The 900,451-nt window shown below is 42.3% G+C and overlaps 3 protein-coding genes, 5 long non-coding RNA genes and 1 other non-coding gene across 12 annotated transcripts; 2 read left to right on the top strand and 7 right to left on the bottom strand.

Annotated features, from left to right (window-relative positions):
- Nucleotides 1-42,674: 42,674 nt before the first annotated feature.
- Nucleotides 42,675-48,147, bottom strand: LOC137452401 (uncharacterized). Its single transcript, XR_010990070.1, has 3 exons — nt 48,040-48,147; nt 45,844-45,964; nt 42,675-43,900 (listed from the first exon to the last, which is right to left on the bottom strand). It is a non-coding gene; the product is annotated as an uncharacterized lncRNA (long non-coding RNA).
- Nucleotides 48,148-50,579: 2,432 nt separating this feature from the next.
- On the bottom strand, nt 50,580-65,741 carry LOC137452400 (uncharacterized). Its single transcript, XR_010990069.1, has 3 exons — nt 65,675-65,741; nt 50,782-51,017; nt 50,580-50,680 (listed from the first exon to the last, which is right to left on the bottom strand). It is a non-coding gene; the product is annotated as an uncharacterized lncRNA (long non-coding RNA).
- Nucleotides 65,742-70,141: 4,400 nt separating this feature from the next.
- LOC137452402 (uncharacterized) lies at nt 70,142-75,269 on the bottom strand. Its single transcript, XR_010990071.1, has 3 exons — nt 75,235-75,269; nt 73,043-73,094; nt 70,142-70,768 (listed from the first exon to the last, which is right to left on the bottom strand). It is a non-coding gene; the product is annotated as an uncharacterized lncRNA (long non-coding RNA).
- A 6,406-nt stretch (nt 75,270-81,675) lies between these two features.
- On the bottom strand, nt 81,676-86,794 carry LOC137452403 (uncharacterized). Its single transcript, XR_010990072.1, has 5 exons — nt 86,688-86,794; nt 86,268-86,391; nt 85,404-85,631; nt 82,003-82,139; nt 81,676-81,741 (listed from the first exon to the last, which is right to left on the bottom strand). It is a non-coding gene; the product is annotated as an uncharacterized lncRNA (long non-coding RNA).
- Nucleotides 86,795-92,014: 5,220 nt separating this feature from the next.
- LOC137452404 (uncharacterized) lies at nt 92,015-95,771 on the bottom strand. The gene is made up of 4 exons (XR_010990073.1): nt 95,693-95,771; nt 93,908-93,999; nt 93,482-93,643; nt 92,015-92,162 (listed from the first exon to the last, which is right to left on the bottom strand). It is a non-coding gene; the product is annotated as an uncharacterized lncRNA (long non-coding RNA).
- Nucleotides 95,772-121,487: 25,716 nt separating this feature from the next.
- Nucleotides 121,488-190,524, bottom strand: MBOAT1 (membrane bound O-acyltransferase domain containing 1). 2 transcript variants are annotated; one of them, XM_068160851.1, is made up of 13 exons: nt 190,151-190,524; nt 163,070-163,215; nt 162,532-162,609; nt 158,599-158,694; nt 147,536-147,591; nt 145,156-145,210; nt 141,748-141,931; nt 138,822-139,014; nt 134,823-134,926; nt 129,387-129,451; nt 125,787-125,919; nt 124,492-124,643; nt 121,488-123,633 (listed from the first exon to the last, which is right to left on the bottom strand). In XM_068160851.1, the coding sequence occupies exons 1-13, from the start codon at nt 190,238-190,240 to the stop codon at nt 123,501-123,503; spliced, it is 1,485 nt and encodes a 494-aa protein (XP_068016952.1). In that variant the 5' UTR covers nt 190,241-190,524; the 3' UTR covers nt 121,488-123,500. The 2 variants fall into 2 exon arrangements, with proteins under 2 accessions (XP_068016952.1, XP_068016953.1); XM_068160852.1 differs by lacking the exons at nt 121,488-123,633; nt 124,492-124,643; nt 125,787-125,919 and adding an exon at nt 127,422-128,208.
- Nucleotides 190,525-219,397: 28,873 nt separating this feature from the next.
- On the top strand, nt 219,398-267,916 carry E2F3 (E2F transcription factor 3). 3 transcript variants are annotated; one of them, XM_068160854.1, is made up of 7 exons: nt 219,398-219,750; nt 255,401-255,512; nt 257,726-257,945; nt 258,534-258,692; nt 261,980-262,094; nt 264,826-264,961; nt 265,555-267,916. In XM_068160854.1, exons 1-7 carry the CDS (start codon nt 219,427-219,429, stop codon nt 265,818-265,820), a joined length of 1,332 nt encoding a protein of 443 aa, XP_068016955.1. In that variant the 5' UTR covers nt 219,398-219,426; the 3' UTR covers nt 265,821-267,916. The 3 variants fall into 3 exon arrangements, with proteins under 3 accessions (XP_068016955.1, XP_068016954.1, XP_068016956.1); XM_068160853.1 differs by having other exon boundaries at nt 219,401-219,750; nt 264,823-264,961; XM_068160855.1 differs by lacking the exon at nt 219,398-219,750 and adding an exon at nt 220,316-220,376 and having other exon boundaries at nt 264,823-264,961.
- A 5,829-nt stretch (nt 267,917-273,745) lies between these two features.
- On the top strand, nt 273,746-763,197 carry CDKAL1 (CDK5 regulatory subunit associated protein 1 like 1). The gene is made up of 16 exons (XM_068160857.1): nt 273,746-273,813; nt 275,095-275,131; nt 276,200-276,363; nt 279,291-279,403; nt 349,202-349,286; nt 418,158-418,254; nt 431,404-431,452; nt 448,989-449,109; nt 476,044-476,147; nt 564,994-565,160; nt 583,097-583,242; nt 622,932-623,112; nt 643,508-643,570; nt 720,933-721,016; nt 729,616-729,780; nt 759,605-763,197. The coding sequence occupies exons 3-16, from the start codon at nt 276,200-276,202 to the stop codon at nt 759,809-759,811; spliced, it is 1,746 nt and encodes a 581-aa protein (XP_068016958.1). The 5' UTR covers nt 273,746-273,813; nt 275,095-275,131; the 3' UTR covers nt 759,812-763,197.
- LOC137452448 (U6atac minor spliceosomal RNA) lies at nt 677,411-677,442 on the bottom strand. Its single transcript, XR_010990094.1, has one exon. It is a non-coding gene; the product is annotated as a U6atac minor spliceosomal RNA (small nuclear RNA).
- Nucleotides 763,198-900,451: the final 137,254 nt, after the last annotated feature.

Here is a 900,451-nt window from a genome sequence, read left to right on the forward strand (position 1 = left end):
AGTAAATGCTTAATAGCAGGGTGGCTGTCATCTTAGGACAAATATTGTAGAAATCCCTTGTTAGTCACATCAGGTGTGTATCTTCAATACTGCAACATCTGTTATTTGTTAGATGCAAACAGAGAAGGAAAATGGGTATTTACCCTGTCCTGGGCTCTTCAGTGATTCGGCCAACCTGGCTGAACGTGGTAGAGACAGTGCTGACAGTATGGCTGTTTCAGGAGGGTAACATTGCACCAAATGTTGACTAGGGGGTAAACTAAAAAGTGCTCTATTACACTTGGGTGCCCTCTGATTGTTTGTTTGGGTTTTTTTTTTGTTTGGTTGGTTTGGGGTTTTTTTGTTTGGTTGGTTTGTTTGCTTGTTTTCAAATGATCCAGCATGCATTTTAAATGTATCTTGTTCCTTAGAATTTCCTTTTAAAAGTCAATGCTTTCCTGCTGTTCAAGCAGAGCAAACATTGGATATACTGTTCACAAACAACAGGTAAGTCATGGTCAGAGGAGCATACTCTTAGTCACAGGGGTCCAGGATTCTCGACTGAAATAAGCATTTTGTTCTTTATTTGCATGGTTGATTATTTCACATTAGAGGGGTCCAGGATTCTGGATTAAACTGAGCATTTTAATTATTCTTTCCATGCTTGATTATTTTGCACTAGAAGACACATATTTGGGGATCATGTCACAAAACTCTTACTTTGGATGAGCTTTACCAGTTTTTAAGCAGATATTTAAGTAACAAAAATAAGAATAACAGCCTGGTAACATTGTAGATATAGTTTGAAGAATTTAATTGAATTGTGACTTTAATGAGAAATCAGTGGATTCTTTAATGACTTCAGACACAGTTCAGCACTTAATTAATATATGATATTTATCCACAATGCATCAGTCTATTAGCTGACTATCAAAAGTTGGTGTCAAAGTTGTGGTGTGCTGCAGAGACAGCATTATGGCTGCACAACTGAGTGCACAAAGAATTCCTTCATCTTAGATGGGATGCATTTACTAATATCGTTGATAATTTAAGAACTTGGACTTTCTATGTTAAGTTTAAAGTCTCAGGAACGTAGCGTTTCTGCCATTAAATGTAATTTTTCAGAACGTGATGGATATGTTGTGTGACTTTCACTTGCCGACATTCTTCTCCACACTTGGGAGTCGTGCCCTTCGTCTGAAGCAGCCTCAGTAACATGCTGCCCTCTTTTGAATTTCAGGCAGCGGTGCAGCTCCTGGCACAGGGCTGCCCGGGGCGCTGGAGATATCATCGAGTCCTGAAAGATGCTTGTGGCTTCTGCGGGGCTGATGAAAGATGAGAAAAGCAACGCCGTATTTTGTACTGTTAAACAGAGTTAGGAGAGTTGTTCTGATGAACACAAATTCTCTAACACATAAATTCTCTCTTCTTTATTTTGGGAAAACAAGATCATAGAATCATAAAATAATAGAATGGTTTGGGTAGAAAGGGACCTTTAAAGGTCACCTAGTCCAGACGCCCTGCAGTGAGCAGGGACATCTTCAACTAGATCAGGATGCACAGAGCACCATCCAGCCTGACCTGGAATATTTCCAGGGATGAGGCTTCTACCACCAGTCTGAGCAACCTCTTCCAGTGTCTCACCACCCTCAGTGTGAAAAATTTCTTCCTTATACCAAGTCTAAATCTTCCCTCTATTAATTTAAAACAATCACCTCTTGTCTTGTCATGGCAGACCCCATCTTCTTTTCCACAGACCTCATTTGAGTACTGAAAGGCTGCAATAAAATCTCCTTGGAGCCTTCTTTTTTCCAGGCTGAACAACCCCTCTTTCAGCTTTTCTTTGTAGGAGGAGTGTTCCAGCCCTCTGATAATTTTTGTGGCCTTCTTCTGGACCCATTCCAATACATCCTTCTTGTGCTGAGAACTCCAGAGCTGGACACAGCAGTCCAGACAAGGTCTCACAGGAGTGGAACAGAGGTGGAGAATCCCCTTCCTTGACCTGCTGGCCACACTTCTTTTGATGCAGCCCACAATATAGTTTGCCTTCTGGAATGCCTTACGCTGTTATGGAAATATGCTACGCAGGGAAATGTCATTGTCTCCAGTGCTGCTTTAAATGACTCTTCACTTAAACTGCAATAATTTATTTTACTATTTGAGTTGCTAGTTTTGCTGAATTCCCATCTAGATCTTGTAGCAGGAAGAATACCTTTTTTTCTGACAGTCCATCTCTGGATGCCTGTGGTCCTCTGCACAAGAAAAGAAACATTTAGGGTTACTCTACTGTGTAACAACCCCTGAAGTTTGTCCATTGGTATGGGACCACTGACGTGGTGAATTTAGAAACCAGCACATCTCTGCCTTAAGCAGCTTAGTCAGGAGATGTTTCTCCAGCTGGATGGAGGAGGAGGTTTCTCCAGCTGTTTCTCCTCTTCACTGGCAAGCAGCTGCATGGATAGGGCATATTCTCATGTATCTTCCTTCAACAAGGGAATATAAATGAGACCTTGTGTGAAGTGCTATGCTGGAGTAGGTACCATTTCCATTTCTTCAACAGTGGCATTAAAAAGCCCTGCACTCTCTTTCTCATGTACACATCCCTGCTTAACACATCTTTCTGCTGGAGGCAGGGGATAAAAACCATCATTACACCATTGTGTCAGGGAGGCTACCTATAAGTAGTCATACAGAAAACTAACATCCCTAGGAGGAAAGGCATGCAGTTTTTTGGTCTGTAGTAGTCCAGAAGATGCCAGTTCACACAGAATGAGAGGAATGCAAAGGGAGACATGTATTGTGGAAGAGAGAAAAATCCTGCATGCACACCTAAACCTATGGTAATTTTCCTCCATCTTATTATTTAACATTTTTTTTCTGAACATTTGATGCCCCACCAAGCCCTCCTACAGTCCTCAGAAGCTAAAAGACAGATATGCAGCAAGTCACAATATGCAGGCTGACAATAGCTGTGCATCTTATTAGTGACAAGATTTGTGCAGAAGGGCATGCTGCTTAATACTTATCTCATTTTTCTTCACCTACAGATTTGTTTTGCTTTGTGTTTTGTTGTTGTTGGTTGCATTTTTTTACACAAAAATGAGGGCAATTAATCCCAAATACCATCTGAAATGGGATAAACAGAAGGGAACCAGGCATGTGTATGTCACTGGTACTGTTCTGTCTCATATACAATAAATATGAGACAAAGTAATAAAAATAAACAATACAGTATTGTGTCAGTTTCAACTCAGACAGGGACAAAATATTGCCACATTTTTTTCTTACAAAGCTGGCTGTGTGCTAGCTGGAAAGACCCCTAAAGCATATAAAGCTCTTATCTTCATACATTTCCCTAAAGAATAATAGATCAGTCGGTGCTCTGATGCTGTTTTAATAATGTACAATTTACAATTCATTTGGTTACCAAGCACTCACAGTATAATTAATTTCACAGACCCTTTCAACACATTCACATGGTTTACAACAGTATGGAAAGGAGGTGGGGAAACTCTCTCTTCCTCCCTGTCATAGGAAAGTGCCTGAATGGCATGTCTGAAGGTTGTCTTGCCAATGCAGGAGTGATGTGGCTCAATTTCCCTTTTCCTTCTGTCCCTGGCTTCCACCTGCCTTTCCTATTCCATGAGAATGGGACCATGAACATCTCTGTGGAGGATATTGTTGTAGGGATGAGCCTAACAACCCCAGCAGCATCATGCCAGAGCTGCACTATCCCTCTGGGATGCAGCAGGTATGTGGCCCACCCTGCCAACCCTGAGATGTGCTGCAAGTGCTGGAACAAAAGCTAAGATGAGTCAAGGAGAAGGCTTAAGGACAGAAGGAAAGTGATAAGCCTTCAGTCCATCTCACTAATGCCTCCTTTCCTTTATCCTTACAATCAGGGTCAGAGGAGTCAGGCAAGAATACAGGTATTCCTTCAGTCAGGAGAGACTTCCCATCTGAAACTGTCAGCACATGAACCCAAGCCTATAATTGTTTCACAGAATCAAGACATGAAAACTGGAGGGAGAGACTTCAGAAGCCAGCAGAATACACATTGTTGGGCATTTTATTTCCACAGTCCTGTTATTTTTCCTGTTATGAGGAATCTACACGGTTTCCTGAGAGACTTAAATAATGGACTCTCTGCAATGAATGGAGCTGCTGTTCTGTGATGTCTTGCACATCAAAGCAATTTTTTCAAATCTACATTTACCTCTTTGATAACACTGGGAGGAATTCAGCCAGCACAGAGAACCTGCGGGTCTGTGCATCCACTCAGAGCTTGCTTTGACAGCAGTGTATGAATTGCTATTCAAGCAGTGGTTTTGTTTCCATTATCAAATAAACAGGAGGTTCCTTTTTTGAATTTTCCAAACATTCTTTTCCTGTTTGAAGTTCTCAATTGCTATACATGTGCTGTGTATGTATATACCTATATGGTTACTCATGTATATGTGTACAAATACATACGTATATATACATACACACACATGTATGTGACCACATACGCCTGAGGGTAAAAGTCCCAGTGTGTGAGAGCTCAGCTCACAATCCTGGATATAAATACACAAGTACTCACACTGAAGTGCAGCTGAAATCTAGGCTTGCTAACTTTCTACAAGTAGAGATGTAGTTTCTCTCCTTTTTCTGCCCCCTACATGTTCAAAAGCTTTGAAAGGTACCATTTTCTTCTGGGGACTAAAGACCATTGTAAGTCAGAGTAGTAAATGTTTGAATAACCTCTATGGGGGCCTGTGTGATTTTCACAAGGCATTAACTGTAAGAGGTACATCTTCTCTTGTGTTGCTTCTGCAGCTGGCTATTCAATCTTCTGGCATTCAGCCTATTGATTTGGTTTCCTGATCTCTTACTTGAACAAAGATGTGGTGAGGCAGAGGCCATGAAATACTGCTTTCACATCTTGTTTCCACATAGGATTTGGCAGCCAATTTGCCAACATATTGAAGACCTGCCGCTCTTATTTTTTGCATCTCTAGAAACTTGACTCTTCTGTGAATTGAGGCATAGCCATAAACATAAGTGTAACCAAAAAAATGTGATTAAGGACATCATGTATATATTTGTAAATACAACAGCAATGAATGTTATTATTTTCAATTATTCTTGGCATAATCCTAATTAAAAGCTTGAGTGGTTTATGTACTACAAGGTTCACTTCACAACAGGGCTCAAAATTCCCCCCCCACTGTCAGGTTTGCAGGGGGCTAAAGCAACTCCTGCATTGCATGGCAGGAGTGATGGAGTCCTGGCCCCCCAGGAGAGAGCTAGCCTCCCTTGCCAGACAGAAAGCACCCAGAAAAACCTGATGCAGACTCTTCCCAAGATGTGGGAAGTAGCAAACCTGAAAACTCTTGCTTTTAACCTTTAAATATCAAAGGGTCAAAATCTAGCCTTCAATCCAGGTGAATTTTGCCTACAGTCAAGGGATAAATGAATTCAGTGTAATTATCTATTATGTGCTTTTAACTTGTCTCGTTTCTCTCCCATACAATATTCCTCTTAGCATCATTTATCTTTTCAATGAAGAAAGGTTTTGTTTTGATTGAATGTTGCTTGAAATATGAACCCAGTTCTCTTCATAAGATTCTCACAGGCACCAGCCTGCAGTATTGCTAGGAAGTACTATTTGCTTTATTTCAGAATTTGTGTTTCAATACTGAAACCAAACAAAAATTTCTCAGACATCAAAGCTGACAGTGTTCAAACCCATGACGGCTTAAGAACGTTGCAGAAATTCTAGCATCCATCAGAAATAGAGAGAAAGACATTTCAAAAATTGACCACCTGTTTTTCTTTTCTTTGAATGAAAAAATTATCTGCCAATCAAATCCAAATTACAGCTAAACCACATTTTGATTTTTGATCACTGGGGGAAGAAAGAGTCTCCTCTGCTTTCTTAGACTATATTAAATATGAGGTGGAATGAGATAGACCTCCTAGACATCTTTCCTCAAACTGACTCCGTGTGAACCCCTGGGGACTGTCGACAGTAGAAGGTTAAATGCTCTTTGATAGGGAGATCAGCTAGCACAAGATGGCCCACATCCATTCTCCTAATCCTCCTTCCTTCCCAAAATGCCTGTGGGGCCCAGTCCCTGGCTAGAGTTGACACATGAGCTGTGTCCAGGGATGGCTGGGGAGAGTAGTACTTGACCCAAAACCAAAACCATGCCAGGGACTGCTCTGCAATTTAACAATCCAGAAAATTGAGCTCCAGCACCTGGGGGCATTCTCTGGCAGTGTTTCCTTGACTAGCTGCACATGGCACACAGAGCAAACCCATTTGAGAAAATACCAACTTGATGACACTTTCAAGTGCAGGGTTGCATGTTGAAATGCATGACAGTGCGCACTTTAAACATGCTGGCAAAAGCATTATATTGAAGTCTTGCAAATCAGCTAAGAAGGGTTCTGATTGTTTTTTAAAGAGAGCCTAAACATTTCCAAAAGGGAGTTAGATCCCCAAGTTGAACAAAGTCAAGATAACACTTAAGTAGCTGATTCATGAAAAGCTACCACTTGACTCTCCACAATGAACTTGCCAACGTAAAGCTTTACGGGAGGAATGCAAAACAACCAGGCAATTCTTATTGGAGAAACTGTGTTTTCAGTCAAGGACAAAATCATCCTGTCATCTCAAAATGTGACAAGCCAACTTACAGAGCTTTGATTTTACCAGCACAACAACCTGGCGCATTCTGTGATCAAGATACCCGCAGCTGTAATCTAATGTGATCTGGAGCTTATTCACTGATCACAGCTGTGTAATTTCAGGTAACATGCTTCCCTTGTTTAGTTTTGTTTAACATTGTTAAATATATAGTCAGACCATCTGCACAGTATTTTTTTAAATTGGAAATTACAACCATAACTTCCTTTTTATATATCAATAAACTAAATAGCAAAATTTCAAAGGGATCCTTCTCTACCAAACACTGAAGCAGAATGTTTGTCCCACGCCACACCATTGCCTAATTGCACACTAATTGGACAAACGTGATTAAATATTTCAAGATCTTTACTAATTGCCTCTATTTTAGCTTTAAAATTTGCTTGCCACCAACAAATTTAATGACACTGGTGTCTAGTCATCAGCAAAAAGCCCAAGAGTTGCTCTTTAAAATGTACCTAGTCAGAATATTTACTGATTGTGCATTGTTGTTTCCAATGTAGCTTAATTAGAAATCCAATCAGTTCTCTAAGTCTAATTATACTTGATTTGTAGATTCAGACTATGATACATAATGAAGCTAAGCAGCTAACAGTAAACGTGCTTGAAATGTAACAATAAGAGAAATATTTTTAATGCATGCCTTGTTATCATTTTAGAAACTCCAAGTAATATATGAGATCAAGCACAAAGGGAAATTCAGAGATTTATGACTCAATAGATTTAAAAAAAAAGAAGAGAAAAGCCCATTTTTTTTAGTCTGCAGCAATATAACTGCTGTATGCTTAGTGTTTAAAAATATTTCCTTTGTTTGTTTTCTGATTTGTTTGGACAAACAGCAGCGTGTATTTTGTGGATACTTCGAGGGCTGTATTTGGTTGTGTGTATCTTACAACTGTTATTTTTGCCCTGCATTCTACATGGTATTACGCCTCAGTAGCGGGTAGCTGAGTGAGAGATGGTTATTCAGGTAGTGGTTCCCTTTAGCTGAGTCCCTACATCTTCAATGCATCCCTAATTTACTCTTCTCTGCAAGAAATATCCTTTAGGGATATTTCTTTTTATTTCACCCTGTGCAGGGAACACAGCTGCTCTGCTATTATTTTTTACCTCAGTCTTACAGTCTGAAGGTTGCAGCTGCATCCTGATACCCATGCTGTAGGATCAAACTTTTTGTAGGCTTTTTTGTCACTCTTTTGGTCACTTTTTTTGCAGACTTTTTATAGGCAAGGCATTGCCTACTGTGTCTTTTTATTAGTATTTTTGTGTAGTAGCAAACATTTTGATCGTGCTTAAGTAATAAGCAGCAAGAGTATTTTCTCAAGAGCAAGCAAAATGTGGAGCAACCAGAGAAGGAGGAAAGCAAGCTATTGACAAGTCACCCCGAGTCCAGTGCTTGCTTGAGTTTCCAAGTTTCCTTGAGTTTCCAAGAGGCCTGATTTCAACAGGCAGCCATGCTTTTTTGACTTAGTAAACCAGAGTTACCCAGGAGCTTTTCAGAAATCAGACTGTCTCAGTGCTACCTATGTAGTTTGGTGGCTTTTAACATAACCTGCAGACTTCTTGGGGACCACTTGTTGCTACTAAAGGAGACACAGCTTGCTATTTGTGAATGCCAGTTTGCTGTAAAAGGTAATCCTTCTCTACTGGAAAAATTGAAGTTTACAGATGAGAAGTAGTTAAAACCCACACAGATTATCTCATATGGAAAACAACCACCTCTATTACCTGTGATGGAAAGCTTTATGATCCCTGAGTACTTATGAGTAGAGGAGGAGCAATGATTAGCAACCATCTTCAGCAACATTAGGGTAGGATCTTCTGGAGGTTGTAGGAGACGGAAATTCAGGCACCACTTTCCTTCTAAGATGGGTCTCTTAAGGGCTTTATGCAGCTTGGGATTTTCTCTCCTTACTCTTCTTATTCTAAATCTCTTCTTAAATCAAAAAATAGTCTTTTGCTACAAAGAAAAAGCTTAACCAACTGGCAAGTCTTTGTGTGGGGCCTGCAGAAGACAAGCGTTGAGAGCACACCCTGCTAATTGCTGCAGCTCTAGAAGAAATTAATTAATAAAGCAGTTCATGAATAAAAGCCCATCCCCAAGTTGTGGCAACACCACTGAGAATTCAAGGCATAGGGAGAGGAAGGAAGGGAAGGCAGGAAGCAAAAATTAGGAAGTAAACAATGAGGTGAATGTTAACTTCTGCTCAGGAAAAAGCATAATGCATAAACTAAGCAGACAAAGAGAAAAAAAAATATCAAAGCTCTTGGTGAAACTGCATGGCTTAGCTATGGGCAATGCAACCATGCTACCGCATGGGATTGTGATTTTAAAAGTTTAGAATGCCATCCCAATGGGCTAAGCCACCATGAGGCAGACTCCAGCTCAGAAGCTCAGTCAGCTGTGGAGCCATGAGATACTCAGTGGGACATCCCAGCCTCCCCTATGGAACCCCAGCTGCAGTTCCAGTGGCTGAACTGCCTGGTCACACTATGCTGATGGTCTGTCACTGGTTTTGGGGGTCTCTGTTGAGAAATACATCAAATGAGTTTGCCTTGTGGCAACATGACCTGTTGCAATCAGCTCGAAAGAAGCCAGCAGGTGATGTTGGCTTTCAAACCGGCTTCCTCCTCAGCCTCGCCAGCACCAGGGTATGGCCTCAGCATTTTCTGCCGAAAAGCCAGTTCTTGCCAGCTTCCCAGAGCACTTGAGCTCTGTAGATGAAGAGCACTGAGCAGCAGCTGGCTATTATTTTCAGGCTCCCAGAGCAATATTTTGTACCACGTAGAATGAGATAATTTATTTATTTTTAAGTAACCACTGCAACGGTGTACTTTAAAGATCAAAAACTGTGGAGTTCTAATAAGAACTTGGCTCTGCTTTAACAGCGCTGTTTTAGATATTTTTCTATGTTGCTCTTAATTCAGTAAGTCTAAGGATTGGGTTCCCATTCCCCTCTTTTTTTTATTCTATACCCTTAAACCTGATGGCAGCACAGGAAAAACTTTTAAAACCCAGCAAAATAAAATATTTCAGACACATCCCCCACACTAACCAGTGTTCAATATTTTATCTGTCTTTACTGTTGGTTTTTTTCATCTGTGTGCAATCAGCCTTGAAAATTTCCCTTGCCTTCAATTCTTTTACTTTTGATGGCATTCAGATTGCAGGCTCTGCCTTGGCCCCTCATGCCACACAATCTTCTGTTATATTATTAAAATGCAGCACTTGCTTTTTCATTTTACTCTGTTTACAGGGTATTGCTTTTATTGATTAATGTCTCAGACTCAAGTAAAATGCTAATCACACAGGGGGGAAAATGTAAAAAAAAACCTCAATAAGCTGATCTGCAGTGCTTGGCATTGGAAGTAGCTCACTATAACTTAGCTCTGATTTAGGCTTCAAATTGGAATCAACTCCACCCCTCTAATGTGGTGACTGAACACCTGGCCCCCTTTGGCCAAGGTGCACAACACGTTCCCATTTGTGTTCACATCATGGGGCACATGGGTCCCAGAGAAGAAAGACTAGAAAAATTGCATATTTAGCTTAATTTGTCTACAACTGTGACTTTCAAGCTCATTTATATTTGTCTATTTTCTGCCAAAATTATGGCTGCCACATACTCTGTCCTTTGGGCAAACCTGACATAAATTTGTATGTGTTCTGGCTTCTGGCATGGAAAAACAAATCAAACCCAGAAATACAAACCTAAAGAAACAGCAAATAACTCTGCTCATGCAGAAACAGCATGGACCCTGCCATGTTGTTTGTGCAATGCCAACTGCTAAGTGTGTAAGAATGAGTATGACAGGCTCCAGGTCTCTCAGTGTCAAAAGCAATACTGAATTTTCTTTCATCAAAGAGGAGGCAAGGTCTCTTTCACTGCCCCAAGGAGACCAGGGGTTTGACTATTGTTTCTGTGAGTATTCCTTCCGCATCCCCCCTACCTCTTCCTAAGCAACACCACCAGCAGTGATACCATCTTTGGCACCCAAGCAAATCACAAGCAAAGAAAGTATAAATGCAAGCAAGAGCTACTGCTTGCCCACTGCCAGCTGGGGAAGCAGCAGCCACCACAGCCTCCATCTCAGAAAGATGCAATTCTGCACACACCTGTATTTTCCTTGCATGAAGCCCACCAGAAGCTGATAAGGCCAACTGTGCTCAAAGTGCTGATGTGTCAGTCTCCGCAGGTTCAGAACATGTGTGATTGAGGCCCCAATTACAGTAAGCTCTCACATGTATTTTAAATCTGTTCTTCCCCTCAGCATGTGCTTACACCAGGTGCTTAACTGGAAATAAATGCTTAAATTATCTGCACTTCAGTGGGATATAACCAAGAGCTTCAACTCAAATGGGGTGTGGGTCCTAACTTAAACAGTGATGCTTTCCTGAAGCAGGATGTAAACTATGACTCACATGAACAGCATATTAATCATTAATCATCAAAAATCCTTCTTGGTGGTGCTGTGTGATTGCAAGCATTATTTTTCTGTGCTTGAAATCTTTATATGTAATATATATATATCCTGTAGAAACAAGCCTAAGATGACTTCAGAAAATGTTCAGACACTGGAAGAGGTTAATTGATGCTTTTATTTTTCTCTAAGCCAGAAAGCTTTTTTTTTATTTCTTAAGAAAAAGCTATTTTTGTTCTTTCCCCATTATATTCTCTTCTCTCTTCTACACCACCCCCCACCCCCCCTTTTTTTTTCCTCTTATTAATAAGGTCTGGCCCTCTTTAACATGCAACAAGAGCCTAATGAGCCATGCAGGCTTCTGTAATTTTTTCACTGTTGAAAATGCCTGACACTAATCTATGCCATTTATACTAATAAGAAGTGCATCAGCTGATATTTGGTGCAATGAAAACATTTTAAATATACTTTATTGAATTGCAGGTAGCAATTTCTCGCGAGGCTTACGCCACTGAGGAAATAGATGCCCTACGAGTATCACAGTGCTGTATGTATTGCACAGTACACTCAGCTGAAAGGAAAATAAATCTGATGCCCAGTGATATATTAGCTTTATATTATATGTAAACATGTCAAAAAGATACTGCAAGGGAAATAATATCCTCCATTTTTTTTCTGCACACTCTGTTTACAGTTTACATTAGCAATGAAGTGCTGACCTAAAATACGATGTCACATTTTATACTAAGTGGACATTAATTAAAGCTAAATTGCAGAAGAACTCATCAGGAGTTTATGCTTTACATATGTATGCATACCCACACCAATTCATCATGATTAATGCTGTTCCAGTGAACAGCCAGGATTTACAGGTGGAAAAACAGGGGCAAGGGGAAATGCATTCCTTAGAATTATCTTCCCCACCCTGTCCTTAATTTGAGCTTTGCATGTGCGTTTCTCCACTATCTCATCAATAGCACTTAACTCCAATACAGCTCCACTAATTCCAGTGGCAGAAGTGCTGGTGTAGCTGTGATAGATGATGGATATAAGTGTGGCAAGGTTCCTTGGGAGGGGTGATATCTCCTATTAGAGCAGCAGATGCAGCTGGAAAAAGCGGACAACCTCTTGGGCCCACAATATTTTTCTCTGTTTCAAAGCAAAGGCTACAAATGGCTTTCCATGTCAGACCTGAAGAAAGGCTCTGTGCCTGAAACTTTTTCCAGTTAAATCAGTCAATCTCATTAAAAAATGTTCCCTTTCCTTTGAGATCTCTCTTTATGCATGTATTTCAGAAGGGTGGAAAGTATTATCATCTCTGCTTCAGCGATGCTGAAAAAGAGAAACTGGGATGGACTGGGCTGAAACCCAGACGTTCTGGCTGCCTGGGTGAGAGAAGACCAGCTTCCTTCCTCTGCCTGCTCTGCTGCAGCCTGCTACGTGAATACAAGAACATCCAAGAGAGGGGACTGCAATGATTCACATTTCTGAAGATGTGCCTCAGGCACATAGTTACCCTGTGGTTTTGGAAATATAAATTCATACCTCCTATTTAATAGGAAATACAAGCGCACACTGTGGCATCCTATTTAAGTGTTCTACTATCTGCCAAGTGTGGGGAATAGAGCTGGCAACTCCCCAGGGGCTGCACACTCACTCTTTTTAAGAAAGAAGGAATAAGGCAGGGGAGCAGCAGGCCTGTGAGAATGAATATGGCACAGAAATTCCCAAATGGCGTAGCCACTGCATATGGAGGAGCAGTGTGTGGCCAGTAGCATTTTGCAGCATAAGGATCAGCAGGTCCAGCTGTGGGGGATGCTATAAGGTGTTCTTCAGCAAGTTTTAGAAACTAGGTGGGAGATTTTTCTCATCCAGGCAGGATGTGACCTGTTAATGATACTGGTGTCAAGGTGTCTCCCCATTTTAGCAAACCCTGTCTAGAGGTCACCTCTCCCAGGTACATTTTGTCCTCCAGGTTTATTTTGCCAACATGTCTATCTCTGTCAAGAGAAGCATGAAAGGCATCCCAACATCAGTGTCAAAGACACATCACAAGGCACATCTCCCGAGCTGAGCTGCAAGGAAGACCGTGAAGCTCACTTAGAGGGAGGTAAGGAGGTGTGGTGAGGTCCTTCATAACTGTGACAAAAGTGAAGAAAAATTATTACACTGAAGAAGGTCCCTGGCATCTTCAGGCTATGTTTCCTTTCCAACAGTACCTGCAGTTTTACTGGAAGTTATATGAAGAACTGTAGTGGGCAGCTGCAAGATCTATTGCTGAAATATCTTTCTGAGCACTAACAAAGCCCTGTCACTTAAAGCACAAGTGTCCTTCAAGAATATCCTGACATCTCAGATTGAAGCCCCAGGGACGTTCTTGATTTCCACCCCAGAAGATCTCAGTCAGATCTCATGTATCCTTCTTTCAGAGAGGTCCTGAGGAAGGCAACTCCAAGAACTTATTACACAGTGGGGGAAAAAAAAAACAAGCAGGCCCATCTCTTGCCTTTGTAATCACAGCATCTCATTACAAACTCAAGCATACTCATGTTTGTAATTGATGGAGAAGGGTTAACAACAGCACTTTTCCCAGCCTCTTTATTGTTCAGTCAACATGCCCTCCTTTTGTGCTCATTTTGCCTATAAAGTAACCGTCACAACCAAGGCAATCAGCTTCCTCTGGAAAACTCTAGACATACTTTTTATTTTTAATTGGATATTTTAATTACATATTTTCAATAATTTAAAAATAAAAAATTACATTTTTACCCTTCTCCCAGGCTGGAGGAAGGGTGGTAGTATCCAGGGGAGCCCAACTCCCATCCCCCCACCCCCCAGTTATATTGTAAGGTCTGCTTTATTATTTCTTTTTGTCCTTCCTACTTTACACATTGAGTACAGATTTGCACTGCCCCCTCCCTTCCATCCCTTCCTTAAAAGAGCAGTCAGATCTCTTTTCTTACTTATCCAGGACAATTTAGAACCCATCAATGCAGTAATTCAAATATTTCTTTTAAAGCAGTTTGCTTTGCATTTGTTAAAACTGGATTTTGTGTGCCACTGACCTGCTGCTTGTGCCCTGTCCCCTCTGAAGCTGTCAACTAGTCTCGATGTGTCTATAACTATTCAGCTGCTCCATCACCCAGTGTCTACCCTACTGCCCAAGAATGGGAATCAGATAAAGGAAAGACCTGTTGGATGAAATTGAATCAGATTTAATAGTAATAAAACCCTCTAATATTAACACTGATACTGATAGAAAGTACACAAAGTTATACTTAGCCTATGTGGCAATCATGAGCTCCTCAAAGTGAGTGTCAGATGTCAGGTACCGAGAGCACCACAACTCCAGCAAAAGTGCAACAGTCTTAGCAAATAGGAGAGTTGGCATGAGGAGCAGATTGCTGGGAGAGACCCTCCAGGGACAGCAACTGTTGAGGAAAAGAGCCTGTCCCCATCAAACTCACCAGTTTGTAGGAGTGTGACATTAATTGTATGGAATAATTCTGTTGGCAAGCTTGGATCAGCTACCCTGGCTTTTATTGCTCCTTCTCACTTTAGCACCTGGCTAACTCAAAACTGCTGAAGACCTTGATCACTATGGAGACCTGCATACCATGGCTGGCCACAAATGAAAACAAAGTGTCTTATCAGTTTTATTCTCACTGAATTGGATGCTACAGTCTTCTCAAAAATGCAGCTTTCCTGCATAGACAATTGATTCTATGATTCTATCCCACTGAAACTAGTGTAAAATGGCTGCCAGTAATCTCTCACTTGATACTTTCCCAGCCACCACTGCTCTAGCCTAAGTCCTGCCTAAGAGTCCAATGCCCTTCTCGCTGCTAAGACTGTATGAATATGCAGCAAGACAACAACCCTTGCCCTGCATGCTTGTATTCCTTGGCCATATCTACATGTCTCAGGCCACAGGTGAGGCAGAAGCCTTGTGAAAGGGTTGGGTACCACTTTTGCCAGGAGTGCTGGCTCGTGTAGGCCAGCTCAGAGCAGGCTTGTGGCCGCCCATACCTAACCAGTGGGCCATCTGCATCAAGCCTGGAAGGCAGGAAATTCAGCTCACCATTTGTTGCAGTGGTCCAAATGTTTTCCACTTGGTACATTCCTTTCAGCAGTCAGTCCAGGTCATAGTATTCTGCTGTGATGATCCCTCTCCTATTGCATGCTTTCCCCCATATTGCTGTAGCAATCCTGCTACTTCACTTACACCAAGAAAGTGGTTCTGTAGCCCCTCTTTCTTTCCTCAGATCCAGAGAAATGCCCTTTGATTTATCCTCTCAGCATTTGTAGTGCTGTGGGCAGCTTGAATTGTGGGCTGTCTGGATCTGTAACTCATCCCCTGGACAATTACTGGCCATACACGTCCCAGCACTGCTCTCCTCTTCACCTTCACCAGCCTAAGTGTGTTAACTCCCCAAAGATTATCAGGCTGTCTGAAGGTGTGATTGAAATGAGCTTGGCTTCTCTTGAGAAGGCTGTGCCCTAGCCTACTAAATCACTGGCTCTAATCTCGAGCACTTAAGCAAAACCAAACAAAATAATCTTCCAGAAAACACTAATAGCACAATGTCAATACTCACATCATGTGTGTCAACTGCCCTATTAATTATTATCATTACCTGCCTTCATAAATTGAATGCATCTGCAGTTCTAGCACTGTGAGAAGCCAGCATTAATTGGGAAAAAGCCTGCAGAAGCACCTTTGTGTATCTGCATGTTCCTCCTCTCTCCCTGCGTGCAGATGCAACACAAAAGGTACCCCTTTGCCGACACTACCTTGTGCGCACGTATGTAACCACAGAGGTATTTTGTACACGTGTGTATACGCTCTGTGCAGCCTGCTAATTTAAGTCAAGTAGCACACACAGAGGTAGGCACATTCTTCCTGAGCACCTTATTTTCAAAATGTTGCTCTGCATTCTTATTCTGTTGTCGAAACACACGCAGAGATGCACTCCAAAAAGGATACGCCTTATGCCCTGCACCTCGACGTTTTCCGACAGATGTTGGCTAATGCGGTTGTAGAAGGTTCACCGTGGATGCAGTGAGCCCAATAAATCTTCCTCTTAAATGCAGACACTCCACCATCCCAGCATCTTATACCTATAATACATTTTAATTACTTGGCTATTCAAATTATACCAAATTAGATCTGCACAGAGCTGCATCACGGATTTCTCAATTTACATTTAATCCATGGCAAACAAAATAATAAAAAAAAATGGCAAGCACACTTTTTATTGGAACTTGCAGGAGCTCCTGAAGTCTGATACCTTTAAAATTATTAAGTGACAAAGATTACTAGCACTAAGGTTCTACTTTGCTTCCCCATTAGCCATTTAGGTGACAGCTGCTGTATTACACATAAAGATGAACCATTCCTTGAGGGATGATAGTGGTTCCGCTGTGACACTACTGGCATAAAGCATTATCAGACCATAGCTGTGCTTAGAGCCATCACAGTCTCCTAGGCACCTATCAGTACCCTCATTATCTGCATCACAGAGTGTCGAGAAAGAACACTGCCAGGCTTCACAGCTTTGCAGCTCATTTGAGAAGCGGAAATTAAACATCCCAGGAGAAAAAACAGGCACATTGTAACAGCACCAGTGCTGTACACACATAACATGTTGACTGCTGTTGCACTGACTTCTGTCTCATTAATTTAATGGGCTCCTGGACTGGGGATGGGAAGGTGGAGAGGCAGCCTTTGAAAGCAGATTACTGAGCCAGGCTCTCTGCACTGGTTGTGAATCCAGATCGGAGCGAGAACTTACACTGAACACTGCTGCACTTCAGATACTCATCCTGACTCCTGCAGCTGCCGTGGGGTGAAATAAACCTGAGAGAGGCACAGAATTAGCTCATCACATGCATAACCTGTGTTTTGATTATCCTCGACCACTGTGTGAAATAAAGGAAAGCAGCACAGGTGCCTTTGCAGGCAGAGATGGTAGCTGTGGGCCTATGTAAGGGTTAATATGAGTGAGTTAAATGGGGACCACTGCATTCAGGCTGGGTGATGTTTAGCAGCAGCACAAGGCAGCTTTGCAAATCAGGAGGGACCGGTTTGCTTTATTCCTCTGAAAAATATAACGTTCAGTCATGTGGTGATGTCCAGCAAAAAGCACAGTCCTTGCCAAAGCTTCTGTAGCACCCTAAGAGAGCATATGTCTTCTGAGAGCCCTGGGGTGACTTGCTCCCTGAATCAATACATTTAAACAGCTCTCACTTACACTAAAGCCGGTGAGTGCACATCAGGGAAGAAAAATGGACATTGACTTCTGTTCTATCCCCTTGCAGAATTTTGCATCCAAGAGCACCTGAAGGAATTTGGAAACTTTAAAATGTTCCATTGCATTTTAATTAATTACTGCAGGTGAAGTCAGGCATTTATGTACATTAAAGTTGTGAAGGACATTATAAGAGATATCATTGAGAGCAGGACTGGTCTGAAAATGTATACATTGTGAGAGATATCTGTTAAAGTGATCTCTCTGACAACAGCGTGCTTGGCTATTTGTGTGTGCCTATGTCCTCTCTTTATTTGTGTGGATGGGTGATAAAAGAGATTTAATAGTTAGACTCAATGATCTTAAAGGTCTTTTCCAACCTAAATGATTCTGTGCTTCTATAAGATAGAAGCAGAAAGAAGGTGAGGTCATTTTTAGTCTGCAAATCCACTTCACTCATCATATAGGAGCCGCATTCCGCAGACCCCACTGTACTCTCCTCTTACACTGTGTAGGAGCTACTCAAGTGCTCCAGGGTGCATGCTCAGATATGGGACACCAAAAAAGGAGCCTACAGTACGTGTCCTTATCTTGGCATTCAGTAAGGCTGATATTTTTCTGGATCATATAACAAAAATGCAGAAGCTGCGTTATCTAGACACATGTACAAATCAGCGACAGCATGAAGAGCAGGTGGGAACCTTGTTTTGAAGGCCCAGTGGGGAATATTGCCAAAGGAATTGCACTTTGTGGGGCTATTAAAGAAAAACACGTGCACACAGATGGTCTCAGCATCTTAAATACATCCCCATCCCTTGGAAATTTCATGAGTCCCTCAGTCTATACACTTTTTGGGAGTCCCACAGCCACTAAGAAGGGAAATTTCCTTAAGTATCTCCTCTAATGTCATCAAGCAAGTATATTAAGATTTTTTGAAACTGAAGAAATGAAGAGAGATAAATATTGCAGGCAAACCTTTTTCCCCAACAACTAATTCTTAGGAAGGTTTTCCAAAAGTTAATAGCAATTACAGACATTACTCTTGCACACTTAAGGTCTGATCTGGCTTATAGAAGCAATCATACATAGCGTTGTTTCCTTTCCAGGTTCTTGTAGATGAACTTACTGCGAGAAGCAGTGTTCTTTCAGCTACTTCTACATTGCTCCTGCGTTCATCTCTTGTGCTAATATTCCATAGATATCTTTAGACAAGGCCAAGGGCTTTAAGAGTTTGGGGCTGGGGTGAGGGTTGAAACAGTGATTGGAAACATTGAAACTATCTACCATTAAAAACAAACTTCCAGATGCTCATGATGTTTAAACATCCAAAACCAAATTTTAAAGCCTCAGTCTTGACCATGGCCTAAGCCCAGCAGGACATAGAATAGGATAACATTTCTAGCGTGCACTGGAAGAATTAACAAGGCTGTGGATGGTTTGAAATTCCTTCTCCATGCCCCCAGGAGCAGTGCATGACTTCCTCTTCATTATTCAACTACACATGGAAGACAGGCATATATAAAGCTTTTATTTGAATGTACAATCATTTGTTCATTTATGGAAGCACATATACAGTAACATCCTGGGTACCTAGAAGATGTTGGTTTCAGGGGTATCAGAAACAAGTTCTTAATGGTAAAGCCAAGGCACCTACAAGAGGGTATTTGACTTGCTTGAATCTCACATTACTTGGTGCTGATTGCTGTCTTTAACTGTAAGCCTAATTCGGTTTCAACCCCCTCTCTGGGCAAAGATAAGTGCATAGCTCCCATGTAGGTGCTGTAAATTCACATGCATAGGAGTAAGAAGATGATAGGTTTCCATAAATATATGCTCACAAATGCACCTCTTCTTTGTTTAGATGTGGAATCAAAATCCTCTTATTTTTCCACATAGGTCTTTTTTGGAGTCCTGAGGGAGGACTCTTTTTTACACTAAAGATCCCAAGAAGTTGTGCTTAACTGAGTGTAACAACCAGGGCAACAGAACAGTAGTGAGACCCATGCTTTCATTGCTGCATAGGTGACCTGCAATTCACTGTACCTTTTGCCACAAAGATCTACAATTTTAAGTCTTACATAACACTTTTCCACTTTGATATACCAAACTGAGAGACAGATTTGGCTGCAAGAAACATGGGTTAGCCTCAATCCAGATAAAACAGCAGGAATCCTTTTGACCTTTGAAAAAAATGTCAAAGCATCTGAGGTACCTGCAGGGTCACAGGAGAAAAAGTCATCACCTGGGTCATTGAATTCAGTCTCTCACAGCCATGAGCGAGCTGAATCCCACACTGCTGTGGGAGCCAGGAGCATTTCGCAGATCTTCAGACTGGTTGACAGCCATCTGAACATGAGACAGTAGTGTGCTAAGGTGGCCAGGAAGGCCAAGAGCACCCTGGCCTGTATCAGGAATGATGTGGCCAGCAGGAAAAGGGAAGTGATCGTCCCCCTTGTAGTCAGCACTGGTGAGGCTGCACCTCAAATGCTGGGTTCAGTTTTGGGCCACTCACTACAAGAAGGACATTGAATTGCTGAAGGGTGTTCAGAGGAGGGCAACAAAGCTGGTGAAGGGTCTAGAGAACAATTCTTATGAGGAGTGGCTGGGGGAACTGGGGTTGGTTAGCCTGGAGAAGAGGAGATCAAGAGAATACCTCATTGCTCTCTACAACTACCTGAAAGAAGGCTACAGTGAGGTGGGGGTCGATCACTTCTCCCCAGTATCAGGTGACAGGATGAGAGGAAACAGCCTGAAACTGAGTCAGAAGACATTTACATTGGATATGAGGAAAAATTTCTTTACAGAAAAAGTGGTCAGGGTAATAGGTTGCCTAAAGAAATGGTGGAGTCACCATCACTGGAGGTGTTTGAAGAAACATATGGACACAGCACTTTGGGACATGGTTTAATGGCCATAGTGGTGTTCAACTGACACTTGGACTCAATGATATTAGAGGTCTTTTCCAACTGAAACAATTTTATGATTCTATGATTCTAAGATAGTGTCTCACACAGGTGATTCCTGCTTCCAGTGGAAAGGAAACCTCAGGGCAGGAGGAGCACAGACTCCTCAGCACTGCTGGCAGCTCCCCAGTATGTCTCACAGTCTTGGCACCCAATGGTCTGCTCACCATCCAGCACAGACCACATCTTAGTGCCACCCCTACATAAAAGACATCCCTCAGGTAATAATCTGTGGTTGCTCCTAATATCTCCAGAAGATGCAGCTGCTGAAGCATTGTCTTTCACTCCCATAGCAGGACAAGCCAAATGCATTTTCTGCTAACCCAGGTGGCTTGCACAGGACTGGCATGGGCAACTTACCAGTTGCAACACAGCACATGGCCAGACCTCAAGTCCAGACTTCAGGGATACCCTGAAACCTTCCATCTTCACAGATAGTATCTCCATGTCCAGTATATGCTCTACCTCATTGCCTATTGATTGTAAGACGGAGAACAGAAAATTCCTTTTATTCCCATCAGGAATCCATCTGGAAAAGCTTTAAGTCCAGTAAACAATATTGGACATGTTGCAACTTTTTGTTTTAGAGTTAAACATGGGAAAATGACCCAGACAAAGGTACAGGTCTGTGAAATAACGCTCCTTTTCCAGACACAGGGAAACAACTTTGTTCTAAACTCGTAAGTGTGGATGTTGGAATATTAATGTGAAGTTACCAATAGATGGTCCTCTTTAAATCCAAAATATGTCAATAAATATTTGCATTAATATCCACACTGTTACTTTTCATTTCTATCTTAATTTATTCTGCTGTGTCTGTCCTCCCATCAGATCATTTTGGACAATGCACTTTGAGATAATTTAGGAATATATGCCCCCATGATGGACAAAGGTGTCTGAGACAAGTGTACAGGTTAAAACCTCATAGCACATATCTCTGTAGCTTCCAGACCATGCCTTTCTTTGGACAATCATGTCCCACAGCCATTTGGTGGGACTGGGGTGCAAGATGTTGAGAACTGTTAATTCATGCATTAAATTCTCTATTTATATCTTGTCCTTGGAAAAATAGATTCTGTTCAAGGGGAGGCAGAGACACTTGTTTTCTCTACCAGTATTTTAAACTCCAGGTCAGAAGACTTTGAGATTTTGGAATAGGGGAACAACAGTTTATGTAGCTGTATCTTCTTCCTATGTGTGCCCTCAAGATATGCAAGGCAGCTTTCACTGATATCTGGCATCTGATTTGAGGTGCACAAACATTGCTGCAGACCAATCTTCACTGATTTAGGTGGTTATGGAAGATTTACATAAGTATAATTGAAGGATTCCTTTATTTTGAGACTGCTCTAGGTCAAACCCTGGAAGGAAACATATCTAGGGATTAATACGAATTTATCACCTCTCCATAATTTCTGGTGACAGACCCATTTCTTTCTATTCCAGTTTGCTGCTGCTCCCAAGGTAGAGGTTAAAAAAGCCAGAGGTCTTCTTCACACTTGGTGCTTAAGACTCCCACGGAAATGGGCTATTATTTTGCCCACGCTATCCAACAAGACCTTGGAAATTCTGACATAAATGGAAATTGAAAATAACCTGAGCAATCCACTTATACGGACTGCATTTTGCCTGCCTAACCAACTAGAATATAACCTATCTAGCCAGCTTGTTCTGAATGGAAGCTCCATTTCGAAAGGCTTGTAGTGAAAGGAGAAAATTTACTTTGCCTATTTTGCTTTTGAATGTGTCACCTGGAGCCCCAGCTATTCTTTTGCTTGGGTTTTGGGTGGAGTTTTTGTTGGTTGGTTTTGGTGTTGGTTTTTTTTTCCTTCCACAATGAAATTACTCTCTCTTTGAAGAATTTCTGCTGTGTGAATTATAATCTCTGCTGGGAGAATTAATGATTTTGTCAGTTTATAGGCAGTATTCTTCTTAATGCTAATTGACTTATTTTAGAAAAGCCTTTTTCCTTTAAATAAAAAAAAAGAAAAAGACATCCAAACCCAGGAATGGGAAGAAAAACATAGAAAACCAGCAAACTTTGCAGTCATCTCTCAGATGCTGGATTCTTCCAGAGTCACAGCTGCTCTAATGCCTTTTGCCAGCTGAGTGAAGAGTTTGATGTGATAACAAAAGAGCTTCCATGGAAAAGCCAAAAATATGTCTGTAGCACAGCAGCTGACCAGCTCAGCAGCACGGGTCACTGCAAGCACAAACCGCCTGCTTCTCTATTCATTCCTCTAGCTCCTGACTAAATGCTGAGTCAAGTTTAAGGGCACAGACCATATTCAGATCATTCATCACGGGTGCCACAACTGTTTCTGTTCTTTGATTTTGCAGGAAACCCTGGGCAACAAGCACCCTGAGTCACCCGTAGCTATCTTGAAATTAAGCACCACAGAGGCGGCAAAATCTGAGCGCTTAAGAGGCGCTGAATACCGTCCTGCATCATGTTAAGGGTCTTTGATAGCCTGGAAGTTTGGGGACCTCTGTCTTTGCAGAAATATCTCTGCTGGCTGCATTCCTTGCAAGTGACAGCCACCAAGAGCTGTTTCATTGAGGACCAAGCCCTAAACGTGCACCCCTGGCTTCACTTTCCCCCGCTGTGTCAGCCGGTATTTATGAAAGACAGTGGGAAGCCTGTCTTGATTGACATCCCCCTCAGAGAAGGAGAGGGGAGAACCATATCATATTGGCAGTGACTCATCCTGCACAGATCATCTTCCCTTACTAAGGCACTAGAGATACCAGTTAAAGATATCAGCTCGGGCTGAATAAAATTTTAGGATGATGACAAGGATGGTGTTAAGCCTTCAACACTGGACGAACGCATTACTTTTTTTAAGCAAAAAAAGAAGTGGTGGGGAGTTTCCCTGGGTGACTATCCATGCTTTGGGTCCTGAGTCTCCTCCATCACTTTCCCATGCCAGGAAGTGAAGCCTGCAGAGTCCAGTGCAGGGCAGGCAAAGGATATCCACATGGAGGATAAGAGATCTGCAGTATGGATTGTAAAAGAAAATTATGCCCCAATAACAGAGAAACACACACACTTTCATTTGGTTCACAGGCTGCAGAGCTCTAATGTTATTAACCAGATTTATTTCAAGGAAAAGGTCACTTTATGAAGCGACTGTGTCTAAACTTTGTTCAGATAAAAGGCCATTAACAAAAGGCAGGCTTTGGGAAAACAAGCAGAACTAGGGCTGTGCACTCAGTAAGCACATTTTCTAGTTTTCAGTCAAGAAGTCATTGGCAGTGTCAGTGCTTGAAAACTGCATGGCTCAGACATTTCTAAACCCTTTTAATCCATCACAAAGGGCTCCCTTGATTGTTGCTTTGTTTTTCTGCTGCTGCCCTACAGTATGGCTGCCAGTGTATATTCCTGATAAGCAGTGAGCTATGCAGATGCTGCTAGGTTTCCCTGCCCTCAGTACCATGCAACCTGCCAATGCCTGTGTGAGGGACACAATCATGTGTCACAAGCAGCCAGGAGAGGTGACACTCCATCCTCCCCTTGTAGTCCAGGAAACTTAAAAGAATACAAGATTAATTTCCATGGGCTATATGGTGCCACCCATAAAAGTCCCTGTGCAATAAATGGGAAGTTCTGCTTAAAAACTGAGAACACAATGAAGCCCTTGCAGTATTAATGCCATTTTAATCCCCCCAGATTCAGAGTTTGGCATTACTAATGCAATTAATTGTGATAAAAGAAAGAGAGCACAGGCTCCATGCATCTGAATATATACTTCAACACACAATGCATCCTGAAATGTATGAGGAGGCTATGTCCCTCTTCTCATGTAACAAACTCCAGCACAGCCTGTCCTATCTGAAAAAAGAACCACAGAAGTCTAAAGGACATATTCAAATCCAACAGGAGATAAAAAAAGAGCAAAGCAGGTGACAGGGAGGGTCTCAGCAGTGTAGCAAGGTGACCACCTGAGTTAAATGAGACATGAATTCTCTGGGAGATCACAGACCACACCACATACAACCTCCTAGACCAAGCTACTGGGGGAAGAAAGGGGACATTACAGTTTCCTACAAGCAGAGCAATAGTCTATTATTTTCACAGTTCTGCTTCACCTCTGTAACCTCTCTTAAATGCAGTGCATTAGGCAGTAGACCCATGGGGGCTTGGCTGGGATTGGCCAAGCATTCTGCAGTGCCAGGCGTAATGTTAGCAGAATAAACACCCAAAATGAGAGACCGACGTGACAGGATCCCCACCAGAAAGCCTATGCACTTAATCCAAAAAAGGAGCATGGACAAGGGAGAGCTACTGTGTCACCCCAGGTGCAAACCTTGATCAGGAGCCTTTGTTTGACACAAAGCAACCCCTTCCCTTGCTGCACCCTGACAAAAAACAGGTCTGTACACTTAGGATGCTCAGGCTGTCCTTTATTGCTGGTGGCAAAATGTGGTGGTTTTATCTGTAGGACACAAGCATCTGCTGAGGTTGACTATGAACCAGTTATTCTTTCCCCTTAGCCTTGGGAAAGAGAGATTACATTTTCACCTACAAATATATGGTTTGTTGTGGTTGTTGTTTTTTTTTCCTTCAAATTGTGGCTACATGAAGAGAGGAAAAGCAGCGAGATGCTCCGTATGAACTAGTGCCCTTGCAAATGTAACTGTGAGCTCTGGGTCATGGCACAGGCAGCACTACTGTGCTCATACCTGAGCTGCAGGGCAGAGGACTGAGCAGAGAGTGCTGCAGGAAAGTAATCAGAGACACACAGAAGCAGGAAGAGCAGAAGGGGTGGGGGATGGATGAGAAAATGAAATGCGATCTGCTGATCTCTGAAGATCCTGGTGAAACCTGAAATGGGCCCTGGGTTAAGGAACATCTGTGCGTGGTGAGGGCTGGGTGATACTGGGAATAAAAGCAGCAAAGGAGATGTGAGTGAACACACGCCTTATGTTTAAAATTCAAAGGGAAAGACATTTTCATGGCACCATTTTAATACTAGATGTTAAATGTCCAACATTAGCAACAAGAAATAGCCACCCTATCAATTTTTAATAAATACTAATGACCTCTTAAATTAAATTTCTAAATGGAAAAATATCAATATCAAACATTTGTGAGACACATGAAATCTTTACAAATGTTCATTAAGGCTACTCATTGCCATGCCTATGATACCAACTCTTACAGACATTGCTTGCTTGACTCCCTGCTGGCATTTTCACAGCTCAGCCCTGGCCACCTCTCCCTTGCAGCTGCTCCTTCCACAGCACCATTATTTCCACCCAGGCTAAATCACAGAACACCACAGAGGTGCGGGGGTCTGTGCAGCCCTTCCCCAGATGACATCTCTCTATCAGTGAGGGAAAAGGGGGCTTAAAACCCCTGATGTGTTTTTAATGATCTTGTACAGCCTTCTGAATGACTGCCGAGCAAAACATCAGATTTATGAATAATAGCTGGTCTTTACCTTTGCATTACTAACCAGCATCCTCAGCCTTCCTTTAGTCCCTCTTTTGTCTTGAAGGAGAAGGATGTATTAAAAAGGATGTTAAAACATTACCAGCATCATTACAAGCAGCACACAGAGAAGCTGAAGAATGTCAGTCCCCAAATCTTTTTCTTCTCTTGCCTTCGAAGCTCCTATCTTATTTTTCCATTTGTCTAGTAATGTGTTTACCCATTACAGCTGCAAGCTCTTTGAGACAGGGGCTGCATCTTCTTCTGTTATACTTTTCTTTCAGAGGCTCAGGGTGAGGTGGGGCACCTAATTAATATGAAGTCACAATAATATGAACCAGCACTTGAAAAATATTTCTATAAAGAGCAGAAGACTTGGCAGAATAAACCTAATAAGATGTAAGATTTTCACTAGGGTTTGTTTTTCTTTATGTGGAGGAACATTCTGTCCCAAAGTGTTTTCCTCGACCTGACCGATGAGCATTATCTGGAATAAAATGGTATATTAATTTCCCCTGACAATAATTGGAGCAGCCTATGATCTTAGCAGCCTATGATCTTAGCAACCCTCTGGGTATATTCCTAAGGTCAGAACGAGAGTGTCACAGCCGTGTTGCTCTTTTATGCCACTCCCTATGCATCTCCAGGAGCAGCTACTAATCCACTTAAACAATTACCTTTCAGAGGAAGAGGCAGAGGACTTTGTGTGAGGATACCTAATGAAAGTCTCAGCCTGTGAAATATCTGAAAAGCTTGTGGAGCCAAGAAGTGGAATACAACTATTATCTGCCATGTAGCACCAATGAATAAAATCATCACCAGACTGAGACCGTTTGGTATTTTTATTCATGTCTGCTCCGCAAAGTGGTTGAAGCCTAAAGCTAATGAAGGAAATAATATGCAATTCATCATGGTGTAGAGCAAAACAAAAGACAGACAAACGTAACTCTCGACTCATGTCATGTCAGTGCCTTTCAAACTTCTCTTTGCAGCAGCTTTTGGGAAAGGACTGTGTTCTCTGTGCCACTTACCAGCTCGCCTTTATCCTGCTTGCAGCCATATCCCAAAGCCCCGCTCAGGCTGCAAGCAGGAAATCCTCTGTTTCTTTCTCTTCGCCAAGCACATGCATACGAAATAAGGAAAGATAATCAGTAATCATGCCTGACTTTAAGTTAATGGGGCATAATATTGGAGGCAAATAGCTAAGTCACTGTTCCACATACTGGGGACGGTGTGTATGACGAGACTGCTGCTGTGCCTGCTAGGGGATGAAAAGATGCAGGGATGATGCCTGCCTGGGACTACAGTGCCTCAGCCCAGCTTGCCCAGAGAAACGCTTGCCTTGGGCAGGGTGGGGAGATAAAATAAAATCACTCTTTAGTGGCCACCATGAACCTTCTGTCTCTGCTAGTTGGTGAAAGCTGCTTCTTTGTCTTCCCACATTCTGCATGGCACTGAGACAATACTGGATATAAGAAGGACCACGACTCAGTCGGGGGACAGCACTGCCTCTGCATCATGCGTGAGGGTTCTGGTAGGGCAGCCTTTGCTATTCCAGCTTCTGGACACTTATTTTGCCTTAAACTATTGCCAGTGTTGATCTGCAGGAGGACTGCGCTCCAGCCAGCCCTCAGATACTTGAAGTCATAGGGGGAAAGCAGAAGGAAATAACTTGTTTAAAGAAAAGACAATGTGTGAATTTGGCTTTAGGAGCTCATTTAGTGTATTTGCTGTCAAAAGACTCCCTGAGAGTAGATCTACTCCAGACCCTGAGTCTTCACTCCTGTTTCTGGTCCGGCTCAGGCATTTTAGTGGAGGTGTGTGCTTTGGTCATGGGGTGACCTGGGAGGACAAGGTCCCACATAAAGCCTTATGGGGCCAAACTCTGCCAGCATCTGGCTGGGCTGGGGAAGTGAGGGAGGAGGCTGTGGACAGCACCTACTCTTCATGTGCAGCTCACACTGGACCCCACAGAGAGCAGTTTACAACAGTCCTATGTAGAGTATGGTCTTCCTGCTGCCATCATGTAGCAATTGCAATTAGCTGAGTGGGGCTTACTGCCCATCTCCACTCTGAGACCCTCTCCACAAGGTGGTGTCCCCCCATTTGGGGACAACAGCAAGCTGTTGCAATGGTTTTGGTGCTGGTGGCAACTTCACAGCAGACATTTATGCCTATTTTAATATTTTTCTGCATCTTACATAGTCAGACTTGCTGCCTACCTGGGTATTTGGGGTGCTGTCAGCACACTTGCAGCTGCAGATTGGCACCTCTAAAATTTTAGTTGTGATTTCACTCAATTTGCACATTTCCAAATCGGAGCAAAACCTCATAAAACACAGATCTAATGCATACAATACCAATTTGCTGAATGTCAGTGTATACTGACCTTCTATTACAAACACTGGCAGATGGCCATTCCTTTAGTACTCAGGAGTTGCTTGAATAGGAAATCAAGCACTGGCTTAGCCTGTATTTCACCTCTGCATCAGTGCCCATAGCAACACACAGAGGTAGCTGCCTGAATGCAATGCCTTTGCCTCCACCAACTCCTTTTCATCACAACAAAGCCATTGGTGATTCCCTATCTACCATACCCAGTTCTGTCAGAGCTACTAAATAGCAGGAGGAACTTCCTGGGAAGAAGACAGGAGCATATGGGCTGCCAGGTAGAAAGTCACAGCCCAGTCACAGTAAACCGAGGGCAGGGGATGTGCTCTCCCTCTGAGAAGCAGAGGACTGCTTTGTGGCACTGACATGGGGAAGAAGTTCTTCTTCAGCCAACCTAGTCTGAATGTCATGAAAAACTGAACCATAAATGTAGCCTTATAGCTGAAGAAAAAATCTGATTTAGAAGCCAGGGAACACAGAATCAGATTGGATACTTGCTCTGCAACCTGACAGGTATGGCATTGGCACAAGCACCAGCTTCCCTTAGACTTTGTATCCATGAAGACTTCACAGATATTTTCTAATCACAGAAAAAAAAATATCAAGACCTTAAGATCATGGAGTTCAACCATAACCGAACATTTCCCTGTACACAACGGTTAGGCCATGTCCCTAAATACCTCATCCAGACATCTTTTAAACATCTCCAGGGATGATGACTTCACCACTTCCATGGGGCTGATGACCCTTTGATGAAGAATTTTTTTCCTAGTATCTAATCTAAATCCTCCCCTGGTGCAACTTAAGTCAAGCTAATAGCTTAAGCTGTCTATATTCAGGGTCTTTCTCCTGGCCACCCTACAAAGCCTATTTCCAAAGCTGAGAGTCTGGCAGCACACAGGAGCAACGTGTGTCCCCAATACAAGTAATGCATATTGTGTTTTACCCTGAATTTGGTCTTCAATACCAGAACTTAGGGAGTCTGAACATTTTAGAAATGATCAGTTTGCTCCAGCTGCTCTTGGAAATTGGAAGGGGCAAGGTAGAACATCAAATCAGGAGTTGACCACTTAGAGGGTAGAACGGCTCTCCAGAGGGATCTTGACAGGCTGGACAGATGGGCAGAGTCCAACATGATGGCATTCAACAAGTCCAAGTGCTAGGTGCTGCACTTTGACCACAAAAACCCCATGCAGAGCTACAGGCTGGGGACAGAGTGGCTGGAGTAAGAGAAAGGGACCTGGCATTCTGATTGACAGTTGGCTGAACATGAGCCAACAGTGTGCCCAGGTGGCCAAGAAGGCCAATGGCATCCTGGCATGCATCAAGAACAGTGTGGCCAGCAGGAGCAGGAAAGTCATTGTGCCCCTGTACTCTGCATTGGTTAGGCCACACCTTGAGTCCTGTGTCCAGTTCTGGGCCCCTCAGTTTAGCAGGGACATTGAGGCTCTTGAACATGTCCAGAGAAGGGCAACGAGGCTGGGGAGAGGCCTCGAGCACAAGCCCTATGAGGAGAGGCTGAAGGAGCTGGGATTGTTTAGCCTGGAGAAGAGGAGGCTCAGGGGAGACCTCATTGCTCTCTTCAACTACCTGAAGGGAGGTTGTAGCCAGGTGGGGGTTGGTCTCTTCTCCCAGGCAACCAGCACCAGAACAACAGGACACAGTCTCAAGCTGCACCAGGGAAAGTTTAGGCTGGAGGTGAGGAGAAAGTTCTTCACCGAGAGAGTTGTCAGCCGTTGGAATGTGCTGCCCAAGGAGATGGTGGAGTCACTGTCCCTGGAGGTGTTCAAGAGGGGATTGGACGTGGCACTTGGTGCCATGGTCTAGTGGTCATGAAGTATTGGGTGACAGGTTGGACCTGATGATCTTTGAGGTCTTTTCCAACCTTACTGATTCTATGATTCTATGAAATGTTGCAGCACCCTGTGCTCCTGACCTCATTTCCTCGGGGACTATGCCTTCTTCCTCCATCGGGGTGATACTCAGAGGTTCAAGGTCAAACTAGGTGACAGTCCTGTGTGGCAAGGAGCAGACCTGCAATCTCACCTCCTTTGTTGCAGGTGCAATCTGCTTGTGAAATAAACTGTGGATTGAAGAGCACGTACAGGACCAAAGCTTTGATGGAGTTTGTGAGTCTGCTGGCAGGCCCAGTGCTGTCTTCCAAGAGTTTTCAGTTGGTTTGCAGAGATGCTCAAAATCTTGGGGATATTCCCAGACAGACTCTTGGAATTCTTTTAATAGGCTGTGAAATTTTGGAATTAAACTATTTAAGCGTTCTAACAACACAACACATCTCCAGGTGCCTTATTCCACAATAAAAATCCATTGTACGGCCCTCTCCCCTTACAAAGCGGATTAATTTTAACCCTCACAACAGCCTAATGGAAAGAGCGTGCCGCACTCCAAACACCAAACACTTGCTGAAAGCTTTCCTTTGTTAGCGCCTCCTGGTTTAGTCACCACCAGCTTCTGAAAAGATTCCACAGAGTTAATGTTTCCATTTCTTTTAATTCGCTTGCAATGATGACACAGCCATAACACAGCTGTGTTCCAGCTCAGAGGAGCCGAGTGCGGATGCTGCCCACTGTTCCTCAGCCTCTGCTCCCTCCCTGGCTCACAAGTGGGGCTGATGCTGTTGGAAGGATACAGTGACATTTTCCTCTCTGGGGTGGAAAAGTTCTTTTAGGGGAAGCCTCTCTTCTTTTTTCTTTTTTTCTATTTTTCTTTTTTTCCTTTCTTTTGATTTCTCTTTCTTCCTTCCTTTCTTCCTTCCTTTCTTCCTTTCTTTCTCTCTTTCTTTCTTTCTTTCTCTCTTTCTCTCTTTCTCTCTTTCTCTCTCTTCCTTCCTTCCTGTCTTCTTTTCTTTCTTTCTTCCTTTCTTTCTTCCTTTCTTCCTTTCTTTCTCTCTTTCTTTCTTTCTTTCTCTCTTTCTCTCTTTCTCTCTCTTCCTTCCTTCCTGTCTTCTTTTCTTTTCTTCCTTTCTTTCTTTCTTTCTTCCTTTCTTTCTTTCTTCCTTACTTTTTCTTTCTTTCTTTCTTTCTTTCTTTCTTTCTTTCTTTCTTTCTTTCTTTCTTTCTTTCTTTCTTTCTTTCTTTCTTTCTTTCTTTCTTTCTTTCTTTCTTTCTTTCTTTCTTTCTTTCTTCCTTCCTTCCTTCCTTCCTTCCTTCCTTCCTTCCTTCCTTCCTTCCTTTCTTCCTTCCTTCCTTCCTTCCTTCCTTCCTTCCTTCCTTCCTTCCTTCCTTCCTCTCTTTCTTTCTTCCTTCCTTCCTCTCTTTCTTCCTTCCTCTCTTTCTTTCTTTCTTACTTCCTCTCTTCTTTTCTTCCTTCCTTCCTTCCTTCCTCTCTTCCTTTCTTTCTTTCTTCCTTCCTTCCTCCCTTCCTTCCTTCCTTCCTTCCTTCCTCCCTTCCTCCCTTCCTTCCTTCCTCTCTTCCTCTCTTCCTTTCTTTCTTCCTTCCTCCCTCCCTTCCTTCCTCTCTTCCTCTCTTCCTTTCTTTCTTCCTTCCTTCCTCCCTTCCTCCCTTCCTTCCTTCCTTCCTTCCTTCCTTCCTTCCTTCCTTCCTTCCTTCCTTCCTTCCTTCCTTCCTTCCTTCCTTCCTTCCTTCCTTCCTTCCTTCCTTCCTTCCTTCCTTCCTTCCTTCCTTTTTTTTATGATTATTATTATTTGACATTTTCTCTGTGAATAGCTGACCTAATTTTCTGGGAATAATGTAAATGGTTACACATGCAAAGCATTGCACTGGAGAGTTTATAGATAAAGCTCAACTATTTTATGGTTCAATTATTCCAAAGTATGGAGGGATCCCTGTTGCATTAACACTTCACAAAGATAGTACAGTGGGGGCTTCCTTGCTCTTTTCCTGTGACCAAGCTAAGATTTGCCAGTAAAACCTCCACTGCATCTTTGCTTGCTACAAAAGCCATTAGCACTGCTAGTTATAAAAGACACATTAAAGGTATTTTCCTCAATGACTTTCCCTGCTGTTAGTATTCCTATCAATTCCCTGCCCCATTCTGGAGAAAGTTTTAAAGTGCCTCTTCTGACGCACAAAAGGTACAGTGGAAAAGAGTCATTCAGGGATGAGCAGAGGCAGAGGAAAGGGGATGGAGCAATGGCATAAGCGTTGGCAATGGTGCAAACACTCTAGCAGCAGCTGGCTGCCACTGTGTTGCCATTATTAGGAAATGTGTTAGGCCATGTTCTCCCTGTTGAGCAGGCTGTGGAGGAGACTGCTGTTACCCTCAAACACACCAGTACAACCTGCTAGGTTGTTGTAATCTGTATTTCAGACTGAAATGTGGTGTTCAGAGTTCACCCCTCTGAAAGAAGGAACAAGGGAAGTGTTTTTAGCTACAAACCTAATGTAGTGTCCACTAGACTGAATATGGAGGAGAAGAGGGATGAAATTGTCTGGTCTACTCAAGAGATTTCCCTTTGTTGAACTGGGCTGTAGAAACCACTGGGGCTCTGCTTGGGTACATATTTCTATTGACCCAAATAGATGCACGATTCTGTGATACATCTGGGATTTCAACATCAGATTTTCTGACATTTCTGGGATTTTATTCCAAAACAGCAGCTTCTAACTGTTCATGTATTTTGCAGATCAGTGCCTTCAGTAAGTTGGACCGTGCAAGTGGTTTCCATAGGAGGAGATGTGTCATCATCTTCTTCTTCCTGGTATCTGAACCAGATGCCTCAAGTTGAGGCTTAGGTATGGCTGCCAGTTCTCCAACCATACCTGACTGCCATAGAGATATGGCTCACCTTCTTGCAGGAATTTGTTGCTCATGTGTTGCTGGTGTTCACTTTCATTTCTATGAAAATCTAATTAGGTTCAGTGATCAGGAGTACTAATGGGCATAACAATCCCACAGAAACTTGCCTTTCAGAAAAAGAAGGGCAACCAAAAACTCCAGCAAAGGAACAAAAAGAAAGGAAAAGGGGGAAAAAAATCCCAAACAACCACAACTTCCACTATATGCAGGGTAAAATAAATAAATAAAAAGGCACTATGCAAATGCCTCTATCTATCTATCAGAGATTGTTGTAAAGACAAATTAGTTAATTGCTGCAAAGTGCTTTGAAAATGAAAAGGGATATATAAGAGGTGATTATTATTATTCACAACAATCTGGTAGGTGAAGGCATCTGTCTATTTTGCTTTATATATCCCCAGAGCTTTCCCGAAGCAACATTAGAAGAAAAGAAAATACCTAAAACAGGAGAAGAACAATCCCAACAGGGAGAGAAAAGGCCTGTGACATTTGTGAATAATAAAAATAATAAGCTATAGATCAGATTAAAAAAATACCACCAGGAGTACAGAGTGAGCAAGCTACACTGAGGTGCATTTGAACGGATCTTAATGGATGTGGAGATCATTAGCAGTGTGCTGATACTGCTGAACTGACACAGAAAATATTAATTTTAATAGGAATATCTTACATTAAGTCTATAGCTGCGTTATGATGCAAATAAGTCAAGCTTCTGTGCCCTACAATTTGGCTTTTTTGATACTAACTAGAATTCCTGTTTCATGTCCAACCTTCCAAAAATTGTACAGGATAAATTTTTTTTATCCCATTACAGTACCTGGTGCAATTCTGCAGTCTAAAAAGGTCAAGGATGATGTACTGATATCCGTAATTTAAGCTACAACTAAATCAAACATTTGTATCCAGAAGTTGTAGAACGGCACCCAGGCCTCTGAATCCTTACATTACGTGTTAACTCCCCACACATCAGCAGTCCCACCAGATCTCAAGGAGCTAGTCCTGTGCTTGCACTAAGCACATGAAAAAGTGCTAGCAAGATCATTACCCTGATTTTCAGCATCAGAAAGCAAAATAATGCCTATACTGAAGCAAGACTCCTGATGAGGCTATGAACTACAGCATTTCATCGCTCTGGATTTCATAGCTGTGGAAGAATTAACTCATTTTTCCCTTCTTTTTTTCTTTCCCCCCCTCCTTCTCAATATAGCAGCTGAATTATCACTTGCCCTAGCTATGAATCACTTCAGAGCTCATTCCTTAAAGGTACCCAAAATTCCCTTAGGTGTTTTGACATAATTCTATTACATCTTATTTCTGTTTAATATTAAATTCTTTCCTGCCCGTTTAAATGAACCTGGAAACCTTTTTAGGGAACGCAGCTTAACAGGGAACTAAGAACATGCGCACTGAACAGCACTATCCTACATACATTTTGTTATTAATGGTAATTCATGCAGAACCAGCCACTTCACAAGGAGAGACTAAACACTTACATAAAGCGAGGTGCTTCTCTCTGACCTTAATTTGTTTCTGTACTTGAACATTGGATTCCCTTTCAAAAAATAATTACTCCCATAACCGATAAAAACCAGTAACCCAGTCCCTTCCTGGGTGACAAACAAACACAGAGGGAAGGCTAGTGATAGTTTCTTGATGGCTATTTCAATAAACTACAGGGTAAGGTCAGAATGTGGGTCTCCTGAGAGAAAAGAAATAGAGGATGGGCCTGTGTGTGCTTCATGGCCTTTTCTTCCATGTCTTTAACACATGTTTTCTTATAATTTCTGCTCTGGTCTTGGAGGGACCAACCAATACCTCAGGGTTTCCTGTGGGCTAGTGACAATAATTCCAGCATTTCTTCTTGATGGAATTCCCTGTGTTATTCCCTATGTTGAATAGCATAGTTATTCCCTATGTGTTCCCAGGGAAATTCATCCTTCTTACAACAGACTGTTCTAAGTGAGCCCAGTATGTAGAAAGCCCAAAACTAGATGGATCCAGAAAGGGAAAAGAGCCTGAACCAAAGCTCAGCTGGTCCCATGGAAAAGCTCCCTAGAAGGAAGAACAGGACATATGGATTGGTGTTCCAAGAGGAGGTCTGGGAATCTGCTATTGTTTGGAATCTTCTGCCCAGAAGACAGGAGAGATTTGATGTGGTTTCTCTCACTTCTGATGAAATAGCACATTGATCCAGGAAGGGGAAGAGCTTGGGTTTTGTCTTCTGTGGGCCAGAACCATAGACCCATGGACACTTTTCCTAGCACACAATCTTTCAAAGGAGGTTTGTAATTTGCCCAGAGGAGAAGGGACAGCAGAGGGAAATTGAACAGGTTAGCTACAACACAGGAGGTTCCAACTCAACACAAGAAGATACTTCTTTCCAGTGAGGGTGATGGAGCACTGGAACAGGCTGCCCAGAGAGGTTGTGGAGTCTCCTTCTCTGGAGGCTTTCAAAACCTGTCTGAATACATTCCTGTGCAGCCTGCCCTCGGTGATCCTGCTTTGGCAGGGTGTTTGGTCTCTTCCAAACCCTAACATTCTGTGATTCTGTGATTCTGTGAAACTGGACCTTGCTCTCATCTCTTTCAAAGTTGGTGTGTGCTTAGGAGATTTGGTCGTTCTTGAGTGCAGAGTGGTAATGCTAATTGGAGTGGTGTGTGGTGTTTGCTGAGAGCAGTCATGAGTGATATATCACTTCACATATACTGGGCTACATGAACAGAAATGGAAGATTTGATAGTAAGTCCAGATTTGCCTTAGCTGAAATATTTACATGTTTAACAGTGTGATAAAAGCTGGATAATAACAGCTCTGAAAGTATTTCTTCCCCTCCTACCACTACCATAAAGTGAAGGCAGACTTTTTTCCCAGTTAACCAGTTAGCAGTCTGAGAAGTAGGCCAGGTCAGTGGCAAAGGAGGGGTTGCCCAAACCACAGGCTAGGATGGAGACCATTTTTACACTGTTTTCCCTCTGCCTTTGGGTAAGATAGATGTGTGCACTGTTTGGAACAATTTCAAACAGAAGATTGTAAACTGACAAGGGTGCCAGAAAACAATAGGAAAGGCTAAACCAGGATTAGAATCATAGAATCATTCAGATTGGAAATGACCCCAGGGAACATCAAGCCCAACCATTAAGCCAACTCCACAAAGTTCATCCCTAAACCATATCCCCAAGCACCACATCTATATGACCTTTAAACACATCCAGGGCTGGTGACTCAGCTATCTCCCTGGGCAGCACATTCCAACATCTGACTTCTCTTTCTGTGACAAAAAACTTCCTAATGTCCAGTCTAGACCTACCCTGTTGCAGTTAGAGGCCATTCCCTCTTGTTCCATCACTAATTACCAGTGAGAAGAGACCAGCACCAGCCTCTCCACAACATCCTTTCAGGTAATTGTAGAGAGTGATGAGGTCCATTAAAACAACCAACCAACCCCCCCACCACAACAGCAAATACCAAACCAAGACAGAGCACTGCGTAATGCCTTTTGCTGTTCTTAGGTATTGCAGATCTATTGGCTTTAAATGGAAAGCTGTCACATAAATCTGAAGCTGCTTTGCAAGTTGCTGGAGTATTATTCTAATACAACATCTACCACCATCCTTTTCATAATCCAAAGACATCCATTGAAGCCAGAGACTGAGAGGAATAGCTTGGAGGTTATATTGCTAGGCACTCTTTTAGGGGGAAAGTGCTGCTTTGTTCTTTTTCTCTTCCAGAGATACAAAAGCTGGAATTTGGACAAGGAAGTGTTTGACAATTTCTGAGTATTAGAAAAAGTGCTTGTAGATGTGATTTGTGTTTGCTGTCTCACCTTTGACTATGGCATATCTGGGTTTAGGGTACAGTGGGTGTTTCTTGACTTGCTAGCAATTTATGAGCATTACAAGCAAATAATGTTAAACCCAATACTGCACTGATATTTTTGTCTCTAAAACTTTGCTCTGCCAAGTCCAGGCTACACATTTGGGGTGATAAATACGGGGGGTTTATGTGAAGAAAAAGGGGAGGGGAGGGGAGGGGAGGGGAGGGGAGGGGAGGGGAGGGGAGGGGAGGGGAGGGGAGGGGAGGGGGGAGGGGAGGGGAGGGGAGGGGAGGGGGGAGGGGAGAGGGGGAGGGGAGGGGAGGGGAGGGGAGGGGAGGGGAGGGGAGGGGAGGGGAGGGGAGGGGAGAGGGGAGGGGAGGGGAGGGGAGGGGAGGGGAGGGGAGAGGGGGAGGGGAGGGGAGGGGAGGGGGAGGGGAGGGGAGGGGAGGGGAGGGAGGGGAGAGGGAGAGGAGAGGAGAGGAGAGGAGAGGAGAGGAGAGGAGAGGAGAGGAGAGGAGAGGAGAGGAGAGGAGAGGAGAGGAGAGGAGAGGAGAGGAGAGGAGAGGAGAGGAGAGGAGAGGAGAGGAGAGAGAGGAGAGGAGAGGAGAGGAGAGGAGAGGAGAGGAGAGGAGAGGAGAGGAGAGGAGAGGAGAGGAGAGGAGAGGAGAGGAGAGGAGAGGAGAGGAGAGGAGAGGAGAGGAGAGGAGAGGAGAGGAGAGGAGAGGAGAGGAGAGGAGAGGAGAGGAGAGGAGAGGAGAGGAGAGGAGAGGAGAGGAGAGGAGAGGAGAGGAGAGGAGAGGAGAGGAGAGGAGAGGAGAGGAGAGGAGAGGAGAGGAGAGGAGAGGAGAGGAGAGGAGAGGAGAGAGAGGAGAGAGAGGAGAGGAGAGGAGAGGAGAGGAGAGAGGAGAGGAGAGGAGAGGAGAGGAGAGGAGAGGAGAGGAGAGGAGAGGAGAGGAGAGGAGAGGAGAGGAGAGGAGAGGAGAGGAGAGGTTCGGAGAGGAGAGGTTCGGAGAGGAGAGGAGAGGAGAGGAGAGGAGAGGAGAGGAGAGGAGAGGAGAGGAGAGGAGAGGAAGACAACACAGATGCATTAAGGACAGTAAAAATGTTCACTGAGGACACAGCATGGACAGTGCAGTCAAAAGAAGTCTTGTGTGGCAAGCAAGTCCTCATCTGAGATACTTTGGAAGCCAGGATAAGCACGAGTAATTTTCCTGCCAATTTCATAAACAGCTTTCAGTTGAGCTGGGTTGCTGAGCCCCATAGCCCAGGTTCTCATTCATCACCTGGGCTATCTGGCTGCAAAGGTTAAGCAACAGACTGCTTTGTGTCTCTGTCTTTTCACCTACAAAACTTGCACATTACCTACCCACCTGACAGTGACATTAGGAGGCTAATTTAATCACAGCTACATAGCTCTTCTGAGAGAGCTGGAGAAAAGGTGCTATAGTAGCCATCATGCTCTTCATTATCATTAGAGGTGGCATTTGAGTGCCAGCTGAGTAAAACGGGAGTTGGATCCAGGCATCAGCTGTGGCTATCTGTCATAATGACCCAGATGATGAGAGTGGCTGCATGGGGAACAATTGTGATGACCTGCAAAACAGCTCCATTGAAAATGCAAAGTCTTGTGCAGCCAAAATTTAATTCAGTGCCTAGAGAAACCACAATCTTCTCACATCTTATTATGAAGAGGAAATTAATTAATGCTTTTCCTTCAGAAGTACTTTTGCTAAAATAAACCAAGAGAACAAAAGAGGCTGATAAAGTTTCTTGGAGGATTTTGTTAGGAGAATGGAAGGCAGCAGCAGTACCGTGGATGCTCCCTGCCACCCAGGAAGGATGTTGTGATCTTGTTGTCTGCTTCAGTCTCTTTGCCCTTCTCCCACTCCTCTTGCTGGCTGGACAGCAACATGCAGCAGCCCCATGTGTCTGGCGTGAAATCTTTCAGGTCACCCTGTGAAAGTGGGTGGCCATGCTTCCCATCCACTGAAAGCTCATTTATCCCACCCACTGTCTCCCCACCCCACACCTTCTGAAAAAATCTCATCAAGAGCAGGCAAAAGACAGGCTGGAGTGTGCTTCAAGAAACAAGGCAGCAAGGGGACCCATGCCTGGGAAAGAGCCAGATTGGAGCACCTCCCCACTCCCCACCAATCTCTTCCATGGGATATAACAGACAGGAGCTGTGTGAATAAATATTTATACTAAGCATAGTCAGGAATGAGAATTCATGATCTGAAATTACACAAATATTTGGAAATCTAGACACTGTAACTCAAGTGGCACTTAATCTCCAAGTGCAACCCAAAATACATAACTCCTCAGTTTACTAGCAGTGTCAGCTCCCCAAGTGTGGAGCTGAATAATTTAGGATGGAGGAGAAACAGAGAGTGGCTGAGCATGGACTTTCCTGGGGGGGGGGACAAAAAGCTCCCTTCCAGCTTCACTGGTGACTTTTTCTGGCCAGGCAGGTGAGGGAGGCTTCAGGTCACCTTCAGGACAACCCCCCATAAACGCAGAGGAAAACCAGAACCACACATGCAAAACCAACAATCCTGCAGCCTCCTGCCTGCAGACACAGGGTGAGGAACAGGGGGTGTGCAGGGGTGTGCAGTGCTGGAGCCTTCCCGTGGCAGGGGAGGCTGCCCAACACCTGCCACCAGTGAGGCTCCAATCTGAGAACTACAGCTGTAGCATAAAGGAGGATTATCACCCATCCAAACCAAATTCAATTATCATATCTATGCTGCTTCTCTATTTCTGTAACTGGAAGGCTATTATTAGGCTCCCTCACTCCCTCCCTCTCTCTCCCTGTTTTCAATACATCTCCAAGTAATGCTGCTGTAAAACATTCAAAAAAGTAAACATTAGCTTTAGGCCATTTGATTATCAGTTTCCTGGTACACTTTGTTCTGCCCTGTTTTACTCCATATTCCTTTAATAATAATAATAAAAATTTTAGAAAGGAAAAAGACATGAGCTGAGATGGGTTTAATGAATCCACACTATAGTGATTCCCCTCTGCCTCCACTGCTGGCCCTAACTTGCTCTCACAATGGTGAAAAACACCAGTTTACATTTGGATGGAAAAGAAGTGAGGAAATAGGTTTTCCCTGGAAAACCTATTCCCTCCTGTCCTAATCCTAAAATATTTCTTACCAGGCTTCCCATCTGCACCCTTGTTAAGGACTTCTCCATTTTCCATGCTAGAAATGGGAGATGTTGAGGTGCTGAAAGTACATCTGAATGTGAGAGAGTAATGCAGCCCATGAAATGGGGAAAGCAGTCCCCAGCAACTGCACTTGCTGGAGTCAACATCTCAGAAACATTGGTGCCCATGTTCTTTCTGATGACTCTTGTTTACTCCACAAAGCACAATGTTTTTTCCTTAGAGGTCTCAAGACATCATGCATGTTTGCTCCCTGCAGGATTCTGAGCCCTCTGCCCCAAGGGCTGACCCTTTGCTGTGATGGGAAGCTTCTACACTTTTTGTGGGATGCTGTTATGCTTTTTCCTTGCATCAAACAAACACTCCTGAGCAGGTATTCCCCTCAAAAGCTTTAGCCTGTGAGTGCTTTTTTCCCCATGTATGCTTGAGATGTAGGAACACTGGAATCAAAGTGTTAATAAGAGCTGTGTTAATACTTTGGGACAAACAATGCATCTTCTGGTGGGTTTTATTGTGCCCACTTAGGAATAAAACCCAATAAAAAGCCCAGATCTTTACTCAGTTCTCATGGAACTACCATAAATGTACATAACAAATCATAATATTGTACCCTAACCTTTTGGTTGTTTGGTGGGTTTAGCATCATGACTTTCACTTCAAAAGCTGCTCATTGACTTAAACCCTTTTATCTCTATCTTTCACAAAAATTATAACGCATTTGGAGCAAAATATAGAGATTGAAGAGGTAGGATCTCACTTTCATAGTTTTAGGAACTAACTAAGAGCAAAGAGCTGGGCTCTGGCCTCTGTACTACAACTTCAGCTCCCTGTCAACATTGTCCATACAAGACACATCACAGTGTAAACTTTATTAGAATAAACTTTATTAGAATAAACCAAACCAGGTTGGAAGAGACCTTCAAGATCATTGTGTCCAACCCATCAACCAATCCAACCCACCCAAACAGCTAACCCATGGCACCAAGCACCCTGTCAAGTCTCCTTCTGAACACCTCCAATGACGGCGACTCCACCACCTCCCCGGGCAACCCATTCCATAGCGCAATCACTCTTTCTGTATAGAACTTCTTCCTAACATCCAACCTGAACCTCCCCTGGCGCAGCCTGAGACTGTGTCCTCTTGTTCTGGTACTGGCTGCCTGGGAGAAGGGACCATCATCCGCCTGCTTACAACCTCCCTTCAGGTAGTTGTAGAGAGTGATAAGGTCACCCCTGAGTCTCCTCTTCTCCAGGCTAAGCAACCCCAGCTCCCTCAGCCTCTCCTCATAGGGCTTGTGTTCCAAACCCCTCACCAACTTTGTTGCTCTTCTCTGGACTCGTTCCAGCAAGTCAACATCCTTCCTAAACTGAGGGGCCCAGAACTGGGCACAGTACTCGAGGTGTGGCCTAACCAGTGCAGTATACGGGGGCAGAATGACCTCCCTGCTCCTGCAGGGACAACAAGAGGACACAGTCTCAAGCTGCGCCAGGGGAGGTTTAGGCTCGAGGTGAGGAGGAAGTTCTTCACCGAGCGAGTCGTTCGTCATTGGAACGGGTTGCCCAGGGAGGTGGTTGAGTCATCGACCCTGGAGGCGTTCAAGGGGAGGTTGGATGTGGCACTTGGTGCCATGGTCTAGTCATGGGGTCTGTGTTGATAGGTTGGACTCGATGATCCTTGAGGTCCTTTCCAACCTAAGTGATACTGTGTGATACTGTGTGTGCAGGGACACAGAGGCTGGATCAGGACCACAGCTGAGGTCTGGAGTATTAGTCTACGTACAGACACATCGTTCCTCTGCTTCTTACTTGTACATGATCAAGAGAATTGGTTTCATTGATTTTGCTTGGATAAATCAGCCCACAGCCCTGCATACACAGATTGCTGTGTCTTGCAGTGCCTGGTACCAAATACTCCATATAAAGGCAGGTATGAGTTTTCTGCTAGCATCCTGCCACGCAAACACAGAAATCTGTTTGGGCCTTCACTGCAATGGGCAGATCCAAGCTGACTGTGGTGGCTGTGCATGGAAATTAGGAAGCTGAAGATTCAGTTATTCCCTGCTTCATTCTGCTCCGCTGCAAATATTGTACAAATATTGTAGCCAGCCTTTTTTAAAATTAATTTTAAAAGCTTTTGGATAAGGTTCTTATTTACATCATTCTGATCATGTAAAGGAACAGAAACAAGCCAAGTTTTTTAATTAACAACTGGTGTAGCGGAGAATTCAGCACTATATGCAGAAATACTTCCTCTCCATTTTATTTTGGCCGTGTGCAACCGTAGCACCACATAGTGCTAACGAGAGTGGCCCGACCTCAGCACCAGGGACCTCCTGGGATGTTAAATGGTTCTTGCCACCCTGTTCATGTCTGTAAGCTAGGATAAGACATGGGGTTTAGCCACATGTTTTCCATTAAATACTGTGTGAGTTTCTTCATTTCCTTTGTTTCATTCCCACTAATCAAAAATCTAGCCGTGATGCTGTGAAAAGGTAACCCTACAGGCTCTTTATTTGGGAGTCACCTTCCAAAGGTACACAAGAGGCTAGGGAGGGGTCTGCCTTGGGGAGACACTGGTACAAACCTTGGCCACAGCAGAAAATACCTGAGGAAGACAGAAAGGTGACAGGCTTTGGAGGAGAAATTGAATAACTGAGAAATAACCATTGTGTCCCAGGAGCTGGGGGGGGAGTGTCGACATCACCACAGGAGCTGGGGTGCATGTGCTGGTCCTGCTGCTTGCAGCACAGGTGAGCCACCCCGAGGTGGTCTGGCATGCTCAGGGCAAGGAAAAGCCTGCCCCCCAGATGTTGTGTTTGGGATGAATTCATGCTATTTTCCTTAAATCTCAAAGCTGTTTTAATTTCATGCAACAGGAGAGCAACCAGAGAGGTCTAACAGCTGGTGCAGTTTTTCACTTCAGCTGTTTAATGTGGCGGCTGTGGCTCAGTCTGCACCGGCAGAAATCAGGGTGAGGCCAGAATCAAACCATCCTTATAGGCAACATCTTCAGGTCACCCACGAGCATCCCTGCTGCAGGGAGGGCTCATTCCTACTCGGCTGCCTGGAAAACATACATATTCCTCATCACGCTGAAGCATGCTGGTTACCTGCTAATATAAAAAGAAATAGAAAAAAAATAAAAGGGGAGGGGGGTGGGGGTTGTTGAGGGGGAAGAAAAGGAGCTCAGCACTGTTGTTTTGTCATGGTGTTTATCGTCATCCAGTTCCCTCGCCGAGAGCAACGAGCGATCAGGAAATCGATAATTCTCGGTGGTATTTTCTCAGCAGCATTTCCCGCAGAATGTGAATGTCTCTTTTCTTGTAGGCAGATGGACAGAGCCTGCAGGATCACATTTACTGGAGAGAAACCAGCTTTGAAAAGTTTCAACAGCCGGCGTGGTATCTGGTCCATCTCTATCGAAATGAGTTCATTATCATTCGGTTTTTGCCAACTGCCAATCAGTTCTTAAATCACTCTTCAAGTTAGGATGTTGGGGGGGGAGAGGAGGGGGGGGGAAATCAAAAAAGTGTCTCTGCAGAAACAGTTTCAACGTTTACAGGAATATTTTAGAAGTATTGTTCCAACAGCTGACACTATATAATTAATGTATGAAATAAAACAAAGAGGCAACAGACCTTGTTAAAAGTGGTTTGTTTCATTATGTGGGTGTAGAACGCAAGCAGCAAAAGATCCCGAATTCCTTCACTTGCCCATTTACTGAACAAATTGTATTTCAGAAAAGATGAACATTTATCATTTGGAGAGATTGTTGCTCAATGTCCATCCATTTATTACCCTTTTTTTTTTTCTTCCCCCTTTCAATTTTTTTGTTTTTACCCCAAAGGGCTACAGTTTTTCTGCAGAGATTCTAATTTTGCACTCTGAAATTTCTCATCTTGCTAGCGCTGGTCCTCTTAAAAGAAGTGTTTGTCAACATCCAGTGAAGAGACCCACATTCAGACTGTCATACTGTTCTACCAGATTAAGGTATTTGCATATTTCCCTGCAAAATAAACCCATTGTCACAGAGGATTAATAGGAAATAAAGAAGGCAGGAAAACGCAGATTTTAGCATGCAAGCCCATGTCTTTCACCTATTGTATAATTGGTCTGCTTTTGCTGATTAGTGAGTATGCTGTTGTTGGAACACAAAGTTTTGTCACTTTTTTTTTCCCTTTTGATGGTAGCAAATACCCGTACAAAACACATGAATGTCACTTCTTACAGTCCATGAAACGACAGTGCAGCAAAATCACAGCTCTCTAAACTACCCTGAAGCCTCAGAAAGAGAGATGCCAGGTATGCAACGCTCTTCTGAAATGGTATAACCTGACCATTTGCCTGAGAGGAAGGAAGAAGAAGTGAACAAAATAAACCCCCCTAAACAATCAAAAAATATTTGTAACTAAGGGCCTTAAAGAGAGACTCAAACTCCAGCAAAAGCAGTGCTCCTGTGGATACATGGTCTCCGAGCCCACTATTCCAAACAGATAATGCTGAAGGCAGGGTGTGAAGTGAACACTTAAGGTGTGTTACTTGTTCATTGTTTCTTTTGCAAATGAGTGATGAAAAACCAGATCCATCCCCGCATGGTGTAGGGGGACCATAACTACTTCCTGGTAGACATTTGCCACTGCCCAGCATCATGGTGCTTCACACTTGACGCTGCTTCATTCACTATGGCAGATCTGTGCTTGAGGTTCTTGCTGCAGCCAGATCTCAGGGTGAGAGCCGAGAGGGGAGTAGGCTCTCCACTCTCCAAAGGGTGGTTGCCACTGTTTGGGTTTGTACACCACAGGAGGCCTTTTCTAACCCTGTTTTTCTGGGGATTTTGGGATGCTCCATGTCCCTTCCTACATACCCACAAGGTTCTAGCTCACATTTGCCAGCTGCTGCGGACCTCCACATGACACTTCTGATGCACACATGGGAGGTTATGTCAAAGCAACCACTGGTCATGAATATATGAATCTTCTTTGAGCATGCAGGGTCAATAACGTCACTAATTTTCAGAGTCTATGTGTGTACATTTACACAGAGAATCAGCATTTCACTGATAGGAGTCTAAATTCTCAGGTTTGCCCAGCCTGGCCCTCTGAGTCACAACAGGACACACAAGTTGGATTACATGAACCATGTGCCAGCATCAGAAAAAGCTGTGAAAATCCTTAAAGATAAATTGATTGTATGAGGAGCACTGATGTATGATTGAAGATGTTGGTTTTTTTATGGCTGAAATGACTCTCTGGGCTACTTTAGGTACTAGAAGTATTGCCAGCAGCTGAAAAATTTCATCCCATAAAAACTGAGTTTAGTTAAAATGTGAGGGTTTACTCCCAAGTTAGCACCTTTCATGCATTTTTCTTTCTCTTGGCTCCCTTCTCCTCCCACCTTAAATTTATTATTTTCACCAGAGACTCCCTTCTTCCATGGCCTCTGTGATACCTTTCTTCTTCTTCTGCACCTCTCTGTTTTAGTTCTTTTGTTCTCAAGAAAAACAAAAGGAGGCAAATGATTAAAAATAAGAGAAAGGTTATAAAAACCAGAAGGAAGGTGCTGCCCTTTTTTTATTGTTCTCCTTTTATTTTTCCACAGAAGGAAAAAAAAAACCCCATCCAAAATGTCTTTTCTTTTAAAATTCATAAGAGGAAAAAACCAAACCAAAGCAAAACAACAAACAGCCCATGGCTTTTCAATCAGCTCTAACATTTGCACTCATCAAGAACATTTGCAAATGCGCTTCAAAAGCGTGGTGCAGGTTAACATTGCGTCTCCACAGTATTAAGTGCTTCCAAAGTTGCAACACGAGTCACAGCCTCCCATGTGCATTTTGCAACAAGAGAAAATGGTTTTCCCCCCCTCTCTAGGTTTTTGTTTGGGTTTTTTTTCCCCCTTCAGATGTCACATCATTCTCCTTTGTTTGAGCCCAGCACTACCTGCACTCACCTCATGGCATGCTGCCTCCACGCCATCACCGGTGTCATCTTTATTTCCTCGTTTGTGCTAACAAGGAACATTTAGGAGCATCTCTGACTCGGGCGCTGCAGTAATGAAGCACCAACATTTGCTAGGAGAGAGATTCAGCAATGTTGAGGAGTGACTTAGCTGATCAGAGAAGTGGGGTTGGGGGGGGGGGAAACCTGTGTTCTTGAAATGTGGGAGGTGAATTATCTCAGTATTAAAGAGAGAAAGAAAAAAAAAAAGGCAGATAAACAGAGCCAAGTTTGATGAGTTTAAATCCACAGAAGAGCTTTTTAATATTTCCTGAGGTCTTAATCAAAGCAGCATCTTAACTGGTCCCAAAGGGAAATGAAAGATGAAAGGAGCTGACACTGATGCCCACCCTACCTTGCCTGGCTGCTATTATTATTTCCCCCCCCCCCCCCATCCTTTTTCGCTTGTTACTATAAATACCTCGACCGCCACGAATTAGTGGGATATTAATGCAAAGTCACAAACAAAAATCCACTGCAAAATGTATCCTACCTTTAAAATTTTAACGTCTGCTAAATTAAAATCAGGGAAATTGACATAGATCGGATGAAAGAAGATACAGCACCTCTAGCTTATGCCAACTAAAAATAAGAATTATTAATGAAGCTAGGCTTTCTTCTGCTGTGCACATTAATTATTTATGATAATAATACTCCGTACTGCCATATTAAAGAATTTTCTTCACCCAGCTTCCTAGAAAACTCCATCTTCTGAAACCCTCAACATGTTAAAAACCACAAAAGAATGAATTCCTTTCAGTGTATTTATTATACTGGAAGATGAATATAGTCTTGGGTTATTAAACTGGAATGAAAAACACATCTTATTAGAACTTACATGGTGATTTTTATTCTCACTAGTTTCATATAAACTTAATGATGCAGACTGCATTTTTATGCTCATCTATTTTAAAATGGTGCCTGGAGCAAAAAAAGCTTCCATTAATGCCAGTTTGGTATTTCAAATACAATTTGATGTAATTTACTTCAAATATATGTGAACAGAGAAGGATAATGTTGAGAGCATTTTCTGGATTCAGATCTGGGTTAGCTCATGGCAGTGATTTGTTAAAACACCAAGTTTTATGGAAGGGGGGGGGGGGGAAAAAGGAAAGCTAAACTGTTTTTCAAGAAATAGGGTAAAATTAATCTCTTTATACATAGGTGGGTTTTAAAAAATACATTATTTTTTTTTTTAAATAGGCAGTTTAAATAATTAGTCCTGAGAATAACATGATTGCTATCATTTATAAATCAGCAATAAATGAAACTAATGCAGTGCGAGTATTGGACCACATTTGTTTGGAGCTGTTGCATTTGCTGTGACCTGTCTACTACAGGCTGTGATTGATTGTTATTCTTTTTTTTTATATACATATATACATTTATTTATTTACAATACAAGTTTCATGAACACTTCCATCCCTTTCAGCCCTATTCCTGCGACACTTATCTTTTTTATTTCACGTTATTTGTCTTTTACTGATATTGGAGTTTGTTTTTCTTATTCCAAGAGTTATACTAGCCGAGGCACTTGTACCTGAATGCACACAGCAGCTCCTGCAGGGCTGGGTCTTGAGGTGTGACAGGGGCAGGGGGTCTCATACAAGGGAAAGAGTTTTTACAGCTGAAGAATTCATAGCCAAATTTACAATTTATGGTGTGGTTAAAAATGGGAGGGAGGGGGTGTGTGCATGCATGCAATAATCTACTATAAACTCACACATGTGTTACCTGGAATACTGCATCCCACACCTGGAATACTGCATCCAGTTTTGAGTTCCCCAGTTTAAGAAAGATAAAGGACTGCTAGAGAGACTCCAATGAAGAGCCATGAGGATGATTAGGGGACCTGAGCATCTCCCCTATGAAGAGAGACTGAGATCCCTGGGGCTGTTCAGTCTTGAGAAGACTGAGGGGAGATCTCATCAATGTGTGTAAGTATCTGAGGGGTGGGTGTCAAGTGGAGGGGGCCAAGCTCTTTCTGGTGGTGCACAGTAATAAGACAAGAAATGACAGATACAAGCTTGAACACAGAAGGTTTCACCTCAACATGAAGAGAAACTTCTTTGCAGTGAGGGTGATGGAGCACTGGAACAGGCTGCCCAGAGAGGTTGTGGAGTCTCCTTTGAAGACCTTCAAAACTCACCTGGATGCATTCCTGTATGGACTACCCTAAGTGATCCTGCTTTGGCAAGGGGGTTGGACCTGATGATCTCTCAAGGTCCCTTCCAACCTCTACTGTACTGTGATACTGTGATACCTGCATATACAAAGAATGACATGCTTGCATGTTGCTTTCTCAAGGAACAGCATTCTAAAACAGAAACCATTTGGAGTCTTCACTATGAAGGTGGTAAGGCACTGGAACAAGTTGCCCAGGAAAGCTGTAAACACTCCAACCCTGAAAGTGTTCAAAGCCAGGTTGGATAGAGCCTTGAGCAACCTGGTTCAGTAGGAAATGCCCATGCCCATGGAACTAGATGATCTTTAAGGTCCCTTCTAACCCAAATCATTCTATAATTCTACAAACTCCTGTGCCAAGGCTTTGTGCCTAATTCCCCTAGGGCATTTGTTAAAACTTATTTCTCCTTATGAATTTCCTGGGCCATTTTCATACTCTGTCCTCCTGAGGATAAATGCTCCCCCTGCCAGAGCTCACTTGTAGCCTGTCAGTATGTGGTCCTGGCTCTATCCTCTTTCCATGGCATGAAGTCCAAGATGCAAGAAAGCTTAGGCAGCACCAATAGCCCTGAATGGGGCTTCTGGAATGGCTGGTGAATGCCTCCATTGATGGATTGCCATTCTCTGCAGGATGGTGTCTCTGAACAAGGGGTAGAAGGAGGGCTCCAGAGGGCGGGATAAGACAGCTGATGAGCTCCCCTCTGCTTAGGAAACTGGGAAGGGCTTACCCTAGAGCTAGGGCTCACTTCCCAGGTAGATTAGAGCACTTTCTGGGTTATTTCCATCAACAAAATAATCATTGAGGACATTGGTAATGTAATTCAATGGAAAAATGTTCCGAATTCTTTCTCAGGTAAGGACTGGATGAGGAACTGTTTCTGGAGGAAACATGTCACAACATTTCACAAAGAAATGCTAGCTATATGTATGGGTTCATAAGCTTCAGTATACACCCAAATTGTTGTAAGTAAGATAAATGCCTAAGAAAATTAATGAGCATATTTTGTGTCTAGTAATGGACTATGTTTTACATGTCTATGACAACAAAGAGAACACTTCACATGACCTCATGAGTTATACCACTACAAAGATTAAAAATTAGCAGCATTTTAAAGCTCTGTGTTAGAATATTTGTGCTTGTTTGTTTTCAATGCATACATTAGATGATCTTTTAAACCAGCCAGTCCTGTGACCTGAAATGAATGCTTTTATTTGTGCAGTTCTTTACAGATGCCTTACTTATACAATGCAGAGGCACAGCCTGTGCCAGAGAGATGTTTGGTGTGCATTAGAAAGGAGAGAAGCAATTACATACGCCATACTATTAAAAAAAATAAAATACTAGTACTTGCCTCTTGAGTTTAAGATTTCATTTCTGTTGAAAGTATGCCCCTTTTGACCCAAGGGTTCCTTTCATGAGTCAGTGACAGCATATACAGCCCAGGAGTGTGGGCTGGATCCTGTGCTGAGTCCCATCCTCTGTTTGCCTCTGCAAACATGACAGTGACGACAACCCTCAGGACAGCAAATAGCCACTGCAGTGTGACAGACTTTCTGCATTCAGTGATTGCAGTGTCTTGGAAGACAAAAAGCTACCATAGCTCAGGTGAAAATGCTGGTAGAGGGCAGCTGTGTTAAGGTGATTATGTATTAGCACTCCTCTTCTGAAAACTGGGTAGCTGGCTTGAGGGACACCTGGGCCTTTGCAGTTTTCATTTCTCTGATATAACAAGATGACTTCTGAAGCACATCTTAAGTTGGTGTTAGACTGACACAGATGTTTAAAGTAAGAGACCTCTCATTTTCTCTGAAATGGTCAGGTTTTAGGATTGCTCTTGGAGAAAACCTTCCCTAGGGTAAATCTGAACTTAACATCACTCCTATACCTGATGTTTAGAAAACATCTATTCAGGCAGAGCAAACTAGCAGGTACTTTGAGCTAATGAGCCTTTCAGCTACCATAAGTTGGCTTCACACATTTAAGCTCCAGAGCAGGTACAGCACCCATAGCATGCAAAATATCTATTTTCTCTTGACAGACAGTTAAAGAAGAGAAAAACAGATAACACACTGTAGCCATGAAAACAGCCCAGCATTGTTCCACCATAGATCAACCATTGCTCAGTTAGATCATAAACGTAATAGGTCAATGTCAGCTGACATGAAGGAACTTCACTGCAATGTCTCACACAAGCTAAGATTCTGGTGCAGTATCTGTGCCAACATCATAAATACTTGCCAGATGTTTCCAAGCATACTCAGCAGCTAGCACCTGCTGGGTCATGGAACAAAACAAACCCACTGAAGCTCAGCTGATTTCTGGAAAAATGAAGGAAATACTAAAGGAAACACAAAAGCCACACAGTATGTACATTAAGTAAATAATACTGAGCCTTATTTGCTCCTGTGAGTGAAATGTGTCATTAGAAACAGGAATGCTCTACAAAATCATCCATACACAAAACATTTTGTCCTTTACATATTTTGCTAACTTACTCTGAACCTGTGCATCACTTGATCCTTCCAATGAGCACCTCCATTGTCCACCAGTCTGGCAGCAGCAGGTTCTTAAGCATTTGCTCAGGCCCATATCAATGCTTTGTCCCCTGGAAGATGGCAACCACATCTTAAGCTGGTATGGAGCTGACAAGCATATGAAACTCTGTACCAGGACTTTCTGAGCTGGAAACATGTGGAAGACTCATACCCCATATGTGAAGATTAATGTTGCAGTCTGGACTCATCTTCACTTTTTCCAGTTCCTCTTCCCTCTTCAAATGAACTGGAGAGCAGAGTGTCCTTGAACCTCAGCAGAATCCAGTGTCAAAGTACTGAAAAAGTGTTGGCACTTGTGGTGCTTCCTTCTGCCTGTATGGTTAAATCTTGTACGAGGAAGGGAAGAGGGTGACATTCTGGTACTGGATTATGAGCAGAAGTCTCTTCCTCATTAGTGGAAGATAAATGAATTGAGAAGTAGGTGAAGTGAGAATTAATTTATGACATTTGAACTTTCTGTTAAAAAAAAATCTAATATATGACTTAAATGAAATTTCTGTTCACCTATAATGCCTTCACCTTCCCAATGGCAGTTAGACAGGGCACATGGCATGGATAGAATGATCTTCTTGCTGATGTAGAAATGGGTTAAAAAATGAATGTTCTGTCCACCCTACTTTACTACTGATGTGATTTAGTAAAAGACTAGTTGCTGTCAGATCCAGTAATTTGAGACTCATCTTACAACGAAGTATATATGCTGATGAAAAGCTGCTTTAGCAGCAGAGAGACTGCTAATTGTTTGATTATACAGGTCTTCACATTAATGAAGCACTATTCCATGGATTTGGAGCATGGCGTGCAACCAAATTACCACCCCAGCACTCAAGCTGTGAAATCTGATTATTCATTAGCCAGTCAGTGAGTGGTACAAACATCTTTTCTTTTTTCAAACCATCAAAGGAGAGTGACTGCTTTTTTTTCACCACTCTTCCCTTTAAGAATCTGAGCTTTTGGACTTCTATCAATGATAGGAGCTTACTCAAGATTTTAAGGATAACTGTGCTATATGAAGAGGGGCCCCTTCTTTCCCAAACTGTGCTCCACTTGTATAATTTATACTCCATGTTTACTTAGTCCTGGCTTCCCCTGAGCCTGTCACTAAATGACAATTGTAATGCACTTAATGAATTGAGAGTAGACTATATCCTCCCTAATTGACAAGAGTTACTAAAAGGCAAGAAATCCAAGTGAGGAAAGCTCACAGTGCATCTGCCCTCCTAAGCAGACCTAACTGAAGATGGATAGCTATGAAAACCAATTTCCAAACTTCTTTTATTATTATCTTTTTAAAAACCTTGCTTGTTTCTTTAAGGGAAAATTCTTCTCTCATGTAAACAATCAGATGGAGGGGGGGAAAAAAATAATTAGATATTATTAGCAGAAAGGACTCCCTACTTTCTTTCTCTTTTTCTTTTCCTTCTATCCAAATTCCTTCCTTCCTGCCTCCCTCACTTCCCTTCTTCCTTCTTTGTGAATTGTGTCATAGATACATCCCTCACTTCCTTTCTTCCTTCCTTCCACATTTCTTTCTTCCTTCCTTCTTCATTCCTTCCTTCCTGCCTCCCTCACTTCCCTTCTTCCTTCTTTGTGAATTGTGTCATAGATACATCCCTCACTTCCTTTCTTCCTTCTTTCCACATTTCTTTCTTCCTTCCTTCCTCATTCCTTCCTTCCTTCCACATTACTTCTGAATTCCTTCCTCTTTCTTTCTTTCTCTCTTTCTCCCCTGAATTCCCCTACCCACAGCTAACCTAACCTAAGCAAGATTCGAGCCACAGCCCTTCTGTTTTGTACAGTGAATGTAGCTGGGATCAGTTACAAAACGAGCTGACTGGAAATCCTTCCTCACATGGTGGAGAAGTACTGACATCTCCAGCAAATGGGATTATCTGTAATGAGATTACATACAAAGAGATTAAGATGTGAACTGACACTCCTAGGAGATACAAAAGAGGCTCCTGAGACAACAGAGAAATGAGGTGTCAGAAGCAGAAGGTGGAATTGCTTCCTTGAGAAGGTTTTTCATGATAATGATAATGATCTTACCCGTATAATAGTGCCTTTCATCCAGGAAGATCCCCAAAGAGCTGTACAAATGCTGTACACTAGTTCTTTTCAGACCATCATGGAAATGCTTCACCTCTGGTCGGACTACAGCAGCTGTTTAACCACATACAACCTGACCTCATAGCAGCACTGGGCAGGAACTATTAAGATAAAGGCTGATCCCAGGGAAAATTTACGACCCCAAAATATAACTGCATAAATCTCAAGCCTGGACATAAAGACATTCCACAGATTATATTCTGGGGGTTTTTGGGTATCATTTCTTTGGTATTATTCCTCCTTGTTTTTCACCATTTACATTAACATGTTTAGGTAAGGATGTAGGATTCGTTTTTAAAATGTTCATTTTAAATGTACCCTTTCTCTTTTTCAGAAACTGGGTGGAAAAAATTTAAGTGGTCAAAGCAAATAGGAAAGAACAAAGCTGTTGAAAGTTCTACTGTGTTGAATTCTTTGCACTTTTGTTTAGGTGCATCTGAAAGTGCAGTACATCAACCGGCCACTGCCAAGCAGATGATTGACACATTAGGCCCCTACATGTCTGTGGACAGATGCAGCTCTAAAAATGTAGCATCTCGTATTTGATTAACAAGGTTGTGATGGAAGCCACCACAAACAAGTGCCCATTGAGAAGAGACTTCTTACATAAAGTAACTATGACTGAATCTGGGGACAGTTTTTGTTCATCTCACAGAGTATTACATTACCTACCAAGCCTTTTAACTTCTCTGTAAAGCTGCCTGCCAACAACTTTGTATGAAAAGCCTCAGAAGACTGGCAGAAGATGTCCAGAAGAGAAAAGTGGCAGAAAAAAACCCCTTCTGTTCAGGCTCATAGCTCATCAGAAAAAATATCTGTACTTTGGGCATTGCTTGAAGACATTAAAGCAATGTAGGTAATCCTCAGATACAGCTCGCTCTCACTCTCTGAGTACTCAATTACCATCCTTGTTCTTAGTAGATTTTATTAGTTTTCTTGTCACTCTTGCAAATGGAGTTTAACAGGAAAACAAAATGTATTTAGACAATATGGTCTGTATGGCTCTGCAGCTAAACAAGTCTCCCTGTCAGATTCTTTCAACTCTCTGGCAGCGAGGATAATGAAATGTTTTACTTTCTCCTCCACTCTCGTGTTTGCTCTGCCAGGCAAACCACCAGGACCAATGCCCAGAGGACAATTTGCTTTCAGAGAGGAAGGCACTAACCCTAGATATTATTCTTCTCCTTCCAGCCTCCAAGCCTAGAACCCTTAAGTCAAGCTTACTAATTCATCAGTTGCCATGTACCAGGGGAACTGCTAGCTGCTCACAACAGACCCCAACGCTTTGTCCCCCAATACCATGTTTATTCTCTATGAAGGAGGCCGGGGTCCTGACTCCGGCTCTGCTAACATCTGACAGCCATGCCATGACTCCACAGCTCTGAGCAAACACCTCTATGGTCCAGTGTCCTTATCTGCAGCATGGATAATAATGCTACCTATTATGGTAGGGGTGGCTTCTATTTTTCTGGTAATCAGCATAAACAAAAGAAAAATACAAATCTTTATAACATTTCTCAGGCATCACGGACTATGAAACCCAGTGCAAATTACAACTATTTTACCTGATGCTACTGCCATTGCTAACCAAGCTCCTGAGGGTGCCATACAGAGAGGAGATCTCTTCTCCTTTGTTCTTCCACATCTGAACTGCATCATCTCACCCTAGATGAAAACCCACATGCTTACTGATGCTAACAATACTATCCTGCTAAATGATTTTTTTTTTAACTGAACGTTTCAGGCACTAAGATCAGGCCCCTGAAGACACTTGCCAGTATGACCACGTAATTTCAGGGTTTGCGGGCTTTGTCCTCTAACTTTGATTCATTTATCCTGGAAAAAAAAGCTGCTTTGACTGATGTGTCTTGGTCTACATGAGCAGCACATCCAGACTCTTGACATTATTTTTTTTGCTGCCACAGGCTATTAGCTACTTGAAGAAGGTTTTGCTCACCCAACTGTCCTGGCAACGTCCACTCTAGGGCTCATCATAGACTAGTGTCTAGCTGTAAGTTTCCCCATACCTTGGGCCTTCTCCAGCAGGAATCAGATTAGGATACCTGTCTCTTGCTTTTATACACTTTGGTAAGCAGGATCCATACCAGAGTCTAGCTCTCAGCTGACTCAGGTGCATCATCAGCTGTCCTGCCCTGGCTCAGCACTGCTCTCACCCTGTCCCAGTAAGCAGATATTCCTAGCAAAACCCACCATATCCCAGTGTGGACAGGAATCCATTACCCTCTAAAGAGGGTCCTGCTTATCACTCTTGCTCTACAGCATTCAATGATTTTGATCTCTGTCTGGGCTACTGACAAATGCTTCCAGTCCAAAGCAAGAAATTCAGCAGCTTTCATCACCCGCACAGAAGCTTTCATTTTAAAAATAATGCCTTTCAATGTCAGCTTGGCCAACAGCTGCTTCTAGAAGATTAGAGCTTTTCTCTGCCTTCTCTGGCAACCCAGATGGATTTGTTTGCCTAGTTTACATTGCACTGCATTGTTCAGATATCTGTAAGCGTGATCAGTGCTGGCTTCCAATATTTCAAAGCCTGTAGCATCATCATCATCTAATACCAATTATGGGGGGGAAAAAAAAGCCTCTTCCAAGCAGCAGCTGTTGAGTTTGGGAGGGGCAGTGGGGTACCCTTTGTGCTTGCACACTTAATCAGCAAGATGAGAGGTACTGGCACTCACATGACACAGCACTTTTAGGATAAGATACTGGATCTAATCTATTCCCAGGACTTTCCTGGGTACCCATCCCAATGGTGTCTGCAGTGACATTTCTCTATTATCACTTCCCAGGAATATTCCAGATAACAAAAATAACTTTTCCTGACTGGCTTCATGTGGTTTTTGTGTCAGCTCCACACTGCCCTACACCATGGCCTGATGGAAGTACATGAGCTGATGCACAATTATCTGAAAACAGAGAAGTTACATTGGAAGTATTAGCAACTTTTGCATGCTTGAGCTCCTCCCTCCAAGCAGTCTTACAGTATGAGGAGAATGTGCTTAGATGTCTCCTGCCACACATTCAAGGAGAACAAACAAGTATAGTCTGCCAGATCCCCCCCAAACTTCTCCATTCTCATTTCTGCAGCTCAGCAGCTAAGTCAATACATCAAGCACCATCAGTGGCCTGGCTTCGTGGAGTTGCTGAGTGCCCACAAGTCCCATAGAGATCACGTACAGATTCTCTCTGCTCAGCTTCTTTCCCCAACTTTTTCGCAGCTTTGTTATTATCTTGATTGTTCCCTAGCTTGCATTAACTTGTGGGCGTTGACATGTGTACTTCACTGTAGAGCACAAAGTCCAGGCACTCTGCAGAAACAGTCCATGACAGAGCAAAATGCTTATAACAATACTGATCTTCTTTGACTTCAAGGGATGCCACAACAAAGTTCTTCAATGAGTCATTTGGCAGAGACATTGCTCAGTGAAGAAAACATTCCTTAACTTGGGGACAATAAGCAGCCCTATTGCATATGCTGCCACTTCTTTCCTTGCTTTTATTTACAAGACCTTTAACACAAGAATATCAGCTTCTCTGGGACTCTTCATTTTTCTCATTATTTCCAGCTATTAGGAACAGTTTGTTTCAACCTGCAAATCAACTGTTTGCATGCATATACATGCAAGGCACCATCTATTTTGCACAGTCAAATGCAAGCTGTGAGGAAAACACTTGAGCATTAGAGATATACACTCTAAATAAGTGCAGCCCACAAAGAGAGATTACCATTTTGGGTAGGAACCAACGTTCAATCTGGGGTAACATTTGCATTGCCAGATGTCATAAAACTTGTTATTCCACATTCCTTATGCTGGAAAGTGCTACATCTGGCTCAGGAACACATCAAAGCTTATGTCTACACAGCATTTTGCGGGCAGACTCAAGCTCAATCTGATCAAATTCTAAGGCAGTCAGGAAACATATGGCCAGTGTGATGCCAAACTCCAGAGAATCTGCCCAGATGAGAAAAAGTGTGTATGAGAACAGTCAGAGCTCAGAGCAAGTGTCTGCCTCCCTGCAAAAAACAGCTGAAGATAGACCAGGCTCAAATTTTCAGGAAACCTCCACAGCAGCTGGTAGCAGAAGTAATGAAGTTTCTTTTCATACATCAATAGCTTTCTTTAAAGTCATTTGCTGCAGTGACAAAAGATGCTTTCGTGAAAAGCCAAGAGAGTGTGTCAGACAGGCACCTGCTTAGCAAGCACTCACTGAGGAAGACCCATAGATCATAGCAATCTGGGACATAAAACCTTGTTTCAAAGCAGTGGAAAGAATTAGGGCCTTTTTAACTCCTTGTCCAGGAGCTCTCAATTACTTGCACAGTGAAGCCTTCCACATGTTTTGGAAGATTATTTTTTGGAGAGGTCCAGGTAGTATTCCAACATCTGACACAGGATAAGTTTGGCTGTGATGAGCCAGAACAAATGTGGTGTGGATGATCTGATCTTCAACACAGATAAATTACTGTTAGCATTATTTTTAAAGTGTATTCCAAAGCTCAATCCTATTTAGTTTAATAAAAGATTTAAAAGTTATGATTTACATAAGCTCAGTTACCATATAATACCAAGCAGATTGCATTTATTTATCACCTATTTCTGTGGGTTTGCAAGGCAGTTTGAGTTTTCTTTTCTTCCCGGTTAACTGCATTTGGACAGAAGTCAAAAGTTTGTTTAAAACATAAGAGAAGCAATGAAGAAGCACAGGAGCAAAATGGTGTCATGTCCTTGATTTTGTCATGCAGTGAAGCAGCTGCCAGCCCTCGAGCAGATGGGGAGCCTCAACTTCTGATGCAATTTCGTGGGGTCTGCTCATGTTGGTGATGGGCTCCAACAGCTTGAGACCCATCTGATCTCTGATTATCCTTCTCCAACATGTCCTTTGTGGAGGAATGAATCTTATTCTCCTCTTCCATACAATGCCCAAATGCATGCCAGGTGCTTTGTAAGTAACTTGCAGAAAAACAGTGATCCTGACCCAAAACTGCTTTCTGTGTGAATGCAGGCGATGAAGCACTGATCCAGATGAACGATGGTTGAAGGACCATAGGAAATATTTTCTGGCTTTCCACAGCAATGAAACACAGCCCTTTCTTGTCTTTGTGTAGGGAAGTCAATAGTCTGATATCCCCACCTGTGTTTAGGAGTGAACTTTTGCCTGGTGAAATCAGCTTGGTGTGTGGGTTTGTTTATGCAGACTTGAGCATAACTCGTTTCCTCGGGTGTAAGCTGTTTGCCCAGATTTAGACAGTACAAATGCATGTGATTTACAATGAATTCAGTGGGAAGTCAGCATCTGGATCTGCAGTATTTCAAATTATTGCTTCATACTGAGAATGACGTGCTCCAGCTTTTGAAGTATTTGAGAGACCCAAAGGAAATTTTCAGACTGAGTTATCACTACTGAGCTACTTCAGCTACTATCTGTCTTAACATTCCACTGTAATGAAGTATTATTGAAGTTACCACCAAGGAGGGTCTTGCAATACCTCCTTAAGCCAAAGGGTGGGTGAGTACCAGAGATGGTTCCAATTTTTGTTACTCCAGCGATGGGTCTTGGAAGAGGTCTGTTTCTCCTCCAGTCCAATCATCCTGAGACACGGGGTATTATAACTTCCACCTCTCTCTGGTATAAACTAGCTACCAGCTGTCATAAAACGTGATGCAACATCATTTTGATCAAACCTTTTGAAAATGTGACATTCCCAAGTGAAAATTCAGCATGACAGGGGTCACAGAAAGGAAATAGTTGTGCCAAGGCAAAGCAATTTCAGTTTTTGCTTATGGGGTCAATTGTCATGCTGGAAGCCCCACCCTTAGAAACATTAAAAGCCAGGTTGGACAGGGCTCTAAGCAACCTGATCTAGTTAAAGATGTGCTTGCTGACTGGTTGGACTGTATGACCTTTAAAAGCCCCTTCCATCCCAAACCAACCTATGATTCCAGAATTAACATATTATTGTCACCTCTCACATGTATTGCAAATTTAACGCCTCTAAAACACAACAGCAGCTAACAACATCTCACTGTAGAGAAGGACTCTCTGGGTGACACTAAACAGTCCATGTCTGTATTACACTGGTGGGAGACTTCTTCCAGGGCAGATGTACAATAATTGCTACCAGTCCCAGCAAAATGTCAGCAAGCACTGAAGATTAAAACAGGCAAGGAAAACTTATGGAGAAAGAGGGTACAGCAAAGGAATTTGGCCATGCTTCACGGTCATATTCTGGTATTTGTCACCCAGCAAGCATGCTAGCACCTCAGTACTTCTGCCCCAGGCCCAACTAAGGGGCACAAAGGGACCCACAGTGCTCCCTGGACCAGGACCAGCTTGGATCAGTACAGAATTTGAATTTCCTGAACTAAAAGTGTCTTAAAAGTGATAGAGATTCCCTCTTCTTTTGGGGTTGCAGGATACCCTGGGAAAACAGTAGCTTGCTCAGGTAGTGAAAGACCTTTTGCATTAATGGAAGATGTCTTGAGGTCTAGGAAGAGGAAATGGGGAGGTGGAGTTTGCTTCTGTTTATGTGAAAAGCCCACTTGAAAAGCACTCTGTACTTGTGTCTAGCAAGCAAAGTGTGATATCACCTTGAACAGATCTAAGAAGACACCTCTAGTCATATGATAGCGTATTATAAGTCCATCTGCTCCACAGAAAGTTATGTTCAGTAGGTATTTACAGAAATAATTTCTCTCTCTCTTTTTTTTCATGAGGGTAAATGTGATGAACTTTAAGAGGTATGAAGTTGGGAGAGTGAGGACAAAAGTAATATAGACAGATTTCAAGGTAAGAAGGTGGACTTCATCCTCAATTCACTAAACTTAAATACTCTATGAATATCTGAACAGCTGGTGATTTTGCATATTGTATCATCTGTGCTGTAGCATGGAGGCAGAGGAATATGTATAATATAACAACAGGCTTTGGAGCTCAACTGAGAATTGCCCAGGACTTTTTTGATATAAATCAGCTACCTTAGTATAAGGGTAGATTTTATACCCAAGTTATCACATTTCATATTTGAATTTTCATTACAATGCTGGTTATTATAACTTCTTCTTAAAGCAAAAGGCAAATCATCTCGCCAATAGAAACAAGAACAATGCCTTACTGGAGTTTCACAAATCCACTTCAATGCCACTTGAAAGACTCCTGAAGAGTCGAGCTGCTTGGTTCCTATGAAACAGCCCAAGAGCCACTCTCTGTCCAGCTCACGCAGCTAAGTTAAACTCTTATTAAACTCAGTTGTTATTTTTCTAACAGATTCTTAATTACTGTTTTTTGAAGCAACAATCATCCCACGCTTCACATTCGCTTTGTTTCTCCACCTCTTCACGCGGTGCAAGCATGTGGGCAAAGCGTGGGAGGCTCCAAGAGCCCAAGCAATTGAAAATTGATGCGGTGCTTTAAAATAAAGGAATGATCCTTATTATGAAAGGGGAAAAACAAAGTAGCACACTGAGATAAACAAAGACGCACAGACAATGCAAGGAAAATAATATTAGCAGATGTTGAGCCAGCCGTTAATGATCTGTTTTATATTTAAATCTATTGCTTGAATGCTGAAGCCAGAACACCAAGGAGCAAGAAAGAAGCCTGGCAGCCGCCATGCACTTCACTTCTATTGCTCTGACTCTAATCATTGATGCTGTCTTTTTAAGTTATCAATATAAAATTTCTGCATGCAAGTCGAGTGGTGGTGGAAAAGCAGAGCTGCTGGCACTGGGAGAGGGAAGGGCTCTCCCTGCAGACTAAGAACAGCAAACCTCTCCCTGTGCCTGGACGGTTGCAGCTCCTCAGAGGCAGTGCTCAGGGCTTGTAGAGCCCAAACCAAACCCTTTGCACACATGTTGTGAAATAGCCACGAAGGAGGTCAGACATAGCTTGTAAGAGGCATATGGAAATAAAAACAAAAGTGCTCCATGTTCAGCTTATAACCAACCTCTTAAACCCTGTACTATCTGCACTTCCTCATCCCTTGCAGTGACTCTGTCCCATCCCATGCGGTAGGCTAGGGAAAGGTAATTTTTAGATAGCCTGCTGCAGTACACAGGAGTCATGACAATTACTCAGGAGAAACAGTAAAATTCCAACAGCCCCTTCTCCTCCTCGGACTCCAGGGCAAGAAACAGACAATGGTTTCCCAGTGACTGATAAGTGCTTTATTCAATGGCTGGGTTAACACACAGGTGTGGCTAGTTTTGGTGTAGCCAACATAAATATAATTTCAGCATTTAACAATGAAGCAAGAGGAAGAGAAGAAATGGAAAAGAGAAAGGAGAGAGAGAAGTATCGTCACCCATGGGTTGAGCAAAGAACCTCAGGAATTGCACTTGTCTGGATTACTCAGGCCACAGAGGGACTGTCTTACCCTACACCCCTTCTATACCCTTGTCACCACAAATGAGTTGTGGAGCTCTCTTGAAAGGGGAGGGAGGGGGTCACTGATGCCCTACTACCACATTACTGTCTGGGCATGCCCTATGGGCCTTGTTTACAACCATACAAAACCTGCCAGAAATGGCAGGTTGCTACCCCACCTCCACAGAGCATATCCTGTTTCAGCTGCTGCTTGGTTGTTTGAGACAAGATGATCAAAAGTCTCTCATAGACACCTACACTGCACACTTTGGAGTCATTCTGAGTGAAAACACTCCTTGTGAGGAGAGGCAGCCTGCTGAAATGCAGCTTCATTGCCTGCAGTTACGACAGTCTCATGAGCTACCCATAAGGAAAACCTGCCTGGTGCTCTCAGTGCCATACATTCAGCAGAGGGATGTGCCCCCAGGCAGGGCCTGCCGGCAACACCAGGAGCAGTGACAGTTTCCCCTTGTTCATGCTGAACATGTGCTCATTTACTACACAGCCTGGCCAAAACTTCCTGACATTCTGCTTTCTGACCATCCCACACACCTTGGCAGCAGCCAGGGCAAGCCAGTGACAAACCCTGCCCACTGCTTCTGTAAAGCCTGACCTGACCCAACAAGATATTCTCAAAATCATAATCCAACCCTAAACCCACGGCACTAATGAAGAGGTGTTACCTCATGTGCGCAACAAGTGCCTCCCCAGCACTGTTTTGGCGTGGTAGGCAGGTTGCCAGAGAGCAGATCCCACTTTCAAGACCTGTACAGCTTGAGCTGGGTAACAGGCACTACAGCTGCCTTTTATAGCAATTCCTCCTTTGTTTTCAGTGACAGATCACATCAGACACTTTTATTGCAAAGCAATGTGATACATAAAAGCTGGAGGTAGAAAAACTCCCATGTATACTGTTCAGTCAGGGTTAAACATACAATTGCAAATCTTCAAGCAGCTACACAAGAATAAAATGTTGTAATATCATCTCAAGATCAAACTTGAGCTAATATACGCAACATCACTAAGAGGTGAATCTCATTTCACTGGAGCAAGACTCTCATGAGGCCAATCCTCTCCCCAAAACTAACATCACCCCTGTGAGATGGAAATCAAGTGCATGAGACTTTACAGGGCTATAGCACCCTTTGCTCAAGTCCTTGTCCAAGGCATGGAGACCTGGGACCTGATACATCCTGCAGCATGAGCCAGCCGTTTGTACTAAACACATCTGACAGAGTCAGTTTGGCTGGCCTTCCAGAGCCAGGCTTCTTGATTTATGCCAGGTTCTTTCTTTAAGTTTTCTCTTGCCTTTCATGAGATGGCTTCCCTACCCTCACCCACCCTCTCTCTTGGAGTAGTTCTTGGAGTAGTTAAGGGCAACGAAGTTAGTGAGGGGCTTGGAACACAAGCCCTATGAGGAGAGGCTGAGGGAGCTGGGGCTGCTTAGCCTGGAGAGGAGGAGACTCAGGGGTGACCTTATTGCTGTCTACAACTACCTGAAGGGGGGTTGTAAACAGGCAGAGGTTGGTCTCTTCTCCCAGGCAGCCAGCACCAGAACAAGAGGACACAGTCTGAGGCTGCGCCAGGGGAAGTTCAGGCTGGAGGTCAGGAGGAAGTTTTACACAGAGAGAGTGATTGCCCATTGGAATGGGCTGCCCGGGGAGGTGGTGGAGTCGCCGTCACTGGAGGTGTTCAGGAGGAGACTTGACAGGGTGCTTGGTTACATGGGTTAGTTGATTAGGTGGTGTTGGGTGATAGGTTGGACGTGATGATCTTGAAGGTCTCTTCCAACCTGGTTTATTCTATTCTATTCTAATTATTTGCCATCTCCTCCTTTCCATTATATTTACATTTTCATTTGCATTCTTCACTAAATACACTGCTTCTACCTTTCAGGGTAGAAGCTGCTTATGCTATTTTCAGGACTTTGGTAAAACTTCCATAAATCAGCACTCCTGAGGCACAGATACTACCCAAATATTCCTTTAGTACCACAGCTGTCTGCTTGCTGTCAGCCTGGCATAGACAGGAAATGTGATATATAAACACAGCAGAAATAAAACAACCTATGTGGAAAGGTGTGGTAGTTTTAGGCTATGCCTTTAAAATTTAGCTGCAGATTTTGAGCAGAAAAGTAGAAAAATATAAATAAATCACTATTGGGTGTTAAAAGGAAAACAAAAGATTGTTCTAAACAAATTCATTTGATAAATGTCTGGGATAAGAAAAGTTGGTCTGGCTTAAAAGTGAATGCTGGGGGAAACTTCAGCCCATCACAAAAGGGTACTGCTCCACTATTTCCCCTCTGTGCTTCTCAGTACCAAGAGGAAGGGCCCTAGGCTGCTTGCAGCTTTTGGCCCAGCTCCAGACACTGCTGTTGCTGACTAACTTATGATCCTTTATTGGCAAGGATGTTCTCACTAGATCATTTTAAGACCAGTTAGATACTGATTCCCCATAAAATTATTGGATGTCAGGCTGTTTGACTCTTTTCTGTTACTCTTACAAAAATACCACTATAATTTAGTATTTATACCAATAATTCATACCAACAACTACCTGACTTAAAGTAAATCTGTTTTACTTTGGCCATACTGATTTCCATGCTTGTGTTTCAGTTAAGGTAGGAGAATTTCATCCAATGCACGCTCAGGTTGCAATAAGTATTGGTGCAACCTCCATGGCTTCTGCTCTGTTGTCTGTCCAGCTGGATTACCACAGGGCTCTCTAGTACGACAGCCTTCTGAGCTCATCAAAATGGATTAAGCATTAAGCCAAGCACCATATAGATGCCTGCCATGACACTAGAGGTCCTTTTAGACATCACACTTGAAATCTCACTACTGAAACATAGCATCTGGATCAGTGAGGAGTCTCTTTTAATACTGACCTTCTCCCTCTTCACTGGAGCTCCTCCACTTTACAAAGACAAGAATGGCCCAGCCAAAAGCTCTTTAGTTCAAACTATATAAAACTGCTAATTTTAAAATATTTAATATTTTTTCATGCTTTTTTACACCCAGCAACATCATTTCTGACCATACATATGTGTGTGTGTATATATATTCCAGCAACCCAGAAAAAGCAGCTCCTTGGTATATCCTTTTCCATTCCCTACTAGATGTGCATGTTTGCAATTATTTCCCAGTGAATAGAGCCATGTAAAGTCAAAGAAAACAGAAAGCAGATCTGTGCTTTGAATCCTGCACTCACCACACTTCAATAACACATTGCCTTGCAAGTCACTGTTGTGAATGGTAACATTTGGTGGTGAACAATTGGGACAACATTACTGTGTCCGTTATATGTTAACAACAGATGCATGTGTATCCTAATTTTTTCTTCCCTTTCTCTCCTCCCTTCCCCTTTCCATGATAATTAACAAGGCAATAAACATGTAAACTTAAAAATCACAGGAGTGGAAAACTGATAAAGGCCTCTGAAATTATACCAGGGAAAAAAACCAAAGGATCAGTGAACCAGGAGAAGATATAAAGTTATTGCCATTGAGCTTTGCAGAAAGCACACCAAAAAAAGAAAGAATAATAAATAACAAGGGCAGGCCAGTCTTCCAGCAAGAGCTAAATTCAGATGAACTGAACTGACTTTAAAAGTCACATTATGATGTAAACAAAGGGAGAGATTCCTTATGTGAGAATAATAGATGCTGTTCAGGTTTGTGGGGTGGGGGAAGAAGCTGTATTTGTAAAGGCACTCAGACAGTGTCACCAGCTGCATCCAGAACGGTGGGACAGCCAGGTCCCATCCACAGCAAAGTTCCCACTCAGCCCAGCTCACAGGCACCAGTCCTCCCACGGCTCACGTGCTTTGAACACAAGCACTGTGATTAACAAAGCGCAACAATATATGGTGGAACAGCAACATTACTCAGAGTGAGAGGAAAAATTCAGCCTACATGGTGAAAATGGGAATAAACAAAGAGAACAGTGGGTTTTGGGGAATTCCAGGGTGATAAGTGTTAACCTCATTTGTTGTATTAGCTATTGCCCTGCTACCTTGTCTACAAGTGCACATGCATTTGCACACAGAGACACGCTGGCACACACAAGCCTATGCTTCCCACCAGCTGAAAGCAGGAACTCCTAGATAAAGTGCATATGCCAAGGTCTGAAGATCAATTTAATGAAGCATCATGACTAAATTTGGCAAGATTTCCCATCTTGCTTCTTTTCTTTACCTCAGACTGTTTCGATCCATTTGTGAGAAATTTAGTTTTGGCAAGTGAAAGTCCTTTATCACTGCCAGTGGTTAATCTGCACTGTGACACATTCATTCAACCAGAGAAAATCCAATACTGACATTTATACCTTGGGGGGAAAAGAGGTTAAATGCTGGATGTAAAATAAACTCCTGGACTATGCCAAGCAACCGTATAAAATCTCTATCATGTATAGGCATGTTTCTTTCCCTGAGAACTCAGAAGTAGCTCAATCACATCTGGACTCCACTATTATTCCACATAATCAGTCAAATGGATGCAATTGGACATTATCTGGAAGTGTTTCTGATAGTCAAAATTCAGCTGCTCCAACCTTTCAGTGGTCCACTGAGAACTGGCTGTTCGCATGCTGCTACATCTCTTCCTTTTTTCCACCTGCTAAATAGAATTAAAAGGCAGCTTAAAATGCATTAAATATTCTCCCAACATTAATTTCCTCTGTAAGCAATCACTGCCTTGGCTGTGAGGATGCTTTACAGTTTCCGGTAAGAAGATGGTCTGTGTGGCCAGATATTCACACAAGGAAGGACCAGCCTCAAAAGTCTCACCTGTTGGCACTGTTAGACTTCTTCCCAACCTCTGGGCTAAAGAGTTAGCCAAAAACTGAAACCCTGTTGTGCAAGGCAGTGTTCAAACACATGATGCTGTGAAGGCCTTATCCCCTTCTTGCCATGTACTTTCAGTTGGTTCATTTGGTTCCTAGAGCTGGGTTTAGAGGTTCTGAAATCTTCTACATTTGCATACATTGGGCAATGCCTTTATCCAAGAACAGACTCACTATGAAGTGAGTCTCCTGAAATCAGATTTATCTGCCTTTTGTTTAGGCATATAAATGTTTACATTTGGGTATGCATGTATATTCTGTATTTTAGATTACACACAGGCATAAACATGCTAGCCCAGAGACTATTTCCCAGAGGAAGATCAGAGCATACAATATTAAATTCTCTCTCTCAGAAACACATTCTGTTTTATCTTAGATGTAGTGCTGCTGAAAATAAGCAGGACTTTTCAATGCCTAAGTTGTCATCAACGTGAACAAAGCAATAATGACCAAAACTGTCCAGTTTTTAAACTGTGATTAAGTCTTGCAAATCATTTCACTTAAATACTGCTGAGTAACCATAATATATTTTTTCTTACAATTTCTCATTAAAAAGAAGGTGGTGGAAAGGTTGAAAGAAACCTGTGGTTCATGTTTAACCATGTTTAGGCAGAAATCTGAGAACCAGAGCTGGAAATCAATTTGGTGCTCCCAATTATTCTACCTGCCTACAAACAGAAACTAGAACCTTCATAGAAAGCTAACTTTTGAAATCTATTAACTCCTTTTTTCCCCTTGTATCTAGAACTTAACCCATTAATAATGAACTAAATCAAAATGATGATATTATCAAATAGACTATCTGGTCACCCTAAACTTGCAATGATTGCCCACAAAACTACTTACTTTTGCTGAGGCCACTGCTACTCACCCTGAAATTTGCATATGTAACACAGAAAAGCTTAACCTATGACAAAGAAAATAAAGCTGGGAAAGGCATTTTAACAACTACATTTTCCTGATATAGTCATTTTGCTTAGAGAGATAACATAGGAAAAAAAGATGTAAACATCAGAAACTACTAAACTAGGATGCAGAACTAATGATAAAAAAATCCACAACCCTTTACAGCTGTAAATTTGATTTCCATAAGAGGGAAGATACCAGCTACAAGAGCTGGAGTAATGCAATATTCAATGGGGCTTAGTACAATCAAAAGCATAAGCAGATCTATGACCAAAAAAGTTAAGAGAGATCATTACTAAAGTAACAGCCAAAAATCAGCGTAAGGAACCTGAGCACTATTTACCTAGACAACAGGAAAGCTTTGGAGACAGCGTCATACAAAAAGATGATTTATATGACAGGGTTACTATGATTTACTCAAAAGCATAATATTTTCATTCTCAGATGGAAATAATTTACTGGGTTACCAGAAAAAAAAAATATCAAGTCACTCTCCCACAAAACTTTCTCAGTAGAAAAGCATTTCAAGGGATTGCCCTGAGGACCGACTTACTGTAGATGAGGTGAAGACTTCATTGATAACAGAAATGGGAAGGAAGGTAATTGGATCTGCAACACGTGCAAGGCATGTTAGACAACAAATTTAACAAACAGTTTGTGTATGAGATGCTGTCAAATAAGGAGTATATTGACATTAATATGGAGGAACAGTGGATGAGTCTAACACCGAGGACAAAACTGCGAAGTCCAGACCAAACCTGTGAAAGCATCACGCCAATGAAACACAGGTGAGGTGGGTAGGACACTAGCATGCAGTCATGGCACTTAAAACCAACAAAACCCTGTGTATTCTGCTGTGAATTATCAGGAGTTTTGTCCATCAGGGATCACAGACTCCAAGTCTTCTCTTCATAGACATTAAGTAACCACAAACCCATCCCCAGGGGACTACACAGACAGCAGAACAGACAGCATGTCCTCAGAGCTGCCGCAGGCCACAGCCTTGCTGAAAATAAAAATATATCAGGCAATCAAAATCAGCGCCACTACAGTGGAGACTGTCACTGGGTCCCTACCCACTGGCTAGGCTACAGCTGCTGACACTGTCCTCCTAAATCACCCTAGTACAAGCCAGGGGTGGGGCAGAGCTGTCATGTCATCACTTTATTGTTTCTGAAAAAGGGAGTTACCTTTCCAGTTTTGCTTTTCACCTTCTTTCTTGTGTTCTATGTTGGCAAGCATTCATCTTCTTCAGTGAAACATATAAATGCATATACAGATGTGTACATATGTAGTTGGGCTTTTCTTGTAGCAAGAAAGAATCTCATTTCATCATAAAGAAAGTTGTCCCAGTGTCATACAGGGCCAAATAGCAAGGAAATTATACTTAATCCATTCCATATTACCTATTCCCTTTAATCTGGAGCCTATTCCAGAGACAGAAAATGTGCACTGCCAGCATTGTCAAGGTAAGTCTGTGATCCTAGGTAGTCAGTAGCTATTAAAACTTCAGTCTTTAGAAGAAAAATATTAAGGCTTATTATTTTCTCAAACCTTCTGTTAAATCATATGCAGCCATGGTTTCCTTTTACCTTTAGGGTTCCTCTTCATGCACAGGGAGCATTTATTACCAGCATCATCTTCATAATCTTAGGATGGCAGCTCATCTGGGCCTGGTGTCTTCCTAATCTTCATTAACTCTAATTTCATTATCACCTGTCCTGGAGTGACCCTGAGATCACTCACTACTTCTTTCTTCCTCCTCTGGGAAATGAATTTCTGCTTCTGTCCTCAGCTACTGAACTGCTTTAGTGAGCCCTGCGGCAAATAATTAATATTAGCAGTATCCTCTTTATCTCTCACCAATCTGGGTGCCCCACTCCATCTCAAAAGCTCTGCTGGTTCCTTGGCTTGCTTTCCTTTTTCTGATATATGTTTTTAAAAGCCTGTAGAATATTTGGCTTGGCTCAGTAGTCTCATTTCATCCCTTGCGTGAGCTTTTCTCACCTTTTTTTTCCCTAAATCCATCTATTAACCTTCCTGTTCCTCACCTTCCCTTCTTGCATTTGATGTTCAGCAGCTCTCAGAGGTGTTTTGCATGACATACAAACCAATTTTCCCAGTTAGTTATGCAACCTCGTCCCTTACCTCTCCCCTCCCACAAAAAGAGAATGTTGTAAAGGTGGGGTCAGGATGATGGAGCATCACTGGATTAAAGAAATTCAAAGTCTTCCCACAAAAGAGAGGTGGCAGGGCAATAACACTTTATTTCAGTCCTGCACCTAACTAATGGGACTGTTTGGCATTGAACAGAAACAAATGGGGGGTGGTGGGGGAGGAGAGAATGACGATGACCAAGAGAGGAGAGAAAAGGAAAGAAACCTTCACTTCAGCTCTATGTCTTTGACAAACATCTGAGGCAATAAACAGTGAGTTTTCAGAGCGAGTTGCATTTTAATCAATTTGAGCTCTTAACTGCATTGAAGAGGCTGCTAACTCACATTAGATTCATGTGTGTTTTTTCACTCTGCACCCCCACCGCTAGCAGCTTTACAGCAACAAAGCCTCCGCTGCCACCATCGCCATGGACTACTGCTCCCGAGTAGTGCACGGGGGAGAAAAACTCCCCTGAACAAAAACAAAGAGGAAGAGCAGGATCCTTTGCATAAACAAGGGGAAAATGGAGTGATTGTGCTGCACGACGTGAGGTGAGAGGGGAAGTTCAGAGGCTGGCAGCAACCCACAGCCACTGATCTTTAGAGAAAGAAATCCTGGCATAATGAATTTGGGAGAGTCCAATAAAAATGTAGAAGTGAAGGCAGAAAACTCTCTCCTCCCAGTTGTGTACATGTGTCCACACAACCAGCATATGTTAAGCCTTTAAATGAACATTTGGCCATGAAACAGTAGCTATGGCAATACACAGGCACGGATTTATGTACTGTACATACATATTGCATAGAAAAGCTCTCTGTTTCTCAACTGGACTGGCAGCTGCTTGAAATTTTCCCCTTCGCTTTCCCTAAGGTCTCAGGTGTGGGATTCATGAGCCAGTGTCTCAGCTAGAACAGGTGTCTATCGCTGTGTAAATAGCAATTAGGCCCAAATTTCAGACTTTTTTCAAATCCCTATCTGAGGAAAAGCCCAGGAATAAATAGTTGCTGTAACGGCCAGGGGTATTGTGTAGCATTATAGCCTCCAGCTGGGCTATTACATACTATAGACGGGTGAAGAATACAAGCACCTGACAGATGTGTTCTGTTAGCTTCATTAGAAAAGAAACAAAGAAACTCCTCAATTAATAGCAGTGGAGCCAAAGGGAAGGGGGGTGCGGGAGGGAGGAATCATAGCCTGTTATTTAAACAGAGTCAGGGAGCCTTTCACTGATGGCTTAATATGATTCATTAATAAAAACAGCTTTTTGAATGCCCAGTTTAAGTCAAAAGAAATCACTAGCATGGGGGTTTTTGTTTGGTTTTGGTATTTTTTTCCCCTGCAAAAGAAGGGCAAAATGACAAACTGGAGTAGCTGAATTAATTTTGTGCGAGGCTGGTCCTTCTCAAAGCCCCCTTTCCACGGGGCATTCATCTCTCAGGGTGGTGGCACAGTCCTTGGGAATCAGCAGGGTCACATAGAGATGGGGTGAGAGAGAGATTTGCAGAGGTAATATAGAAACATTCCACATCTCAAGTAGGAAGCTTTAATGACTTTAAAGTGTCAAAATGGAGCTCTTCAATATAATGGAAATCAGATGGTTCTAGAAAGTCACATCTTTACATCACAACGCATTGTTCCTCTTTCAAGGGTCTGAACAACCAGTAAAGCCATGTCGAGTGTAGCTCCGTGTGGCACTTCTTTAAAAGCAATGGATTTCACATCTCCTTATTTAGTGTGGTCCTAATGAGGAGAAAAAAAAAAGGGGGAAAAAAGTATATACAAGCCATATTGTACTGTAACTCCTCCTTATTTATGCCCAGGCACCTAAGATGGTAGAGAATCAGTCAGCTAGTTACAGAAATCCCATCTCTTGGGTTTCTGAAATTAAGATGAAATCACTACCTTTACATAACAGATACTAAAACTCAAATGCAATGCAATTCTTAAACTGCAGAGCTTACTGCTGTCACTGGTGGTGGCAGAAACAACTATCATCTTCCCAACACCCATTTTAAAGAGAGGGACATGTTTCAAGCATTTAGGGGTTCAGGGAGCTCCCAACATGAAGCCATCTGTGCTGGAATATTTTAAAGGTGAAGAAGAAAAAGGATAATGCAGCATCTAAGCCTTATGATGGAGGTAGCTATTGTATGCACCTTGACCTGCCACACAAACCCATGCCAAGAGAAAGCTTTGCATGATATACCAGTCCCTGCCTGGACAAGGGGATGATGATGACCACGTGGCTCTCACATGGCAGTCAGTGGCATCACATCATCCAAGTGTGGTGCTGGCAAAGTTGATACACTGAGCTAGAGGACTGGTTTGATTAGATGTATTAGAGAAAGATTAAGGAAAAAACAATACCTACTAACTGCTCTCACATATTTCTCTGAAAGTTGTTTCCCACAGTGCATTAACTGATGGTTTGTCAGACTGCCTCTAAACGTACTAAATGATGGGTCTTTCATCACCTCCCAAGGGACAGTCATCCATGACCAAATAGATCTTGCTGTCAGGAGGGATTTTTTTATATATTCAGCCTAATTTTTCCTATTCTTAATTTCATCCCATTACCCTTAGTTAAACCCACCCTATTGTCCTAAATAATTCACCTCCCTCAGGAATTTACCCCATCCATGTATTTGTAGGCTATTCTTTTGTCCCACTGTAGTCTTCACTTAGCAAAGCTATCTATATTTAATTCTTTTAATCTCTCTTCATAAATTAGTCCCTCCAGCCAGCAAGGGGAAGGGCATATTTGAGACATTATTCAGTGGTGAGCTAGGATGCTCTGTTATATTCTGGGGATATCTAGAGCATGGAAAATGCCTAGGGGAAGCCTAAACATTCATATTATTACTTGTTTGCGTTGTTCCCCCCTGCCCCCCCCCCCCCCCAGTGTTTGAACTGCTATAGACAAAGTGATATTTCTAAAGCAGAAAAATATAACTAGAGATCTGTTTTATTCTCCCTTTTCTGCCCCACTGTTGTAAATGTCTGCTTTGTCCTCAGTTAATAACCTCCATCACCAGCTGCCCAGCTCTTTCTTACAAGCTTCTCCTTCCTTTATATCCTAACCTAGGAATTCTTGTATCTATGTGAAAAGCAGAAAAATCAGACAGGCTATGTAAAAATAGGTTAGACTATATATGATAAGAAATAAATGCACTGATGCTTCAGCATGCTGGAGCTTTTCCCATTAGGCTTGAAGAAGCTGCTTCCTTGTGATAGTTTGAATTCTTGTAACAGTTTGCATGCTTGTGACAAAGTCCCTGCTTTTTCTAATGTACATAAATTCATGATGAATTAGATACCACCGCTATATTCTTTTTCTTACTGTACTGACAGAATCAGACAATAGCTTTACTCTTGCCCTTCCCACTCAAAATTAATGACTTGGAGGATTCAGACTTACTAATGACTGGTTTATTTGAATTGCTGGTTTCCTTCCTAAGGACAGTTTGTATGACAGAGCTGATAGCAAAGTCCCCCTTTAGGAGAACACTGTATAATTCTGGGTGTCTTACGCTGATTTGCTGCAAATTGCTCTCTGTTCAATCAAGCTCTGCATCTGAAGAAACTTAAGTGACTTATATCAGCAGGCAAGGATGGTGAGGGCCTTTGAACCCAAGGATTTTTGCCCCCCAAAAGAGAGTTGTTGTTACTATTTGTAGTTCATGGTATTTTCTCCTCTGTAGCTTAAGCACCCCTTTAATGTGAAGTGAAATTTGCTACTAAAACTTACATCCTACCACGATCTAAATGTAACCAATATTTAAAGGGATTGCAATAGCATTTGACTTTTGTGTTAAAACGGGATTTTCAATTGCTTTAAGTGCATCCAAAGACTTGGAATGACAGACTGTGCTCTGGAATAATTTAAATATCTAAATGAAAACCACAGAATCCAGCACATGAACCAGTGCCCGTAATTGGCTCTGATACATCAACAATTTATTTATTTTTCTCTACAGCTGACTTAATACCATAAAAAACTAATTCAGTACTTGCCAAAATGCCTCTTGCAAAGAAGTCAAACTATTCATATTTGGGTCGCACAAACCTGAAAAACATTAGAGACCAATAAATGATGTCTTCTGGAGGATATGAAAATAAACAGACCTGCATGTTAATGAGAACAAGCTCACTCTTTAACCCCTTGGGTGTTCAGTCTCAAGCTGTGCCAGGGGAAGTTTCGGCTCGAGGCGAGGAGAAAGTTCTTCACAGAAAGAGGAGGTGGTGGTGTCACTATCCCTGCAGGTGCTCAACAAAGGATTGGATGTGGCACTTCTTAGAATAAACTTTATTTTAGAATAAACCAAACCAGGTTGGAAGAGACCTTCAAGATCATCGCGTCCAACCCATCAACCAATCCAACCCACCCAAACAGCTAACCCATGGCACCAAGTACCCCATCAAGTCTCCTCCTGAACACCTCCAATGACGGCGACTCCACCACCTCCTTGGGCAGCCCATTCAAATGCCCAATCACTCTCTCTGTGTAAAACTTCTTCTTAATATCCAACCTGAACCTGCCCTGGCGCGGCCTGAGACTGTGTCCTCTTGTTCTAGCACTGGGTGCCTGGGAGAAGAGACCATCATCCGCCTGTCTACAACCTCCCTTCAGGTAGTTGTAGAGAGTGATAAGGTCACCCCTGAGTCTCCTCTTCTCCAGGCTAAGCAGCCCCAGCTCCCTCAGCCTCTCCTCATAGGGCTTGTGTTCCAAACCCCTCACCAACTTTGTTGCTCTTCTCTGGACTCGTTCCAGCAAGTCAACATCCTTCCTAAACTGAGTGGCCCAGAACTGGACACAGTACTCAGGGTGTGGCCTAACCAGTGCAGTGTACAGGGGCAGAATGACCTCCCTGCTCCTGCTGGCCACACTGTTCCTGATGCAGGCCAGGATGCCATTGGCCCTCTTGGCTGCCTGGGCACACTGCAGGTTCATGTTCAGCCTGCCATTGACCAGTACCCCCAGGTCACTCTCTGCCTGGCTGCTCTCTTGAAGCCATGGTTTAGTTGTCATGAGGTGTTAAGTATTAGGTAATAGGTTGAACTTGATGACCCCTGAGGTCTTTTCCAACGCAGTTGATTGTGACTCTATATAGTTAAATGCTGATTAGTTAATACTGTAAAATAGATAGTGCTTTTTTATGGTGGTTTGTTGGTCGGCTTTGTTTTATTTTCTTGGGGTTTTGTTCTTTTTTTATTAAATCCAGGAGATTTTCCTTTTTAGATATGGTTAATAGCTACCCATCATGACCTAGAGGATAGATTTTGTTTCAATTAGAATCTGCATGTCTCTGTAATATTACAAGAAAAAAAAAAGGAAGGAAAAATGTGGTTTCCAATTTAGCAGCAGTTGACTTTGTCTTTGCAATTGGATTTTCCATAGACTGTATGAGAGCAATTCTTCCAAACTCAAAATTAAACATACTTTTAAATCACGCACATATATATGCAAATATTTAATAGAGAAGCCTCCTACAGAATAAACTAATGAAAGTAATAGCATGTAAATACATCTAGCATGTTTGTTTTAGGCAAGTAGGACAATGTCAACAGAAATACAAATGGATAGATTGCAGAAAGATTCAATATACAACTCTGGAAGATAATATCTAACATGCATAAGATGGTATTTACATAATTCCATCAGGGAGGGAAAGGGTAAGTCTATATCAACCTTCCTTGGGGAAAAATAGAAGAGAGAGGGATACCTACAAGGAAACTGACTTGAAAATCCATTTCAGCCTCTTGTTTCTGGGAGAAAGCGTCTCACAAGCATATCACCCTATCTGGCAAGTTAATATAGTATAGAAGATATCATGCCTTGCATATTCATAAGATGGATGGAACTTCAATGTGTCCCTGTATAGTCCAGTCATACCTAGAGATAGATTACTCTCACCTCAAAAATTCAGAAACACGAGGAAAAGCTAAGAAGTTTTTCCCTTCTATCTGACACCTGATTATCATAACAAGGCTACATCTTCATCTCACTTGCATCTCTAGGCATACACCTAAGGACCGTGGAGCTTTTTAAAGCAATTTCTGACCCAGATAGACTGAAGGATAAATCAAGAAATGGAGGACAGATATTGCAGCCATCAACCCTCTTGCTACCTAACCGGGGGGCCACCAGGCCCCCCGGCCTTTGTTGTCACCACCACCATCACCCAGTGTGCACCATGGGTACTCACCAGCAACGAGAGGAGGATCCCTCAGCCCAGATGGGCTCACCTTGGGGCTTCTGTCTTCTCTGGGGGCGATTAAAAAGGGGAGTGGGTGGGTAGGGCCAAGTGGCCACACCTGGGGTGGGAGGAGACTCCAACAGAGCCCAGGTGCTCTGGGATTTGAGGGGAAAAACGGGCCAGGTGAGGGACTTTTAGGGTGTCAGGTATGTCAGGACCAGGGAGAATGGAAAAAAAAACATTAGAAATGGGTAGATTCAGATTGGATGTTAGGAAGAAATTCTTCACCATGCAATGGTTTGCCCAGGGAGGTGTTTAAAGCCCCATCCCTAGGAGTTTTTAAGGCCAGGCTAGATGTGGCTCTGGGCAACCTAACCTAGTGTGAGGTGTCCCTGCCATGGGCAAGGCAGGGTTGGAACCTGATGATCCTTGAGGTCCCTTCCAACCCTAACAATTCCATGATTCTAAAACAACTTTGCAGTTTAGGCTGGATATTAGGAAGAAATTCTTCACAGAAAGAGTTATTGGCTATTGGAATGGGCTGCCCAAGGAGGCGGTGGTGTCACCTTCCCTGGGAGTGTTTAAAATAAGACTGGATGAGGCACTTAGTGCCATGGTTTAGTTGATTAGAAGGTGTTGGGTGATAGGTTGGACTTGATGATCTTGAAGGTCTTTTCCAACCTGGTTAATTCTGTGATTCTTTTTCCTCTTTGCTCTGTGGCAACACACAGGGTCACTTCTGGCTATAAATGCTGTACAAACATGAAAAGCCAAACACTCCTTAATTCAAGAGTTTTTACACTAAACAATGTAATTGGACTGGGAGGAAGCTAGGGATGTGTGTGCACATGTACAGGGCAAAAAAAGCTAACAATGCAGCAATGGCATGCAGAAGGTGATGTTCTACAAGTTCCAACTTTCTTTCAAGCACTCCTCCTCTTCAACCACAAAGCCTGTTTATCCATCCAGTGACTAGAGAGATGGTTTAACATGGCTGGTGGTGGCTGTTTCCAGAGTTGCCCACAAAGAAGACATCATCCACTAATTGTCAGAGCCTCAGTTCGTTCTTTCTGGAGTCCCACACCCAAGATTCTGACACAGTGTATCCCTACATCCAAGGGCTTTGTTCCAAAAGAAGTGAGAAGTGCAGGTTTACTTCTCTTGTTATGTTTATGGTTCAACTTGAGTGCAAAATGTGGATATATATAGGCTGGAGAAAGTCTATTTTAATCTCTGTGTTTGTTATATTTTCTTCTTTCATCATACTGCATTGCAAATTATGCTAGTTCTGTGTCTCTGGTGTACTGAACTAGTGTGTTGCCAACTCTCAGCTCTCCATTCAGGTCCTTAGGCCAATTTTATTTCATTTGTATTTGCTGTCAGAGCAATGTCTTTATTTCAAAATGCCCTTCTCATATCAGCTTCTCAGGTGGCTTGCCAGAAGTAGAAAGTGTGAGGAAGAAAACCCTCCCCCATGCCGCAGTCTGCAGTATTGCTTTTATGTTTTCACCCTCTCTGAGGGGGAAAATGTACAACACAGAAAGAAAATGGAGTTCAAGATGCCATTTAGCAGTGAAGGGGATTTTTTTTCTAATCTTAGCTAGGCACTTGACCTGTTCATACAGCCTTTCTATTTTATTTATAGGTATGTGTATACATAGGTGTATATATATGTGTATAGAAAAGGTACACACTTTTAAAAGAAAATGTTCATGCTGCTGTTGCTCTGGGCTAATTTATTTTCAGCTGTGAGTGGCACATTTACTGAATTGCAAACAAAAGTTTATTAAAGGAGAGTGAAAAATCTATCACACCCAGTCGTGGAGACAATGCGGTGCCACACAGACGAGGGTTAGACTTGGACCAGCCATGTTTTGCTTATGGCCATCAAAGACTGGGATGGAGCCTTTTTTATGCATGGGTAGAAGAGTGATTTAAAATGGATGACAGGAAGCCCATGTCATTTTGGCATATTAAAGTCTGTCAAAGATCCACCTCAGGATGTAAGTGTTTGGTGTCAAACCTAATGCCAAAATTATGCAAGGTAAGGACAGCTGTAAATAGCTCATCACAGGACAAGGGGAAGGGTAAGGAAAGTTTCTCTTCTGGCATTGCACATTACCTAATAATAATAGTTTTCAGGCTTCTGTTTAATATCCCCCATAACATCTGGCAAAGAACACTATGCATTCTAACAACTTTTATTTGCCAAGCACAAATGTGTCCTGTCTCTAAAATCACATGCACTTCACCATATATGATCAAACATCAAAATTCACTTGCATACATACACAACTCTCTGCAGCACCTGTAATGTGCACCAGTAAGGACACTGAAATCTCTGGGTCATGGATCATTTTGCAAAGATCATAGCAAGCAGCACTGCAGCCTGTGGTGCAACAGGAACAGTGCAGTGTCACACAGTATTTACACTCTATTTTCAGAATTAATGATTCCCATCTCTTTAGAAATTGGGTTGCACAAAATGCAGACACCTTCCCAAGCACAAACATGTGTACACAGGTTTCCAAGGCTATTCCCCATTAAGTGCTTTGGTTTGTCAGAGTTTAATCTGTGTCCTCACTGGTTAAAAGCCGAACAATTGGTTTCTCAACTGAGGAACATAAATGTTAAAAGCAAAGATCAGGTGATACCTCTGTACTAAAGCAATGAGTTTCTCCAGGGCTCTTGAATTCAGTCTTTTCCACAGAAAATGATAGCTACACTGAGGATTCATTTGGCCCCTGTACTCAGCACTGGTTAAGCCACACCTTGAGTACTGTGGCCAGTTCTGGGCTCCTCAATTTAAGGAAGATATTGAGACACTTGAACATGTCCAGAGAAGGGTAATGAGGTTTGGGAGAGGTCTTGAGCACAATCCTTATGAGGAGAGGCTGAGGGAGCTGGGGTTGTTTAGTCTGGAGAAGAGGAGGCTCAGGGGAGACCTTATTGCTCTCTACTACTACCTGAAGGGAGGTTGTAGCCAGCTGGGGGTTGGTCTCTTCTCCCCGGCAACTAGCACCAGAACAAGAGGACACAGTCTCCAGCTGTGCCAGGGGAGGTTTAGACTGGAGGTTAGGAAGAAATTCTTCACAGAAAGAGTTGTTGGCCATTGGAATGTGCTGCCCAGGGAGGTGGTGGAGTCACTGTCCCTGGAGGTGTTCAAGAGGGGATTGGACGTGGCACTTGAAGCCATGTTTTAGTTAGTCATGAGGTGTTGGGTGACAGGTTGGACTTGAAGATCTCAGGTCTTTTCCAGCCTTATTGATTCTATGATTCTGCGATTCCATGAAATCTTGTGCCTTAGGAGTGAAGTACTTCAGAATGCAGCTGAACAGTGCCAGTATTTCAACATCAACAGCCAGGAAAAAGAAACCTTGCTTCATTCTATTGCAACAGCTGATTGCTCCCTTGCAAGCAGTGACAATTCAAATTCCTCAAAAATTCTAACAGCTTCTAGTAATGTTTCCTTTTGACAGTGCTGGGACAAACTTACTCATTCACCATTCTCACTGAAGATTTGTGTTAAAATTAGGGGTGAATAAAGCCTGATTCTTCCCATGCTTTCTTTTGCTTTTCCCCACAACTCTGGAAAGACAAGTTGAGGTAGAAGAAAAACAGCAAACAAAACTATCAAAGAAGATCTCAGGAAAATTAAAAAACAGGAAAATTAGCGAGCAAAAGGTGATAATTTTCCCCCATTTTGTCAGAGATCTATTTTTTGCCACAGGCCAGTGAAAAGCATGAAACCTCCCTGCAGTCAACCTGGATATTGCTATCAATTGCCTATTCGTATTTCACATCCTATGATGACAGATGCGGGAGAAGAGAGATTTTTACAGCAATTGAATGAGAAAAATTATGGGAATTAATCAATTTGTCTTTCTCTGGGTGTGCAGATATAGAAATGTATCATGTATTTATACTATTATCTCTCTATATTATTCATACAATAAGGTGTTTTGATTTGCTTGCGAGTTACAAAAGATTTAAAATACTAATTTTAAACAGCTTTCCCTTCCTGCCTTTCTCACACACATACACACATTTATTTTCTATGCAGTAACTCCTCTTTCTAGTGATCCTTATAAGAATATACCCACAGAGCTAGGAAGCCTGAGATGATGTACAAAAGGGCCACTCCCGCAGCTACTTCTACCAGGGTTATACAGGGGGCAATAGTGACATTTTTGTGTTTCTTTTCTGGCCTTTATGCGTTTATGTACTTAAGCCAACACACTCAGGGGGAAAACTAGAAACTACATTTGTCTACATCCACAGGAATAAAAACCTGTAGACATTTCTTCAAATACACAGCATAGGACCCAGAAGCTCTGACTTCAAGTGACCTCGATATCACTGTTTTACTCATGACAGATCAAAGCAGTGTTTGTTTCTGGATAACAGAAGTTAAACAAAACTAAATCTTGTTTCATTCATTCAAATTCACAATAGAACTGTCTCTGCTGGTGTCTACATTATTTAGTCAAGACTACTTTTGATGTTTCTCTAAGTAGTAAAGAGGCAAGAGGAGCAGTCTGCTCACCCAGTTTATGAGAAGGAAGAGTCTTAGGGGAAGCAAGTATTCATAATTTGAGCACAGATTTGCCCCAAAAGTAGATCTTTGGAGGGCAGAGCAACAAGGTAGGGCTATTGGTCTTATCAAAAGCCCAGACAACATTTAAAAAATCACAGAATCACAGAATGATTTGAGTTGGAAGGGACCTTTAAAGGTCATCTAGTCCAACCCCTCTGCAGTAAGCAGGGACATCTTTAAATCAAGTTGCTCAGAGCCCCATCCAACCTGACCTAGGTTGTTTCCAGGGATGGGGCATCTGTCACCTCTGTGGGCAACCTGACCCACTGTTTCACCAGTCATTGTACAAAAATTCTTCTTATATCTAGTCAAAATCTACCCTTTTTTAGTTTAAAACCATTACACCTTGTCCTCTGTGAAATGTACCAAGATGCTGCAATAAGGTCTCCCTGGAGCCTTTGCCAATCCACCTTTGTGATCCTTCCTGATGCTACAATTCATCATGAAGCCATGTCCCACTTGGCCATACTTTGTCACCAGAACACCAGGTAAAGATGGAAATTATTACTAAAATCAAGTGTGACTTCCAACTATTCCAGGACAAATGAACTATTCCAGGACAAATATTCTTTCAAAGTACCTTCCAAAACCTGTGGTTTACAGTAGTTCTGCATATCTGAATGCTTTCGTTACAAGGCAAATGAAGCGTTGTTTGGGGACTCAATGGAGAACCAAGATACCACAGGGAATGATGAGTCACAGGGAAGGAAAGCACCTGGATAAGGGATAGGGGTTTGAGTGGTGCTGGACCACTGGGACAGGCTGAGTGGGATAGGCAGAGGTGGATGATGATGAAAACACTGGGGACGGTAGATGATCCTAAGGAAAGTCTTGGGCTAACTACAGCCCAGCATCAAACTCATACTAATGCCACAGTCACCAAATTTGTACTCTCTCAGGAAGTGTGTGCATTTCCACAATGGACAAGCCTGCTGTGCCCAGCTGCCCCAGGCCCTGAAGAGTCAGCACAACCAACATGACCCTCTGCAGTGTTATTGAACAGTGTGGCCAGCACCACTCCCACAGGCTTCCCACAGCACTCACCAACCTCGCTAGGGTTATGAAAGGTAAAAAGCTCAGATAATGCTGGTATTACTTAGCCCAATCCTCCCACTGGGAAAAGAAGAGAGGGAACAAACACTGGTGAATTTATGAGAAACAAGAGATGATTTATTATGAAAGTGCTCAACAATTACTTCTTTGAAGGAAGTTGGCACCTCGCCCCTTCAACACTGCCACTTACCATCCTCCAAAATTAGATAAGCAAATCCCTCTAGGCCTTTTCCCGCCAGGAAGAGTGTCAGTCTACCCCATCCATGTACCCTGAACCTCAAGTACTTGATATAAACTGACAATTGATAGTCGATAGTATTGGCAGACCCACTCATCAAAGCTAATTGCACAACAGGAAGCATCCTGTTTCAGTTCATCATTGTGTAATTCAGTGCTCTATTATTAGAGATATGAGGAAAGTTTCCATAGGAAGAGAGACAGAAAAGAAAAGGACTTCTAGTTTAGAGAAGCAACAAAACCAGGGACTTACTAGCCTGTGTGACACAAAATAATTCTATTTCTGTGTTATCTACTGTTTCTCATAATGAAAGAACAAGAGATAGCTTAAAAAAAAAATATTGAAAAGCATTCAATTGAAAACTGATAAAAGGATTTATTTACTTGTATACAACATGCAAGTAGCTTCTGGAGCTAACTCAGAAGATATGACTGAAGCAAAAAATAAAGGGAAAAAAAAAACAAAGAAAGAAAAAATCAGTAGGATTAGGAGCCTATCTGGATATTAAGAATATATACATATAATCACAAAACTAACTTGCCAAGCTGTGTTTTTATTTTCTCCTGTTGATAGTGAATGTAATCGACAGCTTTGCTGAAAATTCCTGAAGCGTTTTGAGGAAGTCAACCTGAAGGTTTAAAGGGACTCATTAAAATCACAGAAAAATAACATTTATACCCCTGTCTCATAATTCTACCTTACTGAAAACCCGAACCTAATAGGTCTCTGATAAACAAAACAGGATGGGTAACCAATTTGTTGACAAATCCTGCAATGCTCAGACTTTGCTCCCAGTTTATTAGCACAACACCACCTCAGTGCAATAGAAAAATTACATCTATGTCCTTCCCATCATAAAAAAAGTGTTTTAGTTTTGGAATATACTTACCTAACAAGCACGTAACTCTTCAGACATCTCAAGTCTCTTCTTATTGTAGATCTGCTCTATGTACAAAGTTTTTCTTGAACCCTCCCAAAGCTGAGCAAGGTACAAATGATCCCGATGACCTGTCTCATCTGAGTTACCTAAAAGTGTGGACAGGCCTAGAGTCAGCTGAATCTACTGGGTCTGCTCCCTGTTGGTAGAGATTTTAATCTAATTTTCTGAGATGTAGTTCATTCTAGTGAATGACCTTCAGGTATTTCCTGCACATAAGAAAAAATATTGGAATAAGGTTCAAGAGAGAAGTCTAAAGGTCCCAGACTGACATTCTGCCTCCAAAAATCAGAAGTGAACCCAAATACATTCAACATTAGGATTATACAGGCTTCTGCCTCCAGTGTCACCTTAGTTTAGGATGTCCCAGCAGAGTTTAACTTGTCTTTCTATTAAGATGCTTGGCTGACAGATCCTGCAGCTTCACCTTTGCAAATGTGTGCCAAATTTATCTTCAAGCCTTAAACTGACTTCTTCCTAAACTCACAAGGTGAGCTACTGCACGTCTAACTGATTTAAATTCAAAGTCAACAGGATGTATCTTCTGCAATCTGCATTTCACAGCTCACACTTCCAAACCATGACAACTTTTGAGACATGGGTTAAAAATGGAGGAAATTATTGCAAAATACGTACTGCAGCTCATTTTACATGCCTAAGCCTGTGAAATACCTTCACTAATCTACTTCATACTTTCCGTCAAACAGTTCTACCAGGCTTGTTAAAAACCAGATATGCAAATTTTTGGTAGAAAGGAGATTTTTTTTTCAGGGAATTGAGCATAAGGGGTATCAAAATAAGACTTTATTGTAAAAAGATATTAATTCAACTGCAACTGCTTCATAAATTCAGAGTATTAGATTAATGCTTTATGAGCACATTATCTACAAGTTAATGTGAATGCTGTAACAAACTGAAATTCAGAGATAGAGACTGTTCACAGGTTTGGCTTGGACCCCATCCACAAAAGCTTTATTAATCAGCACAGAAAGTTTAGTCTAACCTTTGCCAGTAAGTTCAAGGTAGAGAAGCTTCCTGAAACACAACAAAAAATGTCCTTCATTCTTGCAGATACCCAGCAGCTCCCTCGGCTCTAGCCATAGGGCTGGGCCACAACTTCCCTCATCACATAACTATTGTTGATGTGCTAGACCGCCCAAGCCATGACCAAAACACCACTGCGTGAGAACAAGCCCATCTGAAAAGCTGCCTGTATCTGTCACATGCAAAGAGTCAACCCCCAAAGCTATGTATGGCTGATAATGCTCCCAAAGCACTGCAAGGCACACACACACACACACAGAGTGGAGGTGTTCTAGTCTCATGCTTTCCCCTCCATTCCAGCCACACTAGCCAGAGCTCACCATATTCCCACCCTGTCCTTTTATTATAGAATAGAATAGAATAGAATAGAATAGAATAGAATAGAATAGAATAGAATAGAATAGAATAGAATAGAATAGAATAGAATAGAATAGAATAGAATACTAGAATAGACCAGACCAGACCAGCTTGGAAGAGACCTTCAAGATCATCGCATCCGACCCATCGTCCAACACCACCTAATCAATTAACCCATGCAACCAAGCACCCCATCAAGTCTCCTCCTAAACACCTCCAATGACGGCGACTCCACCACCTCCCTGGGCAGCATATTCCAGTGGCAAATCACTCTTCCTGTGAAGAATTTTCTCCTCACCACGAGCCTGAACTTCCCCTGGCACAGCTTGTGACTCTGTCCTCTTGTTCTGGTACTGGTTGCCTGGGAGAAGAGACCAACCCCCACCTGGCTACAGCCCCCCTTCAGATAGTTGTAGAGAGCAACTCAGGTCTCCCCTGAGCCTCCTCTTTTCCAGGCTAAGCAACCCCATCTCCCTCAGCCTCTCCTCATAGGGCTTGTGCTCCAAACTCCTCACCAGCTTTGTTGCCCTTCTCTGGACTCATTCCAGCAAGTCAACATCCTTCCTAAACTGAGGGGCCCAGAACTGGATGCAGTACTCAAGGTGTGGCCTAACCAGTGCAGTGTACAGGGGCAGAATGACCTCCCTGCTCCTGCTGGCCACACCGTTCCTGATGCAGGCCAGGATGCCATTGGCCCTCTTGGCCACCTGGACACACTGCAGGTTCATGTTCAGCCTACCATCGACCAGTACCCCCAGGTCCCTCTCTGCCTGGCCACTCTCCAGCCACTCTGACCCCAGACTGCATAGTCCAGCACAGGCAAGAACAGCTGAATCAGGAATAAGCAGAGAATTGCTTTCTAGCAACGTTGCAGGTGTTAACCTAAACAAACCAGTGAACAAGAACCCGGCATGGCAGTGAGAGTAATGGAGCTGTGGCACTTTATCACAATCCCATCTAGTCACACAGAAAACTTCTGTCCATACGTTTCTTGCTCACTAAATGCACTGCTCAGCACTTTCACACTGTTACTAGCCACATGCATCTTCTTTTACTGGGAAAAAAGTCCTTTTAAGCACACATTGAATGCAGATCCCTCTACTCCCGTACAGATTTGCCAGCTTGTTCAAATGGTTTTGCCCACATGAGTAGAGTGCACTAGGATTAAGTGCCAAGTATATGGGCAGAAGTCCTCAAGACAGTTTTCAAGAATATTTATGTGACAGGGTATTAGGAACCTTTTTCAAGGACTTTATTCACTGAGAACCCTTGGAGGTGTGGCACAGAGATTTGTAATTTTATCCCATAATAGATGATCAGTGTAGGCAAGTATTGGGCCTCCACAAGTGACCAGTATGAGCAGTCCCAATGAGAAGGCAAGGTAATTTATAGTACGCAGTTCTGAAGTAACTTGCCACTTGAAAAGTGTCTTCTGAAGCTAGACAGTGGGTCTGTGAGTTATGCCATGGAGCATAACGGTTTATGGCATAGATAGATTAAATCACCTTTAATACCATGCAGAGCTGCCCTTTAGGTATCCTCTGGGTCACACACCTCTGTGAGCCCCTTACAAGCCCCTTCTCTGCTCTAGATTTCATGCATTTCCCCCCTAAGGTTACCTTTCCATATCCCTAACAACTTCCATAGCCAACTTCAGTCCTTTCAAATTGCAGATCCTTTCACCTTTCATCTTGAGTTTTTGGTTTGCCTTTTTATTTAATTGGATGAAGTGACAAATTTTGCAGGCTAGACTAAATTTCCTTCTCTCACTGAAGACAAGGGTGGCTGATTCTTTTTTAATGCCATTCATTGTAGTACATTACTTGCCTTGTTTGGGTTTTTTTGGAGGAGAGACACTAACAGACTAACATCGGTGATTCATGAAAACTGCTTTCATGGGTGTCCTTCACCTTTTTTCACTATTTGCATTTAGTTTTGAGGAATCTACTGACCTGAATTTATCAAGTTATTGTAAAGTTCCTCACAGTCTTCAGGAGCTTTGAACAATGGAAACGTTTTTGCATCAGCTCAAATATTGTTAGGTGATCAATGAAAAGGTTAAGTATTGATTGTAGGTTGGACTTGATGATCTCTGAGGTCTTTTCCAACCTGGTTGATTCTATGATTCTGTGATTCTCAAGAAAAGAGCATTATGCAACACGTTCCAATGGATGAAGCACCTACAAGAGCCAAAAGGCAACAAAACCTGCAGTCAGTTTCAAGCCAAGGTCAGCAGTGACAAAGGCAGGCTTACTGCACACTTTCAATTTTCTCTCAGTATCTACAGCTCCTGTAAACCCATCTAGTAACATTGTTCTGCCAGTTACTGGTAACTAATAATTTTACTTCTAATGAAAGTTATTTTGCTCCTCACTTTTAGTGAAGTTGGAAAGTTCTTTTATCTTCCAATGGTTCAAACGAACAGAAAGACCTTATTGTGCTGCTGTGCAGGGAGACTGAGACAGCAGGGTTTGGGCCAAAGGGTGCAAAAAGCTGAGAGAGTGGAATTTATTCTACAATAAAGCAGCATTAACTCTCAAGCAATCAGCATTAACTCCCAAGAAATCACTCGATACCCTCCTGAGAAGGCTGAGGGATCGCATGGGTGAAGCCCTGAGGATGGAGCTGCTGCTGCCTGCCCATGCTGGCAGCCGTTGGCACAGCCTGCCAGAGACATACTTATGTGAAATGACCATAGCTTGTAAAATTGACTAAGAAAGAATAGAAGGAAAACAGTGCAGAATGTCATATCCAGACAAGAGAACAAAACAAAGAGATTTTTTTCCTCCTTGCAGCAGGAAAAAAAAAATACTCACAGGAGCTTCTTATCCCTTTCTCCATCTTTTTTTTTTTTTTCACTTCTCAGGTTTCTTTCATGCAGGGAAATAATTCTCTCTCTGTTGACACCTATGCAACCACAGACGTGTCAGCATGAGCTGACTGGGAGGAAAAGAAAAAAATATTTACCCCAGCATTTCTGCGATCTGCTGCATTGCCATTACTGCAGTGATTTATTTGGGCCTGTTACATATTTTAGCTTAAGCTTCTCAGTCACCCAAATGATTTCCTCTCAACAAATGAGAAATGCCAGTGAGCTATGCAAGTTTGCAGGAAAGAGGGTGAAGGGAAAAACAATCAGGGTTTACCCTCCCCAGCATCTGCCTCAAAAATGGGAGTAACATAGCAAGGAGCAAACACCCAGGGATGCTGAGAGATGATGGGGAGCAGAGGAGTACCTCCACATGTCCTCCTTGTCCTGCACTCCAGGACCACCAGATCTCTCCCAGGACCCCGGAGCTCCTTCCCCTGCCGCCGTGCTGCCTCGTCCCCCCCGCCGCTAACGGAGGACAGGCGTGGGGAGGACGGGGAGGGGGGTGGCGGCTGCAGAACTGCAGCATCAGCACGGAGATTAGGCTGTCAGCCTCCAGAGCACTTCCCTGCGAGGGAGCAGATAAGAGGGAAAAGGTGAATGGGAACACTTGTCACAGCAGATGGCGGCTTTGATTTGCAGAAGCAAGCTGGGAGGGGACTGGAAAGTAGGGAAGGGGAGGCCGCCCCTGTCCGCCCGGTGCCCGCCGCTCCCCGAGCCCCTCGGCGCCCAGGGGCTGTAGCCCCCGCGCCCCGGGCCAGCTGCCCTGCAATGCACTGAAAGTACTTGTTGACCTTCTCCGCAGACTTCGTAAGACAAAGTGTGGGGTTTCGGCAATCCTGGCTGCGTTATGCATTTTATTAACGTTATGCTAATTAGCTGGAAAGCCACGCATTGATTTTCTTGAAAGGATTCAAGGATCAAATATCCATGAATAGTGCTGGCAAAACCTAATCTACTAATGGATTTAACTTAAGAGAACTACAAAGCTCAAAGAAAATATTATTATTTGGGGGCTACTTAACTAGTACTTATCTTTAAAATACTTGTACAGAATTTCTATGTTCCACTGAGGTAGAAAAAACGCATTCATGTTTTTAAAACATAATTGGCCAAAGCTCCAAACAATGCATTTTGCTTCTCTTCTCTTCTCTTCTCTTCTCTTCTCTTCTCTTCTCTTCTCTTCTCTTCTCTTCTCTTCTCTTCTCTTCTCTTCGCTTCGCTTCTCTTCGCTTCGCTTCTCTTCTCTTCGCTTCTCTTCACTTCGCTTCGCTTCGCTTCTTTCTCCCTTCCCCTTAGTCCTTCTCCTTCCCTCTTCCCACTGCTGATCTAGTTGCTCATGACAGCCATGAGCCCACAGTGACTGGTTCAAACCACCTCACAGCATTTATCCACCTGCAGAGGGGCACATTTTCTGCCAATGGACCATGATTGTGTCTCCACTAGCTGGGATGGCATTTTGTCCTTTTGCATCAGGGAAAGTCTTGACCCTATGCCCTCTATGTGCTGCAGTGGGGTGTTTCCTTGCTGTAAAACCCCTCCAAATTTTGCAGATTATGTCTCAGATTTGTAGGGCTGGACTCCAGTGAGAGTTCCTGGAGGATGTACAGCTTTGTATGGGGACTAAGGAATATGTGTCCTGCACTAACCAGGGCTAGCAACAGGCAACATGGGGATCCACCTGATATAAACCACCATCATGTCCAAGAGCCCAAGCCACAGGCCAGGCTTGTATTGTGGTATGTGCTGTATAAGTACAGTACAAGAAATTGGTCTAAACTACAAAGAAAGGAGGCTTAATGGGAGAAAAAATATCCCAGGCACATGTGGGCAGGAAGGAAATACAAGGAAATAAAGGAAAATAGTAGTCAGCTGGACAGGCAGTCACTGCAACACACCCACAAGCAGTTATCCAGTCTTTTATAGATAGCATTATAAAGAGTAGTTTCAGGGAGGGTTGGACAGCAAATAATAAGACAAGTTTGGATTTGGCTGCAGGGGATGCATCTTGAGCACAAAAGACAGCAGGAAAGAAAACAGAGAGACATTTGTTTGAAACTTTAACAAGGCAACAGGGAAGAAAACAGAGGCCCTTGTATGAAATCTTAATGAACAAGCAATGGAGACCAGAAAATTGGCTGACTGAAGGTGGAAGCAGAAGTTTCGTGAGCGTGCAAGAGATGGTGGTGACCCAGGGATGTGCTAGTTGGGAAATCAAGCCTTGAAAGTGAAGATATGTAATAGACATTCAGTGCAGCTTGGGAAGACAAGCAAGGGGAGGGGCTCTCTCAGACTGGCGTGGTCAACACAAAAAGGCATTAGAAAAGTTGGATCATGGTGGCCAACTGATTTGATGTGTTGAGACATTCGGGTAGGTAGTGACCTGAAAGACAGCATGCCCCTAAAGTTTCAGAAGGCCACACAGCTCCAAACCAGAAATTTTCAAATCAAGACTACCAAACAAGTTATGGAGACAATTACACTGACACTATCATATTGGTCTTCTCCTAGGCATAAATACAAACCAGCATGCGGGGAACCCAACTTCACGATCTTGAAGGTCTTTTCCAACCTGGTTAATTCTATTCTATTCTATTCTACTCTATTCTATTCTATTCTATTCTATTCTATTCTATTCTATTCTATTCTATTCTATTCTACTCTACTCTACTCTACTCTACTCTACTCTACTCTATTCTATTTAATGGAAAGTTTAGCTGGCCTTCACATCTATGTGGGAGCCTGGAGGGTGATCAGTGATGTTGTTCCTTGGAACTGTGTGAGAAAGGATGGGAGCTGGAGATAACAACATGCTGTATCTTCGAAGTGGATGGAAAAAGCAGTTGGGGGAAAAGATGTCTGCTAGAAGAAAAACAAAACAGTGGGCTCAAGGGTTGGTAGGCTGTGGGAAAGTGAAGTAGAGCATGTGCAAACCTCTCAATAAACAGCTAGTGGTTCTGCAGATGGAGGCCATTCTGGCCCAGCTGCAGCCATGGTCACTTCTCAACAATTGGTCTACCAGCTTGTATTTCAGCTCATCATGGTGGGACCAGGTGGATGGGGCCCAATATATTTTCACAATAGTCACGAACAACCTGGCAGCAGCAGATCTGAACTAAGTTGCATTAGGAACAAAACCAGAGCTGAACAAAAATGAGGCTGGTATCAAAGGAGCAGAAATCTGAAGTGCAAGTCTCCCCTTCCATTGTAATAGAGAGGACACCATGCAAACTACCACTAGCAACCAAAGCCATCCAATCTGAAATTAGCTGCCAGTCCTCAGGATGCTGGATGTGTCGAAAGAGAATCAATAAGGGCATCCCACACAGGGATGGTTATTCAGTGCTTGCTGGACAAAAAAGTAAACCCTCCATTTCAGTTAGCACAGTGAGTACCTATAACTCTAAACCAAATCTTTCACACCTCTGTGATATAATAAAGTGGATTTCTACATTATCACTCCTGTCATACCATTGTTCTTGAAAAATTGGATTCTGCTCCCCATATGAGCTTGTCAGAGTTGCCACAGGTTCATTTGTTTTATTGATAAAACCCCTTTTAGCTAATGAATGGCTGCCATTAGATTAGATTGCTGTCTAAACTTTGAGGCATGGTGATTTTACTTATTCACACACAGAAGCATGATGGCATTCTGTCCCTCAAGAAACAACACTGGCTGCACTGTCACACAAATGGGCAATGTGTTGCACCAGGATGCCTCAGCAGAGAGAATGTACCTCAGAAGAGTTTTACCAGTCTTAAACACAAGTAAGGCAGGGGCAAGGCACAACCATTGGGTCTGTGGTAATACTGTTTTCATCTTGCAATTTAATCAGTCTGTTTGGTATCCACCCATCAGGCATTCACAGTATGGTATACTTGGGCTCTCAGACCAGTGTGACTCTTGTTCAACAGTAAAGCTCCGGCTTCAGCTTCCCACTTTAAGTCATCATTTTCTTCTTAAAATTCCCTCATAAAAGTCTCTGCAATCTTCCATGCTTCTGTAATTAGGGTTAAAACTCACCACACTTCTGAATCCTGGAGGTGATAAGCCTGGCAGGCCTCAAATAAGTTTCATTCACTATAGCACGGACACCACCACCTTTGAGGCAATCTTTAGAGAGTCTCCCATAACAGGGCTTAAACCTCAGAGTACTTACATTCTGCACCCACATAGTTTATGGTCAAGAGGTTCTGATATGTGAATAAAAAAATTGCATGTATTTTGGGTTATTAGAAGGTTATTTAATTTCTTTTTTCACAGATGGCCTGTGACACTCACAAAGGAAGTATCACAGTGCTGGAAAACAACACCATCAAAATGCTCGTGACATTCAGCTCTATGACTCCTATTTCATGGGACTTCAGGTTTTGCAGACATTTGGCTTTCTCAGGCTCTGTCTAAATCCAGGTTTTGGAAGATAATAGCTGACTGCACATGAAATCAATCTGATAATGGTGGCAGAAAATAATTGGAGGAGATGGCAAAAATGATGCTTGCTGTCTGGATGTAGGGAAACCTTGCCCTTTGTTGCCCAGCTGGAGAAGACCTCCTGGATTTCCAGATGCTTTTGAATGTTCCAGTGGCAGCAGGAGCTACGAGTGTTTATTTCCCCTTCTCCTATCTGCTTGGTGAGGAGATTTCAACCTCTTGTCCTGTTGGACTGTGTCGCCATTGTCTGTGCTTTTCTCATCTCCAGACTGGATTGCTGCCATGTGGTCTGCTCAGCACTATGTCTGAGGACCACTCAGAAACTTCAGCTAATTGCAGTATGCAGCTGCCTGCTTACACATCCACATTTCAGACACAAACCATAGAGCGCAGATGGCACACAGGCTGCGCCAATTTTCAATTCATTTCCAGGTGCAATTCAGGCCTTAGTTTCTAAATCTCCTTGTGATTTGAACCTGCCCATCCCCTAGAGACTACCTCTGCCTACAAGCACTGGGTCCACCATTGAGATGAGCTGTTGAGATGAGCCAGGGCATTTGAACTGACAGTCCCTGGAGCAGCGCATTTGGAAATGGCTTTTTTTCTCAGTAGACGAAGGCCCACAGCTCTTGAATTTGCTTCCTTGTGTGGTGAACCTCCAGGGCACATTGCAAAACTTGTCTCTTTTGTTAAGCTTTAGTTGATACATTGGGGTGGGCTAAGAAGGGAGGTTTTGATGAGACTTTTACTTTCATTGTAGTATAATTCAGTAGGGGATATGAGTTTTGATTTAGTTTTATTTTAACTGTAGCTAATGCAGTCTAAGATTGTGCACAGCATAAATTGAATCAAATAAATAATTACCATTGCTTCAGGCCAGTGGTATTTGCTGAAGAGCCAGAGAAAGAAAGACAAGAGTATTGCTGCACTAGAAAGAATTAAGCAGGTGTGGCCAAACAGAAGGGAGTAAACCAGACTACCTCCTGTAGCTCACGCTGTGGAAGGCTACTGGTTAGTTTCCTTGCAAGGGCATTCTTGAACCTGACATATCCTTCAAGCTTTTATTGAGAGCTCTCTGCAGTATATGACTGCCATTGGTCTAGAGGACAATAGCAGTGATACTGACCAGCACACAGTGTCAAAAAAAAAAACCAAAAAACCTGAAAACCTAACCACTACCACCAAAGCAGGGGGTACAACAACAAACCACAACAGAATCAGATCCCAAAGACTCATTTGTCAAAGAACTAACCTACCTTATGTTCTCTTCTCATTTCAGTCCCCCCCACGCTCCCTTTGTGTGGCTGTCTCTGCTCATTTCCTCAGGTTCCTTTCAGCTGGGTTCGTACACTGCCGATTTGAGCTGAGCCGTCAAACTGAATAACGCTCCCAGAGCAGAAAAGAAAACACCTAGAAAGAAGAAAGGCAGATTGCTGAAAATAACTGAAGGTCTCAGATGACATAGCTGATGCTGTCTGAAGGCACATGTATGTACATATATACACACGTAGGTAAATAGATCCTGGTTGCAAAAAGCATTTCTTTGTGTATATCCACAGTCTGGCAAGGCATCTACTCCTTTTAGGGACAATGACATCTCTCTGAGGTAGAGGTCTGTATATACTTCTATTTAATAATACACTTAAAATTCATGATAGCTTGTGGGTATGCAATGACAATTGTAGACCTTCAGTTTCCGTAGCTGTGTGGCAGAGAAGACTTCTTGCCTAGAGCTCACGGGACAAAACTATGGAAAAATCACTCCGCAAAACTCACCCCCAAACCCAGGAAAGGACAGAAACCCAGCTTCCCAAAATATCTAACCAGGGAAGAGGAAGGAGATGGAAGCTTTTTAAACTGTAGTTTCTTTACCAGTAGAAAAGCTTTGTTGAGGGAGTTTCGCTCTCCAGTTGTGGAAAGGGAACCGAAAGCTGCCTCAAAAAGGCAGCAGTTTTTTTTCCCCTAGGATGAGGATTGGCATAGTGGTGGAAGAAACAGTTTTATACCATCTGCTTCCCCCTCTGGTTCAGAGGAGAGGCAAAGGACAAGAATGCCATGCACCACTCTTGGCAGCATGATTTGCAGCAGGCCAGATTAAACTCCTGCCAGTAAAGCCTTTATGTTGCTAGACCATCGTGTCTTCTATCATCATGTACATGCCCATGTTTGTGATCACACAGATGCAGTAAGGTAAAGGTATGTATCCATAGGTTCACACATTTGTGTTCCAGACCTTTTTAAATTTTGTGGGAGTTCAGTAAGGCCATTTAACTATGTCTGTAGGTTGGGGTTTGGGGTTTGGTCGGTTTTGTGGGGTTGAGGGTTTGTGTGTGAGGGTTTTGGGGTTGTTGTGTTGTTTGTTTGTTTTTTCCTTGATTTTCTTGCTAGCTCCTTTTTAAATACTGAAAAATTTCTCAGTGGCATTAATTCTACAGCTCTTGCCACAGGCCCATAGTCTCTGGATAGCTTTCAACTGTATAGAGACAGCTTAAAAGGATTTTAAAAATCACCTGTGTGGCTCTGCCTCATTTAAAACTCTGCCTCATGACACATTTTTAACTGAGTCCCCATTACCAGACTAGATCTGTTCCTCCCTTCATGAAAGACTTTTCTCACCATGACCATAAACCTATGGGAAATACATTACAGTGCAAGTACCTCCCAGCTCACCTACAACATATAAATGGGACTGACATATTCATGATGAGCCATCAGTACAAAGAACTTACTGAGCACATAATTCATTGCCACTGTCATAAAGTAGTTGCTAATAATCCCAAAGTCTTCACAAATTCTTCTTTAATGACAGCTTTAAAGTTGATTTGCCTCTCAAACTCCAGAAAGAGAAGTCTGGGTTTATTATTCTCTCTTCATAGGTGCAGCTCTCAGCCCTGTGGAACAAATTTAATGTCACTAGTTTGAATTCCCCCATTGATGAGCTCATGTTCTTCAAGTCACAGTATCACAGTGTTGCCAAGGTTGGAAGAGTCCTTGAGGATCATCGAGTCCAACCTGTAATCACAGACCTCATGACTAAACCATGGCACCAAGTGCCACGTCCAATCTCCTCTTGAACATCTCGAAGGGTGGTGACTCCACCACCTCCCTGGGCAGCCCATTCCAATGACTCTCTCGGTGAAGAACTTTCTCCTCACCTTGAGCCTAAACTTCCCCTGGTGCAGCTTGAGACTGTGTCCCCTTGTTCTGGTGCTGGTTACCTGGGAGAAGAGACCAACCCCTTCCAGACCTTGATGGGAAGAATGAAAGCAAAAAAGTCACTGTAAGATGGGTTTGTTACATCAAGAGCAGGAACACAGCCCTACCATTTGCAGGCAGAGGTCTTCCTGTCCCTCAAGCTTCTGGGAAGCCATTCACAGTGAAACCCAATAGCAGGACAAAGGCAACAGGCATTTCCTGCACCAAACATCTGCCCAAGACTCATGACTGCAGTTGGAAAATGACTCATTCCCACATGACAAAGACATTTTTGGGCGCTACCTGGGTCAACCTCACTAGCAAAGTTTAATTGGAGAGGTACATGAACAACCCTAGCAGAAAAGAAAAGCTATTGTTTGAGAGTGAATCTCAAAGTCATGTTGCATCTCACTAGCTGCCAGGAGAGCACAAGGCAGGTTAGGACAGGAGGCTTTCCTGAGAGCAGAGGATGCTGTTTGTGGCGCTTCCAGCCTTGTACAGCTAGACTTGTCAAAGCCATATTTCTGATGCTTGCACCTTGCCTTCATGCTTGCCAGGAAGAAAAAGAAAAAAAAATCCAACAAAACATCCACAACCAAACAAAAAAATCCCACCACAACCGAAAAAAAACACAACTTCCACTGGTGAAAATATTATAGCCTTGGCAGGAGAGGACCTTGTCTGGAGGGTAGTATGAGTCAGTTGTAAGGGGCTTTTGTGTGTATGCACGTATATGTGTGTGTGTGTGTGCATTAACAGAGTATGCTGTCAGGGACTGATTTTCAATGATGCAAGTCTCCTCTAACTGATAACACTCTAAATAACAGGTGAGTGACTCCTGGCAAGAAGGAGATTGTCTGACCTCATTGTTTGCCTTTTTTCCCCCCTCTTTGTTCTTCACAAATAAAGGTTTTTTAATAAACTGAAAGGTCCTCCGCTCCTGCCTGATGATAAAATGAAAGGAACCAGTGAGGTATGGTACAACGTGGCAGCAAAAAAAGAGAAGCTCATCAGAAAATAACAAAGGTGCAAGTTAAAGATAAGGCAGCTGTCAGAGATTAATCCTGCTGGCCTGATTGTTTTCTTTAATACCAAGGCCTGCAATAGCAAGCGATAAGTTTGCTGAGTAATTTGGTTTTTGGTGAGGAAATAAAATTCAGGTAGGCCTCATAATTGATTTCCTTTTCTTTAGTTTTCTAAACATTAAACAAAACAAAACAAAAACCCAAACCCACCTCTGTCTGCTTTGACTACACTTTCCTTTTTTCAGATTTGCTCCAAGGCTGTGAGTTCCCCCTCAAGCCAGGTCTGTGAGAAGATAACTCAGAGGGCAAAAGGACCCTTTCCTTCTCTAGCATTCTCCTGGGAACACTTTTGTTTTGTCCTAAACCCTAACTGCAGGTCTTGAATTCTCCCTGGTGGTGGCTTCATTTTACTGTCTGAAAGTGGGCAAAATCTGAGATGGTGGAAAAAGCAAATGTCAAAGGAAAGTCAGTGTTCCGTGTCATTCGTGGGTTGATCATGGTGTTGGCCACCACCTGTGGGAGAAGCAGCGCAGAAGGATGGTGCGGCTAGGATGAGGACTGGAAAAAAATCATTGCTGTCAAGCCATGGAGGCTATCCAAGAGGGTCACTGGTTGGAGCACACGCACACAGCTCACCGCAGTGGCACATTGGGGATCCCATCTGGTCCCTGCCCTTGGACATGGAAGAGGGAAGAGTAGCGAGCAGGAGGCGTTACCTACCACGTCAAGCTGATGAAAATCCACTCCCCACCCAAATCTTCCTGACTTAGGGGTGCACGCAGGCAGCAGCTGTGGGAGGAAACAAGAGAGACAGTAAGTTGAGGGAGAAATACCTTTCCAAATCAGAGATTCTATAGCAACAAGGCAGAGTCACACTCGAGTGAGATGATGCTCCTGAGAGAGAAACATTGTGAGTGCGAGTGTGCATGCACATGTGTGGGTGCAGGGTGCACATGTGTGTGTGCTGCCTGCACACAGGAGGCAGCACCAGCAGAGTGTTATTTATCGTGACAAAATGAACAGCCCCCAGGATGCTCATCCAGCAGCTAATTTCTCATCTTATCTATTATGTGAATGAGATGGGAAAACAGTTTCCTGTTTTTCACAGATATCACTAACATGAAAGATACAGAATGAATTCCCTTGAAAGCCGTGCAGTCAGCTCCAGCCACAGACTCATTTGTTTCAATGGAAGGAATTAATGCAGTCAGGGCTGCCCATTGATGGGAAACAAGTCTATAAAAACTCTCTATAGAAGCAAATGTGCTGCCACCACCTCCAAAACAGATGAAGAGCTTGGCGGACGCTTTGTCCCCATCCATTGATAGCACAAATGCAGACGCAGGCTTGTGCACCACGCCAGCACACACATTTAAACCTTGTCGTTATTCAGAATGGGTATTTTTCATGTTACAATGCTGCACTGGTGCTACATGAAAAAGGCAAACTGTACAATGAGGTTACCCTCAGTGAAAAAATCCTTTGCAACTCGGGAGCTTCTGAGGGGCTTATACCAGTTGTAAGAGCAAGAAGTGATGGACGTGCTGATCCACCAGTCTGCAGTATCCTACAGCTTTGGAAAAAGCCCTGTGTGAGAGGCAAAGAGCAGGGCTGGACAATCTAATATTAAAGCCAGGCTGTCATGAAAGAAGGCCCCATATCTCTTTTTAAAGCATAAACTCACAAGAAAGCCTATTTAGAAATGCAACAATCTGTCTGTGTGTTCATAAGCAGTCAGTGTCCGTGACCTTGCTGCAGCTACAGCTACCCAGATGTATGACAGAGTGGAAAGTGCAACACCGTGTTAACACTTTTCAGGCCATTTCTGCCGGGTTTATGTTGGTTTCCACCTCTTCGTTTTTCCCAGCAGAGGGAGCACCAGGGCTTGGATGAAAAGGAAAGGGTGGAAGGTACCAGACTCTCAGGGCAGAAATAAGGCAAAATCTGATATGCCTGGCAATAACCTTACCGCACTTTCCCCTTCCCTGGAAACAGGTCCCGCAGCTCTGGCATTCATCCCTGTGCTGCCAGCACCATGGGGAAACTCTGCAGCACAAACAGCGAGATGTTGAGCTGACCTGACACTCAAGGGGTGGGAACTACAGCCTCATAGGCATGGGAGGTGGAGGATGCTGCAAGCACCAGCATCATGGCCACGGCAGTCACACTGCTGAGGGACAGGCTGCCTGCATGGAGTGGGCTCTCCTGGGCCTACTGCTCTGGTTGCAGCTCTTGCTCGCATCACAGGGCCACATCCTCACAATCTCTGCACCCCTCACTTGGGAAGGCCAAAGCCCTGAGAGGCAACAACCCTTAAAAAGATCGCTTATTATTAAAAGTTTCCTTTTGCTTCCTTCTTCTCTTTCAGAGTCAGAAATAAGAGGAAGCAGGGAAAGGAGACAACCGACACTTCCTGTAGAGGGGACACCTTCTAAAAGGGCAATCCGAACCCAGCCCTTGGTTAGAGAGGGATTGGGAACAGATACAAAGTACCGCTTTTGACCATACCAGAGTAGGATATGTGCAGCCTCATTGAACAACACAGAGATTCACCTCTCCCACCCAAAGACAATGGGCAACGATCTCTCCTTTTCATGTTTTGGCTCTTGCCACTCCTGCTTTTTTACTCCTGACCTTAGAAGCAGCGGAATCTTTCTGCCGTCACTCAGCTGAAAACACAGTTTATCCTGCGCAGGCTGAAGTGCATCGTCTGACCTGCTATAGCTGGAGGAAGAAGGAAAGGCAGCTGTCCCCTGCAGTGAGATCAGGGTTTGACTCATGAACCAAGTGATGCATGTGCTATGTATTCCTGCCTTCTTTCTTCTCTTGAATCTACATGACACCCAGGTTGGGTGATAGTGGGTAAACACCTTGTGAAAGGGAGAGTGAGGAGGAGAAGTGGGATGGGGAGTAAGAGAAAGCTGAAGAAGGTTAAAAGAAATGAGAAGAGACAACTCTGGTACTTTAGTATACTATGAAGAGATGCTTCAGTTACACTGCAGCAAGGCACTAGGGTAGCAGAAATGAAAATAAATTCAGCCTACAGTTCTAATGAAGTAAATTCCAGAGTGGGCTGAGACCTTAACTGATATAAATGAGGATCATTATCTTCACTCTGCTATTCTGCTCAGCACAGGGCAAGGAGTGTAGAGATAGGAGGAGCTGACCAGGGGTGTGACAGTGTGAAGTACAGCCCTGCCACCCTGCTGCTGTCCCATGACAAGGAGACTCATGCACAGGGACAGCTACAATGCCATTTGCGAGCTGTGTGGACCATCTGCAATCCTCAGCCATCCCAGGGTTTACCCCAGCTCTCTGGTCAGGAGAATGATATCTGGATGCCAGCCTGGCAGGAGAAGTGGTGGGTCTCCAGAGGGACAGAGTGTGAGTGGCTTTGTGTTCCCGTGTGATTCCTATCAGGACACTGTCAGCATCAGCCACCCACTGGGGAGGCTTGCTTGGCATTAGCTGTCTTCCTCTTCCCAACAACATCCACTCAGGCTGTTGGCATCAGCCTTGCCACCCTGGAGACAAAGTCGAGCACTGGGAGACAGGAATAAGCAAGTACAAAGCACAGCACTTACCTGCCCACAGTGGTTTATTGCTTACCCATAGGGTGAGTGAGGTGTGCGTGCGTTTGATGCTTCCTGCTGTTCCACACAAAGTCAAAGCTCTGTATTGGTGTGAAGCAGAGCAGTGCATCTGCTCAGCAAAGCATTGGGTCATTGGGAACAAACCTCCACTCTCAGCCCACTAGCAGGACTCAGCCTCCTCAGTGTACCCAGCAAACAGTTTAAGCTGCCTATTGCGCCTGCGTGTGATCTAGCCAGGCTCACCTGGGAGGCCACCTCTCCCCACCAGCCATCCATCTCCTCCTGACAGCAGCGCCCAGCCGCTCTCCCACAGACCTGTGATTTATGTGGCATGGAACTCGCTACCACCAGAAATTAAAATGACCTCAAATTCGCCATATTCAACATTAAACTTAGAAGCTTGCAGCACTATCACCTAACCTCTTTTCTGACCCCTCCATCAACTCTTTCCATGCTCCTCTCAGAAGGAATGATGAAAGGGATGTAGTATATGGCAGGAGCCCTCTCTCAGTCCTCTCTATCACCATATCTATGTGTTAATATCTCATATTTAATATTGGCATCATAAATCCCTCGTGGCTTAGGCAGGTATGGCATGTAAGAAGGCAACAACTTCACACAGAGTTTCTGAACATTTACCCCTAATGAGAAGATCTGAAGCTCAGACAGATCAGAGAAAATAAAGACACATTAAGATAATTCATCGTGGCATTAAATCAAACTCTTATCAGGATATTGCCTTTAACATTTCTCTAAGACTTAGGCAAAAGCCTGTCATTCAGACTCAATGGAGACATGTACCTCACACAAGTGGCTCTGATGTAGGTGCAGGGTAGTGGTGGCAGAATTTAAGAGTGAATTCCTAATGAAAAACTGAAGGCTTGACTCAATTTAGTATTTTTAGTAATGATCTCAATGAAAGTCCCATTAGAAAGATACTGAAATGGAATAATGAAAATTAGCCTGGCATTTTCATCCCCGAAGATGTTGGCACTTTGAGGTCATATTTTGGAGCTGAGAAACCAAATTTGAGAATCTAATGTCAAAATGTTTTAAGGTGGTTCGTTTGGGGTTTTGCACTCTCTGTATTACTTACCAGTTGCATCGAGATGGCTGTGGTAACTGACATCGAGTAATGCCACAAAAATTGTAATAATTAGCTCCCAAATTAAACAAATCACCAAGTGAACTAGTTCTGAAATGCTACAAGGCAAATTTCCAAAAGTGAAATTTCAGAGAAAATATTTAAACAAACATATTTCTGGTTCAAACAGGGTAGAAATAACACACTCAGCGAGCTGAAAATTCGGTTTCAGCCATCTGTGGTGAAGGCTTGTATCTGAGCACTTCTCCCAAGCAGGCAGGCAGCATACTACTCCCTTCTCTCTGAGGATGCAGGCTAGCATGTGTTGGGGTAGGAGGTCCTCTGCTTGACTTCTCCCAGTTTGGTCTGTGCAGCTGTAGGAGAGAAAAAGGGGTGACGGAAGTTGGATATAAGCTCTAGCAATCCTCTTGTTAGAAAAAAAACCTGTGCTTCATCCTACTCCAGAGCCCAGGACTGTAGCGTGCGCAGTGTGGCTTTTTGCATGCTAGAAACCCAATCCAGATGCTCATTTTCACCACCATGCCGCAGCAAATGACTCATCTTCGATCTCAGCCATAACCAGAGAAAGGGTTAGGACAGAGTTCACATGAGGTTTTGTTTATCTCTATTTTTCTTTGGAAGACCAGACCAGAGAGAGTTGCATTTGGGTAGTAGAGTTCTTTTAAATTCACAACATTTGGGTAGCTGTAATGTGGTTTCCTCGATAGCTTTACAGCAAGGCTAACAACGTTTAGACAAGCACAGTTAGGTCTAACTCAAACTACTACATCAAATAAGCTAATTTTGCCCTGGAAAACTTTTTTCTTTGTCCTGCTTTGAGAAAAAGCCATCCACAACATCATGATGGAGTGAATGATCCAGAGTGATTATGGTAAAAGTGCTAAACCCATCTCATCATTAAGTACACCTTGCACCAGGATGATGGGCCTCACGTGTGGTGGTGCCACCTCCTTTTCAAAAGCAGTGGGGCTGCTTCTGCCCTCAGCAGCTCCTAAGCCTTACTGAGCACCTTCCATCAGACATTTGCTGCAGATGCTTGCACAAATCAGGTTTAGCAGCACTTTCTGGAGCAGTTAACAGACTTCAGGGAAAAGCTCTGTAAGCTCTAGGAGAGGTGGTATCAAAGTCAACTGAAATACCAGCTTGAGAAACAATCTCTATGAATTTCATCTCTCTCTCCCAGTCTAGAGAGAGAGTCTCTCCTGCCATACACTGGTTTCAGCCTGGCTGACCCCTGTGCCAGGAAAGCACAAGAGGAGGACTGTGGCCTTCCCAGAGCTCTGTCCTGAGGGACTCACATCACTTTAAGAAGGACATTGAAATACTTGAACGTGTCCAGAGAAGGGCAACAAGGCTGGGGAGAGGCCTTGAACACAAGCCCTATGAGGAGAGGCTGAGGGAGCTGGGATTGTTTAGCCTGGAGAAGAGGAGGCTCAGGGGTGACCTCATTGCCCTCTATAACTACCTGAAAGGTGGTTGTAGCCAGGAAGGGGTTGGCCTCTTCTCCCAGGCAACCAGCACCAGAACAAGGGGACACAGTCTCAAGCTGCGCCAGGGGAGGTTTAGACTCGAGGTGAGGAGGAAGTTCTTCACCGAGCGAGTCATTCGTCATTGGAACGGGTTGCCCAGGGAGGTGGTTGAGTCATCGACCCGGGAGGCGTTCAAGAGGGGATTGGACGTGGCACTTGGTGCCATGGTCTAGTCATGGGGTCTGTGTTGATAGGTTGGACTCGATGATCCTCGAGATCCTTTCCAACCTAAGTTATACTGTGATACTGTGATACTGTGATACTTCGCAAGACATCCTCAAAATGAGTCTTGTCTGGAAGGTGCCCCTGGAGCAGTCACCAAGGTTCTGTGTCCTCAAATCACGCATGCCGTTGAGTAACCCTGACTTATCCCAGCTGAAAGGGTGTATCCAGTTGTTGCACTTCACCGCTGAAAAATTTTTGGTGCCTCTGGTGCACAAATCCTCACCTCTTTGAATAGGATTTGGTTCTCTTTGAATACAATTCTCTTTAGTTTGAAAATATGGAATAAAGATGGTTTCAACCCAAGCAAATACGCCTAACCGACACCAAAGAGAAGGAAAGATTGGGAATGGTTGGTTAAAACAAGAGTGACCCAGCACTGCTGCTCTACTTATTACAATCTGCACAGTTTTTGGAGGGACATGGTAATTTACAAACATAAGAAGATCAGAACTTTGCCCTGAGGAGCTGTTTTAGCTTAAATTCAGCAGACCAAGCATAAACAAGACTGGGTAACAAGAACATATAGAATTTAAATAGTAAAAAGTAAAATAATGAATAATAATTTTTTTAACAAGTAGTGCTTGAGGCCACAAGTTATCCTTTAATTGACAGCAGCTCAAAGGAAACTTCCCCAGGGGTAAGTTGTTTCATAACTGCCTGCTGTGGGTTTCTTCTCTGTTCCCTTGAAGCTGACTCCATCAATGACTGGTGATAGGGCTTGGGAGCCACCGAGCCACTTCCTCTGACATCTGACCTCTCCTCTCATCCATCTCCTCTCAGGTCTGACTGCAAAGGAGGTACCTCCCCAAAAGGTGGTGTGAAATGGGAAAAAGGCCAGAGGAAAAGTCCACCCAGCATCAAAATGCTGGAGAAGGAATCAGGGTGGTAAAGCCTGAGCCAATTGTGAGTCAGACCCTGGACAAGGACTCTGGAATTCTGAATTTTGTCCCAGCCTTGACCTTAGACAAGCTCTTCTGTCTCCATTTCTCTCTGTCCACTCTCAAATGCCATCTGGGATCCTGCTCCTCGCTGAAGTTTGCCAGTGTAAAGCAAAATGCAGGGGCGGGGGATGGGGGAAGAGATGAAAATGAGCTTAATGATGAGCTTAAATTCAGCTCTTGAACGAATTAAGGGGGGGAAAGGGGTGTATCGCCTTTGGATAGGGGGCCAGGTAACTCATGATACATTTAAGGATGTTGCTAGATCATGTAGGAGAAAAATCAGAGAGGCAAAAGCCCGGTTAGAACTTAAACTGGCCACTGCTGTGAAAGAGAATTAAAAGCATTTTAATAAATTAATGCTAAAAAGAGGGGCAAGAAGAACCTCACTCTTTATTGGACCTGGAGGGGAACATTGTAACTAAAGATGAGTAGAAGGCTGAATCACAGAATCACAGAATCACCAAGGTTGGAAGAGACCGCAAAGAGGTACTAAATACCTTCTTTTCCTCCTTTTTCAACAGTAAGGCAGGAGGACTTCAGGACAACTGGCCTCCCGAACTGGTAGTGAGCAGTATAATGCCCCTGAAATCCACGAGGAAGTAGTTAGAGACTTGCTGAGCCACTTGGATACTTGTAAATCCATGGGACCAGATGGGATCCATCCTACAGTACTGAGAGAGCTGGCAGATGAGCTGGCCAAGCCTCTCTCCATCATTTACCACCAGTCCTGGCTCACTGGAGAGGTCCCAGATGACTGGAAGCTGGCCAATGTGATGCCCATCCACAAGAAGGGCTGGATGGAGGAACCTGCAAACTACAGGGGTTAAGTCCACCATTAATACGTTTGCAGACAACACCAAGTTGGGAGCAGGTGTTGATCTGTTAGAGGGTAGAAGGGCTCTCCAGAGGGACCTTGACAGGCTGGACAGATGGGCAGAGTCCAACATGATGGCATTTAACAAGTCCAAGTGCCAGGTGCTGCACTTTGATCACAACAACTACATGTAGCGCTACAGGCTGGGGTCGGAGTGGCAGGAGAGCAGCCAGGCAGAAAGGGACGTGAGGGTAGTGGTTGACAGCCAGCTGAACATGAGCCAGCCATGTGCCCAGGTGGCCAAGAAGGCCAATGGCATCCTGGCCTGCATCAGGAATAGTGTGGCCAGCAGAGGCAGTGAAGTCATTCTGCCCCTGTACTCAGCACTGCTTAGGCCATACCTTGGGTACTGTGTCCAGTTCTGGGGCCCTCAATTTAAGAAGGATACTTGAACGTGTCCAGAGAAGGGCAACAAGGCTGGTGAGAGGTCTTGAGCAATAGCCCTATGAGGAGAGGCTGAGGGAGCTGGGATTGCTTATCCTGGAGAAGAGAAGGCTCAGGGGAGACCTTATTGCTGTCTACAACTACCTGAAGGGAGGTTGTAGCCAGGTGGGGGTTGGTCTCTTCTCCCAGGCAACCTGCACCAGCACAAGAGGACATAGTCTCAAGCTGTGCCAGGGGAAGTTCAGGCTCAAGGTGAGGAGAAAGTTCTTCACAGAAAGAGTAATTTGCCACTGGAATGTGCTGCCCAGGGAGGTGGTAGAGTCACCATCCCTGTAGGTGTTCCAAAAAGGACTGGACGTGGCACTTGAAGCCACCGTTTAGTTAGTCATGAGGTGTTGGGTGACAGGTTGGACTTGATGATCTCTGAGGTCTTTTCCAACCTGGTTGATTCTATGATTGTATGAAAAAAAAAGGGATTTAGTACTTAAAAATCTGGGAAAATGTTCAAAGACAGGTGAGTGGAGGGAGTTCAAATGAACATTAGATGAAGAAAGGATTTCCAGTGTCGCTACTAATTATTATGGGCAAAAAACCCCAACAGTCTAGAAAACCCAAACCTGGCTTTGAATTCAGTAATGGCTGGGACACATTCTTCACCTGGGAACAACAGAGAATTTTTGTCTTAAGTACCTAATGGTTGCAGAGGGACCTCGACCGACTGGACAGATGGGAAGAATCCAATGGGATGGCATTCAACAAGTCCAAGTGCCGAGTGCTGCACTTTGGCTACGGCAACCCCATGCAGAGCTACAGGCTGGGGTTGGAGTGGCTGGAGAGGTCCCAAACAGAGAGGGACCTGGGGGTGCTGATCGACAGCCAGCTGAATATGAGCCAGCAGTGTGCCCAGGTGGCCAGGAGGGCCAATGGCATCCTGGTCTGCATTAGGAATAGTGTGGCCAGCAGGAGCAGGGAGGTCATTGTGCCCCTGTACTCTGCTTTGGTTAGGCCACACCTTGAGTACTGTGTCCAGTTCTGGGCCCCTCAGTTTAAGAAGGACATCGAAACACTTGAATGTGTCCAGAGAAGGGCAACAAGGCTGGGGAGAGGTCCTGAACACAAGCCCTATGAGGAGAGGCTGAGGGAGCTGGGATTGTTTAGCCTGGAGAAGAGGAGGCTCAGGGGTGACCTTATTGCCCTCTACAACTACCTGAAAGGTGGTTGTAGCCAGGAAGGGGTTGGCCTCTTCTCCCAGGCAACCAGCACCAGAACAAGGGGACACAGTCTCAAGCTGCGCCAGGGGAGGTTTAGACTCGAGGTGAGGAGGAAGTTCTTCACCGAGTGAGTCGTTCGTCATTGGAATGGGTTGCCCAGGGAGGTGGTTGAGTCATCGACCCTGGAGGCGTTCAAGAGGAGATTGGACGTGGCACTTGGTGCCATGGTCTAGTCATGGGGTCGGTGTTGATAGGTTGGACTCAATGATCCTCGAGGTCCTTTCCAACCTAAGTGATACTGTGATACTGTGTAAAGATGGAAACTTTTCATGATTTTCCCTCCTTCTCACAAAAGTTCGTCATCACTTTTAACAAGATGATCACCCGAGTTACTACTGAGTGGTTTTGCTCCCAGAAAAAAAAAAGAACCAAAATACCTACTTCCAGTACATTAAGTATCTCAAGAGTTACTCTGCTAACAAATTTCATTAAAGGATGCTGTGGCCTGTTTCACAAGAGAAAAAAATAAAATTCCATTCTGGTCCCTGCATAATGAAAATAACATTGAAAGTTCAGAATTTGACAAAGCTGTTTTCCTAATTCGAGGCCTGCTCTATTTTTCACACAGTGTTGACAAGAGCTAGATGAGGGAGAAATTCTGTTTCCATCATCTATTCAATCTCTCGTCTCTCTGATGATTAGTGAGTGCCTGTTTCACTGGTGTTTTCTTGTTAAACAGAAACTCGTCCCATAGAAACACAACTCGAAACTATCAAATCATTTCGCAACTGACAGATGGCAACAGCTCTCTCTGCACAGTCCTCAGCTGGTTCTAGCCAGCAATGTGGAGGTAAGAACTGCTGTATCACGATCAAACTCCGTATGCCTCATCCATCCTTTAATATTCCCTCTCTGAAATACAGGCACAAAAATGCTGCAGTCACACAAATCCACCGGTAAAAGCCAGCTCACACTCGGTGCTTCACTCTGCTTTCCAATTAACTTCTTAATTAGGAAATCTATTAAAAAAATAATAATAAAAGATTTCAGAGTAAATTGATTTTCTCTGTTTACAGCTGCCCCTAACTGAATTACCCAGCACACAGAAAGAGGTGAGCAGCAACAGGGGGAAGTTCAAAGGCTTAAGTATAGTTTTTGAAATCCAGATGAAGGTGCTCCCCACCACAAGGAAGATTTTCAGCCGTTGTCCTGTTGCCTTAGGAAATTATTTCTTTCAAAGCAAACAAGCGAGGAAGGCTGAGGGGCATGGCAATGAACAAAATGAGGTGGAAACTCATCACCTCTGCACCACGTTCCAGTTTCAGCCTGGCAAGCTACTGAACAAATATCACTACTCTGTAATGACCTCTCAACAGACTCTTTGGATGCAATTCAAGACACAGGGAGGTGATTGTCCCCCTCTACTCAGCTCTGGTGAGGCCTTACCTGAAGTACTGCATGCAGCTATGGAGTTCTCAGCACAAGAAAGAGACATAGATCTGTTGGAGCAGGTCCAGAGGAAGGCTACAAAAATATCAGAGGGCTGGAACCTTTCCTGTGAAGAAAGGCTAAGAGAGATGGTGTTCTTCATCCTAGGGAAGGCTCTGGGGAGACCCTTCTGCAGCCTTTCAGTACTTAAAGGGGCCTGTAAGAAAGATGAGGACAGACATTTTAGCCCTGTCTGTTGAGACAAGGGGTGATGGGTTTACAATAAAAGCAGAGAGATTTAAATTAGCTATAAGTAAGCTATTTTTTGCAATGAGGGTGGTGAGGCAGTGGCACAGAGTGGTGATAGATGCCCCATCCCTGGAAACATTCCAGGTCAGGTTGGATGGAGATCTCCTCAACCTGATCTAATTGAAGATGTCTTGGGTCACTGCTGGGACATTGGCCCAGATGATCTTGAAAGGTCCCTTCCAACCCGAACTGTTCTGATTCTGTGTCTGTACGTCAGTGGTTGGCAACACTGAATATATCCAAGTACGGTCTCATATCAACCTGCCTGTGAGCTGAAGGTCTGCTCACTTTTACTTGTAGGCACAGAATGGAATTCTTCTGCATTTATTATAAACACACAGAAAACAGTGAAAAAGCAGGGGAGGGAGATAAAAACGTCCCGGCAGAGATTTTACCCGAGAGGCCACGGCCGCAGGGTTGGCAGTTCAGGGTTTTCAACACCAACGACCGTATTCCTGAGGGAACACTGCCACCTAGCGGTCCTGCACGGCGTCGCCGACGGGGCTTGCACGGGGCCTGCGCCGGGCCTGCGCCGGCAGCGCGGAAGCAGCTGGCGTCCTAAGCAGCCTCGTTTTTGCTGCACCGAGCCTTCGGCATAGAATTGTAGAGTTATTATGGTTGGAAAAGACCATTTTTTAACATCATCGAGCCCAACTGTTACATAACTATCAAAGCTGGGGGTAAACCATGTCCTTAGGACAATATTTGTCTTTTAAACACCTCCAGGGATGGAGATTTAACCACCTCCGTGGGCAGCCTGTTCCAGCGTTTGAGAACTCTCTCAGTGAAGAAGTTTCTTCTAACATCCCACCTAAACCTCCCCATATTGCTGTCTACAACTACCTGAAAGGTGGTTGTAGCCAGGAGGGGGTTGGTCTCTTCTCCCAGGTAACCAGCACCAGAACAAGAGGATACAGTCTCAAACTGTGCCAGGGGAAGTTTAGGCTCGAGGTGAGGGGAAGGTTCTTCACTGAGAGAGTCATTAGCCACTGGAATGTGCTGCCCAGGGAGGTGGTGGAGTCACCATCCCTGGAGGTGTTCAAGAGGGGATTGGATGTGGCACTTGGTGCCATGGTTTAGTAGTCATGAGGTCTGTGGTGACAGGTTGGACTTGATGATCGTTGAGGTCTTTTCCAACCTTATTGATTCTATGATTCTATGTGCAACTTGAGGGCATTCCCTCCCATCCTTATCACTTGTTACTAGAGAGAAGAGACAGACCTTCCCCCCACCTCCCTCCAAACTCCTTTCAGATAGTCATAGAGAGTGAGAAGGTCTCCCCTCAGCCTCCTTTTCTCCACTCTAAATCCCAGTTTCCTCAGACACTCCTCACAAGACTTGTTCTCCAGATCCTTCACCAAACCATTCACCACACTGTATCAGAGTACTAATGTGTGCTTGCAGGAAATCTGTCCTTCCACCTCTCCCTACCCTGTGTGGGGTGTGGAGTGTTATCATGCCGCTAACAGAAGGTTTCCTTTGTAAGCCTGGAAGAGAAGGATTTTGCTGAGGGGTCTGGGGAAAGCACGTGGCTAGCTCAACTTTTCAGCACCCAAGTCCCCCTCACTCACTCTTTGAATACTGCAAATTTTAATACCTTGGATTCTCTGTTCAGTTTTGGGCCTGCTCAATACAAGGACAGGAGGTACTGGAGTGTGTCCAAAGAAGGACAACGAAGCTGTTGAAGGGTTTAGAGCACAAGTCTCATGAAGAACAGCTGAAGGAACTGGACTGTTCAGTCTGGAGAAAAGGATGCTGAGGGGTGACCTTCTCATTCTCTATACTTACCTGAAAGGTGGTTGTAGAATGTGAGCATCCGTCTCTTCTCCCAAATAACAAAGGATAAGAGGAGAAGAAATGTCATCAAGTCATGACAGGGGAGGTTTAGGTTGTATATTAGGGAAAATTTAATTACCAAAAGGTCATCAAGCACTGGAACAGGCTGTCTAGGGAAATGGTTAAGTCACCATCCCTAGAAGTATTTAAAAGATGTGTAAAAGTGGTGCTCAGGGACATGGCTTAGTGGTGGACTTGGCAGTACTGGGTTAATAGTTGGTCTTCATGCTCTCTTCCAACGAAAATCATTCTATGGTTCTGTTCTATGATTCCTTTCACCACAATATCACATGTTGTGTTTGAACACTTAATGGGTTTTGAGCCTGTTTATTTAATTACAATAACGTTTCTCAGAGTGACCAGTGGATGGCTGCTTATTTTCCACACCTGCTGTGCTGCTGCCCTGCAGTTCAGCCTGGATCTGGACTCCCATATTTCATGTTCATGCCTTAAGGAGTGCGGTTGGGAGGCAGTGGTAGTCCTAGCTCAAGGCACACCACTAAGTGACCTCCTACATCAGCTGCCTGAGAAGGTGGGCACAATCCTGCCATCAGCCATGACAATCCAGCCAGGTGCAGGAAGCCTGGACTAGGAGTGGTAAAGAAGGAGCTCTGAAAAAAGCCTCCTATTTTCCTGAGTGTTTGTGTGTGTGTGCAATTTCCATAATAATTGCGTCTGTTGTCTCCAGACATGAATTCATTACAGCAGGAGGTAAGAGAACAGCCAGTGTCAAGACACATTTCAAATTCCTTGCTATAGCCTTGATTTATAAGGCACAACCTGAAACACTGCCTGGCTGGTTGCCTTTCAGTGAACTGAATTTAGCATGATAACTAAGAGGACTGAAAAACAAATGAACAAATTTTGTTTTCAAAGCACTCTGTCTCTGTATTTTTCGTTTTCAGGAGTTACTAGCTGTGTTCTGCATATCTCCCTAATCCCCCAGCTCCATCCCCCTCCTTCCTCCTGTGCATGCTCCATCGGCACTTGCATTAATGCAGGCCCCAAAGTACTAAATTGATTCACAGCAATGCAAGCACTCAGGGGCAGAACATTCAAAGAACAAACGAATTAATCATCTCGGAGCCTCTGGGCTAACTCGCATAAAAGCTGACTGTCCAGTGCAGTGGTGGTGATGGCAGGTGCAGCCTGGCCCCTCGGCTGCCCACACTGCACTGAGCTCTGCAGCAAGCACCCTGGCCACCCCAGGCACTGCATGTGGAGGCTGCTGGGTGTGTTTCTACGTGAGACAGTAGATGTGCTTGCATAGGTGTACTCTGAAGAACTCCAGCATATAGAAATAGGTGTAACAGGAAGATGGAGCCCTGCACGCAGAAGGAGGTCTGCAGTCATTATAAATGGACCTTCACAGCAACAGCAAGGGAAAAAAAAAAAAGAAAAGAAAAGCTTTCAGGGAGAAACAGAAAATAATGTTTTGCAATTACAGCCCACAGCTGCCACAGCTCCAGCTCATGCTATACACAGGTGCAGCTATTATAGCAATGAATAGCACGCACTAAAGGTGCCATCCATATGGGTAATAATACCAGGGCTGAAAAGGTATCATCATTTGCAGCCTGATGCTGGGGGGGGGGGGGGGGGGGGGGGAGGAAAAAAGGGAAAAAAAAACTAGCCTATCTCTCAGCCAGCCAGATATCAGCTTTATCTGAGGCTGTGGATTACTAGGTGGGCACTGAGAGAGGAGCTTCTTTCACCATCTGACTGGGGAAAGCCTTCTGATGAACCAGGTAATGTCTCAGTTGAGACCACAAGGCTTTAGGAAAACTGGCAGTGTTTTCCCTTCCTTTGTCATGAATATGTATTCAGAAGTTTCTGTTATTTAAATGTTATTTAAAATGCCAGAACTGTGCAAGGTACCTGGGAGCAGGAAAAAGGCAGGAGTTTCTCCTCCAGTTTCTTCTATCCAACACCCATGTACTGGCAGTGCCACTTTTCTGACTTCAGCAGGGTCCCTTATAGTGTGAACAAAGGAGAACTAGACATAGAAATATGACTGTGGGACCCATTCATCAATATCTGGTCCTTTTCTGCCTATCTCTGTGTCACCCCTATGTGTCAAGGGAGACTGGACCACCCAACCTCCAGAGGTTCCCCCCAGCCTTAGTTGTGCTGCTTCTGTGACCTCCCTCCAGTGCACCCCTATGTGTGTAAGGGAGACTGGACCACCCAACCTCCAGAAGTTCCCCCCAGCCTTAGTTGTGCTGCTTCTGTGACCTCCCTCCAGTGCAAAAGGGCCAAGTGTTGTTTGGCTCCTTTTTGACTTACTGCAGCTCCCAACTGCTCTTGGATGACACAGGCCTGTTACTCCAGAGGCACAGGATGGTTATTTCTCTGTTTTGATTTGTCCCCCCAAATCTTGTCACCATGGAACAGCTCTTAGAAAGGACAAGGGTGTCACTTGGAAGCACAGACCTAGCAAACCATTGCAAGCAAGGTGAATACACTCTAGACAGTTTTACCATGCACTTTCTTCAGAAAGGGGAACTGTTAAAGATACATATCAGAGAACTAAGTGAGAAGCAGGAAGAGAGTTACCCAGCACAATCTGACATCATGCCCCATGGTGAGCTTCCTTTTTTGATCTGTAGGCCGCTAAACATCTTTCCACTGGCAATGAAGATGCTTGCATCACAAATCTAAGGCTAGCATCAGGTTTGCCTTTTCCTCACAGAGTTCTTGGCAATCGTCCACAGAACCACAAGCATCCACAAGTCATAGCCCCCGACTTAGCACACAACATAGACAAATCAGCTTCACTGGTCTTTTGTGGAACAACCCCAGCTCTGACAAGCTGGCCAAGTATGGGGACGCAGGCACGAGGCTCAGCACTGCCCTGCTGGCATTGCCCAACCCAACACAGTGTGAGGCAGGGGTGTGACATCTGAAGCACAGCTCCATTCTCTGACCCAGGAGGTGCTGGGGAAGAGTCCGGATGTTTTTGGACTGATAGTGCCAGGAACCCGCTGAATGCAGGCAGGGAAAACAGTTACCCCCGGCACCAAGTCAAAAGCATCCACCGGATTCCTGAACAGGTCCCAGCTCACCAAGGTAGGCAGAACCAAGGTCTTTTTATAGGCCTTAAAATTGAAGGAGGCATTAAAATTAATTTGAAAACTTTGCAGGAAGCTGGCATAATGAAAACAAAAGTGGATTGATGCACTGGCTGGCATACCCTCGCCCTGGGAAAGAGTTCCGGCAGCCGCTTCCAGAAAAGCTGGAGCCTGCTGGAAGAGAGCACAAAACAGAAAACACTGCTCAAAGGAAGCTCACAGACAAAGCAGCAATGTGGAAGAAATTATAATGATTAATACAGTGTCTGAAGTGTGCACAGGACTACAGAAGATTGAAAGAAGACCCAGAGATTTGATTTTCAACTGCCCTTCAGCAGCAGCAGTCATTTTATACCAGGATGAAGTGGGAGCGCAATCTTCACAGCACAGAACAAGTGCACTTTATGTTGCCTTTGTCTCTATTTTCCTGCTGCAAAGATCCCAAGGAAAGGGGCAATCAAGACTATTTGTCCCTGACCACTGGGGCTTGGAGCCTAAGCTAGGACATAGACCATAAACAACAGACAAAGGAAGAGGGAAGCCACTGAGAAGGGCTACCACATTTATCTCTGGCTAGGATAGAAAAGAGTAAGAATAAAATGGGGACAACATCCAGCAACCAGATGCAGAAAAAGCACAGAGTTATGGAAAAGAAAAACTTGTTCCTTGTTTTAATTTGATTGGACTCAAGAGTTTTGCAACAATCAATCTCTTTTAATATCAAAAGTAAACCCAATTAGATCCTTAGATAATATAATTTTAAGCCTGTAGTTCAGATTCAGCCACCTCCCTCTATCTATCAAAGCAGGTGAGCAGCAATAACTAAATAAACATAGACTGATAGAAAGACACGAAAAAACAGGTATGAAATGCTATTGAGCCCAAACAGCAGCTTTCTCCAGTGGCACCAGCTTTCAGCAGGCCAACGGGGCATTCTGGGTTTGTCCTGTGAGGTGCCACCTTGTTTCAGGTACTGTGGCTTCTCCAGAGTGAAGAGGGTTAGGATTTCAGTTCTCACTTTCTGCTCCCTGAAAACCTGTAGTTTGAATTAAGAGGCTTCTCGCTCACTTTTATTGTGATGGGAATACGTTTCTGCCAGGTCTGACTTCAGCTACATAATGCAGATGAGCACCAAACCAAACTGCTGCTGAGATTTTAAGATTTTAAGCAACTTTGGAAAAGATATTTTTTAGGGTTACACTAATAGAATAATGGGTGCCCTAGGCATAGATTTCCTTCAGCAGATAAAAACACATGCATTCACCTGTGATTTATTTGCTGCATCAGGCGGAGGTTAGTCTCTTCTTCCAGGCAACCAGCACCAGAACAAGAGGACACAGTCTCAAGCTGCACCAGGGGAGGTTTAGGCTGGATGTTAGGAAGAAGTTCTACACAGAGAGAGTGATTGCTCATTGGAATGTGCTGCCCGGAGAGGTGGCGGAGTCACCATCATTGGAGGTGTTTAGGAGGAGACTTGATAGGGTTCTTGGTTGCATGGTTTAGTTGATTAGTGTTGGATAATAGGTTGGATGCGATGATCTCGAAGGTCTCTTCCAACCTGGTCTATTCCATTCCATTCCATTCCATTCCATTCCGTCCAGAACAGGTGAGATTTGCACTTCACTGTACCACACAAGCACAATCTGCAGTTTTACCAGATACCATAAATAAATTTGAACCAGTCTATACAGGGTGACAAAAACTCCAGCCAGGGTGAAAGGAAAGAGTGATTGAGCCTGACCTCTGCTCAATACACAGAAGTATTGCTTGCTTCTGGTTTGCAGTCTGTACAGCAGCACTTCTGTGCAGCTAAGGGCCTCCCATGGTTGCACCTCTGTGACAAGGAAAGTGTGTTCAGTCCCTCTATAGTCTGGCTTTGTAAGGCTTGTGAAAGATACCAGGATGTATAAAAGTTGCATTTTAATGTTCTGTGATAATGCTTCAATTAAGCTTCTAAATGAAGAAGGGGAAAAAAAAAAAAAGAAGAAGAAAGGGGCAGTGTTCAAGGGAATAGGTTACTACCTAACACAAAAAGCAAACAAATATCATACAATTTACTGGTTTTAAAATAGATAAGGAACATTTTGTATCTGGACATGCAGAATATTCTTCCAGCTCAGAAATATTTATCTCCTGACTTCCATGCTCTTGCAGCAGCCTCTGAATTCCTTTGAGTCATTAAAGGATTTTGTCCTCAAGTCATTCCCATTAGGGGAACATTCAATTTAGAAACTTGCCTCTCACTCAAAGCTTGCATGTGAAATTCATAGTTAAGATCCCTCCTCACTGAGATTCAGGTCAGCACCCTATCCACTGAAGAGACAGAGATATTTAACAATTAAATAGTTCTCTAGGCTATGTCCGTATGAGGCAGTGCAGGAGCACTCCCCAGCCTAGGGATCTACGTGCCCTGACTGTTCTCACTCCGGAAAGGTAGTCTTACCTTGCCTCTCTCCACACTCCCCTTTCCACAGGAAGGGAAATTCCCTGCAAGGGAGGGACAGGCAGGACATGCAGTGTCCTCCTGGTTCCCAGGACAGGCAGCTGGGATCTCTGGCCACAGAGCCAGCCCTGCAGCCTAGGGCAGCAGAATGATCGCTGGGCAAGAGCCTCAGACTATCTTTTGATGCCTAAATACCTTGTGTAAATCTGTTCACCCTCTCAGGCTACCATCAGCACCCAAGAAGTAGAAGCAACCTGAAAGGTGAGAGCAGGTAGGGACATTTAGTTGCCTGTTCAAAGAGAACACAGTTCTGCTTGTAGAAAGCGAGTTATTTTCCCATTCTCAGTCTATTGATATCAAGAATTAGCTATCCACTTTCCAGAAAACAGGGAATTAGTCATTCTAGACTCCATGTTTAACAGAGAAGGAATGAATCTTCATGAGCTCAAGACATATTCCCTCTTCTTCTCTTAGCCCCTCACCCCCTGCCTCATATCTCCTCTATGCAGTTTTTCAAATAGTTTAATAATATTCACAGGGACATTAGATTAATTGGATTTTAATTCCAAATGACTGTGAAAGCAGAGAAGTGAGTCACCAGTCCATGCTAATGAGAAGATCTATTAAGGACCCTTCTCTGATAGACACATAGAGTAGGGTTATAAATATTTCATATTCAATTAATTGAATTTTGCCCCCTGTTATATGATGCTGCCCTGGAATGTTAATCAACTGGGACCAGAGAGAGAGAGAGAGAGAGAGGAAGAAAGAGGAGGGAAAAAAATAATCTAAAAGAGAGGCTTTAAACAACATCAGAGCCATTCCCATCTCCAAATCCTCCCAGTTCACACAGCACCTGCACATCAGAGCAGAGGCTTTCATACAGACTGCATCTGGTTCCATACAGCGGATAAATTAATGTTAATTAATCAGACAGTCATTTTATGGAGAACTGTGCGCAAAAGGTTATTTGAGCCCTGCTGCAAATAGATTTATAGGTATAATTGCCATGTTGAATGACCCTCTGTACATAGGCTCATTAAACTGGCCATCAGTCAAGAAGTCTAATTGAGGCAGGCCAGTAGCATGCCACTGGGACCATGCGGATGGCTGCAAACAAAACCACTCTGCAGAAGCCAGCTTTCTGAAAGCCACCAATAATGCTGCTTCCCACCCTCTGGGCAGTTTCTACCACTCTCTTCCTGCCAGCAAAAGCTCAGGGCAGGAAGGAGTGAGGAAAACCCATGCCCACCATAGCTCCTGTACCTATTGTACCCATCGTGGGACTGGGTGAAGCGTCGCCTTACTGACAGCCGTGGTTTCCAAAAGCCTTTCTGGTCTTCACAGCTGGGAATGGCTTGAATGGGAAGGCTTCAAAGGCACTGAGATCAGAAGGCAAACATAAAGACACTTAAGATTCTTGATGCCATTCCATATTTTAAGAACATCTCTTGATTTCATTGGAGTGAGGGGAAAGAGCAGGAGCCTGGGATTTGAAATAGCCAGGGCTGGCAGTCAGGCACAGGCACATAGCCAGAGACTGAGGCAGTTACTGAGGCTGCCATCAGTGCCACACAGTTCTGCAGTTACACCATGGCAGACAATCACTCTCACAGGGGTTGTATTCAGCCCATGAGTGCTGGGTCCAGTGTGGACTCCTCCAAAAGCAGGCAAACTTTGCCACTATCTCTGGAAGCAGATATGTGAAGGCTGTCACACTGGAAACCTGCCTTTTGCTCCTTCTTGTGGCTCAAGCTGCCTGCTTGCAGTCCCTTATCACAATTTCCCTGTACCTCTGGTCCTCACCTACACAATTATCTCTGCTGTTTTCTGCCCAAAGCAGTCTTTCTGCTCACAATTTGTGCACGGATCATCTCATTTCATATACTCAAAGGGTCCTGCATCCAGGTTTGCAGCTTGAGGGCTGAAGGTGCAAGCACTCTAAGTCTCACATACGTACATGCTGTGGATTGCATGTGTGTTCACAGAATGGGAGAAGGAAGACACTCATCAAGACACTCTCCATTGTTTATCAACAGTCCTGGCTAACTGGGGAGGTCCCAGTTCACTGGAAACTAGCAAATATGATGCCCATCTATAAGAAAGGCCAGAAGGATGATCCAGGGAACTACAGGCCTGTCAGTCTGGCCTTGGTGACACAGAAGGTTATGGAGCAGGTCATCTTGAGTGCCATCACACAACACACACAAGACAAGCAGGCAATCAGGCCCAGCCAGCATGAGTTTATGAAAGGCAGGTCCTGTCTGACTAATCTGATCTCCTTCTCCAACAAGGTGACCCACCTCATGGATGAGGAAAAGGCCTTAGACATTGTCTACCTGGACTTAAGTAAAACCTTTGACACTGCCACATTATCCTTCAGAAACTCGTGGCACAAGGCTTGGATAAGTGCACTGGATAATAAAAACGGGCTGGATGGCCAAATCCAAAGAGTGGTGGTCAATGGAGTTAAAATTGGCTGGCGCCCAGTCACTAGTGGTGACCGCCACGGTCCAGTACTGGGGCCTGTCCTCTTTAACATCTTTATTAATGATCTGGATGAGGGATTAAGTGCAGCCCCAGTTAAATTTGCAGATGACACCAAGCTGGGTGGCTGCATCAATCTGCTAGAGGGTAGGGAAGCTTTACAGCAGGATCTAGACAGGTTAGATCAATGGGACAAGGTTGATTGTAAGATGTTCAACAACGCCAAGTGCCAGGTCCTGCATTTGGGTCATAACAACCCCATGGTAAGTTACAGACTTGGGGATGTGTGGTTGGAAAGCTGCAACTTGGAAAGAGACATGGGGATATTGGTTGGTAGTTGATTGTATACAAGTCAGCAGAGTGCCCAGGTAGCTAAGAAGGCCAATGGCATCCTAGCTTGTAGTACTGTGGCCAGCAGGAATAGGGAGTTGATAGTTCCCCTGTACTTGGCACTGGTGAGGCCACACCTCAAATACGGTGTTCAGTTCTGGGCCTCTCACTGTAAGAAGGACATAGAAGTGTGGGAGTGCATCCAGAGAAGGGCAGCAAGGCTCACAAAGGGCCTAGAGCACAAGTCCTGTGAAGAACAGCTGAGGGAACTGGGGTTGTTCAGACTGGACAAAATGAAGCTGAGGAAAGAATGGAATGGAATGGAATAATAGAATAGAATAGACCAGGTTGGAAGAGACCTTCAAGATCATCGTGTCCAACCTATCATCCAACACCACCTAATCAACTAAACCATGCATCTCAACACCCTATCAAGTCTCCTACAACTACCTGAAATGAGGTTAGAGCAAGGAGGGCAACTGCCTCTTTTCCCTGATGGCAAGCAACAGGACTAAAGAAAACAGATTCAAGCTGTGCCAGGGGAGATTTAGGCTGGATATTAGGACATATTTCTTCATTGAAAGGGTTATCAAACATTGGAATAGTTTGTCCAGGGCAGTGGTGGAGTCACCATCCCTGGAGGTGCTTAAACGGCATGCGGACCTGATGCCTAGGGACATGGTTTAGGGGTAACCTTGCAGTGCTGGGTCAAAGGTTGGACTAGATGATCTTGAAGGTCTCTTCCAACCAAAGATAATGTGTGATTCTGAGTCTGTAATTCTGTGTATCAACCTGATCCACCTACCACCTTTGTCAAAAGCAAATAAACAACTGAAGTAAAAACACTGATGTGCACTAATACAGCAGCGATAAAGACAAGAATAAATATGAACACAGAGAAATCCCATGCGTCTCAGAGCTGTTTCTGATGAAGAGGCATACCAATTTGCATCTCTTGACATGGCAAGTGTTGCTTAGCATGTATGGGCCCTGGCAGTGTTTCCCTTTACCTTGACCTATTGTGACTGGTTCAGCCTTGGTATGCTCTAAACTGTTTTTTCAGCACTGCTGGGCACAGCCTTTACCTGTACAGCACCTGACAGTGGGATTGGGAAAATCAGCTGAGCATGGCATACTCTTGGATCTGCTGCCTGCCATTTGTGCCAGGGCTTTAAAGGCAAGTGGCACAGCCCCTCACTCAGGCCTGCAAGACAAAAGCCTCCACGCCAGCCCAGGGTCTCACTTTCAGAGCTGCTTTATGATTAGACAACAAATCAGGTCCTGAAGGTAGTCTTGCAGCCTTCTCAGAACTGACTCTCCCCTACCCTGTGGCTCCCTTCCACAGATTGTGAGTCAAGTGAACAAATTGTATCTCAAATTCTTAAGACACATAAACATTGTCTTTTCTACCAACAAGGCAGCATTTCCTCCTGTAATAAGACTTTTTTTCCCAATCTACCTAGGTCTTCAATTTCTCTTGCACTCCTGCTCCAAAGCAAGACACATTTGTTACACACATGTGAAAAACACCAGTGAGCACCGCTGCAGACATCTTGGCCCTTGCAGCATCCCCCACTCAGCAATCTTCACTCAAGTGCTCGCTGAGGTCCTGTCACCCACAGAGGGCACTGCTTGTAAGTGGAACCAAGCACAGGCGCTGCTGCCACTTCACATCTCAGAAGGCTAGTTTCCACCCAGAGCAAATACAAATGCTTCATGCATATTGCAACTGTCATCTCTAAGAAGAAAGGGAGCAACAGGCTCATGTTACACAAAAGAATACAATTTTAAAGCACATACTGTGCATTCAAACTCATGCACAGAAGTCAGGCAAGGCTTCCCACTTCATATTGCAGTGGAATGCCCCTAGCCCCCGACAGCTGAAATACATCGGTTCAGAGACATCACGAGAGAGAACAGTACCTTGAAGGATATTTAATGTTTTAATGTGCAGCCACACATGTCACTTCGTGTTGGTCAAGGATGAGAAGACTCCTCTGTCTACAACACGTGGACTATAGGCATTCCTTGTAACACATTCTTAAAGACAAGTTTCCATTCAGTCCTTTTACTACTGCAGCCAGTAAAATATTTTTCTAGAGTTGACAATTCAAGGATAAGGAGATAAAAAGCTTTAAATATCAGAGACACTGACCTCACTCACAGGAATTTTATCTCTAAAATACCTTGAGTGTTGAGATTTCAACTTGTATTTCTAAGAATTGGTCCAGCTCTAGTGAGCTAAACCTACTTTTACATGTGCAAACACAGAGCTAAGGGCAGGTTTATGCAAACATCTACCAAAAGCATAAAAATGTGTGGCTTTTCCACACACCTACCTCATTTTAAGCGATGCAAAAATCCCAGCTATGTGCAATGTGTGCAAGCAGAACAGAACAGCCAGAAATATCTGCCCACCTTGCATCCCACTTCTGTGCAGCCTCCATTGCTTGGCATTCTCAGAGGGGACATGCAGGAATGTACTCAAGGAGGGAAACAGCTCAGGGACAGTAAAAGAAAGTACTTTTGCTATGGGTTGAAGCAGCCCCCTTCCCCACCCCTGGCAACAATAAACACTCAGACAAACGGATTGCAAAAGTGATGGAAAGTTTAAATAGAAAGCAGTGAACTTTTACAGAAAGCCAAAAGCGCAGTGACAAAGAAAAATCCCAAAACAGACCCAGATAGATCCCATCCCCATCTGAGGGTACACCCAAGACCCCCAGGGCTCCTTCTTCCCCCTCCCACTGCTAGGCTAGTCTCAGCTGGCCAGATCTGAGACTGCCCATCCCTCCATGGCCTTGGCCCAAAGCCAGGAGACATCTCCCCCAGTTACCGGCTGACGGAGGAGGAAGAGAAGAGGAAGTGCTAGACTCCACACTGGATCTTATAGTGGTGCAAAGGATTGTGGTATGAAATACTACATAATTTCCTGTGTCCACCCCTCTGGGCTGGACTTCTGGACACAGGAAGTAAACATTGCAGGGGGGCACCCAGCTCAAAGTGTAACAACTTTGTGTTTCCAGTCCACAAAGGAAATTGCCAAGTTGTTGATTCCTTAGATACCAGATCAATAGTTAAGCTGAAACCAAGTTTTACTCTTCATCCAGTTCTCTCTCCTAAGTGCATCTCAAACTGTAGCTCGGTTTTAATGTAGACAAGTGTGATGAAAAACAGCAGCTAGGATTTGCCTTCTGTCCAAGGAAGTGATGGTGTCTCTTTGGTATCCCTACATTTAAACCACAAACTCCCTCAGTCCAGTACAATCTACGTTTTTCATTTGTCTGATAGTCCTACGTTTTTCTCTTACAAACCATCGAGACTGGGTTTGTCTTTAGAATCTCTCTAGAAGTTTCAGCTCCTCACCACAAGGAACCCAGAGAGGGATTGGGAGCTTGTAACACGTTGGCCATCACAATCATGTATTTTAATTGCTGAAGCACACCCTCAGATTCTAGTATTCCAAGTAGACACTAAGTAATACAAAGCCAGTACTCAAGCTCACAACATCCCACTTTTATAACTTGAATTTCTGCTTTTGTTCTTAAAATTTATATACTCCTGTACAAAGCAGACACATGTTACTAGCACAAGTTTCTCTAAATAGTAGTGGCTTTTTGCAGTCTTTCTATAAAACCAAATTTTCTCTTCTTGAGATGGAGAAAAGAAGAGGAAGACTCAGTACAATGGATTGAGAAAGGCAATACCAAGGCTATCAGCTTTTTCTCAAAGGAATATTTTTACAGTGATTTAAATCCACTCTGTGCTAGCTCTGCAGGACTGCAAGGTTGGCTAGGTGAGCTGCCTAGCCCACAATAACATACTACAGCAAAGATTTTGTTTCCTTTTTCCCTCCAGGTTTAAGACTAATTCAACCAGCAAGTCTCCCTGCAAAAGCAATGTTTTAAAAAGACCATTTCAATTTTAATTTACATAACATATCACATTAAATCCATGTGATCAGTTCTCATTGAAGCCCAGGATTCCTGTTTTCAGGGAGAGGATCAAGATGACAGGAGGACAAGAGTTTGCTCACTACCCCTGATGAATTCATCACATTGTAGAAGCTGAAACGATAACAGAATTTGATGGCCTTAAAGTTCCACTTACCAGAGACACTACCAAAAAAGCTTGTACTGGCCTCCCTTGAGCATACAGTTTGGGGAAGGGCTGCAGACCAGGGCACAGGCTATACAGGTAGATCTCAGGGCACAGAGCAGGAGATACAAACCCACAAACCCCTCTGAGTGCATTTATTTTCCAAATGCAGGTGCTAAAGCCAACCTGCTGGAAGCATCTGCCTTCTGCAGGTTTGCTGAAGCCCAGAGTTAATGTGCATTATGCTGGCTCTGCCAACACACATACCTATTTGTTCCAGTTTCTGGAGGTAAACACAAGATGGCTTCAGCTGATGGGATCCCAGGACCAGCAGCACCCAAAGCCCCATTGTCCCAGGGGATGCGCCCTGGTTCAGCCTCCATAGGAAAAAGGAGTGGCACAGCCAGATCTCAAGGGAAACATTAGATGCCCAAGTGGCAACTAAAACTGCTGTCACAAGGACACTTGCACAAATGAGGACTGTCCATGTCAGAGACAAGCTGCCACAAAAACAAACAGGGGTCGTCATGCCACCATTTCAGCAGGAGCAGGACATAAAGCCCAACTGCTGCTCTGCAATATCCAGCAAGGGATCTCAACCCCATTCACCCGTTTCTGCAGTAGATGTTTGTGATTAATAATGCCAGGTGGTGACACAAAGCAATTTCTTTATTCAGATCAAACTTTTAATCCCATCTCACCTGCTAAATAAATTATCAAATAAACTCTCCCATGAACTATGCTCTAAATCATGAGGTGGTCACAGAACAAAAACTTCCCACCAGAGGGAACAAAAAAAAAGGGGCAAAACCAAAAGACTAAGCAAACAAAAAAGTCACCTTTTTTGTTTTGCTTTCACCACTTTGTTTCTCCCCAAAACATTAGGATTCTGCAAAATCTTAGTCTGACACAAGAATCAGAATGCCATGAACAGGAGATTCTTTGCTCAATCACACATCATTTAAATCATAAAGCCACACCAACACTTCAACAAGAGAATTTCTTCTACAAAACCCTGATAAAAACATCCCTGGGTAACAGACATTTAAAAGGAGAAAAAAGTTTTAGTTGGCTTTGATGTGTCATATCAGTCTGTTTTATTGGGGTAAGTGGATTTTAAAAGAAGTGTAATATAAAAATCCTGGCACAGCATTTTGCAGCAGGTCATCTCAATGTACAAGCTTGTAGAAATTAAGCCTCAAAACACCCCTGTAAGCCAAGGAATTTACAAGCGAGGAGACTTGCATCAACATGCTAAGTCACATATCATGATCATACAAGGACTTGGTCTTGACTGTTGTGATGATCATTATCATATCACATCACAATATTCTGTAGAGAATGATTTATTATAACCATGATAAATTACTGTTTGGGTTGCATATTAGTGTTATCCTGCTGGGAAATCACCCCTCCATAAGAAAGGATGGTTTTTGAATAGAGCAGCTCAATCAGTTACAAATCTTTTTCAGATTTAACCTATAACTGCAAGCTTTAAAATAGAAAATCTGCAGAACTCCTCAGTTCTTTTGATACCCAAATGGAAGTGCTGCATCATGCTAAAACCACAAAGTAAGGCTGGTGTAGCAATGACACCAGCTGCATCGTTAGAGAAGCACGACTCTACAGATGACAGGGTGTATGTCCCTTCTTTTAGTCTAGGTTGGGTTTCCCTCCCTTCTCTTCCTTTTTGCTTTTACTTGACTTTATATTTTGGCTTAGCCAGTCCCCAGTGCTACCAGACATCTGCAGGTCAGGGAAAAGTAAGCAGAAACTCATATCAATTTCTTAGGCAAGGTCACACAGACACATTGTAGCATATGACTCTCCATTTATCATCAATATTAGTATTGCAGGAAGGTTTATAGACCAGTTAGAAAGCACTGGGAGTAGAAAGATAGATGCATATGGACTGGCATATCCAAGATCTCACAGTGAACCAGTAGCCCCCAGTTTCCTCTGTCACAATCACAGAAGCAGACTCTTACACTGGCTAACTGGCAAAATATTTTTGGGGAGGGACCTGTCTTGCCCTCATTACCAGCAGGTATCACACTGAAGGATGTGAAATACCTTTGTTACCTAGCTCAGGCTGCAGTCCCTGCTCTGCAGACTGCCCAAGAAATCCCTTCTCCCTATTTTCCCCACAGAGGCAGAAGTCAGCACCAGCACCTTGAACAAATCCATGCCCACAGTCTTCTACTTGCACCATCTCTTTCCATAGTTAGAGAGTGAAAAACATCCCCTTCCAGCTGTCCACAGCACCAGGCCATCAGGCAGCTGCTCTAAGTATTTGCTAGGTGCTTCCTGTCCCTCTGATCACAAAATCATCGACTAATAATTGCATATCTCTGTAAAAGAGCAAAAATGCCTGTGTGAAAAAGTTTAAATATATAAAAAAAACTTCATAAAAATATTTCTTAAACAGAAAATAAAATGCCCCATGAGCCTGTAAACGTTGCCTGTAAAAGCTCTGCTGACTGGAGTCATTGTCTGCCCTGTCCAGGCTCTTGTCTGCCCTGTCCAGTAAGTTTTTAAGATGACCAACAGAAATGCCACATGTCTGACCCATTCCGACCCTCATTCCACCCACATTCCTTCTTCTTTGTTTGTTTCCAATACAATAATCCAACTTCCCAAAGCTGGCAATTTTCTTTGGAGGCATCATTTGTCTTTGCTTTTAACAGAGTTCTGCATGGCCTGATTCTGAGGCTTTCTTACGGAGTGGGCTTGAGGTCTCATTGGTAACACAAGCAACACCAGGACGCTTAGAATGTGCATGTGAAAATACATAGACCTGGGAACGAAAGCAGAAAGAGAGCATTATGTTTTTATTGGCATTAACACAAATTGTGCAACCTCAGCTATTTCATGAAGAATTTAGTGCTGAGGGATGAATGGAGGAAGTGTGTATCTGATCAAGAAAGCACAAAAATACACCCTTGAATTTCACACAGCCTATGCATTTGGTATCTTCTGGCATTGGTTCTGACAAACTCCTGCATCTGACTCCTTACAGTTCACATAAACTCATGTAATTCAACCCCACACTTATTCAGTCCATCTCACTTTTGATGTTAGAGGATCTAAAGCTGCATTCTGAAGTAACATCCTTCATGCTTAGGACACAAAAGGTTTAAAAAGTTTAAAAGAATAAATAGGGGGAAAAACAATTTCAAGTGTTGAGACCTGAAATAAGTCAAAATGCTTGACTTTTAACCACTAAAGGTCAGGTAATGATATTTACAGAAGGGTTGTATTTCTGAAGGCAACTACTCAGAGATAACTTTAGTTGATCACTATCATGTATCAACTATTATTTCAAGTAATTCAGTATGCACACGATCGAGCAGAAATAAAATACTTAAACCAATTACATGAGGCTCAGGCAGCTTGGGGAGGATGACATTTGGGAGCAGTATGATCCAGCTTTTAACCACAGAGTCACACCTTCCTGTGGTCTCATTTGTGCTACTTTCCATAGTTCTTATTATTCTTGTAAGGTGCTTAATACCACTCTTAGGTATACAGTGCTGAAAAAATTCATGCCCTGGTCCAAAGGCCTACAATTTCCTTGCTTAACAGTGGCTTGGGTTATTTAACAAAAGCCTGTATTTTTGATCTGCAGAATAGCAGTTAAGAGGAGAGAACTTACTTGTAAAACTTAATTGTGGGCTCAACAGCCAGCATAACAAACGGTGCAACAGTATAGCAAACGGCCAGTTGGGTGACAACCCAAGTAAGAACATCATAGGTGATCTTGAGAGGCACTGACGAGAGGAAGTAATGTCTGCAGTTGTTTCTTATCTGCAGGTCAGGGAAAAGCAAGCAGAAAATCATATAAATTTGTTAGGCAATGTCACACAGACACACTGTAGCATGAGGCTCTCCATTTATCATCAGTATTAGTATTGCAGGAAGGTTTATAGACCAGTTAGAAAGCACTGGGAATAGAATGGTAGGTGTGCATTGACTGGAATATCCAAGATCTCGCAGTGAAACAGCAGCCCCCAGTTTCCTCTGTCACAATCACAGAAGCAGACTCTTACCCTGGCTAACTGGCACAGTATCTTTGGGGAGGGGAGTTGTTAATGATTTGATATTCCTTCCTCCTGGTTTTCATTTATTACTGTTTATCAATGGTGAAACAAAGTTACTTTAAATTAATACATGCACATTTATACCTGCAAGTATGTGTGGTTCCCCAGAGATACTGGTTTAGCTTTGCATCTACGAAAACTTCATAAATGAGAGGCAAAGCACATGTTAAGGCTGCATGATCAGCAATCTGCTCTAGTCACTGTGGTTAATACTGATCACTAGTTTAATTCACCTTTCAAACTGACCTGGTTAATTTGTCCATAGCCAAACATTGGTGCTTACCAGCCCTGCTTAACTGGCTGGCTCAGCCTGAAACATCAGCAGTGATAAATTTAATGATAGCGACACACAAAGAAACCTGTTCTGTCTTTGGTGACTCTACCCTAGATGAGGCCCAAAACCAGAGAGACCGGTTTAATGTTTCAGTTGCATCTCCATGAAAGAATTCAAGTTTGGGCTAATGGTCAACTTGCAACAGCTTCTTGTGAAAGACTGTGGTGAGCTGATAACACAGAAATCTGGACTCAGTTTTAACCTTGAATCCCAAGCTCATCTGACTGTATGGACATTGCTGGTGGCACTACCAGCTGTACACCCACAAGGAATTTTTCTTCTGACAGCCAAGGCCAGTATTGCAGCATGTGCAGGACTGGTGTTGGTTGTGACTGCTGGGAGCACTTTGTAATTAGCATCAGTACAGAAAGTATCTGTCAACTTCAACCCTGCAAAGGCATGATAGTGGGCTCACAGCAGGGACAAGCTGCTTGACTATGCCAGTATGATTCCTGCAGTTGACAGCTGGATAGTATTTAGTATAGGCCTTAGGAGAGAACAATGAAAGGTACATACTGCTCTGGCTGCAAGTGTGATAAGGATTCCAGTGAGAAACGTAAAATAATATCCAGGATAGATACCATGCCACAGGGCCGACAGGACAAATGTTAACGCCGTAGGATACCAAGGAGCTCTGTCATAGCAAACGCTGTGAAGACAGAAACAAAACAAGAAGAGGCTGAATACAACTGCACAATGGCCACTGCACTTCAAACCCTTCTCTGTTTTTAAGGGCTTATTCTGTCGTCTTAATGGCCTTACCCTGCCTCTGTTACAGAGCAGGGAATGAGGCACTCTCCATTTAGGTGGAGGGAAAGACAAATCATGCTTGATGCAGCAAGTATTGGACAGGAGCACACTGCCTTGGGTTAGGAACTGGCTGGAGGGCCGAGCCCAGAGAGTGGTGTGCCCCAAGGATCAGTGCTGGGCCCTGTGCTCTTTAACATCTTTATTGATGATCTGGATGAGGGCATTGAGTCCATCATCAGTAAATTTGCTGACGACACCAAGCTGGGGGCAGAAGTTGATCTGCTGGAGGGTAGAGAGGCTCTGCAGAGAGACCTGGACATGCTGGACAGATGGGCAGAGTCCAACAGCATGAGATTTAACACATCCAAGTGCCGGGTTCTGCACGTTGGCCACAACAACCCCATGCAGTGCTACAGGCTGGGGTCAGAGTGGCTGGAAAGCAGCCAGGCAGAGGGACCTAGGGGTACTGGTCAATGGTAGGCTGAACATGAGCCTTCAGTGTGCCCAGGTGGCCAGGAGGGCCAATGGCATCCTGGCCTGCATTAAGAACAGTGTGGCCAGCAGGAGCAGGGAGGTCATTCTGCCCCTGTACACTGAACTGGTTAGGCCACACCTCGAGTCCTGTGCCCAGTTCTGGGCCTCAGTTTAGGAAGGATGTTGACTTGCTGGAACGAGTCCAGAGAAGGGCAACAAAGTTAGTGAGGGGTTTGGAACACAAGCCCTATGAGGAGAGACTGAGGGAGCTGGGGCTGCTTAGCCTGGAGAGGAGGAGACTCAGGGGTGACCTTATTGTTCTCTACAACTACCTGAAGGAAGGCTGTAGACAGGCAGAGGTTGGTCTCTTCTCCCAGGCAGCCAGTACCAGAACAAGAGGACACAGTCTCAGGCTGTGCCAGGGGAGGTTTAGGTTGGATGTTAGGAAGAAGTTCAATACAGAGAGAGTGATTGCCCATTGGAATGGGCTGCCCGGGGAGGTGCTGGAGTCCCCATCATTGGAGTTGTTCAGGAGGAGACTTGATGGGGTGCTTGGTGCCATGGGTTAGTTGTTTAGGTGGGTTGGATTGGTTGATGGGTTGGACACGATGATCTTGAAGGTCTCTTCCAACCTGGTCTATCCTATCCTATCCAAAGAGTGCCTGTACAAATAATCTCAGCATTGACTGCATTTAAATAAATAACAGGACAAAGAGCAGGCATGACTTCTCTTTCACCTTTATACCTCAGTCTGGAATCACACACCACCCTAAAAAACTCTGTCGGTGCATGAAGAGCAAGTGGAAGGACAAAGAGCCATGACTACACCCTTCACTGATGAAGAGAGGCATTTTTAAACACTCCCACAACTGGGAGCTCAAGAAACACAAAAAGCCTGGTCAGCTGAGACAAAGAGAGTTTAATGAAATAATACAATGTACAATACCATAACAGTGTACTTCACAGCAAAAGCAGAAGCCAAGCAGCCAGCAAAAGTGAGTGAGAAAAAACAACCACAGACTCTTGCCCCCAAACATGCCAGTCAGCAAAGTGGAAGAGACCAACACTCCAAACCTGGAAGCCAAAAAAGCCCCCTGAAACAGGAAGCATCTCATGTTACAGTTCAAACTACAAGTCCCATGAATCTTCTGCCCCAGCCAGCCCTTTCCTTATAGAGTGGGCATGACATCTGCATGGTATTGAGTATCTATCAGCTGATTCAGCTTGTTGAACCATGGACAACTTGGCAGATGCTGGGAACAACATGTCGTGTCCAGAGAAGAGCAACAAAGCTGGGGAGAGGCCTCGAGCACAAGCCTCATGAGGAGAGGCTGAGGGAGCTGGGATTGTTTAGCCTGGAGAAGAGGAGGCTCAGGGCAGACCTTATTGCTGTCTACAACTACCTGAAGGGTAGTTGGAGCCAGGAGGGGGTTGGTCTCTTCTCCCAGGCAACCAGCATCAGGACAAGAGGACAGTCTCAAGCTGTGCCAGGGGAAGCTTAGACTCGAGGTGCGGAGAAAGTTCTTCACAGAGAGAGTTGTTAGGCATTGGAATGTGCTGCCCAGGGAGGTGGTGGAGTCACCGTCCCTGGAGGTGTTCAAGAGGGGGCTGGACGTGGCACTTGGTGCCATGGTCTAGTAGTCATGAGGTGTTGGGTGACAGGTTGGACTTGATGATCTCTGAGGTCTTTTCCAACCTTATTGATTCTATGATTCTATGAACAAGAGGGAGCATAATAAACTATTGCAAAGCAGGAGATTTCTGCTAATTTTATCAGCCCAAGATCTCACCCCCAAAATGCAAGCAAATAATACCAGTTCAAGAGCACACTAACCAATCTATTTGGCTACCTGATGTATAACTGAAATGCCATGTTCCAAAGAAATGAGTCAAGATAACACACTTATCAGGAACATCATTTGAATAATGAAAATTAGTAAATACTGACTTTTAAGGTGCATATATTTAACAACAAACAGTTGTGGTAAACACAGTAAATCTGTACCTGCATTTTTGACACCACACTGGCTGTACACTGAGCTTTAATCATGACAAAAAAATGAGTAATAGCAGACAGTTCCATTTATGAAACTTGACATGTAAGGTTGAGGGCTAATGGCTGCAAGCTGGAAGAAGGTAGATTTAGACTGGATGTTATGAAGCAATTCCTTACACTGAGGGTGGTGAGACACTAGAACAGCTTGCCCAAGGAAGCTGTGTATCTCTCCCCCCTGGAAATGTTCAAGGTCAGACTAGACATGGCCTTAAGTAACCTGATCTAGTGGAAGGTCTTCCTACCCATGGCAAGAGGGTTATAATTAGATGATCTTTAAGGTCATTTCCAACCCAAACCATTCTGTGATGATTCTATGATCAGTATAGTTAGCAGTCATGGGTTAAAATCAGATCTTCTCTGTATCCTAAATGGAGGCTCCCTGGCAAGCATCTGTTGCTAACTTCAAGCCAGACTACACCAGGGCTCTAAAGACTTCTCTTCAGTTCTAACTGAACTGGATCTCAGTGACATGGTGAGGCTCACCTCTGGCAGTAATGCACAGGAAAACACAACACAGCCAAGTGAAACAGTACAACAAGAATAATGGAGGCAAACAGTGGCCTAAAAGATGCTATCAAAAAGCTATTATCTTTTATTATGGGAGATCCAACACTCATTTATGGCTTTGCTGCTCATATATAAAATGTGGGCATTTTACATGTGCAGCAATAAAACTTTACAGCACCAAATACCCTTGTACTCCACCAGCTGTTCCAGAAACAGGAAACAATGAAAGAAAAAGAGGGCTATATGTTTATGAGCTCCACCAGTCAGCATTTTTGCAGGCCATCTAGAGGTTTTAGGTCTCACAAGCACAGTACTGTCCCATTACTTACCGTTTCAGCCAGGCAGCTGTCTGAATGTTCCAGTTTTCAATATACATCTTAAAACTTGTTGCAGTCTAAGAAATAAGTTTACATGAAATGTTAGCACTCAAACCTGTAAAAAAAAATCACTTGCCTTTTTAAATTAGACAGGAGATAGACGGAAAAATGTTCATTCTGGTAGCTAAGTGTTGTGAAGTTTGTGCCACAGTCACCAATATGTTTTGGGAGGGACATTAACCAGGACTGACTCCTCAATGCTAACACGTGGCACCCTCTGTATAATCTCACTTTGTTTTGTAAAATTAAACACAGTGTTTGGTTGCTTCTCAAATTATGGGAAATCTGAAAAGCTTTCACGTTTTAAGTGCTTGGCCTTCCTTTCCATTCATAAATGGCTTCATTTTTGGAAGAGATATCTTGCCACACAGTCTGGACCTCCCTAGAGTGCTAATAAACGATGTGTTATGAAAGCTAAAAGAAATGCATTATTTGGAAAAGGAAGGGGGAAGATTGAAAAACACAAACATACAATTTTAGACTAAATTTAGAAGGCAATTATCAGCACAATGCCCAGCTTGAGAAACCAGAGTGGACTCCACTCTTCTGGGAGAACCACCTATACCTCCTCATGAGACCAGTTCCCTTTTCTTTAGGGGACTGCTGGACTCCATTCAGCATCAGTTCCCCTAATCCTGGTCAGCTTCACCTCTGGTGGCTCTGCATCCCTACTCCCCCTTGTCCCTCATATGCTGACTGAAAACTCTGAGGACCTCCTCACCAAAGAGTGATGAGATTCAATGACACCACATTATTTTCCCGTGTCAGCTGAAGGCAAAGGCACACTGAAAAGAGGTACTAAAAGCAAAGGTTTCCAAAAAGTATATACAGATATTTTTGTGCTCCCACCCAGAATCCTGAAGGCTAGCATTTAATTCTCTGTACTTAAGGAGTTAAAATTATTAGTATTTCCCAATGCACTACTGCCATGTTTTAATTGCATTCCTGCACCAAGAGAAGCCAAGAAAAAAGTGATTTCTCTTCCAACTAATATTGTCACTCTCTCTTGGCCTTTCTTAAGCTCCCCTGTTACATTACCAAGAGAGAAAGAAGTCATTGGCTTTCAAAATATTCATGCTGCCAGGGCTCTCAAATCCCCAGCATGGGTTTAGCCACTGTCACATTTTAATGCGCTCACAACTCCTGCCATGTGTTTATCTTTAGGACAGAGTGGGTAATTTCACATTTACCACTCAAGCACCCAATTCTTTACCAATTTTACATATGCAACTGGCTCTACCTGCTGAAAACACATTGTACAGTCACACAGAAGCTTCAGTTCCATTTGTGCATAGTGATAGTTCAAGGCTCACCCTAAGTGAGGTTTATGTAGCCTCTCTTTCTTACCACACATGATCAAATCAATGGAAAGCACTCTGTTAGTGCTCCTGGAAATAATTTCTCCAGCCTGACCTCTATTGCCCACGTGACCAGTAAAGGAAAAAAGGTTTTGAAGAGTCTTGCAGTGGGTAGAGAGGAGCAAAAACTCCCATTTCCTTAATTTGGCTTGATTAAAAAGCATTGCCTACACTTCACTTGCCTTCTTCAAGCGGGAACTGCTCAGCTCATCAAGGCAGGAATCATCCCCTGCTCCCATATCGAACCAGGTATTGATTCAAGTTCTCAGAGTGGTATCTGGCATGCTGCATCAAGGACTACAAAGCATTTCTGGGCTGTGTATTCTGTACCACTCAGGGAAGGATGTATACTGAAGATTAATTAAGGTTAAAAAAGCCCAACAAAACCAAACACACAACAACAGGAAAGGATACTGAGAGAGAACATCTAATGAAACTTCCAGATTTGGTATCTTTCAATGAAGAATTAGAGGGGCTCTTTCATTTTTCAGAAGAGCTTTTACAGCATAGTCACTTAGTCACAGATCACTCACTAATAAAGCAGTCAACTTGTTTTCACCTGCTTTTCCTTTTAAAATCTTAACTACAGAATTACAGAGGGAAGTTCCTCCTCTTTCTAAAGAAAAGAAGGCTGTCTCTGTCACACAAACATTTTCACATCCCCCTGGCATTCACAAAATAGTCTTTGGGGCAAACAAATTACATTGACCATCTTTCACATTAGAGAAACAAACAGAACAGAACTTGAGGTAGAGGATGAAAGGATTGAGTGCCTGTGGGTTAAAATCGGAGGGAGGCCTAACAAAACTGACATCCTTGTTGGAGTCTGTTATAGACCACCCAACCAGGATGAAGAGGTTGATGAAATATTCTATAAGCAACTGGAGGCTGTCTCAAGATCATCAGACCTTGTCCTTGTAGGTGACTATAACCTGCCAGACATCTGCTGGGAACTTAACTCAGCGGAGAGGAGGCAGTCCAGAAGGTTTTTAGAGTGTATGGAGGACAGGTTCTTGCTGCAGCTATTAAATGAGCCTATGTTGTAGGGTTGGGGTCAGGCCCTGCTTGATCTGCTGTTCTCAAATAGAGAAGGGCTGGTGGGACATGTGATGGTAGGAGGGTGTCTAGGGTGCAGCAACCATGAGATAGTGGAGTTTTCAATATGCAGGGAAATAAGGAGGAGCAATAACAGAACCCTCACTTTGGACTTCCGGAGGGCAGATTTCAGCTTATTTAAGCAACTGATTCAGAGAGTACCCTGGGTAGCAGCCCTTAAGAACAAAGGGGTCCAGGACAGTTGGACCTACTTTAAACAGGAGCTCTTGAAGGCACAGGAACTGGCAGATCCCATGTGCCAAAAGATGAGCCACCAGGGAAGGCAACCAGCCTGGATGAGCAAGCAGCTCTTGAATGAATTAAGGGAAAAAAAGAGGCTGTATCACCTCTGGAAAGCGGGGGAGGCACTCAAGATACATTTAAGGATGTTGTTACATCATGCAGGAGAAAAATCAGAGAGGCAAAAGCCCAGTTAGAACTTAAGCTGGCCACTTCTGTGAAAGACAATAAAAAGCATTTTAATAAATATATTAATGCTAAAAAGAGGGGCAAGAAGAACTTCCACTCTTTATTGGACCTGGAGGGGAACACTGTCACTAAAGACAAGGAAAAGACTGAGGTACTAAATACCTTCTTTGCCTCCATTTTCAACAGTAAGGTAGGAGGACTTCAGGATAACTGGCCTCCTGAACCGGTAGATGGGGTCAGGGAGCGGTATAATCCCCCTGAAATCCATGAGAAAGTAGTTAGGGGCTTGTTCAGCCACTTGGATCCCCACAAGTCCATGGGATCAGATGGGATCCATCCTAGGGTACTGAGAGAGCCAGCAGATGAGCTGGCCAAGCTGCTCTCCATAATTTACCACCAGTCCTGGCTTGCCAGAGAGGTCCCAGATGACTGGAACCTGGCCATTGTGATGCCCCTCCATAATAAGAGGCAGATGGAGGAATCTGGAAACTACAGGCCTGTCAGTCTGACCTTAGTGCCAGGAAAAATTATGGAGCAGATCATCTTGGGGGCAATCACTGCACACCTGCAAGATGGCCAAAGGATCAGGCCCAGCCAACATGGATTCAGGCAGGGCAGGTCCTGCCTGACCAACCTGATCTCCTTCTATGATCAGGTGACCCGTCTGGTGGATGTGGGGCAGGCTGTGGATGTAGTCTTCCTGGACTTCAGCAAGGCCTTTGACACTGTTCCCCACAGCAATCTCCTGGCCAGGCTGTCAGCTCGTGGCTTGGACAGCAGCACTCTGTGCTGGGTTAGGAACTGGCTGGATGGCCAAGCCCAGAGAGTGGTGGTGAATGGTGCCACATCCAGCTGGCACCCAGTCACTAGTGGTGAGCCCAGGGACTAGTGCTGGGCCCTATCCTATTCAATATCTTTATTGATGATCTGGATGAGATTGAGTCCACCGTTAGTAAGTTTGCAGACAACACCAAGTTGGGAGCAGGTGTTGATCTGTTAGAGGGTAGAAGGAGTCTCCAGAGGGACCTTGACAGGCTGGACAGACGGGCAGAGTCCAACATGATGGCATTCAACAAGTCCAAGTGGCAGGTGCTGCACTTTGGTCACAACAACCTCATGCAGTGCTAGAGGCTGGGGTTGGAGTGGTTGGAGAGCAGCCAGGCAGAAAGGAGCCTGGGGGTACTGGTTGACAGCCAGCTGAACATGAGCCAACCATGTGCCCAGGTGGCCAAGAAAGCCAATCGCATCCTGGCCTGCATCAGGAATAGTGTGGCCAGCAGGAGCAGGGAAGTCATTCTGCCCCTGTACTCAGCACTGCTTAGGCCACACCTTGAGTACTGTGTCCAGTTCTGAGCCCCTCAGTTTAAGAAGGACATTGAGATACCTGAACGTGTCCAGAGAAGGGCAACAAGGCTGGGGAGAGGCTTCGAGCACAAGCCCTGTGAGGAGAGGCTGAGGGAGCTGGGATTGTTTAGCCTGGAGAAGAGGAGGCTCGGGGGAGACCTTATTGCTGTCTACAACTACTTGAAAGGAGGTTGTAGCCAGGTGGGGGTTGGTCTCTTCTCCCAGGCAACCAGCAGCAGAACAAGAGGGCACAGTCTCAAACTGTGCCAGGGGAAGTTTAGGCTTGAGGTGAGGAGAAATTTCTTCACAGACAGAGTTATTTGCCTTTGGAATATGCTGCCCAGGGAGGTAGTGGAGTCACTGTTCCTGGAGGTGTTCAAAAAAGGATTGGACGTGGCACTTGAAGCTATGATTTAGTTAGTCATGAGGTGTTGGGTGACAGGTTGGACTTGATGATGTCTGAGGTCTTTTCCAACCTTATTGATTCTATGATCAATAGCTTACAAAAGACTAATGGATGTTTAAAGGATACTGCAGTCACAAGAAACATGTGTGACACATGTTTTGAGAAACAGTGTGGTTTGCTGGGTGGAGGTCTAGATCCACAGCCATTTAAGCTCCATGTGGCCCTGCTAGGTCCTGTTCAAGCTCATTGGTTTGTACCAGTTCCCTCTCCAACCCTTGCATTTCTCTGTTTACAAAAGGCACTCCAGGCATGTGCAGTGGCTCAGCCATTGCAAGTGTCGTGGCAGCTTCTTTCACTAACACCCCTCATCTCAACTAGGTTACAAAAAGTGGAAGACTGTTAGAAGTAAATAAACAGAATATACCACAGATGGTGGAGAATCATAGCTGTGAGCAATTTATTGACCCACTGAACTCAACCACAATCTACTGTAATTGACTGCTCATTTATTAAACATCTGATTAATCATTTATTAGCCCTCTATAAACTATTTAGAAATGCAACCTGAATACAGAGTGTGTTGAAGGCTGTGTGACAGATGCTTTTTATCTGCCCAGCAGATAAAACACAAAACCTCTACATGTTAAAGAGGAGTAGCCTAATGGCACAGACTTATTTTCCTTCTAGGAAAGCTTCTCCCCACTATCCTGCCTGTTTCTCTGTAATCATGCCAGTGCAGCTACTTCTTTCACTCACCTCAATATTCCAGATATTCAAATTGGACAACAGGTCCCAGCGGAAAGTGCCCCTCTCATCAACTCCACTGAAGCCATAGCCAGCTGCATTGTTGACTGCATCTGCTGTAATGCCAGAGCAAAATATGTCAAATCAAGCCTGCTTAAAAAAAACACATCTTCTTTCAAGTCAGAATGACACCAAATACACATTCAAGACAGCTTTGTAGCAATTAGAATCCTCTCTTTCAAAGACAAGTTTCCTCTTTGTCGTAGTTTGGGCTGGGTGCCCTCTGCTACAGGGGTGTTTCCTGTGTCCAGAAGTCCAGCCCAGTGGGCGGACACAGGACATTAGGTTATTTCCTACCATGATCCCTTGCACCACTATAAGTTTTACGGCGCGGTCTGGCACTTCCTCTTTCCTTCCTCCTCGCCACCCGGTAACTGGGGAGGAGATCTCCCGGCCATGGGCCTGGCTAGGCCCAAGGCCACGGGGGGATGGGCAGTCTCAGATCTGGCCAGCTGAGACTAGCCTAGCAGTGGGGAGGGGGGGGAAGGAGGATCCCTGGGGGTTTGGGTGCACCCTCAGGTGGGGACAGGATCTCTCTGGGTCTGTTTTGGGGTCTCTCTTGTCACTGTGTTTCTAGTTCTCTGCACGCACTCACTGTTCTCTATTTAAACTTTCCATCGCTTTTGCAATCCCTTTGTCTGAGTCGTCATTTCTGCGCGTGGTGGGGAGGGGGTCTGCCCCAACCCATTACACTCTTGGTTGGATGTTAGGAAGAAGTTCTATACAGAAAGAGTGATTGCGCTATGGAATGGGCTGCCCGGGGAGGTGGTGGAGTCGCCGTCATTGAAGGTGTTCAGGAGGAGACTTGATGGGGTGCTTGGTGCCATGGGTTAGCTGTTTGGGTGGGTTGGATTGGTTGATGGGTTGGACACGATGATCTTGAAGGTCTCTTCCAACCTGGTTTGGTTTATTCTAATAAAGGTTTATTCTAATAAAGTGGCACTGTGCTAAAGCAACACAAAATTCACTTCCTAGCTAGAAAGAGCAGCTCCTCCTTGGGCTGAAGAAATAAAACAGCAACATAAAAATAAAGCAGCAATGGACAGAAACCGCTTTGCCCATTATTTCGCCTTTGTTATCCACCTGAGATAGATATAAAAGAGCTACCATAAAATGAATTAGCATTTTCCCCAGAAGTGTACCTGAATGCCACAGCGTTTTTCAGAATTCCAAAACCATGTGGTGTCTCAAAGCCATGGTCACTACCCCTATTAAGGGTTTCAGCATGGCTGTTTTCATTAAGGCTTTCATTCGTAATTCCGCAAACAAAGGCTTTTACTAATCCTGTTGCTCAGTGCCTCCCACTTCGTCATCTCTACAACTCAAATATCAAGTAACATCAATTACACACTTAACTGCTCTTTAAGTGTAAATGAAAGCTTGGGTAATGGCAGGCATTTCAAATGCTGCACTTTTGTAGCACGCCGGTCAGCTGCTTTCCATTTTAGCCTTGCCTGGGAGCCATCTCATCACTAGGTCTCAGGATTCTGTTTTGAACATGCCTCCACCATAAATCCTCTCTCACTGTACTACGAAAACAGGAGGGCCTCATTACCTCTGGATCACTAGGTGCAGCCAACACCAAGGATTATTGGAAGAAAAAGGGGAGCAAAAATACAGGTAATGCTTTTCCTTCTGGATCATTTACCTCATACAAGCCTGATTAAGTTACACTTTTAAGAGGTCAGCATTTATTGCCCAAGAATGAAAACTGATTTTTCTTTTTCAGTCCTATGAATACAAGCACAAGCTCACAGAAGAGTCCCAAGCACAAAACTAGGAAGAGAATCTAGTTAAAATCAACCAGGAGTAGCAATAAATGGACAAATATATAGACAAGCTTATCTAACCTGAAACTTTCAATTTTATTTGCTACTTTATTAATGGAGATAGATTTTACCAATGGAAAGAAACACCTCCAAGGTTTTAATTCTCTGTGGGGAAAAAAAACAAACCCACAACAAAAAAACCAAACAAAAAACCACACTACCAACCCAAAATTCCTCAAACACCCTGTCTGAAATTATATTTACCTTATGGCCTGTTTCTTACTATGAGAACAGTAACAAGCTGCGAGGCTCACAGGACTGGAACTGGATATAACTGTCACTCTTGAGCAGGGGAACTCTGGATTTGCTCCATCTTTCTGCTCCAAGAGTGGCAAGTACTGCTTAGTGTTTCTTTGCCAAAAGTGAAAAACCCGAAGTTCAAGGACATAATACTACAGGAGATCCATCAGCCTCCTGCTTCCCAAGCTGCTGCCTGCAGAGCAAGGTGTGATGAGCAGAATTGCTATTTTCCAAAGGCCAGCAGAGGTTCCCCTGCTGATTTGTACAGCTCAGACATGTTGCTTTCACAGTTCCTTGGATACATGCTTTCAGTCTCAAACTGGTTTCATTGACAGCTCCAAGTTATGTTTGCAGCCACATTCCTATGACTATTGCTAATGTGGCAAGAAGCTGAATTTTCTGTCTTTCTGGAGGAATTCAGCCATGGCTTTCACACAATAGTGTGACTGTCCTTTTCTGAGGGCAGGAAGTGCTTATCGAGGCGGTTTCAGCAGGCACTTTCATAATGCCCTGGGCCATGTCACCGCAAGCTAAACAGCGAAAGGATAAAGCCTCTGCTATTCCGCTGCCCGGATTTGCAACGTGCATTATTGAGGTCTCACCCTCCAGTATGCAATGTGTGCCTTTCCCAAAGCTCCTCATTTGTAAGGTATTTCTACAGCCTCGATGGCTTAGTCATGTCACAAATTCAAGTTCACTCTATCTCTTCGACAGCAGACTTTTAGTCAATGGGGGGGGAAATGGAGGCAACAAATTAACATTGGATCTCACAGAAATAAGTTTCTGAGCAAGTATTTCTTTATCCCAAAGCTTTTCTCATCTGGCACGTGCCAGTCTTGGCTGTCTTCCCTCAACCTGTCAGTTTTATTCCCAGAAGTTTAATCACAGACTCACAATGAGTTTCCCTGGCTCTTTCCATCCCATCCCAATAACACTCTTCTCACTTTCAGGTGTATGCATTGCTGGCTGGGCTTTCAGGATATCCCCTACACACAGTCTTGCAATATCAGCAAAAGCCTCAATCTCTCATTTATCAGCCTTGCCTATGTGAGGATTTGACTCCTCACACATAGATTGAAAAGGTCATTTCTAAAAGGAAGAAAGTAAAGTACAAAAAAGATGATTCTGACCACCAGTCTAGCTGGTTCCCAATAAAATAAACTTGCTTTGCTCTATAATGAGCCCTCCTCCTGTTATTCTTTTCCTTGCAGAAATTCTTGAGTCCTTCCATTCCCTGCTTCCCCCCTCCTGGTTCTCCAATCCTTTCTCTTGACAGCTCGAAGCTAACATGTGTACAGGATCACACAGCTGTCTTAAAGACAAAGCCTAACTTCAGCCCCACAATAAGCACTGCAGCTTTGCAATACAGATGGCATGTGCTAAGGATGTCCCTAAAGGAAGACAAAGATCTGTTTGCACTGTAATGTGCTTGGAAAGCCTGAGCCAGCCCAACCAATTTTAACCTCTCAATCCCACAGATGTAAGTAGCAAATTAGAACAAAACATAAAAATCAAGGTTTAGAGGAGGCAAAACTTTTTTTTCCCCCCTAAATTCCTGTTACAAAATATTTGGGTACAGAGTTTTTGGTAAAAGGTAACTGTTATATCGACTTTTCTGGCAAAAGCTGAAAAGCAGATTTGGTTCCAGGAGCAGGGGATGTCACACAAGCCAGAAGAGATTGTATCCAGGTTTTTTTAAAACTTCTGACATCCCTCTACTTCCCTGGGGTGCACTGAAGATAGGAACAAGTGCACACCTCCCATGAGAACTACAGATCTAGGGACTGATTATATTTTGGTTTCCTTCCCACTAATGTTTCAGACCCCCTTCCACATTCATGAACTTGTTACCTATAAAAATAAAGGGTGTGGCCACACTTACCCAATGTCCATGCAAAGTAATACTTTGGTTTTGCTGCCTGTGTTACCACATACAGGTAACCAAGTCTTGACAAGAAGGGTGTGTTATCAAGGAATTCATTATCAATAATATACGCCATAGGAAAGTTCTTGGTAAGCGTCAAGAATAAAATGAGAGATACCAGGGTGATACACAGCTTGTACATCACTGCTCCCTAGAAAGCACAAACAGCAAAACAATCATTACAAACATTTGCTTAAAGGGGTGTGTGCAGAAAAAGAGTCAGTCTTCATAATAAGCAAAACAGCATGCTTCAAGAACCAGTGAATTCAGCAGTGATAAAGTTGGTAGTAATTAGCGTAGAAGAGAGAGACACAGTCAAAGCTTTGATTTAATTTGTTTTACTGAACTATCTAATAGATAGGTACAAAGGACAATTAGAACTCAAAACTGGTAATAAACTGCACAAGAGACTCCTACATCAATTAGTGAAGGTCCTCAAATGAGGAAGAACACAAACAAAACCCCAGGCGCTACAACGTAAAGGAGAAATCTTTCCTATATGGACTGTTATCTCCTGGACTATTATATACCAGACTCCTCCTGGAATCTAGACCCATTAGTATTTGGTACAATTATAGGTCTTGTTGCCCAGCTGTCATCCAGAGATCTTCATAATAATCACTTGTCCAAAAACTGTACATCTTACATGACATGAGTATCTTCCCATGATACAGGGTATCTGCAAGGCCACGCTAGTATTCAAATACTCCTCCCAGGCTATCTATACACTAATATTATTGACAACCATATCAGTAGTTAGAAACATGATTTCAAATACACATCAGGAGTAAACTTTCCTTGATGCCATATATTGGTTTCAGCTGAGCTAGAGTTAATTTTCTTCCTAGTAGCTAGTACAGTGCTGTGTTTTGAATTTAGGAGAACACTGGTGATAACACACTGATGTTTTTAGTTGTTGCTAAGCAGTGTTTATATAAAGTCAAGGATTTTTCAGTTTCTTATGCCCTGCCAGCAAGGCAGCTGGAGGGGCACAAGAAACTGGGAGGAGACACAGCCAGAACAGCTGTCCCTAACTGACCAAAGGGATATTCCATATCCTATGATGTCATGCCCAGTATACAAATGAGGGGAACTGGCTGGGAGGTGTGGATCACTGCCCAGTGACTGAGCATCAAACAGGTGGTGAGCAATTGCATTGTGCATCACTTGTCTTTCCTGGGTCTTATTTCACTATGTTTTTGTCTTCCTTTTCATTACTGCTGTTCTTTTTCTTTGAATTATTAAACTGTTCTTACCTCAATACCCAAGTTTTACTTGTTTTCAATTCTCCAAGAGGAGAAGACTGAGTGGCTAAGTAGTGCTTAGTTGCTGGCTGGGATTAAATTGTGACATAAAGTCATGATCAAAAAGGCAAATCTAGCACTTGAATACCATACAAAAAGTGATTTATGTTCTTAAAGAAATAGCAATAGCACAAAATACTATTGAAACAACAAGATATAAAAAGTGTACTTAGGGTCAGAAAATATCTTCTTCACATTCAGGAATAAATTAATGTAACATTATCTTTAGATGGTTACAATGCAAATTTTAATATTCCCTGCTAATTTGCATCTAATGCAGTTTGGGCCTTATTTTGACCTTAGTGAGATCTAATGTCAGTCAGCAGTCTCTGAAGTCAGTAGACATACAACCATGTGCAACAGGAATCAGGTATGTAGAGGCACATACTCAATTTCAGAGGACACGATCTGCACACACTCACAGATCTACACATTTGGTGTCACCTGAAGTTAATTCTGCCCCTGTACACTGCACTGGTTAGGCCACACCTTGAGTACTGTGTCCAGTTCTGGCCCCCTCAGTTTAGGAAGGATGTTGACTTGATGGAATGAGTCCAGAGAAGTGCAACGAAGTTGGTGAGGGGTTTGGAACACAAGCCCTATGAGGAGAGACTGAGGGAGCTGGGGCTGCTTAGCCTGGAGAGGAGAAGACTCAGGGGTGACCTTATTGCTCTCTACAACTACCTGAAGGGGGGTTGTAGACAGGCAGAGGTTGGTCTCTTCTCCCAGGCAGCCAGCACCAGAACAGGAGGACACAGTCTCAGGCTGCGCCAGGGGAAGTTCAGGAGAAAGTTTTACACAGAGAGAGTGATTGCCCATTGGAATGGACTGCCCGGGGAGGTGGTGGAATTGCCATCACTGGAGGTGTTCAGGAGGAGACTTGACAGGGTGCTTGGTTACATGGGTTAGTTGATTAGGTGGTGTTGGATGATAGGTTGGACACGATGATCTTGAAGGTCTCTTCCAACCTGGTTTATTCTATTCTATTCTAAAAGAGGAAGCTGGCTCTCAAGTTATAAGATTACCTTCGTGTAAGGCAGGATAACATAAGAAGGTCTTAAGTAATATATAAAAACATAAAATAGAATAAAATTAGTGTCAATCAGTGTTAAAAGTGACCTCCAAATTATGTAAGTGTAAGATTCTCTTGCAAAGCACCTGGACAAGCTGCACTTTCTGATTAACTATGATTCATATACTTCTAACATCTGCACATGAGATTTGACTTTTGCTTTCCTCTTGATATTTCCTCTTCTGTTTGGAGCTGAACTGCAACTTGTCATTGTCAGAACTTGCAGACCATTCCCATCATTGCACAAAGGACACCCAGTAACCAATGACCAGTTTTGCAAGCCAAACACATTCGGGGAACTCAGGAGGAAGACACTAGCCCTCTCAACCCTGACCCTGTGATAAAAAAAAAGAGCAGCTACTTCACAAAAAAATCCCAAAGCTGTGTCTTGTAATGGGCAGATAATCCATAAATGGATTTTCTTTTTAGTTTGTAATCATGAGAATCATGTCCAAAGCTGTACTCTCCTGCCCTCTGTAAAATAAATCTTTGTAATTTTAAAACTTACAGTTGGAGAAGGATCAGGAAGTCTGTCATAACCCTTCTGCTTCCAGTTCACTTCTAATAGTTTCATGTGCACATGCCTCCCTTCAATGAAGGCTACATAATCCTTGTAATTGCTGCAAGGCCCAGCTATGATGCTCATAAAATTGAGGAGATAGCTTAAATACTCCAGTAAAGAAGGTCTTGTCCTGTGAAAATCATCCACAGATGGCAAAACAGGGAAAAACAGACAAACAAACAAAACAAGGTAAAACAAAGCAAAGGTTTTCATAAGGGCTTTTTTATTTTTCTGTCTGCCTCAGTCCCCAACTTTATCCTATCACCCTCACCCCCCAGCTGAAAGCTCACTAGGTCTGTTTTGGAGAAAATGAAGCACAGCCTCTTTTTTATGCTCTATGCTTCTACACTCATTTTCAACAGGCCAGTAGTACCAGGAGTGAGAAGCTGGTAGCTGTTTTAGGACATCTGTCTAGTATATCAGGGACCAGTAACAGCTGGCAGACCACAGGCTGAATAACAGTGGTCTCACCATGCTGTGCAATGTAGTACCTTGCCTTGTTACAAAAAACACAGGGCAGGGAGCATTTGAGACTAGGACCCTCAGGGCTGTGAAGAGCTCTCACCCACCCTTCAGTTCTGCTTTTTGAAAAATGGGAAGTATGGTGCCAGACAGAGAATGAAGAGGCACTTTATCCTGCTGTGTAAATAAAGGAAATAATTGCCTGTATTCCATCATGAACAAGAAAAGGAACTGAAAGGAAAAGAATACATAAAAGACAGATGAAGATGAAAGTCGAAGATGAGTCTGTTATACTCATCATTGCCATTCTGCAACTGCATGTCCCACAAGTTCCTTGGGGGGAAGGGGTGCGAGGAGGGGAGGGATTATATCAGAAGTAAAACAAAGAATATCCACCATCCTTGCTGCAGATTAGAAGCACAGAAAAGAAAAATGCACAGGCCCCTCACTGCTAGTGTAACTTGTAAATTGTTGGGCATGCCTCAGTTTAGGAAGGATGTTGACTTGCTGGAATGAGTCCAGAGAAGGGCAACGAAGTTAGTGAGGGGCTTGGAACACAAGCCCTATGAGGAGAGACTGAGGGAGCTGGGGCTGCTTAGCCTGGAGAGGAAGAGACTCAGGGGTGACCTTATTGCTCTCTACAACTACCTGAAGGGGGGTTGTAAACAGGCAGAGGTTGGTCTCTTCTCCCAGGCAGCCAGCACCAGAACAAGAGGACACAGTCTCAGGCTGCGCCGGGGGAAGTTCAGGCTGGAGGTCAGGAGGAAGTTTTACACAGAGAGAGTGATTGCCCATTGGAATGGGCTGCCTGGGGAGGTGGTGGAGTCGCCGTCACTGGAGGTGTTCAGGAGGAGACTTGACAGGGTGCTTGGTTACATGGGTTAGTTGATTGGGTGGTGTTGGGTGATAGGTTGGATGCGATGATCTTGAAGGTCTCTTCCAACCTGGTTTATTCTATTCTATTCTATTCTATTCTATATATGCAACAGAAAACACCAACATCTAAATTCTGCACTGAGATACACAGTGCTCTCCACAAATGGCTAACAGCCATCATCCAAGTAAATAAGGAATCCCCAGATGAGAACAGAAAACTAGGGGACTGTGTTTCAAGACTTCTGTCCAAGACAGATAGACACACATAAACCAAAACCTACTTAAAAGTCTTTCTGATCAAAACATAGATTTCCACCAGGAAAACTAAGCAACAGTTAAACATTTGCTGTTGCCTAGTTTTATTCTGAAGCAGAATTAGTTTGAATAAACAGTTAGCTTAGCCAGGATTTTCTGCATTCAGCCTGCTGGTTATTGTAGATGCTAGTGCCCAAATGATAATTTCCCTGGTGAAAGCATTTTGCAGAAAAAAATCTGAGGCAAGGCTCATCTTTCTGTCCTGCAAAATCCAGTCCTTCATTTGGGCTTCTAAGCTCTACAGTAAAATTAAAGTCATTAGTTTCAACTTAGGTTCTGCACATGGGTGGGTGGGGAGACATGAGCAATGCACGAAGGAATGTAGAGAGGACGAGTGAGAAACAAAAACAAACCAAGAACAGGAGGGAAGACAAAAGGCTGTATTACCAAAGGGGATTTAAAACTCTTCGGTTATGACTTGTCTGCCACTGACACTTGAGCTATTGGCATGTACTTTTCTATTATGAGCTCATCTACTGTACAAGGGAAAAAAAAGAAAAGGCATTTGGTGAGAATTTGACTAGAATTAATCATACTGTCACAAGGGCCCAGTGAGGTTAAACATGCTGTGGACTTTAAAAATAGACATATAGCTGTGGGTCACAGCAAAAGCTAAACAAACCTCCTTACAGGATATTTGCTTTTTAAGAAATTACTTTTAGAAGCTCATGGGCAGAACTTCTGATGTCTGAATCTTCTGCCTTGGAAATGAAGGAAATAATTTCCCTGGCCTCAAAGTAACACTCCATGGTGAAATGTAGTTATGGTTCTAAGGCTAAGTCTGTAAACTAATTATTCTATAAAACAAACAAAAAACTATGAATAAACAAACAAACAAACAAACAAACCCCAACAACCCTGCACTTGCACTGGAGGTGTTCAAGAGGGGATTGGACATGGCACGTGGTAACATGATTTAGTCATGAGGTCTGTGGTGACAGGTTGGACTTGATGATCTTTGAGGTCTCTTCCAACCTTGGTGATGCTATGATTCTGTGATCAACATGCTATCTCCCTCTGAAAGATAAGACTAGTCACATCACATGAAGGAGTAGGAGTATTAATGCTACCAAGGGAGATGGGAAAAATATAATTTCAGTGTCTGAAAACTAGGGCAAAGAAAAGCAGTATTGGAAGTGTCAAAGTCAAACCAAAATAGATTTTTACAGCAGTGGTTTGCTGACAGAGAATTAGCATTCTACTTGGAAAAAAAATGTATCACAGACAGAATGAAAACAACAGCCAGAAAGTCCAAATAGTATAGTCTTGGTCTGAATATAAGAGTTGATTCAGCAAAGACTAGCTTTGTTGCAAGTAGATTATATATTTAAGTCAATGAGATGTTGCTAAGTACTTTGGTGCTTTACTGACCAGCACAGGGTGATAAAGGCCAAAGCCTTGCATTAAAGAAATAAGGAATACAGCAGAGAAGCTGTGTTTGTGTAAGGAAGGTACTGACAGAAGCATTACAAAATCAAAACTGCTCAAGCAAGGAGAAAAAGCAGGTGGGACATTTGGTTTATCGTGGACTGGGAAGAACCAGAGAACATTTTCAAGGGCAGACCACTAAGCTGGCCCTGACATTGCACAGGCAAATAAACAAAATAACAAAACCAATTAACCAACCAAACCCAACCACAAACCCAAATCCTAAAACTTCTTTAACTTAAACACCCATCACTAGGGGCATTAAATTCTTACTTTACAGCAAGCCGATTTTGCTCAGCAGTGAGTTCCTCAGCTTGTCGCCCTATTCCTAGAGAGAAAGAGAAGTCACATTAGATCTGTCCAAAGCCAAATAGTGAAAACTATCCCTAAAGCCATATGTTTGCACCCCACAGATAACTTCCTAAGACCATAAGCTACAAGATTTCTTAGTCACAGCTCAATTCCAAACTTTTAGGTCAAATATACTACTGTTCTACCCTACTTCCTTACCCAGTTCCTTACCTTATTTACCCTTTCTCACTCTTGCTGCACTTTCATGAAGAGGAGCTGTAGTATCCCACACACACAATGCAACTCACCATGCCACCAACTGGCAGCGACCTCCAGCAGCCTCTATCAGCAGCCCTGGGCTAGATAAACCTCTGTTCCCAGAAGCCACTGGCTCATTTAAGCTCAAACCTCCCACTAAGCACGAACCTCCTGCTGGCTCCTTGGTGAGAAATGGAGCATTTCACAGCAGGAGGAGTGGGCAGTGGAAGAGAAAGAGACTCTCAGGGAACAGAAGCTCCACTGGTGTGAATGAGTAGCCTGGCTGCCTCCTGCTGAAGCAAGCCTAAACACACACATCAGTAATAATGCAGAATTGTACAAGGTCCAGACTGGAAGGGCAACCTCCTGTTGAGTGCACAAGACCTTTGGGGGCAGAGGTAGAGCACTGGCTTGCTGTCCCAGAAAAACTGTGGAAAAATATTTTATGACAGCCAGTGTGTAACAATTTGCAAATATCTCAAGACCTCCACTCTGAAACTTCAGCTGCCCATACCATGGGGAATCCTACTGGTTTCAGGAGAACACACGGGATGTGCCACAGCACTTGATGCTGAGTAGACATCTATACAGCTTCACAAGATCAAGGGCTTGGCATCAATTAACACCTCTCTTCTAAATGTACTGGCCATAATTACCAATACACACACAAGACTCATTTCCTAAAGGGCTGCTGATAAGCTGCTCATTTCCATTCTCTCCCCACTATTTCAATTTGTAAATACTGAGAGGGTGTGAGTTCCAGGGAAACAATTAAGCACTTAATTACTTGAAGGGCTGGGTATTTTGTTTGTCTGTTTCCATTTATGGGCAGCCAAGTTAAATTTTTTTACAAATGGAAATTTGTCACTAATGTCTGAACTGCAAACTGCCTCCATTCCATCAACTGCTCCATGTATGGATGCTCACAGCATAATTGGTCTTTTCCAGAATTATTAATCTGTAGATTCCTGGTTTGCTTAAAATGTTCCTGCCTCTGCTGTTATCTTTTCCTTTCTTGACTGTTTACCATCGATATTCTAGGTGTGCACCTAGGTTGCACACTACTGTGGCACACAGCCATACTTGAGCTGGCTAGCTTGAACAACAGAAGCAGAAAAGCCCCAGGAAAATACACATCAACAAAGTCAATTAGTTGAATTTCAAGCTGTACCCACTATAGCCAGCTAAAAGCATTAGACTCACTTGTGTAAATCTGGCTGGGAACCAGTGCCAGACCCTGCAGTCTGTGGTGTGGCCATCACCTCACCTAGATCATAACTCCATAGCAGGCTACTTATTTAGTGACACACAGTTTATAATGCGACAGGCGTCACTCAGACTATCCAACAGTCACACTGCAACCTCAGTAGACATGAGGAATAACAGTACTGATGACTACTGACATTTCTAAGCTTTGCACTGCACTAGACACAGGCATTTTACTGGGAAATAATAGTGTCCTTTGTCACAGCACAGCACAAGGCTGAAGACAATGTTATTTTACTTACAGCTGTGTTTCTCCCTATACTGGGACAAGGCTACTGAATTCCACCCCTCAAAGCTCATGGAGTGTATTATCACTGAATTAACACTGATCCACCTGGATGTGTTCCTGTGTGATCTGGTATAGGTGATCCTGCTCTGACAGGGGGCTTGGACTCAATGATTTTTCGAGGCCCCTTCCAGCCCTTAACATGCTGTGATTCAGTGATCAGTGATAGTGTATTTTTGCTATGTTAACATTAATGACTGAATCCACATATCAAACACAACTTTTGATTTTCAAGAGTCAAAAACAGCTTCAGAGAGCTTAATGAAGATGCACTGTAGCATCTAAACAGCAGGTACTGGTACCAGCTACAATCCAAATTGGGCCCCAAGGAAGTAGAGCACCCACAAGGGAAAACAGTTGTCTTAGTTACTGCAGTGACAGTTTGATAGTAGAGAACTGATCAAAACTGAAGTTTCTTGGTTTCCTCCACAAAGCATTTTTCCTTTTCATGTGGAACAGCTTGCTGAACTGCATTCACCCACTCTGTAATTCAACCACAGAATGAGCTGGAATAAAAATGCCTCAAGACATGAAGAGAGATTCTTTTCTTACCATCATGTAACTGGCATGCAAGTGTTGTGATCTTCTGTGTAATGATCATCAGCGGACTAGAACAAAAGACAGAAACAACAGTTACATGTCTTATAACACAGATTATTCCCAACTTTCCTACTGGGTGCCTCTATCCCTTTAAAAGGCATAACTCTTAGCAACAAGTGGAAAACATCCAATTAAAGCTGAAGGAGCAACTCAGGCATAAGACAATTGCCTGAGTTCAAAACAACCCCACAGTAACTTGCACTGGAATTTTTAATTGTAAAGAGTGCACAAAGCCTTATTTTATGTCTTTCCATCCTCCAGCAGTACACATTGTTATGCAGAAGAAAACACACCACTAGAAATACCAGCTTCTGCAGTCCACTGGGCTTTCTTTCAGGCAAGGACCAAATTCCAGCCCCATACAATGTAACACTACAGTACAGCAATGCTGCTGTGATATAACTTTGTCTCTTTTTACTGTTGCTTTCCTATTGTTTTTCTCCTCAACACCTTAACAAAATGTCCACTCTGCAGATACACAGGCTCATTTCCCTGCCTAAACAGCCCCATCAACTGGGGCTGTCTGCATGCTTGCGTTGGGGGAACCATTTTATTGCTAGCTTCTGCTGTTCCTTCTGCTATTGCATCTCATTAAACAACTTCTCTTAACCCAGAGTTCTGTTTTTCTGTTACTTTCCCTCCCATCTGTGTGTGAGGTGGGGGCTTGTGGGAGTGGACTGTGTTAGCACAGTCCACCATGGCAGGAAAAACAAGAGACAAGCACCTGCTAATATTGCCCCTCATCAAATCTCTCTGCTACTGTGGACACCATCACAGACTGTCCAGATCTCATGCTATCTACCTCAACTGCAACAGCCAGGAGATTGCAAGGGGTGATAAGGATACATCACTATTTGAAAGCTTTTCTCATGAAGACTGTATGTAAAACTAGTTCCATGGAAGAGATGTGTCTTCACTGAGGATTAATACAATGGACTGTTTCTTGAGTTGGTGATAAATTATCAACATAAACTGATTTCTGCTTGAACACAAATAATGTCTTCAACACAGAAGTTCATACCTGAGTTTGTGTACATGCTATTTACAGAATTTGACCAGTATATGGAACTTTTCTTTAAGAGATTTAGATGATTTCTCAAAATATTATAGCTATTAACTTTAAATATTGTATTTTCTGGAATTCAATGAAAGAAGAAAGCAGAAGGCCTTGTTCCCCCTCTACCCAGCTCTGGTGAGACTCCACCTGGAGTACTGTGTCCAGTTCTGGAGCCCCTATTACAAGAGGGATATGGAGGTGCTGGAACATGTCCAGAGAAGGGCCACGAGGATGATCAGAGGGCTGGAGCACCTCTCCTACGAGGACAGACTGAAGGAGCTGGGGCTGTTCAGTCTGCAGAAGAGAAGGCTCCGAGGTGACCTAATTGTGGCCTTACAGTATCTGAAGGGGGCCTACAGGAAGGCTGGGGAAGGACTTCTCAGGATCTCAGGTAGTGATAGGACTAGGGGGAACGGAATGAAGCTGGAGGTGGGGAGATTCAGGCTGGATGTGAGGAGGAAGTTCTTCACCATGAGAGTGGTGAAGCCCTGGAATGGGTTGTCCAGGGAGGTGGTTGAGGCCCCGTCGCTGGAGGTGTTTAAGACCAGGCTGGATGAGGCTCTGTCCAGCCTGATCTAGTGTGGGGTGTCCCTGCCCATGGCAGGGGGGTTGGAACTAGCTGATCCTTGTGGTCCCTTCCAACCCTGACTGATACTATGATACCATGATTTGTTTGTTTGTTTTAATTTGAACAGTATTTCCCCTGACAATTTGTTGAGGTAAAAAAACAAACAATCAGAAAAGTAAGTTACATTCAATAATGATTCTAAAATAACAGTCAAATATTCACGTTCTGCAGAGATTTTCAAGAGATTCTGAATCATCCTCAACTCAATCGATCTACTGGTTACAATGGAATGTAAACCCAATAGTTAAGATCGATTGTTTGCAACCTATTTATCCCACTATGATAAATCAAGCTGATTTTCAAGGTATTTAACATGCTGAGCATAGGTAAACAGAGGAACACTGGAAACAGACATTCAACATAAATGGGGGACAGCTTTGTTGGTTTAATACTAAATACAGCTGATCTTTCACAAGAGTCCACATGTAATCCTGCATGGGTAAAGCAACTTGCATTTTCTACCCCAAACCAGAGAACGTGCAGTATCAGCCAATTTCTTAATCAGAAACTATTTTTACCATTTCAGCAGACTCTATTTGAAATGTCAGTTAACAGCTTACACATAAAATCCAAAACAAGCTTAAATAGACACAGATCTGGAATACAATCATGACACAAGAGTACACACAGCAGCTCCCTTTGGGTCACCTAGACTATTAATTGCAGCTAAGGAATGGATAAATAGAGCAATGACCTTCCACTTTCCAGATGACTTCAACACTGTGGAATAGCAACTTGAATTTTTATTCCAATCCCTCTTTCAAGAAAAGTTATCTATAAGCTGTTTTCACCATTGTCTTCAGCATCCTGTTTCTCGAGGTAGATTGTCCCATTCAGACACAATTTATGCTTTCAAAGATGCATAAACCCCAATCCTTTAAGCACACAAAAAAGCAGATTTCTTTTAAGCCTTAACAGAGACAGAGGCTGTCAGTTAACCAGCAGTTCTACTGAAACAAGCACAGGTTTTTACTTTGTCAGTGCTTGACCTTTTAGCTTTAGGGATGAACACTACCACTTGTTTCAGATTTGTCCAATTTGTTGCATATGTTTCTTACAGCAAGCACTTTATGCCAATATTGAAGTGGGTAACTTTAAACCTCAGGCTCAGAGCCAAAACTGTAAGTGCCTAAATTTAGACGTTTGCCTTAGAAAACCAGGCTCCCTGCTGTAAGCTAGAGAGAATCAAAATGCAAACAAACCTGATGTGCAGATTAATGGAAGGAAAAGCAGAAGTGCAGCCTGCACTGAAGTCATACAATGTGCAAACATAGAGAAGAGAGGGGTTCTCTTCATCTATATTAGGAATCATTGTCTCATTGATGGCACATTGTAACCCTGCAGAACAAGCCAATCAGAAAATATGGATGGTTTTCCCCCCTCAAATCCCAGCTCCAGAGGAGACAAAATGATCACAGAAGTATTGCTAGTGACACCATGGATCAGAGGGAGATCCACAAAGTGCATCCAAGATGCCTTCAGTACTCTTTTCTGTCACCATTGTATTACACATCAACATCTGTCTTTACACACTATTCAGGAAGGTGGAAACCTGCTGTACAGTGGAAATGGGATGACACCCTCTAAATCTTTCTTAAGATCAGTATCAGGTATCATTAAAAGCTTCACTCAAACGATAAGCAAGGTTTCAGGTGAACATCACATATCTTTCTGCTCCCTCACCTGCCTAAGCATTCCGCCACTGACCTCATCTCACTGGGAGGCAAAGCCTTTGTGGCAGGAAAGGGCAAATCATATCTATACAATGGTGGTGCTGGAATTCTCACTCCTTCTGCCACCCCTTTGGGATGTGGAATCCCCCATCTTCTGTACCACCACACCTGTCCCACTCCTCCCTGGGAACTCACCAATCACTCCTCAGATTGCAAATCTAAACCTGTCTTTCTTTCTTTATAATGACAATAGTCCTTCCCTCCCATATTGAGAAAGCAATGCACGAAGAAGCAAGTCTCAAAACAGTACTAAAAATTAGGTACAAAAAAGGACATTTGATTGGGAGGAGGGGAACAATAGTGTCATCATTTCCTAAATACACGTGAGTTTAAAACTTGGTGCTGCCAGACTATTGAGTTGTCATTTCTATTCAGCCTTTCGGGTAAGCTCTAATTTTAAACAGCATTAAAGGACTGAGTAGGTTAACACATGAAACACAGAATCTTATCACATACAGTTAACTGTTTCCAACATAACATTTTAAACCTTAGACTCCACTGGAAAAAGTCAGTAGTGCTGCAAAGAAGAAGGGGCGTTAACAAAACTATACAACTTCTCACAACTTCTCTTTCTCCCAAATTGGAGTGGGACAAATTATTAGGTTGACTTTTAAAACCAAATCTACCTACTATGCTTGCATTTTCAGGTGAAGCATCAAGACCTACCCCTAAAGGCAGGGAGCACCTGAAATAAAACACATTTAAAGAAGCCTTGGTGGCTCGAATGCCATAACATTTGAACACTTTCCAATCACTTTGCCACCTGCAGAGTGGCCCCTTTATACCTGTCCTACTCTACACTACAGATACAAACTAGCACAGAAACACAGATTTTGATCTAAGTGTGGTGGGACTGTTTTCCTCCTCCTATGTTGTGCTGGGTTACACCCATCCTGGGGGAGAAGGGTTGTGAGAGTCCCGCTTCCCCCAGGGGACAAAAGAAATCTGATCCAGGTGGATGTGGTTTCTCCCTCCTGGGAGGAGGGGTCCCCAGGGCCTAAGTTGGTCTGTTCTGCTCCCCCTTCCTGTCCAGCAAGACTATAAAGGGGAGGGCGTAGCAACCATCTTTTTCTTTGTTCCTGCCTCGCCTGTTGGAAAGGACCAACAGCTGCTGCTGGCCTCCTGGTTCTGCCACGTGCTGGGGTCTGATCTTCTCCCTGCCGCATCCAGGCTTCTCTAAAGGACTGAAATCCACACACATTAAGGGAGATACAAGGCCATCCAAATTTGGTTTTGTGTATTTTCCTATTCATCCTTATTCCTTACCATTGTAAATCCTCCCTCTTATTGAGATATATATAGTTAAAAAATTTACTTCTCCTACTTCCAAACCGACTCCAGAATATTTTTGGGTAGATTTACCTCCAGTCTCTCCAGGGGTGGGGAGGAGGATTTCTCAGTTTCTTGCTACCATCTGAGCTCTTAAACTCCAATTAAGACTCAAATCACCACATGTGTTATATATCAACTAAGAGTTGAACCTCAGGTTGTAGCTGCATTGTACCTCCTACACACAAATCGGTGGCCAGCTTTTAATTTAAACAAAACCGAAATCAAACTCCCAGCCAACAGATTAAAAATAAATAAAGCCATCAAGAAATTGTCTCAGGGAGTCAGTATGAAACAGGAAATGTCAACAAATCACTTAAAAAAAACCAGAGCACAAACTGTCTTTACCTTACGCTAGATGCCTTGAAAAACAACACAAGACAAAGATGCAACAGTTTACAGAGAATGCTTGGCAGAGAGTTTTGCCTCCCTAAGTAAACCTTCCAAACAAAAACATACCAGCTAAGATTATTTTTAAACATGGTTTTCCCCAACACAATAAATTTGCCCAGAAGCACAAACCAGTGGAACTAATGATGTCAGCACTGCTTGCTGCCCGCTGCAGGAATCTTCCCTGTATCATAGGCTGGTTTCTTCTGTGAGCAAACTCCGTGGCACATGAGAGAAAACATTTACCAATTGGAGTCTGCCTGACCTTAGGTAATCCTGCAGAGGAGTCTGGCACATGCTCGCTACAAATAGTTTCCACTGACCCAATTTCACTGAGAAGGGATGGAGTCAAAAGGCTCATTGCTGACAAGCCTCCAGAACAGCTAACATCTATTTCATGGTTATCTCTACAGCCCTGCAGCTACCATGAGAAGCTCACCCAGTTCCACTCTGCTGTGTCATTAACTGTGCTGCTGAGGGGACTGCCAAGACAGACACCACAATGGCTCTCCATCTGGCTTTCAACAGCAAAAAAAAAAGAAGTTCTGAAGTGCCCAGAGGAAAAATACTTCACTAAACACGCTCATGCCTCCAAAGCAACTTCCAGTTTGCTTAATGTAGGGTTTTTCAGTGAAAGCTCCCCAAAAGCACTTCTTACGCTTTCGTGATAGAAGCATTTCATTTAAAAGAGTATTTAATTCTGTAGAGGTGTCCTGGGATACACTAGATGTGTGGAGCTCTCTAGCAGTGACTGCATCAAATTCCCACATTTTGGCTCTTGCAGAGCTTCTGTGTAACCAATGGAAAGTGACCTCAGTGCAATCTCAAGTGAAGAGCAGCCAAGCAGCAAGTGGGTATGGACAACTCGCTGATCTCCTTTTACTCTCCCCATACCTCCGCTGCTGTACTGGGGATATGCTGCAGACCAAAGTTACCCAGAGCTGCTAGAACATAGAGGGCAACCACACAGGGCACTCCATACATTTGAAGGACAAGAAAATATAAATGACCGACTGAATTGACAAGGATAGTTTGTAACTTTGCACCATGTTTTAACATGGTAACAGAGTGCACCTCTGTTTCCATCAGTAAATGCAGTTCCTTTGTCAAAAATGGTCATTATACCTTTGTGCTTTTCTTTCATGGTCAATACCAAGCTGTTGAGAGGGGAGAGAAGAGCAATAAAGCAGTAACTGCTTGACAGAAATTCACTGCCTGAAATGACACTTGCTGCTGAAGTATCTGCTTATGTGGGGTTTGGAGAGTGCTCTTTCAATGACCACCCCTTTCTAAGTGGTTTGCTGAGAATGCTGCTGCTGCTCTGCATTTGGGACAGAGCAAACACAAAGATGACCATTCCTTCTGGAGAGTGATGTCCACCAAAACATTCACGTAAGAGGTACAGATTTGAGATCTGTAGGGAGGAAAGCTGCTCAGGTTTCCCTGATAATTCAGCTCTGGTTTCTCTAACAGAAGTTTGAAAGGAATATCATTGTGTATAGTGATTTCCACAAATGGAGTTTCTTTTCTGTAAGAAATGACAGCAAGAAACGGCTCCCATATGCATGACCACTCCCTGACATTCATCAAATGAGCTGCAATATTAGAAAATTTTGGTCAGACACTGCAAGAATTCAGAGGAAACCAAAAGGCTCTGTGGTCTTAATCAAGCAAAGGATGAAAGCAGACAACTTCATACAGCTGGGGAACTTCTCTGAATTCCATCCAGATGTTCATATGCATACGGCATTTGTTCATGTAGCTTCCTAGATTGAAACCACATTTGTTACTAGTTTCCAAAAACCCCAACTAAGATCCCTTGATTTGTTTTAAGCTAATTTCTCCCTAAAGCCATAACACCACCGTACTCAATCTGAGTCTGTGATACAAAGAAAAAAAATTCACCACCACAAACTGTTTGTTAGCAATATTATTTTTACAAAGTCGTAGAGAAACCAAGCAACTTACCAGCATAATCCTCTTAGCATAAAGAAGAAGAAATAAGAGAGAGAAAAAGAGAAAGAGTTAGGATTTAGTTTTCCTAAGCACAATGTATAAATGCCATGGTAAACCAAGCAAAATAAAACATGCACCTTTCTCTCAAACACTGCCTTGAATTAAAAGGGGAAGCACAGCATTGTTATTTTACAACTAGTGTTCAAAAATTAATCATTTTCTTCGAGCACAGTTTTGATTGTGGGAGTAAGTGACCAACCCAGCCTTCACATGAAATAGAAGAATTAACTAGTCACCAGATGGGAACAAGTTTCTTTACTTCTTAACCTTGAAGTGATGAGTCACAGTTTGATCTTTCCTTTTCCAGTTGACTTAAAACATGACTCAAAAGTTACACCTTGTTTACTCCGTCTCTATTTCACAAGCTGTGCTCTCAAAGATGGGGGGCCTCTGAACAAATAGCACAACTGACTAATACCAAAGAGCCTAAATGAGACATTTGCAAGCACATATCAAAAGTGTTAAACTTGGGAGCTTATAAATACACAAAGCAGCTTAGGGAGCAAATGAGGTATGACAGCTTTCAGCATTGACACTGGGAAATATTCATTTAATGTCTGGCTTGTCACTTTAAAGGACTTGCATAAGAAATCTGATGGTACTAGAACTGGTTATGTGCCTATATGACGTGGATTATAACTTCTTCTTTGCAACCAGGTGTTATCAAAGACTTGCAGGACAGTAAGACCTCAAATAAAAGTCAGCAGATGATAGACTTTTTATTCACTCTGAAAGACTTGCCTAAAATCTAATGTTTTGCCTTCTCAATGTATAGGTACACTGGCCCAAAAGAGTGGGAATCTGGAGCTAAATAGGCAGCACTCAACAGATGCTTGGTTGCTTCTGAAGTCATAAGGGCAGTCTTTAAGGCCATCCTTCCAAACAGGAGCCTGTTTGCATGCTCCTTGTTACCACATGCAATAGGTATGGAACCATTAAACATGGGAGAATGGGCAAGAGGAGTTTCAGCTGCTGCTCATACAAAGTAAAACTGCAGGTAGGGAGCATATTTTGTCTGAATCATTACACCTGTTTAGGTATGTACATAAAGCTTCAGTGGCCACACATTATTTACACCTCAAGAAAATAGGTTTTAAGATAGATTTAAGAGGCTGAGCTGGGTTTCAGCACTTTGGATTGCAAGCTTTTGCTTTTCATTATTCTTAGTTTTTAAAATACACCACATAGATGTAGTTCATATTCACACTACACTTTTCAGCTGTTTACTACCTGGCAGCTTTATGTTTGATTGAAGTTCAAGAATTAGTTTATTGAAGTATCAGGATAAAAATCAAGTAACAGGGTAAGTTCAGGTATTGTTCTTTCAGTAATATTATTATCCTCAAGCTCACCATTAGATAAGAGTATCTCCTCTTAGATCAAGAAAGCAGAAAATGCCACCTAGTCTATAACATAACCACTATTCCTCTTCTTCATCCCTACTCTCAGATGGATCTTTGTTAAATGTCTTCAGAAAGAGACAGCTAATGTTCTCGCACTGCATTTCTGAACACACTATTCAGAAAAGCACTCTCTCACCATTTCTCTCTCTTTCTCATACAGACACAGAGCTATAGGATATCAGGTAGTGATAGGACTAGGGGGAATGGAATGAAGCTGGAGGTGGGGAGATTCAGGCTGGATGTGAAGAGGAGGTTCTTCACCATGAAAGTGGTGAAGCCCTGGAATAGGTTGTCCAGGGAGGTGGCTGAGGCCCTGTCCCTGGAGGTGTTTAAGCCCAGGCTGGATGAGGCTCTGGCCAGCCTGATCTAGTGTGGAGTGTCCCTGTCCATGGCAGAGGGGTTGGAACTAGATGATCCTTGTGGTCCCTTCCAATCCTGACTCATACTATGATACTACAGTATTCCAATCCCATTTACAGGCTTCTTGGTATGCCATGCTCTTTCAGGACATGCTTTTGTGTATTAAAAGAACCAGAGGAAAAACTGCAGAACTACTTTTTTCTATATTTATGAGTTCCCATTTCTGCCCCCTCGTCTAATAATAGAACTCAAAATCCTCTGGGGACCTTTCCTCCCACTTCCTGAAATGTAATGAAATACTTAAATCAACCACCTCACACACAGACACAGGCAGAAAAACAGCAACAACTTTCAGTTTCCTACTCTATGCCTACAAGAAGACAGGGGCTTGGAAGAGGCATCTACAACTTAATGTGTCAGTTTACAGAAATTTTTCATAGTATATTACCAATTACTCTGTATTCAGACATTCAATTAAACAAGTGGAATACAGATTAGCACACTGTTTTTAAATCATGCAAAATCATACCTTCCTCTCATAAACAAAATATACAGGGTTAGCTGTCCACTGCTTCAGTGAAATCAAACAGAGACTACAGTATATATGAAAAATGCTGTTTCACAGAAATGTATGGCATATAAAAAGTTGTGCTATTTAAACAGCAGCCACAAGCAGTCCTCATAAGAGAGTCTGTAAGACCAGCACGAGTAGCAAAAACTGATCTCTTGTCTCTCTGTCCAGGTTACCTACCCACCCAGCCCAGCATCCCCCAGCCACTCATCATCTGCCCAGGTCTACTTATCCACCAGAGTGGCTGAGGAAGGAAACACCTTTGCAGTTGGGGCATCAAGATAAATTATTATATTATATATATAAATTATTATATTATACATTTTGAGCCAGCAGTGTGCCTAGGTGGCCAAGAAGGCCAATGGCATCCTGGCCTGCATTAATAATAGTGTGGCCAGCAGGAGCAGGGAAGACATTGTGCCCCTGTACTCTGCATTGGTTAGGCTGCACCTTGAGTACTGTGTCCAGTTCTGGGCCCCTCAGTTTAAGAAGGACATCGAAACACTTGAACGTGTCCAGAGAAGGGCAACAAGGCTGCTGAGAGGTCCTGAACACAAGCCCTATGAGGAGAGGCTGAGGGAGCTGGGATTGTTTAGCCTGGAGAAGAGGAGGCTCAGGGGTGACCTCATTGCCCTCTACAACTACCTGAAAGGTGGTTGTAGCCAGGAAGGGGTTGGCCTCTTCTCCCAGGCAACCAGCACCAGAACAAGGGGACACAGTCTCAAGCTGTGCCAGGGGAAGTTTAGACTCGAGGTGAGGAGAAAATTCTTCACCGAGCGAGTCATTCGTCATTGGAATGGGCTGCCCAGGGAGGTGGTGGAGTCACCATCCCTGCAGGTGTTCAAGAGGGGATTGGACATGGCACTTGGTGCCATGGTCTAGTCATGAGGTCTGTGGTGATAGGTTGGACTCACAGTATCACAGTATCACCAAGGTTGGAAGAGACCTCAAAGATCATCAAGTCCAACCTGTCACCATAGACCTCATGACTAGACCATGGCACCAAGTGCCACGTCCAATCCCCTCTTGAACACCTCTAGGGACGGTGACTTGATGATCCTCGAGGTCTCTTCCAACCTTAGTTATACTGTGATACTGTAAATTAGAACAGGGAAAAGGATGATCTGGAGACCATGGCTGTACTTTGGAAGGTAGAAGGAAAGTAGCCCACCCTACTTCTCAGGACAGACCAGAATACAAGCTATGCTGCTTGCCAGAGCTATAAACACTCCTCCAGCTCCAGCAAGCAACTGTGCAGGCTCTTAGGTGAAAGTCTAGCTAACCAAGTTCTGCATTCCTGACTAGATAGCACCTATCAAGGAAACAGCAGAAGTAATGAGTCAGTGCAAGAACCACACAGTGTTTATTCCTTCCTTTAAAACAAACAAACAAACAAACAACAAAAGATTTAGTAAAGCTTAAGAGAAGCAAAATTGCAGGTGCTTAACAGACCACGAGTTTATGCTTAAAACATACTAAATACAACTAATACTAATTGACACAGGAACCAGCTTGCAGGCTCACTCACCCGGAAAAATCTGTAGTGAGAATTCCATAATGAAATATGTATATTCGGCTTATGTGGCACAACGTGAGGTATCCCATGGCTACCACAAAGGAGTACCTAAAAATACAACACACAGAACACAGAGTTACCAACACAAGCACCAACAAGAACTGGAATCACTCAAACTGGGTTTGGCCTTGTCTAGGACTGGCGTTTGACTTCTGCGAATTTGGTTGTTAACAAGTCTGAAGCTATTTTACAAGATCTGGCAACAAAAAATTTACCAAAGAGGATTGATGGTTTTGTGTAGCCAGCTGAAACATGATGGGGATGTCTTCTCACACTAGGGGTGGAAAAAAGAAAAAAGAAAAGAAAGAGGATCACTTCAAGTTGTGCATTTCAGTTTCAGAGCTCCCACTCTCATATTATTTGGAAATGTCTGACATTAAGTGTTGTTGAAATTCTCCACTGCCTTTTTTAATCTGTAAATGTTATGTACATGTAGAACTTTTCTTCAGACCTACCTAAAGCTAAATTATTTCAAGTTTAAGGTATTTTCTCTCTTCTGATTTTGTATAAAGGCAGATAATGATGCATAGCCTAATCGTTTCAGCTGTACGTGCTGAGAGATGCCCCTTTCCAGAAGGAGCATTCCGTAAGTGGAGCTTGACAAATTCACTCTCTTTTTCAAAATGATTACAGTATCTAGGAGGGGCAGATGCAGTTTTTCTGACAACTAATTTTGCCCTGTATTTACCTGAGCAAGAAAGAGAGTATTGAGGAGGTAAGAAACAAGAGGATATTAGAGGATTGATCGTGGTGTGACCTACAGGTGAAATGAAACAAAAGGCACAGTCACCAGATGATTGAAAATGAGCCAGGCCTTTGTCAAATCATGGCTGGTTTTAAAAGAAATGAGTTTTTCCTCCCCAAGGACTAATAACCTGCAGTGTGAATGACAGTGATAGACGACAAGGCAACCTGCAGGTCCCATGGCCCACAGCAAACAGCTAGATAAAAAGGCAGACTGAGAGGACACGACAGCTTCTTCAAGAGATTCAGAGCAGAATTCATCTTATCTGGGTCAGGCATCTAGTCTAGCCTCACCAAGGTATTTGGGCTTTCTCTCATCAGAGAATGGCAAGTATCCCTCCAAAGGCAAGTTACCAGCTCAGACATGTAACAATGACACATGGGATGAAGCAAGCCCCAATGCTTAAGTGCAAAACACCTAGAAGGAAAGAAGGTGAGCAGGGAGAGACACTGAAATGCTGCTGCAGCTGGGAGCATTATGATGCTGGATTATAGTTTGCCCATACACAGGCCTTGAAGTCTGTCAGCCTCACCAGACAGCAAACTAGCAGAAAATGACCAGGGAAAGGACCACACAGGTTAAACTATGTAGTGTATTTCCTTTGTTCACTTCAGCTTGTGTTTTGAGGAAAAAATACCTAAGTCTTGCAGCACCACTATGAAGGATCCAGTGCTCCTATAGCCTTCAGCCCTTAAATCAACATTTCTCAAGTATCTTGGATACACTGATATTTTGTCAAAATTCATAATATGGATGTAGTTTTGAGTCACACTGCTATGGCTAGCAAAATAGAGTAAACAAGTCTTAACTCAATTTTCCCAGCCCTTCTAAAGTTTTGAAGCATCCTGGATTGCTACTTCACATTGACTCAAACCAACACATGACTATTTCACAGCAGTGACATCAGCCAGCTAAATTTGTCTTGCAGTACACAGCCATTTTTCCCATTGTGAGGTTTTCCACTTGAAACTGGGCCCACCTCCCTACCACAACCTCAATTTGTCAAGGAAGACATAAGTAACTATTAGATGATTCCATCTGTAGACTTGGTTCCTCTGATGTCTGAACAGTAACTCCTGCATTTCTCTCAAGTGATGGGCAGGGGCAATGACAAGAACACAAGCAGTAGACATTATTAATACCTTTTCCTTCTGGACTCTGGATGGCATTTCTTTCACAAACATTGTCCACTTACATTTTTTAAACTTATTAATTACCTCTGGACTTCCAGGCTTTGCACTCTGTGAGGGGAGTAGAAAAAGTCTTGACTAATACCTGTCTTGCTGGTGCAAAATGCTCCTGACAAGCATGTTTATGGTTCATGTTTGTAAACAATCATAGAGCCATTAAGGCTGGAAAAGACCTCCAAGATCATCAGGTCCAACCATGAACCCAATACAGTCATTTCCCAAAGTTCCACGTCTACATGTTTTTTGAACACTTCCAGGATGGTGACTCCACACTTCCCTGGGCAGTCTGTTCCAATGCCTGACCATTCCTTCAGGAAAGAAATTTTTCCTAATATCCAGTCTAAACCTCCCTTAGCACAACTTGAAGCCATTTCCTCTTGTCCTATCACTGGTAACTGGGGAGATGAGATTGACCCTTACCTCACATCCTAGACAAATCTTAAATGATGGTTCCCATTTGGATAATAAAAAGAGGTCACCTCAGGAAATGACAAAGGAGAAATAATTATCTGAATCCAGATCTTCAGAAAGCCTTGGCCCTGAAGCTAAGTGAAGAAAGGGTTTCCATTCCCCAGCCCAGACTGTTGTGGATATGAGCAGTCAGCAGCAGCTACAGAAACAGGCATAACACGCAGACAGAAATCACCTGTAACGCACTCAAACCAAACCACATACTGTTAAGAGAGACCAACACAAAAGTCAAATAGTAGCAAGAACTGCCAGCTTGTCCTTAAAGCCTGCCATAAAATAGTTTTACAAATTGAAAAACAAATATTTGTGGAGATTGATGGGAAACAAAAGACTCCACCTACACAATTCTACAATCTCCTACGTGCTGAACTCTATCGGAGAGGATGGTACCCATGCAAGAAGGCTTAGTAACTGAGCAGAGTTCTTCGACATGAACTTCCTCTCAGTCAGTAAAAGAAGAAAATAACTGTGTAGTTTTCATTTTCATATGAAAGTGCTTTTTGTCTTTTGGCCAGAAGGTACTCATTTGATAAAGTATTTTAGGAGTGTTAGGTGTTTTCATTACTCTCAGACATTTGTATATGGAAGAGAAAGACCCCATGGTGAAGAACTCCTCATGATGAAGCTATAAGCTTCTGCTTCAAAGCAATGATTTTTCTGGTACTTTATACACATTTTCAAGCTCAAAGCCCAGTACCAAATGCAAGGCTTAATTTCATAGATCACTAAGTTAAACTACCACCTAACTCAAGAATAAGTGGAAAATACCTAAAGGCCAAACAGCAAGGGGGAAAATACATTAAAAAATAATTACTGGAAGCAATTCTTAAGGACAAAAGACCAAGGAGAATGTGACTTCACCATGTTTAAGCAACCAGAGGTTTGGGAATAAATTATTAAGCCTGCAAAAGCCAACTTCTGAGGTCAGCAATTTCATAGGGAAATGCAATACAACTGAGGGCACTGGACTGGTTTAGTCTGGAGCAGAGAAAGCTGAAGGGAGACCTTATCACTCCTCATAACAAACCAAAAGGCAGTTGTAGCAAGGTAGGGGTCAAGTCTCCTCTCCCAGGTAGCAAAGGACAGGATGAAAGGAAATGGCCTCAAGTTGTGCCAGATGAGATTCAGATATTAGGAAAAATTTCTTCATTGAACAAGTGGGTTAAGCAGTGAAACAGGCTGCCCAGAGAAGTGGCTGAATCATCATCCCTGGAGGTATTTAAGAGATGTGGCACTTAGGAGAATGATTTAGTGGTTGACTTGGCAGTATTAGATCAACGATTGGACTTGGAGATCTTTTCCACCCCTAATGGTTCTATGAAAAACCACAAATTCAGATTGCAGCTGCTTCTGTGAACTGAATGAACGAAGCTCCTGCAAGTTACTGAGAAAGAAAAGTAGGAAAAACATAAAGGTAGTCCTAGAAAATCCCCACATTTTCAGAGGAGCAGCTCCAGACTTGCAGCCACATCAGCTCACCTGTGAATGTTGGCAATACTCGCCATATTCATAATGCCATAGTTCATCATCACCAGGACAAAAAGATGAATGGAATACCTTGAAAACAACAGAGGGAGTATTTAGATAATTACTGGCAGAGCTGGCAGTTCAGAGCAAGGAAACATTTTTCCATGCAAATGACATCAATGCAACGTCATATCAAGGTATCGGTAAACACGGATTATCACAATGACAACTTTCTAGCCTGTATTTCCAACATAGATTAATACCTACTGACAAGATATTGTCAGTGTATTTCATTAAGAGCAGCCTGGCTCAAACTGCACATTCAAACTGCATGAGGTATCTTCACACATCACACATATACTTTTATGGCTCATTTTACTTTGAGGGTTTGTGATGGTTATGTCAGTTAGGCATTTGGGTGGGTTTTGGGGTTTTTTTAGGATAACATAGAAAGGGCCTTAAGACTAAAAAGACACAATCCAGAAAATCTGATATGAAGTTTAAAAATATGTTTCCCTAAGCCTTATCTACATGGTGACTAAATACTCACCACCCAAAGCAGAAGACAGCAAAGTATATTCCAAAGAGGGTGGCAAATGCATGGCGAACAGCAGAGCTGGCATGATTGGGACCCAAGTAAATACGAAACCAAAACGCAGCCAAAAGGGCGAACAGTTGACAGGCTACAAAATTGATCTGCAAAAGACAAACAAAAAATGGTTGTGATCCTTGGATGAAGGGGCAAAGGAGTCTGTGCATGCTCAGAACAATAAAGAGTGGAGCGAGGAAAGAGGGGAAAAGAATGAGAGCAACTCATATTTTGTTTTGTAAAAGTCTCATTGTGAGCCCAAGTGGTGACTTTCCTCGGCCAATGACAGAAGACATTGCACAAGCATGGAGGCACCCAGAAATTCAGACAAGAGGCAAAGCAGACTCCAACTACTTGAGGTACAGGTGGGCTGCAGGCAGTTCTTACTGTTCCCACGGCAGGGCTCTGCACTGTTGCCAGCATCGTTGGCACGTCAGTCCAACCCAGGTGCAAGAGACATCACAACCCCTTGTGATCTCTTGGTTGGAAGCTGAGGCCAGGAAGCAGAGTGGGACTCGGATGCATTGCTCCAGAGCCTGATTTTCTTCACAAATACCAAAACAAGGGCAAAAATCAACAGTCTTGATTTGACACTGTTTCACAAGCACTCACTGAAGAGCCTGCTAAGCTAAAATGCTCCACTGCACAGCATCCTCCAAGCAACCTTTCAATTTACCCATTTCTTGCAGTCAAGACTGCAAAGAAAACAATTTTCCTTGACCATCATGCAAACAGCCACAGGAAAATGCTTCTTGATGGTTCTTTGCCTACTGCACATCTCTAGAGAGAATGAGAAGTGGTCTGGCCCCATTGTAAGGAGGTCACGATGGCAGTGGAAGCACAAGACAGGCTACAAGAGTTGGGGCTGTTCAGCCTGGAGAAAAGAAGGCTCTGGGGATACCTTACATCAGCCTTCCAGTACTTGAAAAGGGCCTACAAGAAAGCCAGCAAGGGACCTTTCACAAGAGCTTGTTGTGATAGGACGAGTGGGAATGGATTTAAGCTTGAGTAGGGCAAATTTAGACTGGATAACAGAAAGAAATTCTTTACAGTAAGGGTGGTAAGACACTGGAAGAAGTTGCCCAGGTAGGCTGTGGATGCCACCTTCCTGGAGGTGTTCAAGGCCAGGCTGGATGATGCCTTGAGCAACCTGGTGTAGTGGAAGGTGTCCCAGCCCATGGCAGAGGGGTTAGAACTAAATCACCTTTAAGGTCCTTTCCATCATTCCATGATTCTATGAAATGAGGAAGGCAAGCGGTCCATGACTAGAGACTACTCCTATCAGACATAAGGACAAGCAAAAGCTTCAGTGTCTTTAGAGCAAAACTGGCACAAAGCTTCCTTCAAGTCACCTGCTCTTGGACAGCCTCACTAAAAATCCCAGAAGTCAGAGGAACAACAGAGCTCAGAATTTGTTTCTAATAGAACAATATATATGACACCCTTAAGTCCAACCTGCAGCCTAGATAGCTGGAGTTAAATTAATTTATTCAGGTGTAGGTGTTTGGGGTTGGATTTTTTGTGGGGTTTGGGGTTTTTTTTGGTTGGTTGGTTTGGGGTTTTTTAAATTTAAACAAAAATAAACCAAAATCACCCTGAACTCTCCAGCAGCAAGTCATCCTAAACTGAGCAAGACTAAATAGGCTGCAAAATTCAAGCAGTTGCTTGGATTACAGGATTACCCAAAGCTATCAGTCCCGGACAGGATGATGTATCTCACTTGGAAAAGCTCTGACATGCTGGCTGTCTAGAGGTGTTTAGATTCAGCCAAGCTTCCTGTCAAAAACATTTACGATGTGTTTAACAAGACACTACAGCCCCAAACTGCTTTTATTCTGGTGGACTACATCCGACATGGTATTGTTCAAGCAAATGTTTCTATTAAAGGTTTGTGAGCTACATTGCTTCAGCTCCTCTATTTCAGTGATGCAGGCTGTACCTCAAGTTCTGTGTTCAGTTTCGGGCACCGCAGTACAGGAAAGCCATCAAGGCACTGGAGCGGGTTCAGAGAAGGGCTACTAAGCTGGTTAAAGGCCTGGAGAACAAGTCCTGTGAGGAACAGTTGAGGGAACTGGGGCTGTTTAGCCTACAAAAATGGAGGCTGAGGGGAGATCTTACTGCTCTCTACAACTACCTGAAAGGAGGTTGTAGAGAGGTAGGAACTGGTTTCTTCTCACAAGTAACCAATGGTAGATCGAGAGGAAATGGCCTCAAGCTGCCCTAGGGGAGGTTTAGACTGGACATCAGGAACAAAAATTTCACTGAAAGGGTTGTCAGGCACTGGAACAGGCTGCCCAGGGAAGCAGTTGGATCACCATCCCTAAAACATGTTTAAAAAATCGGGTGCCTGGGGACATGGTATACTGACAGACTTGGAGTGGGCTAAATGGTTGAACTTGAGGATCTCAGAGGTCCTTTCCAGCCTTCATGAGTCTATGATTCTCCCAATATTCCGCAGCCAGAAGGTATGCAGAAATGGCTGAAGAGAGGACATCCCCCACAGGGCTGCTCCAATTGCAGCCTTTCTAATAAAGCTCCCAAGACTGATGGATACTAATTCATCAATGACAAATCCATGAACCTTAATCTCATATCAGCCTGCTCCCACTTTGGGCCATACTGGCACTTCCAGCACAGCTCAGCTTTGTGGCATGCAGAGCCATCAGACAGAAGAACAGAGACTCCAAGAAACCTGATGTGGCTGATTGTTTAAAAGACAATACCCCCTTCTGTGCAGCATCACTCACACAAGCTTTACACCAGTAAAAGCCACCAAGATAAGCAAGCACTTGCTTTTAACTTTCACCCAGAAGCTCAGTTCAAGATGTTAAAAGATACGGGGACTTCAGAGGTTCACCCAGAGCAAAATGTAAATGAGTAAAATCCCATGGCAGGCGCAGCTGTAATAGCATTTACATAGCTAAGGCAGGTAACCACAGCAGCAGCAGCAAACAAGCAGCAGAAACTTCATCACATACAGTATAGGACAGCACAGCATCCCTGCATACATACACTGTTGCCTGTCTACTGTCTGGCAGCCAAAGATCACCAATCCCATGTAATCAGCATACAATAATCTCTGAATACTAGTTTTCATTTACCCTTTTTGTACTGAATTAAGGTAAAAAGTACCTTAAAGGTGAATGGCTACAATACATCATTAAAAGTCACAGATATGATTTTTAAAACCATTAAAAAATAAAAAGCCTAAAGCCTAACTTTCCTTTTCAGGATTTGTAAATGATGGTGATGGTCACAGACACAAACACTTATCAAGATTTCCAGCTGTCATTTCAACATTATGTGACCTACTACACAAAACAAAGGAAGTGAGAAAGCTGCACCCAATGCATTGCGTGGGAGATTGACTCCCAGATGCAAACAAAAATGAAACAAAAAAAAAGGCAGTTTGAAATGCAGAAAGAGAAGACACTTGGCTCATAGGCTGAACACATTCATGCCTTTGCCCTCTCTTGTGAACTGCAACTACCATAGCTCTTCAGTAGCCTTCAAGGTTCCTTGCCCCCATGACCAGGTTTTTCTGACACAACATGCTGCATCTGATTTTCTTAGGTTACTGCTAAGGCTTTCAGGGTGGTGACTTTTTTTGTGTGTATACTTGAGTAACACACATTACATTACAACAGCTAAACACAACAACTCCTGGCATCCATGAGATACTTGGTACCTGCTAGACAAAAAACTGTCAGTAACAGTATTGAAAAATACTTCATATTCACTTACATGCTGAACTTAGAACCTCAATGCACCAAGATAACCTCTTATTTCTCTGGGCTTCAGTCCAAGATCAAACTTCACTGTGCAAGGCTTACTGCATGTTCTACCACATAGTTTACTGCAAGATTGACTTTTAGAGGTGCTAAGCAATTGCAGAATACTTCTGTAGATCAACCCCTTCTGAGTTTACATGAGCCAACACTGAAAGCGTGGATAAACCAGGTCCAAACTTTTCTTAACTACAATCTGAGGGAGGGAAGTTGTTTACTTCTTGGGCTTGGGGAATGCAAGACGAATGTCAAGACACTCGATCTTCTTTCCAAGAGCTAAGAGTTTTTTTTCTGCCTGGCAGGCTGAACTCTGTAGTGCAAGCTGAGCAGACCAGATGTAGTCTGTTCTCCAGAGTGACAGAGGGGTATGATATCTTTTCATGTAACTACCACTTCTGTTTAGTTATTTATATGCAACACTTCAAACACATGCAGCATTCACATGCAGACTGCCAGTTCATCTGACGGTGACTTTACTGCAATCCATTTAACATGAGTATTATTCTTCAATCTACATATTTAAGGCACTTAAGTAAGCAGATCACTTAAGATTTTAAGAAATGTTGCATTATATTACAAGTGAAGTAACAGTCACACTTTCCTCCCCTCCACTTCCCAAAGAGGAAAGGGTTCATATTATTCCTCTTTGGTTATTTCCCCTGTTGCTAAAAACATTCCATACACAGTAAACTGAGGACTTTAGAACATTGATGAATGGTGTTCATACAAAAATAAATGAGAAAAGAAATTATACAAGAATTAGCCCTTGTCATTCTGATGCACTACTATAAGTCTTTTAATCCATATTTTTAGCCAATAACATGTATTCAGTGTTGTCATCAATGTTTTTCATATCTGGCTTCAACTCCACTAGCAGAAAAGAAACACCATTGCTCTTTACAGTATTTTCTTCCATGCTCCAGCAAGTAAAATGTCATGAAACTAGGACTCAGAGCACAGTATGTTGCCAAAACAAGGTATTATCTTCCTTTCATTTTCCATGATTAAACACTGGAAGACAGAAAGGCAGTCTCATCACAGTATCCTGCACCAACATCTGGAAGACTTGGATCTGACTCACAGACAGCTGAAGACAGCCTTGCAATGGTATCTGCACTTTTGGAGAGAGGAAAAATCTGGAACAGCTCCAGCCCAACTGGGCTGATAGTTACTGTTGTCTGGTTAAGGAACTCTTTAATACCTAATATTCCAAAATTCACGATGCCAGATGGATCCAGAGTATGCAAACATCAGGTAGGAACAATAAGAAGAATACCCAATAGACTGCAATTCCTCCCTTTATCCATTCAAATTCTGTAGTAATAACAACTCTAAGTGATACTCAGTCTGCAAATGAGTTTTATGCAGAGCCAGAAATTGGGTCAAACCAATCAACTGACAGAAGACTAACCAACCATTATGGTTTCAAGATTCCCCTATACTATCATGACAAATCAAAGGCCTCCAAGTACGTAAAGGGTGAGCTCCATATGTCTCCAGACTTTGCACCTTCTCCTTTTTTCAATAAGGTAAACCCAACTTGGTAAATGTTGGATTAACACTCTAAGAAAGAGAAAAATTAACTCCTAGGCATCTGGAATCACCATTTGGAGATTTTTCAGTTCACATCATCATCAGGCAGTTGGGAAAGTCATCTCAAACTTCCTAACCATTCTCAGGGGAAAAACATAAAACATTTTGCTGTATCTTTTACTGTGTCTCACTAATAATCTCCAGGTGGGCACTTCAAAGGGCAACAGCCAGTTGTCGAATCAAAATGAAAGTTACAAATACCTGGCATTAAACACTTCTCAAAATCTCAGCATTTGGAGGGCATCACCAATAACAGAAGGGGAACAATAATCACCTTTTGTTGTGGGAGTAATCTGCCTCCATGATGGAGGTTAAGAAAAAAAAGCAGCAATTGATAAAACTGTTCTAACAGGAAAGTCCTGGAGCCACAGTGCATTTATGGGAGGAGTCAGGTAACAGCATCATTTGGTGCACAGGAAAATGACTAACAAGCCCCACAAAAATCTTGCTCAGACAAAGCAGAAAGTTCATTTGATCTCTAGAAGTTCTTGAGATGAGAAATAGGACAAGAAGATGCAAGGGTTTGATTTATACCTTTCCACTAGATCATCACAAATAGCTGTGGTTGGCACTTACCATAGTTCAGAGTAGGCTGCTAATGCCCACTTCAGGAAGTTTCAATTCCCCTCATTCTCCCAAGCCTTGTGCCCATAAATCTCCCTATTTAAAGAAATGTGAATAGACATTTGACAGTTACTAGATCAGACTCTAGAAGGAGATCCTAAGATTAAGCACACAGTCTGTTATTTCAGTGGTTTTAATATTTCCTTATAATTATCAGGAAGAAAAATCCTGCATTTTGCTCTTTGTCCAGGAAAAGCACTTGGCTTTTCCTTTACTACTTTTTTCCTCCTTAAAGTAGCAGAAAAACTGATCTAACCTAGGAGGATATAACAAATTGATCACACAGTTTTCTCCAAACAGCAGTGAAGTCTGTTGTCCCAAACTGGACCTCTGTAAGTAATATTCCAATTTATGTTGTCATTTGTTCATCGTGGAAATTACTACCAGAAATCACACTGCTAGCTCATCACTTGTTGGCTGACAAGGTGCTGACACAGCTTTTGGACAAAAAGCAGGCATGTTGCACATTTATACACGCTCACAGATAAGTGTGCTATGGAACAGCCTGGCTGCCAGAATACTACCAGCCTGCATTCAGTTCCATGCCTACTTCAATGTGCAGTAGATGATACAGACTGTCCTCACATTATAGATCTCACAGAAGATAACTCTACTTCTATTTCAGGCCTTGTGCTTACCAGCCAAATAAAGAGAATAAGGCTTGGAAACTGCATTTCATCAGCTGAAAAAAGGAAAGTGTATGAACAGAGGTCTCCCATGATGGTTCAGTATAAAGATGAGGTTTCAGCCTATGATCAAGATTCTCTCTATTTGTTGCTCTCTACTAATGAGCTACTGAGCATTAGATTAAGAGGCTGCTACAAGGCTTTCATCTGATATATCACAATTTCTCCTCTATCCTCTAAATCACTGCAATGGGTTAACCCAAGGTCTAACCTGTCTGCTCTCTTAACACAAAAGTGAGGGGGAAAGTAACACACATAACTCAGAGTTGAGATAAAGAGGTAAGAGTTTAATATAACATGCCATAACCACAATGCATAATTACCTTAGCTAATAATCTAATTAATCTGATAATACAGTGCACAATCACCTTAGTTTAGCCTATTTGCATTAGAGGGACAATAAAATACAGGAAAAAACCCAGCACAAAACAGAAAACCAAAACCAGTGAGCTAGCCGACTCCCACCCATCTCACCGCCATGGAGCCAACACCCAAGACATGGAACTCAAAAGCAGCAACCGAAACAGGAAGCCTCTCATGTTGCAATCTGAACTTCAAGCCCCCTAACACTTTGCTCCAGTTAGCACTTTCATTTATGAAGCTGGCATGACTGCAGCACGGTGTGAATAACAGCAGCAGATTCAACTCCACCCATGACAATCACCACAGATCACCGAACAGCAATTTTCAGCACTTGGAAAAGCACAAAGAACCATGTCAACAGAAACTACTGACAGCAACAGCAAAACCTTGTGTCGTAGGTTGGGCTGGGTGCCCTCTGCTATGGGGGAGTGTTTCCTGTGTCCACCCACTGGGCTGGACTTCTGGACACAGGAAACACCCCCCCGTAGCAGAGGGTCTGCCCCAACCCATTACACCTTGTCAAGTCAAACCACTACCTGTGGAGTGTAACAGTGCTGGAAAGGGGATGCCACAATAAAGCATTTCACTTACCCAGAGACCAGCCCCATCTTCTAAGAGACAGGGCTGGTCTTTCTTACAAAACAACTACAGAAGCTTAATAACTTGTTTTCTCTGTATTTTGCACAAATAACCAAAACCACCTGCTAGACAAACTTGTTCAAGTTCACTTCACTGAAGAAATTTCTACTTTGATGTTGAAAAATAAGCCCGCTGTTACGATATTTCGTAACATTTCATAACATCCAAATTGTGGTATTTTAAATGGGTGTGTTAAGAATGAGAGACGAAATATTCTTTAATTAGATAATCTCAAAGCCATCTGATACTTTCTGAAAGGTTTCAAAATATTTTGATCTTCCAGACTATTTTTGTGAACTGTAAGGACAAATATTCTCTACAGAAATCACTTGACTCTAAGCAGGCCGGTGATAAACATCCTCAAAACGAGGGTGACCTCACAGAAACCACATCAAGTTTCCCACTGCTAGAAATTTGACTTAGGCTTCTAAAAAGGAAAAGTATTCCTGTAACATCATCTGTGCAGATCCTGATTGCCCAGTGGTATCGCTTTGCACAGAACTCGGCTCACCGAGAACACAAAGAGGCATCTGTGAAGAAAACGGAATTGACTGTCACTTGCAAGATGCTGCATTTTCTGTCTACAACCAGGCACTGTGAATTGCAAACAGCACGGATCAGAGAGGAGACAAATTCATTTACACTGGGGCAACGCTGATACAGCAGCTGAGAAGTCACATCTCTAATATTATATTGAAACAACTCATTTCTCTGACTTAGTGTTGTAGGAGCCCTGTGAAAGGTTTTTGAGGGGGCAGAAGTAAAGGTTTGAAAACAGAATTTCTCTCATGGGAGAGAGAGAGAAGCATTCTGAGCATGACTAATTTAAGATTATTGTCCCCTTTAGAAGCAGCTCTCAGTTCTAACAGCCATGGCTTTTTTCCTGCTGTTGCATACAGAATATGAAGTTGGTAGAGTATGCCAAACTGACAGCATTTTGGCCTGTTGTTGTGCTGTTTTCCTGGGTAAATTCTGCTTTTTCCCTACTTACAGGGTCAAACATCCTTCCATGATTTCAGAGTATAAACTTGAAACAGATGTTCGTTCTGGATTACCTCTATGAAGCCAATAGCAGAATAATCACTGGCAGGACACACAAACTTTGTTACAGAACAGACTAAACCCTTAGTCAGAAGAAACTTTAAAAGAAACACATTTAAGTCAAAAGTAAGCTTGAGCAGTCAAATCTACATCATAAAGCTAAAACACACACCCACACATTTACCTTGGATAAATTTAAGGTGTGGACCTGATCCAAACAGAGCTTTAGCTTGCTGTCAACAGCTCTTACATTAAACTGTAATGACTGTAGGCTGAACAGATGTTTCAGTAGTGATCATTTATGTGGAGCGATGTTCTGCCACTACCTGTAACTTAATTACTGTTCTCTCATGGAGCGATGCCAAAATACGGCACGACAAAATACCCTTGTACCTGAAATAGCCAGCATTTATTCCTACCTGTAACAGAAGCAGCAGTAAAATCAAAGAAGCTGGAACCTTTAGCCATTTCACATGGGTTGTTTTAAGAACCAGAATGCCTTTAGGTTGTTAGAGAGCTGCCTCATTTCTTCAGATTACTCAGCAGTGAGGCAGCGCACTAAATATGGCACCATTAACCCAAACACAATACTTCAAAAAGAATAATTTAACATATCTCTGTGCAGGTATAGTATTGCATGGAATAACACTCTTGTCTAAAAGCAGAACTACAGCCAGCAGGTCTGAGTATAGCAGAAAAGGAAAAAGAGGAGTGAAATGTCATTATCCAAATAGGAATTCTGATGGGGGGAAAAAGGAAACACAACAGAACACCAGAAAACCCCAAACCAACACCAGGACTACATGCCTCGCTTTTCCAAAGGCCTCCAGAGGAAGTCACTGGGACCTTGTATTTCTCCTAAGAAAGATGACATCTTGTACTGTCAGCCCTCCTTGCTTATGCATAGATTCATTCTAATGCAGAAGGAACAGACTGACCTTATCATCACATCACTCCATCATTCCAGCTCTTTTCACAGGGCCCACTCAGAAGACCTTATCTCAACATATGTGAAGTTAAGAGACAGATGCTGAAGTGAAACTGAACAGAAACAAGGAAAGCAGCTCCCAGCGAGTAAAATATAACAAACCAGAGACCCAAGTCTCAAACCAGAGTCCTGCAAAGCCTCCTCTGAATATCCCTAGAGCTCTGGGAATTTTCCATGACAGGGACACCCCAGCACTCCTACCCCCTTTTCTTTGCCACCCAGAGGGCTCAGGCAACTAAGAGAAGCTTGGATCCTTAGTTTTCATAATTATATAATTACACTAGTTACCCATCTTTTTCTCAGAAACAAATTCTTGGACAATAGGTATTATTTCCAACTTGTCATTTCCATGATGAATGCTCCCAAACCCCAATTATTTTCACACAACCTCTTAAGAGCACTGCCTACCCTGTGCTCTAACATCAACACCTCATCCATCATGGACAGGGGATCGACAACAAAACAGAAGCAGGATCGAGGAAGTTTTCGTCAGGCATAATCCCACTTGAGTTTATCAGCTGCAAGCACAAACTGCTTCAGAGATTTCAGCCCAGAGTCTACTTAGGTTATTCTTCAGTAATTCCAAAGTAGCAGTGACAAGAGTAGCATCACAGATACACCTTTTTTTTCCAGATTTAAAGGTTTAGTTTTTAACAACTTAAACCACAGCAGAGCAAGCACCTTTTCACTTGGCCTGTGTAACTGACATAAGGACATAGCTGTTGTATTCAAAACACAACAAAAGATGACATAAGTGAGTACACCTGACCACTCTGCTGGCACATCTTTCTGTGGCTTCTATGTAATTTATACGCCTCAAATACCAACAGCAGCTGCATGAATGTAGAAATGGCAGTATCCTTACAGCAGTGTTCCTAAAGTCTCAAGTCAGAAATATGCTTAGCTTTCAGGCCAATTTAAAAATAAAACAGTGGCTTAAAAGTGCAATCCTTTACTAGAATGGGAAATGACACATCTAAAATAGCTTGCCCCACTCTTGCCCTTGCAATGTCTGTGCAATTCTATTCTCAGCTCCTTTCCTATAGAAAAACGTGTCAGTGGTCCTTAAAAACACACACCAGTACAAACAAAGCACTTTTGATTCACATTACCCCAGGGATATCCCAGTAAGTGCACACCACAGAAAGAAACAAACATCAGTAAGGGGGGGTGGGGGGGGAAGTGTCAACTTCACAAGTTATTCTAAACCAAAACGACATTGGGCTTTGTTTTCTCTCCACTGTAGAAACTGTCAGTACTGTGTTAAATTCAGGCACATTACTTCTGGAATTAAGTAGCTTGATAAAAGACTACACCTTTCAGACATCACAATAGTATTATATAAGGATTTTTTAGGTTCTTAAACACTGAAAATCTGGACCATCCTGTATTTTAAACATTCAGTTGTGCTGACAGTAATTTAAAACAAAGGCACTGTAAAAACTAGCACATTAGGACATGCTTAAAAAATTATGTGAGGACTTTGCCAGAGGAAGGAGTAGAATTTATCTGTTCTAACGCTGAAGTCGGTAACTCAGTTACTCCATCTAAATTTCTTTTGCTATCAAGGAGGGGAAAAAAAAAGGTAATTCTAGATTCAATTCACAGAATCATAGAATTCATCTAATCCTAAACCACAAGTCTAAGCCAGGTACTTCTATGGAAGAGTAAGCTAGAAGAGTAAATTTAGATGTAAGAGTGTACACTGCAGGCTTACAAAGATGTACAATGGCCATTCCATCCACGTTAACTTCAGCAGAGGTGAAAAGAAATGTCTAGACTGATACTGGATTTCCATTTAGTTGCAAGAATTAAATTTTCAAAAAGGACCCACAGTTCCTGGTGCTCCACTTCTTGGTCTAGCACTTAAAAGCACCATTAAATGGTATCACATTCCAGAAGCTGGTATTCTGCAGGAAATTAAGCCCACTTCAAGTGCCTTAAGTAGAGCTGAAGGGGAAAAGAAGAAAAAAAAAAAAGTGCCAATCAGTAAGCACTTCTGGGGGATAAAAAAATATTGCTAGCATATCTACTGCCAGAGTTCTGGGGTAACTATGCTCCTAGGAAGTGATAGGACTAGGGGGAATGGACTGAAGCTGGAGGTGGGGAGATTCAGGCTAGATGTAAGGAGGAAGTTCTTCACCATGAGAGTGGTGAAACCCTGGAATGGGTTGTCCAGGGAGGTGGTCAAGGCCCCATCCCTGGAGGTGTTTAAGAGCAGGCTGGATGAGGCTCTGGCCAGCCTGATCTAGTGTGGGGTGTCCCTGCCCATGGCAGGGGGGTTGGAACTAGATGATCCTTGTAGTCCCTTCCAACCCGGAATGATACTATGATACATGCTGGGTGTAGTCAAACACATTCAGCTTCTGAAAGCAGGTGCTGCAAACCTCAGTTCTTCCTGTCCTCTTCCTTGTCTCAGCAGTTTTGCGTCTCCAAAGTAACCAGTAACACCACTTGCAGAAGAAGGGAGGAAAAACCCTTGTGAATGACAAAGAAAAGCTTTTGGCTGAGCTTAAAAAACATCCCTGCAGGACACACCCACAAGGAGAGGTGAAGATCTGTGTTTAGCCAAACAGGGGGCACAGATCTAAGGGCAATTTCCAACAGTGTAGAGCTACAGTTTGCTAAAAGAGGTACAGAAAATATTCCCAGATACCTTTCAACATGGAACCTGCACACAGGCAGAAGAGGATACACAACAATTATGTAAAGGCCAGGGAAAATCTGCTGTGAATTCGCACAGATATTTGTGTGTGTGTGTAGATCAGTTCTACTCAGTTCAACTTGTGCAGATGCACAACTGAGATTTTCCACAAGAGACAAAAAAGGAGCATGATACACGGGGAGGGAATATACACAGAACTACCTCTTTAGTGGTAAACATCAGTCAGAGACACTTGACTGAAAAAAAAAAGTCACATTTTCACCTTGTATTTCGTTAATTATCTTTGCAAACATAACAGTTAGTAACGGTCCCATAAACAATGAAATCTTTATGCTCTGAAGATGCTTGCAGAGATTTCAAAACACCATGGCTCCTGAGTCTGCTGGCAAACACTTTTTGTAGATAGCTTTTTTTTTTCCTTCAATTTTGAGCTTATCTCCAAACATCTGTGTACAGGTTGGTTTGGTTTTTCCAACTCAAGTACGATTACGTTGGTTTCATTCCTTTGCTGTAACAGTGACTGCAGAACTAGCGAGCCTCTGTAACTGCCAACTTCAGACAGTCCCTTTCACAAGTATGAGATTTCCCAGTCACAAAGTACTGCTCTTCCCTGTTGTTCCAAGTTTTAAAGTGAAATTATTGCTCTATGCTGTTTAATGTAAGATAAGTTTATCTAACTGTCATTCATGGGCAGACATTTTTAATCCCTTCACAACTGTGGCAGGAAGAGAAGCCACCAATAAAACGGGTGCAGTGACAATATCCTGTTGTGGCTGGGTTTTCCTTTCTTATTTCTGTTCAGAATTTGCACAATTCTCACTTCATGCTCATTTATTTTGGATCTGGAACCATGCAGGAAGACAAGAACATAGCCCCAGCTGTTCAGTTATGCCTGTGTAACAAGCACCTTACATCTACAGCAAATACCTCTGGAAGCTGAACTTTGGAGTACGTCTAATTTTAGGCACTCAATCTCAGATACTATTGAAAACAACTTGGAGACGATAAGTGCTCAGAACTTGGCACAAGTCAAACATCTCAACCATCACTAAACTACAATATCTGGAAATCATTGCTACCTTTCCAAAAAGTCATGCCCTGAATGAATTCCAGGGGTTACCCCCTCAAAAAAAAACAAACACCAAAAAACCCCACCATGATTTCCTGATTTTCAAACTTAGCAACCAAATCAAACAAAACCTAACAGAATAACACACAGCTGGTCAGCTGGTGAACAAGCATAAAGAAACATAAAGTAAACAGTAAAGAAAGATACTTGGATTTTGCTATAACTCAATTTAATTTGCATTGTACCATATTTGAGGGGAAACAGATTATTTCCTTGCCTCATTAAAAGCAAGCTGCCTTCTTTATATGTCCCCTACTAGAGCTCCATACACCTATTTGTGTGGATTACAGCAGAACTTTGGGCTTTAACACTGATATCTTCCAAAGATAACTGTCATATCAGGAGAGGAAAAAAAAAAATCCACTCATGTGTGGATTACTTAACTACAGTATTATACTTTTCCCCAGGCATATTCTTGCCATGCTTTTGAGTCAGCAATAGCAGAAACTTAACTTGGTGTCCTTTACGCAGAACAGCAATCATTAGAAACAAGAATAAGTCTGATTTTTTTCCCCTCTAACAGCAGGGGGGGAGGGAAAAAAAAAAAAGGATGCTCTTACATTTTAGAATTATTCCAGTGATGCTCCTACTGTGCAGTGACAGGCAATTTATTGTCCATGAAGCAAAGTAAAGCAACGAAGTTCCAGAAACTCAGAGTGTGCTCTTCTCAAAATACCCTATGAACTCGAACACAACCAGGGAAAAGAAATTCAACAGTCCTTTAAGTCACATAAATAATTGTAACTTCCCTTTCAAACAAGCCCTTTACACATAAAGCCTAAAAAAACCCATGCTTTAGAAGAACTAGGACATTGCGTGATCTGCACAGCTGGCTTGCAACATTTTTTCCATCCCCCCTTCTACCATGGCTATCTCAGAAGCAACATTTCAGGTTTGATTGCTCGCAAACTTAAGATATCTCAAAATGCACATGGGCTTTTTCTCACTGTTATGGTAGAACTAAAGTACAGAGTGGAGTAGTATTTTAGCTAACTTGGAACAAAATTACCAGTGACCTGGGTCCCCAGTGACTGCTCAAAGCCTCTCAAGGGCACAAGCCAGTAGTTCTACCTGACAGCAAATAAATTACACCATCACAGTATCATCTCACAGGCAGAAACAGTCCAAACAATTGCAAAGACCCAACCCTAAACAGAGGAAATAGAAGCACACCTATCATTTAGAGGTCTTCTAAACTGGTCTGGTACTTTGCCCTTATTAGTCACTATGCTCAAAAACTGAAGTAACAAAGGGAGGGGGAAGGTCAAAAACCTCAGGAAGCCTGACTAAGATAGTTTGGCAACTGAGGTAAACTGGGGTAATGGTGCACACAAAATGTACAACTGATAAACAGTTAGATAACAGACTACTGGTCAGGATATCAGAACCCTGTCAAAGGATAATGGCAGGCTACACCTGCTGGTGCAGTCTTCAAAAAGAACATGCAGAGCGCAAAGCCCTCAAATACAGCATTAAAGATACACAGTATCAACTGAACAGACAGGAAATCCTCAGCGTGTGGACAAAAAAGAAACCCTCCAACGGGACAAGCAGGCCAATAACCCAGAGGGAAATACACGGCAAAGTATATGAGGCCACTTCCTGCCTATATAAACTAATGGAAAGACAGGTGTAGCTTGGGTTCCTTGAAGGTGGGATGTTAAGAGAAGGGACCTCTCTAGGGAGTTGGCTGATCTACTTTACAACCACCATCTGCTTCCTGCTGTATCACCATATAAAGCAATAAATCCAGGGTCAAGTCAAACCCTGGGAGAATATGATGATTCAGCTATCGCTGACCCACTCACCCATAATGGGAGCAGCTGCACTTGGGACAGCCAGCAGTGACCCAGGATCCCAAAAGTATCAGCAACATCAGAGGCAGGGCTGCCAGAAACCAGTATCTACAGAGAGGACTGGCCCTGAAAGGGGACAGCAGAAGAATATGCGCTTCCAAAAGTTTTCCCTTTCAAGCTGTTACATATCTTATTCTAGATATTCACATTTTTCACATTAGCACTAGCCAAATTCCTGGCCTTAGCAGCCTGCTGTTGAAATGGGTTTCACAGCTCAGCTCTGGGCTGCATTAAGACCTCCATTTTAATCTGCAACCTTCCAACCTAATCTTTTTTTTCTCTTCATGTGGAGAAACACTGGGAGACCAAAGAGAAATCATCCTAGGTCTGTTTCACTTATGCTACTCAGTATACTTTCACAGTGATCCCTCTGAATGGTCACAATTGTAAAGCAAACAACCCAGTTCCTTCAGTTTGGTTTTGCATATTTAAGAAAGTAAGCCTACCCTGTCACTTTTAATTTTTTTTCCACTTATCTTGTTGATATTTTCATTCTGGTCTCACAGCAAAGAACAGCTACATGACAAGAGCAACTACAATGAGACAGAAACATAATTATATTACCCAGTTCCCTCTTCCCTGGACCATTCCTTGTTCTAATCCTCATTTTATTTACTGGTTAGCATTAGCAGAACATGTCTAAAACTTTCTTCTCCTAAACTTCAAAATTCCTTTTCCTCTGTGCAGCATTACATTTGCAACTGCAAACAAGCACCCTGGCAGACAAGCAGCAATAAAGGTAGCACGAAATTGAAGTTACATTCTGTGAATGAAAAACAAACATTTCCTCTCTCCAGAGTCTATCATATTTCACCATGTACCACAGCAATATGCCTACACTTTCAACATACTTGTATAAAATAGGCAAAACCTGAGTACAGTGTTATTGTTGCTGTGGCAACTGCAGACCACATTTTTTTGCCTCAAGAGAATTAGCATGAACACAGACATGCCCACAAAGGCATAAACAGCTGTGGGTGCTAACAGTGACTACAACTCAGTGTGGATGTAATGCTGCCATCCATCAAAACCTGGATTTCATTCAGAAAGGAAGTCCTTTAACTTCCCAGTCACTGTCTCTCCAAGCTATTTTTCTACATGCTGATTTTCACCTTCAAAACAGCGCAGCAGGCAAAGCATCCCGAACAATGCCACCGCAGAAGAAGTATAAATGCAACACAACTTAAACCCCACTTGTGAGTGAACAAAGTAACTCTAAAACACTCTCTCAAACAGATAAATCATTGATCTATCAGCTGGAATTTGCCGGTATAAACACTTAGTGTGAACCACAGGAGTCAGTGATTTGAACCTGCCCCATATGTGCTCACATGAGATAAACAAAGTCAATACTGTACTGCTCTTTAACACTCCCTTGCACTGATAACAAGAAAAATCCCTACTTTCTCCAGTTTGCAGTGTCACTTAATCTAGGTGTAAGAGTTAATAATTAAATCTTTTTTACTCAGCAGTCCTTTAAAAAACCTGTTAGATGAACGTGGAAGCAAGCATGGAAGTCATTTGAGATATGTTGAGGCTGAGGGGGTCCTCAAATGTTTGATTTTGTATTTTTTTTTGCCTTGTCATTTTGCCTTCCCCATTCCTGCCCTATCTGCATACCATTGCCAAATTGCACTCCAACAAGAAACCACCAACGAAGAAATTGCCCAAGTCCAATTACAGCTTTTTGTCACAAGACCAGAGGCCTGTAGCTGAGAAGCAAATGCTCACCCTGGGTGTGTTTAGGGATCATTTGGATGTGGTGCTTGGGGATACGGTTTAGAGGTGAACCTTGTAGAGCAGGGTTCTCAGCTGGACTTGGTGATCCTGAGGGTCACTTTCAACCAGAATGTTTCTGCGATAGCCAGCAGCTTAAGTTTCTTTCGTGGCCTGAGACTTATTTTTTAGTATTTTGCAGGCCATCCAAAAACACTGATCAAAAGGAGTATTTGCTTGCCTCCATTTTCCCTCCCAGAGAGTAGTGCACTCACTGAACTTGAAGACCACAGAATGTAATTGACGCTGATCAATAAATGTTTAAAGTTGCTATTCCATAGGATTGCCAGGTTTTTGTCTGAGATTTACGAGGTGGAACACACACTCAGTTCTATCTGCCCTTTGCATAAATCACCAAAGTAGGTAGCTCACTTGCTTTCAGACAGCATCACAACCACTACACTGCAGTGTCACATAAGCATGTAGGCAAAATTCCCATGATCCAGCCACTCAACCACCCAGGAGCACCAGATAAATGTTCAGAGTCCTCAATTTCCACCTGGACAAAGAATTCAGAAAGAAGGAAACCAAGAATGAAGGCTTGTTCTATCACCTGAAGCATGGCTGTAGCCAGGAGGGGGTTAGTCTCTTCTCCCAGGCAACCAGCACCAGAACAAGAGGACACAGTCTCAAGCTGCACCAGGGGAAGTTTAGGCTGGAGGTGAGGAGAAAGTTCTTCACTGAGAGAGTTGTTTGCCATTGGAATGGGCTGCCCAGGGAGGTGGTGGAGTCATTGTCCCTGGAGGTGTTCAAGAAGGGACTGGACGTGGCACTTGGTGCCATGGTTTAGTCATGAGGTCTGTGGTGATGGGCTGGACTTGATGATCTTCGAGGTCTCTTCCAACCTTGGTGATTCTGTGATTTAGTATTTGCTTTGTACAGTCATGCTGCAGACTCCCTGACTAAACAGTTTTCAGAGTAATGACTACTACCATCTCCTGGTAGGGGGGAAAAAAAAAAAAAAAGGAAAAAATTCCAGGCTGGTGAAGCTGTTAATATCTTGAATTTTGGTTTTAAAATTACTTTTCATTTGGATATTTTAACGAATCAGAGGAATGACTAAGAATAAACTCTTTGTGTATTTGTAAATGTTTCAACTTACTTGATTCAAGAATCTATTTACAAGTTGTTGTTTTTTTTTCCTCACATTGAGACTTTTTTGTCTCTAAGCCTGAGTTGTTCTTCTCATGGGGGAAGCCTGAAGCACACTTTAAAATTATTTCCCACCCAACTCCTTCAAGGATGAAACATACTGTAAGTAGTCTCCCCAGAAAAAGTTCTGAACAACCATTTATGTCAGAAAGTATTGCTTGTGCTTTTGCTTTGGTGCTGCTCACCTGCAATTTTGCAAAAACTGCTTAAAATATATCAAGACAAGGAAAAAGGGCCTGGTGAAAACAAAGATTTACAGTCAAGATTGTAAGAAGGAGAATGATCAAATCCTACCATGCTCTGGGGAAGGACCACCCAGAGGGTTTCCCCGTGGCCATGTGCTGTTCTCCCCATCAGCAGAGGCAGGACAGGCTGACCCAGCCAAGTCCCATGCAGAACAGACTGGATTCCACATTGTCAGAAGTGACCAAACAAGCCTGACCAGTGCTGCACACTGAAGAAATCATCAAAAGGTCAGAGATTTCCACTATGCCTATCTCAGCTAGTGCTGTCATGCAGCAGAAGCACGTCTGAGGATGAGGATGCAGCATTCTTGTGACTCAATTTCTAGATGGTGTCACTTCAGAGGAGCTGAACTCTGGTGCTGCAGGCTAAAGCACTGCAAGCTCAGGAGGTGCATCCTTCTGCTTCATGTTCTCAGAAAACAGCCTTGTATAGACACTCTGGGGCCACTTCCATGCACAAAGTGGGGACAGTGAAGAGATCCATTCCCAAAGCACACTCCTGATCCTAACTACATGTTAGCATAAACACTCAGTACTAATAAATGACTATAGAAATTTATGTAACAGGATGTATGCATGAAGAACAAGCCTGAGTTTCTGGAAGCTCTTCTTAAGCATCCCTACTACATTACACAAGTATCCAGGAGATGAGGGGTTTAGTACTCTCAAAGTTACCTGTAACCACTAGGTCATATGAAGAGGGATATTTTCACTCAAAAAATGGCCCATTAAAATCAGATATTTTAGTTGGCTTTAGACAAGTACAAAAGGTTAGATGCACCTTTGTGCTGATGCCAAGGCCAGCGCCCAGGGATTATCAGCACCACTTGCAGTTTGGCAAGTCTACCTTGAGCATTACCCATTTTCTTGAACTGTAACAGCAGCCAAGGAGCAGCCAGGGCATTAAATACAATGCCAGGCTGGCCAGCATGCAGTAAATCCTAAGCATCAAGGCCTCCCCTCAAAGCACACAGCCAGCTCTGTGCTCTGTGCCTAGACCCCCTAGGCTGGCACCCATGAATCTCCACCACTACCTTACTTTGTCTCAAAATAGCTGCAGAGCACCACTAAATCAGAGTGGTGTGATTAATGTGCAGACAAGGCTTCAAGAAACTTTATGCAGCACTTCAACATTTATTTTTCCAGCTCTTGTTTAACACAAATGAGAAGGAAAGTGCTTTAAAGGGGGGAAAATTGCAAGCGGCTGATTCCAGTTGCACTTTTGTCCCTTGCCAAGTGCAAAACTTAATAGGACAGACTTTGTTTACAAGGCATGAAGGATGTGGAAATATTTACACCCAAAGCATCAACACATCAGGCATGTGGTTCAAGATTGCAGTGCCAAACTGACTGAGAGCAAGCTGGAAAAGGCAGAGGGAAAATGTGTATTATTGCAATTGTTAGTAAGAGCTGATCTGAGAAGAAAGGCTGTCCTTGGAGACAGCCTTAATCTTTGGAAAGGAAGGACTATACAGAATCTTGGGCCCTGCATGAGCAGATTTGTTCAAAGTGCACAGAAAACCTATGCAGCCTGTGAGCACTGTGAACTGCTCTGCTAGCAGACACCTGTTTAACTGGGGACCCAAGAGAGGGTCAGACAGACTACACCTCTGTTCTTTAAATCAAGTGCTATGTCCTTCATGGCATTAACAGTAAAAAGCCAAGGATTATTTTTTTTAAGGACAGTAGTTTTACAAAATCTAGGTACTCAAAAGTCAGAAAATATCAAAATTAAAGCGGGGTTTGGCAACCCAATAATACCTATCAATAAATATGTTTTAAGATGTTCATTTCAAATTTCATTTTTACATACTGTTTCTCAAATAGCTAAAAGTTACACAGCCTTATCTTTTTGAAGTTGAGGATGTCAGGCAGGGAGGCATTAAATCTGGCAAGTACTGTGGCAATTCATAATGAAACCAGAATTTTCAATCACAAAACAACTATTACAAGAGGGATGTGGAGGTGCTGTAACGTGTCCAGAGAAGGGCCACAAGGATGATCAGAGGGCTGGAGCACCTCTCCTATGAGGACAGACTGAAGGAGTTGGGGCTGTTCAGTCTGGAGAAGAGAAGGCTCCGAGGTGACCTCATTGTGGCCTTCCAGTATCTGAAGGGGGCCTACAGGAAGGCTGGGGAGGGACTTCTCAGGATCTCAGGTAGTGAAAGGACTAGGGGGAATGGAATGAAGCTGGAGGTGGGGAGATTCAGCCTGGATGTGAGGAGGAGGTTCCTCACCATGAGAGTGATGAAGCCCTGGAATGGGTTGTCCAGGGAGGTGGTCGAGGCCCCATCCCTGGAGGTGTTTAATAGCAGGCTGGATGAGGCTCTGGCCAGCCTGATCTAGTGTGGGGTGTCCCTGCCCATGGCAGGGGGGTTGGAACTAGATGATCCTTGTGGTCCCTTCCAACCCTGAATGATACTATGATACTATGAACTGGCATTAGGAAATGAAAATACAGCATAGTTTATACCAAGCATGGGCAGTTGATGCTGTTGCCTTGGAGGAGCACTTTTGAGAGAAGCATCCCACTTACAACTTCAATGAACTTCCATCTTCATTTGTCTCACTTCATGACAAATAACTTTTTTTTTTCTTCCTCAGCATTACATCTTCCAATGCCTCTATCAACAACCATTAAAGGAACCTCAAAGTTCCCAAACTAAACCTGTTGAGTTCCTAGAAAGCTAAATTTTCATTTGGCTTTTCATTGCCAGAAAACTGGATCAGAAATGTCACACAAAGAGGCCTGGGACTAACACATCTGTTGACTAGCTAAACCAGAAAGCAGAGAAGTAAGACTGAAGACAGGCAGCAAAAGAGCTGGAAAAATGTGAAATTTAACAAAGCAATCCCTCATTTTGGGATCAGCATTCAAGTTGATTTTTGTAAATGGAACAAAAAAATATATATACCTATGCTTTTTCCTTCTTTCTCCTTTTTAAACCAATTCATTGGCATGCTATGGCCAGAGAGCTCTTCAAACTTAAGGAATGGTGGTAAGACATCCCTAATACTTCAACTATTCTAAGACTCAGAGGCATGTCTCACAGTCCCCCCCACAGAGTTACTGTTTAATTTAAACTTCTGCCAAAATATAAATATGCAGACCAGCTTCAATGAAAAAAATTAAAATGGAAAATATGGTGCACGACCAGCAGCCAAAACATTCAAAATGAAGTTGAAAGCACATTTTTAACCCTTTCAGGAAAAACAGTTGGCCTCATCAATGAAAACACTTAAGTTAAAAGCCCTCAGGCAGAGACATCAGAAGATGCTCATGCTTTTTTTTTCCCTTCTTCCTTCCCCCCACCCCCCCCCACCCCCTTCTTTTGGAAAGGGCAAGACTTTGAACACAGAACATTCTTCCCTGAAAGTCAACAACTTGGTACTGTCTAGAATAGAATAGAATAGAATAGAATAGAATAGAATAGAATAGAATAGAATAGAATAGAATAGAATAGAATAGAATAGAATAGAATAGAATAGAATAGAATAGAATAGAATAGGTTGGAAGAGACCTTCGAGATCATCATGTCCAACCTATCATCCAACACTACCTAATCAACTAAAGCATGGCACCAAGCACCCCATCAAGTCCCTTCCTAAACACCTCCAGTGACAGCAACTCCACCACCTCCCCAGGCAGCACATTCCAATGGCCAATCACTCTCTCTATGAAGAATTTCTTCCTAACATCCAGTGTAAACCTCCCCTGGCACAGCTTGAAACTGTGTCCTCTTGTTAGGGTGAGACCTGTTATAATGTAAGGTTTGTTGTACAACACTTGAACATTTGCATTTGGCCAAAAGGCAATCCGGAGTATCAAGGGTACTGCAAAATAACCTTGAGAAATGAAACTTCTTAGTCCTATGTCTTAACCATTTCAATCATGATTGAAGCTTCTACAGATATCAACAGATTAGGAAGGAATGGTAAAACTATGCCACTACACTTAACTTTTAAAACACCTTTAAATAGTGTGTTTCTTCACTGTGTTTATACACACATACACTTTGTTTACAGAAATTACACCATTAAAATGCTTAACTACCTGTAACTTTGAATCATAGAATCAGTCAGAGGTGGAAGGGATCACAAGGACCATCTAGTTCCAACCCCCCTGCCATGGGCAGGGACACCTCACACTAGATCAGGCTGGACAGAGCCTCATCCAGCCTGATCTTAAACACACCCAGGGATGGGGCCTCAACCACCTCCCCAGACAACCCATTCCAGGACTTCACCACTGTCACGGTGAAGAACTTCTTCCTCACATCCAGCCTGGATCTCCCCACCTCCAGCTTCATTCCATTCCCCCTAGTCCTATCACTACCTGAGATCCTGAGAAGTTCCTCCCCAGCCTTATTGTAGGCCCCCTTCAGATACTGGAAGGCCACAATAAGGTCTCCTCGGAGCCTTCTCTTCTGCAGACTGAACAGCCCCAACTCCTTCAGTCTGTCCTCATAGGAGAGGTGCTCCAGCCCTCTGATCATCCTCATGGCCTTGCTGATTTATGGTAGAGGACAACATCCCCAAATTGCTGTTTTAGGACACATCTGACAAAAAAAGTATACACTCTGAAAAAAAGTTACTGTATAAGCATACTGGGGGGATGATGCTCGAGAATCAGTGACTTGGGGCATATCTGAGGAAGGAAAAAAACCCAGCCCAAAACTCTTTTCCAGATGCTGCTGGAGGTATGTCATTGACCTAGCAGATATTTTTAGAACACAAGTCAGCTAAACTTCAAAGTCTGCTTCCCTGGGATATGGGGATGAAATGAACAGCGAGTCTTTTCATCCTTTTTCAAGCTCATTAATCTTGTTACTGAATATAGCACTTCTTAAAAATTAAAATATTTCAGTGCTAAATTCAAAGATAAATCATCCATTAAAGAGATATGCAAATGCACACTGAGACATCAGGATTATTTTAGCATCTAAAGCAGAGGCCATCACTGTGTTCTCATGCGAACAACCTGCCAGGTAGACAGGACTGCTAGGAGCTGCACCCACTGTAATTCTGCACTGTTCTTAAATCTAAGTTACTTTGTTTTCTCTTTTTTTGTTTTTAAATTAAGAAAACAACCAACATGAAAAAGGACATTTTCATATTCAGTCCTCCTTCCCATAGCTTGTGAGACCATAGCTGCTTATTAGACAGCAGAACACTTCCCACCTACCGTTACTACAGCTTTCTGCCCCTGCCATGACAGGGAAAAAATTGTGACTTTCATTTTTCAAACTTTTAACTCAGCATTTTTTCTGCTCCTTCTTGTAGGCCAAAATCTCTCTCATAGAACAGACTTCATGGAAAAATATCTCTGTAACAGAAAACACAAGTCTTCAGTGTACTTGATGCAGAAACAGATGCGTGTGGCTTTCATGTACTGTAGTGACCTGAAGAGTCTACACTCTACATGTGTGCCTTTGTCCCTCACACTCTAGCCACTTCTCAGCATTTTTGAAGTCTCAGGGCCAGCCATAGGGAGCCCCTAGCTACACAGACAGGAGGAAGATTCAGAGTGTCACCATTCAACACGCCAAGCACCAAACCAGAGATTACCTCCCCTGATCCAGTCTAACCACAGAGTGGAAAGCCTATTAGCATTGCAGTAAGGGATTCATATAAAACCCAGTCCTTGCTACACACAGGATAATCAGCAAAACACTCTTTTATATGCAGAGCTCCCTTCTGTACAGAGGGAGCCCCCTCAACAAAATCCCTCCCTCATTCCAGTGAGAAAGGTAACTAACTGACTCACCTAGCAATGATCTGTGAGAAAGTGTTGCAAGTGTTTATATTTTGTTTCCAAGGGCATTGGCACTGCAAGTCAGAGTAGAAATTCATGCCATGTGAGAGGATAGTGGTGGTACAACAGTTCCACAGTGTAATCTGGATATTTCCTACTTCAGTGCACCAGAAATCCTTGATGTTTGGCATCATCCAGCACATTACAGTGGGGCATGAGGTGTGAGGGAGACTTTTTAAAATAGTCGACAGCATAATCTCACAGGGACAATTAAGCAGGATCTGTGCAGAGGGGGAAAGGGACCTTCAGGTGAAGAAACTTGCATTTCTGCACAGCTGTGCTGCAGTTTTATGACAAAGCCCACCAAGGAGGGTTCCTCCCAACCCACCACTACTCTGTGCTGCTGGAGACTGTGGGGTCATTCACAGGGACAGCACTTATGCCTGCAGAACACTGGCACAGCCCAGCCACACTGTTAACCCCAAAGCATGTACCTCCTGCTTACTGGTGTGGGCACATGATAGTATCATATTATCATAGTATCAGTCAGGGTTGGAAGGGACCACAGGGATCATCTAGTTCCAACCCCCCTGACAGGGGCAGGAACACCCCACACTAGATCAGGTTGGCCAGAGCCTCATCCAGCCTGGGCTTAAACACCTCTAGGGACAGGTCCCCAACCACCTCCCTGGACAACCCATTCCAGGGCTTCACCACTCTCATGGGGAAGAGCCTGCTCCTCACATCTAACCTGAATCTCCCCACCTCCAGCTTCATTCCATTCCCCCTAGTCCTATCACTACCTGAGATCCTGAGAAGTCCTTCCCCAGCCTTATTGTAGGCCCCCTTCAGATACTGGAAGGCCACAATTAGGTCACCTCAGAGCCTTCTCTTCTCCAGACTGAACAGCCCCAACTCCTTCAGTCTGTCCTCATAGGAGAGGTGCTCCAGCCCTCTGATCATCCTCGTGGCCCTTCTCTGGACACGCTCCAGCACCTCCACATCCCTCTTGTAATAGGGGCTCCAGAACTGGACACAGTACTCCAGGTGGGGCCTCACCAGAGCTGAGTAGAGGGGGAGGATCACCTCCCTCGACCTGCTAGCCACACTTCTCCTGATGCAGCCCAGGATCTGATTGGCTTTGCGGGCTGCAAGTGCACATTGAGAGCTCATGTTGAGCTTTTTGTCCACCAGCACCCCCAAGTCTCCCAAGATGCTTAACACCAGACATACAAGTGCCCACCATCAGCACCCATAAGACCAGGGCCCTTGGGACAAACACACCCCAGATGCAGGGAAGCATCCTCAGGCTCAGAGAAGCATGGGGAGAATTTCCTTCATGGACAGTATCAACTTCGCATCACCTTGGCTGAATGGAAGGACAAGTTTTTGAAAGCATAGAAAAAAACCCCTGCAGCATGTCAAGACTTCATTGTTCAGTGACCCAGTGTCAGCCTAGCAGCGTACGCACACCATGGCGCTGAAAACAAGCTGGAACAGTAAACATTTGCTATTCCTGGTTCCTTTAGTGAATATGGGAACATCAATCACGGCATGGAATACCTCAAAAAAGAAGCTATCACTATTCATGTGCCTGTTCCTAAATGAAAGCATTAGCTTATAAATAATTATAAATCTTTATTGTTTGGCTGTTTCAGTGTTGAGCAACAGATTTTGTTTTACTTTTTTTTTTTGCATCAAACCCTGGGTTTTGTTTTAAAACGAAAAGCTGGCATAGGGGTTTCACATATAAAAGTATATTATGATATACTTCTTACTCAACTTTTAAACCAAACGGTTGTAAAAAATGACACATAGCACCAACCACTCCGCAAACAGAAGAAAGCAAATAAATTCCAATCTTCTGTTGACTTTTACCATCATGCCTCTGCTGGTTTCTTGGGGCACAGCTCAACGTAGCAGTTCGGTGGAAGAGCTTTTCTGGTCAGAATGAACTTCCCAGACCTAACTTCCTCATTGCTGAAAGAGGGCAGCAAGGCAGCAGGTGCACAAAGGTCTCAATAAGACAATAAAAGATGTGTGGGGTGGTAGAGAAAGCTTAACTAGAAGCCTATTAAACAAACCACAGCCAAATATATGTATTACACTGTTAAACATTTCATGCAAAATTGTTCGCCCATGCCTGTGCCTTTCACGTCTCCATACACTCCCTGTGCAACTCCACCAGGCGCTTGTGCCAGGCTGAGAAAGACTTCTGTGCCTCCTTGCTCAGAACCGGAGCCACATCAGTGCCTGCACGTTACCGTTTCTTAGGGGACTTTTTGCACCCGACCTCCCACACAGCTCCCGGTCCCAGACAGCTCAGCAGAGGCGGGCAAGCACCTGAACCGTGTAACTGTTGGAAACTTCGCTGCAGTTAGCTCAGCACCGTGGCTGAGAGCATCCCGCAGCCGCAACGACTTCTCGTAGGAGCGTGAAAGGCGCCAGGTACTGCCGGGAAAAACGAAGGGCTGTCGCTGTCACAGCAAAACGGCCAGGCTACACGGCTCAAGCCGGACCCGATCCCGCCTTGTTCCACCTTCCCCTCGCCCAGACACGTTTCTAATCCAGGCTCTTGCGCGGGGGACCGTAATGCCCCCGAAGACCTTTGGCAGATGCAAGGCGTGACAACAAAGGGCAACTCGTTTCTGGAGGACGAGTTTCCCCTACCCCCGCAACGGGAGACCCCGGCTTAAGGACACACGCAAGAACCCCGCGCCGCGCCGCGGTCCACAGCCTCACCTGGTCCAGCGGGATGCCCAGCAGCCCGCTCAGCGGGTGTAGCAAGGTGGAGCCAGTGGTGCGGTACAGGACTCCCGGCGACTCGCCCATGCTGCATCCCCACCACCTTCCACTACCGCCGCCACACGCCCCCAGCCCGGTCCGGCACGGCCCGCACCGCACCACCCCGCCGCGACGGCCGCCGGGCCGCAGGGGGCGCTCGGCGGGGCGTGGCGGCGACGCTGCCAACGGCCGGGGGTGGGGGACGGGAGCGCCCAGCGGGCGGGCAGCGGCAAGAGCGGATGGCGTCGCCGGGACATCACCTGCCGTCTCCCGTCGTCCCCGGTCCCCTATGACGGATTCGAATTTGAAAGGCGGGAGTCACCCTCCCCCATTCCTGCAGCGTGGCGTTTGTTACGGGAAGTGAAAAACACCCCGCGCGTCCCCTCCCTGGAGTCCCTCCGCCAGGCTCCGCCCCGCCGAGGGGCCCGGCAGCGCGGTTAGAGCTGCTGGGCATCCAACTGCGCTTAAAGCTCGGCGCTGGGGCGAAAGGATGCCTGTCCGTGGCTTGTGTGAGGGGTGGGACGGCTTGACGGAGGTGTGTTGGCCGTGTGGTTGCGGCAGGTGGAGGGGAGTTCATCTCCCCCACTGCTCTGCCCTGATGAGGCTGCACCTGAAGTATTGTGTCCAGACCGCGGCTCCCCAGTTCAAGAAGGACAGGGAACTACTGGAGAGAGTCTGTCGGAGGGCCACGAAGGTGATGAAGAGACCGGAGTATCTCTGAAGACAAAAGGCTGAGAGATGTGGGGCTGTTTAGTCTGGAAAAGGGAAGACAGACAGGGAATCTTTAAAATGCATATAAATATCTAAAGGATGGAGGCCATGAGGTTGCGGCTGGGGTCTTAGTGCCCAGTGATAGGACATGGGGCAATGGGTACAAACTAGAACACATGAGGTTTTACTTAAACATAAAGAAAAACTTCTTTCCTGTGAGGGTGCCAGAGCACTGGACCAGGCTGCTCAGAGAGGTCTGAGAAAGTCTCCTCTGGAGACTAGAATCACAGAATCGCAGGATCACCAAGGTTGGAAGAGGCCTCAAAGATCATCAAGTCCAACCTGTCACCACAGACCTCATGACTGAACCATGGCACCAAGTGCCACATCCAATCCCCTCTTGAACACCTCCAGGGATGGTGACTCCACCACCTCCCTGGGCAGCCCATTCCAATGACCAATGACTGTGAAGAACTTTCTCCTCACCTCGAGCCTAAACTTCCCCTTGCGCAGCTTGAGACTGTGTCCTCTTGTTTTGGTGCTGGTTGCTTGAGAGAAGAGACCAACTCCCTCCTGGCTACAACCACCCTTCAGGTAGTGGTTCAAAACCCTACTGAACGTGATCCTGTGCAATCTGCTCTAAGTAAACCTACTTTAGCAGGAGGTTGGACTAAATCTTCAGAGGTCCTTTCTAAACCCCACCATTCTGTGTGAGCAGGCCTGGGACAGGTGCATGCACAAACTAGTCAGGTGAGTGCCAAGGAGCCCCTTCACAACTGTCCCCTGCAGAGGAGTGCTGGAGTTTCACAACCAAAACAGCTATGAAAAGGTATTATTATTATTAACACAGATACTGTTTTTTAGTCATTGCTCTTAGAAGTGCTGATGCTTTTAATGGAGAATTGCCAAACATTCATCCAGTGATTCATGTTGCTGGAAACTAAGATGCATGTGATGTGGGGAGAGTGGTAGAGGAAAGAAATTAAAAAGGAGTGGAAGTTTTAAGTGATGTGTTTATTTTGTAAGTGAAATATGGCCATTAAAAAGGTACTTCTGACAAGATCATCTTATCTTTGGGAGTGTTCTTACACTTGTCCCAGATAATGTGGTATTGTGTTGCAAGGAGAGCTCAGGCAGCACTGTTCAGCTTGTGCTGTGAACATGCATGGAATCGGAATCTGAAATACCCCAAAGGTTTCTTGCAGCCACGGTTTCAGGCTCTGCAATTCTCAGTTGTGGCATCTGAAACCATAGCAGTGGCTTAAAATGCTAGTGTGCTGTATTGGAAGTGTCCTGCTTATACTGTGCAACTGAGTGCTGTACTGGAAAACCCTGGCAAAAAAATGTTCACTATGGAAGGAGTTCCACAGCCTCAACATTTTCTTAATAATATTGCTTTAGTGGTGCCAGTGTGAATACATATATATATATACACATACATGCATGAAGATACATACTTAAAAACTTAGAGCAGGGAAAGTAAACAGTTTGGAAGGACTGGGTAGCCATGCTTCCTAACATTTTCCATTAGAAGTCTGTCTTTCCAGTTGTCTAAAGTTTGCCAACCTGAAACTACTGGATGCAGCTTTCCGTGGACTGTGTCCACTGCAAGCAGGCTGCTTGTGGAGGTTCAGCTAAAACCATTGACCTGCTTTTGTGAACAGAATAAAGAGTGATTTATTACATGCATACTACAGATATTCTCAAAGCTCGTACCTCTGGGATGGTGATTTAAAGTTTAGATGTGGTTGCTTTCCTGGAATCAAGGAAATGCCTTTCGTTGTCTTTGTGAAACTACTCAAGAGTGACCAACTGCCAGAGTTCGGGGGGGGGGGGGGGGGGGGGAGAAGCCACATATAATCCATGTGGAGGTCAGTATATGACACCTCTGAAGACTATAAGATTTCTTCAGCCCCTCACATTTCCACCATGTGACTAGACTCCATCTATTTCTGCCACTACAAGAGCAGAGTGGGATATCACAAGGATCAAGAAACAGGAACCCAGAAGAACCTGTCTCTATAGTCAGTTGTGGTGGGATGAAACTACCACATCAGTACTCAGCCATTTAGGCTTTATTTGGTGGTGGAAACAGCTGCTGCAGAAAACAGCTGGAAGGAGAAAAGGACAGATGGAGAAAGCCAGGAGCAAGAGCAAGAAAGGAGGAAGTTGGCAAACCTGAAGTGAGTTAACACATGAAGCCTGATGAGGAGAACTAGAGCAAATTTGGCTACAGTTATGAAGGAAAAGAGGCAAAGGGAGCTATGGTTAGGGCAGAATTAGTGAGGGAAGTGTATCAGCAAGAAGGGGCTGGGACAGAATAAGAAAGACAAGATAGTGTTCAGATGAAGGCATTGAGGACATGGGAGAAGTTGAGAGCAGCAATAGGGGAGGAAAGAAAATTGTAAATAGAAACATTATTACTGTCAAAACTTACTATTCCTGAATTTCAGTGCTCCTTTTCATGTTCAGCTTATAGATTTGAAATGCATAAGCATGACTATAGCTTATAGTCACAGAAGGCTCATGCAGTCCCAAAAGGACTCTTCTGCTGTCAACAGAATAGCCTGGTTTGATATCTCCTCTGATACCTCATTCCTTCTAGCTAGGTTATAGGAGAATACAGATGTACGGCTTCAGCAGTACAGTTTATTAGGCAAGTGTTGGAAGATCAAGTAGTGTAAACAGGAAAGCATAACTTACTGATAACCATACAGGTCTAAACCAGACACTGCCCAGCTGTCTGTATTTGGTAACAGGATTAAAACAGGCCCTGACATTCTTTTTGTCTTGCTTATCACAGCAGTTAACTATTCCCAGTGCAATCAACTTTTACTGGCAGAAGCTAATTTCTCCTGGCAGAAGACATCAAGTCTGAAAGGCACATCAAGAAATGTTTGTGCAGCCTAAAAGCCCAAGTAGTGATATGGCTACAGTCCCACCCCCACACTTACACAATAGAAAAATGAGGTATAAATATAGTCCTTTTGAAACCAATGTGTGGATGAGAATTTGACAACAGAGCCCTGGGGACACATGGATGGGTTTTGTCTTCCTCACCCTCCCAAGAAGGGATACCCATTTTGATCAGCTGTGACCTCAGCACTACTGAGTGGTTTTTGTCTTGGGAAACTACGTGTGTAATTCCAATGGTGTTTTCTTAAAGCCATGTAACTATTTCTGCAGTTAAGTTCCTATCACTGGCAATTGTAAAGAATCTGTATGTATGTTGCAAGAGGAAACAAACCATGCTACTCATGAATCTGACTGCTTAAATGCAGCCAGACTTAAGCAAAACTGGGATGTTTGTGCAGCTAGTGTTGGACCTATGGCAACCCATCTCATTGCCATGCCTATGAAGAGGCAAGTCCAGCCACCAGTAGTCCCTCTGATCTCTGATGACTTTTGACTAGCACACAGGGGATTCATCCCTTACTGAATTCATTCCATTTCACACAACAGCAAGTCTGTGCCCCTGGAAATGGAAGTCCTTGAACTGGCACTGCATGGGGCCAAGGAACATTTGGCAGGGCTAAATTCAGCTGAGAGCACACTCCTGGACCCAAACTAGTTCAGCAAAGGTACATTCATGGTACACTGCCCTTAGACTAGAAAGCTCTCCTACACCCTACCATGCTTGAATAGACTCATCTTCAGTGTCACAGTATCACAGTATCACTTAGGTTGGAAAGGACCTCGAGGATCATCGAGTCCAACCTATCAACCCAGACTCCATGTCCTTACGCCACTGCCATATTTGATTTAGAAACTAATTTGCTCTTGGAAATTGTGTGTCACTATGTGTTATCCTCTTTTTCGCTGTCAGGACCACCCACAAGATGTAAAAGTAGCCATAACCTTCCAGGCCAAAAAGTTATTCGAGTTTCTGACAGTGGCAATCGCAGATGCTAAGGCAAGGTGTACCAGAAACAGCAGATACAATCTTCCACTTTGGATGCTCTCCCAGCTTCTAGTCATCAGGACTTCCCAAGATGGAAATTTCACCTGGAATATCTTGTTTAATGGCCTCTGGTGGATCTATGTTACATATCTTTTTGAATTCACTTATAATTTTGACCTATTTAATTATAAGCTGTGTGAAAAAGTACTTCCTTTGGTTTATTTTAAAGCAGCTGCCTTGTAATTTCATTGGGTCTTGTCTTGTTCTGTGAGAAATGAGTAATCATTGCTTAATCACCTCCCCCATGCTATTCATAACTTTATATACCCTGAGTTGTTTCTTGTGCTCACTGAGGAGTCTAGTTAATATATTGTTACGTTGAAGTAATTGGTATTATTGTTCATCCTATTCAGCCTTCTCTGTTACTATTTTTGAGAGGGAGAGACTATAGATTTATGTGATAACATGTTTTGTTCGTGATTCCTCTACCAAGGATTCATAACATTTTCCCCAGTGACCTCAGAGTCTATTTTCTGAAAGGTAATAGGTAATTTGCAGCCTAATATGTATGTATAATCGAAAGCAGCTTTTTCCTGTTTGCATTTATCAGTATTAAATGTTAACAGCCTTCAAATTGCCACACAATACAACCTGAAATCTGTTGCAACTCCATTACAAAGCTTTGATTATCCTGAGTTATTTTGTATCCTCTCTTTGTCTTCTCGTCTCCTCTTCCAAAAACTTAATGTGTTCAACAGGACAGATTCCTTCATATTGATTTCCAACTTGACATTTATTGTCATCCTTTATTTATTTCCCTTTAAACAACTATTAATCCAGGAGGGAGTATTCCCTCCTGTTATAGGATAATTTAATTTCTGTGGGTATGAAACCTTACTGCCAGCAATCTGGAAGTACGAGTACACTTTCTTGACAGGACCACACTTAGAGCTCTAATGGATTTGTGATGCATAACTTTGGTGCAATGGCTGTAGTTTCTCCATTCCATCGTTGTTACCTGGGTGTCTGCTCTTCTCTTCATTTGCCATACAATTTCTACCAGTTTGTGTAGGGAACTGAGTGCTGCTCTGTGATTCTCTGACCCTGCTTGATTGATACTCTACCATATGGTGATTGCTACTCTTCAGTGGAACACTTTGGTCTATGACTTAAACAGTAGAAGAGAATTCACTGGGCAATGCAGAGAACTCCCAGTCATTTAATAGGAAACACAGGAATGAAGGTTGCCACTGCAGCAACCAAGCATGGTGTAGCAGCGTCGTAAGACGTTTAGAAAGATCAGTAGAAATGTTTGTTTGTCATTAAAAAGTCTCTTTTGCCTTTGCACAGGGGTTCTAAACTCTGGCCATGCCAACACTGATTTTGGATGAATCCAGAAAACGTTGGATAGTGGAGGTTGGGGCAGGCAGGAAAGGGAGAAGGAACAAAGAATTTGATTCCACAGTTAAGGAAATAATGATGTGAAAGTCCCTGTAAGGTGTCTTACATGTGTGAAGGAAACTTGTCAGAGATGAGCTAGAAATTACTCCTGTGCTTCTTTTGCTTCAGAGTGGAGGGGAATGGGTTTGTTTTCAAATTGTGATGATTTTTGACATTGGAAATTCAAGCACAGGGACCATGGTGGCCTGTGGATGAACTGCAGTGGTCTAGAAGATGCACAACATTGTAAGAAACAAAGCTGAGCAGCTGGGAGAGAAAGTGGTCAGCTATTTTTTTTTTCTAGGTAACATGCATCTATCTGCATGATTGTAAAGTCCTTACACTGACCACCTTCACCATTATCAAATGAGAATATTACCTGCTCTTAACATTATCAGGGGATAATGATTGTTAAAGTTTTCAAATAATAGTGAATCAGATTCAGGACCTATTGAAGCAACCTTAAAGACAACAGAGGATGATGAACAGAGGTTTACATACATTTTATAGCTTGTGACTCATGCTACCAACACGAGGCCTTCTGTGTCTAGACTTCAGATAATTTTGCACCCTAGTTACTTTTCCTTTTACTGAGAAGAATCTCTTGACTTTAACAAAAGCAGTGGCCATAAGGCAGGCACATGTAAACATAGAAGGATTCTTTTCCCTGTTTACTACTGAGTTGAAAAGAAGTTGGTTTGTATCAGATCTTTTTGTGAGCTCTGCTACTCTTCATTCAGGAACATTTTGAGATGTGAAAGACTATGTAACACAGCTTGAAACTAAAATCCTGGAAGGGCATTTTGTGATTTACAAAATGAGAATCTGGAAAAGCTGAAGTTTAGAACAGATTACTCATAACTGATATCAACAAGGTAAATGTTCATGGGAATAGTCAATGATGCAAGCAGGAACTCACGAACATGTGGAGATTCCAGTTCTGCTTAATTTAAGGAAATCCAGAGAAAGATTTTATAAAGAAAACATAAGATGCCAAGGAGTCTTGAAATAATGCTTTATATTAAACAGCAATGATGTGATAAAAATGATGTATAAAAAACCCGATGTTTGTATTCTTAAGAAAAGATTTGCAGAACAGCTGCCTGAAGTCAAATCATGGTGTGTGAAAGTTTTCGACAGTAACACTCCTTCAAAATTCCAGGTTTAAGTTTACTGTATCCAGCATAATTCTTCTTACCTATGCAAAATGGAAACAGAATACGGAGATAATGTACTACAGCATAACCGTTCAGCTTCTTTGCATTGTATGTCACCAGCAGCGTGCTTTTCTTTAGCATCGTCCCGGGCTTCGCAGTCCAAGTGCCTTAGAGTTTGTTCTCTGCTGCCATCTAGAGGGGAATTTGTGCAACACAGAAAAAAAGTCCTTTCAACTGCCAGAAAGTCGGAAGAATAGTTTCAGTTAGAATAGAATAGAATAGAATAGAATAGAATAGAATAGAATAGAATAGAATAGAATAGAATAGAATAGAATAGAATAGAATAGAATAGAATAGAATAGAATAGAATAGAATAGAATAGAATAGACCAGGTTGGAAGAGACCTTCAAGATCATCGTGTCCAACCTATCATCCAACACCACCTAATCAACTAACCCATGCAACCAAGCACCCTGTCAAGTCTCCTCCAGAGCACCTCCACTGATGGCGATTCCACCACCTCCGTGGGCAGCCCATTCCAATGGGCAATCACTCTCTCTGTGTAAAACTTCCTCCTGACCTCCAGCCTGAACCTCCCCTGGTGCAGCCTGAGACTGTGTCCTCTTGTTCTGGTGCTGGCTGCCTGGGAGAAGAGACCAACCTCTGCTTGTCTACAACCCCCCCTTCATGTAGCTGTAGACAGCAATAAGGTCACCCCTGAGTCTCCTCTTCTCCAGGCTAAGCAGCTCCAGCTCCCTCAGCCTCTCTTCATAGGGCTTATGTTCCAAACCTGTCACCAACTTCATTGGCCTTCTCTGGACTCATTCCAGCAAGTCAACATCCTTCCTAAACTGAGGGGCCCAGAACTGGACACAGTACTTGAGGTGTGGCCTAACCAGTGCAGTGTACAGGGGCAGAATGACCTCCCTGCTCCTGCTGGCCACACTGTTCCTGATGCAGGCCAGAATGCCATCACAATTTCACAATTGTTTCTCAGAAATACTTTTTACAATTAATAGATGAGGGGGAAAAAATGTCAAAAGCAGTAAAGACTTAACAGCTAGCAGAAAGCTGAATAGCATTTTTGAATCTGTAATATTATAATGCTATATAAAGAAAAAATAAACTTGTATAAGCAAACATTACTCCAGTTGTATTTAAAATTGTCATAGCAAGTATTAAATTACGTGGCAGGAATCATTCAGTACTGGTGCATGGATTTAGAAAGCCAAGATCTACAAAGTTTTTTATCCATTAATGCTATCAAATACCACTGTTCTCTAAATGAACTGCTCTGAAACATGTAGTGCCTGAGTAAGGTATCCAGTAACACTAGTGCTGACTGAAGCCTTTGTCCTACAGTACACTGTTAAAGAGGTCTAATTGTGTGTGCTACTGTTACAGTTGTGGATAGCCATGACTTCTTCCTCCTCTTCAGAGGAAAAAAAAGACATTAGAGATAAGTATGATTTGAAGCTGAAGAGTGGTTTTTAAGACAACCAATATATTAATTATGTAACTACAAGAAATTCTAGATCATAAAGATTTTCTAATCTATTTGTTTCACAGGGTTTTTTTGTTTGGTTGGTTTGGGGTTTGTGTTTTAAATCTGTAGTTCATTATTCTACTGAGTGCATACCTGCAGAGAACTAGTCAACATGTGTTCAGGTAGAATCTCATCCAGACTCTCACTGTGTCGTGTTTACTGAACCATTTTTTCCCCTGCAGCCTTGAAAAATTTACCCTTGTCCAATCAGAGTGCTACTGCAAAGTGTATTTCCTAAATTCATCTCTTTGAACATGCCACTCCTGGCTTTGTACATTCTGTTTGGCTCCATCTTCTGTTATTCTTCCTTTTCTAGGTTCCCTTTATCTACCCATCCACCCTAAGACAAGTGTTAGCCCTTATGTTAGATTTTCAAACAAGCACTCCAGGGTTTTCTTCTGAACTTGCCCTTTTGCAATTAGGAGTTGACCCCAATGAACATGCAAGATTAATATACTATCCCCTTTTTAATTACTTCTAAAAACTTTTTTTTTTTCCATATTGTTTCAAGGGGGGGAAACGCTACTGAAAGCTTGTCAACAGAGAGCTGTTATGCTGAGATCACAGCATATTCACTGATTAGTGCTGTCTTTTTGTTTCCTTGGCCTCCTCTGCCAGCTGGTCTATATCCAGCTTTGAATCCTGCCTCCAACTTAGATCATTAGCCCCTTCAGCCGGGGCTGCCTGCTTTATTCTGGGCTTGTGTAACATCCAGCAAAATAGGCTCTTCCTCTATAAATACAGATGCTTGGTGTAATGATAATAAACATAACAAATGTATTACTTCTGTGATGATTATTATTATGAGTGTAATATTTATGTGCTTAGGGAAAAGACTGAATTCCACACCCAGTGTGCTCCACCAGAAAGAACATGACCCAATTAACGATGGGACCTTTAGGTGTGTTTTCATCGCTGGCAAAGGCAGAACCCCTGCTGGCTGATCTGCAAAACATTGATGATGTTGTTTGTTTTAGAGGCAGTCACTTAACAGACCCTCCTGGGTGGATGAGTTTGTGTCAGTACCTCATGCCAGGATCATCAAAGAAAGGCTGTGGATACTACAAGGAGGAGAATCTGAGACCTTCACCTTCAGAGTCTCCTGTCAGTCACATCTGTCAACAGATATTTTATAAACTTCTTGTGGATGTTGGCTCACCTTCTGGCTGTCTCATAAGCATGAGGCTACTTCTGCAGGAAAAAGGAAATTTGGTTAAGGAAAACAGTGTAGATGAAGTTGAGCATTGTCTGCTTTAGCAGCTGCTCAGATAGAGTACCACAGCTATAAGATTAAGTGACTGTATAGGAATAAATTACAGGTTTCTTAGCAGTGCGGGAAAAATAATCATCTGCCCTACTACAAAGCCAGACATCCATGTAAGTGTTTAGTTTTATTTGTGGTCCAACTAGACTGATCTCATAATACAGCACATGTTTCCCACAAGGCTAGGATGATGCAGATGCAGCCATTAGGGTGATGGAGGTAGCTAAGATAACTAAGTTACACTTGCACATTGCTGCCAGTAGAGATTCATTGGGTATAAGGCGAGAAGTAACCAGAGTGGTCACAAAGTCTGAACTAGTGGAGGAGTATGAGATTTCATTTTAGAAGGATTCAGCTTTCTTTTTGTCTTCCCACTTCAGCTGTCTTTCCACTGTATCAGTTTTGGACTTCATTTGGAGAATATGCATGGGGGTTTTGATTTTGATTAATCTCTAACTAAGCTGTACAATCCTTCCCTTACATTTGAGGAGAGGTTTTGCTTAGTTTCTCAGTGTGTTTTACATACTTTCAATGGCTCCACATGAGAAGATGTTGAGTTTCTCTACAAAAAACTCTTTCCTGACTTTGTACTGCAGAGGTGACCACTTGAACTCTCAGAAACACATTCTGTACACAACGTAATGGAGCTTATATCAGAAGAGAAAATTTAAAGTTTCAGAGGCTAAAGACTTACAAAATAAAATCCACTCTGATGAGGTAAAATAAGCATTTGGCAATAAGCATTTCTTGTTCAGGCTAAAGCCTAACTTTAAGAAATGGAATGGAATGGAATGGAATGGCCCCTCAGTTTAAGAAGGACATCGAAACACTTGAACGTGTCCAGAGATGGGCAACAAGGCTGGGGAGAGGCCTTGAACACAGCCCTATGAGGAGAGGCTGAGGGAGCTGGGATTGTTTAGCCTGGAGAAGAGGAGGCTCAGGGGTGACCTCATTGCCCTCTACAACTACCTGAAAAGTGGTTGTAGCCAGGAAGGGGTTGGCCTCTTCTCCCAGGCAACCAGCACCAGAACAAGGGGACACAGTCTCAAGCTGCGCCAGGGGAGGTTTAGACTCGAGGTGAGGAGGAAATTCTTCACCAAGCGAGTCATTCGTCATTGGAACGGGTTGCCCAGGGAGGTGGTTGAGTCACCGTCCCTGGAGGTGTTCAAGAGGAGATTGGACGTGGCACTTGGTGCCATGGTCTAGTCATGGGGTCTGTGTTGATAGGTTGGACTCGATGATCCTCGAGGTCCTTTCCAACCTAAGTTATACTGTGATACTGTGGAATGGAATGGAATGGAATGGAATGGAATGGAATGGAATGGAATGGAATGGAATGGAATGGAATGGAATGGAATGGAATAGAATAGATCAGGTTGGAAGAGACCTTCAAAGGCAAGTATTCTGGCTTTTAGAATTGCTAGGGATAGAGAAGAGTTTTAATGCCAGCAAAGTTATTCTAATGGATAATTGCCCTGACAGAGGGGGGAAACAAAAATACTTAATGTAGAGGAAGGCCCAATTCTTCTGTCATCAACAGGTAAAATAGGAGTTGCAATTTTGTAATTTCTGTAACCAAACCCCTCAATATCTCTAAATCAGAAACCAACTTTGTTATTAACTTTTACAAAAGAAAGGAAACTTCAAATAAAAATTGGCAACCTCTAAATTTCAAATAGGCCAGTACTTTCCCAGTATACTTTTTGATATGGGCAGGACTTTGTCTTAACAGAAGAGTGCTGAAGCTGATCATCTGTAGCATTCATCAGGAAGACATATGGTCCTGACAACCCTCTCTTTAGGTAGGATGGAGACTCCTCTGTAATGAAAGCTTTCAGAACCTTTTTCCTTGTTTTCCTTCAGCATGACTTCTGAGGTGCAATTAGACCTGCTTCAGAGGCTCAGCTGAACATATGCTGAATGGTGGTCTGCTGTTTCCACTTGGCTCCATAGGAATATTTTCTTTCCTCTATCCCACTTCTAGAATCCCTGGTCCAATATGATCTTTCTTCATATGAGGTCATTGTTTCTGTCACTACACAGACAAGACAGACTCTTCTGAAGTGGATGACCCAATTACTGTGGTAACAGATGGGCCACTCTACAATGCACTTGTCAGTTGACTGCTTGCAAACATGTTTTTAAACGGATATCATAATAATTTGCTTCACAGGAACTGACAAATTGCATTCTCCTTGACAGAGTATGATATGGATCTGTAGTAGTAACAGTCTTATATCCACTTAACCAAGGGACATGGAATCATAGAATGCATTAGGTTGGAAGCGACCTTTAGTGGTTTTCTGGTCCAACCCTCCTGCAGTAAGCAGGAACATCTTCAACTAGATTATGTTGCTTAGAGCTCAGGCCAACCAGATCTTGAATATTTCCACAGATGGGACACCTACCGCCTCGATGGGCAACCTGTGCCAGTGTTCCATCATCCTCATCCCCTTTTACATTCCATGCATAACCAAGGTTGGCAATAGGGGTGATCACCATTACTTAATTACGGTGTAGTATGAGTATATACATAGTGTGAACTGTAGTTTCTGTCGAAGTCTGCTACTTGCCAGAATTGTCCCTATAAGGAAGTGTTTAGGCTTCTGATATAACCTAAATTTGTCTTCTCTAGCTAGGCTGCAGGTTTGTCCTGTAGACTGCTGCTCTATTGCTGAGCATCACTGTGGGTGACATATATCCTGGCTATGTGGGCACTGGGGTCAGAGTGGCTGGAGAGAAGCCAGGCAGAGAGGGACCTGGGGGTGCTGATCGACAGCCACCTGAATATGAGCCTGCAGTGTGCCCAGGCAGCCAGGAGGGCCAATGGCATCCTAGCCTGCATCAGGAACAGTGTGGCCAGCAGGAGCAGGGAGGTCACTCTGCCCCTGTACACTGCACTGGTTAGGCCACACCTCGAGTACTGTGTCCAGTTCTGGGCCCCTCAGTTTAGGAAAGATGTTGACTTGCTGGAATGAGTCCAGAGAAGGCCAACGAAGTTGGTGACGGGTTTGGAACACAAGCCCTATGAAGAGAGGCTGAGGGAGCTGGAGCTGCTTAGCCTGGAGAAGAGGAGACTCAGGGGTGACCTTATTGCTGTCTACAACTACCTGAAGGGAGGTTGTAGACAGGCAGAGGTTGGTCTCTTCTCCCAGGCAACCAGCACCAGAACAAGAGGACACAGTCTCAGGCTGTGCCAGGGGAGGTTTAGGCTGGAGGTTAGGAAGAAGTTTTACACAGAGAGAGTGATTGCCCATTGGAATGTGCTGCCTGGGGAGGTGGTGGAGTCACCATCACTGGAGGTGTTCAGGAGGAGACTTGACAGGGTGCTTGGTTGCATGGGTTAGTTGGTTGGGTGGTGTTGGATGACAGGTTGGACACGATGATCTTGAAGGTCTCTTCCAACCTGGTCTATTCTATTCTATTCTATTCTATTCTATTCTATTCTATTCTATTCTATTCTATTCTATTCTATGTGCTGCTACTGATTTGAAGGGCCTGGCCTGAGATTTTTAGGGTGAGCTTGCTGATGTCTTGTAATCCAAGTAGTGGAATGATTTTAATTTTAAATTCAAAATGTAGAAGGTTGCTGTTAATGTCTACCATGTAAACAGAGGGCCACATCCAAGCATTGTTTGTCTTGAAAAAGATAAAGGAGTGGTTCCAGCTCTGCTGCTTCACTGTGTCTACCAATAGCAAACATCTCACACAGGCTCTTGGGCCAGTGAAAAGAAGAGGTAGCAGGACACTATCTGAAAAAGAGCAATACTCAGGACTCCAGTCCCAAATCCCCATGTATGTGGAAAAAAAACCTCTCCTCAAGCATTGCAGAGGAGCTTATTCAGTGACTGTGCTATCATGGCTTGACTTTTCTTGAAGGTCTCTTCCAACCTGGTCTGGTCTATTCTATTCTATTCTATTCTATTCTATTCTATTCTATTCTATTCTATTCTATTCTATTCTATTCTATTCTATTCTATTCCCAGAAGATATTCTCTTGTGATGTGCAGAGGAAAAGCATAGGGTGCAAGAGAGAAGTAAAGCTGCTGAAAGTACATGAACTCTGAGTGTCCTGCACAGCAGTCCCTGCTTCCCCTTTGCACTGGATTTGCCAGCTTTTTCACATGGCCCTGAACTGACAGTGGGAGAGGGAAGGAAAAGGAAAGCAATTTGTCCTCTCTGCATTAGAATAGAATAGAATAGAATAGAATAGAATAGAATAGAATAGAATAGAATAGAATAGAATAGAATAGAATAGAATAGAATAGAATAGACCAGACCAGGTGGGAAGAGACCTTCAAGATCATTGCGTCCAACCCATCCTCCAAGACCATCTAATCAACTAAACCATGGCACCAAGCACCCTATCAAGTCTCCTCCTAAACAATTGCCATTGGCAAACCACATCTTTGCACAGCAATTTTTCCTCCTGTAAATTTTTTGCTGAGCTTGTGAGTGGAAGAGGAAGTTGGTAACAGCATCCCAGAGTTTTACTTTAGACTTTTGAAGGCTAAAACTAGCCTGTGCTGTACAGGATGGTAAAATGTCACCTAATATTGCAATGCCCATTCTAGTTTCCCTGTGTTTAATTCAGCTCAAGTTGGGTGACATTTTTTTTTTAAGGAAAAAATCCCATATTATCAATAAAATGGAGAATGTTCAAAGACATCTTTTAATAGAAGGAAAATGAATAGTAGCAAGTCAGTGTAGAATAAAAACTAAATAGGAAATAAAGGTCAGTGAATTGCATTGATAGATGCTTTTGCAGGGCTTGTTAGTCTGACATCTTTATTACACTTGTGGTTATTATTAAATGAAGGTAGTAAAATTGTTTCACAGCTGTAAATATCACTTCCCATAATATTTGTGGATAAGACAGATTTCACAGAATCACAGAATGACAGAATCCCCAAGGTTGGAAGAGACCTCAAAGATCATCAAGTCCAACCTGTCACCACAGACCTCATGACTAGACCATGGCACCAAGTGCCACATCCAATCCCCTCTTGAACACCTGCAGGCATGGTGACTCCACCACCTCCCTGGGCAGCACATTCCAATGGCAAACGACTTGCTCGGTGAAGAACTTTCTCCTCACCTCGAGTCTAAACCTCCCCTGGTGCAGCTTGAGACTGTGTCCCCTTGTTCTGGTGCTGGTTGCCTGGGAGAAGAGACCAACCGCCTCCTGGCTACAACCACCCTTCAGGTAGTTGTAGACAGCAATAAGGTCTGCCCTGAGGTCTTCTCCAGGCTAAACAACCCCAGCTCCCTCAGCCTCTCCTCATAGGGCTTGCACTCCAAACCCCTCACCAGCCTCGTTGCCCTTCTCTGGACATGTTCAAGTGTCTCAGTGTCCTCATTAGAGTTATTGGAGTGGACAGGGCACTTGTAAAGAGCCGTCTGAGTCATTCTGGTGTGACTTACACCTTTTCAAACAAATTGTAGCCAAATATACAATTGCAGAAAACAGAGGCTCTGCTTATAGCATGGAGGGCTGCAGGCTGGCCCCCAATGACTCCTGGAGGGGAATTGCAGGAGAAAGCTGAACAAAGTCTCCAAGTGCAACACTGAGAATTGGCACAGCTTGGAAATTAATGCAGAGAGAACTGGTAGGAAGGAGAGAGTTGAGAAGCGAGACTACGCTAGAAGTCTGCCTAACTGCATTAGCTATCCTTAGTCAAAAGGATGTTTCAAAAACGAGTGTTGACACAGAAGAGAGCAGCAGTACTACAGATCTGTAGAAAATGCCTTATGAGCAGAGACCTGGAAGAGACATTTTGTTATAAAATTCAGATTTGATTGGAGAAGGAGGTATGGAATTGTGGCAATGCCAGCGACGAGCAGTGTGAGCAATCTGGCAGTGCACGCCTAGAGCCTGACATGGTGGTAGGCCATGCTCAGCATAAATGCAGAGCCAGCTAGCAGTGTAGCAAAACAGTGCTGTGCCTGCAGCATGTAACTAAAACAAGGCACTGGTAGCTATAAACATGGACAGTTACCTTGGGACAACAGGACATGCACCTGCATCAACAAACCTCGGTGTGTCATTAGTAGTTGGACCAATAATCTGTAATAGTGCAATGTGTGGTCACTCATAGGGAACCAATGGAGCTATGCCAACAGGGCACCCCGAGTTTATATAAGTTGTAGCAGTTGCCTTGCTACGCACTTCTGCCTTTCCTGTCTCCTGTTTCTTCTACACTTTACTGTGCTATACTTGCACTACAGGCCTGCTCCATCAGCCTGCAACACTGGAACAATAAAGGAACAATACTCGATCATATTGGTCAGCCGTATTGATTCCTATCTCCGTCGTCTACATGGAATGACTATACACTGGCAACAACAAAAAATAACCATCAATGACTGGAAATATGAGCTGTAGATTTGAAAGGGACAGTAAGAGGAAATTATTTAAAAATTAAAAAAAAAAGAAAAGAAAAGAAAAGAAAAAGTGGGGCACAGTCCATCTTTTTTTTTATGCTAAAACCAAGTTTTAATTTATTTCCAAGAGCTGGAGTTTATTATTCCAATAAAACCCAAGTCATTTGGTGAACTAGTAGGATAGGATAGGATAGGATAGGATAGGATAGGATAGGATAGGATAGGATAGGATAGGATAGGATAGGATAGGATAGGATAGGATAAACCAGGTTGGAAGAGACCTTCAAGATCATTGTGTCCAACCCATCATCCAACACCCAATCAACTAAACCGTGCAACCAAGCATCCTATCAAGTCTCCTCCTAAACACCTCCAATGATGGTAACTCCACCACCTCCCCAGGCAGCACATTCCCAATGGGTAATCACTCTCTCTGTGAAGAATTTCTTCCTAACATCCAGTCTGAACCTCCCCTGGCACAACTTGATACTGTGTCCTCTTGTTCTGGTGCTGGTTGCCTGGGAGAAGAGACCAGCCCCCGCTTGTCTACAACCTCCCTTCAGGTAGCTGCAGACAGCAATAAGGTCTCCCCTGAGCCTCCTCTTCTCCAGGCTAAGCAACCCCAGCTCCCTCAGCCTCTCCTCATAGGATTTGTGTTCCAAACCCTTTACCAACTTTGTTGCCCTTCTCTGGACACGTTCCAGCAAGTCATGTATGTATCAATGGATGTATCAGTGAAATTTAGTAGCCCATAATATCCTCTAAACCAAAGTGGCCACATTCAAGTGGTTTAACAGGAATGGTCCTGGGCAAACAGTGAGTCCTGAACTATTGCCTAGAAACATTTTGGGAGCACAATACTTAGTCTAGACCAAAACCATGGCAGCAACTGTTATAGTAACATTAATGGGTTTTAAGAAAAGTAAATCCATGTCCAGAAGTGTTCCCTGATCATAGAATCATAGAATAGTTAGGGTTGGAAGAGACCTCAAGGATAATCTAGTTCCAATCCCCCTGCCCTGGGAGCCTCACATTTGATCAGGTTGCTCAGAGCCGCATCTTTAAATCAGTCTGATCATAACTCATTTAGAAGGCTCAGTTCCACTTTCAGAGTCAGCTCAAACTTTAACACTGGCTTCAATGGGACCATAACCTATCATCAAGTCAATATTCAAAAGCAAGTAACCAAAGCAGAATTTTTAACAGGTAATACTTGATTTAAAGAAAGGAGAACAACGTGCGACCCAGACTGTCCTTATAAACCTCCAGGGATGGGGCTGATGCTCTTTAATTTCTCTGTACAGATAATCTCACTTGAGATTTTTGCCTCTAGTTTTCTTTTATTTTTAATTCTCTGTTACAGTAAAAGGCACAAATTAGCCCATTTTAAAAAACAGGGAAGGGGAAGGGGGTGGGGGGAAGGGAAAGGGGAAAGGGAAAGGGAAGAGAGAAAAAGCACTTATCTTCCCAATACATACCAACCTGTGCTTTCTAAATGTACCTTGCCTGGATGTTTAACATTGCATGCTTGGTGCCAAAAGATCTCAACGTACACATCATCTGAAGCTAAATGGGTCTTGTTGAAACAAAATATAAGGAAATACCAAAACTCAGAAATAGAGAAGGATTTTTTTTCCTTGGCCCGTTAACAGTGGGGTTACTTCTGCTATTCCTTTCATTTACATCCCAATTTAAATTGTTAATGCTTACAAAATTCTGTATGGAGGGTAACTTCATTTTGTCTCTGCTGGAGACTATCTTCAGATGCCTGGGATCGAGCAGGTGCAATAGCAATTTTACATTGTTGTTAGGATTTCAGTGCACACAAGAAGACGCTGTTCGAACAGCCTCAATGGCAGGCAGGAGCAAGTTGTATTGCTCAGCATGGCCTTTATTAACATACTGATAGCATTCCAGTGAAACAAGCATTCAACCAAATTACTCACTGACCTCATAACTTGCATTAGTACAGCTGATTTTATTTAGCATTAAATCACAATCAGCCTAAATAGACATCACCAAAGAAACCGAGCTATTAAAAAAACTTGACTGCACTTAGTTATTAGTTCTGTATTTTCTCAGTAGCAATCTTTGCTTCCCTAAGTAAACAACAATTTAAACTGACTGTAAACTGAGTAGAACGGATGTAAAGTGTTGAGAAGACTTGGATATGTATGTTTGTGTTTGGTCATGTTTATTTTACATGGTGTTTTGTCTGGCAGGTGAGTAGGGCTTTATAAACCGGAAGAGAACAGAGAGCTATCAGTGAACTGAGGAAGTGTGCAGTGGAAAGTTTAGGACCAGTGCACCCTGTAAAAAAACCCAAATCTACAATTTGTTACTGGGGAGCTGATAATCAGAGGATTGTTCTCATCTGTCATGACACTTCCATTTCAAAGTCACATCTGACTTGGTCTAGTCAGTTCAGCTTCAAGCAGGAAACTGACCTGCATAACCACCACGTGTCCTGGCAGCCTCCTCTGCTTCTACAACTCTCTAACACCGGTTTCCTCCATCAGCAGCATGTGAACCTGTCAAGTACATGCACACAGTGTGTGGCTCTTTGTTCTGCAGCATGACACTATTTCAGAAGCTTCTGACAGTCCTTAGATCAGGAAAGCAATCTTCAGGCAACACATTTAATAAAGCTACTCAGGCTTTTTATGTGTTTCAGTAGTGCTGCCCCAATGGAATATACAATCATCCTGTTGTCTTTGCTACCCTTTACCTCAAAAATGAGAATTCTTGTGTCTCTGAGAGATTGCATGGTGTTCCCTGGAATGTGAAGAGACACTTGATACAACGTTGTTGAAGTTGTTGACTAGTTCATGAAGATCTCACTAATCTCAGTGCAAGACTGCCCAAGTTTCCAAGCTCCTAAGGTCTCCCATCTGTCTCAAAAGCTTAGAAATGACATACTGCAAAATCAGATGAAAGTGAGATCTGAAGAAATCTGGTGCCTCCCAACTGATTTGCTGCCATTTCTTTCCCAGCAAGGCAATATCTTCCCAGATGAGTCACACATAAAATGAAGACCAAAACAAGAATGTGTTTATACCCCAGCACAGCAAACTCAACTTGTACTATGTATTTTTTGAAGTTGAAATGCTAAATTGTTATGAAAAACAGAGCATGAGCCTCTATTTTCTGCTCTTCAATGTTTAGAATTTAAAGCTGAGATATGAATTATCTTTGTTCTGATTATAATAAGAAAGACATTTCACACAAAGTAAAAAGAGAAGGAATCATGATGCTAGAGAAGCATTTGCCTCCTGCTCACCTTGATAAACAATAATGTGCTTTGTGAGTATATGCTTTTTTCAACAGCTGCCCTCTTTAGACTCAGGATATTGATGTCTGGCTAATGAGGATTTTCATGGACTCGAAACTCTGTTTTCATTAAAGATGCATAGCCAGGCTGATAATATTGAGAACTGAATTCTAAAATTTGGAGAATAACTCTTATGAAGAGCGACTGAAGAAGCTGGGGCTGTTTAGCTTGGAAAAGAGGAGGCTGAGGAGAGACCTCATTGCTCTCTACAACTACCTGAAAGGACATTGTGGAGAGGCTGGGCCTGGTCTTTTCTCACAGGTAATTAGTGATAGAACAAGAGGGAATGGCCTCAAGCTATGACTGGCTATGTAGAGACCAGACATTAGAAAATTTTTTTCCCAGCAAGAGTGGTCAGGCATTGGAATGTGCTGCCCAGGGAGGTGGTTGAATCACCAGTCCTGGATGTGTTTAAATGTCATTTCGATGTGGTGCTCAGGGATGAGTTTTAGAGGTGAGCTTTGTAGCGCAGGGCTGGCAGTTGGACTTGGTGATCCTGAGGGTCTTTTCCAGCCTGAATATTTCTGTGATTCTGTGAGGATCTTTATGCATGACCAGATTGTGCTTAAAACCTGGGGGACACATAGGGACCAGAAAACCTGACGAGATTTTATTTGTGGGCAAGGATTGCGTCCCAACAGACACTATGCCCTACTAGAAGTACAGAGCAATTTATATTAGTGTCTTACCTCACAACTCTCAATTCCATAGGCTTCATCATTTTCTAAGACTTTGACAGCCAGATTATAGCACTCCCACTTTTGCATATGGAAGTTTTCTAGAGGAAGGGGGAAAAATTTTTGATGTTACTCAGAGTCCTTCCCATCTCACCACTATCACTCACAATCTCAGCAGCCAACTATTCTGATATATATAATCCTTGTTCTTGCATAGTACCCACAGAGTGCAATGGCATTCAGTTACTAAGAGATTGGCTTTATTTTGAAGAGGCAAAGACTGGTGGGATCAAAACAAAGCCAACTGCAATGAAGTGGCAAGAAATGCATGGTTTAGTGAGAAGAGATTCTCAGAAAGGCCAGCCTAAGTAAATAGAAATACAGGTAAGACCTTGCCAAGTGCTGATGTACATTAAATCTGAGATTAAGAGGCTGATCAACAGCTGTTCCTTGTAGCTGTTTGTCACAGCTGCATCTGCACCTGGTTGTTCTCTTGAGTTGAGGGGCAGATGGTGTCACCCCTGCACACATTTTGCACAGAAGAGCCCTGAAAAGTGGGACAGCTGTTACATACTATGTCAGCTTTTACTGCCAGGGCCGAGGAAGCTTGGGTCTGCATCTGCACTCCACCCAGCCAAACAGCCCCAGAGCCACATCAGCAAGAGAAGTCATCAGTTGAGATCCCTTCTACAGTCAGTGTAACACAGAGACTGCTACTGGGAACGTGCAGTGTTAAGGAGTTTTTGTACAGCTGTGGTTCAGACAAGAGGAAGCCTGTGTGGGGGTCTGCTAACGGAAAAGAAAATGCAAGGCCAAAGATGCTCGCTGGAGATCTCAATAGCCTAAAGCAAGATCTCATTGGTTGCAATTTTTTCTTTGACCACCAGACTCCACTGTCCTGCTTGTGATGTAGGCAGCTGTGAGAGCCACGTCGTCACTGAACTCACTGCTCGCCGATTCCCGCCTTGGAAATAAGCGTGGTACAAACGCCTAGAGGAATGGGAAATAGTGTAGATAACCTGTCAGGCAGAGATGGATGAGGAACAATTGAAACACGGCAAAACAGCAGAAGTTCAACTGACCTCATTAACTGAACTGCAAAGCACTGCCAAGAAAAAGGCTGGAGTTCCATGAACTCTTGGAGTTGGTGGGGTCTCAGCTCCCTTTTTGTGGGCACCTGGTTCTTCCCTGCCTACACATTGTCTCTAACATTGTGTTGGCTCAAGAAAATACTGAGCAGCCCTGCAGTGAAACAGATCAAGAAGCAATAGGAGCTAAGACTAACCCAGCCCAGATAATAGTTGGCTCTCACTCAGATCAGTTCCTCAGCCACGAGCAAAGGGAGGGGTAGCACAGGGACAGGAACAAATGATAAGTGAAGGCAGGACTGCTTCTCCTGGTGGCAGTGACAGCTTCTGCCTGCTCAAGGTGTGCATGCAACTACAGCCTAAGAGCAGAGGCACTCAGGGTCATGCTCAAGTCTGCAGCAGCTATGGATTGTGTTGGAGATACTTTGGATTGCTCTTCCCCTACCTTATGTTTATGCCTCCAAAAGGTACCAAATTTGAACAGATGTGGAGAAAACAGGCATTCAGAAGTCAGAAAACAGGGATTCCCAAAATGTCTTAGCAGTATGTTCTGCTAGGACATAGCTTCTGACAGGGAAGGCAGAAGATAGTCCCATAGGGATAGTTCTGATCATGTACAGAAACCTTGGGCTCTTGCTAACTTAATTTCCACTGTAGTCCTAATAGAATGGGTTTCTGAAGCCTTTATATGCTGAAATAACATTCAAGCATTATTTGAAAGTATTATTTATTGTTGTAAATGCTTTTGATGCCTTCAGAATGCATATCTCACAGTTACATTCCTGTAATGATGAAATATGAGGTTTTGGATAAACCCCCAGGTATTGCAGAAGTAAGGCCATATTCCTGCAGAAGCAGGACAAAGCAATTCCAACCAAAGAAAAATGCTAACTGATGTTATATCCATGGAAGTTTGAAAGTTACAAAGAAGGAAGAAAAAGATTCACATCTCCAAAAATGGTAATGGCTAGACATATCAAAGCATAGATAATAAAGATTATGAAAACAATCCAGAACAAAACTTATAGTTTTGATTGCACAGTATACTTTGTGCAGCTCTGTACTTTCCTAAAAAAAAATAAAAAGAAGGGGCCACTGGCTTTCTGGTTAATAAATAATACACCTAACCATTTTGCCAAAGCCTGTAAATAAAGAGTTAGTTCCAAAAGTCAGCACATTATGAGAAACAGCCTCAGTGCGCAGACTTTTTCGGCAAGCACTCAAAAAAGTAAATACAGGATGCAATTTATCTGATCTGGATGAATGTGGAAAAGAAACCTAACAAACCTGGATTGAGTTAAGACATTCCACCAGTATAACTTTCCTACAAGCCCACTAGATAAAGAAGGATAAAAGAGACCTTGTGTACAAAGAGATTAAAATCTTCTAGTTACAAAAGAGACCGTACCCTAATAAAATAGTCTTTCTCTTACCTCATCTAACAGGAGGTAATTTGGAGCTGGATTGATGGAGAGCATATGAGATGAGCACTATGGTGCCTGTGTTACAGGCCATGACCTCAGGAAGGAAACAGTCCTCCATCCACTCAGCCATTGATCCTCTTCCTTATTCTCTGCCACTCACCTACCCCCATGCCCATCTCCCACACCAGCTCCCAACATGTAGCTGGGTGCTCAGCAGCCATTACTGTGCCAGCTAGGCTGGTCTGAAGCACACACTCAAGCTTTTCCTATCCAGTGCATGGAAAGAGACAGAGACCCAAGATGGAGAGCTGGCCTTCCACCCTCAGAAAAACCCCAAACCAAAAAAACCCCAAAACAAGTAGGTGGTTTCAGGGGACTCCTTACTCCAGGTCTTCACAGCAAGTTACTGAGCAGCATGACAAGGGATATTGGATGCCTAGGTTCAAGTTTGTCTTTTCCTTGCTTTGGAAAATGGGTTTGAACTTTTATATCTCTGTCCTAGGAGAGTGTATGGGCTGTGGGCACCCTTCACTGCCAGATCACTGTCAGAGCAACTGCTCAGTAAATGATATCAAATGATCAATCCAGAGACCTGGATTGCAGCCCTTGCCTCAGTGATGACAAATGAAGAAAACCTCAGAAGATTCAATAAATTACAATATTTTCCTATCAGAATGCCCAGAAACTCTTTCACCCAAAAACTGTCTGAATAACTTGCTCTTTAAAAAGAAAACCTTGAAAATGGAACATACACAGAAATGAACAAAGCATAGCCATGTTAGATAGTTCATCTTAATAACCTTTTGAAGCCAGTCCTCCTGAAGTTAAGAGCATGTGAGGTTCAGGCTCTGCATGGGTAGCTGTCCAATGGACTTCTGCACACTCCAGAGGCCATTTGCTGAGGCACGGCAAACCTCTCTGGGTACAGAGTCTCTTCACAGACAGTTGTTTAGGCTTGATTATTACAAGGAGATTGTATGGTCTTTTGGAAGGCAATCAATTCATTTATACAAAGGCTGAAAGAACTTAAGGATTGAAGGTCTGAGTAGTAGACCTTCAAGAGGGTTAGATGGCTTGAGAGCAGCTTTATTTTAGGTTGCTTTGTGTTTTAAATAGCACTTGATCAACAGGAGCAAGGTTTCAATGGATTGCTGTGTGAGGACTTGGTGCAGGAGGCTACTATGGACATTAACTCTTCATGTAAACTTGGTCTGAATTGACAAAAGGAATCATAGATGTTGAACAGCCCCCATGTCTCCTTCCTAGTGAAATTCCTTGCACTGGACCATGTTCTCAGAGGGTAAGGTGTGCTGTAACCCCACAAAAGGAAAGACAGAACGTTGCAACAGGAGGACCAACAGTCTAGCAAGTAGCTAATGTCCTAATCCTGCCATACACAAACACTTCAAGTCACCTTGTGATAACTAGACCGTGTAAGGTCAAGTAGGTATCTCAGTCTTTCCGCAAAAGGGCTGTAGTGCCCTGCCATCTCCTCCAGCTGGTAGTCAGACTTGATGTTTCTCACTAGAATCCTCTCTAAGGCAGATGTATATTGACATACAGTATTTATAATGCATGCATGATTTTTCTTGTACTTTTGGAAGTATCATTTTCTGCAAATCAAAATTACATGCTTATCAATGTATGTAGGTGGTGAAGCATAGAAATGGAAGACATTAACAACTGTATGGATAAATACAGAAGGTATTTTTTTCAAGGCAAATATATGGCTACATGCAAAGGCTTGAGATTCTTACAGAGTATCAACAGACTGCAATGACTCAACATGGGAAGGGAAGGGAAGGGAAGGGAAGGGAAGGGAAGGGAAGGGAAGGGAAGGGAAGGGAAGGGAAGGGAAGGGAAGGGAAGGGAAGGGAAGGGAAGGGAAGGGAAGGGAAGGGAAGGGAAGGGAAGGGAAGGGAAGGGAAGGGAAGGGAAGGGAAGGGAAGGGAAGGGAAGGGAAGGGAAGGGAAGGGAAGGGAAGGGAAGGGAAGGGAAAGGGAATGTCAATCCTTTTGGGTTTCTTATTATAATTCCGGAACTTTTTTGTGGTTTTCTTTTAATGCTGTCCAGATCTTAAGAATGGGAAAACTCACACTAGAATCCAGGTCTTTGGGCAACTTTTAACCATTTTAACATCATGGCAAATCTTATTCTCTATTAATGCTTCCACTAACTGCCAAACAGCCAGCATCCCAAAGAAAGCAATCCTCTTTATACATCAGCCATCCACTTTTGGGACAAACACAGCTTTTCCCCTACATGACACTGGGTGGGTAAAATCACATATTATCATGCAGATAAAGAGCATACTCACAAAGATAGTGACGTAGTACCACATTACCATACTCACAAGGAAAGATAGATCACAGTTGCACATTAGTTTTAATTGCAGTATCTTCTAAGCCTTTGAGTTTTGCAGGGTATTTCCTCTGCAACAGATACCTGAATGATGACATCCCAGTAGGCAGCAGTTTGTATTTCACAGACCAACAAAGGTTGTTGGGCCTGCAATTAGCCTCCTTTATGTAGCTCTCTGTACAGTTCTTACATGTGTTTTACTTTCCAACTTCTTTTCGTTCCTTCCAGTAGCTCTAGGAAGTGAGTTATATATCTCATAGGTTCCACTGTGAACTGAAATATCTGCCATAGAATTGCATTTAAAGAAAAGGTACCTCTTCTCCACCAGCCTTACCACAGTCACAGCACAACTCTACTTCCAGAAGGCAGGAACATGCAGCCTTCCCATTCAGGTGATACAGGCCATGTCTTCTGGCTATCCCATTCATCTGGGCGTGTTTCTGGGACTAGCTTTGTACATCTGGTTCCAGGGAAGTGCTACCTGGTAGAGTTCTTTCTGCTGTTCATTTTCTTGTGTAAAAATAGATGTTGTCTGTTTAGATTTATTGCAGTTCAGTTGAAGCATTCTTCTGAGTGTGATAGGATTTTGTTTGTTTCTTGAAAACTTTTAGACATTCTTATACATTAAGAGAAATCCTTTTCCTTCACAAGGAAAACCAACACACACAACACAAAAAGTACAGAATTTAACTGTTAATAGTTTAGCTTTACTTTATTACAACTGCTTGGCTTATGCCCAGGGTAAAGAGCTACTAGAAAATTAGATAATGAAGGAACCGATATATGGAAGTGAATTCTGAAGTGTACCATGCCTCAGCCTGAGCACTGCCTCCTTTTCTCCCTCTGACTGTGGTCTGTTTCTGCTCATGGGATCTTGACTGTTTCTGCTATATCTACACAGCTTTTTTTATATTTTAGGGTTTTTCTGTTCTTTCTTTTTAAAGGTCTGTCCTAAGGGCTCCCTGTTTTTGCTGTTGTCACTTTACTATCTACCTTCTTTCTTTCTTTATTACTTTTTTCCCCCCTACAAGGTAACATAATGACCTGTCTTTCTTCATCTCAACATCCACCTCAACATGAGGAATAACTTTACTGTGTGGATAACAGAGGGCTGGAACAGGCTGCCCAGAGTCGTCTTCTCTAGAGACCTTCCAAATTTCTGTGTGGCGTGCCCTAGGTGACCCTGCTCTGACAGGGGGTGTTGGACTCAATGATGTCCACAGGTCTCTTCCAACCCCTAGCATTCTATTTTTCCATGATCTTGCAGGATCCTTGATTATATCCCTTTCACCACTTTGCTTTTCCTTTTTTCCCCATACTGTTCTCTCTTCACATTGTTTCTTAGATGCCTTTTTTACTTTCTCTCCTGAAGAGTCCCCATTACTCCTTTCACAGCTGCCCACGGTTACCATTCGTTCCTGTTATTTCCATTCCCTTTCCTCCAGGATATGAAAAAGCAATGTAGTGTTACCATTTCCACACTTGGGGGGGGGAAAAAAAGTATCTTTATTTTGAACTATAAGCAATCTTACTGCCTGCCTGCCCACACATTTCTCTTTCTGGACTTTTCCCTCCTCCTTCACCTGCTGTCCTTGCTCCTCAGCTTCTGCTCTGCCTTGGCCCTTGGATGTGCCCTAGTAAACTTCTCCTCCTAGGAGATGGAGAGTTCTAGTGTAGGATGTCCTCACATGATGGGTAGTTAGCTGAAGATGACAGCAACCTTGGCAGTGCAAAACCCTAAAAGATGCTCCAGAAGAAGACTGAAGGTGAGCTCTGCAACAGGGAGACCTGTGTTTACTTCATGTTTTGCTAAAGATACACCTCACCCAGCCAGCAAGGTGCTCCTCTACCTGCCATGGCTAAAGGACACTGAGAACAGGTCTCAGCTCCTTCACACTGTGCACGGGCAAAAAGTTGGACATTGCTGCCTGACTCTATGTGCAGTCCACAGTAGCAGAACCACAGAAGTAGATACAATTTTAAAGGATGTTAAGGCTCCACAGAAGAACATGACATTTTGGGTCAAGCCCTATTCCTGTCTTGTCTGGAAGGACCATAATGAAGACTCTTTAGGGCTTTTAGATTTGGAAACATTCTGGACACTCAGACCAAACTTGCATTACCCCTAAAATAAGCCTTCCTTATCTAGTCTATCCTCCCTAGGTAGGCTACTGCCGGATTTCCACATTTCAACATCTATTGATCATTGATTATCTATATTACACCTAACAGTGCTTAAAAAGTCCATAACTTTCCCTACAGAAGAAGAGTTATCTCTTTGTGACCTTTTATACATCAGCTCACAACTTCATTGTCCTCTACCCGTTTCACCCCAACAAAACAAAAGCCAGCCTTTGCAGTAGGACACATTTTTCTGACCATATTTTATTGTTCTCATTTTCCTCTGTATCCTCTTCCCTAACATGCAGTGCCCAAAATTGTATGCAGTAGCTTAATCAAGGTCTCTCCAGTGCCAAAATGGAGCGGAATTTTCTTCTTTATGGCAAACATGCCCAGAGTGGAAGATGCTCCTCTTTTATGTGAAATGGCATCACACCAGAGGCATCCACTGTGTCTGAGCTGGAGTCAAACTGGGTGAAACTATACACAAGGTTATAGACTTGATGAAGCGATTTGTCTGTGTAACTGCTAGTGATAGAAATGGGGAACATTATCAAGGGAAAGGATCTTCATCTGCCCCATTGAGCAGCATCAGCCTGGACATGACTGTTGGGAGCACTGGTGGCAGAGAATGTGTACAAAACATGGGAAAACTGGGCATGACTAGGGGAGCATTTAATAAGTTAAAGGGGCATTTAATATATGAAGACAGGAGCAGGAAGTGGAAACATCTAGTTCCACTGTTTTGCTTCTTGGAGGTGACACGGATCATAAGGGAAGGGAGTTTTAGTTTTTTGGTGTCTTCGTTTTTCGTGGAAAAATCCCCAAGAAATGAAGTGCCTCAGGCAGGGTGGTTTGAAGGCTTGTAGATGCAGATGTGCGAGGAGAACGGAAAGTGCTCCTCCAGTCACTGGAGCGTGAAATCCCGCATCAGAATGGCTTCAAACGGTTTCCTCAACACTTCACCTGGCCGGGCTGAAGCCTTTTCCAGCAAACCAGGGCGAGAACTCAGGTGGCGCCAGGCGAGAACCTGGCCCAGCGGAAAGGAGGTGCCAGCCCCGCACCCCACGCACCTTGGGAGCGGCGGCGTTTCCGCAAGCCCGCATCGCCTTCCCAGGGCTGGCAAACAGGCGCGCGCTCGCCCTGCCCTGCCCTACCCTGCCCGCCCCGGGTAAGCGGTTTCGCGGGGCGGGATGGCCCCTCCAGCGAGCACGTTGCGGTGGACGCCGCGCAGCTGTCACTGTCAGGGAGCCGGCGAACCGGGATCCCGGCTCCTCGGAGGGGGAATCCCCCAGCCTCGCCCCCGCAGCCAATCGGCGGGAGACATGCAAATCGTGGCCTCTCCGGGCCAGTGGAAAAGGAGAGGGGCGGGGAGGCGGTGCCCGGTTGGACGGCGGAGAAGGAGGCGAAGGCCAATGAGGTGGCGAGGCGGGCGGGGCGCACCCCGGGGGCGGGGTCATGCAAATTTAGTTTGAAAAGAGGGCGGGAAATCCGAGTTTCGCGGGAGGCCCTTGGCGCGTAACCCGTCTCCTTTCCCTTCATTCATTGTCAGCAGCCGCCGCTTCCTGGAGCCATTTTCCAGCCGGCCCCACACAGCGGGAGCGGCCCCGCTCCATCCGCCGCATCTGGCCGCCCCGCCGTCTTCGTCCCCCCCCGGCGGCCCGCATCCTGCAGCCGGGCCCCCCCCCCGGCACCCGCAGCCCCCAGTATTTTGTGCGGGGCCTCGGCATCGAGGAGGAAACGAGCTGGGAAGGCCGGGGGGGGGAGGGGGGGAGGGACGGCCAGGGGGAGGAGGAGACGCGGCTGCGGGGACAGACGCGGAGGGAAGGATGAGAAGGGGACTCCAGCCGTCGGCCCCGGCAGCGCCGCCGCCCGCACCGTCCACGGACTCCAGAGCAGCCCCCGCCGGCTTCCCAGCCCGTTTTGCCGCCGGCACCTTCATCCAGATCCGCAGCACCGGCGCGGCGGCGGGGGCGCCCTGTGTTGTCTCCTCCTCCGCCGCCGTCGCCGCTTCCCAGGCTCCCGGTGCCTTTGCCCCGGCGGCGGATGCGGGCCAGCCCGCTGGCAGTTCGCTGTACTGCACCCCTCACGGACCCGCCGGCAGGACGGCGCTGCTGCAGCCCGCTCTCGGCGGAGGCGGAGGCCGCCCCCCGGTAATTTTTTTTTCTCCCCCGTCCCCGCGGGAGGGTGAAGGGGACGGCGAGGGATCAACGCCAGGCAGGCCCTCTCCCAAGCGCTGTCCGGGCCCCAGGGGCGCGCGGGTGGGGGTAGGGGTGAGAGCAGGAAAGGCGGAGGCAGCGCTTTGTTGCAATAAACTTTCCTCCCTCCTTCCAGCACCCCCCTCCCTTCCCTTCTCCCCCTCCCCCCCCCCCCATCCGCTGCCGGGGCTTATTTAAAAGGCAAAAAGAAAAAGGGAAAAAAAAAAAAAAAAAAAAAAGGGGGGGGGGGGAGGGGGAGGAAAATAAATCCCCCGCCACGTTCCGCTGCACGGGTGCAAAGAGCGAGGAAGACGGCGGCAGGGAAGGGCCCCGCTTTCCCCGGGACGGGAGGCCGGGCCGGGCCGTGCCCCGCCGGTGTCTCCGCTTCACCCCCGGAGCCGCCGGTGACGTCTGGCACACGTGCGCGGAGGCCGCGGCTGTGACTGGGAGCCGGGGCGGGCGGGGAGGGGGACGCCGCTTCCTCCTCCTCCTCCTCCTCCTCCTCCCTCTGGCCTGGGACAGCCCGACCGCCGGCCGGCCGCCCCCGGCCCCCGCCGCTCTTGGAAATGCCCCTGCAGCAGGTCAGTGACTCGTGGGGCGGCGGCGGGCAACCACCCTTCTTCCCTTAGAATTTCCGCACCCCCTTAAAATTCCGCCCCCCTCCCCCCCAGGAAATATTACCACCCACCCCCCCACACGCCCCCGTCTTTGTCCTCGCTATTTTCGGGGGCGCGCTTGGCCCTCGTGGGCTCCGCCGAATTGGAGAGCGGGGGAGGGTGCAGAGCATCCCCGCCGGGCGAGGGTCGTGGGGGCCGGGGAGGGGGCGAACCTGCACACCTCGGCTTGCAGGTGAGCCCCCCTCGTCGTCTACGACCCTCACCTAGCAGGGTGGGATCGATAAACTCCCTCCTGCCCCAGTGCGCCCCTGCCCGGGCAAAAGGGGTTTAGACACCCTCCCCCACCCCCCGCCCCTCATCTAGTCGCTGATGGTCCAGGTACAGATGCAGCTGCATTTCTGAGATACTTTTGCGAGAGCTTAGGAACAGCATCAGCATTTGTGTTTTCTGTGCAGCTGGGGACCATGAGGATGGCAGGAACTGCCTTTCCTGTGGGTTTTAGCAGGTGTTGGTTGCTGAGGTAGGGATGGGTTTCAAGGCTCATCACATCCAAGACTTTTTTAGATAAGCATCTTTGCTGTAAAAGATAATTCATTTTCCAGTGGTCCTGGTCTTCAGTATATCCTAATGGTGCTCAGTATCAAGCAGGCTGGTTGAAGCCACTCTAAATATTTGGCTGTCCTATGTGAACGTTTGATTCCTAGAAGGTGGTGGTGAGTACAAAGAGGAGCATATGTTACAGGATGATTCTGGAGAATAATTCCACAGTCTTTCTCTTTTTGTGGGAGGGATGTTGGTGACAGAGACATAAGATTTCTCTTTAATGGATGCTACAAGACCTTCAAATATGAATGTAGTGCTTCTCTTTTTTTGGTATATTTTTCACTCCACTAATGGGAGTAACTTCTAGCTGTAAACCCCCAGGAAGGCTTCTTTCCACCTTAAAGGTTTGGAAGTAGGAAGACAATTTTGGGCTCTGCCTGCAAAGAAGTATCCACACTAGCTGTCAGTTTGTTGTATTACCTTCAGCTCCCATGTTTACCTGGGGGAGAGGTGTGGGATGGGGAAGGGAGAGAGTGGTCAGACTGGCAATATATACAGATGGAGACTGGCACCCTCCCAGGGTGATAGGCTGTCCATGGCATGCAGTAGGAAAAGGGCTGCTCTGCCCTGACAGCTGTTCATATTGGAGTGCCCCTCTTGGAGCTGTGCTGATTTGCTGCAGATCCCTCTCCTGGGAAATGAGGCTGAAGCACCCTAGTGCTCTGCCTCGACTTTCTGCTTGGAAAACTGCTTGGCATGGAGATGATCTAGCCCTTTCACAGTTCTCAGGCTCCCACCTAGTGTTCTCCCAAACTCAGAGAGTATGTTCTGGGACTTGAGGATATTTTCTCAGTTGGTTCCTAGCTCAGCATTTTTGAGAAACTGGTATTGGAAACTGGTGAGAGGAGTGAGGAAAACACTGGGTAGTTGAGGCAGCAAGCTCAGGTGAGTAATGTCAGTATGGGTTTGGTGCTTAATTTGTTGAATTGCAAGTGTTTCATGGAGCCTGAGACCCCCAGCTGAAAACAAGGCCCTGCTATGCAAATGACTGTAGGGATAAGTCTAAAACTTGGCCAGCACACCTGCACTGGTTAGGATTATGAAAATACTCTAGTTTTGCACATGTAACTGCACTGGCAACCCACCCAACACTTCCAAATATAAACTATGGTATAACTGGAAAAGAGTCAGTACAGCAGTATAATTTAGGCTGTTCAGGGAGGTATTTGACTACTAGCAAATGAAAAAGTTTCTTTTGCTCAAGTAAGCTGTGCCCCTCCCTGGGAATTTGTTAGTACTTTATGGTTGGGTAAGTGTAATTGTGCTGGAAAGGCTTTGAAAAGTGGCCTGGTCTGTAACAGTGAGTGGCTGCAGCCCCAGATAGAGAGTTTGGACACTCCACCATCTCCCAAGCAGGTGTCTTGCCATGTCAGTGCCTGTTGTGAGGGCTCATATTGCCAAGGGTTGCTAACTGGGCTTTTGTACCCTGGTGAGCCCAAGCTCTGGGAGGCTGTGGCTCAGGCTGCCTTCCCTTTTAAGTTGAGGAGCTTTTTCCCAATTCCTGTGGAGTTAAGAGAAAGTGTTACTGGGCAGATCTGAACCCCTGCCATAGCTTACACAAGCGGTAATGAAGAATTAACTCTTGCAAAACAATCATTGTGCTCCTGGGAAAGCCTGGGCCTTCAGAAGTGGCCTCAGTGCTGCTGCAAGGGGCAGGTGGTCCTGTGTCCTCCCCTGCCCTGGTGGGCCCAGCCTACTGCTGCATCCTTCTCTTTTGGAAGCTCAGGCTTCCCAGGAAAAGGAACTCTGATCAAAATAAATATTTCCTGCTAGGTAGGCAGATTTACCAGCTAATGGCCTGGGAAGTGGCAGTGACCATCAAGGGAAGGAGGTGGCCAGGGAGAGAGCACAGGGGTAATGACACCATGCCATTTTGGTGATGGTGAACTTGCAGATCAGCATGGTTCCTCATGAAAACGTGGGAGAAATCAATGTCTGATGAGGCACCCCAAAAGCATTCTTGCTGGTGTTGCCTTCTCCCTTGGTGTGAGAAAGTTGCTACCATTTGCAAATCCCAGCACTTAAAAATGGGGCTGCTACAGGAGCAAGCTGCTCAAAATGTTTCTAATTCAAATAGTGGAGAATTTCTTACTGTCTTTGGGTTATAAAGATAAGCCTTTAAGAAGAGGGCCATTTTCTTAGCCATGAGAAAATGCTTAAATGGAGACACCACCCACATGTTAAGTCCTTTTTAAAAGGGGCTAAATCCTCTTAACAAGAATATCTTTAGAGAACTCCTGTGGCCTTTAGATGACATGAGCTGTGGAGAGGCTGGTTCGGCATACTTCAGAAGGGGGCGGGAGGATTTACATTTCCAAACTGAATACTTAGCACCTCTCATTTTTCTGGTGGTTTAGAAAGCACCTCTTCCTCCCTCCTTCCCAGCGAGTCACAGCTGGAAAGGGAGAAAAATGGGGTAAGGCACAATCATTCTCCTAAATGTTAGGTAAAGGAGCGGGCCAGATAGACCATAAATACTGAACCAAGAATTCAAGATATGGGAGGAAAAACCCGTAAGTTGCTCAAAGGAAGTGGGTAGTTAACTAGGAGCTTTTCTTTATTTTGCAGGAAGAAAATGTGTGTGAAAACAGAAGTGTTTTCAGACACCCCCTCCCCTTTTTTTTGATTTCTTTGCCTGATAGTTTTTGTGTTAGTAGGAATGAATACTAGCATGAGTCTAGGGCCTTTGCTTCTTGAATAGCATTTAAGGGAGTTTCTTTGGTTTAAATACATCTCTTCCAGCAACAGACTGCTTCTGAGCCCAAGGAGGTACCACATGGTCCTTTGGCACAGCCATCTGAGGAGAGTTCAAAGAGGTATAAATCCTGATTGCCCGAATTGTGCCAGCAAACATCTAGTGGAAAGCAGGCTTCTGAACAAAACCGTACAGAAATAGCTGGTAGCTTGCTGTGCTTGCTGATGGTGGCTTTGCTGTCCTCATGCAGAGTCCAGCTATGCTGTTGTGGCTCTGTCTGCACCAGAACTACTGAAGATATGGAAGCCCCACAATGATAAGGGCTACTGGCAAGTTTCCATGAGCAGCTGAGCCAGTCAAAGCCTTTACTGTTTTCAGGAGTAGACTTCTACCTCAGTTTCCTCTCTAGCATCTCCTTTAGCATGCCCCTGGCCAGGCAGCACTCTTCCCCTGACCTCTGTGCTTGAATGAGCATTTGGTTTGGCATGTGCTAGGTATTGGGGATACATGGCCCAAGATGGGATGAATGAGATGAAGGAAAGCAAACTTTCCCATGCAGTGTTATGGAGGTCAAATCAGCTCGCCAAGGCTCAGTTTTCAGAAGTTGGTTTTGCTGTTCTCACCGTGAAGGTACTTTCCTTGTGTCACCAGCCTGCTTGACCAAGGTCACTTCGTCTTCAGAGGCTGCTTCAACTGAATGAGCAATTAAAAGTATTTTCTTTCCCCTCGTTTTATCCCAGGTATGTTGGTGTTGCTCCGTTAATTTTCACAGTGTGCTCGTTTGTGAGGATGTGTAAGCATGGAAAGAAAAGTGTGGCCAGCAGGAGCAGGGAGGTCATTCTGCCCCTGTACACTGCATTGGTTAGGCCACACCTCGAGTCCTGTGTCCAGTTCTGGGCCCCTCAGTTTAGGAAGGATGTTGACTTGCTGAAACGAGTCCAGAGAAGAGCAACAAAGTTGGTGAGGGGTTTGGAAGACAAGCCCTATGAGGAAAGACTGAGGGAGCTGGGGTTGCTCAGCCTGGAGAAGAGGAGACTCAGGGAAGACCTTATCACTCTCTACAACTACCTGAAGGGAGGTTGTAGACAGGCAGATGATGGTCTCTTCTCCCAGGCAGCCAGCACCAGAACAAGAGGACACAGTCTCAGGCTGTGCCAGGGGAGGTTCAGGTTGGATGTTAGGAAGAAGTTCTATACAGAGAGACTGATTGCCCATTGGAATGGGCTGCCTGGGGAGGTGGTGGAGTCGCCGTCATTGGAGGTGTTCAGGAGGAGACTTGATGGGGTGCTTAGTGCCATGGGTTAGCGGTTTGGGTGGGTTGGATTGGTTGATGGGTTGGACACGATGATCTTGAAGGTCTCTTCCAACCTGGTTTGGTTTATTCTAAATAAAACTTTGAATTTGGGAACAGCTGTATTTTGCAAGATGATGACTTCTACTACTTTTCTGACTGTAGCTGTGGCAAATGTGCAAGGAAGTAACTCAGGAAGAGGGCTTGCACAGGAGAGTACTTCTACTTGGTTTGAGAGAGCATGGCCTTGGTCAGGGGTTACAATGAGTTCTCCAATCACTAATGGCCAGTGGTTTGTTGTTTTTTTTCACTGATACCTGTTTGAATCTAGTTGTAGTTCTGAACTTAGGTAGCAACACGTTCTGTCTGATTTTTTTTTTTTCTTCCATACAAGATAACTAGAAGGTAATGTTCTTTCTTTCTGCCATTTTCATGTAGTTTTACTTGCTACCCATAATGTTATTTGGTGATCCTAGATATTGTTGTAGGAGAAAATAATTTTCTTGTGTATCATAAAGCATGTTGAGAAATATATATTATCTTTGTCTTCAGTTGTCCTCTCCAAGGTAGAGTGCTAGATCACTTATTTTCTCCTGAAATGAAAGCCATTAATGTGAATATAAAGGTGTCCTCATATCAAAGAACCGCATGAGTGTGAAAGCAACTCATGTGTGTGCTACTTGTGAAGCTTTTGGGGCTTGGCAGCATTGAGAGATGTTTTTAAGGTGTAGTAGACCCACAGCACAGGCCTAGCAGGAACCATAGACTGTTTCAGAGCCAGCTTGTTTCACAAGGTCTTTCCTGGCCCAGGGTAGGCTGACTGCTGTGGGAATGGCTCATTATAAAGTGTGAGTTGCAAAAGGGAAGATAAAGTAGTACTGTTCCTCATTGTAGCCCCTGTCCTGTGCAAGCCAGTAGGTCTGGGGTGGCTGTGTGAGGGGAATCCAGCCCATCTCTCCTGTCAGTAGCTGCAATTAGGACACCTTTCAAGCACTGCCTCTGAAGGTGTGTTCTGGGCTGATGGCCATGGCTCTGGTGGCAGAGTTGGTCTTGGTGCTGATGTGGAGGAACGGGAGAGTGGTTCAGACTCAAATCCTGGCTTGTGGAGGAGCCAGGGAGACCATGACTTGGAATGGGCTTCTTGCACTGATGGTGGTAATGCAGTTCCGCCCTGTCCAGAATGAAGCTTCAGCAGATGGAAAGCTCTTCTCAGTGTAACGAAATATCCAGGTTTTACAGTCTCTCCAAATAATCTCATTTACAGCTGGCAGTGCTGAGTGTGTGTATATGGTGGCAACTCTCATCCTTACAAATGACTAAGATGGCCTTCAGGCTCTTGTTTTGGCTGGCAGAGTTAATCGCTTCCTGCATTAGTTTTCAAGAGCAGAATTGTGTTTGCTGCTATGGGAAGAAGAAACCCTTTCATTTGCCTGAGGACAGTGGTGTGTCGTGAGAGGGAGACTGCTGGTGCCTCTGGGATGGGGCTGCTGCTGTGCCTGAGGTGGTGCTGCTGCTGAAGTATTTGGACTCTGTTTCAATTTCAGTTCTGTTTGAAGACAGACTTGGCAAAATTATCCAATTTATCACATCTTTAAAAGGGACCTATTTCACTTCTATTTTCCTCAAGTAAGTTGGTCCAAAACCACACTTGGAAGTGCTATGCCTGGCATGAGTGTTGCTTGAAGTACTATGCTGTCTGCTTGGAGGGTGCTGTTAGTTACTGGACCTGGTGGCATTTGTGGAGTTCTTAACACCGTGTGGTCTCAAGCTGAGCTGTGGTAAATATTTCAGTCTGCAAGCCTTCTAAAGACGAGAGTTTGACTAGGTGTTGAGGAAGCTGGAGTGTACTGAAAATGGCCTCTCTCTGTGGTAGGAGCATTTTACTTCATGTATTTAGCTTTCTTTTTGTGTGTATATGAATAGATATCAAGTGTGTTGGTAATTATTTGAAAACCGAACTTGCCTAAGGTTAATGGCATGTTCTGTATGTCTTCTGTCCTGCTTATCATGGTATATTAGAGGTTGGAAGGGACTTCAAGAGATCATCGTGTCCAACCCCCCTGCCAAAGCAGGATCAGTTAGGGTAGTCTGCACAGGAATGCATCCAGGTGGGTTTTGAAGTCTCCAGAGAAGGAGACTCCACAACCCCCCTGGGCAGCTTGTTCCAGTGTGCCATCACTCTCACTGTAAAGAAGTTTCTCCTCATGTTGAGGTGAAATCTTCTGTGTTCAAGTTTGAACCTGTTGTTTCTTGTCTTATAACAGTGTACCACCAAAAAGAGCTTGTCCCCATCCACTTGACACCCACCCCTCCGATATTTATTGACATTGATGAGATCCTCTCTCAGTCTTGTCAAGACTAAACAGCCCCAGGAATCTCAGTCTCTCTTCATAGGGGAGAAGCTCAAATGCCCTTATGATCCTCATGGCTCTCCATTGGATTCTCTCTAGCAGTTCCCTGTCTTTCTTGAACTGGGGATAGTTCAAGAAGTGTGAACAGTTGTTGACCTGTTACAGTGTGAAAACTAACACACTAACTTAGAGCTGTATGTACATTCCCTGCAGCTTTCAGGCTTCTGTGCTGAAGGTCTTTTGTCTAGGAAGAAGGGGTAGAGCATTGAAGATCACCTTTTTGGAATCGGATCGGTGTCTTTTCTGTGACTGCTGAGTTAAGAGGGACAAGTGTGGCTTTTGGTTTTTCCATGAGGATGTCAATAATTGACAGTAGAGTAAAACTTGTGTCCTGTTTTGTCACTTTAAGTAGGAGACTTAATTTACTCACCTGCATTTACTTCAATCATTTCATCCAACTGGTATGTGGCCACATCTAGGCCCAGAAGTGACCACTTCTTAAGGCTGATGGCATTTTCAGGTGCCCTACTTCAAGGATCTAGGAGCTGCTTTTTAGGGTGCTTCCTGTGATGTTCAGTTGCAGTACTGAAGATGTTGGGTCTTCGATATCTTGGGATTTACATGAACAAGCCACTGTTAAAAAGCAGAGACTGCTATTATTTTGGCTTATGTTTTTGTCTTTACAATGAACTTCTGTAGTCACATCACATAGACATTGCAAGTCACTGGTTGTTTTGCAAAGAAGCATGCAAACTTGTCAAAAATACCTAAACAACTTTTTTTGGTAAAAATAAATTGTACTGGGAAACTAGATAACAAGAGTCTTCTGCTTAGCCTTGGCTGCCTCAGCTCCAACATTCCTGCTCCAAGTTGTGGTATGTGCATGTTGCTTAATGTATGCATAGATTCTAGAAGTAATTTTCATTAATGAACTTCTTGAAAGACTTTCTCTTCACAATGCTACTCTGTTGAGGATTTTTTGTGGGGGATTTTTTGTAGTTGTTGTACAGCTGTTAGTTCAAAGGTTGTTGCCTATTGCATAACTTAGTGTGGGCAGGGGGGGAGAAACACATTGGCAAACTTCCTTCCTTGTTAATTAAGGTGACATTAGAAGTCTCTGGTTTAGGTCTTGATGGTGGCTGTCACCATGCAACATAAGAGTCAAGCTCTTGTATATTATGTTAACTTACTGAGACACTATTAGTTCTCTCTAAAAATGACTGTCTTAATAGGTAGAATCAATATTACAAAGTCTTGCAAAAATTGGAGTGCAGTAACATACAACTCTCTTTCTGCAAGTTACTGAATGTGCAACTGTAGGATTTTATGATTTTTACACATCTTAAGGTAGAGATGGAATTTTAGAGAGAAGCATTTCTCTGTAGGGTGAGTGTACTGTGCTTTCTGTAGAACTTAGTTTTCAAATTTGCCTTGCCTGTTGGGAACATATGAGACTTGCTTGCATCCGTTCTACATAGATTCCCATTTAAGAGGAGTAATTTGGCCAATTTGAGATCCGGAAGTAGAAATGTAACCGCTTGGCATTTATGTTGGTACAGTCCATTTATGTTGGTACAGTCCATTTATGTTGACAGCAGGCTTCTGACTTTTTGCTACCACCCTGTAAATACATAAGTATGTAAAACATAGAAAAGGAGATAGAGAAAGTTTTGCCTTGTTCTACAGGTGGACTGGCCATTTGTCTCTGTTGGTTTGTCCACTGTGTACTGGCAAATAAGTGTTTTAAAGAGCAGATTAGAGGGGTTTGCTGAGTTCTCTGACTGCTTCTGTGATGGAAACTGGGCATTCCCTCACCCCCTACTTATCCTTTTTTCTTAAACTTCTGCTGGTTTTAAAAGTAGTTTTTCTAACCAGAGGTGCTAGCAATGGAATGATATGGAATTATAATGTCTTGAGTGATGTTAGTAACCTAATAGCGCCTTCAGTACTTCTTTTCTTGTGCTGTGAACTCTGGAATTAAATGGCAATTACCATGTATATATGCTGGTGTTATTCTGCCTTGCCAGCGTTGTGTTTTCAGACAGCGTTGGTCCCACACATTGACAGTCGGTTTTTTGTCCCCTTGCAGTAAGCTAGTTCACACTTTGTCTAATGTCTTCGCGTAGCGGGAATTGATGTTGGTTACAGCTCTCACAGAAGGCTTTTGTGTGGCGATATCTGAAAGCTGTCTTGTTGGAGCTTTTATCAAGGCTATTGCAATGAGGCCATTATCCCAGCTAGTGCTGAGCATAGATATTTGGAGAAATTTTTATAATAATGCTTAGTAAGTGGTGCGCTGGTAAAGAGTGACAATGCTGGAGTGGTACAGAAATAATACCCGTGGTGGCAGCTGTGCTGCAGTGGGGCGTTATCTGTCCTCGCAGACGGGGGACTGGGTGGGAAGGGAGCCCTGCGTGGGGCAGACGGAGGGTGTTGATCGGGGCTATCGCAAGCACGAATAATCCTGGTCGTCGGCTCAGCAGAATAAAGTCCTACTTTTCATGGTAAGGCTTTTATCAAGTGGCTCCAAATAATGACCCAGATCCAAATTGCTGTATAATAGTTCTGCACCTTGTCTCTTTTTTTCTTTTTCCCCTGTTTGCTTTTGGCTGCGTGGTATCTGTAGCCTAACTCTTGGGAGTTACATAAAACTGTGAGTTGGGTTGAGGGGAAGCTGAAACTTCCCAACTCCACTGTTCCTTTTAAGCACAAAACTCTTGAGCTGATGGAAAAGACAACTTAATACTTGAGGTGGGGACAGGAAGGGCTTTAAAAAACATAATAGCATTTTCACTGGCTCTTTTGTCTCAACAGTTGGTATTTCACTGGGTGTTTTTTTTCCCTCAGGATCTAGGGGTAAAAAATCCACGCCTTTTTGTGAAAGACACTGTCCTGACAGCATAAGCAAGTTGCTCATTTTCTTTCTATAGTTCTTAATCATTAGCGCTGCCTTGATGATTTTTTTTCTCACCTCAAATTAGCATTTTATTTATAACATGCTAGTGTTCTGCATGCCCATTGGTATTACTGTTCTGTCATGCTGAGCTGAGAATAATTCCCTCAAAAACTGATGCCGTGCAGATGACATAAATGAGCATGGCAAGTTGTGTATGGTCGTCAGAGACAAATTCAGGTGGCTTTTGGTGTGACTTTCATTCAAGCTTCTTTCTATAAAATCACTTCAATTTCTTTCTGATTTCAACTGCTAGTAACATTTTTGTTGCTTGTTTTCATTTGTTTGGAAAAAAAAAAATGCAGGCCATTGCCTTTTGGTATCATTACTACCCCTTCATTCCTGTTACCACACTTTTCTTTGATAGGCTTCTGCATGCTGCCACCAGCTGCTTTGTTGGATTGCAGGCAAGGGTGTGAGGAACTTCGAGGGGTATTTTTCAGGGGTATTTTCTGCCTTCTCAGGGCTCTCACAAAAGCCACTTTTGCAGTTGAAAGCCTGCAGGAAGGTTTTTGGCACTGCAAGATGCCTGCAGGAAGGCTTTTCCAGATCTAGGGGTTCTCTGGTTCAGCTGCTCTACAGAAAGTCATTCTGGATGACTTTGAATGTCAGGGAGAATTCACGGTCCAGTCATGCAACACAGGGGGACTTGTGGATGGAAAAGGAAATGGTAAAGTAAAAACACAACCCATGATTTGCTGTACTTGGAGCCATTTGCTTTGTAGGCCTTTACCAGAGGGTGGTAAAGAAAGGTGCAAGATTGTTTGGATGCCTCTTATTTTCTTTGCTTGTCACCCATTGTCTATGCATGCTCTTCGTGTTGCAGCCGGCCTTGGGGTGCTGAAGTCCTTCCTTTTTCTCCTCTTGGTAACATCATGTTTTTGCTAAATACGTGGGAAGTGAATGCAGCAGTAGTGAACAGGTTGCGTGCTGTTGGCTAGATACCAAACTTAGGTACAGCCTTCTGTGGACAGAAAGAAGTTAATACTAAAGCATTTTTTTATGGTGGTTTTTGTTGGGTTCTTTTTGGGAGGGGGGGAAAGGGAGGGAGAGAAGGGGCAGGAACCCACTTTGCTGTGAAAGGGAATGTCTAGGGGATTCCAGAGACTGACATATTTAATTAAATAAAAGAGAGAAGAAAAGCAAGCTTGTAGGCAGGCAAATTCCCCTTATTCAGAGGAAGCCATATGTTCATGATACTATCCTTAGGGCGATTTATTTGCTTCAGAATTAGGAAAGAGGGTTGCTAGGAAAAGTAAGATGCATTCACTTCTTTCACCTTAAGGAATTTTCTAAGGGCAATTACCATCTCCCTCCTTTTTCCCTCCTTCCCGCTCCTGGAGAATAATCAATTTAGCTATAAGTCAGAGCAAGCAAAAATGTGATTGTTTTAATCTGCAATGCAGAGGCTAAGATAGACTCTCTTGTTAAGGCCAAAATCAGGTATTTCTGTCTCAAAGTGTATCAGGAGTTACTGCATCATTCCATGTTCAATAAGAAAGGAAGAGGACTTCAGCCTTTTTGTTTTCCCCTTCAGATGTGTCTAGTTTTTTGTTTTCTTCACTTACCTTTTAGCTCTTTTGATGGCCTCAGTGCCATTTGGAACACATTTTCTTACTTCCTCCAAGGCAGGGAAGCAGCACCAGTTGTATGAGACAGGCCTTATATCTGTTGCTAGTACTTCATTTGAAGTGTGGTTTTCCCATCCATTTGAAGCACTTGGTTGCCTCAGCCTGTGGAGAGCAGCCCCCAAACACTGCTTGACTGGCAGTTGAAAGGGAGGAAGCTCCATAAGAGCTTTAGCTCTAGGCATCTGTGAGATGCTATGGCATATCTAGCTAAAAATATCAGCTACTTGAGCTTGCCTATTTACTTGTTTGATGGTGATGCCTTGTGGAAATGGAGAAAACCAACAGTTCTGGAACAGTTTTAAACTACTTGAACTTTGCATAATAATGCAGTGACAGAGAGGCAATGTAATGATCCTAGCAAACGTACTTTGCTCACCAGGGCAGCTCTGGCTCTTTCACTTATCATTCAAGTATGGTATGACTAGAAGATTAGAGATAGCCTGCCTGCTAGCAGCTTCAGTGGTCCTGGAAGATTTGCTTTCCTTCTGAAAAGCTGGTGTCAGATACTTTGTCTAGATTCAGCCTTGGGCCTTGTGGTCAATGTGCAAATCACACAACTGTATTCTTCCTTTTGAATACCTTTGTGCAAGTGTTCCTCCTCTCCCTAAGTGTCAGAGACAATGCTTTTTGTCCTCTGCTGTTCTACCTTATATATGAGTGCCCTCCATGTCTGCATGGATGTGAGCCCTGGCATAGATCAGGTGCAGTTATTTTTCCCAGCTAGAATGTTTTATTAAGAGTATCTTGAATTAAGAGTGTGGGAAGGTACACAGGCTTCTCTGAAGAAAAGTCAGGAGTGTACTTAGAGGTATTAGCTTGGTCTGAGGTGGGCATGTAGGTCAGAATTGTTGCAGTGGCACACTTTTGTGGGTGAGATCTCTGTGGATCTACAGGTCCACCTGTTCATGCATCTGCACCTGACACGTGTAAGACTGGGATTTTTTTGGATAGTAACATCAATCAGGGCCATGACTTAATTGCTTTCTTGTGTGTAACTGCATAGAGTGGAGAGCTAGCTTTCACTTCTTACTGCTTTCAGAGGCACAGTTGAAACTCAGAATTTTTTAGGTCTACTCTGACTGCCTAACATGATTAAGTTATCCTGATTTGATTTCTGCCTCCCCTCTCAGTAAAAGGGTCCAAACCCCAGCATACTTCACTCTATCAATTTTACAGGGAGCTGATTTTTATTTATTTATTTTAAAAAACCCAAACAATCTTAGGGGCTTCTTTTGTTTTGAGGAGCTACACTTACCAGCAGGTGCTTGGAGTACCTGTGAGTTTGTGGAAAGTGTTTGCTTCAGACCTAGACTTTGAGGGGACAAACTGCTCATCAGTGGATCAGCCAACTGCATTTACAATCTGGGCTACAGCTGAGATGATGCTATCAGTCTCAGTGATGTGAGCTTCAGATTGAGAAATAACTGATGAAGGCTTTGGATTACAGGGACAAAAAGACAGGATGTGTACATACACAGCTTTTGGTGCTCACGATGATGTGTGCCCTGGGAATCCTGAGGAGCTGTGTTTCTGCTTCTCTGGATGAACTGGCTGCTTGTTTCTCCTGTCATGGTGAAAGTATGTCAGTCCCTTCACAAAGTGTTTTTATCCAGACTACTGATTTCAACAAATTGATTTTTAGGAATTATTTTAGAGTTCAGTGCTAAGATCTCCAAGAAGTCAGGCCAGCAAGGTGATTTGGGTAAGAGCCTTTCACATTGGCAATAGTGAATTTTTTCACCTTACACTAAGGCAGCGGTTTGACTGTACACCAGAATGCCTTTCCAGAGCTGTGATATGGCTGAACCACAGTGGAAATCTGGAGCCGAAACAACACTGCTTATAGGAAGTTTGCCTCCCTGCATTTAACCACAAATGTGGTCAATCTTAGGAGAGGCAGTAACGGAGAGGAAGAAAGGTGGTAGTATTTGATTAGCTTTGTTGTCTTTGTTTTCTGTAGTGCATCCAATGGATGCAGCTCTGGCTATGAAAAGAGAGTGATAATATTACTGATTCATGGTTCCAGCTTCTTCCTTTGTTATACTTTGGACATACTCTTTTGGGGTATATATAACACAACTTGCTTTCAGACTACTGAATCCAACAGTCACACGTTATTATTAAACGATTGTGCTGCTTGGCAAACTTTTCTGTATTTCTGAAGACAATACCATGTAGAATAGGATTAAATACCATATCAAGGTCCTTCAGGTGGACTCTAGTTTCATGTGGGGGCTTCAAGACAAAGCAAAACTGTTGTTAATGGGTGTCTGCAGTAGGTGAGTGAGGGACAAAGGTTTTCCCACTGCTCCTCACCATCATGCTCCAGACTAACACAGAATCACAAAATGGTAGGAATTAAAAGGGACCTCTGGAGATCATCTAGTCCAACCCTGCTCCTAAAGCAGGTTCATTTACATCAGGTTGCACAGGAATGTGTCCAAGTGGGTTTTCTAAGCTTCCAGAGATGGAGACTCCATAACCTCTCTGGGCAGCTTGTTCCAGTGCTTCATCACTCTCACAGGAAAAAAGTGTTTCCTTAAGTTCAAGTAAAACCTCCTGTCCTGTGTTCTAATTTGTACCCATTGCCCCTTGTTGTGTCACTGGCCATTACCACTAAAAAGTGCCGGTCCCATCCTCTTGACCTTCGCCCTTTAGATATTTATATGCATTGATAAGATCCCCTCTTGGCCTTCCCTTTTCCAAGCTACAGAGCCCTAGATCACTCAGCAGCTTCTAGTCAGATCTGTTTGATTCTAGATCTGTCAGATTTTAGATCTGTTTGGCTGAACAGCACTGGAATGTGTTTTTTTTGGAATGTCCTCCTGCTTCCTATCTGCATGTTCTCAGAAATTAAATGTAATCCTCTCATAGTCAGGGTAATATTAATTACCTGCTGGGCTAGGAAGGAAAGGTTGAATTGGAGATGGGGTCTGTGCCACTAGGAGTGTTTTCTGTGACAGGGAATTTCCTGGAGCTGTCTGGGAGACACTTTACTGATGTGGTTTCACTGTCATCTTACAGTGATCTGAGTCCATGCCTCCATGAGCAGGGTTGTGCTGCCCTCTCTCTCTGCTCTCATGGTCCCACTGCTTCCCTGCCTGCCCTTGCACTGCCTTGTGCTCCAACAGCCCAGGGATCTGCTCCAGCTGAAAGCTAACACTGGACAAGCGATTAGTTTTCAACCCAGTGAGCTGCCTGGCCTGGCTGGCAGCGTGGCTGCGGGGGAGGCGGACGATGGGGGCTGTCCCCCTGGCAGTGGGGTGCTGAGGTCCACACTTAGCTGCCAATGGTGTCTACGCACTGGCCTCATGTGTGGGACACCTCGCTTGGTGTGGTGGCAGAGCCAGGGCCTCACTGCCTGCCTGTGACTTCAGCCTCTCCTAGAAGCGGGAGGAGTTGTGCATAACGAAACCCCAACAGATGGCTCTGTAAAGAAATAGGCAGCTTTTGTGCCTTTACTTACTGCTTAGGTTACTGAGTGCGTGCAGCTGCTAGTGCCTTGCTGGCGGTGCCCAAGGGCTGAAGGGAATGTGCATACTCTCCTCATCTCCAGCTTTCAGCTTTTAAAGGCTTGGGGCAGTTTAGGGATTATGTGAGACGTGGAGGAGAAAACATGGCTGAAAATGTTATCAAGTTGCTCAGAGTAAGAATCTGCGCTTTCTCAGGGCTGTGTGTGCTCTATGCTTACTACGCTTGTCTGTCAGTCCCTGACTGAGGCTCCCAGGCTACGTGTAATTTAATTACAGCTGGTGTTGAAGTAGGTGAAGATTTAAACGTAATTTGTGCCTAGAAGTTATGTATGTAGAGCTTATAATATTGCAGGCTTTCTCTGAAATCATCACTATCAGGAAATGCCTCCTGAGGAAAGACTGGCTGTGCCGCTTTGACAGGTGGAGCTGCTCTGAGCAGGGCTTTAAGGTGACTGGTTTTAAAAGGTGAAAGTAAAGGCATTGTGGTCTTGCACGAGAGGTCACAGAATTCCTGGAGAGAGCAAGTGGGATGACTTTTACTGTCAATAGCCGCAGCTGAGTGGCTTGTCTTGCGTGTTATGAACATGGGAAGGCTTCTAGAACTTCTGGTCAGATGAGTGCTAGGGAATGTTATTCATATGGAAAGTACATCAAGAGAGGTTGAGTTTCGTGTCTGCACTCATAGCAAAGTCTCCTTTCTTCTGCTCAAGTGGAAGAGGTGAAGCTGGCCTGCTTGGTGGCAAGAGTGCCCAGGGCTCTGCTTATTCTGTGCCAACAAAGAATTTGGCCCTTGTCACCAAAACACAAAGCTGACTTTCAGGTTTGGCTAAAAAGAGGGCATGTCGTTTGTGGCAGTAGTGTAATCTATGCATACAAACTCATTAGTGCAATACTAACTAACTCTGGGGACAGCTTGTAACTAACAGGGCTGTAAAGTAAGAGCTGCCACTTTAATCTGTTGCCTAACTTTGAACATAACCATCTCATTATTGATTACTTCAGCAGAAAACTTCAGATGTGTTTATCTCGCAATCCTTCCACATGCTGACCCCTGCCAGAAGCTTCAACTCGCCCTGCAACAGCTGCCAGAATTTTCATCTTTCTCCTGATACTTTCTTTAGCACCATTGTGCATTGAAATGTTTGCAGGATAGTGAAGCGTGAAAGCCATGTAGCACTCCTATTTATTTTGGAATTCAGTGTTTTACACACGGAACGCTGCAGCTCTGCCATATTTACTTTCTTGTATTTAATTCAATAAAATGTATTTACCTGAAGCAGACATGAAATTTCCAGTGTGCCGTGGAAAGCGCAGGGCCATGCTGCAGAGCTTGTTCCAATTTAGTGTCGAATGTGCGAGGGCTTCTTGCCAGTGCAAAGTGTGGGCGGGAAGTCAGGAGTAAGACGACTCTTGCTGCTATCTTCAACAGGCGCCTATTGAAAGGGTAGAAGCTATAGATGTCAAAGCAAGATGACAAGTTCTTGGGTTTTGTGAGTTTTATACTTCCAAGACAAACCAATGACTGGCAAAGCAGGTTTTCTTCCAAGGCTGTCTTTAAAGTACTTTTGTTTTACCTTGGATAAGAACTTGCAATATCAGATAATAAAATGTAGCTGAGGTCTCTTTGGTAATCTTGTCTTTACAGTTTGATATAGTTTGGAATTAGGGTTGGGAAAACAAAGTAGAAAATGATTCTATTTTAATTTTTTAAATCTGCTACATTCTAGGCTTCTTGGCAATCTAGAAAACCTAAAGACTGTTGAAGGCTTCCCATCGCTGCCCTGAGTTGCCTTACCCTTCCTCCTGTTGCTGAGCCAATAAGGCTGTCCTCCTTCTTCATATACCGTTGAGAAAGGCCATCATACACAGGCTATTTTGGATCCTATTCCTTCCATAATTATATGTAGCTTTTACAAATCTGCCTGGATGGAAAGATCCCATGTACTTTGGAAAGGCTTATTTGATCTAAATTTAAGGATGCCTCATGTCCAGTTGTGAAACTTGCTATTTTAGTTTGCCCTACCTACACAACTTTTGCTAAAACAAGAGAAAAAGGATGAAGAGAGACTGAAAACTGTTTGTGAGAGGAGGGAGAGATGACTCATAAGTGGGACTACATTTGAAAATGAAAAGGATTAATGTGTGCTGGTCATAAGTGAAGAAACTATAGTTTTTGTGAGGGAGGCACACTTAAAGGACTCATGAGCCTGAACTGAGTAGATAATTCTGCAAGGCAGGTATCAGGCAATGAAGGGGAAGGCAGCAGCAGTGCAAGCAGTCAGATGGGCGTTCTCTGAACTTTAGGCTGCAGTGAATGGAAAATAAAACATATGAATAGGCACATGAATTTCTGCTTTCACCCTAGGTGTTGTTTCTCTTACCTCTCTGCTACTATTTTGCTCCTACAGTCTCTTTCGGGCATCCATAAAATTTCCCTAAAGCTTGGGCCCAGGTGAACTTCATGCGGTTCAACAAGAGCAAGTGCAGGGTTCTGCATGTGAGCCAGAACAATCCTCACTATCAATACAGGCTAGGGGATGATGGGATAGAAAGCAGCCCTGTGGAAAAAGACTTGTGGGTGCTGATGGATGAGAAAGTGGACGTGAGCAGGCAGTGTAACTTGCAACCCAGAAGGCCAATCTCATCCTGGGCTGCATCAAAAGACGTGTTGCCAGCAGATTGAGAGAGGTGATTCTGTCATTTTGCTCTGGTGAGACCTCACCTGGAATACTGCATCCAGCTTTGTAGCCCTCAACACAGGAAGGGAATGGACCTGATGGAATGGGTCCAGGGGAGTGCCACAAAAATGATTAGGGCGTTGGAGCACCTGCTGCAATGACAGGCTGAGGGAACTGGGAAAGAGGCTGGGGGGAGACCTAATAGCAGCCTTTCAGTACCTGAAAGGGGCCTCTGAGAACGGTGGAGAGAGACTTTACAAAGGCCTGAAGTGATAGGATGGGGGGCAATAGCTTCAAACTAGAGAAGAGCAGATTGATATTGGATGTTAGGAATAGATTCTTTACTGTGAGGGTAGTGGAACACTGGAATAGGTTGCCCAGGAAGGTTGATTGGGGCCGTGTCCCTGGAGACAGTCAAAGTGAGGCTCCACAGGAGTGTGGGCAGCATGATGCAGTTGTAGAGGTCTTACTGCAGAATGGGTTGGACTAAATGACCTTTGGAGGTCCCTTCTAACCCAGACCATTCCTTGATTCTATAACCCTTTCTGTAGGGTTTTAAGTAGTGTGCAATTATAAAGATAGACTTCTTCTGTATCGATAGCACAGTAAAAAGTGCTCGTGGTGTTTACCAGCAGTATCCAACAGCCAGCTCTTCCCACCTTCACCATTCTTCTATCTCTCTGACCTGCAAATGAGGCCAATAGAAAATGTCTTTACTTTTCTGAACCATTTTGATTTTAAAAAAGCAACAGTCAGTATGGCCTTGTGAGTTAAAAATCAGCCAAGTGACAGGAAAAGGGTTCTTCTGCTTCCAGTGAATATTTGCACTAGTCCAGATACTATGGAGTGCTTTCATCATTGTCCCAGAAGTAAACACACAAACTGTTACTGATAGTAATTGCTAGCAGAATAGTAAATGATAATGGAGCGCTCACAACTTGCTCTGAAGGCACATTCTAACACGGCGTCTTTAACACAGCCAAAGGCAAAGTTGTATGCCAGAGAACAGGGAATGCAAGCTATGCCTTATGAAAGAGGGACTGTATCCTGGAAAGCAGCACTTCAGAGGTCTGTAGGGGACAAGCAAATGCACACCAGCTTCCAGTGCAATGCTGAGAAGCACTAGCACTGAAGCTTGCATCCTGGCATGTACCAAAAAAGGAACAGGAGAGGGGATAATTTTGCCTCATTGAACAGTTTTGGTGCAGCTGCTACTTAAAATAACAGACACAATTCTGGGCTAGGACTTGTAGGGAGAAAATGTTGAATATAGATGATGTTGCTAAATATGACAGCGAAAATTCTTTGAGGTCTGAAGGAAATGTCCTACAGTGCAACTTAATCAGTATTTTGCTTGTGGAATGAATATTAAAGGATGACTTGACTGATGTACAAGATAAAAAATTGGGAGGGGTGGTTGATCTAGCTGATGGTTGCACTGCTATCCACTGGAGCAAGATGTAATGGGCACAAACATGAACATAGAAAGTTCTGTCTAAACATGAGGAGGAACTTTGTTACTTTGAAGGTGGTAGAGCAGTGGAAAAGGCTGCCTAGAGACTGGAACCTCATGAAGTTCAGCTGTCTAGAGGAAGGAATAACTCCAGGCACCAGTAGGGGCTGGGGCAAACTGACTCAGCCCTAGTGGGACTTGTTGGACACGCTGGGCCAAGTTCTGGGCTCCCTAGTAGGAGAGAGATACAGGCTGACTAGGTCCACTGAAGTGCCCTGAAGATGGTTAAGGCCACAGATCTGCAAGGAGAGGCTGAGAGAGCTATGACTGAGCCTGGAGGAGAGAAGATGTGTGCCTAAGTACTGGATGGGAGAGAGTGAAAGTGGTGGAGCCAGGCTCTTCTCAGTGGTGGCCAGGAAAGTCAATGGGTTCAAATTGAAAAGGAAGAAATTCCATGTAAACATGATGTCTTACTGCAAAGATGATCAGACATTGGAAGTCATCCCTTAGGTTGTGGAGTCCCCTTCACTAGGGATATTAAAACCCAAGTGGTCAAAGCGCTGAGCATCCTGCTCTAGTTTCCCCTACTTTGAGCAGTGGAAGTAAACTAGATGATCTCTAGAGGTCCTTTCCCACCTGATTCTGGTGCTAAAGGGTTTATTGTGGTTTTTTTTTTTAAGTTTTGTTCCTGAGGTGGAAATAGTTATGAGTTGATGCCTTCAAGTTTTGAAAGAATGAATGTTTTGCTCTCTAATTGCCCTGAAGAGTTATGCTCTGTAATTTCGGCTCTGAACAGCTTTGAGGTCAGCAAGTCCTTCTGCCTGCTTTTTGGTGGGAGCAATTGTGTTTGTGGTCTCTCCTGATAGGTGCTTGCTTGTTTCACTTTCCCATAACAAATTCTACAACTGAATAACAATCTTTTCCTATCCTTGGCTCCAAGGCAGGTTAATGCTACTAATGGCATGACAACTAGGTGAACTCTACTTGTCTGTAATGTATAGAATCACAGAATGTTTTGGGTTGGAAGGTGCCTCCAAAGCGCATCTTATCCAACCCCCTATGGTGAGCAGAGACATTCTCTACTAGATTAGGCTGCTCAGAGCCTTGTTGAGCCTTACCTTGATTCTCTCCTGGAGTGAAGCCTGGACTACCTCCCTGGGCAACCTGTTCCAGTATTCCACCACCCTCATGGTAAAGAACTTGTTCCTAACATCCAGTCTGAATCTGCTTTTCTCTAATTGAACCATTGCCCCTCGTCTTATCACTACAGGCCTTTGTAAACAGTCTGTCTCCAGCCTTCTTCACGTACTGGAAGGCTTACTACGTCTTCCAAGAACCTTTTCTTCTCCAGGCTGAACAACTCTAGCTTCTTCAGCCTGCCCTCATAGGAGAGGTGTTCCAGCTGCCTTATTTTTGTGGCCCTCCTCTGGACATGCTGCATCAGACCTGTGGCATTCCTGTGTTGAGGGCTCCAGAGTTGGATGCAGTACTCCAGGTGAGGTCTCACCAGAGCGGAGGGGCAGAATCACTTCTCTCAGTCTGCTGGCCATGTTTCTTTTGATAGTATTAATTTTTCTGGAAAGGTCACTTAAAGGTATTTAGTTATGAAATACATAGTAAAGATGACAAAGTGGAATGGACAGAGAATGTCTGGTGTGGGTCAGTTTTGACAGTCAAGTGCTTGCTTGACTATGACCTGAGGCACTGTGCTTCACTGGAGCTGAAACACACTGGGACATTTTTTTACTTCATAATCTGGGAAAGAACAGCAACCTTAATTTCTTTTCCTCTATAAACTTATTACCTGTGTTTCTTTTGGATGTTGTCTTGTAAATTAGGCTTTTTAGTTGCCCAGCCCATGGCATGACAGAATTTAGCCAGATGTGAAAAAGTCTGTTAGTCTAGCAGCACTCATTCACTTTTTTTAATGCACTGTCATCTTACTGCTTTTATTCCTTCTCTGTCACTGGGAATAAGTAAAACTTGCTATTTAAGCCACATAATTTGTCTTCATTTTGCCAGCACTTCCAGGTTGTTCTGCTCCTTGATGTGGTTGATGGAGTGATAAAATGCTGCTGCGGTAGGATTTGCATCACAGCAAAAGCTCGGTGGATTAATTGTTCTTTGTGACATTGCACAGAATATAAAACAGTAGGAACTCGGCTGTCCTTGCTATGTTTCAGCCACATAAGCTGTCTGCTGCCAAACCAACCAGTGCAATAAGAGTATACGCAGCAGCTGCTTACCTTGATGTGAGGAGGGAGTCATCCACTCCTAGAGTTTAGCAACTTAGGCTAGATGAAAGTCAAGTTCAGTTTATAGTCAAAGAAATGTGCTGTGTAGAAACCTCCTGATGGCAGTACCCACTCCTTATCTAGGATGAAGAAGACTGTCAGCTACAACTGGTGTCTCTAGGTCCCTGCTATCTGTGATTCTTTCCCTTGCTCTCTTCTTACATGCTTTTATCAGTTTCTGTGACTTTCTGCTAATTTGGAGCCTCCTTTCTGACTGCTTCTAGGAATAGTGGCTTTTGGATATGTAAACCACATTTCCTGTTTCTTGGGAATCTTCTTGTTTTTGTTTCTCTGAGGTTTGGTGTGTGGAGCAGCTTGTTTGGTTCACTTCTTCAAAGTTACTGAAAGATTTTATTTTTTTTTTTTTTTTAATGTGGTAGTAGAAATTTCATTTTCAAAACTACCTAACTAACTTTACCTAGTAGTGATAGGACTAGGGGGAAAGGAATGAAGCTGAGCTGGGGAGATTCAGGCTGGACGTGAGGAGGAAGTTCTTCACCGTGAGAGGGGTGAAGCCCTGGAATGGGCTGTCCAGGGAGGTGGCTGAGGCCCCATCCCTGGAGGTGTTTAAGCCCAGGCTGGATGAGGCTCTGGCCAGCCTGATCTAGTGCAAGGTGTCCCTGCCCATGGCAGAGCTTGGAACTAGGTGATCCTTGTGGTCCCTTCCAACCCTGACTGATACTATGATACTAACTTGAGACTGAAATTGATCTCTTCATGGGGAGTCAGCATTATTGTTACTCCTAGGTGCAGAAATAACTAGGTTATATGTTGGTCTGTTTGGATGATGTTGGGGTTTCATTAAACTAAAACCTCCACAGTTATGTACAGAACTGTCTTGTATGATAGTAAATGCTTAAGACCCTACATTATTTCTCATTGTCTGTCTCTGTAAGTGCAAGTCATTGCATCTCATCGGGATCTGGTTGTCTGTTGCAATTTTCCCATCAACTTTCACAATATCTTGTGGAATCTAGATAATGTTTTTTTATCACTCTAAATGACTTCAAAGTACAGTTTTTACTTTTGGGGAATCCAGCTGTATGTTTTTATACTTGTATGGAACTAGATTAAGTGCTTCAAAATGAAAGGTTTTACTACTTCAGGTCTGACTTCTTATAACTAATTACAGTAACTGAGCAGGTAGTTAGATGTTAGAACCATCATGCCTCAGGCAGTGAATTAAAATTATAGAGTCAAGATTGGTGTGAGCTTTTTTTAAAGGAAGGATTTGCCTCCTTTGGGGGCACAGTACCCAATTCTAATACTCACATGCATTTGAGTATTTAAAGCTTACTTCTGTCTTCTAGAGTCTCTGCATTGTTTGTGTATGGATCCTCTTTGTTCCTATTTTTTGAAAGAATGTACATGTTAGCTGGTTCCCATGAATCACTGGCTGGTAAGTGAAATGATGCAGCCTCTTGGCACTGCACTGGTGTAGCTCGGTATTTTGTGTGGAGCGCAGAAGGTTTGAGATGCCAGGGTGGGAAATCTTGAACTACAAACCTGTGCAGACAAGAAAATTTACACTTCAGAAACTTCACTGATGTAATTCCGTAGATGCTGTCCTTTCTTGTAGATGTCCTGTATCCAAGGAAAACAAAGCTTGAGATGCTGTGGCTTAGTCTGGCAAAATTTAGTAAGCAAACTTTGTGATGCAAGCCCAATCTTGCATCATTACAGTGCACCTACACTGAAATAGCACCGATGTGGTGTTTCAAGTGCTCCTCCTTTTCCTTTTTTACTTTGTATGTATCAAATCTCATTAATTACAACTTCCAATGAGTTTTATGACTATATTCTATGAGTTCTGTAAGTAAGGAGTAACTCTCTCCTTCTCATTCCAATGTCAATATACATGCCCAGTATACTATTACTTCAGTTTCTAACCTGTGCATCTGATACTTCATGGCTTTTGCTGGAATTCCCTCCAAGGAAGTTCATCCTATCCTATTTTCCCACTTCCTTAATGTCCTTCCTCCCTGCTCCCAGGACTTGTTTGTTTAGAAGACAACTTGGCAGACAAGGGGCAGTGAAAGTTTTTCTTTTTGTAGTAGCTGTGCTGATTTGTACACACAGGCTGGAAGCCACTCGGTGGAACTAATCCGATCACAATCGTATTTTGAAGTTCAGGACTCTTAAAAGAATACTTTTTTAAAGGTAGTCCTTAAATACAAAAGACAAAATAATCTGTGGGACGTATTTTGAGACTTCTTTGAGGTGGTTTTGGTGTGAGCCTAACCTTAGAGTGACATGGAAGATTGATTTCCCTGCTCCAGTTCAATTTTAGTCTCATTAGTCAGGAGGCTGAAAGTCTTCTGAAGGGCTGAAACACTGCAAACAGCTCTGCAGCTACCTGAAGAAATGATGCCCTATCACACACTGTGAATTTAGACTATCACTTTCTTATTTGGCTTATTTTGATCTTGCTGGGCAATGTTAAGAGTGGACTGATGTAGTTGTGTATAGATGCAGTGCAAAGAAATTACACCAAGAAGTCTCTTATGTGGTCCATCTGTTGTTAGATCTCGCCCCTTCACCCTGCTGCCTGCTTACCATCAGTTTGAAAGTTTGGTGTCAGGCCTGTTTTATGATAATCTTGTTTTGTTTGAAGGATGTCTGTGGCAAGAAATTACTGATGTGAATTGGAACTGAAACCCCTCAAGCTTTGCAGTCTTGCTGAAGTGGTGTATTTGGTAACGGTGGTAGTTGAATGACCAGTAGCTTTAACATCAGTTCATAGGACGAGGCTGGCCTGCTGGCAGCAGGAGTAGCTTTGTCCCTGTCCATGCATCTCAGGAAATGAGAGCTAAATTGTCCGCTCCAGAAACCTGCCCTCAGGGTTGTAACACACACGTGCACACACACACCTCAGATGCCTGTTGATATCTGTATTTCTGCTTGTGAATCTTGGCTGTTTGTTTCAGTGTATTTCTGGAATTTTTACAGGTGGATGTTGGTCTCTTCTCCCAGGCAGCCAGTACCAGAACAAGAGGACACAGTCTCAGGCTGTGCCAGGGGAGGTTTAGGTTGGATGTTAGGAAGAAGTTCTATACAGAGAGAGTGATTGCCCATTGGAACGGGCTGCCTGGGGAGGTGGTGGATTCACCATTGTTGGAGGTGTTCAGGAGGAGACTTGATGGGGTGCTTGGTGCCATGGGTTAGTTGTTTAGGTGGGTTGGATTAGTGGATAGGTTGGACACGATGATCTTGAAGGTCTCTTCCAACCTGGTTTATTATTCTATTCTGTTATCTGCAGAGCTTCCACCTTAACCAGCGAGGTGCAGCTCAGCCTCCAGCAGTTGTCATGGAGGAGCAGCTGCTGCATGGAGCTGTTTTCAGGGCTGCTAGGAGACACGTGCTCCTCACCTTGGGCAGTTAAACAGTTGAGATGCAAGTTAGGCGCAGTTTCCTGAAAACAACTTTCCATATTTCAGTGTTGTGAAGTGGTAACTTGAGCCTTCAAGGTTAGCACAATGCAAAGGCATCGCTTCCAGTAAGAAGTAATTGTTTCATATTTGGTGGAAATGATTGCAATAGAAACATCTCAGATGATTCATTTCCTATACAGTGTAGCTGTAATTCTGCTGGTTCAAGGCTTGAAACATAGCTTGTGCTTTGGTTAATTTCTTGCACAAGTGCCTGTAATGTCCTCTCTCTTCCCTCACAAAGAAACTACAAAGTACTGTATCGGTGTAGGAGAAGAAAATAAGTTGCATGTTTTAGCTGTGGCTACTTAGTGAGCACAAACCTGGCAGAGTGCAGGCTGATCCCATGGTATCTGGGTAGACTGATGAGCAGAAAATGGAATAACATCATATGGGTTGTTTGCTTACCTCAGTGTCTGAGTTATGTTAGCAGTGGTGAACGTGAGCTATTCTGACCTTCTGGCAGCACAGGTCCCCCCATGATACTAGGATAAAAATCAAAGGGAATTAATACCTTGACATGATAATCCATCTTCAGTAAAACTGACCTGCTGTAAAGCTAGGAAGAAACCACCATGTTTCATTGCTATGCTTTGCTGCATTCTTGGTTTGGTTCAGGTAATTTATATTTCATTCAAAAGCAGTTGAAAATGTTCTGTTCAGACAGACTGAGATGAGAGAAGTGTGAACTGCCACGCTGGGGTGAGGTGCAGGGCATTGATGATGAGCAGTGCTGCTAACACGAGAGCAAGCTAACCACGCTCTGTCTGTTGAATGTGCCTGAAAGCTAATGTATTCCTTTCAATGGCTTTGTGTCATGTTCTGCAGTAATAACTGGGGGACAGTCATGACACTTGCTCTGCTGCTTTCTGCATATTCATCCTGAGAAGGGTAAGCCACTACTGGCTGCTTCTGGCTTGGGTCCTGCTTTCAAAGAACAATTTGCCCTGAAACGTGGCCACTCACATATGAACTCTTTTGAGTGAAGTATAAGCATTAGACTTTGATATTTAACTGCTTACAGTTTGTGGCTTTCTTGACACTCCTGAAACTTCTGAAGGAATTGTGAAAATGGAAAGTTGATGGAAATGGGATAGTTTAATTAGGCTTTGGAAGAAACTTCACCAGAGTGCTATTATCAGCCTTCAGCTCTCAGGGTCTCAAATGCCTAATGAAGAGGGGCTGCAGATGATCAGAAGACAGTTTAATGTCATAATTATGAACTGCCTTTTATTGAATTGCTGACCTGATGAATGAATAACTTCAGTAGAGAAGCTGGAGAAGAATTTCCTTCACTTTAATAAACTGATACCAAATAAGATGAAAAATAAGATGATAGTTTAGGAAACACAAATTGATGTAGTGGAAAGAACTATTTTGTTTTGTCATCCTTTTAATACAGTTGCTGTTTTCTGAGAGGAAAATGTGGGGCTTTTGTGTGAGAGCAGGTTGACCAGGATCATTTCTGTGAGCTGTGTTTTCATTTGCTTTAAAATGCATCTTTAAATGTTATGTTAAATAGCAGCTGCTTGTCACTCAACTGATAATTCTGACTACTAAGTAGTAGTATTTCAGACTCCTCTTCTGCCTTGTGTTGGTTTTACAATGTCTTCACTTTTCAAGGCACTATTTTTGTGTGTCTCTTCATATGCTTCTGCCTCAGCCTAATGAATAGGTTATGTGCAAAACTCAATTTTGAGGTCAAGGTTTCAAAGTGCCATTCCCAGTCTTGTTCCTCTGTGTAGGGTTGTATGGGCATGCATAATTTTGACAGAAGTAATATTTGGGGGAAGAATTTCGAGGTCTTTTAGAACCCCCTTTCAAGGACATACTTAATTTTTTGTCTTTTACAGGCAAGAAGTTTAATCCCCAGCTTTCTTCATCTCCCTACTCTTTTCTCAAACTTTATTTTAATGGTTTTATACTGTCAGAATTAACTATGGAACAAAGAATAGTGTGGTACAAATTATTGGTGTCTGTGTGTAGAGCACTGGGATGTTAATATTATTTCATGGGAAACTGAAATCCCTCTCCCTTCCAGGAGTTTGAACTGCACTTTTATCTTCTCATTGCTCAACAGAAATAGGTATGAAGTGATGAGTTGTCATTAGGAGTCTGAAGGCAGGAGGCCTGATAGTCCTCTTGCATCTTTTTGCTGACCTCATGTGTTTCTTTGCTTTGAGCTGACTTGCAGAGCTCAGCCCCTTCCTCGATGAGAGGTCCTCTGCTTTCCTCTCTGCACCTCTCCCCACTTTTTTTCTCCTTGTGTAGGCTGTAGTGTTTGCCATGCCCTCAGGTGGGTGCAGCCCTCTGACAGGCACTCAGGGCTCTCCACATACCAGAGTCTGTTCACTTGAGCATGTTCAAAATGCACAGCCTGTATTACCTTGTTCAGTGGAGACACTTTCTTAGTATTAATATTTTTGTGCATTCACCTCAAGGTGTCTTTTTTTCCTCTTCTCTGGTATGCCTTCCTCATCAAGCTCTAGCTTCATTTATCATTTTATGTAAACTGTTTAGTTTCTTTGCAAGTCTTGGCCTCTGGACTTGCAGCTGGAACAGCTTTCTAGAGTTCGTGCTTTAGAACCTCAGCTTTTTAATGGTATATTTGACTGCTTAGCTCTGAAAAAGTGGAAGAAAGCCTGTGGAGAAGAGCACAGGAATTGGTAGAGTCTGTGCTATGGCTTCCTCACTGTGGTCAAAATTTATCTGTGCTGCCTGAATAGGCTTTCATCACCTCCCCAGTGATATCAGCACTGTGGTGAAATACAGAAAAGCTGCTATTTTATCTGTCCCCAGCAATTCCAATATCTTCTAGTCACTATGCCAGGCTTAATCATCTGCCCTTGCTTAACTTACTCCTTGCTCTGAGACACTGTCAGCTATCACTTAATACACACAGTTTATTCTTTGCTATGCTTGGTCATTTCCAGTCTTCCTATTCTTCCTGCCCAGTCAACCCTAAACTGGAGTTTTTCAGCTCCTCATTCCCTTCCCCCCTGCTTTTTTTGTTTTGTTTTTAAGATGTTACTTTATCTTCTGTCCCCATCTACGCAAGCTTGTCCCAGGTTATTTTCACTCTCGTTCTGAGTTCAGCTTTTGTCCCTTTGTATTCAAATCAGGCAGCTGCTGCTGCTCTAATATATCCTGAATGTTTACTAGGAGAGCAGGGGACTTAGATGGGACATCCAAGGACATGGAATGTGCATAGCCTGGGCCAGCCCAGGAACTGTAGTGCTTGCAGTTTGAAATGGAATTTGGCTCTTAATGTTTATAAGGCACTGACTGTGGGTTTTGAAGTGTTATTAAATTTGAGATTTTGAGGGAATAGAATCTGGCCAACTCAGATCATCCTTTTGACAAATCTTACGTGTCTGCTAAAGCCTAGTGGGTGCAGGACTATTTCAGACAGGGTGTTCAGAAAGTAGCACAGGTAACACAACTCTTCATATGTTTATCTCCTGCAAACAGTGCAACTGTCTTATGTCCAGTAATAAAGCTGAGACAGTTACCTAGCAGGAAAAACTTCACTGTGCATAGTTTGGCAAAGTTATGCTCCGTGGTTTAATCATTGGAAAGAATGAGAGGATGTTTTACTGCTGCTTCCCTCAAACTTAGAAATATAAACCTTGCAGAAAATGAGGCTGTGGTTTGATGTGGTGCAGTCTACAAAAATTGATGTGGGCTGTCCCCCACCATGGCACTTCCCTCTCTGCTATCTTGACTGTGCTGGCTGTTACCTAACACTTAGTATTTTGCTATCTGCTTACATGTGGCAATGCCAGCGACGAGCAGTGTGAGCAATCTGGCAGTGCAGGCCTACCGCCATGTCAGGCTCTAGGCCTGCACTGCCAGATTGCTCACACTGCTCGTCGCTGGCATTGCCACACTTACAAGGCAACACTCTGACTTTTTCTTTTTGTGTGTCTTTTTTCTTTCTCCCAAGAAGCTGAAGCTATTCACTGTGTGACACCAAAGTGAAGCCACTCTGATGCCAAGCCGATGCCCCAAAGGAATTGGCGTGTCCCACTCTGCTCTTGTTCAGCAGCTCTAAGTGCAGATGTATCACTCTTATATCACCCAGCTGAAAACTCACTCCTGTTTAGGCGGAGGACTAGGTTTCTACTGGATGTGACCCCTTGTGGCAGCTCCCTGCAGGGGCCTGTGATGACCCGTCAGTCAAGCGCTGCCCACACCAGGGGTAGCAGGGGGAGTGCAGGGATAGGGGATACAGTAGAAATGGTGCTGGTGGTAGCAACCTGCTAAGACTCAGGTAGTTGTGAAGTCAAACCAGCCCATTTAGGTCTCTGATTTCCTATTTGTACCTTTTCCACCCCTTTGTTTAATGAATGAAAAACATATTTGCTCTTTCTCCAGTCTTCTAGGCATGCCTGCCTCCAGCCTCTTCTTAAAAGTTAATCCATGAGACTCTGTTGTACAGCAAATAGCATCAGGTCCTGCTTCCTTGAAGATGCTTAGCTTATCCTATGAGTTCTTAAACTATTTTCCTATAGAGACAAGTGTTCTTGTGTAGACATTCTTGTGGGTTTGCCTCTGATATTAATTGTGGTAGCTATCTGTTTCTGGTTTTTAGAAGAAGAGATTGAACCTAAATGGGGAGTTGAGGTGACACCTGTTTTTATTGGTCTGCTGAATAGTGGATCCATAGTTGTGTCTTTATCAGGAATTGCTCCATAGTATTATAAAGGAAAACTGAGTCAAAACGGTTGATGCCACCTCATTGGAGGTGTTCAGGAGGAGACTTGATGGGGTACTTGGTGCCATGGGTTAGCTGTTTGGGTGGGTTGGATTGGTTGATGGGTTGGACACGATGATCTTGAAGGTCTCTTCCAACCTGGTTTGGTTTATTCTAAAAATAAAGAAATGTGAGAACCCAGAGCGAGCTCCCACAGAAGGATGTGGTTGTGCAGGTCACAGGCTGCAGGGAATGCCACAGCCTCTCACTGCTTGCAAGGGGCAGCTATGAACATGCAGTGTGAGCAGGTAGATGATATTTAGTATCAGGTGTTCAAGAGGGGATTGGACGTGGCACTTGGTGCCATGGTTTAGTAGTCATGAGGTCTTGGGTGACAGGTTGGATTTGATGATTGAGGTCTTTTCCAACCTCATTGATTCTATGATTCTGTGATCTGCTCAGCTGAGTGGCACAGCTGCAAGATGAGGTTGAAAGGCTGCAGGATGAAGTAGAAAGGCTTAGGAGCATTAGGGAGGTTGAAATGGAGATAGACTGGTGGAGCCAGGTTCCGCTCTCCCTGCAGCAGAAATGGGAGCACCTGCCAGATAGCACCCAGGATCAAGAGGCCCCTGTATCCTGGCCCTGTCAGGTGGAAGACAGAAGGCTAAATGAAAGGGGTGAGTGGAGGCAAGCTCATGGCTAAGGCAGAAGGCAAATGCCCTCCTTGCTGGCCTTGTCTCCCCAGGTGCCACTGAGAAATCAATGTGAGGCCTTGCTGGAAGGTGGCCAGTCTAATGGGCATGTGGATGATAGACAACCTATACCGCAGTCTTGCCATGGTCAGATTGGCCTTCTAGCCACATGACAACCTCTTCCAGAAGGAAGAAGAGGAGAGTTGTAGTTGTTGGAGACTTGCTCCTAAAGGGAATGGGGGGCCCAATGTGCCAGGTTGACTCTCACTGTAGGGAAGTCTGTAGTCATCTTGGAGGTGGAATCAGGGGCATCACTAGGAAACTCACCAACCTGCTGTGGTTGTCAGACTATTGCTTACTAGTGATCTTCCAGATGGATGGGGAGGAAGCTGGGGTGTGTTAGAAGGTGTGGTTAGTAGATGGAGAGGTACCTCTCCATCTTTACTCTGCCCTGGTGAGGCTGTGTCTGGAATATTGTGTCCAATTCTGAGCCACTCAGTTCAAGGAGGATAGGGAGCTGCTTGAAAGAGCCCAGCCAGAGCAACAAAGATGATTAAGGGAATGGAACATCTCCCTTCTGAGGAAAGACTGATGGAGATGAGCCTCTTTAACTTGGAGGAGACTGAGGGGTGACTTCATTAATGTTTAAGTAAAAAATGTCAGGAGGATGGAGCCAGGCACTTTTCAGTGATGTCCAACGATAGAACAAGGGGCAGTGGGTTGCAAGCTGGAGCATAGGAGGTTCCATGTAAACATGAGGAAAAACTTTCACTGTGAGGATGACAGAACGCTGGAACAGGCTGCACAGAGAGATTGTAGTCTCCTTCTTGGGAGACATGCAAAACCTGCTTCAGTGTCTTCCTGTGTGACCTATTCTAGGTGATCCTGCTCTGGCAGAGGGGCTGGAGTAGATGATCCTTCAAGTTCCCTTCCAGCTACTAACATTCTGTGATTCTGTGGAAATGATAGAAATCTGTATGAACAGTGCAAATAATGTAGTGCTGCAGCAGAAATAAATTATGCAAATTAAGATTTTTTTTTGGGGGGGGCTTTTTAATAGAGTCAGTGCTGAACACAGATCTTGAGATTTCTGAAAGGAGGTCAAATATCAAAAAGCAGTGAATAATTTGGGAGTTGAGAAAGAGTCACCCAGGATTTCTAGTGCAAAGAAAAGGACACTAGAAAAATCTTTGGTCTGTTTGTCAGGGAAGAAGAAATTAAGCAAATCTAGCACTTCAGTCCTGCATCTTATCTGTTATGAACTTTGTAAAACAGGAAGAGGGAAAGAGCTCTTGTTGAGTGACGTGCAACATCTGGCCAGAAATTAAACACTTCCCAGGGTTTGCTAAAACTGCCTCTCAGTAACATCACCAAGCCCTTTGAAACTCTTTGGTTTGCCTTTTTAAACTTTTCTAAAATATTTATGCTCTCTTTCTGCAGTATTTGGTATTCTTTGTGCCTTACAAGGTAACTTTCTTGTAGCACTCTGTGACACTGCAACACAAGCCCTATGAGGAGAGGCTGAGCGAGCTGGGCTTGCTTAGCCTGGAGAAGAGGAGGCTCAGGGGTGACCTTATTGTTCTCTCTACAACTACCTGAAGGAAGGCTGTAGACAGGCAGAGGTTGGTCTTTTCTCCCAGGCAGGCAGAACCAGAACAAGAGGACACAGTCTCAAGCTGTGCCAGGGGAGGTTTAGGCTGGATGTTAGGAAGAAGTTCTACACAGAGGGAGTGATTGCCCATTGGAATGGGCTGCCTGGGGAGGTGGTGGAGTCACCATCATTGGAGGTGTTTAGGAGGAGACTTGATGGGGTGCTTGGTGCCATGGTTTAGTTGTTTAGGTGGGTTGGAGTGGTTGATGGGTTGGACACGATCTTGAAGGTCTCTTCCAACCTGGTTTATTCTATTCTATTTGGTTTATTCTATTCTATTTGGTGTTTTTCCAGAAGCTGGTCAACAGTCCTGCACTGGCTGTAGGTGTGGTAGGTTGGTGAGGCTGACAGGACAGTGTGTGTAACGCTCCCCAGCTCACGTGGATGGGCTTGTGCTGCTGTGCATAGCCAAGGGATAGATGCTGCTTTATGTTCTCTCACTACCAAACGTGATTATTTGAAGTTCACAGGAGAAAGCTGTGCTTAACCACAAAAGTAGGGGTAAAATGCTGTTGTTGGTGTCTTGCAAACAAGTTGAGACAAAAAGATTTGATGTGTAGTCTAAACCTAAGTATCTCTACTGATGGAGAACACTGCTGCAAATCCCTGAATTTTAAGTCTTTAGCATTTCCCCTCCTTCTCACACCTGGTTTTGAGATTCTTTTATCTTTAATTGTATCCCTTTGGCCTAGTCTTCCCACGCCCTGAATTGTTCCCTTTCCACCCCTCCTTCCTTTTCTCTGTTAGTTCTCAGGGTGGAAAAACACTTTAAAAAAAAAAAAAAGTGTGAAATGTATTTCTCCCTGTGGAATAGCTGTAATCCTAATTTAATCCAATTGTTTTGGCTAAACATATTAGCTGGATACTTTTGTTAACAGCTGACCTTTATAAAAAATCTGTGTCCTTGGATTACAGAGCTGATGTCTGGAGGAGAGGAGCAGAGGGGTTTGGAACACAAGCCCTATGAGGACAGACTGAGCGAGCTGGGGTTGCTTAGCCTGGAGAGGAGGAGACTCAGGGGTGACCTTATTGCTCTCTACAACTACCTGAAGGGAGGTTGTAGACAGGCGGATGTTGGTCTCTTCTCCCAGGCAGCCAGCACCTGAACAAGAGGACACAGTCTCAGGCTGCACCAGGGGAGGTTTAGGTTGGATGTTAGGAAAAAGTTCTATACAGAGGGAGTGATAGGCCATTGGAATGGCCTGCCTGGGGAGGTGGTGGAGTCACCATCATTGGAGGTGTTCAGGAGGAGACTTGATGGGGTGCTTGGTGCCATGGGTTAGTTGTTTAGGTGGGTTGGATTGGTTGATGGGTTGGACACGATCTTGAAGGTCTCTTCCAACCTGGTTTATTATTATTATAGAAGCTTCCAGGAGCCCAGTGCCCTGCATTGGTTAGAAGGATGCAGCTAGTTCAGTTGTGCTCTGCCACTGAGGAATTAGCACTTTGCTTATTTACACTGCATGTGGAGAAGAGTGGCTTGAACATTCTGCACATGCTGTTACGCCATGGGCTTCTACATGTTTCATGTGCTTTAACTCGTCTTTTAATAAGTTTGAGGTTTGCAGAGTCCAGTACAAAGATGTTATTTAGCTGTCCATAAATAAATGTACATAAATTAATTTATTTAAAGCTTTCTGTTGATCACAGGACCCAAAGTAAAATGTGTGAATTAAATCCACACTACAGAAGTACATGCCTACCACTTTGTAGCAGAATGTATTGTTTTATCGTGGCTCACTGAGGAGTAGAATTGGATCCAACTCTTTGGGGCAAGTCTAAAGAACAAGCAAATTAAGTACTCTGAATTATTCTGCCTAATTGAATAAACATTATTTAGCTGAACTTCATTAGACATAAAACTGCTTTTCCTTCTTACCTGTGTCTTCCCAGGTAATGTTTTTCCTGTTGTTAGGATAGGTTTAATTTCAGTAACTTGTGTAACATGGCAAGGGTCTAGAATTATTTCCAAAGGTAGTAGACTGTGCTTCTGTATAGGAACAAAATTCATACTGGTGATGGTTTTAATTGAAGTTTGTCTGTGTGTTGCAGTTTCATTATTTTTTATTACTCAAGGTGTACACAGCTTTCCTTTGAAGTGAATGCAGCATTTAGCTGATTTTCAGGCGTCATCTTCCTAATACTACTTTTGTTCCACCATGCTTTTATGTAGGCAGCCCTAATGCAAGTGTGCTATTTAATGTGAAGTAAATGTAGCAGTTGTGCTTTAATGAGGGCAGAAATGGTTGAGAAGAAGGTAACAGTTGTCCAAAGTTGCTTTTGATGTCATGTCTTGTATTACACTGGTGAAAAGTTTATAAGTAGTGGAAGTTAGTGGTCCTCTTCAAGTTGTCCTTTCAAATGGTGAAGGAAGAACATAACTTAGAATCACAGAATTGTGGAATGGTAGGGGTTGGAAGGAACTTTGGAGACTTGAGTCCAATCCCCTCCCAAAGCAGGATCACTTAGGGCAGGCCAGACAGGAACATGTCCAGGTGGGTTTTGAATGTCTAGAAAAGGAGACTCCGTGAACTGTCTGAGCAGCCTGTTCCAGTGCTTTGTCACCCTTACGGTAAAGTTGTTTTTCCTCATATCAAGGTGGAACTTCCTGTGTTCCTGTTTGTGGAGGTTAACTTGCACTAATACTACCTGTGCCTTACATGGATATGAGGAGCTTTTCAAAAGAAATGTAGCTTTTCTGGGTGCATGTGTGTGTGATTGTGAGGTTCTCTTTGCTTTTGCTAACTGAAATGCTCTCAACGGGCCTGAGGGTAGAAATCTTTAGTATATAATTAAGAAGGTCCAGATTTGAGTTGAAGTTTCATTCAACTTTTCAAACTAAAAAGAAGATGGCTGAACTTTCAAACACAATATCCATCATTCTAGCCTTTAAGAGTGGCATATTTAACTTCACTTTAGGATTCCAGGAAATATTCATATCCCCTTGTGGTGAATACAGGGTATGAACCTATGATACCTTGCTGTGAAAAACGCACTGCTGTCTGCCTTTTCTATAGCCTCAATGTTGTTTGAAGTGAAGTGCACTTCTTAACAGTCCATTAATTAAACATAATTGTGTTGGTTGTTTTTTTTTGACAGGCAAAACGAAGGCTGGAGCTAGGAGAAAGCGGCCACCAGTATCTTGCTGAAGGACTGAAGACTCCAAAGGGGAAAGGAAGAGCTGCAACAAGAAGTCCAGATAGCCCAAAAAGTAGGGATTCTTTTAACACACTGTATGGCACAGAGTTGTTTTTATTTTATTTGCTTGCCATCAGAACAAAGCAATACAACAGGCTGCATTACGTAGCAAAAGGAGTGTGTTTATTCATGTCCTCACCTGGGTGTGCATGCAACATACTGAACCGCACAGCCAGGCAGTGGACAACAATCTTGCAGGGTGCATGGGTTGGTGCAGAGCTGCTGAGAAGCTGCAGAGACTGATGGCTGCTAGGTTTGTCCCTCTGTGTACTGGGCAGCCTGTGGCCTCTCATCCAGGATGTGAAGTTGAGGATACTTAGGAGAGATATGTTGAGGAATGAAGGTACCATGATTGGATCAGATGCACAGTTGTTAGGCAAGGTTAATCAGTCCAGCCTCCTCCTTCCTAATTGATGAGCTGAGCTTCTTCCCCCAGGCAGGAATTTGCAAGGAGCAGTAGCAGTGCCTCAGGAGTGTTGCACACTAAAAGCTTTTGTGAGGCCTGAGCTGCCTTCTCTTCCTGCAATTATTAGTAGATTGTAACTAGCAATCTCCTAGATTATTACTGCCACTGCTTAGTTGCTGCAGGTATTAACTTTTGTATGCCTGTGCAGCCTCGGGCAGTTGGTTTCTTGCAATAGGAACTGGGGGATGTGAAGTTATGATCTTGTTTGGGGGATTTGTGCAGCAGAATTAGGCTTGCAGACAGAGAAAGGGGAGGACTAGGGCAGCAGTGCTAGTGGTGGGAGAAGAAGAGATGCGAAGGAGTACTTGCTTGCCCCTCCACACTTGTCTGTTGAGGCAAGTAGGAAAGATGAAATTAGCTGAAGATGCAAAGCTAAAGTGGACAAGTTAAACAACCACAGTTGTTTTAATTAAACTGAACTTCACTAAACTATGTGAAGTTCATTTGAAATTGAAGCGTGTTGTCACAGAAGTTTGATACTATTCAGAGCATAGGATGCTGCTGCAGTGTTGATAAGACTGGACAGAGAACTTGGTGCATGACCAGGAACACATGCCATTTTAGGTGGAGGTCGAATCTCCTCTTACCCTTACCACTCTGATCTTCTCATTCTTTTCCACCCCCACCCCCACCCCCCCCCCCCCCAAATAAACTAGCCTGCTCCAAATTCACAAGGCCATCCAAGTGATAGGACTATTCCTCCATTTCCCAGTGCAGACAAGCCCTGAATCTACCAAAGAAGGAAATACAGCTAGCTGGTTTGCTTTGCAAACAGGCAATGACTTGGCTTTTATTGAAAAGCTATCAGGTTCTTCCAAATATTTCTGGGTGGTCTAAAGGTTTGCTTTCAGGCAGGATTTCAGCTTTGGCTGACTTTTGCGATTTAATGTGGTATCTGAACCTTGAAAGCATGAAATAGCCACCTTGATCAGCCTAAGATCCATCCTGCATAGTACTTGAAGCAAAGAAAAGGTTTGAGATGTATCAGCCCAGCAGACTTCTCATAATGGCTGGCTCATTTCCCATGACAAAAGCCTTGAACATGTGGAATTAGAAATTGTTTGGATCTGAGTGTTTAAACAGTTAAAACCACATCTGTTAAGTATATAGATGCTGCATCTGTGTTCTACAGACAGGCAAGTAGTCTAGTAAGATCCAAGCCATTTTCTGACTTGTAATTTAGATGAGAATACTCTTGCCCAGTTTGAGCATTGTTTGGTTAGGGAGGAAAAATGATTACAAATTCACTTGAGTTTTCTGTAAGCCATGGAGTCTGGCACTGCTGGAGCCTGTCATTGTGTTCACCCACTGAAGTACACCTAAGTCCTGCTTAATTGCATGTGAAACACTTATCTTACAAGAGGGGAAAATCAAACCCTGATGAAAGCTGGCTATCAGCCTGATGAAGGAGAGTCATAGGGGAATTTTTGGCTTTGCTGCCAGGATAAATAGATACTAAAAATACTATTAAGAATTCACACTGAAACCTTAAGTAGACTACTGCTGTATGTATCCATCTGACTGATGAAAATGCTTTTCAAAAGGATGTATTTACTCATGTACCTGTGACTTGGGAAGGTACAGTTTGAAATACAGATAAACACTCAGTGGTTCATTGTCTTAGTGCAGAGTTTTGGGGCATTTCTGTAGTAAAAATGAAAGAAATAACATGTATCTTGGATGCTGCTTTTAGAACTGAATTGAGGAAAACTTTCCTTTGTTTTTTCCTTTGTTTTTCTTTCTCTTCTTTTCCTTCCAAGCTCCAAAATCTCCTTCAGAAAAGACTCGCTATGATACATCACTTGGCCTCCTTACGAAGAAGTTCATTCAGCTGCTGAGCCAGTCTCCTGATGGGGTCTTAGATCTGAACAGAGCAGCAGAGGTCCTCAAGGTGCAAAAAAGGAGGATTTACGATATCACCAATGTACTGGAAGGCATCCATCTCATTAAGAAAAAATCCAAAAACAACATTCAGTGGATGTGAGTATTTACTATCCTTTTCCATCCCTGCTGGCCAGTTTCAGTGCAGTGAAAAAAACAGCAGTGTTTTTCTTCTCCTGCCTTGCATTCTAACACTTTGCTCCAAGCATTCATCAGAAATGCCTTCTGTCAGGATAAAGCTTGCTTTTTTTTTTTCTCTCCTTAAGATGGGTTTTCAGTGTGTAAATAGCAGGGAAATCAGAAAACAGCATTTTGTCTGAATGCTGGATTAAACCATTCGCTTCTGCAAGCAGAGAAGCTTTTTAGGTACACAACTCTACCTACTGCATTCCTTGGTCTCTTTCAAGGTGTGGTTACAAGAGAAGGCAGCTAGAAGCAAGATTTTTTAGTACTGCTTAGAAATATTCAACTTTTCCTTCTCAAGGGCAGTTTCAAATTGTGTAGTCATGATAAAAAGCTGCTTGTCTGGAAACCGTGATGTATTTTTTTAGCTTGCTATGGGCAGGTTTAGGGGAAGAGGTCTCAGAACTTGAGCTGCAGTGTAAAAGTCTGCCTCTCCCTTTCCTGTAGTATAGGATCAGGTTTTACAAGTGCTGAAAGGAGTATCTTCCTCCTTTGTATCTGCAGGGGCTGCAGTCTGTCAGAGGATGGTGGCATGCTGGCACAGCGTCAAGGCCTCACAAAGGAGGTGACCGAACTGATTCAGGAAGAGAAGAAACTGGATGAGCTAATCCAAAGCTGCACCCTGGACCTCAAGCTGCTAACGGAGGACACAGAGAATCAAAGATATCCTTTTTCCCAAACCCTCAAAAATGGTCAGTCTCTTGCTGTGTCACCTAATACTGGGAAATTCCCTTTATGTAATGTGATACAAAGCACCAGAAATGTCAAGAAGTTGGCTAACAAGTTTTAATGTAGTTCTATATAAAACTTATTTCAGCCATGTGCACCTCTAATACTTCTGGAATGTTAAAAAAAAAAAAGAAGAAAAGGTGTTCTGTGAAGGAGCCTATTCCCATTTGTGTTCACATAGGCTAGAACCAAGAATCTATCCATTAACGAGTGACGATGTCCAGCAACTTGGTGCTTTTGCTCTAGGCTTAAAATAGTCAAACTCCATTTTGATATGTGCAGAAATGACGAATGCATGCAGAGAAAGTCATAGAATCAATAAGGTTGGAAGAGACCTCAAAGATCAAGTCCAACTTGTCACTCAGGACCTAATGACTCCTAGACCATGTCACCAAGTGCCACATCCAAACCCCTCTTAAACTTCTCCAGGGATGGTGACTCCACCTCCCTGGGCAGCACATTCCAATGACTAACGACTCTCTCTGTGAAGAACTTTCTCCTCACCTCGAGCCTAAACCTCCCCTGGTGCAGCTTGAGACTGTGTCCTCTTGCTCTGGTGCTGATTGCCTGGGAGAAGAGACCACACCCCCTCCTGGCTACAACCTCCCTTCAGGTAGTTGTAGACAGCAAGAAGGTCTGCCCTGAGCCTCCTCTTCTCCAGGCTAAACAATCCCAGCTCCCTCAGCCTCTCCTTGTAGGGCTTGTGCTTGAGGCCTCTCCCCATCCTCGTTGCCCTTCTCTGGACATGTTCAAGAGTCCTCCCTAAGGTCACAGTTGTGTGTGTATGAAGTCATCACTTATGTTTTTGGGTGGGTTTTTTTTAAACTTTAAAGTGATGTGCATATGAATTACAGATGCAGTAAGTAAAGTTGGGAGTCAGTCTGAAAACTGCAACAATCTTTCAGATTGCTCTGGTTAGATAATCTACTATGGAATATCATAGATTAAGGTTTAATAAGCTCTCAATGTCTACTTTGAACTGAATTATTTAATGTAATAGCAGTACTTAGCTGCATGAGGTTCCTATGATTTCTGGTAGCTTGGCTGCTAATACCCCTTGTAATTGATCAGTTTCCATTTTAATTAGATTGCCCACCTGTTAGCAACAGAAGACAGCATTTTATTAAATGCTCATGTGAAAACTTTTATTACTTTATATAACGAGTAGTTCCTAAAGAGCATCTAATGAGGTGAACTTATTTCCTATTCTGAAGAGCAGAGAATGGGAGTGTCAATGAAAAGTATGTCAAGTATGTCAATATTGTCTTTTGACGAGCTTTCATGCATGTTTTCAGACATAAGCAAAGATCAAAAGTAGCATAGGGAGTAGGGTCAGCACTGCCTTCGGCTAAGAGCTTGATCCATGAAGGGACTTAAACAGGACAAAACAGAACATTGCAATTCTCTGTTTTTCTAGTGCTGATTCCTGTGGTAGAGGTCCCTGCCCTGCTGTTGTTGGCTCCCCTGGGGACAGGTGATGAGGGATCAGCCTTAGCCTGGTGTTAGCCTCATGCTTTTGGATTTAAGAGAGTGTATTCCCCAAATCCTCCTGTGACTCGAAGTTTACTCATAATACTAGCGATTATTGATTGAGGAAGGAATGCAGAAATATGAACTCTGGGTGTGCCAGTACTGTTTTTCACTTACCTCACTGAAGTCTGACGTGAGATGACCTGCTCAATACTCATAAAGCTGGGAGGCTTCTTCCTTTGTTTAATCACTGAAGATGAAGTCTCTGCTTTTGAAGTTGTTTTGTTGTTGTTTTGGATTTCCCCCTCCCCACTTCTTACTATTGGGTAGTGTATTCTTCATCTCCCTTTTACACAGAACAAAAATGTAACTGATGGCTACCCTGGATGTTTTGGGATATGCTCAGCATGAGCATGGGGAGCCTTTAGCTACAGCAGTGAAGACTGTTGTTTGATTTGAAAACCATGCAATCCTTTCCTTTGTTCATATAGTGCCAGCCACTGTTGCAGTAATGTGTACTCTGCCTTTGCAAAACTTACTAAACATTACTAAATGAGTGATAAAAGCCTTGATAAAAGCCATTTGGGTAGAAGCTGACCTGTTGTTTTGCCTCTTGACCTGTTTGGTCCATATCAGGAGTGAGTTGTGTTGGTGTTTTGAGCTTGGGCAGTCTGTCTTGCTGTACTGCACAGTAGCAGTCTGCAGTTAGCAAGACTGTTCACATTTATGCCTCCAAAAATACAATGACTTCAATTTCTGTGATGTAAATATTGTGCTAGATTCCTCACAGGTGATAAAATTAAAATCCTGGAAGCACTTGAATGCAGCTGTGGCAGTTTCACAATTCTTCTCATGACCAAAAGCACTGTGACACTTAAGTTACACAGATCAGTATGTGAGGCACTGCTGCGCTGGGAGCCACCAAAACACTCCTGTTAATTTGGACAAATTGATGTTGAACATGAGAATACTCACATTCACTCCATGCTTATGCAGAAATAGGTATTCTGCACTGTCAAGTTGTTTGAAGTAGTTGTTTAAACATGTTTAAGGAAAATAATTATGTAATGTGCTAATAGATAAAAAATATGAATGTTGTAGAATCATAGACTCAGTCAGGGTTGGAAGGGACCACAAGGATCATCTAGTTCCAACCCCCCTGCCATGGGCAGGGACACCTCACACTACTAGATCAGGCTGGCCAGAGCCTCATCCAGCCTGGTCTTAAACACCTCCAGGGATGGGGCCTCAACCAATGTTCATACAATTGTTTGTAAACATTTATGCAACATACATATAAAACCTCTCAAATGAAAACTGAACTTAATGTTGCTGATGACTTGAAAAGTATTTCTTTCATTTGTAACATGCATCTGTAAATTCCTTTACCTTTTTTCCTGTGATTTCCAGTTCTCTGCATTTTGATAGCAAGTGTGTAAACCATTTTGCTTTGTACAGACTGAGTAATTTCAGGTGGCTGAGCTTTATCTTATGCTTCTTTGTGTGTGAAGGGGCAGAGACGCTCTCAGCACAGAGAATCCCTTTTGTCACTTAACAGCAGCCCCAGCTGTTGCATCAAAGGGCAGTTCTCACAGTTTCATCGCCGTCACAGCCAGGATAGAGAATAGCAGACTGTGGGCTGACAGCAACAGAACCATGAGAAAATGGAAGGATAATTCAAAGCCTTCTGCCTCTTCTAACAGTGTGAATATATTGTAACCCAGGTTGGAAAATTCCTTAACAGTGCTTACATTAGCTTACGTGACGTATCAAGATATCCGGAAAATTAGTGGCCTTAAAGACCAAACTGTTATAGTTGTGAAAGCTCCTCCAGAAACAAGACTTGAAGTGCCTGACCCAGTGGAGGTAAGGAGAACCTGCTGTTTTCTGCTAGGTTATGTGTTGCATTTCTGTAGGTGAAGTGTCCTGAATCTTGCTGTGGTAACTGGTGCCCAAGTTGGATTATACTGGTCCTATATTCATGTGTCTCACAAATTTCACAGTTAATATACATATATGTACATATATGTATACATACATATATGTGTATTAAAGTTTAGAAGTCCATTTGCACAGGACAGTCAGTATTTTTATCTTTTACCTCAATTTCAGTTTCCCTCTAGTGTAACACACACTACTTACATCTCTTCTCCTTTGCCATACATAAAGAAGAGCTCTTCCTTGACAGTTGAAATTTCCTGTCTGTAACCATGTAGAAATCTTTCTCTTAAGAGATTCAGCTCTTACTTAATTTTTTAGCTTTATGGTTATAGTTATAACATTCATGGTAATTCAGTGCCTTAAACACCTTGATGACTCTTATTACTGATATTGTAGTTTATTGAGGCATATGTTTTCATGCAGGATTTTCTTTTCTGAAGTATTACAGATACTGTAGAAACTTGTGATTTATGCCAAGAATTCTTGCCCTTCCTCATTCCATCATCTTGGGTTCAGTCACTGATTTTACCTATCTCTGTAAAACTTACATTCTGCTAGGGCACTTCTTGTTTGCTATTGTGAAGTTTGTAGGGGATGGGCACTTCCCTTCCTACTTTATTGTAAGTACTTCTATTTCTGAAGCTGTGCTCATGTGTGCCTCTTTGGTTGCTCCTTGCTACTTGGTCTCGGAGTACCAGCTTTTGTATATGACATGTCTGGCTCTCATTCTTTCATCCTAATTTTCTCATCTCAGGTAGATGTTTAGGGTAACAGCTGCTTCCTTTACTTGTGTGGCAACTACAGAGAAAAATACTTCAGGTGGCTTTTCTTTGAGGATATTCTGAAGAAAGTAGCTTTACTTTTCTTCCTTCCTCTCATGAGTTATGAACCACATGGTTCAGCTGCTCCTCGGATTTTATGTCTGGGTGGCAAATGTTTGTTGCTTCAGAATTCCCAGTGGCTATGACAGACTCAAGTACATTGTGTAAACATAAATAATTTGCATGAGCCACTGCTTTAGAAATTCAAGAGGTACACCTCATGTCCTCATTCAAGGAGCAATTAGAGATAGGGCTAGTACCCAAAGTCCTCTGTGTTGTGTTCACACCTGTGCAATTCTTTTTTCCCTAGCCTTTTGGTGAGTTCCCATAGGCCCAGGGCTACCTGCTGCCAGTGGGCAGAAGCAGACTCCATATTTTCTTAACTTGCTTAGGCCCATTATAGTTTCCATCATTTATATATTTACTGTGTTTTGTATTGCCTTTGTCCTTAATTTTGCATTTGAACCTAGGTACAGGCTTCAGAAGAATAAATCATTTTGCTGCAATGAAGAAGGGATTTCTTTTATCAGTATCCATACATATACACTCTTATCAGTGCTTGCTGTCCTGTTTCTTTCCCTTAGATGTTAAGCTTTTTTTTCCCTTTTAATTTAGTGAAATCAGGCAGGCAGAGATGCACACAATCATTAAATTTGCTGCCTAGCCCTCCCTTATGCCCTATGTCCAACTTATTTAATTTTCAGCTTCAGGCAGTGAAGTGCTATTTCTTTCTCTCATTGGCAGCGACATTTCAGTATGTTTTGTTTGCATACCTCAGTCACTCAGTAGTACCTTCTCTGACTCCTCCTCTTCCCATCTCCTTTTTACTAATTATCTATAGCATTGCCCTAATTACTCTTAAATATTTTCTCTGCCCCGGGGAATGCCTGTTGAGTTGTTCTGTGTTTGGTAATGCTGTTTATTATATGACTGTCAGAATGCAAATAATACACAGGAATGCTTTCTCAAAGGGCACAATAAAATGTGTTTGAAACAAGTCTGAAAAGAGGTATATGATGCCTTGATTCATGCTTTTAAAAGCTATTAATGCAATACAGCTGGAGCAGACTTACTTGTAACCACAGCAATTTATTCTTTTTATTCATAACACAAAGAACAACTTTTGCAGATCTTCTGTGTCTATACACATCAGTTTGTTTCATTGCATCAATGCAAACCAGGAAATGTAACTTGTGACAAATTAGGAGTTCCTGTTATTCAGAACCACCATCAATATTGCTGCCCTAGTGGGGCTGAAGGATGCATATAAACAAGTTTGGGTGAAGAGCATGGCATCTGTTTTTGTTTTGTGGGAAAACATTTCAACAGGAAAGCAGGGGAACTTACATACAGCCATTTGGGTTCAGTGCAAGTGCTGAGGGTTTGCAGGAGAGTGGGAAGGACGTATTGGCATCTTTGTAAAGCAGAAACATTTAAACAAATCTCCAGTAATAGTGTTACAAAGAATAATAATTCTTGTGACTTGTAGCCCATAGTTCTGTTCCATCAGAATGCTCCATGTTATTGTGGTTATATGAATGTTACAACTTCCCTTCTTTATACCTCTGTGATTATGATCCAGCACATAAAATGGTAGGCTTCTGAGACAGGTGCACTGCAGACAGTGGGAAGAGCTTTTATGTTATCTAGTCCACAGGATATCTCACATAAGCTTTTCATGTCTTCAGAAAAAAAATGCATGGGGGATTTTAGGTTCTTTCATTTAGTAAAAAACCTATCCAAACACTCACACCCCAGCAGAATTCACTCTGAACTGTCAATATTCTGTTGTGTTCATTCCTTTAACACCTTGCTGATGTTTGCTTTGTTAGCAGAGTGCATTGATACATTTATCTAGTACTCAAGGACCTATTGAAGTTTATCTGTGCCCAGAGGAAAATGATGCCCTCAGTCCAATGAAAACCTATAGCCAAGACCACAATGGAAATATTTCCAAAACCATTTCCAAAGGTAAAACTATTTATTTGTAATACTAATGGCTGTCCTTCATGCTCTCCTCCAATATTTCAGTTTCCACTGTGCCTTTCTGGTTTGTATGGCAGGAAATATGTTTTCTGGTTACACATGCAAATAAACTTTCTGCAATATTGAAGAAACAGCTTTCTTCCTCTTGCATTTTTAAATAGGACAGTAGCAGCAAAGATTCACCTCAAGAAGCAGAACTCTCTGTACATGGTTATATGCAGCAGCACAGTGTCACTGATGACATCTGTTGCCTAGAGAGTTTTGACTACAGCTTTGACTGAAAAATGTGCATCTCTCACTAGACTTATTTCCCCCACCTTGGAGTTGTTTTAAATCTTGCCATTTAAAAAGAAACACAATGTAGTAGTGAAGTCAGTGGTAATAGCAATCTGTATTGTGGTGAAGCTCCTATAACATGTCCAAAATGGGTTAGAAACCACATGCAGGCCGTTTCTTTGCAGCGACGCTTCATGAAAGGTCCTTTTATTTGCAGTGGTTACGCTGCTTGATCTGTCTCTAACATTTCTAACGAAGATTAAATGTGTCATCTTTTATTTTTTTTCCTCTCCCTCTTACAGAAGTGGCTTCTGCAAACTCAGGACAAGGCGACTGCTCAGTAAATATGGCAACAATATCTCCATTGGCTTCTCCAGCCAACCTGCTACAGCAGACTGAGGACCAAATTCCCTCAAACTTTGAAGGACCATTTGTGAATTTGCTGCCTCCTCTGCTTCAGGAAGATTATTTGCTGAGCCTTGGGGATGAAGAAGGCATCAGTGACCTCTTTGATGCTTATGATTTAGAGAAGCTTCCTTCATTGGTGGATGAATTTATATACAGCTGATTCTCTTAAACGCTGTCTATATCTAAGCTATGTTTCTAATGGAATCAAAAAACCTGCTGTCACTCAGTTGTCCCCTACTTACTATGAAATAGCATTATTAAGTAAACTAGGTTCTTGGACAGTGCTGACATTTTCATTAAATACTCCCTAAAATACTATAAACAAGAAGTGAAGGTTTTGACAGTAAGGCCTTCTCCCTGACCTCCAGCGCCTTGTGTCAGCAAGTGCAAGCAGGTGACCGTAAAATGTTTTGTCTTCACACTCCCCCAGTCTCTGCTTACTGTGACAAGTGGGCTTATGGAGAAGGGCTCAATGAACTGGTTCAGTCCTAAATAACAATTTTATAATAGTATTTCAGGTCGTGCCTTCTGCAGAGAATGCATGTCTTTTAAGAGTGTCACAACATGGATTGTACCTGCAGTGAACGTAAATATGAAGTAATGCAACAGTGTGAAATGGGATTCTTCAGCTACTCGTGGGAATGTTTAAATTGCTGTCCTACTGCTCATCTTGAGCTGTGTATATGTCTCATTATGAGGTCGAATACTTGTGTCCTTAAAAAGCTTTTAATAAAAAACCAACCACCCAACACTGTAAATGTAGTATATATTGCAAATATTGAAGAGTATGAAGTTCTGCCACTTCTTGTAGTAGTCAGAGACTTTTAAAACTGCTTGTGTGTGTGTGTGTGTGTGTGAAAGTAGTTTTGTTGGTGTGTGGTTTGGGTTTGGCTTTGTTTTTTTTAAACTAGAACGAAGATGCACAGTTAAATTTTACTGCCCCCAGTGTGCATTAGAACTGGTACATAAATTTTTGTGGTACTAAGTGGGGCTTTGTGTCAAGTGCCTACTAGAGATGCACTGTGGGTTTTTCCCTCTATGGAAAACACTTATGCCAAGCTTTGTTCAATATGTGATATTTATCTCAGTGGGTTGGCTTCCTCTGCTTACAGCTTTTTATAATTCTCTTCGCCAGCAAAAATGGAACTAATTTTTTTTCCAAAGTAGATAACTGTAAGTACCACATCAACTGAATTGCATTTATTTTTTTGAAGATCTTTGGTAGTATAGTATAGTACCAATATTTATTTTTTGAACACGAGAGGAATTCTAAGAAGTCTTAAATGAATTTTTTTGAGTGTAAAATACGTTGCCATGTTCTGGGCTAAATTAATGTAATGTTGATTAGATGATCCCCCCCCCCCCATAATCTTTTTGTTTGCATTACTGGTGTGCTTATCTGACCTACTCAGAAAATTAGGACTATTTGTACTGTAGTAGACTATTCTGTATGCAGGTTTTCTGGTACCATTGAGTTGCTGCTATGAAAGCTCACACACGAAAAGGCAAGAAGTCACAGTACTAAGAAGAGAACTGTATGACTGTGTGAGTTTTGGGATATAACAAAATGTATAAAGGGCAACACAAAGAACTGTTAAACAGTGTTAAGTGTGTGTTTATATGTACAAATGTGTGCATAGATTATTCAGCAGTTGTATTTAAGTTGATGTATGTTCTCGACTCACACTTTAGTTCTCTTGCAGTTTTGTACAATAGAATTAATTTGTAAACACTGCCAGAATATTTTCTAGCTGGTTTGTAATTTTTTTAAGGAGTTTTTTTAGATGTGGATCTGTAAATAAAGTTGTAGTATTTAAAAGTTTTTGGTTTTTTTTTGTCTTGTGGAAGAGGAAGGTAAAAAGTTGTGTGAGCATGAAGATTTGCAAAACTAAAGGGGCACTTTTGTGGGGGAAGAGAAGAGGAAGACTAACACAGACCATCCTATTTTGTACAAATCGAACACTTGTCCCAAGGGGTGTGGGCAAAATACTAATGGAACTTAGCTTTGCATTGTATGCTAGTTTAAAGAAAAACCTCTGTAAAATACTGTGTAAAAAAAAAAAACAAAAAAAAAAAGAGAGAGAGAGAAGGGGGGGGAGGGAACCCAACAACAACAAAGCTTTTATGGTGAGTTTTGTAAATAGACTGATGAAAAGGATGACCTGTTCTCTAGCTGTGATCTTACCACTTTGAATGGATGTAATTTGAATAAATTTTGTATGGTAATGAATCAATAAAAAGGATTTTTAAAAAAAACTTCAGATTTGTATGTTGCTGTTTCAACCCCTTTGTGCTCTTGGTGCCTATCATGCTGCCGCTTGAAACCTACCTGATGTTAGTTTTATTATTAGTGTTCCCTCTCAGCCAATGCCAGATATGCTTTGGTTCCCATTTTGGTTTTTTAAACATTATCATAGTTTCATTCAGGGTTGGAAGGGACCACAAGGATCATCTAGTTCCAACCCCCCTGCCATGGGCAGGGACACCCCACACTAGATCAGCCTGGCCAGAGCCTCATCCAGCCTGGTCTTAAAACACCTCCAGGGACAGGGCCTCAACCACCTCCCTGGACAACCCATTCCAGGGTCTCACCACTCTCATGGTGAAGAACCTCCTCCTCACATCCAGCCTGAATCTCCCCACCTCCAGCTTCATTCCATTCCCCCTAGTCCTATCACTACCTGAGATCCTGAGAAGTCCCTCCCCAGCCTTCCTGTAGGCTCCCTTCAGATACTGTAAGGCCACAATTAGGTCACCTTGGAGCCTTCTCTTCTCCAGACTGAACAGCCCCAACTCTTAGTCTGTCCTCGTAGGAGAGGCATTATACTATCAGTTAAGTGTAGTGTTCTTTTATTGTTTCACTAAAAAAAAAAAAGCAAAGAAACTTAGCTGGTAAGCTACAGCCTGGGACAATACCTTTTTTTTTTTGGTTTTGTTTGGTTTTGGGTTTGTTTTGTTAGGGGTTGTGGATTTGGTTAGTGGTTTTGTTGGTTGGTGGTGGTTGGTTTTTTTTACCCCTCCCCCCATACAAATTATGAACAGACTCCCAATCACTTTCTATGAAGAACTTCTTCCTACCATCCAGCTTAAACTTCCCCTGGCACAGTTTGAGACTGTGACCTCTCGTTCTGGTGCTGGTTGCCTGGGAGAAGAGACCAACCCCCTCCTGGCTACAACCTCCCTTCAGGTAGTTGTAGAGAGCAAGAAGGTCTCCCCTGAGCCTCCTCCAGGCTAAACAATCCCAGCTCCTTCAGCCTCTCCTCATAAGGCTTGTGCTCGAAGCCTCTCCCCAGCCTTGTTGCCCTTCTCTGGACACGTTCAAGTGTCTCCATGTCCTTCTTAAATTGTGGAGCCCAGAACTGGACACAGGACTCAAGGTGCGGCCTAACCAGTGTAGAGTACAGGGACAGAATGACCTCCCTGCTCCTGCTGGCCACACTATTCTTGATGTATGCCAGGATGCAATTGGCTTTCTTGGTCACCTGGGCACACTGCTGGCTCAATTGGGTTATTCTAGCATTAAATGACAGGAGAGCAATTGTTGAGGATCTGTTTAACTTTCTTCCTGGTGATTCTGCAAAAGGTCTCCTACCAGTAGCTTTGAAAGGGACATTTACAAACTTTGCACACACATTTACAAATGTACTCCTTTCTGGTCTTGGTGCTGTGCTTTTCTAGATGCATGGCTATCAATTACTAGAAGGAAAAAAACTATGAGGACAATGAAATCAGGACTATGGATGGTCACTTAAATGTTATACTTCTCAACAAGCCATATGTGTCTTATTTTTCTTGCATACAAGAGTGCTGCAATTGAGCATTTTGTGCACCTGCCCATACTTTCAACTTCTGCACACAGCAGTGCTGGAAGGAAGATAACAGCGAAGATCCTCTGTTCTTCCATACTCCCAGTAAAGAAAAGAGGACTAGAGGACTGTGTATGCTGATCTCCCTTTGAAATAGTCATAACAACAAATGTCCTCTTAATGTTCTATCACAGCTCCCTGGCCTGTTCTCAGGTTCTGTATTCTATGGCTGCCATAATTGTCCATTACTGATGGCTACTGATTGCCAATTTTCACATTATCTCTCATCTTCCTTCTCCTTTCTTAACCTGCTTTGTAAAATCTGGATGTGCTGAGTTGCAGGAGGAAAGCCAGGCTGACGAAATACTTCATTCTGCTCATCTGAGCTAGCACAGTGTACCTCAATACTCAGTGCACAAATACTAGTTTGAGGGAAGTTTTTATTTGGCCCTGATGTTTTTATTTGGCTGCTAGCAGATGGAAAAGGATCCTGACAGATCTGTCAAAACCAGCCTGAATGACAGACAACTGGACGCTCATTTACACAGAAGTGTTTTAAAAAGGGGAGGGGAAGGAAAGAGGTGCTCCTGCCCCTGAGCCTACAGTGGGAACTCATCCACCTACAAATGACAGTCACCACTTTCTATTCTGACTTATATTTGAAAGAGTAAACTACACCACTGACTTGATGTAGACATGGACAGTTTTATTGTAGAAAGGAAGTCTAAAAGATATGCAAGATACCTTCTGCAGCACGGGACAGTGCTACACATGTAGAAGCAGAAAATTTAGCAGTCTATGCCAGCTCTTGCACAATGCACAATTGTTGGCTCCAGCACAATAAGTGATCCAAAAGCCTGTCTAGGAGTCAATGGAGTAAGATTAGCAAAGGCATAAAAAAAAAAGAGTAGAATTCATCTCCTCATTTTGCTTTTCTTGATGAAGCAAGATCTGCCTGGATATTACTCTACACCTATGCAAAGATCAGTGGCATGCTTTGCATTGATTAAGTTTGGGAGTGTCTTTACCCACTCTTTTGTTTCTAAAACTTGACAAAGTGTCACATTTAACAGAAGAAAAAAGGGTTGCTATCACTTCTGAGTGGTACTGGATATTGCTGATAAATGACTAGGCAGATTCCCATAAATTGCAGGAGAATAGTAGAACTCTTTTTTTTTTTGTATGCATCTAACTTAGGACTTCATTTTGTTCCACCCAGAACTGCATGTTAATCATCAAAGAATTCAGTTGTTACATAAAAATTGGGCTCTCACTTCCGTGGCTGTTTTCCCTCCCTAAGGACGTTAGTCAAAACACTCTAAAACAACTAACAGTGTATCATCTTCTAACCATGAGCTAGAATTGAGTCTTATCATTTTATTTTCCTAGTTGTTTTTGTAATTACCTACTCCTACAAAACCTGCAATGACTTAAGATGATAACTCAGCCTGGGGCTGGTTTTCAAGTCTATGACCCCTGAAGCGTAGGAAGACAACTTGGAAAAGATGTATTCTAAAGCTCTTCTTTGGACATTTAAGGAGCTGGAGCATGTATATTATCACTCTATATAAAGCCAGTGCTGGAACTTGTACTGCTGGCTGCTGCCTCTTAAACAAGCAATTTTCCCACATGGATACAGAGAAGGTGTCTTCCTGTCATCAGGACATGGCAGGGAATCACCTGCTTCCCTTGAAACCTGCTGCACTACCAGCAGTTTGTGTGCAGCTTTATTTCTCATTATGAACATGCCAGAAAGCAATCTGGATTTCTGAATCTCAGAAACACTCAAATGTGGCCACAAAATAGGACTGAATAGAAGACTATGCTGGCATGAGAGCTGCTTGATATTATGAATACTTGGCAATAGGACAAAGCAAGGACTCTGCCAGATCATGCTGAAACTGATCAGCAAGGCCTATGTATGTCACTAGGCACAGGACTCATGGGTTACTCCTGCATGGAAGCTGCTCTTGGAGGTCACTGCCTCTGCTTCATGAGTAGTGTTTTGTCAGTCTCAGCCATCTAGAGATTTTTGGGTATGTCCAGCAGGCTATCTGTGCTTTGCTCTTTTAGTCAGCCATAAACCAGCACTGATGTCTGCCCAGTTTTGTTTGACCACAGAGGTAAGGGCTAGTGAATATGAGTGCGGGCCAGTGCAATGCCACGCTGCCACAACAGACAAGTTGAATTCAAGGCCTGCAAGTGAAATTCTTAGAAAACTGAATACAAAGAATTGCTAAGGAAGCAGTTAAAATACTGACCAGGTATTATATGTATCATTAATTGCTGACATACTAAGGACTACTTACACCATAATGAGAATGAGGGTGTCTGAAACAGATTCATGTGAGTACTGACTTTAAAGTGCCTTATTCCACAGATCACTCAGCGATAGAATATGTCTGAAAAGTACTTCCATGCTTAAAGAAAAAATAATTATAAAGGCAAATATATCTTAAACTCAAACAGTTACTCTATCATGAGGCCAGGGGGATATAAATACTGTTCTGTCCTGCCTAGAATGATTTGTTCCTGAAGACTGTTTCTTTCTGTCCCAGTTCTCCTCTTCAAATCTCTCCTGTTACTTTGTTCTCATTCTTATGCCTTTTTTTTTTCTTCCTGTGAACACTGTGAGATAAGGGTGTCAAAAAATAACAACCAGTTTTTAAGAAAAAGGAAAGGGAAGTGATATTCATAGGTAGAAGATGCCAGCTTTGATCTGCTAGCAGACTAACAGGCCTATTCATTCACTTTCCCTCCAGTTCAAGGGAGACTACATATAATAAAATAATAATAATGTTATATAATGTTATATATAATAATATAATAATAATAAAAATAAAATAATGACTCCAAATGCTCTTTCTAAAGAATGTAACTTAATATTAAACACACAATTACAAGAAAGGGTGATTTTTGTACTCCAAGGCAGCTACCTCAAAATAAATGTTAAAGATGCAATATAAATGATGCTTTCAGGGCAACTGTGTACATTAATACCAAAGTAATAATATTATGCCCACTCTCCACAACATTAATCAATAAAGAAACAATACATTTAGCAATTTGTCCACTTAAGAGTCCTAGCTTCATCCACCCAAGTTTAAATAGCCAAACCAATGTCTTCCAAAATATTAACTTGAGAAGTTGCTGCTAGTCCTAAACTGGAGTAAAGTAATACCAGAACCATAAGAATATTAACTATTTTGACCAATGTCTCCCAGATTAAATAGAAACATCGCTACTAGCATTGTGTTTTGAGGAAATTAATGATGAAAAATGAAAAACTGTTATAGCCAAGAGAGGAATAGCATGCCCATCATTCATTTAGACCAGATCCATCAAATTCCATCTGGTTTAACTGGATATGTATTGCTGGACCTAACTTTCAATTGAAGTGAACTTTCAAGGATCTGGAAAACAATCCAAGGACCTGTGGCCCTGGTGCTATGCAGATGCCCCAGCACTGGTATCTTGCATTTCAAACACTGCCACGGCGCACTGCTGGAGATTACGTTTCCAACTCGAGGACTTCACCTTCAAGCCTCCCAAGATCTGCTGTTTCCAGTACAAGGACATTAGCAGCCCGGCAAGTCCACGCCGGGCAGAACGCAGCTCCTATATCTTCACAGCCACACTGCTGGGCCACAGCCCTACAAGGCGACCGGAGCGCCCCGGCTCAAGCAGCAGGATGCCGCCCGGGGACGCTGATGGCATACAGGGTCTCACCCTCTGGTTTCCCGGGGGGGCGCGCGCAGGGAGCCCGCCGCCGTTTTCAACGGTCGCGGAACCGACCGCGGCCTGCCTACCCTCGCGGCTCCGGGCCCCACGGCCGACCGCGCGGCAGCCGGCCCGCCCCGGCCCATTGCTGTTTCTAGGACATGAAGGTAGGTCCGCACCCCGCTGCCCCTCACTTTTCCCCGGAGCGGAAGGAGCCACGCCACTCCCTGGTTTTTGCCCCGCTCCCCGGTGAGGGCCAGGGCGACCCGGGGATAGGGCTCCAATGGCCCCAGTAGCCACCCCAGTTCCCGATTTGCCTTAGCTATTCCCTCCTGTATACAGCAGTCCACCTGCAAAAGACGCGGGAGTGCCGGCCCGGCTGTCAAACCCCTGGGCGTCCTCGTGGGAGGACCAGCAGGTCCAAACTACCGACGGGCCCTCCGCTGCCCCGGTGACACCGCCCCGCCGTGGTCGCGCTCTTTCTCGTGAGACTGTGGCACGGAGCGCAGCGAAGTATTTTGGCTGCTGCCGGCTGCCGTCGCGGCTTTCTGCGCGCGCAGAGCGGGAGGCGCGGCGAGCCGGCCGTGATGGCGGATCCCAGCTGAAGTAGTGGCGCGTCTGACGGAGGTACGTGTCTGGGCTCCTTGTTGAGTTCTCCCCTTCCCTGCTGCCCTCTGCTTTTCGGTCGTGACAGTTGTGGCCCATTTACCCTCTCCCTTGGCCTGCTCTGCCGGTGTCCCGACCGCGCGGTGCTTCTGTTCCCTGTGGCGCCTTTGCTGGGTTCTGCGTTAAAGGTGGGAAGGGGAGCTGACTCTTTTGGCGGGAACCTCCAGGGTGTTGATGGATGAGTTGCTGCCTGGGAGTCGGATGCCGTCAGCAGCATGGATGCTCGGTGATGGTGTCGAGCGTAGACGGGCTCCAGGCCGGGTCAGGTGGCGGTCCGTCGGAGCGCCACGCTGCCGCTCGCCCGCGGGCACGGAACGAGCTTGCCCTGGGGTGAGCCACGCTGGGCCGAAAATGGGTCTTGGATTACTCTACACTGCTAGTCTGTGTAAGCCTGAGGATAAAAGCCTGCGGCTTTACCAGAGACACCTGTCGGCAAACAGAAGAAAGAACAGCTTTTTTCTACCTGGATGAAAATTTTCTTTGTGGAAAGAAACACTCCTGCTATGTGCAAGAAGATCAGTGAGGGATGACCAAAAGCCTGGGGCAAGGGAAGTTTGGCTTCTGTCAAAACATTAAAGGCATTTTTATTCACTAGTGTTCTTTACACCCTCCTCCCCCCCCCCCCCCCCCCCTTTGTTTTTTTTCTTTCAATTCCCAAGAGAAGTATAACTTTCTGAGGTATAACTTGACAGTTTCAGAAGACTACATTAGCTTCTAATTTTACTACCAGTTATTTCAGTCTGTCAGAGTAGCAGGAGGAATCTGTTTGTTTGCTTGTGAAGGAGAGATTTCACGCATGCATATGGATCTACTGCTGATACCAAGTGATGTAGTCTAAAAAAACATTTGGCATGTAATTTAGAAAGAATGCTTGAATGTCTTTGGCTAAAAATTACTCTTAATTTTCCCTCTAATTAAAAAAAAATTAAGCTTCTGATTGAAAACAGAAGTCTGATGGAGGGCTGAAAGAATGTAATTCCATTAGACTGACAAAAAAGACTGAAAGAAGGACAGAATGATTAGTGCCTCTGATCAGGGGGGGACACAGACCATGAGGCTACAGTTCCACCTGGTCAGTCAGTTGGCATGTCTGCTCAGTCTTAATGAAGTCAAACTGAGCAAGAAACATATTTTTGCAAAGGGGGGATAAATGCTTGTTGAACAGTAATATGAATGCATGGTTTTCTGTTTGCTAGTTCTGTTTATTCATGTCATGTGTTTTTTCTCTTTTCTCCTCCCCAGTATTATTACCTGAGAGGATTAAACCTTGCTCAAAAAGGTATGAGTTTTAATTTGGCTGTATTCTTTCTTTTGTGGACCACTGAGATAAACTAAGCTTTATTTGTTTGGCCAGCTGTTTTGCTATATGAAGTTAAAGCCTTGTTTGTTTTATTCTTCACCTTCAGTTAGGAGGGTGTTGTGTTCTCCCTGTAAACTGCGACACGCCCTTGTGTCAGTTCCTTAGTAAGCTGTTGAGGCATACACAAGCCCAAGTTTCCAGTGGTAAATCAAACTTGATTCTAGTTATGAATGACACACAACACAGTGTGGGGCATGTAAATAATTTTTATAGGCTTCTATACCAAATAACATTTTTTTCCCCTTTCCTGAAAACTGATCTGGATCTTGAGATCTGCTAGGAGGTATACATGTGGCAAATATGACTAGATTTTAATCTTCTAGTATATTGTATGAACCAGATGATAACCTAGCTACTTTACTTTAGCTGGGTATAGTTGTTCTATATCTTGTACCTGAAGAATTGTTATTTTGCTATCAGAATTTTAATTTTGCTCCCAGATTTAAGGCCTGTGTAATCAGGAACTCTAGGAATAGTTTGGCTTGCTTTCAAAAGGACTGTGAAGATGTATTGGAAACAGTGTACACCCATTTTCAGCACACAAATAAAAGAGGCAGAGCATCCTCTGAAGCAGGTGCTTGAAAGCTGTATCTTGTTTCTCCTGTGATGTGCATGGAAGCATAGCTATCACACACTGTGAACTCATTATTTTGCTGTGATAGCTGGTGTGGTTAAGAATGCTTCTGTCTGGGATATGTCACGTCTGAAGAGCTGCAGAGTTTTTGAATTAGAAAGTAATAAGGGACAGATTATTAGGAACAAACTGTGTTTGTGTTTGGAATCTCAGGGGAAGAGGGCATCAGGCAGTATCTCTGAATAGTTGATAGTTTTCATATGCTCAGTATCCCTCATATGTCTATTGTAGGTGGATTTGGGAATATATCTGACTTCTCTTTATGACAACATACACAGCAGACACTAGGCACTAGGCCTTGATTTTGTATTCAGCTGTTTGCTAATACCAGTCTTTTCTAATGCCTCTTGAAGATGCCTGCTGCCTGTGATTCTGTGCTTGAAGATATTGAAGATATCGTGTCAGCAGATGATTTGAAACCACACGATCGTCAGTTTGTAAGACAGAGTGTCTTCCCCAAGGTGCGGAAACGCAACTCACACAACGCTCAGACGGATGATGACCCCCCAAGTGACAGGTAAATTCTTCTCGTATCTTGTGTGTGCTCTCAGCTTCTGAAAAGTTAGAAATACACATTATCTCATAAGATAAAATCTCAATACAAGATAAAAATGATCAAAGTAGTGTTTATAAAATGTGGTGATACCGAATCGCAGGAACCTTCAGGTTGGAAAAGACCCTCAGGATCACCGAGTCCAACCAGTAACCCTACTCTACAAGGTTCACCCCTAAACCATATCCCCAAGCACCACATCCAAGTGCCCCTTGAGCTCATCCAAGGTTGGTGACTCAGCCCAGCTCTCCAGTCTGTCCATGTCTTGCTGAATGGCTGCACAGTCTTCAGGTGTATCAGCCAAACCTCCCAGTTTGGTGTTGTCAGCAAACTTGCTGAGCAGATGCTCTGTCCACTCATCAGTGTCATTGATGAAGATGTTGAACAAGACTGGACCCAGCACTGATCCCTGGGGGACTCCACTAGTTAGAGGTCTCCAGCTGGACTTGACACCATTGACCACCATTCTTTGTACTCCATTGTGTAACCAGTTCCTAAACCATCTCACTGTTTGTTCTATCCCACACCTCCTGATCTTGCTCACAGCGTCAGAAACCTTGCTATGGTCAAAGTAGACTACAGGTCTCCCTGCATCCCTCATCTGTGCCGTTCGTAAACCCATGCTGGCTGCTCTCCTGGTTGTCTTGTATATGCTGTGTGATGGTGTTCCAGATGACCTGCTCCATAACCTTCCCTGGCACCAGGGTCAGACTGACAGGCCTGTAGATCATCCTTCCAGGCATTCCTGTAGATGGGTGTCACATTAGCTAGTCTCCAGCCAACTGGGACCTCCCCAGTTAGCCAGGAGTCTTGATAAATAATGGTGAGTGGCCCCATTCTCTTGTCTCCCGTTCTTTGGATATTGGTTAGCATTGGTAAGATCTCATCTTAGTCTTCTCTTCTCCAGGCTAAACATTCCCAACTCTCTCAGCCTCCCCTCATAGGAGGAGTGCTTTAATAACCTCCATGGCCATTTGTTGCACCGTCTCCAGTACATCCACATCTCGCTTATGGAAGCATCTCATATGAGCCCAGGGACTTACATCTGTCTAGTTGCCTGAAGTATCCCCTGATCTGATCCTCTTCCATCAAGGGTACATCTTGCTAGTTTCAGTCTTTTCACCTGGTTTCTGGAACCTGGGATTTCCTGTGCTTTTTGTGTGTGCATCCTGTGAGTGATAGAGTGAAGCTTCTTTTGAACCTATGGTTTTATTTCAGGGGCAACAGTATGCAATAGCTACTGAATGCATCTGTGTTTTTCCTTCTTGAGATTTCCGTAGGAACAGAACCAACTTTCTGCTGCAGTGGAATTGATTAAAGCATAGGTGAACTCCATTATTGATCCTTCTTTCTACTGCAGTTCAGAGATGGATTTTTGTGGTTTGTTTCCCCCCTCCCCTCTTTAGTTTCAGCAAATTTGAGTTTTCATTGGTGTTCAAAGGAGGTTTTACAAACATAACAAAGCACCCTTATGTCAAGCCCCACAATGGTACTTTGATCCTATTCTGCTAGGAGTGTATGGACACCTGAACTTGTGGTGGTCTGTAGATACTTCTCACTAGCACTCCATTCTCCTAAGTATTCAGGTAATATATGTTACCTAAAAGGCTGTATTTTAGTGTTTTTGACCCAAGAAAGCAAACTAACTTACGCTGTTTAGACAGCAGAGTGTCTAAATACATTGTACTGCTCAATATGCTTTGCATATCTACTTAATGATCACTAATCTTCACTGAGCTAATCAAGGGGTTGTGTCTTTAGCACGTGGCGGATAAAAAACCTCACATAAGGACAAGACAAATGGCTGTGTTCAGGATCTGTGTTGTTCTTGTGCTGACATCTTTAGCTCATTGGCGCAGTTATCCCAGGACTTCCAGTGAGAGCTGCTTGCAGAATTTTTTGTTGGTTGTTAAACCACTGGATGTGCTAGTTCTGTGGTGCACATCTGCTGTGCCTCTGCTGTAGCCCAGAAAGCATGGATGTGGGCTTTCAGATATTAGTGTGCTGGTGGCAGGCTCAAGTTAAGAATTTGTAAAGGTGGCTTCAGTGGAGGGAGTGGCAACCAATAGGTGCCAAACGGTGACCTAATTTCAGTTCAGTCACTTGAAAGTCACAAAATGATACCATTTTCAGAAAGTTAGGGTTTCTTATCCTCCATCTTTTGTACCTTCTCTATTCTGAACCTCATTCTTGCCACTTGGAGTGATTGACCCTGGCCAAGAACTAGGCAGCCACTCCACCACTTGCTCCCTCCTCCTCCCAGTGGGGTAGGGGAGAGAATTGGAAGACCAAAAGCAATAGAACTGGTGAGTTGAGGTGAAGAGAGTTTAAGTGAAGGAGAATAAGGAAAAACCTCTAATGATACAAAAGCAATCACTTGTCACTTCCCACAAACAGGTTGATGTCTAATCAGTCTCAAAGCAATGGCTAGCTTGGAAAGACCAAACCCTCATTTTTTCTTACTGAGCATGACATCATCTGGCATGGTCACTTTAGGTCAGTTGTTCTGTCCACGCTCCCTTTGAGCTTGTTGTCCATCTCCAGTCTGCTTGTGGTAGGAGTGGAGCACATGGACACAGAAGGTTTTGGTGCTGTGCAAGCACTGCTCCAACAACAGCTGAAGCACAGGTGTATTAGCAACACTGTTCTAGTGACAAACACCAAGGGCACCATATGGGGTGCTGTGGAGACAGTTAACTCTATCCTGGCTGGCCCTAATACCCACTGCACTAAGATCAAATGATTATGATGTTTTGTCTCCAACTGTTCTGGAATTTTACTGTTTGTGTTGCTTATTTTATATTTAGGGAATTTCAGTGAATTGAGTCTGTGGACTTATAGAGGAAGCTTGCATATCTTCTAACTTGCTGTTTTCAATAATTTTTACTTAGCATTATTCCTGGTGTTCAGAAAATCTGGATTCGTACCTGGGGATGTTCTCACAATAATTCAGATGGTGAATACATGGCTGGACAGCTGGCTGCCTATGGATACAAAATTACAGGTAACAATATCAAGCAAATTGCATAATTTAGATTTTTGGGGGGTGAATGTTCAGAGCTCTCAAGCTGTCATTTTTGTTTCCAGTCTGAATTGCACTTTATGAGATCTCCCTTTGATCTCTTTCTGATTTAGAGGTGAGTAGGTGAAATGTTTTCCTGGCATTAAGCAGAATCATTGCAAGTGAGTGCTTTCAGAATGGTTGTTTCCTGACAGCCATCTAATAGACAGCTTGCAGTGCCTTTTGTAAGCATTCTGCTTACTGAACTTAATTAAAAAGCTTTTCATAAGAGTGAAAGGGAGAGATCCTTGGGCAGAATCTGGCTGGGTTCTCTGATGGTAATTGGTGGAGCCTGAGAGAGAGACCAAGGAAGTGTGTTGCCACTTAGTGTTGTGTATTGCTTCTGGAGCAGAGGCGAGCGCTCCGTGTGAATGATCCTTTGTTTCAGGAGAGACTGTCGGTATGATGGAGGTGGGATGATACAGCATTGTATCTTATACAGTTGACAGTGCTGAAACTGGTTTTTTTTCCCCTCCTTCCTTCCAAATACTTGAAAGGACTCCCTGTCAACAACATCTGCATCCTCAGCTCTGAACAAAATCCATAATCTTGTAGTTGTGCTGGCCACACTTCATCTCCTTTAAGCAAAATGTGCTGAAAGGAAAGCTGTAGAAAGCTGCAAACAGATTCATGTCACATTTCAGTGTGGAATTGTTATCTGAATACTTCTGTGTAGCTTATGACTAGTGAAAAGAACCCAATGTTAAATTGTATTTATTAATTCAGGTTTGGGTTTGTCCTGCATTTAAACTTGTCCTGCTTGTGCTGAATGACTGCAAAGTTGTCTTTCATGACATTTTACCAGAAGTACTTTATTCCTTATTCTACAGAATGCTTGTTTCTTTCCTTGTTACTGTTAAACAGTTACATCTCATTTTTCCATTTTGTAGTTGATCTCTCTGTATTTAAGTAGAAACTGGATACTGAATTACTCAAGTGCTGACCTATTTTAGGGAACCCAGGTGACCCTTAGTTCAGCTCTGGAGGAGATAGGCACTTTCCACAAAAATTACAATATCTTTCAGGGGTTCACATGGGACTGATCTAGTTAATAGTCTTTAATGGACTTGGAAGACAGCATATAATGTACCTTCAGCAAGTTTCTGGCAAACTGGGGGAAGTGGTTGATAGGCTGGAAACCAGTTCAGAGACCTTAATTGAAAGCAGCTTTGCAGGAAAAGATTCTGGGATTGAGGTAGACAAGGGCTGAGAACGAGTCAGCAATGTACTCTTGTAGCTAAAAAGGCAAACTGTATCCTGGGCTGTATTAGCAAGAGCATAGGCAGCAGGTCTAATTAAGTGATTCTTCAGCTCTGTGGGACTTGTGAGGCAGTATTTAGAGTACTATGCCCAGTGATCCACCTTTGGCCCAATTGTGGGCTCCCTAGGGAAAGAGAGATTGAGTCCAGTGGAGGACCACCAAGATGGTTTTGGGAGCTCGTGATACATGAACAGAGGCTGGGAAGACTGGATTTCTTCAGCCTTAAGAAGAAAAGGTTCATTGAAGATCCTGGTTGCAGACAGCAATACCCAATAGACAGGTACAGAGAAAATATTAAAGGTGTGCAGTGAGACAAAAGACATCACAGTCTAGCCCTCAACAAAGTGGCAGTTAAGATTTTTAGCATCTGGTGCACAACTGACTGCTCACCCTGTCCAGCTTTCCACAGAAGAAATGCCAATGTAGAAAGGTTCCCAACATTTCTTGAGTATTTCTCATAAATCCCTTTCTAAGAAGGCATTTTACTTTTTCTTGTAGCAAGTCCTTTGGGAAGTTTAAACAGAGTGTCAACAAGAGATTTAATCTTTTTTGTCCTGTACAGGGAAGTAGTTAGTAAGTACTGCTTAACGTTATCCACATTTCAAACATTTCTTCTAAATTAAACAATGTTGTTTACACAACTCAAAAACCCAAAAAGGTTCATAAGTGGTTTTGTCTAATTCAGGGCCTCTGTTGCTAGAATTAGTTGGAAAGAATCTGTTGCCAGAACTTGAGGAAAAGGTAAAAATGCTTACTAAGGTGAAAGATTATCTCTTGCCATAGCATCTTGGACACCTAGTACTTAGTGTTTTGATCAGCCCGTTTCCTAGGTATTCCTAAGCTTGATTAAACAACACTTACTGAAGAGATGCTGGACTAAAGTTCTCTAGGGAATATAATGTGAGCTTTAATTGCAGTTGCTTCCTCATCATAGAGGAGGTAGCCAAGCAATGTTTCTAGTGTTTTCTAATTACAAGGTTGAAAAGAAAAAAGAGATAGAAGAGGAGCGGCATCAGGCAGACATTGATTGTTAACTACAAGTTACAACAAGGCAACGTGGTTTAAGTTGACTTAACTGAAACTGAACATTGTTATAATGTCTTCTAATTACAGAAGTAATTGTTGATTACTTCATAGAATTGTTTTGGCTGGAAAAGACCTCCAAGATCATCTGGTCCAACCATTAACCCAAGACCACCATGGCCCACTTCCTAATCCTATTCCCTGTCCTTGTATATTGCAAGGATTCTACTGTGCTCTTACTAAGAACTCTCTTCAGGAGATTGAGAAGGGGTGGTTTTTTTTTTTTTTTGTGTGGATTATTTATTTATTTTTCCTCCTTGTCTATCTGTTTCTAGAATGCTCCTTCTGTACAAAGAACATTTATACAAAAATGTTGCTTTCAGGTGTGGCTATGTCCAGTGTTGAAAGCTGAGGGTTGTGCTGCAGTTACTCCCAGCGAAGACTTCCTTTGTCTGGGGAGAGTGCAGTGTGAATTGGCAATATACAGCTAGTTCAATAGCAGCAATGCCAATTTAAAATCAGGAACTGCATCAGCTTAAATGTGAAGGGGAACCAGCAGAAGAGGGGGACCAGTGGAAAAGCTGAACCTGTTATTGTACTTGCTTTTACAATGGAGGTAGGCAGTATTTTGAACAAATCTTGCATACCATGCAGCAGGAACACAAGGCTCCTCTGTTAGTCTGAGTCACACAGAAATGTGTGGACCAGCTGCTATCGGTGTAGGGCTGTACCATGGTACTTGTTCTTGTTCTAGAAATGGTAGAGCTGAAGGTGGCTTTGCTGGTTCTAAAACTGGTTTTGTTTTCTTGGCAGCATGACTCGCTATATAGCTTAGATATGCCTGCAGACCTACTAGAGTTCTCCCTTTGAGATACAGCCTGGAGGAAGAAGAAACTCTCATGGTACAGACATTAATGCCTACTGTGAAAAAGAGGAAGTGGGCGAGCTGGGAGCTCTCAGATACTGTGAGCTAGATGTTTGTTTGCAAAAGGAATTCAGTCCGTGTGCCACTTCACAGTATGTTCTCTCTGAAAATGGAATCAAATGTGTAGTCATACATAGAAGCAATTGACTTCTGAAGTGAGTAGTTGAATTAGCATTTGTTGACCTCTACAGGTTTCTGGCTCTGTCAGATGAATGAATTTTGGCCCAGCCTTCTTAAATGCATTTTGATGGACCAAGCAGTTAGGTATGCTTGCTATTTTGTAATACTTCTGGCTTGAGGCTGCCCAGGTCCAAATCATTCTCTCCTCAGTCATTGTAAAACATGCTTGGGTAGAGGTGGTATGTCTGAAGACATTACTAATAGCTTACAAATAGCAAAAGAACAAACAGTAACTTTTCCTTTTATGAAGAGGAAGCAAAAACTGTTATTAAACTGTTCCTAGTTTAGCTTGTTTGTATGCACTACCCTTGGTTTTCTTTAGAAATAGGTGCTGGCATGGAACTTTTTCCTCCTATAGCATGGGATTCCAGAAGCAAAGAGGAATGGAGTTGTTTTCTAGTTAATTCAGTTTAGTTTTATTGATGCAATTTTAGGCTAGCTTTTGTTCAGGCATCCTTTTTTCTGACTTGCACAATTTTTCTGCAAGGTTGTTGGATGGAAAGGTGCTGTATTTTTCATGAGGACCTTCCTGTGCCTCCTGAAGAGCTCACCTTGTTACTGTGGTTATAGTATTTTTGGCAGAGCTTACATCAGTGAGATTTGCCAGTTCCTATTGAAGCTTAATGTTTATAGTCCATGTTTTGCTCCACTTCTGAAATTACTATGCAGACTATGTATGCATTCCTCTAAAGCAAATCTCAGATAATATTTAGAAACACTGTTAAAGAAATTCTCTTTCATTACCTCCTGTTAATTTTCTCAACACTTGTCAGTTTTGTTTACCAGTGGATATAGCTGAGGTATCCTTAAGACTGTCCATCTGCTCAAACAGCAAATTTGAGTAGAAGAAAGAAGGAAAAAGACAAGGAAGAACAAATGCTCTGCTCTGCTTAACATCTCACAGTGAAAAGAAGATGGCTGTAAAAGGAAACCTTATTTGCTGTTGAAAATGATGAGGTGCTGCAATCTAGTATAGACTTCAGTGTTAAAAGGCACTGCCTAGTGTTCCTTGTGTTGCATGAACCATGCTTTCTCAGACTTTGGCCATCTCCACAAAGTAAAAAGTGCTGCATCATCCATTTTATTCATCCAAATGGAAAATAAAGGTAATGACTAAGACTTTACAGGTGTGGACTCGTGGCTTGTGAATTCAGAATCTGGTGCTTTGTTTTGCAAGTACTTTTCTACTGCACAATAAAATTCTAATAACTTTAGACTTTGATGTAATTTGTCCTAAAGTGGAGATCTCTGAAACAGGCTGCTGCATTGTAAGTATTTGGCAGCTTTGCATAGTGGTTGATGAAATCTTTTCACCAAGGTTTCTGCTGCATTCTATTGTATGCTTTTAGTTGCTCAGAATCAGCAGCTGATCTTTCAGTTTTTCTCTCTTCACCCAGCTGATTGTGCTTCTCTGTTGCTTCAAAAGTGTCATGTAAAAGAACAGTGATGATTACCATGTAGTTTTGGAGTGCTATGGCTATACTTGGGGTTTTTTTAGTGATCTTTTTTAAGGTAAAATAAAAATTAGCTGCTCATGAAGTGTTTGGTCTTTAGCGGTCAGTTAATCCAAGTGTAGTCTTTGCTGTACTTTCCAAATGATTCTGAGTGCAGTGACAATTACAATAAAAAGGTAGCATATAATATTATTTTTTTTTGAGGAGGGGGTTTAAATACACAGAATATTCCAGACAGTTCTGTTTTCCCTGACAGCACTGCAGCCATGAAACTGTCATTCTCTGTGAAGCCCCTGAGCAATGGAGATGAGTGAATTGAGGTGTAAATCCTATGCCTTGCTGTGGAAGTCCCTTGTTGTCTGTCATTTGTAGAATCTCAATCCTGTATGATTTCTGCATTGCTTGACAACCTTTACACACCTGCCTTACCACTTTTGCAACAGGTTTCTCTTTCAGATTCAAACTGACTGATAACCTGGATGTACAAAATTTTGGTTGCTGGTACTGAGAGAGGCAGTAATTTATTTATATACCTGTTGTTAAGGTGAGAAGTATCTCAACAGATTCAGTGATATGGCTTCCTGCTGTCTGAAGGTCTAAGTTGGTCCTTGTCACAAGTTTGCTTTGTGTTTAGATTCTTGGTCCTTAGGCCTGAAAACCCTTCTCTGTTCTGTGCAGTTAGTGTGAGTGCTTGGGATGTGAGTTTCGTGGGTTTTGTTGTGTCTACTCTCTTTCTTTTGCTGCTGCTGAAATAATTGTTGGAGGTATGAACTCCTGTTATCTCATTAGAATCTGAAACTCTTGTGGTGAGATGGTTAAGAGGATGAGAAGAGAGGGTGAAATGGGACATAGAGGAAAAATGAAAGGTGTTATCCATGGGATGAAACAAATGGAACTGTGTGAATGTAGACAATCAAGATTTCACAGATATTTGGGAGGAATACAGGTATTCTCAGTGGAGCCTGCAGTGTCCGCTTAGGCAGGGATGACGGGACTGGAGTATAGAGTTAATATTACACCATGCTGTGATTAAGCTGCAGCAGTGCATGTTCCCCAGGCCTCTGTAAACTAAGGTATAATTGGCAGTTTTGGCAGCTGTGTGTTACTGTATTACTGCTCCTCTGCTCCCTGTAAAACTACCTAGCCATGTGTGTGGCTGGAGTTGTGTTACTGTCTGCTTCTGACTTGGGAGTACAGTACATATATGTGTATATATATATAGCCATTTGGTGGGAAGTTTTTCTTACCTCAGCTTTCTCAACACCAACTTCTTATTCCCATTAGGCAACTTCCCTGTTAAGTGGTGTATCTGCTTTGAGTATGTTGTCTCCATTACAGGATAAAACTCTTAATCCTCAAACTGGGAGATGTTTCTCCTGTTTATGGGACAACTAGAAAGAACTACTGTGTGTTTTCCCTTAACAACAGCTTCCTGTGTCACTGCCACTACACCTTGGTCTGACAAATGTGTGCTGTTTCTTTTTTTTTAATCACACTTCAAATCACCTGTTTCACAGTTCATCTAAATTGAATTGATTTCTTTTTGTGGTTTTTTTATTCTTCTGCAGCTGGGAGGTGGCCTGAGAGGCTAAATAAACCCTACATGCACAATGTGTTCAGAGACACCATTAGAGAGATTACCTAGGCAAATTTAAGCATGCATACTTTTTCAAGGCTAATTCCAGTGGCAAAGCAATTGACTGCATTCTCTAGTGGTTGTGCAGTAAGGTTTAGTTCTGGTAGTGCTCAGCTTCACGTAATCCAGAAGAATGAATCTGAAAAAGGTTGAACTATGAAAGGTAAATTTCAGCTTCTGGTAACATGCATCCTCATATCTGCTATGTGTCCCTGTAGTAGATGGTTAAGCAATCAGTAAATGAAGCATAAATAGTGGTGATTAAGTGAGTTCCACATGCACATACAGGTGATGTGGAGTTTTGTAGAGTGCTCTGCTGAGACAGTCTCAGGTTTCTCATTATTCTCTGTGCTACAGGTAATTCATACAAGATTTTTAAAAGCTAGTGGGAGAACAGACCAGATTTTTGACCATATATTCTCAGAGGTAGGAGCAGGATCATATTTTGATTAGAGCATTTGTAGGAGCAGGTGAAAAGGCCTTGCTTGTTAGGACAGATGACTGGGGAATAGTGGAGAAGGGTTAATGTTTACTCCAGGCTTTTGCTATTATTTGGCTCTAGTTTCATTTGCCAAGATTGGTGAAGCTTAGCTGCAAGTTTCTTGGTTTTGAGAAGTTGCTGGTTGGGTCAAAATTCTCTCAACTTGCCATAAGACTTTAAAAAGCCTTTGCTGTCCAACTTTGCATTAAGATGCTTTTAGTGTATTTCAAGATTACTTGTTAACAATTCCATATGGGTACCTGTGCATGTGTGAGCTGCTAGGCATTATGCATTATAGGAGACATGGCAAGCTAAAGTGACTTCCTTTCTGGCTTGTTGCTGATAAGAGTTTTGACTGTAGCACAACTCATCTCGAGCTGTGCTGTGTCTCCAAATACAGAGCATTAACCTATACTCTCCTTCTATCAGGCCTGAGGGTGTTTTAAGAAACAGGATTGCCATGTGATTATGGAGGCTGGCTGGAGACAGTAGAAATTCACTAAATGGATAAGAGACAGGAAAAGCACCAAACCAAATTTCTGCTTAATGGAGCTGAGTATTACTTCTGTGTCTTTTATCAGAACCAGCTTGGGTTGTGTTTATGTAAGCCTGGTGTTTCTGTGACTCCCAGGTGTGAAAGCAAGTCCTGTCACCAAGGAAACAAGTAACTATAGAATCTTAGAGTCATTCAGGTTGGGAAAGACCCCTGGGATCAAGTCCGACCATTAACCCTGCTCTTCAAAGTTCACCTCTAAACCATATCTAAATGTGAGGGGTTTGGAACACAAGCCCTATGAGGAGAGACTGAAGGAGCTGGGGTTGCTTAGCCTGGAGAAGAGGAGACTCAGGGGTGACCTTATCACTCTCTACAACTACCTGAAGGGAGATTGTAGACAGGCGGATGTTGGGCTCTTCTCCCAGGCACCCAGTACCAGAACAAGAGGACACAGTCTCAGGCTGCGCCAGGGGAGGTTCAGGTTGGCTGTTAGGAAGAAGTTCTATACAGAGAGAGTGATTGCCCATTGGAATGGGCTGCCCGGGGAGGTGGTGGAGTCGCCATCACTGGAGGTGTTCAGGAGGAGACTTGATGAGGTGCTTGGTGCCATGGGTCAGTTGTTTAGGTGGGTTGGATTGGTTGATGGGTTGGACGCGATGATCTTGAAGGTCTCTTCCAACCTGGTTTATTCTATGTAAATGACCTTTAAACAACCAGGGTTGGTGACAACCACCTCCCTGGGCAGCCCATTCTAAGGTGTGACTTTTCTTTCTGTGAAAATTTTTTTCCTAATGTCGAGTCTCTACCTACCCTGTTGCAGTTTGAGGCCATTCCCTCTTGTTCCATCCCTAATGACCTGTGAGAAGAGACCAGCACCAATCTTTACAACGTCCTTTCAGGTAGTTTTAAGTGGTGAGGTCTCCCATTAGCCTCCTCTTTCTCAAACTAAACAGCCCCAGCCCCTTCAGTTGTTCTTCGTAAGTTTTATTCTCCAGACCCTTCCCCAGCTTCGTTGCCTTCCTCTGCACTCACTCCAGCACCTCCACATCTCTCTTGTATTGGGGTGCTCAAAACTGCACACAATACTTGAGGTGTGGCCTCACCAGTGCCAAGTACCAGAGGGACACTCACCTCCCTACTGCTGCTGGATGCAGTATTTCTAATACAAGCCAGTGTGCATGTAACAATGCATGTAGGTGTTTGTTCTCTCCTAGAGTCCTATCCCAACCTTGGAGTATATCTGCTGCTGTCTGAAATTGCCTGTGCTTTTTGTTTATGCTTTTAAAAAATGATTATTAATTCCACCTCCCCCCCTCCCAACAGAGCATTGTGTCTCCCCAGGCATGATTGCCAAGAGGAAGCTCAGATGTATTCTCCTGATTTTTTTTCTATCAAAATGTAGACATACGAAAGAAAATCAGGAGCTGATAATGTAGGAAGTAGTTCAGGCTTCTAACTCTTCTGTCTTTTTTGGCAGGGCTGGGTGCTGTACCAGCAGGAGCCAAGAGGTGGGAGCATTGGCTCGGCAGTGCCGGGCTGGGGCTCGCTTACTCCCTGCTTGCCTGGGGAGTGCTCCCTGGCTCTGTCCCTCAGCAGGACGCTTAACCTTTTCACTACTGTTTAGTTGATTTTAATTCATGGGTAGTGGATTATTCAAATCTGAAGTGCAGTTGTGCACTTTTAATTAATCAGCTTGAACTTAATTAATTTGCTATCATTCTGATCTTATGCCTGTTTCGTTGATAACTTTACTATTGAATATTAGGAAGGTCTGTGTTATGTACTTCTCCAGTTACCATTTTTTAGCTTAAGATGGGTTTTGTCTTGTACTTTTTAGTCTCCCTTTCAAAAAGTCTGTTAGGACAATGGAGATTCATAAAGTATAATTGCTAAAGTCACTTTTTGGAAGAGCTATTCCATTTGAAAGCCCTTTCCTGCTTCATGTTTGTTGGTCTGGAGAGGCTGGTTAATTTATATACAGATTTCTCTTTGAAAACATTAAGGATGATGCTTATAATGATCAGCATGACTCCCAGCTTACTTTCATTAAGGAGTGATGTTAACTTTTATTTTAATGATCTTACCTAGACTGTATTGGCTACAGTTTCATTTTCCAAGAAAGGTGAAGCTTGACTGTGAGTTTCTTGTTTTCCCATGTGTTGCACTAAACCATTGAAAACGGTAAGGATTGCTGAGCAAATGCAATCTGTTGAAATGCAGGACTACAGCACGACCCATGAACCATGAGTTTAGTTAAGAGTGTAAAGGAACATGGTCTTCAGAACAAGAGGACATAGTCTCAAGCTGTGCCAGGGGAAGTTTAGGCTCGAGGTGAGGAGAAAGTTCTTCACAGAGAGAGTCATTTGCCATTGGAATGTGCTGCCCAGGGAGGTGGTGGAGTCACCATCCCTGGAGGTGTTCAAGAGGGGATTGGATGTGGCACTTGGTGCCATGGTTTAGTAGTCATGAGGTCTATGGTGACAGGTTGGACTTGATGATCTTTGAAGTCTTTTCCAATCTTACTGATTCTATGACATGAGGAATTTACTGTCAGCGCTTAAGACTAGAATTTCAGGTAGGTGGTAATAATGTCATTAGTGCAGTGCAATCCTAAGTTTCCAACGCTATGTTTTTCATTTGTTCAAGCAAATTCCAAACAATGTGCAGGATCTGATTTGATGTCTTTTTGAGGGGGAAGTGTGGCTTCCTATGAATTAACATCCTAAGGCAAGGCCTAGCTGCATTTGTAGCTTATATATTTTTGTATGGTTAACTTAGGGGTTGTAATGAATTTTTTTTTTCCTGCCATTGGTTCAGGGAACTTCTGGGTTGTATAATTTTCTTATTTATTTAAATTTTAATGCTGAATATTTTTTTAAATTAGGTGTTGGAGTCTCTTTCACTGTGAATGATATTCAAAGTAGTCCACTACTATGAGGAGACTTGATGGGGTGCTTGGTGCCATGGTTTAGTTGATTAGGTGGGCTGGATTGGTTGATAGGTTGGATGCGATGATCTTGAAGGTCTCTTCCGGTCTGGTCTGGTCTGGTCTATTCTATTCTATTCTACTTTGATACTAGAGTTGTCAAAGAACAGTCTGTCTGTTTGGAGCATTAGAGCTGTGCATTGGGAAGCATTTGAGTTTGCAGGGAAGGAGGTCTGTGTTGGTGGAATGGCAGGGTGCTGCAGTCTGAAGCAAAGCTGGAACAGATTTCCATGGTATTTGTATCCTCCTGGTTGTAAACATTGAACAACCATTGGATCTTGAGTCCTTCTGCTTTTTTCTGTGGTTACACTAAAAGGCCTGTTGTAAAATAAGTAAGTTATACACAGCTTGTAAATGTTTCATGGAAACTGGGTGATTATTTGGTCTTAGCAACACTATGGACAGAGACATCTCTAGCCCTAAGTAGAGGCGATAATCTGCTCCTGTGTCTCTGATACAAAGAAATTATTTTATTGCATCATAAAACTGTTTTAGAATGTTTCATGTTGTCATAACTTACTTCTGCAGTTGCTAGGAAATTTCAACCTCATCCTAGCAAGTTTCTGTCCAGTTTGTTTTTCTGATGCTGATTCAGAATCACAGAATCACCAAGGTTGGAAGAGACCTCAAAGATCATCAAGTCCAGCCTGTCACTCAAGACCTCATGCCTACTAGACCATGGCACCAAGTGCCATGTCCAATCCCCTCTTGAACACCTCCAGGGCCAGTGATTCCACCACCTCCTTGGGCAGCCCATTCCAATGGCTAATGACTCTCAGTGAAGAACTTTCTCCTCGCCTCGAGCCTAAATTTGCCCTGGCACAGTTTGAAACTGTGTCCTGTTGTTCTGCTGCTGGTTGCCTGGGAGAAGAGACCAACCCCCTCCTGGCTACAACCTCCCTTCAGGTAGTTGTAGACAGCAAGAAGGTCTCCCCTGAGCCTCCTCCAGGCTAAACAGCACCAGCTCCCTCAGCCTCTCCTCATAGGGCTTGTGCTCAAGGCCTCTCCCCAGCCTCGTTGCCCTTCTCTGGACATGTTCAAGTGTCTCAATGTCCTTCTTAAACCGAAGGGCCAAACACTTCTGAAAAACAGGGCAGATGCTGTGACCAAACAGCCATGGGGACCTTAAGCTGGCTTAGCTGGTGTAGTCTTGACTGTGTTGATGATAGGTGGAGTATGACTTGTCTGCAGAAATGCACATCCACGGAGTTTCTGCGCTCTTCCGTGAATCTTGCAGCGTTTGTGTGCTGCCAGTTGGACTTAGAGCTTTAAGTGTAAGGGCCGAGGAACAGGCTTCATCTGTTTAAGCAGAACACATTAGTATTTGTCTTGTGTGTCAAATCCCAGCCTTTGGAATTTGCTTATAGAAAGAAACTAAGCAGAAAAGCAGAAACTTTATCTTGGATGACTATAAATAGGCTTTGAGTTAATCGTGCCAAAACTGAATAGCTGTTGATTGGTACAAGACACTGGTGTATAGAGAAGTGAGTTTTTTGGCTTGCAACTTAATAGAAGACAGATCACTTGGCTGCTGATTTTATTAGGCATTTTGGACCCTCAGCTTTTGTTGGCTGGACTTTAAGGTTAAAAATGTGCTTGTTTTTAATTGATTCCCTAAAGTGATAGTTGACTTTTGAATCTCTTGTTTGTTTATGGGCTGGCATTTTTACGTTTGTCTTTATCCTCCTTTGAACAATTCATTTACCATTGGTAAATGTTAGTCTCACTTTGTGAATGTAAAGATGTAGGACGTTAGATGATGGTGCATTTGAGCATCCTGGGTTTGTTTAGAAGTTTGAGACACTGGTGGTTGGTAGTGATGAAAGAAAAATATTAACTGAATATACTTTAGAAGTCTTCTAACTGGCAAATAAGTTTACTTCTTAGACAGCTACCCTGATATAGTCTCAATAGTTCCAAACATGCTTTGTACCATTATAGCAGAACAGGAAAAGCTCTTAACAGAATTTTTCATTAAAAGAGAAAAATGTCATTGTTTCCCCACAAGTGCTGTGACACTTGTGTCTTTTTTGTTACATATCTATCTATCTCTCAAGGCTTGTTGCAGATGAGTGTGTTTCCTGAATTACTTTGGGTGTATTTGTGATTTTCCCAGTACAAACACAGCAGAGCAGAGACCAGCATTGTCTTGTGTAGGTGGCCAACAGTTCACTTACTCCTGTAGCTTTTCAGTGCTGTCAGTGGTTTCTGACTTTACTGAAGCAGATGGATGTTTAAATGGGGGGGACTGTGAGATTTATCTCTGCTGTTCTGTGAGTTGGGGAGAAATCCCCATAGTTTAACAGCACCTCAGTGTGATGCTGCTCACCTGCTGGCAGGCAGTCAGGCACAGGGTACAGGGAGAGGAGTTGATTTCTGAAGTGTAAATTGATGCAGAGGTGGACGGGGAGAGGAATTTTAAGTAAGGTGGTTTTCCCTGGCCACCTGTAGGGAATAGGTTTTATGTTTGTGTTCACGGTGGGCAGAGCCTTCTCTTAGACAGCTGCAGTCTGTCATAGATCATAGGCCAAAAGGCCCCTGCCTGCTTGAGCTTTCCTTCCTAGGGCTGAGCCTTTCACCAACACTGGTTTCAGCTGGCTGTTGAAAGCCTGCAGTGGAGAACTTGCAACTCTTTTTAGGTGATTAACGACCTTTCTGGTTGAAAAGTGCTTCCAAATGTGTAACCTAAATCTTTTAGCATAGTTCAAGCCTATAGCTGCCTGCATTTTCTTTAGTAGATGGGGGGAACATCTGATTCTTCTTCATACCAACCTTTGACATATTTGAATGCTGTTATCACTTCTCCCCATAGGTGTCTTGTGTCTAGGCTAAGTAGACCTAATTCCTAAAAGCTTCTTTCATGGGTCATGCACACTAGATCTCTGATCTTTTGTGTTCCTCTCATGTGGATATTTTCCAGTTAATAAGCATCAATCTTCACCAGCATTAGTCACTTCATCTAGTGTACAGTTCTGATAAATGGGTAGTAGGTGGATTTTTGATGCCTTATTCCAAATATGGTTTATGAAACCTTCAGACTTAGGTCTCAGGACAGCTGAAATCTGTATTAAAGTCCATTAGAGGAAACTGTCATAGCTGACATTTTTGTTTCTTTCTTTTTAAGCAAAATGAGAAATAGTGAAATGCACATATGCAGAAAAATATTTGAGAGAAGGTTTTAGACAAAGTTGAAGTCTTGGTGCTGGCTTGTACACTGTTCTGAACAGAATACCTCGCTTCTCTGCATCCACTTTTAATGTCTCTTAACTGAATGCTACTAATTTGTAGAGCTTCATTTATTAATAATTTGCTTTTGTGGCTCTTTTGGAGACACTGCTGTTATTGGTAATAGCAATATTGTAGCTTTTCTTCAGTAATACCAAATCTGAATGGCTAAGCCAAGGGCTGACATCACATTTGTTGTTTGCCTTTATCTGTTTTGCTATCATTTCAAAAACACTCTGGTACCATTTGTTTTATGTTTTGGCCACTTTACTCTAAAACCTCACTAGTTCCTTGGTTTGATTTACTGCAAAGTTGGCTAAATCTGTGGAAGTAGCTGTGTAGTAAGACACTGTGAAAGAGGCCAGAACATTAATGGGACTGAGTACTTGAGAGATGGGTTGTCTTTCATTTAGTGCTAGGGCTCACATACTCTGAGTTAAAGTACGTGCTTGTGAAACTAGAGCTTTAGACTTGGAACACTTTATTTTAGGGCTTTGTTCAGTGATTGATTTCTGTGGGTATTTTGTGCAACTTGATCTGCTAAAAATATCCATCTTGATGCCAATCTTCTGGGCCTTTAAAGTATCCTATTATCTGCCCTCCTCCCCTCAATAGATCAGGAAACTTGAATTTATTGCTGTATGTAACTTCAGATGTTTCAATGTTGTAGCCGTGACAGGGGAGAAATCTGGGCTGTTTAAAGTCAGTGAAGAAAAAACCTGAGAGAAACATTAGGTCAAATTTCAATTTTGTAATCAGACTTGTGATACTAGAACTATGCAGGGCTCTGTTAATATAAGAATTGTGCTAATCCACACTTACCTTCATCAGAACATTTTCAGGAAGCTTTATTGCAGATGGAATAAGCTATCAAAGAAAGGTGATTTAAACACCACCTCCATGCTCTCTTGCATGTGGCCAGAGTTTAGATCAATGGGAAAAGGATTGTAGCAGTTCATGTAGATTTAATCTGTAACATGTCAACTTTTAGGTTTGCTTAAAGCAGTAGTATGGGTCACTTTCCTGATTTATTTGAATAAGTAAGAACTTCACAGACTGCGTGTCAAGCTTAGTGTGGTAGTAAGCTCTGTTCTGTAAGTCACTGCTAGATGGCACTGTGTAGCTATGCTTTCCCCAAAACGGTTAGTGAAACCTGGTTCTGAGACCTGTTTAAATTAACATTTAGGTTAAAAATGGCATTTTATTGAATTATATTTTCAATTCAGTCACTTAATTGATCTCTGGGCTCAGGGACTTTTTGCTTTGGTTGAAAGCACTCCCAAAGTTCAGAGGCAGCCCTAACAAGTGAGGTAAAATTTTCCTGTGTTTCCTACATAGTTATTAATAATGCAGAAAGAGTGCATACGTTAGGCTTGTGTAAACATCCTAGAAGATTACTGAGGAAAAAGTTAGATCCCTTGTCAGGTCAGATATGGTCACAAAAGAAACGAAGCAGTGATTAGTATGGAAGTCTTTGGAGATTAGAGGGGATTTGTATGATTCTTCTTAATTGATCATTGCCCATGTACATGCTAGTCACACCAACGCTTCACTTTCAGAATCTTGGCTAGGAAAGCTTAAAATCTTTGTAACTATTTATTTGTTCCTCTGTAAAACCTGCATTTTTGGCTTCAGAGTGACTGCTGTGTTATGGTAAGCATAGTGGTTGTTCATTCATGGAAAAGAGCACATTCAAATAAAGCTTATGGGTGTGGTGCTAAGACACTTGCAGCAGGATGCAGCTGGAGATGCCTGTGTCCAATCAGGACAGTGTGAGGTTTTTCATAGTGATCAGTGTAAGCAAGTGGTGTTCACTGTGTGGAGAGTAAGATGCATTAAGCAGCCTGTTTCCTATACTGTAATGCTTAAAAACACATTGTAAACTTTGGCAAGGCAGATTTTCATGCTTCTCAGGTATGTGCATCGGGAAAGTTTGAGTCTCTTAAAGGTGTGGATTCTTCCAACAAAAGAAGAAAGTTTGCTTCAGCTGCAACTTGTGCTGTGTGTCATTAAAAAAATCCTCAAAGCCTCCAAAGGGTCTGTGAAGTGCAAAAATGGCATTTATATTACCAGACTGCATGTTTTCTGTGTGTATGTATGTGGGTGGTTGTGTGGTTTTATTTGTGGGTTTGGTTTGTTTATTTTGTATTAAGTGAATTTTCTTTTCTTTTTTGGAGGGAGACTTGTTATAGTTGCTGAATGCAGCAGTTGTCTGTTACTGTAATGATTATGATGATTTCTGTAATTATTGGGCTACATTACTTACTTCCTGAGACCTTGCTGGTTACTGTCTCTGTTCACGCCTGTACCGGCATTATCAGTGATAGTTTGCATTGAGTGTGTACAATACGCTATTTTATCAGTGATTTGCATTGTGTCTATACAGCATTTCTGGTCTAACTCACCTTCCTGGCACTAAATGAAATCACTTGATGAATTTGTACTTGGAGTTCCAGGTATGCTACCCAGCTCACACTGAAGAGCAAATGGAAGATTTGACATAATGTCTGATTCTTATTAAAAACCAAAACACCACAACAAAACACACACACTATTAGCAGATACTGGCATAGGGACTTTTCCATGTGGGAAGATTCTGAGGAGATATTGAGCAGTTACTCTTGCATTCTCTATCTGCAAAATGTAGTTAAAATGAGTGCACAGCTTTTGGGGAAACCCTGTTTATATTGAAGAATCGTTCTTTCAGACTGTGTGCCAGAAGGAAACAGAAACTAGTTTCTAACCATGTGTAATTTTCAAGACACAGACATCTGAATTAGTTTGTAATGTAAGGCTGGATGGAAAAAGTAAGATGTTGATATCTGGTAACAATGGCAAAGCTAAGAAAATCTGTTGTCTTAGGTGAAAACTTCCTCAAGTACAGAGAAAATGTGTAACTGTAGTGTCTTATCTGCCCCCAGCTGCTGATCCCTGATCATGATGCTGTGATTCTAAAGTAAAATTTCAGTTTGGAATCTGAAAGAATCAGTTGAATGTAGCTCGTAGTTTGCAGCTTTTTTTCAGCCTTTGCTTTGAAGCAGTAAGGCAGCTTCCAGGATGAATTACTAGTATGTAGCTGAGTGAAGCTGTCAAGCTGAGATCTCTCCTTTTGAATTTTGATTAATTTGGGTTCTGTAAGAAATAGTTTAATAACAAAAATAATGGTTTTGTATGAACTGATTTACAGGGTTTTATTCCTTTGGAAGAACAACTTCTTTTTTTTTCTCTTTCTTTTTTTGACACCTGTGCCCAAATGTTAGTTCAAGATGGTGTTGATAATTGCTCATCTTTACAGTTAATAGACTCTCAAGAAGGATTAATACAAACTGGAAGCGTTTTTCTCAGCTTCAGGACACAATAAAGGTTGAAAACTCATGTGAACTAGGGTTGTTTGTTCCTGTGAGATTCAAGACACTGAAAAATGCCTCCTGATCAGGCTTGTCTCTTTAAAACTATAGTTTAAGGTATTTTTTTCTTTCTGTCCTTTTAATGAATACACTTGTTGCAGCTTGGGCTGGGTGCCCCCTGCTGTGTTTACTTTCTGTGTCCAGAAGTCCAGCCCAGAGGGGTGGACACAGGAAATTAGGTATTTCCTACCATAATTCTCTGCACCACTATGAGATCCAGTGTGGGGTCTAGCACTTCCTCTTTCTTCCTCCTCCTTCAGCTGGTAACTGGGGGAGATATCTCCTGGCCTTAGGCCTGGCTAGGCCCAAGGCCAGGGGGATAGGCAGTCTCAGATCTGGCCAGCTGAGACTAGCCTAGCAGTGGGGGGGGGGGGGGGGGAAGAAGGAGCCCTGGGGGTCTTGGGTGTACCCTCAGGTGGGGATGGGATGTTCCTGGGTCTGCTTTGGGATTTCTTTTGTCACTGCCCTTCTGGCTTTCTGTAAACATTCACTGCTTTCCATTTAAACTTTCCATCACATTTGTCTGAGTTGTTATTTTTGCCCGTGGTGGGGAGGGGGTCTGCCTCAACCCATCACAACACTCTAGCTTTTTGTAAAAGCCGTTCCATTCCCCTGAATGCCTGCTTTGGGTGTCAGGAACTAAATAAAAAAATACACTTTGATGTATAGAAAGTGTGGGACTATCTAAGCCCTTGCTAACATACAAAGGAGTGTGTGACTTAAGAAACAAACTGTGTGGTATTTGATACTAAGTTGTACCAGTTATATCAGACACACTTCAGTATTGAAAACACATGTGCCATCTGTGTTGCAAACCACGTTCTCAATACTCTGATTCCTAAAATGAAAGATGTAAAGCCTGATGAATGTGGTAGGTTTAAGATGTGTTTTCAATGGAACTACTTGTATATTTTCCAGTATCCTAAATCATAATTTTTTGTAACCTCTATGGAGTCTACTGATTTTTTTTGGCATTGCTTTCTTGAGCATTGTTTGGCAAATGTTTTCATTGCCACCCCTTAAAAATAGGATAGTGCTTTCAAAAGTGTCATTCTGGAATAAACAATGAAGAGACTTCTTTGGCAAATAACATACTCCCCACCCCCAAACAACTGTTAAAATGAGCCTTTCTGTCCTTGTTTAAAGATAACATTTTAGCCACTACATGAAACTGATGATAAACAAAGAATTACCTCGGGAATGCTGCAGTATCTGTCAAAACAGGTGTTCAAAAAGTGTTTTTACCATACATCTTTAGATAGATTTGTAAAGTGCAAGGTTAATTCTGGGCTTAAATCTAGTGCCTACTGATTACAACTGAAAAAAACCACTTCCAAACTGTGATACAGAAATAGTAAGTTAAAAAACCCTGCAACAAATAAAAGAACAAAAAGAAAACCCCAAAACCAAACCACACAAGTTCATGTTTACTCTAAAACTGTGACTAAATCACTCTGTTATCAGGTAATCTGGGTTGAGGCTACCTTGACTTCGTTTACAGAGTTCTCAGATGTATCACTTATGAAAGGCACTCAGTTTCTGAAGTGACCACAGAGAAATAGCTCAGGCCTGATTAGATTAGCTTCACTTGTTTTCATTACTTTAATATCTAAATGTGAGATTATTTTGAAAAAGTACTTTGGTACCTTTCTTTGTATCTAACTCATATTTGGATGGGCTGCCTAGGGGGGAAAAAAGAGTTGTCAGCATGGAAGAATAGAAGTTGTTCAGAGAGAAACATAACTAGTGGTTTATGTGAGTTCAGTTTTCTTCAGACTTGATTAAAGGTAGTCTACATACTGAGGTTACAGTGATGTTACTGTACAGGAGCTGTTTCGGTATAGATAGCCCATTGTAAACTTTATTTAATAGTGATTTTAATTAGCCTGCTACTCCTACCACCTGCTGAAGTAGAGTTGGAAGGTCTGCTGACCTGAAATGAATGCACATGTTCAGTATTAATACTGCATGTCTGGATCCAGACAGCAATCTTTCATTTTGACATGCACATAGTCAAAATAAATTGTTTAAAATTGGAATGCTTGAAGTTCAGCCAGGGTGTGCATTCATAATTATCCTCAGTCTAGTCTAAATAGAAATGCATAGAGCTTTTGTATTATTTACTCACTGTGCATACAGGTAAAATCTGCAATATTAGTAGATAAATGGGTTATGTTGACTGGTTTTCCTCCTATTCATGAACAGTATTTATTAAAAGCCTTTAAATCAGTTTAGTTACAGGGGCTCAGATTCTGTATGAATCGGTGCTCACTGTGGGTTTTTTCATCCATCCTCAGCATTTTGACCTTTGTATTTTCTAGCTGAGTAATTATTACATATAATTATTCTTAGAAGTTATTTTGTTGCAGGAAAACAAAAAAAAACCCCTACTTTGTCTCAGAAGAAATGTTTTCCAGTCAACATGACCTTTCAGAGATTAGATTCTGACCACAGTACTCCCTCCCTTAATTTAAGCTATGTATTCTTCAAGCTCCTAGAAGATAATTAGTCTAAATGGTGCCATTCATTTGGCCCAACCCCGTTCACACTGCAGCAAAATGATCTTAGCAGGCATATTTAAAAGAAATCATAGTCCTCCTGATGGCTGCAGCTCTAGCAGCACAGGCAGTTGTCCACTGATTTTTGTTGGATTGTGAGTCAAAGCTCAAGCTTTCAAGGTACTGCTCAGTCAGGACAAAGAATTTCAGAAAGTTTTAGTCCTGAGGTTCATGCATGTCTGCCGTACTGCCCAAATAGTGATAAATACTTTTGATACACTGCTGTTGATTACTCTTTGCAATAACATGGTAATGGAAATAAAATCTTCCAAGTGATTTAGAATAAAACCTTTATTTAGAATAAACCAAACCAGGTTGGAAGAGACCTTCAAGATCATCGTGTCCAACCCATCAACCAATCCAACCCACCCAAACAGCTAACCCATGGCAACCAAGCACCCCATCAAGTCTCCTCCTGAACACCTCCAATGACGGCGACTCCACCACCTCCCTGGGCAGCCCATTCCAATGGGCAATCACTCTTTCTGTATAGAACTTCTTCCTAACATCCAACCTGAACCTCCCCTGGCGCAGCCTGAGACTGTGTCCTCTTGTTCTGGTACTGGCTGCCTGGGAGAAGAGACCATCCTCCGCCTGTCTACAACCTCCCTTCAGGTAGTTGTAGAGAGTGATAAGGTCACCCCTGAGTCTCCTCTGCTTCAGGCTGAGCAACCCCAGCTCCCTCAGCCTCTCCTCATAGGGCTTGTGTTCCAAACCCCTCACCATCTTTGTTGCTCTTCTCTGGACTCGTTCCAGCAAGTAAACAAATTCTTTTGTTTAAAAGAAAAAACCCAAGAATAACCTTGATGCTTAAAGGAGGTTACCTTCACTGATTGTAAGACTAACAAAATGTATAGGTGCATAATCTATTTTATTTCTCATGTTGAGACTATAATGACCAGGCCCAAAGCTGTTACCTCTAGAGCTGTGTTCAGCTCAAAGTAGTAAATAAACAGTGGTTTTAAATCTGAAACTTACTGAGGATGTCAATGTATAAAAAGCAAACGAAAAGGCCACCCCATTTCCCTCCCCAAACACCTCAATCTCTGTGGCATTATAAATGAGTACAAAAATGTTTGTGTACACTTCAGCTGGATGTGGAATGTTTTAGATTGTGAAAGGGGTGTCATCCTGATACTGGGTTTTGTTGGTGAAGTGTCTTATTAGTGGAATCTCAGAAGATGTGTAAACACTGATAACCTGTGGTAACTGAGCTCTGAATGGGGAATTTTGATCACTGCTGGCTAAACTATATGCATGTAGATTTCTCATAATTGTTAAGTCTTAAATTCATTAGAAAAAATTCAAGCTTGAATTGAAGTTTAATCATAGAATATTCAGGCTGTGGAGGTGTGTTATTAAATCATCTGTTGCAGTCTTCTACCGTCTCCTATTTATAGTGTTTGTGTATTCATCCTTCCAGAAAGATTCTACTGTGGTGAATCTTACAGGACTTTTTTTTGAGTCATGATTGACTGTGAATCTGTTCTTGAGCTATCTGCAGGGCAAAGTGAGGTTCCTCACCTTTTGCCTTATTTGCCTATGGAAAGAAAGAAATACAGCTTTGTCTCCCTGGTTTTACAGCAGGAGATGGATGTGTGATTGTGAAGTCCCATATTTTTGAGTAATGTCCCTCTCATTGAATTATGCTTTGAAATACTTACTGAAACTGATGGGGTTTTTTAAAGGTTTTTCAGGTTTTTAAGGTTTTTCTGAAGCCAGCTGCTGCCCTTCTAGGTTGTCAGGAGTTTTTCTTAAGTCCTTACAATCTTTTACTATGTTACTTGTGCAAGTAAAATGAAGAACAACTAGGCATCAGGCAGTTGGTGCGAGTACTTCATTATGCTGTCTCATAAGAGTCATTATTAGTACTTCATTGTGCTGTCTTATAAGAGCAAGTGCAGGGTCCTGCATCTGGGTCGAGGCAATCCCAGGCACAAATACAGGCTGGGCAGTGACTGGCTGGGAAGTAGCCCTGAAGAGAGAGACTTAGGGGTGCTGGTGGACAAAAAGCTCAACATGAGCTCTCAGTGTGCACTTGCAGCCCGCAAAGCCAATCAGATCCTGGGCTGCATCAGGAGAAGTGTGGCTAGCAGGTCGAGGGAGGTGATCCTCCCCCTCTACTCAGCCCTGGTGAGACCCCACCTGGAGTACTGTGTCCAGTTCTGGAGCCCCTATTACAAGAGGGATCTGGAGGTGCTGGAACGTGTCCAGAGAAGGGCCACAAGGATGATCAGAGGGCTGGAGCACCTCTCCTATGAGGACAGACTGAAGGAGTTGGGGCTGTTCAGTCTGGAGAAGAGAAGGCTCCGAGGTGACCTAATTGTGACCTTCCAGTATCTGAAGGGGGCCTACAGGAAGGCTGGGGAGGGACTTCTCAGGATCTCAGGTAGTGATAGGACTAGGGGGAATGGAATGAAGCTGGAGGTGGGGAGATTCAGGCTAGATGTGAGGAGGAGGTTCTTCACCATGAGAGTGGTGAAACCCTGGAATGTGTTGTCCAGGGAGGTGGTCGAGGCCCCGTCCCTGGGGGTGTTTAAGAGCAGGCTGGATGAGGCTCTGTCCAGCCTGATCTAGTGTGGGGTGTCCCTGCCCCTGGCAGGGGGGTTGGAACTAGATGATCCTTGTGGTCCCTTCCAACCCTGAATGAAACTATGAAACTATGAAACTATGTTGTTCGTTCTGTCTGCATTCACATCTTACTAGTCTTTCCCTGACATTTTTGTTCTGACAACAAAATACTTGAATCACACTGAAAATACAAATCAAGGAAAGAGAACACTGCAGATATCTGGAGTAACAACACTCAAGATTGTAACTGTTTCTCATCTCAGTAATTAGGTAATGCAAGTCTTCAGCTTAATATGACATCAACTACTGTTTCTTAACTACCTTTGTGCCTATTTCTTCTCTGCTCTCTGACCCCCAGTGTAAAACAAACATCACATTTAAACTGAAATTTTTCCTCTGTGTGACTACTTTATGAGGAGAAAAGCCTGTAGGGTCTGAGGTGTTATAATAATATTTTATGACTCTTAAATTCAATACAGCTCTCTTCAGTGCAGCCTTCCTTTCCTGTTCCTCTTTAGCATCAGATAGAGATCATCCCAAATATGTAACTATTAGTGTCTGCCTACAGAGTAAATTTTTGTGTGCAATAAAAACTCTGGGTTCTCTTCAGCAAATGTTTCACTGTGCCTTTTGCTATGGTCTGACAGGCATGACCTACATTTAAGAAAGCCCTCTGGGTCTGTCTGGTTCATTACTGTCTATTTGCAGATGCTTCTTCGTAGATGGTTAGTTGAGATACTTTTGCCAATGTCTAGGATGTTTTTGCAACAATTTTGTGTAGTGTTTTTGCAAATTCATGCTCTCCAGCAGTAAAAGCCTGACTCGCTCCACAGAATTGAAGTGGAGCTTAGTTTTAAGCATCTTTCTGTTTTTCTAATGGCATTTTGATTTTTATGCCACTGAGCTTCAGGTTGCTCTGGGTTGTTAGATGAAAATACATGTAAATTTACATACAAAATGTGCAGTCTCTATTCTGAATTTTACTTGAGAGTGTTTTTAGGAGCCTGTTGGAAATGGTTTGGAATATAATTTGTAGGCATTTCCCAAACCAGTGGGGGAGTGTATTTTTAATAGCAAAGCAGACTGCCTCATGTTTTCTTCTTTAGTAGCAAGAGGCTGGCTGCTGTAACTGACATAACTTAAAAGATAGTAATGATCTTTAAATTAACCAATACTGCTTCTGTTTGAAATGCTAATCCAACAGGCTGTATGGTTTGTACAATTATTAATACTCTTTGTCTCTGTTGCTTGGTAGTTAAGAGGTTAAGCGGTTCACAGGAGAGGGGAGATGAAAAACAAAAGCAGTTTGCATTTTGTCAATTTTCAACTTCAGATATCAGTAAATCATTGCAGCAGCCTTCCTTATCAGTTGTTTGCACAAAAAAAGGGAAAAAAAAAAAAAGGTGGAATGGGGGAGTGGAGAAAACCTGTTAGAGTTGTGTCTGAGGGGACCATCTGCTGTGGTTCCCAGTGTTGTCAGTGTGATAAGGGATAAGCTGTGTAAACAGAGGTACCACAAAAAAAGGCAGGCCCCATTCAGGGAGGCATATGTACGATTTGGATTTGGGTTGATAATGGCCTTAGAAAGTCAGAGGACTTAGAGTAAAAGTCTGTTAAACAGAGGAGTGATGTATTTAATCTGAAACTCCAGATGTAGCTTATTAGCATGAGTTTGCTTTTGGACTAACTTCTGTAGCTTTCTTCTGATTTATTGGAACTTCTACAAACAGAAAATAGGCATGAGTTGCAAGGGGTTTGTGTAATACTGACACTTCTGTCTTGTTTTGGAAAGCTTCACTAGCTGTTTGAATTGCTGCTTGATCAGCAGAAATAAAGAAAGATTTGAAGAATGACTGACAGTGATATTAAATGTTTATTTAGGGGTAGAAATAGCCAGGTGGTCACTTGGCAGGTTAAATGGGCTGATATGAACAGAAATGGTCAGAGAATTGGTGACTCTTTCCTTGGCCATAGGTGTCCCTAGTGGGCCTGAAATTGATTTGTATGTCTCGGACCTTTGGGAAAATGTGCCCTAGCAGCAGCACACCTTTTGAAGTGGGGAGTGATTTTCCAAGCCTCTTTTTAATCACACCTTAGATGCTCCTTACAGCAGGGTGGGGTGCAGGTATGTTTCTCTGGCTGGCCACCCACCTGCAATGTATCAGAGAACCTTGGATCTGTTTAAGCTAAAACTGGCATATGTTACCAAAGTCCGTGCAAGTAGCTAGTTCCAGTTTAAATTTATCTGTGAGGGTCACTGATGTGTCTGGTTTTATGGTGACTGAAGTACTGGGAAATGGGAAGGAGATTGCATTAAAGTACAAGTTTAACTTTTCACCAGTCAGTTTCTGGCTGCTTATGATAGTGGTTTAGGGAAAATACATCCTCAACTTGGATTTCCACCCCCCCCTTCTTTCCTTTTTTACTTTATTTTTGGGGGGTCAACATTGAAGCTTTTGCTACTAATACTCATACGCTTACTAGACACAAACTTTTTGGGAAGATAACATGTCAAATAATATTCTGAGGGAAAAAGTGTATGGCCAGCTGCCTACTACTCCTCCAGGACTGCCTTCCTTTCCATCATACAAACTCTTCTCTCTAGTAGCTCTATTGAGAAGGTAAAGATTTCTTTCAGTCACTGATGATGTGTGGAAACTGAAGAGGTGCCAATACCTTCGTGCTGCTAACTGCTGGAATGTGATATGCCACATTTGGGAAGACTTATCATGGATGGATGTTGTCCAGCGGCTATGAAATGTTGCTCCTTTGGGGAGGAATAGTTGCTATGAACTATTACCCTCCATGAGGGGCTTGGTGCCTGGAGTTTGAGGTGCAGAGGTTTGAGAGCAAGCTGGAAGCCAGAGTGTGCATCTGGGATGCTAAAGTGGAGGGTAGGGACTTTCAAACCTTTATGGAAAAGAAGGTAATTGTCAAATAAATAAAGTTTGAGTGTGGCCAATCTATAGGTCAGTTAACTTTCTGCTGTGCTATATAAGAAGTGAATATTTATACTGCTTATTAGTGAGCCAGTAACAGTATAAATGTAATATTTTCCTAACTTTGGGGTCTGGCAGCAGGCTTGTAACAGTCCTGTTTAAAATATATGTGCTGCTTTCTCTGAATGCTTAGAGACCTGGGGTTGACTGATGTTTCTGCTGCACATGCAAATCAATTTTTTCAGTATATGGTGAGATTCAGGTGGAACTCTTCTCTCTGGGCATAAGAAATTCTGTTTTAGCACTAGAATAGCCCTTTTTTTTTTTTTTTTTTTGTAGTGAGGTTGATCAAATGCTGTAATATGTTTGAGATGTGGAATCTGTCCTTGAAGACATGCAATTTCCTCTTTTTGCCCCTGCTTTGAGGATGGGGGTTGGACTAGGTGATCGCACAGAATCACCAAGGTTGGAAGAGACCTCAAAGATCATCAAGTCCAACCTGTCACTCAAGACCTCATGACTAAACCATGGCACCAAGTGCCACATCCAATCCCCTCTTGAACACCTCCAGGGATGGGGACTCCACCACCTCACTGGGCAGCACATTCCAATGGCTAATGACTCTCTCAGTGAAGAACTTTCTCCTCACCTCCAGCCTAAACTTCCCTTGGCGCAGCTTCAGACTGTGTCTGGTGCTGGTTGCCTGGGAGAAGAGACCAACCCCTTCCTGGCTACAACCACCCTTCAGGTAGTTGTAGACAGCAACAAGGTCTCCCCTGAGCCTCCTCTTATCCAGGCTAAACAACCTCAGGTCCTTCAGCCTCTCATAGGGCTTGTGCTCGAGGCCTCTCCCCAGCCTCGTTGCCCTTCTCTGGACACTTCTGTGGGAAGTAGGAAAAGGCAGAGGAGAATTTCACACTTTTAGGTGGTTCTTACAAAGGTGAATTCTAGACTAACCTAGTCTGTATCACTGCCCAAATCCCAGTAACAGTAGTTCTGTGACCATCTTCTATAATGGAAACCATGATCAAAAGCTTAGCAATGACACACTGGTTGTAAGAGTTGCTTTGATTTGTATTTTATTTTTTTCCACTCTGAGTTTAGGCTCAGATATTGATTATGTATGAAATACTATTGAGGGATGAGGAAGAACTCCAAGTGAGCATAAAATGCTTCTTAAAAACAAACTTTCAAGGCTCCAAATGCAATGCTTTCTCTTTATTAAACCAATGAATGCTTCTTCCATACCATTTTTCAGTCTGTGAAGTTTTTCCTCTTTTCCTCACAGCCTTTTTTCCTTCTTGGTATAGGGACCCTCCCTTTTTATTTTCAGGGCTTAGTTATGCTTTTATTGATTCTCATCTTGCTGGAATGTTATACTTTGGAGAATGAGTTTCATATGTAATGTTCTCTACACAGGGCTTTAACGGAAGTGAATGTGATGCGTGCTGGGTGGTAGAAGTTGCTGGCTGTTACTGGATGTTGGAAGAAGAAGATAGAAAGACTTTGTCTTGTTGTAGAGGATATAGAATAGAATAGAATAAACCAGGTTGGAAGAGACCTTCAAGATCGTGTCCAACCTTTCATCCAACACTACCTAATCAACTAAACCATGGCACCAAGCATCCCATCCAGTCTCTTCCTAAACACCTCCAGTGATGGTGACTCCGCCACTTCCCCGGGCAGCCCATTCCAATGGCCAATCACTCTCTCTATGAAAAAGTACTTCACTGCTGGTCTTATCCCCATAAAAAGAGTAGGTTATATTATTGTGGCCTTCCAGTAGCCTACAAGAAAGCTGGGGAGGAACTTTTTAGGGTGTGAGGTAGTGAAAGGACTAGGGGGAATGTTAAAAAAAAAAAATAGAAGTTGGTAGATTCAGAGTGGATGTTAGCAAGATGTTCTTCCCCATGAGCGTAGTGAGACACTGCAAGTTGGTGAGGGGTTTGGATCACAAGCCCTATGAGGAAAGATTGAGGGAGCTGGGGTTGCTCAGCCTGGAAAAGAGGAGACTCAGGGGTGACCTTATCACTCTCTACAACTAAGGGAGATTGTAGACAGGCGGATGTTGGGCTCTTCTCCCAGGCAGTCAGTACCAGAACAAGAGGACACAGTCTCAGGCTGCACCAGGGGAGGTTCAGGTTGTATGTTAGGAAGAAGTTCTATACAGAGAGAGTGATTGCCCATTGGAATGGCCTGTCCAAGGAGGTGGTGGAGTCGCTGTCATTGGAGGTGTTCAGGAGGAGACTTGATGGGGTGCTTGGTGCCATGGGTTAGTTGTTTAGGTGGGTTGGATTGGTTGATGAGTTGGACACGATGATCTTGAAGGTCTCTTCCAACCTGGTTTGGTTTATTCTAAATTCTAAATGACATCTCTATGAGGCAGGTTGCCCAGGTAGGTGGTGCAAGCCCCATCCCTGGTGGTTTTTAAGGCCAGGCTGGATGTAGCTGTGAGCAACTTGCTCTAGTGTGAGGTGTCCCTGCCCATGGCAGGGAGGTTTGAACTAGATGATCCTTGAGATCCCTTCCAACCCTATCAGTTCTACGATCTGGTACAGAAACATGACCCAGGCAGTGTGAGTGGTTATCTCTTTGCTATCTGAACCAAATTAATTATGTGGATGTATTTTTGCATTTTGCTTAAAAGGCAGATTTAGCACATTTTTCTTCTCGTCATCAAACATCTGGTACGCTACAAATCACCCACTCATTAAGACATAAAAAACCAAGTGCTTTAAATTATAGAGATAGTTTAACTACGTGCAAATATTAAGAAATTGGTGATTTAATTAATGGTGTTTTAATAATTCTGATACTGTTAGGCTGAGTGACAGAAAACATTTGCAAGCTGAATTAACTGGAGTTACTTCCCAGCTTGTGCTTGCGTCACCCACTGCACGTGTTTCTTAATGCTTTGATTTGCTGTAATCTTCATTTGCTATTTCCTTACTTGCTTGAAATTCCATGCGTTATGAGGTAATGGATTCTATTTCATAGAGCTGTGAGAACCATATTTCAAATCTGTCCTGCTCTCTGGCCTGCTGCATTAAAACATTAAGTGACAGAGGAAAATGTTCTGGGTCGGATGGAGATATTTTTAAAACCTGGTCTGTTGTGGACTCTAAAGCTGTCGTCGTGGATTTGAAAGCCTGTTTACCTGCAGCAGTATATGTTAGGTGCTTGTTTGTTGAGCACATCTGTCCTAATTGTGTTGTGTTCTTCCCCTGTTTTGAAACACCATATTGGAAGCTAGTGGATTAGCCAAAACCTGCACTCAAGCTTCTTGTCTGCTTTTTCTCACTCAAAGCAATAAAGTTAATCTGTCCAGGCTTTATTTAATATGTTGGAGACCTTTAAATAGTTTCAACACCAAGTTCAGCTTTCTGTTTGCTCATTTCCACAGCTTCTGCAGTCATTCTGAGATTCACTACTTCATCTCAGAACTAATAAAATCTTGAAGAGTGTGTTGGTTTTTGCTTTTACAGCTGATTAACTTAGTTTCCATTGAAAGTAATTTCCAAGTGAATGGTATGTGTCAGCCTGCTGGATAGCTGGAATATTTTGACAAAATAAGTTGTCCTGAAGATAAATTGTGTGTAGGGACAAACCATATATCATTGCCTGAGCTTACTGGTGGAGAGGTGTATGAATAGAGGGGAATGTGGACTGGTGGAGAAGTTACATTTAGGATGGCTCCTTTCGTTTTAATGCTTTTTCCCACCCCCTTAAGTCATGCTTTATTTGTTCTGAGCTTCAAAATAGGTGTTTGAAAGAGTTCACAATCTTATTTGTTAGCCTCTTTAATAAGATTAAAGGAGGTGTTGTAGATAAACCCAAAAATATCTTAACATGCAATCTTTCCAGATTGATTTGGGTTGCTCAATGACTGTATGTGACACCACTGGCATACTGAGAGCTTTGGAGATAGAGAAACAAAAATTATCAAATAGGGAAAATATACAGTCAATTTTTAATTAATTTATTTTCCCCCACTGCTGTTGCAGATCATGGCTTTGTGATTCCTGCTGGTGGTGGACTGAAAGGGGGATGTTGAGACACTTGAATGTGTCCAGAGAAGGGCAACGAGTCTGGGGAGAGGCCTTGAGCACAAGCCCTGTGAGGAGAGGCTGAGGGAGCTGGGGTGGTTTAGCCTGGAAAAGAGGAGGCTCAGGGGAGACCTTATTGCTGTCTACAACTCCCTGAAGGGAGGTTGTAGCCAGGAGGAGGTTGGTCTCTTCTCCCAGGCAACCAGCACCAGAACAAGAGGACACAGTCTGGAGCTGCACCAGGGGAAGTTTATGCTTGAGATGAGGAGAAAGTTCTTCACAGAGAGAGTCATTAGCCATTGGAATGTGCTGCCCAGGGAGGTGGTGGAGTCACCATCCCTGGAGGTATTCAAGAGGGGATTGGACGTGGCACTTGGTGCCATGGTTTAGTCATGAGGTCTGTGGTGACAGGTTGGACTCAATGATCTTTGATGTCTCTTCCAACCTTGGTGATTCTGTGATTCTGTTTGTGATTCTGTGACTGGCATATGGATCCTTTCTTTATGGTAGCACAGCTCTGGTTTTCAGTACAAATATGAAGAGCTGTGTGGAGTGCTGAAGTGAGCATTCAGAAGTGAAGGGGTCCTACTCTAGGGAATCCTGCTCTGGGAGTGGGGTTGGACTAGATGATCTTTCGAGGGCCATTGAAACCCCTAACATTCTGTGACCAATCTTGTGTTGCTATGGTGGAACAGCAGTGTAGCAGGACTGGCAGCTCACAGGCACTGGAGTGCTGGAGCTGATCATGAGCTGTGGGAAGGTTACCTGAGTGTTAGCTGGTGCTCTGCTTCACAACTCCCTGCCCTTCTGGGCAACTTGTTTGTGTATCAGCCTCTGAAAAGCTCTTCAGCCATCTTGGAATCCGAAGGTAGATAACTTGGAATGATATGTTTGTTCTTATATATAGATATTTGCTTCTGTGTTCTCTGAGGTAGGTTGATTAACAGGCCACATAAAGTCCAATGACCTTGATTTGAAACATATGGAAGCACTTTTAAGGCTCAGAGCAGCTTTTCCCATTTGCTTGTCTTCAGCTTATGAATTACAGAAGAGCTTTGGAACACATAGCTGAGGAATCTGGAAAACCATTTATTGGTTTGGGTTTTGGTGGGTTTACTTTTTTGTGTGTCTTAAATAATAGTATAGAGAATATGATTAATCCTCTATCCACAGTCTACTGCAGTGGGCAGTTTCCTAAAACAAACTTTAGCTATGTTTGACTAGAGATTTTATTTTATGTGTAAAGAAAAATGGTGCAGACTGTTGGCTTTTAAAAAAATGTTCCTTGCTTCTGCAGGAACAGGAGGGTGAGTTTGGTAGCTGTTGCTCATAGCTGGAAATAAGAGGGCAATTCTGTACGGGTTGGCAGTTTGAGTGAACTGTTGTGGAGGGGAGGTCTGGGAGGAGACAACTATCTCTCTGTGGAGGAGAGGCAGGCAGATCCTATATATGGGCAGCAGCATATGTCTGACCTGGGGAGTAGGATGAAGCCAGAGGAATGAAAGAGCTGCCACTGTGGAATGGAGGAGTAGGATCTGGTGTCTGGGTTATGTAACTTGGAGCACCCTGGCGCTGTCAGCCTTAACAGGTCTTACACCAAGGCCTTTCTGCAAGTGCATAAGAAGTTGACTGAAAATGAGCTGCCTAATACCAGAAAGCTATAGCTTTAGGTAGTGATGTTTCAGAATGTACCAATTGTTTGGAAGTGTGGCATAGCTAATTTGTTCACATTTTGAATGATACAGGATTTTAACAGAACTGATGGCATTGTGGTCTGGATCCTTCATTTCATGCCATATGTCACACTTGTAATTTGATTCTGAGAAGTGCTTGCATAATGATTTTAAAGTGCTTTAAGTATTTGACAGCACATCATCAGTGGGGGAGAAGGCAGTTACTGTCTGTGTGAATTCCCTTCTAGCCTTTTTGACTAGATTATTCAGCACCTTGTTTTAAAGATAGATGACATGCAAATGTCTTCTGAAAGTCAATTGTCTAACTTGATGTTAGAAAGTGGTACATAAGTACTAATGATAGTACCAGACAGAACGTTGTGATGCATGACACAGCGTGAAAGACTTTTGTCTCTTACTGACTTACCTTGCCACAGGGCCTCTGCAGTGTTACAGCTCCATGGTTAATGTCCATCAGATCCATCCTGTTGCACAGTCTACAAACCCCATAGCTTCAGCTAAGCTTCTAAGGCCAACACACAGAAATCAGGAGCGTTTTTGGATGTTGACTGGGACTCTCCCAAGCTAGCCATGCTGGGAGGGCAGAGGTGGTAACAACTGTTATTAAATGTGGTGGTGGTCTTTTCATTTTCTCCCTGAATGCAAAAGTACAGGGAAAAAATATTTCAGTGGTGTAATGGAGTGATTTCTATCAATCATGAAGCTGTAAACTGCATGGAGCTAAAATTACAGGGACCTAGGGCTTTGCTAATGCATATGGAAAATGAAGAAGAGGTGATTGGTCGCAAGCAACATGGCTTCACCAAGAGCAGATCATGCCTGAGGCTCCAAGGAGACCTTATTGTGGCCTTCCAGTATCTGAAGGGGGCCTATGAGAAAGTTGGTGAGGGATTTTTTAGGGTGTCAGGTAGTGATAGGACTAGGGGGAGTGGAAGAAAAATAGAAATGGGTAGATTCAGATTAGATATTAGGAAGTTGTTCTTCACCATGAGGGTGGTGAGACACTGGAACAGGTTGCCCAGGGAGGTGGTAGAAGCCCTATCCCTGGAGGTTTTTAAGGCCAGGCTGGATGTGGCTGTGAGCAACCTGCTCTAGTGTGAGGTGTCACACTAGAGCAGCTTCTCCTCATAGGGCTTGTGCTCCAAACCCCTCCCCAGCTTTCTTGCCCTTCTCTGGACACATTCCAGCAAGTCAACATCTTTCCTAAACTGAGGGGCCCAGAACTGGACACAGTAAAGAGAAGACTTAAAGAGAGAAGACTTCGGTTTTAGAGCTTTTACTTGTGTATTTATGTATAATATATGACAAATGTCTTTTGAAATGGCACAATTTTTATCAATTATGCAGCAAACCTTAGATTGTGCCACAGGATTTGCTTCTTTCCTTTTAATGCCGTAGGCAGCTTAGTGGGGAGTCTGTCCTTAGCAATGCCATGCGAAGGATTAAATGTGTTCCTTATACATGTATAACAAATTAAATTCCTTATTTGAAAAATAACTGCTACTTAAATAACTAAGTAGCATGTGGGGACCTTACTATTTTGGGGAGCTCATTCTTAGTGCGTGCTGTGTGACCATTGTGTGTTTTTCAATAGCTGAATAATGAATGGCTCTAAAATCAGGTGATGATTTTTGTTACAGCAGTTTCATTCTTGTAGATTCTAGTTCTGCAGGCATTTGCTATTTCAGTTGTGTGACTTCTGAACACGTTTTCAAAGGTTTAATCAAAGAACTGGTAATAAATATTGAAAAGCTGGTTTGCTAATGCACTAACAGTTCAGGAAAGAAATCACAGTTCTGGTTTTTCTGTTGCATTGTGTCTACCTTTTTCCTGAATTTTTAAGCAAGTATTTATTATTTTTTGGGGATGTGCACAGCTTTGGATTTTTCCATGGCTGGATGTGTTTTCTTTATTTGTTAATTAAAAGGACCTAAGTTTTCATTACTAGCTAGCCAATATCATAGAATCATAGAGTCAGTCAGGGTTGGAAGGGACCACAAGGATCATGTAGTTCCAACCCCCCTGCCATGGGCAGGGACACCCCACACTAGATCAGGCTGGCCAGAGCCTCATCCAGCCTGCTCTTAAACACCCCCAGGGACGGGGCTTCAACCACCTCCCTGGACAACTCATTCCAGGGCTTCACCACTCTCATGGTGAAGAACTTCCTCCTCACATCTAGCCTGAATCTCCCCACCTCCAGCTTCAGTCCATTCCCCCTAGTCCCTTCACTGCCTGAGATCCTGAGAAGTCCTTCCCCAGCCTTCCTGTAGGCCCCCTTCAGATACTGGAAGGCCACAATGAGGTCACTTTGGAGCCTTCTCTTCTGCAGACTGAACAGCCCCAACTCCTTCAGTCTGTCCTCATAGGAGAGGTGCTCCAGCCCTCTGATCATCCTTGTGGCCCTTCTCTGGACACGTTCCAGCACCTCCACATCCCTCTTGTAATAGGGGCTCCAGAACTGGACACAGTACTCCGGGTGGGGTCTCACCAGAGCTGAATAGAGGGGAAGAATTACCTCCCTTGACCTGCTGACCACACTTCTCTTGATGCCCTTGGAGATTTTCTGCATTAATTGAGTTGAATCTGCTGATGTGTATTCAATGCCTTTCTGCTGTCATGCCAACTTCAAAATAAAAGTGCTGGCATGAGAGGGTTCCTGTTGCTGCTTCTTCCAGTTTCTGGGTTTGGGGTGTTGGGTCTTTTCCCCTGTGACTGGCTACTGCCTGCTTGGGTAGGGGGAAAGCATTTTATTGCTGTCTTCTGCTGCTGCTTCTGCTTTTGCTAAAGTGATTGTATAGCATATCTCATTAAACTTCTTATCTCAACCCTGAGTGTTTTTGTGTTACTTTCCCTTCTGTCTCACTGTGTATGGGCTTCATTGAAAGGCAGACTGTGAAAACAGGACCCTCTCCCTCCTGATCACGGGTGGGGAGCTTGCTTGTTAGAGAGGGCTGTATTAACCCAGAACATAATTGCTTATTTTAAACATGTTACTGAATTGCTGTCTATGCAGGGGTTCAGATAAAACAGTTTTACATTGCAATATTACATTGTTTGAGTTCTGAAATAATTAATATTATGTACCTTTAAAAAAAAACTCTGCTTTTTTCCATGTTTTGTTTTTTTTTTTCCTAAGAAGATGATTTAAGAAGGACATTGAGACTCTTGAACGTGTCCAGAGAAGGGCAACGAGGCTGGGGAGAGGCCTCGAGCACAAGCCCTATGAGGAGAGGCTGAGGGAGCTGGAGTTGTTTAGCCTGGAGAACAGGAGGCTCAGTGGGGAGACCTTATTGCTGTCTACAACTACCTGGAGGGTGGTTGTAGCCAGGAGGGGGTTGGTCTCTTCTCCCAGGCAACCAGCACCAGAACAAGAGGACACAGTCTCAAGCTGTGCCTAAGGACGTTTAGGCTCAAGGTGAGGAGAAAGTTCTTCACAGAGAGAGTTATTAGCCATTGGAATGGGCTATGTTAGGTGGATGGTTAGACTCAATGATCTTAAGTTGTCTTTTCCAGCTTGAATGATTCTATCATTCTAATATATTTTTTGGTATTAATCAGAGCTGTTTTTTATCTGCTGGATTTTCCAACCTGAATGTTTCTGTATTCTAAGCACAAGAGAGTTTTACTTTACTTTGTTTTCTTCTGTATTAATAAATCCTGAGGTAACAGGGTAGAACACGTCTTCTTGTCATAATGAAGATGTCCAAATACAAAGTAGTAAAATCAAGGATAACTGGCTGCACTGCCTGCCATCTGTGGTAGCTAGCCACTGGATTGCAGTGCTTTGTATAGGAGTAAAGGCATGTGTCTCACTTGTTTTGACATGAAAAGCTGGAGTTGGAAACATTGCTCTCCAGGAGCACATGGCCTGCCTTCGTGTACTTCTGTGAGGCAGGTATCTTCTGAATCAGTGTATGGAGTGTGAGAAGTTAGCGGTGTTTACATTGACCTGTAGTAAAGATGGGCTGCCCAAGGAAGGGATACTGTAAGAAAACAGAATTTTACATCAGTATCCTCTTGATTCTGGTGTTGAGGAATAGGTGAGTTGCTGTCACTTGTGCATATGTGCCTTTGCACGTGTGTTTGTAGAACTCATGGGTAGCATGCAGAGACCAATGTTTGAATTCTTGCTTCTTGGGCAAGGTGGTCCAATAGTGGCCTGGAGGACTGGTCACTTGACCCCGCCTTGCCTGAGCAGAGCTGCTCCATTCCTGCTAGAGTTCTCTGATTTCTCAGTGTGTGATTATTGAGTAAGATTACTGAAAGTGGTCCACCAAAGGTGGCATAGATGTCATCCTGTTACTTTCTACGGTACAGAATGGAAAGGAAAGGTGAGGGGTGTGTTGAAGAGAATGATATGTGATCCTTTGGCTTTCTGTGAAGACTGGAATCTCCTGCTCAAGTTCAGTAATGAATAGTTGGAGGCAGTAGTAATTTATTCTAGGTAAATTCTCAAGAAAGTGGTTATTTTTTTTTCCTAATAGTGTCACAAGGAACAGGATTACCTAAGCTTAAAAACTAGTTTTCCCCTCTCTTGAAAAGAATAGTAATAAAAAGTCAGGTTGACCAGCATGATGATGTGTCTAGTCATCTGCATTTATAGTTTGACTGGATTTTGTCATTTTGTGGTAGGTCCTGCTGCTCACTGTTGGTGAGAAATGACTGTGTGTTTTGTGGTGCTGTTGTGGTTCTATGAATGCTCTCTTTTTCAATTTAAAGTGGTCCCTGTTATTAAACTGGTGGTATGAACAATGTCCTCTGGGTCAGACACAGCTAATTTGGGGAGCTGGTTGGATGTAGATTCTGATCCGTGAGAAAATGCTCAAAAATGAGGGTTTCACCTCATACTATGGCAGAAACATTGGAAGGAGTATGACTTGTTACACAATTGTGTAGCAACTGTTGTGGCAGGCAGCTAAGCTAAAACCACCAAAAGCTACTGTGTAAAAGACAATGCTTTTGTATGTGCTGTAAACTTAGCTCCTGGAATTTCACTGCTGGAAATATCTTCAGGGCCAGAGATTCAGGAATGAATTGTGTTCATAAATAGCAAAGCATTTTCCCACCTCATAAATTGGGTGAGGCATCATTACCTATGGGCCTGGAAGCAACTTCTTTTGTAACTCGCTTTTGTTTCTGACACCACCTTCTAAAACAGTCTGTGTGCCCCTCTGCCAAACTGCTGAACAAGAAGGGCTGTGAGCAACACATCCATGATCGTGGGACACAGCCCTTGAGGGAAGAGGGGCCCAGGACAGCTGGTCAGTATTCGAGGATCACCTTTTCTGTGCCCAGGAGCAAAGTATACCTACAAGGAGGAAAGCAGGAAAGAATGCTGAGACCTGCCTGGATGAGCAAGGAGCTCCTGGACACACTGGCACACAAAGAGAAACTCTACAAGGAGTGGAAGAAAGGACAGCTGGAATGGGGCCATAAAAGGAAGCTGCCCGAGCAGCAAGAGACCTGGTTAGAAAAGCTGAAGCTCAGTTAGAATTAAATCTATCCAGGGAGGTCAAGGGGAGCAGTAAAAGCTTCTATAGATATATTAATTATAAAAAGAAGACTAGGGAAGGTGTGGGCCCCCTCAGAAGGGAAACAGGCGAGCTGGTGATAAATGACATGGAGAAGGCTGAGGTTCTCAATGACTGTGGGTTGGATGGATGGAGCATTCAGTGGATAAAAAACTGGCTTGATGGCTGTACCCAAAGGGTGGCTGTCAATGGGTCCATGTCCAAGTGGAGTCCCTCAGGGATCAGTACTGGGATCAGTCTTGTTTAACATCTTTGTTGGCGACATGGACAGTGGCATTGAGTGCACCCTCAGCAAGTTCACTGACAACACCAAGTTGTCTGGTGCAGCAGACATGCTGGATGGAAGGGAGGCCATCCAGAGGGTCCTTGACAGACTGCAGAGGTGGGCCCAAGCCAACCTCAGGAGGTTCAACAAGACCAAATGCAAAGTCCTGCATCTGGGTTGGGACAATCCCAAGCACCGATATAGGCTGGGCAGTGACTGGCTTGAGAGCAGCCCTGAAGGAAGGGACCTGGGGGTGCTGGTGGATGAGAAGCTTGTGGATGAGCCACCAGTGGGCACTTGCTGCCCAGAAAGCCAATCACATCCTGGTCTGCATCAAGAGAAGCATAGCCAGCAGGTCAAGGGAGGTAATTCTCCCCCTGTACTCTGCTCTGGTGAGACCCCACCTGGAGTACTGTGTCCAGTTCTGGAGCCTCTATTACAGGAAGGATCTGGAGGTGCTGGAACGTGTCCAGAGAAGGGCCATGAGGATGATCAGAGGGCTGGAGCACCTCTCCTATGAGGACAGATTGAAAGAGTTGGGCCTGTTCAGTCTGGAGAAGAGAAGGTTCTGAGGTGACCTAATTGTGGCCTTCCAGTATCTGAAGGGGGCCTACAGGAAGGCTGGGGAGGGACTTCTCAGGATCTCAGGTAGTGATAGGACTAGGGGGAATGGAAAAAAAACCTAGAAATGGATAGATTCAGATTGGATATTAGGAAGAAGTTCTTCCCCATGAGGGTGGTGAGACAGTGGAACAGGTTGCCCAGGGAAGTCTAGGAGACTCATCCCTGGGAGATTTTAAGGGCAGGCTGGATGTAGCTCTGAGCAACCTGCTCTAGCGTGAGGTGTCCCTGCCCATGGTAGGGGGGGTTGGTTAGAACTAGATGATCCTTGAGGTCCCTTCCAACCCTAACAATTCTATGATAAAGAATTTGCTAAGTAAAAAGAGCTTATCATACTACTATTTTTTATCCATCAGCTAACTGACCAAAGAGTATGTAGGAGAAGTTGTAAGGACTCTGTTATTCAGATAGTATTCTTGTAAAGTTTACAGCTTTCAGTGCTGGAGAACAAAGAAAAGCCTATTTTATCAAATCACAGGGTTTTAGCAAACAGCAGCAATATTAAGTAACAAAGCCTCATGTCCTGTCCTGTGGAAATTCATAAGAAAATGTATTTTCTTTTTTGACAGTACTTGCTGGAAAATCTTGCAATGATTTTCATAACTTCAATAAGTGTTTTGCATGGCTGCTGAGAAGCTTTTCATAATGTTTAATATTTGCAAGCTGTACACAAACCTCTTTTATATTGTACAGCTTTTTCTTTCTTTAGTGGGAAAAAAAAAAAGGCATTGAACTACAATTATTGGCTTTTGTGTTCTTCTAACACAGAACTGTGGGTGAAATACAGTAAACTTATTGACACTGCCTTATCTCAACGCTTTCCAGAAGAAGAGTTTTGCAGATCTCTTTCATTGTATTTTTCCTACCTGTACCTATAACTCTTTGAATGAAAATGCTGTTAAGTAAAATGTAAGGTAATGAATCTGCTAAGTGCAGTCTGTTTAGAGTAGAATTAATTTTGAGCTGACATGTGATCAAGCATAGATAAAGGCAACTGTGCGATCTAGCACAAAACTCCTAACGTAATTGCTAATGCCAAACAAGACGAACAGTCTCGTTTCAGGTGTAGCTTTTGGTGGGCCAAGATCTTTAGGAATGAAAGATGGTGACCACAGCTGTGTAGATTCTCTTTTTAGGACTGCCCAGGTGAAGAGAGGAGGGAAGTGGAAGATTTTCCGTGTGTACTTCTGAATGGCTTCTTTTTGGTTTCCATCCAAAATACAGATTTATATAAATGACCAATGAATAGTTAACCATTAATTGCTTGTCAAACACATAGCAATGATTCCTAATGCAAAAGTGTGTGTTAAAGTTGTTTTACCATATAAAGAAGTATATTTTGTGGTTGGCTAAGAAGGATTTTGTTATAGCAGTTACAGCTGCTTTTGAGTCTGAAGTTTGAAGCAGGATACTACTTTATTACATGAGTTAGAAGTTCGTTTTTAAGCAGTGCTTCTCCCAGTGAAATGCATAACTGTGCATTACTTTGAATCCTTTCTGTCTTAATTTTTAAAGCTAAGCTGATTTTCAGAGCTGCTCCAAAGCCTCAGAGTTATCCTAAAGACAACATTGAATGTCTATGAGTGTTGAGTGGTGACGTGTTTTGTGGCCAGTATTGTTGAAAGACTGTAATGGTTAAAATTTAGCTACTATTTCTGTGGTGATGTCAACCTCAGCATGTTACTTCACACTGTTTCCTCAGAACCCACTGTTCACAGTTCAAGTTGTTTAAAGAGAGATTGATTTAACTTTTAGCATTTCTGTTCTGATTGAAATGTTCCATCACGTCAAATGTTACAACTGGGTTGGAAGAGAAACGCAGGATTTGGTCAAAGGATTAAAATACCCATTCTTCTTCAATGAAATGCTAAGTGTTTAATATGTTCTGGACCATTTTTCAGCTTCATCAAGCTGCTAGTCCCAAAAGAATGGAACATGAAGATTGGAATGGGAGATAATGAGGGTCATAGTTCCAAAGTAATGATGTAGAAACATGAATTATTTCTTCAAAATTAAATAGTAATTTGAAACATTTCCACTGACAGAGAATTTTGGAAACATTTAATACTGATTATAATATAAAGGGGGGTGAGTTCAACTTAGAAACTATTAAAAGTACACTTTGTCACGTTTTAAGTATCTTTTTCATGGTTTTGGTGAAGTGATATTTAATGAAATTTTAAGTGTTTCAGTTGCTGTGGTGGTTTTCAAATCACGGTATCACAGTATTGCCAAGGTTGGAAGAGACATCAAAGATCATCGAGTCCGACCTGTCACCACAGACCCCATGACTAGACCACGGCACCAAGTGCCACGTCCAATCTCCTCTTGAACACCACGAGGGATGGTGACTCCACCACCTCCCTGGGCAGCCCATTCCAATGACTAATGACTCTTTTGGTGAAGAACCTTTTCCTCACCTCGAGCCTAAACTTCCCCTGGTACAGCTTGAGACTGTGTCCTCTTGTTCTGGTGCTGGTTGCCTGGGAGAAGAGACCAACCCCATCCTGGCTACAACCACCTTTCAGGTAGTTGTAGAGGGCAATGAGGTCTCCCCTGAGCCTCCTCTTCTCCAGGCTAAGCAACCCCAGCTCCCTCAGCCCCTCCTCATAGGGCTTGTGCTCAAGGCCTCTCCCCAGCCTTGTTGCCCTTCTCTGGACACGTTCAAGTGTTTCAATGTCCTTCTTAAACTGAGGGGCCCAGAACTGGACACAGTACTCAAGGTGAGGCCTAACCAATGCAGAGTACGGGGGCACAATGACCTCCCTGTTCCTGCTGGCCACACTATTCCTAATACAGGCCAGGATGCCGTTGGCCCTCTTGGCCACCTGGGCACACTGCTGGCTCATGTTTGGGTTTTCTGTTGAGCTTCAGTATTGATGTGTTTGAAATGTTAGCACTGAATTTGAAAATGAAACAAGGTGAAACTTCAGGGGTTTGTTGTTATGGTGGTGGGTTTTTTGTTTGGTTGGGGTTTTTTGTTTGGTTGGGGTTTTTTGTTTTGGTCCCCCTGCCCCCCATCCTAAGTAAAGGGAAGTTTTACCATGAGGTGAACAATTTGCTAATGCAGTCGATACACATTAGTTTGAATGTCTGGTCCTGCCAGCTGGACATGGTGGTTCTTGTACTCCAAGGTCTGTCAGAGATACTGTGCTTTAACTGTTGGAAGCTGAGCTGTAGTAGTGTGCCTCTGCATTTGCCTGCAGCAAACATTTAAAACACCAGCTTAAACTGTAATGGCACCAGAGCTAGAGAACCAGTCTGTGCCGTTTGTTGGTGTACAGCTTTCTTGCCAGTAGTCTATTGATGCTTATTAATTTTCCTTTGTAAATAACACTGAAGGTGAGACGGCAGCCTCATTAAATCGATCGTCACAGGAGAGGGTGTAGAGTAAGTTTGAAAAGTTTCAAGTGCAGATTTGAGATTGCCTTTTGACATTAAGTTGCAGCAGATGTTGGCTTTCTTCCAAATCCTTAATAAGAGATGGGGGTTATAGTTTTCCACTTGGCAAGTTACCAGCCTAAAGAAAAAGGCTTCTATTCATGCTGTTATAATGGAAACTATTCTCTTTACCTTAGTCTTCCACAAATGCAGCTCATTTAGTGGATAAAAATATCTTCTTGTATTCATAGATTTCAGTCTCTTGGTTATTCGTACCTAGACTGATTTGTTGCAGTTGCAGAGGTCTTGAGCAATCCAGGCAGATTTATTCAATAGCAAGAAAGCCTCCTCTGAGGCTTGGCTGATGCATTCTTGTGAAGCAGAATGAGCTGAAGTGAAGAGAAGTCTGGTAGTGGACTCAGCAAGTAATTTGTCCTTTAAACAGGGGAATTACTTAGTCTTATGGCATCACCTGCTGTACATGGCTGGCAGAGACAGCTACAGGATGACAGCTGTCATGCCTGGGTTACAAGAGCTTCTGGACTGCTCAGTTTATGCAGCTCCTGGAATGTTAAGAGCAGCAAGAGTTACTATTCTTTTTGGCAGCCTCGTTGACAGAAATTATTTTTAGTTCTGTATGTCTGCTTCTGTTTTTCAGAGGAAAGCCCTCAGAGGGCTGAACTAAGTTTGATGGTTGCAGCAGGATTTTTGTGAAATTGCTGTTACTCCTTCAATAGGTGGTGTAGCAGTGGCTGATGAACATGTAGGCCTTTTATTATGATGGGAAATATGAATAGCAGGTAGAGATGTACATGTTCTTGACGCATTTTTCTGGTATGCATCTCATGCCTTTTCTCAACTTGGAAAAGTAGATACAGGTGAGGTGTATGTGGCTTTAAGGGTAGATTGAAAATGTTGATTTTATTTGTTTTGGATGGGACTGTTTAGGCTTTGCTATTGAGATGCGACCAAATTTTGTCTGACTAGTGTGATGGTCAGTAGGATATTGATCTCTGGGTATCAAAAATAAAGAACGAAAGAAGTTCAAAACTTCGTTAGTAAATAACTTGAAGTTATATTGAATGTAGGCTGGGAGTACAAAGGTTTCTCATTTCTGCTATTGAGGAGTAGAATAGAATAGAATAGACCGGGTTGGAAGAGACCTTCAAGATCATCGAGTCCAACCTATCATCCAACACCACCTAATCAACTAAACCATGGCACCAAGCACCCTATCAAGTCTCCTCCTAAACACCTCCAATGACAGTGACTCCACCCCTTCCCCAGGCAGCCCATTCCAATGGGCAATCACTCTCTCTATGAAGAATTTCTTCCTAACATCCAGCCTAAACCTCCCCTGGCGCAGCTTGAGACTGTGTCCTCTTGTTCTGGTGCTGATTGCCTGGGAGCAGAGACCAGCCCCCACCTGGCTACAACCTCCCTTTCAGATAGTTGTAGAGAGCAATAAGGTCCCAAGCTGCACCAGGGGAAATCTAGGCTCGAGGTAAGGAGAAAGTTCTTCACAGACAGAGTTGCTGGCCTTTGGAATGTGCTGCCCAGGGAGGTGGTGGAATCACTGTCCCTGGAGGTGTTTAAGAGGGGATTGGATGTGGCACTTGGTGCCATGGTTTAGTAGTCATGAGGTCTGTGGTGACAGGTTGGACTTGATGATCTTTGAGGTCTCTTCCAACCTTGGTGATTCTGTGATTCTGTGTTTCTCACTTTCTGGCTTGTTAATGACACTGCATGGCAATTGAGTTATTGCTCTGAAGTTGGAGACAAAAAAGAGTCACAACAACTGTAGGGAAATACTTTCTAATTCTAGGTGTTTTTTTTTCCTCCTATTGAAATCTAGTTAGATGATGTTCACCAATTCTGAAGTTCACCATTTTCTTTGTCACTGGGACATTATTCCTCTTTTGGTGAGAATGTTATTGCCTGAGGAGTTTAACTAAGCATTTCTGCTTCATTATAGTTCTGTCCTCCTTTTTCAGTATTTACTGACAAAGTCAGTTATAAATCCTGTAACTGGTTAAAACTGAAAAAAAGTATATATTTTTTTAACATATAGGTACTAAATGTCTAATAAATTATAAATGGGTTTCAATTTATCCACAAACTCTCAGAGAAACTTATTCATTCTCTGATATTGGTGGTGAATGGTGCCACACCCAGCTGGCGGCCAGTCACTAGTGGTGTGCCCCAAGGATCAGTGCTGGGCCCCATGCTCTTTAACATCTTTATTGATGATCTGGATGAGGGCATTGAGTCCATCATCAGTAAATTTGCTGATGACACCAAGCTGAGGGCAGGAGTTGATCTGCTGGAGGGTAGAGAGGCTCTGCAAAGGGACCTCAACAGGCTGGACAGATGGGCAGAATCCAACAGCATGAGATTTAACACATCCAAGTGCCAGGTTTTGCACATTGGCCACAACAACCCCATGCAGAGCTACAGGCTGGGGTCAGAGTGGCTGGAGAGCAGCCAGGCAGAGAGGGACCTGGGGGTACTGGTCGATGGCAGGCTGAACATGAGCCTGCAGTGTGCCCAGGCAGCCAAGAGGGCCAATGGCACCCTGGCCTGCATCAGGAACAGTGTGGCCAGCAGGAGCAGGAAGGTCATTCTGCCCCTATACACTGCACTGGTTAGGCCACACCTCGAGTACTGTGTCCAGTTCTGGGCCCCTCAGTTTAGGAAGGATGTTGACTTGCTGGAACGAGTCCAGAGAAGGGCAACAAAGTTGGTGAGGGGTTTGGAACACAAGCCCTATGAGGAAAGACTGAGGGTGCTGGGGTTGCTTAGCCTGGAGAGGAGGAGACTCAGGGGTGACCTTATTGCTGTCTACAACTACCTGAAGGGGGGTTGTAGACAGGCAGAGGTTGGTCTCTTCTCCCAGGCAGCCAGCACCAGAACAAGAGGACACAGTCTCAGGCTGCACCAGGGGAGGTTCAGGTTGGATGTTAGGAAGAAGTTCTATACAGAGAGAGTGATTGCCCATTGGAATGGACTGCCCAAGGTGTTGGTGGAGTCGCCGTCATTGGAGGTGTTGAGGAGGAGACTTGATGGGGTGCTTGGTGCCATGGGTTAGCTGTTTGGGTGGGTTGGATTGGTTGATGGGTTGGACACGATGATCTTGAAGGTCTCTTCCAACCTGGTTTGGTTTATTCTAAATTCTAAGTATTTCAGTGACTCTGCAGTGCTACTTGGTGCCACAGGGAGCCTCCCAATTTGAAACTTACATGGAATTTTAGGAATATCATTTTTTGTTGCACTGGTTTCTGCTTATTGCGCTGTGTATTTGAGGTGCATTGTTTACAAAGTCCTCAGGAGGTGATGCTGCATGTGCTTCACTTTGAGAAAAATCATGTGTTCAGGGAAAACCCAAACCTCTTCTAATTCCATTATATTTTGTTCCAGCATTAGGACATTCTCAGGGAGGAAGCATTCTTTCTGTTTCAGTTTGACCCAGCCCATGCAAACTGAGGTTCATATGCAAACAGTCTGTAAGGCATTATATAAATATGACCTCCTTCATTGTTTGATAGCTCTCAAAGCATTGATTAAGAATTTCCCTAATCGTTCATCTCACTTTTTTTTTGGTATTGTCAGGAGTGCAGACGTTGATATGAAAAATATTATAATGTGCACAAAACACAGACAGGTAGTGTGACAGGCAGTGTTCCCAGGTTAAAATCTTTCATAGATATTTGCATTCATTTTGAATATTGAATATTCCCAGGTTAAAATCTTCCACAGGTATTTGCATGCCTTTTGCATAGTGAGGCATTCATGTGCTTATTAGCCCCACGCTGTACTTGCAGTTAAGAAATTTGCATATGATTTGCTTTCTGTTCAGTGAAATCAGCTTTACACAAAATTCAGTATATTAACTCTTTTTATGCATGACCTATTGCTGGGTGGAAGGCACTTGGGGAAAAAAAATAATCTGGTACTGCTTGGCATTTTGTAACAAATGTGAGAGTTAAAGGGGAAACATGAGTCTGAAGTGTTTCTGTCGCTATGACCTTTCAGTAACACATTCATGTGCTGGGTGGCACGTTTCCAGATTTGATGTCATTTCTACCCTCCAAAGGACTTAAATTTAAACTTACTCTTTGTAGCAGATGCAGAAGAAGAGGTAGAGGGAATAGATTGTTTTGCTGTGGTGGTGTTGTGGGGTTTTTTTTTTGTTGGGTTGTGTGGGTGTTTTGGGTTTGTTTTTTTTTTTGGTGTGTGTGGTTTTTGTTGTGCTGTTGGTGCTTCCCTCCCCCACCCCGCTCAGTTCTTTTATCCATTTGTTGCAGAAGTAGTGATTTGTTGCCACTTTGGTGATTGGTAGGCTGAGCTGTTGATTACTTGTCATTTTTGTTCACAGTATTTCCTAGTATATTAATTTTGAATTCCTTCTGAAACAATCAATAGTCATTGTTCTTTCAGCTCTACTGGCTTGAGTTGAGATTACTCAAATCCTTGAACCATTAATAAAATCCTATGCTTTTTTGAAGGCTAGAAGAGAATAATTGTACTCAAAGCCTGACCATCAGTTGCTACTAACAAATTTTATGGTGAGGTGCTGTGTAGTTCCACAGCATGTGTGTAAAAATCACACTTCCATGTATCTAAGTAATCAAACCGTGTGCATATGATGAGTTAGCTTCTTGAGCTGGCATTCCTTCCAGTGAATTTTAAGCTGTGGTAACTTTATTACTTCACTAATTGCAAGTACACTTGTTAAACAGTAACTAATTTACCTATTAGAATATTCATATATGGTAATCTAAGTTTAAAAATGTTTTCCTAGGTCCTGGTGCCCTTACCTTTGTCTTCATGACATGAGAAAGTGATTTCCAGTGCTCTGGCTCCTTGTCTCTTACCATGGTCAGAGTAGGTGAACACAAAGGTGCTGTGCAAGGATAAAATTGATTTGGTAATTTCTGAGAGCAGAAATGACAGTGCTCCCTGTCTCTTGGTTACTTGTGAAACAAAATTGGCACCCTGCTACTTTTATGCTGCCAGTAGGTATTAAATGTCTCTTCAGCACTGTGTTAGCTTTCTTCATGTGTAAAAAAGTGGGAGAATAAAGAACTGATCTAAGATTGAAGTATTTATTTAGTGGTCAGAGAAATCCAGAATCTCTGATTTGCACTGTAAGATGTGTTTTGAATGTGCACAGCAGCAGACAGGCACTAAGGAAAACCAACCTTTTTGTCTTCCTTCCTCATCCCCTTCCTCATCCTTGGAGATGGTCCCAGTTGTGTCACTTGTTGACATTACCTTTCGGTCACTAAACAGCAGATAGCATGGGCTGTAGCACTGGTGTGAGTAGCTGCTGTTTGGTTCCCCTGATGTACCAGTGTCAGGTGTGCATTGCCCAGTTTGGTTTTTTTAATCCCAGGTCACTTACCTAGTTAATTCTTAAGCCACAAACATTTGTATCATTCCAGTGAGAGGACTGCATGAGAAAGACAGGAAAACTACTAAAGCTTGGACTGATACTAAAAGGAAGCTTTGTAAAGCTGTGTGTGAAGTCTGTTGCCTGTTATCTACCTGTGATTTGTGTCTGTATGCCAGACCTGGCCTGTCACTGTGCTGCTAGGAGAGAGCTGAAGAACTCTCTAATGACTGGTATTGCTGGTTTTGCATAATGATTTACTGCTCTTGGTAATGGCTTCATCTTTATTTAGGCTAACACACTTCACTATTCAGAACAATAAGCTGTACTTGTAAGCCTAAATTTTGCCTGCAGTCTGCATATCCTGTCCTTGAAAATATACTTGGAGTTTGTAAAACTAGGTTCAAAGAAAGTAACTTAGGTGGGTTTTGTGTTGTGTAGGTTTTTGGGTTTGTTTTGTTTAGTTGTTGTATTTTTTTTTCTTTTGTGGGTCTTGTTTTTGTGTTTTTTGGTTGGTTGTTTATTTTTTTTTTTTAAATCTGAAAAAAATATATCCTGTAGTCTACTGAGCCACTTTGAAGGGAAAAGGAGCTTGGAAACTTATTGTAAAACACATAAATGCACATTTTTCTCTTAAGAAATATTCTTCAACCTGCATATCTGAAAGTCATTGGTAATGATTTCAGAATTTGCTTTCATATCTGTAGTTCAAGTGCTTTGGGAATAAATCCAAGATGTGAGCTACTGAGATTTAAGAAGTGCTGCTGTGCAGACTGATAGCCGTGTTTAGTGACTGGGTCGTGATGTCTCTGGTCACGTGAAGATGGTATGTTTAAAAGACATAATTTGAAAAGGGTGTTAAAAATTATTTCATTGTTTTGGTGGCTTTAAAATTAATAGCAACAGTGAATGTGAAAGCTGACCAAAACTCATCAAAGCTCTTATTTGTTCAATTTCTACTGATGTCTTCAACCGACTCCTGTTGGTAACTGTGGCCAGGCTGCTTTGCTTCCCAATAGAATAGAATAGAATAGAATAAACCAGGTTGGAAGAGACCTTCAAGATCATCGCGTCCAACCCATCAACCAATCCAACCCACCCAAGCAGCTAACCCATGGCACCAAGCACCCCATCAAGTCTCCTCCTGAACACCTCCAATGACGGCGACTCCACCACCTCCTTGGGCAGCCCATTCCAATGGGCAATCACTCTTTCTGTATAGAACTTCTTCCTAACATCCAACCTGAACCTCCCTTGGTGCAGCCTGAGACTGTGTCCTCTTGTTCTCGTACTGGCTGCCTGGGAGAAGAGACCATCATCTGCCTGTCTACAACCTCCCTTCAGGTAGTTGTAGACAGCAATAAGGTCACCCCTGAGTCTCCTCCTCTCCAGGCTAAGCAATCCCAGCTCCCTCAGCCTCTCCTCATAGGGCTTGTGTTCCAAACCCCTCACCAACTTTGTTGCTCTTCTCTGGACTTGTTCCAGCAAGTCACCATCCTTCCTAAACTGAGGGGCCCAGAACTGGACACAGTACTCAAGGTGTGGCCTAACCAGTGCAGTGTATAGGGGCAGAATGACCTCCCTGCTCCTGCTGGCCACACTGTTCCTGATGCAGGCCAGGATGCCATTGGCCCTCTTGGCTGCCTGGGCACACTGCAGGCTCATGTTCATATAGACCATACCAGGTTGGAGGAGACCTTCAAGATCATCGCATCCAACCTATCAACCAATTCAACCCACCTAATCAACTAAACCACGGCACCAAGCACCCCATCAAGTCTCCTACTGAGCACCTCCAGTGATGGTGACTCCACCACCTCCTCAGGCAGCCCATTCCAATGGGCAATCAGTCTCTCTGTATAGAACTTCTTCCTAACCTCCAGCCTAAACCTCCCCTGGTGCGCCTGAGATTGTCCCGTCTTGTTTTGATACTGGCTGCCTGGGAGAAGAGCCCAACATCGGCCTGTCTACAACCTCCCTTCAGGTAGTTGTAGAGAGTGATAAGGTCACCCCTGAGTCTCCTCTTCTCCAGGCTAAGCAACCCCAGCTCCCTCAGCCTCTCCTCATAGGGCTTGCGTTCCAAACTCCCCACCAACTTTGTTGCCCTTTTCTGGACACACCCCAGCAAGTCAACATCCTTCCTAAACTGAGTGGCCCAGAACTGGACACAGTACTCGAGGTGTGGCCTAACCAGTGCAGTGTAGAGGGGCAGAATGACCTCCCTGCTCCTGCTGGCCACACTGTTCTTGATGCAGGCCAGGATGCCATTGGCCCTCTTGGCTGCCTGGGCACACTGCAGGCTCATGTTCAGCCTGCCATCGACCAGTACCCCCAGGTCCCCATTCTGAGAGCATGGTAGAAATGCCCCATACCGAAAGGAGCTGGATTCTGCATCTTTGGTGGATTTACTTGCTTAGTTTGGCGCAGTTGCATTTACACCTTATCTTTAAATAGAGGCAGCTTGAATGATGTCATAGAAAGCAAAACTTGACAGCAATAGGATTAGCATAAACACAAAAATCTTTGTCTTTTTTAGTGAGTGGTATTCATTTGGGATATATCTTGGTTTAAATTTCATCTCAGTTGCCTGTATGCTTTGTTTAAAGCCCCTGGACATCCCATCTGTGTTCAGCTAGTATTCTGAGAGATGCCTTGTTCTTCCCTACATATGCTGCCATCTTGACCTTCTTGAAGTCTTTTCTGCAGTGGTACAGTGTACAACAGAAGGTAATGGGTGAGGGCCCTGTTCCAGTTTTTCCCATGTGCTTTCCTCTCCGAATATGGTCCTCCTAGGAACTACAAATTGTTGTCTCACCTTCTGTCAAATGTGGAAGCCTCTCTTTTATCCTCTTGCCCTGTACAAAATTGTAAATTTGTTGGAAGAAAAGCTGAGCAGGGTTTTAAGTTAATCATGGCGGTGACTTCATCTTTACCACATAGACCAAACATGTATTGTGTATTTTAGCAGTACAGCTCATCTCTCTTGCAGAGCGAAAAAGATACAAAGAGTCATCTTCTGCTCTCTGATGTGGCTGAACGTGGCTTTGTGAGCATTACAAACACCTCAATCTACTGAAAAGTATCTGTTTTTTAGCTTGATGGCTCTGATGCAAGAGCAGCGACAACTGAAGTTGTGTTTGTACCTAATTTTGTTTCAAAATATTGGGCTGTTGAGGATCTGTTTTGCAAACAACTTGGTTATCCAGACTGTGGGAAGAGGGTAATAGTACCCTTGAAGGCTGTCTCAGTATACGTTATCTGTACGAGTCAGAGTCTTGTGACTCAAGATTACTTTTTTTTCTGTGATGTTTAGCATCTGTTCCTTGAGATTAAGTAGCTGTTCCATTTTTCATTATAGGTATATGATTGCAACTATTAGTCAGAGCTGTAGCTTTTAAGGCCTATTTTACATTGTAGAGATGTAATTGAAGGCATTATTTAAGTATTAATCTAACCAGTCATGCTTATAATTCTCTAATGTATAAGTAGCAAACTGCATTTCAATATAGATAGCTTCTTAAGTGTATATTGAGAGTGACTTCATGGTAGCACAACTTCCTCTATGGTCAAATGAATTTCTGCAACTTAAATGTTTTGCTGTTAGCTACTTAATGCTGTAGTTGCACATTGATGTTCAGGCAGCAGCAGGCTACATAATTCTGTCTGTCCATCTGTTTCTGCTTGAGTTTATCATCTCATTGGTTGGGCCAACTGACTGCTTTCTAACTTGGATGTTCGTGGAAAATTGAGTGTCTGCAACAATGTAAGCCAGTCTTAGATGGTCAAGCAGTTGTTCCACTTCACCCCAGCTGCAAGCTACCTGCACTACTGAGAGAATCAGTCTGCTGTCTTTACCAGGTGGGATTATGATGTACCTAGGTCTAGGCTTCCTATTAAGAGAGACGTGGACATATGGGAGAGAGTCCAGCAAAGGACTGTGAAGACCGTTTAGGGACTAGAGCATCTCCTATGAGGAGAGATCTGGGACTGTTCAGCCGGGAGCAGAGAAGGCTCAAGGGGATTTCATCAATGTGTATAAAATACCAAAATGGAGAGTGCAATGAGGACAGAGCCAGGCTCATTCCAGTAGTGCCCAGCAGCAGGACTAGAGGCAATGAGCACAAACTGACACATAGGAGACTCCCTCTGAACATCAGGAAGCCCTTTTTTACTGGGAGGGTAACTGAGCACTGGTACAGGTTTCTCAGGAAGGTTGTGGAGTCTTCATCACTGGAGATACTGAAGAGCTATGTGGTCACAGTCCTGAGCAGGTTCAGGTGACTTCCAGAGGTCCTTTCCAATTGCAACCATCTGTTGGCTTTTTTAGCTACTGGGGAATCTCTGCTGTGGCTTCCAGCATGTTTTGTAACATGGAATTTGGGTTGGAGGATGTGTTTATGCTGTATGAAAGCAACCATCTTAAACCAGTCCAAATTTTGTGTGATAAACAAGCTTCTGGTGAGTTCTGTGATGCTATAGCTAAGCTTTTCAAGCATCTGCAGTAGTTGGTTTAATGGTAGTTCAGAGGTGTGTAACCACCCTGTGTTTATAGTCTTACTTGGAGCAATGCAAGATCTGATCAGATGAATTGTGAGCTCTGGTCATGTCCATTGTGAAAGCAGTTTTCTCTTTTAGCAGTGTATTGCAATAAAGTGAAAACAGGTCTGCAAAACACATGAAAAACATCCTACAGCAGAAAGTAAATACTTTCTTAAGCAAAATGTTCCATTTCCCCCCCTTTCTAGTCTTCACACTGATTAGTATTTTTATTTTATGAGGTACCTCCAGTATTGCAAACTTAGTTTTTGATTCTTTTCTGTAGTGATGTTCTAAGTATACTTTAAAGACTTCACATGTTTTCTTCAACTGATCTGAAGCTTGCTTTGTGCAGTCCTCCTCCTATTTTGGAGCAAATTGGTCTGCAGCAGCACTTACCACCCAGTGACAGTCTTTTGGTTTCCCATACTGATGAGTTTCTCCTTGATGGACAAGAATGCTCCCTTAGAAATTCTTGCTGTGTCAGAATGCTGTCATGTCTGGGTAAAATGGTGATGCTTCTAATGGGGTGTACGTGGAAGTACTTGTATATTTTTCCCACAATAATCACAGTTAGCAGGTAGGCTCTTAACTAATTACCAAGTGCTTTGACGTGGTGGTAGTGTGCTAAGCCTATCCTGGGATCTTTAATGTGTCTAAACTAGGAATTAACTACCTGTATATGATTGCTATGGGGAAGAGGGGAAAAAAGATTGCTGAAGAATATTTATCTAGCAAAAGACAACTTCAGTTTCAGTATTCAGTGTGGTTTTGGTCTGAGCCTGAGAGTTTGTTTATTTATTTGCAGTTTGCTAGATGCACTTAGGTGACACAAGCTTTTAATTTAAACTCAAAGATTTGAATGTCTTATGTCCATCAGCTCTCCTGTTTGTTGGGGGAAGACAGACAAATATTTGGTTTGGGATTCCAGATCCTATTTATGTTGTCAGAAGCAATGCTCAGTTGAATTGTAATGTGTTACACAGCTTGTGCTTTCTTGACTTCTGTGACAGAATATTCCACAATGTATTGTAACCTGATGTAATGCAAGATACTTGGGGAGTAAGAGACGTTATCTGGAGCAAACACCAACCTGTGCTTGACATTTGTGAGCTGGTTCATTAATCAGCCAACATGTGTGCTCGCAGCTCAGCAACTTTCAAACATCTTAAATACTAATTTCAAGTGACAGAAAAGCAATGAGAACAGGAGGAAGGTTTTAACATATCTGAGTCAATTAATTGTTTTCAGGTAATAGCAGCTAAACATTGGTTTTATTTTGTACATTTTTAAAGGTTATTGTATTTTTTTAAGATGCTTTCTGAGGTGGTGAAGAATTTCATTTGTATTCACCCTCACTTGATTTGTCCACTGCTATTGTGAGGAGCCTTGGTGGTTGTTCCTATTTTTATTCTGATTCCAAGATGGTTAATTACCTTTGAAGTACTAACAGTAGATTTTGAAAATACACCTTGTAAGTCTTATAAAATCTGTACCACAGTTAACAGGTAAGGCTGATATTGATTTATTGGATAATCAAGTGTAGTTGAAGTAGATGTGATTTTGGATGCACAGACACAAGCTCTGAAATAGTAGCAACTGAATTCAAAGTAAATACAGGCTGAGAAATGCTGCCCAGCCACATATTCCTGAAGAAAAAGCACACCTGGTACTTATGAAGTGGAGAGTGATAAGGATGATGAAGTGATTATCTTTGGAGGAAGAAGAAAACCTTCAGCTTGTTTTGCGTGGATGATGATAGGAATTTTTTATGCAGTGTGAATGGTGCAGTATCCCAGAGTCTCAGTTTTCTGTGAGGTGGGTTGTAGCTGATCTGGTTTCCAAAGGTGATGAGTTTTCACACCTGTCTAGTGGAGTAGTGGGGATGGCTAGTTTGGGTTTTGTGGTGTGTGTAAAGATACTCTGTTAGGTAGGTGTCACTGGCCAAGGGCTCTGTTTTGCACATCTGGAAATATTACTGGATGCTGGGTAGCTAAGGGTGCTGATGAAATAAGGGTGCATAGCAAATTTTGCCTCTATAATACAATACAGACCACTTAAATACTTATGTTAAAACTGAAGTCTTCCTGTGAACCTGAGGATGGGATCTACTGAATATTTGCTTTTAACAGATGGTAGGGTTCCGTTTCCTAGGCAATACTCAACTCTTCATAGAATAGAATAAACCAGGTTGGAAGAGACCTTCAAGATCATTGTGTCCAACCTGTCATCCAACACCACCTAATCCACTAACCCATGCAACCAAGCACCCTGTCAAGTCTCCTCCTGAACACCTCCAGTGATGGCGACTCCACCACCTCTGCGGGTAGTCCATTCCAGTGGGCAATCACTCTCTCTGTGTAAAACTTCCTCCTGACCTCCAGCCTGAACCTCCCCTGGCGCAGCCTGAGACTGTGTCCTCTTGTTCTGGTGCTGGCTGCCTGGGAGAAGAGCCCAACCTCTGCTTGTCTACAACCCCCCTTCAGGTAGTTGTAGAGAGCAATAAGGTCACCCCTGAGTCTCCTCTTCTCCAGGCTAAGCAGCCCCAGCTCCCTCAGCCTCTCCTCATAGGGCTTGTGTTCCAAACCCCTCACCAACTTTGTTGCCCTTCTCTGGACATGCTCCAGCACGTCAACATCCTTCCTAAATTGAGGGGCCTGGAACTGGACGCATAGTCTGCAGAAGACTCCTGTGTGTCCTTGGAAGGGGGAATGTTCTGCTTGGCTTTTACTTGCTTTACTTGAATGGATTAAAGTGATTAAATTCTACCACCTAATGTGATTTCACTAATCATCTGTTTCAAATGGATTGATCAATAAGCATGCCTTGCTCACATGTTCTAGTGACACTTTTTCTAGCCATTTATTTTGTACAGGTTTTATTGTGGCTAATAGTATGTTGAAAGAAGTATACCCTTCTGTGGTTTTATCCTGTGCTTCCTAAACACATTCTTAAGCTGAGTCTTTTTGTCTTTCTAATCTGAAACAAGCCTTATGAAAATTCAGAAGCTGTTGGTGTCATCTTTGATGTATTTTTGACACACACTTGTTGCCCATACTTTAGTCTGAGCATAATGATGAAAGATCTGTACCTTTTCAGTGCATGCCTTTAACTTTTTGAAATAGTTTAAGCCTTGCATGAATTTCTTCAAGTTATGGCCTGCCTGAAAGCACTGAATCCTCTAATAAACTTCCTCAAATAGCTCAGTCTTCTGATGACCCTCTAAGTGTCTAGAAGTAATGTTTAAGAATGCCAAAGCACATCTGTAGTAATTGCTACTGCACAGCATTTTTAAAGTCCCTGTCAGAAAGGAGAGTGACTCACCTGGTAAGGCTCTGCTTTTAAGATTAAGTTTTAAGGGAAAAAGATTAAGTGTCTATTATACTGCAAAAAGAGTGGAGAGCAGAAAGAGATGAAGTCACTCAAGGCTTTGAATAGGGTCTAGTATATTATTTGTCATAAGTGCTGTATACTGCTCTTTAAGCATAATGCCTTTGGGCAGACATCAAGTTGAGGATTCCCCTGCTTGCTGCAGAGGGTGTTGGGGTAGATGACCTTCGGAGGTCACTTCCAACCCAGACCATTCTATGGTAATGCTGGACCTCAAATTCCTCAAGAAAAATTGAGAATATTCCAAGAATCTTGAGTCTGTTCAGAGCTGCAGACATTTGATTTTCAGTTGCTTTTGCACAGTGTTAAAAAAGGTTTCTTCAGTCTCTCTGCTGTAGTGTGATCTTGTTTCTACTTCATAACATGGGCTAACTTACAATTAATGTGTTTTCAGGCAAGACATTTTTCAGGAGGTTATGCCTGTTGTCTTGAGTGTTTGCCTTGGTCTGGGGATTTAGAATAGAATAGAATAGACCAGGTTGGAAGAGACCTTCAAGATCATCGCGTCCAACCTATCATCCAACACCACCTAATCAACTAACCCATGCAACCAAGCACCCTGTCAAGTCTCCTCCTGAGCACCTCCAGCGATGGCGACTCCACCACCTCCCTGGGCAGCCCATTCCAATGGGCAATCACTCTCTCTGTGTAAAACTTCCTCCTAACCTCCAGCCTAAACCTCCCCTGGTGGAGCCTGAGACTGTGTCCTCTTGTTCTGGTACTTAATTGTGCTTGATGTAAGTAATCGCATTTGTGGAAGAATTTAGGTTCTGTCTGCAGTTTACTACATTCTGTCTGTAGTTTACTACATTTGATTTCAATGATTTTGATGATCCTGGAGCAATTGAGAATCTGGGGATGATACATAATGTGACAAAGATACACGTCTCAGCATGAAGAATACAAATAAAATTCAGATAAATACAGCAATTCACTGAAATGACCATTTGTAGTGCTGTGAGAGTAGACCTGCTCTAGGTTGTTCCCTGCTTGTAAGAAAGGTACAAGAAAAATCTTGGGTTTGACCTGACTGGGGTGAAAGCTGTGTTTTCTATTTATTTTTATTTCCCAAGCAATTAAAATAGAAGTTAAGACAATGCTATTGTTCAGAAAACAGCATTATGGGGTGATTCTGAAATACTGGGTCACACAGAACTGCCAACTTCAATGTAAAATTGGGAATTGCTTTCATTGTCCATACAGGGCTCTGTGGTCTCCGCATCAGCAGCCAAGCTGTGTGGATGGTCCCAGACTGTGCAGGACTTCTGTATTTAAGGGCAGCTGGTATACTCAGCTGGCAGCTGAGTGTACAGACATAGCAGAGTGCCAGCAGTCTGGAGAGTCTAGAAGAAAAATCACCCTATGTGGGGCAGTCTAAAAGCTGCAGATGTTTGGGGCTCAGTTCAGGGTTCTGAAGACTTGAGTTTTGGACATGGAGCTTGGATAGAAATTCTCAAAGTCTGCTGACACTGCTGGAGCTGAAAGTGAGTTTTCTTACCAAGAGATGCTAGGAGGCCTGGCATGATTGGGTAATTGTGGGGTGGTGGACCCTGAAAACACTTGCGTTGCAGGCAGGCGGTCTGATAAAGGAGCTTTGGAATGGCAAGCACAGGAGCTTCTGTAGTGAAGTGGATGTGTTCACAGTTTTACAGCTAATACATTTTGGAAAAACAGATTTGTTCATAGCCACTTCCAACACTGTGTTAAGTGCTGGATGATTAATGGAGAGAACACTGCATGTCAATGTAAAACTCGGTGGTAAATTAATAGCTACTAAAAACCTATGAGAAATAAAGTCCTGTGGTGTCTCTTTTGTGAATATACTGTTAACATGTGTTTGAATACAGATTTTCTTAAGTAATATTCTTCTTAATCTGAGTTAAGTAAAGATTACAGAATCACAGAATATTAGGGGTTGGAAAGGACCTCTAGAGATCCAGTCCAACCCTCCTGGCAAAGCAGGATCACTTAGGGCAAGCCACACAGGAATGCGTCCAGTTGGATCTTGACAGTTTCCAGAGAAGGAGCCTCCACAAACTTACTGGGCAGCCTGCTCCAGAGCTCTGTCACCCTCACACCAAAGAAGGCTCTCCTCATGTTGAGGAGGAGCTTCCTGTGCTCCAGTTTGTGTCCATTGTTCCTTGTGCTGTTACTGGGCACCACCAAAAAGAGCCTGGCCACTTCATCTTGACACTCACCCCTCAGATATTTGTATAATGTTGTGAGGTTGTATTGACAGGCTGAATTCCCAGCTGTGTTTCACTTTGGACACATCCTGACTGCTAGCCTGTGAGGTGACCCTAAAGCTTAATCAATATCTTTATTTCTCTCTTGCTGGACATGTCCTGACAAGGTCTCTCTTGTGATTTCCCTCCCCACCCCTTTTACCTAGGCAGATCTGTTAATGCGCTTGCAGGCTGTCCTGTTTTCTTAGGATTATTGTTTCAAGGCCAGTGGAAATAAAAGCCAAGCAAATACCATATAACCCCGTGATGTGAAGGTAGGTAGTCTAGGCTTTCCATACAGTCATGGACCTCCTGCTTTCCTCTATTGCCACTGCACCACTTCCCTTTATATTTATCAATGCTTTATTCATTTTACTTAGGCCTTGCTCTTCTGAAACGTTGAAAAGACTGAAGGTGTGGTAAGCTGGCTTTATTACGTCTTCTCCTACTGGAAGTGATTATTAACCCTTATGGTTATGACCAATTACCATTTTTATCTCCATATTTTAAAAGTGAAGGAGATAAAACCCAAACTTGTTTGCATTCAGGGTTTGGCTTTTTTGTTTGTTTTGGTTTAAGGTTTACCACTAGGGTTCACCAAAAGCTTTCTCAAAAACAATGTCAGTATCAAGTGAGTAGATAAAGTGCCAGAGTGGAGTGAGTTTTCTGACTTGTAGAAACTTGATATGCTGTTTTTAAAATTCATCTTTGAAAGCAAAGAAAAAGTAAATTAGAGATCCTGCTCTAAATGAAAACATCTGTAAGGCAGTGAAGTCATAAGATACAAGCACACAGAGGAAGATAGTGATCATGGGAGAGATTAAACTTCAGATTAAACTTCAGCTATCAACATGGAAAAAGAAATTTGCATAAAGGTCCCTCTTACAGCAGAGAATGTAAAATAAATTGTGGTTAACTATAGGCTTTGAAGTCTTAAGAGTAAGGGAAGTATCTTCAGTCTACTGAAAGGAAGGAGGTGAAAATGACTTCTGAAATATCTTGGCTACTTTGAGCTTATGTAATGAAATGTACTTTTCTGTCCTTGCTTCTTACCTCGCCTTCAAAGTAGGGAAGACAAAGGTAAAGACACTCCCTGTGTGGAGCCTGGAAGGAATAGACAACACAAAAAAGTGTGATTCCTTATGCCATTGTCTTATGGAGGTCACCTATTGTATCTCCTGCCTTTTCCTTGAAGGAAATGGGAAACTGCTAAACAGCATTGTTCACTCTGAAGTGCAGCTCACTCTGCTGTAACACATCAGCATCACTTCTGGTGGCGGTGCTTGAAATCTTGATGTTGCTTTCAAATAAGATGAGGAAATAGATCCTCACAGGCCCCTGTACCTTCTCTTGTTTGTCAGAATGATCTCCCTTTTATTTTTGGGAGCTGCTGTTCTATCAAATACATAAACAGTGCCTCACATTAGTGTTTGATCAGTTTGTGTTTCAGGATGGGACCATAAAGCCACAACTGTTTATGCAAAATTGGCATACATGAACTTTTGCAACTCTTTTCAAGTTTTAAAATGGGCCTATTTTATTGTGTACAGCCTCAGTGATACTGGAAGACTATGTGCTGCTTGTGTTATTTGTACAAAAACACACTACAGGAACCTAACAGAACTGGCTTCCTCACAGAACTACAAAATAAATCTCTGATCAAGGTTTGGAATAAATTGAATGAAGAAATTGTCAGGCTGTAATGAATCTCTTTGTATTGGTACAGAAATATTCAACTTCTTTAAGGGCCTACTTTTGAGTGGCCAAGGTCTTGTTTTAATTCTGTCCACACCCATTCATGTAGTTAGCAGCTGTTATCCACACAGGCACAAAAAACGTTGAAGAAAAGGTCTGAATGGCTAATGAGATTTAGGAGGGACACAACTGCTGTAGGATCTGCATGGGCTGGGGTGTCTGTCCAGTATGAGTCAGGGCATGGGGAAAAGGCAGGAGGGGCAAGTGGCTGGGATGCATGTTTGCACATCTGCCTCTCTTTGGTCATTGTTTTTCTTTCTCAGTGCATCTTTGCTCTTCTCCCATGAATAGACGCCCTTGCTATGCTGGCTAAATGAGCAGAGAACTGCTTTGTCCTGAAGGTTTGTAGACTAAACCTAATCAAAACCTGTTGGTGGGATTTTGTGGAGAACTTGTGCTGCTGGTTGCTGCACTGCATCTGTTGGGTGTTTGTGTAAAGAGTGAACTTTTAATTTCCGCTGTGCTCAGTCTGAGGCTTTCACAAGCACTAAATTCTGCTGATAATCTGAACTGGGGATGATGGCTGGGAATTAACCGCAGCAAAGGCTTATCTGGCTGCTGGGTATGGTACCTTAAGCCCATATCTCCTGCTTTTCAGAAAACTGATAAAGTAGCAAATAGATGAGGTGTGAAGGTAGTTCTGAGAAAGTCAATAAATAGCTGGAAGCTACAATTTAATAAGTGTTTGGACATATCTGGCTCAAATAGATTATATATTTTAACTCTTAAAAATGATAGATGGGACCTAAATCCATACTCCCTGTGGCATTAGGTATCAGGAGAAATAAGTCTGTGCCTTTAGGTATCAGGAGGAGTAAGTGGAAGCAAGGCATTTGAAATCAATAAATTGCTTCTAGGTGCAACTTAATGCAGACAGAATTTAGAGAAAAAAAGATTGTGAAACAGATACAGGAATAAAATTTAGCTTTTAATTTGCAGACTACAGCAAACCCATAATCCTGGCTCTTGTGAAAATGAATGGAGATTAGGAAGTTATGGAAGTGAGGAAGTTCAGTGCCATGGGCCAACTTACTTACTTTTTCAGTACACCTATTCTGTAAATCTGTGGAGTGAAGTTGCTCTCCAGATCCCCATTATGCTTTTATGGTCTCACTAAAGGCATTTGATTACCTAAGATCTACTTTATAGACCATTTGAAGCAAACAGTCTTCCTCATTTGCTTGGCTGTATTTGAGAAGTCTTCTCTGCTTTTGGCTTCCTTTTTCGTTTTCTATGTAGTTTTGGCTTGGAGGGACTAGAAGTGGAAGGCTTCACTGAGTGGGTGCCTCAAGTGATGCCACTGCATTTTATGAAGGCCTTTGGTTTGTGCCTTCCGCGCCAAGCACATCAGGTTGTTACCTGGGTGCATGATAGGATTGAAGCAGCCCTCAATTTATATTTAATTCTCTTCCCCCAACAGATACAGTAAGAGCCCTTTAACATTTTATTAGCTCTGCAGATAGAAGCATTTAAGTGAGGCCTATCAGAGCATTACACCTCAGGGAGATTAAAATGATCTTCCTGGGGCAGATTCCAGTCCATCTTTCTCGATTCTGAAATATTTATTACTGTTTACTGCAAAGTCATATGGAATCATGACATGTACAGAAACCCATAAAAATTTCATTTTTTTTTAATTCACTTTTGGCTTTGCTGTCAGCATGTGAAAATAGCTGCTTGCTTGACTGCAGTGTGGGTTTTTTTTAACCTTAAAACATCATAATGTGGAATATTTTCACATAAGGAGTTTAGACAACATTTCTGACTTGCATTTTGTGCCTCGCAGGCCACAGCATCATCAGTTTCCCTTAAATTTTACTAGTTGCTGAAACTCTGATCTGGGAAACATAATCAAATCTTCTTAAGCACTTCTTATATGTAAGCTTTCCTCCTGGATTATAGATAGAGCAAGTGGAGATTGTGAAGCATTGTACCAAAAATGAGAAGTGAGCTGTGTGAAAGTTAGAGATTCTTAAGCTCACACAAATGTCATCTTTCTAAGGCAATAGTTAGACTTCAGAAGATGCTCAAAGTAAGTGACACATCTACAAGATTCATTTGAGCAGTCTGTGGGTGGGGGTCCATAAGATCTGTTGTAATCTGGTTCTGGGGGGAGTTTGTTTGGTTGATTTTGTTGTTTGTTTTGGTTTTGTTTGTTTACTGTGTCACATAGAAAATACTCAGTTTAATCTGCTGATCAATGCTTTGTGTTGATTTGCTGTGCTACCCAAATTACAGAAGGGCTGTTTTTCAGACATCCCTTAAAATCTGCTTTCAGAATTACTGGAGGTCACTGGTCTAGCCTGCAAATGGTGTAGACTGAAGTAGCTTGTGCTTATGGCTTTGTGTTTAGGATGAAGCCAAGGCAACTTGGCAAAGACCTTGGCTTATTTGCATAGACATTCTGTGTGGCTCGGTCAAGCTACAGAAATTCTGAGACTACATGTCTATGTTTACAAGATGAAAAGGAATTGGTGTAGGGCTGGGTGCGTATTTAATGTGTGGGTGCTGAAGGCAAATCAGCTAATATTTGCAATGTATTTTGGAAGTCTTGCACAATGCTATCGACTAAACTTCTTTTGTTCGTGGTTAACTTCCAAGTGGTAGTGAGTAAGGTAGTCTGTATTTGCTCATTTGAATAACTCCTGTGTTTTGCGTGTGGAGCTGTACGTAGGGAGTGCAGAGACAAAGCGCTGAACCGTGCTGCGTGTGCTATTTTTGGAAGATCAAGCAGCCTTAAGACTTGGAGGGGGAGGAGGAGTTTTCTGGGATTTTTCCAATTTCTGTCAGCAAAACAAATTCTACCCTCATTAATCATCAGAATGAGTCGTTGGAGTTATTTGTGTGTCGTAGTGTAGCTTGGCTAAAATAAGCTGCTTGACCTTGTTTCTAATGTAGTGGGGACTTTCCCCGTGAGACTGATGAATCACTCATTAGTAGTCTTCATACTGAAATTATTTACAGTGATCATGAAGGCTTCAGTGAAGTGAAAGGAGCAGTTGACTCTTGAAATGCATGAGCTCAATAGCAGCATGAAATCCTCCCTTGAGAGCACCATGCAGTGACATCCACATCTGCTGCTGCCCAGGATAGTTTGGATGCCTTAACATGAGGTGGTACTGCTCTGAGCAGCCCCTGACTATGCTTATGCTTTCTGTTGACACACCTCTGTTGTTGTTTTAAGGTCTTGTTTTGTTCAAGGTATTGTTGTGTGACCCATCTTTCTCAAAGTAGTGAAATTTTAATTTTGAAGGCATAAGCTGAAGCTCAGGCTGCCTTTTCCATCTTTGGCATATAGCACTAAATACAGAGAAACCTTTTACTATTTGTCAACAACCAAGAAAAACACCCTATCAAGTCTCTTCCTAAACACCCCCAATGATGGTGACTCCACCACCTCCCCAGGCAGCCCATTCCAATAGGCAATCACTCTCTCTATGAAGAATTTCTTCCTAACATCCAGTCTAAGCCTCCCCTGGTGCAGCTTGAGACTGTGTCCTCTTGTTCTGGGGCTGGTGGCCTGGGAGAAGAGGCCAGCCCCCACCTGGCTACAACCTCCCTTCAGGCAGTTGTAGAGAGCAGTAAGGTCTCCCTTGAGCCTCCTCTTCTCCAGGCTAAACAACCCCAGCTCCCTCAGCCTCTCCTCATAGGGCTTGTGCTCCGAACCCCTCACCAATTTTGTTGCCCTTCTCTGGACACACTCCAGCAAGTCAACATCTTTCCTAAACTGAGGGGCCCAGAACTGGACACAGTACTCAAGGTGTGGCCTAACCAATGCAGTGTACAGGGGCAGAATGACCTCCCTGCTCCTGCTGGCCACACTGTTCCTGATGCAGACCAGGATGCCATTGGCCTTCTTGGCTGCCTGGGCACACTGCAGGCTCATGTTCACCCTCCTGTCAACCAGTACCCCCAGGTCCCTCTCTGCCTGGCTGCTTTCCAGCCACTCTGACCCCAGCCTATAGCACTGCATGGGGTTGTGGCCAATGTGTAGAACCTGGCACTTAGGTGTTTTTGTTCCTACTCATTTGATGTTTTCAGAGAACAATCCTGCACATTTCCTTTGGTGCTAGAGAGATAGATCCTTGTAAAGCCTGTCTGTAGTCCAGCAGTAGCTGCTCTTGTGATGTATACCTAATTACGAATTAATGCAATAAAAATACACAACGTTTTAAAACCAGGAGAAGACAGCGAAACTTACTTGCACAATTAGCTCCGTAATGGGAATGGTAATGGAGAATAGAAATAGCAGCTTTGCATATTTGCAGTGTCAATCTGGGAAGGAGGCATGATGGGAGAATTTTTTTGGCTTTTAAATGCAGAGCTCCCTTCATTGCCTGCTTTGATAAGCAGCCTGTCCTTCCTCATGGAACTTAAATAACATATTAGCAGGGTGAATTGAGTTGTTGTTTTCTTGTTTGTTGTGGATGAAGTAATTTGCTGTGACCAGAGTATCTCAGAAATTCAATAAGAAAACAGAAGTCATGTTGCATTTAAGTTGACCCTTTTACATCCTAGTACTGCTGGTAATGAGTGGTAACAGGTTGCCCAGGGATGTGGTTGAGGTCCTGTCCCTGGAGACATTCAAGGTCACACTTGATGTGCCCTGGGCAACCTAATCTAGTTGGAGGTGTCCCTGCTGACTGGAGGAGGAGTGGACAAGATGACATTTGAGGGTCCTTTCCAACCTGATGCAACCCATGAATATGTAAGGGATGAGTGGGGCTGCACTGAAAGACACTTGCACTCTGCAGATTTAGTACTTTCATCATGCATGTGACTGTTTTGCCTGGTAGACCTTCAGAGGGTGGGAGCTGATAATGTGGCTCTGAAATTTCAACCAAATGTCATCTGTGGAATTCATAACTTGTGGGTTTGATTTGTAGCTGCTGTTGACAGAGGAGACTAAGGGAAAGTGCTTATTTGTTTGGAATCTTTTCTGTAACATTTTATATGAAAACTGTTAATTCTGTCTGATGTGAACCAGCAATGGTAACTATATCATGTGACAAGGAAAGGTCTGAAAAGCACACACACAAAAATTTACAAAGTCTGCTTTGTTGTGCTCTTCTCAACTTTGTTGTGCATTTTTTTCCTCTGCCAAGCAAAGCCCATTGTCTAGAAGCAAGTAACCAAACTTAATGTCCCTAGGGGAAGATGTACCTTCTTTCTGCACTGATGATTCACAGCATTTCTGAACTAATATTTATGGAAGAGATTCTTTCCCAATACTTGCTGAGGGCCCTTGATGCCCAGTGACCCAGGAGAACATTAAATTAACCAGCACCTAATTTCAGTGATGCAGGGTGTAAGAGTGGGTTTCTGTGACACAGGAATGTTGAAACAAGTAAGAAGTTTGGTAACTTTGTTCCAGTCAAGATGCTGGATGACTTTTGTAAGTGGCTGAGAGATGTCCTCATGCTTAGATTTTTGTGTCTTTTGGTGCGAGATGATTCACATGGAGTCCAGTTGTGAGCACATGCTCTAGATACCATGACTTGAGGGTTACTGGCTTCAGAGCATAAAATGTGAAGCAGGGGATCGAGGGAAGGGGACAAAGTTGTTTTGGAAGTGAGAAGGCACAAGATAAATTGTTAACAGGGAGGTCCAGAAATGGGAACAGGGGCCATAAAAACAGAAATTGGAGATATATTTGTTGTGTAAGAGTTAGAAGTAAAGGCAAACCAGAAAGGGCAAGAAGGAAAACTCACAGAGAGCTTAGAACAGGGTAAAGGTAGCTGGAGAAAGGCTATGGGAGAGTCTTCTCCGTTAGAGAAGGACCTTATTTCTGCCTCAAGTTACACAGGTTCATGTATAGGATTTAAAAGTATGTGCTACAAAGTAGGAGCCATGTTCTTTGAGTAATCAGTGCTGAGCAAATCTAATAGTGGTTTCAATGATACACTGAATAAAGCAAAGAGAGACTGTTCTTTCAGGACTACTTCCCTCTGTTTCTTGTACTTCAGTACTCTGTGTGCTTTGATTTTTTTTTTTTTTTAATTATTATTAATTAATTTATTTTGTAAATCTTTTTTTTTCAAGGATATGTGGTTTTGGGGGGGGAACTGAAAACCAAACTTTTGAAAAAGAGTCCAGAGGAAAAAAGACTTAAGTTGAAATACCAGGGCAGAACCAAGTCAACTCTGCAATTTTCAACTGCCAGCATTACTGCAGTCCTCTCAGCTTCTCCTGACTGATGATTCCTAAAATGATAACAAACCCCAAAATGCTAATAAGGAAAGCAGTGTAAATATTGTTTTCCTCTGTAGGTACACTGATGTTTCAGACTCTTGACATTTTATCCTCACAGTATTGCATAACGCAGCCAATTCATGTTTTCCAGAGCTTCCCAATTAAGTTAAGTATTCAGAAGTTTCCATGACCTTTAGGTTTCTTTGTAGTCTGTTGTTTTGCAGAGTATGATAGACTGTGGTTTACTCCCAGTGTAGCCTTTCTTTTATGGAAAAGATGTCACAATGCAGAAAGGCCATGGTTTTGAGTTGTGTTTTTGAGCATTTAATCCAATGCTGATTGGTCATAACGTTTTTTCCCCCCCTCCTCCTTTTTTTCTCCCCCCATAAAAATGTCTTAACATACTGGAAGCTGTTTAAGTAGCTCATAAAAAAAAATGGTCAGCAGCAAACAAACAAAAAAAGGCACCAAGAAGCTATCATTACATTGAACAGATGACAAACTGAAGAAATAAGATCTCCTTAGAGAAATTTATTGGAGGATTTAGAAAAGGGCACCTGTACCTCATATTCACTACTGCAATTGATGTTCACTGTGCTTGTGGTTCTTGCTTCAGTTTTGCTTATCATGGTATATATGACTTGCTGTAAAACCTTCTGTAAAGGTTAGATTGTCCTTCTCAGTCAGATCTATGAGAGCTCCCAAACACAAAACTTTGTTCTTCACTGAAATTCTGGAGATTTCTTAGAAGCCTTATTATCTAATGGATGGTTTTGAGAATGATGGGCATCAACCTACTGAATGAACAAATCCCATTTTCTCTGGAACCTTGCAAGGTGGAAAAGCTGGAAAAGGTGGCAGGTGGAGACCTTCCAAGGAAGGGTGCATAGGCTACCTTAGTAGGTACAGTGCTGTTTACCATCTAGATCTAAATGCTTAAGTGTCTGTCGTCCTGGAGTAAAACCAGGAATACCTGAGGTCTGTTTGCCCCTGACCATGTAAGCATACATTTAAAAGCCTGTCAGAACTATTTTACTCTTTGTTTGGGCACACTGAGCACTAGCAACTACTCATGTCAGAATACTGGTTAATGTATACACACACATATATAGCCAGTCCCTTCAGTCCTCCGTCCAGGGTAAAGAACCCAGTGTTGCTTAATATTCAGTAATTATGGAGCCTCAAGGTCTTGTCCATACATGCCAACTTGGATCTCATGTTTTGGTCCGTGTTTGTTTCAGCATGACCATCAAGGCTAGTGTAAGTGCATCAAAAGCTCTCAAAGCAAAACATGACTGCTAACAAGTTCCCTCTGCAATGTTGTAAACGTGAGACCTGATACAAAATTGGCTTGTTGGTCACTCATGTTTTAAACCAAAATTTCCTTCAGGAAATACAGTAGTTAGCAGTGAGTCTATATTAGTGCATCTCATTCTTTTAGGTATGTTCAGTGAAAGAAAGAATTCAGTTATCGTTTTGAAGACTTGTGGTATGAACTCTTAGTAAATACACACATGCATGTGCATACATACATGAGCTGTATATATGCTCATGCATAGCAGACCTTATATGTAAATAAGAAATAAAGCTTTAAAGAAACATAGAATAGAATAGAATAAACCGGGTTGGAAGAGACCTTCAAGATCATGGTGTCCAACCTATCAACTAATCCAACACCGTCTAATCAACTAAACCATGCAACCAAGCACCCTATCAAGTCTCCTCCTGAACACCTCCGGTGATGGTGACTCTACTACCTCCCTGGGCAGCCCATTCCAATGGGCAATCACTCTGACTGTGTAGAATTTCTTCCTAACATCCAGTCTAAACCTCCCCTGGCACAGCCAGAGATTGTGTCCTCTTGTTCTGGTGCTGGCTGCCTGGGAGAAGAGACTAACCCCCACCTGGCTACAACCTCCCTTCAGGCAGTTGTAGAGAGCAATAAGGTCACCCTGAAGTCTCCTCCAGGCTAAGCAACTCCAGCTTCCTCAGCCTCTCCTCCTAGGGCTTGTGTTCCAAACCCCTCACCAACTTTGTTGCCCTTCTCTGGACACACTCCAGCAAGTCAACATCTTTCCTAACCTGAGGGGCCCAGAACTGGACACAGTACTCAAGGTGTGGCCTAACCAGTGCAGTGTAGAGGGGCAGAATGACCTCCCTGCTCCTGCTGGCCACACTGTTCCTGATGCAGGCCAGGATGGCATTGGCCCTCTTGGCTGCCTGGGCACACTGCAGGCTCATGTTCAGCCTACCATCAACCAGAACCCCCAGGTCCCTCTCTGCCTGGCCGCTCTCCAGCCACTCAGTCCCCACTTACATGGTCCATTTATCTGTTTCTGATAAAAGAATACTGTTGCTACCTTTCTATTTTTCTTAATTATTTTGTTGTTGTTGTTTTATTAGATGTATACATTAATGAGACTCCTTTTCCCAGAACTGCTGAGAAGATCCCATTCTGCAGAAGTCTTTATTCTGTGTTCTCTCTTTGGTAGAGAGTGAAACATAAGAAGGAAAGAATTTGAATATACCAGGGGTATTTATTTGTCCTGGGTGTAAAATATGTGCAAGTGTTGCAGTTGTGTCTCAAAATCCCAGTCAAGGAAGTAATATATTAACAGCCTGGAAATCTTAAGTTGCTGCATGAAGTTACTTCTGTTGAGTTAGTGTGTCTTTCCAGAATTAAATGTGGTGTTTTTCCAAATGCTGGTTGGAGTAAAGAAGGTTTATTTTTTCTTTATTAGAGAAATATTACGGAATCACAGAATCACACAGAATCACCAAGGTTGGAAGAGACCTCAAAGATCATCAAGTCCAACCTGTCACCACAGACCTTGTTACTAAACCATGGCACCAAGTGCCACGTCCAGCCCCCTCTTGAACACCTTCAGGGACGGTGACTCCACCACCTCCCTGGGCAGCCCATTCCAATGGTGAACGACTCTCTCAGTGAAGAACTTTCTCCTCACCTTGAGCCTAAACCTCCCCTGACTCAGCCTGAGACTGTGTCCTCTTGTTCTGGTGCTGGTTGCCTGGGAGAAGAGATCAACCCCTTCCTGGCTACAGCCACCCTTCAGGTAGTTGTGGAGAGCAATAAGGTCTCCCCTGAGCCTCCTCTTCTCCAGGCTAAACAATCCCAGCTCCCTCAGCCTCTACCTCATAGGGCTTGTGCTCAAGGCCTCTCCCCAGCCTTGTTGCCCTTCTCTGGACACGTTCAAGTGTCTCAGTGTCCTTCTTAAACTGAGGAGCCCAGAACTGGACACAGTACTCAAGGTGTGGCCTAACCAGTGCAGAGTACAGGGGCACAATGACTTCCCTGCTCTGGCTGGCCACGCTATTCTTGATGCAGGCCATATTGTCACTATGAGGCTCTCTCTTCCTTTTGCTGTGAAGATCATGGTACAGGAAACTGCAACCAAGCCTAGAATTGGTGTTCCCTGCATTAAGGCATCTCTCTTCTGAATAAAAACATCTCTTGAAAATCGTTATGCTCTGCAGTGATGTATGACTGCTGTTGAAACTCTTGTCTGTTAAACATACTCCCAGCCTCCTGTCTGACTTACAGCATTGGTCTCTTGTTATTTAGTTCCCCCACGATTCTCAGGTGGGCGTGTTATGGGTGTGGAGCTGAATTCACAAGCATTTTATGCTGCTGAAAAGGATAAGAAATAAGAATTTTGGCAGTGTTATTGGAAAACTGTTCAAGAAAATCTGTTTGTTTTCATACTTGGTGAATTTGATTATGCCAACACTTCAGGCTTTTTCTGATTTTGCTTTTTTCCACATCATTCCTAAAAATTACTGTGTTGTTTTTGTTTGTTTGTTTGGGGTTTTTTTTAACCTATAGTTACCTTTCTAACAGTAATGGTGTATTTATTAGTCTGAAAATGTTGGTCTCATGCAGCCTGATTTGGAGGAGGGATTCTTTGGCTTATTCCACTTTCATTTTGATTTCTCTATAGATTTAACTTTGAAGTTGGTCCTCCTTCTCAGCCTGTCAAGACAGGGTCAGACCTTGATGCATTTGCTTAACATATAAAATAGCTAAAGGTCTGAATGTTATTTTCGATACTTCCTTGTAGCCTTCCCTTATCATAGAAGTCAATGTTTGATCCAAGCCAATCAACGAAGATATTAGAATCCTTCTGAAAGTTCTCACTATGTAGCATGTATGTCCTTTGATTGCTGTTTTATGTTATTTTGATTTTACCCCCTTCCTAGGTTAAGTTCACAGAATCACAGAATAGTTTTAGTTGGACAAGACCTCTGAGGTCATCAAGTCTGGCTGTTGACCTAACACCAAAGTGGCCATTGAACCATGGCCCAAAGTGCCATGTCTGCATGTTTTTTGAATACCTCCAAGGACAGTGATACTCCACCACCTCCCCAAGCATTCTTTTCCAACACCTGACCACTCCTTTACTGAAGACATTTTTCTAATACCCAAACTTGAGGCCATTTCTTTTTGTCATCTCGCTCGTTGCTTGTGAATAGAGAACAACCACCATCTCACTACAGCCTCCTTTGAGGTAGTTCTAGAGGGCAGTGAGTCCTCTTCTGAAGGCTACACACCCCCAGTTTGTTAATGAAACCTACTTTTGTTGACCACTTAGCTTGAAAAGATCCTTTATGTATTACTGTGAGCTTTTTGCCTGTGTGTAGACCAGATCTTTCCAGGCAGTATGTATTTTTGGGAGTAGCAACCATTTTTAACTTTGTTTTCTCTGATGTGCAACCTCAGCTAGGAAGTTAGATTAACTGTTAATTGGCAAAAAAAAACCCAACCAAAAAAAAAACCCACAACCATGTCTAATGGAAATGCTCACATGTGGTTTAGGTTTTGGGTGGTTGTTATTGTTTGTTTGTGTGGGTTTTTTTCCCCCTGAAACACCAAAGAACAAGAACCAACCAACCAAAACACAACCAAAAAAGCCTTCAAAGAATGTAATTCCAGTTCTGGAGCCCCTATTACAAGAGGGATGTGGATGTGCTGGAACGTGTCCAGAGAAGGGCCACGAGGATGATCAGAGGGCTGGAGCACCTCTCCTATGAGGACAGACTGAAGGAGCTGGGGCTGTTCAGTCTGCAGAAGAGAAGGCTCTGAGGCGACCTACAGGGAGGCTGGGGAGGGACTTCTCAGGATCTCAGGTAGTGATAGGACTAGGGGGAATGGAATGAAGCTGGAGGTGGGGAGATTCAGGCTAGATGTGAGGAGGAGGTTCTTCCCCCTGAGAGTGGTGAAACCCTGGAATGGGTTGTCCAGGGAGGTGGTTGAGGTCCCATCCCTGGAGGTGTTTAAGAGCAGGCTGGATGAGGCTCTGGGCAGCCTGATCTAGTGTGGGGTGTCCCTGCCCATGGCAGGGGGGTTGGAACTAGATGATCCTTGTGGTCCCTTCCAACCCTGACCGATACTATGATAATTGAATGTTGAACATTAAGTCTTTTTGCATGTAGTGAACTTACTGATAATGGCTAAGTTTGGTGGTTTTGGGGTTTTTTTAATACATTATAAAGTAGCAGTTGCTAGGTAGGATAATCCTTAATGCAGATTCGTATCATTCTCTCTTACAGACAACTCTGCTGAAGCAGATTTATGGTTGCTGAACAGTTGTACAGTAAAAAATCCCGCCGAGGACCACTTCAGGAACTCAATCAAGTAAGTTGTTTCCCTGAAAAGATAATTAATTATGAACAAATATTCTGTCTTTTAAGTTTAAAAGCTTCATATTTTCCATCTAGAACTAATTCTGTGTTTTGGAGCAAGAGGTGTGCTGAGTTCCAGTGTTACAATGATGAATGCTCTAGAATGGATTTGTGTGGTGCAATTTATATTTCTAAAGGAGCTCTGTGTATTTTCCAGACACTTTTTTCACTCTTCTTCTAAAGAGTTGTTTTTAAAAAATGTGAACTGCTAGGTTGTTGCTTTTGAACTCTACTTAAATTTCACATAATCAGCCTTTCCATTTAAAAGGGTATAAGGGACATACTTCAAACCAACTATTTAACTGCACATTTTCTTAAGAAGTGACTTGATTAGCCTATAATAGAAGTATTTCACTGTAACATTTGGCTGTTGAAAAATGACATGGTAGCAAGTTCTGCCTCTGACTTCTTCAGGGGTATCACAGTATCACTTAGGTTGGAAAGGACCTCGAGGATCATCGAGTCCAACCTATCAACACAGACCCCATGACTAGACCATGGCACCAAGTGCCACGTCCAATCTCCCCTTGAACGCCTCCAGGGACGGTGACTCAACCACCTCCCTGGGCAACCCGTTCCAATGACGAATGACTCGCTCGGTGAAGAACTTCCTCCTCACCTCGAGTCTAAACCTCCCCTGGCGCAGCTTGAGACTGTGTCCCCTTGTTCTGGTGCTGGTTGCCTGGGAGAAGAGGCCAACCCCTTCCTGGCTACAGCCACCTTTCAGGTAGTTGTAGAGGGCAATGAGGTCACCCCTGAGTTGTGATGACAGTAACTGGAAGACCTGTAAACTTAATAGCTGTCATTGCCCAGTATAAATAAATACTGTGGTGTGCTTCTTGTAGATTTTACCCTTAGTAAACATATGGCTGTTTATGCAGTCATTTGTTTACTGTGGTGCACTGCAATTGCTGAAATTAATTTTGTTTAGCAAAACATCTTTCTTGGTAAGCAGCTGGCTGGCTCAGAAAGGTAGAGAGGAGAGACAAGCTGGATAATGAACTATCTGCTTTCAGTGCTGGAGTTACTAACAGCATCCCAGGGTTGTAACATGGATCAGAAACCATTTGCCTGTGGTAGGTGACAGAGGAGAAGCTTCTTCCACCCCTGCAACAATTTTGCTTCCTGACTGCTGGCTTTTGGGTGCTTTTTAAACTTTTGCCAGAGGGGAGAAAAAAAAAAGCTGTTCCCAGAATACTTGCAGTTAGTGTGCATTGGCCAACAGAAAGGATGACAAGATCTTTTCCAGTTCAGTTGTGGCCATCTATTTTACTAATCCCATGCCAGAATTAATGTGGTATGGTGTGTGGCCTTCAACCAGCAGAATAGTAGTTGGTTAAGAAAGAGAGTCCAGCTAAAAGCAAATGACCAAAAGCATTCTTTGAACTTTGTATTTCTGTTGCCACTCTATTAATGAACCTGATGCTATTTGTAGAATGGGTTTGTTCCTCCTTTTTTTCCCTTAGTTCTCCCAATGCTCATCCAAGACATGGATACTCTGGTTGCTCTCCATTTCTTCTCATTACTGAGAGTCACTCCTTTCCTGTCATTTGTTCTGTGTGCTGAGATCCTGGCAGTTTCTCATTCTGGAGAAGGACTTCTAGTGTTATTTCTGACCATTTTTTATAACGTTTATTAAATATAAGGGAGGGGACCATATGCAGGTGTTTTTTCACAAGACTTGGAACTCAAGTATTAAGTGTCCTCTATCTTGGAAAAGAGCAACTACCTGCTGTGTTTCAGTTTTAATAATGATAAACCAGGTTGGAAGAGACCTTCAAGATCATCGTGTCCGATCCATCAACCAATCCCACCCACCTAAACAACTCAACCATGCAACCAAGCACCCCATTGTCTCCTCCAGAACACCTCCAATGACAGCGACTCCACCACCTCCCCAGGCAGCCCATTCCAATGGGCATTCACTCTCTCTGTCTAGAACTTCTTCCTAACATCCAACCTAACCCCCCCCCTGGTGCAGCCTGAGACTGTGTTCTCTTGTCCTGGAACTGGCTGCCTGGGAGAAGAGACCAACATCTGCCTGTCTACAACCTCCCTTCAGGTAGTTGTAGAGAGCACCCCTGAGTCTCCTCCTCTCCAGGCTAAGCAACCCCAGCTCCCTCAGTCTCTCCTCATAGAACTTGTGTTCCAAACCCCTCACCAACTTTGTTGCCCTTCTCTGGATACACTCCAGCAAGTCAACATCCTTCCTAAACTGAGTGGCCCAGAACTGGACACAGTACTCGAGATGCGGCCTAACCAGTGCAGCGTACTGGGGGAGAATGACCTCCCTGCTCCTGCTGGCCACACTGTTCCTGATGCAGGCCAGGATGCCATTGGCCCTCTTGGCTGCCTGGGCACACTGCAGGCTCATGTTCAGCCTACTGTCAACCAGAACCCCCAGGTCCCTCTCTGCCTGGCCGCTCTCCAGCCACTCTGACCCCAGCCTGTAAACTTTTAAAGCAGTGAGGAAAAGCTTGTATTTTGTAGAACACGATTTCTTACAAACACATCTTCATTTGTTGCAGCCTCAAACCCAGTGCATGAAGTGTGGGTGATAACAAAACTAACTCCTGTTGCATCCTATCATAACAGCTTGTTAGTAGCTATGGAGATCTTTGTTTTTCTTGGTTGAAGAACAAATTAAACATTTAGTATGTGGATCGTCAAAACAAACATACTTGGAGTGGAAAAATTACTACTCGGTGCAATAAGCTGCTGCTTTGGAAAAAAAATAACCCAAACCATTCAGATTTAAAGCGTTATATAGTTTTATGAATGTCATGTGAGAGGTGTAGATCGGGTTTCTTTATTCTCTGCTGCCTGTAACAGTTTCTGCTGCGTTACTTTTCTTTCATAGGTGACTTTAGAATGCACTGATTCAAACCAGCAATAGTGTGTTCACACTGGTGGTTAAAGAATGACTGTCAGAGAAGCTGATCCCTTGCTTAATACTGTGTGTGCCAAAGGATGTGTCAGAACCCAGCGAGTCCTGTGGGTTCAACCTTTTCTGATCTGATGTTGTTTTAAAAACAAACCGAAACCACTCCCAAACTCTGAATTTATGCTTTAGATGTGCAGATGTGTATAGAGCTGAAACAACACAACCGACAATACAGTCTCAGTGTCTTTCTTTGCATAGCTCTTGCAAGCAGTCTGCCTCTCTTCAGTATCAATAAAGTTGAAGCTGCTGAGCCACAGTGATGTTACGGAGGTTGCTTAAAGACCATTAGCTCATAGATGGGAATTGAAAGCTTTTCCTGTGCAGATTTTATTCTGGGTTGGTTAATAATAAAAAAAAGAAGGATTAAAGGTAGAGGTAGTAAGTAATAAAGAATTGCCAGTATAATTAACTAGGTGCAGTTTTAAAAGATAATATCATAGTATCATAGTATCAGTCAGGGTTGGAAGGGACCACATCCAGCCTGGTCTTAAACACCTCCAGGGACAGCGCCCCAACCACCTCCCTGGACAACCCATTCCAGGGCTTCACCACTCTCATGGTGAAGAACCTCATCCTCACATCCAGCCTGAATCTCCCCACCTCCAGCTTCATTCCATTCCCCCTAGTCCTATCACTACCTGAGATCCTGAGATGTCCCTCCCCAGCCTTCCTGTAGGCCCCCTTCAGATACTGGAAGGCCACAATTAGGTCACCTCGGAGCCTTCTCTTCTGCAGACTGAACAGCCCCAACTCCTTCAGTCTGTCCTCATAGGAGAGGTGCTCCAGCCCTCTGATCCTTGTTGTTCATCTACTGGGCACCACTGAAATCATAGAATCACAGAATCACCAAGGTTGGAAAAGACCGCAAAGATCGTCAAGTCCAATCTGTCACCACAGACCTCATGACTAAACCATGGCACCATGTGCCATGTCCAATCTCCTGTTGAACACCTCCAGGGATGGTGACTCCACCACCTCCCTGGGCAGCCCATTCCAATGGCTAACAACTCTCTCAGTGAAGAACTTTCTCCTCACCTCAAGCCTAAACTTCCCCTGGTGCAGCTTGAGACCGTGTCCTCTTGTGCTGGTTGCCTGGGAGAAGAGATCAACCCTCTCCTGGCCGCAACCACCCTTCAAGTAGTTGTAGAGAGCAATAAGGTCTTCTCTGAGCCTCTTCTTCTCCAGGCTAAACAACCCCAGCTCTCTCAGCCTCTCCTCATAGGGCTTGTGCCAGGCTCTGTTATCTCCTCTCTTATCCACTTACGCCATACATGTTTTATAAACATTGATGGGATTCCCCATATTGTTCCCTTCTCCTGGCTGAGCAATCCTAGCTCTCTTGGCCTCTGTTGTTTTTTTTTTTTATTCAAAAGAGTAAGCAATCAGTAGATAAGTTGCTAACATTAATTTCTGTGAGCCATAGTAAATCTGTTAATGCTGTTGAAGGGAATTAAATCCTGTGTCCTGGTCTGGAGCCCTCAATATAGGAAGGACATGGACCTGATGGAGCAGGTTCAGAGGAGGGCCATGAAAATGGTCAGGGGGTTGGAGCACCTCTGCTGCAAAGACAGGAGCTGGGGTTGTTCAGCCTGGGGAAGAGGAGGCTCTGGGAGACCTAATAACAGCCTTCCAGTACCTGAAGGGAGAAGGATGGAGAGAGACTGTTTCCAAAGGCCTCAAGTGATAGGACAAGGGACAATGGCTTCAGACTAGAGAGGAGCAGATTTGGATTGGATGTTAGGAACAGGTTCTTTACTATGGAGATGGTGAAACACTGGAACAGCTTGCCCAGGGAGGTGGTTGGGGCCCCATCCCTGGAGTTATTCGAAGTGAGGCTTGACAGGGCTCTGGGCAGCCTAATCTAGTGCAGGATGCCTCTGCTTACTGCAAGGGGTTATGGACTACATGACCTTTGGACGTCCCTTCTAACCCAGACCATTCTATTGTTCTATGATAAGAAAATGGTCTAGAGGAGCTCGCTATCTTTAAATACACTCTTTGGTCTTGTGTATGATTTTTTTGATTTATATGTGCTCTGATACTTTCTGGACTGTTACATCTCAAATAGAATAGAATGTCACTCATTTTCCCTAATGACCTCCAAAAATTTGGAGATTTTGTGTTTCTGGCTAACCATCTTTCCCCTTCCTTGACCCTTTCCTGAGTGCTGCTATGTTACTCATGTGTTCAAAGACTCTGGCTTTTCCTAAGGAGTTTTTCTGCTGATTCAAGTATTATGGGTGGGATTCTGCGTTCTTTTACTGGAACAGCCAGAATGTTGTCATTTGGGAATTATGATGTGTTTATGGTGTTGAGGTGGTCATGGCTTATCTCATAGTATGGAGTAAGTAATCCTCTTTGTTACTATATATAATTAATATAGAGCATTAATGCATTCTGTAATGTATATGCTGCTTCCTTCACTTTAAGGCACACTCCAATGTATATTAGAATAGAATAGAATAAACCAGGTTGGAAGAGACCTTCAAGATCATCGTGTCCAGCCTATCATCCAACACCACCCAACCAACTAAACCATGCAACCAAGCACCCTGTCAAGTCTCCTCTTGAACACCTCCAGCGATGGTGACTCCACCACCTCCTCGGGCAGCCCATTCCAATGGGCAATCACTCTCTCTGTTTAAAACTTCCTCCTGACCTCCAGCCTGAACCTCCCCTGGCGCAGCCTGAGACTGTGTCCTCTTGTTCTGGTATTGGCTGCCTGGGAGAAGAGACCAACCTCTGCCTGTCTACAACCTCCCTTCAGGTAGTTGTAGAGAGCAATAAGGTCTCCCCTGAGTCTCCTCCAGGCTAAGCAACCCCAGCTCCCTCAGCCTCTCCTCATAGGGCTTGTGTTCCAAACTCCTCACCAACTTTGTTGCTCTTCTCTGGACTCGTTCCAGCAAGTCAACCTCCTTCCTAAACTGAGGGGCCCAGAACTGGACACAGTACTCGAGGTGTGGCCTAACCAGTGCAGTGTAGAGGGGCAGAATGACCTCCCTGCTCCTGCTGGCCACACTGTTCCTGATACAGGCCAGGATGCCATTGGCCCTCTTGGCTGCCTGGGCACACTGCAGGCTCATGTTCAGCCTACCATCAACCAGCACCCCCAGGTCCCTCTCTGCCTGGCCGCTCTCCAGCCACTCTGACCCCAGCCTGTAGCACTGCATGGGGTTGTTGTGGCCGATGTGCAGAACCCGGCACTTGGATGTGTTCAATCTCATGCCGTTGGATTCTGCCCATCTGTCCAGCCTGTCAACGTCCTTCTTTTGTTTCTGATAGCTATGAGTTGTGACAGAAATGTGAGGGCTTTTAGCATTGGAGTCGCACTGTGTGGATCCCATTTCTATCCTTGCTTCAGTCTTCACCCATTCATGAATAAACACTGTATGTAGGATCTCACTTTGATGCTAGAAGGAGCAGAAAACCCTACAGAATTGTGTTGAAATGGTAGTTTAACAGAGCTTTGGTCTTACATCATGCAAATTGTTTAAGACTTTCAGGTCCAAGGGACCTAAATTAAAGAGCAAAAGGCATTATTACCTCTGGATGCTACAGAATTTCTGTTCACCCAATGCAGTTGTGTTGATATGAAGTACAGAATGAGGTTATTCTTCATGAAACACAAAAGCTTGTTCAGAGATAAGAGATAAGAATAGCTTTCTGCTGCTTCTCATCTTTACAAGTGCAAATAACCTTGGAGGGAGGTTTTTTTGTTTCTTTGTTAACATTTGTGACTGTAATTTATATGATGCCTTTTGCAAATGGAGTAAACCCAAGAGTTGCCCCCTGAGTTACAGCTGTGTTATCGCTTTGTTTAAAGCCGCATTAAGCCTTTTGCTTTTACTAATACATTCTCAGTGTGAATGTAGACTGTGATTTACACTTGTTTATAATGTTCATACAGTAAAGTCGAAGCTGTGAAGTACCTCTGGAAGAGAGAACATAAGTATTCCAGAGCTCTTTATTTTATGGATGCTGTTAGCATGAGAAGGTCGCTTTCACTGCGTGTCTGGGATGTGTCGTAGCCTTACGGTCCATTGCAGTTTACGTGAATGATATGTTGCTGTGACTTCCACTGTTTGTGTTGGAGTACTTAAGGTAAGGTAACGGGACAGCACTAAAAACTCATAGCTAGGAAGAATGCCATTTTCTTCTTTTCCTGCATTGAACATATCTGTGAAGTGGTGGATTTTTCTGAATTAGAAGTGCCCTTGGAGCTGGCTTTGTTGGGTAGGAGGAAGCTTGGCACTGGAGTTTAAGAGAAGTTGCCAGTAGTATTCACTCTTGCTCAGACCCTCTATGGTAGTCCAGATAACTGATGAAAATCTTGCAGTTTTGTCATGAAGAAAGGCTCATGTGGTTGTTGTGGGTTGGGAAAATCTTGTGTTCAAGAGATACACTATACTTGTATCATAGTAGTATCATAGCGTCATTCAGGGTTGGAACGGACCACAAGGATCATCTAGTTCCAAACCCCTGCCATGGGCAGGGACAACCCACACTAGATCAGGCTGGCCAGAGCCTCGTCCAGCCTGGTCTTAAACACCTCCAGGGACGGGGCCTCAACCACCTCCCTGGACAACCCATTTCAGGGCTTCACCACTCTCATGGTGAAGAACCTCCTCCTCACCTCCAGCCTGAATCTGCCCACCTCCAGCTTCATTCCATTCCCCCTAGTCCTATCACTACCTGAGATCCTGAGATGTCCCTCCCCAGCCTTCCTGTAGGCCCCCTGCAGATACTGGAAGGCCACAATTAGGTCACCTCGGAGCCTTCTCTTCTGCAGACTGAACAGCCCCAACTCCTTCAGTCTGTCCTCACAGGAGAGGTGCTCCAGCCCTCTGATCATCCTCGTGGCCCTTCTCTGGACATGTTCCAGCACCTCCACATCCCTCTTGTAATAGGGGCTCCAGAACTGGACACAGTACTCCAGGTGGGGTCTCACCAGGGCTGAGTAGAGGGGGAGAATCACCTCCCTTGACCTGCTGGCCACAGTTCTCCTGATGCAGCCCAGGATCTGATTGGCTTTGCGGTCTGCAAGTGCACACTGAGAGCTCATGTTGAGCTTCTCATCCACCAGCACCTCCAAGTCTCTCTCCTCAGGGCTGCTTCCCAGCCAGTCACTGCCCAGCCTGGATTTGTGCCTGGGATTGCCTCGACCCAGATGCAGGACCCTGCACTTGCTCTTGTTGAGTGTTTCTCAGCTTGAGCAATAGCCAGTTTAAGTCTTTTATATAGTTAGTTCAGCTTTACTATGGAGCCCAGTGTTGTGCTCTCTGGCTTCCAAATGCTGCAGAAGGATTTTGTATGAACTGGAAATCTCCATTAAAAAAACCTACCAATCTGGTAAGGTTATTTTTGTCTTCCTTTTAAACTTTCCGAATATCGTCACGCAAGCTTTTATTCTCTTAGGTTGCTGGAAGACGTAGCTGTTGGTAAGGGAATCTGTGATTTAAATGATGTTTGGGAGTGGAAGGTTTTTTTGCTCCATTTGAGTGCATTCCTTTTCTTGCACCCATCTCTGCTGTAAAAGAGAATGTTAAAAGCTGTTTGACGTGATGTTATAAAATGCAGAGCAAAAGCAGACCGTATTGAGCGGAGTGTTTTCCATTCTATAGCGCTTGGAAGATAAAAGGCCCACGGCCTGCTCGTGATTACATGTATTACATGGCTGCACTTTGCAGGGATTTGCAAAAGCCTGGCTTGTAAACTTGTGTGCCCTTTAATATTTAAAAAGGTTAAAAAAAAAAAAACCACATAAGGAAGGAAAAAAAAGAAAAACTAGTACAAGAGCAGGGCCTTTTAAAACAAACTTTTGAACATTATTCTGGAAATACTGACTTCAGTACGCTATGATCTCAAAGGTCTTTTCCAACCTGGTCCATTCCATTCCATTCCATTCCATTTTCCATTCCATTCCGTATTCCATTCCATTTTCCATTCCATTTTCCATTCCATTTTCCATTCCATTTTCCATTCCATTTTCCATTCCATTTTCCATTCCATTTTCCATTCCATTCCGTATTCCATTCCGTATTCCATTCCATTTTCCATTCCATTTTCCATTCCATTTTCCATTCCATTTTCCATTCCATTCCGTATTCCATTCCGTATTCCATTCCATTTTCCATTCCATTTTCCATTCCATTCCATGGTGCTTTGACAAGTTAGCTAGTGCCATGGCTTTAGTTCTACACTTCTCATTAAGCCTTGGATGCTAGTTACCTTTTAGATATTCTTTACGCCTTGAACTAATTGAGACACTTGAATGTGTCCAGAGAAGGGCAACGAGGCTGGGGAGAGGCCTTGAGCACAAGCCCTATGAGAAGAGGCTGAGGGAGCTGGGATTGTTTAGCCTGGAGAAGAGGAGGCTCAGGGGAGAACTTACTGCTCTCTACAACTACCTTAAGGGAGGTTGTAGCCAGAGGGGGTTGGTCTCTTCTCCCAGGCAACCAGTACCAGAACAAGAGGACGCAGTCTAAAACTGCACCAGGGGAAGTTTAGGCTGGAGGTGAGGAGAAAGTTCTTCACAGAGAGAATTGTTAGCCATTGGAATGTGCTGCCCAGGGAGGTGGTGGAGTTACCATCCCTGGAGGTGTTTAAGAGGGGACTGGATGTGGTACTTGGTGACATGGTTTATTCATGAGGTCTGTGGTGACAGGTTGGACTTGATGATCTTTGAGGTCTCTTCCAACCTTTGTGATTCTGTGTCCAGGCAAGTTTGTAATCTCTCCAGAGAGAGACTCCACAACCTCTCTGGGCAGTCTGGTCAAGTGTTATCACCCTCACAGGAAAGAATTTGTTCCTCATGTTGAGTGGTACTTCTGTGCTCTAGCTTGTGCCACTTGTTCTATCTTGGGACACCACTGAAAGGAGTTTGGACACATCCTGTTAACTCGAATCAGTAAGCATTTATAGGATTGCCTCTCAGTCTTCTCTTTTCTAGGCTGAACAGTCCTAGGTCTCTCAGCCTCTCCTTGGAAGAGAGATGCTTCAGTCCCTTCATCTTTGTAGCCCTGCATAGGACTTGCATGAGTAGTTCCCTGTCCCTTTTGAGCTGAGGAGCCCAGAACTGGATTGAATGCTCCAGATGTGGCCTCATTAGGGGTGATGGTTTATTAAGAGCTTGTGGTTCACATGGTGGTGGGATAACAGATGACTACTGGAAATGGAAGCAGTCTGAGACATTGCAGAGTGTGTGCTTTTTTTACAGCTTCTGACAGTAGACTAGGGGTGCTTTCTTCTTCTTGGAGAAGTATCTGTGACTTACCCAAGCAGACTGTGACCAACAGTGCAGTGAACTTCCCGGACTGCAATTAAGATGGGGATCTGTGGTCAGGGTTCTTGCTGCCTCTACCACCTGACATTCATCTCCCTTCTGCTGAGGGATTTTAATTTCTCATGGGAGGTAATTAAATTCAATTCATTGCTTCAGCCCTAAAAAGTGTATAAGAGACTAAGATATTTTAGATTTGCCTCAAATATGTAATAGCATTACAGAGAGAGGACATAATATTGATTGAGGTCCATGGAAATTATGTGAGAGGGGATGAGAGCTCTGATTGCTTTTGCTTGCTTTGCCTGCATACAGACAGTGTAGTCACGAGAGGCGAAAAAGGCTTTGGCATGTTTTCTCACTTGCTTTCCTGAGCATGTATCTAGTAGATCAGAAGACTTTCCATGAGCTGCCAAAGGGAGGGAACATTTTAAAAAGAATTTTTGGTTCCAGCAAGGCTCACTTTTTACTTTTCAATGGGACAGGTGTTGAACACGACAAGTTGAAGATAAAACTTTCCACATGAAGTAGTCACTGCCATTTAATATCTTCATTATGAAAGTCCTGGTGAGAAGTAGAGGTTGAGAGTCCCTAAGATGGTGAAAAGCAAAACTGTTTCCCCCATATGTATCTTTAAAAGAACTATGTGACAAATACTGGAGTGCTAAAAGGGTTCAGTAGTATGAAGAGGAGTTGTTCTTAGCTGCTTTTAATGTGGGTTCTATAAGCTTTACAGAATCAGTGTTTTGTGTATTATGTGACCCTCGGTGTTAACAGGTGTTTTGTTTTACCACTTCAGGGCAGATGAATTGAGCAGAAAAGGTTAATGCCTTGAGTGCTAGAAGCAGGTGGTAGATAGCTTTGAGTATTTCTCTCATTAACTGCATGTTGGCTGCTGTCCTAGCAGGCCTGGCTTTTTCTAGGGAGGGAGCAGTGAAAGCCTGCAGAAACTTGCTGTAGCAGGATTAATGCAGAAGTCAACAGGATCTAAACTTGTTCTTACGGACAAGTGTGAGGTTTATTTGTTTATGGTTCAAAAGACTGTCTACTAATGCTTAATGTGTGTTTGTCCTGAACCAGAATTCTTACTTGTCTGGGTGAGTTTGACTGGAAAAAGCATCCTCTGGTACTTCTGGAAGTATATCATTGTGTGGTTACAGCAGACCCTAACTCAGGAAGGGCAAAACCATTCTTGGGTGTTCTTCTGTTTTGTCCATATTCAACAAAACTCTGGCTTTTTACAGTAAGTTTTGTTGCTTTTTTGTGTCTCTTTGGCTAATGTTCATCTGTAAAGACTGTGATGCTACACTGAGATTCTGTTTTGGTGTATTTAATTAAGGCTTGTTCGGCTACTGCCAATGAGACACAGCAGTTCGAATGTGCACTGATTATCTCAGCTTCACCCTTTGTGCACCCCTCTTGTCAGAGACACAACAGTGGATAGCTGTTTCCTTCAAATTTAACTCCTTAGCCAACGTTTCCTCTTGTAAACTTTTTCAACTGCCATTAAGAAGCAGCAGAAGCACAGGTCAACAGCAAGAGAGAGATGACCACAGAATTGTTTCACTACGTGTATGCATTTGAAATCAAAACTTTCCCAAGAGAGATGATGTTTGATAACTGCTTTTAATGGGATAAATTATCAGCTTTTCTCATCTATTGGATTTTATAGCTCAGAGCACAATGGAACATGACCCTCCTTAGTGCCTCCAGCTACCAGTGTAAAACAAATGCTAACCAACAAACTCTATACACATTCCTTTCTATGAAGATAAAAGCCTATTGTTTTTCTTGGGTGTATTGTTGTTTATTAGCGTAATCTCAAGGGACATTTAGTAGTGAAGATGCAGAGGCTCATTTTTTCCATCTGGACAATATTAAGTCAAATTCTTTAAAATATAGCAAAATTAGATTTTTAGAAACAATTTATCTTATTATACTGAGTAGCATGGATTTTTCTTACAAATTAGAATAGAACAGAATAATCCAGGTTGGAAGAGACCTTCAAGATCATCGCGTCCAACCCATCATCCAACACCACCTAATCAACTAAACCCATGCAACCAAGCACCCTATCAAGTCTCCTCCTAAACATCTCCAATGATGGTGACTCCACCACCTCCCCAGGCAGCACATTCTAATGGGCAGTCACTCTCCCTGTGAAGAATTTCTTCCTAACATCCAGTCTAAACCTCCCCTGGCAGCTTGAGACTGTGTCCTCTTGTTCTGGTATTGGCTGCCTGGGAGAAGAGACCAACCTCTGCCTGTCTACAACCTCCCTTCAGGTAGTTGTAGAGAGCAATAAGGTCTCCCCTGAGCCTCCTCTTCTCCAGGCTAAGCAGCTCCAGCTCCCTCAGCCTCTCTTCATAGGGCTTGTGTTCCAAACTCATCACCAGCTTTGTTGCCCTTTGTCTGGACACGTTCCAGCAAGTCAATACTTTCCTAAAGTGAAGGGCCCAGAACTGGACACAGTACTCAAGGTGTGGCCTAACCAGTGCAGTAAACGTAAAAATTTATTATAGTAATTGAAATTTATGAAAAACACGTTCATACACAGTTGTCTTGTTTCTCTGTGTGCTTTTGTTATGAGAACAGTAGCCTTAAAGTAGACCAGACTGTATGCATTTACCTTGTAGTAGTGATCAAATAAGCTACAGATACCTGTCATTCCAAGGAGAATCAGAAGTGTTTGGAGTCAGAAATGATGAAACCATGGATGTAGCCTAAGTACAATGAAAAACTTCTTTTGCATCATGTTAGAGAATAAACACCATGTTTAACTTGAATCCTGAATCAGGAATTTTCTACTTCAGGTTATCAGTAGCTTCAGGTGCTTCCCCTTTTGAGATTTAATAGCTGAACTCGAAATGATTCTTTCAGAGATTTCTTCTTCTCACATTTTACTTACTATTAGTAGCAGGTCTCTGTTTTTTTAGCCAGTATTGGACACAGTTGTTAGCTTAGTTACATGAACTGCCTTGGACTGAACCAACACAGACGTTTCATAGAGGAAGCTGTTTTAAGATAAAGACCATAAAATTTAAGGATTTGTGAAGTGTAAGTTGGAATTTCTGAACTTATACAGAAGAGGAAGCTATGGTTACTTTGTCTATATACATGCTCAAGTTACTTGACCCTTTGTTTGGTGCTATTACATATACTTGCATCTGTGGCCTGTGGATTTGACTGTATATGCATGTAACATACCTATACTCAAACATTGTAGAAGACAGGTGAAATACATGCTTTTTGCACAGGCTTTGTTTAAACCTTCCCTCTGTTGTTCAGAAGACTAGTTTCTGATTTAGTCCTGGACTGATATAAATCATAGAATTGCAGAAATCCAATGATTAGTAAACCTGGGGCTTCAGAATGTGATCACTATGTAGGGTTCACTATGGTTTGAAATGCTGAAATTGATCTTTTGAGAGGTGGATAAGTGCAATCTCAGTTTGGATGGTATAAATTGCAGTGGACTGAGGTGTGTGTTGCTAACACAAATACAGGCATCCCTACGGAACAAGCCCGATTCTCTTGAAAACAGTGGTGTAAAATGCTTGGTTTTGTTATGGTACTTGGTAATTCCTGGAGGTCCCTTGAAGTTTGGATGAGGAGCTGAGTGTAAGAATCAACATAATTTCTCAGTGCTTTTATAATGGGAAAAGCATTTCTAAAATACATACTGTGGAAATGCTGTGGACATAATGAAATTCAGCAAGGGGGTCCTGTACTGAGGGAGGAATAACCCCAGTACAGGTTAGGGGTTGAGTGGCTTGGAAAGCAGTCTCAGGGAGATGTCCTGGGAGTCCTGGTTGACAAGTTCACTATGAGACTGAGACTTGCCTTGTGAGCAAGAAGGACAATGGTATCTTGGGGTGCATTAAGAAGAGTGTGTCCAGCAGGTTGGGTAAGATTCTCCTGTCCCTCGATTCTGCTCTGATGAGTCTACATCTGGAGTACTGGGTCCAGTTCTCGGATCCCCAGTTCAAGAGGGACAGGGAACTACTGGAGAGAGTCCAGTGGAGGGAGAGCAATCAAGATGATGAGGGGACTGGCACATCTCTCTTTGGAGGAAAGGCTAAGAGGCCTGGGGCTGTTTAGCCTGGAGAAAACTGAGAAGAGATCTTATCAATGCCTATTAATATCTAAAGGGCGTCAAGAGGATGGGTCCAGACTCTTCTCAGTGGTGCCCAGTGACAGGAAAAGGCCAGCAGGCACAAAGTGGAACACGATGGGTTTCTTCTGAACATGAGGGAAAACTTCTTTTCTGTGAGAGTAACAGAGCACTGGACCAGACTGCCCAGAGAGGTTGTGGAGTTTCCTTCTCTGGAGAGATTCCAAACCCACCTGTGCAACCTGCTCTGGATGACCTCTGCTATAGCAGGAGGGTTGGACTATGTCATCTCCAGAGATCCCACCCTTCCCTTAACATTTTTTGATTCTGTGCACTCATGAAGGTGGCAGCTCTCTGTAATAATCTAGGTACAGATTTCTAAGGATCCAGAGGGGTAGGAGATGACACTGCTAGCGGTTCTGGCCTCTTGTAGACTTTAAGAACCCCCCAGATTCATCAGTCTTTTCTCCAATGATGCTAATATATCTCCTTTTAAAAATAATGTAGAAATGGAAATGGCAGCTCAATTCTTTCTGGCTTGATTTCCTTTGTTCCACTAACTGATGTGCTTATGAGGAAGGGAATTGTGAGCTTCATATTTGGAATACATTGGGTTTTGGTGTCAATGACATAATAAAAATACAGTGTTAAAATATCTCTTGAGCAACATGTTTTTAAGTCAACAGTTCATAGTTTTTACAGCAAGCAGGTCATGCTCTTCAGATTGTGGTTTCCACTTCTGTTTCACAAAAGTGCATGTTTGTTGCAAAATTTTTAAGTGAAGCTGTTGTGAAATGCTACTCAACACTTTATGATCATAGGAGGAAGGATGTTCAGTTAGACTAAGTCAGGTATTGCGCACTCTGCTGCCATTCTTTACTGATGCTGAGGTTGAGATGCAGCGTGCCCTGCTTGAATTTCTTCTGACTGTTGCTCAGACCACATGCTAAGATGGCACTGTCAAGCAATGTGTTATTATTGAGGGGATGGGCTGGAGCTGACTTCCTCTAACATCCCAAATTATAATCCTTTCATAATGAGGTTTCCAGCTGGAGTCCATTGCTTGGTGCAATATTTCCGTGTGAAGAAAGAAAAACAGATCAAGTTGCCCCATTTCTCTTTCTCCAGCTCCCTGCTAGAAATGGCCTGGTGGTGGAGCTGCTACCAGCTTCGCCTCCTGCCAAAGATGCAGCGCTGCTTTGTGGCATGTGGCGGGATAGAATGCACAGCTTTATTTTGTCTTCTCAAAACACACCTCAAGTAATTTTACTTGTGGCTGATGCTACATGTTGCTTTTCTGCCTTTATCTTCTCCAGTAGGGATAAGCTACTGAAGTGACGCAGCTTTGGTGCTCATTTGTTAACCTTATGCTGACTGTCCTGAGAATCTGGGGTATCCCAGCCTTTGAAATAAAATTAGGAGCTCATTAGAGCAGTGTGTGAGGGGTTTGTTTACTTACTCAGTGCTGATTTGGAGCACAAGCCCTATGAGGAGAGGCTAAGGGAGCTGGGGTTGCTTGGCCTGGAGGCTAAGAAGCTAAGAGGAGGCTCAGGGGAGACCTCATTGCTGTCTACAACTACCTGAAGGGAGGTTGCAGACAGGCGGGGCCTGGTCTCTTCTCCCAGGCAACCAGCATCAGAACAAGAGGACACAGTCTTAAGCTGCACCAGGGGAGGTTTAGACTGGAGGTTAGGAAGAAATTCTTTATAGAGAGAGCTATTGGCCATTGCAGTGGGCTGCCTGGGGAGGTGGCGGAGTCACCATCATTGGAGGTGTTTAGGAGGAGTCTTGATGGCGTGCTTGGTGCCATGGTTTAGTTGATTAGGTGGTGTTGGATGATGGGTTGGATGTGATGATTTTGAAGGTCTCTTCCAACCTGGTTTATTCTATTCTATTCTTACTTGGCCTGACTTTTAATGATGATGAGAACCTGCTAGCATCTTTTAATGAGGTTACCTTTTTCTCAGCATTGAGATTTGTAGTTGCACAATAGGATGCTTTGTTACTGATCCATGGTAAATTTGGGGTTATTTTTTTTTTTGTTTGCTTTCTCTGATGTGTTTTATTTCTTTATTAAGAAACTTGATTGATTGCAATGATGTGGACACACTGAGCCATTGACCCAGTTGCCTTTATTCAACTGCACAGGGATTCAAATTCTATTTGTGTGAGAATAGGCAGCATTTGCTTATTTTTCCTTTTATAGAAATGTTCATTCATTTTGCACAGTGGGAATGTGTGGGCTGCCATTAGATGTTAAAGCACTCCATTTGGACAGGAGCACGTGTGTGCAAGGATTTTAAACTTAGACTAATAGAAGGAAAAATATATATTGGTAACACATATGGAAGAGGAACATGTCAAGTCTGTAGTACAGGGCAATCTGTAGGAGCCGTAGCACGTTTCTCTTGGTGTTTGCTTTTAAGAGATGGGAGAGATTTCTTGTGAATTAGAACCTCAAATCCAAGTTGAGGATATTTGTAGACTCTCTCATTAGATCACAGTATCACACAGTATCACAGTATAACTTAGGTTGGAAAGGACCTTGAGGATCATCGAGTCCAACCCATCAACACAGACCCCATGACTAGACCATGGCACCAAGTGCCACGTCCAATCTCCTCTTGAACGCCTCCAGGGTCGATTACTCCACCACCTCCCTGGGCAGCCAGTTCCAATGATGAACGACTCGCTCGGTGAAGAACTTCCTCCTCACCTCGAGTCTAAACCTCCCCTGGCGCAGCTTGAGACTGTGTCTCCTTGTTCTGGTGCTGGTTGCCTGGGAGAAGAGGCCAACCCCTTCCTGGCTACAGCCACCCTTCAGGTAGTTGTAGAGGGCACTGAGGTCACCCCTGAGCCTCCTCTACTCCAGGCTAAACAATCCCAGCTCCCTCAGCCTCTCCTCATGAGCAATTCCACCTTATATTTGACTAATACATTGGACTCTCTGCAGAGGTTAGTGGTTTGGTGTTGTAGTAATAGCACAGCAAAAAGTAGTGCAGCAAAACTTAAAAGCTCCTATGTGTCTTGTGGAAAAATTCATATATGGTGCCATGGCTGCATTATGTGCTGTGTTTAGCAATGAGGTGCCATGACCTATGTGCTGCAGTGGTAGTATTCATGGAATGGCAAGAGCAATGTGTCCTTCATTCTTAGGTTGTCTTTTGATGCGTCTTTTGTATTCTGTAGAATACCTAACAGGTATTTTGGTTGGTTTGTTTAGGGTTTTTGGTTAAGTGTTTTTTTGTTTTTCCCCCCTTTATCTCTGCCATGCCTGCAAGTGTTAAGATTTTCTCAGTCTACTCCCATCTACTTATCTGGGATCTGAAAGCTTCAGCAATTTTCTTCATCAGCCTGCCATCATGTGTTAGTGGCTTGAGTTTTTGTTTTAATGTGATGTAGACTCTGCCTTACTCTAGGCTACAAGTTGTTTTGTTACCATGGTGTCCTGAGAAACTGCATATGGAGGTGCTATGATCTGGATCACCTCTTAATTCATGTGCTGTCAACACAAGCTTTTTTAGGTCCCTGCTTCTACTGGCCCTTCTGGTGCTTCCACATCAGCACATCCCCATTCATTCAGTTATCACACCAGTTGTAACGCTCTATTGCAGATCTCAACAACAGATTATAGTAAGAAGATACCTGACTAAGAGTGGAAGTGGTTTGTTTTTTAATTCCTGTTATTGTATTTGAAACTTGCATGTTAGGTTCTTTGAGGAGAAAGTTCTTCACTGAGAGAGTTGTTAGGCATTGGAATGTGCTGCCCAGGGAGGTGGTGGAGTTGCCATCCCTGGAGGTGTTCAAGAGGGGATTGGACATGGCACTTGGTGCCATGGTCTAGTAGGCATGAGGTCTGTGGTGACAGGTTGGCCTTGATGATCTTTCGAGGTCTTTTCCAACCTTGTTGATTCTATGATTTTAAATACCTGTTTCATGAATTAAATAGGTGCCTTGTACCACAGGCTGTTGCTGAGGTAGAATAATTTCACCAAATAGAAATCAATTCATTAACTGCAGTTAACTAACCAGGAGTGTTGTTGCTTGTGCACTATCTCCCTGTAATTGAGGTGAGAGAACAGAATTTTCAGTAGAGTTGGTACTGTCTGAAGGCATGTTGCTTCTGAATCACACTGCTCAGAGCAGACCTCTGTGTGCTGCTTGCAACTTTTTGAAGTCAGTGAAAGGTTACAGTCTTCCCCACCATCCTGCTTACCTTTAATGACAGGCTACTTGCTATTACTACTGCAGTTAGGTGAACTTCAGAATCTGGTGTTTTTCCATTCTTGAAAAAATTGTCAAGAAGCAAAACTTTTTTGTTTGTTTGTATTTTGTTTTGATTTATTTTGTTTGGGAGTCATAAGCAATGTCTTCAGTCAAATCCCTTTGGGTTTGCCTCTGAGGCATGTGTTGTTAGACTTTGTTTTCCATCCTCTCTATGTAGCACACAAACTCAGGCTGAAGTAGTAAATTTTTTGGTCTGCTTTTGTTGGAATTATGACATTTAGTTGTGTATTTTTAATTGAAATATTGTGTCTTCTGAAAACTGCCAAGGCATCGCCTTTGAAAGCCTCTCTGAGGTCCTGTGCTGATCTGGGGTCAGTAGGTGGTATCTCCTGTCCTGCTTAAGCATGGTTTTAAGCGTCTGTCCTGTTTCCTCTAGCTCTGGTTAAAATCAACATCAGCCAGGGCCATTTTCCAGGAAGTCCCTGTAGGTGGGAGAAAAAAAAAAGTAATTAAATGGGATTGGTGAATTGGAGTTAGAGCAGTAATGAAGATGAGCGTGCTTGTGTTTGTACATCACTGTAACTGCTTGAGGACTCCAAGACAGCTACTGAAATAAAGCAGCTGCCTTTGGTTATAACAACTCGCCATGCCCACAGATCAACAACTCCACTTCTGCTTCTGGACCTCTCACTGAGCTGTTGTACAAGGAAGGCCATGCTCTCTGTCATGCTATATAACCTGTCTTTATGATTGAAAGGAGAGATGAGAACGTCTGAAGTTCAAAGACAGGCGTACTTAGATGTTATGCATTTGTTAAATACCCTGACATTGTCTCCGATGCTTTCTTTCCTGGGATTCCCAAGGCTTTACAAGATGAATACCTGGGTATTAGGAAGGCTTAGGTTAAATCTGGATTGTAGGGCATTTGTATCGTAGATAGAAATTGAGAGTGCTCAAAAATAGCATAAGGCCATTGCTTTCTCGACTGTTTAAACAGTGCTTTACTAAACTTACTGAAACTGTTTAAATATTTCTTCTAAATTAACTTAAACCAAACATGTTTGGGTTTGTAGTCTTTGATAGTTTTATGTAATTGTTACATTAATTTGTTTATTAAGATTAGCATTCACGCAAGTTGAGAAGTTAAATAAGCACGACTGGCACATTCTAGTGCGGATCTGTATCAGTAATTCCTGAGGTCTCTTGTCTGTTTTCCTTATCTGAGTTAGTTATGTTCTGAGCAGTCCCCCACGGCCAGGCAATGGCTAACACAAGGAGTCTCTCTTCATCTTTGTGGATTATCCAAATTCCCTGTTGCTAGTGCATGGACAGAAAATGATAGTTCTTCACGAAGGTCAAGTAGCCTCATTTATTCATGGCTTTACTCTGTGCATGAGCACGGGCTGGTTATGATAGTCTGTGCATTTGTAATGTCCATAGTTGTCTGCAGAGATGTACAGCGTTTAGCAACAGAGGGGTGAAAACCCCAAAACAAAACAACAAACCAGCCACCCCTTCTTCTGGATGTGTCATGAGACAATCAAAATAAATACTGCTACCTCCAGTGCTGGAGCTTTGCGTATTGCATGTAGCTCTCTCAAGGTTCCTTGTTATGTGTTAGCTTTATACCACTTGAGAATATTGTTAGATGCCTCTTTGAGAGCAAAGTTTTATTTTGTTTATCAGAAGTGGTATTGTTAGGAAGGAGTAAGGAATTCCATTCTTAAGCAAAGTGATTGTATCTGCTCTCTAATGGATCTGGAGCAAGCTTTATTCTGGGAGGGCTACAGTGATTGTAACTGCGGTGTTGCTGTGAGAGTTGTGAAAAATACAGTGGTCCCGATCCGGGCAGTTCCACCACAGTGAGCTAAAATACAGACTGACAGACCAGTTCTGAGCAGGGACCATGGCGGCAGGGTCGACCAGGTGTCCGTGATCTGTAGAGCTGGCAGCTATTTATGAAGGAGTTTGTGAATGTTACAGTTCCACTTTCCCACAGCCTACCCCAGCTAAGCCCACCGTTTTACCTTTAACAGGTGCTTTTCTCCCCAGTTACCTCTTCCATCCACTTCAAGGATGCAGCACTTTATTATTTTTTCACTCACATCCTTTCTCACAGGGGTCGGGATACAACATCTCTTATCACACCCCAGGGCCCCAAAGAGACATGAAGGCCATGAAGCTAGACATCCCCTTAGGTAATCCCTGGGTTCCCACATGTAACTGTGACTGTAGCCATATTGTTTTATCTTGAATGTCATCTTCTCCTACAGTAATGAGTTGTTAGTGAAGAGACACAAGCCCTATGAGGAGAGGCTGAGGGAGCTGGGATTGTTTAGCCTGGAGAAGAGGAGGCTCAGGGGTGACCTCATTGCCCTCTACAACTACCTGAGGGGTGGTTGTGGCCGGGAAGGGGTTGGTCTCTTCTCCCAGGCAACCAGCACCAGAACAAGGGGACACAGTCTCAAGCTGCGCCAGGGGAGGTTTAGACTCGAGGTGAGGAGGAAGTTCTTCACTGAGCGAGTCGTTCGTCATTGGAACGGGTTGCCCAGGGAGGTGGTGGAGTCACCGTCCCTGGAGGTGTTCAAGAGGAGATTGGATGTGGCACTTGGTGCCATGGTCTAGTCATGGGGTCTGTGTTGATAGGTTGGACTCGATGATCCTCAAGGTCCTTTCCAACCTAAGTTATACTGTGATACTGTGACAATGACAGTAACTTCTCATTGTGCTTTCAAGACTTACCTGATGGCCTTACAGAATGAGATTTTAGGGTTACAAGATCCCCAGGAGTAAGAAACATGGGTGTTTTTGTCAGGGATTATCACTTTGTTATGGCAGACTCCAGAGGAAGTCATGCATGAGTCAGGTTAGTTTAATACACAAACTATTTTCCCATACACATGCTCAATTTCTGTTGTTAGAGGTTACCGTCTTGGGAGACATTATCAAATTTACATCCTTGCTTAACTCACAGTTAAAAGAATTCAAATATGGAGCCAAGAGAATCCTAATAAGGTGTATAACAAGTCCACTGGAAAGTACTACAGCCATGACCCGATGCTGAATCGAAGTCATTGCTCCGTTGAGCTAAGCTCTGATACTATTGACGTCTGAAAGCCACTCATGAAACTTCTTGCCATTGAACTGCTTCCATCCTGTTTGCTGACTTTGAAAAGGAATTCTAAACAGCTTACAGATGTTTTTAGTAAAGGCTGGAAGAAAGTAATAGAAAAATCCCCATTCAGTCATTTCTAGAGAGGCCGGCTATGTTTGATAGAAACTTACTTCCTGAGGTAAAGTGAGCCGTGTGTAAATTGCTGATGTGTTTAACATCGCTTCCACAGTTTGAAACTTAACTCCCATCTCAAGGTAAAATTTCCTCGAAAGATGCAAACTTATGTTAACAAATGTTAACTCTTAAGTTCCCATGGCTATTAGTAATTCCTAAACATGGGTAAAACTAGTCTTAAACTAAAAGCTGAAATTATTTCTGGTGTGTGGAAGGTGAAGCAACCACCCTGGTTTATCAATGCCTAGCTCATGTCAAGGCGGCAAATGTCAGGTGATCTCAGGGAGCAGAGTTGTGTGAGGAAACGTCAGGTCTCTAGTGTTCTTTACTGATGCTGAGCTACTTTATGTAAAAAGCAATTTTGGAACATATATATTTACAATAAGACTACCAGGGTTGCAATAGTATGTTGTTCTGTGGCACTAATTCTCTACAACTACCTGAAGGGAGGTTGTAGACAGGCGGATGATGGTCTCTTCTCCCAGGCACCCAGTACCAGAACAAGAGGACACAGTCTCAGGCTGCGCCAGGGGAGGTTCAGGTTGGATATTAGGAAGAAGTTCTATACAGAAAGAGTGATTGCCCATTGGAATGGGCTGCCCAGGGAGGTGGTGGAGTCGCCATCATTGGAGGTGTTCAGGAGGAGACTTGACGGGGTGCTTGGTGCCATGGGTTAGCTGTTTGGGTGGGTTGGATTGGTTGATGGGTTGGACGCGATGATCTTGAAGGTCTCTTCCAACCTGGTTTGGTTTATTCTAAATAAAGGTTTATTCTAAAATTATTCTAATTATTTAGGAAAGCATTATATTTTCTTTCAAAGCTCACATTCCTCTTTCTAGCAGTTGCACGATGCTTTGGCAAATTTTAGACTTGTGATAGGCTCAGTGGAGGTCAGATTTCTGCTTTATGGGAAATATGGTGTGTTTGAAACCTCTGTGCAGTTCTTTGAAGATTCAAACATAGTGGGTATCAGAATAAGGGCTGATTGCTGCTCTTGATGCACTGGTAAAAAGATGTGTTTTTTTTTTAACATAAGTATGTGGTCACAAATGCTTAACAAGTGGGAGCAGGTGGTTATGTTCAGGTGAATATGTTCAGAGGCACAAACAAAAGGCCCCCAAGTGTGGACAAGCACTTAAATAAAAATGTCACTATTTGTATGCCTTCTGTTGTATGATAGGAGAGCAATTTAAGAAATGTGAAAGCCAGCATTTAAAAATACAGAGAAACAGGTGAGTGAATTTGAAATAGAAATGTTAGTGGCTGCTTTATTAGAGTGAATAAGGGTGAGAGAAAACCTCAAACCAAAGTATTTGTGTTTAACTCTTTCAGTGCTTTATTGTGACTCTGCCATTTTGTCAGCAGTCCAAACTGACGGCTTCAGTCAAATTATGTTAGGCCCTAGTGTATCAAAATATCTCTGATGGTTTAAGATGTCAGTACTGCTGTGCTGGCTGGTACTGCACCTATGGCAGAATTAGCAGAGGAAAAAAATTCATATTGAATTTTCTTAAAGTTTTCTTCAGTTCTTTCAAGCAATTCTTAAAATTGTTGGTGACAGCTGTTTCAGCAGGTCAGAGAGGGGCTGCCCAGGAGGCTGTTCCTGAGAAAACATAGGTACAATTTAGAAATATGAGTGAACTCTGCAGCAGAAACATATTTCAAAAGTGGGGCTGTGATCTGCTGGAGGGTAGAGAGGCTCTGCAGAGGGACCTCGACAGGCTGGACAGATGGGCAGAATCCAACGGCATGAGATTTAACGCATCCAAGTGCCGGGTTCTGCACATCGGCCACAACAACTCCATGCAGAGCTACAGGCTGGGGTCAGAGTGGCTGGAGAGCAGCCAGGCACAGAGGGACCTGGGGGTGCTGGTTGATGGTAGGCTGAACATGAGCCAGCAGTGTGCCCAGGCAGGCAGGAGGGCCAATGGCATCCTGGCCTGTATGAGGAACAGTGTGGCCAGCAGGAGCAGGGAGGTCATTCTGCCCCTGTACACTGCACTGATTACGCCACACCTTGAGTCCTGTGTCCAGTTCTGGGCCCCTCAGTTTAGGAAAGATGTTGACTTGCTGGAACGTGTCCAGGGAAGGGCAACAGACTTGGTGAGGGGCTTGGAACACAAGCTCTATGAGGAGAGGCTGAGGGAGCTGGGGCTGCTTAGCCTGGAGAAGAGGAGGCTCAGGGGAGACCTTATTGCTCTCTACAACTACCTGAAGGGAGGTTGTAGACAGGCAGAGGTTGGTCTCTTCTCCCAGGCAACCAGCACCAGAACAAGAGGACACAATCTCAGGCTGCGCCAAGGGAGTTTCAGGCTGGAGGTCAGGAGGAAGTTTTACACAGAGAGAGTGATTGCCCATTGGAATGGGCTGCCCGGGGAGGTGGTGGAGTCACCATCACTGGAGGTGTTCAGGAGGAGATTTGACAGGGTGCTTGGTTGCATGGGTTAGTTGATTAGGTGGTGTTGGATGACACGTTGGACATGATAATCTTGAAGGTCTCTTCCAACCTGGTCTGGACTGGTCTGGTCTATTCTATTCTATTCTATTCTATTCTATTCTATTCTATTCTATTCTATTCTATTCTATTCTATTCTATTCTATTTCAGGACTTTTTTTGTTGTTACTGGGGATTTGGTTTTAGGATAATCAGGATAATCTTTGCTAAGAGACCATGTTTGTTTGGTGTTGGTTTTTTTTCCCTCTTTCTGGAATCCACTAAATTTGTAACAGCTTTTGCCATGGCTGTTAGAAAGGTTGTAGAAGTTATAGTTGCCCTCATTACGCAAGGAGGGGAAACCCATCCCATTCAACACTGGATGAGATGAGAGTCCTGGGGAAATGTCTGAGTCTGTGTAATTGTGTTAGAAGTTTACTGTGAACATACTGTGAGGAGGAAGTGTTGTCTAGGGGCAACCTCACCTCTAGCTTTTTTACATTTTGACTGTTTGACTTTGCAACCTAAATAATGTGTTTTGACCACAGTTGTGTGTGTTGGTTTCTGGGTGAGAAAACAAACTGACAGCAATTTGCTACATGACGCCACACTCTCTGCATCACTGTAACCTCTCTCCCAGGCTGCTGAGCCAGTTTCTGTTTCCCCCAATAGCCTCCTCCAGTTCACCTGCACTCTGCATTTATGTTGTGCAATTCATCTGCTTCTTGAACAGCCTGGATTCACTGAAAGCAGAGAATAAATAGAATAGAATAAGTAGAATAAACCAGGTTGGAAGAGACCTTCAAGATCATCGCGTCCAACCCTTCAACCAATCCAACCCACCTAATCAACTAACCCATGGCACCAAGCACCCCATCAAGTCTCCTCCTGAACACCTCCAATGACGGCGACTCCACCACCTCCTTGGGCAGCCCATTCCAATGGGCAATCACTCTCTCTGTATAGAACTTCTTCCTAACATCCAACCTAAACCTCCCCTGGCGCAGCCTGAGACTATGTCCTCTTGTTCTGGTACTGGGTGCCTGGGAGAAGAGACCATCATCCGCCTGTCTACAGCCTCCCTTCAGGCAGAGGAGGCAGAGGCTCTCTGCTTTGTGTTTGGGTAGTTGTTTAGGAGGTGGAGTTGTCCCCTCTACACATGCCTTCACGATGCGTACTCTACACAGTATCTTCTGCCAAGCTAAAGTGCCTACAGTTGGCCAAATCTGAGCCTTTTTGTTGTTGTGTTGACAGAAAGCTCACCTGTCATGAAAACCTATTCTGTTGCCCATCTTGAAATCTGCTTAATTAAAAGAAAAACAACAAGCAACAAAAGAACAACCCAAACAAACAAAACACACCAAAAAACCCCAAACCAAAGTCTTCCTAACTCTTTAAAAATCTGTGGCAAAACACTGCTTATCATTGTACTGGCTCTTCAGGCTTATTCTTGGATGAGAGCTCTGATTTATGGAGAGTTATGGTTACATGCTGGAGTTTCCAGAACTGATTAGGTAGTCAGGAAATTTCAGCCTGATGGATGAGGAGGGGGTTTAAACTGAAAAATAAGGCATTAGCTGACTGTTAGAATAGACCTTTTGCAAGCAATCTAAGAAGTACAGCAGCTGAGTAGCACCCGACTCTAGTGTGGCAATCCTGAAAATTCTTTTTAAGTGGCAACTAATAAACTAATTTTATTTCTACAGGGAAAAGCACCAAAGTACACAGCACTACACATTTAGTGATTTTGGTAGAGAAAAATACAACTAAATTAGTCTGAAATGATTCAGTCTTGAAGAAATTACCTGAGAGGTAAATTACAGAAAGGAGTAAATCTTCTGCAATGCATTTGCTGAAGCTTGGTGTACGCTTCTCTAACGTGGTGAGCTCTGAGCTTAGTTAGGCAGATTGCTGGAGGTGTGCTCAGGAGGAAGAAGCAGTTGGATACGAAGCCTGTGTCACTCTGCCTGGTACCAGCTTTCAGCAGAGGGAAGGTCAAAAGATATGGAGATGTCAAGAGTCCGTCTGGCTGCCTACCCTGCCTGCTGCCTCTGACCCAGTGAGCTGTGACCCCAACTGCTTGACAGGTGGTGGAGAGAGGTCACCAGGGTGGTTCTGTGCTTTCCTGCAGATGGAGGTAGAGTTACCAGATAGTCTTTGTTTACCAAATGTTAATGGTTTCTTAAGGAAATAACTTTGTGCCTTCTGGAGCAAAGTTTCCTGCCTGAGTAGAGTAGTTAAAGCTCAACAAATAGAGTTTTAAAATGCTGTCTCTATGACTAATTAATGAGTTGGCTGGCTCACATTGCTTGGGAACAGCTTGCAGCCACAGTGGCTTGAAGTGTGCCTGCAGAGCTACTTTTTGTGGTCCTCGTAGGCTGTGGAATGGTTAAAGGAACTGTGATGGACTCTTTTTTTTCCCTGAACTTTTAAAACCATCATGTTATTTTAAGGGTGAAATGGAGAAACAGTCCCAGTGTCATTGCTGCCACTTTGCAAACAGAACTGAGAGGCACAGCTCGCTTTTAATCAGAAAAATTGACTGTTGCTTGCTGCACTTTTCTCAGTAGTTGTGAGGACAACATTTAATATGTTTTGGTCTTTTTCTGCTTCACTTGCGTGTTAGTGTGGAAGGCTCACTGAGCTTGAACAATGACAGGGAAAAAAAAAATCCTGTCTCACCTTTCATGAGTTAAAGTTTAAACAGCAACAGTTAACTAACAGCAGACCGGGAGGAAAGAAAGGAAGTTTCTGAGCTTTGCACCTGTCAAGTGCTGCAAGTAATTGCAAAAGCAAAAACAAAACAAAACAGAAGTTGTACAGCAGCTGCCAGGCCCAGCATATTGGGTTCTACGAAGGTACCTGGGCCAAGCAGGTTGTGGAAGACAGTACTTTCTGTGTGCAAAGTTGAGATGTGTTTTGTCCTGTGGAAACCATGGGATACAGGTGTGGTGTTTGCACTGGAGAGAACAGCCAAGGCAGTCACGAGGGGGGGATTGCACTCTGGCAGGAGGCAACGAAAGCCCTGCTGTAACTTGAGTTGAATATGGCTCAAAGCGTTTTTCCAGCCACCTCAGCTGGTCTCATAACAGGCAGTTTCTCCCCTCACAGACCCTCCCTTGGTTATGTCTTCAGGTCAGAGGTGTAGCCTCCCTCCACAGTAATGAGCCACATTAGGAAAATTACACGTTTCTTTTCTGCTCTCATGTTGCAGGAATGAGCCAGCGACGCAGTTACATTTTTGTGTGGATGTGAATTGGCCCCCTTGTTTGGCTGAAATTAATTAGCTATGTGGTGCTTCATATTACTAGAAATCCATTATTGAAGACTTGAAAATTGAGGGGGGGGGTGGGGGAACAAAAAAGTGGACAGTGGAATTTTAATGCTGCTCATGGTTTAGTTCAGCCCAAATTGGTAAGGTTTTAAAAGATAGAAAGTCTTTTGTTATTTCCAGAAGCTTCTGTGTCAGTTGAACCAGAAATTGCAGTAACCCATTAGTAGTGAAAGAAAATCTAAACCTGAATATGATAGGACTGGTAGTAATTTACATGTGGTGGGTCTGAAAGCTAAATTGTCCTCGGGAGGCTTTGATTAAGGCATGTTTTTGCAGCAGCTTAAGCTTTGTCCTGGTAATTCAGTTTGATATTAAGCTCCTTGTGTAACTCATTTTGCATTTCCTTAGTCAGTACAGGTAATATCAGGATGCTTGCACTTTTTATTGCTTAAAGAAACAAAACAAAAAGGTGAAATCAATTAATCTGTTGCACTTGCTCCTACTAAACGAGGCAATAGTAAACTAGATCAAGGTTTAGCATGAACATAAGATGTTAGTCCCCCTTCATCCACCAGCAGTGCCTTTCCCCTTTTTGTTTTGTTTTTCTAACCACTCCCCACTCACCCCCCCGTGGAAAATTACAGTATTTTAATGAGTAATGAAACCTGGTCTGTTCTGGTGGTCAGAGAACACCTGGACTTCTAAAGTAAGGTGGGCCCAGTAAATATTTGTTCCCCACATGGAGTTTCTTACTGTGTCTTGGAAAGCCTGGCTTCCAGGAGGACAGAAACCGAAACTGGGTTTTGGCTGTTGTGACAGGACATGAGGAAAAGGGCAGCTGTGCTTGCTAAAGGGGTCCTAGCTGTGAGCAGCCCAACTATATGTAATTTGAGAATAAGGCAAATGTTCAAGACTGAAATCAGTGTTGTTTTACCTAAGGGCCTGACTGTGGCTTTGTCTGGTAGGCTTCTTTGGGCACCTTCCATGGTATACTTTATCTTTGAAGCTAGGATGAGTTTCAAAAATGATGATACTGTTTGAGTGACATGAGACCTTGAGGAAAGAAAACTGTGTCTACTTACTAACTGCATTCTCTAGAACTTGTGTCTACAAGTATTAATGAAATAAATCTGCACTGTGAAGAAGGAAATGATAATCATTTTTAAGAGAATCAAGGAATTAAGAGAACTGACAAAGGGCCCATTAGAATGTTGGTGGTAGAGCTAGGAAGTAGACCTAGGTTAGTAGAAATCCACTGCTTAGGTTAGGAGAGTCCCATGAACCTGGGTTAGTAGAGTCCCACTGCAGTGCTGGATCTAGCAGCATTAAATTCTTTTACTCTTCTGTGTGCCAGAACTTGCAGCTGAATCCAGTTGTGTTTTTAAGATTCTAAGCTGTAATGTTTAATTTGAAAGAAAAAAACATGGGAGAAATATTTCTTTGCATTTGCTTTATGCTAAGGAAAAGAAAAGTGGGGGAAGCCACTCTTTCTGCTGCAGGTTGCTTGGCTGGCATTCATCATCATGTTAATCTTGTGCATCTTGTTAAACTACTACACAAGCAGGTTGCAGACATAGCTACAAGAGTGAAGAAACTTGTGCTGCTGCTGGTCTGGCCAATCACATAGCCCTGTGCTTCTGGCTCTTACATCTTCTTGCTGGTTTGTGTCAGTGTGCTTCCCATGGTAATCCCTATAAGATAGGGATGCTGTGTTTCAGTATCTTCATTCACTTCAAGGACAGTGGAGTCCAGCTCTGCATTGCTGCTGTTGCTCAGTTTCTCAGTGTGAGATGGATTGTGAACTGGTTGAAGGAAGGAAGTCAGAGAGTTGTGGTCAATGGGACAGAGTCTAGTTGCAGGCTTGTATCTAATGGAGTCCCTCAGGGGTCAGTACTGGAAACAGTACTAATCAATATATTCATTGATGACCTGGGTGAGGGAACAGAGTGCACTGTCAGCAAGTTTGCTGATGACACAAAACTGGGTGGGGTGCCTGACACATCGGAAGGTTGTGCTGCCATTCAGTGAGACTTAGGCTGGAGAGTTGGGTAGGGAGAAATGTCATGAAATTCAGCAAGGACAAGTGTAGAGTCATGCACCTGGGAGAGAACAACCCCATGTATCAGTATAGTTTGGGGACTGACCTGTTGGAGAGCAGTAAAGGGGAAAGGACTTGGGGGTCCTAGTGGATGGAAGGATGACCCTGAGCCAGCAATGTGCTCTTGTGGCCAAGAAGGCCAATGCCATTCTGGGGTGTATTACAAGGGGTGTGGTTAGTAGGTTGAGAGAGGTTCTCCTCCCCCCTCTTCTCTGTCTTGGTGCCGCCACATCTCAAATATTGTGTCCAGTTCTGGGTCCCTCAGTTCAAGGACAGGGAGCTGCTTGAAAGAGTGCAGTGCAGAACCACAAAAATGATTAAGGGAGTGGAACATCTTCCTTATGAGGACAGACTGAGGGAGCTGGGTCCCTTTAGCTTGGAGAAGAGGAGACTAAGGAGTGACCTCATTCATGTTTATAAAGATGTAAAGGGTGAGTGCCAAGAGGGTGGAGTTAGCCTCTTCTTGGTGGTGCCCAATGACAGAACAAGGACCAATGGGTGGAAGCTGAGGCATAGGAAGTTCCATGTAAACATGAGGAAAATATTTTTCACTGTGAGGGTGATGGAATACTGAAACAGGCTGCCCAGGGGGGTTTATGGAGTCACCCTCTCTGGATATATTCAAAACCCACCTGGATGCATTCCTGTGTGATCTGGTATAGGTGATCCTTCTCTGGCAGGGGGGTTGCACTAGATTATTCTTCAAGGTCCCTTCCAGCCCCTAACATTTTGTGGTTCTGTGGAGTTGTGTAACTCTTAATCCTATCATCCTTGATTGACTTCCATTATTGTTAGAGAACTCAGACGTAGGTCAAAATTGTACCCCCCTTCTCCATTTCAGTGTTAAGCAGTTTATCTGGGTCTATAACCATACTTTTAGTTAGATATGAGGGACTTGTTTTAGGACCACATGTTCTGTGTGCACCATTCCCGTATTCTAGCGATAACCAGGCAGCCTTGCCTGTATGCTGACACTTTCACTGCGCCAACCCATAACTTTTTGTTATACAGATACTAAATATCAGTTGAAGATTATTAATATTGAATTCATGTGGTTGAGCACTTAGATTGTTTGCTTCTTGTCGTTTACACAGAGGTTTTAACACAGAAATCCTCTAATCTTAATCGTTCATGCTTGTGAAAGTGTAGGACCTTCTGACACTGTGTGCGCCAGTGGAGGTTTAGGCTGGGTGTTAGGAAGAAGTTCTTCACAGAGTGATTGGCCATTGGAATGGGCTGCCCAGGGAGGTGGTGGAGTCACCATCACTGGAGGCATTTAGAAAGAGACTGAATGGGGCACTTGGTGCCATGGTTTAGTTGATTAGATAGTGTTGGATGACAGGTTGGATTCAATGATCTCAACTCGATGATCCAACGTGGTTAATTCTATTCTATGTAATTCTTAGGCAAAGATGTACTACATACTCTAAGTCTTGCTGTGTTTGCTAGTTTAGGATTAATAGTGACAGCCTGATTCCTCAAAGTCACCATGCATGTATTGGTGGGGCTTCTTGGATGTTGGTACTACTTAACATTTTGTTCATTGATGTGGATGATGGAATGAAGAGCATCCTTACTAGATTTGCAGATGACACCAAAGGGAGGAGTGTGTTTGGCATGACAGCCTGTGATTAGGTGAAATCAGCAAGCTGAAGGAGCAGGCCAACAAAACCTCATGAAGTTCAGGGAGGATGCATGTACCTTGAACAGAACAACTCCATGTAACAGTGTGGGCTGGTTGTCTTGACAGTGACTTGGGTGTTGGGGTTTGATTTGTTTGCATTTCTTTTAAAAGAAAATAAACCTAGAGGACACCAGGTTGAGTCAGCAGTGTGTCCTTGCAACAATAAAGGCCAACAGCTTGGCTGCATTAGCAAGAGTGTGGCCAGCAAACTGACGAAAACAATTATTCTTGCTTACCATTTGGTAGAATGGATATAGAAAACTACCTAGTTTTGGACTCCTGAAGACCAAGTGATTATCAACAGTCCAGAGGGAATCTGTCAAATGGCTGCTGAGCCTGGAAGGCTGGAAATAAGAGCTCACTGCTGTCTTCAACTGCCTAATTTGCAGTTACAGAGAAAATGGGAACCCAGATATCCTCAAAGGAGCCCAGTGTGACAGGAGGTAGTGCTCTAGCAGTAAATCCTTGGTGTAGTAATGGGGAAAATGGGAGTGATGATTTTTTTGTAATTCAGACTAGTTATAAAGAAAAACATGTTCATGGTGAAAGAGGCTAAGTAGCATGAAGAGGTTGCACAGAGAGGCTGGTATCCATCCCTGTGGGCTCTCCATCCTTACATGCTCAAAACTCAACTGAGCAACTTTAGGTTTCATTATTCAACTTTGGAGTTAGCCCAGCTTTAAGCAGATGTTGGAACTAGATGGGAACTTAAGGGAAGCCTCTGGAGATACCATCTGATTGAAGTTTTTCTATGGTTTTATACAGCTACCATGTTGATGAAGAGTTTGTGGAGACATAATTTTATGTGACTGTGTTACCCTCTCTTTTGCCAAGGCACATATAACCAAAATGGTGTTTCTTTGAGGCCAGGAGGCTGTGTGTCAGTCTGGCTTTGGAGTATGTGTACACACATGTAATTTCAATTGATTTGTTTTTTTTGGGGAGCAGGGAAGAGCTTAGTTGACCATGAAGGGGAGAGTTGTGGTGGGGTTTTGTTTTGTTTGTGTGTTAGTTTTTCTTCTCCAGTGTCAAAGAACAAAGCCAACAAGAGACAGTTCGGAGAACAATGCTCTTACAAACAGAAATACTCTCAGTGTCAAACTACTTGTTTGCTCACAAAGCTGGTCTGAAGCGCTGCTGTTCCCATGTTTGTTTTTGTTCAAAAGTACAAATATTTGTAGGTGTTGTCTTTGCTTTTTTCTTAAGACAAAATGCAGTCATGCATGCCAGCATGGACACTTCAAATGCCATGTCTGTTATGCTGCCTAGGAGGTGTGATGGTGAAATTGGAAAAGAAAAGGCAAAGTCAGAAAACATGATAGTTGGTAGCTGTTTACAGACGTTTTCTCTCTAAAGTCACAGTTTCTACACTAAAATTACTTAATCCTTAAAGAAAGGAGGTAATTTGTCAGTTCACTGTTTTGGGACTTTGGCCTTGAATGCTGAAGTGCTTTCCATCCTACTTTCAGGAGGAGGCAGTAGTAGTTCTAAATGAGACGGTCAGGCTAGATGATCATTGTAGGCCCCTTCCAGACAAACTGTTCTAAAATACTAAATACTTCTGTAGGCCTTTATAATCTTCAGTATGCCTCCATGGCTAGGGAATTTTTTCCCTGAAACATTAACAGATATGAAAGCTCATAGTCCTCAAAGTTGGTAGGGTTTATAGTCACAGAATCACAGAATGGTAGGAGTTGGAAAGGACCTTGAAAGATCAACTAGTCTAATCCCTGCCTTCCAGAGCAGGATCACCTGTACCAAATCACACAGGAATACATCCAGGTGGGTTTTGAATATCTCCAGAGAGAGAGAGAGATTCCACAACCGCCCTGGGCAGCCTGTTCCAGTGTTCCATCATCCTCACAGTGAAAAATATTTTCCTCATGTTTACATGGAACTTCCTGTGTCTCAGCTTCCACCCATTGGTCCTTGTTTTGTCTTTGGGCATCATCAAGAAAAGCCTGACTCCATCTTCTTGGTACTCGCCCTTTACATCTTTATAAACATGAATGAGGTCACCCCTTAGTCTCCTCTTCTCCAAGCTAAAGGGACCCAGCTCCCTCAGTCTGTCCTCGTAAGGAAGATGTTCCACTCCCTTAATCATTTTTGTGGCTCTGCACTGCACTCTTTCCAGCAGTTCCCTGTCCTTGAACTGAGGGACCCAGAACCGGACACGATATGTGACACATGGCCGCACCAGGACAGTAGAGGGGGAGGAGAACCTCTCTCAACCTACTAATCACACCCCTTCTAATACACCCCAGAATGGCATTGGCCTTTTTGGCCACAAGAGCACATTGCTCCACGCCTTTCTCTTTTCTGAGTCAAGGCTTGTAGCATCTTGTCTTTCAGTGTTGACTGTCTCAAAGTACGCTCCTGTATGTCTGCAATATAATCAGCTATTGGTATTGAATCCTTAATTATGGACTGATGTCAAAGTAAGGGCTTATTCAAGAGCAACTTAGGTTTTTATGTCTGCTCCTCCTCCATTTTTGGTATTTGAAAAGAAAGCTTAAAAGGTAAGAAGTTGGTGTGTGTTTGTGTATCCAGCCCTCAAAGACAGATGGCAGATCTGGTCTGACACACAGTTAATGATTTAAATGTAGTAAGTTACTGACAAGGTTGGCCTGGGGCTGAGAGCTGGAAAGCTGGTCTCCTACCTCTGCTTCCTTGTAAGTGCTATCAGGGTGCAGCTGTGCCCAGACCATGCTTTGGAGTGAGTATCTATGGAATTAGCTATGCATATGTCCCTCTGAAGAGCAGGTATGTGACACTGTCCCTTGCTTTCCTCCTGCCAAGGACTAAATACTGTTAAAGGTACTACCATATTTGTCACTTTTTCCTCTGTGTCATTCATGAAGAGAGGCTATGTTCATGAAACAGCTTTGCTGTAATGTGTGTGGGCATTTCTACAACTTGAACACAGAGGATTTCACCTCAACATGAGGAGAAACTTCTTTACAGTGAAGGTGACAGAGCACTGGAACAGGCTGCCCAGGGAGGTTGTTGAGTCTCCTTCTCTGGAGACTTTCAAAACCCACCTGGATGTGTTCCTGTGAGGACTACCCTAAGTGATCCTGCTTTGGCAGAGGGGGTTGGATCCGATGATCTTGTGAGGTTCCTTCCAACCTCTAATGTACTGTGATACTGTGAACTTAGTAAAGCATATTTACAGAATCCTGTCTTCAGGATCAAATAAAGATACTTGTGTACACCTCAAGCTACAGTCCAGGCATGCAGTTTTAAGCCTTGTGTCTTGCAAGCAAGAGTCCTGTGTTTGTGGAACTGCTGCATGCCTGGCCTTACAGCTGCAAGTGATAAAAGGCAGCGTTGGGCTGAATCTGCACAGGTGTGCAAACACAAACCAGTGTTTGCTTACTCTGCTGCAATCTGAATCCTTCACTCCTCAAAGTATTTGTTTTCCCTGTAAAATGACATAGTAGTGTAATAGATATAAGACCACATTAAATATCACTTAACACATCTGATCACTGCAAGAAAAAAGGAGTGATTTTTCTTTACTTTTTTATTCCCCCCCAGTTGCAGGAAAACTAACTGCAGCTAACAAACCATGAGACTACCCAACCTTGATGCAGGACTGACAAAACTTGCATTGAATAAACACTTGTGCATATACCATTTCTACTGGAATTTTTTCTTGCTGTCAATCCCTTGACTGGTGGTCTTAGGTAAAAATGACTCTTGCTATGGCTTAAGGAATGAAAGAATTGCTCTGATGGTTCCACATAAACCTAAGGACAAAATTTTTCATTTTGAGGATGGCAGAGCACTGGAACAGGCTGCCTAGAGAGGTTGCACCTTGCTTTCTGGAGGCACTGAATACCCACCTGGACTTGTTCCTGGTTGATTTACTCTAGGTGATCCTGCTCTAGCAGGGAAGTTGGAACTAGATGATCTTCAGAGGTCCTTTGCAACCCCTACCATTCTGTGATTCTGTGACTGCCCCTGCAACTAAGGCTTAACTGCTACAGGCTGGCTCTGGTCGGTGTAGAAATACATTGCAGTTGCTCTTAGTCTCATGGAGGTTGCAGTTTCATTTCTTCCTCAAGCATTGAAATTGGAATGAGCTAGTTAATATTTGTAGATGTGAGCACACACACAGATGACCCCACAATTATGAGGTTAAGTCCTAAAAGTTCATTAAGGTGGCGTGTCCTCAAATCATCTTCCTTTCCTTGGCCTTAGGTCCTCATTGCCTGTCTCCCAGACCAAGGGTGGTGGGGTGAAAAAATGAGTATTCTGCATGGGTTCATGTTTAGGACTGCAGAAATAGAACCCTTTCATTCCCATGTTCCCCTTGCAGCCCTTGTTCTGTAAGCTCTCCTGTAGTATTTCTCCCAGTTGCCAGAAGTTCCTGCATAAGTAACGATCCTAGACGTACATGGTGACACTAATTCTGTTCTTAAAGAGAGATAAGTACTATTTGAGTTGAAATAAGTACAATTTTTTTCTTGGATTTGGCTTCTGTATCTGACAGATGAACATGGTATTGTCTTAATTTAGCAAGCACTGTATAATGTTCAGTTTTATTACACTGAGTTGCTAAAAATGCTGCCTGGATCACAAAATTATGATGCAGATTTCTTATTAAAGCAACAATTGAAATGTACATAAATATTATCTGGAACAGGTGAGGAACTGAAGAATGTAATCTGCTATAGTACAGTGATTCATTATTTCAGCAGCACTCATGTATTATACATTTCCATTAAATATCTGAGCTGATGCCTCCTCTGCTGAGGCAGATAGCTACTACAGTAAGTGGAAGGGGAATTTATAGCACTGCAGTAGGAATGCAACAGATCACAAACGTTACAAACACAGTGTTAAACTTTGCAAAAGAGATTCAAAATGCATATTTCAGCTTTGAAAATAACAATGTCAGTGTGAGACTCCAAGATGTTGATTATTTTTGATTATTTTTTCTACTGCCAACTCCCTGTCTGAGAACTCCAAGAAAGACAAGAGGGGGCTGTGCAAGTGTGACTGTCTGTGCTGCCTCTGTGCTGTCCCTGTGCCCCTTGAATGACACGGCTGGCAGTATTACAGTATACATTTCAGGTGCAAATCTATTGGGAACTACAATATTTCTTTCTCATTTAAGGTTAGAAGTAGCTGATCGCAGTTGCTTTCAATTCAGACCAGATATGACACTGAACAGGTAGAAGTTGTTAAAAAACACCATGTTTGAAGACATGAGGCATTTGTTGCACCTTGTGGCTTTTTTCTGGACCCAGTGTTTCTTAGGTTTCTTGTCTCAAATGAGAAGTGGTGGGTTTTCTCCAAGAGCCTGATGTAAACTCCCACTGTGAATCTGGCTGGAGTAGCAGCCAGGGAGTAGGAACCAAGACTCCTGCTGCTGGCTTCTTCGTCCCTTTGTTGAGGAGGTGGGGCCCTGGCTCAGGTGAATAACTGTTGGAGCTGCCCAGGTTAGTTGGTCTTATTATATAAAGAAGTAGCTGAAAGATAGTCTGACCACCAATAGTCCCTTGTCTGTTTGTCATAAAATGTTTGAGCCATCTGTTGTTAGACAAACTACCCCAGTCTACCACCTGGTGTTTCACTGAGCCTAGGGATTTGTTCCAGATTAGCACTGGTTTGCTTAATAAATATTGAAAGGGAAAAAAATTGGAGACAAGGGGGAAAATGATGTGATAGTTTTTCTCTGTTTTATTGAGTGCTGAATAATACTGTTAGGATCATTGTCTCCTTAGGTGGTTCATGTGTCACTAAACCCCATTTTCTTTTCATTTTGAAAGTTGAGGATGAACGTTAAACAGATACAGCACTACACAGGGACTGGTATAAAGTTCTGAGAGGCGTATGATTTAATTTGGAATTGTGGATGGCCACCTGCTTTACCTTTGTTCTAGTGGCAATCTGGCAAGTGGCTGCTCTGGTTTGTTGCTTTCATTTGTTGGGTATATTACACACCATCCAGGGGAGCTACAGGCACCCTGAGCTGGCATGGGCTGCTGGAGTGCTTGGCTATTAGCCCCTTGAATGCAAAAAATTCCCCAAACTCTTAAGGACTTGTTGGTTGGTTGTTTTGGTTTCCTTTTGTTTGGGCTTGTTTGTTTGTTTGTCAGTGATTACAAAATGCATCACTTTCACTGTCACACAGAGGTGGATTTTAACTTCACCATAGGCTATCTTATTTCCTTTTGTTAATCTTTAAAATAAAAAAAACCAGGACTGCACTGTTCTCAGGTACAGTAATTCCCAGTGCTGTGCCAGCACCTGCACCTTGTGCCCCTGGAACTGGTACCTGGGTCGCAGGAAGGTGTGGGAGGTGTTGGGAGTGATTCCAGCTCAAGGCAAAGCATATCTCTTGACAGCCTATCTCTTGATGAGGTTTTTTTGGTGTGTGTTTTGTTTTGTTTCTTAAACATCAGTATTTATTCTGTGTCCTTCAGAGAAAGCAAGTAACACTGTTTTCCATCATGTCATTTGGATTAAAAAAACCCCTCCAGCCTGCATTTGCAGTCTGCTAGTGTAATCCTCAGCTTCCTCCCACTTTAGGAAGGATGTTGACTTGCTGGAGCGTGTCCAGAGAAGGGCAACAAAGTTGGTGAGGGGTTTGGAACACAAGCCCTACGAGGAGAGGCTGAGGGAGCTGGGGCTGCTTAGCCTGGAGAAGAGGAGACTCAGGGGTAACCTTATTGCTGTCTACAACGACCTGAAGGGAGGTTGTAGACAGGCAGAGGTTGATCTCCCAGGCAACCAGCACCAGAACAAGAGGACACAGTCTCAGGCTGCGCCAGGGGAGGTTTAGACTGGATGTTAGGAAGAAATTCTTCATAGAGAGAGTGATTGCCCTTTGGAATGTGCTGCCCAGGGAGGTGGTGGAGTCACCATCACTGGGGGTGTTCAGGAGGAGACTTGACAGGGTGCTTGGTTGCATGGTTTAGTTGATTAGGTGGTGTTGGATGATAGGTTGGAGGTGATGATCTTGAAGTTCTCTTCCAACCTGGTCTGGTCTGGTCTATTCTATTCTATTCTATTCTATTCTATTCTATTCTATTCTATTCTATTCTATTCTATTCTATTCTATTCTATTCTATTCTATTCTATTCTATTCTATTCTATTCTATTCTATTCTATTCTATTCTATTCTATTCTATTCCATTCTATTCTATTCCTATTCCTATTCCTATTCCTATTCCTATTCCTATTCCTATTCCTATCCTATTCCTATTCCTATTCCTATTCCTATCCTATTCCTATTCCTATTCTAATTCTTTCACTCCCAAGTTTTGGTGCCCCCAGAATGTAGGAAATTGATGTGTGAATTGTTAAAAAGTTAATAGGTTTGTGAATTTTTACCATTGTGTTTTTTTTTTTCAATCTAAAAAGTTGGAGGTTTTTTGGAGGCTGAATTCTGGTTAGAAAGCCTAAGGACTGGTGGGAAGAGGCATCTGATTATGTACTTTGCTGAAAATTTTATCATAAAGCACTAAATGTAGAATAGGTTTATTTTTCTGTCATGTTGCATTTATATGAGAATGGAGAAAGCATTTACTGCGAAATAAGCACTGAAGGAGAAGTGTACAAACCTGAAACCCTTCTGTGGCAATAACTACCACAATAAGTTTCAATCTACTGGTTTGGTTTTGAGATACACTGGCAGTGTTTTGTAGCCTGTGCTCAGATCCTGGCAGAAATGAGTTGTCTTCATTTAGGAGTCTTTTAGGCTACAGAAGGAGTGTGAATTTTTACTCTTGAGGCTAGTATTCTTTTCCTAGCACATGCAGTGAGAAACCTTGAGGAATACTTATTTACACTTGTCTGTTTTGATTTTGAATAGTGCATTATTGATGTATTTCTGTAACTTTAAAAGCAGCAGCAGCAGCAGCAAACTGGTGTTGTGTGATTTGGGTGATTTTGTAGGAACTCTTACAGGGACCAAGGTTAGATACTTGAAAATTAAAAATGTCATGTGTTGAGCAGCTATCAAAAAAATGCATTGATGTGTCAGCTTGCTGACTGACAAATGCTTGCCCCTTGTTGTCTTGTTTCCAGCATTATTTGGCATATCCTGGAATTTCCATAAGTCAATTCTGTCTGCACTGAACTGGGAGGCATTGAAGTAGCTTTCAGCTCTCGTGTGGACATGGACCCTATAAACAACTACCATTTTAGGCTTGCATAGGGTGTCAAGGCGTTTCGTGAACTACCCCTTAGGAATTTGGAAATGCCACTTTGTTAGTTGACTCAGATTTCATGCCTTGCTTGTGTTCCTGCTGCATACCTTGTTCCCTGGCTTGGGGGAGCAGTGGGTGAAATAAGCGGCTGTGTGAATGGGCTTTGGACACACAGTGCCAGTGGTCTTACAGCTCTTTCTATGGTAGAAGTATTGTACCTTGAATTATAACAGCTTATCAGCTACTAACAATGCCTCTGTAAGGCTGCCTTGCTGTAACACAGGTTAGTGTAGACAGCAGCACCTTGGCTTGAGTTCACTGGTGAACTGGAATCAGTCAGCTGCAGCGAAGTCCTGCCCTGCTTCTCAAGATCATTTGGCATACATGGAGAGAACTAATGGCCTGGCTGGGTTGCTTCTAATGCCTTCTGTAGCCCCTTCAAAGCTACGTTGCTAGATGTGAGGAGGAGGTTCTTCACGATGAGAGTGGTGAGACCCTGAATGGGTTGTCCAGGGAGGTGGTCGAGGCCCCGTCCCTGGGGGTGTTTAAGACCAGGCTGGATGAGGCTCTGGCCAGCCTGATCTAGTGTGGGGTGTCCCTGCCCATGGCAGGGGGGTTGGAACTAGATGATCCTTGTGGTCCTTTCCAACCCTGAATGAAACTATGAAACTATGAAACGTTGCCTTGCTTTTTATAACCAGTCTGATAGCACGGCCTCTCCAGCCCCCCACATTTTGAAGAATGAGTTTCACACTAGGAACTTGAGTGCACTGAAAGCTGCTAAATATTGCTGTGGAAATAAATCCTAACTGAATTCTTTTTCTCACAGCTTGAGCTCCTCAGTTTTCCTTAAAGTAAAAAAATGGAGAATATGTTAAAACAAGAAAAAGCTTTTGTGGTAGTAGTATATGTTTTGTAAGCCATAAGCACAGCATTAGAACACAGTTTGGGTAAGATACTGAAATTTTCAGATGTAGGCAGCTAATTTTTTGTTGGCAAAAGAGCTGATCATTTTCTTAAATTGCTGGAAAAGAACCCCCTTTATACTAAGGATTATTTAAGTTGGAGAAATCTTTCAAGTGCACTGGGATGGTATCCTTGTTTGAGCCATGAGCTGCCCAGGGTAAAAGGACAGAAAGGAATTTTACCCCCAAGGGAGTAAAATAAAAAACCCGAACTCACACAGAATTGGAGGTTAGATGTGAATGCTGTTTACAAATATATCATAGTATCAGTCAGGGGTGGAAGGGACCACAAGGATCATCTAGTTCCAAGCCCCCTGCCATGGGCAGGGACACCCCACACTAGATCAGGCTGGCCAGAGCCTCATCCAGCCTGGTCTTAAACACCTCCAGGGACGGGGCCTCGACCACCCCCCTGGACAACCCATTCCAGGGTTTCACCACTCTGATGGGGAAGAACTTCCTCCTCACATCCAGCCTGAATCTCCCCACCTCCAGCTTCATTCCATTCCCCCTAGTCCTATCACTACCTGAGATCCTGAGAAGTCCCTCCCCAGCCTTCCTGTAGGCCCCCTTCAGATACTGGAAGGCCACAATTAGGTCACCTCGGAGCCTTCTCTTCTGCAGACTGAACAGCCCCAACTCCTTCAGTCTGTCCTCATAGGAGAGGTGCTCCAGCCCTCTGATCATCCTTGTGGCCCTTCTCTGGACACGTTCCAGCACCTCCATATCCCTCTTGTAATAGGGGCTCCAGAACTGGACACAGTACTCCAGGTGGGGTCTCACCAGGGCTGAGTAGAGGGGGAGGATCACCTCCCTTGACCTGCTAGCCACACTTCTCTTGATGCAGCCCAGGATCTGATTGGCTTTGTGGGCTGCAAGTGTACATTGAGAGCTCATGTTGAGCTTTTTGTCCACCAGCACCCCCAAGTCTCTCTCCTCAGGGCTACTTTCCAGCCAGTCACTGCCCAGCCTGTATTTGTGCCTGGGATTGCCTCAACCCAGATTCAGCACCCTGCACTTGCTCTTATTGAACTATATGCAGAAACACAACAGGTATTCAGGGAAAAGGAATACATACACAAATGAGGTTGACCTTGGAGAGTATGCCCCATCTGTGTCCTGGGTGCTTCCCTGAGGTTTTCCTCAGGGAGCTTGGAGTTTTCCATCTCAGACCCATGAGGATTGAAGTCCAGCCTCAGAGATACGAGTTTGGCAGCTGGCTGGAACCAGACAATTAACAATTCCTCCTCTACTCTCATGAATTTTTGGTACTTTCTCTGGAAAAGAAAATGTCTCTGACACGATTTCCTGCAAGTTTTCTTTGATTCAACTTTGTAAACTTAAATCAGTCATGTGAGAAAGTAAAACAAAGTCCAAGTTATTTACAACTAAACTCTCTCTTAAACGCGGAGAATTTTGTTTGTCCTTCGCTCTGTATCAGAAACGGCACAGTGAGGGAGGTAGATTTACTCATCACTTTGAATGCTTGCCAGTCGTCTTTCTGAGACCCAAGGCTTGTGCAACACTCAGGCAGTGAAAGTTTAAATGTGGCTCATTTTGTGTTAAGCAGTTTTTTGGCTCTGGTGACTCCAATATTGTAACACACTTAAAGGGAAAGCTTTGTCCACTGAACTGGAAAAAGTTGTAGCCAGCGTGTCTCTTGTTTCCCGCCCTGTAAGGCCGGCTGAATTTTGACAAGAAGATGATGGTCTAGATTTTGGAACATGGTTTTGGTTTTCCTGCTTGAGTGACTTTGAACAAGTCTCTCTTTATCTCTTGGTTATAAAATTGCGATAAAGAAGGATATCCACCTTGTGGGTATGAGGTTAGAAAAATGGTTCTTGAGCAAAAGAAAGGATTTATGATCCTTGGATGAAAACTGATACATAAAATGCAAAGCAGCATTATTCTGAGCCCCATTTTTAATAACAAGATTATTGTAGCGTGCAATGGGATAGTCAGCTCTGGCATATCATGACATGCTGAAACATCTGTCTGCTGTATATGCTTACCAAGCTAGCTTCCATGTGTGCATAGTGATATTGCAGTAGAGCATTCACGTAGGGGCCTGAATAAGCCAGATGGGTATCGGGTTATTCCCAGATACCATGTCTTGTCAAGGGATGTTTCGAGAGATGGGTTTTTTTGTCTGTAACAAGGAATGTATGAACTCTTACTGTGCAGCATTTAGCTCTTTTACAAACTGAAATTCATTAAATTTTACAACATGCTGTAGGTAGTTGAGAAGATAATTATAGCTGCTTGCTTGGGAACAGAGCAAGTAGCCTTCAGAAACTGGGCTTTTCAGGTGCTGTCTTAATTGTATTTCTACTTGCCTCTGGCATAGTTTCTAGCAGATTTATCTTTTTTATTATCATGCCAGAAAACATCCTTTGAAATACGCAGTTTTATGTTAGCTTAGCAGTTTCCCCATCTGTCCCACTGTTCAAATTTGAGTTTATTAACTCTTCCACAAGAAGTCCATAGCTTCCATTAGTGTGCCCATATTCTCTAGCACCAAACTGGGCAAAAAAAAGTCAAGATTAGTGATCTTTGTACCAAGATTAGTGATATTTGTATCAGGTTTATCTGTGTGTTCTCTGTATGTGTAGATAAATATGGTTCAAGCTGCAGCTACAATGACAACTCTGCATCCAACTTCTCACTGTGAAACAGTAAACACATTTTAATAACACTCAGCAGATAGTGGAGGTCTATCTAGAGGGTCAGACAAACCCATGGATGAGAAGGCCAAGTCCTTTTTTAACTGCTTTTAAAATTTCATCTCAGATATTAATGAAATGTGTAAATGGAAATGCATCTAGAAGATGACCCATGCATATGGACCATTGATGGTCACCCTTTCATTGTGCAAGTCAGAATTGTGTGGGCCGCATTGGAACGGGTTCATTCGTCATTGGAACGGGCTGCCCAGGGAGGTGGTTGAGTCATCGACCCTGGAGGCGTTCAAGGGGAGATTGGACGTGGCACTTGGTGCCATGGTCTAGTCATGGGGTCTGTGTTGATAGGTTGGACTCGATGATCCTCGAGGTCCTTTCCAACCTAAGTGATACTGTGATACTGTGGCTTTTTAACTTCCTGTTCCACATATGCCCTTATTCCATTTCATGTATGTTGTTTGCTGTCATAGAATAGAATAGAATAGAATAGACCAGGTTGGAAGAGACCTTCAAGATCACCGCATCCAACCTATCATCCAACACCACCCAACCAACTAAATCATGCAACCAAGCACCCTATCAAGTCCCCTCCTCAACACTTCCATCTTCCTTTTACTGGCTCAGCTGGGAAATGAAGACGGAAGATCATGCTTTATGAAAGTAATCTGAAAGACCTCTTTTGGCCATCTGCTTTCTTCTTGATGATAATCCATAAACTCTAGAAATGCAGATCTCTAGAGGCTGATTTTTCAAACCTGCAAGACAAAATTTAAGCACTTAGAGTTTCCCACTTAGGCACAAATTTCCGTGGTGGTGTTAATTCTGCTTTTCACCCAAGTTTATTTCTCTTATGGGTTTGTTTTCAAGGAAGACAAATAATGAATGTGATCCATTTGGAGATGATCACTGCAGAATACGACTCTCAGCAGCTGACTCCACTGGAAATTCAGTTTTGCATGTATATCAGTGGTGTGTTGACTGGATAAAGCTGTTCATTGCTTCTCTCACTTTAAATTGCTTGCAACAAATTATAATTAAACCTGGACCATTTTTTAGTGGGAGTGAGGAGAAGGTGGGAGGCAGACTTGCAGCAGAGGGAGATTAGCAACTGGATAAAAAAATTCTGCATTTCTCTAAGTTAAAAAGCAGGTAAAACTCCCTTTGATGATGGAGCCAAAAGAAAACAACTCTGGCTACCCTTTCTTGGAGTTTTTAACATCTTACTGTTCCCCCTTCAGTAGAATTGCTCATTAGACATCTGTTCGTATTCTCGACTTGTTTGTATTTCTCGCTGAGCCTCATCATTTTCTTGGAGTGGAGTGCTGACAGCTATAGCTCGTGGGCTGGGCAGAGCTGGCTCCGGTGCAGAAAGGCAACCCCCAGCACAAAAGGTGCCAAGAGATTTCCTTGTCTTGTGACCAGACATGGGAGTAAATATGTTTCGCTGTTGAACAGCACTGTTCTTTTGGTTGGCAAATTGTAGCACAGGTAAAGAAAGTCAAAAAGCTGGAGTGAAGGAAAGTAAGTGGTAAGGCGGGAGTATGTGGGGTTTCATGCAGTGTGCTCAGTAATGAATGGCAGGATTCAGGTACATGCTGATTTGGGTTTTTTTACTGTATCTGTGGCATTTGGATAGGAATACCATTGGGCAATCCCTTTATATTGATTCAATAGATATGTTGCAGGGCTTAATATTCTTTTTCTAGCAACACCATTTACGCAGAACAAGTTCTGTAAAATATTAGTGCCTCAATCAACACGTGCAGGAGAAGCCCTACTCTGTTAACTTTAACTTACTAGAATTGTCTGTTATCATGCACTTTTGTTTGTGTCCTTAGCTTGATATGCAGTTTGGAAAAATACCATCTGTTGATTGAAGTTACTTGCAATATTAAAACAGTGATAAGTAATTGCTGACAGGTCTAGAACAGCTAACCACTTACTGAAAAAAACACATCCTACATGAAAGGCCTTTAAATCAAGATGAGAGCATATAATGCAGAGTAACCAAACAACATGAACGTGGTCTTAAAAAGATGTTTTATTGTAATTCTAATTTCGCTTACTGTCATCTGAAAATAAGCCCTTTGTACTGATAGAACTGGGAAATCTAGAACACAAGTTGGTTGTAGCCAGGAAGGGGTTGGTCTCTTCTCCCAGGCAACCAGCACCAGAACAAGAGGACACAGTCTCAAGCTGCGCCAGGGCAAGTTTAGGCTCGAGGTGAGGAGAAAGTTCTTCACTGAGAGAGTAATTCGACATTGGAATGTGCTGCCCAGGGAGGTGGTGGAGTTGCCATCCCTGGAGGTGTTCAAGAGGGGACTGGATGTGGCACTTGGTGCCATGGTCTAGTCATGAGGTCTGTGGTGACAGTTTGGGCTTGATGATCTTTGAGGTCTCTCCCAACCTTAGTGATACTGTGATACTGTGTTCTGAGAACTGTTTCAAGTCTGGGGGCTCATTTACAGGCAGTTAACACACAGAAGTCTAAATAAATGCTTGAGAGACAGCCTGGTTTTGTTACTTTGCCCTTGAGGATGACTGCCTCACTCTCCAAGGAACAACATTATGCAACTTCTTACATTTTACCTACTTTTTACTTTTTCTTTTTTTACATTGCTAAATGCCAGAGTGGTAATAAATCAGCAATAATTAATTGCGTACCTGTGCTGTTTTGTAGTGTTTCAATGTGTGGATGATTTTATGTCTAACTGCCAAAATACATTGTTTCCTCAAAATACTTCATTTGAGATAGAGAAGGTGTGTTCTTTCTGCTTGTCTGTTTCAAATTGAATATAGCAGCTGCTTGTTCTGGCCTTTGGTGTTAAGCTGAAAGCTCACAATAGTTCTCTGTAGTGGGAGAAACCAACCTTAAGCTGTTTCTGGAGAGCATTTAGGAAATCAGTGTGTACAGCATCATAATTCAGTTGTCTGGAGCCATCCCAGGTTGTCGGCTTTGTGGGAATAGATTCCAGTAGCACTTGTGAAACTCAAAGGCAGGATGACAGATTTCATAGGCATTGGCAAATCACTACATTGCCTGTAATCTATTTACCCCTCTCCACACCTTGCCTTTCAGACCATCCTTCTTCACGTCCCTTCTGTTCTACCTATCCTGGGATCTCTTTCTGCTTCTGCCTTCGCAAGTACCAGAGCGAGCCTCTTGCCCTGGTGCACCTGGGTGCTGGTAGTGGCTGTCAGGCCAGCCTTCCATTGACATAACTCTCCTCCACTTCCAAAATAAAATTTTCAGGAAGATACAGTGCATGAGAGTCTTGCTCTAAATGGACAGTGCTGTAACACAGGCTACTGAAGATTCCTTGTTAAGCATTTTCTGCTTTGCACCCAGCACACTTAACAGCAAGGGTAAGTGCAGTTAGCCTCTGAACTATGCACAGCAATTCAGAAGCAAAATAGTAAAATGGTAAACTTGCAGCAAAAGTGCCTGAAGTAATCTTTGAAGCATTGCTTGGAAATTTCATATTATCTCCATGGCTGGGAATGAGGAACACAGAGGAAAGAACCCAGAATGACTTGAAGTGCTGAATATGGACTTCTCATGAAAACTGGTTTAATGTGGGGTCATTTCTGAGCTTAAGTTTCATTTAATACGTTAAGTAGCCTCTTACTTTTTACTTAAATTGCATCATCTGTACTGAAGTCAGCATAACAAATAACCTTGAATATGAATGAGAAGTGCTTGAGATGGTCTTTAACTACCAGCACGTAGTTCTATCTGCTGCAATTGTTTTGTTTTAAATCAGTAATCTGCAATTAATTTAGAGCAATAACATCTTTGGATGAAAGATAGGTTTGGTTTTGTTTTGCTTCCTTCTGCCTTTTCTTTCTTCAGAGCAGAAGTGAATGAAATTTTCCAAAGTTTGGGATCGAGATCCAAGTGTGTTAAGAGACAACTTAGGTAGATTAAAGGATCTGCAGTAAAGACTTCAGGTATAATAATGATAATTCTTTTACTGCCCCTTCAGCCCTCTTCAGTGTCTGTATGTGTGCTACTGTAAGAAATAGGTAATAGCTAACCAGAGATGTGTTTAATATTTAAAAGAGTTCTTGAAAAATTAAGTGAAAGATACTGATATTACCTAGCCATACTCTACTGCCACTGGGAAAGAAATATTTTAATGGTCTTAACGCTGACCTCCTCCCCAGTTTTAGGATGTTAAAGGTATAAAACACACAGAGAAGGTATTTGGTAGCTACATTAGCTATATCCCTCTAGATGCTCTGTATACAGAGTTAGAGGCCTTCATTAGTATTGCTTGCTCACTGAGGATTATTTGCCAGTTCTTTCTGAGTCCTTGAGACCCTATTTTAAGGAGAAGGAGAACACTTGAGAAGCAGCACAGTTCAAATAAAGTAGGAGCCCTTAATTAATGCAAGAGTTCAAGGTTCCTTAAATTTATCTAATAACCTTAAGATAATAAATCAGATTGCAGTGTATTTGACATAAGAACATACTAAACATGCAAATATTTATTGATATGACCTTTTTTTTTTACCAGTTGAATTTTTCCCCCTGAGGCTTAATAATGTATACAGTACAGTTGAGAGGATGCCTGAAGAGAATGGTGTTGTTTTCCTATAAGATTTTTACAAAGAACTCTTCTACTCCACATTTTAAATTTATTCTTGGATTATCTGTAGTCCAATAAAAGGATTTCTAGCTCACAGTGAGTTTCACATGCAAAGGCCTCCAGGTCTGAGCAGGTTAAGCAGCATTCCAGAAGCTGCCCTGTGGCAGCTGTGGCCGGGGTGTAGCGTTGGCCCCGTCCATGTTGCTAGTGTAAATTACCAAACCATTTATTGGGGCAGATCCATCTTGTGGTGAGGTAAGAAATTCAGGCCTGGCTTATGTGAATTAGTTAGCTGAGACCCCACCAGTAGAGAGCCCACAGAAAGCTTCACCTTTGAGGCCTTAGTTCTGAATCGAATTGACAGAAATTAGTTTCTACAACAGTACCACAGGTCTTGGGTTAAAAAAAAGCACACAAATGCTGAAAATATGCATTCAGAAGAATAAAGCAATTGGTTGTTGGTTCTTTAAAAGATCTTTCTGGCAAACTAGAAAATAGCTACTGCTGTTATGTCTTGCAGCATCACTCAGGTACATAGCACACTCTTCAAAATTAGGTAATGTGTTGTTGTGAAGTTAATTTCTCCCCCTCACTTTTTCTCTGTTGACACTCACAAAAATGTCTGTGTGCCTAATAAGTATCGCATAAGGAAAATTTCCTGTGTCTGGTATGTTTTGTAACAAAAACTTTATATATGCATTGTCCTAGATTCCTCAAAGCCTAATTCAATTCTTATTTAGAGAGCAATACTGGTTGGTGAATCTCTGTTGTTTTGGTACTTGGGAGCTTTTGTTTTGATGATGATGTCTTCGTGTAGCTGAGTTCAAGATCAAATGTTAACCTTCAAAACCATAGTTCAAAGTCATCTACGTCGGTCATGAGTCTTTAGCCTATTCAGCACATTCAATTAATTGTAAATAATAATTTGGTAGAAAGGAAGCCAAACTTTCTGGGAGCTCAGAAATAAAAGAGATTTCTGTGTTCCAGCTTCTACTTCCCCTGCTTGAGATGGCTTCACCCTATCACAAGTCTTCGTGGAGGTAATGGTATCTGAAACCCTGCATCAACAACCCCAGGCTTCTGAGAGAAATAGCATGAAGTATCATAGTGTCAGTCAGGGTTGGAAGGGACCACAAGGATCATCTAGTTCCAACCCCCCTGCCATGGCAGGGACACCCCACACTAGATCAGGCTGGCCAGGGCCTCATCCAGCCTGGGCTTAAACACCTCCAGGTACAGGGCCTCAATCACCTCCCTGGACAACCCATTCCAGGGCTTCACCATGAACTTCCTCCTCACATCCAGCCTGAGTCTCCCCACCTCCAGCTTCATTCCATTCCCCCTAGTCCTATCACTACCTGAGATCCTGAGAAGTCCTTCCCCAGCCTTCCTGTAGGCCCCCTTCAGATACTGGAAGGCGACAATTAGGTCACCTCAGAGCCTTCTCTTTTCCAGACTGAATAGCCCCAACTCCTTCAGTCTGTCCTCATAGGAGAGGTGCTCCAGCCCTCTGATCATCCTCGTGGCCCTTCTCTGGACACGTTCCAGCACCTCCACATCCCTCTTGTAATAGGGGCTCCAGAACTGGACACAGTACTCCAGGTGGGGTCTCACCAGGGCTGAGTAGAGGGTGAGAATCACCTCCCTCGACCTGCTGGCCACACTTCTTCTGATGCAGCCCAGGATCTGATTGGCTTTGTGGGCTGCAAGTGCACATTGAGAGCTCATGTTGAGCTTCTTGTCCACCAGCACCCCCAAGTCTCCTTCCTCAGGGCTGCTTTCCAGCCAGTCACTGCCCAGCTTCTATTTGTGCCTGGGATTGCAGCAAGAATGTTCAAACAGTTGGTGGTTGGTGATTGCCCTCCTCTAAAGACTCATGACAAATATCAGATGACTTTGAATTGTGGTTATAAAGGTTAACATTTGATCTTGAACTCAGTTATGAGAAAACATCACCATCAAAACAAAAGCTTCTGGTTGTGTATTAGAATGTCAAGACATAAGTGCTGTGTTGACCATTTGAGTATGTCAAATCATTAGTTGAAATTGTGTTTGTGGCTAACAGAAGTAGCAAAAAAGATGAGCTCTTTCTGTGAGAAACGAACTCGTTGCTAAATTGTAAACACAAAGAGTTTATTGTAAGATAAAGGCAAAACACCACCGGGCGCACAGCAGATTCCCTAGAGGCGCGCCATAACAGCATGAGTTGAGCTCATATAGACATCAAACATACATATTCATGAATATCTCCACAAATCCCTTTACATTTCCCAAGCATGCTCCCACCCCCCCATTCCCAGTCCTGCCTGTTGTGGACTGTGGTCTTCCAGGCTGGGATAACGGTTTGCACTCTTGACCCAGCCAGTCTCAGCCATCTCGACGCCTCTCCCTCCCTCCATTTCTCTCCCAATGCTATTCCTACACAACACAGACTACAGTCAGCCAATCAGCTTAAGGATCGAACCCCGCGGTCCTCAGCAGCGCCGGCACCCACCGGCACCCACTGTATAGTATTGTAAATGCTGTATGTTTTGTACATATTCATTGCATTCCATTGTAGAGTGTAGTTTTTGCTTGTAAATACAGCTTCCTTTGCTTCTAACTGAGTTAGTCTGGCTTAAAAGTTAATGCTGGGGGAAACTCCATCCCACCACAACTGGGAATCTCCCCTCCCTGCTTCCCTTCCCTATCAGTGGTGTGGAGTCCTTGTTGGTAATAACTTCTACTACATTCTTCCAGGAAGCCTGCTTGTAAACAGATGTATCCCCCTTTGATTAGCTTTTACTGGGAATGCAAGCAAACTGGTTTTGCTATTTTTATGCACAACAGATGGGCAACTTCTGGAGTGAGATTTGCTTGACAAATGGAAGTTCAGTGTAACAAGGTGCCTTCCTACACAACTATTTGTCCCTCTGACCTGTTTGGACTGTTCTTCTGGTCTCTGAACTGAACAGTGCTTTTAGGGAAACTTTAAACATCACCTCTAAGTGTGTCTCTATTTTTACCATAAATATTGTTCTACCCAAAATGAGATTATATTTATTTTCTGAACCGCCCCTGCAGGGTAAAGATGAAATCATAAATAGATTTTACACTGATATTTTGACAAAGATTAGTGACTATACGAAGCTGGTTTTCTTCAGTGGAGATTCTCTTAGGAAATAATTTAGAACAAACCATTTATTTAGAATAAACCAAACCAGGTTGGAAGAGACCTTCAAGATCATCGTGTCCAACCCATCAACCAATCCAACCCACCTAAACAACTAACCCATGGCAATGTGTTTAACATACAGAGGGAACTAAAGAAACAGGTAGAATTATCAGAGAAGAAAAGCTTAGTCTAAATTGAGACTTTTCTGGAAGCAGTTCCTTGTCTAGTTCATACTTCTCTAATCAAGAAGGGTGGAGAATATGGAATAAAGGTCAGATCGGGTTATGTTAAGGCAGGGTTTTGTAGATGGACACAGGAATTTGGAGAGACAAGTGAAAAATTATTCAAAATGAGGGTCACACAATCTGGATTTATTTTGGCAAAAAGAAGCCAATTTTATTAAGGGAATACATATGGTGGGGAGCACTAAGAGGAATACAGTGCACATCAGAACTGAAAAGTGAGATCCTGTCGATTTTGGAGTTGTGCTAAGGGTATATTTATGTTCTTCTTATAGCCTATACATGTTTATGCAAAGCATAGACATCTGCTGACATTTACAGATACCATAGGCTGTGGCAGTAATTTACAGATGTTAAATTTAACACATCTCAGAATGCTGAGAAAATTACATCAGATCAGGACAATGCAGGTACTGGTGTAATACTAAAACAATGGCAATAGTGAAGTATGGTGCTCCAGCATGCTGTAAACTTTCTTTATTCTGGAGAGAACTATATGCTAGGCAAAAGATGTGAGAGCATAACTTAGAGTCCATAGGAGGAAACTGTTGTTGATAATCACAGAATAAACATCTGGTGTTGCCTGGGCTTGTACAAAACCTGCCAGTCTCACGCTCTTCCTGAAATGCTTCCCGATAATCATGTGGCATGTGGGGTGCTGCATTTATCACAGTATCACAGTATAACTTAGGTTGGAAAGGACCTCGAGGATCATCGAGTCCAACCTATCAACACAGACCCCATGACTAGACCATGGCACCAAGTGCCATGTCCAATCCCCTCCTGAACAGCTCCAGGGATGGTGACTCAACCACCTCCCTGGGCAGCCTGTTCTAATGACGAATTACTCGCTCGGTGAAGAATTTCCTCCTCACCTCGAGTCTAAACCTCCCCTGGCGCAGCTTGAGACTGTGTCCCCTTGTTCTGGTGCTGGTTGCCTTGGAGAAGAGACCAAGCCCTTCCCATCCACAACCACCCCTCAGGTAGTTGTAGAGGGCAATGAGGTCACCCCTGAACCCCCTCTTCTCCAGGCTGAGCAGCCCCAGCTCCCTCAGCCTCTCCTCATAGGGCTTGTGTCTCTTCACTAACAACAAGCAGGAAGGGTACAAATAGCTGGGCAGTCTAAGAGCAGTAGGTAAGAGAACAACATAGGCTTTCAAATAGCTCCTAAGCACTTCCTGCAGTACAGTTAGGAATGGATGTGTGCATTGTATGCATTGAATAAATTCTGGGAAAAGATGGATGTATGCCTGTAATACTCCATAGAGGCTTTGATTTCTATTACTTAGCACTAATGTGTCTTCCTTCTGTAGCAGCATACAGCAAATACTGTTTGGGGAAACTGTTGGCATCTTGAACAATTTGGTTTCAAGTCGCACATCTCTTTTATTATGTCCATCTTTGCAGAAAGAAAATTCATAATAGAAAGCAAAACACTTGTGAGTGATTGTAATGATCCAATAAATGTGTTTGAATTCTCCAGGAAATACCAGGATGTGTAATGCCATAGGCTGTAACATATTAGTTAAATTGTAGAGTAAGTTACAAACGTGCGTAGTATCATTGTCCTTTCTGATGTCAAGGTCAAATGGCACACAGTTTAGAATATAGAACAGGAAAGGAAGGGGTTGCCCTTTCAAAATGTGTAACTTCTGAGAGTTATGTGCAAAGTCTCAAATTATTTATGTACTTTTAAGAGCTTGAGCAATCCTATTGAATATTACAACTCATCATGAACACCACACATGCTTTAAAATTGATAAAGCTGTTGTATGAACAGTAAAATATTTAACTGTTTACTTTTTCCTTTTCAAGCCAAAGTCATAGTTTGAGGCCTAGTTTGAGGTAGGTTTGCTGCAGCAAATAATTACTTTGTATTTTTGTGTTCTCTAATTTTATATCTGCATTACTGATACTGTGATTTTCTGATACTGACAACATTTAAAGCTGGGTGGCAACACAATTTGTACACCACAGTGTTATTTTAGATACAACTACTTCCATAGAGAGGGAAGTAAGGTAGAAAGTAAGTCTCTTAGTGCCGTATCTAACTTGGCTTTACGCATAGGGTGTTGTATAAGCCTGCCCAATTCCTGCCCGAGGGAAGGTACTCTTCCATGTGACATCTGATAGCTTTTTCAGAAAGTGAAAAAGTCTGGCAGAAATCAGAGTAAGCAGGTATTCCTCAAATTCATATGGATTGTGAATGCAGGCAGAAAGAGTAGGTTTTGGCATGCTCGTGGCAGTAGGGAGGGAGAATGTAACTATAACATTTTAAGGAGGACACATTGGAAGTGAAGGCTCTTAAGCCTTCTGAAGGTCATCACAGTAGATCTGGCCTTCACTTGCCCCATAGTCTTTTATACTGTTAAGTCTAAGATGCCTTTAAAAAAATTCTGTCAGATTGAGATGCTGGTAACAGGGATGCAGAACTTACCTTTTACTCTTATAAGTTCTGTAGATAATTTTGAAATAGGAATCTGTGTAACATTTGTGTCCATGTTTACTGTCCCTTACTGAAGAATTTAGCCTGTATTCTGGTGGTGTAGGTAGGCCTATATCCTATGGACAGTTTCATGTCTTTGAAACAAGGATAACACATACTTTGCTCCCCTGAATACTAGAGAAACCTGGAGCGTGTTGTCCAATAGCAAGAGATGTGAAAAGTTGATGAATAAGGCTCAGATTTTGAAAGGAGCTCAAAGGAGTGCAGTGCTCAATTTCCCAAGTTGAGCTGTATGTGAAAGAAAAGTTCCAACTCCCTCTGGCACCTGTTAAATAATTTTTACTTGATGGCAGGGAAAGATCTTCCTGTGTGTAGACTGTTCGGAATAAAGGCTCAATCACTGTAAGAATTACTATTTAACACTTTGAATCTTTGTGTATAGGCTGTGGTAGGAGAAAAAAAGTAATCCTGATGTTTATTAATGAAGTAGTATTAATGAAGGAGATTACACTTAGTGCAATCAATCTGACAAAAAGTGCTTGCTTCGCTATGGAAATTTCAAAGGAAAATGAGATCTTTTAGCTCGTTTCAGAGGTCTAAGTTGTGCGGTTAGCACTTCTCCCATCCTTTCAAATTCTGCAGTATTTCAGAACTGTTGAGCTGAATGTCTTTGAAACTTCTTGTAGGAGGATATGGATTTCTTTTCCAAAGTTTCGTAACTGGATAATAATTTCCAGTGAGATTCAGTTGAATTCTGAGCTGCATTAAGTGGGCTTAATGCAAAGCCATGCATTATTTAGTATCATTTCCTGGTGTGAGGTGTCTTGAAGTCTGTAGAGATGTATATTAAAAATAGAAATAAATTAAAAATCTGAAGTGGTTGCACAGGCAATGCTAACTTGAATGTTACATTGATTGTTTTGCATTAATTCACTGTGTCTGATGTCCAGGGAGAGAGATTTAACACTTGAGGGCCTTTTACATTAGAGGATTAATAAGGGCACAAATCAGGTATACAATGAAAGTTTGGGAGCCCCAGGAATGTTGCATTTAGACTCTGCCTCCATTTCCCTTATGGACCTGTGGGTCATCAATCAACAGAAATGGGACTGAGAAAAAGGTTAGAGATCATTACAGGAACTTCATCTGTACACCACCTAGCTCATCTTGCATAGGACTTGCAAAATAACCTTTAGAAATTATTCATTATTGTCATGATAGATGGTTATATTTAAAAAGCCACTGATCAATAGCATACTATAATGAGGCCTTCCTCCTCGATGATCCTCGAGGTCTCTTCCAACCTTAGTTATACTGTGATACATTCCTGATGTGTGCAATGGGGGATAAAACTGTGAAATCCTGGTGCAGTGTAGTTTGTTGTGCTGAAATAGTTACTGCTTGTGTCCTGTAAGCTTGGTACTGCGTAGAATTAGAGGTGAAGAGGTGCTCTAAAGTTGATGGTATTAATCTGTGAGAATTGAAGTTGATGGAAAATTTAGAAGCAAACTAAAAAAGAAGGAAATAGAGCTTTGGAAGTAAAGTAGTTGTGATCATGTGCATATATGTATATTCAAGCCACTTTGGGTTGGTGCTCTTTAGAATTGTTTAGTGTTAAGACATCAAAGCTAATATTTGTGTCATGAATCCATTCAGTTGTTCTGACCTTTCAGATATGCATGCGACCTAAAACTTTCATGAGCCCATGCATTTAGTATCGTCCCTATGAAATGCCTGGCAGTGTATTAAACTTGTGGAGCATTATCTATTGTGAAAAGTACTAAAATGATATCTTGGTTATTTTAGGAAACATTCTTAAGCAAGCTGATACACTTTGAGAAATTGCCCCTTCAGTTCAGATAGAAGTTGCAATTTTTAGCTCTTTAAATAATGCAGTTGGAACTAGATTTAGATGACATAAACTGGTATTAATTTCTCAGAGCTACTTCTAGGGTTTGTCTCTTCCTTTTCTCAGTGCTGGCCTTGCCAGCCATACATATCAAAAAGCCTAAACCAGAACGGAATCAAGTGTGCTGCATAAATTGTTAGTGACAAACTGATGTAGCTACTCTGATCAGTTCCACTGCACAGTGGGAGTGCACTAAAGCCATCTTACACTGCTTCATGCACTTTTGAACTTCCTGCTTTCTAATAACATCTTCTCCCTTCCCATGCTCAAAACATCAGTGACAACTCCTCGAGTGGAGAATTCTTCCATCAGCATGCAGGCAAAATCAAAGTGCAGTCATTTAAGTCACCCGGGAAATTAACTTTTGTTTTGTTTCTGATAATGAGATTAAAAATGCCTGAGTAAAAAAAAAAAAACTAAGAAATAAAAAAGACCAAAAAAATATCTTTTTTTCTTCTACAAAAGTCAGATTGGCTTCTTAAATAGTTGTCATGAACTTTCTGTACTTGTAACTGCAGCTCTAAAGCTTCAATCTCTTCAGACAATAAAACAGTAATATCTCTTCAGTTGTGTTGTAATGGGGTGCAAGGTCCTTCTAAAGCATCAAGTACAAGCAGTGTATGAGTCTGTTACTTTCAGGAACTCTGAATTCACGTAAGTATAGAAACACTAAGATGTTCTATGAGTACAGAAACCAGATTTTTCTTTCCAAGAAATGTGTATGTCAAAATGTAGTCCATGGAGAGTTGTTTGAATTGTTATCATTCTGTTAGATACAGTAGAAAACAAGGAGAAATTAAAGGTATTAATGACGAGCTAGTTAACATTCATTCATAACCTATTGAGATAAGGCTGTTGGCTAAGTATTCTGTTGCAAAAAATGGGAAATGTATTGTGAGGACCAAGAAACATGAACCAACTCTTAGGAGAAGATCTCAGTTGTAAGAGAAATGTGACCAAGAGAACTAAGGAATGGCATTTATTCCTCTTCATGGGGCTTCACCTGGCTTACTGTGTTTGGGTGTAGTGGAGACAGCTGAGAGATGCAAGGAGACTAGAACAGAGCCATTGGAGGACTACTGACACGGTCAGGCTTTCACAAGACTGGTGCATGGGAAGCTAGTGGGTCATCTCGTAGTCTGCAATTACTTCAAAGGCAAATGCAAAGATCATGGTACCAAGCTCTTCTTGATCATACTAGAAAGACATAACAAGTGGGATCAGGTTTTCCAGCCTTAGTTGAGTAATGGTGTTGTCAATAGTCTACTTGTGAGCATAAGGTTAGGCTAGTTGTCCTCTAACGGTAGAGGGCAAACTGCATTCTCCACAGTCTCAAGCTGCACCAGGGGAGGTTTAGGCTGGATGTTAGGAAAAAATTCTTCATAGAGAGAGTGATTGCCCACTGGAATGGGCTGCCTGGGGAGGTGGTGCAGTTGGCATCATTGGAGGTGTTTAGGAGGAGACTTAATGGGGTGCTTGGTGCCATGGTTTAGTTGATTAGATGGTGTTGGATGATGGGTTGAACACGATGATCTTGAAGGTCTCTTCCATCCTGGTCTGGTCTGATCTGGTCTGATCTGGTCTATTCTATTCTATTCTATTCTATTCTATTCTATTCTATTCTATTCTATTCTATTCTATTCTATTGAAATGAGGTTCATCAGAGTACACGACACTGTATACTGCATAGTTTGTTACTTTTAGTGCTATTCAGATACTGTGATCATGAATAGGAATGAAATAAAACAGTCCTCATCTCAGTAGATGAGGAAGAGCCTTACTTGAAGAGTTTAATGAATTAAAACAAGAAACAAAAGAAGAATAAAAGGTTAATTAAAAATATTGTAACAGTACGATGTGGACAGAACGGCGGTTCTGGTATTTTAGGAGTTAAACCTCCTTCTTGGTTTCTGATGGATTCTTTTTTGTTTGTTTCTGTTCCATTGTACCACAGTGTAGCTTTCATCTGCTGTAGAATTCCTGACAAAAAAAACTAGGCACAGTGTGGCTGCTCACACAGTGTTCCCAGTTTTGAAAAACCACTGAATTGTGTTCCCTTTTCTTTGTTGGATAGCTTCTGACAGTCCTCTGTACACATATGATGAAAACTGTATTTAGTGGCTCTCAAGAATTTTTCTTTTTCTTTCAAGTAGTCGTCATAGCTGCCTGATTTTGATTGACAAAAGGCAGAATTCTGACTGCCTTTCAAATCTGTGGCTTTTCTTCCTCAGCTGCCCTGATGTGTCTAAGAGAAAATGAGCTGGTTGTGATCCTCGGCTTTTTATCAGAATGTCCTATGTCAGGCAGAGCATTTAAACCTGCAAGGGTGGGACCATATTGTTGGTACTGCTTATTGCTGTATGTATGTAGGCCATCTGATTCTACAATCTTTTTATTTGTTTGCTTGTTTTTCCAAATAATCTTCATCTTCCTTACCAAAGGGGAAAAAAAAAATCCTGGTATCTTATGCTTAGTCCAAAAACCCCAAGAAAAAACAACATGAAACAGCTACTCATAATAACTTCCAGAACAGCAAACTCTCTTGGTGATCCAGTTTTAATTTTATAGGTAGCCTCTTACTGGGAAGCACACTACATCCAATGGCATCCTGGCCTGCTTCAAGAACAGTGTGGCCAGCAGGAGCAGGGAGGTCATCTGCCCCTGTACACTGCACTGGTTAGGCCACACCTTGAGTGCTGTGTCCAGTTCTGGGCCCCTCAGTTTAGGAAAGATGTTGACTTGCTGGAACGAGTCCAGAGAAGGGCAACAAAGTTGGTGAGGGGTTTGGAACACAAGCCCTATGAGGAGAGGCTGAGGGAGCTGGGGTTGCTTAGCCTGGAGAGGAGGAGGCTCAGGGGTGACCTTATTGCTCTCTACCACTGCCTGAAGGGAGGTTGTAGACAGGCAGATGTTGGTCTTTTCTCCCAGGCAGCCAGGACCAGAACAAGAGGACACAGTCTCAGGCTGCGCCAGGGGAGGTTTAGGCTGGATGTTAGGAAGAAGTTCTACACAGAGTGATTGCCCTCTGGAATGTGCTGCCCAGGGAGGTGTTGGAGTCACCATCATTGGTGGTGTTCAGGAGGAGACTTGATGTGGTGCTTGGTGCCATGGTTTAGTTGTTTAGGTGGGTTGGATTGGATGATGGGTTGGACACGATGATCTTGAAGGTTTTTTCCAACCTGGTCTATTCTTTTCTACACTTCTGGGGTAAAAATTGGATTATTTAATTTTCATTCAACTCTAATTTCACTTTTTTTAGCCATTGTGTCAACAAAGTTTTACATTACAACCATTGGCCGTGCATGTGTGCAACTTGAAGCCTGCCTAGACTTTGAACCTGAGAGGCAGTATAAAGTTTCACAAATTAATTAGAATAACAGTGCGCCCTAGACTGCACTTCTTTTATGTTTAAGTAGAGGAATAGAACTACAAGTAGGAAGATGGGGAAAGTAAAGCGTGGTAAATGGTCAGTTAACAAAAGGTGAAGGAAAGATATGCCACAAATGCAACGATAGAATGTTGTAGTTCCTACAGGAATGTGTAGGGAGAACAGAGGAATCGAATAAGAGTCAAGTGGGTTATACCAAAGTTCACTTGTGCCTTTGATTTCCATTCCTTTAATCTGTAAGAACTTTAATGTCTCTTTCCAAGTGTATTTGCAGGAAATTTCCTTTCACTGGTTTTGACACACGTAAATCTGATTAAATAGTGCATCTGTTTATGCAAAACTAAATTCAGAATAGGATTTCATTTTCATCTTTGAAGGGGGAGAATGCAACCTTACTTTTCTGAAATAGTAGAGAGAATGTGAAAAAGCTTCTCTTTGGAGGGGGAAAGTTGTGGTGGAATGTAAAAGACAAGATAAAGATAAGAGTTTGGAACTACTTCTTATGAAAACTCTTGTCACTGTCATTTCCTTAGATCCTTGCTGAAGAAAGGCTAGTATGAAACTGGAGACATGCAAAGGCAGTGAAATGTTTTTAGAACCATGCTACAACCTGTCATGTGCATACTGAAGGACACAAAGCTCCGAGGTTATGCAGAAACTAGACATTTCTTTTTTTATTCTATATTTTTTAAAAGGCAATTCCAGTGTTTGCCACTTGCAACACCTCCCTGGCAGTACGGCTACCAGCAGCATCTGCTTTGCAATGCTGAGTTGTTGGAACATCAATATACCTGATCCTCTATGCCTCAAAGAAGTTGAGAGTTAAAATTACTTGTGCTGGCAGCAGAGAGCTAAAGATCAGTAGTAAAAGGAGTAAGGCAGAAAAGGCAGCGAGTGCTGGCCATGACCATAGTTTTGTGATGTATACACTTGGAGGTGCATGTATGTAGTTTAAAGCCATAGTGATAAATTTAACAACAGCAACAAAAAAATCTTCTTTCTTGAGAGCCAGAAATAGATAAACCAAATAAAATGTTAATAGTAGAAAACATTGTCTTAGGTATTATCTTTGCTGGGCTTAAACTTGCTGGGATTGCCAGACCAGTCAACGTGCTGAACTCACTCATAAATCTGTACTGGGCACAAATGAAGATGTAATCCAGTTCAGTGTGTCTGTTTAGGAGTGTCTTGATAAATGTTTGGTATTTAATGGGTTTTTTTCAACAGAGTTCAAAGAATGAGATGGGCTTTTATTTCCCCATTTTTAACTGAAACATGCTAAAGGTTTTTCATTGACAATCAGTAATAAAAGACCTACTGCAGGAAGACAGCCTTATCTAAGACAGTAGTTAGACATTTGCCTAATTGTGATCTTAAGTAATTTAACTTCAGTGAGTAGGTAAGGATCTGAAGGGTTGTGATTATTTTACTTGGAGAATGTGTACTTGCTCTTGGTGAAGCCAGGCTTTACTATTGAAAGTCCTGCATGACCAGCCCAGTGAAGATTTAGGGTTTATTCCTTCATCACATTAGGATTTATTCCTTCATCACATCTCTTTCTGAATACATTTGGATGTGATTTCAATTTGGTAAAATATTTGTACTGTTGCTTGTTAGGAATAAGCTCTTTACCATGAGGCTAGTGGAACACTGGAACAGGTTGCCCAGGGAGGTAGATGAGGTCCCATCTGTGGAGCTATTCAAGGTGAGGCTCGTCAAGGCTCTGGGCAACCTCATCTAGTTGAGGATGTCCCTGTTGACTGCAGAGGGGATTGGCCTTGATGACCTTTGGAGATCTTTTCCAACCCAAACCATTCTATGATTCTAAAAGCCTTTGCAGGAGGAAAAGACCACTGAAACACTGTATTTTTCTGAGTAAGGATTGCTCAAGAGTAACTGTTGGATCTTTAGTTGCTGCCTATAAAGTTACACTTACAGGAAATTTGAGTAAAACTCAGGCACAGACTTGACTGGGTCTACAATTTAAAACTAGATAGTCTGTTGCAGGCAAACCTGCAGTTACTTCACTTGTGTGCCAAGTAGCTGGATGAAACCAAATTTTCATTGAAACCAAGATATAGGAACTAATGCAATGAGCTGTGTTGGGAAAATCCCTGTAGTTTGGAAGCAGCTGCTAATCCGTCAGTTTTGAGTGTGATGAATGCAAGCATCTGCTAGAAAAGCCTGGCTGGATCTGTTAAACTTGAAAGGCAGAAGTTTGAGTAGTGCATTCAAATGCATTTTTTCTGAGAGTGGGAATGATGCAGGAAGTGTAATGCATATTCTTACAGATACTGCAAGTATCCAGACAGAGATAAACCACACTTGCTTCCTTAGATAGCCTGAGTGTCTCGAGGTTATTCTCAGAGCTGTCTCCTCACCTCCTATAGAAGGCTCTATTGGTGGAATTATTATATGTTTGTTTGTTTAGTTAGTGCTTTTATTTTTTGCTTGGAGCACATCTTTATGACCTCAGTTTGAAGTCTGATAGAGCAAATGTTTGTGGTTTTGAAATGTTTTCACAAAAGGTGTGCTTGCTTTTGTCAGGAGCGCAATGTGCAACTTACTTCTCCCCTTTTATGTGTTACCTGATGGTTTTTGCCAAAGAAGACAAGTTCAGAGGGTGCAGGGTGGTACCTAGAGGGTTCATGAAACTCGAGCTCATCATAGATAAAACAATTTCCATATCCTTACCTTTTTTCCATTTCCTTCCCAAGAGCTTTCTCTGTATGTCTGTTTCAGTGCTGCTGCAGCCCTTTCCCCATGAGCTAAGAACGAATTGAAGAAAAAACAAACAACAACAAACTTGACACACTGGCTTCCTCCTATATTAGTGAGTTGAATGGGGCCCTGGAAGGGTACAGAGCTTGAAGCAGAGGAGGGTGATGCCAGATAGTCAGAAATGAGAGAGGTTGGAGCTGGAGAAAGGTAGAAGCAATAGCAGACAGGGAGGATGGGAAGCAAGCCTCTGGCTGCTGCTGAGGCATGAGGTTGGCTCAAAGCCTGTGAAGCCACAGTTTAAGGTAGCATTTTTAATTTTTCAAACAGCAGTTAGCTGTGTGATTTTTATGGATTTCCAGGAGTGTATTCCAGATGCTATACAGGCCCCATCTTTTCATTCCAGGGATGTTGTGCTGCCTTTAAAACTTGTGGCTTCCTAATGATTAATTCAGCAGATGAGACACTTGGAAGATCTTTCACACATTTGAATTTTTACCTAAATAGCATTTCTTTTTCCCTGGAGACATCACATCATTTCTACAGCCTGGGAAGGAGTATCCTCCTGATTTTGCTTTTTATATCCCTTGGCAGTCTGATCTCATCATATACCCAGCTCATGCTGTATTCAGCTGAAACTAGCTTAGCAGAACTTTTTCATGTGTGCTAACATTTCTTTGGCCCTTTCTAGATACAAATTCCCTGCTGAATTATGGCTTCACACCATTATAAAATATCTTATTAAGGGTTGTGTGGATTTTGTGACAGAAGGCCATGAGAATGGCATGAATAGACTATACTGGTGTGCTGCACAATTTGATTTAACTGTACACATCTTAACGTGGAAGTTGTGGCTTTGTGCTGGTACTGCAGTGAGAAGAGGAATAGTGTGTGTGCTATAAGTAATTCATTGAAGTAGAAACTTACTTGAGGGTATAGTCAGTTGGAGCTGCCTGGTAGGATTCAGGTTGAAATTTTCATTGCAGGATCCATTTTAATTTCAGCTAAAGGTATTTCCTGTTAAATTTTGGCATTAGTTGCTCTTGCTATTTTATGAACATCAGTAAATTTGCTGACGACACCAAGCTGGGGGCAGGAGTTGATCTGCTGGAGGGTAGAGAGGCTCTGCAGAGAGACCTTGACAGGCTGGGCAGATGGGCAGAATCCAACGGCATGAGATTTAACACATCCAAGTGCCAGGTTCTGCACATTGGCCACAGCAACCCCATGCAGTGCTACAGGCTGGGGTCAGAGTGGCTGGAGAGCAGCCAGGCAGAGAGGGACCTGGGGGTACTGGTTGATGGTAGGCTGAACATGAGCCTGCAGTGTGCCCAGGCAGCCAAGAGGGCAAATGGCATCCTGGCCTGCATCAGGAACAGTGTGGCCAGCAGGAGCAGGGAGGTCATTCTGCCCCTGTACACTGCACTGGTTAGGCCACACCTTGAGTCCTGTGTCCAGTTCTGGGCCCCTCAGTTTAGGAAGGATGTTGACTTGCTGGAACAAGTCCAGAGAAGAGCAACAAAGTTGGTGAGGGGTTTGGAACACAAGCCCTATGAGGAGAGGCTGAGGGAGCTGGGGTTGCTCAGCCTGGAGAAGAGGAGACTCAGGGGTGACCTTATTGCTCTCTACAACTACCTTAAGGGAGGTTGTAGACAGGTGGATGATGGTCTCTTCTCCCAGGCAACCAGTACCAGAACAGGAGGACACAGTCTCAGGCTGTGCCACGGGAGGTTCAGGTTGGATATTAGGAAGAAGTTCTATACAGAAAGAGTGATTGCCCATTGGAATGTGCTGCCCAGGGAGGTGGTGGAGTCGCCGTCATTGGAGGTGTTCAGAAGGAGACTTGATGGGGTGCTTGGTGCCATGGGTTAGCTGTTTGGGTGGGTTGGATTGGATGATGGGTTGGACGCGATGATCTTGAAGGTCTCTTCCAACCTGGTTTGGTTTATTGTAAATAAAAACATCTCCCAACTACTCTCAATGCAAAGCTTAACAAGCTCACTGTAAAGCAATTTCCCCCTGAGTTCACTGCTTTTACTGGAGATTGTTCTCTTGCTTCTTCTCTTACTTGTATTTGACTGCACCATGCTAAGGGTAAGATCTCTGTGTTTGTTGGTATCAGAGACCTTTTTTTTTCCTGTGGTGATACCACACCTGAGCAACCATGCTGTGAAAAGGTGGGGCAGGTTCCTGCACTAGCTGCCAGGCTGTCCCGCAGTGTTGCTGTGCACACACTGCCAATGGAGAAAATGCTTACTGGGGGCTTTTTTGGAGGGTGAAGGGGATTTTTTTTATCTTGGAACTCAGGAAGAAAATACTAGAGGATCCATGCAGCAACACACTGCATAAAATTATGTGGGAAATACTCTCATTTGGGCAGGTTTCTAACAGAAATAGAAGTGCATGTAAGCAGCACAGAAGTTTCCTCCTGTCCTAGGAACAAATTCTTTGTACTGTTACTTGTTAGGAACAAGCTATTTAGCATGAGGGTGATGGAACAGATTGCCCATGGAGGTAGTTGAGGTCACATCTCTGGAGCTATTCAAGGTGAAGATTGACAGGGCTCTGGGCAACCTGATCTAGTTGAAGATGCTCCTGCTGACTGCAGAAGGGGTTGGACTCGGATGACCTTTGCAGGACCCATCCAACCCAGACCATTCTATGATTCTAACATCTCAAATTTGCTTTGTAAAAAACAGAATACATGGAATGTATTTCATTAGGTCTGATAGTACAGTTACAGTTGTCATGGCTGTACCTGTGGTGGAGTTGCATTGCAGATCTTTTACAAGTCTTCTACTGTATGCAGCAATTTTTTGCATGCCTCAGTTGTTTCTTATCCTTTTTTTTTTGTTCCTCCTGCCATTATTTAGGAAGTAGCTTGAATAATACCTTTCTTTAAAAAAGAATTGCTCCAATTCAGATCTTGCCAGTAATGTTTAGAAAAAGAATGCATCCCTAGAAAATGTTTCTTGAGTCAATTAAATTGAAACTAGAAGGTGAGATTCTTGTAATTGAAAAATAGAAAGGAAGTCTGAAAGGGAAGATATTTATTCATGCCGCCTACCAGATTCCATGAGGTATCATTCTCATTACAACTACAACAACAACAACAGCAACAACAACAACAACAATAATAATAATAATAAACAACCAGGTTGGAGGAGACCTTCAAGATCATCACGTCCAACCCATTATCCAATCCAGCCCACCTAAACAACTAAACCATGGCACCAAGCATCCCATCCAGTCTCTTCTTAAACACTTCCACTAATGGTGACTCCACCACCTCCCTGGGCAGCCTATTCCAATGGCCAATCACTCTCTCTGTGAAGAATTTCTTTCTAACACCCAGTCTAAACCTCCCCTGGTGCAGCTTGAGACTGTGTCCTCTTGTGCTGGTACTGGCTGCCTGGGAGAAGAGACCATCATCCGCCTGTCTACAACCTCCCTTCAGGTAGTTGTAGAGAGCAATAAGGTCACCCCTGAGTCTCCTCCTCTCCAGGCTAAGCAACCCCAGCTCCCTCAGTCTCTCCTATTCACAGTTTTGAGGGATAAAGGCTTTTCTAAATAGAGTTTCTGTACTAAGTAGATTTCTGAAGAACCATTTTTGTAGGCTTATGTTAATATGAGGAGAGCTCATTAGACCCTATTAAAAGGAGATGACAGTATAGGACTGGAGAGCATATTTGGAGAAGTGGCTGCTTGAAAATGAGGCAAATATCTTCATAATTTCCTTACAAAGGTTTTTCATTTCTGGTGGGTTTCATGGACTGTACAGTGTCTTAGGTATAGCATGGAAATACCTTATGGTTGAGAATTCAATTCTGACATTTCCACTTAATTGCATTTTAAAGTGAAAAAAAAAAAAGGAAGTAAACCCTTGCTCTACAGAATTCTTTACTCTGTGGAGACCTGCATGACTTTAAAAAAGTTAAATGAAAGCCGTGCTTATTATGAAGAATATTCAGTTTAACTTTTCCCCCCAGCTCCAGTCGTAGTCCCAGAAGATAAGGCAAAATGTTAAAGCTGTGAAATAACATTAAAATGCCATTTAATGTGTCAAGGGAAACTTTGTTTATTTTTTTTTTCTCAGCTAAAAAGACTCAAATAAAAGCTTTTCCTTCAGTAGTGCTCACAGGTTTTCAAGTAGATGGAGGTGGCTGATGCTAGCAGCCGATGACACCAGATGCAGAGCTGCCCAGGGATGTGTGCTTTGTTTGCTGGAGACAGGTCTTACTGTCTTGCCTGGAGGCATTAGGTTGAGTCTGTTAGGCTATACAGATAGTGATTTTCATCTTTGGAGTTAGTGGAGTGTCACATGGTGCTGTGTGACATTTTCAGGTAGTGCACTAAGTAGGATTTTTGGTGTTTTACATTTTTTACTTGGATGTGTAGAAGTAGGTGACTTTTATTGAAGTTTGGCAAACCCTTTAAATATTTAGAATTGAAAGAAAAAAGCATTGTAGATTTTGGAGATGTGTTGCCAGACTCCCTGCCCAAGATTATATATATATATATATATACTTAATGAGCATTTCATCATAGTTCTTTATCCACAGAAATATTATCAAGGAAGAGATTAAATGATTTGCATTTATGTTATCATAGTATCAGTCAGGGTTGGAAGGGACCTCAAGGATCATCTAGTTCCAACCCCCCTGCCATGGGCAGGGACACCCCACACTAGATCAGCCTGGCCAGAGCCTCGTCCAGCCTGCTCTTAAACACCTCCAGGGACGGGGCCTCGACCACCTCCCTGGACAACACATTCCAGGGTTTCACCACTCTCATGGTGAAGAACTTCCTCCTCACATCCAGCCTGAATCTCCCCACCTCCAGCTTCATTCCATTCCTCCTAGTCCTATCACTAACTGAGATCCTGAGAAGTCCCTCCCCAGCCCTCCTATAGGTCCCCTTCAGATACTGGAAGGCCACAATTAGGTCACCTCGGAGCCTTCTCTTCTGCAGACTGACCAGCCCCAACTCCTTCAGTCATTTCAGCATGCAAGTAGAGGGCCAGTGAAGCTCTGTGTGATGAATGTCTGAAGATTTCCTGAAAATCCTGTAAACCAAAATTGAACACTTCACAGAGATTTGCTGCATTTATGTTAGATTAGGAGGTAATGGGTGTCATACATTTTCCTATTATTTCATACTTGTCTCTGTAGAGTCTATTTAATTTGTTCCTCCAATAGGTATTTGGTGAGGTGGCCTGCAAGCTCATTTCATATTACAATTTGGGTGTAATTTGTAAATAAATTTGTCCATCTTGAGTACTGTGTCCAGTTCTGGGCCACTCAGTTTAGGAAAGATGTTGACTTGCTGGAACGAGTCCAGAGAAGGGCAACAAAGCTGGGGAGAGGTCTGGAGCACAAGCCCTGTGAGGAGAGGCTGAGGGAGCTGGGGTTGCTTATCCTGGAGAAGAGGAGGCCCAGGGGAGACCTTATTGCTCTCTACAACTACCTGAAGGGAGGTTGTAGCCAGGTGGGAGCTGGTCTCTTCTCCCAGGCAGCCAGCACCAGAGCAAGAGGACACAGTCTCAGGCTGCAACAGGGGAGGTTTAGACTGCATGTTAGGAAGAAATTCTTCACAGAGAGAGTGATTGCCCATTGGAATGTGCTGCCCAGGGAGGTGGTGGAGTCACCATCAGTGGAAGTGTTTAAGAGGAGACTTGATGGGGCACTTGGTGCCATGGTTTAGTTGATTAGATGGTGTTGGGTGATATGTTAGACTTGATGACCTCAAAGGTCTTTTCCTATCTTATTGATCCTATCCTATCCTATCCTATCCTATCCTATCCTATCCTATCCTATCCTATCCTATCCTATCCTATCCTATCCTATCCTATCCTATCCTATCCTATCCTATCCTACAAAGTGAAAAGTGAGAGTGGTGGAACTATGGCTGATACCAGCCTGGGTTGTTTTTTATTTTATTTTTTTATTTCTTTTGTTAAATCTGCATTTTCTGGAGTTTTCCAGATGCTGAGTGCAGCATCCTTGTGCTTGTTGAACCTCACTTTCTCTAGTGCATTCAGCTTGGAGGCAGCTCAAACAAGCTGAGGAGTATAAAATTGTTTAAGGAGTTGTTTATTTCTGGTAAGATTTGTGTGTGTGTGTGTGTGGAAAATGTTATGACATGTCTTATCCTGTTCCAACATAGCAGTAAACACTTCATGAATCCATATATTGCTGGAGAAAATACAGATTTGCAAGGTTCCAGTTTGACAGAAGTCTGCCAGGGGGTTGTGATACAGTGTGCAACTGTGAAAGATAGTTCTTAGTGCAACCCATAACACGTTAGAACCAGAAAATCTGCTAAAATTATTCAGTGCTTCTCTTCTTTACTGTTTCACAAATTGTAATGCAGTAGTCATGCTGGGTTAACGTGTTAATGGATGATCTTCCAAGTTTAATGAACATAAGCAGGCTTTGCATCTGTTTTGTATGCAGCCAATAGTTATGTTCAGGCCTTCCTGTAGTTTCAGGACTCTGTGATGGCTCGATATTCACTGCTGAATTGAAAATGAGTCAGAGTACTGCTAGCAAAGTGAGCAATGTTAGCATATCTTAGTGGTTTGGTTTCCTACTTGGGAGAAAGGTAGCATCAAAGCTAAGGAAAGATGTAAGTTAATATCCTGAGAAATGTTTCTCTGCCAAAGGCAAGCAGTTCAAGCTTGAAAATGCTCAGTGTGATTTTAAATAAGCATTTACATGAGGATTTTAAAGTAGATGCACATTTTAAAGTAAACACCATAAAACTGATATAGCTGGTCATTTCTGACTGGTATGACATAAATACTGTGCTCTGAGCCAGTGGCTGCTGATTGTATGGGCTGTCCATTGCATTCTGTCTGACTTCTGATTGCATTTAATATCTGTCTCATTTTCTTGGCCAGATTCTCTGCTATCATTGTGACAAGTGAAGGTTAATTTAACTTGCTTAGGGCTTCCACAGTTATACTTTTGCCCATGATACACAGTGGTAGTGGCCTCTGTAGATACTCCCCAAAATGAGCCACATGTGCCATAGCTTCATGTGGGGTTCTTTTGGTATGTTGGTTTCTTTGGTTTCTTGAGGCTCAAACTTGTACAGGTTGCTTTGGATTTGGGAACGTTTGTGGTTGCTTTCCCATGTCATGTGCAATATGACTACTTTGAGGTTGAAAATGATCAGTTTTGTAGATATTAACACCAAGTCTGTCTTGTCCTTCTTTAGGAAAGCCCAAGAAGGGAAGAAGAAAGTGGTTCTAGCAGGCTGTGTGCCACAAGCCCAACCTCGTCAGGACTACCTGAAAGGCTTGAGTATCATAGGGGTATGTATCTTTATCAATTAGAAAACAAGGGGTTTCATAGATGCTTTCTGTAGGTCAGTGTCAATGTGCGGGCTTAGTTGCCTTTCTTTTGGAAAAAGCAGCAGAGAAGCTTCATGTCCTGTGTCATATCCTGTCCCATCCATGTCCTGTCTGTCCATTCCCCTCACGTTTGTCCTCTTGTATTTTGCAGCAGTTAAACTTCGTTCATCCAGGGTGATTTGGTTTGGTTACAGCGTTAGGGGAGAAGGAAAGGGATAGGGTTGGTGGAACTGAATTCCAGTTCCCTTTTGGTGTCTGAAAATGTCCAGGCTTCATCCAGGATGACTTTAGCTTGGGAAACTTGAAGTTTAACTTTTGTATTTGTTTGTTTGTTTGTTTTCTTTCTTCCTCCCCCAGTTTTTAAAAACTTATCTTCTAAGCTACAATGTAATTTCTGAAAGTTAGCTTCCTTATCTTCATTTTGTTTACTAGAACTGTGGTTTACTGAAAAATATTTGTAATTTTGTATTTGTTACAGAGTGATTTCTATTAGGAGTTAAATTAGGCTCTTAATGCAGCGTTCCCAAGTACTTTTGAATCGAATGTGGCAATACTGAAATGTGATCTTTGCAGTAAGGACACTGTCTTCTGTCATTGCTGTGGTAAAATTCACTGTCCTTTAAGTAATAGGGGCTTCAGCTCAGAAACTGTTAACAGAAGCAAAGCTGTGGTGATATTGTCCATGTTTTCAGTTTGCACTTTCAGGATTTTCCTATCCTTGTACGAAAGGTACACATGAGGGGGTGACTGTATTCAAAGGATGTGGGTTATCTTACTATTGCAAAATATTTTTGAAAGGCCATCTTCATGGAACTGAGACATAGAAAATGTTCTGTTGGCAGTGGGATATTGATTCAGCTTTAAACTTTTAAACATTATGTGTATGGGTTTGGAAATCTTGCCTTACCTCCAGGTTGGTCTCGTCTTCGAGTTGGCTGAGAGATAGACTTGATTTATTGTTGCTTATGCAAGCTCTGCTACTTTATTTTGTTGTTATTATTAAAAAGAACAATGTTGTTTAAGCATGTGGTTATTTACCAGCCAGTACAACTCCCTTGGGGTGGCTTTCTGGAGGCAAAGTGTGTCAGAGGGCTCTTCCACTTATCTTGTTGTGACAGAGGAGGAAGTCGCAATGTAGCTAGCAAAGAAAATCTAAGTGAGGGCTTGTTTCGATCTGCACTTGAGAAACAGAGGACTGAACTTCCGCTGTTCTTTCTTTATTATTTCACTTGGGTAGAAGGGAAGGAAGGGCAACTTTATATCCCTCTTAACCATTTGTGACTTGTGCTTTTTTGTGGTTTCTTTCAGTCATTGCAACTTCTAAAAATCATGTGGGTTGGGGGTTGTTGCCATAGGCTGTGTATAAGAAAAGGAGCCCTTCTCTGGAAGGGGGAAGCTTCAGGTAGTAATAAACCTGCCAAATTTTAAAAGTACATAAAACACATAATGATGCATTACATAGGTTTGCAACACTCAGGTAGTTTTCAAAGCTTGCTAATTTATCTTTGGTGCATCTACTTCAAACTCAAGTGCACATATGGTATTGCAAAGAGAAGTCAATTCTTGTAGTTAGGAGTTGTCCTTCACTCTTTCTTCTAAGTTCTTAAAAAACCCACCACCAACAACAAAAAACCCCAACCAAATCCCTTTGTTTATGCTGATTCTTGTGAGGGGATGATAAGGTAATGATTTTGCAGATAGGCTATATTCCAGGACTCAAGAGTGGATGTAGGTAGTTACTTCCTCACTTCCTGAGCTGTATACAAGGGCATACAAAACCTTTGTTCCCAGTGCTAAATTGAACCATTGGAATGAAAGGAAGTGTTTCTTTGATACTTGTCTGGAGTTCTAAGGTATTTGATATCCCAATGATGCTACAGGTTGGACCCCAGGACCAGTTTGCTGAGGGTTCATGGATCTCAAAATGCTTTACAAACATCATAGAATTGCTTGGTTAGAGAAGAACTTGGGATTGAGTCCAACTATAACCTAATCTTCCTCTACACAACTGCTAGACTATGTCACTGATCTCCACATCCAAACATCTCCAGGCATGGGGGCCTCAGGAATCCCTGGGCAGCCTGTTCCCATGCTCCCTAACCTTTTTGATGAAGGAATTTTTCCTGATATTCAATATAAACCTCCCCTGTGCAGCTTATAACTGTTGCTTTTAGTGCTGTTCCTCGTCATCAAGAAGAGGCTGTCTTCCTCCTCCTTCCAGCCTCCCTTCAGAGGAGGGGGTTTTGTGACTGAAGTGCAGCACCCAGCACTTGGCCTTGTTGAATGCCATACGGTTAACCATGTATCTGTACTTTGAAATAATCAGACTTACTGGACATACTTGAGAGCACGGGGCCTTAGTGAACACCTCTGTTCCATTAAAGGCATACAGTAGCCCCACAGGTGAGCGGATCTTTTCCCAAATGTCAACCCCAATTCTCCTTCCTTCCTTCTCCATCTTTCCTAAATTGACATCTACCATCAAAGACTTGTTGTCTTCTGCTGTACACCCATTTTTGAAGAGAAGAATTTCAGACCATTCTTGCATCTGCACAAAGTGTCACCAAGGCTGTAATCCCTCCTCTGCTGCTGTGCTGCGCGTCAGAAGGTGCAGGTCCTGTGCATGGTACTTAGTGCAACTTGGCCAAGTTGAACCTGAAATCCCTGCTTGCAAGCTGTGAAAATCTCTCTGCAGAGGCTCCCTGTATTCCCCTGACCTCCAAATAACCCTTCTCTGTGGCTGTTTCATTCTATAAGACAAGCTTTAGGTATTTATTGTTTTTAATGCACAGTATGAGACTGTGAAGTGTGATTAGTGGAAGTGCTGAATGCTCCCAGTAGCAACACATAACACTGGGAGCACTACTGTCAAGTAGATTCTTCAATATCAAAAATGATAAGTACATTGCAAAAACCAGACACTTGACTTCTCAAGCTGTATATCTATAATTGCTCAACACTTTAATATCTCCATTTGTAAAAACCCTTCAGTGAGCATCATGTGCTATCATGAAAGAAGATAACTATGGTAACCTTACCAAGGTGCCAAGTGCCTGTACATCCCTGCTTGTTTGGGGTTCTGTGTGAGTATGATCTGCTGTGTGCTATTGCTGATGTTGAGGTCATACAGATTTCAGTGATGTTTGCAAACCCTCGTGGAGTTTTAAGGTCAGACTGCATTAAAGACTGCAAGCCTCTCTGCTGCCTGGACACTGGAGCCTTGCATAGATTCAAATACCCAACATGTGTTTCGTGGAAGAGAAATCTGATGGAATTTTGTTTTGAATTCTTTGAATTAGCAGAACTTTTTGGAAAGTGTGCTGAAAACCAGGAAACAGGTGCACACTGTAACTTATAGTCAAGAATGATTTCATGCAAAATTCAAGCTCAGTGAGTTCCTCTCAGCTGGTTGACTTTGGCTTTTGAATTGCCACATGGATATCCAGACATGATGCTTGAACCTGGAAAGTTAGGAATGAATTGCTCTTAAGCTTCTGCTTTTAACAAGAAAACTGGATGTACAAATAGAAGATGTTCATAACCTCACTGGTTACATACTGTCCTATGAATCAAAAGGCGTAGGAATTCAGGTAAGAGTTATACTTCAGCTGCGTCAGTGGTTAGCAATGAAAAATCACTTTACATGCTTTTCTGGGGTAGCCTTCTTCCCTTTAATGTTTGTGTAGCCTTCTTCACACCACCTTCATAAACCAGAAATATTGCCCTTTACTATGGTCAGTGTTGTCAGGAAAGGTTTTAACCACAGATGTTATCCCTCTGAAGCCGAAGTGGCTAGTCACATGCCTTTTGAAGTTACGTATTAAGGCCTGGGTTTATACTGCCTAAGTGCTGTAATTTGAGAGACTGTTTTGTTCAGCTCCCTTTATGGTCAATGAAGATAATTATCTCTAAGATAATTTAGATCTTTAGAAGATCTGAAGTGACTTTTGAAGCCCTGTATTCCCTTTTATTGGATTTAGAGAAGGGGTAGGCTGAGTAGGCTTTTAACATCCAACATGTGACAGAGCTGCCTAAACAAGCTGAGATGAAACTGAAGAGTTGAACTGGAGTATTAAAAATCTATAGGATTATAGATAGTAGGTTGTAATTACCTAAGATGATTTTATTTTTATAGCAATGGATTTGTTTCTCTGTGGGAATGAAAACCAGACATTTGGAGGGTTTCTCCTAGATGAGAAAAAGAGATGGGTTTTACCTCAAGTAGTATGTTATATATATGTGTGCTCACTCCCAGGGTGCTCATAATCAGCTGAGTGATGTTGCCTTCAGCGGTTGTCTTGTGTGCAAGCAAGCTGCTGCCCTTTTCTATATTGTAGGTACTGTGTCCTCAGTTTCTCTCAGCCATTGCTAAAGTGGTTTTTTGATGTTTCCCTCCACTCCCTCCCCCCCCCCCCCCATGTGTTCTTCAATAAACATTTCTAGTCCTCAGTATTTACTTCTTCACTGGCTTCAAAATCTTCTTTGTGATAGCCTCTTTTTGACACTTGATGTGCTTAGGCATTGCTTGTTTTATTGCTGATAATTTTTTCTCTGAGAGAATCAGTCACTGTGCCAAGGGAAGGGCACCTGGGTGATGGTCCAGGAGAAATGTTGAAAGCATTGCTGCTGTTCTGTGAACATCAGAAAAGCTGTAACCTTCAGACCTGCTATGGTGGAAAGATGTTTCAATGCTGAAAGAAGCAGGCCATGGAGAGCAACTGCCTTCACTCTGCGGGTGGTGATGAGGGTTCTGCCATTTCTAAACAGTTTTGGTAACTGTCCTTATCTGAGAGAGCTGAAACTCATCAGCAGGTGAAACTATAAACTGGTCTCTAGTTTGGGTTTATTAATGCTGATTCTACCAGGTTAATCCTAATCCCTCAACAGAAACAGCATTTGTCAGCCAGGTGATGTGGATCCCTTTTGACTGCTTTCAAAAACTAGCATGTCAGATGCAGGAATTTTTCTGTGATTTTATGATTTGGGGACAACAGTGTGAGGTGTTTTATGCTCAAATGTGTTAAAGTGGCACCACACTAAGAATCAAAAGATAATTTGAGGGAAACCACTGATTTGAATGTGAGGATGCTTCCCAACTGCTACTGCAACTTTTTCTTTTTTATTACTTTTTTCAGCACCTGGTAGTCAGTCTCTTCTGAGATGAAGGAAGTTCAAGTCACAGTTGTCATGACCACCATGATTATCCTGTACCAATCCTAGTCAGCAGGGGGGGTGTGCTAAGATTCAAATAATTGCCTTAAAGTAAATAAAGGCAAACTGATGCCACATGGCAGATGAATTTGGTTTATTAGACTGGACTGGAGCAGAGGGAAAAGGAGAAGGAAAAGTGAAGAGAGAGGGTGAGTGAGAGAGAATCAGAGAGCAAAAGAAGAGAGATCCCCATTTTCTGGATTCAGCTCATAGAATTATCACAGGAACTGTCCTGGGTTCTTAGTGACAAATTGTGGCAGTTTAGGCTGGGTGCCTCCGGTTGCTGCCACATCAGCTGCACCTCTGGTGTCCAGAGGGTCCAACCCAGTAGGTGGACACAGGAAATAGTGTGTTTCATACCCATAATATCCTGTGCCCTATAAATCCATCTGCAAAGTCATTCTTTCCCTCTTTCTTCCCTCTCTGTTCGCATGGGAGATGCTCCCTGTTGGGTAACAATGACAGAGTATCTCAAGGCCACTTAGGCCTGGCTAGGCCTAATGCCAGGAGGAGAAGGGGTGTGGGGGGCACAGTCTCAGACCTTGGCCAGCCTGAGACTAGCCTAGCAGGGGGAAGAAAGAGCCCTGGGGGTTTTGGGTACACCCTCAGGTGGGGAGAAGGGAAGTTTTGGGAGGCCTTTGGGTGTGCTATAGGGGACTCTCTATACTTTGGGATTCTTTTGTCACTATGCTTGTAGCTTCTGTAAAACACTTGCTGCTTTGCCATTTAAACATTCCATCACTTCTGCAATCCATTTGTGTGAGTGTCATTCTTTTGCCCCTTTCAGGGGCAACAGAGGATCTGTCTGGCCTCAAACCAGGACACAAGAGCACACTTAAAGAAGGGACACCCTCCATGGAAGCAGCAGAAACCAGGATAACACTTGGTCTTCTTGTCATGTCTGCAGCCACAGAGAGAAGCACACAAAGGCTTCTCTCTTGGGGAAAAAAAACACAGCACATTAAGGCATTGGATATCTTTTTTATAAAGAACTGTTTGCCTTTATCAAGTTTAGGGTGTTCTATCCAGCTTTGATGGTAAGACACAGCTAAAGATCACGCTTACTGTTTTGTATTGGTCTTCAGAAAGAGATTGGTCCAAATAGCTTTACCCACAAAAAGCTTCTCTCAGTGGATGCATTAAACTGAAAGAACATTTCACTGTAAATATTTTATGAGAGTTCTTCTTCCCAGATGACAAAGCAGGTGATGTTGAAAGCACAAAGCTACAAGTTTACCAAGAAGTTTTGGTGGGGACATGGTTGAGGCATCTTGGAAAGTACCTAACTGTGAATAGGACGTGAAACAAAACTGTGTGTCTTACCTGTTCCTTTCCTGTGGTTGACTTACACAAGACAACAAAACTATGTAACTTCTGGACCAAGGAAGAGCTAAAAGTGCATCCTAAAGTAGTGTTGGGTAATTGTAATGCTAAAATATACACTCTTAAGGTAAAACCAAGCATACTAATTAGGGAACCTCCCTGAATCTCCCTAAAACATTTTAATCATCTCCCTAAAACGTTTTAACCATTAGACAGCATATAAATGTATGTTTTAGGATGGATGGATAGGGCAATACTTTGGGCATGGCAGTGTTGGGTGTGCTGGCTGTTGCTAAATGACTGGCACTCAGTTCTGCAGAACAGAAACAATGACAGATAGCTCAGTATGTGGAATGGGGTTTTGCACGCCCAGTGGAGACCCCTTACTAAGGATGACATGAGGTCTTTGCCAGAGGTCTTGGTTGCTCCCTGAAAAGAAAAGAGAATGTGAGATGGTTTCTCTTACTTTCATGATCAGTTTGTGGATGCATTTTTCTAGATAGCTTTCCTTGGTCTGAGGCTTACTGAGTTCTACAGTGTGCAAAATCTCAGGGTAAGTCTGCAGCCTCCCACTTAACTGCCTGTTCAGAGCGTTCAAAGTTTATAATCACTCTTTTACAGGTTATATTTTTTTCAGAGTCCATCCCCTGCAAAACAGTTAATACTGGTTCTGAGACAACTTGGATCATGTCTAAGAGCTTGTAAGAATTTGCATGACCATCCTCAATGTGCATGCCTGTCTGCACTCACAGATCACCTGGTGTGAGACTGCAGACATAGCACATTACGAACATGTCTCTGGGCTGTTTACACCCAGCAGTCATCTGTTGGGTGTGATTGTGACAGTATGAAGAGAACTGGGGGACTTTATTTGACAGATGGACCATGTGTGCCTTTCTATGCTCCTCTTGCTAATTATGGTACTTAGTTGGAGAGCTCAGGGTTTCTGTCTGTCACTGGAGTGCTAGGGTGGCCTGAAAGATGCATCGTTTGAAATGTGACTGGCTTGCAATCGTGTGTTTAGGAGCAACCTGCAGCTTCAACCTCAGCATGAATTGCCTTGTGTCCCTTGTGTATGTAAGGATTGGAATATATGATAGTCTAGCCGTGATGCCACCAGGAAGACTTAAAGGTTTTTCCTGGTCTTTGTTTTAACTCAGGCTTCATGTTCAATACAACGGTCTTTTTCCTTGAGTTTTGACCAGCTGATCTCCTCCTTTGGCTAATCCTTCATTCCATGGGCCTTGCTTGTGGTCTTGCCCTATATCCATTTCAGCTGAGATTTCTGCATCAGCCCTGATTGGCAGTAGTTGGTTTGGGCTTTTTTTGTGTGTAGTCCTGCTGAGTTGCCTGCTCCAATCTGAGAACCATTTGTAATGGACAGGAACTCCACCACTTGTATGCTTGTACCAGAAACAGATTTCACAAGATCGGGGGAGCCAAGTATGGTGCAGTAAGGTAGCTGCTGTCATTCCTGAAGTTTTGGTTTGTTGAAACTTGTTAGAAAGAGATGTTGAAGAATGGTCTCTTTCCCTTCAACCTCCACTAAGAATTTTTAAGTCTTGGTGCTTCATGGGCTTTGCCATGCCTGTTTGAGGCATTATCATCCCTGCTCAAGATGTTTTACAGAAGCCTATGATAGTACTCCATAACAGAATTATCCATAAGGTTAGTGTGAAGTGGGGAAAAGAAATCCTGCAGGCCTTTATATACCCAAGAAAATTTGATTACCATGATGCTGACTTTTCTTCTTCTCCCTGTCCCCCCACCTTTTAAATAATAATAATGAAAAACCAAACAAAAACCCCCAACAAACACAAACCCCCCACAAGAATCTTCTAAACCCTTCCCTTTTCTCACTCCAGATTCACTCAAGTTTTTTTACTGAAATAGTTTTATATTCATAAATGCAGATTGGAAGCATTCCATATTTTCTTCTTGAGCACTTAGGGCTTTAGCCAAGCAATTTCCAATAATTTCAACTGAAAAATACTTAATGTGTGAAATAACATAGAAGGCAGAATTAACATCCATTCCTAGTCACAGCTCTCATTATCTTTCAGACTTATGATTTTACTTACATGAACCATCTTCTTGACAGACATACTCAGAATAATTTAATTTAGCCAATAAAATGAAAATAGATTATACTGGTTGATTGATTTTTATTTATTTAATTTCCACCCACCCCCAGCCTTTTTTTTTAACAAGGGGTTTGGAGCTTTGCATAAAGTCCCCAGATACACAATACAGACAGTGATCACAGGAAAAAAAATAATGTATGTGGTTGGAAAAGATCTCAAAGATCATCCAGTCCAACCTTCAACCCAGCACTGAAGGGTTGACACTAAACCGTGTTCCTAAATGCTAGGTCCACACGGTGCTTGAACTCCCCCAGGGACAGCAACTCCACCACTGCCCTGGGCAGACCATTCCAATATTTGAGAACCCTTTCAGTGAAGAAATATTTCCTAATATCCAGCCTAAACCTCCCCTGGCACAGCTTATAACCACTTCCTCTAGTCCTGTCTAGACTGGATTAGAATAAACCATGTTGGAAGAGACCTTCAACATCATCGCATCCAACCTATCATCCAACACCACCTAATCAACTAAACTGTGGCACCAAGCACCCCATCAAGTCTCCTCCTGAACACCTCCAGTGATGGCGACTCCACCACCTCCCTGGGCAGCCCATTCCAATAGGCAATCACTCTCTCTGTGAAGAATTTCTTCCTAACATCCAGTCTAAACCTCTCCTGGTGCACCCTGAGACTGTGTCCTCTTGTTCTGGTGCTGGTTGCCTGGGAGGAGAGACCAGCCCCCACCGGTCTACAGTCTCCCTTCAGGTAGTTGCGGAGAGCAATGAGGTCTCCCCTGAGCCTCCTCTTCTCCAGGCTAAGCAACCCCAGCTCCCTCAGCCTCTCCTCATAGGGCTTGTGCTCCAGACCCCTCACCAGCTTTGTTGCCCTTCACTGGACACACTCCAGCAAGTCAACATCTTTCCTAAACTGAGTGGCCCAGAACTGGACACAGTACTCGAGGTGTGGCCTAACCAGTGCAGTGTACAGGGGCAGAATGACCTTCCTGCTCCTGCTGGCCACACTGTTCTTGATACAGGCCAGGATGCCATTGGCCTTCTTGGCTGCCTGGGCACACTGCAGGCTCATGTTCAGCCTACTGTCCTCCGGTACCCCCAGGTTTCTTTCTGCCTGGCCGCTCTCCAGCCACTCTGACCCCAGCCTGTAGCACTGCATGGGGTTGCTGTGGCAAATGTGCAGAACCCAGCACTTGGATGTGTTGAATCTCGTGCCCTTGGACTCTGCCCATCTGTCCAGCCTGTCAAGGTCCCTCTGCAGAGCTCTCCTACCCTCTAACAGATCAACTCCTGACTCCAGCTTGGTGTCGTCTGCAAAGTTACTGATGATGGACTCAGTGCCCTCATCCAGATCATCGATGAAGATATTAAAGAGGATGGGGCCCAGCACTGATCCCTGGGGGACACCACTAGTGACTGGCTGCCAGCTGGATGTGGCACCATTCACCACCACTCTCTGGGCTCAGCCCTCCAGCCACTTTCTAACCCAGCTCAGAATGCTGCTGTCCAACCCATGGGCTGACAGCTTGGCCAGGAGTTTGCTGTGGGGGACAGTGTCAAAGGCCTTGCTAAATTCCAGGTAGACTACATCCACAGCCTGCCCCACATCTGGCAGGTGGGTCTCCTGTCATCAAGAAGAGGCTGGGCTCCTCTTCACTCCATCTTCAGGCAGTTGTAGAGAGCGATAAACTCCTCTTCTCAGCCTCCTCTTCCCCAGACTGACCAACCCCAGTTCCCTCAGATGCTCCTCACAGGCCATGTGCTCCAGGCCCTTGATGACCCTCACTACCTTTCTCTGGACACGCTCCAGCACATCAATGTCCTTGATCATAGATGGTTCAGGTTAAGAACCAAACGATGTTTCTCTTGGTTTAAAATTCTTATGAATTTAAGCAGTTTAGTATTGAGGTATGTACCAATAATATTTTAGGCAATGTATTTGACACAGATTGTATTCCCTGTCCTTAATTATTCAACATAGCAATGTTGCAATTTTTTATTTGTTTTATAACAAAACACCTAATTCTGGATGTATCTCAGGTCATGACCTTTGAACTTGTGGATCTAGCCCTTGTGTATATATATATATATGTGTGTGTATGTATGCAAATACACATGTGCTTCATTCAACTGCTTGTGTTCTTTCTTTACAAGTAGATTGCTAAGTATTTACATATGCTTACAATACAGAAAAATTTAGTCTGTATATTTTGATAAGAGTATTAAAATGCCAATATTATTCGAGGCAATCCCAGGCACAAATCCAGGCTGGGCAGTGACTGGCTGGAAAGCAGCCCTGAGGAAGCAGACTTGGGGGTGCTGGTGGACAGGAAGCTCAACATGAGCTCTCAATGTGCACTTGCAGCCTGCAAAGCCAATCAGACCCTGGGCTGCATCAGGAGAAGTGTGGCTAGCAGGTCGAGGGAGGTGATCCTCCCCCTCTACTCAGCTCTGGTGAGACCCCACCTGGAGTACTGTGTCCAGTTCTGGAGCCCCTATTACAAGAGGGATCTGGAGGTGCTGGAACGTGTCCAGAGAAGGGCCACAAGGATGATCAGAGGGCTGGAGCACCTCTCCTATGAGGACAGACTGAAGGAGTTGGGGCTGTTCAGTCTGCAGAAGAGAAGGCTCCGAGGTGACCTAATTGTGGCCTTCCAGTATCTGGAGGGGGCCTACAGGAAGGCTGGGGAGGGACTTCTCAGGATCTCAGGTAGTGATAGGACTAGGGGGAATGGAATGAAGCTGGAGGTGGGGAGATTCAGCCTGGATGTGAGGAGAAAGTTCTTCCCCATGAGAGTGGTGAGACCCTGGAATGTGTTGTCCAGGGAGGTGGTCGAGGCCCCGTCCCTGGGTGTGTTTAAGGCCAGGCTGGATGAGGCTCTGGCCAGCCTGACCTAGTGTGGGGTGTCCCTGCCCATGGCAGGGGTTTGGAACAAGATGATCCTTGAGGTCCCTTCCAACCCCGACTGATACTATGACACTATGATATTAGTGATACTTTCAATAACATAATTTCTAGAATTTGTAACTAATATACTGTATTCAGGAATCTGAAGTGGGAGAGATTTGTGTTTGTAAACGACTGCATTTCAGAAGTTTGTTGTTGTTTTTAATTTTATTCATTCTAAAATGGTTTTACATGGACTCGTACTCCCACCCAGACAAGCGTGTGCTGTGTGCTGGGATCTCTAGATGAGACAGCAAGTACAGATGAGATGTTTGGGTTTTTTTTTTCCACTGCTGTGGGAAATGAATATGAAAGAGAGATGATTGTGCAGACGTGTTTACAGGAAGTGACAAACTCGGTGGTTTAAGGGCGCACAGACTTAATGACTTCGATGCAAGGAATCCAAGTTGCAGGCTCCTTGTTGCAGGCCATGTTCTTCTCTAGAAGCCTCTGCAGCTTGTGCTTATCTGATTGTTTTTGAAGCAACAGGGAAAAGAAAGTCCAAGAAAATGCCTGCAAAAATGATAATAAATCCAGTTCTCATAATGTACAGCCTAGAGAAGCAATGTTTAACAGGGGATAGCTGGGGAAAATGATAAACTAGTTTAAGTGCACAAAGTAGGCTTTCCTGCATTGTGTGTAAACATATGTGCACGTACACAGTAGGCATTGCATAGGCTGGGCAGTTTGGTTGAAAGTTTTAGGAAGAATTTCAGCTTCAAGGCTTTCTGAGTGTTTAGTGTTGCAGTGTTTAATGCTGATTCCTTCTGCTCAAAATCTCTAATAGTACCTTGGCCATTAATTTCTAATAAAGAATGAAATATCCATTAAGATATAATTGAACTATTTTTCACCTTATAGGTGAATTCTGGCAAGTGTAACACTACAACATAAATTTGTTGTCTTCTCTGTGTCATGGTCATTAAATACTCTTCTGTCTTGTGAGAAGCATCAGGGCTTTCCCTTCCATTTCCAAACACAGCCTGCAGTAAGTCTGAGAGTAGGTGTTAATCCCTTAAACTTGGTAAGAGCTTTTGAAAATTCTTCTCATATTTTAGTGGTTTTCCTCTGTAATATTTACTTACTTTTCTTCTCAATTGTTGTCCCTCACAATATTCTCAGCTTCTTGTAATATTCTCTGCCACTGCCAGTTTGGTGTTAAGACTTAGGGCTCTTTGAGCTCTCAGGTGTTGACTGCCTGGTTGACCACTGTCTTTCACACACCATGAATATCAGTTAAGACTCTTTTCTAGGGTGTCTGTTTTTTTACCCATTTGGTGACTTTTCTGCCAATGTTACAGGAAGTTACTATTTATGGGAGCAAAACTTGGTCTAAGTTAGGTGGGTGGTATTAAAGTCACTCTGGGGCAGATGAACCAAGATGCTCTGTAAAAAAACCTGGCTAAGCACATGCTCCCAAACTCTTTATTCCCTCTTAATGCAGAAACCCAGAGTTTTGAAAGAAGAGTTTTTTATATAAAGTTTGTCCCATTGTTGACTACTTAGATATTGACCTTCTGACTTTTTTTAGGTTCAGCAGATAGACCGTGTAGTAGAAGTTGTGGAGGAAACTATTAAAGGTAAGCATCACACTTGAAATAATTAAAGCCAGTCTGGAAGATGTAGATGTTAGCTAGCAGCAGTACTGCTGTCCTGTTCTTGATCAACCTAAAGCTTGCTTTAGCCTGTAGTAAAATGTATGGGCAGTGATATACTTGGCCCTGTGTGTTTTGTGTAAGTAGTAATCTTAGAGATCTCTTGGCAGGAGCTCTGTGGCCTGGTGGATTCATAGGTACACAGTTCCAGGGGAGACTTGAATTGTTTCAAATTCCATCAGTATAGGTGGGTGTGGAGTATTGCTGAAAGTGTCTTTGCACTATCTTAATTCAGTGCTATATCTCTAGTTTCTTATTTTGAAGCCCCTCATGTTCTCTTTTGAGATGCTTTGGCTTGCTTCCCTGAGCTTTCCTCAGCAGGACAGATAAATTATCTGCTGGCTTAATGTTCTTTTGTAACTGTGTTCCTTGTTCTCTCCGTGTTCATGTGTGTACACTTAGTACTTTGCAGTGAAGGGGGAGAAAAGGCAGTATTGTTTCTGCAGCCTGACTAGTAAACATTTGCTTTTAAATAAATATATTTGTCTGGGTCTTTCTGGGTTACCTAAGTTTGTCTCCATTACTTATCAGGCCATAAAAATTGCTGTTCCATGAAGCTTTAAATTACAAGGTTTAGTTTAATCGCCTGTACTTTCAATATAAACAAGTGTCTAGGCCACAAGACATTGTCTGTAACTTTAATGTTGGAGTATGATGGTTTTGAAGTGCATCACAAAAATGTAGAAATAGGGCAACATTTTGAAACAAAAAAGGTTCTGTCAAGAAATTGTGTAGTGTGGTGTCATGCTTATACAGACTGTGGTTTGAAGGCCTTTGGATTTTGTGTTGTTTTGAAGGCTTTAAAAAAATGAAACCTGTACTCTTAAGGTACTCCCAACCAAAACTTCTCCCTGTTTGTCTTTTACCTTATAGCTTCTATTTTTTTATTTTGGGTACAACCTACTGAACCACACAAAGAAGAAATATATCCAACATATAAATATTTATTATTAAATCAAGCTTTCTTTTCCCCAAACCATCACAGTGTTTATGACAATGTGTTGGAATTGGGGATGCTTCATTACAGCAGCACAGTATTTCAGATCCTTATCTGATTTTCCTGAATGTTATTTATTCTTAAGGCAATAAGATGATAATCTGGGTCAGCATGCCCTCCTTTTATGAAAATGGACTTTGTAATATTTATGCTGACTCTAGACATTACTGCCTTTCTGATATCTCACGTTATTGTGACTGAACATTACATGACTAGAGAGAAGACAATTTAGTAGCAGTTGTTAAAATCATGCTTTTCATGGAGTTGGTTTTGTGATTGCATTATACATACTGATATAATTTGGGAAAATAATATCCACAGACACAGGCATCTAAACTTTAAAAAGGCTGACTTTTGGGAAAGATTTTGGTTCCTTTCTAGCTTAGTAGAAGTGATTTGAATCAAAAGGAGTAAGTGTGCTGCTGAATCCCCTACATAGTGGCAGCCTTGCTCACAGGATCTCAGAATTTTTATTGGGAAAAAATAAACAAAAATGGTTCCCTAATGCAAGAGAGACATGGACATACTGGAGAAAGCCCTATGAAGGGCCATGAAGATGGTTAAAAGAGAGAAACTGAGACTGGAGCATCTCTCCTTATAGGAGAGTCTGAAAGAGCTGGGAGTTTTAGGAATGGTGAAGAGAAGGCTCAAGGGGCAATCTCATCAACATATGTAAATACTTGATAGGAGGGTGCAAAGAGTGCACTCTCTTTTTCAGTGGTGCATGGTGACAGGACCAGAGGCAGCAGGCACAAACTGAAACACAGGAGATTCTCTCTGAACATCAGGAAATGCTTTTTGACTGTGAAAAGTGACTGAGCGCTGGCACAGATTGACCAGAGATGTGGTGGAGTCTCCATCCTTAGATGTATTCAAAAGTTGAACATGGTTCTGGGCAAATGGCTCTAGGTGGCTTTGGTTAAGCAGAGATATTGGACCAAATGACCTTCAAAGGTCCCTTCCAATTGTATGCCTTCTGTGAAAATAGAGTTTCAATTGGAAAGAGAACTGACAGCTTGACCGGGGTCATAGCACATGGTCAGGGCTTGCTTTTGAAAAAGCAGACTATAAAACCAGGAGGTTATATTTCTAAGTATATTACTTTCACTTGAATTTGTTGAAAGATAATGCATTAATTTATGGTTTTGAGAATCATCCTCTAATGGAGAAGAATATGAAGCTCTTCCTCACTATAGTTTAAGGAAGAGACTAACCATGAGCTTTGTTACCCAGGTGTACTAGAATAGTAAGAGGACTGTTGGTTAAGAATGTATTATACTATAAAATACTTACATGTTAGAAAGTTAAATTCATGTGTGTAAACCCAAAGGAAAGGTAGCCCTCTGTCTTTATAAATCTGCATCACTAGTAACAATTTCTGAAGCCACAAATGGCTTCATGAGACAGAGATGGTGTGGGACAGGGGATTAAATACAAATCTGAACTCAGAGCTGGCCTATTAATAAGTCTGAAGTTGGATATCTGTCAGTTCTATGAAATAATTTTCTTCACTTGTTTTTAATGGCAAATGAAAAGGTTGTGTGGGTGGTAAACTCCTGTAGTGTGGATAATTATATATGGAAAGCTGGAGGAAGGGAGGCCATCCAGAGGGACCTTGACAGGCTGGAGAAGTGGGCACAAGCCAACCTCATGAAGTTCAATAAGAGCAAGTGCAGGGTCCTGCATCTGGGTCGAGGCAATCCCAGGCACAAATCCAGGCTGGGCAGTGACTGGCTGGAAAGCAGCCCTGAGGAAGGAGACTTGGGGGTGCTGGTGGACAAGAAGCTCAACATGAGCTCTCAATGTGCACTTTCAGCCTGCAAAGCCAATCAGATCCTGGGCTGCCTCAGGAGAAGTGTGGCCAGCAGGTCGAGGGAGGTGATCCTCCCCCTCTACTCAGCTCTGGTGAGACCCCATCTGGAGTACTGCGTCCAGTTCTGGAGCCCCTATTACAAGAGGGATATGGAGGTGCTTAAACGTGTCCAGAGAAGGGCCACAAGGATGATCAGAGGCTGGAGCACCTCTCCTATGAGGACAGACTGAAGGAGTTGGGGCTGTTCAGTCTGCAGAAGAGAAGGCTCCGAGGTGACCTAATTGTCGCCTTCCAGTATCTGAAGGGGGCCTACAGGAAGGCTGGGGAAGGACTTCTCAGGATCTCAGGTAGTGATAGGACTAGGGGGAATGGAATGAAGCTGGAGGTGGGGAGATTCAGGCTAGATGTGAGGAGCAGGCTCTTCCCCATGAGAGTGGTGAAGCCCTGGAATGGGTTGTCCAGGGAGGTGGTTGAGGCCCTGTCCCTGGGGGTGTTTAAGCCCAGGCTGGATGAGGCTCTGGCCAGGCTGACCTAGTGTGGGGTGTCCCTGCCCCTGTCAGGGGGGTTGGAACTAGATGATCCTTGTGGTCCCTTCCAACCCTGACTGATACTATGATACTATGAAACTATGAATGTCTGAAAAATTAGATCTATTTAAATCTAAAAAGATATTTTGATGAATATATGAATTGGTAAATGTAAATGTGTGCCATCACTCTGCAGGGCAGCTGTCTCTGTAATTGGTTGGCATAATCAAGTTGTGTGGAATTTCTTCCTGGATTCCAAGGTGGTTATCATAGTGGGCTAGTTTAAGTCTAAAAATGTGTTTTTCCTTGGATTCCCCCTTCTTAAGGGGTACATGAGATTTTTAATTCTTTTTTTAGTGCTTTAATTTTGTAGTGCAGAGTTTTGAAAAAGTGGAAACTTTGTAAGAAGAATTTGCTGCCTCCCAATTTTTTTCCCTAATGGTCACCTTTCTGGTTTTCCAAGAAATTGGTGTTCATGTTGTATTTGACTGAAACCTTAATGTACTCCCAAAGAAAATTACTTCCTTGGAATTCTTTAGAACCCTTGTATGAAATGTGAAGAGGTTTCTTCTATCTGTATTTCTCAGTCTTAAGGGGATTCTCAGGACACGAGGATGATCAGAGGGCTGGAGCACCTCTCCTATGAGGACAGACTGAAGGAGTTGAGACTGTTCAGTCTGGAGAAGAGAAGGCTCTTGAGGTGACCTAATTGTGGCCTTCCAGTATCTGGAGGGGGCCTACAGGAAGGCTGGGGAGGGACTTCTCAGGATCTCAGATAGTGATAGGACTAGGGGGAATGGAATGAAGCTGGAGGTGGGGAGATTCAGGCTGGATGTGAGGAGGAGGTTCTTCACCATGAGAGTGGTGAAACCCTGGAATGGGTTGTCCGGGGAGGTGGTTGAGGCCCCATCCCTGGAGGTGTTTAAGGCCAGGCTGGACGAGGCTCTGTCCAGCCTGACCTAGTGTGGGGTGTCCCTGCCCATGGCAGAGGGGTTGGAACTAGATGATGTGTGTGGTCCCTTCCAACCCTGACTGATACTATGATACTGCTATGATACTATGACAACCTCTTCAGAAGAGTTGTTCTGCTGGTTCAAGAGATGACTTCAAGAAATAGATCTTTATGGTGATTTTCACCTCATCTCTCTCAAAAGAGTGTAATACTGAGTTCTCAACTCTTCACAGGGTTGTCTCGTAAGCACTTTTTATGTGACTATCTTTTTGTCCTTCATCAAAAGTGGCAAAGAGGATGTTCTTCTTCATTGTTGCACTAACAGCCAAAAAGAGGGACAGAATTTTCAAGACACCCTCTGGTATTTCATTTTTATACTACACTGACTTTTAGCAGAAAAGTTTGTTACAAAACTTTGAAACTTCCTAATTATCAGGTAAACTGTCATCTCCGGAAGTGATGTTTAACAACTGTGCAGTATTTGTGCATAGGTCATGTCTGATAAATATTTATACTGTATCTAAAATGTATTTAACTAGAGGCATCTTCAGGTACTCTTAGTATGGTATTGTGATTTATAATCTGAAAGCTATGTGCTATCTGCTAGGAGCTAGTCAAATTAATTTGATCTCAGTCTCACAATTAGGTTTCTCTGTGTGAAAGCCACAATCTCACAGGCAGTGCTCAGTCTTCCTGATACACAGAACAGTTTCATTCAAGGTTCTGATTTAACAGTTGGGTAAACCTTGCCTTATCTGCACATTACCCAAATTATAAGACTAGATTACAACAATTTTTACATCATTTGGGCACCCATTTCCATACATGGACTCAGTAGCATCTCCCAATAAGGCCAAGATTTATCTTTGTGAGCCACAGAATGTCTTTATGGTGGCTGCTGAAGTCAGCATTTATGAACCTCATTAAAAAAACCCAACAACATACAATGTGTGTATCCAGGCTCGGATATAAACAGTTTACAGTAGGCAAGATAATGTGCTTATTCTGTAATTTAAAGGAGAGACTTTAACTGCTTAATGTAGAAATTCTTCTTTTCATGGTTTTGAATTTAAGTCTTCAGAGATTTGGGTCTTTCTTCCCTATTCTAGACATGCTAACTCTCAAATCCCATGTCAGTAAAGCTTTCTGAGGGTGGGAGACATTGGAACAGGAGTATTTGTGTACAGTCTGCTTTTAGCTTAGGCCTTAGGGAGATGAGAGGCACAGGTTGAATTGAGTTTAGGCCGTATTGCATCTGTCTAATGGTTTCACAAAACATAGTTTTACAATGGGTCATTAGACTTGATGGTAAAAAACAACCAAAGGAAATTACTTCAGGGTTGAGCCTTTTATACTTCACATAACCTTTCTTGATTTCAGTCACGTTGACCTGTCTGGTGAAGTTGCCCATCCATTCCCCATTTAAACATTAACCCATATTTACTAAACTGTTAAATTGTCCTCATGTGGTTACTAATTATGGATTGCTGAGAGTTGCAGTGTGAGCCTTTATGAAAATGAGCAGATACATATAGAGAGGCTAAAATGTAGAATTTATATTGGATTGCCTAGTTAAGAGTGAGTGTGTCTATGTGTGTGAATATGAATGCCAGCATATTAAATACTATTTATATGTGTTGTTTGATGTCACTATAATCTGCTGATAACAGTAGGTAAAATAAAGTAGCCTGTACTTAAGAAGCAGATGACAGGCCAAGTCAAGAACAAAAATTGGAGGAGTTGGGAGTTCTTTTTATGAGGAAAAGTATCATTTGGCTTCCAGTCAGGAAACTGACTGTTTGTGCTGAAGTGCAGCTTGAGGAGGGTCAGAGGGAGGGTAGTGGCCTCACTGAGTCACTGTTTCTCATTCTGTGCCCTTTGAAAGGACATAGAAGAGGTTTGGATGAGTTGTTTTATTTATTTCACTGTGTGGTGGGTTGACCTTGGCTGGCTGCCAGACCCCCACCCAGCCACTCTCCTCCTTTCCCTCCTCAAGACAAGGGGGAAAATTAGATGGAATAGCTCATGGGTCATGATAAGGACAGGGAGATCACTTACCAGTTACTGTCATGGGCAAACCAGACTTGACTTGGGGGAAATTAATTTAATTTATTGCCAATTAAAAATAGAGTAGGATAGTGAGAAACAAGGAGAAGACTAAAACTACCTCCCTCCTGCCCTTCTGCTTCTCAGTCAGCTTTACTCTTTCATCCCAGACTGCTCTAGCTCCTCCCCAAGAATGGTGCAGGAGAATGGGAAATAGGGCTTACAGTCAGCCCATAACAGCTCTTTTCTGCTTCTTCTGCCTCCTGGAAGCATCTGAAGTCAGGTTGGACTGGGCTTTGGGCAACCTGATCTAGTTGAAGATGTCTCTGCTCACTGCAGAGTGACCTTGGACTGGGTGACCTTTAAAGGTTCTCCATGGAGCATCCCTACTGGGGTTACTGGAGCTCTTCCTCTCACCTTGGTGCAGCAAAACCAGATTTTAATTGCCTTAGTAAACCATAAGTAATGGTTTCTGTTCTTGCACCAAAGTATTTTTTGCTGTCTGTTCAAATGCATTTGGGTATGCAGTGGCTATTAACTGTGTTAGATAATCTGGGATGTTAGGTGGCTTTTGTGATTATTTTTATCAATGTAGGTGTTTCATTAGTTTGGTTTAGAAAATGTAGCACTGACTGTCCCTGTTGTGACTGTCCTTGTTTTATAAGTAGTTCACAGAAACTGAATGGGAGACTAGTAGGGCTGCACAAGAAGAAAACAAGCAATGGGAGAGAAACAGACTGGAAATCTTAGTGAGCAAAATTGTGTTTTGTCCTTGTTAAATAAGCCTCTGATGTGCAGGGAAAAGATGTGCTTTCATCCAGACCACACCTTCAATAAATGACTGTCTTAGTGCATCCCTGTTTAAGTGTCCTGTTCACATCTGGTTTTAGCTCTGCTAGAGAATCCTCGTGGCTGGTAAATGCAAAGAGTACTTTGTTCAAACCAGTGCAATTTAGTTATCCATAGGAGGGGTAGAAATAGATGTTAAAGGAGTGGAGATCAAAGTAAAAGCTTCCTTTGACGTAGTGATAGGTTCAGCTCAGCATTTCATTCTGAGGTTAAATCTGTTCTGTTCAATCTCCACACCCCAAAACCTTAGGCAAGTTACTTGTACTGCTCTACCTGGCTCTGGCAGTCCACCGTTCAGCATTTTCCGCTATCAGAACACAGCCTGTTTGATCTGACTCAGAATTTATTTTCCTTGAAGGTTACTGTCCAAAATCTCCCGAGGTTTTCAGCAGCATCCTTGATCCTAATCAAATGCATTTCTTCACAGAGAAGTGAGAACAGAGGGTCAGGGAAACTCTTCCTGTAGTCGACTCTTAATGCTGGCCTTATGAGTTGTGGAATTGTAGCCAACATTTTGAGTTCACAGCAGATTTAATGTTCAGTCAATTTTTTTCAAAGACAATAACATCACATGATCTCAGACAGGAGTAGAGTGAAGCTGTTGAGTCCTAAAAAAAGAACTCCACAGTACCTTAATATGGCATTTGAAATGCTTTTGTTGTCAGAGAGGAGAAAGTACTGTGGTTATATCTAAAATGTTGAATACTTACATTCTTAACTCTGTGAAATTCTTGCATTAACAGCAATTCTTTGCTAACACTTATCTTCTTTTCTGTTTTACTTGTGGCACTCTGCTGTTTCAGTGCTTACAGATACTGTTGTGTTTGAATGAAGCATTTGAGAAGTACCAAGAATTAGAGACATTGTGAGTTTAGTGGAGAGAAAGTGGTGTATGAATTTCAGCAATCTGGGCCACCTCCAGGGCTTTTCTAATGAAGTTTATGAAGTACTTCACTGTATTTAATATCTTGGGTTTGAAATGACATAAAATTAATTTTAAAAAGCTCCTGTCTTCACCTATGTGACACTCACATTTTGGAGACTTCCAAAACAGAATTGTTGTTGGATGCAATTCCAAGGGTAAACAGTAACATGCATGCTGTATGCTTAGTTATTCCTTCATGTTCCCCTGAAGCTTTTTTGAGTTGGTATAGGTGGAAGGCAATCTTTTCATGGAAGAGTTGTGAATTGCAGAGACCAGATCAAACATACCACCTGCTATCAGTAGCTTGATGGGGCTGCTTGCCTGGCACAGGGCATGCATTTTCCTGTGGTGCTGTAATTGACAGTACTAGTCTGAATTATTCCCTGTTTTGCAATGGACTCAGTTCCTGGCTACACGGGTTGAAGAAGGAGTTTCAGTGTTACACAGCATCCCTATCTTCACTGATCTAGAGGAGGAATATTTTCTGTTAATCTCTTGGCCAAGTACAGGGTATGTATCTTCTAGTCAGGTTTGCCCTTCCTTTACTTGAGCCAGGAACTCCCACAGATGACACTCAAGGATTCCTTCACTACATAACTAATGTGCTGCTGGCCAGCTCAGGTTGTTTTGGGTTGGATATTTACACAGCAAAGCCCTAAGCCAATTAGTGTCCTTGTTGTTTCTGCACTCATGTGTGTCTAGCAGCATGTGATTGCTCTGGGGAGCCTGGGGATTCCTTTACAATCAGTCATGTCTGTTGTGGGACAGCTTGTTTGTGCTGCAGGGCAGGCAGAAAAGATGAGAAGAGGAACTCAGGGTCTGCCCTTCCTAGGTGTGGGTTGCTTCCATGAGAGGTACACCCGGCCTCAGGCTCTAAGCCTGCTTGTCTGCTATGGGCTCACCATGTCTGTTATTTGAACTATCTCCAAATTGAAGTGGTTTGGGCTCATGTATGAGTAACAGCTCAGCTTACCTGTAGAGTGTTGTGCAATTTGTGTGGCATCCTTACATTGCCGGTGTGTTTTGTTTTGTTTTTTCAGTCCTGCCAGAAGATACAAAATAACTTATTTAGAAGGTTGTTTTTACCCAGTATCACAGAATCACCAAGGTTGGAAGAGACCTCAAAGATCATCAAGTCCAACCTGTCACCACAGACCTCATGACTAAACCATGGCACCAAGTGCCACGTCCAGTACCCTCTTGAACACCTCCAGGGATGGTGACTCCACCACCTCCCTGGGCAGCCCATTCCAATGGCTAACAACTCTCTCAGTGAAGACCTTTCTCCTCACCTCCAGCCTAAACTTCCCTTGGCACAGCTTGAGACTGTGTCCTCTTGTTCTGGTGCTGGTTGCCTGGGAGGAGAGACCAACCCCCTCCTGGCTACAACCACCCTTCAGGTAGTTGTAGACAGCAATAAGGTCTGCCCTGAGCCTCCTCTTCTCCAGTCTAAGCAATCCCAGCTCCCTCAGCCTCTCCTCATATGGCTTGTGCTCGAGGCCTCTCCCCAGCCTCGTTGCCCTTCTCTGGACACGTTCAAGTGTCCCAATAGCCTTCTTGAATTGAGGGGCCCAGAACTGGACACAGTACTCAAGGTGTGGCCTAACCAGTGCTGAGTACCAAGGCACAATGACTTCCCTGCTCCTCCTGGCCACACTATTCTTCATGCATGCCAGGATGCCATTGGCCTTCTTGGCCACCTGGGCACACTGCTGGCTTGTGTTCAGCCAGCTGTCATTGGCCTTCTTGGTAGTAAGTTAGAACATAACTCTGGAAGTAAATGTAATACTAATGTTTTGTATTGGCACCTGATTTGCCTCTTCTTTACTGATTTTTTTTTTAACATTTTATCTTCTTCAGCTCCCTTTTCTCTGTGGTAGGTTATTTACTGCTTTTGTTACTTCTGTTTATTATTTTTAAATTCTTTTAACTGTTTTTATTTACTCCATGCTCCTTTCTGCCTTTATTACTGCTTTTGATTCTTTACACTTTTCCCCTTTGTTTTTCATTGGAGAAATTTACTGCTTTGTCTTCCCTTCATAGGGCTTTGCCTTCCTTAGTTACACAGCTCCCATGTGCCATTTTTTTCCCAGTGTTAGCCTTAGGGAAAGGAAGCTCTGTGTTCAGAATAATGGTGGAAGGAAACATGTGCAAGAGTACATGAAATAGTGCTTAATCCTTTTCCCTGAAGATGCTGGAGAAGATCAGAAAGGTTGGTGAAAGACAGCTGGGAAGTATAGAACAGTGAATTGGCAGCCTTGTGAGGAAAAAAAAATGTCTTTCAGGAAATGGTGAATAACCTCTAAGTGCAATGATTTAACTGGGAAAGGGAAAGAATGGGTAACAGAACAAGCTGAAAACAATAGAAATTGTTGCTGCCAAGGTTGGGTTTTCCTGCATCTTTGAGGATTTTCTTTCAACTCATGTTTTTGAGCTGCCTGAGATACCTGCACTCAGCTTGGAAAGTAGCAGCTAGGAAGTGGTGCTTGGTGTCTGTATGTTTTGAAATACAGTAGGCCTAATATTATCTGATATTTGCAACTCTGACAGGTTGTTGGTAAAGCTAACTAAAGATGACTAAGCCAGGTCACTTCCCCTTCACTTATCCTTTTATCAAACTAGCAAAATACCGCTCCAGTTTGAATCTGTTTGCTCTGATATTGTGAACATGCTTCTGTGGGCTTAGGTCACAGGGGTCTGACAGTAGCCTGAGGTTCACAGCACATTTAATGTTGTTAAAAACTGACAGCAAAAAAATTCCTTTATCTGTTCCTTTTGTATATTTGTATTTCAAGATTAGCCTTTCCTCTATCATAGTCTTAAAGCACATATACCTATGATTAAAGATAGATGTACATGCCATTAATATTCTTTTACTTTTATGTATCCTTTTGAACAAGTGCCAATAAATACCTTGAAGATATTTTCATTCTGCACAGTGGTTTATCAAACTGACACATTTAAAAGACCCTTTTTAGCCTAATAATAGCATTTCATGTCCTGCTTAATTCCAGCTTCTCTCTCTCTCAACAACACCAATTGCATCTACTGACTTGTTTGTGTGAACTTTGGTCAGTTCTTGTCCTGGTTTGAGGCCAGACAGATCTTCTCTTGCCCCTGAAAGGGGCAAAAGAATGACACACATTCTGGAGAAGAGGAGGCTCAGGGCAGACCTCATTGCTCTCTACAACTACCTGAAGGGAGGTTGTAGCCAGGTGGGGGCTAGTCTCTTCTCCCAGGCAACCAGCACCAGAACAAGAGGACACAGTCTCAAGCTGTGCTAGGGGAGGCTTAGGCTGGATGTTAGGAAGAAATTCTTCATAAAGAGAGTGATTGCCCACTGGAATGTGCTGCCCAGGGAGGTGGTGGAGTCACCATCACTGGAGGTTGCCCCTGTACACTGCACTGGTTAGGCCACACCTTGAGTACTGTGTCCAGTTCTGGGCCACTCAGTTTAGGAAGGATGTTGACTTGCTGGAGCATGTCCAGAGAAGGGCAACGAAGTTGGTGAGGGGCTTGGAACACAAGCCCTATGAGGAGAGACTGAGGGAGCTGGGGCTGCTTGGCCTGGAGAAGAGGAGACTCAGGGGTGACCTTATCGCTGACAGGCGGAGGTTGGTCTCTTCTCCCAGGCAGCCAGCACCAGAACAAGAGGACACAGTCTCAGGCTGCACCAGGGGAGGTTTAAGCTGGAGGTTAGGAGGAAGTTTTACACAGAGAGAGTGATTGTCCATTGGAATGGACTGCCCGGGGAGGTGGTGGAATCGCCGTCATTGGAGGTGTTTAGAAGGAGACTTGACAGGGTGCTTGGTCGCATGGGTTAGTTGATTAGGTGGTGTTGGTTGATGGGTTGGACGCAATGATCTTGAAGGTCTCTTCCAACCTGGTCTGGTCTATTCTAGTCTAGTCTAGTCTCAGGCTGTAATCTACATTAATTATCCATTAATTAGAGAAAAACTGCTCTGAAGCATGACCTAAATGCTAACCTTTTCATTTTTAATATGAAATTTCATCTTCTGATAGGCTATATGGATGTAGAAAAGTTGCCTGTATGTCAGAAGAGGTGTAAAGGACTAGAATGTTAGGCTTTCAGATATAACCCTTCTAGATCTGTTTGTCATCAAGTTGTTTCAAAGCTTGTATCTTCCAGTCAGCCATCAAAAATGGCATGATTTTTTTTGCTGTATCTGTGGCTCAAGTGTGATTAACTCTGTCTTCACAAGTGTGTACTGAACTTAAAAATAATAATTGAATCATAAATAGAAAAGAAACAAAGCAACTAAAAAAAACTTAAGTTTGGGATGCCTGCTTTGCTTAGTTGTTATTCAACCTGTAAAGTCAGAGAGATGGCAACAATCAAATGAAATGCTTTAGAAGTTAAAGTGGAGGGCAGTGTTTTGCCCCATTCTAAGCTTTGAAAGAAGGCCATAAATGAGTTTCAAAGTTACTGTATTATCTGTTATGGAATAGAATGGAATGGAATGGAATGGAATGGAATGGAATGGAATGGAATGGAATGGAATGGAATGGAATGGAATGGAATTAACCAGGTTGGAAGAGACCTTTGAGATCATTGAGTCCAACCTATCATCCAACACCATCTAATCAACTAAACCATGGCACCAGGAACCCCATCAAGTCTCTTCCTAAACACCTCCAGGGATGGCGACTCCACCACCTCCCTTGGCAGCTCATTCCAATGGCCAATCACTCTTTGTATGAAGAACTTCTTCCTGACATCCAGCCTAGCTTGGTGTCAGAAGATGTTGGTGGAGGCTTCATCATGCTGATTAAAAAAAAGAAGGATACTGAGCCATTTCCTTAGGATAAATGATTTAGTTTTAAGTTGTCTTTAAGTGTGGTGACAAAAAAAAGAGTCTACAACATGTGAAAAAGTGTGATTCAGTGTTTATTGAGTTATGTTTTATTATTAGCAACAATGCTGTAAACAGATGCTTTGGTGATTACTTCAAATGAAACAAAATAGTCCTTGTATGGAGTAGGGGAAAAAGGATTTAAGGTCACGAATACTGTAACTGAGAGGTGGTTTTCATTTTAGTTCTTCTGTCTGTGGTGGTGGTTTTGGTGTTGTTTTGCTGGTTGTGTTTATGTAGTCGTTTCAGTGGTAGATTATTTGGGTGGTTGTTTTTAGGTTTTTATTTTTGGTGAGGTTGTTTTTAGGTTTTTGGTTTTGGTGAGGTTGTTTTTTGGGTTTTGTTTTTGGTGAGGTTGTTTTTGTACTTTTGGGTTTGGTTTTGCATTACATCATTAAGTGTGCCTACAGCACAAGTCACTGTAGTTTGGGTATGTGTATGCAGCTTGCTTTTCAGAACCATTAAACTCTGCTAAAGCTCATCTCCCAGTACTGCTATTTTTTTGTCCACTGTTGTCTGGAGTGAAAAGTACTGGGAGATTACCATGCTCAAGTACCACACAGGTTTTTCAAGCCTCATATTAACTTGAACTTTAGTGTCATTCAGGAGGGATATGGGAAAAACTGGGGACATATTTCATGTGAAAATAAGCTGTCGTATTTGATGGCCAGGCAGTAGATTTCCTGAACTTGAGTGTGGGGTTGGGGTGGGTGCTGGAGCTCAGTGGGTCATGTGGGAGGTGGTCACTGAGCTGGGGTTTCTCTCTTGCATTAAGATGCAGGTCAGTGAGTCTAGGTATCACCTTTGTTATAGGAGTAAATAATGGTGTCATTCCTTTGACTCCTTAACAAAGCATTAGGTTGGAAAATAACTGATTGTACTGGGAGACAGAGATATTGCTGTTATTGTCTGGAATGGAATGGAATGGAATGGAATGGAATGGAATGGAATGGAATGGAATGGAATGGAATGGAATGGAATAACTTTATTTAGAATAAACCAAACCAGGTTGGAAGAGACCTTCATGATCATTGTGTCCAACCCATCATCCAATCCAACCCACCCAAACAACTAACCCATGGCACCAAGCACCCCATCAAGTCTCCTCCTGAACACCTCCAATGACGGCGACTCCGCCACCTCCCCAGGCAACCCATTCCAATGGGCAGTCACTCTTTCTGTATAGAACTTCTTCCTAACATCCAACCTGAACCTCCCCTGGCATAGCCTGAGACTGTGTCCTCCTGTTCTGGCACTGGCTGCCTGGGAGAAGAGACCATCATCCACCTGTCTACAGCCTCCCTTCAGGTAGTTGTAGAGAGTGATAAGGTCACCCCTGAGTCTCCTCTTCTCCAGGCTGAGCAACCCCAGCTCCCTCAGCCTCTCCTCACAGGGCTTGTGTTCCAAACCCCTCACCAACTTCGTTGCCCTTCTCTGGACTCATTCCAGCAAGTCAACATCCTTCCTAAACTGAGTGGCCCAGAACTGGACACAGTACTCGAGGTGTGGCCTGAGTAGAATAGAATAGAATAGAATAGAATAGAATAGAATAGAATAGAATAGAATAGAATAGAATAGAATAGAATAGAATAGAATAGAATAGAAAAACCAGGTTGGAAGAGACCTTCAAGATCATCGCAACCAACGCATCATCCAACACCATCTAATCAACTAAACCAAGCACCCTATCAAGTCTCCTTGGTAGAGTGGATAATTAAGCAAATGTTGATAACACAAGTACCATATTACTGAATTCACAGCATGGTATGATGAATTTTTTTTCAAATGCAAAAATAATGCCTTTTAATTTCAGTTGATGTTATTATGTCTGCTTGTAGTGTTAGCCTTTATAATGCCAGACAAGTCCTGCTCACTTCTTCCTTAGATCACATTTTTGAGATATTTTTTGTGTCTTAAAAAAACAAACAAACAACTGAGAAAGGTGGTGTGCCATGAGTAGTTGTTTATTTCCAGGCTGTTTTTTGCCATATCACAGAAATAAATTCAGGGTATGAATGCCACTGTCCCGGATTAATAACAGCCTATTCTCACAAGCAAGCCCTGCCTTGCTTTACATACAGACAGGTAGGAAAGTAACACAAAAAAACCCAACCCTCTGGGTTGAGCTAAGGAGTTTACTGAGATCGCAGCTATGCAATTACCACAGCAAAAGCAGCAGCAGAAGCCAGCAATAAAATAGTTCCCCCCACCCAAGCCTGCAGCAGCCAGCCCAGTGGAAAAGAACAACACCCCAAACCCCAGAAACTGGATGCAGCAACTGGAACAGGGAGCCTCTTCTGTTGGAGTCTGATCTTTAAGGCCTGTGCTACTTTGCTTCAGCCAGTGATTTCTTTTTGAAGCTCCACGGTGGCAGCATGGTGTTGAATACATATCAGCAGATTCAATTCATCCCATGACAATTACTCAAAATTTCATTTAATGATTCAAAATAATTTAATGTATTTCAATTATTCAGGATTTCATTTAATTCAAAATTCAATTATTCCAAAACGAATTGAATGACACCTCAAAACAGGAAGTGGAAAAATATGTTACCTAATGGATGAGCTAGCTTTATAAATAGCTGTTCATAGTATCAGTCAGGGTTGGAAGGGACCACAAGGATCATCTAGTTCCAACCCCACTGCCATGGGCAGGGACTCTAGATCAGGCTGGCCAGAGCCTCATCCAGCCTGCTCTTAAACACCTCCAGGGACGGCGCCCCAACCACCTCTCTGGACAACCTGTTCCAGGGCTTCCCAACCCTTGTGGTGAAGAACTTCCTCCTCACATCCAGCCTGAATCTCCCCACCTCCCCACCTGTTAGTAGAATAAGTTAGGAGATTTGGTTGAACATGATTGTTAATCAACCTGAAATAGTTTTCTGCTTTGCTGTGCTGGATGTAGCTTGGCTAGTGTTTCATAGCTTCATGCTTTTCTTTTGCCCCCTCTCTCTTTTTAGGGTAAACTCTTTTCTGAAATGACAGATTGTAGCTATGGTTTCTTGTACTATCAGCTTCATCAAATCCAAGCATTCTCTCTTTCCTCCACTCTTAAATGGTGGTTACTTTCCACCTATTTTCAACTATCTAGTGGTAGCTTTCTCTTGCTGGCTCTTATCTTTCCATTCCAGGCTTTTTGGAGCAAGTAAGTCTTACGTTTATAACTTGGGCACATTCTGCACTACTTGTTGCAGCAATGCACACAATTGGTTTTATTCATTGCTGTTAGATGCTGCTTCTGAATATTAGTGAACCTTGTCATTTGTGGTCTTTAAGTATAGAGCTTGATGTATGTAGCAGTTTGGGCTGGGTGCCCCTCTGCTGCGGCCACATAAGACATACTCCTGGTGTCCTGAGCGTTCAGTCCAGTGGATGGACACAGGAGGGGGCATGTTTCATCCCATAATGTCTTTCTCCCTATAAAACCACCAACAAGGTCTTACACTTTCTCTTTCTTCCCTTCCTGCCCTCTTGGGAGATGCTACCTGTCTGGTAATGGAGGGGGAGTTATCTCAAGGACTTTTTAGGCCTGGCCAGGCTTAATGCCAAGAGGAAGAGGAGGAAGGGCAATCTCAGATCTGGCCAGCTGAGATTAGCCTAACAGTGGAGGGGGGGGAAGAAAGAGCCCTGGGGGTTTTGGGTGTACCCTCAGGTGGGAAAAAGGGAATACTGGGAGGCTTCTGGGTATGCTTTGGGATCTTTTTTGCCACTGTGCTTGTGGTTCTCTGTAAAATATTCACTGCTTTTCTGTTTAAACTTTCCATCACTTCTGCAATCCATTTGTCTGAGTCTCATTTTTTTCTGGCCTGGTGGGAGGCAAGGAAGGATCAGCCTTTCAACCCACCACAATGTGGTATGACTGATGCACTGTTGTAGGTAGTTAGTTGGTGATTGTATTTGTCTGTGAATAAAGAGGAGGGATTTTGAGGAAGTTTTCTGACCTGTAGTCTCCTTGGCGTGGGAGGAATAGATGTGAATCTTGTTATCTTAACCATGAAGATGCTATCAGATTTGCTTCACAACATTTTCCTTTAGATTTACAGCCAGATATCTTTGACTGATATATTTTGATTCTCCACATAATAATCTAAAACATATCCAATTGTTTCTAATTTAGATTTGATTGAAATTTTGGGGGAAAATATTTTAGTCCTGCCATATAACGTATTTAGATAGTGCAGTGTTTATGTTTGTTTTAGAATCTGAAAATGGAACTGCCTAGATCATTTGAATTGAATAAACCCCAACATGAAAGCATGAATGATAACTGAAATCAGTAATTTGTTAATTTTAAGATTATTGTACTTGTCAGTGTTCGTTTTCAAATGCTCCAGCTCACGCAAAATGCGTTATTAGATCTCATTCTAATTTTCAGTGTTTGATGTATAAACACTACTGAAGGAGAGAAGCAAATCAAAACAAGTTACGATGGGACTTGTGCTTTGTATTGACTGCATTTTTGTGCTTCGTTTGAAGGTCATTCTGTGAGACTGCTGGGTCAGAAGAAGGATAATGGAAAACGTTTGGGCGGAGCACGCCTGGATTTGCCGAAGATTAGGAAGAATCCACTGATAGAAATTATTTCCATCAATACAGGGTAAGGTTCTTGCAAGCGTATAAAACATTCAGTGCTGCCAAGGAATTCAAATCTCTTTCTACAGGCCTGGTGTATTACTCCTAAGATAGACAGAGGGAGGCAGGATGAAACAGTGAAAGATTTTAGATGGCATTCCTTCTGGAAAATAAATTCTTACTGATTTCGGTACAGGACTTTTGCTGCTCCAGTGCTCCATACAGTCCTCTGTGTTCCTGTTCATGTAACTCTTTCTTAAAAGAAAAAAAAATCCTAAGAAAATGGGAGAAGAAAAAAGCATTTAGGGGTAGGTTTTTTTCCCCTGTGCTCTTGATTTCTAACAAGGCAGCTCCGGAGTTAGTAAGATCTGTAAACACCTAATAGTGAGGTCAGATGTATTAATGGCTCAATTAGATGTAGTTGCCTTTTGTCCCTCTAACAGGCTTGTAAAGGGTTATCATACTTACATTTCAGCCTTTTTTTACCTTGAATAAGCTAGCCTCTGCCTGTTAAGCAGTGCTGGATCTGGAAGACTGCAAGCATTTTTCTGTTCTGTGTTTCTGCTTTAGGGAATTCTATTTTCATCCATCTTCCCATGATAATTTTCTCAACTCCACTTGATCGTTGCCACTTTGGTCAGGCAACCTAAAAAACCCAAACCAAAATACCAAAACACAAAACTGCACCAAAACAAAACAAACACACCCCACTACAAGTCCTCTTCTGATTTTTTTCCCATCTTCTCCAGCTTGTGGTAATTTCCCAGGTGGTAAAATACAAAGTGCATTGCTCAAGGCATCTCATGTAGGTGTGAAATTACTGCCTAGAGGGAAAGAAGTAGTAGATCTTAGCTCTCTTTGTTTTGAGTGCAGTCTAGCATTTTCACTAACATTTCATTGAAGAGTCTTGATGCTGTCCTCTTTCTCTCTTCCTTGTCTTTAAGTAAAACCTAATGTGCTGTAAGGTCAGAATTCCAGTTCAAGGGTTACTATGGTTACTTTTTCTTCCTTTGAGGGATGGTAAACATATGGGTGACATTTTACTGAATAATATCATATTACTGAATTATAATAGCTTTTAAAACTGCTATTTCATGCACTGATTATTTTAGAAGTCTGGATATGAGATCTTTAGGTGCAGTAAATAGAACAGAATAAACCAGGTTGGAAGAGACCTTCAAGATCATCGCATCCAACCCATCAACCAATCCAGCCCACCTAAACAACTAAACCATGGCACCAAGCACCCCATCAAGTCTCCTCCTGAACACCTCCAATGATGGTGACTCCACCACCTCCCCAGGCAGCCCATTCCAATGGGCAATTACTCTCTCTGTATAGAACTTATTCCTAACATCCAGCCTAAACCTCCCCTGGTGCAGCCTGAGACTGTGTCCTCTTGTTCTGGTACTGGCTGCCTGGGAGAAGAGACTTATTGTCTTTCCTGTCAACGTCCTGTTTATGCCCATATGATCAAAATCCTTTTAATGGTTAAAAATAAGCAAAACATTCCTTTACCTTTGATTATTTAAGTTTCAGATGGTATAAATTCTTTTCCATTTATATTTATCACAATCAAATACAGTATTTTTCTAGTTGTAAATGTTGTCAGGGATGTAAACTAATTCAGCCATGGTCTTGTCTACGTGTTGTTTGATTTATAGTAGTGGAAGATGGAAAATGTATTGCAGTTTCTGACAGCAGGTTATTGCTGGCATAATTTTACAGGTTAATACAAGCAGGATACTGTAGGGTAATAGACACTTGGCACTAGGTGGCTGATGAGAGTAACAGATCTTTGTAAAAAAAGCTGTAATTTATTTTGAGCACATAGATTTTTACTCTGGGTTTTTGAAAGATTATTCCCCAAGTCTGATAAACTGCAGACAATTAACATCTTCCTAAGTTGTTATCTTTGGAAAACCTTTCCTAGAATCGTAGAATGCTAGAGCTTGGAAGAGAGCTCCAGAGATCATTGAGTCCAACCCCCCTGCAAAGCAAGACCACTTATGACAGATCACGGAGGAGCATATCCAGGTGGAATTTGAAGATCCCTGGAGAAGGAGACTCAACAACCTCTCTAGGCCCATTTAGGTCCTGATGTTTCATACACTGATTACTTTGCTTAGTAGTTACTGCTGTTCCTCTGGTCAATAGAACAGAAATAGGATAACCTGAAAAATACTAGAAACCACAAAGATAAATTTATTTCCTGGAGAATGAAGTTGAATGTGATTTGACAAGATCAGAGTATCGTGAAAACTTCAAACAAATCATTTGTGTGAGACACCTAAATTAACCAGTGCCTTATTCTGTGTTGTGTTGCATGCTCAAGGAATCCTGTCTCTCCTGAAATGCAGATTATTGTGTTTTCCAGTCCTCCTTTTCCCCTTTGTTTTCCTTCCCAACCTCTCCACCTGTCTATTGCAGGTGGCTTTTTGGGATTCTCTCCTGGAATTGAAAGTTAAAGTGTAGCTTTAGAAAGGTAGCAGTGCTCAGTGGTTTCTGAAAATATCAAAATGTAATTGATGAAGAACAAGCCACAGGACTCACTACTCACCGTGACTTTACTCTGCTCCTGTTCTCAGCTTTGCCATAGTCTGGCCATGGCGATGTTTATTACCAGCACTACATTTCATCTGAGCTCTTTTCCCTGTGTAAGGACTGGAGAAAACTTTGAAGATTAGTATTTGGTACAGTGTTCTTTATTGACAGCTGAATTTAATCAGTCTAGAAAGTCTTAAAATAGTAAGAAACACTTTGTTTAAAAAAGTGCCACAGGGCCTGAGGCCTGCAGACAAATTTGAGGCTGGTAGCAGGGCCCTAAAGCAGTCCTAGGCATGGCAGATAGTTAACTAGGACCTGGGACAATCCAGGAGCTCCAGTCAGGACCAAAGGGAGCTGGAGAGAGTTTTGTTCCCTAATCTCCTGCTGTGATTATTCCATCTGTTATTTTTGAAGTAAGAGAAGTGTTCTTAAAGTCCATTTTGCAGTACAGCTTCATTTTGGTCTAAGCAATAAACTCTTCTCCTTGTGATCTAATTTTCATTAGTGCCAGTTTCATAACCTATGTAGCCACTTAGTTCTTTTTAATGGGATCAAGTCTTGCACTTGCACCTTTTTAATTAAGTAATTCTCTATCCTGAGCTCTCTGTTTTGTAGCCTGAATGTTATTTACTGATGTGGCTCTGTTGTTGGCATAGCCTGAGCTCCCCTATATCCAAGTTGCTAGCACTTACATCCATTTCAAATGCATTTTTATTTGTGCTTTGCCTTCATACCTTGGGATGTGTGAGGGAGATGTAGTACGAGCTGAATATAAGCCCACACTAGAACTTGCTGTTTGCTTGGTTTGCATGTAGGTTGAATTGCTCTTACTGAATTTTCTGCCTCTTTCTTTCATTTTTGGAGCAGGGAAGTTGTGCTGCTGGTGTGTCTGGGTAGAGAAGAATATATGCTCATTATACAGAGGATTCAAAACCAAAAGAAACATAGGAGTATGCACACATGCATTAGATGATCTTGAGAGTTGAGATCTTACGCAACTCATATTACATTTGCAATATGAATATACCCAAAGGGCCAAGTCTCTTTCCAAGTTTTCCTTTTGCTCACTCTCACCTGAAGACACATGAATCCAATATATTCTCATTCTCTTGTTACTTTTGTAGGTTTCCTTATTAACTAAAGCATTGCACCAAGCACCCCATCAAGTCTCCTCCTAAACACTTCCAGTGATGGTGACTTCACCACCTCCCCGGGCAGCCCATTCCACTGGGCAATAACTCTCCCTGTGTAGAATTTCTTCCTAACATCCAACCTAAACCTCCTCTGGCACAGCCTGAGACTGTGTCCTCTTGTAGTGGTGCTGGCTGCCTGGGAGAAGAGACCAGCCCCCACCTGGCTACAACTTCCCTTCAGGTAGTTGTAGAGAGCAATAAGGTCTCCCCTGAGCCTTCTCTTCTCCAGGCTAAGCAACCCCAGCTCCCTCAGCCTCTCCTCATAAGGCTTGTGCTCCAAACCCCTCACCAACTTTGTTGCCCTTCTCTGGACATGTTCTGTTGAGTCAACATCTTTCCTAAAGTGAGGGGCCCAGAAATGGACACAGTACTCAAGGTGTGGCCTAACCAGTGCAGTGTACAGGGACTTCCTCATCATTAGAGTCCTCACTACTTGAACTCCCTTCTTTGAACTTCAGTTCTAGCCACAGAATTTTAAGTATAGAGCTTGTGAAATGCTTTACTACAATGTGTGAGTTTCTCTGATCTCATGCTGTCTTAATTCAGTGACAAAGTAATCCTGACCTGTGCTTCTTTACTTTCCCTAAAGGGATTAGAGCATGATCTCCTGCCAAGAGAAATGTTGAGAGAAAAGAAGTAATTTAAAAGTTCAAAGGGCTTTAAATGACTTTTTCACCAGTACGTCAATACCTGCAGTTGTGACACCATTTGTGGTGTGACTCCAAGCCTACTATTAATTTGTCAGATTGTGTTTTTCATTGCTTTTGTGCAGTGCTGCTTGAATGGATCCTAGGACAAGCATGTTTTTGAAGAGCAGCATACGTTGTCTCCTATTCCAAGAAACGTTCAGCCAGTCCTTCATTGAGTTTACTAACATATGACACTTAAGTAGAACATTTTCATAGAGTCATAGAATCACCAAGGTTGGAAAAGACCTCAAAGATCATCAAGTCCAACCTGTCACCCAACACCTCCTGACTACTAGACCATGGCACCAAGTGCCATGTTCAATCCCTTCTTGAACACCTCCGGAGACGGCGACTCCACCACCTCCCTGGGCAGCACATTCCAATGGCTAACAACTCTCTCTGTGAAGAACTTTCTCCTTACCTTGAGCCTAAACTTCCCCTGGCACAGCTTGAGACTGTGTCCTCTCTTTCTAGTGCTACCCTTCCAGTAGTTGTAGACAGCAATAAGGTCTCCCCTGAGCCTCCTCTTCTCCAGGCTAAAGCACTTAAGAACTACTGAAGAACTTAAGAGCTAAAGAACTTGTCGCTTCATTGGCATTATTCTGCTATTCAAAATGATATCCCAACAGCAATTCCATACTATCTGCTACTACTGCCCAGATATTTTTCATTCCCCTGTTCTTACAATGATGGATTTTGCACCTCTTTCTTCAATGGTGCAGGTTGACAACGTGTCAAAGTAGATTGTTGTCTAATCTGCATCATTTGCTTGGCTCTATACATAGTTCAGTCACATGCTGTTCACATGCAGGGAGGTTTTTCTATGGTGTCAGAGGGTACATGTTGGTAAAGTTCTTTCCCATAGGCAAAACTCACTATGGGGCATTGTTTGTACACACCAAGCATTAGTGGCCTTGAATTCTTGCTGTGCAGTGTTTTTGTGCTATTTCTTGAGCTCTCAGTTGCTGAGAAATAATGAGTACTATTTAAGTGTGCACAAATTCCTCAGCTATTCTTTTTCTAGGTTGTGAAAACTTCCTCTCTTGAGTCTGCTGAATGACTTCTGCTCTGAGTTAAAAGAAAATAGTTTTTGATTGTTTCCATTTATTCTTCCCAGCCTCACAGATTTTAACCTGTTTTTTTTTTTCTGTGTATGAGTTTAACATTTGCATCAAACCTCCTCCTTATATCTTTTGATACATACAGTTCCTTTTGCTCTTGTGTGTCTCATCTTCAGAAAGCCAGCTATTTCACAGTTCACTTAGAGGATTCAAGAGGCTGCCAGAAATTACTGTGCAATTCTCTAAACTCCAGCACACCACACAACTTGCAAGTTGGTGAGAAAAACAGCAGTGTTCACATGCTCCAACTGCGTCATCTTATTAAAACTCTGGGCAGCATCAGGCATATTTGTGTTCCTTCGTCACTAGGTGGCTGCCCACACTGCGCAGTTGTGTTCCTCTGCTCACCCAACAGGAAGATCACCACAATTCACACAGTCCCAAGTTTTCAAGTTAAACGACGTTGGGAAGAGGTTGTTGGCGGGAAACGAGCTTGATTTTGTTTCGTATAGCTATGGTATGTTGTTTTCCTGTGGCTCCAGAGGATGCCTTTGAGTGCTGCTTCACTGGTTATTTTGAAGATTGGTTCAGAAACTGAGAGAGCTTTAACATACAGGAAGTAGATTACAGGCTAGCACACTGTATTGTAAAGTGGGTTCCTGTCTGCCTTTTTGATAGATGCTTACGTACAGAATTGACCTTGGCTCACACTGCAAGCTACATGTTCTAGTCTGGCTGAATGAGAAGAGATCATTTTGAAACTGCTTGCAGTTTCATCTATCTGTACTTCTGACATCAATATGCTTTCTGAGGTTGGAGATAAATTCCACCTTGTTGAGAAGAACATGTGTTTACTTCTCTTAATGCCCACATACAGATTGCCTTAGGGAGATATGGTCAGAATCCTGGGAAATATTTTATTCATTTCTCAGATTACCATAGATACTGAGAAATAACCTCATATGTTGTACTAACAATTGATACTGTGTTGCCTTCAGTACCAGCTTTTTACATACCCTTCCTCCCCCAAATAGAAAAGCAAGACAAACACTGAAGAAGCCATTGTTTGGAAAAAACCACTCTTCACTGGCCCAAGAAGATCCCACATGTTTTCTCTCTCTTCATAGAGCTCATGCATTAGTTATCATCCTTTTAGTTTCTTTTCTTCCCCTTAAGTCCAGGAAAACAAAAAAAATCATAGAATCAATAAGGCTGGAAAGACCTCAAGGATCATCAAGTCCAACCCGTCACCCAAGACCTCATGACTAAACCATGGCACCAAGTGCCACCTCCAATCCCCTCTTGAACACCTTCAGGGACAGTGACTCCACCACCTCCCTGGGAAGCACATTCCAATGGCTAACAGCTCACTCTGTGAAGAACTTTCTCCTCGCCTTGAGCCTAAACTTCCCCTGGCACAGCTTGAGACTGTGTCCTCTTGTTCTGGCGCTGGTTGCCTGGGAGAAGAGACCAACCCCCTCCTGGCTACAACCACCCTTCAGGTAGTTGTAGAGAGCAAGAAGGTCTCCCCTGAGCCTCCTCTTCTCCAGCCTAAAGAATCCCAGCTCCCTCAGCCTCTCCTCGTAGGGCTTGTGCTGGAGGCCTCTCCCCAACCTCGTTGCCCTTCTCTGGACATGCTCAAGTGTCTCAATGTCCATATGTAGACTATTAAAAAAACTGTTGTGTATTTTTTTTTCCCAGCATGCTAGTATCTGTGGTGTTGTGCTGTGAAGTGAGACTTCTACAAGTGTTCTGTAATCCCTTCTGCTCTGATGCATACCAATAGTGTAACATGTACAGAAGGCTTCAGTCAAATGGGCACTGAGTGCTCTGTCTAGAAAATTAAGATCAAGTATTTCTTTGTATTCTCTGTGGAGCATGTTGATAATTTATAAAACTTCTGAAAGCAGAAGTTGCCATCACTCTCTCAAGTACTGTCCCTGAAGTGTTTGTAAGTCTGATGGAGCTCCTGACTCATCCTTACATAACAAACATGAACGGTGTATACGAATTGAACCTAAATATGAGTTACAGTCTGCAAGGTAGTATTAACTCTTGTATGTCATCGTGTCCAGGCAGGTCTTTAGACCTCAGTTTCAGGGACTCAACTTGTATAGCAAAAATATCAATCCAGATTAAATACCCCTGGCAGCTGTGATGAAAAGTGGAACTGTGTGTGATCCTCTTCATTTCCTTACTTGCAGACACAACTGCAAGTCTGAAAGCTGGTGCTTTCCTGCTTGTGTGTCATTGCCGAGGAGTCAAGAAACCAGGCTGACCTGTTGGTTGTGTCAGTCTTACAGAATAGAATCATAGAATCAATAAGGTTGGGAAAAGACCTCAGAGATCATCAAGTTCAACCCAGCCCCCAAAACCTCCTGACACACTAAGCCATGTCTCCAAGTGCCACATCCATTCCCCTCTTGAACACCTCCAGGGTGACTCCACCACCTCCCAGGGCAGCGCATCCCTGTGGCCACTTCGCAGCCTCTCGGGGTCTGAATGCTGTCTGCTCACAGGAAATGCAGAGCTGAGGTGGTGAGCTCAAAAGGTGGGCTGGGTGAGCCCCAGTGGGTGTTTCAAGAGAGGGAAGACCCTCAGAGAGTGAGAGCACAGCTGCTGTGTGCTGCCCCCCAGCACTCACTATAGTAGGATCTATCCTTACATATAGTTTTCTTACTGTTTTGAAGTGGGGAGAGATATTTTTCTCTGCCATTGCTATTTTTGGGGTTGATTTCAGGACAAGAAATGTTTGCTCTTGGAGGGAGTGTGGTGCTAAGAAATGAAAATTCAATTATTCTTTTTCTTTTTTAACGTCTTTTGGTCATGGTTAATTAGGACAATTTATTACTCTCTTCAGAACTACTGTTGATTGCCTCTTTTTGTTGAATCCATACATCAGTACCAGCTGGAGTGGCTTTGTGCCACTAGGAATATGGTACAGCTTGGCCTCTAAAACCTAGTATCACCCACTGACATGATTATATGTATTTGGGTAAAGCACAACACTCACTGTGAGATTATCTTTAGGATATGAAAGACTGTTGCACACATCTCATTGCCTTCTATTTAAAATGTGCAAAACACATTTTTAAGGCTTGTGCCAGAAATGATCCCTTGTGGCAAAGGCAGCCAACAGCCTCCTGGGCTGTGCTCAGCAGTGCCTCCAGCAGATGGAGGGAGGTGATCCATCCTATCTGCTCAGCACTGATGAAACACACCTGGTCTGGTACTAGGTCTAGTGTCTGGCTCTGAAGTATGAGACAGGCATAGAGACACTGAACCAGGCCCAGTGAGGGGTCTGACATTTGAGGACAGCCGAGGGAAGAAGGAGGTAAGTGTGATCTTCTCAATGTGTATACATACCTCCTGTATGGGGGGAGTAAAGAGAACAGATCTGGGCTTTCCTCTGTGGTGCCCAGGGACAGGACAAGAGGTAACCAGCACAAATTATAGTATCATAGTATCAGTCAGGGTTGGAAGGGACCACAAGGATCATCTAGTTCCAACCCCCCTGCCATGGGCAGGGACACCCCACACTAGATCAGGCTGGCCAGAGCCTCATCCAGCCTGGTCTTAAACACCTCCAGGGACGGGGCCTCGACCACCTCCCTGGACAACCCATTCCAGGGTTTCACCACTCTCATGGTGAAGAACTTCCTCCTCACAATGGAAATACAAGAGGTTGTATTTAAATGTAAGGAAAAACTTTTTTCTGATAGAGGTGGTTAAACACTGGCAAAGTTCCCCAAAGATCATGTGGAATCTCCATGCTTGATGAATCTTAAAAGCTGCCTGGACACTCAGGCAACCTGCTCTAGTTGTCCATGCTTTGAGCAGCAAAGGCTTAGACTAGATGACTCCTAGAGGACCCTTCCCACCTTAGCTGCTCTGGTTCTGAGATATTTAAATAAATATGAGCAACAGCAGAAAACCTGACAGTGATTTAGATATAAGCACTATGAATGTTAGTGTAGTCACTCCTGGTGCAGACCTTCACTCCAGAGGTAATTGTTGTGGTTTGACATTTTAAAAGGCAATACCGAAAATGGAGGGTTCTCCATCCCCTGCAGAGTGCATCCCCATTTCCTGACTTAAAAGTCTTTCCTGTGCAATCCTGTAGGCCTATTCAGCCTCAGGAAGGAGGAGCTTTTATTTCTAAATTCCTTGCCTACTAGGCAGAGTGGATTACTCCCACTGGAAATACACACCCCAAGCTTCTCTCCCTCTAACTTAGCATGTTGAGCTTCATCAGTTTGATTTGCAAGACTTCAGTGCTCTTTTAATTTCTTTTTCTTCTTTTAATTACTTTTTCTGACTTCCTCCTGCAAAACATAAGCTTTTTAGTTTTCCTAAAGTAACCTGCAGAGTTCAGTTTTAAGAGTTTGTCTTCCAAACATTGGATGAGAAGTAGTAAGAAGTAGAGTTTTAGCTTTTTTTTTCCCCCCCCTTTTTTTCAGGCATTTTGTTGATGTGTGTGTGTAAACTTTGTGAAAAGGAGCTATTTAAGCAAAGGTCAAGTACAAAATTGTCACTCATCACATGCTTATCTATCTTATTTTTAAACTAATACACAAGTGTCTAAGTATCACATGGCTTTTCTTGCACTGCAGACTGGTGCCAGACTTGATGTCTTTTCTGTTTTTAAGAGATAAATGTCTGGTGGTTTTTGCATTCAGTGAGTATGTTTGTGAGTCATACATACTGGATAAGGCTGCTTTGCTTCTGAAGGTTTGCAGAAGGTAGATGGAGTCCCCACATTTCAACTTGGAATTAGGCTGGAAACTGCAGTTAGGGAATGTTGACTGAAGGGTTTGTTTAGTCATTCACATTCCTGTGTTCCAGCAGTTTGTTTTAGCTGGTTTGTTAAAGAGCTTGCAGGGGAGCTCCCATTACTATTGCTGTGGAGACTTTTTTTCTGTAAGTTAGGATTTATTTATTTATGTGTATTTTCCCTTTCCATAACTGTACATCAGCTGCTTCTCTAAATAGCAGGTATTGATAAAACAGTATGCTGAGTTAATCCAACTACTCCAGTACATGTTACAATGTTTGTGTTTTAGGAATAATTCTTTGGCAAAGCAAAATGCTTTACTAAGTTATTTTCTTTTTACTTTTCCATTTAAATAATGAATGATCTAAATGAAAATTTTAAGTAATAGAGGGGCACATATTACAGGATAAGCTATTGGAGTGTGCTCAGGCAGCCAAGAGGGCAAATGGCATCCTGGCCTGTATCAAGAACAGTGTGGTCAGCAGGAGCAGGGAGGTCATTCTGTCCCTCTACACTGCACTGGTTAGGCCACACCTCAAGTACTGTGTCCAGTTCTGGGCCCCTCAGTTTAGGGAAGATGTTGACTTGCTGGAAGGTGTCCAGAGAAGGGCAACGAAGTTGGTGAGGGGTTTGGAACACAAGCCCTATGAGGAGAGGCTGAGGGAGCTGGGATTGCTTAGCCTGGAGAAGAGGAGACTCAGGGGTGACCTTCTTGCTGTCTACAACTACCTGAAGGGAGGTTGTAGACAGGCGGATGATGGTCTCTTCTCCCAGGCAGCCAGGACCAGAACAAGAGGACACAGTCTCAGGCTGCGCCAGGGGAGGTTTAGGCTGGATATTAGGAAGAAGTTCTATACAGAGAGAGTGATTGCCCATTGGAATGGGCTGCCCAGGGAGGTGGTGGAGTCGCCGTCACTGGAGGTGTTCAGGAGGAGACTTGATGGGGTGCTTGGTGCCATGGGTTAGTTGTTTAGGTGGGTTGGATTGGTTGATGGGTTGGACATGATGATCTTGAAGGTCTCTTCCAACCTGGCTTATTCTAAATCTATTCTATTCTAAATCTATTTGTGGGAGTACCAATATCTTTAGGAAAGTTCAGCTGTATAATCCATCCCTGCTTAATGAGTTAATTTACAGTTCTGTAATTCACAACATTCTAGTGGCATCTGCTCACCAAGCACACTATAAACATTTAAAGAAACTTCGAATTCCAGCTAATGTTTTAGTAGTAATGTCTCCACTAAGCTTGTTGAGCTTACTGTCTTACAGCTGCAGTTTGTAGGGATATAGTGTTTTGTTGGGGAGTCTTGCTCTGTTTGCAGCTAGTCTTGGAAGCGTTTCTTGGATGTACTCAAATCCTCATCTAGCAATGTTTTGTGGAAACAGGCTGCGTGCTCCAAGTTTAGAAATATGTGTTTGTGAAAGTGCCAAAGTCATATAGAATTTAGATTAAATGCTGTTTAGGTCCCGTCCTTGTTTGTATAGCTTCCCTTCTGGTATAAATGTTCCACTCATGCAGTGGTTTTGCATCCCTTGCATCTGTACAGAAAGCTGAGCTAGTGCAGACACTTTATTACTAGCTAATACCTAACATACACATTCTTTCTGATTCAGACAGCTGCTGAAGTTATTGCAGAGCCTACTATAATGGGAACTTTAATCATTAAACCTAAACTAGGCCCTATTCTTTTATTACCAGTTCATTCTAACAACTTAGGCACTTTCCGAGTGCTGCTGCTTGGAGTGGAAGTGCAGCGAGGAGGCATAGTTTGTAGAATTAGTCAAACATGGGAGTGAAAAAACCCAAGTTGGTCAGCTAAAACACAGAGTTTGTGAGATGTTACAAAGATATTTTGAAAAATCAAAGCAGATGGGAAGTCATGGTACTTGCTGTGAGGTATTTTTTAAGATACTTTGTTTCTGTAGTGGCAAAAGGGACAATCTCTTACTGTAGTTATCTTTAATCTTGCCTGACTGTATCTGCTTTTCTGAATGTCATAGCTGTGGAGGAAGAATTCATCCACATAATGAGAGTGGAGACCTAATTTGCACATGACTGATTATCTCTGCTGTTATCTCTAATATCAGAGTGTTGTGGGGGCTGTTTTGGTAGTTTGGTTTTTTTGGTTGGTTTTGGTTACATTTGGTTGTTTGTATTTTTTTGGTATTTTTATACTGTGAGCACTTGGCTGGCTGGAGCTCCAGTGGCCTGCTTGGGAATGTATTGTTCATGGCTGGCTGCTGCATTTATGTGCCAAAAAATCGGTCATACTTCTTTTTAGCCTTCAAAGGGCTGTGGTGTCGTTATGGACAGCATGTGTGTTATACTCTGAATGTACCTCATAACAAGTAGAACAAAAATTATTCAGTGATATCTTTTATTTAATGTACATTTTTGTTCTCAGGCCAGACTGTGTCCTCCTCTGCACTGATTTTTCATCCTGTAGCTTTTCTTACCCCTGTACTTGACTTTAAGAGTCCTGTGGAGTTGGAGGCATGCTGTGTTCCTTGTGTGTGTCTCTTACACAAGTGCACACTCATCCATGCAGACCCACGTAATTCTGGAGCAGAGCAAGTCTCTTGAAAGGAATAATGTTCTAGTTGGATTCCAGCATCTCACAAAGAGATGTGATCAGCTGTGATCCAGCCTGTGCCAGTACTTGACCACTGTCATGGTAGAATGCTTTCTTCAATCTAATCACAGTTTGCTGTATTACAACTTGTGTCCATCACTTCTAATTGTGTGACCTGGAACCTCCAACAACAGCCTGAATGTGTATTTGCTCTGTGCTCCCATTGGCTGTTGGTAAACAGCTGTAAGATCTCCTCAGCCAAGCAATGAGGAAGCCAGTTCTCTCAGCCTATCTTTGTGTGCCCTGTGTCTGAGCCCTCTAATTATCTTGGAGTCCTTTCTGTCTACTTGTTTACTACTTTCTGTCAACATCTGCTTTATTCCAGTGGGCTCAGAACAGCACTGGTAATGCAGTCTCACACGTGCCAAAGGGCAATAACAATTTCAGTCTGTTGGTCTCATTCCTAAGAGTACAGTCCAGTTGCACAGTAGAGTGCATTTAACCTTCTTGACTGTAAAGGGCATGCTGCTGAGTCTACTTCAGTTTGTTGCTCACCTGGACCTCAAAGTCCTTATCTGTGAAGCTGCTTTCTAGTCAGTCCATTCTCTCATCTACACTTCTACCTGGGTTTGCTCTGTTCTCGATGTGGGGCTTCTTCCTTGCTGTTGTTGAACTTCATGAGGTTCCCGTTAGCCCATTTCTCCAGGCTGTCAGTATCCCTCTGAATATCAATCAAACTAGCCTTCTTGCATGAAAACTGCTCCTTCCACAGCAACTGTCTTTACAGGTTCTGTGGACGATTGTGGCAAAAGCCTGCCTAAAATCAAGGTATGTGAGATCTGCCCAGCCCTCTCCTTCACACAGGATGAGTCAACTCTTTGTAGAAGGCAAGGTCAGGTCATGTCATCTTCTTCAGACAACTCAGACAAGGAAAATGTCATTTTAACCCTTGTTTACAAAAGCTAACAAACATCTTATAGTACAATGTCATCAACTTTTTAGTGAAAGCATTTCTGCAGGGAAGTCTTTGGTGGTGCTTATTGACCGAAATGATAACATTCCTTCCAACGTTGGCTTGTGGGGTCTGTTCAACAGCTGGTGTGCAGCCAGGGCAAACCCCCATCATCCAAAAAGTTCAGTGTCTTTTGAAGAACTTGAACAGCTGTTTCAAGTCAGCCCTTGCAACGATAATGTGGCAGATGTGGCTGTGGAAATACGAAGAAAATAATCCATTTAAGTGTTGACTAAGGCCTGTAAACAGCCGAATTTCTGAGCTACTTTGTGTTTTGTCTGTCCATTTCTTTTTATTGTTAATCTTGCTTTTGATGACTAGTGCTGCCTCTTGTGGATTTTCCAGCCTGTAATGTCTAGAAGGCTGTTTAGATCCCGAATCCCCAAGAGATTCTGTGGCCTGCTTTTAATGTTCCAATTTGTGTGTTGAATGCTTTAGTCATGGTCTTTCTGATTTTCTTTTAAATGACTGACCTTAACTATATGAGTTGTAATGGAGGTGACAAACAACAAAAACAAATAAGACAGAAAGAAACTGAAAAGTTTCATCCACTTAAGTCTAACCAGTTAAAAGCTACTTGTCTGGGTTTATGCTTTAAAAAGAAAAAAAAAAGCAAGCTAGCTTGTGGTTTCTGTCAGAGCTGGCAGTGGTTGGACTGGAAAAGTATCAGACTCACCACAAACTCGAGCAGTTAAAGAGGAAATCAAAGCGTACAGACATGGGCCAACTAGCTTGGAAGAAAGTCAGACCATTCCAGTCACTGGGACATGAGGACACTTCAGGAGAATTACAGGCATAATGGTCACCGAATGCAAGACAAACAGGACACAGTCAAGCAAATGGCAGGGGGGTGGTGGAAAAAGAGACTAGAAGAAAAGAGCTGAGGAGTCATTAGAAGGGGAGAATTTTAGAGAAGTAGAACAGTAGAACAGATGGAGAAGTGGAGGATCATTAGTAATGAAAGGCTGATTCCTGTTTTTCTGCACTACCACTATGCTTTTAAGTTCCACATAATATATTTTGATATATGTAACCAATAACATCAGAAAATAATGAAACCCAGAGAATTTGTAAATCCTAGGTTACCAGTTTCTGTGTTTGCTCAAAACCAAGTACCTCAACCTAGTGTTTGCTTCAAGAGGTACACGGGCAGTGAGTAAGGTATGTCCATGAGGATCATCTGACTGAACCCTGTGAGGGTGTAAAGGGGATTAATTTGCTTTTTAAAATCCCTTTGGAGACTCTCAAAGGCAAACATCAGGCCCCTGGTTTGAGTTTCTGTTTGCAAATGAAATTGGTCATTGAATTCTTACAACTCTGTAAAGCAGTCTGTTAAATTGCTTGGAAAATCTCAGATTTAGGATGGGGCAATTCTGTTGAAAAGCATGGTCTTCAAGTCAACAAAGTAATACCTAACAAAGAGTCTGTACTTGCAGCATGTCTACATCTCTTTACTGCTGCACATACCCTGTTTTTTTTCAGCAATACTAACCAATTTATCACAAGGCAGAGATGACATTTAAGAGCACCAACATAGAATTCATTGTAGATAATGCTTAGGTCTTTGTCCATGGTGGAGCTTTTAACATTCCTGCTGCTGCTACAAGCAGTAGGACATTTGGGGGGCAGAGAGCTTTCTGCAGACACAGTCATTGGGAACGGATTCTTTCTAGATGATAAATGAAGAGTTTGTTGTTATTCTGCATTTATTTCCACTATTTTGCCTGGACAATTCAGATCCACTTTTCCCACAGACATTTTACAAATACTTTATTTGCAATTGGTCTGATGGCAATCTCAGATAAATTCTAATTTAAGCCTGGTAGTTTCAGTGCTGCTCAAATGTAACTTTTTTTATTTTTCACCCCCCTCCCCCCCCAGGATGTTTTGACCAGTACAAGAACAATACCTTTTATCCCAACAATCTGTGTGGTACCTGCTGTATGTTACAGAATAAACTGCAGCCTAATGTTTCCTGTGAGATTTCACCACTCTAAAAGGGTCTTGTCCCAAAAGCCATTCAGGAAGTAAAAACAATAGCTCTTATCACAGGCAGTGGTCTACTTTTCAAACATGTTTTCTGTCTGGGTGATTCAGGAGCAGCTGATGTTGTGAAGATGCATGGTAAATTAAGTGGATTGCTTATAGAAGGACACTTGACTCACTTCTCCCTCTGCTCTTGGAGATCTGCTGAAATGCTTCATTCCTGAAACTGAACTTCACGTGTGCTCATTTTCTTCCCTCCCACTACACAGAAATCACAGTTTTAATAAAACCCTGAGTTGTTTGTTAAAAAAAACACAAACAACTTTGAAAGCTTTTTTTTTTTTAAAGAGGTTAAGCAGTTGTTCATTACAAGACCAATTAGGTTTTGCAACACATTCTGTGTAAGCTCTGCTGTCATCTGCCCCCAGTACAGTTTTTGAAATAGAATTAGACTATTTGATGGTTTAAAATACTAAGGTATTTGTCAAATAACTGCTTTCTGAAACTCTATAAGTTGCAGCAAGCCTCTGCAAACCCTTTACTTGGAGGTCATGTTGCAGTCACTACCGTTCATTAGGAGGGATTTGAGAATGGTAGTTGCTTATGTGTGCTGAAATAGCCATGTTGGGGCAGTCTTCAACTGAGTCTCTGGGATTAGCTGCGAGCAGATTTCTAAGACAGTATCTTTTCTATCTCAGGGTTTTCTGCCATTACTCTTTGTTTCTAACACCTCCATTACTGCTATTTGACTGAGACCAGGGGTCATCGTCTTCCAAATATCATTGTTCTGTATGAAGTGTTGAAAGAATTGATTACTTGTAGTTACAATGCTGTGGCATTTTCTGCGCTGTGCAACTGCAGAACCTAATTTATCTACCTGTGCTATTTCAGCTGAGTCACTTTCTTGATATTAATAACTGTCATTGTCAGCCCCCACAGTTGTGGTGTGTGTACCCGAGCAAGTGTTTGGAAATGCTTCTCAAGTAATTTACGTCTCTGTGAATCACTGAGCTGGAGTTTGAGTTGCTGGAAAAAGCCTGAACATTGCAGTTTCAATGAGCATCTAGTAAAGCACCATTTTGAGTCAGAGGAACACAGATCTGTGCAGCTTAGCAATGGAAGGTTTTATCTTGTACTATCTATTTGGAATGGCTGAATGAATTAATGCAAACAATTGCAGAACCTTGTAGCAGAATAATTCATCAGGAAATTCTTTAGGCAAACTCTAAAAAGTGCCACCGATACACTTGATTTTACTGATGTTGAATCAGCGGTCTTAAAGTGAGCTAGTTGTATGTATGATGATATAACTACATAGCTGTGACCTTTGAATCACCTGCACTTGACTCTAGGAATTCAGTTTCACAAAATGCAAATATTTAAAGTACAAAATTAAATTGTATTGTAGCTTATCAAACCAACCGAGCTGCCGTCTGTCCAGATTCCTTTTGATTAGTAGCTAGTGAGACATTACCAAATAAAACACTGGCTTCGAGGGGCTTTGGAAGGAAAGAATTATAATGCACTTCGCTCCCATTTTGCTGAGCGTGGAATGGCTTGCAGAAGCAGAGTGGCATCCCATAGTTGCACTCTACTTTGAGAACAGTATGTGCGGTCCCATACATGGTATAGCGTTTCTTGAGGGGTCATCTTTTTTTTCTGCTAAAACTTTTTTGAGAGGTTTTTAGCCTTTTACATTGGCACTGCAAATTCAGAGCAGTTTCTGCAATAGCTGACTGCACAGGTTATTGCAGAGAACTCCTGGTTTTATCATATAAACAAATGTTGTAACATTGAGTGCATGTCTGTAGCATAGCCCCAGTAACTGGTGTCCAGGAGAATAGAATAGAATAGAATAGACCAGGTTGGAAGAGACCTTCAAGATCAGGTGGCTTGGTTGGTAGCGCATCAGACCCTTAATGGGAAGGTTGTGAGTTCAAGCCTGCAGTGGGCAGTAGTGTCCTCCCTACTCTAGTCATGAGGTCTCTGGTGACAGGTTGGACTCAGTGATCTTTGAGGTCTCTTCCAACCTTAGGAATACTGAGTGATATTGTGTCCAACCCATCAACCAATCCAACCCACCTAAACAACTAAACCATGGCACCAAGCACCCCATCAAGTCTCCTCCTGAACACCTCCAATGATGGTGACTCCACCACCTCCCCGGGCAGCCCATTCCAATGGGCAATCACTCTCTCTGTATAGAACTTCTTCCTAACATCCAGCCTAAACCTCCCCTGGCTCAGCCTGAGACTGTGTCATCTTGTTCTGGTGCTGGCTGAAGAGGAGTTTGAACAAGCTGGGATTCTATAAATAGTATTTCTGTAGTAGTGTGGTTTGCTGCTTAGCCTAGAGAGCCTTGATGAGACAAATGTTGTTGATGTTTCAAAAAATATTTTAAATTCTGAATTACTTTTTCCAAAGTGGAAACACATTCCCCTGCCCCAAATTTTTATGGCAAATTTTCTTCTCTGTCATGGTGGGTTGAGAGGCTTTATTGTAAAATGTGCAAACTTCAAGCGAAAGAACTGTTTGTGAGAACAAGACAGGCATATTAACCATGGATTATTGGATTTTGGGACAGTTCTGTTGTTTATGGTGTTGTGGTTTGGGTTTTTGTTTGTTTGGTTTTCTATAATATATTTTTTCCTGATCCGTTGCAGGGAAGCTTGACAGGATTTGGAAAATTTGGAAGTACAAAGTAACATTTGATAGAGGTGAACAGAATAGAATAGAATAGAATAGAATAGAATAGAATAGAATAGAATAGACCAGACCAGACCAGACCACGTTGGAAGAGACCTTCAAGGTCATCACGTCCAACCCATCATCCAGCACCATCTAAACAACTAACCCATGGCACCAAGCACCCCATCAAGTCTCCTCCTAAACACCTCCAATGATGGTGACTCCACCATCTCCCCGGGCAGCCCATTCCAATGGGCAATCACTCTCTCTATGAAGAATTTCTTCCTAACATCCAGTCTAAACCTCCCCTAGCACAGCTTGAGACTGTGTCCTCTTGTTCTGGTGCTGGTTGCCTGGGAGGAGAGACCAACGTCCGCCTGTCTACAACCTCCCTTCAGGTAGTTGTAGAGAGCAATAAGGTCTCCCCTGAGCCTCCTCTTCTCCAGGCTAAGCAAGCCCAGCTCCCTCAGCCTCTCCTCATAGGGCTTGTGTTCCAAACCCCTCACCAACTTTGTTGCCCTTCTTCTGGATTCGTTCCAGCAAGTCAACATCTTTCCCAAACTGAGGGGCCCAGAACTGGACACAGTACTTTCCACAGTACTAGCCAGTGCAGTGTACAGGGGCAGAATGCCAAGGAATATTAATTAATTCTCTAAATATAATATTATCTGTACCTATAAATATAGCATAAATGCTGCTGTTAGGTTTACAAATCTTTGCATCCTAAGGGAAAAAGACTTGAAGAATTGTGGTAGATCTTGTTTAGTAAGTTGTGGCTAATACTTGTCTGCTGGGAGTACATATTCCTGGTATTTCTTTTGCTCAGTCAAGCCTCTAAAAGGAATTTTCTCTTTACTCACAGTAGAGAACATTTTAATCAAAATTGCATTCAGTAGAAATTCTAAAACTACCTCACAAAAGCCTAAATGTCTTCTGTAAATGTATTTTGAAACAGGGAAATCATGCTCCTCTTTCAGGATAACCAGAGTTTACTAATAGAAATTATTCTTGGGTTGGCATTATTGAGGCCTTTGAAGTCTGATGGTAGGTGCAGAGAGATGCTGTGGGTGACTGTAGAATGGAATAGAATGGAATGGAATAGAATAGAATGGAATGGAATAGAATGGAATAGAGTAGAATGGAATGGAATAGAATGGAATAGAGTAGAATGGAATAGAATAGAATGGAATGGAATAGAATGGAATAGAGTAGAATGGAATGGAATAGAATGGAATAGAGTAGAATGGAATGGAATAGAGTAGAATGGAATGGAATGGAATAGAATGGAATGGAATAGAGTAGAATGGAATGGAATGGAATAGAGTAGAATGGAACGGAATGGAATAGAGTAGAATGGAATGGAATAGAATGGAATAGAGTAGAATGGAATGGAATGGAATAGAATGGAATAGAGTAGAATGGAATGGAATAGAGTAGAATGGAATGGAATGGAATAGAATGGAATGGAATAGAGTAGAATGGAATGGAAAGGAATGGAATAGAATGGAATAGAGTAGAATAGAATGGAATGGAATAGAATAGAATGGAATGGAATAGAATGGAATAGAGTAGAATGGAATGGAATGGAATGGAATGGAATGGAATGGAATGGAATGGAATGGAATGGAATGGAATGGAATGGAATGGACCAGACCAGGTTGGAAGAGACCTTCAAGATCATCGCGTCCAACCTATCAACCAATCCAACCCACCTAAACAACTAAACCATGGCACCAAGCACCCCATCAAGTCTCCTCCTGAACACCTTCTATATTTCTAGATTTGTGCTGATGTGATGTTCCAGTGATGGTGGGAACACTGCACTACTGGCAGAAATTTCAGGTTGGCTTGTTTTAAAAGGCCAAACATCAGAAAATCTTGAATTTGTAGAACTAGTAAGATCTCATAAGGGCAGATACCAATCTTTAGACTGAATTGTGATTACTGATGTTTTCCTTTGTTTCTGCAAATTTCTAATTTGGGAAAAGGCCACTTCAGGAGTGAGTTTTGGTTAGAGTCTTTTTATATTGTTGTTTTTGGGGGTTGGTTTTGTTTTGTTTTGTCTTTTTACCATCTATTTATATTGATACTGAGCAGGAATGTACTGGATTGTTCAGGAAATTAAGGGAGAAATTCCACCCTTCTTCCCCACAATTAGCCACCTGCAGAACAGAGGGACCTTCTGTCATATGACATTGTTGCAGCTGCTCAGTTCTCCCATCTTGCTCACAGATGTCTGGTCTTGGTCAATCACAATGTGAGCATCTTGGACACCAATGGCACATTGCAGTCTGTAATTGAGCTGTTTTCTGATCCTTGAATGAAACGCGTTTCATGTCTGAGGGTGGAATCCATCTTCATCGGCCTTGGTGGCACAAGTCCCGTGAGAGGAACCAGGAGTTTGTTCCTCGTGTGTATTCTCTTATCTGCTGCTGAAATCCACTGATTAGTTCCACTTAAGGGAAGTCTTTATTTGTGTGCTGTGTCATAAGTATTCTTACTCATAATGAGTTCCGTCTGTGAGGGGTAGCCTTTCATGTTAAGTGTCTTTTTCATGAGGAATAATATTACTGTATTGAAAATTAAGAGTCTGCTTAATCTAATGTGCAATATCAGCACACACTACCTAAACAATGTGAAGACCGCTATTTCTTATCTCTACAACAAAATTTCAGGCACTTAACCAAAATGTTGATGATGTTCATTTTGGTTACATATTCTAAAAGTTTTTAATTAGCCACATGGTAGTAATTTATCTCTGGATAATATTTTACCTTTGCTGTAAAATAGCTTTTGTGTATTGGACACAGAGCTGATTAAAGGTTAATAATTCAAAGCAAAAGGTTAATAATTCAAAGTAACTTAATCAGTTTAGTGTGTTGGAAAACTTGGACTTAGTGGTTTTTCTTTTCTGTAATCACAAGAAAATTTATCCAAAGTGTGTTGTTAGTTATTGCATACACAATGCCCATTAATTATTTCCTGAAAATATCTGTAATTTCTTTGTGGAAAAAGCTTTGACCTGTATTAATACAAACTCACATTTATAAACCAACTTCATATGCGTGAAGAGAGCTTCCAGTTTAACACAAAGCAAATATGCTTTGTTACTACTCTTGCATGTTGGCTTCTTAGTGCTCTGTTTTAAGCTTTAGCTGTGATAAAGGCTGATTTTTAAAGAGAGCTTTACCTACTGGACTGGTTTTAAGTGATCCACTTGCAGATGAATGCCACTTAGTAAGAGGAAGTGCACAGATTCTGAGTTCCCCAAAGCCTTTTTCCTGTCTGTGGTCTGTATATGTGGCAGCATGGACATATGAATAATTTGTTATGCTGGAAACTTGGACCAGAGGCTGGTTTACTAGGCAAAACCCAAACAGCTTCAGCTGCTTTATTATACTTATTCTTTGGTTTAAATTTGTATTTTCAAGATAATTCTCAAATCTGTGAAAAACAGTTCAGAGTTTTTACATGTATTTGAAATCTATATACTTTTTGTTAGTTAGCTCTATCCTGAAAGGTTGTTTTTTTTCCCCAGGTAGAAATAGGATTGAAAAGTTTACTCCTTTTTTTGTTTGCTTTTTTTAAACCTCTTCAATTTTTATGTTACACTGAACTCTGCCTCTTTTTGGCTTGATGTTTGTTTGTTTGTTGGGGTTTTTTTATGTAATCTCTTGAATCATAGAATCGTCATTGAATCAAATAAGGTTGGAAGAGACCTCAAAGATCATCAAGAAACAGAAAAGAATTCCACCATAGTTTTAACTTATAGTAGGAATAAGTTAATTGATACAGCAAACCCCCAAAAGATGTCTGCCTCTAAATCTCAACTTCCATCTTCAAAATAAATCAGCAGCCCCCTGAAGCTGTACTTAAAGACCATAGTAATAAAGCTCTTCAGAGCAATCCCTCATTATACAGTGAATATTTGGAGAATAACTTCCCTTTCATTCTGCTTCTTGCTGCACATATCCATTCTCTCTTTCTGAAGAAGTTTATGCAGTACCATAGGAAACCTGCTGCTACCATACTTTTTCAGGTAGCACAGGACTTATTTTAGAGAATATTTGCCCAGAAAGCAACTCTGAAGTTGCAGGAGAAACTAATTTACTGGAAACTAGGCCTTATAAAAAAGCAATGTTGTTTGAAGATATGAAACTTGTCCTCAAGGTTTGGAGATTAGTAATTTAACTGTTTAGTACTCTTAGCATTTAGTACTCTCAGTGTAGAGCTTTTCAAATACAACTACTCAAGCAGTAAAGTACATAGTGAAAAATGTATGATTTATATATAAATGGCAGTAAGAATCATGGAATCATTAAGGTTGGAAAAGATCTTTAAGATTGAGTCCAACCATAACCCAACTGCTGGTATCACTTAACCATATCCTGAAGCACCACATCTGCACGCTTCTTGAACACCTCCAGGGGTGGTGACTCTACCACCTCCATGGGCAGCCTGTTCCTATGCCTCTCCACTTTTTCAGTAAAGAAATTTTTCCTAAGAGCCAATCTAGACCTCCCCTGTCACAGCTTAAGCCCATTTCCTTTCAACCTGTCACTAGTTACTTGGGAGAAGAAATAATCCCTAGCTTCACTATAACCTCCTTTCAGCAGTAAGATCTCCCCTTAGCTTTCTCTTCTCCAGACTAAACCACACCAGATCCCTCAGCCTCACCTCATATATGGCATACTCTCCAAATCATTCACCAGCCTTGTTGCTTTTTCTGGACCAGGACCTCAATGACTTTCCTATGGTGTGGTGCCCAGAACCCAACGCAGTACTCAAGCTGTGTCCTCACCGGGGCTGAGGGGCACAATCACTTCCCTATCGTGCTGGGCACATTGGTTTTGATACAGGCCAGGATGCCATTGGCTGTCTTGGCCACCTGGGCACACTACTGGCTCATGTTCAGCTGGCTGTCCACCTGTACCCTCAGATCATTTTCCACCAGGCTGCTTTCCAGCCACTCTTCTTTAATGGGGTCCTTTGTTCAGCCCTCTGTGTAGATCAGTGTCATGGAGAGGAAGAGGTGACATGCTGTTTTTTGTAAGTTCTATTTAGATTTATTACACAAGAATCAATTTAAAAATCACTTTTAGAAACTATAAAATTAGAGTTTTTTATCAGCCTTATGATGAAGTGGCACATCTTGAAGAGGGTCTACAAAAGCAATTGTTTTCATGCAAGATTAGAGTTCCATATCACAAAAATAAATGGTGCTAAGCTTTTCATTGAAACTCCTTTCTACACCAAATTTATAATAAATCAAACTTTTCAAACAGAAGTAAAGGATAAAAGTTTGCTGTTTCTTTTTTTTTTCCTCCCCAGATCCTGGCTTAAATGTGACTGTAATAAATTTCCTTCATTCCAAGAAATAAAATCTTGATGCATCCCTCTTACTGATGGCTGACAAATTTCCCTTTTGAGAGTAAAAAGACTGCTGTTAAAGTAACCTGGGGTCACAGGGCAGGATTGTTGCAAGTTCATTTTCTCCTTGATGGCCTCAAAAGGCTGACAAAATAGCTGATAATGTTATTTACTTTGAAAAAGAAGATGATTAGTACAAGCATCATCAATGTAAAACCACACCTTTGTGCCTTGGTTGTAAAAGAGAACATATATCTGCTGTGAAATTGATTTTATGTTACTATGAAATAGAAGCAAAATTAAAAAGTAAGAAATCACAGAAGAAAAAAATAACTCAGAAACCCCCCAAACTAAAATCTGAGAGGAGAGGCTGGGGATTGCATAGAATTACATAGAATAAACCAGGTTGGAAGAGACCTTCAAGATCATCCTGTCCAACCCCTCAACCAATCCAACCCACCTAAACAACTAACCCATGGCACCAAACACCCCATCAAGTCTCCTCCTGAAAACCTCCAATGACAGCGACTCCACCACCTCCCCAGGCAGCCTCATGCTGGTCTCAGCTGGTCCCATCTGGCTGGGGGCATGATGTGCGTAGAAGTCTCTGGAGTGAAGAAGTAAAGCTAAGCCTGGGGACAGGGAGAGGAACGACTTTTACCTTTTTGTTTCGCAGTAGCTGAATTTTTAGTTAAGTTTTTTATTTTGCCTGGTGACCAGTTAATTTTCACAAAGTTGGGTCTGTTTTGCCTACGTGATCTGGACCTATCAGCTCCCCAGTCCTGCTGAGGAGGAGGGAGTCTGGCTATTAGCCCCCACCCCCAAACACACCATGCCCGGCTGCAGAAGGCTTTTTAGGGCATGCCAATGTGCATCACCGAACCATAACGTTATTTTTGGGTAACTGTATGGAAGAAAGCTGGTTTAACTTAATGAATGATGTTGAGAGGAAGGAGCGTGACCGTGGGATGACTGGATAGGAGCCTGCTTAGGAAGGAAGCGTTGGGTTGGATGGAGAGATTTGCTTTAAAAGCAAATAAGCAACCAAACCTCAACCAAACAAAACAATAACCGTTACCAACATACCCAAAAACACACACACAAAAAGAAAATAAAGAAAAAAAACCATTAAAACCCAAGGAAACATACTTTGTAACCCTGGAAGGGTTGGAGGACTATGAGAGAATCATGAATAAGAAGCAGAGAGAGACAAGCATTCCTTGTGGTGTGAAGGGAAGCATGCTGCAGCATACTTAAATGGCCAGTGACCTGATATAAAACATTTTATTTTGATAAATAGGTTACACAGTGGAAGCATAAGCAATTAGTTGCTTCTACCCTCTTGATTTCACATGCTGCTCTTGGAAGCATGCTGTAGAACTGGCACAATGAAAGGCTTTTGATTGGCAGAAGGAAGGTGAGATACATAAATATGATTCACATCTGATATGTGGGTTGTCTTTGGGAATGAATCACTAATTTGGAACAGGTTGTATTGGTTCAGATTTAGATTATTATTTTTTTTTGCCCCCTCTGTTTTTAATAGATGATTATATCTTTTACTGAATGGCAACTTATTTCGTAGACATTTTTGGTTCTTAATAGAAGAGTCTCATTGCAGTTAAGCAGTATCTTTTAGATCTTGGATCTAAAATGGACATGGAAACTGGTGTTTGGATCTGATAGCTGTAAAATAATACAAATAAGATGATACACAATTCTCATCATTCAGTCTAGGTGAGAGAATCACAAACTATCTGGCTATTCTCTGGCAGAAAGTAAGATTGTGTTGGTGGAGAAGGTCACAGGCACAGCGGACAGGAGGGCATCCAAGAAAATGTTCTGTGCAGTGTTCTGCATGTTATGACGCACTGCTTATGCAAACAAGGTATAACTTATGTGTGAGGGAAATCTCTGTGAAGGAAAACTTCCAGTGTTTGCAAAGCAGTAGTTACCTAATCATAGAGCTGCCAGACATCATGCTAGAAGACAAGATACAGACAAGATATATCCAAGTCATAAACACAGTCACAATTGTACACGGAGATTTCATCACAACTCTCTTGGTCTTCCCCTTTTCATTACTATTGTGAAAGTTCTATAGTAATGCTTCTGTAGTTAAAGCACTAACCCTTTTCTGGAACCCAGGTGCTTTATTACATTGAAGCTGTAGCCTTTCTTTGGTTTGGGGTTTGTTTTTGTTGTTTGTTTTAACTATTGTTGTTTTTTATTTGTTTGTTTGTTTTGTTTTAACTATTGTGAAAGGTGACAGAATTAAGCTGTTCTAGTAACCATAAATGAGAAATATTTATAATAGAGTTTTTGGTTTTGAGGGGGTTTAGAGATTTAAATGTTTTAACCTTTTTAAAATGGTAGGGGAATATCAGCTTTATAAAGAGGGAAAGAGAAAAAAAGAACTGCAATAAACTCCTTTTAATGTTCTGCTTAGCATTAATGGCCCTCTAAGGATCCAAAGGGTAATCCAAGAAAAATATAAAAGTAGTTGCTTTTGTTTGTTTTGGTCTTTCCATCCTTTTACTTTGAATCAGTCTGCCTTTTATTATGTTGTCAGGAAAAAAAAGGCAGTCACATAATTCCTTTAGTTTCTTAGTGGAGTTTTTCCCATTGGTTGGAAAATCACCTAGTTGATGAGTCTGTCTTATGTTATTAGTTTTGATTACACAACCCAAATGGAAAAAGGAGAAGTTAACTGAAATGTGTTGTCAAGAATACACACTTTATGTTCAGGTTGGGTTTTTCATGTGACAGTGATATTGGAAGCCTGGAGGTTCACCTTTAGTAATGAACAGTTATTAACCCTGAAACAGCTTTCTAAAATTATGTAAATTCCCACACTTGGATTTTGTATGTGGTTTCCTCTCTTAGGTTTTTTAACCTGAAGAAGCTAAGAGGACATTTCAAACTACTTTACTGATTTTTGAAACTGTACTTCTACTTTCTGGTCATAGGTATAAAAGCTCATTTTTCTAGCTGTACTTAATAAATATAGCTGTTCATGTAAAAGCTCTTTTGGCTAGAAACTCAGTAATCTTGTTTTCTGAACAGGTGTCTCAATGCATGTACCTATTGCAAAACAAAGCATGCCAGAGGAGATCTAGCAAGTTATCCAATTGAAGAGCTAGTGGACAGAGCCAAACAATCTTTTCAAGGTAAGGAGTTATAGCTCTACAATAAAAGTCAGCCTCTGAAGTGTACCAAGTCTTATTTCCACAGATAATACATATGATACCATATGGTTCTGTTACAGTATTGAGGTTCTTAGTAGTTATAACTGTGTCTGGTCATGCCTGTGTGGTAGAAAGCCATGGTTTTGTTATGTTGTGCACAACGCGTAGCCCTACCATGAAGAGTGTTTCATACTGATTTTAGGATTGTTGAAGTGAAGTTCCGCACAAGCACTTTTTCATGATGATCTGGAGTCTGTAATATTTAGTCATTTTACTCTTATCTCTGCTTTCTTAGAAGGTAGGAGAGTGTAACAGGTTAAAGAAAACCTGCCTGATTTCCCCAACAGAGGGGTGAGGGAAAAGTAACACAAAAAATTCTCCAGGTTGAGATAAAGAGATTTGAGAGAAAAGGTTTTACTGAGCTAAAGAGATTTAGTAATACAACACACAATCACCTTGGCTAATACTAAAATGTGCAATTACCTTAGCTTAGCCTGTTTGCAGAAACAGAAGTGCAGCATTAAGCAGGAAAGAGTAGCATAAAGCACAAAACCAGGGAGCTAGCCAGTTCCTACACAGCTAGCCACCATTCCTGCAGGAAAAAGAGCCAACCCCCAAAACTCAGAACCCAAAAGCAGCAGCTGGAACCGGAAGCCTCTTATGTTACAATATGAACTTCAAGTCTTATATTACTTGGCTCCAGCCAACACGTTCATTTTGAAGCTGGCATGGTTTTGAGTAACAGCAACAAATATTCAATTTAAACCATGACAGACAGTACCTTCTTTTCACTCCACAATAAAAGTAAATTTCATGAACCTCCCTAGAATTCTTAAAACCCTATTTAAGGGTGCATTGATTTTTCTGGTAATGACTTTTCCTGGGGGAGTTCTGGGGTGTTTATGAGAGCCATACAAAGCTTAGTAGGTTTGAAGTTCACTAAGTTACTTGTAACATCACATGGATCCAATCAGGCATCAAAAATATTTCCTGCAGTATAGTCCTGTGTCAGTATCTGCCCCCAACTCTTACACATCTACTAGTTATGATAGCTTTATTGTCAGTATCTGTCCCCAACTGTCCACAAGTTATGATAGCTTTACTGTACCCTAATATTTTGTCTTTATATCTAAATTTTGTCTCTTTCGAAAATGAACATTTGATGCCAGTGACAATTTCTGAGGCCATGTTGTAGGATTTACTGTATATTAAAAAAATACTGAGGTAATTGAATTGTAACATCTCTTTCCATCCATGTATCGAATAATTGAATCAAAAGTAGAGCAATAAATAGGACGTGTGATGTCATATTCTCTATGCATGCCAAATAGTACAAGCATCGAGTTTCAAGTGTTGGCTTCAAGTGTTGCAGCTGTTCCAGTAAGAAGTAGGTCTCCAGTGATTCAATGTGTTTTTAAATCCATCCTTATTTGTGGATCCATAGTGAACCTTACTTAGGTCAGCAGTGAACTATTTCTATCAGTGTCCAAGGAAGAGTTCCTTTTCCTAAGACAGAATACAGAATTAACCAGGTTGGAAAACATCTTTGAGATCATCAAGTCCAACCTATCGCCCAACACCCTCTAATCAACTAAACCATGGCACTAAGTGCCTCATCCAGTCTCTTTTTAAACACCTCCAGTGATGGTGATTCCACCACCTGCTTGGGCAGCCCATTCCAATGGCAATTCACTCTCTCTGTATAGAACTTCCTCCTAACATCCAGCCTAAACCTCCCCTGGCGCAGCTTGAGACTGTGTCCTCTCATTTTGTCACAGGTTGCCCCACCTGGCTACAACTTCCCATCAGGTAGTTGTAGAGAGCAATAAGGTCTCCCCTGAGCCTCCTCTTCTCCAGGCTAAGCAACCCCAGCTCCCTCAGCCTCTCTTCATAGGGCTTGTGCTCCAAACCCTTCACCAGCTTTTTTGCCCTCCTCTGGACACGTTACAGCAAGTCAACATCCTTCCTAAACTGAGTGGCACAGTACTCAAGGTGTGGCCTAAGCAGTGCTGAGTATAGGGGCAGAATGACCTCCCTGCTCCTGCTGGCCACACTATTCAAAAGCCCATCGAAGCCCATGTTCACACATTCTAAGTCCTACGTTATCTACACAGAAACTTCTGAGTTAAGATTGCACATTACTTTTGCTTTTGTTAAAAGCCAAACTCTTCTCTTTTTCCATGAAGCTTATCTGTAATTGCCACCGAATTTGTCAGTTTGCTTATGTTTGTACAGTTACTGCTGTTGTGGCTGTGAATAGGATTGTCTGTTCTGATGGACAGGAATGCTGCCATGTTGCAGATTTCTTGCGTTTGTAGATCGGGTTTCTAAAACCTGCATCCATATTAATGAAATGGTCAGTAACTGAAATACCAGATGGATAAATGTGCTTACTGTTTTGATGGAGAAGCAGTTCATGAAACATGTCTTAGAAAGTTTGCAGTAGTACAAGACAAGTAATTTTCAAAATGGTACCTAGCTGCTGTGCAGGAGAAAAGTTGTCATTTGATGGTTATGGGCAATGTTATGCAATATTTGCCAGACACAAGTAAATGCCTTGTGGTAGGAAGCCGTGTAGGTAGAAAAGAAACACTACATTCTTCTCCTTTCATCCTGGTGCAACCCTGAGGTACCTTTATATTAGGAGTAGCATAAGAATAGTGTTATTCTGATAGCATAGGAATAGTGTTATTCTGATAGCACTGATAGCTGTTGAAGTGTTCTAAAGACATCTTAAACAATTCAGCAAGGGAATACAGTGAATAGAATAGAATAGAATAGAATAGAATAGAATAGAATAGAATAGAATAGAATAGAATAGAATAGAATAGAATGGAATAGAATTAACCAGGTTGGAAAAGACCTTTGAGATCATTGAGTCCAACCTATCATCCAACACTATCTAATCAACTAAACCATGGCACCAAGCTCCCCATCCAGTCTCTTCCTAAACACCTCCAGTGATGGTGACTCCACCACCTCCTTGGGCAGCCCATTCCAATGACCAATCACTCTTTCTGTGAAGAACTTCTTCCTAACATCCATTCTAAACCTCCCCTGGTGCAGCTTGAATAGAATAGAATAAACCAGGTTGGAAGAGACCTTCAAGATCATCGTGTCCAACCTATCATCCAACACCACCTAATCAACTAACCCATGCAACCAAGCACTCTATCAAGTCTCCTCCTGAACACCTCCAGTGATGGCGACTCCACCACCTTCCCGGGCAGCCCATTCCAATGGGCAATCACTCTTTCTGTATAGAACTTCTTCCTAACATTCAACCTAAACCTCCCCTGGTGCAGCCTGAGACTGTGTCCTCTTGTTCTGGTGCTGGCTGCCTGGGAGAAGAGACCAACCTCTGCCTGTCTACAACCCCCCTTCAGGTAGTTGTAGAGAGCAATAAGGTCACCCCTGATTCTCCTCTTCTCCAGGCTAAGCAGCCCCAGCTCCCTCAGCCTCTCCTCATAGGGCTTGTGTTCCAAGCCCCTCACCAACTTCGTTGCCCTTCTCTGGACTCGTTCCAGCAAGTCAACATCCCTCCTAAATTGAGGAGCCCAGAACTGGACACAGTACTCGAGGTGTGGCCTAACCAGTGCAGTGTACAGGGGCAGAATGACCTTCCTGTTCCTGCTGGCCACCCTGTTCTTAATGCAGGCCAGGATGCCATTGGCCCTCTTGGCTGCTTGGGCACACTGCAGGCTCATGTTCATCCTACCATCAACTAGCACCCCCAGGTCCCTCTCTGCCTGGCCTCTCTCAAGCCACTCTGACCCCAGCCTGTAGCACTGCATGGGGTTGTTGTGGCCAATGTGCAGAACCCGGCACTTGGATGTGTTAAATCTCATGCTGTTGGATTCTGCCCATCTGCCCAGCCTGTCGAGGTCTCTCTGCAGAGCCTCTCTACCCTCCAGCAGATCAACTCCTGTCCCCAGCTTGGTGTCATCAGCAAATTTACTGATGATCAACTCAATGCCCTCATCCAGATCATCAATAAAGATGTTAAAGAGGATGGGGCCCAGCACTGATCCCTGGGGGACGCCACTAGTGACTGGCCGCCAGCTGGATGTGGCACCATTCACCACCACTCTCTGGGCTCGGCCATAACTGTGTCCTCTTGTTCTGGTGCTGGTTGCCTGGGAGAAGAGGCCAACCCCCATCTGGAAGTTACGGGAAATGCAGTCAGGATTATGGTCTTGCTTTTAGGTTAACTGTTAAATATTATTTAGATATATATATATGGTGTTTAGGAAGAGACTGGATGGGGTGCTTGGTGCCATGGTTTAGTTGATTAGATAGTGTTGGATGATAGGTTGGACTCAATGATCTCAAGGGTCTTTTCCAACCCGGTTAATTCTATTCTATTCTAAAGCAAAGATGTACTACATGTGAAAATAAATAATTCAGGCTTGTCTGGTTTGTTATGGTTATATCAGTATGCCATAAAGACCATGTTAAATTAGCATAATGATGTATTTGGTTGACACAACAAGAAGGAAAGCTCAAGTTTTATTTGTCTTTGCAGACAATAAATGGCACATTTTGGGAAGTATTTTGAACTTCAGGTATTTTACATTTGGATTGAAAATTCAGTAATTCATTTTGCCAGTTGTGCTGTGGCCTTTATTATAAATATCGACTCTTTCAGCATAAGTTGATTTGTAATGGGCAAACATGCCCTTCAGCTGTTGTTGTGGAAGTTCATGAAGAAATGCTATGATGATTCTCATAGCAGGCATCTCCAGGGAGTTCTGTTGTTATTTGGCCTCACACTAGTACCTTTGTTAGAGGACATAAGGAAAGAAGCAAGCCCTGAATTGTAAAATGACAGGCTTTGCCTCCAGCTTGCACATGCTTAGAAATAGGCATAAAATGGTCAAGATAACTTAGTTTGCAGTGTATGGAGAATATATTGCTGCAGCTGGACTGATGTGAAAGACTTGAACAATTCTGTCTTTATTAAATTCTTTGCTTAGTTACTGATTCACTGTCCCTTCACACAGAATCACAGAATGTTAAGGAATAGAATAGAATAGAATAGAATAGAATAGAATAGAATAGAATAGAATAGAATAGAATAGAATAGAATAGAATAGAATAGAATAGACCAGGTTGGAAGAGACCTTCAAGATCATCGCGTCCAACCCATCAACCAATCCAACCCACCTAAACAACTAAACCATGGCACCAAGCACCCCATCAAGTCTCTTCCTAAACACCTCCAATGATGGTGACTCCACTACCTCCCCAGGCAGCCCATTCCAATGGGCAATCACTCTCTCTGTATAGAACTTCTTCCTAACATCCAACCTAAACCTCCCCTGGTGCAGCTTGAGACTGTGTCCTCTTGTTCTGGTACTGGCTGCCTGGGAGAAGAGACCAACATCTGCCTGTCTACAATCTGCCTTCAGGTAGTTGTAGACAGCAATAAGGTCTCCTCTAGTCTCCTCCTCTCCAGGCTAAGCAGCCCCAGCTCCCTCAGCCTCTCCTCATAGGGCTTGTGTTCCAAACCCCTCACCAACTTTGTTGCTCTTCTCTGGACTCGTTCCAGCAAGTCAACATCCTTCCTAAACCGAGGGGCCCAGAACTGGACACAGTACTCGAGGTGTGGCCTAACCAGTGCAGTGTACAGGGGCAGAATGACCTCCCTGCTCCTGCTGGCCACACTGTTCCTGATGCAGGCCAGGATGCCATTGGCCCTCCTGGCTGCCAAGAAGAGACCTCAAAAGATCATCTAGTCCACCTGCCCAGCATCCAGGAAGGTTTCGAATGTCTCCAGAGACACAGATTCCACAACCTCTCTGGGCAGCCTGTTCCAGTCCTTTGTCACCCTCACAGTGAAAAAGTGTTTCCTTATGTTCACTTGGAACCTCCTGTGCTCCACCTTCCACCCATGGCCCTTGTCCTATCATTGGGCATCACTGAGAAGAGCCTGGCTCCCCCCTCCTGACACTCACCCTTCATATATTTATAAACATTAATGAGGTCACCTCTCAGGCTCTGTTCTTCAAACCTAAGAGCCCCAGCTCCCTCAGCTTTTTCTTGTAAGGGGGATGTTCCACTCCTTTAATCACCTTCATGGCTTTGTGTGGTGGGTTGAAGTTTCCCCAGACCAACTCAGTTAGAAACAAATGAAGGTGTATTTACAAGCAAAATCTACACTCTGTGATGAATGCAATGCATATGTCCAAAATATACAGCATTTACAAAATTATACAGATATTTACAATTAATAAACAGCACAAGGACCCCCCTGGTCAAGGACCAGGGGAAGCTACTAGCTTCTGCCTTCCTCCCCCCCTTCCCCCCCCTGTACAAAAGGGACAAGAGAAAGGAGCAGAGAAGTCAGACTTAGCCAAGGCCAGCCAAAAACACTTTATCTCTCCCGAGCAAAGCAAAACCAGCCAGAGATCAGAAGAGAAGAGAAAAGGGAAGAATTGCTAGGGTACAACACGTCTTATTCTAGATATTTACCCAATGAATTTGTTTAGAATAATCTTTTGTTTTCCTTTTTTACACCCATTAGTGATTATTTATATTTTTCTACTTTTCTGTTCAAAATCCATAACTAAATTTTAAAGGCATAGCCTAAAACCACCACACTCTGCACTGGTTTCTTTCAAGCAGTTTCCTGTCTGTCTTGAGTTGAGGGGCCCAGAACTGGACACAATATTCCAAATGTTTTCTCAGAAGATATGGAAGATAATGAGAGGTACAGACTTGTAGCAAAAAGGTTTTCCCACACCAGTTATTCTTGAGCAAAATGAGATGTCTTAAAAGAACAATACAAGCAATACAGTACATGATGATTTTGTACAACTGCCTGATGGAATCACACAAGAAAAGAGAGAGTGATGTCATTTGCAGTGATTTGAATATCTGTGTTCTTAACTGTACACAGCTCAATTGTCCCTAAAGGTGGGAAGTTTCTGTTGCAGAAGGCAGTGAAAATGGGTCCTTAATTCTCAGCACAAAAAAAGATCCCCGAAATGCTTTATTCAGGTGATCATACTTTAAGATTCCAGCTGGCAACTAGAAAAAGCATTTCTAGCAGCCGGGACAGGCATTAGTGTTGTGATCAGATGCTCCCAGTTTTTCTTCAGCCCGTTCTCTGTTGCAGCCTCTGGGTAAGAAGGACATTGAGACACTTGAACATGTCCAGAGAAGGGCAACAAGGCTGGGGAGAGGCCTTGAGCACAAGCCCTGTGAGGAGAGGCTGAGGGAGCTGGGTTGTTTAGCCTGGAGAATAGGAGGCTCAGGGGAGACCTTATTGCTGTCTACAACTACCTGAAGGGAGGTTGTAGCCAGGAGGGGGTTGGCATCTTCTCTCAAGCAACCAGCACCAGAACAAGAGGACACAGTCTCAAGCTGCGCCAGGAGAGGTTTAGGCTGGAGGTGAGGATAAAGTTCTTCACAGAGAGAGCTGTTAGCGATTGGAATGTGCTGCCCAGGGAGGTAGTGGAGTCACCATCCCTGGAGGTGTTCAAGAGGGGATTGGATGTGGCACTTGGTGCCATGGTTTAGTCATGAGGTCTGTGGTGACAGGTTGGACTCGATGATCTTTGAGGTCTCTTCCAACCTTGGTGATTCTGTGATTCTGTGAACTCAACTGATTGAAAAGGCTGAATTCATCATGACTGAACAGGTATTAGCCTGCATCTTCTACTTTTCAAACCATTTTCCTTTTTTTTTTTTTCTTCCTTGTAATATCTTAGATCCAATATAATCTGCACCAAAAGCAAGCGTGTTGCAGGTTTCTTGTACATGCTGCATATTTTCATAATGCACTGGAGTAAGTGTTAAGTTGCACTGAAGTTGGGTTTGTGTGCTTTGTATGTGTCGTAGTTTAGGCTGGGTGCCCTCTGCTGCGGGGGTGTTTCCTGTGTCCAGAAGCCCAGCCCAGTGGGTGGACACAGGAAATTAGGCATTTCTACCATAATCCTTTGCCCCATTATAAATTTTACGGCAGGGTCTGGCACTTCCTCTTTCCTTTCCTCTCCGACACCTGGAAACTGGGGGAGCGATCTCCCGGCCATGGGCCTGGTTAGGCCCAAGGCCATGGGGGGATGGGCAGTCTCAGATCTTTATTTAGAATAAACCTTTATTTAGAATAAACCAAACCAGGTTAGAAGAAACCTTCAGGATCACCTTGTCCAACCCATCAACCAATCCAACCCACCTAAACAACTAACCCATGGCACCAAGCACCCCATTAAGTCTCCTCCTGAACACCTGCAATGACAGCGACTCCACCACCTCCTTGGGCAGCCCATTCCAATGGGCAATCACTCTTTCTGTATAGAACTTCTTCCTAACATCCAATCTAAACCTCCCCTGGTGCAGCCTGAGACTGTGTCCTCTTGTTCTGGTACTGGCTGCCTGGGAGAAGAGACCAACCTCTGCCTGTCTTCAACCTCCCTTCAGGTAGTTGTAGAGAGCAATAAGGTCACCCCTGAGTCTCCTCTTCTCCAGGCTAAGCAACCCCAGCTCCCTCAGCCTCTCCTCATAGGGCTTGTGTTCCAAACCCCTCATCAACTTCGTTGCCCTTCTCTGGACTTGTTCCAGCAAGTCAACATCCTTCCTAAACTGAGGGGCCCAGAACTGGACACAGTACTCAACGTGTGGCCTAACAGGGGCAGAATGACCTCCCTGCTTCTGCTGGCCACCCTGTTCCTGATGCAGACCAGGATGCCATTGGCCCTCCTGGCTGCTTGGGCACACTGCAGGCTCATGTTCAGCCTACCATCAACTAGCACCCCCAGGTCCCTCTCTGCCTGGCTGCTCTCCAGCCACTCTGACCCTAGCCTGTAGCTCTGCATGGGGTTGTTGTGGCCAGCTGAGACTAGCCTAGCAGTGTGTGTGTGTGTGGGGGGCTGTGTGTGTGGAAGGAGGAGCCCTGGGGGTTTTGGGATGAGATCTTTCTAGGTATGTTTTGGGGTTCTTCTTGTCACTGTGTTCCTAGCTTTCTGCAGGCACTCGCTGTTCTCTGTTTAAACTTCCCATCACTTTTGCAATCTGTTTGAGTCGTTATTTCTGCACATGGTGGGGAGGGGGTTTGCCCCAACCCATTACAGTATGCTTTATGTCTCCTGTCTGACCTCCATAGTAGTTTTGAAGCTATGGCTGACATCAACTCTAACAGTTCACAAAGTTTCTTTAAAAAACTAATCTATGAAGTTGAAAGTAGACTGTTGTTGGGAGTTTTTTGCCTTGTTTTTGTTCACTTCAATGTTTTTTCTATAAATTGTAACATCTAGTAGGTAGTTGTATCTTTCTTTTTTTTTCTTTCCTACATGGACAGTCTTGTCAAATCACATTATATAGCAGGCTTCTGTGACAGAGCTAAGTAAAAGCATTGTGAAACAGAGTAAAGTGGTCTTTGAGTAGAGAACAAGTGTCTACTGTCAGGTTGTTTATGCAAAGAGGTTTTCTGCAGCTGATACTACAGCACTTTCTTTGTGTCATCAATTTAGTAGTATGGGTTTGGTGTTTGGGTTCCCCAACCCCCCCCAGAATTGCTGTATCATGTTCAGTGCTGTATTTTAAGGAATTGCATTTGCAGTTATGAGAGAGCTCTTTCTTTCCCTCCTGGAGCTAATTTGTGTATAACAATATGGTTTTGCTTAGTATATGAAGCTGGAGTAGCTGCCATTGGTGAAGAGTGTGCCTAGAAGACACGAGTTAAACAAACCTGAGCTTTGAATGTTATGTGGAGTGGTGTCTTGGGTGGTAACTTTGGCTGACTTGCAAGACTTTAAACTGATTATTAATTTGGATTAGTGATTTTTAGTGACCATAAGAAGATACATATCTGATAGTGCTACCTGGTGGTTTGTAATTACTACTCCATTGGCTTGTTGTATGGTAGCAACCAGTGGGTTCAAATGAAAGTCAAGTCCTGTTGAGACACATTGTTCTTGCATCCTTAAGCTATCTGAAGCAGTTGCTTCTGGATTTTGCAGTGGCAGAATATCATTTACTTTTATTTCTTCACTTGAGTGGTAGCTTGTTGACACATATGGTGTAAAATTCTGAGCAATGCTTTTGTTTAGGAAATCTTGCACATGCTGTAGCATTACGAAGCAGAGGAGCTGTCTAAACAAAGATTATGAGCCTTGACTTTCATTGGTCGTCTTCAGTAGTTATCCCTAATCTTGTAGATCTTAAAGCATTGAGAGTTTAAAGGAGATTAATGTTAAATATCTGCTTCCTTACAAGTATTACTGTAAACAGATGTTTATGTGTAATGGGGAGGATCGATTTTACATGATGTGACTGGTTTCCAGAGCTGCTCAAATCACTGTAAGCCTTGCTAAGGATCTTTGGGTTTAGTTATTCTGATGAGGTGCTTGCTCCTTTATTTATTGGTATCTATTTTAATTCATGCACAATCACCAGTAAGCTTGTGTATTTTCAGAACAGTTACCATTCATCCAATATTACAAATATTAAGTATCAGCAATGTTTTTAGTTTTCCACCCTTCAGCAGAAGCAGTACCAAATCTGGATGTTTAGGCTACATCTTCTCAGTAGTGGATTTGGTCTTTGAGGGGCCTGAGTCACCCAGTTGGAGACCTGGACTGTGTATTTAGGGTCCTTATATGGAGATTCTAAGACTGTAGAGGGAGCAGTTGTATATGCAGGTCTCACCTTGGTAAATGAGGTGAATACTTCCTCAGATCCTGCACACGGACCCAGGACCAAATAAGCTGCCTTAGCCATTTCAGTGCGGCCTTTGCTAATGATCATAAGCATGGCACAGGAAAGCTTTGTTAACCCTTAATTCCTTGCTCACTGATATTTTTACCTTCTTAGTGTCAATGGTCTGCCATTGACACTAAGAGGAAGAGGATACTCGGGGTGACCTCACTGCTCTCTACAACTACCTGAAAGGTGGTTGCAGCCAGGAAGGGGTTGGTCTCTTCTCCCAGGCAACCAGCAGCAGAACAAGAGGACACAGTCTCAAGCTGCACCCAGGGAAGTGTAGGCTGGAGGTGAAGAGAAAGTTCTTCACTGAGAGAGTCATTCGCCGTTGGAATGGGCTGCCCAGGGAGGTGGTGGGAGTCCCCATCCCTGGAGGTGTTCAAGAGGGGATTGGACGTGGCACTTGGTGCCATGGTTTAGTCATGAGATCTGTGGTGACAGGTTGGACTTGATGATCTTTGAGGTCTCTTCCAACCTTGGTGATACTGTGATACTGTGTGATATTGTGATACTGTAAGTATATGTATCCATTGTACCCACACCAGTTGTTTACTTCTGTAGCCTAGCAGCATTATCAGGAGACAAACATTTTGCCATGCTTCTTTGTCCTAAATTGTATTCAGAAATATGTGCAACAGTCCTAAAAGAAAACAAACCCTTCTTCCATGCTAGCCATGTGATGAAGGGGCTTTGTTGAGAGACTGGTTGGATAATAAATTAAATATATATTTAAGAGGCGGTCTGATGTTACCCATTGATGTTTGGCAGCTGAGTTTCCATTATTCATATGAACTTAAATCTTGACAATGTGCATATTGATGCCTATTGGTGATTTTGCAGCTGTCAATTAATGTCTGTTGAAGTTGAAAATGCCTGAAAATGCTTGGAAACTCCTTGAAATTGAGTGTATGCTGTATGATTCAAAGAATATGACTCGGTAAAGATGGATTTTCATCATGAGGGTGATGAGATACTGGAACAGGTTGCCTACCTAATGGCAAACAGTTAATTGATTAGTTGAATGAGATAGACATGTCTTTTGGAAGCATTGAGGTTAGGAAGAAGTTCTACACAGAGAGGGTGATTGGCCATTGGAATGGGCTGCCCAGGGAGATGGTGGAGTCACCATCGCTGGAGGTGTTCAGGTGGAGACTTGACAGGGTGCTTGGTGCCATGGTTTAGTTGATTAGGTGGTGTTGGATGATAGGTTGGAGGCGATGATCTTGAAGGTCTCTTCCAACCTGGTCTGGTCTGGTCTATTCTATTCTATTCTATTCTATTCTATTCTATTCTATTCTATTCTATTCTATTCTATTCTATTCTATTCTATTGATGTGCTTGTGGTTTTTTAAATTAAGTTGTCTTTTGGAAAGATTGGGAAATCTGATTTTTATAGAACTGAAATAAGTTTACTTGGTCATTCTCAGAATTGCACTGGATCGCGTGTTTACACACACTTGAAGTTTTGGGTTGCTTTACAGAGTACCTCTTGACTTTGTAAAGATAGGTCAGCTCCAAAACCAAACATAACATTTGTAAGTGATTTATTTTAATGGTGATGGTTTACTGTGGAAAATTTTTTACACTGAAACATTTCACTTCCATTTCACCATTTTGAAATGTTGTTACATTGAAACATTTTTTTTTCCTTTTCAAAGTTTGACTATTTCAGACTGAAATGATAGAATAGAATAGAATAGAATAGAATAGAATAGAATAGAATAGAATAGAATAGAATAGAATAGAATAGAATAGACCAGGTTGGAAGAGACCTTCAAGATCATCACGTCCAACCTATCATCCAACACCACCCAATCAACTAAACCATGCAACCAAGGACCCTGTCAAGTCTCCTCCTGAACACCTCCAGCGATGGTGACTCCACCACCTCCCCAGGCAGCCCATTCCAATGGGTAATCACTCTCTCTGTGTAGAACTTCCTCCTGACCTCCAGCCTGAACCTGCCCTGGTGCAGCCTGAGACTGTCCTCTTGTTCTGGTGCTGGCTGACTGGGAGAAGAGACCAACCTCTGACTGTCTACAACCTCCCTTCAGGTAGTTGTAGAGAGCAATAAGGTCTCCCCTGAGTCTCCTCATCTCCAGGTGAAGCAGCCCCAGCTCCCTCAGCCTCTTCTCATAGGGCTTGTGTTCCAAGCCCCTCACCAGCTTTGTTGCCCTTCTCTGGACTCGTTCCAGCAAGTCAACATCCTTCCTAAACTGAGTGGCCCAGAACTGGACACAGTACTCGAGGTGTGGCCTAACCAGTGCAGTGTAGAGGGGCAGAATGACCTCCCTGCTCCTGCTGGCCACACTGTTCCGATACAGGCCAGGATGCCATTGGCCCTCTTGGCTGCCTGGGCACACTGCAGGCTCATGTTCAGCCTACCATCGACCAGCACCCCCAGGTCCCTCTCTGCCTGGCTGCTCTCTAGCCACTCTGACCCCAGCCTGTAGCACTGCATGGGGTTGTTGTGGCCAATGTGCAGAACCCGGCATTTGGATGTGTTAAATCTCATGCTGTTGGATTCTGCCCATCTGTCCAGCCTGTTGAGGTCCCTTTGCAGAGCCTCTCTACCCTCCAGCAGATCAACTCCTGCCCCCAGCTTGGTGTCGTCAGCAAATTTACTGATGATCAACTCAATGCCCTCATCCAGATCATCAATAAAGATGTTAAAGAGGATGGGGCCCAGCACTGATCCCTGGGGGACTCCACTACTGACTGGCCACCAGCTGGATGTGACACCATTCACCACCACTGATGCCTGTTCTCCAAAAGCTGTCAGCTAAACTTCAGCAAGTGTCTGTTTCTGTTCAGCAAAAACAGCTTTAGAAAAGCAGAATGTTTGCTATTATTTACCAGTCTTTGTCCAAGGCAGCAAAGCAAAAAGGTATTTATAAAATGATAAAGCCAAGCTCAAGGTACTTTTTTATGCTGTGTATTGCATAGGAAAAAGGAAGCAAAGATAAAAGGCAGTTTTTACCTGTAAATGCAGACCATGCCTTACCCTTTTTTGCTGCCTTAGCCACACTAGAGAAATCTTGAGAGTGAAAAAGCTACTGTCAGTATGCTTTAAGCACCTCCAAAAGGGGCTGAAAAAGCCACACATAATTTTCTTGTGAAGTGGATGGGTTGAAGAACCATGGTGCTTTGGTGGTGGTTGGCTGATTCTTGAGTTCTCCTGTGCTTTCGTCACACTGTGCATTACCCCATAAAAACCTCAGATTAAAAAAGGCTCATACTTAACTGCTGATACAAAATGATACGTTGGAGGTGTAGCATATATTGGCTTCTACTTACTCTTTTGTAGCAGCACAAACTTGTAAGGATGCGGGGCCCATGCCCCTTATCATTGTTTGGAAACTGTCTCATGGGATGTTTTTCTGTCAGAGTACTCGTTCTCAAAATGCTCCCATTTTGACAGCAAGCTGTTACGTTCAGTAGTAAAGTTTTATAGAAAAAAAAAAAGATGAACATATTCCATTTAGCATTATATAAGCTAATGCTGGAATCTTCTGTTCCAAAATGCCTCCAAGTCCAAGTGCCGAGTGCTGCACTTTGGCTACAGCAATCCCATGCAGAGCTACAGGCTGGGGTTGCAGTGGCTGGAGAGCTCCCAAACAGAGAGGGACCTGGGGGTGCTGATCGACAGCCACCTGAATATGAGCCAGCAGTGTGCCCAGGTGGCCAGGAGGGCCAATAGCATCCTGGCCTGCATTAGGAATAGTGTGGCCAGCAGGAGCAGGGAAGTCATTGTGCCCCTGTACTCTGCTTTGGTTAGGCTGCACCTTGAGTACTGTGTCCTGTTCTGGGCTCCTCAGTTTAAGAAGGACATCGAAACACTTGAGCGTGTCCAGAGAAGGGCAACAAGGCTGGGGAGAGGCCTTGAGCACAAGCCCCATGAGGAGAGGCTGAGGGAGCTGGGATTGTTTAGCCTGGAGAAGAGAAGGCTCAGGGGTGACCTCATTGCCCTCTACAACTACCTGAAAGGTGGTTGTAGCCAGGAAGGGGTTGGTCTCTTCTCCCAGGCAACCAGCACCAGAACAAGGGGACACAGTCTCAAGCTGCGCCAGGGGAGGTTTAGACTCGAGGTGAGGAGGAAGTTCTTCACCGAGCGAGTAACTCGTCATTGGAACGGGTTGCCCAGGGAGGTGGTTGAGTCATCGACCCTGGAGGCGTTCAAGGGGAGATTGGATGTGGCACTTGGTGCCATGGTCTAGTCATGGGGTCTGTGTTGATAGGTTGGACTCGATGATCCTCGAGGTCCTTTCCAACCTAAGTTATACTGTGATACTGTGATACTGTAATTTTTGGTTTATAGAATCACAGATTTTCTGATGCACAGATTCCACCACACAGAAGAGAGGATGGTTTTATATGGAATTTTTTTCTGACAGACCCTCTTTTACCCTTATAAAAAAACCAAAGCCAAGCCCTATATGATTTTTCACATCTTTTCCATTTGATTCTTTTGTTTGAGAGCAGAGTTTTCCATATCACAGTTAATCTAGGTTCATTCCTAGCTTTGCTGTACACACTGTTTCCTTTTGTTGTTTGGATCTTTTTGTTTTTTCATTTTGAAAGAAGGGGGAGAATGTTGACACTGTTTTTTTCTAGGATAAACAGCCTCTGTCAGCCTTTTTTACTGACTTCTAGGAAAAGCAGACTTTATCCTGATACTGTTCCTGAAGTATAATTTGAAGCTGCATTCCAGGGAGTTTGGGCTGCTGTATTTGAGACACTTTAATAACAACTTCTCTTTGTTCTTCTGTGCTTTTTGGCAGTAGCTGAAGAGCTATGTTTTTGTTGTTCTTATTAAGTTTATTAAAATTCTTTCTGTATTGTCTCTTTATGTCTTATGAATGTTTTAATTTTTTCCTGCTGACTTTGCTAATGCACAGAATGGTTGGGCCAAGATAAATATTTTGGTACCAGCCTGTCGTTTCTTAGAGCAATATGAGATAACATAATGAACTACTTTTTCATAACCCCATCAGAGTATCACAGTATCACTAAGGTTGGAAGAGACCTCAAGGATCATTGAGTCCAACCTGTCACTACAGACCTCATGACTAGACCATGGCACCAAGTGCCACATCCAGTCCCCTCTTGAACACCTCCAGGGATGGTGACTCCACCACCTCTCTGGGCAGCCCATTCCAATGGCTAACGACTCTCTCCATGAAGAACTTTCTCCTCACCTCGAGCCTAAACTTCCCCTGGTGCAGCTTGAGACTGTGTCCTCTTGTTCTGGTGCTGGTTGCCTGGGAGAAGTGACCAACCCCTTCCTGGCTACAACCACCCTTCGGGTAGTTGTAGAGAGCAATGAGGTCTCCCCTGAGCCTCCTCTTCTGCAGGCTAAACAATCCCAGCTCCCTCAGCCTCTCCTCATAGGGCTTATGCTCGAGGCCTCTCCCCAGCCTCATTGCCCTTCTCTGGCCCATGTAACTTTTTTCTAATAATCTAGAAAGAAAAAGATACAATGGTTTTCCAGCAGCAGTGATTGGAAGCAATGGCTTCAGCTGTGTAAAAACTGCTGTGTAACAGACGTTTGAACACACATAACCAACAGCATAGAACAAGGGTATCTTTAAAAGCATAGAAAGATGTCTTTTTCAGTAGGAGATGACAATACTGTAGATATTTCCAAGCTTCTTTTGAGTAAAGAAAAAACAGAAGTTTAGTGAGCTTTCCTCTTGACTCAGAAAGTTGAGAAATACAGTGGCAGTTGCATTAAATTATTGGTGTCAATCTTTTTCCCTCATTGCTCTCTCCAGCTACTTGAGAATCTCACTGGGATCCAGTGACTGAACACCTAGGAATGGCTCCAAGCTGTATCTCTCAGGGTTCAGACTTGAGACAGGGAAGCATTTCTTAACTTCTTACTCAAACCCAGGAACAGGTTTTGTAGAGAGGCTGAACATGAGCCAGCAGTGTGCCCAGGTGGCGAAGAAGGCCAATGGCATCCTGGCCTGCATCAGGAATAGTGTGGCCAGCAGGAGCAGGGAAGTCACTCTACCCCTGTACTCGGCACTGGTTAGGCCATACCTTGAGTGCTGTGTCCAGTTCTGGGCCCCTCAGTTTAAGACGGACATTAGGACACAGTCTCAAGCTGTGCCAGGGGAAGTTTAGACTCTAGGTGACAAGAAAGTACTTCACTGAGAGAGTTGTTAGCCACTAGAATGGGCTGCCCAGGGATGTGGTGCAGTCTCCATCCCTGGAGGTGTTCAAGAGGGGATTGGACATGGCACTTGGTGCCATGGTCTAGTAGGCATCAGATCTTGGGTGACAGGTTGAACTTGGTGATCTTTGAGGGCTTTTCCAACCTTGTTGATTCTATGATTCTATGCCCCAAGCCTCTAAGTGTTTAAGAGGCATTTAGACAATGCTGTTAATAACATGCTTTTAACTTTCGGTCAGGCATTTGGACTGGGATCAGTGTAGGTCAGTTCAACTCAGCTCTTCTATTCTAGCTTACCTCATGCTGAATTTCTGCATTAGATCACCTGAGCAGAGATCTGTGCTAGTTCATTTTACATGTGAGAAAGCATTCATCTTACTGCGTAGTTACAGAATCTTTTAGGCAAGTTTGCTTCAAGACAGAAAGTCACAAATATTTCATTGGGTGATTGAACTGAACTGATGAGGGGTTTTCTCGGTCTAAACCAAGGTGTTCCTCCTCCTGTCTTCTGCAGAATTTCTCAAAACTACATTACAGCAGTGTGGTGGGTTGAAATTTCACCCCCAACATTAAATTTGCCCAACCAGCTCTGTTGGAAGCAGATGAAAGCTGTATTTACAAGCAAAACTGCAATCTACAATGGAGTGCAATGAATATGTACAAAGTATACAGTATTTACAATATTTACAGATATTTACAACTAATGAACAGCACAAGGACCCCCCTGGTTAAAGACCATGAGAAGCTAATAGCTTCTCCTGCCCTGCCCCCCCTTACCCTCCTGTACATAAAAGGGACAAGAGTCCCATATCTCTTCCAATGGGATTGCTTAGAACTATCATTATTTTCCTTTTTACACCCAAAAGTGATTTATTTACATTTTATTACATTCTGTTCAAGATCTGTGAAGATTTTTTAAAGGCATGGGCTGCCTGGGGAGGTGGTGGAGGCGCCATCACTGGAGGTGTTTAGGAGGAGACTTGATGGGGTGCTTGGTGCCACGATTTAGTTGATTAGATAGTGTTGGGTGGTGGCTTGGACACAATGATCTTGAAGGTCTCTTCCAACCTGGCCTGACCTATTCTATTCTATTCTATTCTATTCTGCTCTGCTCTGCTCTGCTCTGCTCTACTCTAAAACTACCACAAGCAGTGAATTCCACACCCCACCCACACCCTCCATTTCAGGTGTATTTTCATAATAAAGTACCTTTAGTTTATACCTTTTTAAAAGGTTTCTCTTTTGAATTTGCTGATTAGTCCTGAAAAGCAACAGAATAGAATAGAATGGAATGGAATGGAATGGAATGGAATGGAATGGAATGGAATGGAATGGAATGGAATGGAATGGAATGGAATGGAATGGAATAGAGCAGACCAGGTTGGAAGAGACCTTCAAGATCATCGTGTCCAACCTATCATCCAACACCACCTAATCAACTGAACCATGCTACCACGCACCCTATCAAGATATTTACATTGCTCTTTCCTATATTGTGACTGAGTTTCTAATTGCTGCAGCTGAGTTAAGAGGCAGTTTTTCCCCATTCATTTAATTATGACCTTTGATTAGTGTTAAAAATTATGTGTTTCTTATGCTACTCCTTTATTTTATTGAAACTAATTGCTTTTTTGAAAATAATTGTTTCTCTGCTTGTTTTTTTTTTTTTTTGCCTTCTTTTTGCCTGGTTTTGCTTCCTTCCAAGGTGGCCAGATGTGAGCTGACTTTGATCTAAAACCCGCATAGCCATTCATGTGCATTTGCAGTGTATTATACATGTGCTCACTCCTCTGCTGTCAGAGTGCTTTAAACCTGTGGCACACACCAGGTGATAGACTCATGCAAAGTAAATGTGGTGTTTTCAAAGATCTGTTGCCAAAGGCTGATCACTGTGCAGTGCACTTGCAGTATGCTTGATGTTGTCATCAAAATATTAAACATACTGATCATCCCTCTGCCCCGTGGCTGCAAAGGATTCTGGGCTTCACAACATGCCACTGTTTTTCACAGAAATGTGAAGAATCAGCAGAAGGCTCAGCCTCGGTTTCAAATGTTGTTAATATTTTCATTAAGGGTGTAGATCGTGGCATCTTCTAATTTTATAATTGCCAAGAACTTTCAGTAATATAATCTTGCTTCCATTCCTTTATGACTGTCAAACTTTAATTGATACTTCTGCTTAAAATCATCTAACCCTTTGCAAGAATTACACTAAGGAAAATATGTTAGGATAGACAAGTTTAGAAGCAAGGACAACATTTCTTATTGCAAAGTCATGGAGGCCTTTATCCCTTAGAGTGGTTCACAGTATCACCAAGGTTGGAAGAGACCTCAAAGATCATCAAGTCCAACCTGTCGCCAGAGACCCCATGACTAGACCATGGCACCAAGTGCCACATCCAATCCCATCTTGAACACCTCCAGGGATGGTGACTCCACCACCTCCCTGGGCAGCACATTCCAATGGCAAACGACTCTCTCAGTGAAGAACTTTCTCCTCACCTCAAGCCTAAACTTGCCCTGGCATAGCTTGAGACTGTGTCCTCTAAATTGATACTTTGTCCCTAGGCCACCTTGTTTGTTTGGGGGTTGGTTTTGTTTTATGTATTTATGGTTTTGCACTTGGTCCATATGGGGTTTGTGGAGACATGGTGTATTCTGAATGATTTTGCAGGCACGCTCCATGTCTTAAGCTGATTTCCTGCATCATGGTTTGTTGGTTTCTTTGGGGTGGGTTTTTTTGTTGTTTGTTTTGGTTTTGTTGGGGGGGGGGGGGGGCTTGTGTCTTTTGGTTTTGAAGGGGAGGGACTTGGGTTTTTTGTTTGTTTGTTTGTTTTATTGCCAGCTCTGCTGTAATTTTTTCATCAGTAATGAGGAAGGCGAACCTCTGTTTATTGTTATTATTGGGCCTCTCAGTTGATGAAGGGTTTGGAGCACAGGCCCTATGAGGAGAGGCTGAGGGAGCTGGGGTTGTTTAGCCTGGAGAAGAAGAGGCTCAAAGGAGACCTTATTGCTCTCTACAACTACCTGAAGGGAGGTGGGGGTTGGTCTCTTCTCCCAGGCAACCAGCACCAGAACAAGAGGATACAGTCTCAAGTTGTGCCAGGGGAAATTTAGGCTGGGTGTTAGGAAGAACTTCTTCATGGAAAGAGTGATTTGCCATTGGAATGTGCTGCCCAGGGAGGTGGTGGAGTCACCATCACTGGAGGTGTTTAGGAAGAGACTGGATGGGGCGCTTGGTACCATGGTTTAGTTGATTAGACAGTGTTGGATGATGGGTTGAACTTGATGATCTCAAAGGTCTTGTCTGGTCTGGTCTGGTCTATTCTATTCTATTCTATTCTATTCTATGCTATGCTATGCTATGCTGTTCTATTCTATGCTATTCTTCTGCTCTCTGTGTTAATTCCTTCTTCTGGTCTTAATAGAGATTTTAGTCCATTCAATCTGTTTAATTGCCTGTGTTGCAGCCTCATATAACCAACATGCCATAACAGTTAACTTGCCAAAAAGTCATGTCCATGCCACATTTAAGACACAAGTGAATCACAACAGATTGTGCAAGTACACAGTGTATTGTGCTGAACTGTAGCTGGGCCCTTCCCTTGCAAGGAAAAACACTTAGGTACTGTTTACTCTTTGTATAATTGGGCTTCTGCTGTTTCAGTCCTGTGGCCCCAAAGAGCTTAAAATGTTTTGATGTAAACAAGTGAAGAGAAATACCCTAGAATAATACATGATTGCATTCAGGATAATAAGTGGTTAGTCACTGTATTTACTAGCAAGACGTTGGCCAGGGTCTTGTGTGGTATGACAGAGGAGAGATTGTTGTTAGGAAAGACTGGAAGAAAAGCAGTGCAGTAATAAGGAATTGACATTGATTTGGGGAGGATCTATGCCCCTAAAATATGTGAAAATTCATATTCCCCTGAAGATTTCCCTCAGGAGCTGAAGTGTGTACATGCTGGCTTGTGTTGCTGAAAGCAGTAGTTTTCTCTGTGAAGGTTGTTCTGATACATTTGAATAACTTCAAATGAAATCCTTGGGTGCTTCAGAACGCTGTTCTTGTCATGGTTGCCTGTTTCAAAATCTAAAGGCCATTAAAGCTGCAATATGAAATAAAATGCATTTTTCTGAAAATCCAGACAATTGTAGTCAGATGAACATGGACATTATCCAGAGTACAGCATGCCAGATGTGTTAACACTGCTCCAAATTTTCTCATCGCATACTCAGATTACCTTTAGCATCTCCATCAGACCTCTTCTAATAAGGGTGCTATTTTATAAAGTGTCTGACTGTGAGTTGTTGAAGCCCACAGTACCAGGAAGAAGAGCAGAAATATGTGACTGCTTGTTTTGCATCCCTAAGACTCCTACAGACAACAAGACTCCACTAATCTCTTAGCTTTGGCAGTTTGAAGAGCCAGAGAAGTGTGTTTAACAAATGTTTTGGTCACATTTGGTCTTCTTTGTTTTTATTTTCCTACTCAAATATTGTGCATCTTTACTGTTTAAATCCTTGAATGAATCAAACCTGTTTAATTCTGCATTTGATGAAGAAAGGAGCCATTTTGTTTTTGTTTGAAATAAAAGTTTAATAGAAAAGAGCTGAGGCAGAGATGTATACACTTCAAAATATTTCTTGATATTCAGCCTGAGGCTATAGTTTCAGCTGTGCTTTAAGCAAACACTGTAACTAAAAGAAGTATTTCTGTGCCATATTCCCCATCCCACCCCTTCATTCTTTCTTCCTCCCCCCATCCTTTCCTTCAGCCACCTGCTTCCTTGATGGGAGTGAGCTCCTTGAGTGAAGCAGGCTAAGGAGCTGATCTGGATCAAAACTTAATGTCAGTTGTTGTTCTACTTCTCTTTCTCCTTATTCCTCAACAAAATTACACACACACACACGCATTTTAACTTGGATTGTTTCTCCAGTCTGGTTTACTTCAGGACCACATAGTTGTAGTGTAGGGAATAAGCAACTGAGGACAATGGAAGATGGGAGTGTGGACAGTGGAAGAACAAGTGTTACTTACTCTCTCACCAAAACAGCTGACTCTCAAGGCTACTCAAGATGATGACTTCTGCTAACTTTTCTTTTTTGGTTTCTGAGATGTGAAGGAGAGCACAACTTTCTTGGAGAGTAAAGGTTTATCAGAACCAGAATCTCTCAGTATGAAGCCTGCACAATAGCTTTATGTGTTTCTCTTTGTGGATTAAATGAGTCATGTCAGCTATGCCCCACTACTTCTTCCACTGCAAGGTGACCTGTATGTCAACTACCTCTTAAAGTGAAGAGTAATGTTAAATATCTCATCCCATACAAGGTTTGAAGGCATTAAGTGAAGCTAGCAAAGGCTTTTAGATTAGAGTGAAAATTAGAGTGGAATCCTTAATCTCATAATGTGGTTCAATGTGGTTCAAACTGAGGAACTCCCCTCACATGGGACACAGTCAAAGTTTACATGTCCGGAAGAGATGCATGGAAGAATCCATTTGCTTTAGGAACAAGTCTTATAGGGAGTTGTAATGTACTGGATTCAGCAAATACCTTAAGCTGCCTGTACTTATATGCTCCATGAAGCATCCTTTGGGAGGTGACACTAGGCTAATGGTCTTACTGATGGCTATTCATAAGCTGAATTTCATCAAATACTTGATGCCCCCCCCCTATTTTACTTTAGATAAAGTGTGCATTGTCCTTTTAGTATTGCTCTCTGCCACCTTTCATAATGAGGACGTACAGGTTTTGGTCAGTTTTTGGAGTGTTGCTGCTCCTGTTGTTATTTTGTGCAATACCTTAAACCTGTCTCACCTCTGTATCTAATAATTCTGTAAGACTGAAACTTCTAAGTTCTGGTTGAAAGGAAACTAAGAGCTGAGCTGCTCAAGTCTGAGTTAACTTTTTTCCAAAGTGCTTCAAAAGAGTTAAATGATTAAACTAAAAAGGTGCAGTTTACAGAAGCAAGAGATTTCAACATCAAACAGCTCAACTCACAGCATATGTCAAGTGTAAACAATCTGTAAGTTATAAAAGGAAATTGTCTAATCTTTCATGCTGTATTCACTGAAGTCATAGTGAGAGCAAAACTCTGGGTGGTGACAAGCCCAGCGGTGACAGTGATAAGATGCTGAAGGAATACTAAATGTGTCTTATGAAAAAGTAGATTTACATGCTTGGTCACAGAGATGTGATTGATCTCTTTCAGGGTTAGCCGTTGTCCCTTCCTTTTTACCTTCTCTTGAGTATTTCCTACTCTGGTAAGACAAAAGTTACTAAGAGTTAAAAGCTTTAGACACAATGCTGCAGTGATTGTTGCTGCTTGTGAAATAGCAGGAGTGGGGAGAAGAAAACATTACATTCTTGCTGCCCTAGCATTATTCGTGGCATTTCATACAAAGTCAGGCCAGTCAGTCAACACCTTTTAAAACCAGAATGTATTATGTAGCTTTCAGCATCTTTCTGAGGGAAGCTACTTATATTGTATGGCCCCATTAGTGGCTCTTTTCATTGGACAAGTCGTGGCTGCAGCTTTGTTCATGTCTTAAAACTCTCACGTGACCATGGGTCTAATGTTCTGAAATTTGACTTTGTTCACAGTGGTAATTTATGTTTGATTTGCACCTGCATATTTTGCAGCACTCTGTGACCTCTCTATTCTAAAGCCAGTGCTCATGGATCCTAAAATGCATGTTGTAAGACTTTAAGACTGTGCAACTTGCCACCTTCAGACATTAGAGGGAGATGGCTTTTATACACAGTGTGGTTGAATGTGGCAATAGATTAGGAGTAATCATGTCAAATGATGCAGAAAAATTGTTTCTGCAATATCGCTCCATGAAAATAAGAGCTGTGATTTGTACAGATATGTGGGACTCCTGATGTGCACAGCAGGGTGTCTTGATAGCTCAAATATATGTCTTTTTTTTAATGCTGTGTGCATTGTGTTAAGATACTGAAATCTGAAATTCAAATATTGTGGCTAAGATGGGCCTAAGAGTTGCCAGTGAGGGTTCAGGATACTCCGGATGTGTTAGGAAGGTGCTGCCTTACCTGTGAAGACTGTGATTGCTTCAGCTTTTCTCTAGGGTATCTGTTCCTGGTTTGTTTTCAAACAAATGGGTCCAATACCATAAAGGAAAAAAAAAAAAAAGAAAAGAAAAGAAAAAAAAAAGAAGGAAAAATAACCCTCTTGTTCATCATTTATTTGTAAACCAGGTCAGATACCCTTGATTAGCTCTCAGCAGGAGCATAATTTAAATCCTGACAGACTGAGCCTAAACAGTGTGGGTTTGGTTTTTTTTTTCAGATCAGCCAAAAGATAGGGAGAGAAAAATAAAACCTATTTCCAGTTCACAAGCAGTACAACAGTGCTGAATAAATCTGCAACTGTTAATGAATAGCTATTTCAAATATTTACAGGAGGCAAAAGAAAGGAAGATTGGCATCCAAGGCAGCTGTGCCCAGGGAGAGCTATTAAAAATAAACATGATAAATGATGTTCAAGTGCTCGTATAGCTGTCAAATATCAGAGGTACTCAAAAGTGGAAAGTGTTTATAGTCTGTGGACATGTTGCAAGACATTCTAGGGAGGCTTTTTTTTTTTGCCCCCCTCCAATTTTTCACAAAACTAACATCTGGGAGATCAAAAGGGGAGAGAGAAGCTAACGTAAAACATTTTGGAATGTTGAACTTTATTCTACATTAAAAGATGCAAATGCTTATTTCCACTGTAGGTGCAAATCAAATTGTTTTATAAATTTAATTATTTCCGCAGTACTTGATTTCTTTAATAATAAAAAAGTGCAAGGAAAGTTTATGCTCATGACAAAATCCATTAATTATGACTACTGTGTCCAGTTCTGGGCCCGTCAATTTAAGAAGGATGTTGAGAATCTTTAGCATGTCAGAGAAGGGCAATGAGGCTGGGGAGAGGCCTCGAGCACAAGCCCTACAAGGAGAGGCTGAGGGAGCTGGGGTTGTTTAGCCTGGAGACAAGGAGGCTCAGAGGAGACCTTATTGCTGTCTACAACTACCTGAAGGGTGGTTGTAGGCAGGAAGAGGTTGGTCTCTTCTGCCAGGCAACCAGCACCAGGACAAGAGGACACAGTCTCAAGCTGTGCCTGGGGAAGTTTAGGCTGCAGGTGAGGAGAAAGTTCTTCACTGAGAGAGTTGTTAGCCATTGGAATGGGCTGCCCAGGGAGGTGGTGGTGTCACCATCCCTGGAGGTGTTCAAGATGGGATTGAATGTGGCACTTGGTGCCGTGGTTTAGTAGTCATGAGGTCTGTGGTGATAGGTTGGACTCGATGATCTCTGAGGTCTTTTCCAACCTTGGTGATTCTGTGATTCTATGACTTTTGGTCTTCTGTATTAGTGGACGATAGTGATTAAGGTGTATAATTGTTGCATTGATTAAGTACAGAACTTGAGAAATCATATATACACAGGAAGCTGTGAACTTCAGGAGCTTCTGCACATGTAGGTTTTATTTTTATTTATTTTTTTCCTGATTGTCTGGAAAGTATTTTTTGTATCACTTTTCACTTCTGAGTTCAAACTTTTTAGCAGGGACACTTCATGTTTGTATTTGAGGCTAGTTTCTTGGAAGCTGTCGTGCAGGTGAATTCCCCTCCCCACCTCCCTCCCTCCAATAAAAATAAATAATTGATACCTCTATATACTGGAGATATACCAAGTAAAAAGGACATGACAAAATGTCATTATTTATAGGATGCTGAAGTAGAAATCCTGTGATTTATGTGCATGGATGTTGCTTTCTTCTCTTGCAAAAATTCTTCAAAAATGAATTAGAAAAAAAAAAATGTGCTGCTGAAGCAGTAATTCAGCTTGTGCTACAGACAAATTCAGGTTCTGTCATTGAGGGGTAAGCAAATGTGGAGTACACCTAACCAGTGTGCAACAGTTCCATGGACTGATGTCTTGCTTGTGCGTGAACTCCTGGTCTTTAGCACTGAAATTCACTGTGAAATGGATGTGAGCTCAGCTGTCTGAATCTGTTATGGAGAACAGCTTCAATAGTGTCAGTTTTATATTTAGTGTCTTGAGCTTTTGAAGCAATTCTTGAATTAAGTGTATGCAATGAGGAGAACGAAGACACTTGAAAGCATCTCTTTCCTTAACCTGCCTACAGCTTAATTGTTACAGAAGTGGCTTTGTGGTTTCTTCAGAAAGTAAGTTTTAGCAAAATCTGCTGCTTATCAAACTGTGGTGAGGTAGGAAGTATAGCCATGATGGGAAAGATGGAACCTCCCTGAGGCCAAAGACATTCCAAAGTTGAAAGCTTGCCTTTTTCCCCCTGTTTTATCTTTCCATATAATAGCAGATGGTGCCTTTCAATATACCAACGCATAGTAGTATAGCTTCCTGAAGTGATCAAAGGAGACAGCAAATTCTGTACTGGTTTCCTTAATATGGAGGATTTTTTATGTCACTGGGCATTGATTTGAATGGTAATACAATGTTGGATTTTGAAATGCTTGTAGCTGCCATGGCCCAAGGTGCTTTGAGTAATCTTTAGTCAAATGTGCCCGTTGCCCCATATCCTGAATGGGTCTCATGATAATTACACTACCTGTATTGTTTGAGGTTTATAATGCTGTGCTGATGCAAAGGGTGCTACACCTGAGTCAGTTCAGGAAGCTGATGTGTGCTGCTGTATGTTTCTTAAGTGAAATTTGACAGCTGAGCCATGTAAACCAGAGAGCCATAAGACCTTAAGTAACTTAAGTAGAGCTACTGGTTGGAGGATGTGAAACAGAAAGGGTTAATGAAGAGTTCAAGAAAGATCAGTCTGCATTACCAGCAGAGAAGACATTCTTGCTCAGAAACTTTGGGTTTTTAACAGACCTTCTGGTTAATCAATGAAGGTATAGGTCGTGTTCTCTGGAAATACATGCACTTAATACATGTACTTGCATGTACTTCAGTTAATTACTGAAAATAAATGCATCTTTTGCTAAACCTTATAAATGTCAAGTGCATTCAGCTACTGCAAGGGTGTAACAGACTTTTCTTCCTCCTTTTGTGCTTTCCAGTTTCTGCAAGTACAGTAGATTTTTCTGCCTTCCATACAAGGAGAAACTTCCTGCCATTCTTGGGTATAGGAAGGAGAGATTCAAATGGCAGGTCCAGACAAAATTTACCCACAGCATCATAAGAGTGATTTCTCTGGGCATATTTGCTGCAGCATTCCACCACCATACCCCATAATGAAAGCAGCACACAGTATCTATAATAGTCTGTCACATCTGCAGTGGGCAGACTGCAACTGTCTAAGCTGACTTCAGTAAAATTATGCAGAGCTCTTTTGTAAAAGTAATTATCATCATCCATCCCAGACCTTCTCCTCACCGAAGAGTGGATTAATGTTCTCCATTATTTTACCATTCCCTGGGACTGTTTCTTTTTCCTTCCTTGTAAATATGCTACTACTTGCATCTGCTCATGTTTTTCCTAGCCTGCAGCAATGACTAGTGTTGCAGAAAACCCTTCATATCCTGAGCAGAAGCAGGAAAGGTAATAAGATTAGCATTAATTTTGCTGTTGCTGCTCTTCCCAAAATCTGTGAGGAGTGGGATGGACCTGACGATGTTAAGGAGATAAAACTTCTGTTACTCAGCTACCACTGTTAGGTGGAAAGGTCTTTGCAAACAGAAGGATGGGAATTTTCTTTGAGGTTTAATCACCCAGATATTTGTGTTTGCTTATCCATGAGAGTTTGACTAAGGAGTAAGCAAATGGATTTTTAAATTCTTTTTAATGCTTTGTAAGAGCTCAGTGTTAAGATGGATAAATAAAGCATCATCTGTATCTTGCATATTAGGTACAGTGTTTGGACCTTTAAACGTTCCAAGCAGTAAAGCTGCCATAAGAGAAATAGCATTTTTACATTTTTAGTATTCTGTGGCCAAAAAAAAATCTTCACAGTGAATAATAAATTGAAAGTTCTCTAGGGGTTTTAAACTTGCTTTTATGGTTGGCTGTTATAAACTGCAGCAACTTTCACTGTAACTTGAAAGTATCTGAGCACGGAGTAGTGTTACAATGTTAGCATTCTGTGACATGGGCAATTTTACAGGTTACAGGGATGTTATTTCAGCAAAATAAAGTTAGAGCTCTGAAGCTCGTCTTTTCTTTCTCAGGCCCTTCCTCCACTGCGACTCTTGTGTTAAAAAGTTTTTGCTCAATTCTTACATGTTTTAAAATGTATTTCTTTTAGTATTTAATTATTTAGATTTGCATACTGGGCTTGCATGGTCTCCTTAAGTTAATTGTTTCTTTTCTCCAGCTGTTCCTAAATAGCCGTTGTGCTGATCAAGCACTTGCTTCAGTATGTCCTTGATAAAATTAATGAAAGCATCTGTAGAATCAGTAACAGCAGCTGCAGTGCCTTATGGAAGCCAACTTCTGCTTAACATTCTGATAAAAGAAATAGTTTTGTACTTGTGCTGGAAGCTAAGGCTGGCTGGCTTACTTCTAGCATAAAAAGAGTTGCACCTGCCACAGCTAGACCAAGCACTGAGGCTTGCTGATTACATGTTCTTGTTAGTGGCATTGTTATTGGTAAAATGAGAGTGATGTCATCCTTATCAAACCCTCCTGGCACCCTGCAGAGTGACAAATAATTTGCCCACTGCTGTTTATCAGCATGGGTCTTATTTTAGAAGTGACAAGAGTGCTGAATTTTCACAGTTGAATGCTGTACAACTGCAGAGGTGTATGAAAATGAACTGGATTGATACTTGTAATCAGTGCACATAGTGATGGTTAAGGTGTAATGAAACATAAGTGCACATTTAGGGTAATTATATTGCTACCAGGTGGGGCCCTGGGGCTTTGCATGTATAGAAAGTGCCTGAGGTGGCGGATATGCAGGAAGAAGTACTGCAGCACCATCTGCTTTTTTCTCCTTTCCTCATTAATTCTTTCTATTCCCCTCAAGCCTGGACTGCATAGACTTCAAACAGTACTTGGACTGTTTGGTATCCTTCTAGTTGGGTGTAGCCCCAAATACTGGAGTGAATGTGATGCAAAACAGCAACTCTTGTGAGTAGAATATATTAGTACACGCTTCTACAGCTCTCTGAGACATATCTTGCATATTTCTTGTCTTTAATCTCTCAGAAAGACTTGTAGTAAAATCTGCTCTTGTTACCTTTAAGGCAGTAACTAACATTTTAAGGTTTTCTTCGTGTATTACCTGTATTTACTTTTGTATATCTTAAATGGGTGCTGAAAAATACTAAATTCCTCCAGACAGGCATCTGTATTTCTGTTTATTTCAGTGGAAATCTGTAAGGCTTAAGCTACTTGCATTTCTGTTAAGTAATTAATAGGAGTAAATGATTGGTAGCTGAAAACTCTACAAGTATCTTTTGCTCCTTGGATTCACTATGTAAACTAAGAAATAAGAAGTGCATCTTTTCATTCCTTCATGGTAATTACCTTGGGAAATGGGAATGTGTATTTCCAAACTTAACAAGGGAATAGAAACCTGGTGTCTCCAAGAATGCTGTTCACACAAGCACACCAAATGTCACAAATGTGTACGTGCCATATATGGAGTTTGGTTGTATTACCACATGTGGAATAGGTTTAATGTATCTCACATGCCTGGTATTCATTTACAGTTGTTGATAGCTGGTCTGTGTACCTGAATTTACTTGCCTGAGAGCACACTACAAAAAGCAGTGTTCTCAAAGCAGTCTGGAAGACTGAAGGCCATATTTGCACTGTATTAATTGTGAAAGGTTTTGTAATATAGCTTTCTGGGTAATGCTGCTTTAATACATCTTTGGCATTTTTATTCATCTCAGATTTTCCCTGCTGAATATAGGTCATTATACTATTTGCACTGTATGTTCCCTAATAAAAAGAATAGTTAATAGTTTATGTCAGGGCTAGGCTCCTACTTGATGTAACTGATGATCAGAGGGCTGGAGCACCTCCCCTATGAGGACAGACTGAAAGAGTTGGGGCTGTTCAGTCTGGAGGAGAGAAGGCTCCAAGGTGACCTAATTGTGGCCTTCCAGTATCTGAAGGGGGCCTACAGGAAGGCTGGGGAGGGACTTCTTAGGATCTCAGGTAGTGATAGGACTAGGGGGAATGGAATGAAGCTGGAGGTGGGGAGATTCAGGCTGGACATGAGGAGAAAGTTCTTCCCTATGAGAGTGGTGAAGCCCTGGAATGGGTTGTCCAGGGAGGTGGTTGAGGCCCCGTCCCTGGAGGTGTTTAAGGCCAGGCTGGCTGAGGCTCTGGCCAGGCTGATCTAGTGTGGGGTGTCCCTGCCCATGGCAGAGGGGTTGGAACTAGATGATCCTTGTGGTCCCTTCCAACCCTGACTGATACTATGATAAGTCAGTGGAGTAAACAGTATCACAGTATCACCAAGGTTGGAAGAGACCTCAAAGATCATCCAGTCCAACCTGTCACTACAGACATCAGGAGTAAACCATGGCACCAAATGCCACGTCCAATCCCCTCTTGAACGCCTCCAGGGACAGTGACTCCCTGGAGGAGTTGAATAAATTTTATCCAACTCTTACTGAAGCACCCAAGTTTTAAGTGAAGATTTCCCTGTTACAGAACTAAAAAAAAGAAAGAAGAAAAAGGGGGGAAAAAGGTAAAAAAGCCTGCTGTGAGATCTGTCTCAGTGTAAAGCCAGTTCTGTATCTCTGAGGTGGCTCCTGGTAGCTATTTAGTGCAAGTTGACAGACAAACCCAGATTCTGTAAGTTAATGCTGATTCACAGAAATTAATGCTAATGTATAGAGGTAAAACTGAAAGGAATGCCCCATTTTAGTGAGAGAAATACAGGCATTTGCAAAATAGCTGTGTGTGCAAGTAGGTTGGTAACCTGTGCTGTGTCTGGAGAATGTGAAAGTTTAATCACTGTAAACTTTGAATGGAAAAAGTATATTGATGACAAAGCTGTTCAGTTCTATCAGTCTGTCAAAAGCTAGTCAGTTCTAAAAATGAAGATCTTTATGTCACTTGCAGAATGAGGGCATGGATGATCCATTTTTTTACAATCTGATGACAGTCTGTTATCTGAAGAATATCTCAACAACTCTGGGCCTGGTGAATAAATGGCCTCTGCAGCCTGTGACCTGAGAAGCCGTACACTTCCTGGACATACTGCTCTTAATAGAGTTGAAATAATTCTTTTTATTAGAATGCTGGAGTATTGTGTTTATCCCATTGGATCTTACTGAGGTGGAACATTTCATAACACTCAAGGAAAGCAAGGAATGTTTTTGGGGTTTTTTTGTCCTACCACATTTGTTTTTTCTCTCTTTTCAGGGTGTAGGGTCCAAGGGCATTCTCATGATCATATCTCCTACTCTGACAGCAGCTAAAAGACAAACCCACTGTTTCTATTAATTGGTTGTTTAAATGGACATTGGAGCTGGTGATAGTGTAATGTAAAAGTACATACTGCATATGCCATTTACTAACTTTGCTTATCTATGTTGTTTTGCTGTTGTGATTATCATAACTTCAGGGACTGAGAGCAATGGTGGCATTTTAACTGTCCCCCAGGAGGTACCTTTACAATAGAAAATGTTAATGCCTGACATGGACGTAGTGTTCTGTTAGGTTTTCTTCTTTCTGACTGTTTCATACATAGAGAGAAAGGCCAAGTGTATTCTGTTTAGGAACTTCAGGTTTGGGGGTGGAGGATGAGATTGCATTTTTTTAATCAGCAATTGAAATGTAAAAGGTTGTAGGGTGCTGTTGGTAGAAAGTTTGACTAGCCAAGTCCTGCTGCTAGGGAAGAAAAACCTTTCTGTCTTAAGTCACAGGAAGTTCAGTTCTATTCTGCCAGTTTTGGACAGAGTAGGGGAAAATAGCAGCTCCTATTTCTTAGGCCAGACCTTAGTTTGCAAGATGTGCTTAATTTGCCTTTTCATAGAATCATTAGGGTAGGAAGAGACCCCAAGAATCATCTAGTTTCATCCTCCCTGCCATGGGCAGGGACACCTCACACCAGATCGTGCCAAAACCATCTTCTAAACAATTTTTGCCTCTATCTCTGTGCTGCTTTGACCATGACAACCTTGGTCCTCTTTGACATACTTGCCCGGACAGACAAGTCCCTCTCTTGAGAAAACGAGCTCATTTTATCATTGCAGGCATAACCCTCTGCTGCTATTTCTGTTGGCCTTCTCCTTGCTTGTGATATGAGGTGGCAACTGTCAGTAGCAATGGTGTTTCCACAAGCAGCAGCTCTCAAACTCCAGGGATCTGTCTTCCTCTTCTCCATCCTCCAAAACAGAGATGCTAAGTTTCTAAAGATCAAGACGAATCCTTTAATTCTGTAACAGCTGATGCAAGAGCCAACAAAAATAAACAAGTAAATGGAAACAAAAGCATAGCTTTGAAAGAGAGTTGATTCTAGCAAACTTCAAGTTTGAACTGTAGTGGCTTTCACTCACATAATTTGTATTCTTAGAACAAAACCAGCTGTTACATTGAAACATTGAAAACTTTCAATTTAAGAAATTCAGCTTGCATGCAGCAAAAGAAAGGAGATTTATTTTTGCCTAAAATCTGTAGGTCATCACAAGTAAAGTAGCCATGACTGCAACTTCTCTGTGTGAGTCATCATTTGATTGCTATAAATAACTTGGAGGTGCCAGTTAAAAAAGTTTCAATAAATTTCTCTATATTTCTCTGCTAATACATGTCTGTGGCAGAACAAATCTGTGAATAGTACAGATAAAACTCATTACATGATCTACAATTAAGAATTGAAAGCATTGTTGTCTGCTTTAGAGGAGAAAGAAGTCCTACAAAGGTGATGTTAAATATGAAAGGTAGGGCTCTCTTGAGTTTGGAACTTGACACAAACCTAAGATAACTGTAGTGATGTGTTGTTCTTTGTCTGCTGTTTCAAGAGCACAGTCTTCAGCAAAAGGTGAGAGGTTACGATGCGGTTGCCAAGTTAGTGGGAGGCAAGATGGGTGTGGGAACAGGGGAGGGAATTGGTAAGTGCTAAGTGTGTCAAGACAGAATATGCTGAATTGCTTGAGCCCTTGAACAGTACATGAACTTGTACTGACTGTTTTTGTTTTTGAATTCTGTACTGAGATGTTTGATGTTTTGGCAGGGGAGATGGATAGAGCTTACTTATGTCTGTCTGGTTCTCTGGAGCTTGGCAGTACGAAAAATGCTTAGTTCATAATAAACCAGTGATCTTTGAGTTGTGAATTGCTCTGTTTACATTGAATTGCATTTGTTGAATATATTTCTTTGACAGGACAGGTAAAAACTTTGTGCCTGAATAGGTGTAAGATTGGACTTCATCCAATCTCTATCTCTTTTTGAGTAAGCACTTTCAAATTCTGTTCATTTTCTGCTTCCTTGATATCCTTGGCACTTGTCATGGTGTCAAAACTGACCCCTGCACTGTAGATCAACAGTTCATTTCTAACAATGATACCAACGATTTTAATCCAGAGCTCTCAAATGATAATACTTAAAGATATGTGCATTAATTCTGAACATGTTCTATGTGAATATGATGTAGTTAGCTGAGGTGGATTAGTTATTACATGAAGTATGGAGGATGAGGAATTTTACACCAGAAGAGGGCAGCAATGCTACGAAAAAAAAGTGATTTTGGCTCAATTATCTTCTTTTTTCTGTTTTGCCAGTAAGTCACATGTATCTGCTCTCTAATTTCTTGGACAGACTTTAAGATAAGTAGCATGAAAAAAGTCTGTTAATACCATTGCAGGGGTGATTATTTCAGTTATATTTCTTTGAACAGTTTCTTCCTGCCAAAAGGTATTAACTTGAAGTAGTACATGGAGAGGGCCTGCTGACTTTTTTTTTCTTGAGCATGTAGTTCTCCTATGAAAATGGATTTTACAATGTTGTGGTGATTTTTGGTTTTATTGTGTCTGTTCTTATTCAAAGTAAAACCTTTCATTTCCTTGTGGTCACAGTCATACTTGGTTTAGGGAATTCAGTATCAACCTGGCTCTTTTTTCATGTAGGTGTTATAAGCAGTAAGCTATGCTGACCAAATATATTGTGCAGTATTTTAACAACTTTATTGTCAGAGGAATGTGACTGTAGAAACGTGAGTGTGTTGTACAACTCTACAAGAGTATATAAAGCAGCATTAAATAGTTGACTATAAGCTGGAGTGGAGACCATATTTAATGTGATGTAGTCCCTAGATGTATCATAGTAGTATCATAGTATCAGTCAGGGTTGGAAGGGACCACAAGGATAGTCTAGTTCCAACCCCCCTGCCATGGGCAGGGACACCCCACACTAGCTCAGGCTGGCCAGAGCCTTGTCCAGCCTGGTCTTATATTTAGTTAATTCTTTCTGGTAATACATCAGTTGGAGGGAAAACAGAAAGTGGGTTTTTCTTTTTGTTTTCCCTTTTTTTTGAGTATATTCTAAGAGGTGGTGTAAAGGGATAGGAGTAGTTTCAGTGCATTTTCCATGAGTATAGGAAAGTAGGTCTGTTGAGGAAGGTGATGTCCCACATAATCTTATTATAGAACAGAGCTACTCCTCAGCACTCAAAAGTGCTGATAGAGTTCTGTAAATGAGGGGGAAGAGGAGATAGACAAACAAGCTTGCATTGCTTATTTTGGTGCTGAGAGAACAACTGAAGAATAACTGCAGCTATTTTTGTGACATTAGCAATGTATGGTTACTAAGAACTGTGGAAACGTATGTCCTGTGTGAAACGACGTTTGTGGAAATGTAAGTCTGAACCTTCTTTCTTCCCCAGTGCTGATTCAGACAGGGAAGAAACAGCCAAAAGCTGTTCAAGGGTCCACACTGTTCTGGAGTCTGAGAGAATAAACCCAAATGTTCACAAGCTAGAAAAAAACAGAGTATACAGAGGGTGTTGCTTCACCATCTGGGGAAAAATTAGCATTTCATTTGTATTAGCCACTTCTGTTCTGGTTTTAGAAGCTGACTCACTGTCTGAACATACTAGAGGGCTTCTCCCAATATGTTAATTTTAAACTAGTCTGCGTGCTGATTAGTATCCTTAATAGTTTCCTGCATGTGGTACGCAATGCATGCTAAAGTGCCGTTGTTAAATAGCATCATACATCCCAGTTGCTATTGGGTATGCCCACTGGAAAAAGAAATACACACGTAGCCTTCTGTTGTTTAGGTATGTAGAATTACCTCTGCTTCTTCCTAGTTTGTTGTGTCTCAGTCCTGTGTCAGTCTTGACTAAGACATGACTAAAGGGAAACTTAGGAATTGAGAAATCATTGAAGATTTTTACATGATGGCATTGTTTAAGAATACCTGAGCAGTGCTACCGATGTCGCAGTCATTCTTCTGAGTGCTTACAGCAGATCTCTGATACCAGCTATCAGGTGAAGAAAGAAGAAATATGTGCTGGTCTGACACAAAAAACTCCTCCCAGTGGGCAGCTGCCCATTAAAGATGAAATAATTTAATATTAACCATAATGTATGTACAGCAAGACAAACTGGGCACCAATACAAGAAACTCTTGAGTGGCTGAAGTCTCATATGTTACTACATACCAAAGGCATGAATTCTTTTCAAGAGACAGACCCGTAACTATGTCTTGCAGCTTGTAATTAAATCCTGCAAAATCCCAGCAAGACTTCAGCTTTTGTGCTGTTCTCTGACTCTTGCTCTGCCACCAGAAATAGTGTTCAGGGCTTTTTAATTCTGAACACAGAGATGCAACTTGGAATTCTTGCCATTAAATGAAGCTGGAAATACAAGATATTATCAGTAGGCTTCATCTCATTCTGTGGGCTTCAGTTTTAAAGATGCATTTATTTGACTTTAGGTGTGTAGTTGAGCAGCTGTGGCTTGATGTGCCTAAGTCTGCATCTTGCAGAGTTTTTTAAGCTTTTTGGCAAACTGACAGAAAAGCAACAGAAGAGAACAGGATTTCAGACACCTTGGAAGTTGTTTTCCATAGTTTCATTTGAAAAAATGAGACGGTTTGTTCTAAGAAAGGAGATAATTGCTTCCTAGCTACCCTTGGTGTGCTAGGCACTTAGGTTACCTACCCAAGATATGCAGGAATTAAGAACTAAAGCCCAGTTTCTGTTGACTATACAGGGAAATCATCTCCTCATTAGACACCTAAGTGAGATACTCAAAATCAATGCGACTGTATCCGTTTTCCCCAAAGTAGTCAGAAAATTCCCCAGCATATCTTAGAGATGAGAGTACACATAATCCTGCCAAAATTCAAACAACACCTGAGCTGGTGGTATGTTTTCTTATGTGTAAGCTGGGAGAACTTGATTTCCTAGAATCACAGAATGGCTGAGGCTTCAAGGCACCTCTGGAGGTCCTCTGGTTCCACTCCCATGCTCAGACAGGGCCAGTTTTGTGAAGGGATTTTTTAACTGTTCATTGGGCTAATCTGAGAAGTGTCCTGGCTTTTTACCTGCAGTGCAGGCTGCAAAGCTTGTTAACTTTTTCAGCTGTAAGAGGTGCATGACAGGATAAACCTCCCCACAGCCCTGGCCAGCTTACTGCTGGGAATGTATGCATTGCAGTTAATGTTATGTTATTAAGTGGGAGGAGTTTCTCTATACTGTATTATGATGTGGTGTTAAGAAAAGACTACATGTTACTACTATGTAAAATTCATTAATGTAAACCAAATTTACATAGTCTGATTTGTAAAACCAGCCTTTTTCTCTTTGGATTCCTGACTGCAATATTCAGGTTTAATTGGAAGGTTGCATTTGGATTTCCTTTCAAATGCTGAATGTCTTGCGTTGATCGTTTCCACATGAACTATTGCTGGACATTTTGACCATATTTTTCCTGTTCTCACTGTAGCAATGGATGGATTTCAGTTGAAATCACTCTGTGGCAAACGTAATCTGGTCTTGGCCTGATTACACTGTGCCCAATCAGCTGCTTTTGGTTACTTATTCACAATTCTTCATGTAATTGTTAAGAGCATGCTGCATCTAACATATATGTGCTGACTCTTAGACACAGTGCTTTAGAGAGTTGGCTTGTTTATTTTACATTGTTAGTGATTACAGTGTTTGGAGTAAGGTATGTTCTTGAACTAAGTAGGTGTCATATTTTTAACACAGTGTTATAAAAGCCCTCCCTTGTGTTCTGAGTAGTTTTGTACAGAGTTTGATTAATAGTGTTCTCACAGTCAAAGTCTTGGTGTTTTGAAGTGAGGTTTATTTACTGCTTAGTGCCTTCACAGGTATTTGTCATAGTGTGGGGTTTTTTGTTGGGTTTTTGGTTTTGTTTTTGGTTTAGCTGCATGCTTTATTTGTTCTGGAATATCAAATATGGAATGATTTACTTGTATCTTTTGGGTTGGGGACTAGTTGAGATGGGTACACTTTATTATAAACTTACCCTGGGAGGAGGTCAGATGCACTGCAGGGTGAGGTAAGTTTATCACCTCTGTCTTTACTGTTTTCCCCACATGTTCCTCAGACATCTGCTGCCAGTTATTACTCTATCCTCTTTTTGTTAAATTCACAGATAGTCTGAGGTTCATTTTTAGGACCTTCATTTTTAAGAGTGGTTTTTGCATTAAAACCAGCAGCTTCCTTTTAATTTTACCTCTTTCCCTTCCTTTTGTTTATTTTGCTGGGTTGGTTTGTTTGTGCTTTCTTTTTCTTTTTTTTTCCTCTTTTCTTTCCTTATTTCTTTTTTCTTGCCCTGATGATAAAAGTGTGAGTTACTAGGTCACAGGACCTTGGGTTCTATTTCATACTCTGGAGAAACTTGCTATGTGATCCTCCATAACAAAAACAGAAGGCTTTGTTCAGAGATCTGTACAAGAAACAAGCTCATGGACATTCAGGCAAAGAAGTGTTCAAAACTCTGTAAGAAGTCAGATTGAAGAAGAAGCCAGGGGAGGTTCAGGCTGGAGGTCAGGAGGAAGTTTTACACAGAGAGAGTGATTGCCCACTGGAATGGGCTGCCCAAGGAGTGGAGTCGCCATCACTGGAGGTGTTCAGGAGGAGACTTGACAGGGTGCTTGGTGCCATGGGTTAGTTGATTGGGTGGTGTTGGATGATAGGTTGGACGCGATGATCTTGAAGATCTCTTCCAACCTGGTCTGGTCTATTCTATTCTATTCTATTCTGTTCTGTTCTGTTCTGTTCTGTTCTGTTCCGTTCCGTTCTGTTCCGTTCCATTCCATTCCATTCCATTCAATTCCATTGTTTTATGAAGCGATATACATGAAAACATCACCCCATGGAACTATACATGAGCAGCATCTGTGCCCAAAAATCTCTGGTTTGGGTTTTTTTCCTTGCTTTTTTCTTTTTTTCCCCACTGCTCTGCTCCCTAGGCCTATGTATTGCTTTAGTCCTGTGACTTGTAGTGTATAGGCTTGGTCATTCATTTCCCTGTTTTTCCCTTTCCTGCATATTTTGTGGTTTACTGGTGAGATGGGGAAAAGAGACTGTCGGCTGTGTACATCAAGGAGTGTTGATCATGGTTCTCTGGAAAATGTTTGAAAGTGTCATTGGCTCTAACATAGCATTATCAGCAATATTTAGTGTTAAAATAAGTGCCAGGGGAGGTTTAGACTCGAGGTGAGGAGAAAGTTCTTCACTGAGCGAGTCATTCATCATTGGAATGTGTTGCCCAGGGAGGTGGTGGAGTCACTGTCCCTGGAGGCGTTCAAGAGGAGATTGGACGTGGCACTTGGTGCCATGGTCTAGTCATGGGTTCTGTGTTGATAGGTTGGACTCAATGATCCTCGAGGTCTCTTCCAACCTTAGTTATACTGTGATACTGTGTCTGGGCAGACAGTGAAGGGTATCAAAGTGTGCACAGCATAATGATGATTAGATAGATGGCTTTGAACAACGAGTGGTGGCATCTCCAGCCTTCTGACAGTGGCACCTAAATTACAATTCCTTTTCCTTGAAAACTTGTTCTTGAAAATTATGTTGTCTGTACACTTCAGGTATAGTAAAGCCAGAATTATTCTGTGCTTTTTAGGATAGAACAAAAGCAAATGCATGAGCAGCAGCAGCAGCTGTCTTTCCCTCCCTGCCTCACCTCCCTTCCCAGTGATTCTCCAAGTGTGTTTTGGAGGAGGCATTGAAGGGCCATGGTGGACTGGTCATTCCTGTGTGCCAGTAGCTAGTGAAGTGCGGGGAGCTGCCCAACACTGTGTGTGGGGTCGAGGAAGCCCTGGTAATAGGCAGTTGTGCCACATCCCAATCCTGTGGTGGGAACCCATGAATAAAGCTGACTCCTTCTGCTGGGTGTCACAGGCTGCTTCCCTGGCTGGCCAGGGCCACCTGGTGAGCCAAGGACAGTGTGCCTTACAGCCGGGCAGCACTGGGGTAAGGGTGCCAGGCTGTGCTCCACGGGACTGCTGCTAAGCATCTGCTGAGGTGCTGGGTGCTGCCCGGGGGCCTGAGCCTGAGCAGGAGTGGAGGTGGCAGGTGCAGGGCTGTGTGAGCCTTTTGTCCTGCACCTGCTGCACATCAGGTAAGTATAAACAGCTGTTGGACGTTAACTGGGATTATCCGGTAGGTGGGCCTGGACCTGGCCCAAATATCTGCTTCTCCCCACCCCCCCCACTCCTTATGCGGCTCGGCTTTATTAGCTGTTTTGAGCCACCGTTTACAGTGCAAGCAGGCGGTGGGGGGAAGGGTGCTGGCAGTGCCTACTCAGACTGGAAATGTTCAGGCTAACACGTGCAACAGGACTGAATCCCAGAGCCCTGGCGTTCTGCAGCGTTGCTAGGCAGTGTACTTGCTCTAAGGTAGCTGGAAGTTGCACCACATTTAAGTTTTCAGATAAGCAGACAGCCTGTTGTTTAACTTAGAAAACATTAACTTCTTTGTGTGGCTTGTGGCAGTGTGGAAGGGTGAAGAGGACAGAACAGAAAGTAATACTGCTGTATTGTTTTTAGAAAGGAGCATGATTGCTGTGTTATCAATACTGAATTATTGAGAGAGACTTCCTTGCTGCTACCTTCCTTTATGAAACAGAGTTACATTAATGATAAACATTTAGAGTGGAGATTTTAAGATACAAATATATCACTCTACTGTGTGTACTAAACATAGGAAATACCACTGTAGGTCAGTATCATGGCTCAGCAAATGTTTACTTTTAAAGGGCACCCTCTTTTTACAACTTTTTTTAAGACACAGTTGCATACAGAGTGTTTATATATCGATAGGACTGTTTAGGGAAGAGTCAAGGGAAGAGAGCAGATAAACCACAGGAGAGCCCATTACGCTTCAGCTTTCCAATATTCATTTATTGATCATCGGGGCTCTCTTAAGCTTTTGTGTGTCATTAATATGGTAAAGAAACTATAACTATACTTAGCTTTAATGAGAATATATTTAAGCCAAATGAAACTTTATGTTTCTTGAGCTTCTTTTAACTTCTGAGTGCATTGTATATGGAGGGTTTTAAGGCAACCAGCAGTGAATACTTAGATTATTGAACTTGTGTCTGTGTTACGTCTCCTTCAGAATGTGCATAAAATCTGAGGGAAACTAGGATTCTGGGTAGGCTAAGTGCTAGCAGCAGATGCAAGTAAAGAACCTCAACAGATCAGAACACTGATCTGGAAAATACAGCAGGTCTCCTGGCATTTGAAAGAGTAATTCTTGAAATTAGAGTATGTCAAAATGTTGTTACTGCTACAATGCAATTGAACCTTGCTGGAAATTCGATTTGGTCTCACAGTATCCATTCAATAGCCTAACAGATTGGAGAAGAGTGCTGTAGTTACTTTCAAAGTTGATAGACTTATTTGTAGGGCTGTTGGAAAAAAAAGTGGTTTAGGATGTTTGAGAGATTCAAATAGATGAAAGCAATGCTGCTCTATTATTATTATTATTATTATTTGTAGTAGTAGTAGTAGTTGTTTTTTTATTACTCTGGGAAACAGTCATAATGGAGAGACAGTACCCAGAGCGCCTGGGGGTAAAAAAAAAAAGACACTTAGGGAGGAATAGAGTTAAACTTCCCATTTGGGAAAAGGAAGGAGGAACTGGCTCAAGTTGCAATTGATTTTTATTAGCATACAGACAGGTGCATTCGCAGATAGGATCTACTGGGGGGGGGGGGGGGGGGGAGTGAGCTTTCTATGCAAAGAAGCTTCATGTACGCTGGCACAGAAAAGATTACATTTACAGAGTAGAAATATTTAGCTGATTTTAAGGTCATTAAAAGTTGATTCTTAAGAAAATCATTAAAAACAGTTTAATGAATTGAGATAAAACGAAAGCTAATGCTCTGACACTCATGACGAGTATCAGAATAGCAGTTGGAGACTGGCATTTCTCCTTAAGCGTGGATTTGGTATGCCAAAAAGCAGACTACTTCTGACCTGATTGTATCCTTGTCTCTTCACCTGCAAAGGCCATCTGGGAACAGAGAGTAGTTGAGTATCCTGACCTGTTCAGTTCTTAGTGCCTCAGTTGGACCTACTCTAGTTGTCAATCATAAATCAAGAGTTTTAGATGCACTACCAGTAAGGTTCTCAGTGCCTTATTGAGAAGTCCTTCAGTTCAAGTACTCAGAAGAAACTGAAACTGTGTTAAAAAGCAGCAGTCATGCATAGTTCTCTCCTGTAAACTTTCAGTTCCTTCTGTGTATGAAGGAAAAATACAGCCCTGTGTTTCAGATATCCCTTAAGCAGCAAATCTGTTTGACTCAATGTGTTTTGAAAGATCTTGTTTTGCTGGGTTGCCATTTGCAGTGAAAACCACTCGTTTTCCTTAGATTTGCTTATGAAGAAACACACTTGGGCTCTGTCTGGGTTATTTGGTTCCTCAAGATGAAATGAAATTAAATAAGATGTTGTGTAACAAGGGATGTTTACATTGCTCAGAGTATAGTAGCAAGCAAATATTGGCAATGAAAGGCAGAAGAAACATCTAAAATGAAGGTAATGACACTGTATTACATCTCACTCTGCATACGTTGATGACCTGAAAGATTGCAAATGAAAATTCATTTTAGGCAGCTCCCTGTACCACACAGATTTTCATGTGACCAGTATAGCAATTTGTTCGTCATTATTTGTGATCTGTTGTGTCCTGTTGCTTTAAAAAATGTACAGCAAATTGTAGAAGTGTAACATATTCAAGCGCTTGCAGGTGCAATAAATGCATGTGATGCCAAAACCAAGTAACTTGTATATTTGAGAGGAAGACAGTTGCTTTCAAATACAGTAGTAAGACTGATTATGGTGCCATGTGCTTACTTGAATTGTTTCTTTTCAAGCATCTGCTCCCTTACTGAAAATGTATTTTTGAACACCTGCAGAGCACAACCATTTCCCACTTCCTTCCCATATAATGGAGTTGTATTTGCTAATGGTTCAGAATCCAGCACACCCCCAGGGAGAGGGGGGAGGCACATTTTGTTTTTTATCACTGTGAGCTCTGCTGTGTCAAGGAGCATACTGTGATAATCTCCCTGTGCAAATGCTAAAACTCATTGTGAGGTGTTTGTTGGGAGTAGCTGCAAGGCTTAGCATCTAAACAATCCATTTGTAGGTGCAAATTTATTTTATTCAAACTTTAAAATGTATGAAGCTACCCAATTATCATGCACACTGTCTAACGTTAGAGACAGGGAATTGCTTGAATGTATACTGAAGCTCCATTGTATCTGTATGTCGGAAAACCTGAAGAAATAAACAGAAGGAAGAGGAAGGGGAAATGATCTATAGTTGGATTCTCTAGCTGCTGGAAAACAGGAAAAAATCAAGGATCTTCTTGCCATGTAATGAAGTTTACTGCCTATGAAATGTGAATAATTCTGCTGCGGGTCATGTGGCAACAAGTGCACTTATTTGCTTTGTGGTGTTGACACCACAACATTTCAATTGCTGAGATTCATGATGCTGCAAAGTTATTAGCAAGTTTTTGGATTTGTTGGGGTGGTTTTGGTTTTGTTTTTATGTTGTGGGGGTTGTTCGTGTTTTGGTTGGTTGGGTTTTTTGTTTCTTGGGTTGTTCTTTTTGGGTTTTTGTTTTAGTTGGATTTTTGGCTCTCCTTAAACTTTGGGTTTAAGAATATGCTTCCAGTGGAAGTGCTGTGGTCTTTCCCCCCAAATCCTGGCAAGCTTCCACTGACTGTAGTGTTGCTACTATTGCAGGTGGTACCATTTTGACTTATTCATTCCATGACCATTGGTATCATAGTATCATAGTATCATTCAGGGTTGGAAGGGACCACAAGGATCATCTAGTTCCAACCCCCCTGCCATGGGCAGGGACACCCCACACTAGATCAGGCTGGCCAGAGCCTCATCCAGCCTGGTCTTAAACACCTCCAGGGACAGGGCCTCAACCACCTCCCTGGACAACCCATTCCAGGGTTTCACCATTCTCATGGTGAAGAACCTCCTCCTCCCATCTAGCCTGAATCTCCCCACCTCCAGCTTCATTCCATTCCCCCTAGTCCTATCACTACCTGAGGTCCTGAAAAGTCCTTCCCCAGCCTTCCTGTAGGCCCCCTTCAGATACTGGAAGGCCACAATTAGGTCACCTCGGAGCCTTCTGTTCTGCAGACTGAACAGCCCCAACTCCTTCAGTCTGTTCTCATAGGAGAGGTGCACCAGCCCTCTGATCATCTTTGTGGCCCTCCTCTGGACACGTTCCAGCAATGGGGAAGCTTCTTTACCGTGTAACTTGTCCTAGTGACCGAAGAATATAGTGGAAATGGTGGTTGCTTGCAGAAACATTTTTGTTAGTACTTCTTTAACAAAAGACATCACTGCTTACCTTGCTTAAAAAGCCATATCAACTTACTTGAAGTGTCTAGATTTTGTACAGTTGAGATTCATGGTAAAAATATTTATGAAGTATTTAGATCTAAAATAGTGGCTATCCAATCACTTTTCCCTAGGTTTTCATATGAGAAGCTACTTATTGCTGTTTACTTGCAACTAATGCAAGTTGTGCTTTGGACAGAAGAATCTGTATTCTGTAGAAGAAGGTAGGGTGTCCAGGACATGTATCCATCATCAGGCTACTCTAATAAATTTTGCAATGCCTAATAGTTTTTCAGTGTCCTATTCTGAGTGTCCAGGGACAGTCTGTCTTTACCTGCCTTTTGGTTTTAAAGAATTTAGTGTGTCTTTTGGATTGATGCTATATAAGTGCTTGTCAGTCCCAGGATTACACCTTTAGCTGCTAAAAAAGCCCCAAACTTACTGATACAAAAATACAAATGTAATTTTCATAGAAACAGCAATAAAAAGCTTCACCTTCAGTATAAGCCACTCATGATTGTTGACTTCGATCTTGCATCATCGTCTTAGTCACTAGTGTAGTTATTAGAGTACATCATAGTTTTGTCCATATTACCTTGAAATACTTAATTGCAGTTAACATTAGATCTTATAGGTATAAGGAAAGCAGAGTGTATGCATTTTACCATACTATAAACTTCATGAAATCCTGATGTTAGGCTTTAGTATGAACTGTATAGACTTAGCATTTCTGTTTCCATAAGAAAGGTCTTTTACAGCTACAACTGCGGTGTTGACACACATACAGCGTTCACGATGGAGTTTGGAATCAATACAGATGACCAGTATGATCTAAGTATTGTTCAGTTTAATTAAGGAACCTCTACAGCTTATATATAGACATAGACTCACAGAGCATAGTTGGCATAGCTTCGCTGGTTCCCCACAATTGTCCACACGTCCTGCTGTTATACGTTATTGGTTAAACGACTAATATCACACGAAGTTGTTGATCGATGTATGCATCCTGTTATTCCAAGGTCATTCTCTGTGTTTATAGCTACCAGTACTTTACTTGAGTTACACACTGCTAGCACAGCACTATTTTGCTAAACTGCTAGTTATTTCTACACTTATGCTAAGCATGGCCTACCACTGTATCAAGCTCTAAGCTTATATTACCAGATTGCTCACACTACTTATTGCTATGATTGCCACAATATTGCAAATATCTTGGTAGTTCTTCATAGATATAGATATAGATATAGAATAGAATAGAATAGGTTGGAAGAGACCTTCAAGAACATTGCATCCAACCCATCAACCAATCCAACCCACCTAAACAACTAAACCATGGCACCAGGCACCCCATCAAGTCTCCTTCTAAACACCTCCAATGATGGTGACTCCACCACCTCCCCGGGCAGCCCATTCCAATGGGCAATCACTCTCTCTGTAAAGAACTTCTTCCTAACATCAAGCCTAAACCTCCCCTGGTGCAGCCTGAGACTGTGTCCTCTTGTTCTGGTGCGGGCTGCCTGGGAGAAGAGACCAACCTCTGACTGTCTACAACCTCCCTTCAGGTAGTTGTAGAGAGCAATAAGGTCACCCCTGAGTCTCCTCCTCTCCAGGCTAAGCGACCCCAGCACCCTCAGCCTCTCCTCATAGGGCTTGTGCTCCAAGCCCCTCACCAACTTCGTTGCCTTTCTCTGGACTCGTTCCAGCAAGTCAACATCCTTCCTAAAGTGAGGGGCCCAGAACTGGACACAGTACTTGAGGTGCAGCCTAACCAGTGCAGTATTAGCTTTACATCCATGAATAGGCTGGAAATTCACTGAGGTGCATAAGCAGATAGAGCATTCAGACTGGCCTTGTGCAGATGAATCTAAATTGAATTAGCATGTGTCTGCCTTGGACTGACTTCTCACAAATGAAAATTACATCTGATGAGGTAACTGATGTTTGTCTTAAGTCCTGGCAAAGCATATATACTTTTGATTGCATTTATATATATACTGCATGGGTAAATGAGTTTCTTTGCTTTGCCTTTTTAGTTTTTTTAATGCCCTTTGTTTGGCATCAATTTTATTGAAGGGATGTCTGGATTATTTGTAAACTGTCAGAATTTGCATATACTAATAGCATTTAGTACTTGTCCAATTAACAGAGAGAGTTTTCCCAAAAGCTTTATTGGCTGTAGCCTTCCCTACTTGTTCAAAATAATGAAGTCTTTATTTGGGGTAAGTAAATACCATTTTGATAAGATGATACAGAGCTGGTGACATAAGTCATCTTTTATGGCAATAAACTGCTCAAATAGGGATCTCTGGCTGCTTTTTGTAGGAGTGTTTATTTTCATAGGTCCCAGATTCTGCTTAGTAGGCATCGTTTGCAGAAGCCCACCCCTTTCTTTCCTTAGTTTTGTGCAGTCTTCCAGGACTTCCTGCACTGTGCAAAATGCCTGGTAGTTGTCCTGCTGTCCAGCTTACTTGGTTTGCACTTTAAGCTGCAAATTTTCACATTTTCTGTTCTAAATTTTTCTTTTCAGGAATTTTTTTCTTCCCTTATCTGAGTAGCAGAAGGAGAGTTTCCTGAGGATTCCCTGGCTCAGGAGTAGATCTCCTGCCCCTTCTCAGTTCCAGAGGTTTTTTTTGTTGAAAGGTTCAATAAAATAATCAAGAACTCCTGTTATTATACTGCTGATTGTTGAGCTCTTAGCAATTTTATGGACTTGGCCTTCAAGTATAAAGGATTTCCTGAAATGATTTCTTTTTCTGCGGTTTTCTGTTTTCACCTATGTCTTCCCTGCTAGGATTAAAAATGCTTGAGGGTTAATTGTAACATGGCTTTTCCATACAGATCTGCTGAGCTATTAGATTTTTTGAAATAATTATTAGTGTAATTCTGCCATATTTATATGTGAATTATGTCAATCTTTAATATCATTCAGTAAGAACCATCTTGAATACTGGATATGCTGCTCTTCATATTGTTTCTATTGCTTATACTGTGCAGATTTCCTTCAGAGTTCAGCTGCTGAACTCATTTGAACTCACTATGCTCTTGCCATGTTGGTCCAGCGGTTTCAAAGGACTCTAAAATCCCCTGATCAGGCCAATATACCAATTGTACAGGGGTTTCCCCTCTCCCCACATATGTCCTCAGGCATGTAGACCTGTATTTTCTCCATCTGAAAGGAAGAGTGGAAAACCAATCTTCTCTATATTCCCCTTCATCTGGGCTTTAAATTAGCAGTTTGGATGGGCAAGCAAACAATGGACAATCAGATATGTGATTAAACTAACAGTTTTACTCATCTATCAGTCTTACACCATTTCTGCCCCTTCAGTGTGAAGAAATCAACCTAGCTCTGTGTGTATAATAGAATCATAGAATCATTCAGGTTGGAAAAGATCCTTGAGTTCATCAGGTCCAACCAAGTTCACCACTAACCCATACTGCTAAATCTAGACAACCTTTAAACGAACCAGGGATGGTGACTCAACAACATCCCTGGGCAGCCTGTTCCATTGCTTGACTACACTTTCAGTGAAAAAAAAATTCCTAATGTCTAGCCTAAACCTCCCCTGGTGCAGCTTGAGGCTGTTTCCTCCTCTTCTATCACTAGTTACCTGTGACGAGAGACCAGCACCTACCCCTCTGTATTGTCCTTTCAGGAAGTTGTAAAGGGTGATAAGGTCTTTCCTCAGCCTTCTCTTCCTTGAACTAAGTAGTCACAGTTCCCTCAGCCACTCTTCATAACACTTATTCTCTAGGCCCTGTACCAGCTTAGTTGCTCTTGATGACTGTTTACATCCCAGCTACTTTTTAATTTCACTGAAGGTCAGGTGATTGATTACCTTTATAGATTGGTCATTGTGTGGATTGATAGGCCTTTTTTATTAGTCCCACCATAACAACATTCACCATATAGAAGGAAAATACCGTATTAAGATTAATTCTTGTCACAGTGTAGTTTCTAAATACATTTAATACTAGTGGAGCATTGGGATTCCTAGTGGTCATATACATCAAACAAGGAACTTTTGTTTCATACTAAGTCATTAACCATGCCCTGATTTACTTAGTGAACTTGGATATTTATTTGCTGAAGCTTGGAATTGGGAGAAAACAGAATAAAAATCTTACACTTGCCTGTCTGCATTCTAGTATTAGGAATTATTCCCCCCCCTCCAATTCAGGAGTCAATTTGATTTATCAGTTTGGAGGGAAGAGTATTTTGTGAGGTGTGCTGTAAATACCTAGCAGGCAATAAGAGAGTTCACACAGGTTTTTGAAAAGTGGCTTCTGTTTGGTCGTTTTTACTCTCCCAGTCTATTACCTATTATTTCAGTCCCTTCGTTAAAATACAGGCACAGAAACAGTAATTGTATTTTGCTACAGGTTTAGGGCTACTGCCCTAGTGTCCTAATTGTAAATAAGAGTTTTCCAGAGAATTCAAGTCTAGGGGATAGACAGTCCTAAGGGGCTGAACGAAATAGAGGAGATATGTTTGTTCCATTTCATTGGTCTGCAGATTTTCTATGTAGTTTGCAGCACAGCTTGTTTTCTCCCTCTTGCTTGCTTCTTTCCCTCTGTCTTTGCTCAGCAGCAGGATAGAGATAACTTGTTAGCTAATTATAGCCCTCTGGGCTCTTTGTCCAGGGAGGTTTGGGTCTGTACAGGGGTGTCTGTACAAGGGGGTAACTGAGTTATTGTCTAGTTGTATATGAATATATGCATTTTTGCATGCCTATTACCATTTACATTTAGCCTGCTTTTGTAAATAATAACTTCATTTAATTTCCAAATTCTGAATAGTGTGGGAATTTACTCTTGGTGGTAAATTCCACATTGTAAGGTGGTGCAAAACCAAACCACCATGTATTTCCAGCTATTTTCTAACATGTTGCATACATGAAGGTTTGCTCTCTCAGTTCACTGTAGGCATAGAAGGATTCAGGATCAGGGTCTTTTAGACTTCGTGATCTAAAATTCTGGTGATCACCTATTTTGGGTAACAAACTTCAGGGAACATCTTCACAGTATCACTAAGGTTGGAAGAGACCTCCAAGATCATCGAGTCCAACCTGTCACCACAGATGACATGACTAAACCATGGCACCAAGTGCCACGTCCAGTCCCTTCTTGAACACCTCCAGGGATGGTGACTCCACCACCTCCCTGGGCAGCACATTCCAATGACTAATGACTCTCTCAGTGAAGAACTTTCTCCTCACCTTGAACCTAAAGTTCCCCTGGCGCAGCTTGAGACTGTGTCCTCTTGTTCTGGTGCTGGTTGCCTAGGGAGAAGAGACCAACCCCTTCCTGGCTACAAGCACCTTTCAGGTAGTTGTAGAGAGCAATGAGGTCACCCCTGAGCCTCCTCTTCTCCAGGCTAAACAATCCCAGCTCCCTCAGCCTCTCCTCATAGGGCTTGTGCTCGAGGCCTCTCCCCAGCCTTGTTGCCCTTCTCTGGACACGTTCAAATGTCTCAGTGTCCTTCTTAAACTGAGGGGAACCAGAACTGGACACAGTATTGACTTGTGTTGAAAGATTGCAGTTTTGCACGTAACACCCAAAGCCTCACAAATGTACGTTCTGATCAGTTATTTTGTACGTTTAGTTTTGCTTTCCAGAAGTGACTGCTGCCATTCCAGGTTTCTCCTCAGCAGAGTGTTCTCTCTGTACTGAAATCTAACAGTTGTATTTTCCTGCTGCTAAGAAATTGCTGGGCTGTATTCTATTTTTCAGCTTAGAATGGTAACATTCAGGAGAAATCTTTTTTCTTTGTAAAACAAACATGCAGGCTTACTTAAATACGTATATATAGTGTATGTTAGTTTTTGGTTTGTTGTTTTGTTGTGTTTTTAAACCCATTTAAACCCAGAAGATGTTTTATTTTTTTTCCTGGAAACTCATTAATTACCAAAGACAAACTATTGCAAGAGATGCTACCTTGAAATCTTAATTATTGTGTTGATTACATCCAATTTATCAACTTCTGGACATGGCAAAATGAAATCTGTAGGGTTTTTTTAGGCACTGAAAATTAGATCTATAATTAGCCTATCAGTGTAATTATTAAAACAGTATTTCCTTTTCCTTACTGGTCAATGCTAAAAGCAGAAATTCCTGCTTTGAAATGTAATTGTGATCATAGCATTTGTGATCCAGCATTTTTGATGGTTTTGTCAGTGCCACTGGAAAGAAACAATTATCACTGGAGAGTAGTTTCTGGACTGGAAAGTTGTGTGGTTTTGTGCTTTATTATTTTTATAGGGTGGAGAAGTTTTCCTGCTCTGTTTCTGAAGGGGGTGGGGGGAAGATCAAAGTGAACTGCTCTGACATTCTTCCTGAGAAATGACCAGCCTACAGTTTGATATGTTTTATGTTTTTTCTCTCTCTTGATGATGGATACGCTGATGTGTGTCTCAGGAGCATGGAAGTGAGGGGAGGATGGTGCTAGTATTACCTGTCATTTGAAAGGACATTGTGTAATCATTTCACCACTTTTTAGTTTTGTGTCCATTGTTTACAGTGTTTTTCTGAAGCCTGGAAACCTCTTTGTGTTCCACAGGGTGAATATTTTCCCTCCATTTTTCTCACTGAGTCGAAACAAGTTGTCTAGTTAGTTCCTCATCTATCATTCTAAAGTATGTCTTTTTTTGCTGCAGCAGCAGTTTCTGCTCCCTGCTGCCATGTAGGCCTCTGAGGAATCGTTTAACATATCTGAAGTGACTCTTCAGTGCTAGAAGCTATTTGTATGTGTTAGGAAAAGTGAATTATTTTTGTATAACGAAGTTAAGGAAAATGAGGTATTGGATAAAAGTTTCAAAACCATCTGTAATGACTTCCCAACTTACGCCATTAATAATTGAGAAGTGTGCAAGTACAAGAGAACCTCTCTTAAAACATCATCCTGTGTCCTGCTTTATTCCTCTAATGTTCAAAAAAGCATCAGGCATTGTAGAGAATGCTCTGTGTATACAGAATAATGATGGAAAAATGACCACTACAAGGACAAAACACATGCACAGGCAAGATGAAAGCACACCAAATGTAGCAAATTTTATAGTCCTTTACATGATTCAGTGATTTGATTTGTTGTAGGAACAAGTGTTCAATGCTGGTTGAGATTTCAGTTTTGCATTACAGGAGTGCATGCTCCTCAGTAAAATGCTTGACAGCATTTGGAAATCTGAGAGGTGCTGCTGGCTCATCTAGTCTGTTTGGCCCAACATCTTCTCATTCTTACTGCATTAGTCAAAGCTTCACTTTCTGTTGTAGATCTGTGAGGGTTTTACTCTTGCTGTAGGTGTCCAAACTCCCAATTTGTAGGAGTACCATCAATTCAGGTTTCTAGAAGTCATTGGAATCCCAAAATTCATTGGAAGGCAACTGTAGTAAGAGTTTATATTTAGGAAAATACTTGCAGAATGTACATCAGAAGAGGGTTTCTGTAGGTCTGCTGATCCCCTATCACAGATGAATTTTCATGGGTATGGCTGAAAGATGAAATGGCCAGACAAGAACAGGTAGAGAAATGACAAAGAAGGCTTAGTGAGGGCAGGGTAAAAGGAGAGGTGTGTTAGACAGCTTTAGTTTCCTTGTGTTAGTTTAGCTTCAGTGCAGGTGATGAAAATAATTGAAACATAAGACTGTTTTGCTTTAGAGCAACAAGAATCTGCTCACTACAACTGCTTCTAAATAAGCAGAGAAGGAAACCACCAGAGGGAGATGCAGGGTAAAATTAGGTCATTTTTTCACACAAGAGAGAGAAAAAATTGAAAAGGAGGAGGAAGGGGAGACTTTGCTCAGAACTAGTTTACAATTTTTCAGAGAAACCAACAAGTTATTCAGGGGCAACTTTATTAATAAAGAATTCTATTATTTGTCAGAAGATAGTGTGTTTCAGTTGTGTTTATTGATGATTATTCCCAAGCCTCTTGGGAAACTGATTTTATTAGCATGACTTTCATTTACAGAATATATCATTTCATAGTACTAAGTATTGTAGATTTATGGGTCTGTTGAGGAGCTCTACTACTCCACAAATCAGATAAAATAGTGCAGTACTGGATGTTGACCTGAAGGGAAAAGATAAACTTGGATTCACAAGTGAGCAAAATTTAATAGACACCTTATATTATTCAGGCCAGAAATGGTCTCAGAATTTATGTGGTTTCCCAGTTGCTGTGCAATAGATATATTTCAGATGTTGAGAATACCCACAAATGGCTTTGCCCTCAATATTTTTCATGTTTTATTGTCTTGTCCTTCAGTGCCATTTTTAATTTTCACCAGTATTGCTGATTTTTCATAAATAAGCATTTATTTGAGATTTGTTGAGCCTTTTTTTTTCTGAGGTTTTGGGAGTTTTGGAAGACCAGTGCACCCGCTTCAACATGGCACTACGCATCTTGGTGCTTTCTGTCCCCACATTCTCCACTCATTGTGTTTTTTCCTAACTTCTTACAAAGACAGCATTCACACTATATGATCTAGAACATGATGTTTGTAAAACCTTTGAACTTGTAGAATTGCATAAGGGTGTAGTCATGGTATATGCTCAGTTATGCTGGCTGTGTCCTTCTAATACAAATAACATCCAGCTGTTTCCTTCTTAACTTGTAAATTCACTGTAACTTAGCATTTCAGCATTACTTTTCCTGTAAATCATTGTCTGCAGGCACCACTCACTTAAAGCAATGACCACTGATCATCACTTTTTAACTGGCCTATGATGCCAGCTGTGAGGTTGCTAAACTTTGTGCCTTGACTGTCAGTCTTCAGCTACCTCAATGCAGAAGATTGCTACCAGCGAGAGAACCAACCTACTTTTCAGTTTAATGCAAGTCAGGCATTTGGGAGCTTTGTTTGGATTGTCTGCTATTTTTTTGAATAGTATAAAGCCTTAATTCACCAAAATTATGTTTCTATGTCACTTGCAAGAAAAGAACAGTTAATAAGTAGTTAAAGAGTTAGTAAGTATTTAATGAGTATCACAGTATCACTAGGGTTGGAAGAGACCTCGATGATCATCGAGTCCAACCTGTCACCACAGACCTCATGACTAAACCATGGCACCAAGTGCCATGTCTGATCTCCTCTTGAACACCTCCAGGGATTGTGACTCCACCAGCTCCCTGGGCAGCCCATTCCAATGGCGAACGACTCTCTCTGTGAAGAACTTTCTCCTCACCTTGAGCCTAAACTTCCCCTGGCATAGCTTGAGACTGTGTCCCCTTGTTCTGGTGCTGGTTGCCTGTAAGAAGAGACCAACCCCCTCCTGGTTACAAACACCCTTCAGGTAGTTGTAGACAGCAATAAGGTCTCCCCTGAGCCTCCTCCTCTCCGGGCTAAACAATCCCAGCTCCCTCAGCCTCTCCTCATGGAGCTTGTGCTCAAGGCATCTTTGTAATCTTCTGTCTATACTGTTCTGGTGCAGCTTGAGACTGTGTCCCCTTGTTGGTCAACTACTAACTACTAACTGTTTTAGAAATCTCTTGAGAAGGAAGTAACATCTATGTTACATTCTTTGATCTTAAAAACTGATGTGTTTTCTCAGTGTCAATGTATTTGTAGCTAGATGCTTGTTGTCAGCTTGCAGGAAACTCATCCCAGATGAATGTCGCAAGATAGATTTGTTGGAGCAGATTGTTAGGTTTAGAGGAGAGAAAAGCAAGGTTCTGCTTCCAAAAAGAAGACATTAAGCAGAAAAAAATATCTGAACAAGGTAATAAAATAAGGAGTAGTATCTGTTGTAAAATTAATGAGTTTTCTGGATTTTCTTGTCAGCGATGCAAATTAAGCCACTGATAGCTAATATTGTAATCTGTTCTTGAAAGCAGTAATTTCCTAGTTCATGGACTTCTTTAAATATTTGGAATTAATTGCAGTGAAGATGATAAAGAGCAGTTGCCCTTATAAGTGGGAGCATCTCTATAGATTTTAATTTTTATGATCCGCTCGATGCTTCTGAACAACAGGAGGACATTTTTACTCTCCAGGGTCAACAGTTAATTCAAGTTTAGTACTCTGAGGCACTCTGAAACATGGGAATCATAACCCTTGTAGTTCTATGACTTGCATTCCTCCTACTGTGTCTCCTCCTACTTTCTGAAAGTTCTGTTACTCCATTTTATTCTCCTTCTTCCAGAGATTAGTATGAGTGCCTCCCTTTTTCCCTTATCCCTCTTTTGACCAACAGTCCATCAGGAAGTGCTTGTGATTAAAACTGGAAAGAACAGATGTTTCAAATCATTCCATATTGCTCTTTATTAGAGTCTAGTGCTGCTCCTGGCTGTACTGAAAGTTGGAAAGGGATTTGATGTGCTGTCTTGATTGTCATCTTGGGCCCTGTCACACATTCATCTGTGTCGCAGCAACTGCTGTCTACGCAAGATCTCTGTGGTCATACATGTGTGTATGGGCATCGTGTTGGCTATAAAAATGTGTGTGCAAGAGAACCGAGAAACAGTTTCAAAGTGTGTTTAGTAGGATTTTCTTGCTTGGTTTTGTGTCCTTGAACCAAGAGCAATTATAAACCTCATTACATGATCCACCTAATTTCCAAGACTGGTTTGCATACTGTACAGAAAATACAGGTATATATGTGTCCAGAGGGAGTGTGGAAGAGAAAATTCCTGTAAATTTCTGAGAAAATGAAATGCTCTGATATTTAAAAGTGTGTCTAAATTTGATGATGGATTGGAGTTTAAAGGATTTAGTCTGGCAGTGCTTAGGTATCAGTTTCATCTGTAACTTTTTTTGAATAGAATTTGATTTCTTGTTTATAGAGTATTAATGTTTTAAGGTTTAAAAGTGAGAAAAGGAGCTTCTGCTCATATTGTAGGCAAGCAGGAATCCAAACAGTAAAAAACAAGGAGGGGGGGGGGGGGGGGAGAGGAAAGGAAAAAAAGGCATCTGGTAGAACAATTTGTTATCCCAAAATTCATATGCTTTAAAATTAACATTTGGCTTATTGAAAAAACAAGTATATAGGGTTACTATAAAAATCAGAATGGTGATTACAGTATTTTACTGCAGTATGTATGGGTTTTTATTGGTATTTTCACAAAATTACGAGGTTCTGCATTTGAGTAATTTTCCAAGCAATTAATGTGGATGCACAGCAGTTGAACATACACAAAATGTTGTTTTCTTCATTGAATTTCATGATTTGTCTTCACATATTTAAGCCTCATCTATATATACATTATATTTAGTGTTCAGAATTGGTCTTTTAACATGTCCTGGGGTGCTTTACATTTTCTACAAAAGAACCTTCGTAAATATTCAGTATTTACTGATAAACCAACAATGTTGGAGTAGAAAAGTACATTCTGATGACATGTACCACAGATGTATTTCAAGAATCCTTTAGTGTAATTTTGGGATGAAAACATACAAATATTTATAGAATGGTTTGGGTTTGGAAGACACCTTAAAGATCATCTTTCAAGGCCCAGGTTGACAGGGTGCTGGGCCATCTCATTTAAACTATATTATTACCTGAAAGGTTGGACTTAGATGATCCTTGAGGTCCCTTCCAGCCTGGTGTTCTACAAATTTATGAAATCTGGTTCCACTATGAGGAGAGACTGAGAGAGCTGGGGTTGCTTAGCCTGGAGAGGAGGAGACTCAGGGGTGACCTTATTGCTCTCTACAACTACCTGAAGGGAAGTTGTAGACAGGTGGATGTTGGTCTCTTCTCCAAGGCAGCCAGTACCAGAACAAGAGGACACAGTCTCAGGCTGTGCCAGGGGAGGTTCAGGTTGGATGTTAGGAAGAAGTTCTATACAGAGAGAGTGATTGCCCATTGGAATGGGCTGCCCGGGGAGGTGGTGGAGTCACCATTGCTGGAGGTGTTCAGGAGGAGACTTGATGGGGTGCTTGGTGCCATGGGTTAGTTGTTTAGGTGGGCTGGATTGGTTGATGGGTTGGACACGATGATCTTGAAGGTCTCTCCCAACCTGTATTATTATTATTATTATTATTATTATTATTATTATTATTATTATTATTATTATTATTATTATTATTATTTATTTATTTGTTTGTTTGTTTGTTTATTTTTATTATTATCCTCTGCTAGACCATGTTGCTCAAGGCCTCATCCAGCTTGGCCTTGAACGTTTCAGGAAAGGAACATCCATGACATCCCTGGGCAACAGTGCCTTACTGCCCTTTTTGTAAAGAATTTCTTCCTAACCTCTCATCTAAATCTATCCTGCTCAAGCTTCAATCCATTCCCCCTTGTCCTATCACTACAAGCCCTTGTAAAACATCCCTGCCCTGCTTTCTTGTAGGCCCTTTTCAGGTACTGCAAGACTGCTATGAGGTCTCCCCAGAGCCTTTTTTATCTCCAGGCTAAGCAGCTCCAATTCTCACAAACATGTTGTTACAGTAGCGTGTAGGGTAAGAAAAATGATAATAAATATGGTTTTGTATTTAAGTGTTTCAGATAAGTGATTGAGGTAGTGAGTGTGATGGTGTAAACTGACATCTGGTCCTGCATGTACACCTGCATGTCAAACGTAGAGCAGGCAGTCTTCATCGCTAAGCTCAGTGTGAATATTTGGGAATTTTGTGAAACACATTCAAGTGCTTTTCCAGAAAGCTAGATATGTATAGTGAAAATTTGCATCAGGGGAGGGGGGGGGAAGCGTGCTAGGATGTACTTGGTTGACAGATTTGCTGATCCAGTTGTGTCAGCGTGCGTTGGTTGGGGCTGTTCGTCAGGCAGCCTGCAAAGCATTTGCTATGGTTTGAGTGTTCTCTGATTAGTGTTTTTCAAAATTGGGTCATTTAGTTATGCTATCTTTTAAGTCCCAATTACAAATCTCAGGCAGAGCTCTATCATTGTAGCCATTTGAGGAGGCTGAGGAGGAAGACTGGGTGTGGTGGGTTAACACCTTTTTCTGAAAACAAAAGAAGAAAGCAGGGTGGAGGGCTTGCGGGTACTTTACACTCCCTGAAGGGCGTCTCCCCCCTGGGAAAGCTGAGTCTGTTCCACTCCCCCCTCCCTGCCCAGCAAGGGTATAAAAAGCAGGACCTCATAGCTGTTGGATCTCCTTTTTGGCTCCTGCCTCTGCTGGATGAGAGCTACTGCAGCTGCTCTCCTGATCCTCAGCCACGTAGCTGGACCTGATCCTTCTCCCTGCTGCCTCTGCGCCTCCTCAGAGACAGACTGGTTTTGTATTATTCTTTTTCTATCCCCCTCCCATCCATTCTTGTTCCTTGCCCTTGTGAACCTTTTTCCCTGTTATTGCTATATATATATATATTTTGAAGAAAAAAAATTATTTGCCTCTCTACTTCCAAGCTGACTCCAGATTGTTGCTTAGTGGATTTGCTCCTTACCTTTTTTATCCCCTCCTCTCCCTGTTTGGAGGGAGGAGGTGGGGGGGAAGTGGGGAAGAGATTCTCAGCCTTTTCCCCATTTGAGCTTTTAACTCTCAGTTAAGGCTCAAACCACTACACTGGACTGGCTTGCAAGGAAGCAGTTCAGAAAAAAAGATTCTCTGTGTGTTTTTTCTACAGCAGGCAGGCAAATGTCTGCTATATGGTCATGCACACAAGGCTAGGAACTTGCTCTATATTAAGGCTGTTGTGCCAGCTTGCTTTATCTTTAGTATGATGAAATTTGCCTTCACATTCCTTTCTGATTCATCTAGCTGAAGAGCAGAAGAAAAGTGTGTGGCTCTGCCTATGGTTTCTCTACCATTGTTTACTGTGTATTATATCGTGTAATCCGTCGGCCAACTTTAATTTCACAAGCTATTCATTGTGTTTAAACAGTGCATTTCTTATATTAAATATTTATGGAAGTCTTTGGGAAGAATACATTAAAATGGCAGATGGAGGTCGTTTCAAGCACTTTCTTGATTGAAGGCTGGGGACCCCTGTGAATTTGAAGTCTGCTTTCAAGGAAAGTTCACAATGTGTGATTATAACCCAGGCAGGCAAGAATTCCACCAATTCCCTGCACTGTGATTTCAAAAAGCGATGGCTTCCTACAGTCTTCATGCTTCAGCACCTTTCATTTTGAAATCATTTGCAAGTGCACTGAAGAATGGTGAACAAAAGCATTTACAGTTGTATTGCTTATTAATAATTCAAAAAACCTGCAACTTTTGCACATTAGGATTACTTTTCTCATTGATTTTTAACTACTAAAGCTAAGTGGACAATCTGGCTTTTGATGGTAGTCCAGTTGAGACACATACATTCAGATTCACACCAGTAACCTGGGATTATTACTAGTCAGATGTAAAAGGAGCCAGGGAGAAGAAACATTGTTGTGTCAGGCTGGTAAGGCATCCCAGGTCTTCAAAGGAGGAGGCAGATGGTGATGTCTGGTGCTTTACCTTGATTAGCTGACCTTACTACTTTGTATTACTCTTTCTCCAAGAGATGCCATGAGGATCTCTGCTAATGTGCAAAGACTGATTTGCAAAAGCATTTCATTTTTAATACTTGTGATTTTTACTAGTTTATTGAGTACAGCAGCTGATTATTTTAATTCCATGATCTGATGTCAAAATAACATTTGTCTGTATTTTTCCTTGGGGTTTTTTTATTGTCTTTGATCAGGAGCAATTTCTAGTGATGATTGCAAAACCAGAATCTAAGCTTTTTCCTGGTTACAAAAGCTAAAGCCCAGTTAGAATTAAATCTATCCAGGGAGGTCAAGGGGAACTGTAGAAATTTCTATAGGTATATTAATGGTAAAAAGAAGCCAGGGAAGGTGTGGGCCCCCTCAGAAAGGAAACAGGTGAACTGGTGACAAGTGACATGAAGAAGGCTGAGGTTTTCAATGACTTCTGTACCTCAGTCTTCACTGGTAAGGGCTCCAGCCACACTCCCAGAATAATGGAAGATAATGTCAGTGACTGGAAGAAAGAACTGCCCATGGTGAGTGAATATCAGGTTTGTGGCCATCTGAAGAACTTCAAAATGTTCACATCCGTGGTACCCATTGGGATACACCCACAGGTGCTGAGGGAGCTAGTGGATGAGGTTGCTAAACCACTCTCCTTCATATTCCAAAAGTCATGGTAGTCCAGGGAGGTCCCCACTGACTGGAAAAGGGGAAACATAACTCCCATTTTCAAAAAGGGAAAGAGGGATGACCCAGGGAACTATAGGCCAGTCCGTCTCAACTCTGTGCCTGGTAAGATGATGGAGCAGATCCTCCTGGAGGCACTGCTGAGGCAAAAGAATAATGAAGAGGTGATTGGGCACAATCAGCAGGGCTTAACCAAGGGCAAATCCTGCCTGACAATCCTGGTGGTCTTCTATGACAAGGTCACAACATCAATAGATGAAGGCTGAGCAACTAACATCATTTATCTAGACCCGAGCAAAGCCTTTGACACTGTCCTGCACCACATCTGGTCTCCAAGCTGGTAAAGTGTGGATTTGGTGGATGGAGCATTCAGTGGATGAAAAACTGGCTTGATGGCTGCACCCAAAGGGTGGCTGTCAATGGGTCCATGTCCAAGTGGAGTCCCTCGGGGATCAATACTGGGATCAGTCTTGTTAAACATCTTTGTTGGCGACATGGACAGTGGCATTGAGTGCACCCACAGTGGGTTTGCTGACAATACCAACCTGTGTGGTGCAGCAGACACGCTGGAGGGAAGGCCAGCCATCTAGAAGGGCCTTGACAAGTTGGAGAGATGGGCCCAAGCCAACCTCATGAGGTTCAGCAAGACCAAGTACAAGGTCCTGCATCTGGGTGGTGGCAATCCCGTGCACGGATATAGGCTGGGCAGTGACTGGCTTGAGAGCAGCCCTGAGGAAAAGAACCTGGGGGTGCTGGTGGATGAGAAGCTCAACATGAGCAACCAGTGTGCATTTGCATTGGATGTTAGGAAGAAGTTCTTCACCGTGAGGGTGGTGAGACGCTGGAACAGGTTGCCCAGGGAGGTGGTAGAGGCTCTATCCCTGGAGGCTTTTAAGGCCAGGCTGGATGTGGCTCTGAGCAACCTGATCTAGTGTGAGGTATCCCTGCCCATGGCAGGGGAGCTGGAACTAGATGATCCTTCAGGTCCCTTCCAACCCTAACAACTCTGTGATGTCAAATTGGCGGTAGCTGAAGTAGCAAGGTGGATGCCATATTGGAGAAGTCCTGGTACACTGAGAGACAGCATCCACTAGGAGAAGTTCTTCACCATGAGAGTGGTAAAGCCCTGGAATGGGTTGTCCAGGGAGGTGGTTGAGGGCCTGTCTCTGGAGGTGTGTTTAAGAGCAGGCTGGATGAGGCTGTGGCCAGGCTGATCTAGTGTGGGGTGTCCCTGCCCATGGCAGGGGGCTTGGAACTACATGATCCTTGTGGTCCCTTCCAACCCTGACTGATGCTATGATACTATGATATGTTCCTCACAGTTTAAAACAAACAAGGAAACAACAAAGCACACACACCCCTGAAAAAAACAACCCCCAAACAACCTTTCATTATAAAAGGGTGGTTGTAGCCAGGAGGGGGTTGGTCTCTTCTCTCAAGCAACCAGCACCAGAACAAGAGGGCACAGTCTCAAGATGCACCAGGGGAAGTTTAGGCTCAAGGTGAGGAGAAAGTTCTTCACTGAGAGAGTTGTTAGCCTTTGGATTGTGCTGCCTAGGAAGGTGGTGGAGTCCCCATCCCTGGAGGTGTTCAAGAGGGGATTGGACGTGGCACTTGGTGCCATGGTTTAGTCATGAGGTCTGTGGTGACAGGTTGGACTTGATGATCTTTGAGGTCTCTTCCAACCTTGGTGGTACTGTGATTCTGTGGTTTTTCATCAAGCTTCATGACAGTAGCATATCATTTAGGTAGTTTCTTGGGGTAAAAACGGCAATATATTACCATCTAGAGGAACCTAGCTTATGGTTGGTTGGTTGGTTTGGTTTTGATAGAACACCACCAGTATTTTCAAATTGCAAAGTATATTTATTTTTGCCATTTGGACTGTGTAGTTTTCCACTTAATCTATATTTATGCTTTTGCTGTGCCTAAATTCTGAAAAGTTCAAGTGTCAAAGCATTAGTCCTGGCAATATGCCTTGCCTTACCCAAATGTATACACTGTGTAAATAGCTATTTATTGCATGGGAGGAGTGTTGTGCTTATCACTTCATGTCTTGAGAAAAAGATAAAGCTGTTGCTGCAAGGAGCCCACTGTTAGAGCAAAAAAACTTGCGCCACAGCAACAGCTATACCCACAATGCCTCAAAATGCAAGCAAATGATTGGAACCTTCTGGCTTTCAGGCAGACAAATTAGGTATTTGTAGTTGTAGAATTAATAAGAATTTGATTTAATTAAAAAAAATATATATTCTGCCATTCTCTGTCCATGCAAATCATCCTACCAGCTCTCTGATCTCTGCAGGTTGGGTGGCTTAACCATGTCTCTTGGCCTTGGCTAGTACTCATGTCGAAGCATGCACATGTCTGCAAGCATGAATCCACAAGTAGCATGAACTTTGTAGAGACTGGCATGGGTCTTGCAGCCTTACAATGAGAGGCTGAGAGACCTTGGGCTTTTTGTTCTGGAAAAGAGAAGACTTAGAGGGGATTCAATAAATATTTATAAATATCTGAGGGCTGGAGGTCAGGAAGGAGGGAACAGGCTCTGCTCACCTGCTCCCTGGGATAGGACAAGGAGCAATGGATGTAAGCTGCAGCACAGGAGGTTCCACCTCAACACAAGGGGGAACTTCTTTACTGTAAGGGTCACAGACCACTGGAACAGGCTGCCCAGAGAGGTTGTGGAGTCTCCTCTGGAGACTTTCAAGGCCCATCTGGATGCATTCCTCTGTGATCTGAGCTAGACTGTATGGTCCTGCTCTGGCAGGGGGGTTGGACTCAATGATCTCTTTGGGTGCCTTCCAACCCCTGACATCTGTGATCCTGTGACATGCTTGTGATGGATGCTATTATTGATAAAGGGGCAGTTTTGGTGTCACTTTTACTCTCTCAGAAGTTTTTATTTCTTAAGCTGTGCTTCATGTTTAGAAATCTCCTGCATGTCTCTAAAAAGGTGAATAGTTTTGCCTAGATTTTTTTTTTTAATGGTTGTTATTTCTGTGCCTAAGAACTTGAAGTTTTTCTTTCAGCTTCTTTTAAATGACTTATTAGGTGTTTTGAAACTTCTGAACACATGGTTAGTAAAGTTAGGTCTGAATTCAGACCAAAGAAATTAATTTCCATAGAAACTTGAGTGAGAAATCTCTTATGCATGAAATTTCAACTGTAATTCTAGCATTGTTTGGCCATGTTGCTATAATATATTCACTGTAAAAACTAGAAGCTGTGTAAATAAGTGAGTGGCAGTTGCCCCAGGCAGAAATTTTTACTGATGCAATGAGATAAAAGTAATTAAGAAACATGTAGACTGATGGGTAATTAAATTCATGGGAAGCATTTTGTAACTAATTACTATGTTCTAATCACAGATTGCTTTCTATTTGTCAAGGTAAGTGTATATAATTATACAGTTCCCATTTTCTTTCATCTAAAATCATCCCAGTTGGATGGGTATTTTTTTAAGCAAGCCCAGTCCTCTTAGGTTTTGGCAGTTCTTTTTCCTTGGAATAAAACAAAGTGGTGGTCATCTTACTGCCTCAATGCAGGTGGCACAGCTGTCAGCATTTACGCTGATGCTCTCTGCCGTGCTTGATTCCTGTCATGTCTGTGACACATTGAACTCACTGGTTTCGTGTGTTTGTACTTTGTTTAGATGCCTAATGACAGGCTGATAAATGTTGCAAGGCCAAATTCAAACACCAACATTTATCCATCTTAATTGCTTGTCTTTGCAGGCCTCGACTTTTTAAGTGCAAATAATTTAATACTTGGAAAATTTGCTTCTGTTAGGAAGAGCAGTATAGTTTCTCATAGAATGGTTTGGGTTGGAAGGGGCCTTTAAAGGTCCAACCCCTTCCCTGCAGTGAGCAGAGAAATCTTTAACTAATCAGAGCCTCATCCAACCTGACCTGGAGTGTTTCCAGGATGGGGGCATCTACAATCTCTCTGGGCAACCTGGGAGAGTGTCTCACCACCTTCAACGTGAAAAAGCTCTTCCTTGTGTTTAGTCTGTATTGCCTTCCTTGAGTTTAAAACCATCACTCCTTGCTCTGTTACAACAGGCTCACCTAAAAAGTGTGACCCCATCTTTCATATCAGCCCCTCTAAGTACTGAATGACTGCATTAAGTCCTCCCTTGAGCCTTCTGTTTTCCAGGCTGAATAACCCATCTCTTTCAGCCTTTCCTTATAGGAGAGGTATTCCAGCCCACTCATGATTTTTGTGGCCTTACTCTGGACTCACTCCAGCAGGTTCACACCCTTCTTGTGCTGAGTACTCCAGAGCTGGACACAGTACTCTAGGTGAGGTCTTATCAGAGCAGTGTAGAGGGGCAGAGTCACCTCCCTGGACCCTCTGGCCGTACTTCTTTTGACACAGCACAGGATACAGTTGCCTTTCTGGGCTGAGCACACATAGCTGACTCATATCTAACTTTTCATGCACCAGTACCCTCAAGTCCTTCTCCTTAAGACTCAATGCTGTCATTCCCCAGCCTATATTGACACTGGAGAATAGATGAGGCTTTGTTAGTATGTGCTTAGGTAGAGTCCACCTGCTCAGATTTTTCTAGTTTGACATCTGTTTAATTTATTTTTTCATCTTGACAAGGTGTTTGAGGAAAATTGGACTCACATATTTATATGTTCTTTTGCCTGGTATGTCTTACCTAAGTCCAGATTTTCTGTGAATCGTGGCAAAAGCATGGAATAGCTAAGATTGTAGCCATCTTTGGAATTGCTGCTCAGTACACTGCCTTTTATTAGAAAATCATAGATTCATCTGTAATCAGGAGAACCTTTGCATCTTCTCCTACCTGCTGTACACCTTGACAAATGACTGAAGTGGTCACATGAGTAAGTTTTGCTCTGTCATGTCAGGGATCCACTGTGAAAATGCAGCAAGCTTGTTATACTTTTCTCCAGTGATGGTGAGTGCTAGATGCTTTGGGAACAGTGCAAGAAGCAAGGTAGCCAAAGATGAGCCCTGCATAGTCTCCTAGCTTATAGGGCACTCCCATGACAGAGGCTGCAGCCTGAAAATCATATTTAATAGTCTCTTCCATAATTCCCCTGTAGGCTCTTGCAGTTCCAATTTCTGCAGCAGCCTGTAGCACTGACTTTCATAGTTTCTGTAATCAGAAATCTTGTGCTGTCTAAAACCGTTTCATTTGACTTGTAGCTACTGCCTGAGAAACTCACTGGTTGAATAAAGTTTTGGATTACTAATGGCACAGCCATTTTCCTGATCATCTTTTCCACAGGTTCATGATTGTATAGATCTTTGCTGTGTTCTCCTTCACTTCTGCCATTCACAAACAGCTGCAGATTACTTAGTCTCATTTCTTGTGTCAACTTTATTACAGCCATCTTTATGATAACTTTCATGAAACAATGTCACTATGGAATCCAGAATTTTGGAATACCCAGGATGTGTGAAAAGGCATAGCCTTGGCATCCTCTAGTTCTGTATTCTTTCTTTATTCAGTGTTAACATTCTGCCAGCTTGTTTTGATTGGTGCTAATTAGTCAGATAAAGCTTTCAAAAAAAATCTCTAGAGAAAAATCAATCTCCCTTATCCACTCTGTCATTATCACTTTGTTCAGTATACTTTCTGCAAGTTGTTGCAGTGAATTTAGCTTTGTCTTCCCCTGGATAATTTTCTGTTATCACAATTTTTTTTCTTGTGTTCCTGTTCCACGTGTTTTGGTTTGGTTTGGTTTTGGTTTGGTTTTTTCTTTTTCTTCAAATTGTCTGCCTGTTGAATACACCATTCCTGGTATAAACCTGATCACCTGCCCATCCCTGGCAAATTACTCCTAGTGTTTGCCTCCTATCTGCAAAAGAATAGAACAGAATCAAATAGAATAGAATAGCATAAACCAGGTTGGAAGAGACCTTCAAGATCATCGCGTCCAACCTATCATCCAACACCACCTAATCAACTAACCCATGCAACCAAGCACCCCATCAAGTCTCCTGAACACCTCCAGTGATGGCGGCTCCACCACCTCCCTGGGCAGCCCATTCCAATGGGCAATCACTCTCTCTGTGTAGAAATTCCTCCTAACCTCCAGCCTAAACCTCCCCTGGTGCAGCCTGAGACTGTGTCCTCTTGTTCTGGTGCTGGTTGCCTGGGAGAAGAGACCAACCTCTGACTGTCTACAACCTCCCTTCAGGTAGTTGTAGAGAGCAATAAGGTCACCCCTGAGTCTCCTCTTCTCCAGGCTAAGCAACCCCAGCTCCCTCAGCCTCTCCTCATAGGGCTTGTGCTCCAAACCCTTTACCAACTTTGTTGCCCTTCTCTGGACACGCTCCAGCAAGTCAACATCCTTCCTAAACTGAGGGGCCCAGAACTGGACACAGTACTCAAGGTGCAGCCTTACCAGTGCAGTGTACAGGGGCAGAATGACCTCCCTGCAGCCCCTCTGTCTTTCCAGGTATTGCTGTCTCTAAAAGTTATCGATGTAGAACAGTTGAGAACTGTTTGGAAATCCATGTGTACTGTTTTGTCTCAATGCTGATAAAAAGCTAACAACTGTGTGCATTCACACAGGTGTAACTAGATGTAATTACGCTGAAATAGATAAAAGTTGTCCCAAATGTGGCAGGCTGCTTCATCAAGCATATAGATGCAGTGGTGCCAGAATAAAATCTAAGACTCACCTCCATCTAACGTGCAATTTTGGGCTCAAAGGTATTTAATCTCTTACGTTTTAAATTCTTCATAGTATTTTTAATACTTAATTTTGAATACTTAGTTTAAATACTTAATAGATGCATTCTTTATGCAGAATGTTTTTGCAGCCCATCAATTATTAACACAAACCACAGTGAACTTCCAGTATGGCTTCTGCTCTCACATCAGAAATGGAAAAGTTAAATTTATCATTCATGTCCTTTGACATGACGCAGGTATGATTTAATTTGCACTGTCCTATGTTTGAACTTGGAATTGTAGCTGTTACAGAACTTTGCCTAGATCCTGTTTATTGACTCTGTATGTCTAATGAAAAACACTTTGCAGCGCTTGTGACAGCTGAAATTTTGGAGCCTGTAACTGGAACACAGTAGCTGCATCTGTTGTTGAACTGCTACTGACCTGGTCTAGGAAAATATGAAGTTGATTTAAGAGGAAAGAAGACTTAATGTGAACAGGCCAAATGTGAAGTTTTACTTTCAAAGCTGGAAGGTAGTAGTGAGCTCAAAAAGGCAGCTCTAATCTCCTCCTGCTCTGGCCCTTTGTGTTGACTCCGATACTGCTTTGTCCCCTAAGGGAATGGACTCAAAGGCTGGGCTGTGAAGACTGGGAGAGCTAGTCAAAGCAGCCTTACAGGGTTAACAAATGTTAGGTTTTAGTCATTGCTAGCCAATGAGTTTCTTTATCCTCTTCATTGCAGGATGGAAGGGAAGAGAAATTGGTGGCTGGAAAAAAATTGCGTCATTTAAGACGCCATCCTTTTCTGGTTTATTTTTGTCTTTTTTTCCTTTCCTTTTTCTTTCTTTTTTTCTTCCCTGAATCCAGCATACATTTTCTTCTAATAGTTCTTATGTGCAGCAGGTTACACTGGTCAGTGTCAGGGCTGTCTGTTGTGCTCTTCCTTGCAACTGCTTGCTTCCTTTGCTTATTGGCCAGCCAAACAGAAGTCCACTTCAAAGTGTTGGTTTTCAACAGAAAACTAATGATTAAGAAGAGGGATTTATGTGTGTGTGAGTTTTTGAGTCTTCGCCTTGCTGTTTGCTTTTGTGCAAAGGTAAGGTAGGGGACATAAACATGCAGCAGGTAGGTAAGTGGGAACATTGTAGATCCAATATGGATCCTGTTAAACTTCTTGTAGGACTGGACCCTTAGAAGCAAAACAAGGGCTTGAAAGAAGCAGAATAGACTTGGCAATGCAAGTAGACTTGACTGTCAGGCCTTGTCTGCTAAGGAGTATTGGTGGTAGATGAAGAGGTGTCTACTGAGACCTGCCTTCGGCCTGAAGCAGTACTGGAAGTTCTGTCATAGTTTCAGTCCATAAAGGTGTCTTAGAAGGAAGGTGTGAAGGAGAAATCTCCCATAAAATAACTACTCCAGACAAATATGTCTGAGAGCCGTCATCTATATGCCTTTCACCTCCAATGTCCAAACCGATGACTTAAGAGTGAGGGTGCCTTGGGCTGATGTTTATAGAGTACTTGGCACTGTGTTGACTCATATTTACACCATGTTAGAACTGATTATGGTAAGAGGAAAATTTATCTTACAGCTTTTTAGTTTCAGAAACAAGCTGAAGTGCACTCTTTAAAAAAAAACAAACCTCTTTATTTCTTGTTTCTAAAAATGCATTCATTATTTGAAATAAAAAGCATATCTCCAGTGGGTGACAGCCATGGAGTGTTTACAATTTAGAAGGGAGCTAATTAAGTGCTCTTTGTAGCATAAGATGAATGTTACTTATTTACTGAGATCATTCAGGCATCAACAAATAATGTTGATGTTACAGAGTGTGATGTGACTCTTTCTAAAGAACCATTTTAAAAGAAATTAACTATGACCAGACTACTGGCACTGCTGTGCTTGCAGCTCATGTGAGCATACACAATTAGGATTCAAATAAACCCAAGTTTTTCATTAGTAGTACTGTAGTTTCAGGTCACCAGAATATTTGTCAAGATTTTCTTGCAGGTTTCTGACAAGTTATGTATCCCAGATTTTAGCCTGGGATGGCTACTGGGATAGCCAGAGACATCTGGGTGTGCACATCGGCCACAACAACCCTATGCAGTGCTACAGGCTAGGGTCTATGCAGTGCTACAGGCTAGGGTCAGAGTGGCTGGAGAGCAGCCAGGCAGAGAGGGACCTGGGGGTGCTGGTTGATGGTAGGCTGAACATGAGCCTGCAGTGTGCCCAGGCAGCCAAGAGGGCCAAAGGCATCCTGGCCTGCATCAAGAACAGTGTGGCCAGCAGGAGCAGGGAGGTCATTCTGCCCCTGTACACAGCACTGGTTAGGCCACACCTTGAGTACTGTGTCCAGTTCTGGGCCCCTCAGTTTAGGAAGGATGTTGACTTGCTGGAGCGTGTCCAGAGAAGGGCAACAAAGTTGGTGAGGGGTTTGGAACACAAGCCCTATGAGGAGAGACTGAAGGAGCTGGGGCTGCTTAGCCTGGAGAAGAGGAGACTCAGGGGTGACCTTATTGCTCTCTACAACTACCTTAAGGGAGGTTGTAGACGGGCAGAGGTTGGTCTCTTCTCCCAGGCAGCCAGCACCAGAACAAGAGGACACAGTCTCAGGCTGCGCCAGGGGAGGTTCAGGCTGGAGGTCTGTTGAGGAATGGCTTGAATTGCAGGGACATGGTTCTATGGAACAGCTGTTTGAACAGAGTGTGTAGGCCAGACTCCATCTTGTTGTTTACTGCTCACAGCTTAGCTGGTGTGCTGATGCAGCAAGGCCACCACAGCCCTGTGACTCTGCTTGCAGTTTCTCATAAGATAGCACCATGTGAAATAGTTACTTATAAGATAGTCGTATGTGATACCAAGTATATGTGAAACAAAGAGCTACTGAGAAAGGAGGTTGTGAGGTAGCACGTAGGCCTGACCACAAGTAGGCTGGATATTATAATGTAACCCTGGAGTAATAGCCAATAGAATAATGACACTTGTGCATATTTAGCTGAGATGCTTTATAAGCCGTGCTTTCGAACAATAAAGTTGAAGCTTGCTTATCAATCATACTGATTGCTGCGAGTCTTTCCCTCACCATTTCCTGCTGTCGGATCGCATCCCAACAGAGGTCAGGAGGAAGTTTTACACAGAGAGAGTGATTGTCCACTGGAATGGGCTGCCCGGGGAGGTGGTGGAATCGCCATCACTGGAGGTGTTCAGGAGGAGACTTGACAGGGTGCTTGGTTGCATGGGTTAGTTCATTAGGTGGTGTTGGATGACAGGTTGGACGCGATGATCTTGAAGGTCTCTTCCAACCTGGTCTGGTCTGGTCTGGTCTGGTCTGGTCTGGTCTATTCTATTCTATTCTATTCTATTCTATTCTATTCTATTCTATTCTATTCTATTCTATCCCCAAGCAAAAGCAGTAATGCAGCACATGTGCACTGCTTTGTAGTATGTCTTTAGGACTTGGTTTAGATCTTGAGTCAGGCAGCAAATTGATGATATATAAGCCATTAAAATCAGGTTTTTAGTCATCTCTAAATTGGGTTGTATTCTAGTTCCTCCTGAGTCTGATCTGAAATTCATTATTGCCATTATGCAGATTCACCCAGTCCTTCGTGTTTCATAGATTTGACTGAAATTCATAGCTATAGTTACAGCTATCATGAAGTTGTTCATGTCTTCTCCCACTGACTTACACAATGCTCATTTCCTCATCCTGACTTTTGTGAAATTGTGTAGAAATAGCAGTGCTTTAATGTATATTGGAAAATTGAAACATACCTGTTAAGTGATGACTTTGGAATGGTTGTTGCTCTTCTGAGGATCACATGCTTAAGTAACTTGCTGTTTTCTTACAGAAGAGAGAGGCAGGGATTAACACTTCCAGATGGACCCTGCAAGCTCCACAGATTTTCAGTAGAGTTCTTTTAGGTGCAAGAATAGTTTCAACCATTCTGTCAGCGTATTTTTTCCTGTGTAGTCAAGCTCAGCCCTTACAACTCCTGTAAAAGTACTGTTCTGTAAGATTTCTCTTGAAACTTTGTGCCTTGTGTTGTTTTTACAATACCCATCTCTTGAAATGCTGAAGCACATGTATTGGTTAGAATGTTAGGAAATGCAACTTTATTAGGAAATAAAACTACAACTTCATTAGGAAACAGAAAAACATGCATCGTTGTGCTCGTCTTTGCAGTTTAAGGTGGGTGAAATAACAAGATGCTTGCCTTAGTTCTTTTTCTGACAGATATTTAGGTGGTCCTGAATGTTTCTGTTCTTCCTATAAAATGATTTGAACTGCAAAAAATTCTTTAGTGGCAGTCTGCACCTTGGCTAATTGGCACTGAGGATGTCACTAGTCATGTCTGAGCGACCTCCTGCTGCTGGTTTCCCAAGTTACAAATCAGCATTAGCTGCTGACAGCCGGCCAAAAAACTTCAGTAAATGCTTAGGACAATGGGCACAGAAAGGCACCAAGTCTTGTGAAGTCATTCAGTGGTTTATAGACACTGAAGCATTCCTGAGGATCTCTTAAGCTGAGCCACATGGTGCTCAGCTAGGAAGTTGATTGATGGTTTTACAAAGAAAAAAATGTTTATGAAAGAATGCTTTTCTTACAGATTATCCTGCATTAATATATATCTGATGTGCCTGGCAGTGTTTCAGCAACTGGATGTTTGCCAAGACTTGACACTCCTGCAAGACACAATACAGTTTGTGTCTAGCAGCACAGAGCTTTTTGTTTTATGATCCTGTTTTTAACGAGGCAGACACTTTCGTATGAATTGTCCTTCACTAAATCAATAACACTTTTGCGTTGTGATCGGTACATGTTAAATTGCTTATCCAGGCTAAAGTGGGGTCCAGTTTTGCAAGTGTTTCCTTCTCAACAACGTTTCAGTCTTACCATTATGTTGCAATGATTGGAATAAACACGAAAGGTACCAAAAGCTCTCATGTGAAGACGAAGAATTACAGGCGCAATACAAAATGTACTGACCAGGTTCCCTCCGAAAAGTAAGCTCAGAAGTCCTTAACATACCTTTGGATCTTTGGAAAGATCTGTGCTCTAAGATGTCAAAGGGAGCTGGGAACCTGAATCCATTTGTAGCTCTGTCTGAAATAATTTCAGAGTACTTGAGAAAAGTTTGGTATTAAATGTCCTTATTGGATTTACCTGTATGTGAATTTCGAGGGGGAGGGGGGTTGTGTAATTTTTGCAGTTAGTTTCATGTGTTCTGTGTGCTGTTGGGATAAATGGCATTCATGTGCAGTGGGGAGAATTATTGAAACCTTCATCTTGATCTGGGAGAGCAGCAAAGCTTAGCAATTCTAAAACTGCAACACAGAAGTTACTCAGGCTATGATTCCCTTATGTTAAAGGAATAAATGAATTATATTACTCTGGACTTTGACTTAATGTCCAGCCTCCCTAACGTCACTAGTGAATGATATTTTTAACATTTTTTAAAGCCAAAAAGACCTTGTATGATTCAAAATGATTGAAAAGAAGTCTATGTTTTCTTTAATGAGAGAAGCTTGAACAATCCAGCATTGAGGCTGAATTATTTCTTATTACTAGCAGAGAGTGGTTCATTTAAATTGGGCTTAAGGTCATTGACGGGGCAGGTTGAAGAGGAGGAAAGAGAGGAGATATGCATTGTGGTTAAATGTGTTGGAACAGACCTGCAAAATAAAATGGAGACTGTCAGATAGTCTGAATGTTTGCTCTGTCATGCATAGTGAGAATATGCAGAAAAACCATTGCTCCAGTGGCTTGCATTCTGGCATACGGTGTGATAGATTGCTTGGGGTCCTGCTGATGAAGAATAACAACCTGAAGACAAGAGAATCATTTAACTGTCCCATACTGTTGGTTAATGTTGTGTGGTATTCTTTAGGTGTAAGTAGAGGCAAATTTAAGTAGTTGGATAAGTAACTCTATTTACAAGTTGCAAATTCTTGTAAGTCTGTGCTTTCACTTATACAATACTTGTGGTATTTCTGTGAAGACCAACTCTTTCATGATAGGATAAATCCTGATTTCTTAAAAGTTGGTGCTTTGTGATGCTGATATTCTTCTCTACCCGTATGAACTCAATTTCCTCCCTCACAGAGCCTGTGATCTCCCTGCCATGACAGAGTTGTAGCTAATCCAGCCTGGTGGTTGCTGCCAAATAAACTGAGTAGAGGCAGAGCCCTGCCTGCCTTCCCCAAAGTGGGACACTCATTTGGGCCATGTTTCTCCCAGTGGTTACTAGCTTTCATGGAACTTGTGGAAATCTACTGTGTTTCCCATCAAATTAGATAGAAGTTCAAAAGTTATAGTATATATAACTGTAGTATACCTAACTATGTATGTTATAGTATATGTAAGTATAGAATGAAACATGCACAGCATGGTCATACAAGTCTTGTTTTCTTAGGTATTCTGATTAAAGAAATATTTCTTATATACTAGTGTAAGGAATCAGTCCACACTGGGGACTTGCATAGGAGGAATCAGTTAACAATATCGGGGTCTGGTAACTCAATTAGTACTAAATGCAGAACATAAGATATTGTGTAAAACAGAAGCTTGAACTTGTCCATTATTCTGTATTCCTGCAGACCAATGTGATTGATTTGAAGGTGTATTTCATACATAAGAGTGGTATTCAAGTTCTTATTGGAGTAGTAAGTCTAAACCTACATAAGAGGCTTCTTTGTAATCCCAAGATGACTTGATATTTTGTTCAACTGGAGGAAAGGAATGGATTTCTTCTTAAGCCTTTCTTTTAAGAGATTTCAGTTTATTTTTGTGTGCCAAACTGTTGTTACTGCTGTGTGGTGTTGTTTAACACAGCAGATTTTACTTATTTCCCTGATTTCTGCTTGCATTCATATGTCCACCCTCATTCTTAAAAGACTTCCTCCAAAGGCTAAGCCTCAAACAGTATCTGAACTAAGATACTACACACATGTCCAGAGGCTCTCTGTAGATCACAGGGCAGTGTTTTCATCCTGTGTGTTGTTCTTTGGTTTTATGCTTACAAGTTTCATTCCATTCTGTTATCTTTGTTTTAAATTTAGAGCATGCTTTTAACTTCTGTTTGAGGCAAAATATTGGAATAGGTAATTGCTTTCTGTATTTTACTAGAGGCTGCAGATAGGAGAAAGCAAATACTAGAAAGGAATCTTTCTGAAAATACGATTAGCACAAAAAGCCACTTTATTCCCATTTCTGTTAACCATCCATTTCCCTGCATAGAAATGAAGTAAAAAGATATTCAACATGTTATAAGGTGCAGCCAAATTGGTTTTATTGTTGTGTAGGCAGAAAAAGATGTTATGCTGTGACTTAAGAGGCACTATAAATATTTATTAGACTATTTGAAAATTATGGCACATGACTTAGGGCTAAAATTCCTGCTGTTAAAAAGGAATTATTGGCAGGCAAATTGTACTATGTAAGAAATGACACTTTTCCCATTTCTGACACGGGGGAAGAAAAGACCTTCCATTAAATTTCTTCTTGTTTCTAGTGTTGCTAAAGCTTGCTCGCATACATAGAAGTGAAAGCGGCATATATAGATGCAGCGTGTTTCCTCTGCAGCTGTGTAGGGTGTATGGCAGCATACTTTGTTTATGTCATACTTCAGGTTAGATATTTCATTACATTGTAGTGTATAACTACCTGAAGGGAAGTTATAGACAGGTGGATGTTGGTCTCTTCTCCCAGGCAGCCAGGACCAGAACAAGAGGACACAGTCTCAGGCTGTGCCAGGGGAGGTTTAGGCTGGATGTTAGGAAGAAGTTCTATACAGAGAGAGTGATTGCCCATTGGAATGGGCTGTCTGGGGAGGTGGTGGAGTCACCATCATTGGAGGTGTTCAGGAGGAGACTTGATGGGGTGCATGGTGCCATGGTTTAGTTGTTTAGGTGGGGTGGGTTGGATGATGGGTTGGACACAATGATCTTGAAGGTCTCTTCCAACCTTGTCTATTCTATTATTCTATTCTATTCTATTCTTTGTATATATTTTATTTCTTTATCCAGCTTAGCAGTACACACTCTGGCATTTTTAGTAAAACTGCTTGTAACATGTTAACCTGCTTGTTTCCCAACAACACAGAAGGGAAGGAAAAGTAACATAAAACAAATAAAGAGCTCCAGGTTGAGATAAAAAGTTGAGATTAAAAAAAGAAGCTTAATGTAAATGAGATAACATAATGCTCTTTAGCCTGTTTGAAGGAAAAAAAAATGCAGCAAAATGCAGAAAAGCAGCAGCATAAAGCAGAAAGCAGAGAGCTAACCAACTTCCACCCACCCTGCTGCAATCCCCACGGAAAAGCAGCCACCACCCAAACCTGGAACCCCAAAAGCGGTAACTGTAACAGGAAGCTTCTCATGGTACATTCTGAACTTCAAGCCCCATAATACATTGCTCTAGCCAGCACTTTCTTTTCAAAGCTGGCATGAGGCAGGATGAGGTTGAATAACAGCAGATTTTTCAACTCAGCCCATAACACTGCTCTACAAAATACCCCATCGATCATTATCAGCAACTACAAATGGGTATGTAAAAAGTTCTCTTTTAACTGTCGTGTCATATTTCTTCCAGAAAACCGAGGAACACTTTTGAATAGCATTTGTATCGGATTTGTGATTCCTCTAGAAAGTTTAGGCTGCAATTTATCTTCAGGGCTCAACAGCATCCTGAAAGAAATATATTCGTTGCTCTAAAGGTGATTTGTTTGTGGAATTCTGAAACCACGTATCAGTCACAGATTTCTGTGGTTTGCTTGCAGTGCTACTATTACAGTATCACAGTATCACAGTATAACTAAGGTTGGAAGAGACCTTGAGGATCATTGAGTCCAACCTATCACCACAGACCTCATGACTAGACCATGGCACCAAGTGCCACGTCCAGTCTCCTCTTGAACGCCTCCAGGGATGGTGACTCCACCACCTCCCTGGGCAGCACATTCCAATGGTGAATGACCCTCTCTGTGAAGAACTTCCTCCTCACCGTGAGTCTAAACCTCCCCTGGCGCAGCATGAGACTGTGTCCTCTTGTTCTGGTGCTGGTTGCCTGGGAGAAGAGACCAACCCCCTCCTGGCTACAACCACCTTTCAGGTAGTTGTAGAGGGCAATGAGGTCACCCCTGAGCCTCCTCTTCTCCAGGCTAAACAATCCCAGCTCCCTGAGCCTCTCCTCAGAGAGCTTGTGTTCAAGGCCTCTCCCCAGCCTTGCTGCCCTTCTCTGGACACGTTCAAGTGTTTCGATGTCCTTCTTAAACTGAGGGGCCCAGAACTGGAAAAGTGGATTAGTCATTGATATGCTGTACTAATATTATTTTAAGTGTTGAAAGGCTGAATATTTTCGATTTTAATGCAGCTTCTTAAACAGAATATATAGAGATTCTGTATATTCAGAATATGCACCAAAGGATATTACTAGATTATTTAAGTGATTTTTTTTTAAAGTGTTTTTTTTCCAGTGTTACCTACTTAGTGTGGGTTTTTTGATAGGTGGAGTGATGAACTGCTTTTCTGAGTGGCTAGGCTTTGGAGGGGATTGGATGTGGCACTTGGTGTCATGGTCTAGTCATGAGGTCTGTGGTGACAGGTTGGACTCAATGATCTTTGAGGTCTCTTCCAACCTTGGTGATACTGTGATACTGTGAATTCTAGCCCTGAAAAGATTCAATAATTACAATTTGGATATTCTTTTGAGAAAGATTCCCAAACAGAAGCTTTTCTCTCTTAAGTTTGATTTCATTCATGGTCCTATATTGACATAGCATAAATTCATCAAAAAGTAAAGTATTGTTTAGGATGCGACCTTAATGAGCGTTGATCTGTATGAGAAGAACACATTAATATCCTTCAGAATTCTTGAATTATTTCACTTTGGCCTCTCTGCAGATATCTTCAACAGATTTTAGTTGTATTCTGATTGTGATGTATTTTGGTGGTGTATCACTGAATATTTTAAATAGATATAGATTAAGGTGATTCTGTGATTGTGCACCAAAGAGGCTCTGGGTACACATTGAGAACTTAGTAGATACACTTAAATGACTTGATGAGCCAGGGGAAGTTCAGGCTGGAGGTCAGGAGGAAGTTTTACACAGAGAGAGTGATTGCCCATTGGAATGGGCTGCCCGGGGAGGTGGTGGAATCGCCATCACTGGAGGTGTTCAGAAAGAGACTTGACAGGGTGCTTGGTTGCATGGTTCAATTGATTAGGTGGTGTTGGATGACAGGTTGGACGCGATGATCTTGAAGGTCTCTTTCAACCTGGTCTGGTCTGGTCTGGTCTGGTCTGGTCTGGTCTATTCTATTCTATTCTATTCTATTCTATTCTATTCTATTCTATTCTATTCTATTCTATTCTATTCTACTCTACTGCTATACAAGCATTCTCCTTTTTGGTCCAGTTGGTCCACTTAGAATTGCAGGGAAAACATCAGTTTGAAAAAGTATTTTAAATGATACTGTACATTAGACCATGGGGTGGGTGTTAATAGGAATTGATTTGATGCTATTTCTGTCTGTAACCTATCTATGCATTTTAGTGCATATTTTCCTGATTATTGTATTTTCTCTTTAAAAAAAAAAAAAAAAAAGAGAGAGACACCCCCTTAGTTTTGAGGTTGTTTAGGGATTTGCTACTGACCTGTTTGAGCAGGTGCAGGAACAAGCTGACATACAGGCCATGTTATTCTTACTGAATAAATGGTGTTATCTATGCTGTTGTGAGGAGGTAACTTTACATGAGGATTATTGTCATCCTCAGAAGCTGTATTTGCTCATTTCCCCTCTGCATCACTGGTTTATGGAACTGGGGTCCACCAAGTGCAGTCTGTGTTTGGCTGACCATCTTGGTCTTGCACATGCTGTCTCTTTTCCCTGCTTTCTTTTATTGTGTGATACAGCGGTTTGCCAGACTCTTGAGCCATTTTCTCACTTTATACGAAGCATAATTGTAATTAAAGTCAGTCTTTTCCTTAGATTTCAGTACTTAAATGTAAAATACAAATGACTGTGATGACTGAATGGCTGAAGGACTGAATGACTGGATGTTAGGAAGAAATTCTTCACAGAAAGAGTGATTGGCCATTGGAATGGGCTGCCCAGGGAGGTGGTGGAGTCACCATCACTGGCGGTGTTTAGGAAGAGACTGGATGGGGTGCTTGATGCCGTGGTTTAGTTGAGTAGATAGTGTTGGATGATAGGTTGGACTTGATGATCTCAAAGGTCTTTTCCAACCTGGTTAAGATAATTCTATTCTATATTCTATATTCTATATTCTATATTCTATATTCTATTCTCTATCCTGTCTCCTATCTCCTATCTCCTATCTCCTATCTCCTATCTCCTATCTCCTATCTCCTATCTCCTATCTCCTATCTCCTATCTCCTATCTCCTATCTCCTATCTCCTATCCTATCCTATCCTATCCTATCCTATCCTATCCTATCCTATCCTATCCTATTCTTTCTATAGCAGAATTGCAGAAAAACAAGCCCAACTAAACCTTTTTTCTTTAATTGAAGTATCTCTGTCTTCTGTGTTGACATTTGAGGTTTACATTATTATATCTTGGTTTATAACTTAGTGTGAAGAAAGTATTTGACACTTTATATTTGTCACTTGTGAGAGTACCTTTTTCTTAATTCTTCCATGCTCTGATCACAAAAAAAAGAACTTGCATTCTGAAAGTCATCTCCCCTAATCCTCTAGCAAAATAGGGATTATTTATTCTTGTTAGCTTTTCACTCAAAGGCAGATATAAGTTGTCTTCTTTCTTTGATTGCATTTTGAAATGTCAAGATTTTACTGCAATCCAAATTATTTTCAACTGATTTTTCAAGGAATTTTTTAAAATTAATCTGTGAACACCCATCATTTCTTTCTACTCTTGCAGCTCATGTGCTCGTGTCTGCTTGGTGTGGTTTGGTTTTTGGTTGTTTGGTTGGGGTTTTGTCTGTGTCGTGGTTGGTTTGGGACTTTGTTTTTTTTTTAAGGTCAGTCCCATTGAATGAAATAGGACTATAATTTTGAGCTCTTGAAAATGCTTGCATTTGGGCAGGAGAATGCTTCCTGGAGGATGAGTTTCTGTGTCAAACACCTCTAACACATCCTCGAGTTTGTTTGCAGGCTCCTGTTGCAGAATTTGTAAGTTATTCTCTTGCTGAACTCAGACTGAGAGAATTATTTAGCTTGGCTACACACACTTTTAATGACTGCAACTTGGTATGCCATGTCACTTCCCAAGAATTAATCAGTTTCCGTGAAAACATGTTGTTTAAGTTAATCCAAACTCATTAGCACTACAGAGATGGATACTCAGTAAAAAAAGCCTCCATTAATTAGCACTGCATCCTGTAATATGCCTACAGCTCATGACCATTTCCTTGAATTTGTGCAGCGTGTGACCCTTTGCATCTGATACTTCATCTACAGCAGACCGATAGCCTATGTTTTGGTTTTGGAACAGCGAGCGTATGCTGTAATGAGCGGCACGTTACTCCTCTTTTCCCAATGAATTCATAAGTCATAAACAAGATTGCTCATATGCCTCATTCTGAATCCAGAGTTCAAAGCAGATTTCCCATTCGTGTTTTGACAATAGACATACAAATAATACATTTGAGTTCTTCGGTTTTTAACTTTATGGACGTTTTGCTCTTTCTCCTTTCAGTAGGTACAGTATTTCTGCAGGGTGCTAGGCTGACCCTTCCAAAGGAGGCTCAAGTTCTCTCTGTTTATAGGACAAGAACAACATGAGCATATCAATAGCTCACAAAGTGTGTTTGTGAAGCATAGGTCTGAGTATAATAATTCCACGCTTCAGGGGCTGCTGTATGCAGGGCTGCAGAACAGCAACTCTAAATTCATGCCTCCCCATGTTTTCTCAAATAGTTTTATTGTAGGTTTAAGTCTCTTCTTGCAAATCCATTCCCTATGGTCACCCAGTCTTTTATGCTTTATTTTCTTAGTGCATGTACCAGTGAACTTGCTTCTTCAATAATGTTCTTAGTTCAGCAAAGATCTAATTAACATCAGCAAATTCTGTCCCTGATCATTAATGCACATAAGACTTTGATTCTGTTAAATTGGGCACTAGATGTTCTCCCCCTCTGAAAATCAACCTAATTCTTGTAGGATGCCTGTATGTGAAATGCCAAATTTCAGTTTTGTATTTTTTTTCAGCTGGCAAGTGTAATGATTAAGTGGAATTTTTATTTATTTATTTGTACAAGAGTTGAACTTCAAAAGACCATTGTGTAGGTAACACACGTTCATGGAAGTAGAATCATAGGCAGGTGAGCAGAGAAAGCACATTCCCTCTTGAACAACATTCTCATCCCTCAACCTGAGAAACAGGACCAACTCATGAAACTCAGCTATATTTTTTCCCCTCCAGTTTTATCAAAATCCTTTCCTCCCCTGTCTCCTCAAGCTGGCTACAAAACCCAATTTATCATCATGATGTATGGTATCATTAATCCTCCTTGAAAGCAAGATGCATAATGCTGCAGTGTTGGCACTGAGTAAACTTCTCTGGCCTGTCTTGGTGCCCTTTTGAGTCTCTCATTCTAGCAGAATAAAACTGGGACTCATAATAACTTCAGCTCTCATGCTGTTTGCAGCAGCAAGTGACCTATTATACTGTTCCCTTGCCTTTCCCCCTTCCTCTCCCCTTTGCTAATGCACTATAGCTTGAAAACGAGCAAGACAGGGCTGCCAGTTTATGCTCTAGCAGTGAGCTATTAGGAACAGAGGTCCCTATAGGGGGAGAATGACCTCTTTTATAAGCAAAGACAAGGGTTTGCTTTGTGGGAGAGAGAAACCTCTTGTGCTCTCTTTTGGGATTTAATGATCAGTTGGCCCTATCTGCTGCATGCTTTTTATTGGGAATTCTCTATTTTATTTTATTTTTTAATCCAATGGAAAGAAGGAATCATTTTTACTGCTGTCACAAGCTTTCTTATTCTTTGTTTCAAAATACTCCTCACCTCAAAATACTCCTCACCTCAAAATACTTGCTTTACTTACCAATGTGTTTAGAGAAATGAGCAAAAGAATCAATATTTGATATAAATTGTAGAACTGCTAACCCCTGCAGCAGTCGCAGGTAGTAAACTTCCTTTGTAAATGCCTTGATGGTGAAGCATTTGCTGTGAAAGGAGCCTGTTCTGGTTTTGAAGTGCAGTGGATTTCGATAAATAAGCAAATTCAGTGAACCCATGTTCTAAACAGTTTCATCTTCCAGATGCTTGACTTTTGAAGAGAAAAACCTTGAATAAATCCGTTTGTAGCTTCCGCTTTCAAAACCACAGAAGATAAAATGGAAAGCCACTGTTAGCCCTATGGCTGTGAGACTCTTCTGTTAGACTTTGCATCTAAATATAAAGCAGCTGGTAGAGCGTCCTTGGCACCTTGTTACCTTGATATCATGAAGGAGTAGATAGGTCAGTGGGCCAGAGCTCTCCATTTCAGTGTATGGTCGTTTTGGTCAAGTCTGCAAAGTAAAGTAACCGTAACATTTAATGTGAAGAGTGTTAGTAGAATTGTGGGTGTGTGTGTTTTGTTGCTGGGGGGGGTGTGTGGTGTGTGGTGGAGGGAGACTTTTTGGGGTTTAATTTTGTGCAAAGCCAGAATGTGTTGTTACTGTAATTTAAAATCAATTAAGAGAAGTTCTTACTGATCAGTCCTAATGCTAGTTTGTTGGGTTTATTTCCCTGTGGTCCAGCTCTGATTTGGCTGTGTAAGCTACACAGCACAAGAGGTATCAATGCACTTTGAGGGGAAAAAATATGTAAACCCTAAAGTTTAAAAAAATGTATTTACATGTTTTCATTGAAATAGAATGAAGCTGTCCCTTGAACTCTGTTGCACTGAACTTCATGAGGTATTTCTTGAGGTCTTTTGTTTCAGAGTTCATTTAAGATCTGATTACAACTTACTAAGCAAGTGAGAGAGGATGTTTTACCTTTTGGAAGGAGAACTTAATCTACCCAGAATTCAAAGTGTTGTTTCATACTTTTGAAAAAGCAATTGCCAGAGGACTTGCCTGGAAAAGAGGAGGCTCAGGGGAGATCATATTGCTGTCTACAACTACCTGAAGGGAGGTTGTAGCCAGCAGGAGTTTGGTCTCTTCTCCCAGGCAACCAGCACCAGAACAAGAGGACACAGTCTCAAGCTGCGCCAGGGGAAGTTTAGAGTTGAGGTGAGGAGAAAGTTCTTCACAGAGAGAGTTGTTAGTCATTGGAACTGGCTGCCCAGGGAGGTGGTGGAGTCACTGTCCCTGGAGATGTTGAAGAGGAGATTGGACGTGGCACTTGGTGCCATGGTCTAGTAGCCATCAGGTCTTGGGTGACAGGTTGGACTTGATGATCTTTGAGGTCTTTTCCAACCTTATTGATTCTATGATTCTATGACTTACTGGGGTCCAAAGCACAAGTACTTTTTCTGGTTTAGGGTTTGCAAATACAGCCCAACTGGGTTTTTTCTCATTAGTTTGCAGGATCAGGAACTTTTTTGTAAGTGCCTATGCTACATCGGTGGTAAGTGATCATTTCAATCAAGTTCCTGTTTACTGGCTTCATATAGTTTGGGAATATTATACCATGGATAGATGCCAATGAATAACATATGTATAAATACTTGAGAACTTCACTCATATCTGTGTGCAGACTTTCACCTAAATTGTCTTGGCAGGAAGAAAGAAAAAAAACTAATTTTGTTGTTAAGTGTAGTAAACAACAGTGCCAAACAGAGTCTTCTAAAGTAATACTGTTGAGTTACCCTACATGAGTTGGAACAGTCTGAGTCAGTGTAACTTGGTCTGCATGTCACTTCAAATCAGATCCCAAACACGTTTGTGCTCAAAAACAGAGAGCCCAGTTAGTGCGCTCATTCATTTCCTGAGCGCTCTAATGTATGTGTTGCTGTGTGGGCAGTAGAAACCACAGCTGCTTTAAAGACTTGTGCTGAGCTAAGTGCTTGCAAAACATAGCTGTAGTTTTTGAAACTGCAGACGGACATCCAGGAGTGACAGAAATAGTCCTGCAGTGAGAGGCATCCAAGTGTGCTGAGAGTGCCAGCCGATGTCAACCCGAGGCTGTTTTCTCTCATTATTCGAAGGGCATGGCAATCACGGGAGGTTCTTGATGACTGGAGAAAGGGAAAGAGCAAGGAGCAAGAAGGGGATCTAGGGAGCTACAGGGCAGCTAACCTTCCTGAAAGCCGCTTTCAGTCATTTGAAGGATAAGAAGGTGTTTGGGAACAGCTTGGCATAGCTTTACCACTGGCACATCATCTGACTCACCAGAGTGACTTTCAAATGTTGTGGTGTTTTGTGGCTTTTGTGTTCCCCCCCACCCCCCAAATGTAGCTGGGTCCTAAGCAACATCTCCTATAATATTCTTAGACTGATGAGATATGGAGAGGCTAAGGGGCTGGTAAGTTGGCTGAAAGAATTGCCTGTACTACCAGACTCACAGAATGGTGATCCATGGTGCAAAGTCTAGCCATACTAATGGTATTTTGCAGGGATTGATACCGGGCCCAGTATTTTGTGTCTTTATTAACAATGTGGAGAGTGAGATGGAGTACATTTTGAGCAATGTGGGAGGTGGTACCAAACCAATGAATAGTTGACTGACTGGAGGGTAGGGCTGTTATGGCAAGAGACCTCATCCATCTGGAGAAATGGACTAACAGTAACTTCATGAAGTTCAACAAAGGCAAGCAAAATGTCCTGGATCCAGGACAAAATGACAACGTGCTGCAATATGAATGTGGAGAGCTGACAGGCTGGAGAACAGCTTTGTGGACTTCAGAGTTTCTCTGGGCAAGCTGATGACCGTGAGTCTGCAATGAAATCCCTTTGCAATTATCAGCTGTCTCCTAGATGCTATTAGCAAGAGTGCCGTCGCAGGCCCAGGGGAATGATGAGTGCCATGTAACTAGCAGTCAGACCTCATGGAGCAAGTGTTCTGTCCAGTTTTGGGCATGCCAGGACAAGGCTTAGTGACACACTGGAGCACCTCTGCAGGGGGCACTGAAGTGATTAGGAGGCTGGAGCATATGACTTAAAAGAAATGTATTGAACTTTTGAGGAGAAAACTGGGAGGAAATCTTATTCCTGTCTATGACTGCCTAATTGGAAGATATAGAGAAGGCAGAGCCAGACTATCTTGTAGTCAGACAGGTCTTGAAGAAGTAGGATAAGAGATAACAGGACAAGTTGGACCACATGAAATGGCAATTATGTGCAAGGAAAAATATTTTCCCTGAGGGTGGTCACATATTGGAACAGATTACCCAAATTGGTTGTGGTATTTCTGTCCTTGGAAACACTCAAAACACTGCTGCACAAGGGCCTGAGCAATCTTGTCTAATTGGACCTGATTTGAGCAGGAGATTGGATTAGGTGACCTCCAGAGGTCCCTTGCAAACTAAGCTATTCTGTGATCCCATGAAAATGTATTTTCACTGTGTGTACAGAATAGTCTTTACCTTTTGACTTTCCTGATGACCACATAGAAAGGAATTTGTTCAGGCTTTTAAAATACATCACTGTGTGTAGCTGGTCTTTATGTAATCTTAATCAAAGGTACAAAGCAATTTATGCTATTAAAGATATATTTTTAAACTATTGCTTATGACTCTTTATAGTGAAAATTCAAAGAAATATATTTTTGGTCTTCACTTGGAAGTCCACTGATTCTCTATGGACTTTCCTGGCCATTTAACCAACCTCCTGGGTTGTGAAGAGTTGGTAAAGCCAGTCTTCCTTTTGCCAAGCTCTCTTCTAAGAGGAGGATTGGGGAACTAGTAATTTCTTCAAGAAGTACATTGCAGTAGGTGAGCCAGCATTCACAATGCCATTCAGATATTGTTCTGCTGTGTATGGCAGGCATTAAGAAAACAGGAGTGGACAATCATCTTTCCTTAGAACTGGACAGAAGAATGAGAAAACAGATATTTTGAAAAGAAGACAAATGTTTGGGGATAATAATGATCCACTAGTATACCAGACTATGAGATACCCACTTAGTGCTTTGTCCCTCAGAGTAAAAATGAGAGTGTGATGGGACCAGTTTGTATGTAGTGTGATGTGAGCAGAGCTGCAGTTCTGCGTTCATCTGCATGACATACTGCTGAATCATAAGCTGACCCACACTTTTCAATGTACAGAAAGAACATTGATCCCTTAGGTCACAGCCTGAGAACTTGCCTCTTTGCCCAGCTCTGTAACTAGACCTGTCATCTTCCTCATCATCTGCTTGCCAGTTAAGCTGCAGTTTCTGATTGCGATTCATGTCAGTTAATTTTCAGGTCTAGGTAGGGTGAATCTGTACAGATTGCTCTCTCTCCTCTGGAAGCCCAGTGTATATAGAGATCAAATAGGAATTTCCTCATAAACTGGAAACCAATCCTACTAAACTTCCATTAGCATCAGTGAATTGCTCTCAGTTTCATATACTCTTTCAGGGAGTCCCTGCAGTGGGACCTTTCAGTGGTGATCTGTGTGGTTGAACTAAGAGGAGGCCTGGATTCTGACATAGTGAGTCAATGCTTTCAGAGTACTTCAGAAGTATAGGAGAAATTAGATTCCTCCAAATCTCAGTTTTTCTTTTAACTTCCACTATGTTGAGTGATAGGCTGTGTACACAGATGTCTTCACAGTTTCTCAGTTGAGGCACTGATTCAGCAAAGTAATGCAGCACGTGCACTATGTCAGCTATATAAATAGTGCCTGTAAAATCCATGCTGAATAAATAAGGAGAAACTCAAATAATTAAGGAGAAAATGAGTTTAAGTAGGATATGCTCATTCTGAACAATGAGTGCATTTAAAATTAATTTGAGTTTTCCAAGCTTTTCTCTACATGAGGAGGCTCAGAGGAGACCTTAGTGCTGTCTCCAACTACCTGAAGGGAGGTTGTATCCAGGTGGGGGTTGGTCTCTTCTCCTGGGCGGCCAGCACCAGAACAAGAGGACACAGTCTCAAGCTGCACTGGGGAGGTTTAGGCTGGATGTTAGGAAGAAGTTCTTCATAGAAAGAGTGATTGGCCATTGTTATGGGCTGCTCAGGGAGGTGGTGGAGTCACCATCACTGGAGGTGTTTAGGAAGAGACTGGATGGGACACTTGGTGCCATGGTTTAGTTGGTTAGATAATGTTGGATGACAGGTTGGACTCGATGATCTCAAAGGCCTTTTCCAACCTGGTTAATTCTATTCTATTCTGTTCATCTTTGTATATGATTTGTAGGGGGAACAGCAAGGAGACCAGGTGGTTGTTGATTGATAAGCGTATGTGGGCTACTGAGGGTCAGAACTGGGATGCCTCCCACCCAAACAGCCTGAGCAAAGAATTGTGCTGCTGGAGAAGCCACTCCTGCTCACATTAAAAAACCTTACAGGAAAGAGAAGAACAAGAAAAAGTGAAGTAGAAAAGAGACTAAGGGGATTTCGTGATTTAATTTCATCTGTACACCAGTACAGCAAGTTAACAAATGGGAGAATTTCAGTGGGATTAATGTCTGATATCTTAACATTTTCAGATGTTTTCGTAGATTGAAGTAAATTCGTTCTTCGGATACAGTAGATTTCCCTGCAATTTAAAAGATGGTTACTGCTGCTGAAAACAGTGTTTACAATAATGGAATGAAGATGAAGCAAAATAAATGAATAGAAAAAGCTTGTGTAAGTGACAACTGTAGGATTTCTTGTCATTTATGACAAAGATTGTTTAGGCTACCCCAGAGAAAGGAAGTTAAAACACGTGCCAGATATTCTGCAATGAGTATTCTTTATACTGAGGCTCTGAAGAAGGAATAGGCTCAGAATGTCCATCATTTACTTGGAACCTAATTTTTTTCCCCAGCATTTTCATTCTAAGTAATTTCCAATTACAGCAGAGCAGAGATTGGAAGCCAGCTGTTGAGGTTACGCTTTTGTGCTGGGTAGTGATGGCAGAGTGAGGAAGAAACTATGAGCTGTGACCAAAGGCGGACTTGTAATTACTCAGATATAATGATAATTTGCCTTAATACTGTAACAAATGCTCTGAGTTTGCACATCTGAACCCTGCAGGTTGGATCAATTTTCTTGTTTACAAAATCAGCTTGCTTTTATTAGCACTGAAATCACCCAGTAAAAGAATGGTGAATGATTGAGTGAGTTGAAAAAAAAAAGGGGGTGCGGGGAATGGCTGTGTGTGATTAGGCAGTGGATTTCAACAGTGTTTTAGTTGTAGGGTGGACAAGAAGATATTTCACCCCTCCCCAAAGGAGTGAAATGAAAATGCTCCTCATGGAATTGGAAATTTAAATGGAAATACTATTTACACAAATGCAAACCACCCAAATACCCAAATTACAAGAACTTCATTAAGCCAAAAGCCTTCCAACAAAATAGGCTTCAGTGCCCCCCCCGCCCCAGGCCTCCCACCATTCCTCCCTATCCCCACAAGCTAAGCTTAATAGCTCTGCTACAAAACTAGTTATGCCAGGCTGCAAACCTCCCCCCCTTCACCGCAGGTAAGAGATCTGCACTGGGAAGGGAGAGAGAGGCAGAAAAGGAATGAACTGACTCTGCAACCTGTTTATATAGCAGGTGCAGGGCTTATGGGATAAAATAACAAAAGATTACCCTTTCCTGAACCTATCTAGGCCCTTGAAGGACTTTTCAACTCTATGGTTAAGACATCAGGGCTTAAACCCACGACAAATAGGTTTCAACATAGGGGTGGAATTTGAAGGGGAAGGGGCTAGGGCGAGACTAGGAAGTGTTGGTTCATTCTAATAATACTCTTTGAGAGGGTATAAGTCTAGACTCCTAAACTCAGGATGCAAATTACTAGTATCAACAGCCTAACAATAGTTGACACCAAACCTCTGTCACAGGCAGTTATCTGCAATGTTTATTTACCCTGCTTGTGAATACTGAGCACTCAAAACAGCTTCCAGTATTTCAAGATTCATTTTTTCAGCCTGAAAATGGGATGTGAACTTCCTCCTAAAAATACAGGTGTCCACCCCCCTCCATATTAAGGCCACATCCTTGGCACTCTCAGCATGAGCTATTCCCATTGCTTGTTGTTCAACACCCTGATCGGAGAGCAGATGAGACAGTTATTCCTGTTGTTGCTGATTTACTGTTACAGCTGCTTCCTCTTCTTGTGATTGAATTGGAAGTTGCAACCCACCAGGGGGCTAATGGTCCCCACCTACGCAGCTTTCAGAGCTCACTGTTTTCCACCGGAATGTTATTTCCATTCCTAGCCAGGGATTTTTTACTTTTTTTTCTTTTTCTCTTTTCCTCTCTGGTAACTGTGAGGCATTATTCCATTAGCCATTTTCAAGAATAAAGCCCTCTACCGAACCCCAAACTTACGTAACTGTTTAGATTGAAAGCTTAAAGATGAGAATTACTCTGTGTCGGTAGAAACTCAGCGAGTAAATGACTGTCTTTTGTAGTGTTCTAATGACTACTGGAGACTGATAGCAAAAACACACCACCAAACCCCCACAAACCAGGAGATTAGTCATCATTTACATCCTTTTTGTTTCTCCTGTTTTTAAAATGTGACATAGATAATTTACTTCTAATTTTCCCTATGTAAGGAAAATGTAGGGCAGGTGGCAAACCCTACAGTGGGTTTCATGGTGCGCTGCTGCTTGTGAATTCCAAAAACCATTAGCTGCAGTGGAATCTAACATGTGATTGTGTACTGCTAGCAGATTCTGCATACCTGATCAGGCATGGGGGAACTTGTGTTGTGAGTGCAAGCTGGATAACCAAAGAATACTTTCCACCAGATTTCTTGCAAGCACAGAATTACACATCTCTCTCGTTATTGTGTTCCTGAGGAAAAAGCATCATAGTATCAGTCAGAGTTGGAAGGGACCACAAGGATCATCTAGTTCCAACCCACCTGCCATGGGCAGGGACACCCCACACTAGATCAGGCTGGACAGAGCCTCGTCCAGCCTGGTCTTAAACACCTCCAGGGACGGGGCCTCAACCACCTCCCTGGACAACCCATTCCAGGGTTTCACCACTCTCATGGTGAAGAACCTCCTCCTCCCATCTAGCCTGAATCTCCCCACCTCCAGCTTCATTCCATTCCCCCTTGTCCTATCACTACCTGAATAGTAACTTAAGTGCTCAGTTTCTTGGTTTACCTTTAATTATGCCTAGTTCTACATAATACATGAACTTGAAAACTTTCCTGGCCAGCAGAATTAACTCTGATACTCAACCCGGGCTCCTGTCTGCCCTTATTGTTGCAGTATGATTTTAAGAGTGGCTGTCTTGAATTTATATGTTTGTAAAACTTCTACTTTTTTCAATGTACTACTTTTAAAGTGATTTAAGTCTGTGTGCATGTTTATTATTTCCTCATCCTAAGTATAAATTTTTAATACATGCATGTATATTTTGTGGTATATTATCTGCTGGTCGAAAGAGTGCTTTGATGAATTATGCACCTTCCAGTGTTTGGATGTGTTCTTTACTGGTTCATCATTTGTATCAGAAATTTAACTCTTCACTGAGTTCATGGTATCTTGGCTCAATGGGAATCTTCCTCCCAGCCACCCTCTTTTGAATGGCTTATCCCTTGCTTTGGGGTGGTGAGGACAGGGTATGAATTGCATTGCCATGTTGATGGAAGCTGGGCAGACTGACAGGTGACTGTGTAAAACTTGACAGTTTCAACTTTTTTCAGAGGGTGGTGCAATCTTTTCCCTCTTCAGGCAGCAGGATATTATTACCAAATATCAGTGTTTAGGGTCACACCTCTTCACAGTATAAATCAAATATACTGCTTCCTAAGGCCTTGATTGATGGAAAATAAAGTATTAACTGCCAGGAAACAGGTTTTCCACCACTATTACTCAGTCATGCAGTGGTCACTAATCTTTTCAGTGCAACCTTAATACTGCATTGCTAATTATATAATTTAAAGAATGCAAGTTTTTAATAGTTATTCCAGGAAGAATGTTAATCACTATGCTTTAGATCTTTTTTTTTTCTGATTGGAAGCTTACCAGCTAATAAGTTAACTACTGGTAACGACCACTGATGCAAAGCCTTTGCTTGGGTAACGTCACTCACAGCGTTTAATGAGTTATACTCAGAAACCAGAGCAAACTACTAAACTTGACTGACTTGCTGTAGAGGCAGCACAGAATTAGTCATTGGCTGTGAATGTTAATCACTCCACAGCAATGATAATTTACATCATTGTTGTAGCACTCTTGTGCTCATAAAATGAACTTAATAACCCACTGCTACCCATGGGATAAGCCTTCCTTCTCCTTCCCTCCCCCTTGCAATTGAATACCCAGTCTGGCTGCATAATAGCCTTGTGAAATACTGCATTAAAAAGAGTGAGCAGCTGTATGATAAAATAAACAGCTCTAAAACAGATTTGTTCATTATCTCTTTCTTTTATTCACAGAGGGTGTTTGTGAGATATGGCTGACCAGTGAAGACACAGGGGCTTATGGCAAAGACATTGGCACAGACCTCCCTACGCTTCTGTGGAAGCTGGTTGAAGTTATTCCTGAGGGAGCTATGATGAGGCTTGGCATGACAAACCCTCCCTATATTTTAGAGCATCTGGAGGTAAGGAATAAAAGAGAATCATTTATAAGCCGACATAGATGTTCATTGAGTGAGTCAGCATGGAACCTTGTGTGTAGTGTGTTTCATTTTAAGTGGTAGCTTGAAAAAAATAGCATATTGCAAGTAAATTTATGGAATTGGACTAAGAGTGTTAAGTCATTTGCCTGACATGGGCAAGCTATCAAGGTAATTTATTCAATTCATTTTGGAATTATGGTGTTACTGAGATATCTGACCTCTGGAGCGTTGTTATAGCGACATTGCATTTGTGTGCATGTTTAGTGTTTTCAGGAATTAAAAGAAGTGCCATCAGCAGGTGATGGACTACAGGACTGCTACACCTCAGAGGAATATTTCCAGAAACACTATATGCTGGTCTCACTCAGCCATGTTGTCCTATGTCAAATGCTATTGTGAGAGCGTGATAAGAAATGGAAATTCCCAGTGTTTGTCTGCATTTTATAAATTGTAACTAAGTAGTTCAGTGAGATTAGAAGCAACAACATGTGCAAGGAGAATCTGACAGAGTATTGTATGTCTACAGAGCGGGAAGTGATAGTTGTGTCTCAAAGATAAGTTGGCTTGGTTGGGTTCTGTCAGCAAATGAATTTATTGAAATTCTTAGGAACTGTTTACAGAAAGAACCTAACTTTAAAGAGAAAGAAAAAGTAGGGAAGATTAAGGTAAATTCTGTAACCACGTGCATTGGCAATATTCAGATTGACAGCTGGTGTCCATGCTGCTTTCCCAAAGATAATACAGAGTGAAGAGCTGCACTGAGGTTCTCTTCAGATGTCAAAGACAGTATTTCCTCCTGAGAGTGCCTTAACTACATTTCCACTTCTGAAGTGCATAAGTTAGAGGACTTTCACCTAGATAAGAATAAGCAGTGTTTTGCTCACCATCTAAAGAATACAAGCTGCAGAAAACTGCAAGAATTTTGCCCGGACCATTAATTGTTTCATTGTTTTAAGATGTACTTCGCTAAGACAGAATATTAACAACACACTGAATAAAAATCCTCAGCAATTGTTTTGGTTGTGTTCTTTAGAGCTTTGCAACCTGTCTGGAGCTCTCCTATCTATCACAAGTTTGGGTTTTTCACTTTAACATTTTTCAGTCTGTGAAAGCAAATTAAGCTTGTAGCAATTTTCACAGTTAGTGTCTCTGCTTTCATTTTTAACTCAGATTATTAGAAGTGTTTTGGCATAGTGCTGCTTTTGTCATGCCTACTCATCCTAGGAGTACTCTGAGCAGCTTTGTTTTAAAAGAATAAATTAAAAAAAAATCAATTGCTGAAAAAAAAAACCAGTATAGAAACTGCTCTTCCTAGCTAAGGGGCGCTGTAGTAGTCTTAATTTGCTATAATCTGAGCAAAGTGGGAAGTTTATTGCTCTCCTTCAGTCAGTAATGAGTGTGAGCATGTCACATATCTGTGAATGGTTTTGATTTGTCGTCTCTGATCTTCCTGTTTCTAAATGTTCTAGAAAGTGCTGTAGGAAGGACTCTGTTTGACCTGACTCACATTCAGGAAAAGTCCTCTAATCTCTTTAGAATGGATCTTTAAATCTGATGGCAGAGCGAGAGGAATTCATGAAAGCCTATTAAAAATGCGCGTCTTGAATGTTGCTGTGCAGCACATGCATTGTGTGTACACTGCCCCTTCTGTACAATAGCAACATCTGCTGTTGCTTGTTCTTTGCAGTGCTTCACACAATTTCCAGTGAATATTGTTTTCTAAGGATCATTTAATCACATTTTTGTGTTACATATGTAACCAGGAATTTCTGAGTTGGTAATTTGGTGAAACTGATGATTTGTCAAACTAAATTTGTAAGGAGATTTTTTACCTTCTGCATTTGTGCTTCAGCTTCTCTTCCAAACTTACCAGACCTGTATCTGAAAGATCAGGAAAGAATGTTGCCAGTCTCCTGGATGTATTTTCACCAAACAAAATAAACTTCTTAGGGGGAATGTGCTTTTAAGTTTCCAGTTGAAGAAAGGGTAAAAACTATGATTTGTTTAAAAACCAAAGTAAATTGCATGAGAGGTTGATTAACCTTCATGTTAGTTGATTAGGATAAAATCCAGATGTAGTTATCTCTTAAGAAAGCTATGAAGCTGTGTTCTCAGTTGCAAACATCTTTCATTAGCTGTGTATAAAGTGGCTGCATTTTATTAATTTCTTTTCCAGTATTTCACGTTGCTAAATAGGATGTTTGGCTTTCAGCACAAAAAAAAACTCTGCATAGGAAGAAAGTGTTTGTTGTGTGTCACTTTTTATATCCAATGAAAAGGAAAAACTTGTTCCAGTTGCATATGTCTTTTAAAGGTCAGAAATTTTCAGCATTTGCATGCAACTGTATATATATACAACTGCTAGACAAGGGTTTATTTTGCTTTAGTCATGGACACACCTGATAAGTGGCATAGAGCAACAGCGGCCATGCAAAAGCATGAATTAATGTTAAGATCTGGAGTGACCTTTCCCAGAGAATCAACCTAAAGGCAATGATTGTGATTTTTGCCATATTTATTGCAGTTTACCTGAAGGTAAAACATTTGGCCAGTTTATCTCTCTCTTATTCTTGTAACCTCTGAAGCTGACAACAGAATTTATATAAATACATTTGTTTTCTCTGATAGCACTCTTGTAAATTATATGTTCCCAAAAACATTATGTGCACTTTAAAAATACTGATTTGTAACATTGCATGCACTCCTTTCTCGTTAGAACTGCTTTTTTAGTTAAGTACAGTTTAAAAATAACACTTCACAAAGGCCTGTTTTCATTCAAATAGACACCTATTTTAATCTCTGATCTTTGAAAGCACCAGGTCACTGGCTCAACTGCGTGCCTGGAATTCACAGATTTCTTTTACTCTTTGGAATTACTTTACCTTTCAGTTGTCAGAGTGGGAGGAGACTGGAAATAAAAAGAACAGGGGCGTGCAGATTAATACTGTGTGTTCTAGATGGCACAGTTGCAATAGAGACAAAGACAATGCTAATGTCCTCAGTGAATGGGAATAAAGTTGCACCCATGGATAATATGACTGAACGAAGGACTAAATTATTTTAAATATATCACTTCATGTACAATTGAAGCCTAAGCTCCAGGAACTATTCTATCAGTGTGTCATCCACAGCAGGGAGGTATCCTCAGTGTTGGGTTTTGCTGACCTTGCCGCACACCTCAGTTGTTCAGAAATTGTCCAGCTTATTTTGGTTTTGTTTCTTGATTGATCTTTAAAGGGTATCTAGACATGAGGTACTTCAGTTGCACATTAATTGTGATCCTGATGGTTCTCAGGAAAACAGATTTTGTCCAACAACTAAAATACTGACTTTTTATGCCACCTGTATTATCCGTATATAAGTGGAAAAGCTTTTGTCTTCATTAAAAGACACTTAGGCCACTTTTTTATAAGCTGCTTGATAAATTGCTTACAGATTGAAATGGATTTGCAAGTGCCAGAAAAAGTGATTACAGGGTCTTACTTTTTACTCAGAAAAATTATTTCATAAACACACTCTGAGAGGCTGGCTTCTTAGAAAGTGTACAGTAGATGAGGTTGTGACCAGAGATCAGCTAAAGCTTTTGGCAGTGTTTCCTTGTGCCTGCAGGTCTGTGGCTGGCTTTGGCCCTTAGAGTGTTTTGACTTGTTAATGTAGTGTGCATGCTTACAAGTCCCCTGGAAATAAAAATGAAGGAACAGAAAGTGCCACTCATCTCAGGGATGTTTGAGCTAGCCCTGTCTGAGAGTCAGTCTTACTATCCTCTGGAGGCCAGCACAAGGGGAGGAGGAAGAGAAAAGTCCTTTGCGTCAAAAGTGACTAAAGCAGAAGAGGAGACAAAGGACATTTGTGGTGGCTTGTAGCTGCCCTTGAGGCCCTTGTGCTGGAAGATTTGGTGTATTTAAGGGCCTGGGGCAGTGGTCATTCAAACTCAGGTTTATTATAGGTAGGGAGTCAGTTTTCATGTGATTTAAAATCTGACCATGCTTGGTGCCTTCAAATAGATGTCAGCAAGTGCTATTCTGTCCTTAAAGGTGTTTCCCATATGAGAGGAGACTGTTAATCTCATGAAAATCATCATTATGCTTTTGAGTACAGTCTGGCAATTTAGTACTTTTAGGTTTTTGTTTTGTAAATATGGTGGTAGTAGTGCTGTATGTACTTACAGATGCATGTTGCATGAACTAATATTTTCATCTGTTCTTTTCTTCAGCTGGACATGCTGTCTACAGTTGCATTAGCAAGTACTATTGAGCAATAAGAGCAGATCACAAAATGGCAGAATTTAGTAGTGAAACTGCTGTATCTGCATTACATGCATTTCATACAATCATAGAATGGTTTGGCTTAGAAGTGACCTCCAAAGGTCATGTAGTCCAACCCCCCTGCAGTGAGCAGGGACATCCCCCACTAGATCAGGTCACACAGAGTCTTGTTGAGCCTGTCCTTGAATATCTCTAGGGATGGGGCCTCTTCAGTGTCTTACTTGAAAAGAAATCTACTCCCCTTAACCAGCCTTTCCCTCTAGCCACGGTCCAAAGATGTTTGGAAGGCAGTCTGTTGGTTTGAATCCCTCTGTTCCACCAAGGTCTTGGAGCACATTCACTGTGAACCTGGAGAATGGCCTCTGATCTGATTTCCTTGGAAATGAATTTGATTTGCCCATTCCAAAGTCACCCTGAAGGCTGAACCAAACCCAAGACTGGTAAGGAAGTGGGGGAAATTGCACTTCACAATTTTACTGCTGCTTTCAAAACCAGTGTATTAATATGAACATAGCCAATGCTAGCATGACTTCTGTGTGAGGTTTGTTGATGTTACAGAGAGGGCTTGTTAGGTTTAAGAACTGGGATGTCTTAACCATGGAGTTGAAAGTCCTCCAAGTACCAGAGAGGTGCAGGAAGGTGGGCACCGAAAAGTGTAATCCTTTGTGATTTCATCCCGTAATTCCTCCATCACCACTTTCTAAACAGACAGCACTGGCTATTCTTCCCCTTTTTCCCTCTCTTCTGCTCCCAGCCAGACCGTATCTCTTGTGGGGGAGGTTGGTGGCCTAGCTTGGCCTTGGCAGAGCTAATTTTTACTGCGTCATTTGGGTCTGGGTAGGGAGGTATGGAGGCCAAGGGGGTGGCGGCATTGAGGCCTGATGGGGGGAAGGCTTTGGTAAGGTTCTGGCCTAGTGAGGGCTTGGTAAGGTGAACTGAGCTGAGGCTGAATATTGCATTTTGTATGTTTTGGCATCGTTGTCTACAGTTGTGAATAGCAGTTCCATTTAAATTCCCAGTTCGTTCTAATCCTATGTGGATCGTTTTCCTTTTACTCCTTTGGGGAGGGGTAAAAGACCTTCTGACCACTCTCTGAAACTATGGCAGGGCTGTTTGGTGTCCTTAAAAAGACTGAAGGACCTGAGACCCCACCACTGTTTCTTTTAATCATAGCACTAAGACTGGGAAAGAAGTTGGGAGTTTGCAGGTTAGCTGAAGAAAACATCCTCAGTTTTCCTGTCCGAGGAAGCTTGATCAGCCAATGGAGATAATAGAGTGTGTTCCCGAGTGCTGTCTCAGCCTGTTTGAATGTGTACATCATGAGGCCTGTAGCCTGCTTATTTGAAGTTTAGTTGCAAACTAAGATTTTGAGACACACACCTTTGTCCAGCATCAGTCCTCTCTTAACCTGCTGATGCCACATGGCATTGAGGAAAAGTTGGGGTTTTTTTCTGCTTGGCAGAAAAATTTAGTAAATGGACATGAACTTTGGTCAGGGAAAAAATGCTTTAACTCAGTGGTTTTGGTCTTTTTTTATTTATTTTATTTTATAAAATGTTAAAGGTGAAGGAAAAGGTCAGTATTAGGATCCATTTTATGCTCTTAAAGCCTGCAATGAGTGCACGTGTGTACAGTTACCTTGTGTGCTCTTACCCATCTGTATTTGCACAGAGCTACTGTTGGAATTACACAGACTGCCAGATGGCAAAGATGTTATCGTCCTCTAGTATCAACATGTACCAAAAGTGACATAAGGTATACATCCTGCTTTAGAAGTAACCTCCAGGCATTTATCCTGCAATCGTATTATGCAGTTATTTGCTAGGGTTATGTGTCTTGCATCCTCTTGCAGTGACTGATAGGCTGGGAAGAGTCTATTGAAACGGTGTAGTAGATAAATGGTGAGCAGGAGTTAGTGCAAAAAGTCAAAAATGAGGCCAGATGTATAGTAGGTTGAGATGAGCTAATGTTAGAGGCTTAGTGTTGGAGACTAATTTTTGCCTTTAGTACATTTCACTTTGTTGTTTCTTTTTTTTGTTTTCACTTCATTTTTTGTTCAGTATCTGGGGCTTTGTCCAAATCAGAAGGGAATGCAGATCATCCAGACTGTGAAAGGGCAGGGGCTCATATCTCAGCCTTAGTTTACATCCCTTGCAGATTTAACAGTAGCTGTCCTTCCAGAGTTGTCTGGGATTTTAGTACAGCACTTTCTGTGAGTGATGGGACGCTTCCAAATCTGTATAAAGGAGGCAGTTCACACCTGCCATTCCCGTAAGTGCTTAATTTCACATGACTAGATGAGTAGTCATCTTTGTCACCTGTCAAAATGAGTCTGTCTCAAACCATACCATATGCCATCTGTGGGCTTTATCTCCGTTATTAATTCAGGACATTTGAGTGATGCACCAGCCACTGAGATGGAGTTTGCATGGCGGCAGTGCCTTTAAATGCATAGGGAGTGCCAAGAGTACTGTACCGTGAGTCGCAGTAGCAATTCTTTGCTCTTTTGCTTTGGTTTCTCATGTCAGCTTGATGTTTATGTTCCTTAACCTCATTGAAGCCGATATCCTACAGATGGCTTCCTCGAACGTGCCCTGACACAGCACATAGATATACATTACAGTAAAATAACTAATTCACTTCTCTTTTTTCCTTACTGTTCTTTCTTCCCTCTGAGTGCACTGAGCGTTTTCAAGCATTGTGTTTTGAATAGCTGTTTTGAAGCTCAAGTTTTGAATAAGCTGGAGTGCAAGCTGATTTGAAAGGCATTTAGAAAGGGAGTAATATGCACACATTCTTCAATGGCAAATAAAAGGGCAGCATGATTTCAGGAATTAAAAGGCCTTTAGGGCATGTATTTGCTTTATTTCCAGTATTATTTTTGTCGTTTTCATAGACCGCTGCATTTGAAAGCACCAATTAAAATCTGTTGATTTGACCAGAAAAAATGAAAACTATGGCATACATCTGAATAAATGAATAGTTAAGCTCCTGACCTCTTATTACTGTGAGTTTTGTAGTATTTTGTTGTCAGTGGACCGTGCAACTTACCCTTGCTGTAATTACATGCTTGTCTCTATGCAAACTGTGCTTGTCTTCCTAGCAGTAAAACTGAAAGAAATCTCAGATACTAAGAGGAGATGGCAATGAGAGTTTAAAATAAAAGGGAAAAAAATGGGGTGGGAAGGGATGCTTGCTGTTTCCATTGGTATTGTGTGAAATTGAGGCCTTGTGCGCATCTTTCTTTGCTCTTGTGTGTTCCAGCTTTTCATTTTCATTATTACTGAAATAGTCTATCTCTCCTGCTCTTCCTCTTAAAGTGTGCTTTGTCTTTGGGGTTTCCAAATTCAGCACGTTTCCTTGAAATTAATCCTTAATACGTGATGTCATGGGAACTTTTTCAGTGGTGAACTCACCCCAGATATTGGATGTTGGATATAATACCCAATATTTGGATATTATGGGGTAAGGAAAGGGATGAATCTTTGCTGTGCTTTGAGATAATGTTTTGTCAACCACTTTCTCTAATACATGTTTTTAAGGTCTAATGCCCATGGTGACATTTTTTTATGCCAGCTGGTGGAACGTGGTTTGGCTTAATAATGTCAAAATAAGACACCACCTTACTCTTCTTGAATGTTTTATGTTGTATTTGTGGCCCCTGAGTATTCTCAGAAACCATTACAATGTTACTCTGTGAGGAACTCTGATGAACAATGAAGATTTGCTTCCAGACAATGCAGAAGGGAATATTTGTGGTGCTGAGAAGGACGCTCCAATTCCTGGTAACAGTAGAAAAAATACTTTGAGAAACATGGTGGGGGGAAAAATGCTTTTATTTATGCAAGAGTCAGTTCTCCTTCAAGACAGAATATTTTATGCATGCATTTAGTACTCTGCTGTATTTTATAATCTGTGCCTAAAAAGAGGTGTTGCGAAAAGGGGTTAACATTAAGCAGCGCATTACTTGACCGGTTAAATCTGTGCGTGTTAACTGTACCTTAATTAGGATTTGCTCGTATGAATGTTCCTGTTGCTCGTTAGATATCAAAAGGATAAGAGTATTTAAATGCAGACAGATCCATCCTCAGTCTTGCATTGAGTGTCAGGTTGTCTGTCAATTACTTATAATTCCGTCTCATCCCCAGCAGACCTTTGGAGCTGTGGCTTACTTTGTTGGTGGATTACTAGCAGAAAAGAAAAATCACCATTACTTGAGAAGTTTGTTGAAAGAACAAGCAGTGCATGTATGGGAAACTGCATTTTTGCTAAATGAAGCCGGAATTTTAGCAGCTACCATGCACTGCGAGGCATTGGGGTAGAAGCTTTTGTCAAATGTATAGGTTGCATAACAAACTGTGTCATCTTTTAATGTTTCTGCCCTGACTGAAAAATGAATAAGATCTCTCTTTCCTGGTTAGCTATAATAAGTAGAGTTATACCAACTACTTTACATGCTGTTCCGAAAGCTTCTGTTTCGTTTAGAGGCAAACCCTTTTGTTTGATTTGATAGATGAGCTGTCACATTGACTGTGCTCTGCAACATCATCCACTGAGTCTTCAGTAAGGCTGCTTCTTTCATTGGGCTTTGGCCTTTGTTTAACAAAATACAAATCTTTGAATTTGTTTTGAGGTGATTGTTCTTGAAAAATGAGAAAAAGGAAACACAGTGTGCTCCAGAAACTATGATAAAACCCCACAATGATTTGGGTTTCTGTACCATTGTGAACTGAGGAAGAGATACTAAAGCTCTTCTGCTCAGTCTTTGAGCTCAATTAGTTTCTTTACATTAAATGTGCACGAGCTGCTGGAGATTGTAAATTCTGTGAAACTGATCTTGTCATTATGATTTTGAATATTTTTGTTCCATTCTGCCATGCAATGCACCTCAGCAACTTGGATAGCTACAAAAAAAGGTGATAACACTTGCCTAAAGGTTTAGATTTTGATTAAAACCTTCCACTGTTTTCCTTCCACTGCAACCTGCTATAAAGCAGATGCTATTTTAGGTATTGTACTTGCTTGTTTGAAATAGAGGGAAGCAACAGGGAGACTTCTGGCACTGCTTTGTCTTCATGCCACAGAACAGTAGTGAGGTGTGCTGTATATTCTGTGACTTCCTTCTAGGCAGAACCCGTCAATTCTTTTATGTCATATGGGATTCTTATTTATGAGGTGGTGAACAAATGCATACTGTGGATGAAACTAGCAATCCATTTCTCTCATCCAGGTTTCTGAAGACAAAAGGTACTGTGACAGTCCTGCTCACCTACTTTGTGTATTTGTGTGCTTCTCTATGCTTTAATTATTTTTCAAGGTTTAATTAGCATAAAGTATAATCGAGACTGGTATTTAAAGTAACAGTTTGCTGCTGCCATAAATCACCTGTTTGGGGTACTCCAAATATGTGGTTCTAATGCATACTACAAAGAGGAGCATTAATTTATTCCTGGAGAAAAATATTTCCTTTGAGGAGTGCTTAGTGATGAGAAACTAGAAAGTACTGTGGACAAAATAAGTGTATATTTTGTTTCATACCAGAAGTAACCCTTTCAGAAGGAATTAACATGAGTTATTTGTTGCCTGCTTTAAAGCCATTTAAAACACCACTCTAGTCATTAATTAAATGTACACTTTACCTTAAAGTGAATCTGTTTATTTAAATTGATCAAACAGTACGCTGAAGCTTCAGAGGTGTCTGTAGGGTTTTGATGATGGCTGCAGCAGCAACAGTAACAATTCTTATCTTTGAAAGCACTGAACCATTTACTGCATGTTTCCAGCTGCACAGCTTCCATCAGTCAGGATATTTTGAGGAAATCAATGTGGTACCATTAGTGCTGAATGTATTCCTGGATCCTCACTTCTTAACTGAGCAGGAGAGGTCTTGATAATTCTGTGTTTGAAAGTAAAAATCAGGTAGTGGGTGTTTGGTGCTGTGTGTTTTCTCGTTTGTGCACTGAGTCATGGGAAACAATGCCGCAAGTATCAACTGCAGCTTTGCATTGTGGTATTTGCATTGTGGCACTACCCAAATGTCACTTTTCTAGCAAGGACTCGTGTTAGCTTGTCTTTATATTTAATAAAAGGTGTGGCAAGATTTTGAAGGCATGTAGATGTTTTTTGTCGGGCTTAGTTTGTTTTTAAAGAGAATAGGCTTAATATGTAGCCACAAGGGAGCGGGGGGAAAAAAAGCTGAGCTGGCTTGGGTTGTCTGTTTTCTGAGGCTGGAAGTAGTGAGGAGCTTCTACACCTAGGAGAACAGCTGGGAACAGCTAGGGCTGAGCATATGGCTCTCATGGATAGTTTTCCTATCAGCAGATCACAGCTTGCACTCTGGTTTATATCCACTGCTAAGGGTGGCCTGAGCTAATACCATTTTTTTGTTTGGTAATGTGGAAGGCATTTTTCCCATGTGACAAAACAGATTTGTGCCCTCCATCTGGCAACCCAAAGATTTGATTTTAAGGTTCAAATTACATTGGTCAGAATTGTGGAGGCTTATAACTGCTGTAGTGTGACCTCCCTTTATCCTAATGAGAGGATAAAGACCTGGGCATAAGTCATGTCATATTACATGGGATAGGGGTTGCCTCTAAGCTTGCTGATCATATGGCTTCATTACGTATCATCTTTCATATACAGCTGAGGGAGAGGCATTGCCTTCCAACTGGTGTCCTTGGGGAGGTTTGCAATTATACATCCTACACGTTCTTAGATTTTTACAGCCCCATTACTCATGGGGGGTGGGAAGCTGGGGAAAGGTTCCCTCTTCATTAGTTTTAACAAAACTGTTATGTGCTTTCCAGACTCAATCATACTGTGTTGTCGTTGCCATGCCTGCATTGCTAGGTCACATCTGTTCCTGAACAGCACTGCAGCAGAGGAATTTCTAAAATGGACCTCAGCCACTTGGTTTTTATCCAGACCATACTAGTGGTGGCACCACTGGGCTTCTGAAGTACAGCAGGCAGTCCATACCCTTTGTGCCATATCCCAAACTAACATGTGCAACAAGGGGAAGAGGCGGTTTCGAGGGAATGCCATCTTGTCATGTTTCCATATGGATGAGGGTTTCTTTGGACTTTACTCCTGGCAAAGTACAAAATCCTCTTGCTAGGAAGCAAGTTAGTCAAATCATCATGGCTCAAACATGGGGCAGAATTCAAACACTGGGCTTCTGCCTACTTTAGGTTAGGGAAAAAAATCCTTGTGTAAATGGCTTGCCGGTGCTGACATAAAGATGCAGAGATACTGATGTTTATTGTCTCTGTAATTCTCTTTGGTTGCACGTGGTGTCATTGCAAACAGAAGGAGTGATTTTCTGGTTAGGTGGTTACATTTGTGTGTTGTAATTGCTGGGGGAAAGTATACTGACTAGATAAAAATCTTTCTGGCAATGTGCCGTGTGTTCTGATGTGCTCCAGCTGCTAAGAACTGGAAAAACCTATTTTTCATATGATCAGTATCCTAAAGGATATTTCATGTATGTTGTTCGATTCTGAACATAGATGGTTTATTTTTTGTAAAGTCAGCTTAAAACAAATTGAGCTATCTGTGACCTTTTCATTCCTACATGAAATGTCATTTTTTTGTGTAGTGCTTCCCTTCATTCATGGACATATTATTAGGTTCCAGGAGATGGGGGGGGGGGGGGGAAAGGCAATCAGCTGTTTCTGTCATGATTAAAGACAGAAATTTTTGTTCATAGTCACATAATTTGTAAAAGTTGTTCATTTATTGTTTCCAGATGGAAAGAATATTCTAGACTGCATTTTTGCCTTCTAACTGAAACACATATTTGTATCTAGTAATGCAAAGCAGTAGGTAAAAAAATATATGTATTTATTAAAAAAAACCAGCAGGAAACAGATGTTAAGCTTAGAATGTTGAGACACTGTAAAGTACAGTTGTGCATTAGCCCATGATGTCCTTCAAGTTCTCTCTGGGATATTAACTAAAGAGTTTTATTAAGTGATGAAATCTAATATTCTGTGTGCAGTCTGTGGTGTGGGAATATCTGTCAGCATTGACTAGGACTGCTCAGCACATAGCTGTAATTTCATCAAACCTATGTAGTAAAGTGCATCAGTGTAGTTTTGGGTGTAAGATAGATACAAGGTAAGGCTGGAACAATCTTACCTTAAAGCTCTGGCTTACAACCTGATTTTTATATCTGAACACTTGCACAATTTGGAAGATGGATTTGTCCAGATTTCTGATGTGATCCTGCAAAACTTCTGTTGAGTCACTGATTCTGCTTCCTGCTGAGCTGCTCACTCCAAGCTTCTGGTTATAAAAGGTAAATTTAAGAGCACCAGTGGTACTTAGACGTGAAGATGAAAAATCACAGAGTATCTTTGGTTGGAATAGACCTTCAAGATCATCTAGTCCAACCTTCGACCCAGCACTGCAAGGTCACCACTGTGCCACATCCCTAAGCACCAGGTCCATGTGACGTTTAAATACCTCCTGAGATGGTGACTTCATGACTGCCCTGGACAGACCATTCCAGTGTCTGATAACCCTTTCAGTTAAAACATATTTTCTAATACCCAGCCTAATCTTCCCCGGGTGCAGCTTGCATCCCTTTCACAGAATTACAGAATGTTAGGCGTTGGAAGGGACCTCAAAAGATCATCTAATCCAACCTCCCTGCCAGAGCAGGACCACCTAGAGCAGGTCATACAGGAATGCATCCAGGCAGGTTTTGAATGTCTGTAGAGAAGGAGCCTCTCTGAGCAGCCTGTTCCAGTGCTCTGTCACCCTCACAGTGAAAAATTTTTTCCTTGTGTTTACATGAAACCTCCTGTGCTCCACCTTGCACCCATTGCCCCTTGTCCTATCACTAGACATCACTGAGAAGAGCACCTGATAACCCATTACCTGAAAAGCTGCCATCTGCCTCAACCCAGCCCGATCTGACCTGCAGCACTTACTATTGTTGCTCCTGAGATCACACCAAGACCACTGTGTGATGACTCAGCAGTTGAGTTGACTTGTATTTCTGTCTTTGGTTTGTTTTAGTAATTCACATTCTGCTAAATTCACTGAATGCATCAGTATGATTCTGAAGTACTTGACAGGGAGATCTGTTTATCAATAGGGCCTTTAATTCAGATTCATATACTCAATAGGACCTCAATGCCTAATGCACAGCATATTTGGTGTAGCAAAGACTTCACAACAGAAAGAGTTGTTTGCAGCCTCCTCTACTCTAGAAAGATCTTTGAGCGTGCAGAGCCTGTGGCAACAGCAGCTGGGCTGTATTAGGGCTTCCAGACTGGTAATGTGTGTGTTGTATGTGCATTTCCAATGTGTATGGCAAGCAATTTACTTTAGAAAGAGAGCCAGTCCTTTGCTACTGAGGGGCTGATATTGCATCTTCCTAGTACAAACTGATGCAATGGAATTGTCAGTAATGTTTTTGGCTCTTACTGCATACAGGACCTGGAGTGACAGTTGAAAAGTTAAGGTAATTAGTGACAGGCATCTTGTGTCCTATTAGTACAGAACCAAGTGAAATTACTTGAAATGACAACAGTTTTGTTCTTAACCCTGAAAGATATTGACAGCAGTGATTGCAGAGGCCATATGATTTCTTTTATTAAATGGGGAATAACTAGAAGAAGCAGTTCTGACTAGAGCCTTGCTAGCTGGCTGCTGGATGCTATCACTTTAGTTCTTCTGACAGAAAGAGTGACGGAAAGTTCCCTTTTGGCCACGTTCCCACTGAAGGAGATCAAGTGTGAGACCAGCAGGATTCTGCATGTTACTGTGAGATAAGCAGCCATTGGGCTTGGGGTTGGCTGGGGGTTTCTCTGATTTTAGGATTTGTGTTTCACTTAACATACATTGCAGCAAAATTCTCATTTTAAGGCAAAGAGGAGAGGAGGACAAATGAAACCAACATTTTCACATCACTAGCAAATTTCCTTACCTGTGACTTTAAAAAACAAAGCTTCATTGTAAACCAAAGTAGTTTCTCATTCTTTATGGTGTCTTTTAACAGGCAAATTCCAGGTAGTTATGGGGGGTTTTATTGTTATCATCGGTTTTGTTATTATTAGTTCCTGCTGGCCTGCAATGTGTGCCTAGTTTTATACACAATTTGAAAGCAGCTACTAATATGGAAAGAATTCATCCCTATGTAAAATTACAAAGTAACCCTTAAAAAGTAAATATTCTTTAGTATGACTGCAAAGGCAACAGTAACAAAAAAAATTAAATGTTTAAACATGGTATTCCCACTGTGTGTGTTTGGGGTAGAAATCTGTCTGGGTTTTTTGTTTGGGTTCTCCCCCCCGCCCCCATCAAATTATTCTCAGTTTTACAAAAGCTGGAATAAAAATCACACTTTTGTAGCTAGAAATTCTAATAAATAGTTTATTACCTTCAAAAATAATTCAGAAGGTGATCACATGCTGCAGAGGCTGTTTTTCAGAAGATGCCAAATTTGAGTGGAGTGAGAAAGAACTGTATTTTTTTTTCTATGTTGTAACTAAGTACCTGTGTCCCACAGGGTTTAACCCCAGTGCCCGTGTGGGACCTGCTTGCATAAGTCTAATCCATGCCAGCCTGGTACAGACACAGCATCCTGCCCTGCATCAGGAACAGTGTGGCCAGCAGGAGCAGGGAGGTCATTCTGCCCTGTACTCAACACTGGTTAGGCCACACCTTGAGTCCTGTGTCCAGTTCTGGGGCCCTCAGTTTAGGAAAGATGTTGAGATGCTGGAAGGTGTCCAGAGAAGGGCAAAAAAGCTGGGGAGGAGTCTGGAGCACAGCCCTATGAGGAGAGCCTGAGGGAGCTGGGGTTGCTTAGCCTGGAGAAGAGGAGGCTCAGGGAAGACCTTCTTGCTCTCTACAACTCCCTGAAGGGAGGTTGTAGCCAGGTGGGGGTTGGTCTCTTCTCCCAGGCAAGCAGCACCAGAACAAGAGGACACAGTCTCAAGCTGCACCAGGGGAGGTTTAGGCTGGAGGTGAGGAAGAAATTCTTCCCAGCAAGAGAGATTGGCCATTGGGATGTGCTGCGTGGGGAGGTGGTAGAGTCACCATCCCTGGAGGTGCCTGGATGAGGCACTTGGTGCCATGGTTTAGTTGATGAGATGGTGTTGGGTGAGAGGTTGGACTCGATGATCTCAGAGGTCTTCTCCAGCCTGGTTAATCCAATTCAGTTATTTTTAAGAACTTGACAGAGTCAGAAACATGTAAAGAAACTTGGCTTCTATTGGTTTCTCATATTGTAAATCTGGTTTTGAAGATCAAATGAATTGCTTTGAACAAAGAGATAAGCAATATAATAGCTTAGGCTCCAACCCCTTTGCCATTTCTTGTGTTTGAGGAACAGTTTATTACTGATAAGCAATATATAGAATAATATCTAGAATAATAAAATCATTTAGGTTGAATCACTACTAGAATGCATCGTATGAATTACATTGACAGTATTTTTTAAGCTTAAAAAAAGGAAGGTTTTGTTACTTTTGTTACTTTGTTTTGTAGAGATTGTTCTGCGCTGTTTCATTTTGAAAATATATTCCAGCTCGATGTCTAAAATTAAAGGCATGGGCAAATGGTTCCATTTGAAATAGACAAAATTTGTATGGATGCCTGGTAGCCTTTGCTCTACTCTTTTATTCATAAAGCCTGCTAACTCCAGCTTCACTGAGAGCCAGGATCACTGCCTACAGCCTTTTTGTGCATCAAATTGTATGTCCTCCATGGGCAGTATAGTTATTACTGTAATGTTTAGCTTGTGTACCTGAGGTAGGTGTGCCACTGAATAATGTAACCACCTCTCTTAGACACTTAGGTAATCAGGTCTTAGACAGAAACTTTCAAAACTGCTTTTAGAAGTGGTTTGAGGGAGTTGAGATTTTGTATGCTTATGTTTGTCAGATATATAAGGTGTGTGCTGAGAGTGTGCTTTTTTATTCCTTTCTAAAAGACAGTGCTTTTCAAAGGTGAGCACCTGCAAGTAAAAGGTAGAAGTGTCTTTATCTCTTTTTGAGGAGCTTGAGAAGGTGAAGGATCTGGAGAATATCTTATGAGGAGCAGCTGAGGGAGTTGGGATAGTTTGGTCTGGAGAAGAGAAGGTTGAGGGGAGACGTTACTGCCCTCTGCAAGTACCTGAAAGGAGTTTGTAGTGAGGTGGTCTCTTCTCACAAGTAACCAGCATTAGGACAAGAGGAAATGGGCTTAACATGTGACAGGGGAGATTTAGATTGGATATTAGGAGACATTTCTTTACTGAAAGAGTCATCAGGTATTGGAATAGGCTGCCCAGGGAAGTGGTGGAGTCACTGTACCTGGGGGTGTTCAGAAAATGTGTAGGCATGGCACTTCAGGACTTCATGACTTTAGTGGCCATGGTAGTGTTGGGTGGACGGTTGGACTTGATGATCTTGAAGGTCTTTTCCAATCTTAATGATTCTATGATTCTTTCAAGAATCTAGGCCAGCCTTGTGGAAACAGAGAAAGACCATCTAGATACATGACTAATATTGCTGATTAATGATCTGGAAAGTATTTGCAGAGAGTTGCAACTTTAATGACTAACTCTGGCAGCAGTATCTGTTGGCAGACAGAATGTTTCTGTTGTCAAATAGCAGGAATGGTCTGAATGAGCCTGACTGGATCATGCAGAATGTACATGACAGAGGAGCTAGCAATGCAGCACTTGGTCCCAGGCTATGCCCTGTGCACTTACTTCATGGAGAGAGAGGGAAAACCTTAAGTGGAAACCTAGTTGTATCTGTAATATGGTTCTTTGTCTAAGTTCCCTTATTTTTTGCTGGGTGAGGATTAACTGGCCGTATTGTTCAATTTTGTACACCACCTAGATGCTGTTCTCTCTTTAAAAGTACTTTATACTTCCTTGCTAGACTGCATGTCATTAACTGTGCAAAGAAAACAAATGAAAGAAATATGTCCATCATACTCTACTCTCCATCTTGTGTTCCATCACTCTGCCAAGCCTCAGTCAGGGGTTAGGTTTAGTTTGGTGGTTTGTTTGAATTTTACTGTTATCTTTACTCTGCTTTCTTTCCTATTTGTAGACAATGTATGACATTCTCTATCTCTTTTCAAGCTTTTACTCTGTTTTTAGCTGCTCTCAATTAATTCTATACATTTTATAGCAAAATACTTTGAATTCCTGGAGTCTTATCTCTGAAGTACCACAGGTGATGCATTCCAGCCTAGTATAGGAGCAGGTTTGCTAAAAAACAGATATACCTTAATTAGCAAATGTCAAAACTTAAGGGTACTCCAATTAGTGACATTCTCATACTGGTGTTTGAGAACTTACATGACTCTGATATGGAAGCAGCTGACCCTTGCCATCTTCTGAAATTGAAAACAGCCTCTGTCTGAAAGCACTGACTTTTGCAATACTTGACCTCTAAATTTTTTTCTTAGCTGGATAACCAGTACTATGTAGGGGAATGTCATCCCTAGCTCAAAGGAAATCCAATCTGTTGGTTTCCCTCTTATTTTGTTTTGAAACAGAGTTGCTTCAAAATAATTCACTTGTATCTGTTGTTTCAAAGTAGGTTTTCTGAAGTGTTAGTGCTGATACTTATTCATATATTAATTTAAAGATATTTAATTGTTTTCATAATGATGTATTTTTCCTTTTTCAATGACCCTTAGGAAATGGCAAAGATTCTCAATCATCCAAGAGTCTATGCTTTTCTGCACATACCAGTCCAGTCAGCTTCTGACAGTGTGCTCATGGACATGAAAAGAGAATACTGTGTGGCAGACTTCAAACAAGTAGTGGATTTCCTTAGAGAAAAGTAAGTCCTCTAATATTTCAGAAAATAACAGTGCTGGCTTTTTGCAGTGTCAAGAACATGTGGCTGAAAACACAGTTACTTACAACTTCATAATTAAGGTATAGAAAAGAATGAGCTTCTTTAAGCTTTCAAAGTCTTTGAATTTTCTGTAAACCCCTTGATGTGGTTTGCCCCTTTGCTTGAGGTTTTATAAGCATCTTAAATCTCTGCACAACATGCTTTTAATTTGTCAATATCTTCATAATCTTTTTCAAATAATACATTCCTACATTGTTTTTTTATGCTTGAACTACTATGTATAGACTGCTTGAAGTTATTGAAGTTGTCTTTAATGTGGCTTTTGAGCATTGTATACTCTGTGTACTGGAAATGATCCAGCTCTAGGAAATGTGAATGAGGTGGGGTTTTTGTGTGTGTGTGTGTTGGGGGGGGATACACATTTACATCAATATAGTAATGCTCTAATCTTGCTTATGGGACTGATGATTTCTAGGATAATTTCAAAACCATTTCTTATAGCAGCAGAGCTAATTCTGAGAAACAAATGAGTGTATTGTGATGTATCTATTTATGCTGACTTAAAGGTGAAGGTTACATTCACCCACAAAGCATTTGTAAGTACATTTGTAAGTACAGGTGGCAATTTAATATCTAATGGAGTCTTTTCTTAGCATTTAAAATTAATAGTGACATATTTTGATGGATATTTCAACACCAATCCTCCTAAAAATAGGAATCTGGAGACTATTTCTATCACTTTATTTGTCCACTCTATCTGCTTTTTTGTTGTTTTGTGTGCCTGTGTTAATGCATAAAGGTGGCTGAGTTTTGCCTTTGACTCTTAAATGGCATTAAAATACTTGGACATAAGAGAATCAAATTTTCATAATCATTTTCATAATCAGTTTTTCATGATCACTGAAAAATCCATCAGTCTATAGCTATGTAAAACATTTCATGTAAGAGCTTCCCAGGAAGTATATATAAGGAAGAAAAGCAAGCTGCAGCACAGTAGAATCTATTTTGCAAACCATATGTCATTTGTAGAACATCCCTGTGCATCTGGGATAGCTGGTGGAAATGGAGCTGCTTGTCTTCATACAAGTTGATTGGGCATTAATTTTCCATCCTCAGCAATGCACACGAGTTCTTGGTGCTTAATTTTCAGGGACTATAGGTCAGTGTTAGTTTTTAATTAACAGGTGTATTGTATTCCCATGTATCTTAAGTGGGAGCTGTGTCAGTTTGTCTTAGCTGACTTGAAGCTGATTCATTATTCTCTTCAGTAGTTTTAGCATTGGCAGCTCTTATCCTAACAGCAGCTGGTTTTTTGATAACCTAGTATAGCTGGCACATGTTGGGGCATGTGGGAATTTATTAAATCATTCAGCTCTTGCACAGAGAAAAGAGTGAATTGCCTAATATCCAAATTTAAAACAGCTGGTCATTGAATATACCATAATCTATGACATATGTCTTTTTCCATAGGCTTTTTTGTAGTGATTAAGAAGGAGGAAATAAATGGTTTGATGTCTTAATTTTAAATAATAATAAACTTTATTTATCCTGCTTATTAAGAAACTACCAAATTATCTAGGAGTTCCTGTTAAAAAGCAGTCTCTAACTATTAAGATGGAAAATTCTATGTACCATGTGGCAGCAGGATGAGGAAGCTATGCAAGGCAAGGAAAATGTTTTGGATGTTTGAACACGTGCACATCTGTGAAATGAGTATTATTTTTTCTTTTGCACTTCAGAGCATGGTGTGTTCATCTGTAGTCTTTCCCCTCATGGCAGCAGCCAGCTATTACCTTCCCATATAGATATTCCCATAAAGATCTTGGCACAAACTTTGCCAGGGCTTAGCATTATTGCAGACAGCTCCAGAACCCAGAGCCAGAATAGCTAAAATTAAATGTGTGTTTGAACTGCTCTAATAGCCAAAAGGGATTATTTCCATCTTCCCTTTACCAAAAATGAAAAATAAAACTAAAGTAGAACCCCCTACATCTCCTTGCTCTATTGCTAGAGCCATAAAGTCATCTAGAGGCTTCCTGCATGAAATGTGCAAGGTCTTAATCAGTAGGTTCCAAATGGCACTTTTGTCTCTGAGGCATAACAGCTATTCTGATAGTGTCTTCACATGAAACTCTATTAAACCATAGTATAGACTGGACTGCTGAAGAAGTAAAGCCATATTGTTATTAATTAAGTGCTTAAGAACTTGAGTTCAAACATCTAAGCAAATAGAACTTAAGTACAGCAAGTGAAAAATGAAGGGGGAAAGGATAAGAATGAGCCATGTCACCTTTTTGGTTTTATAACCCCAAAGATATCAAGTGAGTCCTGAATCTTTCTTTTCTCAATCAGGCCAACAAAACTCTGGGACTTTTTTCTCCCAGAGAAAGAGCAAATGCCTTTCTTCCCACTGGACAGCCAGGAATGATTGGAGAGGCATCTCCTTCTAAAAGGGGTGGATTTATTTACATCCTGCTGAGCACAGGAAGTCTTAGAGAGAAGCTGGAGCTCTCCAAAGCATTTGCATTTTTTGTTGAAACTCTTCCTTTTTTCAAAGGAATGGAGCATTCTAGACCTTCTGAGACTGTGAAGATAGGGGGAATGGAACAAAAATGGAAATGGGTAGATTCAGACTGGATGTTAGGAAGAAATTCTTCATCATGAGGGTGGTGAGACACTAGAACAGGTTGCCTATGGAGTTGGTAGAAGCCCCTTCCCTGGAGGTTTTTAAGGCCAGGCTGGATGTGACTCTGAGCAACCTGATCTAGTGTGAGGTGTCCCTCCCTGCCCATGGCAAGGGGGCTGGAACTAGACAATCTTTGAGGTCCCTCCCAACCTTAACAATTCTATGATTCTATGTTACTGTTTTCTTTTGTTTGAGAACTCTTTCTTCAGGCAGGAACCCTAGCAACAAACTCTAAATATTAGTATAGATGTTCTGGTGTAGTCTTTTCATGTACAACACCTGGTTTGTTAAAGCCACTCTTCCTAGCCAGTTGAAGAAACACAGATCCATCCATTAACCGGAAAACCTGAGCTACAACAGTCATGTTTTATACTTTCTTTAGAAATTCCTTCTGTGATAGTTTGCACTTTTTTGCTCTTAAATGTCAATAAATTCAAGTATTGGAAATTTAAATGGAAATACCATTCACAAAATATATACACAAATACAAAATACACAGATTCATATTCAGCCTTGGCCTAGTTCTCCAACCTGGGCTTACCAAAATCTCACTTCGCTAGGCCAACAACTTCCAAAACCACCTCCTCAAGCAGGCCAAACACCAAGCCTTAATGCCCCATCCCCATACCTCTCTGCTTTCCCCCATGCAACTAGGCCTGAAATGCATAGCTAAAAATTAGCTTCCCCACAGATGCAGAAGGCTGCAAACCTCCCCCACACCGCAAGAAATAAGGGTCTGTGCTGGGAACAGAGAGAAGGAGAAAAAGGGCAGAAAAGGACAATAATGCCCATTTATAAAGGAGGTCCAGGCTGATGGGAATGAAATAACATAGATAACACTTTCCAGTGTCCATCCTGCAGGCTAACTGGTCCTTCTGGAGGACCTAAGAACCTCTATGGTTCTTAAATCCATAGCCTTAGTATCTAATAAAAGATTCTGGAGGCACTGTTGATTTGCAAGACTGGTTCACATTTCAGTGTGTTTGCAACTAAATACAGGAGCTTTAGAAATTGCTGCTTAGTAAATTTAATCCAGAGAGAAACTTACTCTTCTATCAGAAAGTCTTCTAATTGTGCTGTCATGATATTAAAATCTGAGTTGTTTTTCAAGTGATCTCGAACTTCCAAGATTCAGCGTAAGTTATATTTCTGAAAGGCGGTGTTGGTAGTGGTAGAAAGAGCAAGACTGCTTTAATTATCTGAAAGTTTTGAAACTTAATCCCCTGAAATTTACTTTTGCTGATAAAAGCAAACATTGGAATTTATTTTAGTTAAAGAAACCTGAGATCTGAATGTCATAGTCTGTAATTGCTTTAATAATCAGCAGTGTGAATGTATACCCAGAGACTCATGTTTTGAAAATTTCTCATTTACTGTCGTTGACCATACTATTTTCTTCCACTCTTCTGGTTTTTGAAGTGACTGTGATGTTCATTGAAGTTTATATTAAGCTTTTCTCTATTACTGTTGCTTGACAAGGGAATTGCAATCTAAAATCTAGATAAATAAGAAAAGCAGAGAAATGTAGAGCTAGGCTTAAACACTCTACGTTTTCTGGTTTGGGAAGTCCAGGGGAGGTTTAGGCTGGATGTTAGGAAGAAGTTCTATACAGAGAGAGTGATTGCCCATTGGAATGGGCTGCCTGAGGAGGTGGTGGAGTTACCATCATTGGAGGTGTTCAGGAGGAGACTTGATGGGGTGCTTGGTGCCATGGTTTAGTTGTTTAGGTGGATTGGATTGGTTGATGGGTTGGACTCGATGATCTTGAAGGTCTCTTCCAACCTGGTCTGGTCCTATTCTATTCTATTCTATTCTAGTCTATTCAGTTGGGTATGCCTCAGCCTGTGTTCTGAGATATAAGTGTAATATTAATTGTGAGTAACTGCTTCTGTGAACTTGAGATTGTGTTGTAATTCATGCTGGGAACATTTGAGCTTTCCAACATAATCTTGGGCTGCCAGCAAGGAGAGTAATTGGCCATTGGAATGTGCTGCCCAGGGAGGTGGTGGAGTCACTGTCCCTGGAGGTGTTCAAAAAAGGATTGGATGTGGCACGTGGAGCTGTGGTTTAGTTGTCATGAGGTGTTATGTATTAGGTTGGACTTGATGATCTCTGAGGTCTTTTCCAACCTGGTTGATTCTATGCTTCTATGAAAGAGAGCCACAGTTCTGGCAGGCAGAAATTCTGTTCTTTTTTACACTTTCTCTGTTGTCCATTAAACCACACCTTAACCATTAAGCCTGTCCTAGTCTCTGTTACTTTTAAGGGTATCAATTTTTCAGTATATTTAGATGCATAGTTGCATGCAGTTGGTAAAATAAGTAAAGGACCAAAAGTAATAATATGAGTGCAGTTTAAAATGAGTTGCAGAGTTGGAAGGAAATTAGTCACTGAGGTGTAAACTCAAATCTTAGCTGACCAGCTCTTACAGACAACTGCTGAATGTCTGAAGAAACTGAAGATACTGTCCAAATATTGAGAGACTACCCAAATTGAGAGGTGTTAGGCTATTTTATACTTTGTACATATTTTATATTGTATTATTTTATATGTCCTTTGGGACAGATGGATTCAGGGAGGCTTCTTCCTCCCATGTTGCTTTGCAAAGACAGCAATTGGTAATTTCAGCAGCTTCCTAGGCCACCTCTTAATTTGGTTTTTAAGAATTTGGGGAGATGCAGCAGTGAATGTCTTGTGGGTTTTTTTGGCTGCCCTGACTTTTGCCTCTTGTCAAAGTCTGTCTCCTTGGATGTTCAAACAGGCTGCTTCAGGGTAAAATAGCATAGCTGGGGGTGAAGTGGGCTCAGATACTGTCTTCTCGCAATCATGCTGTGTATCCATGTTCATCTTGGTTTTTACAGTGGTATTTGAGTGTCTGGATGAAACTTTCCATTGTCAGTCTGCTTTTTTGATGTAGTTTTGGCCAGGATGTTTCAGTGTGGCCTTTCTTGCCTTTTTGAGCAATTTTACAAGCAGCAATTTGTTTCCCAGGTTCTAGTCTTTTGTTGTGACCTTGTTGTTATTGTGGGCATCATGACACATACCATAAAAGCTTACATGGGCAGTCAGCTGTTTATCATCATCTCTGTCTGTATTTCTTGTGCAAGTGAGTACCTTGCCACCCAGAAGTCTTCTGCTTTAAAATGTTCTTTGTTTTCTTACGGCTACGTTTTCAATGGGAATGATGTACAGGGAAGAAATATCTTCCCAGAAGAAGCTTGTTTCGAAATCCCAGTTATTTAGAGAATCAAGGACATTCCAAACACTGTAAATAATTTGTAGCTGCAAATAATTTCTTCAGAAAGATGTTGATGCGCTCAGCTCCTGAAGATTATTAAGTCCGCACTGAAAGACAAACGGCTAAATGAGTCGTCATCAAATTTGCAGCTATTCCAGACAACCTGCAATTTTGAAATTATCCCAGGCCTTGTAGCAGTAATGCTGTCTTTATCACATCATCATGCCAGTTATTGAAACTAGAATTTGAAGGCAATTAATAGAATGTTTTCTTTTTAAATAGCCATTTATTCTTTTGATATACATTTCCCTACTTGCTTTCAGAACGCAGGTAATTATGAAGTACCTCTGACAGCTCCTTCGCTTATTTCCAGCAAGGATGTGTTTCATTTGCTTTCTGAAACCACGTTTTTGTTTCTCAGAGAGAGACTTCCTTGAGCTCATTTTGCAGAAGCACAAATCGTGGCCCTAAGAAACCATGGCCAGTCTTTCTGATTTAGGCTTGTTTTTTTGTTGTTGTTTTTTCTAATGGGTTTTAGTACATCTGTTCTGGCAGTCTAACTACTGCAAATACAGATGTCATCTGTTGAAAATCCTTGTGACATTTTTTCTGCTAAGAAACCGCTGAGCGTGTTTGCTACTTATCTGTAATTGTATACCTCAGTCTCTAAACTCCTCTCTTTACTGGGTCGAGGCAATCCCAGGCACAAATCCAGGCTGGGCAGTGACTGGCTGGAAAGTAGCCCTGAGGAGAGAGACTTGGGGGTGCTGGTGGACAAAAAGCTCAACTTGAGCTCTCAGTGTGCACTTGCAGCCCACAAAGCCAATCAGATCCTGGACTGCATCAGGAGAAGTGTGGCCAGCAGGTCGAGGGAGGTGATCCTCCCCCTCTACTCAGCCCTGGTGAGACCCCACCTGGAGTACTGTGTCCAGTTCTGGAGCCCCTATTACAAGAGGGATATGGAGGTGCTGGAACGTATCAAGAGAAGGGCCATGAGGGTAATCAGAGGGCTGGAGCACCTCTCCTATGAGGACAGACTGAAGGAGTTGGGGCTGTTCAGTCTGGAGAAGAGAAGGTTCCGAGGTGACCTAATTGTGGCCTTCCAGTATCTGAAGAGGGCCTACAGGAAGGCTGGGGAGGGACTGCTCAGGATCTCAGGTAGTGATAGGACTAGGGGGAATGGACTGAAGCTGGAGGTGGGGAGATTCAGACTGGATGTGAGGAGGAGGTTCTTCACCATGAGAGTGGTGAAACCCTGGAATGGGTTGTCCAGGGAGGTGGTTGAGGCCCCGTCCCTGGAGGTGTTTAAGGCTGGATGAGGCTCTGGCCAGCCTGATCTAGTGTGGGGTGTCCCTGCCCATGGCAGGGGGGTTGGAACTAGATGATCCTTGTGGTCCCTTCCAACCCTGACTGATACTATGATGCTACTATGATACTCTGCCCTTTGTCTGCCCTTCAAGTCTGAACTAATCGCTTTACCACATGTGCTTTCTTCTTTTTTTTGGTGTTTTAAATTAAGTGAGTGTTTATTTAAAAAAAAAAAAAAAAAAAAAAAAAAAATTGAATTGTCCCCAAAAACTAAGATGTGGGAGTTTTCACCAGACAGGCACAGCACAAAAGAAGATTCAGTTTTGTGTCTAGACTTGACCCTTGTGATCAGTGGTGTAGTCTTTGATGTACCGCAGGGTTACTTGTCTCTAGGTGTCATGAAATCTAAAGTTGAGCTTACAGAAAGCAATTGTTAAATTATAAGGCTTCCTGTCTTGCATTTGATTCACAAGATTGTGTAAAGAGGTATAAGTAGGGGAGAGGTTTCAAAGATGCTGAGCACTTGCAGATCCATGAATTTTATTAGGCAATTTTTGAATATTTAGTGTTCAACTACCTGAATTTGAAAACTGCTTTTCTTTGGTACTGCCTGGGACATGAGGCATACCAGGATATCTTTCTGGGGTTTTGTTGGATTTGTTTGTTTGTTTTAACCCAGCTGAATGTCATTTTAGCAGGGCAAGCTTTCCATTTTGAATCTTACAGCACTTCTTTGCCATTTCTCAATAAATGCTGCCATACCCTTATTTTCTAGCAAGGAGCTATACTGAGGATATTTACTGCATGAGAACAGGAGGAGGGAAGCAATGTCACTTAAAAATATCACAGTATCACAGTATCACCAAGGTTGAAAGAGACCTCAAAGATCATCAAGTCCAACCTGTCACCACAGACCTCATGACTAGACCATGGCACCAAGTGCCACATCCAAATCCCCTCTTGAACACCTCCAGGGGTGGTGACTCCACTACCTCCCTGGGCAATCCATTCCAATGACAAACGACTCGCTCGGTGAAGAACTTTCTTCTCACCTCAAGTCTAAACCTCCCCTGGTGCAGCATGAGACTGTGTCCCCTTGTTCTGGTGCTGGTTGCCTGGGAGAAGAGACCAACCCCTTCCTGGCTACAACCACCTTTCAGGTAATTGTAGAGGGCAATGAGGTCACCCCTGAGCCTCCTCCTCTCCAGGCTAAACAACCCCAGCTCCCTCAGCCTCTCCTCATAGGGCTTGTGCTCAAGGCATCTTTGTAATCTTCTGTCTCTACTGTTCTGCAGATTATTGATTCAGATTTCAAGTTAGTTCATGAAGAGACCTCTTAGTGCTACAGTTCACATCATTAGACCTGTTCCCACTTTATTACTAGTCACCATTTTATAGCCTATTTTTCATGTCAAATTCTTCAAGGATATTAGAGTTTTCTAGGCTGTAAGCTCTTATTCTGTTGCCTGTATGTCAGGATGGCAGCTGAGGAAGTATCACAGTATCATAGTATCACTAAGGTTGGAAGAGACCTCAAAGATCATTGAGTCCAACCTGTCACCACAGACCATGACACCAAGTGCCACGTCCAATTCCCTCTTGAACACCTCCAGGGATGGTGACTTCACCGCCTCCCTGGGCAGCCCATTCCAATGCCGAATGACTCTCTCTTTCTTCTCCTTTTGCTGGTCCTGTGCCTTGTAAAGCATGACTATTGAATTCTTTCTGTAACAGTGCTGGGGGAAAGTATAATTTGCTGGGAGATGAACTAAACCATGCAGCTGAAGCTGGGATAATGTGGAAATCACATTCCACTTGTGGTTATTTTTTGTAGGACTTTATTACAAACACTTAAAACAAACAAAAAAAATCTGTCAATAATGAGCTAGTTATGTCATCTATATTGAGCCACATGAATGTTTGTCACATTCACTTTACACTCTTCAATTTCTTATGTGTGTATATAAATCAATTATTAAAGTCTCTCTGGCTGTATCACTGAAAATAGCAGCCTGATGTATGTCGATTAGAGCTTGATGGAACTCTTCTGGAATTAAAAGCAGGAACGCAGGGTGTAGCAAAACTTTCAGTGGCAGTGATCTCTAGGTCAGGTTTTCTTTATTTTAGAATCTTAAAAGATCAGCAAAAACTATTTACCTTGAAATAGTGTGACTTTTTCCTACTAGGAGCACTGGTTTGTGTCTTAGTATACAAGTTATTTACTCTAAAGAGTATACAGATAATGTTGTCATGGGTTCTTTGAAGTTTTGAAGATGGTTTCATAAAAGCTGTTGGTGTTTGCTCAGACATGTACCCACAAGAAGAATTGAGAATAAAGACTGTGTAGTCTTTTTACACTAGATTCTGTGCTTAATAACTGTAATTAATGTAAAAGACAAGCTTTTTGTTCTCATAAGACTTATTTTGTTTTAAACCCAGCCATTTGATGTTCCATTGTTAGGTTCATCCTTGCTTACATCTTCCTTCCAATTGTTTCTTCTGCCCAACTGATTTTAGCCTTAAATGAGATTGTGGAATGCCTGGACCTAGGGCTGCTACGTAGAGAATGTAACTGTCACCTTGGAGGACTTACAGCACACATTGTAGTATGGATGTAACTAACAAGGGAGTACAGTAATGAGAAATACAGGACAGGATTTACAAAACCCCAGCTCTTTGATAAAGTCCATGAGGACATCTCTTTGACAGGTCACAGTGCTCCTTTTTCCTTCTGTCTTACTTAAAGAGAATCATGTGTTTTTTGAGCAGGAGACTTAGAGTTTCACCACAGGACATGGTAACAGTACAGTTTGTAATAAAGGGATGTTTCTTTTCTGCATATGCGTATCCTGCAGCTACAGTACATTACCTAAATTCAAAGTAAGAGTATGACTGTGTAATGTTTTAACCCTGATACTTCCCCCTGCTCCCCACCTCCCCCCCTTCCCCTTTTCTCTCCCTTCCCTTCTCCCACAGTGGCAGGAGAGTAAAAAGGGAAAGTGGAGAGCTTTAGCTGAGTTACACAAAATGATTTACTAATCTACTGCAGAGATACCTGATTACACCAAAAGAGGGAAAAGGAAAAAACCCAACTGAAATTAGTACTGGACAACCACACTGCACAGAAATGAAACTGGACAGTGAGCTCAGCCCCCACTGCCCCTGACTATAACAACATAGAATCACAGAACGGTCAGGATTGGAAGGGACCTCAGGTGTCATCCTATGATCCAGTTCCAACTCCCCTGCCACGGACAGGGACACCTCACACTAGGTCAGGTTGCTCAGAGTCACATCCAGCTTGGGCTTAAAAGCTTCCAGGGATGGGGCTTCTACTACCTTCCTGGCCAACTTGTTCCAGTGTCTCACCACCCTCATGCTGCAGAATTTCTTCCTAACATCCATTCTGAATCTGCCTACTTCTAATATTGCTCCATTCCCCCTAATTCTGTCACTATGCAACATCCAAAAGTAGTCCCTCAACAGCTTTCATGTAGGCCCCCTTAAGATACTGGAAGGCCACTGTAAGGTCTTTTTGGAGCCACCTACTCTCCAGACTGAATAGTCCCAACTCTCTCAGTCTGTCTCCATAGGAGAGGTGCTCCAGCCCTCTGATCATCCTTTCTTTGCACATGTTCCAGCATGTCCATATCTTTCTTGTAACAGGGGCTCCAGACCTGGATTCAGTACTCCAGGTGGGGTCTCACCAGAGTGGAGTGGAGGGGGAGAATTGCCTCCCTTGACTTGCTGGCTGTACTCAGGAGTGTTACAAATTTCAGCCAGCATTGCTCAGAATAGTGTAGGGATATACATGATGGTGGCTCAAACCATTACATTCTGCAATTCTGATTTTCCTATGGCTTGGTCTGTTACTGGTACATCTGCCAGACTGTTGCTCACATGCTGATCACACTTAGCCTGAGGATGTACACATGCAAATACTGAAGTCTGAATTGCGTCACTCAGTGGCATGTTAACGTAAAGTGATTCTAAAGTTACAGGCTGCTTTGAAGATGGTACTAGATGTACCTTCAACCTTACACTGTGCCATTCCCACAGAGGTGGAGAAACCTGGGTAAAACAGTATTCAGGATGAGATGAGCAGAGCTTGCTGTGTTCAGGCTTACTGGGCACACACACTATTTTGCACTCTGGATGCTTTGAGTGGAAATGCACAAAAGTTGTTAAAACTGTAGCTATACAGTTAAAATAGCATGGCATACAAGAGAGACAGTAATTCTGCTATCCAGAAGTTTTGTGTATGTATTCATTTGGAGACTGTGATATAAATTACTTTGTGGAAGCTCAATTTTGTACTTGGGTGCATCCTATATTGGTCTGTAAATTGTGCTCAAGGGCTCATTCACCTCTTTGCAATGAGAATGAAATTTATAGTTGTATAACATGGCAAAGCAACCACAAACCCAACATTTTGAAACAGGCAATCTCTCTTTCTGTGAAGAACTTCTTTCCAAGATCAAGCCTAAACTTCCCCCTGCCCAGCTTGAGACTACGTCCTCTTGTTCTGCTGCTGGTTGCCCTGGAGAAGAGACTAACCCACACCTGGCTACAAGCTCCTTTCAGGTAGCTGTAGACAGCAATAAGGTCTCCCCTGAGCCTCCTCTTCTCCAGCTGCTCCTCATAGGGCTTGTGCTTGAAACCTCTCACCAGCTTTGTTGCCTTTCACTGGACTCATTTGAGCAACTCAACATCTTTCTTGAACTGAGGGGCCCAGAACTGGACACAGTAGTCCAGGTGTGGCCTAACCAGTGCAGAGTACAGGGGCAAAATGACTTCTCTTCTCCTGCTGGCCACAAGAAGCATTGAATGTAAATTCTTACCCATCCTCTTACCAGAAAATTGTGATTCAGATGGAAGTTCAATCTGAAAAATAAATTACTGTGTCCAAACATCTTACACACGGGAAAATATAAAGTCAGTGTCTTTCTCTTGCTTCTTAAATCTGGAGAAAATATTTATTGGCAAAACCCAGAGGTCACAGAAATTGCTTGGCTTCTTGCTGTGTCAGATGCCTCCCTGCTTGGCCTTTGAACAAGCTTGGACCCTTAGCAGGAGAGATGACTTCTGACATCAGAATGCAATTCCATACAGACTCTTTGTCAGCTTTTGAACAGTAACTTTTGGTTATTGCTAACCCCAATAGATTTGAATCCGTTTCCTACAAAAAGCTTTATATTAAAAACAAATATTGATCTCTTTGAAGGTCTAGAGAGGTTCTCCTCCCCCTCTACTCTGCCCAGGTGAAACCACACCGGGAATACTGCACCCAGTTTTGGGCTCCCCAGGTTAAGAGAAACAGGGATCTGCTGGAGAAAGTCCAATACAAAGCTATGAGGATGATTGCTGGAATTGAACATCTCTTCTATGAAGAAAGACTGAGAGATCTGGGACTGTTTAGTCTTGAGAAGAGAAGGCTGAGAGGGGATCTTATCAATGTTTATAAGTATCTGAGAGATGAGTATCAAGATGACAGTGCCAGTCTCTTTTTGGTGGTGCCCAGTGATAGGACAAGGAACAATGGGTACAAGCTAGAACATAGGAGGTTCCACCTCAACATGTGGAGACAGTTCTTTACAGTGAGGGTGACAGAGCACTGGAACAGGCTGCCCAGAATGGTTGTGGAGACTTTCAAAACCTGCCTGGATGTGTTTCTGTGTAGCCTGCCCTAGGTGATCCGGTTTGGGCAAGGGGGTTGGACTTGATGATCCCTGGACTCCCTTGCAACCCCTAACATTCTGTGATTTGCAGAAGCAGTAAACACCACAGTTCAAAAATAGATTTTGTGATTGGTTGTAGCTCTCTGAATCTCTGTGTGTATGTGTTTGTGGGTGTGTATGTCCCACAGTCATTAGTCTGTCATTTTTTAGCCTGAGTGCTTGGTGAGAGATCTACTGTCTGTCAGGGGATGACTGTTTCTAAGACTGCAGAGAGAGATACACAGATGGAATGTGGGTTCAGGTTTTAAAAAAAAGGACTGGTATGAATTCTCTTCAGTAGTGTGATGGCCCTTCCAACACTATTGACTTCAGGTTTTTTGGAAGTACTTGACTTACATCCTCAGTCCTAAAAATTGCTGAGGCAGACAGCTGAACTCTGAACTGTGGCCAGCGAACTCGTTTTCCATGGATCTCCCTTGGATCTCCCCCACCTCCGTTAGACTGCATACCTAGCAGCACTTGAGGAGCCAGACTTTGTTTCATGTCACTTATGTCTGTTGTTTATTGCATAGCCGCCTACTTTAGGATGGAGACAAATAAACCCTCAGCTTTGTTTAGTTTTGTTAATTGTGGGATTGTTGACATCGACTGTAAAATCCTTACAGCTGGGAAAAGTGTAGCGGTAGAAATGTCTCCTTTTTTAATGACATTATACTTCCAAATGTTTATTGTTTCAAAACCAAGGCAGGCAAAAAAGAGTTTTCCTTAAATCTCCTTTTTATCTTTGCTTCCTTCCTATTTCCTTACTACTTGTTGTCTTCCTTTGACTCGGCTGTAAGCGCTGTGTGGTGCGATGTATTTTACAGTAGGCCAGGAATGTTGGCTTGGGAATTTTGCCACAGCCTTGCATCAGCTACTGGGGTCTGCACATGAGTTTGACTCTGAAGCTTAGTTTAACTGTAGTTTGTTACAATAGGATAGGATAGGATAGGATAGCATAGCATAGCATAGCATAGCATAGCATAGCGTAGGATAGCATAGGATAGCATAGGATAGGATAGAAAGAATAGACCAGGTTGGAAAAGACCTTTGAGATCATCAAATCCAGCCTATCATGCAACACTATCTAATCAACTAAACCATGGCAACAAGTACCCCATCCAGTCTCCAGTGGTGACCTCCAGTGATGGTGATCCCACCACCTCCCTGGGCAGCCCATTCCAATGGCCAATCACTCTTCCTACTAAGAACTTCTTCCTAACCTCCAGCCTAAACCTCCCCTGGTGCAGCTTGAGACTGTGTCCTCTAGTTCTGGTGCTGGTTGCCTGATCTTTTGTGATACTTAGAATAGGCACAAGAAGAAGTAAGAGGATACAAGAAATACACCAAAGTGTAAAATACAGATGATGTTTTGTGTTTTGGGGGGTTGTTTGGAGTTTTAGTGGCTCTGTTTAGTAAGTACAATAGATATGCCTAATTTTATACATGTCAGTGCATAAAATTACCACTGTGGGTGGAGCAGTGCATTGTAATTTAGAATAGAATAGAATAAGAATAGAATAGAATAGAATAGAATAGAATAGAATAGAATAGAATAGAATAGAATAGAATAGACCAGACAAGACCAGACCAGACCAGGTTGGAAGAAACCTACAAGATCATCGTGTCCAACCTATCATCCAACACCACCCAACCAACTAAACCATGCAACCAAGCACCCTATCAAGTCCCCTCCTGAACACCTCCAGCAGTGGTGACTCCACCACCTCCCCAGGCAGCCCATTCCAATGGGCAATCACTCTCACTGTGTAAAACTTCCTCCTGACCTCCAGCCTGAATCTCCCCTGGTGCAGCCTGAGACTGTGTCCTCTTGTTCTGGTGCTGGTTGCCTCGGAGAAGAGACCAACCTCTGCCTGTCTACAATCCCCCTTCAGGTAGTTGTAGAGAAATGTTGTGGCAGAGACTTGTTTTAAAACAATAGTTATCAGCAGAAATATGTTTAAAGTACATGGCACCTTATGGAATAAGAGTCTAAAGTTTGGACCTGATTTTGTGACTTGTATCAGCATTCTTCTTGGGTACATGCAATGCCATGGATTTACTTAACTTTTCTTACGTATATATATTTGACTGTGGTGACAAATCAGGAATTTAACACAGCAGTAGTATTAACTGTGCCTCAAGTTCTAAGACTAGAAGGGGAACATATTTTGTAAACATTGCCCTCAATGCAGAAGCACTTTTCACAAAACTTTAAAGCTGGCTTGAAAAATCAAAGTGTGTGTAAATCCCTAAAGTAGATCCTACTTAAAATGATTTTCTGTATCTTTCCAACAAGGGGAGACATTTCCTAGCCAAAATTTGTATTTCAGCGTTGGTAATCTTGTGCAATTAAAGCCAAGAATCTTTGTGGGTCATTCCACTTTCTAATCAGTGTTGTTCATACATGCCATACAATGGGAAAACAAAGTTTGAAATATTTAACTTTTAATTTTTTTAAAAGTATTTCTTATTTATACATTTCAGTGTGTATCCAGACATGTGCATATCATCTGCCCTGAGTTTCAGTGTTAGGGCCTGCACAACTTATATGTGTGTATCTTGAGAGTCAAGGTTTCTGTCTCAGAATCACAGTATCACCAAGGTTGGAAGAGACCTCAAAGATCATTGAGTCCAACCTGTCACCACAGACCCCATGACTAGACCATGGCACCAAGTGCCACGTCCAGTCCCCTCTTGAACACCTCCAGGGATGGTGACTCCACCACCTCCCTGGGCAGCACATTCCAATGGCTAATGACTCTCTCAGTGAAGAACTTTCTCCTCACCTCAAGCCTAAACTTCCCCTGGTGCAGCTTGAGACTGTGTCCTCTTGTTCTGGTGCTGGTTGCCTGGGAGAAGAGACCAACTCCCTCCTGGCTACAACCACCCTTCAGGTAGTTGTAGAGAGCAATAAGGTCTCCCCTGAGCCTCCTCTTCTCCAGGCTAAACAATCCCAGCTCGCTCAGCCTCTCCTCATGGGGCTTGTGCTCGAGGCTTCTCCCCAGCCCCGGTGCCCTTCTCTGGACATGTTCAAGTGTTTCAGTGTCCTTCTTAAACTGAGGGACCCAGAACTGGACCCAGTACTCAAGGTGTGGCCTAACCAGTGCTGAGTACAGCACAGCAAAAAGTGATTTTAATTCTGTATTCTGCCATGGGTGTTTGCCTGTGATCCCTGGAGTGGTAACATTAATTAGAAGTTAAGCGGGAATAGTGGTGCTTCCCCTGGAGGATTGTTTTTAGAACAAATTTAAGATGAAAGAAAATGAAAAGCTGTGTTACTGTTAGGGCAGTAAATGATCATCAGATGCTTGGCAAACACCTGAACTAAAACCTTAGGAAATTTGTATTAATCCCTCTCAGGACATGCCATCTAAACAGAACTATAGGTTAAACTTCACTGTTAAATTTTCTGTAATGTTTGTCTGTCTTAATAATCTGGACAGTTCTAAATACAAGCTGGTTTAGAAACAGGATTGTTCCTCTGTTCAGTACATACCTAATTCAGCCCATCTGCTCTAAATGTGCTATCAGGTCATACCAGCAGTGTGTTATCAACTTCTGGTTTCAAACTTGAAGCAGAGTCACTACATATCAAAAATAAGGCATTAGAAAATTTTGAGCTGTGGGCACAAAATCAATTCACACTGACTGAAACAGTTCCCAAACTATGGATGCTCAAGAAAAATCTGGAATACAGACATAAAGAAAATGCTACATACAATGAGGAGAAGTTTACATCTGTGGCTTAATTCAAAATCATGTAGGCACAGTAAACAAAGTTTATGTTGAATGATGTAATTTTACCATTATTAATTAAATTTCTGAGCATTTGCCTCTCCAGACCACTCTAGATCTGTGACATAGCTTACCAACTCCTCACTGACAGAACAAGGGAACAGGAATTGTGAGCTGTGGTCACTTAATAACATGTCATTTCTACCACTCTTTCCTTCTCAGGAGGAGGACACCTCACATTCTTCCCCTGCTTCAGCATGGGGTCCCTTCCATGGGATGCAGTCCACCACAAACTTCTCAAACTTGAGTCCTTCCATGGGTTGCAGTTCTTCTGCAGCTGCTCCATCATCTCTCTCAGGGTCACAGACCCTGCCAGCAAACCTGTGTGGGCTCCTCTCTCCATGGGTCCACAGGTTCTGCCAGGAGGTTGCTCCAGCTCAGTCTTCCAATGGGTTCACAACCTCTTTTGGGCACATCCACCTGTTCTACTGTGGGGTCCCCTGTGGACTGCAGGTGAATATCTGCTCCACTGTTAACTTCAGTGGGCTGCAGGCAGACAGCTTGCCTCATCATGGTGTTCACCATGGGCTGCAGAGCAATCTCTGTTCCAGCATTTGAAGCATGTCCTTTCCCTGCTTCTGCACTGACCTTGGTGTCTTCAGAGTTATTTCTGTCATATATTCTCAGTCCTCACTCTGGCTGCAGCAGCTGTTAGGCAGGGTTTACTTTTCCCCCTACTTAAACAAGTTATCACAGAGGTGCAACCACCATCTCTGATGGGCCCAACCTTGGCCAGCAGTGAGTTGGAGTGGGCTGGCATTGGCTTTATCAGACATAGGGGAAGCTCCTAGTGGCTTCTTATGGAAGCCCCCTGCCTGCCACAACCTTGCTATGTAAGCCCAATACACCTGACTGTGAGAAGAAAGTCCTAACTGTCATTTCTCATTACCTGCTTCGGTGAGCAGAATAGTTAGTGCTTTCCAGAGTATTTCGAAGTGCTGTACAAAGGGAACATCTGAGTTGTCTGGGTTTTGTCTTTAAAACATGTTAACATTTAATATAAAATGGGACATGATAGTGTTAAGATTTACATTCCTGTTTGGTTTATGTCTTCACTATTCTATAGAGTTACATGATAGAACGTCAGAACACAAGTGTGTGATGTTGACAACCTAAGATTATTTAGTCATACTTTTCACAGAATGCTGAATTATTTGAGGTATTTTGAGGGCTTTCATGATTACAAGACTAGCAGAAGCTGAAGTCTGTCTTTTAGTGTATGTTTTCACAAAATACAGCTTTTACTTGACAGTATTAAAGTGAAGCACAGTAATTATCACATTAAGTGAGATAATCTTCTCATGTTTTCATTAATAATGCAAATAAACTCTTCTATTTTTTTTTTTTCTTCCCTGAGGAAAGTGTTCAGATAATTCCTTAGACCAAAAAAAAAGACATTTCTTTGATTGAACTACATGTGGATTCAAACTGCTGTTATGTTTATGAATCAACAGTGGATGGATTTCTTTTTTATTCTTTTTTTTCTGTAATATGGCATCTGTAGGGGACATGCTGCAAGGCTCCTGTACCTTGCATAGAGTTTGGACAGGAGTTAATCATTCTTTCAGTGTGGCTTCTGATTAAGTTAGAGCATTATACTTCCATCAAGCCTGTCACAAAACCTTGTTTCACATTCACTTCAAATCCTCTTCTAATGCATTTGATTAACTCTTTTTATTAGTTTACCCTTCCATTTTTGAAGTTCTGGCCTGCGGTTTGCCTTCTGACAATGTGGAGTAGAATGTTGTATACAGTGTAGGTATACAATGTATACAATGCAGGTTTGGACTTGCTACTTCTAAAACAACAGACTTTTTAATTCTTTTTTTCATGTAAAAAGAAAAGTCAGAATGTAATTATGTACAATATGTAAGCCAGAACCCAGCTCGCATGTAATGTCCATATAGAATAGAATAGAATAGACCAGACCAGGTTGGAAGGGACCTTCAAGATCATCGTGTCCAGCCCATCAACCAATCCAACCCACCTAAACAACTAAACCATGACACCAAGCACCCCATCAAGTCTCCTCCTGCACCTCCAATGATGGTGACTCTACCTCCCCAGGCAGCCCATTCCAATGGGCAATCACTCTCTCTGTATAGAACTTCTTCCTAACATCCAGCCTAAACCTCTTCTGGCACAGCTTGAGACTGTGTCCTCTTGTTCTGGTGCTGGCTGCCTGGGAGAAGAGACCAACATCTGCCTGTCTACAGCCTCCCTTCAGGTAGTTGTAGAGAGCAATAAGGTCACCCCTGAGTCTCCTTCTCTCCAGGCTAAGCAACCCCAGCTCCCTCATAGGGCTTGTGTTCCAAGCCCCTCACCAACTTCGTTGCCCTTCTCTGGACACACTCCAGCATGTCAACATCCTTCCTAAACTGAGTGGCCCAGAAGTGGACACAGTACTTGAGGTGCAGCCTAACCAGTGCAGTGTACAGGGGCAGAATGACCTCCCTGCTCCTGCTGGCCACACTGTTCCTGATGCAGGCCAGGATGCCATTGGCCCTCTTGGCTGCCTGGGCACACTGCAGGCTCATGTTCAGCCTACCATCAACCAGCACCCCCAGGTCCCTCTCTGCCTGGCTGCTCTCTAGCCACTCTGACCCCAGCCTGTAGCACTGCATGGGGTTGCTGTGGCCAATGTGCAGAATGAAAGTAAAAATATGCTAAAAGTAATGTAAGACTTTACAATCGTGATTTTTCAAAGGTAAGGCCCGGCTGGATGTTGCTCTGAGCAACCCAATCTAGTGTGAGGTGTCCCTGTGCATGGCAGGGGGGTTGGAAGTAGATGATCCTTGAGGTCCCTTCCAACCCTGACAATCCTATGGTTCTATGGTTCTATAAAATGAAAGACGTAAAGCAGATAAAGAGTGAGCACACAAAAGTGTAGAAAAGAGCTAGAAGGCAGAGATCACAGTAAAGGGTTAAGGACATATACATCCATTTGGGAGTGGATTCATAAACTATAGTGAAGAAATGGAAGACTTTAATACAAGAGAAATCCCAAAGAATCTTTTGCCAGAAGGCAAAACCTGTTGTGACTATCAGATCCATGGGATAACTGAAAAATCTTTGTTGAAAAGGACTTTGGGAGATCACCGGTCTAGTCTGTCTCAAAGCACATGCATGTGAGGAAAAGGAGCAAAATAAGCAGGAAGAGCATAGGGCAGAGTGCATCAGTGACAGAGAACTTCCTTTAGTCTGTTAAATTTTCCTTATTTCTGGCTTGTTTTTACCTCGAAACAAGAGTGTAATTTCTGACCTGGTATAGATTTGGCTTCTGTTTGCCTCAAAGTGTGTGTTGGGTTGTTTTTTTTTAAGTCTTCTGGTGCACATTCATTTATAAATAAATAAACTGCCTTTACTTTCTGACAGAGAAGCACCCTGCATCTAAACAGCCCATCTTTCTGATAATCAAACCCTGAGCCAGAAACTTGAAATGACAGTGCCTGAGTATTTTCTCCCTAAATTCTGTGGGATTGGGGGTTTTGTCAAACCACAGTCCAAATTAACTTAGCTAAATTTTGCAGCTTAAGCCTGCTCCAGTAGTAGCACACGAGTAAGAAGTTAGTCAGCAAACTTCTTTTGGGGAGTTTTCTTCATCCTGAAAATTTTAATGTGATTCTCTGATTAGAATGCTGGGAACCACCAAAAAACCTCACAAAACCCAGGCATTTGCTTCGTCTCTCAGTCTTGCTAGCAGAGTGTGCCCTCCCCATTTCTATAATTGTATCTTTAGTGATATAAGTTTTCCATTTTTGTTTTCTTTATCAGATCTCTTGCATTTGATATTCCTGTCTGAGGACACCACTGGTGTCCTTCTATGTCTTCAGAAGTTTTCAGTTCCATTCCATCTCGTGTGTAAAATTTCATGAGTATTGCTTTGTCAACTTTTACCAATTCTTTGGGGGTTTCCTAAGATTTTCTGTTTCCTCAATATAAGAGTGATGCCAGTTTTTGGGGTTTGCTCCATTTGTTCTTGTTTCCTTTTCACTGATGATCATCCTGCTTAATCTTCAAATTGTGGGAACCTCAGACTCACTGTATTTTGTCACTGCATATGCTGTGTTCTTCTGACTTGCTATTTCAAGATGCAAGAAAATCTATTTCCCTCGATCTTCAGGTCTTTCTCCTGTGCTTTACATAAATTTGGTTACCCCAGCTGGCAGCAATCTTTTTTCTCTTATGTAATTATATATAGTCATATACAAAAAACCACATTATTCTTCTCTGCTACATCTTTATTAATCTTCCACTGCTGTGAAATTTACCTGGAATCTTTATTCCAAAATACAATTTTCACATATCACCTGTTCCAATCTTAATAGTTTAGTGATTCTAGAGAGCTTTGTTGCTGTAAATGGAATGCTGTGTTATATTTGACCTCTTCATAAAATACAGTTTTCATTTTATCTTTGCTGTTTCTTCAGTGATAACAATATATTGTTGATTTTGTGCTAATTCTCTTTTAACCTTCAACTGTAGTCAAGTGAAAAACTTGCTCACAGTGTCAGATTTCCTTAATAATTATTTCCCCACAATGTGAGCTTGCTAACTTCAAAAGATGCCTTTTCCACCTATTTTACTTGTTTAAAATGTGGAAACACATTTACATTGAGTCTGCTCCACTGCACAACGGGGGAAATGTGACAGATACAAGCCATAAGTATTTCAGGTGCCCACGTGCCAGTTATCTGTTTAAATAGCTGGGGTGGTTTGAGTTATCTTTTCTACATTTCTAAATTTTATTTGCACTTTAGATTTGCTTTGGGAGGCATAAAAAGATAGAGGGCTATCACAGCATCACTGTAGTGCTAAGGTTGGAAGAGACTTCGAGGATCATCGAGTCCAACCTGTCGCCACAGACCCCATGACTAGAACATTGCACCAAGTGCCACATCCAGTCCCCTCTTGAACACCTCCAGGGATGGTGACTCCACCACCTCCCTGGGCAGCACATTCCCATGACTAATGAGACTCTCTCAGTGAAGAACTTTCTTCTTACCTTGAGCGTAAACTTCCCCTGGCGCAGCCTGAGACTGTGTCCCCTTGTTCTGGTGCTGGTTGCCTGGGAGAAGAGGCCAACCCCTTCCTGGCTACAACCACCTTTCAGGTAGTTGTAGAGGGCAATGAGGTCACCCCTGAGTCTCCTCTTCTCCAGGCTAAACAACCCCAGCTGCCTCAGCCTCTCCTCATAGGGCTTGTGTTCAAGGCCTCTCACCAGCCTTGTTCCCCTTCTCTGGACACATTCAAGTGTCTTGATGTCCTTCTTAAACTGAGGGGCCCAGAACTGGACACAGTACTAAAGGTGTGGCCTAACCAAAGCAGAGTACAGGGGCACAATGACCTCCCTGCTCCTGCTGGCCACACTATTCCTAATGCAGGCCAGGATGCTATTGGCCTTCTTGACCACCTGGGCACACTGCTGGCTCATATTCAGGTGGCTGTCAATCAGCACCCCCAGGGCCCTCTCTGTTTGGGAGCTCTGCAGCCACTCCGACCCCAGCCTGTAGCTCTGCATGGGATTGCTGTAGCCAAAGTGCAGCACTCGGCACTTGGACTTGTTAAATGACATCCCGTTGGACTCCGCCCATCTGTCCAGTCGGTCGAGGTCCCTCTGCAGAGCCTTTCTGCCCTCTAACTGACTAACATGTGCTCCTAACTTGGTGTCATCTACAAATTTGCTGATGACTGACTCAATCCCCTCATCCAGATCATCAATGAAGATATTAAAGAGGATGGGGCCCAGCACTGATCCCTGGTGGACTCCACTACTGACTGGCTGCCAGCTGGATGTGGCACCATTCACCACCACTCTCTGGGTTCAGTCCTCCACGCAGTTCCTAATCCACCACAGAGTGTTGAGGTCCAAGCCATGAGCCACAATCTTTCCTCATATTGATGTGCACTATTGCTCTTAAGTTTGTCTGAAATCTCTTTGGTTGTCCCATTTAAGGAGTCTACCATGAGGCAGCAGAACTACTGCTCAAATGATTTTGAGAGTTGAGGCTGCATACAGCCTGTCAGAGCCCTTCAGAAAAAGACACCTCGAACTCACATGTGTTCAGCAGTCCTTCATAGCATTTAAACTTTTTGAATGTGACAGAGTATACTGTTGTCCTGCTGACGACATTGTAATCCATGGTCGCTGTAATTGTTAAGGCATTTGCAACTTAGTGACACATTGAAAGTGAAATCGTTCTCCGAACCAAACAGGGAAAATGATAAAAGCATCCCTGAGGCAGCAATGTCTGTTAAATGTGCATTGTTTTGTCACTGACAAACTAACAGTCTACATTTAAATAGGTTTTGGTTTTTTTTCACTTTGTGATTTCCTTATGAAGTTTTGTCTGTGTATTTCTGTTTGTATGTTTGCATTTGAGCATTCTTCTTCGAAACTTCAAGGAATGCACATACTAATTACTTCCATTAAGCCCAAAGTACTAAACTGATTTTGACATTTGCAGAGAAATGTGCTTGAATTGCTGATAATTCTAGACATAGAAAATTATTTTCAAAGTGCCTGAGACCCTGGAGAAAGACTGAGAGAGTTGGGGTGATTCAATCCAGGGAGGAGAAGGCTCCAAGAAGACCTTATTGTGGCCTTCCAGTATCGGAAGGGAGCCTACAAGAAAGCTGGGGAGGGACTTTTTAGGATGTTGGGTAGTGATAAAACTAGGAGGAATGGAGCAAAACTAGAAGCAGGTGGATTCATGTTGGATGTCAGGAAAAAGTTCTTCCCCATGAGGGTGGTGAGACACTGGCACAGGTTGCCCAGGGAGGTGGTGGAAACCCCATCCCTGGAAGTTTTTAAGGCCAGGCTGCTTGTGGCTCTGAGCAAACCGATCTAGTGTGAGGTGTCCCTGTTCCTGGCAGGGCAGTTGGAACTCAGTGGTCCTTGAGGTCCCTTCCAATCCTGACAGTTCTGTGCTTCTAACCTGGTTAGTTTGGACTATCTTTCTGAAAAGAGACCTCAGAGACTTTAGAGTGTTTTCCTGATGATTTTTCTTTTTCTGCCCAGTGGCCCAAACAGATAGGAGAGTAATCCTGTAACATGAGTGAGATGAGACAGTGATCTACAGACAGTATTTGTTGTGTGCTATCACTCCAGTGATGTCCAGCATCTTCTATATATTGTTCCAATTATTTTTTTACACAAGCAATTCTTTATGCAGACTAGTTTTTGAAAATTAGCTTAATAATGTCTTTAAAGTAGTTATTCTGTTTCCCAGTGATCCAAGTTATGTTGCATATCATATTTTCATTTGTAAAGTACACCGAGTTCTTTAAAGTTAACTTCATGGGGTTTGACTTAATGGGGAAGTAGCAACATTTCAGGCTAGGGAGTCTGAAATGTTACCTCCAAAAATGTCAATCTGAGACCACATAGGATTGTGTTTCAAGCACATCACAATGCTTGAACATTTTGTCCAAAGTTTTAAGACCACATTGTCACCTTTGCATTGTAGCATGGAATAAAATCCATCCTCTAAATACCACGTTAACTTTGTACACCATTGTTCTTTGCTTGCATACTCAGGCATTTAAAGCCTGTTGTTTTCAGAAGTAGTTATGTTCTACACTCCTATGCAGGAAGCATCTCTGAAAATCAGACCTTTTGCATTGCATGAGGGATATTGCCTCTGAAAAACTCATGTTCAGTAATGTATAGCAATGGACAGCAACAACTGCCTGGTGTAAAACTTTTTACTTACAATAAGAGTACATGAGTTGTATTTTAAATGTCTCTGGCTAGCATTCAGGAAAACTGCTTACAGCTGCTGAAACCTTGCCTCTGCCTGCCTCTCTGTCTTTCTTGAATCTATGGTTCTGATATTTAATTATAACAACACTTCTTGTAAGTATTAGGTCAATAAGCATGTAGCATGTAAGCTGCTGTGTTTTGGATCATCAACAGTTGTGGTATGTCATTAGGTACTTTGAAAATGGGGAGGAGATTATGTTACACTTAGTGCACATCATGCGTGTGTTGTTAACTGCAGTTTCCTTCACAGCCACAACCCTTCCCATGTAGATGTTTGCAACTGCCAAACCTTTCATACCATGATCTCTTGCAGAGGAACAGGACCACAAAAAACACCCATCCAAATTTTTCATACATTTTATGGTGTGAGAGAATTGTATCTCTTTTAAACTTGTCAGTGACTGGTGGGGGAGAGGCAACTGCCATGAGCTGAGCATGTTTTCCTCAAAATCTGCTTTGTTTTAATCACTGTCTTTCCAGGAGTTATTCTCTCCCTGTACTGCAGAAATTCTTCATATACATAAGCCTGAACAAAAACCTTGGAATAAAACATCTGGCCCAATGGCAGTTTTGGTTAAGACTCCAGTGGGACCTTATCACTGCCTTCCAATACCTGAAGGCATCCTACAGAAGGTCTGGAGAGGGACTTTTCATAACAATGTCTAGCAATAAGACAAGGGGGAATGGCTTTAAGATGGGAGAGAGTGGGTTTAGACTGGGTCTTAGGAAGATGTTCTTCAGTATAAGTGTGATGAGACTCTGGAATAGTTTGCCCAGGGAGGTTGTCAATGCCTCTTCCCTGGGGGTGTTCAAGGCCAGGCTCAGTGAGGCCTCAAGCAGCTGAGTCTAGTCGAGAGGTGTCCCTGTCCATGGTAGAGAAGTTGGAATAGATGATCTCTAAAGTCCCTTCCAACCAAAGCCATTCTATGATTCTTCATCCATTCTTGGTTCTGCTTCAGATAAGAGATCTTAAAGTCTCTGTTAAAGTCTTCCAACTTGTCATACTACTACACTTCTGACAGCTTCTTCTGTTCACCCCAACCCTAAATTGCTGTCTGTGACCAGTCTTCGAAACATGCTTGGCCTTGTTTTTGTTGTCAGTTCTAGTTTATTTATTTTCTAAAACTTCACCTAGCCAGTGTGTTTCTGCAGAAAGTCATTCACTCCCATCAGCTTCATACCTTACGGGAAGTAATTTAATAAGAGGGCTATTGCTCCCCAACTATTTAATATCCAGCTGAAATCAGCTGCAAAGTCCTTGACATTTTCAGATGGCTCTCTGCTCAGCCTTTTTTTTCAGATGGCATATCAATTTTTTGGCCTTCTCTCATGACAGTTATGTTTTTCTGAATTTCTCTTCAGTAATACCTTAGAAAGAGGCAGATGCTGATACCAATGTGCTGGTAATCCCAGGCTTCTCCTGTGAAGCATGTAGAGTGGGACTCCACATAGCAGTTGTATCTCTATGGAGGAGAGAATTTATTTTATTGACCTTTTATTTGGCAGTTTCTGTTTTCCCATAGCAGAGGAAAGCAGGAGTATTGAGTCCTCTTTTCCTGGATTTAACAGTGGGCACAAGGGATTTTCACCAGTTTCCTGTCCCTGTGCATCCTGCTTCCAAAATAGATAGGTGTCTTAAAGGTAGTGTATTGTAATGGTTTGGGGTGTAACATTTCTCTAGGTGTGGAAAGTTTACCAATACTGTATTTGCATTTTCTTGCAAACAAATGTCATGGGCATGTCTCTTTCTTGTGTAAGGTCCATCACATTTTGGTACCTGCTTACTAGAAAACAAATGAACCCAAGCCTGAAGGAAAAATGAACAAAGGCAAGCCATTTGTCTGAATTCTATAAATACCTTAAAATATTTTTATCTCGTGCCTGTATTGTTAAGTGCTGTCAACACCCCTCTCAGAAAGGATACCTTTAAAAGGTAAAAGTTACTGTGAAGTCTAACAGAAATTATCAGAGGTATGTCAGATCCATCACACCAAGGAAATTAGGGACTTTCAGTCTGGAAAAGTACTAATTGAGAGGGACTGGAACAGAGGTCAATAAAATCGTGAAGAAGAGTACTGAGAAGGTGAATGGAGTCATTGCTGGTCTCTCCTAGCATAACAATTAGGGATGTCAAAGGGAATTAGTAAGTGGCAGGCTCAGAGGATTTTTTTTTCTTTATTTTTTTTTCTTCCTACTGCTTATAATATGGAGGGGTTTAGATATAATATGGAGGGGTTTAGATTCAAGGGGAAAGTGGACCAGTTAATGCAGAAGTATATCTCAGGCTACTGGCTACAGAAATGCCTCTCTGACAAAATCCAATTGTTGGAATGAGAAAGGAGTTCTAGGGTCTCTGCATCTTAAATGCTTCCCTGGGCTTTTGCTGCTGCCCATTGCTAGCAGTAGAGTGGACCTGTGCCCTGATCTGTCTTGTCTTTGATGTCCCCAAAACATTACAGGATTGTAGATTGCGGAGGGTGAAAAATGCAAGTTCAGAAAGATGATTTTTTTTCAATTGTTTTTTAATTAGCATTGGTTCATGGAGCACTGCTTGCAGTTTTTTTTCCATTTGGTTTCATCATGCCAAAAAGGCATGTTAATTATTTTGTTTTATATGCCTGCTTTCTGTGTCAGATGAAGAGCTAGATGACTGTCACTGGAACAGACATGGATGGGTCCTCAGAGCCCAAGATGTTCAGTATGGGTAATAAGCATTGTGTCAGTCTGAGAAAAAGTATATCATGTTCTCAGCTACTCATGGCTGACATCCTATTATTTCTGACCAGCCTGACAGCTCTGATGTTAAACAGTGAAGGGTCACAGAAAATTAGTGTACTTTCATGGCTCCTTTAGTGCAGCAAACATTAAGTCGGTTCCCAAGAACGGTTCTCTGGTGCAAGCCTTAATGAATTCAAACTTTATTTTTAGTGATGACCTTTAGTAATGCGAGCCTTGATCCATTGAGATGCTGTTCACTTTTGATGCATCTCCAAATCCCTTTTTTATGCATTTTAAATCAACACATGCTTATTCTGAATTTATGCGTGTGGATAGACGGAGAGATGTAATTTAAACACATCTGTTCAAATATGCATTTCAGATCAACTTGGTGCCGGCTCTCATAATACGGCTGAGTTTTTGACGGGTATTATATCCCTAAAGTACACAGCAGATGGTATTTATTAGAGATTGAATGGAAATGAAGTTTAAGGATGTTGAGCTTTTTGTCTTTAAGTCGCTCATTTTTTAATCATGACACAATGATGATCTGGAGTTATAAATCTGTAATGAAGTTCTGTAAAATGTTTAATTTTTATGGGAAGAGTATAGCACCTTATATTTGAATAAAGCTAATCCAAGCCTTAACTGTTTGTTCATTTAAGAAAATTAATAATGGCAAGTATGATAATGTTTCTTATAAAACATTTGTGCTGCATCTAGGAGGAACTCTAGGAGCCTTCACTGTAATTGTTTGAAGAGAGTAAAACTGGTTGTACTTTCATCCTCAGGCAGTGAGCCATGCTAATTATGAACTACACTTTTTATCTAGGTCACTATTCACCAATAACAAGGACAGACCCAGTTCCTTCTCACACAGAGTCCCCCATAACTGTGCCTTCTCAGATTCAGTTCTGGAAATCAGGTCTCCTAGCTGCCTTCAGGTGTCATTCAGCCCAGTTTCTAAAGGAGCTCTTTTGGGTGCAAGCGGTAGGCTTAAAAAAGAACAGTCACAAAAAAAACCCATTGTCACTCAGTTAAAGTGAGAGCTGTTGGACTGTGCATCTTGAGCGCTGCTACTCTTCTGTAGTTCCCTTAAGGTTACTTTCAGCAAACCCAATAATGGCTTCAAAGTCCACATCTTAAGCTGGACTTACAAATCAGTAAAAGGTTGTTGCAGATCAAAAAGCTCAGGTTTAATGTATTCCCTTTGGGAATCACCACTGTGAGCACCCATCAGTGCTCTGTAAGGTGTGGGATGCAAACATCAGAATGCCTGTGGTGACTGTATCTGTCAAGCTAGGCTTAATGTGCAATTTCATAGTATCATAGTATCATTCAGGGTTGGAAGGGACCACAAGGATCATCTAGTTCCAACCCCCCTGCCATGGGCAGGGACACCCCACACTAGATCAGGCTGGACAGAGCCTCATCCAGCCTGGTCTTAAATACCTCCAGGGACGGGGCCTCAACCACCTCCCTGGACAACCCATTCCAGGGTCTCACCACTCTCATGGTGAAGAACCTCCTCCTCACATCTAGCCTGAATCTCCCCACCTCCAGCTTCATTCCATTCCTCCTAGTCCTATCACTACCTGAGATCCTGAGAAGTCCTTCCCCAGCCTTCCTGTAGGCCCCCTTCAGATTCTGGAAGGCCACAATTAGGTCACCTCGGAGCCTTGTCTTCTGCAGGCTGAACAGCCCCAACTCCTTCAGTCTGTCCTCATAGGAGAGGTGCTCCAGCCCTCTGCTCATCCTTGTGGCCCTTCTCTGGACACATTCCAGCACCTCCATATCCCTCTTGTAATAGGGGCTCCAGAACTGGACACAGTACTCCAGGTGGGGTCTCACCAGGGCTGAGTAGAGGGGGAGGATCACCTCCCTCGACCTGCTGGCCACACTTCTCCTGATGCAGCCCAGGATCTGATTGGCTTTGCGGGCTGCAAGTGCAAGCTGCTACCCTTGAAATTTGTAGTGTTTCACTGTGAGCCACCTCCAGGATTTATGGTCTTAACGATTATTCTCCCATGTGTGTATGTGCATACACCCTTCTTCAGAGTAATCTGGAAAGATACTCTGAAGCCATGCCCTGGAGGTTTCTCTGTGGTCATGTCTGGGTTTTGTTTGTCTCTTTGGGTCTCTTTTAACAAAAACCCAATGTATAAACAATATGGCATTGCAATTTCTTCGTCTGGTTTGTTATGTTTTAGGCATCAGTTTCAGAGAGATAGGATCCAAGCCATGAAAACAATGTCTTTTTTTTTTAAGTCTGAAAATTATACATTTTACACACATAAACAAAACATGGCTTAGTTAAACGTCTGCTAGTACTCAGTGTTTCAACAGGCAAGTGAAATTAAATAAGGAACACAACTTACAAATTGAGCCATTACAGAATTTTACAAGCAGTAACAACAAAGTTATCTTCACTTTGATGCAGGCAAACGGCGAGGTGAAGGAGAACTGATTTGTGAAACAACCTGGAGCTGTGTTAGGCATTAATAAAGTGCGCCTTAAATATTTGAAATAATGTAATTGCTTTGCAGTGGGAACACGTACATGAATAAAAGATGTTAGCAGGTATCCTGCCAGGGTGGAATCTCATGCTATTGTACTTGATAGGAATATGGGCACCATAAGGAGGCCTAAATTTGCTGAAAGGAATCAACACAGAAGGTCTGAATAACTAATATGAAAAACAGGTTTAAAAATGATATAAAAATATGTATTTGTTGACTAGCAACTGTCTTTTTTAGAAGGTGAGGCCACGGCTTTCATCCTTTTCTCTTGGTTTGTGATTGTGTTTGTGATCTGATGCTATTGGATGTAGGGTTTTTCCAATGCAGCTTATTACAGCTTTAACAGAAATTCGACCATAACACAGTAAATTCATCTTTGCAGTTAGCTCAATCTAATGGACAGTTTTATAGAAGCAAACATAAGGTCTCTCAGGCTTAAACAAAGCTTGAAGTCAAATATTTTAATACTAACTATAGAAGAGTGGAATTGCATACTGCTTTTATATTATTTCTTTTACTGAGGTGTGACTCCCTGGCCATGCTCGCTCCAATATCCTGTCATCCCTCTGTTCTTTTAGATTCTGTTGCAGTCTGTGAAATGTCTGTTCTGTCTTACTGTTTATACTTCATAGAATCACAGAATGTTAGGGGTTGGAAGAGACCTCAAAAGATCATCTAGTCCAACCCCCATGCCAGAGCAGGATCACCTACAGTAGGCATATTATATGACTTATGGTCATCCTTCTGTCCACCGGGACCCACAGGTCCCTTTCTCCTACAATGCTCTCTAACAGGTCAGTCCCCAATCTATACTGGTACATGAGGTTGTTCTTTCCCAGATGCAGGGCTCTACACTTGTCCTTGTATTTCAGTAAATTTCTCCCTGCCCAACTCTCCAGCCTGTCTAGGTCTCATAAAATGCCAGCGCAGCCTTCTGGTGTGTCAGCCACTCCTCCCAGTTTTGTGTCATCAGCAAACTTGCTGACAGTGCACTGTTTCCTCATCCAGGTCAATGAAACATGACTTCCCCTTGAAAAACCATGTTGTCTGCTCCAAATGACCTTCTTATCCTTGATATGCTTAGAGACAGGACTGAAGACAAGTTGTTCCATCATTTTTCCGGGGATGGAGATGAGGCTGAGTGGTCTATAGTTACCCAGGTCCTCCTTTCCCTTTTTGAAGCCTGCAGTGACGTTTGCTTTTCTCCAGTCCTCAGGCACCTCTTCTGTTCTCCAGCACTTACCAAAGGTGATGGAGAGTGGCCTAGCAATGACTTCCACCAACTTCCTCAGCACCCATAAGTGCGTCCCATCAGGCCCCATGGATGTCCAGATTGCTTAACTGATGCCAGTCTTCATCAAGCAAGGCAAACTCATCCTTTATCATGACTTACTCTGGGGCCTCAGGGGTCTGGGGCTCCTGAGGACAGTCTCCACCAGTTCTTCTATTGCTAAATTTTATAGTAGTATTTTAAATGTCTTTCTTTAGAAGTTGTGGTTGGATCTTCTGTGCATATCCTACATTTAGTTGCAAAATCTCCTGCTAGTTGTCCTGGTAAGTTCTGTATCATTATATGTCTAGAGCAACTGAACACTGGAAAAAGAAAAGGCAGCATTAAATAGAATTTCACATAAGACTTAATAACAGAAGTTCTGTGGTGAAGATGATAGCACTGCTTGTTTTCTTACACCAGTTTCTTAACTACTTATGTTCAATGATATACTGAGCTGAGTTTGGGTAAGCAGTGTTACCAAATGATAGTTTGGATCTAGTTGTGAGGCTTGCTCTGTTACAATTTAAAAGGCTTCAGACAGAAATGTTGATTGTCGTTGAACTGAGGTACTTTCCAGTTCCAATCCATGTGTAAATCAGTCGAGCAATTGATAGGAGGGTTTAAAAGAGCTCTTTTTTCTACTGCAGAGGTTTTGAACTTGTACATCCTGGACTTCTTTTAAACACATCTGGAAAAGATTGCTAAGAAAAACATTGTCAGTGGATATCCATTTATTAAAGTCTGCACATCCATTGCATAATTTAGGGTAAATGATAAACTGAAAAAGATGGGAAACTGCCTGCTTCAGAAGTTATGTCCAGGTTTGCTTCCCTAATTCCAGACACTTAAATTAGAAGTGTATTGTGCTGTGCTCTGTTCATAACACAGAGATAAGTGCAGGATGTTTTCAGATCAGAAGTAGGCTGAATCCCTTCCTGAAAGTGTGGGGATCTTCCCATGGCTTCATTCTCAGGTTAATCTCCATATAGTCAAGAGAGAGGCAGTGTGAAGTTTCATGTTGTTACTAGCCTTTGAAAGAGGCAGTGCTTCCAGCTGAGCAGTCTGTTTCTCTTGTGCTGGCTCCAGTTCCTGCAACATCTCAGTGAGCAAATCAGAAATCCCACAAGGCTAGGCCTTGTGCAGAAAAAAAGAGGGCGCAAAAGGGGCTTCTGGACAACTGTCCATGTGTGTGGCCATGGGGAAAATACAGGCATCACCTTCATCACCAACACAAAATGGCATGTGAGATGCCTGTTAGGTTCTATAAATATGCTTAAAGACCAGCTCTTACATACCTTCAGATTATTTCATCCATTCATTCCTTTGCAGGTTCCCTAAATGGGCATATACTGCAGAGAGGTTCTATAATGTAAAATAACATATGAGGCTGAAATAACATTTGAGATAAGACTGGTTTTATTTTTACAAGAATTCCACTTTCCCCCTTTCCCCCCCCTTCCCCTCTCCCCCCTCCCCTTAACATTTTCAATGCAAAGTTCTAATTTAGGAATCAAGAAGTTGCTTAGGTCATCACATTTTTTGGTTTGACCTTAGTTACTCTACAGGCAGTTCTTGTACTCTAAGAACATAAGAGTGTTTTAAATTTATTCATAAAGGTACTTATTCTAATCCAGTATTTTCTTATACTGGGAGGGGTGGATGTGGGGTATCTCAGTTCAGAGTGAGGTGGTGTCTTTAAGTCACTGCTGGATTTACATCTTAATTGCTGAAAGGGAAGTGGGAAGAATATGTGATCATGCAGAAGAATTTCAAGTGGTCACATGAGTAGGTGAAGGTGCTGATGAATTTCAGCTCCTTTGCATAATTTCTTCCTTGAGTATGCATTTGGTTTTTAATGATTATTGCTAAAGGAAATGTTTTCTGTAACTAAAGCCACATGAAACGATCCACGTAACCCCTGAACCCTAGCAAGTTTCCTGGTTTTGCTACTAGTTTTCTCAGACCAAATAGAAGGCTCTTTACCATTTTATTTTTGGCAGCTTGACACCTTTTTCTCCTTCATAAATCAAATGGCCAAGAATTTTGACATGCTCTTCTGACTTCCTTCCATCAAGAGTTCTGTCACTTCCCTCTGTTGGTGAATTGGTCTGTGGTAACTGTCACTGTGATATCTGCTATATGTCCCTGTTACTGCTAGTCAAGGTTCTGTTGTCTGTGACATTGGTAACTAAGCCCCCTGGGCACAAAAGAGCAGGAAACTTGTCACCATGAGGGTATGCCTGCACAGCTTACTAATTAGTAATATGCAACAGAGATACCTGAGTAAACAGAGCTCCAGGAATTAGCTATAGTAGCCCCAAGCTCACCTCAGACTGATTTATTCTTCTGGATTTGTTTAGACCTTACTCAGCTGCGAGGAGGCAATTCTTGGGGCCATAGTTGCTCACACCATGTTCTTTAGGCACAACTTTACTTCTAGGTATCAGCCACTCCTCTGGGAGGTGGAACACTTTTTTTCTCTGGCCCAAGAGGCTGAGTTGGTTCCTCTTCAGGTACAGTGTAAGATGGTGCATTTCTTCTGTGTCCTGTTGAGCACATTTGTTCCTTCTTTCTGTGAGGTTTTGGCTATCTGTCTCCTCAGCACTTGTTGGTGATCATTTCTAGGTGTGCTGGTCCTTACAGCATCACACCCAAATGGACACCTCTTTACTGTAAGATGATGTAGTTGCTTCTTTTTGGATGATCAGAATGGTGCAGGGTGATGATGATGACTGTACTGCTTCTCTGGTTCAGGATAACAGAGCATGAATCTGCTTGAGCAGATCACAGATTTAGTTATATAGAGGGAGACAAAGGAGAGAACATTGAGAAACCTGAAGTATTAGATCTGTATTATCTTATACATAGCATTGATTATTCCTCAATTAGTTATCATTTTTTCCCCTCAAATTCCACTGTTTTCTTGTAAAATGTTCCAAGTGAGAGTCCACTTGGGACTTTGCTTTTTCTTGGTTTCTAAAGCTAAGTGAATGGAGACAATAGTATGTCTTCAGAGAAAACAAATCTTGCAAGATTTATGCACACAGCCTTCCTAGATGTTTGTCAGGATTATGAGGGTTTTAAATGACTGTCACATTTGAAGTCATTTTATACTCAGAAGTATTGTAACAGACTGACCACCTCAGTCAGCTGGGCTGTAAGGAGCATCAAGAAGGGCAACAAGGCTGGTGAGAGGCCTTGAGCACAAGCCCTATGAGGAGAGGCTAAGGGAGCTGGGATTGTTTAGAATAGAATAGAATAGAATAGAATAAATCAGGTTGGAAGAGACTTTCAAGATCATCACGTCCAACCTATCATCCAACACCACCTAACCAACTAACCCATGCAACCAAGCACCCTGTCAAGTCTTCTCCTGAACACCTCCAGTAACGGCGACTCCACCACCTCCCTGGGCAGCCCATTCCAATGGGCAATCACTCTCTCTCTGTAAAACTTCCTCCTGACCTCCAGCCTGAACTTCCCCTGGTGCAGCCTGAGACTGTGTCCTCTTGTTCTGGTGCTGGCTGCCTGGGAGAAGAGACCAACCTCTGCCTGTTTACAACCCCCCTTCAGGTAGTTGTAGACAGCAATAAGGTCACCCCTGAGTCTCCTCCTCTCCAGGCTAACCAGCCCCAGCTCCCTCAGTCTCTCCTCATAGGGCTTGTATATAATGTAAGGGCTTGTTTAGCCTTGAGAGGAGGAGGCTCAGGGGAGACCTCATTGCTTTCTACAACTAACTGAAGGGTGGTTGTAGCCAGGAGGGGGTTGGTCTCTTCTCTCTAGCAACCAGCATCAAAACAAGAGGACACAGTCTCAAGCTGCGCCAGGGGAAGTTTAGGCTCGAGGTGAGGAGAAAGTTCTTCACTGAGAGAGTTGTTTGCCATTGGAATGGGCTGCCCAGGGAGGTGGTGGAGTCCCCATCCCTGGAGGTGTTCAAGAGGGGATTGGACGTGGCACTTGGTGCCATGGTCTAGTCATGAGGTCTGTCGTGGCGGGTTGGACTCAGTGATGTTTGAGGTCTCTTCCAACCTTGGTGATACTGTGATTCTGTGGAGCCCTGGTTTGTGGTTTAAGACTTCTGTATGTCTGAAGTAACTTCCTCCTTTCTGAAAATACTTCTGTCTTTCTTGAGGCCTACTGTGTGTTCTTGGTTCACTGAACAATGTCTTGTGGAGCTTCTCTACTGACCCTAGAAAACATTTGCAGCAATTGAATTTTCAGGCTTACTGTAAGTGCACTTATGTAATAAATGTTACAAAATGCTTACTGAGGATGTTTAGCAGTTTTTTTTCCCCTTTGTTTACTTCAGAACAGATAAAACTGCATGTCGTGTTGGAAAACATCTTAATATTGGTTGATGCACAAGAAATTGTTCTTGTGTAATTTTGCATATTTCATAGCTGGACAGTTTCTTAAACATCATCTGAATCCGGGCAATAAGGAATTTGGTGCTGCTTTCTTTCAGACTGTCAGAGCAAAGGTCTCTAATTTTTAGCTGTATGTGTGGTTTATATTTTTCCACAATTGTATCTTTTTCCTGCCCTTTGTTTTTTTCATTGAGAAATTGCGTTTCACATCTGGAACTAATTGTACTTATTTTTGTTCATCAGCTCTTTCGGAAAGGCTGAGAGCTTGATGTTTGTCTGTAAGGGGATTTTACTGAGTGAAATCTCTTGCCGTCCTCCTGAAACTACTTTTCAAGCAATATAATCAGCAGCAGTATAAAAATGCACCATGCAATGTCACATTTTATGCAGTCATAGTGGATTGAACTGTAATTAATTGCTGTTGCTGAATACACCGCGGTCCTTACTCTCTTTTCATACTCTAGTTTTTCTTTGTGTGTAATAATTCCATACAGGAAGAAATCTAATTACTAAGATAATTAACACCTTATCACCAAATGGAGTTCAGACATTTTTAGAGATTATGAATTTTTAAAATATGTAATTTCCTTTTAACTGAGTGACAACTGGTGTTACAGGGAAAAAGAGCATATTTTATTGTATCTAGCTTGATTGGACCTTATAATTCATGTTGCTATAGAAACAACCAAACCTTTATAAAGGATGGTATTACTCCTACCATTGGTAATAAATGCTTTGACTGGTGCGAATAGTGTCATTAAAATGGATAGAATAACTTCATTATAATGGTTTTGTCAAGAGTAATGAATGTTCTGTTCATGTTCTGGGAAATGGCAGCTGATGTTATGTGATATTGATTTATAAATTAATGTACCTTTTTTATTCCATAAGCTTGCTATTCCTGCACCAAGGTACTTGTGATATGAACAAAATCACAGGGCAGAATGCACAGCTTCTCTATTCACTGGGTCTTAAAGGTGACTAATTTGGTTGTTACTTGATACCAAGCAGAACTTCATGTCTTGCAGTTTGGCAGTCTTAAGGCACTGGCAATGGAGGCTGTTTGGTCAACAGCTCTGGGGAGTTTCCATAGAATCATAGAATCATAGAATGAATGAGGTTGGAAAAGACCTCAAAGATCATCAAGTCCAACCTGTCACCACAGACTTCATGACTGCTAGACCATGGCACCAAGTGCCATGTCCAATCCCCTCTTGAACACCTCCAGGGATGGTGACTCCACCACCTCCCTGGGCAGCACATCCCAATGGTGAACAACTCTCTCAGTGAAGAACTTTCTCCTCACCTCAAGCCTAAACTTCCCCTGATGCAGCTCTTCTCTGCAGTATTCTGCTTGTTTCCCACTTACAATTATTGAACCAAGTCCTTGAAAATGTTCAGGTTTATACAAGTTTTGATTTGTCTCTCAAATGCTATGTTTTAACTTCATTGAAAGAATGTGTTTGAGAATTTTTGGTGGTTTTTTTTTTTTGTTTCTTTGCATTGTTTTGTGTTGGTTTTTCTGAGTTTTTTGTTAGTTTTTTGTGAGGATTTTTCATAAGGAAAAGATGAAAAAATACTTTAAAAATACAATGTCTAATAAATTCCAGTGGCTAGTAAATTCCAGTGCACCTAACTATATCATAGTAGTGTCATAGTATCAGTCAGGGTTGGAAGGGACCACAAGGATCATCTAGTTCCAACCCCCCTGCCATGGGCAGGGACACCCCACACTAGGTCAGGCTGGACAGAGCCTCATCCAGCCTGGTCTTAAATACCTCCAGGGACGGGGCCTCAACCACCTCCCTGGACAACCCATTCCAGGGCTTCACCACTCTCATGGTGAGGAACCTCCTCCTCACATCCAGCCTGAGCACAGGTGGAAGCACAGGTAAAAAGGAGGCCAACACATTTGCTTTAATATAAGATCATTGGCAATAATAAAATAAAAATCTAATTTAATCTGAAAAGTCACAAAAAATATTGACTACCAGGTACTGTTTGTATGAAGGCTGCTATGGTGAATATAAGCTCTGCATGCTCTAATATTGCACCTAATCAAATTACTAAGCAAAATATTCTCTGCTTCCCCTTTCTTGAGTCTTGCTGACAGATTCCCCTGTTCTACTAGAGCTCATTGTTGCAGGACACTTTTCTCTTAGCTGTTCAAACTTGAGTTCTTCACCCACTGTAACCACAGCATTATTTTTGCTGTGGTAATGTACTGTCTAATAACAAATTATAGTTCTCATTGGCCATTCAAATGCTTTGTAAATGTCATTTGTATTACATGCATTTGTATTTATAGTTCTGATGAGGGGAAGAGAAGCCTTCCAGACCTTTCTTTAGGGTAGAGACAGACTTGGAGAACTCTTTCTTAAGCTCAGGTGTGAGCTTTGCTTATGGGAGTGGTTATTGTGCCATTCATCCCTAAAAGAGTCTGTGTCAGCTATGTAAAAACTGTGGAATTATTTGGGTTGAAAGTGATCTCTGGAAGTCATCTCATGGATTCCCCCTACTTGAAACAGGTCCAGCTTTAAGTCAGATACCACCAATATCTTTATAGAGTTCTTGCTTCTCTTCATAAATCATATGTTCTCCAGCTCATCATTGTTACTGATAGTGTAGAATCAACCCTGTGTTTTAGAAGGAGTCCCATGCGTATCAGTAGGGAGCACTGAGTGCTTCTGAGGACTTAGTTTCTGCCTCTCTGTGGAAGAGGTTTGTCATTATTCACACTTCACACAAGCAGGCTGAATATAAAACAGTGCTGTGGTTTCACAGTTTCTCATCGGGCAGTGGTCATCCAGCTGGCTAGTGTCACATTTATAAAACTGAGTTCATATCTCCTGAGTCCCATGGAGTGCTCTGTCAGTACTGTGCAGTAATCTCTTGGTTGACAACTAGGACTCATTTTTCTGAGCCATGTCACAGAATCACAGAAGGGTTGACATTGGAAGTGATCTCTGGAGGTCATTTTCTCCAAACCTCCACCCTGCTCAAGCAGGGGCCTCCTAGAACCAATTGGCCCAGGACCATGTCCAGGCAGCTTTTGAATATCTCCAAGGAGGGAAATTCTGCAACATCCCTGGGGCAACATGTGCCCTTGCTTAGTCACCCTCATTAAAAAAGTGTTTAGAGTTGAGGACCACACCACCTGAGCCCCCATGCCCTTGACTACTGCTCCCCTCAGCTCTGTAGTCACTTTTAATCACAGTACCATTTGTGCCCGCATGAAACAACAGCAGGGAATAGTAGTCAGAGGGTCGGATGAGCCCTACAACAGCCTGGGTCCTGGCTGTTGGCAGACAGCAAACATCTCTAGATGTTTGGTAAGGTTGACAGATGGGTGTCTGTGTCTCCCACATAGTGAGAGATGGCAGTGGCTCTCCTCTTCTTCCTGGTAGTCTTGCATGGTTTAGGGCTTAGGTGGACCAGATGCTTTGCTTGTCAGTGCACCTTGCTTCTCTCCTACTTTCAGGGAGACAAATTTATTTTGGAATAGTAAGTCCTTAGGTGGGGCAAGATCTTTTCTTTTGGTGTCAGAAGCCACCATCTTGCATCCTTCCTCTGCTCCAGAGGTTTCACTTCCCTTGGAAACTGCTTCTCTACCGCAGATGGGAGCTAAGATTCTTCAAGCTGTTGAGTTGTAGAGAAAATGCTACCTATCTTCCTTTCGTCTTCTCCGATGCAATTCAGTGCCTGTGCCTTTGGAAGTTTTGGTTTCCTTTTAGAACAAGGCACAGGCTGATTTTATGGAGTACTGAGAGATTAATTTGGGACTGAGAGATATCTGACAGGCATGCCAATCCCCTCTTTTGGACATCCTGTTCTGCTTTGATAGCAGCATTACCAAACATCAGATAGTTTACAAATTCTAGTTTTAAATTTTGTGGATGAAGCAATCAGAACACAAGAAAGTTACAAACTCTGCTGATCATCTAGAATTTCAAATGAAGGAAGAGTTGGTCCAGATGTCTTCACTCCTCTGTTGCAATCATATACCATATATATATATGTGTGTGTGTGTGTGTGTATATATATATATGTATATATAATCCAGTATTTGCTGCAATATCTTTCTTCTATTCCATGTGCTCTTGGCTGAGAACCAAATGCATTTTTCATTGCCAAGCAATGATATTAAAATCTCATAGGATAATTTTAGGTTTCCATTTCTGTGGGTAAAATTGAAGAGTTCTAAGTCTATGTACACTAGATTTTAGGGGAGGAAGACTTTTACATGCCCTCAGTACAGTGTTCCTTTCTCCTTTCTTTACAGAGTGCCTGGAATAACAATTGCTACAGATATCATCTGTGGTTTTCCAGGAGAGACAGATGAAGATTTTCAAGAAACAATGAAACTTGTAGAACAGTACAGGTTTCCCAGCTTGTTTATTAATCAATTTTACCCACGCCCAGGAACCCCGGCTGCGAAAATGCATCAAGTTCCAGCTGCAGTGGTAAGATCCATTTTCTTGTGCCACTGTACACAGTGTACAGTCTTTAAATACATAAAGCATGTGCATGAAAATGTAGATTTTCTGCAGAAGTTTGCTACTGTTAAAGGTGGGGGGTTTTCGGTCCAGTAAGTGAAATGATTGTTGACTTGCCTTTACAGGTTAGTCAGATAACTGAGCACATTTTCATATATAAATTACTGTTCAGATTGATAGAGAGAGTAAAATTGTGGTTTTACTAGTCAGGTCTTCTTTACATCAGCTTATGGCTGATTGAATGCCAAGAGTTGGTTGATTACACTTTGTTTTCCCTTTTTCACCGTTTTAAGACCTTTGTGACTAGCAATCTCAAGACTATTGTGAATAATTATGCAGAGTATTAATAATGGAACAGCAGAAATCTCTGATTTAGTTGTCAGATATCAAACTTGCAGGCAACTTCTTCTCAACACTCTCCATACACAATGCTTATAAACTCTGCTTCCTTCAGCCTGCATATTAAAGGCTATTGATGAAACTAGCATTTAATCATTGAGTTTTCAGATCTTTTCTTTCTTTCTGTTTTTGGAATGAGAAGTGTAACCCTTCCTGACCCCCAGTGTGCCCATCTCAAAATTTCCATGAGAAAATCAGGCTGTGGATGGCTATTTGCCTGTGTTTTACTTGATTATAAATAAGCACTAATCACAGCATTTGTCTCTGTTGGAGTTTGTAATATTTTGTAATCTGAATCTCAAGACAAGGAAGTACACAAGACTGATGCCTGTACAGTAATTCAGCTCATTATTATCTCATTATTATGGGCATAAATTATGTTTCTACATCCTTTCAGTGTAAGTATGAAAGTCAGCCAGCAATGTAAATCCATTAAAAACAAACACAAAGTTTCTTTCAGTTTATGTATTCCTGGTACACTAGCACGAGGTCAAAACTACATATGAGCACTTGTTTCACTTCACTTATATAGAAGGGCCATGAAGATTATCAGGGGGCTAGAGTACCTCTCCTATGAAGACAGACTGGCCTGCATTAGGAATAGTGTGGCCAGCAGGAGCAGGGAAGTCATTGTGCCCCTATACTCTGCATTGGTTAGGCCACACCTTTAGTACTGTGTCCAGTTCTGGGCCCCTCAGTTTAAGAAGGACATTGAAACATTTGAACGTGTCCAGAGAAGGGCAACAAGGCTGGGGAGAGGCCTTGAGCACAAGCCCTATGAGGAGAGGCTGAGGGAGCTGGGATTGTTTAGCCCTGAGAGGAGGAGGCTCAGGGGAGACCTCATTGCTCTCTACAACTAACTGAAGGGTGGTTGTAGCCAGGAGGGGGTTGGTCTCTTCTCCCAGGCAACCAGCACCAGAACAAGAGGACACAGTCTCAAGATGTGCCAGGGGAGATTTTGGCTTGAGGTGAGGAGAAAGTTCTTCACCGAGCGAGTCGTTCGTCATTGGAATGTGGTTCCCAGGGAGGTGGTGGAGTCACCATCCCTGGAGATGTTCAAGAGGGGATTGGACATGGCACTTGGTGCCATGGTCTAATCATGAGGTCTGTGTTGATAGGTTGGACTCGATGATCCTCGAGGTCTCTTCCAACCTTAGTTATACTGTGTTACTGACTGAGAGAGTTAGGATTGTTCAGCATGAAGAAGGGAGAGTTCCAGGGAGACCCTGTAGCTGCTTCCTAGTATTTGAAGTGGACATACAGATAGCAGAGGCGTTGTGAAGGCTTCAAGCCAAGATGGATGGGGCCTTGAGCAGGCTAGCCTAGTGGAAGTATCCCTGCCCATGGCAGAGAAGTTGAAAGTAGATGATCTCTAAGATCCCTCCTATGGCCATTTAGGCTGGGTGCCTCCAAAAAAGAAACCACAGTGTTTGAGACCTCCAGTGTCTGCAGTGTCCAGCCCAGTGGGTGGACATAGAAAATACTTTATTTCTACCCATAAATCCTCCACCCCTTATAAATTTGCCTGCAAAGTTATTGTCTTTCTTCCTTCTCTGCTCCCCTGGGAGAGAGACTCTCTCTCTTATCTGGTATCGATGGAGGAGTATCCCAGTCCTCTTTGGCCTGGGTAACTTCCCCCCACCCCCCATGCAGTCTTGGCCTGTTCAAGGCTAATGCCAGGATAAAGAGGTGGGGGGGAGGAGGGAGGATGCAGTTCAGGCCTAGCCTGCTTGAACCAGCCTAGCAAGGGGCAGGGGGAAGAAAGAGCCCTGGGGTTTTGGGTGAACCCCACACAGGGAGAAGGGAAGCATTGGGCTTTCGGTCTGGTGTAAAGGAACTTTGCTATGCTTTGCGATGCTTGCCACTGCGCTTCGTAGTTTTTGTAGTATGTTAATTGCTTTTCCACGTAAACTTTCCATGACTATTCAATCCATTTGTGTGAGTGTTATTCTTTTTGCCCCTTTTGGAGCAATAGAGCAATCTGTCCTGCTCCAAACCAGGACACCTTCCAACCAAAACAATTCTATGGATCTATGACGTGAAATTTTAAACAAAGCTTTTCTACCTACTCTCAGTATGTACCCACTAAATTTCATAGTGTCATTGGTTGAATTGAAATCTGCCCCTGTTGTTCAGAACTATCCTGCCTCATTGCCAGCTTCAAAATTAAAGTGCTGCCTGGAGCAAAGTATTATAGGGCTTGAAGTTCAGACTAAAACATGAGAGGCTTTCTGTTCTGGTTGCTGCTTTCAGCTTCTGGGTTTGGGTGTTTCTCTCTTCCATGGGGAGGGATGTAGGGGTAGCTCACTGGTTTGGGGTTTAGTTCACTGGCTGCTTCTACTGCTTTCTGCATTTTGCTATGCTTTTTCTGCAATAGGCAAGCTAATTGTGTTGGTATTATCTCATTATATTAAACTTTTTTAATCTCAATTCTTTATCCCAACCTGGATTGGGGGTCGGGTTCATTGCTTTCTTTCTTTCTTTCTTCTTTCTTTCGTCTTCTTTCTTTCTTTCTTTCTTTCTTTCTTTCTTTCTTTCTTTCTTTCTTTCTTTCTTTCTTTCTTCTTTCTTCTTTCTCTCTTTCTTCTCTCTTCTTTCTCTCTCTTCTCTCTCTCTTTCTCTCTTCTCTCTCTTTCTCTCTTCTCTCTCTTTCTCTCTCTTCTCTCTTTCTCCTCTTTCTCTCTTTCTCTCTTCCTCTCTTTCTCCTCTCTCTTTCCTCTCTTTCTCTCTCTTTCTCTCTTTCTCTCTTTCTTTCTTTCTTTCTTTCTTTTCTTCTTCTCTCTCTCTTTCTTTCTCTCTCTCTTTCTCTCTTTCTCCTCTCTCTTCTCTTTCTCTCTCTTTCTCTCTCTCTTTCTCTCTTTCTTTCTCTCTCTTTCTCTCTTTCTTTCTCTCTTTCGCTCTCTCTTTCTTTCTCTCTTTCGCTCTCTCTTTCTTTCTCTCTTTCGCTCTCTCTTTCTCTTCTTTCTCTTTCTCTCTTCTCTTTCTCTCTTTCTCATCTCTTTCTCTCTTTCTCTCTTTCCTCTCTTCTCTCTCTCTTCTCTCTTTCTCTCTTTCTTTCTCTCTTTCTCTCTCTCTCTCTCTCTTTCTCTCTCTCTTTCTCTCTTTCTCTCTTCTTCTCTCTCTCTCTTTCTCTCTCTCTCTCTCTTTCTTTCTCTCTTTCTCTCTCTCTATCTTTCTTTCTTTCTTTTGTATTACTTTTCCTCGCCTCTGTGTTGGAGCAAAACAGGCGGTATAAACCCATGACACACAGAGAATGTGTCAACTGCTGAAGACACAAAATGGAATAATATTTGGCTTCTTCAGTTCATTGTTTAGAGAAGTACATCTTGAGCAATGACTGCTCATCTCTTGTAGGCTATCTCATGATGGGACATGAGTTTCCAGATTTAAGTAGCTGCTGTTGAAATAGCCTGCTTAGTGTGACCAGCTCACATTGTTGAAATATTTGTATTAGTTTCAAGTGCTTTTTGCAAACCTTTGTAAATTAAAAAATTGTAGAACCATAATTTTTGGAAGCTAGAAAGCTTAGAAATCATGTTTCTGTTTTGTGTTCTTTCATCCACAAATGTTTAAGCACACCATTTTCACAGGAGGTGCAAATAGCTTCAGTTAATTTACCCTCTTCTGTTTAACTGAGTGCCATGGGAAGACAATATGTGATGAGCTGAATTATTAAAAGAACATTAGCTGTTCTGTGGTTAGGAGTATTACTTGGAAAATGGTGGTGTCATTTTAACCCAGTTTTACATTCTTCTTACTTGTAGCACTTATTGCTTTCAGTGAATTAGAACCTTCAAAGAATGTGTGGCCCTCTAAGCCAGTGCTGATGAAAATCTATAATTAATAGATTTTTTTTTTCTCTCTCTCTCTCTCTTTTTTTTTTTCTCTGTAGTCCTTCTAAAATCCTATTGTGAGATCCTTTGGTCTTTTATCTCTTTGTAGAAATGGAGAGTAACTAGTCCAACAGAGTAAGGAAAGGTTGTTCTAGTCTCTTATGTTTTGCATTCACCTTACTTCTAGAAAGCAGATAATGGTCTTTCCTGCATTACCATGAACAAACAGGCATTTTATTTCTTATTCCTTACCTAGAGTAACTTGCATGTGTTTCTCTGGCTGGAGAAGGAATTAGCATGTTACTAGCCATGTTATGCATCCTTACTGACTTTATTTTATTGCATTTGCACAGCAGAAGAAGCAGCACATAAAGTGAGATACAAGCATTACATGCAAGCACCTGAATATACATGTGGTATATTGTATTACCAAACTGAACTTGTGAGCTGGTGCTTTTGCAGGATCTGGATATGTTGGTAGGGTTTCCTTCTATGAAAAGAGTTTTGGCTATATGTTTTTAACTATAGATGCTGAATCAGTGAGAAAATTATTTGACAATTTTTATTCTTGTTCTTTTTTAGTAAGGACTGTATTTGCTGTGTTGCCTCAGCTTTGCAGTGCTGCAATGGACAGATTGCTGTTTGCAAACTGCTCCACTTCAGTGAGGTCCAGTTCTCTAACTGTATTATGAGACAGCTTCAGTGATTCTGCCAAAGTACCACAGCTGCAATAGCTGTATTTGGCCTGTCAGTTCCTTTTAGGTTAGCCCTTTTTTGAAAGGCCTTCTGAATTTTAGGAATAGACTGTGGTCTATGAAGTGTAGTAATATTTACTGCATTCACATTTTTAATGGATACTTTTAATGAAAGCTGTAAATATAATTGCCTTATTGGAGTAAGCCCTCATTTGAGTTTATCTTACTAGTAAAAAAATAGCACTATGTCAACATGGAGTCTTCCCTTTACATAGATAATTTATCTTTGAAAGCCTTATAGGCACTGATATTTTTCTAAAAGGGCAGATGACACTAATCCAGATGGACAGTTCTGCCACCATAAATTCATAAAAGACAGTTAAGGCTGCAGGCCTTTCTCATTTCTCTGGGAGAAAAAAATGTCCATGGAGAATCAGACATCTGTGTAAATGGTCTCATCATTTCATAACCATCAATTAGATTATGCTTACCAGAAATGCTGTCTCCAGTGTAGAGAAAAGTTAGACCACAGTGAAGTAAAACTGGACATGACTACTTTTTTTGTCAAGAAGCAATTGCAGTGATACTGAGTCATCTACATGACAAACAATTCAAGATGTTGTTCAGAGCTTAAATGCTTCCCAAAAAAAATCTGTTCTTCTTGACTCTCACCCCAATTCTATCCACCAATTTTATGCTTGTTATCTCCAAAGGGCTGTCTGTAGAAAGTTGTCACTCCAAAGTGTGTTAACTATGAAATGCTATTTTAGGTTTCTTAGTGTTTAGTATTATGATTGTTGTTGCTGATACTGATAGGAATGACAATAATCTGAATTTCTCAATTCCCCTATTGTAGTCAATCTTACAATTTATCATGCTGAAACTTGCATAACTGAAATTACAGATTCTAGTCTATTCTGTTTTACAGAATTAACCAGGTTGGAGAAGCCCTTCTAGATCATCAAGTCCAACCTATCACCCAAAACCATCTAATCAACTAAACCATTTTAATAAGCAACATAAGAGCATGTGATTTAGACAGGTCTGGTAGGGATTTTATCTTTAGCTGTATTGCAAAGGATCAGAATACTTTAATTCCATGTGTTAAAGTGGCTCTTTTTCTCTAAAATTCAGGATCAGTAGTCTTTATGTTCCTGATAATTTGAATTTCTATTAAGTTTATATTTTCAAGGTAGCTATTCCTCGCCTGGGAACTTGAGAGATCTCTGTCTCCATTATTTGAGATTTGGTCCATCACAATTCCTTGAAAGCATTAGGAGACATCATCACTTTAGGATCAGCTTTATTTCCATCCCCTGGAAACAAGAGGAAATAGCCACTTCGAAAATAAGGATTGTAGTAAGGTACAATTAGGTTCATCTCTGCTGAGAATAGAAGGTGGCAACTGTTTTGAGAGCAGTAACTTGGCAGCAGCTCTGTGACTATACTCCCCTCAAGTGCAGTGTGGATTCCAGCCTTTATATGTTTTCAGTAGGGTTAGCAATTCCACTTCCAGTTAGTGGTATAGTTAGTTTGTTGGGTTTTTTAGGTATCTAGCTAAAAGATTATATCTTCACTTTCTCTTACAAACTCTTTCCTTCTCTCTGTGTATCATCAAATAATTACCTTGCTCCCAGCTAGAAAATTTTGTATCTCTACTACTGAACCTTTCCTTTAATTCCTCTGAAGAGTGTCTCCTTAAGCTTTTCTCTTTGTATTAATTGTATTAAGCATTGTGCACACTATACCAAAGTGAATAGCCAAGTTACAAACTTCACAGCTGAACTACTATTTGATCTCAACAATAATTTGCTTCAGAAATATACAGGTACAGGATATTTTCTCTTAGGTGTATAGCTGAGAGTTATTAAAGCCTTTCAGTACATGAAGGGTATGGCAGGCATGCCATGTCCATGGTGGACAAAAATGTGAGACCTTATCTCGCATCTAAGAGTGTCTCACCCTGTCTCACAAAGCTCAATTTTCAGCAACCTAGAGCAACATTTGCTCAAGGCTAGCAGCTGCTTTTGGTTCAAGGATGGCCAGACACATGTTCTGTTTCTTCACTGCAGGAACGTACTATGCCCATCCAACCATACCGCAGGTGGTTTACTCCTCTGTCATCCATCTACCCTCAAACATTGTGTTCAGGCAAAACTCCTATGGAATCTAAACCCTAATCAATCTATACTCTGGGCTTGTTAACTGTTGAATGTTCATTGCTAGGAAATGAAAATAAAAATCTGTCATCAGACAGCCCAAGCAGCAGGAGAGCAGCTGGAATAGCATTGCTTGTGCAAAGGACACGTTTTGCTCTGTTCACAACTCTCAAAGAAAAGAGGGCAAAGCTGAACCTTGTGGTTGTACCATCAAAGAAAAGACTGGTAGGCTCCCCGGTGAGCAGACAGTAAGGAGAGATGACAGTTGAGGGCTGCTCCTGCCTTTGAGCATGTGCTTCAGGCCTTAATGGGTAGCGATGTGACACATGTGCCTACAGAAGCCAGAGTTGGAGCTATGGCAGGGGAAGAATTTGCCTGCTGTCTGGGATGGATTTAGAAATAACTTTATAGAGTTTCATGTATTCTGTGCTGTGCGAGAGAGCCAAGCATTTTTAAGCACTTTCAAGTAGAAGTGTGTAAATTTGGATGGTGTTTGATAAGTTAATGTGATTTAAATGCCTAGAAAGGAACAGATCATGTGTCTTGTTTCTAATACAGATGTATCAGAACCAGTAATGCATCTTGTCTTAGCTTAATGGTAGCCAATCCAAAGATCATACACTAGGAATATGTAGGGACATTCTTCTAATGTTAAAGAAGAGAGCTGAGGAGGTCAGGAAGTGGGAGAAAAGGAAAGAAAAAGGAAAACAAATAGGAAAAAGAGCGATGCCACTTTTTCAACAGCACTGCTGCTCTGGTCTGCCATCACTACCTTTGAGCTCTCTTGTTAAGTGCTTTGACTAAATGGCATTAAATGCCCCAGGAACGAGATGCAGCTATGATAACTGCTTCTGGTGTGTTAATAATGCTTGGCCCCTGCCATCCCCTCCAACACATGTAATAATTCATGGCATAACATGCAGGATGTACTTTACATGTGAGAAAAGCCAAGACTGATTGAAGTCTGAGTTTGACTGCTGACGCTCTACTGTACTTTGCTTTTTCAGCAGTACACCTTCATTTACTGCTTGCTGCTCTGCCAGAATAAAGACCTGAGTGAAGATTTTTATGGCAAGTTTGAGACTAGAGAGTTAGACCATGAAGGAAAAAAATCAATGCATAATCCTTCATATTTGTCATTGAATGATTGAAGTATTCCAAGTTAACATTTTCCAGCAAGTGTTGTACTTGCTCAGTAGTAGTTACAGTTACACCATGTTTCCATGTCTTTTTATATGAGAACAACATGTGGGGTACTGCAGAAAGCCTTACAAAGCATCAGGATAGCTATGATTTCTCTTCTCTGCAAATCCAGTTAGTCTCTGATGGGATTGATACAGCTGTTGGTTAGTGGCAAATCAGTGCTGGGTCTTGGTCTTACTTTCTGAGTCCTTATGAGTAGTTTTGCTTATTTTTCTGCCTATTTTTTTTTTCTGGAAGTATATAAGCTGACTGACCTGTGAAAGCCTGGATCCTTCTTTTTTCCCTTGTTTTAAAGGTGGTCAAAACATCTGACTTCTTTTATGCTGTACCTTTAAACCATTTGGTGGGTGTGCAGAGAGAACTGCAGGTTTGTGTGATGAATTCAAAGGAAGGTGGAGAGAGGGGGGGACGGGGGAGGGGAGGGTGGGTGGTTAGACAAAGCTACTAACCAGCATTTTACATAATTTTCAAGACAGTTTTATTTTATAGCTAGATAATTTTCTCAGAAAATTTTAGAAGACAAAAAGTGGAAATGTAATTGAATGAAATGAGTTTAGTGGCGTCACGGAGCTTTCTTCATATTGGTAGGCTTTTATGCTTTAAGGTCCATTGCAATTGCTTAGAAAAATGCAGAAGAGTGTATCCTTCTGTATTTCCCACCCAAGCATAGTTTGTTAAAGTTTTCCAAGACTATGACATTGTTCTTCAAGTTTATATAGAATGTCATCAGGATCTCTTGCATTTAAATCACAGTACAAAGTGCTCTGGGCCCCTCAGTTCAGGAGGGACAGGAAACTGCTTGAAAGAGTTCAGTGCAGATGTGCAAAAATTATTAAGGGAGTAGAGCATCTTCTTTACGAGGAGATACTGAGGGAGCTGGGGCTCTTTATCTTGGAGAAGAGGAGACTAAGGGGTGACCTCATTAGTGTTTATAAACATGTAAAGGGAGAGTGCCAAGAGGATGGAGTTAGGCTCTTCTCACCCAATGACAGGACGAGGGGCAGTGGGTGGAAGCTGAGGCATAGGAAGTTCCATGGAAACATGAGGAAAAAAAATTTTCACTGTGAGGGTGATGGAACAGTGGAACGGGCTGCCCAGGGGAGTTGTGGAGTCTCCCTCTCTGGAGATATTCAAAGCCCACCTGATTATGTTCCTGTGTGATTTGGTATAGGTGATCCTGCTCTTGCAGGGAGGTTGGACTAGATGATCTCTCAAGGTCCCTTCCAGCCCCTAACATTTTGTGATTCTATGAATACACAGCTACAAGGAGTATGTTGGAAGCCTGCACATTGTGGTCTCTGTCTTGGTAAGACAGGTGAGGATGAAAAAAATATTAATGTTCATCTTTTTCCTTTATGAGTAATTATGAATTATGTGTTTTGATCTAGGGCTTTAGGTTAGAATGTTACAGGAAGTTTAAGGATTGTTTTGTAAATTCCCTCTTTCCTGAACAGGAATTGAAGTGAGGCAGAGAGAGAAAGAAAAATTCTTCAAACACCTTCTATTCATTAAGCTCTTGTTATTAGTAGAAGCAAGCCATTGTTGTTAAAAGCAGGTAGCTGTTTGCACAACACATTCATTTAGTTCCTGGCATTCACTTGCATGCTCACCTGTCATTATGGGTAGAAGCTAGGAGGTCAGCTCCAGGTGTGTGCTTAACAGGTCAACCTGTGGCTTCAAGGTAGATGTTTGGAAAGTCCCTCAGAGGGATCTTTGTTCCTTGTAAATATAATCCTGCAGTCTCCATCTGCCCATAGAAGTCTTCTTGGATGTGGTGTGAGTCTCTTTATCTTTTGTTGATCATAATGGCCTTTTGCAGATTGAACAGACTGTTGTCTCGAGTTTGTGAAGTTACTGCAGATGTATGATTCAGCACCAGTACTAGTTTTCAGAGCTTACTGATTGTTGGAAATTTCCATATGCTACATTTTCAGCAGGTAACATTACTGGTTTGGGCCTGTTTTCTGTTACAGCTGTATCCAAATCCATACATGCCTAAAGAACCTATTCAAACAAGCTGGTAGATAAAAGACCTCTGTAGCAACTGGGTGTTACATTTATGTATTCTTTGCCCTTCTGTCCTCCTCACTAGCTCATAATGAAGTGGAAGAACCATGGAGGAAGTTTTAACTGTGTCTTTTTATAAATTTTACTTGAATTATAGTTAGGTAGCTTCTTTAATACTGGAAATTTTCCTCTTCCTTTCACTCAGAGTTCTAGTACACCTGATGAAACAGCCTGCTCAGAGCTGGAAATGGTGCTAGCATAGCTAGTGTAGGCATAAAGTAGTATTGCCCATAATTTAATGCCTGAAATTGGATGTATGCAGCAGAACATAAAAATCTTACCCATTTTTGAACAAAAACCCTCCAGCTTTGGCAATTCCAGACTCCCTCAAATCAGAACATGGTTTAGATTTAATAATTTATGATTTAACAGAGATAGCAAATTAAGAACCTATCCAGGTCTGATATTAATTATGCTACTGAAATAGTTTAAGCTTTATTACTTCAGTGTCTTTATTGCCTAGCATAAATAGGCTCTGGTTAAGGATATTAATTTTGTGCTTGTTATTATAGACTCCAGGAACAAAATTTGCCAGTGCTGTCCATCTGGTTTCAAATGTATTTATTGTTTTAAAAACACTACAGACTCCTTATTTTTTTAAACCCACAGTTTGCATTTAAATTATTTCAATGTACATTTGATCTAATTAATTGCTTTGTACCATGGAGGTCTCTAAGCTTAGAATCATAGAATTGTCAGGGTTGGAAGGTGTGACAGGTTAGGTGTGACAGAAGGGACCTCAAGGATCATCTAATTCCAACCCCCATGCCAGGGGCAGGGACACCTCACACTAGATCAGCTTGCTTGGAGCCACATCCAGCCTGGCCTTATAATACTCCAGGGGTGAGGCTTCCACCACCTCCCTGGGCAACCTGTTCCAGTCTCCCCACCCTCATGGTGAAGAACTTCTTCCTAACATCCATTCTGTATCTACCCATTTCTATTTTTGTTCCATTCTTCCTAGTCCTGTCATTACCTCACACTTGAAAAAGTCCCTCCCCAGCTTTCTTGTAGGCCCCCTTCCAATATTGGAAGACCACAAAAAGGTCTTCTCAGAGCCTTCTCTTCTCCAGACTGAATAACCCTAACTCTCTCAGTCTTTCTTCACAACAGAGGAGCTTCAGCCCTCTAATCATCCTCGTGGCCCTTTGCTGGACATGCTTCAGCATGTCCAGATCCTTCCTGTAATTCCTCTCCTCCAGATTGAACAGCCCCAGTTCTCTCAATCTGCCCTCATAGGAGATGTGCTCCAGCCCTCCAGTCATCCTCATGATTAGCTTGTCTATCATTTGCAAATCATGCAACATTTATGATGCTCCATAAAACATGCTTTGGAAGAAAAGGACATTGAAATATCCTGCACTCAGTTCCTGGTGACCCTTTTTGTCTTTGGTAATCCTAAGCCATCACAGCCAATCAGGTCACTGAGTGCTTTGGAACTCTTGTCTTCTGCCATTCAAATGGAATGGAATGGAATGGAATGGAATGGAATGGAATGGAATGGAATGGAATGGAATGGAATGGAATGGAATGGAATGGAATGAATGGCATGGCATGGCATGGACCAGACCAGGTTGGAAGAGACCATCACAATCATCATGTCCAACCTATCATCCAACCCACCTAATCAACTGTACCATGCAACCAAGCACCCTATCGAGTCTCCTCCTGAACACCTCCAATGATGGTGACTCCACCACCTCCCCAGGCAGCCCATTCCAATGGGCGATCACTCTCTCTAGGTAGAACTTCTTCCTAACATCCAGCCTAAATCTCCCCTGGCACAGCTTGTGACTGTGTCCTCTTGTTCTAGTGCTGGTTGCCTGGGAGAAGAGACCAACCTCTGCCTGTCTACAACCTTCCTTCAGGTAGTTGTAGAGAGCAATAAGGTCTCCCCTGAGCCTCCTCCTCTCCAGGCTAAGCAGCCCCAGCTCCCTCAGTCTCACCTCATAGGACTTGTGTTCCAAACCCCTCACCAACTTTTTTGCTACTTCTCCAGTCACTGGGCTAAAAATTGACATGGAACTTGGAATTGCTGAAAAACCATGAACAGAGCAGATGACTGAATAATAGATAAAGGTAAAGCGAGGACAATTTGCATGTGTCTGGTGAATTTGTCTGTTGTGGGTACACAAGTGGTATCTCCCACACAGCGAGTACTTGGGCTCTGTTTATCACTCACTGTTTGTACACGTTGTACTTTCTGGAGCACATCTCTACTCTTTTTATTCCTCCTGGAATGCTGTAAGACCTAGTGCTTTCAGTGCTGCTGCAGTTCAATAGAGCACACTGATATATCACCAGATTAAGAGAAGGGGAAAAGTGCACTGCAGGCAGGCGAATCCTGGGTGTATATATGTAGGCCCATACGTGTCCCGGGCTTAACATATATAAAAATTGCATTTCACCACTAAAATGTAGATTGCAGTTCATTCTGGTTTATATTATTGCACAACTGGGTGCAATAGCAATATATATTCAAACTCATTTTGTCACTTGTGACCAATCATTGTATTTCTGATTTAGTGTCTATCTTAATTGGAATATGACTGATACCCCAGGCCAAGTTTCTGGTGGATACTTTTTTCTACAAAATCTTTTTGAGCTAAACAGTTTTCCTCATCAGTTACAGTGCCATCCTTAGAAAATACCCCCCTCATACAGATTATGAAATTTCAGGATGAATTCCAGGCATTTAAATGTACCAGAAGTGAGACAGCATTTACAAACTACTTAAGGACCCTCAGGATGAATGAGTGTTGAAGGCCTTTTCTGCAATTAAGGGCATCTTTGTGAGTGTCTGAAGAATAAATTTTGCATAATGTTGTTCTCTGCTAAGGGGGAGATTTTGTTATGAAAGATGACAGGAATAACAAACATTAATCCTAAACTAATTTAAAGAACTTGAATTGTACCAGAAGGAAGAGAATTCACTAATATTTGTAAAATGTGTACGTTTGTAGAGTCTATATAACGTAGCTGAATTTTTATGGGAGGTAAGGAGGAAGAAATAGTGATGTCTGTGGCTTAATTGAAAATGGATCCTTCAAGAAATTATCTTCAAATAGGTTGACAGGTGATCTTATGAAGATCATATGCTGGTTTTGAATTTTTTCCTGAATAAGTATCTCTACTTAAAATATAAAATAGACTAAACTGTGACTGTTTATGTTGCCCTAATCCCCAAGACAGGATCACTGCAATGTTCTGTTGTTAACTGGAGTTGGGAAAAAATGTCCACCATCTTGGAAGACTGAGGAAAACTGCTGAAATTCTGGGGTCAGAGTGGCTGGAGAGCTCCCAAACAGAGAGGGACCTGGGGGTGCTGATCGACAGCCACCTGGATATGAGCCAGCAGTGTGCCCAGGTGGCCAAGAGGGCAAATGGCATCCTGGCCTGCATTAGGAATAGTGTGGCCGGCAGGAGCAGGGAAGTCATTGTGCTCCTGTACTCTGCATTGGTTAGGCCACACCTTGAGTACTGTGTCCAGTTCTGGGCCCCTGAGTTTAAGAAGGACATTGAGACACTTGAACGTGTCCAGAGAAGGGCAACAAGGCTGGGGAGAGGCCTTGAGCACAGCCCTATGAGGAGAGGCTGAGGCAGCTGGGATTGTTTAGCCTGGAGAAGAGGAGTCTCAGGGGTGACCTCATTGCTCTCTACAACTGCCTGTGAGGTGGTTGTAGCCAGGAAGGGTTTGGTCTCTTCTTCCAGGCAACCAGCACCAGAACAAGAGGACACAGTCTCAAGCTGTGCCAGGGGAAGTTTAAGCTCGAGGTAAGGAGAAAGTTCTTCACCGAGAGAGTCTCATTAGTCATTGGAATGTGCTGCCCAGGGAGGTGGTGGAGTCACTGTCCCTGGAGGTGTTCAAGAGGGGATTGGACGTGGCACTTGGTGCCATGGTCTAGTCATGAGGTCTGTGGTGGTAGGTTGGACTCAGTGATCTTTGAGGTCTCTTCCAACCTTAGTGATACTGTGATACTGTGATATATAACACTTGGTGTACTCTAAGTGACGTTTTCAATGCATGGATCCAAAATTATTAAAAAGTAATTTCTTGATCCAAGCTAAATGATGCAACACACATGTATTGATAGTTACAGTAGAAGCAGTGAGTCTATTTTAACATAGTAGTTTGGATAGGTCAGATCAGAAAGACTAGCTAATGCTTCATTATAGGTGTGATCAGAAAGGCAGGAATGAAGTCAGTAGAATCGAACTAGCTATAGAAAGTAGAAAACTTGTTAGGCCTGTATTGTCACTTCTGCCCTTTCAGACCTTCCAGGGCACAATCACAAGAACCTGATGAACACCATTTATGATTTTATCAAGCAATCTGGCCAGGGCACAACATTTTTCTTTAAAGATCGTTTGTAAGAGGGTGATACACTGAATAACTCAAGGTCAAAGAGAATGGTTCACTGGTTTCTGATCACTTTTTTTTTTTCCACAAATTGTTTTGCAGAACAAAAAGCAATCTGTAAACTTTGATAATGTGGCAGTTTCAGTGGCTTGGCTCATATCTGTATTGTGGTTATAGGTACATAAATTTAAGCCTTTATGGATTGACTGTGCTAGCAAGGGGGTTAAATATATCTTGGTTGGAGTGGTTGCTACACCTCTCTCTGGTGTTTTGCCAAATAACTCTTTGGAGATTAAAGTTAGGCCAGTTGCAGTCTAGATAGGGTGCTCCCAACTCCATTTTGTTCTATAAAATTTGGAGTTTGGAACTACCCAGGGCCTTCGTAGCGTTGAGGTCACAGATGTAATATGGGAGAAAAGACAGACACAACTTTGTTATTGCTCAGAAAATGCATGTTACTGAAGTTAGAGAATGCCATAACACAAAATGTGTTAGACGAGCTGTTTCAGAAACAAAAGCTCCAATCTTCTGGGTTTTGCTCATCTGTTCTGATGGAGCCTCCATGCTTTTGGTAATACTGGGGAAGAAAACTGTGAAAATACTTGCAAAGCTGTTTCATTCTTCTCCTGAAGTCTATCAAACTTGTAGTTAAATTCTACCTTGGCTCATGAAGCTTAATGTAATTTAAATACTGAATTATGTATTCCATTAGATACAAGCAGGTAATGTGATTTTCCCTTGTTTGAAAGAGAAACAGTGTTGCTCTTGGTTGTTAGCATGGTGGAGTGTGTGAAATGCATTATAAGCTCTAAATTAAATATGGTTCCCATGGCAAAATAAAACTTTTAATTCTGATCAGCAGTGTGTACAAGATAGGGAGAGGATGTTAGGTGAGGGGAAAGAACTGAAATAAAGACATTCACTGGGTTGCCTTGACAAATATTACTATTAACTGTGATCATGAAGGAAAAGAAGGGTATTTGGAAAGAAACAGATAGGTGTCCCTTTTCCTAAAAGGAGCCCATATGCTGGGGAGATTTTAAATGATAGAAGCAGGAAAGCTAAAGCAAGTGAACCTTGCTGGCAATGTATTGAGGCTGACACCTTCTACGGAACTGGTTGAATCTGTAATGGTGTTAGAAATGGAATTATGAAGAGCCTTGAGGATGAAAATAGTCTATTTATAATGGGAAGGGAAGTCTAAAGGAAACCAGTGATACCTTCAGATTGGGGAGTAATTTGTGTCCCTTTTACTTCTAGATGAAAAACTGAAGATATTCCATTCAAGCTGCTTCTAAGTAATCTTTAATAAAAATAGCTCGGTGGTATTGTAATTCCACTTCACATTAAACATCACAGAGCAGTACCATGCCTGAAAGAAAAACAAACACATATTAGGCTGTATTAATGTCATTTGAAAGGCAGGTAATTATCACTTGAGTATGAAAAGTGCATCACTAGGGAAGTGTAATATAAATGTGTGAGCCTATATTGTTTAGTTTCTGGTATAGTTACTTTAAATTTGTAAAAATTTATTCAGAATAGAATAGAATAGAATAGAATAGAATAGAATAGAATAGAATAGAATAGAATAGAATAGAATAGAATAGAATAGAATAGACCAGGTTGGAAGAGACATTCATGATCATTGCATCCAACCTATCATCCAACACCACCTAATCAACTAAACCATGGCACCAAGCACCCCATCAAGTCTCCTCCTAAACAACTCCAATGATGGTGACTTCACCACCTCCCTGGGCAGCCCATTCCAATAGGCAATCACTCTCTCTATGAAGAATTTCTTTCTAACCTCCAGCTTAAACCTCTTCTGGTGCAGCTTGAGACTGTGTCCTCTTGTTCTGGTGCTGGGTGCCTGGGAGAAGAGAACAACCTCTGCCTGTCTACAACCTCCCTTCAGGTAGTTGTAGGGAGCAATAAGGTCTCCCCTGAGTCTCCTCTTCTCCAGGCTAAGCAATCCCAGCTCCCTCAGTCTTTCCTCATAGGGCTTGTGTTCCAAACCCCTCACCAACTTTGTTGCCCTTCTCTGGACACGTTCCAGCAAGTCAACATCCTTCCTAAACTGAGGGGCCCAGAACTGGACACAATACTCGAGGTGCAGCCTAACCAGTGCAGTGTACAGGGGCAGAATGACCTCCCTGCTCCTGCTGGCCACACTGTTCCTGATGCAGGCCAGGATGCCATTGGCCCTCTTGGCCACCTGGGCACTCTGCAGGCTCATATTCAGGCTACCATCGACCAGTACCCCCAGGTCCCTCTCTGCCTGGCCATTCTCCAGTCACTCTGACCCCAGCCTGTAGCTCTGCATGGGGTTGTTGTGGCCGATGTGCAGAACTTGGCACTTGGATGTGTTAAATCTCATGCCGTTGGACTCTGCCCATCTGTCCAGCCTGTTGAGGTCCCTCTGCAGAGCCTCTCTACTCTCCAGCACATCAACTCCTGCCCCCAGCTTGGTGTCATCAGCAAATTTACTGATGATGGACTCACTGTCCTCATCCAGATACCTTTACCCTCTTTCCCCATCATTATTTGCAAAAAAAGAATAGGTATTTTTAAGTTCAGCTTTATTTTTTAGAAATAGTCAACACAAAATTCTGTGCTGATTAACTTCTGTCCAAAAGATTTTAAACTTTTTGGACATATTCATCCTGTATTTTGTTTAGTTATGGGGTTTTGTTTTTTTTTACACTCTACTTATTTGTTCTTTAAATGATGTTTCCTGATCAAAAGTAGGATAATAATCCACTATGTAGTCCAATTAAAGCATTAGAAAAGGTCACTAATTCTGGCTTTATTGGTTTATCATTCCAGATGTGTTCTAAAATGATCCTTTATTTCTACTATCCTTTAAGACAGGGGGATTTAAAATATTGGTATACTGGTTAAGGGAGTACTTGAAAGGGATATTGGACTAAGCAAAACAAAGATAAATAGAAGTATGAAGCTGCATTAAAGGGAAACAATTCTGGGGAAATGTATGTAGGATAGGCAGTTTGGGGACTGAAATAGTCCTCTGGAGGCAATAAAGGAGAAGGAGCTTTTGGGCTCCACGTTTTCCTCTATCACGTCTACACATGGAGAAGCCTGTTTTATTATGTGCTTTACACTAGATACAGGTGGGCTGGGAATTGTGCCTTTTCTTCATGCAAAAAAAACCTTAATATCATATGGTTAATGCCTGCTGTAGGAGTTGAAGGAGATATGCAGCTGAAGCAGCATGAATTCCTTGTCCTTTTATTAGTCTCTGTTTCTAAATGTTCTGTATTTCTGTTTTTTCAAGAGCTCAGTTAAGCAGAACTTGGTGTTCCAGAAAGACACAAAATGTCACTAAGCAACCTCAACTCTGTGCTGAAGACATTTTTGCCTCTGTCCATTCAGAGTTCCTACAAAGTAGCCAAATGCTGTTTAGATTTAGATCAGCTAAGCATATGAAGGACAGCATTTTCTTATGTGCCTCTCCAGAAGTTTAATTCCAAGCTCCAAGTCATTGTGAACTTCCAACATTTCCCCAGTTAGTAGCGTTTTGGGTTTTGTACAAAAAGCAAAACTTCTGCCTCTAGTGGAAAGGTAGGAAAGAAAACATAACTGCCTATAAGAAAAGGTGGAAGACTACAAGCCATCTTCTTTCTTCATTTTCTCTAGCTACGTGCATAAATAGCATTTTGGCCATGGTTTGAGAGTGGAAGTATAAGAGGGTTTCTGTCATACAGTTTTGTGGAGTGTCATTGCAGTGAAGGTACTCAAAAGCATTTTGTGTGCATTCAGAATGGATAGAAGATAAATAGTCTCAGAAAAAAAAAAAAAACAAACCAGGAATTAGATGACTTCTGGATTTAGTGGTGGGGCTTTTGTCTAGAAAGATTAGCGAAGGTCTCCAGATTCCAAGCTAAAATGTTTTTGTCAACTTCTGACATGATTCTGCATTAAGTCTTGAAGTAGTTGCTTAATAATAATGTTGATGTTTCTTTTAAATTTATTATCACATTTCTCCAAATCCTTTGTATAGTATTTAAAGCACTTCCACTGTGTATAAAGACACTACCAGGAAATAAGTCCTTGTAGAGTGGTGATGGAATTTGGCTTGTGCTACCTGATGCTTTTAGTTGAGTGGGTTTCCTCACATTAGAAGTAAAAGAGGTAGTGGTAGGGTTAGAGGTTGAAGAATCCTCTGCTAAGGGGTATCTTTCATTTGGCAAAGGCATTTTCAGTTGCTGAGGGAGTCTATACTAATAGAAATAGCTTTTAAAATATAAGTCTACTGATTTTAAAGGCCTCTCAGTAAACTCAGAAAACAAGTCCTGTTAGGTATTACCTATGGTAATTTAATAGCATTGTCTCTGACAGAAGTAACCTTTTCATATTGGAAACAAAATTTTGTTTGAAGAGGGACAGTGAGTCAAAAACAGTTTTCTTGACTCCTTAGCAATCATAACTAAAACATAGGTAGAGGCCTCAGCAGAAGTAGTAATATTAATCTGATATCTTTAATGACTCAGAAATATGCAGCTATCATAAATTCATACTAATAGCTAAATTTCCAGCTTTTATGGCAGAGTTGCTGCATCTGAACATTTCACTGAACTATTAAAACTGTGTAAAGAAAGGAAATCCATAGTTCATTGTGCATAATCACAATTTCCTGAATTGTCCTATAGTTTTCAGAAGTTAAAAGACCGCAGTGCTGCCGCTGTCTATTTAGTTCCAAGCATGCTGGAAATACGAACAGATTCTGCCATCTACTTTTATGGAACCAATGGCTAAAATAAAGCAATGGTACAGGCTACAGGCAAGGAGTTCTTGTAGTTGTCTCCCCTTTACACATTTTCCAACATGCAATTCTTTGCCTTCCTGAGCTATGAGATAAGGAAACATCAGTTTTGGTGTGATAAAAAGTTTGGTCTTATTTGTGGCTCATCCCTGCATTACGAGATGGCGGTGTTCTCCTCTCCCTGCCCCACTTCCATAGAATGCAGCTAAGAGATTCTATTTAACATCTGCTGAAATCACTGAAAGCTCTTTCACTGATTTCAGCAGAAGCTGGATTAAGCAGCTTTTGTCTTTGAACTTCGCTCTTTACACAAGGAGGTTTTTTCCCCTTTGCCTTGGCATTAAATGGCATACCACCTATTAATTTTCCACAATCAAGGCAATGAGAATATTAGCATCAGAAGACATTAAAAAATAATAAATTACTCTTCTCCAAAGTGACTTCCTTGAAACATAAGCTGCTTTAAAGCAAGACTGCATGTACATGCTAGAAGAGCGGACAAGTCTTTGCAAGATTGGAGGCTGATCTTCAAATTTCGTTATCTGTATTCTGTTTATGATTTATTGTGCAGAAATGAAAGCAAATCTGAATTGCTTACTCATTCCACTGGTGTTCCCTAGGTTAGTGTTTATTATTTATTAAGGATGTGTTCTTAATATTGTTAATATATATGCTAATACTTTCCTGTGCTATTTAATATCCTTAATCTGCATACACCGCTCTTCATACCTACGGTTCCATTAACAAAGTAGGGAGAGAATATGTTTGTACCTGCATACAGCTCTTTAAATCAGTAGTCTCTTTCTTTTTTCCTTTAACTTTTCTAATGTGATTTATTTATGGATACTGCTTTTCAGAAAAAACAGAGAACAAAGGACCTGTCCCAGCTGTTTCATTCATACAGTCCCTATGATCATAAGGTAAGACAGAATACGTTACCTACATTTGTTGTTAAGAATAGTGCCAAACAATCATGATAACTGTGTTTTATGGTTAATGCAAAAATGAGAGGAAATTATCAAACTGAAAGTGCTAGGGTCTTCATGTTTCTTAAATTCTGCTATCATATAAATGTTTGTTGCTTCAAGCCAAGCTTGAAATGCTGCATTTGCTGATTTGTGAAACCACTCACTTTAATCTCACAGAAGTATAATTTATAGACTGACACTAAGTCCTGCAAAATGACCATATGTGGTATCGAATTCCCCTCTTTTTTTCTCTCTATTTAGAGACTGTGTTGCTCTTGAGTATGTTGCTTAGCCTGTTGTGTCAGTTAGGCCCTGAGATACATGATACTAATGAATTACTTATTGATTCTGGAGGCAACATTGGAAGAGCCTGCTTTGCTGAACAGCCTGATGGTTGTCTGGGGGAAGAAGAAATACACATCATTATAAACTGGTCCTTATTTGTTATTTGTGAAGCCTGGGAAGGTTTAAAGAAACAACCAAGTAAAACAAACCAAAACAAACAACCAAAAAAACCCAAACAAACAACCCCCCCAAAAAATACCCCAAAACCAAAACCCCCTACTCAAAAAAAAAAAACCAAAAACCAAAACCCCCTACCCAAAGAAACAAAAACTCAAACTAAAATCCAAGCTTGTTTTCTGCTCCTGTAACATGGAGTATAATAAAGGTTGCTCTTGTAACAACATTGTAATGTGACATAAAAAGTTAAAGCTGTTAGCAGAAGATTTTGGATAACCAAGAGATAGAGACCGCAGCATTTCTATGCTACACTTTTGTCATGGGCTTTTTATGCCAAAGAGAGCATTAAGCAGCAGACTGAAGGAGACTTAAGTAGGTTTGTAAGTATGTTGGGGGAGTTCCTCTGATCTTGGATGTACCTGTGGGTGTGTTTTTCAAGCAAGTGCACTAAATCCTTTAGCAATTTGTCAGCAGTTACGACTGCCTTTGCTACTTCCGTTTTGCAAAGCATGTGTGACCTTGCAACAAGTATTTGTCTAAACTTTTCAAAGGAAGGTTCTGAACTCTACCCCTTTCGTCTCTGGCCGTGTACCAAATAGTTATACATTGGGAAAAACAGCTGGGGTTTATATCTGGGGGAAGAAGGTGGTAGATGTGGGTGTATATATGTGCACCTGTCTCCATGTATGAGCACATGCATGCATGTGTGTAACTGTACATATGTCTATGAGAAGGAACTACATTGTGTGAATATGAATGGATTACATTTATGAAGGAAGTTGTTGCTATGACAGTTCCATGCTGACCAGCAGCTTGGAAGTTTACAGTTTGAGAAGCCGTTGTCAAACATTAAGTGGATTCTATAGTTTTAACAGCTATATATCATTTCAAGTTAAATCCATCACTTAGAAGTATTTTTTATAGATAAGCTTGCATTATTTACAAGGATTGGTAAAGCAGATATTAAGAGCCTGTGAAAACTGAGAAATGTGAAGAGTAAAGGAAATTATTGTGACATGAGATTGAGTGGGATCATTGCTTTTTTGAGTTGAAGCATTTTAAAGTGAGTGTAATAGTAAATCAATTAAGATCTAATAAGGAGAAGCAACTGATGAGCCAGAAGCTTTGATATTCCTCTGCACATCTCAATTCTCCTGTACCAAACACTTTTTATTCATAGTACGAGGAAATTCCATTATTCTTTTATTAGCACTTTTAATGGAGCTTAGCCGTTTGTAACTCCTGCTGCCTTCCTGCTCATATCCTTTGTGGCATTATATCAAAGTATCCTCAAATGATTTTGGCTTCAGTTGTGAAGACTTGTGCACTCTTTACAAATTAGTCATCAGGCAATGTGGAATTGAATATAAATGCTTAGATATATTCCCTTTTGATCTTTGTTTTAGGACCTTCAATAAATTATTAAAAGTAGCACAATTGTTTGACGAGTGATTTTTGAAGCTCCACTCTTTTCCTGCTTCCAAGCACATTCTGCATATATATGTGAGAATAAAAAGGTGCAGGGGAAGGAAGGTTTATTAAAAAGATGATCTTCATTTATTTTTCCACTTAACAGTGAAGGTTTTCCTTATGCTAACTGCTCCCCATTTGTAGTGGCTGCAGCAAATTCACTGCAGATTTCTTGCTCTGTTCTTCTAATTTCCACCTCAGCTGCCAGTTTCACAATTGTTGCAGCCCTCCAGGGGAGGGCTTTTAATTTTTATATTAAATCTAACAGTAATCAACATTAGTTGAAAATACAGTTCTTTCAAGTGGAGGTCTGTATTAGTTTTATTCTATTTTGTTTGATTTCCATGGCAGAAGGGTTGTATTTGGGGGCGATTGCTGTTTCGTAGATTATTTTCAGTAAGCATAAAAAGATTTTATGATGACTTTGTGAAGGTGTTGGTGATGGAGGATCATGGCATGTACGACTTGACTTACTGGCTTACAGGATTCTTAGTTGGTTGATTAGAAGATTTTCCTCTCAGAATCTTTCTAATCTAGAAAAGAGATAACCTTAAAGGCGATAAACTGGGCCTTGGTGACAGCAGTTAAACCAGAAGTCTTGAACCACAGTGGCTAAGACAGGACTGAAAGGACTTCATTCATGTATGATGAGATATCAGATAGAAAAAAAAAGTCAGAAAATTTTCATTCAAGTTTATGTTTCACTCAATAAACTAGAAGGTGACTTTTTAATGGGGTAAGTACACAACCTTATTAACCTTACTGCTATTAATGTTTGGTCAGGAGACCAATAGCTATTAGTATTAGGAGCTATTTGTGGATGGCCATTCACCCCGATACATGTTTCCCTATCTAATGTAAGTTACTGCATCCTGAGAGACATTTTAAATGTTTGTGGTTCTGCATTCCCAGCTCTTTTATGGAGAGGGAATACAAGGATTTATTTTTCCTTCCCCTTTCAGGTGTGTAGTGTTATATCTATTGAGGCCTTAATTCAGCAGCAAAGAGGGTAGAGCTGTTAAAATCATCTGTACAGAAGTGTCAGAAAAGTGGGAGGTACCTCTGTGGATAGCAGAGGAGGATAAATTAAGCTTTATTCTTTAATGTTTAAGTATGTATAGTTTGCCATCTAGTTTCCCTTCTCATTGTTGAGATTAAACCACACAACAGCAAACCTCAAAAATTGCCCTTTGGTTGTATTCTTATCCTATCCAAGGGGGTTTGATCCTGTTCTCTTGTCACCTTAGTGCTCCACATTGTCACCTTAGCACTTACAGAGCTCCTGACTACAAAACCTGTGGGTCTCCCATATACCATGCCACGGACAAAGATCATTGTAGCATCAGTCTTGAGTGCCTGGGAAATATATTGAATCCTTGATGTCAGATACATACAAAAAAAACTAACTTGCTCACTTTTCTCAGATTTTGGGTGTTTGCGTGGCTTTCAGGGGTTTGTTTGTTTGTTTTGTCATTGATCAACTAAGTGCTTTCCAAAATTCACTCTTTCTAAAACTTAATAATTATTTAAGAAACGTTGAGCTGTATCTTGCTTGTGAAAAGCTGCTCCAGGTGGGTGTTTTGATTGTCGTTTGTTCAGACGGTTTCCATGTAGCATGTGTGAAAATGCATAGAACTTTTGACTGTAGATGAAGCCATCCCTTGTTCTGAAATACTTGAGTTTTCCTGTGTTTATGCAGAGTGGGAGTATGTATAGTCTGGCTTTTCTGAGAGTCAGGTTGTGACTGCTTTGTAACTTTTCTCTAGTTAGCAACAGAACAGCTGTTCCAATCATATGAACAGTTTGTCTTTTTCAAGGACCACCAGAAAGATAAGGTGAAAATCAGAATAAAACCAAACCAGGTTGGAAGAGACCTCCAAGATCATCGCGTCCAACCCATCAACCAATCCAACCCACCCAAACAGCTAACCCATGGCACCAAGCACCCCATCAAGTCTCCTCCTCAACACCTCCAATGACGGCGACTCCACCACCTCCCCGGGCAGCCCATTCCAATGGGCAATCACTCTTTCTGTATAGAACTTCTTCCTAATATCCAACCTGAACCTCCCCTGGCACAGCCTGAGACTGTGTCCTCTTGTTCTGGTACTGGCTGCCTGGGAGAAGAGACCAACCTCTGCCTGTCTACAACTTCCCTTCAGGTAGTTGTAGAGAGTGATAAGGTCACCCCTGATTCTCCTCTTCTCCAGGCTGAGCAACCCCAGCTCCCTCAGTCTTTCCTCATAGGGCTTGTGTTCCAAACCTCTCACCAACTTTGTTGCCCTTCTCTGGACTCGTTCCAGCAAGTCAACATCCTTCCTAAACTGAGGGGCCCAGAACTGGACACAGTACTCGAGGTGTGGCCTAACCAGTGCAGTATACAGGGGCAGAATGACCTCCCTGCTCCTGCTGGCCACACTGTTCTTACTGCAGGCCAGGATGCCATTGGCCCTCTTGGCTGCCTGGGCACACTGCAGGCTCATGTTCAGCCTGCCATCGACCAGTACCCCCAGGTCCCTCTCTGCCTGGCTGTTCTCCAGCCACTCTGACCCCAGATCACATCCTCATAAAGCTGTACCATCAATAGTTTTAGTGATTTAAAATTAAAAATAAGATAGCTGGAGAGTGCTCTCTTTACCCTTAGCTGTAACCTGGCCAGTTTTCTGCTAGCTGATGTACTGAAAGATTATGTTTGCACAGAAGTAATTTCTGCCGAAGCTTTTTCGTGTGTACACTGTGAGGTTCCAATCTGCACACAGCAAGGATTTTGTTTTTTCTGCAATAGATGTTTAACTCCCCTTAGTATCTTTCTCCCAATTGGTGTTTGCCCTTTAAAACTTGTGACCCAGTTTTTTGAAAGATACTAAGGCAGTTGTGATAGCAGGTTACCTGGTCAAAACCACAGGTTTGAGAAGCTTGATATGTGCTCCAGGGTTCAATATACAGCAAGTGTCCAAATTCAGCAACACAGAGTCCTGGTTCCTTTTCTTCTTGTCAGATGAGTTAAGTGTTCAGTCTAGCCCTGGAGCAGTTGTTTAAAACTATAATCCTCAATTTATCCTCTGCAAAAGAGTGTTTTTACATGTAGTAAACACAGTATAGCAGAACTACCATTCACTTTGCTGCTTTGCCTTCTTGAGAGGATAGCCAGAAAGAGAGACCTTAGGGCATGTCTGTACATGCCTCTGGCAGCGTTGTGCTGTTACAGTGAGAAATCTTCTGAGACTTGTGCTTTTTTAAAACTCATCTCAGGATTTGTTGTTTCTGCCTTTTGCAACCTGGATCTTTTGCTCAAGCATAGGGCATGATCTGTGAAAAAAATAAGGTCATGTCTGATACTGTAAGTGATTTATTTTAGTGTCCAGCCAAGTAAGAAATAAAGCCAATGTGCATGTGATTTGAAAAGAGTTGTTTGAGAGATCTTTTTCCCCTTGTTGAAAGTGCTTAGGGTTAAAGAAAACAATAATTACTATTTCAAAACGTTGATGTAATAGTGCTAAAATAGTTGTATGTTCCCTAAGCCTTATGCTTAGAAATACCCTTTATTAGTGTGTTCTGGAAATGTTAAAACATTCAAAAAACTAAAAGCCCATAGGCAATGCCTGTATGATTGGTGAGTTACTTGGACCATTGTATTAAGGTACATAATTGTGGGGGGTTTCTGCTGGCTCTTAGCCTTGTAAGCAATTCTGGGTGATAGGAAGGTGCTGATCTTGTATTCCACTGGCTTTGATAAAGGTAGATACGTGCATAACTGGCTTAGAGAAGTTTAATAACAAGATTATGCATGGCTATGCTTAAGGTGCTAATGGCTGCTGTCACTTCCACACTTAGCAGGTTTTCAACCAATTATTTCAAAAGTGAATGGACTCTTGCTCCATCCTTAAACTGTGGTTGCAGGGCATCTCTTTCTTCTGTTGGGTTCTGTAGCTCTGAAGAGTTTGTGGCATTTTTAAGCCAGAAAAAAATGTAGAAATTAAATGACTACACCTTGAAAGAGGCTGTAAGTAATGAGGGGATGAAACTGTGTTTTCACAATGGCACAGGCAGGAGCCACTATCAAACAGGTAGAATCTCTTTTGGCACTGCCTACGAAGGCATATCTGTGTGGTCTAAGTGATTTTCATTGACAGTAACAAAAAATATTAATCATAGCAGTGCTCAAGACTGTGGCATTGTCTGAAAATTGTCATGGTCACTTGTGTGGAACATGAAATATCCAAAAGCAAGGGGAAAGTCTTGTGTAAGGCGTGAAGGATTGGAATCCCTTGGTGTCAGGTAGCAAGGTTAAGTCCTGCACTCCTTATGGCCCCTGTTCTGTAGCTGGTGGCCTCTGGGGATCAGAGGCTGACAGGGCAGTGAAGTGGGGGATGGTGGCACTGAGAACCAGCAAATCTGTCTTCACCATGGTGATCACTGCTTAGTTAAACAGCAGAAACAAGAGGAGATGGGAAGTTAAGGGCTTCTGTTGTGACCAGTTTTCCAGTAGGGAGCAGTTTCCTTTTTTTCCCTCCTGTATTCAGGGAAGCTTTCTGTGGGCTTTCTGTGCATCCTTCACAAATGAGCAAAATTGAACCAAAGAAATTCTGATGCCTACTGAAAAAAAGTACTCTAAAATGCGTGGTGTTGGCTAACTTTCTGATGGCAGGCATCACCATACTACTCTGTTAATTAGATCCTGAAAGGTTTGGTTTTGAAGCTGAGTCTGCAGTGTGGTATGATGTGATTGCATGAGAGGATGTGTAAGTGGAAGTGCTGGGCTTGTAGAGTTGAAAGTGTTGCTATGGGTGAGGTTTCTTAAAAGGAGCTAGTGTAAGACTGAAAGCATTAAACGTGGCTGGCAGGTGAGATTCACATATTTCAGAAATCTGTGCTTGTACCTTTTTTGTAGTTCTGACCTCCCAAACTTTGCCATCTTCTGCTTCTGTGTTTGTTGCTGACCATCTTTCATAGCCACTGGCATTAGGAAGTGGTTGGTTTTGCATATAGGATGTGGCAGCTAACATGTTCAAGTAAGGCAGGTTTGGGTGCTTTCTAAGTCCAGACCTGCTGAAAACCACAAGTAATTCTTCTTGTTCTTCCTAAGGACAGTAATATTTCTCAGATATTAACTGTTTGATAAGATATGCATGTGCAGTAAAAGTGCTGTGAAGGTGCAGGTTTTACTTTAGAGCCAGAAAAAAAAGAAAGTACTCTTCAGAGACTGTCTCAGCCTTTGGGTTTTTGGGGTAATTATTTGGATATATGATTCTGGAAATAACAAACATCCTTTTAGTCTGCCTTCTATTTATTCCAAGAACAGTACTGTATGAAATCTTAAGGAGACTGTGAAGTTGCAATGCTTATGATGTAAGGTGTAGCCTGAATTTGCTAAAGTGGGTGCTTTGAGTTGTTCTTCTGGAAGATGAAAAGGCTTTATAGGCTATTGGTGAAAAGAGACAGAGCCTTTTGCTATCTCTTGCCTTAAAACAGATTTCAGTTTTAATTGAGTAGCACAGATGTCAGATATGACTGCATTTTATGGAAATATTCTTACTGTAAATTAACTCCATTCTTCTCTTTTTCTTTCCCTCATGTTCAGAAGTGCTATTGGAGGAGGGTTACATAAAGCTGTTTGGTGCTCTTCATATGATGTCAGGCTTGAAAGAAGACTACTGAAAGAGAAAAGCAATTTCTATTTGGAAGAGCAGTGCAGTGGCCTTGTGCTAATGGCACACTTGAACATTACTTGATGATAGTCAAGAAAATCTAATGGTCTGAAAAGCTTCTGCATTTTCTTGACTTAATATTTAGCTGTGTTGAAATTTGTCATCTGTAACACAGAGTGAGCTAATACACAGTTTAGAAATGGGTGTTCAAATACCAGGAATTGTTTCAGGGTTTTGCAGAGAATAGGAAAACAAACAAGGAAGGCAATGCAAGGAAAAGCCTTACTTTTCTCTGGAATATGCTATAGCTGGGATTGTTCAGCCTGGAGAAGAGGAGGCTCAGGGGAGACCTCATTGCTCTCTACAACTACCTGAAAGGTGTTTATGGCCAGGAAGGGGTTGGTCTCTTCTCTCTAGCAACCAGCACCAGAACAAGAGGACACCGTCTCAAGCTGCACCAGGGGAAGTTTAGGCTCGAGGTGAGGAGGAAGTTCTTCACCGAGCGAGTCATTTGTCATTGGAATGTGCTGCCCAGGGAGGTGGTGGAGTCCCCGTCCCTGGAGGTGTTCAAGAGGGGATTGGACGTGGCACTTGGTGCCATGGTCTAGTCATGAGGTCTGTGGTGACAGCTTGGATCTTTGAGGTCTCTTCCAACCTTGGTGATACTGTGATACTGTGATACAGGAAAATGTATACCTGCTCTGTTTTAATTCTGTAGCAGGGAATTTGGGCTAAGAGACTCCCAGTCTTATCTGAAGTGTATATTGCATCCAGAGAATTTAAAAAAATAAAAGCAAACCAAAAAAATTTAAAACCCAAGCAAACAACAACCAAAACCACTCCCACAACTCCTGGATTTATCACTGTAAAGCTAATGATTTGTTTGTTGGGTTTTGTTTTACAAAAACCTAAAATATATGCAAAACAAGCAGTGCATGTATGTTTAATCCTTTGGTTAAAACTGTATTCAGTGCTAGTGATCTTTGCTCTAACTGGGTATTTACAGCTCTCTGATGCTGAGTTGTTTGGGATTGTTACCTCAGTGATAAGCAGAAGGGAAAGGTTTCCTGGGTTAGGTTAAACAAACACTTTTTCTGTCTTTTTAAACTGATCTTTTTGAAAAGTAATTAAACATAGTCTCTCAGGTCTCACATTTGCCTCTACTCACAAAGGTAATGTTGTGAACAGCAACATAATGTGGACGAATCCCACACTTCCTTTTTTCACTTCATTCTTATATCTGAGCTGACATCATATGGTATGGAATACCTCTTTGGCCAGTCTGGGTCAGCTGGCTCGGCCAAGATCTTGCCCACCCCTCAATGTACTCTTGGGGCAGGGAAATGTTGAAAGGATACAGCCTGGATACTTATTCAACAGTAGCCAAAACACTGCTGTGTTAGCAACTACTGCTGCAAAACACAGCACTAGAAGGATGCTGTGAGGAGAATTAACTCCAGCTCCAACCCAATACAATCTCCACCCCTTATTCCATACCATTTATGTCACACTCAGGTTCTACCCATTTCAATACATTTAACTATCTCATTTGGTTCTCACACTAAAAGAATAAATAAATAATCCTTTCTTCCTTACACTTGCAACCTAATCTAGATATTTAAAACTATCTCAATATCCAGCATACAGAGACATATCAATGTCTCAGTCCTCTGTTAGAAAAATGTTCTTCTGCTCCTCCAGATGTTACTTGGGAGTGTTCAGGACAGGAGAAGCAGGGTATTCTGTTCTTGGACACCAACTCCAGCTGGTCTCAACCACTGTGTTGCTCTTGATCCTTGCAAGCCTTTATCAGTCTGGGTTCTTCTTACTTCATTACTTTCTGCAACATGCAACTCACATTACTCACATTCCAAATTACCTTTCCCCCAGTGTTAGATCTCTTTGAGGCACACACCAGGTCTCCCCATCTTTTCTCATTACCCACCAAGTACATCCAGGCCCCTGAGCAAAGAAAATCCCATGAATGGGTTTGCCCTTCCCCATGGGAGGAGCAACCTACACTGCCTTTCCTAGCTACTTTCCCATGTGTACTACAGGGACTTTATCTCCCCCCACAGTGTGCAGGGGTTCTGTTTGGACAGAACCAGGATGGTTAGCAGATCCTTGGAAATAACCAGCCAAGTGGCTTCTGCTAAATTTGCATCCCAGTGCCTCCATGCCCCATTACCCACAGTGGGGTGGATTTTCCAGTTATCTTTCCCCTTCTTACATTTTTCTTCTCTTCCCTCTTTATTCTGTTACTTTTTCAACTCCCCTCCCCCTGCAAAAAGACAAAAAAAGAAGTTTATTTCGTCTTTGTGTTGTCTACTTTTTCTTTCTTCCCCCCCCTCACATTTCTTCCTACCTATTGTTAGTTTAATATCTTTTCCAGGTATTAACATTGCATTTAATTTACCCAGCCTTATGTTTTTCTTTGCTTTTCCTCTTTATGGAGCCCCTTAGTTCTAGAGCTGCACTTCATCACAGCTTTGTAAGGCTGTGGGAAACTGTTGGTGCCAGTGAGGGAGGTGTCAGTGCAGCAGGTGTAGGAGTGCCTGACAGCCCACTCATAGAAATAGAAGCCAAGTTCTTCACTATTCAAGAATTTAAACTTTGCTGTTGACCTAACTGTTCATATAACCAAGCTTTTGAGAATGCTTCCTTTCATTGAATTACATAGCCAGAGATTTGACATGTTATTTGAAGTTCAAGATTTTAACCAAGTTGGCATCAATGCTTTCATTATCAGAAGATTTCAAGTAATCTCTGGTACCCAAAATCTTGGGTTATTACCAATAATCTTGGGTTTTGTCTTGTGTGGAGTCAACATATTCCATTTACTTTTCTTCTTTCTTACTCCTGTCCAAAAGCTTGTTTTAATGACCCTTTGATAGGAAGCTATGAAGCAGGTGTGTATTTTCTGTCCTTGTGTCTGATAATCCTTATCCTTTTTGACATTCTCCTGCATAGCCTTATGTATATGCGTGCACACACACAAACACCAAACCCATCAAATTGTTTCTGCTGTATTTTAAGTAAGTCATGAAAGGATAGGATCATGGTTTTTCCAATTTGTATTGTGTCAGCACTGTCTATGATTCCATTTTCTGCTGTCATTTCACAGAATGACAGAAAACATCCAGTTGGAAGAGACCTCAAAGATTATCCAGTCCAACCTTCAACTCAGTACTGAAGGATTGACATTAAAGCATGTCCCCAGGTGTCCACATGCTGCTTAAACACCTCCAGGGATGGTGACTCCACCACTGCCCTGGGCAGACCATTCCAATGTTTGATAGCCCTCTCTGTGAAGTATTTCCTAGCACCCAGCCTGAACCTCCCCTGGAGCAGCTTGGAAGCATTTCCTCTAGTCCTGTTGCTTGCCACCAAGGAGAAGAGGCTGGCCATCTCCTCTCTCCAACCTCCCTTGGAACTAGAAATGCTCCTTTAATTTTTATTTTGCTATAATTTCCCTGCTGTCCTATATCCCACTTAAAAGAGTGAAGAAAAAGCTAGTTAGTTACTATGTAGTGCAAAATTCAAGACTGAGTAAAGGGACTGTATAAAACTACATAGAGAATTTGTACTTTAGATAGTTCTACGCAGGAAACTGGTTCCACTGTCTGTCAGCACAGTGTAGTGAGGCCACTCTCAGTATGAGCTCATGTTCTATTTTGCAGGGCAGCTGGGTGAGGAGTCTCAGAATTTTCAAGCAAACCATGTGGATTTTACATAGTTCCTCTAGGTGATTGTCACCTGCAGCAAACCATCTATCTTAGCTGCCTGTCAAGTTTTGAGCTCATACAAACTGCTCTCAGTGGTCTTCCACTCAATCCGCCTGTGTCTGAGGGATAGGCTCACGGTCTTAGGGGAGAGAGATCTATTCAGATGTAACTAGGAAAACATCCTATTGTTTTCACCAGTTGCTTTTCCTTTTTGAGAGTTGCAGGATGAGCACTGAAATACGTCATTTAGTAGGTGGGCCTACAGTATAACTAGTAAATTCACTTACATTACCCAGATACTGACACAGGCTCTACTTGTGTCAATTAAAGTCGACTTGAAAGACTTTCAAACCTAGCTCAAGGGTGCAAATTCAGAGTCAGTAGACTTTGAGTTCACTGTGCAGTGCAGACCTACTATGTATGTGTAGTCCCACTTCAGGGCAGAAAAAAGCATCTGAAACACAATTCAATTTCAGCTGTATGTGAGGTTTAGTGTATCAGAAGGAAGGAGTTGTGCTGTCAGGAGGAAAAGAGGTACAAAGCTGGATTTTGTTACAAATAGACATTAACAAAACATATTTCATTCCCTCAATATGACATGTTCTTCATACTATTTTTCCTCTGTATTCTGGTATTTTATGAACATAAAATAGTTTTCATCCAAAAAACTATCCATCTAGAGATGGATAAAATAAATTATCCATCCTTTTTTTGAGGGAAAGGTTCCAACTTGAGAGGCTTGTGTGGCAGCCATCTTCTGTGGAGTATGCTTCATCATTTCAAATTTTGTCAGAGTTCCAATGTAAAAAAAAAAACCAAAAGAAAAATCATCTTTTCAGGAATCTGTAGCTTCTTCTGTAGTTCTAGAGACTGCCTCTATTTGGTCTGTGGTGCCTGAATTATAAGAGGCTTGTGGGGCCAATGGCAAATTTTACATTTGGTGTTTCATGATCCAGCAGGATAACACTGGGAGGTTTGTATCTTTTTAAAGGAAAAGGAGCAGTACAATTTCCTTGTGAAAAATGTGGTGTTTTCTAATACCACTGAGAGCAGCTGAGAGGTTGATCTTTAAAGATGACATTTGAGTTCATATCAATGCTGCTTTAGGTCATGTTCAATTTTTCTTTCGCCCGCTCCTCATACAATCAGGATAGGCATACCTAGGCATTTAGCCTCACAGGGAAGGAAGATGGATATGCAAGTAGTTCACAAAAGTCTTTAAAACATAGCATGGGATTATTATTTTTTTTTTCCCCCCCAAAAAAAAATATTTTTCAGTGAAATTGGATATATGTAGCACACGTAAGAGAGATGTTGTGATAAAACACTTCAGGCTGCAAATGCAAGCAGTCACGCTGACAAATCCTTTGTTTCATACTGTCATGCTTTTTTTCCAGGAAAAAAATACCTATGTGTTCCTTCTGCTGCTCCTTTTTGCATCTCCCTTAATATTGCTAGCATCATTTACAAGCCATGTGCATGGCAAATTAGGCTCCTTCATGCCTTTTTCCTTTTTTCTTCATAAGCTTATTTCTTATTCCAAAGGCCTGCTTGCTACAACACCGTACACAACATAAGCTGTCAGTGGTTTACATTGCAAACCCCAACCTTGTTTTCCGTAGAACATTTGCAGAAAATGTGTAATGTAAAACTAAAAATATCAACCATTTGTAAGTCCTGTGCGGGAGCAGACATTAAGTACCAATTCACGTGTCAGACAGACAGTGACAGATGCTTTGTTAATGTATGGCACAATCCCATATTAAATCAAGTGGCAAGTGCACAGTTTGACAGATACTGTCATCAGTGCAAACATTATTAAACTCATTAAAGAGCTTGCTTTTAATTTTTTATTTAAAGTACATACATTTGGCTTGCAGAGGCTTTCTCAGTCAGAGCCTGCAGCAAGTACTACTTCTGCAGATTTTTAGCCTAACAAAGCCTGATGTGTTTCTGGCCATTCCTCAGGGGCAATGCCACGATGTTTATGGCTTCCCCTCCACGGTGCGTGTTAGGGTCTGTGACCAGAAATTCCATTTGAGAGCACATCACTCTGGATAGCACTCAGTGGTCTTTTCATTTTGATTGATGCCTCTGGTTTTGCACCATCTGGCTTCTGATAGGCTGCATTAATCATATTCTGAACTAAGAAAATTTAGACAGGTTTTTTTAATAAGTAAATGTATGTGGAAACAGAAAAGTGTGTGTCTATACGTGCTGGTGTATTTAATTCCTCTAGGTTCCAACCATAGAAAAGAGAACAACAGTCCTGCCATACAGTTTGTGTCTCTAAATAGTAATCTCTACTTAAAAAATGCCCATATTTGGATTTTACTAGTGGTTTATTTTCCTTTGCTATCCATCATCTGACATTGTTTTCTGTTAGGAACAATGGACTTGCCTGAAGCATTTGAGTTGCATCTCCACTGGTTTAAGTAAATCTTAACATTTCTCTTTCTGCTGTTTTGGTGATATGCTGAAGTTCCTTGCTTCTTTGTAAACAGAGCTTGAGACAATGGTTTCTGAAACAGAACATCATCAGTTTTTAAATTCTCTGTGTGAACAACATCTTCAAATCATCATATTTAAATTCACAGCTTGTGGAAAATACAGGAATCTTAACTGTACCATACTCTATACAAAAGTCAGTAATCAGCCATGTTGAGGGCCTCTGGTAGAATTTGACAGTGGTCTATTTAAGGTACTGTATTGTTGGATTAGCAAAGTGACTGGTCTCCCAGTATGCAAAAATTCATCAGAAAGCATGCAGTTACTAAGTGTTCCAGATTTTATGTGCTTTTCTAACTTGCAGCTAAGCAGTTATCTGTACTCCTCCTCAGTAGGTTGCTTTCACTCCCTGGTATTTTACGATGTGGATTAAGGAAAAAATCTGTCCTGTGGTATGTGTTGTCACATTGAAGCCATGAGCTGAGTGCTGAGATTCAGAATCTGCTTAATCTTCACCATTTAAATTTTCAAAGACCATGGGATAAGAAGCTACCATGGATTCCCTTCCACCTATACTGCTGTGGATATAACACACCATGAAATGGGTACACAGCAATACTTTATACTCTTACTAACAAATCCAGTGAGCACATTTGCTGCATCCCCAAGTCTAGTATTTACTGATCAGACTGAGAGTGCTTTCTTAGGTGTGGAATGTGGAAGTATCACAGCCACCAAGTGTTCATTGGCAGCTTTAAATTGCATTATTGTTGGGTGGTTTTGGTGGGGTTTTATTTCTTGGTTTGTTTTTAATTTATTGCCTCATTTTCTCTCACTTTTCCTGAATAGACTCAGTAGTAGAGCTTGCGGGTACTTTGGAATATTTTTTTTTAAGATTTATTATTCCCTTTTCTTTGCCTGTGAAAGCATCTTAAGAATATAGTCTACCTGGACTTCAGCAAGGCCTTTGACACCGTCCCCCATAGCAAACTCCTGGCCAAGCTGTCAGCCCATGGCTTGGACAGCAGCATGCTGAGCTGGGTTAGGAACTGGCTGGATGGCCGAGCCCAGAGAGTGGTGGTGAATGGTGCCACATCCAGCTGGCAGCCAGTCAGTAGTGGTGTGCCCCAAGGATCAGTGCTGGGCCCCATCCTCTTTAACATCTTTATTGATGATCTGGATGAGGGCACTGAGTCCATCATCAGTAAATTTGCTGATGACACCAAGCTGGGGACAGGAGTTGATCTTCTGGAGGGTAGAGAGGCTCTGCAGAGGGACCTCGACAGGCTGGACAGATGGGCAGAGTCCAACGGCATGAGATTTAACACATCCAAGTGCCGGGGTCTGCACATCAGCCACAGCAACCCCATGCAGTGCTACAGGCTGGGGTCAGAGTGGCTGGAGAACGGCCAGGCAGAGAGGGACCTGGGGGTACTGGTTGATGGTAGGATGAACATGAGCCTGCAGTGTGCCCAGGCGGCCAGGAGGGCCAATGGCATCCTGGCCTGCATCAAGAACAGTGTGGCCAGCAGGAGCAGGGAGGTCATTCTGCCCCTGTACACTGCACTGGTTAGGCCACACCTCGAGTACTGTGTCCAGTTCTGGGCCCCTCAGTTTAGGAAGGATGTTGACTTGCTGGAACGAGTCCAGAGAAGGGCAACAAAGTTGGTGAGGGGTTTGGAACACAAGCCCTATGAGGAGAGACTGAGGGAGCTGGGGCTGCTTAGCCTGGAGAAGAGGAGACTCAGGGGTGACCTTCTTGCTCTCTACAACTACCTGAAGGGAGGTTGTAGACAGGCAGAGGTTGGTCTCTTCTCCCAGGCAGCCAGCACCAGAACAAGAGGACACAGTCTCAGGCTGCGCCAGGGGAGGTTCATGCTGGAGGTCAGGAGGAAGTTCTATACAGAGAGAGTGATTGCCCATTGGAATGGACTGCCCGGGGTGGTGGTGGAGTTGCCATCACTGGAGGTGTTCAGGAGGAGACTTGACAGGGTGCTTGGTTGCATGGGTTAGTTGAATAGGTGGTGTTGGGTGATAGGTTGGACGCGATGATCTTGAAGGTCTCTTCCAACCTGGTCTGGTCTATTCTATTCTATTCTATTCTATTCTATTCAGGAAGTGGAGCAATGTTCGTCCATAACCCCACCAACTAAAGCAAAACTTCCTGTTCTAATGTTTTTTTTTCTGCCAGGCCTGATGATGTCCCTCCACAGAGTAGAGGAGGTTTATTTTAAGACATCTGGCATGAATTCTTTATAATGTAAAGCTGTACTTAGAGTTCAAAACTAATGGCGTGATAGAAAGCTGTTTGACATACTACAGCAGAAACAGTTTTTGAGGAAGATTTTAGAAAACCCAGTCACTACATTTAATAAAGACATAAAGTTCCCTAAGGACTTAATGCTCCTTAACCTCCTAGCATTATGCAGGTGCTCAGAGCACCCTGTTTCACATTTGTTTGCTTCCACCATTTTCTCCAAGTCTGCGTTTTCTGTTGTCTTGCCCTAACACATTGGTATTTCCTGGTATTTTTACTTTCAAGGCAGGGCTTGTTTGTTTGTTTGTTTACAGTCTCACAGATTTTTAAGATGGACAACTGTGATTGAGAGAATCATAATTTACCAATAATCTGTGTTAAATTATTATAGATGCTGAAAATTAGGATAAACAAAACCTGCTTAATGATGATTATAAAAGCACCATCTTCATTTGTGTGCCAAGGAGGATTTTTAAGCAATAATCTTCATGGCCACATCGCTGAACAGACTGTGCCCACGGTTGAATTACAGTTCTCTAGTAAATCAACAACTGATCTTGAGTAATTTTGCCTTGCACCTCCCAGATACAGAAGAACTCCCACCTTATTTTGCCTAAATCATTGCAATTATAGTTTGCCTCGAAGACATTATGGAATTTGAAAAACTAAAGTCTTGCCAACTTGCATTTTCAGCATCTTCTCCTAAGGTCCCTGTTGGCTATTAAAAAAACCTTGGATCTTCAAGACTGGAAGAAGCCTTCAGTATGCATACTGCTCCCCAGTGTTCTCATTATCCAGCTTCCAACTTGGAATAGCAGCATCACCATATAGGCTTGTGGAAGCCAGAGCGGTGCAGTACTTTGGTGGTAGCAAAGGTCTGCTGTGAAACAAGTTGTTTGTAGAATTATAGAATTGTTAGGGCTGGAAGGGACCTTAAGGATCATCTAGTTCCAACCCCCCTGCCACAGACAGGAACACCTCACACTAGAGCAGGTTGCTCACAGCCAGATCCAACATGGCCTTAAAAATCTCCAGAGGTGGAGCATCTACCACCTCCCTGGGCAGCCTGATCCAGTGTGTCACCACCCTCATGGTGAAGAACTTCTTCCTAATATCCAATCTGAATCTACCCATTTGTATTTTTGTTCCATTCCCCCTAGTCCTATCACTGCCTGACACCTTCAAAAGTCCCTCCCTAGTTTCTTGTTGAACCCTTTCAGATACTGGAAGGCCACAATGAGGTCTCCTCGGAGCCTTCTTTTCTCCAGACTGAATAACCCTAACTCTCTCAATCTGTCTTCACAACAGAGGAGCTTCAGCCCTCTAATCATCCTCATGGCCCTTTGCTGGACATGCTCCAGCATCTCCAGATCCTTCCTGTAACAGGGGCTCCAGAACTGGACACGTACTCCAGGTGGGAATACTCCAGAGCAGAGTAAAAGGGTAGAATCATCTCCCTCGACCTTCTGGCTACACTTCTCCTGATGCAGCCCAGGATACAATTGGCTTTCTGGGCTGCACGTGCACACTGGTGGCTCATGTTGAGCCTCTCATCACCAGCACCCCCAAGTCCTTTTCTTCAGGGCTGCTCTCAAGCCAGTCACTGTCCAGCCTGTATCGATGCTTGGGATTGCCCTGACCTAGATGCAGGACCCTGCATTTGGTCTTGTTGAACCTCATGAGGTTGTCATGAGCCCACCTCTCCAGCCTGTGAAGGTCCCTCTGGATGAATCCCTTCCCTCCAGTGTGCCTGCTGCACCACACAGCTTGGTGTTATCAGCAAACTTGCTGAGGGTGCACTCAGTGCCACTGTCCATGTCGCCAACAAAGATGCTGAACAAGACTGGTCCCAGTAGTGATCCCTGAGGGACTGACTCCACTTGTTGCTGGCCTCCGCTTAGACATGGACCCATTAACAGCATCCTGTAGTAGCATTCTGTAAAGGACTCTCTGAACTTTATGAGGTATGAAGGAGATACATTCACTCCTGTACTACACTTCAAAACATAGAGAAAAAGGTAAAATAGATTTGCAAGTGTCTTTCTGAGAACTGAAATCTCATTGATGCTGTAATTTAAACACTGGGATGCAGTGTCAGAGGGTGATGGTTAATAGAAATCTTTTAAAAATGAAACATTTATACTGTGGATCTCCTTTGCAGAGTTGTATGTGCCAGCTTGAGAAAATTACTCACACCAGCTTGTCATTAGTACATGCAGACTGATGGTGATTTCATGTGATGACTTTCATCAAGTAGCTCCAAGTGAACAAATTTTTATGAACATATTTTCTGAAATGGAAGGCCTACCTGTATTTTTCAGCTGAACAAGTCCAGTCAGTCTTATCTCAGTCCACGTGGGTTTAATGGCTTAGCTTCTTGAAGGGAATAGTCAATTATTTCTTACAGAAACACATCCTGCATTGTTGGAGCGATGCTGCGCGTTGTCTTAGGTCATTGCCATTCTGGTTGTTGGTAATGTTTCAGTATGGAGAATAGAGGGAGTTGACTTTTGGGTTGTGTTTTTGCGTTAAATTAAAAAAATGTATATCACTCTATGTTAAAAGAAATTTAATGAGTAAATACTTGTAAATTTGTTAAGGTTTACTATCTCCTCTATGCATATTCCATTCCTTCTGAAGCTTTTCAATAATAACATCAGCAAATGGGGTGATCAGACCTTTTAACAGACTCATCTCCAGGGTTTTTAATACACTTGTATCTGTTTTTTCTGTTATCCTAATTATTAGTAACATTGTATCAAAAGATAATGTCAATTCATTGTACAATGTGTGAGTTTTAGGAAGAGATACCTTTGGTAGGGGTTTTTGTTTGGTTGGTTTTTTATTCCGCTTGTTCGTATTCAGGATTCTCCAGCATTTCATACAAATAATTCTTTCAAAGGATTCTTGCCTACAGGTTTTTGGTGCTCTTAAATTCCTTAATAAATAGTGTCTTTGAGTAATTCTTTTCCTTGTGATGCATACAGTATTAAGGGGAGGGGGAGCTCTTTATTGATTGTGCTCTGTGGATTTGTAGCATACATTCCCCTGTTAGTGGCTGGCAAGTCTGTACACTGTGCAGTCTCTGTAGCTCTGATAAGAAACTGGGCTTGTGCATCAAAACATTTCATGCAAGTAAGAAAAGTGGAGGTACTTATGTAATGGCTTACATGTGTATCGAAATCATGTAATTATTCAGGTTGACAACAGGGTAATGTTATTTCCAGGGAAAGTATTTTGTCTTTAGTGGTAGACAATATGCCATTATATCATATATATGTGTGTGTGTATGTATGTGTGTGTGTATGTGTGTGTGTTTGTGTTTTTGTGTGCATGTATGTCTGTGTGTGTGTGTATGTGTGTGTATATATATATATATATATATATAAAATTCCTGTTGAGAAGGCTTGCAAAATTGCCTTTAGAAAGAGATCTGTTGTGCTTTGGTGCATCTGTTTCCTTCTGTACAGCTTACCATAGTCCTGAGAACATAATTCCATGAAAAATAAAAACCTAGATCCAATGAGAAGAGAAAGGTAATTACCAATGAGTATCTGCATTTGTGTACTGTGGTGCCAGTTCTGATTTTTGAGGAGCAGTCTCCTCTTTCAGAGCCTTGCCAAAATCCTGATTCCACGGAAATACTTAAAGTATCAGCCTATTTTCTTCTGGAAATAAGATAGCTTTTGACTTCTAAGCTGAAGCTTGTAAATTATCCGGAATTAAAAATCACCAGCAGCTTATTGGTGGGGGGAGGGGAGAGAATTTGCAATCCACAGGGAAAATACTAGGCATGTGGGGATGTATGAATGTATGGAAAAGCCTTGGCTGACATGTATTTGTGTGTCTATGTCAAATACCAGTCAGAAGTTATTGTTCTGCTGTATTTCCTCAGCAGTGAACAACGAAGTGACAACTGCTGCGGTACTCAGGCACCATCTGTCTTGTGAACCCTGCCACTCTGTTCTTGCCTGAAAATGATAGATTTTACCTTTTTTCTCCAAGAAAATAAAAATAGTACTTAATCTACAGTTCAAAAGCTGGCAAAATTCCAAGTGAGGCTCTGTTAGTAGTGATATCCCTTGTCTCTGGAGGTGTAAATTTGGGCTTACACCTAAGTGTGTGTATATAAATATTACAGATTTATTGCTGTGTGTTCTGTGCTATGCCACAAATACAAGTCTGTATACAAACATGCTATATAGCAAAAAATCCTTCTAACAACACAGTAATTTGTATCCACAGTAATTATTTTTCACTTACATATCTACAGTTGACGACTTTAAAGATATTCTAATGATTGAAGGATTAAGGAGAGATCAAAGCAGACTTTTGTTTGTTTCAACATTTTGAACTCTCTGCTGCTGGTATGTTGTGGACAGTGTCTAGGTTGTTTGTTGCTTGTTTGTTTTAATTTCAGCATGGTGAGGTTTGGAATTACTGGATAATTGTTCAAATGCAATGTTTGCTTTTATGTAAGCAAAATTAATCCTGGGTAGCTTGCTTTTTTCCCCAGAATGCCTGATAAAGTAGTATTTTTCTGGCCGCCTTACTGCTACTTTTTCCACTTTCAAACCTTTTGCTTATCTTCAGTTTTGTTGGTGTTTAACCGTACTCTTGCTCTCAGCCCCTGAATTATTATGCTGCACCACTTTCACAGCTTCATACATTGGACAGCAGCAAAAGTACCTGAAAGCCAGCTGGCTCTGTGCACGGCTTTGTCTTATCAAGAGCCTAATGAATAGGCACTTAAAAATTGGAACCAAAAGGTCTGCACGTGTCTCTGCAGAAACTTGAAGCACCTGCTTCACTTTTTAATGTTAGGATTTTTATAAAGTCTGCACATTAATAGTGTCTCTGTCAGAGATACAGGATTTCCAGCATTAATTAAAGATCGGTTTGCGCCTTGAGAAAAAGTGACCCCCAAGTAAAAGACTTAATTATTTTTAAACACTTTATTTTAAGAAAATGATACCCACACTGAAATGGTTTGCAGTGAGCCTGCATAATGAAAGCAGTGTGTGAAGCCATGAATCCCAATTATATGGTGCTTGGGTTTGTGTACCAAATGGCAGCAAATTGTATCTAAGAACGGAACACGTACTGTATAATGAAATCAGATGCCTATATGTAAAGCAGAGAAAGCTCTTTTTAATGCCACAAGCATACATGGTGGGGCATCACTGTCTTCATTACCTTTTTCAGTCACATAGAATTTTTAGCTGAAAATGTTGTGAATCTTTGTTTCATTTTGAAAGTGGTTGTTTAGTATAATGAAGTCTTTTGCTGACATAAGTGATGTCCTTTGTTGTTCCTGAAAAACTTTAAAAATATTATAAGAATCTCAGGCAGCAGATTCTGGGGGGGTCAGGTTGTTTTAAAGGATAAGAAGGTGTGTTCTTAAATGTGAATTTCATGCTCTGCATGCTCAGTTGTGTATCTGCTCTAGGTGCTGTTCCCAGTGGAGCAGGCAGGGTGAGAGGAGGAAAGGATACGGCGCTCTTTCAGGATCTCCCTGAAAAGGCCTGACAACAATTGGCTAAATAAAATAGCCACTTTAATAGGGTAGAATAAAAAGAGGGTTAGAGATGGTGAGTAAATATTATGGCCCTTCAAATGCTGAGAGCTGCACGCTCATCCAGGATCGGACAAAGCCTGGGTGGGTTTCCCCACAGCATGCTGCTTGCATCCCAACCATGAAGAGGTTCCCTCTGGGATCCAGAAAGGAGCACAAATTACCCCTTTAATACACTTAGATCTTCTGTTTTAAAAAAACACAGAAGACTTTTTGTACCTTTTACTCCTTTTTCTTTAAAGTATTCTACAGACTAGAGCTTGTGCCTATATTTTATATATATATATACATACTGTCTCTACTCTCAATGAAACATTCCACATATGGAAACCTTAGAAAAAGTGCTACTATGGAAGAAGTAGTGTTGAAAAAATTAAAAATACAAATAAAAAAAAAAAAGGAAAAGAGGGGAAAAAAATATTTAAAAGCCACAAACCCCTTGTAGTCAATAGTAAACATATTACTTTTCTTTATGTCTGTGCCTTCTCCTCAGAAAGCAGTGCAAATGGGAAAATGCCCTTGTAAATGGTGTGACTCATATAAACATTGTTTGTGAATGCCAAGGTGAATGTGCTTTCAGATATACCTCAAGAGACTTACATATGAGAAAACCAGCAAGTGAGGAAACAAATGCTAAAAACAAAACCCCAACAGTCCTACCAGACTCAGTGTCTGCTTCAGTTGGAGGAGAGACATAAATATTGTTTGCCACACAACACTGAAAAATGTGTGATGAATGTAGCAACTGTAAAACCTTCATTGTTCCTTCAGCTTAAACAAACAGAATGTGTAATTAGTTGGCTGCTTCTGCCTAATCCTAAATCCCAAGAAGATTACATGCCATTTGAATCATCATCTACCTGGTTTTTACAGGCATATTTCCATTGCTCCAAATCATCTCCATGTTTGCCTGCAACAAACCTCTGCAAAGCACCAGAAAACAGTTAACACTGCCCTGATGTGCTGCATTTAGATAGTTAAAGGGGAGCTTCCTGCTGTTGCTTTTATGTTATTGACTTAAAGCCATACCAGTGATTTCCAGATGTTGATAATATTTCTACCACAGCCTTCAACTTTGTACACTTGGTTTTAGAGATGAATCTCAGTACTAATTTTGAAGGGAGGTTTATTCCTATTTGATCAGACAGTTCATCTGTTGCAATTTGTATCTTCTGAAGTAAAATTCTGAAGTAAAACTGCAGTAAGTGAGCTCTTTACCTTATGTTGTTTGGGCTTTATATTTGTAAGGTGAAATTAAATAGGAAGTAATTTTGTGGATGCACAGTTTTACTGGTTTTATTTCTGTGCCACAATGAGAGATAGATTGCATTAGAACTAATATAATGTGATATCCTGAGGGGGTTATGATAGTATCATAGTATCAGTCAGGGTTGGAAGGGACCACAAGGATCATCTAGTTCCAACCCCCCTGCCATGGGCAGGGACACCCCACACTAGATCAGGCTGGACAGAGCCTCATCCAGCCTGGTCTTAAACACCTCCAGTGATGGGGCCTCAACCACCTCCCTGGACAACCCATTCCAGGGCTTCACCACTCTCATGGTGAAGTACTTCTTCCTCACACCCAGCCTGAATCTCCCCACCTCCAGCTTCATTCCATTCCCCCTGGAACAGGTTGCCCAGAGAAGTTGTGGATGCCTCATCCCTGGAAGTGTTTAAAGCCAGGCTGGATAAGGCTTTGAGCAACCTGATCTAGTGGGTGCTGTCCGTGCCTATGGCAGGGGGGGTTGGAACTAGATGATCTTTAAGGTCCCTTCCAACTCAAGCCATTCTATGATTCTGAGACTGTTGAATGAAAAAAAACTTTTAAAGACATTGCTTGAGGGGAGTTGTCTTTTTTACATAAAACTTCTTTGAAAGGCGATTTTCCTCTTCTCCTCCGTCTTGTCCAAGTTTAACTGTTGTACATTTTAATGAGTAGACAGACCTCTGCTGCCTCAGAAAAGCCCAGGGTAGTTCACTGGCCTTTCATAAACGGCAGGCAAAGAGCATATGAACACAACACCACTCTGATTGTTTTTACAAACGTGCTGTCATGGAAGAGGTAGTTAGTTGAAGTCATAGATCTAATGTCAAATATACAGGTCAAAGCAATAGTTCTAGGTTTGGTCTGAAAAGTTCAGCTGAATGCCACTGTGAAATTGCAAATCCCTGTACAGGACCCATGCACTAGTCCTACAATTTTCACACATTTCTACAGGATGGGAAGGTCCATCCAAGCCAGTGAGGTTCATATCTGAAGAATCAGTGTTCAGTAAGCCTCATTCCTAGTCAGGCCATGTGCTGAAAATGCGGTAAAGCTCTCTGATGACTTCACAGTTTGTAGAGATGGTCTGTATGCAAAGATACTGTCTTTCATTAGACAAACTGCTATTGTCAGGAAAAACAGCCAAACTCTCAGGCTATTGAAAGCTGCTTTGGTTCTCCCAATTGTATTAACCAATGTAATTTTGTTTAAAAAAAAAAATAAAATCAAACATTTTCTCAGTGAGCTTTGCCTTTCTTGTATCCATTGAGGCTACACCCACTGCTATTTTAAAAATACCAGAAGGATAAGGCATTGCTGCCCATTTCACTTACTTCAATGTTCCAAGTCATCTACTGGAGGATGTCCCTACTAACTGCAGGGGTGTTGGACTAGATGACCTTTAGAGGTCCCTTCCAACCCAAATCATTCTATGATTCTTTGATGTTGGTTTTCCTGTAGCTTAAGGGGACAAAAGCGAGTTTTAGAGAAACAAGGAGGATTCTCTGATTCCCCCCTAGCTTCTTTCTTAGGAAGTACCAAAGCACAGCATATACAATCAATTTCAGAATGGTTTTGCAGCTTTTTTTTTTCCTTTCCTTTTCATTTTCTAGTAGTGAAAGGAAGAACTATTGCTCTCGTGGCTGTCAAGGAGGAAGAGCATAGTGCCTAAGTTGTGCAAGGCTGAGGTTGGACAGTGGGTCAGACAATTAAGAAGAAAGTGGTATAACCAGAGGAAAACATGTAGAAGCAAGTGGAACCAGAAACACAAACCAAAGAAAGTATGTTAGCTTGGCATTTTCTCAGAGGGACATTTGGATTATATTTATTTGGTTAGTATTGTGATTTATAGATGTAACTGGCAGGTTTTCTTCCTGAATAGAAGCAGCTCTATCACTTGTCATACATAAAATCTCCTACAATCAAGTACAATTAAGCTGCTTTCGAATTTGCATATTATGAAGTTGTATGAGCTTATTCAAGCCAACAAAAAGAGGTCTCTCTTGCTAGGCTGGAGTATTATTTGAGTTAATCTGCCTGCTTGAGTACGTTAATGTTTTGCATATGGTTCTAAGAGATACGTGCAGCTGGGTGGCATAGCTTTGAATTATTGGAATGATTCATGGTTCTGGTTTCCATGCAGTCACCTTTTCCTTCTCTAATAAGTGAATTCAGCCTCCACTCTGTAGTAATCCAGGTTTTCTTTGCACTGCAGCACAAGTATTGTTTGTACTTTATAGCCAAGATCAAAGTATATATAATTTTTTTAAATAGCAGCAGGAACCACAGATCATAACTCATTCAAATGACTTCCCTCCCTTTTATATCTTAGAACTGTACTATTGTGGAGTATTTACTGGTTTATTGTGGAATATAGATGTTACTGACTGCAGTTATGTTGATTCAGAATTGCCTTTTGTACATGTTGTTCAAAACTACAAATGATTGCATTTAATTAAAACCCACACATTAGACCAGATGCTCCTTTAAATGAACAAACTCATAATGTGGGCAAGGAAGCCTCCCCATGTTTCTGTGGAAGGCAATTTTCCTTCCACTATAATACTTGAAATGAGAAGGGGTAGTATAAATACACAAGTGGTGTTCTGAAACTGGGAGCTACCTGGTTTTAGCAGCCTCCTTACAGAGTCGTGTTCCCTCATGGAGTAGGATTTTTCCTTTGCCAGGTTAAAATCCTGACTGTTGTCCTGGCAGCAGTTTTATCTTGGTCTTTGTTGAAGGAATAGGTGCAGGTAGTTAGAATGTGACTTTGTGGGAGACGCAGGCAGGTTGTGAAGCACGAGACTCAGTGTTATGTGTGAACAAAGTCAGTAATCAGCTTCCATATTTCCTTGTTCTTTTTATCACCATATCCTGCCCTTGCCAGTTTCTTCTTGGGCATTAGTAGAAGGAAGTATGAACAGGGGAGCAATATTAAGAACTTTTTTCCCCTCTTGCTCAACTTGTCTTTTGTCAGCTGAAGGAAGATGGAGGAGTGAGTTCTTGTTATTGAACTTGTGGGACAGCTCATACACTGGTGACTGGAGGGTCTGGAAAGATGTGTGTTTTGCAGGCAGTCAGCACCCTGCTGGTTATGCTCCATAGTTGTCATTCCCATATGCCTACCACAGCCAGCCATCTCACTCCCCTTCACCAGACACATAAAGCACATTCTGTAAATCCCTGTGGGCCATCTAATTCCTATGTTGCAGGTAAGGAAGGGGGGAAAAAAACAAACTCTCCTTTAATTAAATTCAGGATCAACTGTTTGCTTTGAATTGGTTTTCCATGTACTGTCTTGTAAAATTTTTACTCCTCCCATATTTTATTGTTTCTCATCTGACCTCTTTATCTTCTGTAGAGTGCTAAAACTCACATTTCTTCTGTCCACCCTCCCACCCCCTCCTCCCAATACTTTATTTTCAGAATTTATACTTGAGGAAGGAATAAGAAAAATGCTTTTTCTCCCGCAGGTTATTCCCATGCTTTAGTGCCAATAATGCCCTCCTACACTCCTGTTTTATGTGAAACTATCATGTTGGCATTGGGTCAAAGAAGATAGGAACTTTGAAAAGGGGGAGGTAGGGAATGTACTATCTAAGTAGTGTTCCTTGCCCCTCCCCCAGTTTGGAAATGATACTGCCATGTGCATTGGAGAGTATGTCCAGAGCTAGAACACAGGTCTGTTATTTAAATCAGATTCAAAGAATATGGAAACAACTTGGCTTGATTTACCTTTTCTTTTCCTTGGAGTTGAAACTGTTTTATCTTTGGTGTGTTCTGTCATACTGCCAACTTCTGAAGCTGTAAAGGTGAATGTTTAGGATGATTCCTTTAGAAGACTTGGTGCTTTATTTTGGTTTCTAAGAGACTTTTAAGCAGATCACATGAGAAATGCTCAGAAAGGGTTGGAGGAGGCATTTGTCCTTGAGTACATCCAATGGATATATGTATTTCTTTCCCCTTTCTTACAATAAACAACACACAGGAGAAATGTCACACTGCTATCATAGCTCAATCTTTGTATCCTGCACTCTTGGCAGGAGACTATCAAGAGCAAGAGTCCCACAGTTGTGTCTGCTAGTGGCTGAGTCCTCCTTTTAAGATTCCCATCTCTATCCCTCATCTACCTTTCTTCAAAAACTTCCTCTTACCCTCTTCAAGTTGAGGAATAAAGGAGTTGGATGGATACACTGGGGAAGGGGAAAGAAAGAGCTAAGTAAAAATCTTTATTGCAAAATTGCTTTCAAATAACTACTGCAGGACTTCAACTTAGTGAATCCTCTCTGGACTGAAACTTGGGAGGCTGCAAACTTGTGTCCTAGCACTGGTCTGTTCGAGAATTGAGTGAGTTTCTTGCCATTCCATCACCTTTGCTCCCCATATTAATAGTCTCTATTTGTTGTTGCCAGTATCCATCTAAAAAGGGAAGGAGTCCATACTTTGTGTCCACCCAGTTCTTAAAATGCACAAGAAGGAAACAAATGTGACCTCAGATGGTTGTGCCTATTAACTTGGTCGGTTATGTGCAGCGCAACCCAGGTGATCAGGCCCAGTCATCATGGGTTCATGAAGGGCAGGTTCTTCTTGATGAACCACATGTCCTTTTACAACAACTTAGTGGATGAAGGTGAGGCTGGGGAATGTTCTTTACTGGAGTTTAAAAAAGCCTTTGACAGTTGCCCACAGCATCCTTCTGGAGAAACTAGCTGCTTAGGACCCTTCACTGGGTGAAAACTGGATAGATGGCCAAGTCCAAAGAGTGATGGTGAATGTAGCTAAATCCTGTTACAGCCAGTCACAGACAGTGTTCCTCGGGGCTCAGTGGGGTTGCACTGGAAGATCTTTCCAGGTCTCTTCCAGCTCCTAACATTCTGTGATTCTTTAATATCTTTATCAGTGATCTGGATGAGGTGATTGAGTGCACACACAGTAAGTTTGCAGAGGACACTAAATTGGGTGCTGATCTGCTTGAGGGTAGGAAGCCTCTGCAAAGAGATATGGCCAAGTTTGATCAATGGCCTGAGGTCAGTTGTATGAGGTTCAACAAGGCCAAGTGCCTAGTCCTGCACTTGGGTCACAACGGCTCCATTCAGTGTGCTCAGGTGGCCAAGGTCTACAGCATCCTGGCCCGGATCAACACTAGTGTGGCCAGCAGGAATAGTGAAGTAATTGTTCCCCTATGCTGGTGAGTCCACACCTTGAATACTGTGTTCAGTTTTGGAAAGACATTGAGTTGCTGAAGTGTGTCCACAGAAAGGCAACAAAGCTGTTGAAAGGCCTGGAGAACAAATCCTGTGAGGAGCAGCTGAGGGAACAGGGATTGTTTGTTTAGACTGGAGATGAGGAGGTTGAGTGGAGACCTCATTGCTCTCTACAAGTACCTGAAAGGAGGTTGTAGTAAGGTGGGGTCAGTCTCTTCTCCCTACTATGAAGTTATTGGAATATAGGAAATGGCCTCAAATTGTGTCCGGTGAGGTTTAGATTGGATATTAGGGAAAATTTATTTACTGTAAGACTGGTGAGGCTTTGGAACAGACTGTCCAGCAGGGTGGACTCATCATCATCCCTGGAGGCATTCAAAACACTTGTAGATATGGTGCTTTGGGGTGGTAGTTTAAAAGTTGTGGTGGACTTAGATCTTAGAGGTCTTTTCCAACTGAAACTATTGTGTGATTCACAGGTGGCTGTGGATGCAGGTGCTTCTAGGGTGTTGTGGGTTTGTTTAAAATAATAGCAGTGACACCCTCCATAGTGGGATTTTGAATGATAGTATTTATTAATGGTGTGGTGGTGTGATGCTCAGGGGAGACCTTATTGCTGTCTACAACTACCTGAAGGGAGGTTGTAGCCGGGTGACGGTTGGTCTCTTCTCCCAGGCAACCAGCACCACAACAAGAGGACACACAGTCTCAAGCTGCACCAGGGGAGGTTTAGGCTGGATGTTAGGAAGAAGTTCTTCATAGAAAGAGTGATTGGCCATTGGAATGTGCTGCCCAGGGAGGTGGTGAAGTCACCATCACTGGAGGTGTTTAGGAAGAGACTAGATGGGGCGCTTGGTGCCATGGTTTAGTTGATTAGATAGTGTTGGATGATAGGTTGGACTCAGTGATCTCAAAGGTCTCAACCAACCTGGTCTGGTCTATTCTATTCTATTCTATTCTATTCTATTCTATTCTATTCTATTCTATTCTATTCTATTCTATTCTGTTCTGTTCTGTTCTGTTCCGTCCTGTTCTGTTCTATCTCCTTCAAATCATATTTCTTAAAAGTTAGCTATATTGGCTTAGAGCTTAGTCTGCTGTTGGATACCATATGCTGTTCTGTCCAAGGTGGCATGAACCATCAGAGCTGAGTTGGATTTACACATTTAATATCTTAAGGTCTGGCCTTGACTACAAAATGTTTACCATCCTAAGGTCTTAACTCAGTTCAGCCATGTTCTTTGTGAATAGGTATCCTCATGCAGACTGATTTAGCAGTTAGATATATCAAATGCAGGGCATTGGAGCAACAATGTCATGATATATTTTTTTTCTAAATAAAAAGAGTTTATTGAATTGGTAGGAAAGGTGGTACTGGAGCAGTCCAAGGCAGGCTGCCAAAGCTGCAGTTAGGTTCAGAAAAGGAAAACTATTTTAAAGCAGTGCAATTTCACCTCATTTTTATAATTTACTTTCAGGAATTATTTTGATAGTCAGCAGTGCTGGACTGCTGTAACACAAGTCATGGAACCATTGAAGCTGGTCTTCCTTAACCTCTGGGCAAATGCAGTATGACTAATGCCCAGCACAGTTGTGTTTGCAGCTGCATAGTATCATGGGTTTTTTTCCTAAGGTGAAGAATGCTACTGGCTTTTTTATCTGCAACATCAACAGGGGCAGTTGTTTAATAAGTGAAATTTGTAAGCCTGGATAGCATGCCTTTTTATTGTTGTTGTCTTCTCCTTGTTATTTTTGTTGTCTATATAGTATGGGGCTGACAGTGTGGTTGGCAGGAAGTCTCAATTAGCCTTGAGGTCAGGCATCTAGATTAAAAATCTTGACACGTTCCTTTATCGTTTCACCCCAATCTTAAAAGGGCAGTTCATTTCTCATCTGTATTTAATACTTTGTTTCTTCTAGGGGACACATAATGATAATCTTATTTTACAGCACCATCAAACTGGGTTCATGATCAGAGTTGGGACCAATGCTTCTGAAAGACCTATTTGTTTGGGGTGCAAAGTGTCATTTTATTTAGCTGTCTGTTGGAAAGTTAATTTTGTCACCAGTATTAACTGGCCTTTCTGCTGCTGTGTGGTGGACAAAGCTTCATTCTGAGCAAATCTTTAAATGTTAGCTGTGGTTAATGAACAGGTAAAGGCCTGTGTCTTGGTTACAAAGCAGGTGCAAAATAGTTCCTCTCAGATCTCAGTCTGGTATGTCTCAAACTGTTTGAGCTACCCTAGGGAGGCTTCTGCATCTAAGCTTCTGTTTACTCACATGTGGGGTAAAGTAACTTTGTTTAGGATGTCAGTGCTTTGTTTTATTATTACTATTTTTTCCCCATTGCCACCATCCTCACAACTGAAGTGGGAATATGGTTCTATATTTCTGACACTGTATTTTTGTTACTTTTGGCAAACCTGATACACAGGAATACTGTGTGGTTTTTAAAGATCTGGGAAAATGAGATCTCTGTAACAATGGTTGCCGTTTTTGCAGTTTCATACTGAAATTTAAGCAGAGTATTTCAACTGCTAATCAACTGACTTAATTGTGGTATGAATGAAGTTGGCACAGCAGATCTGTCATGGTTTGTCTAGCCCTTGAAAGGAGAAATATTACTAAAATTCATCAGAAAGCAGCATGTATCTGTGAATATCCCTCTACAGCTTTGTATCTCTCTCTAGTTCATTATTTCCATATTCACACAGGGAAAAAGTTCAGCACAGGAATTTGAAATGATTTCCCAAAGGGGACAGTCCTAAAGGGATTGCTCTGACACATGAAGATTTCAATGGAAAAAAACCCCGCAGCATTCTGACACAGTGGGATTTAAAGGAACTACACTGAAGAGAATGCATCCTTGTTTCGTGTATAGGAGCTCTAATCACATCTTCCAGAGACTTTTTTCCCATCATGCTAATTCTTTGCAGTGTGGTGTTAATAAATGAACTACTAGGTTGGTCTCCTCTTCCAGGCAACCAGCAGCAGAACAAGAGGACACAGTCTCAAGCTGTGCCAGGGGAGGTTTAGGCTGGATGTTAGGAAGAAATTCTTCACAGAAGGAGTGATTTGCCATTGGAATGTGCTGCCCCATCACTGGAGGTGTTTAAGAAGAGACTGGATGGGGCGCTTGGTGCCATGGTTTAGTTGATTAGATAGTGTTGGAAGATAGGTTGGACTCGATGGTCTCAAAAGTCTCTTCCAACCTGGTTAATTCTATTTTATTCTATTCTATTCTACATTTTTTTTACCTCTGTCTATTTTCTCACTTGCTATGACTTAGCACCTGTTTCACAAGTTTTTCTTTTGGTTGTTTTTGGTTGGGTTTTTGGGGTTTTTGTTTGTTTGTTTGTTAATATGCTCCTAGGATGTGCGAAGAAACAGTGTTCCAGAATACTCATTTTATGACAATTACAGGAAGCATTTAAAATGTTATAGATGGAATTAGTTTGCTATGACACGAAGTCTACAAGGACTGGGACACCGGTAGCACCATTATTTTTATGAAATCATTTGCATATTTGCTTTTTAAATATATTCTGCTAATTTATTCTTCTTATGAAAGGTCATCTAGACAGATCTGTTAAATTTAATGGCTGTTTCATTATTAAGGGAGAGTAAGAAGTTCTTAATTGAGGAGCAGATAAAAAGCAAGCTAATTAACTCCAAATACATTTCTTCAGCAGCATCCAAACAGCCATTTCTAAGATTAACTTGGGTTAGTCATCTTTTGGGCTTTTAATCATATTTTTAGATTGCATTTTTACACCATCTGTACTACAAAAATGACTGTAATTTTTGTCACAGTTGGAAGCATCAGTTAATAAATGTTTTGTATTTTGATCTAGGGAGGTGTTTGAATTGAGGGGGGAAATAGTCTTAAACTAATTGGGTTAATTTACAATAGATTGAGGGAGAGAACAGTGGGAATGGTTTACTCCTATCTCTACCTGGGTTTTTTCCAACTGTTACATACCTTTTTTGTTTAAATCCTGTCCCAAATGAAGTGTTTGCCCCAGCCCTCTGATCCTCTGTAAATTGCTGAATGTAGTGGGAAACCACTGGCAGTGCTTCCACACTGTCATTCTATTAACAAGATATTTAGCAGTTTAAAACAGCTACTAGAGCTTGGGATCAAGCAGGGTAAGAGCTGCTAATGCGGTGGAATCAGGCACTGATGTGTTGACTACTGCCAGATAGAGTCTGTGTTCATAACTCATTGGGGTAGAGAATGAAAATAAGATAGTAAGTTGTGGTATGGCTGACTGGTAGCCTGCAAAACTCAGTGTTCAAAAGATGGCTTTTGGTGAGGAAAATCTCTTGACTGTGCAGATGTATGGACTAGAATAAAAATAATGCAGGCTGTACATATCATGTGAAGAGAGTTTTATGTGTGGGTGCAATTAGTACTCAATGCTAGTCATAATAACCAGCTAAGTATTTTTCAAGGTACTCTATGGATTTAGTTTCTTCTTGTGACAGACATAGGGAGTATGGATTCCCAACAGATAGGTAGTATTAAGATCATTTAAGCATATGCTATTCTACTCTCTTCATTCATAGAATCAGCAAACATCAGTTTTCATTTTATAGCTACTACTTTATGCTTTTTCATCTTCTCATTTTATTTGCTTATATGTATTTCATATTTCTGTTTGCTGCACGGTTTAGTGGGAAGCTCTGTGTTTCAGGGCAATCTAAGATTTTTCCTTTGACATTTGAATATCTTGCAGTGGAAACAGTGGAGTTTCTTTGTTTACTAGGAGGATCACACTTTCACAAGATGTATGTTTTAAATATTGTTTTTTAAGGTCTCTTGCTTTGTCCAGGTTGCAGTTTACAATCATTAGCTAGGGAACACTAGCAATTCACTCCGATATCTTGCCAGACCTGTCCTACTGATGTTGGATAAAGCAGTGAATGTAGTGATGTTAAAACAGAAAATGTGACTGAAACAAAAGTAAGAATAATTTACCAGCATCTCCCAGTGATGTTATAGTAGATGGTAATTCTGTAGGAAAAAGAGAAAAGGAACATCTTGAGAAGTTGTTTGTGATAACAAATTTTAACTCTGGTTTTCGGTTAGGGTTTTTTGTTTCGTTTTGATTTGTTTTCTTTAATTGCTGTTCAGAGGGTTCTTGTAACAGTAATTATCCTAATCTTGAAATTTATCAAAGAGACCTATTGCAGTCTTTATATATATACACATCTGTATATTACTCAAATGACAAACAGCTCTGTTCTTTGGAGCAGAAATGGAAAGGTTTTATTAATGAAGGAAAACAGCCCAAGGTCATCTGCCAAAGCCAATTTTTCATGTTCATAAATAAAAGAATTTGGAAGAATTTGGTGGCCATTAGGTAACTCAGCTACTGTGAAACTGTTCAATTATATTTCACAAGGATAATTTTAGTCTTATGTGTTGGCTCAGGACAATATTTCAGGTTTTATTTATTTTTCAGTTGTGCAGGACATTTAAAGTGTCATCCTAAACCAGTGCAAGATGATATGTAAGCCTGGTGTAAGGGTTTTTGATAACAGTCAGACCTTTAGGAAAAACAGGGGGGGTTATGCTCTCCTCTAAATCAAATTCACAGGGACTTGTCTCTTAAATACTTCTGTTCACATGACACCTTTCAGGTCATTAGTAGTTCATAGGCACTGCTTGGAAATGCTAGATTAAACTCAAGAGAAAGTTGAAAAGTTGTAGCATGTATAACATGGATTTCACAGTGCTAACCTTCTCTCCTTTCATACAACACTTTCAAGGCCCTAAAATTATTCTCTTGAACTTTACTGAAGATGAGCCATTTAAATAGGAGTTAAGCATGTAAATATCATTGAAAACATATTCTGGTGTCCATGTTGCTGAACTTTAGTTGATTCTTACATTGTGATTCAGTGAATAAAAAATAGCACTTTTACCTATTTTCTACAACAGCCTTTCATCTTTACAACTCCTTCTGGATTCTTCTAAGAATCATATTGTTGACTGTTTTCTTTAGCTGAAAAAGTAGTTGGTTAATGGAATACAGCATCTGCTGTGGCTACATCAAACAGTCTCAATTTTCTTTTTTTCTACTAATATCACACTTACCAAGTTTTCATATACCAATTTAAGCCATGAAAGTACTTTTACTTTAATGGTAATGGCCTGTTTCATTTCCTCACTCAGCTGCAAGCATATTTTTGCATTCCATTTTCTGAATCATAGAATGTATTGGGTGGGAAGGGACCTTTAAGCATAATCTAGCGCAGTCCCCCTGCAGTAAGTAGGGACATCCTCAAGTAGAACAGGTTGCTCAGAGCCCCATCAAGTCTAACCTTGGATGGTTCCAGGCATGGAGCCTCCACCACCTCCCTTGACAACCTGTTCCAGTGTTCCACCATCCTCATAGTAACAAACCTCTTCCTAATGCCCTAAATCGAGTGAGATAGTGTCATGTCAGGGCACTGAGGTGGAATATAGAGTGTTTGATGATGAATATGCAGAATGGCCAGCATGGCTACTGTACTGCAAAAGACTGCTGACTTAACAGCATTTGTTTTAATCACATAAACACAAGAAATGTTAATGCTGATGATAAGAAACCAAATCTGCAAAAGAAGAAATGCCAGAAGTATAGATTTTGTTGCCTTATTAAGGAGAATATCACATACCTTCTAATATACATGACATAACTCACATAAGCATCAGTTTTGTAAGATTTGAAGTTAAGAACAACAGTGGTAGTTTCTCCTGTGTTGGATCTGTGTATACACCATCAGAACTTCATAGAAAACAGTGCCCACAGGAGTATTTTTGCAGACTTACAGGCTGGAAGAACAAGGGGCTGTTACTCTAGTTACATTTCTGAAACTTCTCAAGTGGTCATTTAGATTCTTTTTAGTCTTGCCATTTCTCTTCACTTGGTGTGTAAGTGGCAAATGTGCATTTCACTTGTCTGAGGTTAGCTTGAAAACTGATCCTCACTTGGAGGCGATTTTAGATCAACCTGTAAAAGAAACCAGCGAGGCAAAAACTGTACAATGCCAGTTAGTGTAAAGCTGTGAATCTGTTAGAAATGTGTAGAGGTAACACTTGGTTCCTGATCAACTGATTTTCCAGCAAGTGCATCATTCCCCAAACCTACTTAAAGATGAGTATGTTTTTCAAGTGAAAAGAAATGAAATGGGTTGGAGTGACCAGCTAGTGCATTCAGAGGTGGTTCATAAACCTTGCAAGTTTCCAGAGTTCTTTTCTGTGCCACTTAGATTTGTGTCGTTTTGAGAGATACCAGTTGATCTTTCAAAGGCCGTATTTAGCAGTATGAAGTTAAATCTTTTTAGGAATGCCATAGATATTTAAATGGGGACGTTAATCACAAAGCTTACAGATCAGTCACAGCAATTACATACTTGTTAACTCTGCTTTCCTGAAGATTAAGAAAGAAAAGAAGAAAAAAAAACTCCACAACCACACACACAAAAAAAAAAACCCTCCTTTATATCTCTGCAGTTGACAGCATAAATTTTTATTGAAGGAATGCAGTGACATTTGTTAAAAGTGTCACAGTCTCCATTGTTCATAGTCACAGAAAAAAATAACACTGTATCTCCATATCCTCATGTCTCAGTTACTAATTTTTCCGTGACACAATAAGCAGTGATGCCTTGTCACCTTTTCTCCCCTCCATTTTGTCTGTGGCTGATTGAAAACTTATTTTTAAGTAGCATTTAATGCCTGGTACTTCATGGGATTAAGGGGGGAAAATTGTTAATTTTACTGCTGGTGCATTTTTATTTGTTTGCTTCGTAGGGCTGTTTGGTTTTGTGTTTTGGGTTTTTTCCAAGCATGTTTCAGACCACTGATTCTGTTGCTTAGAGAATGAGCATGTGACTGACAGGATACTATTTGGGAAGTGATGTGCAGTCTCAGAGTAATATGACATTTTATGAGCAGCTTGACTGTTTTCATTACTTGGATTTATACTTTTATTTCTGTGTGCTGAGGAATAAGTGAGGAAGGCAGCTGTGGGAAATAGAAAAGCTGTCAGGATGAAGTTGATAGGACAGCCTTGAAATTATGCCATTCTGTCTAATAAGACATTATGGCTGTTATCTTTAAACCCTTTAAATACTCAAGTCTGATAGAGCAGCTTGGATCATTGTTTCAAGCTAAGCGGTTTGGTAGGGTTTGTAATAGATCACAGAATCACAGAAACATTCAGGTAGGAAAAGACCTTTAGGATCACCAAGTCCAACCAGTAACCCTGCTCTACAAGGCTCAGCCCTAAACCATATCCCCAGGCACCACATTCAAATGAGCTTTAAACACATCCAGGGTTGGTGACTCAGCCACCTCCCTGAGCAGCACATTACAGTATCACAGTATAACTTAGGTTGGAAAGGACCTCGAGGATCATCGAGTCCAACCTATCAACACAGACCCCATGACTAGACCATGGCACCAAGTGCCACGTCCAATCTCCTCTTGAACGCCTCCAGGGTCGATGACTCAACCACCTCCCTGGGCAGCCCGTTCCAATGACGAATGACTCGCTTGGTGAAGAACTTTCTCCTCACCTCGAGTCTAAACCTCCCCTGGCGCAACTTGAGACTGTGTCCCCTTGTTCAGGTGCTGGTTGCCTGGGAGAAGAGGCCAACCCCTTCCTGGCTACAACCACCTTTCAGGTAGTTGTAGAGGGCAATGAGGTCACCCCTGAGCCTTCTCTTCTCCAGGTTAAACAATCCCAGCTCCCTCAGCCTCTCCTCATAGGCTTGTGTTCAAGGCCTCTCCCCAGCCTTGTTGCCCTTCTCTGGACACAGAGAAGTCCAGTCCAGTGCCTGACCACACTTTCCATGGAAAAAAAAATTCGTTGAAGATATTCAGGAAACCTTGAAACAAAATATTAAAAATCTTGACACTAAATAGCATATTTAGAGCTCTTTTATTGCTGGTAACAGTGGGAGATGACTGCTAAAGCTTAGTAGCTGCAGTAGTGCAGGAGTTTGCTAGCAACAAGTTGAAACCTCCATGATAAATCAATCTCAATTTGTTATTAGCTCGCATTATGCTCGCTGCTCTCCATATCGCCCCATTTTCTCAAAGCTTTGCTCCCTAGCAGATTGGTCTTCTCCTCTGACCCCCCCAAAAAACACCAGATACAGCAAGCAGAATAAGCATACAAAAAAATGTTTGCCTTGCATTGTTGAGTAAGACCAGATCTATCTAGCACACAACTGTAGGAGGACATTTTTGTTTGCTCTGGGTATGTCTCCCACCTTACCACACAGCTGTACCAAGTACAAAAATAGGTGAATGTTCTCTGAGCAATTTTAATTGCTCACAAGCTGGTTTTGTCATGAAGTTACAGCTATTGCAGAGTTATTCAAAGAGATCAAAGAGCAGTGTAAAGCTCTTAGCAATATATATGTATCTCCCATTCATATCTGAGTCTGTCCTGGGACGCTTCAGGTGCCAGCATTGCTAATGTCTCACTGGATGTGAAAAAAAGCATCATGAGCCTAAGAAAAATTGTTTATGTAAAGCTGGCAGCACAATCAAAGGAGAGCAACAAGTACTTCCAATAAAAGATCTTACAAACACAGTGAAAGAGAAACAATTAAAGCAGGGTCATGCCAGCATGTGTGTAATATTGGTATGGGTCACAACTGGCCAAGCATTAATATCCTGTATGTGTGGAGTGATGTCATTTCTTGGTTCACACCTTCGTATGTAGTATCTGATCATGTCAAGGGATTTCTTGAGCTTTGGAGGAGAGAATTCTGTTATTTCAGGAAAAATTGAAAAGGAAAAGGTAGAATGTATTGAAGCACATAATTAGCAGATAAACATTTCAGCCTCATTGTTCTCTGTAGAGGAAAGACTTGAGTTGTAGCAGCCATTAACTCTTTCACAAGTTGAAGATGCGTGCTTGGAAAGCTTGTCTTTATCCCAGTGGGTCACTTGGTCCACTTTCACCCAGATTATGCCCTTTTTACATCTAGTAGAGTAACTCCCATAGCTCAGTTCTGTTCATACAATCATAGAATTGTTAGGGTTGGAAGGGACCTCAAGGATCATCTAGTTCCAACCCCCATGCCATGGGCAGGGACACCTCACACTAGATCAGGTTGCTTAGAGCCACAATTTCAGTATTTCTGTAATGGTGGTTCTCTGGAAAAGAAGAAACAAAAGCATGACTCTGTGGGAAAGAAGAAGAAAACAAAGTTGTCCTACTTTAACCAGTTGCTTTTTCTGTCTTTGATCTTGCAGTTAGATTAGACATCTTTGCCAAGAAAGTATGACCCACTCTTCCTTACCTAAGTTTCAATTCTTTCTTTCAGTTCTTGTGCATTCTTTCTAAGACTCTTGGGCCCCTTGAGGTATAGGATCCAGCTGTAATGTGGGCTTTTTTTTTTTCTGCTTCTAAGTATAGTCCAATACTCAAGACTTCCTCCTCTTCAGGATACCTTGGCTGGCAAGCTTTTCCAACTTCCCACTGTTTCATCAAGCCTCCATTTGAATGGGTAGCCTTCAAGAGTTTGGTATGTCTCTGATGTTGGGAGAGGAATAAAAAGAGCCCTGAGACCATGTGCCTGACTCAAGTGTTCACTTAATCTCATCTGCTGGGTTCCTTATGTTGTATAAAATCTTACTCCCTGAATTAATGAGATCAAGTTTGTGATTGCCTGACAACTTTTGATTCTTCTCCCTTGTATGTTTGAATTATGATGCTGCCTTTTGATTCCATGATCACACACTAGCATGTCTACTGCACAGGATGCACAGTACCCAGTGAATGAGGAATTAGTCCATTAGTTCTCTGTCATCCTTGTTCAGCACATGGTCTCCTACCTATTTCTAATGAACATCAACCAAAACTCTATTCCCACAACTCCTTTAGAAGTGGTGGAAAAACACTGCTCTAAATCCAAGGACCTGAGGTACAGGAAACTAATGACCAAACCTTATGAAAATGCCTTAGTTTGTTGTCTCAGAGCAGGAATACTCTAATGGGTGTCCAAAGCCTGCTTTTTCAAATTTACTTGCATGTGTCTATGGAGTTGTATTTTATAAATCTAAAAATAATGTAAAGAACTTTAGTCTTGGATGAGTTCTCTAAAAATAAGTTAATAAATGGTATTGTTTCCTTGCAGAAATGAGTGACTCACACTGAGATTTGGCAGGGAATCATTCAGAAAGGAGAAAACTTTTGTCTACTGAACAGACAGAAAATGAGATGGTTGTTAGTCATCTGCTAAACCTCAGTGATATCTAAATAAGGTCTTTAATGCTTACTGAGTAAAAAGTGGCACTCATCACCATCTTCTGCTGCTGCCATCTTTACTTAGGTAAGGGAAAGTTCAGCAGGAATTCCTAAATAACTCTGTCATTTTGATTCAGTGTGTTACTCATAGTGTGGTCTAGATAACTTTTAATTAGGTAATATTTGATTTTGGTGTCCCCAGTATAAGCAATAATTAAGCAATGTTAGGTGGCTAAGTGGTCTCTCTCAGTGTTGCTTTTCTGGAGGAAGCTGTGTGAGATGATAAAAATGACATTTCCTTGAGCTTGTTTACGCCCAGGTACTCTGTATCTAAAACAATCACTAAAGAAGCTCTTGGTCATTTTTAAAAGACTATTTGCTACATAAGGAAGCTCTAAAATGTTTCTCAAATCCTATATTTCAATGCACTCTATATAAATGTTGCAGGTTGGTATTGGACTATTGAAGTGTAGAACTCTGAGGGGGTGATGTAGACATGTTGCTTATTTTATGAGTACTGCGTCCAGTTCTGGAGCCCCTATTACAAGAGGGATATGGAGGTGCTGGAACATGTCCAGAGAAGGGCCACGAGGATGATCAGAGGGCTGGAGCACCTCTCCTATGAGGACAGACTGAAAGAGTTGGGGCTGTTCAGTCCGGGGAAGCGAAGGCTCTGAGGTGACCTAATTGTGGCCTTCCAGTATCTGAAGAGGGCCTACAAGAAGGCTGGGAAGGGACTTCTTAGGATCTCAGGTAGTGATAGGACTAGGGGGAATGGATTGAAGCTGGAGGTGGGGAGATTCAGGCTGGATGTGAGGAGGAGGTTCTTCACCATGATGTTGAGGCTCCGTCCCTGGAGGTGTTTAAGACCAGGCTGGACGAGGCTCTGTCCAGCCTGATCTAGTGTGGGGTGTCCCTGCCCATGGCAGGGGGATTGGAACTAGATGATCCTTGTGGTCCCTTCCAGCCCTGTCTGATACTATGATACTATGATATCAGGTAGTGATAGGACTAGGGGGAATGGAATGAAGCTGGAGGTGGGGAGATTGATGCTGGATGTGAGGAGGAAGTTCTTCACCACGAGAGTGGTGAAGCCCTGGAATGGGTTGTCCAGGGAGGTGGTTGGGGCGCTGTCCCTGGAGGTGTTTAAGACCAGGCTGGATGAGGCTCTGTCCAGCCTGATCTAGTGTGGGGTGTCCCTGCCCATGGCAGGGGGGTTGGAACTAGATGATCCTTGTGGTCCCTTCCAACCCTGAATGATACTATGATCTTTGTGTACATAATCTTTGTGTGTGTGTGTGTGTGTGTGTGTGTGTATACAGTGTGAAGTATATCATAGAATCATGGAATGGTTTGGGTTGGGGGGACCTCGAAAGGTCATCTAGCCTAACCCCCTCTGCAGTAAGCCGGGGCAACCTCAACTAGATGAGGTTGCCCAGAGGCCTGTTCAGCCTCACCTTGAATATCTCCAGGGATGGGGCCTCAACCACTTCCCTGAGCAACCTGTTCCAGTGCTTCATCACCTTCATGGTAAAGAACTCATATGTGAAGGTTATAGTTTGCTTTCAACTATTTTTAGAAAGTACAGGAGAGAGATTAAAACTGGTAGGAATCTTTTGCAAAATGACACTGAAACTTTTTATTTCCAGGCAGTTCCTGAGAGTATATGTTCCATATAGAAATGAGCTGCTGCTCTTCTCCTTCAATCATCTGTATGCAAGGACATACCCTTAGCTAGAACATTCACCTTATGAGTAATTTCTCCATCACTGAAATTTTGAACTGAGGTGATGAAAGAAACATTTCTAGGAAATTATGCTTCTTGTGTTGACAACATCCCAAGATGTTCCTGACAAACAAAGTGTTGCTCCAAGTGCTCTGACATATTCTACTTCCTTTATGATACTGGCTTTGACCTTAAGTCAAGTGCTGAAATTTGAAAATGCTGACAAGCTTCTTTTAACACAGTTTTGGGGGCAGAGCTCTAACTAGTGGTTGTGGGGCATTATTCATTGTTAATACACTTTGGAAAGCATATTGCCATGCTGTAGGGAAAGGATGCTATCCAGAAGGACTTGGACAGACTTGAGTGGAGGGACCAAGCCAACCTCATGAAGTTCAGCAAGTTCAAGTGCAAGGTGCCACACCTGGGTCTGGGCAATCCCAAGCACAAATATAGGCTGGGCAAGGCGTGGCTCAAGAGTGGTCTTAAGGAGAAGGACTTGGGGGTGTCAGTTGGTAAAAAAATCAACATGAGCCAGAAATGTGTGCTTGCAGCACAGAAGGCTAACAATATTCTGGGCTGCATCAAAAGAAGTGTGACCAGCAGGATGAGGAAGGTGATTTTGCCCCTCTACACTGTTCTCATGAGACATCTCCTGGAGCACTGTGTCCGGTTCTGGTGCCCCCAGCATGAGAAGGACATCAAACTGCTGGAGCAGGTCCAGAGGAGGACCATGAAGATGGAGCACCCTATAAGGATGGCGTGCAAGAGTTGGGGCTGTTCAGCCTGGCGAAAAGAAGGCTCTGGGGACACCTTAGAGTGACTTTCCAGTACCTGAAGGGGGCCTACAGGAAAGCCAGGAAGGGACTTTTTACCACAGTTTGTAGTGAAGGGATGTCAGGGAATGGATTGAAGCTTGAGAAGGGTAGATTTAGACTGGATATTAGGAAAAAATTCTTTGCAGTGAGGGTGCTGAGACACTGGAACAGGTTGCCCAGGGAGGTCATGGATGCCCCCTCCATGCAAGTGTTCAAGGCCAGGTTGGATAGGCCCTTGAGCAACGTGGTCTAGTGGAAGGTGTCCCTGCCCATGTCAGGGAGGGTGGAATTAGATGATCTTGAAGGTCCCTTCCAACCTAAGCCATTATATGAATCGATGAATCTGTGAGTTTGTGATATTGAGCTTGTGCTGTTAATTAAGTTTAATGCTAATTACCAATGTATTTCTCAGCTGGAAAGCTCGGAGTCTGTCCCTTCTGACACCATTCAAGATGGAAATCTAGTCTTATTTCTACTGTACCAATTTCCACCTTTCTAAATGTAGGAAAGTATTTATCTGTTATGATCTCTAATGAAAGCTGACATAATAATGATGTTGTTCTGGAGACAGAGCTGTTTCTTGTGGCTGTACTGCTAGGCTGTTGAAAGGTGAAAGAAGAATTTCACATTATTTTATTTACCTGATCTCATGAAAATTCCTGTAAGGACTTGATGCTTTCCAAGTCTGGCCGTTTAGGCAATAACTAATGTCAGTGATGTTTCCCTAAATTCATTAAAGCGAATGTGGCCTGGCTCATTCCTTCTGAAATGTTTATGCAGTATGACATTATAGTGTTAAAAGTTTGATACGCTTCTTTGAAGGATAGCTGCCTTTCTAGGGAGTGATAACATTGGCTTTCATTTTCTCTTGAAATGTGTGAAGAGCCTTCAGAATTAAACTCACCATATGAAATAAGCTTTATTATTCAAATTCACATGTTAAATGAGAAGGAAGTGGTCTTTAAAATTCTGTATCTCACAATGAAATTCAAACATCAGTATACAAAGGCCAGTCCAGAGATTCAAGGAGACGATGCTTGCCTCTTGGGTATTTATTTGCAGGAGTGTCGACAATTCTGTCAGACAGAGAAAAAATACCTTTTTTTTTTTCCACCTCTATAAAGTTACCCAGGATGCTCATTATGCTTTCAAGTGTGCTGTAAATCTAGAGCTCACAATATTTCTGTCATTGGGATTGCAGAGGGACAGCTTTCCTGCGTGTTTACCCACAGCTTCCCTGCATGTGGAATATCATTAAATAACTACTTAGTAAGGATGGACTGGACCCAGCAGGCATGGGTTAACAAGTTGTTATTTATGGAAAGTAATCCAGCAGCGTGGCTGTCTTGTGAAGCTGCCTGTGTGCTAATAAAAGGGGCCAATTTCCAAAGCAACCAAACTCTGCTGATCTATTCATGAGCCTAGAAATGCTAGAGTGACACAGTGATGTAGGCAGCTGGGGCTTTACCCAGACTTAAAAATGTATACAGAAGTTAAGCCACTCTTGTAAATCTGACTACTGGAATACAGTGGGAGGAGAAGGTGTTTTCGTGTAGGTTTGCCAGGTTTTTCATTTGGTTTGAGGTTTTTGGTTTGGTTGGGTTTGGTTTTGCAGAGTCAGTGCAACGATGTAACACAAAATGATCAAAATTGATTAAAAACATTGATTGTTCCCATCCGCAGAGCATGAAGCCTCTTAAAAACTGATGACTGGGAGAAGGGAGGGGGTTGGATTTATTTATTTATTTTTTAAAGAAAGGAAGACGAGCAGGTGGATTATTTCTTCTACATTCATAGAGAGGTTCCCTTTTCTAGTTCCACACAACCACATCTATTTAATGAAGTAATTGCTGTCTGCTTATCTCGCATCCCAAGCTGAGTTCAGCATCTGGAAAAGCTTAAGACCTCAATGCATCAGATTATCCTGCTCAAACTCTTGTTTATTACAGGCCATTCTGTCCTGTCATCTCCATGACAGAATGTCAAAGCTTTGCTTTCTGTTGCCCTCAGCTTCCAGCATCTGCAGGGATCTGATACGCTACCTCTGCATTACACAGGGGGAAACCGTCAAACATTCAGGATGAAGGCAGCGAGCCAGACAACTGCAGGCATTGGTGACTTCTGGTGCTGCATTGCAGTAGTGCCTTCTGTTAGAGATCGCATTTCACCATTCTCAGTCACTCAGCCATTTTGGTGGAGTTTCCTAAACCTTCTGAATTTCCATCTGATGGGCTGTTCTTGCCCATCTTTTCTCTTTTACTAGAATGTTCCTGAGTGTGATGACAAAACTGAACAGCTTTGCTTAGGCGTGTACCAGTATTACTTCCTCTCCCTCTGCTTTTGGCTTTACATAGTGGTTTCCCCTAGATGATGTAAACTTTTTTACAGGTTAACAAAGTTACAGAGAATGGTTTGTGGGGAAAAAATCCTGTCACAGGATACTCTGTTCTATTTCATTGTTTAGTTTGATTGTATTGCCCTATTCTACCTATTTTTTGGGGTGTTTTTTTCTGTGGTATTAATTGGAATGTCTGCTCAGTCATCCAGTCTTCTACTTCAAGCTGAGACCCAGCAGTGGGAATCCTAGGTGTTGGGGTTTACTGCTGTAGCTTTAACCCAACGAAAAATACTGCAGGTGTATGCATTTTAAAGACTAATTTACATTTATACATCATTTATCTCTATGCCCATGTCCATTTTTAGCATAAGTCTTCTGCTATAACAATGTCATGAAATACAAAGACACAAATGCCTTCAGGCATCTTCTGAGATCATAGGCTTGTCACCAAATCATCTACCTCAGACATTCTGACTCATACAGACTCTGACTCAGCCTCCCTCCACTGGCTGTTTAGGGCGCTTACATCCTGAATAGTGGCATTACAAAGCACTGCTTGTGCCTCTACTAGGTGTTGAACTTCTCTACATCCCTGCCCAACAACTTCTCTGCGGTTTTCTGCTTGTGAAATACTGTAATAGGTTGAGTCTCAGAAGAGCACTTAACGGTAACTTGTTTATCATCTCAATTATTCAGTAATCTGTAGCTTGAGAGATCTCCAAGTGGCTTGGTATGCAGATATGGACAGTGTAGCTGAATTTGAAGTTTCCCTCTACTACTCAGACTAGCACATGGTATAAGGAGAATGGGATTGGAAGTTGTGCTTGTTAGCAGCTGTTTCAGGCAATTCCTTTGCATAAAAATAGTCAAAAACTGATAATAATGAGTTCTGCTCTTCAGCACAGATTGATCTTCAGCACAGGTGTCAATCTGTTAGAGGGTAGGAGGGCTCTGCAGAGGGACCTGGACAGGCTGGACAGATGGGCAGAGTCCAACATGATGGCTTTTAACAAGTCCAAGTGCCGGGTCCTGCACTTTGGCCACAACAACCCCATGCAGAGCTGCAGGCTGGGGTCGGAGTGGCTGGACAGCAGCTAAACAGAAAGGGACCTGGGCACTGGTTGACAGCTGGCTGAACATGAGCCAGCAGTGTGCTGGCCAAGAAGGCCAATGGCATCCTGGCATGCATCAAGGATAGTGTGGCCAGCAGGAGCAGGGAAGTCATTGTGCCCCTGTACTCAGCACTGGTTAGGCCACACCTTGAGTCCTGTGTCCAGTTCTGGGCCCCTTGGTTTAGGAAAGATGTTGACTTGCTGGAACATGTCCAGAGAAGGGCAACAAAGCTGGGGAGGGGTTTGGAGCACAAGCCCTATGAGGAGAGGCTGAGGGAGCTGGGGTTGCTTAGCCTTCAGAAAAGGAGGCTCAGGGGAGGCCTTATTGCTCTCTACAAATACCTGAAGGGAGGTTGTAGCCAGGAAGGGGTTGGTCTCTTCCCCCAGGCAGCCAGCACCAAAACAAGAGGACACAGTCTCAAGCTGTGCCAGGGGAAGTTTAGGCTCGAGGTGAGGAGAAAGTTCTTCACAGAAAGAGTTATTGGCCACTGGAATGTGGTGGAGGTGGTGGAGTCACTGTCCCTGGAGGTGTTCAAAAAAGGATTGGATGTGGCACTTGAAGCCATGGTTTAGTTAGTCATGAGATGATGGGTGATAGGTTGGACTTGATGATCTCTGAGGTCTTTTCCAACCTGGGTGATTCTATGATTCTATGATACAGAAATATCTTGTAGTATACCCTATTGTATCATAGTTACCTACTTAGAATAGCAGTTATATTTTGAAACTAGAATATAAAGGATTACCTTAAAATTCCTCTGATCATATACAGGATGACTGTAGAGCTTGAATTGAGCTTACATGCTCAGCACATAAAAAACTCCTAAAGTTTATGCTTCATTATGGATCTTTGTTTACTGCTGTCTTGGGTTTGAGTGAACAGAAGCTCTTGTACCCCTCCCCAAAGGAGTAAAAGGAAACGCTCCACACAAGCTTGGAAAGAGTTGGAAATCTAAATGGAAGCACTATTCACAACTACATACAACAGTACAAAGTCATACAAAATACACTTGGCCCTGTTCTCCATCCTGGGCTTACCAAAACCTCACTAGGCCAACGTTGTCCAAAACCTCCCCCCATGCCAGGCCAAAACACTAGGTCTCAATGCTCCCCCATACCTCCTTGCTTCCCCCACCAGACAGGCGCAAAATGACATAGCCAAGAATTAGCTTTGCCAACGTCGTGGGCCACAAACCTCCCCTGCATCACAAGGGACAGCAGTCTGCACTGGGGAGAGAGCAGAGAGAGGAAAGGGAAAAGGGCAGAAGAGCCTCTGCTGTCTCTTTATAAAGAGGAAATGCAGGCATGGTTACATTTTCCAGTGTCCCCCCCCTTGCATTTCTCGTGTACTTGGAGGGCTTCTCTATGGTTATGACATCCCATATCTTAAACTCATAACAGCTGTCCAACTTCAGGTTGGGAGAGTTGATCTCAGAGTTTAACATTAGAGGTTCTCCAATGAAATTCTGAGTGGTTATTCCACCAGTATAGCAGTTTTAGAGATGAAAGAGAGAGTCTTCTTTCTGTGTTTGCCACTCGTATCGCTTCTTAGACATCACCCATAAGGGAAATGCATTATAGAAAGTAATTCAACAAATGTCATGTTTTCTGTATTAATTCTAGGGCTCCATAAAATTAAATAATTGGATGTGATAACACAGAAGGATTACATTTCACAGTTAAATGTGATCTGACACTCTAAAAAGTACATTTGACATATGCTAATAATCCATGTTTCTTTCTACATTCATTAGAACTGAACTTTGCCTTCCTATACTGTGAAAACGTAGGGGCGATCAGATTACGCTGGACAAAAAAGTATAAGTGATTACCATGTTAATGTTTGATATTCAGAAATATTTGCCATTCTAAGGATTTCATTGTTTGCATCTCTCTGAGTAGAGAATGCTGAGCTAGAAATTATTCCCAAGGGTTATAAGTTAGGATTTTCTGTTGGTGCTTTTTCTCTATTAAAGATTCTTATCAAGGAAGACAATTCCACCATTTAGTCAACACACAGCACACTAGCAACACATTTCCAGCATGTAAACCAAACAAAAATAAACAATGTAGTTCATGATGTAAAGAACATCAGGAGCTGAGGCATCCCATAGCATATCCTCTTCTTCTTTAACTGAAGGAATTCATATAAGGAGTAAAAGTTCACTTTTACAGATTCACAGATAGCATCAGGTTGGAAAGGACCAACCTGTCCAAACCTCCTGCAGTGAGCAGGGGTACCTCCAATTAGATCAAGCCTGACCCTGAATGTTTCCAGGGACAGGCCTTAACCATATCCCTGAGCAACCTGTTCCAGAATTTCAACACTCATCGTAAAGAACTTCTTCCTTGTGTCTAAGCTAAATCTACCCTGCTCTGGTTTAAAGCCATTGTCCCTCGTCCTATCGCACTTTGTCACTACCTGTTGCCCAATGTGTGAACGAAGCAGCCAGCGCATCAGGAGCTGTGTTTATGAATGATGTTTGTTCTTGCAGATGTTGTTTTGTTCTAATTCATCAGTTGTGTGACGTGTACAGACTTCTTGTAAAAATTCAGCAGGTTGGAAGAAGGAGCTGGTATGTCACACATGCTGCTCAGTCTAATGAGTCAACTCCCTTCTTGTGCTAAGGTGACTGAATCTGCATAGTGTATAGGAGCGGAAAGAGGGCCCTGAGGGGTCATGTTCAGGACACAGAAAACTGATGCACCAGTTTTCCACTTTTGCAGCTTTCTACTGCATGGGGATCCTTAAAGGATAACATGCTGCTTCTGTCCTTGTGTGTTTCCTTAGTGGATTTTCTGCTCACTGAAGGCTGCATATGATTATGTGAATTACCTTGAAAAGGAATTGGTCTTTCAGGACCATACCATAAATAGACATGATAAAAAAGTACACATTCAGGGTGGGAGTTAGAGTACATCTGTGTGTGCATATCTGTGCTTATGTCTATAAGGCAGAGCAATTTGAAATTATGGTTGGTCAGTTATACACACACATATTTATGTGGCTTAATTTAGAGAATAAGGTAGCTGAATACAAAAAGATCGTACACTTGTGAAAAAGGCTATGTATCACAGAGAAAAAAATGTTGGACTTCAGTAACCCTCTAAGGACTGCACTTGCTGTCATCATACAGTGAAAGGTGCATGTAGAGTAGAGTAGAGTGGAGCAGAGTAGAGTAGAGTAGAGTAGAATAGAATAGAATAGAATAGAATAGAATAGAATAGAATAGACCAGACCAGGTTGGAAGAAACCTTCAAGATCATTATGTACAACCTATTATCCAACCCACCTAATCAACTAAACCATGGAACCAAGCACCCTATCAAGGCTCCTCCTAAACACCTCTAATGATGGTGAATGTAGAGGTAGCAGACATCATAACTCTTGGGGTAAAGGGAAGAACCTTTCCATTTCAAAGCAAAAGTAAATATGAAACACCTTTTGCTATTGGAACACGTAAATGCAAATGCCTACCTTGTTTACAAAGCTTCCAATAAGAGAGGCATGAATTGTTTGCATAGGGTTTTGTGGGTTGGTGGGTTTGGGGGGGATTCTGTTTGTTTGTTTTTTTGTGGTTTAGTTTGGTTGCTGGGGTTTTTTGGTGTGGAGGTTTTTTTTTCCTTTGTTTTTTTGTTTTGGTTTTGTTGGTTGGTTGTTTTTTCCCTTGGAGTAGTTTTGATGACGGCTTGATTCACTTTATTTTATCAGACTTTCAGATCCTGGAAGTCATGCTTCTTGGTTAGTTAGGTTACAATCAAAATGAGTAGTAGGTGTTTTCTATTGAATGGTGAAGGGCTGCCTAGGGATTATTAAGAAAGCTCTGTGGTATATTGAGCAATTCTTAAAGGTAGCATGATAAACAGCATCTGTCTGTCAAGAGAAACCTCAAGTTATTGTATGTGGTTTATGCCAGTATGTCAGTTTTCCACACACTTGAGTGATAATTTAGAAAGGGAAAAGAGCAATTCACATATATACACATAAAATCCAAATCTAATCCAGGATATCACGTTACCCTGCACAGCCACATTCTATTCATGTAACTATTAGTAGTAAGTAATTTCCATCAATATTATCTGTGAAGAATCCAGTTGCCTTGCAGACTCTAGCAAATTAAATTGCTGTGAGGATGACTGTACATCTTCACTGAAGGTATCTATTTGTTTTGATTGAAAATACCTACTCTAGCATTCTGAATTTGCACTGTGTGCTTTTCTAAGGAGCAAATTCTGCTCATTTCAGTTCCTGTAGTTCTGAAATCTCAGCCCGAGGAGATACATTCTTCACAGACCTTCATTCTTTGTGAGAATGACAGGAGTTCATCAAACTTTGATCTCCAAGGTTTCCAGCAGTTTGAAACCAGCTGCTGCTGGGTTCTATTAAAGGCAGAGGGGTGGGATCAATCCAGCAAAATACGTGTTGACTTGGAAGAGAGGTTATCAACTCTGCTTAGATTTTTAAGGTTAAAGATGAGTGTGAACTGTGATCATAAACTGACAGGGACATGTCTTGTTTAGACACAGACTGAACTGAAATGTGTGGGATGAGTCAAGAGATAGAAGAATATTTATATTGGGATTATTTTTGTAGCTAGATGATCTTTGCATTCAGTTAATCTGCCTGATATGTTTGTAAGCTTGATCATGAAGAAATGTATTTAAGAGAGAAATCAAGCACTTCTAAGTAATCTTTTTGTTGTTACCACGTTCATGGGTTGGTTTTTTTGCATTCAAAGTAAATGGATTTTTAGTACAATTTCAGCTGCATGTCACCTACATAGAAATGTTTGTGGCTTGAGATAAAGCAGACTGAAATGACTGATATTAAAAGATAGGAAATAACTTCTTTGTTTTTGTTGTTGAGACAGAGGGTTTGGGTGGTGAGACTCAAATAGTTCAGTAGTTGGTTGGCAAAATACTGTGTGATTCTGTGAGGTACACCCACCACAGAGCAAATGTCTTTGCATGCAGAGTGTCATGGGTTGAGTTGAATCTGATGATGAATATTCAATACCATGGTGCTTCAAAATGAAATTGCTGGCTGGAGCAAAGTATCAGGGGGCTTGAAGCTCAGACTGCAACATGAGAGGCTGTTCTGGTTGCTGTTTCCAGTTTTGGGGTGTTGGTCTTTTCTACCTGGCTGGCTGCAAGCATGCTTGGGTGAGGTGGAACTATTTTATCTCTGTCTTCTGCTGGTCCTACTGCTTTTGGTAAGGTAATGCATATGATCTCGGTAAACTTCTCATCAGGACACAGAGATTGCCTGTGCTCAGCACAGCAATGGAGTGAAAAGCATGGGACTTATCTTCATTAATCTCATGTAGCTGTTACCAGCTCATGTCAGCTTTTCCTTGTACAAAATGAGGAAAATGGCAACATAATATTAATACTTGCTAGGACAATGATTTTTTTTCAGTTACTTGAATTGCAAGCAGGCAGAAGTTCCCAAATGTTCCCTTGTTTATTTGTCATCTGGGTGAGAGGACAGTTTGTGAATGCATAGTTGACAAGAGTAAACACAGTCAATTGTGGCTTAAATAAATTTCCAAGAGTGGCTGCAGTCTTTTGCCAACTAAAGGTTGCTGTTAGCTACTCCCTAAAGTATAGGAATATATAAATCATGGGGATACAACTAGGCTGTCAGCTGGGTTAGAATACTTTGTGTTGAAGGTGACTCTTGCAAATTTTTCTAGTCAAATTTCAGTGAATCCAATGTGCAGTTCTAGCTGGCTAATGTCAGAGAGGAAAATAATACTAGACTGGGTCTTTACTTTACCCTCAAAATGCAGGAAGTTGACTTCTTTGGAGCTGAGCAAACTAGCATTGGAATATGTATGTATGCCAGAATATGTATTTCTTCCACTGCTTCTGTCATTATGATCTAAGCAGCTGAATGAATATATGAGCTCAAATTTGGAATACTTTGGTTGATTGACATCCTATAAAGCTCCTGTCATCCAACAATATATTCATAGCACATCAGAGAATATGAACCAGTGCTGCCTGAAAAATTGTCTATGTGTAATGCAAACTCAGAACAAGCCTCATTTGTGTTTAGTTCTGGGAAAGATATGGCTAGAAGAGAAGCATTCTTGTTAAAAGGATCGGTCATTAAAGATGAGCACATGCCACTGACTTTCCATCTCACTGCTGCTTTATACTTGCCAAAATCCCTCCTGCTGAAAAAGATACTGCTTATTATTTTTATTTAATAGCACAGGGGGGGCCTGACATTTTTCACTCCATATAAATTGTGAAGCTAAGCAAGAGAGGTCAAAATGTATTTGGATTAGGCATCTATGTCTCACCTGAAAGGGAAATGCGCTCAGTGTATTTGATATTTTGGACATAAGCTCTTGAAGTCAAATTAAGGGTGGTTAAAATTAGTGCTATATAAAATAGTCTTGGCCTCTTTGATTTTTTTGACAGAATTCTGAGGCTTTTTGCTGATCACTTAAGTGGTGCCAGACACTGTACAGATTATTTAACAAACTCTTATTTTCTGCAAAATTCACTTCATTATTACACAAACTCAACAACTGCATCTACTTGAACATGTCCAGAGAAGGGCAACAAGGCTGGGGAGAGGCCTTGTACGCAAGCCCTATGAGGAGAGGCTGAGGGAGCTGGGATTGTTTAGCCTGGAGAAGAGGAGGCTCAGGGGTGACCTCATTGCCCTCTACAACTACCTGAAAGGTGGTTGTAGCCAGGAAGGGGTTGGTCTCTTCTCCCAGGCAACCAGCACCAGAACAAGGGGACACAGTCTCAAGCTGCGCCAGGGGAGGTTTAGACTCGAGGTGAGGAGAAAGTTCTTCACCGAGCAAGCCATTAGCCATTGGAATGTGCTGCCCAGGGAGGTGGTGGAGTCACCATCCCTGGAGGTGTTCAAGAGGAGATTGGACGTGGCACTTGGTGCCATGGTCTAGTCATGAGGTCTGCATTGATAGGTTGGACTCGATGATTCTCGAGGTCTCTTCCAACCTTAGTTATACTGTGATACTGTGATACTCTTCCTCAAGTGTGGGAAAGAAGACTGACTTTGAAAAAAAAGGAGACTGCTGATACGTGTAGAAAGAATGGTAGACAAGCTTCAGGTGCTTAGCAGCCTGTTTGAAGTTGACAGCACTGAAACAAGGAAGAAAAGAGGGGCTTACCTTTAAAATACAAATCAGTTTTGTGACTTTCAAGATTAAATGAGACTTTCTTTCTCAGGGGCATTGTTACCAGCTGGCATTCAAAAGCGTATCACAGTATCTCTAAGGGTGGAAGAGACCTCAAAGATCATTGAGTCCAACCTGTCACTACAGACCTCATGACTAGAGCATGGCACCAAGTGCCACGTCCAATCTCCTCTTGGGATGGTGACTTCATCGCCTCCCTGGGCAGCCCATTCCAATGACTAATGAGACTCTCTCGGTGAAGAGAGAACCTCCTGGGATGGTGACTCCACCACCTCCCTGGGCAGCACATTCCAATGACTAATGAGACTCTCTCGGTTAAGAATTTTCTCCTCACCTCGAGCCTAAACTTCCCCTGGCACAGCTTGAGAATGTGTCCTCTTGTTCTGGTGCTGGTTGCCTGGGAGAAGAGACCAACCCCTTCCTGGCTACAACCACCTTTCAGGTAGTTGTAGAGGGCAATGAGGTCACCCCTGAGCCTCCTCTTCTCCAGGCTAAACAATCCCAGCTCCCTCAGCCTCTCCTCATAGGGCTTGTGCTCAAGGCCTCTCACCAGCATGATGTGCTGCAGCAGAAACCCACATTAGGGGGTAACCAAAGTAGTAGCAATTTTAATAATTTTTTTTAATGTATGCTGAGAAGAACTTTTATTTGTCATATGTCATTCCTGTACAAACTTAAAAAAACATAATCTTAAAATAAAACAGCAGATGGAAAATAATTCTTTTCATATGATGTGCCATGCAATAATGGAGGTTTGCATGACACAGGATTTGTTTTCTGATATTTTGATTGGTCTGGTTTTAACTGATCCATAGACTGAGATTGACAGGGGATTTTGCCCTACTGTGTCTTCCAAAGGTGCTCTGCAGCCTTGTTACTTCCTTATTGGTTTTCCATATCTTTGTCAGTCTTGTGATCTCTCCTCTTCACTTGTCATCTCCAGATTTCCAGGGTTGTGTTCTTCTCAGAATTCCAAATTCTTTATGTCTAGAAGTGAATGCATTAGACCTGGTCCAGTGACCACAAAGCAGAACGCTGCTTGCATCTGATTGTTCATCTTCTTTCTGTGCATTTTGTTCTTTCCAACACCGGCAAAATAAGCCTCAGAAAATTGCAGCCATTTCTAGTTTAGTTAATTCAGTAAATTTCAAGAATAGAGGCAGGGGGATGAGATAGTGTCAGTAGTTTGGGGTTTGAGAGGAAAATAGAAACAACTGGGTTTTTTCCAGCCCCCTAAAGGGATGTTTAGGCTCAAGGGCTCCGTGCCATACTCACGATATAAATGCTATGCGTATTTATTCTGAAATAATGTAGGCCTGTGTTACTTTCCACTACTGTATCATGTTACAAATTCATGTCCAGTGTTCTGTTCTCCCAGTGATCTTTTTCAGCTTTCCAGTTTTCCCAGAGAGCATCTGTGTTGCAGATTACATTTTTTTCCCAAATAGATTGGTTGACGTTTCAAAATGGGGATCTTGTTTTTCTGTACACCGTTCAATTTGTTTTCTCTTGCTCGTGTTTGTGTATCCCCTCCATTTTAATTTCCTCCATGAATTTCAGTATTGTATTACTTACTCCCTATTCCAGATCATGTATGAATATATTAAATAAAGATGGATGTGTAACTGATAGCTGAAGTTTTGCATCTGATGCTTCCAACAAACCTGAGAGATTGCAGCTTACCTCTTACAAGCCCTTCTCCTTCCATTGCCAGAGCATGCCAATATTCTTATCCCAAAAGGATACATAGAATATCTTATTCAAGGATAATTTGTGCAACATTGTTTGATGTGCCTTACTAACAAGTATTTATGGTTTTTCTCTTACCCCTAATTTTTGATAGCTATTAAAAAGCAACAGCAAAGCAAAAACAAAGCAACCAACTCCAACGCTCCCTTCCTTCTCCTATCTCACTCTGTAGTCAAAAGAAAACAACTGGTTGTTAAGCTTCCTTTTTCTAATTGAGCATGCTTGGGTTTTGTAAAGTGTAGGCTCTGACAGTCTGAATTCCACAATGTCACTGTGGTGAGTCTTATCTGTTAAGTAGCTGCTGTGATGATCACCTTCCAACTGAAGGTTTGCACTGGTGACAAGGAATATACAATCCCCTGAGGACTGTTCTTCTGGAGTTGCAGTGACCTTTGGTGGGGTTTTTAAGAGAAAAGCTATTTTAAGAGAAAAGTTTGGTTTAGAGGAAGCTGTTTGGTACAAGCAGCTTACTTTTGTTTTAAAAATTACTACCAAGTTTTCTTCTCTCTCTCAAGATGTCTTAGGCTTTGGTAATTTTTTTTTACCACTACCAAGTACTATTCAGTTTCTAATGTGCCAAGCACTCTATGGTTGTGACTGGATATTTAATTGTGAGGTTCTTACATGTTGCAGTTGTAAAGTTCTTCTTGCAGGACAGTTATCTGTATGAAGTCTCCATTATTCCTAGCAGTCCAGTTACTCTTAGTTGTCTTTAAATGTCAAGCTGAGGAGGTTTTCCCTATCACCTGAGCATTGAGATGCTAACAGAATGTTCAGCTGCTTTTGATCTCTGTACTCCAGAGGCAATATCTGTTAATAAGATCTGATGAAAATAATATTTATAATTAATTTTTTTTCAGTCTTTTTAACAAAGGAGAGCTTCCAAACAAATACCTCCTGAATTTGTTCTTGTAAAACATCCTGAGTTTTTAGCAGAAGCAGGATTTTTTTTCCCCATTTTTTCCCCCCAGCATTTGTATATCCACTTTGAGCCTGCAGTGGAGGTTGGCCAAGGCAAGTAGGTTTATATTACATTCCCTATAGAGACCATAATCTCTGTGTTTGCTCGACAGTTTCATTACTTTTGAATACATGCTTCAAGAAGATTGCCTTTTCTAACACTGGCTCATTCTTGTGTGCAGCTAGGAAGGGTATCTGAAACAGCATGTGTTCTGTTTGCAATTGTATGCATTTTATTTTGGATACTTTACCCAGCAAGTTTCTTAACACTGCTACGAGGATATAAATAGCAAATACTAGATTGTAGCAAAGTCAGTGAGGGATGCCTCGTTGTCAGTCTCCCCAGGAAAATCTAGGGATAATTCACGAGTTCTGAAGAGAGCTCTTGGCCAATGACTCATTTTTGTTCTGTTACTCCAAAGAGTCAAATCTACATCCCAAAATGAGTGCACCTACAAATTCTGTTACCTTCAAAAAAGGTAGCAGTGGGCTTGCTGACTACAGCTGAAGCCTCTTCATATTGAATAGTTAGCATAATCTTTTTAAATTACTAAAATTATTAATTGCTCTGAAAGATATATAGATATAGATAGATATAGATATAGATATAGATTAGATATAGATATAGATGTAGATGTAGATATAGATATAGATATAGATAGATAGATATATATTAGAGCAAAATGTAGGTAAGCTACTATGCCATATGACTGTGCTTGCAATGATCAGCTCCCACAGGTCAATTAAATGCTTCAGGGTTTAGTCAGCAAGCAGTCAGCCATCACTGCTGCATGTACTTAGACAGAATGGAAGTTATTTCTTAATTATTCCATTTAAGACTGGATGGGAAAGGGGTCATTATGGCTTTAAAGCTTTACTTTCGATTTATATGGCTTAGAATTATACTTACAAAGACAAGAGCTTTTCTCTTTGCATAAATTAATTTAAAATCATAGACTTTTGAGTGCTCTTCAGAAAGTAAATGGGATTCTGATTAATTTTAGCTCTGCAATGGCAGGACTTAGTAATGAACTAAATGTAGACTGAAATCATGGGGAAGTTGAAGAGATCTTTTGAAATATGTGTGAAACTGTCAGATGGATCTGCTGAACATGTGTTTCTTTCATATGATGCAACCAAATGTTTAGGTTTCCAGCCTATATAATAAATTGTGTGCTGTGTGCCTCCCTCAGCCTTCTGTGGCATGTGTTCAAGGTGTGAAACCCATTATTCTAAAAGTTTTAAGTTGTCAGTGGAATTCTAAGAAAGCAGGGAAATATGTGATACTACATTTTGTAAAGAAGCAATCTGTCTACTTTCGAGTGTCACATTTCTGTGGCTGATTTATTGCTGTTGCATCCATGTGTACAGCTTACGTGCATGCAGCTCCGGGATATTTGTACAGAGAAATCCTGCATTCTGCAAATCAAAGAATTGTATAGGATGTCCTTCTGTTTTTAAATGGAATTGTGTTTTTTTTTTGAGGAGGCTCACAGTCATGAATATTTGTCATGTAATTCGAACGTCAGGTGTAGGCAACGTAAAATACTGAGAGACGCAACAGCCTTCCTGCTCTAATCATAGTATTGCCTAGTGACAATTTTCTGCTCACTATCCATTTTCCCTTGCATATAATGACACCCTCTTCACAACAAACATCATCTTTAAAGAAAATAATTCTCAGGAAGGTTGCCGATTTTTTCATCACTCTAGCGTAAAGTTAAAATGAATTTAAATTACGAGGTTTTACTCCGTATTTACTGACATTCTCTTCAGTATATACTGAATGTCTGAATATCAAGTCTGTCTCTCTCTTTTTGTTTTCAAATTGCTTATTTAAACTGATCATTTATTTTTAACTGCCTCAAGAAAATGCACAAGAAATAGAAGTCAGTTTCAAACAATGAGAGGAGTGAAAACAAGCTGCTTTGATCTTGATTCATTATGGTTCTGTGAAAACATTGCCTGTTGTCACTTGAGATATCTTATCCTAAATGACAAAAATGTTGTTGCAACTTCAATGGCTGATGTGAACTCAGTTTTACCATGTGGTCTGTTATTTCAGGAGCACACACAAGAACAGTACTTTAAGAATTTTATTTAACAGTTAGTTCAGAGATAGTTAGTGACTTCTATTGTGGATCTTTTGAGCAGGGAGCACTCAGTTGGAGCAATCAGAAATGCAGTATGGTGCCACCATAACCGGTAACTGTTGATCTGTGATCTCCAGATTACACTCAGGGCTGCCTTTGATAGTCTAGAATTTACACTGCTGCTTTTCTGTGTCAAACTGCACTGGATTGTTGAGCTGCAGCAACACCTCAGAATGCCCAAGGAGGAGAGGAAGCAGTTTCTCCAAAGAGCAACCTGTGGAAGAAGGACTAGAGTCAAGGGTACTAAGACAACTAAATGGAAGTCTACAAAGATCAGAGACCTTATATTTCTCTTTTAAAATATAATGCTTTGGGAATAAAACCAGAAAGTGCCTTATATCCAATTAAGAAAATTTTGCACAGTGAGAACAGTTAGACATTGGAATAATATCCTAAGAGAAGTAGTGGATTCCGCTACACTGGTCAGTTTTAAGATTCACTTTGACAGGGTGCTGGGCCATTTCACTTCAACTACACTATCACCTAGAAAGGTTAGACCAGATGATCCTTGGAGTCCCTTCCACTCTGGCATTCTGTGAGTCTATGATTATCTATGTTAAGGGCAAAAAGAGAAAAAGGCAGCTCCGTGATATATGACTGGATTTGGTTTGCTCAAATCAGACCACCCAACCACAGTGTTCTCCTGGCATAGGATCTTGTATACAAAGTGTGCATATTTCCTGTTAACCTCTCTCTGACTTTAGATAACATTTGTGGACACTTACATGGCATATTGTAGCATAGTTGCCAATATGAACACTTAAAAGATATTTTCTTGAAGAATATTGTTGTGGCCACCGGGTGAGCAGCCAGCTCTTATCTGTAAAACCAGTTTGAAGAGCAATAGCAGTTCTGTTGCAGGTATTAACTGACACCTTTAAGCTAAATCTTTTGCTTCACTGATCATCAGTCTCTGTGTTAAACAAGCCAAAGAAACAAACAGATAAAGGAGAGATTTGAGATTACTGTAAAAATTGCAATGATAAAAAGGATTTGCCAGTTCAGTCATCTGCCATTTGCTGAGGATTTGATCTAACCACAAACTGATGGTTGCTTTACCATCACTTCTCTTTATTTTCAACCAGTGTCCTGTGCACCATTTCATGCATAGCAGAATAATATTTTTCCTTCTAGTGCCCAAGGCAGCTGGCATATTCTGAGTAAGAAGTTTATATTTGCAGTGTCAAGACAACTCTCTATATACATAAAATTAATCTCCCAGTCCTCCCCTAATTGAAGAACCTAGTTGTTCAAATTTTGCTGCCTGATGGAGAATTTCAAAACCAAGGAAGTCAGACTCTGATGGCCTCTCAGTTGTATCATTATCCTTCATGCAAGTCACAGTGTAAGGGAGGGCTCAGGTGGCAGGGACAGAAAAAATCCTTATTACTGTATCTGCCAGTGTCATTCACACCGGCCTCCTCCTAAGAAGACAGTGCAGCATTCGATACTGAAACAGAAATGATATTTTAAAACAGTTCCTTAGCTGTTTTATTTCCACTTTTCAAGTTGAATGTTTTATTACCTCTACAGGCAAAAGGGTAAGTTTCCTAGGCAAAAGCATTGTATAAATATAAGCCTTCCTGACAGACATTCATAAATAATTAGGTCTTTGTGCTCCTGAACTACTTTGCCTTTTTTTTTTTTCATCTTTAACCCCATTTTTAATGCACTGTATTATAGCGTAAAGGTGAAGGGAACTGTGGCCTGCATATATCCAAATGGCCTATGTATTGTACATATGTCTGTAAGAATAGGAAGAATGCCATTGCCCCAGACTGATTTTCCTTTTCTGTGCTAAAACCTCAGCAAGATGTTCATTTAGATGTTCTTAATGACTTGTAATTTTTTCACTCATTGGATACCAGAGAATAAACAAAATCTATGAAACAAGTAGCCCAAGGACAACTATGTGGTTTTTCTTATCAGGTTTCTTTAGAGGATTAGACTGTATTCTGGCAAAAAAATTTTAATGCAGTTTTTCCAAAGGATCATTAAATGTTGAAGTGCTAATATGCAGCAAAGCTGTTACACAACTTAAAGCAAAAATAAATAGCAGCTTTCCACAGTTCCCAGGATTTTCTGTCTTTGTCTACAATGAGATTTCTTTAACAGCTTCTTCAAGGATCCAAGTTCTAGGGAAAATGCTTGTTCCCTTCACATTGTGTGGCATGTTTTCAATATTGCTGCTAAAAATGGAGCAGTACTATGAAGTTACATAACAACATGAGAGTCAAAATTAATCAAGAACAGGTATACTCTAATGCTAAAATAAAAAACCTATCTGCATATGAATTATGTGATTTTTGTGCTAGTGTAGAAACTAGCAAGATAATGAGCAGCCAAACACAAGAAGAAAGGCTATAAAATGGAAAAGCACTCTGCCTGAATAACGGCTTGCCCCTATTTTACAGATGGGAAAACTGGGGCACGTAGAGAACTTAATTGATTTCCCTAGTGTCACCCTATAAATCATTGATGTGACAAGGCCTAAAGCTGATTCTCTCTGAGAGCTGTGCAGCTAGCTCTGCCTGAATCTCTTCAATAAACAGATTCTGAAAGCATGTTCTCTTCCATGCTATAATTTATACTTGATGCATGAGAAGCCTGAAGTATGAGCAGATAATGCCATTTGATCTGTATTTTGCAAAAAGCCCTTCCAGATACTCTGTTCTACTTGATCTGCTTCTTTCATAAACAGATTTTGTGTTACCGCCTTCTTTCCTTGTTCAATCGCCTTTCTCTTTGTGTAAATGAAATGGCATGTCCTCTCTCCCAGGTTCTGCATTTATTTCATGCTCTCTTGAGTTTGGATCACATAACTCATCTCAGCCTCTCTGAGAGGCTAGCCTCTTCTTCACTGAAGCTGGGTCATGAATAATTTCCTAGAAAGTGAAGCATTACCTCTTCTTCAACCCTGGAGCAGAGGGAATATCAACTGTGAGCAATCATTACCATCTAAAACTAAACCTCTGAGTCTTAAAGCTCTCTTCTTAGTAATGGACTCTATATGACACTGAAATTACTACATGATTTTCCAGGCCTCCTCAACTTCCCTGCCTCTATATAAAGTCCTTGTTTTCTTTTAATCAGTCCCATTTGTTAGTGCCATTTGTAAGTACTGGACTTCCATAGTCAATGTCAGGCTTCTGTTGTGTGAGGATTGCTAGGTATTAGCAGTCAGGACTCATAACATTTCTTTCCTTGTCATCTGACCTCTAGAGAAGAAAACTGCTTTGGGACAGACCTAAACGGTGTTCTTGGTTTGGAGGCATTCTCTGTGCCTTTAGAACCTTCAGGTCACTTGTGGCCCCTACTGTAGCTTACCTCACTGCTTTGTAGCATAAAAGAATTTGGAAAAACATTTAAGAAATTCATTACATGGTCAGAGATTTTATGACAAAAGTTAGAAACTTATTTTTTAAGTGCTTCAGATACAAGTGTGACTGGTTGTCTCATGCTACCTGAAGAAATTATCTTCTTATATATAATCAATGAAAGGGTAGATCACACAATCACCAAGGTTGGAAGAGACCTCAAAGATCATCAAGTCCAACCTGTCACCACAGGCCTCATGACTAAACCATGGCACCAAGTGCCACATCCAATCCCCTCTTCAACACCTCCAGGGATGGTGACTCCACCACCTCCAAGGGATATTTCCTTATAGAATAATGGAATAAACCAGGTTCCAGGTTGGAAGAGACCTTCAAGTTCATAGCATCTAACCCATCATCCAACACCATATAATCAACTAAACCATGGCACCAAGCACCCCATCTAAGCACCTCCAATGATGGCGACTCCACCACCTCCCCGGGCAGCCCATTCCAATGGCAAATCACTCTCTCTATGAAGAATTTCTTCCTAACATCCAGTCTAAACTTCCCCTGGTGCAGCTTGAGACTGTGTCCTCTTGTTCTGGTGCTGGTTGCCTGGGAGAAGAGACCAACCCCCACCTGGCTACAGTCTCCCTTCAGGTAGTTGTAGAGAGCAATAAGGTCTCCCCTGAGCCTCCTCTTCTCCAGGCTAAGCAGCACTTACTTATCAGAAGTACTTTTCAGAGATTAAGGTTTAAAATAGTCCTTTAAAAATATGGCAAAAGCCCTACTCTCTCTACTGGCATTCAAGCATAATGGAATATAGTAAAATCCACTACATAAAATGACAGAGTATTTTGGCAAACATGCCTGTAAGCTGTTTTAACCTATGATTGTGAAGAAGGAAAGAAAAATAAAGGCAATCTAAGGTTATGGCCAACTGGAGTTGCCTTTGGCCAAGCTGGACTTAATTCTTCTCACAGCATTCTTCTAGTGCTGTGTTTTGCAGCAATAGTTGATAACGCAGCAGGCCAGGTCCAAACCATCACACCAACTTTCATGATGAATTAATGGTGAAGCATCTCATAATCACAGTTAAAGTGTTGGTTTGAAGGTTGGGTGGGGTTTCTGGAGTTTGGACAAAAATTGTTATTCCATTACTTTCTTAGGCACAGACACTCCATTTATTAGTAGGTCTTGAACCAAGTAGATAAAATGTTAGATAAGATCTGTTTTACTGTTTATACTCATCTAGAACTCTTGGGCAGCACTATAAATGTAGGATTTCCAAGCCATACTCTGTTTTCATATTGATACTGCTTTTTATATCACAGGAGAGGCATACTTCTTAATGATAAAATGCACAGTTAATATCCATGTACTGTGCATATGCAGTTTAACTAACAATGCAGCAACAAGGAGAGCTAGGGGAAAAGATTGACCTCTTCCTAATTGTATAAAGTGAACTGAAGTTGCCATAAGGTATCCTGCAGCATGTGGTACTAAGCAATGTATTCTGAGTTCTAGGGGTTGTTATAATGGCTTCTAAGGCATGGCATGGTTTCTTCTCACCACAGAAATCCTCTCCCCTGCCATGACAACCTCCTTCTATCTGCTTTCAGCCTGGCTCACTGAAAACAGTCTGGAATTAGCACAGCCTCCTTTCCTCTCCCATCAGAGGGGGAGAATCCCTGACCATGCCCCTGGGTGGTAGAAACAGTGTAAAAATGCTCATGGTCAACCATATTACTTGTGATGAAAATGAAATATAAGATCTGATCTTTGGTATCAAAAGATGAAAATTCACCTTATCCCTAGCAACACGGAAATGTGTTGCTGTTGCATCCTGAAGCTGTCAGTGATACATGATTTGCTGAAGTGACCAATGGTGATAATGAGAGTGGTGAAGTTTGCCCTTTAATTCCTGAAAGGAAGTTGGAGCAAGGAGGGGTCAGCCTCTTCTCCATGCTGGCAAATGGCAGGACTAGAGGAAATGGATGCAGACTGTGCCAGGGGAGTTTTAGGCTGGATGTTAGGAAATATTTCTTCACTGAAAGGGTTATCAAATGTTGGAATGGTCTGCCCAGGGCAGTGGTGGAATTGCAGTCTCTGGGGGTGTTTAAACATTGTGTGGACCTGGTGCTTAGGGATATGGTTTAGTGGTGACCTTGCAGTGCTGAGTCGAAGATTGAACTAAATGATCTTGAAAGTCACTTCCAAACAAAGATACTCTGTGATTCTGTGCAGTTGCAGTAGACTGGTGCAAAGCTTTTGTGTGCTGAATTCTGTTATCACCATTTCCTGGTTCCAATCACTAATCAAGTTACTAGCATATGATGTTTATCACTGAGCTGTGTCCTGAAATCTTGCCATTGAGCTCTGACACTAAGAAATTACACCTTTCCCCTTTTTTGAAACCCTTAATGATGAGCAGAGAAACTTAAAAATGAAAAGTAGGAAGAAGCAATTACACTGGCCAGTTCCTTTTGTTCCAGAGTTCTGCAATTACAAATATTTAAACAACATTTCCAGCAATTCTCAATTAAATTTAATTCTCAATTAAATGCTTAGTTTAAATTTTAGACTTTCTGCCTCTGCTTTCTGCCTTTACTGTAATCCCTGTCAAGTTTCTAGAGCTTGAAAAACCTGAGTGACCATGAGGTGTTTGTGTCATTTTTACCATAATAGCTAGGATGGGCAGAAGGACTAGAGGGAAATAGATGGAGAGTCAGTTGGGTGCAGGAGATACTGGCTAAATTTTTATGTTAACTGGAACCAACTGAACAAATTAGTTCAATGTGAAGATACATCTTTAATGTGGTAAACTGTGGTGTCATTTCTACCACAGCCTTTAGGAGAAAGAAACAGTCCTAAAATTGTTTAGTCAGGAGCCACCTTGTCAGGAGCCAGCAAGATTCATTCCTGTTTCTTCAGTGTACCATAATAAAACCCTAGACCTCATGCTGGCTTTCTTGGCAATCCTCTTGGCTTGAACAATATGAAACATGGATCAGCCCAGACCTGTTCTCCAGTATAGTTGGTGAACCCAGCTATAGCAATTATGACAAGCAATTTTGTCTTTGTAATTGCATGAAACAGCATAAAAGTTAAACATCATTCTTTTCTCCTCTTACATACCTGCTTTGTGTGATCACCTCACAGAATGTAGTTTATATTCTTCTTGCTGCTGCTGACATAAAGAGATAAAACACAAGCCATGAGAGGCTGATGGTGATCCAGAAATTGATTTGGAGGGTTCATAGTTAGCTGCAAAAGTGTAAAAGTCACTAAAGAGACCTAGGCCTGGCTCATTTTGTGCCCCATCTCAATGATTTAAAAGGCAATTTAGGGTTAATTACTAGCATTTTGCCTTTGAAAACCAGCTGCTTATTGTGCTGTCGCCTTAACTGAACTGGTATCCAGCAGAAAGGTGTGAGAGGGGAAAGGAGTGTAGATTTTCAAAGTGGAAAGCAGTGAGCTTCATTTCTTTTCATAGTCACTTTTTTCTTCTACAACCAAAGAGATTTATCCTTCAATTTTCTTGTTAGCATCCCTTAATGGTTAATAAAGAATTTTTCTTGTAGTATGCTAATGAAGAGGTGCTTCTTCTGGTTACTTTTTTTATAAGCTAGTAATTGGCATAGTGTTTAAAGCTAGTAAAATGCATCACAGCCAGCTTGACAGGAGGGACTATTAAATTCTAAACAACATGAAGTCACACTACATTTATCACTCTTTAATGAATCATTCACTTTGGTCCCTATGTAAGCCCTTGATGTTATTTGTCGTTCAGTACTATGCCTCTAGAAGTGTCAGCAGTTGCAGGGTCTTACCTTGCCTTGGACTGAAGAAAACCCCTGAAGTGTGTAATTTTTGATCATATATTGGCTACCATCAAAATAAAAGAAAATAATATCATTATCCTGTCCTCATTAACATTATCAGCTTCTGATGATGTTCAGATGCTTTTTTTCTTCAGTAGCCTGTGATTCATGTGTGCAAAAGGGGCTTTATTATTCTCTTGAAAAGAACGCTCATAAATATTTATAACCTTTTTTTTAACTCTTTCAGTTACTATCACCATTTTGAATTCTTAGCTAATTAACTCGCAACCATGTTATGTATTTTTTGTGTTGTTAAATGTATTAATGCAGCTTTGGGTGGATTTGGGGGAAGAGGTGGATTTGGGGGAAGAGGTGGATTTGGGGGAAGAGGTGGATTTGGGTTTGTATATGAGGTCATTTTAGACCTTTTTGTCTGGTTTATTCCATCTGTTCTTCCTTTGTTGTCAGATGAGATGAGCAGAGAACATTTGCTTCAGTTGTAGGATAAACAGAAAAATTATATTGATACTTTGGACAGAAACCAAACTTTTTGGAGCAGTCTTTTTGGTGTGTTTGATTTAAAATATTAGACTATACGAGGTATTCTAAAAGCACCCAGTCTTCCAGTGGGGATTCCAGTATCATGTCAGGGAAGATGGCGTTGACTGTTGATTTGTATCAGTACTAGCTTCGCTTTGTCACATGTTCTTGCAGCCAGTGTTTTCACTTATTCCCAACTTTTTAATGCTTTATCCTGTGTATGAGAAAGCAATGTGCAGTTCTGCCTGTGATGTACTTAAGTTAGCTTATGGTAGGGCCTTTTATTATTGCTGGCAATTCTCTCCACCAGCTGATAATGCTGCAGCTGTGGTGAACACGGCATTTCATCAGTCTGTGCTACATCAGCACCCTTCTGGCAGAGCCGCTGGCGAGCAGTTTTCTTTCCACTGTGTAGACAAGACTTTAGTCTGAGAAAACAGATCAGTATTGCAAGTTCCTAAAGTAATTTCTGGAGAAGTTATTTCATAGGGTATTTACCAAGATGATTTATAAACCCTCCTATAACGGATACATGTCTGGGCTTATGCAGCTGTTAAAAGAGATCACTGAGACCGGAATTGCATATTGTTGCCTTAGCAACTGCCACTTCATATTGTGCATAAATCACTTGGAAATGTGCAGTGTATCTTAAGGAATTGCTTCCAACGAAAACAGCCAGTCTTAAATAGTTTTAAATAATTCCATTGAAGAAGCTGAATAGGAAGGCCATCCTAACAATAGCCATCACATTTTTAAGCTTGATAGCTGAACTTGTTTAAAAAAAAAGGGGTGGGGGGAGGGCAGAATAAAATGTAAATAAGCCAAATATTTCTTTACTTGTGGCACCAGAATTCACACAAGTGACAAAATGCATGGAAGTTGCAAATGTTTTTGAAAGATTCCTCTCAACCCCCTGTTCCAGCCTAGAAGATCAACATTAATACTGTTGTTTCCTATACTTGCGTTTGAAATGTCAAATTTCCCCAAGGCTAGACTGTTTGCCTTGGGTTTTGTTTTGTTTGCAAACTGTTAGGGATGTGAAAGGAAGACCTTAAACATAGTTTACATACCCAGATGTTTCTTGTTCTTATTTTGAACTGATCTTTACATTTCGGCTTTTTCTGGAGGTACTTAGCAGTTTCACAGAGTTTGTTAGATCATCTTAAAAAGAGGGAAGAGACTTTTGCCAGTATTATGTTAAGGCAGTTACTCATACTACAGTACATGATCGCCTCAAATACCAGTTCTGCACATGGTATTTTATATTGCTATAGCAACTTCCCCAGCTTTGTGGACAATACTGTGTGAGCTGTCAGAATTGGATTTTGCACATGTGGAAACAGAGTCTCAAAGAGCACAAGGAAACATCCAGAGTCCCTTAGCAACTTTGTGCTGGATCCAGAATAAAACCTGATTCTGCCACCTCATCCTCTTACTGCTTCAGCCCAGGTTTACAACAGAACCAAAGGAGGAATGGGGCAATATATATCTCCCATTTCACAAAACTCATTTTCCTTTTATAATGTAGTACACGGTAAATAAAATTTAGAAGGAGTGTGATGGAGTTGTCAACATGCTGCTTTTATTACCCCTTTTCTAGGCAATGAAAAGGAGAGACAAGGAAAATGCTAACTTACAGAATTTAAAAGGACTCAGATATTTTGAGGGCCAGTTGTCATTTTTAGGTCACCGCTCACATCTCTGAATATAATTTTCATCTGAGCTGCATGGCAGGGTTTGTATGTGCTGGAAGAAGCTACATTTTCACAGCAGGAGACCAAATCAAAATGAAGCAGTCAGATGCAGGTGCACAGTAATAGAAAGGATCTATTTACCCTGAAGCGTGAGCAATGGGCCAAGAAAGCAGAAGCAGTCTACTTCCATTTCTCGTCTCCTTCACTCCCTACCTTTTCCTTCCCCCCTAGCTGTGCCAACAAATTCAAAGAGAAGATGTTCACTTGCTTATAATGAGCTGCACTGCCTGCTGCTGAAGGTCTGAGGCACTGCTGATTGTGTACTATTAAAGCTGTCTGTCTTTAATTTATACCTAATCCTTCCTTCCTGCTTGCACAGCCTCAACACAGCTTGGAAAATGGTTGAAGGAGACTCTCCTGTGGGCATCTGTTGTTTGTGTCCATTCTGAATTCCTGAATAAAGCTATGGAAAGAGCAGTATGTCTGAAGCATGTGTACTGAAAATGGGGGGGGGGGGGGGCAGGGAGAAGGCAGTGTGCTTAGATATTTCATAAATCATACATTTTATGTAATCCTTTTGAAATCATTTTCCTGAGATTCATTTAAAGGCAGGCTGTTTAGTAACAACTACCTGAAAGGAGGTTGTAGCCAGGTGGGGGTCAGTCTCTTCTCCCAGGCAACCAGCGGCAGAATGAGAGGACACAGTCTCAAGCTGTGCCAGGGGAGGTTTAGGCTGGATGTTAAGAAAAAATTCTTCACAGAAAGAGCGATTTGCCGTTGGAATGGGCTCCCCGGGGAGGTGGTGGAGCCACCGTCCCTGGAAATGTTTTTTTTCAAGTCTGGATGTGACACTTAGTGCCATGGCTTAGGTGATTAGATAGTGTTGGGTGATAGGTTGGACTTGATGATCTTGAAGGAGTTTTCCAACCTTGTTAATACTGTGATTCTGTGATAATCATGGCTTGATATGTCAGGTGTTGGTTGGTTGAGAGATGAGAAACCATGATTAATGTTTACTACTTTTCACTTGAGATTCTGGAGTTCAATGGTCAGGAACTAAATATTTTCTTACATTCAAAGATCATAGAATCATAGAATCGGTAAGGTTGGAAGAGACCTCAAAGATCATCAAGTCCAACTTGTCACCCAAGACCTCATGACTACTAAACCATGGCACCAAGTGCCACGTCCAATCCCCTCCTGACCACCTCCAGGGATGGTGACTCCACCACCTCCCTGGGCAGCCCATTCTAACAACTCTCTGTGTGAAGAACTTTCTTCTCGCCTCGAGCCTAAACTTCCCCTGGCACAGCTTGAGACTGAGAAACACTAATAAACTAGAAGCAAAGGCAGCCACAGAAATGACTGACCAGCACAAGTGGAAGCATAAATGGTATACTGGACACTGATGTTTAACTCTGAAGAAAGAGGAGGGGAAGGGAAGATATAATGGCTTATGCATGGATTTTTGGCACTTACCCCTAACCTGGGTCCCGTCCCTAGCCTACCACCTACTACCATTGCTGTTTCCAAGACTGCAAAAAAACCCTGAGCAATGTAATTAAGGGAGAAACACTGACTCATAGTAAGTATGAAATGGTAAAGATTTAACGACACTAGACATAAGTACAAAGCAGTCTGATACAGATTGTGGAACCCCTAATACCCACTATCTTTTAGCAGATTTATTTGTGTTTCACACATAGCTCTGTGATCTATGAAAAAGATTGAGAATTCTGTTTTCCTTGATTCTGTGATTAATTCATGACATTGTAGTACTGAGACGTCAGCATCTACATCTAGGAGGAGGAAGTAGGAATGCATGAGATCTGTGTGGTGAATTCTGCAGGTTACTGGGTGCCACTGGAGTGGTCAGGTTCTCTGTTTTTATCCTGAGGTGTAAAATGGGCCAGAAAGATATTGCAAAGATTAATCTAATTGATGCTTGTGTGATGTAAAAGATAGAGGGTTCCTAATAATAATGTCATTCTGTTGCTTCATTTCATGAAACTGAAGAATTGTTTTGGTTGGAAAAATACCTCTAAGGTCAATGAGTCCGAGTGTTGTGCTAATGCTAGCGTGGCCATTAAACCATGTCCCAAAGTGCCAGGTCTACACATTTCTTGAACACCTTCAGAGACAGTGACTCCACCACCTCCCTGAGCATCCTGTTCCAACACCTGACCACCCTTTCAGTGAAGAATGTTTTCCTAATATCCAATCTAAACTCCACCAGCACTATTTGAGGCCTTTTCCTGCATTCTGTCACTTGATGCTAGCAAGAAAAGACTGACCCCCACCTTCCTACAACCTCTTTTAGATAGTTGGAGAGACCAATGAGGTCTCCCTTCAGCCTCTTCTTCTCCAGGCTAAACAATCCCAGTTCCCTCAGCCATTATACAGTGTTATACACAAAACATTACATAATAAAAAGGAAGCCCCTACCCACGTGGAATTGGGCAACAAGGGCAGCATAAGCTCCAGTAAAGTGTCAGCTGTCTGTGCTGTGTTCTAGAGAAGTATTTTCATCCTGGCATAAAATGTGACATGCTCAGGAGCTGAACAGTTTTAATGCTACTACTTTACAGTATCTATATTTAAAACCCTAACAGCTCTGTAGGAAATCTTTGAGACAAGTTCACTCTCTCCAGTACTACCTTCAGAAAGGGAGGTATGTATACACCTTAAATGTTGGAGAAGCAGCACTGAACAGCAAAAAAAAAAGCAGTACAAAAGGAGTTTTGAGGTGTGTTCTGGTATCATCAAAATGGGACCATGTCCTAAGTTTCTACAAATGTTGTCTGTTTTACAGGGACTTTGTGGCACACCTAGACTCATCTGTCAGGAGGAGAAAACACCAACAATAGAAGTCTTAGAGAATGTTTAACTACCATTCTAATTACAGACCTATGATTGTGATTCATAAAAAGTAGGTCCAGCAGTTCTCTGCTTGCTAGGGAAGGACACATTATATGCATAATTATTAAAATTTATTTTAGATCCTTGGACCATAACTGAAAAATTAGGAGAGAAGTATACAAAAATTCCTGTAGAATGAACACTTTCTAAATTACTTCTGCTCAAACTTTGCTGCACTTACTAAAGGTCAAAATACAGATATTTACCAGAAATGCTCTGTGCAGCAAACAATCTACCAAAGCATACATCAATTGTAACTATGTAGATGGTTATATTGCCTGCTTTATGATGTATTTATGATGTATTTATATGACAAAGAAAGGAAAGTAGCTTTTTGTGTCTCTGCAAAGCCCTATACGGGAGCACACTGCGATGGGTTAGGAACTGGCTGGATGGCCAAGCCCAGAGAGTGGTGGTGAATGGTGCCACATCCAGCTGGCAGCCAGTCAGTAGTGGTGTGCCCCAAGGATCAGTGCTGGGCCCTGTGCTCTTTAACATCTTTATTGATGATCTGGATGAGGACATTGAGTCCATCATCAGTAAATTTGCTGATGACACCAAGCTGGGGACAGGAGTTGATCTGCTGGAGGGTAGAGAGGCTCTGCAGAGGGACCTCGACAGGCTGGACAGATGGGCAGAATCCAACGGCATGAGATTTAACACATCCAAGTGCCGGGTTCTGCACATTGGCCACAACAACCCCATGCAGTGCTACAGGCTGGGGTCAGAGTGGCTGGAGAGCAGCCAGGCAGAGAGGGACCTGTGGGTGCTGGTTGATGGTAGGCTGAACATGAGCCTGCAGTGTGCCCAGGCAGCCAAGAGGGCCAATGGCATCCTGGCCTGTATCAAGAACAGTGTGGCCAGCAGGAGCAGGGAGGTCATTCTGCCCCTGTACACTGCACTGGTTAGGCAGCACCTCGAGTACTGTGTCTCCAGTTCTGGGCCCCGCCCCTCAGTTTAGGAAGGATGTTGACTTGCTGGAACGAGTCCACAGAAGAGCAACAAAGTTGGTGAGGGGTTTGGAACTCAAGCCCTATGAGGAGAGGCTGAGGGAGCTGGGGTTGCTCAGCCTGGAGAGGAGGAGACTCAGGGGTGACCTTATCACTCTCTACAACTACCTGAAGGGAGGTTGTAGACAGGCGGATGATGGTCTCTTCTCCCAGGCACCCAGTACCAGAACAAGAGGACACAGTCTCAGGCTGCGCCAGGGGAGGTTTAGGTTGGATGTTAGGAAGAAGTTCTATACAGAAAGAGTGATTGCGCTATGGAATGGGTTGCCTGGGGAGGTGGTGGAGTCGCCGTCATTGAAGGTGTTCGGAAGGAGACTTGATGGGGTGCTTGGTGCCATGGGTTAGCTGTTTGGGTGGGTTGGATTGGTTGATGGGTTGGACACGATGATCTTGAAGGTCTCTTCCAACCTGGTTTGGTTTATTCTAATAAAGGTTTATTCTAATAAAGGTTTATGCTCCACAACCTTTGGGATCAGAGTCCAAGCCACTCTTCTTCAAGATGAATGGAGGTGCTCATTGATCCCACTATGAATTGAACTCAGCCTGAAAGGACTCTTTGGCAGCTATCTGTAAATTAGTGCCTTCTGTGGCAGGAGTATAGAAAAACAGTGGTTATTAATATATATATTTTTTTTCAGCCAAAAATAGTCTCTTAAAAACAAAACTATCAAAATTCAGATAAAAGAACAATAAAGAAGCTGTGAGAAATATCAGGTAACACATGCCCTGACTGTAACAAGTCATTAATCAACTGGAACGGCCACAGTTTTCATTAACTCAAAAAAAGATGGGGACCAAACTTTATCTGAGTGTAATGACAGCAGGCCATTGTTGAAGTTACACAGAAATATTCTATCAGAGCATGTAAAAAGGGGCTGTCTTTTGCACCCATACTGTTGTGGAATCTAAAAATCAATCTTGTGGTTTATGTGATTCAGTCAGTTCTGTTTTACGGAGCAAACCTAAGTTGACTGCAGCCAAGAGGGATGTTTGACTTTTCTTTCTGTTCATTCATTCTAGAAAATCAGCCAGCTGGAAAAACTGCTGCTTATGGTATTTGGTAAAGGAAAAACTGTGTTATAGAATTATCATGGCAGAGTTTCCGGTAGGATACATGAAAATGAAATAAAAGTTCATAAGTGATTCGATTACTAATTCTGAGATTTACAAGCTGCACGGCAACTGTTGCAGTGTAGGAGGTGATAGGACAGGCAGTGCTTGCTGCATTATTTTTGGGGGAAAAAATTCTCCTGGAGTAAATTATGTGACCAATCCATCTTGGGATGGGGGAGGTTGTCAGTCAGATTTTGTGCTCTGGCGCAGTATTATTACAATTATTATTACAATTATTATTATTATTATTATTATTATTATTATTATTATTATTATTATTATTATTATTATTATTATTATTACTTTCATGCTCTCCTCTCTGAAGAAAAAAACAAATCCTATTGCTATAGGAATCTTTCCAAACTGAGATGCCAGAGCTGAGTTTGCTCAGTTCCAGATGCTTTGTCAGAAGTGCAGCTCCCTGAGAGCTGGAACTGGTGCATACCTGCGGAAGCAGATGAAAGAATAGGAATAAAAATAAGACACTGAATTACTTCTGCTGGTACATGCCTGGAAAAAATCATCAAAGGTTTTTATAATTATGACTGTTATTAGATATCATGTCTGGTTTCTGCATATTTAAATTCTTTCTGAAAGAGGTGAAACTTAGGCACTTAGAGATCCCAGGGGAATAATTGCAGAAATGATGACATATTCCTCTTCTTGAACAAATTTCAATACCAAAGCTGCATTCTGCATACTTAAATTTCTTCTTAATTATACTTAGATGCAGGATAGATAGTCATTTTCTGTCTTACAAATGTGTGTAGCCAATTAGTCCTGTAGATCATGAATACCCAGTGGCCTAACTCATTAAATGGAATTTTCCTTTTCTGTTGTTATGGCAAAAGAGTCTGCAAATAACTGAATATCATCTTTCTGTGTGAGCTCAGCCTTGGCCAAGGCTACAGATCCTGTAACTTGAGCAAGCAAACAATTGCTGGGGTTACCTGTACTCCTTACAGTATGCCAAGTTAGGTGGGAGTGTTGATCTGCATGAGAGTAGGGAGGCTCTAGAGAGGGACTTGGATAGATTGGATCAATGGGTCAACAGTAATGGGATGAGCTTCAACAAGGCCAAATGCCAGGTTCTGTGCTTGGGTCACAACAACCCCAAGCAATGCTACAGGCTTGGGGCAGTGTGGCTGGGAAGTTGTCTGGCAGAAAGGGACCTGGGCATTCTACTTGAGAAACAACTGAATATGAGCAAGCAGTGTGCCCAGGTGGCCAAGAAAGCCAATGGAATCCTGGCTTGGATTAGAAATGCTGTGTCCAGCAGGAATAGGGAGGCGATTGTCCCCTTGTACTCAGCTCTGGTGAGGCCACACCTTGAGTATTGGGTCCAGTTTTGGGCACTTCAATACATGAGAGATGTGGAGGTGCTGGAGCGAGTGCAGAGGGCAACAAAGCTGGTGAAGAGCCTGGAGAATAAATCTTATGAAGAGCAACTAAAAGAGCTGGGGCTGGTTAGCTTGAAAAAGAGAAGGCTGAGGGCAGACCTCATTGCTCTCTACAACTACCTGAAAGGACTTTGTAGAGAGGCTGGTGCTGGTCTCTTCTCACAGGTAATTAGTGACAGAAGAGGGAATGGCCTCAAGCTGTGACTGAGTAGGTTTAGACTGGACGTTAGGAAAAATATTTTCATGGAAAGAGTGATCAGGCATTGGAATGTGCTGCCCAGGGAGGTGGTTGAGTCTCCAACCTTGGATGTGTTTAAGGGTCGTTTGGATGTGGTGCTTGGGGATATGGTTTAGGGGTGAACTGTGTAGGGTAGGGTTATCGGTTGGACTTGGTGATCCTGAGGGTCTTTTCCAACCTGAATGTTTCTGTGATAGTCTTGTGTGTGTGTATGTGTGTTATAAATTAGTATAGGCTGTTTGGCTTCTCTACACTTCTGATACTTAATTCTACTGCCACAGTTTTGGTGCTGTGTGATGAATTTAGTCTTCCTGATTACCTTCCATTCCTGAGAAGCCCAGAAGCTCTGTCTGGCCCATCAAGACATAGAGACCTGAGCACGTGGAAACAAAGATAAGAGAAACTGTCAATGTGTCTCTGAAGAAACCACTGCTTACATCAAATGGTCAACCACAAGTGTTATTCTTCTGTTGTAGGTTAAGGAAAATTAAGAGTTAATTGGTATAACCATAAAGAAAAGTCCTGCAAAGCACAGAGAATCCCAAGGGGATGAAGAGTTTGTCCCAGGATATTGTAATCTGTAATTCTATTCCATTTTACTGTATTTATCTATTTAAGGGAGCACATAGACAAATCTCTCCCTTCCCTCTCCATCTCAGGAGGAGTGCACATCTTGTCTTATGGTTTGCGGGGGAGATGGTTTTCTGTTGGCCTTGGCCGGCAGGGAGTTTCAAGCTACACCACATGGTCTGGTGAAGCCTGCAGTAGGCCTGAGTGTAGTGGGGTGGCAGTTTGTCCTGCACTTCAGCCGACTCTGAGGGGGTGGAGTTCCAGTTCTGGGCCCCTCAGTTTAAGAAGGATATCGAAACACTTAAACGTGTCCAGAGAAGGGCAACAAGGCTGGGGAGAGGCCTTGAGCACAAGCCCTGTGAGGAGAGGCTGAGGGAGCTGGGATTGTTTAGCCTGGAGAAGAGGAGGCTCAGGGGTGACCTCATTGCCCTCTACAACTACCTGAAGGGTGGTTGTGGCCGGGAAGGGGTTGGTCTCTTCTCCCAGGCAACCAGCACCAGAACAAAGGGACACAGTCTCAAGCTGCGCCAGGGGAGGTTTAGACTCGAGGTGAGGAGGAAGTTCTTCACTGAGCGAGTCGTTCATCATTGGAACGGGTTGCCCAGGGGGGTGGTTGAGTCACCATCCCTGGAGGCGTTCAAGAGGAGATTGGACTTGGACATGGCACTTGGTGCCATGGTCTAGTCATGGGGTCTGTGTTGATAGGTTGGACTCGATGATCCTCGAGGTCCTTTCCAACCTAAGTTATACTGTGATACTGTGGAGGTTTCTGGAAGGCTCTTGAAGGTGAAGGACTGAGCCTAGTTTGTGAATATATTCCTTCTACCTAAATACCATTTGTATATATTTGTAAACAGAATTTCCATTTAAACAGCCAATCAGTGTGGAGCATTTTTATCTTACTCCTAGGGAAGGGGTAAAAATCTTTTCTGTCCTTTTGTCTGGGGTAGCTTGTGGTGAAAAACTAAGACATCTTCCCTCTGATGTGGGTTTTTTTTAATTATTTTATTAGTAGCATTACTTTTTGCACATCTTACTTGTTGTTCTGTCTTCTGAGTGTATGAAGGTAACACATGTAGCTTAGACTACCTCATAAGTAGAACTGATAGAGGCGATGAAAGCAGAATGCTGTGGCCAGTGAGAACCAGGAAGCCACAAGACAATTGTGAGATGAGTCACAGACCAGTCTTGCTTTAAATTGGTTTTGCTAAGTTCCAGTATCGGTGAATAATGGATGCAGTATGACTGGGTAATTGGCTTTGGTGCTTTTTCAGTGGTAGCGTGTCTCCTCAAGGGTGAATGTTGCTTATCTAACATTTCATCCTACTCTTTTTCATAATGGTGCATGACATCAGAGGCTTTGGTACTGTAGTGCTACAGGAGATACCAGGTTGTGATGTTAAAAGCCGAGGTCTCGAATATTGTAGAAACAACAAAACTCACCATTCAGGGAGAGTGTTCCCTGTAATCTTATTACTGGCATAGTTATCTCCAGTGCCTTCTTGACACATATTTCCAAAACTCCTCCAGGGATTTGAATTGAATAACTGTTTTCTTGAAAGAAAATTGTCACACTGGATTTAGGTTACTAAAATTTGTGTATGTTGTGTCTGTTATGCATTATTACAGGCTTCATAGACAAACATGGACAAACATTTTATATGTGCTATAAAAAAAGCTTTAAATACCTCTTAAAAGTATGCAAAAATAGCCATCTCTTATACTATTAGGATTCTGTTAATGAGTGTGTAACTCAGGGCTTGTGACCTTTCTGCTCTGTACCCCACACTTGTGGTGCTGGGAAAATAGCTAACTGCCTTTGGGAAGCTATGCCGGGTGCTCGCCATCTCTTTTCCTCTCCAGGGTTTATTCTGGGAATACTCCAGGTAAGTGCACAGAGAAGGGAAAGGCCACAGTTACTTCACTACTCCATGCATGTGTGTATATCACAGTATCACAGTATAACCAAGGTTGGAAGAGACCTTGAGGATCATGGAGTCCAACCTACCAACACAGACCCCATGACTAGACCATGGCACCAAGTGCCACGTCCAATCTCCTCTTGAACGCCTCCAGGGACGGTGACTCCACCACCTCCCTGGGCAGCACATTCCAATGATATATGTATATATACATTATATATGTGCTGCAATTCAGATGTGACCTTGCTTTTCTTACTTCTTCAGGTTTTTCTGCCATTGACTGTTAGAGAAAATCTTAATCTTTTCTTCTAACTTTATTGCTTGTGCCTTAAAGAATCAGAACATTATGATCTGACCTACATTATCTTTCTAATTCACATAGCCCTTATGATGAAGGCCTTAAAACTTCTACATAACAGCTGCCACTAGAATATGGGGGGTCTTTCAGGGCAAGGGCCAGAGTCCTGAATGCAGCTTTGCTCTCATACATTAAAAGTTTGGAGCTAAATGAAACCTTTTCAATTCTCAAAATAGCAATAAAAGCAGTGAGTAAATTTAACTTGCTGGACAGTTGTGATTTGCAGAATGCATTTGTCAAATAGATTAGAAATAATCCAGGGCACATTTGGGAGGGGGGAGGAAGCAGAGAGAAGAAGAGAGACATAGGCTCAGACTAAAAATGTGAGCTGAACATCATCTGAGGTTTGCAGAAATTAGGCTATACAATTAATTATACAACAGTGTTTATTTAGGTTTTAATATGGCTGTGTCTGTGTGTTGTCAAAAACTCTTCTTCACTGAGTCTTTGTAGTATACAATGTTGACTCCACTGTCGTGGAAAACAGTGTGATCTCAAGAGTACAGCTTAGTGAAATCACCAAAGAGGTACCATATCATATGAGGTAGCAAGGTAGCTTTTAAATGAAGGAGGGCAAATAGGGAGCTTGATGTCATCTAGCAGTTGTGCAGTGTTCTGCAGTTCCCTTTTTCTCTCAGGTGCTGCTGGTTTGTGAGTCATAGGGATATTGGCCTAAGGTGTTACCTTTTTTGTGATTGCTTGCAATTTCATGCTGAAGCATTTTTTTCACTAGTTGGATAAAGCTGTAATGGACTCTCTGCACATCTCACTTTTTGCTGTCGTGTTAGTAAGTAAAAATCAGCTTATATTTATGAACTGGATTTTCATGTTAAGCCATTACAGTACCGCAGTTCTAGCCCTCAGTTCTGACTTTTAACCCTGTCAGTTTCAGAAAGTTTGAACTAGGGCATTCTCTGCCCTGCTTTCTTGCTGACACAGAATTTCCTCAGAGAATTTTACTATTTCTGGTGAGAACATGTGCTTGTATTTGCAACTCTCTACTGAGTGTAATTAATCATTTCTGTTTTCTGAGCCATCTTCCTTTTATTTTCCAGGTTGGTGAGAGGCAGAGAGTTCTAGTAACAGAAGAATCCTTCGATTCCAATTACTATGTTGCTCACAATTCTTTCTATGAGCAGGTACAGTTAAATAAGCAAATAATGTCTTTTTGGTTTGTTTTTGCCTTATCATAATCTCAGCAGGACAATGAGCCACAGTGAAAAGAAATGTAAAAACAAACAAACAAACAAACAGTAAAGAAATAAGAAACATTTTCTGGGGCAAGTGTGCCCATCAAGACTTTTTTTCATGAGCTATTTTGTTTGTGTGTTGTAAATACCATTTTCCTGAAATTATGTAAAGAAATACACAGAGGCTCTTTGAGTGTACAGCATGAGGAGAATACCCAAATAGCATTATTTGAATGGTTTAATAAGCTGTTAATTACTGCAGCAATTTTAATTTCTGTGTCTCCAAACCATTGTTTTCTGAATAGCTGAATCTTGATAATTTCCATACATCTTTCAGAAAAATCCTTTCAGGCAACACAGTTTGGGGAGAAAAAAAAAAATCATTTGAAACAATAAGAAAGGTCAGAAACTTGTTTAGATTAACACTGCAGCCTGCATTTCCTTCTGTGTTCATTCTATAAATGAATCCATGTCGTACAGAAACGTTTTCTTTGAGCTAGGAAGGAAGTACAGCATTTATTTCACAAAATTGGTATTTTGGCTCAAGAGCAGATGACTTGCTGGAAACCAATAAAATTGGCTTTTGTGAATCACCATGATTTCATTCTGCTTTTGCCTTTGGCTTTTTATCCATTTTCTTGCACTGAGCTGTCTACTGTTTGTGTTTGCTACCTTTAGTTAGGTGTCTCCCCCTGGAGAAGCTACCAATGATGGCTCTGCTCATGTGGTCAACTAATAGTGCTTTCTTCTGATTCTGGGTTGTGTTAGAATAGAATAGAATAGAATAGAATAGAATAGAATAGAATAGAATAGAATAGAATAGGATAGAATAGAATAGAATAGAATAGAATAGAATAGAATAGACCAGACCAGACCAGTTTGGAAGCGACCTTCAAGATCATCGCATCCAACCTATCACCCAACAACACCTAATCAACTAACCCATGCGACCAAGCACCCTGTCAAGTCTCCTCCTGAACACCTCCAGTGACGGTGACTCCACCACCTCCCCGGGCAGTCCATCCCAATGGGCAATCACTCTCTCTGTGTAAAACTTCCTCCTGACCTCCAGCCTGAACTTCCCCTGGCGCAGCCTGAGACTGTGTCCTCTTGTTCTGGTGCTGGCTGCCTGGGAGAAGAGACCAACCTCTGCCTGTTTACAACCCCCCTTCAGGTAGTTGTAGAGAGCAATAAGGTCACCCCTGAGTCTCCTCTTCTCCAGGCTAAGCAGCCCCAGCTCCCTCAGCCTCTCCTCACAGGGCTTGTGTTCCAAGCCCCTCACTAACTTCATTGCCCTTCTCTGGACTCGTTCCAGCAAGTCAACATCCTTCCTAAACTGAGGGGCCCAGAACTGGACACAGTACTCAAGGTGTGGCCTAACCAGTGCAGTGTACAGGGGCAGAATGACCTCCCTGCTCCTGCTGGCCACACTGTTCTTGATGCAGGCCAGGATGCCATTGGCCCACCTGGACACCTGGGCACACTGCAGGCTCATGTTCAGCCTACCATCAACCAGCACCCCCAGGTCCCTCTCTGCCTGGCTGCTCTCCAGCCACTCTGACCCCAGCCTGTAGCACTGCATGGGGTTGTTGTGGCCAATGTGCAGAACCCGGCACTTGGATGCGTTAAATCTCATGCCGTTGGACTCTGCCCATCTGTCCAGCCTGTCCAGGTCCTTCTGCAAAGCCTCTCTACCCTCTAGCAGATCAACTCCTGTCCCCAGCTTGGTGTCATCAGCAAATTTACTGATGATAGACTCAATGCCCTCATCCAGATCATCAATAAAGATGTTAAAGAGGATGGGGCCCAGCACTGATCCCTGGGGGACTCTGCTACTGACTGGCTGCCAGCTGGATGTGCCAGGGGTGGCAAGAGAAATCCACCCCGACCCTCTCCTCCTCCTCCTCTGCCCTTGCATAATAAGTATGAGGCCCTGCAGGCTGAGGGCAGTAAGGATGAGAGGGCTGAGGCTGAAGAGCAGCCATCCAGAGGGGAGCCTAAGGCCAAGCGGACCCCACCAGCTGTAACGGCCAGCTCTGGGGGGAAGCCTAAGCCCAAGCGGTCCCCACCGGCTATAACGACTAGCTCCACAAAGAAAGGGAGAAGGGTTATAGTTGTTGGGGACTCTCTCCTGGGGGGTACTGAGGGACCCATATGTCGTCCCGACCCATCCCACAGGGAGGTCTGCTCCCTACCAGGGGCAGGGGTTAGGGACATTGCGAAGAGATTCCCTGAATTAATCCAGCCCACTGACTATTACCCTCTGATGGTAATACAGGCTGGGAGTGATGAGATTGACAGGAAGGGCACTAGGACAATTAAGAAGGAATTCAGGGCCCTTGGACAATTGATTGATGGGGCAGGAGCTCAAGTGGTGTTCTGCTCAATTCCTTCAGTGTCAGGGGTGTACACTGAGAGGAATGGGAGAACCCACACCATCAACAATTGGCTCAGGGGATGGTGCCAGCGGCAGAACTTTGGGTTCTATGACCACGGGGCAACTTTCACTGCACCTGACCTGCTGGGTCCTGATGGGGTGCATCTATCTAGAAGGGGTAAAAGAGTCCTGGCACTGGAGTTGGCAGGGCTCATTAGGAGGGCTTTAAACTAGGTCTGAAGGGGGTGGGTGAGGCAATCGGTCCCTCTGCAGAGGTAAGAGTAGGGCGCAAGGTAGGGTCAGTTGAGAAGTCAGGAACCCAGCTGCGATGCATGTACACCAATGCACGCAGCCTGGGCAACAAGCAAGAGGAGTTGGAGGTCCTAATCCATCAGGGCGACTATGATGTAGTCGCTATCTCAGAAACTTGGTGGGACAGCACCCACGATTGGAGTGCTACAATGGGGGGTTACAGGCTCTTTAGGAGGGACAGGCGAGGGAGAAGAGGAGGAGGGGTGGCTCTGTATATTAGAGAGTCAATCTCTGCCACACAACTTGTGGTGGAAGATGAGGTAGTTGAGAGCCTGTGGGTCAAAATCAGAGGACAACCTAACAAGTCTGACATCCTGATTGGAATCTGTTACAGACCGCCCAACCAGGATGAGGCGGCTGATGAGTTGTTCTACAAGCAACTGGAGGCTGTCTCAAGATCATCTGATCTTGTCCTTGTTGGTGACTTCAACCTCCCAGATATCTGCTGGGAACTTAATTCAGCAGGGAGGAGGCAGTCCAGAAGATTCCTGGAGCGAATGGAGGACTGCTTCCTGACACAGCTGTTAAGCGAGCCTACCAGGGGACAGGCTCTGCTTGACCTGCTGTTCTGCAATAGGGAAGGGCTGGTGGGAGATGTGATCGTGGGAGGCTGCCTAGGGTGCAGTGACCACGAGATAGTGAAGTTTTCAATATGCAGGGAGATTGGGAGGAGCACCAACAGAACCTCCACCTTGGACTTCCGAAGGGCGAACTTCAGCCTATTTAAAAAACTTGTCTGCAAAGTCCCCTGGGTACCAGCCCTCATGAACCAAGGGGTTCAGGAGGGTTGGACCTACTTCAAACAGGAGCTCTTGAAGGCACAGGAATTGGCGGTTCCCATGTGCCGGAAGGCAAGCCGGCGGGGAAGGCGACCAGCCTGGATGAGCAAGCAGCTCCTGGAGGATTTAAGGGGGAAGAGGAGGCTGTATCACCTTTGGAAGGAGGGGAAGGCTTCTCGAGGTATGTTCAAGGAAGCTGTTAGATTATGTAGGAATAAAATTAGGGAGGCTAAGGCCCAGCTGGAACTGAAGCTGGCCACCTCAGTCAAAGATAATAAAAAGCATTTTTATAAATATATTAACAATAAGAAGAAGGGCAGGAAGAACCTGCACTCCCTAGTGGACCTGGAGGGGAACACAGTTACTGAGGATGAGGATAAAGCTGAGGTCCTGAACACCTTCTTTACCTCAATGTTTAACAGCAAGGCAGGAGTTCAGGACGAGTGGTCTCCGGAGCTGGGCGTTGGGGTCGGGGAGCAGAGTAATACCCTGGAAATCCATGAGGAGTTAGTTCGGGACCTGCTGAGCCACTTGGATATCCACAAGTCCATGGGACCAGATGGGATCCATCCTAGGGTGCTGAGAGAGCTGGCGGATGTGCTAGCTAGGCCACTCTCCATCATTTTCCTCCAGTCCTGGCTCACTGGTGAGGTCCCAGATGACTGGAAACTGGCCAACGTGGTCCCCATCCACAAGAAGGGTCGGATGGAGGAACCTGGAAACTACAGGCCAGTCAGCCTGACCTCAGTGCCAGGGAAAGTGATGGAGCAGATTATCCTGGCAGCAATAACTGCGCACCTGAAGGATGGCCAAGGGCTCAGGTCCAGCCAACATGGATTCAGGAAGGGCAGATCCTGCCTCTCCAACCTGATCTCTTTCTATGATCAGGTGACCCGCCTGGTGGATGTGGGGAGGCCTGTGGATGTGGTCTACCTAGACTTCAGCAAGGCCTTTGACACCGTCCCCCACAGCAAACTGCTGACTAAGCTGTCAGCCTGTGGATTGGACCACTACACTCTGTGCTGGGTTAGGAACTGGCTGGAGGGCCGGGCCCAGAGAGTGGTCGTGAACGGTGCCGCATCCAGCTGGAGGCCAGTCACCAGTGGTGTCCCCCAGGGATCAGTGCTGGGCCCTGTCCTCTTCAACATATTCGTTGATGATCTGGATGAAGGGGTAGAGTCAGTCATCAGCAAGTTTGCAGATGACACAAAGTTAGGGGCAGATGTTAGTCAATTAGAGGGTAGAAAGGCTCTGCAGAGGGACCTCGACCGACTGGAAAGATGGGCAGAGTCCAATGGGATGGCTTTCAACAAGTCCAAGTGCCGAGTGCTGCACTTTGGCTATGGCAATCCCATGCAGAGCTATAGGCTGGGGTCGGAGTGGCTGGAGAGCTCCCAGACAGAGAGGGACCTGGGTGTGCTGATCGACAGCCACCTGAATATGAGCCAGCAGTGTGCTCAGGTGGCCAGGAGGGCCAATAGCATTCTGGCCTGCATTAGGAATAGTGTGGCCAGCAGGAGCAGGGAGGTCATAGTGCCCCTGTACTCTGCTCTGGTTAGGCCGCACCTTGAGTACTGTGTCCAGTTCTGGGCCCCTCAGTTTAAGAAGGACATTGAGACACTTGAGCGTGTCCAGAGAAGGGCAACAAGGCTGGTGAGAGGCCTTGAACACAAGCCCTATGAGGAGAGGCTGAGGGAGCTGGGATTGTTTAGCCTGGAGAAGAGGAGGCTCAGGGGTGACCTTATTGCCCTCTACAACTACCTGAAAGGTGGTTGTAGCCAGGAGGGAGTTGGCCTCTTCTCCCAGGCAACCAGCACCAGAACAAGGGGACACAGTCTCAAGCTGCGCCAGGGGAGGTTCAGACTCGAGGTGAGGAGGAAGTTCTTCACCGAGCGAGTCATTCGGCATTGGAATGGGTTGCCCGGGGAGGTGGTTGAGTCATCGACCCTGGAGGCGTTCAAGGGGAGATTGGACGTGGCACTTGGTGCCATGGTCTAGTCATGGGGTCTGCGGTGTCAGGTTGGACTCGATGATCCTCGAGGTCCTTTCCAACCTGGGTGATACTGTGATACTGTGATACTGTGATACTGGATGTGACACCATTCACCACCACTCTCTGGGTTTGGCCATCCAGCCAGTTCCTAACCCAGCTCAGAGTGCTGCTGTCCAAGCCATGGGCTGACAGCTTGGCCAGTGTTACAGCAGTTATGCATTTAGTTTTGCTTAGTAGTAAGTACCATTACTGGTCTTGAAATATCTGTTTCTATTCAATATCTGGTTCACTCCTTGTTTTTTTTCCTGGCTCTTTTTTAATCTTCTTGTTGTTTGGTTTGTTGGTGGGTTTTTTTGTTTGTTTGCTTGCTTTTTGTTACATCTCTAACCTGTAAGTTTTCTGTATAGCTGTTCCTTGCCTTTTGTAGCTTATCAGTCCAATTGGAGGAACGTGGCTTTCCTGATAGAGATTAAAAAGAAGTTGCTTGGGGCTTTTTAGTGTTCAATGCTTGTTTTATTTAAATGCCATTGATTAAAGGAAAAGCAGTCTGTGCAAAAAGCTGTTGATTTTTTTTAATGGGGTGCTTGTACAGCACCTGATACAGCTCCTGGTTGGGACTGGTAAAGAATTCACAAAATACAAATAGAGACACAGAGAATAATCTCCAATTTTACTATGGAAGACATACTTCCCATTATTAAAATATATGTCTTTTCCCTAAAATCTTGTGTGGAGTGTTTGACAAGTCTAATATCCTAACTGTTCGCCCAGGTGAGCATGAAACTTGATGCTAGTGACTGATTCTAGTAGTATTAAATTTGATCATAGTAAATTGAAAACCACTTTTGAGTCACTAAATATCTTATTATACTTTGGAAGCTGAAGCTGAGAGTCTTGGTGTAATGTTCTGTTAACTCAAACCTATTCTCAAACCTGTTCTCTCTTCACGAAGCTCATCTATATTAAGAATTTGCTATTAAAGCCACATTGATGGAGCCACACTGACAGGCTTCCTGGAAGAACTGCAGCTTATATTTGTGGAGACTTTGGTGATGTGGTTTAAGGTACTTTATTGAGCATGGGGCTGTTCAGTCTGCAGAAGAGAAGGCTCCGAGGTGACCTAATTGTGGCCTTCCAGTATCTGAAGGGGGCCTACAGGAAGGCTGGGGAAGGACTTCTCAGGATCTCAGGTAGTGATAGGACTAGGGGGAATGGAATGAAGCTGGAGGTGGGGAGATACAGGCTGGATGTGAGGAGGAGGTTCTTCCCCATGAGAGTGGTGAAGCCCTGGAATGGGTTGTCCAGGGAGGTGGTTGAGGCCCCGTCCCTGGAGGTGTTTAAGCCCAGGCTGGATGAGGCTCTGGCCAACCTGATCTAGTGTGGGGTGTCCCTGCCCATGGCAGGGGGGTTGGAACTAGATGATCCTTGTGGTCCCTTCCAACCCTGACAGATACTATGATATTATGATAATCATCTCAACTGACCAAAGGGTACTTTGCCAGACCAGCAGTCAAAATGAGGGTTTCTTTTGGTAGAGCTTTGGTTGGAGATTTTTTTCCTAACAAATACATGTGTCAGAAAAGTGTATGAAGGCATGCCAAGCCCGGCTGCTTGCCTGTATACAGAACCTTCCTTTAATCTCTTTCTTTTTCTGAAGTAGTAGTAACTTACCCCCATCTGTCCCTGAGGATGCATATTTAGTTACTACCATTTCACATATGGAGATACCAAGATTTACAGAGGTCACAGGCCCAGTGATGCTTTGTGACCTGAATTTCCTGCGATTTTAATTTGATGGAGATGAATTCTGTGGGAAGAACTGTGATCTAGTCCCATTGTAATACTGTCTCAGCATTAGGATCCTGGATTTGTGTTTGCTGCTTAGTTTGAATTTGCCTCAGCTTGTCCATCTCTGAAAGGCAAATATGTCTGCTTTTCTTGGAAGATGCTTAGGAAGCTCAGCAGAATCCTAGGACCTGGAAACTCCTACAGTAATGAACACCTTGAGCCTTCAGGGAAAAAATGAAACTACTGGCAATGATTTCCTCCAAGTGAGACAGCCAATGCTTGTGATAAATTAAAATGGAGAGGCGCTATTGGCAACAAAGCACTCTCCAAATGTGGCTGGCACAGAGTTTACCTCTGAAGATCCTCTGCACATGTAGTCTAAAAATCAACCCATTGTGAAACATTTAAATTTCAGCATCCAGAAATCAGGATATACGCATGTGCTCATCATCTTTGCAAAGCTCACATTTGTGTGTGGGTGAACATCAAGCAAATATGATTAAATAAATCCCTGTGATTGGGTTTTTCATTCTTTAACCAGGAAATTACTCCTCTTTTTTAACTGCTTCTGAGCCTTTTCATGCCATTTGTCCTTCCAGCAAAAACTATCAGTCCTGTATGTTAAGGGGCTCTTTCTTATTCTAATATGCATGACCTAGGAACATCTGTTGTGCGGTGCCTTTTTTGTGAAGACCTTACAGGACTGCCTGATATCATGGTTGTGCAGATTCAGGGCAGGGTGGCGTTGGTTGCTGACCAAAGAAACCCACTTGTCCATTTTTACAGGCACTTGCTGATCATGCATCTCAGCTGCAGAGGATCTGTGCAATCAAAATAAGGGCTTGTGCAAACAGAAGCAAGGGCAGAATACAATTTACAGCTGAAAAACACGTTATTTGGGTTATTATTACCAAAAAAAAAGCATTGTGGCATAGATACAAAAAAATGGAAGCTTTATAGCAGTCTGTTAGAATTGTGTGGTGCAGGTGCCCCTGGGAACTGATTGCATCTGGATTCACACATTGCAACTCAGGCCTGGCTTTCTCATCAATCAAAGAGCACGACTCATGGAATGGGTTGGACCTGAAAAGAACTGAACTAATGCTGCAAAGCTCTTGTAGAAAGCGAGCTGAAGATGTTACTGGTCAAGTGTGTCAGGGCTACAATGTGTGCTAGTTACTAAAATTTTGAAGTTCTAGGATTTGCTCTGTTGTTTATCAAAAACATGTTTTCTGAGTGGAAGCTGGAGATGTTGATGTTCTCTGTGGTATTGAGGATTTATGTTGTTTTGTTTCAAAGGTTCTTGTGCCAAAGGATCCTCTGCTAATGGGTAAGATGGTAGAAGTGAATATTTATGAAGCTGGGAAACATTTTATGAAGGGGCAACTAGTGTCAGATGCCAGAGTTTACACTGCATCCATCACCAAGCCTTTGGCAAAAGGAGAAGTTTCTGGTTTGAGAGAGGTGAGTAAGAGACATTTTCTGCCTTTCTACACTGGTAAAACAGCAGCTGTTCAAGCGTGATGATTCCATGGTATGTATCTGTTGTCATTTTATTGGTCCTCATTTATACATGCACGAAGCTTTAATCTTTCCTGACAGAGGGAATCTGATTTTGAAAGATGTTTTTGCTGATGCCCATATCTTCACTTTGCTGAGTGTAAAGGCAATAATACACTTGGGTTATGTTCAAGGGTGCAAGATGAGGAAAGAACTTACTAGAATTGAAAAGATTTAACATGGGTGATTATACAATTCAATGTGTTGCAGTGAGAGTTTAGCGGAGGGATTAATTGGTTTCTTTTGGATTACAAAGCCCTTTTGAAACTATGTGTATTGATTGCATGTCTGTTAAAACAGGTCAAAATTGGATTCAGAGACTCAAAAGTAATTGACAGGTAGAGGTACAGAGTATTTAAAATATATTTTGGAAAAAGATCGATACCTGATTTAGTCATGGAAAGAAAATGAAACTCTTTTAAAAAGAGATCTGATCCTTATTTTACACCTCAGTAGATATGGCTGTTAGCCAAGTATTCTCATATATTTCATGGAGCTTTAGCTGTAAAAACTGATGGAGTGTGAAATGAAAATGTGTATCACATTTCTAAGCATCATTTGATGTCCTTTCTCCAGCACTGTTGTTAGGATCTCCAAAAAATATGTAGCAATAGTTTAGCACATGGAAGAAGGATAATTGGCAGTTTATCAGCCACCTAGCTGCTTTTACAGTAAACTGTTGACAAGTATTAAAGTATATCTGCGTCCTTGTTGAAGTTCTAAGTAGTCATCTCTAAAGTAATCAATGCATACCTCAGGTGACTAGTGTTAACCTAAGCTTCTTGGTCTCTTAAATAAGCCTGGCTATGGAAACACAGAGCAACAATAATGCACCTACTGTAATGTGTTTGGCAGATCGTGAAACTTAAAGCACAAACACATTGCTAAACCTCTGAGTATTGTCTGTGAGTATGTGTATATCAGCCTGATAAGGGTGTGTAGGAGATAAAAACAGCCAAAACCCTCTGGTTGTCTGGTTGGACTATGTAACTATTTAAAAACAGCTGGTTTTTTCATCAGAACACTTTTTAGAATAATCTGCTGGAACAGAACCAACCCTGTCATTAAGCTGAGTACACGCTGCCAGAAGCTTGTAGCATGGGAACAAGCACACAGACTGTTGACTTGTATTTCCTACCTTCAAATGAGACATGAAACTATTAAAATCAAGGGTAGTGATAATTTCCATAAGAACCCGTTCAGATGTACAGATCTGCTCCTGCCCTTTGAGTAGGTATGAACAAGGACCTGGAATGCTCAAGTAGATGGCTACAGCAAGCAAATACTTTGGTGGCTGCCAGTACTCCTTCAAAGGAGTATCCTATTTATGTTTGGTCCACAGAATGTGTTAGAAACTTTGGCTTTCTGAAGAACCAGAATCTCAATACTTCAGTAAATGGGACATCTTTAGTGTGTGGAAGCTAGAGCTGAAAGCTTTTAATCATGTTTTGCCAATATATTATATGTAGAACATAAACTGAAACTGGGGGAAATTCCTCCTGACAAATCCTATGGACTAGCAAGTCAGAAACTTTCTTTAGGTTCCCAGGAAAAAAAAGTCAGTTTATCACAAAAGTCACCATGGGTCAAAGATGTTCTTTATGTTGTTCTTTGTGGTTGGACTGCTGAGAAACATTGCTTGTTAGGTGTGCTCAAGACATGGAATTATAACCTCAGATGCTTTTGAACAAGATAAAAGGGGGAACATAAGTGATATGATCCTTTATATAGCTTGTTATGTGCACAGATGGCACATTGGGAAGAGAAGGAGACAACTCAGATTGTATGTGTTCAGATGCACTCTCAAAAGTAACCAAAGATCTTGAATCTTCAGCAAGATCCCAAGTGTCTCCACAAAGTTTTCCAAAGGGCAGCATGCAGAACTAAAAACTTGGATTGCTTTCTTTTGTCAAACTATATAATGGAGAGAAGGAAGAGTTACCTAAAGTAGGTTATAAAAGCAAAGAATGAAGACACATGTGGCCCTTTCACTTTCTCCTTCCCACTGTGCATACAGATGAGCAGGAATTAGGGCTTGCTTTACATTCCCAGGTCTGAAAGAATGGGTAGCCAGCTGGTGCTTTTAAAACCAGTCATGTTTCTGTTGCTCAGCATGGCTGTCCTCTGGGCAGAAGTGATTTTAGGCAGCAGCTGACATCCTGTATCTTGTGTGTTGTCTGAAGTGCCCAGGAAGTTCTTGTAGACCTCTGATCTCACCCTCTCAGTGGTATGACTTCCTCTCAACTCCTTTACTGTTTACTGGTCCATGATGAGAGCTAGTTCAGAGAAGTACACGAATTTAAATGTAGATTGGGGTAATCTAGATCGAAAGAATTTGATGATGGGCCGTACTGCAGTAAAACGCTCAGATGCTTCAGTCCATTCCCATTCAACAAAGCACTGGGGTTGCAGTGCACTCCTTATAGTTAAGTATGTTGCACAAGTACTATGCTGGAGAGGGACAGATTGCTCAGTCAGGGCTGTAATGTGGCTGTAGACAGTCTGCAGCATTTTAAAAGGTGCTATTCTTGTAGTGTATCCCAGGCATCACTTGCTATCATTAACAATATTTTCATTAGCTTGCATAGAACAGAGTAAAAGATGTTTCAAAATGCATCCTAGCTGTACCTTAATGAGGAATGTTCACTGAAAGAGTGAAAGCTAAAAAATGGAGATAGCAAAACTGAGGGCACTGTAATATGCACCTTAACTTGAACCTATCAGAGCAAGCCACACACTCATCCTAAGAAATAAGGTATTTCTGTAAATGCTGTGACAAGGAGTATCTGCAATACCTTTCTCATCTGCTCTATGCCCCTCAATAATTTTTTACTGATGAGTTCAGAGGGAGCACCACAAGCAACATGGTGAGTCATATACAGGCCTCTTTCTTAACCCTTTTAACATTGTGACTGGCATGCCAAGTTAGTCCAAAGAAATATAAGAAGTAGATCAGCAACTGGAATCAAAAGATTTGACTGGAAAAAGAGAGGATGCAAAATGTCACACAAAGGTTCCATAAAATATTCACCTATTGTATATGTCTGCCAAATAGGTAAAGAAATACTGATTAACTAAATTCAAGATTTCTCTAGCATATACTTTTATCATACTTCTCATGTATGAAAAATATGCATAATAAGTGTGTCCATTAATGTATTAATAATGTGATGACAATTATTAAAGTCCCTAAGGAAAAAAAAACTCTTAACTGAGTAGATGGATTTAGAGTAAGGCCTTGGCATTCAATAACATTAGGCTGTGTGGCAGAAGTTGGAGCAGGAAGGACAGAGGAGTGCTGGAGTCAGTGGCTCAGGTTAAAAAGCTGCCCAAGCAATCAGACTTACTGATTAGGGAGGACATAGTAAGTGTTAAAATGAACAGGTGTTTGCCAGGACTCTTGTTTTTTTTCCTTTAGCATGAATTTGTCATAACAGCCTTTTGAAAGGGAATGATGTCTCCAAGCTGCAGAGTTTTACAAAAGGGCTGTTATGGGGGGGCAAGCACATTTGGAATTATCAGTTCACTCAGAAATTTACATCTACTGTAGATTTATTTGGGTTTAAACTTTAAAGCTGTTTATTCAGTAATAGAATAATGTTTAGAGGTTATATACGTGAAAGCTGAAATCAATAAAGCATAAGCACAGGTGTAAAGACTTCTTTTGGATTTGGTTATAGGATATCTTCTATAGGATATCAGTCTCAAGCTGCGCCAGGGGAGGTTTAGACACAGTCTCAAGCTGCGCCAGAGGAGGTTTAGACTCGAGGTGAGGAGAAAGTTCTTCATCGAGCGAGTTGTTCATCGTTGGAATGTGCTGCCCAGGGAGGTAGTGGAGTCACTGTCCCTGGAGGCATTCAAGAGGAGATTGGACGTGGCACTTGGTGCCATGGTCTAGTCATGAGGCCTGTGTTGATAGGTTGGACTCAATGATCCTCGAGGTCTCTTCCAACCTTAGTTATACTGTGATACTGTGATATATGTGGACTGGTAATTAAAAAGTATTTGCAGTAACATAATAATGATCATTCAGACAAAACAAGCACATCATGTGGTACTGACTTCAGTTACAAATAACAGCAAATAAAGATTTCAGATCCTTGACCAAGAATTAGTTCTACTAAGTTTCACAGGAAATAAACCCAAGATACAAGTACTGCAGGTGTGATATCCTCTCATCGAGGCAGGCTTGTCGCTGACAAAGCATTAAGAATGTACTTCAACATTTTGAGGTTCAGGAAAGCAATTCAGCATTTCTCCTATGTTCTTAAGTGCTCTGATGAGCTAGTCTCTAAGATTTGGAGATGGGTTCTCAATGAGCATAGTACTGATTACATTGTCACTGTATAATAGATATTTTTAATGTCAGCAGTGTGTGTCAGTAGTCTGAATGCAATTTCATTTCAAGATAACATTTTAGTGGGTTTGTTTTTATTATATGTGGCCATGTTTAAGAATCTTAACAGTTTCTCAGCAGCATAAAGTAAAATACCTAATAAATATATCCTGTTTACAGTCAAATATTTGTCTAAAACTTATCACTGAAAGCAAACAAGCAAACCAACAAAATCTGCAAGATTCCCTTGTTAGAAATGGAAATAGAGTGTGTTGTGTCTTCTGTACTCCAAAAATAATCCTACTTGTTTACATACGTTCTGTGACTAGAGCTACAAAAAAAAAAACCCAAAATACTGCAAGATGAGAAATACATGAAGAACAGACCAAAGGACTGATGGATAAAAATAAAAGGCTGGCTACCTGCCAGAATTGTAATGCCTTGCCAAAGTCAAAGCCTATCAGTCTGAAGGCCTTTGATAGGAAATTTTAATCAGAGAGAAAATTAAGGCAAGGGAAAAAAAGTAATTTTAACAGGCTATTTAATTATCTAGTCATTATTGTTTTATGTTCATAATTCCTGTTTCCATAATGCATCTATGACTGACTCTTTTCAAGCAAATGCAGGCACATCTCTGAGTTACCTGCTTTCCATTGGTGCTGATGATAACATTCACCATGTCTAACATTTTTACTGCAAATGCCTCCTCCTGGGAGCCTCCATTTTGCTCTGTCTCCTTCTGTGACTCTGGGATCTTGGTGCTCAACTCTGTGTCTCTCCCAGACCACAGCAATATCCACAGTCAGCCTGTTAAGCTGATAACTATTCAATGAGGAGTCAGCCACTGTTTTTCAGTTAGCAAGCAATTGCATGGTCACTCTCCTTGTTCCTTTGTTTCTCCATCCTACCTTCATCTTTTGCACTAGTTTATTGTACTTCTGGATACTACTGAAGAAGATGTGTGTTTCTGGCTCCCAGTTAGCCACAAAGTATTTTCTAGTTACATTAACCTTTTTTCCCCCTGATTTTAGGAAATGGGAAAATACATATATCAAGTACTTCCCTATAGCCTGCTAGTGAGAAGAATCAACAAAGCATAGCTTAAAGGGAACTCTCTGATCTCAGGTAGAAAGGATGCTTCACTTGCAGGCAAAATAAAATGGAGAAGAGGGGGGGAAGTTTCTTCTGCTGGAACAGAAATGAAAGAAATCATGGCAGAACTGAGATCTCTGTGTTAGAAACTTCAAGGACTTGGAAGGAAATGCAGACGATGTGTATAAGCTGAAGTAATTATTAAGCACAGTTTTTACATATACTGGAGTTTCAAAGTGATGGAAAACTTGATCCCTGAGCAGGAACTAGAGATTAGAGATGTAGGGGAAAAAGAGAATGAGGAAGCAAATTTTGGATCAAAACATGGCATACGGATGTAAAGAGAGGAATCTTTAATAAAACTACAGAAACCATGGAAAGTATGAGAAATGCTAATGAAAGGTGGAATTTCCAAAGAATAAAGTAAAATAAAATACACCTTCATGAAAATAAGGTGTGCTATTCATTGCTCTTGAGTTGTGTGCTCTAGCATATGTAGGGACATACCTTGGCTCAGTTGCTCTCCCTCTTTCTCCGAACCAACTGATTATAGAGCAAGGCATATAAACAATTGCTGCTTTTGCATGTGTTAATCTGTTTTATTTAATGTCTTTCTCATGTTCCCTGCTGGTTGTAAATAGAGGTCATAAAAGATGTTAAATTTTTCCTAATTAATCTGTTTTTCTTGCATTTTGTTCTGTTATTTAAGTAAGGTCACTGTAAAGTTAACAAAAGAAAAGACAAATTTCCTTTCCAAGAGTGGAGTTATCACAGTATCACAGTATCACTTAGGTTGGAAAGGACCTTGAGGATCATCGAGTCCAACCTATCAACACAGACCCCATGACTAGACCATGGCACCAAGTGCCACGTGCAATCTCCCCTTGAACGCCTCCAGGGTCGATGACTCAACCACCTCCCTGGGCAGCCCGTTCCAATAATGAGTGACTCGCTCAGTGAAGAACTTCCTCCTCACCTCGAGTCTGAACCTCCCCTGGCGCAGCTTGAGACTGTGTCCCCTTGTTCTGGTGCTGGTTGCCTGGGAGAAGAGGCCAACCCCTTCCTGGCTACAACCACCCTTCAGGTAGTTGTAGAGGGCAATGAGGTCACCCCTGAGCCTCCTCTTCTCCAGGCTAAACAATCCCAGCTCCCTCAGCCTCTCCTCATAGGGCTTGTGTTCAAGGCCTCTCACCAGCCTTGTTACCCTTCTCTGGACACGCTCAAGTATTTCGATGTCCCTCTTAAACTGAAGGGCCCAGAACTGGACACAGTACTGAAGTTCAATGCCAATCATGGATGTTTTTAAAAAGGACCTACAAAAGTCCCATTTTTACTTGAAAAACAACAAAAATTTATCATGTAATGCTCCTAAGGTGCTGATTTTCATGATCTACACATTATCTGCACACCATTCTGGCTTTGTTTATTTGGGGGTTTGTGTTGATTTGAGGTTTTCTTCTGCTTGAAAGCCCAACATTTCTCATCTTAGACTCTGAAATTAAGGATGGATTCTTTCCTATGGGCAGAATGGATTTTTCTTTCTGGGTTTAGATAAGCAGTGGATTGGATTGCCTGTAGTGGTTGGGGAATTTTAATCAGTGCTGATCTTTAGCAACATACTTAGCAAATATCTGTGATAAACACTCGATGTAGGTCAGCCACCTTGGGTCATGGGTATGGGCTGGGTGACCTCTTAAGTTTGTTTCCAGCCTTATCTTCTGTAATTTTATGAACATTTTAATTTAGCCAGAAGTCATTTCATGACTAGCAAAGTGGAATAGAAAGTAGTTCATTGATCCAAAACATTTCTCTTACTTAGAGGACCCACTTAGAGAGATAAAATACATTGACATGATTTAAGGCAGCAAACCCAAGAGCCAGCATAAAACCTTCACCCAGTAGTTTTATCCTGAAGTTTTTAATTTAATGGGGATGTTCTCTTTCACCCTCTCCCTCTGGCAGGACTGAATTTTAACTACAGTGATGAAAGCTAGGATGAAACAACACATATTACACAGCTACTTTTCAAACAAATGCTCTCTTAAGTCTGTTTCAGGGGAAAAGATACAAACTCTACTTACTTTTCATTCCCTCAACAGTCAGTGTTATTTGGCTGAATGTCCCTGTCTAATCACTTTAAATTACATAATTATGTTAATCATGTGCAATACATGCATAAATGGAAATAGTAATGACTGGGATGGTTCAACTCTTAAGTCATTTTCTGGAGAGTGAGAGTAGGTTAAACAGAAATGCTCTACCCCTCCTGCCTCCAGTAGTAAAATTCCCAAGTGCTAAAATGGTATCACAGTATCACAGTACTTCTACATGAATACTTAAAATAGGGTAGCATGGAAAAGGCACTTGAAGCTCATGAGAGGAAGTAGAGATTTAGAAGGGCAAAAGAACTTTTCCCATCACCAAATGGAAGGCCTGTAGGAGATTCATTTTAGATATACAAAGTATTGAAATGTTGAACTCTTAGAAATATAGTTGCTACAAGTCAACTGGGACTGTAGGCACTAGACCTATGGTACAACAGAGTCCTAAACAACCTAATTTTTCACACCAAGGAGTCCAATAAAAACTGGCTTGAGTATACCTGTGAGCCATTACTGCCTATGATACTGATGTACTCTTGTATTTGTAGATATGACTTGCATATCTAGAAGGGATATTGTTGTAATGATAAGTTGTTTCTGGTTGTTTACTAGGCTTTCTTAAACTTCTGTACTATCTCCTTTCTTCTTCTAGACAAGGTGATTAAAAGGGTTAATTAGGCTGAACATGAGCCTGCAGTGTGCCCAGGCGGCCAGGAGGGCCAATGGCATCCTGGCCTGCATCAGGAACAATGTGGCTAGCAGGAGCAGGGAGGTCATTCTGCCCCTGTACACTGCACTGGTTAGGCTGCACTGCACTGGTTAGGCTTGCACCTAAAGTACTGTGTCCAGTTCTGGTGCCTTCAGTTTAGGAAGGATGTTGACTTGCTGGAGCTGGGGTTGCATAGCCTGGACAAGAGGAGACTCAGGGGTGACCTTATTGCTCTCTACAACTACGTGAAGGGAGGTTGTAGACAGGCAGAGGTTGGTCTCTTCTCCCAGGCAACCAACACCAGAACAAGAGGACACAGTCTCAAGCTGCACCAGGGGAGGTTTAGGCTGGAGGTCAGGAGGAAGTTTTACACAGAGAGAGTGATTGCCCATTGGAATGGGTTGCCTGGGGAGGTGGTGGAGTTGCCATCACTGGAGGTGTTCAGGAGGAGACTTGATAGGGTGCTTGGTTGCATAGGTTAGTTGATTAGGTGTTGTTGGATGATAGGTTGGACACGATGATCTTGAAGGTCTCTTCCAACCTGGTTTATGCTATGCTATGCTATGCTATGCTATGCTATGCTATGCTATGCTATGCTATGCTATGCTATGCTATGCTATGCTACCCTAGTTTTCTGCTTCTGCCAAAACTTTGTACAAGGCCTTGAATACATACTAGGAGAGTGGGTAACTACCCCTGTCTCTCTGTATTTATCCCTTTGCTTTGTACGTGTAAAATAGTCCACATGCAGACAGAAAAGGCTAACTTTTCACAAGGCAACCACAAATGTATGTGTCCCTGGTCTAAACTGATGTATTTTAAATGTTACGAGGAAAGGCTGAGGGAGCCGGGTCTCCCTCATTAGTTTTGAGATTGTTTGGAGTTCATTAGCTCTGTGATTGTTTTGAAGGCAAATTAAAATTACAGTCATGAGATTAGGCCATTTTTAATTTGAAACTATTTTAAAAGTATAACTCATTTCAAAGGAATTAGCAAAGCATGTTAAAGGCAAATTAAGAGTGTTCCGTATCCTTTACTATGTTCCAAGTTTTTATCAGATTCTAAGGGGAATAATGGCTTTGTAGTAGTCTGAAAAATCATCCTTGTTGATTCTCTTCATGATGAGAATTTACCAATATATTCATATCGAAAATAACTTTTTTTAATTAGTCTGACAAATCTATTTAGTGTTGAATTGATCTGATCCAGCAATATTAGGATTAACTGTCACAGCAGACTACCAAGATCCATTCATATTCATGGCTTCCCACTCAGATTTGATAACATTTGGATACAGTAATTTACATTTGTGTTTTTAATATGTTTGTCAGTTACATTAGATCAGAGACATTTTATGGTGTCGAGGGTAATAAGGTAAAGAAAAACAGGAAAAGGCTTTTCAGTAGGAGGAAGCAAGTGTTCAAAGCTTTTATGAGTATTAATTTTTTTTGTATGGGGATGTCTACATATTAAAATTCAACAGCAAATTTACAGTGGTTGTATCTTTAACGGAAATTAAATTACAGTTGAGTAATAAGGATGAGCTTCTGTGTGGTGGCTACATTGGAGAAAGCGTGTCTTAAAATAGCCAAATGCCGTACTTCAGTGAGGTGGATGTGAAACTCACAGCCTTAAATTTAGTCCACTAAGGATGTACTTGGAGTTGCACTAACATACCAAAGACTTACTGTGACTGTGCTGAATATACTAGAAGATGGTCCACTGAAAGTTGAAGTGTGTAACCAAGCTTAGGAAACTTACACTTCTTGAAAGGCTGCATGCAGTAACTTTGTGTTTGTACAGGCTGTATTCCATATCAGGGTTAACATTCACTCTAGATCCTTTGTCATGTAAGCAGATCAAAGTCTTGATCACGCCATTGGCCATTAAAGCATGTTGTTGCAGAGTTACTGAACCAAACAACAACAGAAATAAACCCTTGCCCTCCTACTACAGTCTTTCCCCCAGTCTAAGACTTTTTTAAGGAGTCCTCTTAAATTACAGGAGGAGTGATTGCTTTGAAAGTTTGTTTTCTACCTCTGAGAAACTTGGCTCATTGCCTACTTAATACACTGAAGGTTTTCATGAGACCTGACTCTTAAATTTATTTAACTTTAGACTCAATTCTTATTTGTAACAATTTCCATAGCAAGCTGTTCTTGTGGGTTTTATCAAACACCATTAAGTAAAAGAAACATTTAGAAAAGTAACTAATTATTCAAGCACTTCATTAAAGCTGTTCAAAGAGAGCTTTACCTGTGGTTACCATACAATACACCAATACTGATAACCTTCCCCTGACTATTTCCCGTGGTGTATTTAAATGACTTAAAGGATTCTCCCACCCCTCATTTGTTATCTCAGTTGTTAGAACCCTTCTTAAAGATGAAGAAAGATTTCCTACTAACTTATTCCAATGTCAGGCCAAGTCACTCATGCTAGCTAAAATCTGGGAAGTAGAACTGGGCTGGATGTAATTGTCTGATGCAGCACTGGCAAGGAGCAATATTATACTGAATGATACAACCAAGTAGAGAGGTTATGATAGTGTGATATCATTAATGAAAGTAGCCCAAATCCCTGATACAGTCCCACTAAAGTGAAATTAGCACTCCATCTGTTTGACTGGTCTTTAGCCATTCTGCATTTCTTTGTCATCAGAACAAAGCTTGTTCATCATTTTCAGTGAGAGTCTTCTGTAAGTAGATTTGCAAGTATGCATCAGAAACAGTTTATGTTTTGAGGTTCTGAAAGAATGAGAGGGTTTCAAGCACAGTTTGCCTGCGTTTGAAACTCAAGCCTATAGGATGTTAAAATTTCAGCATCTTTCATTTAATGTATTTCACTGGAGTCAAGACCACAACCCAGATTTGGTGCAACAATAAATTAATGATCTTGGAAAAAAATAGGACATATTTCTTCCATCCTAAACACTGTGAAAAGCTTCAACAATGCTTTAGCTTTTAATTGTTGAGGTCGCAAGCAGTGACGTGAAGTCCTTTTTAATTTGGATATACTGGTGTAAAATTGAAGCCACAGTTGTGCTACATGGCAATCTAAGCCATCAAGGTATGGAAAAACAATGTCAAATTCTCTCAGGTATTCTCTGTTGTAGAGCAGGTCTGACAAATCATTTGTAAAATAAGCACAAATGTAAAAATAATTGAGTAATAAATGTTTCTTAAAGAGGAATTTGCATTTTTGGTTGGTTTTGGTGATGACAGTCATGCAGAATAATCAAGGGCCTGTAGGCAGACCATGTTTGACCTATGTAGCTCATCATTCCATATGAAGATAAGTTATTTCCTAGCTTCTGGCTCAATGTAAGTCAACAAATTCTATGATGAATGTTGATGTTGCTGTGCTGTTAACATCTTCTGTATAACACATTTCATTTTCCCTTTTTATCTGGCCTTAGCAGTAAAAACACTGTTTTGTGGGATTTGGACCTGTAAACAAGGCCTCTTCACAAATGCATGAGCATGCTGTGCAGAAATGGCCAGCCTCTGGATTGGGACAACCTGCCTGTTATGAATGTATGAGATGAATATGGCAAATATGAGTATTACTAAAAATATTAACAACGGTTTATTAATATGAATAATTACCCCAAACTTATTAAATAGGTTTATAGTGGTGATGTACAATATTTAGGCAAATATAACCATTTTAACAATTGTAAGAAAAGTGGGAGGAATAACAAAGACAGAATCCTTGGGAGCAATATGGTGCTCGACCACAGTGGGGGAGACTCAACAAGAACAATTAGGTCAAGGAGATAATGAATTAATTGCTCACAAAAGGTTCTACCCCAAGCAGGGGGGTATGGCTGCTGTAGTTAGCCATTGAGGCTTTTGGAGGGGCGCTCTCATGTGCCAAGCACAGCTTCTTGCCAGCAGGAACAGTCTTTGGTGGCTAGTCTGGCTCCAGCAGAACAGCAGCAATACAACATGTTTTTGTGAAAGGGCCTTGCGTCTTCCCGGGTAAGCTGAGGCACAGCTCACATTCTAGTTTCAAGGAGAAATGAGGCTTGGATCCTAAGGCTCATGGCTTCTCTAGCTTGCAGTGCATAGGGCTTGTGGCTTCTATCCCAGGTTTTGGACTTGAGGCAGGGCAAGTCAAGGCAAGGCAAATTAAAGCAAGGCAGGTCCAAGCAGGCAATGCAACTAGAAATCAACTCGTATATATATCGTACCCAAGATTCAGTTGGGCCAATAGGGCAAATGAAGGCAGCAAACAGTTACCTGATGAAAAGGGACTCTGCCAGGCTGTGGCCATAAAAGGCAGAAACCTAGGCCTGGCCAGGGAGAAGCAGTGCCCAGTACCTGTGCTCTTACCCCAGAAAAAGACTTGTTTACCCAGACACATTGGAGCCTGTTCTTTTATCCCTTTTCCCACATTATGGTGACTCCTGCAGGAGGTAGGGGGGAGAGGGGGACCATGTCTAGACACATCAGGACTTGTCGGGGTTTGTGCTGGGACAGTTTGGCCCTACCACGACACTGCCTCACTAGACAGTGTCCAGTATTCTCTTTGCCAGTGGCTACCATATAAGGTTTGTACATCACAGTATCACAGTATAACTTAGGTTGGAAAGGACCTCAAGGATCATGGAGTCCAACCTATCAACACAGACCCCATGACTAGACCATGGCACCAAGTACCACGTCCAATCTCCTCTTGAATGCCTCCAGGGATGATGACTCAACCACCTCCCTGGGCAGCACATTCCAATGACGAATGAAGAACTTCCTCCTCACCTCAAGTCTAAACCTCCCCTGGCACAGCTTGAGACTGTGTCCTCTTGTTCTGGTGCTGGTTGCCTGGGAGAAGAGACCAACCCCTTCCTGGCCACAACCACCTTTCAGGTAGTTGTACAGAGCAATGAGGTCACCCCTGAGCCTCCTCTTCTCCAGGCTAAACAATACCAGCTCCCTCAGCTTCTCCTCAGGGCTTTTGTTCAAGGCCTCTCCCCAGCCTTGTTGCCCTTCTCTGGACACATTCAAGTGTCTCAATGTCCTTCTTAAACTGAGGGGCCCAGAACTGGACACAGTACTCAAGGTGCGGCCTAACCAATGCAGAGTACAGGGGCACAATGACCTCCCTGCTCCTGCTGGCCACACTATTCCTAATAGTGGTGCATGGTGAAGCCTATGCGATGCAGGGAGAAGGAGAGCAAGTAGCTGTTAATCATATGATGAATTTCTGTCTGGTTGAGTGATTGGCATGGCATGGTAATGTAAGGCTCTTAGCAGACTCATGCAGCTTCTCAAAAAGGATTGACTATCCACGTTACACAACGTGAGATGGCTTTGTGATTGATAAATAGTTAAAAAAATGAATCTTGACTGGCTGGAGAGCCAGATGTCAAATCCAAAATGAAAAGCAAACATCACGTGGAAATTAATGTTCTTTTTCTGTAGCCTCAGTATAAACATGGTGTCCTTGAAACAATGTTATATGAGGAAATTATTCACTAAATGTTTTAGCTTTCAATCTGCTGGGTTCTTCTTCACAGCTATATATATATATGTGTGTGTATATATGTGTGTGTGTGTATATGTAGATATATATATTTATATACACACACTGCAGCAGAAGTTGAACAAATGCTCCATTCTGGATTGGGATGGCTTGGGAATGTTTGTGAAAATGCTTTTGATGGAACAAAAATATGTAGGCAGTACATTTAAGCTCTTTTTTTTGACAAACATCACATAGCTGCAAAAACTACCTATGCATAATATCGAGCAGATGGATTTCTGGTCCTCAAGAAAGGGTCTTGTAATCAGGATTAGAAGATGTGTGGGGGTTTTTTTATTTTATTTATTTTTTTTTAATCTCATGCTTGTTTTGACATGAATTCATATGTGACTGGAAGTCATTTCAGTCAGTCTGACTGTGCTTTATCTTATCCGTGTGGAAACTGTTTTGCAATTCTCACATACAAAATCTCTGATAAGTGCAGATAAAATAATTACCATACAAAAAGGATGACTGTGAATATCCTTTTCTGACACAGAGAGATTTATTTTTTTTTCAAAATACAAGAACTTTAATTTGCTAAAATAATGGAAATAGTGGGTAGAATGACAGGAATTCTTCTCCTCTTTCAGCTATTCAACATGTATCTCTATCCAAAGAAACGTTAGCTAATTATTTTTTCAGTGAGGACTACTTAAAATTCTGTACCACAATCAGATTTTATCAGAGAACCACAGGGGAAAGCCAGATGGGTAGCTCTTAATAGCTGGAAAGGAATGAATTAGAGTTATACTTGGGAGAGTATCTTGTGTGATAAAAAACTGTTGTAGTGCTGTTAGGCTTTCATATGGAGACATAAAGCATTTTAAAATCCAAACCCATTAATTTGTTAATCTGCCCCACAGTTACCGTTCTGTGGGCTTGCATTTCTCACCCTTGTAGACACCTAGTGTATGATTGCCATTTTCAGGTCATCTGTTTTGTCTGTGTTTCTGGCAGATTGTCATAGATTCATAGAACAGTTCAGAATGGAAGGAACCTCTAAAGGTCATCTACCTCTGCAGTAAGTAGGGTCATCCTCAAATAGATCAGGCTGCCCAAAGCCCTGTCAAGCCTCACTTTGAATATCTCCGGGGATGGGGCCTCAACCACCTCCATAGGCAACCCATTCCAGTATTCCACCACCCTCATGATAAAGATCTTGTTCCTAACATCCAATCTAAATATACTCCTCTATAGTTTTAAACCATTGCTCCTTGTCATATCACTACAGGCCTTTGTAAACAGTCTCCATCCTTCCTGTAAGCTCCCTTTAGGTACTGGAAGGTCGCTATTAGGTCTCCCCAAAGCCTTCTCTTCTCCAGGCTTTCTCTTTCTGAAAGCAGTGTATTCTGGTGTGATCTAATTTTAGGAAAGATTCTATGCATTTCAGAAAAGTAGGGGTGGGTGAAATTCCTCTCAAAGATTGTCAGTCTGCCCTAAGAGACAGACCTTTACCTCATTGAGAAAGAAAGGGCCTATTAGTAATTATGTGATGTTTGATAGAACATTTTAAGTTAGGCCTAACATAGCAAATCTGAGAGGTAAAAGAGATACCTTTGCAACAGTTTACTATGTGACATCATTCTCATATCCTGCATTTTTACTATGTGGTGTCATTCTCATATCCTGCATTTCTACACGGTGGTAGCACCCAAGCAGGTAGAGCTCTCAGCTGTGAAGCGGCTGAGGGAAGTGGGAAGTGCAGAAACTTTGTAATTAGGAGCAAGCTAGTTTGTTGAAACACTGTTCTGCATGCTATGCAGTACCACCTCCTTCCCTTCTCCTATTTATATTTTCTCCAATTTTCTTCTGGTTTTGCATTTAATTTTGAAGTGCTATGAAGCAGACACAGTCTTTTTACAAGAAAGCTGCATTCACAGTTAGAGTATGAGCAACTGAGTGGCCAAACTGACAAAGCCTGGTTTTCTATGCTTTGGGTTCCTTGGTTCCTTCCATATTTCTATAGAAAAAAACCCCACATGTTCCTCTCCACATCTTCCATGTCATGTCTGACTGCTCTGTGATCAAAAATGTGTCGGAGGTGATTTATGCTACTATTGCACGTGATTTGGTGCTCGAGGAGTACAAATGGTTGGCAGGGTGATGGCAAAACCAGATTGTTGAGGCTGGACTTTGGCCTCTGCCTCCATGGGAGCACTGATTTAGGTCTCTCCTTTTTATCCACCAGTCTTTGACATGAAACTTAGTGGATTGAAGTGAGTAGAATCAGAAGTTACTAGGATGGGCAGAGAGAATGAAATGGAATCAAGGGCACCACTTGCTCATAAGTCAATTCCAGTGAATAGCTGTGTTCAAGAGGCAAAAGCAACAACAAAACACAAGAGAGAGCTGTATTAAAACATTATGGGTTGTTTTCAACAGATTTCTAAGTAAAGTGTATCACTGCAATGACTCTGAAGACTATAATATGTGATAACATGAAGTAGCTAAGAATATTTCTCATGTACATGTGTTCACAGGTTATTTGGGGTGTAAAGTGAAATACTCAATACTCTGAAGTAAGGAAATTCTGGAGTTTCAGTTCCTCTTTTTCATGTAAATGCCAACTGTATTCTGTTTCAGCCTTTAATCAGTGCTTCTGCCCTATTTTCACACACATATACAAATTTGTTTCCTTCTGTGCACAGAGTTGAGACTATTCATTCACTAAACTATTGTTGGGTACTTTTCCTTTGCATTGTTTATTGTCTAATAAGCAGTGTTGTTTGCTACATGCTTTTTAAACCTTACTCTCAAGGGATTTACTGATTTATTTCTAACCTTTCCTATGACCCTGTAGCTAAGTTTCTGAGCACTTCAGAAACAGTAATGAGTTTAGATTTCCTCTTGAAATGCAGCTTTTGTCTTCCCATTTCACAGATGAAAATGAGGCAGATGTTCAAAGTGTCTGCTGGAAGGTTAGTCTGGTGAACAAATTTGATCATGGTTAGGTTGAAATACTTGGAAGCAGATATTTACAGATTATTAAAATTGTGTAGGATGTGTTCAAGCAAATTGCAGTAGTGACTGTACAGCATTTAAGAGAAACTAACTCCGGGGCATGAAGTCTCAAATAAAAAGGGGAAATTAGTACTTCATGGTTAATTCCAGAGAAACTAATCCTTGATGAGATAATCCTAGGAATTATCCAATACAATCTGATAGAGCACACCATGTAAAACCTGAGTAGGAGAAGGCTGAGTTCCAGTGGACTCATTGGAGGCTTTCAGCTAAGGTACAAGTTGCCAGTATTTGAGCATGAGAGAGTGCAAGTTTGTGCTTATGCACTTCAGTCTTCTACAAATACAGAAGTTGATTGTCTAGTCAGACCACCCTGTGAATGATACAAATGCTCTTCTAACGGCAGATATTTGTTACAGCCTGTAGATTGGATACTTACTGTTCTTTGATGTCTTAAAGTGCCAAGGCGCTATCATGATTATCTAGCATAAAATACACAGCAAGCCAAGAAAGGTTTTTCTAATGCAATCTCTATTGTGGAGATGGGCTGATGAATCATTTGTAGAGGCTGCAGAGATTGTGTTAGAGCAGTTAGACTTGCTAATCAGAAAAAGTAACCATTGCTTGATGTTTCCATGAGAGGTTCCTCCATTAACTGCAGTTGAACTTGACTGAGTGTGACATTAAAAAGGAGACTCTGATTTCAAGGCATTCCCTCAGGTGCTCCAAAGTATGCTAACTGGCACTGTGGGAGACCTTCTAAAACAAGTAAGGATGCTTAAAGGAAAGAGGCCATGACAATATGAAAATAAAACCTGAACCCACTGTGTTACCACTGAAGCCACAATGTGAGTCAAGATCAGTCACACTTTTATTAACTGTTAAATGTCAGCCTTGCAAGGAATGCTTGTTTTGCCAAGGTCCAGCTCCATCTGTGCTTAATGAGCATCTGCAGTCCCAGGAACTGGAGGTGTTTAATACTGGGTAGAGAAGTCTGCGAAAATGAATGTAAGAGAAGTTGTCAGGAGGCTACATGTTAAGGCATTGCCTAGCTTTAAGAAAAGGTATTCCAAACTTAAACTTGCCGGAGATAGAAGGTTTTTGAGGCCGGTGACAGCTAGGATATGAGACCGTAGTTGTAGACACCTGATTACTGGCTCATATTATGGTGCTGGATACATTTTAATCTAGTTTGTTTCTCTACCTGTAAAATCAATGAGACACTGGTATCATTCCTAAATATTAAACCTGCTGATTTTATACCCTGTTGATCATCCATGAGGTTAGAATGTAAGAAGGACCATATCCTCTATCTCTGTGATTGTTATTTAATACAACATTGTCCTGCTTGAAACATTGCATTAGTAATGCTCACTTCTGCAGGAATAAATGAAAACAGCATAATTTCATGTTTATGATATATTCTGGGATTAAGGAAAGGGCTTTAGCCAAGAATATGTACAGCTATCAGTTTCATTCAGCTTTGCTCCGCATGAGAGATCTTTAAAAGCTTTTCCTGATTTTGAGAAAGAGTCTCCCTTGAGATGTTTCTTGGGTATTTATCACAATGTTCTTTGTAAATATCAGCAGCTAGATAGGCTTTAGTCTTTTATGCTTTCTACCATTTGGGAGTATAGAATTGCTCTTAAAAATGCTGTTGTAATATATACTCAGAGTTCATTTCCAAGTAAAAGCAATATTAATCATTTCAATGTTGATATGTGAATAACACTCAGTTACATTGGTGGCTGTTATGGCATTAATACATAATTTCAGATCTAGTTATTCATTTTACTGAGGTACTTTTTCTGAGGGAAGCCTTTCGTGTCCTTGCCTGTAGCTACTGTTGACCTCCATACAATTGTCATTGTTATTGCAAGATATAAAAGGAAAGAAAAAAGGTGGTGGTCTCTGAAGGCTTGTGCTATTAAAAAATAACTATATAATATTTCATGTAATAATCTCATTTGTAGAACAGTCTTTGAATATTCACATGCTGCTAGCTGGTTTTTATTCTTTCTTCATCCAACAAAACAAAGTGAGAAAATTGTGGTATTGTAAACACAACCTTAAAGTGCTTCTTTTTAAAACCAAAACAAGATGAAAACAATGAAAAATGTCTATGATCCTTTAAAGATGTAGCAAGCTGGAATCCTGGGGAATCATATCCACTAAGACTAGCTACGGTATGTATGCTGAAAAGTGGTATCTACCACACTATAATGTCTTTTCAAAGCCACAATGCCTTGGTGCTGGTGATGTGTAGGAAACAGATTTGTTTGTTAGCCAACTAATTTAAGGATATTGAGACACTTGAACATCTCCAGAGAAGGGCAATGAGACTGAGGGAGCTGGGGTTGGTTAGCCTGGAGAAGAGGAGGCTCAGGGGAGACCTTATTGCTCTCTACAACTACCTGAAAGGAGGTTGTAGCCAGGTGGGGGTTGGTCTCTTTTCCCAGGCAACCAGCACCAGAACAAGAGGACACAGTCTCAAGCTGTGCCAGAGGAAGTTTAGGCTCAAGGTGAGGAGAAAGTTCTTCACAGAAAGAGTAATTTGTCATTGGAATGTGCTGCCTGGGGAGGTGGTGGAGTCGCCATCCCTGGAGGTGTTCAAAAAAGGATTGGACGTGGCACTTGAAGCCATGGTTTAGTTAGTCATGAGGTGTTGGGTGGTAGGTTGGACCTTATGATCTCTGAGGTCTTTTCCAACCTTATTGATTCTATGTTTCTAATTACCAGAGAAGTGCCCAGCGCGAGCACCTGCCATCACCTTCATAAAATCATGCTGTGCACAAGGAGATAAATAGTGACAGAGCCCCGTCCTGAATTTGTCCACATTCTGCTCTGCTAGGCTCATCCTTCCTGTCATGTTATTACTTGGGCAACTTCGATTTTTGAATCCCAAACTTTTCCCCCTTAAAAGATCTTTCAGCTCTCTTGTGGTTCCAAGTGCAGCTTGGAATGATGGCTTGCACATCACTTGTTCCTGACATAGTGATTGACACCCCACACACCTTATGACCAAAAAAAAGAGAGAGAGAGAGGGGAGGAAAAAAAGCTCAGAATATTGTTTCTGACCTTGAATGACAGCTCATTTTAGCAATGCAATATTTGTATGTGGGGAGGATATTGAGTCACTAAGTTTAATAACAGCACAAAATACAAGCATGCGAAAAACACAGATCAGCTCCTGGCTAGAAGCATTTATAGGTAAATATCACAGTATCACCAAGGTTGGAAGAGACCTTGAGGCTCATTTTGTCCAACCTGTCACCACAGACCCACGACTAGACCATGGCACCCAGTGCCACGTCCAATCTCCTCTTGAACACCTCCAGGGACGGTGACTCCACCACCTCCCCGGGCAGCACATTCCGATGGCTAATGACTCTCTCGGTGAAGAACTTTCTCCTCACCTCAGGCCTAAACTTCCCCTGGCGCAGCTTGAGACTGTGTCCTCTTGTTCTGGTGCTGGTTGCCTGGGAGAAGGGGAGAAGAATATAAAGGAACAGGCTAAAACAAGTGAGTATAATGGAAAACTGTACTAGATTTTGCAACATTTTGGAAGTGGTTTTGGCTTATGTTTTCTTGGTTCTTTGTTTCTCCTTTATAAGTTGATCTTTCTGGGTGTTTCATTCCTCCTCCAAGTGCACATCAAAAAGAAGTAACTTATTAAATCCCAGTTACTCAGCCTTCTGTCTAGATTTTAACTGGATTATTAATTTGGAGGGCTCATTGAGGGAATAATCCTTGAAGACTGTTTGAGAGAGGAAAAGGAAGGAGATAGCAAAGGGCCTACCCTTAGGTAAGAACATGAAAGAGAGCAGAGAGATGTTTGCCAAGAAAAATACCAGTGGTGCTTTGCAGTAACAGTGAGAAATTCAAGTACACTAACTTACAGAGAGAGAATTGGTTTCTGTTATAATTTTGCACAGGAATATTAAAGTTTGAGATTAATGTTAATGGAGGAGGAGGAGGAAGTTCCTGAGATGGGTCCATGTGACATGGACAGAAAGTCATTCCAAATTGTGTTCCTGTTGGCATCTCAGCTTTTGTTTATTATGAAGAGACTGTAGGTGTAATTGAGGTGAGCTGTAGCTGAGTAATGGAAAAGGAGTTAGATCACAGGATGTTAGGGCTTGGAAGGGACCTCTGATGATCATTGATTCCAATCTCTACCAGAGCAGGACCATAGAATCTAGTGCAGAACACATAGGAGCACATCCAGACAGGTCTTTTGAAAGTCTCCAGAGAAGGAGACTCCAGAACCTCTCTGAGGAGCCTGTTGCAGTGCTCTGTGACTCTTACAGAAAATAAGTTCTTCCTCATGTTGAGGTGGAACTTCCTGTACTGTAGTTTATATTCATTGCCCTTTGTCCTATCACAGGGTGCAACTGAGAAGATATTGTCCCTTCCTTCTTGACACCCAGCCTTCATATATTTATATGTTTATTAGATCCCCTCTCAGTCTTTTGTCCAGACTAAAAAGCACCAGGTCTCAGCCTGTATACATAAGGCACATGCTTCAGTCCCTTAGTCATCCTTGTAGCCCTCTGTTGGACTCTCTTAAGTAGATCCCTGTCCCTCCTGAACTGGGGAGCCCAGAACTGGATGCAATATTCCAGGTCTCACCAGGGCAGAGTAGAGGGGGAGGAGAACCTCCTTCGATCTGCTGGACACACTCCTGTTAATGCACCCCAGGATACCATTGGCCCTCTTGGCCACAAGGGCATGTTGCTGTCTTGTGGGTAACTTGTTATCCACCAGGACTCCCAGGTCCTTCTGCATAGTGCTGCTCTCCAAAAGATCACCTCCCAACCTGTACTGGTGCAGTTTATTATTCCTTCCTAGGTGCAGGACCTGGACTTATCTTTGTTGAACCTTATCAGGTTCCTTTTTCCCCAGCTCTCCAGTCTGTCCAGATCCTGCAAGCATTCCTGGGAAAGAAGGAAGATTCTGTGAACTTGCTATGCTGGCCAGGGTAGATTGTAGTTAAAGATGGTCTCCCTAAGAGATGACAAACCTGGAAGTAACTGTCAAATTTGATGCATCTGAGCTTAAGGTCAATCAGTCTCTCTGTCCTTCCATTATTAAATGTGTTTTATGTTTGTATTTGGCCATGGCCCAGCTGCTAGGAGTATTGCTGACCTGACTTGACTGGTCATTTGTAGTGGTCTTGATATTAATTTAGAATTGATAACTGGAACAAGTTCAGCATAAGCACAGAGATGTTCAGGGGCTGGAGCACTTAATCTGTGGGGAGATGCTGAGTGACCAGGCTTGTCCAAGCCTAGAGAAGGGGTGGCTTCAGGAGACCCTAACTGAAGCCTCCCTATAGGCAGCTTATTGAGAAGACTAAGCCAAGTGCTTCCTGGTGGTGCATGTGGGAGGACAAAGTCAGTGGCCATAAATTGAAGTGAGATGTTCAGACTGGATGTAAAAAGAAACATTTTCCCCATAAAAATGGTCAACCACTGGAACAAAGGCCCAGAGAGGCTGTGCAGTCTCCACCCTAGACCATAACCTGGCCTTCTTTAAGCAGGAGAATGAACCAGATGCACTCTGAGTTATCCTATGGCAGACAGTAGAACAATTTTAGTGTCCGCAGCTGTTTGCAAGATGGTTTGATTATTTTCTTCCTGTAACTTCAGTGCTACTAATTATTGCTAAGGCTCTGACCACTGGCTGATAAATTAATAATAAATCTGTATTTATCTGATGGTAGGCTGAACATGAGCCTGCAGTGTGCCCAGGCAGCCAAGAGGGCCAATGGCATCCTGGCCTGCATCAGGAACAGTGTGGCCAGCAGGAGCAGGGAGGTCATTCTGCCCCTGTATACTGCACTGGTTAGGCCACACCTCGAGTATTGTGTCCAGTTCTGGGCCCCTCACTTTAGGAAGGATGTTGACTTGCTGGAACGAGTCCAGAGAAGAGCAACAAAGTTGGTGAGGGGTTTGGAACACAAGCCCTATGAGGAAAGACTGAGGGAGCTGGGGTTGCTCAGCCTGGAGAAGAGGAGACTCAGGGGTGACCTTATCACTCTCTACAACTACCTGAAGGGAAGTTGTAGACAGGCGGATGATGGTCTCTTCTCCCAGGCAGCCAGCACCAGAACAAGAGGACACAGTCTCAGGCTGTGCCAGGGGAGGTTCAGGTTGGATGTTAGGAAGAAGTTCTATACAGAAAGAGTGATTGCGCTATGGAATGGGCTGCCCGGGGAGGTGGTGGAGTCGCCGTCATTGAAGGTGTTCAGGAGGAGACTTGATGGGGTGCTTGGTGCCATGGGTTAGCTGTTTGGGTGGGTTGGATTGGTTGATGGGTTGGACATGATGACCTTGAAGGTCTCTTCCAACCTGGTTTGGTTTATTCTAATTATTCTAATAAAGAGAAACACATGTATATGTATACACACACAAAATTAGAAGTGATATGAAATTCTTTGCAAAAGGGCCTGGCTGCTTTATTTATTTTTTTCAAGGTTTCCCATTTCTGAAACTGAGTAAGTAAATTGGATTCAGTGAATTCCTTGGAGTGGTGTGCAGCTGATAACAGCTGAAACAAGCATGCTCGTAGGCAGTGTTTTCTCTTAACAACGTAGCAGCGTGCGTTCAGTGGAATACATGCTGTTTGGGTGGGTTGGATTGGTTGATGGGTTGGACACGATGATCTTGAAGGTCTCTTCCAACCTGGTTTGGTTTATTCTAATAAAGGTTTATTCTAATAAAGGATGCTTCATCTGGGAATTGTGGTGTTAATTCCATTAGAAGAAAATTATTTTGTGTGCCATTTATTTTCTGATTTAAGGCCAGCATTCCACCTTTGCAGAAGGCTGGTAGAATTCCACAAGCAGTAAATCAAAGGAGCTCTCTTTAATACCTACAGAATGAAACGTGTCTCCCGGAACCGTTCAATACAAGCGAATTTGCATCTTTTTTTGGCTGTGTCATCTTTGTGACCTTCGGTAACTGTTTGGTTTTTCAATTTGAAAAATGCCTCCAAAGTGTAATAGCCCAGAGTTTCAAATGGCACAGTAGGATATGTAATGCATATTTTAACATATTTTCCTTTAATTTGTCGCCCAGACTTGTTGTGCATGCTTATATAAAAGTCCATATTTTTAAACCCAGGAGTACAAATGTGTAAGCTGTACTTGGTTGGGCTAAAAAAATTCAGAAGTCTAATTTATCTTGAGATATGCTCAGTCAAGTAGTTTTTCACAGCAGTTAGCTAACACTTCAAGCTCTAACAGTGCCCCTGAGCCATAAAAGAAATTTGCATGTAAGAAATGTTTTGAATCTATTAAAACCTCAGCTCAGAGCTAAAGAGTTGCTCTCATGTCTTTGTTGACTAACAAGAAGTGAGATCGTACAAAAAGCTAGGCTGTGATCGACAGATGCCAAAGCTTAGGTTTTGATGTGATTATATATTTCTTTCATGCACAGCATTTTAAGTCTGGGACTGGAGCTTCAGAAAGACAGCAATCAATGGCTCTGTGCAAGAGTACATAAAATATATTACTCCTGGCAGTCGTCAAGGCAGAATTATTCAAAAAATAATCTGAAATGCATTTGATCATACTCTAGATGGTTTAATAATTTATATTACACCTTATTAGCAAAGTCTTATGTTTACTTTGTGGCTGCCAAAACAAGATGAAAGGCAGCCTCCATGGAAATACAAGATGCTTAGCTCAAAGTATCTGCCTTTGCATTTCAGTGTGATAATCTCCCTTCCTTCTCTCATTTTGATTAATAGTACATAGGTTTACATCTCAGTGTACCTTTTCCTTCGTTGTGGTCTTTTTTAGTGAAAGCAGTGCTCCTTCTTAACAAGAAGTCTACCAAGTGGTCTGTGGCCTATCAAAATGAAGCTGGTATAAACATGTATTTCTGGGAGCTTCATAAATCACACAAAAGTGTGATTGCTAAACTCAGCTTAGGAAACTGTTTGACTAGCGATTGTGTATAGTCGATATCACCAGTTATATCAGTTCTGACTATTACAGAAATGCCTTGAAGGTTTCCTTGAAAAGCTAATGCACTGCATATATTTTATCTAGAGGTACAAATCAGGGCCTTTAAGAATTAATACTTCTTTAAAGTGAGAGCACAGAGTGATCTGCTAATTCAACAAAGGAGATCTTTGCCTGCATGCAGGTTTCTTACATCAAATGTACATAAGAGAGCTCTAATAAACATGTTTTCTCTGTGGAGAGCTCCCTTCCCCATTGAATATGAAAGATCTTTTTTGCAGGTAGGTGTCTTAGAGAGTTCTTCAAGGCACAGTATATGAAAAGCTTTAGGAAAAAGAGCATATATAATAGCTACTATATGCTATATACCTTACCTGAAAACTAGTTACTCAAATGGAGGACTTTTGCCCCCACCTCAAAAAAAAACCAAACCAACCAATCAAAAAATAAGCCACAAACAAACAAACAAAACCTGCAGTGTTTTTCACTAGTACAACTGGTAGTACAATACTTTTATGTTAGTAAGAATTGGTTGTGTTCTAGACAGGCACTTCACTGTTGTCCAGGCTACCGAGAGGGACGCTCAGTCCTTAGCTCAGGCTTAAGAGAGTGGAAGAGCGTGATCAGCTTAGCAGAGCTCTTCCTCTTCCCACTGAGAGTTATGTGCCGTGTCTCACAGAGCTGCACTACAGACTCTTGGGGAGAGGCATCTACCTGCAGGTGTCTCCGAGAGATTATCCTGTTTTTAAAAGCTGTTGTACGAGTTGCAGGGGGGACAAAAGACTGCCATTTTCTAAAGGAGCCTTTCAGCTGCAGGGAACCAGATGTACCCTTTTTATGTCTTCTGTAACAATAATGACAGAAAATTTCAAGGAAGCCAGTGGTATTAGCCATCCATCAGTGTTGCAGGGCAGAATTTTAGAGCAAATTAAAGAAGGGTTCTTAGAAATCATGGATCAGATCATATTAATTACTTTTCTTGAAAGAAAGTGTTTGTCAGGGTCATCTGAAGAGGTACACTATCAAACAGAAAGGTAGTAGTGTTCTAAATGACAAGCTGTTAAGAGTGTCTTAAAGGGTTGCTCTGGTTTGCAAACTGTAGTATTTTTGTCCATATGAGAACAGTTTAATACATGAGAAAATTTCTGTGGAATTCTGGTTGGTAAGGTAACACAAGTAGTAGTTCATGCCTGTGTCAACTGCAAGAAAAACTCCCCATTTAAATTGTTTGACAGTCTCTTATAGTGCCTGAAATATTGTGAAAATTTGAAAGTTTTGATGAGTTTTAAAAATGTAACTACCAGTAGAAGTAGATGCAGAAACAGAGGAAAACAAATGGTGAGAACTGGGCCTGCAACCCAGGTAAGTTTCCATATTAGTAAAACACTGGTAAAGAAAAACTCATCTACAGAAGAAAAAAATAAAACAGTGGGTTTAGGATCAGTATGATCATCCAGTTCATGAGAAATACAACAAAGTAAGGAAGAAAATGGACCTCACAGCTTTCCATCGTGGCCTACTCAACTGAAATGCCACTGAGACAGCTGACCATGGGACCAGTGGTGTTCCCTACCACCAGAAATTGGAAAACCTTCCTAAAATCTGTTTACATTCACTCATACTGCAGTATGCAGTACTGCCTAATGCATATGTGTTGCAACAGAGGTTTGATAAAACAATATGGCGAGGAAGAAAAGAGGGAAGGGAAGGGAAGGGAAGGGAAGGGAAGGGAAGGGAAGGGAAGGGAAGGGAAGGGAAGGGAAGGGAAGGGAAGGGAAGGGAAGGGAAGGGAAGGGAAGGGAAGGGAAGGGAAGGGAAGGGAAGGGAAGGGAAGGGAAGGGAAGGGGAAAGGAAAGGGAAGGAAAGGGAAGGGGAAAGGAAAGGGAAGGATGGGAAGGGGAAAGGAAAAAGGGAAGGAAGGGAAGGGGAAAGGAAAAAGGAAAGGAAGGGAAGGGGAAAGGAAAAAGGAAAGGAAGGGAAGGGGAAAGGAAAAAGGAAAGGAAGGGAAGGGGAAAGGAAAAAGGAAAGGAAGGGAAGGGGAAAGGAAAAAGGAAAGGAAGGGAAGGGGAAAGGAAAAAGGAAAGGAAGGGAAGGGGAAAGGAAAAAGGAAAGGAAGGGAAGGGGAAAGGAAAAAGGAAAGGAAGGGAAGGGGAAAGGAAAAAGGAAAGGAAGGGAAGGGGAAAGGAAAAAGGAAAGGAAGGGAAGGGGAAAGGAAAAAGGAAAGGAAGGGAAGGGGAAAGGAAAAAGGAAAGGAAGGGAAGGGGAAAGGAAAAAGGAAAGGAAGGGAAGGGGAAAGGAAAAGGGAAGGGAAGAGAAGGGAAGGGAAGGGAAGGGAAGGGAAGGGAAGGGAAGGGAAGGGAAGGGAAGGGAAGGGAAGGGAAGGGAAGGGAAGGGAAGGGAAGGGAAGGGAAGGGAAGGGAAGGGAAGGGAAGGGAAGGGAAGGGAAGGGAGAAGAGAAGAGAGAAGAGAAGAGAAGAGAAGAGAAGAGAAGAGAAGAGAAGAGAAGAGAAGAGAAGAGAAGAGAAGAGAAGAGAAGAGAAGAGAAGAGAAGAGAAGAGAAGAGAAGAGAAGAGAAGAGAAGAGAAGAGAGAAGAGAAGAGAAGAGAAGAGAAGAGAAGAGAAGAGAAGAGAAGAGAAGAGAAGAGAAGAGAAGAGAAGAGAAGAGAAGAGAAGAGAAGAGAAGAGAGAAGAGAGAAAACAGAGGAAAAAAACAACACACAAAACCAAAACAGTATAGGCTCTTCATGATCAAAATTCTACCAACAAGATGAGACAATCTGGTCTTATGTTGGAAAACAGAAAAACTGTAGAACAGAAATGAAGTGCCAGTGAAGTCACTGCTGAGAGCTACTGCACAGAAACATGAATGAGTGCATAAAGCACTAATACAGTTAACTGTTAGTAAAAGTGAAACTTTTTATGTGCATTTGTCTTGTAGAGACAGGTAGGAACTGAACCTGAGCATGAAGAAGAACATAGAGGAGAGACAAAGTAATTTACGAGGTACTGGCTCTAGTCCTATGCAACCAAATATTCAGCACTTTGCTGCTAATCAAGTTGTGTAGAAATACTTAATGAGGAATTAGGAGTCTGATTGTAGTCAGCCATGTTTTTAGTCATGAATTGGCAAAGAAGAAATCACCTTACAGTTAGTGTTAGCACACCAACAGTACATGTAAAAACAGTGCATGACCATACATTATGCATCTTAGATTGGTAGAAATTGGTGAGATCTGCAAAGGAGAGAGAGGGTTTGTAAATGTCAAGAAAGAATGAATTGCAAGAGTTTTCATTCATCAATTAAAAATCCTTAATACTGTATGGTTTCCAATTTATTCTGCAAGGCAAAGGTTTATTAGCTTTGATTTTGGAGGATAAAACAGCCAAGCCAGGTTACTAAAATTTCAGATGCCTTAGGAGTTGATTGTAATTAATAACAATGTGAGGCAGGGTTTGGTTTGGTTTGTTTTTTAATGAAGCTTACATATTCTGCACAGTATAGGCCAAAGTGCTGGAGTGGTGGTGGTGTTTTACCTTACACTACAGAGAACTGCATCACATTTTGCTACCTGTTTCCTGTTTACTTGGTTGATGGTTATCTGGGTACAGTATGAATAAAGTCATCCTCACTTCATAGGTTGCTTATTCAGTAGCCTGTACGAATTGTGATCTAGATCAACAATGCCTTAGATGTTAGAGCAGCACTTACACCAGGGTATCATTTGACCCTTTGATGTTTACTTACCTAGGCAGTACTAATCATTATTTTCTTTCTATAATAAAGCTGATTTCTGAAATGGAAAACAGGAGGCAGTTACAGACTGTTAAATTGTGCTGCCACACTTTCATAGGCAGGCATCTTTCTTGGAGCTTTGATATTTCTTTGAGTTTGCCCAGAAATGTTTGGTAAAGGAGGGAGTCAAGCATGTGGTGTCTGTGTTTTCCTGTGACCTCATTTCAGCTGTTTGGAAATACAAAATTATCCAGAAAGGTACTTTCTGTGTCTCTGATTTGTTTTATATGAAATGTAAAGGGGGGAGGGGGGAGGGAATTTTTAAAATTAATTAATCAAAGCCATTTTCAACTGGCAAATTTTAAGCCAGTTAAAAATCTCACTGATTTCCAGTCGGATTCCTAAGAGATCATTGAAATAGAGGGAGGAAAAAAAGAAGGGGTCAAAAGTATCGACTCTTACAATGCAAGATCATTACACTTTAGTTTAATTACCTCTTCTGCCTCTTGTAAATGTCATGAGATTACATTACAGATTACAGTTTTAAGAGATGTTTTTACTATGGAGTATCTACAGTGCTAGCATGCTGAAGTGAACAAGGTAGAAGGGTTTCTTATTCTTTCCCTGTGAATTTTCCACTGAAGTAGTGACTCGACATCTGTAACTTGTGCTGCAGTTAAAAGTCCTCATACTCTGGGGAATCTTGTTGGTTGCAGTCAGTTTGAGAATGGTAATGGCAGGCACAGCAGGTACCTGGGATTCAATATGCTGAATGAGAAGGTGAGTGTTTTAGCACAGCTGCCTCCTGAGGGTCAGGGGAAAGGAAAAGCCCTGTGGGAGGATTTTCAAGCACCACTGAGCTGGCACACCAGGAGATGATGATTGACTTTAGAGGAGTCCTGCTGTGCAAAGGATTCTTGGGTTGTAGTCCCCTCTATCACTGGTTAGACATTTAATTTGAAGAAGCCAAAAATGGGAGACAACAGTGAAATAAATAAAAAGCCATCAAACTGTTCTCTTTGATGGTACTGAGATCTGGAGATTGGTGTCTGTTGCTAATAGCTTCTTTGATTTGGCAGTTAATTTCATTAAAAGATTAACTTTGTGTGGCGTTTGTAAGATTTCTGCATGAAACCTGATGACCTGATGACGATGCAGCACAGGTCAAACTGTTGTTTGTCTTGAAAAGGGCTATTAATTTAAACTTCAGTATAAAGAGGAGATTTATTTGTATTTACTGTGCGCAATCAGAAATATATAGCACAGGTTCAATCTTAATATGTGCATTTCTTTACAGGAGTTCAGGCACGCACCACAGAGCGGCACAAACTGGAAAGCAAGCCCTTCTGCTGAGACCTTAGTGGAAACACCACTCTGCTCATGGCTGACTTTACAGCTTCCATGGCAACAAGAAGGGGATGGACTGAAGATACTGTCTGTCAGCCTGGCTCTGCTTGCAGTGCTTGTTATGTTTTACTACGGAGTAATGAAAACAGAGCTGTGAACTGGATGGGGCTTTTATGAAAGCAATAAAAGTGATGTTTAAAGTCTTCAGAGGAAACATTTTTCCCACCAATTCTTCTTTTTCTCTTTATTTTTTTTTTTCTGTGTGTCTTTTTTTAAGAAAAAGTGAAAAAGCTAATATAAATGGGGTGATAATTTTTTACTCTTCTATGCCTTTCATATCCTTCATAGGAGAAAATGTTGTAAGCTCTAGGGAGTCCTATCTTACCAAAATTCTGCCTTGGTTGGCTGAACAGTGTGTTGCATTTTTCCTCTTCTTTTTTTCTAAGGTGATGCAATGTTTGCATTGATTACTGTTTGAATAACTGCTGTAGCAGGTACACGCATGCAGGAAACTCACAGAGTGTATAAGAAGTCTTTATACTAAGTGATGTTGGTAATCTATGGACAGAGCATTTGAAGCTTGCTTAAAGATTTTGCTTAATGCAGTGTGATGGTTTGATATGTGTCTTTCTATGTTAGACTCAAACGCTGATACATCATTGAAGTTTCTGTCATTCGCTGCTATTTATTTTGCTGCCATGTCTGAATGAATTTTTTTGCCTGCCATCTTGCCTCTCTCAGCTTCACAGTGAGTTATCAGGCTCTGTTCATACAACAGGAATTATTTTTTACAAAGAAATGGTTTTAAAGGTATTTGGTTTTTATCACTGAATGAGAATATGGACTTTTGGTGGTAGAGTGCTTTTCAAGTACAGGTTGGATACGATCTCTATATTACAGTATATTGTTTATACTATATTACAGTGCGATGCTCAGAGAACTACGTGTGAATCTTTTATTAGCTGTGCATTGGGACATGCTATATATAACAATATTGCTCTGTTAATGGGAAGGTTACATTTTGAACACTGCACATCTCTAATTATTTTCTTCAAGCCATTTTCGTCATGACAGGTTCACCACACATCTGGAGAATGTACTGGTCAGTCACACATTGTATTCTGTGCCCAGTTCTGCCAGCAGCTGCCTTCATGATACTCTTCATTCTTTCATGCCTTGTTAATTTTCTGGATCTTCACCCAAACTTTCACTTGCAAAGTCTGTTTAAAATCTTAAAAGCAGGAACTGTTGGGGGGGTTTATTATGTTTATGTGGTGCCCAACAAAGACAGAGATGAGCTGCCTACATGACTGTTGTGGTGTAGCTGCAGTAAGCGGCTGAGTTACTTGGTCTTTCCCCCACTCCCCTCCCTGCTGGGGTAGAAGAAAGAATTGAAAAAGTAAAAGTGAGAAAGTCATGGGTTGAGATCAGAACACTTCAAAAGCAAAAGCCATGCACACAAGCAAAGCAAAACAAGGAATTAATTCACCACTTCCTGTCAAGAGGCAGGTGTTCAGCCATCTCCAGGAAAGCTGGGTTACATCATGCATAATGGTTACTTGGGAAGACAAATGTCATCATTCCAAATGTCCCCCTCTTCCTTCTCCTTCCCTCAGCTTTATATGCTGAGTATGACATCATACGGTCTGGAATAACCCTTTGGCCAGTTGGGGTCAGGTGCCCTCTCTGTGTGCCATCCCAGCTTTCAGTTCACCACCAGCCTGGTGGGGTGGCGTGAGGAGCAGAAAAGGTCTTGACTCTGTGTAAGCACTGCTCAGCAATAACAAAAACCTCCCTGCAAAGCCAAAGCATAGCCCATACTAGCTGTGATGATGAATATTAACTCTATCCCAAGTAAAGCCGGTACAGTGGCTCTACAGTGCTGATGAATAATCTCCCAGGAAGGATGTTTTGTACTTTATTAACCCAGGATTCCTAGTAGTTACAGACAATTAATCAGGAAGTTCCACCATGGTGCTTTCAGTACAGCCTGTAAATTATAACAACAAATGTAAGTGTCTTCAGGAAATTAGGTGTGTAATGACTTGAATATTATATTTCTGATTGCACCCATTGAAGGTCATGAGCCAAGACTCAAAATTCATGAGGTTTTTTTTAAAACCCATGGTCTTGATTTGCTTGTGCTTGGTTTTTTCAGGCTTTTTTTTTTTTTTTGCTTTTACAGCCAGATTTTTAACAATTCTGTAATATTAAAAAAACCACAAAGCAACAAAACCCAAAAACCCCACAACTGCTTGAGTCTGGGAGCTGAGATTTTCAGGAGAGTACAACATATGACAAGATTCTCAGGAAAACTATGAGTTGACAAAATCATTGTGTCTGAGCCAAATTTTTGCATTTGATGGGAATAAACTATGCAGATTGGTTCTGTGCCTCTAGCACTCTCTCTGTCAGCCACTGTAGCTTATCTAATCGTAGCAATTACAGCCTCATTGCATCAGCTATTACAGAGATTTACGAAGCTTGTGATTTAGATTCTGTGTGTTGCTGGCTGTAATGGGACCAGCTTCTTTTCTTAGAAGTAATGCAATGTACAGAAAGAGGATGAAGCAGACTCTGTAAATGGAATTACCCACAGATGCAGTATATTCTTAAAGTGAGTGTTAACCTGATAAGTAGGGAGTGTTGTTTATCAAAGATTTTATTCTCTTCCTTTAGATTTTGGAAGAGCTTTTTGAAGCTTTATATGGTAGAGCATTAGAGCATTTGCTCCTGTTTATTTGCAGCTAAAGCTTTGAAAGTCACTGGGCTGAGCAAGTCTTCTGATCAAACAGCTTGTCTGGACCTTCAGGCAAAACTCAAGCTGCACATTGCTTGAGGCTGCTCTTGAAGGCACTGGGAAACCTGGGTGAGTGCAGAGTGAACTGTAGGAGTACATCTGCTTCATGGAATGGATTGACCTAAACATGTTTGATCTGTGACTTTTACTCCTGTTTGGCTGCCTGAGTGCCCCTAACTGCCATGCCAGGTGGGTGGCATTTTTAATTTTTACATTGGCATCATATTGGAGGCTAATGTAAAAGGCTGTCTTTACAAGCCACCAGCTAAGTGAGAAATCTACTGCACTCCAAGTTAATGAAACCATTGCAGGAGACGTTAGTTGATCTCACTCTTACACATAGGTGAACATGCTCATCATTAGATAATGTATCTGCTAATAATCAATCTACTTTCTGTGCCTTTGTTTAAAAAGCAAAAAAGGATATAACCAAGGAAGCCTCAACTATTTTTCTTAGCTGTCTGTGGTAGCACTGAGATCTCTTTGGCTGTTTTGAGTGGGGAATCTTGCAAGCCACAAGACTTGAATAGCAAAGACACCTTGAGTCTCTTCTGAACACTTCTTACGTCCTATTTGTGCATGGGTTTGGATGCTGGAGGACTTAGTCATTTAATCTTTTTATTGTAGCTTTCTATTAATGGGGTGTATATATATATATATATATATGCTTAGAAAAAGAATATGTGGCATATGTAAAGCTTGTTATGTAAAGCAAGAGACAGAAATAAAGAGTAGGTACCTTTTGAGGGGTGTTCATCCACCTCCATCACAGCATTGCCTGCACATCTCTGAACATCTGACAGCTTCTGTTAATTTAGTTTCATTCCCCAATTCAACTTCCCGTATGGAAAGCTGGAATGATTTTTGAATAACAGCAAGTAATATCTGAAGTGGCAGCAACTGGCAACTCTGACATTAAGCTTGGCTGTAGCCATTACCCAGAATCCTTCAGCTCTTCTTGAGAAGCAATTACAATTTCACAGGTTGGAATTAAAATTCCCGGCGGTATGCAATAGAGTAACTGAAACTGTCAAAGTGATTTCAAGCTGCTAATCTCTTGCTGCTCGAAGAGTGAAAATAGAGCCCCTCTTACCCAGGCACAGATCTGACAGCTTAAAAACTCCAGCCTTCCAGTACATTTAAATACATATGGAGAGTGGCTTGATCTGCTCACAGAGGATATCTGTAAAGATGTTATGTCTATGAACATTTGTGTGTTATTAACAAGTCTATCTTTTTAAACTTTAAGATGTAACTTCAGGGACTAAGACAAATATCAAAGAATTCTTATGCAAGAGCTCAGAGAATTTGGAGGATTGGACAGGCATGTGCCTGTTTGTGTGAGGCTCATTAGAATATTTATGCATTTTTGAAGATGCTGGAGAATTGCTTGCAATGTCCACTGATTTTATGTTCACGTATTTCTAGCCCACATTTTGTTCTCAGCGCGCTGTGATTGTGTAGGTAGAAACAAAGTGGATTTAGAAATCTGAAACAGGAAAAAAAATTGAGAAGCTTTAAAGCTGAGGTGCAAAATCAACAATGTTAGTGCAAAATCTGCAAAGCAGGTTTGAACCAGGAGAAACAGCCCACAGAGTTCAGAACTGTCTGCAAAATTCCATCTGACTCGTTGAGAGGCAGGGTTCATCCACTAGATAATTGAAAGGAGAATGATTACTAGGAAGTATTTGTGCAAATATCATTAGGTGTCTTTTAGTTGCATATTTCATTGCTGCATGCACTTAACATTGAAGTGAATGCTTTTTGCTTTAAATGAACATGCTTTGGTAGCTGGTGGAGGGGAGACAAATAATGAATAGTCCTATTTTGAAGCTCAATACACACACACAAAAAAAATGGCAGCAATCAATTATGTCCCTGCACCTGCTTGTATCCCAAAGTCTGTTAATTCCCACTTGGGAAGCTGTGGTTATGGATTATTTATGCTGTAGAACTGCTTGTGCTATACTGTGACAAGTTGGGTGTTTGAAAAGCCATGGAGGTGCCTGTGTTCCAGTCAGTAAGGTATTCAAGCTGGTTGCAAGAAACATCTTCAGATCTCTTTGTTTCTCTATTCCACACCTCTCTTTTATGCCTTTTCACCCTCTGTACATACATTTATCTTCATTCCTTAACTCTTCTCCTTTATCAGTGTCAGGAGCTTAAAGTACAGTGGTATAACTTTAAGGACAGCAGAAGGTAAGTGTCTTCATTTTAAGAGTGGACAGATGCACTTCAACCCTTCCCAAAGGCATTAAAGACAGATGCTCCACACCAGGTTGGAAAGACTTGGAAGTTTAAATGGAAATACTATTCATAACTACATACAACAGTATGTACAAAAAACATGCAGAAATACCTAACAATTCATATTCAGCCCAGCTCTCCAGTCTGGGCTTCTCCATAAACCTCACTAGGCCATCACCTTCCCTAAACCTTCCCCAAACCAGGCCAAAACCCAGGCCAGAATGTGCGAATCATGTCCCATGAATGGCGAAAGAATAATATTTGAGTGTCTTATCAACAATCTTTGTTTTACTGGAAGCTGTGTGGCAATGGCAGCCATTCTTCTTGGAAAGTGGTGTTGACATGATGTTTTATAGAATATGATCTGCCTTGAGTGACTTACTGAGTGCTGGTTGTAGGTAATGGAGTGAAATTCCATGCCGGTGACCAGAGCCTGATGGCAGATTTGTGCCTACAACTTGTATGCTTTAAGTGTCTCATCTATTGTTGAATGTGAGAACAGGATAGTTGAGCTGAGCATAAAGCATGGTATCTACTCTCTTCCTGGGTGGTGTTTGTTTGCAGGGACTGGTGTACAACATTATTGATTAGAGGAGAAACCTGAAGATGATAAAATGCCTCCGAAAATGAGGCCACGGTTGTTTGGCACATAGTGTGAACTGGGGATCTGAGAGAAATCACGCTGTCACCCTTCCCAACTGCTCAGAACTCATGAGCGTGCTGTGGTGTGTTAGAACTGTCTGATTCACAACATAGTGTATCACTGTTGGAGATAAGCTGTCCAGCTCACCTGGCTTTTTGTGGGCCAGCTGGGTACACACCGTTCCAGGGGAGGAGACCACTCCTGATGGTTGACAGCTATCACCCTGTTTTGTCAAAGCATTACATTTCTTATTGCAGGGTAGGGAAAATGGGTAAACTGTGACCAGCAAAGAGATTTGCTCAGTCCAGTGGTATTCAGTACATAATACGTGCAGTTTAATAACTGCAAGCTTCAACTGTTTGGTTTTTAAGTACTGCCCTTGTGAGCCTACAGTCTGTCTTATCCTTTCTCCAGCTGCTTTGCCTAAGCTCTCAGCACCTCAGTTGGTTTTATGGAAGATGATGTGTCTTCAGAAGGAGAGGTATTAGTCTGAGCACAGTGACTGCTGCTTTAAAACCAAGAATGCTGCTTCTCCTGTGGAGCTGATTTGCCAAAGGTATCAGTGTTTGGAAGCTATTGTGTTGCAGTGTCTCTCTTTAACTGTGTAGTGTCTGGTTGCCATAGCTCTTGGGTTATATCAGAAGCTCTCCTTTGTTATTAAGCAGCATTAAAAGGCCTCTTCTGTTGTGTAGTATTATTTTCAATCTTGCAAACCCCAGAAATGTTGTAATTTGAAGCAAAAGATAAAATACATCATTGATGTCGGTTGAGCATATTAAATTTGATACCCACTAGTGGCTTTATGAGCCGTAAAAGTCAACACGTAGCAATCATTAACTGCAAGATATCTATACAAGAGATTAGAAAGGGCCATGTGTGACATGGTCTGCAGAGTATTAGTACGAGACAGCAGAAGGAAACAAGTGAGCAAGTTACCGAGTCAACCACACATAACCAATAACAGAGAGAAGGATGTTCCCACTCGAGGGACAGCTTAATCTCCAAGTATTATTGTATTATTAAGGAAATAAAAGAAGACAGATAGCAGCTTGGTTGTGCTGCTGCAGCCTTAATTTGCTTCTGTCCTGCTTGGATTGTTCAGTAGGCAGAAAGGGCAATCTGAATGACAGTCTCCAGCAGAAGGATAAAAGAGAGCCTAACAGCAGATAACAGCTTTGGCTTAGCGAGAAAGAAATTGTTTGGTGCAAATTCAAACATCCTTCCCTTCCATCATATCTCCTCCCCATTCCTTTCTAAAAAGATTCTTTCTGCAAACACATGTTCTTGTTCCTAAAACCTAATTTATCTGACTGAACAAATTCACTTATACTTTTATCTTTAAGAAGGTGCTGGTTTGTGGTTTGTTGTGTTGCCTGTGAGCCTGAATAAATTGACACCTTACTTGTGGGGGCACGGGATTAGCTTTCGCATTGATACGAACCTAAACTGGAACTTTACAGTTGGACTGTGGAGCACTACTAAAGGGATTGAGAAAATGAAGCCTAGCTGACAGTCAATTTGCTCTATTTATTGCCTCTATCTAAACATTTGCCAGAATTGCATACTGGAAATTGTTGAAGCTAGCTAATCTAAATTCACTGATAAATTTTCTCTTTCTGCCAGTGGATAGTGACTTTTAAATCAAGCTCACAGAGCACTTCATAGCCTTGGCCCACCATGTATCTTGCTTGAAGAATTACCACTGCAGGACAGTAGTACTAACATTGCCCTCCCCAGCTCCTCCGTGGCACCTCTGCAGTGCAAGAAGAAAAAGCAAACAGTAAACATCAAATAAGAGGAAGTTCCTGAACTTTGTTAGGAAGTGGCTGTCTTATGTCTCTGTACAAATTTTCGTGAAGGGTTGTAGTAAATTGTAGTTTCTGAGTTCACAGAGTTTGTTCTAGAATAGTTATCAGCTGTAATCCACATAAACTCTGTGTCTGGATAAACAGGTTTCAAACAATAAGTGAAATTGCTACCACATGTAGCAAGCATTCATGCCATTACAGAAGGCTGGAGAAACTATTCCCTTTCCCTACCTTGTAGCAGCAGCAGTCCACTACTGTAGTAGATGAGCCTTAGATGGATTATATGGCAGACAGCAGCAGAGCTTCTAGGGCTTCTAGCTTCTAGCTTTTGTCACCTGTGTTTCTTTACATAGCCTTTGAAAGACTAACTTGCCATGTAACCTGCAGAAGCCTTGATTCTCTGGTGTCCTTTGATGACCATGGAAGCTCTTGTGGGTATGTTCTGCAGAAATCCAGGAGTACAGCTCCAGTTTTCTGAATCACAGTAGGGGGAAGAGGACATTTCAGCCCTTCACATCGAAGTTGTTGTTGTAAGAGGGTTCAATAGTGTATTTCCTGTTCTTAAATGCATACACTGCTGCAAAAGTTGAGTCATCAGCATATAAATACTTTCTTGGCCTCAGAATATCTGATTTTTGTGTTGATTAACTGCCGATTTCATTGCTCTTTCCACACTTACTGACTCATCTAACTAAGAATAATGAAGTTGAATCGCTGCCAGTCGCATGTCACATTGGTACAAATGTAGGAAAGCTGAGGCAGCTCATAAATACTATCTCATCTGCCAGGAAATCCATGAAACTGGAATTCTAGTGATTCCCATTCACAGTAGTAGCTTCAGCAAAAGACCTGGAATAGTTTCAGTAATGAAATCTAGTCCTGTGGACAGTGTTGTCCTTTGATCCCTAATGGTGTGCTTGTGAGCAAGGAAAGTAAATGAAAGTCTGCTCCATGGAGGGAACAGGTTTTATTCTGCTTTCTTGAAATGTTTAACAATCTGGCCCAAGCTCACTTGACTGGTAGAATTGACAAGGTCTTCTTGCTTAGAAAAAAAAAAAGATAAAATAAAAATGACAGTGTACTAACTAGTCTGATTTTCCAGTTGTCAGAGTTCAGTTATCTAGACATGCTGTTTGTGTGTTAGGCAGTAAAAACAAGTCGGTGTGGTGGCCAAATCAAGCATAAAACCTTTCTTCTATTTTCTTAGGCTCCTCAGATTTAGTTGGAAAGCAAAACTTTTAAGCCTTATGGAGAAGGAATGTTACAGGTGGTTCTTTCCATACCTTGTAATTGGCAATATGGGACAAGCTTTAAATAGCACAAAGACCCAAGCAAAGGAAGAGTTTTAAATAAACAGTCATATTCTGTTGTGCAGTATGATTTTAAAGGAAGCTATGTTTTAAGGGTTTTATCCTTGAAAAGGCAAGTCACAGTATCATGCTGACTTTACCTCACTGTTCTTGGCAGACTAAACATTTTCAGTCTGAAATACAATAGCTGCAGCTCATATGGTCCTCTTACAAACAAATTTTTGAGTCACAGTAGTATCTATAGGCTGAGGCTAGTTTCTCACAAATTGGGAAGCTCAGGGAGTGGTCAGAGCAGGTCCAGCAGTTTTAAACCGAGGCTGCTGCCTTTCTGTCCTACCTCCTTCTATCAATAACTCTTGCACCCTCAATAATGCTGTGAGATTGCCTGAGGAGGAGTTAGTTTTTTGATGGGGGTGATTGTGAACTGGCTTATGTTGCTGAGGTGGCTCACTTGTGCATGAGCATCACTGCAAGCAAAGGGCTGATTTACATTGGCCTGAGATGCCAGAGGGCCACATTTTGGGCCAGAGACATAAAATTGCATGAGTCCTACAAACCAAACTGCTTCTTTCCTGTACAGCTTGGGAAAGGTCCCTTGCTCCACCACTTTATTTCCATTACAGAGTTGCAGTAGCATGCTGTGGCCACAGAAATATGTGACTGAAAACAGAGTACTGTTGAGCAAGCACTGGAGAGCAGAGCCATAAAGTTGTTTGAAGACCTCCACACAGCTTCAGAGGTAAGGTATGCTCAGGAACTGCAGAGCAGAGGTCACAGCCCACAGGGCAGGCAGGATGTTACAGGGTTTCACGGCACTTGAGTGATCTGTTCTGATCAGCTCAGGATTAGTAGATCATAAAATCCTTATAAAGTTACTGTCAACCTGTCCTTTCCCTTAGGCTAATAACTCTCCTTTTGATCTCTGGAGGCACATACATAACATGACTTTTCATTGCTTTTTTTTCTTTATGGAAGCACAACATGCTGATTCCCTCCCAGGAAGTGCTGTTTATGTGGGTAGAACAGACTTAATGTTTCAGGACTCACAATCTGTCCCTTTTGTTAGCTGTAGAAATCACTTTAAAATCCAACTGGCATGTGAGTGGGTGGTTTTGGTTGGTTGTGGTTTTGGGGATTCTTTTCTTTTGTTGCTTGCTTTCCTTGTGCACATGCTGCTGAATTTCTATTTGTTAAGGAAGTATAAAGGAGGAAAAAGTAAGTTCTGCGTCATTTAAGCTTGTCTGTGTGCTTAGATCTGGTCAGAGCCAGCCAAACTCTGGGCAGTCAGCAGTGTCAGCAAACATAAAGCAGATATCTAGAAAAGAACTTGGAGCTTCTGAGCCACATTAAGACTGTTATAAACTTCTGCTTTGAGGGCTTGCAGTATGACACATGCTAAAAATGTTAACTTCCATTAAAGGCTCTCAGGAGGTTTGTTACCAAATGTTAGCAAAAGCTCAGCAGGACATTTCAAGGGGTACATTCCAAGAGTTTTTCTATCATGCATTTGATGAAAATGTCTTTTAAAAAGAAACAATTAGTGTAAAGGAGAAAACAGTGTACTTGCACCAGATTGATATTAAATGCAAGTTTGATTTCTGGGAGCAATTTAGGAAAACAATGGCTTTTAGTGAGAGTTTAATGGAAATGTGTGAGAACAGAAATGGTCTTTTCTTGGCCTTCTGTCCACTGCTCCTGAAGCATGTAGAAAGCAAGTGACTAGACATTTAAATTGTGAAACACCAGGGGGAAAAAAGCAGTTTCTCATCAGTATCCTTTAACAGAGTATTACAGACATCATGCTATTTCTAGCACTATGTTTTTGTCTTTCCCGTGGATTAGCTTGCAGTCAGTTAATAGTATATTCAGGTTTTGCATACATAGCCTGGTGTGGTCTTTCTGCTGTGCATTCTGTGTTTGGGAGCTTGAGAAGGCTTTGCCTGAGGAAGGGAAAAATACAGCTAAAGAAGCAATATAGTGTCTTGTTCTAAGACTCCGAAACTCAGTTGTTTTGATTTCTCGAAGCAAATGCCCCAGCTGGGGCCAGCAAGGGAGAGAGCTGTCTGCCCTGTGCCCAGGCCTGCTTGCAAGACAAATGGCTCCATTGTTTCTGTGCTGTGCAAATATCACCGGTCCTGGGAGGTCAGGATTGCACACACTGAGTGGGTGCTTAAAGAACTTGCATCAAATACATGTAGAAGATTTTGAAGATAAGGAGTCAGTAGTGATAAGATTTGTGTACTCTCTGACCATGTTTTGGTGGTACAGTAAAAACACAAAGCACTGAGCTTGTGTAAACTCACTTACTCACTCCACCGATTCAAAATATGTCAAGGAGTTAACTTTCTACTAGTAACCCCTGTGCCAGATAAGGTATCATTTTTCCCTCCACAGCCAGCCTGAAAACCTAATGCTGCCATAAGCTTTCTCTCATTTACTTGAGCAAATGCTGCAGAAGCACAGCTGTGTACCTGTGCCTGACACAATGCACATGTGTGGTAGGGCACTCGATATCATCACATGGGTGAGGAAATATTTTTGACTGTCATTGGCATTGTTAATGCTTTAGGCTGAAATAGTTCTTCACAGGAGCTCAGTGATCATGGAGTTTTGGCAAACTTCTGTGTTAGTCATGGTCCTAATAAAAAAAGAAGAAAGAAAAAATCTTTCAGATGTATGTTACACCACTGCCTGCTGCTTTGCCCATATAGCAAACATTGTGCTGTTCTTGAATTACACAGATGGCTTCCACTGTGTAGTGTCTATAATTTGGTGTTGCAGAGACCATCTAATCTCATACAGTTTTGGAGAGACAGTTTCTCCCCACATTAGGAAGAGAAACACTTCTCTTGATTGTCCTGCATCTTGTGTGGTGTGAAGTCTCCCATCAGTTGTGTCTAGTAGAAATTACATTATACCAATACCTGGAGACTTAATTGACTTTTTATATTGCAGACAATGAAAAACCACTCACAAACAGACTTCATTGTTGTGGTGGTGGTTTGGTGTCCATTTAAAATACAGTTAGATTCATTTTAGTGACTTGTCAGTGTCTGCACTTTAGTATAAGACTATAGACAGCAGTTATTGCTGGAGATTGTTATTAGAATGAGACAATCATGAAGGAAGGCAGAGTGGGCTCATTTAATTCTAGTGTAGGAAAGTGATTTAAGGGCCTGGTTCCATCTTATTTTGAAGTTGGATTTATCCGAGTCAAGGATTCCTACATCAACTACATCCCTGTAGTACAGGGGCAGCACCAGAACTGGATGCAGAGTTAAACTCTTTTTCTTTTCATATTTTTTAATACATCTGCTCATTTCATACTTATTTTGCCACTGCTCAATTGAGCCATGTCTTCATAAACTTTCTTTGAGAATACTCTTTTGTGAAGCCTGGAAAGCCAATCAGATCCTGGGCTGCATCAGGAGAAGTGTGGCCAGCAGGTCAAGGGAGGTGATTCTCCCCCTCTACTCAGCTCTGGTGAGACCCCACCTGGAGTACTGTGTCCAGTTCTGGAGCCCCTATTACAAGAGGGATGTGGAGGTGCTGGAGCGTGTCCAGAGAAGGGCCACGAGGATGATCAGAGGGCTGGAGCACCTCTCCTATGAGGACAGACTGAAGGAGTTGGGGCTGTTCAGTCTGGAGAAGAGAAGGCTCCAAGGTGACCTAATTGTGGCCTTCCAGTATCTGAAGGGGGCCTATAGGAAGGCTGGGGAGGGACTTCTCAGGATCTCAGGTAGTGATAGGACTAGGGGGAATGGAATGAAGCTGGAGGTGGGGAGATTCAGGCTAGATGTGAGGAGGAGGTTCTTCACCATGAGAGTGGTGAAACCCTGGAATGGGTTGTCCAGGGAGGTGGTCGAGGCCCCGTCCCTGGGGGTGTTTAAGCCCAGGCTGGCTGAGGCTCTGGCCAGGCTGATCTAGTGTGAGGTGTCCTTGCCCATGGCAGGGGGTTTGGAACTAGATGATCCTTGTGGTCCCTTCCAACCCTGACTGATTCTATGATGCTATGAAATGCTACATCTTTCTAAGATGTGTTAAAAACCTTCTACATGCCTTTTTTCTTTCTTTCTTTTTTAATGGCAGATTAAATCCTTCTCTTATTCTTTTATCACTCCTTTTGTTTTAACTTATAAGGTCACTATAGACAGACTATTTTCTAAGGTGGGTTTTCTGGCCTATTTTGAAGGGATTGGAGGTAGGGGAAAAACAATTATGTAAGAAAATGATTTTCATTCCACTAATGTTGATTCACTTGGCTCATAAGAGCTTATTGCTTTGTTTACTGGGAAAAAAATGAGTATCAAGACATAAATAATTATCTGAGAACTAGATTTCCAGAAGGAACAATTTTCTTACTTGCCTGTTAATTCAAAGCAATATGTTTTAAAACTGATGTAACTCACAGCCTTATGATGGTCACATTACTTTCCCTTAGGAGTAAACACAGACAAAAGTGTCTGCTTAGTTTCCAAACTATAGAGCAGTTATTGCCTCAGGTACTCAAATTACTACAGAAAAAAACCCCAACCCTCCATACCTCTTAGAGCTGTACATACTGTGTCCGTGTACTTGGGGACTTCCATGCCAACATTTAAGAAGCACTCGGAACTCTTCTTTAGAGAGACATGGAAAAACAATTTACTGAACAAGCCTCCTCAAAGTGCTTTTTCAGACAGTCTTTCACCTAGCTAAGGCACTCAGACCTGGCATGCTATAGCTGGAAGAAACTAGCCTTATCATATAATTTCTGAACCCGTTTGTCCCTTCCTTTCATTTGGAAAGATAAAGTAACCTAACGAGACAGCAGGGTCAACCCTTGCTTCATAACCCATTGCGGCACAACACTCAAACTTCCGTCTGGAATACTTCTCAGAGTTTGCAAAACCTAATGTATTTAGCTTGTTAACAGCATCCCACAGAATCTCAAGTCCCAGGGACAATTCATGTCCTTCACAGATCATGGGATTTTGTAACAGTCAACAGCAGTTCAGAGATTTGTCGAAGGGAAAGGCCTGGGCCACTGGTCACGTACATCCTCTACACCATTATCTGTTTCAGCAGTGTGGCTTGACTTATAGAGCTTATGATGGAAAGTGTATTGCTTACATTATGCATAAGTCATCAGATGCTTTTATCAAGTACTTCAGCTGTTCCAGATTACAGACATGTTTGTGGGCTACATACATTTTTTGGCTTATTTCTATATGATGGTTTCATAACACTGAAAACAGATAAAGCAGCAGATTCATTTTCCTCAGATTGTTTGATGTAAGAAAATTATGCTTGTAGTTCATGCTGCTATGGAAGGTTGCTGTGACCTGGAGATGTACCTCAGAGCTTATCACTTTTCAAGTTTAAAAGAATTAGCTGTCAGCAACAGAAACTAGCTTTCTGATTGCTTTTACAGCATTTTGCAGAGTGCAGTGCTGATCCGTGTCGACAGACTTTGAATGCTACACAGTAAATAAATGCAAGTAACCAGTCACCACACTGGCTTCCACCTATTTAACAGTATCTGAATCCCTCCTTCAGGTGTTGGACTTTTATACCTAGTGAGACAGGAAGTGCCAAGAAATAAGTAACTTAAAGGATAAGTAGGAGACAGAAACTGCAAAGGAGACAGGCTTTAAAAGAATACCTTGAATGCATTAAGGCACCTGGGGGTAAGGAGGAGCTGTTGGCTGTGCAGAACACCTGAACTGAATTGCTAGTTTTTGAGTCAGCAGAGCATTACCAACTTTACAGCCAAGGTCTGCATTTTGTGCCCACACTGACTCAAATGCAAAGCCAGCTGTAGTGTTGTAGTAGGAATTGCATGTTATTGTTGAAAAACCAGAGATCCTCTTGAGTGGTATTTTCTTAATGAGAAAATAGCGATCCTTTCTGGTGGTACTTGTGGCTGGCCAGAATCTTTTGTACAGCTGTTTCTTTGATAAAGTTCAAAACAGGCATCCATGGGGATGATTGAGCTAAAAAGATTTTTTGTAGGTGGACAATTGTCTGAGTTACCAATAAACCTGCTGTAATGCTAAAATTAAATCACACTTGCCAGCACTGTGCTGAAAAGCTCCGGTTTTAATCACTATTAAATCAATTTTTTTAACAAACCCCTCTGGCCTCAGCCCAGCTTGTTCAGTGGGACAGCAGAAGCTGAGGTACATGCAGGGACAATCAATAGGTTGCCTTTTTTCCCCTCAGTATTTTCAGCTTTGAGTTTGTTTGCATCTGACACTACAAAACACGAAGGTAAGATTCTGCCAAGTCATGAATGTAACAAATCTGCCCCTACTTGCATGTAAGGTGGTCAGAAGTCAGGCCAGGGAATAGTTACTCCCTGCAGACTGTCAGTAGTCTGGCAAAATGTAAGTGCACACCCTTGTCCAGAATAATGTTAGAGCCTCATTCATGTTTGGCTTAATCTTCTTTGGAAAAGGAAATACCTTGTGACATTCTTCAGTGGCCTCTATAGACAAATAAATAAAAGATTTAATGGAGCCTTCACAGTAGGACATTGGCAACAGAGAAGGACCCTGAGGACTGGGTTGTATAAATTAGGCAGAACTTGGGATATTTTCAGAGCTCCTTAAGGGATGAGGAAGAGTTCTTTCATCCACCCAAGTTCCTGGGGCTCTGAGAGGAAAAAAAAAACCCTGCACCATGCTTAGCACCGGGGACAGCTGTTTCCCAAGAGTGTTTTGAGGCTGTACGTGTGCATCCTATAGTCTGGCCTAGTTCCATCCCATACATTCCTCTGAATTGGACACTAGATGGTAACAGCTTATAGTATGTCAGCAGGCAATTAATTATGATAAATGTACAAATCGTGCATGGTCTCCATAGGCTGTGTAGAGCCAACAGGGTGCACGTGACTGAAAATATACTGATTAAAGGTCTGCAGTAGTAATGAGCACTGTGGCAGTGTCCCACACTGAGTCATTGAGAGCTGTGCTGTCAATTACCTGTGGATTAAGGACTGATGTGATTTTAACCAGATCCCTTATGACCCAAATGGAAAGCCCCAAAAGACTTTGCGGCACTGCCTCTTACAAATGCTCTGTAACAGTTCTGTTTTCAGTTCTCATTCCTTCTTTTTACTTTTTTAAAGAAAAATCAAACTTCAAAGGAACAGCCTAAGCTAGGATTAATATATTTTACAGTATATATCCTATGGCTTTTTTTTGCTTGCCCCATCCATTAGCCTTCGCTGCAGCTTTTGCACCTGGATGCTGAAGGGAAGGAAAGGGCTGGGGGGGAACAGATGGTACATGCCAAAAGAAAAAGTAATTGTGGTGATAAGGAGTTTTAGCAACTTGGAAAAAGATTCCCTCCCAATTTTCCAACTGCTTTTGGCTTTCATGTTAGCCTCCCTTTGTTATTCGCATGTGCATGCATACATGTGTGCGTGTGTGTGCGCGTATCATAGCAAATTGGTTTATGTAACGAGGATGGCTCTTCATGTCAGCACATCGAGAAGAGCTCAGAACCATTTTGTCAACATACATAAACTATTAGACTATCCACAACTGATGTCTTTGAGGTCATCTTCTGTAGGCAGAATAAATTTCTCTTTAGCAGTACAGATGGATACTAGGAAAGCCAGCAGATGCATTGTAGCTAATCAGAAAGAGGCTCAGCAGGGTAACTAAAATCTCTGCTAGAATTCATATCCCTTCACGGAGTTTAATTAAAGAGCTTTGTGTGCATCCTTTTGTTTTATGTGTTGCCAGTGTTTTGTCTCCTATTGTGGCAGTTCCTTCAAATAACCATCAATTTGCTGTGATAATCTAATGAGGAGAACGGGCAGCACTGTTTAATTATATAAAAATGATAATGAGCTTTGGCTGCCAAAGAGTTAAGGAGCTGCTGCTGGCCACTGGAATACAAAAGAGCTAGTGCCAAAGGGGCCCCTGGAAGTCTGTGGCACTTCAGACTTCATTGCTGAGCAGCAGTAACTGGCTTGAGCAAGCAGCAGGCCAGCGGAGCTTCCTTCAGGGAGAGATAACTGAATTATTGAGCAGCCTCCTAACAGCAGGAAGCAGAACAGGCATGGGCAGATTTCTGTTTCACACCCCAGCAAAAATACAAGGCAATCAAAAGAAAGATCTCTTGTCCTACATAAGCACAATGCCGTTGGCACTCCACTCCATTCCTCATCCTCACAGCAGAAGTCAGAGTTTGGGCATTGCCAGGTGTCATCTGCTGCCATTTTGCTGCAGGAGGTAGCAGAACCTGGTGGGGGACGGGGTTCTAGCTGCTGAGGAAACGTGTGCCAAGGTGCAGATAATACAGTTACTCCTCTGCACGATCTGGGAGTAGTATGAATTCAGGTTTATCAAGGGCTAACTCTTCTAAAAGGTTAAAACTTTCAATTTGCAGAGCTGTTTTGGTGTTTGCTTTTTTTCTGGTGCTTTCCTTTTTCTCTTCTTTTTTTCTTTTTTTTTTAACCAAGAGGTAAGTAAAATCTTGTGCAACTTCTTTATTTTGCATCTAAACTGTTTAGTCACTCAAGTTGTTGTTTTCCCATTTTTGTTTTCTCTAGCTGGGATCATGCTGAAGTAAGCATGGGGTGGGGAGCTCTGGAAAACAGGAACAACAGTGGAGCAGAGGAGGAGAAATTGCTGGAAGCCTTGTTTCTTAAAGCAGAGAATCAAGGCCCTGGAATTCAGCTTAATATTGATGTTACTAGCTGCCATGAACATAGCATCCTGATTAATCACAGCACTAATGAACTCATGAGGTATATAGCGCCCACAAGGGACCACAAGCCAGGTCTCCAGGCGTCAGGCTGCTTGGCTGGAAGATGTACGATGGTGCTGGTGATAACACATGCAGAACCAAGGATGTCTGAAGCCAATGAGACATGGCAGGGCATGCATTTCCTCTCTCAGTGCATAGCCTGGCCATGGGAGATGGTTGTGTGGGAAGGCAAGGGCATCAGCAAAGCCTAGGTAAGCCAGAGCAAACCTTGTGATAGAGCAATGTGGTTAGAAGTCTGACATGAACAGGGCTGTGACTGTACTGCTTCTGACTGACACTGCTCTACCACTAATGCCCAGAAAGTGGAAAAGACTTAGAGGAGCAGTCTTTTTTTCCCAGGGTGTGTGATGGTCATGTGTAAGGAAGACTGGCATGGGAAGGGGCAGTACTGAGTGGGTAAAAGGTGAAATTTGCCTGTGTTGCAGCATTCATCCCACACTGTGCTGTGTATCGGTATTTCTGTGTCAGGAAAGGTGTGCTGGGGTAGAGACAGTCTTCAAGGGAGAGATTAAGGTTAACTTCCATTAGGAGCATTTTACAAGTGTAGCACTACAATTGCAGTTATACAGGCAAAGCATTGTTGTTGCTACTGACAGTCTTTCAGACACCATCTCTTTTGACCAGGTCCTTTGTTTGCATGTGATCCTTTGCCTGCATGTGCTTCTCCAAGGGCAAGTGAGCAGATGTGCCATCTTTCTCCTTTCCTTTGTTAATCCTCCACATCTCTTCACTACAACACTCATTCTCTCCATAACAGGGTTATTGACCTGCTTTTCTTCATGGCCCCTCCATGTGCCACTGTCTCTACACTTCATTTTAATGGTATTACCTGCCCTTATCATTCTTTTGTCCCTCTAGGCACTGAAGCCAGATAAAGCTGTTCAGTCCAAGAGCCACACAACTCCCTTGGCACGGGCTCTTTTCTGTTCCAATGGCCAGCCATGGCAACTTCTGCACAATCAGGGCATGTTATCATTTTTATCTGAAGAGTGTCATGCATCTTCCTCATTAGGAAGGATGTGAATCTGAATTATCTCCTTCTCTTTTAGCTTTACTCTTTTTGACATCCCCTTCTCTTTATAGTCCAGTCTCATAAATTCATTCTGCATGACATCTGTGTAATACATCCCCTCTTGTCTACCCAGACAGCTACAACTTTGCTGTTATAACTTCAGCTCTTGTTATCTTACGGATCAATCACTGTAGTCATCCTGTCATAAATCTGACAGATGTTGCCTACCCATCCACAGTGCTTCTGCAAAGATAACTTTCCCAACACTTGAGTCCAACTGTATTGTCCTCTATGCTTGCCCATTGCCCTGCTCTAGAAATTAAGCTACTTGACTTTACTTAAAGGTTTATCATGGGCTGTCTTCTCCCTACCTATTATCACCACCTTGGTATTGAAGAATTAGTTTCCACCTGTAACACCACACAGTCCTGGCCTCCTGAGCACTCATTCCATTTCTAAACATTCTTCATACTTGGAAGGAGTATCCTGTAAGCTTCTTTTTTGGTCTAAGCATCCATTCATAAGACTCTTCCTTTCCCCTTTGCCTCTCAGAATACCTAATATGGCTAATGTGCTGTCAGATGTTGTCTTATTTTACTCCCTTCCCTGGCAGGACTGCCCTAAAATTTCTGTTTAAGTCATGAATGCTTTGGGACTGGGACTGTCACACTGTTCTGCCCATGTACAGCACATGGTACAAAAGGAACATGGTCTCTGAAAAGGTCTCCTGCACACTTCAGTTATAAATACTTACACTTCATCTGTAAAAGCAAAGAGTTACATGCTAATAATACAGTAAAATTGTCACCCTCTCCCTGGTAAAATAAGCAATCCAGGAGAAAAACAGAGTGGCTAATATCTTCACACCCACACTCAGCTCAAAAGATATCACATCTCTTTCTATTCCTACCTGACATATCTTATGCCAAAACCTGAGGATGTGAGTTTTAGAGACATCACCTGAAGGACACCTCTAGCTAGGCTGCATATTGGGAGAGATATCTCTGAGCACACAACACTTCCAAATATAACTAGTGCAGTTAAGTCCTTGGCAGCTGGCCCCACTGCTATGCTGAGGGAAAGGACGGGGTGAGCACTCAGTGTAGATTCATCAGATCACCTCAAGCTATTTTATTGGTGGTTTAAACTGGATGGGCTGGGTGTGCAGACTGGGGGGCACATGTGGACCTGCTGGGGTGCCTTTGGGGCAGTGAATGCTGGCAGTGGGATGGTGTGCATCCAATGATGGCAAATGGCTGTGGGCAGGGAGAGGAGGAGTGACTGAAACATGTTCAGCCCTCACAGCTGTGTGCAGTGTGAGCATGTGTCTACAGCACCACTACACTCGCTAGTGCTTCAGAAAAGGGAGTCCTTGCCTTTTGCAGAGACTCAGGGAAATCTTGCCTTCTTTCTGTATGAACTAAAATCCTTCCTTAGCCCTGAAGTTTGACTAGTGTCACATTGAAATGAACTTCAAAGCACATTCACATCAAAACTGCTGGAGACTTAATTTTTGCTTGGTTTTGATACGCAACATGAAAATCACCTCAGGCTAACTGGCAATGCTTGTGACGAGCAAATCTTTTGGTGAAACAAGAGAGGGCTTCCAGTTTCTAGTGAAATCCTACCCCCCATCCCACTCCAGTGGGCATTTACATGGTTTTCTTGTGAACATTTCACACAGCTTTGAAAATCAAATGCTTCCTTACAGGAAATGGTTTTTTTTTCTCCTCTGTTGTGCATTCTTGTGGCTGGCTGCCAAAAGATCCTGATCTGAAACTCAGCTGTGCTTCTATGATCAGCTTTTGTGGCCATGGAAAATAGGGTTTTTTTCACTTCTACCTCCTTCATTTTCTTCAATGTTCAATACATATAAGCAAGTTAGAAGTCAGAACCTGAATGTTCTTTGCAGCCATCCTGGTCAAAAGTGTGATAGCAGAAAGTTAGGTTTCTTAGTAGCTCTAAAATATCTCTGAGGCATAAACCAGGTGCACTTTTATTGTTTTTATTCTGACAAAATTGATGTTTTTATTCTCAAAATGAGCTCCATACAGTATTTCAATGACAGTTAAAACAGTAAGTAACAAAACTCTTATCCTATATTAGGTTTTGCTGAATGTGAGGGGAGATAAAGCTCTTGCAAGTAATATGCAAACACAACAGAGGCTGAAGGAGCTGGGATTGTTTAGCCTGGAAAAGAGGAGACTCAGGGGAGACCTTATTGCTGTCTACAACTACCTGAAGGATGGTTGTAGCCAGCAGGGGTTTGGTCTCTTCTCCCAGGCAACCAGCACCAGAACAAGAGGACACAGTGTCAAGCTGCGCCAGGGGAAGTTTAGAGTCGAGGTAAGGAGAAAGTTCTTCACAGAGAGAGTTGTTTGTCATTGGAATGTGCTGCCCAGGGAGGTGGTGGAGTCACTGTCCCTGGAGATGTTGAAGAGGAGATTGGACGTGGCACTTGGTGCCATGGTCTAGTAGTCATCAGGTCTTGGGTGACAGGTTGGACTTTATGGTCTTTGAGGTCTTTTCCAACCTTATTGATTCTATGAAAATCTGTTTTACTGGTGTGCACCCTTTTGTACTGTCTTAAGGCATTCTGAAGTAACAAGGTAATGAAGCAGTCTCTGCTGCATTTGGACTTAAACAATGAGATAATGACTAATGTGGTAATTTCATGTGGGCAGATGCATGAAAATCCAGAAGGACACCCTGCTTGACACTTACACAATTGTAAATGAGTGCTGCAGTTATAAATGTCAAAAGACAGGGAGGAAGTGGTGTGGGGAAGAGGAGCAGGCCTGACAAAAAACGCTGAGCTGTGTACAACCAAAGCCCTTCATTTACTTTCTGAAAGCAAGGCCAAATCAAATTAGGAAGTAGAGGGACATTAGGTAATGATGTCCAACAGGAACACTTCACAGTCCTGTGTAGAGCAAGTTAAGTGAGCTTCATGCACAACAAATCAGGAACATCTCTGTTTGCTGGAATCTCAGCACTGTGGGTGTGTGTATGATGACAAAAGTGTCGCACATAACTTGTGGGATGAACCTGGGGAGTTTGCTTAGCCAGGATAAAAGAAGTTGAACTCTTTGCCAGAGGAGGGGTGTTAAAGAAACTACGTTCTGTAGTTACTCCACAACTGCATTGTATTTCCTTGCAAGCTTTTTCACCGAGTCCCAGTACTTATAACCTGAAATGTATGAGGATCTTAGCTTGCGTTTCCTTGAAGCACATTTCTTTGCCTTAGGGCTGTAGAGGAATACTTGGAAATATGGCCAAAGCACCTAGATAAGAGTTCTTTCCATTCACTTAAAGTGAACTAACAAAAAACCTACACGAGCCCCCAGAGAACAATGAGGAGACAATATACACATAACCAAAAAGTAAAGGTCATGCAAAAATGTCACTGTTAGATACTGAAAGTAGTGTAGCATCTCTCCAAAGGAATTTTAATGTGAGAGTAAATATGTTAATAGCCACTGATATAATCCCACTGCCTTGTGGGATCAGGGCAGTTTGAACCTCTCTGTCAATATGATACTATACTACTGGAATGTCTTCCGTTACCTTCTGCTGCAGCTGCAACACATCCCTTGAAAGAGCAATAGCATTTAAATGCTGTTGCTCAAACAACGCAGCTCCTGCCCACCTGCTTTGGATATTGTTTCCCACTTCTAAAATTCCAAAGGAAAGGCAGAAATGTTTTAAACTAAAGATTGGCCTCTCTGCAGGTCGTATCACTTCCACTTCTCCTCCTTTCTCCCCCGAGCTTAAAAATCATTTTTATTTGTGGTTTATATATGGTCTTGTGGTATTTTCTCTTGCTGTTTGATTAGTTCTACCTTTGTGTGGTATGCTCATGGCTCTGGGGCAGAGCACTGTGGAGGCCATTTAAAATCAGGTGCAAAATTACAACTCTTTGATAAATGATAAATCTTTATGTAATGTGTACGTAGCATAACTCAAGAGTCAAGAAATTCTGTTGCCAAATCACAAGCCAATAGTTCCATTTAATGCCACCAGAGATCTACTGGAAGAAAATAAGCTGGATTTGGGGTTCCTATCAGGACCTGGCTTGTTTTTAGATCCCATAGCCCCGTGAATAGAACATGAAATAACCATTTTAGTTATAAGGTAAAATAAATGCCATTTGGTGCTATTGGGACATTTTCAGCAGGCCTGTGTTATCGTCAGGAGATACGTATCATGAGACACAGAGAAGCTGGAATTTGTAGAATCATTTGGGTTTGGGTTGGAAGGGATCTTTAAAGGTCTTCTAGTCCAATTACCCTGTGAGCAGGGACATCTGCAATTAGATCAAGTGCTCAGAGCCCTGTCCAACTGATCTGAAATACTTCCAGAGATAGGGCAGCTACCATCTCAGTAGGCAACTGGACCAGTGTCCCACCATCCTAGCGTAACAAAATTGTTCCTTTTATCTAGCCTAAACCTAGTGCCTTTTGGTTTAAAGCCATTGCCCCTTGTCTTGTCACAACAGACCCTTCTAGAAAGTTCATCCCCATCTTTCTTATAGGCCTCCATTAAGTATTTAAAGGTCGTAATAATATGTCTCCAGTGCCTTTTCTTCAGGCTGAACAAGCCAAACACTCTGTAGGACGTAACCTGGGTAGTGTGAAGAACAGGCTTCCTGCTGTGGAAGCTCTGTTGTCCCTTATAGGCATGCACGGTGCCCTCAGCTAATGAACTGAAGGATACTTCTTCTAAATAAGCTCTAGTTAGCATAAATAGTTGAAAAGGGTGTAAATCACAAATGCATTTCAATTTACGTTAATAAAAAATTAAACCATTTAGAAGCTGGGTCGCTGGCTAATCAAAAATGCCATGGAAACAGTATCAGCTTTAGTGGCAAAGATGAGATCATAGACAAAGGCTTCAAAACCAGCACTGAATGATTCTGTGAATTTCTTGCCTGCTGTGCTTAATATTTTTAATCAGAAATTGCTAATAAAAATATGTGTTGCTCCAGCAGATTTCAGGCACAGGTTCCCGACATGAGGAGTAAAGCAAACCTCCTCCTAAAAGCTGTGCCATATTTTTTCATAGGTATTTAAGGCCAAGAAGGGACCATCAGAGACATGTAGTTTGACCTTCTACATGACAGAGGATTTAACTCAGTGATTGCCACCCTCAGGCTAGATTTCAAAAGTATGGAGAGATGTCTTCCTTCCTTTTTTATCTTTTGATCCCTCAGTGTGTTCAACTGCCTGAATCTGTCTCTTTGTTAAAATTATGGTACTGTGATTTTAATTTTTGTTTTGTTTTCAGAATATACACATATATATGTAAATGCATAAATACACAGGTGTGTGTGCAGACACCCAATTAAAATGGTTTGCATTTGTTGTAATGGTTGGCACCATCATAGAGATGACACGATTTAAAAGGATACAGAGACTCATAGGAAAATTGGGAGAGGGAAGAGGTGGCAGAAGGTAGTACGACCTCTGCATGCAGCTCATCATGTGCCTCTGTTGAAATGAGTATACTTGTTATGAAGTCAGCACAGGGAGGGATTAGAGGCCTGCAGAGAGAAACAACTTGCCTCACCCTGAAGAAAACTGCCAAAAACATAACGTAGGACAGAGAATTCTCCGTTTGGGCTCATTTTAAAAAGGCAGAAACAGTTCGGGCACTGAGCCCTTTGCAGGGAAAACTCCTTCCCTGTGCCCACTCTGGGAAAAGGTTGGGTAGAAACATGCATGCTGAGGAGCAAGTGTAGAGCAGCCAACTTGCATTGAGCTAGCTCTTGCATCTGTGCTGTATGGAAGCTGTGATGCTTTTAAGTTTTGCTTCAAAAAGTGTTTGCTGAAATCTTCATTGAGATCGTTTCAGTTTACATGGGCTAAAACCAATTTTTTTAAAAGCCTGTAGTCACTCCAGGGTTGTCAAGCCCAGGGAAGTGGTGGAGTCACCTTCCCTGGAAGTATTTAAAAGATCTGTAAATACAGTGCTTGGTTTAGTGGTGGCCTTGGCTGTGGTAGGTTAGCAGCTGGACTCGATGATCTTAAAGGTCTTTTCCAGCCGAAACAACTCTGTGATTCTGAGATATATTTACTCCAAGGACTATGGTAAACATGATAGGATACTGTGCAAACCTGCAACCATTTGGTGTGCATTGCCAGTGAAGACCCTTGGCCACCCTTGGAGAAAGAGTCTTGGTTAAATGGTCTGTGAAGTGCCCTAGTCCGATTAATGAAGCTGACTTATTTGCTGTCACTGGAAGTTGACCTGGAAGCTTATTTTAAAGCAAAACTGTAGTGAAAAGTTATCCCAATTCGGGTAGGTCAATACTTAAGAAGTAAGACTATATATAAAAAAGGACTTTTTGTTAGGATAGCTATCCTCTCTTTCACAATTCCCTTAATAACCATGACCACTCTGAATGACCTCCCAGTGGGCCTTCTTATTGATACTTCCCAGCAGGAGTTTCAGTCTGATAAGTAGGTCAGGATTCAGTTGGTCTGATTCCCATTTGAACGCATGACAAAACAAGAGGATTTCAGCTTTACCGTCAAAAAGGATCTTCTCTTTCATGTTCAGGTTATCTAACATCTAGAGGGCAGGTGCATAGGTTAAAAAAAATCAAGTAGGATGGAGAAGGATAGTGAGGAAAATAAAGTATTACTATGTAATACTTGACATGACAGCCTGACTAATAGTTCCATAATCTCTACCGTTTCCCGTCTACAACAGAGTTGTTCGGCTGCAGATAGTACTTAATGTCCCAAAATATTTTGTAGGCACATTGAATTTATGAAGAGATTTCCCACTTATCATCATAGTGCTATCTTTTTGGAGTGGAAGAGAGGATGTGTTGATACATTCTGCCCTCCTCCACAAAAATGCAGAAGGTGCAGGGGGCAAAACTGAACTTGCTCTGACAATTCCTGCTTTTCTCTTTTCCTCGTGTTCTGTATCCTGGGAAGGGAGTTCATGCAAATTCCCAGTGCCCCTCTGGCACTGGGAAAGGAAATTTAATCTAGTTTACTAATTCTCACATAGGCTTATGAGGAATAGAAAATGAAGAGGTGTGTCATCTACTCCGGTGAAGTTGGGGTGATGAGCTGAAACCAGCAAATATATTACAGAAAAAAAGATAGCAAGCTGGAATAAAACCAAGTTCCCATTGGTGAATTATTAGTCCACTGTTTATTACAATGTCTCGTTTCAATCCTAATGAGGTGGAACTTGATGAGATAATTACTTTGAACTATAGGATTCTGTTTGCCCACAACAAAAGCTTATAGTATGATATCGTCTCATCAAGCCCTTCCCTCTCTCTTAAAAGTTATTAGTTTTCCTTTAAATGGGATGTTTGTCTTTTCTCATTTAATGAAAATGGCACAGTGAGTGGAGATACCTGGTACCTATCAGGATTTATCTAAAGGTAACCATCATCTGCAGGTAGTTCCTACTCCGTCTGGTAGAGGACAATCTCAAAAAGAGGAACACCAAGGGGATATTTGCAGCAGGTCAAGGGAGGTGATTCTCCCCCTCTGCTCCACTCTGGTGAGACCCCACCTGGAGTATTGTGTCCAGTTCTGGAGCCCCTATTACAAGATAGGGGCATGCTGGAACATGTCCAAAGAAGGGCCACAAGGATGAACAATAAATAGTAAAGATGCTTCAGGTCTCTCTTGCATTCTGCTTTTGCTGACCATTTGTTTCAGCCTAGAATACTACGACTGTATGAATGAAAGAGTTCCTGCATTTTATTGCTTCGGTCCATAGTGTCAGGGTATGTGTAGTATTTCACTGAGCAGTTACTCAGAGTGGTAGGGTTTGGGTTTTAAACCCTTTTCTACAAAGTGATGTGATGTGCTAGTTGAGCCTCTTCACTTTGCTCAGGAACCATCATTTGGTAAGGAAAGGGGATGCAGGAAACTGCCTCCAGACTAAAAATAGCATCAGGATTTTTCTGTGGGTTCCAGTTGGAAGGATGCAGCCATACATTATAGAGCACAGGGCAAGGACTTTGTACCTGCTTATCTTTTTTTTCCTCCACAGGTATTACAAACTTTGCATGAAGCACCAATTTTTCTCTGGTGGAAGCTTCTTAGTTATTAGATCAGACTGATCCAACACAAATCTCATGGGGATGGCAAAGGGCAAAATATCTTCATCTTTTCATCTGAGGAGAGTAAGACTGAAGGAGCTCTAGGAGAGCTATGTTTATAACAAGAGAGATTCATTGAGGAAATAGGAGGGTATGATGCAATGTTGTGGAACTAAAGAAAAATAAGGAAAAGAAACAAAATGGATTATTAGTTAGGATGGAAACAGGATTTAGTAAATTAAGGAAGGAATTACATTTAGAAAAATACCATCTTATGCCCTTTAAAGCATTGGGGGGAAAATAAAGGCCTTATTTCTTTTATTCCTTCATATCTCACACCGGTAATGGTGTTAGTATAGAACAGTGACTTCTTTGTGTTTTTAAGTCCTTGCTTTTCTCTACACAGACAGAGCATGGTCTAGCTCCATAATGAGGCCATTGGAACTGCCATGCTGGGTCAGATTAACTTGCTGCCTTGTCTCCACAGCCCTTCTCAGCCTTTTAGCTGGAATCAAGTATGGTATCCTTTCCTGTCAATTTTGTGCCAGACATATCATCAATTTGAGCACTTGATGTTAAATGGGTGTGGGGAGTGGGAGGTGGACTTGCTTGCTCTATGCCTTGACCTAGCAACAGAGTGCCCCTGGGAGCAGGATGAGGTGATGGGAGGAGTAAACACTAGTAAATGCAGAGACAACAGTGTATAAGCAAGGCAAGCAGTCAGCAACACTTCACAGTATTTTCCCAGCCTTCAGTGGCTTGTGGTTCAAGGACTTTCTGAGCCAAAGTAAGTCTGTGTGAACTCATTTTCCTCCTTTTTCTGAGCCAGGTAAATTGTAACATTCTGCGGGAAAGAGAGTGCAGCAACCCTGTACAGACAGCCTCTGAAGAACCATCTCTTTCTCTTGGCTTTGAAACCTCTAGCTGTCTTTCCCGTTGATTCTCTATAGGTTTGGTGGTGGTTTTTTGTTTGGTTTGGGGTTTTTTTTTCTGAAAGACATGAAATAACTCTTGTTTCATTCACCAGCCTTGGTAGGCCACTTAGGATTTTTAAAATCTGTGTGATGTCTCTTTTAAAACTTGTAAATTATGATTACAATACAAGTACAGTTAATTTAGTTTAATGGCAGGCTGTGTAAGCAAGAAGCTAGCAGGAAGTTAGAACAATGATACATCCTTCAAAAGACATTTCAGTGTGATTAAGGGACAATACAGGAGCTATTAACTGTCAGGCTGCAATGAAGTTAAACAGCTTGTTTTGTTTTTACTGGAAAGCAGAAGGACTATAAAGAATTTAAAATGTCTTTCAGATCAGGGTAAAGGAGTTGCTAAGAAGCTATTTCCTCATGTGAAAACCTTACAGAAATTTCTGAGGAGCTAGAACCTCCTGAACTCTATTCATAGGGAATAGGTAGGAGAGTTGCATAGAGGGACCATTTATCGTTCTAAAATGCTTTTTCTTTGATGTTTTGTCCTGTTCTTACAATTCAGACAGATAGTACTCTGGTTCTTTGTTGGAAAAACAAAGGGAAGAAACAGAAATATTGAGCTCTGTCAGACCCACGTGGGTAAACCTTAGCAAGGTCTAAGGCCTTGTAACCCATGCCAGATCTTAAGCACAGAAGAATTTATAAGTTCCCAGAACTGAAGACAATCCAGGTTTTGTCAACCGAAGAGATGCAGTGAGGACACTATGAAGGGCATGGGCGTTTGGAAAGCCCTTCAGGCATTGGTTTTGTTTTCATATATTTTTAATGGTTTCAGATTTTTGCCTTCAGGATAGATATGGTTTAGGGAACTCCTAGAAGCATGTGGAATCTTTCAGAACCCCCAGCCTATGTTTCTTTAGATTTCAATACTTTTGTTTCATAGTTTCATAGTTTCATAGTTTCATAGTTTCATTCAGGGTTGGAAGGGACCACAAGGATCATCTAGTTCCAACCCCCCTGCCATGGGCAGGGACACCCCACACTAGATCAGGCTGGACAGAGCCTCATCCAGCCTGCTCTTAAACACCCCCAGGGACGGGGCCTCGACCACCTCCCTGGACAACCCATTCCAGGGTTTCACCACTCTCATGGTGAAGAACCTCCTCCTCACATCCAGCCTGAATCTCCCCACCTCCAGCTTCATTCCATTCCCCCTAGTCCTATCACTACCTGATATCCTGAGAAGTCCTTCCCCAGCCTTCCTGTAGGCCCCCTTCAGATACTGGAAGGCGACAATTAGGTCTCCTCGGAGCCTTCTCTTCTGCAGACTGTACAGCCCCAACTCCTTCAGTCTGTCCTCATAGGAGAGGTGCTCCAGCCCTCTGATCATCCTCGTGGCCCTTCTCTGGACACGTTCCAGCACCTCCACATCCCTCTTGTAATAGGGGCTCCAGAACTGGACACAGTACTCCAGGTGGGGTCTCACCAGGGCTGAGTAGAGGGGGAGGATCACCTCCCTCGACCTGCTAGCCACACTTCTCCTGATGCAGCCCAGGATCTGATTGGCTTTGCGGGCTGCAAGTGCACACTGAGAGCTCATGTTGAGCTTTTTGTCCACCAGCACCCCCAAGTCTCTCTCCTCAGGGCTATCCTCCAGCCAGTCACTGCCCAGCCTGTATTTGTGCCTGGGATTGCCTCGACCCAGATGCAGGACCCTGCACTTGCTCTTATTGAACTTCATGAGGTTGGCCTGTGCCCACCTCTCCAGCCTGTCAAGGTCCCTCTGGATGGCCTCCCTTCCCTCCAGCGTGTCTGCTGCACCACACAGCTTGCTGTCATCAGCAAACTTGCTGAGGGTGCACTCAATGCCACTGTCCATGTCCCCCACAAAGATGTTGAATAAGATAGGTCCCAGGACTGATCCCTGAGGGACTCCACTTGTCACTGGCCTCCACTGGGACATGGAGAATGTTGGCATTGATCACTTTTTGTTAAATGTTATATTGGTGTTTTTCACCTGAGTGCATGCTCTGGCACTGTTTGCACTGAAGAAACTTCCATTTCTGTAAGACTCACCTTTTGTTGTGCATAAATGCTATTTTTTTGGTTTAGCTAGAGGTGATAAAGCCAGATGTGGTAGAATAGAATAGAATAGAATAGAATAGAATAGAATAGAATAGAATAGAATAGAATAGAATAGAATAGAATAGAATAGAATAGAATAGAATAGAATAGAATAGACCAGGTTGCAAAAGACCTTTGAGATCATCAAGTCCAACCTATCATCCAACACTATCTAATCAGGTCAATGATGGCACCAAGCACCCCATCCAGTCTCTTCTTAAACACCTCCAGTGATGGTGACTCCACCACCTCCCTGGGCAGCCCATTCCAATGGGCAATCACTCTCTCTGTATAGAACTTCTTCCTAACATCCAGCCTAAACCTCCCCTGGTGCAGCCTGAGACTGTGTCCTCTTGTTCTGGTGCTGGCTGCCTGGGAGAAGAGACCAACCTCTGCCTGTCCACAATCTCCCTTCAGGTAGTTGTAGAGAGCAATAAGGTCACCCCTGAGTCTCCTTCTCTCCGGGCTAAGCAGCCCCAGCTCCCTCAGCCTCTCCTCATAGGGCTTGTGTTCCAAACCCCTCACAAACTTCGTTGCCCATCTCTGGACATGCTCCAGCAAGTCAACATCCTTCCTAAACTGAGGGGCCCAGAACTGGACACAGGACTCGAGGTGTGGCCTAACCAGTGCTGTGTTCAGGGCCAGAATGACTTCCTGGCTCCTGCTGGCCATGCTGTTCCTGATACAGGCCAGGATGTCATTGGTCTTCTTGGCTTCCTGCGCACACTGCTGGCTCATGTTCAGCCAGCTGTCAACCAGTACCCCCAGATCCCTTTCTGTCTGGCTGTGTCCAGTTCTAGGCCCCTCAATTTAAGAAGGACATTTAGATACTTAATCATGTCTAGAGAAGGGCAATGAGGCTGGTGAGAGGCCTCGAGCACAAGCTCTGTGAGGAGAGGCTGAGGGAGCTGGGATTGTTTAGCCTGGAGAAGAGGAAGCTCAGGGGAGACCTTATTGCTCTCTGCAGCTACCTGAAAGGAGGTTGCAGACAGGTGGTGATTGGTCTCTTCTCCCAGGCAACCAGCACCAGAACAAGAGGACACAGTCTCAAGCTGCACCAGGGGAAGTTTAGGTTTGATGTAAGGAGAAAGTTCTTCACAGAAATAGTTATTGGCCCTTGGAATGTGCTGCCTGTGGTGGTGGTGGAGACACCATCACTGGAGGTGCTCAAAAGCAGATTGGACGTGGCACTTGAAGACATGGCTTAGTTGTCATGAGGCGTTAGGTATTAGGTAATTGGTTGGACTTGATCTCTGAGGTTTTTTCCAGCCTGGTTGATTCTATGATTCTATGAGATGCAGGATGATGGGATGGAATAACTATTTACAATATCCTGTGTCCACCCCTGGGATGGACTGTCCAGCCCCTGGACTCTCTGTCTCTGGAGGACTTTTATGTGTATGGTATGGACACTTAGGCCTCAACCTCTAACACCCTCATACTCCCATCTGCCTCTCCCATCCCTGCAAATTGTCACAGTCACATGTGTTCACATCGTGTCTTTTTTTTTCTCTAAAAAACTCACAGATGAAACCCATGTTCAGTTCACATCAAAATGTTATTGCAGATGCTTCATAAAAGTCTGTAGCCATGATCCTGCTCTCTTTCTGTGGCAACTATTTACATAAAAGATGCCCATGTGAGATTGTTGCAAAACCATCAAATTAGAGATGGTGGGGACTGTTAGCCACTGCTCCTGGCAGTAATTGAGGAAGGCAGGCTCAGGAGCCTTGGCTGAATATTTGTCACTAAACCTGTACTTCCTTCCTTACCTGGCTTCCTCCGCAGCTCCAGAGGGCATTTCTGATTTGGGCAACTGGTCTTTTACTCTTGGTTGAATCTCCAAGTGTTTCCAAGCTGTGATATGCTGGCTGCTTGTGGTACACAAATGTGTTCAAAATGCTACCTGGCTGGAGAAAAGATAGATACTCCGTTCCCAGTGGCGGTCCCTGCTGCTGCAGGAACTGCCACATGGAAAAAAATGCATGGGTCTCTCTCTTTAATTTTTTTATGGGCAGAGATCTCCTGTAGAGCCTTGCTTTGGCCATTTGCCAGCTGGGAGAGGTTAGAAAACAGTCTGGAAGTGGCTTCCACAAGTCTTTCATGTCTGACAGACTGGGCCAGGTGGACATTTCATTCAGGAGTTCATGTGTTTTGCCAGCCAATTTCTTTTCTATGCTTGATGACTTTTGCAGCACATTCTGTGCAGCTTGGGTTAATCTCATCCTTTCATCCTCCTGTGATCTCACTCGGTCTCCTGGAGTGTGAAGTGTGAAGGTGCAGTTGGTCTCTTCTGTACTCCAAACCCTCAGGCTGCCAGTGCTGGAAAGAGGAGGACATGGTGGCACTGGTGTTTACGCCTAATTCTTGAGTGTTTCCAAACTGGAGAAGTACCTGTCCTTGCAGAGATCAGTTCTCCAATGGAGAAATCCTGCTAGCACTGGTGTTTCAGTGCAAATTTGAAATGATAAACTCTGGCCTGTATGTACAAAACCAGTCATCCAATTACACGCTGAATTTAGGTAGAATGTCTTTTTAGAAAATAATGTGGGAAACCCTGCAAATCTTCCTAGAGAATAAATGAGCAATTACTCTGGGTTTTTTTATGAACATAGGCTATAGAATGTACAGATGGCCGGCTTAGTGTCTGCCATTGCATTGGCATATGCAGGCAGCGGCTTCCAGTACGTATGTGTAACAGTAACTGGATATTAAAACTGAACAGTCATGTAGCACTCTGTATGTTTTCCCTCATTCTAAAAAATCTGGCCTGCTATATTTAGGCAGTGTATTACCATTCTTTTTTGGAATGTCTGCACAATATTTACTGAATTCATAAGTCAAAATATGAATTCAGTTTCCACCACTTTTAAAGCACACTTACCATTTCTGTGGGCTCATCTTATTTGCACTTAATAGAAAAGTCGCAAGTTGAATAAGAAGTTTTGAGAGAGAAAAGCATTTCACAAAAGAAGGTGTCATCTTTATGCTCTTAAAGATCCACAGAGAGGATACATCAGATGGAAAAATCCTCAATGTGCTGAAATTAATAGAAATTCCTATTAATAAAATGTATTAATAGAATTTTTCAGGTGTGGATTAGGATGCTCACATGGAGTGCTTAATAACCTGAAGTCAATCAACACTTCATCTGCAGTCATTGTGAGGAGGAGGTTCTTCACCATGAGAGTGGTGAAACCCTGGAATGGGTTGTCCAGGGAGGTGGTTGAGGCCCCGTCCCTGGAGGTGTTTAAGCCCAGGCTAGATGAGGCTCTGACCAGCCTGATCTAGTGTGGGGTGTCCCTGCCCATGGCAGGGGGGTTGGAACTAGATGATCCTTGTGGTCCCTTCCAACCCTGAATGATACTATGATACTATGATACAATCTTGAAAACTTCTGCCATTTACTCAGTCTATAATGGGCTCTGAGCTGTAGGAGTCCATTATGCAAATACCTATTTAAGTTTTGTATGGACCACAGTTAAAAGCACAGCTGGAGAAAATTTCTTGGCTTTTACATGACCAGTAGACAGGCTCCAAAGTGAAGTATCTCTGCTGTTTCAAATAATTTTCATACCAAACTAACTTAAGACAATTAAATTTTCACTATGAATGCCTGTATTGTCTGTCTTTCCCACTCTTGATTTCTTCCCAAGCCTAGCAGTTAAGGATTACTATTGAATCAGGACAGAAGATGAGGCATGCTTTCACTATTGCTTGTCATTTTTAGGTCATAAGAGATCTCTTTTTTTTGCCTTATGTCTTCAAATCACAGAATACATCTGGTTGGAAGAGACCTCAAAGACAGCAATTTTCCCTTGTGGCCAAGAGGGCCAATGGTATCCTGGAGTGCATCAAGAAAAGTGTGTCCAACAGGTCTAGGGAGGTTCTTCTCCCCCTCTACTCTGCCCTGGTGACACCACACCTGAAGTATTGTGTCCAGTTTTGAGGTCCCCAATTCAAGAGACACAGAGATCTGCTAGAGAGAGTCCAACGGAGAGCCACGGAGGATGATCAGGGAACTTGAGCATCTCCCCTATGAAGAGAGACTGAGACATCTGGGGCTGTTGAGTCTTGAGAAAAGAAGACTGAGAGGGGATCTGATCAATGTGTATAAACATCTGAGGGGTGAGTGTCAAGTGGAGGGGGCCAATGTCTTTTCAGTGGTGCACACTAGTAAGACAAGAAACAACAGGTTCAAGCTTGAGCATAGAAGGTTTCACCTCAACATGAGGAGAAACTTCTTTACAGTGAGGTTGATGGAGCACTGGAACAGGCTGCCCAGAGAGGTTGTGGAGTCTCCTTCTCTGGAGACTTTCAAAACCCACCTGGATGCATCTCTGTGTGTACTACCCTAAATGATCCTGTTTTGGCAGGGGGGTTGGACTGGATGATCTCTTGAGGTCCTTTCCAACCTCTGACATTCTGTGCTTCTGTGATCGTCCAGTCCAACGCTTGACCCAGTACTGAAGGAGTCAACGGTAAACTATGTCCCTAACCACCAGGCCCACACATTGCTTAGAGACATCCTACGTGTATAAACTTTAAAACACCAAATTCCATGAGAGATTTTTAAGAGAGTAATTTGTCAAGCCTGGAGGCCTTAGTAAATTATCCCCTTGAATATTTAGGAAGCAGGACTTGTAGCAAGAGTTAGCTCTGCAAATGCCAGGCATTAACAAATACTTGCCTTCATTCTTCCTTTTGTCCACAATAGCAGCATTTTACTTGCCTGGAGTTTGACCTGATCAAAAGAGGATATTTTTTTTTCATGAAAGCTGAGTGTACAGAGTCTCCTCTGACACTGACCGTGAAAGACTTAAGGCTTTCCTTGCCATGTGCTTGTCATCATTCAGGGAGACGTTTTCTGTCACGTGTGAGGTGCAAATAAAGTCTGCAATAGTCACTTCAAGACTCTAATATATAAAACATTCCCCCCCCACAGTTATCATTCTAGTGTTAAGTTGCAAATGAAGTGGAAAATCTTCTGTGTTAACAAGACATAATAGTGAAGCAATTGGACTGGGGGCTTGGTGCCCCGGTTTTTGTGTCTATAAGAAAGCATTACTTGCATGAAATGGAGAATCTTTTCTTCTCTTTCATGGCAGTGGCAGGAATTTTATTTTATAAAGCTTACTCTTACTGCTCTAGGCTTATTCATGTTCTCATCTGAAAACACTGGCAGTAATATCATAGGTGATGAGCTGTTTCGTTGTCTTTATCTGTAGATCCCACAACAATATAAGATGAAATTACCCTTTTGCTGGAAACTAATAGCCTATTTTATATCTCCTCCCCTAATGTTGTCAGATTACATTAATCATAAATGTCAACGAAGTCTCCAGATGACTTCCTGACTTCTGACAAAAGGCCTTCATCTCAGCCTCTTAAATTCCAAGGTCAAGGGGAATGTAACATTCAAAATAATTATTAGCATTATTTTACCTTGACATTTCAGCCCTGCTTTCAGTTTAGCATTCCAACCAGGCAGTGAAGATGAATGTCGTTTTTCGATTCACTGGAGGGAATTGCCCCAATTAAACCTGACTCTAAGGTTATCTAAAGCCCCGTATTAATGTGGCATCCTGTTTTTTAGCAAGAAATACTTCATGAAAGAGAGAAACTTTCATTAAAAGCATTCAAGATTTACTGTGACAAGACCAAGCAATTTCTGAATTGCAATTTTCCCCTTAGGCTAGGATAGTAATCAGCGCTTCTCATTTTCAGAGGAGTCAGTGATTGCGCTGCCCAAAAGATTCTTTTCCTTTTGTTTCAGCTAAAAGGTCAGAGTTATACTTTTGTCTAATCATGAACTATTAGTGCTTCCTTGTCAAAACCTTGTTATGTGTCCAGGATGTATTTTGTACATACCTATATTAATGTAAATTTTTCATATCATGTCAGGTAATAGGAACAGAACATGTTGTTTGTGGTTTTTTTTTCCCCTGCACAGAAAAAGTTTTCACCAAAGCACAGATGAAAAGAAGACACAACCACTGTGCCACACGCAACCCCACAGCTATTTGACCTTGACTGAGGGGAGAGCTGGCAGTCTGGTTCACTCAAACAATTGTTTACTTCCTGCAAACTTTTGATGACCCTTGAGATTCTGGAAGTCTGTTCTGATAATGAGGTAAATAACTATGCAAACATCATTCTCTGTACATGGGTCAGAAAGCAGGTGCACGCAGCCAAATGGCAGACACCAGTTAGTCTTCAGACAGTGGGATGTTTTGGTACAGTATGGAGAATAAAGCAAGTTCCTGTGATGAGCACCATGTATTTCAACGGTGTTCCCATTTGATCCGTGGCAAAGCTTTGGAGTCAAGAAAACAAATGGAGCCACGCTGCAAAAGGATATACAAGACTGCATAGTTGTAGCTCCCTGTTCTTATTAGCTTGCTTTCCTGTTACCCTGTGCCTTTCCGTGAAACCTTGAAGATTAAAATTGTTTTGCATGTTTGGGGCTGCAAGTCATGGCTACTCTCCAGCTGATAGCAAATTGCTATTTGCATCTGTTGTGGTTGTGTGCCCAGTGTGTGATTTCACACAACTGCTGTGGCCTGGATGGTTTCGATGGAAGTGGAATTTATTGACTTCTAGTTAAATCTGACTTTCGGATTTCACCTACCTGGAAAGTAAAGTGATTGATGTTGACACTCCTGTTCCTCTAACCTCTAGCTCCTTGCAGATTCATACTTCAGATGCTTTTGTCTGCAGTACAAACATGTTCTTTCTGTTATTGTTTCTTTATTTTCAACTACATGCAGTTCGATGCATAGATGTGTAACAATCTGAAATGTTTTTTTCACTCAGAATTTTCAAGCATTGCTTTAAATGCTGTAGTTTTTGACAAGGCTTATAGTTATAAGTCTATTGTAGACAAGTGTCAGAACTCTTTCTGTGCAAAGTTGGTTAAGCAATGCACCTCTGTAATTTATCATGGAAGTCCACAGGAGTCTTGAGTCCCTTTGCAATTTCCATTTCCTTCCCTGCTTCCTCCTATGTGATATTTACTAAGGATAGCTGACTTGATCTTTAGTGAGTTTATGGCCAGCAGTTCTTCACCCCTTTCTAATTTGGCTTTCAATGAGTTAAGTGGCGTGGGGAATAATTTTAAGACATGTAGAAGCTTTTGTCCTCATGGCTGTGAAGCTTAACAAAAGCAGTGAATCTGAAGAACATGGCAGAAAGAATTGATACTGAACCCTGTGGAAATGATCCTGTGCTGTCTCAGCTAAGGATCTGGTCCATTTTCTGAAACAGAATTGCATTTATTCACTTATTACTGCATTACAAAGGTGCTGCAGTAAAGCACACATTCCATACATATATACATGTAAGGATATAAAAGAATCTGTTTCTGGCCTTTTTCATCATAATTTCTGCTGAGTGTTATCTGGTATTGAAAGAGAGTGCAAGAAGAGTTCCATTGAACATCTTTAATTTTCCTTCCCCCTCCCCACTGCCTTTCCCTACGTTTTAAATGTTCTTTTTAATTTTGTAACAGTGTTTTCCAAGGTATCTGAATGTCTCATTAGTGCTAATCTACTGGATGGGACCCTGGAGAATGGGAAAGAGTGATTTAGAAGAGCTAGCTGTAACCCAGCAAAACCAGGTTTGCTAAATTCCCTGTCATCCATCTGCTTTATATAACCTTTTGAGGAGAGCTCTCTCATGAGGTTTCCTCTCTATTCCTTCAGGTTTACATGACCCCATAAAATTAAGCTTTCTTATAGTAGCATTTTCCTTCTGTTTCCAGCAAGCCTGTTTCTGAGACTGGTGGTTTGGAGGGCTGAGAACACAATCTATTGCTTCCACTGTACTCTTCAGTTTTTGAGCCAGCAGCAAATATTCTTTCCTAGAAGTGCACTGCAGCCCACAAATTCACCTTTTCAGGAGACCATGCTGTGGTGCCATTTCTAATTTAATTATTTCTTTGTACAGTTCCACTTCTCAGCCCCTGGAACCTAAACCTTGGAAGATAATTATTTCTGTCCCTGAAGAGGAATCTTTCAAATCTCTTTGCATCTTGTGGGTTAAGTGTTTAATGTTTCAGATGGAGGTCGGTAGGCATGAGAACAGAAGCTGGATGAAATTAGTTGTGTTCAGTGCCTATCCATTTTAAAGAATTTTCCTTCTGGACCTAAACATCCTTTTTTTACATTAAAAGTATCTTTGGAATTGTCAGTGAAGAGGAATTGCAGGTTATTTCCCCCCCTCTTAACTAGGATAAATACAGAGTAAAGGAGTGTCTGGCTGATAATGGATCTGCAGCAGCACACCTCCAAGGTCCTTATTGTCTGTGTTTTTCATTAAGGGATACATGTCTTCATAGTAATATAGAAATGCTTACAAAGGAGTGCTGTTAAGTGTGGAGGAGCAAATAGATTAAAATCTATTTTTGGAGTCAAATAAATTTTCTTGAAACTTAAAAAATAAATTACTCCAAGCTGAAAAGAGGTCCTAAAAAAAAAGTCAGTCTCTTGAGGTAATTTATATGTGTGTACAGACACAGACAGGTATTCTGGTCTGGCTTTTTAGTTTGAGACAGTTATAAAAGTGATTGAAAACAAAAGGAGTTGTTTGGGAGCACTGCTTCAGTGAATCAAAACTATTAGGGATTTTACTGTTGAGAAAACAAGATTTATTTAATAGGCCTCTCCAAAGGTTTTTTTATCCTCTGCCTCCAAGCCAGAGTGGACATTGGCATGTGAGATGGTTGCAGGCTGTGAATTTTCAAAGAGGTTTAAAGTAACAAGACCACCCTAGTTGCTCTACTAATGCTGCTGTGTTGCCCTTAGACTTTTGTAAGTGTTTGAATTGCAGAGGCAGCAAAGTAATTGAGGAGGCTTGTTCAGGAAGCAACTTATGAACATTTCCTTACCCAAGAGCCCTTTCGTCAGGAACCTGAAAGCAAATGTAGCTGAAAGAAACCTAGTGAAAACCTTAATGTAACAGCATTCATTCTCTGATTGGGGTTTTTGTGGGGTTTTTTGTTTGGTTGGCTTTTGGGGGGGTTTTGGTTTGGGTTTTATTGTTCTTTGTTGTGGTTGGTTGTTGGGTTTTTTGTTTTTGTTTTGTCCTCTTTTGTTTTAATATGGTTTATGGTTTAAAACGGTTTATTCTATTCTGTTCTAATACGTCCACTGTGCTTTTTCTACCAAATTATAGTTTTCCACCCATTGCCTAAAAAAACACAACAATTCAACAATGAAGCAGTTTTCCAGCAGCTTTGGTTACAAAGGCATTGGGCTACATGAAGAGTATGCTGGCAACAAACAACTGATGTAATTTAATGAGGTGTAACTGAGTAATTTGGGGCATCCAGCAGGTTTTTGCTATAAGGGACTACATCAGAAGGCCTCTTTCATAAGCATTCTGTGATTGGCTTTTGGAGTTGTCCTCCCAGAGCAGCTATAAAATGCATTGTTCTGATGCTGATCTATGGGCCCTGAGTACCTGCTTTTCACCCATTTAATTAGTTAGAGAAAAACAGAGCCAGAGGATAAGTGACTCTCAGGTCTCGTAATTTCTTTTCACATTGTAGTACTTGCATAGAACTTGAACAGAGAGAAGGTGACCTTGCTTGTAATTGTAACATTCCTTATTTTTTTGTTTAATATAAGCAAAACTCTTTTGGTCTTTGTATTCCCATGCTCTTGGAGTTGTGGGTAGTGAGGAAGATTAGTCCAATTTCCATTGCAGAAATGGTCAAATTTCCTGAGCTCATGTCTCATTCCAGTAACAATGCTACTTCAACAGGAGTTAGTGATGCTACATCTGCTTGCATACATAGGCCACTATGGAAACCATGCTGAAAAGATGCTTGGAAGTTAGCCTGGTGGTGTGTGGTTGGTTGGTTGATTTTGAGAGAGGGTTGGTTGTTTTTTTCCAACGTAGATGCTCAAGTTATGTACATGTACAAAGGCTGTTATAAGCACTGTAGTCAAGCAGTTGAAATTGGACCCATATAGTAGCTGAGGAATATGCTTTGCATGGACAGCTCTTTGAAATGTTTTGCAAGTGCTTCTTAAGCACTTATGGAAAAAAAACCCAACAAAACCCCACTGACAGAAAAACAAAAGTCTGGCGTTGCTCACTCTTAAGAGCTGGGGTTGCAGCCAAATGTCTAAAATAGAAGGGCAGCATAATAGTCTTTTATGGTGATTAATACAAAGCCTCTGTTCGAGTTCCTAACTTATATCAGTCCTAAATATAATAGCAGGTGATCTGAGAAGCAGTGGAGAGAAACTTGTGAGCGAGAGAGCAAATGAGCTGCATTTTACTTAGTAACCTCTATCAGAGAACTGACTCACTGACTAAAACTGGTTAAACCAGGATGTTGAAGCCTTCAGGAGTTAGATGCCTTTACAGGCATCTGTTTAAGGAAAACCCACACCTTTCATTTAAAAAAAAAAAAAGCCATACTTCATTAATTGGCCAAGTTGTCTTATCCAGAAAACTTTGATCAAAAACTTTGGTAGTTCTTCAAAGCCGATGCTAACCACTGTGGGTGGAAAGCCAAAGTGAAAAGTATGCAAAGGTTTTTCATACCTCCTGCTTTCCTTTTAGTTGGAAATGCCAGAAGTGGGGCTTTCTCACTCCCCATGTTGTTGTTTCCCCTGTTTCTCGTCACAGAGTCCTTGGTGGAAATGGGATTGTGGTCTATGATTGTGAAACCTCTTTGTTTTTCAGAGAGCAATGAGCAATCACAAAAGAGTGATCTGTGCTAAGAAATAGGTGATGTTATTATTCTTTCTGTGTTTTGCCACAGCCAGCATAAACTTGAGTTTAACAGTGGCAGGTACTGAGGCTGCAGCCTTTCCTACAAGTGCCTTGATCTCATCTATACCTAATAGAAATTAATGCTCAGTATCTTGCAGGACTTGCCTTCATACCCAGGTTTAAAAGAGGGGTTAAGATGGTCACAGGAGTGCTTTCTGCTGTCTTTTTCTTAAATGTCATGTTTTCCGTCTCTCTGCCTTAGAGACAAACTAGTTCAGGTAGCGAGGCAAAATTGTATCCAGTCAAGCCTTTCTCTGTAAAGTTAAGGGAAGCACTGCTGGCATATGCAATTGAAGGTGGGGGTGGGGAGGTGTATATGTTAAGTGCTCTCCACTCATCCAAAACTGTCTTGGGAAGTTTTATGAAACTCCGCAAAGGCAGTTGTAAGATTGTAGTGGGTGGGAAGACACGAGAAAATGGGTGGAGTGGTGAGAAAAATTTAAGAATAGCTGGCAATTAATCTTAGCTCCTGGGACTTAGGGACTTTCCAATGCTGGCAGGTCTCAGTATGTGTGTTGTTATTCAGGCTACATGCCAAGAATATTTAATGCTGACTGCCGAGTGTGTCGGAGAAAAGTCATTGTGCAGGCACTGTCACTCAAAGGAAATGCGCCGCGCCATAATCATTGGTTCAACAGTCATTTTGCAGACAATGAACGCTGACATTTGGACAGCAAATGGAACAAACAGTATAAAAAGGTGAGTTGGTGGGGAAACCTTTCTCCTTTTGGTAGTTAAGACCATTAAATCTGTTAGTATGCTGTACATGGGTCCAGAGACTCTGCTGCAGTTGTGATAACGATGTGGCTGTGAGAGGGTATTAGGACTCAGAGGGGAAAAACATATTTTTGGAAGAACAATGGCCTTTTGTGGTAAAAAAAAACACCAACTACTGTCTCTGTCCTGAAAAAAATTACAGCACAAAACAGCAAAACCAAAGAAAAAAATTAATCAAGGGTGGCAGAAAGTAGGAAAGCTTAGTTTGAGTGTAATAGAAGGATGTGATTTGCCCTTCAGATTTCACCAGAGCATAGACTTCAGACCTTGTTTTGTGTAATGAGCTGCCTGTTAGTTGTGTCAGGCTGGGATGTGCCTTTCCCCCTGCAATATGTCAGTGAGTGTTTATGGAACAAGCGTATTTAGAGAGCTGGACTGAGGAAGGAGACTGAGTGAATGAATGAATGAAGAAATGGGGATTTCTTCCTGACCTAAGCCAAGCAAAGACTCAAGGCTATGGGAAGTGTGTGAACATGCACACACTACCCTTTTAGCCCAATCACTATGCCAATTATCCTCTGCATATTGCCCCATGTATGTCCATTTGAGGAGCTACTGAGGCACCCTAGCAGCACCTGGGATCACCCATGCTGTATGCTGCACGGAGTACCCCTGGCACTGAGCAGCGATGCTGGCACTCCCTGGCAACATGACTGCACCATCTGAATGTTGCACCCACCACATCCTGCCTGCTACCCTTCAGTCCTGCCAGCTTGGTGAGGCAGTTCCAGGCAAAGGGGAGAAGCAGGAGACAGACAGAAAGGCAAACACATGACTGTGAGATGCAGCCTCTCAGTGGTTGCTGCAGGGCCAGTCGGCTGCCTTATCTTTGGGACTTGACTTGATAACCCCGGCGCCAGCACTGGTCTCTTGCAGATTATCTGCTAGTCACTGCCTTAGATGTGCAGGACAGGATCACTGCCACACTTTGTCGTGGTCCTTGAGGGAATACACACAGTGCTCCAGGGCACTTTCAAAATGGCCTCAATTATTAATGGCCATTATGATTTTTTCTGTTAGACTCTAAAGTCTTGTTGATCATCATGGATTATTTATGCACCCTAGTGCTGATTGCACTAGCTCTGCATCATCAGCCCTCCACCACCTGCTTTTCTGACTGGCATCCTTTTTTTCCTAGTTAATGCCCCCCTTCTATACCACAGGTGTAGCCATGTCTGATCAATAAATGTATTCCCTGTTCCTCTCATTGTGGATGCAGCCACAGTCTAGTGACTTCAGAAAGTTCAATCGTGTCCTTCATTCATTCAAGGTGTGTTTGTGGTAGACAGATGGAGGTGATTAAGGGTGCACCAGGCTCAACCTGGTTGTGTATATGGCATTAATGGTGTTTTTCACTCCATTTTTTCAGATGTTCAAGACATCACAGAATCATAGAATGGCTTAGGTTTGAAGTGACTTTAGAGATCATCTACTCCAACCTCCCTGCCATGAGCAGGGACACCTCACAACTAAACTCAGCTGCTCAAGGCCTCATCCAACCTGGCCTTGAACACCTCCAGGTAGGAGACATCCACAACCTCCCTGAGCAACCTTCTGGGTGTCTGCCCACCCTCACCTCCACCACCAGCCCCCTTTTACAATGACACCTTGATACATAGACATCAGCATCGTGGCTTCCTTCCCAAAGATCACATAAAACATATTGTTTTGAACACAGGACCACCTATGGCTTGGAGAATTATCATTCTTGGTCTTGCAAAAGCTCTGGGTTTTTAATCCATACTTGGATTCCATCCTGTATGTATTTTTATATATATAGCTTTTCCTTCCCAAAGAAATCCTGATTTATGCCTGGAAAATACTGTCAAACTAGACCCAGCTGGGAATTTTTCAGATGGATACATAGGTGTAGCCTATCTGAAACTGCAGTCCTGTGCACACTGCATGGCTCTGTAAATACAGGCCTTGCTCCATTTCCAGCATTCTTCACACAAATCTGACTCATAGGAGGCTCTGTGGGAGGCAGACTCAAGTGTGAGTTGTCTGGAATGCCAGTTACAAGATGCCTTCATGGAGGTCCCACAGGGGACAGGACAATCCTGAGGTTTAATCTGTTAATGGAGCAGAGGACACCTCTTTGTGTCTTTATCAGTGAGGGCAGATGGTGGTGTATCTCCTGGATGCCACCAGAACACTCTGAAGAAGAAGCTGAGAAGCTGAGTTCTAGCAAGAAGAATGGCATGGGAAAAACTTAGGTTGAAGGAGCAAGCAACAGATCATGAAGAGATTCAAGGAAATGGTCAATGTGCAAAGCCTCCAAACTGAGATCTGAACTGTGCAGATGAAGTGAATAAAGCAAAGAGGGTAGGTCACGGGTAAGCATCTGTCTAAATAAGTCTGTTGTCTGTTAAAGGAAACACAAAACAAAACCAAAAGGCAGGAAGAAAAGTCTGCCCTTCCTTTTATTTGCTGCTGCTTCTTCTGCCTCAATATGCAGAACAAATGCATTTCTTCTTTTAAAATACAGAATTACACTGCAGGGGAAAACAAGCTTAAAACCACTTGACTGATGGAAAACGAGTAAGTCCATGAAGGGTTGAGGGTGCACTTTATGGATAATGTTAAATTAATCCAAAGGATTAGTGCCTTCAAAGAGACAGTTACCTTGCTACCTTCCTTTGCTTCTGCAGGGAGCCAATGTAGGATTCTGGAATCAGAGAATCACAGAATAGTAGCAGCTGGATGGGGCCCTCAAAGTTTATCTACTCCAAGCCCTTGCTAAAGCAGGTTCACCTTGATCAGGTTGCATAGGAATGCATCCAGACAGACTTTGAAAGTCTCCATAGAATGGGACTCCACAACCTTTTTGGGCAGCCTGTTCCAGTGCTTCAGCACCTTCTCATTAATAAAAATTTTTCCTTAAGTTCAAGTGAACCCTCCTGTGATCTAAAGCTCAAGGGCTAACCTGCCCAATCCCCTGCATTTAAGTGAGGGGAAAAATAACACACGAAACTCAGGGTTGAGATGAAGAGATAAGAGTTTAATATAACATGAGATATCATAATCATAATGTGTGATTAGCTTAGCTAATAATCTAATTAATCTGATAATACAATGCCTGATTACCTTAGCTTAGCCTATTTGCAGAAGCAGCACAGTGAATTACAGGGGAAAACCCAGGATAAAACAAAACCCAAACCAGCAGCTACCCAACTCCCACCCATCCTGCCACCATGCCTGCAGAAAAGAGCCAACAACCAAGAACCCAGAACTCAGAAGCAGTAACCAGAGCAGGAAGCCTCCCATGGTGCAATCTAAACTTCAAGCCCCATAACACTTTGCTCCAGTTAGCACTTTCATCTTTTGAAGCCGGCACGATTGCAGCGTGGTGTGAATAATAGCAGCAGGTTCAACTCATCTACTTTGTACCCATTGCCCTGTGTCCTATCAGTGGGCACCACTGAAGAGAGCCCAGACTCATCCTTTTGACCTCCATCCTTTAGATATTTACATGCATTTATGAGATCCCCTCTCAGTCTTCCCTTTTCCTGGATAAAGAACGCCAGGTTTCCCAGCTGCTCCTCATACGAGAGAATCGTTTGGTTGGAAAAGACCTTTAAGATCATCAAGCCCAACAATTATGTAACTCTACCAAAGTCTGGTGCTAAACCATGTGCCTTAGCACATCACAATCAGAAGTATGCTTAGCCTCAGAGGCAGGAGGTGGAAGTACTAGGCTGGGAAAGTGGGACCCTGCTTTAGGGGCTGGTCTGGTACTGGAAGAGCTAAACCTGCTGTGCAGAGCCGAACTGTCTCTGATACCACTTAAACTTTCAAGGCAAGTTCTCATAGAAACAGTGGAGGTGTAGTCACCCCCAGGTGCCCGTTACTCTCAGAGTTTTATGTCCGCTCTGAGAGACTTGTCTTCAAAGCCAAAGCATTAAGCTGGTTGTGTAACTTGGAGAGGAGATGGGCTCCACAGGAAAGCTGAGCACTAGGAGTTAAATGTGCTGATGGAAGTGTTTTTTAATGTTAAAATATTTTTGTGGGTTTCACTGTGTTTACACATGGCTAATCTGTAGCACTGTCCTTTTGTTTGTGAGATACAGATAGCTCCAAAACAGCCATAAAAGCAGATGAAATAATGTATAGAGAATGTCTGTGTATATTACATTAAAAAATAACCTAAGGGTTAACATATTGAATGTTAACTGAATGTTTGTGTAAAACTAGTGTCATCAGTGAGACAAGATTATAGACAGGGATGAGACAGTGAAGTTACTAATGCTGCTGAAATGCTAGAAGCAGCAGCAGGAATTCTTCCCTTTTGTGTCACCAAAATCTCAGCATAAAGTTAAAGCCAGAGGAGAGTGTGTGAGAGAATAGTTATTTTTCTGTAATATTTCCTATGTTGAGTTTTTAGCTTTTTCTTTTTTTTTCCCTTACAAAGAGGTTGGTTTGTTTAGCCTCGAGGCTGAAATTGGCCCTGATTTCCATGGACAGCAAATTTTGCTTGTGTGGTACAAGCAGTAATATTTTCCCCAAAATATGCTTGCCAAGCTTGTGAATACGAGAATTCAGAGGTGCTAATTCCTGGGACGTGTAGCGATAGCATAAGTGGAATCAGTATTCAGTTACAGTAAATGTGGCATCACCCTGCAGCCCTTCTGAGAAGCCCTCACTACTCCATGTTACGTATGTCTAGGCAGCCAAATATGCAAGATATTCCTAAGGGCACACAGCAGGTAGGACTCAGCCTGAGCTTTGGGTATCTTTTAAGTGAAGTATTGTTTCTGAGCCATAATATGTGATTTCCCCCCACTCCTGTCCTAAGGTTGTCTTCTGCTTTAAATGCCTAGCTGTCTAGTAAAGGAGGAGGGAGTATCATTGCTGAGGACAGGAGGTTGAGGAGTAACCTGATTGGGGAAGAAGCCAAATTAAACAAAGGTTTAGATCTCCAGCTGAAAATAGTATAACTTACCATTTTCCTCTGCCAGTGGCTGACACACCACATTTTTTTCTTCTTTAAAACCACAACGAACCATTCCCAAAAAAGGAAGTGTAACCTCTGTTTTCTGCACTTCTGTCCTTCCCCTCATCTGGGGAAAAACCTTCTCTCGCTGTATTTTCTTGACACATTTGGAAGGAGGATTTCTCCACAGCATTTCTGCTGGGGGCCGTTTGTGTTATCATGTGTTTTTGCACTAGATAACAGATATGTGTGCTGCATAGATTACAGTTGGCAAATTTTGCCACTGATTTCTTTAGATTCAGATAAAATGCAGGAGTCTCCCCCTGATGTCTGTACTTAAAGCAAAATATTAAAATGCCTGCTAATGGGAGTGCTGAGTGATTTCTGTGTTGCTTTGCTTCTCAGCTGGCCACGTGTGCGCACTAATGAGACACGCTAATATTAAGAGTGGAATTTGGAGCAGAGCTGCGGCCAGCCTAATAAATCTGCTGTGAGTTCAGGCTTTGTGGTGATGTTGCTGCACCCGGGGGGAGGAAGGGCAGAAGCTGGGCGTTGGGCCTGAGGGACAGAAAAGGAAATCAGACGTGGGCAGGCAGAGAGGCAGGATCTGGATTGCTGAGGGCTAGAGGTAAAAAGCAGCTTCTGAAGGAGTGTTGGGAGCAAGAGGTTGTGCAAAAAAACAGGCTGTGGAAATGTTTCTGGAGGTGGCTGTACTGCAATGAGAGGTTGAAGTGATTTTGAAGTGAAAGGTTCTTTATACCTAAGAGCAGATAACAGAGAATAAACAAACAAATAAATAAAGATTACCTTAATTTGGAAGCCTCTTCTGAGAAGACAAAGCAATCCATTTTTCTTCCTCTAGTACAGCCAAAATGTTTGCTGACCAAGCTCTGACATCAAATCTGGCCCTTCCCTGTGCAAGAGGCTGGGCCCACTAACCTTGGGAGGTCCTCTTAAACCTGAGTGTTCAGTAATTCCATGATTTTGAGCACTGAAAATACAATCTCTGCTCTATCCTCCCATGGTGTTAGCAAAGCTGGAATACTACCTTGAAAGAGTGCTGATTGTAGTAAGTCCTGGCCAACACAGAAAAAACAATTTCGATGTGAAAGGGTCTATCTGTTCCAGGTTTGAATTTGATGGATGTCAGCTGCAGTAGCTTGTTTGCCATCTTAGAGCTGTTGACCCCTGTGAAATAGATTGATGATATCTATGCCTGCTTCTCACTGCCCTTACCCAAAGAGCACTTGTTTAGAACTCGTTGGTAACTCACCAGCAGGGCAATTTGAGTTAACATAGTGACATGGTGGTCTCACCACTTGCTCATATTTCTTCCTACTATCTGCCATTGTAAAGTATGCTTTAAAGAGCTAGATTATCACTGTTATGGATTTCATTCACCTCCGGGCCAGGCTGGCAAGCACGCTGCAGCTAGCTGTCTGTTTAGTGCATAAAGAGGGAGGCTTGGCTTCAAGACATACAAGTCTGATGCTGTCATGAGCATCAAATCCATACAAGTGTGCGAGAAAAATTATGCTGGAAGAAATCAGTTGTTCTCCAGAAGGGCCACTGGCTCAAACTGGAAAACTCTATCGAAGGCAGAACTAATAAATCCATAGATGTGAAAAGCTCCAGAGCAGCCATAAACCTCTGATGAATTAGAGACTTAGTCGATGCCAGAGTTTCTGAAAAGTTACTTACGAATGCTAAATTTCGCTATCCATCTCTCACTAAGTGGCTGGGGTTTTACTGTGCCTTCTGTAAGATGATAATGACTTGTAGCTATCCAGATTAGTTTGTTTCCCTAAAGTTATTTAATTCCAATTATTTCTCCTCAATCACATTCAGAAGAGACAGTGTAGAGGGAGGACTAGCAAAACTCTGGAAAACAGATATAAGCAGCTGCACCTCATCACTGTGTAAAAGATTAGGAAGCGATGAAGCCTCAGGCTTTTGGCTGAAGCTGGCCAAAGTAAATACAAAGTGGAATCTTTAGGGGTTATGAAGAAATTAAAAGTAGCGAATAAGTAAAGCCATCAAATATATTCAAGTCACAGGTTGCACAAATTATTTACCTTTTTCTAAGCTTGCTTGTGTTAAGCCAGACCTTCATCTTTTGGGGGCAAATAAAGTCCCTTTTTTTTCATCAGTATTCCTGACATAAGTGGTATTATTTATATATAAGCAAATATTTGTTAATGTGGATGAAGGTATTACAATCTACTCCTATGTTTGCATGTTATATTCTCATCTATTTTTTCTTGTCCATTTAGACTTGGAGCTTGCTGGAAACAAATTACCTCTTGATATATACAAGGTACCGTTGGCTGTGTTGCTTGAGTTACAATCACCTCCCTGCACACTGGCTGTAATGAAGCTGCTGTTGACTTATTCTCCTGGAAATGCCATCAGAAAACCAAAGTGTATTCTTTTTTACTCTTCAAGTTGAATTGCACTGCTTGGGAGCAATGCATGTCAGCTCCAGGCTTAAAGTGCTAAACAACTTTGTTTCATAAACACACAGCAATTTTGTCCGAACAGAGTGCTTCATCAAAATGTTCAAAAGAGTACTGTAAAACTGGGACAGTTCTGCCATAGACAGTTTTATTCCTCTCTCTTCTATTATTTGTGCTCTAGTGGGGGGATGGGGAGAAGGCAACAATATAATCACTTTTATTACTCAAATATTTGCTCTGGATCCTGGAGAAGAGAAATAGTTATTAAACATTATGTAAATTATATCTTTAAAGACAGCAGCCTTACAAACAGCGCTACCATAACCCTTCAGCAAGACCTAGCATCTCATTTGTCTTTAGCTGTTGACAAACAAGGCAAATTAACATCAGCAAGATAATTAACTACAGCTCCAGGTAGTATTTGCATCCAGTCTATTGCTGTTTGGAACCTGTCTCTTCTCCTTACCTCCTTGCAGCTTGAAGGTGCTAATTTCAACACCTACAAGATATGGAATTTGGATTTGGTTGAAAAGAGAACAAGACTGCTTTTTTCCCCCCTTATTATTGAAACATTAGATGAATAATTGTAATGGTGAAATGGCATCAACCTTCTGCTAGGTTTTTTCCCCAAGTAATCAACGCATTTCATCATGCCTTAAAAAAATTCTTTATCTTCCATATGGCAAAGTTATTGAATGTCTTGTTCCTAGACTAAGAACACTTTGGGGATGGACATAACTGGTGGTCTAAAATCAGGGTAATTATGTTTGTTGCCAAGGAAAGAAGAATATTATTGCTGGAGACACAGCAGGCACTTTATTAAATGGTTGTGCCAGCTGGAAACAAATTATTACCTTTATTTTAAACTACCATTTGGAAGTCTTATGTTTTTATTTTAATGGAAAACAAAGTTTTAGGGAGATTACAGCTCATGTGTTCTTGTGAGTTTTACTGGGGTATGCTACATTCATATAATTATCCATGATAGTGTCATTTGCCTTGGTTTTGATAAGGCTGTTACTGTCTGCAAGTAAAAAATTGATTCTACTGCTACTTCCTTTCTGTCTGATACCCCAACTAATTTTGGAGTGAGGAAGAGCATATGCAGCAGGTGGGCTGTGTTTCTAATAATTAGTTTTCTTAAACATGTTATAAAGAGCATTGCCAAGAAAATATCACTGTAGCATTTTGAGCCCAGCTGGCACTGTAGTGGAGTCTGGAGAGGGAAGGAGAGAACAGCAAACTGAGCCCTGTTCATCTGTGGAGTCTCAGCCAAATTCACTTATAGGTAGCTCTCCGTGTGCTCTAGAAAATGCTTTTGCCTGAGTTTTGTGGAAGGCAATAGAGATCCTTCTTGTGCACAACTTGCATTGTGAATGTGCACATTCATTTTCCACTCTGAGCAAAGTACTTAGGATACTGTTAAACATAGTTTCAGCTGAAGAAGAAGCTCTCAAGGTGAAGAGGAGCTGCGCAGCTCAGTTCTCTAGCTAAACTGCTGGCCTGAGTGGGCGCCCAGAATGAGAACATGCTAATAAGACAACAAAGTCTGAACAATTGCTCTCTAGCTTTCCTCTCCCAGCTTCCCAAGCCAGAAATTGAGAAGAGATGGTTAAGAGCAATAGCAGTAGGAGTGCAATGTGGGTCTGTGTTTTGGCAATAAGTCTGATTTCACGGTCTCTAGATCAAAAATGCCTCAGCCATGTATTGCAGTGTGCTGACACTGTAGGAACTCACACTAGCACTTCAAATCTGTTCCAAAATGTCGAGGTGTTAGTATTTCAGCTGCTTGCCTTACTATCAGATCAAGCCGTTGTCTGTCTTCCTACAGCAAGCATAAACTCCATGTGTTTTGGCTGATCAAATGGAAATATGATCTTGGGCCCATTCCTGAACTGAATTAAATTTGTATTGCTGAATTAAATTTGTCAGGCAGTGCAATGGCTGTGCAGTGCCAGTGTGAGTGTTCACTCCCTTCTGCCAGAGAAACAGGAAGACAGCAAGGCTGGAGTGATTTTCCTTAGCACTTTTCCAAAGATTGCTGAACTGTTTTGGCTGGACCACTCAGATAAATTAAGTTTTATGAAACATGGAAAAGTTCAGTAAGGTTACAGGCATTTGAAAGGAGCCAGGTAATCATCCATGTGTTCTGTATAACACACCAGTCTCAGACTATATATTGCTCTTCGGGTAGCCATGATTAGCAGATGAGTGATATGGCCCTTGACTTATTTTTGAACTGTGCTGAGTAAACTCTGTCATACAAAGGAGCTTCTTTTCTCCAAATTATATATGACTGCTGGGGGGGAAGGGGGAGAAATAATCTGCTTTTAGACTTTTCTTGGTCTTTGTCAAAGACATTCAATTAAGGACCTCTTCTACCTCTTTGTGACATTACTCTGATGGGAGCTCCATGTAGAAAATGCTAATGTCCCCAATAAAAGCATCTCTTTTATATCTGATGTGCTCTATGTGTAAGATACACACAGTTTCTGTAGCACAGTGCTGTAGTCTCCAGACAGCCTCTAAAAAAACAAAAAGAAAAAAAGGGTTGTTGCCCTTTCCAGTAGGGTAATGCTGAAAATGTTGCCAGGATGTGGCCACCTACCTCAAACTATTGCTGGAGGCACTTTAGCAGCAAGGCCCATTTGTGCAGTAAAAGCTCTGTGATGAATTTAATACACATGAAGCTCTGACTTCCCTAGGGAAAAAAAAAAAAAAGTAGATTCAGAGAAGATAATCAGAGAGACTGAAGGTTTCAGGAGGACAAACAGGTGTTTTCTGTGCTGTGTTGCCTCCCACTTTGAATCTCAGTCTGGAAGGATAGATTATTTTCTTCTTTGACATTCAGGACTTTTGCTTCACAAAGATTTATTTATTTATTTATTTATTTATTTTAAAGTGAAGTCTGAGTCTTGATGCATGAGCTAAAAGCCATCTGTGTGCCTTTTTTTCTCTCTCTCTTTGGGTGTTACTTTTCCAACAGACTCTCTGCAGTCCATGGTTAGGAAGAGGCTGAACAAGAAAGTAGAAAAACTGAAAATACCCTTTGGGGCAAGGAGCATGCAGTCAGTCACCTCAAGGTCATGTAGAGTACAATGGGCTTATGCACTGGTGCAGATTGAAGTGATTTGTTTCATTAATCAAAACTTGTATCGTGTTTGCAAAGAATAATTGACATTATCAGAGCCGTCTTACTTAGGAATCTGATATTAACCACTCTGTTTAATTATATTGAGTTTTAAAGTCAGCAAATGAGCCTTTTCTTCAGTAGCAACACTGTCTCTTTTATTGACAAAGCAAAGGCAAACCTTTTGTCATGTTATGTAGGAAAAAGTCGGTATTTTTATCAATGAAGTAAATACCACGTTATTATGACTGTGGTGTGGTAGGAGTTAATGTCAGATTCTGAAATGGAGCTTGTCCTTGTGCACATTAGTGGAGAGAGCTAGAAAGAAAATGTCAAACACTAGCACAATAGTTTCCCTCAAAAAGGTATATTTTTTTTGGCAGAGGGGGGTGAGGAGGAGTGGGAAAAGAGGGTTCAGCATAGGGAGTATGTGTTGAGGGGAGGAATGCATGCAACACTGGCTGAAAACTGAAGGCAATAAAAGAGTTGCATTGATATGTGCTAAAACAAAATTAGGAAGATTTTTTCCTCTATTAAGATAAATGCAAACATTTTTGATCATGATCTAACAATTGCATGTTGTGGGTGCTGCTTATCCTGCAAATTTGTTACTACCCAGGCATCTGTATTTACCAGTGTATCTGCAAATGTGCAAGCAGCAGCTCATTGGGCAAACTTTGTGGTTTGTTTTCTCAATGCCTGGTATAATGTGGCTTTGATCTATGAGGCGTCCATAAATACTGCTGCAACCCACAGGTCTGTGATGTTCTAGTGCACTCTCTCTGCCTTCCTGATGCTAAGTCTTATCTGTCCTCTGGAGAAATCCTGGTGAAATCAATTAATCTGCAAAGGTGTTGCTCAGCTGAACTAAGCTGGCAAAAGCATCTTTTCTTAAATTTCATTCTTAATTGGAGATTGAAGATATTGAATTGAAGATCTCTTCCCCAGCAGGAGTGCCTGATTTGTGTCCTATGCAATCACTCTGACCTACTAGGGTAATTCATTCCTGCTCTTCTTTCCATAGGCTGATTAAATGGATTGCTTCAGTGAAAGTGAGCACCTCCCTTTAACCAGCATCCTCATCCTGGGGACTTCTTCCCTCGCTGTTTGAGGGACATTCAGCCAGTCACCTGGAGTGAAGTGTGCTTGGGATTTTTCCCAGCAGAAACAAAGCAATTAATTTTCCCCATGTAGATCTCAGGAGCAACTGCAAAGGTGATGGCTAAAAGAAAGAGCATGAACTATTCTTTTGCTTATAGCAACTGAGTCCTTCCCCTTGTTCTTGGGCAACTGCTGGTTAAGAAGCTTGCAGCCCTGCAGTTTCTGCACACATGTGCTTGGTTGGAAACCAAGGCTGGTGAATTGGTGGGCGTTCAGAAAATTCACAGTATATAGGTGCAAGGATTCATCATGGCATGCAAAAAACTCCACGGCACTGCCCTTCTCCTCCTTGTCAGTGGGAGTAAGGGACCTGCCTGGAATTCAACAGCTTGGTCCTGCCATCCTACAGGGATAGTTGTTTTTTCATGATAATTGGCCTCAGGAATTAGGTTGCTGAGAGAATCTTCTAGCACATTGATACCAAATGAGTAGGATAGTGATGTCCCTTCTGCAGAGAACTGTGAAACGAGAGTGGCACACAGCCACACTCTGACACGCCCTGCCACCCACTTAGTCGAGGAGATCCACAGTGAAGGAATGACTTTCCCCCCTCCGGTTCTGTTAGTTTCTGTTACTTCCACACTCCCTTTTTCATCTGCCCATCTTGCCATTTTCCTGAATAGTTTTTTCCTTTTCCTGAATAAATGCACTCTTCAGTTGGAGTTTGGTTGTCTGCTCTTTGACCCAGATGGGTTTTAGTAAGTTTTGTAGCTAAAAATTCTAAATTGCTACCTGGTGCTTTTTGCTTTTCCTGTTCACAGGTTGTAGCAGCCAGGAAAAGCAATACTTGCTCTTTCTAACTGTAGCAGTTGTGCTGCACTGACAGAACCCATTTTGAGTGAAAGTGCTAATAACATCTTGCTTTTCCTGCTACTGCTCTGCATTTTTCCAGTACTGCAGACATTTTTTACTGAAAACATAACCAACATCTCCTCCACTGTTTGCTGTGTCAGGTCAGGGTGCCACCAATCATTTCAATGTAGCTTTGGCATTTTTCCAGCATTAGCTGCCTGTTCACTTAAGGATTCAACCTCAGCACCTCTGCATTGTTGACCTCTGAAGCTATTGATTTCTGTGGCTGGAATACATTCAAGTGGCTGAAGGAAAAATCTGCTTTCCCTTATCAGCAGAAAACGTTTGGTCCTCCTGCAAGCTGCATTTTTAATGCTGGGGTTTACTGCAGCAAAATGTTGTGAACAGTGTTTGTTTATTAACAGCATCTTGTTCATCATTTGCTATCCAGACACTAAATAAGAAGTAAATATCAAGGGGTTTTAATATTGTTGGTTTGTTTTGTTTTACAGATGACAAACTCAGGCACTAATCTGTTCATCTAGTAGCAGAGTTCAGTGATATTTTACAGAACCTCCTGATTTTCATCCTTCTCCAAATCAGATAGATGCATTCCTCACATCCTGGGGTGGGGGTGGGGAGTATTCAGGGGCATCTGGAAACATCTGTGCAAAAGAGCAGTTCTTTCAGCCTCCCTCCTGCCCTACCCTAACTGGAAGAGGGCATTCCTTTCCAGGCAGTACTGACTAAGAAGAAATGAGCCTCTTACTCTGGGAACACAGGAGCTCTTTGTTATCAAACTTCAGTTGTTGTAGTATTCTCATATTGTATTTTCTTACTTATTTTTAGTGGTATCTAGCCAGTGGCTGCTGTTTCTCATGCTTGGAAAATATAATTAAAGACACCTGTACATCATGGATGGTATAGAATCACTTCCATCATTCTTTGCATATTATACATTGTTGATGAATTCTCAGCAGAGATTTGGCTCAGGAGTAGCAAAGTGTGTCTGATTTCACTGTCCTTCTCATTTGCACCAAGTCTGCTTCACACTGTTCTCCTAAAAGGGGCCTTAAATTAAGAGCAAAATTTGTTTACTGCTTCCTGTCACAGCCGAAGGAGATCTAGCATCAGTGCATTCGTTAATTGTATTTAGACAGGCTGGGCTTGAGACATTTTATACACACAGGCCACCGTACACAAGGGCAAAGGTTATACACTGTGTCTGTAGCTTTCTCTGAGGCAGTTTTGTTTTCCTTGGTTGTCTGGGTTTCATTTTTAAAAAACATTTCTCAGTTATGTGGTCTTGTGGGGCAGCTTCCATGGCTGTGATCTCAGAAGTCGGAGAAAAATGGGAAGCTGCTGATCTTGCAGCTGTGTGTTTGTCTGGGTACCTGTAGGATGAAGGACAACATTAGCTCCTCAAGCATTCCCATCAGCTGAAACACAAAGTTTGCTCTTATGAAGACAGCAAATGTGTATTTTACTCTTTTTAAAAATACTTTCTGCTGCCAAGCAAATCTATAAATTTTATTCTGTCTAAACCAAATGAGAGGGTTGATCTTCCCAGTGTGAGATGTTATGCTTTTTAATTCTATTCTGAGACTTGAAGGCTAATACAAGTAGTTTAATTCCTTCCTCTGGAGCTTGTAATCCATCAATTAAATAGACTGACACACACTGCTCTTTCTTGATCCTGGCCTTTCCTGGTTTTCTTTTATAGGTAACTAAATAGTTTCCTTCCTTTTTTTTTTCCCTCTTTCATTTATTTTTTCATACTCTAGAATAGAATTAACCAGGTTGGAAAAGACCTTCAAGATCACTGAGTCCAACCTAATCTTTCCCATAGAAAAGATGTTGCTGTTTTTTTGGGGGTTTATTTCAACCAACAGTTCTCTTAATTTGGTGATAAAAAGGCTGATTATTTTCACAGTCATTAACCTAAGTGTGTATACGTGGGGAGGGGAGTGGGACTGTCTTTTATCCCCTGTCAAGTGTCATGTCTTATTTGTGGACCTCCACACTGATTTTTTTCATATACTTTATCATCAGGTGCTTCTTGTGGGTTCAGATGGAGAGACTGTGGCTATTGTACTTGTGCCAGCTTCCCTGCAACATGTTTGGCAGAGAAAGGTGTAAAACCCGGTTCATGAACAGTGAACATCAAGACCTAAATGTAACAACCCCATGCAGTGCTACAGGCTGGGGTCAGAGTGGCTGGAGAGCGGCCACACAGAGAGGGACCTGGGGGTGCTGGTTGATGGTAGGCTGAACATGAGCCTGCAGTGTGCCCAGGCAGCCAGGAGGGCCAATGGCATCCTGGCCTGCATCAGGAACAGTGTGGCCAGCAGGAGCAGGGAGGTCATTCTGCCCCTGTACACTGCACTGGTTAGGCCACACCTCGAGTACTGTGTCCAGTTCTGGGCCCCTCAGTTTAGGAAGGATGTTGACTTGCTGGAACGAGTCCAGAGAAGGGCAACAAAGTTGGTGAGGGGTTTGGAACACAAGCCCTGTGAGGAGAGGCTGAGGGAGCTGGGGCTGCTTAGCCTGGAGAGGAGGAGACTCAGGGGTGACCTTATTGCTGTCTACAACTACCTGAAGGGGGGTTGTAGGCAGGCAGAGGTTGGTCTCTTCTCCCAGGCAGCCAGCACCAGAACAAGAGGACACAGTCTCAGGCTGCACCAGGGGAAGTTCAGGCTGGAGGTCAGGAGGAAGTTTTACACAGAGAGAGTGATTGCCCATTGGAATGGGCTGCCCGGGGAGGTGGTGGAGTCGCCATCACTGGAGGTGTTCAGGAGGAGACTTGACAGGGTGCTTGGTTGCATGGTTTAGTTGATTAGGTTGTGTTGGATGATAGGTTGGACGCGATGATCTAGAAGGTCTCTTCCAACCTGGTCTGGTCTATTCTATTCTATTCTATTCTATTCTATTCTATTCTATTCTATTCTATTCTATTCTATTCTATTCTATGTACCCCTAATGACCAAGGTTTACATTTCTTCCTCATCTCATGCTTTTAGTTCACCACGAAGTGTGAGTTCCTAAGCAAAACTTGAATTTTATTGTATAGAAAATGGCAGTTTTAAAAATCTTCCCACCTCATAATGGGCTTGGTTTGTAAGAACGTTTATTCTAATTTGACATTGTCAGGTGCTGAGTGGGTAACTTGGAAATCAGGAAAAATAGTAGCCAGGCTTTAGTCTCCACATATACACCTCAGCTTTTTGTATCCACCCTGGGTGATGCAGCACTGTCCTTCCTAGGTCTTAATTCAATTGCTGTAGAGGCAGAACAGAAGTCCTGTCCTCTAAAAGCTGGTTGTTGGCTTTTTTTTTCCCCCCAAGTGAGATGACAGAATGTTTACAGACATTGACACAGACACACCAAATTTACATTTGTCTTCCCATGAAAATCTGTACTCACTCTCTCCAGCAACTGTGAAAGCTCTTTGCTGCTCTTTTCCTGACTCTTAGTTCACATCCGAATGTCTGACTTCCAGGTGTCATCACTTTCCTTATTGTTGGCAACACAGGCTTAATTTGTAATCACTCAAGCTGTGCCAGGGGAGGTTTAGGCTGGATGTTAGGAAAAATTTCTTCCCAGAAAGAGTGATTGCCCATTGGAATGTGCTGCCCAGGGAGGTGGTGGAGTCACCATAACTGGAGGTGTTTAGGAAGAGACTGGATGGGGTGCTTGGTGCCATGGTTTAGTTGATTAGATATTGTTGGATGATAGGCTGGGCTCAATGATCTCAAAGGTCTTTTCCAACCTGGTTAATTCTATTAATTGTGACATTAATGCTGACATGAGCCAGCAGTGTGTCCAGGCAGCCAAGAAGACATGGCATCCTGGCCTGGATCAGGAATAGTGTGGCCAGCAGGAACAGAGAGGTCATCCTGCCCCTGTACTTAGCACTGGTTAGGCCACACCTTGAGTACTGTGTCCAGCTCTGGGCCCCTCAGTTTAAGAAGGACATTGAAACACTTGAACGTGTCCAGAGAAGGGCACCAAGGCTGGTGAGAGGCCTTGAGCACAAGCCCTATGAGGAGAGGCTGAGGGAGCTGGGATTGTTTAGCCTGGAGAAGAGGAGGTTCAGGGGAGACCTTATTGCTCTCCACAACTACCTGGAGGGTGGTTGGAGCCAGGAAGGGGTTGGTCTCTTCTCCCAAGCAACCAGCACCAGAACAAGAGGACACAGTCTCAAGCTGCATCAGGGGAAGTTTAGGCTCAAGGTTAGGAGAAAGTTCTTCACCGAGAGAGTCATTAGTCCTTGGAATGTGCTGCCCAGGGCGGTGGTGGAGTCACCGTCCCTGGAGGTGTTCAAGAGGGGATTGGACGTGGCACTTGGTGCCATGGTTTAGTCATGAGGTCTGTGGTGATGGGTTGGACTCGATGATCTTTGAGATCTCATCCAACCTTGGTGATTCTATGATTCTGTGATTTGTTTTGCTTAGTTTTGTTTTTAATTGTTTTCTGGGCAAAATCAGCTGGAATTGTTTCTTTGCTTGGCTTCTGACCAGCATTAAAAAAAAACAAAAAAAAGCTAGAAAAGGACATAGTTGAAAAAAAAAAAGTAGAAAAACAAGCAAGGAAACAAAACCCAAGAAAAAGTGTGGCAGCAGGGTTGGGATCTGTGTGCCAACACAAATGAACACTTGTAAAGAATGGAATGGAATGGAATGGAATGGAATGGAATGGAATGGAATGGAATGGAATGGAATGGAATGGAATGGAATGGAATAGAATAGAATAGAATAGAATAGAATAGAATAGAATAGACCAGACCAGGTTGGAAGAGACCTTCAAGATCATCGCATCCAACCTATCATCCAACACCACCCAACCAACTAACCCATGCAACCAAGCACCCTGTCAAGTCTCCTGAACACCTCCAGCGATGGCGACTCCACCATCTCCCCGGGCAGCCCATTCCAATGGGCAATCACTCTCTCTGTGTAAAACTTCCTCCTGACCTGAACCTCCCCTGGTGCAGCCTGAGACTGTGTCCTCTTGTTCTGGTGCTGGCTGCCTGGGAGAAGAGATCAACATCCGCCTGTTCACAACCTCCTGTTTAGACCATTTGGGATACAAGGCTTTTGGATTCCTGATACACAGAAGGATTATTCACGCTTGGCTTTCCCACATACTGTACAAGAAAAAGGGAAATATTAATCATACCTTGCCAAACTTGGTCAGGTTGTGATGCCTCACACTTGCCAAGTTTGTCCTATTATGAAGCAGCTGTTTCATACACTAATATAAATAGTAAAAATGAAGGTTTTGAACATAAAGAGTGGGAAAGAGGGCAGAAATACTGTCAGTGTTGTTCCAGTATATATAGCTTTGAAGGGGCAGTTAATTCCCTGGTCAGGGAGGTGGTGGAGTCACCATCCCTGAGGTGTTCAAGAGGGGATTGGACGTGGCCCTTGGTGCCATGGTTTAGTCATGAGGTCTGTGGTGACAGGTTGGACTTGGTGATCTTTGAGGTCTCTTCCAGCCTTGGTGATTCTGTGATTCTGTGTGTGGTGGTAAGAATTGGCTTGTTGTTTTTTTTCAATGGATTAAATTTGATCAATCTTCAAATGAGAGCACTCTGACAAGGAGAAGCAAAGTCTCTCCTCGTGTTGGGGGACTGCGGTGTGCGTGTCAGTCACCGTACGCGTAGTCACCGGCTCTCACGGTTCCAAGGCTTGTTTTTATTTGCTTTGGAGCTAAGTATGCTTTAACAGCTTACAGGGAAATAAGCAGTGGGTCCAGATATAATACAGGTCTTGTGCCTGCCAGCTCTGCTCTCTCCAGAGTGTGCCTCCAGATCTCATGTGGCCACCTCCTTCAGCAGGAGCATGTCAAGCTGTCTTTGAATCTGGTGTTTTCTTCCAGCAGTTGTTTACTTCCAAAGATACTGCTTGCAATACATGTAAACTGGAGGGAATTACATTAGCAGAATGTGAAATACATATAGTTAGCAGTGCTGTGGTTGACTGGTTTGTCTTCTTGGCTTACAGTGTAGTGATATTCAAACTGTCAGACACATCTAAGTTGGATTTAAATGAAAGTGACTCCACACAGGCATGTAAAATTCAATTAAATCGCCATGTCAGCTCCTGTATTTGCAGTCTGGGGATTGTGACTAAAATAGGTGTTAATACCATTTATTATTAAAAAATAAATAGGTGTTAATACCATTTATTATTAAAAAATAATGAAATTTCTGGGGTCAGCTTCCTGGTGGAAGATAAACAGCAAACATATAAGTGTAACGAAGTCTCATTCTGAAATGCAATGCAGATGCTCTATCCAGCAGAAAATGAAGTTAATCAATAAACTGATTTGAGATTTTAAATTCTGAGTGAAAGCTATGCACCAAGCATATTTAAATGCAGTTTGAAAGGTGGGGTAAATTATTAATGGCATAACTGACCTGAATATCTCTATCCATTCATTCATCCTGAATGTGGGGGACTTACTCCTAGATATATAACAACAATTTTTAAAACTATCTTTTTTACTTCCTTTCAAGCCTGTAGAATTAATAACTTCATTCATTTGAGTCAGTATTATTTGAAGATAGAAACATTTTCAGGCAATCTAAGCTGGAGAAATGCATGTCAATCAGTGCTGCAGCTTGGTGCTAGTCACAGTATTAACAGAGATACTACAAAGCAAGCCCAGAGCCTGTGTAGGCTGTCTGCTGCATGTCCTATATTTGTTGATAGGTGGTTTTTTAATAGTGAAACACAGAACTTGTGGCCATATTGTGAAGGTCCTTCATCTAGACCTGACACAAAATAATCTGTGTAGAAACCCTGATTCCATTATACTGGTGGGGAGCAGAGAGAAGGGAGCTTGCATGGTAAGTGGACATTGTTCCTCGAGGTATATGTCTTCATGTAAAAAGCCAGATTCTAAGTAGAAAAGACCATGGACAAAACTGCCTTTCTAGCAATTGTGACATGCCCATTCCTGCTTGTGATTAAGGCAAACTCAGCTTTCTCAGTTCAGAGAAGAGAAGAGAAGAGAAGAGAAGAGAAGAGAAGAGAAGAGAAGAGAAGAGAAGAGAAGAGAAGAGAAGAGAAGAGAAGAGAAGAGAAGAGAAGAGAAGAGAAGAGAAGAGAAGAGAAGAGAAGAGAAGAGAAGAGAAGAGAAGAGAAGAGAAGAGAAGAGAAGAGAAGAGAAGAGAAGAGAAGAGAAGAGAGAAGAGAAGAGAAGAGAAGAGAAGAGAAGAGAAGAGAAGAGAAGAGAAGAGAAGAGAAGAGAAGAGAAGAGAAGAGAAGAGACCAAGTTGAAAGAGACCTTCAAGATCATCGCCTCCAACCTATCATCCAACACCACCTTATCAACTAAATCATGCAACCAAGCGCCCTTTCAAGTCTCCTCCTAAACACTTCCAATGATGGCGACTCCACCACCTCCCCAGGCAGCCCATTCCAATGGGCAATCACTCTCTCTGTGTAGGATTTCTTCTTAACATCCGGTCTGAACCTCCCCTGGCACAGATTGAGACTCTGTCCAGAGCATCCATAGAACACCACTGCCAGAATTGTTGACGTATTCTTTTTACACCAGCATAGGTTACTAAACCTCTTACACCTTCTGGACTTCATGGCAAAGCAAGGTGAGAGATACTTGATCCACTGCACCGCAGCAATAAAACCTGGAGTTCACAGATGAATGAAATGGTTTGGTGTATCACTGGAGGGCCTCAGCCTACCAGTCTTACAAGTGGTTAAGAAATTCCTAAACTGAAGAGAAAATGTCTTCTGACCAGTTAGAATTATCTACTTGGTAGTCTTTTACCTGGTAAATAATTCTGTGTATTTACTATTCTAACAAAAATATTCTTTCTGATTTATCCCATTAGTTAGAACCAGAGAATCATAGAATTGTTTTGGTTGGAAAAGACCTCCAAGATCAAGTCCAACCATCAACCTAAGACCACCACGGCCATTAAACCATGTCCCAAAGTGCTGTGACATACAACTGAACACCTCCAGGAATGTTGACTCCACAACCTCCCTGGGTAACCTATTCCAATGCCTGACCACTCTTTTAGTAAAGAAATGTTTCCTAATATCAAATCTAAACCTCCCCTGGCACAATTTCAGACCATTTCCTCTCCTTCTATCACCTGATACTAGAGAGTAGAGACCAACCCCCACCTCACTCCAACCTGCTTTCAGGTAGTTGTAGAGAGCAATGAGGTCTTTTCTCAGCTTCCTCTTCTTCAGACTAAACAATCCAAATTCCTTCAGCCACTCTTCCTAAGACCTGTTCTCTTACCTGTTCACTAGCCTTGTTGCCCTTCTCTGGACATGCTCCAGCAATGCAATATCTTTCTTGTAGTGAAGGGCCCCAAATTGAACACAGTGTTCAAGGTGCAGCCTCACCAGTGCTGAGTACAATCACTTCCCTACTGCTGCTGACCGCAGTATTCCTGATACGGGCCAGGATGCTGTTGGCCTTCTTGGCCACCTGAGCACACTACTGGCTGGTGTTCAGCTGGCCATCAACCAGCACCCCCAGATCTTGTGAGCAACTTTCCAGCTCCTCTGCCCCAAGCCTGTAGCATTGCATGGGGTTGCTGTGACCCAGCTGCAGGACCTAGTACTTGGCTATGTTAAACTTCATACAATTGATCCAGCCTGTCCAGATCCCTTTGCAGAGCCTTCCTACTCTCAAACAGATCAACACTCCCACCCAAGCTGGTATCATCTGCAAACTTAGTGAGGGTGCATTCAATTCCTTTGCCCAAATCATTCATACAGATATTAGAAAGAGCTGGCCCCAATACTGATCCATGGGGAATACCACTTATGGCCATCTGCCAGCTGGATTTAACTCCATTTTCCACCACGCTTTGGGCCCAGCCATCTAGCCACTTCTTAACCCAGCAAAGCATCCACTCATCCACACCATAAGCAGCCAATTTCTCCTGGAGAACGCTGTGGGAAATGGTGTCAAAGGTGTTACTAAAGTCCAGATAACATCCACAGCCTTTTCCTCATCTACTAAGTGGGTCACTTTGTCATAGAAGGAGATCAGGTTCATCAAGCAGGACCTGCCCTTCGTGAACCCATGCTGACTGGGCCTGATCATCTGGTTGCCCTGCATGTGCTGCATAGTGGCACACAAGATGACCTTCTTCATGACCTTCCCCAGCACTGAGGTCAGACTGACAGGTCTGTAGTCCTCTGGATATTCCTTCCGGCCCTTCTTTCTTTTCTCAATGCCGAGGTTGTCATCTACCTGCTGTCACCCACTTCAATTTTAAGATCTTGATTTCCTTTCCCTATCTTGTATTTAATTCTTTAAAAACTGTTCCCAGAATAGGATATTCTGACTAGTGTGACATTTTGGAGTGTAATACCTCAAAAACATATCCAGATGGATGGTAGAAAAAAAATTAAGTGAACAGGCCAATGAATCTGCTAAGAGATAAGGTGAGAAGAAGAGCAATTGAAAAGTGATCCTGCAGGTTCAGTGGGTATGGGTTAAAGTGCTGAATCTTTGCTGTCATGTCTAAATACAATTAACTCTTCTTCCACCATCACTGATTTTTATATAATCCTCTGTATTTATGACCTCAGGCTATGTGGAAAGGACCTTTCAAATATACAGACTTCAAGAAAATAGTAAGTCCAGTTTTACCAAACTTCTCAGCTTCTTAAATCATCATATGAGAAGCTGCCTTTGTCATAATGCTCCAGGACCCTGTAAAGTTAGAGTCACATTTCATCACAGCATCATTATGACAGACTAATCTTGTTAGCTTTTGTCAGGTAAAGAACTGTACAAAGCTCTGGTCTGGATCTTAGGGTGTTGGGGATTTTTTAGCCAGTCAGTCATGATATTCCTTTCTTTCCATGCATAAAATAGTTTTTGCCTCTAGGTGCAGAGGTCATTTTGCACACTGGGTGTAGCTCCTAAAATGAGCCAGAGAGGAGGGGATATGAGCATGGGGCAACAGCTTCAGGAACTGTTAGAGAACCACTCCCAGCTAGTTAAAAAATTATTTCCATGTGAGCTAATACTATTCCTAAAGCTCTTAGTGGAAACAGAGTTCAGTATTATCTAGCTACATCTGGAAAGGCTCTTTTTACTCAGAGTAAAAATTTTATAACATGGCTATTCCAGAAGCAAAGTGGAAGCTCTGGGTAGCTTTCAGCTTAGTTCCCAAAATGCTCTTACAGCTCTGAGGGGTTTTTCCAAGCCCTGCTAACGTCTGAATTGTAGGAACAAACCAAAGAGTTAGATATAATTGTACATGCCCTGTAATTTTTAATGAGGTTTCTGAATAACCATAGTGAGTATATTTCCTGCGTGGACAGTTGTGTTTACACATGTGTGTTATGCTAAATGTGTCTTATGGAGAGCATTAGAGTTCTGAATGCACCTATACTTCATACAAAAACCTTTCTCAGGTTGCTTGTGATTTCACAGCAATATGGCTTGAGGAGCTTATGTACAGGGCAAAGATGTGGCTGCATCCTTGTTAAAGTGTGTGTGTGTATCCATCTATCTCAGTATAAGCACTGATTTTTGAAGGGAGCTGAGCACAATCAACTTTCACTGAAATCACTGACCACCATGAAAGGGTGTTTAAGACTATGCAACTTCCCCGTTCTAAAACTTGTTTTTCCTTTTATAAGATCATCTGTAAAGTGGTAAAAGACAGGTGGAGAAGCACATCATCTTGGGGTTTAAGGTTTTTTGCTTGTCTGCAATATTATGAATTTTAGAAGTATCAGACAAATTAGAATCTGTCTGTTGTTGTTGTTGTTGTTTGTCTGGAGCAACATCAGAAAGTCTGACTAAGGTTTATTGTAAGCATAATTACCTTTAATCAATCTAATTAAAACATGTACCTTTTCCTCCAAGTCCCTTCATTCAGTCTCTCTGTAGGTCTTCACATACTGTGGAATTTTCCAGTGCAGACAGGGCTGTTGTTTTGAATGTAAAATAGTCTGGGAAAAACACACCCCATTTTCAGTGGCTTTTCTCCATGATGAATAAATCCATAGAGGGGAACAGGCTTGTGCTTTTCCTTCCCTTACTTTTCTGAAGCATGAAATACAACCATTAGAGCCAAAAGGCAGCTAAAGTCCCTGTACTCTGGGTAAGTGGGGCACTTGGAAAACAGTTTTTAGAAGTCACCCTTTAGGAAAGATCTCCTGCCATTTTTGTTGTTTAAACAACAGCTATTTTTTGTTGCTCTTATCTTACATCTCTAGTCAGTGAATCTTCCTGAGAACAGTTTATATGCTAAACAGTTCATTTACATATATACACACTGTTAAGAGTAGACAGGCACCAACCTTGGTGCTTCCAGAAACTTTGTAGGTGGCTCTGTAGGAATAGCAGAACAAATATAACCTGAAGCAGAAATGAGAGGCATCATTTTGAGCAGGTGTTAGGCTGAATACTGAATGATTGACCTATACAATGAGGCAAAGTGACCGCTTCATCTGAAGTTGTGCCCTTCTGTGTCTCTGCCTGAAGAGGATTTAAGCTTCCAAATGAAATAATTGACCCACTGGATGTAAGACACAGAAAGGAATCCATTCTGTGACAGTTGTATACTTTCCAAACATATCAGTAAATCCTCCATCTTTAGTGAACTGGGTTTAGTTGAAAGCTTGATTAGAAAATATGGAAGAACTGCATTTGGAAAGCACAGGGAAGAGAGAAACAAGGAGCACATGTTTATTCATGCTATTTTCTTTGCTATGGCTAATTTGTAGGAATTTGTAGGAAAATTATAGCAGCACATTGTCCTTTCTTCTCCACAAAATTAGAGCAGAAGATTGGATTTTGCTAACCACTAAATGCCTGTGATTATTTGCTTTCCTCTGATGCTCTGCCCTGGCCCACACAGGACTCACTAGCAGTAGGAGGCACTCATCTCCCAGGTACTCTCAGGAAAGAAGTGTCACAGAATCATAGAATTGTTAGGGTTGGAAGGGACCACAAGGATCATCTAGTTCCAACCCCCCTGCCATGGGCAGGGACACCTCACACTAGATCAGGTTGCCCAGAGCCACATCCAGCCTGGCCTTCAATACTTCCAGCGATGGGGCTTCCACCACCTCCCTGGGCAACTTGTTCCAGTCTCTCACCACCCTCATGGTGAAGAACTTCTTCTTAACATTCAATCTGAATCTACCCACTTTTATTTTTGCTCCATTCCCCCTAGTTCTATCACTTCCTAAAAAGTCCCTCACCAGCTTTCTTGTAGGCCACCTTCAGATACTGGAAGGCCACAATAAGGTCCCCTCAAAGCCTTCTCTTCTCCACACTGAATAGCCCCAGCTCTCTCAGTTTGTCTCCCCAGGAAAGGATCTCCAGCCCTCTGCTCATCCTCATGGCTCTTCTCTGGACATATTCCAGCACCAGCACATCCAGATCTTTTATGTAGTAGGGCCTTCAGAACTGGATATGTATAAGCTAGCAAAAATGGGGGTAAGATCCCTCTGATAGCATTTTCTTGCATTTTTACCAGGTTTCTGAACAGGTCAGGCTGGTGAGAGTCTTAAATATGAAACAAAAAGAAAAAAAAGAAACACACAAAAAACCACAAAAAACTTCCACCAAATAAACCACATCACACTTCCCAAGCAAACCCCACACAAATCTGAGGGAGGAATCGATGTGCCGTTATGAAGGAGGAATCGATGTGCCGTTACAAGGACTGGACTTAAGATACCGTGGTACAAAAATCCCTAATCAGGTTTTCGAAGCAGAGGTGGTGGAGTCTAGGGTAGGGTAGTATCAAAATGTCATTCCTAACATTAAAAGTAAATTTAACCCTATCTAAGGGAGGTTGCAGACAGGTGGATGATGGTCTCTTCTCCCAGGCACCTTGAGTACTGTGTCCAGTTCTGGGCCCCTCAGTTTAAGAAGGACATCAAAACACTTGAATGTGTCCAGAGAAGGGCAACAAGGCTGGGGAGAGGCCTTGAACACAAGCCCTATGAGGAGAGGCTGAGGGAGCTGGGATTGTTTAGCCTGGAGAAGAGGAGGCTCAGGGGTGACCTCATTGCCCTCTACAACTACCCGAGGGGTGGTTGTGGCCGGGAGGGGTTGGTCTCTTCTCCCAGGAAACCAGCACCAGAACAAGGGGACACAGTCTCAAGCTGCACCAGGGGAGGTTTAGACTCAAGGTGAGGAGGAAGTTCTTCACTGAGCGAGTCATTCATCATTGGAATGGGTTGCCCAGGGAGGTGGTTGAGTCATCGACCCTGGAGGCGTTCAAGGGGAGATTGCACGTGGCACTTGGTGCCATGGTCTAGGCATGGGGTCTGTGTTGATAGGTTGGACTCGATGATCCTTGAGGTCCTTTCCAACCTAAGTTATACTGTGATACTGGCAGCCAGTACCAGAACAAAAGGACACAGTCTGAGGCTGCACCAGGGGAGGTTTAGGTTGGATGTTAGGAAGAAGTTCTATACAGAAAGAGTGATTGCCCATTGGAATGGGCTGCCCGGGGAGGTGGTGGAGTCGCCATTATTGGAGGTTTTCAGAAGGAGACTTGATGGGGTGCTTGGTGCCATGGGTTAGTTGTTTAGGTGGGTTGGATTGGTTGATGGGTTGGATGCGATGATCTTGAAGGTCTCTTCCAACCTGGTTTATTCTAAATTCTAAATATTTGGAAACATCAGATCTAATATTCCTTGCCAGCTCTATGTGTGTGCAGGTGTTGTAATCTTAGGCCAGCATTTAGTTATGCTGGAGAGCCTATTGCTTACAGGTATCTGTCCATGAAGAGTTACCATTTCAGTATGTGCAACTGAGACTTTTGAAGATACAGCTTTTATAGGTAAATCTTTGATAAATGTCTTTTGAAGATGTGGCTTTTTTTTTTTTTTCCTATAATCATCTTTAAAAAGTAAAACAGATAAGGAAAACTTAATTTAGCTGTCGGTTATGGACTTCAAAAACTCTGTTTCTACAGTGGATGTTGAACTGCACCTTCCATCCTATTTGTCTGCTTTCTCTTAAGCACCTTAATTTTTGGGCAATCCTGATATGCCAAGTATATTTTCAGTGGTTGTTGTAATGCATGGGATTTCCTTTTACCATGTTCTCAACAATATCAGACCTGTTTTCTTTCACTGTGTTCAGATGCTAGGTCCAATAAAATATGAGGTCTCGTTAACATTTTTTGTTTTGGAAATAGAGTTGATTTTCTAGACCAGAAATTAAGTGTTTATGCTCTCCTTTCCATGACTGCTTTCTGTAACACTTCCAGGTTTGTGCCAGCCGAATGTTTTTAACATTTAAAGAGAAATCAGAATGAGTAAAATTCTTGAGTTAGCTTTTCTTTCAGCACTCGGGGGTTTGTTGTGCGAATGTTGCGTAGCTGTTTCAGTTGCCAGGAAGAAGCCATGCTTTCAAAGGTGGAGGATACTCCAGGAGTTTGGAAGTACAGAAAATTTTGTGGGTTAATTTTTTTTGTTGTTCCATTTCACCAGAGGAAAAATTTCTGAAACTAGACAGAGGACTTCAATGCAGACAGACGATTAGGCATTAGTACATTAGAATCTGCCTAATCTTTTTGTTCCAGTTAAAACCTCCCAGTAGTACAGCTTGTAGCTGTACCCAGATTTTTTGCTCAAATCTTGACAATGGGTCACCCTTAGCACTCCAGGGTTACACTGCCTACCCCTCAGTTTAGACACAACTCCTTTGGAAAGCCTACTACTGAGCTGTGACGTAGTGCTCGGTGTTGTTTTTTCACAGTATCACAGTATCACAGTATCGCTTAGGTTGGAAAGGACCTCGAGGATCATCGAGTCCAACCTACCAACACAGACCCCATGCCTAGACCATGGCACCAAGTGCCACGTCCAATCTCCCCTTGAACGCCTCCAGGGTCCATGACTCAACCACCTCCCTGGGCAACCCATTCCAATGACGAATGACTCACTCGGTGAAGAACTTCCTCCTCACCTTGAGTCTAAACCTCCCCTGGCGCAGCTTGAGACTGTGTCCCCTTGTTCTGGTGCTGGTTGCCTGGGAGAAGAGGCCAACCCCTTCCTGGCTACAACCACCCTTCAGGTAGTTGTAGAGGGCAATGAGGTCACCCCTGAGCCTCCTCTTCTCCAGGCTAAGCAACCCCAGCTCCCTCAGCCTCTCCTCATAGGGCTTGTGCTCAAGGCCTCTCCCCAGCCTTGTTGCCCTTCTCTGGACACGTTCAAGTGTTTCAAGGTCTTTCTTAAACTGAGGGGCCCAGAACAGGACACAGTACTCAAGGTGCAGCCTAACCAAAGCAGAGTACAGGGACACAATGACCTCCCTGCTCCTGCTGGCCACACTATTCCTAATGCAGGCCAGGATGCCATTGGCCCTCCTGGCCACCTGGGCACACTGCTGGCTCATATTCAGGTGGCTGTCGATCAGCACCCCCAGGTCCCTCTGTATTTGGGAGCTCTCCAGCCACTCCAACCCCAGCCTGTAGCTCTGCATGGGATTGCCGTAGCCAAAGTGCAGCACTCGGCACTTGGACTTGTTGAAAGCCATCCCATTGGACTCTGCCCATCTGACCAGTCGGCCGAGGTCCCTCTGCAGAGCCTTTCTACCCTCTAACTGACTAACATCTGCCCCCAACTTTGTGTCATCTGCAAACTTGCTGATGACTGACTCTACCCCTTCATCCAGGTCATCGATGAATATGTTGAAGAGGACAGGGCCCAACACTGATCCCTGGGGGACACCACTGGTGACTGGCCACCAGCTGGATGTGGCACCGTTCACTACCACTCTCTGGGCCCGGCCCTCCAGCCAGTTCCTAACCCAGCACAGAGTGTAATGGTCCAATCCACGGGCTGACAGCTTAGCCAGCAGTTTGCTGTGGGGGACGGTGTCAAAGGCCTTGCTGAAGTCCAGGTAGACCACATCCACAGGCCTCCCCACATCCACCAGACGGGTCACCTGATCATAGAAAGAGATCAGGTTGGAGAGGCAGGATCTGCCCTTCCTGAATCCATGTTTTGCTCTGGGGTATGTGATTAAAAGAGAAACACCTTCACTATCTTAAATAATCAGTATAAAATATAGCTCTTTATGGCCAGAAGTGGGATTTCAGAAGAGGAGAAAACCAAGGACTGATTTAGTTTTCCATTAGAAAGTGTGTGCTGGTATTCAGAAGGGAAGACACAACAGTTCCTATAAGCAATGCAAACAAGGAAAAACACCAATAAAACCACAATGTCATGTATGTACCAAGACATATTTTACTCACAGTTCTGTCCATAACACTTTTGTTGTGACCTTCAAATACACATAATGTTGTTGTGTAAATTTGCCTTTACATTATTGTCATGTGTTATGGATAATTTACCTGTGGAGTGGAAGCTCTGCAGGCTTCTGGCCTGGTTTTGGTGTAGCTAGTATGCATGGATTTTAAAGGGAAGACATGACATTACAAAAAAAAGGGGTATGAAAAATGCATGTATTGGGGGGAAATGGCAAAGTGTGAATCTGTGTGACAGCAGAGTCCTTGGTGGAACCGAGTTAGCCCCATCTGTTCAAGCAGGCAGTTCACTACAAAGTATGAGCAGTAGTGAGGACAGAGGTTTTTCAGGCTGGTGATGGCAGGTTCAACACATTGAGTGTTCCTGTCTGTGTCAGTATTTTTCAGCCTGAGGGAAAAATGCAGCCTGATGCAAACTGCATTAGGGTTGAGGCACTCAGATGGGAAGCATTTTTATCATCAGTCTAGTTCATGTAATGAAAGGAGAAAACCTACTGTGACATGCTGGGATATATGTTGTTAATTGCTCGTCATAACAATTCTGTTTCTTCAGTAAGATCTCTCTCTTTTCCCTTACCTCCTCTCCCTATAAAACAGTCCTGTCAATATGTGGAGAGAGCAACCCTGAGGAATCTATAATTTAATGAAAAATTACCGTTGCCATGACACAGACAGAGTTCTGATTTTATATTGAAAGAATTTCTCAGCTTCATTTGTATTCTCTGACTCTCCAAACAGCTATATCAGCTGTAAGGATTCAAACAATTAAAAATACTCTATTATTAAGAAGAAATTAAAAGGAGTAATCAGCTTAACACAATTCCAGCTCAAAAACCCCTTTCCTGGCAGCTCGTGGGAAGAGCATATTTGTATGCTGTTAACATCCCAAATTGGCTTCAGTTAAATACACCGGGGCAAGATTAAACCAAAGCAAAGACAGTGGAAAAAGAATTCATGTTTTCTTTTCACTGTGAACAATGTGAGATTTCATCAGTTTTTGTTGTTAGGATGTCGTATGACAGTACTATTCTGAAGCCTACTATGCAGGTTGTTACATTCTCCTGAGCGAGAGTCGTTTAATACAAATTTCCTGGCATCTACTGAATTCCTCCAACTGAAATGTTTGTATCAGGCTTTTTCTTGTTCCACTTTCAGTGTTTGAACAAGGGAGACGTTTTTCCCCTCCTTTTTAAAAATGTGTTGGGTTTGTGGGTGGGTGTAATAAAGTCTTGTAATCCCCATGAATTTATAGTAACTGGATTAAATTTAACACCAGAAGAGGTAAATTCTACCTAAAGCTCCTTTGCTATTCCTAAGAAACCTGCTGTCATGGTTCAGTAGCCTCTGCTCTCATGCTCTTGGATGTCTGCAGGAGAGATGTTGCAAACTGCACTGAAGCACACCTGATGATTTTGTAGCATGTGGTGTGGTGCAACCTGTTGTACAACCACCAAGAGCATTGGCCAGCTTTTATACCCTAGGTTAAAAAAAGTCTGAAACCACAAAGGTTTGGCTTCTGCCCCTTTGGATATCCTGAGACAAACTTCAGGAAAGTACAGCTGGGAAGTAAGAGTTTGGGTTTCCATTTTGTTTCCATTGTTAAGTATTTTGGCTCAGAGTACCAGGCACATGCAAGAGACTCAGGCCTTCCTTGGATGCCCAGATTCAAAGCTTAAAGTCGTGGAGGCTCTGTGCCCTACCTCATGTGCTTTCTTTAATGTCCTCTCTCCCTGCTCTCCAGTACACTGGTAATATTTTTGTCTTCTGCTCTTTCTTCCCTTCCCCTTCCAGAATACCCATTTCACTGCATATTTGACCCTTGGTCTTTTTCACATCTCTGGTTGAAATTTATCTCTAGAAGAAACCCAAACAACAGCTTGGGCACTGAGCACTTCCAAGCATTCCTAAAGTTTAGGAGAAGCTAGCCATACCTGTGCTTTGTGGTCTGGGGCTTTCACAAAAGGCATCACTGACCTTGGTTTGATGATTTTACTTCTGTGTGGGTGAACCTCCAAACACTGTTTTGAAAATTAAGCTCATTTTGCTCAGAAGGAGGCTTTTCATCCTTAGCACATGCCATACCACACAGTGTCTGTATACCACAGCTAACATGTAAGTAGTAATGGTTTTTCAACTTGGTGAGTTATGCACACAGCTTTTAAGGAAAGATGTTATTGTCACTGTTCTCTGGTTCTCCCATCAATATACAGGATGTTGTCCCCATCTAGCTCTTTCTGCATTGGATTTAAGAGTGAACTGTGCTTGTTACATCATCATTACAATTTGTAAGATGGGTGGCCTATAACTGAATCTCCAAAGCACTATTAAACCCTTGAATTAAAGTGTAGGAAGGTGTTTAAGAGCAGGCTGGATGAGGCTCTGGCCAGCCTGATCTAGTGTGGGGTGTCCCTGCCCATGGCACGGGGGTTGGAACTAGATGATCCTTGTGGTCCCTTCCAACCCTGACTGACTGATACTAAAAAGCTCAACCAGCTCAAAGGCCAGGTGTGCTTGCTTACACAGCAATGATGGTCCAAGACTATTATATTTTTCTGACTTCCCATTCATATTCCCCAGTTTGCCTCCCAGGGTGATAGGCCTGGAGTACTGCGTCCAGTTCTGGAGCCTCTGTTACAAGTAGGATCGGGACATGCTGGGATGTATCCAGAGAAGAGCCATGAGGATGATCAGAGGGCTGGAGCACCTCTCCTGTGGAGACAGACTGAGAGAGTTGGGGCTATTCAGTCTGGAGAAGAGAAGGCTTTGAGGAGACTTTATTGTGGCCTTCCAGTATCTGAAGAGGTCCTACAAGAAAGCTGGTGAGGTACTTTTTAGGGTGTCAGGTAGTGATAGGACTAGGGGGAATGGAGAAAAACTAGAAATGGGTAGATTCAGATTGAATGTTAGGAAGAAATTCTTCCCCATGAGGGTGGTGAGAAACTAGAAAAGGTTGCCCAGGGAGGTGGTAGAAGCCCCTTCCCTGGATGTTTTTAAGGCCAGGCTGGATGTGGCTCTGGGCAACCTGATCTAGTGTGAGGTGTCATGGCAGGGGGGTTGGAACTAGATGATCCTTGAGATTCCTTCCAACCCTAACAATTCTATGATTCTCTGGTTCTATATATAGACAGTTGTTCTATCAACTATTTAAGAGCTGGCTCCATGGTACAAGGTATGACCTATTTCCCAATGCAGAATGTCCTTTCAGGAATGTCTGTCTACATAGCTGGTATAAGGCTGTTTTTCTAGCCCTTAGCAGTCTTGAAGGTTGATGTTGTTTTCTTAGAGGTGTGATTATTTGCTCTATTTCTAGCCTGCTGTGTGTCATGTGGGGCAGAGGAGGAAGCAAACGTGCAGGTGAAAGTCTTTTCATCTGTGATGTTTGATGTATAGTTAGTGTTGATATTCTGACCTCATGCATCCATCTTAGGGTTGACGAAGGGATGGAAAATAACTGTAGAGAAGTCGTTTAGTACCCTTTTCTGCAGCACCCAGTCCATCTCTAAACTTCAAGACATATATGTGTGCTGGGTTAGGAACTGGCTGGAGGGCTGGGCCCAGGGAGTGGTGGTGAATGATGCCACATCCAGCTGGTAGCCAGTCACTAGTGGTGTCCCCCAGGAATCAGTGCTGGGCCCCATCCTGTTCAATATCTTTATTGATGATCTGGATGAGGGGATTGAGTCAGTAAATTTGCAGATAACACCAAGTTGGGAGCAGGTGTTGATCTGTTAGGGGGTGGGAGGGCTCTGCAGAGGGACCTTGACAGGCTGGACAGATGGGCAGAGTCCAAGGGCATGAGATTTAACACACCTAAGTGACAGGTTCTACACATTGGCCACAGCAACCCCATGCAGTGCTACAGGCTGGGGTCAGAGTGGCTGGAGAGCAGCCAGGCAGAGAAGGATCTGAGGGTACTGGTTGACAGGAGGCTGAACATGAGCCAGCAGTGTGCCCAGGTGGAAGAAGTTCTTCACAGAAAGTGTGATTGGTCATTGGAATGTGCTGCCCAGGGAGGTGGTGGAGTCACCATCACTGGAAGAGTTTAAAATGAGATTGGATGGGGCACTTAGTACCGTTGTTTATTTGATTAGATGGTGTTGGTTGATAGCTTGGGCTTGATGATCTCAAAGGTCTTTTCCAACCTGGTTAATTCTGTATTCTGTAAATCATGCCTTTTATGTTGATATGGCTAAAAAGCAATTAGGACTGTACTGAGAATGCTGCATATGGAAAGCCCATGTTTGTTATTCTGTAGAGACTAGAATGTCAGAAGCTGTCAGCTATTTTAGGCATCAGGAAGGGAGTGAATACTGAGTTACTAATGATAATTGGTACACAAGCACAGTACTTGATCCTATTGCTGGTATTTCAGCCAGTATGAGTTTGATTTAGCAGATCTGGTGTGAGGAAAGTGGCAGGACAAAGGGAGAGGGGCCAGTCTCTCAGTGATAGAGAAATGCTGCTGAACTGTAGCTGAAAGAGCATGGCCATTTCTACCCCACCCATCTTATTTTTCCCCCCCCACCCCCCCTATCAAATCCCAGAGCACCTGGGCTCTATTGTAGTCCCCTCCCACCCCAGGTGTGGCCACTTTCGCTCTCCACCCACTCCCCTTTTTAATCCCCCCAGGAAAAACAGAAGCCTTAAACCGAGCCCATCTGGGCTGAGGATCCTCCTCTCATCACTGGTGAGTACCCATGGTGCACACTGGGTGATAGTGGTGGTGACAACAAAGGCCGGGGGGCCTGGTGGCCCCCCGGTTAGGTAGGGCAATTATTGATATCTGCTCCAATACCATCCACAGGTGCTGGCTGGGCCTCCTTAGTGGGGCTGGGATCCTCTGTGTGGTATCTTGGCTGGTTGGGGGTCTTGCCCTAGGCTCTGGGATGGCTGCAAAACTGGTGGTGGTAGTGCAGGAGCTGTTTAGACAGAATGGAGGACGGGGGGGGAGCAAGAGCTGCTTTGGGAATTTCCTCATGAGGAATAATTAGTATGATTATGGTTCCAATAGATTCCTGTATTATCGTCCTATCCAAGCAGTACACGCTTAAGGACAAAGGACTTCTAATCAGAAGTATCTGAGATTTCTTTTTTAGTTTACTTTCCTTATGAAAACTGGAAGGAGTTGTATAAAACCAAATCATTTTTATCCAACAGTTGTCAGAAGAATAGAAAATGTATTGATAGATATGCTCTTAAGAGGAGTGATGAAATAGGTGTAGGGAGGAACTGGCAATGATTAAAGTTGCTATGGGAAGGGTAAACCTTCTGTGGATTAAGTGTTTTGTGAAAATGATCCTGTAAGCTGAATCACTTGTTTTTAATACCAGAAATGCATTTTCTAGCTTATCCTGTCTACATTCAAAAGGTAAATCTCTAGGGACACATAATAGCAGCCTTCCAGTACCTGAAGGGGGCCTAGGGGAGGCATGGGGAGAAACTGTTTACAGGGGCCTATGGTGACCAGATTGGGGGGGGGTGGGGGGGGGGGGGGTGGGGGGCGATGGTTTCCACTAGAGAGGAGTAGATTTGGATTGAATGTTTGGAACAGGCTCTTTGCCGTGAGGGTGGGGGAACACTGAGTGCCCAGAGCCCTGTCAAGCCTCACCTTGACTATCTCCAGGGATGGGGTCCCAAACACATCTCTGGGCAATCTGATCTAGTTGAGGGTGCCCCTGCTGGCTGCAGAGGGGCTTGGACTAGATGATCTTTCAAGGTCCCTTCTAACCTAGACCATTCTATGATTTCTCTAGTGTCCAAAAACATATTACTACTTCTGGTTCATTTTCACTAGTGACTGACACACTGAATATTAATCATTGAATTCCTCGTGATTGATGTGGTCAAAAATAAATCCCTCAACAAAATCCCACCACCACCTACCTGGAGATACTTGATTTCATTTCTAGATGGAATATATACCCAAAGATTTTAACTTACCCTGTAAATCCAATTGTAACTTCTTGGGCACCTCAGTACACGCTGGTAGCTGATGAATTTACCATTTTGCCATGCTGGTTTGGCATCATGCTGTGATCAAAACAGCTTCTTTATCAATTGCTGAAGAAAAATGTTTTTACTGCTTACAGCTTCAAAGCAGAGGTAGTTAAATAAAATATTTCACTGGGGCCTGGTGAGTTGCTGTCAAAATGTGTGATGAACTCTCAAGCCATGGATCATGTTTAATAGTGAATCTTTCCCATTTCTTGCACTTCAGTAAATTTTATTCACTGAGCATTCCAATGTTTGAATGTTGAAGGATGCATAATTTCCTAGACAGAGTCCAAAGTCTGATCAGTAATGCTTGTACAATCTGGATTTCTCTTAATTTCCTGTCTGGTCCAGTAGGAACATAAATTGTTCCTTGAATAGCATGTATGTATAGCTGCAACTAATAGGTGCACTCATGTATGTGTCAGATACATGTATCTTTTACACACATATGCCAGAGAAGAGCATGAGTTAGGATTTTTGGTGCTGGTTAGAGGAGTGAGATTTCCCTAGTGAATCAATTCCTTGGTGAAAGAAATCTTTTTGTAGAAGGCATTTGAAGTGGGATTATTGCTGTCCTTTGTAACGCTGAAGAAATCCTCCCAGGAATCAGGTGACAATGGTCCTCTGTAAGAACACCCAAGTTGTGTCCCAGAGCTAAACTGGCTTTTGATGTCTCAGAACTATCTTCTGAGACCCCTTCTTCATTACCTCTGCCAAAACAGATTTAGCTTTATGTTCTGTCTCGAACCTTCCTACTTTCTGCTGTATGAGTAAATAAAATTATTTCAGATAGGAGCCTATCACCCTTTAATAAGAACAAACAAAACAGGCTGCTGTGAGTGTCTGACCATCCTTTTATTCTTTTTTTCCATTTCTCAATGAAGCAAACAAAACCACATGAGTCTCAGATACTCATGGGAGGGGACCAAGTGGAAGAAACTCCCTCAGCACTGGTTAGGCCACACTTTGAGTATTATGCCCACTTCTGGGCCACTCAGTTTAGGAAAGATGTTGACTTGCTGGTATGTGTCCAGAGAAGGGCAACAAAGCTGGGGAGGGATTTGGAGCACAGGGCCTATGAGGAGAGGCTGAGGGAGCTGGGGTTGCTTAGCCTGGAGAAGAGGAGTCTCAGGGCAGACCTTATTGCTGTCTACAACTACCTGAGGGGAGGTTGTAGCCAGGTGGGAGTTGGTCTCTTCTCCCAGGCAACCAGCACCAGAACAAGAGGGGACAGTCTCAAGCTGCACCAGGAGAGGTTTAGGCTGGATGTTAGGAAGAAGTTCTTCATAGAAAGAGTGATTGCTCATTGGAATGGGCTGCCCGGTGAGGTGGTGGAGTCACCATCACTGGAGGTGTTCAGGAGGAGACTTGATGGGGTGCTTGGTGCCATGGTTTAGTTGATTAGATAAGATTGGGTGATAGGTTGGACTTGATGATCTCGAAGGTCTCTTCCAACCTGGTTAATTTTATTCTAAACTCTTGCTGTTATTTTAGGGCCAAGGAGTAGCACTCAGACACTAAACAGAAAGAGGCTCCCTTTGTACACACACTGCACAGCCATGTGAAAGAGTCTGTTGTTTTAGTGTAACTGTAATAAATAGCTACATGCATATATTTGGTAAGTCTATAGTATGCTGCTGCACATTTTTTTTTTAGTCTCTCAGTAGCCTTCCAAGGAAAGTATTTGTACATTTGCATCTCTTGTTCACATTGCTCAAGCTTAGAGCTCTTTTGCCTTATTAAGTAGAGGAAAACAAGCAAGAGTTTGCATTTGTTCGGGAGGCTGACTCCAATATATCTTCCTTCTGTTTGTCTGGTGTCAGTTCTTGCTGATGGTGTTCTTCAGGGGAATTTCCCTTAGGAAGTAAGGTTTTTATTGGGCTAGTGCTTCTCTGAAGTATATCTGGAGGGAAATAACCCTGGTAACATCAGATAGGGAAAAAAAATAACCCCATAAGAATTCCAGCAGGCCTCTGTGAATAGTATTATATGTTGTATCATAGAGGAGATAATAAAAATAAGTAGTGATTGCAGATAAACACAGTTTATATACAGTTTTTGTTATCCACAAGGCTAGTATTATATTTGAACAGAAGGCACTCGCATAGAATGGCAATTTTATACTTATACCCTTTATATGGGAGCACCAAATTTCATAGTTGTGTAGTGCAGAAATGTGGTAATCAACTGCTTAAATAATGAAAAGCTGTTGATAACATGGTGAACAATGTTCAAATACTATATGAAGAGTAGCAGAAAATCTGCAGAAAGCATATAACCACACCATTTGTGAAGCCTTTGTATTTTGCACTGGTGAGACATCATCTTGTGTATATATATGTTGGCAAACGAAATCAGATGCTCATGAGCTGATGCTTCTTTTGCTAATTACAATGTGAGATCCAATACATCAACAAAGCATCTACAGTGAACAGAAGCATCAAGAGTAAGCTTTTTCCCATGCTTGACTATTCTTCTAGGTGGACATGATCCCTTTATTCTTTCTCCAAAATTTTAAGTTCCTCTGTCCAGTTCTGGTTGTCAGCCCAGCATCTTGACTCATCTATCTTAGACATGAAACTGAGTCCCTTAGGAGTGTCTGGATCTACCACAGTTGTTAAGCCACAGTCTATTGAAGTGAGATCACAGAATCACTAGGGTTGGAAGAAACCTCAAAAGATTGTCAAGTCCAACCTGTCACCACAGACCTCATGACTAAACCATGGCACCAAGTGCCACGTCCAATTCCCTCTTGAACACCTCCAGGGATGGTGACTCCACCACTTCCCTGGGCAGCCCATTCCAATGGCTAACAACTCTCTCAGTGAAGATCTTTCTCCTCTTCTCGAGCCTATACTTCCCCTGGTGCAGTTTAAGACTGTGTCCTCTTGTTCTTGTGCTGGTTGTTGATTGTCAATGTTGGAATGGTACATCAGATCTCCTGCTTCAGATTTTGACTGATAGGAGCAGACAGTAAGGAGAGAAATCTTTCTCACCTTTTATTTCTGCTCATTGATTAGCTCCATTCAAAGCCTTTGGACTCACATCTACTTCTTTGTGCTGTCCCTGCCCTTTCTGTGTACGTCCTCTGAGGGGCTGTTGCCACTGCCATGCTTAATGATTTGTTTCACTTACTGAATTTAGATAAAAGTGAGCAACCCAGATTGTTGTTTGTTGTGTTAGGAGGGATGCAAAGAGTGAAATAATCTATCTTTCTTTTTTCCCCATTCTCTTATCTCCTTGAAAGTTCATTTAAAATTGTGTTTGTAATGTGGGAATGCTACACGTTTACTTTTCCCCCCAAAGCTGTCTGTCATTTCCTGGCTAACCTTTTAATGTAATGAGCATGGAGATTTTATTCTTGTTTTGAGTGGGGAAGCTCCAGTACTCCTGGAAATGGATGTACCCATGATAATCAGAATGTCTCTCTGAAAGACTATCAGCACATCCAGAATCATGGACTGCTACAGAAGATTTGTTCCAGCTTGTGCCTTCATAGGGAAAAATACCGTTTCTATAGCTGGACAGTCTAATGCAGGGGGAAGACCAGAGTGAGCTTTCTGTTTTATTAACATATTCTCAGTTGAGGTCCTCAGGAAGCATCCATCCAGTATTTATTTGAAGATATCTCTGTCTAGGATAATACTATTATTAGAATCAAAGGAAGCCGAAAAAACCCAAGTCTTCTTACTGATACAAAGTGAAGGACACCCTTCCTCTGCATAAATAATTTCTGGAAGAGTAACCCAAGACTTGGCAAATGTCTATTGTGCCCTCTGCCAAAAAATGGCTAGAGATCTAGCAAATCTAGTTATTAAATGATCTGAGCAGGAAGAGCCTATTTGAAACTCTGCTAGCACTATGCTCAGCAGAGGACAAAAGATGCCTGGATTATGAGCTGCAATCACTGAGGCCTCATGTCAACCAGTTAAGATTGGAGTCAATAGTGGACAGCAGCATGGGAGAAGCAAAAGAGGGGAGATAAGTGTTGAAGCTTGTATGCTGCTGCTGGCATTCAACCTAGTGTTATTTTTGTTCCTTTACTTGGCTTTTAGCTGATAAATAAAACATAGAGTAGTGTCTAGAAACACAGACAGAAGAGAGGTCAACTACTGCTTAACTACTGTGGGGTGGAGTTGCTGCATAAGAGCTGTCCTTTGGGGAATTAAAAGGAGTACTGGTGGCATTTTATGGATTGGAACTAGCAGTAATTCTGTACAGTACTAGTCTGTGAATAGTTGAGGCAAGTACAAAGGCTTTATTCCTAGGCAAATCCAGGGAATGGCACATAGACAGTCCAGAGAGTCTGGTCTGTAGCTGAACTAACTGGCACCCGTTACTGGAGCAGATTGCATAAGTGACCCAAAATGGATGGCAGAGAAGAGCTTTCCAACTCCCAAGAGCAGAGGATCCAATTCAAGGAAGCTGTCTCAGCTGTCAGGGCAGTTCTTCTTCCATGTCATTGGACTGAAAAATAGCTCTATATTCCCTTTTGCAACACAAAGCAAAATCCAGCTTTTGAAAGACTACTTTAATAGTAGAAGACCTTCAGGCTTCTGAAGGCTTCATCTTCCAAAATGTTAATGGTGGCTCATAAAAGCTAGTTTTCTGCAAATCAAGGCAATTTGTGTGTTGTGTCTTTTTAAAAGGTGAGTTCTGACTTGATATGAAGGGTAAATCACTCACTATTATAAATTCAGGGAAGGTGCAACTTTGTTTAGTTCTGTTTGATCTCTCTGTTTCAGTGCTGGGGAGGAAGCGGTGCTTCTTCCTCCTGAAATCCCGTGTAGGCGTGACAGAGCTTTCCAGGAGCCACGTGTCTGTGCTTCTCTCAGTACATGTTCCATAGCTTCTCGAACAGGTCTTCCCAGAAGGAAGTTCATTTTGTGGCAATTTGCTTGTAAAAAGGAGTCCTGACAGAGCTGTATTGTGGCCTGAAGAAAATAGGGCAGAGCAGCAGCCTGCATTCTTTAAAATTTGAGGCAGTAGAGGAGGAGAGGTCTCCTGTAACTTTCTACAGCCTGCCTTGGCTTCCCTTTCTTCCCTGGTGAAGGAGGGTCTCCATGTGCTTGGAACTTGACTCCAAGCTGAGAGGCTGTGTTTGTGAATGGCTTTCAAATGTTAGCCAAAAATATTAGTCTGTGCTTGTGTGTGTGGAGGTGTGGGGGAGGGAGTGATGCTCCCTTGTGCAGTCACACAGAACAAGCCACAATCTGGCGTGCTTTTGGTTATTAATAGCTAGAATATGGAAGTAGGGCAAATATCCATCCTGATTTATCCTGACCTGAATAATCCATATAGTCTTCAGGCCATAGACTAGAGATTCTGTCTCTAACTGTCACATTCTGGAATTTGAGGAAGTGATATCTGTGACCATTTTGTGTCATGATGATCAATGTCACATTAAAGAGAGAAGCCTGCAGGCAGGCATGTGAGCTGTGTGAGCGCTGCTTGATTAAGGAAGCGCCAGGGTGGGGATCCTGCTCTCTGTCACTCCACTCTGTCAGAGACCAGGAGACAAAAGATCCCGAGGGAGAAGTCACCCTGGCCTGAGGCTGCCCTGCTGGGGATGGGAGAGCTGAAAGATGGTTCAAGAGGCAGGCCACAGGCAGAGGAGAGGAGTCAAGGAGCTGTGAAGTAGCCAGAAAATACTTGATAGAGGGAGAGGGGAGAGCAAGAGGGAGAGATGTGCAAAGCCCTGCCTGCCTCCCTATGGTTAACCGTTCCTGGGCAGGATCAGGGTGTTCTACAGGAGTGCAAAGAATATTGGGCTGCTGAGATTCCAGGAGTTAAAATTAAATAAAGGGTGATGAGACTCAGGAAAGGCTACTAGTAGTTGGGCTTCCCCCCCATTCTTATTTTTAAATATCCTGACTTCCCAGAATCCCATCTTGTTCTTCTCTTCCCAGCTTGCAACATGGCGCTGCTCACACCTAGTGTTGAAGTCGCAGCAACTTTTTTGACCAAATGTGCAGACTCACCGTTCTGGCCTACTTCTATTCCTAGCATGGGAAGAGAGGCAAACAAAAGGACACTAACTGTGATAAATCCAGCTTGCAACTCCAATCACAAGTCCTCATTTGGTCAGGTTTCCTGCTGACTTCCCCACGAACTGGCACGGTTCTGGAATAAAGCACGCGAGCTGGAAGAATAGGGTGCACATTTGCATTCTGTTATTGTTCTGAGTGTTATTCTGGTAACAATTTTCTTTTTCTGGATGGGGACACACACACACACGACAAAAATGAGGCGGTAAATATTACTGCTGATTGCGTTTTAGAAGCTGCAGGCGTTAGTTGGAACGCAGGCCTATTTACTAGGGATAGAATGAGTATATAGGGAAACAAATCCTTGCCCAGAAGTATTTAAAGCCTAACATTAAATCAAGACACAATGCAAAAAAAGAGTAGCATGAAATGAAGATGGCTGTGCTAGCAGACTGCTGTTACTTAAGCCAGCTAATGAACAGTCTGATAGCTTCAAATCATCGAGCGTTTTGTGTGTGTTGTGATGTTTTTCTGCTTTAATGCAGAGATGTAAATACAAGAATGGTTTCTACCAAGATAATTTAGAGGTTTAGATGGGATGTAAAGGAAAAATTTACTGTGGAAATGGTTAGGCATTGGAACAGGCTGCCTAGGGAGATGGCGGAGTCTCCATCCCTGGGGTGCTCAAAGAACATGTAAACATGGCACCTGGGGATGCAGTTTAGTGTGGATGGTAGTGTTAGGTTGACAGTTGGATTTGATGATCTTGGAAGGTTTTTTCCAGCCTTAATGATAGATTCTATGAATTTCTGGAATTGCAGTGTTTGAATTATACCCAGGGCAGGCCAGTCCATTTGTAAATACTATGATTCTATGTATCAGTGCTTTTGGGGGGCCTTAAATCCTGGCAGGAAACCTGGCAAATAGCCCTTTGTGCTTCAACCAAGTAGTCTCTTTGTGCCTCTCTTCCCAAGACACAGCAGACAAAAATGTACTATAGGTTCCCTGGCTCTTCCTTCCAGATTTCACTCTTCCCCCACCAAACATGAGTTTGCCTAGTCTTGCACAAAGCTTTCAGACTGTGAATGCAGGACAGCAAGACAATTGTGCATCTCCAAATGCCACCAGCCCCCCTTGGTGCTGCTGCAGAAGTGGCTTGGACAGCACCCACATCTTACACAAAAGCTGTATCCAGGCAGGTGAGGCTGCTGGCAGGCAGTGTTGCTGCACATAAGCAGCCCCAGCCAGCATCTTTCCAGCAGCCAGCTTTTGCTGGTGAGCAAATGGCAGCTATGGCAGGGCTTCCTTTCCTCTCACTGTCAGGGAAACCACAAGGCTTCAGGTCCTGATCCAGCTAGGGAGGACAAGCTTCCCACAAGTGGGGAAGAGGGAGCATGCTGGGATTTTCCTGTTTGCATCTGAAGTGCAGATGCTGGCTATCTGGGTATTTCTGTGGGTGTCTGATGGGAAGCACTTGGGGCTCTGTGGCTCAGGCTTGTGGTGCTTGTGAGCCTGGTTTGTCAGCAGTAAGTTGTCAGGTTTCCAAGTAAACAGCAGACAGATACTTAGTCTTCTGAGGTGTTAGAGTTTGCCAAGAAAACTGTCTGAACTCTGAAATTTTTCCTTTTATTTTCTGCCTTCCTGACCCTGCCTCTGCTGACAGCAGGTCCCTCTTGTCAGGGGAATGTCCTCCAGGCACAACACTGGGAAATGGAGGAGGGGAATTTTCACCTCCAGAAATCCTGTTTGGCAAGATGAGGATGTCTGGGCCTGTGAGAGGGACGGCAGACGGCAGCTCCATGCAGCTAGGACTCCTTGATGAAGCTCTCCCGGAGACTGAACAAGATCATTTCTCTGGAGAGAGGGGGCAGGGCAGGGCAGGAGCCTGCACATAGTAACATCAGCGACTCAGTGGTTGACGAGTGATAGCTCATTAAGCTGTTGCAGCTCTATGGTAACAGCCTGTGTGGCATCCACATCTAAAGCAAACATAGAAGCTTTGATCAAGTTTGCTCTTATTATTCTAATGGAGCTTAGCCCAGCCTGGGCTCTTCGGGAGCTGGGGACTTTGCAGCTTGCAGAATAAGCCCTGTCTCACTTCTGTCGTGTTTCTTCTTATTATGCTCAGTCTCTATTTGGGGCAAATCACAGAATCATGGATGTTGGAAGGAACCTTTGAACATCATCTAATACAAAATAAACCTCTTGCTAAAGCAGGTTCATCTAGTGGTGGTTGCACAGGATCATGTCCAGCTGGGTTTTGAATCTCACTGGAGAAGGAGACTCCACAGCCTTCTCTTGGCAGCCTGTTCCAGTGCTCTGTCTCCTGTGAAATAAAGAAGTTTTTCCTCATAGAATCTCCTGTGTTCCATTTTGTGCCCCTGTCCTGTCACTACATACCACTAAAAAGATCCTGGCCTCATCCTCTTGACACACCCCCTTTAGATATCTGTAAATGTTGTGAGGTGTCAGTTTCACCCTCCTCTGAAGCTATGTGCAGGCAATAGCTTTAGGGGTTGCCTCCTATATTGCAACTCTGGTTCTCAGAGACCCTGGTCCACCCGCCACACCCTGGTCTAGTGCTGTATGGATCTGAATATATAGTGATGCCTCTGTGGTATATGGAAGGAGCATAGTTCTAGCAGCTTGTCTTGAATTATTTTTAGCTGATCCATGCATGCCTTGAGCTTACATGGAGTCTTTTTATGATTGGGAAAACCATAAAAATGCTAAACTGTTTGGTAAATCTGCTTGTTTTCCTCTTTAAGATACAAAACGCATTCTGTAAAGCTAGTAGTCTGAATTCTGGAATAAAAAGCATTAGCCACACTCCAGAACACGTTACCTTTCTGCTTTGTGAAATTAACAGCTCTGGAAATGGTGTGTGAAGGCAGTTTTGTATCATGTGTTTGGGAAACTGCAAGCAATGTGTTTGTTACAAAATACAGTTGTTCAGTTTTTGCCTTTGGAAGAGAAGACTCCTGGCCTTTAGGCATTTCTTTTGAGGAAGAAGTGATCCAGCTCTGCTGAATCAATGGGTTTTCTTCCATTGACTTTATACACTTAGGCTAATATCCAATCTGACCTTCCTCAGCTTCTGTCTGGGTGTCTGAAGAGTTAGATCATGTTTGGCAGCTAGTAATATATATTTAATACCAAAATTAATATTGATGCTCAGGAGGTCATCAAAACACAAGCTTACATTACTGCAAAGAAAGCATTACTGTTTACTTACAAAGCCCAGTCCTGAATTTCTTCTCATCTTGGGGAACAGAGCAGGAAACAATGCAGAAGAGGAGAGGCATGGTTCAAATATACCCTGACAGTGAGCAGGTTTGTGTATACAGATGTTTTAGGAGAAGTCTTTGTGAAGGATCTCTTACACAAAGGCTTCCCAAATGTTACTGAGGGTTGGTTGCATCTTTCATATATCATGCAGGTCAAATTCTCGATAAAAGTGCCCTTTTTCCTGTCATGTGTGAAACTTGCAACTTCTTTCCCTTTTTCCTGCAGCCTCTTTTGTCCAGGTGTGAGAGGCCTCTGTGCCACAAAGGTCCGTTGATGGAATGGTTGCTACTGGCTCCAGCCTAGACTTCAGTTATGGTGCTGCCCATCTCCTACCCTTGTCTTTTTCCTTAGAAGATGACCATGTGAGGAAGTCAGTCTGCAATGGAAGGTCTGTAAACAGTTATTAGAGGTGCAGTTGCTTCGATGTGGTTTATCAAAGTGGGACTTGGCCAGCCTAAAGGGTGTGCCGAAATGAACACATCCAAGGTTCCTGTCATAACGTACAGTGTATACCATGACGACAATCCTTTGCTTTCAGCATAGGTAATCACTGATATGTTCTTTTAAGTGAGATTCATAGAGGGTGATTGCATTTACTGCATAAATTACTTCATTATTAAAATCAGGTCATTTGAGCCCCAAAACCATTAACATGCAAACTATTAGCATAATTTCATAAGCTAATAAATCAAGCACAGGAAAAGAATTAAGCGGTTCCTAGTGATAAGTGTTTCTTCAGAGATTAAGAAACACAATTTTCTTATGCATATATTAACATTTTAAAAGTGAATTCATGCAAAAGCAATTTTTCTGCATATATAAAACTTATGTTTAATAATCTGTATACTCAGCCTTCAGAGCTGTTTCAAAAGTAATGTTGTGATTTTTTTTTTTCCCTCGCATCACTGTACAGGGATTTGACATTGAACCAGCTAGCCTGGTTTAATATACTCTACCTGTAAAATTCTTTATGCCATTATTAAACAGTCACAGTTTAAAGAAAGCAAAACCAACAAAAAAAAGAAACAAGCCAATGCATGATTTAGAGAAAAAATAGCTGGGGTCCACCTTAGATAATAAACTGTTCATCAGAGATAAATTTTGTATTCTCAATCCTAAACAGTACCAGTCAAATTGTCATTGTCTCCATAATTGCAATCTAGAGTTGTGGTTGTCATTTTATTCAAGTGGTGCATTAAAATTGATTTAATTCCCATTTCTTATGTGATAGGATGTAATATTGGCTAGAGTAATGCAGAGATGGGCTCTTCTGGTCACTGTACTGACTAGATCTAAAATAATACAGTAATAGAACTGTAATTATTTGGATACACAAAAGTTGCAGGGCAGCACAGAAAATCCTATTTTCAATGAAACTGGAATAAGCAGCTGATGACAAGGGCCAAGAATTTTACAATGTTATGAGACATCCATGACAAATTTATGTTTAGCTTCTTTTGTTTCCCAGCACACAACCTACTGTTTTGGTTTGTTTAGTGTATTACTTTTCAATATGAGGCACCCAACAATTTGCTCCTAGGAATAAGTGAGTATTATGTTTTCAGAGTGGTGCTCACCATATAGGGTGTTTTGGGTCTCTGGGCTCCTACAGCAATACCACAGCTTCATTCTTTTCTAGCCCATATGTCAAAAAATATTCAGATAGCTTTTAGCAATTGCTTCTGCTTGCTGCTCTTTAATGACTGCCTCGCTAAGACAACACCACACTGAGAACTGGCACGTCCAGGAGGGCTGGGTTTTGTGCCACCCATCTCCCCAAACCAGTGCACTCTGGGGCCGAGCAAGGATCACCACAAGTGCTAAGGAGGTGGTGAGAACATGCAATAGGAGAAGTATGGGGACAGCCCTTATCACAGCAGCTGGCTGGTGTTTCTGATTTGCTGCAATGGGGAGCCACAGCCAAGCCAGGGTGTTGATCTGAGCAGTCATAGTGCGCAGCCAAGCATAACTGAGGTAGCAGGAGAATTGGTGCTCAGACTGTGTGAAGAGTAGGCAAACAGGGAACATGCTATGGTCACTCTGGTTACAGGTGACTTGAGCCTGTGCATTGGAAGACCAGATATTAATTGCTTAAATAAGGAAACAGCAGAGTACTGTCAGTGTGCAGCTTTCCATATCTGTTGTCCCAACTCTTCTTGTTCTGTATTCCTCCTTCAGCTTTTCATCTATACAGAGATTTTGTGAATCCCCCAAATCATTAGACTCCTCCTCACCTTTCCCCCATTGGAAGATTCAGTAATTCCTTCCTCAGTTACAGTCTCTTTTACATTCTTTCAAAGCAAATATTGAACTACTGCTACTTCTGGCAGGTCTTCGGCTTGGTTGGAGTCTGTGTGTGCTATTGTATGTGCATAAATCGTTTGTAGTCATTGAGGATTCTTCTGGGCTGTGTTTCAGGTATGCCTTCAGAAGACTTTATCAAAGCTCCATTCCAGGTCATAAACTCATTTTTCATTGTTTATGTAATTAATTGCACTGAGGAGATGATGTGCCTAGTACAGGGCAGATGACAGCATCCATAGGAAATAATATTTATGAGACTTTTCAAATCAAAATGAGATCAATTGCAGTGAGGCAGTTATGGTGTATTTGGCAGTGTTGCTTTCTGTATTGCTGAAGCTGAATATTAAAAAGGAGATCTGAAGTCTCATCTGGACAAATTGGCATGGTTTTGGAGATTTACAACATAACGCTCCCACTTGAAGGCAAACGGAAGCTACTGTGCAATTGCAAACCCTGACTTGATTGCTTTGTTCATATATAGTAGAATCCCAGTGAAGTCAAAGGCACATTACTCACCAGAATAAAATTTCTGGGTCAGGTTCTACATTTGCATGAATGAATATGTGTGAAAACAAGAATTTGAGTTTCCAGGATTCTACAATAATTATTCTCAGGTAAGACTGCTGTCTTCCCTTTTAAAATGTTAACGAGTGCTTTTAATGTGGAGCACCCAGCCTGAAGTACTTCGCTTAGCTAGGCAGTGCCCTAATTTTCAGCAGTGCATGAAGAGAAAGGTTCCTCTAGGCAGTGTTTGACACACCCACCCCTGGCTCCTGCTCTCACTGCCCCTTGCAAGATTCTCTTCCTCTCTGCATACTAGAGGGGAAACCTCAGAAGGCATTTAGCAGACAAAATGAAGGCATCTTTGCCCAGGTTCAACGAATGTTCTCCCAAGAGAGCAGAGAGACTCATTTGAACCACAAAATTTATGCTTCACCAGTGCTTGTTTGTGGGTTTTTTCACTGTCATTCATACTGCCATATTTTACCTTTCAACCTATTTGTCTCCTTTCTCTGTAAACTGGGACCCACGTGATTGAGTATAAACCTGTACAAACTAGTTTCTTGTACACCTGTTTATTGAGGTATCAATAGCAGTATTCCACTTACTGAGCAGTGGAAAAGGATACTTTAAAGGTCAGACTTTGATGGTTTGCTTATTACATTATTCAAAAAAATGTGTAGACATGGCACTTTGGGAGACAGTTTAATGGCCATGGTGATGTCTGGCTGACAGTTGGACTTAATGATTTTAGAGGTCATTTCCAACTGAAACAACTCTATGATACTAGTCACTAATTTGACCACTTCTAAACTACTACTAGCACACTATACACATTTTTCAACTCATGAAAGAATGTGGAGATGAGTGGACTAGGTTGCCTGTGCCTGGCAATTGCAATGCACATCAGTGGCAGGAGGGTGACGTTTAAATGCATCTTTAATGGACTGACTTAATATGAAAAACTGCTCTGCTTTGTGTGGAAGTGTGTTATAGGGCTGCACTTTACCCATGGAGTTTAAAGCCGGGAAGAGCCTGTATTCAGTATTAATGCAGTCAGTTTTGTGGCTGCTGTGCTACCATGTACCTCTGTAACCTATCCCAAGAAACTTGTCTGTCCTCCACAGCTGCTTCTCAAGCACCACTAGCGGAAGGGATACAAATTGTCATCCCACTCTTTACTCCCTATTGTGCCGGCAGGGGTGGGAAGGGATATTCTCCAGTGTTTGCAGAAGAATGCTAGGCAATCAGCTCTGTGATGCTTGTAACCACAACAAACCCAACAGCTTTCCTCTTTCTCTCACAAATCCAAAATACTTATGGAAATGCTGAGTTATTGCAGATTTTAGTCTAGAAAAATAGCATCACCAAGAATCTTTCTCAGGGCAGGAATGACTGCTGGTTTGGGGGTTTTGTCAGTTCTTTTTTTTTCTTAAAGATCTCTGTCTACAGCACAAAAAGAGCACTGCTTTATGTAACTCCAGGGCCTTGAGGCCTCAAGCAACCTGATCTAGTGGAAGGTGCTGCTGCCCATGACTGAGAAGTTGGAACTAGATGATCTGTAAGTTCCCTTCCAACACAAACCATTATATCACAGTATCACCAAGGTTGGAAGAGACTATATGATTCTTTGAACTCCAGCAGAGAAAAGTCTGCTGCGGACAGAGCACTGGGTAGGGAAGCAGCATAGTGCTGCTGCTTAAGATATTCAAAAGTAGACTCATTCACCCAGTTAACCAGCACATACAGCATTTTGGTTAGAAGTGAGTAACTTCAGGTGGTTGAGGTAGAAACTAAACCATCCACCAGAGGCTCTTCCAGTTCAGGAGACTTCCAAAGTCCATTGGGGCCTCCATGGAAAACCTCTGTGGTTCTTTCAGTGATTTGCTTTATTACCAAATCCACTTGTTTAATAAATTAGCTACCCAGCTCAATCATTTCTCCACTTCCAAAGTGGCAAATATTCTCAAGGAAAAATACAGTTGTATAGCACCTGCTGCTTAAAAATAAATCCAGAAGCACCAAGATATGTGATAGTATTTGCTGAGCAGCAAAGCTCTTGTGTCAGAAAAAGCTCAAGAAAATCACAGTATCACCCAGGCTGGAAAGGACCTCAAAAAAATGAGGATGCACATGGCTTTGTTGTCACTTCTCTGCTGCAAATTTGAAATTGCACTCTTGAAGGTGACTGTGGAATTTGTGTAAGTGCTTGCTGAATATCTCTGGTATGAAGTACATGGCCTTGGGTGATCAAAGTCTGATCCTCAAGATCAAAATCTGACTTTTAATGTGTGAATCATGCATTATGTTGACTCCATTTTCATTATGGGGAGTATATGAACTGTATAGTCTGAAGAATAAGATGCAGCTCATACAAATACTCATCCCTTTGTTACGTATCAAGATTCACGTATTTTCTTACATAACCTTAAATGGGTTTAGGTTATATAGGGAGAGGTCTTAAGGTGTCTGAAAGATTATGAAGAACACAGCTGACAGTTTTAGGTTCAATTTTATTTAAATGGAATCCAGCTGCTTACTTGAGACCTTCAGAATTTCTGCAAAAATCTATGCAAAACAATGTGATTCAACATTTTTAAAGCATCCTTATAATCTGCTTATGCTTCATGTGCTCTCCTGTGAACCACTCATTGTGGATGGTGGAAAACCCTTTTCCAGTTTATTGCAGGTGCCCCATAGTTCCAGGTTCTCCCTCAAGAGAAGTCCTAAGAAGTTATTAATCAAATTGGAAGATTTTAGGGTAAACAGCGGAGGACAAAGAGAATTGCTTCACCAAGGCTGGAAGTTGAGCCCATGGGAATTAGCTGAATGGCTGTAATATATCTCCCATAGAAGAGTGAGTGTTGGTTATTCCTTTTTTTTTTCATGTGATCTGTTAGCTTACCTTTACTTACCCATCAGTCATGAACACTGTGAAGGAGCATGATGCACAGTAGCATACATTTAGGATATTCTGGAGGTATGATTTGCTTTTCAGAAACGAGCCCTCAAAACTTAGGTATAAAAAAAATTATCAGTAGTTTGTATTTAAAAATAAAGAGGTTCTTTGAAATTAATACCCAGAGTGTTTATAAATTGCCTGATGTTTACCATTAGCTCATTCATTAGAAGGCCCTCCTCTCATTTCAGTTGGCCCTTTGGGACTCATTTTTGAACCAAAGCACTTCCTACTTACTTTCTCAATACCCTTGGAATATTCCAAAACACTCATTGAGAATGCAAAGATAGTCAGGTCTTGAATCAGTGCTGGCTGACCCTGCTCGCTGAACTGTGTCAATGTGCTAAGCCAGTAGGAATCTGACCCAGCAGGGAAAGACCTGGTGATTTTTCTGGTAGGCAACGATACAGAAATGCACTGACTGCGAGTGTTGAAGCTTGTGCAAAGATAAGGGTTGGACAACTCTGCTAGCAGAAGGGAGGGAGCTGGCGTGTCACCTGGCAGTTAAGTCACCTGAAGCAAGATGTGGAACTGCAACCTCATAGTGGGTAGCTACTTTGTGGTTTTCCACACCCAGCTGTTGATATGAACTTCGTGTTCTCTGTTGAGAAACCTGTTTATCAGCATTGGGTATCAGATGCCTGTGCATTATCAGGACAGAGAAAGCCATATCTTGTGCTACAGGCAAATACTACTGCAACATAGAACTGCATTTTAGGAAATATAGAGAGAAGGCAGAATGACAAGTTTAGTATAACTGAAATGTCTATCAGTACATATCACATCACAGTAGGCTTACACTTTTCATTGCATAGGTTTTGTGAAGTTATAGTATGCATTAGGGTTGGAAGGGACTCCAAGGATCATCTGGTTCCAACCCCCCTGCCATGGGCAGGGACACCCCACACTAGATCAGGCTGGACAGAGCCTCATCCAGCCTGCTCTTAAACATCTCCAGGGATGGGACCTCAACCACCTCCCTGGACAACCCATTCCAGGGCTTCACCACTCTCATGGTGAAGAACTTCCTCCTCATGTCCAGCCTGAATCTCCCCACCTCCAGCTTCATTCCATTCCCCCTTGTCCTATCACTACCTGAGATCCTGAGAAGTCCTTCCCCAGCCTTCCTGTAGGCCCCCTTCAGATACTGGAAGGCCACAATTAGGTCACTTTGGAGCCTTCTCTTCTCCAGACTGAACAGCCCCAACTCTTTTAGTCTGTCCTCATAGGAGAGGTGCTCCAGCCCTCTGATCATCCTTGTGGACCAATATCTGCTGGTAAACATACTGTTTACTGCTACAAGATGTCCTTTCCATCTCTTTGAGTCTTGAACATGGAGACCTGTGGCACTGAATAGGAAACCTTTATTTCCAGGCTTTTCTAAATAAGGACAGCCCAGAAAGTTAAGGCAAATCAAGTGATAAATGTGTATCCAACTTCCATAAATTAAAGTGCATTAAATGGCTTCTGTGTGGTTTAGTTCCTTCAGATGCAGTGCAGCTGTAGACTTGCTCAAAGATTGAGCTCGTTATTGATTGCTCTTAAATCTAGTGACTTTCAGAAAACCCCCAAGAGTGAGATAAGTAAAGTTGAAATAATCTAATTAAACCCTTAAGGGAAGAGGAGGATATCTTGCCACATTACATACCCAGGTATAGTTTGGAAGTATACAACATTACTGAAGTAAGGTCTCCTGCTGCAGTTGATGAGACTTCCACTAACAGCACTTGCCTAGAAAGTATGTTGGGACCTATATTCAGCATGAAAACCATGGACAAATCAGGGGGGAAGATACTTCTGGAGTGCTTCCAAAGTGAGTGAAAATACATTTAAAAATATTTTATTAATATTTTACTAATAAATTATCCTTGAGAGGAAAAGGCCTAGAGGGGAATCTTATCCATGCGTATAAATACCTGGTAGGAGGGAGCAACGGAAACAGAGCCAGACTGTTCTCACTGGTATCAAGGGAAGGGATAAGAGGCAATGAGCACAAACTGAGATAAAGGAAATTCTATTTAAACAGAAGAAGAAACCTTTTTTCCTATTAGCTTGGTCATAGAGATTGTGGTGTCTGTGTCGTTAGAGATAATTCAAAATGCAACTGGACATGGCCCTGGGCAACCCGCTGCCTTGTGCACTATGCTTTGAGCAAGGGGTTGGACCTGACAGTCTCCAGGGGTCACTTCCCACCACAGCCAGTGCAAAATTTCAGTGTCTAGAATTTCCTCTGACATCATCTTATTTGCATAAATGAGTACATTAAGATGGAGATTTAATTATTGGATCATCCTTCCTGTGGCTCAGTGAAAAAGGATGGGTCACAATTACAATGTTATGTCAGCAGTTGCTTTGCAGAATTCAGGTTCATTTGTCAGTGATCTGGACATTGATTTTTACCTCTTGCCTGCCAGAAGCATTCTTTCTGAATCTTCAGGGATTTTTGTTTATTCTGCATGATGTATGACATAGTCCTTTTACTCTCAGCTACCTTTTCTTTATTTTTTTTTCCTTTTTCTTTGCTAGCTCCACTGTACTGCAGTATGTTAAAAATGGCACATAACCATGAAGGACTTCAGCCTTTTCAGCAGCGTTAGCATTATGCCCAAACTGGCCTGTTTAACATCTCTGTTCAAATGCTCTGAATTTTCTGCCATGCTAAATAATCCAGATGTTAAAACACCACTTTAAGAAGAGCTGTGTCCACTTAATGGAAGCATGCAAAGATGTAGGACTTCTCTTATTTTGTCCACTGTCTCTATTTATTGCTGTTCACTCATCTATGTGCCTTCCTTCCCTCCCCAGCTGCCACCATGCAGATGGCATTTCCAGCAAAATAAGCAGTTCGGATTTGGTACACTGTTGTCTAGAAATGTTAGCAGATGACAGGGAGAGGGGATCGAAAGGAGGGCTAGCTCCACATTTTTCAGGACAAGTTTTTCCCTTCATTCTCCTCAGTCACTGCTGAGAGGTCTGGGGGATTACCAGGGGAAAGGGAGTAAGGACAAGTGTGATAATGTGCATATGGCAACATCTGAGATGTCCTGAGGCTTGCTGGATTTCAGTTTCCATCCTATGCAGTTATTTCCTTCTAATTCTGTAACAGCTTTAATTTATTAAGGATCTGAAAAAAATGTTTTGTTTACCCTAGAAACCAAGTAAAAACAATGGGGAAGAAGGTATCTCCACAAAATTGTTACTATTAAACCCAGACACAAAGTAGAACGTTTGCAATACCTATGAGTTAATGACAAGCTAACAAATCAAATTTGTAGCTCAGAGAGCTATGAGGATGATTGCAGAACTTGAATATCTCTTCTATGAAGAGAGAATGAGAGATACGGGGAAGAAAGCTGAGAGGGGATCTTATCAACATCTGTAAATGTCTGAGGGGTGGGTGCCAAGAGAAAGGTGATGGTCTCTTTTCTGTAGTGCCCAGTGATAGGACAAGGAACAATGGGTACACAGGAGGTTCCACCCCAACATGAGGAGACACTGCTTTAAGGTGAGGGTGACAGAGCACTGGAACAGGCTGCCCAGAGAGGTTGTGGAGTCTCTTTCTTGGAGACTTGCAAAACCAACCTGGATGTGTTCCTGTGTGGCCCACCCTAGATGATCCTGCTTTGGCACAGGGTGTTGGACTCAATGATCTCTGGAGATCCCTTCCAACCCCTAACATACTGTGATTCTGGCCTGAATGTTACTGAGAAAAATATGATGATCTGGGGTTGGATACAAGAAAAAAAAATGAACAGACTTTTTAGACTAAAAGGTAATGTAGCCGTGGGTGTCCAGCATTTGCCTTCAGGAATTCAACTTTCAGATGCCACTAACTGTGCTAAACTTTCGCTGTAGGGCTTGAAATCTCTGAACAAAATTCTGTGCCTCAGAATGAAAAGTTTAATATAAAATAACTTCATGGAGCACAGCTAGGGTTGCTGGCTTTGGCATCCTAAAAATATTTTTCAGCTATTTCTTCTGAGGAGCTGTAGTACACCTGTGTGTTGCTGCCTTGTGAAAATCCATTCAAAATACCACTCAGAGTACAGGCTTCTGAAAAATACTTCTTCACAAACATGAAGAGTTCTTGCTGCCCAGCTGCAGCAGGGTCAGTGAGACACCTGGTCTGCCAGAAGAGACAGATGTCCTTTTCAGTGACTCAGACTAGAGCACTTTAAGCAGGTATTGGCCCATCTGCTTGGTGCCGCTCCCACATCTCAGATGTCATGGCTGATTATCTGAATGCTCAAGCGCTATTGCAGTGAGAATCTAGGGAAGCAGTGCCGTTCACTGACAATGCCATCTTAACAGCCCCCAGCTGCTCATTCCCAGCCTATGACCTCCTCCAGTTGTTCCTGTAAAATTGGTTTTGGGGCCTTGTAACATCCGGGATTGAAACCCTGTGAGTTCAATGCAGGGATGGCTGTAGCTACATTTGCTAGACAGTTAATTGTTTGTGCCTTGTCATCAGGGAGATGCTCTTTTCCAGGCACTGAATTTTCCCTTGCTTTTCACGTGTGGGTGTCATAAGGAGACCCAACTGCATTTGTACAATGTTCTGAAGCCAGGAGAGCAAAGAGAACAGCTGAGGGCTGGCATCCTGCCCTGCAGAACACAGACAGCTGCAGCTGGTAATCCCCTGAACTGCCACTGATAAAGCTGATGTAGCAGAGCACTTTGTGCTCTGTGCTTGCTTTACTACCACCTTAAAAGGTAACTCTGTCTTAATAAGGCTTATTGTGTAAACATCAATCTTTGCTGGTGCTATGAGCATTTCATTATGTGCAAGAAATGTGGTGATATTTCTGTTTCATACCAAAAGCACAATTCTTTACTGATAAGGGAAACTTTCTGCAACTGGTTGGGTAAAACCCCTTAAATTAGAACCAGAAAACACAAGACTGAGACTACAAAAATCAATCAGCTTTCTTCTAGTCCATAGATCTCCTGTTGTCACCTGTACAAGTACCTTACAAACACACATCTGTGTGTGTAACTAAAAGTCAGTCAAACTGGGAAAAGATGGAGCTTTTGAAAGCGTTGTTAAGGTACTTCATGGTCTTTGTCTGCTATGAAGAGTTTCTGTGTGGGAACAACTTTGGAGTGCTAGTACTAGTGTTATATTCCGTAGGTAATCCATGCCTTCTGCAGGTCTGAGAGATTATTTATTTTATATAAAAGGCCTATGAAAAATTATGTATGAAGAGTCAGGGAGCTTTTCTACATAAAGCTCTCTGCTTCCACTGGGAAGAAAAACTGGGAGCCTGCAGATTGCCATAGACTGGAAGACACTGATTTGGTGAAGTCTACATTTGTGCAATAAATGACTGCATGCCAGTTTCCCACGCAGGCAAGCGTGTGTGTTTGTCCGTGATGGTTTTACTTACCTCCTGGGTTCTCAGGTTGATTTCTCTGTGACCTGAATTCCTGGGATGCCAATAAGACAAAATTCTAAATGGATTTATGCAGTACATGACGAAGCTTGAAAGCAGTTTTGGAGCAATGTGTGGATTAGGTGAATATATAGGGTTTGAAGAGGTGTATAAAAGTGGGGGAGGGAAGGAATGATCATTTTTAAAAAGCCACAAATCAACAAAAAAAAAACAAGCTCTGCTTCTTTCTCCTGTCTAATTAAATTTTAAGACCTCCCTTTTTAAACAGCATATGGGACACAGATTTCCTAGTCATCTGGGGATCAGTTAGATACATGTCTGCGTGTTATTCAAGTTCCAGCTGATTAAGCCATAGCATATACCAGAAGTTTCCTGTGATATTTGTAGGGACTACCAGGGGCAGGAAAGCTAGCTTGGAGCTTTCTGACAAAACGAGTTTCATCCAAAATTTCCTCTATTTGTCTGAGCCAAAACTTTGTAGGGAATAGGTCAAATAGGATTTCAAAGCCCTGAAAAACTAAATCTGATAAACCAGGATTTTGACACGTCCAATTAAAGATTTTGGTTTTCTTCAAAATAGCTTTTAATTACAAAACACAAGCTAATTGCCCCTGCACACTGCACTGGTTAGGCCACGCCTTGAGTCCTGTGTCCAGTTCTGGGCCCTTCAGTTTAGGAAAGATGTTGACTTGCTGGAACGTGTCCAGAGAAGGGCAACAAAGTTGGTAAAGGGTTTGGAACACAAGTCCTATGAGAAGAGGCTGAGGGAGCTGGGGTTGATTAGCCTGGAGAAGAGGAGGCTCAGGGGAGACCTTATTGCTGTCTGCAGCTACCTGAAGGGAGGTTGTAGCTAGGTAGGGGCTGGTCTCTTCTCCCAGGCAACCAGCACCAGAACAAGAGAACACAGTATCAAGTTGTGCCAGGGGAGGTTCAGACTGGATGTTAGGAAGAAATTCTTCACAGAGACAGTGATTGGCCATTGGAATGGGCTGCCCGGTGAGGTGGTGGAGTTGCCATCATTGGAAGTGTTTAGGAGGAGACTTGAGAGGGTGCTTGGTGCCATGGCTTAGTTGATTAGGTGGTGTTGGATGATGGTTGGACTGGGCCCCTCAGTTTAGGAAGGACGTTGACTTGCTAGAACAAGTCCAGAGAAGGGCAACAAAGTTGGTGAGGGGCTTGGAACACAAGCCCTATGAGGAGAGGCTGAGGGAGCTGGGGCTGCTTAGCCTGGAGAAGAGGAGACTCAGGGGCGACTTTATTGCTCTCTACAACTACCTGAAGGGGGGTTGTAGACAGGCAGAGGTTGGTCTCTTCTCCCAGGCACCCAGCACCAGAACAAGAGGACATAGTCTCAGGCTGCACCAGGGGAGGTTCAGGCTGGAGGTCAGGAGGAAGTTTTACACAGAGAGAGTGATTGCCCATTGGAATGGGCTGCCCGGGGAGGTGGTGGAATCACCATCACTGGAGGTGTTCAGGAGGAGACTTGACAGGGTGCTTGGTTACATGGGTTAGTTGATTAGGTGGTGTTGGATGATAGGTTGGACGCGATGATCTTGAAGGTCTCTTCCAACCTGGTCTGGTCTGGTCTGGTCTATTCTATTCTAATTCTATTTTAGCTGAAAAGTTTTTCAAATCACCCTACAAAATATTTCTATTAACTTTTTTTTTTTCTGCTTTATTATTACTTTTAGTTCGTAAACTTTCTCAAGGTTTTGATTTTAATTTTTCTCTTTCTTCACAGTTTAAAAAAGAACTTTCCACGGGGTGAGAAAGGGTCCAAATCCAGAGGCATTCCATCATATTGTAGGGATCTGAAAACTCAGCAGAAAACAATGAAGAACTACATAACCATCCCCAGAAAAATACAAATGAGGTACAGTTCTGCTTTCCCTTTGTGTCTGCTCCCTAGCCTTTAACCATTCTTTGGCCTCTATAGTGCTGGTATGATTGTTATCAGGTATGTATGTCAACAAGTAAAGCATAATGGTAATGAATCATTGGGATCCATTATTTTAGCAACTGTTCCTGATTCTGTTTAATGACTGAATGAATGCAAAATGTTTTCTCTTCCTCCTAGCAGTGCTGTTTAATGTAGAGGGTACTATAGATAAATGCTTACCGAAATCATTCCTTACAACAACAGGAAACGTTGGCTTGTTTACATATCTCTGTCATACAATAACAAAACACCTTGTGCATTTTCCTTCAAGGTTACACAGAAAGCAACCTAGTATGTTAAGAGTGGTTTCTTAGGGAATTGCATTGCAATGGGAAAACTCTCTCTAGCTGTATGTCCTGGGGAAAAAAATTTGATAACTTCAAGTTATGGCTATAATTTGTTTCAGTGGTTCAAAATGTAAAACATTATTTACTTTTTATTTAAAAGCAAAACCTTTCCTATGTATTATAGAGAGTAAAGCTTTTGGTATAGTTATTTTGCATAAAGATTAGAGTGAAAGAAAATTGAAGTGCACAGCTGGAAGTAAGCTATTGAGGTCTCATGGCATTCCCTGGGAAGAAATGTAGAAGAGGCATGTATGGTTGTGGACATTTTCTTGGGTGTGTGAGGAAAAGCAAACAGAACGTTTCTGTCCTTGCAAAAGAGCACTGAGAGAATTTTTTGCTAGCAGAATCTGAAAGATACAGAAATAGGGGAGTTGCAGTCAACAAGATGAGTGAATTTGGCCTAGGAATTCATACAGAAATTTCAAATTATCACAGTATCACAGTATCACCAAGGTTGGAAGAGACCTTGAGGATCATCAAGTCCAACCTGTCACCACAGACCTCATGACTAGACCATGGCACCAAGTGCCACGTGCAGTCTCCTCTTGAACGCCTCCAGAGATGGTGACTCCACCACCACCCTGGGCAGCACATTCCAATGATGAACAGCTCGCTCGGTGAAGAACTTTCTCCTCACCTCCAGCCTAAACTTCCCCTGCCTCAGCTTGAGACTGTGTCCCCTTGTTCTGGTGCTGGTTGCCTGGGAGAAAAGACCAACTCCTTCCTGGTTACAACCACCTTTCAGGTAGTTGTAGAGGGCAATGAAGTCACCCCTGAGCCTCCTCTTCTCCAGGTTAAACAGTCCCAGCTCCCTCAGCCTCTCCTCATAGGGCTTGTGTTCAAGGCCTCTCCCCAGCCTTGTTGCCCTTCTCTGGACACATTCAAGTGTCTCAATGTCCTTCTTAAACTGAGGGGCCCAGAACTGGACACAGTACTCAAGGTGCGGCCTAACCAAGGCAGAGTACAGGGTCACAATGACTTCCCTGCTCCTGCTGGCCACACTGTTCTTAATGCAGGCCAGGATGCCATTTGCCCTCTTGGCCACCTGGGCACACTGCTGGCTCAAAATTCTTAAGAGTGACAATTGCAGCATGATAATCTTAGAGAGTTCTAAAATTGCAATGGACCTGAAGTCTGGTTACATCGAAAAAAATGATAAATCTCATGAGAGCATCCTGTCACTGGAGCAGTTTGCCAGGTGGAAGAACCTCTGGAGATACTTGAGAGGGAAAGACTGTACAGAAGCTCAGTTCTATCTTTGCTGTTAGCTGAGATAATTTTTTGATGACAGTCAATTTATAAAACATCTGGGTTTAACTGTGAATGGATCTTCCAGCATTTCTCTAAGCAGGTGCTTGGCAGTTGGGCTTGACAAAACTCATTCATAGGTGCCAGTAGTGGGAGAAACTATTCCCTCCCTAGCCTAGGTTTACTGAGGCTTTGAGTTACCTCAGCCCCAAGACAGCAGGAACTGCTATCCATGAAGATGAAAGCTGCAGCTCCTACAGCTGCATAGGCTTACTTTTTTGCTTTGCTGTGTAGGTCTTAGGAGGCCTCCTTTGAGCAAAGGGCTGCAGGAACGGGAAATTGCACACTCTGTACCATAGCTTCTCTCTTCTCCTTCCCTCCTGCTTGTAGCAACTGGCGTACAAGAATCTTGGTAAATGGTTAGTGAACAGCCTCATGTGCAATGAGCTCATTGAAAACTGCCATTTCCTCAAGGCTTTGTTGTATCAGCCAACATGGCACGGGCTGGGCAGATCCTCAGCTGCTGTAACTTGTCACAGTTCTGCGGAACTCAGTGAACCTTGACCAATGCATACTATGTGAGGATTTCACTGATAGAATGAATATGAAAGGACGTGTTATACCCAATCATTTTTCATGACAGAGGAACTGGCATGACCATTTTTATATGGGTTCTGTAGCTGTGGGATTACTTCAGTTAGTTTTAAGTAAATACAGATAATGGTAAGTTCCTGTGATTCTTGCATTTCTGTATATTATTATATTCTTCATTTTCTATACATGCTTATTCATCCACTTGCAGAGCTCTCTCTTTTTCTCAGTTTTTAATTGTTTGATCAGAGAATTAAGCTTCTTCCAGTTTAACAACACACAGCAATTTTCTTACCATTTCACCTGCTGGGAAGAAGAGAGTATTTTCTTCTTGTACAGGGATGAAGAATTATTTTCTGTCCTCTCGTGTGTGGTGCCACTTTTTACTTGAAGAGTTAAAGACTATATGCAAGTTTAATTCTGCTTTCTTTTTTCTTTACATTACCAGTTGATCCTGCTCTCTTAGTTACCTCTTCACAGTTTTTTGGGTCTTAATTCTGTTTGGAGTCCTTTATCTGGCTTTTGCTCAGGTTGACTTGAATCCACAGAAGACTCCACAAACTTCAGGAGCTACTTAAAAACAACATGTAAGAAGGGCTGCAGCACGTTAGACAAAAAAAAAGATCCATCTAGCCCCATATCCTGGCTCCTACAAGTGATCAAAAATGGAGGACAATTACTTGAGTTTATTATCAAACCACATGAACGTAGTGATAGCTACCTGCCTTATATTCCCATCTTCTAGTGATATGACTCCCAAAGTCAGAGGTAGAGTCTTTCTATTTAATAGGTCCCAGTGGATTAATTTGTCCAAGAGATCTTTAAATCATGTCAAACTCTGTGAGCCACAACATTTTGTGGCAAGGAAATATTATATGAGGGAGCACTTCTGGTTTTATTTGTTTCAATTTAGCTAATGATTTGATGCATTCTTCACTGCCTTTCATGACACAAAAACTTTCATTTCCTGTTTGACCTAGGTTTGCTACTCATGCTTTCAGAGACCTCTCTTCTTCCCTTTTCCATGCAGACCAATCTTAGTTTTGGTTGTCCTTTGAAATTGTTACTTAATCTCTATTCCTTAGAAACTTGCTGATAAATAGTTTTCAGTGATGTCTCCAATTTATCTTGTATTAAGAATGTTTCCAACAAGGGAACAAACAGGGATGCAAAGAATTCAGGCAGTTCACTGCCATGTCTTTTTTCTCTCCTGTGTGCTCCTTGTATATCTTAGCAATCCACTGCTCCTGCTAACCCTTTGACAGATATCCTTGCTACAGAAAGGGATTAACTTCAAGTTTTTGATGGCTGTCAATGACTTTTTGGGCATATGATGTGATTTTGGTTTATATCCTATTTGTCTCTTCAACTTTTTTAATAAACTTCCTCTGTTTAACCGTGGCAGCTTTTCCTGAGGTATTTACTCTTGAGACTTCAAGCTGCTGGAAAGTATCTTCCACTTCCTTCCTCTTAAATTTGATCACCACCATAGTGGATTTCTTGTTTGGGTTGATGTTTTGGTTTTTGGTGGGGAAGGGGGGGGGGGGGTTGATCTTGGTGGGTTTTTTTAATGCTGATATGTACATAGTAAGTCTAATGTCATTACAGTTACTATTAGGGAACCTGTTTGATATAGAGCTCGTGACAAATACTTGTGGCTGTGAGTGTTCTGTCCAAATTATTTTTCTTTTCCTTTAAGATGATGTGATTGTCTGCATCTTCAAGTTATTCTGAACAAAGTTTTCAAATGGAAGATAGTACTTTTTCTCTTCATTTGTTACCTTTGTTCATTGGTATAATTGTTTTAATTTACACTATTTGCCTTTCTTAAGAGGGAGATGTTCAAGTTCTTTGACACAACTAGCAGCTGGTGAGTGTAGTAACTTAATCTGCAGGGTAGATACTAGAGCATTGCCTGGCAATGCCCCAAGAGTTGCCATGTGGTGTGCTGCACAGGACGATGTTGCATAGGATAATAGAATCATGGAATGTTTTGGGTTGGAAAGCACCTCTGAAGGTCATCTAGTTCAACCCCCTTGCAGTGAGCAGGGACACCTTTAGCTAGATCAGGTTGCACAGAGCCCTGTCCAACCTGACCTTGAAAATTTCCATGGATGGGGCATCTACCACTTCTCTGGGCAACCTGTGCCACTGTTTCACCATCCTCATAAAACTTTTCTTCCTTCTATCTGTTCTAAATCTCCCCACTTTTAGTATAAAACCACCACCTCTTCTCCTGCTACAACTAAAGAGAGTGTCACCATCTTTATTACAACCTCCCTTTTAGTACTGAAAGGCCACAATAAAGTCTCCCTGGTGCATTCTCTAAGATGAAGAAACCCAACTCTCTCAGCCTTTTATGACAGCAGATGTGTTCCAGTCCTGAGATAATTTTTGTGGCTCTTCTCTGGCTCCACTCTAACATGTCCCTGCCTTTCTTGTGATGAGGGCTCCAGAGCTGGACACAATACCCCAGGTGAAGTCTCATGAGAGTGCAGCAGAGGAGCAGAATCACCTCCCTTGGTCTGCTGGCCACATGAGGTGCTCAGCCAACCCCTGCAGTATTTTGGAGCAGGAGCATTGGAACATGAACATTCCAGAGAGGCTGGGGTTTACAGTTTCCCTCTGAGCAAGCTGTCTGTGACAAGTACCATCCAGTACTCCTTTGTGAAACTGCAACACACATTAATAATGACCTAGAGGCATATGGAGAATTGGGCAGGCTGTTACATGAGGCGTGCAACCTGGAATAAGCCAAAGTAAGGGAAGCAACTTGTGAGAGTGCTACCGAAATGTATCTGTCATTTAAATATCCATTCCCCTAGTGGTTTTGCACTTGATTAATGGATTTACCTTACTTGAAAGGCCCTGGCAGACCAGTAGGCAGGAAATCTTCATTCAAAAGATACATACTTGTAGGTGTATCTGAGGTGATGGGAGATAACCTGAAAGAGAGGAAAAGGCAGTAAATTATTATATGCTTCTGGAGAAAGTTAACACCTGAAATAAAATCCCTTTTTTTTTAAATAAATTGAGATATTCAAAATGCCAGGGGAAATATATTTAAAAACAACCTTATATTCCTGGTATAATTATTGGTGTGGTTGTTGGGTTGGGCTGGGTTCCCCTAACAAAATGCACCATGTATTTTCTTATCAGCTTTTACATCAAACTGTTACAACAGCAGTAAGTAGGCAAAATGCAGAAACTATCCTAATTTTCCTTGGAATGTGCCCTACAGTATCAAGTAGAAGGCTATAAAGGAGCCATTACAGTGTTGACTGAATTGCCTAAGACAGCTTTAAAAGATGGAAAGGCTCAGTTCTGGTTTGGGGCAGTGCAACATAGTTGTGAAGAACACTGGGAAAGTCACAAGCACCATCAACCTCAGAGAATGTAAGACAGTAGTATAATTACAGTAATGCACAAATGAATGAAATTGTTGTTTTGAAAGACTTCCTTGTCTTCCCCTACGCTCCATTTTAGTAAAAGAGACTCTATGATGTATACAAGCAAGGACTTGAAACCTAGCTGTATCTTGATCAATTTGCTTGTCCCGCCCCTTGACAACTTTAAAACAGCCCTTGAAACCTTCAAAGGATTCAAACAAACTGTTGCAGAACCAAGATGACTTTTTTTCTCTTTTTTCACCTTCTAAGTCTTTAGTGCTGATCTGTCCCGGAACATATGCAGAAATAATCCCCTGCCAAGGTAGGGGATCCAATATGCCTGTTACCACTCAAGCTTCAGGTTACCTGGAAAGTGAGAAAGGCATTCTTAAATATTCTTAAACACATTGAGAACACCTTCTCTGTTTCAGCAGAAATTAAAGCTTGCAGTCAAAATTCAAGCTGCAGAGAGAAACGTTCCCTGTATACATTTTGATCTGGATATTGTCAGTAAATGAAGTGAACCTGGCTAAGTCTAGAGCTTTAGATGGCCACTTTTTGTCTCTTAGAAAAGTGCTCCTGTCTCCTGCCAGAGGCCATAATTCCTCTTTTGCTTTGTTGATCCTTGCCCAGTCTACTTCATGAGATGAGGACCAAAGCCCAGTCTTTTGAGGTATTTCCCATCTTTATCTCCAGTGATATCAGACAAAAATGCACATGTATAGCAGCTTCAATGTCTTCTTTAGAACTTTCAAATCAGTTCTTCAGCAGCATAGCCCCGAACACCTGCAATAGTTCATAGTCAGTAAGTGATTTATGTTGTATTTAATAGTCTAAAACAGTTATTGCAACATAGCAGTGATACTGTCCAAACCGAGCTCTTTATATAAAGTGCAGTATTGTTTGCCAAACTGATGTTAAGATGCATGATTTCAATGATGACACAAGCAAAAACTCTGCTCTAAAATGGTGAAATTAAAGATACCAAAATATTATCTTTCCTCTTGCCAACGAGAACAGCTGGCAGAATGGGTTTACTGACAAAAATTTTGGCCAGCAGACATAGGTTATCATTTTTCTTCCGAATTACAGGATTAGCAAAACATGCTATTTTTTTGTTTTGATTATTTATTTATTGGAAAGTTTGTGTCTTTCATCTGGTCAAATTTAGCGTAAAAGTGAAAATAATATCAAAGTCACAGGCACCACAGGGAGACTGTTAATGTGGTAACAAAGGGCATTTGGCCAGTTAAAATAATAAAAGACTATACAGCTTTCCCGGTGATGGCTGAAGCCCAATTAGTACTTTCCAAGTAGAGCCACAATATTCCTTTCCAGATTATGCGGTTTGGCATGATTCAGAATGAGTAAACTTACTTTCCTGCAAGGGAAAAATATAATTAAGAGAAAAAACAAGGTCACCCAGTATTATTGTTTACTTTAAGCATAACACACCACGGGCTGTTCGTTAAACAGTCAATACTCATACACCTTCGACAGGCTGAGGCAGAGGCAAGGCAATGGCTCAGCATACAAAAAGATACATATATTATTTTAATAAACCTATATGCAAGAGTAAAATGCTAATTGATATTTCATTTCCTTACTAGATTAATTTTAAAGGAACAATATTCAATGTTCATATATATATATATCACTCACATATAGTACTTAAAAAGCACCCTTTCTGTTACCATTTTATTTGCTCTTTTCCTTTCGTTTGAGTACCTGGGGGGAATTTGTGCTGTTACTAAAGCAGAATGGTTTGGAATATCTCTTAATTAAACTGATTAAATTTGTTAAAAGTACTTTCAACCTGGATACTCCCACCAAAAGCCTCTAAAAGTCTACTCTTGTTTATAATAATCCACTTCCCAGGGCTCTGGAAGTGACACAAAGCCTGCAAAGGCTCACCAAAGCTGAAAGTAAAGTCACAGGACTGGAAAATTCTCTCTTGTTTTTGATAGTGTTTTTAAAATGAACAAACTGTCCAGCTGAAGCTCAGAGAGAGAGGAAAACATGTAATGCAAAAGAAAACATGGTGACCCAGGGTAAATACATACTATGGTAGCAAAATTAAAACAGCCTTGCTGAATCATCAGCTTAATGCTCTACTAGTGACACTGTTCATGGGAAAGCAGAGCAATATGCCAGAAGGAAGATGAAAAAAGAAGAAAAAGCAAAACTTCAAAAACCATGGATCCCCTCCCATCACCTGAAGCTTAGACCACACACCCAAAAGGGAGTAACCCACATCCAGCTCAAGCACAGAGTACGAGCAGCCTTATCTCCCTTTCAACTCCACCGTTTTGCAGATGTCTCATGTACTTCTTAGATTGATTATTTATTTCCTGGTTCTTTAGTAATTACACTAACCTATGGTATTATAAATGTTCATGAGTTGCAGCATCTCCCCATAGCTCCTTCACTACTGCTTTTTGGCTCCCTGTTGGTACAGCTGCCTTAACTTTCCAGCTCCCCCAGGGACTGCTTATTCCCTGAAAAACCCAAATGACCTCCTAAACCAGCCCTGCATATAGTATTTCTGTGTGTGAAGCAGCAGGAAATGTGTGGGTATGAGATATGGGAGCATATGTGCTATCATTTCAATAGTCAGGTACATGTACTGTGCACAGTAATCGTCCTGCCATCTCTTCACCTACAAGTTAACAACTAACTGCATACAATCCTCTAGTCATCTACATGGATTTAGATACTCCCCAAAACACCTGATTTTAAGCAGTTACTTGAAAGACAAAAAAATCCTCACCAAGATAGAACCAGACAGAATTAATCAGGTTGGAAAAGACCTTTGAGATCATCAAGTCCAACCTATCATCCAACACTATCTAATCAATTAAACCATGGCACCAAGCACCCCATCCAGTCTCTTCCTAAACACCTCCAGTGATGGTGACTCCACCACCTCCCTGGGCAGCACATTCCAATGGCCAATCGCTCTTTCTATGAAGAACTTCTTCCTAACATCCAGCCTAAACCTCCCCTGTTGCAGCTTGAGACTGTGTCCTCTTGTTCTGCTGCTGGTTGCCAGGGAGAAGAGACCAACCCCCACTTGGCTACAGCCTCCCTTCAGGTAGCTGTAGATGTCAATAAGGTCTTCCCTGAGCCTCCTCTTCTCCAGGCTAAACAATCCCAGCTCCCTCAGCCTCTCCTCATAGGTCTTGTGTTCCAAACCCCTCACCAGCCTTGTTGTCTGGGACCAGTTACAGAGTTGTGTATTAAACTTCTTTAATGTTGTGGTGGTTTGGTTTTGCACCACTGTACAAATTGGAACTTACCTCAAGGGGTAAATTACCACACTACTCAGAATTTGGAAATCAAATTATTATTTACAGAAGTAGGCGAAATACAAAAGGTAATAAACATATACAAATACATATGTACACGTACAGTTAGACAATAGCACAGACCGCCCTGTACAAAGCCCAGAGGGCTGTGTATCAGCTAACAAGTTATCTCTATCTTATCCCCACCTCAGTTTCTTATGGTAACCCAAATAGAAAGGATTAGGTCAAGTAAGCAAGGTCAGAAACAGGGAGAGGAGGAAAGAAGCAAGACAGAGTAAATGGTCTGTGCTTTCAGACTGTATAGAAATGCAGACCAATGAAACATGATGCACTTATCTCCTATGTTCTGTTCAGCACCTTTGCACTGTCCATCCCCTGGACTCTCTTGAATTCTCTGAAAAAAACTTATTTACAATTAAGACATTAGTCCTAAACCTGTTACAAATGTATTAAACTTCTTTAATGTATTAAACTACTCTGAAGCAGGAACAAACTGCCAAAACTCTTCTATTGCCAACCCTATTATTTGGAACCACTCAATTTTAAAGGCATAGCCTAAAAGCACCACACCACTCCCATCTCAGACCAAAATGGAAGGAGAAGCTGGCTCTGGAGCAAGGCAGAGATCTGTGGCCCATTAGCTGCTACATACCCATGTGAGGCTGCATGGCACAGCAGCATCCATGCTGATGCACAGCTCCTAATTTGCAGAGTGGAATTTTTTCCACTTTTGCTCTTGAGCCAACAATAGTGGTCCTTATGCGGTGAGATTGAGACATCATCTCTTTCTGCTGTACATACATCTTGACTTCTTAAAACAGATGAATCTCACCAAGGTTATGGTATGGAGGTACCTAACTGGGTAGTCTAGCAGATTGCTCTGGCTTGAGTGGGTAAAGAAATAGTCTAAAATATGAAGATTACCAAAAATTTGCATGCCGAAACACAACTTTTTCCTCTGTGTCTCCATACTAATAAATCATCTTTTATGAGGCAACAGATCCATTCTGCCCTCGCTCAGAACTCTAAGAAATCTAATGGGAAGGAAACCGATACAAGAACTGGAGAGAAAAGAGCTGAGAGGGAAAACAAAATTTCCATTTTACCTAGAAAACTGTTTTCTGCCTGCTTCTTCATATCAATGCCAAACAGTGTTTTATATTAACTTCTTGATGAGGCCAGCTTCTCCTAAAACCCAAAGGTATGTAGAAGAGGAAAAACAGTTACTTGATATTAAGAGAACAATGCAAATGTTTCCCATATAAATAACTGCTGAAGGGTGATTCCCTGCTCTTTATTGACCCCCCTCCAGCTATTCTAGATCACTTAACAAGTATTTTCTCTGTAAAATATGTATTAATGGTAAAACTATACTTTGTTCTCTAACATCCTGTCAAACAAGTATACCACGCTTACCTGCACAACACACTATGCATGCATACAGCAATTGTATTCTGTATCTGTTCTATACATGTTCCTGTGGTGCCTTCACCACTCCTGTAGTTCTGTATATCCTCCAGCAGTTTATTAAGCAATATGACTGGTATCTGTCATGCATCATTTAATTCTTTCTTAATTAGCCTAACACCTCTAGCAGATTAAAATCAGTAGGATAGTACCATCCACTACATGTTATCACAGGATGATAGGGGTTGGAAGGGACCTCAGGAGATCGAGTCCAACTCCCCTGCAAGAGCAGGAACATGCAATCCAGCACAGGTCACACAGGAGTGCATCCAGATGGGTCTTGAAAGTCTCCAGAGAAGGAGACTCCACACCCTCTCTGGGGAGCTTGTTCCAGTGCTCTGTGACCCTCGCAGTGAAGATGTTCCTCCTCCTGTTAGGGTGGAACCTCCTGTACTGTATTTTATATCCATTGCCCCTTGTTCTGTCACAGTGTGCAAGTGAGAAGAGCCTGTGCCCTCCCTCTTGACACCCATCCCTCAGATATATATGTATATAAGCATTTATTAAATCCCCTCTCAGTCTTCTCTTCTCCAGACTAAAAAGTCCCAGATTGCTCAGCCTCTCCTCATAGGTCACATGCTCCAGTCCCTTAATCATCCTTGTAGCCCTCTGTTGGACTCTCTCAAGTAGATCCCTGTCCCTCTTGAACTTGGGAGCCCGAAACTGGATGCAATATTCCAGGTGAGGTCTCACCAGGGCAGAGTAGAGGAGGAGGAGAACCTCTGTCAATCTGCTGGGGACACTCCTCTTAATGCACCCCAGGATCCCATTGGCCTTCTTGGCCACAAAGGCACATTGCTGACCCATGGATGACTTGTTATCCACCAGGACTCCCAGATCCATCTGCACAGGGCTGCTTTCCAGCAGATCACCTCCTAATCTGTACTGGTACAATTTATTATTCCTTCCCAGGTGCAGGACTCCACTAGTTACAGATCTCCATCTGGACCACTGACCACCACTCTTTGGACTCTATTTTGTAAACAGTTCCTAACCCATCTCACTGTCTGTTCTTCTATCCCACACCTCCTGAGCTTGGTCACAAGGATGTTATAGGAAACTGTCGAAAGCCTTACTAAGGTCAAGGTAGACTACATGCATTGGTCTCCCTGCATCTACTCACTCAGTTATGACATCATAGAATGATATCAGATTAAGTGAAGCATGATTTCCCCTTAATAAATCCATGCTGACTACTCCTGATCATCTCCTTCTCTTCCACGTGCCTGCAGATGACCTCCAGAATAGGCTGCTCCATCATTTTTCCAGGGTTGGAGGTGAGGCTGACTGGTCTGTAGTTTCCTGGAACCATGTTCTTGCCTGTTTTTGAGGACTGGAGTGACATTGGCTGCCCTCCAGCCCTCAGGCACCTCTCCTGTCTGCCAGGATGTTGAAAAATGTGGAGAGTGGTAGAGCAACAACATCAGCCAGCTCTCTCAGCACTTTTGGGTGCATCTCACAGTATCACAGTACATTAGAGGTTGGAAGGGACCTCGAGAGATCATTGAGTCCAACTCCCCTGCCAAAGCAGGATCACTTAGGGTAGTCTATACAGGAATGCATCCAGGTGGGTTTTGAAAGTCCCCAGAGAAGGAGACTCCACAACCTCTCTGGGCAACCCGTTTCAGTGCTACATTACCCTCACAGTAAAGAAGTTTCTACTCATGTTGAGGTGAAACCTTCTATGTTCAAGCTTGTACCTGTTCTTTCTTGTCTTATTAGCGTGCACAACTGAAAAGAGTTTGGCCACCTGCATTTGACACCTGTCCCTCAGATATTTATACACATTGATCAGATCCCATCTCAGTCTGCTCTTATCAAGACCAAACAGCCCCAGGTCTCTCAGTCTCATAGGGGAGATGCTCAAGTCCCCTAATCATCCTCATGGATCTCCATTGGATTCTCTCCAGCAGGTCTCTGTCTCTCTTGAACTGGGGAGCCCAAAACTGGATGCAGTATTCCTGCCCCAGAGATGGATATGAAGGAGACAACTGCCCTAGAGATGGAAGTGGAGCAGAGAACTGCCCCACAGACAGAGGTGGAGCAGGCAACTGTCCCAGAAATGGACATGGAGAAGACATATGTCCCAGAAATGGATATGAAGGAGAGATCTGCCCCAGAGATGGCAGTGGAGCAGACAACTGCTCCAGCAATGGAGGTGGATCAGACACCACCTGCCCCATACATGGAGGTGGAGCAGAGTCTTGCCCCAGAGATGGAGGTGGAGCTCGCATCTGCTACTCAGATGGCCCTGGAGCAGGCACCTGCCCCATAAATCGGTGCCTCACAGACGGAGGTGGAGCAGACTCCTGCCTCACACCTGGACAGGAAGCAGACACCTGTGCCACACCTTGGCACGGCCAGCAGCTGTAGCTTAGCTCTGATTGTTACAGCCCAGTCACTCGCAGCAGAGGCTGTGGAGGAGGCACTGCTTGAGGTGGAATGGGAAGGCCTCAGGTATGTTGGGCAGACCCCAGCTGCCAGCACATCTCGCCAACGTCTTGGGTCTGGCTTCTTCAGAAGGATGCGCAAGGGCCTGAGCAGGGCACGCAAGAGCTTACTCTGTGCCTTCTGTATGCCAGGGGCACAGAAGAAGTAGCCCTGCTGCCAGTGCCAGGCTGGGCCCCTGAGGTGGCACCTCTCCCTGAGCCTGCCAATAGAGGCCCAGCATCCAGCTGCCCTAAGGAGGCCAGAATGGCTGCGGACACTTTCTGAGTGCAGAGGAGGAAGGAGACAGGCAGAAGCTGGTGACCTTCATCAACCTGCAGAGCGGCTCTGCCACCAGAGTGGGTCTGTCATCTGGGATGGTCACACAGAGGCTGAGCTGCCCAGCTGAGGAACTTGGCAAGAGCATCAGAAAAGAGAAGAATGTGAAGTGAGAGCAATAAAAAACACCATCAACCCACTTTTTTGAGTTTGCTGTCTGTGCCTGCTGTATGTCAGGGGAAGAGGGCAGAAGGCAATAGCAGGGCAGCTGAGTGCTGGGAGTGCTGCTGTGCCATCCCAGTTGGCCTTGGGATGGCACCTGGCTCTGAGCCTTAAGGGCCCAGTGCCCAGATGGTGCATGAGGGAAGACAGCACCCAAGGTACTGAGGAGCAGCCGTGAGGGCCACATGCTGGGAATCACCTTGGAAGGTTCCCCTGAAATGTGAAGACATTGATGATTTTCTCTCTCCCTGGGCCTGTGACTTGTCACCCACCCAGCTCATGGCTGAGACCCACTCAGTGCCCACACTGAGTGACAAGCTGGCCCCTGGGCACAACTGGTAGTAGCTGAGGGAGTGTGTTGTTGTCTGGGGGCATGTGGGTGGGCTGCAGGAATGTGCCAGCAGGAGCTTTACCAGGGTCAGCCAGAGCTTAGGTGCCTGGGGAGGAACAGCCCCTGTAGCAACAGGGCTGGCTGGCAGCACTGCAGGGCTGGGTCAGGAACTGGGGCGCCATGACTGGAGGTTGGCATTAGATGGGTACAAGCTCCTCAGGGCAGGCAGGCAAGGTGAAGGGCAGGGAGTGTGGCCCTCTGCATCCAACAGCAGCTGCAATCCATGAAGCTGCTGCAGCTGGGGACAGAGGAAGAGGTGACAGAGCGCTCCTGGGGGAGGGTTCAAGGGCAGAGAGGGACAGCGATGCCAGTGGGCTGCCACCGGCCGCAGCGTGAGAGCCACTGGGCTCCAACCGCCACCCCGAGCGCTGCTTCCCGCGGCCAGCGCCGGCCCCTAGCCGCCTGAGGGGAGCGGCGCTGCTGTGCGAGCCCCGCGCCTCCACTCCCGCCTCAAGTTCTCATCACCACACTGCAAGAGCCTTTTGGACTGCCTGTGCCTAGCCGTGTGGGCTTTCCAGCGAATATTAGGGTGATTGAAGTCACCCATGAGTACCAAGGAGTGTGCTTTAGTTTTTATTTCTATGGCATGTTTTTCTTTGCACGGCAAATGCCTTTCCATTGGCAATGCAGTACGTCTGTCATTGTCTATAGAGAAGAGACTATTGACAAAGCTTTATCCGAGGCTGATAAATATTTTTAGTAACTACAACTAGCAAAAAGAAAGAGGCACATTGGGGGAAAGAGCAACTTGAAAATTAATCTTGTCAAATCAGAATTATCATTTGGTTGCATCCTGCCACAGTGGAGGCCTGCAAGTCTCTGATGTCGGAACATGCATCTGATATTTCTTAAAAGACATTTAATTCTGGGTCAAGAGAAAAAAACCTCTTCTGACAGGAACATCAATTTATTTACTTTTTGAAGCCACTATTTACATACGCTAGGTTTGCTTAAGCCACAGACCTTAGGATCTATACAATCAAAAACCTTCCAAACTCATCTTAACAAACTAAAAGATTACCAAGACGTCTTTCTTCTTTCATGAAAGTCTTTATGTTATCCCTGAAGGACATTTGAAATTGACCTGTTTAATATACCAGTCATTAGTCCACATCTATCAGCTCCTCAGGGATGCTCTGAACAGAATATAACATATTAAACATAGGATAGGATAGGATAGAATAGGATAGGATAGGAGAGGATAGGATAGGAGAATAGAATAGAATAGAATAGAATAGAATAGAATAGAATAGAATAGAATAGAATAGAATAGAATAGAATAGAATAGAATAGAATAGGATAGGATAGGATAGGAGAATAGAATAGAATAGAATAGAATAGAATAGAATAGAATAGAATAGAATAGAATAGAATTAACCAAGTTGGAAGATTCCTTTGAGATCATTGAGTCCAACCTATCATCCAACACCATCTAATCAACTAAACCATGCCCTGCAAATTTAAATGTTGACTTCACCACTTCAACATCAAAGAAGGTATTATATAGTAATTGTCAATGAGGGCATAATACATAAAAGTGCCTATTAGTAACTTAATAAAATAATCCTGGATACAGATCCCCCTCCCAATAAGTAGATGAAAATTAAAACTGACAAAAGATTTTTAAGAATTCTGGAAAGCTGTGTGCCCTGACAGACAACTCTTTTGAATAAATTTTCTCATTCCAGCACTCTTATGCAAAATAAAATAATCTGTCACCTGATTTCTAAATAATCTTTCTCCCTCTAAAAAAATATCCTTCAAAACCCCATTTCATCTCCCTAATAAATGGTGAAGTTCTCACTAGCAAGTGTGGGAATACACTAGCCTTCTGCTCTCCTTAAATGTACGACTGAAGTTGTCCTTGTTTAGTCTGGGAGAAACAAAAACCGATACAGGAAATAATTATTCTCTAAAAACACAATAGGGTGGTAAACAGTAGGCAAGGAAGAGAACTATTTACTCTAGCAGACAATGTTGGCACAAGAACAAATGGGTGTAATTTGGCCATGAATAAATTCAGGCTGGAAATTAGAAGGTTTCTGACCATAAAAATGGTGAGGGTCTAGAACAGGTTTTTAGATACAAATAGCAAGGACAAAAAAAAAATTATTAAAAAAGGGCAACTTAGTCTATTTTATAATGAGAATTGCCAAATTCATGGAAATTTCCCTGGATAGGTAAAGGACAATCCAGGAGATTGTTTCTGGTGTTATGTTTGCCTATTTTCTGAAATCATGGGGTTGACTACTGTGTCCAGTTCTGGGCCCCTCAGTTTAAGAAGGTCATCGAAACACTTGAACGTGTCCAGAGAAGGGCAACAAGGCTGGGGAGAGGCCTTGAGCACAGCCCTATGAGGAGAGGCTGAGGGAGCTGGGATTGTTTAGCCTGGAGAAGAGGAGGCTCAGGGGTGACCTCATTGCCCTCTACAACTACCTGAAAGGTGCTTGTAGCCAGGAAGGGGTTGGTCTCTTCTCCCAGGCAACCAGCACCAGAACAAGGGGACACAGTCTCAAGCTGCGCCAGGGGAGGTTTAGACTCGAGGTGAGGAGGAAGTTCTTCACTGAGCGAGTTGTTCATCATTGGAATGGGCTGCCCAGGGAGGTGGTGGAGTCACCATTCCTGGAGGTGTTCAAGAGGAGATTGGATGTGGCACTTGGTGCCATGGTTTAGTCATGAGGTCTGTGTTGATAGGTTGGACTCGATGATCCTCGAGGTCTCTTCCAACCTTAGTTATACTGTGATACTGTGAAATGAAATCATATTTATGAATACAGTGTTGGAAATATTGTTTAAGCAAATACTATCCATATGTAAAAGATGTTTGTAATTAAGTTTGTACTTTGCAACACGAAAGCAATTTAACCTGACAAATAGGTATCACATTTTACTTCAGTGGTTAGAAGCTAATTCTTTTTAATGGAAAGATGCAATTTGTCACATGCTAATTTTCTTGGGGTTTATAGTGTGTCTTTCTACTATTTTTATTTTAACTGTTGTCTTATTTTAGTCTTCAAAGTTCCTGACAACAGCTTTATCAACATACATGGACAGCAATAGAAAAAAGCTGCAAAATAATATCTGCCTACTTATAATACCAGTCTGGCCAAATTTGGCTCCTGAGCTCCTCAGATGATCACCATGGAAAGATAGAATCAGAATATCAGAGAGAAAGAAGCAAACATGAAACAAACATCCTGAGTTAGAAGAATAACTGAAAATTCAGGAAGAATGTCCAAAGAAAATAAGGAATATGTTATGAAGCTGATTTCCACAAACATGGAAACAATTTGCTGAAATTGCAATTGGGATAGTTTAGCCTAGAGACCCAACATTAAAGCACTTCATAAGCTTTTTTTGTGCAGCCTTTGATGCCTGTAATACCCTCACTATTAATAGTTAATAAATATGGTTCACCCAACACTGCAGTGGCTCTTGAAACTCAGATTGCTGGTATACCACCATGCCATCTGAAGAATTCAAAAAGGGATCTACGTTCTTTCATTAGCAAAACCAAGCAGCAGAAAGAAAAACAAAACGTTGTGAAGGCAATGTAGAGGTATTCCCCTATAGTGTCCAAATATAAGCAAGTGACAGAACCCTGCTGAATGCAAAGGGAAATGATTGCATATGCATAGTTTAAAGTCATGTTAAAATCTCTTATTTACATGTGTGTATGTACATATATATATAATTATAAATGCATTTTTAATCATAATTTATATTCTCTGTAAGATCACTTACAAAAGATTTATTGTAGAAGAAACTGTATTATCAACTGCAGTATGCATAGTTATTAGCTTATTGTTCATGCTTGTTCATCAAATATTGCAAAAATATATGACAAGATAACAATGAGAAATAACACAGGTAGTTGTACTTGGCCAGATACTGGAGGAAGCTGACTGTACCACATAGAGGAAAAGGGCACATACTTCCTCACCTTGCTCCTCAAGGAGAGGCACCATGGCCATGGCAACCTCATGCAGAGCTACAGGCTGGGGTCATAGTGGCTGGAGAGCTCCCAAACAGAGAAGGACCTGGGGGTACTGATTGACAGCCGCCTGAACATGAGCCAGCAGTGTGCCCAGGTGGCCAAGAAGGCCAATGGCATCCTGGCCTGCATTAGGAATAGTGTGGCCAGCAGGAGCAGGGAAGTCATTGTGCCCTGTACTCTGCATTGGTTAGGCCACACCTTGAGTACTGTGTCCAGCTCCAGGCCCCTCAGTTTAAGAAGGACATTGAGACACTTGAACATGTCCAGAGAAGGGCAACAAGGCTGGGGAGAGGCCTTGAGCACAGCCCTGTGAGGAGAGGCTGAGGGAGGTGGGATTGTTTAGCCTGGAGAAGAGGAGGCTTAGGGGTGACCTCATTGCCCTCTACAACTACCTGAAAGGTGGTTGTAGCCAGGAAGGGGTTGGTCTCTTCTCCCAGGCAACCAGCACCAGAACAAGGGGACACAGTCTCAAGCTGCGCCAGGGGAATTTTAGACTCGAGGTGAGGAGAAAGTTCTTCACCAAGCCAGTTGTTCGTCATTGGAATGGGCTGCCCAGGGAGGTGGTGGAGTCACCGTCCCTGGAGGCATTCAAGAGGAGATTGGATGTGGCACTTGGTGCCATGGTCTAGTCATGAGGTCTGTGTTGATAGGTTGGACTCGATGGTCCTTGAGGTCTCTTCCAACCTTAGTTATACTGTGATACTGTGATACCATTAAGTGGGCTGGCTGTAGCAGATCTCACTCCATTTGCTGCAAAAATACAGTAGTCTTGTTGGGCCGAGAAGCAAATTAGAGCAATGTAGCTAACCAAGGAAACATAGCCATTTCCATATTTCTCCAGGTTTGGTACTGACCAAAATCAAGTTATGCAAAGATATGGTAAAAATAATGCAACATGGTTAGGAGTATAAAATTCAGGGTTTGGTTTGCTTTAAGTTACCTTTGCATTTAACTGCTTTTTCTGTTCTTCCTTTTTAACCCCTTAGTTACTAGGTACTATATACAGTGGCTTTTGAGGTTAACAGCTAACTGAGCTTACCAGCCCGAAGACCTCAGTAAGTTTTTAAGAATAAAAGGAGCTGACATCATCAAGAAAGCAATTTCAAATTATTTGTGTGAAGTTACTACTCAGATACTAGCCAATTTCCACTTTGTTTTCCTTTTGTCTTTCTGCTTGTGTAGTAATGAGTTTTAAAATAGCATTATGGTCTGGTTTAGAAGGACACATTTCTGATAAGGAATTGTTATTTCTTTTCATATGTAGCTCTTAGGAGGCCAGCATAACTTGTCTGTTGAACAAGTGCTGAAGGACTGCTGAGGAATACATTTTCCTGCTGTGAAGTCCATCCTAACAGTCAGCAAGTGGAACATCACAAAGTTTTACTGTCACTTGTAAATGCATAGCTCTTGATTTAGCTTTTGGTGGTGAATCAACAATTTCCAGGGAGGATAAACAAAGGAAAATTAAGTGCCAGGTTATTTTGTGTTTCTGAAGGTTATGCATGCTGAAAATGCAGTTACAATATGGGAAGAAATTTAACACATAGAGTGTGATCAGTGCTCAGCAGAGCAAAGTTGTCTCTGTTAAGTTTCACACCTCTGCTGCTGGTGAAGAGGTCATGAGCAGAAACTGGAAGGTTGGCAGCAATTCAAAGAGATGATTTAGCTTATACTAGGGAGAGTACCTTGGCAAGGATTTTTCTTAAGAAATAAAGAATATCAGATTTTAGTCCCATCTCTTCTGACTTCTGCCTCATGTCTCAGTCCTGCACCCCATGCTCCACATCGAGCATTCCCTTCACTATAGTCAGATTTTATCTAAATTTGTAATCTTCAGGATTTACTTAAGACCTTTTCACGTCTTTGTACTGATGCAAAGGGACTGGCAAGATCCATACTTACGCTTCAAGTAGTTTTCCAACTCTGAAAGCATTTATGATTTAACTAGCAAACTAAACTTCAAAGAATTAAATTGGTCTAATGGTCATAAATATTGAAAAATATAATGGGGACAAAAAAAGGCCATAACCCATGATTTCTGATTTCTCTTTCTGTCAGACTAGTTTGTATTCCCAGCAGGTCCTTCTATCTCTGCCATTTGGGTGTGCTGATTTTGAACAAAGTTTTCTCAATGAGCTGCATTTTATCAACAGGAAAAGTGTAACATTTAGGAAGCTACTAAATACAGTTTCAGTAGCCTCTGTAGTGTCTATACAGTCATAAAACTGAATAAAGCTATTTGGGAGTAGGGGAGAAGATTAAAGTGCTTTGCAAATGGCATTAAATATTTACAGGTGCAGGGAAAGAGAAGTATCAAATTATTAAGAAACTTGGTGACAGGCTCTTTTAAAATAACTTAGGTATTTGTTCATCATCAATGAAAATTGCATTCCTAATCACGCAAAAGCCACCATACTCTTTCATCTAACTGAATTTTTGGCTCACTTGTTTAAAAACTGTGTCATGCAGATACAGCAATATTGACTAAACCTGGATTGTGATGGGACTTAAATGAGCTCATGGCCTCGATGCAGTTCATAGTCACCTCTTAAAAAGAAAAAGACAAACAAACAAACCCCACCACTAACAACAACAAAACAGCCCAACCTTTACAGTTGCAATAATTAAACACACACACACACAAACATAACAATATGCAGAAACTGAAGAAGCAAGTGCACTGCTCATCTCCAAATAAGATAGAAAATCTGTTCAAAAGAAAGTAGGTACCTGTCAAGGATCCCTGGGCCACTCTTGGAATGGAAGATGAAAGGATCTTTCCCAATTCAAGACATTAGAAAGGCTAAGAACTCTTCAAATGAAGACAACAAATTAATACAGTACTACAGTATTAAAAAAAAATGAATATGGTTAGGTAGCCAGTCTTTCTCACACATTTATGATACCCCTTGACAACTATATTGTATTTTTTGCTCCTGGCATCCCCAAAGTGCCACGGAAACTTAAAATTCTTTGGAGTAGTGAATTTTATAACATTTGTGTATTAGCTAAGGATCAGAAACTCCCCACAGTTATGGATACATTTCCCAAATAGTTAGGATGTTCTTATTGCTCTTAAAAATAAAATAGTCATCATAAAGTCATTCTTTTCCCAGTTACATGAAGGTATTCATTTACAAATTTGCACATGGCATAAGTGTAGGAAGTGTATCAGGTAACTCTGACTATGTTAAAGCTTCCCAGCCCTTTTCATTTACATGACCTTGTTCTCTGACACTTACAATCCTGTTAGATATTATCCACTCAGCTGGTATTTTCCATACAGGGTATTTGCATCAGTAGACTTTTTTTCCCCTCCTCCTTTCTTCTATTATTGTTGTTATTAACTATTGTTATTATTCCATTGTTTGTAAGCTCTTGGCCTTACCCCTGTTTTAAAATACAGGAAATGTTCTTGTGCCGCTGTGCCTTGGAGAACTCAGGGGAGATGGAGTACAACAAAGGAGACATTCTCCCTAGAAGACTTCATACCTATTGCACTGTCTCTGAAAATCCACCCACATTTGGGTGCCTCAAGCTGCCTATATTTTGAAAGCCAGACTACAACAATAAACAACCAGCCTGATGCCAAGCAACTGGAAAAGAAACTGGTGGTCAGGAAGGTGAGTGTAAAGTGGGACAGCAAAAAACCCTATTTAGAGAGGATTAGGATTGACTAGCCAAAGACTGGGACCTAGAGTGGGAAGTGGTAGGGATACACAATATTAGTAAAGGAGTGGGAAGCCCAGGAAGAGGTATCTTGAATGGGAAGAGAGATGTGACAAGAAGGTTGCTTTCCAAAATGAGAAAACCCCAAGATAGACAGAAGAATCAAGAGCAAGGCATGCAAACTTAACTCTTTGCTCAAGACAAACTCTCAATGAGCAGTGCAGTGTCAGGCTTTTTGTCCTTGTTTCCTGAAAAGCCTGCTCCTAATTTACCACACACAGCACTGATAATGGGAGAACTAATTTACAGCAAGGATTTCCCCCCTGACACTTAGCTATTCATGATATGACCCACATCTGTTAATGAAATTATTTTCATAAAGTGCTCTATAAGGTGAAAGAATTGTGTTTACAGAAACTTATTTACAAAATGAAGACCTAGAGACTAAGGTCACAAGTGTTGCCTAAATTGGGGCAAACAATCTGGAGCACCAGAGTGTTATTATTTTTGTTATTCCTTTACAGAGAAATCCTTCCTCCACATACTCCCATGGACTAGATCTGCTCACTGCAGGGGTGTTGGACTAGATGACCTTCAGAGGCCCCTTCCAACCCATGTGATTCTATGATTCTATGACACCACATACTGTTGGGAGAGAGCAATTCAGCAAGTCACACACAACTGCCAGACATTTGGAAGGTGAAGAGCATATAATTAAAGAGTTTGGTTTAAGTAATTGCTCCCATCACATTCTGTGGGAGAGGAAAGGATGCACTCCAACTCCTAAATATAACAAAATGTAGAATATCAAAGAAAGCAGAAAGTGTAGCAATTCTCATTCTAATTCAGTTCATTCCAGATCAAGACCATCATCTTGGCAAAGACAGAGACTGTCCCTCATGAAAATGTAGGTGATGAGTTTAGTATGGAAAAGCTTTGAAGAAAGTAATTCCTTTTGAGGAAAGGAATTGTGGTAATCCATACTAATTCGGTGCATAATACAGACCATGGTATATCATTTAAAGGACAGGCAAAAATACCACTGCCAGTCATGCCAATTTAAATGGGATGTAGCTGCTTAAGCTAATATGAAATATGTGTTCAGCCTTTAGATACTCCAGGAGCAGTGGCATAGGTAGTTACATGTACATGCAAATAAAAAGGCCTTAAAGCTCTTTTTGAAGAGCAATGCTGAGACTGTGTGTATGTGTGTATGTGGGTAAACATTAATGTATTGTATTGCTTATAGAAACCTTTTCTTCAATCACAATACTGATTGAAAGCTGATGTTTCTACGTGACCTGGAGGTTTGGTATATGATGCTCATAATAAGTTTACACAAGAGCTGCCTGTGAAAACATAGAAATTAAGCTGTTCTTACTCCTCTTTGATTACCTCATAATGGCAGTTTCCCACTTTTGCTGTGGTAGATGAGTCAGAATTATGTAGTACAGATAGCAGTCCATTCATAATGCCCCTATGCATACCTTCTTCTCCCCTAGACCCATCAACCAGGGCATTGCCTCTAGGGGCAGAGGATGTGGGATCTCATCTATTTCTCATCTTAGTGAAGCTTTTCCCCATCACTTATTACCTGCAGGTCAGAGGGGTGGCCATTTGCTGTGACTGTTGTGCCATTGGAGACAAGTTTTGAACAAACATAGGAGGCAGAAGAAACAGAAACACAGGAGAAAAGTCTTTTCTGTTGAACATTTCACTGAGTACAGCAGCGTATAACTTAAGTGTACATTCACTTCTGCACAATCTCTGTGAAATACTAAGTGAACAGTACAATGGCAGTCCTACAGCCTATCATTTTTTAACAGCATTTCCCACTTTTACATTTTCCTTAGGTGATAATCATTGTATGGGCTTGGCTAGGAATAAGGTATATTGGTGCAAATTTGCTTTTGAATACAATTCCCTGGTAAACTTTAAGACAAGACCTGTGGCAGTAATAATACCAAATGTAGTTAGGAAGGAGGAAGTTTCCAGGCAGAAATGGGGCCATATTTTGAAGTCCCAGTAATTTTTAACTTTGTGTTCATTAGGACAGATTTTAACACAGTGAGGAGCTTAACCTGATCTAGGAAACTCACAAGAAGCTATGCTGGCATGCGACCTGGGAAAACCAGTGCCTCCACTGGAATTCCTGTTTTGGAATTCATTTCCCCTTTTTGGTCAGTCTGAAGTCATTCAATTTTCAGAACTTCTGGTTGTGTTACAATTGGGCAGCTTAAAGGCACAGAGCAGGTGCAGGTTTATAGTCCATAAAGAAGCTAAACTGATTCAGTGAAACAATGCAAATAGTTTTAAAGGCAAAGGTGGGGTTTTCTAATAGTATCCTATATAATATAAATTGAAATGGCAAAATTGTTTACCTCTCTCACATCCTGCAATTATCACATGGCTTCAAAAAGGGAGTAAGCTGACTAAGTATTTTAATTGTATCTGTGAACTATTTGAATTTTCCTCTGTTTAACTCTGAATTTCCTGCATTGAAATGTTTGCTTTGGAAATGCTGCAGTTGTCTTTTCAAATTACTTCAGGCTTATATTCCTCCTAACATTTTTGCCTGGGAATAATGGTGTGAAAATCGTACCAGCCGTAATGCAGAGGAATCTAGAGATATTTTATGCACGCTTATCAATAATGCATTTCTCTGCATACTTAGGGGGATCATATTTCCATGAGCAGTTGCAATTAATTCAAAGCAACTGTAAGGTTAAAAAAAAAAGAATCAAAAAAATCAAAACCACAACAGACCACCCCATCCCCAGGGCTCTTATCCAAACAGACACAACCATTACAGATCAGAACCTGTGTGTTTTACAGCAGGTTAAAGAATGCAGAATTAACAAGTGAGTGACCATGAATATAATCAATGAAACCACAGAGAAGGTCCCTTCAGTTTGCTGACTTCAGTGTTCAGCTCAGGTCATGTGTCCTGTTGAACAGAAACCAACTCTTCTTTAGCTTTGTGTCAGCTGTACTGGACTTTTACAGTCAAGGGGGAAAACCCCCACAAAACCAGCAATAACTTTCACAAGAAGGCTGTAATGGAAGGAAATTATTTAATCTGTCTTCTATGTTGATGGCACAGGGAGTCTCGCTATTAAACTCAGTGGCAGTAGAATGGACTCCACTATGTTTTATGATGTGCAACTGCATCATCACTGTCCAGCTGCAGATGAGGGCATGGGTCCACCAAAAGCACAGAAGGAATTTTATTCAAGTGAATATTCACATATAATCAGGGACTCTTGTAAAGAAGTTTCTTGGCCCTTACTTTACCATTGCAGATTCATTTATACGCAAGTGTAACACAGTGAAAAACAAAAGCACAAAAACATACTTGTGATGCAATGTAGACAAATTGCTGACTCATTATTGCTAATATGTTAGAAGTTTAGTATTGCACAACCCATCGTTTATTTTGGCACATACAATTATACATCTTAAACACTTCAGCTGGACCTGATTAGCGCTACCCATATCAGAAAATACTTGGACATTACAGATGACTATATTTTAATGCTTTTTATGAGGTAATATTGCTAATATTCTCTTCATGATCCTGTGACTGAAAAGATTTTAATGTTTTTTTCCCCATCTGCATGAGCAATTTATCCTGCCGGCAGACTGCTGCCCTGCCTCCTTCGAAACACATCAGCCCAAGAGGCAGGGTTTACTTCCTGAGGTTTTCAGGCTCTTTCAGTGTGCTTTCTAACAGTCTCCCAACTTCGCTTCCCAAAGACGCTGTCATGACATCCTCTAGCAACTACTGCAGTGACTTAACACTGAGCAACAGCATGAGGCCTGACCAGCACTGCAAGGCCAGTATCAAGCAGTGGGTGCAAGCCAGTGGCACATTAAAAATCTAATAATACAAACAAAGTTAGGGGACTCCAGTGCAGATCTGCAGAACAATTTGGATTTGGCCCTTAAAGGCATCCAGCAAGAGTATGTAAACTCCAGATCAGATGTGGTTTGCAGTTGTTAATGAGGACATGGCTCTCTACAGACCATCACAGCAGAGGATACTGATCAAAAATTTCTGATTGCAAATACCTTATAGACTCAAAATAGTTAACAGACCGTGATTTCAGAACAGTCTATGATACTAGAAGAATGCAGTAAATAATAACAACAACATCAACAACAACAATAATGTAATAGCTAGCAGATATTTGTATGGTGGTTTGCAAAATAGTCACATTCTTCCTTGCATGATCCTTGCAGTTTAGTAGTTTTATCAGCACATGCTACATTTGCACACACAGGAAAATACAGAAAATACTACTCGTAAACCAGTTAAACCAGAACACCTTTATCTTCAGCAATGTTTGGTCTGAATCTCTTGATTTTATTATCACAGTAACATAATGGAGATTTCAGACTTTCACCAGAGTTTCGGTCCTTGCTCTGCACATGGATTTTTCTTTGTTAAGTTTTGAATACTGCGTGAAAATGATAAATATAAATATAGCACTGAAGGGAGTAATTAAATCCAGATAGTGTAGTCATTTGGCAGTATGCTGTCGAAGAAAAACAGTTTGCTATATCACATTACTGAATACGTTAAATTTCAAGAGTTTTGTATAATCATCTCTCGTGCCCCTGCAAATTCCTTTGTTATCAGAGCCCTAACTGTGTAACCTTCTGCCTCTTCCACCCCTAGAGAACAGACTCCACTCATATACACGAAATTTCAAAGTACAGTAAATTTTGTTTTAAGAAGACAAAATGCCTAAAATCCAAAGGTTTTGAGAACATTATTATTTAGGTAGAGGAGGCTCTTATTTAGTAACAAAGCTGAATACAAACCTAATCTTTAAATTCTTTCTTGTGTAGCATTGCTACAAGTGTATTTTGAATTTCAAAAGGCCATATTTTAAATATGCTTTCTTGTGCAGTTTTAACGTGAGCAAACACTGAAACAAATAGATGTCACAAGATCATTCTGTATTATACAACTGTGTGCTGTAAACATACATTTTCCCCAAAAGAAATACAACACAGTCACATAAATATGAAGAAATACTGCTTACCTTCCTTCCTTTGAAAATATTCCCTGAAGGCAGAGTAAATCTGGTTATAAAACAGAAAACAAGCCTGAAGTGTGCAACTCACACACACACACTGCAGATACAGTCGTCTCCATGAAGAATGCCTGTTTGTCGCCTTCTATACACATTTCTCACTTCTCCACATTATTGTTATGCTATGAGGACTCAAACTATGCTTAAAATACTGTTCCATCGTGTAGCTATAGGCATCAACATATTGCAGAAACGGTGCTTGCTGTTCCCGAAGTCATACATCATCCTATAGGAAATTTACACCTCCAAAACGGAGATTTGTTACAACTGAGCAGATTGTGGCAAAACACTGCGCCTGGCTTGTCAGGAAAAGTTGTTACTTTCAGTGATTAGCACATATTCACAAAGCACAGTACCTTTACATTTATGTATGTGCATGCGCACCTACATACCCACGTCTAGAGAAGGAGTAGCAGCCTGTCTCCCACAACCACATGGTAATTGCTGAACGGGGGGGAAAAAATCTTGTTAGTATTACACACGATCGTTTTTCTTGACCATGGCTCTGGCATACATTTTTCACGTAGCAGAACCAAGACCGGTGATGCTAGAAAGGATTTCTAACACAGACATGAGTAATTATTCACATAAGGCACCGAACTCATTTTGGTTTCCCCTGCGAGAGCGCAGCTACTGCAGCAGCAGTGCAGGGTCTCTGCTGGTACTCGTTTGCTGCAGCCTTTGTGCATGAGTACACATTATAAACAAATTAGTAACACAATGACATTCAATACCCAACAACTAAAGAAAATCATGGAGAATCAATCAGATTATACAGCAGGCATGTAGTTTGGCTGTAAAAACATTTAACAGTAGATAGATATTTTTTCTCCCCTGTGCTGTCAAACTTAAAGGTACCAAAAGGAAGCACACTAAGGCATTTTTGTTCCACTGTGATATTGATCCAATGCCAGACGTAGTGAAACACAATGGGCACACAGTCAGCCTTGGTAAATTAGGTAAATTAGAGATCATTTGATGGTATTCTATTGTTGCTATTGTAATCACAGTAATTTTCACTGGTAATGGTGCTTCGTGATGAAGTGCGGTTCTCACAGGATAATTGTGAAAGGTATCGAAAGATTCAGGGTGTAGCATCTGGTTTTAAAAGCTCTTCACATTCAAACTGGCATTTTACTTTATCTTGAAAATTTATTAGAGATTCAGATCATGCCGGTTTAAATGGAAAGGTGAAAGCAGGGTAATTTCAATCTATGAATTATTCAGATTCAGACTGGTGAAATTGCCATCCATGAACTGATTCTCTGACAGTCTCTTTTGCAGAGCCTCCATTACGCTTGTCATTTTTATTTCTTTATCTACAATCTCTTTCTCAGTTACTGAGCTCGTCCCTTAGGGCTGTGCTTCACAAACCAAGTATTTCAAATTGGCAATAACCTAAATGTGTTGCTGTCTCCAGTCGCAGTCTCCACAGGCTGTCTTTTCCAAATCATTAAAAACCACATCCGATGGTGTCTGTTAGGCTCTTTGATTAGATGAAATAAATAAAATGGAAAAAAACCCCAAACCGAACCAAAACCCAGCAAAGACAAGAGACCAGGGCATCATATCGAAGAAGAGTTATGTTCCTGTAACAGTCCAGCAAAAAAAAAAGTGGTGCTTTGTGCTTGTTCCTTTGTTGTCAGTGTAACTCATTCTAGTTGCATAGCATCACGCAGAAAGAAACAACTGTTAAAGCAGGCTGACTTTATGCCCTGATTTCCAGCAGGAGCAGATAAGGATTGCATTCTAGGCAGACTAATCCACGCAAAATACACACTCAGAAACCAAGCGCAATAAATAGCTTCTTACAGGCAAGAAAAACAGAAGTAGTAGTAGTTGTCGTAATTGTAGTATCAGAAGAAGGAGAAGCAACTGAATAACCGAAAGGGTTTCATTCTCTCAGACTCCAACTGATACAGATTGCAATCCCAGAGACTCTCCACTTGATGGCTGGTTGTGTCATTGCTAGTCGACTGCTGCCCTGTATCCAGAAGGACTGGGACTGATTTAGGTCAGAGAGTCTGGTTTCTTGTCTGAGCTTTGTTTTAACTGATGTAAGAAAATGCGGCAGTCCCTGTTACCAATGTATATGACTCTGGGACGCTGGCACAGCTTCGGCAGTGGGGTGCCTGCAAAGGCCCCAGTTGGACAAACAGTGACAAGTGCCATCTCCTCTGTCCGACTGCTGCAGGTATATCACTGCGGCATAAAAAAGACCCTCTTAGTACACAAAGTGGGAAACCAGGCGTTCTTCCTCAGGCGCGATTTGGGTACAGAGCTCCGAGCAGTCCCTGCTCAGCTGAAAATGCTGCCAGGCTGAAGCCAACACATCCAGGCTGCGTGTCTGTTCCTAAGCTAATACCAGGAAAATTTCCCTTGTATGAAAAAGACAAGAATGAAAAAAAAAAAAATCTATGCTGCTTTGTGCCTGGTTCTATGCGTCTGCTTTGCCGCACTGCGACTAGAAAACTGCAGCAGTAAGAGCTCTGGCAGTTGCGATAATGTAGAAAGCAGCAGCTCTGTGACACAGCAGTCAGCTGACTCACAGTGTTATCATTCAATGTCCTCTATAGAATAAGGCCAGTTTCTAAGGTAGCACCAGGAGGATGACCTGGCATATAAAAATTTGGGCTAGAAGAAGCAGCAAGACTTGTACACACCTGCAAATGATTTTGGGGTGATGCATAGCGTTATTGTCGAGCACATGCTGGTCTTCAGCTTTCTCTTTTTTCTTCTTTCTTTACAAAACAGAACTTGTAATGTATTGAGCAGTTTTCCTTCTATCATGAAATAGTCAATATGGTCAACAGTTGTCATTAATGACAGTGACTACGGACGTGTTACAGGAGAGAGAAAGTAATTGGATGAACACTTTTCATAGCCAAGTCCTAACTGGCAAGACCATGTTTCTGACTTCTCAGTGAGGCATCTAACTCCCTAGACTGATTTTTATGGGTCTCTGTAGCTCCCAAGTAAATGCACTGGGGATACTTTGTCACTTATGCCTCTGGGAAGTTGGAAGGGAAAACTGAGGTTATAGCTGGGAACTGACTACAGTTTGGAGTCAACAGGAGTTAAGTGCTCCACTGCTACTTGGACAAGAGTACCCTTGGGGAACATAACGTACACTACTGAAAAACTTCACTATGTGTCTACCTACTAAAATTATACCTAAAACTAGAGCATCTCTATCAGAAATTGCCATAAATCAACTTGCCAATCACCTACTGAAAGATTCCTTATAACAACATGTTACCCTTGGCCAAGAACAGATCAGCTTCCGCTTGCCTCAGGGGGAGAATGTCTGCTCTCATGCGTAAATGGTTAATAGATGAGTAACATAGCCACAGTCCTGTCTCTTCCTTAACCATTTTTTATTAAATGCCCCAAAGGCCACTATTCCTGCAATCAGCAAAATCAGCACAGACATCTAGTGAGGAGATGCCTCCTCTGCCCCCTTACAACCGACCAATGAACCACATGCCTTAATTATGAGCTGGGCTTCCACAGCCCCACACACTTGATGTTCAAGAGTACCTTTTTATTCACTATTCTAAGATCGCTGATAGACACCAGGAAGAAGCATGAAATCAAGGCAAGTTCTGGGAAGCAACAGTTGACAGTTTTCCTGCCTTAAATGATTTGCTGAATGACTGGTGCTGTCTTGACTGTGCTAATGAAGTCTCTTTTTCTGGTGAGCTCTTCTCAGTGGCTTCACTCTCTAGTTTGGAGATAAGCTAGGTGGCTCTTCTTCCAACAGGATTCTTTCAAGCAGCAGCTCTCCCTAAGTGAATGATGGTTTGTAGATGGCAGAAGATGCATTTCCGCCAACTTTGAGAGCCATGGGAGGGAAGAAGGAAGGGGGACCACTTCTCTTCCTCAACCACCAACTCTGTGGGGCCAACTACAGCTGCAACAATCACAAACTGGAAGATTCTCATAAGTTTTTTCCCTGTAATCCCATTGTCTCCTTGAGGATAGGCAGAAGTATTTCTTTTCCCCCAAAGCCCTTCAAGGCTTGAACATATATCTTGCAGCCTTTGCTGAGGAAAGGGTGAAGGAAGCCAGCTGGCTCTGACAGCAGTGCCCTGAGGGGTCAGTGATGTGTGAAACACAGGATGGGACATATCCACTGACAACTGTTCAGAAGCTCTCCTAAAAGCCACATTAGGGTTTAGTTCTGATACCAACTTTTCTCTGGTTTTCTGGTGCTGATGAAGGCTAATGCAATTTCCTGAAACATGTGCAGAGCTCCTTTTCTAGTCATTAACACACACATGACCCCATGAAAAAAATCCTAATTTGGTTTTCTTAAAGTCTGTTGCAGAAGGTTCAAAGTTGAGTGTTTTGATTAGTTCTTGGCTGCATATCCTTGTGTGTGTAGTATATTACACTGTGTTATCTTACATTATGTTAAGAAATCCCGCTTGGACACATTTGGGAAAAGTGAGTAAAAGACTGAAACTTTTACCTCCTTTACCACTTAATCACCCTAGGAACAGAACAGATTAAAATTTTGCCTCTTTTCTCCCCTTTTTTACTGAAATGAAAGTTGCATCCAAGCCCATAAGCTGGATGCCAAGTTTTAGCTGAACAAAATTAGAAACAGATTAAATATTAAACTGCATACTGAAGGGCAAATGGCATTAAAGGGACACTCTCTCTTAACTGTAGCACTGCTGACAGGATCTTGTGTTAGGCCTGAATTTTAAAGGCATTACCAAGTATATCCCACATATAATGTTAAATTACAAACTCAAAATGATTTACAAGTCCTTTGGATGTTGCATTCCCCCTTCCTAAACAAGTGCAATGCCATGTTCATTCACCTGATGTTGTTGTAAAATCTCAGAGCATCACTGCAAACTAATAAAGCTGTATTGTGTTCTGTGTGCTTACTCTGTTTCTTATGTTGGTTATAGTTTTTTGCTCAATGCATATACTTAAATGCTATCTTTGTTTATTTCAAATGAACCTTTTCATGTGTTGGTTGTTTTATTTCTTTTTTGACTTGTCAGAGTTTACTGATTCAAATTGCTCAGATTTTAATGATCTTGTGTAATTAACAGGGAATCTATTAATCTACAGGTTTTCCCTGTCCATTATTAGTTGACTGAGATTTTTTCATCCTAGCCCATGTACAAACCCTGGGCCTGCAGGTATTTAGGGTAATATACACATATTGTATAAGATTTTTCAAACAGATTTCAGTGAAGTAGAATATTGACCACCACTCCCTGTTCCCTGTATCTTCAATAAGCATCATGAAAGTCAAGGCTACTGGAAGAAAAGCAAATCCAAAACTCTTACTTCAACAAAATTTGCCAAGGAACTGGCTTTTTAAAACATGCTTTCAGAACTTTTCAAGCGGGACTTGAACTTGAAGCAGAGAATGAAACTTTTACAAGCTGCTCTGGGAAGACTAACCGGGACAGAATCCTGGGACAGTCATGGTCTGCAGGCCATTAGCAACTTTGAATCAGCCAGAGCAGCTGACCTGAGCAGGCTACAGATGCATCCCAGACCATAAATGTCACGCTCAGCATAAAGGGGTATGTTTTCTGAGGAGGGGGGCTCCTCCTGCTTCTTTCCATCCCTGGAGGGGTTTCTTCATTATTTTGCTCCCAAGGACTGACTTCCTGTTTATTGCGACTGCTATACAGTCACTGGGTGAAGCGCAACTCTGTTAATTTCAATCCAGGGATGTCCTCTCCTTTTCCTGATCCCCCTTCTCAGCTAGGAGGGGTCATCAGGTGATACAGAACTGCCATAGTTTAACCCCAGATGCAGGCTACACATAGACATGGGGGCTAATTAAAAATATAACTTGTCACAGAAGTGAAAGAGAGTCCTGTGTATGTCCCAATCCTGCTTCTGCAAATCCTTCCTGCTGAAACAGCTGAATCAGAACAAATTGCGTGTGTGCAAGTTCTTTCAGCCATATGGTGAAAGAAAAAAGCGCCTTGTGCCTCCTCAGCTATATAGTAAATAGGAGCTACCTCCATGTGGTTTTGCATGTTTATAGCTAATGTGGAGACCTACATGTGAAATCAGGGAAATTAAGTGAGTTTGTAAATCTCTCTCTGGGATTTAAGGTTTATAATTTATTACAAAGCTGATATTCAACCTGGTAGATATATACATATATATACACACACACACATATATATATCAATCAATGCTGATTATTCTGCTTTGAATACCTTTTTCATTCAAATGATTAAAAAAACCCAAAACTAACTGTGAAAAGCAGAACAAAATGGCAATATGCATAAGCCAATAATAATAACATGGACATTTTTTGATCCAAAGAGCGTGAGGCTCGCTGCACAAGGTTGGTGAATAGGATGCGACAGGAATGTCAGTAAAGGACAGGCACAAAAGAGACGTCTTCTTGTCTGTGGCACATCATAGGTGTCAGTCACTAATGATCTCCTTGACATGTGGAGTACATAGCTCAGATTGTATCAACATTATTTTTTTTCCCCTCTATAGTTATTAATAGAAGTCAGTTTAAACTTTCTGTGATAGAAACCAAGGCTTGTGCAAAGGGCTGGTTGCTCGTCTTTGGGAAAATCACCATTACGTGTCTGAACTTATTTGGATGTGACATTTGACAAATCCAGGATAATTAGCCATGGAATAATCTATGAGATTATCCACTTGGGGCCTCTGATTTTTCAGCTTTTGTTTGTGCTACAGATGATATTTCTGTTTGCTGGAAAAGACCACAACAATGCCAGGGATGAATGAAGAAAGAATCCTGGAAAGAAAGAAAAAGTTAAAAATATGGTATAAAGTAGGGGAACCTCTATAAAAGGACAAAACTGAGTGCACTGAATGTATTGGCCAAACGCAGCAGTGTGCAGATAAAAAGCCATCAATCTGCTACAGCCCACCCAGAAACCTGAAATCCTACCCAAATTTTCAGGACCCTAATCCTCTAATAAAAACAATTCACACCTATATCCAGAACACCAAGCTCTCATCAATATTTACATTGTAGTGTATTTTGGTGGGTTTTGATGGGCAATGATTGTATTTCAAATTTCCATGCTCCTAACAGATGCTGTTTCAACCATTGATATTGCTTAGATTAGAAAATAAATTACTTTTTTTTTTCACTCAAAACATTAAAATACACCCATCTAAAAATAAAAACTTGAATTAAAAATTGCAAACAGAAACAAGCAAGTAGGGAAGCGCTAAAGTAAGTGCAATCAATTCCAGATTTGAAACACCCTTCCCACACTCACACCTCCCCTTTCCACTACTGGGTGGTCATGGACTTATGGCTGTTACTAGAGGTTTTCTTTTGAGTCACTCCAGACTTCTATTTTCACTCACTTGAAAATGGGAAGAACCAGAGTGATTGACACAAATTTCTACATACTCTGCACTAAGTTTCAAAATCTATCCCTAAGGAAGCAGGCTCCTGAAATAGTGACAGAGTCTTCCTAAGTGGTGGAGCAGTGGGAATCTAGGAGAGGCTTGGAGCCAGGAGAACTTGGGCTAAAAAAAAACTCTTGTTATCCCTCAGGATGGAACTTGCTAGCTTTGTAGAGGGCAGTACATGATATAGAGATTGTGACAGGCTGGGCTAGGCTCCCAGAAATTAGTGTATGATGCAGCCCACCAGCAGCTGAATGATAGAACAAAACAGTTGATGCCAATCACCAGGTATTAGTCCTATATAAATTTCTGGGGGTTTACTTGGTACTAACACTAATCTGTGTTAATTGTTAACTAACTACCACAAAGCAGTGTATCACTAATCCGTGATAGCTGTTAGGTGCACTTTTGGAGCACGTCTTCCAGGTCAGAGTAATCCAACTGAAGTCAGCTGGGTGCTGCAAAATGGCTCTGTGGTCAGCACTGTAAATGGAAACAGCTGAAAGATATGCTTGGAAAGTACACTCTTGATCCAAGCAGAAGTGATAATAGAGCCACAGACAAAGACTCTTCCCATCTATGGTCAGTAGTAAAACTGAACTGTAAAGTAAAAGTGGAACTGGGGATCAGCCATTCTGAACTCTACTCCCATGACAAACTTCATCCACAGTCTGTCCACAATGTGGCCCTGTGTGACACGAAACTTCTTCATACTGTATCTAATACCGCCACCCCCCTCCACCCCCTCCACCCAGCCCCCCCAAAAAAAAAAATAAAATCAACATCTAGAGTTCTGTGTAAAATTAAAATTAATGAATCTGTGTAAGAATATTTGGGTAATATTACATGGACTGGTGTAACTAAATAATTAACACAGTTATTGGCATTTTTCTGTTCCCCTTTGGTTATTAAATAAGCCCTTTAGAAGCTATTGCATTTCTTCTCACTTCTTACCTTTCCCCTCCATATGCTACAACTCTGGCATCCACATGGCCTATTTACTTTTCCTGTCCTCATGCATAACTGTTACTGATCTGACCTCTCCTACCTACAGGGGCAACAGCTCAGCGTTGTGTCCCACCCATCCACGTGTGTTGATTGGGCAAGTCCCAGCTTGAAGTTCTCTTCACACATATGCAGTGAAAAGTTCAGGGTCTAAATACCCTGTCTTGCAGAGCATCAAAAGAATCACCTAGCTGTGAGGCAGCAAGGAGCTAATCCACATCTCTTCTGAGGAAAAGACCAGAGTCAAAAGAATATGTCCCGAGGACCCAGCTTGGCTGCAGGTAAACTTGTTAGAGCCTCCTGCACAATCCTTCTCTTTAGGGGTTCTCAGGGCTTCCCATACCCTGGATGTCAGCTTAGCTTTCCTAACACTAAAGTAAGTATTTTCAATGAGATTTAGCAAACTTTCTCTGCAAATAATCTTCCTGACCAATAAATCACAATGTAATGCAGGTTTCATGTTTGGTCTGCTGGGATCTGTGAAGCTGTGGCAATACAGTCACTTACTTAAAATTAACCAAATCATAAGTTTGTTCATTAGCTTAATGGAAACCATTTTTACATGCAGATTTACAACTCGTTTTACTGTTGAACTGTAAGAGTACCTGCAGTTGTATACCACTTTGATACTACATACAGCATAGTTTACTCTTCTGAAGATGTCAAGTTACTTATGGAATATTCTTACTCATAATTAAGAAGATGATTAGAACTGCTTTCAGTATAGCTGCTGAAGCCAACCAGCATGATTTTGTTTTTTCAACTGGGTGTGCATAAGCTAGTGTGCCTAAGCTCCTGTATAAAGGAATAAGCATTTCTTTTGTGCAAGTGCACCAGAAGGTAACACCTAGAGGCCCATCTTCTATACAAGATCATGGATTTTTGATAGACCAATCCCACGCATGGTGCCTGGGTAACAACGTGCCCATACACATGAACAAGTTCAGACTTGAGCACCTGGAGCACTGCAGGCTGCTTTGCAGATAAGGATGATCCTCACATTCTGTATCATGCTTCACCCAGGAACTTTTCACATATTTTGGTGGGGGTAAACCACATTTAGATTTCATGCTGAGAAACAAGTGCAAGCAGGCAAACTTGTTACTCTCTCCGTATAGGACAAGCAAACTGCCATCTGCAGGGTCTAGGGGCATGTGTCTGTGGAAATACCACCCTTGATTTACCCAGTTTCTTGTGCTTTGTTTTTCATTTGCATCTGCTGTTGGGAAGCTGGAAGCTGTGCCTGATGGACTCTCACACACACTCAGAGGAACTCTAACGCAATTATATTAAGTACATAGCAAGTACATGTCACTTAGCAGATGTGCATTTAAATCCACAGCTCTTTCACAAGCCATATGAAAGTGCTTCACAGTCACACAGATCTTACGGACTTCTTTGCTTTAGATTTTCAATGCCATTCTCTTTCATGATTTCTGTAGCTTAATGTGGCCCTTGAAAATGACTTGTTTCTCCTTCTATCTGCAAACCAAATAAAGCTAAATCGAAAAGCAAACAGAATTTCTCTCTCTCCTTAGGGGAAATCAAAATGTCCTGTTCTGCTTTGAAACTTAAAAAGAATGTTAGTGGTCATCTTTTCCCATTGACTTGGGAAGGATGGGCCAGGATTTTATGTGCAGTATTTCCTTTGCTCTACACTCTGAGGACAGAAATGGTGTTTTTTCTGCATGTCTTTGACACGACACAAAATGCAGCATATCTCTGTGATCTTATCTGAAACTCTAAAGTACTATTATGCTAAACAACAATAATGAATGATTAAAAAGAATATATTTTAAAAAGCAGCAAATGAAGCTCAACCAGTTCTTCTAGTTATGCTACTAGATGCAATTAACATGTTTTGAATGTATACCTTTTTCCTTTCTGGAAGAGTTGAAAAAAACTGAACAAAATGGCTTCAAAAGCAACAGAAACCTCAATTCACAATGAAAAAAAAAGAATCACTTTAACGTGTTCAAACATATGCTTAAAATATGTCTTAAAACATTTGTCTGGGAAGAGGTTTCTCTCATCTCTGATAATCTTTTTTTCCTGAAAGTTAATTCACATCTCTCTATCTTACTATTCATAAACTACATGATTTTGTTACTGCTATCAGTGGACTAATTCCCCCACGGCTGAAATACAGCAGTTACAACTGCCACCCTGGACCTGGCAGGCTGGCACTTCCACATGGACTGACAGAGAGAGATGCTGCAGATACAAGGCTTTGAACATTTGAAAATGGAATGGGTTTTTCATTTTCCCATTTGAGCTTCTTGGCTCCATGTTTATATGCTGTGGCTCAGTTGGTAGTGCATAAGACCCTTAATGGGAAGGTCATGAGTTCAAGCCTGCAGTGGGCAGTAGTGTCCTCCCTACTCTAGTCATGTGGTCTGTGGTGACAGGTTGGACTCGATGACTTTGAGGTCTCTTCCAACCTTAGTGATACTGAATACTGAATATGCTACTAGCAGCAGCAACAAAATTCATTGCCATTGGAATAGGCTGCCCATGGAGGTAGTGGAGTCACCATCCCTGGAGGTGTTCAAGAGAGGATTGGACATGGCATGATTTAGTCATGGGGTCTGTGGTGACAGGTTGGACTTGATGATCTTTGAGGTCTCTTCCAACCTTGGTGATTCCGTGATTCTGTAATATGGGCCTTGAGCAAGTTACTGGTTGGTGAGTTTGCTCTGATGGTAGAATTAGAGACTGACATTCTAAGTTTGAAATACCATATGCATCTATGAGAGCATTAACAAAATTGTGTATATTTATGAAATTAATCACAATCCATCTGAAAATGTAATCTGTGTAAAAAGAAGTGATTCAAATACTTGTGAATTAACTCTTTTCTTAGGGTGAAATTATGTTTCTCTTAATTTTGCTGCTGCAAAACATGAAACTCCTTAGGCTGAAAAGTTTTGTGGCACACATCTAGCTATGGCTGGCATTTTATTGAAAAGTTTTGGTTAAGTCCATTTTGACATTGTGACCAAGGAAGAATGCATCTTGTCCACGTGAGCAGCATCACCACATTTCACAAGCAGCTCTGTTGGGAAGCTGCTTTGTGGGAGCATGAACTGGAAAGCTGATAACCCAGAGAACTGTGTTGTCTTGAAAATTTGCCATAATGTGACCACAGTAAGAATTTCTGAAATAGTGCAATTCATACATGTTTGAGGTTTAAGGTCTGGCATTCAGTGTTTTGCAAAATTATGAGCTGCCCTCCTCTTTGTTCTTTGTTCTTTGTTCCACCTCAACCACCTGAAAGGTGGTTGTAGCCAGGAAGGGGTTGGCCTCTTCTCCCAGGCAACCAGCACCAGAACAAGGGGACACAGTCTCAAGCTGCGCCAGGGGAGGTTTAGACTCGAGGTGAGGAGGAAGTTCTTCACCGAGCGAGTCATTCGGCATTGGAACGGGTTGCCCAGGGAGGTGGTTGAGTCATCGACCCTGGAGGCGTTCAAGAGGAGGTTGGACGTGGCACTTGGTGCCATGGTCTAGTCATGGGGTCTGTGTTGATAGGTTGGACTCGATGATCCTCGAGGTCCTTTCCAACCTAAGTGATACTGTGATACTGTGATACCTCCAATGTGATTGATAGTGTTTCATCCTCTTGCAGCTTTGGATACGTGGCTGGTATACGCCCACAAGATGCCAAGGAAGCACAATCCAGCCTGCAGCTACAGTGTTTCCCTGTACTTCCACTTCTTGACTATTGAAGGCTGCTGCAATACCAAGAACAGTGTCATGCTTTCTGCCAAGAGAAAATATTTTTTCTTACATATTCAGAATGTGTATTTTAAGTAAATATGGGCAAAAAGTGTCTTTCCAAAATGCTGAACTTTGGGTTAAAAGATATGCTTTACTAGCATACTCTAAAGACTGCAGGGAAGACATTTTAGATTATGTTTTAAATAGTCCTGCTCCCTCCACATAATTTCATTGTATGGAATGTTAGCTTTAATAATTGCTTCTCAATTTGCTCACAGCTGTTTTATAGCCATTTAATCTTTTCATAGCCCTATTCTTAGCTTAGCTGTTTTAGAGCTGTTTTTTCCTGTTTGCTGTTTATTTTAATTAGGCAGAAGTCCAATCCCCTCTCCATCTTTAGTCTGCCAAAATAAAGAAGCCAACATCAGATTTCTCTGTTCCTTTGGAGAGTAACTTTCTCTAAACCTATACTAGTCTGAATTTACTGCTACTGAAAATAGATGGCTAATATCTGAGGTTTTTCACTAGTATCTACCAGGGACTTGTATAGCTTTATTAATGGTGTCTACAATCCCTGTTAAAAACAAAACAAAGCAAAGCAAAACAAAACAAAACATCAAATCCCCAAAACAACAAAGCAAGCTAATCTTAGAATCATTACAGTTTATGAAGCTATTACATTTATGACTTTCTGTGGCTGCAACACCTTGATGAATTATAATCTCACTGTGACAGGTTTGTATGTCCAGACTGCTCCATTTGCCTTTGTCATTTATAACTACTGTGCACTTACCCCACAGTAGCAATGATTACAGGTAATCTGTACCATCTTGGACTTGCACTTTGTACTTCCTTATCCTATTTCTCCTGCCACATTCATATGGTAATCCAGCTCTCCTTGTATGTTAACCAGATCCTTCTCTTCATTAGCAGCCTGTTTAAGAGCAGACCTCCCTAATCTTTTCCAAATCACTAAAGAAAATACTAAATAAAAACAATGTCAAGACCAATCCTTGTAGGACTTCACTGCAAGCTTCCCTCTAGCCCAAACCTCTCTTCAGCAGCCTCCAGAGCTTATCTTCCTGACCTTGTGCCTCGCTAACCTCGCAAACACTACGAAGTTCCCCATCTTCTCCAGTTCAATTAATAATTTCCTATGAAGCACTTTATCAAATACTTAACTGACCGCTAAATACTTCTTTCTGCTTTTCCAGATAACTTTCTAAATCTTATCTAATGTAGTTTTAGCGTTACTCAGACACAATACACTTTTTGTAAAGGCTTGACCCATCTACCATTTACTTCCATCAGTACATTATACTACCTGAACTGAGGAGGATCAAAGACATTTCTTTTTGCCACTAATATAATTTTGTTTAGAAAACTATGTTATCATTAATAGTACCAAACCTGAGTAGTAGCTCAGTTGGTAGCACATAAGACCCTTAATGGGAAGGTTGTGAGTTCAAGCCTGCAGTGGGCAGTAGTGTCCTCCCTACTCTAGTCATATGAGGTCTGTGTTGACAGGTTGGACTCGGTGATCTTTGAAGTCTCTTCCAACCTTAGTGATACTGAAAGTAATTTATCCCATCACCATATCATAGGTTTAAACCTCTCAGTGCCAAAACAAAGTGTTTTCTTCACTGCCATGGATCATCTTGTCTTCCCCTGCCTGAGCCTATTTCCAGGAGATAACTTTTGCTGACAAAAAGAAGTCTGAAGCACAAAGAGAAGAGCCCTGAAGTGATATACCTGTGAGGTTTGTTATATTTTATAGACCAGTGAAAATCATGTTTACTCTTACATGCTACTTTGGGCAACAGATGATGCAGGGTCCAGGAGGAATGATCTCTCTTGAACAGATTTGCCATGAATGGAAAGTGAAATTCCTGTATCCTCCAACTACCAGCACTCACTTGCCTCATCTGAGGCTAATGCTTAAGTTCACGTCCATTTGCTTCAGAGACAGCACCTGAGACTGGTGTATTCTGTTCAAGGCTTCAAATCTAGGTGTCTCTTAATAGATTAAGGAAGGAAAGATCATTTCTTACCTTTCCTCATAAGCCTCCCCAACAAGCCAAGAGCCAGATTACTTCTCAAATCTAACAAAACAGTCCTTTATAGAAAATAATGTCCTGTGAGTGTGGGTAAAAAAGAAAGGGGGCTTGGGGGTGGGGATGGGATGTGAAATCCGTTGTGTTTGCTTACTCTGAAGTCTTCCAGAACACAGATTTTGTAATGCATTCTGAGCTGGATATGCTCACCTGTAGACTGTCAGGAGTAATTACTACTTGGGTGTCTGAAGTGTCATTATTAAAATAATGGTGTGCTTAGTCATTTAAAAGCAAAACTAATCCAATTCCATTTCATGTTCTAAACTGGCAAATTTGCAGAAAGCCCTCAGACTGACTTGAGAAGATTACTGTGCATATAAGTAATTAAGAACTGATGAACTCCCAGGGCCAAAACACCCCTGTGTACCTATAGCAGAAGCCCAAAGTCTCATGGCACAGGAAAGCCTGGTGAGTTCAAGGTCACTGCTGCCTCTGCAATGGACTGTGGGTTTTGAGGACAGACTACATGATATTGGGAGGTAGACCACACTCTGCACTATAAAAGGTAAAAACAAAATAAAGCACTCCCTAGAGAAAACATCAGATTAGGTAGTCTTATGAAACATGGTCTCACAATAGAATGTTGTCCACAGTCAAGCAGCAATAGAAGAGACATGAAGTGGATGATAAGCACTTCAGTACCTGGTGGTTTGTTCTGCACTTGGAAGTAGCTGGGGGAAGACGGGCCTTGCTTTTCTCAGACATTGCAGCCATTTCATCTGTGCACTGACCTGAGCTTCTGAAGAAGATTGTGAGAATCCTGATAAATCTTCCTTCAGTGGATTACTTTTTATTAAGTCTTCAGACTGCTGCAGTCAAACCCAGTAATATAGTAAGGAAATGCATAGAATTCCGATTCCCAGAGACCTGTGACAGCACCTGAAGCTCAGCATTTGCTTGGCAAACAGCTGGAAGATTTTTGCTCTCTTTGCTTTGGTAGAAAAAAGTGAAAACATGATCTAGGTGTGTTAAAGATGCTGGTATATATGTCTTGATCAGCAGGCAGATGTCATGAGAACCGGGAGACTCCAACATCTTGTCCTGGCCTCCAAAGAAAAGGTGGATCTCCCAGCCTGTCTGGGAGTCATAGAGGTCCTGTATTTTTTGAGTTAGTCTCCCTTTGCTGTGTGGCTGATTTAGAATGTTAGAATTTAGAATTAACCAGGCAGAAAAGACCTTTGAGATCATTGAGTCCAACCTATCATCCAACACTATCTAATCAACTAAACCATGGCACCAAGCGCCCCATCCAGTCTCTTCTTAAACACCTCCAGTGATGGTGACTCCACCACCTCCCTGGGCAGCACATTCCAATGGCCAATCGCTCTTTCTATGAAGAACTTCTTCCTAACATCCAGCCTAAACCTCCCCTGGAGCAGCTTGAGACTGTGTCCTCTTGTTCTGCTGCTGGTTGCCTGGGAGAAAAACCATCCCCTACCTGGCTACAACCTCCCTTCAGGTAGTTGTAGAGAGCAATAAGGTCTCCCCTGAGCCTCCTCTCCTCCAGGCTAAGCAATCCCAGCCTCTCCTCATAGGGCTGGAAACCTGGGGTGTACTGCTCAAGCATATTGACTTGAGCAGAGACCAGCAGCATTTGCCTAAATGTCTTCCTGCCGCAGCACTGAAATGGGACACTGCTCCCATGCTTTCATCATTGCTTGCTCAGCAGTAAAACAGTTATTAGTATCAATGCTGAAATCACATTGATCGGCACTGGAGATAAGATAATGCTAAAGATAAGAAATGCACACTTTAGCCCTCC

This window comes from Melanerpes formicivorus, unplaced genomic scaffold (assembly GCF_026170545.1).
Source record: "Melanerpes formicivorus ecotype bairdi unplaced genomic scaffold, bMelFor1.0.p_v2 SCAF_53, whole genome shotgun sequence".
In the NCBI taxonomy this organism is placed as follows: Eukaryota; Metazoa; Chordata; class Aves; order Piciformes; family Picidae; genus Melanerpes; species Melanerpes formicivorus.

Excerpts from the sequence above, each read along its gene's own strand:
- CDKAL1 (XM_068160857.1), top strand. The coding sequence starts at position 276,200 with ATGCCTGCTGCCTGTGATTCTGTGCTTGAAGATATTGAAGATATCGTG. Across the intron at positions 276,364-279,290 it reads GATGACCCCCCAAGTGACAG|CATTATTCCTGGTGTTCAGA; the intron begins GTAAATTCTTCT and ends ATTTTTACTTAG. Across the intron at positions 279,404-349,201 it reads CTATGGATACAAAATTACAG|ACAACTCTGCTGAAGCAGAT; the intron begins GTAACAATATCA and ends TCTCTCTTACAG.
- MBOAT1 (XM_068160851.1), bottom strand. The coding sequence starts at position 190,240 with ATGGGCGAGTCGCCGGGAGTCCTGTACCGCACCACTGGCTCCACCTTG. Across the intron at positions 147,592-158,598 it reads CTCACTACAGATTTTTCCGG|TCCGCTGATGATCATTACAC; the intron begins GTGAGTGAGCCT and ends CTTTTGTTCTAG. Across the intron at positions 124,644-125,786 it reads TCACACTTGCAGCCAGAGCA|ATAAGAAACAACTGCAGACA; the intron begins GTATGTACCTTT and ends CCTGACCTGCAG.
- E2F3 (XM_068160853.1), top strand. The coding sequence starts at position 219,427 with ATGAGAAGGGGACTCCAGCCGTCGGCCCCGGCAGCGCCGCCGCCCGCA. Across the intron at positions 255,513-257,725 it reads AAGTCCAGATAGCCCAAAAA|CTCCAAAATCTCCTTCAGAA; the intron begins GTAGGGATTCTT and ends TTTCCTTCCAAG. Across the intron at positions 264,962-265,554 it reads TTCCAAAACCATTTCCAAAG|AAGTGGCTTCTGCAAACTCA; the intron begins GTAAAACTATTT and ends TCCCTCTTACAG.